At 46.6% G+C, this 1,153,433-nt stretch overlaps 2 protein-coding genes across 4 annotated transcripts; one reads left to right on the forward strand and one right to left on the reverse strand.

Annotated features, from left to right (window-relative positions):
- Window positions 1-289: 289 nt before the first annotated feature.
- LOC138472085 (tyrosine-protein phosphatase non-receptor type 11-like) lies at window positions 290-532,779 on the forward strand. 3 transcript variants are annotated; one of them, XM_069610075.1, is made up of 16 exons: window positions 290-423; window positions 134,715-134,837; window positions 211,306-211,500; window positions 262,939-263,131; window positions 304,934-305,053; window positions 342,265-342,378; window positions 409,904-410,000; window positions 413,366-413,445; window positions 418,344-418,499; window positions 420,355-420,486; window positions 433,820-433,974; window positions 434,359-434,426; window positions 439,748-439,899; window positions 445,040-445,140; window positions 473,038-473,157; window positions 532,434-532,779. In XM_069610075.1, the coding sequence occupies exons 1-15, from the start codon at window positions 380-382 to the stop codon at window positions 473,120-473,122; spliced, it is 1,815 nt and encodes a 604-aa protein (XP_069466176.1). In that variant the 5' UTR covers window positions 290-379; the 3' UTR covers window positions 473,123-473,157; window positions 532,434-532,779. The 3 variants fall into 3 exon arrangements, with proteins under 3 accessions (XP_069466176.1, XP_069466177.1, XP_069466178.1); XM_069610076.1 differs by lacking the exon at window positions 290-423 and adding an exon at window positions 483-637; XM_069610077.1 differs by lacking the exon at window positions 290-423 and adding an exon at window positions 108,310-108,585.
- Window positions 532,780-1,107,449: 574,670 nt separating this feature from the next.
- RNF223 (ring finger protein 223) lies at window positions 1,107,450-1,116,402 on the reverse strand. Its single transcript, XM_069610078.1, has 2 exons — window positions 1,116,211-1,116,402; window positions 1,107,450-1,109,876 (listed from the first exon to the last, which is right to left on the reverse strand). The coding sequence occupies exon 2, from the start codon at window positions 1,109,865-1,109,867 to the stop codon at window positions 1,109,187-1,109,189; it is 681 nt and encodes a 226-aa protein (XP_069466179.1). The 5' UTR covers window positions 1,109,868-1,109,876; window positions 1,116,211-1,116,402; the 3' UTR covers window positions 1,107,450-1,109,186.
- Window positions 1,116,403-1,153,433: the final 37,031 nt, after the last annotated feature.

The raw sequence follows: 1,153,433 nt of genomic DNA on the forward strand, positions 1-1,153,433 counted from the left end.
GGGCGGGCCTCAGCGAGCTGAGGGCGGGGCCACGAAACAATCCCAGGAAGCCAGAATGGGGAAGCGCCCATTCCAATGAGCCACTGGGAGCAGCGGAAACAAAACAGGACGGGGAAACACCAAAGGCACTTAGTAGCTTTGGAGTTTACCAGCTTCCGTAGCGGCAACGTTACGAAAGACCGTTAGTTGCGTCAACGAGGCGGCCATCTTGAAATGAATAAACTGACATCCATACCAAAAAAAGAGTATCAAATGAACGAGATTAATTGTAGAAATCCGTTCAGTTTTGAAATGTTTTCATTGATCGTATTACGTACGCATACGGTCCGGATTTGTATTTTTGGGTGTGTAAAAATGAGCTTCTGCAGAGTTCAATCACATGCGTGCATGCTTCTTGCGGGATCAACCGAAGACCCGGAGTTGGTACGTGTTTGAATCCTTTGGTTTGCAACTAAAGCATCGCCTTTGATTAGAAAGGCAGTGCTCAGAAGATTTAACGTATCCTTGGTGGGCCGGGCTTGAACACTGTGGGCGGGGTCTGTTTATGGTGGGCGTTGCCTGATCTGTCCTACTCTCGTGCCCGGTAGGGCTACTGCTGATTCCTCTGTTGCGAAGAAGCTGCCATGGGGTCCCGAAGGTGAGATGGGGTACTGTAGGAAAACTCCTAGGGTGGGTAAGAACTAGCGAGGGGATAGGTTGGTGGTGAGAGTAAAACATGGAGCACGTGAATATCAGCTCCAAATTACCTCTACCCTAGTTATTGTTTCCACGTTAATTCATCTCCAGTTTCTTCATGCACTTAACCTGCATTGCCTCTACCCTGCCCACCTAGTGCCCTTCGCCTCCCAAGTCACTATCTCCTTAGCGTGATGATCCTCTTTCCGCTTTAACCTCTCCCCTCGTATACCACTGTCGACCTCTCCAGTGCCCTTTCTGTCTATTCCGTACTCTGCCCTCATTGGTAATGCTCCTTCGTGGCACACTCTTGCACCCATCCCTCTGCCTCGTTTACCCCACTGCCCCCCCACGCCTCCCCCAGGCACCCCGGGTTATCCCATTGCTGCTGCCTTATCTTTCCTCCACATCCCTATCCTCTTGAACTTCCTATCTGCATCCTCCAGTTCCCTTCCCTCATTGCCCTCTTTATCTCGCTCTACTTGTTTCCGGGTGACTCCTCGTTCCTGACACAGTCCTTTCCTCAACCCACCACGCCCCTCCCCCTTGCAATTCTCCAGGTGTTAATCTTGCCTTTTTCAGGTGCGTGTTTATGGTACGATATGGCATTTATAACGCGCCTGTACACAAGTGTGCGCGTGCCCTTTTTCTTGCTCCCATCTCTCTCGTATGTATCGCCAGAGAAATTACAAATCTGTCGTGAACCCAAACTAAATATTAGGGGGTGGTATGGTCTGCATTAACTTCTTACAAATTAGCTATAAAGACATGCTTGCAGAAAATCCCACGTTGTATTTATTGTGGTTTTATACGAGCGTCGTGTAAAATGACACGCTTATGTAGAGAACATACACAAAATAAGTAGGTGATGCAATTATGGCAAAAAACAAGTAACATTTATCTTTATACAGTGGGGGGGGAATTAAGTACAAGTGGTTGCTCCCATTGGTACCCTTTGACGTGCTAGCAGTGAAAAGATAACGTGAGAACAAAGTGGTTGGATCAGACCCCCATTGACAAAGACAGTCATTTTAAAAACAAAACGTTTGTCCTCATAATATTCTGAAAGAGATGTAAACTATACATCTATAGTTTCTACTATACATTCGTGCCTTGAAACACTTGTGTATAGGTGCGTTATAAATGCCATATCATACACCTCTGAGGCGGTTTAAAATCTTGTGCAAGTCTGACAAACCTACTCCTGTAAATTGTGACTTTTCCAGGCGCATGGTTGTATGGGCTCATAGTTGCCAACATGTTTAATCTGTAGGTGCTCATCGAGTCCTGTTATTTTTCATTGCATTATGGGGCTTGTACATTTTCCCCCTTTATAAACTTCCGACTACAAGTCCTAGAATGCAAAGAAAACAATAGGATTGCATTACACGTAGAGATGGGCATGGATCATATTGGAAACTATGCTAATCACCCTAATGCATACATCTGGGGAACGGCTTAGTGGTTTTAAATGGTGATAAGGGCGTCTGATTTAATAGTGGCTATAACGCTTTTTATGCAGTCTTATAAACCAGAGAACTTGATTTCTTTTTATGCTATTAATGATCATTTTAATATCGCAAACCTAACCTCGAGGAGTAACATGGTACTTTGTTCATCCAGTAACAAAGATGCATAATGGGTGAATACACGGGTATTCATGTCCATCGGGAAGAGTGTGAGGGAGATCAGTGCATGGCCGGATCTTTGTCCTAGTCGCTTTCTCGTTGTGCTCCTTTAAGTTTTAACTCCCGGTTCAGATCTGCTTCACTTTCACCCAGTGGCGGAATCAAATTTAGGAGGGGCACAGAGGGGGTCAAAGACAAAAGTAGGGGGGGCACAGACAAATGTAGGGGGAGAACATGGTCACTGCTCGTCTTAGGTGGGGGGGGCACATGGTTTCACAGGGGGGGCCGTGGCCCCCCAGGGCCCCTGCTAACGACGCCACTGCTTTCACTGTCATCCTGTGATGTGTCTTACAACCTCTGCGCTTCCTTAGCCCCCTTCTCCCTGAAAGTGCTGAATAGCCCCGTGTTGAGCGGCTTACAAGAAATATACATTTGTACAAATGATGTATGCGGTTCAGGAGAGGGCGTGGGGATAGGCTAGAACAAAGGAGGTGAAGGGTGAGAAGGGGACGACACTGAAGAAAGGAGGTTGGGGGCCTGGGATCAAGGGTAGGTGGTGCAAAACATTTTGGAAAGTTGTCACTTCTTTTCTGAAAGTAAGGCTGGAAGAGGAAGAAAAACTTGAAAAACTTGTTCCCTCCCTATCCTGCTTGCATAAATGGAGAAAGTTTGCTTCCGGTCTTTCCTTGGTCTACTTATAGCTCAAGACGCTAGGCAGTGGGGCTTCAAGTTGTCCAAACAGTCTTCTTACAGGTTCATGGCTTCACTATAATGCAAAGGATTTAAAATGTGTACGAGAATGAAATTCATTTGAGAGTTGGGGTAATGTGGTTCAGTTTATTGTTGCCCTTGATCAGACCAGTGGCAGCATGGGGAGGCAGTGGGGCTGTTCTTCCAAACCGAGCAAGTATCGTATTGACGTTTGGTAAATCAGTAAGGTGAGCATTGAACGGTTTCCGCATGGACAAGTGAAAGTATGAGTGTGGCAGCTATTGTTTAGATCTCTTAGCTTCTGGAACAGAGTGGTGTTTGTGTAGAAGTGTGAAGATTGTGTTGTATGGGAAAGAATTGGGAGTGGTGCCCCTCCAAGGTCATGTGTTGAATTAAGATGGGATCTTCTTCTTGTGGTGAGCTGCCTTTTGTAGAGATGAATTCCCTTGGTCTTAGATTAAGCTTTAGATGGATGGATGGTGTACTTGGGTGCACATTGTCACCATTAGATGGCATTATGATATCATTTAGTTGTATTGACATATTGGTAAACAATAATAGGAATTTTTTTTATGGGGGGGGGTCCTACGTTTCTTTGTTTCTACAAGTATGCTGGAAACAACATAATTCGAGGATTACTATTTGTAAGGGTCCAAGACATCAGAAAAACCTTTTACTGTGCCTGGAATCAAGATGTGAACATTAAATGTAACGTGGGGCATACAATGCAATTAAATCGTATACTTCAAACCGTTAGAGGTGAAGGTTATCTTTTTGAAGACTGGAGCCTTGAAAAAGGAACACTGAGTTCAAAAAGCTGACGATATCCGTGCAAACTGAGGATCTGGTCATACTGCCGTGAATAGTTCTGTGACCCCACTTCCAATGTGAATGCTCTAGAACTCACTCTGAAGGTATCTAGGCACCAGTGCGCAAGTCCCACAGGCGTTCCTTTTAACGCGGGAGGGAGCACTTTACTGAATTTGACCTATGCAAGCTGGTTCTCTTGAGCTCTGTATTTGGCAGGCCTCGAGTTCCTGAGCTTTTGGCTTGGGGCACTGTATTTAAGAAGCTTTCGCTTCTGGGAACATGGATGAAGAGCCTCAAGGCTCGTTGTGAGTGCACTTTATGATGAGAGTCTGAGTCTGTAAGAGGCATGCGAGTTGCATTAATAGCGACGCGTTTTCAGCAGCGAGCAAGGAGTTTCACCCTTTGATCTTAGTAGGGTCCATTTAGACACAACAAGTTACAACGGTATTTTAATACTGGCGCTGTGAAGGGATAAAATCCTTTTGACTATTGTTACCTTGTAAGTGAATAACAGAAGACTTGAGATTGTTACTTGATATAGCACGTTTTGACTGCTGTATTAACCAGAGATACAAAGGCCTGATGAGTGCATAGGAGAACTCCTGGGTTGCACACTGGGGTAACTCGCTTGGCTCTTTACTTCCAGGCAAAAGGGCAGATCACCTTTGGGATGTACGTTTTTGAACCTTTTGACTTACCATTTGGATCAACAATTTAAAATAAATGCTTGATATTTACAGATGAACTTGTCATCCTATCAAACTTAAACAAAGATTGCCTTAATGCTTGAAAAAGAATTCATAGTCGCGCAATAAAGGACAACACTCTGCTTAGCTCAAGCCACACGTAAACGCTCACAAATAGTTTCCAAGTGACCACATGCTAGACATTCAGACTGACTGGTCAGTGCTCTGCAGATCAAACCAAAAACCCAGAGAGGACCTAATTTGCCAGCATTATTTGGTCATGGGGCGTAGAGGTGGGGAGAACCTCTCTCCCACTTGCACAGATATAAGGGGCACCTCTCTTCCCATACACTCCAGAGCAAAGTAGAAAACTTAGAGCTGTGCCTCACACTGTGCCCTTGTGTTTCTCAAGAATTAATGAAAGATTTTGAAGAATGCAGCGTCCCCCCGGAAACGTCCTGGAAGGCAGTGTATCGTGCCCCCCCCCCCCCTCTTGGTGGTTAAGTGGACTGACGGGCAAGGTTCTGTCCTCCCTTTTGAGTTTCCTTAATGCGCCTGCCGTCCTTGTGGGAGGGAAAGTTATGGTGTGGCCTGCATCTTTCTCGGGGGGGGGGGGGGGTATCTATGTTTTGACCTACTTTTTTATGGTGGCCCGCTTGTGTTCCTTTCTTTCCGTATTTCGGCTCCTTCATGTCCCTTCCTCTGCACCTGCCCTTGTTGGGTCCCAGTGCCAGCAGTGAACTTCCTCGCCCTAACCCCTCTTTGGTTCTCGTCACCCCCTCTTGCACCTTCCAGTCTCATCACTCTCCTCCCACTTTCTTTTGGGGCATTCCCTCCTCGATGGGGGTGGTTTAGGAGAGAAAAGGTCCACACTTTCCACAGTGGCCAATTTTGCTTTAGCTTCATCTGATACACAAATCCCATAGACAGGAAATATACATGTATGTAGACTGTAACATAACTGATCCAATCATAGACGGGCAATCATAGAGACAGGAAATATACATGTATGTAGACTGTAACATAACTGATCCAATCATAGAGACAGGAAATATACATGTCTGTAGACTGTAACATAACTGATCCAATCATAGACGGGCAATCATAGAGACAGGAAATATACATGCATGTAGACTGTAACATAACTGATCCAATCATAGACGGGCAATCATAGAGACAGGAAATATACATGTATGTAGACTGTAACATAACTGATCCAATCATAGACGGGCAATCATAGAGACAGGAAATATACATGTCTGCAAGTAACAACACATGCATTGAATGATTGCAATTGAATTTAGACCTCAATAACAGCAGCTGTAATTGAACACTAGCGCATAATCTCACACACGTACCGCTCAGCTAAAAACAAGCGTTGCAGCTCTTCTGGTACATCCAGCGTCCGCACTTTATTGGGTCTTGTGGGTGAGGCTCTGTTTGGAAAAATTAATTCATTAAAGCCTACAATGTTGCATCCAGGACGTGGTGATTACAGTAGCTGCAGCAGCCTGATGATAAAGCCCAGACATAGACCGTACTCAGTAGCTTCCCCCATGACTCGAAGCCTGTGCTGTATGCCGTAGAAACAACCCCAGCAGCTCCAGATACCTATATATGTATCTTTTAGTTGGATAAGTCACTTTTTTGTATTCACAAATCTGCAGCAGCAAGTTAATTACGCGTAATAGCACATGCTACCTATAGTCACCTTTGCAATATGTCAGAAGACCATAGATCGGTGTATTTCTGTGTCGAATGTGCATTCCTGCACTTCTCCCAGGAGCAGGGCGCTCAGGTAACCAGCTCTCCAAAGTGCTGCACTTGTTCTGCTCTGGCTTCTTGCCGAAATTGGCTTTTCGTGGTGGTTCCACGGGTTCCCCGGTGTTCAACGTTTACGGCTCAAAGCCTTCTTTGCGAATCCAGCTGGGGTAGCACTCGTATGCATTTACGTTTCCTTTATAGCGCGTAACGCTTCTCGCTATTCAGCACACTCCAAAGCGCTGAACGGGAGGAAGAAAAACGAAGATGGGAGGTTAGGGGATGGCGAGGTGAAAAGAAACCTCCGTCTCGCAGTGAGTTAGAGAGCACAGTGAGAAGGGCAGAGAGGTCGTGTACACGGTACACGCTCCATCAATTCCCCACGAAACACCAACGTTCGAGTTATTGTGGTCGGCATCTGTAACTAAATGGCGCAGAATGTAGTAGGAGGTGCCTGGTGTCCAGCTATTCTACATGGACTACGGTGATCAGATTTAAAAAGTGAAAAACCAGGACAGAACAACTAACAAGTAGGACTAACTCTTGAAAGTGACTGTCAAGGCACTACACTTCAGTAGCGGTTGGAGGAGAAGGGGGTTTAAGTGTTACTGATCAAATAAACATATAATTAATGTGTCACTAAATTATCAAAAACGAACACTATCTTAAGTTGTAAAATGCAGCATTTCTTCTGTGCGAGATTGTGCATTCCTGGCTGCCAGCTATGAAGACCTACTACAAAAACCGGGACCACTGCAGTTTCCAATGGAAACAATCTTGACAAAGGGGGACAGAGCGTGCAAAACCGGCATGTCTGGTCACCCTAACATGGACAAACTCTACATACATGTGTATGTATGTCGAGGACTCTAATTTGCAGGGTATGTAATGTAATTGTCATTTGTATAGCGCCTTTCACCATTGCTGTGGTCCCAACATTCGGTAGGTTGAACTCCATTGGGGGACAGAAGTCCAGGGATGGGAGATTTATTAGAGAATTATAGAATGCGTGTGTGCATTTCAACCAATACAAAGGTAGGTAGGGGTGGCCAAGTCCCTGCTAGTCACCCATGTCGAGCATGCATGTGGATGGTGCAGAGAGGTAGTATGGACAGCAGGAGAATAATTATGTGTGCGGGTAGACCTCATTTTTATCATGCAGAATAGCTTCATTCTAATGGCAAATGTGTTTTGCAATGTGCCTTAGTGTAGTGGATGGGTAATGAGAGGTAGTCTGGAGAGTATACCAGAGCAGGAGAATAATTATGTGTGCACTATTTTCCATTTAAAAGGCAATCGAAATTGCTGGGAGCATTTAGTGACTCCTTGTAGTTTGGTTAGTCTAACGCCAACATCTTCCAGAAAATATATTTGCCTTGCTCCTCCGTCCCCTCTTTCCTCAGACCAGTTAGTCTTACGAATAGTCCCATGCGACGTTAACTCTGAGCAGGGGCGCAACAAAACCTACATTTCGGTGGGCAGGGGGGACTAATTGGTGATTGGAGGGGCCACTTCAGAAACTGGGTGGTGCAAACTTGGAGGCTCTGCCCACTCTGTTCGACCTCCATGGATTGTTCGACCTCCATGGATTGTCTGGCAGGGTGCCACAAGTATCACGTTTTAAAGCGCAATATGCCAGTGAGAATGACTGATTGGATTTAAAGATAACCTACACATTTAGTTCCTTTGATATAAGCAAAAGCGACCACCAGGGGACCAGGCAGTAGTACAGTGTTCTGCAAATCCAACTTACACGCAAAATACAAACCTTAACTTTCTGTGCATTCCAGTATAAAAAACATTTTCACGCTGGCTGTGCCCATACATTTCCATTCTGGATGCACCAAAATATGTCAATATTCCCATATATTAAAATACTCCGGTTTGCTTTGCACGTACTGCTAGCAATGATACATTAAGAACACATGTCCACGCAGATACTATAACAAAACATGTCCATGCAGGCTCTACCAATATATGGCAGTATTCCTACGTCTGCTGGCTCTGCCATTAAAAATGCCATATCACAATAAGAAAACACGTCCATGTCCAAAGTGGCTGCACAATGTGTGCCAATCTATACACTTAATATTTACCATGCTTCCTTTACACGATATGCCCAGTAAAAATGGTCGAACCACAGAAAGAAATGGCTAGACTGGCTACACCAAAATATCAGTCTAGCCACGTAATGACGCATGCCATACCTACTTTTATATAGATGCCCAGTAAAGAAAAGTCAAGCAACAGTAATGAAGGACTAAACTGGCTGCACCAAAATGCCATTCTAGCCACAACACATATCGTGCTTACTTTATCACAGATGCCCACTAAAATGGTATGTTTAGCAAAATCCGATGCCACCCTCCCTCACCCTATATGCCAAAATCAGCTCCTAGACTCAGCATTACACACACACACACACACACACACACACACACCCACCACTTGCTTCCCTGTTCACCGTACACTCGCTCAGTCACGTTCACACCCACCCATCATACACTCATTCACACACACAATTACATAATACACATACACACCGCTTGCACACATGCATACATAGATAATGAGCTAACGTACAACACCCTTTTAGCACTGCCAGTTTCAGGAAAGGCTTCTCTCCCCTCTCCACCCAACAAAAAGCAAGTGCAGAAGCCATGCCCCTCAACTTGCATTTGGTGGGGGGGTGTTTGAAGCCGGTTAGCCCGATAGTGTTGCACGCCTGACTCTGTGTTTGGGGAGTATGTATAAAGGAGCATTGTGACAAAATGTAGTGAATGAAAATCCTATACACCCCCACGCTACTACTAAGCCATGCTTTACAAAGGGTACAGGTTGAGGTGGCATCTTAAATTTCGCTAGGGCTCCTTAAGGCAGACGAGGGAGGCAGAACCACTGCAGGTAACTTTTTGTAGGCTTGTTCTTGAGGCTTGACAGCAAGGCAAGCTTCTACATGCTTTTCCACAGTTCGAGAAATCATCGGGAGGGGTCGAGATGGCTTCCCAGTGTGTTGAGTGGCCAGGCGAGTTGATGAGTTTGGGGTCGAGCCAACGTCGATCCAATTGCTTCTAATGGGTTGGGTTGTCGTCGAGATGGATAGAATGGTGTACAGTGCCTCAAAGTACATAGAGTGACAAAGGCAGCTCTGGGAGTCACATGGTAGCTCGCAATGATTAGAACATGGTGGAGTCGGCTCGAAGAGCAGATTGAGGAGGGAGACAGAGCCCGAGACTGTTCCTTGGGAGATCCAGTCGTGGATCTCCAGGATTAAGGCAAGTCCTTGATCTGCCTTTCCCAGACAGGAAATTGCCAAAGAGTATCTGCAGGAGCTTTCACCTCAAGGGAGCAGGATCCTGGGATCGGTGTCCACACAGCCATTTACTTCAAATGTTCCAAGGCTTCTTGGAGACCTTCATCTTCACCTTTATGACAGAGAACTTTGGAAGACTGTTTTCTGATAAAGCTCCAGCAAAATCCTCCAAAGATGCATCCGTTATGTTAGGGTGTGAGATCACCCCATTATCTGTCACAGCAGATTGGTCTATTTATAGCCTCCTGTAAGGACCCAATCCTGGCTGCTATGATCAGTGTCTTTTCCTTGTGGTGCCAGTCCCATATCACTTTTCACATTTTGGGAAGGTTCACAGTGAGTGTTGTCCTCTGGCAGACTCCAAGATGGTTGGACCCTTCTCCAGACCCCAACTATTCTGGGATAACTCTAGGCTTTAGTAATTAGCGCCCTGGTGTGACTTCCCTCTTGCTGGAAGAGCCTGTCGCACGGTTCACTCCCTAACCCCAGAGTCATACCTCTTCACTTGGAAGGTGAAATGTCATCCTAGACAGAACAAAGGCTTGCTGGGGTTGAAATAAAAGGGTCTGTTTTGGATGAAACTCCATCCCAGACAAACAAGCTCTCGACCGAATGAGTAAACAGAAACCAAGCTGACAGTAAAATGTCACCAAGGGTTTTAGGTCAGTATATTTGGAGATCACCATGGACACCATGTCCAGACTAGACATGGGTAATCTGCCACCAGGGCCTGGGAACAAACAATTGTCGCACAGTGCCTGGCTGGTGGAACTTTAGTTCCATCAAAAGGTTTGCAAGAATGCACATTTTGCTCTTACACAAGCATTTCACTATTTAACATATATACAACTACTGTAGCCTAATGCGATAAAGGGAGCAAAACATCCACAACCTGTAACATAAGGGGGTTAAGACGAATTATGCATTAGGCAGACTTCAAGATGGAATCCCTAACTTATTCAGTCCAGCCCTACGTATTGGGGAGGCTTGTGTTCAATGTACAGCAATGCGTAAAAAACGTGCAAGCGTGGTTAAAGCGAAGACCGTACCTTTTCAAGATGCTGGGACAGTTAGGGTAAGGGTCCTGTAGTGGGTAGAAGTTTCAATCACCAGGAAAGAGTCTGCCTTCGCAGACAGAGCAGTTTTCGACATTCAAAACAGTATGGGGAGCACGGCTATTACAGCCAAAGAGAGGTTCCCAAAGAATCCTTGTGCGTAAAGGCAAATAGATGAGCCAGGGGCCACCAATAAGTTAAACAAGTACTCGCTGTTCCTCGCATCAATACAGACCAAACTATGCCAGTTTTGTCAAGGTCATCTGGGGTTGTGAATTCCATCTTTTCTCGTGGATCCGGCTCTCCGGTGCTGCGGGACAGGTCAGTAGTCTGTGACGGGACAGTAGCCACAACTCTGCCCACGAAGGGAGAAGGAAGAACCTTCTGGTGCAGCAGGATTCTGGGCACAGCAGAGAAGGTGGGAAAGTCATCCACAATGACTGTGACCACAACGCAGTGATGCACTCTCCTGTTTCGTGACCCAGAGGAGCTAGGCCCAATGAAATGTGGCGGGAGAGTGTCGAGAACCACAAGTTTCAAGCCCCAAATCGAAACAGCAGCGCTCCTATGCAATGTCCCGGGACAGAGCTGGCCAGTTCACTGGACGGCCCAGGAACACTTCAGAGAAAACTCTTTTGCCGGGAAATCGGGAGACACCAAGAGTAATTTTTCTGACTACCCAAATGGGCAAGGTCGAGAGCAAGGCTGGGGTCCGACGGGACAGCAGCAGGCTCATGCTGCCAAACCTTCCAGCTCATCTCTGGCGGGTCCATGGGTCTGCTTCAGCTCACGGGATACTTGGCTCCTTCGGTAGTTCGGTATGAACCACTATAGATTGACTTGGAATGGATGCAGGGCCCCTTCTCCTATCCAAAGTTCAATGCATGATCGAATCTGAACATTCAATGGATGATCTGCTTCCTTGCATGCACACCCGCCGTGGCCCAATCATGGTCCACGGTGGTCCTCATGTATTCACCAGTAGTGTGGATTGGGACCCGACAGTCCCAACCCTCTTCCCGGGCACTAGCACACGTGACCTGCAGGGGCCTGAGAAAGATGCGGTTTTCGCAGGAGGCTGAGTGCCCAAATAAGGAAGTCCCGGGTCAGCTCGACCTGGGGGAAGGCAAAGGGACAAGATGGCCAAAGGACAGAACAAAAGACTTTGTGGCACTGGCCACAGTCATGAGCCATCTGCGGTAAACGTGGTATGGTTCGCTAATAGTTAAAACACCAGAAAAGTAAACTGCTGCTACCAGTTTGTCCCAGGCACACTTGTACATTCACCAAAAATTCCTTAGAGGGTGTCCAGGGCCATAAAACAAAAGGACCCCAGTGCATGGTACAGTAATCAGTGTGCAAAGTAAAAGACTAAGGGAAACATAGTTTCCCAGTACTGCCAGCTTGAAGGATGTGTCAGTTTCCCCATAACACATTAACAAAATCCCAGAGGAGCGCAGCTGAAGGCAGTGCTCCACTGGAAAAAGTCAGGTTAGGATAGCCAAACAAAAGAAAACGTTTGGGGTGGGGGGTCCATAATATGGAGGGGAAAATTGCATTCAGAGAATCTTTCCTAACAGTAGATCAACCTCCGGAAAATGTGTGGGGCTGATCTGCACACATTTTCCTATGCTCACCGCACGACATGCACACGGATCTGTGTACTGTGGGTGGACCCAGCCTACAGGCGCCACCCCCACCCTGTCATATTTAGTTGGAATATGATGAATAAACAAACAAACAGCCAAGAGTACATCAAGGCATCTCAGAAGAGGGAGGGCAAAACTTTCCTCCTGCCATGGCCAGCCTAATTAACTAACAAAGGCTCCGTGGAACCGCCCTTTCCTTTGTTAGCTGCTGGTGGCAGCCTCACGTACTATATCAGAGTTCATTCAAGCAGGCCCACGGGAGGCCTGGTCGCAGGTCTAACAAGGACAGGAAAATGCCAACAACCTTTGATATGCACTGTCAACCTAGCGACCTGTCATGTCTGGAACTATGTATTTACAGTAGTCCCTGCACTGAGACCCCATTCAGAAGGTACAAGTATGTGGTTTGACGGAGAGCAAAAGTCTAGTTCTGCCGCAGCTTCAAGGGAGACCTGCTGCTTTAATCGGGACCACAGAGAGCTCAATTAACCAGAGAGAGCCTTTAATCCACAACAGACAAGAAGATGGGTGGGACTTAGTATTACTTGTTTTCGGCCCTTTACCTTTTCTGTTGCAAAGCACTCTGGTTATGACCTCATGCATACAGGACGACTGATTGGTTCATTAAGGTAGACCTGGCCTACACCAAGCACTGTGGCCCATCTGGCTTTAAGAGAGGGCTGAGACCCTCTTTTGGGCAGATCCTCTGAAGACTTTGTAAGGAGTAACAAGAAGAACTCATTTTGACCTTGGCTGAAGGTACAGTCTGTCTTACAGCTTCCACCAGTGAAGAAAGGCCAGGATTTCCAAAGAGGGAAGCAATATCCCTCCCCTAAACATCTCCCAGGGAACAGAGGGAGATGCCGACCTCAGAGGACCCATCCAGCAGCTCCAGAACCGGTACCTAGCCAGCACACAGTGTCCTTGCTAGGCTCTGCAAGCAAGCTTCCTAGGTGGGAAGTGTCGGAGAGCCTCTGAACAAATGACAAGGCCGTTGCCTGCAAACACTCTCCTCCGCTTTTGGCCGTCCGGCTTAAAGGATTACACGAGCCCAGTGAAGAAGCTAGGAGGAGTGCATTGACGAGCATCAACCGCCGTCTGCCTTAAAGGACATTTTCGAGCCTGTCGAGCTGCAACCAACTGCACTGCTCACTGTTGTCAAGTCACAGTCGCTAAGGTCGTACGAGTTCGTTGGCCAATGCTTCAGACCCGCTAACCAGAACTCGGACAACGATTCCTGACCCCGAGCCGCCGTGTCGGCCAGCCTGCAGCCGTCCGTCCAGCCTCGCTCGCCGAAATGCCTACTTGCAGCTGTCTCCTGTCTTGAACTCTGTCGCAGGTGCTGCAAAGCAGCCTGAAACCGACTTGACTCTGTCGAGCACCAAGAACAAGGTACATTGTGGTCTGTCCCCCTGGTCCTTCTCCAAAGGCCCCTACTGACATTTTATGACCCATTGATCACCTTGTGCTGAATCCAACTATCCTTGAACTATTATGATTAATTACTTTACCGACTACCCTCCTATCAGTATCCAGAGTGCCACCCTTTTCCTTCTTGAAACTGTCCTCTGCATTCCTTTACATGGTAGGTTGTATTTTGTAGTGTGCTAGAACTGTCTGTTATGATAATAAAGTAGATATTGGTATACAAACTTGACTGGACAGTCCCTTTATCATTGGGCAATAATTGTATTTTCTCTGTGTTGCAAGTAACCAACGATCCACAATATTGCAGAGATAAGCCTGATGTTCCGTGCATGTTACAAAAATTGGACTAGGAGGTTTATAATTTGCTTTTGTTTCCAATCTGTTCGGATCCCTTCTGCTGTACTAGAGGTGTGGGGCTGATTGATGGTTTAGAAACTGATATTCATCCCTGGACCACTGGTGCCCCGAAGTTGATTCATTGCACCTACTGACGACTGACCCAACCCTTCCTCCACCTTAATAGTTTGTTGTAAGTCGGCTCCCTTTGTTTCCCCACATGTAAACCATGACCGTTCTGAGACGAAGAAGAGGCAACAGAGAATAAGGAAGACTGCACTCTTTTACTACTCTGTTATGGGACGAGAAAGATGCCCGTTAAGAGCAGTGAATACCAGGCATGTCCCTTAATTGTGGTCAGGCTGGGCTGGTGGGACATCCACACCTGCAGCCTGTCAGAGGGGCTGCAGGTGTATTAAAGGAGACCAGCCCACCAGCAAAGGGAGTGGCATGATAAGCAGCAGAGAGGCCAGTGTAAGCAGCAAGTAACTTTATTTGAAAACCATGCTGAGGTCTGCAGAGAGAGAGGCGCTCTATGAAAGTGTGGCGTAGGAGGTGGGGCCCCGTGGAACAGACCGAACATTGTGAAGAGAGCTTTGTGGAGAGGCAGTCCCTTTTCCTTAAGGTCAAGATGCTTGTTCCCCTGTGTTAGGTCTCCAAAGGAGTGCCTAAGGGGCAGAAGTTGGACCCAGACGTGAAGAGCAGAAGGTCGTATAATCCATGTTACCGTGTGAATGCGACTGACAATTTACTAGCAATTGAGAAACCTGATGCGCGAGCGTTTTAACTTTTCTGTTAGAGGAGTATTTTGTATCGGACTGGTCCAGTGTTAGACGAAATGCATTCTCGAAAGTCTCAGAATTCTGGGCATTTCGTTTTAATTGTATTAAAGAAATATTACACAGCAGGTTGAATGAAAGTGTTCTAAGCACAACCCGTGCCTATTGAAAACCGAACTGAATGAAAACCTTAACAAATACAACAAATGTCTATTGAATGCTGAACTGAGTGAAAACTTTACAAAAGGGCAGAACTATTACATATTAAGTTCAGAAGTAAAACAGAACTTTAAATTTGAGTAAAAACATTAGATGCTGAATTCTAAATGAAAATCCAAGTCAAACCAGTGTATGCTCTATGAAACTTTAATCTCACGAAAACCCCTTGTATGCTAAATTCCAAAGTGAATGGAACTTTAACATTGAAACAAAGAAAGGCATATTGGATACCAAATTACGTGAAAACTCTATATAACAGGAAATTACATTGAAAGTGGAAATAATTAAAACTTTGATGTTTTATTTCAACATGGTTACAATTTGTACATGAAAAACCAACCATAAAAAGAAGGCACAAGAGTGACGGAGCTTTCAAAATTAAGTCTAGGGTAAGGGAAGCCTGAAACTTGATACATTGACTTGAGTCTAAGATTCCTTTGTGCTTGGAACTCTGTTACTTCAAACTTGGGCAAGGGAACCCTGAGCATTGGTTAAAACGGTATCATCCTGAACTCGAGAGGTAATTTTGAGAGTTTTTGCTGGAATTGGTTTATACTTGGGGGAAGGGAGCTGAAAGGAAGCTGCAAGCTGGAAGATGCTCAGAACTTTATGTTGGACACTGTTTCTTTGGGTTGCTAACATCCCTATACATTGTATGGATTAGTCGTGAGGGCAAGCAGAGGTTTTGGACCCAAACAGATTCTTTAGTTGAACTATTTGACTCAGACTTTCCTTAGTTTTATTTAGGTAGGGACATCCCACCTTTAGCATAGAATAAATTAGGCCTTTTTCCAATCCTGACATTTAATAAAAGTGATTCATTTTGAACCTGTTCTCTGTGTCTTACTTCATGATGACTTCACATTGGGTTGGGAAAGGTTGCAGTCACAGGCATAAAGGGCCCAGCCAGTCCTTTTCCACTCTTTCACCACATAGCTGCTGGTAATGCAGCCTGTGGATAGTGTCTGGTCCACTTCTTTCAGGTCCAGGGTTATAGTGCTATAGTTCATTTTAAACAATATGGTTGCCTTCTCATAATCATTAATTGATATGGGGCCTCTTCTCCTTATTCGTTGCCAAAGTCGTTGGGTTTGCCTCCAGGTGATTCATCGACTTTAAAGACCATTCTCCCAACATGTCTAATGCCCGCTCTCAGGCTCTGGCATCTACTCTCTTGCTGCTTGTTAGCACCTTTGGGACTACTTTACTTCCTGCTTTACTTTGTTCTGCTCCTGGCTCTCCATAGCCCACAATGCCTTGTTGTGGCTCTCACCAGCCTGCCTTTCTCCAGTGTCTTCTCAGGACTATCTTTATATGGGAAGTATCCCCACTCTCCGTTTGTTTTGTCTTCCTTAGATTGGCCTGCTTATTGTCTGTATCCTTTCTGTTTAACTCTTGGATTAGTTAATCACTTCCATTCAATGTTTGCTGTTCAGCAGTGCTTCAACTTTACAGTGGTCCTGCTGTGGTGCTGGCTTCATGCTACTCTTTCCTTTTTTTTTTGAGTTTCCGTTCACCTGTTACTCTTGACCAATTCTGCTGCGCTTCTGCTCTTCAGTGCTCCATCTCTGTGGTCATTTCTGTTGCTAGGTTCTTGGGAGTGTCTCATTGGATCTTCAGTCGCCTATGCAGAACTCTGACCTCTGATAACCACACAGTATTCTTTATTCTTTTCTCTATGGTTTTTAGGTTTTCGTGACTGTCTGCCACTGGGACCCTTTTCTGGCATATGCTGTCCCACTGCTTGCATTTGTCTTTGGAATATGCAGAGCAAGCTTGGTTAGGCGCATCTGCTATCTCTGGGGTTCCTTTTGTGTGGTGAAAATACAGCCCCAGAGTGACAGAGATGGAGAGGCCATAATAGGCCCCTATTGTGAGAGTGAAGCTGGCTAATGTGGAGTTCCATTGAAATATAGAAGGCAGGACAAAACAGTGATTTTTTACATAGGCCCAGAGGCCTATTTCAACTTTAGTAAATTACAAAGACACTGAGTGGAAGGTGAGTCTGCCTTAGAACTGTATTATTGTAACTGTGTCCAATGGAGGCAAACAAAAAGAAATCTCTGGGTGAGGTAGATGTTGACTTTGTGTAAATTGGGAAAATGCACATTTAATAGAACTGCAGCAGTGCATGTGGAAAGTAAAGATACATTTGAAATGTGGCGCATGTGGAAGATAAAAAAGGAGGAATGATGCCTGACATTTAAGCAATAGTCAAGTGACACATTGCGTTTATCAGGAATAAAGAGACTTAATTTTCATCTTCTAAAATGACAGCCTGTAAAGAGAAAGGCCTGTTTTGTTTTTGTAGAAGTGAACACTGGTTTCCTATGTTAACTGTGGCCTATCTGTGCGCATAAGATTAATAATGAATCTACTTCTGTTCTAATATAGTAGAAAAGAAAGAGTGTATTTATGAACAGCAGGCCTAGGTGTAATAATACATGTTAAACACATTATGTCCATGTAAAATGCCATTCTTTTAGATTTATCTAGATTGTTTTTCCCCATTGCAAATGGATGTTCTGTGCCTTTGAAACTTTGGCCTCTAAACCTTTAGCTGAGGACCTCTAGGAGAAGGTCTGGTTTTCAATTTAAATGCTAAGATATCAGAATTGTGGAATTTGCACATAACATCCAGCATAAATGACCTTTAAGGTCGGGTCTCCCCATTAACTGTGCATTAGCTTTGAACAAAAACCTTTGAAGCCCAGAAGGGGAGGGCACAATCACATGGGGCCAGCTAGATGTCCTGATCAGGTCATAGAAGAGAAATGAAACCTAAGAATTGGTGTGGGCGGGTGTGAAATTCAGGGACACTTGCGTTGCCTTGCCATTAGCTAACACTGAATACATTTTCTTGAATAAAAAGCACATTGTGTGTTCTACTGAGCTCATCCCAGGTTCATATTAAAGGGGATCAGAAGCAACTGAAAGTCCTTTAAACCCATGTTTGTGAATTGTTGCAAGAAATTTGAATTGGTGATATTGTGTAGTGCCACAGCGTTTGTGGTTGATGTTTTTATGATTGCCTATAGTTCTTTGCAAAAACCTAAACATATATTCTTACCATACACCGGCCTGGGTCCTAGCTGATTGGTAAAGAGGGTATTTTGACGTAGAGGCCTTACTAAAGTTGAATCTGTAAAGCGTTTTGTTGTGCGCCACCTTGCTTTGAGGGGTGGGGGAGAGAGGAACTCCCTGAGTTGAGTGACTGCCTAATAAACTGTAATACTGATGTATTGTCATACAAGCATTACATGCCTGGTATTTCCCATAATGTATAGACTCAGTTCTGAACTCCAGGTCCAGGCAAATAGCTATAGCGAAGGCTTTGCAGCTTCCACCATGTACTACTTGAGGAAGGTCGCAGCGCTTGTAATACTCTGCTAGGTATCTGACTCCATCCAAATACCCAGGAGCTGTTTTCATAGCCACCTCCTCCAATGTTTATTATTGTGATTCTTGCATTGAGTCTGGTCATAATCTCTCCCATTTTGCCTTGGATGGAACATGCTTCCAACCTTCTTGCCACTTAATTACCATTAAACTCTGATGGGTCCCAAACTCTCTCCTTCCAGGAGACACTCATAAAGGGGACAGAAGTATGGACCGGTGGATGCTACTAGCTAGAGAGACGTGTGGAGTACATTACTTTGTATGTGATATCGTCAGAGCGGCAGAAGACTTTTACCATGATCAGGGAAGGGTCGTTTTCAAACTGAAATCTAATGAATCTCCACTTAAAGCTTTGTATGTGGGCAGTAGTGACTTATTTTCATGTGAAGTAGATAATACCCAATCCCCTCAATGTAAGTACATTCCCTGTACTCTGCCCTTTTCCTATGGCACCCAAAGGCTTCATTTTTCAGAAATGGCTTTCTTTGGTTCTATATTTTCAGTAATGCAGTGGTTTGCAGTCTTTCTCTTTGGTGGGTGGGTGTAGGTCTGAGTAGAGGAAGACATTCAGAAGTAATATTTGCTTCGACTTTGTTTCACAATGTTTCTGATCCTCCTTTGGCAACCCTTTAGTCTGCCAGCCCCGACATCAGAAAGTATGGCCAGCAACGGTTTCTCCCTGTGAATGATGATTTTGGATAGCTTTTCTCCTCCAGAGATGGGCCTTCCTGTCCTATGACTTTGTTCGGTCTCTCATCCCCTTTCTTGCTCTGTCACCAACTCCAATAAGTGTTAGCCATAGATCAAAAAATTGAGAACAAAAAACTCTGATCGGGTAGGTCAGGATGGTCCATATCCCTCTATTGCCATTGCTGCCATGATGATATAATGGACCGGTGCACAGGAAGGACTAGAGAATGGCAAGTGCTTATCATACTGCCGCTCAAATTCCCCAGCATGGCAAAGCAGCAGTAATTACCCCTGTTCAGCAAGGTGAGCGGAGAGCACCATGCTGGGATGCTGGAAGGGTTGGGATTGTCTGCATGTAGAGCACAGAATCTCTGGAGTCTTACCACCCACTCACATATCCTCCCCCTTCAGCTTTACCACGTGAGCAAAAGGCAGAATGTAATCGATGTGGCGGACAAACTCCATATGCACTGTGCTTCTTCCCCTTTTTGTAAGGATGCCATAAAGTGAAAAAGGTGAAGAACTGTAAAAGAAAGAAGATCTTTAGGTTTAGCAATTTTCTTTTTTCACATGGCACCACTGTTCAACAGTCCATCACCAGTTCACGCAGGCTCGAAGCTTAGGCTCGAAGCAAATAATAAATGATGTACTGACAGGGGTGGACTGGGAACCAAAATAGGCACTGGAAATAAATGTTCAAAGTGGCCCCAAATTACACATTTTCAGCAAGCCCAACCCTTTTCCTATGACAAAAATGTGGAAATAACAGAGGTTACCACACAAAAGAGGTGCAGAGACCTACCAGGAAATGTCAAGCGTTCCTTAAAGGCCAGTCGACCCCTGTTTACTGACCCACTTGCAGGCTAAACATTAATTGTCTACCAGTATCTTTTTTTTATGTGGTGATTGCTTTTGACTGAGGCAAAGTCCTGCTCTTTCTTCCGCTTGGTAAATTTGAGGTAATTCCAATCGGAGGCCACTTAGTTATGTCTTCGTTTGTAGCATAGAAGGGTGATGTAGGTTGGGAGCCTGTGGAATAGATTTTTGACTGAGATGGTTGTAACCCATCAAGCAAGTAATCTTTCCTCAGTGCACTGATTCTGGCACTTTCCTGTGTGAAATTACTGTAATGGTTACTGCCCGCAAGCACCAGTTGGGAACCAATCGTTTGACCACTCCTCAATATTTGCACTTGCTAGGAGCCATTGGTGATTGGAAAAGGACTCTTTGTAAGTTATGTGGCGGGTCAGAAGGAGGACAGACACGTCGAGGACACTTTGACCATATGTTTATTGAATAATAAAAATAAGGCCTATCTTTAGCTGTCGTTATTGGCTGTTCCCTACCTACATTACTAACTAAGGTGCTCGTCAGCCGTGGATACATGTCCACTTCTCGGCATGGGGTAATTTTCAAATTCGAGATTGAATTTAGCTTTCTGAAGTCTATGCTGACCCACCATGATTGGTTTTGAGACCAAGAGGATGGGGGGGAGGTGACCAGGGAGATTCAGAGGGCTCCATTTACCATTTACATCTTGAGCATCTCCTCTACCTCTTGTTTCATTTACTTTCTTTTGGGCTTCAGGGATTCAATACGTTTTTTAATTAATGGTCTTCCCTGCGGGAGTTCTAATAAAATGGAAGAAATTAACCACCCTGCCTGGTTGATCTGAGAATACTTCAGGAAACTGGTCCAGTAGATCCCGAATGTCGGTTTTCTGAGAAGGGGATAGGTCAGAAGAAACTAATGTGTGTTCTCTATTAGAGTCAGTGAGGAGAGTGGCCATAGTAACTATGGTATTTTGGCTAGGATCTACTCTCCACCCTTTGAGCACGTTTATATGATAGACTTGGGTTTTCTGTTGTCTATCTGGTTGGGGGATAAGATGATTCAAGGTGCCTTTTCTTTCCAAGATTTTATATAGACCATGCCATTCAGAAATCATCTTGTTTTCTGAAGTAGGCAGAAGACCCAAGACTGAATGTCCAATTGACAAGGTTTGTGCTTTGGTATGCTAATTACATGTAGCCTGCTGTTGTTCTTGTGCTTGTCCCACATGTGTTTAACAATTTCTCGTATTGCTGCCAAATGAGCTTTTAATGTTTGCGCAGTCTGAGAAATGGATAAAATAGCTTCCTCTCTTTCCTCACAGGTTTCTTTTAGACTGTCAAACACATCTTGGTGTTCCCTCCCAAAGAGTAGTTCAAACAGGGAATATCCCAGGTAAGCTTGGGGGGAGGGAGGAGGTAGAGGGGTTCCTGACTGCGAACAAAACCAGGGTATCACATCAGTTCTTCCAGTCTGTTTCGACCAACTTGCACAGTATTCTTATTAAGGTTTGATTGAAACGCTCTACCAAACCGTCAGTTTGTGTATTGTATACCAACGTTTTTAATGTTTTAATACTGAGTATTTTTTACTTCCTGCATCTAGCGAGACATTAAGATGGTGCCCTGGTCTGTAAGTTTTATTTTTGGAAATCCTACTCTTGAGAAGAATGGTAATAAATGTTCCAAGATCTGTTGTGTGGTGTTATTACTCAGGGGAAAGGTCACCGGATAGCGGGTGGCATAGTCCATAATTCCCAGGATGTAGCGATAGTTTAGAGGTTTCTAATGGGCCTACTATGTCCATTGCTATCCTGGAAAACTGCACTTCAATAATGGGTAAAGGTTGTAATCTGGCATGTGGAATCGGAGTGGTTGCTGTTTTTTGACAGATCTCACAAGACGGTACACAATTCTTGATATCACCAAAGACTCCTGACCAATAAAACCTGGGTGTTATCTGGCTTTGAGTCTTTCCTACACCCTGGTGGCCGGCTGTCAAATGGGAGTGTGCTAATTCTAGAACAATTATATGATGACTTCTAGGGACAGTGAGTTGTTTCTGCCAAACTCCCTCAGTGGTTATTTCACCCCGATAAAATAACCCCAACCCCTTTTTTAGAAAAAAGAAGCGACTGGTCTGACTTTGTCCCTTTTCTTTGGTGGTGACCTTACTAAAGGCCTCCGAGGATGGGGTCATTCCTTTGGCCGAAGGCGAGGCCAGTTAAGGGGGCAACCTCTAATAATTCTTCAGGAATTTTCTCTACTCTGGGAAGGTCTTCTTCTCTGAAACCTTTGGTACCTCGTTCGTTATCGCTGTGGAAGTCTGGATCAATGACTCCAGTGTAACCTCTAACCCATATCTCCAGGATAAACCAGTTTTGGATGCTAAGTCTATTTATGGTTCCTTGCGGAGGTACTAGGATCAGTCCAGTGGGGATCAGACTTCTTTCCCTTGATGGTATTATATTCTCCTCAGGACTGTAAGTTAAATCCTATGGGCTCGGCTGTGGCCACTCATAGGGGTTTTTGCCTTGGGACTCAATTTAGTGAATAGTACGGGTACCTTGCTTTTATCAGTTGGAATACATCCCATTTCTGACACCCTATGTGGCGGGTCAGAAGATGGACACGGACACTCCAAGGGCATTTTGACCATACGTTTATTAAATAATAAAAAGAAGGCTGCTGTTTGCCTATCGCTATGGGGTGTTCCCTACCTACTTTACAAACTAAGGTGCTCGTTGGTCATGAATAAATGTCCCAACGGAATTTGTCCGCTGTCCAAAACTAACCTAACTGACCCTACCACTATTAAAATCCGCTACAGCCAGGAGAATGATCCTTCTTTGGGTGCCTGTGCTGTTGCACTGGTGTTCTTCTATTTTAGGGTTCTGCTCAATATCCGATTCGTAAATAGTCTCCTGCTATCCTTTGTATTAACCTCCCGTAGTTCCCTAAGGGGATTGATTGTCTTTCTCTCCTCTTTTGTCTCTGGGTGCCTTTCTTGCTGTTGTGAGACTCCTCCTCTCTTTCTTAGAGAACTCTGTTTTTATATCGTGCCTCTTTCTCTGAACCTTTTGTTGGCCTAATCGCTATAGTGCACCTTTTCCTGTGGTACTCTTTCTTGTATAAAGTGTATCCTTGGGACCAGTGATTAATTAATTTGTTTTTAAAAAAAAAAGTGCTAGGGCTCACCATTTCTCTTAGGTGGCTGGCTCATCTGCACCATGTACTTAGATATGATTGAGACTTGGAAGGGATCGGGACATTTTGGCTTCGCATCTTGTAGATAATTCACAACACAATACACATGTTTATCTTGTTAGACACAAAGGTGACTTGTGATCTTTTAAAAATGAAGGAAGGGAACTGCCTACCGTGAATTGCTTTGAGTTGTGGATAGATTCACTGCAAGGAAACGTATGAAAATGTGGGCCACAAATTGCATTTTGCAGCACAATTTTCGAAACAAATAGCTATCGATTTGTAGGCTTTTGATGAATTTCTAATGCCAATGTAGGAAAAGATATAGGAGTACTAAAAGGCACAGCATTGTCAGCAGCAGAGCTAGCTTTCTTTGCAAATAGAACAGGGGCAGCATGGTCAGCAAATCAGGCTTTCCTCACGAGGAACATGTAAAGTGCTTGTTGTGGCAATACAGCCTTAACCTGACACGTGCAACATGTATAGCATTGATTGCAGCACTGCAGGCTGCTTCCTCCATACCTAAGAGGCTTCTCACCACTGCAAGATTAATACCCCACTCTCCTATAAAATATAAACGTTCTTCCTCGCACTTCAGGCTTCCATTTCACAAAGAAGGGGCACAGGATGAACCAATGTCCACACATAAAGCATCTCTCATACTGGACCGGAATAGATTATAGGACATATGAGCCGCAGCAGATACGTCACACAGAACAAGTCACCATGGCCTTCAGTAGTGAACGTTATCCTCACATAGTACACATATGGGCCAACGTTTCCTCGCCTAGAACAGATAATACTGTAACAAAGCACTACAACAAGGGTGTCAATGTCCGATTATCACTACAGGGGCTGTCCAATATCCCCGCTCAAATACACGCAAGCAATTTGAAAGAAATGCTGGCCTCACGCCAGAGGTGGTGAACCTATTTCACCTCAGTCGCTAATATGTTTAAAAGGTGCCACATTTCTTTACAAGAAATTAGATAAAAACAGGATTTACATGCAATTCTGAACGAATGCAATTTCATTACCTCAGACTTCAAGTTAGACAATGAAGTTGTGAGTAGAGTACATAAAACAAAACAATCTTTTTATGTAGCCCTCCATCAAGATGTCTCTAGATAACACTTTTGGAGGGGACCAAAATAAAGTTTAAAATACGTGTCCGTTTGCTATTATAAAGTAAATAAAAGGATGCATTACGACGGTTAACAGCACACGTGTGCTAAATGTATGTTCAGTTACAAATGGACACATTTTACTATTTATTTTTGCTCTTTAAGACTGGCTGAGAACATCAACTTGACATGACGCACTTTCTCTCTCTCTCAGGGAATACAGTACATGCCTGATCTAGTTACGTCTCGGGACTGACTTGCTCTCTCTTACTCGTTGTATTCTACAGTACTTCATCTTGCTCTGCAAACGCTTGTAGTCATTGAATTTACACACAAAATAAAACGCGTGCTATTGTTTTACACGCTGAGGTTTTTTCTCACTTTACAGTGAGATATCTTGTAATTCTGCGTGTGATCGTTCTGATTGTTCCGTGTGCGATTACCTTTAGTGGGGACCCTGACTGTACCTGCTACGTGTGCGATTACCTTTAGTGGGGACCCTGAATGTACATGCTATAATCTGATATATATTCTATCCAGGAGTTGCACTTTTGTATTGTTTCTAGCAGTGGATGGTGTTACGTTTTTCAAAGGGGAACCTGATCTGTGTTTTTTTCCCACTTTGAGAGTTCACAGCCTTCACTTTTTGCTCACTGTACCTTTCACAGGTGGGAAATACCCATTTGCATATCAGTCTTTGTCTCGCCCACATGGGCAGTCCAGCACCGAAATGTTATGGCAATTCCCTTCTGAACAAGAGTACCAACAGCAACCCCATACACGTGTTTCAGCCTTGTTGGGCCTCATCAGTGAGGTGGAGCTGTGCTGAAACTGGAATTATTTTACTACACTTCCTGGAAGTACTAGAAACTGCCATCGTGGGTTATAAGCCTGCTCTTAGGAGCTTTAAGTGAGCCGTTGTCCTGATCATCTGCATTGATGACATACGCATTGCAACTATCTAAAATTCCATTCCTCCCTTTCATCCCCCTCAGGATGTGGCCGATCTCTCACGCTGGCCTAAAATCTGCTTCACCCCACCTCTCTGCCACAGACTAATGTGAGTAGCTAATAAGGCACAATTCGGAAAATGTTTGGTGCTGCAATGCCACGAGAGTGGCCGGGGGGGCCGGGGGGGGGGGGGCTGGTGCAGTATAAAAGCAGAGAAACATTACAATAGATGAGTAAAAACATATTGCAGCACCAACTTAAATTTGCTAGGCCGCAACAGGATGTGATAATTCACTCTTGGCCCTATTTGTAATTGTACTTGGTTATTTATAATGCACTTAATACCCGTTTCCTAAAGGTATGCACTGTTCACGTGCAGAACTAATACTCCTGCCCGCCTATAGGAGGAGGGGTGACTGGTCTGTCTGGATTCACACCACTTGAAATTTTAAATAAAGATGTGCAGGCAGTTTTCGTGTCCTTTGGATCAGTGCCTGCAATGCATGCGATAGCCGTATGGACAATAAATATGTACATGAGCCAAACAGTTCATTTGTTTGTTTATTTATTTGTAGAGCGCACTGGGCCCTGAGGCAACTGGGCGCTATATAGGTTACTGGGTTACAGGTTACAGATAATAATCATACTTAGATACATACATGAAGGTTTGTAGTCGCAGTAGATAATATATACATATATACAAAACTATACAATAATATACAGTAAGATACAGGCATGCCATATGTTATGCAGTCATACGTGTAGGAAAAAGGGCATCGGTAGTGCTAATGGAGGTAATCAGTTGTCCGCAGAGTGTAGCCATCTTTTGACGTTGGTTTTGAATAGATGGAAGGAAGGTAAAGCTCTTAATGAATGTATCGGTGATGGAATTCCACAGTTGGGCTGCCCTAACTGGGAAGCTGGTGCCTCCTGTTTTGGTGAGTTTGATATTGGGAATTCTGATACTGTTAGATTGGGCATATCTGATCGGGTGTTCGGATGTATGTTTGATGAATCTGTTGGTTAGGTATGCGGGGGCCTTGTTGGTAAGGCATTTATGTGTGATGTTTAGTGATTTAAGCTTAATTCCGTCGTTGATGGCACGTCTCCCATGCGAGATATGTTGTGATTTGGGAATGCCTAGTGCCGATCTTAAAGCATTTTTTTGAAGTGTCTGGAGTTTTAACGTTGTGTTTACTGGTGCCCAAATAAAGTGCGTTAACAGTAATCCAGCTTGGATAATATTAGTACACTTGCGATCGTGGTGCAGCTTTCATTAGTCAGGAAGCGTTTGCATGCATGGATCAATTTGCATGTGTAACTAGTGGCAGGCGCTGTGGCGTTTACTTGCCTATTAAGGTTAAGATCCGAATACAGGTAAAAACCTAGGGTTTTTACTTCGTTGGCTACCTTAATCTTGATTCCGTCGATGGTAATGGATTTGTATCGAGGGGTGAGTTTATTCAGTTTGTTGGTGCAGCCTACGATTAAGAGCTCTGTTTTTTCGTCATTAAGACATAATCCATGGGTGACCATCCAGGACTGTATGATTAGGTAGATTTTGTTGATCAGCCCTACATCTTTGTCATAGTCTCCTTGGATAGGTATGAGAATCTGAGTGTCATCAGCATAATTTGTGTATGAGACACCCAGATTGTCAAGTATGTCGAATAAAGGCTTTGTAAATATATTGTACAAAGTGGGGGAGATACAGGATCCTTGTGGAACTCCACAGGTGATCGGTACTGGGTCTGCTGCGGATGAGGGTGAAAATACTCTGATCTGTTGTCTAAAAAGGATGTTATCCAGGTGGTAGCATCCTTAGAGAACTGGGTGGCTGATTTCAGGTGGTTGCAAAGGACTTTGTGGTCAACCAAGTCGAATGCAGCGGATAAGTCCAAGAGGAGGAGAATGGATGCTTCTCCTTTGTCTTTGCGGTCATCCAGTTGGTTCTTAAGATCAAGCGTACAAACATAATAAACTAGCTGGGGTACCTGGCGTTGCCCGCGTCCTGATCGAGTGGCGTCTCATGTGCCCTGGAGTATTTGAAACACGCGTAGAAGTGATCTTGAAGATACACCCACAGGAAGAAGCCCTTCGTCCTACAAACATAATAAACTAGCTGGGGTATCTGGTGTTGCCCGTGTCCTGATCGAGTGGTGTCTCATGTGCCTTGGAGGATGTTGCTCTTGTCCCCTTGTTGGCAAGTCTTGCTTCAGTTTGCTCTGGCATCTCATTTGCCCTGGAGAAAGTTGCTCTTGTCCTCTGGTTGGCAAGTCGTACTGTTTGTTGTTGTGTTTCAGAAGCTCTTGATATTGATTCTCGCTTTGAATCGGATGGAGCTTTTTCAAGTGATGTCCGTTTTTTGTGCGGCATGTTTCAGTCTCTCAATGGCTTCAGCACATTTGAGAAAGTGCCGAAGAAAGATCTCTTCTTGTGAATGAACTTAAGTGAACTATAACCTTGCCATTTCCCATATTTGGAGTGGCTTGATTAAAAGAAATAATAATAATAATAAATTGAGTTGCTTTAATAAACACTTTCAAACTGTATACAGTAGTAATTTTCAAAGGAATAACAAACACATCGAACATTTTGCCTCACTTTTCCAAATGTTGCCTTCTTCTGGTACCTACAGTAGTGAATCGCAGTGAGCATCAGTAAATGAGGGTGTCTACGGAGTGAATTTTTTGCATCCAAACATAGACTACAATCTTGCCTCAGACAAATGAAGAATCCATGCAAAATTTGGTCGCGGTGGGTTCATCGTTGTGGATTTGTATAGCCGGACAAACATACACACATAGATACATTCCACTTGATGTATACATTCTAAAGCTAGGCTGATGAGTGGAGTCCCACATAGTGGCAGCTTTCTAATATTTTAGTTATGACCACTACAAACTTAAAATGGCATTAGCATATATTCAATCTTTATTAAAGGGTAATATCCGGAAGGGTAGAACGGAAAATTAAGGTGCCCAGCGCAGGGAATGGGCCGGAACAAGGCGGAATGGCACAATATGTGTTGCCGCTTTTTGATGCACCTTCCAATTGTTCCACCTCTCCCTCAACATAAGGAACCCTCTTTTTAGCCCCTTTTCCTAGAGGATTTCCACGCCCTAGTGTCATGAAGTGCCACAATTGGCTCACCAGCTAATCCCTACCGTCCGGCTGGAGCTCCCGCTAGTAGTAGAAGCGGCTGGATCGCTTATCAAGGCCTCACTCCTCTAAAGGATTCTATCACAAGAGTTTAAAGGAGGCTTTCTGTAAACCATTGCTAAACAAAAAGCGGATTTGGTCGGGCAAATCAGAAAAACTCGAGCCAGAACTGTGGATTCCTGGGCAAACTGATAGACACTGTAGCTGATTCTCATCTAATGAGGCTCGCGAAGGACAACTGATGCTAGACCAAGCGCAAGCGGGCTTCAAACCCTGTCGTAACATTGAATCTGTGTTACTGTCGCTCTGGAATACAATGAAACACATTGGGTGGGGAGAGGGCAGCTGTTCGCCCTGGAAAATCCTTGATCTTTCAGTGTTCAAACTAGTCGACGACCTCACCATGAAATACCCCATATTTCACCCATGCATTAGTAATTAGTGTTAGATTATAGCTTTTCAAAAAGACAGAGCTCAGTGCGTAACAATGGAAACCTCCACCAAGACTTGAAGCCCTCCAACAAAACGTTACCCGTGGGCAACACAAAATACATTCAGACTGGGGCCCTTAACCTTCTCTGACAAGACAGAAACCTTCCCCTCAAGAAACCAGCCTTAATGCTCTGCCCGTTAGCCGATATCCATAATTCCACTCACACTAACTTCTCAAGTAAAACAATTCTTCGTATTATAATGGATGCAGGCCTTTCCATTGCTCCATAGATTACTGCCGTTGAAAAAGAAGCATAGAGAAACTTCAAAGCCCTCCTAAGAATTGCCCCATTCCTAGCCTTACTGCAGAAATGCACTGATAATCGCCATTGCACGCCCTTGACTAGACTATGCCAACAGATCATACCTAGGTGCCACTAATGAATTAATTGCGAGATTTGAGAAAGCTCAAATGAGGCATCCTGAACTCTCTGGGAAAAGGTTTCATCTCCCTCTGGGTCAGAGAATTGCCTTCACATCATAAAGCATCCCCTCTAAAGCGACAAGGGGCAGTCCCTAAATTCCTGCTAAATTGAATTGTAAAAGTCCATCCTGAGACTCTTTGATCATCCTCCCTGATTACACTAGTGCTCCCTAACCCAACCCCAAAAAGGAACTTGGAGGATCTTCCTTTCATTCTTAATCCAACTCGAGAACACTCTCCTGAATGACAAATAGCCAGTTTCATGCAGTCTTCACAAAATGGAATCAATATTTGTCTCTTCTGCCGATCAGGTCGCTCATGCATCAACTTCACTTAGAACGGAATTAGCTATTTTCTTGCCCTTGTGTTCGCTCTACACTAGGTCTATGCATTGAACTGTTGTGGGGACCCTGCGTTTAGATGCTCATGTCACTTAGCACTGGACAGTATACTCTCTCTAGACTCCCCCTTTTCCCAAACTTTCCATGTTATCTCTTAGATATATTGCACTCGACGTCTTATTTCAGCTGCCCATTATTTACTCCTACGTTCTGTCCCCTTTCCTCCATACTTATGGGACATCTCTCCGTCCTGTGGGACGGGACCGGAGCACTTTGTAAAAAGCATCCACATTTCTTTTAAAAAATGTGTCCCTCCTCTTTCCTGCGTGGGGCCCGGCACGCGGCCGTAACCCCGCCCACCTTGGCTCCGCCCCGCGCATCGCCCATCAGTCCTTTTCTCCGCACGATCGGGGCCGGATGCACTTGCATCCTCGGAACACTGTCTTCCCTTTTTCCCTCTCTGACTCTCGCTAGCGTTCGTTTACTAGTCTGTCTATGTCTTTTAAACTAGATTTTCCAGACTGTTCATCGTGTCACCGTCGCTTCGCGAGGGCGGATCCCCATCCTCTTTGCTTAGAGTGTTTGGGTCCGGAACACCGTTGGGATTCCTGTTTTTACTGTGACTCCCTCTCGGTCTGGACACTTCAATTTCGGTTGGAGCGGTGGGAGGAGGTGTTGGGACGGACTCCTCCTTCGCATTATCAGGCGTTCATCGACGAAAAGAAAAAACTCCCGGTAAGTTCTTTACTTTTCAAAGCACCCCGGCCGGGGGATACCTTTCCGGGTTCCTCTCGAGCTGGGAGGGGCGTTGATCGCTCTGTTATCGGGGTTCGCCCTGAGGTGCCTGTTGGGCCTAATAATTCTACCAGAGTTTTCTCCGAGGGTCTCTGTAAGGGGCCTTTGTCCACTGGAGTACGCTCCGAGGCCCCTCCTGTGGGGGCTGTCTGTAGACCCATTTCTACTGAGTCGTGCGGTACCGGAGCTTGCTCTGAGGCCGCTCTTTCGGCTTCCCTCAAAGACAAAACCGGGGTGTGCCCAGAGGTCTTGGCTGGGCTTGAGGTTACCGAACGGATGTTCGAGGCCCGTGCCGATAAGGCTTCTAACGGGCCTAGGTCCGAGGTCCCTCGTATAGAGGCTAAGGATACCAACAGTTCTGAGGGGCCGGGCAAGGCCCTGTCGGTGAAAGCGCACCGTTCCCGCCCTTGTGGTGACACCAGATCTGTTGAGGGGGCAAAGAAGAAAGTTTCTTCTTTTACCGGCAGTGCCGAGGCCCTTCCTTCGAAGGCTCAGTTGGCGGTTGGTATGTCGCAGAAACATTTCAGGCCTCATAGTACCGGCTCTGCCGAGGTTCCTTACGTTAAGGCTAAAATTAAGACCCCTGACCCATCGACGGGGACCCCTGCCTCACTTCCTCACGTGCCGCAGTTCCCCTCAGATGAGGACAAAATGGTGGCCGTTCCAGGCATTCTTCGGAAGATGTGGCCTTGTCGTCTTGTCTGCCTCCCTCCTCCACAGTGGTGGCTGCGGCTACGTTGCAATCCAGGCCTGCAGCATCCTCCTCCGCGACGGCTACTCAGGTCTTGGGAAAGGAGGACAAGCTCATGGACTCCCTAGGGAGGAAAACCTTTGCCAATTCGGCCTTGCAGCTCAGGCAGGCCAATGCAGAATTGATTTTGGCGGGAGCTAACATGCAGATGTGGAGAGGTCTGTCGGAGTTTGAGGAGCACATTCCGGTCGAGAAGTTGGAGGATTTCAGAGGAGGCGTTTCCGATGCCAGGGTCTTGGCCCTGGATCTCCTGGAGGCTGCGGCTCATCACGTAGACAGCTCGGCTTGGGGTCTGATGCTTGGGGTTGATACCTCATGGCAAGCGTGGCTGCATGCCACTAAGTTCTCGAAGGAGGTGCAAGACAAGGTTCTGGACCTTCCATTTGATGGTAAGGAGCTTTTTCACTCTTCTACTGATGCAGAGCTCACCAAAACCAAAGGTAGCACTCAGATGGCTAAGTCATTGTCTGTTCTGGTTAAAGCTCCCTTCAAGTCTCAAAGGCCGTTGTCACAAGGTCGACCTTCCTCTGGTTTTAGGGGCTTCCTCGACCGCAAATCTCGTAGAGTGGATACTCCTGCGTGGAATAACCGCCGTAGACCACAGCGTACGTGGTTTTTCTCCCGCTCCTCAGCCTCCTCATCAGGTTCAGGTGGCACCGCCACCGATAAGCCTGCCAAATGAGGGTTTTCCGCGCTCGGGACGATACCCCGGTGGGAAGACACATTGCGTCTCATTGGCCCTACCCCACCCCTCAACCCTCCTTTTCAGCTGTCGGGCTCACCGTCCCTCAAAGCCGAGGTTCAGAAACTTCTGCACCTCAGAGCTGTGGAACCGGTTCCCCTTGGGGAGCGAGGGGAGGGCTTCTACTCCCGGCTGTTTACGGTGCCCAAACCCAACCAGGCTGGCCTGCGCACCATCCTAGACCTTTCCCAGTTCAATCTTTTCCTACCCCAAGAGAAATTCAAGATGATCACGCCCGGCCAGATTCGCTCCTCTTTGCAGATGGGCGATTGGCTCAGCGTGGTGGATCTTCAGGATGCGTACATGCATATCTTGATTTGGAATCCACACAGGAGATACCTCCGCTTCTCTTTGGGAGAGGAGCACTTCCAGTTTCGGGTGCTTCCTTTTGGCCTCAGTTTGGCGCCGTGTGTCTTCACGAAGATGATGTCGGTGATTGCGGCCTATCTTCGTCTCCAGGGTATCCATGTGTATCCCTATTTGGACGACTGGCTCCTACGCAGCCCTTGTCCGTTGGCAGCAGCGGAAAACCTCCAGTCTCTCCTTCAGCTCCTGTTCCATCTTGGGCTGTCGGTGAACTGGCGGAAATCCTCCATGACGGTCTCACAGGACCTGACTTTCCTGGGTTTTCGTTGGAGCACGATCGACTGCCGAGTGTATTTGACCGGGGACAGAATGGCGGATCTGTTGGCCACGTGTTAGATGTTTGCGCAGTCGGAGAGCATGTCGGCCTGGTGCTTCCAGAGGCTTCTGGGCCACATGGCCTCGTGTGTACTGGCTCTTCCTCTTGCTCGTCTCAAAATGAGACGGACCCAGATGGCTCTTCAGAGTTCCTGGCGTCAGGCTGTGGACCCGGATTCCAAGCGAATGATGATTCTGGATTCCATGAGAGTGGACCTGGACTGGTGGTCATCTCTCAGCAACCTGTCAGTGGGCGGGGGTTCCAGGACCCAGCCCCCACGGTGACGATCGCGACAGACTCCTCCCTTTTGGGGTGGGGTGTGACGTTAGATCTTCATCAGGTTTCGGACCTCTGGTCACCTCAGGACAAGCTCCTGCACATAAATCATTTGGAGCTTCTGGCGATTTTTCTGGCGCTCAAGGCGTTCAGACCTCTCATTGTCAACAAGGTGGTCCGCATAAGAACAGACAATGTGGTATCAATGTATTACATAAACAAGCAAGGGGGAACGAAGTCTCCCCCTCTTGTGGACCTGTCATCCAGATTTGGGAGTGGGCCGTGCTTCATGGTGTCTGGCTGCTTGCAGTGCACATTCCGGGCCAGCTGAATGTCACTGCGGATGCCCTCAGCCGGCGGACAGTGGTCCGCTACGAGTGGGAGTTGAAGGCGGAGACCCTCTCATTGATTTTCTCGTGTTGGGGCACACCGGAGGTGGACCTCTTCACCACGGCGGTAAACAAGAAGCTTCCTCGGTACGCCTCCAGCAGTGGTCTGGGGGCCTCCTCTCTGGGGGACGCGCTCGAGATTCCATGGCACAACATGAGAACTTACGCCTTCCCGCCTCTTCCCCTGGTTCATCGAGCAATTTGGAAGTTGAAGAGCTCTGTCGACTGTTCTTTTCTACTGATAGCTCCGAGGTGGCCTGCCAGGTTTTGGTTCTCAGAACTTCAACACCTGTCGGTGTGTCCGCCGATCAGGTTACCAGTAACTCCCGATCTTCTTCACCAAGGGGAACAGCAGATGTGGCACCCCTCCTGTTAGGCATAAACCTGTGCAGTTCCCTTAGAGACCACTGCAAAAGATTTAGGACTACAGGTGGTTGGCAGTAAACCCAATTGGTAGCAGTCTGTACCACCCAGATTTACCTCGTAGCTGTGGCTGAGCAGTCAGACTTCTCTCAAGATGAGTTAGGCAGTATGCAGAGTAAACACAATAGGTATAGCGACACAATAGTACAAGCAAACACTGACCAGAGCTTTGGTGTAAAAGTATATAATTATTTATTGAAAGACACACTTGTAAATTACACTAGCACAAAAAGAGGTAAGTAAATTCAACACACAGTCACTATTACTAGATGTACATCCCTTATTCGTTATTAGACAAGTCTTAGTTAACACCACTTATTTCCAGACAGAGGTGGGTGCTTAACTAAAGATGGCACTCCAATAAGTTAAGAAAAAGGGAGGGAAAAGGCAGGAGTTAGGAAAAGCACACAACACAATACTTTAGAAGCACCCAGCAAGGCAGGAAAGTCAAGTCTACTTATGAGCAAAAAGTTCAGAGGCCAGGCTCCCTCTTGGAGAGAACAGAGCACCAATGTGCCCAAGATCACACAGCTAAAAAGTATTGAAAAGTCTTGCAGGGAGTTCAGAAAAGAATTGTCAGCTCAGATAAGTTCAGTTAGCCGGCCTAGGGCTAGTGAGGCTTTAAGAGTCACCCCGCACAGACCGTTGCGAGGGAGGCCAGGCGGACACAGTACCTTCAAAGTGGACAGGATCCTCCAGCGGGGGCAGTTGTTCCTGGCAGCAGGTGCAAGTCACGGCGTCATCCAGAGGAAGAGATGGTCTCGACGTGGAGGAAAGCTGAAGGTCGTTGCACTGCCAAGGAAGAGACCAGCCGCGGAGTTCTCCGGTTAAAAGGTAAGACCCTTTTTATTTGCGGTAGTGGAAAAACCGTGGTATCCCGGTTGCCGGGGTGCTTGACACAGACAAGGGGGCCACGAGACGATCCCGGAAGGCGAAAAGACGGGCAAACTGGTTATCCCCACCAGTCAAAGGAAGAAGACTCTCCGGGCTGGAGATCTCCTCTGTCGTCGGGAAACGTGGTGAGACGGTTCAGCAGGACTCCACCGGTAGTGTCGTCGTTGCAGGTCGGCTCAGCTTCTCCCTCTTCGGATTCTTTAGGTCCTGTGGCGACTTCTGAAGTTCCAGTCCCCAAAGCCCTGCTTTTATGCAGCAAACCCCCATTCATTCAGCCTAGCTGTCAATCAAACATGCTAAGTGGTGAGCCGGGCGGCTCACCACTTTGGCCAATCACACGAGTGCGACTTGAGTTGCCACGGCAACTCGGTCCAGGGTGACTAAACCCCCTGTGGTACCCAGACAGAGTGGCACCACTTTTGGAGGCTTCTGTGGAGAAGCCCTCCAAAAAGTGGAACAAAGGGCTCGACTTGGGTTGGAGTCACAGAAGCGAACACAAACGCCATTTTGGAACTGAGTTTCGGCAAAAATTACCAACCAGTGATTTTATATTAATTTAATAAAGCGGCGCTATGCTCGAGGCTATATTAAAAAGTGGTAGCCTCGAACAATGGGGAAATCCCATAGGAAAATATGCGCGGTCGAATATAAAAAGTAGTATCCACTGCCTCCAGCCAAAACTCGATCAGGGGGGACGGAGACGTGCCCCCTCGAACAACAGACCCCGGGGCAATCAAATTGCCCCGACCAGTATGTCCACAATATGATGGTTTGTACTGGTTTCTGTTCATAATTTGGGACTAGTAAAGCCAATGGTGGCTTTACATGCCCTGGGAGACAGTAGTCAGTCCCAGGGTATGGAGTCTATGTTTGGGGGTCACTATGACACCCCTCGGTTACGGCACGGAGGGTGCTGTGTAAACCCACATACCAAAAACACATGAAGCCCTATGGGGTAAAGGATCCCATAGCCCATAAAACACATTCAAAGTCAAAGGAACCCCTCAAATCATGTGTAAGAGTGGGAGGAAAGGAGTCTCACTCTTAGCAGGAGAAAAAAATAAACCCCAAAAATCCAGCAAAGCTGCTGGGGGACTCACTAGGTTTGGGAAATTAGACTTTACAGAGAATTCTCCCTAACACTGGCCCCTCCTCCCCCAGAGTAAGGGACAGGAGGATTTAATCCACTCCTGGATGAATCTCATACCTCTAGTCGGTTACAAACACCCTCGAGAGACCATCAGCATTTTGGTGGAGACACCCTAACTTATGTTCAGTGGTAGAGTCAAAGGTTTTCCTTTTGTAAGCTATATGACCTACATACCCTTTGAGGAACATTAGTCTTTTTAAAGTTATAGGGGATCTGGTTGACCAGTCCCTCAGAAGTTGGTACAACTTCTGAACTTGTGATAGGCTTTTTCAAGGGGTCCTTATAAAGGTAGATCTAGAGGGGCCTCCAGAGGTCCTCACCACCTCTCTGTTGGGAGAAGGTTGGGTTTTAGGCCTCTTGGTTGTCGGGGATGGAGATAAGCAAGGTACATGCTTCTCCTTCCTCTTAGATCTACCTTTACCTACTTTAGGAGTTTCCCCCTTAAGACTAGGAATTGGGTTGGAGTCTTCTGTGGAAGGTCCAACAGTCTGAAGGTTTTTGGCCTTAGACTTTTCTTTTCTGGTTTTCCACCAGCACTGAGAATTACCAGTTCTCTTAGGCCTAGTTAGGGTTCCAGTAGGTCTATCCACCTCTTCCTCAGAAGCAGGGGGAGTCACAGACTCTACAACTGGGGGAACAATGATGGAGCTTGGTTGGGGCTCGTGGCCGGCCAGGTTTTGGTTCTCAGAACTTCAACACCTGTCGGTGTGTCCGCCGATCAGATTACCAGTAACTCCCGATCTTCTTCACCAAGGGGAACAGCAGATGTGTCACCCCCCCCACAATCACTCAACTTGGCAGCATGGTGTCTGAGTTCACGTCTCTAGAGCATTTGGGTTTGTCTGCGGATAACATGCGCATTATCCAGGCAGCCAGGAAACCCTCTACCAGATCCCAATACAAGAGTAAATGGCTCATGTTCTGTCATTGGTGTTTGGAGAAAGAATTGGACCCGAGGATGGCAACGATTGACACTGTGCTGTCCTTCATATCCTCCCTAGCAGAGTCAGGGGTTCATGTTCTGTCTTGCAGGACTTATCTCTCAGCGATTTCTGCTAATCTCTCTACAGACCGGTGTTCTTATTCTTTAACTAACCCGGTGGTGAAGAGACCTTTTGCTGGCTTGACACGCATCTACCCTCCGGTTCGTAGTCCGTACCTGCCTTGGGACCTAAATGTAGTCCTGACGGTGCTGTGTCATAAACCCTTTGAGCCAATGGCTACGGTTGACCTCAAGTACGTGTCCTGGAAAGTGTCATTTCTGGTAGCCGTTACGTCAGCGAGGAGAGTGAGTGAGCTCCAGGCATTGTCGGTGGAGCATCCTTTCTTGGTCTTTCACAAGGGCAAGGTAGTCCTTCGGACGAACCCAGCTTTCCTACCAAAGGTAGTGACCGAATTCCATCTGAATCAGTCGATTTCCCTTCCGGTCTTTTTTTTCTAACCCTGCCTCGGAGGCGGAAAGGGTTCTACATTGCCTGGATGTCCGAAGAGCTCTTAAATTCTACCTGGACAGGACTTCTGAGCTTCGGAGCTCTTCCCAACTGTTTGTGACCTTCGGTAAGCCTCAGGGCAGGGCGGCGTCTAAGGCATCCATTTCCAGATGGATTACCACCTGTATCACGGAATCTTTCACCGTCCAAAAGCTGAAACCTCCTAAAGGTATCCATGCACACTAGGTGCGAGGCAAGGCAGCCGCGGTTGCTTTTCAGAAGTATGTTCCCTGGGAGTCCATCGCTAAAGTGGCTACTTGGGCCTCCCCATCTGCTTTCTGTAAACATTACTGCCTTGATATGAGCTCTAGAGCTGACGTTCAGTTCGGCCAGGCTGTGCTGAAGAACCTGTTTCAGTAAGGGGTATTTCCATCCACCCATAGTTCCTGTAAGGATTGCTTGGGAATCTCCCATAAGTATGGAGGACACGTGATGGGACGTAGGAGTATTACCAGGTTACTCACCATACTGACCACCTTACTCCTAGTCCATAGTCCCCTTTCCTCCATACGCCCGCCCGCTGTCCCCTCTAATAAGGTTCCTCTGTTATTGCTGCTGGGTCTTTGACCCTGTGATAGAAAAGGACTGATGGGCGATACGCGGGGCGGAGCCAAGGTGGGCGGGGTTACGTCCATGTGCCGGGCCCCATGCAGGAAAGAGAGGAGGGACACATTTTTGAAAAAAATGTGGATGCTTTTTACAAAGTGCTCCGGTCCTGTCCCACAGGACGGAGAGATGTCCCATAAGTATGGAGGAAAGGGGACTATGGACTAGGAGTAAGGTGGTCACTACGGTGAGTAACCTGGTAAATCTGTAACTTCTTCCCATTATTCCCCCCCCCAGTCACATGTGCTACATATTTCTGTACATTTGCAAGGTTGGCAATTCCTTACTTCTGCATCAGATACCATGCAGTTGAGCTTTTTTTGTTGTTGGCCTCAACATACATTTTCTTTGAATCTCATATCTATTTAATCAGGTTTTTACACTTCATGGCACCTTATATGCACTTAATTGGCTGTTGCATGCAGAACTCTACATTATCATTACTGGATACTTGTGTTTTGAGATCCTGTCAAAGAGGCAGCCCCGTTTCTTGGGCGGGGCGTACCGCCCGGGGGGCAGATCTAAATAGCGCAGGAGGTGGGCGCAGTAAGGGGCCCACCGAGAAAGCTGACGTACAACAGACGAAGCAGCCTGCTTTGCTGGTGAGCACTGTTGTGCAAGTATGGCTGGCTGCTCTCTGCTGACTTTTGGATGACACGCCATGCGTTAGGAATGCAAACAAAGGAATGAATATTCCAAACGCAGCGTGTGGATGCTCCGGACTGGAGTCACACACCCTGTGCCCCTTGTTTTTTGTGCTGATTAGCCTTTCAAGTGGGGCAATTTACAAGTGATGGCTCACTTAACAAGTCATTGTTTTCACATGGTATTTGCTTAGCATTGAATGTTAATAACTAAACATGGGGCATTTGTATTCACCAGGCCAGACAAGTATCAATTAGCTGACCAAACACATGCATTCTTCCAAGAGAATTAACGAGCCACACAAACGTTTTAAACTATTGTCTTTATTGTTATGTCTCTTTATTTGACACACCAAAACTTTATTTTTATATATATATATATTGCTTTTTAGTTACATTTGGCGCATCCCTGGGAAGGTTAATTCTAATGTTCTTGCTTAAGTATTCTAGTGACTCCATACTGTGCCCACACTTAACACATAAAGCAATCAAAGAAGTTGCCTCAAATTGTAAATCCACTAGGCCAAACGCCCTTTTTACACTGCCACACCATGATTTTCACTAGCTGCAGGGTAGCACCAATAAGAGATGCTAATGCCAGCTCTGTTAGATAAAGCACTGGCCTGCTCCTTTTTTGCCGAAATAACCCCTGAGACCTGCGTAATAGTGAGGCGGTAGTGGCTGAGGAACTGTGTACCCTTTACTGGGCATTGGAAGCCGGTCTTGTTTAAAACGCTTCATCAACTTATTACTGGTTGGGCTAAAGTTTGAAAGAGGTACAAACCTTTCTGTGTAGCCTTTCTGGGCATTGTTTTTTGGGTCTCTCTTGTGCGGTATCCTGCCCTATCTGTAGATATAATTCCCTAAGATGTTTCTGTGTTAGGGTTGGGCATGCCCACACCAAGACCCAGCTCTAAAATTCTTTAGAAACAAAAGAGCCCTTGTACCCCATTTGAGTGGCTGATGTTGCAGCCATTTTTATACACGCACCCAAAAACATAAGCTGTCCAAATGAGCATGTATGGTTCATGGTTACAAACATTTTAATGTTAGGGTGAGTATTGTGAACCATGATGTGAGCACCAAGCCATGCATCAGTTATGCATTTAGAGATTCACACATACAGTCCTTTTATCACAGACTTGTTTATCAAATGTAGAGATCTCTGATCACTGTTATAGTCCTGAAAGGCTCTGTGATTTAATGAAAATCATACATGAATCCTCGTTGGTGCTATCTGTCCCCTTTCCCACTCTGAGAGGTATTTTGAAAGAGTACAGTAAGAGTGTACCAGACTGTCCATCTTCGGATGATCACCTTCTACCAGAAAATAATTCATATGTTTAGTCTAGTCTCGCCCCTTGTGAAATACAAGTGAGGCGGTACGAACAGAACACCTGTAACACAGGGCAAGGTCAGGGAGCCCTCAGACCCCGGTAGGCTTTTCAACCACGGTGTGCCAGTACAAACAGTTTGAAACTGCATTTAGGCAAGGCTTTCCCTAGAGCAGGTGACAGAAAAAACATTTACTTGGGCAGCAACAGCTGTGTTTCCACATTAGAATTCTTCTGTAAAGTACTTGAATTACAATGTAATGAACCCAGTTTCATTTATATAGCAATTATTTATTCATATTGAGGAGACACATGATGGAGGTGTCGTTTGGGAGTGACGTGGTAGTCGGGGGGGGGGGGGGTGCATTCTGATTCGCCCTGGCAGCAAGTTGGCTAGAAACTGCCCTGCAAAGGGGTCATGATCCCCACTGCTCAATCCATTAGCGGGATTGCTAGGCCTCTTTCTGTGTATTACACACTTGCATTCTGCTACTGCCGAAGCACACCCTTGGTCTTTTGAACACCTCTTGTTTGTACTGATCAAGCTTTGTAAACCTGGGCAGCCGTGTTGTACACATTTGCTCTGGATGTCCCATTTACACACTGATACTTCACGACTGACTCTTTATGCACTGTACTCATTGCTTTATGTCGAATGCTAAATTATAATTATTTCACGCTAGTCTGCCTGGTTTTCCTTTTCCACCCAGGGTAACTTATGTACTGGATTGGTACACATGGTATTACTCTTTTCAACTGGTGCTGAATGTCCCAGCCAGGTCTCTAAATTGTACACTTCGAGCACTATTCTCACGTTTCTCCCTAGGGAGCAGGCATATGGCATCATTTTACACCCGTTGCAGTATGCTATACTCCGGTTCCCGTCCAGAGGAAATGCATACTCCCCCATAGTATGGAGGTCTATGCATTTTCATCCGCACCTCTTGTGGTGAAGTGCCCTGCCTGACCTTGGGGGACCAACAGTGGGGTGGTCAATGAGAGCGGGGGCTTCCCCGAACAGCCGGAGATGCTGGTTCGGAGGAGTTATTTGGGAGGGTCCAGAACACTCTATGATTGCCTGTAAGTTAAGAAACCCCCACAGGACTGCTCAAACCCAGACACCTCTGGGCATCAAGGAGGGAAATGCCCTAGGGGCCCAAAAGATACCCCTTGGAAAGCCATTCCAGCTCCCCAGGCATCCCAGACATACAAAAATGCTCAGCGTAAGGATCTGAGCTTTGCTCTTTACATCAACTTTTCAAAGCAACCTGCAATCTGTACATTTTGTCCTCTTTGGCACCAATGACGAGGGAACCCCTGCCCGATTTACGAGTCTTCTCAGAGCAGGGATGCCACACAGAGTTACAACTCCCCTGCGACAAAGCGTTTTATAAATGGATCAAACACATTCACAGGCTTAGCAGAGGGTTTGCTGACTTGCAATTCACATACTAGGCAAGAAGGGCCCAGAGTATGGAAGACACTGGAAACCAAGCTTCTCTGACAATTGTAGGATTCCTCTTACATACCCATGCCAATTCTACAACCCAAAATATGACCACTTTAAATGAGCTTGGGCCAACCCCATCCAGCACCCATGAGTTCAAGCATATTGCCCAGTCAGAAAATAATCCACTCCACAAAGCCTATGCAACAAATACTGCTAAACCGACACAATCCAAATATGCCAGTTCAGGCTGGCAGTGTGGGGAATTTGGGAAGTAGCGGTCTGCAGGTGTTGGGAAGACATTTACTATCTCAACATGCATTAGGAGGAGTAACTTGGGAGTTTGGAGCGTGACTGACTGGGTACCACCTCGAGAAGAGAATAGTATGTTGTCGGGAGAACCAAGAGGATGTTGGAGGAGGTATTGTTATCATCTGAAGTGAGAGAAATTGTGGTAGTCATAGAAGAATCATGTAAAGTAAAGGAGGGTGAAGTAAAAATATACCAAACCCATCCGGGATGGAGGAGAGCTAGGGGATAAAGTGGAAACACATGGGCAGGTGGTAGGAGAACATACACACCTACTAGTAAAAGAAAGCTGGGTGGTTCTGGTGACCAGATTAGTCCAGGGCAGACTTCAGAGGCGGTACGGGATGTACATCCTTGACCAGGGGCAGTTGGGGAGCTTACTGTAGGAACAGTCAGGGTGACTATGTCCCCCAGACTAGGACCCCAGAACAGAGAGGTCACCCAAACACGGTGGCAACCCTGAGCCCAACCCACCAAACCAGTGCAGACCTGTGAGGGAGAAGCTACACCAACTCCTCAGTTTCTTGTAGGAGTCCATTGGACTGCTGCCGGCCCAAGTGCTGTGGGCACAGATGATTATGCGCCCAGCTACCTGAGGGTTCGGAAGCGCTTTATAAATAAACAAACTAAATAGACGGCCTCTATCCACAGGGTCATTAGGAGAGAGTTGGGAACTTCGAAAGCCTGCAACCCAAAGACAGTCCAGAGTAATTTTGCTGACTTTGGAACTGGGGCGAGGACCAGAGGCGTAGACGGAGTAGGGCCTGAGCGGGCAAGGCCCACCCAAAAAAATGTAGATTCCCACTCGGCAGCGCTGTGCGGGCATTTACAGAAGTTAATGTCGCCGCAGTGGTCCAAACTACATTAGCTTCAGGCCCCACATGTGAGACGATCCTGGCTACGCTCCTGGCGAGGGCCAGGCCAACTCTGAACTGTGGAAGAGACTTCATTTTGACCCTGATGTTTGCTATGATGGGAGTTCGCTGGATGTTCTTTAGTGTAATTAAACTCTTTAAGAATTCTATCCTTGCATCCTGTTCACATACTCAAGCGGTCTGATAGATTCTATAAACACACCTTCAGCGTGATAATGGACTGTAAAAGCCTTCCTATCCCCCTTTGTGGGTTCTGGTGCTTAAACTGCCCGCCCCCTACCTACCCAAATAGAATTGAAAAATGGGCGCCTCCGCTGCAAGCATAACAAAATCGAATGTAATCTAATTCAAGGGACCACAGTTCTGCAAACTACGAGGCATATGAGACTGGCAACAGAGATTGGAACCAAGGAACATGTTTGTATTCTAGTGAAAAGCACTTGTCCAATTGCACTGTCACTAGAGTTTTGAGCTGCTACTTGGGAAGAAGAGCACCTACCCCGCACTGGCCCTGTAGAGATTTACACTTTTCTCTTGCTGACTGTACTTTGCAAGTGATCTTTGTAAAAACCTCTGTCGCAGGATTTTTGACTGGATTGCACTTGCAACAGAGATCCAGAAGTGTATCCTTCTCTTGGTAGTCCGAAGATGAATCCAAGAAGGAGCTGGAGATTCCTTTCTTACAAAGGCAAATTATCACTAGGGTTTGGACAAAAGCCAGCCTGCTGTAAGGGGTCCGTCCAATCCCTGTTGCTGTAATAAGTGAGCCCCGCCTGATCACATCATACCCAGGGTGCCTTGTCCTGCATGGAATGGAGGGGAGAGAAAGTGGGAGGGTATCCGTAGAAATGACAGAATGCAAAAAAAACGAGGTAGAAATAACCGCGTTTTTTTTCTTTTAGCGAATTTGGTAGGGATGTTTGTATATTTTACCTCAATTATAGGTGGGTGGGGTAAGGGGGCACAGGGGTTCGTCACTCCCCCCACCCCCACATTATCAAAAGAGAAAGTGCAAAAAAGTAATTTTTGTTTTCAACCAACACAAATTCGGGCCTTTCTCCTTTTCGTTTTTTTTTTTTATTTTTGGTTATTTTATAGACAACCAAGTGGGAGAGCCCCAGCAGCAAAACAAGATTGTGTAACTCCTCACCTTTACCCACTTTGGCTACTCTGAACCCTGCCCCTTTCCCATGCCTACTTACTTCAAAGGCCCTCTGCAGTGCAGCACCCTGGTGTGAGACGATTTCCACTTTTGAAGCAAGTTTCACGGCAAATGTCCTGGTGAGAGCTCGTAGCCTAATGGGGGCGTTTCCCTTCTCCTGTGAAACAACACAGGAAAATAGCAACCTGGCTATTGTCTCACTTGGAACAGGCTGGTCATGCATAAACATCACCTTGACATCACTAACCTGGCTCACAGGGTTGACATTTGTATGATATCAAATTGGTGTGCCTTTTAATATTTGTGTGCTATTTATTATCACTCCACATACCATAACTAGATATGGTGCATTCTTAAGAGATTACCCTCACCACCAGACTTATCAGGCAACAATTATTGCATTTTAGATCAGAGGTTAAACTCGCCACCACCGGCGCAGTGATTTTGGGTCATAGCACCTGTTGGGAATTTGCATCTGACTTTTGAACCTGCCATGTTCCACTTGAGAGCAGGAGCTGCAGATGTTGGGGGGGAAACGGGTGCAGGAAAGGGTACATGGATGCACTGTGCTTTGGCATGCAGCCTTATGAAAGGGGTGTCCGATTAGCAGTCCCCTTTCAGAAACACCTGCTTCATTTCATATCAATACAAATGTCAAAATCCGGCTATCACCCTTGCACCCTGGCAGATGCCTATCAGTAGGTGTGCCTTCAGTTGGTCACCGAAGGTGATTCCACCCAAAGCTAGTCCACAACACCCACTTGGGACCTTTGACTCAGGGTTCACTTCCCTCTGTCCTGTAGGTGCTCTGGCCAGGCATCTTGCCTTTAAATTGTGAAGAGTATGAGGAAACTGGTGTGTCCTCAAGTTACATTAAGGGATTATTTTGTAGTCTCCCTTTGTTGCCTCAGCCACGCTTGATTGCAGCAGGTTTTGAGAGCAGGAATGTTCACAACTTGAAGGGCAGGTGCGTCACCTGCCTCTGTGAGGATAAACCAAACTGAGTCACTCTGCCAGCTTCCTGCGGTCCGGTTTGGTTTATACCGGTGACTTTCCAGGTGGTACTTGCTATTTCGGTGAGAAGTGAACGGGCCAGCGTTGACTAGCGAGGAGGCGAGGCCAAGAAACTTGAAATCCGGTGGCAGCCTTGACCGGGAGAGAACTGCCTCACTGGGATGGAGCAAACTTCTTGTTTTCAAAGCATCTTTTAAGTTTAGTAAAATTTGGCACAAACCGAAGTGTCTCCTGGCATGCGTTATAGTCTAATTGTGTCTTCAATGTCTCTAGACCAAGGGTGCATAACTGGTTTCTCTGGATGGCCGAATTCGCCACACAAGTCTCAGACACTGGGCCAAACTGTTCGTTGGGATAAAACGGCGGTAGGGGCGTTGGGCGCTAATTCGATATATATATATATGTATATATATATATATATATATTTTTTTTTTTTTTTTTTACTGTAACCTTTCTGATACAGTGCCCTGTAAAGGTATTAACACTTTGACTTATTTGTATTGTATTATGGGATAGAAATCGTGCTTCTAAATGTAAGTAAAACTGCAGGTATTAGGAAGCAAAGACAAAAAATTGACCACAGAGGCTTCACAATTCTGACATGAGAAACGGGCAGACTTGTTTTAGGCCAGGCAACACTTCGACCTGGAGGGCCATAACTCTCTTCACGGGCAGTTGTTGTGCACCACAGTCTAGACTAAGATATTGGGGATGGATGGGGGGAGTCTTGGTTTGCAAGCACGGCCAGTGTGTGTGCGACGTGCCAGGTGGTCTTTGCCTATCTGGTTTTTAGGTATGAGCTGAAACGAATGCATTGGAGTACAGCTAGAGAGAGAGAGAGATGGCATATGAGGAAGGACATAAACCTTGTAAGTGTTTGATGATTTACTTGCCTATGGCCATGCCCACTCCCTTCCTGTCCAAAACGCACCCTCCTGGAATCTCTTTGAGATAACTTTGTCAAGCCTTAAAATAGCACTTTGCACTCAGTGCCTGACAGAATTTTTTCAAAGCAGTCTTCTGAGAGCTGATTGTTTCATGGGTGCTGTAAACGTGCTACTGGTGGGATAGAAATATCTTAACCAGGTCTGCCTTTAGCCACTTGATTTATAAGCTGTATGTATATATAAAGCCACAGAAATTGCCAGAGGATTGCTAGCGTATTCTGGAGTTGCAGCACCCTGTGCCCACCTAGAGCTAATCATTAGCAGTGTCTCAAGATGGACAGGCCTACCCTTGAGACCACTCGGAAGCTGTATCATATACGCTCAGGAGGATCTACGACTGAGCTATGTGCAGGAGTCTAGGACTGTCTGCTTCATAGACTTGAATGTTGAAACGCAGCATCTACTACTATACACCGGAATGATAGCTCAGTGTTTTAAGCACTCACTGCTGTGATCTGTATACGATCTGCAGGCCTCTAATAGAAAAATAAATTCAGCCTGTTGACGGCAATGGCGCCCACCTTGGTTTCAAAAGGTGAAAAAAGGTTGGATTTAGCAGAAAGTGCTGCAGCTTGGGATTGCCTCAGAGGCTGACCTGGGCTATGCAAATATGGAATCAAATTAAAGTACTCCCAAAGTCGGGCTCTTTCTCAATAATCCAGTCGAAGTTTTTGTGGTCTTGAAACAGTGTAAGTTTTAATATTGAAAAAAGCATGTAAAGGTTGTTACAAGATAAACAAGAAAACAATGTCTGACAGTATAGTTCAGATTCACTATCTGCCTATTGTTTGTTCAACTTCACAAATATCAATTTAGTCCATATGATTTAGAAAGATTTAATTGGATTCCAAGTTTCATAATGGATTAGAGGTCTTTATTGCCAAGCCCATATTTGTTTTAAATGTTCACTTTTAGTCCTTACTGGTTAACTCAATTCGAGATAATTTCTCCTTGCAGATTTGTAATCTTAGTGCCAATCTTTTTGTTAAGATTCTCCATATATAGTCACTTGAGGTCCTTATGATTAACTTAATTTGGATCAATTCTCCTTATGGCTGTATAATCTTAATGCCGAACCCCTTATCAGGGTCTTATGATGTTGTCACTTGAAGTTCTCACAATAAAGTAAATATGTGTTGATTGCAAATCTTTTAGATTTTGAAATCTAAGCACCAAACCTCAACACGTGTTTCCCCACTCAGGTTATGAGTGGTTCTTTAGGAGGTTGATTAATGATTTTTTAACAGAACAGGATTTAGTTGGTTGCATTTCCAATTTAGATTCTATTGTAGAAGGTAAAGAGTAACCTGAAAAGAAAAGTATGTGTCAAAGGTATGCTTTGTGTGCTGATAAAATATGGGGTAGATACAATGTTGTACTCACATCAGTTTAGATTCTTCATATCTTCAAACATAGCACTTAATAATGCTAGGACTAAATTGTCTTTTATTATGCCATTGCCAGATAATGTTGTGTTCCTGTAATAGAAAAGGCCAGTCTTAGTCTCTCATTTGCATTGCATGTATTTCTTAGATAAAAACATATTGCACAAAGAATTTGTGGAATTAAGGATTATTTGTGCAGTTGAATATGCTAAAGCTGGTTCAGCTATGATACATGCTGGTGGATTCCTGGTTGGAAAGTTGTTGGAATAGCCAACATGCTAATGAGTTCAGATTAAATTGTAGTGAGTTTCTAGGTAAAAATATACATAGATCTGCAGGCCACATGTTCGAATCCTGGCAAATCCAATTCTGCCTTAAATTCTTCTGAGGTCGATAAATGAGTGCCAACTGGTTGAATGATAATCATAACCGTGATGATAACTGTGTGTAAATGTCCTCTGCACAGCACTTCGGCGAAATCGCCATATACATAACAGATAATTATTATCGCAGTTTGTGATTTGGGAATGCACTGGGTTTCTGTGAACTGAAAGTGTACCGCAGGGATCGAAAATGACGATTGGATGAGCAGGAACTAAAAGCGGCTCTCTGTATATTTTATTACTGCACTGCGATGGTTTAAGTGCAGTTGACAGCCAGACGTCTCCCAGTGGTTCTCCTGTGTTGCCTCTGACATTGGGCACATGCTGGGAGCGGAGCTGGGGATTTTGGTGCGCTGTGGAAGAGAATTCCTCTGAAGGTGAGCTTCTTCGACCAGTGAGCATATGGGCAAATAAAGTAATCCGATGCAAGCAGTAACCCCATTAACGTACGTTTGTGAAATTGCTTATTGTGCCCCGGCTTCTGTTGCCCAGATCCCATCTATCTGCCGGCTTCTGCCAAGGGCCCCACATGTAGAACTTGGCCAGGTGCTAGATTCACTGCGTTTAAGGGGGTGTGCACTACCAAAGCCGACAAGTCCACAGATCGCGCAGGCTTGAGACAGGCATGGCAGGACTCGGGTGAGGCAAGTTCTATTCAATTAGGGTGTTTGCCAAGACGGTCAGTGCAAGGAGGCTCCCTGTGTCCTGAGTAGACTGGGCCTTCTACAGGGCAGTGGAGATGGAATCCTGTGTGCTCCAATCCGGGATTAGGAAACACACCAGCTGCTGCAGTTAACCCCCCCCCCTTCACACCTAGCCCCCTCCCCCCCCCCAGCCAGCACAGTATCTGGGCTTTCAAACCTTCTGACCGGAAACGAGCCTCTTGGTGCTATTGCTGGTGGGTTTCATGGTTATGCGAAGAACATCCAACCACAGCTAGGTATTTTTGGAAGGTTTTTTTTCCTATTAACAATGTGCAAGCTGGAGGGGCTCTTCCAATCCATCTGCTCAAAATCATTGTCCTTACTTCTCACATCAACTCGATTGGTTTCCTGTCTCGCACGCGCTGTCCTGAGATTGTTTCCATGTGTTCTCCCCTTCCCCCCTGCCCCCACATCTCCCGTGATTCATCCTTTTCCATAAGATTGGACCCTATCCTCACAGAGGACCCATCGTGGGGATAGGGTCCTCTGAGACGCTGGATCATATTAATGGCCTTCACCCACCTACTGGGGCTGTCGCCCTGAGATGTTCGCCCAGTGATGCCCCTTGCTCGGCTCTGACCCTGGTGCTGTGTGAGTTAGTCTGAGAATTCAACGGCAAGAATCAATGTTTTTCGGGGTTACTCCATCTCTGGTCCAGGCAGAGCATGCCAGTCATGGGCACTTCACTCTGCCAGTAGGGAAGGCGGTGTTCTCACTGCATGCCGGCAATCCCCCCGCACGCCCGCACTGTCCGTCTGAAGATGCGGGTGGGAGACGGCGACATTCCTTGGACAAGTACAGGCAGCACTTCGCCTGCTGCCGGTGTTCCGGCCTCGGTGGGGCCTTTCTCTCCCCCCTCCCAATCGACCCATCCATCCATGTCGCGCCTTCTTGTTCATTTGTGGAGGGTGACTGTTGGGAGGGCGCGCAAACCTATGCACCCCACCCCCCTGTCTGCTTAAGGGGTGGAAAGTATCTGTTCAGTAAAGGAACCCTGTTTCCCTTGGAAAGGAATGGAATGTATTGACCGTGTGCTGTTGGAACAAGTCAACGCGCAGCATTATACACCCACTGCACCGCTATTCTCGCGAGAGGTGCAGTTTCGACGTGGACTCCCTATTGCTCCCTTCAGTAGTCGCAGGCTATTGTGGTTTAGTGTGGGGGTAACGACGGGGGCGGCATTGGGGTTTAATGAAACGTTGTAATCTTCAGAGCCATTTGAGTTTGAGCTGTTTTTGGTTGCGTGTCAGTAGGGGTTGAGCTGCAAGGCTCTAGTCTAGTCTGGGATGATGCAATTCCGGCGCCACGCATGGCATTGGTAGTCCCGTCGGACACCACCGGGAGGAGAAGCAGCTATCGGATTAGTGCACTGTGTACAGAAAGTGTGTTAGGAATAGTCACTTGACTACAGCTGAGGAGCTATGGTACATGGATTGCCAAAACATGGTTTGGAAAAGTCACTGTACGAGAATGCAAGTTTAACGAAATACTGGTACCAGAGTTGCAGAAAGTATTTCTGCCTTACTGGCAGTTTGAAATAAAATAGGTTGCTGCTCATACTTGTTTGGAAAGCTGATGATTACCCTATAGCGTTATGCCCAGAGTGCATGCATGTGACTGTGACATCTACCCAGGTTAGCCGTACGCATTTATTGGAGGTATGGAATGAATGCACTTGTATGTTGTGGAAGCACGGACGATTAGATTTAGGACTGTGATCTGGGCTGCAGCTGCATGCGCCCCAGTCTCCTCTGCATGCTAACGGGAGGATACTATAGGTTTGTGTCCAACTAGTGCTGGCCTTCAACCGTGGGCGCCTTTGTGCTGCTACCGTTCTCTTTAAAACAATCTCAGCCGCTACACCGAAGGTACACTAGCCATCGAGTTGGCCGTTGGTGTTTGATCTGCCACTGCCTCCCTCCCTGTGTGATGGAGCTCTGGACTTTTGGGGTGACGGTGGTGAAGACTTTTACTAACCGTGTGTGTGTGTGTGTGTGTGTGTGTGTAGAGTTGATTGGGGAGGAGCCTAGGCCTTCAGGTATGCTTGTGTTAACATGCTGCCTCACTCTTAACTTGAAGCGCCCGATTCTATTTTCAGCAAACCCCCACACTGCAAACATCCTACCTCTTCTTTCTGAGGTAGATCTTCTTGGTTGGTGCAGTTCTGGAACCCACATACTGGTCTGTTCGTTGAGCACACCCTACAGTCCTCAGCCACTGTTCAGTCCTGTTGGTTCACTTCCGCCCTGCCTTCTGTGAGCCCTGCCTTTCCACGGCATAGATGCCTTTACCTTCCTGGCTCTGCATCTCTTGATGGGGAGAATCGACACTTGCAGCAAAAATCCTGCTGTTGGTTCTTGTCACCCAGAATGTCAATGTCATCCAGAAGAATTGTCAATGGGATTGAAGCATTATCTCAAACGCTTCCGCACATCAATTTTTGTTTTTCCTTTTTATTTATTTTGTTCTCTCCCATAAGCTGCCTTCTGCGGAATGTGTGGTCCGTGTATATGTTCCTTAAGCTATTGCCCACTTTTCCAGGGCTCGTGCTTGCTCTGGCAATTAATTGGTGGAGCATGGTGTTTCAAGTTTTGCCAGTCTCGTAGACCATATGGGCTCCAGACTAGGGCCTCGGGCAGCTCCATGCACCAAGTTTCTTAGTGCTCATTATTCATTATGTTAAGCTGGGGTTCTGACCTATTGAGATGATGGGAAGAGATTTGCAAATGATGATCTTCCCTCCCTCTAAATCCCAATAGTAATGTGGGCCCCAGTCAGATTGGTTCTCCCAGCTACCACCCCCTCTGCCCACCCTCTTTGAGGAACACCGGGCCCTGACTTGATCCCAATATGTATGTGGGATTATACATAATGTTATGGTAGAAGACTCACCAGGCCTAGTAGCCAAGAGGTGGGTTACATACCCAGAGCCGGGTCTGATTGCAGGTATGTAGATACCCGAGGAGTCGTGTGGACCCATGTTGGACTCACAGGACCGAAGCAGAGTCTGTGTGGGGACCAAGGTGTGGTGAAAGGCCATGCGTCAGGCACAATGTGGCCAAGCTTAGTGTGTGCACCATGTGTAGCTGGGAGGTGCAAGGTGCACTCCATAGGCCATTTCCAGGTACAGTGTGTCCACAAATGTGCTTACTTGTGTTATATGTACACACATGGTCTAACGATCTTGTTCGTAGTCTACCTGTGTTTGAATGTGTATAAAAAAATAAAAGCGACCCAAAAACCGCCTGTAAAATTGATCCAAGAAGGCCAAATAATTGCAGCAAAACAAGGCTTTATTACATGCAAACACGACTCCTGTAGAACAGAACAGACACCGAGCTCGTCTTATCTCAAGCCGTTACATGTTTTGTGGTGGAGAAACCGCAAATTTAACAATACTATGCATAATGAGTACAACATGATTTCCCCACCCTCATTGGCTACCGCCTACAGAACATGCTAATCCCCCCTATAGTCTTTTGGCCGATTGGCCACTTCCCCCAAGTACGTGGTGCCCTAAATCACCACAATCAAATCCAGGTACCTGGTTGATGGTTTCCCATTGTTGATATATTCATAAGTTGAAACCTTCACATGATGTGCACTCCCCAGTTCCAGATGTGATCAAAGTAACTTGGCGAGGCCCACTCTGCACTAATCGACAATAGGCCGCCTCATCAGCCCAGATGCCATGGCACACACAAGCGGCCTCCCTGACCTTGTACTTAATTTATTGCATCACCTCTTATCCCAAATCACATAACATTACAGCTCCCCCCTTATCTCCTTCGAACACCAGGTGCCTAGTAATGACGTGACCGGGGCACCGCTCTTGAATCTGAATTTCAAGGGTTTGCTTTTGGTTGTGTCTACTTGCAATTCATATGGTATGACTGCTCCTTGGGGAGGACAGCAGTGCTCTAAATCTTAATCTTGCCTATTGGCATCACAAAACCTTATGCCCTGTTCTCATGAATTTGTCCTTCAAAGGGCGCATCCCTACCAGCTCACTTTCCGTTCCCACTCTATTCAAGCGCTGCAGCTTGATACAATTGGCACTTATCTATGTAGCATGGGTGCCTCTAACCTTGGCTTCTCTCCTGAGGAACGGGAAAGGGGCTTTGCATTTGGAGCTGAGCTAACAGACCCGCAGCTCCACATCACAGCCCGTGTTCTATTTTATTCATCGTATGCTAGACCTTAGCATCCAAAATGGCGACACTCCTGGCATGTTAACACACCAACCTCGCTTCTACCACAATACCTTGCTGACTCCATTTTCCATCCAATTTGGCCTTTCCTGCACTATACTACGTTAGTACAAATACAGAACCTAAAACACCACGCCTATGTGCTGCCCTATCTATGACCTCTACAACCACAACAATGGTACATTTTGTTTCTCTTTCAGTGTTGCTATATGTGAGTTTCTAATATGTGTCAAACCTTACTAAAACAATGTGTGCTTCTGCCGTGCTGTCTTCAATCTGCTCCCCCGTCCCAATCTAATAGATCTTTCTCAGCCGGAATCGTTTGCCCTTGCTGGGACACTGTACGTGCATCCCAACAATAGTCTGCCAATGTGTGTTTCTTTCCCCCATGGGATTGTAAAAAGCGAATGTCTCGATTTTGGGTGCTATTTGTCCATTTCTTTTGTAGCATGCACCCTTTCTAGGTAAGGGGTAAGTTGAAAATATTTCATCTAAGTTGACAATTTTGTGATGCATTTCAGAAGCATATTTCTCAAGCGCCTGTGGAAATAAACTGCTAAATACCTTTGAGATGAATGACAAGCTCCTTGTAAATGCTTATCAATGTGATGTGTGTGCATTTTATATGTCCCTTGAACACATGAATGTTACATGCATACTAACTGTGCATGTCGATATGTGTGTCCTCACCTTACTGTATGTTTCCTCATAGAGTCGCTTGTGTGGGGTTTTCATTTTTGTCTGTGTGAATAGTCCACCCGCAATTATTTTCGTGCTTCTTGTGTGTGCATATGTTATCACTTCTATTCTGTGCGGATAGTAGCTGCGTATGTTTCTGCACAACTTGTTTGTGCCTTTTGTGTGTTCTTTCCGCCTATTCATGATATCAGTTTACTGACACTGCAGAATGAGTTAATGTGTGTGTCCCTCTAAATGGTTTGGATTGTTTGTGCTGTATGTGGCTACTGTGACACCTGATATATTATGTGGGGGTGCCCATGTTTGTCTGCGTCACATATACATTCAATCCAGGCCTCTTCTTTTGCCCATTTGGTTCAATGATAATACGCATTGAGAAGCTGTTGCTTACATTTATTTTGCTGGTAATTGGTGTCGCTCCCCACCCACTGCTCATGTACGAATATCAAGATGATAAATAAAATAATATATATTTTTTCAGAAGTTAATTTTACGACGAATCTTGAATTGGGTATCCACCCCCTTTGAGGGTAGGGAGGTGAGCTCACTAAGCAAGACTCTGCCTAGTGGTGTGGGGAAGTGGGACCTCACTGGGAGTGACTTCCCTCGCTGGCACAAGGACTCCCATTCTGATAAACTCCCGGTCCAGAGTATGTTGTCTGTGTACATGGGAATTGGAAAGACTGTTTTCTGTTTTGAATCCACCAACCAGTAACATTGCTTCAATTTCTGTGGCTTCAGGTTCTGCTGGGTCTCGCCTGAACTCCACAGTCAAAGATGAAAGACAGGCACCTTTTTGTTTCAGGTGACGTACATAAAACCAAGAGTAACTTTGAATTTGATAGGAGGATGAATCCTGTACAGATGCAAGCCTCTGATGGAGAGACGTCCTGGATGGGCGGAGCCACGCTAGACAGCGGAGCCAGTGGTACCATGGAGACTGATCAAGACACCAGAAGGCTAGTGTCCTGACTGACAAAGAGGCCTGGTCCGAAAGGAGACGAGACGATAAAGCAACAGTCTCACCTGGTGGCGTGACCACACAGAAGCCGTGGTGGGCCTGGGTCCCGTTAACTGATGCCGAGACCAGACTGCAGTGGAGAGCCCAGAAGCCCGAGCTGCACACAAGTGTAGTAGCTACAGAGCCGAGCAGCAGAAGGGAAGCAAATGCTCCCAAAGAGGTAACGCCGTTGGGAGGGGCGGACAGACATTCGAGGCTGGCAAAGCCACAAAGGTTAAGGGATCCTGATAAACCAGGCAGACACCGTACTTGGGTCAAGTTGAAGTAAGCTAATTAGAGCATAGGAGGGCTTCAGAGAACCCTGAGAGACCTTTAACATTCAAGGCTGGGAAAGCCAGAAGGGTTACAGGGACAGAGAAAACCCGAATGGGGCGACACCCCTCCAAGAACCAGATAAAGTAAGCATATAAGGGGGCCAAAGGACTTTGGGGAGCCCATTTGAAGCTGGAAAAGTCACAAGCGTTGGGAGCTTAGAAAACCTGAATGGGCAGACCTCCCTATCAAGGCCATGCTACCGCAAGCCTAGCAGAGGGCCATAAGACTTTGGAGAGAACAGAGAAAGTGAGAGTTAATAATCTTTGAGGCTGGGAAAGCCAACTGAGTTACAGGAGCTAAGAAAACCCGAATGGGCAGATGCCCCACTGAGACAATTTAAGCCTGTCAAAAGTCCAAAGGACTTTGGGAAGTCCAAGAGCCACGAAGTATAACAAACCTAACTGGAGAGAGAAAGAACATGGAGGGTTCCAGGTTGGAAGTATAACGCATGAGCAGTGTACAGAACCAAGTCTAAATTGGTGGAAGTGTACAAGGAAACCTCTTTCTTCCTGGAGAGAGAGAGAGAATTGTAAAGTACTGAGATTTGACTCGCAGAAGCCGTAGAGAGGTTGTGAACTGTTTTTTGTGACGTTGATGAACTTGTGAATCCTATGGACAAGATCGTAGTGGCAGAAGCCACAGACGGAGGCTAGTGCTCAGGCCTCCTTTTTTGTTGTTAGTTTTCCTAAATGGTGGAGCCAGTTAGCGGAATAGGATTTGGACTCGGCACTATTTATTTTTAGACTTTGACGAGCACTCTTATTTTTAGTTGTTTAGGCAGGGAACTTCCCTCGTAGCGGTAGGGCAAGATAGTCGTTTTTGTTTTCATTTGAATATAAACCCTTAAGATGGCACCTAATAGCCTGAGTCCTTCTGTTTCGCCAAAATATCTTTGGTTTGGCTTGTCCCATTTTCAAAATGTTGCGACATGTATGGATCTACGGGAAAGCGAACGTAAAAACCATTTCAACTTCGTCTGTGTGAAAGCGTCCATGAAACATCACCACACTTGCCATAATTGCTTGGGATGTGGCCAAATCAGTTGCTTACCAAGTGTGCCGACCTCTCACTGAGTAGGTAAAAAGAGAGAGGAAAACTCGTTCATGGTTTCATGTAACCTGGCAATATATTTGGTGGTAAGGTCTTCTGCATTAGCAAAAAGTATTTTATGGAGGGATTGTAGATTTCTTTGAGTCGCTCGTCGCACGCTCCGTATATAGTACAACGCCCAGTGGTATTCTTGCTTAAAAAAAAATATTTGATGTTTGGCTAAATCAGTGCCAGGCTGGGGGACGAGGGTTCAATAAACACCAGACTTGCCAGCTAACGATAGGAAAGTAACAAAGCCAGCTGTTGGACATTTCTAAACAATCTTCACTGTTGTTGCTATAACATTGTGCAAGGAGAGAGCAACTATTATTGCTTTTGTCAGAGGCACATTTAAAATGGGATGACCTTTTGCCATCTTTTTTAAAATACATTTCTATATAAAGATGGAACTGGGCTACTGTTACTAAGCCTTTTATTTCAATTTCCTTTTTTACCACAATGTGATGTTTACAATCGTGTATTCTAATAACAAAATGGTTAAATGCAAACATGTTATGCTGATTGGGCTGGGTTTTTGCACTACACAAGATTAGAACTACTACAGGTGAGAGCAGTAAATCCCCTTTTGGTATCAGTCTGTACCACAAAGATTTAGTTGGTAGCTGTGGCTGAGCAGTCAGACCTATCTCAAAAGGGAGATAAGCAGTATTCAGGGTTTACACAATAGGCCCACTAGACTATGGAACAAGGAAACACTGACCAAAGCTTTGTATCTAAAAAGTAGATAGATTTTTTATTTTATACACTTCTAATAAACCACATGTATCACAGTCATCAAGCAAGTTAAATTAAGTTAGAGGAAAAATATACACACCCCCGGGAGATTCGACCAAGGCAGGTCCGGGAAGGCGATTGGCAAACTGGTTGCCCCACCAGTCCAAGGGAAGAAGGCTCTTGCAGGTGAAGATCTTTTCTGGTCGTGTGGAGAAAAGTGGTGAGACGCTGCAGAAGGGCTTCACCAGTGGTTCAGTCGTTGCAGATGTCTTTGGCTTCTCTCCTCTTCGGCTTCTTAGTTCCAGTGGTGACGTCTTGCTTTTCCAGTCCTCAGGACCCTGCTTTTATGCAAACAGATCCCCATTCATACAGCCTAGCTGTCACTCACACAGTGGAGTGGTAATTTTGGTGGGAGACCCTCCAGCCTATCAGGGTAGAGTGCGACATGGGTTGCTGAGGCAATCCTTTCCAGGGGTCCTACTCCCCCTCCCACACAATGGACCCACCCCAGACTCAGTGGTGCCGAAAGGAGGGCTTCTCGGCAGAAGACCGCCAAAAGGACGAACAAAGGATCCCCGACCTGGGTTAGGAGTTTAGAGAAAGACACGAGAAAGAAGTTATATTAAAGTTCTGGCAATAAAAACCTATCGGAGTAAAGTTAATATTAAAATACACCGGCGGTATGTTAGAGGCTGTCAGAAAAAGTGGTAGCCTCGAACAATGGGAAAATCCCATAGGGAAATATTCGCGGTCGAATATTTATGGTAGTAACCACTGCCACCAGCCAGAAACCTTTGAGGGAGGACTGTACGGTACCCTCTCGAAAATGAACATAGGGGAACAACTATTAACCCCTTCCAGTATCTCCATAGTAAGATGGGTTGTACTGGTTTAGTTCATGGGATTCGACTAGTAAAGTCAATGGGGACTTTACATGCCCTGGGAGACCGTAGTCAGTCCCAGGGTATGGAGTCTTTTCGGGGGTCGCTACGACACCCCTGTGTCAATGCACTGAGGGTGCTGTGTAACACATGTGAATAAAGATGGTTCCTATGGGGTTGAGAAAGATCCCATAGTCATTAATCACAAAAATAGCCTAGAACACACACAGCACAAATGCCTAAGAGTGGGAAGAAAGAGTCTCACTCTTAGCAGGAAAAAAAGAAACAAACCCTTCAAATCCAGCAAAGCTGCTGGGGGACTCTATAGGTAAGGGAAATTAGCCATAGCATGAGAAATCTCCCTAACACTTTTGTGCCTGAACCCGGTGTAGCAATGAGACTGTTAGAGCTGTCAAAACTCCTGTTCGAATGCATGTTTATCTGAGTTGAGAATTTTCTCCTAGTACTCCTCCCGCCCTTCCCTTCCACCCCGATGATTGCATACGTTTCACTATTCCATCGTTTTCTGAATTCCACGCCACATTTTAATAGCAGACAAAATGACCTTGATTGAGCAGATCATGGCATATTCTACTGAAGGGAGACAATCTATCGTAAATCGCCAAATCCTAATTTCCTATATTCTGACATCTCAGGCCTGCCGTTCCCGTACAGTGTAATACAAGATGTTTCATAGTTTCCAGAGCACCTACACGCCTTATAGATGCAACAGATCCGGTCAGGCCACCAGATGTTTGACCATGCCCCCACACCTTCAAAGTAGGCCGCAAATTAAATATCAATAGCAAGTAAGTGTCTTACAATAGGACTGGGAAATTCCTGTACATATTTCGGAATACTCCAAAGTTGGGGCACAAATGGTATGTATTCCCAAGTGTGAAGCTTAGTACTTACGTCAAACAGATTTTGTTCATGATAGTTTGCCAGTAGTCTTCTATCCAGTAAACCTTTTGAAGCACTTGAGTGAGTAATTGGATATGTTAACTACAACAAAATAAAATTCTCCCCATTGGGTCCCCTGTATCCTACTTCTTCCCTTCACTATGGCCTTCAACCATGCCCCCCCGCCCTCTCCTCTAAAGCCAGGAACCCTGGCGTCATCTTTGATTTCCCCCCTTTCCTTCATCCCTCATATTCTGGAGATGGTCAAGAGTTCCCACTTTCAGCTCTTGCTTCTCAAAGGAACTCTGCCCTTCCTCACCTTACCCCAGAGACTCAATGTTACCTGTGCTCTGGTTCTCTCCAGGCTAGACTATTGCAATAGCCTCCTCCTTAATCTTCCACTCCGTGACCCCTCCAGCTAAACCAGAATAGGGCAGCAAGACTTTTCCTTGGCATTAAGCCCATGGACTGCATTTCTCCTGCCCTACAAAGCCTTCGCTGGCTCCCAGTATCAGCACAGATTAAATTCAAATCTCTCTGTATCATCCACAAGGCTATCTGGGGCCAGGGACCACTCTATCTACAACGCTTCCTGACTAAATACTCCACTTCTAGACTCCTGCATTCCTCTGGCACCACCTCCCTACATGTGAGGCGGTTTGCTAAACAGAGCTGGTGGTCGATCACTTTCCTCGGTGGGCTCCCTTCTGTGGAATAGCCTCCCTCTCCCTGTGCATCTTGAGCAGGACCTCCTGAAGTACCGGAAATGCCTCCAGACCTTTCTCTTTACCTCTTCCTTCTGCTCCTCTCTTCCCTGCTAATCATACAGTAGCCTGTCTGATGTGCAGGGTCCTTGTGTATCCCCAGGACTCTGACCCTCCACATCTCTCATCCCAGCCGCTGTCTATTTACTGTACTTACTTAGGCTCACCCTCCCCTTGGGAGGTTGCACTTACATTCTTCTCTTATTAGCACTTCACCCTGAGCACTTCTCCATGAGTGCCACAGCACCTTTCCCTTACCCCCCCTGCCCTCGGCATTTGTACGTTCTGAACACTCACAAGGGGGATAGTAGGTTTGTCTCCCCTCAGTTATTTTAATTATTTGTTTGTACTATTAATTCAATTATTTATTTTGTTATTCATTGTCTGCCCTCCCCTTTCCCCACCCTGTTGCCCTGTGGGCACTTTGAAACAGTTGTTGCTAATTATATAAGCGCCTAACAAAGGACCAATAAATAAACTGATGCAAAATCATGAGTTTAGTGCCTATGGTACAACTAGCAAAAGTACCCGTTCTCCGAACGGGTTCTGTAGACAGACATGATAACACTCCCATTAATTGTTGAAAATGAATGATCATGTAGGTCGCTCGTCCGCCTTAGCCTGGCGTGGTGCAGTTTGTTGCGGTGCATTGCGTTACAAATATCTTGGAAATCGTTCATCATAGGCCCTTGAAACGTGTTTTGTTCCTCGTGTCGGGACCGGTTGAGGAACAACATTTTTTCTTTCCTGTCCCGGTTAACATGGTTAACGGCATTGTAAAGCTTTTTTAGAAACAAAAATATTTATTTCCCTTTGCGGTGAACATGCTTTACGGCTTTTTCGATAGGCGCATCTCAAAATACTAAAAATAATTTCACCTGATACAGTAAAAATTTGGAAACTTGTGCAATGTTACCTGCCTTCACCTCTCGGGTCGGTTCGCCACTCATAAATGTAGTCCGTAATGTCCGGAGCGTCATAACTGGTAACTATGCAACATTTGGTGCAGATTGGTGAAATAGTGTGGAATTTTATAGGGAACAACGCTTCGCGCCACAAACCTGCACACCACTTTTGATATGTATTATATTTTTAGCCGGGAAAAGTGAAACATGTTTATAAAGTGAAGATATTAATACTTCATTAATGCAGTATCTTAAAGAATTGATGGGACCCTGATTATATTTGATGTAGGATATATTTATTTGCTGCAGTGCTGGGGATCTTGGTGTTCAGCTCTTATGTAGTCTGCTGTAGACTTGAGGACAAATCGCAAAGCTTTTTGAAATATTTCCACTCCACTCCAGTCTATTGAGGAGCGTCCTATGTTTAATAGACCAGATCTCAGAACTATACAGGATTATAGTGCCATTTTTCATTTATTATTTTCAATAAGCGGATGCAAATTGTATTCACTGAATACCTGTCCATGTATTTTGGTTGCAGGAATCTTGCCTACAGAGCAAGTGGTTTTTCTCTTGGCAGTTAAGCTTGTACTATGTATTCTTGTTCGTTGACCTCCCCTTCTGTCTCGCCACACCTCCATCCTCTGTGTAGAGTTGGAGGAGGTGTAGAGTTGGAGGAGATCTCTAGCAAGATGCTGGGTGGAGGCACAAAGCCCTCCACCCAGCATCTTCTCCTACATGTATTCCATCTACCCTGAATAATTGCTACTTGATTTTCCCACTCTAATATGTTGTATGTGTCATTTCATGGGTGGGTGGGTGATGCTTGTAAGCCCTTCTAGGAGCGGTAGTTTCGTCAAACATAAAAGGGGGACCAGCCAGAGTCTTTCGAGTGAGCACCCACATGGTGCCGGACCACTCTGCACCTGGTCTTTCCCTTGCGCTTTCAACAGTTCTTTGATTCACCTTATGTTGCCATTTTCACCTTTTGAGCAACACAATTCGGTTTCTTTATCGGGTTTACCTCCAACTCACCTGCTGTGATGAACTGCTTGGCTTTTCTTGTCTCTGGAGTCAAGGACGGTACCACTGTAGCAGGCGTCTCCCTGCCACGATTATCAGCGTAGGGAGTTGGGATGGTTCCTTCTTCCGCCCATTGTCACTCTCACTTCTCTTGCACCCGTTTGTACCTGACCCTTCACTATGCTGGTCTTAAGATACTCTCCTACCAAACGACTATCCCTCTGATCTCTCACTCCGCCTTCCCACCTCCAACCTTTGATCTGACTAATCCTCTTACTTCTGCTTCCTCCTGCTACTTCCTTTGTTCTCTTCTTCCCACCTTACATCCTTGCCACTTGCTATTCTTATTGTCTCTGGCTCTACTCTTACTACTAGCTACTCCTATTCTCCCACTGTCACTGCTACTACTCTTCTCCCTCCATTACTAACACAGTCCCTTTCTTCCTTTATGTTCTTCTACTACCACTGTCAATCTATTTATCTTTCTACTCACTAGTGTGCACTGTCACACTCTTATACCAACTGCCCATCTACTGCTTATTCCACTTACTCACTACTCCACTACATGCTGTCTCTACTTTCAACTCTTACTACCAGTCTGCTACTCCTACTCTACCCCTACTCCTCGTACACAAACACTACACAGATCCCCCTCCGTACTATAGCCTCTGCACTCTGTTCGCTCTCACCTCTTTGAGTCTTTTTGTCGCCCTCTGCCTCCTGTTTTCACCCAACACAATCGTTCACATGCACCTACTTAAATACCCCACCACCTCGCACGATTGGCCACTTAGCTTAACCAATAGCTTACCTGCCTACAGAGGGCGTGTCGTGGGCAGTGCTTGGGAGGCTTCAAAAGGGTTTGTAAGCTCTTCCCCTTTTCCAACTTGAACCCCAATGGGGTCCAAGTATGTTGGATGTTAAAGGCCTCCATGGGGCATTTCAATATAATACAATGGGGTAAAGGCCTTTATTTACTAATTAAAAATTCCCTGGTGACATAGTGGTTCTTATGGCCTTCATGGAGGCCTTTAATATTTCCCTGGTGTTTTAGTCAAGGCTTGTCCCAGCACGGGCTCCAACTGAAACAGTCAGCTGGAGCCATGCTCCTTTGATTGCCTGGTGTTGTGGGTTTTGAGGCATTACATGGTGGCACGCATCCCATTGCAGCGTCCTCTGGCCTTGGGGCGTACAGTGTTGTGCTGCTCCCTGCAGCAGGATGCACTCAGATTATCCTGGCTTCCTGTGGCTCTGGCGCTGTGCGGCAGGGCTGCCAGTCTCCCTAGGTCCTACTGCCATCTGTGCAGATAAGATGCGGTAGGGAGGGGGCCTGCCTGCACACAGGGGCCATGGTTGGGTTGGAGTGGGCTCCCTCTCTGACGGGGCCACTATGCTGGCCCTGTCACAGTAGTCACTTATTTGTATTACCACAGGGCACGGGCACTTGATACCCCTTCCGTACACCTTCTATTCAACCAGACTTTGAATAATGTGCCAGCCATATACTTTACGCTTGCAAATTGTTCTTACTTTGCACCGGTCAATTTGAACTTGCAGCAGTTATTTTTAGTCTCTTGGTTTTTGGTGCATATTACCTCTTCTCCCTAATGTATTCCGTGCTTCTGTTGCTTACCACCATTTTCTCTGGTCTGAGGTAGCTCTTGAATAGTTAGTCCCTTGTTCATTTTACTATGGCGGCATCTCGCCACCTCACCCTGTTTTTCTCTTGGACTTCAACGGCCACTCCCGCTCCCTCCTGAGGGGCATGCATGCTTCTGTGGCTCACAACCATGGCTTCTACTGTGACTCCCTCTCTTTCCGGGCACTCCAGGGCCGGCTTGTCGGGTGGGAGGGGGTGTTTCAATGCTTTCCTCCACCACATTTACAGCAGTTCATTGAAGTAAAAAGGAAACAACCAGTAAGTTTGTTCCTTTTAATGGCACCCCGCCCAGGGGCCTCCTTCCGGGGGGTGTTCTGGGTCAGGGAGGGGCTCAAGTGGCACTATTACCAGGGATCTCTGAGGTGTCCTGAAAGGGATCTAACCAGTGCTCCAGAGTTCCTCCGAGGACCCCTGCAAAGGGGCTGCCAAAACCGGATCTTCTTCTGAGGTTCCCTTTTTCGGGGCTAAAGTTAGGCCCAGTACTTCAGGGGCTGTTGTCACTGGGGTCAGCCCTGAGGTTTCCACATCTGGAACCAAGTGTACCGAATCTTGGCTCGAGGTGCCTCTCAAGATGACTAAACGTTCTTGGGTTATCCCAGAGATTCCCCTTTTTGGGGGCTATATCTAAGACCTGCAAGATTGAGGTGTCCCCTTTGAGGGTTCAGGTTTCAGGGGGTGACTCTAAGCCTTCCCACACTCAGGCCTGTGGTTGAACCGATCCTGCTGAGAAGGCAGAGAAGCCGGTTAAGCACCTTACGTCTTAGAGTACCGGCTCCGCTGAGGTTCCCACACTTGGGGCTAATTCATCAGCAGTTTCTAAGGTGTCTCAGAAACACTCTAGATCTGCTAGCACCGGCTCTGCCGAGGTTCCTTGTCACAAGACTACAATGGAACATAAGATCCCTGACTCACCTGTGGTGAACACGGCCTCACACCTGTGACGCAGTTGGCCTCAAGCGTTAACAAAATGGCAGTCCAACCCCTGCTGTACACTGTGGCCGTTTTGACTACCTCTCTTACACCAACCTCTTACACCAACCACTGTTTTTGGGGCAGAGCAGCCTTTTCCACATTTTGTGGATAGTAAGAATCCGTTCCGCCCTCCAATGGACTCTGCTGCCACATACAGTCTCGCTCCCTCCTACGTATGCGCCTTTGATTTACGTGGATCCAGTTGGCAGGGGACCATCCTGGCAACCATCCTCTGTGCGATCCTGGTGGTATGCCTCTTCCGAGCGGCCTCTACCCACTCCAGCGGCTAGACCTTCGTCTGAGGATGCGTTTTTGTCCAGTTTCAGATGCTTATACATTCTGATCTCATGAAGGCGTACTTTAAGGATTTATTTAAGGAAATGTATCCTAAGCCGCCTGAACTGGCCCCTGCTCTGGCAATCCCTATGTAGGTCCCGGTAGTGTCACCTCACCCCACTTCCTGTTGGGCCTCCTCCAATGCCTCCTGCCTCCACTTTTCCCTGTGGAAAAGACTCTGGTTGCTCAGTCCACTGTACCTTCGGGCCCTGAGGCGCCACGTGCAGTGGATCAGACTTCTGCTCCCACCTCATTGGATGAGGACCAGGCAGACCAGGACAGTGATGACCCGCCCGCTCTATTAGAGCCTTTCACGACCGGGTTCTGGCTAGGATGGCATTGCTATACATCCCAATACCTGAGCCCCCAGCTCGACAAGAGGGGGTACTTTCTGGAGCCTTCATTCTGTCGACACAGGAGCGCACCGGCCTGTTCTTCAGAAGGACGTCCTGGCCGAGGCCCGTAAGGTCTGTGAAAAACCTAATTCTGGCAACACCTAAACAAGAAAATTGATGCTTGCTACAAGCTACATGCGTCGGAAGATGTCCACTCCCCTCATCGATGGTGGTGGCAGCAGCTACGCTCCAGTCGAAGCCGGCCACCACCCTTAACTGCAGCGTCTCGGATCCTTTCCAAAGAGTACAAGCTTCCTGACTCCATTGGGGGAAAAAGGGTTTTTCCAATTCGGCTCTTCAGCTGCGTCCAGCTTATCCTGGCGGCTGCTAATGTCAAACTGTTGGAGCTCACCGAGTTTCAGGAATGTATTCCTCTTGATAGGCTCAAAGACTTTAAAGGCGGCTTATCCGATGCTAGGGTTCTGTTGCAGAATCTACTTGAGGCTGCGGCCCATCATGTAGATACCTTATGGTAGGAGAAGACCTCTTCCGCCAAGCGTGGCTGCATGCTACAAAGCTTTCGAAAGGAACTTCAGGACAATGCTTGATCTCCCCTTCGAGGGTAAAAAACGGGTCCACTCCTCCACGGATGAACTCACAATGACCAAGGCAAGCACCCAAACTGCCAAGTCATTGTTGGTCCTTGCGAAAACCCCAGCAAAGGCACCTTATACTCAGAGGTCGGGGCCGCAGACAAGGTCCTTCTCAGGTTTCAGAGGCTTTAAGGACTGCTGTGCGCACTGCGCAGAGGCTCCACCGTGTGGCCCTCGCCGCAAATGGCAACGGAAAGGTGGCCGTTTTCCTCTCGCCCAACAGCCTCCTCTTCAGCTACGGGTGGTTTCTCCGTCGATAAAACATTGAAATTATGTTTTCCATCTGTTGCATTAGACTCCGGTGGGAGGACGAATTTCGTCTCATCTGGAGGTGTGGCAGACCATCACAGAAGACCGATGGGTTTTGTCTGATGCCCGGGCGGCCTTCCGCTTGCCCCTCCACCCTACCTGATCCAGCAGACTGGGTCACCTTCTCCCAGAGCCGAGGTACAGAAACTTCTAGTCCAGAACAGTGGAACCTGTTCCCTTGCGGGAGCAAGTGGAGGGCTATTACTCCCGCCTGTTTACAGTGTACAAACCCAACCTGCCTGGCCTGCGCACCATCCTCGACCTCTCCAAGTTCAATCTTTCTACCCCAAGAGAAATTCAAGATGATTACGCCCTGCAAGATAAAGTCCTCTCTCCGGAAGAGCGATTGGCTCAGCGTGGTAGACCTTCAGGATGCATGCATGCATACATTCAGATTCTGATCCGGAGCCCACACTGAAAATATCTGCCGGTCTCTATGGGAACGGAACACTTCCAGTATCGTGTGCTTCCGTTTGGTCTCAGCTTGGCACTGCGTGTCTTTACAAAGATTGTCAGTCATTGCAGCATTCCTCAGATTGCAGGGGGCCCATGTATATCCATACTTGACGATTGGCTCCTGTGCAGTCGTTTCCCACAGGCTGCTACGGCCAATCTTCAGTCACTCCTTCAGCTCCTGTTCCATTTTGGGCTGTCAGAGAACTGGCAGAAATCATTGATGATGGTCTCTCGACCTGAACTTTCTGGGTTTCCGTTGGGTGTTCCTGACGGAGGACAGGATTGCAGACCTTTCGACCACGTGCCAGCTCTTCCTGCAGTCCTCCCCCATGTCGGCCTGGCGGTTCCAGAGACGCCTGGGCCTCATGACTTCTTGCGTGTTAGCTCTACCTCTTGCATACCTAAAAACGAGACACACTCGGCTTGCTCTTCGGAGCTGCTGGTCCCAGGCTACACAACCGGATTCCAATGCCATCCTGCATGACGGCGGATCTTCAGTGGTGGTCATCCGCCAGCAACCTTTCAGTGGGGACCTCCTTCCAGGAGCCCTGCCCACAAGCAACTGTTACTACAGACTCCTCCCTTCTGGGGTGGGGAGCGACGCTGGGTCACATCGAGGTGTACGATTTGTGGACGCCTCAGGACAGGCGGTTCCATGTCAATTTGCTGGAGCTCCTGGCAGTTTTTCTGGCATTAAAGGCTTTTCAACCCTCAGTCACCAACAGTGTGGTTCGAATTCGCACAGACAATTCCGTAGCGATGTTCTACATTAACAAACAGGGGGGCACCAAGTCTCCCCTCCTGGTGAGCCTTGCTATCCAAATTTGGAATGTCTGGCTTCAAGCTGTGCACATTCCGGGCCATGTCAATGTGGCTGCAGACTCCCTCAGCCGCCAATCTGTGGCGAGTTACAAGTGGGAGATGACCATTGATTTTTCTCACCAAGATCTTCAACCAATGGGCTACTCCAGCAGTGGTCCTCTTTGTGACATCATCGAACAGCCAACTTCCTCTTTATGCTTCCAGGGACAGGCTCGGAGTGTCTTCCTTGGGGGACGCTCTCTAGTCCCGTGAGACAACATGAAAGCTTATGCTTTCCCTCCTTTGCCACTGATTCATCAGTCACTCTGGAAACTCGGGAGTGCATTGAACTGCACTCTCCTCTTCCTAGCTCCTTCGTGGCCAGCCAGGTTCTGGTTTTCGGAACTGCAGCACCTGTCGGTGTCCTCTCTGATCAGGTTGCTGCAGATTCCTGACCACCTTCACCAGAGCAATCCCCAGTTGTGGCACCTCTCCATACAATTGTTCAGCTTGGCGGCCGGGTGCATGAGTTCCAATTATTAGCGCAGTTCAACCTCTCCGAGGACAACATGCGTATAATTCAAGCGGCATGAAAGCCCTCTACGAGAGCTCAATACAGGAACAAGTGGCTCCGTTTTTGCCATTTGTGTCTAGCCAAAGAGCTTGATCCAAAGCATGCTTCTATTGACACAGTCCTGTCTTTTGGTTCTGACCTTACGGCCGCTGGCATCCATTTCTTATCATGCAGGACATATTTGTCAGCCATTGCGGCTTACCTCTCTACAGACAGTTGCTCTTTTTCACTGTTTAATCCAGTCATCAAAAGACACTTTGCAGCTCTTGTCCATCTTTTTCCGCCGGTTTGGGCCCCTCCTCCCAAATGGGATCTGAATGTGGTCCTCACCGCTTTGCCATAAGCCTTTTGAACCTATGGCCACTACCGAACATGAGTACCTTTCTTGGAAGGTGGCCTTTTTGATTGTGGTGACATCTGCAAGACGAATAAGTGAGCTTCAAGCTCTTTCTGTGGAACATCCGTTACTAATTTTCCACAAGGATAACTCTTTGTTACGTTTGGTGACCCAAAAGGGAAACCAGCCTAAGTGTCCATCTCCTGTTGGATAGCTTCATGTATTTCCGAGACCTACAAGATTCAAGGCCTTCAGCCACCAAAGGGCATTCACACCCATCTGGTCTGTGACGAAGCGGCTGCTGTTGCCTTCCAAATGTACGTCCTTTGGGAGCCCATTGCCAAGGCGGCTACGTGGGCCTCCCCATCGGCTTTTTGCAGACATTACTGTCTTGACCTGATGCACAATTTTGCCAGGCAGTTCTTAAGAATTTGTTCCAATAAGGGAAATTTCCATCCACCCATAATACCTGTGGTCAGTGCTTTGGAATCTTCCACAAGTATAGAGGGAAGGGGACGGGATGTAGGAGTATGACAAAGTTACTCACCGTAGTGACTACCTTCGTCCTAGTCCATAGTCCCTTTCCTCCATACGCCTGCCCGCTGTCCCCTCCAATCAGTGTCCTCTATTGTTGCTAAATGGTCCTGGACCTGGCTGACTTAAGGGCGATGCGTGGGGTGGAGGCCAGGAAGGTGGGGCTACGGTCACATGCGGTGATCCCGCATAAAAAGTATTGATGTTTTAAAGTACTCTGGTCCCGTCCCGCAGGACAGACTGTCCCACAAGTATGGAGGAAAGGGGACTATGGACTAGGAGTAAGGTAGTCACTATGGTGAGTAACTTTGTCTTTCGATTTAATATGAAATCTTTAAGTAATCTCTTACCACCTTCTGGATTAGTTCTTGTAAATCCTTCACTAGGTTCTTGTGTTTTATTTCCACTTTTGTGGTAGCTTTTCAGCTCTCCTTCATATCACTCTTTCCTATACTTTGACCCAGGCTTGTATGTCTTCCTGTTTCTTGTAACCCCAGCTTCCTCAGATGGAATATACTTTCTTGTGGCTCGAGTCTCTCCCTCTGCTGGGGTTGTTCTACTTTATTAACTTTTTCCTTATCTGGCTCACTTGAATTCAGTTCACATTCAGATTCATGAAATACTTTCTCTACTTTTTCACTCTGTATTTCTCAGTCTCTGGAGTCCTTGCCCCTCTTCCCAGGGTAATTATGCCCAAATCGTCGTCTTGAGTCTCACCCTCTCATGGAGTTGTTCTACTTGAGTAAATGTTTCCTTATCTGCATGGAATCCTCTCTGGTTTGTTCCACTCTTTATCTCTTAATCGCTGGGGTCCTTTCCCCTCTTCCCAGGGTAATTGGGCCCAAATCTTAATGCCTTATCCTTCAGGCTTAGTCGTTACCCACTTTATTGCCGTAGCACAGTTCCATTTAAATGAATTTCTTTAGTAACTCGTCAATTCCACTGGGATGAGTTTCGCCCACTTTAACTATGTCCCGGTGCCTTCTGGTGCTCGCATTCTCCTTGTTACCTCTGGGTCTGCAGGGGAACGCACTCTGGCTTGGCACTCGCTCGGTTGGCTTTCTCTGTTCATTTTCTAATGCATTTTGACACTATTGGTGGGCCGTCCTCTGTCTTCACCCTTGTTGTGACCGGCTTTGGCTATGGTTAGCAGGGCGTCTCGTTGAATCCCCAGCTAGGTGGTTTCAGCGTTGTTCAGTGGCCGCACGGCCTACCACTGGGATTAGCATTCCCCTTTCCTCTGCTTCTCGCAGCCAGTAAACGTCCAGTCCTCCAGCGTTTCCCTCTGGCATTCAGGAGCGTTCTAGTTGCAGGCTCATCTACCCTGCCAGTCGTCACATTGTCAGGGGGCTCCCCTGCTTACGCTCTCTCTCTCTCCCTCTGTGCTTTGCCTTTCCTCAGCGTGCTCTCTTGTTTCCTAGTCAGTTATTTGTACGTCTTTTCTTAAAGAGACCGATCCTTTTTTCTTATCCTAGATGCATTTTAGTTTTGCATTCAGCCAAGTCTTTGGGTGCTTATAATGTTCTTTAGATCTGATCGTCCCATGTATTCCGCTAGGTAGGATGGTCTAGGGAGTCCCTCACACGAACGGGAGTCCTTGTCCCCAAAGGGGTAGCCTTTCTCTGGGTATTGAGTGGGCTCCCCTCCATAGCCTCAAAAGGACAAATACCCTCTGTTTGTGACAGGAATAAAACAAGTAATCTTCATTCCCTATGCAGATTTGTTTGTAATGGCAAAATATATCTTTTTGTAATTCATACTACTTTGCACCTTTTTGTTAATTCTTCAAAGATCCAGAAATGTTAACATTAACACAGTAATGTTAAAGCTCTTCCTTTGACAATTCTCTGCTAGTACCACTGCTCTGAATAGATCTGTGTGGATGGTGGTAGAGAGCAAGAGTTGCCCATTTCTTTGCTGCGAGTATTTTTAAAATTTTTTTTAGTTTTTTATATATTTTGTGAGGAACTCCTAATCTCCTTGGATACTCTGCGCAGGTAGCCAGGAAAATGCCATCGCTTTTTTTTTATCCTGACCCTTGGGGTGGAGACGCAAGGGAGGATCACCTTGGTGGAGGGTCCTTGAGGATTGGGAGCGGGGTGCCCTATAGCGAGGCATGGTATCTCCCTTTCCCTATTGACAAACAACCTCACTCTCCCCCAACCTTTATAGGCTGCTATAAGCCAGTTCCTCTTTTTTTCCCCCCACATATGCCACTTGACGACACGTTGAAGACGAGACTGCGACTAATGAACACCATACACTGTCACCACTTCAGTACTGGGACGAGGAAGATGCTTATAGAGAGGTACACGAGTCAGGCATGTCCCTTTTTAATTGTGGTCAGGCAAGTCTCCTTGGATACCCACCCACACTGCAGCCTGCCGGGAGTGTGGGGGGGGGGGGTGCATGTGTACAAAAAGAGACCAGTGACACAGAGGAGAGCAGCTGGGAGACCTGTGTGGGAGAAATCAGCAGGGGACCCTATTTCAGAGGAGGCAGCCGTGGTGGGACCATATGAGGAGCCAGTACTCTGGCAAACTTCCCAGGAGGCTTACACAGCCCGTAGCCAGGGGGCCGTGTAAGTGTGTGCAGCGTGGAGGCCTCTGTGATCTGTGCTCGGCAGCAGGATCTGCGGGCGAGCACCAAGAAGGAGGGACGCTGTCCGCGTCCAGAAAGCGCTACTGCGGGAGCCGGTGTGCAGAGGAAGACACGCGTCTGGCAAGCAGTGCATGATAGACTCCACAAGCCGTTGAGTGTTGGAGGAAGACGCATGAATATGGGGCGCTCCTACAATGTTATCGAATGCCGAACTAAACGGAAATTTAAAAGTTACTCAAAATCCTGTTTATTGAATACTAACCTAAATTAAACTTTCAGAATTGCATGAAACAAGGCTCCTTGAAGGCTGACTAAATGGAACTTTGAAAATGAAGCAAAGCACAACTTATTGAATACCGAATCAAGTGAACTTAAATACCAAAACTAAACTAAAGAATATGGAATACTGAAAACAAATGGAACTTTAAAATACAGTGAAACCAATGCTATTACGAACTGCACCGAAGAGAACTTTATAATTAAGTGCCATATATGCTTATTGAACACTAAATGGAATGGAATATTGCAATTAAGCATTCTAAGGTTGGAATGGAATAAACCCAAGCAATTAAAATGAAAAACCCGTATGCCCAAGGGAAAAGCAGTTTCAGCAGAGGACCCAAGGGTGACAAAGAGACCTAAGAAGGTGGGTGTGAGTAAAACACCCTCAACTGAACTTTTATGAATTCATGCAGAGCGGCAAAGGCCTTAAAGTTTAAAAGGATGTGTAACAAGTGATGGCAGAGCAGAGACATATTCTAACACGGCAGAAGATTGAAAGTCATCACATCAAAGAAAAAAGGCCAAGAGGTGGGGATCCTGGTTGTGTGACCTGTGATGGATGGACCGTTTGGTCTGACCACTGCCCCTAGATCAGTGAGCCCTACACATTGAAAACTCGGAGGCATTGTAATAACGGAGATAGTCTTGGGGAAGGCAAGCTACATACCGTGGTGTTGGGAACAAAGACTTACACTCTTTTGTTTTCTGTGAACAGTGGTGATTGAAACTTGGGGAATGGAACCCAGAGGATTGGTTTTGAACTATATTACTGTGAACTGGGGAAACATAATCTTGAGACTTTTCCATAGAACTTTGTTGTATTTGGGAAGGGGAGCTGAGAGAAAGAGAAAGCTGTGAGCTGGAAGAGGCTCCGAACGAGTTGAACACTATTGTTGTTGGTTTTGACATCCCTACAGACTGGTTAGCTTTAGTTGTGAGGGCGAGCATAGGTTTTGGATACAGACTGACTTTTAAGTTGAACTCAACTTTCCTTAGTTTCGTTCAGCTAGGGAAATACATAGGGTAAGTTAGGCTTGAACCATCCTGTCATTTGTTTTAATAAAGTTTAACTTTAAGTCTGTTGTCTGTGTCTTGCTTCGTGATGCCTTCACAGTATATTTGTATTTGCCCATTTCCTTTTTTTTCGTATAGAGAAACTAGCTCGTTCCCTGTTCATCTGTTGGGAGGGTTGGAGGTAAGATTTAGAATTTGGAATACTGCACTCCTTTTTAAATTGGAGTAAAATAATCTTTTAAGGAGTGAAAAAAGGTAAGTCAATTCTATAATTTAACTATAAAAAGTAACCCGTTATAATCCATACGTTGCAGCTAGTAATTCATGCACTTTCAAAATACATTTTTTTTGCCTGAATGTTTCTCTTTCAGAGAAAATATCAAAATCATTACTGACTTCCTCTCTGCCAATCAGAAAGGAGTCCATTTTGTGATACAGACTGCATTCCCAACATTCAAACTATAAAATCGGGTATAGAAACTGAACACATTTCTCTGCATTCAAGATACAAAATGCAATTTCTCAGCTAGATGCATTTTGATAAGCCACTCCACCTCTGTATTATTTTTGTCATTGTCTTTTCATTGTTACAGCTCCAAATTACTCACTTATCGAAATTGAGGGGAGCTGGGAGCTCTATAGCTCCTACTGATAGCCTAGCAGAAGAGCCTGGTTGGCATAAAACCAACGGTTATCAGGAGCTACTTTTGGTTCCCCAGACCAACTGATGCTAAACAAACACCACTATGTGAATTTAAGTCTCTGCATTTGGGATAACCTATAAGTAAATGTCAGGATACATTTATATGGCATTTAAAGCATAAGGGGTCATAAATAATGGATACAATAATATGTTTGCATTTTATGTGCAAGTTAGATTTGTGTAACGCAATATACTAGCTCCTCATTCCCCAGTGGGAGCTCCTGGTGACTGATTGCTGCTGGATACCCCAGAGCTGCTTTATACCTCCCGCTTATTGAATCTTAATTTGGAGCCCTGTTGGTGAAAGTGGAAACATGGACAAATGGTCTCTCTTTAAAGAAATGGTTTACCTTTACATGAACCCTAACGCGTGCTCATGATAAAACTTTTCCGGTTCAACCACGTTTACAATAAAACGCACTGCTGGCTGTGCATCGATAGGCTGGTTGGCTATGCTTCGCTACTCAAGCTTTGCCATGGTTCCCGCTAGCAGCCAACCTCCTCTGAGGGTTGCATCAGGCTTTCTGCTTCTTCTCACTGCTCCGTCGAGGGGACATATCCGATCTAGCCTGCGGGTTCTTCCCTTGAGTCTCAAGCCCTGACTACTGCGAGGTTGTTCTCCTCTCATTTTGGCAGTGTTGTTCATACTCTTGCCTCCAGCTTGACCGCCCATGATTCATAAGCTGTTGCCCCATGGTATCACTGAAAAGGGAAGGCATGCTGACTTGGTGGCAGTTTCCTCCTCTTGGCCACACCTCTTTGCATTCTGGACCCCTCTATTGTAAGTGCATGTTGATGCAAACAAAAGCTTTTGACCAAATATTAGCCAAACCTTAGTGTTGTCCTTTTTTTTTTTTTCATTTTATTATTTTTTTATTTTTTTTATTGTTTGTGCTATATTCCGGGAACTGAAAAAGCTTCTGAATTCATGCATCAAATCCATTTTGCAGACAATTTGGAATTGTAGCTCTGACTGTGATTAGTGGGACGAGGAGTTTTGGGGGGCGTAAAGATTCATTTCCAGACTAACCACTTGGATTTTAGGTTTAATAAAACCAAGATTGTAATCGGAGGGTCTGCAAGGAGAAACTGGTCATGGTTTGTGGACTGTGATGCAAGTAATCTGGAGCCAGGTTATAAATACCCAGGCATCACCTTTTCAGAGAGGAATGGTCCTGGGAGTCCCAGGTAAAATCATGCAGATAAAATGAGTCGGTGGCAAGCATGCTAGATGTATGGAGGAAAGTCTCCAAGTACAATGCAGGTGTATTGGCTGAACCATCGAAGTATTCAAAATGTCTGCTTCCTTGATGCCATCCAAGTAGGTCTGTTGCAATAACTTTCAAACCCATCATCCTCTTGGGCTAGGGTGGCTGTTTATTCGGAATTATCTTTGTCTCGGGTATCTTGAAAAGTAGTTCTGGCCCCATTCCCTTATCATGTGAAGGGAGTAGTCCGGCCACAAGACTCTCTTCTCATGCGATTGATAAGGGAAATGTTAATGGCACAATCCAAAAAGAGAAAGCCATGGGTAAAGCATGTTACACGATGTTTGTCAAGCTTGGTCTGGCCAATCACCTCCTCTGCACTGAGGACTTGCAGCTAATTACGAAGGAAGTTAAGACTCGCCTCTAGAAAAGGCAAACACCTGAAATAGGAGGAACCTGTAGCTCACTAGCTAGAAGGATCTCGGACTCTGAAATCGGTCTGGAGCAATGAAGTATATATGTAATTTATTGTAAAGTGATCTTATATAGTGCCTTTCTGCCAATAATGTTGGCATCGCTGTGCACGGCTATGTAAGAAAGGGTGGGCAGGGTTAGTTAGTCGGCTAGGAGGAAGGCAGATGCAGAAACCTTTGGAGACTGGAAGTACCTCATGGCTGTGTGTCGAGGGAAGCCGAAAATGGAAATTGCTCAAATTGCTATTTGGAATGGGCAAAGAGGACATGTGAAGTGGGGCAGTTGGAGCTGGGCTTGGAAGCTCATTTTGGGGAAGTACATTTTTGCCTTAGCAGGGGATTTCCTTAGGAATCTGGTGAGATGATTGTGGTAACGTGGCAAGATGCGCTCAGAAAAGAGAATGCATCACATGTACCAAATAGTGAAAGGGGGGAAATGGGAGAATGTGAAAATGCACTAGAGGAGAGGGTGGGCAAGAAACAAGGGGCAACACTTGACGAATGCCAGTGAGGAAGGGGAAGAATTTTTTCTGGTTTTTTGCATTTTTCCTTTCCTGCGGGATCGGTAAACATTATGGTTCTTAAGGAATCTACATACTCTGGAATGCTTACCAGGATATAACTGCGGGAATAGAAAGACGGCTGGGGAAAAAGTCGTCTTTTAAACCTGTGCAAATCAGATTTACCAGCCAGGGGACAATGGGTCTTTGGGAATAATTGGTGGAACATGTACAAAGGACAAAGCCATGGGCAGTTTAATACAATGGAAACAGTCGTGACCGATGGATCTTGAGAAGCACCAGAATTGGCTAGTGAGCCACTGGAAATGGCCAAAGGGCATTGGATCCTGGGAGTCATGGGCCCCGGCTGAAAGCCATAGCCAGTGGCCTTCCCTCTATTAAAAACATTGATGCAACATGTACAGTGGCCAGGGCCAAACGCCCTGTCTAGTGGGCCCTTGAAGTTACTATAGTCTAAAAAAAGCCTTGAACTTCAATGTAAACTTTAGTTAAGAGAGATTAACCTTTTAACTGCCATGGGTTTTCTCCCCAGTGCCAAGGCCTTTTTTTGGTGATTTTGGTATTTCACCATTCAATGCCTTCTAACATTTTCTCCTTCATTAACGCCTTAAGTGCCAAGGACGAGCTATCTCGTCCTTTGCAACAGGGAGGTAATCCCAAGGACGAGATACCTTGATGGGCCCAGGCCTTACGTTTGTTAAAGACAAGGTTACAACATGGACAGTGACCAAGGCCAGGGCTAGGGCTAGGGGGCTTGAAAATAAATTCACCTTGGAATTCAACTTTAAGTGAACTGATTTTTCAAAATGCCTTTGAAATTCAGCAGGTGTGGACCTATTGGGGGTGGGGGAGACGCAGAGTTACAATGGTAATCGGTTTCCCACACCCCCTGAATTACAAGTCTTCTGTTGCTAGAATGTCTAAATTTTTCTTACTGCACCATTGGTGGCACACTACATACAGGCATGCCATAATGTGGCTTTAGCAACCCGTTCCACAGGCTACAGCGGGGTGACTGGGGAGCATCCCGGGTTAACGGGCTGAGCAAAGCCGAGCATGACGTTACCCCTGGTGTAGCTCGTGGAACTGGTTACTAATGTGATTAGTACCCCGATTACCAAAGCGATAATCCGGGTGCTAAAGAAAATTAATATATTTTTCATTCATTGAACGGGGCACGAAAATACTTTGGCAAGATAGCTGCCATTGTTGTAGAAGGCAGGGCTCCGCATTGAGCCCCTCTTCCATTACCATGGTGGCCGGACAAACGAGAGAAGTCAAGCTGAGGCAGCAGCAATCGGAGAAGGGGGGTTGTGAGTAGTGTAAAAATATCGAAACTGGAGGGTAGGAGAAGATGGTAGAGTGGGGTAGAGGAGGCAGCCTGCGAGTTCCGGGGAACGCGGGTTGAGATCAGGTTTCATGTAGATGTGGTCTACACCAACAAGGTTACGGAAAACACAGATGAACTATTGTCCAAAAGAGAAATCTTTTGGATGTTGCATTTAGGTTCACATGTGAACGGTCTAAATGCAGATTTAATAAATCTGCTATGCTGTGTTGGTATATATGTTCTATGCCTTGGACAAGTAAATGTTACATAATAGGCTGTCCCTAATGACCAGGGAAGTGTTGGTACTTGTTAATGTATTTGCACCATTTTTAACATGTGTATTAGTTATTATTTATAAGTAAGAGGACTCTGTAATTTTTGTAAAGAAATATAGGAATGCATTTATTATAATTGGGGGTTTCAAAGGATTGATTTGTAGTAGGTAATAGACCTAAAATGGCGGCACATTTAAAATGCTTGCCACCTTTTTTTTATTTTGATTACAATAGAATTGCCGCCATACATGGAAGCCCCTTCCAATATGGCCCCCTGTTTTATATGGTCTAGTCTTCAAGACCAAATAAACCTATAAATACTGAATACAAGATTGCTGCTGCACGTGTACCATGCGGCCGGAAGCTCTATTTGTTAGAAAAGAACAAAACTTGTTGGTAAGAGCCTCAACAATTCGTGGTTTTAATTAGTGCTTCAACAAATCTCCATGTACGAGAAATATACCTTAATAACCACATTTTGCTTTTAGATGTAAGCAAATCACTGCTGGACATTTACTTGACCAGCTTCCCATTATGAAATGAGGCAAGGCATCCATACAGTACATGCAAGCGAATCCGGTATGCCTCTTGCTTAGCTACATCTGCCTAATTATATCATTTACATGCCATTTACTCATTGGTATGTTTTGTTGATTTCAAGTCTATAGATTCCCAGCTGTCATATTGCTTTATGGAGTCTTGGTCAGGTGGAAACATAGGGCCCAAAATAGATGAGAGGGAGTCAACACAAGCGTGTAGCAGGACTGGCATAACTATAATATTTGGAATTGTATATTGCATGCCTATGGTACCTTTTTATAGATCCGAACCTTGTGAAATTATCAAATAATGTGTTGGGGACGGATGTCCCAATTCATCACTATAAAAATGTTCTGTTAAACCAATTCATTTCTAGCTCATTGTGTTATCATTTGGAGGACCTACCACACATTGTTTCGTATCTTTGAACGTTTTATGTTCTGTACTGCGTTCCCTTTTATGCAATGATGCATTGTTATTTCAACATAGTTAGTTGGGTAGGAAGGGTGTTCAGCATATATAATTTTTTTATTAGTTATATGAATTTGTGTATATTCTGGAATAAAGCTCATGCTTTGTTAATTAGGTTCTAAATGTTTTTTTTTCCCTTCAAGATGTACATCCTTGGCAATACCACCATTTTGTTTTGGGTGAAACTCCCAGTCCAGGCGCAATATACACATGGCTCCTCAGCTGCAAGTCACAGCGGAAACCAAGTAGATATATTTAAATGACATCTGACAGATATAGCTTGTATTTATTTTTAACAGAAGAACTGCCACAAGGCAACGAGGTGATGCAATTAAAGGTATTTGGGAACATGAGTGCCAGTACTTTTAAAAGCATCCCATGGCTGTTGAAATTACATGTATTCAGCAGGTTGTTTCCGGAAGGTGCATGTTGGTGTGTAGCTGCTATGTTGCCAAGTCACATTACAATATCTGGTGTGTAGGTGGACGGGGCCCTGCCAAGCATGCATGCATGCGTGCACTATACTTTTAGCATGAAGCATTTTTGAATTGGAGCCTGTTTAGCAGAGCCTACTTCCTGAGAGAGAATCACCATAATTGTGCGTAGCAAAATCAAAGTTTAGGATTACACACCCTCGCAGATGGTATTCGGTCATGGAAATGTATATTGCTTACTGCTATTTCTGCTTCTTTTCGATTTTTGTTTTATTTCATCAGAACCCTGAACTGCATTACTTGAATTTGATGGGACTATTTTGCCCGCATAGGGTAGTGTGACAAATTCAGGGTTTCTTCCCCTTGCCACACAGTAGAGCCACCCCATTTGGGACTAGGGAGGTGAGCCAGCTAATCAAACACCCCCTACGGGACCGGGCATGCTGGATCCCACTGGGGATACCCCCTGCCCCTTACAGAACAGGCAATCGCTGAACAGGGATATGTGGTACCTTCCCTTATCTAATTAAGCTAATCTATATGTTGGCTATAACGGTCTAAATATTCCTAGAGAACTGGCTGGTGTGGCTTCTGACCATCTACTCTTGAAGCGCAGGACAAATGGATTGCCCCATCTTGTTGCAGGGAGGAACTTAAAGGGCCTGGAGGGAAGGGGTGGGGGGAGAGACGGGCCTGCAGAGTAACGCAGAGGGAACATCCCCCTTCGAGGCGAACGCAGATGGCATGGAGAGCAGAGGAGTGAAAAGCCTGCAGAGCGCTGCTGCCTTCTACAAGACCGGGAGCCAGAGAACTTGGGCCTGCCGAACGAAGAAGAGACGTGACCAGACATGAAGTGGTTGACCGGCACCTGTTGGAACAGCCTCCAAAGTCTCGTTGAAGCCCCGGCGGGAAGAACCGACACAAGTGCACTGAGTACTGATGAAGACTGTGGGGAAACCAGAGTCGCGGTTCCGCACTGGCTGAGGAGACTGCCTTAACTGAGAACAAGGTATGTGGTGTGGCCAGGGAACCTAGAGCAGGGCACAGAGGCTCGGCTATAGCCCAAGATGGGGCAAGAAACCAGCTACCCCAAGACGGGGCAAGAAACCAGCTACCCCAAGACGGGGCAAAAAACAAGACCCGCCCAGAGGTGGTGAGAGACAAGCTACCCCAAGGTGGGGTGAGAGACAGTAGACCCTTGGGCAGACTGAGGGACGGGACATCCCAAGAGTGAGTTTGAGAAGCCAAACCTCAAAGCAGGATGCAAGAAGCAGGACCCCAAGACCAGGTGTGAGCAACGACCCTCCCAGTCTGGGGAAGGAATGAATACCCCAAAGCTGTGTGAGCCACTATATTTAAGGACAGTCTCTTTACGAGCCGTCCCGCAAAGACTGTTCTCCTAAGAGGAGACGAAGAACAAAGAGATATTGGGCAAACCTGAACTTTGAACCATCTCACTGGGCTAGTGGCACGTGAGAAACTACAGAGACGTTTGGATGGGAGTCAGAAGCTAGCCACCACTTCCTGTATTCAGTAGAATGGCCCGAGCAGACCAGGTTTGTTTGAGTTTTTGTTCTTTTTTTTAATTATGTTTTGGGCATAAAGTGGTGCTTTAGTGGCACCTCTAAGCTGAAACTATTGCATTGGCACACAACAGCTATGAGGACATCGCATATGAGGAGGGACACACTGCTTGTAGGTGGTTGGTCATTTATCCACCCATTGACTGTCCCAGGGCAGGCTAATCTCTTTGGCCATTCCCACCCACGTCCTGCTTCCCCAGCTCAAAATGCCCCGGCCTCGCTTTGAGCTCGCTTTATTAATTCTTAACATCAATACTTGTGCTGGAAGTGGCTGGCAGTGTTTCTTTAAAGCATTCTTTTGAGAGTTAATGGGTTTTAATTGGAGCTGTAAACGCGTTACTGCAGTAATAAGTGTCTTAACTATTTATAAGCAGTATGCGTAGCCTTCACTGAAGTCCTGGTAAAATCAAGCATTGGCAAAGTCGTCAGTTTTGGCTTGTGTGTTAGATAGGCATTTGCCTGGCACTGCTACTATATGTCCAAGGACTTGCAACATTTTGCATCTGCTACCATTAATGGCCAGTTAGTACCATTACAGCAGTGCATGTACATAGAGATAAATTCTTGCCTGGTGTAGACCACTTGAGGTAACACTTCATCAAACAATCCCAATGGCATACAGGTCCCCAATCCTAGTATCGGTCTGTACTACTCATGGAACCTTAGTAGAGTGGCAGAGCAGTCGGGCTTATCATAAGAGGAAAATGTGAGCTGTAGGTAAGTACACTGAGCCCAGTTAGTAAAGCAGATCAAAGAAACACTTACACATTTATACATAATATAGATGTATTATATTTACACAAGAAATCTCTTTAAATACTTTTTTCATTAAACCAATATGAATAGGTTTACTTTGAGATACTTTTCAAAGGCCACGGCTTAGTTTGTAGTGCTTGTGGTTACAATTGTTAGTTTGTCACTAATGACAGTTCTACAGTTTTATTGTTAATACTGTGCACAAAGATATACAGTAATTGTGTTTAGTTAGCAAAACCACATAAGATCATGTATTGTTGGAAGGGAAACCATTGGTTAGTCAAACCGTACCTAATCTTACATTTCTAGAGGCAGTTTTAGCGTAAGTTAACATTTTTAAAGTCTGATCCCCAAAGTATATGGAAAAGTCAGTTTGGAGAGGGTTCAAAGTCTCGTGAAGCAGCAGGACAGCAAAGGTTCCTGTGGATACTTTCAGTTTCTATTTCACGATGCTAGAAGAATTGACAAAACGTTGGAGACCCGGTTACAGGACTCGCTAACGGGCATGGGTCAAGTCCTAAAAAAATAAGTGGGAGGACTCATTAACATACCAATTGAATGTGGCATCACCAGAAATTAGCATATCAAGGTGCCCTCTAAAAGAAAGAAAGTGGGGGCACTCCATCAACCCGCATGTACCTTCGACTTGGGCCCTGTGCACAAGCCGACAGCTTGGGTCAGATGTAAGAGTGAACACCCGACAACTATGTGCACTCCAACTCTCTGGAGTGACTTCTCGGTTTAAGGTTTAATATCTTTTCATCCCACAGTACTTTAGTTTAGAAGAAATATTTGTGGCTGGATTCTCCTCAGTCTAGCTGCGCTAGACCCGACCTCCGGATTGCTTGTCTGGTGACGAAAGCCAGGACAATGGAAGGGATCTCTCAGCAGCAGTCTTGAGGAAGGACCTCTGGCACGGATTTCTTCAGCTTCTTTGGTCAGTCTGTGGTTTGGGCCCCTTTCTGTAGCGCCAACAAAGGACACGATTCGCCCAATCAATCTTCTTCGATTCCTGAAGTCCTGCAGTCTGGTGAGGGGGCTTGGATGAGTCGGAACGTGTCTCTGGAGGTTCACCTGTAGCACAGCAAAGACTTGACGGGTTCGCCTTTCAAAGATGATGCACTGCAATTGGGTCTGAGGACTCCTGGTGTTGTGGTCTGAAGCTCTGGAATGCCACAGCAGCTCGGGAGATGGCTCAGATTGTAGTTTCTCGGGACTGGTTGGTCCCACCAGTCAAAGGGAAGGAGCCGTCCTCTTCAGAGGTCCTCTGTCGCATAGAAAACAGGGTCAGGACAGCAGTGGTCACTTCAGTGTTGCAAAGGGTCTGCAGGCATCTCTGGTCAACTTCGGTTACTTCAGTTTGCAGTGGTCGACTTGTCGGCAGCTTCCAGGTTACGAGCATTTATCAGAAACTACAGCACAACTTCTGCAATCTCTCTCTGCAGTTTACATGAAGTGGCGGTCTGGCTGTCCAATCAGGCCGGATCTGCGTGATTTTTCCATCGCGGAAAAGTCTGCGATGGAAAAGTTTACATGAGAAATGTGCGAACCACAAAAGGTTGCACATTTCCCAATGCGAACATGCATTCAAAACCGCTACATATCCACTCTCACAACATACCCACAACACTCCCCCACCCTCAACACACCCCCACCCTCAACATAAACAAACTCTACTTACCTTTTTTAAATGCTGAGTCCCTGCGGCGCCAGTTCCCTTTCACTTCCGTGATCGGGAACTGGCGCCGCAGGATCCTTTTTTCATATATTTTTTTTTTCGGGTGTGCTGCAGGGGTGTCCCCCTTTAACACCCCGTTCACTATACCACACAGTATAGTGAGCAGGGTTAATGTTAAAGGACATTTGTACCATGCACTATCACCACCGGAGTGGTCCCCTAGTGCACTGGCGGCTCTGGAAAAGGAAGGGAGGGTGAGTTAGTGGGAGGAAGCAGGAAAAGAGCAAGAAAGTAGTGATGTGCTGTTGATGGCCACAGCCCGGTGGGTCTGTTGGCTGGGCCTGGGGTGTTTGGAGCGGGTAGTCGTTGTGTACTGTTGTGGAGGTCTATGTGTGTTTTTGTTATGTTGTTGCAGTGTAGTGAAGTTTGTGTGGTTTGTTGTGCTGTAGGTTTGTGGTTGTGTTTGGTTAGGAGTTTGAGAGGTGTGTGCAGAGGTGGAAATTGTTAGTAAAATTTGTTAGTTGGCATCTTTAGAAGTCTCTCCTGATGCTCTTCTGTCCTTATCTGGGCCCATCTTGCACTAAGCTCCCTTTCACATCTGGCCCCTACCTCAACCAGCCTCCATCATAATCCCTCCTGTCCTCCTTACCTGCACTAGTGGCCAGTGCAGGTAAGCCTGCATCATAACCTGCATCTTAACTGCATCAGCCTCCTTCATAACCCCTCCTGTCCTCCTTACCTGCCAATGTCAAACTATCAGCTAGTGTGGCCAATGCCAGTGCCTTTGCAATCCAATTGATATTTTGGTACATGGTAGCAACTGAGGTGGAGTGAAGGGATTGGCTGGGGTAGTTGACTGTTTCAATGGCTGTCACCTGTGTTTCTGTGTTACCTGTCCGGCATTGCGGGAGCTTCCCCGTCATTTCTAGGGATTTAAGTGTCCTTTCCAGTTCCGTCATTCTCCCCCCCCCCCCCCCTTTTTCAATTTTCAGGTTGAGTCTGTGGTCTTGGAAGATCCAGGTTTTTAGTAATTTCCTGAATTAATGGTAATCCTCAGTGTTTCTGATCTCTTTTGGGACGTTGTTCCAAGTTTTTGCGGCTAAGTGGTAGAAGGAGGTGCCTCCAAGTTTTTTCTTAAGGTATGGTTTTAGTACCAGGTGGATTTCGTTGCTGGATCGGAGGGGCCTCTTTGGTTTGTAGATGATTTTCTTTTGTAGGAATTCTGCTCCTTGTCCACTGATTGCCCTGTGCGTTATACACATGGTTTTGAAGGTGATGCAATGTTTTACTGGAGCCAGTGTAGTGTTTTTAGGGCAGGAGTGATGTGGTCTCTTCTGGATAGCTTGAGGAGTAGCCTGGCTGCAGCATTTTGGATCCGTTGTAGTTTCTTCAGGAGGTATTCTGGTATTCCGAGGTAGAGGCTGTTTGCATTATCGATTCTTGACAGAAGGGCGACGAAAGTGAGTGTTTTGTGCGTGAAGGAGAGGAAAGATAGGATTCTTCTTGCCGTGTGGAGGAGGAAAAAGCATTTCTTCACTGTTGCATTTATTTGTGGTTCTAAGGTTGGGGTATTGTCCATCAGGACTCCCAGATTTTTTACTACCTTAGATGGTGTTGGTCCGGTTCCTAATTCCGTTGGCCACGGGATGGCGGTTTTGTTTTCTTGGTCTTTGGATAGGATCATGATTTCTGTCTTTCCTGGGTTGATTTTCAGGTTGTTGGTATTCATCCAGTTGAAGATTTCTTTCAGACAGTCGATTAGAGATTAGTGATCCGCTTCGGAATCTTTGATTTGGTAGATGATTTGAATGTCATCTGCGTAGTTGTAGCAAGTAATGTTGTATTTTTTGAAGATTTTGATGACCGGAGTCTGGTAGATGTTGAAATATAGTGGTGACATTGAAGATCATTGTGGCACTCCACAGTCGTTAACTTGTGGAGTGGATCTGAAGGGTTTAATCCATACGGTTTCTGTTCTGTCTGCTAGGAATTATTTAGTCCAGAGTAGTGCCGTGTCTGTTATGCCTATGTCTTCTAGTCTTTTGGTCAGGGTGTCGTGGCTAACTGTGTCAAAGGCTGAAGAGAGGTCGAGCAGGATAAGGGCTGATGTTGTGTTTGAGTCTGCGTTGGTTTTTAGGTTGTCTCAGATGGATAGTAGTGCAGTTTCCGTTCCTCTTGCTGGTCTGAAACCGACTTGAGCTTGGTCCAGCAGGTGGTGTTTTTCTACGTATTCTTGGGTACGTTTATATATGTAGGTTTCCAGGAGTTTTGCCGGGTAGGGTATGTTTGAGATCGGCCTGTAGTTGGAGATGTCTTCTACATCGCCACTTGTGTTTTTTAGAAGTGGCTTGATATATGCTGATTTGAAGATCCTCAGTACAGACACTGTTGCTAGTGATAAATTTAGAAGGTTTCTGTAGTATTCTGCTGGCGTCCCTTATGCGAGGATTGATTTGTAGATGTCCGGGGGACAGGGATCCATGGGTGATCCAGTTTTCTTGCTGAGTTTTACCAGTATTGCGAACGCCTCTGCTGAAATTTCTGGAAAGTTTTGAGTTTGTGCTGTGGTTTTGTGTTGGGTTCTTTTGTTTGTATCTCGTAGTTGGTTGATTGTTCTTGTATGGTTTGTCTGTCATTTTTTTTTTTTTAAGTGGTCTGCCAGGTTGTTGCAAAGTTTCTCTGAGTGGGTTGGGGTATTATCGCATCCTGGTGGGTTTCTCATCCCTATTATGATGTTAAACATTTCTTTTGTGTTGGTGGCATTGGTGAATCTGTCATCATAATGCCTTCTCTTTCCCTTTTGAATTTCCTTCTTGAATGCGCTGATTTGTTTTTAGAACAGTGTTTTTTTTTTTTTTTTGACTGGGTTGTATTCTTTCCTCCATTCCAGTTCCATCTTTTTTTTCCTTTTTCATAGTGCTCAATAGTGGGGTGAACCATTTTGCCGTTTTTTTTTTTTGGTGGGGTGAATGGTTTTTCAGGGGCGATGTTGCGGGGGTCACTCCTGCAGCCCCCGCATAAAAAAAAAAAAATGTTTTATACTTACCTACAATGCTACCACCAAAGGTTCGAACTTTTGGTGTTCGAACCTTTGGTGGTAGCATTTTTCAGACTTTTTGGATGGTCAGACCTTTTTCACTGGGAGTTGGTTACTTTCAGGCAAGGTGAAAGACAAAGGGCTGCAGAGTTTCGGACTCCTCCCTCGCTTTCTGCCTTCTTAGACACTCTGGGGCCTGGGCCTGGGCGTGGACTACAAAAGATTCCCACCGAAGATAAAACTTCCACCGAGGTCATTCCCACCTAGAATGGCAGGGGAAGACCTCAGAAACAACAAGCAAAACGGGAAATGGAAAAAAGGAGCCCACCATTCTAACAGAATGGCAGCCCTTCTGTGCATTACTGAGGCTGATTTAACAGCCTGCGTGTAATGAGAATAGAAAGTCACCAAGGTAAAACCACTGCCAGGAGCCATTCAAGTAAACTTGCAATTGTAATAAAAATAGTTAGTAGGTAAGTAAGAAAGAGGATACATTGTATCCCCCCAGCACTCCACATAAGGTGGTGTGTGCTGACTCACTACCTAAAAATCCCTCTTTACACCTTGGGAACAGTAGTTAATTAAAGAGAAATTAACAGGGAAGCCCAAAGGGGCAACCCAGCCTAAACCCAAAAGTCATAGAAAACTATAACTCCAACCATACACTATGAAGAGACATATAAAAAGTTCACCCATAAAAAGAGTGAAAGACTAGGTGAGGGGTGACAAGAGGGAGATTCCCCTTCGCCTAGGGACAAGAAGAAATCATCACCAAATCCAAACAAAAGGTTCTGGGGTTGATGCAGGTCAGGAAGATTTATCACAAATATGAAAACCTTACCCGACACCTGGCAAATGCCTTTCCCATCTCTACACAAAAGCCCAAACTGTTGGCATTGCCAATGCTTGTTGGTGGTAGGGACAGGATTCAGCTTAGATAAGGCTTTGGACAGAGGACCTTTTTGTGTTAATCAGACCTCCTTATGGGTACCCTTAATTATTTTCTTTATAGCGTAGGGTAAAATCCTCCTTCAGAGATGGGGCTAGAATAGGCCTTACTTTATTGACGTGTGAAACAAGTTTATCTTCTGCTTCCTGGGTCTGATTTCCCCCGTGTCAGGCCTCGGGCTGATGAATTCTCCAGAGTTATGGGTAAGTCACTTGTGTATAAATTGAAGAGGATAGCACTTGCACAGCATCCCTGTTTCACGTTTTTCTCTTGTGTGAATGCTTTTGTGCTCATCTCATTTCCTTTCATGCTGCATTTTGTCTGCTAATATATTTCCTTGATATGCCATTTTTGAGGAGTTTTAGCAGGAGAGCTGGGTGCCAAACACAGTTGAAGGCTTCCACAGAACATTGAAATATGTTTTTTTTCTTTTATTGTCTTGTGTACATATTGATCCACTAGTGTGAAAGCGTGCGCATGTAGTCGGTTGGGATGTGTGTGATTTCTTTGCAAATATTGTACCTAATGGAGATTTCACCAAATCCATTACACCGAAAAACTAAATGAACTTTTTACTTGTTCTACTCTGCCCCCCCCTGTGCCCTCCCTACCTTAACTTATACCTCTACCCCGCACCCCACCTATTATGCATTACACATACCACTTCACCTACCATTTTCGGTGAAATAAATTTGGTGAAATCTCATTAGGTAAAATGGTATTTGGTGACATCTACGGTAACGGGTCGGTTGTGCTGTGTTTGGGAAGGAAAGCTATTTGACTCCAGTGTGTTTTTTTTCTTTAGTAGAAAAGTCTGCATCCTTTCATTTAGGATACTGCAAATGTTTCCCCATTGTGCTCCTTACACTTATACCTCGGTAATTGTTTGTATGAAATAGTTCACTGCTTTTGTATATTGGAGTGATGAGGCCTTCGGCCCATGCTTTTTGGAAGTTTTCTTATGTAGTATGTTGTTGAATAATTTTGAGGCATTTTAGCATTTTAGTTGCTGGCTTTTAGCATTTCCCCTGACACGGTCTGCACCACTGGCACATCTAGCTTTTAGTTTCTGGAAGTGGTTTATTGTTTCTCTCTTAGTGATATTTCTTGGTCTAGTGCAGGAGTCTGCAACTTTTGGCTCTCCATCAGTGCTACCCAGCGTAGTCGATGGTGATGAATTATGTGAGTCGTAGTCCAAAACATCTGAAGAGCCACAAGTTTCAGACCCCAGGTCAAGTGAGTATTGTGCTTGTTTTGTGTGTTTGCCACTGGAACATCTAGCTTTTGGTTTCTGGCGGTACCTTATTGTTTCTCTTTGTGATATTTCTTGATCTGGTGGTAGGGGTTGTTGGGTTTTTTGAGACTTTTTAGGATCAGGAGTTTTTCTGTGTTGAGTACAGATCTTCTATCACTAAAGAGGTGCTGGAAAGGCTTTCTCCAGGTTTTGCCATTTGTGTTGTGTTTTAATTTGTTCCTTTGTGCTTTGCCATTTAAGATTATTCTTTCGATCCCAAAATACTTAGTGATTCTTCTATTTGGACTAAGTGAACATGTGAAGAAGGAACAATGCATTAGCTTTCAAAGTACATATACTTCTTCAGATGATGCAGAGTGGCCTTTCAGATGTACATTGTACTATCATTTATAAGTAAGCCCAATATTGTTCACATATTTGAGATTTTTTTCTGTGGGACACTGCTGGGGTGTTTCTCTTATATTTTTTGCCCCCCCAACCTCAATTATGTGAATTAAGTTGGATAGTGTGTGAACAACTGTTTGTGTGATTTTGTGTGCATGAGTGATTTTTATGGGTTCCACAATCTACAAACATACTCTGCTCTGGTTGAAGTTTCCCATGATCTGGCTCTCTGACGGGTCTTCATGGCACTTGAACTTCCAATGCGAAAGTATTGTCCGACCAACCTGTGAGCAATTCGACCATCTGCATGGTAGGTGTGCACTCGCCTGGGCTTTTTTGAAATTTTAAATGAAATGGAATGATGGTAGAGTAACTTATGGAAAATGTGTGGCGCTAATCCAAACACATTTTCCTATGCTCACCGCATGACCTACTCAGACCTGTGAAATCTGGGTGGACACAGCCTAGAGGCACCGTCCCCCTGTCCTATTTAGTCGGAATATGACATCCAAGAGTACATCAAGGCATCTCATAAGGGTGAGTGAAAAACCTTCCTCCTGCCATGGCCAGCCTAACTAACTAACAAAGGCTCTATGGATCTGCCTTTTACTTTGTTAGCTGCTGGTGGTAGCCTTGCATACTTAATTCAAACAGGCCCACGGGAGGCCTGGTCGCAGGACCAACAGAGGACCGTAAAACCCCAACAACCTCTGATATACACTGTCAACCTGAAGCCAGCTCCCGCCTCTCAGTATCAAGAGCAGTGCCCTGTCATGCCTGGGACTATGTATGTACAGTAGTCATACCCTCAAGGGCACCCCATTCAGAAGGTACGAGTATGTGGTTTGGCAGAGGCCAAAAGTCAGATCCCGTCGCAGCTTCAAGGGAGACCTGCCGCTTTAATCGGGAACCACTGAGAGCTCAATTAACTGGAGACACCCTTGATCCACAACAGACATGAACATGGGTGGGACTTAGTATTACATGTTCTCACCACTTTAAGGTTTCTGTTGCAAAGCACTCTGGTTATGATCTCACACATACAGGAGATTGTGGGTGGGAACCCAGGATTGGTTAATTAAGGTAGGCTGGGCCTACACCAATCACTGGGGCTCATTTGGCTCTTTTGGGCAAATGTGAAGACTTTGCAAGGAGAACAAGAACTCATTTGGATCCTGGCTGAAGATACAGTCTGCCTTACAGCTTCCACCAGTGAAGGATTGCCAGGATTTCCAAAGAGGGAAGCAAGATCCCTCTCCTAAACATCTTCCATGGAACAGAGGGAGATACTGAATCCAGAGGATCCTCCAGCAGCTCCAGAACCGGTACCCAGCCAGCACACCGCATGTCGTGCTAGGCTGTGCAAGCAAGCTTCTTAGGTGGGAAGTGCCAGAGAGTCTCTGAACCAAACCAAGGACAAGTCCGTTGTCTGCAATACTCTCCTCGGCATTGGGCCGTCTGCTTTTAAGGAGGACGCAAGCCCATTGAAGAAGCTAGGAGCGCATCAACCAGTATCTGCCTTAAAGGACATTGAGTGCCTCGAGCTGCAACCGATTGCACCGCTGTTGTCATGCCGCAGTTGCTAATGTCGTCCGCAATGCCTCAACCAGTGCTTCAGACCCACCAACCAGCACTGCAACAACGATTCTGGACCCCGAGCTGGTGTATAGGCCATCCTGCAGCCGTCCATCCAGCCTTGCTCACCAAACTGCCTGCTGCCTGATACCCGCAGCGGTCTCCCATCTTGAACCATGTCACAGAAGCGGCAAAGCGCCCTAAAACCGACTCGACCCTGTCGAGCACCAAGAGCTTCTACAAGTACCAGGTACATTGTGGTTCTGTCCCCCTGGTCCTTCTTCTCTGAAGGCCCCTAGTGACATTTTATGACCCATTGCTCCCTTTATGCTGGAACCAAGTATTCTTCAACTATTGCAATTAATTACTTTACCAACTACCCTCCTGTCAGTATCCAGAGTGCATCCCTTTTCCTTCTTTGAAACAGTCTGTCCTCTGCATTCCTTTACAGGGTGGGTTGTATTTTGTAGTGTTCTAGAACTGTCTTTTGAATAATAAGTAGATTTTTGTTATACAACCTTGACTAGACCGTCCTTTTTTATTATTGGGTAATAATTGTATTTTCGCTGTATTGCAACTACCCAATGATCCACAGAGATGAGCCTGCCGTTTCATCCAAGTTACCGAAATTGGATAAGGAGGTTTATAATTTGCTTGTGTTTCCAATCTGTTTGGATCCCGTCTGGTGTAGTAGAGGTGTGGGGCTGATTGATTCTTTAGAAACTGATATTCATCCCTGGTCCACTGGTACCCCGGAAGTTGATTCTTCACACAACCCACTGCCACACAGTCGGTTGGCATGACGGTGCTCTTATTGGAAGTTAGTCCCTTCCAAGCTTAGAATGGTGTATTTACCCAAGATGGACTTTTGAGTTGGGCACACTAGCATTCGGGATACGTTCGAGCTGTGTGATTCGTGTAAACTAAACCCTCTTTTGCTTGCCGAACTACCTTTTCTCAAACCTAGTATTTCCTTTTTTTTTTTTTTTACAACAGAATGGCAGCCTTCCAACTTCACCTGTTGTTTGCTTCTGGACTCTTTCTACGTGCCACTGTGCAATGTATCTTTGATAGAATGCCATCTGTGAGCGCTAAATAGCCCCATCTTATTTATGATATTTAATACTACAATGATGCAGGTAATTCTGTCTCTGAAAGGGAGACCTACTAATCGGCCTTTGTTTTCCAGTGCTACATGTCAAAACCATAGTTCATCTATGCGCGTTTGCTGCGAGAGGCTCTCCACATCTCCAAGCGAATGTCCTGCAGTGGTAACACTACATGATCAAAGGCCATATGTACATTCCTGGACAGATCCTCTGGAACGCAGTTTCATATTCTTAGAACCGTGTTCCCCAGCATCCTCAATGCATTTTATTTTCTAAGTATAGAAAGTATTTTCTAAGCCATGTTTCTATGCGCGGACGCGGGGATCGACCCTCTGTTTCTTCGTGTCATCTTGTTTCCAAGGCGAGCACAATATCTGGATACATTCCCTACCATTGTTGAATTCGTGAAAACCCACACCCAGCGACAAGACCTACTGCTTCAGTGCTGCGGCAAACCGTGCTGGACAGGTTCGATCATGAACTATAAATGCCAATGCAGTCGCCTTGTGCCTGTGGTGTAGCACACAGTACAGGGGACAGACTGGTGCAGCTTCTGCACTTGTACTTGGCTTGCTTGCCAACCCCCGGACAAGCAATTAAGAGCTCGTAGACACGTGGACGTAGTAGGTCCTGTGGTTCAAGCTTGATCTCTATAGTTATGTAAACCGCTGGCTACTGGCTGGCATAGCGACGGCACACGCGTGCCCCTTTGCCAACAACACGGTACCTACTAAGTTTAGCTGTCACTTCAACACACCATCTTACAATGCTAGCTTGGATGACTTGCCGATTTTCCACCCCTCGCCAGCAAAATAAATATGCACACAACTTATTTCACTGGATAAAACATGGGCTGGGGCTGCTTCATAGTGCAGGAGTTGTCTTGCGTGTGACCCATTGCTTTAAAGTCAGTTTTAGGATTCAATGCCGAGCTGCACCCCAGTGAGGAATACACTGTGAGGGCTGCCCCCGTTCTAAAGCTCCCTAACAATCCCTCCGTATATGTCACTTTACTTGGATCCCTTAACGTAACCCTTTCAACCTTGGACTGTCACTTTACTTCTGCTTATCTTCCCTTCCAGATGTCGGGTATGGAATGAGTTCCAGCCCCCTCGCCCAACATTCGGTGACATCACTGAGGTCTTGTATCCTGAGCTCCATTGTGTAAGCTGGTGGCTGTGCAGCACCCATGTGGCTCTTGACCACACTTTCGTATTCGATGCGCCTCATAACTGCACTCCGGTTACCCTAACATTCAAGAACAAAGTGGCAAACATTATTGCAAGCAATAACCAAGATACCACATTGCCCCTTAGCTCACTGGCTTTAGGGTAGCAACAGAAATGCCACAGCACCCGAAAGTGACGTCTGGCTGGGTCCACTTGCCACACGTGGTCCTCCCTTTAAAGTCACTGGCCAGTTTCACCGTTTCCGGCCCCCCACACCCCATTGATTTCTTACCGAATTACCCCCACCTTCTCGCCACTGGAGGACTGTAGATCGCAAAGCCCCCGGTTGCGTTGCGGTGGCCACCAACCAAGGACGCAAAAGAGCGGCGCGCAGGTCTGCGGCCATGTTGCCCGAGCCACTGCTACGCCCCAGCCCAAGCGACGGTACATACATTGCGGCGCTAGTTGGCGGGGGGAGAGGGGGGTTGGCAAACTTGACTACCCACGGTCAGACAGGCACACAGTGCTTGCGCCACCTATCAATGTGGTGTATTCCCACTGGGTAGCACACGGTTCTTCTATTTATGTAACGCCCGACAAGTCTCACTAGACGCAGCGCACCATGCAGGTGGACTACGGGCGTCGCGTGCCTGCAGACCGCAGGGGAGGAGAGTTGGCACAATGTTTGTTTTGTTTATCGGTATGTCTGTATCTAGTCATGGCAAGTAGCTATTTATTCCCTCTCCTCTACCGCCCTTACCCCGCCCCCTCCGTCTCCCCACACACACACACGCACACTGGGGCTAACCTTCCTCTGCGCATTTCTTATGCGTTGCTTGGTCAGGGCTGTGCAGGGACCTGCCAGCCTCCCATCTGATTACTTTCTAAATATAGCTTCACTATTTGTTTTCTGTCCAAGTTTTGGCGATGTATCCAAGCGACTGCCTTCCTGGAAGAGGTCACGGCCCTTCCACGAGCTATATTCCTCTCCCGTCAGGGTGCCGCCTCCCAAAATAAACTGATATTGGGAGATGGGGGGGGGGGGCGCTAGGGAACGGGAGGTGGGGGGGGGGGGATCTGTAGCGTAGCGTCTCGCGGATAAGCACTGCTTGTCGCGATGGAAGAGTGGCATTTAGTGCGGTAGGGACGGGATTACGGAGCCCTTCCTGGAGTGCCTGGCTCTCTGGTCGGTTATTTCCCGCCAAACCCATGTGCATATATGTGAATCTTGAGAGCCGTGCTGATGCACATTACGGTTTTTAGAGCCCCTGGTGTTTTCGTTGTAACGAACTGTGCAAAATAAGATTAGTTGGTCTAATGGAGAAATTGTGCTGGCAGGTTCAGCGCACATCTTCGCAGCATGTGCACAAACCCACTGCTCTTAAAAGCCAATTTACAAGTGCTGTACATTAAAATTGTATGTGCGACATTTTGGGGGAGGTTTAATGCTCTGTAAGCAGTGTCGGACTGGGACAAGAAATAGGCCGGTCACCCAGAAAAAAAGGCCCACCCCTCGCCTCACGACCCTTGACCTCTGATGACATTACCAGAATTATGTTTTTTGCCCCATGCCAGTGACATCCCAGGAAGCGATGAAACACGACCTTTCACCCCTTGACAAAACGGGAAGTGGCATCAAATAACATTGTTTCTAAGTAAACTACACTACGAAAAATATGGTTATGATTTCATTAAGGTGATATACATTTCATGCAAGAATGGATCACCATATGTATCGTGTGTATAGATCCATAATGTCAAATTACTGTGAATCCAAGCAGACGTCCAAGGCTACATGATAATGTTATCATATAACACGTTTAAACTCTTTTTTTATAGAACAAATATGCATACAATATCACCCAACCTGTGTTGGTACTCCTTTATCGACCTAAGAAGGATGAAAGGTTTTTTCAAAAAAAAAAATGTGGGGAAAAAATTCAAAAACTTTTTTTTCCCTTTTTTTTCTCCAAACCGGCCCAGGCATGGCCAGAAACCGGCCATTACTCCCCAGGGCCGGTTTCGCCTGGCCACGGGCCGAAAGGTCGAGGGATCAATCCAACCCTGGCTGTAAGTAGCACAGCTACCCACAGGTCTTGTCCCAGCAGAAGCATGTGTGCGGTAGGAGGTGTGATGTTTTGGGGGAATTGTGAGGGTTCTGAAACCGTTAATCCCTCTGCCCTCCTCCCAAATTACATTGCTCTTCCTTCCTAGAAGAACTCGAAGTACTATAGGCAATGATTGTTTCAGCTGCGGGGTACTGGGGCATGACGTACACCAGAACTTTTAGTCCCGTCCCTTGTAGGTTATGAGGTATGCATTGAGGTTTATATTGTGCAAATGTAAATGGAAAGCTATGAGGCGCTGTACAACGAGGTGTTAGTGAGTATCAGGCACCACAGGAAGGGTATGGAGCGAGGGGGTACGGCGTTATGTATTTTTTTTATACTGTGCAAAATCACTACTGTAATGGTCTGTGTGCATAGGCTTGTTTGAGAGTTGGTGCACTGTAACCACGCCTGGAGTGTTTCAGGCATTAAAGAAAATGAGTGAGGGCAAGGGAAGAGGATGGGGAAAAGGGGATACATACTGCATGTAAAAGGGGGAATGATTTCTGATAACATGGGTGCATGTCCGTCCTGTCAAGTTTACCAAAGAATGTGACGTACAAGAGATGGGTGTGTTGCACTGTGTTGGAGACTAATTGGACTGTTACAGGGTATATTTGGAGAACAGCAAAGTTAATAGGCTATGTAAGGCTTGGATGCAGAAGGGTCTCAAGGTGCTTGGGCAATCCTAGAAGACTTGGTGGCTTATTTGCCCAGGCGTACCTTTAACTTATACCGCGGGTCTGGTCCACCGAAGGGTTGAATGACCTATTGAAGAGTAACGTGCCCAATGCCAACTATACTCTTGCAACATGCATTGTGTAACTTAACTGTACTGCTGCACCTGTGGATAGAATGATGTGTCCATGGACAAGGCAGGACAATCTATAGCCACCTTCACCAAGGACACTCGAGGTGGCCTTCATAGTTTTCAAGGTATTCCTTGGGAAACTGGTTCCCTCCAAGCCCCCTTAGATGATTCGATATGTTTGATTTTTCATTGAACAATACATTTTCATACATGGGGGACAATTTCTTCCATCAAATAGGTAGGATGGACATACGCAGGACCTTTGCCAATCTAATGATGGACCCCTGAGAACATGCAACACTGGGAAGAAAAGGTTGAGCTATGGCTCAGGAATAGTGATTATCCTTTTTATCATTTGGAAAGGGAGTGTTGGAGAACTGTTAGATTTTGTCATTTCTATATTCTAGTAAGAATTTACATCGACTCTCTGGGTGTTAGAATAATGGTGATTGATTGGAAACCAGGATGTTTATGAATGGGACAAGAGTCCACTCCAGTCTTCACTGTGCTGGCACACCTCCGGAACAAAATCAAAAAGGGTCCGGTAATTCATTTTTAATAGTGACACTGACTTGTTCACTTGCCCTAAAATACACTGTATTGATATGATTGGAAGGGTTCATAATAATTACAAGAGATTGTTTGAATGCATATTCTAGAGTAGACCCACTACGGCAAGGTACTTTGTCAGTAATGAGAGGACATTTGTAACGAAATATGGCAGGCAAAACAAAAAGTTGGCAAACATCATGAACCACCATTGGCATTATGATTAACGTGTGTTCCTATTAGATCATCAGCCAAGTATTTGCCCTAGCAAAGAGCCAATTTAAAGCTGAACTATTAGTTTCCCTGCAAATGCCAAGATTGGCGATACATGGCTATGCAGACCAGTGTGTTTTTCAAGTGCAGTGAAGTTCCACATGTGTGTATTGGATGACTGGCACCGTTAAAACAGGATTTTCTTAATTGCAGTACGGATTATGTTGTATATGGCATAAGATCTGTATAGGGAGTGCTATATGGAAATTATTTTCATGAAATGTTCAACAGTGGGCCCAATCCAACATCAAAAGAGTAACAGGAGAGAAGACACTTAGCCAGCTTGAATCTAGACTTCCAAAGTTTAAATCAAGTGCTGCATGAATTATGTATTAGTCAGTGGTAACCTTTTTGGTTTTATGATCAATTCTTAGTAAAAACGATCTTTGAGTAATAAAGGGTGATCTTACTACATGTGACAGTCAACTGTGCATCCTGTGCCCCGTCCGCTTGAGAGTAGGGCTGAAAGGACCTTGATGCACATCCCAGCACGACCAGCTAAGCATTCTGAAGATCACCAGGCGCTAGGTGAAAAATTACTGCTCAAGAAGAGGGCGGCCCCTGCAGAATAACCCCACTGTGTTCTTTCCAAAGATACTACCTGAGAGGGCCTCTAAATCGCACCCAAGATGTTCAGTGGACCAGCCCTGAATTATTCCGAACCCCCCGAGTGGGCCACTAGGTTCCAAAGAAACTGGGTATTTGGCACTGCATCTCCTAGGATGCATCGTGCTTGGAGCTCCAAAACCCAGAGTGGATTCTGGAATGTCTGTCGGGGATTCAGAGAGAGATATGCTGTGGAGAAACGATAGCACATTCAGAGAGACCCCATAGATAACGGAAGCGAATTGAAGGTGACAACCTGACTGATTCCAAACCACCTCACTCCCCCAGCAAAAATGCCTGTAAAGGAGACTGCCTTTCACTCCCCTCTGCAGCACTTAAGGATAGAAATGCTTCCTTCCCACTTTCCAAAGGAAAAAACTATTTTTCCCAGGTGGGGGACTTTAGTTTTAGTGCACCGTCAAATGGCTTTTCGAACCATGACTCCCCAAAACTAAGGGGACAGCCAGGACGCAAGGCAGGAGCGGAGCACCAATCAAACATCAACTCCTGCAATTGAAACCAACTGAAAGAAAGCCAAAATCGCTTTAGTCCTTTTAAATAATTCCTTCCCCTGGCCTGGAATAGGAAGCCTCTTAACCAATCCATTCTAAAATTTGCCTCTGCCAATGGGAGGATGTTGAGGGTTTTAAATTTGAGACAAAGGAACACTGTCTTTTTTTGGGCAGGGAGCAGAGAAGAGGAGTTTGCTGTGGAAGCAGGAAAGCACCAGAGGTGGGGATACCCTGTATCCTGTAAGAGGGGTTTTGTTCGAGCAGGGGGGAGGGGCCTTGAACTGCAGTGGATAGGTGTGCACCAGTGGGGGGGGGGGGCGCTCCTTGAACCACACGAGGGGTATTCCAGTGAGGAATAGGTAAACCCATGAATCCTGAAGAGGGGTGGGCTGCAGTGAGAAAGAGTGGGTCCATGAGCCCGTAAAAGGAGTAAGAGGACATCCTGATGCCCCAGTGAGAGGAAGTAGACCCCCCATAAGAGGGGTATGCTACAATGAAGAGTGATTTTGATCCCCAGGAGAGGCGATGTCCAACTGAGCTGGGGGAGCCCCTTTTCCCTGCAAGAGGAAATTAAATAATGGAGAGGAGCGCCCCAAAAAGGTAAGGACTTTTGGGACACTTACAAATGGAAGAAGACTGAGCTGTAGGAGACCTTCCAGTGTGGAACTTTCTGAATGCCTTTATTTTGCTGTATTTTGTTTATCTTTCCGGAATTCAAGGATGGTTTCCCTGGAATCTTTGTTATATTCACCCCGAACCAATGTCAATGCAATAGTCTTCGGTTTTACTCTTGTTTAATAAAACCCTGAAAGCGTATTCTGCTGTCGGTACTTGTGGTTCCCTCGGTCATGTGACCCATATCGGAAGAAGTGTATAGCGTGGTCTATTAAAGACAGATTGTTTATCTCCTTCCTTTTGATTGCTTATTTAAATGCAATATGCAAAGATGATAGAAGGACGGTATATTAGTGTTGAGGGCCACGCCTTCATTTTATGGTATGACCTCATTTGTTGCGTTCAAACTGATGTGTTGCATATAAATAATCCGGGCATCACTGACACAGGAGTCTTTTAGATCCATATATGTATATCCTTAACAAGTGGGGACTAACAATATTTGAAGTTGAAAATTGAAAATGTTTTTAGCGGAAATCATGAATTGAGCCAGTAAGAATTGCATCCAGAAATCCTATACGCATCATTTGTTTTAACTGCAAACTAGTATATCTAATAGTATGGCTAACGACCAGATATCTAATATGAAAAGACCCTTGAAATTTGTAATTTCTCCCGCCCAGAAGTACTGGACTTGAAATATTCTATACCTACCGAATGTATATATTTCAATTGTTTCAATGTTTTGTACATAGGTATTGTTCTAAAAACTGTACTCACAAACCTGTCTATTGTCTTTGGATAACTACAAAATAACTATCCAGAAAAGTTACATGTTACTGTGTTTTCTCTGCATTCACTTTCTTTTGATATTTACTTTACAAAACAGTAAAACACTTTTTATGTATCGTCTGTATCTTCAACTTTGTGTTTTTGAGATTGTAATAGTCTATACCCACATGCAAATTTACTCTGTGATTGCCAAAGATTAGGCAACACATCCTCTGCCTTCACAAAATAAATCAAGAAGACAGGCCCAACCTTTGGCCCGGCCTGTTCTTTCTAAATATCTAGTGGTTACTAGAACATAGTAAAGGTACACATCTTGTTTCATAATTTTGTTATCATTGGTACAGACACCAAGGGTTTTATTTTCTAATGGGGTTTTTAGACAACTCCGGTTGTCCTAACAACACTATAAGTTATTTTAGGAGAGCTCTTGAAAGTAGTTTGATTATAAATTAGTGTAAGGATTCCCCGTGTTTTGCCAGCTCTGAACTACAAGTTCATATTAAATCATGACTGATGGTGAAACAATGAGCGGGAGCATATGTTTTAAACTTTATACAATGATTAAAGATGTTTTTAATTGACTGGCCACATTTTTCAAAAGCTTCGTCCTAATGAATTCTGGGGTCTGGGTGCAGGGCCGGCCTTAGGGGCAGCAGCGTCATGGGCGAATTGGCGCCGTCCCTCGTGCGGCCCTGGTGAATAGGACTGGGGCCAGGATGTGCCTTTTTTTAAAAATTATTATTTTTTTTATAACCTCCTCGCTCCGGCGAGGAGGTAATGATATTAATAGGGTGCTCTGCTGCCTCTATGCCAGATCGGAGGAGCCCTTGAAAGACTACTCCGGGCTGGCATGGTGGGTGGCTAATGGCGCCTTTTGTTATTAAAAGCGCCCGTGCCGGAGGGGTACATTTAATGACAATAGAGTGCTGACAACAGCACCCTATTGTCATTAAATGCGCATGCTGCCGCGGGTGCATTTAATGGCAAAAGTCCGGCTGCCGTGCCTTTTCCCACTACGCCAGCTCGGGGGAGCCCTTAAAAGACTCCCCCGAGCGGGCGTGGCAGGGGCTAATGGCGCCCTGGGGGGGTGTGGCCCGGCAAAACCACCCCCCCCCCCCCAAGGCTGGTTCTGTCTGAGTGCACTGAAGAGAAACCTGATTTGGGATTGCCACCCCACAAACAAAGGAGATACGCCTGATTCCTGTAGTTTTTCTAATTGTTCTCTTTTCTGCTATGTGTATCCCGTTGCTGCGGGAAATATCTAGCAGCTTGGAGACCACCTTGGTGCTTGACAGAAGTATGGAGCCGGGTCACCACCAACATGGCTAAAAATTACTCCAAGGACTATCTTGCAACCCAATGAGGGTATCTGGTGTCTTTGAAGGATGGTAACTGGAAGACATATGGTGCGAAGAAATAACCCAAACCCATAAATGTAATACTAATGCAGACATGGTGGTATAGTTAAGGTTACGTTGCATTTTACATTTATGGTAGCATTTATATTTTATTTTTTTAACTTTTCTTCTTATCCTTAAAATTATAGGTCATTTTGGCATACAATTGATCTGGCTAAATATGAACCCTCATGCCACATTTGAGTTTCAGAATTCTTTTCCTTCCCAAAATGTGGCTTGATGCTTAACAGCCCTCCATATCTCTAAATTACCTTATTCATGTTTTGAGATTTAAAAAAAAAATCATGTACCCTATCCCTGAAGTTGTGCATGCACATATATTTCGTAAATGCTTTCTTCTCAAACTCTAGATGCAATTTTTAAGCCAAAGTGGCTATTTACTAACTGCACTGCAAGCGCTGAGGAACAAAACAGAATAGAAAATATATCTCAAACTGCATCATAAACCATCCAAAGCGCCCAATACATATCCACACTCCTATTCAGTCAATTGCAGCGTGGTCGAAGGGGCAAAACAAAGTGAAAATTATATGTGAAGCGCACATGATGATTGGTCAAACCGTGCTTTAATCTGTCAACATAGCTTTCATGCAAATCATAAAATGGCCTCCAATCCATGGCAAAGGTTTTTTTTAAAGTGAAGGTTACTACCTGAAAAGTATTACAGAGGTCTACAAACGTTAGGAATGCCAATGTTGAGGTTTAACCTTGTTAAGGTATGACACAGAGGACCCAGGTTCACACTAAGAATTCACTGTTCAGAGCACCCAGAGCCCAAGAACCATCCCCGGGCATACAAACTAAGGATTCGGCAAAGGGCAAGTTAGAACTGTCCTTTATTTTCCATTACAAACAGGGATCATACAGACCGAACAGAATTCTCCAGCAATCACAGGTCCTGAGCCCGTGTCAGGGGCTTTTGTGGTGGTCTGACATCACCAAACGGGGCTCTATTCCAAAAACATAAGAGCCCACCTGATTGGGTGATTGGGATGGTATCCCCTATAGCTGGTTATTTTACTGGCCCTTGCATGTCAGGGGGTTTTGCCTGAACCTTCCCCAGAAACTATCTGTTACATTGTTGCAGGATTACCATTGGCCCTTGCCCTCTGCCATCCACCCCTGGATTTGAGTTCCCTGATTGGCTGGAGCTGATCTCCCCAGGCCTGGGACCCAGCTCTGTTCTCTGTGCACCTTCTCAAGGTGATGAGAAAGACTGTGTCCCCAATGTTGCCATCAGAATGACCACTTTTGCTTTAGAGAGGGCCTGCATGGCTGCAACGTTGTAGAATAAAATATGTATCACATTGTGTCTGTTTCACTGGGAGCTGTTTCTCTTCCCATCACAAGTAAATGGCCATTATTCAGCTCAGTTGCACCACGTGGGTGAAGACCGCAACATTGAGCTTTGTGCCCTGCAATTAGTGAGGATTTATTCTGTTATTTTGCAGGTGGCTCCCTGTCTCTGCAGCTTAGGAATGTTATGCTAGTCTCTGACCTTGGCTGCGAGCACTGGCCTGGTGCTTTGTGCAGTTTCAACCTAATTCTGCTTTGTTTCGTCTTTTGTTCTGAGGCCTGTGGCTTCATACAACTCTGCTATAGTTTATACTATGATTTCTCTGTCTATATTATGCTATTCTTCTTATAGCTTAGTAGTGTATTGGCTCTTCCAGGTCCCTTACACAATCCTGTAGTTCCATATGGTTAGATGCAATAAGGGTCTGCAAGCTTGCGCTGCATCTCTTGTTGCCTTGCGTTACTGCGTTTGGCTAATGAGAACAAATAATAATTGCTTTTGACATTATGTATATGTATCTGTCCTCTATCAACAGAACTGTGTAAGCATGTGCTTCATGTGTGTCTGTGTAACTTCGTGCATGGATGTGAGTGTGCTTCATGGCTAATGTTGCTATGATGTGGTGTCTCTAATGACGTCGGCACCGCATAATATTTGTCATTAGTCGATCATGTCCATTGGGGCATCTGGATCCATGATCATTGTTGGGGCACCTGTATCAATGATGACTTTAACAGGAAAGGGTTTGAATGGTTGTCTGAGAGAATATCTATTTGCATATGTCGTTGTCCCTGGCCCTGCTGGGGACTGTCCAAACAGTGACTGACATCGAGGGGGGCATTCCAGGAACAGGGAGTCTCTCTTCAACCTTATTAAACACAGAACTAGAAAAAAACATTGTTGGAAGCTCAACTTTTTGAAGTTTTATATGAGGGTAAGATCAGCATGTATGTCTGCCTTTGCTACATACTAAATGGCATACTGAAATACATAAAAACGTATGATAGAATTCACACCCGATCTGGCAGGCCCAGAGAGGGTGTTAAATGCCATCAGCACCCCAGGTTGCCAATCCAGTAACCTGGGGTGCTGAGAGCAGTGTATTTTCTTTCAATGAATGGGACGCCTTGCGACATCCCTTTAATTGAAAGAAAATACTTACATAAGATGACCACCACAGAGCTGGAAGGCAGGACTCCATACAGAACCCCTCTTCCATTTCCATGGTGGCTGGTTTAGGGAGACGGAGTGAAGCTGCGGCGAGCGTTGCCGCCACAATTGGGTAAGTGGGGTTGGGGAGGGGGTTTGAGGTTACTTAAAAAATGACAGGAAGGGAGGGTGGGGAGAAAATGGCGGTGTGGGCGGGGAAGCAGCCATTGGCTTCCATGGAAGGAACACAAGCTGAGATGAGCAGTTTCAGTCCAGATCCAAGGAACCTGATTGGCTGCTCCCATACCCGGGTTTAATATGTTCTAGAACCACATAATACATTGAAGTCCAGTTCTAAAATACATTAAATAACATAAAAACATACACACTCACTTACAAAGAACTTTAAAAAAACGTACTACCCTCTTCATGCAATCTTTCACACGCACCAATAACTAATGTTCACATGCTAAGCACAAACCAGCCCACATACAACACCAATATAAGAATGAAACCCAGACTATTCACATAATTATCATTTAATCAATTGACAACAATCCAAAACCAATCATTTGCTAAAAATGTTGGTGTCATTTAATATTTTGATTAATGGCTTAAACCTTAAGGTTGGCCATGTCTGTGGACTTCATCGTGGGGAGGGTGCGGATGGGAGGTCAAAAGAATTCACAAAGAGTGCTAATGAAGTTAAGCGTGCATTCTGGGTGCTTGTTCAGTTTTTGCCCTTAATCTTGGTAATAAGAGAACTGCACATTGGCTAAACGGTCTCTTTGGTATATCTCAAAAGTAGTAATGTAGGAGTGGCAATGAGGCCATTTTTGGTCTATGTTCACAGAATGGAGCAACAGTGGTAATGAGCTTCAGAAGATGGGATTGATAGAGGTGGGTGACTGTGTAGATAAAGCAGGCACCATGATGGAGGATGAAAGGCTGGATTGCCCAGATAGAATGCCCACTCAGGTGCTAATTGCTCTTCGAGACATGGAAACTGCGTTGATGAAGGCTACCTGGGATGGCAGAAAGGCTGATGTTGTAGTTCCAAGAGTCTAGCTTGTAGGCCAGTCAGTTCGAGATTCGTGGTGCAGACTTCGACTGAGGAAGATTGGTGGACCAAGCACTGCCTTTTGAAGGGTCTCTGCATTATCCCCCCCCCTTGCCGCTGTCCCCCACATGTCTACCTCCCACAAATCGTTTGTCTCTATTATGGCACAAGGAATTCAACCCAAGAATGCCATTGTTGATACTATGTCAAATGAGCACAAACTTTGCTCACTCTTGGAACACTGAGCTAGACGATTTGTAGGAAAATTAAAGGCAACCACTCTGACAATGTTTCAACCACTCAAAGCACAAACTGGCCAAGCCCACCATCATGAAAGTTGATGCAAGTACATTGTGTCTAGGCGCTACGATGTTGCAGTGGTGCAGAGACTCTGAATCCGTGGTAGCTTTTGCATCCAGGGCACTTTCTGACTCTGAACAGAACTACTGTTATGGAATGGGAACACTAGCTTGCTTCTAGGTCACAGAATACTTCAGGTCATTATCTGGGGCACGACATTTCACCTGTGTGCCCACCACAACTCCTACATCTGCATACGTGGCAAGTGGGCGAGGAGGGACGAGGAAGGTCACTTCACGGCTTGTCAGTCTAACTGCCAAACTTCAGGAATTCCTGTTTGAGGTAAAGTATGTTCCAGGTTCTAACAACAAGCAAAGAGATGGTTTCTGCGTATTTCTTATACCTCGGATGTTCAACGTGGATTGGAACAAGCTTAACTGTGCCGTGGCCAAGCTACCAACACATCGTCGTACATACCCACACCCATATGGATTGAAGCCATGAATGACGGCTACACACTTTGGCTACTCCAGTGTTAACACTATAAAAGGATGGTACACCGAAAAAAATCTCAGCCTTGCAGCAAGGTAGGGTCTGAATTTAGAGGGTGGTTTGATACTCGGGAGCGATGCACGAATTCCCATAATCTCGTTAAGCACATCCCTGCTGCACCTGGACCACAAAGACCACCCAAGCATTGCGTTGTTCAAACGCAGCATCTAAGGGAAGTTTACTAGTGGCAAGGCATGCATGGAGAGGTTGGATGCAAGATCACTGCAAGCCATGTCTATTCAAAGGTGACCAATGCCCCATCAGAAGCACCCTATCCCTGCCGTTGGTGGAATGGATCAGGACCACATAGGAAAAATGCTATGACTTACTTGCCTGACGACCAGTGGATATACCTGTTATTTTGGGTTAGTCATACTGAGGCCCACTTCCTTCATACCATCATCACAGTAGCCACGCTAGTGGTGCTTGCGGATGTATTGCAAAGTGAAGGCTGCCCACATGCCAGTGTGTTGCATAAGGGTATCCAAATTCACTTCCGAAGACTTGATCGCCTTCTTTCAAAGTAAATGGATTCCCCACCAATCCTGCATTGTGCCGTCCACATGGACATGGCCTTGTGCAAGGGGCGAACAGGCTCCTGTAGGAAATGCTGCAAATAAAAATAAACTGCCAACACACAGACAGCGATCAGGTTGTCCAGCAAGTCATAGCTGCCCATCGATTTACAGTAAAATCCACAAGTTGCTGAACTTTTAAATTGATGCAGACCAAAGCAAACACCAGGCTCAAAACATCATGGACTCAAGACAGCCCAGACTCCCTGTATAGTATTTACATCCAAAGCAGAATTATCCATATTCAGTTCAAGCAGGTGGCTTTGTTCCATGCAGAAATACGGTCACAATGGGGCCCATTGCTGCAGGCGACTGAGTCAAAGTGTAACTGACTTCAGAAGAAAAATTAGCATCATCCAGTTGAAGCGCACGAGTGCAGATGATCAAAACTATTCACTTGTACCTGAAGGGGGTGGAGTTCTGGAATATTTGCATAGCGGCTTCCTAAAAACCTCGTCCTCCAGACAAAAGTGACCACACCACACTGGCAAAGGTCAAGTATACTAGCGCTTCAGGAAATACCGAAACACCACAGCCCAACAGATAGCCCTAACCCCTTATCCTCCATCAGTCCAAGTGCAACTACTCAGCAAGATCTTCAGTCGAATAAACCAGGAGTGCCCTTCCCCACAATGCCCGTGCACAGCACATACTCTATACAGAAGCATTACCCGGAAGCAATGCCATTCAAACGGAAGAGGTGGAACAGTTTCCAATGTCAACCAACGAGAAGCAACTTCCCACCACGAAGAGGACCACACCTGGCAAATTCAGATCCTCTGAACTGTCATTTCTATCACACAAGGAACGGTTATGATGCATCATTGTCCCTCCGCATGCAGCATTCTTCCTTCTATGGTGCCTCGCCCTCTGACCTCACCAGTGTCAGCAAGCCCGAATGAAAGTAAGAGGCGCAGACCTAGAGATGAGCATTGGTACACTTGCAGTTACCAGTAATGAGCCTAAACTCCAGGCTTCTCTTGGCTTCTGTGCTGCTTGCAGGTAACCAAGCCCAAACCTACATTGCCACCTTCTGTGGGTGCTTGGACTTGATGGATGGCGCTACTGTTTAGCATGGCTGAGCAATAATGCACACGAAATGCGAATTCTGGTTTAACGAGATTAGTTTTTTTACCCGTGCAAACTGTGCATATAGGTACTAAGAGTTAAGCTACAACTAACAGGGGTTCTTCTAAACCAAACCCGCACTGCAGTGGAAATCGGTCTTCATGTTAAACTATGCCATGCACAAAGACCTTAAGTTGCTTGGCGTCCAAAATCCGATTCTTAACCTAGACTAGAAAGTCCTCCAGTCCTCCTGGAGACATCCTGTTCTGTAAAGCAAAGTCTCAAAAGGATGGCCAAAAGCTACGACACCTATTTTGAGTGAATCATTCGCCTCTGGGCTATTCTAAGCTGCTATTGTGGCCCAAAAGCCTACTCGTCCAAAAGTGCACCCCTAATATAACAAACCATAAGAATTCTTCTGGGAAGACTCTTAGCAGTTTTTAGTCTCCTCCTCGGTCTCCGCTTTCACCTTTTTATTGCATGTCCTCACCCAGGTCCGACTCTTAGCAGCTTTGGGTATTCATAACCGGTCTTCAGAACGCAGCTGGCCTTCTCAGGATTCACAACCAGTCCCTCCTGGACCTTGGCTTTCACAGGATTCACAACAGTTTCCCTGTGGACCTTTGCTTTCTCAGGATTCACAACCACTCCCTCCTGGACCTTGGCTTTCTCAGGATTCACAACCACTCCCTCCTGGACCTTGGCTTTCTCAGGATTCACAACCAGTCCCTCCTGGACCTTGGCTTTCACAGGATTCACAACAGTTTCCCTGTGGACCTTTGCTTTCTCAGGATTCACAACCACTCCCTCCTGGACCTTGGCTTTCTCAGGATTCACAACCACTCCCTCCTGGACCTTGGCTTTCTCAGGATTCACAACCACTCCCTCCTGGACCTTGGCTTTCTCAGGATTCACAACCAGTCCCTCTTGGACCTTGGCTTTCACAGGATTCACAACAGTTTCCCTCATGGACCTTTGCTTTCTCAAGATACACAACAGACCCCTTCCCCCGCTCCTAAGTGGGGGACTTATAGCAAGGACGTCTAACCGCTGTGGTGTTCTAAGCCACAATGCCCCAGGGAACTTTCTTGAGTGCATGCTTGTGGCGTTGGGGTCTAGTGTCCTGGTGGGATCCCTCCTCAACCCCTGTCCGGGATGCACATCAGGCAGTGGCTGGACCAACCCACTATCTGGTGGCGTACTTCTTCCACATCTGACAACTCGCCCCAGATATCGATGGCTCTGCTTGTGCTAGAACTGTGGGGCACTTTGCTCAAATGGCGGGGTAGAGTGGTGTTAGGAAAGATTTCATGATTGCAGGTAATTTTCCTTCCATGTGGCAACCCCTAAACTTTTTGCTGTTGTTTTTCACCTTGTTCTTGACTTTGCCAGAGAAGTGCAGCCTTCTGCCGCACTCCTCTGGGCTTTCGCTCCTTTTCTTACGGGGAAACTGACATGCCCTTAAGACAGTCAGTACCGGGGAACGCTGTTTCCCGTAGTTTCTTTTATCATGTTGCGGCTTTAGTGCAACATGACACAAGAGGGCACTGTAAGCTAAGTTACAGCTCTCTTGGGCCTCTAGCCTTCTACAGGCCCTAGATACTCTTTTAGGATGGTATTTTGATCGGTGCAAGTCATTCAGGGACTGGAATGGTGGCAGCGATCGTTTTGTTTATTTTGAGCTCCTTTTGGCGTTCTGAGCACGTTTTTCGCACTGAACCCAAAATGGTGGCCTGGCTCCCAAAATGGCCAGACCACGAGGCTCCTTTGTCTTGTCCACTGACCGTCTTGCTCCCTTCACCTTCCCCAGGTCGAGCAACCCGGGGCCTTCCTTATTTGGGCATGTACTTTCCCGCGAAACGTGGTTGCTTTCGCGGGCTTCTACATGTCTTTTGTGTGCCTCCAGGGTGTGGGCTGGGATGTCTGGTCCCAATACACATCCTGGGTGCCAGAGAGTCTAGGGTGGTGTGAATGCCTGGGACCACCGTGGTCCTTGATTGGTCCACGTATGGTATGTGTGTTGATGAGCGGATCTCCCATTGGCTCCCCTCCGTTTTGGCGCGAAGGGAACCGTGGATAAGAGGGAGCTGGAAACACCACTACCATGTCGATCTCCTGAGTTCTCACGAACGAAGGAATACAGGAGCCAAGTATCCTGCAACCAAGAGGCTGGACCGAGGAATCGCTGGTGACCCGCTGAAGGAATCCTCCTTTGCACTGCTGTCGTCCTGTGAAACCCTTTCCTCCTTGGATCGAACCAGAAGGCCTGTACTGGTGCTTCGACCTTTGGAATAGCAGGAACAGCTATTCCCGGCGACTTCATCATCTCCTGCCAAGTAAGCCTTCGGAAGTGTCTCTGGGCCATCCAGTTGACTGACCAGCTTACAAGGGAGTCCTGCTCTGTAACTGCCGCCAGGTTGTGTTGTATTTCGAGTCCTTGTCACTCTCCCACGCTTCGTACACTTGGCGTTCCCAAGTCTGAAGGGAGGAGTGTACATTTGGCTTGAATACACACGGCCGCTCCGTTGTCCTGCTGCGGCAACAAACTGTGCTGGTTTCGTCAATTGGGACGTCTTTTTGCTCTACACGACTACGAGGCGTTCCCTGCTCTTCTGAACCTGCCAGCTGCTGAAACTAACGTGGAGAAGCCTGGGTCTGCTTGCTTCGGGGACCGGTGAGTAGTTTAGCTAGGATCTGGTCGCCCTCCTGCAGTATCCCATTGCTTTCCCTGCTGTGTAAAAACAGCACCCTTTTGGCCGTACTCGCGCTCTGCTTCTGCCCGCTGTGGAGGCTGCGCTTGAGTTGCGGAACCTGTTCTCCTTCTGCTGTGCACTAACCCGAACTGCCTGACTTCCTCCGAAGAGCTTCCCCTTTTGCCCGTTGGCACCGGCGTGGCAGGTACTTTGAGCACAAGGCTCCACTCTTCGCAGGGCTCGGACTTCCATCTAGTTAGGTGCCTCTGAAGGCGAACTGAGTCTAAAGCGTTATCGCACTGCCTGTTTTCCTTTCCTTTCAGGTGGACTACATATTTCGTGCTTTAAACGCTTGCGACTGTGTATTTGTATATATATTGTGTTGATATGGTATGTGTTGGTTTAATATTGTGATATTGTGATTTTCTCGCTACGGTCATTATTTTAAAGGCCTTAAAATAAATGTGTATCTATTTTTGATATAACAACTGTTTGGAGTAGTTTGTAAGCGCTCTTGCTTGGTGTGCTCATTGCGGGCTTTCAGTCACCCTCACCCCTCTTGAGACCTAGTCTTGACCGCCGCGATCTGGTCTGGCTTGTCCAGAGGTTACCCTGTTCCAAGTAATTAGGTTGGCCTTCTGAACTTCTGCGCCACCAGGACAGAGTTCAGAAATCCGTCTTAACAAGTGGCATGAAAGCGCCAGGACTTAAAGGCTAATTTACCAACTCCCAACCTCCCCGAGCGCTTCTGCCATTGTGTGAATGTATCTGGTGCTGCAGGGGACGTGCAGAGGTGGTGATTGACCTTCTAACACTTATCTGTTCCACGCACACTCCTTTGACCCTCCCCCTCTGCAGACCTGTGTGCTGCCCAGTGTCCCCGACTTGACGGACACTATTTTTTCCATCTTTCCACTGTTTTTTTTTTGTTTTTTTTGCCTCATATCTGTCCGCTGCTCCAGTGCCAACCTTACCCTTAATGTTTCCTTTGCAGCCCGCATGTAGAAAGCTGCGGTATTTGCTCCCGGGCGGTTGCATCTCACGAACAGGATATGTGCACATGACCGGCCAGGAAGGCAGTGCCACCCAGTCCTAGTCCTATCGAGAGGCCACAGAGACCCGACGGCAGTGCAGATACGTGGAGTCCTCTCAGCTGGCCCTGCTCCGGACTCGGTCCTCTTCCAGACGTCCGCCCCTCCGTTGCTCCCGTCTCCTGAGTGTGCCTGAAGTAACCCGCTTTTGCGATTTGCCGCAAACGGTCGAAATTATGACGAGGTAAGGCCCTCCCTCTGTGCGTGCCCAGACTAACGGGGTGCCCGCGTGGTGACGTGAGCAGCAGACTGCCCTGCCTTGAAGTGACTGTGAGGGCGAGGGGATGGTGGATGGCAGGGGTTGGGGTGGTGGCAGATAGCGGAGGGAAACTGGGTCCCATTTACCGTAACGATGACTGGAAAAGCCCTGTAAGCTTAAAAGGCTACTGCATTCAAACGGGTACCTTACAAATACACACGCATGGGCCTTTACACCTGTGTTGCCACTTGGGATCCGTACATATGTATAGTCGCTCCAAATCTGCTGGATTGGGAAATGCCCCCTTTTGCTTCCAGACTATTTGGACTCCTGGAATGTGCTGAAAGGCGTAGCGTGGTGGGGTAGCGATGGGGAGGAGTGCGAGGGCGGGAGACATACGGGATGTCGTCGCTGCTCGGATATATTGTAGTTAAACACTTTTTTTGCAGTGTGATGTCGTGTATCCGGGCGCTACTTTTAGCTCCTTTATCAGTTGGTAATATAATATTTACGACCCCTTCTGTGTCTGAGGGTACCCCTCAACCCTCCTCCAAGTGGCATGTGGGCAATTTCAGTTCCTAGTGTTGTAGGATGAGCGATTTCTTTGCATGGCCTTGACTTTATGGACATTATTTAGCTAGTTCGTTATGTAGCCGAGTCCTCGTCTGATGCCGCAACTGTAAGCTACTTTTTTCCCACGCCGCCTGTTGCGAAAATACGACGTCGCCAAAAATAGTTTGCAATGGTACGTCCTAACGATGTGCTCTCCAGCTAACTGCAATATACTGCCAGTAAAGTAATAGAAATGTGGCTGACCTAGTGCCCATCGTGTAAAAGGTGTTGCCAGTGGATTTAACTTTGAGCGGAATCGTGTCCTTGTTTTCTAGTGAACCATTGAACTCCATGAGTGTGTACCTGGTGGTGGCACTTAGTTTAAGGTTGTACCCATGCGTGTCTCCAATTTTTAAACCCCCCACCTTCCTGGTTTTCGACATTCATTTTAACCCCCCTTATTCTTGAAATCAAGGAGTCCGCAAACATTTACAACACCTGATGCTTTGGAAGGGTCTTGCCTGCACAAGACAACCAGACATCTCTGTGTATTGCCCTACTTGGCTTCACATCTGTTTTACACAACCACCTTCTGAATAAAATGTGCAAGTGTGCATGCATTACACTGTTTCAGGCTTATGTGGCACAGTCATTTACTGTGGTGTGTAGGCAGAATGATGGGCTTTGGGAATGCTTATGGCCCCTTCCCATTGAGCTGTGACTCTTCAGGGAAAGGGGCCATTAGCACTCTCCAATTCACACGTGTCTGCCTCAACCCAATAATAAAAGGCATCAAAGAAACCGAGTTTGGATTGACCTGGGAGCCTGTGAAGCCCAGCTATGGCTTTTACAATAGCTTGTTATAGGTATTTTAAAGCTCACTAGTGCCACCCACGTTATGTAAAAACAACCCTTTCGTTAAGATTTCAAGGAGGCAGACCTCCGTTTTTTACTCATTAAAAAAATCACCCCTTTCCTAATTTTTGGGGACGAGGATGTGCACCACATAGCAGTTAGGTCCCATCGCTGGGAGTGTATCATAAGTGTCTTTGCAGGGGCGCTTTAAACAAGGTGGGTGTTGCTTCTTTACTCGGTAGTGCACGTTTCAGTAGCTTCAGAGGGATAGAAGTGCGAGTCCTGCCCTTATTCAACCATTTCGCCAGTTTCCAAATGGACAATTTAAGCACGTGCATTAAGCCAAGGAGCTACCTTCGTTTCTGCTTTCAGCTTGTATGGTAACGTGCAGCAACAAACGAACTGCCTTCTTAAATACATTTTGCGTTGCTACTAAGAATATGGCATTCGTTAAAGGATAAAAGAAAAATACTTTGCTATAACCGGTAGAGAATCTGGACCTGTTGCCAGGGCTTTAAGTGGGTCGTGGCTGCCAAGCCCCGTCAGTCTTCATAAACTTGGATTGAGCTCGGGCTCCCTTGCTTCCCACCATGAAGGAAAGGCACTTTAACATTTTTTTTGACCATGGTCGGTATTGGGCTCTCGGTGATAAGCCAGTGTCACGTAGCACGGCGCTGTGTCAGAGATGCTGGATCTCCTTTGTTTCATTCAATATACAGTTTGACACACACATCCCGCTTCATGCTGTATGTGTCAAGCAGTCTGCTGAAAGAATAAAGGAAATTGAGCATCTGTGAAATAGCACAGTGCATGACACTGGCTAGTGAGTGGAGGACTTGGATTTCAATTCCTAAGATGAGAAAACAAAACATTTTTATTGTCCCGTAATGGGGATTCGAACCCAAGGCCTGCAAGCCTCACACTGTTATTTCAGCGCTCAATTTCTCTTGTTTCCTTCAATAAACTGATTGACACATAAAGGCCTTAACAAGCTTTAAGTGTCAAATAGTCTATTGAATGAAACAAAGGAAACGGAGTACTGATGTAATGGGACAGGGCAAGGCGACACTGGCTGGTTAGCGGCAACATCTCCAGCACGGGACAATAAAAATAAAAGCAACGCAACAGCAAAAAACGTCACTTTGTTTTATTTTCCTGTGCTGCGGACACTTAAGGCCACACCCATCATTTAGGCATTTAGACTAGCGCTGATGGCCTTCTGGTCCTCGATATGTGACAAGTGTCCTGATGATGACGGACAACATAGTGGTCATGCATTACCTCAACAAGAGACTTGGTGTAGGGTCACTACTCCTGTGCAGAGAGGCAATGCAGCTCTGGTTCTGGGCACTAAGAGAAGGAAGAACTCTTCTGGCAGTTCATCTACCTGGAGAAAAGAACACAGCGGCGGACACTGAGCAGGCAGAGCATGATCTCCCACGAGTGGGAACTAGCTCAGGAAGTCCTTCAAGAGATCTTCACCCTTCGGGGAATCCCTCAAGTAGATCTGTTTGCGACCAGTGTCAACTGGAAATGCAAGCTGTTCTGCTCCAGGGAATTTCCCCAAAGAGGAGCTTTAGGAGACTTGTATGTAGAGGACTGGGAATTTCCACTTCTGTATGCTTTTCCACCAGTCCCTGTCATTCCTCACATAATATGGAGTTTAACAATGATCTTCACTGGCCCGATTGGGCCAGGAGTACATGCTACCCGCACCTTCTGGAAATGGCCATCTGCCCTCCAATTCGTCCTCCCCAAAGAGAGGACCCTACTCTCGCAAGAGGGAGGTCACATTCTTCACGCCTGTTATCTGAAAGGGTGCTTTGTAAGGATTGGGACCTTCCGGAAGACGTAATGGAAGTGTTGCTTTTGGCGAGAAGACCAGCATCTAAATCTCTGTACCTCTGTCGTTGGAATAGATTTCGCAGCTGGTGCAGCGAAAAGAAAATAAACCCTTTCTTATGTAAACTTCCCCAGGGTTTAGCTTTCCTACTTCACTTGACCCATTCTGAGTTGCAAGTAGCCACGGTGAAGGGCTAATTAGCGGCCCTTTCAATTTTCAAAAGATCTCCGGATGAGGGATCATATTTCAAAGTACCGATTTGTGACACAATTTTTTGAAAGGCTTAAAAAATGTGTTTCCGCCTACTCCCTTCATCGTGCCATCATGGGATCTAAACCTTGTGCTAAGAGGTCTTATGGGAGAGCTCCCTTTGAGTCCTTACATTCGTGCCCTATAAGGATGCTCACCCTAAAAGCTGCCTTTTAGTGGCTATCACATCTGCCCGTAGGGTAAGTGAGCTACAGGCTCTATCTTCCAAATAACCTTTCATGACCTTCTCCAAGGATAAGGTAGTTTTAACGGTTAAGTCATCTTTCTTGCCTAAGGTTGTGGCAGAATTTAATTTGGCACAACATATTGCACTACCATTTTATTATCCTCCTCATCCATCGAAGGAGGAAGAGAGACCTCATCGTTTAGACCCAAAGAGGGTTCTAAGTTTCTATATCACAAGGAATGCAAATATTTGCCTAGGTGATCGGCTTTTTATTAGGTATGCTGGTCATGGATTAGGATTGGCTGTCACAAAACAAATCATCTCTAGATGGATTATGTGCATAACTGAGTGTTAATCATTGGCTGGCAATGATTCCCCGGAAGGTCTAAGAGCGCATTCTAAAGGAGGAGTGGCTTCTTCGAGGGTTCTGTGTGGGAAGGTAAGCATCCCTCAAATTAGTCACAGGAGGTAGAAGCATTTATTTGCTCATGCGTTGAGTTGTGGTTGTATTATTCCCAGGTTTTTTTTTTATCACAGAAGATCTCTCTGGTTAGGTTCCCATGCATGGTGGCCAGTTTAGGTGTGTGTGTATTGCGTTGTCTTCTGGGGGACATCATTATTTATTTTTTGGTTTGGTTTAGTTTGAGATTGTCATCCAGGTGTATATGTCTGCGACACATTGTTGAGGATGTCGTTTGGGTCATGGGTTGAGGTTATCTTGAAGATAAGTTCGGTATTGTCTATGTAGTTGTAGTTGGTCAGTCCATGGGCTTGAATGAGTTTCATTAGGGGGTCACGTAGATGTTGGAGGAGTGGGGAGAAGCTAGATCGTTGTGGTACGCCGCAGGTGATGGTTTTGGTGTTGGATGTAAATGGTGGTAACTGTTATTTCAGTACAATAGCTCTCCAGTCAAGTAACTAATTTGGACTGGAGGGTCCCAGTTACTGCACAATCCTCCTTGTCCTAGTGAAAAGGGAAACCTTTCCTAGATGTACTCTAAAAATGACTATGCAGGTCAATGCGAGCAACAGACCACTCATTAAACAAGAGTTCACACGCAATGGCAGTTAGTGCCTGTGCAAAATGCATCTTGGTGGTACACTATTTTTTTATTTTATTTATTTATTGCATTTGTTACTCGCCCAGACCCTGAGGTATCACGGCGAGAGATACACAAAGTAGTCAATTATTACAATGTTGCAGTTACACAAACAATATTACATTTTTTAAGCTTTACAAAAGAATATGTGGTCATATGTTAGATTCCAGTTGGTGAGATAGTCCATAACCTTAAGTTCCGGACCTGTTGGCAGCCCTTAGGTTGCCCTAAGCAGTGTAGTTGGTCATGGGAGGGTAAGATTTGGGCGGTTAATATTTGTTAAACGACCAGGTTTTCAGAGCTTTTTTGAATTTTTGTAAGGATTCCTCATTTTTGATGCTTAGAGGTAGGGCATTCCAATGCGATGGGGCTAGAACTTTGAAGCCACTTCCGCCTGCTCTGCTATATTTGTATGGGGGCACTTCTAAAAGCGCCAAATTATTAGATCTCAGCGATCTACATGCCATTTTCTTTTTGATGGAGTTGTTGAGGTAGCTGGGCGCTTTGTTGGTGGTACATTTGTAGACGATACTAAGGGTTTTGAATATGATCCTTGCTTCAATAGGCAGCCAGTGATTTTCTCTTCTGGTATTGGATATATGTTCTGATTTCTTTAGCCCTAAAGCTGCTCTAAGGGCTTTGTTCTGCAGTAGTTGGATTTTGTTTATGTTGGTTTTGGACGTTCCTAGGAAGAGGATATTGCAGTAATCTAGTTTTGTTAGGATCAGGGCTCTAGCCAGGGTGATGCAATTTACAGGGGTGAGAAATTGGCGACTGAGAGCAATAAGCTTTGCTGTGTAAGCTGTGGAAAGGGCTGCTATTTGTTTATGCATGGAGAGGTTGGCATCGATGTAAACACCTAACGTTTTGACTTGTTTAAGTACTGGGATCAGGGTACCCTCGATGTTAATGTGAGAGTAGTCCGCATGGAGGGTGCTTATTCTTTTTTGGGAGCCCACAATGAGGACCTCCGTTTTCTCATCATTTAAGCAAAGACTGTTCAGGGCCATCCAGTTTTGGATTATGGAGTAAACTTTATTGATGGTGAGAGTGTCATGGATGTAGTCGCCTGAGATAGGGATGAGGATCTGTGTGTCATCTGAAAAGTTGGTGTAGATGACACCCATATCGTCTAGGGCTGAGAATAAGAGTTTTGTGTATGCATTATAGAGGGTGAGGGATAGGCAAGATCCCTGGGGGACACCTATGGGCACTTATATGGGGTCCGCTGCAAAATTCCCCATGGCAACTCTGGATGTACGGTCGGTGAGAAAGGATTTGATCCAGTGAGTGGCGTTACTGGAAAAATTAAAATCTTTTTTTAGAGTGTTGCATAGTTTGTTATAATCTACCAGGTCGAATGCTGCTGATAGGTCCAGTAGCAGTAGCGACACTAGTTTGCCTGAATCTCTGATAGAGTCTAATTAGATTTTAAGATCCAAGAGTGCTGTCTCAGTGCTATGATTGGGCCTAAAGCCTGATTGTCTGGCTCCTAACAGGTTATTTTGTTCTAGGTGAGTTTGTAGTTGGTTATAAGATATTTTATCAATGATTTTAAGTAGAAATGGGACAGTTGTTATGGGCCGGTAGTTGGTGGGGACTAGTGGGTCTAGCGTGGGCTTTTTTAGTAGGGGCGTGACCCAGGCCGCTTTAATGCTGACTGGGACCTGGTTGGTGGAGAAGGAAGTATTTACAAAGTTGGTGATTATGGGCGTGAGAGTGGGGGCGAAGAGTTTAATTAAGTGTGCTGGGAAGTTATCTCCTTTGCAGTTGGGCACTTTAAGTTTGGCTATAGTCTTGAGTACTGTATCATGAGAGACTGGTGTGAAGTTGAAGAGAGGGGCTGTGTTTTCTACGGTAGTGGAAATCTGGTTGGCTGTGGAGTGTTTGTCGGACAAGAGGTTTCTTTTAGAGATGATTTTGTTTTGTAATAGTTTAATCTTAGTGTCCAGGGCATCTTGGATGGTGGAGCACCATTCTTTGATTGGTTTGACTGGGTTAATTATGGGGATCGGGTTCTCCAACTCCTTGAGTATGGTGAATAACTCTTTGCTATCGGAGGACGCATTACTAATTCTTGTGTTGAAGGCATCTGCTTTATGGGCGATGATGGCTGATTTATAGGTTTTGTTTGCAGAGTTGTTCCAGCGCTTCTGTGGTCTGGTTTTTCTTTAGGCGGTGCTCAAACGATCTTTTGATTCATCTAAGAGAGAATAGTTCCTCATTGAACCAGAAGGAGGACTTTTTGACTTTACGTTTAGATTTGTTCACGCAGGGTGCTAGGGTGTCAATTGTACTAGTAAGAGAGCTGTGGTAAAGGTCTGCCAGGACACACGGATTGTTGGCGTTAATGGTTTTGTTATTTAGGACTTTGGCTAATAGTGGGTTGATGTTTTCAGCTGTGAGTTTACGGATGTTTCTTGTAACATATGATTCTTTGACAACTGTTTTGGGTAAGTCTGGATTTTTGCACAGGATAGTGAAGTTTATGCAGTGATGGTCTGACCATGGTACCGGGGAGTTGGAGTCTATGGATACTATAGTGTTAAGATATAGTATCCAATCTAGAGACCTCCCTTTTATATGGGTAGGGGTGTTCACGAGTTGCATGAAAGCCATGTCTTTAAGTGCACTGTGTAGTGCATCTGCTTTGTGGTCTTGGGGGTCATTGAATCCTAGATTCAGGTCCCCTAGGACTAGGGATTTTGTGTTAGGTTTTATAAGTGGCGTTAACAATAGTGGTATGTCTAGTTCTGGTTGAGATAAGGAGTTGGGTGCTCTATAGATGGTAATTAAGTGTATAGTGGTTTTGTGGTCCGTAGCTAGTTTGGCTAGCAGGACTTCATAGCCAACTGGGCTCTCGATAGGGCTGGTTCTTAATTTGAGGTGGGCTTTAGAAATAATGGCTACTCCTCCACCTACTGAATTTGTTCTGTCTGTTCTGAGAATAGTATAGTCTGGGGGAATGGCAATGGAGAGCGAGGGGCCGGACGCTTGGTGGAGCCAGGTTTCTGACACTATGAGTAGGTCAAGTACTTGCTCAATAATGAGGTCATGAATTTCAGTGGCATGAGCAGGTATGGAACGCGCGTTAATGAGGGCTGCTTTGAGGTGTGTGGCCGGGGGTGGCTCTTGGATTGGAGTGGGTGAGTGAATGTTGGTAGTCTCAATAGCGTTAGATTGTTTTTTGATTGTGATGGGACTTTTGGATTGTTTGTCTTGGGTTCTCAAAAGGGGTATGCCTTCTGTGTTAGCATGATTGGTGAGAGTGATAGTTCGAAGAGGGTTAGAGATTCTAGATCTGAGTCTTAGGGTTCTTAATGTGCCTAGAATAGGGATATGATTGGGTTGATTAACTTTGAGTGGTCCTCTGGTTGTGATGTAGGAGGTTGTGAGGGTCCGTGATCTGAGTCTAGTGCGTCTAAGTGCACTGAGAACTGGGGTGGTTGTTATCGGTATTAAGTGGGGTGTGTTATCACTTTGTGGCTTTCGGATGATTTTGTGAACTATTAGACTATTGATCGAGGGGTGCAGATTATGGAATGAAATAGTGCGGGGCAGGAAGGGTGTAGGGCATGGGATAGGATGATGACGGGGGCAGGCTACTCTGGATAGGCCATTGTCGTGGAAGAGGAAATGGGCACCTGTGCAAGGTGTGTCAAACGGGATGACACAGAAGGGAAACATCATGAATAGTAAGCAGCCTTGCATGGTTAACTTGGTTTGGATAGGAGAGTGGACAGGTGTTAGCTATCTATTGTGTACCTAGGGGTCTCTTTTGTGAAATGTCTACCTCACAAAGGGCAGGATGAGACTGTGTACCTGAGTGCAGAAGGCAGCAGTGGCGAGGGCTCACAGCATCACAATAGGCAAACGTGACTGTGCACCTGTGTGCAAAATGCAGCAGTGACTAGGGCTCACAGCATCACAATAGGCAAACGTGACTGTGCACCTGTGTGCAAAATGCAGCAGTGACTAGGGCTCACAACATCACCATCAATAATAGAGAAAATTAGTATATGCAACTGCGTGCCAAGAGAGCTGTAAATGGCAATTTTACAAGACAAATATATCACTCGAGATTGGAGTTGTTTCAGGTAGAGGTGACAGTATAGCAGTAATATGAGGCTGACCCATCAGAACGATATTTAGGGTGCCAGTAAACCGGTTCAAAGATCTCAATGAAGATCGGGGTTAGTTGGGAGGCTCACCGAGTTTTACATAGTCCTGGGAGAGGAGATCCAGCAGGGGCACGACCAGAAAGCAAAGACCTAGGGCAGCCCGCAGCACGGCACGCTCGGTCAGCTCAGTCCGCAGCCTTCTTCGGGTGCCTTACTCGGCATGTCGGCTCGCGCCTATTGGTGGCGCGTGATTGGTTGTATTGACTGCTGGACCAATCAGGATAAAGGAGGAATTCTCTGGCATGGATGCGTCTCAGTTGGCGGCCATCTTTAAGGCAGTCAAGCCTCGTGGAATCCAATGGCTGCAACAGTATCAGACAAAGTGATATTGACAAGCAGAGCGGGTGAAGTAGCCCATGAAAGCCACACTATTAGATGGGGCTCCTCTGTGGAAATAGCACAACGATCAGGAAAACGAGTGATCAGGGCCGTGAAGCAGCAGATGCTTACCGCAATAGGCCGCACCGTGGTTAGTGCAGATGAGCTGCTCCAGCAGCTCCCAGACGAACGTGGAGCTCCTGCTCCCTGGCTGCAGGGATGTTTGTGTGATGCATTTTGTAGTAGCGAGCAGCCTTACTAAAAACGTAACTCGAAATTACACTCTTATTCTCGAATTGTCTTTTGGGGGACACCCCTCTGTCTTCCCCTCACATCATCACGCTTATGTAGGCTTGCCATGACAACCAACTGCCCCTAACCTTTCAGACAAACATCTGCCTGTCCATACCATTACTTTTTGCTCTAGACTTCAATAAAGGATAAAGTAAAGAACACTGCAGGAAATAGACAGTTGGCTGTGTTCATGTTGTGGTCCAAGACCTAGTTTGCTTAGAAGGTTGGCTCTGATCGATCAGGATAGATTTGAGACATGCACAGGGGATCCGCATGGGCTGCAGGGAAGCTGGGTCCAGGTTTTGTGGTGTGTGGGTTGATTGGAGTTGTTACTTGAACTAGGGGTACTCGGTCACCCTGCTCTTGTGCGCGCTGACAGATATATATTTATTTTTAAATATTGTATTTGTCCACCAGAGCCATCAAACATTGTGGAGAGAGCAGCATTAACAATTAACAAATTCTGCCTGTGCTTGCATTGCGACCTCATACACATTACTGACGATATAACTTCCCCTTTCAAAATTGGCCATTGGGAAAAATATCTGTTAATCGCATGTCCGTTGACGTAACCACTCTGCTACCCACCTCGTTACAATGATGTACTGCAGAAGAGACCTTTATTAGGTTAAGTCAAGGAGGGAAGGGATGGGAGGGGAGGGATGGAGATTGGAGTCTTAACTAATCTGCAGTGCTACAGAATACAGATGATGTGTGGAGAGACGAGGTTGGGAAAAGTGCCTCATGTCAGACACAAGAGTGAGGACACCAGAATGTAGCTGAGCGAGGCATTGTTAAGATGGTACTACACGTGCGAGGTGGAGAAACATCAAACACTGGAAAGACATGGAGACAGAGGAGCGCTCTCTGAAAGTGTGCTTGAGGATGCCAGCTGATGTACATGAAGGGTAACCAAGAAGAATTGCAAGTGATTAAAGGAGACATCCGAGAGTTAACACCTGGAATCAAACTCCCAGTTGACAAGAAAGGTGGAAGCCTGGTGAGCCGCCTGGAAGCGAAAGGGAACGCTACCTCTGTATGCTGAAAGTAGGAAGCCATGTTCAAAGTCTCTTTCTGAAAAGAGATTAGGTCAGAGGCATTGAAACCTGGAGACAAATTACCTTGGGCTCTCTGACTGACCCTGAAAGACAAAGCACTCAATCTTGCAACTTAGTCTCTTGTGACACTGAACTGGGAACTTGACTGGCAATAAGAAAACCGTTGGGGCTTTTTTTAAATACTTCCTTCTGTCAAAAATGCAAAATGTAAAGCAGATGAACTTTATTAACTATCTGACGGTCTAATTTTTTGCTTCATGTGGTGTTTGTTGTCGCCTCTGGGAGTAAATTGACCGGCAAAGAAAAGCACTCGCTCTATAATTGGCTCAGGAAGGATTCAAGAAGAAGCCCCCCCCTCTTACCTCCTGGATTTGTACATCAACGCCTAGTAATCGAAATGGGAGTGAGGCGTCAGTGTGTGGAAATGAGGAATCAGGCACTCATTGTACTTCAAGAAATCATCCACTTTGCCACACTTAGAAATCATCCACTTTGCCACACTTGCCTGCCCCAGCCAGCATGACTGCACCCCCAAACTGGAACTAGAGCAAAGACCAAGTCTTTTATTAGTCCAAGGTGGAACCTACTCTCAAGAAAACATCTAAACATCTACTCCATATACCATGAAGGTGCTTGCATAAACCGTGGGTGGAGGACGGAAAGCGTTGGGAGGTGGGAGGAAGTGGGGTTGAAGCCCCAAAGGGAATGATATCCGGCTACACTTCAGAATCATCAGTTAGCCATCACTTAATCCAGGAAGCTCATCTGTTACCTCCTCTCCTAATCTAGGAATGCAACTCCAAAGTGCAATGTGAAAAAAACGACTCGAACGGACAATAAATGCACTTTGTCAGAAAAGCACTATTATTGCATGGTGACGGCGGGAAGGATTTAGTCGACCTCTTGGAGCTGAAAACAAACAGTTCCTTTAGTGCTCAATAAAGTTGCAGCTTTTATACCCATTTAAATAATTTACATAATCACCCATTTTGTTACAAAGTCATCCCTCAAAATGCCATTGGCTAGCACTGTACAAGGAAATCTAATGCCCATACATTCACAAACCCCATTGGACACACTGACCAAACCCAATCCCCTTCCCCATGTGATTTCTTTCCATAATCCGTCATGACATGCTGAACCTAATCTCTTTATTATCTAAAAACAATTCAATTCCGACTTGTCCCATTTGGTAGGAAACCTTTAACCCACTACATAATGGGCAAAGCTTTTACAAGAAGAGGTCAAATAAGAGGAGGGAGAGTAACTAATAACCATATTTTTAATCGAGCAATAAACGTCTTATTGTCCCAGACGTGCTGGCGTCCCATGTTATTCCTCAAGCATTCCTTCACGTCGCCTTATTTGTGACTAGCAGGATGTGTGCTGGAGGCTATATGATCCGAGGATGGTAGTCTTCCTACAAGCCCAAACTAAACCTAAAAAACAACAGTAAACTGTGCCCTCCAGCACCCCTTCCTTGTGTTTTATTAATTAACCCCAGCTCGACCCACCATTTGGCTGGATTTAACAAGACTTTTTCCTCCTAGGAAGATTTGTTCCCTATATCAACAAACACATCTAGTTGTGAACCCACGACTCAACGGCACTTCATTAATTCTTCACTTCAAGTAACCATTTGATGCTATTGCCAGTTTCCCAAATGTGGCTTGCTTTATTCCTCCTTCCTTGACCTGGTCATTCAACCCTTGAGGCCATGCAAAGTTCACCTTGGCAAACCAAACTCTCTGCGGCCTACATGAAACCCAGCTTTGGAGGTCGGTGGGAGGGGGGAGCGGGCACAGTGATCTGTGATATTTCTATGCACTCGCAATGAACCACATATTTCCCTAATATCCCAGGCCTTGTCTCCCATCTAAACCATTATCAATCCCACTACCGCACCCCTCATAGTGGCTTTCCCCTCAAATTTATTTCTCGCATGGATAAATATCCTTGCTTCCCACTCCAAACACAACACGTTGTACATTGTGTCCCCACAACTTCTATTATGTTACTAGTGATGCAAATCTAAAATGTATTCAAACTAAACACAAAGTAACACTTAGTAACATTTATCCCAATCCATTTATCTACACTGAACGCATGTTAAATTGCATCATTGCGTCAACGTCTCGTCTAACCTAGCCGCACCATTGTTCTAAAATGACGTGCGCAGCGTGAACCTCTTCCCTACGTTGAAACATGAAAAGTGCATCCCAAAAATATCCATGCTTCGCACTTGGGTCTGTATTTCAATGTTTAACCAAATGATAGATGGTAAAACGCATTGCTCCTCTTCTTTCTGGGGATTATAACTGGTTAAACAAGTAATGATCCAAATTGGGTTACTGTTTTTACAAAAATGTAGAAAGCTATATTGGAGAGTATGGAACCATATGAAGAAGCCATTTCACAATGATATCGGAGCAAGAAAAAATATAGCCTCTTGTAACGGAAACAGCAGCTTACATAGAATGGATGTCGCCGTACAGCACATTTCTGCAAAAATCAACATGGAGAAATCTTTGAATCTCAATATGATCGGGTAACATATGGTTTAGGGTGATCCCGCATACCTTGAAAACAAACCCATACGCAATGTAATTGCAATGCTCGACCTAGAACTGAAAGTAATTGTCGTGCAACAAATATTTTCGGTTTAAATTTCGGGCACCATGATTTTGGGATTTCAGGGGTGTCCCCAGCTTAATTTACACAGCTCCAAACTAGTCGCCAGGTGATTGTGTCAATATAGTTGTAAAAATAAAAGAAACACAAAAGACGCTCAGACTGCAGCGGTTCGTACGCATTTTTCGACAGAAGGAAATTGCATCCAATTCAGACAGAACCGTTGAGGCAACCTGTACAAGGTAGCTGGTCCACAAAAAGGGATTTTAAATGAACCATTTGGTCCGCTTTAACATGTTCTATATTAAGGCAAACGTGTACGAGCAACGCTTTACAAGCGTTTTGTTTGCACAGGTTTGTCATGCGATCGAATCTGTCACTTTGTACTCGCCTTAAACCCTTGCAACTGTGGGGTGCATTTAAGGCCTCAAAGAGAAGTCCCTTTCACATGAATGGCAGGAATTTAAACACTGCAACAAAAAAAAAACGGCTTGGCTTTTTCTTTTGTTGTTCATGTAAAATTAAAGAACCATTGGAAAAGGGGCCTACCTATCATTGTTAATGGACAAGCAGCACTTTAATTTACAAAAGGAGGAATCAAAGAATCCTTTGCCATGGAAAACAGGATTTTTAAACATTGAAGCAAAAAACGGCCTGCACATGTGTTTGCAAATAAAAAGGTCTTTAAAAAGTCACAATGGAAAAAGATCTCACTGCTCACATCAGGAATGCAGAACCGGATGTGTGGGTTGACCAAAGCAATATATATTATGGATCCCCCACAAAACTCCAGTGACAGTTGAAGAGACACTTACTTCAGGAAAAACCTTTTCTGGCTGGGTGCAAAAACCTCACAATGAAAAGCCCTGCTCCAACTGGATGTCACAGCTCCCATCTAATAACACCGCAATAAAATGTGATGCTGCTGAAGGCATCAAAATTCCCTATTCTACGGACTTGCTGGCAGGAAAGCAGGGACTTCAAGAGAAGGCCATCCTTGGCTGAAGCATGACCAAAAGGTGTGAATCCTTGTTGCACCCAGTTCAAAGAGCACATACTAACTTCAAAGAGACTCGTACAAATCTCTGGTCGCAGGCTGACCCAGGAGAACAGATGGTTGCGTAGGATGAAGCAACCATCCCATTTGCTGATGGAAACACATCATTTAATTTAAAAGACTATTTCATTTTTGGTATTTCGCGCAGCAATCGGACTGAGGATAGATTTCATTTTTATGCAATTTTTTTCATGTAATTTCCAGGCGGTTTCGGGGGTATAAAATGCATATACCTGTGACTCTGGGAACTGTAATGACCAGTTAGACTAGGTATCTGAACATGTTACTGTGAGAGTGGATGATGAGGTGGAAAATGAAATTAGGAATATGCTTGATAATTTACATATGCATAACTGTTGTACATTTTATGAAAATGACAAATGTGACATATGGCCATGCTACATCGTATGGATTTGGCGGTTGGCTTATCTATTTCTCCATGATCAGCTAAAACAGAATACATGTTTTGTATGGCAGTTGCTAGTACAATTCTGAAGCTGTGATACATAACTAGTTTTTGCCAAAAAGTTGAAAAGAGAACGAAGAGTGACAAATGGAAAAAGACAGATGTGCTCCCAACCCCTAAACCAATCCTGATTGGGGACAGAGAGGGGTAACTGTTCAATCCTAGCAGCATGGATTATTGCAGGGTACTCCTTGGATTGTAAAATTAGTGATGTCATTTCTGCTATCTAAAGGGGACTGTACTAGGACAGACGCACACAAACTGGGGATAAAGAAAAAGGAGGACGGAGAGAAGGCTGCTGACATTTACCATCTTTGAGAGTGGAGTGACCAGACCCTGTGCCTTATCTTTCCTGGGTGTCGTGAGATGCAACTGGCTTTCCTGAAACTTAAACAAAGGCTTGCCATGCATAAGCTCTTCATTTTTGTAGCAGTGCATCCAAGAGTTCCCCCTTGAAAGCCCCAATTGCCAGTGTAGATAAGTCATCTCCCCCTAGAAGAATCTCTTGTTTGCCTGTGTATCTTAGCATATCCCCATTGAAAACCCCTCATATGTCTGTGTAAATCCTTAGTATTTTTGTAAGTAAATCAATTAATTCCCACATTGAATTTCACAGGATCGGGATTGGTGGAGTTCGAAACCAACCATCCTTTCCCCCGTGTTTTTGTTCATTGTTATAGTAATTCAAGTGTTGCCCAAAAGAATATATCCCTTGTGAACTGAAAAACAAATTTGTCCCTGTTTAAATTATGCCCTGCTAAGCGAATTTTCATTTGCCAGTGTCATTCCACTTGCGTCTGTCAGCCTGAACCAACACCAATTTTATTTTATTTTTGTGAGCTAAACCCCCTTTCCCAGAGCCTACCTGTAATTGTAGCCTCAGTGTAAACAAATTTCCATTTGCCACTGTATTTTCCCTTTGCATTTGCCTGTCCCAAAAACCGATTTTCCTACTTCATTTCTATTTTTCCTGGTGTGCTGATTAGTATCCTCTAAAACTTTGCCTGCCTCCTAGTGTAAGCAGACTGACCACAAAAGTGATGGGTGGAAGGTTTCGAATGAATCTAAACCACTGGCAATTGCTCTGGGCCAACCTTCCACACCACCGTTTTTTAGCCCGTCTGCGCCATTGCAAAAGGGGACCAGCCATGTGCAAATCAGTCAGCAGCTGCCGCCACCGAAGTGTAAGCAGTACAGATGTTCTTCTATTCTGTCCCCTAGCAGTTGTGAACATCCAAACCCTATTTTTTGATTTTGCTCCAAAAATGTATTTTTCCTTTCTTTGCTGGCTTCCCATAATGTGGTGGTGGGCTGCACCCCAAAACCGATTTTTTTTTTCCCGCTATATTCCTACTCCTACACCTATAATATACAAATTTATCTGCAACAAAACTTGAAACTCCTCACAGTAAATGCTTCAAATGAAGTTTCAGGCTTGGTCCAATAAGTGTCCGGTTCCTTAATACTTTAGATTTGCACTTAGATTGTGATTCCTCTCACTGGAGATGGGCTCTCCCCAATACTTCGTTATCTGCTCTCCTAGATAAAAGGGGACAGCATTGTGGGGAAACCTCTAAGGGGCCTACATGTTACTCTCCAACTTAACAAGGCTATTGTACTTACAAAATGGATTTGAAGTTGTACTCCATAGCTCTCACCATATACCACCCCCAAGAAGCTTACCGCTTTGGAAACAGTGTCCTAGTGGGTCCACCTTCCTGGTCTGCAGAGTTCCCTCAAGGCCTCTGTACGGAATCGGGGATCCGACTTCATCAGAATATCCAACAATGGGCCAGCAATCCCATTATCTGACTGTGGGAGATGCCATACATGTTGCAGCTCTATAGCAGCAGCCACAGGCTGCACTTCCAAGAGATCTTTAAAAGCAAACCCCATTGGTCTCCTTGGACGTAAAATATGACAAGAGAGCCTGCCAAAAACCCTGGAGAAAACGGTCAGATCTATCATTGGGTTGCCTTGCAAGGCAACTTGCTGACTGGTGTGAATACCTGGGCCATCTCTCCTATCGCTGTCCTCAAAACCAAACAGAGGAGTGGACAGTGTTCGAAGTGAGCGGGAGCGGTGCTCCTATACTTTTTAAAGTTGCCTTGTACAGCTCCTATACTTTTATTTTAAAAAGAAACTGCTCCGGAATGGTTTTGTTTTAAAATAAGTGTAGGAAGAAGTTGAAACCTTCACTTTCAGTGCACTGCACTGAACGTTCCCTTAAAAAGCAGGTGCTAGTGTTTGGGGGTGCGGGGGTGTATTGTGTGTGGGAGGGGTTGTGGCATTGGGGTTTGAAGAGAGCAGTGGCAGGCCAGCAGGGAACATAGTTCCACTAATTCTTTCTGTACACTTCGACCACTGGGAGCGGTGAGCGGATTGAAAAAGGGTTACCAATACACCTCAGAAAACACGAGGATCACCTAACATTGGCACGTCCGCTTTGTGACCATACGCAATGTGTTGGGGAAGTCAGTCTGTCTGCTGGTGACAACACTGGATAACAGGTTGTCCTTACAGTATGAACTCGGATATATTACTAATTAAGCGGGACGACCAGTATATTCAGAAACATGGTTTCGAACATGTGTACAAGTACACTTTACTGGATGAGCAAAAGAATACATCCGTGATCAATTTAAGGAGCAAGCTAACTGTAATTATCCAGGAATGAGTGAAATTACACAAAAATGACTACTGTGTCTGCCTGGGGATACAAAAATCCACTCCTGATATCGTATCCTCTTTGACATAGAGGGCACTGAAATTCTCTGCAAAACCAGCCCTGTCCCAAGATAATTGGTACCAACCTTTCTTCAGTTTGCAGAATTGTTCTGGAAAAGCCAGTACGCGAGGAGGAAGGGCTTGTTAATGAGCCCCAGTAAAGATCTAGGAAGTTACCCAGAGTGGCACGAAGAATGGTGGTGGTGGGGGGAAACCACATTGGGCCACTGGGATGAAAGCAAAGTCTAACCTGGAGAACCCTCAGCGTTTAGTTTCCCTATTATTTCCATGCTCAAAAGGAGATCTGGAAGTTAATGGAGGTGAGATATCTAGTGAAGTGCAGTGGATCTTCTCTCCCTTTCCGTGGACCACTGATTGCACCTGCGGCATTGCTGGACAGAAGAGGGGTTGGAATCTTGACTGAGGTGCAGTGCTGGTGAAAGATGGGAAGCCGCGGTGAGACAGAGTGGGAGAAGCATCTGATGTCCATGAAACTGTTGGGCACCTGCAAGGACGAGCGGAGTGTGGAAACCAGAAGACAGCCGAACAAGGAACCATCAAGGGGGTATTGTGAGTGAGCGGTGGAGCTAAAATGCCAGATCCCAAGTAGATGCATAACTGAGGCTGTCGTAAATGAAATAGTGCTGGGCAGAAGGCGAAAGAAAGAGCAGCTAGCACGGGCTATACAGCAGGAACATAGGGGAATTACAGTGGGCCAAGATGTCCGAGGCATCACCTGGGAGTAGAAACTGCCCAGCACCTGGGAAGCCACCTTATAAGGAAAGCGAATGGAGAAACAATGCATGATCCAACTCTGGTTTTGGATCATGTGACAACCACTGGAAAAATAAACAGGTTGAACTTCACTATCTCGTTTCTCAAAGTTCGACCATCAAATCCAAAACAAAACGCAATTTAAAAGGCTTTTCAAACACAAGCTCCAAGTCATCGCACCCCATACAGTTTGTGAAACATGGCTCATTAACTGCAGGCCTATTGTATCCTGGTTCACTCGGTGCTGTCTCTCCAGCCCTACTTTCGGATGTAGGAGCAAGCCAATGGGAAACGTTTCAACAATCCACCAGAAAACATGACACTGCTGCACAGGGAGGTCCACGCCTGTAGTATTCAGTGCTCTCGCTGGGATCCACACCGTTGAAGACCACACATGCACATTGCATCAGTATGACCACTCCACAAAACGTGCAGTAGAATTTCACGCACCATCACCAGATTGCCACCTCGCCTCCTCTGCCAATTGCCAGATCCTGTTGCATGTCGGACAAGGTATTCGAGTTCAAAAAAAGAAGGGAAAGAAATGCGGTCTGCAGAGGCCCCTGGTGGGAGTGCAGGGAACAGGCTAGATTGTTTTGCCTTGTTAGTCCTTTTTCCATGCTTGCTGTGCCATGTTTTGATTTGCTGTATGACTACAAGATTGTCTATACTGGTCACCAACCTGCTCGTCGATGTCGCCACTGACTGCTTCCTGCACCAACATGTTCAAAGTCTGTGAAAACGCAGAGAACGCACACCAACTAAGCCACCCAAACATGGCAATTGAACACTTCTCACAGCAATCTTCAAAAACCAGAACACTACGCCTCTAGAACCAACTTCGATTCCACGCCACCAGCCAATGCATTCTAGTTCCAGGGGCGCATCAGGCTCCCCTCTGGACACACATTCCTCTATGCTTTCCACACAGAACACCTAGCAATGGGCCCGCGGGCTGCAAGCATCAACATAACAGGGAAGCTAGCTTGCGTTTCCCCTCTTCCCACTAATCCAACCTACACCCTTCTCGCTCCGGTCCACCAGAGCACCTGACAACTATGCAAATGTGAGGCCAGCACTATATGCATTCCCAGTAACATAACCTGATGGCTGTGGCTGGAAAGCATTAGATTGTGGTATATGGGTAGTTCTTGGAGTTCCTGCTTCCCATCCAGGTACCCAGTAGAGAATCATTGTTTTAAAAAGCAGTCTTTCCTATTAGCATGTTGTCAACGAACGCCGAGGGACCCTGTGTCCTGGTTCTCGGGTGGGCGGATGGTGCATTATTTTGGCACTGGCGGGTTCCTTCCCTTCCCTTGCCCTGAGATCGCAGACCATTTTGTAAGCACCCGTATGAAAAGGTCAGTTTTCAGCGCTGTCTTTCCTAAAGCTTTCACATGGGGTCGAAATGAAATTGGAGAAGAACGCTCTGCTCTTGTTTATATTTAGTGTTTGTGCTGTCTGTGTGTGTGTGTTTTGTTTCTCTTTCTTTTAGGCCTTCACACCTAGTTTAACATGGTTCATTGGAAGGTTGCTAGGACGTGCCATTTTGGGACCTATCCCTCCTCATGCTGCCCAAAGGGCAGGGCTTGTACAGTGAAGCCGTGCTTTGCCTGCTCTTCCCGCTCTTGAGTCTGTGTGAGGCTTTCCTCTGCTCCACTTTAAGTGGCACCTGTCATTCTATGTTCCCAATTCAGGCCACCTTGTTCTCCTGCACGGAAGTTTGGTGCCTACGGAGCCACTGCAGCTCTGGCCTTGTCAGCGGCCATGCCAGAAACACCACCCCCTTTCACACCCCTTGCACACGTCGAGCTGGCCTGCAGACAATGCAAGGTTCTTTTGGCAGTCTGGAGCTTCCGTAGTGTGGGTCAAGGAGGGCCAGCGTCCTTTGAATGTTCGGCTCTCCTGACAAGGAACGAACTGCCCAAGTCCACCAGCATGTTGAAGGAAGCAACCTCTGCACTGCGTAAAGTTGGGTACTTGTATAATGCTTACACCATGTCACCATTGAGCAGCTTCGAGCGCTTTGGGTGGGAAGGGTGGGATGACCTATATAAAAGAGGGGGGCGGATATCTTCGTGGCTTCTAGGTCTTTGTGATGTTTGGGTGGAAGCCAACCGAGCCCCCCACCCCCCGCGCGCTACGCTTTTTGCCCTGTCTGCCTCCCAGGACACGCACCTATTCTTCAGACACTGATTGCGTTGTTCCCAAGTATCTAAGATCTCTTTATTTCCAAACCAAGTTGCTTGGTGGGGTAGTGGTGGGGGCAGGGGCAAACGCACCATAAAGGAAATCGCTGTTTGGCCCCTCTTCTTCATCGGTGCAATGCTTCTGCTCTTTCTGACATCCATGGCTGCCAGTGTTGTAGCACCATGCCTGCAAATGCTCTTAGTAGAATGCATTGCCTATTGCAGCCACCTGGGTCTGGGAGCCAGTCCTCGTTGACCTTTCAGGTGGATGAGCTTTTCTCTGTTCTCCATGGTATGAAGGCACGACCCAGCCTAAAGGATAAGACCGTGGTCTGTGCGCGCAACAGTGCCTGCTTTCTTGTATCGGTATGACTGCATATGTTTCAGATCGGTTTTATTTCAGAATTAAATGCAGCTCTTTGAAAGAAGCTGAAATATATTCAAAGAGAAAGGGGCTGGGGGATCCTTAAATCAAACTGTTGTCAAAAGTAGGTGTTGGGATCCGTGTCATGTCGGTGTAAGGGCTGCCTCTGGCTGTCTAAAGAAATTAAAGAAGCAAGGCTGGGCCATGTCTCCTCCGATAGAGGTCTGTGAGTTGCAATTCTCTTTGCATTATATTGATAGTTTTAATCCACTTTGGCCAGAATTATCGTAGATCAAGCAGGTTTGAATTTTGATTTGGATTCTGCGTCCAGGTGTTACTCCACAGCAGTATTGACAAATCCACTTGGGAAGTGATACACTAGGCCACCGTTCCCCAAAGTCGGAAACCCTTAAATTGTCCCCCCAGGTTCTGAATCTGGGGAATCCTGAAGCCCATCCCTGAGCAACCACATAGCACTACCATCTTTAGTTATATGCTATTATTCGATGTTGACTTCACTCTGCTTCAGTTTGTCTTTGTTCTGCTTTTAGTACATTTCAAGTGAGATTAATGTGAGGCGACTTTAGACACATCAACGAGTGCATGATTGGGAGCTATTTTCTCTTAAGAGGTGCAGATGGTTCGAGATTGGAAATGGGGAGGGAGGGGTTGCATAAAGGTGGATGCTGAGTGAAATCATGACTGCAAACAGGTGAATGCATAGCCTATTTTCTCTGTATTTTGATATTACAGTGATAGGACAGGTGGGTCTTGTCACTCGCTCGGGCAGACCTCTGCCTAGCCTTACCCCACCCTACAACCCTCCTTTCCAGCAGTCGGGATCGTCCTCCCTAAAAGCCGAGGTTCAGAAACTGCTGCACCTCGGAGCTGTGGAACCCGTTCCCCTTGGGGAGCGAGGGGAGGGCTTCTACTCCCGGCTGTTTACGGTGCCCAAACCCAACCAGGCTGGCCTGCGCACCATCCTAGACCTTTCCCAGTTCAATCTTTTCCTACCCCAAGAGAAATTCAAGATGATCGCGCTCGGCCATATACGGTCCTCCTTGCAGATGGGCGATTGGCTCAGGGTGGTGGACCTTCAGGGTGCGTACATGCCTATTCTGATCTGGAATCCACACAGGAGATAGCTCTGTTTCTCTGTGGGAGAGGAGCACTTCCAGTTTCGAGTGCTTCCTTTTGGCCTCAGCTCGGCACCGCGTGTCTTCAGGAAAATGTCGGTGATCGCGGCCTATCTTCGTCTGCAGGGTATCCATGTGTATCCATATTTGGACGACTGGCTCTTACGCAGCCCTTGCCTGTTGAAAGCCGCGTGCAATCTTCAGTCTCTCCTCCAGCTCCTGTTCAACCTCGGCTGGCGGGAACTGGCGGAAATCTTCCATGACGGTCTCTCAGGACTTGATTTTCCTGGGTTTTCGCTGGAGCACGATCGACTGCAGAGTCTACCTGACCGGGGACAGAATGGCGGATCTGTTGGCCACGTGTCAGATGTTTGCGCAGTCGGAGAGCATGTCGGCCTGGTGGTTCCAGAGGCTTCTGGGCCTCATGGCCTCATGCGTATTGGCTCTTCCTCTTGCTCGTTTCAAGATGAGGTGGACTAAGATGGCTCTTCGGAGTTCTTGACGTCAGGCTGTGGATCCGGACTCCAAGTTGATAATGATTCCGGCCTCCATGAGAGCGGACCGGAGTGGTGGTCGTCTCTCAGCAACCTGTCAGTGGGGGTGGGTTTTCAGGTCCCACACCCTATAACGGTCACGACGGACTCCTCCCTTCTAGGGTGGGTGCGACCTTGGATCCTCTTCAGGTCTTGGATCTTTGGTCGCCTCAGGACAAGCTCCTCCACATAAATCATCTGGAGCTTCTGGCGATCTTCCTAGCGCTCAAGGCGTTCAGACCTATCATTGCCAACAAAGTGGTCCGTATCCGCACGGACAATGTGGTGTCAATGTATTACATCAACAAGCAGGGGGGCACCAAGTCTCCCCCTCTTGTGGACCTGTCCATCCAGATTTGGGAGTGGGCGGTTCGTCATGGTGTCTAGCTAGTTGCAGTCCACGTTCCGGGCCAGCTGAATGTCACGGCAGATGCCCTCAGTCGGCAGACGATGGTCCGCTACGAGTGGGAATTGAAGGCGGAGATCCTCTTATGGATTTTCCAGCGTTGGGGCACTCCGGAAGTGGACCTCTTCGCGACAGCGGCAAACGGGAAGCTTCCTCTGTATGCTTCCAGAAACAGGCTGGGAGCCTCCTCTCCGGGGGATGCTCTCGAGATTCCATGGCACATGAGGGCTTAGGCTTTCCCGCCTCTGCCTCCGAGTCATCGGACGATTTGCAAGCTGAAGAACACAGTGAACCAATCTCTTCTACTCATAGCTCCGTGGTGGCCGGCCAGGTTTTGGTTCTCAGAACTTCAACACCTGTAGGTGTATCCACCGATCAGGTTACTTGTGAGTCCCGATCTTCTTCACCAGGGGGATAAACCGCTGTGGCACCCCTCACCACAATCGTTCAGCTTGGCGGCATGGTGCCCGAGTTCAGGTCTATAGAGCATCTCAACCTGTCTGCAGACAACATGCGCATTATTCAGGCAGCCAGGAATCCCTCAACTAGGTCTCAGTACAGAAGCAAATGGCTCAGGTTCTGTCATTGGTGTTTACCCAAACAACTGGACCCAAGGGCGGCTATGATTGACACTGTGCTGTCCTTTGTATCCCACCTGGGAGAGTTGGGAATTCACGTTCTGTCATGCAGAACTTATCTTTCGGAGGTATCCGCCTACCCGTCTATGGAATCTCCCCTAAGTATGGAGGAAACGGGACGGGACGTAGGAGTATAACCAGGTTACTCACCGTAGTGACCACCTTACTCCTAGTGCATTGTCCCCTTTCCTCCATATGCCCGCCCGCCGTCCCCTCTAATAAGGTTCCTCTGTTATTGCTTAAAGTTCTCTGACCTGGCGATAGAAAAGGACTGATGGGCGATGCGCGGGGCGGAGCCGAGATGGGCGGGGTTACGGCCGCATGCTGTGCCCCGCGCAGAAAGAGAGGAAGGACTAAAAATTTTACAAAATTTTGATGCTTTTTCACAGTGCTCTGGTCCCGTCCCACAGGACGGAGGAATGTCCTAGAAGTATGGAGGAAAGGGGACTATGAGCTAGGAGTAAGGTGGTCACTACGGTGAGTAACCTGGTTAAACTGCAGCTGAAACCAATCATAAATATTAGTGTAGTTTGCTAGTCATCAGCTCACCTGACCTAAGAGGCTCACTATTTATAACCCCTCTGCAGGTCACCATGTTGATTTAAAAGGAGCCCACATCTCCGATTTACCAGGACACAAGGTGTGGTGGTAGTGGTACGGAGGGGGAATGCAGTGGAATCTGACGCGGAGATGCACAGGGTGACACTGTTGTACTCAACCGTGTGGGTTCTCCACCGATCGGTACGGATACACCGGTTCAGCAGAACCGTTTAGTGGGCAAATGTTGAGGTCCAGTGTTTCAAGTCATCTAAGGAGCAGATGGCTGCGTCCAAGTCCATCCAGCACCAAGGTCCATTCCGGAGTGAAACGGTCAGACTCCACAGTCTAGAGCAACGACTGAGATCCTGTGAAAACCAGACAAGGGCACTCCCAATATTGCATTAGATTTGAGCCTTAAGGTGTCGTCAATCTATCACGTCCTTGTCCCTGGCTGTGGGAGTGTCAGCAGAGGGTGGTGACGGGTGGATAGAGGAGGGTTATTGGATTTCCCTGTAACCTCCCCTGGTCTGTGAACCTAAGCATGCATGCATGTATGTAGATCACACAAGTCCTTAGTGAAAAAGGGATGAAAGACCTTGGATCGCATTTCAGTTAGAGGCGTAGCCCAGATTGTCTAGCAGGTGGGACCTGAAGATAATGTAGTTGGACCCACTGCAGTGACATTGACATATGTAAATGCCCACACAGCGTTGCCGAGTAGGCATTTACAGATTTCGGGTGGGCCTTTCCCGCTCCAGTCTTATCCTGTCTACGCCTTTGATTTGAGTGCCCATGCCTCAGAAGCAGTGAACTCTACATTATTTAGGCAACCGAAAACGAACGCATCAGAAATCAAAACATTGTGGAAATCCAGCAGTGCCAACGTTTCGATGTTGTTCCTTACAAACTAGGTCTACGGGATGCAAATTTGAGAAGGAAATGGATTTGATATATTTTGCATTGGCAGCAAGCTCGTATTTCATGCTGCACCCGACAAAAGTGACCCTAATAGTGCAGTGTTCATGATTATTTGAATTTCCGGTCCTCAGTTTTTTGTTTTTGTTTTTTCATCTGACTTTCGTTATGCGAGTCATGCTGGAACATATTGTATGTGTATCCATGTATATGGTGGTTTTATAAAGCGCACGTATTAGATGGCATCGCAGCGCTAAATCGGGGCTGCTGCAAAAGAGCTACTGATGCCACTTGCTCCTTACCTGCAAAAGTCTCCAGTTGTTTCTACCGTTGATCGCAAGTGCTGTGATGCCTCCAGTGGGACCAGTGTCTATGCTTTTCCTGAAATGTAAAAGCTTTTGCTCTTATGGAGCCAGTTCCATTGAAGAGTTGCTTGATCTTCTAAAGATCTTCCGCCTGTTACAGAAATCATTTTGGAAATGATCTACAATGTTCCTTCTTGTGGCCATAAGGTGCGAGTCGTTTGGTAGATATTAAGTCTCGTCGTCAGGATGTTGGTCTGTTGTCCATGAAGAGTTGTATGTCTAAGGCACATGGATTTAACCAAGATCCTTTTTGAACAGCAGCCAATGTAAGGATCGCAACTTGGGGATACGTGTTCATATTATTTGATCTTCAGTAAGATTCTAGCGGCTCTGGCTTGTCACTTTGCAGTCTTTGTATTCAATTGTTTGAATTGAAGTCTAATCTAGATGATTCTGTAGCCTACAGATTCTCATTGCAACTCTAGCACTGGTCCAGGGTCTGGCCTTCCAGGGGCTGCAGAGCTTTGAGGGAGTGCTTTTCATGTCACTTTGTTGCCTTTTTGATTAATAGATTTTCCAGACAAGCCAGTGCCACTCGAAGTCCAGCAGTGCTGGGAGTAATGTATTGCTTGTCATGTGATCGACCATGAAACAGTTCTAGGGGCTTTCCAATGGGACTGGCCTGTAAAAGGCTCTTCAGATGTCCTGATAGCCACTCCACGCCTGTTTGGGATTCGCTTTCTCTATGTGCCACTTCTGTTCTCCCGTTTTAATCATTTAATTGTTTGTTTTCCAGGTGGTTTCACCCCAATATCAGCGGCATCGATGCTGAGAAACTGCTCATGACAAGAGGAATCCATGGGAGCTTCCTGGCCCGACCCAGTAAGAGCAACCCTGGAGATTTCACCTTGTCCATCAGGTATGGAAATAATTCAAATGCACTCTGTGCAGAAGGTTATGATGGCCTGGTAATGCCAGACTCTGATTTATGCATGCAACAAGTGAGCAAGCCTATAGATTTTGGACTCTGAAATAGGAATTTTGGAAGTGACTCTTTTTAGTCAGGTCACACTATGTTAGAAAATTAGTTTGGGCTATTAGGCGGCACATACGCTGAAACTATGGAATTAGAGTACACATGGGGAGAAATGGCATATGAGGAGGTGGATACATAGCTTGTTGGGGTTTGGTTTTTTGCCCATGGCCATTCCCACCCAGTTCTTACCCCTCCTCGCCCAAAAGAAATCATGGCAACTCTTTGCGCTCTCTATAATCAAGCCTTACCTTCAAACTTTGCACTCTAAGTGCTTGCAAGTGTTTTTTTTTAAAGCAGTCTTGTGAGAGTATTTGACTTAATTGGAGCTGTAAACCTGCTTCTGGTGTAATAAAAATGTCTTTACCAGGTCTACCGTCAGCCACTCTATAACCACGATGCACCATGCTGCAGCCTGCCACATTACAGGTGCCCACAAATTCGACTGTATCTCTCCAACACTGGCTCCCTCCTCCCCGCCAGGATCATATTCAAAACTGCATGTATCGCCTAAAGACATCTCAAACCGAACACCAACATACTTGGGGGCTAAATTCCACACCTCTGGAGGTTCTGGCATCTCGGGTAGCAAAACCCAAAAGCAGTCCTTCTGCCACGCCGTGATCATCTGGAACTCAATCCTGGTAGAGGCTCGAAATTCTGCAAAACACTAAAAAGGTGCTCTTTCAATAATACCTGGTGGAGAAATACAAATCCCCTCTCCCTCCACCAACAGTGCTGCATTACTGTATAAAATGCCACACCAAATTATGGCACAATCCTGTCGTAAAGCGCTCCGCTGCTCTGGACCTAGGTTCGCGCTATAAGCAATACAATAAATGCGCCTTGGCAAAGCCAACAGTTTTGGATTGTGTAAAAGTATTAGGCGTTTGCCAGCCACCGCTATTGGATCCCCAGCTACTTGGACCAATGTTCACCTGTTATCACCAATGGCCTGTTAATACCACTACAGCAGTGCTTGCCAAGTGCCTTTCCCATGCCTACACAAAAGCCCAAATTGTTGGCATTGCCAATGCTTGTTTTTCATTTGGGATAGGAATGTAGCTAACAGTTTTTTTACACGTCCATGTGCCAATGCAGGAAGCTTACTGCCCTCATGTTTTTACGCTCCAGTGTGGTCATCCATAACATTTGCAGTCCTTGTCGAATCCCACTCCTGCGTCGGAACGCAAGCTATATTCCTAATGGGTTCCCACCCTGCCTTTAAAATGCCTCGTGCTTTCGTACTCGCTGGTAATGCAGGAAGTTAACAATGTTCCTGCTTTAACACCCTGGGGTGATAACTGATGATCTGGTGTCTGCATGTACAATGGGCACGTCTTGTCATTTTGCCCTCAAGATATGGGAGCCATTCCAGCTATTTTGCATTGTGATATGAGAATGCAGGGAGATAACTGGCCTAGTTATCTCACACTCTTATAGGCATAAAACCTCCAACCGGAGACATTTTACTTTTCGCTGTTTGATTGCAAGAAGGTAACGCCCCCTCGTAACTGCCTCGGTTGGAGCGGAAGGATGGTCAGGGCACAGGGACCTCTAGTAAAGTGTGCACATGGTGAAGGTACTGGGGTGCTGCCAACTAGGAGCAGAGCGAGAGTAAGCGAATATGGCTTGCAAGAAAGGCACAGGCATGCTTGGAGAGCCGAGGGCGGAAACTGGGTAAGACTGGGAACTTGACGGACCGTGTGTATCTGTCAAGTCCACAAAGACCCAGGGCAGATTGAATGCACAGGGACGTAGTTTTGGTTATCCAACTCTCTACCCCCTCCGTTTTCCTTTCTCTAAATCTCGCATGACCCCTCCTCCAGTTTTCTCTCATCCCTTTCTTCCACCTTTCTTTACTCGATAGTGGACAAGGGGTGGGTCAGATGGGGTTACTATTCATCCATGCTCTGATTGCAGTGCGCTCTGAGCAGTGCAGGGGTACACAGTGGGGTTGTACTAGAAATGTTGCATTGTGAGTAAACCTTCAGGTCAAGGCCCTGCTTGTTCTTAGTCCCCTGATTCTTCCCTCTCGTCAGCTGCGAGAGCTCCCTGGCATCAGATATCCGTAAACTCCAGAGGACCTCCTGGCGACAGAGCGCATATAAAAGTGGTGGCAGTACCCATGGCAGAATTATCCATGGCTGGGCTGGCTGAAAAATTCAATTGGTTTCCTGCACTACATGCATGCTTGTCTGGAGCTGACCTGGACCCTGACAAGAGACACTTTGAGACTCTGGGACCCAAGCATGGACCCATCCCTCGAAAAGACCAGGGACGTCATTTAGGGGTCGGCAGGGGTCGCATTTGTGACCCCTGAGGTCTCCCTTGCTACCCATGTGGTCTCCCTTGCTATCCCTAAAAAATTAAAATAAAAAAAACAACAAAAAAACATTTTTTTTTTGTTTTTAATAAATTGAAGCTCCTGTGCTGTGGCCAATATCATGTGACTCTTTGTTTCTAGAGTGGCTGACATTCTTGTTCAGGATTCTTTTAAAACAAATAGCGGGTTCCACAAGTGTAACACTTTAAGCAGTGACCCTAAATAAGAAACAATAGGAATAACAAATTATTTGTCTTAAATAAGAAAGAATAGGAATATCAAATAATTTGTCTTTCTGGAAGTTCTGGAATGCTAGACTCATTAAAGGTTTATTTCAGGCACACTTCAGGGGATGAGTCACTGATTAGTCTGTTCTTAAACATCTCAAATTCACAAAGCAGACAAAATCCTCCAAAAAGCGTTTAGAGTAGAATAAGCATCCATTTCGGACTATTTATGTGGTTTTCGCAAGTTGTAGTTATAGCATGTTCTATTCTGCTGATACATATGGTGATCCATTCCTGTATGAAATGTATATCATCTTACAGTGATATTGTAATCATATTTTTCAGAGTACTTAGAAACAATGCTATGTGATGCCACTTTCTGTTTTGTCAAGGGGCAAACGGTCGTGTTCCATTGCTTTCCGTGATGTCACTTTGGTGTGGGGTCATCGGGGGGGGCAAGGGTCATGTGACGTCACTTCCGCTACCCCTAGCATTTTGGTGAAATGACGTCCCTGGGCAAGACTTTCCTACAACGTCCCTGTTACCATCTCATGGTGTCAATGGGGCGACTGGTCCTGCTGGCCATGGTCTACGTCTTCCCCAGCATGTTTTGTTCAGCATCCAGGATCATCTCTAAGTTTCTCGTTCTCTTATTGAATGATACTCCATTGGCTTGGGTCTTTGCCTATTCTAGAGCATGGGCTCTGTTGTAAACGAAAGCCTAATTTCTTCATTAGTGTTGCAGACTGTTGTGTTTCTGCAAGCTTTGTTACTTTTTCCAGCAGAATTCGGATCTTGTGTATTTTTCAACTCTGTGGACGCAGTGGTCCTATGCACTTCCTCATGTTTAGGGCACTGAGAAAGTGGATCTCCCGCAAGGCCCAGGTCACATTGCTTATAGTTTATTTCACACAGTTGATGTTGCTTTGCTTCTTTGTTTCATAGCTTTGATTGCACCTGTTTGTTTCCAGCCAGTGCTCATTAATCCTGCATTTGCACATGATCTGCCTATTTTTGATACCTTCGCTCTGTCCCCCAATCGCCATGGTCTGGTCACAATCCTCTACTTTGTCATTGGTTTTCTGCAATCTGGCATCCGGTGTTGTAGCACTGCATTGATTGTGAATACATTACTACTTCACTGCAGGAGTGCAGACCCGAGTAATGGCTAAAATGCCTACTCAGTCCTGCACTACTACTAAACAACAATCATAAAGGTAAAACGGACACAGCCCAACAGGTATACCCCCTTTGTCTTTTATGGTAACATGGGCAAGCTATGATCTCAGGAAGGGTGTGAAACAATGGTAGCAACCCATATCGCATCAGTACAGACTCCAAATTGAAAGAATGCCCAATCAGAGTTCCATAAACATATATATATATTTTAATCAGGGGGATACATTTCCTGTTGCACGCTACTAGCCAGCCATGAAAAGTCACGCGCCACCTCAATAATGCATAAACCCAAAGCACACAACATCTTACTCACCAAGAGTAAATTGTCACTAGTCAGTAGCTAGTGTTGAGTGCAACGTTTGCACCCTGCTTTAATTTAATCAAGAATGCAAATAACGTACTATAAAAACACCAACAAAAACCCACTCCAGTGGAAACACAAAGTGCAGAACTTGTAGAGAATAGCACTCTGGGTACTTGAGCGGGGTGGGGGGCAGGGCTAGATCAGGCAAGCAGTTGCAGCAGTGCCTCTGCTCAAGGATGTCTTATTCACAACAAAAATGTCAAAGGGGGTGGGGAGGTGTTATGATATATGATATGGTATTTCTAACGTGTCTATAGACCAGTGTTTCAAGGCGCCAGGTATTAAGTCACTATGTCTCAGAGTGGACCAGAAGAGAGAATGGCCTCTTTACAGTATCTTGTCCTTGAACTTGGGTGTCTTGACAGCATCGAACCGGGCTATGCTTCTCTGAGCTGTCCTTGCAGTGCACTGGGTTCAAGATGCGTTGAGTTATGTTGATCTAGGTGGCAAATTGGTTCTTGTTCACTTGAGACGGGGCTCCATGCTGTTTGATGCAACGTCTGTGATGCTAAGAAGCAGCAAGTCAAATGCTTCAGCAGCGATGTGGCGGTGTTGAAAAGAGTTCTGGTGCAAAGCGGCGTCAACCCAGATCGGTGCAGACAAGCAATTTGACGTTGTGAAGTGCTAAAAGCAGCATTGCCGGTCCTGTATCAAATCAAAGGGCGCTGAACGCAGTTTGAAGCTGTGCAAACATGCCTCCAGTTGCACTTGGGCTATCCAGTTGCTGGGAGTACCATTCCAGGGACTGCAGGACAAGGTGCCCGTTTGCTCTGCACTCCCACTCTGGGGAGCTTGGCTGGCTACCTACAGGGAATTTTTCACCTCCATTGATAAGGAGCTTGGTTCCACTGCAGTCAGCAGAGCTGCCGAGATCCAAACAACAGTCACCCCACTGTTCCTTGGGGATGGTTTGGGGACAGAGCTCTCATTTGCCTTGGATGCCTTCTATCTTCACCTCACTGTTGGAATGGAATGCACCCACAATAGAGGTTCTGCGAATTCTTTGTGTCTGCCTGAAAGTTAATAGATGGATCAAAAAGAGTGGGAGACCTGTTTCTTATAAAAGCAAATTGCTGCTGGAGGTTGGACAAAAGCAAGCCTTCTGTAAGGGGTTCCATAGAACAAGGAAAGGTACAGGAAGGAAAGGTAGACCACCAGAAAAGCAAGGTGGTGGAACTCTTTGTCATGTCCGCTTCTCTCTCTGGCTACTCAACTTCACCCCCCTCACAAGCATGCAGAATTTAAAAGGCTCTTTGGTATGTTCTGGTCTTTATGCAAGTGCCCCCTAGAATCAGTCTTCAGTGTGGCCTGAGGGGGAGGCGTTACCCTTCCTGTGAGGCAACCAAAGGGAGGCAACTTTCTGGCTATTGTCTCACTGGGATCAGTGGAGACTGCCAGGACAGCCATAAATATATCACCTTGACATCACTGACCCAAACTCACATGGTTAACACTTTCATGATATCAAATTGGTTTGGCCTTAATGAATGTGCTCTTATCAGTGACCGTACCATAACCAGATATAGCTTATTCTACTGCCACCAGATGGATAAAGCAACAATCATTACATTTTTGATCGGAGGTATAGAAGTTAAGCTGCTGCCCCTGTCTGCAGTTACTTGGGTGACTGCAGCTGTCTGGAATGCACATGCAGCCTATATACCTGCCCTGTGCCACTGAATAGCAGACTGATGCATCAAGAGCACACGTATGCCCTATGCTTTTGGCATGCAGCTTTATCAAAGGGTGGTCTGATGAGCATGCTCCCCTTTCAGAAACCATATTACCTACAGCATTTTTTTTATTATAAAAATCCAAAAAGCCAGGGCTTTCACACACTCACCAGATGGCATCTCCTTGCATCTACACTGACATTTGCTTCCCATCAACGTTCACTTTAACAAAATATCCAAACTTTATTTTTGTGGAAAGGATGGTCCCCAGCCTCTACAGTGTGGAGTTCTTTAGTGACACAGGTGTTTTTGTTGCTTCACTTGTGCAGTGCTTTGAACTGGAAAGGCTTGTTTGTTTTCCTGAGATGTCGAAAGTTTGAGGCTTTATTGATCATATCTGCACTGGTGGGTGTTGCACTAACCCTGCCTGCCAGACAAGGATCGGGTATTTCTGGGATCTTCAATGCTTGATTTCAGAACATCATGTGAATGCTTTGTTTGGATTAAATGTGAGAACCCTTCTACTGAGAACACACTGCCAGGTTTAGTGGTTATGGAATGGTTCTGACTCAGAAGGGTCTGCAACTGAGCACTGTAAAGGAGGACACGGACATAAAAGGTACAATTTGTAAAAACCTTTATTAAAGTTTCTGGGGTTGGAAAAGCTCCTACTTTGCCCTGTAGCTAGGATGGGAGTAGTCTCTACCATCAGATGATAAATTAAAAGGTCCTAGTGGCATTCGTCAAATCCAAATGGCCTATATTAACAAGACCTAATGCCTGCCCTATCCCTTGTGCAAAAAATGTGTAAAGGAGAATATGTATGCAATGGAAAATCAGTGTCAGAATATAAAGAATAAGTGTGGTTGAGTGAGCTCTCCTCCCCATGTTAGACAGCACGGAGTAAGGCAGTCCCCGTAGACAGGATGACACATCTGGCTCAGATTCTCAAAATAAAGGCAGTTCAGAACGTGAATCGAGGCCCACCTGGCCTTCCACGTTAAGGTCGCTCATTCCAGCTTTCAAAACACAGTTCAAAAAGATGTTCACGCCGGCCTCCCTCAGTCGGGCTCGGACCTTTCAAATGAAAAAAAACACTTGCAGGGGTTCCCTTTCCCACTCTTATTGCACATCCTTTAGGGGTTCACTTTCCCTAACTTATTACACTTCTGGTCTCTCTCAGTCGGGCTCGGATTGTTTCCTGATGTCAAAGACCTTCGACTGTGCGTGAACTCCGAAGGACCACTTCGGCCTTCCCTCCACACTCTTGTGTTATCTGTCCCATTGTCTCCTGATCTGGGTAGTTCGATGTCATAAACACATAAACACAAAGGTTCAACGTCCACCTTTTTACCCCGCCCCTCCTTTTCTCTGGGTAACTTTTGATCACTTTGCTTTTTTATAGTTCATTCACTTTATCAAACAAAAACCTTTTGCCTTTCACAGAGACCTTTGAGTGGCCTACTTCCTTTCACCGGACCACACTGCTATTCAGTATCGCTGCTTTTTACAGCTATCAAGAATTCATCAAGATCACAGGTCTGCCTTTCTTCGCGTCTGATCCCTACGCATGCAGCCTTCAATTGTGCGATATACTTTTGCCACTTCTTAACACACACCAGTCTTTAATGCCATTTGCCAACTCACCGGCTGTGTGCGTTTCTTTCTTGTCTTTTGCAGTTCTTAATTTACGAGTCAAGGCTAATACCACAGGCTTGGTCTCGCCTACCCAACTCTGCCGTTCACCTTGGAAGGTTGCTGGCCTCCTTGAAACACAATGCAGTCTTTGCGTGTGGGACTTGGCCTTCTCCCCGAGTCTTTCGCTGCCTTTTGGAGGCAACAACCTCCTGCAGGGAACTCCTGGGTTTCTATACCCTTTTTTTTTGTTGTCCCTCAGTCTGTTGCTCTGCTCCAGTAGGTTTGCCTTTGTCCCGGAAATTCTGGTCCCGCTCGTGTTCCACTTTGCCCAGAGTGAGTTTCTATGCTCCACCTTTTATCCGTGTGAGGAGAGCGAATTGGTATCCGATGTAGATGTATATCATATATACTTGAAGTTAAGTGCTTGACTTTGCCTGACCCGATTGCTGGGACATCTCCAATGAGATATGTAAAGGTTAGCTTCTTTATTCTCAGTAGCCCTCTTCCTCAGCCCAGTGTTTGTGTAGAAAGGGTGGGTGGGGGGTTGGCACATCGGAGAACCCTATAAAATAGGATGGGTCAGGCATATGTGAAAGGGGGGAATGCCGCAGCTCACCATCAGTCGCCTCACCCCCACTCCCCTCACCCAGGTGATCCTCCCGCACTGGTCCACCCCACGGTCTGGATCCAAAGGCGATGGCTGTGCCCTGGGCACCTGAGAGAGAAATACCCAGGGACAAGCAGGTGAGACTCACTTTGGTTTCTCTCAGTAATTCTAAATGGAAAGGGCTCTATGGACAAGGAGTTTGGTAGTCCATACGGTGTGCAACCTTTACATTGTAGCTTGCTGTAACTTTCACAGAGGGGAAATATCAATTTGCTTATCAATCTGACCCAACTTTCAAGGGCTGTCCAGCACCAAAATGCTTGGCAATTCTTCCCTGGACCAAAACATGGCTGTTGTTTTGTAATGTGTTGTAACCTTTTTATTTTATTCATTTTCATTTGAGGTATATATAACTTTAACTAGGCCTAGCAGACATCTGTGCACTATACATAATGTATATTCAGATAGTGATGTATCTGGACTCGTGTGAAATTCCCAAATTTCCAACGTGCAAAATACAGATGTGAGGAATTCGACCATCCACATGGTGAGCGTAGGCTCGCCTGGGCTTTTTTTACATGAAGTAAATGAATGATGGTAGACCACCCAGGGAGAACCATTAACCAGAGAGACGCTTTGAACACAGCAGACACGAAGGTAAGCGGGACCTAGTATCCCAGGGGAGTGAGCAGCTCGTTCTGTTGAGAGAAGGGTTCCACCATATTGGCTCTGGGCTGGCCTCTTGTTCCTGTAGGACCCCCTTACCCTTTCCTGTCGCAAAGCACTCTGGTTATGACCTCACACATACAGAAAAGTGTTGGTAGGGACCCCAGGATTGGTACACTAAGGTAGGCTCAGCCTACACCAATCACTGTGGCTCAGCCGTAGTCCTAAAAAAAGAATTCAATAAAGAATTTACTTTTTGATCATCAATATTTTTTGATTGATGTATGGTTTAAATATAAGTCATAAATCCATACCATATCAGATTTCCATACAAAATATCCATCACGATCCAAAAAGAAACATTAGAAAACGGTCCAAGATACCAATTAATCAAATCAAAGAGAAAACACATCTTGCAGAAATGCAACGGAGAACTATTGACTGAAAGACTTTCTCCACTCAGTAACAGTGACCAGAGCTCTTTCTCGTTCAGGGATCCATATGTCTTGATCATATGACTGGTCCTTAAATCTGTCAGGCCCTGACAGAATAGCGTCACATGTTTTAATGATTCCTTGATTTCACTGTTACGACAGAATCTAGAAGCCTTTTCAGTAGTCTTTCCATAGATCGTTAGCACCTTGTTAGTGGGGTACAAGTCAAATCTAAATTTAAAAAAAATCTCTGTACCAAGTGTTTGGGGCGACAGAAAGATACTTCTGGAGGTGCCCATATGGTTTCACTTCCTCAGCTAAAGAAGCCCCAAGTCGATGTACATCTCTCCTCGATCGTACAAATCCAATCATTATGCCATCATTTCTTCTTGACTTTGTCAGGGAAATTGCACAGTTCGTCCCCATCGGACTGGAATCACTCTAATGACAACCGTCACATCACTGTCTCATAAGTACTTCATCAGTTCGTTCTTGCTTGCCCTTTAGTATTTTCATATGGAACTGCTGGCAAATAAATTAGGGTTTTCCGAAATGGGGACAGAGATTTCCATGTCACTCTTCCCTTAATTGAGATAAGCCCCCCCTTAATTGAGATAAGCCCCAATTCATATCTTATCAGAGCAGTAGAGATGATTTGTGGTATATTCAAAATTTTCCTCCAGAAGGAGCCCTCTAACGAAGCCCAGAGTTTCCATGGGGTCAGTAAGAATGCTTCTGCTCCAAGGATCAAAGATGGAACAACCTTCATACTATAGAAGGCAAGAATTGGCTTGATTGAAAATGTTCCATACTTTCCCTGGATCCTTTTCCCCTGAGCAATCGGGCTCTTCAGTGTAGCTTTTAGCTGGATTTGTCTAGGCTGATCACAGATGATGTTATTAATCCGTGTACCCAGGTAAGGGATCTCTGATGTGATCCCCAGTCTTTGGCCATCAACAAACCATTTGCTAACTGGTCTCCCAGTTGGTTTTTGGTATCGAAACGACATGCTTGTCTTTGAGTGGTTCATTTCAAGGCCATTTTGATGTAGAAAATTGTTCAGAGCTACCAGCAATCTCTGAAGGCCAGTTGGTGTTTCGTCCATCAGCATAATGTTGTCTGCATACAGGAGCCGGGAAAGCTCCAAACCCCCAATCGATGGGGCTGAGGGACTGGGGGGACAAGGCGTGAAGTTTTCAAGTGATCACCCATGTCCGACAGAAAAAGGCTAAATAAAGTTGGCGCTAGCGGACATCCTTGCTGTAAGCCCCTAATCGTTGGAATAGTTTTAAAGAAGGCGCCCTCAGCATTTAGCCGAACTTGGATGCTTGTAGCATCATAGAGAGACTTATACTGGCACTATTTACAAGGAGAACTTTTAGAAATAATTGAGAAAATCTCTGATCTTTTAGAGCATGGGTGCACAACATACGGCCCGCGGGCCAGTTGCGGCCCGCCATGCCCTTTTGACCGGCCTGCGAGGCACAAAGACTTTCCTAATGGAGGGCGGCCCGCGGCCACCCTCCATTAGGAAAGTCTTTGTTGTCTTCCGGGCCGGTGAAAACACTGGCCCTCATTGGCTCAGCACACCCACACGCATCACGTCGCTCCTACGAGCCACGTAATGTGTGTGTGCTGCACCAATGGAGGGCCAGCACTACGGCTGGCGTGGTCCATAAGGCTTGATGCCAGAAGGCATTTCAGCCTTGGACCACGCCAGCCGTAGTACGAATCCAGCATTCCAGCTTACCTGCCGCTTACCTGCCTTCCAGCACGTCTCCGGTAAGTGCTCTGTTTGTGTTTGTGTGTCGGGTTTGTTTTGCTTTGTTTGTGTGTGTGTATGTTGCGGGGGGGGTGTGTGTCGGATGTGTATGAATGTTTGTATTTGAATGTATTTTGTGTGTATGTTGAGATGCGGGGGTGGGGGGGGTGTGTCAGATGTGTATGAATGTTTGTATTTGAATGTATTTTGTGTGTATGTTGAGATGCGGGGGAGGAGGGGTGTGTCAGATGTGTATGAATGTTTGTATTTCAATGTATTTTGTGTGTATGTTGAGATGCGGGGGTGGGGGGGTGTGTCGGATGTGTATGAATGTTTGTATTTTGTGTGTATGTTGAGATGTGGGGGGTGTGTGAATGTTTGTATTTGAATGTATTTTGTGTGTATGTTGAGATGTGGGGGGGTGTGTGAATGTTTGTATTTGAATGTATTTTGTGTGTATGTTGAGATGTGGGGGTGTGTGTGAATGTTTGTATTTGAATGTATTTTGTGTGTATGTTGAGATGCGGGGGTGGAGGGGTGTCGGATGTGTATGAATGTTTTGATTTGAATGTTTTTTGTGTGCTGAGTTGGGGGGGTGGGGGTTCGGGTCTGTATGGGTGCATGTTTGTGTGTGCTGAGTTGGGGGGGTGGGGGTTCGGGTCTGTATGGGTGCATGTTTGTGTGCTGGGGTGGGGGGTTCGGGTCTGTATGGGTGCATGTTTGTGTGTGTGCTGAGTTGGGGGGTGGGGGTTGGGGGTCTGTATTGGTGCATGTTTGTGTGTGTGCGCTGAGTTGGGGGGTTTGGTTGGGGGTGAGGGGGCCATGGGGTGGGGGGTTTGGTTGGGGGTGAGGAGGCCATGGGGCATAGTGTTTGGTTGGGGGTGAGGGACATATGGGGCATAGTGTTTGGTTGGGGGTGAGGGGGCCATGGGGCATAGTGTTTGGTTGGGGGTGAGGGGGCCATGGGGCATAGTGTTTGGTTGGGGTTGAGGGGGACATGGGGCATAGTGTTTGGTTGGGGGTGAGCGTGCCATGGGGCATAGTGTTTGGTTGGGGGTGAGCGGGCCATGGGGCATAGTGTTTGATTGGGGGTGAGTGGGCCATGGGGCACAGTGTTTGGCTGGGGGTGAGGGGGCCATGGGGCATAGTGTTTGGGGGTGAGGGACATGGGGCATAGTGTTTGGTTGGGGGTGAGGTGGCCATGGGGTGGGGGGGTTTGGTTGGGTGTGAGGGGGGCACGGGGCATAGTGTTTGGATGGGGGTAAAGGGGCCCTGGGGCATAGTGTTTGGTTGGGGGTGAGGGGGCCATGGGGCATAGTGTTTGGTTGGGGGTGAGGGACATGGGGCATAGTGTTTGGTTGGGGGTGAGGGGGCCATGGGGCATAGTGTTTGGTTGGGGGTGAGGGGGCCATGGGGCATAGTGTTTGGTTGGGGGTGAGGGGGACATGGGGCATAGTGTTTGGTTGGGGGTGAGCGGGCCAGGGGGCATAGTGTTTGGTTGGGGGTGAGGGGGCCATGGGGCATTGTGTTTGGTTGGGGGTGAGGGGACCATGGGGCATAGTGTTTGGTTGGGGGTGAGGGACATGGGGCATAGTGTTTGGTTGGGGGTGAGGGGGCCATGGGGTGGGGGGTTTGGTTGGGGGTGAGGGGGGCCATGGGGCATAGTGTTTGGTTGGGGGTAATTGGACCCTGGGGCATAGTGTTTGGGTGGGGGTGAGGGGGCCATGGGGCATAGTGTTTGGTTGGGGGTGAGGGGGCCATGGGGCATAGTGTTTGGTTGGGGGTGAGGGGGCCATGGGGCATAGTGTTTGGTTGGGGGTGAGGGGGCCATGGGGCATAGTGTTTGGTTGGGAGTGAGGGGGCCATGGGGGCATAGTGTTTGGTTGGGAGTGAGGGGGCCATGGGGGCATAGTGTTTGGTTGGGGGTGAGGGGGCCATGGGGCATAGGGTTTGGTTGGGGGTGAGGGGGCCATGGGGCATAATGTTTGGTTGGGGGTAAGGGGCAATGGGGCATAGTGTTTGTTGGGGGTAAGGGGTCCATGGGGCATAGTGTTTGGTTGGGGGTAAGGGGGCCCTGGGGCATAGTGTTTGGTTGGGGGTGAGGGGGCCATGGGGCATAGTGTTTGGTTGGGGGTGAGGGGGCCATGGGGCATAATGTTTGGTTGGGGTGAGGGGGCCATGGGGCATAGTGTTTGGTGGGGGTAAAGGGGCCCTGGGGCATAGTGTATCTAGGGCAATAAAATATATATATAAGTTAATTAAACAGGCGAGATACAATAACTAAATAGAAATAAATTATAACAATGGAAAATGTGTAGTGCAAAATGTAAGTTTGAAATGCAAATAAAAATCGTTACCCCTCAAAAACATTCTTTTTCCATGTGTTTAGTACAAATTGGGGGTTTAAAAAGCCTCCTGCCATGCTCCGCCTACCGCCCCGCCCACATTTACTTTTCGGCCCACTATAGCCCTCATGTAAGGTACTTTCGGCCCTCTGTCAAAATCAGTTGTGCACCCCTGTTTTAGAGGATTGGTATAAAAGCCACCTGAGTGCCTTTGTGATGGTAGCAGGAGATTTAAACTCTGTCTGTGGGACTGATAATAGTGACTAACAGGCTCCCAATACTGGCTTGCATAAAAAATGAATACAAGGAAAAATCTGGATGCAAACACTTGAGTAGTGGGGTTTGTTTACATTGAATGACCAAATAAGGGGTGAAGTAAATGAGCATGCACCGTGGCATAGATGACATTCCTACTCAGTTCTCGATTATATGTTTGTTAATGAGAAATGTTTAGATATTTGTGTAGACTTTTATATTGGTAATAGTGAGCTGCGTGATCATAATATGTTGATTGCTTCTTTTGCAATGGAAATGAGAAACCGAAAACAAATGGTGCCTGGAAATGTAGTAGTAAATACTGGACGAAGTCGCTTGAGATGGGCAGATGATGAAAAATATGTATAATAATATAGAAACCTGTTTTAAAAAATCAAATTTTGCACAAGTGGGGTTTTATTCAGTTGAAGCTATACAGTTGCAAATCGTTCAAGTGGTCCAGTCTTTATTTCTTTGGGCTATGGGTAATATTGTAGGTATGCAGCATCAGCACTGTTTTGATATTGTTGTGAAGAGGCAAAAACAGATTAGTAATAAAACTATTCGCACTATTAAAAAAAAAAGTAAGAATACTACGGACGAGAAGGGTGCTCTTATTAGAAAGGAAAAACAAAGAATGACAAATTGGGGGAAAGAGGATCACTATAAATTATATCAAAAATGTAGTGAAGCCATGCTGCGAATAGTTGCTGAAAATCAAGCTGTACATTTTGGGGCATTTATAAATGCAATGGAAACCAAACGGAGTGAAATTCAGGTAAATCCCATACAAGAAGTAGTACGTCTTCGGTACTTTTTTCATTTAATATAAAAGAAAGGGGGGAATAAAAACCTGCATTAATAGGGAGTGGGGGCAGGTATCTGGTGAATGAAGTTTGGAATGGGAAGATGTGGAAAAACTGATTATGCATGCTGGTAGTTTGCATGCAGGGGGTCCAAATCTTCTGTCTGATATTGTTTAAAAAGTCACCTGCACTTTGTTCAGGAATATTGTTTATCCTGTTCAGGCATATAATGATGATACAGAAGAACCCACGTTTGTGGGGAAATGCTTGTTATCCCTGTGATTAAAAAAGGAAACCGAATGTCCCCTGAAAATGATTGACCTATAACTTTAATAGATGCCTACTTCAAGATATTTGCTGCTCTACTCCTGGAAAAAATAAAAGGATGGGTAGCGAAAAACCAAGTACTGAGTAAGTGTTAAACGGGTTTTCAGATAAATATAGTTACCGACTGCAATGGGTTTCTTTTGAGCTGCATCCAAAAGTATAATTTGACCAAACTATGGCATTTTGATCTAGTATATTGGCATATTCCATTAAATCAATTAAGTAAATGGGGTCTGCCAACTTGCTTATTATCTATACTAATGAATCTACATGAGAATATGACTGTGTAGGTTAGGCTTAGTAGTGACAGAGTGTTGACTAGGAGGGTTGAAACTCCAAATGGTTTGCGTCAAGGATTATTTTGGCCCCTTGCCTCTTCGAACTATATGTTGGCATAGGTGAAGTGTTGGGAGGGGGGGCTTCATTCATAACACCAAAGATTGGAAAAACCTGACTAAAATGGATGGTTTATGCAAACGTTTTTATCCTTGTGGCTAAGACGCCAGTTGGTTTGCAGCGCCTTATCAATGCCTTTGCAAAGTTTATGGAGGAAAATAGGCTAAACATGAGTGCAGCAAAGACACATGTTATGAAGATTTGCAGAGTAGAGAAGAGGTGTAACTTTGCCTGGTTTGTTGAAGATACTAGGCTGACCTTGCCGTACGATATGAAATATTTGGGTTTTGATGCAACAGCTAACCCAAAGAAGGCGTATCGTACAGATCTATTACTGAAGAGAGCTTCAATGTTGGCTGCCCAAATGGCCAAGGTAAATGCCAAATATGGCAGATTTTCATTGCTTCCGGAGATTAAATAATATGCAAGTAAAGTGATACCAAAATTACTTTATGGGTTTCAGATACTACCTATCTGGATGATTGAAGAAATGGATGACTATGAAGCGATTTCATTTGTATTGTTTGCTTAAGTGTCCCGATTGTGGCAATATGACATGAGTTAGGTTTATAATCTTTACAAAGTCGTTTTAAGTGGAAACCAGCATTGATTCGTACATTTTGTACCTCTCCTATGGATACACTTTATGCTGAGATGGGTGAAGTCGGATTGAATGGTATGAAAACACCATTGGATGATTTTAGAGAACATTTTTTGGGGATAATGACTGAGATGGACATTACTCTTGAAATTATTGAAAATTCAGGTAAAGTGAAGCGTGTTGTTCAATTGTTTGGATAGATACCCGAGAATCTCTCATGAAGCTATCTCTATATGGCCATTTGGGGCTGTGCCACGAAAGGTTAGGTGTCTTGGAAACTTATTTGAAAACCTTTCCGGGTCAGTGATGGAGGGACTGCTCCATGAAGTGAGATAATATGCATCAGAAGGGGTATCCCCCTGGAATTTGCACATTGTAGGTATTCTTATGATCTGTATACCAGGGAGATTTTATACCATGTGTTATTGGTGTGCCCTGCCCTTTTTAAGTTTACAGATTTTATATTTTGGGAAATTTGTTAGAGATCGGTCTTTATTTTTTTTACCCTTAGTGAATTTTTAATCTGTTTTAGAGAAACTGCAATTTTTAAAGATGTTTTATGGATTGTGATGAAATGTATTCTTTTCTTGTTCTTCCTTTACTGTTGTTAAATTTTGTAATTGTTTTTGATTGTAACGGTTTGAGTGCAATTAAATTAAATAAACAAATTCAAAAAATCACTGTGGCCCTCTTTGCTTTAAAAGAGGGCTGCAGACCCTCTTTAAGCAGATCAGCTGAAGACTTCACTTGAAGCATGAAGAAGAACTCAAACTTGCACCATGGCTGAAGGTACAGTCTGCCTTACAGATTCTACCAGTAAAGGAAGGCCAGGAGCATCCAAAGAGGGAAGCAAGATCCCTCCCTTCTCCCAGGGAAGATAGGGAGACCCTGCAGCCCCTTCAGAACCGGTACCCAGCTAGCACACAGCGTGCCCTGCTAGGCTCTCCAGCAAGCTCCCTGGACAGGGCGTGCCAGAAGGTCTCTGAACCCGAAACCAAGGACAAGGCAGCTGCCTGCAACACCCTTCCTAGCTCTGGGATGTCTGTCTTAAAGGACAATGCATGCCCATTGAAGAGGTGGGGGCGGGGGGAGTGCAACGACAAGCACCTGCCACCGTCTGCCTAAAGGAAATTATCGAGCAAGTACAATTCCTAGTTCAGCAGCCACCTGCAATGCTGACAGCCGTCAAGCCTCGAGCTACTGCCATCAGGCTGCAGTCGCTGAATGAACCTGCAACGTCTTGACCTGCGCTTCAGATCTGCCGATCAGCACTGAGACCACAATTCCTGACCCTGACTCGCCATGAGGCCGGCCTGCAGCCGTTTGACGAGCTTTGCTTACTGAATCGTCTTGCTGCCTGATACCCACTGCAGGCTCCGGTCTTGAACTCTGTCGCAGAAGCCTGAAAGGCACCCTGAAGCCGACTCGAAGTTGACGAGCACCAAGAACAACTACAGCAAGAGGTACAATGTGATTCTGTCCACCTGGTCCTTCCCGAATGCCCCTAGAGACGTTTTAAGACTGTTTCTCCCTTTCTGGTGAAGCCAAGAAGCCTCTAAGAAACGAGTGTGGTTATTAGCCATACCAACTATCCTCCTGTCAGTATCCAGAGTGCATCCCCTTTCCTTCTTAGAAACTGTCTGTTCTTGGCCTTACCTAACGCGGTTGGTTCTATTTGGTAGTGTTATTATTGTCTGTTGTGATAATAATGAAGTAGATATTTTCATACAACCTTGACTGGGCCCTCCTTTTATCATTGGGTAATAATTGTATTTTCGCTTTGTTGCAAATTACCAACGATCCTTTGGAGGCGATAAGCCTGCATGACGTATTATGGGGCCGGACCCCGTAGGAGGACTAGCTGGTGGGTTTTCAGTTTGGTGTAATGGCACAGAGTGGTGTATGGTGGGCAGAAGGCAATCTGCTACTTGTAGGCAGCTGTAGAGATTATTGGTTTGGCACTTGTTGGTAAGAATTTTCCAATAAAGGAGGCTTCTCCTAGGGGGGGGCCAAAGGATGTCCTGGAGTGCCCCCTGGCTCTTTAAAATACAAGCAAATTGTCTACTGCTTATATTTTCTATTACAAAGTTCTCTTAATAATTTTTGTATATTTAAAACCGTCATCTTAAACCCTTTTTTAAAGAGTCTTGAGCCCCCACTAGACATCCTTCTGGCCCCACGTGGGGGGACAGCCCCCAGTTTGAGGACCACTGGTGTGGACAAAGACCGAGGCGTAGGTGTTTACATCAGCTCGAATTGTACCTTGTGCCTTAAACCCTGGTCGATCCAGCCCAGCTTCTTCATTGAAGCGTTGATGGTTTGTGTACATTTCATTTCTCACGGAATGTTATTCCCAAATTGTTCCCTTGGGGTTCACATACAGATTTCCCTCACCCACCTGCTGGAGCGTGGTCTTCTCTGCGTTCAGTTCATCTTAAGCTGCAATTGGTGGTGTCCATGCTTCAAGCCATAACTTTGGTCCCTTGGTTTTAGGCACTAGTTTAATTAGTTATACTTGATGCCTTAAGTGGCATGGGAAAATGAGCTGGGGGGAGGGGGGTCGCCTGGTGCCTTGTTCGGCCACACCCCCTTAAAAAAAATCCTGCTTAACGGGCTACAGGCACCCCCACCAGGCAGCCCTTTGTAGAGATCAGCATCCTCTCCCCTATAGAGGAGAGGGTGCTGCTCTGTGCTTTTATCACTTATAGATGACTGGGGGGGGCGGCAGTGCCACGTGTTTTCAGCCTTAATGGTGGTGCTGCCCCATGCCATGCATTTTACGAGAGGCAGCAGCACCATTAAGGCGGTAAAGGTGATGCTCCAGGAAGCCGAGGCCGTTTTTCCTAAAGCCTGAAGCTCTCGCGATGAGCTGGAGCTTCAGGCTTTAGAAAAAAAGGCCTCCACCTCCAGCAGCCTCACCTTTTCTTCTAGAATGGTGCCACCGCCTTACAATTTCGAGGCATGGCTATGGGTTTTGATTTGGACTGGTGCAGTGCTGTGACTGTCTACTTGCTCCTTTTGGAACCCTCCCAATCCCCCACCCCAGTCACTACCAGGTCATTATTTTCAAGTCGCATTGCGCCTGGGATTACCTGCCTTTCATTTTCTGAATGTACCATTTATGGGGATTTCTGTGCACTAGAAAGTTTAACTTCCTATTCTCTCCATTGCACCCCACCATATTGATGTGTACAATTGTGTTCCCCTTTAGGCAGAGTCCCCCGCTCACTGCCCCACATCCTTGTCTCCTAGTGTTTTCCCTCTTCTGGCAAGCCGCCCTGGGGTTGCCACCCTGGAGAGATGCCCACAGAGTGCCCTTTATTTCCCGTTTCCTGCCTCTGCCCTCCACACAGTGCCCATTCATTGCCTGCTCTTGTGACAGAGTGGCTCAGGAATCTGGACCAGTCTTTTAGGATGGCCCTAGCCTTCTGCTACTGGAAAGGTCACAGTGTATATTCCAACGGGTGGGGCAGGCCCAAGGGGGTTCTGTGTAGAAGTCCCTGCCCATACCGAAGAGACCACTGCTTCGATTTGGAATATTTGGTTTCTTACATTTGTTGGCATTCTGGTAGCAGTGGATATGCAGTTTCTCGTGGATTGTGGTCTGGTGGGTTATATGGGTGGCGTGGTCCAGTGGTTCCACTGTCAAATTAGGAAACCTGACACGTAATGTTAGGATTTGTACTGCACACTGCTGCCAATTGCATGTTCTCCAGTCACTCTGGCACATCTGAAAGAGAAATGGTGTCTTTGGTAAATGGGGGTAGCGTGACATGGCAATGGGGCAATTAGGCATGTGTGTCCAGAAAGGAGACCCTGTGTACACAAGGTGCTAGGATGCATTTCCAGGGTGTGGTACGTAAATTGGTTCTAGAGACATTGGGCCTCATTCCGAGTTCGGAGGTAACCACGCCGCTATTTGCGGCTTGGCTGCCTCCAAACTCGTCCAAACTCCGGCCTGGTGAATGGAGTAATTACCGGTCCATTCCGAGGTCGGAGGGACCGGTAATTCCCCGTTCACCAGGGCCATTCCCCATTCCCATTTGGGGGAAGGCGGCAATAACGGTACCGTAAATTACGGTACCGTTATTGACCCCGGAGTCCCTTTGCGGGTCCCGTCCTTAACACCTGCTAAAAGCAGGCGTTAAGGAAGGACCCGCAAAGGGAACTCGTAGTAGGGCGGTAAGGGTTTAACGGCACCGGTCTCGTTACCGATGACCGTTCACCCTTACCACCCTACTCGGAATGAGGCCCATTGTTCTATTGTTTGCTGTCTGGCGGATGTGGGTAGGGTGGGCGTAGGCTGCAGCGAAATGAGGTAATCTAGCAGCAAGGAGGAGTGCCCTTGCAGCAAAATTAAATAGCCCAACTGCAAAATGAATGCAAAATCACTGGTTGCCTGGTTTCTAAACGTACCTACCCTATGGTAGTGTTAATAAATGTTTCCCGTATTCTTTATTTGGATGCTCCATTCCTATTGTCAGCAACTCTTAAGTCCATTATGTTCAATTGTTTACTATGCCTCCAATATAGTTGGATCCAAATACCAATTGACCCAAACCAATCGATCCTACCCGTGTTTCGAGCTATGCTCTTCTTTGGGGCTCTGACCCATTTTATACTTCTATTCTGACATTCAACTTTAAGATGAATGTTAAAACCTTTCCTGTGTCCTATGCATGTTAGTTGGGACAGTTAGGCAAAAGAAAACCATAGAGAAAGTCAAACAAAAGAAAGTAGCATTACAATTAGTTCAGCATTAAAAACAAGAAATCCAAAATCACCATATAAAAACCATAAACGGATTGCAGCAAGTGATGACGAGTATGGTAAACCGCAAATCATGCAAAAGGAATGCATCTAGCAGTCTATTGCATAAATACAGCTTCAACGCATGAGGTAATCTAGCTACACAAAGAATGTATGCATAATTCACCCAGTTTCAAGTCGCCAAATGTTTGAATCTAGCATCTCCAATTATAATCTAGCAGCAGGATGAATTTAATCTGGCAGCAAAATGGAAGAATCTAGCTACATAATGAGTGTATCTTTCAGAAAATTAATGAATGAATCTAGCATCAAAAATTGATCTGGTTGAAAAATTAAGTAATCTGACAGAATTCATTCATGAAACTTAAAAAATCTTGTAATCCAGATTTATCTAGCATCGAAAATGAATCGGTCTCCTAGCAAATATAATTGTTTGTGTTTACAACCTGGGTTATTATCTGGTGGTCAAGGGGAGCAGAGAAAATGAGTAGAGATGTGGGACACACATTGAAAATAAAGGAATGAAATGCTATGGCAATTTCGCAGACCACTTCTGAAATGCAGGGACCATTGAGCGGGTGGAAGGATGAAGTTGGGACAGCTTCGAGTACAAATACTTGCCATCACTCTGGGGGCTTCATCAAATCCAACCTTGAAAACCGAATACTAAACCAGCCCATACATGGAGAAAAGATGACAAGCCCTATGGCAAATCCTGGCCTACTTAGATCAGACTTTTTATTTTTGGGTGTTCATTGAGCGCAAACTTAGTTAGCTTCGGGAAGCTAAATTATACAAAGAGTGGCCTTACGGATCCACTTGTTACATTGGTTAATAAATACTCACTGTATTAAGTATATAGATAACTTAATACCGAGTCTTCTATTAGAAAAAGGATAATGACTCTCGACTTTTAAGGACATCTGTGCGTATTCTACACGGGTACTCCTCACTCAGACCTAGCTTCAGGAAGCAACGCGTTGTGCTGTAGAAGGGGTCGTCGGGAGGGATCCTGGGCTGGGTGCATGGTTTCAGGGTGTGTAGAGGCGAGCGTTGACTTATTTGCTCCATTCTGCAGATGGGAGTGAATCTGACGTTGTTGGGCAGGCGTTTCTCCGGTTTCTAGGCGTTTACGGAGGATGTATGCATTTATTGCTCGCTTGTTAGGTGCTTATACCGCAAGTAGATTCTGTTAAAAAACGCCCAAATGGCAACGAGGAGGGGACATGGGAATTACACATTAAAATACACTAAAACAAATATTAAATGCAGCCATGATTTTTCTCTGGTTCTTTCTTTTGGTGTGCATTTATGCAGCTCTTGGCGCAGATCCGGACATCTGGGGATTTACAAAACACCAGGGGGTGACTTTGTTTGTCTGCCAGGTAGGAGGGAAATGGTAGGGTCCCTTATTCCCGGTGTGGCCAAATCGTGTGATCCTGGGCGACTTGAAAAATTGACCAGTACCTCCATCCGTTTCCTCTTCTGCCAGAATTAACAGCTGTTGCAAAAACGCGAACCGCCAGCATTGTGTTGAGGAAATGACCACTGCTATAAACTAGGAGAGAGAGACGCGGTCACGTTCTGGAATTACAAAGGGCTCTGTCTTTGAGATCAGTGATTCCAGACACACTTGGATGCTACTTTTTGTGTCGGTTCCCTTGTTTCAAAGGTCTGTCCCGCGTCCTGCCATTACTTGTCACCCAATATCCTGTTTCAGGGCAAGCACTTTATATTGTGCTTATCTCCTTCAGCCAGTCCTTGGGCTCCAGGGACACTGGCCAAGTCGCTGTCATCAATTCCTTCTCCTCTTCCCGACTTACTTTTTGTGCTCTGTTTATGACTTGACCGCTGCCCTTCTGTTGGGAGGGGCCGGGGGTGTTGAGGAGCTTGAGAATGCTGTATGTTCGCATACTTGGCAACATTCTAAAAAAGATGTAGGATTTTTCAGGTTTCATAAACAATACTTCGCATAACAATTGCATCACAGACAAATACAAAACCTACATTGTTGGCCCTCTAAAATACATAACCCATCAAACAGCACAACATGGAAAGATGTTTAAAATGTATAATTCTGAATGGTAAGTTAACACCGAATTCAATTAACTAACTTCACAGAAGGTAATCACACACAGCTGGTAGCTCTGTAGCAGCATCATGGGCAATACATATGTATTCCTGCAGTGCAAGATGAATAACTGAACAACATGGTCACTGATACCCTCCTCAGTCTGATGTCCAGATGCTGTGTGATGGTGGTATGCGCTGCCACTTGCCTTCACTGGTGGTTCACCTAAGGCCTGTCCCAACCAGAGAGCAGGGCAGGTCACTGGATTGGTCTGAGCCCATCACTCAAAGTAATCACTTACCCACCAACCCACACAAAGACAGACTAATGTGGTGCATGCTTTATCCCAGGCCGGGCTCAAGCAGCCTGCCTTGGAGTCACATAAATTACCTGCCCCTGTAAAAAGCAGTAGGATCTGTCACCCAAATCTGTAGGCGGTAGGACTGCTTAAAAAGCAGCAGCCTAGTGCCTAAATCAATAGGGTTGGCAAGTTTGTGTTCGAGAACATTCTGTGACTCATGTAGCAACCCTGGGTGCAATAGGCCCCTTGCTTCTGTGCGAAAGTGCAGAAGAAGACACTTGAGATGCAGTTTTTATAATAGTCCCTGGCATGGCTGGAAATTGACATTTACTGGGGGAATTCCCCCATACATCCTCCTCCTCTTTGTACACGGGGGGAGCCTGATTGGGGGGGGGGGGCAGATTATCGGGGAGGAGGCCGGGACTGGGGGCGATTGTCAGTGGTATGGGTGGGATTTAGGGGCGGAGTGAAGCTTCGAATGTTCGGCCTAGTGGCTAGAGGGAACGGTGCTCCGCAAGTCCGTATTTTTTAAAAAATATTTTTAAGGGAGCGGCGCTCCATCTTGTTACGGCCTAATTCCTTCCCTGGGTCTGCTACGTGAGATAAGCTGAAACATGCAGCACCCTTTATTTTTATGGTGCCCTTTGCTCCTTTTTCCATTTCCAACACTTCATAGGGTTAAACTTGGTGTAGCATTATATGGTAGTGTGTGCTGTGAGAAACCTGAAGGTGTCTCCCTGACTAGTCCCCGGGGTCTGTCACCAAGGTGGCCAGGACACAGGTATCGCTATTGGATCCAGTTCCTGGGGGAGGACCAGTGAGGGAGTATCACCTGGATGGGGGGGTACTGTGGGAATGGGACACTGATGGGTGAGACGCGGTATTCCCCTTCTTTCAACACCTTTTCCACTTCCTAATAGGTAGGACGTTCAAAAACTCTTCCCCCACACCCTCTTTTTGATACACTTTTGCACGACACACCAGAGAGCGGACTAACGCCAGAGCCATTTACTGGACATGTCCCCAATACAAGGGTCAGGCAATTTATCAGAATCAGCCACACCTGACGGCCCTTCCCCACGGGATAAAAGGTGGAGCAAGAGAGCACAGTACCAGCAAGGCTGACCGCACGATGAGACAACTATCCACGCCCGGCAGTTCAAGAGGAGGAGGAAGGTGTCAAATATCGAGAGACACAACCTTGCCCCTTTTTCTACGTGGACCCACGAACTCTCTGCAGAGGAAATCGTAAGACCGAGGTCAATAGTCCAAGTGTGCTGCAGCAGATGTCAACGGTACACGGAGCCTGTCAACGCAGATAGGCGGGAGCGAGGGAAACGCGCGGTACCGTCCTTGACTCAATTTACGAGGAAATCCAAGCCGTTCATCACAGCCAGTGAGTCGAGGGGAGAGCCGATAAGAGCCAGGCTGTGGTGAATGAAAGTCTCAAAAGTGGCAAGTTGAACCAAGTTCGGAGAACTCTAAAAGTGCTAAGGAGAGACCAGTTGCAGAGGGAATCAGCACCACATGGGCTTTGCTCCCAGAAACTCTGGTCAAGCTCTATCTGAGTGAAACTTCAGATACCAGAAGGCCGTAGGAGAGCCGCCAAGTTAGGTCAAAGTAGTCATATAGCAAAATCCCAGTACAGTCGAAAGCCTTTGACCCAAGAACTATAAAGAATGCACAGGATGTGAATCCCGCCACTGGAGATTGAAAAGGGGTCTGCACCCGGAAGAGGGGCGCCCAGGGCTAAGTGTGTTGACAAAGTTTAGCCCAGCCGAGGGAGGTCCACTGGAACTGTTTAAAAGGACATTAAGAGAAGTGAGAGGAAAAGCCATAGTGAACCCCGTGGCGGGAGGTTGTAAGGAAAGAGGGGGACGCAGTGGTGAAGCGACCACCACACGTGAACTGTGGAAATTTAGTTAAAGGAAATTTGTTATTAAATACGTCAGGCCCAGAAAGGCAAGATACTTTCACGGGAAACCAGACTTCACCATCGCTGGTCATGACAGCTGCAAGTGGAACTGTCGACTCGTGCTTGGAAAGCTTTAGTGTGTGCTGTGCTCTAAGCTCCCATCTTGCCCCAATGCTCAAAACGTGGGGACGGGAGTCCCAGGCTACCGCATCGTGACATATTCACAAACACTTTTTATTTTCTTGAAAATCATCCCACACCCTTTTTTCATTAGTTGTACGATTTGGCAATAGGTTTCGTAGTATAGTCCCTTTTTTATTTTGACACACTGCCACTAGAACTGCCTTATTTTCATTTGATGGTTGACGCTTGCTCGCATCTTAGATTTAGGTTTAGATTTGGCCTTTTTACAACCTGCATACAGTTTAATAAACACCCTTGAACTGTGATCACTTGTGTCTGTCTTTAGTGTTGCGATCATGCGTTCCTCACAGTGCCAAACTATCTGCAATACTTTCACCTGTCGCTAGAATGTCAAGCACATAGAACCACAGCATACATATGGGACATTGTCCTTGCGTACCAGAGGGGCTGAGCCTCTTAAGCCCAGTTGAGTGTCATAAACAGATTTTTGTAGCGCAATTTGTTTTGCGATGACGTGATTCTATGACCACAACCTATAGGTGCCCATTTTATGAGATTTAAATGTTTCCTGTTGGGCAAGATTGTGTGCAGTATCCTTTGGAAGACTACAGCAACCTTGGCCTCCTGGGAATAGGAACCCAACCTTTGGTATAAGTCTCTTCTACATAGGTTGGTAGTGTGGCTGAGCAGCCAGGCATATCTCAAGACGGGTCAATGTGAACAGTAGGGTTGTAACACAGAGTTTCACAGTGACAGTTATTCAAATAAACACACTCCAGGTTTCTTGATTAAACAATTATTTTATTTAACAGTCATTTAAGCCTTCTTCAGAAGGGAGCAAAACATGTAACGATGATAAAATACTTCAAAACACATTTAGTTTATCTAAATCAGATCATGCCCATTGGGGATGGCACACACTTGCTACACCCACAGGTGACTTAAATAACTAGGACACTGTGGACATTGATTTATCACTGGTACGTTTAGAGCAATACTGAGTTTGGTGCAAAGGTTAGATTGGGGAATAAAACAAAGGTTAACAATTCATAAACGGGTAAGTACTTTTGAAACCTTCCAATGTCAAGTAAATGTAACCCTTTCCTGGGGGAAAGGTAAAGGCACAGAGTCCAAGGTTAGAAGAGTCTCTCAGGGAGCCAGGACAGCCAACGTTAGTTGCACAAACTCTAGGGGAGCTGAAAATCTTCTTTACAGATAAGTAAAAGTCTTGCACAATGTTTTTAGAAAGGTTTGTAGAAATAAGGTTTGCTTGAAGGGTCACACGCTGGGAGGCTTGTGAGGGGCAAAGCATTAAGCAACTTTGCAAGGGCAACCAAGACAAGTCTCAACTGAGAGCAAGTAAGGTTACACAACAAGAGGTAAGTCCTCTTAGGTTCACAATACATTCGGTTAGAAGTAATGGTTGCAGCTGGTTTCTGTTCCTGTACAGCTCTGCAGATCTTGGTGTTCCTGGGCCTTATTCGTGGGGACAAGAGGGTGGACATCTGCGGTCAACGGCAGAAATGGGCAAACTTCAATTCAGTGGCACTTCGTGGTTTCAGCTCCTCGCATCTTAAATAGCAACACAGCGGTTCTTGGACACCACTTCAGACTTTCCTTGCATCTGGTGTCCAGCACTCTGTTGTGGCTCATGCTTGGTCAGTCCTGCTTCAGGGAAGCCCGGAGGATCTTCTTGGTGTTCGGGTCCGATTTAAGAGCGATCTACTCGATTTAGTGTTCCTCTCCCTGGCACTTCGGTTCCAGCAGCAGTGGAAGTACAGCCAGCTTTCAGAGGATGTCCAAAAGAGTTCACTTTAGAGTTGATTGGTCCCACCAACTCAAGGGGAGAAGTCGTCTTTGCAGGGCTTCTCTAGTCGAAACGAATTCGGAGCTTCAGCACAGCAACAGGGCTAAACCGGACAAACCAACGGTCCAGGAGTTGCAGCAGGCGTCTCTTCCAAGTTCTTCTTCGGGTTCCTTCATCCAGTGGTTGACTCTGCTTTCCAAGCCAAAAGCCTCGCCGTTTATGCAGGTTTCTCCCATTCATTCCAGCCTAGCTGTCAATCACACAGCAGGGTGGCTCTTTTCCAGACAACCAGCTGGCCAATCACCTTTGCGTGCATTCCTGTAACCAAGGGGATTAAGCACAGGGATTTCCGGGCACCTCGCTCGCTTCCTGCCCCTCCCAGACATACTGGAGCCAGAGGCGGGCTTCACTCGTGAATCCCGCCAAAGGCAAAACGAACAAAGGGACCAAACCTGGTTTGGCGCGCAGAGTAAATCTCAAAAAGGACCTTTCCGACAAATGGTGAAAAAAGAACACTGGGGCCATTTTGACAAATGGGCACCCATGGGTGCCTTACTGCAGCTGCGAATGCAGCCCGCGATAAAAACACACGATGGTAGTAAAAGTAAACCACTGCCCCCAGCCATTAATTGTAGAAAGGGTGACATAAAAATGTTACATGAGAAACTAGACAAAGGGGATACTAAGTAACCCCTCCAGCACCCTATGCTATAATAGTGTGTGCTCGGTCTAGAAAGTTTAAAAATGTAAGTAAAGTCAATTTCACTTCACTGCTCTTGAAAACAGTAGTTTCGCTAAGAGAAGGTTTTTCAACCTTTGGGAAATCTAAGACTTCCCTGTGCCACTGCACTGAAGTGCGGAGTGTCACAATGTTAAGATGATGCCTACGGAGTTTGTCAGACTCCAAAGTAAAAAATAAAAACAGAGCATAAATCACAGAAAAAATACATGAGAGAGCGGGCAAAAAGGTCTTGCTCTATCCAGGTTAGAAATCAAAAGTCCTAAAGTCCAGCAAGAAGAGCTGGGGGTCTCTAAAGTAGAGAGGAATTGGCACATTTCAGAAAATTCTCCGTAAAATTTCACATCATTGGAGGAGTTTGCACCAAGCCCATTCTACGGGTGAACAATGAATTAGTAAAAACACAAATTTAGCACTACTGTGATTAATTTGAGCGTAAGGAGGGTAGTTGGCACTAGGCATAGTCTCAGGAGGTGATTGTTAAGGAAGCTGATAGACTGGCGAGATGACACTGGGTGCTCACAAACATATTTCATTTATTCTTCATAATACCACATTCATTAGTGTTGTCACACAGGGGTTGAAATAATGATTTGATGAGCAGGTGCTGTTCTCGAGGAGGAGCGATCACCCCTTTACTGCCTAATCTAACTACTACACAAACCTCACCTTGGCGCTACGCCTCCCACCCTCAACAAAACATATATCCGTTTTCAAAAACTGATGATCAGAGTTTGCTAATTATAATGTTCTCTATTAGCAAACCAGCGAAGGTGCAGTAGCTTCAGGCTTTAGAGAAAAAAAAGGCCACGGCTTCCAGCGGCCACACCTTTACTTCCATAATGGTTACAACGGCCGACAGGTATCTTTTGATTGAAGGGATGCCTCGTAGGTGCCGGCGCCACCATTATGGGTTAAGGGAATTTTTTTTCTGAAGCCTGAAGCTCTCGTACATGAGAGAGAGCTTCAGGCTTTAGAACAAAAGCATTGTCCTTTAGCAGCCCGGCTGCTAGAGGACATTAGTGATCCCTGGCAGGGCTAGGTCTCAGAATTATGTTTCTGAGCTTGTAGGGGCTTGTCCCTGACTAGCCCTGGAAATTCGCCGGAAAAAAAAGTGCAGCTTGGGTGTCTGCCTTGCCGTTTTCCTCAACACACTACTGCACTTTGGGCATCCATATCTTTATTGGTGCCCCACAGCCATGCGTCACCTCGAGTGGGCAAAGAAAATACATTGCTCACCTTGCACCCGCAGCCAAATAGACCTAGGCGCTCTGCTGTGCTGAGTACAGGACCGGGAGGACTCGTGCCTCCCACTCCTAGATCCTGGGAGGACACCCTAGTGCTTGTCGATGTAGTGTCTAAGCGCCTCCCCACCGCCCCTTCCCCAGCATAGAGGAGGCCTGCGCCCGGAGAGCACGGGTGCATTCCCTGTGTTTGCATCCTGATCTCCGATTAATGGGGCGAGAGTACAGAAGGTCCTTGATGATGCATAATGTGTTATAGCTTATATAATACATGCAGCTTGCAATAGCTGCGTTAAAGGAAGTGATGCTCTTATTACAGGCTAGTTGTGACAAGTTGTAATAAGAAAATAACCGCAACTGCTTTGTAATTGTAATCAGTTATTACACTAATTGTGACATCACAATGCCTCCTGCTTGAGCCAGTAGAGAGAATGCTTGTTTTCACTGCAGCACCTAATTAAATCTGTGAAAAGCTTTTCAAATTCATTGCTTGCAGAGTAGTTTTCTGTGACACTTTGCAGCCGGTTATTGATAAAGAACTGATTATGATCAATTTTATTTGTGCACTGCTGGAGTTTCTCATGTGAGCAAGAATCTGCATGTTGAGTACTTATTTTAAAGCACAAAATGAAAGTTGTTTTCGATAGATTTTGATTAAACTGCTTGAGCTATTTTTCTCAGCCCATTAGGAGCTGCATTTTTGCTTTTTTTTAAAACACAGATTCTGTCTTGATTATATGGATCAGCAAATTCAACGATCTCTTACATTATACTATACAGGAGACGAGGTATTAAAGTTAAGGACCGTGTGTGACCATTTATTAAAAGAAATAGAATTCTGTGACCTTATAAAGCAACTGTGCATTGGGCGTTGTTTCTCTTTTTGGTCCCGAAACTCCTCGGTGACTTGCAATATCTTTATAATGTACGATAGGGAGGACATTATCCCATATATAATGCTCTTGCTTCAAATTATTTTCTTAAGACTGAGACATTTGGCTGTTTTGCAGAAGCTGGTCTGGACACTGGTAATTTAAAATCTGGACTGCCTGCCCTTTTTTACCCAATTCCTCAAAACTGTCTGGTGACACTAGACGGCTGCCTTTGCCTAACTTGCCAGGTGGCCAATGTTATGTTAAGTTGATTTATACCATGGATAGGGAGCAAGAGAGGGATAAGACCGGCGCTAGCCTGTGCTCGGCTGCTGATGTCTGTAGAGCCAGGAGTAAATGGCGTCTGTGCTTTCTGGGTGAGCTTTGGGTTGAAATGCTTGAAGCTCACTGATGAGCGGCATCCAGCGTTTCCATTGTTGGGTGTTGGAAAGTATTGGGGTTTGTGGACTTGGTTTGAGAGTGATCTATTGTGTGGGTGCTTTAGCAGGGGTTCACTAGCTCTCTGAGCATGCGTGGTGTTTGGTGAGGGAGGGCGTTTGAGAAAAGGATACGCTTAGTATGGTTTTGGGTAGTCTCTGGATATTGTGCAGCAATACTATTGCTGTCACATGTGGATAATCCCGGTCACTTTCAGTTAGTCCCAAGTCTCTCGTTACTCCGTTTGATCTCCTCTTTACTCAGTGCGATCGTTTTCTCCCCCAAACTGTTGCTCGTCTGTAATATTAGAATGACTTCAGTGTACCATTCTACAGAGGCCTTTGGTGCTATATAGCCTGTGCTTTCCTTTGCCTCCTTGCCTTTACCTATCCGCTCGGCTGATTTCTGGCAACTTCCTGATATCTTGTGTCATAAAAAGTACACACGAGAGGCATACATGTAAATAAAATAAGACATTAGCGTTTTCCTCCCAACACCATTGGAAGCCTGTAGCAGCCTGGGCTGGCCCATGTTCTTCTGTGGGAATGTAAAGAGGCTGCAGAGTGGCGGAGGCGCTCTGTGCAAGACCATCTAACTGCAGGAGCAGCCGGGGCGCCTGTAATGTAGACTGCAGGCAGGTGGCAGGGCTGCCTGTGCTTTTTGTGTAAGGGAAGCTTGCACTACATGGGTGTGAAGCTTGCTGCGCTGAGATGTGTCATCTGTCCTTTGGAGAGCTTGCTCTCGCCACTGTCTGTGCCTTAGGGAATGAAGCTTGCTCTGCTGAGATTTTTCATCTGTCCTTTGGGAAGCTTGCTCTCGCTGCTGTCTGTGCTGGAGGCCTGGAGCAGGTGCTGTTCCCTGTATTGCGTCTATGCTGCGGGAGTGTGAGGGAAGCTTGCACTATATGGGTGTGACGCTTGCTCTGCTGAGATTTGTCATCTGTCCTTTGGGAAGCTTGCTCTCGCTGCTGTCTGTGCTGGAGGCCTGGAGCAGGTGCTGTTCCCTGTATTGTGTCTATGCTGTGGGAAGCTTGCACTATATGAGTGTGAAGCTTGCTCTGCTGAGATTTTTCATCTGTCCTTTGGAGAGCTTGCTCTCGCCACTGTCTGTGCCTTAGGGAATGAAGCTTGCTCTGCTGAGATTTTTCATCTGTCCTTTGGGAAGCTTGCTCTCGCTGCTGTCTGTGCTGGAGGCCTGGAGCAGGTGCTGTTCCCTGTATTGCGTCTATGCTGCGGGAGTGTGAGGGAAGCTTGCACTATATGGGTGTGACGCTTGCTCTGCTGAGATTTGTCATCTGTCCTTTGGGAAGCTTGCTCTCGCTGCTGTCTGTGCTGGAGGCCTGGAGCAGGTGCTGTTCCCTGTATTGTGTCTATGCTGTGGGAAGCTTGCACTATATGAGTGTGAAGCTTGCTCTGCTGAGATTTTTCATCTGTCCTTTGGAAAGCTTGCTCTCGCTGCTGTCTGTGCTGGAGGCCTGGAGCAGGTGCTGTTCCCTGTATTGTCTCTGTTCTGCGGGAGCGTGAGGGACGCTTGCGCTACTGCTGCCTGGGCTGTTGACATCCATTGCGTGGGGAGGAACACTGGTGGGGTGCATGGATGGGTGTGGCGAGTGAATGCTGGGGTGCTCCGGTAAGCGCGTCCCTGGAAGCTGCGGTAATTGCAGTCGACCACTCTCAGCACATTTTTCATGTGCTATTAATGTAAGCTTCCTGACATCCCGCTTATTATTTCCGTTTATGCTGCTTACCAGGCATGTTGCGAGGTAGTCCTTTCCCGCCACCCATCCTTTCTATTAATTGGATCCTTCTGCTTTGTTAAAGCATGTGGAGTGGTGATAGTTCAGGGAAGTCTCATTTACTGAGTCTCTAACATGTATCCCTAACCTTTCCCCGTGCAATCATTCTTCGTCACGGTTCTACTTAAAAAAATAAATAATATATATATTTTTGAAGTAACATAGCAATATAACTCGATAAACAGGAACAAACCACAAACAAAATCCATAACATACATTTCAAGAAAATGAAGACAAAGAACAAATGTAAACGTAATGAGTCAAACAAACACTACAGTAAAATAACGTGACCTATTGTAAATCTAGCAACGAATCCCTAATATACACACACCATTCTCTGTGCTTCATCGCACAAATCACAATCTGTGTTGGCGAAAGTGGATCGTGAAGGGGGTGTTGAGGATCGGTGGTGTTTTGCGACATAAGCATAGCTCTCAACCATTTGTGTTGCAAAGGCGGGTGAAATCACCCGATTTTGTTTTTGGCGGGTGAGACGCCCATTGGAATGAATGGGCGTGCAGGATGCTTGGCGGGTGAGTCAGCCTTTTACAAGGCGGGTGACACCCCCCAAAAGCGTGTGAGTTGAGAGCTATGCATAAGCAGGTGCATTGCGTCATGCGTTTCGTCTGCCGAGACGTGACCTAGAAAGGTCTAGAACGCTCTAGTCAATGCTCTTTTGCATACACTGGAATTGTTGAACGCTCCACTTGCGGGCAAGACAGACATTTGTAAGATATTTGATTTGCCCCCGAATGGTCCCCCCATTTCCTAGCATGATGCCTGTGAAGCCTGCATATGTTGAATATTGGGACCGGTTTGGGCAGTGGAGTAGAATTGCAATATTCCAATGGAGCATTGGGATTGGTTGATGAAGTCGGGATTAAAGGCAAAGTTGGAGCTCAGTTTGTGGCTAGGTCCACAGCAGATACTTGGACGCCTGTGTATATGCACAAACTTGGACTATTGGACCATGATCTGTGCTGGTGTGGGACAGTACCAGAGTTCAGAATTTCTGGACAGGCTGGATATGATAATGAACCTAACCTTTTCTAGATCTCCTATACAGGCTATTCTATTATCTAATGTGTGTAGATGTGTGATGGCTCCAAGAGCATTACTGGTGGCGGGAAAGCAGATATTGAAAGTCTGGAAGACTAGGTAAAAGCCACAGGTGGAAGACTGGATAGCTGCATTGCAGATTGTCTAGTTTTAATAAGGTTGCGTTGTCCAGGCAAGACGGAGAGGATGCATGTTTGGAATTATGGGCATCTTTTAATGACTTGTATGGTTCTACTTTTCTGTATGCGCTTTCTTGTATTGGACTGTGGTCCCCCAGCTAATTGCTTTTAACCGTGATCACGGGTGAAGGGCCCAGAGTGTTTAAAAATGCTGGCAAAGCAGCTGCCAATATCATCGCAGGAGTTTGCCGAGATAAAAAGTAACCGTGGTGCAGCATTAGTTCCAAAAAGGCACTGAAAATGCTTACAAGAGCTACACCTATCTGGGGATTTGAAATAGGGTGGGGGGACAATTCAAGATCATCCTGGAAGCAATCAGTCCGGCCTTGATTTTGATGGAGTACTTGGTGTTGGACATGACCACTTTTCCCCTCCAGATTGCAAAATTTGGGAATGGCAGATTTTGATTGAGTTATTAACGTTTTTGTTTAAAATGTCTGACACTCTGGACCTGGTCACAGCAACGTTTTATTTACAGGAACTGCTCCAGCGCTCCATATTCTGGAAATAAAACATTTACCCAAAATGCACACCGCTTTGTGTACATGACGGAACGTTATTGCACATGGAGGGTGCCTACTTTTTAGGAGCTGTGCTGGCTGCTCCCTTGTTCCCAGGGAAGGAATTGGGCCAGACCAAGGCTGAGCCCGAGGCCCAGACCCCCCCAGGTTGAGGAAGCTCTTTGCCCCGGACTGGCACGAGTCTCCGGAGTACTGTGCGTTCTGAGTCTCTGCGTGCAACGAGCGCAATATGCAGCGACTTTTCAAACTGCATTTGAAAGACGTCCTTTATAGTCCAATGCAGGTAGCCAGGAACCAACTCTTCCCCCCCACCCCCCAATAACAGGGTAAATCCCATAGTGGGGGTATGGGGGAAAACCAGCAGTGTGGCTTTCCAGAGTGGGGCATGTCACCCTGGTGCTGGCCCCTGGAGTCTGGAACACCCAAACATTTTTTCAAACTACTGGGGGAGGGAGCGAGTGGCACACTCTGATTCCCAACTTAGTGTACCTTCCACAGTCCCGTTGATCTTCTCCTCCAAGCACTTTCATGCCTCTTGCACTCATCAGGGAGGCAGTCAGTTCAGGTGTTGCTAAGAGAGTTGGTTCCTGGCTACCTACATTGACTACAGCAACCAGAATCCCCTGAGGCCATATTTGGCACTAACAAGTAACACCCGAAAAGACTGCCTCCCTTATGAGTGCAAGAGGCATGAAAGCGCTTGTAGGAGAAGATCACCTGGACTGTGGAAGGTTACTGAGCTTGGGAACCAGAGTGTGCCCCCCCTCGGTACCCCCAGTTTGAAAAATGTTTTGGGAGTTCCAGACTCCAGAGGGGCAGCACCGGGGTGACATATGACCCACTCTGGAAAACCACACTGCTGGTTTTCCCCCATTCCCCCACTGTGGCATTTACACAGTGTAATTGGAGGGAGAGTTGGTTCCTGGCTACCTGCATTGACTACAGCAACCAGAATTCCTGAGGCCATATTTGGTACAAACGGTAACACACATGAACAGACTGCCTCCCTGATGAGTGCAAGAGGCATGAAAGAGCACCTGGACTGTGGAAGGTTATTGAGCTGGGAACCAGAGTGCGCCCCTCGATTCCCCTAGTTCGAAACCATAAATAAAAATATATAGCTTGTAATGCACTCGGCAAAAACGACTACTTTAGCAAGCCATTTCTCCATAGCTCTAACCACTGCCATAGTTGCTGCCATCAATTCTGTCGTGCATATGGAGACATTATCTGATTGCCTCGCCACCTTAAACAACTCTTAAACAACTCTTTCTCCTTAAAATAGTAGGCCATACCTACATTGTGCCTGTCTGGGTCCCTGGATCCACCTGTATACACTTGTGCACCCACTTTACCCCCCAAATATCCAAGCACCAATTTTCTATCTGCCCTGTCACCCTTCTTTTTCACCACTACCTTCACCAATTGCATACAGATCTTCGGTTCATGCAACATCCATATGGGAAACGGCACTCTGTCAACATTCTCTACTATGCGTCGTGCCTCTATCCCCAGATGCTTCACTAACACATAACATAACAGGCCTATTTGTACCATTGCTGATGATAATGTATGTATATATGCTAACCCCATAACTAGTTCCGCACCTGTACCTAGTCCATCTGTATGCAGCGCAGCGCCACCTACTGCCATTGCTGATAATATATGTATATATGCTGACCCCATGATCAGTGCTGCACCTATACCTGGTCCATCTGAATGCAGCGTAATGCTGCCTACTGCCATTGCTGATGATAATGTATGCATGTATGCTGTTTCTGCGATTAATGCCACCCCTATCACCACTGCCCAACTAGACTACCATCTGCCCACTGCTAACCACATCCCAGGAGCCTTAATCAATGCTAGGTCCCTCCCAGCCCATGCCCTCGATACTTCTGACCTCATTACCTCCAATAAACTAGACCTACTCTTCATCGCTGAAACCTGGCCCCATGCAGCCGCTGGCCAATCACTCTCCCTAGCCATCCCAGAGGGCTATACCATCTACAGGAAAGACCGTCAGCACTCCAAAGGAGGTGGCGTCGCACTCCTATCCAGTGATCTCCTCACCCTCAAAGAACTATCCAACCAAACCTTCCCATCAGGGGAAACAACTCACTCAAACTATTCCTCCCAAACACAGCGGCTATACTTTTCCTTATCTACAGACCCCCTGGCCCACTCCTTTCATTCGACGAAGACATAGCCACCATCCTAGCAAATGACACCAAACCTTAATCCAGAATAATCATTTCAGGAGAATTTAACCTCTGCCTTCATGACCAGACGGATCACAACGCCAAAGCCATCAACAATACAATCACAGCCCTCGGCTTCACCCAACGCATCTGCCTCCCAACACATTTGAAATGCTGGACTCTCGACTGGCTCGCAGACCTGAACGGCAACACGCATATCACATCCAACAACCCTTACCCATGGTCCGACCACAACGTCCTCACCTTTACCCTACACAAACTCCCCAACCCCAACATTACCACACCGCTAGCCCAGCGACACACTCTAGAAATACATGATTCCACTCCTAGGCCCAATCACCAACTACTCCCACACCACTTGTGACCCGGGTACCCTAGTAGAACTTTATAACAACCCCCTTCTACTCGCCATGGACAAAACTGCACCACTAAGCCTACGTAAAGCCAAAACTGTAGCCCACCTCAATGCCTAGTACACCTCCAATCTCAAAATCCTGCGGCTAGCCAAGCGAACTGCGGAAGCATCTTGGAAATTCACACCCACAATAGAACACAAAGAATAGAATGGAATAGGTCTGCCTTCTCCGCCCTGCACCAAACGCAATTGGGTTGTATTTGTTTGTTGAATTTCGCCATTTTGCATGGGGTTATATATGTGTGGTGTAGTACGTTCAGCTGTATCAGTCGGAATCTATGATTTCTAGACACTTCTTTAGGAAACGTTAGCGCTCTGCTCCATTCCCCATCTTTCATCTCTCATCTTATATCTGCCTCCCACTTGTCTTTCATTTCCGCACTTCGGGTGTTGGCAATGTCGCTTAAGTGGCTGTATGTTTGGGACACCGGTTTCCATCCCTCTCCTAAATTGTATAACAGTGTCGTGAAGGGGTCTGTGTCGGGTTCCTCAAGCCAAGCTTCCCATTTGTTTTGTGATGTTTTGCGGATCCTTTGGTACCATAGGAGTTGCCCAGTGTGGATATCGTCCTTTTCCCGTAGTGATGTGAACTCCCCGAGTTCCCCCATCGTATAGGTCTCCCCAGGTGTAGACCCCTTTCTTTTCCCAAAGTCTGATGTGCTTCAGGTCAGTGTCAGTTGCACATAAATCTGAGATCATTGGTACTTCTGGTGAGTATGGATGCTTTAAATGGATAAGCGTCTTCGCTCTGTGCCATATTTTCCTTCCCAGAGAAGCTAGTAAGGGTACATTTGTCATCAGGTATTGGGGCGCCCAAATAAGCTCCTTTAGTTGTATCGGGGAGATCATGGTTTTCAGTAGGGGCGTCTCAGATGTGGTTTCGTCCATTAGCCACTTGGTCACAAAGCTAAGTTGGGCTGCCAAGCAATATTTTTCTAGGTTTGGGAGTTGGATTTCGCCCTGTTTGTATGGTAGGACTAGTGTGGAAAGTGCTACCTTATGTCTGCCCTTCCCCCATAGGAATTCTCGAGTTATTGTCTCAAGTAGGCGAAAGAAGGGACTGTTAATGTAGTAGTGTACATTTTGGAACCCATATAGAAATCTGGGGAGGACAATCATTTTGATTATTGAGGCTCTGCCCATCATTGATAGGGGGAGTTTCGCCCAGAAGCCCATTGACTTGCGCAGTGCAGGGAGTGCTGCCTTTGTGGTGTTCTCGTGCATTAATTCAGGGGTATGCATTATTTGGACCCCGAGGTATCGGAATGAGGTGGTCTGCCATTGTATCCCTACTGAAGGAAGTTCCTCTATGCTCTTTTCTTTCAGACCTGCCGGGGGAATAAAAAGGATTTTGCCTTGCTAAATTGTATGTCCGAAACCCTGGAGTAGTTGCAGAGAACTTCTAGCATGGTTGGTAAATTGAGGTGTGGGTCTCTGACATACAAGAGAACATCATGTGCATAGAGTGAGATGATGTGGTTTACCCCTCCCAGCCGTATTCCTGCATCAAAGAAGTGTTTCCTAAAATAAATGGCGATGGGTTCTAGTCCCAGTATGTAAAGCATGGGGGATAGCGGGCAGCCTTGCCTGGTGCCCCTGAATGTCCTATGCTTCTGACACACATTTCCCAGATTTCACCCGTGCCCTTCGTTTGGTGTAGAATATGTTGATCCATCTGATGAACCCTGGGCCAAAGGCAAATCCTTCAAGGACAGCCACCAGCTATTCCCAATATATGGAATCAAATGCCTTAATGGCATCTAGAGATAGTGCGTACGATTAACTATTTGTGTCAGTTTGTGCTATAATGTGTTGTAGCCTGCGTAAGTTCATAGTGGTGTTGCGGCCTGGCACAAATCCACTCTGATCTGTGTGCACAATGTCTCCTATTGGTCTGGATAGCCGCTTTGCTAGGATTGTGGTTAATATTTTCACGTCATAGTTGAGCATAGCAAGTGGGCGGTAAGAGTCGCACTTGTCTGCAGGTTTATTTGGCTTGCGGTCCGGGATCATGAGGGTCTCTCCTATTTTCGCGTAAGACTCCCCGTTCATATGCCTCCTGTAAGACCTCATGTAGCAGGGGTGTCGGGGAGGACTCGTATGTTTTGTAAAACTCAGAGGGTAGTCCATTGCTGCCGGGAGCCTTGCATGTGGCCAGGGATTTAATTGCTTCGGCTATGTCTTTGGGTGTGATATCTGCGTCTAGGGTTTCGGCTTGTGTGGGGGACAGTCTGGGCAGTCCTATCTCTTCTAATGTGTCAGCTATCTGATCTAGGGGGAACTGGTCTTTGTGAGAATATAGGTGTGCGTAGAAGTGTTTGAAGGTGTCGTTTATTCTCTGCTGGGCTTGGTGCATGTTTCCGTCCTCGTCTTGTAGTGTAGTGCTTGTGTGCCTGAGGTGTTGCTTTTTGCAGAGCCAGGCCAATAGTCGGCTCAGCCTGTCTGCTTCCGTGTGTGCTCTTATTTGTTGTAGTGGCATAATCAAATTTGTTCAGCCTATTCCACGCTTTTGTGTATTTGTCTCTGAGCGTTCTAAGTTTATCTTCCCTCTGTTGGGTGCCTGTGGGAGTGGCTTCCAGTCTCTCAATTTCTTGTTCCCATTGGTCCAGTTCTCCTCTGAGTAGTTTCCTAATGCCTCCCGCTTTTGCTATGATTTCTCCCTGTGTTACTACATTGTGCTCATGTATTCCACACTTCCCGTGTTTACTTCTATGAAGTTATCAATGGAGTCCTGCAGTTCGTCTCTGAACGCTTGGTCCTTCAGGGCCTCCACAGGAATTCTCCACATGGGGATAGGAGGTATGGGAGCGGTGTGGTTCCATTCCACCAGGAGTGGGGAGTGGTCCGAGATGGTTCTACCCAAGTACTGTGCTCCTTCTATTTGGGGTAGGTGTTCCTTGCTTATGAAGATATAATCTAGCCTCGTATATAGGCCATGTGGGGACGAGAAGAATGAATAGCCTCGTGTTTCTGGGTGTAATTCCTGCCATGTGCTGCTAGGTCTAGCCTGTTCGTCATGGTGGCTAGGGCAGTTGTGGCTGCCGATTTTTTTTGTTTTCGTTGGGGTGAGGGCCTATCGAGTTCTGGGTCATGCACACAATTAAAATCTCCCCCCCCAGATGAAAAGGACGTTCCTGTATTGCATAATTTTGGTGTACATTGAGTTCAAGTGGGCCGGGATATTATTGTTGGGGAGATAAGAGTTCACTATGCATAACTCTGTTTGTTCAATGTGCCCCCATAATATCACAAACCTGACTTCAGGGTCTTTCTCGATCTTGGTTAGATGGAATGGGAGTTGGGGGTGAATCCAGGTGTATACGCCTCTTGCATATCTAGACTAAGTAGTTCCAAATCGCTGTCCCCCGCAGTGTTCCCAGAGTTTAGCCATGGACTCTTCTGTGGAGTGGGTCTCTTGTAGCAATGCTATCTCCACACTTTTACTATGTAAGTAGGAATTAATTCTGTTCCTCTCATGTTCCATGTCATTATCTTTATTCTTGCTGTCATGGTGTTTCAGGGGGGCTTTTCGGGTACCCTAGTTCCTCAGTGGGGTTGCCTGCAGTTGCAGTCAGGCCACTGAAGTTTCCTCTTGCCGGTAGGCTCAGTCCCAGCAGTTCCGCCCCTCCCGCCAGCTCCCTCTCCCCCGCTGTGATGCTACTTGGAGACTTACCAACTTTTCTAACCTTCATTCTGGTGAATGAGAAAACCACACAGAACAACTGTGAACTGCCCCTAGCAGTTGCTTCCAACTTGCAGCGCTCAGGGGCTCCCGAGCCTTCTAGGCCGTTCCAGGCCTTTCGGTGCGGGCGGTGTGTAGGCGTTCGGCCTGCACATTTTCTGGAGGGGTGGGTTGCTGTCATTCGCGTATGTGGTTCTTTGCGCTCCTTCCCGATGTTGCTATCTTTGTGCTGTAGCTCCAAATATGATCCAATAGTCCATTACTTGTTTCAATTTGCTGTTTCTTTCCTGTCATCTGCAAGATTATGTTCGAGCCACATGTTTGCTGCAGCTGGAGTCTCTAAAAAGATTGCTTTTCCCTTGTAAAGTACTTTGAGGTGTGATGGGTAAAGTAGCATGTACTTAAGATTGAGTTTCCGTAATCTTGCTTTCACTGGTATGAAAGAGTTCCTTGCACGTTGCACTGTGGGAGTGTAGTCGGGGTACATGACTATTGTAGAGTCCTTTCTCCTGATTTCCCCGCCTTCTCTCGAGGATCGCAGTATTGTTTCTCTGTCGCGAAAGTTTAGAATTTTTGCTATTATTGGGCCTGGGTATGGACATGTTGGGGATCGTTTTTGTAGGGATCTGGGGGCCAGTTCTACAGAGGATCCCCGGGAGAGTTTTCCTGCTCCTATTTCTTGCTGGAGCATTGTTTCTATGAATTCTGTTGGGTCCGGGCCCTCCATATCTTCTGAGACTCCTAGGATTCTAATATTGTTACGACGGGCACGTCCTTCCGCATCTTCAGAGCGTGCCTCTAGCCTTGCCACTTTAAGTTCCAGGACCTGGACTCTTGTTTTCAAGTCCAGGGTGTTCTCGACATTGTCTTGCAATGTAGCCTCCGCGGTGGTCACTCTTTCTGCCAAGTTGCGGGCGTCTTGGCGCATAAGCTGCATGTCCAACTTTACCTCTTCTATTTTATTATCGATGAACGTGCGGAGCGCCGCTATGACCTTCAGAACTTGCATACCCTTAGGGTCTGCTTCCGGGATTGGTGGTTCTTCAGTGGCCGTGGCGTCTTGGTGTGATTGCTGTTTGGGTTTGACCGTCGTGAAGGAGTCCATTGTTGCCAATTTCAATTTGTTTTTAGGAGGAGACATCCCTTATCCCAGGACTCTCGGTCTGCTGCGGTGGGTCAGGCGTAGTTGCACTATTGCCCGGTTGGTGGTTTTCGTGCCCCATGGCGGGTGATCTTTTCTTGAGCAGAAAACCATGATTGGGCCACCCGACTATTGGGTGTTTGGTTGTGCAGGTTTGGGTTGGTGCTTCTCGGGTTCACCTGCTTGTGTCGCTTTTTAGGTTGGCGTGAGTGTGGCCCTGCTTGTTGTATTCACTGCTCTTGATTGCACTCTACCGCAATTGCGTCAGCCACCTGGTAGTGTCCGCTCTGTTGTGCAAGGTCAGTAGGTTTCCGGGTTTGGGATGCATGAACTGGTGGTTTGCTCGCAAAGGCGGGAGTCTAGTAGGCCGTATGTATATCAAGTGGTTGCCTCGTAGTTTGTCCCAGGTCTCACTCACATCTGTCCTGCTGTTTCTTTGCAGAGTCACTATGCCCTCATTCAATCTCGTGGTTTGTCCTCAGGGTGAGGCGCAGTTTAACTAGTTGGTGGTGGTTGAGCTTCTATCTAGGTTTGTTACTCATTGGCATGAGTTTGACTCTGTTCACTGCAGGGCCCAGTGATGCGTGCAGCTTCTGAGTGTTGGTTGGCGTGTTGTGGGTGTCCTCAGCAGTTGGGTGGAGTTGTTTTTAGTGCTTCTGTTCGTGTGGATTGCAGGGTAGGTTGCAGCGGTGGCCTCACTTGGCCGTTTAGTTTCAGACTCTTCCTGCTTTACCTTTTTTGGGGGCTATTTATTGGGCACTGGCTCTGTGTGATACAGCGTCGTGCTCAGCACAGTTTTAGAGTGACCAGGCTGTGGCTATGCTTCAGGTGAGGCTCTGCGCCGAATGTCTGCCCACCACTGTGTGGGCACAGTGCGCGTCTGTCTCTCGCGCTTGATCTGCGGTATCTCCCTGGAGTCCCTGCTGGTTATCTCAGGCCTCGTCGCCATCTTGGGAGCTGCAGGGCGCTCCGTCTTCAGCTTCGTTTTCCTGGTTGGCATGTCTGATTTCTTCCAGGAATAGTACCAGGAGTAGGTAAAGGGTTCCTCTGCTTGTGGGTGTAGGTTTTGTTTCGATATTTATTATTTTAGTGGAGCAATTCGATCCGTTGTAGGATCGCGGGCAGGAGCGCTTCAAGTTTCCGTCCTCACACCATGCCCGCTGGCCACGCCCCCGCCATCCTACTGTTGTCAACCTCTCTGCGCCTTTTGATCTGGTAAACCACAGAATTTTCTGTCAACACTTGTAAACCGCTGCCCAATTTCCCTCGAAAGCCATCGCCTGGATTAAATCATTCCTTTCCAACCTATGAGAGTCTTGCCTAACATAGCTGCCGCCACACCTGCACCAGTCCTTTGTGGAGTGCCCCAAGGCTTGTGTGTATCACCAACACTTTACAATATATTCACAAAGCTCTGTTTGACTACCTGGACGAATTAAGCATCCTTTACACCAACTATGCGGATGATGTGCAGATCCTTCTGCCTATCTCTGGCAACTACAACACTGACTCTGCAACTCTCAATAACATCTACCAATTCACCCAGAACTGGATGGCACAACATGAACTCTGTCTTAATTATAAAAACAGAGCTCCTGCTGGTAGGCAGCCAACCACAACTTAACAATCTAGACTCTAAATACCAATCCTTCTCAATTGATGGAAACACTATCACCGTCCTAAAATAAGTTAAAACCTTGGGAGTCTATTTTGACTCATCTCTCACCCTAACTAGGCAAGTCAGCGCTATAGCCTCTGCGGCAGCCTATACAGCCAAACATATCACTGCCAGCAGACCCTTTCTCTCCACAGACAACTGCACCACATTGGCGGAGCCCTCATACTCTCAGGCCTCGACTACTGTAAAACCCTATCGATAGGCTCTTCCGCTAGTAACATAAAAAAACTACAAGTCATTCAGAACAACGCACTCTGCGCAGCTGTGAACATCCCCAACGATGAACATATCTCGCCAGCCATACGTATCGCCCACTGGCTCCCAGTCCAAGACCATATCAGATTTAAAATCCTCTCCATCACGCACAAATGTTTCCACAACAATGCTCCAAAATACCTTGTCACCAAAATCTCCACCTCTCATTATGACAGACCTACCAGAGCATCTACTTCACACCTCGTCACCACACCTAAATTCAAAAGTGCCAAAGCAGGGGGGCGAAGCTTCCCGGTCATGGTGACACAACTATGAAATACCTTACCACTTGACATCAGGTCAGAGGTTTTTCACACAGCCTTCTGGAAAAAAATCGAAAAGGTGGCTTTTCAAACAACGCCTCTGAAACACCTTCCAACTAACCATACTTATATCTGCAAACCCACTGTTATATAATGTATGCTACATCGTATGTCTACCTGTAACCACTAAGTAACCAGTAATCGGCGCCCACATAGCCCCGGGTTCGGTGCGCTTTACAAATGAAAAATAACAAAAAAAAATATGTAATGCTTTGCATACATTTTACTGTCATGGTGACTATTTGCACAGATTAAATGAGCACCATAACCAGTGTGCGTTGCTTGCTCAGAAGGAATGCACACAGCCCTATATATACGGTGTGTATCAACCACTTTTACACCCTAAAAATAGGCAAAAACTCCCAAAAAATAAAAGAAGGGAGTAAAAAAAACTAAAAATAGGAAACTGGCACGTGTGACCTTTTTGCTCCTGCTTTCACCCGCACAGCTGCATGGATATGGTTGGGCCAGTAGTGCACATAGTACCACACAAAGAAACTACTATTATTTCTGCCCGATTCAAAGAAGTAAACCTGTATCTTATAATATGTATGAATAACGAGGTGCCAAGTAATAATTATTACAAAAACATACCTGTTTTCCAGTTCAAATGTTTTTACTCGCTTATAAAATGCTCCCATTGGAAACTGAACTTGCATTTATGCTCCCTAAAAATCATTTTACTCCCAACTTAAAAAAATAGGGAGTAAAATACTCCCACTTCAAAATCGTACCTGGAGCTCTGAATGTACATTTGAATTGCTTTCACAGACCTGTTTGATAAATTGGTCATTCTTAAATTCCCAAAATGCACTTTGTTTTTATGCAATGTAGCCAACATCCTTTGTTCAGGGCTCCCATATTATTCGACACCTATCTCCACCCCTTCGTACCCCCCACACCACTGACAATCCACCACACTGCGACTCCATTGCCCTATCCCACCCCCGTGCATGAGGTGGGCCTCCCCAGTAAATTGTTCATTCCCAGCCCTGCTTGTTCTCCGAAATATAGGCTTGTTAGCATGTGTTGTTCCCATATCACTGCCACAAAGACTGGGCTTCTACAGTTGGAAATGTGTTTATTTCCAAAAACCTTTTTTTAAAGAATAAAGCTCCACCTTAATCCTAGCACCACCACTGTTTGACTGGAGTTGAATTCCTCCAAAAAGAGAAAATGTTGACAGTAAATATGATCAAAATCGATACATTAAAAGTTCACATACTTTTCCACTGTGCTAAATGTCTGTTTTAGTAGCCTCCAAGATCCTACAAGGTTATCCAAACTGTAGTCTGCAGGAAGAAAATGAGCAAAGGGTAGATAAGAGGATTGAAAGCCGAAAATGGATGCTATGAACATGGGAGGGAGGGATGCAGCGGTGGAAGAATGCTTTGTGATGGCATGGGTGTACGTGCGAGTCCTGTTAGTGGACCATGGTTGTGTAAAAGGGAGGCAGCAGATCTGTCCTAAAGTGTTGTGATAATTGGGTTGCAAAGCATAAAATAAGCAGTGTCGCATAGCAATTTGCTATGCAATTCTGTAGGGTTGCTAATCAAATGGACACTTGTGTAGCAAAGTTAGCTATTTAAGTTGCCCTCTTCAATGAAAGCACAGCTCACCCTGCATTCCTCTTACCCTCGTTGCTCTCTTCACCCTCTTTTCTCTGTTCACTTGAAGTGCTAATGGAGAGAAAGTGCAGCAGTAATCATCTCCTCCACTCTTAAGTGCCAAAGGCATGTGTGGGAGTGCTAGGCAGGAATTACCTTTTCTTTTTCAAAGAATTGCAGTCCAGAAGTATTCAAGATCATACTTTTATTAAGCTTTCTATATCCTGTCTGGAAAAAAGATGTATCTGCAACTTTATATTTTATTAAAGATAATGATGCAATTCCATTCATAAAATGTAAGTTGTTACATAATGCACATCTGAGTATTAATACTGTAAAACACTGCATCATCTTCATGCTTTACAGTAATGTTTAGGTTAGTGTATCTAAATGTCAGTGTCAACTAGATTTCATTTTCCTGGCGAAGATGCATCATATTGACGAGTGACCACTTGAAAGTGTACATGATCACATGATGAAATGACAAACCTTGTTCTGTAACCTCCAGGTTGCATACATTTTGCAACTGGTGCTCAACCCATGAGCAAACCCATATACCTTGACATTCTCTAAATCACCCTGTTGCTTTATACCAGGTACCCTACATGTGAAATGACCACAAACTACAACATTCCACCTATTTTGCCCAGTCCTCTGCCTGCTACACAATCCACTCTGCTTAGGCTCTTTCTTGCCTCTTACATAATGAATACAAAAAGCCAACTTTCTCCTGCATGGGGTCTGGCATGGATTCACATGCTCATGAATATTCCCCGTCGTCAGGCCGGGAATCCTCGGTATAGAAAAAAATCAGTATCAGTTTTGTTTCTGATCTGTCTTTCTTAGTAGTAAACAATCACTGGTCTCTGGGTCAGACTGCCCCCAGCCAAATACTGCCCTCTCCCTAAGCCCCGCCTCTGACAGCCATCCTCAGATTTTTACCACACGTTCAAGTGTTGGGAGTCCTCGTGCTGCAGCTCTCGAGCTTTTGCTGCGTTTTCGCGCTTTTCAGGAGATTTTTCTCATTTTTCGGTTAAATAGAGCCTCAAGCTCCACCGTTTCTACATCCGATCAACGGGGATCCGTTTTGGAGTTTTCTATGCCCTTCAAGGGTGAAGATTTCGTCGAGTTACACTTTTGGAGGATTCCAGAAGTTCCGAGGCCTACCCCGGACATGGCCCAGGAGAAGGGAAGCTCGACGCCCGGGAAGCTGTTCAGGACCTGCCCTGGATGCCAGCTTCATAATGTTTTCAAGGAGGACGAGCATTCGTTATGCCTCTACTGTCTCCATGAGGACAAGACGCACACGGAGAAGGGCTGTGCGTTTTGTGGGAACATGTCGGAGCGGACCATGAAGGATCGCCACCTCCGTCTCGCCAACTGGCTAGAATGGAAGAGCCTGTCAGGCGAGAAGAAGAAAAAGAAGTCTGAGCGGTCTTCTAAGTCCTGTGAGGGCGCCCCGGCGACAGGGGCCCAACAAAAGGCCAAGCACCGCGAGTCCGCGGGCACCAGGAGCGGCGAATGGTCGGGCTCCTTGGCTGCCAGGCAGGGCGCAACCTCCTCGGCGCCATCAACCACGAGCCAACAATCTGGCTTGGGTAAGAGGAAGTCCAAGAACCTGGCGAAGCTTCTGGAGAGGTCCCCGGTCGATCTCGAAGATTCCGGCAGAGGGGGAGCGAGGCTCGGACCCTCCCCCCAAGGTGAAGGCCCCAGGCGTACAGAAGATGACGATGGCTTTAATTCACCCTGCTAAGACCTCGATTGAGGATGTCGCAGCGGCCCTGGCTCAGCCTGTGGAGTCTACGCGACCTCAGGACCCAGAGTCTCCCTGCCACCGCGCAGGGAGTCATCTTTCAGGCCCATTGAGAAGACCGCCACGAAGTCCTCGTTGGAAACGGTGGGGGAGGGGCAGGTGGCCATCATGGATACGGACACGACCTCTGAAGAAGAGCTCATCGAAGTCGTGGAAGAGGCCCAGCCCATCGGGAGGGATCCCGACGAGGGCGACGACGAGAGCGACGGTGTCGCCGACGAGGTTCCTCAAGAGCCCTTAGGCCTGTCGTTTCTGGCGCCGCAGGACACTTCGGCGGCCATTTTGTCAGCGATTCAGTCCTTATGCTTGGAGATAAGGACAAGGTTGCCCCTCCCCCCGACGGAGGTACCTGAGCCAGACCCGACGGGGGAACCGGAGCCAGGACCTTCGGAAAGTCCACCGCATAAGAGGACGACGACGCATCCTACGCCACCTCTCCCACCTCTGCGGCCTGCTCTGCCTTCCCGCCGGTCTACTGCCCACAGGGATGATACAGGCACGGACACGGCTACGACAGGTACAGATGACGACGGAGGCGACGACGGGACGTGTCCCCCGTCGCCCCCTGCCCGGGTGTCCCCGCCCGACGAGATTGGATCCTTTCATGCCATGATTTCCAGGGCATCCAAGCTCTTCCAGCTCTCCCCAGAAGAGAAGAAGGAAGGGTTCCTTTACCAACGGCGCAAGGCTAAAAGGAAGACGGTCCTCGCCGTACCACTTCTTGATGACATCTGGGATGAAGGGCTCGTCCTCCTCAAGAACCCTGCCACGGCGCCGGCAAAGAGGGACCGGTACGAGAAGTAGTACCAGGTCCCCGACGCTGCCCCCTTCTGCCTTCGGGCACAACCTACCCCGGATTTGGTCGTTTCAGCGGCAAAGAAGAAAGCTGGGGGGGCATCGGCCTCGACATCAACTTCCCCGCCAGACGGCGAGGGCAGGAAGCTGGACACGATGGGACGACGGGTCATCTCATCTGCAGCGACGACTATCAAGGCGGCCAAACCACTGGCTATCGTAGCCCGCTACGACAGGGAGTTGTGGTTCAAAATCGCTCCGCTGTTGGACTTCCTTCCGGACGCCAAAAGGGCAGAGGCCCTTGAAATCCTACAGGAAGGTGAGATTGCTTTGGACCACGCCATCACGGTGGCAACGGACATCGCCGACACCGGTTTCCGTCAGTTGGGCAACAGCGTTTGCCTGAGACGATGAGGATGGCTCAAGGCGACGGATTTCTGTCAGGACGTACAAACCAAGGTTTTGGACATGCCCTTCGACGGGAACAACCTGTTTGGGAAGGCAGTAGATGAGTCCCTTCAGGCCATCAAGACAGACACAGAGACTGCTCGGGCCCTGGGAGTGCTCCAACAATGACGTCCATCCTTTCGGAGCTCCGGAGGCAGACAGAGAGGTCAAAGAGGCAAGGCGGCCTCCAAACAAGATTGAACTGACCGTGGGGTCGGGCCCCCGCCGAAGCACCCCGGTGGGAGGCCGGCTGGCGGGGTTCGTCAGCGTGTGGGAGTCCATCTCCACCGACTATTGGGTGCTGGACGCCCTGGCCCAAGGGCACGCCCTCGAGTTTCAGAAGAAGTGCCCTTGTGTTCCACCCGTGGCCAGGAAGGAAAATCGCGTCCCTCAACTACTGTTGGAAGTAAGGGCGATGCTCAAGAAGGGTGCCATTGAGCTCGGGGCTCCGGAGTTTACTCAAGGTACTTCCTCGTAAAAAAGAAGACAGGAGGATGGCGCCCCATCCTGGACCTGCGACGACTGAACAAGTACATCAAGGCACAGAAGTTCCGGATGGTCACCCTCCAGCACGTGCTGGGACAGCTGGAGGAGGGCGATTTCCTGTCGTCGTTGGACTTGGAGGATGCGTACTTCCACATCCCCATTCTAAAAAGACACCGAAAGTTCCTCAGGTTCGTGGTCCAAGGTCGGCACTACCAGTTCAAGGCCCTCCCGTTCGGATTGAAGTCGGCACCCAGGGTGTTCACCAAGTGCCTCGCACCGGTGGCGGCGCGGCTGCGCCTACAGGGGATCCACGTCTACCCCTACCTGGACGACTGGCTCATCCGGGCAAGGACAAGGGAGCTCGCCGTGAAGCACACTGCGAAGACTGTCCAGCTGCTCACGGACCTGGGATTCTCCATCAACTTTCCAAAATCCCACCTGGATCCGTCGCAAGTCGCCCTGTTTCTGGGAGCCAAGCTCGACACAGTGGCGCAGCTGGCCTCGCCGTCGGAGGAAAGGATCAGGACCATTCTGGGCAAGGTGCAGCGTCTGCTGGCCACGGACATGAACAGGGTAAGATCTATCAAGTCCCTCCTCGGGATATGTCCTCCTGCATTTATCTGGTGCGCCTTTGCAGGCTTCGGATGCGCCCCTTACAAGAGTTCCTCGACGCCTGCTGGGTCCAGTCGAGGGGCAGCTTCGAGGACAGGATCTCTCTCAACGATCCGTCAGGCGATCCGGTGGTGGGGTACCCGCTCTCATCTGTTGGCGGGCACGGACTTTCAGACCCCAGCTCACCAGGTGACGGTGACGACGGACGCCTCCCTGGAAGGTTGGGGAGCGCACTCGGTGATCTTCACGCGAGAGGCCTTTAGCTCCCGGAGGAGAAGTCACTCCACATCAACATCTTGGAGCTCTGCGCAGTGTTCTGGGCCCTCCGGTCTTTTCTTCCGTCTCTCAAGGGCAAGGTGGTGAGGATCTTCACCGACAACACCACCACAATGTTCTACATCCGGAAGCAGGGTGGAACCAGATCCCCTGCCCTACCCAAGGAAGCCCAGGATCTGTGGCATTAGGCCGTCGCCTAAGTGATGTTTCTGGTGCCTCTTCATCTGGCAGGAATAAAAACACGATTGCCGACTCACTCAGCAGAGAGCTGCGCTCGTGCCACGAATGGGAACTACGCCAGGATCAAGTGGATTGACTCTTCCGACGATGGGGCAAACCGCAAATCGATCTCTTCGCGACGGCGACGAATTCCAAGTGCCAGAGGTTCGCCAGCAGGTTCCCCCAGCCGAGGAGCATGGGCGATGCTTTCTCGTTCCCCTGGGACGGTCTATTTCTTTATGTGTTCCCTCCGCTGCCCTTGCTGCTCCGGCTCATCAACCAGCTCAAGAGGTCCCGGTGCAGGATGATCCTCGTCGCACCGGCGTGGCCGAGACAGATCTGGTTCCCGGACCTTCTGCACTTGTCAACGTCCACACCAGTCAAGCTGCCGACCGACGCAGATCTTCTCTCCAGAGAAGGAGGCGCCATTCTTCACCACAACCCGGAGTCGCTGAACTTGCAGGCCTGGCTCTTGCAGCACTAGAGTTTGGAGGGTACGACATCCCTGCCGACTGCAGAGAGGTTCTTGCAAAGGCCATGGCGTCCTCAACTCTCAAGTGCTTTGGACATAAATGGAAGAGGTTCTCTGTCTGGTGCCGTGCACAGAAGATTAACCCTCGGCGGATTACGGCCCTTCAAGTATTGCCGTCCCTACAGTCATTGGCCAAGGCTGGACTAGCTCATGCTTCCATCAAGTTACATCTGGCGGCCATCTCACGATACACCAGAACTACGGGACGGGCGTCCTTGTGGTCTCATCGACTGGTAAAGGAATTTATGAAAGGATTGTTCCGATCATTCCTGCCGGTGAAGGCCCCTGCCCCGGCGTGGGAGCTCAACGTGGTGCTGACCAGGCTCATGGGACCCCCATTTGAGCTTATGCATTCGGCACCGTTGAAGTTTCTGTCGTGGAAGACAGCGTTCGTCGTGGCCATCACCTCCGCACGACGAGTGGGAGAGATCCAGGCCCTATCTTGCAAGCCGCCATACTTGACGTGAGGACGCACCCCTCCTTCATGCCCAAGGTGCCGTAGGACTTCCACCTCAACGAACCCTTGGTGTTGCCAGTTTTCTTCCCGTCTCCTTCGTAGCCGGCTGAAAGGACTCTGCACTCGCTGGACGTAGCTAGAGCGCTGAAGTTCTACGTGGACCGCACGAAGAGTTTTCAGAAGACATCACAGCTGTTTGTGAACTTTGGGACTGTGAATCAAGGGAAGGCTCTCTCGAAGACTTCCATTTCCAGATGGCTCTCCGGCTGCATCATGCACTGTCACCGGTTGGCAAACCGACCGCTGCCCGGCCGTCCGAGAGCCCATTCGACCGATTGCTGCTACCACAGCGTTCCTGTCTGGTGTGCCCCTGCTGGATATCTGCGGGGCTGCGACGTGGAGGTTGACTCACATCTTCACAAGATTCTACTGCGTCGATCGGGACTCCAGGGAGGAGTCCAGGGTCGGCCAAGCAGTGCTGCGCAACCTGTTCGCTTAAGGTGAGCCTGGTGAGAAGGTAAAAGATGCTTAATGTTGAGTTGTTGTATTGCTTAATATTTAGCCTGTTGCCACCTCCCGTGGTTGTGCATGTGTGTACTGCTATGTATTCTCTTATTTATGAGCATGCAAATCCATGCCAGACCCCATGCTGGAGAAGGAACAAGTTACTTACCTGTAACTGTTGTTCTCCAGCATGGGTCTGGCATGGATTCACATGCAAACCCTCCCGCCTACCCCTCTGCGGCTCTTCACTTGGTCATACTGCCACTTTACGTGCTACCAAATCTGAGGATGGCTGCCAGAGGCGGGGCTTAGGGAGAGAGCAGTCATTGCCTGGGGGCAGTATGACCCAGAGACCAGTGATTGTTTACTACTAAGAAAGACAGATCAGAAACGAAACTGATACTGATTTTTTTCTATACCGAGGATTCCCGGCCTGACGACGGGGAATATTCATGAGCATGTGAATCCATGCCAGACCCATGCTGGAGAACAACAGTTACAGGTAAGTAACTTGTTCCATATGCTTATGCAAAGTAGTGATCAGTAGTTCCACCCAGTCTGTACATATACTGCAATACCAAACACTGAAGTTAGCTTCCAGATTTCACTTTGCTTTATGCTTATGTTTGTATTATATATTACCACCTGTGGGAGACAACTGGCCAAACTGTTTTCAGAGCCTTTTTTATCATATCTCTTCATTTGTGTCCATTCATGCAGCTAACCTTTCACATTTTACAGACCCGTCTATGGCTCGCAAAGTCTTTTCGCCCCCTCGAATAGTCGAGTAGATTTTATGAAGGGCGAGTATCATTTACAAGAGAAGTTTGAAACTTTTATTTAACATTTACTTTGTTGCAGTAAATATCAAATAAAAGTTTCACTTAGCATGACTGGCCTCTGGGGGACAGCAGGGCGCCTAACATAAAGTGGGTTTGTAGTAACATTTACCATTTTACAGAAATCGCATTTTAAATTTGTTGTCCTCCGTTCCTATGGGTCGAGTGCATTTCTGCTAGTTTGAATAGGTAAACTAAGTTACCCAGCCTGCAGGCCTAGCTGAAATTTAAAGGATTGGCAAGGCCTAACTCCTCTCAATAATATCTATTTCAACTGTACGCATAACAGCTGTATTGTTGCTAATTTCATGTCTTGGGTACAAATAACGTCTGGTGACATTAACAATAATAGTACAACATTGCTAATCAAATGGGTCTGTTTGCTAATCGAAAAAACATTTAATTAGCAAACTCTGCTAATCAATTTTTGAAAACTAATTTATGCCTCGGGTTGTGTTTCCAGGACCGATTTGGTAAATTATGTGTTGTTACAATGCAATTCTGGATGCATATGGGGCACACAATGTAATGTTAGCTGTATGAGAGACTTGAGTGCGTTTGGACAATCCTGTAAGCTTGGTGGCTTATTTGCCTGGGTGTCTTAATACCCCTTACCCCAGGTCAAACTCCAGATATGTTAATTCTGGAACTGCCAAATCTGAGCCAAGAGTGGCATTTATTTTAAAATGTTTTTATTGGCATTTATAATGTACAATAACAACCAAAACATTGTAACAACAACAAGTGGTCTTCAATTTTCAAACATATCTGTCAGGTTAACCTTTCCGTGTTTCTGAGGGACCCGGTGTGCAGGATGTATTGGGGGCAAGAGGGGGCCAGAGGGCCTCAGTTAAGTGTTCCTCATTGCAGCAGACCGAGTCCTCTTTATATTGGCCATGCCTTGCTCGGGCCCATCTCCCTCATGGGGGTTTATCATCAGACGGGTGGAACATGTCCAAAACCAGTGCCCTACAGGCCTCGTATGCAGGGCTCGCACCCCGCACCCTTTGCCTTAGCCACACCTTCACCCCACACTCTGGTTTCAGCCCCCGTCCAGTGCTCTAGCTCACCATGCCACCTGGCGTATTGCGGGCCCCCAGGTTTTTTCCACGCCATTGCAATGGCCCTATTGGCCAGCACACATACCATGTCCATGAATTTGATGAGGTGCCTAAATTTGCTAATTCTCTGATAAGCACCCAGAAAACATTCCTTCGGTCTCCACTCATATCTTGTCATCCCAGCCCTTCCACACGCTTGTTCTATCTTGTGCCAGAAGCCTTGTGCCCTGAAACATCGCTTCTAGGATTTGGTCTATCTATTACTCCTACGTCCCGTCCCCTTTCCTCCATACTTATGGGACATTCCTCCATCCTGTGGGACGGGACCGGAGCACTTTGTAAAAAGCATCACATTATTCAAAAATGTGTCCTTCCTCTCTTTTTACGTGGGGTACCGCACGCGGCCGTAACCCTGCCCTTCTTAGCTCCGCCCAGCGCATCGCCCATCAGTCCTTTTCTCCGCTCGCTCGGGACTGGACGCACTTGCATCTTCCTTCCAGTTCTTCCTCTCTTGCTCTGGCTTAGCGGTCGCGTGGTAGTCCGTCTATGCCGTTTCAGCTAGACTTTCCTAATTGTTCTTCTTGTCGGCAACAATTCGCTAGGGCGGATCCCCATCCTCTGTGCTTAGAGTGTTTGGGTCCGGACCACCGGTGGGACTCTGCTTTTATTGCGACTCCCTTTCGGTCGGTGGGAGGAGGTGTTTGAACGTACTCCCCCGGCGCACTTTCAAACTTTCATCGACAAAAAAAAGAAACGCCCGGTGAGTTCTTTACTTTTTAGGGCACCCCGGCCAGGGGACTCCTTCCTGGGGTCTTCCCGGTCCGGGAGGAGCATCAAAAGCTCAATTACCGGGGCTAGCCCTGAGGTGCCTTCCAGGCCTAAAAATTCTACCAGAGTTTTCTCCGAGGGCAAACCCGTAAGGGGCTTATTGATACCGGATTACATTCCAAGGCCCCTCCTGTGGCAGCTGTTTGTGGGCCCAGTTCAATTGAGGCATCGGGTACCTGAGCTTGCTTCGAGGTCTGCTTACTTGGAGCTTCCTGTAAAATCACTGAGGTACGCCCTGAGACCTCAGTTGAGGTTGTTGACACCGAACGAAAGTTCGAGGCCCCTCGTGTGGGGGTTTTCACCGAACTCGGTCTGAGGCCCGTCATTTAGAGGCTAAGGTGACCAACAGTTCTGAGAGACCGGTTAAGGTCTTGCAGGTGAGGTGTGTTCCTCATCGTTCCCGCTCTTGCGGAGACCCCAGTTCTGTTGAGGGGGCACACAGTGAGATTTTAGACCGTAATCCCTCCATTACCGGCAGTGCTGAAGTCCTTCCTTTGAAGGCTAGTTTGGCTGTTACGATGTCACAGAAACATTCTAGGCCACACAGTTCCGGCTGGGTCGAAGTTCCTTGTGTTAAGGCTAAAATGAAGACCCCTGAGCCACCTGTGGGGACCCCTGCTTCACTTCCACACGTGTCGCAGTTCTCCTCAGGTGCCGACAAAATGGCGACCATTCCCGCCAAGACCATGGTGGCCATTTTGGATACAACCCTTACAACTATGCCATCGGCCCTGTGTGTATTTGGTACTTTTTCAGGTGAACATCGATTTCCTTGTGCACATCGGTTTCGTCCAGTTTATGACTGGAACGCTCGGATGCCACTACCGCACAATGTCTCGCTGCCGGCGGCATCGGCACCCTTGATTTAAGTAGACTACAGTGGGGAAGGGCCCTCTTGGCAACCCTCTCCCTTATGCCCCTGGAATTACTCCCCTCATGAGAGGCCTCCTGTCACGCCTAAGTCATCGGCGGAGGACGCCTTTTTCGTCAAATTTCAAAAACTGATGCGTTCCGACCCCATGAAGGAGTACTTTCGAGGCTTGTTCAGGGAGATCTGCCCGCCTGCGCCGACGGTCCCGGCTGCGGTTCCTGTGCCTCCGCCGCCTTTACCGGCTGGGCCTCCCCCCTACTCTTCCACCCCGCCTCCGTTTTCCCCAGTGGACAAGGATGTTGTGGTGCCTGATGTGACTCAACCTGATCCGGACCTGTCGGACGATCTACAGGGAGATCAGGACAGCGAAGACCAGCCCCGCTCTGTTAGAGCTTTTCATGACCGGGTGCTGGACATGATGTGTCTTAGATGTTCCAGTACCTGAGGCACCCGCTCCGCAGGAGGGCGTGCTTTCAGGGGTGTTCACCTTATCTCCTTCGGAGCGTACCGGCTTGTTCTTGCAGAAGGACGTTTTGGCCGAGGTCCGTAAAGTTTAGGAGAAGCCACACTCTGGACTGTTTGTCAACAAGAAGGTTGATGCGCTCCAGGCTCCATTCTTCAGAAGAAGTGGCCTTGGAGTCATGTCGGCCCCCCCCTCCTCCACAGTAGTGGCGGCAGCCACTTTGCAATCCAGACCTGCGTCATCCTCCTCTTTGACGGCTACACAGGTTCTGGCCAAGGAAGATAAGCTTCTTGATTGCGTTGGGAGGAAGATTTTCACTAACTCGGCTCTGCAGCTGCGTCAAGCCAATGCAGAACTGGTTTTAGCGGGGCGAACATGAAAATGTGGAAAGGTCTGTCGGAGTTTATTCCCGCTGAAAAGTTGGAAGATTTCAAAGCGTGGTTGTCAGATGCCAGAGTCTTGGCGCAGGATCTCCTGGAGGCTGCGGCGCACCATGTCAAGACCTCGGCCCGAGGCCTTATGCTTGGTGTGGATACCTCTTGTTAAGCTTGGTTGCATGCCACCAAGTTCTCGAAGGAGTTGCAGGATAAGGTTTTGGACCTGCCTTGCGATGGCAAGAAGCTCTTTCACTCTTCAACAGACGTGGAGCTGACCAAAACTAAGGACAGCACTCAGACCGCCAAGTCCTTGTCTGTCCTTTCAGGACACAGATGTCATTGTCAAACCCTTGGCCTTCCTCTGGTTTAAGTTTTTTTTTAGATTAGAAATTCCGCAGGGATGACACTCCTTGGGAAATTCCTCCCGAAGGCAACAGCGGAGTCGGTTTTTCTCCTGCTCCTCAGGTTCAGATGGTGCTGCCACAGACAAACCAGCAAAATGAGGGATTTCTGCGCTCGCACGAGACCCCGGTGGGAGGACGCATTGCGTCTCTTTGGGAAGCATGGCAGACCATCACTGAGGACCGGTCGGTCTTGTCAGTCGCTCGGGTGGGCTTCCGCCTACCCCTTCCCCCTACCCCATCCTTCAATCCTCCCTTCCAGCAGTCGGGATGGCCCTCCCTCAGAGCCGAGATTCAGAAGTTGCTGGATCTCAGGGCGGTGTAACCTGTTCCTCTAGGGGAGCGAGGGGAGGGCTTCTATTCCCGACTGTTTACGGTGCCCAAACCAAACAAGGCTGGCCTGCGCACCATCCTAGACCTTTCCCAGTTCAATCTCTCTCTACCCCAAGAGGAATTCAAGATGATCATGCCTGCTCAGATAAAGTCCTCTTTACAGACGGGCGATTGGCTCAGCGTGGTGGACCTCCAGGATGCGTATATGCATATCCTGATCTGGAATCCGTATCAGAGATACCAAAGGTGTTCTGTGGGGGAGGAGCACTTTCAGTTCCGAGTGCTCCCTTTTGGCCTCAGCTCGGCACCTCGTGTCTTTACGAAGATGATGTTGGTTATCGCAGCTTATCTTCGGCTACAGGGTATACATGTGTATCCGTATTTGGACAATTGGCTGCTGCACAGTCCTTGTCCGCTGAAAGCCTCAAGCAATCTTCAGTCTCTCCTCCAGCTCCTGTTTTGCCTTGGGCTGTCGGTGAACTGGTGGAAATCTTCCATGATGGTCTCTCAGGACCGGACTTTCCTGGGTTTTCCTTGGATCACGATCGACTGCAGAGTTTACCTGACCGGGGACAGAATGGCGGATCTGTTGCCCACGTGTCAGATGTTTGCGCAGTCGGAGAGCATGTCGGCCTGGGGGTTCCAGAGGCTTCTGGGCCTCATGGCCTCGTGTGTATTGGCTCTTCCCCTTGCTCGACTCAAGATGAGGCGGATGCAGATGGCTCTTTGGAATTCTTGGCGTCAGGCTGTGGATCCGGACTCCAAGATAATATCATTTCGGCTTTCATGAGAGCGGACCTGGTGTGGTGGTAGTCTCTTAGCAACCTATCGGTGGGGGCGGGTTTCCAGGACCCCGTTCCGATGGTGACTATCACTACAGACTCCTCCATTTTGGGGTGGGGTGCGACGTTGGATCTTCTTCAGGTCTCCGACCTCTGGTCACCACAAGACAAGTTCCTTCATATAAATCATCTGGAGCGTCTGGCGATTTTTCTGGCACTCAAGGCCTTCAGGCCAGTCATTGCCAACAAAGTGGTTCATGTCTGCACGAACAATGTGGTGTCCATGTTTTACATCAACAAGCAGGAGGGCACCAAGTCTCCTCCTCATGTTGGTCTGCCCTGGTTTGGGAATGGGTGGTTCAGCATGGTGTCTGGCTGGTGGCGGTGCACATCCCGGGCCAGCTGAACGTCACGGCAGATGCCCTCAGCTGTCAAACAATGGTTCACTATGAGTGGGAGTTGAAAGCAGAGGTCCTCTTGCAGTTTTTTCTGTGTTGGGGCACTCCGCAAGTGGACCTCTTTGCGACATTGGCAAACAAGACACTTCGCCTGTATGCCTGCAGAAACGGGCTGGGAGCTTCCTCTCTGGGAGATGCTCTCGAGATTCCATGGCACTACATGAGGGCCTATGCTTTCCCGTCTCTGCCTCTGATTCATCGGACGATTTGCAAGCTAAAGAACACAGTGAATTGTTCTCTTCTCCTCATAGCTCCGTGGTGGCCGGCCAGGTTCTGGTTTTCAGAGCGTCATCATCTGTCGGTGTGTGCACCAATCAGCCTTCCGCTAGTTCCCGGTCTTCTTCACTGGAGAGATCAACAGCTGTGGCACCCCTCCCCACAATCGTTCAGCTTGGCGGCATGGTGCCCGAGTTCAGATCTCTAAAACATCTCAACCTGTCTGCTGACAACATGCGCATAATCCAGGCAGCCAGGAAGCCTTCGACGAGATCACAGTATAAGAGCAAGTGGCTTTGGTTCTATCATTGGTGCTTAGCCAAACAGTTGGACCCCAGGGTGGCTACGATTGACACGGTGTTGTCCTTCATCTCTCATCTTGCAGATTCTGGCATTCATGTTCTGTCATGCAGGACTTATCTTTCGGCTGTGGCTGCCTACCTATCCACGGACCAGTGCTCTTTCTCACTGTCAAACCCAGTGATTAAAGGGCACTTTGCGGGTCTTGTGTGTCTTTTTCCTCCTGTTCTCAAACCGCATCCGATGTGGGATCTGAACGTGGTTCTTACGGCCTTGTGCCATAAGCCTTTTGAACCAATGGCTACGATAGATCTTAAGTACCTTTCATGGAAGGTGGCTTTCTTGGTCATCGTGAGCTCCAAGCTTTGTCGGTGGAGCATCCCTTCTTGCTTTCCACAAGGATAACAAATCCTTCTTTCTTACCAAAGGTGGTTTCTGATTTCCATCTAAATCAGTCAATCTCGCTGCCTGTCTTCTTTCCAAACCCGACTTCGGAAGCTGAGAGGTTTTTGCATTGCCTGGATGTTAGAAGAGCTCTTAAATTCTATCTAGACAGAACCTCTGAATTTGGAGTTCCTCTCAACCTCTGGTAACCTGCAGGGCAAGCAGGCCTCCAAAGCTACTATCTTCAGATGGATTGCTGCCTGTATTACGGAGTCTTACACTGTCCAAGGTCTACAGCCTCCTAAAGGGATTCATGCTCATCTGGTAAGGGGCAAGGCAGCTGCTGTTGCCTTTCAAAGGTATGTCTCCTAGGAGACCATTGCGAATACGGGGTACTTGGGCCTCCCCATTGGCTTTTTGTAAACATTACTGGTTGGACTTGAACTCCAGATCTGATGCTCAGTTTGGGCAGGCTGTGCTGAAAAACCTTTTTCAGTAAGGGAGTTTCCATCCACCCGTAGTTCCTGTGAGGAGTGCTTGGAAATCTCCCATAAGTATGGAGGAAAGGGGACGGGACGTTGGGAGTATTACCCGGTTACTCACCGTAGTTACCACCTTACTCCTAGTCCAAGGTTCCTCTATTATTGCTTAAAGGTCTCTGACCTGGCGATAGAAAAGGACTGATAGGCGATGCGCTGGGTGGAGCTAAGAAGGGCGGGGTTACAGCCGCGTGCGGTACCCCGCGTAAAAAGAGAGGAAGGACACATTTTTGAAAAACGTGATGCTTTTTACAAAGTGCTCTTGTCCCGTCCCACAGGACGGAGGAATGTCCCATAAGTATGGAGGGAAGGGGACTATGGACTAGGAGTAAGGTGGTCACTACGGTGAGTAGCCTGGTAAAAGTTGACCATAAATTCTAGACACCGGTTTCCACCTGTCCCTTCTGGCCAACTCTTCCAGGTGTTCCTTGCTACTCTCCTGATCCTTTGATACCAAAGAAACTGACCACTGGGCAGTCCGTCCTTTTTCACCATGGAGTCGAATTCCATGAAGGAACCCTCCTCATATATATATCTCCCCAGGTGTAGATGCTATGTCTTTCCCATTGCCTGGTTCTTACCAGGTCTGCTCTAGTTGCACATACATCAGCCACTATTGGGGTGTCGGTTGAGTAAGGGTGGTCTTGCCCCATCAATTTCAAGGCTCTGCCCCAGAACTTCCTGCCTAGCTGCACAATCCTCGGTATTGCCCCAAGACACTTTAGTGGGACCCATAGCACCTCCTGTAGGCGCACTGGTGCAATTAGCTGTTTAAGAATTCTTGTTTCTGAGGTAGCCTCATCCACCAACCACTTGCCCACAAAATTGAGTTGCGCAGCCAGGAAGTATCTCTCAAAGTCTGGCAATTAGTTTAGTTTATTTGATAATGCGCTCAAAACCCTGGGGTAGCCGGGCGCAGCGGTAACAAGAATACGTAAGCTTGGTTACATACAGTGAATGCATTACATGTTATTACAGTATTTACAGTACAAATATACGAGCTGTCAGTACATCACATCACACTAGTCTATAGTACAGGTTTCAAGGTAGTACAGGTTTCAAGGTATTTACATGCAGAAATCCAGTGTCTAGTGCCGGGGAACAGTTTGGTAGGTGTCGTTAGTTCAAAGCTAACTTTTCACTTTACATCCGAATCTAGAGTAGGACTGATCATCTCTTAGTGCAGAAGGGAGGGCGTTCCAGGCACGGGCAGCTCTCTAACAGGGAAGCTCGCACCACCCGATTTTGTGAGTTTGACTCTGGGGGTTTCTAGCAGAAGATGGTTGGAGGCTCTGGTGTGGTGACTGGAAGATTTTCTAGTCAGTCTAGCCGAGATATATGGTGGCGCGGTATTGTTCAGTCCTTTGTAGGTGATAGAAAGCGTCTTGAGGAGAATTCTGTCACAAACTTTTAGCCAGTGGTGGTCTTTCCTGATGTTAGGTATGTGATCTCTTCGGGGTATGTCCAAGGCTGCTCTAAGAGCATTGTTCTGTAGTATTTGCATTTTGTTTGATAGTTTTATTGGCACCTGCATATAGGGCGTTGCAATAATCTAATTTAGACATTATTAAGGCTTTGGCTAGAGTGATGCAGTTAGTTTTGGAAAGGTAGGGTCTACAGGCCCTGATTAATTTGCAGGTGTAGGCTGTAGATGAGGCCAAAGAGTTGACTTGTTTTTTGAGGGATAATGTGGAATCAAGGTAGAAACCTAGGGTTTTTACCTTGGTTACCACCTTGATTACATTACCATCTATATTAAAGGCCATGTAGCTAGGGCTGAGTTTTTTGAGGTTAGAGTCAGAGCCCAGGATCAGTATCTCTATTTTGTCGTCATTCAGGCAGAGGCCGTGGGAGGCCATCCACCCCACCTGCTCTCTATGGTAGCGTAAGTGTTCTCAGTGACAATCTCTGGCTGGCAGGGCCCCACAGTAGTTCCCTCAATAGTTTATCCAGCAGGCAAAAGAAAGAGGCCGGAATGTAATAATGGACATTATGGAAAGAATACAGGAACCTTGGGAGAACTATCATTTTAATCACGGCCCCCCTGGCCAGGACCGACAGTGGCAGCCTAGCCCAAAACTTCATAGAGTTCCTAAGTCCCTGTATCGCTAGCATTGTGTTGCCCCCATGCATCTGTTCAGGTGTGTGCCATATATTCACTCCTAAGTATCTAAACATATGTCGTTGCCATCGGAGCCCAACCTCTGGGAGGTTCTCCTCTTTCTCCCTTGCCAGCCCCACCAGCAGGAATATGCATGATTTTTCGGTGCTGAAGTGGATCCCAGATACTTGTGCGAAGTTCCGCAGTACCTCCAAGATCAATGGTACATTGAAGTGCGGGTCTTTTAGGTAGAGCAGTACATCATCCGCTTATAAAGACACAACATGGTCCTCTCCTCCTGCTCTTATGCCCACATCAAAAAATTGCTTCCTAATATATATGGCCATTGGCTCCAAGCCCACGATGTAGAGCATTAGTGACAGCGGGCAACCCTGTCTGGTGCCCCTTTGAATATCCCATAGCGCCGACACCACCCTCCCTGTTTTTACTCTTGCTACCGGTGCCATGTAGAGCAGCCTAATCCATCTTATAAAATTCTCTCCCAGCCCGAATTGTCTCGGGGTTGCAATTAGCCATTCCCAATATATGGAGTCCAGCGCTTTTATAGCATCGAAGGGGATAACCGCGTATTGTTCTTGCACATCTGTTGACTGCGCAATAATGTGTTGCAGCCTTGTAAATTCCCTGCTGTACTCCTGCCTGGCACAAACTTGTTCTGGTCCCCATGCACTACGGCCCCTATGACCTTCGACAGCCGTTTGGCCAATATGGTTGTGAGTATTTTGATGTCATATTTTAACATGGCCAGCGGCCTGTACGAGCCACACTCTTCCACAGGCTTCCCTGGTTTTAGGATTGGAACAACCAGCGTCTCCCTCATACTTCTCGGTAGTATCCCTTGATCATATGCTTCCCTAAACACTTCGAACAGAACCGGAGCTAGTTCTGGGCTGTAAGCTTTGTATAACTCGGGGTTGGGGGGAGAAAGTTTGGGGATAACCCATCGCTCCCTGGGGTTTTGCAAGTGGCTGGCGACTCGATCGTCTCACTCGCATCTTCAACCGTTAGTTCTGCACCCAGCATTTCTCGTTGGGTAGCATCCAATGAAGGCAATCCTATCTCTTCCAATGTATCTTGTATAGTTCCCTGAGGAACCTGCTCTTCATGGCAGTACAGTTGGGAATAAAATATTTAAATACATCGTTTATTGCCGACTGAGTGTTGTCACACCTGTGTCGTCTCTAATTACTGTGATCAGGTGCTTTGGTTTTTCCTTCCTGCACAGCCATGAAAGCAGCCTACCTGGCTAGTCGCCCTCAGCATGGGCCCTGGTGGTCCTGGCTATGTAGTCAAACTTTGATTATCTGGCCCAGGCACTTTGGCATTCTTCTCTGACCATCGCTAATTCCAATTCAGTCTCTCTGGTCTTTTGGGTGTAAGCCTCCAGTTCTTGAATCCTCCCCTCTCCCTTTTCCAGTTCACCCCTGAGCAGCTTCTTTATACCACCTGCACTAGCAATGACTTCTCCTCTAACCACCACCTTCATAGCCTCCCATACCGTGTCCCAGCCCTTTACGCTCCCCACATTTGTGTTCTTGTATTCCTCTATCTTGCATTTAAGTTCCTCTCTGAAAGCGCTATCTGTCGGCACGCGCCACAGCGGTGTGGGTGGTCTGGGTCCCTTCATCTTCCACTCCATGAGTATTGGTGAGTGGTCTGAGATGGATCTGCCTAGGTAAGATGCCAACACTATTTGGGGTAGGTGCGTTCTGTTAATAGGTAATCGATTCTGGTGTATAGCCCATGGGGTGACAAGTAGTAAGAAAATTCCCTGTCGTCAGGGTGCATTTCTCTCCATACCTCTGCCAAGTCTAGGTTCTTTATTACTTCATTTAGCATTGACTAGGTCAGTTTGGTCTTTTGCGGTGGCAGGCTAGATCCGTCTAGTGTGGGATCACGGACACAATTAACCCTCCCACCCCCATATGAAAAAACATCCCCGATATGGGGCCAGCTTTGCGCCCAGCATGGTCAGGTACGCAGCGGTTCCACAGTTAGGGAGGTAAGAGTTAACTATACAGATTTCCTGTTGTTCTAGGCTCCCCCTGAGTATCAGATATCTCCCCTCCGGATCCACCTCTTTAGTCAGAAGCCTGAAGGGCACTGCATCATTTATCCATGTGTATACCCCATGAGCATATTTAGAGTAAGTACCCCGAACCCTTGCCCTCCCCAATGGACCAGCACTTTACTGTTGCCTTCAGCAGTGAGGTGGGCTTCTTGCAACATTGCTATAGAGACTTTCTTCCTCCTCAGGTAGGACTTTATTCTATTTCTGCGCATAAAGTGCCCATCCCTCTGACATTCCATGTCATTACTCTTATGTCAGCCTCCATCTCCATCTAGCACAGTTCTCTTGCCTTGCGCCCCTTTTCCCAGCCCCAGCTGCTCCCCGCCACATCCTTTCGCAGCTCTTTCATTCTGCCAATTCCCTGGTCAGGCGCCCCCAAGCACAGTACCAAACGTTCTGTGAAGACCATATAACATTTCAAGAAACAGTTCAAGCTCAAGAGATTGCACCTAACATCTGCAGTTAACTGGTAACACTTCACCAAAAACAGGTAACTGTGCTCAGAAGCCGCTTTCCAGTTGCGGCGCTTGAGTGCCCTCGCACCGTCTTGGCACATCCGGGTCGTCATGTGCAAGTTGTGTGGTGTCAGCAACGGGCTGGCACCTAACAGTTCGCGGGGTGGGTCTTTGCCCTGGCCAAGTGTCCCGGATCTCCTCTCGCCACCCTTCCTACTACACTCCTACTCCTTTCACCGCCTAATGCTCCTTTCCATCTTATTTCTCCTAACTGTCCTCTCTAACTCTTCGGCCCATGCCTACACCATTCCACCTCCCCTATATTGCACGTGCAGGCTCTAGCTCTGTTCCCTCCGTTCTCCACTCCTCTATCTTTGCCCCCATCCCCTCTGTGATCCTCTCCTTGGGACTCTTGAATTCCTAATCCCTCTGCAACAAAACATTTCTTCACTGACTACCTTGACTACCATAACCCCAAACTCTATGTAACGGCTGTCGCCAAAAGCTGTATGTCCCCCACAACATTGTCCCTTTGGCAGCCCTCCATCCCGACTTTGCCTCCTTTTCTCACTTCTATCGACTCACATTAAAAAGGTGTTGGCCTAATGATCACCGTGAACACACCATCAGCCCCTTGGACTTTACTACCTGTTTTTTTGAACATATGTGGTGTTCTTCTCACCCACCCCTCGCTCCACCTTATCATTCTCCTCCACTATTGCCCACCTGACGCCCTTAATCTCATCTTGGAAGTAAACCTAGTGCTTGAATCAATCCCGGTTGATGTCCCTATGGTCTTGTTGGGCAACCTCAAACCGTCCAACATTAGAAAGGCCCTTCAGTTACATCTGGATTCCAGTCTCTATAACCACTCTCATGTCAACTACCTAACCTTCTGACCCTCACCCATGGGAACTCTTTCGCGCTAGTCTTCCTATCCTCTACCTCTGCTTTTTATCATTCACTTATTCACTTCACCGTCTTTGTTCCCCCTCCACTCTCTCCCTTTCCTTCATCTATCAGAAGGAGGTTCAAACCCTAACTCCATGGCCTGATATATGGAATGAGTCAAGTCCTCCTTTCAAGCCCTCTCTCCTCTGCTTGCCCGCCACGTCAAACTCAATGTTCCTAGTTCTGCAACGTGCTTCTTAGTTACCTCCAACTATCATTTATCCTACTTGCTTTGTTTTCCTTTCTCTCTCCAACAACATACGTTTCCACAGTCCTCCATCCGCTGAAGATGACCATGGATCTCCACCTATGCCGCTGGCACCAGGATCGCACTCTGCTGTTATCACTACCTACAAAGCCCCTTTCCTTGCTGTCACATTTGCTCTTGACTTTGCCAATTTCTTCTATTACCTTGACCGTATACCCTCACTGCACTCACAGTCCCTCAAATTGTCTAACACCCTCTGGAGTCTAGGCTATGCTTTCCTCACAACCCCTTCCAAAAAAACAGAACTCTTCCACTGATCTCTTACCCATCCACCGATCAGCTAAGCAATCCTATGCTCCCATTGGGCCCCCTTAGCATCACAAACCGTTAAAAAGCTTGCACCAGCCACCACCTCCACCTTTCCTCCCTCTTCAAATACATCTTCTTTGCCTGCTACAAAATAGCTGTACTCCTCACAATTAATAAACCCACTGCTGACGTAACAATTAGTCTTTCTGCAGACCTGTGTATTTCCTGCCGTGTCATTCCAGAATCCAAGAGAGTTGTACTAAACTGCATTAGCACCCATTGCAGGTTATTTTGAAGGAAACGAACGCACCGATTGGTGCATTTGCGAGCCTTACCTCATGGTAAACCCACTCACATCTGTCCATGCGTGCCCCCCGCTGCGGTCCTCATTATTAATTTTGTTTTTCTTTCAGACCAGCATGGAAAGGCAGAAGGGACTATGTTTAGTCCCTTCTGCCTTTCCATGGTGGACATTTTTTCTGTTTACTATGGCCACCACAGAAAGTGAAAACTGACTGTTTTTCTGTCCGCTGCGTCAATATTTTATACTTTTTTTTTTTTTTTTGCTGCGAAACGTTACCCGCCTCGCAGCCGGGAAAAAAACCCATTAGTACCCTGGTCTTACAGGCCGGGGTACTAATGGCAATATGCCCCGAGACTGCGGGCCATTACTGCTATGTAGCTATGGGCCCAGGGGGCATTACCTTATGTGGTAATGGCCCGCAATCTCGGGGCATATGGCCTAATTAAGTGCCTTGAGGATTACTTACTCTGTGATCCCCACCAATCAGTTTTCCAGAGCAAACTCTCCATTGAAACTACTCTCACCCATGTTTCCAGCGTTCCAACCTCAGGGGTCAGAAATGAAAGTCTGACACAAAGTTGTCATGTTCTTGCTTAAATACCTCTCTTCAAATGTAAAAGGGTTGGAATAATGCCGTTCTGACCCTATGCTAAAGAGGAGGTTCCCTACCTATAAACAAAAACCAAGGATCTGTCTGTGTCAGGATGTCAATAACTGAAAAGCCGTCTGTTAGGTATGTTTAGGTTTTGCATTTATCTATACTATACTATATGATGTGATCTAAGAGTGGCGTTCTGGCGGGCATGGTTCTGGTTCCAGAACTCATGTCGGTCAGAGAGCCATTTCGACGAATTGTGCCACCGCCTGGGGGCTCTAAGAAATAAACGTATAGTTAAACCATTACTATCGTGATCGCATGAATACTTTATAACAATTGCCGACGAGGATGGGATGTGATGAATGACATCCTGCAGTAACATTCTTCCTTGCTTGAATCGGACATGGAAGACATGTCTTTTGTCACACACATGGGGGCATTCAGGCAGGTATAAGAGGATGCCTTTTTGGATTAGCCTCAGCAGCTACAGTATTTCAAAGACTCATGAACCATTTATTTGGGGGGGGGGTCTCAAAGGTGTTTACTGTTTCCAGGACGATATACTTATCTCAGCAATGACGGTATACTAAAGGGAGCAGAGATGAACTACGCCACAATTGAAAGGGAGGCTTTAGGTGTGAAATGGATCTTGGAGCACTTCAGAAGTCTGATATGGGGTTTACCAATTGTGCAAAAAACAGCAGGTCATACGCCTTTGATCCATGTGCTAAATTCCAAGAGCCCACATCTAGTATCTCCTAGGATAAGAAGGTGGATACTTGATATCGTGCAGTAAAATGTTTGTGTGAGATACATTTCTGGAAAGTCCAATGCAGTGGCAGATTGTTTCTCAAGATTTTCTTGGAACTGTGGTGAATATTCTGAAGAATCCTGTAATGACCAGAGTGTAGAAAACATCATTGCATATGCAAAGCCAAGTATATCAAAGGATGAATGGGCAAAGTCTATGTCTGAAGATCAAGAGCACCTAAGACGAGCTGTTCAAAATGAGTGGAATGAAACTGATCAGAGACTCAGAACATACCTTCCGATAAAAGATGAATTATCAACTGATTCTATGTGTGTTTATAGAGGGGCTCGGATCATAACACCTGTGGATTTGAGACGTAGAATAGTAGATCTGGCTCATGAAGGAAATGTAGGAAGGAATCTCGCCAAGAGGAGGGTGAGAGAGAACTATTGGTGGCCAGGTATGTGGAAGGAAATGCAAGAGGTAGTCAAAAAATGTTCAGCATACGCTGTTAAAAAGGTAAAAATGTGAGAGCTACACCACTACAGCCAGTTGTGGTTCCTGAAAGAGTCTGGACTAAATTAGCGATTGACATTACTGGACCGTACGAAAATTTGGATACACAAAATATTCACATCATTGCTCTGGTGGATTATACATCCAAATGGGTTGAGTAGGGCATTGTTGAAGGATCAGTCACTGCAAGGAAAATAGTAAGGATTATAGAATAAGTGGTTAATTGGGAAGGAGACCCTTTGGAAATGGTGTCCGACAACAGAGTGCAATTTATGTCAACGGAAGTGCAGTCATTCATGAAAGAGAGAGCCATTGAGCATAGAACCACCTCTTAATACCATCCCATGGGCAATGGCCTTGTTGAGAGGATGAATGGATTTGTTAAAAGCATAATTCAGCTGGCCATTGCTAATGTTTTACTGTGGAAAGACACCTTAAGGGAATCTCTCAACACATATAGGATGACCCCACACTCAGTAACTGAAGAGGAGCCGTTCACAATGATGAGGGGAAGGCCGGCGTCAAATAGACTGAGACATGCTTGGTTGATTACGAACTCCCATAAGCAAATTGATATTGGTGACATATTAAGAAGAGCAAAGGAAAGACAAGCAAAGTAAAAAAGTATTATGATACCAATAAAAAAAGTATATCTGAGCAAGATTAAAGATGGCGACTGGGTTTGTGTAAAGGAGCATAGGTGGGTGTTAAAAGGAGAATGAAAATGTAGGTCTCCTCAGAGAGTCATAACCTCTTCTGGGAAGTCTGTGTTACGTGAAGATGGCAAAAGATGGTTGTGTGGTGATGTGATATTGGCAGAGCGGCACAATCGATTGGAGGAAGATGGCAGTCAGAAGATGTCACAAGATTCAAGCATTAGACCCAAAGACTGTTTAGAGGGAGATAGCATGTCAAGGAAAACAGAAGAATAATTCAGAATTTCGAAAAATGTTTTATTTATTATTAGCCAGTGCACTCCGGATTGTACACCTTGTTAAATTCTGCAATGATGGTGTTTCAAATCTTTCACCTGTTTCACCATTGTGAGATGTCCTGTGGTGGATCTTTATCCTTTTTAAGAAATTCTATTATAATTGTTATTGTGGTTGTTTTCTCATTCCTTCTCTCCAGTTTTATTTTCCTTTTCTTATTTAGCTCGTTTTTGCTTTTCTCTTATTATGTTCCTCAAATCTTATTGTAATTAGAAGGGGATATGTTATGTATGTTTAGGTTTTGTATTCATCTATGCTATATGATGTGATGTAAGAGCAGCGCTCTGGCTAGCATGGTTCTGGAACCAAACCCTGGTTCCAGAACTCATGTCGGTCAGAGAGCCAATTTCGACGGGTTTTGCCACCGCCTGGGGGCTCTAAGAAATAAACTTATAGTTAAACCATAACTATCGTCATCGCATGAATACTTTATAACACTGTCCTTGTGTCCAAAACGTCATATCCTGACCCTCGCACTATAAACAAAAGAATAATAAAGTGTGCAAGGAAATGTCTTCAACCTGGTATTGGCAAAACGGTGTTCACACTGAAAGATTAGAATCACTAACAAAAATGTTCTCCAAAGGTGAAAAGGCTTTGGACCGATAGGGTGGCTCCCTTCCCCTGGATTCGAAATGGATGGCAATGTCTCTTTTGCTAACCGTTCCCTTTTGTGGTTTTCCTTGATTAACAATGTTCCTTTTAGGCAACAATCTTTCTTCAACACAAGTATATCCTTTTATTTAACGAACACTGTTCTTCTGTAGTTTTCCTTGTAGCTTTGCAACTCGCCTGGTATACTCCCCTGCCAGGACATCTCTTGTAGTTTCACTTTCCTCGTATAATCCTCTGCCAGGACTTCTCTTGTGATTTCCTTTGTCTGGTATACTCCCCTGCCAGGATTTCATATGCAGTTCATAGTTCCTCTATCACCAAAACTGTATATACCGTGGTGTGTTCGGTATATTTGTATGCCGTAATTTGTTCAAACTTTGCCCCACACTTGGATCTTATGCACTTGTATCTCTTTGGAGCTTGACTCTGTAATTTGCCCTTTCTGCATTCAAACAAACTTCTTCGATTCTCGCTATCCATAAGTTAAAAATGTCGTTGGTGCAGTTGCCAGAATGCCCGGGGTCCCCACTTGCTTTGGGTGGACTCATCGGTTCTGTCCAGCATCTCTTGTCCTGCTTGTGCTTCTACAGTGGGGCTCTGCGGCTTGCTTCCCATTCTGGATGCTGCAGGCGTCCTTTCGGCTTTCCTTGCAGATCTGCAGTCACTCGCCTGCTTCCGTGCAGGTCCCAGTCTGGAGAACAGTGCTTTGTCGAGCTGCCGAGTGCCCAGGAACTCTTTTGTGGTTCCCTGCATCTCCACAGTACTTCCTGATCTTGCTCTGCTTTCCTCCAACTGCTTCTGCAGACTCCTTTGCTACGCCACACCCGTACATGTCTCCCACACTTGAAAGCCTTCTCTCTAGAGCCGATGTCTTCTCTTGAGCTGCCTCTGCCTGTACTGCGGTTGCCCAAATATGAGGTCAGACAACAGCCGGGCATAGGAGACTGATTCCCAACGTCTCCTCCTCCTTTTTGCATTTTCATTCTGTGTTTTCTATATCCATTGGCATTGAACAGCTTTTCTTACAAATTGCCAGTTCAAAATGTATGCATGAATACTTGTCTTACCATGCGATGCACTTTTATATCGATGTCACAGTGATTGTTTAATTATGTTTTTGTATTTCACAATGGACATTACAGACTGCCATATATATATATAAAAAAGTCTCCTAAAGTGCTGCGTACAAAGAAAATAAGCATCAGCTAATTAATAAAAAGCTGCAACTTTGTGTATAAAAGAATTGGAATTTTGTACATAAACAGTGTATCGGAGACATCGGTTTGACAGCAGCAAGAATGCTGGTTCTCTCTACGGTTGCCCAAATTACCAGGTTACCCGTAAGGGTCTAAAACCAGTGTGCACTGAACTTACCCTGCGCACCCCCGTGATCGATAGAGGGCAGGACAACCCCCCTTGTTATAGCTGTACTGCGGTTCCCAGCTTTAAATATTCCTTGCATACTATTTCTGTAGAACCAGTCTGCGCATTGAGCGTCAAGCTTCCATTACCTTGTATATACTCCTTCATCCTCCTCGTATCAGTACTTTAGGGATTATGGGAGTTTGGAGTCCATAGATGTCATTGGAAATATAGCATTTAAGTTATTCTCTTCAGTAGGTTTACATGAGCAGACCTCTTCATACAAAAGTGTATTAGAAGCAGGTAAAGCTCTGTTGGAGCTGTGTGTTTTTTAGGTCAATGATGAAATTTTTACCTAAGGAAAAATTAGAAGCGGTTTCATCACTGCCTCTACAAGGGGAACCAAAATGCCATTAAGGTGTTGGGCATCAGATGGTCTTCCTCAGGAGAAAGGGAGGAATACTGCATCTCGTCCAGTGAAGTCACAAGATCTCCTCGGTAGTTGTCTCTCTCCTCCCATGTGATCCTCCCTCATAAAGCCGAACCCAGGGTCAGGATCAGGTAGCGGCTGCTGTCCCCAGGCACAATTGGAGGAGGTCACCGCCGGGGGAATTCGTGATGACTCCACTGGATTCATCACACCTCTCCTACATCCTCATCCTACTTCACCTTTCAGCAACCTTTGACAATGTGGACCATATCTCCCTCAGATACTCTCCTCACCTGGCTTCACAGACACTGCACTTGATTGAAAGGCCTCTTATCTCCCTGCTCCTCCCTCTTGGATCTCTTACACCTCCTCCTTCACGCCCCTTCCCATGGGAGTCTCTCAAGGATCAGTCCTTAGTCCACTCTTGTTTATCTCTACATTTTTTCCTGGGGCAAAATCAATACATACTTTGACTTTCACTACCACTTCTTTGCTGGTGACATACAGATTAATTTCCCCTTCTCGCCTGCTATCGCTGAACATATCTCTAATTGTCTCATAACCATCCACCAATGGATGGCTGTTCGTCACCTGATGCTATACTCCTCAAGACTGAAGTCCTGTTTCTTCTTCCAATGCCAGCCCTACTCTCATCTTCCATCTTCTTCCCTCCTGACTTCACTCAACACTCTCCTTGGAGTCCTCTTCGTCAGCAACAAAGGACTCCAGCATTTCATCAGAGAAAGTGTCAATTCTGCCAGCATTAACCTTCTCCATAGTCAGGCTGATGGACTGTCAAGGTTTCCTTATGAGTTTCGGAGTAACGTCAACTAGTGCAGTGTAACAAGTTACCTACTGTTGAACCACACTGGCAAATGCGAGTTATAACAGGGCAAGGGCAACTTAATGGCAGTTCCCCCTTCTAGTTATATTCCAGATTACCGGCTCAGGAGTTGCATTAGGTGAGAGAAGAAGATATTTATTAAATGACCTAAAATAATCCAACCTACATAGATAGTTAGAAAGAAAGAATCGATAAGGTATGCACCTTACCTACAATCCGGCTTATTCCTGCTCAAAATATCTGGAAGGACTCTTCCTGTTGCTTCACAGTAAAGAGTGTCCCAAGCTTTGGGCACACATTCCTGTTGTGGGGGAGATGGAAATTTGATAGTTATCCAAGTCCATCATGATCCTGTCTCACTGCAGTGCCAGAACAGATCATAGTTTTGCTCTCAAACATAAGAGAACCAAACAAGGGGTCTTCTCTTGACTCTTCTAGCATGGACCCTCTAGAGAAAATGGAATGATATAAATTAAAGGGAGGATGATGCACCAGGACGAACAATATACTATTATTTCAAGCTTACCTGACTAATGATTATTAACTCATGACTAAGATTTCACTGAGTTGTTCGGATACTGGAGTAGTTGCAAGACACTGAGGTCTTATTCACCTTATGTCTTTATGTGCATACACGCAGAACAGGTACGATCGTGTACGTCTACTCCTGGTGGGCATCTTGCTATGGCATTCCTGTCATTGTTTGAATCTGGGCACAGAGCGGAGTGACCGACCCAGCTATATAGCGGTTTTGAATATGTGCCATGGACCAGGTATGATCAATGTAGTGATATGGGGTGAGTGTGTGTAATATGTATTAGCGTTCTGACGTAGGTTGCCAGTCTACCTGGCAGTAAAGGAGCTGTTCTGTTACGAACCCGAACATCCCAGTAAGGAAAATCTGCCCCCACTTCATACACCACTCGACAAACACGAACATCTACCCTCGGCAGGTGTGATTGTCTGAGCTTTTTCCTTGGTATTACCCTCTACTCCTTCTGTCCCTTAAACACATTTTTCAACTAAACTACACACATCCTCTCTGGCCTACCAAGTACTCCCACCTCTGCAAACTAATACCATGCTGGAAGCCTCTCCATGCAAAATCGCTCTTTAAATGTCCTACTCCTTGTCTACAAATGTATCCAGGGCCTTGCCCTGCTTTACCTTGGGTACAAATCCCTCTTCTTTCCCTCTTAAACTCTGCAATCCTCCTGCCCTTAACCTTTCCATCCCCCACCCCCTTGTGCCTCCTCCCACACCATCATCAATTTGCCACTCTCCAATGCAGTGCACCCCCCTATCAATAAAGTACAACCAGCCCATCAGTAAAACAGTTTAAAGTCAGACTTGAGCTCTACTTATTTTTGCAAAGGAGAGTCTGACCCTCACTGCCTCTCACCAACTAAACCTATCCTATCCCTCCCGACAAAGTTGCACACATGTCATTAATGTAAATATGTAGGTCCATTCTGTTTTGGCATTACGCTAGGCCCTTGATGTATATCTTCTTTATCTGTGCTTCATCTCTGTCCACATTCAATGTCTCGTTCTATCCCCCTACATCAACTGGTTCACTCTTACTCAGACCCGGCTTCATTACAAGTGTGGCGGTCTGGAAATAAGGGTGCCGGTGGCACTGTACCAGCACCCTTTCCGGACCGCTACACTACAACTCTGCATTCCTGGGTGGTTGTGCCTGGCAGGTCTGACTTGCCGGGTGCAACGACCCCGGTAGGCAGAGTTGTCACTGAAGCACCATTAGCAACGTTGCCGGTGCTTCTGTGTCTCCATTCCCATGCGAATGGGGACCTACACTTTGCGCCACCAATATCCCGGGCTGCCGGGACTTGTAATGTTCTGGTGGCACCGGGATCTCAGGCGGTGGAAACAGTGTTATGAGCCGAGGCAGGAATCCCACCGATAGCACCAGCGTGGTGCCACCAGACTCGTAATGAGGCCCAAAATTCACTCTCTATTTTTAAAGCGCTCTGTGTAGGGACTGCCTCTGTCATCTCTTGCTTCTGTGGTGCCTTTTCTGTTTGAAATGACATCGCTAATGTAAAAAAAAAATACAGGGTATGAGATGCATGGTGGCATGGGGAACAATGCACCAAAAAGAGGTAACAATGCAGAGTCTGGCCAAATTCATGCAAAAACTGCATGATTCATTATATTATTGGAGTATACGTTTTTAAAATTCACAAGAACAATGAGTACATCTCAATTCGGCTCAGTGGGTGGGAGAAACTTTAAAAAAAACTGGCATAGAGAATGAATATGTGCAAGAGAAAAAAGTGCACAATGGGGAAACTAAACGTCAATATTCCTGACTCCAAGCCACCCCCCAAAACTCATTGCACAGCAGGGATATTTATCTTCCCAGCACTTATGTGTAGTACTGTGGGACATATAAGGGCTCTCAGTTTGGGCTTACCCAGAGCAGTTCCTTGTGGAGGGTGTTGTGGTGCTTGTTCAACAGCTGCTTATGGGCCAGTCCTTGCTTTCAGGCCACAACCACAACTTGGAATAAGATTAATTGCAGGCATTTCTGACTGGGTGCACCTAGGTGAGTGAATGGGCAGAGGGAGGAGGTTGATAGAGGGTGCTTGTGAAGGAACATTATGAGCAGATCAGCCTGTGGTCAGAACCCACAAAGCAGTTTTCTATGGGCTCGATCAAACTACACTGTTGTGGAGCTACCAGCTTCCAAGAGCTAAACTTTTCACCCCACAAGCCCTCTAGGTGGGCACATGGCCACCAATCTTCAGAATGCCCAAACAAGGACATATTTTAAATGCCACAAGTAGGATAGCAATTTAGTCATCCAAGACCTGGAAGATTTTGAAAATGGGTAGTTCCATTTGTTAATGCAAGTCATATGTGCCATATCAAATGGGCACGGTGGAAAAGGAACACCTGGACAGGGTTCTCATCCTCCCGAATTCTGTTGTCATCTTTGGCTTGAAGCTGGAAATGGAAATGGGGCAGAGGGGGACTGGCAAGCTCTGCAAGATGGGTTGGCAGTGTGTACAAGTTGGTCTATCAGGTTGGTTCTGTGCAAGGCTGTTTAGCTGCCTGGTTTCTCCAGGCAGGGATGGCTTTAGAGGAGTAATATTCCTGGATTGTTTGAACTGGTAGATTTCAGTGTTTGGCACCAATGAAGGGCTTCGCATCTCAGCAGACCTCGAAGCACCACAGCGTAGGGCTTTGCTGACTCTGAAGTCCAGCTGTACTATCAGGGTCTAGGCTCCAACTGTCCGGACATTAGTGTGGAGTTCTTGTGGGTCAAGGCTGGTTGAGGAGGCTTCAAAGCTGGGTTTCCACGACCCCTCTAGAAACATGCAACATACACTGGAATACCCTGTTCTCCAGTCTTCCAAAGCGTGCAGGGGCCGGGGCAACGTTCTTTTTTCTTTGTTGCAATCATGCACCCAATCCAGAAGCTCAACCTTTTAAGACCTAGGTGGGAGGTGGCTACGTTGCGCTGGTGCTCTTTTGAGGGTCTTTCCTGTAATGACCTGCAACTGGCCTTTAAGGGCACTTGAGTGTCTCATGGCCAAGCTATAGGATGTTTACATCAAAAGGATTCTTCTATCCTTTCCTAATGCCCTCCTGTACTAAAGTGGTACGAGGGTCGCTGGTCATCTAGCTTCTCATCTCTAGGTGGAATGGGGGCGCTTATTATGTACATGATATTCAAGTGACCGGGATTGGAGAGGCTGTCTTTCATGTCAGAAAATATGTCCTCTGGGTAGTTCCTCCCCTTGAAAGAGGCAAGCTGAGTTATTGTCTTGCTAGAGGAAGTGCAGATTTCCAAGGAATTCTGCTCTGCTGTCGCTTCGGACCCGAGTTAGTTTCAACCCACAAGCAAGAGAGCTGAATTGCACAGTCACTTGTAAAAAGGGCCTGATTAAACTATTCATCTTCACGCCTTCATGTCTAGGTCTGTCTTGATACTTTCTAGCCTATCATCTTTTGATCAGCTGGCCGATGCCTCCGCAATACCATGCATAGACTAATAGTTGTTGGATCACTCGCACTGTAACCTAATTTCAGTCTGTCAAAAAAGGAAGTCTGCATTTACCCTTTACCATCATGCAGGACAATTACTGCTGGGTCAAGGAAAAGATAGATACCAGGAGCCTGTAGTCTCTTGTATGACGCATGCTCTAAACGGTGTGCTGCACTGCCAATCCGAGTTTGCTCTGCTCCTTTTTTTGTTCTATTTAAAGATCCTAGCGCAACACTTTAAAACGTTGCCTCCTAAAGGAGGTCTCAGTAGGTTCATAATCCTTGTGCAGTCTCTAAATGTCCCATCCTTTGTTTTGGAGCACTTTTGTGAATGGGAGGATAGCTCAGGGGCAACATGCTCACCTTGGAAGCAAGACGACATGGAGCACCACAGAATCGATCCCCGGGTCTGTGCTTAGAAACCTCTGGGTATTAAGCGCGTTATAAATAACCTATCATATGTCATATCATATATCAATGCCAGCCTCCGGGTGCGCAATAAGGTTCAGAGAAGATGTGGCTCATCTCCTGGACATAATCTCTAAACCAGTTATGGGGCCTGCTACATCTTGAAAATGGCTGTTGACTACGACAGTGTTTTGGTGCCAACATGGGTATGTTTTGTGGTAAAACCCTAAAGGTGACGACAACCTCTCCTGATTGGACATGAATGCATTCCTAAAAATGCCAGACTCTTACTATAGCATTGTTTTTCATCCCTTCCAGCAGTTAAGACCTACACATGGATGAACTCCATCATTGACTTTGATTTTTCAAGTGCTCTCTATTTGCATTTCCCCAGTGCATGTTACATTTTTTACTACTTATAAGATTTGAGTAACTGCTTTAACTGCCTATTATTGATAGATTGACATGGTATTCAGTGTGCTTGGAGGCTCTGGGAAAACATAGCTTGATGTCTTGGTTGAATGCTAGGGGATGTGGTGAGTGAGTGCCAAGGTGGAGGAATTTTTTAAATTCGAACAGGATCCTGTCATATCCATTAGCTAATAAACGTCTGATCTTGCCCTGCAGGAGGAACGAGGAGGTGACGCACATTAAGATCCAGAATACGGGTGATTACTATGACCTATATGGAGGTGAAAAGTTTGCCACTCTGGCGGAGCTTGTGCAGTATTACACAGAGCAGCAAGGCCTTCTACGTGAGAAGAACGGAGATGTCATTGAACTCAAGTACCCTTTGAACTGCCAAGATCCCACCTCTGAGAGGTAACGCCAGCCTGGCTATTGACACCACACCCTGTATGTTTTTCTCTTCTCGTTTCTCTTCTCTCTCTTCTCTTCCTGTCTATTCTCTTCCTCCTCTTTTCCTCTTCTCCTTTCTCCTCTCTTCCTTCTCTCTCCTCTTCTGTCTTCTCTTAGTCTCCCTCTTCTCATTCTTGGCTCTGTCTCCTCTCTTCTTCTCCTCTTCACTTTTCCTTTTTGTGCAATTCATCATCATCCACTGTTTCCAGTATTTGAACACAGTGCCTGTTACATGCCCCCTGAACTGATTCATGCTTCTGGTGATCAGTGATTCCTCTCCATCAGCGGGTTCCCACAAATGTGTGGTGTGTCCAGTATTTAAATGTCCTTTTATTTATAGATTACTTCAAACTGGATTTAACCATGTGACCCTACACAGAACAGTCTGCACATCAACAGTCGACCTTGTTAAAAATCATTTTCGGTGCCTGTCAATATGCTGTCCAAAGTTAATATACACATAAAGGACATGTTCAGGACAGGTGACAGTGCATCTACTTTGCAATTTGAGATCATTTACTTTAAGTGTGTATCCTATGGAAATCTGTCTTGTGGCAATATCCTTTGTGGCCCAAATGCTACTGTTTTATTTCAAATTGGTTGTGTCCTCCCACGTATTACTCATCTTTGATATTCGATCTTTGATATTTGATATCCAGCTTCAGCTGCTTCTGCAATTTATTTTCAGCACAGGGTGGTGCTTACACTTCGAGAAACTATGGTGCGCTTCTATTGTTGATTCGTGAAAATGTATTCATCCTCGACACCTACTACCCCAAAACCGGGTTCAACAAGTGTCACGACTGCTGCTCAAAGATGTCGATAACTGACCCACATCGGGTATGCTTGTGGTGTCTCGGCGTGGAGCGTAAGACCTCGGTCTGCTCGAAATGCCACCCGATGACCGGAAAAGATCTGAAGGAGCAAAAGGGGAAATTGGCAGTAGGTAGAAACCCCCAAAAATCCCCATCGACTATCCCGTCGAAGAAACTCTCCTCGAAGGAAGGTGAAAAGGTCCAGGTTGAGGAGTGGCTCTCACCACCCTGCGTCGTCATTGAGGTTGAAAAGAGGCACCACAGATCGCCTTCTTTCGACTTCGTCGTCATATTCCTCTCCTGACAGAACTTTAGCATGTCTCACAAATCTCTCCACTCCTGCCGAATGGGAAGCATTTAGGTAAGAAATTCTAAAAATATTTGAGAAATAAAAACTGTCGACAAGCCATGCTCCTACCGCTCTTTCTAAAGCCGGTAAGGAAAGGGCTCGAGCCAAATCCCACTTGCCCATGAGCCCGGGACGAAGGCCAGATTCTCATCGAGAGCTGCTGAGGCCTAAACGCGATGAGAAATCATCGAAGGATCCTTAGAGCCGTAAGTCGAGATTGAGGGCATTGATGCCAGCTGCGCCTTTGACGCCAGCTGCGCCATCGATGCCAGCCGTGCCATCGACACCAATGGCATCTTCGACACCATCAAAGCTGAAATCGACTTCGGTAAAAATATCGACGACTTCTCGAGGATTGAGTTTGAAATTTCTGAAACCATCAATGCCCATTACAGATAAGACTTATACTCCTTTCCCAAGAAAGGATTACTTCAAATCACTAACCTCAATTTGAGGCAAATCAACCATCGGATAACGATGCGCCATTTGGGCTACTGTATGGTACACCAAATGTGCCTGAGAGTTTTAAATCTGAGGAGTCCAGGCTAAAAGATTTTTATGATCACTTACAAACAGCCAGTGGAGTGGACACTTCAACAGAGCTAGAATTTGGTAAATCTGAAGCTGGTGAGCATGCAGATGCATCACATAGGCAGTTCATGTGTAAGGTTGTAGATTACTTGGGATGGAGTAGACCTACCTTCCCCTTTGAGCAGGATGATCTAACCGACATCCTTGATGAGGGTCCGCAAATGGATCCCCTTTTTCCATTCTACATTGCTTGTCAAAAAAGGGTGACAGCCAATTGAGAAATAACAGAATCCAGTCCGGCAGTAAACAAAAACCTAACTAGAAATTACCACCCATCTATTAGTGACCCCAACTACTTATCAAAACACCCCACCCCAGAAAGTCTGGTGGTGCAGGCAGCTACGGTAACTTCAAAACCAGCAGCTTACCCAACCATCCCTCCATATAGGGATGACCAGAGTAGATGAACGGGCAAGGAAAATATTTTCTGCGGGGAGCATGGATCTTAAATCGGCCAAGCAAAGTTCTCATTCGCTGTATGGGACTGTATTTCCATAGTGGCTGAGCACATTCCCGAGGGGGAGGAAAGAGACGGATTCTTGACTATTGTTGCAGACGGCAAAGAAGCCATGTGCAAGTCTCTTCAGTCGGGTCTGGATCAGCAGAGCTACGGCAACAAGCACCGTAATACACAGATTTGTGTGGTTGAGGAAGGCTGAATTTGCACCGGATGTGCAATCCAGACTCCTTTAACATGTCTTTTGACTGGGTCTCACCTTTTTGGCAGCAAGGCTGACGAGAGCCTTGAGAAGTTGCAGACCTCGAAGACGGCAGCCTCATCTTTAGGTGCCTCTATTAGGCAGCCTCTATCCTTTCCCCTCAGTGGACAGCCTTGGAGGGATAGATCTTTTCGCTATTACTCCTCTGTTGGAAGAGCTAGAGGAATGGCTGGTCAAAGAGGCCAAGATTCCCTTGTGGTAGGAGAGGTGCAATGCCCACTCAAGCATGGGCATCCTTACTAACAGCCACTGCTTCAGCCGCCTCAAAACCTCTCATGAAACATCAGTGGGAGGCAGGCTGTCTCAGCATCTGGAAGAATGGAGAGTCATTACTTAGGATGCGTGGCCATTGGAAACCATAGCCCAAGGTGACTGCCCCCCCTTCATTCAGAGACCTCAGAACCATCCACCAGGGAGCCATTCTTTGAGGGTTTCAGATCCGCTCGTGGTGCAGGAAATGTTGAACCTGCTAGAGAAAGGCACTGTAGAACCAGTGCCTGCAGCAGAGAGTAACAAAGTATGGTAATCTCCATGTTTTCTAATTCCCAAGATGGACTGAGGACTGAAACTCATCTTGGACTTGAGATACTAGAACAAGTTCCTCAGGAAGGACAAGTTCAAAATGTTCACGCTTTCTCAGATCCTTCAGGAACTCCAGGATTGAATGGTGTCATTGGACCTTCATTATCAGTTTCGAGTGCTGCCTTTTGGGCTGACATCTTCCCCAATGGTTTTCACCAAGCTGATGACAGTGGTGGCAGCGAGTGTCGGGAGAGGGGGGATTCACGTCTACCCCTACCTGGACGATTGGCTGATCAGGGCCTGTTCTCCCGAACAAGCACTGAATCATCTCAACGTCACCTGCTACTATCTTCAGAGTTTGGGCTTCTCCCTCAATTACAAGAAGTCCCATATGACACCATTTTAGAAGCTCCAGTTCAGGGTGGTGTTGGATACCTCCTTGGAAAAGAGCTCATCACCCGAGGTGAGGGCTAAAGACATTCTGCAGTTGGTCTCCAAATTTCAGAGTGCCAAGCGTCTCCCGGCCTTCCCATATATATATATATATATATATTTTTAATTTTTAGGTGGCTCGGCCTCCTGGCATCCTACATTTTTCTGGTGCCAGAGGCTCACCTGAGAATGTGATCCCTTCAATTGGCTCTCAGGACTCAATGGTTTCAGTTCTCAGGCAACATGTCAGACCTACTTCAGGTTCCAAGCATGGTCGCACTGGATCTTCTGTGGTGGGCCTGCAAGGACAATATGCTGAAGGGAGAACCTTATTGGAGATGACAATGGTGACGGATGCCTCACTCATGGAGTGGGGAGCCCACGCCAACGATCTGACTATCAGCAGTCCTTGGTCTCCATTGGAGTCCAAACTAAACATCAATCTTTTGGAACTCAGAACAATCGGACTTGCGTTGAAGGCTTCTCTGCCCTCTGTACGGGGAAAGAATGTCCTGATAATGACAGACAACACAGTGGACAGCTACTACTTCAAGAGGGGTGGTGTAGGGTTACTACAACTGTGCAGCGTGGCAATGCAGCTCTGCCACTTGGCAGTTCAAGAAGGAATCTTCCTATCAGCAGTTCACCTAGCCGGAGAGGTGACCACAGCAGCGGATGCTCTGAGCAGACAGAGCAGTCTCCCACAAGTGGGAACTAGATCAGGAAATCCTTCGAGATCTTCACCCTTTGAGGAACCGCTCAAGTGGATCTGTTCGCGACCAGGGTTAACTGGAAGTGCGAACTGCACTGCTCCAGGGAATTTCCCCCAAGAGGCGCTCTAGGAGACATGTTTGTAGTGGACTGGCAGTTTCCACTCCCGTATGGGTTTCCTCCAGTCCACTTTCATTCCTCATGTGATCATGAGGTTGAGAAAGTTTGGGAAATCCATGATCCTAATTGCCCCAGATTGGGCCATGAGGACATGGTACCCGGACCTTCTGCACATGGAGAACACGACCTTCCTCTTGCGAGAGAAGATCCCCATGAGGACGACGTGATTCACCAAGTCGCTCTGCCGGGCGACTGGAAAGGAAGTGTGTTCACCATGAATGCCACCCCCATAGGGGTCAACCTCATCACGAAGGAGACAATCTTAAATAATTTACCACAGCTATGCAGGGGACTAGGGAGACTCAGAGGAGCTCCCACTAAACTACACATTGACAGTACCATCAGGCCCATTCCTCAACATCCCCTTCCACCTGCAAGAGGCGGTGTCAAAAGAACTCAACCAGCTACTCAGTGACGGCATCATCGAGCCGGCGACAGGCCCGACCCCTGGGGTGTCGTCTCTAGTCATTGTGCCCAAGGAAGGTGGATGGTTGCGGCTGTGTGTAGATATGAGAATGGCAAACACTGCCATACAAAGAGAAAGACACACTGGCCCGCGTATTGAAGATCTGATTTTCCAACTCGACAAATCCGTGATGTTCTCCAAACTGGACCAGAATCAAGGGTGTCACCAGTTGGAACTCCACCCTGATTCGAGGTGCATCACCAGCTTTGCCACTCATGAGGGCCTTTCTCATTACCGACGCCTCAACTTTGGCATCTTGTTGGCAGCTGAAATCTTTCAGGAAGCCATTGGCCATGTAATTAGGCCAATTAAGGGAGCGTTGTACTATAGCGACGATATACTTGTTTTCGGCAAGTCTCGGGGGGGACCATGACGGTACCCTGCTGGTGACATGCACAGCAATCCAGGAGGCGGGATTAACATTCAACATCGAGAAGTGTCATTTCAGCAAAACAAAATTGAAATCCTTCGGACACATTTTCTCTGCAGATGTAATGACACCTGCCCCCGACAAGGTCAGCACCATCTCGAACCTGCAGCAGCCTACCCAGGCGGCGGACATCCGATCTTTCCTAGGGATGGCCGGATACTGTGCATGCTATATCACCCACTATGCATCCCTCATCAAACCATTACGATCCCTGCTGCAGAAAGATAGTGTTCGCCTGGTCAGCGGAATGCCAAGAAGCATTTGTTTCCTTAAAAACTTCTCTTGCTGAAGCCAGACGCCAGACGCTTGGCGTACTTCGATCCCAACTGGCACACTTTGGCGACGCGAGCCCTGTAGGGCTAGGGGCCATCCTGGCGCAGACCAGTGGGCTGGACACACACCGGAGACACATTGTTGCATATGCAAGCAGAGCTCTGGCAGCCCCTGAATCCATGTACTGGCAGGCTGAAAAAGAGAGCCTAGCGGCGGTTTTGGGCCTGTGAACACCCCCATAATTTCATAATCGGAAAGAGGTTCACACTCATCACGGACCACAAGGCTCTGTTGTCCCTATTCGGGAACCCACGCACCAAGATAATGATAATCATGTGTTATTTATATAGCACTTTAATCCAAAGCGCTTTACAGAGCACATATTTGCATACAATATCACCCAACTGAAAGTGGTACTCATTTATCGACCTCGAAAGGATGAAAGGCTGAGTTGGCCTTGCCGGGATTCAAACCTGCAACCTGCAGATCACGCTCACATCGCAGCAGCGAGCGATGAACCCGCTGAGCTATCTTACCATCATTAAGATGCCACCCAGGATAGAGCGCTGGGGCATCAGATTGCAGGAGTATGACTATGACATCATTCACAGGCCTGGAGGTGACCACAATCCAGAGGATTACCTGTCTCGCCACCCAGCAGGCATGCCAGTCACCAGAGAGGGTGACGCAGAATGTTTCTATTACGTGGCCTCCAATGCTCTCCCACCAGTGATCTCACTCGAGACGGTTGCGTGTGCATCCGCCGCTGACCCATCCATGGCGCTAGCCATCAGCTTGACGAACAACAAGTGGAAGGACTACCGACACGCCGTCCTAAACCACCCGGGGCTGTGCAGAGAAGAGTTGGACAGGCTGGCAAGGATACACACTGAAATTGCTGTCATCCTGCTGAGATGGTGTCGGCTAGTCATTCCTGTGACACTCAGAGCTGAAATGATCAAGACGGCGCATGAAGGGCCCTGGGGTGCTGACAACACGAAAAGACAGCTGCAACGCCATCCAGAGGTCAAGACACTTCATGCATGGTTTCTGAGAGGCTGAGATATAAGGATTGGGATCTCCCGGTCGACGTAATGGAGATTTTGCTTTCGGCCAGAAGGCCAGCAACCAAATCCTTGTACCGATGTCGTTGGAAGAAGTTCAGTAATTGGTGCTAGAATAAGAATGTGGATCCTTTTGTGTCACACCTATGGTGCTTTCTTTCCTGCTGCACTTAGTCAATCTGGGCCTCCAGATTGGAACGATAAAGGGATATTTGGCTGCGCGTTTCGATTTTTTTAAGCCCTCCTCTGAAGAGAAGAGGTCTCTTATTGCAAGATGCCATTGATTGTGCAATTTGTAATGGGTTTCACTAACGTATACCCTCAAGTCCCATTTCATGTGCCTGTTCAGGATTTAAATTTAGTATTAACATTTCTCACATGCATTCCATTCGAGCCTCTATATTCATGTCCTCTAAGGCTCCTAACATTAAAAACAATCCTACTAGTGTTTTTAACATCAGCCCGCAGGGTGAGTGAGTTACAGGCTCTCTCTTGTAAGCTCCTTAACTGTTTTCCATAAGGATAAAGAGTCAAACCATCATTCCTGCCTAAGGTAGTCTCTGACTTCCATTTGTCGCAGAAGATCACTTTATTGACCTTTTTAATCCTCCCCCCTCATGCAGGTAAGGAGGAAGAAAGACTGCACAGGCTAGACCCAAAAAGGGCTCTGAGCTTTTATATTTCAAGAGGATCAACTCTTCATTGGGTATACAGGCCATAAATTGGGCCTGGCAGTAACCAAACAGACTATATCGAGATGGATAGTTTTAGCAATTGCAGAATGTTACAGACTGGCTGATAAAGAACCGTCGGTTGGGCTAAGATCTCATTCCGCTAGGGGCTTAACTTCTGCAGCTTTGCAAAGGGGTGTCCCGACAAAAGATATCTGTGCAGCGGCCATCTGGTAGTCTATGCATACATTCGTAAAGCATTACTGTTTAGACTCGACCTTGTCTCAAGGAGATCTTTTTGCAAAGGCCGTTCTTCATACGGTCCATGACTAGATTAATTGGTACTCCCTGCTACAAATGGTCACTGCTTTGGGAGTCATCAAAGATGAGGAATACGTGGGAGGAATATCCAGTCAAAATAACATTACCAGGGGTAAGTAACTTGTTCTTCGAAGGGATTGTGTCCTCCGACGTATTCCTTATCTTAGATATCTCCTTCCAGCTCTGCTGGCCTCGGCAAATATTTCTCTAGAGGGCGCTGCGCGTCGACGTCTGCCGAGTCGATGTCCCTCGACAGCCGCCGTATCGACGTCATCCTGCCTATAAAGGCCGCACGCAGCGTCCGTTGCTCAGTTCCGTTTTTCCGCGCTTACTCAGTGCCTCGGAATACCGTTGCTCAGTTTTGTACACAATTTATCCTATTTACCTCGAGATATTCGATCCGTACTCGATGGCTTCCTCGTCGGAACCGACGACCCCTCGGTCCGGATTCAAAAAATGCCGAGATTGTGGGAAAAAGATGTCGCTGACTGACCCTCACAGAGTTTGTCTGTGGTGTTTGGGAGCTGAACACCATTGTTCGGAGTGCGAGGACTGTATGTCCATGACAGCCAAGGCCCTGAAGGAGCGTAGGGGGAAGCTGGAGAAAGGTAAGACTTTAAAAGCTTCTTCTTCCTCGACGAAGTCGAGACATTCGTCTCCTCGTCACCATTCGCGCTCCAGGTCTCGGAGTGGGTCCCATCACTCCTCGAGATCGAAGCACTCGAAGAGGAGACGTCAAAGATCCCCTTCTCCGTCCTCCTCTTCCTCTGTTTCTCCAAAGAGAATCCCTTGCCCCACGAAACATAGTTCCCGGGCTGAATGGGAGGAATTCCGCAAAAATATGATGAGCGTCTTCGAGAAAGCGGCTTCGACCCCCTCGAAGACTGCCGAGAGCGATGCTCTGGTCGAAAGACCCGAAGGTCAAAAACGCCGCGAGTCGCAGTACCCGGCGAAGGAAGCTTCTTGAGCGCGTCACGAACCCTCGAGTAAAGCTATGACCTCGAAACCTTCTTCGAAGGTTCCGTCGACGCCATCGACAAAGGTTCCGTCGACGCCGAAGTCGGTGTCTTCGACGCCGTTGTCGAAGGGACCTTCGACACACGGGTCTGTCGACTCGACGGCATCTTCGACACCGGCGTCGACGCCAAGGAAAGTCACGGTTACGACGCACCCAGTGGCATCGATGACGATGGCGTCGAGATTGTCGACTTCCTCGAGCAGAATCCCAATTCTATCGAGGTCCTCGAGGCCTCAGCCTTTGTTTTCGACACCACGCCCGAAGCCTTCGGCATCGACGTTTTCGAGGCCGATTATGACAAGTTTGGCACCCTCTGCCTTGGAGATGGGTTTTACACCCTTTGTGAGTTCAGAACAATTGAGAACTATGTCCTCAATTATGGAAGAGGGTGAGCTATCTGAACAGGAAGACACATTTGAGTTGCAGGGACCTGCAACCCCAGTTAGAGAGGAGTTATCCTCAGAAGAACGCATGTTAAAGGATCTTCATGATTCCTTACATGAGGCAAGTGGGTTAGACACTTCCCCTGAGGTGGAGTTTGCTAGGCCAGACCCGGGGGAGCATGCTGAAACCCCCTATAGAGCCTTAGTGGCCAGGATCACAAAATGTATGGGGTGGTCAACACCTTCACAGGCTTTCCAACAAGATGACCTCACGGATATTCTTGACAAAGGTCCACAGGAGGATCCTGTAGTGCCCTTTCATAAAGCTCTTCAGAGGAAGATTATGACGAACTGGGAGACCCCAGATGTCGTCCCGGCAATAAATAAAAAACTGTCTACAAAATACAGGGTATCTTCTGCAGACCCGGAGTTTTTGTCAAAACACCCATCCCCAGAAAGTCTGGTGGTACAGGCAGCATCTTCTACTGATGTCAAGACTGCTTACCCTACCCTCCCACAGGACAGGGAAGTAATATGATGCTATGGCAAAGAAAGTTTTTTCGGCATGTAGCATGGCGTTAAAATCTGTTAATGCTACTTGCACCCTTGCTAGATTCAGCCATACACTTTGGGAGTGCGCTTCTACAGCGGCTGACTGCATCCCGGAGGGAGAAGGAAAGGAGGCGTTCCTAAATATCATACAGGACGGTAAAGACGCTATGTGCGAATCCCTTCAGACGGGCATTGATTCGGCTGACAGTATCAGCAGAGCAATGGCGGCAAGTACAACAACCGGGAGATTCGCTTGGTTGAGAAAGTCTGGTTTTGCCCCAGATGTGCAAGCCAGGCTCTTGAACATGCCATTCGATGGCTCTTCTTTGTTTGGGAAAAAGGCGGATGACAGTTTGGAAAAACTGCAAAAATCAAAAGCAGCAGCAAAATCCCTAGGCGCTGCAATCTGTCAGACACCTTTTCGTCCCACAGGAACCTCTGCGAGGGGCAAGTCCTTTCGCTTCTACTCTGCATTCGGAAGAGGTAGAGGACGACCGGCTCAAAGGGGACAAAGAAGAACTACCCGAGGTGGACGGGGTAGATATTCAAAAGCCGCAGCAACAGCAGGTGCCTCTTTACCATCGGCATCTGCATCAGCCGCCCCAAAACCACTCTGAGGACTTCCCTCAAAGGACACCTGTAGGAGGCAGGTTAACTCAACATCTGGCGGAATGGCAGGCTATCACGTCAGATGCTTGGGCATTGGAAACAGTTGCCCAAGGTTACAGATGCTTGGGCATTGGAAACAGTTGCCCAAGGTTACTGCCTGCCTCTCCTACGCATACCTCAGAGTCATCCACCGGGGATCAGCTCTCAGAAAGCTCCAGATCCGCTCCTCTTGCAGCAAATTTTGGACCTGCTAGAGAAAGGTGCCATAAAACCGGTACCTGTAGCGGAGAGGAACAAGGGCTGGTACTCCCCTTACTTTCTCATTCCAAAGAAAGACGGAAGACTGAGACCCATCTTGGACTTGCGAGAATTGAACAAATTCCTCAGGAAAGACAAATTCAAGATGGTAACTCTTTCTCAGATCCTTCAGGCCCTTCAGTTCCAGGACTGGTTGGTATCTCTGGACCTTCAGGACGCTTATTTCCATGTGCCTATCCATCTCAAACACAGGAAATACCTGAGGTTCGCAATTGGCAACTCTCATTATCAATTTCGAGTGCTGCCATTTGGGCTGACCTCCGCCCCGAGGGTCTTCACCAAGTTAATGTCGGTAGTGGCGGCAAGTCTAAGGAGGGAAAGGATTCACGTCTACCCCTACCTGGACGATTGGTTGATCAGGGCTGTATCTTCGGAACAAGCTCAGATCCAGCTAAATCACGTTTGCCACTCCCTTCAGACTGGGCTTCTCCCTCAATTTAAAGAAGTCACAAATGATACCATCGCAGAGACTCCAGTTCATAGGAGCGATCCTGGACACTTCCCTGGGAAAATCCTCACCACCAGAGGTGAGGGCTCAAGATATTCTACAGATGGTTGCCAAGTTCCAAAATGGCCAACGTCTCCCAGCCTTCGACTTTTTGAGGTTGCTAGGCCTCATGGCATCCTGCATTTTCCTAGTGCCAGAGGCTTGCCCGAGAATGAGATCCCTCCAGTGGGCACTGAGGACTCGGTGATCACAATTCTCAGGAAGAATGACAGATCTTCTTCAGGTTCCCGACAGGATGGCTCGAGACCTTCAGTGGTGGGCCTGTCAGGAGAACATTCTGAAAGGAGAACAGTTTTGGCAACCCTGGCCGGAGATAACAGTAGTCACGGATGCCTCACTCACGGGGTGGGGAGCCCACGCCAACGACTTGACCATCAGCGGTCGTTGGTCTCCATCGGAGTCCAGACTACATATCAACCTGTTAGAGCTGAGGGCCATCAGACTTGCGCTGAAGGCGTTCCTGCCAGCTGTACAAGGGAAGAATGTCCTGATAATGACGGACAACACAGTGGCCATGCATTACCTCAACAAAAGAGGAGGCGTAGGATCACTACCCCTGTGCAGAGAGGCGATGCAGCTCTGGTTTTGGACAATCCAAGAAGGAATCTCTCTATTGGCAGTTCACCTAGCCGGAGAGAAGAACTTGACAGCGGACGCTCCGAGCAGGCAGAGCACAGTCTCCCACGAGTGGGAAGTAGCTCAGGAAGTCCTTCAAGAGATCTTCGCCCTTTGGGGAACCCCTCAGGTGGATCTGTTCGCCACCAGTGTCAACAGGAAGTGCGATCTGTTCTGTTCAAGGGAATTTCCCCCTAGAGGAGCTCTGGGAGACGCGTTCATAGTGGACTGGGAGTTTCCGCTTCTGTACGCGTTCCCACCAGTCCCTGTCATTCCTCAAATGATCAGGAGGTTGAGAAGATTCCGGAAGACCATGATCCTAATTGCCCCGGATTGGGCCAGGAGAACGTGGTACCCGGACCTTCTAGACTTGTCCATCTGCCCTCCAATTCGACTTCCATTCAGAGAGAACCTACTCTCACAGAAGGGAGGTCAGGTTCTCCATCCAGACATCAAAACCCTCAACCTTCACGCTTGGCTTCTGAAAGGCTGAGGTAAAAGGATTGGGACCTCCCTAATGATGTTATGGAGGTGTTGCTTTCAGCAAGGAGGCCAGCAACAAAGTCTTTATACTGCTGCCGTTGGAACAGATTTTGCAGCTGGTGTAGAGAAAAGGATATCGACCCCTTTTCATGCGGTACACCAATGATTTTGTCCTTCCTACTCCTTTTGGCGAATTCAGGCCTTCAAGTTGGCACCATCAAGGGCTATCTTGCAGCGCTATCCATCTTTAAGCGCACTGCGGAAGAACCATCCTATTTCAAGTTACCCTTGGTTATACAGTTTCTAAAGGGGTTAACCAATGTTTATCCCCCAAGACCATTCCAGGTTCCCCTATGGGATTTAAACTTAGTCCTAACTTTCCTGATGGGCACACCTTTCGAACCACTCCATTCTTGTTCGTTAAGATTTCTTACCCTTAAAACTGTTTTATTAATAGCACTTACATCTGCTAGAAGGGGGAGCGAGTTACAAGCTCTTTCTTGTAAACCCCCTCATACAATCTTTCACAAAGACAAAGTTGTCCTGCAAGTGAAGTCTAATTTCCTCCCAAAGGTGGTTTCTGAATTCCATATCACTCAGAAGATTACCCTGCCATCTTTCTATCCTCCTCCTCATCCGGGGAAAGAGGAAGAGAGGTTACACAGGCTGGACCCTAGAAGGGCTTTAAGTTTTTACATCAGTAGACTGGCCAGGATAAAACAAACAGACCAGCTGTTTGTAGGCTACACAGGTTACAAGCTAGGGTTACCAATAACTAAGCAGACCATTTCCAGATGGATCATTCTAGCCATTTTGGAATGTTATAAACTGGCAGGAAAATAGCCCCCTCAAAACCTTAGGGCTCATTCGACCAGAGGTATTGCAGCTTCATCGGCCCTCAAAAGAGGAGTGCCAGTTAAAGACATTTGTGCGGCCGCCACATGGTCGTCCGTCCATACCTTTGCACGATTTTACAACTTGGATTCCTCCTCCAGTCAAGAGACTAGGTTTGGAAGGGCTGTATTGCACTCTATTCATCAATAGAAGGCAGCATGAAGCCAGTACTCCCACCTCCAATAATAGAATACTGTTATGGGAGCCTATCTAAGATAAGGAATACGTCGGAGGACACAATCCCTTCGAAGAACAAGTTACTTCTTACCTTGTAACGTTCTTTCGATGGGATGTTCCTCCGACGTATTGCTTATCGACCCTCCCATCCATCCCCGCAGTTCTACTTCCCTTGTTGTTGCAGCTTACGCTCCTTCAGGGTGATTAGTCTAGTCCAGACAGAAATACTGTGGGCTACAAAACGGAACTGAGCAACGGACGCTGCGCGCGGCCTTTATAGGCAGGATGACGTCGACGTCGACGTCGATACGGCGGCTGTCGAGGGACATCGACTCGGCGGACGTCGACGCGCAGCGCCCTCTAGAGAAAGATTTTCCGAGGCCAGCAGAGCTGGAAGGAGATATCTAAGATAAGGAATACGTCGGAAGAACATCCCATCGAAAGAACGTTACAAGGTAAGAAGTAACTTGTTCTTCTCACTTCCCCCAGAAGGTCACCTTCTCCAGAGCCCTGGTTCTCTCTATGTAGGACTACTGCGACAGCCTTTTTCTCAATCAGCCTGCCTATATTCTCCGACCTCTGCAACTAATCCAGAACACAACTGCAAGACTTATCCTTGGCCTCAAGCACAGGGACTGAATATCTCCAGCCGTGAAATCTCTCCACTGGCTCCTGGTGGCTGCAAGGATCAAGTTCAAGGCCCTTTGCATTGTCCACAAGGCTTTCTGGGGTTGGGGCCTACACTACATCCCACGCTCTCTTCCAAAATACCTTCCTTCTCAAACCGTTAGCTCAGCTACTTCCAACTCTCTAAGGGTTAGATGCTTCTCCAGCCAGAGTGGGGGTAGATCCCTCTCCTCTGCAGGTGCCTACCTCTGGAATGGCCTCCCTGCCCCTCTCAAACCAGAGCCGGACCACCTGAAGTTCCACAAGCAGCTCAAAACTTTACTCTTCTCCTCTACTTTCTCCCTCCCCATCTGACCTACCTCTCTGCTGTACCGACTTGTTGCTTGGCTACCCTCTCTTTCTTGATCAGTCACCCTTGCACTTCCTCCTGGCCTACCACGTACTTGGGGGCTCTAACTGTAACTCTACAGTCTCTTGGTCTCCTTCCACTACCCAGAGCCGCGCTGCCCTGGCTGCACTTACTCAGAGCATTGCTGCCCTGTTTTCCCCTCCCCACTTCTCCCCACCTCCTTTCCCCTTGTCTTTCTTGTTTACTCACCTGTACAATCTGAATGACGCAAGTACGAGTAAGATCGTTTGTCTTGTCCTCCCTCAGTCTTCCCTTGCTTGTCTTGTCACGCCTAGTAACACTTGTCTACAAGCGCATTATAAATGACTTAGCATATAATATCATATCTTTTTATCACAGATGCCCAGAAAAATATGTAATGCCGCAGTAAGAAACTGCTAGGCTAGCAGCACCCAAATGCCAGTCTAGCCAGGTAATTATTAAAAATAGTCCATCAGCGCCCCTCTGCGAGAACGAACATATCTATATGAGCTGTCCATTGGGTGGGCGGGACAAAGACTGATATGCAAATGGAAATTTTCCATCTGTGAAAGGTACAGTGAGCTAAAGTGTGGCTGCGGACTTTCGAGTGGGTACCTTCCCAAGGAACAGGTCAATGGGCCGTGTTTGTTCTCGTAGAGGGGCGCCTACAGACTATTTTTTGATTAGCCATGTAATTACACTTTGCAGGACTGCTTTATCAGAAATGGCCAGTTAAAAAGTCATACCAAACTGATGAATGACTAGACTGGTTGCGCCAAAATGCCTCTCTTGCCACTAATACCACATATAATGCCTGCTTAGCCTGGACATGGACGACCATTATGATTTATCGCATAATCCCGCCCACCACACATCCCCTCTCCCTCCCACCCCCTACCCCAACCTCCAAAAACAGCTCCTTGGCCCAGAATTACCTTCATGTCCCAATCTGTTGTCCCAGTGCTTATGTATGAGGCTCCTTGCCTCATGGACAAGTACTGGGATGAGGAAGAGTGGGACTAGGAGTAATGAGGAGTGCATGTAGCTAAAACAGGCATTTCCTCCATGTACCTCTACCTCCTCCCAGTTCTTGTGTATGAGGCAGACTGCCTCATAGGCAAGTACTGCCTCATACACAAGTACTGGGACGAGGAAGAATTTGGCAAGGAGTAATGAAGATTACCAATAAGTATTCAAGGCATTAAACACAAGTAGTGCCACAACACAATTGAGCTGACTGGGCTTCAGTATCCCCCACCCCCTGCATTCCGTCCCAAAGCCCTGACATTTTGGGCTATGTTGACTCGACCTGGCTGACCTACAGAGCAGTTGCCGGACAGAACAGGACAGGTATTAAACGGTACCTGGGTTTCGCTGTTAACAAGGGCACAGCAATTACTAACGTAAAGCATTTCACCGTTAGTACCTGTATTCAAAAGACAAATGTTTTAGACATTTGAAATCGGGATGTAGATTTCTCCAGCATTGGATCTTTCATGGATTCACATGCTTAGAATATTCCCCGTCGACAGACTGGGAACCCTCGGTAAGCTTATAAAGTTGTTTCCCATAGGAAAACGTTTCGACACTTTTGTGTCCTATCTACATCATTTTGGGCCGCGCACGCACGCCCCACTAGGACGTAGTGGTATAAATGCCCTGCCCCCGCGGCTCCCTTCAGATTTCAACCGTCTCCAAAGTGGGAACACCTTGTGTATTTTCTACTTGGTTAGGTTGTGCTGTTGCGGTTTTTCTCCTAATGTCAGGAAACGCACTGTTCTGCCCATGCGCTACGTGCGGACTAAAGAAGGTGTACGTGGGGGACTGACATATGGACTGCATTTACTGTCTGCGCCCTCATCACTCGGCTGACAAGTGCGACATATGTAAGGGCTTCTCCCAGAAGACTCTTAAGGATCGGAGTCGCAGACTTGACACATGGTTGAACGACGGAGCGGGGGCATACCCGCCTTCGGAAGTGGGCTCCACACGCAGCGCAGCATCGTGTCAAAATCTTCAGGGGCCACGCGCCGCTCATCGTCATCGGAACCCCCGGTAAAGAAATCGCGACCGGTGGACAAGGAATCGTCGGTAGGCCATTCCAGGGACTCTTCTTCGAAGAAGGCCTCTTCGTCCTCATCTTCAGCGAGGAAAGACAAAGAAAAATCTAAATCCTCCTCGGGCGATCGTCAAAGATCGACCTTGAGTCGAGAGACAGAAAAACGCAGGTCGAGTTCAGAAAAGGCGGGAGCAACGCATAAGCCTGTGTGACCACCACCTCGTCGACGATTGGGCAGTCATCAACTACTTCTCTGACACAGTTGACATCAACCGTTCCCGGATTGCAGGCAACGACGACGACGACGGGGCCGACTATTGCTTCGTCGACAGATATCCCGCAAGAGGCCTGGCGTCCAGAGGTCTACGACCCAATTTTGCCGGACACACTTCTACAGCAAGAGGCCTTGTTGGTGTCCTCGGGAGACAAGGGTGAAAGGATAGATGCCCCTGCAGACCTGGGGTTGCAAGTTACCACACCTTTTTCAGGGAACATTCCAGGTTCTGCCCCCCTGCTCAATCCGCAATCAATTTTGTCATTGGAGGTCTTGTCCATGCTGCAAACGCTGCTGAGGACACTGGATGACAGACTGCCTCGAACTACTCCGGCCAGGTCGGTCGTCGACGACCCAGGCCCGTCTCGCTGCCCACCACCTTCAACCCCCGCAGCAGGGCCTCCGGAAGCAAATCTCTCAGCCCCACGCCACAAGGAAGGGGAACTGTTGTATTCGGAATCAGGCAGCAGAGCGTTGTCGGTGGTCTCCCTTTCCCCCTCCAGGGATCTGACCTGGGAGTCCGATGCAGAATTGGAAACCCGAGGAGCCCGGCTCAGCCGTCTCCCCCAGACGATATCGGGTCATTTCACAACATGATGGCCAGGGCTTGCACGGAATTCGGGCTGGCCCAAGAAGAAGAAAAGGACTGTTTTCTTTTAGTACTTGCATGCCAGAGGAGTGATTGGAAAGGTAGAGAGGGAACATGAGTCCGCTCATTCTCACAGCAGTCCATAAGTGGGTGCTTTCAGACTTGGAGAGAGTTAACTGCTTGTAACATTGAAACTGCACTAAAATAGTCTCATTAAAATGTGTAAAGAAGTTAGATTCCCCCACACATAAGTGTGCCCCTCCCCCACCGCCTGTGAAGTTAGACCCTCTCCCAACATTTGAAGGGTTAGCCCCCAAAATGTAGGTTTTGTTGCACCCCTGAACACAAGCACACACACTATTCACCATACAAACACATGCACACCCAACCATCAATGCATTTAAGCGTGCATCATTTCACCATACAGGCACACATACCCAGGCACCCACCCATACATTTAAATGTGCATTATTTGACCATACAGGCACACACACCCAGACACTGACCCATACATTTAAGTGTGCACCCTTTCACCGTACATGCACACCCAGCCACCCATACGTTTTTGTGCACCCCTTCACCATACACTCACATGTCATAGGGTTGAGGGGAGCCCTATGACTTCAAAAATAACATTTCTTTTTGAAGTCACTCTGATTTCATAAGGAAATTATTTCCGTTAAGGACAGAAGCATAACGGAAATAATTCCTTTATGAAGGCAGAGTGACTTCAAAAATAAACTATAACTATTTCTTTTTGAAGTCATAGGGCTCCCACCACCCCATCACATGGACGCCTCCAGCGTAGGGTCTTCCATGTCATGGGTTGGGTGGAGCCCTCCGACTTCAAAAAGAAAGTTTCTTTTTGTAGTCACTCTGCCTTCATTAAGACATTATTTAAATAATGTCTTATGAATGCAGAGTGAATAAAAAAACGCAACATTTGTTATTTAAAATTACATTTTTTGAAGTGTTAGCGTTTGTTTGTTAATTTTTTATTTTTTAAAACAATTTTTTACTCCTATTGGCCACCCCCCCCTCCCAGGATATGTGGTGGTGGGGGATCCTACCCCGCTGGGGTTCCTGTTAAGACAGTGAAGCAACAGTACAACTTGTTGGTCTTAGAGTTCATGAAAACAGTTGGTGTCATCAAGTTCTTAAAATCTTGCTGTTCTACAGCATGCGGTCTGGCATGGATTCACATGCTCATGAATATTCCCCAGTCGTCAGGCACAGGAATCCTCGGTTAAAGAAAAAACAGTTTCACTTTCGTTTACAAATTGTCTTTCTCCTATAAACCAATCACTGAGCCCTGGGTCTTACTGCCCCCAGCCGTTGACTGCCCTCTCCCTAAGCCCCTTCTCGGGCAGCCATCAGATTTTTACTGCACTTCCAAGTGTTGTTAGTCCTCGTGTTTCGCTCTCAGAACTTTCTGCTTTTTTCGTGCTTTTTTCTAGGAAATTCCTATTTTTGTTAGATTGGACCCATGTGCTCGATCATTTCTTCATCCGAATAACAGGGATCCATTTTTCGGCATCTTTCATCACCCCTCAAAGGCGGAATCGTCGAGTGTCTCTTCTTCGAATGTTTCCATAAGGCCATCGGGCCTACACCGCACCCCGGGCCATGTCGGAGGAGGAGGATGGAGCCTCCCTCTTCAACCTCTGCACCAGCTGCGGTTTGCAGAATGTTTTCATGGAGGACAAGCATTCCCAGTGCCTTCATTGTCTTGCGAGATCTGTTGTGGCTTTACCAGGCGCACTATGAAGGATTGGCACATCAGATTGGTGGCGTGGCTCAAATCCAAGGCCCCTGCCCCTTGTGGTTCACAGAGGCATGCCTCCTTTGGATCCAGCCAGTCAGAGCGGGCTTCTAAGTCCTTTGAGGGGGCTCCATCCGTGGGGGCCCAAGACATGGCCAAGCACAGTGAGTCCGGTTCCTTCAGGGTGCGCTAATCATCCCCATCGGCCTCAATCTCCAGCCATTGCTCCAGTTCTTCTTCGAAGAGAGTCAGCTACCCCGGGGAAGCTGTGGGAGAACCCGGAGAAGGCAAAACAGGACAAGGTGTCCGACCTGCCTGTGAAGGCCCAAGTGATAAAGGCTAAATCATCCTTATCTATTGAGCTGGTGGCGGCTGCCCTTTCAAAGGTGAAAGGGGCTGACCCGATCCACGGTACCTGTGTGGCAGCCAAGCTGTCTCTTCCTCCCAGGCGGGAAACTTCGGCCAAACCAGCGGAAAGGACCCCAGAAAAGAGGATGCCGTCCTTAGCCCGAGAATGGCCCCTCAGGACCCAACAAAAGGGGGGGGGGTGGAAGAACTCCAAGGCATGGATATTTGTTCTTCTGACGCGGAGGACGAGGGTTCTGTCCACATCATCCCGGAAGACGTTTGGGACGACGGGAACATCGAGGAGGTAGCCGCCGGAGGCGTTGCAGATGTCGGCGGGGACGACGACATAGGCACTGGGCTCAGCGACCCTACTCCCCAGTCACCTCCCACAGATCTGTCGCATGACAGTCTCTTGACCCTCCACATGCTGGTGTCGGAGATACAGAAGAGGATGCCGATGGCACCACCACAGACCCCTCCGGCAATGACCCCGTTGATACAGGGGCCACCACTGCCGAAGAAAAGGAAGAGTCACCCTACGCCTCTGCTCCAGCCAACAGTCGTCTCCCTCTAGGGATGCGGGGATGGACATGACGATGACGGACACTGACAGCGGCATCCCTCTGCCTCCAAGGGCTTCTCCCCCAGGCGAAGTGGGTTCCTTCCACTCCATGATCGCCTGCGCATCAGAACTCTTCCAACTCACGCCGGAGGAGACTGAGAAGGAAGGTTTCCTTTATCAATGCCGGGAGGGGAAAAGGAAGACCATTCTGGCAGTGCCCCTCCTGGACGACGTCTGGGATGAGGGTCTGGCGCTGCTGAAAAACACGCCTCAGGCCCGACGAAAAGAGACTGGCTTGAGAAGAAATACCAGGCTCTGGAGTCTGCACCAAGAAGTTGGACGCCGTGGGTAGAAAGGTCATCTACTCTTTAGGCAGAAGTTTCAGGGACAGGTCCTGGACATGCCGTTCGACTGAGACAATCTCTTCGGAAAGGCCTTCAATTTAATTCCGGCCTTCAAGACCGACACAGACGGCCGGTACCCTAGGCACGCTGCAACAGCACCGTCCGTCCTTTGGTTCCTCAGGAGAGAAGTCAGGCTGATGTACGCAGGGTTTTGGTAGAGGATCGTCCTCTTACCGCCAGCCCTCTCGTTCCACGACCCAGGAAGCCTACAGGGGGTCGCTCCAAGGCCTTTGGAGGTGGCCGTCATTGTCGTCAAGGCTCCTAAGGCGGCGCACCGGCCTTCAAGCAGAACTGAACCGGCCAAGACGTCGGGCCTCCACCCCTGAACCCCGGTGGGAGGCCGCCTGGCTAACTTCATCAGCGTGTGGAAAAACATCTCCACCAATCGATGGGTGCTGGACGCTCTTGCCCACAGACACACTTTGGAGTTTCAGCAAAAGTGTCAGCGGATTCCATTCGTGGCCCGGCAGGAGCAACATATCCCCCAGCTGCTGCTGGAGGTTCGGCCTTGTTAAAAAAAAAAAAAAAAAAAAAAAAAAAAAGGGCCGATGGCGCTGGCTCAGAAGCGATTCCGGGGCTCTGGAGTTTACTCCAGATACTTCTTATTAAGAAAGAAGACCTGGGGCTGGAGGCCCATTCTCGATCTAAGACGACTCAACCTAAAAGTTCAGTATGGTCACTTTGCAGCACATGCTCAGCCAACTGCAGCAGGGCGACTTCCTGTCGTTGGATCTAGAGGCCGCTTACTTCCACGTCCCCATTCACGAACAACATCGCAACTTTCTGCGCTTCGTCGTACAGGGGAAACACTACCAGTTCAAAGCTCTCCCCTTCGGACTGAAGTCGGCGCCCAGAGTCTTTGCTAAGTGCCTGACTCCGGTGGCGGCCTTTCTGCACCTACAGGGAATTCATGTGTACCCATACTTCGATGATTGGCTCATCTGGGCCAAGTCAAGGGACGTCGCCGTCGATCACACAGAGAGGACCATCCGGCTGCCCATGGATCTGGGGTTCTCGGTGAACTATGAAAAGTCCTGCTTGACTCCATCGCAGGACTCGGTATTCCTGGGGGGCAGGCTCAACACAGTGTCCTGCCTAGCGACCCCCTCTGAAGAGAGGATAGCAGCCATTTAGGGCAAGGGACAACAGCTGTTAGCACTGAAGATCGCCACAGTGAGGACCATCAAGTCGCTGCTTGGCATGATGTTGTCATGTATTTAACTGATCAGGCTCTGCAGGTTGCGGATACAACCACTCCAGGAATTCCTGGATGCCCGTTGGATCCAGGTGTCCGAATGTTTCAGACAGGATTGTTCTCGTCGTGGAGTTCCATCGAGCGATATGGTGGTGGTGTGTGCCTTCCAACATCGCTGGGGGCACAAACTCCAGAGCCCCCTGCACCAGGAGACTGTCACAATGGATGCTTCCCTGGAGGGATGCGGCGCCCACACCGGATGTCTCAACGCCAGAGGCCTGTGGCTGCCGGAGGAGGAGCTTCACATCAACGTCCTGGAGCTGCAGGCAGTGTTTTGGTCCCTCAAGTAGTTTTTTCCTTCTCTCAAGGGCAAAGTGGTGAGGGTCTACACGGACAATACCCCCACAATATTTTACTTCAGGAAGCAGGGGGGCAGTGCGTCCCCAGCACTCGCCATAGAGGTGCAGGAGCTGTGTCACTGGGCCGTTGCTCAGGGGATGTTTCTTGTTCCTTTTCACCTCACGGTAGTAAAAAACACTGTTGCCGACTCTCTCAGTAGGGAGCTGCGCTCTTGCCACGAGTGGCAGCTTCGGCGGAATCAAGTGGACAGCCTCTTCCTTAGGTGGGGCAGACCGCAGATCAGTCTATTTGCGACGTCAACGAACACTAAGGGCCAGAACCCTTGGTGTTGTCTGTGTTTTTTTCTGACGCCTTCATCGCCGGCTGAAAGGGCCTTGCACTCGCTGGATGTGGCTCAAGCGCTGATGTTTTATGTGGCCCCCACAAAGTGTTTCTGGAAGACTTCTCAGCTTTTTGTGAAGTTTGGTTCTGTGACCCATGCAAAGGCCTTGTCCAAGGCTTCCATCTCCAGGTGGCTCTCTGGCTGCACACTCATTGTCATTGGTTGGCAGCAAACCGACCGCTGCCCGGCCGTCCGAGAGCCCATTCTACAAGAGCGATTGCTGCTACAACTGTGTTCCTGTCTGGTGTGCCCCTGCTGGACATCTGCAGAGCTGCTACGTGGAGATCTACGGACACCTTCATGAAATTCTACTGCATCGACAGGGATTCCAGAGAGGGATTCCACTTGTTCAGCAGTGCTGTGCAACCTGTTCGCTTGAAGGTGAGCCAGAGTAATTGATTCTGTTGAGCCTTGCCACCTCCTGTGGTTGTGTATGTATATGCTGCTATGTATTCTTTATTCATGAGCATGTGAATCCATGCCAGATCCCATGCTGGAGATACTTGCCTGCCCCTCTGCGGCTCTTCTTGGTCATACTGCCACTTTACGTGCTACCAAATCTGAAGATGGCTGCCACAGCAGGGGTTTAGGTAAAGGGCAGTCATTTCCTGGGGGCAGTATGACCCAGAGCTCAGTGATTGGTTTATAGGAGAAAGCCAGTTTGTAAACGAAAGTGAAACTAATTTTTCTTTTACAGAGGATTCCCAGCCTGATGACTGGGAATATTCATGAGCCTGTGAATCCATGCCAGATCCATCCTGGAGAACAGTTACAGGTAAGTAACTTGTTTCTTTCTAATCAACTGAAATCTGCACTGGGAAACCTCTTTTGGCGTTATTTTGACCCCAACGGTGGCGTTGGCCATACACAACCTTTCATGATGCTGTTTCTTATTTCACCAGTGTGTAGCTCCATGTCATTGAATGGTGCCAGAGAGCCCATGTTTGTATGAATTGGCCATAGAGACTTTGAAAGTAGGAATATGGCGTAGTTGCCCATTCAAGCACATAGGCCCAGCACTGTGCCTGTTGGCAGTGGCTCTGAGCTGCGGCTGCCTTACTCCCTGCAGTAAATGTGGGCGCAAGGCATTGAGGCTTCTGCTTGCCAATCAATTGGTCGAGCACCTCATAAATTGGGGGACCCACAGCAGTTCATTGCAGTGCTCGATGCACCCATGATGGTCATTTTACGTTTGCCAAGGTGTCCCAAGCTAAACTTGGCAGGAAAGAGCATAAGCTGTGCTCGTCGTGGCAGTGATTTATTTATATTTGAAGCTTTATAAAGTGCAAGCCAGGCCTCATGGACAAGTGTTCACATTACAAATAGCAGAACATAAAAACGGACAGAATATCAATGAAACCTATAAATCGGGACAGCTATTGAATACAAGAGATTCTTCAGGAATTTCAGTATGCAGTGTCTGGCATTAGAGACCCCATACTGTAGGCCACAGAAGACCGCTGAGGCAGAGCCCTGCCTCACACCGCACATGAGTGTGCAGAGGGGCTAACTGGCCAGTCTTTATAGTGGCCCAGAAAAGGGAAGACACCGGCGTGGGGAGAAGATGGTGTGCGTTGATGTGTGCATGGTGGGGGCACTCAATATGTGGTGGGGAAGAACATTCTGCCAGCGCGGGAGAAGGTGGGGACAGGGAGCGGATAGTGGCAGGGGCTCATGGGCTAAGGGAGGGGTGAACTCCCTCCGCCGCCCCCAAAAATAGCCATTTCCCCACTTGAAGGCCTCCCAATATTGGCCTGAAAAAGTCTTTTGGTCATGTACCCTTTAACTGCCGTGTTTTGGACGTAGAGTCGTAATTTCATAATCCTTTTTATTACAGGCACCTTACAGAATGCAAGACAGTACTACAGTAGTCACTGGCCAATTAATGACTTCGGGAACTGCAACAGAGGCTATAGAGCAGGTGATCATGCTCAGTGGGCCTGTAGCATTATTGGTTACTATAGAGAAGAGCATCTGGATAGAGTGGGATTCCACCATCAGCTGAAAGAATTATTGCACAATCTGGGAAAAGGCGAATAATGCACAAAACCCAGTTTCTGTAGGACTGTGCCAACCCTTCTTTGCCTTTCATCCTTCTTAGTCCTTCATTTTATCTGCAGCAATGTGGATCTATTCCCCTGATCATTGAAAGGGAAGTGGTGCTTGAAAGTGGTTACTGCTTTCCTCTGTTAGCACTCCAGTTGGGATAGTATTTAGGCACTTGTCCAAACACTGTCTCCCCTAGCTTTCACATCTCATTTGGCCTCACAAAAGGAGGGCAAATGCGCAATAGAAAATCTACATTGGTTTGCTTTCATATACTAAGTCATGTCAACATGAAAGAGTTGTAATGCCAAACATGATGTTAATATCCTTGAATTTGTATCATCACTTCTAGCAAGCCAGACTAAGCGTTTAATAATACGTTCCGAGGCTGGTGGCCAACCACTCCTCTCCATTCCTAGAATATGTGGCCTTTTGAATGGTTTCTGGCTGCTATAAAGCATTGATTTCTCTTGTTTGTGTTTGATTTGCAACACCCAAACCCAAACCTGCTTCGAGAAGCAATGAAGTGCTTTACAGAAGTATACAACCATATAGGTGAATAACAGAGCGCTTTCCAGAGGTAACGGAACAGATATACAATGGCACAGAGGAGGATTACAGCTGTGGCGGGCAGCAGAGGGACAGATGGCATCTAGTGAGCTAGGTGGCACAGGAGGGGTGGCGTGATGGCCTAGGTGTTGAGGAGGAGAGACTCTTATCCTGCCTTCTGGTGGTGCACTTCTCACCAGAGAAGCAGAGTTTCTCTGCGAGGTAACTGGCTGACTTGAGGGTGACTGCCTTATAGATGATGTAGCAAGACTTGAAGATGATTTCTGTTTGCAGTGGGAGCCAGTGAAGGTTAATGAGGGCTGGGGTAATGTGGTTGTATGTGTGTAGACCCTTAATGAGGCATGCAGTCGCGTTTAAGACATGCCTCAAGGGCACAAGAGAGGACGACGGGTGGCCTTAGAGGAAGGCATTGCCCCCATCCAGTTTGGATAGCACCTGTGCTTGAACAGTGGATCTAAAGCTGTCTGGAGGGAGGAAGGGCCTGACTTTCTGCAGGAGGGAGAGCTGATGACACCAAGCTTTCTGAGTTTTCCTAGCTATATGTGTCTTCAAGGAGAGGTGTTTGGGGAACCTGAGGGACTTGATGCAGGAGGTTAGCTCGGAGGTAAAGCCCTCCGGGTTCCTGGTTGATAGCCAGGTCTGTATGTCTGGGTGCTCGGTGTTGGTGAGGAGTAGGAATTCTGTCTTGGAGGGATTGAGCTTAAAGTATGCACTGGACATCAAAGATTGGATCAGCGAGAGGCAGGTTTTCAACCAGTGGATGTCATTGATGGAGTAGACTTTAGGTATAGCTGTAGGTAGTCAGCGTATTGGTGGATGCAGATGTTGTGTGTGGCTAGGAGTACTCCCATTGGCTCCATGTATAGATTGAAGATCACTGGGGAGAGGATGAAACCCTGCGGGACTCCATAGGTGACGGGTAGCATTGGTGATCTAAAGGAGTCCATCTGAACAAATCGCTGGCATTTGGTGAGGTAGGACTTGAACCAGCTAGGACAAGGTTGCTGATCCCTATGCCGGGTGTCCGTGAGTGCCTGCTCTTTTGTGTTGAAATCGGCCGTGAGGTCGAGTAGAACCGGGAGGCCGGTGTGGCAGTTTTCAGGGATGTTGAGGGTGCTGTCGTACACCTGTATGGTTGCTGTGTCTGTGCTGCATCTGGGTCTGAACCCGGATTGATAGGTTTGGAGGAGATTGTTGGTGTTGATGTGTTGCTGCAGCTCTTACCTAGGAAGGGCAGATGGGCGATAGTTACCTAGTTCGTCGGGATCCAGAGTAGGTTTCTTTAGTAGAGGGAGGATTTGCCCTGTCTTTAGGGTTGATGGAAAGGTGCCTTGAGTTAGGGAGCTGTTGATCTTCAGGTAGGGAAGGAGAGCTTCTGCATGGATGTTCTCGAGGATGGATGCTGGGAGGATGTTTTATGTAGGATGTTTCTTTGAGGGCCAGGGTTTCTACCAAGTCCTGTGATGAATCCTGTGGACTTGCCACTGCTTCCCAGGGTTGACCTCCTCCGATGTGGCATGGGGACGGCAGCCGCTACCAGATCCTGACCCTGCGGTTGGCTGTATGAGGGAGGATCACATAGGGGGAGACAACCTACGGGGAGATATCCTGACTCCATTGGGTGAGACGCAGTATCCCCCTTTCAGGATGAATCCTCCATTTGCAACAAACGAATGGCCTATTTTGATATCTTCCTTCTTTCACCAATAGAGAATAGTGGAAAGCCTTGGTCTTTTCCCAAAAGCCTACTCACAACTAACTGTCCTTGTAAAATTATAAAAAGACGCTTTTCCCAGCTCCACATGCTCTTCTTTCAAACATAGTTGGCCTGTAAAACCTATTACAAACATTTACAAAGTATTCTCAAAAAGGCATTACTGTTCCCACAATCCCCACAACACTGGGACGATGACGAGGAAGAGGAGTAATGATGATCACTTCTTCAGGGGAGGCATGGCATCACAAGTATGACACTGACACAAAATAAAAAAATGTGTAAAACCTTTAACTTAGTGGGGTTTGGAAAAACTCCTACTTTGCCCTATAACTAGGATGGGAGTCGTCTCGGCCATCAAATAATAAAGAAAACAGTCTTAGTTGTCTGTCAAATCAAAATGGCCTATGCTAACAATCTAAGGCCTGACCCATATGAATACAAAAAAATGTGTAAAGGGGTATGTATATAAAAGGAACATTGGTGTTCAACAAAGAATAAGTCTGGCTGAATCAGCTCTTCTCCCCACGGTGAGACAGCACGAAATAGGGCAGTCTCTATAGGCAGGATAACACACTCTGGCTCGGGCTTGAACACTGAAACAGTTCGGAACGTGGATCGAGGTCCGCCTGGCCTTCCATGTTAAAGGTTCTTGCGCCAGTCTGCCTCAAATATTAAAACAATAAGTTCACACCTGTTCCCCTCTGTCTGGCTCAGACCCCTTCAACCAACCAAAATTTCAACGTTGGTCCCCCCTCTGCTGGGCTCGGACCTTTCACAGTTCAACGACATTTGCTGGGGCTCCCTTCCCCAAGCTTTTTATTCTTTAGGTCTCCCTCAGTCGGACTCAGACCGCATTTCGGATGTAGAGGACCTTTGATATTGGGGGCTTCTTTACAGACCACCGCAGGACCACTTTGACTCAGAATTCAATGTTCAGCTTTTCCTCTCCCCTTCTCTCTGGTTAACTTCATTCACTTTCGCGTTTATAATTCATTCATTCTTATCGCCTCAAACAATGCACCTTTCACAGAGACTTTCAAGTGGGCTACTCCTCTTCGCTGGACCACTCCATTACTCAGTATCGCTGGTTCCACAGCTGTTTCTATTTTAGAGGTCAGTCACATGTCTACCTTTCCTTGCATCTCATCCACATGCGTGCAGCCTTTCACTTGTGATATATTGTTGCAAACTTCATTCTTTCTTAGCATTCACCGGTCTCTCAGGTCGCTTGCCAACTCACAGGCTGTGTGCGGTTCTTTCTTGCTTTTTCGATTTCGAATTTACGAGTCAAGGTTAGTACCACAGACTCGGTCTTGCCTCCTCAACTCTGCTGTTCACTCGAGAGGGTTGGTGGCGTCCTTGGAACACAATGCAGTTTTCGATATTGGGATCTGGCCTTCTCCACATGTCTTTCGTGGCCTTGTGGAAGCAACATCCTCCTGTAGGGAACTCTTGGGGTTTTTACCTGCTGCTCTCATCCCTTGGTCCGTCGCTGTGCTCAAGTAGGTTGGACTTCGGCCCAGAAGTTCTGCTCGTACTCGTGTTCCACCTTGATCGGAGTGTCTTTAGGTTCTGCCTTTTTATCCATGTGAGGAGAGCTAATTGGAATCAGGTGTATGTACTTGAAGTAAAGTGCCTGACCCGATTAGCTGGACATGTCAGTATGATGTACAAGATTTAGTCTTGTTACTCTGTCACCCTTTGTAAAGAAAGGGGCTTGGCCGGTAGTTGGGACATTGGATCCTAAAAAATAGGAGGGGATTGAAAGTTCAAAAAATTGAGTAATCAGCTGTCTCACCACCACTTTCCGAAGACCCCTCACCCAGGTGATAATTTTGCACTTGTCCACCCCCAGGGTCTGGATCCAGAGGCAATGTTCATGCCCTGGCCACCTGAGTGACCCCTTGGGACTACTGGGTGAGACACCACCTGGTTTCTCACACTGCCCTCTGTCGGCAGTCTAGCCCTTCCCCAAATCTTATTGGCCAGAGCCCATATAGAAAGGTGGAAAGACTCGAGTAGTGTACGAGCAGTCCCTGGTGGACCTTGCTGCAGAAATCTTGTGCTGGAGAAGGAAGGGCTGCATACTCCAGTGCCAAGAGAGGGGAAGCCCTTGCCTCCCAACTGCCTGTGGGGAGCTGGAAAGTACTAGAGGTGTCAAGGGGAACAGTCTGCCTCCTCCAACAGGAAGGGTAACCTTCCCAGTGCCCCAGCCCAGAAGAGACTGCAGGATCCCTCACTGAAGGGGAGACCAAGGAAAGTTGGGTGTCTTACCCAGCCTGGGTGAGACCTGTTGACTTTGATGGTAACCAAACTTTGAGTGGGGGTGCAGGAGAAGACATTGGGCCTCATTACAAGTCACCCGGTATGGAAATAACAGTGGCGGTAAACCCGCCGCCACCGTGGTTTCCATACCGGGTGATCTCGAGTCCTGCAGGCGGAGGTGTCAATCCCGCCAGGTCTAACCTGGCGGGTTTAACACTGCCTGCCTGCAGGCGGACGTGGACACACCGGCACCATCACAAGATGGTGCCATTGCTTCCATGGTCCCCATTCCCATTGAGTTCTATTGGACACCGGGGTTGTAGTGCCCCGGTCACAGGGGTTGTAATGCCCCGGTAATTCCGGGAATCACAGAGGCGGAATGGTAATACGAGTTTGGCGGTAACCGAGCCGGAAAAACTGGCAGGTTACCGCCGGACTCGTAATGAGGCCCATTGGCTTGAATGCGAGGCTTTCTAGTGCGAGAAACATGTATCGGAGTGGTAAAGCGAAGGAGACCGCTGAGCTCGAAGGAAAAATGCAGTGCTTAAGCAGGAAGTGCTGTGGAGACGCTGGGAACCACAAGAGTTACTGGGCTCTCGGCAGTTTGAAGAGGCAGCGTTTACCATACCTGTACCTGAAGGGAAGCAGGCTTGTAACCGTGGAAGCCAGAAGGACGTCTGCACACTCCAGCGTAGGAATCGAGTGAAAGAGCCTCACTGCAGAAGCGTGAACCGGAGACACTGTAGAACTCGTGAGCTAACCCGAAGCCAGTGGGGACCCTGGGACATTCTGGCGACCGCACCAACAACAGTTTGCATGTGATATCATTGCTAAGACTAAGGAGATTGTTTGAATGCAGAAAATGCAAAGTACAGAAAACACCAGTGAGCTACAGATCTTTGCAATGCAAGTGTTGGGCAACGTTTGAGTGAACATTATCATGAACATTATCACAGGCGTATATACCAAACCAAGAACAACACATACAATTTTGGTGATACAGATGAACTTTGAAATACACAAGACCTGGCAAGGGAAGGATACTAGGTTTTTGAAACACATAAAAAGTCCTGGTAAGGGAGTATTCCAGGCAGTGAAGTCATAAGAGAAGTAATGGCGGGAGAGTACACCAGGCAGTTTGATTTGAAAGAGGAGTCCTGGCAGGGGAGTATACCAGGAAGTTTGAAATTGCATGGGAGTATCAGGCGATTTGCAAAGCTACCAGAAATAATAAAGGCGGACAGTCTTTTCTAAACAGGAGGTATTTGTGTTAAAAAAAGACTGTTACATAACTTGCTGCCTAAACAGGAACTTTATGAATCAAGGGGAGGCAAAAAGGAACTGTTAGTAAAAGATACAATTGCCATCCTACTTAAGAATCCAGGGGAAGGGGATCGCCCCCTGGATACAAGGTTTTTCACCTTGGTGAACATTTCTGTTCTAGCTATTCTGATTTTCAGCTGTGAACACTTTTTGTTGGGCCAATATCAGGTTAAAGACATTTCCTTTCACCCTTTGTTTTATTTATAGTGTGATGGTCAGGATAGGAAGTTTTGGACACAAGAAATTCTTTTCAGTTATTGGCAACCTGACAGACGGATCTTAGTTTTTGGTTGTTTTTTTATGTAGGTGAAATTCCTTTTTAGAATAAGGTCAGAGAGGTATTTTCCCAACCCATTTTCATTTCAAAAATGTCTGTTGCCACAACATGACAATCTTGTGTCCGGCTCTCATTGCTGACTCCTCACAGTGCTCTGTAGAGAGTGTCTTGAATGTTGTCCAGTGTGGGGGAATTTCGCAAAGAGGGATGTGAGGTGGATCTGTGGATGTAGAGCTGTTGTCTGTGCTGGCGAATCTTACTGATTTTGTCGATGAAGGTGCTAGTGTTTTTTCAGTGGAGTATGGTATGGCAGGGTTGGGTAGCGGGTTTGACGCAGTGCTTGACCCCTTTGAAGAGGGCTCTGCTTTTGTTGTCTGCTTCTGCTATGGTGGTCTGATAGTAGGAGGCCTTGGCTGTGTTGATTAGGGATGTACGTTAGAAGAACGTATCACAAAAGGTCGAATTACAAAATGACAGAGCCCACTTGCCTGCATTTTGTAATTGATCTTTTAGGATATTGCCTGTTTGTCCCCCGCACTGCCTTCGATGTATGCAGGGGACACCCCGGCAACTCCTGCAGCCCATAATACCGAACTGGTGGAGCGGGACATCCCTGCAGCCCCCGCTCCCCTGTTCGATATTATGGGCCTCGATCAAATCTACTATGCACACTAAACGTACATTCAGCATTTTACTCATTCCCGTTGAGTAATTGTCAGCGGGTTGCTCAGAGTTCCTTGAGGAGCGCCAGGTTGGATGCAGTCCTGGAGCAGCATCATGTTTTATCGTTTCCTAATTACTCTTTTGCTGAGGTTGAGTTCTTGCATTTAACAGGGTGCTGACAGTTTCAGTTTGCAGGTGGGTTGTTTCAAAGGCACGTGTCAGTCAATGGGAGGCTGAGAGGGTCCCGTTGAGTTCTTCCAGCAAAGAGTTGCAGTTCGGTTGGGGGTGTTCGGTCCATGTGAGTTTTGAGGTTGGCAAGATCTTCCATGAGGGAAGTTCTTGAACAACCTGAAGGTTTGTCTGATGGTTTTCTGTTGGAAATGCTTCACTGGGGTGGTGTGCAGGATGTTGAAAGGCACGGCCAGGAGGTCAGACCATCCAAGCGGGACAGGAGAGCTGTAGTGGAGGGAAGGCATTAGGTCGAGGATGTTACCTCTCTCCTGCGTTTGGTCTTTCTTGTGCTGTGTGAGGCTGTTGAAGGCTGAGGAGAGCTTGCTTCGTCAATTTGGTGGCCAGGAGATGTCTGTAGGAGAAAGGAATGATTGATGCTGGGCATACTTAAAAGTGGAGAATGACCAATTATGCTTCACATTTTGAAAAGCCAGGAGGGACAACTTGTTCTTCTTCAAGGGATTGTTTATTGGACAACATCGTCATGAGGATGCTTGTCCTGGTGGAAAACTAGGGACAGTTTATTTATATTATCCTGTTAATTTCAGGATGGCAACATTTTGCATGACATATTTTGTAATATTATGGCTTTTATCATGACCATTTCCTACATGACTGGCGTTGAGACCTGTTTTGCAAACCTTGTCACCAACCAGTCTGAAATGTTCCATGTGTTTTCTCAATTTTGACTGCTTAAGATGTCGTTCCTGCTTAGTCTTTGCTCTTATGAGAGATGGTCCATAATCACCAGAAATTTGGGGTGCACATTATAGGCCAAATAGTAACACTACAAAATGGATAAACCTGTGTTGAGTTTGCAGTGGCAGTCTTTCCTTATCCTTTGGATGGTGATGGCACCTGCCAGAGGCCTTTTGTTAGATCCAGGGTGGTGATAATCCTGCACTTCATGTGGCATGCATCCATTTCAGAGTGGCTAGCAATTTTCCAGAAATCATTGCAAAACCTCAATGTCCATTCAGGGTTATGTTCCAGAACAATTGTGAATATTTCTGAGAGGCACTTTTTTAGTATCTATTCCATTTCCTCTTGCATCAACTCTGGAAGTTGATGGGGTGTTTGCTGAATTGCCTTCCTTTTTGGGCAAGGCATTCCCATTGGCCCAGCTTTCTTAATAAAATACTACAGGGTTAGATAGATGGGTATATTTACTATCTCCCTGCGACTTGGGTGTCTCAGAATCCAAAGAAAGTGACAGTGAGCCAGTCGCACCTGTAGAACACTTAAGGTATAACCACACCTTATGTTTTAATCAATGAGTAAAGTGGTGCGCCCCTAGGTTACGCCAAGCCTGTCAGTATTTCCCACATTCAATTCTGAGTAAAAAGTACTTTGTTTTAGTTTTTAGTTATTTAATTTGCAATAATAGGGGTCTCGAAAGACCAAATTAGATTTCATATGTGTGCCTATGTTGACAAGTGTTTCCGCCATAGTCATTTACAAAACAATAAGTCTCCATCCAAGTACATTCTGTATTAAATGCATTAAACATACATATGTAACCCAATTTGCATAGACAGACAGAAAATGTGTGGTTGGTATCGGGTTGTATTGGTGAGAAAAGAAAATGGCGCCATACAGCATTTGTTGACCATTCTATTACAAAATCCTATCATACATCGTAATCCATTGTTGGGTACAGAACAGGCTCTGGGTTTTGTTTGAAGACTAGCTGTTAGTGAGGATGTGGTGATCTGCTAAGCTGCTATCCATTGGGGGGGGATGAATTAATACAGATGTGAGGATTGAATAATGTGTACATGCAAAGATGAGTAAATGATTGAGAATAGATGAATGAGTAAGGGTATGGTACTGGAGGTATGAATGCCAGATTATGAAGGTAAAGGGAGGAATACAAGTTTAAGGGCATATGATAGTGTGAGTATCTGAGTGAATAAGTGCATACATGTGGTCTGGATGAATGGATTTCTGAATTAGCATGTGCAGAGATGGATACACAAGTGTGAGCATGGGAAAGTTAATGAGACTCAGGGCTGGTGAATGCGTGAGTTTGAGGATAGCCGTGTGAAGCCTATTTCAAGGCTGTGCCACGAGATCTCATGATTTACAATTCAGTGGGCAGGAAATGTACGCTCATGCAACACATTGATAAAGGGTATGTGATGAATGGTGCATGTGCTAACTAAGCAAATTCTCAGATGCATTAAGGTCTTTCAGTAGCAGCCTCTGTACATGCTTCTACGGTTTGATTTGCGGGGTTAAAGGCAATCGGAAGCTCTGTCCCGGGATGTATGCAGTTGATACGGTTGTTCCGTTAACCACACAGTGGTAGGTGCAACTTTTGGTTCCTGGATGGAGAGGGGGCGCAGATGGCTTCTGAGAGGGGTGTAGCATTCTAAATGATTCAAGGACAGTGGTTGGCTGGTGAACATTTTCATTGGAGGTGCATTAAATAGTGCCAGTGACCAGGTGGAGTGAAGGACGCCCGAGTAATGTAGAAGGTGCAGGTTGGTTCCCTCTGAGAAAGTAATTGGTTGAAAAGTCACATTTTACTGTGCACACTATTTTTTGCAAACTTGGATATAAAGCCATAAACTTAAAACTGGTTCCCATGTTACCAACAATCCAATAAATGAAAGGTCATGAATCATACACAGGATTTTCCTTATGTCTGCGGTCAAAATATAGGCTTGCATTGTCCATGTAAATCATTTTGCGAATACTGTGCCCACAATAAATGCAGGCGTCGTCATTGGTAGCCACTTTCATAATCTTCCCGACACAATATATGGTAGCATTCCCACCGAGAAGCATGCTCATGATGCTGCTCACAAAAGTTATGCAGTCATTGTCATGATGCTGGTGCAGGCAACCCTGTCGCTTCCCGCCCAAACTCATCCAACCATCACACTTGCAAATGCGCACTTAGTCACACTTTCACACCTATTCCACACAGACCTCTAATAATACTTCTGATGCTTGTTAATCTGCTTAGAATCACATGCTGTGCATATAGTCCGACATCCAGTGGTAACCGCAGAGTATTGCATCTTGTCTTTCGGGGACAGAAAGGGGACGTCGGCATAGGCGTGTCTGTAACACTATCCCTAACGTGACGTGTAGTGTACCCAAAATCCCTCATGCGCCGAGGTCCCTCAGATTGTTTTTTTCCACCCAGATAACTGCTTGCCCTATAGCGGAGCTCTTATAAAAGAGACATTGTTTATCTTATACCGACTTGTCGGTTATTCCCCGTTAAGGCACGTCGGTCACAAGAACATCTTCGACGAAGACTGCAGGGAATTCGTCTACGGCTGTGGATTTCGGCACCTAAGATCCGGCGGCTGGATTTTCCACGTGGTCTGGCCCTCTGGCTGACCTGTACAGTAGGGAGAGTGGGGTCGGGGTGGCCATATTGTCGGTATGTCTTTCCTCCTTTCCCCTCTTTTCCCTTTCGGTCTGGTCATCTTTCCCTTTGGCTATGGAAAGGACTCCTTTTAGATTCTGCCCTAAGTGTAGGGTCAGATATCCTTGGAAGGACGAACACAGGACGTGCAACGCCTGTCTTCCCCTAAAGCACGTCAAAAAGTGGTGTACGGCCTGCAAACTCCTAAGGGCTAAGACCCTCAATGAGCGACGTGTAAAGCGGTGGGCCGCGTATGGTATGTCGCAGGTGGAACCCCCGTTCCCCCACCACCACACCCGCTGAGTGACGGGTGCACCTCGGATGACCAAACATCCGTTGCGGATGTTATAGACCTCGAGGCGGACACTTCTAGGTCCGCCACGCCCGTCCCCGACCCTTTAAGGCCTGACCTCGGGTCTCGCTTCAGGGATAACACCCGGCAACAGGGGCGTACAAACGCATCACACTAAGAAGACAACCCCTACACCATTTTCGACGTCTTCATCGAAAAAAGTGAAAGTGCCAACAGGGCAGCTAAAAATGTCTACGGTTTCCTCGGATCGCTCGGATCCAAAGCCTTCCCCACATCCACAGCAGCGTCTTGCGACTGGGCAACCAAAATTAAGTAACGGCGCTACTCCTAAAACTTCACACTTGGAAGCGCAGAAATCTGACGCTGCGACGGTCCCGAAAGGCCGCGGTAGGCCCAAAACCTACGACTAACCCTCTACCTGAGAAACCAACCGTAGACCCTATAGCGCCGCGGAAGGTAATACACCTACCGATAGACCATCGGAGCAACTATCTCACACCGATTCGGCGATTATCGAAGACCGTATCGAAAGAATTGCGGTGGGTCTTACTCCGGTTCCACCTAAAGTCATGGGACAAGCCGCGGAAAAATCTTCAGATGCGGTTTGGGATCCCGATTCTTAAAATACGTATGAAGATAGTCAGAAGCCTCTTTCCGACACCCTAAGAGACCCTTTTCAGTGCCTTAGGGCGGAAAACGTAGTTTTTCCACCCGTAGGTCTGCCTGGGTCCTCTAAATGGACTAGAGAGAAATTCAAAGGGGTTTATGGATCGGCTGGAGAACATATTCAGTTTTTCTGATCATCCATCCCCGCAAAGGTCTCTGGTAGAGCCTAGCCTCCATTTTTATTCTCATTTTCAAGAAGATCAGTCTTCTGTCCCCATCCAGCAGGAAGACATTGTCCACATGGACAAATATAGGGACGTTTATAATGAAGAGGAAGAAGCTTCATTTCTGCAGAATTATGAGGAGGAACAGCAGGGTGCCACAGACAACTGGGAAGAAACTCAACGGGAAGGAACAGACCCATGGACACATCAAGATCAGGACACTGATGTTTTGTGCCTAAATTCTCCTCCGTCCACTCCGGCTCGCCAGGCCTCACCTGTAGATGACCAAATGGCCTTCAACTCCATGTTGAAAAAAGCAGCTGAACACTTTCAAATCTCCACTGAAGAGGCTGTGCCTGAGCAGGATTTTGTAGCGGATATCCTTAAGGAGAAGCCTCCATCTAGCCAAGCCATCCCCTCCTTAATTCTGTCAAGAGAAGGTTGGCCCCCTCATTGGTATCACTAGCTCAAACTCGGGCAGTGAACCCAAGAGTGGGAAAACTAATTCACCCTTCCCCTTCCGACCCTCTATACATTAGAGGGCACGCCATCCCAGATTCGTTGGTATTGACTACCACCCGGAAAAGGGCAGGGGTACCCCTTGCCACGGGGGAAGCACCTTCAGACAAGGAATCCAAAAGACTGTATGCTCCAGGCAAACAAGTCACTTCGGCTGCTGCATACACTACGTGGATTGCTAATAATACCACACTATTGGCAAGCTATGCTGACGCTCAGTGGAACCTGCTCCAGGAAGGCCTCCAAGAGGGTCCTGAACCCGCCAAATCCAAGCTTCTCTCCATTGTAATCGAGGGAAGACAAGTTAACCAGAATGTGATGAAAAACACCCTGGACACGGCTGAAACAGCAGGCAGGTCTCTGGCCCAAGGGACCCTACTTAAAAGACACGGTTGGCTACGTACTTCAGGTTTTAAACCGGAAACACAACCCTCCCTCATCAATAAGCCCATGAGGAATCTAACCTCTTTGGGAAAGCGGTGGATGAGGCCTTGGAAACAGCTAAGAAAGTGCATGAGACTCTAAGTCTCTGCAACAGATCACACAGAAGCCTTTCCCCCAGAGAGGTATTAACTCTCGACGGTCCTTTCGAGGGCAAGCCCGTGCTGGTCAAAACTACTATGGCACAGGGAACTTCAACACAGCATACTACCAAGGGGTCAGAAATGCAGCAAAGTCGGAGGTAGAGGGCCCAATCCCAGAGGAGCCACAGCCTCTGGTCAGAAATGACCACAAGATCCAGGTCCCCTCCCATGTCACCCTGGTCTGGGGGGCGATTAACATCTTTCCTCATGGCATGGGAGGGGATAACTTTAGACCAGTGGGTCATAAAGACGATCGCCCACGGGTACTGCATGGAATTCACCCGACCTCCACAATTCAGAACGCCGCGCTCACGGCGCCTTTCACCGGACCATCTGGAGATCCTGAATCAAGAGGTGGAAGCACTGCTGGGAAAGGACGCCATAGAAGCCGTCCCTATTCTTCAGGTAAATGAGAGTATTTATTCAGTTTACTTCCTTGTACCCAAAAAGGACCTCACCATGCGCCCAGTTCTAGACCTGCGCCCAGCGAACAAGTTCATAAAACCCCACAGGTTTCGCATGGTAACACTACAGGAGGTGATCCCATTGCTGAAACAGGGGAATTATATGTCAACATTGGACATGAAAGATGCATACTTTCATATTTCAATGTTGCCAGCACACAGAAAATATCTAAGGTTCATGATAGAGGACAGGCATTACCAATTCAAGGTACTCCCATTCGGGATCGCCTCGGCACCAAGGGTGTTTACCAAAGTCCTGGTAGTGGCTGCAGCACACCTGCGCAGACTTACTGTCCCAGTTTACCCTTACCTCGATGACTGGCTCATCACGGGGCTCATTTGACACATGTTTTTCGAACACCCAGAAAACAGTAGATCTTCTCTTCAGTCTGGGTTTTTCAATCAACGAAAAGAAATCCAGTCTAGTCCCCAGTCAAAAAAAACTATTTCTGGGAGCTCTAATTCAGACAGAAGACGGTCTCGTCTTCCCCTCCAACGATAGGGTTCAGAACATGCTTTTTCAGATCCCTCAATATGTGGCCAGTCGGGAGGTGACGGTGCGCAAAGCCATGCGCTTGTTAGGTATGATGGCGTTGTGCATATACTTGGTATGGGAAATGTGTCTACGCTGCCCCCCCCCACCCCCACTGACTCCCCTGCTCAACAAAATAGTGCACAAGATGCACCAGGAACCAGTTACCATGATACTGGTGGCCCCCATGTGGGCCCGCCAAACTTGGTTCGCTCAACTGATGGAAATGTCCCTCTCCACACCAGTGAAACTACTGTGCGCATACAACATGTTGTCTCAGGACAGGGGGGGAGACCCTACACCCATGCCTACAAACTTTGAACTTAGCCGCTTGGCTCCTGAGGTCAAAGAGTTTGGACACCTACAGCTCCCTCAGAGGTGCATGGACATACTCGGGGAAGCTAGGAAACCGAACACACGTTATTGCTATGCCAGCAAACGGAAACATTTTGTCATCTGGTGCAATTCCAAGGGCGTCCATCCCATTGATTGCTCACCCACACACGTTGTGCTGTACCTAACCCATCTGTTGGACACTGGGTTAGTCTTCAATTCCCTAAAGGTTCATCTGGCTGCTCTGTCAGCCTACACCACATCACAACAAAAAGTGTTGTGGTGGAAGATACTGGTGATTAAAGCCTTTATGGAAGGAGTTAAGAGGATTTATCCTTCCGTTTCTCACCCAGCTCCTGCATGGGACCTAAATGTGGTTTGACCAGGCTCATGGGAGCTCCCTTTGAGCCTATGCATAAAGCAAGTCTGAAAGACTTGACTTCTAAAACGGCCTTCCTAGTAGCTATCACTTCTATCAGAAGAGTTGGCGAACTACAGTCACTTTCTGTTCTAGACCCCTTTGTTACAGTCCACAAAGATAAGGTAGTTCTGCGCACGCACCCCAGATTTGTGCCTAAATTCATATACAAGTTCCATGTGAACCAGTCCATTGAACTACCTAACTTTTTCCAGAATCCCACTAGCATGGCCAAAAGAACCCTACACACGCTGGATGTGTGCAGGGCAGTCATGTTCTACCTGGAAAAAACTAAACCACTGAGGAAAACAAACCAATTTTTCGTTTCAGTGGCAGCAGGTATAGAAGGTGATCCTGTCTCTAAATCAGCTATCTCAAGGTGGATTGTCAAATGCATCACACTATGTTACACTCTTGATAAAAGAGAACTGCCCTTCAAGCCTAGAGCACATTCTACTCGAGGCACTGGGGCATCCATAGCATTCATTGCAATTGTTCCCCTCAAATCCATTTGCAAAGCGGCAACCTGGAGTTCTGTACACACCTTTACAAAACACTATTGCCTAGATACTCATTCTAGGTCTGATTCTCAGGTGGGACTAGCAGTACTAAGACATCTTTTCTCTACTGTTCCTTCTCACAACCCACCTCCAACTCCGGGTACTGCTCGCTAGTCTATGCACAGCATGTGATTCTAAGCAGATTAACAAGCATCAGAAGACATGGATTACTTACCGTAATAGCATTTCTGATGATTGTATCTGCTTAGATGCACATGTGCCCTGCCTACCTCCCCGCTCGGGGTGGAAGGAACATAGACGTCTTACTACTTTCTCTCTTTATGTACTCACTCACTATAGCCTTGGGCTCCCTCATGGCAGAAAAAATACAATCTGAGGGACCACGGCGTGTGAGGGATTTTGGGTACACTACACGTCATGATAGGGATACTGTTACAGACACGCCTATGCCGGCGACCCCTTTAGGTCCCCGAAAGACAAGATGCAATACTCCGCGGTTACCAATGGATGTCGGATTATATGCAGAGCATGTGAATTTAAGCAGATACAATCATCAGAAATGCTATTACGGTAAGTAATGCATGTCATACAGGCACGCATACACCCACATTCAAACTCTTGCATGCTCACAAAGAGATGCAAACGTTTGTAAACTTGCCTTCTCTGATTCGCCAGACCATCAGGGTCTGGAAGAAGGAACATGCAGGCGGGCTGGAGGAAGGACTGGTGGAGCATGACCATGGGCAGGTGGCAGGAAGAGCGGAAGACATGAGGAGCACATGGGACAAGGTGCATGCAGACAGGGGCATGGACTCCACACCTGATTGCTTAACGCAAACTCACTGGCCGTTGAAAGCGGAACCGGGTATGTTGCAGCACCACTGAACAGCTTGTTCTAAACAAAATTTTTAAATTATTTATTTGACTAATGAAGCCAGCCCAGTGGAGGGCAAATAAGGAAAGATATGGGAGAGAGCTGCAACATAGAGGGGTGGAGGGGGGATTCCTTTTAGCTAGAGCTGTCTTTGAAATCACAGGAACATTAATCCAGTCATGATGTGCTGACATTGTCATGCAAGTGTCGGGCCCAAACCTAATTGGATGAATGCTCTACAGGAAAGAAACTGCAAGCCGATCATCCTTGTACCTTTTGTAAGATTGGCTATACACTTTTTATTCAAAGGTACAAAATGAAAAGGAAAACCCTAACTTGCCTTAACCGAAGAGGGTGTTCCTTGCCTCAACAGAAAGAACTAGTGCCTGAATGTCCAAAGTAGAGGTCCCAGTGTCAAAATCCTAACTCTGTCCCTTACACCCTACGCTAGCTAAACAAAAAGGAGGCATCTTCTTGATCCAGAGGGGGGTATCCCTGCCCCTGGCCAAAAGGCAGTTATTGTCAGATTCTCCATCTAACTCCAGCCATTCCTTGGCTGACCGAGAAATGTCTGTCTTTCCCCCAGTCTTACAAATCCTTTCTTTATGGTCTCAGTCCCTGGTTTATTTATAGTTTATTTATACAGTGCTTCTACACAGGTGAAGTGCTTCAAAGCACTTCAAGGCGGGAAGGGAACCAAGGAATCCAGTAATCATTCTTAGGCCATGAAGGTTCTGAGGTATCCCTACAAAATATCCCCACCAAAAATATTGCCGTACATATGGCTGTTTGTCTCGCCATAGGCAATATTTTTGGGGGGGGGATATTTTGTGGTTGCGGGGAGGTCCCCCGCACATTTTAAAATAATGCAGGGCTTGTGGGGGTGTCCATGTAGGGTCCATCGATCAATATCGCCGCAAAAATATGGCGATATTTTTGCATCGCGCTATTTTTGTGGGGATATTAACACATGGAACCGATTCTGAATGATCAAAACTGAGAAAGAAAACTAGAATACTAGGCATGACAACATTTCTCCTAGTGGAAGTGGATAAAGTGCATGAAGTGTTATAATTGTGACCAAGCTCGGGAGGGGGAGACGAGAAACAGTGGGCGGGGTTTTATCTTACTTCTGCTAATCACTGACCTTGCACCACTAGACTGCTGAAAGCGGTTCTAACGTGGACTCGGCATTGCTCCGCATTCTCTCCTTGTCTCGGTACCAGGCGAGTATTTGGATGATAACTCGCTAGTCCTCTTCCTTGTCTCAGTACTAAGTGAGTATTGCAATGGTAACTCACTAGTCCTCCTCATCTCAGTATTCCATATTGGAGTAGCCTTTAGCAAAGTAGATGGGATGTGACTGTAAATGTGAAAGGAATGAGGGTAGGAAGGAACTGTGGTGCAACTCTCAAAAAAAGCACCATGGTTGTGTTGGGTGTGACTACCGCGTTGGCCCGATGTGGTAGTCACTGGTCCCAAAGGGGGTCTCCCCTCCCATGAGATCCACCCGCTGAGTTCCTCTCCCATGGAAACTATCAGGTAGCGGCCTTAATACCCTGGCCTCATGGGAATGAGCACCACCTTCGGAAGCGGTGACAACACCATGGAATTTGTCATACTTTACATGAATAATAAAAGTCCATATACATAGTAATACTTGGCCTAGGTTTGCCAACTTCTTTTTCTACTTATTCTCTGGGTCCTCTGTATCTCACATTTTACTATGGCAATGTGTTGGTTCCTTTAGTGCACTGCCCAGTGCTGTGTGGGTAGACAACCTGAAGGCTATCCATACCCCCAAATGGGAAAACTATCTTCCTTTGCCACCTTGCCTACCTGCCTCCTCAATGTGCAGCATGCTCTCTATGCATGCTACCTGTACTGCAGTTTCCATCATGCTGCTCATACCTGATTTACAACTGCCTTCCTCATCTGGATGTACTCTGCGCCCTGACTGAACACCCTTTACTATGGAAACACCAAGACAGCATGAAATTTGTGTATGGTCATTGAAGAGTCAGGTGAGTGGCACTGCCTCACTGTAATTTGTCTTGTTCCTGACAGTGAGCCTCATCGTGTGACTGGAGTATGTAGGTGAACATAGACTGGAGCTGGGAGCACCGCTACTAAAGTTATGGGCCTGTGCTCAACATAACAAAGCAGAAGGACCAGGTTGGTGGTGAAATAGAATGTCAAGAGCAAAGTTGCTCACTGACTTTTGACTGTTGCTGGAATGATGTGGCCTGCAATACGGCCAGTGAACATCCCTACTGCGCACGACAGATCTGAACTAAGCTGTGCCGGTCCTTGTCCGTCTTTAGGGAAACTTCTTAGTGGAACTGCAGGTGAATGGAACCAATAAGGAGGGCCACTGTGCTACTTTGAAGAAGGTCCAGGTACCCCTGCTTGAGGTAACGGCTTCACTAGTTTTGTCTCACTAACCTGATGTACGCTTGTGGTGGCTCTCCTTCAACCGCTACTCCAGTTTACTCTGTTTTCTCCCAATCACGTAAAATTACTTTTCGCCTTGTGCTCCAAGCTCTGATTTTTAAGGATTATTTACATGAGCGAGTGCACACAAATTGGATCGTGTCTGTAGAAATATGAAAAGCAACACTTAAAATGTTCATGCACTATTGTTTTTGACCCTGCAAACATCTGCTACGGGTGTGTTTGAAACATATTCATTGTGTCGACTTGAGTATCTTTCTACTGAAATCAGGAATGTCTGCTTTATTATAGGTGATGCTCTGCCTCTGTGCTTGGGTGTATAGGGGAAATCTTGATGTGGATTGTGGCTTTCTATAGGTTAGGGTCTAGTTTTGTATTTGTGTTTTTGGTTCTGCCTTGGTTTCTCTGTAGGTATGGCTTCCTGGCAGACTTGGGGTTTGAGACACCAGGACACTTTGCAGACCTTTGTCTGCAGTTGCCTGGATTCTGTGTAATACTCAATTGCTGCCTTGAGGACCTAATGTGCTTCTTAATGTGTTGTGTAGCGATTGTTTTATGACTGTAGATATTCCTGGGTTCCACTTCCTAGCAAGCTGTGGTAGCCACGGTGTTGAGGGCACAGTGCTACTTTGTTTTGCTATCGGTGTTGGCTTGGGGGGGGGGGGGATGTGTGTGTGTGTGTGTGTGTGTGTGTGTATACGTACACCCTCTGGTGCTCTGTGTTTTTCAGTGGTGCCCGCTGTATTTCATGTACACTGATGCGGTGGAAGTTCTCACTTCTTTATAGCTGTGAGACCACACTGCCTGTTAGGTTGGGCCCTTGGCGGTCAGTGTAGTTTGTTTTGAGGTGTAGTTGCTCTTTTGGCTGGTCTGATTGTATGCCAATGGACTGGGTATCCTGTTGGCCTGTGCAGTCTTGTGATGTGTTGTTACTCCTAATTGCTTCTGATTTTGTGTTTTGGGGTGGCATGGGTTTGTTGTGGTACCAGAGTTTGATGGAGTGAGAGTAATGCCCTGTTTTTCATGGAAGGCTGATGTGTATAATCCTGGTTTGTATGGTGGTCTTTGAAATCATGCTTTGTGGGGATGGTGATTTTCCTCTACCTCCCCTCCTGTGAGAGGGGTGTGGGTGCACTGCACACTTGTGGGGGTTGATTGATCTCAAGGTTGTGGGAATGAGTGGTGAATCATTTGATAATGGTTGTGGTGCTGCATGGGGTTCCCTACATTCCCACACGTTCTCTCCCTTCCTTTGCAGCGTGGTTTCTGGTCTGCTTCCAACTGTATGTGGGTTGCATAAGTGTTCTGGGAGTGACCATTGGAGAGAGAATGACTTAGTACTGGTGTACTGGTGTGCTGTCTACATGCCAACAAAAAAATCAGGGTTGACCCCTTCTGTCAATGGCGGCTGGGGTAAACTTACTGTACAATAAAGAAAAGGTTCCACCATCGGTCATTATACATTTTCTTTTTCATACATTGATAACAATTATTCAGGTATCTCTAACCGATACCCCGCTGATCTTAACTGGTATAACACCCAAAACCCACAGAGTTCATTAAACAATCACTTGTGGATGAAAGTGATGTCTATTTACAAAATCAAAAAAATGTTATAAACAAATAAGACATCATATATACAGTAAGTGTAATTGATAGTTAAACAGCGGTTTATAGTGTAAAAGTCAAAAGCCCCAAAAGATGTGATTAGTACATCAAGAAAAATTAGTACATCAAGAAAAATTAGAAATTAAAGTATGGTAGAAAATAAATGATTCCACTCAGTACGTGGTAAGTAGTTGATTTCATCCAAACAATGAGTTCAAATAATTTGTTCATTGAATCAGTCAAAATATTTTCATCCCCAAAAATATTTTCTCCACATGATTACTAAGACAATCGAATACATGTAGCAAATGATTTAGAACCACAATAGTTGACTCAAACTTGTGAACAATCATGTGAGTCTTATATACGTTATTGTTTCTTTGCATCATAGTCTTGTTCTTCTTCAATTACAATTTGTGAGAGTCCATTTTGTGTGTTTGCGTCTCTTTGCCTGCGTGTGTGTAACATTAAGTTGGTCCCTGGATAATCCTAATAGGTTCACAGATACCCGTGCTTGGCACTTTTCGGAGGTCCTAAGTTCAGATCTGATCGCTTTCATCAGGGCATGTTCAAAGACCCTGTGAATGTATTATGTATAATTAAGTAGCATGTCAAAGACTAACCAGAAGTGTTTTCAGCAGCCAATTGAACACCCTGGGCAACTCACCCTAATCACAACAGGAGATAAGGTGCTCCAGACATCTATTCTTCTATCAGTTGGCCAGTGGTGGCAGGCGGACCATCACTGCGGGGGTGAATTGAGGCTGGAGTTGGTTCTGCTGGAGTAGTGGATCTACCAGGCCCCCTTAACAAGTCTGGAGAGGTAATCTAAATAATGGAAACTGGATCGGAGCAAGGGGCAATGCTGTAAAAGGGACTAGCAGAATCTCCGTTTACCTAGTCATGTTCTTTATTTAGGAATGCTGGACCTACTCTGCTATTGCCGGGGATAGAATTAGTCGATGACCAGCGCTAGAGATGCAGTGTATGTTATATTGGTCAATATAGTCTACAACGGGTCGTGGAGGGAGTGTAAATCGTGTATTCATATTGAACAGGGGCCCCTGATAAGTGTATTTGTGGAGTGCAGAATCGGTATAGAAACATTCCCATATCAGTACCTGAATAAGAACGTGTGTCCCATTTATGAAACCAGTTCGGTTCGTTAACCGCTTGTGGGTCCCTCACTATTGTTCGTACCAATATGTTCTGAGCGTGTAAACTACAAAAAACAATGTTTAACATTAAGGATGAGCCCTCCATCTGCGGTGCGAGCAAGGAAGCAGGGCAATGTGGAGTAACTGACCTTGCAGTAGAGGCCATTCGTCTCTAGCATTCTCTACCAACTGCAGCCAAGCTGAGAGTAATCATGAACACGTTGTTAGGGACGCTGTGGTGCTTGTGCCAAATGTTCGGGAAGCACATGCATGTGTGTGAAACCGAAAGAAACGCTGAACGCATTATGGACGTCTTGCTTGCCCCATTGTTTCGGGGAGCACGGGCGTGCGTTGTTTCCTGGACAACTAATTGTATTTACGGAAGACACGTAACAAGCGCACTAGTCTGTATTGTGTTATTATGCCGATTAGGCCCTCACTGATCATTCGTCACATTAGTTTGTAAATGTGAAGGTGTTGCCATCCTAAGTTGTAGGAAAGGTACAGGATGCTGGCTCGGAACAATGCATCCTCACCTACTGGGGCAGTGTATTTGTTGTAATTCAATAAGACAAAGAGCTGTCAAACCTGTCTAAAAGGGTCTAAGGTTGTGATGGTGGAAAATCCATGTACCTGCAAGTATATAGCTGTTAAGACCTATTCAATAACATTGAGAGTCCCACTGCAATAGTTTGTGGATGCTGAGAGTGGGGTCAACATGGAGTGGCATGTGTGAACTCGCTATGGACCGCCTGTTTGAGAACCCTCCTGTCAGATGGTCATATCCCCAATTTAAAGAAGCGGTAAACTATATTAAATGTTATCACAATCAATTACTAACTGTTTAATATCAGTTTGATCTAGATGTAATGACGATTGAGGCTGGGTATGACTGAATGGGGGCTGGGAGATAACCACCCGTCTGTAAGATAGTTAGGGCTGTGTCTAGATGATAAGGCAAACCAGAAAATATATAGATTGGACTGTATCTACATGGGTGGTGCAAATTCCTTATTCAGTCCATGATTATATGTAGCCAGTCTGTCAATCCATCTGGTTTCTTTCTCCAGTAGGTTTCTTTGGACATTTGGCAATCTTTTTCTCTACGTCCAAAACCCACCAAAGTAGATCATTAGGTGTGTGTTGGTGCTCAATATAGTGTTTCACCAAAGGTGCCATCTCATTCTTGCAGCAAATGTTTTGATAAGTGATCAGAAATCCTAATGTGGACTGCCCTTGTTGTTTGACCCACATAATGTAGGCCACATGGGCATTCAATATAATAGACCGCTTAGCTTGTTTTGCAGTTGGCCGTATTTCGTAGTGTCCATGTTCTTTGGCCTGTTGTAAAAGTGTGCTTCTTCAGGGTGCGAAAATGATATTTGCTGAGCAGGAGCTAAAACCAGTTGGTAGGTGTTGGGCATCACCCTGTAGGCAGGAGCTACCGCAGGAGCACCAGGAGCTACCAGAGATGCTCCTATTAACTTTTTGACCATTTTGTATGAACCATTGTGTTTAATCTATATTGGATGCATTCTGATTCTTCTTTATTAACATTCTCAAATACTCAATTATTGTCACATTTACAGGTTTGCCCCAGGAGTCAAAAGTAGCTCTTGGTAGCTGTCGGTTTTAAGCCAACCAGGCTCTACTATGCTAGAAGGAGGAGCTAAATAGCCCCCAGCTCCCCTCAATTTGAAACCCTGCTTCTTTCTAGTAAATTTACAGGTAACGCAGTTGCCACATGGAAAAAGCCCTGTAATAATTTGCAGGTTCCAAAACCCAGTGCGGGCACTTCTTTGATAAACTGGAAGTGCATCAGTTCTTCTCGTACATTTGTAGCTCTTTTTGAAGGCAAATCGTGGTCTGGGTTTGTCGGGGAGGTTGAGATGTACCAGTGCCAGTATTTATATATCAGTTTTTTAAATTTCAAAGTATGTGAGCCTTGCGTAGTGACACATGTCATTTGATTGTTAGTCTCTTGGTTCTGATCAGTGTTTGGGCGGGGGGGTCAGGAAGGCCCGTCTAGCTGTAAATCTTGCCAGTTTCCTAGACCTAGACAGTAATTTCCTGCTTTCAACCTTTCATCCAACATTTCGGCATGTTTGTTTAATTCATCTAGAGATGTATACTTTATCCTAATTCTCAAATATTGGCTATATGGAAGATTTTCATTGTTGCGGGTCGGGTGATTGCTGGTGAAATGAAGAAGAGTATTTCTATCGCTGGTCTTGCAGTACAAACTACATTCCAGCTTTCCATTATGATGATTGATCTTGAGATCCAGGAAATAAATTTCATTGACTGTATTCCATTGTGAATTAAATATTCTGGTTGTGGCCATTGTGCTAAGTGAAGAAGGTTTTTAGTATTTCCTCCGAGTCCTCCCAAATAAAGACCACATCATCTATATACCTTTTCAAGCATTATACTTGTTCTTTGAAGGGATTCTGATCAGATAGAACATGCTGAGATACATAACTGGCCATACATAAAAGGGCCAGGCTGAGAGCAAATGCAGCTCCCATTGCGGTACCTTTTGGTTTGTAAGTAAAACTGACAGTTGAACATAAAAATGTTTGTACATAATGCTAGTCATCAGCTCCACTATAAAGTTTAGAGGGATACCTGTTTGTATGTTGTATGTATTTATATGTTCTTGAAGGCATTCAATGGCTTATTCTTGTGGAATGCTTGCATATAATGTTTTTATATCCATCATAACTAAGATGATTATTATGGTCAAAATTATGTTGGTAGGAAATTTGGATAGTTTGCATTGTATCTCTTCGGTAGGTTTCAAGAGATTATCAACAAACTTACAGATGGGCTCCAGAATGAACCACACCCCGATACGATCAGTCTACTAGACGGCTTCACTGGGTCTTTGTGAATTTTAGGTAAAGCATAGAATGTTGCAATCCATCGTTGGTTGCTGTTAAGGAATTCTGCTTCCTTTCCTGATATCCACCTCCTGTGAAGACCATAAGTAAGCATCTCAGAGATGTGGAGACTAAGATCTTTGGTAGGATTCTTTCTGAGTGGTGTGTAACTGTCAGTATCATTCAGGAGCTCATGGACCATCTACATGCTACTATTATCCAGACCATCCTGAGTGGAAGAATTCCTTAGATCAGGGTATTTGACCCATGTTCGTTCACCGTAGAGGGTCTCCCAAACTCCTTTTGTAATATATGCTATCAACACATCTAAGACTTACCTGCTACCTTCTTAGCTGTAACTGCGCCAAGAAGAACAAAGTACACCTTCCTTTTCTATTTCATCTCTCTGTCCTCTGTATCATGCACTATAACAAAATAATGTTGTAGAAAAATCTAGAATGAGTACTTTTGGTATGTTTTGGATACTATTGGACCAAAGGGTGTGAGTGCTCATGTAGTCCAAAGTAATCTGGGTATATTGAAATCCAATTTTTGATAATTCTAGTTTGCTGGGATCTGCAACCTTAGGCTACATGTGTGTTTTGAACTACAACACCTACCTGGCCCATCCTGGTCAATGGTGAGGCATCATGGGAGTTATGGTTCAAAACATCTGGATAACCACATTTTTCACTCCCCTAAAACAAAAATCCATGGCTTTTCATTCAAAGATAATCTCTGTAATGGGCTTTGGTTGTAGAGGCGAATTTGGGATATCTCTGCCAATAGCCTTTTGGGAAGATTCACAGATTGACTTCGACTTGCATATGTATCCTGGGCCAGTACAATCTACCTGGGACATGGCTGGGACATGGTCTTGGGGCCTTTGTTGTTCCTTAATGGGCTGTGGTTAGATGAGCATGGGGTGAATGTACAAATGTTATTATGACTTGGCGGATGTTGCTGGTCCCTTTTTGGATCAGGTTTGACCCAATTAAGCAGTCTGCTTTATTCCATTAAAGCCACAGCCCTTCCTTGTAAACCTTCCTCATACGTGGTACTATGTTCACAAACATAAGCATGGCACTCTGATGTGAAATCAGGAGGAAAAAACGTCTGGATTGTCATGTGGAATTGTGGCATAACTGTATCCTTCTACACTCCCCAAGGTTTTAGCACACATTCCTGTAGTCCGCAGTGGTGGGGAATCTGTGGATCTGAAGTCTCCTGATCACCGTCATTGGTTTCCATTTTATTCTGGTCCTCCAAGTTTGAGTAGAACGTACGTGTAAATATCATTTGGGCGATTTGTCTCACTTCACTTTAAAAAGTTATTTTTCAAATTAAGAGGATCACAGCAACATCTCCCCTTATTGTCTTTTTACCAGTTAGCCAGCACTACCATTAATACAGTTCTTAAAGGCAAGACTGGATCTAGGTGCTATTCTTCCATAACATCCTTGTGGTACATCTATTTACATGTCTGTTTGGGCCAAGGCTCTTTCATTTTTGGGTATGCTTTACTCCTATGCACTGTACAAATTGAGGCCTTGACGGAAGGCCCTGTAACCTATTCTTTGAACTTTATCATTGTGGCAGAGAAGCCAGAGTGTGTGCGAAGCTCGAATGTATCCCTGCTGAAAACGTGAGGAAGGGAAGCCAACTGCTCAACTATCCTGACATATTATTTTGTGAACACTTTTCTTTTCGAATATACTATTGTCACACACCATTTTATTTCGAAGTAAGGATTGGCAATAGGTTTATTAGAATAGGCCCTTTTATTTTTGACAAAGACACGACTAGGACTGTGTTATTACTATTTGATGGTCGTAGCTTGCTCCCATCCTTAGATTTAGGCTTAGATAGGCGTTCAAGCTACCCATTGAAGTTCAATCAACACCCTTGAACTGTGATCACGTGCGTCTGTCTTCACTGTTTGACACCATGCCTTCCTTACAATGGGGACTAAAATGTGAATAGAAACCCAAGTGAACGGTCATTACATTTGTCCATTGCATTTTATATATCACACTGCTGCCATTTTAGTCGTCTGTGCTTTGGGACCTGAAGGAATATGGGTTCACTCCTTCTACCTACCACCAACACAAACATAGACTGTCCCAGTCTAATTTCAAAGTCTACTCTCCTGCAGGCGGATTGGCAAATTGAGTTGGGATTGTAGATGGGCTAATTGGCAGACATATAAAGGGGAAAATCACAACTTTAATTGTTCCCTGATTCAATTGCTCTTCCTTTTCACCTGGAGGTTCAGGATAAAGCATGGATCCCATGTTCAAGGGTAGGTGATGCATGCCTGCTCCTTTGAACACAGTCTTCTAGTGTATGGAACTTTGTATGTAGATGTTTTGTATAGTGCTAACATGCAACCCTCTTGCTAGTTCCTAGCGCTTTGAAAGACTGGAGCATGCTGCAATGCCGGAAAAGGGTACAGTTTAGACTGCTGTAGCAACTCAACCAGAATGGGAATGTCAATTTGCAGCCTGATGTCTATTCTAGAGTCAGACATGTGGCGCTCCCTGGGAGGTGTCGGAGGATGCGAATAACCAGCTGATCTCACGTGATGGCTCTACACAATAATTAGAGTGTGCAGAGCCGAGCAGATCTGTGACGTTACGGTCAGCATCCTAGAAAAGTATGATCAGACGTGCACTTGATGACGCCCTCTACAGCTATTTTTGTTTTTCTGCAAATGTTTTTGTAGTTTATCCTAAAAAAATGTGTCAGAAGTATACAAAGCATGTGAATATGTAACCAGACCTTAATATGCAAAACAAAAGTGGTTCATGTCCATGCATATTTCTTTTGACCTGTCTTACTGTAAGAGGATTAATCTGTCAGCTTTTGGTGGACAATGACTAATAACCAGGAAGTAGGTAGCCTGCAAGTTAAGTAACCTTGTTGACCTCCCCTTTTATGGACAACTGTCTTAATTGGGATGATGTAGGTTGGATGCAGTTCCTTGGCTCTTTGTGGCGTGCCAACAGTGGCCAGAAACAGTGTGCTGTTTACCTGCCAGCCTCTTGTCCTCTCGCGACCACCAAGGGCGGGGGGTGGGGCGGCGGTGTTCTCCTAGCCAGGGTGCAAGTAGTCTGTGAATAATGGTCAAGACACTGAGCAGCAGAATTAAGTCAGATGCTTGACCTCTGCAGTACATCACCAACCATGGTAAAGTAGGGCAGTTTCAAGTTTTGCAACATGTGGATTGTGATGGATAGCATTGTTTTGGACAATGTGCCAAAAAAGTTACTCCAAATCTGTAGTTAATTTAAAACTGTGATCTGCATTGCTTTGTTAAATGACTGTACTGCACTTCTGTGCCATTTGCCCCCTTCCCTTGTCAATATGTTCCCCAGGTGAGTAATTATCATCTCTGTTCCAGGTGGTATCATGGGCACCTCTCCGGAAAGGAAGCTGAAAAGCTGCTCACTGAGAAGGGGAAACCTGGAAGTTTTTTGGTCCGTGAGAGCCAAAGCAAGCCAGGAGACTTTGTGCTGTCTGTGCTGACCAACGAAGAGAAGATGGAGAATGGGGACCGCAAACCTCGTGTCACTCATGTGATGATTCGGTATCAGGTGTGTTGGTACAGAGCTTTGGTATTATAAACACTGAACCTGGTAGAGGTCAAATTATCACTGGAATGGGAGTTGGGGTGGGGCAGTGATGGAGAGCTCACTAAGCTGAGCATGTGACAGAGGTGGTAGGTTCTAGTATTCATTAAACTTGGCAGGATGGCATGACAGTTGCACTTGTCACCACAAGTAAGGGAGGGACTGGGTATTTTTGAGAGATGGTTCCCTCTTGCAAGAGTACCCTAACATGGTCTTTATTAAAGAGAATCTGTTTTGGATCTGCATGCTACAGATTTTCCTACCAGGTAGTGGTTGGTTTATTTATTTATTGAGCATTTTTTAGGTGCCTATACAACAGAATTGTATAGGCGCCTAAGTGGGGAGGGAACAGGGGAGTAAATAATAGTAAAAACAGTAAATATACAATCGTGGTCCTACTAGGCCTTGTGACATTCGGGCGTGCAAGTGTAGTGAAGAGAAACGTGGGGAATAGGGGATGAGGGGTGTAGAGGGGGGGGGGGCGGTAAAGGGAGCCAGGTAAGGATAAGTGCTGATTGGAGTCTGGCGGCGGGGCGGGGGCAGGGAGTGCCAAGGGGATCCGGGGAGGAGGCCACTGGCTAAGTGCTAGGGCTGAAGAATCCCATGGGTAGGATGTCCCGCCGCCAGGCATGGGGCATGTAAGGGCAGTGCTGATTGGGTGTTGCTCGTGTCGACTGGTTAGAGGGCCTGGCAACCTGTGAGATTCATGAAGGACCAGGCCGCCAGTGAGGTGATTAGCAGGGAAGGGGAAGCGGGAAAGAGGTAAAGGGAAGCAGAGTTTTGAGAAGTTTGCCAGAACTTAAGGATGTCCGGCTCAAGTGTGAGAGGGGCAGCTGTTCCAAAGAGAGGAACCACCCGAGGAGAGAGAACTGCCCCCCACACTCTGCATGGAGAAGCGTTTGACAAGCAGAGAGTTGGAGTTGGAGGGCCCTAGCAGGAAGGTATTTAGGGAGGGACAGTTGGAGACAGCATTGTCCCAGGCCCCAGAAAGCCTTGTGGATTGTGCAGTGGGTCTTGAATTTGATCATTGCTGCAACCTGGAGCAAGTGGAGAGATCTTGGGGTTGGAGAGACACCGTCCCTGGGCTTGATGCCAAGGATAAATCTTGAAGCCCTATTCTGGATTAGCTGAAGGGGGTGTAGGGGAGATTGAGGAAGAGGCAGTTGCAGCAGTCCGGCCCATAGAGGACCAGACCTGTGGAGAAATTGAGCTTCTAGGGAAAAGTGAGGAAAGTGAGAATGCCTCTAAGGAGATGAAGCTGGAAGTGGGCCTTCTTGGCAAGGTCCAATATGTGAGGGGTGAAAGAGAGAGCATAGTCAAAGATGACCCTGAGGTTTTGCCCTCACAGAATGTGGGGGGTAGAGGGCCCAAGGGGGAGGCGGCCACAGAGTAGAAGGGAAACTGGGCACAGGTGTCCCAATGAGAAGGATCTCTTTTGACTGGCATTAAGACAGAGATCATTAGCTGCCCACCATGCCTGGGTGGCGGTCAGACAATCTGAGGAAGAAGAGGAAGAGGTGGTGGGAAGTCTGAAGGAAACGTGTCTCATCAACATAACGCTGAAAATGTGGGGAGAAGGGCATCAGGTTAGCAAGAGGGGCGAGATAGATGTTATGTTTCTTTGCATTTATAAAGCGCCTTATGTACCATTGGTATGAACGCAAGGCGCTTAGGTTGAACGCTCTCGGGCACCGTAGTTAAAGTCAGTAGAGCGAGAGTCATAAGGTGCATGTGTACACCGGCTATGTGTGCAGCATGTGTGGCACTTGTATGATAGCTGCTTCTTAGCGGTAGGTGTGGTGTTTGGGAGATCATGAGTATGTGTTTGTTCTGGCTGGGTGCTACCAGACTGATTCTGGCTCCGGTAGGCCTGAGGAGAGCGCCTAGGCTGGCGGGTGTGCAATCAGCTGTGTTTAGTTAGGATGATGGGGAGTATGTGGCAGGTGTTGGTATGAGAACAGCTATACCGAATGTGTCATAGTATCGCTGTGTTCTAGTTGAGTGGTGGTGTATAGAAGAGAGTAAGTGTGGTGATGTGATACAGTGGTTTTCAGTAGGTGCTTGAGATCGAGCGCCTTCATGCTCCATGCATTCCATGCACTCCAACTGTTCCATGCGCTCCAACCGTTCCATGCGCTCCAACCATTCTTGCACAATGTCCGTTGCATGCCCTCTATCTGTTCCATGCATTCCATCCGTTGCATGTACTCCCTCAGTTCTGTGCACTGCATCTGTTCAATCAGTTCCATGCATTCCTTCTGATCCATGCACTTCGTCCGATCTATGCATTCCATCCATTCCAACTACTTCATCCGTTCCACCCACTTCACCTGTTCTATCGGCTTCATCCTTTCCGCACACTTCGTCCTTTCCGCACACTTCGTCCTTTCCGCACACTTCGTCCTTTCCGCACACTTCGTCCTTTCCGCACACGGCATCCTTTCCGCACACTGCATCCTTTCCGCACATGGCATCCGCTCCACACTCTTCATCCGTCGCACGCACTCCATCCGTTCTACCCACATCATCTGTTCTACCCACGTTATCTGTCGCACGCACTCCATCCGTTCTACCCACGTCATCCGTCCCATGCACTCCATCCGTCCCATGCACTCCATCCGTCCCATGCACTCCATCCGTCCCATGCACTTGATTCATCTATTCCATTCGTTCCTTTCATTCCATGCATTTCATGCCATCTATCTGTTCCATGCACTCTATTTCGTGCACTCCATCCGTATCATGTACTCCTCCTTTCCATCCTCTTGTCTACTTTATTCCACTCATCCACTTCATTCCTCTCATCCATTTAATTTATTTCATCCATTTCCTTAATTTCATCCACTTCACTGCTTTCATCCAGTTTATCCATTTTAATTTACATTAGCAGTTATTAGTTTTTGATTTCTCGCTTGGATCATGTTGCTGGATTGTTATTTATGATAAAGCAGCTTTGGGCTAAGGTCATTGATTGCTGATATCGAGTTTGAGTTAAGAGTCGATTTTAGGGTAAGAGCCATGTTTTCACTAATTTGCAGAAAGACATGAGGTCCTCGGTGAGTCGGATGTGGGGTGGAAGTGCGTTCCACAGAGTGGGGGCCAGGGCTGAGAATGATGATCCACCTAACCTGACTGAGTTGGTTTTTGGTATGACTAGGAGGCCGGCAGAGCTTGATCTTAGAGTGCGTGGAGGATAGTAGGGTTTTAGTTTGTCTTGAAGCTATTGAGGTCTGGTATTATGCATTGCTCAGTGACAGATGCATAAGGTTTTGAAGGTCACCCTTTTTTTTTTTAGGGCTGGGGAGATGTGATCTCTTGGGCCAAGTGCTAGTAGCAGTTTGGCAGCAGCGTTTTGTGCTCTTTGTTGTTTAGTCAGTTGGTACGCGTGGACTCTGATGTAGAGGGGGTTAGCATAGTCCAGTCTTGACATAACAATTGATTGGACCGCAGAGTATCCGTTGGGAAAGGAGAGATATGGAAAAATGCGCCTAAGAGTTTTAAGGTGGTAGTGGCAGGACTTGGAGATGCTGTTGACTTGGAGCGAGAGTGTTAGGTCCGAGTCTAGGGTGCATCCAAGGTTTCATCCTAAATTTGAGGCTGTCGGGGAATTGCCCATGGCAGATGGCCAGGGTAGCGGGTGCAGAACAAGTTCGGTGTTGCCATATACCATGATTTCAGTTTTGGAGGGGTTTAACAAGAGGTGGTTTGTGGTTATCCAGTGATCTATATCGAGGAGGCAGGAAGCAAGGTCGGGTTGGCAGTTGGGTTTTGAATTGAGGAGTTTTAGGATTAGTTGTTGTCATTGGCGTAGTTGTAGCACAGGATATTGTGCGAGTAGATTATTCGTGGAAGGGTGGACATATAGAGGTTAAACAGGAGGGCTGATAGGCATGCTCCTTGTGGAACTCCTGTGTTGACTGGTCGGGCGTGGGAAGGATGCTATCCATTTGAGAGCGTTTCCACGGATTCCCAGGGAGTGGAGGCGGTCAAGGAGGATTGAGTGGTTGATTGTGTAGAAGGAGGTGGATAGGTCAAAAAGGATTAGTGCGGCGCATCCCGCAGAATCAGCAGTGTTTTTAAGGTCATCCCAGATTGAGGTTAGGGTGTTTTTGGTTCTGTGTCTGGCTCTGAAACCTGATTGAGCGCGGTCTAGTAGGTTGTTGGCTTCGACAAAGGCATTTAGTTGGGAGTAGGCGGTTCAGTCAATGAGTTTGGCAAGGAACCTGGTGTTTGAGATGGGGCGGTAGATTTTGGGCTCGAGAGGGTCGAGGGAAGGTTTTTTTTTAGAAGAGGCTTGACATGAACCGTTTTGAACGCGTTGGGAAAAGTTTCAGAGGAGAGGGAGTTGTTTATGATGGTTCTTGCATGTTCTCCTGCGCAGGTAGATTTAAACATTTCTTTGAGGGTTGTGGCTGGGCAGGGGTCCAGCGGGGAGCCGGATGGTTTGTGGGCAGAGAGAAGTTTGAGAAATTGGTCAGTTGATATTGGAATGAAGGAGTCGAAAGTCGGTTGGGTAGCAGTCGCAGGCAGTGGGCTGGCAGGTAGGGTGGGTGGATTGCCTGGTGGGCGTAAGAGAGCTAGTTTGTTGGTTAGAGAGTTTGTTCTTTCGAGAGCTGTGGTGTAAAAGTGTAGAGAGAGTGAGTCGCACAGCACTTGTGAGGGGGTGGGAAGGGTGGTGGTACATGATGGTTTGGTGAATTTGGCGATTTTGTGAAGTTCTTTGCTGGGGTTTTTACAGTTTAGGATTCTGAAGTTGTAATGGGCTATTTTAGCTTTCCGGATTTTGGCCTTGTAGTGGCGATGGTGCCGGGCCAAGGTGGATCTGCTCAGGGTTGCTTTGTCTTTCCGCCATTTGCGTTCTAGGGATTTATATAGCTGTTTAGTGGTTTTCAGTTCTGGTGTGAACCGTCTAGGAAAAAGGCCATGGCGAGCTGATGGTTTGCAAGAAGGGGTGAGCAGGATTAGTGAGGTGTTGAGCCATGAGTCAAAGGCAGTATTGGAGGTTAGGAGTTCATTGGGTAGGCGGGTAGGGGCAGGAGCTTGAAGGAGTGCATCGGCTAGGTCGGGAAGAATTTTTAGTTTCTTCTAGCATTTGCGTAGATTCAGAGGTTCTGGTTCGGGTAAGGGGAGCGGGTTGGGTGAGCGAATGGCGAAAGAAACAATGAAGTGATCGGACCAGATGATAAGAGTGGAATGGTTTAGATGTATCAGATTGTGGGAGCTGAAGATGGCATCAAGTGTGTGTCCTTTATAGTGAGTCGGCCCGTTTATGTGGGTATGGAGGTTAATCGCATCTAGGCCGTCAACCAGAGAGTAGGTCATAGGGTTGGTGGGGATGTCAAGCCATATGTTGACGTCTCCTAGAAGGGTGAGGGTGGGATGATTTAGTTGGAGGGTGGCAATAGTGTCGCAGAGGTTGTTTGAGAATTGTCTATCGTAGCCAGGGGGTCTGTAGATGATTAGGAAGCTGTGGGAGAACGAAGGGGGGAGGGACAGTTTTACGAGGAGTGATTCGCAGGAAGGAATGGATGGCTGGTTTTCGATTGAGGCGTGGAAGTGTGACTTGAAGGCGATGGCTATTCCTCCTCTAGAGGGACGGTTCAGTGGGATGAGGGAGTAATCTGGGGGAAGGCTTCATTGGCGATAGGGCGAAGTCGTCAGAGAACCAGGTTTCCGTGATAAAGACCAGGTCTGGTTTGTCAGAGGTGAGGAGGTCAAAGATGCTGTCTGTCTGTTTTTTGCTACAGATCGGACATTAAAAAGGATGCAATTTACTTCGGAATAGTAGTTTGCAGAGGAAGGGGGTGGGAGGGGAGAGGGTGAAAAATGGGGAGCGATGGGGGGGTGGTTGGTGGATGATGGGAAGAGTATGTGGGCAGTTGAGTTGGTGGGTTTTGGGGAGAGAGGTTGGACTGGTGTGACGGGTTGATTGGATTTGGGTCAGAGGATTTGAAAGTGGGGCGTGGGGGGGTTAGGAGTTTCAGTTGTGGTCACTGAGAATTCGCGTGAGAGGGGTTTCAGGTAGGGTGAGGCAGGGGGAGGGTGGTGATGATCGAGATTGGGACGATAAGGAGGTGGGTTGAGACAGGTGTGGCGATGAGTACTGAGAGATTGCGGGGGCCCAAGTACATTTTCTCTTCAGTGTTTTTGTTGCGGTTGGTGTGTGAGAGAGGGTAGGGGGATCGGAGGGGGAAAGGGAGGCGGCCACTGTTCTTGCCAGGGCGAGGCGTGCAATTTTTACGGAGGGGAAGTAGTGGGGTTGGAGGGGGATGATGGTGGGAGTTGATGTGGGGGGTGGATGGTAGCGGGGCTGGGTGTGCTTGGGAGGCTAGGCGGGCAGTTAGTCGGGGGAGCGGGTATGATGATATTAGGCGGGTGGGAGGAGGGGGTGGGAGGAGCAGTGGTCTTAGTAGGATGGTTGGCTCACCATCGTGCCCCTCTGGCTTGGTGTTTGGATAGGGGATGGGTAGGGGATGTGGTGGAGGGCAGGATGGTTTGGGGAAGGGGAGATGGGAGGTAGGGTGGGTTGGAAGGGAGGCGGGCGCGAGGGGGTCATTTTCGGCGGACCTTGGTGGGTTGGGTGGACTCATGGTTTGAATTAGTTTGAACTGTTATAGTTGGAGTTGGATAATTTTGTGCACACCTTCCCACTTCAACTATACCACCGGATTTTAATTGTACACACTCTATGATTAACTGTACTATATTTACTGATAATTCGCACTTTCTAAATTCAACTATACCACCGGGTGAGATTATTCACAGTTTCTAAGTTTAACTAAACCACAGGGAGATATTATTCACACTTTCTAAGTTCGACTATACCATAGGGTGAGGTTAATCACAGTTTTAAAAATCAACTATACTATAGGGACAGATTATTCAGTTTCTGAATTCAACTATACCACAGGGTGAGATTATTCACAGTTTCTAAATTCAACTATATCGCAGTTTCTATTTAGACTTTCAGAATGCAACTAGACCACGGATATGCTATTAGGCATACTTTCTAAAAGCAACTAAACCACTGATAAGGTATTAGGCAGACATTCTAAATGCAACTAGACCACAGATATGCTATTAGGCAGACTTTCTAAAAGCAACTAAACCACTGATGAGGTATTAGGCAGACATTCTAAATGCAACTAGACCAAAGATATGCTATTAGGCAGACTTTCTAAAAGCAATTAAACCACTGATTAGGTATTAGGCAGACATTCTAAATGCAACTAGACCAAAGATATGCTATTAGGCAGACTTTCTAAAAGCAACTAAACTACTGATAAGGTATTAGGCAGACATTCTAAATGCAACTAGACCACAGATATGCTATTAGGCAGACTATCTGAATTCTACTAGGTGACAGTTATGTATTAGGCAGACTTTATGAATGCAATTAAAACACAGATGCTATTAGGTGGACTTTCTGAATGCAATTAAACCACAGATATGCTATTAGGCAGATTTTCTAAATGCACACTAGACCACAGATGCTGTTAGGCAGACTTTCTAAATGCAACTAAACCACAGATATGCTATTAGGCAGACTTTCGAAATGCAACTACACCACAGATATGCTATTCGGCAGACCTTCTAAATGCAGTTAAACCATAGATATGCTATTGGGAGGACTCTTTTAATTCTACTAGGCGAAACCTATGTATTAGGCAGATTTTCTAAATGCAAACTAGATCACAGATATGCGATTAGGCAGGTTTTCTAAATGCAACTACACAACAGATATGTTATTAGGCACTCTTTCCAAATGCAATTAAACCACAGATATGCTATTAGGCAGACTTTCTAAATGCAACTACACCACAGATATGCTATTAGGTGGACTTTCTAAAAGCAACTGCATCACAGATATGCTATTAGGCAGACTTTCTAAATGCAGTTAGACCACAGATATGCTATTAGGTGGACTTTCTAAAAGCAACTGCACCACAGATATGCCGTTAGGCAGACTTTCTAAATGCAGTTAAACCATAGATATGCTAATGGGATGACTTTTTTAATTCTACTAGGCGATAGTTATGAATTAGGCAGATTTTCTAAATGCAAACTACACCACAGATATGCTATTAGGCAGAGATTTGAAGAGCCGCAGTGAAAGGATATAACCCTGGGGGGGCTCCGTAGATGGAGAGTGAGGTGGCGGAGAAGAGGCCCAGTTGCAGCTGGGATGGGCTGTTTGTGAGGAAAGAGGTTGGCCAATCCAAGGGTGTTGTGCAGCCGTTTTATGAGGATGGAGTGGTTGACCGCGTCAAAGGCAGAGGGGAGATTGATGAGAACAGTGGGAGAGTTAGTCCAGATATGCGAGCATGTCTTCACGGGTGCTCAGGAGATCATTTTCTGTGCCTCTGGATGTTCGGACTCCAGATTGGTGGTCATGGAGGCAACCAACAAGTTCATTATGAAGGTTCAGTTGGGGGGAATTATAAATTGGGCCCCAAATCATGATATAATACTGAGCAAGTTTTATAGCAGATCTTTCAATGAAGCCGCCTGGAAACCTTTCTTTTTTGTATGTTTTTTAAATAGCTCTTGCAAATGTATTTTGTCCTCCCACGTATTCCTCATCTTATGATATCTCCATAACTGGCTTTAGCTGCTTCGGAATATTTTTCCAGCAGGGGGTGCTGCACGTTGATGCCTGTTGACGCAATGTCCCTCATGGGCCTCCTTCCACGTCCTCGCTGGTATATAGCACACGCAGCGACTGTTGGCTTCAGTTCCATTTTATTCTGTGAGAGCTATCACTTCGTAAGATTGGCACGCTTCGGTTCCTTGACAAGAAACCTTTTGTTAAGTGAAATGGCATTGTCGTCGGCATCATCAACTCTGAAATCAGTGTTCAAAAATTGTCACTACTGTGGGGCAATTATGTCCACTAGGGACCCCCATCGGGTAGTGTCTGTGGTGCCCAGGATCCACTCATTTAACATCAGGGTGTGGGTCCTGCCTATCGATGACAGTGAAAGCCCTGAAAGAGCATAGAGGCAAGTTAGCTGCAGGTATGTCTCATAAATCCCCTTCGACAACCCTGTCGAAAAAGCCATCCTCCGAGTCGAGAGGTGACTCTCCTTGTTAGAAGAAAGCTAAAAGGTCCCGATCATGCAGTGGCTCACACCACTGATCATCCTCCTCACAGTGGTCGAAGAAAAGGCGCCACAGATCACCGTCTTCGAGTTCCTCCCCGGAACGGGTCTCGTGCCCAACCAAATCAGCCTCACCAGCTGAGTAGTAGAAGTTCAGACTAAAAATGCTCAAAGTATTTGAGAATGCGGCTTCAACCCCCTCGAAGAAAGATAAAAGCCGTGCCCATGTCAACAAACACGACAAAAAGAAGGCAAGGGACAAAATCTGTGCGCCCTCGGGCCCGAGTGTCCAGGAAAGAATTCCTCACAAGCCCTCAGAGGTTCCCTCGTGTAGAGAAAAGACTTTGAAGACAAAATCGTCGACGCCGAAAGAATACAAGTCGATTCCTAAAAAAGCCTCGACGCTACAGCCGTCAAAACCCTTGAAGTTGATGGCATCGAAGACTTCGATGCCATTGTCGAAGCAAATGGCTAAACCCTCGAAGGATGTCGAGAACATTTTCACCCCACTTTCTAAGAAAGACTGTTTTAAGTCTCTTTCCTCAATTTATGAGGATAATGAGTCATCTTCAGATTAATCGCATCGCTTTGGGTTACAGTATGTGACACATAATGTTCCAGAGGCCTTAATTTCAGAAGACTGTAGAATGAAAGACCTAAATGAAAGCCTGCAATATGCAAGTGGGTTGGACACTTCCCCAGAAATAATTTGGCAGACCAGATCCCTCAGACCATGCTGATGGATCTTACAGACAACTAATGTTTAGGGTCATAGAATATCTGGGATGGAAAAGGCCTAGGAGCAGGTCTAGCTTTGGCTAGAAAGGTTTTCTCTGCTGGGAGTATGGCCCTTAAATCGGCAAATGACAGTGTGCACTGGCCAAGTTCACTTTCACCTTATGGGATTGCATAGTGATGGTGGCTGAACATATCCCCGAAGGGGAAGAACGGTACGGCTTCTTAAACATTGTCAAAGATTGGAAAGAGGCAATGTGCAAATCCCTCCAGACAGGTCTTGACTCTGCTGACAGTATCAGCAGGGCTATGGCGGCTAGCACTATACTACGTAGATTTGCTTGGTTGAGAAAGTCTGGTTTTGCGCCAGATGTGCAGTCTAGACTTCTTAACACGCCATTTGACGGCACACATTTATTTGGCAGCAACGCTGACGAGAGCCAAGCGAAGATGCAGACCTCCAAAGAAGCAGCCAAATTCTTTGGCGCTGCAATGAGACAGTGACAATCTCGCCCCACTAGTACAGTTTACAGGGGCAAGTCCTTTAGCTATTACTCCTCAGTTGAAAGAGAGAGAGGACTGTCAAATCAAAGAGGTCATAGAAGATTCCTCCGTGGTGGACGGGGAAGAGGTGCGAAGAGTGCCCATCCGTTCCAAAACCTTTGAGGCCTTACTCCACAAAACTCTGGTGGGAGGCAGAATCTCACAGCATCTGAAAGAATGGCGGGGTATTACTTCAGATGCATGGGCATTGGAAACAGTTGCCCAGGATTACTGCCTTCCCTTTCTAAAAAGGCCTCTGGATCATCCACCGGGGAACAGCTCTTTCAAAGTTCCAAATATGCTTCTTATGGGTGACGTTTTGACCCTGCTAGAGAAAGGTGCTATAGAACCGGTACCTTTAGCTGAGAGGAACAAGGGTTGGTACTCCCCTTACTTTCTAATCCCCAAGAAGGACAGAGGATTGAGACCCATCTTGCATACTTGAACAAGTTCCTCAGGAAGGACAAGTTCAAGATGGTTACCCTATCTCAGAACCTTCAGGCCCTACAGGTTCAGGACTGGATGGTATCATTGGACCTTCAGGATGCTTACTTTCATGTGTCAATACATCACAGGCACAGAAAGTACCTGAGGTTTGCGGTTGGCAGTTCTCATTATCCATTTCGAGTTCTGCCAGTTGGGCTGACCTCTGCTCCAAGGGTTTTCACCAAGTTGATGGCGGTGGTGGCAGCGAGTCTCTGGAGAGAGTGGGGATTCACGTCTACCCCTACTGGACGATTGGCTGATCAGGGCACGTTCTCCCGAACAGGCCCTGGAACATCTCAGCTCCACCTGTCACTCTCTTCACAAACTGGGCTTCTCCCTCAACTTCAAGTAGTCCCACATGATGCCATCTCAAAGGCTTCAATTCATCGGACCAGTCATAGATGCTTCCTTGGGAAAAGCCTTGCCACCCGAGGTGAGGGCTCAAGACATTCTACTGATGGTCACCAAATTCCAGAGTACCCAGTGTCTTCCGGCCTTTGGTTTTTTGGGGTTGCTCTGCCTCATGGCACCCTCCATTTTCCTGGTGCCAGAGGCTCGCCTGAGAATGTGATCTCTCCAATGGGCTCTGCGGACTCGGTGGTCCCAATTCTCAGGCAGGGTGTCAGACCTTCTTCAGGTTCCAAGCACAGTAGCACACGACCTTCTGTGGTGGAGAACCTTTTTGGCAACCATGGCCGGAGATGATTGTAGTAGACGGAGGTCTCACTCACTGGGTGGGGAGCCCACACCAATGCTCTGATAATCGGCGTTCTCGATTGGAGGCCAAAGTACACATCAATCTTCTGGAGCTGAGGGCGATCTGACTAGCGCCGAAGGCCTTCCTGCCCTCTGTACGGGGAAAGAACGTCCTGATAATGACAGCCAACACAGTGGCCATCTACTACCTCAGCAAGAGAGGAGGTGTAAGGTTACTACCACTGTGCAGAGAGCCAATGCATCTCTGGTTCTGGTCAATTCAAGAAAGAATCTCTATCAGCAGTTTACCTAGCCGGAGAGAACACGGCGGCGGACGCTCTGAGCAGGCAGAATAGTCTCCCACGAGTGGGAACTAGCTCAGGATGTCCGAGAGATATTCACCCTTTGGGGAACCCCTCAAATGGACCCGTTTGTGGTGGACTGGGAGTTTCCACTCCTGTACGCGTTTCCGCCAGTCCCTGTCATTCCTCACATCAGGCGGTTGAACAAGTTCGGGAAAGCCATGATCCTAATTGCACCGGATTGGGCCAGGAGGACGTGGTACCCGGACCTTCTAGACATGTCCATCTGCCCTCCAACATGTTTGCCACAAAGAGAGGAACTTCCCTCAAGAGAGGAGGTTCGGGTTCTCCATCCAGAGGTCAATACACTCAACCTTCAAGCATGGTTTCTGTGAGGTTGATATCGAAGGATTGGGATCTCCCGGACGACATAATGGAGATTTTGTTTTCAGCCCGAAGGCCAGCAACAAAATCCTTACACCACTGCCGTTGGAACACATTCTGCAGCTGGTGCAGAGATAAAAACGTGGACCCTTTTGCACCCACGGCCAATCTGGGTTGGTACAATTAAAGGGTATCTAGCAGCGCCATCTATTTTCAAGTGCTCTTTCTCCAAGATTCCACTGATTATACATTTCTTGAAAGGATTGACCAATGTTTTTCCTCCGGTCCCTTTTGAAGTCCCGGTTAGGGATCTCAACCTAGTTCTTAAATTCCTAATGTGTGCTCCATTCGCGCCGATCCAATCCTGTCCTTTAAGATTACTTCAGCCCGTAGGGTTAGTGACCTTCAAGCCTTGTTCTGCAAGCCTCCTCAAACCTACCTTTCTAACAAAAATTGTGTCCGAGTTTCATTTAACTCAAAAAATCATTCTACCTTCTTTCTATCCCCCACCTCATCCTGGATAGGAAGAGGAGAGGCTTAACAGGCTTGAACCAAAACGTGCACTTCACTTCTACATTTCCAGACTGTCTAAATTAAGACAAGACACTAACCTTTTTATTGGTTACACATGCCAGAAGTTGGGTATGGCGGTCTCAAAGCAAACTAATTCTAGGAATCTCTGAATACTACAGATTAGCTGGAAAAGATCCTCCCGAAGGTCTTGGAGCACATTTGACGAGGGGCATTGCTACTTCCTCTGCCTTACACTGGGGAGTACCAATTCAGGATACTAATGTGGCTGTAACATGGACCTCAGTCCACACTTTCATCAAGCATTATAGTCTGGACTTTTCCTCAGGCTGGGAAGGTGTTTTGGGGAAGGCAGTGTTGAATTCTGTACACACAGACCAATCAGGAACTCCTACATTCTAATTTGAAACGTTAGATTCTGACTTCTTCCTCCAAAGATGCAAATACTGCTTTGGGAGTCTATCATAAGATGAGGAATATGTGGGAGGTGCTAGGCAAAGTTTGTATGGAGTACCCTTTGGGTGCACTAAACACAATTCTGACCACAGGTATAGGAAACCCAACCTTTGGTATAAGCTTGTACTACACAGTTTTGGTAGCGTTTTGAGCAGCCAGGCTTATCTCAAGAGGGGTCAATGTGAGCTGTAGGGGAGTTACACAGAGATTCACAGTGACAAGTATTCAAATAAACTCTTACACACAAGGTTTCTTGAATAAACAATTATTAATTTATCACTCAGTTAGAATGCACCTTCTTCAGAAGGGAGCAGTATAATAGTAACTCACAAATACACTTCAATACTGTGCACTCTTAATATTCAAAAATCAGTGAAGACCCTTCAGGGATGGCCCACAGACACAACCTACACCCTCAGGTGACTTCAATATCTAGGGTGCTGGGGACATTAATATCTTACTGTTTGCATTTAGAATACTCTTAGAAGTTGGTAAAAGTAAAAGGGTTATTAGAACAAGAGACCACAAATATTCTTAAGCAGGCACATACATTTGGGTCCCCTAAGAAGAGTCATTCAGTACTGTAAGCGGATTCAATTCAACACTACAGCTAAGTCAATGCCTAGTCTGGGATGCTGATGGAAACCCTTATTGATATATTTTAATGTCCAGTTCACGTACTCTGGATGACAACCCTTATATCACACCCCTCTCTTAGAATCCCCCTGACCCCACTGAGCCAAGAAGTAGGTTTGTTTCGCAAATTAAAAGGTTTTATTTGAAAAATTAAACAGTATATATATATCACACTTTTATAATAAATTAATAATTGATATCACACTTATGAATATAATGTTGATCAACAATGGGTAATCTGACACTAGCACACTTCTTTACAATCAATGAGGAGTTGGTATAGGATGGATAAGGCAGCGAAAATGCTTTTATGGTTTCAAGGGAAAAGCAATGAGGAATGAAATGCAGTACAGAAATAACTTGATATGATTTTAGCAAAAGATAATATAATCACTTTTTCTCTGGCAATTCCCCCCCCCCCCCCCATGCAATGTAAGAAATGGAAGGAGAGCACACAGTCTTCAAGAATCCCAACAAAATGCAATACGAAATGCCCTGGTCAAAAAGGGGTGTGGCTTCCCACGTCACAGGGTGGAATAACTGGTTTATCCACTTCCCCCAAGCTCAGCTGCTAGCAGAGGCACTGCCCCTCCCAGTTTCCCCTAAGAGGAAGCCACTTTACGACGCCCCCAATATAACATTTGCCTGAGACAAGGGAGTTGCATTGTTCTGTTCCTTCCAGTTCCCAGGTGCTCCATCCCTAATCTAATCAGAGAGGTGACAACTCCTTTTGGCAAGGGGCAGCAGGATGCAGCTAGGCCTGGGAAGAGTGGCTGAACAGGTTTCTCCTGTCGGGGGTAGTTGTCAGGCAGAATCCAGTTTCACTAAGCCAGGTTTCAGCTAAAAGTCACTTTTTGTTCCCAGTTTTCTACATTCAAATCAAACTGACAATTTGTACCTATACATTAAATAATTACTTCCTTCAAGTCATTTCAGAATATGGTTTTACATTTTTCCACCTCTTAGCAAGTCTTTCCTTGGTCTGGTTTTGTTCCATTTGTGCAGTTTTACACAAAAGTCTGGTGGTTTTAAAACGCCGGCTTTCTGATAGTGGTGAGTACTGGTAATGCAACCATTTTTGCCACAGTTCCGAGTTGCTTTTTTTTTTGTTGCAATCAGCATTGCCATTCCCAATGGTTTCAGGCTACTGTGTGTGTAGCCCAATGGTGGTTTTAGGCAGTGCCCTCCTGTGCCCACAACATAAGCAAAAATGGGTGGCAGCCTATTCTTCATGCATTTCCCTGTGCATTTTCTGGGAAGTTCTGGCCATCATGATGTTTTCAATGCCAGTAAGGCACAGTTTTTGTGGTAGGGCTCGGATGCATGGGTAAAAATATCCCACACCGTCCTGCCATTGATATTGGGAACACGTTCCATCGCTTCATTTTTGCACATAGTGTTTCACCTAATGTCGTGTAGTTCAGTGCTCGGGATAGTTGGGCTGTTCTGGCTATGTGGGCCCCTAGATACACTATGTGTATCGGACTCCATATGAGTCCGTGAAGGCTCTGGGGCTGTGTTGTGGCGTCTGTGAGCGGAAATATTTCTGACTTGTGGGGGTTGAGGTGCAGTCCCGAGTATTCGCCGAACTTCCTGACCTCTGCTAGGATCTTGCCTAGCGTTCTGTCTGGGTTTTTTAAATATAAAAGTATGTCGTCTGCATATAGCGTTATGATTTGTTGTTTTCCTTCGAGGTATAACCCAAACGCGCTGTATCGAGATCTAAGGATGTCTGCTAGTGGTTCTATCAACAGGGCAAAAAGCAGAGGGGAGAGCGGGCAACCTTGTCTGGTACCTCCCAACAGTTCTAATAAGTCTGTGAGGGTTCCATTCACTCTGATCCTTGCATATGGTCGTGTGTATAGCACCTGAATCCACTTTATGAAGTTTGGGCCAAATCCGTAGTTGCGCAGCACTCCAAAAAGGAAGGGCCATGAGACTGTCGAATGCTTTCTTCATATCTAGGGATACCGCGACCCCCTGAGTGGTGGCAGGTATAGACGTCATGATCTGATGGCACCGTCTGATATTAGTGGCTGAAGATCTACCCGTAATAAAACCTGCCTGGTCTTCGTGTATCATATATGGCATGTATGGTGTAAGTCTTGCCGCTAGTACTTTGGCCAGGATCTTGGCATCGGTATTTATTAGTGATAATGGGCGATATGATCCACATTCTTCTGGGGGTTTGCCAGGTTTAAGTAAGAGTGTGATTATTGCTTCCCTGGTGGTTTCGGGGAGTTCTTCCATTTTCAGAGCTTCCTTCCAGACAGCATGTAATCTGGGAGTCAGGATTGGACTAAACTCTTTATAGAATTCAGCTCCCAGCCCATCTGCACCCGGTGCCTGTCCGTTGGGAAGAGCTTTTATTGCTATATTTATTTCAGTCTCAGTAATGGGTGCCTCTAGTAGTTCCCTCGTCGATTCTGCAATGATTGTTGTCGGTATTTTGGATAGGTATTCTATCTCGATGTTTGTGACTGTGCCCTGGGGGGAATATAGTTCTTTATAGAACTTGTAAAATGTCTTTTACCTCATTCTGGTCTGTTGATATTGTACCATCGTCTCTTTGTATACAGGGTATATTAGTGGGCCCCCTTTCTCCCCGCACCGCTCTGGCCAGTAGTCTCCCAGGGCACTCCCCTTCACCGTATCTATGTGCTGCTATGGGCCTGTCGAAATATCTTATCTCTTGGTCTGCTGTTTCTCGATACTCCTAGTTTGGTCTTAATTTCAGTGCCCAATTGTGGGGTCGGGTAATGGTATACTGGGTCTGTAGTGATGATAATTGCATCTCAAGTCTTTCCAGTCTAGCCCTAATATCTTTAAGGATTCCCCCTCCGATGGATATCGATTGGCCCCTTATGCAGACTTTGAATGCTTGCCAAAGTGTAGCCTGGGTCGAGACCGAATGTTCATTGATCTCAAAGTATTCTTGAACATATTGCGCCATTGAATTTTTACATACTATGTCACTTAGGGCTGCTGGATTAAATCTCCATGGCGGCCTTGGGCTGATTTTGTCTGGGATTTGCAGTGTTAGTTGTATTGGGGAATGGTCGGAGTAGGTTCTGGGATATATGTGGGATTTCGTTACCCCGGCCATGCTATCAGTGTCTATTAGCCATAAGTCGATTCTAGAGTGCATATCGTGGACTGTGGAGTAGTAAGTGTATTTTCTGCTACCCGGGTTCAATGTTCTCCAGACAACCTTTAATTGTAAATCTGTCATTTGTGTGAGTATTGTCTGTGCTGCTTTGGTTAATGTTCTGGCCTGCGTCGATGTACGATCTAGCTGTACATCCAGTATCGTGTTGAAATCTCCACCGTATAACACCCGGGCTGTAGGGTATCTCGCTAGTTTTTCAAACACTGTGGAGTAGAACCCTGTCTGGTCAGTATTCGGGCCATATATGTTTAAAAAAACTATTTCTCTATCATATAGCCTGCCATGTACAAGAACATATCTCCCTTCAGGGTCACATTCGGTCCCCTCACAGATGAACGGTAGTGTTTTATGTATTAATATCGCCGCCCCCTTGCCCTAGTGGAGTAAGTCGTGAAGTATTGATGAGTGCCCCAATTTGCTATCAATAGTTCCCCATGCCGAGGGCCTATGTGTGTCTCCTGTAAGAAAATTATCTTGGCTTTTTGTCTGTTGAGGTAGGCCATTATCTTCCTTGTCTTGATCTTGGAGCCCAAACCCCTAACATTCCAACTCAGTACATTAATGGTTTCAGCATTAGGCCTATCAATTATCTATGAGGTATATGCTATGTCGTGTGTCTCGATATGTCTGCGTTTTTTGCTCGATAGATTCAGTGCTTAGAACCTGTGTGCTTTTTTGCTTTGCAACCTTGTTTTTTAAACAAAACTTCTGAGAACAACTCCCCAACATTCCCAAGTTAGACCCTCCCCCCTCCCTCACAGTTTCCTTAACTCCAACTGTGTCATTCAATTTCCATCCCTTCCCTCCCCACAACATTTCGAACACCTGCTACAGGGGGGGCTGCGGCGTCTCCAGTGCCCGAGCCAACTTTTATGATAAGTATCCTGTCCGGTTCACTCCTGTTACTCTCACACATCTTAGATTTTTTGGGGATGATGTTTCCGTTGTAGTTTGAAACATGTATGTTTCTTTTCATTTCTAGCATCCCAGACATGAACTTCCCAGAGGGAAGCTTCTGACATTGTTGTTCCTTCGCGTTTCGAGATCATGGTAACTGTGTTTAGGTTTCAGAATTGATTAGATCGTCCACACTTTAGGTCTGTCCATTATTAGGGGGAATATGCGTTTCAATAAATTTCGCCGCTTCTTCGAGAAACGTGAAAAAATATGGCTTATTCTGATGTTGAATTTTGAGCCTGGCGGGGTAGAGCATTGCATATTGTACCTCGTTCACGCAGCATTTTTTTGACTCCTGTAAAGTGTTTCCTTTCCTGTTGGACCACCAGGGTGAAGTCTGGAAAGATGCGGATGACATTTGCCTCCCATTTTAGCTCCTGTTTCTCTCTAGAGGTTTTTAGAACCAGATCCCTGTCTCTGTAGTTCATCATGCGTGCTATAATGGGCCTGGGATATGCTCCGGGTTTTGGCTTCGGGGCTAATGATCTGTGCCCCCTTTCCACTATGAACGTCGGCGACCATCCTGGATCTCCCAATAGTGTACGTAAAAGGTCCTCCATCGCTTTCTCGATTGGTCCCTTTATTGCCCCTTCCGGAACACCAGTTATGCGGATATTGTTTCTCCGGGACCTCGCTTCCAAATCTTCACATTTGCTTTTCACTGTGCCTAGTTCGATGGCCATTGTGGATACCGTGTTCTTCAGGGCCTCCAGAGTGTCTTCAGTTCCAGATATCCTGGATTCCGCCTCGGTCATGCGAGTGGTTGTCTTGTCTAGTTGTGTTTTCATATTGGCGACTGTTGCCGTGATGCCATCTAGCTTGTCCGTGAGAGCCACAAATCCCTGCTGCATCGCCTGAAAAACTGCCTGTGGATCCATCATGGTGGCCGGGGGGTTCTGACTCTCATGTGCAGGCGTTACCTCGTCTCCGTCGGTTTCTGTTTCTCTCTGCATCGTGGTCGTGTATTTATCGATGGTCCCTCTGCTTTTCTTTGGGCCAAAGTTTTTGGGCATCGTCTCTGGTCTGGGGGTTCTCTCAGACGTGTGTGGTTTAGACCTCTTCCCCCCAGTTATATTGTGATTGTGGTTATATTTCCCCTTCCTGGTATGATCTTACGTGGTGCCTACACAGCGACAATGTTGGGAGCTGATCCGTCTTGCTGCCGGATTAATGACTTGCGCCTCCGAGCTCTTATCGTCAGTGGGCCTGATATGGGTATCTATCTCGATGCTCAGAGGGAGGTTTATTATACCTTTTCGCTGTAAGTTTTATTGCCTAACCTTCCCGGCACTTCGGACAGAGCGGCAGCGGAACCAGTACTCAGCCAATGCTGTAATGATAGTCACCGGTATTTCGTACAGGTCCGTCATTTATTGCGAGGATGCAAAAAATAGCTGTTGCCGCACTTGGGTGCCAAAAGGTTTTGTTGTAGCTGTGCGTTACTTGTGTGGCACTGAAGGGCCTTCCCGTGCCTTCATCGCGTGGCGGAGCCCGCCGTCCTAACTGAGGTGAGGATCCAGTGGCGCCGAAGGGGGTGGAAGGAAGGTGAGCCTCTAGGCCCCGGGTCCGCCTGCTCACGCGGCAGAGACTGTGCAGGAGCACTGAGTGTTTGGTCCGCGGCTTGTCTTTTAGCCCCCGTGTCCACTGGGGGGGCTCGCGGCGTCGTTCACAGGGTGCGCGACAGGCAATGATATGCAGAGGAAGTGGGGAAGGCTTACCTCTTCCGCCGCGGCCCGACCCAGGGGCGGACCGTCACTTGTTCAGGTCGCCGGCGCGATGAAGGCCGATGGGGTCAGCGGGCGCTCCACGATGGTCGGAGCGCCCGCAACTCTCCTCCGCCGGATAGCTGGTGAAGCGAGCAGTCTGCTGCCGCCGTGCCCGCCGCCCCGGGGTGGGTCTCCTCTCCTCTCTCGTCGGCCGCCAGGTCTCAGGCTGCTGCGTGGGATCTCTGGGCTCTTATCTCCGGAACCGCCGCATCGATCAATCCCAAATTTCGTGTGGGTGGTCGGGTGGTATTGTTATCCTCTCTTCTCCAAAATCGCGTGAAACCGGGTCGGGCAAGCTGTCTTTTTTTGGCTCGCGGCCCTGAGTTCCGCCGGAGCTCACACGAGAGCCACCATTTTCTCGCATGCGCAACAGCGCCCCCCAGCTAAGATTTTTAATTAACCAAGAGGCTTTGAAGTCCCAGTTAGGCTGGATCCTCTTGCACTCCTGAGATACAGTCCTACTGTCAGAGTTTAGACCGCTAGCGCCGGTTTGTGGACAAAGCTGGTACTGCACCCATTTTTGGGATCTGTCTTGAATTAATGCCTTTCAATAGAGTGGTCTTTTGCTTGATAGTATAGGACCCTTGCTTAACATTGTTTTGATGGCATCCTTGTATCTTAAGAGTGGTCTTGTGCCCATGATTTTAGCAACTTTTTGACATAAAAAAGAAACGGATTTTGAACAGAACCACCTTTCTTTGCACTGGTGGGTGGCAGATTAGGTGACCATTTTGGTGTGCGCAAACTGCGCAGTTCTCCTGGATTGTGGCGTGAATGTGGGCGGCGACAGCTCATCCCCACATCTACCCAGTCTATTGATTTAGTTTGTTCTGGGATAGAATAATGGGCGGCGACAGCTCATCCCCACATCTACCAACATGGGTCAAAACCCTCGACAGTCAACAGGCTAAGCCAAAGTCAATGGGCACAAGTCTTATATAGGATGAAGCACAGTAGAAAAGTCTTTGCACAATGTTTTAGAAGTCTTTGAAGAAAAGAAGAATCAAATGTAGGGCTACAAGCTAATTAGACTTGTGAGTAGTAGAAGATTCAAGCAACTCTACAGTAAGAGGTACGTTCTCTCAGACCTTTTACAGTACCATTTAATTGATGAAAAAGTGCAGCAGATGACTTCTGTTCCTGTGCAGCTCTGCAGATTTCACTGTTCCTGGGCCTCAGTCGTGGGGACAAGAGGGAGGACTCCCGGAGACTCCTGCACTGCAATGGGACGGTCACCGCTCGCAAACGGCAATCTTCAAATCAGTGGCTGTTAGTGTTTCAGCTCTGCATCTACCGCAAATGGCAACACTGCGGTTCCTGGCTGTCGAGATGGATTTTCCTTGCTTCTGGGGTCCTTCACTCTGTTGGGGCTCAGGCTCGGTCAGTCCTGCTTCCTCAGAGTCCGGAGGATCTTCCTGGAGCTCTAGGCCAGCTTAAAAGCAACACACACAATCGAGTGTTCCTCTCCCTGGCTATACGGTTTCCAGCAGCAACTCTGTAGAAATTCAACCAGCTCCGAGAAGGATGTCCAGGTGGCTTACTTTGGAGTTGATTGGTCCCACCAACTCAAGGGGAGAAGTTGTCCATGCAGGGGCTTCTCTGTCGATAAGAATTTGGAGTTTCAGCACAGCAGCAGGGCTTCACCGGGTAAACCAACTGTCAAGGAGTTGCAGCAGGCGTCCTCTTAAAGTTCTTCTTCGGTTCCTTTGCCCAGAGGTCTACTCTGCCTTCCAAGCCAAAAGCCTCGCCTTTTTTTCTGTTCTCTCGCATTAATTCCAGCCCAGCCGACCTGTCAGTCACCCAGCAGGTTGGCTTTCCTTGCTGGACAGTCAGCCGGCCAATCACCACAGAGTGAATTTGGGTCTCTTAGGAGACTAACCACAGGGAGCTTCGGGCACCTCCATCACTGCCTGCCTACCCCAAACACACTTGTGAATCCCGCTAAAGGCAAAGCGAACAATAGGACCAAACCTGGTTTGGTGTGCAGAGTAAATATCAAGAAGGACCTTTCCACAAAGAAATGGCAAAAAAAGACGACCGGGCCATTTTGACAAAAATGGCACCCTTGGGTGCTTTACTGCAGCTGCGAACGCAGCATGCGGTAAATGCACACACGGTAGTAAAATTTAAACCACTGCCCCCAGCCCTTTAGTGAGGAAAGGGTAACATAATTTGTTTTTACATAAGAAGCTAGACAAAGGGGATACTAGGTAACACCTCCAGCGCCCTATTGTAAGAGTGTGTGCTGGGTCTAGAAAGTTACAAATGTAAGTAAAGTCAATTTCACTTTACTGCTCTGGGAAACAGTAGTTTATCCCAGAGAAGGTATTTAAACCTTTGGGAAATCTGAAAGACTTCCCTGTGCCACTGCGCTGAACGTGCTGTGTGACACAATGTAAAGGATGCCGCCTATGGAGTTTATCAGACTCTACAACCAAAAGAAACACAGAGTTCAAAATCACATTAAAATACATGAGAGAGTGGGAAAAGGGTCTCACTCTCTCCAGGTAAAAAAAAAATTCTGAGAATTCTCCCTAACAGGAGGACACAATTAATTCGAAGAACATGTTATTTACCTGTGGTGACGTTCTTTCGACTGGATGTTCCTCCCACATATTCCTCATCATCCCTCCCAGCCCACCCCGTAGTATGATTTCCATATGATTGCAGTTTATGCTCTTTCAGGGTGAGTATCTGTCGGGCGTTGGATACACTAATACACGTAAAAACAGAACTGAAGCCAACGGTCGCTGAACACGTTATGTACCATCGATGATGTCGACACCGAGACGGAGGCCCTCGAGGGACATCGAGTCGAGGCATCGATGCACAGCGCCCCATGCTCAAATGTTTCCAAAGCAGCTAAAGCTAGATATGGAGATATCATGAGATGAGGAATACGTGGGCGGAACATCCAGCCAAAAGAACGTTACCACGGGTAAGTAACTTGTTCATTTATTGATTAATGCAATTCAGAAACCACAGAATAGACAATTAAAAACAGAAAAACAAAAGACCAAGCATACACTTACTTACTTCCATAACAAAACATGTCCCATTGGTTGCCACATTATCCAAAACACTCCCTCCCAATGTGGACCATCGTGAACTCCCCTACAACTGCATCCCGTTTGCCCCATATGGTCGGAAATTTCCTAACGCAGTCTCTGTGTTTGTAAAGAATTTCTTCCAGTGATCTGCTCCGATTGATGCACTCTTTCCATACTGCCAGTGTTGGTAGTTCACCCGTTCCCCAGTGAGTGGCTAGGTCCCTGCTCGCCAGGACAAACCATGTGCTAAGTGGCTTTACCTCACCAGAACTCGCTGCTTCCCCCAAATGTGCAGGATGGCGCCCTTAGGGCACCTTGGTATCTCACCCCCTTCCAGTTTAGACAGTATATGTAGGATATTTTTCCCAGTATGCCCTAAGCTTAGGGAAGGCCCACATCACGTGAAAGAAAGAACCTGCCCCACCTCTGCACTTCAAGCATGTGTCATCCTCCACCCTACCCATTTTAGACAAGTAATCTGTCGGGTACAAGATCTTCAGCAGAACAGGCAGCGTCTAACAGACATGTTGACAGGCTACAAAGTCCCCCACCTTCTTAACTCTCCTCTCCACCCACCGGATATGTTTACCCAGTTTGTGAACCTCCTGGATAGTCTGGTTTTCATACAGCGGTGACACCATGGTGTCCACCCCCCTTGTATCCCATGGCCCTTGTGACATCGGACCTTGCCCAGTAACTTGGTGGGCCGCTGGTGACAGTGTGTGCTCCTCCCAGCCCCCGTACGGCACCTGTAGCAGGGATTTCCCTCCCATAAAATCGGTCCAGAGCTTTGTATGTGCTATTTCTGGACCCCCCCAACACCCATTGACTAGCTGACTGGGCAGTAGTATTTATGAACGTCCGGGACCACCAGCTCTTCATCTCGCACTGAGTTAGTTAAAAATGTATGTGCAATATGTGGGGGGCCCCGTCCCCCTTTAATTCCCTGCACTATTGCGTTAATCCTGTCAAATGTAGCCTTAGGTATCTTAACCAGGGTATTCTGCAGGATGTAGAGAAGCCTAGGGAGTTTTATCATTTTGAAGATGTTTGCTCTTCCCTCCATGGTCAAGGGGAGAGTCGCTCAGTGTTTGGCGTCGTCCTGTAACTTGGTCATGACCAGGTCTAGGTTATTTCCCAGAAAAGAACTCTTGTTGTATGTAGCTTGACCCCCAAATAGTCTTACGGGCCCTCTGTGATTTGCAGTGGGCAGTCCACAGGAATCGCCTCTGCGCCCCTCGTAACTGGAGCAAACACAGACTTGCTCAAATTAATCTTAAATTTTCTGTCTTCCCAAAATTCCTGTATTATATTGATTGCTCTGGAACCTGACCTCCAGGGTTTCCTAGGAAGAATATGTAGTTTGCATATAAACAGATCTGATCTTCCCGTTTCCGTGCCACACAAATCCAGTCAAGAGCGGGTTAACCTCAACGGCTTCCACCAGTTGTTCGATGGCCAGCAGGAACAGCAGGCAACCCTGTCTTTTGCCCCTCTGAAGAGAAAAACTCTCCAGTAAGTGTACCCGTTGACTCTCATCTTAGCTTGGGGCTGCAAATACAGGAGTTTAACCCAGCTCATAAATCCGTTACCAAAACTGAATTTAGCCGTTATTGCCCACAAAACTCCCACCAGATTGAGTCCAAGGCCTTTTTGGAGTTCAAGGGCCATGTTGGCATAGGGACCCTCCAACACTCTCCCCTTGGCCATAGTGTTCTGTACCCTTCTAAAATTCATTTGTGTGGTCCTCTCTGGGACAAACCCACACTGATCCAATCTGATCACCCTGCCTATTACGCCTAGTAGCCTGTTTGCCAGTATTTTCACTAGAACTTTAGTTTCCCTATTCAAGAACAAGATCGGTTGGTATGAGCAGCATGACTCCCTCCGATTCCCTTTTTTATGGAGTACGAACATTCTGGCCAGTCGCAAGTCTTCAGGGTTTTCTCTAGATTCCGGAAACATTCCCAGCATAGGTTCTGCTACGTGCTCACTCAACCTCTTCCAACATTCAATTGGAAACCCGTTGGGCCGGTGGCTTCCCCTGGTTTCAGCTATCCAATGGCAGTTATGACCTCTTCGACCGAGATGTCTGCATATAATGTCTCTATCTCTGCCTCTGTGAGCTTGGGCAGGGATATCCGATCAAGGTTGATATCCGTTGCCTCTTCCCTCTTGCTACTGTACAAATCCCGATAGAATCTGACAAACTCTGTTACGATCTCGTGACCCTGCTTACATTCCCCCTCCCCCGACCGGCTCTATTTCTCGTATCCACATAAACCCTTCCTCTCTGCGCTCTAGCCATGGCAACAGTTTCCCGGTCTTATCCCCCATCTCGCATACTCTGGCTTGCTCGCCCAATGTGCCTGCTTGACTTCATCCATTGTCACCCCCTTGAAAATGCAGTGTTGCCTTTACTAGTTCCCTGTGAGATTGGGCCGTTCTCTCCCTCTCATGACGTTCCACCTTTGCCTTCATGTCATTTTCCAGTTCTACCAGAGAGGCTGCTCTAATTTTGAAATGTTTCTCTACCTCTAGCATAGCCCCTCCCATCAGAACTGTCTTGTAGGCCTCCCACATCGTGACTTTACTCTCCATGGACCGCACGTTGTGGCCAAAGAGCTCTTCAGTCCCCTCCGTTAACCCTTCTAATATCTGCTCATTGCCAAATAGTAAGCACTCAACCTCGGTTCCCCTTTAGCTCTAGTTCCCTGCTGGAAATGGGGATAGGGGGGCATGGTTGCAGATCCCACGCTGTAGATATTCAGCGTTCAGGGCCCTTCTTGTCCTGGTGCATGGGACAAATAAATAGTCAATGCGGGAGAATGCCGCGTGTGCCACATAGTAGAAAGAGAAACCCGTATCTGCCGGATGGATATCTCTCCAGACATCTACCAGACTGGTTGCTTCCGCTCGGAGGAGGGTAGGGGGAAGCGAGGGGTCGGTTGTGTACTACACACTAACAGTCAAATTGCCTCCCCATAATTTCCTGCTTAACAGAACAAATCGCCTCTGGATCTCTCTTGACCACCATAACGTCAAAGGGGATTGAGCGTTTCATCATGATGACTGCCCTTCTGGATTGCCTGTAATATCCTGCATGCTTGACTATGTTATACTGTCCCGCGTCCAAGGAGCTGCACGTTATACTGGCAGGTGTGGGTCTCTAGCAGCAGAGCATTATCTATTTTATCTCTACTCTGATATTTTAAAACCAGCCCTGTTTCATTTTGTCATTCCAGCTGTTAACGTTCCATGTGAGCAGCTTAAGCACCTTTCTTTGTTCACCCCCCATTGCCCATTAGAAGACCATTGTGTACTTCCCAAATGCTCTGCCAAATTAACCAACCTGTCAACAGCAACTTCCCCCTTTCCCGAACAGTTCTCCCCCTGCCCATAGTGTCTCGCACCCCCCAACTTGAAGCATCTATCTTCCCCTAATAACAAAGCCTGAGCTTTTGCACCCGAGAGGTGTGTGCCAGACTTAAAACAGGCGGTCCATCCCACGGTTGCCCCACACAGTTCTTCTCTTCACACCATTAGGTCACTGTAATTACATCCGTCCTACTGGATGTTATTGCCCAGTTGACCATGTATCTCACCCCCCCCCATAGTTCCAACGCTGTGGCAACTGGATTTCCAGTGGTCCTCAGGAAGAACCTGCATCACTTCTTGGGCTCGATCCCCTAGGGCTCCTCTTCAGTCATTCTGCTTCTTGCCATCTTTGTGGCATATAGTGTCTGCCCAGTCCCAGGCCTGTCTGTGGTTTGTAAAGAACCTGACTCCCTGCGGAACAATCACTGAGCGCTGCGGGCAAAATTGTAGCATACTTGATCTCCTTTGCCCTGAGCTGTTTTCTCATGGCATCGAAAGATTGCCTGGCCCTCTGGACTGCCTTTCTGTAATCTGGGAAGATGGCGACCCTAACTTCATTGTCCTCCAGCACTCCTGTCTTACGGGCCGCATGATGCATGTAGTCTCAGTCCCTATCATTTAGGAATTTGGCTCTCACTTGTCTGGGGAGCTCCTGGGTGGCAATGCCTTGCTCGGCACCCTATGCACCCTTTCCATGGAAAAGCAGTTAGAAAGCCCCATGTGTGCCAGTCCACCTCTAAATTCACACTTGTAGATGGAGCTCCATAGAGGGGGGTCTCAGTCTTTTCTGGAAGGCCATTGATGCAGATGTTACTCCTTCTCGCCCTTCCCTTCTGTATCGTCTAACCGGGCTTCTCGCGGCTTCGTCTTCTGGATCAGAGCTTGAACCTCTCTTTGCAGTGGAGTGTTGATGTCATCCAGGTCAGAGATTCTTTTCTCTGCCTCCCCTACTCTTAGATATTTTATGTAAATCTTGCTCCATTAATACCAGATCAGACCCTTTGAATGGATTGTGTCCTCCCACGTATTCCTCATTTTAGGTATATCCTTACCTTCAGCGTCGCTGCTTTGGAAAAAATGTTTCTCTCTTCACCAGAGAGCGCTCTGCTCGAGGCCGCGGTATCCATTGAGCGTCGATGTCATCCATCGTATAAACGGCTCGAGCCGCGCCCGTTGGCCTCAGTTCAGTTTTTCCGATAGCTTTCGCTTCGTTTCAAGGAAACAGCGTTTCGGTTCTCGTTAAAATATCTTCATCATCGAATCCTTCCACGCCTAAAACTGGCTTAAAAAAATTTCAGAAATGCGCGAAGATGATGTCAATAACTGATCCCCATCGCAAATTGCCTCTGGTGCTTGGGTCCCGACCATTGGATAGACGAGTGCGGTTCCTGTCAGGCGATGACCAACAAAGCTCTCAGGGAATGGAGAAGTAAACTGGCAGTGGGGGCGGAATCCTCAGTCTTTTTTCGAGAAGAAAGGAAGGTTCGGCTGAGTCTAGTAAAAGACGTCACAAATCGAAGAAATGAAGGTTGAGGAGTAGATCTAGGAAGTAGTCTTCCTCTTCTTCAAAAAAGTCAAAGAAAGGGCGACACCGTTCTCACTCTTCCTCTTCAACGTCTTCAGAAGAGGTAATCATTTGCCCTTTTAATTGTGATTCCCCGAAAAAGTGGAAGGCCTTCAGAGCCTCAATGTTAAAAATCTTTGAGAATGCGGCCCAGACCCCCTCAAAGATCTAGTGAAGGCCATGTCCCTGCTCCTACTAAAAGTGACGGGGGAAGATCTAAGACAAAAAGATATGACGAAAAATCATCGATGTGCCGTCGAGGGGATCCTCCCCGACGCCTACCAGTACAAGTCATCGAAGGCTTCCTCAAAGCCTCTGTCGAAGGCGACAGAGTCCAAGGCTTCGACAGGCCACTCGAAGGCTCTTAAGTCGAGTACTCCTTCGACAGTGCTGAGGGTTACTTCGGCGGTGTCGATAGCTCCTTCGATGTCGAAGGCTCCTTTGACTGTATCGAAGCGGGTACAGATAATGTCGAAAGTCTGTTAATTCCTATTCCTAAATCGACATCTGTGTCGAAGGCAAAGTCAATGCCACCGGAGAAGATTGTTCATCCTGAAAATAGACATGATTTTTTCAAATCCATGTCCTCCATTTATGAGAAAAGATCTTCAGAGGAGGAGGATGTTTCACTGGCTAATGTAAAGTTTGGAGCAAGGGAAGTTCCTGAGGAATTGATTGACCCTCAATCAAAAATGGCAGACCTATACGAGTGCTTACAGGGAGCAAGTGGTCTGGACACATCTCCAGAGTATGAATTTGAAAAACCTCACCCTGCTGATCATGCAGATGCATGGTACAGGAGATTAATGAGCAGGGTAACAGAATGTATGGGATGGAACAGAAATTCCCCTACTTACCAAGAGAATGACATGACAGACATCCTTTTGGGGGGAGCTCAACAGGACCCCATGCTTCCTTTTCACATAGCTTTGCAAAGGAAGGTAATGGCTGCATGGGAAAGGGAAAACCCTGAGTCAGCTCCTGCACTTAATAAGAAATTCACATCTAAATACAAGCCCTCTTCTTCTGACACTGAATATTTAAGGAAGCATTCATCACCTGAAAGTCTAGTGGTTCAGGCGGCCACATCTACTAGGATTGCAGCATACCCTACAATTCCCCCAGACAGTGATGATAAAAAAGTTGACACATGGTCCCTTAAGATTTATTTCTTCGGGGAGCATGACATTGAAATCTACAAATGTAGCTTGCACCCTTGCAAGATTTACATGCATCCATCAGGGGAAATGTCAGATCTTTTGCAATTTCCGGCCAGAGTGGCACAAGATCTTCGATGGTGGGCTTGCAACAAGCATATCCTCAAGGGAGAATCTTTTTGGCAACCATGGCCTGGGATATCGATGGTGACGGACGCCTCACTCACAGGGTGGGGAGCCCACACCAACGATCTGACAATCAGCGGTTGTTGGTCTCCATCGGAGTTCAAACTAAACATCAACATGTTGGAGCTGAGGGCAATCAGACTAGCGCTGAAAGCCTTTCTCCTCTCTGTACGGGGAAAGAATGTCCTGATAATGATGGACAACATGGTGGCCATGTACTACCTCAACAAGAGAGAAGGCGTATGATCACTACCACTGTGCAGAGACAATGCAGCTCTGGTTCTGGGCAATACAGGAAGGAATCTCTGTCGGCAATTCCCCTAGCCGGCGAGCCGAACACGGCGGCAGACGCTTGAGCAGGCAGAGCACAGTGTCTCACGAATGGGAAATAGCTCAGGAAGTCCTTCAAGATATCTTCAACCTTTGGGGAATCCCTCAAGTGGATCTGTTCGCGACCAGGGTCAACAGGAAGTGCGATCATTACTGCTCAAGTGAATTTCCCCCAAGAGGAGCTCTAGGAGATGTGTTCGTGGTGGACTGGGTTTTTGCACTTCTGGATCCGTTTCCTCCAGTCCCCGTGATTCCTCAGGAGTTTAAGAAAGTTCAGGAAAACCATGATCCGAATTGTTCCGGATTGGCCCAGGAGAACGTAGTACCCGGACTTTCTGCACATGTCCATCTGCCCTCCAATACGTCTTCCACAAAGAGAGGCTCTTCTTTCCCTAGAGGAAGGTCGGGTTCTCCATCCAGAGGTCAAGACACTCAGCCTTCATGCATGGTTTCTGAGAGGCTGAGATACAGGGATTGGGACCTTCCAGATGACATAATGGAGATTTTGCTTTCGGCCACAAGGCCAGCAACTACATCTCTGTACCAGTGTCATTGGAACATGTTCAGTAACTGGTGCAGAGATAAGAACGTGGACCCTTTTCAATGTAATATTCCTACAATATTGTCTTTTCTTTTACATTTCGCCAATTTGGGGCTCCAAGTTGGCACGATAAAAATGGATAGCGCAGCCAAATAATCTTCAAGAGCTCCTCAGAGGAGGAATCTTATTTCCGGATGCCTTTGATTGTACAGTTCTTAAAAGGGCCTACTAATGTGTTTCCTCTAATACCCTTTTAAGTACCTGTGTGGGATCTAAATTTAGTGTTGAAGTTGCTCACATGGATTCCATTTTAGCCCTTGCATTCTTCCCCGTTTAAGGCTCCTTACTCTAAAAACAATACTGCTAGTGGCAATTACTTCAGCCCGCAGGGTGAGTGAGTTGCAGGCGCTTTCTAGCAAGTCTCCTCACACCATCTTTCACAAAGATAAAGTTGCTCTTAAGGTCATACCCTCTTTTCTACCAAAAATTGTCTCAAATTTTCACTTGTCACAAAAGATAACACTGCCTGCCTTTTATCCTCCTTGCCACGCAAGTAAGGAGGAAGAAAGATTACACAGAGGGACCCAATGAAGGCTCTAATTTTTATATATCAAGATTGGCTAAATTCCGACAGTGTGACCAACTTTTTGTGGGCCATACTGGCCGCACATTAGGACTGGCAGTGACAAAACAGACATTGTCCAGATGGATAATTTTAGCTATAACTGAATGTTATAGATTGGCTGGGAAAGATCCTCGGGCTGAGAGCTCATTCAACCAGGGGCATGGTAACTTCAACAGCTCTTCAGAGAGGTATCTCTGTACAAGATATTTGCGCAGTAGCCACCTGGTCATCCATGCATACATTTGTAAAGCATTACTCCCTAGATTCGACTTCTTCACAGGGGGGTCTCTTTGCAAAATCAATACTTCATACTGTACATTAATTAATACTGCTTTGGGAGCCTATCTAAGATGAGGAATACGTGGGAGGACACAATCCATTCGAAGGACAAGTTACTTACCAACTGTAACGTTCTTTCGACTGGATATTCCTCCCGCGTATTCCTCATCGACACTCCCAGCCTACCCCACAGTACAGTTTATGTTCTTTACACTCAAGGTTCCTTGAGAGCTTTTGGTCAAAGGGACACGCCTTATCTACTAATAATTAACTACAATATACGATAAAGAACTGAGGCCAACGGGCGCGGCTCAAGCCATTTATACAATGGATACTGCTGAGGGACATCAATGCTGCGGCCAGCAGAGCACCCTCCGGTGGAGAGAGATTTTTTTTTCTGAAGCGGCAAAGCTGAAGGTAAGGCTATGTCTAAGATGAGGAATACGAGGGAAAAACATCCAGTCAAAAGAACGTTACAGTTGGTATGTAACTTGCTCAACTGCGCCAATTTACCACTCTAAAGTTTATGTTGCCTCCCTCATAGCCCTAAACCAAATGATGGTCTCAAAACACAATTAAAATATGTACCCTATCTAGTCCTCATGACGCTCTGACACTCAACTTTGAAACAAATATAGATTGATATCAAAGGATCAAACTGATGTTACATACAAGAGCATTTGTCCATTTTATTTAATATTTAATAATATATCAAATCACAGATGTAGTCACCTGCTATTTCACATAGACATTATTTGTGAAAAACATACATTCATAAGTATATAACATGTGATGGTGTGATAATTAATGCTCCACTTAGTACAGAAATGATACACTGTGTACGTGATTGGCACATAGAAAATCAAGTCCCAATAACCTGATTGTTCATATTGGAGAGAACAGTTGAATGTATCCCCTTCCACCCTTGAGATACACATTTTCTGCCCATGAGAAATGGCCGGCATGGCTTAGCCACGAAGGGCAGAAACTTGTATAACACTGGTTTTATTGATTTTAGTAGATTTTACATTTTTGCAAGTTCATGAATTAATACAAATCAATAAAGCTTCCCCAGATCCTTTCAAAAGCGGACAATGTGTTTTTCAAGTTGAAAATCATCCTTTCCATCTTACAAAGCTTATGCATTTCATCAATCCAATTGTCAAAAGAAGGAGCAATCCTGGTTTTCCATCCTCTTAGAATTAGGCGTTTGCTTACAATAGCTCCCCTGAAAAGCCATTTCTTCAGAGCAGAGTTCAGTTCATTTAATTCTGCATCATCCCCCAGTATCATTGTTTTGAAGTCCAAATGTAAATTCACACCCGTAACTCTTACACAAGCCACACACACCTCATCCCAAAAACCACTGACTCGTACACAGTTCCACAACATGTGCTCAAAGGATCCTACTTCTTGTACGCAACCCCAACGCTCATTACTATTTGATAGTCCTCTTTTTTTAAGCCTTTCAGGACACCAATAAACATGGTTCAATGTTTTAATTTGGTGAGATCTCTCCCCCAAATTTACCGAACACATAAGTACATTCCTGCAAATAATTTGCCAATTCTCAGGAGTAATAACAAAATCAATCCTCCTCCATTCTTCTCGTAATTTGTAATTTCCTTGAAAGTTTGCAACAATCAATCTATACATTCTGCTAGCCAGCCCAGCTTCGCCTTCTTTTGGTCTAGCCAGAAAAATATCCACATCCAAAGTAGTAGTCCAATCAACCGCCCCTACCAGCTTCCTTTTTTTTTCTCTTTAATCTGCATTTTTGTGATATATTTTTTTGTACAGATTGTATTCCTGTACATCTTGTTGATTTTGTTTGCATAATTGTAAATAAATTAATTTAAAAAAAAAGATTTTACGTTTTTGGGATTATGTAGTCTTTCTGATCTTTGCTATTTTTGTTCTGTGCCTGCTTTCCCTTGGGCCTAAGGTGTATTATAAATATACAAACATAAACATTTGAAGAATAACTGTAGATACATCTTTTGCTATGATGTTTTACATTTGGATTTTCCTTTTCAACATAAACAGGACCAATTTCTTGACAAAAGGTCCTCTCTTGGATCTGCACCCATGATCAGTCTGTTCTTGTATTCTTGTTTTCTTCACATACAAAGTATTGTGGGAGGCTTGTGGAAACTTGTGGGAAAACGACTCTCAGAACCAAAAATGGGCATTTGACTCGTGAAGCCAAAGTGCCAAGCCACGTCTAGGCATTTCAGGAAACTTCCAAGGCTGTTTTTAAATGGTGCTATGGCAGATTGACACAGAAAAGAACTTGAGCCACACAACAGACACTGAAATTTAGATTTTGCATAACACCATCCACTTACTGAAGTTGGCAGTCCACTACAAGCACCAGAGCCATTAATGGTTCCCACAACCTTTATGGCTAAACCAATATTACCTTCCTTTCACTTTTTGAATCAGAAAGGAATGAACCTCTATTGCCGTTTGTTCATTCATCGAGATTGTGGCCAAAAGGACCATTGCTCAAAAATTGATGTTCGATGTGGAGATGTTGCAATCTCTGCCTCGAGACCTGCTCACAGATGAAACTGATATTTCCCAAAAACCTCTTCATCTAGAATATAGTTTTCACCCTCGAATGTATATGGAAATGCTTAGTAATCACTCAGTAGGGCTCCTGTTATAGTAGTCTACTACATGTCTGCAGCAAACATCTTATACACGTGATGCGTTATAGCACAACCGGGCAGATTACAGCTATAATAAACTACCTAATGAAGAGGCGCCTTTCCAAGGCAATGCACCTACACCACATTAATTGTTATGAAACTAATCCCCAGAGAAACTTATGGTTTCAAAAAGGCAGCCAACATTCATAGTGTAAAACCAGAAAAATGTCTTTTGAATGGATTGTGTCCTCCACGTATTCCTCATCTTGTGATAATCGTTATCTCCAGCTTCGCTGCTTCGGAAAAAAAATTTATCGGCAGAGGGCGCTGTGCTCGAGGTCGTGGTGTCGATTGTCCCTCGATGTACTCCGTACTCTGTCGACGTCACCGATGGTATAAGTAGCTCGAGCCGCGCCCGTTGCTTCAGTTCCGTTTTTCCGATCGCTTTGCTATCGAGAACGGCGCGCTTCAATTTTCTGTGAAGAAAATGTCATCATCTTTGACACCTTCGACACCCAGGACTGGGTTCAAGAAGTGTGCAGATTGTGGATCTAAGATGTCGATTACCGATCCCCACCGGATTTGTCTCTGGTGTCTCGGTTCCAGTCACCAAACCGACGACTGCGGCTCCTGCCAATCGATGACCGAAAAACCTCTTCGTGAGAGGAGAGGTAAACTGTCGGTGGGGAGGGAGGCCTCAAAAAAGTTTTCGTCGAAAAAACATAAGAAAGCGACCGATTCTAAGGGATCAGATCGCCATAGACACTCGAAGAGATCTCGATCTAGAAGTAGATCGAGACATTCTTCGTCACCAAAAAAAATGAAGAGGAGACATAGATCTCCCTCATCTTCTTCATCAGAGTCGACCGAAGAAATTCGTTGTCCGACTAAATCGGATTCTCCCAGTAAGTGGGAAGAATTCCGCAAAAAGATGATGGAGGTTTTCGAGAATGCGGCCTCGACCCCCTCGAAAGAACCTCGAAAAAGCCAAACCCCTAAGGTTGCTCCGTTGGACGACAAAGGGAAGTCCAAGGCTACTATGGCTAAGACCAGTAGCGTCGAGGAATACAAAAAACCTCGAGTCGACGTAAAAACGTCGAAGAAACCTCGCGAGTCGAGCACCTCTCCAGTGCCGGCCAAGAAACACAAATCGTCAAAGACTTCGACGACTTCGTCGACGCCCTCGACGTCGATAATTTCGACACCAAAACCACATACGTCATCGACGCCATTATCAAAGTCATCTTCGAAAACTTCGAAGACACCCTCGAAAACTTCGAGGGATTTACCATTTCCTTCGAAGCAGATGGAAGAGGAAGAAAGGAGATTCACTCCTTTGCCCGGATCAGACTTTTTCAAGTCTATGTCTGCAATTTATGAAGAGTCTGCTTCAGAAGAAGAAGACTAAGTTACTCCTTTGGGGGTTGCTTATGGGACAAGACAAGTTCCTGAAGAACTTATTGACCAGGAATCCAGAATGAGAGACCTGAGTGATACTCTACATTCTGCCAGTGGAGTTGACACATCCCCAGAATTAGAGTTCGCCAAACCTGATCCTGCAGAGCATGCAGATGCTGGGTACAGGGGTCTTATGACCAGGGTAGTGGAATACATGGGTTGGGGTAATACTTCACCCATTTTTAACAAGATGACATGACGAATATTATCGTCAAGGGACCTCAGAAGGATCCTGTTCTCCCTTTTCACAGGGCCCTTCAAAGGACTGTGGAGAAAAACTGGGAGAAACCAGAAACCATTGCTGCTGCAGACAGCACTTTTCCAAGAAAATACAGACCAACTGGATCAGATCCAGAATATTTGAATAAACACCCTACTCCTGAGAGTTTAGTCATTCAAGCAGCATCCACTTCGAAACAAACTGCTTATCCTACTATCCCTCCTGATAGAGAGGATAAAAAAAATGATGCCTGGGCACGTAAAGTTTTCACGTCAGGCAGTATGGCACTTAAGTCGGCAAATGTCACCTGTACCCTAGCCAGGTTTACCCATACCCTGTGGGACTGTATTTCGGCGGCGGCTGATCATATTCCGGAAGGCGAGGAAAGGGAAGGCTTCCTGAATATAGTCAAAGACGGGAAGGAGGCAATAGGGGAATGCCTCCAGTCTGGACTGGATACTGCTGATAGTATCAGCAGATCCATGGCTGCAAGCGTTGTGCTACGCAGAAATGCGTGGTTGAGGAAGTCAGGGTTTGCAACGGATGTGCAAGCTAGACTCCTCAACATGCCCTTTGATGGCTCGAGGCTCTTTGGCAGAAAGGCTGATGAAAGCCTAGAAAAACTTCAGACCTCGAAAGCGGCAGCTAAATCACTTAGCGCCTTTTTGCGCCAGCCTCTAAAACCCTATTCCGGCTCATCTTCGTGGAGGGGTTGTTCTTTTCGATACTACTCCTCTTTTGGTAGAGGAAGAGGACAGGCCTCTCAAAGGGGCAAAAGGAACTTCCCTCGTGGAACACGGGGAAGAGGTGCAAAATCAGCCTCAGGAGCGGCATCTGTACCCTCAGCCACTCCTGCAGCCGCCTCCAAATCCCTCTGAGACCTTTTTACACAAAACACCAGTGGGAGGCAGGATCTCTCAACATCTGAAGGAATGGCGAGGCATTACCTCTGATGCTTGGGCACTAGAAACAGTAGCCCAAGGTTACTGTCTCCCCTTTCTAAAAAGGCCTCAGTATCATCCACCAGGAGCCAATTCCGTCAAAATTCCGGATCCGCTCCTGTTGCAGGAAATTTTAACCCTGCTAGAGAGAGGTGCCATAGAACTGGTACCTGTAGCGGAGAGGAACAGGGGTTGGTACTCCCCATATTTTCTCATCCCAAAAAAGGACAGAGGACTGAGACCCATTTTGGACTTGAGAAACTTGAACAAGTTCCTCAGGAAGGACAAGTTCAAGATGGTGACTCTTTCTCAGATCCTTCAGGCTCTCCAACTCCAAGATTGGTTGGTCTCATTGGACCTTCAGGATGCTTACTTTCATGTGCCACTCCATCCAAAGCACAAAGTACCTGAGGTTCGCGATTGGCAATTCTCATTATCAGTTTCGAGTTTTGCCATTCGGGTTGACCTCCGCCCCGAGGGTTTTCACCAAACTGTTGGCGGTTTTGGCAGCAAGTCTCAGGAAGGGGGGTATTCACATATATCCCTACCTGGACGACTGGTTGATCAGAGCAAGTTCTCCAGAACAAGCTCAGGAACATCTTTCAATCACCTGCCACTTCCTCCACAAACTGGGCTTCTCCCTCAATTTCAATAAGTCCCACATGATACCATCCTAGAAACTCCAGTTTATCGGAGCGGTCTTGGACACTTCATCGGGAAAAGCCTTGCCTCCTGAAGTGAGAGCTCTCCATATCCAGCAGATGGTAACAAAGTTTCAGAATGCCCAACGTCTACCGGCCTTAGATTTTCTCAGGTTGCTCGGCCTCATGGCATCCTGCATTTTTCTTGTACCAGAGGCCAGATTGAGAATGAGATCCCTTCAATGGGCACTCAGAACTCAGTGGTCCCAGTTCTCAGGGAATATGTCGGATCTTCTGCAAGTCCCGAGCGCATTTGCTCAGGATCTTCTATGGTGGGCTTGCAACGACAACATTCTCAAGGGAGAGTCTTTTTGGCAACCATGGCCGGAGATAACGGTAGTGACGGACGCCTCACTCACGGGGTGGGGAGCACACACCAACGATCTGACAATCAGCGGTCGTTGGTCTCCATCGGAGTCCAAACTACACATCGACCTATTAGAGCTGAGGGCAATCAGACTAGCTCTGAAGGCCTTTCTGCCCTCTGTACAGGGAAAGAATGTTCTGATAATGACGGACAACACAGTGGCCATGTACTATCTCAACAAGAGAGGAGGAGTAGGGTCACTGCCACTGTGCAGAGAGGCAATGCAGCTCTGGTTCTGGGCAATAAGAGAAGGAATCTCTCTCGGCAATTCACCTAGCCGGAGAGAAGAACACTCTGAGCAGGCAGAGCACGGTCTCTCACGAGTGGGAGCTGGCTCAGGAAGTCCTTCTGGAGATCTTCGCCCTTTGGGGAACCCCTCAAGTGAATCTGTTCGCCACCGCGATCAACCGCAAGTGCGATCAGTACTGCTCAAGGGAATTTCCTCAAAGAGGAGCTCTGGGAGACGCATTCGTAGTGGAGTGGAAGTTTCCACTGCTGTACACGTTTCCCCCAGTCCCTGTGATTCCTCAAGTAATCAGGAGGTTGAGAAAGTTCAGGAAAACCATGATCCTAATTGCCCCGGATTGGGCCAGGAGGACGTGGTACCCGGACCTTCTAGACATGTCCATCTGCCCTCCAATACGTCTTCCGCAAAGAGAGGATCTTCTCTCGCAAGAGGAAGGTCAGGTTCTCCATCCAGAGGTCAAAACACTCAACCTTCACGCATGGTTTCTGAGAGGTTGAGATACAAGGATTGGGATCTTCCGGATGACGTAATGGAAACCTTGCTTTCGGCCAGAAGACCAGCAACAAAATCTTTGTACCGATATCGCTGGAATAGGTTTAGTAACTGGTTCAAAGACAAGGATGTGGACCCTTTTCAGTGTGGCACCCCAATGGTGCTTTCTTTTCTGCTACGTCTAGCTAATCTGGGGCTCCAGATAGGAACAATAAAAGGATACCTTGCTGCGCTATCCATTTTTAAGCGCTCCTCGGAAGAGGTTTCATATTTCAAAATACCGTTAATAGTTCAATTCCTAAAGGGGCTCACTAATGTGTACCTTTCGATGTACCAGCCTGGGACTTAAATTTAGTGTTAAAATTCTTGACTTGCATACCTTTTGAGCCTCTGCACTCATGTCCATTGAGGCTTTTGACTCTAAAAACTGTCCTACTTGTGGCCCTATCATCAGCCCGCAGGGTTAGCAAACTTCAGGCTCTCTCATGCAAACCACCATATACTATTTTTTATAAAGATAAGGTAGTCCTTAAAGTTAAACCTTCATTTTTGCCAAAAGTAGTCTCGGAATTCCATTTGTCACAAAAAATAGTACTTCCTACGTTTTATCCTCCTCCTCATCTGGGCAAAGAAGAGGAGAGATTACACAGATTAGATCCCAAGAGGGCTCTTAGTTTTTACATATCTAGGATGGCTAAATTGAGACAAGATGACCAACTGTTTGTGGGTTACACTGGTCAAAAACTAGGCTTATCTGTAACGAAACAGACAATTTCCCGCTGGATCATATTAGATATAGTTGAATGCTACAGATTAGCGGGAAAAGAACCACCAGATGGGCTTTCTACAAGGGGAATGGCTACTTCTGCGGCTCTAAACAGGGGAGTTCCGGCAGCAGACATTTGCGCAGCTGCAACCTGGAAAACAATACATACATTTGTTAAACATTATTGTCTGGACACTGCCTCCTCTAACGAGGGTTTATTTGCAAGGGCAGTTCTGCATTCTGTCCACGAAAACTGAAATGGTACTCCCACCTCCAAAAATTGATACTGCTATGGGAGCCTATCACAAGATGAGGAATACGTGGGAGGACACAATCCATTCGAAGAACAAGTTACTTACCAGCTGTAACGTTCTTTCGACTGGATGTTCCTCCCACGTATTCCTCATCGACCCTCCCATCCAACCCCACAGTACAGTTTACGTGTTCTTACCCTTTCCTCTCACGAAGAATGTATCGGTCATGGGACACGCCTGGGTGTTCCTCCAATATATATTTCATCGAAAAAACAGAACTGAAGCAACGGGCGCGGCTCGAGCTACTTATACCATCGGTGACGTCGACAGAGTTCAGAGTTTGTCGAGGGACAATCGACGCACGACCTCGAGCACAGCGCCCTCTGCCGGGAAATTTTTTTTCCGAAGCAGCGAAGCTGGAGATAACGATTATCACAAGATGAGGAATACGTGGGAGGAACATCCAGTTGAAAGAACGTTACAGTTGGTAAGTAACTTGTTCTTCTTAATCGGTCATCTCGCTGCACAGTGTTCCAAGGATAACGAAAACCCAGAACCGCTTGACATTGGCCAGTATCAAGAGCCTAATTCCTTAATTGTCCCTATTACCAGCGACTGGTAGAATCTTTATCTTTTCCCTGACTATGGTGTTCTGATCTGCAGATGAGCAGAAGGGTCCATTTATGGTGGTGCTACTTTGTATCCAGTCTACATCGTATGCCTATCTCTGTAGGATACACATTAAAGCTGTAGTCTGTTGCAGCAATGAACCATAGATATTGAAGTAAGCTATTGCATGTATGTTCAAGCAATGTATTACTATATATTATCTGTTGGTTTGCCTCTCTTTGGTTGGTCTTTTAGTCTTTTCTTTATTCTTCATTGCAAGTTGAGTACAGATGTAGCGATTATATTCTTTTCTATTTGAGAGACTCCATCAAATGCATCAAATTCTGTATTGGTACTAAAAAGAATGGGCTAAATCTGGACATACTTTGCCATGAACACCGTTGACCACTTTTCCTGCATCGTAACATTTATCTATAATTTAGTTTGAAAATCTCTCTGGCGCACCCCAATGTGTTTTTTGTGTGTGTTTTTTTTTTTTACAACGTGTCAGTGGCGATTGTTGCCGTCATGGTCAACCTTGCTGTGATGCATGTCATTTTTAAAATAATGTGGTCATTAGTTGACATGTTTTTCGTAAATGCTCCCCTTGTGGCATTGTAGGTTGACTAACCTCTACGAGTGTACAAGAGCATGGCTGCGTGGACCCAGCCTTTCCCACAAATACTCCACTCTGACAATTTACAGGGGTGGTCCATGTTGTTAAATGTATCCACTTACATGACATCACTTCGTAGATTATTCAGATTCACAACCGGACCGGCAAGTGGTTCAGGTTGTTGTTAAAGTATTTAGGAATACATGGTGGATTCATGTTGCAAAATCAACTGCTTGATTACCTGCAAAAAATAGATTTGTTCTTTGGTATTTGGCTCGCATATGGCCTGTTGAGACTTGTTGAGAATTTCTTGGAGGGGGATTATGTTTGAGAAATCAAACTCAATATAAAAGGCTCTGCTTACACAATAGAAAGATGATGCCAAGGCTTGGGGCATAGGTTCCAATCAACATTCATAGAGGATCTGTTTATACTCTCTACATAAAGAGTTTTTATAAAAAATATACCCAACATGATTCTTGACCCATACTATTATTATAGTCTTATAGGCAGAGGGCGGGGTCATGATTGCAGGGTAATGGCCCGTCCTTTCGCTGAGGGCAATGAGTTGGGTAAGAGTGAGTATCTCAAGCGATAATGACCTTCCCTCTACCCCTGCTCAGAGGCGATAAGGCTATTAGCACATACTGATAATACAATATAGGTTTCTAAGCTGTGGTTGTAATCTAAAAATTGTTCAATAGTGAGTAAAGAAAAAAAACACTCAAACCTTGTTCGTAAATTAAATATGACTTTATTTTGTAATATTCCAAAAACAAAGGTGTCTTTTATAATAAGTATTTCAATTGCAAACTTGGTTGAACCTGAAAGGTATTAACATGAGCATGCATTCGGTGTAATTTAAAAAAAGGAAAAAAAAAGGTTTTTCTGTAGGAAAGTGAAAGCTATTTGTATATTTTAGCTTTCTCTTCAGTGTGGTAAATTGAGTGTTGTTGCTAGAAAAAATATCCTCTGAGATATCAAAACCAGATTTCCAAAATCCTACCCAGAAGTTGCATTGCCATTTCCCTGCCTGCTTTTGAAGTTGAAATATTCAGAATTCAGTCAATTCTAGTGGTTATTGACTGCATGCTTAACATTCTGATTGGCTGACAGGAGGTCAATGACGACTTTCATGTGGTAAGAGGTTAGTTACTTGTTTTTAGCTTCTACTCGTTTTCTGACTTAGTGAATACAAATTCTGAAGTTGAAGGTCTCAATTATCTACCACCCCTCGCACGCTTTCAGTGTCTTTGCCCAATAGCAGTCTATTTCAACCACAGAGTCCCAGTTTCCATTGTGATATCTTGGCCATATTGAAAATGGTGTAGGCAGGATGCAGTTTCCACAATTGCTATTTAAGATCCTAATGATTTTGTCTTGGTTAGTCTAGGGGGTTGCATCGTCAATTATACACAGCTAATTGCATGTTTGCCGAGGGCTTCTTGAGCTGCTTGCTGCTCTTTCCTTGTCTGAGTGACATGCTGATTGTGGGCTGAAAAACACCCCCAGTTCTTTCATGTTTTAAAGTGACTGCCTGCTCTGTCTTTTGTTCCTTTTTTACTGCAGCCCGACGGGAAGTATGATGTTGGTGGCGGGGAGCGCTTTGACACCCTCACAGACTTGGTGGATCATTACAAGAAGAATCCTATGGTTGAAAAGTCTGGAGCCGTCGTCCATCTGAAGCAGGTAGAAGGCATATCCGTCCCAAATGGCTTGAAGAGAGCACACTGTTTACATGGCTATACTAGTACGCATATTCAGAATGCTTCGAGATACACAGTATATAACGAGCATACTGCATGGATATCTTATAGGGCACATGGCAGCACTGCTGGATTAAACCCTGTGGAGGGCCATAGGCAGTCGAAATGTAAGGCTCCACCTCACAAATGAACCCCTAATGTTTTTAATTTTCTGCACCACTTTGGTACCTTTTCTTTTCGGGCGCCTACATTATGGGTCTACAAAAGACCGACAACAAACTATTTATGCTTTGTTCAACAGAATGAATTGTCAAATCTCAGCCAAAAATTAGTAAACGCGCCTGAACAAAATAGAATTTGTTCTGTTACGGTAGAAATTAGACGGTGAAGTTAATCAAACTTCATTACAACTCAGAAAAGCTAACTTAGTAAGGCAGACATATCGGGCAGGGCCGTAATTTCACCAACATGCCTGGGGTAGCGGAAGTGACATCACATGACCCTTGACCTATGATGACTTCACAGGAGGTGATGTCATTTGACCCCACCCCGAAGTCACATCACGGGATGCGAGGGAAAAGGACTGTTTACCCCTTGATAAAACAGGAAGTGGCACCACATAGTATTGTTTCTAAGTACACTATGAAAATTATGGTTACAATATTACTGCAACGTGATATACATTTCATACAGGATGGATCACCATATGTATCGGCAGAAAAAAACATGCTTTAACTGCAACTTGCGAAAAGCAAAATGCATAGTCCGAAATGGATGCTTATTCTACTCTAAATGCTTTTTGGAGGGTTTTGTCTGCATTTTGAATTTGAGGTGTTTAGGAACAGACCAAATCAGTGACTCATCCCCTGAAGTGTGCCTGAAATAAACATTTAATGAGTCTAGCAATTATTGTATGAAATTCCAGAAAGACAAATAGCCACATGGCATTGGACACAGCCCAGGAACCAGGAACTTCAATTAAAGGCTGTTTAAAAAAAAGAATGTTTAGGGGTAGCAAGGGAGATCTCAGGGGGTCGCATGTGTGACCCCCCTGAATGACGTCCCTGATATTGGGTACCTGCCGTATATACAGTCGTCAGTGTTCTCGAAGCTTCTACTTGCGAATATTCTACTAGGGTCTGGTGTTTGCGGGAACTCGCAACACACAACCTCACAGAAAGGTTCGTTTCTTGAGGACTTCTCGTGCGCGACTGCACCGCAGGCGTAGCCAGGATTGTATAACAAGTGGGGCCTGAAACTAATGTAAATTGGGCCCACCGCAGTGACATTAACATCTGTAAATGCCCACACAGCGCTGCTGAGTGGGCATTTATAGATTTTGGGTGGGCCTTGCCCGCTCGCTATGCACACTCTAGTGGAATAACATTGAACTAATTAGTGCGCACGTTGGCCCCTAGAGGGAGATGACCATCACTACTGTAAATTACACGTCATAGTTTGCACCAGATTTATTTACAAACTGACAGCTGCCAGAAGGTGCGCTTTTAAGGGTTTATGCACTTTGTTATTAATGGGTACATTACATTAGTACAGTATTTTCTGTATAGTGTAAAGAGTCTTTAATGCAAAGTTTTTGTTAATTTCTTTGAGTTCATTTTTTTTCTATCTTTTGAAAACAATTTAAGAAAGCTTGATTGTAATTTTCTTTCAAGATTTTATTGGATGCTCATTTATAAAGCGCAGCAAAGACCAGAATGCATCAAGGCGCTGAGGCAGTGAGCTACCAGAGAGAGAGGCATAGAGAACGAACTCAGAACAAACATGTTTTCAGTTGCCCACGAAAGGCGGATAGTGCCCGAGTACTCCTAACATGCAGCGGAAGCGCATTCCACAATGTCGGTGCCAAAACTGAAAAGGATCTGCCACCCATCCGGGTATGCCGAAAGCGTGTAACATTCAGCAGGAGCTGATCAGCCGAGCAAAGGTTTCTCTTAGGTTGATAGAGAGCCAACCATGACTGAAGGGATGAGGCCCCTGTGGCATGGATAGCCCGATGGACAATACATACAATTTTAAACTCTACCCGCTACTTAACCGGGAGCCAATGAAGGCGCAGCAGAAGGTCACGAGCGTGCGCAAATCTAGGTACACTCCAGGCCAACCTGGCTGCCGCATTTTGTAGAATTTTGAGTTGCTGCAGTAAAGCCGCCGGTTGACCCAAGTAGATGCCCTTGCAGTAGTCAATGGCACCCATAATAGCGGTGGTGACAATTTTACTCCTAGTATTACTAGGAAGGAATGGAAGCACCTTCTTCAGTACCCTGAATTTAGCAAACCCGCTGCAGCATACCGTGGAGATCTGTTCCTCTCTGGAGCCAGACGACATAATCTTAATGCCCAGGGTTTTCACTACGCTGGCAGGGTGTGGACAGAGCCCAGGGCAAATAGGCCAGTAATCAGAAGTCCAGCCAGTGGTTGACTTTCCGATAACCAGTATTTCTGACTTGTCGCCGTTTAGTTTTAATCAGTTGTCAGACATCCACTGGCAAACAGGAGAGAGACATAGGGTGACCAGATTTCCAAAATGGAAAACCGGGATGACCAACAACATAAGAGTGACTACCCCATCGCAGCCCACCAATTAGCACCCCTCCCCAACACGCCCCCACAACCACCACCCAATCATATTTCCAGCACTTCTCCTTTCTATAAACTGTATATGATCTTATTTATGCAGTTTTGTCTGTGAATCTTGGCATGTTACTTCAAAACAAGCATTTGCTCTCATTGATATTACATGGCTTGCTGTACAATCATTTCCCAGCCAATCTCTGTGGCACAGTCATTAAGTGTTGTGACTTGTACCTGAAAGATTGACGGTTCGAGCCAATCCCCCAACACAAGGCCAAGCACCGCGAGTCCGCTGGCACCGGGAGTGCCGAACGGTCGGGCTCTACGGGCGCCAGGCAGGGTGCACCCTCCCCGGCACCATCAACCACGAGCCAACGCTCTGGTTCGGGTAAGAGGAAGGCCGAGCACCCGGCGAAGCACCCGGCGAAGCTCCTGGAGAGGCCCCGGTCGAGCTCGAAGGCCCCATCGGAGGGAGAGCGAGGCAGTGACCCTCCCCCCAAGGAGAAGGCGGTGAGCGCACCTAAGGTGGTGAAAGCCTTAATCCATCCGGCCAAGGCCTCTATCGAGACAGTCGCGGCGGCCCTGGCTCAGCCTGTGGAGGCTACACCAGTGGTGGCGACCTCGGGGCTCAGAGTCTCCTTGCCACCGCGTAGGGAGTCCTCTTTTATGCCCATCGACAGGACCCCCGTGAAACCTCCGACGGAGAAGAAAAAGGGGGGGCTGGGGGTCGTCGTGGATTCGGCCTCAACCTCTGAGGAAGAGCTGATCGAAGTCTTAAGCCACGGCGTTGGCGTGGAAGAAGACCAGCCCGTCGGGAGGGACCCTGACGTGGGAGACGACGATAACGTCGAGGGTACCGACGGGGCCCCTGACCGCCCGTCGGAATCCCCTCAACCAGTGCCGCAAGACAACTCGGCGGCCATTTTGTTGGCTATACAGTCCTTATGCTCGGAGATAAGGACAAGACTGCCGTTGCCACCAGCGGAGGAACCGCTCCCGACAGGGGACCCAGAGCCAGGCCCTTCTGGGAGCCCTCCCCCTAAGAGAAGAAGGATTCATCCTCCACCTCCTTTTCAGCCATCGCGCCCTGTTCAGCCCTCCTCCCCGTCCACGACTCGTGGGGATGATACGGGGACTGACACGGCCGCGACTGGTACGGACGACGAGGTTTACGAGGAGGATCTGCCGTCGTCCCCTCCCACCCGGGCTTCCCCGCCCGACGAGATTGGATCGTTTCACTCCATGATCGCCAGGGCATCCGAGCTTTTCCAGCTCTGCCCGGAAGAGAAGAAGAAGGAAGGTTTCCTTTACCAACGGCGCAAGGCCAAGAGGAAGACGGTCCTCTCCGTACCCCTACTGGATGATATTTGGGATGAGGGCCTCGCCCTCCTCAAGAACCCATCCACGACGCCGGCTAGAAGGGATCGGTACGAGAAGAAGTACCGGGTCCCGGACGCGGCCCCCTTGTGCCTTCGGGCACAGCCGACCCCGGACTCGGTCGTCTCTGCGGCGGCCAGGAAGAAAGCGGGGGGGCGCGGCCTCTACGTCGACCTCCCCGCCGGACGGCGAGGGAAAGAAATTAGATACGATGGGACGCAGGGTCATCTCGTCTGCAGCGACGACGATTAAGGCGGCCAACGCCTTGGCTATCGTAGCCCGCTACGACAGGGAGTTGTGGTACAAACTGGCCCCCCTGCTGGACTTCCTACCAGACGACAAGAGGGCGGATGCCCCAGAGATCTTGCAGGAAGGAGAGGTGGCGTCGGACCACGCCATTACGATTGCGACGGACATCGCTGACACTGGATTTCGCCAGTTGGGCAACGGCGTGTGCCTTAGGCGGCGTGGATGGCTCAAGGCTACTGACTTCCGTCAGGACATACAGACCAGGGTCTTGGACATGCCGTTCGACGGAAACAACCTGTTTGGGAAAACAGTGGACGATTCCCTTCAAGCCATCAAGGCAGACACGGAGACGGCCCGGGCTCTTGGGGTTCTCCAGCAACGGCGGCTGCCCTTTCGGAGCGGCGGAGGCAAACGGGGTGCCTCCAAAGGTTCCGGCGGCGGATTTTCCACCTACCGTCAAGCGGCCCGTTCGTCGTCGCAGGAAGCTTACAGGGGACGAGGCAAGTCAGGCGGACCCCGCCGTCGTCGCCAAGGAGGTCAAGGCGGCAAAGCCTCGTCGAAGCAGGACTGAACCCGCCGTGGGGTCGGGCCCCTACCGAAGCACCCCGGTGGGAGGCCGGCTGGCGAACTTCATCAGCGTGTGGGAGTTCATCTCCACCGACCGTTGGGTGCTGGACGCCCTAGCCCAGGGTCACGCGCTCGAGTTTCTAAAGAGGTGCCCGCGCGTACCCCCTGTGGCCAGGAAAGAACATCACGTCCCTCAACTTCTCTTGGAGGTAAAGGCGATGCTCAGGAAGGGCGCCATCGAGTTCGTCCCAAAGAGGCTTTGGGGCTCCGGAGTTTACTCAAGATACTTCCTCGTGAAGAAGACGACGGAGGATGGCGTCCCATCCTGGACCTACGACGACTGAACAAATTCATCAAGGCACAGAAGTTCCGGATGGTCACCCTCCAACACGTCCTGGGTCAGCTGGAGGAGGGCGATTTCCTGTCGTCGTTGGATTTGGAGGATGCCTACTTCCATATTCCCATCCTAAAGGGACACCGAAAGTTTCTCAGGTTTGTGGTCCAAGGGCGTCACTATCAGTTCAGAGCCCTTCCCTTCGGACTGAGGTCGGCACCCAGGGTGTTCACCAAGTGCCTCGCACCGGTGGCGGCGCAGCTGCGCCGAGAGGGGATCCACGTCTACCCCTACCTGAACGACTGGCTCATCCAAGCGAAGATGAAGGAGCTCGCCGTGGAGCACATGGCAAGGACTGTCCAACTTCTCACAGACCTGGGATTCTCCATAAACTACGCCAAGTCCCACCTGGTGCCCGCGCAAGACGCACTGTTTCTGGGAGCGAAGCTCGACACAGTGTCGCTTCTGGCCTATCCGTCGGAGGAAAGGACGAGGGCCATTCTGGGCAAGGTTCAGCGGATGCTGGTTGCGGACGCGGCCAGAGTGAGGTCCATCAAGTCCCTCCTCAGAATGATGTCTTCTTGCATTTACCTCATCCCCCTGTGCAGGCTCCGGATGCGCCCGTTGCAGGAGTTCCTGGACGCGTGCTGGATCCAGACGACGGGCAGCTTCGAGGAGGGGATCACACTCGACGAGAGTTTCCGACGAGCGATCCGGTGGTGGGGCACCTGCGCGCATCTGACGGCGGGCATGGACTTCCAGACCCCCGGCCACCAGGAGACAGTGACCACGGATGCCTCCCTGGAAGGGTGGGGAGCGCACACCGAAAATCTGCACGCGAGAGGCCTTTGGCTCCCGACGGAGAAGTCCCTCCATATCAACGTCCTGGAGCCTCGTGCAGTGTTTTGGGCCCTCAGGTCCTTCCTTCCGTCCCTCAAGGGCAAGGTGGTGAGGATCTTCACCGACAACACCACCACCATTTTCTACATCAGGAAACAGGGCGGAACCAGGTCCCCAGCCCTGTCCAGGGAGGCGCAGTATCTGTGGCATTGGGCCGTCGCCCAAGGGATGTTTCTGGCGCCGTTTCATCTGGCAGGGATAAAAAACACCATCGCCGACTCACTCAGCAGGGAGCTGCGCTCGTGCCACGAGTGGGAACTATGACAGGATCTAGTGGACCGCCTCTTCCGACAGTGGGGCACACCCCAGATCGATCTGTTCGCGATGGCGACGAACTCCAAGTGCCGGAGGTTCGCCAGCAGGTTTCCCCAGCCGAGGAGCATGGGCGATGCTTTCTCGTTCCCCTGGGAGGGCCTGTTTCTATGCGCGTTCCCTCCATTGCCATTGCTGATCCGGCTCATCAACCAGCTCAAGAGGTCACGGTGCAGGATGATCCTCGTCGCACCTGCGTGGCCGAGGCAGATATGGTTCCCGGACCTTCTGGACTTGTCAGCGTCCCCGTCAATCAAGCTGCCAGTGGACGTGGATCTTCTCTCCAGGGAAGGAGGCGCCATCCTCCATCACGACCCGAAGTCGCTGAACTTGCAGGCCTGGCTCCTGCAGCGTTAGAGTTTGGAGGATACGACATACCGGCCGACTGCAGAGAGGTTCTTGCAAAGGCCAGGGCATCCTCAACTCTTAAATGCTACGGACACAAATGGAAGAGGATTACGGCTCCCCAAGTACTGCCATACCTACTGACGCTGGCCAAGGTTGGACTGGCGCACGCGTCCATCAAGATTCATCTTGCTGCGATCTCCCGATACACCAGAACCACGGGGCGGACGTCCTTGTGGTCTCATCGTCTGGTGAAAGAGTTCATGAAGGGACTGTTCAGATCGTTCCCGCCGGTGAAGGCTCCGGCCCCGGAGTGGGAGCTCAACCTGGTGCTGACCAAGCTCATGGGACCTCCGTTCGAGCCTCTGCACTCGGCTCCGTTGAAGTTCTTGTCGTGGAAAACAGCGTTTCTTGTGGCCATCACCTCCGCACGACGGTTGGGAGAGATCCAGGCCCTTTCCTGCAAGGCCCCGTACTTGACTTTTCACGACACGAGGGTAGTGCTCAGGACGCACCCCTCCTTCATGCCCAAGGTGCTGCCGGACTTCCACCTCAATGAACCCTTGATGTTGCCTGTTTTCTTCCCGTCACCTTTGTCGCTGGCTGAAAGGACTTTGCACTCGCTGGATGTGGCTAGAGTGCTGAAGTTCTACGTGGACCGCACGAAGTGTTTTCGGAAGACGTCACAACTCTTTGTGAACTTTGGACCTGTCAATCAGGGGAAGGCTCTCTCGAAGGCTTCCATTTCCAGATGGCTCTCCGGCTGTATCATGTACTGTCTTCTGTTGGCAAACCGACCGCTGCCTGGCCGTCCGAAAGCCCATTCCACCAGAGCGATCGCAGCTACCACGGCGTTCCTATCTGGTGTGCCCTTGCTGGACATCTGCAGGGCTGCTACGTGGAGGTCGACGCACACCTTCACGAAATTCTACTGCGTCGATCGGGATTCCAGGGAGGAGTCCAGGGTCGGCCAAGCAGTGCTGCGCAACCTGTTCGCCTAAGGTGAGCCTGGTGAGGAGGTAAGATTTGCTTAATGTTGAGTTTGATGTAATGCTTAATGTTGAGCCTTTGCCACCTCCCGTGGTTGTGCATGTGTGTACTGCTATGTATTCTTTATTCATGAGCATGTGAATCCATGCCAGACCCCATGCTGGAGAAGGAACAAGTTACTTACCTGTAACTGTTGTTCTCCAGCATGGGTCTGGCATGGATTCACATGCGAACCCTCCCGCCTACCCCTCTGCGGCTCTTCACTTGGTCATACTGCCACTTCACGTGCTACCAAATCTGAAGATGGCTGCCAGAGGCGGGGCTTAGGTAGAGGGCAGTCATTGGCTGTGGTCAGTATGACGCAGAGATCAGTGATTGGTTACTACTACGAAAGACAGATCAGAAACGAAACTGATACTGGTTTTTTCTTTACCGAGGATTCCCAGCCTGACGACGGGGAATATTCATGAGCATGTGAATCCATGCCAGACCCATGCTGGAGAACAACAGTTACAGGTAAGTAACTTGTTCCTTACTTCACATGTAAGGACCTAGATGACGCACAACCTACAAGTGATGCAAAAGTAGGCCCTTTCTAGAATAGGCAAAGGGTGTGTGTTTGTGTGTGCTCTGTTCAAATGTATTATTTTCTACCACATCACCTGGATTATACTTTCTCCTGTTTCTCTTATAAACATATACAAAATGACAACATTTTCACAAGTATGAAAGTGCCAGCACACTATCTCTTTCCTCTTTACCTTCTCTTTCTCTCTCTGCATCTCTTCACCTGCTAAATCTGCTTTGTCCCGTCTCGTCCCCGTCGGCGTTCTCGCCTCCCTCTTCTTGTCCCTTCTCCTTTTTCCTCCTCTGCCCCTTTCTTCCCACAAACATTTTCGATCATCTCCCATTAATTCTAAAGCCTCACTCTAAATTTTCCTTTGCTCTACTCCTTCGTATCTTTCTTTTCTCTCCCCCTCGATCCCCTTTTCCTCCTTCTCTCTCTCACGCTCTTCCCTTTGTAAAGTCGCTTTCTCTCCCCCAGCTGTCGCTGGCTCCCACACACCCACTTGTTTGCTTTCTCCCCAATTGTTTGCTTTCTCTCTCCCCACTTGTTGCTCGTTTTCTCTTGCTCTCCCCACTTGTTGCTTGCTTTCTCTCTCCCCTCTTTTTGCTCTCCTGTATTTTTATGAGGGGAATGTCAATTTGTGTATATCCAACCTCATGCTCAATAGTGGCACACTCACTTAAACCCACATTCAGTTTATACTTACCTGCCTCTGCAACAAACTGGCCCCTTTTCTCACCAGCACTGCTCATCTCAACTCCCTAGTTGTGGCACACGCAGGATAGAAAAAGTGGGGAAAGGAAGTGTCTTGTTCTCTCTACCAGACTTGTTTTCTGAGCATCACCAGAAAGACCTGATCCAACCATAGGTATTGTTCTGAACCAGCAGCAAAGTCATATCTTTATACGTGCTGTGATAAAATCCCCTTGCTTCTTCTTGGGACAAGGTGAGGACTCGGGAGGCGAGGTTGCTTCCCGAGCCAGTGGTGTTGGAACCAGGCCTTGTATGGGGAGGATCACGGAGTCCGCAACATGTCAGGGGATAAAAGCAGTGCCACCCATTAGAACAATCATAGGGAAAAAACATGCTAAGTCACCCCAATCCCAAAAACTCTACCCCTTCCAAACCTCTTGACAGACTCTGTTTGAGTAACCTTAGTGCACCTCCTCCCTAGCTGAAAGAACCTAAAGCCTTTCCTGAACAGACCCAAATTCATAACACTGAAAAAATAAGCTTTCCATGTAGTCGTCGAGATGAGCATGTGTTTAGATAGTGTTATAAACTTGACACATCAAATGACCAGAGAGGAGATAACAGAGGGCGATCGAGAAAAGGAAGAGGAAGCGAGATTTAAGTGAATAGAAGAAGGGGTTCGGGGGAGTAGAATCAACTGAAGGACGGTGTTAGGAGGAGAGTATATCAGCTTGGGTGTAGGAAGTGACATGAGCCAAAGAAAGTGCTGAGGTGGTGATAATAGGGAGTTGTGGCTACACAGAGGAAGTACAGTGAGGGGGGAAAACAATGAATAGGGAACATCACAAGTAGGTGGTAGTGGTAATAAAGGTGGGAAGAGTAATGTAAGAAAGGTGTGAAAATGTTGAGAGCGAAACATCAGGTAAGAAGCACAGGACCCAGAAGAACCAACAGCTAGCTAGGAAGAGCAGGCATGTTCGAGGGGGGGGGGCCCAGTTGGCTCTAGGCAGCTGAGAGAGGCGGGGAACAAAGACCAGCGAGAAGTCAAAGCAGACCACAAGGGATGCTCCTTCCTTTGCTCTCCGGCCTTGCTACGTCCACTAACTTGCCTGCTCCGAAGACTGTATAACAGATAGTCATGGGGTACAGGAGCCCTAAATTCCTGCATCCAAATCTTGACAGAAGAAAGGTTGGGCCTCCATGAAAAGCCGTTCTGCCAGGGAGGTGGGGAGGGAAATGATTCAACAGGGACGATTGTTTCTGAGGCTGGAATGGCCTGGAGCTCCTGAACACCGAAAAGACATTGGACCTAACCCATTTAAAGAGTGACATTATAACATTTGTTTGGTTTGGGAGAAAAGACGATGTGATGTGAGGTCTGTTTTCTATTCTGTGAGATTGGCATCATGGAACGAGACACAGACAGCAGATCCAATATGTAACAAAAGCTTTTATTAATGAAAATGTCAGAATGGAATAAGGCCTTACTTGCCCTATGCTAAGGTGGAATGTCCCTACCTCTAAAGAAAATAAGGAAAGTCTGTGTCAGTAAGTTCAATTGAAAAGTCTGTCTGTGTCCAAATCCTATGCTTGCCCTCACAACTAAGACAAAACAATGTGTAGGGATGTCAATCATAAACTAACAGTGTTCCAAATTGAAGTTCTGGGCTTTCTCCAGCTCGGCACTTCAGCCTCTTCGACCCAAATGTCAACCAGTTTATCACAAAGTTCAATTTTCCTTCTTTTAGACTGGAATTAACAAAGTTCCACACCTTTGTAAATGTCAGCATGCCCTTCCCCAAGTTTAACATAGTTCCAGGGCAGCACGTCTTGGGGGTTTCCTTCCCCAAGTTCAATGACAAAAGACGTCACAAAAAATAAATATCTTGATGTCTTGTTCTTTAGACTGAGTTACAACAGTTCTTCACAGCTACGGGTTCCCCTCCCCAAGTCTTGTGTACACCAGTGGTAGCTTTCCTTTTAGCACAAGGGTGAGTTTCCTTGTGAGCATATAGGGGTTCCCTGGTCTAGGCGCAGTTGTTGGATCGCACAATCCACCTATTAAGGGTCACGTAACCAGGAACTTCTGGGTCTCTCGGGTAGTTCAATATCCAATGGTCTCTTCAAGGTGGTAACGCCACAACTTCCTAAAGAAGTGGTTTCTCAGATACAGTTACGCAGTAAGTACTTGCTCAGCCTTCGTGTCATTTCTCCAATTAGAGACCTTTATCCAACTTAGTCTCCTATTTTTTTTCAGTTCATAGTTCAATCTTGCCAAGGTAGTTATTTGCATTTAACTTGATATTCAATGTTCACATTTGTGCTGTTGTTGGCAATTTAATATTCTTTATGTGATATTCTTGCCTTTCCTTCTACTTTGATATTCAATATGTGCAGCTTTGTTTCATTCAGTTTGTTATTCGCTAAATGAAGCTTAGCATATTTCATTCAATTCAGTGTTCAGTAAGTGCAGATTTACTTGTTTCATAAGATTCACACTTGCATTGCTCTTTCATACGTCTGATAAGTCTTTCTCTTTAATAACATTCATTTGTCACGTTCCCTTTTGCTTTATTCCATTTGCTTTCCACCATTACATTATGTGCTCCCACTTCGCTAGCACCCCTCGGCAGCTTTGTTCGCTTGTCACCAAGCGACGACGGGAGATTTATGTGGATTCATTGTTTTCTCAACGGTTTGACTTTGGTAAATGCTTTCATCTAGATTCATTCCTTTTCCTGACTCAAAGGCTTTTGGGAACGTGCCGATTGCATGCGCTTGCTCCAACAGTGTATCTCACAGTTCATATGCGCTCTAGGTTTCTCACTCTCAATGAAACTCACTGTTGAAGCGTTTTGATTCCTCGTTCTGCGATCCGGTCACAACTGAGGTCAGGGTATTATCCCCTGACCTTCCCCTCAGACAGCGCTGAACTGATGCTTCAGACCAGGGTACCGAGCAGTTCCGGGCCACCATAAAGGGACCACCACTTCACACGGCACCATTCAGCTCCTTTCACCGGCTCCTTGGGGACACTGCTCCGTTGCCATACGATTACAGCTTTTCTTCCTCTGTATATTCTCAGCATCTCAGCACTCTGTTCTCTCTGGTGCATTCATGGATTGAGCTGGCCTCCATGCTGATCTACTTTTGGTATACTGATGCTCCACCTTTTATACACCTGTACTCTGTAAAGGGGCCTCGGGTGTGTTTCCCTTGCCTGGCTCCAATCAAGCCAATCATTGGGACATGCCTGACCTTCAGCTCTGCAGGTTCTAGGTTCCCTCTTCTTGGTCACAGTACCACAGTGGTGTTTCCCATAAGCAACCTGTATTGCTCTTGTAGGCATCTTCTTCTTCCCAGTACTTTGTGTAATGTTAAAGGGGAAGCGAGGATCAGTGTCACAATAGCCTATTAAGGCAGTGGGAGGGTAGGATGGGTCATTATCAAGGAAGGGGGAATATCGTGTCTTGCCCTCTGGCACCCTTTCCCAGTCCCCAAGGACCCTCCACCCAGGTGATCCTCCCTCGCTTGTCCACCCCCAGGGTCGGGATCCAAACACAATGGCCCTTCCCTGGTGACCCGATCAGAAGATCCCCCGGGAGTAGTTGAGAGTGCCTTCAGGTTTCTCACAATGCCCTTTACCAGTGTTGCATATAACCATGCCCACGTGTAAATGATCCATAACTGTGCACTTCCTTCTACCAACATGTGCAGAATCTGCACATCTCCGTGCCCAAGCACCACAAAGCAAGCTGCATGGCTTCATTGCAAACCCTATTGCTGTAAAGAGTTGGCTTTGCTTTGGGCTGCCAGTGAGTGCAGTTCAACAATATGCATCTGAGCTGGCGCTTGTAGTTTGCTGCAAAAAGATGCCCAAAGGTGTCTTCTTTCTCCAGTAGATAAACTTAACAAAGTTGTTAAAATAACCTCATGCTTGGTGGCACATGTATGTGTGGGTGATATTTTTGATACAGATCTGTTTTGTAACTCTTGAACTCTGCATCGCTGCACAGCCCCACCTATATTTAAGCTTCTGCTTAATACAAAATTATCCAGACCTCTTCTGGTGGACAAATACCCAGCAAGCCTGCAGAATGGGAATATGTTAATGATGTTTGTATAGACTGACCAGGAATGGTGAAGATGCATTCTTGGAGATTGCTACATGTAGTGTAATATCACTACAATACAGCCACCATTGCCTTACTTTTGCTCGGCAGAATAACTGGTTTTAGCCCCACAGTTGGTTGTCCCACCCCACTCAAAATTTTAACGTGTGTGTGTGTGTGAGATAAGGGCCCAGTTCTTTCCACAAAAGTTATCCTGATGGGGGATTTGTGTGGTTATGTTGCATGTTAAAATGTTTTTGCATGATGGTGTGTTCAAATATATCTACACTTTTTATTTCCATCTATTTTGAGGTTGTTTTTGTCTCTTTTGGGGTCATTAGTTGTTTCTGCAGGGATCACTTCTCCTGCTTCTGTCTGCGCTTCCTGCCATGTTGTTAACCTAATCTAGCAGCAGCTTATTTTTGTCTGCTGCTCCTCACACTCGTAGCTGAGACCTTTTTGTTTCGTTGCCCTAAAGAAGAGACTGAGTTAATTCAGTCAACTTCACATTGTGTACGGTTGAATTCTCTCGGCCCTAAGCTCACGGGGCGAGTGCAGTGGACCCACAACTAGATAGGAGGGGGTTAAGGCAAGCTTTCTTTGGCTCAATAGTAGTAGCAGTAGCTAGGTTGTCAAAATCAACTCTGGGGAGGAGAGCAGGGGGTTTAGGATTCAGTAGAATACTATGATACAGTCCGCATAATGATGTTATTTATTGATATTGATATTTTATTTCTATCGCGCTTGTACACAAGTGTTTCAGAGCACGGCAAGGGAGGGGAACAGGGGAGAACAAAACCGCGATCTTACTAGGCCCAGTGACATTGAGAACGCGCAAGTGCTTGGGAGAGGAGGAGGGGAAAAGTGCATGGAAGAGGGGAGAAGTGGAAAGTGCAAAGCAGAGGAGAAACAGATAAATAATAATAAATAAATAATGGCAACAAACAGTGGTAGTGCAGCCAGCAATTCGCAAGTGCTAGGTTTAAGGCAGCAGACAGGGTAGGTCTGATAAGTGCAAGAAGAAAAAGGGGCTGGGGGGCTGTATGGGTACAGATACAGACCCCAGTGCAAGGGGTGGCCCGGAGGCAGTGCGGCAGGGTGGCAGGGTGAGCCGATACCTGGGCCCGGAGGACAGAGGACAGAGGGTGCTTCCGGAACCGGAGATGGTTCTCCTCAAGTTCATGGTACTTTATCTTCTGTGAAGGTATGCAGAAATGCTGTGTAGGTTACAGGTAAGTGAACTATTTGAGAGTGTTGTCAGTGTAAAAGGTTGACCCTACCAGTTAGGGTCAAGGGAAATGTCAAATAGATACTTGCTGTCGCAGGTTTGGCTATCGAGTACCCCAGTGGCACATCAGGATCTGTCTTCATTCAACAGAAATAAGTCTCTATTCTCCAGTAACTGATCTTTCATAGATTTACATCTCTCATAGATTTACATGCTGTGAATATTCCCTCTCGTCAGGCTGGGAATGCTCTGTAACACAGAGCAGTTTAAACTTAAATTTTCAGTCACGTTTGTGCTCCAGTATAGTCACTTTTGGCTCATACTGCCCACAGCCAATAGGAACATTTCCCTTCGCTCCTCCCCTGTCGCCATCTTCAGATTTTTTTACTGCACGTTCGTGTTGGGAGTCATAAATCTCTCTGCTTATATCTGTTAATAATTATTTGGAATGGATTGTGTCCTTCCACGTATTCCTCATCTTTGATCATTATCTTCAAGCTTTAGCTGCTTCGCAAAAATGTTTCCCGCGGTAGCGTCGATGACTCGATGTCCCTTGAAGGCCTCTGTTCGATGGTCAGTGTCATCCACAGTATATGTAGCACGCACAGCACCCGTTGGCTTCAGTTCCGTTTTTCCGAGAGAAATGACAGTGCACTTCGGTTCGTTAAATAAAATGTCATGTCTTCACCATCGACTCCATCGATGCCCAAGACAGGTTTTAAGAAATGTCAGGATTGAGGGTCGAAGATGTCCATCACCGGCCCGCACCCTCAACCCTCCCCCACTGCATTTGCCTGTGTTGCCTCAGCACAGAGCATTGCACGAAGGAGTGCAAATCCTGTCAAGCAATGACTGACAAGGCTCTGATGGAGTGTACATTTAAATTGCCAGTGAGTAGAATTTCTAAATCCCCTTCTGTTCCAAAAAAACATACTTCTGATGAGTCGAGAGATTCTCCTTGTTGAAAAAAATATTGAAGAAATCTCGATCGAGAAGTCGTTCGCGTCATTCTTCATCTTCTTCCCAGAAGTCGAAGAAAATACATCGTAGGTCTCCTTCTTCCTCGAGTGACTCCTCACCCAAGAGAATAACATGTCCAACTAAATCCGACTCCCCAGCTAAATGGGAAGAGTTTCGGAGGGAAATTATGAAAATCTTGGAGAGAAAAGCCCCCTACTCCCTCTAAAGAACGGAAGAAAGAGCATGTCCCGGTCGCTCTGCATAAAGAAGACAAGGGGAAGTCTAAAGCAAAACCCTGTGCACACTCGAGTCCGGGACGGAAGCCTGAAGAATATCGAGAGCCTTCGAAGCCTCGAAAGAGTGAAACGGTGTTGAGGACTTTGACAAGTCGAGAGTCCAATCCTTTGAGGGATTTGTCGAAGAGAACTTCAACGGAAACAAATCGGTTCCATTGATGCCCTCGACGTCGGAACTTTTGCAGCCATCAACGCCTAAGTCGAAGATTTTGACGCCATTGGCCTCGTCCTACTCTGAAGACTTTTTCAGAGCCATTGAAGGCAACGCAACAGAAATCATATAAGCCTCTACCACAGAAAGATTTCTTCAAATCTTTTTTCAATCTATGAAGAACTTGAACCATCTGATGATGATCAAACCCCTTTTGGTCTTCAATTTGGCATGCCAAATGTGCCAGATGAGTTTATTTCAGATGCATCTAGGCTTAAAGATCTGTATGAGAAACTACAATTAGCCAGCATGCTACATATACTGCGGATGACGTCGACCATCGGACGGAGACCTTCAAGGGATATTGAGTCATCGACGCTAATGCACAGCGCCCTCTGTCGAAAAAAAATTCTGAAGCTGGAAGATAATTATCAAAGATGAGGAATACGTGGGACGAACATCCAATTGAAAGAACGTTACCAGGAGTAAGTAACTTGTTCATCTATATCACAACTTAAAACCCATTTTCTGATGGCCCGTCAGCATTTGTCGCTAAAGGTGCAGAGCCTGACGACCGGATCCCAGTAACGAATACTGTAGGATTTCATTGTCTGCGACTTGGGCCTACCTAGTGGCTGAGACCAGAAGGAAGAACATTTTCAAGGCCTGTGCACACTGTGGCCTAAAAAATATGTACATCGAGGATCTAAACGAAGATTGTCTGCATCATGTTATACAAGAATGTGAGATTTTTCTGTTTTTTTTCGAATAAGACAATCCGTGATGGCAAGTAAACGCCATTGCCTCGTCAGCGGCCTACCACTCCAGCAGCTAGACCTTTCCTTACAAAGCAAAACTGCCTGACTGTAGCCAGAGGTATAATTGGGGACAGACTAGATTACTGCAACGCCCTCCTGGTCGGGACCTCCACAAAGAACATTGAAAAAGTACAAATTGTCCAAAATAATGCACTCCGGGATGCCATTGGTATCCCAAGAAGGGAACACATCTCAGCTGCCGGAAACCAGCCCATTGGCTACATGTCAAAGAACGCGTCATATTCAAAACACTGTCACTCACCTATAAATACATCCACCATGCAGCACCTCAATACCTGTCTCAGATTCACCAGACCACTCACAGAAAGATCAATTAGCACACCATACACCAACCTACTCTCAGTGCCTAAGGTCACAAAAGCACAGGCGGGAGGATCCAGCTTCCCCTTCATCGCCGCAACCCAGTGGAACTCGCTTCCACGCAACCTCAGAGGGATCTCATCCCACCTAGCCTTCCGTAAAGAAATCAAAACATGACTGTTAATCTGAAATCTCCTAGTATTTACCCATAGTGCTCTAAATGCATTGAATTGTCCTGCATGTAACACTGCTTCCTATCCAAGTAACTTTGTCATGTATATATACTATTCCACCCATGTAACTTGCACCAAACCGGCTACGCCTCATGTAACCAGTAGCAATGTTGTAACATGTGACCAGGTCACTCTCTTGTAACAGTGCCTTGATGCCCCTGGGCTGCCAGTGCGCTTTATAAATGCAAATAAATAAAAAAAATAAACATCTGGTTGCATGGCTCGACGCTGCCGCTGGGGCCTCTGCTCCGCTTGTGTAGGGAGCCATACCTCACTGAATCACCTCCAGTAAGAGGTCTTGGTCGCACGAAGAGCCCTCCAGCAGCAACAAGAAACAGGGAGACGTCCGGCGACAAGCAAAATCTTCTTACAGGTGAGAGTAGACAGATCCTTTCCGACAAAGGTCAGTGCCTCGGGTGTTTCTCAAGATCGGAGCATGCCAGTTCCTTTTTCCCTGATCAGTGGACCCAAAACCGTTCACATCTACCAAGACATATCGGCTATCAAAAGCTGTTACACAGTCCTTGCTGTGAACCATAAAACCGTTGTCGAAGACACCGTCTACAACCAAGTCTTCAACACTGTCAATGACCAAGTCTTCCTCAACTTTGTTGACACAAAGACCAACTACCCCATCAAAGACCACAACAAGCAGACCTGCTATGACCCTGTGTGTGACTGCATTAACAACAACACTGTCGGCACCGTCGAGGAAGTCATCCACGATCCTGTCTGACAGATCAGGCACCAAAGGTGGTCACAACAATCTGCTTCTGCTACCTAGTCATCGACCACTACCGATACTATGTCTGGGCTGGCAACGCTCCTATAACCCCTCCTATCCCATTCAAGGGTTTGGGGTGCTGACACAGCCAGCAATATTGGTGGAACCAAGCCTGTCATCCTCAAATGAAGGGAATGAGGAGGATGTCACACCCCTGATTCTTCAAAGGAACCTGCCGGACCACCATCGTGCCTTGCCTCTCCAGTCAAGGGGACAAGTCCGTCTAGAGCACCAGCATCACCATGTGGGAAGGCAAGCCTTATAAGGCTGCCAGTTTTGCCGCCATTGCTACCAACCCTATCAGGGGGCAATTTGCTGAAATTACAGGCGACCCCATCAAGAAACATCTCTCTGGACATCCTATCCACCCTCACTTTGCTGGTGTCCACATTGCAACAAAGGCTGCCGGACCCGTGACCGGCCCAAGAGCTGCGGCACTGGAGGCACCCCTGGCTCGCCACATCCCCTCCACCCACCTGGAAGGAGGACATTTCATAGCCCTCCAGGGAGGACAGATGCCTGATCAGGCCTCAACAGTTGTCCGACACGGACCCAGAACAGCATGACTATGCAGCTTCCATTCATACATCACTTACTTATGAATTTGATGATTTCGTTCCGGCCAATGGCGAGTCGATTTATGTTCCTGCTAGAGACTCTCTGCCAGACGAAGTGGGCTCATTCCATGTGCTCATAGGAAGGGCTTCAAATATGTTTGGCCTGGCCCAGGAGGAGCAACGCAAGGAAAGCCTTCCATACCAGCACAGAGAACATTGCCAGAAGTCCATAATGTCCATTCTGATTCTGGATGATATCTGGGGGACGGCCTCGTTACCATGGCACATTCCTCTACAGCTCCAGTGAAAAAGGATTGTGTTGACAAAAAAGGGCCCCTGAGACTGCTCCCTTCTGTCTCCTCACACCACCAATGCTGGACTCCGTAATCTCTGCCGCTGCCAGAAAGAGATCGGCGAAGTCTTCATCTTCCTGCTCAGTCCCTCCAGACAAAGAAGGCAAACGCCTGGATGCCTTTGGCAAGAAAGCCCTAACAATCGCACCCACTACCATCAAGGCTGTAAATGCAATGGCCATTCTTGTAAGGTACGATCACGAGCTATGGTACAAGCTGGGCCCGATCCTTGAATTTTTGCTGGACAACAAAAAACAGGAAGGAATGGACCGATTACTTGAGGGCGAGTTGGCGGCAGATCATGCCATGTCTGTGTCAGTGGACATCACCGACACATGATTCTGCCAACTGGGAATGGAGCAGTGCATCGAAAACAAGGTTGGCTCAAAGCAACAGATTTTAGACTGGAAGTGCAGGCTAAAGTCGTTGACATGCCATAGACTGCATTGATCTTTTCAGAAAAGGTCACCTACACCTTACTCTCAAAGATTGACAGTGAGATCGCCTGCTCCTTGGGCACGCAGCAGTAGAGGCATCTGTACTTTCGCTCAGAAACGGGACATTTTAGAAAGACATCACGGGACAACCGTCCTTATTACCAATCCTCTTTCTCTTACAAGACACGAGCACATTCATCAGGTGATCAATATAAAAGGAAGTCACAGTCCTATAGGCACACAGTGCTGCCGTTACTCCTCCCAGTCCAGGGGCTAGTCTGGCAAGCAACTAACCCGGCCATGGCCGAACCCTCCCACTTCAGCACCCCAGTGGGAGGAAGGCTATCACAATCCGTCAGGGAATGGAGGACATCACATCCGACAAATGGGTGATCTCCATTTTCCAGCAGGGTCACTCACTGGAGTTTGTGAGCATTCCACCAGTTATTTCACCTATAAGCAAACAGGAAAAGTTACACCATCTCCTTCTGCAAGAAGTGCAGGCATTGCTTGCCAAGGGGGCAGTGGAAAAGGTCCCGAAGAAGGAACTATTCTCAGGCATCGTCTCACGCTATTTCCTGGTAAGGGAAAAGGCATTACACAACAAATCGGGGTGTTGGTGGCCCGTATTCGATCTAAGGGTGCTCAGCAAATTCCTCGAATGGTGCTGTTACAGCAAGTCCTGTTTCAACTACAGCAGGGAGACTTCCTGGTGTCCCTCGACCTTGAGGGCACATAATTCTACATCCCTGTTCGCCGCTCACACTGCCGCTACCTGCGGTTTGTTGTGGCTGGGGTGCACTACCAATTCAATGCTCTACCTTCCCTTTTGAGCTTTGGTCGGTCCTGTGGGTCTTTACCAAATGCCTCACTCCAGTGGTGGGGCACGTGCGTCAGAGGGCCATCCACATCTACCCATATGTTGGTAAGGGCCCTGTCTCTCGCCTTGGAAGCAAACACAGCATCCACCATCCAATGTCTGAAACTACTCAGATTTTCGATACATTTCCCAAAGTCATGCTTGAGGCCAGCAAGACAGGCACTCTACCTGGCAGCGAACCGCCACAGTGTCCTGCACCACAAGACCATAAGATGAGCAGGTGTCCAATCTCCGCACCAAGTTGTATCAGCTCAGTGGGGCTCTGGGACACTTGCATCACTCTGACACAGGAGTTCAGACACAACCTTCGCTGGTGGTCAGTCAAAGCCCACCTGGTGAAGGGTGCTCCCTTCCAACTACCCGCCCACCAAGCCACCATCATGACTGAGGCTTCACTGGAAGGCTGGTGGGGAGCCCACTTTCAAGACCTACACTCAAGGGGTCTGTGGTCTCTGGGTTAGAGAAGCTGCTAGACATCAATCTACTGGAACTAAGGGCGATTTCTTTGGGCCCTCCAGTCTTTCCTCCCTTTGCTGTCCTGAAAGGTGGTATGGATCTTAACCCACAACACCACGTCAATGTTGTATGTCCGCAAGCATGGTGGGGATAAGGTTCCCACGACTGTCCAAAGATGCTCACACCCTCTGGTACTGGGATTTACAACACTGCATGTTATTGATTCCACTCAACCTGCTGGGTGCCCAACACCTTAGTGGACTCTCTCAGCAGGGAATTGTGCTCTTGCTTTGAGTGGGAGCTGCACAACTATCGACTTCCTGTTGGTCCAGACTTGGGCCACACAGGAGATGTACATTTTTGCAACCTACAAAAGCAAACTGTGCAAGCGCTTCACCATTAGGTTTCCCACTCGGCGAGTTTGGGGGACACCTTTTTGCGTTCCCATGGCAGGGGAAGTTCCTGTATGCTTTCCCACTCCAATCCTGTTGGTGGCCTGGGTCATCAACGCGTACAGACTATATTGGTGCAAACTGATATTGGTGGCCCCTGCGTGACTGAGGCAGTTCTGGTATTCTGACCTCCTCACCCCCTCATTGGCTGCTCCACTCAGGTTGAAATTGCACCAGGTTCTGCTGTCCAGGAACCAGGGTGCAGTGCTGCACCACGATCCAGCTTGCTCAATCTGACAACCTGGTTCCTGTTTGCTTAGAGTTCAGACCCTTGTCACTGCCACAAGATTGATATGCAGTTCTAGCACAAGCTCCAGAGCCATCCAATTTGGCGCGTTAGAAGAGTAAGCAGAAGTGATTTAAAGTGTGGTGTAGGAGTCTTCATTTGCGGCCTCACACCGTCCGGCCGCAAGACATTTTACCATATCGATGGATCTCTGGCTAAAGCAGACCTGCCACATTCTTCAATCAGAGTGCAGTTGGCTGAGATTTCCAGATGCAACCGGTCTCCAGGTGTCCCTTCCCTTTGGTCACACTGACTGGTGAATGAGTTTTGCGTGGGTTGTTCAGGTTTTACCCGCCTGTCAAACGCCCAGCCTCTGTGTGAGAATTGAATGTTCTCCTGTCACGGCTGATGAAGCCACCCTTTGAGCATCTGCACAAGGCGCCCATCTAAACAGGTTCACCCCTGTTCCTCCAAAACTATCAAGGACCACATCGACTCCCTGGCTCCTGCCCTGGCTGACTTTTGCAACCACTCCTTCGCCTCTGGAGTCTTCCCTTCCCCCCTCAAGCACTCCCTTGTGCACCCTCTTCTCAAGAAACCCTCTTCCGACCCCTCCTGCCCGGCTAACTATCGCCCTATCTCTATCACTCCCTTCCTGGGCAAGCTCCTGGAGAAACTGGCCATCTCCCAGCTTAACCTCCATGCTGAATCTGTTGGTAGTCTTCATGACCATCAATCTGGTTTCAGAGCTGCCAGAAGCACGGAAACTGCTCTCCTGAACATCCGTGAAGACCTGCTCTTGAACCTCGATTCCAACACTCCGTGTGTTCTCATTCTGCTCGATCTCTCCTCTGCCTTTGACACTGTCAACCATGCCATCCTGCTCAACCGTCTCCGTGAAAACCTGGGTATCACTGGTTAGGCTCTGGCATGGCTGACCTCTTTCCTTTCAAATCGACCCTCCCAGGTCCAACTGGGGTCCTTCCTCTCCGACATCTTTTTCTCCACCTGTGGTGTCCCCCAGGGATCTAATCTCTCTCCCTGGCTGTTCAACCAGTATCTGGCACTCCTTGCCCACCGCATCACCGCTCTCTGCCCTAATTTCCAGTGCTATGCGGACGATACCCAGCTCATTTTCAGGCTACCCTCAGCCTCCCCCTCTCCTTCCCTCATCTCTGACTGTCTGTCTGCTTTCCAGGAATGGTGTGCCGCCAATGACCTCTGCCTTAATGCCAGTAAGACTGAGATTCTACTCATCGGTACACCCACTCCCTCCGTCCCTGCAGCTCTCTGGCCTGCCTCCCTTGGCCCCCTCCCTGCTCCTACCTGCAATGCAAAAAACCTTGGGGTCATCTTCGACTCCGCACTCTCCTTCTCTCCTCATATTTCCGACGTCGCTAAGAAGTCACACTACCAGCTGCACCTCCTCAGAGGTATTCTTCCCTTCCTCTCCTTCCCCCAGAAGCTCACTGTCTCCCGAGCCCTGGTTCTCTCAAAGCTGGATTACTGTAACAGCCTCTTTCTTAATCTGCCTGCCTCCACTCTCCGCCCTCTGCAACTCATCCAGGACAGAACTGCGAGACTTGTCCTTGGCCTCAAGCCCAGGGACCGTATCTCTCCAGGACTGAAATCTCTACACTGGCTCCCAGTGGCTGTGAGGATAAAGTTCAAAACCCTCTGCATTGTCCACAAGGCCTTCTGGGGCCTTGGTCCTAAATACCTTCAACTCTCTCTTCCCAAATATCTTCCTTCCCGAGCCCTTCGCTCATCCGCCTCCAACTCCCTCAGGGTCAGCCGCTTCTCGAAGCAACGAGCTGGGGGTAGATCTCTCTCCGCGGCAGGGGCCTCCCTCTGGAACAGCCTTCCTGCCTCCCTGAAACTTGAGGAGAACCATCTCCGGTTCCGGAAGCACCTCAAAACCTTCCTCTTTGCTTCTGCTTTCTCTCTCCCTCTCCCCTGCTGAACAGCTAATATTCTTCACTGAAACGGCACTGATTCTGCAACTGGACCACTCTTAACGGCCTCGGTCCTGGGCCCAGCCACTCTCCACTTGCACTGATGCCCTGGATCCCCTCTGCACTGCGGGACTGTCTCTGTATCCCTACAGCCCCCCCCTTTTCCAGCACTTGTTCTGCACTTACCTTGCACTTGCCACCAACTGGCCCTATTTATTTATTACTTTACGCCACTTACCTTGTACTGCACTTCCCCCCCCTCCCCTTCCCCTTGCACTTTTCCCCCTGCCCCACCCCTGCACTTGCGCGATCTGAATGACACCTGGCCTAGTAGGATCGTTGTCTGTCTCCCCCTGTTCCTCCCCTCCCTGCCTCGTCGCGCCTTGAAACACCTGTGTATAGGCGCGTTACAAATGCCATATCATATCATATCATATCATAAACATCTTTCTTGGAAGACTTAATTTTTAATGGCCATAACATCTGCCAGAAGAGTGGGCGAAATACAGGCTTTTTTGTGTGCAAAGCTCTGTATTTGACATTCCACAAGGCGACAGTCACCGTACGCACTAACTCTACGTTTATGCCTAAGGTGCCTTTCACCTTAATGAGCCAGTGGTCTTTCCAGTTTTCGTTGGCATGCCTGCATCACCGGCCGAACAGTATTTACATTCTTTAGATGTAGTTCGTGCCTTGAAGAACTAGGTTGCGCATACTAAGTTATTCCGTCTCACAGACCAACTGTTTGTACCATTTGGGCTGTCCAGTCCAGGCAAGGCGTTCCGTGTGAAGGTGGATTGTGGCTTGCATTTCCTTCTGCAACTGACTGCTGCTTCCGGGCTGGTCCCGGGCTCACTCCACCATGGCAGTGGCGGCTACTATTGGTTTCCTCGCTGGGATTCCACTGCTCGGCATTTGCCGGGCAGCCAGCAGGAGGTCGGTGCACACATTCACCAAAGTCTACTGTTGACGGGTATTCGGCAGCAAAATCCAGTGTTGGCCAATCGGTTCTGCAGAACCTATTTGTTTGAGGTTAGCGAGTTTCCAGTGATGAGTGTATGCATGGAGCTTGCCTCCGCCCATAGGTATTGTTTTAATACTGCTTTATAATCTATTCAAAACATGTCAATCGATGAAAAATCCAATGCTGGAGAAGGAATGTTACTTACATGTAACTCCTGCTCTACGGCATTACTATCTTTCATAGATTAACATGTGACCCTTCCACCTACCCCTCTAACTCTTCTTTTGGCTCATGCTGCCCCTCGCATGTGCTTGCCAAAATCTAAAGATGGCCGACAGGGGGAGGAGCTAAGGGAGATGTTCCTATTGGCTGTGGGCAGTATGACCCAAACACGGCCATACTAGAGCACAACAGTGACTGAAAGTTTCAGTTTAAGTTTAAACTGCTCTTGTTACTCAGGGGTCTCAGCCTGACTGGAAATATTCACAGCATGTGAATCTATGAAAGATACCAATGCCGGAGAACAGGAGTTACAGGTAACTTATTCATATGAATTAATGGGAGGAATGTGCCAGCTTTTGTGAACAGCACAGCTTCTTTTAGCGTGCTTTGTTTTTTGTTTTGTTTTTTCTCCGTTCCAGGGCAATCCATGAGAGGATTAACAGTTGGAGAGGTTTGGCTTCAGCAAAGTACGTATGCATGTCCCCTGGTTGAATAGGAAAGTTCAGCGCTAAATCCATACTCCACTTCTACACAAAATTGTATCCATTCATTCTTTGGAAGGCCACCCAATCACTGGTTGCTACCACATGCAAGCTTTCTTGATCTGCCATTCAAGATGTTGATTCCTCACAGGAATCCAGGCACCATTCCGGTATCTGGCCAGATCTAGTCCTTACTCCTCCGCCCTTACCAGAAGAAGCCTTGAGCCTGTATTGCTACATCTGTGTCTCATTCTTTCACAGAAAACAAAACGTAGCCACGTGACTTGGCAATGAAATTTAACACAGGGTCCTTTTACAGCACACCTGTGGTATACAAGGCTGCTTCCCATTAGAATCTCAGTTCAGCGAAATCTACCACCAACCAGTGGAGCACTCGCAACTGACTGTACAAGGTTATTCATCACTTTGTGACAACTTACTTGGCATTGAGGGACTTTGGCTCTCTGAAAGGGACATCGGTCTCCTTTTGAATGAGGTCTTGGATTACAACTCCAACGGAAACAGTTAAGTGATAACAGTACCGATGCCGTCCTTCTCCTGCACTCTAATCGAGTGTTCCTCTCTTCCCTACGTTTTTACAGAATTGTACACTGAAAGGTGGCTTAGCTTTTAATCTTTCAGCAGGCTTTAACAAAATAATTCATCTGGTTTTTACATTTTGTATACATATGTCATGCAATATTAAATCAAAATCGAAACAAATTCATGAAAGAATGTACAACAGTGTTTGCATCACCGTTACTCAAGAAGTTTACAACATTTCTGCAGCTCTAACAATTCTTCTGTTCTTTTAATATTGGGACTTGTGAAGCTCTTCTTGTTCATCAGGGGATTAGTTCTGTATACTGTTTGTGGCGGATCAGAAGGACGACGCAGACTCTCGCAGGACATTTGCAAGGTGTATTCATCAAATAATATGAAAGCCTAACTATCGTTATGGGATATTAACTACTGTGAAGGGTCAGAAATGTGAGGAAGACAACTTTGTGAAGGTTTTTCAAAATGAGCCGTTTTATTAACTCAAAACGATGGATAAATGCCTCACTAACCATACCCTGACAAGGATTTCCCTGTCTAAAATAAACAAATGCAAACACTTGAACAAATGGTTTCCGTCCCTCACACATATAACAACCTTAACACGGCAACATATGGCAGTTAAATATAACAGAAATGACAGTTACGTTCACAACCTGGTAACTGTTGCTCCTTATAACCTAGGTGAGTTCCCCTTCCCCAGATTCAAGCATGATCCTTTTCTACAGTTCCAGAAATATAAGGAAATCCTGTCTTACAACAAAGTTTCAATAAAGTTCTTTCTTTTCCAACTTGAATTCCACCAACCGTTCACAATGTTCAACAAATGTGTCCTTGTTCCACTTGTGACAAGGAGTTCAATATCACGTCTCATGAAACAAGAATACTTCCATAGTTCATTAGAATTAATACCAATGTCTTTGTCAGGATGATTATGTAACAGTTCAGAAAAAAACACAGGATTGGTTCTGCCACTTCTTCCTCAACACTTTGCACAAAATACAATAGTGGTTCTACCACGTCTTTAATTTGACCCACACCACAGTACTTCAATGACTGCCACCTGGCCCACTCACCTGCCATGTCTTTTACTACAAGATCTGCCCTGGTGTATTCTCCTGCCAGGACAGATGAAAACTACAAACTACTCCAAGTACTTCTATGGTAAAGCGTTGTTTCCAACCACTTAGCAACATCTTTTGCTTTGCAGCTTCAGGTTTGACTACTTCTGGGAAGACAAACACATTGGTGCTGTTTGTTACACACTTGTGATTGACGCACACAATGCAGGTTATGCTCCACTCCTTCTGAATATCCTCAGTCAAAATGAGAGCCTGCCTGACACTCTTGTTTCCCTGACAATGGTTTTCTCTCACTCTTCTTTGGTTTTGGCAACGTGAGTTTAAGCCAGTTCCTCTTATAGCCGCTTTTACACACTGGCAATAAGATTAACAAACACTTGGTTTCTTAATTGCCTTCTTGGCTTTGGCAATGTTGGTTCTTTTTAATTTGCCTTGATATTTTCTCTTTTGGCCTTGGCAATAGTTGTTTGTCTTGGTTTCTCATATTGCCCTCTCTTGTTGCTGGCAATTATTCTGACCCACATAAACAGAATTACACCTTTGTCGTCTGCTTGTTAAATTCTTATTCTGTCACTTTCTCCTCTGTCGGGTTGGTTTTCAAAAGGATTATTGGTCTGCTTTACATTAGTTTGGTATTCAGAATAATATTTGTATTCGCCACTTCACTCTCTTTATATTAAGTCTGCACTTAATGTTTCCACACTTTGCCAGTGGGTGGTCATGGAATGCTACGAGGTTGTAATGCGCTAGGGAACTCACCGGATCTGACGTGCGTGTCTGCCACCCCATTGCCTCAAGGTCTTCTGCACGGCCTGGCAAACTGCCTCTCTTGGTTTTCCGGAGCCTGCACCAGTCAGTAAAGGAGCTCTCCTTGCTCCCAACGCTCTCTGATGCTCGCCTGCCGCGGGAACCCGACTTACTTTGGGGGATACTTTTAAACTTCACGCTTCCTGCCAAGCAACCTCTGCAGTTAGTCTTTCGGGGGAAAGCCACCAAACACAACGCTTCCTGCTGCGCAACCTCGCAATCAAGGTCTCGGTAAGAAGAGGCCCTCTTGGGACCAGCATCCGTTCAACAGATGTCAGTGGTCCCAGTGTCTCTGCTCGTCTGCTATTTCTGCTTCAACTGCAACGTGGAGGTACCATGACTACTCCATCGCCTACTACTGCACTCTATGGCCGACACCCGAGTGGGCCTTTTATGCCTCCAAGTCTCCCTCCGGTGTTAACACTATTAGGCTGCACTTTGCAGTCCTGTGCCTCTGCAGCCCCATTTTTCATCCCAGTACTTTGGGCATTGTGGGACTTGAAGTCCCCAGTATTCACATCTTTTCTGACAGCTTCAATTTTACAATAAGCCATTAGGATATTGGTGTCTCGGGGAAAGTTACAAAATGGGGTTTCCCATTCTTCCTGACATGCTCCTCGACCCCCTCATGTGATCCTCCCACAGTACACCACCCCAGGGTCAGTATCAGAAAGCATCTGCCTTTTCCTGTCCGCATAAGAAGGGTCGCAGGCCAGGTCTTCTGCTGGAATCCTCTGACTCCTCACACGGCCTATATGAGTAACTAAGGTGCTTGTCTGTGATTGCCCAATGCTATTAATCGCTTTCTCATGGACATCTATTATTCTTGCTTACATTAGGGCAGTTCATGTTTATCAACTTTGCTTCCAAACCTTTCTCACTTCTACTGAGACAGGTTTCTAGTGGTATTCCAATTGTATTGATCTCCCTCTCATGGACGTCTATTATTTTTTCTCACGTTAAGGCAGTTCAAGTTCATCAACTTTGATTCCAAGATTTTTTCACTTCTACTGGGATGAGTTCTTTGGAGAATGAGTCCCTTTTGCTCTCAATATTTCTCATGGTATCGACAGGGAGCTGTGCCATTTGCCATGGCTCCTTGCATGGGTAGCCTGTCTGCCATGACGATCTCGTGGTCGTGCCACCTCTGAATCTCGGACTAGAGTCATCTCTGCTTTCGATATCACATGCCGGGCTTCCAGCGTTTGCTTTTCTGCTTCTAGGCAACTCTGAATTTCGCATACTGCACATTCTCCTATGGCCCTGCCTCTTGCTAGTGTTAAGCTACTGGGCAACATCCTCTGCTTCAGGATGCATTCCTCTCTTGTTTGACCAGTACTCCTCCATGTTCCTACTTGTTGCAGTGGATTGGTGACTTCCATTTAAAGAGACCACTTCTCTTTCTTCCTGATGATGGCACATTATAACTTTCTCTTTAGTCAAATCTCGATACTTGGAAGTATCTGATATGTTAGTTCCAAATATGTCATTAAGTGAATTGGCTTTGGGAGTTCCTCACAGGAACATGAGTCCTTGTCCTCTAAGGGATGGTCTCTCTCAGTGGGGTCCCACTTGCCTCGACCGCTAGGGAGGGTGTTGTGGAGCGGTCTCACGTCCCTAGCCTAGGGCGGCTCCCTCTTGGGGAGAAGTGACAATTTCACTCAATTTGTTACATGTTCCTATAATTACTAATGCCACATTTTAATAACTAAAACCTAAATATGGAGGAAAAATGTAGTCATCCTAATAATTGTCTACTGACCTGGAGCCATGTGTGTTTAGCTCTCAAAATGATAGGTTACATTACATATGATTATTTGTCACTGCTAATACATTTCTATAATATATAATTCAACCTAGTATCCCCATTTATCGGTACAGTTCTCAAATAGTAGTAGTGGTGCGTCCTTTGTATGGCGCCTTTCACCAATAGTATGGTCACAACGCACTGTTAATTGAACGCCCTCTGGGACCGGAGTCCAAGTATGGGAAATTCGAGGGGGTGCTAGTATGCGTGTGCGTATTGGTCAATGAAGGGGTTGCCAAGTCCCTGCTAGCCACCCATGTAGAGCTGGCATGTGGGTGGGTGGTGATGAGTAATCTAGAGTGGGAATGCGAGAGCAGGATAGTCATTATATGTGCAGCTACCTATTCATTTTTGTCATGAATAGAAGCTGCATGCTTATGGCGGAGGTGTTTTGCGAAAAGTCTTTGAGTGGTGTATGATGGCAGATGCATGTGTCGATGGCCTTGCCTTCAGCTAGAATTCCATATGCATGAAGTGTGACAAGGTTAACTAGACACCTGGCTACACTCTAAATCGCCAAGGTTGAGTCAGATGCTAGGTGCTACAGATGCCAAGTGCAGTACATTGGCCATCTACACAATTCTTGTACATGCAGTACATATTGGCTAACCTACAAGTTCTAAGTGTGATACATTGCCTAACCGTCGCAATTCTTTTAAGTGCAGCATATTGGCTAACCTTCACAATTCTATTAAGTGCAATACATTTAACTAGAGGGCATATGGTAATAATGTAGGAGTGCCAGGGTTTTAACAGAGCACAGTATTGGCTGTGCTCCCCGCCCATACCACTGTACCGGATTGTAGCTGTGGAATATCCCGTCAGGTGCCCATGGGCAAACGGGATGGGAGCAGCCTTGGGGAGCTGCCCTTCGCCTTGTGACCTTTGGCCGGCTGCCCGGGCAAGGCTGCCCTGGGCAGGAGTCTAAAGTAGGGTGTTCCTGCCACGTGGGTATATGCGGGCCTATCTGCACAGGTCTGGGAGGGTGGAGGAATGGGAGGGAGGCGGGACAGGGGAGGCAAGGGCATATGCAAAGGAAATATATAAATGAGGCTGGAAGGGGGCGTGAGGCTAATAAATACATTGGACAGAGTTTGGAAGGGAGCAGGCGATAAAATAAATATAAATTGGGTGGGCTTGGAAGGGAGTGGGTGGGGAAAATAAATAAATCACAGAGCTTGAAGAAACTAGCACGGGGAGAAAAGATAAAAGTATGAGGAGAGGGGCAGGGAGAGGTACTCACCGGCAGGTGTTTCCACGTACTATTGGTGCTGGAAAAAAACATTCAAAGTAAGTATACTCCCATATGTTCACTATTGGTCAGATATGTTGTCCACCTGCTCACTTCAGAAAGATCTGGCTTTGTTATATGGAATAAAATGGGTGTATTTATGCAAAATATATTGTGAAAAGTATACCTTAAAATCCTAGTGTGTGATTATAACTCCTCATGGTCTTAGCGTGTTCACCGATCCGAAACGGATGTTAAAATACACATCCTTTTTAAACCGGTGAGAAAGAAAGCAGACAAATTCCTGGTGTGTGGATGTGATGTTCTCAAAATACAAACTGCAACTAGTGCCTTCTCGTAAAACGTTGGCACCATGTTTGAGAGGTGTAAGTAATAATGATACAACTTTATCTTCTTTCAAAATATGGCCTTGTAGCTCACCCCAGTGTCTATAATTCATGTCTCTGATAAACATATTTCTCTTATTTCATATATCAGTGCCTCTTCCCAAGTAAATATCTTCGTTTTTGTAAATATAAACAATCAAAATCCTTCCATTTCAACTCCACGCCATATTGAATCCGTTTCCAATTCAACTTTATTGAATTAAATTGAAGAGGCCGTGGCATACGAAAAAAGATGATGCAGGTTAAAGTTGCACTGTAGGGCCCAAGACACATTGGAGACTTAAATAGGCTGGTGGTGACCAAAACGGATGCAGGGTGGAACCATCCAAGTGAGATAATTCAGATTTTCTTCATTAAGTACAATAGTAAGCAGGCATCAGATTTGTTTGAAAAACACACAAGAAAATAAATAGAATTGAATCTCTGAGCATATAGGCTGAATAGGCCAAGGTTTTAGCAGTGAACTGAGATGGAGGAACTAAAGAGGGTACTGTGAAGCGGAATACATTTTGTGTGGTAGACCTAGCATAGGAGGCAAGATGTAAAGCTAGAATAGGGGAAGAATCGAGCCACAAAAATGAGACCATGAAGGGCTGGAGGAAGAAAAGATTTGGAAACTTATTAGTCAAGCAGAGAGTAGTCCCATAGCTAGAATGTGAGCAGGAGGTAATGGGGTGACAAGAGTATGTGCACACGTTCTAGAAGGACAGGGTACAAGCATACACTAAAAGTAAAGGGTCTGGGGAAGTGTGGACACATGGAAGACGACCCACAGTGGGGAAAAATGCAGACTGGAGACCTAGAACTCGATGTAGCATGGAGGGATACAGATCTCTTGTCCTTCTTTATTGCCCCGTATGAATGTTATCTTGCCTGAAAGGGGATTAATTTGGTTCTCGATTTTGTTGGATAAATCCTGCAAAAGGTATTCATTCTGAACACAGTTTGGGCTGGAAGGATTCCATTAGGTCAAGAGTGATTTGATTTAGTTGGTCTATTCTGTGGTGGCAGATGCACACCAAAACAATGAAATGGACAGCTGCCCAGAGGAATTCCTTTTGGTGGTCAGGGGGCTCAGCAGGGGAGGACTGACAAGGATTGAAAACTTTTCAGTACTGATCTAAAGGGGCAGGTATGCACATAGAGCAGGAGAGGACAGGAAGGAAGAACAGGCAAGGCTCCCAGGACCAAGAAAACCACAAAAGGCGATCAAGATGGTGAACAAGAAGGGATCCAAACCATTCACTAGCCTATGTGCAATCCCACTAGGGACCCAGTGAAACGAAGGGGGCTCTTTTCTATTTATGCTTCCAGATACTCAAGCCCAGGAAAGATGAGCAGCAAGAGTGGCGTCTGTCTGGACCCCAAGGCACAAAAAAGGAGTATACTTGCACAATATATGGGTTCAGCTGAAACATAAAGTGGATGTGTTTTGTGAAACAGAAAATGGCACACTGTTAAATGATACACTATGGACTACAAGTAGGTCCAGAGACCCCCCCCCTACCGCCACCGTGTAAAGGAACCAATCTCTGTATATGATATATGATAGGTTATTTATAATGCACTTAATACCCAGAGGTTTCTAAACGCGCACCCGGGGATCAAACCTATGTTGCTCCGTGTCGTCTTGCTTCCAAGGCGAGCATGTTGCCCTTGAGCTATCCTCCCGAGACGAGGAATACACTGAGGCACAGGTGAGGACACTATAGAACACTTACCAGGCACTAAGAGCCCTAACCAGTGACTGAGAAGTAAGGTTCATGAATTCAAGAATTCTGGACAGGAATGCACGAGCTAGGAGCAAGGAAACCTGCACCAAGGGACTAGAATTATTTAACTGAATCAGGATACTGAATCAAGGGAGTAGAATGAGGTAACTGACAATCTGTAGCAAGGGACTGAATTGAAGTAATTAAAGCAAGCCTGTAGACTGGGCTGGAAACACATGAGCTTTATGATGCGGGGGCATAGGATTTAGGACCAGCACTAAGGTGGAATTGAACAAACCGAAGCAGTCTCACTGTATAGGTTAGAGCTTGACTGTATAGACCTGGGGGAGCGTGGAAGGAGACGGCATGAACTCAGCACAAGGGCAGGGGTAGGAGACTGGATACTGCAGCGAAACACAGAGGAAAGGAGAAATTAGACTGGCTGTATGCAGAGGACGGAAGGCAGTGCCTCCAAAACAGGATTGCAGAAAATGGAGCAAGCAGCAGGGATCAGTGACTGGCAAGTAACAGGCTAGAATGATCAGCAATGCAGAGAGCGATTCAAAATGGATTTAGAACTCTGCTTGAAAAGGGAGATTCAGTGTGCGGGAGCTTTCAAGCATACTAGCACCCACGAAATCTAGGATGGAGTCTTGTGATTGGGCTGCAAACAGCCAGTCACAAGTGGGGTTTGTTCAAATGTCTTGCATGGATTTTGGGAGAGGGGCCAGCATAGACCAACTCCAGGAGTTTCTGTACAGAAATGAAAGCGCACAGTAACTGCCAAATATTTCAGAGCATCACATTCGTTTGAACTTATTTCTCCTTTTGGAAACCTGCGGGCACACACATCTATGATGGACTGTTTCTGGATTAGGCAGCCACGTTTTCCTGAGATCATGCAGAATATTAATCCATCTTTCTGGAAACACAGGTTTCAACAAGGAGAGGGTGATTTGTGATGGAGTGCTTTCAGCTGAATGGTTGCACCACCCAGTTGGTCTGCAGACAGTGCCACCCAGAGGCATAGATGCAGAGCCATGGTTATCAGGAATGATTCAAACCTTTAAATCAACACTTTTGGGTGTTTATATTGAGTCTCCCTTGGGATGGTAAATCCTCATGCCCTATTCGGCAGTGTTTGCATTGGAACTGCTCCTCCCCTAACCCTGATGTGTCTTTAGTAGGGCAGAACTGACCCTCTGTCCAGTCCTTTCTTGCAGTGTCCGTATTAGCACAGTACCTTCCCTATTGGTACAATGAAGTGAAGACATTGAAAAAGAACTACAATGGTCGAAACACGTGTCTGCAACACCTGAAGATTGAATCATTTTGCAATCATCAATGATTTATAATTGCCACTAATTAAGCATATATATGAATAAGGCTTTATGTATACATAGGGAGTTTGTGCAAGCCTCATACCGCTGTTCATTTCTATACTAACCCAACTAACTATACATCGGGTCAGTGGCAAGGGCCGCATGCAGAGGAATGGAGACTCTGGGTGAAAGCCCACTGGGCATTTGTGACCTAGGAAGCCAGACCTGCTAGAATTACATGGCGATCAATTACACTTGCATTACCCTTCACCATAGGGTCACACGTACCTGCAGGAATCCTTGCAGATATATGACCCTTAGAGCCAAGATCTAGGATTACACCAGCGAGAAAATTGATTTCCTAACAACCCTCACTGTTGACTGAATGGGGCCTGCGCAGATACTTGCCCAGGATATCTGAGAGTACAGAGTGCTGCTATGTTATGTTACTGGGCATTTGTATAGCGCCTTTCACCATTGGTATGATCTCAATGTGCTGTGGGTTGAATGCCCTTGTGGACCATATTCCAGGTCAGTGGAAAAAGTAGGGTGGTAAGAAGTGTGTGCAGCTAGACCGAAATGTGTTGTGGATAGCTGCATCCTAATGCTAGGAGTAGTGGGAAGGTTGTGTGAGACCAGTAGTATGTGTGCAGCTAGGACAAATTGTCTTGGGGTAGCTGCATTCTAGTGGAGGTGGTGCTGGTATATGAGATTGTGTGCAGCAAGGTCGATTTTTATTGTGGGGGATAGCTGTGTTCTAAAGATCGTTGAGGTGTGAATGGTGGTGTATAATTATGGGTACAGGAAGGCCGAAATAAATAATGGGATTGGCTGCATTTGATTGTTTTATGGTGCAGAGGAGAGAGTGTACATATTGGTGGGTATGTGTGAGCATCCATGCAGTTGGAAGAGGTCCCCTGTTCCTGATTACCTTCCGGTTCCTGCCAAATTAACTTTTGCACCCTTTTATAGAGGTTTGGTGCTTTAGTTCATCAAGAGCATCTTGGTCTGGTGTGGACTCAATTCTATTTCGTGAAGCATGGCCGTACTACTCTCTGGCTTAACAACATAATCAATGTTGAGTTTGGCCGTTTCCTAAACCTGCTGTACCAGGCTATTGGCTTCCCTATGCTTTGAAGTTTTGAGGGCTGCAGATAAGATTTGGAAGTGGGAGTATTTTACAACCTATTTTTTTTAAAGTTGGGAGTAAAATTATTTTTTAGTGAGTAAACATGTTCAGTCCAGTTCCCAATGAAAGTATTCTAAAAGCGAGTAAAAATGTTTTAACTGAAACGTTTTTGTAATATTTATTTTCTTGCACTTAGTTATTCATGCACATTAAAAGATACAGGCTTACTTCTTCAATCAGGCAGGTAAAATAGCAGTTTCTTTCTGTGGTACTACATGCACTACTGGTCCAAACATATCCATGGAGGTTTGAGGGTGAAAGCAGTGGCGCAATATTCTACATGTGTTTTCCCTATTTTTAGTTGGAAGTATTTTTACTCCCTATTTTTATTTTTGGGGAATATTTGCCAATTTGTAGGGTTTAAGTGGCTTACACACCCTTTATCTGAAGGCTTGGGTAAGATCCTTGGAAGGCAGATGAATGTTCTCTTTTTCAAAATCCTGAAAACATAAACTAATCACATAATCAAATAATAAATCAGTGGCCATATGTAATCAATGTGACCATGTTGATAGCACATAGCCACTGCTTTATTATTTGACTACGAACACACTTGCTCTCCAGGGTGTTGCGCTCATCTTAATTTACAGTATTGGTAAAAATTCAAATGCACATTCCCTGATTACACTAAGTCAATACTTATTGATTGCGCCCAGCCGACACGTGTTTCAACCGCTGGTCGTCTTCAAGGCTATTTGATGTGCTTGCGATATGTATTCAAAATTTCTAATACATAAATGCCTGCTCCTTCTCAGATCTCAAATGATTTAGTATAGCAAAATGATATCCCCTTTGTTTCCCTGGCGAATTCCAATCTATGCATATGTTCTGATATTAGCATTTAAATAAATAGTTAATGGTTCCTCAAATGGTCAGCATCTATAGTAGGTTGTAATCCTTTCTCCACCTTAAATGTGACCATTTCTATGTCCGGTCAGGAATCCTCCTACTGTCTCGCTTACCTCAGAAAGCTGATGATCTTGAGAACGAGATCAAGACATCATAGAGGTAAGATGCCAGGAAACCCCACACTGCTACCAAGTGATCTTGTATACCTGAAAGAAGTGAGCTGGACACTATGTGCCTAATGAGCAGGCTGGGTGCTATATCTTGAGAGACTGCGGTGGAGTATCCAAGACGTGAAATGGACACTATACCCCTGGCAGGAGTGCAAATGGTTATCTGGGAGCAATATCCCTGAAGCAGTTTTGGAGTCAAGGAGTTTACCAGGTGCTATATCCCCGAGATATTAGGTCTTTGGCAAAAGATCAGAGGGAGAGAAATATCCCTATTGGATGGGATAGCTGAATATATTTTAGTTTGTCCCTTCCTGCATCGGTAACTTTCTTTTCATTTCTTGGTTAACGCCTAGCACCTATAGGCATTTGTATCTGCGCGGCCCCCACCCCACTTCCTGACAATCACAATTCAATTTTATTATGAGACACACATTCAGACCCAAAGAAAGGAAATGCTGAATTCCAAGTTGTCAGGATCCCGCTATGCTACCAGCCAGACCCAGTGTTACTTTCCCTGCATTTTGTTATATGGACCAGAACATCTTTGCACTTTGAGATAAAACCCCAGTATCTATGGGAGTTTTATCTTTTTCCACATCCTGCCCACCATTTACATCTTAGAATATGCACATACCACAGTCAAGGAAAGGGAAGGCAAGACAACAAGAGTTCCCAGCAGCTCGAATTCCAGATAAGTGAGCAAACCCTAACTCACTATGATTTTTCACCCTGTTATGACGTTTGCACCTTTAGGCATTTATCCGTGTCTGTCCTGAAAACCACAACTAATCTCCTTGAAACCTTAATTCTGTTTTATCGTTCTATTGATCAACTAAAGGGCACACCTCACCTAGACATGTGTTCTAATGCCAGTATTGGGACACTACATGCCCTGCCTCGTTATTTGTAGGAAAGCACTTCTCCCATTTCTGCACTCGCCATTTCAGGATTAGGATTTTCCATCCCCGTACACCTACCATGCACTAGTGGTATTCAGAGATCACATGTCGTCTAGCGCCACTAGAAGGACCCAACCTGCTCTAGTCCTGCGGTTCACTGTTGGATTTAGACCAAGATCAATCCTTTTTCCTGACCCAAATGTTTATACCTGTGGTACCAGCTAGTGCTTTCCTAGAACTGTAGATCGCTTTTAAATGTGTGTTCATCTGCTCCATAACAAGACCTACATCCCTGCATGATCTTTGCATAAATATTTATTTGTATTTTTCTCTAACGTTGTTTCTAGCCGTTCAATACCACAAGGATCAATGCAGCAAACATTGAAAACCGAGTCAAAGAGTTGAACAAGATGGCGGACAATACAGAAAAGGCCAAGCAGGGATTCTGGGAAGAATTTGAGGTAAATGAAGCCTATAGGCACCGCTTCTATACATGGTATATACCTGACATGAGTCTTTACTGCTGCCTTTGGGAATATGAACCAATAATGTGTCCATGTTCTATGAATCTTGTAGGATTAGACCGTAGCAGTGCGTGTGGAGCCTTTTTTGGCTTCTCTGTCGGTAGTGTGAACAATTGCTCAGTGAATCTACACAAAGTAAAGTAATCAATTTACCTCTTTATTAAACAGTGTAAAAGGTTTTCTGAGTCCATAGTGAGACTCTACAGTCTTAAGGCTCTTGTTGGTCTCTAAATATTGAGGGTTCGCAATTGAACTCTGGAGTCTCATTGCTGTCTAACCTCTTCCCAGGTTCTGTATTGTTAGGAAGACTGCAGTCTGCAGCTCTCATTAGTCTGTGTACAACTTCAGTATAGATTTGAATCCAGGCTATCATCAGGCTTGTCAAAGGGTCCAGCGCAAAGGTGTGAGACTCGGCAATCTCAAGGCTTCCACCAGGCCTGGTCAGGATCTGAATCCTAGGCATCTTAAGGAATCTCAGCGCCCTCTCCATTCAGCTCCCAAATTCATATTGTCTTAAAATTCCTTAGCGTGTCTTGAGTTGGTTTCCCTTTCTTCCACTATGATCCTGATTGAGACTTTGTGTTCTTACTGGTTTCCTTGCCTTGGGATTGGATCTTCTAACACATGGGTATGATGGCATACATGGAGTCAGAAAGTGTGAGGATAAATAATTACCCGAAAAATATTTGTATTTAATTTCCTCTTTTAAAAGTTCCAGGCTGTCTCTGGCATGCAGCATGATCTGGCAGCATCTGAGATTTTCTCTCAGTAAGGTCTGGTGGTTCTCTTCAATATGGTTGACATATGGCAGTGTGGAATGCACAGACGAACTGAACTTGAGGAATATCCAGCAAACAGGATATTTATTTATAATCGGGACATGCAATGTAGGAACAAAAGCAGAGACACACTCCTCGCTGCAGGTTTTCCAGGGTTTTTACAAGCCATGTATCTTATCAGTCCGAGGTGCATGGGTTGGCCCCACCCATCTCCAACATTCATTAAGGGTTTTGCGGGTTCCTGAACGCTGGTCTACCTCTGCCTTGGTGTATGCCCCAGCTGGCAATTCAACAGCAGCTTATTGCTGTGGGAAAGTAGCCACCAGGCTCCTCGTCCTTCTCTCCACTGGTTTTTTATATGCAGCATTGTCTCTCTTCCTTCTCTCTACTTCGCTGTACCTCCTCTGACCTTCCTATCGTCAATTGGCACCTCGGCTCACAGTGAAGGATGCCTGATCTGCCGTCTCCTCCTACTAACTCTTGTTACCTCTTCCTGATGTCCCTCTTCACGAACCCCCTCTTTCCTTCTAACCTCCTCCTCCTAATTTTCTCTTCTGCCAACCTCAATCTGTTCGACCACCTCCTCTCAGCTGAGCACAGTGAGCAAGGGGTCCACGTCTGGATGACCCAAGGAAACTTAGGGTGACTTAACCTAAGACTGAACCTAAGACTATTTTTTGATTGTTTAAGGGACTTGGGTTTAGTCACCCTGACGTGGACCCCTTGCTCACTGCACAACTCCACCTCACTGAGGCCCAACAAGGCTGAAACACGTGTCTGGGGTTGCTGTTGGTACTATTGTTCGGAAGAGAATTGCCATAACATTTCGGTGCTGGACTGCACATGTGGGTGGGAAAAAGACTGATGTGCAAATGGATATTTCCCTTCTGTGAAAGGTACAGTGAGCTAAAGTGGGGATCCGGACTCTCGAGTGGGTACCTTCCCAAAGAACATGTCATTTAGCCATGTTTGTTCTCGTATAGGGGCGCAAATGTCTATTTCTTTATTACTTCTAGTACTAGTCGATAGGATTCTTCCTTAATACCTAATCTTCAAATAGTCTCTTGTTGTTTCTTGAATCAGTCTCTGTGACTCTTGACTATTCTTTCCTCCTTAGGAATCACTTTCAGAGACCTTTTATAAGATCTATATTCTTAGTTGCTGGTTTTAACGTGCCCCTGGAAATATTTTCCTGATGGGCTTTCCCTCTTGGGCAATTATAGTCCAGCTTGTTCTGCTCTACTTGACTTTGCATATACTTGCCTAGTTCCTCTGAACTCTGGCTCATACTCCTTCTCTTTTATATAATATTCTTCTTGTGTAGAATATTCCCCCCCCCCCCCTTTCCCAGGGTATTGTAATTCATTGCTCTTTTCCCTCTTTATTTAGATTTTTAGCAATCGTTCTTCTGTGACATAATGCTATAAGTTTAGACATTTCAGGTTTAACGTCACCTCTTGAAATCTACTGAGACAAGGTTTTGTTAAGTGATGAGGATTCCCTCTGGGCCTTCTGTTATTCCTGTTCTCCCCGTTACCTTCATCTGAGGAGAACCTCACCAGGAGCCCTGTTTGTTTTTATACCACACAGTCATCTGCTTCTTTACATCAGTATGTTCTCTCGCTCTCTCGCTCGCTCTTTCTTTCTTTCGCTCTCTTTCTCCCTCTTTCTTTCTTTCGCTCTCTTTCTCCCTCTTTCGCTCTCTTTCTCCCTCCAGGAGAGCGGGTACAGACTGTGATACCTGCCTAGTACCATAGCTGCTGGAAGTCAACCACATGGTAGACAAAGTATTTTCACTAAAAAGCTGGATGCTTTCCATTCAGATTTGCGAGCCTTCACAATATCTTGGCTTGGTGGTTCCAAAGTGGTCTCATGGCTTCATGAATCCATGTGGTCCCCCTTCAAAAGATTGAAGATGTCGCCACTCATGTGCCACCTGGCCTCAAACTGTAATCAAATATCAGAGTCTCAGTTCAAAAATGATCCAGATAATTTTGAATTACAGATATCAATTTGCGTGGATTCTTTAAACCAATCTTTTTAAAGGAGCCCCTGTCATCCTTTTATTCTCCAAATCAGTGACTACAACTTTTCAGACTATGGCTAGATAGGTGATTGTCTACACCTCTAGACAATTTTTTTTGCTTTCCTTTGTTATGCAAGCCTTTATCTGATTATGCGGTTTGATTTATATATCATTTTGCCAGACATCAAGGGTTAGATGAGGGCTTCAGAGATTTCTGTACAGAGGCATGTTTTGGGGATGCAGATGTTCATCACTGCTGGGAAGAGGACCATGGCAAGGGATAGCACAGCTTTCATCTTTGTGGCAGGGGGTGCATTGGAAACCAAGTGAATTTGGTTCTCAAAGCTCAGAGAAAATAAACATCTGCGTGTTTGAGGCACCCCTCCTATGTGGGGTTGGGTGGATTCCGTTTGGGAAAATCCATTGCAAAGAAAATAAGGTTACAGAGATGTGGATGTTTCCTCTTGCTCACCAAAACTTTTCTTCCAGGGCTTTAGAGCCATATATTAAATTCTACGATGGACCGTGCAGGGCTTCAGGCCTTAGTGAGCAGCCCCCCCTTAGTCTTTACACACCATGTGATTCGACCTGGCGAAATCTACTCCCCTTTACTGGCATCCAAAGAGGCACTATAACTTCAATCACACACAATACTTGACATCACACTCGGAGTACGGGGCAGGTCGCCAGGCACTTGCCCCAGGGAGATGAAGCTTTGGTGTGGAACCGAAGGTTGCAAAATCCTGTTAGACCAACTGTGAGGTGATATTGTCTGGGGCACAGGCAAGGGATCGGCATTAGAATGATTGCTGGTCCTTTCAGTAGATGCTGCAACATTACAAGCTCTGAAGCAGCAGCATTATGCATTATGGACATGGCGCGAAAGGGTCAATGCTGGAGTATTCAGAAGGAGAAAAGCCTGCCCAGCTCTGGCAACCATTAGCAATGCAAACGCTATTACAAGGGACAATAATGAATCCAGCACAAGGCAAGCAAATGTGCAGCAAAAGCGGCCCACTTCCCTTTTGAGTGTGTTGGTATGAAGAGAATTGTGTATGACGTTGATGGATTTGTTGAATTATTCTCAACATTCCACATTCAGCAACAACTAAAGATTGTTGGGGTGAATTGCGTTAGAGAGTGCATAATTAAGGCTTTGGTTTTACTGTCGGGACCACTACCCGGAGATCAGTTTACATTGAGTTTATGGAAATTCACAGGCTCTGTGGCTGAACTGAGACCTGGGGTGTTGGAATGGGGTCTTTGTCACCTGTAACCTTCTTGTAAAGGTTCTCATGGGAGACCTTTGGAGTGATCTTGTGTTCATCGGCGACTTGGGCTCGTAGTGTGTTTCGGAGTGGAGTCTACCTTTTACTTTTGCTTGGGCTGTACTGGGAGTGGGGGGCCAGATTTTCTGGCAGAGGGCCTAGTGCCACTTTGGTTTTGTTCAGGGCCACCACTTTTTCGGCTAATATTTCTGTTAACCAGAAAATTTGACCTGTCACGCCACCAACAACTTTTTGCTTTCATGTTTGACGAGTCCCACTCATTTTGGGGTCAGGCGTGCAGCATCTCCTAGATGTTCAATGGACCCAACACACCCTGATCCTCCCGTATGTTCTCTGTTAGGGAGATTTATCAATTTTATGATTCATCCCCTCTTAGTGAGACCCCCAGCACTTTTTGCTGGACTTTTCTACCTTTTTCTTTAATCCTGAATGAGTGGAGCCTTTTTCCACTCATTCATTCTTATGGGCTCTGTCTTTTGGAACTCTGTTCCTTGTGATTTAATGTCCAATGGCGTCTACTTTCCTCCATATCTCTTTTAAGGCATATGTATTTTACTATTGCAGTGCACAGCTCCTTATGGGCAGTGTTGCTGGGGACCCTGTGGGTCCCCCTTTGAGATTTTTTCCATATCCTAGAGTAACTACAGTTCTTAAGATAGACACTTAGTGTCTCTCCCAAAACTTCATAATCTGAGAGATTGACACACACCACCTCATGTAGAGTGACAAGGGGATACTTAGTATCCCCCTTCTCTCTTCTCCTGTGACTTTTGTCGCACAGAAAATCTCCTAGTTCTGGCTGGTGGCAGTGGACGTGTTCTAACAACTATTGTGTGAATTTAATTTTCTACCACAGGCTATGTCCATAGCCCCGGTTATGCACAATAGGGTCACCCAAGTACTAACTTGGTGGCTCCTTTCTTTTTACACCATTACTAACGTGGTTGTTCTTTGTCAGCCCTTCTTCTACCGACCCGGGAGGGGGAGGTATGTGTGTTATGTGTGTTATGGCTGTGACAGGGACCCTTGGGTGTCCCTGCCTCAGCGCCAGTGTGTCTGGGCAGGCAGGAAGTGCGGGAAGTTTTTCACTCCCCTACCCTTTGTCTACCTGAACCAGCTCCTACTGGAGGTCTGTCTGTCCTGATTGGAAAGCCACCTGCCCCTTTCTGTACATTTCTGAGAGATTGCAGAGGAGTGTGCTGGAACTGTATAAAAGGTGAGGCTCCAAAGGTGAAAGGCAAGTCGACCACTGGACACTGAAGTAACTGAAGAAGAGGACGACCAGGGACGCCTGCAGACCCTTTGCAACATCACGAAGCAACCACTGCTGTCCTGACAGTGTTTCCTGTGTGACAGAACAACTCCGAAGAGGGTGACTCCTTCCCTTTGATTGGTGGGAACAACCAGTCCCAAGACAAACTTTAGTCAGAGCAATCTCCCGAGGTACTGCGCCTCTCCAGAGCTGCAGAACCCCAATACCAGGAGACCTCTGACCCAAATTAAGTGCATCGTTGTGGAAAGGCTGAATACATCCAAGTCATTGCTGAGCTCCAGGTGAACCTCCAGGAACACAATCCGACCTGTCCAAGTCGCCCTCAGAGTGCAGGACTTCAGGACCCACTAAAGATTGTTGGGGTGAATTGCGTTCTTTGTTGGTGCTGCAGAAAAGGTGCCAAAACTGCAAAGTGACCAGAGAAGTTGCTGAAAGCCGTGCCAGAGGTCCTCCCTCAAGACTGCTGCGGAGAGATCCCGTTCATTGTCCTGCCTTTCGTCAGACCAAGGAATCCAGAGGTCAGGTTCAGCGCTGCCACATAGAGGAGAATCCAGCCGCAAACTTTTCTTCTAACCTAAGGTACTGTGGGCAAAAGGTATTGCTTACGTTGATCTGTAAATTCGCTCCAGAGCGTTGAGTGCACATAGAGGTGACCAGGATACCCCCCCCCTCCCTCCGACTCAAGCTGCTGCTTGTGTCCAATTAGCAAGTCCTAAACAGGGTCTCCAACATTAGTTTAATCTTACTACATCTTAAAGACTAGAGACTCTAAAGTATCACCAGGAACGTTTCGTATTCTGCAGCTTGTCAAGACTTTAAGCCCTCTCCCAACGTGGCTTTCTAAGAGAAGGAGGGGTGGCTGTTATTCAGATAGTGGGATGGGCACATATGAAAAGCTTGTGATGTTGAATAGTTAATGTCGGAAGTACCTTATGGGTTTGGCATAGGCACTTGGAAATACGCTATGCATAATAAGAGAGCCCAGGTTCTGAAAGGCTCAAATGTTTGGATAAGGTTACCTGCAGAAAGGGGAGAAGTGTAAAGGGGCTACAGAGGAGAACTTGGTCATAGTTTAATTAATGCTTATGTGGTAAAGGCTAGTCCTGTGTTCAGCCATCTGTTGGGGATGTGTGTTGTGTAAGGTGGTAGAATATTTTAGAGGGGAGTCTGTTGAGAATAGTAAGTGAGTAGACAAAAGCTTTGAATAGTGAGAGAGAGATGTTGAGCACACTCCGGGAGTATGGTAGTATGCACAACCAAAGAAGTGATTAGGATGGTTTGTTAAATGTTTGCAGATGTATTATTTCAAATACTTCTGTGGTGTGGCATCATTCAAAGCAATTGAGTTTGCTGTATGATGGTCTTTATCGACTGGTTGTATGTGGGTTCCCGGTAGTTTCCATACTTTAGTGGCACATTTCATTGTATCAAGGTTGAGGTCCGTAGTTGGATATGGTTATGGTCTCCTGTTTTAGAAAATCATATAGCCAGGTCTTTAGATATTCTCCGTAGGCTAGGTGGTCTACTTCTGAATGTAGGTCTGTGGGGATTACATTCCAGATTTCGGTAAGTAGGAGGGAGAAGGACTCTCAATACGGTTTCTGAGTGAACGTTGGTAAAGTTACTTGTGCATCGTTGGTGGATCGGGTGTTCCCAGTAGTATGTAGTGTTAGTTTCCTTCTGATGGAGTCCAGGATTCTTCATAGTTGGATGCAGTCAGTAAAGCATAGAGTTTTGAAGTGGATCCTCTTTTTGATTGGGTGCCAATGAGTTGTGTGGTTTGCCAGCATGCAGTGTTCGAATTTTCTCACACTTGCTACCAATCTAGCTGTCATGTAGTCTGAGTAGTTATTCTGGCCATCCAAGGAAAAGATTTTTGGCATAGTCCAGTCTTGATTACCAGTGAAGTAACTGCCTTGGTCCTCTGCTTTAAGGTCAGGAAGGACATGAACACCTTATAATGGCCACAATGTCTGGTTCCTGCGCAAGGTGGAACTAAATATTTTCTGCGCAGGAGTTATTTTCTTCCTCTTCTCCAAGATAAGGTGATGCAAGTGCATCCAGACAACAGCACTGCAATGTTTGAATTGAAAAGGCAGGGAGCCACTCAAACGTATTCGTAATGTCTCATGGCAATTCAAGATAGTTCGTCTTGGCTGTTCATGTACGTGGTGTGGCAAGCACAGATGCAGACGGAGTGATCTTCTTTATTTTTCTCAGGATTGGCAACTGAATCATAAGTTGTCTCAGGAAATGGTTTCTGCGGTGTGCGTTTTATACATCCTGGGTGGAAAAAGTTCAGGATTTGATGGGTGATGTTTTCTTTTGAGATGGTTAGGTAAGTTCTCATACAGCCCAAAAAAATATTGAATAAAGGCATCCCCTTTGAACGATCGGGCCTCCACCTAAAAAACAAAGACCCACCAGAATGAATGTTGGGAATAAACACTCAAGGAAAAATTGTACAAAATCCCAAACCACCTGAATTGATTTGGGTTAGCAATCTATACATGCGCAGCACATCAAACATCACCGCCGGTTGACCTAACACACTCGCAAAATGAAGAAAATCCCACAAGGACCAAACGGACAGCAAGAAAACTCAAAAGGTTCTTACTGCAAAAGGCTGTTTGATTGGCATGGTACACAGCCACTAGGGATAAGGACAAGTGGCAGCCGGGCAAGGAGACAAAAATGACCACGCAGCAAGCAGGCACCATCATCGGATGATCTGACTCCCACCACCACTGGTTCCCAATCAGAGGCAAGAATTTGCTCAGGTGCAAAAATCAGAAGGGTACTATTGAATCTGCAAAGCTGCAATATCCGCCTGAAAGAAGTGCATCTTGAATGAAAAAGCATCTCAGAGGGGAGAAAGCGTAGCTTGTAGCGGAGTAAGAACTTTCTGTGACCGCCCTGAAGAGCGCTTTCTGGTTAGTGACAACTGATCTTTAATGCTCATGAAATATTTTCTTCTCCGTCCTTCAGTCGGGCATGAATGTATGCGGTAGGTTTCATATAGCGTGAACCTAGCTTGGAAGCAGCAGAGCGGTGTGCAACGGGGTGGGACATGCAGAGTCTCGGGGTCTGGCTCTCTTTGCCTTGCCTCCTGGGGTGGGCTGATCTACAGGGAACTCTGGAGAGTTCCTGGTAGGCCTCTGCACCCTGGGCCTATTTTTGTGTGGTATTTCCAAATGTTACCATAGGAAAAGGGTTGGGCTTGCTGAAAATGTGTAGCATGGGTCCACTTAATTCCAGGGCGTCTTTTGGTTTCCATTTCATCCCTGCTTGCCCCCCACTGCTATGGGTGCGGGAAAAAAGGCGTTCCCTTTCAATTCTCCAGAAGACTCCAAATCATTCAGCATCTTGTCCCACGATTTCCCTCTTTCTAGGCCAGTGTTTACCAGCCTTTTTTGAGCGGGGTCTTCTCTCCAGGATTCCACACAATATAGTCACTTACTTTGAACTTTAATACATTTTTTTTAATGGTGGTACTTCTATATATTTGTGAGTTTAGGGGACCTTAAAGAGACTGAGGGCATGCATAAGCGGAAGAGAAATTCAATGTCTGGGTGCTTTAACCGTAGCATTAGCGCAAACTGCCACTACTGCGGTTGGAATGTATAATTTGGTGCTGTGGAAGAACAGCAACTTCGGACCGAAGTCCACTTGTGAAATTGGAGGCAAAGTGAAAGAGCATAGGGCGCCCAGTGCACAAGCGAAGGGAACATGCGCGTGGACGCTCACGGCGTCCGCCATGTGTGTTTAAGGACTGCAGTGCGGCGAGGCCGGGATTCGAACCCACGCCCAATGCTGTTATACAGGGCAGGCGTTACAGATTCTCCCACGTAAAAGGGGAGTATGTTGTACTTAGCCAGCAGCAATGTCATGAGAAAACATGTTCTCTTAGTAAATGTTCATTTGTCCTGTACGCACTCTAGAATTGGGAAAGACCGGTAGAATGCAATTTGCAAATTGCTCTTTAGGGTATGTTCACTTCATGTGACGTTACTTTCTATTACGTACGTCAGTGTCCACCACCCACTTTTTTTGTTTTCTTTTTCTTTCGGAGTCGTGCCCACTCATCCCCCAAACAATGCAGCAACGCATCAATTTTTCCCACCATCTTAGTATATCTATGTCTGCTATTAACAAATAACCTTTCAAACTCTTTCCACTCTTCACAGGGAATTGCACCAGCAGATGTCATGCCGCTAACCTTAGTGGCAGTATCAAATCAGGCATGCAGCATGCTAACCACATTCTATGGACACAAACGCCACCGCGACCCCCCACATAAACAGCTGCCCCTTATTTCAATACCAAGGTAAACATACGCCGAAGGAAACTGATCAAACGATACTGGCCTCTGTCCATTCCTAATAGTGTCTTTTGCTTTCAAATTACACCCCACATTCGTCAGACGCCGGCTTAAAAAGTAGTCAAAAGGATCACTTTGTGTGCATTTTAATAGCATGTCAAGGCCCTTCTTATCCTCGGAGGAAGATGGGGAAAATAGCGTGCTGTATATGCTGCATCTTTCAAAGAGAAACCCAGCAGAGCGGCGCGCGGAATCGGGAGAGCAGGGTTGCCAGGTCTCTGTTCATGCCCCACTCCACCCCTTCTCTTTTGACAGCGCTGCAGGAAGAAGGCTCAGCAGCCACAAGGCACGTCGCGGAAATCAAAGAATGGGCAGGTGTTTCCTTTTCGCCCTTACAATTTTGGCCTCAATGTCTGGTGAGCAGGCAGTTTGCTAGGCAAGTGGTTGCCGCTTACGACCAGCAGGTGGCAGGGCTCTGCCGTTTTCTTCTGCAGGAACAGCCGCACTTATGCAACACGGGTGCAGTCGGCTGGTGATTTTTTTTTTTTTTGTAGTATTTTTTTTTTAATGTATTTCTTTATATTTGGAGGGGCATACGCATCACATATACCATGAATGTGCGTGAGCGACAGGTATGCTGCTTAAACGCATAACATTATTTCGAAGTAATTTACTTAGAAGGCATTAATTACTTCGCATTACTTTGAAATATGTATATTTAGGTTAGGTTAAGGGCTAATAAGGGGCTCGGTAGGGGTTTTGGATAGGTGTGGTAGTGAAGAGGAAATGGGGGTAGGGGAGTGGGACACCCTGATGAAAAAGAAATGGTAGTAACATCTCTAAGTAAATTACCTCAAAGTAATTTTTTTCGGCGAATTAACAGGGAACAGAGCGACAAAGCATAGCTGGGGAGCCCAACCAAACAGAGGTGAGTGGGTGGAATTCTCCCTAATAAATCTTTTTAAATAATTGGCTAACATGGTGCATTTTACAGCACTTTCTGTGAACATATTGGGTAAAAAGTCCAGTTTTGTTGGGTAACAAATGAAAATATCAATAGTTGCCAGGTCAACAGCGCGCTGGAGCATTTTCCGGATGCCTTTGCTCACAATATATGCTTCGATTCTGATATCAGAAAATAAAAGCCTGTCCTTGCTGGCTGCAGGAATTCATGGCATTATTGCACCACAAGTGCATACCTCTATGCTTTGCTTGTAATGCCAGTAATTATACAATAAGAACATGCACATGCTGAGTGCACCAGTGTAGGCCGGTAGCCCAAGTAAGACTGCATGTTGGTTTTACCCATAATGGCAGTAAAAAATATTAAGCTTTCAGTTAGGTGAACTACATACTAGGGCTGGGCGATATGGACCGTCGTATCTCGATATTTGTGGGCTGAATGGCGATAAACAATATATATATCTCGATATTGTTTGTGTGTTAAATGCTCAGTTGTAAGCCGCGAACTACATGCAAGATGTCACAAACACCTTTACTTACAAGACATTGATCAAAATAAAGTGCAAATACCAGGTTCCTCTTCCTGTTTGAGAATACACACGGCTCACTATCAAAATGTAAATAACATATTGTAGTATATTTAATAGTGTGTGTATACATGTATAGATCTCAAGGTTAACAATAGTCTCATCCTGTATCGATTTAGAAAATATATCGATCTATCTCTAAAACTTGATATATTGCCCAGCCGTAGGCTCCAGACTTCCCTCTCCAAGCACCTCCTGCCATTCTCCAGCCCTAGCCCACACATGCGCATCCACACGCTAGAGCATGCACACTGCACTTTCTTTCACTCTCCCACATTCAAAAATGCATTGACATCGACACAACCCCACGCATGTGTGCATACATATACAAAGCATTTTTATCTCCTTGCCTGTAGGAATCCTCTGCTCCAGCTTAAGACTTCCCCACTGCCCCCCACTATGCTTTGATGGCCCTCTGGCCCCTGTGCACCCCGCAAACGAGAACCAGGATGAAGGGAGAGTTTGTCAGTCAATCATCACCACCTTCCTGATTTCTGACATGCACAGTGGAGCCAAGAAGACACCATCTTCCCACCCCAGGCCTGCTTACTTTGCAGGGATGCTCATAAGTGGGCCCCCTCAAACCTTTGGGACTGCAGGACCCCAGCCTAAATATCCAATTGGCCATGCAAAGCTGGGGAAGCAAAACGCCCTGGCATTATGTACTTTTGGTTGGTGTTGAGATGGATTACTAGAATCTGACCTGGTGGACCGATTTTCGGAGGCCTAAAAGGCATCGTTAAGATGAACGGGGAGCTCTTAAACGTTAACCAAAACCCAATCAAGCTAGGTGGATGAGCAGTCGAGGCTTAGTTTCAGGAGAGTGTGAGTGGGGTTGAGAGACCTCAACGAGTCCACGCAATATTTAAATCTAGACAGTTGGTTATAAAAATAGTTATTTAAGGCTTTAGAACGCACTGAAAAATGAAGCTAGTAGCTAGTACCATCACGTAATACTCTCTATTACAAATATACATAATCACCTTCAGGTTAACGTAATGATTTGTTATTAATATATAACGCTTACGCCCAAGCACTGTACATGGAATATATTTACATACATTAGTCATCCCAACCGAAGTTGGTACTCCTTTATCGACCTCGGAAGGATGAAAGGCTGAGTTGGCCTTGCCAGGATTCGACATTGCGACCTGCAGGTACAACCAATCACAGCAGCGAGCCCTCGACCCGCTGAGCTATCTGATCTGCATTCATAATAGACATCAGATAACTTAAGCAATGTAGGTAAGCAGGCTAGATGCAGTAAAGGATGGGAACCAATCACAAGAACAATATCTTAACTTGGGAAGTCCAAACCCTAAGATGAATGTGGCCTTGTGCCCAAAAGTCACAGGGTCCAACACAATGTTTCGCACTAGTATACTCTTTAAGAAGGATGCAAACCTATGATTCCGATTTTCCCAAATGTCTTTGGGAATTGGATGAGGGTCGCTGAGAGCTCAGTCTTCCGCCATTTGTTCTGGTGAGAGCTGCCCAGGAGTTGCATGTTAGAGGATTTTTCCAGTCATATAAAAATGAAAGATGCAACCCCTATAGGAGTAGAAATACAGAATGCACAAATTAAGACTCCCTAGGATTCTTCACGGAATGAATGAAGGAAGGTGAGGTCTAGCAACAATCACTGTTTGCAGGCGACAACAGGCGTCCTTCCAGTCGCGATCACAGCAGCTGCTCAAGGAGAGGTTCCCTTGAAGGTGGGAAGCTGAAATTCGAGAAGAAAGTGACTTTTTGTACAAGCTGGTGACCACCAAAGTACTGGACTTGAATGCAGAATGATGATGCTTTTGGCGAGGTAGCCTACGAGTGAGCTGGTTTTGTCCACTGCGCAGTCCAGGGATGCTGCCGAAAGCCTTGATCCTCGAAGGCGTTGCGACTAGTTGGTCCCAATTGTCCAAGTGCTGATGCACCATTCAGGGTTTTCAAGGATCAAGCAAGAGAAGGGCTTCTCTGGGAGGGAACCTGGAAGGGATGCTGGGCCACTTCAGAAGTTGCTTTCAGATCTTCAGCGGTCTGCTCTTCTTCTATGGATACCTGGCTCGAACATAGATCTGAAGAATAGCTGCAAGTGTCTTCCTTTTATCCAAGACACACTCACCCACTCGCTCACTAGCCCAAGAAAGCCACAGCTTCCCTGGCAAGTACATGACCTTATAAGGATTTTCCTGACCTGAGCAGGCAGGAAGAAGGCCAACCTACAATATGGCCCAAAAAAAAGCAAGAATCTTAGGGCACGACCATTTTAGGGTACCAGCCACGTTTAGTAGCCTTACACTGTAACCATGAGTGTGCACACCAAAAATAATGCAAAAATTGTAGAAATGTGACTGCTGCCTCCAGCTTATATAAAGTAACCATAAATCCTTTGTGTAAAAGGCTAGGGTGATACAAACGTATCCCTATTGCACTGCACTGTATAAGGTGCTGTGTACAATGTAAAAAATACAAGAATGCAAAAGGGAAATATAGTTTCCCAGTACTGATAGTCTGAAGGTGCGAAAAAGTCAAGAGAAGGGATGCTGAAGGCATTCCTTCCCTTCAAAAAGTCTGGACAGGATAAAAAACAGCAAAACGAATGGGGTCCCTTAGGAAACTATGGAGGAAAAGTTACAAAAGGAACATCTTTCCTAACAATTGGTATGCATGGCTATGGCACTGCAGGCCAAGGGAAACTATGCTCCCCTTACAAAGCCAGCCCGTAGCACATCCCCAGTGGCTTCATGTATCTAAGGTATCGCTCTGTGTTTTTCGCTACAGGTTTTGCACCTCTGTAGTGGATGACCGGCCAGTTCCCCATTGTGTATGAGTGGCCCGTGTTTGCTCCTCAGTGGGTTGCCACACTGCCGCCCATTATTGACGAGCCACCACTGTGCATCCACAGATGTTGTAAACCTCGTAACATCAATGGGAGGCTTCCAAAGAAGACCACGTTTGAAATTCACATTTTTACATGTCCTGTTGTCAGACTAGGCCATTTCTTCCGCTCAGATCAGAATACTTATCTGCTGTACTATAGACACTCCCAGATAATTGTCTTCATATTTTCCAGGATAGCGCGAGCACGTCGAGAGCCTCTCACACATCCAACACTACACCATTTTATCTTCATCTCCAAAGCTGCCTTGGAAACACAATCTGTCAGGGTGAGCAAAAATGTCTGCCCGCACGGGAATCTGCTTTCGCCCATTGCACGAAATCAACATTACAGTTCTGCCGCCACTAAAATATTGCCCGTGTTTGTGTGCTTTTTCGCAGAGCGTGGTGTTTCATTCCCATTTTGGTTTCGTTTAGTGTTACAAGACACTTTGTGCAGGTTTTCCCACTCTGTGCTAGTTTCACGACACGAGAATCTTCGTGCAGTTCGTGTTTTATTGAAGATGATGAACACAAGGATCATCATTACAATAATAGTGATCAATACCATCAACTAAGCATCTCCTGTACATTCAATCTTCATAGAATGACTACATATTGCTAACCACGCGCAAATGGGAGTCAACAGCAAAGAGATGTTGTAAGTTCATAACTGAACAAGCTTGTGTACATATGCCAAACAGTAAACCATAATCGCGTTCTGATTGCTATATCAATGTGAAAAACATCAAATACTGAGGTTTATGGTGCACTCCTGTATAATTATTGTGGCTTACAAAATTGATGAATGGACCACATTCTTCAAGGTATTTTGGCATTCCCCGTTTCAAGCTGCTTCAGTTTTACACATTGCAACTACCACTCGAGCAGCCACCAGAAGAGGATGTTGCCCCCAGTTTGCATGGTCTGTCCTGATCTCCATCTCCCAGCAGTACCACCAACAAAAGGGTCAATCGGTAAGTCTACTGCACTGATTATTTTAATTTGTGCAAGCACTTCCTTCCAATATGACAGAATAAGGGTGCATGACCACCAGATATGAAATAGTGTGCTTAGAGTGTGCCCACCTCCAGCATCCGGGGGCATGGGGGGGTCGTCGTGTTCATCCTATGAAGTAGCTCTGTGGTGTGATACCATTTATACATTAGTTTGAAACTATTTTCTTTTAGTTATATGCATCTGGAGGACTTCCCCGCTCTTGTCAATATATTATACCATGCCAGTTCATCTATCTGGGAACCCACATCATCCTCCCACTTTATCTTGTAAGAGTGCAGAGGTTTAAATCGGCTTGCATTAAGTGAGGAAACTTTAACTACAGGAGGGTGGGGGGCTAAAAATATGTCTTATAGCTGTGTAGTTTCTTTCTTGGCTTGTCGCACGACCTTAGTCATAGCTACCCAATGCTTGAGCTGAATGTAGCCATACATGTCTGCATCCCCACCATGAACATCTGTTTGCAATTTTCAAACGTGGTCCCTCCTCAAATAGTTGCCATAACCTCTCTAGTTCTCCTTCTGGCCACCGGCTAAAGGTCCATGTCTGTCTCCCTGGGAGGAATTCCCATGAATTCCATATCGGTGTGAGAGGGGATTGGAAATGTGTCCCTGAATACCTTTTATGCTGCCCTTTCCCCTGTAATCCAATGTCACCCTCATAGTTGGAAGAACGAACCCCCTTGCTTCTTGTCCTGGGCGAACCCCTGCACCAGTCATCTAAGGGGATTCCCACAGTGTTCTATTTCGATCCAGTGCTTCGGCGTATGATCCATCCTTTTGCTATCCAAGAGAAAAGCCAATTGCGCTGCATATAAATAGCTTTAAATATCTGGCTGCCCCCAGACCTCCCCTCTCTCATGCTGCCATCGCCATGTGCCTGGAAACCCTGGAAAGTGTTCCTACCCAAATGAACTTGAAGATTTGGGCCTGGAATCCCGTATTAGCTTTTTTGGAATCAAAATAAGGAGTCCTTGAAAGATGTATAATCGCTTTGGTACTAGGGCCATTTTAACCGCTGCTATTCTGCTAAACCATGAAATATCTGTTTTTACCCCATCGTATGAAGTCTGATTTAACATGGAAATGTGACCCGGAATATTGATATAGTACAGCTGGCCATACTCTGATGTAAGGTGGACCGCCAGGTAGTTCAGCTTTTCCGAGGTCCACGTAAATGTGAATGCTTCTTTCAGGCCACGTTCTGTGCAAGGCCCCTCTGAAACATTAAGTATAGTCGATTTTGTGAAATCAGTCTTAAACCCAGAGGCCTGGTGAAATGACTCTAACAAGGAAACTATGTGAAGTAAGGTGGTCTGTGAATCGTGCATGGAAAAAAAGATAGTCGTCGGCATACAGTGCAGCCAGCAATTTCAATTCCCTGAATATCCCCAGTTGATCACACTTTGCATGCCAGTGGCTCCATAGATAGAGCAAATAAGAGGGGGGAGAGTGGGCAACCTTGTCGAGTCCCACGTGTAGTGGGCCGGAAATGTCACCATTGAATTTGATCTTTATGGTTGCCCAAAATTAGTCTGCACTCTTTTAATGAATCTAGGTCTAAATCCAAACCCTTTCAACACCTCAGATAGATAGGACCAGTCTTTTCTGTCAAACGCTTTCTCTGTTTCAATCAACAACACAGCTAATTCCCTATTACTTTGCCTTACTCATTAAATTACGTCTATTGCCCTCCGGACATTATCTTGTGATTGTCACCCAGGAATAAATCCTGTTAGATCTTTTAGAATCATTCTTGGTAGAATAGCTGCTAACCTGATAGCCAAAATGTTAGAAAAAATGTGGGCATCTTAGTTGAGGTCCGGTATGGGTCAATATGAAGAACTATTGGTCAAATCTTGCCTGGTTTGCTTAGCAGAGTTGATAGATATTCCCTCATCGTAGGTATAATCACCGTGTCTGCAAAGCTGTTGAAAAGAGTGAGCTGCTGGGGCGGTAAGTACCTCTGAGGTCTTATAAAATAGGGCTTAGAAACCATCAGGCCCGGAGCCTGCCTGTCCACCTCTGAGATCTTAGGGAGGTGAGCCTCCTGGACTCATTCCCTTGAGTAGAACCATTTAAATCGTCTACCCTAAATGCATCTGTGTAGTATTTAGTTACGATGTTCATTTTGGTATGTTAGTCATCATGAAGTCAGCACCCATCATCTCAAAGCCTTTTTATAGTATTACTAGCATGTTGGGCTTTCAATTTGTATTCCAGAAAATGTGACGCTTTGTTGGAGGCACTAAAGTAAAACTGTTTGGTCTGAAGCATTTTATGAGAGATGTCTTGGCCACAATGCTTTTAATTCAGCTCTTGCCACCTGTCGTCGCCTGTAGCTTCTACATGACCCATCCCTCTTGTGCTGCATGTCCAACTCTTGTACCATACCTTTTACTTCTGTCCGTCTAGCCATCAGTATAAGTTTCTTTGCAGAGGCTAAACCTATGAATTTACCTCTCCATGGGCGTAACGGCATCCCAAAAAAGGTTTCTGGGATGTCGTCCGTTGTATTTTCTTGAAAATATAAGATCTTTTCTGAAGTTGAGGCGCGATACGCTACATCTGCCAAGAGTGAGTAATTCACTTTCCATATGGTAGCTCTTTGTTTGTGGAGCATATGTATCGAACTGAATCGTAATCTAGGCATGATCAGAGACAACTACTAGTTCTATGGCAGATGCAGTAATTGCAAGAACGAGCGATTGGGAAACCAGGAAATAGTCCAGTCTATAAAAGCTATGGTGGATGTGAGAAAAATGTGTGTAATTTCGGTCTTGGGGATGTTGAGGCCTCCTTATGTCTAGGGGCTGTAGATTATCCATCGCCTGCCTAACAGCACTGTCGCAGTCAACACTGGCTCCCCAGTTGTACCTGATCTATCCAGCCCCCATGAAGTACGACGTTAAAATCCCCGCCCACATTCAGGCCTCCTTTTTGGAATTGGGCAATGCAAGGAAACACAATTCAAATCTTCTTGACCCTGATTTGGGCCATATATGGAAAGGACGGTCTGCTCTTTCTCTCCCAGACAAACAGTAAAGACCAAGAAACCTATTTTGGGTATCCCAAATCTCCCCCAACTTCTTATAAATGAAGGACTGATTAAACAGTATTGTAACTCCCGCCCTCATGGTGGACATGGAGGCATAGTATTGATGTGGAAACATTTGGAGCACCGTTGTGGCCAATACTCCTGCAGGAGGTGAGTTTCTTGGAGCAATGCTATATCCGCTTTCATCTGCCAGCTTAGCCAATACACTCTTCCGTTTCCTTTGGTAGTTAAAGCCCTGCACGTTCAACAAAACAATTTTGCGGTCCCCATTCCCATTCTGTTGTTTGCTGTTTCCTCTAATTGCCCACCACTTTGCCAAACAGTGCAATAGACTTATTGGGACCATCCTCCTCTCTTCGTGATACCATAGTCAACCTTTCCTCGATTGACAACACACCCACATAGTTGGAAACCAAGGACAGCACTGGATATCTATAGAACATATTGCTGTAAATCCTCAACAAACAGATACAAGTATTGTGAAAAAACAGTGGAAATAAAACTTAAAACATCCCCATTTTGGGGATGCATTAGGTGAAAGACGACCCAAGTAAGGGCGGGTACTCCTGTTGCCCTACCTATATTATAAAGTATAAAGTAATTCAACTTCACTGAATTTCACTGAACTCTATTGAAAAACATAACCAGCTCCCACAACCTCTGCGAGTAGCTTACATCAGCCCTTGCATACGCCTACTAGACCTTTCATGTGGTAACCGTGCACATAGCAAACCAGCCCTTCAGTAGGGTCCCTCAGAGTCTCCACTTCTCTCGCGTTTACCCACGATTAACCTCATGTGGTCTACAGATCACCTAACTCCAACAGCCATCCTTAAGTAGACATTCGTTTGTTATTAGCTCCACTAATCAAACCCAAAACCAAATGCATTATCCTTGAAAACATGAATCTAGGATTTAATGACATCCAAGACCCCAAAGCAGAAGCCCTACACTGTTCACTTAAGGAAATGAACTTCACACAACTGGTGAATGCTCCCACCCACATTAACGGGAGAACAAACACTAGATTGGATCCTCTCCCTCAACACTGCCATAACCATTGATTTGATCTCACCCCTAGACTGGACTGACCACCACAGCAGGAAGTTCACTCTCTTCTCTGAAGAACCATGCCCCCTCAAAACTAATGTAACAAACACTTAAGAAACTAGAAACATGCATAGGTTCACACCTGATAATTTTGCCCCCATACTTACTAAATTGCTAGACACTATCAATTTCTAGTGACAACCCCTGTACTCTTGCAGACTCCTACCATAAATGTCTCACCTCCACCATCAATGTGGTAGCGCCACTAACCACTAAAATGTGACGCGCCAATAAACAAACCTGTTTCTGGTTCAACAGAGACCTAGTATTACTAAAGAGAACTAAACGTGCTCTTGAACATACCCATAGAAGACATCTCACCACCGAGTCTGAGACTGCCTTCCAGGCAGCAAACAAAATCTACAAAACTGCCATCATCACCCTTAAAGCCAATGCATAGAATACTCGAATCAGTAACGCTGCGTCAGACTCCAAAGAACTTTTCTCGATCCTGAGAGAACTGGAAAACCCCACCCCAGCCTCAGCCCCTGCCAACTCCAGTAAAGAATGGTGTACCACCATTCAAGATGCCCCAGCTGCTAAGATTGTTTTATTTCTGCAATATAAAATATCAAAAAGGCAACTATTTGCTGATAAACCAGCTACCAGCAACCCTATCACGAAATCCAACGAAAATACCAACCCACTATTTTACTTCACCCCAGTTACCCAAGAACTAGTGCTTGACACTATTACTAAACTCAAAGCCTCAAATTTTAAAGGAGACACCATCCCAGCACAAGTAGTCAAATCATGCGCCCATACCCTCACACCTATTATAACCAATTTTGTTAATGCATCCTTCAACTTTAATTTGGTGCCAGCCAGCATTAAAGAAGCCTGGGTCACCCCACTCCAAAAGAAATAAAAAAATATGCTAGACCCCACTGTGCCCACTAACTACCGGCAAATAACGACAGTACAGTTTTTGCTCAAACTCTTAGACAAAATACTCTATACTGAAGTCCAAGCGCACTTGGAAAATAACCAGCTCCTTGGAACCAGACAATCTGGTTTTAGGCCTAATCGCAGCATGGAAATGGCCCTCCTTCACTTGAAAATCCAGATGGATACCATCAGGGACACAGGTAAACTCTGCATTCTCCTTCTGTTGGACCTATCCGCAGTGTTCGTCCTTGTGGATCACAACAAACTGTGCTTCACCTTAGCTAATGATTTCAACTTCTCCAATGGTGCCACCATGTGGGTGAAATCCTTTCTAGCCGAACGAACATCCAGAGTCTCTATAGGTAAAGAAGCTGCAGACCCCATCCCAGTCTCCATTGGAGTACCCCAAGGATCATGCCTTTCACCTACCCTTTATAATGCATACACAAAGCTTCTCTTCTCGGCTTTAGACAATTTGGTGTCACCAACTTTGCAGATGACATCCAAATCCTTATACCTCTCTCAGGTAATTACGCTCAAGATACACTGACCATCAACAAAATGTATGCCATAATACAAAATTGGATGGCCCTGAATAGCCTCTGCCTCAACAATGAGAAGACAGAGATTCTCATTGTGGGCTCCCAAGCCAAAATAAGTGCTCTCCAACCAGTTTACTCAGTCATTAGCATTGACGGCACAACGATACCCGTACTTGAGCAAGTAAAAACCTTAGGAGTTTACCTTGATGCTAACCTCACAATGTCCAAACACATTAGCACACTTTCATCATCCACCTCCTACACCGCCAAATTAATTGCCCTAAGCCACCAATTCCTGACACCAACTAACTGCATCACCCTAGCCAGAGCCTTGATCTTAGCAAAGCTAGACTATTGCAACGTGCTGCTACTCGGAACCTCCAACACCAACCTCAACAAATTACAACTAATACAAATAAAAGCATTACGGCTGCATTAGGAATAAACAAATTCGATCAGATCTCCAAGACAAGGAGAGATTCCCACTGGCTGCCTATCAAAGTCAGAATTATCTTTAAAACACTATGCATCGCTTTCAAATGCCACCACAAAAAAGCACCCACTTACCTGAACAATGTCTTAATTGAAAACTAATCCACTAGATCCTTAAGATCCAAAAACCACCTACTTATGACAATTCCCTGCTACATAAATATCAGAGCTGGGGGGAAGTAGCTTCCAATATCTATCCCCTAAACATTGGAACTCCCTCCCGCTTAACATCAAAAAAGAGGAATCCTTCCTTGGTTTTCAAAAACGGCTAAAACTTGGCTATTCAACCAATACCAATGAAGTCGCATTACCAGAATTAGTAAATAAATGCTGTACACTTGTTGTATAAGTGATCATTGTAATCCTTCTTGATCAATGCTTACATGGTGTATATATTTGTATATGTTTATATGCTGAAATGTTTTCCTCCTGGCCAATTATTACCAAGTTGTCTGTAACCTCGCTGTGATACCCCAGGGTCTGGGCGTGTAATAAATGCAATAAATAAATAAATAAATAGAGGGCCTTCTGCGGTGTCTGTGCCTGCTTTTCCTGGACCCTGCACAAGACTAGTCCAATCGGGTGTTACCAAGGTCAATGCCCTCTGAATGCTGTAACTCTTCGTTTGGGATTTTAAGAACCTCAGTCGCTGAATGAAGAGAAGTAAACTGGTGCTGCACTCATCGAATTTAAAAATGATTCGGAATGGGTAGCCCCAACGATATTGGACTCTCTTCTTCACCAACCAAAGTGCGAGTGGCTTCATCTGGCGACTATTTTGAATTGTTCCTTGAGACAAATTCTGAAACAGCATTGGCGTGCCTCCTCGAAATAAGATTCTCTGTTGTGATCTTGTCTTTTGAAATATCGGGTCTTTAGTTTTTTAAAAATGCACCCTTGTGAGGACGTCTGAAAGGATATTTTGGCACTGTTAGAAATTGGAGAAGACCCTACGAGTGCGATCCAATAGTAAATCTGAGTCAATAGCTTCACCTACTATTTCCTTAACATCTCAGAGAGATGCCTTTAATTCTTGACCAGCGACTTTAGAGGGAATTTCCTGTATTCTAACGTTATTCCTTCATCAACGATTTTCGCTATCTTTTCACTTCTCATCTATAGAGGTTCTATGCATCTCCAATGCTGCTACCCTTTGTTCCAGCTGATTATAGTTTGCCTGATCACAGGGTGCGCTTTCCAGTTGTGGGCCAGTTCTTTGGAGTCATTGAGCTCTTGGAGGGTGGATGTCATTTCCTTCTGAATGGATTGAAATAACTTCTGTCCGGTTGTGAGTCCAGTTCAGACTGACGCCTGATCTGGGGGTGACCAACCCTAATGGGGCTGACTTAGCAGTCTGGAGCAGGTCCTTGATAGATGTCGCGGATTTCGCCTTATGTTTGATATGGCATTTATAACGCGCCTCTACAAGAGTGTTTCAAAGCACGACAAGGCAAGGGAGGGGGAACAGAGGGAAGACCGAGACAATGATCTTTCTAGGCCAGGTGAAATTGAGATCACGCAAGTGCAGGGCAGGGGAGGAGGGGAGTGCAGGTAGGGGGAGGGGGCAGTGCAATGCATAGAATCAATAGTAAAAAATAAATAGAAAAAATAAAAAACAGTAGATAAGTGTGGCCAGCTAGTGGCAAGGGCAGAGCTATGTCCTTGCTACTTGTAGTGCACCAGACTGCTGGGGATCACTGGATTTTCTTGCGACACACTAGTGGTGGAAGGCGCTGGTTTGTTCTTGTCCTGGGGTGGTGACACGTATCGGACGTATAGCCCCACCCCACCCCACGGGGCAAATTGTTGTGGGCCCCAGTGTAGCTTATGACTCTTGTGGGATGGGGAGCGGGGGTTGAAGGGCGAACCAGCTCCCCACCATTTCCATGTGCACTGTCTTGGTAGCGAATTAAAGGGGGAATTGTCTTGAGCTCTTCTTAATTATCAGGGTGAGCCTACACTTGCTGTTTCTGCTCTCCCTCAGTAGAATCTGCTTGAAACAAAGGTCTCTGAGTGGGGATCTCAGGGTGTAATGTTCCCCCCAGGCCTGCAGTGGTCTGTAGGTTTATGTTATTCACTTCCCCCTGATCTGGGGTTATGTGTCCCCAGGGCTTCCCACTACTCCCTTGGGACTGGGGAGGGACTGACCCACCTGGTTAGGCCACGCCTAAGTGGGCATCAGTCCTGGCACTCACTTTTTTTTTTGGAAACTTTATTTACACAACATCCATAACAAATCCCAATACAATCAGTGTATATCAAATAACACATGAAAAAAAAAACACAAGAAAAGCACAGCATTTTACACAGTACTATGTACACAGCGAGATATACAATACCTTAAATCCCCAACATCTCAAATACATCTCTCAATTACCCCCTCCCAACAACTATGTCAATTTAAAACAACTGCAAAAATCTACCCCATATTTTCTCAAACAAAGCCAATTTACCAAGTCTCCTATACATCACTCTCTCCATATTTGCCAATTCATGCATTTCAGACAACCACGTCTCCACATTCAATGTCAAAGCATTCTTCCAGTTCCTCAATATAATTCTTTTACCAGTCATCGGCCCTCTGAACAACCACTTCTTCTCACTTTGAGCGAGATCATCCAAAGACTCATCACTCCCCAATATGATCACACTAAAATCCAAGACCGGGAGACCAACAATCACTTCATCACACACACGTCCAATCTCACCCCAAAACAGTCTCACCAGCCTACAATGCCATAGCAGATGTTCCAACAATCTGCACTCTCCAACAACCCTCTGTTACACATTCTCTCAGGCGTCCAATAAATTTGATTAAGAATTTTAATCTGTCTCTATCTTTCCGTGAGTCCCAGTGAGCACAACTTCACATTCATACACATGTTTTGCCATAAGCCCTCTGTGATATCCAATCCGATTCTCCTGCCCCATTCCTCTCTTAAAGAATCATTCCCCTGATAACACGACACAAATGCTTTATACAGGCGACTGGCCAGTCCCCCACCCGAACCCACCAAATTCCTTGCAAACAGATCCAATGCAATTTTCCTCTCCAAATCCACAACTCCAATCGCACGTTTAAGCTTCACAAAATCAGAGGGTCTAAAGTTTTCAATATCATATTGTTGCTGCAATTCCCTTGCATTCATCCAATGACCATTTGTAAACAGATCAGCAACCCACCTCACCCCACCCAGAAACCAATCTGCCCAAAAGACCACCTTGCCATCTATTTTGATAGCACTCACTTGGTTTTCCTGCTAGGCGATGTCACCAACCGCTCCCTATCAGGCCTCACCAGCTGTGAAGTGCTGATCGCAGCGATTTAGATCTGGTTCACTGAAGTATTCTATAACATGTGACCTCCCCAATTCGTCGTATTACTGGCGTCCCGCCGGTATCTCTGATCGACCTCCACACTCTGAGAGTGGCGATCCGCCAAGCACGCTCACCCCCACTCCAGGTCAACGGGTGCGGATTTACTCTGCGCCCAGGCGTATAGGTCTCCATGAACTCACTCTGAAATTCTTTCTCCGTTACAGGCTGCTTTCCTTTTCCACAAGGGAGCAATGCACCCTGGGCTGCATTGCAAATGGAGAGTGGAAGGGAGCTGGATCCTTGTGGAGGACCCGCGCCCACCCGCATCCAGCACGCACTGACTGTCTCCTTCTCATTGTAAGAGGTCTCATTCTTCAGTTTGAATACATCGCTGTGGGCACCAAACACTGTCGAACCGGGTGCTGGGGCCGAGGGCAGCAGTCCTGCTCTCAGTGAACAGCCATCTTGCCTCTCCCCCTCAAACACCTCCAGGGAATTTTCAGGCTGCGCTCAGACACCAGCAGCGGATGGCCTCGTAATTACTTGCACCAGGTGCCTCCCGAAGTCTTCTGACGTAGGAGGTTGCTGTTTTGAAACTGTATTTCTCAGTAGGATCCCATGGAAATCCCGTGCCAACTGGCAGGGCTGCCGATCACTTGGGTCTAACAACTCCATCAGCCTCCTGCCAGGCCACACATCGTGCAGGTCTTTTTTTAAAAATACATTTTAGTTCTGCGCAGCAACACAAACTTCTTCTTGAAGGCTTATTTTTGATCCATACTAGTTTTGCATCATGACATGTGAAACCTTGCACTACTCTTTTAGATACGCGTTAGTGCCGGAACACTGGATTTGGGTGAACCGGATCAAAATCGTACACATTTTGCTTCAGCGGCTGGTGAAACTGAATTTAACAATTTCGCCCAGCCCTGTAGAATGACTAAGGCTGGGCGAAATTGCATCATTGCGTCTCCTCTCTAATTGAGTCTACATATTTTTGGACTAACCCACATCAATACTAGCAATTAACAATCTCACCACAGCTGCACCTTCTCCGTCCCTCCAATCCTTAATTTACAATTTTTCGTGCTCATTACAGCAGATGAAGGTCAGCTCTCCTTGGGCGGGGCCACAATATGCCATTTACGGAGAAAGAGGCACTCTCCTAAAACTACTTTATATCGCTGAATAACCAACATAGAAGCACAGTAACATAACATATTATCTAGCAGGGGTAGAAAAAAAGAGGCCAGAACGATTTACCGTATTTTGAACAAGCTAATTGTTCGGTATTAGACACCTGATGCAGTTTGGTGGGCGTGTATGGTGAGATCATAGTCAAATTTGGGCTGTAGCATCACTGCTATGGCCAGCTAATGGTACTCTCATGAATACCACAGGCCAACACAAAGGAAATGGAGCCCTTGAGACATAAGATCTTGCGCTGAAGGCTTAATGAATGAGCCAGCCTGTCTCAAGAGTGTGGATGAAAGATCTGGAACGAATAAAACCTTCTCTGTATGGCTGACATGGATATTCCCTCCAGTGGCTGCACAAACTGGGCCTTTAGGACGACTTGGCCAGAGAAACTGCATTTATGTTTGTATGTATGATCACCAGTTACTTGAGGCTCTGCTTGCATTTAACTGCACCGCTGGAGCACACCTTTGGTCCGTCATGCAGTCAATGGGCAAGTGTTATTAGGTGACTATTGCTTCTCTAAGCTGGTTAACATTGACAATCTGTTTGAAGCCAAATACACTTGGAACATGCTAGCCTTTTTACAATGCCCATCTGCGGTCCACCCTAATCAATCCACATGTACCCAAGGTATCACAAAATATTCGTTTTCTTCATTACCCCACCCCTAAGTCATTTCACACCCTTTCCCATCGTCCTGTCTTCTTTCTACTCCTTTTAGACTGCAAAATAATGTTTGGGTGATGATTTGGTGCAGTATAAAAGCCTTGTAAAAGTTACATGTGGAAAGTTGTATAGATCCTAGCTTCTGCTATGACTGTGTTCCTAAAATATAGGACATTTACTGCATGTAGAGGAGCACACATGTTGCAGTTATATCCTGGGTTACCACTGGAGAAAGAGAGTGCTGATCTGGTAGTGCAAAAAGGATAAGATGAATATCACGGCTAAAGCAGCCGACTAGCAACCAGACCAGGCTATCTGAGCGAACGATCAGTAAATACTGACCGGAATAGCGTTCTTGTGCCGGATAAGGTCAAAGTAATGCAGAGCATGCATATCACACACACACAAATACCAGTCAGCAATCCTGTAAGACTTAAGCAAAATTGCAAAAGGTCTAATTACCCAGGAAACCTCTCTCGGATAATTCCCCTCTCCTGAAAAATAAAGGGCTGATTATAATGGGCAGAGCAAATGCTACAATTGCTAGGATTCAAGGTTAAATCTGCGAATGGAACAAAATGACACCCAAAATGTAAAACCCGAGAGCCGCGTAGTAAGAAGGGCAAACGAATTTGGTAGAAATATCAGTTGAAAAAGGTGAAAGTGAAACTGAAAGCAATTTATTATACATTTTGTAACGCGGGCAATCCTGGTGCATTTACAGAATCGTTTTGAGGACATCCACATTTCCCCTCCTTGCTTTCATCTCATTTGTCCTCTTCACTCCCCAGTCTTCAGCCTCACTCTTCACTCCTTCTCACACCTCATTCATCACTCGCTGTACATTTAAGATCATTCTAGGTCATCCTCTTCACATTTCATCCTTTGTTCCTCAGTCATCAGTTTTCATCCTTCTACCTTAATTCCCATCTTCAAAACTCATTCATCAGCCATCACTACTCCTCTTTAGTTCCTCCTGTCTGTCCTATCGTTCCTTCTCTGTCCCGTCGTCCCTCCTGATCAGTCCTCATTTCTGCTCTCCAGTCCTCATGTTGGCTGCTCTATCATGATTCCTGAGAATGATGAGGGAGGCAGCGGACTGATGTCTGAAGAGGAGATGGGACGACTCCTGTATCAGTTGTGAAGAGGAGTATTAAGGCATGAAGTGCGGGGACAAATGATGACCGAAGAGGAGGAATGAGAAGTCAAAAATGACTTGTCAAGAAGATGAATGAAGTAGTTTTCATGACCTGCCTGGAGGGCGGTCACAGCCTTTAACGGCCTGCCAGCCCGAGGTAAGGCAGGCCTTATCGAAGCAAGGGTCTTGGCTCAGACTGTGGGCCGTTAAACGCGGTGTCTGCCCGGCAGGCAGGGTATGAAAGCCATTTGTACCCCGGGGCTCGTCCAGGGTGCGAATGGTTCACAATTTTGCATCGGGAGATCCATGCTGTATGCGCAGCCGATCTCCCGATATAAAAAGATGTTATGCTCACGACACACAGCTTTCCTTGAAACTTACCTCGTCTCTCATTCCTGACTGCCTGACTGCTATTCAGGCATGGTGTGCTGCTAATGATCTCTTCCTTTACGCCAGTAAGACTGAGATCCTTCTCATTGGGACCCCTCCCTTCACCCTCGTGTGAGGCTAAAAATGTGGGTGTCAACTTTCTCATCTTTCTCACCTCATATCCCTGACCTTGCCAAGAAGGCCCACTATCAGCTTCACCTCTTCAGAGGCATTCTCCATTTCCTCACCTTCCCCCAGAAACTCAATGTCTCCAGAGCTGTGGTTCTCTCAAGGCTTCATTATTGCAATATTCCTTAATCTGCCTCTCTCCTCACTCCGCCCTCACCAGCTAATTCCAGAATAAGACTGCAAGACCTATCCTTGGCCTCAAGCCCATGGACCACATCTCTCCAGCCCTAACATCTCCCCACTGGCTCCGGGTGGGTTCAAGAATCAAATCCATGACCCTCTGCATCATCCACAAGGCTTTCTGGGACCTGGGACTTTGCTACATTCAACACTCTCTCCCTACATACCTCCCTGCTAGAGTCCTTTGGTTCTCTAACTTCAACTCTCTGCAGATCAGACGTTTCTCTAAGAAGAGAGTGGAGGCTAGATATCTCTCTTCGGCAGGAACCTCCCTTTGGAACAGCCTCCCTGTCGGATCTCGTCAAGTTCCAAAAGCTGTTCAAGACCTTCCTTTTGTCCTCCCCTGCTAATCTCCTCCTGCCACGTCGACATAAGGGGCACAGGCTTTCAGAGTCCCTGGGGTCAGGCCACCCTTCTTCCAGTCTCCTCTTCTCACCGCTTCCTACCAGCACTTGCCTCCGGGCTCCCTTACCTGAATAGCCTTCCGAGTCTGCTCCTCCCCCTTTCATCCCCCCACACGCACTATTACCCTACCCCTGGCTTGCCCTGGCACTAACCCACCTGGGCACCCCTTGGCACATGTCCACTTCTTTGGACCCCCTCTCTCCAGTACATCTCCATTTCTCCCTCACTCTATCCCATCTCTTTCCCTGACCTGTCCCCTCCCCCTGCACTTCCTGATACTGCACTTGTACGATCCGAATGGCACAAGGCCTAGCAGGACCGTTATTGTTTTCTCCTATGCCTACCCTCCTCCCCTTTTGTGTCTTGTGGCACTTGAAAACACGTGTTGCTGTATAGGCGCCATACAAATGATCAATAAATACAAATAAATAAATAAAATGGAGAAAAAGACACCCCCCCGCCATATGGACAAGGGACAAAGTCCCTTTTCCTTGTCTATGAAGGAGGCCAGACTGGAGGAGCTCCGGGAAAGGAGCGCAATGCTCCGATCCCACAGGTAAGTGGAGGGGGTGTGGAAGGGAAGCAGGACATTTTGGAGCTGGTGGTCAGGGGGCAGGGAGAGGCTTTTTTTGTTTCCATTGCGGGGAGGCAACAGGGAGTGGTGGGACGTATCCTGAACAATGCCTCGGTACAAACTGAGTCGTATAATAATAATGATGTGCCGGTGGCTCCGACACAATTTGTTAAATCCAAGGTGTTACAAATTCAATGCTAATAGCGCTTATATTAATCGATCCATAGCTAGTTCACTCTGTTTTTCCACTTCACTTCATTAATAGTGACATCTGCGAGAATGTTAATAATGCCACATCAATTGTTTTTTTTCTTCCATGCTGAAGCCACTATTGCATATGTTATGGGCCATCGTACTGCCTTACGTAGATTGGGCTATGAGTGCACAGTTGTTGCATTAGATGCAATCCTTGGGGCATAAACATATTGGCATCAAGGGTGGGTTAAATGGGACCAGCAGATGCTGCTCATCATTACTCGACCCGCCACGAGGCTCTGTATCGCTAAATCACTCCGAACTCCCCAAGATAAGTAATCCAATGCACTCGGGTGATCGACTGGGTCGATTGGTGTGTTTTGGGGAGGATGGGGGAAGAGCTCCATTGGGCATGGCTGGCCAATATGGTAGACCAGCGTGGCTTGTCATGTACCTAGCTATGACTCCAACTGCCATTTGCTATTTTTAAAGTGCAATACTCGTGGCCACTCCCATCTATTTGAACAGGATGGTCTGTTGGACCACATTGATATATTTAACATCATTTCACTCCAGGAAACTTGGTTTACGAACCCCCTTGGGACTGACGGCTGGAATATTCCTTCTTGTCCAGCCATAGAAGGACGTAGAGGCTGCGCTGATGGGGGATTAGCACTGGGTGTGAAGAAACCACTAGGCCTGAAGGCAGTTTTGCTGGAATCCAAGGATGTCCTTGTTGGTAGAATTTCCTTCCCACAAGCTACTGTACCACTGCATAAAAAAAGACCTTATTAATATATAGGATTCCCACCTACAAAAGGTGCCATGCTTTAGTTATCAAAGCAGTTTAGGCAATAATTAATAAACTGGCAGACAACTTTACTGTTATTATTTGTGGGGATTTTAATGCGAGAATCCAAAAAATAGAATCTCCTGAGACGTGTGAACTGATCTGCACCTCTTTGTCTGTGAAGCTTGGTGAATTAGACACGTCCTGTAAACGTGGCTCTAGTTGGGCTAGTTTGCTATATTTAAGTAATTTTACTATGGTTAATGGCTCTTATCCTTCTGACACTCCTGCAGAATACACCCGCATTGGGAAAAAATCCAGTAGCATAATCAATGACCTCTCTGTAACCAATTTTTCATCCATGATTACTGACTTGTGTATGTCAAAGGCATGAAAGTGATCACAATCCATTAGTCACCAGTTTAAACTTCCACACTGAGTCTTCAGGCCCTATATTAAGCTGGATTTCCTGGAATGATGTGAATTTAAAGAAGGCCCTGGCAACACTCAACATATATTGAAGGGCTAGTTGTTCTCTTGTAATTAACTCCGCTGATGAAGCCGCTACTTTGAACTGTGTATGGAGAGAATCAAGGGCTGCTCTGTAGTTGTCTAAAACATGTAACGGGGTCGGCATCGGTTCACATAAGACACAACGCCATAGGTTCGATAAGGAAATTAAGGATAAAAAAGTGCTTTATGCCATGACTTCTGAGCCTTTTCACACAGTCAGCTCGATCCAACTCAATATTCCACTGAGGCAAAAGTTACCAAAAAAGTTTATGCCAACTGGCTAAAAAGACCTAAACGTCTTAAGGAATGGTCCAGCTGGCACCTTCTGGTTCACTCGTCGCAAATCAATCCTATCTTGTTTTGGTAGATAGTTGGCGACAACACAACAAAGACCAGAGCTATGAATGGCGTCTCAGAAAAGGTCTGGGAAATGTATGTGGCACAGCACTTTGGAGGGGGAGAGCTGAGCAGTGCCACAGATTATGTAATCAATTCTACCTGGACATACTTGAAAGGTATTTCCGATGTACTTAGCATTATAATGGCTAGTAAGTCTTCTAGGGCTCCAGGCCCGGATGTGATCTGCAGCTCATTAATCAAGACTGAGTCAGTAGCCTGGGCCAACACCCTAATTTGGCTATCGTTGGATTAGTGCAACACAAACCAGACCCTCAACTTGGCGGGATGGTATAAATGTCCCCGTTTTAAAGAGAGGTAGTCAAAATGACCCGCAAAATTACCTCCCCCTAGCAATGCTAGACACCCGAGCAAAGATTTTTGCTAGAGTCCTATTGACAGAGCTTAATGACTGGGCGGAGGCTCAAAATATTCCACTAAATCAAACTCGGTTTCGCAAGGGTTCTAACACCACCATTAATATCCTTACCCTGATTACCATCATCCAGCAGGCATGGACGATACTCATAATAGTATATGCAGCTTTCATTGATTTTTTTTATCGCTGCGTGCAATACTGTTGATGGATCCATGCTCTGACGCAGACTGGAGTCCAACTGTGCGACTTTCAGGAAAACTCTGAAACCCTTTCTCTAAGTAAACATTGACCCGGTCTGTTTAGCTAGGGAAACTTAGGTAGGGCCTCTCCTGTCCCATGGTTTTACGCCATATTTCTTTGTTCAAGTCTGCACATCGATGCCCGCGGGTTTTCGGTGCAATATAAATCAATAAATTTAAAAAAAATGGAGCAAGCTGCAAGCAGGGGGGCATACCTCTCGGCTTATTGAAGTTTTCTATTTATTTGCATGATTCCACCACGGTGAAGATTTGAATGGATCAGTTTGGTAGGACTACTGATTGGATAACGACCTCAAAAGGGCTCAAACAAGGTTGCATATTAGCGCCTATGTTGTTCAATTTATATTTGTGACCTGGGAGAGGTAATTGCTGACCGACTCTAGATTCCACTGAAATTGGGCGATGGAGCATGGCAATGGCAGGGTTATGTGGACAACCTTGTCCTCCTGGATTCTACTACACAGGGGCTGCAGGGGTCCCTGAATAAACTAGTAACCTATGCCAAATGCAATTCACTAGTTGTGAACACTGACAAAACGAAATGTATGGTCTTTAGCCCAACACTAAGGGTTAGCAGGCTGATGGAGGGGGTTTCAGTTGAAGTAATCTTGGATTTTAAATATCTTGGCATTCATTTGGACATGAAATCACAAGGAACTCGGCACCTGGAAAATGTAAAGTCTGCCATAATAGCCAGATCCATTGGCTCCTTCGCACATAAGGGTGAGTTTTCTTGATGCCTTTTTACAGTTGTGTGGGGCAAGGATCTTATCCGTCACCTTATTCGGGGCAGAGATTTGGGCTATTGTCAATACAAAGGAAATTATTAAATTAGAGTCGATTATTTTAAAGAGACTACTAAGGATGCCCTCTCGAACGACCACTGAAATGCTCTACCTGAAATGTAATGTGACACCCATCCACGTTAAATTACATCTTCAATGCTTAATTTGGTATTTGTGTAAATGATCGAATACAAAAAAAAGAGGAAGAAATGACTGCGTTTTTTAACCTTTTTTTGTTGTTGAAATTTTGGGTATGTTTTTATTAAAATATAGGTGTGGGGTGCGGAAAGGGTATTATTTAAGAAAGGGTGCGGGGGTGCTCCCCCTGCATCATTATTCTAAATAAATAATTTGATCATATTTACTTTCGATTTTTTTTTTTTTTTTTTTTTAGTTGGGTAATTTCATGCTAAACTACTCTCGAAAGTATCTAATGCCCCAGTCACCCGGGGTACGGCCTCAGGTGGCGGACACAGCAGGGGGTGATTGTGTAATCTCGCCTGCTGTTCCAGCCACCTGATTTGGCTCAGTGCGCTTACTCTGTGCAAATGTCCTAAAATGTAATGTGTGATGAGGGAGGCGGAAGAGGCAAGGAGATTGGAGACGGGTGTGTGGGGATTGGAGATGGAGGCATGAGAAGGACAAAGAAGGATTGAAGGATTGGAGATGGAGGCATGTGAAGGACAAAGAAGGATTGAAGCAAGGACGTACAAAAATGGATGCTGTATTGGTGTCCCATGTTGTTGCAAAACTCCTGGAAACCCATTGGCTTGAGGGGAAAAATACACCAACAATGTTTTGATACAGACATTTCATTTGTGAGCAAAACGGGGATCTGGGAACTTTAATTGGCCAGTTTTAGGTAATTGGTGCTTCGACTGCGGACATTATTTTAAGGATGAATGCCCATGCTTCATCTCTATAAAACAATAACTTAATCACCAATGTTACAACAGAGAACAGCAATACATGTAAAAGTAATGTCTTGATCCTGGAAAAAGCTTTGTATGTGTGGGATTTCTAAAGCGCAAACTTAGCTGGGAAGCTATGGAGTGTTGTCCATAGAGGACACACCCAAAGGGCTACAAATACATGTACAGCGGGTAGCAGAGGATCAGGGATGGATAGGGTGAGCTGGAGCTCCAGCGAGAGGGACTGTTGGTGAAGTGGAGCAATTGGAACAGTATTGTTGGAAGAGTAGCGTCTTCAGGTCCTTCAGAAGAGTGGGTTAGAGGGGCTTGTCTTATCTGCATTGGTAACTTGCTCCAGAGGGAGGTTGCATAGCTGGAAAAGGCTGTTTTCCCCCCTCCTAGTAGTTCTTTGTTTCAAGCCTGGCAATGTTGTGGCTTCCAGTGGCATGCTACCTTCAGAGATGGGGAGTTTCTCAGACAAGTAAAGGGATATTTTAATAGTGACTGCTCCGTGGGTGATGCAGGCATTATTGAACATGATGCTTGAAGGTATAGTCAGTGCAGCTCCTTGAGGGTGGGGGTTGATATGTTCTTAATTCTGTGGTGAGGCATGCTGTATGACTTTCAAAGGGGACTATGTAGCATCTGGAACTACTCTGAGTAGGGTGTTGCCACTGTCCAGGTGGTAGATGACATGGGCTTTGTCAACTGTTCTGAAACTCTGGGGAAGGATGAAAGGCTTAACTTTGCAGAGAAGTGCTAACTGGTAATATTGTGATATTGTGATTGTCTCTTCTTGTCAGGTTGTTTTGAATGACTGGTCACAGCCAATGATAAAGCCAAGAGATGTTGCACTGGGTGCAAGCTCAGGCATGAATCAGTGAAGTGGCCTATCTTTCAGCTATTTCTGGACGCTGGCGTGGTTGGTGGTGTGTAAAAATAGGCTAAAGTAGAAACCTGTTGCTCACTACAATTGGTATGGTTTACAGCAAGCTGAAACTTGCCAGAAGGTGAATAATGCATTCAATGGCCTCAATTGAATCCTTGTTGCTAAGTAACATTTCTGAGACACATGGATCTGTCTCCAATCTGCACAACATAACTAAAAAATGCTCAGATATGCAGTGTTATTTGCACTAACTTTTCTCACTCTTTCATTGTTTACTTTTTTTCTTGGGGAGAGAGGATGGTGTAACAGGCAGGTATACAGGTGAGGCAGGTAAAGACTGACCCTGTCTTGGTTAATTTGTTGGTGTGTCCACGGCTGTGCTATTGTTATGCGAGTTTCATGCAATCTAGGCTTCCTAACTGAATCATTGGGTTTGCGCCCTTGTTTACTTACCTTGCCACCGCCTGCTCTGAGAGAAGTGTATAAATGCCCAATCCTGAACTAAAATGGTAAATGGAGTGAGAGGCATACATGGGTGGCCATTAAGCCAAATAAAAAGGCCGTTAGTGTGGGAAAGAGGAAGGACATGGGTGTAATTATTTGCCACAGACCGATCTTTCAACTTAAGGACATTTGCAGCAAATACAGCCGAACGCAATTGGAAATGCAGACGAAATTTCTCACACGAGGCCAGTCTCACAACAGGCCTCTAAGATCCAAATTAACTCCAACATTTACAGAACCTGTCTCCGGTATTTGCCACCGGGATTGACTTGCAGATGAAGCTGCAGCACATAACTCGCCTGCAGCCAGCTCGGCTCGTCGGCACAGCCACCCACCAAAGGGAGTGCCCTTCTTAACAGCTGCCTCACCCTCTCAGGCCTATCCCTTCCTGCCCTGTAAGGGAACGTGCGCTTCACTACACACAGAACAGTTCAGCTATTTCCCTTGTTTTCTTTGTGCAATCGACTTGAAAATGTTTGTATAGGCGTACTTGAGCTTGCAACAAAACTGCTACCCAAATATTCTAAAGGTACGTGGTTGTCAGTTAGGGTATGAGGATGAGCTATCTGTTGGTCAGAGAAACATTTGCAAACATCAAATTAGGCTAATTGGATGCAACAATCGGCATAAAGCGTTGCAAACATTGGATGATCTAAAACACTGGATGAGCTAATAACGCGCCCTAGTGAAGCAAAACATTGCATATCGAATGAAGGAGGGTAGGAGTGAGGCTCTGAATGTATGCGTTCTCACTTTTCTTCCCCCCCCCTCCCTCCGTAGTTACATGGTCACATTGTGCAACAAGCATCCGGGGAGGGCGGCTGCTTAGGACATCCCCTCACTAAGTGACCCTTTAGAAGTTATGGGAGGGATGGATTTAAAAGGGCTCCTAGGAATTTGGACAATCGAAGCCCCCATTTCTCCTTTCACATCATGTAAGGCACAGCAGAGAGCAGTCTGGTACCTTGCTGTGCCAACTGGTCATTGTCCATTCATGTAAAGAACTGCGTTTGTTAGGTGATTGGGGTGGGGGTCCGGGTCCTTGAATTTGCCCCTCGAGGCTGCCCCATTGGTTCTACAACCTGCGATAATATTTTGGTCTGAGCCAATCGCCCTTAGTGTATGAATGGATTGCTGTCATAGGTAGAGAGTTTACAGGATTTGCAGTGACAGTAAGTGTGAGAGTTTAGCTTACTCCACTTCTCCAGCATGGGGTCCTGCATGGATTCACATGCTTATGAATAGTCCCCGTCATCAGGCTGGGAATCCTCAATAAAATGAAAGCAGTTTAGCTTCATGCTAAAAACTGCTAGTCTCCTGTATATCTTATCAGTGTCACTTTGGGTCATACTGACCTAGCCAGCGACACACGTCCCCTTAAGCTCCACTGCTGGTGGCCATCATTTTACAGCACAGTTCTTGTGTTGGGAGTCCTAGTGTTTCGCTCCTCCAAAATCGGATAGCGTTTAGCTCTTTTTTTTTGTGCCCATTTTTGTGAAAATTATTAATCTCTTCACAGTTTACCTTCACTTTGGGACTACCGGCGGCAGGGACACGTTGCCGAGGAGATCCTCAGTCGTCTGATCACCAGCTTGTGGTGCAACAGGCTGGATGCCACAAAGAAAAGTCTCTTCAGGTCCTGTGAAAACTGCGGCCTGAAGAATATCTTCATTGAAGATGGCACCTCTGGTGCATTTACTGTCTACATCCTGACCATGATGCGGACGGATGTACCGATTTGCCAGTCCTTTTCCTCGAAGATGCAAAAGGACCGGCATCAGAGTTTGGTGGTGGGGATCAAAGAAGGGAAGGCCTCTGGTGAGATCTCCGAGCATAGTCATGCCTCTTCCAGGGCCAGCATGTCCAAAGAGCTGATAAAAAGGGCTGAGGTCCTTTTGGGGATGCTTCCTTGGCAAAGATCCAAAAGAAGGTGAAGTTGCATGCTCCAATGCTCTCCTTGTCAGCGGGTGCTGCGGCTGCGAAACCCAGTTCGGAGAGAGGCCGGTCACCATCACCAGATCCATCGACGTTTAGCCTACCGGCAGGCGGGCTTCCCCAAGCTGCAAGGAAATTGCTGGTGTCCGCAACCAAACACAGGTCTTCGTAGTAGAGGAAGTCGTCCAAGGACCTGTCACCGGGTCCAGTGTCATTGACCTAGTTATTGAAACTAGCCTCGTTGACTGCTTCATCCACCAGGACCACTCTCTACTTTAGCACCTGTGGGATCCCCCAGCAGGTAGCCAGCAATCTACACCAGTTCGGAAGAAACGAGTGGGGCTAAGGGGAACCTGGCTCCATTTTGCCAATGCCTCATCGAGGATCACGGACTGCCGGCCTTCACAGCTTTTCAGCCCTCTGCGGGGCTCGGGTCTGGACCCTGAACCCGCTGCACCTGCTTCTGCATCAAGGGACATGTCCTGTGACATCCTGACCACCTTGCACACACTGGTGGCAGAAATCCAGCAGTGACTGCCCACTGTTCCTGTCAATGTTCTGGCAAGGAGCCCTCAGACCTGCCAACTCCGCCTCATAAGGCCATGATTCCCCTCGGCCATTGCCAGTGGCGCTGCCCCCAGTGGTGGAGGAAACCGCTCAGACGGACACTGAAACGGACACCATCATAACCGGCACACACACAGATGAGTTTGATTACGTTTCCGTGCATGGTGAACGCCCTGAAGTAGATACACCCTCCAGGTCCTCTCCACCAGATGATATTGGTTAATTCCACTCTAGAATATCTAAAGCTGCCAGGCTGCTCAGCCTAGAACCGGAGGAAAATTAAAAGGACGTTTTTCTTTTCGAACGATGGAGTCCTCCAAGAAGACAATTGTCTCAGTTCCCCTGTTGGATGACATATGGGAGGATGCCCTGGCTGTCATGAAGGCCTCTAATACCACTGGAGCAGTAGTACTGGGTTCCAGACTCTGCCCCTAGGGCCTCACGTGCCAGCCCTTGCCAGACTCTGTGGTCTCAGCTGTTGCTAAGAAGTCGTCGTCCAATCACTCGTCTTAGTCTATGGTTCCTCTAGACCAGGAGGGGAAAAAGGTAGATGCATCAGCAAAGCGTGTGATCACTATGGCAGCATCAACAATCGAGGCCACCAACGCCCTCGCTATCCTGTCAAGGTACGACTGGGAGTTATGGTATAAGTTGGGGCCCATCCTCGACTTAGTCCGTGATAGGAAGGCTGAAGCTTTAGCCCTGTTCCAGGAAGGGGAGGTGGCTTCCGACCACATGATCACTGTTGCCCTCGACATCACAGATTCTGGCTTTTGCCAGATGGGCAATGGTGTGGCCCTCCACAGCCAAGGTTGGCACAAGGCTACCATCTTCTGCCCAGATGGGCAGACCAAGATAATCGACATGCCGGTCAATGGCGACAACCTATTTGGGAAAGCCTTCAACGAAACTCTATAGACTATTAAGATGGAGAGGGCGCGCTGTCTGGGCACCCTTCAGCAGAGGAGGATGTCCTTTTGCTCATTTAAAGGGAGAGTCTCCAGGTCTTCCAAAGGCTACACCCCAACCCACCCTTATTGTCCACCATCCCGCTCCACCACCCAGGAGGCTTATAGGGAGGCTTGCAGCCTGCAGCAGTGGCACCCAATGTAGTTGTCGCCCCCATCCACGATCTTAAGCAGGCCTAAACCAGCCCAGGACCTGCAACCCCACTTCTGCACCCCAGTGGGAGACCGGTTATTGCAATTTGTCATTCAGTGACACATGATCTCCATAGCCAAATGGGTGCTCTATGTCCTTCAACATGGGATCACACTCATTTCTTAAGTTCCACTACAAGAATAACACATGGCACAGCTGCTAAAGGAGGTCAAGACATGCCAAGCAAAGGGGTGATAGAACCAGTCCCTCAGCGCCTCTGGGGCTCTGGAGTGTACTCCAGATACTTTTTGGTCAGGAAGAAGTCAGGAGGGTGGAGACCCATTCTAGACTTGCAACACCTTAACAAGTTCCTCAAATCCCAAAGGTTCAGGATGGTTACGTTGCAACACATGCTCAGCCAGCTGGAAGGAGATTTCCTGGCAACCCTCGACTTGGAGGATGCGCACTTCCGCATCCCCATTCATCGAATGCACTGGAGGTTCCTGCGTGTTGTCATTCAAGGGTGCCGTTACCAGTTCAAGGCCCTGCCCTTCGTCCTCAAATCAAGGATTGTGAGAAACCTGAAGTTGTCTCACCAGCTAGTACCCAGGGATCTATCATCCACGTGGCCAGGACATGGCCATCTCTTTTGGATCCAGGGGAGTGAGAGTGTGACACCGGATGGTGAGACGCGATATCCCTTTCCCTGTAACGCCCTTTCCTCATCCTACCAAGTAGAATACTTAGGAACTGAACCACTCCCCTACCCCTTTCCCGATACAAACACCTTCTCACAGACCGCTCACCACCGTGAGCGAAAATGGACTAACACCAAAGGCATATACTGACGTGTCCCAATACAATGGTCAGGCAATTACTGATATATATATATATATATATATATTATATATATATACACACACACACAGCTCTCCCATGTCGATAATCAAGGCAGGGAGGAGTGGTTGCCGTGGTGGTACAGTCCTTGGCTCCTACAAGCGGCAACGATGTATGAAGAAATCTAAAGAAACAAGCAACACGAATATAATTGAAAACCTGAGGAGTGACTGAACTTTGGAGGCCAAGAAAGAGACCATAGACGGAGTGGTTCAGCGGCACATGGGTGCTCATTCAAAGGTCTCTGTTAGGTATCCAACTGGTTGACAGCTGTGAAGAGGGAAGTTTTGAGATCGAAGTGGTCCTGCAACAGGTCAAGCTAAACTCTGTGCACATTCGAAAGTCTTCGATAGTTTAATTGCAAACTGAAATTGGTCTGAGCCCAGCTGAGGGAGACTCATTGTGTAAGAGGAAGGATCTGAGCCCGGCTGAGGGGTATCCAGGGTGAACCGTGAGTCACACGAGAAAGAATATTCTCTGAACATTGTAAAAAGAGGATCTGACCCGGGGTCGACAGTAACGATTGTGATAAAAAAGGGATCTGAGCCCGGCTATGGGCGATCCAGGTTGAGTCACCTTTTATTCAGTGCTTATAAGGGGAAAGGAACTTTGTGTTTTTGTTTTGGTACATCAGGTTCTCTGCATCAAGGGATTTTAGTAAATAGAGAGACTTGTGCACAGAAGGCTCTGATGCTGGTAATGGAACTGTATACTCGTACCGAAGAAGCCAGAGTGGGTGTTTTGCTCGAGTGAACCGCCTTGTCACATGCTGAAAACATGGGGAAGGGAAGCCAACGGCCTGAACATCCTGACCTATCGTTTTGTGAGTACTTCTTTCTTTTTCATGAACACTACCCCACACTATTTTGTATTTAGCAATAAGGATTGGCAATATTTTTTTAGTATAGGCCCTTTTATTTTGACGAGACTCCACTAGGACTGCATTATTATTTTTTGATGGTCATAGCTTGCTCCCATCTGTCGATTTAGGATTAGATAGGTGTTTATCACACCCTTGTTGAAGTTCAATAAACACCCTTGAACCCTCATGGTCCTTTTAATTAAGGTAACACATTGTACGATGGATGGGATGGAGAATAACTCTCACACCAAATAAGAAGACGGACTCAGGAAGTTGGCAAAATGTCGGTTTTATTCTCAATTATCTAAAACGGGGAGTACAACTGACAACAGACGTCGCACGGCATGGTCTCAAAGCATTTAATAAAAAACATTACTTTTATAGAAAAAACTCATCATGCGTGACGTTGTACTATGTGGCAAACTACGAAAACCTACGCAGGATTGTGATAGGACTTAGGGGAGTATCTAAGTACTAGTTCTATAAGGGATTGGATTGTGATTGGGTCTCTATAGTTAGGGGGCAACTCATGCCCTCCCTTAGTGCAAATCATCTTCAACAGCGATTAGAAACACTTTACCTCATTGGCTCTCGAACTAGATGGCCCTTAATTATATGTCTCTCTACAATTGGTTGGCACGCTTGTACCCTTCTGGAACATTTGATTCTCTAGCAGCATGTAAGCTGGTACCCGAGGTGCAGGTGGGTGGACTTGACCATACCTCCCCACCCAATTAGCCCAACATCTCATCGCTCATGCCTTCTGCCATTCAGCTTGTCTTTGAACTTGGCCTTGTAGTTGCTTCTCTTCTCTGGGAATATAAGGGAGTGTGAGCATGTTCTTATTAAGGCCAAGGTCTGCATGCCCACTTCTATTTCCACCCTGGTCTCACGTGACAGGAGACTGTGAATGGGCCCATTTTAGAGCATTTAATTGTCTTGAATAAAGAAACTTGCCACTGGTGTTCTCTCTTTGCAACTTAACAAGGGATGCCTCCGCGTCTCACATTCACTGTTCTTAAAGGACCGATGGCCAGTTTTGGCTGCCTTAGCCTTTGACACCAGGCCAAGCTGTCTTCCTTTGGTCCATCTTCGAGCCTCGGCTTATTTCTTTGCTGTGAGACACGCACAGCTATCAATCCTTCTTTCTCCACGGTTTGAGTTTACTAAAATTGTGATATCAAATGTCCAGAATATATATATATATATATATATGGCACCGCCTGCAGTCTATTCACTACGTACAGTCAGCCTTTACAATTTCTTAGTCTACTTGCGTTACTGCGTCTATACAGTTATAAAATGGCTTGCATTTTCTGCAGTGCTTTTTCACATGTGCAATCTTCATTCCGCACATGAAAGTCTTCTTGATTCTTTACTTTGCCATCAGATTCTATGAGGTCTATGCATTCTCTTCTTTGTCCATCCTTCTCAGTGCGTCACGCTCTTTTCTTGTGACGTCACCAGCCTCTCCTTTTCTCATGTTCACGCTCTTCTGGGATCTCCCTCAGGAGACGTCCTCTCTTGGGGGATACATCACATAGGGTTTTCTCTGTGTATACCTTGTCTCAAAGGCTTTTTGTGGTATAGGTACCTTTACTGTCGTTGCACATGTTGCAATTTCCGGTTTTCAACATAAACGCAGAATAGGGGCGGGCTGCTTGCAGAGGCATTCTGCTGCTCCTCTACACCATTTAACTGCGGTCACTTGTGTCTGTCTTATTGTTGATACCATGCCTTCCTTACAGGATGCTCACCAAACGATTGGCCCCGGTGGCAGCGCACGTGTGCCACAAAGGAATCCATGTCTACTCTTACCTGGACAATTGGCTCATATGATTCCGCTCTCAGACGCTGGCAATCCAGCACACTGCTGACACCATACAAACCCTGACTTCTCTAGGGTTCTCGATCAACTAAGCCCTGCATAGTGCCATCTCAGAACGCACTTTTCCTGGGTGCACGCCTAAACATTCTCTTGTGTCTAGAGACACCCTGTGAGGAGAGGGTGAATGCCATCCTGGGGAAGTTGCGACCATCAGCAACGTCAGTTGCAACAGTCCCTGCTGGGCATGATGTCTTCCTGCATCCATCTACTTCCCTTTTGCAGACTGCAGATGGGACCCTTTCAGGAGTTTCTGGATGCCAGATTGCTGCTAGTCACCAGTACATGGACCGACAAGATCACCCTCAATTAGGCATTCTGCCAGGCCCTGCAATGGTGGTCAGTGCACCTGCATCTCACAGGACGCTCCCTTTCAGATCCTAGTGTATCAGGCTACGGTCACCACCACCTCCCTTTGGGGGCCCCACACAGGACATTCTCACTCCAGGGGACACAGGCTCCCGGAGGAGGAGTTGCACATCAACGTCCTGGAACCACGGGCAGTCTTTTGGGCCCTCAAGACTTTTCAACATCAGCTCCAGAGGAAGGTGGTGCAAGTCTTCACGGACAACACCACCATGTTTTACATCAGGAAACCTGGTGGGGCTCGCTCCAGCATGCTCTCCCGGGAAGCACAGAATCGGTGGTGCTGGGGAATGGCTCAACGCATGTTCCTTGTCCCAGTTTACCTGACGGAGGTCAAAAACACTATCGCGGACTCTCGGCAGGGAGCTGCATTCTTGCCACAAATGGGATCTTCAGCAGGAGCAAGTGTCTCATCTCTTCGACAAGTGAGGTCGCCCTCAAATTGACCTTTTTGCAACAGCTACCAATGCTAAGTGTCAAGTGTCCTCAGCCAAGGAGTCTGGGGGACACCTTCTCATTCCCCTGGGCGGGCCTCTTCCTGTATGCTTTCCCACTGATTCCGCTGTTGCTACGTGTGATCAACACACACATGTTGCCACTGCAAGATGATCCTCATTGCACCAGCGTGGCCTAGGCAGATCTGGTACTCGGACCTTGCTCATCTGTCGGTTGCTCGGCCATCAAACTGCCTCCACTTCCAGAGAAGGAGGGTCAATCCTGCAGCACGACCCAGCGTCTGAGCCTCATGGCCTGTCTCCTGTAGCTCTAGAATTTTTGATACTACTCGCTGCCTTTGAAATGCAAGAAGATTTTAGCAAACACTGGGGGCCCCTCTATGCTTGCTTGCTTGCTACAAACCAGTAGAATCGCTTTACAGTCTGGTACCGACCACAGAAGATTTCTCAATTATGCATGACAGCGCTGCAGCTTCTTCCGTTCCTGCTGAAGAGCCCACGCCACCAGAGCCATTGGAGAGCGGACAGTGTTCATCTCTGGTGTTCCCCTGCTTGACGTCTTCAGGGCTGCTATGTGGAGGTCTACACACACATTCTCAAGATTCTACTGTGTCGACAGGGATTCCATAGAGGAGTCCCAGGTCGTCCAAGCAGTGCTGCGCAACCTGCTTGTTGAAGGTGAGTCTGTTTCAGGGGCAAGCCTTCCCGTGCTTGTGTATATTTACTGCTGTGTAATCGTGTTCATGAGCATGTGAATCCATGCAAGATCCTATGCTGGAGAAGGAACAAGTTACTTACTTGTAACTGTTTTTCTCCAACATGGGTCTTGCATGGATTCACATGAAAACCCTCCCTCCATCTGCTCTCTGGCTCTTCTTGGTTCATACTGCCACTTTACATGCACAACCAAATCTGAAGATGGCCACCAGGGGTGCAAGACCCACGCTAGAGAACAAGAGTTACAGGTAAGTAACTTGTCCATTTAGCTGTTCTGAAACTATTCTCGTGGCAATGAGGCACAGTATAAAATGTATTAACATATAACAGTGTCCTCCTTTCCCAAAATAAGTTGCCCTCTGGCAAAAACATTAGTCCAAGCCAACAGAAGTGCAGGCAGGCACAGTCCTCTTCCCTGTCCATAGAACCCAAGAGCGAATGTGCAAACGCACAAAAAGGGAAAAGACCAGGAAAAACAAACTGGAAAAGAGTAAATGTGCAAAGGAGCTAAAAGTGTAAATGGGTAAAAGATCAAAGTGTAAGGATGAGGGAGCAAATGGAAACTAAAGTGGGAGAATAGTTGAATGACAGAAAGAGCAAGTGAAAGACATAGACAAGGCATCAAAAATTGATTGAACGAGTTAGTGAAAGCATAAGAATTTGCAAGATTGGTGCAATGTACTGCATGTTGTGTAGATGGGATTTCAGGAAATATTTTGAAATTGGATAAAGGTGGGGAGCCTTAAACAGCACTTAAACACTGTGAAAACATATTTTAAGTGCTGTTGGAGGTCTGGCCCTGCACTGGTAATAAACTAAACTCCTTGTGTCGAGGGATCTGCAGCTGGTGGGCTGTCCAAAGTCAACAGAATAAAAAGACTGAATCCAAATCTAGCTCAAAAGGCATTGAACACATTTTTGTGGTCTCCACTATGTTGCTACAGTTGAGAAATCCAGTATGTTGGAACTCTTGATCCATGCAACATTTAACTGACAGCCTGACCAAGTACAAACTCTTGAAATCTGTGGTACTTGGGCACATAAAAGAACCAGAGTACAGGAGAATCAAACCACTCTAAAAGGTATACCCACAACAACGTTAACATGTACTCCAGGGAGATCGCTAGGGATGCGAGCCAAGGTGGCCGTGTAATTCATAGCTTCTTCTCCACCGCCGAAGAGGCTTTTTCAGAAGTCTTCCCCCAGCAGAGACGAGAGGTCGATGGTAATATATTTTTTAAAATTTTATTTGTATAGCGCACATAAGCCTGTAGGCATCGCAGCGCTTTTACAAATGCAAGTAAGTTTGCTTAGTTACAAGGGTATATGCATACAGCATGAGCAATGACAGTAATGCAAGAACAACGTGTGCACAAGTTAGTCAAACATCCAGGTTTTGAGAGCTTTACGGATGGGGAACCACCGCAGCACACTGAGGCAGCAATTCTGGGCCCCCGGAGCCTGGTCAAAGCGTGGATTGGAATAGATTAACCTCTGGTGTGGGCCGGGATCAGGGGACACGTCCGGATAGAAAGAGAGGCTGAAATGTATCATAGTCTCCTGTGGTTTGATGAAAGTGCAGAGATGTATGCACCCCTAGCAAGCGAGGCCCCACATAATACGTTTGCTCTGATAGATTATTTTCGAGGCGATTGGGTCCTCCGACGTATTCCATATCTGACAGGTAATGTCCACAGCTGTGCTGCTTCGGAAAATCTTTGGCGTCTGCGTCTATGACGTTGATGCGCCGTCCCCGAGGACCTCCTCCGACGGCCGACGTCACCCGATGTGATAAGTAGGACGCACGACGCCCATAGCCTCAGTGCCGTTATTTCCGCGAACGTGTTCGCTTCGTGAATCTCGGTACGCCTCGACTTGTTGGAGTTTGCTGTTTTCAATTCTCGGTTGGTTGAACCTGTTCGGTTTGTTGTGAAGACCTGTTCGTGGCGATGTCTACTTCATCTTCAACCCCGTGTCCGGGCTTCAAGAAATGCGGGGACTGTGGGTCCAAGATGTCGGTCACGGACTCGCACGACGCCTGCCTCTGGTGCCTCGGGGAACCCCACGATACGGATGACTGTGTCGACTGCCAGTCGCTCACGGCAAAGGCCTTGAGGGAACGCAAGAAGAAGCTGTCGGTAGGCCGGGTGTTTAAGCCCCGGAAGTCGAGGTCTGCAGGGATGTTGACGGATGACTCGAGGGGCGACTCTCCGCGTCATCGTCGGAGGTCCAGTGAGTCTCCTTCCAGGAGTCAGTCTCGCCGCTGCTCCGCCTCTTCGAGGCATTCCCGGAAGCGCCGGCATCGGTCGCCTTCCCCGTCCTCTTACGAGGACTCTGCCCGTCGGCGTGTCGCTTATCCCTCCATGCAAGCGACACTGGAGGAATGGGCTTCCTTCGGGAAGCAGATGCTAGCGATTCTTGAATCGCAGGGCACCGGTCCGTCCGCGCCTCTGAGTGGGGTTGGTCGGCAGCGGTCGATAGACACTGCTCGTACGCCTTTGGGCTCGGGTGGTCGGCATGGCCCCCCGGAGAGGTCCCGCTCGGACAAGGGTAGCCGTTCTGGCCATGCCCGTTCCAGGTCCCGGTCCTCGACGCGCTCGAGACCGCGTGATCCTGTGCCGTCTTCGAAGAAGACGTCGACGCCTGTGGCGCTGAGGTCATCCACGATTTCTCTCGAGGCTCCGCCTCCGAGAGGGTCGTCGACACAGTCGGTGCCTAGGTCATCGAGAGACACGCTCGGAGCTCCGGCTTCGAGGCCTGTGTCGACGCCGCTGATGCTGGCGGCGCTGCAGCTGACGTCGACACCGATTCGCTCGACGTCGGCGCCTTTTCTGTCAACGCCGGTGCCCACTCGTTCGGCGCCCTCGACGCCTTTCGAGGCGGTGGTGTCGGAGGGGCTCCGTGGCACAGGGTTTGCCCCTAGAAAGGCTCTGGCTAAGGTCAGGCACTGCTTTGGACCCCAGAGGTCTTCCTCTCCCCGCCTGGAGTACATTTCAGAGGGTGATGAAGGCTCTGATGACGGCTTGGTTCCGGTTTCGGTTCCAGAAGAGTTTATCTCGGGCCATAGCCAGTTTGATGACCTGAGGCAGTCACTGCATGATGCCAGTGGACTGGACACCTCTCCGGAGGTGGAGTTTTGTAGGCCGTAGCCTGGCACTCATGCCGATTTTTCATATCGGCGGCTTATGTCTCGGGTCACCGAGTACTTGGGTTGGTCAGCTCCCCCAGGGGAGTTCGTTCAGGATGATCTCACGGACATCCTTGATCTCGGTCCCCCCACTGACCCGGTTTTGCCGTTTCATATGGCTCTGCAGAGAAGGGTGGCGGCGGCTTGGACTGCTCCGGAGAGTCTCCCGGCAGTGGGCAAGTCTTTGTCGCGAAAATACCGTCCAGCCAGTAGCGACCCCTGCTACTTGTCCAGGCACCCCACTCCAGAGAGTTTGGTGGTGCAGGCGGCTACGGCCCCGGCAAAGCAGGCGTCGTATCCTACCATCCCTCCGGATCGGGACAACAAACGTTTTGACGGCTGGGCGAAGAAAGTGTTTTATTAAGGGGGAATGGCGCTTCAGGCAGCCAACTCCATATGTGCCTTGTCTCGTTTCACACACACTCTGTGGAACTGTGTTGCATTAGCAGTTGAACATGTTCCCGGAGAGGACGAACGGGATGGTTTCCTTGCTATGGTTCAGGATGACATGGATGCCATGTGTGAGGCCGTTAAGTCGGGTTTGGATTTGGCAGATTGTGTCAGCCGGTCCATGGTGGCGAGCACTGTAATGCGTAGGTTTGCGTGGTTGCGGAAGTCTGGGTTCGCTCCTGATGTGCAGTCCCGGCTCCTCAACATGCCCTTTGACGGTGAACATCTTTTTGGCAGCAAGGCTGACGAGAGCCTTGAGAGGTTGCAGACCTCCAAAGCTGCGGCGAAGTCGTTGGGCGCTGCAGTTCGCCAACCTCTGCCTTTTCGTCCTAGGGGACAGCAATGGAGTGGAGGTTCCTTTCGCTATTACTCGTCCTTCAGTAAAGCGAGGGGAGCTGGCAGTCAAAGAGGCCATCGTAAGAGTGCCAGAGGTGGAAACAAAGGTACTCGAGGTGCCAAGGCCCCTCGGGCAGTTGCCTCTTTGCCCTCAGGCAACGCCGCAGCCGCTACCACTCAGTCATGAGGCCAGGTCCCATGGTTCGCAGGTTGGAGGAAGGCTGGCGCAGCATCTTGTAGAGTGGCACGCCATTACTTCGGATGTGTGGGTTCTGGAGATCATAACCCCGGCTACTGTCTTCCTTTTCGGCAGAGGCCTCATGACAATCACACCAGGGAGCCTCTCTTTGAAGAGTCCGGATCCGCTCCTTGCGCAGGAAATTCAAGCCCTGCTGGAGAAAGACGCCATAGAACTGGTGCCTGTAGCGGAGAGGAACAAGGGATGGTATTCCCTTATTTTTTTATTTCAAAGAAAGACGGGGGATTGAGACCCATCATGGACTTGCGCGGTTTGAACAAACTCCTCAGGAAGGTCAAGTTCAAGGTGGTGACTCTTTCTCAGGTCCTCCAGGCCCTTCATCTTCAGGACTGGTTGGTGTCTCTCGACCTCAAGGATGCTTACTTCCATGTGCCGATCCATCCCAAGCACAAGAAGTACCTGAGGTTCGCGGTTGGCGACTCGCACTTTCAGTTTCGGGTCCTGCCGTTCGGATTGACCTCCGCCCCGAGGGTTTTCACCAAGCTCATGGTGGTGGTGGCAGCGCATCTCAGGAAAGGGGCGATTCACGTGTACCCCTACCTGGACGATTGGTTGATCAGGGGGAGCTCTCCCGAGCAAGTACTGGATCCTCAGTCCGTCACCTGCAACTCCCTTCACAGGCTGGGCTTCTCCCTCAATTTAAAGAAGTCCCATTTGACACCAACGCAGCGGCTCCAGTACATCGGAGCAGTGCTCGACACGTCCCTGGGGCAGTGTTTTCCTCCTCAGGTGAGGGCTCTTCACATTCAGCAGATGGTGAACAAGTTTCAATTTGCCCAGGATCTCCCAGCGTCCGAGTTCTTGAGACTGCTCGGCCTCATGGCATTCTGCATTCTTCTGGTGCCAGAGGCTCGTCTATGGATGAGTTCTTTGCAGTGGGCACTCAAGCTCCAGTGGTCTCAGTCCTCCGGCAGGCTGTCGGACCCTGTTCAGGTGCTGCCCTCGGTAGCCCGGGACCTTCTGTGGTGGGCCGTCGAAGGCAATCTCATGAAGGGGGCCCCATTTTGGCTGCCCTGGCCGGAGGTGACGATCGTGACGGACGCATCCCTCATGGGATGGGGAGCTCATGCCAACGGGTTGACAGTCAGCGGTCGTTGGTCTCCGTCGGAGTCCAGACTCCATATCAATCTGTTGGAGCTGAGGGCCGTCAGGCTAGCCCTGAAGGCTTTTCTGCCGACTGTGCGTGGAAAGAGTGTCCTGATTCTAACGGACAACACGGTGGCCATGCACTACCTCAACAAAAAGGGGGGGGGAGGTCACTTCCGCTGTGCAGGGAGGCGATGCAGCTCGAGTTCTGGGCCATCCAGCAGGAAGTTTCGATCTCGGCTGTTCATCTGGCTGGAGACGACAACGAGACGGCGGACGAGCAGGCAGAGCACAATCTCTCACGAGTGGGAGCTGGCTCAGGAGATTCTCCTGGAGATCTTCGCCCTTTGGGGGACCCCTCAAGTGGATCTCTTCGCCTCCAGTGTCAACCGGAAGTGCGAAAGGTTTTGCTTGCGGGAATTTCCTCCAAAAGGAGCCTTAGGAGACGCGTTTGTGGTGGAGTGGTCAATCCTACTGCTGTACGCGTTTCCTCCAGTCCCCGTCATCCCGCAAGTACTGCAGAGGTTACGGAGGTTCGGTTCCCGGATGATCTTCATTGCTCTGGCGTGGGCCCGGAGGACGTGGTACCCGGACCTTCTAGACTTGTCCATCTGCCCTCCACGTCGTCTTCCCTACCGAGACGATCTGCTCTCACGGGAGGGGGGGGTCAGGTTCTCCATCTAGAGGTTGGATCCCTCAATCTTCATGCCTGGCTTCTGAAAGGATGAGGTATAAGGATTGGGACCTCCCTGAAGACATGATGGAGGTGTTGCTCTCGGCCAGGTGGCCGGCAACAAAGTGTCTGTACCGTTGTCGTTGGAGAAAGTTCTGCGACTGGTGCAGAGTTCAGAATGTGGATCCTTTTGAATGTGACATTACCATGGTTCTGTCTTTTTTGCTTTCTTTGGCCCACAGGGGCTTGCAAGTGGGGAACATTAAAGGTTACCTGGCGGCGCTGTCCATATTTAAGCGCTCGTCTGAAGAGTGTTCCTATTTTAAGATTCCTTTAATTTCGCAGTTTTTGAAAGGGCTCACTAATGTGTTCCCTCCGTCACCTTTTTTGGTGCCAGGTTGGGATTTGAGCCTTGTTCTTAAGTTTCTTATGGGTGCTCCGTTGGAGCCTTTACATTCTTGCCCTTTGAGGCTGTACTCTGAAAACTGTGTTTTTGGTTGCAGTTACTTCCGCTCGCAGAGTGAGTGAGTTACAGGCACGTTCAGTTAAGCCACCCTTCACTGTGTTTCATAAGGACAGGGTTGTCCTTAGAGTTCGTCCTTCTCTTCTTCCGAAGGTGGTTTCGGAATTTCATTTGAGCCAGAGGGTTGTTCTTCCGGCGTTCTATTCTCCTCCACATCCTGGTAAGGAAGAGGAGAGGCTCCATAGGCTTGATCCTAGGAGAGCGTTGAGCTTTTATATTTCGCGCATGTTCGGGTCAGAGTGGACGATCAACTTTTCATTGGTTACGCTGGAAAGTGTTTGGGACAAGCTGTGACGAAACAGACTTTGTCTCGTTGGATTATTTTAGCTATCTCCGAGTGTTACCGCTTGGCGGGTAAGGATCCTCCGGCTGGCTTGCGGGCCCATTCTACCAGGGGAGTGGCTGCGTCTACTGCCCTGCAGAGGGGAGTTCCTATTCGTCACATCTGTGATGCAGCCACCTGGGCTTCAGTACATACTTTTGTACGTCACTACTCCCTCGATTCCATCAGAGGGCAAGATCTGGCCTTTGGCAAGGCAGTTCTCTATTCCGCAATTTGATTGGGCATGCTAAATTTGTATTCTAAATTCTTTCCCACCTCCTTGCTTGGTACTGCTTTGGGAGTCTGTCATAGATATGGAATACGTCGGAGGACTCAATCCCCTCGAAGAACAAGTTACTTTCTTACCTGGTAACGTTCTTTCGATGGGATGGTCCGACGACGTATTCCATATCGCTCCCTCCCTGCCTTCCCCGCTGCAGAATTTCTTTTGCGATTGCAGCTTGCGTTCCGCAAGGCCTTGTATGTCTGACTGGCAGAAAACTGGTGGCACACGTTCTGGGAAAAAACTATAACTGAGGCTATGGGCGTCGTGCGTCCCACTTATCACATCGGGTGACGTTGGCCGTCGGAGGAGGTCCTTGGGGACGGCGCATCGACGTCATGGATGCAGACGCCAAAGATTTTCCGAAGCAGCACAGCTGTGGACATTACCTGTCATAGATATGGAATACCTCGTCGGACCATCCCATCGAAAGAACGTCACCCGGTAAGAAAGTAACTTGTTGTTCTGTTGGATAGGTGAGTGGTGGAAAGGGTTAATAGGTATGATATACAACCCGTTGATCGGTCAGACGATGATATGGTGGTCATGGATATGGCGACGTCAGGGATACAAATCCTGGTATCGAGATGTAATGACTCTGGAAGGAAAGGGTCTTTGCGGAAGAGTTTGATAAGGAAATAGGAGAATACTTAAAGATTTATATTATTCGCACAGTTCCTATGGCACTCTGGTGCGGTACGCAAGAAGTGGACTGAGATGGCGCTTCCATACAAACAGGGGGGAATCACTGCTCCAGATCTGACACTGTATTGGACTTCGGCCCAGGCCCAACACGCCACTCATTGGTAACCTGGTTCTCCGGTGCGTCCACACGTAAAATCGGAGCGACTGGCAGCTGCCAATACCAACATAATGTCCCTCATACTGCATCAGCATTATACACCCGACAATCCTATCGATCCAATCAACGCGACCCTGCATGCCTGGACACGCTTGCTATACCCGACAACCGGGTCCTTCCCTTACAATAAGTGGCTCCCTGTGTGGGTCTTCCCATGCCTGGAACCCACATTTGACACTGCTCTAGCCCGACACTGGGGTGCATTGGGATACCAGGCACTATCTGACTTCTATCCGGAAGGCAGGTTTATAGACCCTCAAACATGGAAACAAGGGCATACCAGATCCGCTCTAGAGACCCTCCAATATTACAGGCTCCAGGCCGTGTTTCGCACTAAATGGCCCTCCTCTCCAGATGACCCCCCAGAAAATCCGGCTATCACATATATTGCTAACTCTGGTGGCGCCCGTGGCGTCCTCTCCTCATTATACAAGATTCTACAGGACACCACCCCAGCGCTCGGGGCACGCAACGGCTGGGCAGCTGAATTGGGCCTAGAAATATCCAAAAGGGTATGGGAGGAAATGTGCCTACAGACCCAAAAGGTCTCCCTCAATTTCCGCCACCGTGCCATACAATACAAACTTCTAAACAGGCTTTACTACACCCCACATAGGACCTTGAGGTTCACCCGCAACACGGTACACCCCTGCCCTCCCTGCGGAGCGGAAGAAGCTGATCACTTACATATGTTTTGGTCCTGCAACAGACTGTCTGGATTCTGGGAAAGCATCTTAAACACACTCAATGCGATTACTGAAACTGCGGTTGACCCTGATCCTTTAGCAGTTCTCTTCGGGGCCTGGAGAACGGAGGATACTAGACGCCTAGCTAAATTTTTAAACATAAGCTGTATGATAGCCAAAAAATGTATACTCCAGGGCTGGAAAAGCTCCTCCCCTCCGGTCCTTCAGAAATGGCTGCGTCTGCTCACTTGGTCACGAAACTGCGAGGAAGAATACCTGGCCATGCTCCCCGCCCACTCTCCCCACCCACTCTCACCCCAAGAACATCTGGGTTGAGTTTAACACTTATCTTAACAATCAAAGTGAAGGTACACCCACATTTGACCTATCCCCTGCCCCATCGGAGACATCCCCCACATAATGAAGCCTTATATCCTCTCCTCTCAAGGGTCGGCCTGATGCTATTGTTATGATTGATGTACTGTGATTGTTGTGTTGCTCCACAATATACCTGTTATACACATTTGTTGCCTTGATGTATGTGCCTTGTGAACCTCTGCCGTCAAAAATAAAAGTTACAAAAATAAAAATAAAAAAAAAGATTAGTATTGCTGGGCAGGTGAGGCCTGGCATGGTGTGGGAACCGGGGGAGCCCACTTAGGTTTTCTAATGAGGGAGGGAGTGCGCAGGAAGAGGGAGACATTGGGGAAAAAGCTGCAAGGGGAGATTCGGGCATCAGCAGAAAATGTTTGAGAGTTCACAGCAAATAACAGACTTCCTAGAAGTTTTGAAAAGAAAGATGGATATGGATCTGAAAGCTGTTGGAGTGGGATAACTGTCAGGACATTGAGGTTCCTCAAACAGAAATTTTATGAGAAGGGGACAAGGCAGACAACCCTTTGGCTGACAGGCTTCTGGCACAGAAAGGTGGGTTGAATATAGAAGGGACGCTGATGAGGTTTGGTTCTGTGTACTTTGCCGTTGGATATAGTGGGTTACTTTGCAGCATTATATGAGGGGCTTTGTACTAGTGAAACAGGACCGGCAACAGGAGGGGTGGAGAGGTACTTGGATAGGGTTCACTTACCTGCGTTAATGGTGACAGAGGCGTTGGATTCCCCTCTAAAGACAGAAGAGGTGGTGGGATATTTATGCAGGATGCCGATAGGAAAATCTCCAGGGGATGATGGTTTCACAGTAAGGTTTTACAAACAGTATGAACAGGTGTTGGTGCCACATTTGACAACATTGTTTAATCACATACTCTATACTGGACAACTTCCCTGCTCGTTCCAGGATGCATTGATTTTGGTTATACACAAGGAAGGCAGAGACCCTCTGAGATGTGGATCGTATAGCCCGATTTCGTTGTTAAATGGCGGGAGAAAAATGGCACAAGGACACTACCGATGAGGGTTGAGGGTTTTGATACCTAGGTTGGTGCACTCGGACCCGGTGGGTTTATCCGAAGCCTGCAGGAAGCAGATGCATTGAGGAAGACTTTGAATTTTATCACATTAGCCAGAGGGGAGGTGGGTGATCTGTTCCTTCTCGCACTTGAAGAGAAAGCCTTTGATCAGAGGGAATGGGGCTTTCTGCATCGTGTTTTGAGAAAGTTCGGCTTTTGAGATAGATTCCATAGAGGGATAGCACTTTTGTGGTGGTCAATGGGGGGTGACTTCAACTTTGTTTTAATTACAGAGAGAGACTAGGCAGGGATGCCCGCTCCCGTTTGCCCTGACCCTGGAGCCATTGGCTGAGCGTATACATGAGTCGGTGCAGATTTAGCTTTGTATTATGCAGATGATATCTTGTTGCATCTCTGTGACCCTCGAGAGTCAATACCGACGGCAGTGCTGGTGATTGAGGAGTATGGTGAGTTGGCTTGATTCATGGTCAGTTTTGAGAATTGGAATCGTACCGAAATGTCACCATCATTTGTGCTCCCCTGCAGTCACTGCGACTTTGGGGGCGCACAAAAATAAGGGTGACATTTACTTTGCCCAAGCAGAGCGGGGGTTGCAGGGGTGTCCTCCACTCTACTTGGGCACCTTAACGGGAGTCAAGGATTGCTGGGGTGTCCTCGATTACCATTTTGGTAAGCGGGGGACAAAAGTTCTGAGGTTTTGGAAGGAAGTTCTGGGATGGATCAGAGACCTGGATAAGAATCGGAGGTACTTAGTCTCGATGTTACTTCTGTTTGGTTTGGAAGGGGGTATAGGAGGAATGGAGGGTGCTTCCACATATGGTGCACTTCGTCCTGCTGGCTGCGAGTTTGCTTCTCACAATTTACTGGAAAAGTGAAACTTTAAAGAACGAAAGAGTGGTCGATTAAAGTGAGAGAGCTATTTCGTATGGAAAAAAATCACTTGCATGTTGCACAATGTCATTCCCTTCATGGAGATGTAACGGGTCCCTTTCCTCCAGAAATAAGGCCCCAAGGGATAGTCAACAGGAAGATAGTGGGAACACCTTAGTGTGGTTTGGCAAGGATCTGACCCAATGGGGTGGCTCCCACGGTTCACAAATCAACCGATGGGTTGTCCGAGACTCGGATGGAAGGGAGACTGGTCCATTTTGATCGTTCATAAGATGGATTTTGGTGCTGACTCTGCATGGGGTGGGTCTGCATATTGGGAGTGAAGTGGGGGGTGAAACCATTTTTCGTTTGAGGTTGTAGGCGGTATTCACGACATGAAAAGCTTAAAGTGAAATTAAAAAAACATGCAGTCCGTAATACCTCCAATAATGGAGCTAGATAAAACACCAAATTCCAACATTAGTTTAAAAGCAACCTACTTGAATTTGAATTGGGCTTCATAAAGCTCCAAGTGCAGATTTAACTGTGTCAAGGCACTAAAGAAGAGAGCCATTCATGGAGCCAAATTAGCAGATGAACAGAAACAGACTAATTGAATGTACTGCCTGTACCTGCCACCTCCGTGGACCTACTCAAACTTGCTGTGGGCATCAATTACTAAAGAAATTAATCTGAATCTGGAAAAAGAAGTCTCCTCTTCAAAAGGGTTACATGTGTAGCAACAAAACTGAATAAACAGCAGAGTTGGGCATGATCTGTGAACAGATGAAATTGCACCCGTGTGAAGAGCGAACATGCCTGAAACGTAAAACACCCCTTTTGTAGGACTGCATGCACCAATCTAATCTAAAATTCTTCGGCATCAAGGCGAACACGTGCAGATTCATTGCATCTTTCCTGAATGAACTACTCCTTCGTTTACTAATATGGGACATTGGTTAAGACGTCCAAAAGGCACAGACGCGCCCTTTCAAAAGCAACTTCCGCATTATCTGCATTTTTCTACATTTACTACTACTCGGATGTGTGTAATGGGACGACCATAGAGCTGGGTTCTTACACATGTCAAGGCCTGCATCTCGGCAGTCTTTTAAATAACTTAAAAAGGAAAATACACATTTTCCAACTTCCGTTATGTGACTTTAGACCGCCATGAGCATGCAGTGAATGAATGACCTCTTAAAGACCCACCCAGGAGACATGAATTTCTGCTTTTCCATGTTTTCTTAACCAAATAAATACGGAATGGAAGCAAAGTAATTTCCGTATGCATACATGTTAAAATCAGTAAAAATGGAAAACACTGAGCCTTAAATACAATGTATTGTCTGTCCTCCACAAGAGGTCTGTCAACTACTCGCAAAACATAGAAGGCTAAGGAGGATATGGAACTTGAATACAAGTTTGCCTTTAAAGGCACAGCAAATGATGCTGTGGTTTGCTGGCCCAACTGGTTTTGTACTTCAGATTCTCAAAAGATTATAGCCACTGCTTTGACTTCCCACCAATGCGATTAGTCATGGAAGAAAATTCTTCGGAAAAAAACTGCTCTGAGTTTCTGTTCCAAGCAGAACAAACACCAGAGGATTCTAAGAAATTTACTGAAGATTTTTTCATTTATAGCAATCGGCAACTGGGACATGAGAGAATAACTCCACATTTGTGCTAATTTTGAGGTTCTGAATTATTTAATATATTTGGATAATGGTGAGGTTTTTCTGCAGTGTAATCATATGTTCCCTGCAATTTAGTCAGCTAGCAGTGAAGGGACCAATGACATGTGTTCACTTCTTTTAGGGGATTTAAGGCGAGCACTATGGACACAGACAAACAAACTGCTTTTGGGTTAGGCTGCCCGTCATTCAGTCAGGAAAGAGGGATGTGCTTGGCTTGCTAACTCTGCACAGCCCAGTTACCTAAAATTTGAGATGGAACAGTCTAATGAAAGTCCCATGAAGAACCAGTCTCCTAAGAAGGCCACAGTAAGTAAGATTGTTGATCTTACCACAACAAAAACAGTGGGAATTTTCAGAAGACCAAGATCAGATTCGACTTTACCATGTCCCGCTGAGCGCTCCTCTCCTCAGACATGTTCTCCGCGGCCATCTGACACGCGCCTACAGCCAACTGACAAAACCGCAGCCAGATCTCCAGCAGGCACTGAGAGCCTCTCCCTGGGACACACCCTCCGCCATGCTGCCTGTCACCCGCACCATTGGGTTCATGAGGAGTGCTGCCCGCCAGCAGCTAGTGCATAGAGCCCACGTCTCGGCCAAGCCCCCCAAGGAGATTGTGACCTTGGCGCATCAAGCTGTGGCCCTCAGTGCCATGTTTCTCACTTTCCTGATTCCCTCTAGCTGGATCTTGGCCCACTTGGAGGACTACAAACAAAAACCGGAGCAATAAACCATGATTCCAAAGCAAGCGTGTCTGTAAGGAGCACTGGAAAAGGACTTCACTTTGTGACCACTTATGCATATTTATAATTAAAATCTTAAACATCATTAAAAAAAAAATACCAAGATCACCATCCCCAAGCACGGATCACACGCAAGACTATTGCACCATCAAGCAAAAGTAAGACACCATAAACCTTCAAATAAACTTCATCTAAAGAAATTCCTGTAACTAAATGAGAGCCACAAATGAGGCCTAAAATGATAGTGCCGCCAGCTCTGAAGGAAGAAACTACAATGTTGGTGCCAGTGTCACAAAACCCAATCATTGACCACCTAACTATAGACTCATTGAGTGTCTAGAGGTTCCTGCACATCTAACCCCACCTCCATATCTGTTAAAAGTGGCTCAGACAGAGGTCCCACTCCAACAATGCTCTCATTGTCAATCACTCTTCTGGACCAAAATACCATTGATGGGCGACAATTAATGTGCTGGCCTACGCATAAAGATATAACCAAGGAGTGGTAGTACATATAATGTCACAAGGTTATCGCATTCAAATAGAACAAAAACCAAGAGTAATACCGTCATCACAATAACATCAAGAAAAGACATTTACTTCTCTTGGTAGAGGTGATGAAGACATTGCAAAAAGAGAGCAATACAAAAAGTACTAGGACAGGAGAGATGCAGTTTTTTGTATTCAACATCTTTCCTTATTCTTAGGAAAGCAACTGAGCGCTTGCTAGTACTATGACCACTGAACAGAAAGGTCAGAAAATAATTCAAAATGACAACTCTAAAAGAATGTATATTGCTCTTTAATGAAGGGAACACCATGACAACCTTCAACCTTAAAAGATGCCTGCTTTCATGTTTCATTGCACCAAAACCACAATAAATATCTACACTTTTAGATGGGTGAAATTCTAGCAACTCAAGTTCAAACTTTATTATAAAAGTTTCACCCAAAGTATTTGAAAAAGGTTTACCTGTTATATCAACACATCTCCGATAGAATGCAATACAGGTTGGATGCCACTCAGGAGACAGACCACCGTATACTTCACTGTTTGGAATTTGCAGTCAACCTAAAGGAGTCCCAATTAGTTGCAAGTCCTCAGTAGAGGTTCTTGTGTGTGCCAAGTGCATTGCCTACCCCTCTCAGGATGACAATCAAGATTTTAAAAATAATCACCCTTTATTAGAACTCCAAATAAAACTGAGCCAGATATGAACACTGGCAAAGACTGTTTTGTGTATCCAGCACAGCAATACAAACGTCCTCAATGCGAGAATGGCTCAACTCCCAATTGTCAAAAGCACATGAACTGGTTATAATGTACTGGTGTTTAGCAAGTGAGTGGTAGGATTCATGGAATGATGGACAAATATAGTTTGTTACAAGGACACGTCTGAAAACTCGGTTGTGGCTCGCATTGAAATAATTTTAAATGGTCATAAAGATCAAACTGGTGTTCTAAACAGACCACTGTCACAAACGCACCACCAACACACCATCTCCCAAAGACTGTGCAAGGGTTTTTATTGATTTAAAGAAACTAGCTCCAAGGACAATCTCTCTCTCTCTCTCTCATGAAAAGTTAACCAGATACTATTTTGGAACGTATTATTTGAACGAGAGTTTCTGAATCAGAGTAAATGCCTCAAATAATTATTGTTTGAAAGAGACACTTTGCAATCCTACATAACACTCCAGGGGAAGGGAATCGCCCTCAGGATGCAAGGGTTTATCCTTGGAAAACCACTGTTTGGATTTCACCTTATGTTTTGATTATGAACACTATATACTGAACATAAGTCAGATATATTTCCTTGCACCCTTAATTGTTTCTAGTGTGTGGGTCAGTTTAGAATATTTTGGACACGAGAACTGTTTTTAAGTTACTAACTTCACACAAACTGATTCTTAGGTTGTTTCCTAGGCAGGGAACCTATTTCTTTAGGATAGGGCTATAAAGGCGTTATCCCAACACATTTTCTGTTGAATAAAAATGTCTGACTATGAGAATATTACAACCTTGTGTCCGCCTCTCATTTATAACCTCTCACATAACTGATTCATAACCCCAACTGACTAGATTCTGACTGGTTGGTTGTGAAGGCTTCAAGGCAACTCCCCTATCCATTTAACGTCCTCTTGGACTTCTTAGGTGTGACCTACTCTTCTCCAGGGTGAGTTCCAGGGATTGTGGCGATGTCTTCCTGACACTCAATACTCACTCCATCTTTCTTTCATGCCCTGATTTTGCTCTCCCTGTATCTTTTTTTAACTCTTCCCCCCTTCACCTACTCTCCCCTCACTCTGTCTTCTTCCTCTCTATCCAGTCTCACTCTATCTACCTCTACCCTCCGATCTTTCTCCTTCCTACTGTCTCCTGCTACTCTTTCCTCTCCACACTACTACTACTACTACTCTACCCTCTCCACACTACTACTGCTAATCCACCTTCTACTCGCTCTCCTTTCTCTCCTTCAGTCACCTTCTACTCACTCCCTATTCTTTCACGACTACTCTCACTCGAACAGCTTACATGCGCACTCACAACACAAATCACTTTCTTTCACCAAATACTTCTCCTTTTCTGAAACTTGCTCCCACACTCCTGTCCACCATCCTTCCTTCTGGCCTCTCTGCCCCATGCTCCGCCTCTGACCTCACCCAAACAACCCACACCTTCCCGTTTCCTGTCCCCATCTCTATCCTCCCTGGAACAAACTTGCCTGCTTTTCCACACACTGGAGTTGTTTACAGATAGAACGCATAAAAAGGGGACTAGGCTGTGCCCCTTTCTGCCACACGGGTCTGTGGAGCCTGGCAAACGGTGATCTGCTCTGAAACATTTTCCAGTTCATTAGAGAACTTTACCATGGTTAGATTATAGGCAAGTGGCTGAGTCCTGCTCGCGTTTAAGTCTGAGAGCCGCTCTGTGGCTGTATTCCATGTAAGCAGTTTGGGCCCGGGAACAATGCAACGGCCACTGTATCATTGTGTGCATTGGTATCAGGTGGAAGTATCTAGTGTTTTTTTTTGCTGCTGCATATAGTGGCCACCATATTCCATAGCGGTTTCCTCTCCCGAGAGCCGGTGGGGGATCTCTTGGCAAGAGATGTCTTGCTGGAGTCTCTAATGGGCGATCTGCCGAGAATGCGGTTAGCTATAATTGCCTTAAATGAGAACAGGGCAGTATCTTCATACAGAGGTATGGGGTCATTAAACGTTCTACTGCCGAAGGACATATAGGCGCATAGGGAGGGGACAGGAACTGGGGACCTCCCAACTGCCTCCTTACCCCTCTTGGGTAGGAATGGCTCTGAATTTAACCGATGGGCCTCCCACCTCAGGCTGAGACTGGTCCCTATGCCCTCTTCACAAGGTCAGACTACTGACCTTGCCACACATCCTAAATGAAATGTTCTGCATAACAAAAAAGATGTGGGTAGGTAGGTATACTCCTAATAGTTAGTTATTTTATTGTTTGAAATGAAGAAAAAAAAAACACAAACTCAATATGGCACTTGTGTATACAAATAGCTGGGACTTTAATAGTAGAACTCCATTCCTGGAATGTTATTTTAATGGCGGACCCTCCCCTCCCACCACACCAACTTCATCACATCTCAGCCAGCATTTCCAACTCCACTAGCAAGTCCCACCCTACATCACTCTCTCCCACTCCACATCGCCACCACATGCATTCAATTCTCTGTCATATACCATGCTTTCATCTTTTTGACCCACACACAGACATCCTTATTCACCACTGCACGGTACCCCACGACCCCCACACTCAACCATCATAAAATCCTCTGTCAAATCACCTCAGTGCCCTACCTATCCTCTTCCCCGCTCGTGCACATCACGACACACCTCCCCACCTCTACACTATACCTGATGATACAGGAGAACTTGCAAACCATGAACTAAAGCGACACAAGCTCACAACCAAACTCATGAATGCTACAAACCAGAACGTCTCAGACTGACATTAAAGAGCTGCACAAGGAACGATCTGTTGATCAGTATTACTCATCAATGTCCCCAACGGTAGCTATCAGGATGAACGACCTGTTGATCAGTATTACTCATCAATGTCCCCAACGGTAGCTACCGGGAGGAACAACCTGTTGATCAGTATTACTCATTGATGTACCCACAGGTAGCAATCAGGAGGAATGACCTGTTGATCAGTATTACTAGTCTATGTACTCACAGCTAGCTATTGGACAAATTACCTGTTGATCAGTGTTACTCGTCTATGTACCCAGAAGTAGCTATCGGGAGGAATGACCTGTTAATCAGTTGGCACAAGACAATTGCTTATGTTTTCCCTTCGACACCACCATAATACTCCTCGCTCCAGTATGGGCCACTACAGATTTGCTAGTCTCAGCCGATAGAAATGTGCAGAAGACGTTGCAGCCACATTGATCCATCTTGACATGAAATAAGTGATACTAAACTCCATAACTGCTCTTGCACGAACTTGGCAGCGTCTTCGAATTTACACACTTAAACCTTGTGCCAAGATGTTTGGAGGTCCTTCAAGAAGCCCAACAACCTAGTACAAGAATGTTACTCTAACAAATGAAAAACTAATGGTCGAAATACTTCCCCAGTAGGTTAAGGGAAGGACATTTCAGCTTTGACATCCCATCTTCTACATGAGGCATTGTATTTATTACCTTTACACAAGACCACAACATTACCCTTCCTGGTTGAAGATACCTGCGTTAAATGCCTTATTGTAGAGTTTAAAAAGAGCTTTGCTCTCAGGCACAAGACCAGCTCCACGTTGGATCTCCCGAGGCGCAGACTTCTTGGTTTGGGCCAGTGCACAAGAAGGCCACCCGAAATCCAACACGTTGCTTTACAAGTCGCTATTACCTTTATTGACCTACACACATCGCCTGAACACGAAACCCTCCCATTAATACACAAGAACAGCTCGATTTTAAAGCAAGAATCGGAGCCTGCAATTATGCATGTTCGGTCTCTTCTTTATTCTCACAGCAGCAGAGTTCAGGAAAGAGCTTAGAACTGTCAGTACGGAACCACACTCCAGTGCAAAAAGGTTCATACACATATTGCATGCGCACAGGGCAGTCACAGCTTACTTCAATTAAACCAAAGATTTCAGGAAATCTTGTCCATTTTTGTTGTAACCTTAGAAAATGCGACCAGTGATTCAGTGGAGTCCATGAATCTGTACTAGCAACATAAATTGAGCCCTACAACCTAGAAGCCAAGTTGCTTTTTCCTGGATTTCGGGCACATTCCATGCAAGGTAAGGGCTTGAATCGCGCATACCACCAGTCTAACATGCCATTGTGGGACATAGCAGAAACCAGGAGTTCTCTGCACCCACTTCCAAGGTATTGCACTCATTCTTCACCATAAGCAGTACCACAAGCAGGTCCACATGCAGTTCTAAGACGTATATGTCATGCTGTTGCATGCTTTCATCCTCCTAAATAACGGTTTAGTCATCCACACAAAGCATTTTAATCTGGTACAGCATTTATGCTGCAACAAAATCTTTTTTTCTCTTTTTTTTCTGCACTGGAGCCAAGCATCTCCAGAGCTTCAACATGTAAAAAGAAAGGAATCCAATCACACACGAGTGTAATAAATACAGTCTAAAAATGATATCTACCCAATATGATTTTATGGAAGGCCGGTTGCTGGCATGCAGGGCTTTCATCACTCACGAGCTCAAGTTTACGGCTTTTAAAAAAATAGTTTTGATCGAAAGCATGTTCCCAATTGTAACCAACTCCTAAATGGCAGCATACATAAAGCAAGTGCATTTAAAAACATTTTTTTTAAAGAATATATTTTTATTCGGTGTTTTCAGGAAGGTATACAACAAGTACATAATGACGAGTAAAAAAGTTATTACGAGGGTTTAACCATCACATAAGGGTATATTGGATTGACATCACAGGGTGTCAGTTGTAGTCTTTCTGGGGGGCTTTCGCCTCCCCGATGACCTCCCTTGCTGCTAATGCGAGGAGTGTCGAGAGGAACATTTGCTCTTTACAGTTGGAGGGACTATGTGAGCCATCGGGTCATGGGAGGGTGGCGGGTCAGTCCTGGATACTCCTCCGCGTATTCCATGAAGGGCGCCCCAGTGTTCTGAAAGCTTGTGATATTTTAACAACTAGAAGCTGCAAACCCTACTGCTTCTGTTGAGTAATGTATCCCTGATAGCTATACACGGGGTGCTAAATCCAGAAACCATGTGATGGGGGAGAGCAAGTAACCCACAGCTGGAACTACCCGCACCAAGCACACCTCGCAAAGGAGGAGAGGCAAGGAGGGAATGAAGGGGACGAGCACCAGTAAGTATCACCATATTCCCAGGCACCTCAGCCTATGTATGCTACGATAGACGTCCAACAGGCCGTTGTGAGAATGTTAGGGTCGCGACTGTGTCCCAGGGCGTGGCAGGGGGCACTGACCTAAGGAACCCTACCCAGTTGCATTGCCTCTTCTCGGGTGACTGGCCAGTACCACCTGCTTGGGAGGGGCGACGATAAAGATCACTCCCTCCCAGACAAGCTCTGAAGGAATCCAGCTAGAGAATATGGCCACGAGTCCTTAGAGAGGGCGGACAATGATGGGTCTGGGTGCCGTTGGATTCCACTTGCATTAGTAGAGGATGTCGTGATAAAACGTTCCCCATCAGATTGTCAATACCTGTGGATTGAAGTGAGTGCTGTCCCTCAACACCTCCTCTGAAACAAATCCATTGTTGTGGCATACTGGAATAAGGTTCTTACCCAGACACCCAGAAGATTTTTAAACCCCCAAGGGAAATTAATATTTCACCTTAAACCAAACCTAGTCCAGCATTCCCAACTCTCATGGCTGCTGGGTTCATGTTCCACCAATCAGGTGGGCAACAGGTGGAACATAGTAATGTGCCCCCTCTCTCAGCAGGTATCGTCACTCAGACCCTTAAGAAATTGTGGTGACATACTTATCAAAGTACCAACTCTGTTCTAACGCCTTACCTGGCTGCCCTGCTGCTTACAAACTCTCTTCAATTTCCATAAACTCGGTGGTCGAAGTGGACAGGAGCGGCGCTCCTCTGCTTTTAAAAAAAAAAATTAAGTTGGACTATTTCTATACTTCTATTTTAAAAAGAAACCGTTCGGAATGGTTTTGTTTTAAAATAAGTGTATGAAGCAGTTCAAACTTGCACTTCACTGTACGTTGTATGGGGGCTTGTATTGTGCCTGGGAGGGGCTGTGACAATGGAGTTTGTGGGGAGAGGGACAGGCCAGCAGGAAACATAGTTCCACTACTACTTTTCATAAACTTTGACCACTGCATACACTGGCCTCTGAGAGCACCAGAGTCTGGCTGATTGGGGAATCCACTCCCCCAACCCCCGGAACCTCCTTTTGAGTAAGTGCTATATTGATGACCCAAACATCAGAGCTTAGGTGTAGACCATCTTCAGACACTCACCATAAACAAAGCCTACTCGTCTGTCCTGCACCTGGGGTGCCCTTGTGATAAATTCTAGAATGTTAGACCTCTGGTGTACTACATAAAAAGCCGACCCTGGCTGTAGCATCCTTTGTCTTTGTACCGCGTTGCGTCGAGGGTTGTGTGTGAGCCCTTGAAATGGGACAGAGGGGGAAGCACATCTACTCCCTCACCTTTTTTCTTTTTTTCCCCTTTTCTTTTCGGCAAAGCACCAACTCTAACAGTGGCCAGCTATGTTCTGCCATATTTTCTGTCCCTCATTACCTTAGTTAAACGCATGTTAAGTTGCTCTCTGCCAGCTTTGTTACCTATAGACGTCCCATCGTCCCTCTGATCCATGGAATGTGGTGGAGCGGCTGCTGCAGTTCCTTACCTGTCGCTTGACCATGCAGGTTAGCGCATCCATTCAGCGACCCTCCACGACTCTTCCTCATTATACTCGGCAGGAAGGAATGATGACGGGAGCTGCGCAATGGGAGCTATTGCAATGCATTCCAGGGTGCCTCCAAGGTGAATGGTAGTTTCGCTCCTCTCCCTTTATGGAGCCGACATAGCGTGAACACTACTGAACCCCCAGCATCACTCTCTCCCCAGATGGGCTCCAAAGGCATAGACCTGTAAGTTTGCATCCCTCAGCTCCTCAGCACTTCTTCTGGGTCCCTCCAGGGAGCAGACTGCTGCTTTCAATCGCTTCCTCAACAGTGAGAGCGGCAATCCCCTTCGTTGTTTGGGCGGATCCTGCTCATTTGCTGACCCAGTCTAGTTCCTGAGTAAAGCCCTACCCATTTCCCACCCCTCCCAGCTTCAGGGTGGAGGCGTCTCCTGGTCGCAATTCTCGCACAGGGGCAATAGCCCAAGAGGAGCACAAATCCTCTCTGGGCCCTCTCTAACAGTCTTTCTTCTCTTTTTTCCACACTGAATCCAAAAGTTTCTTTAGATTTGTCAATTTCCCATGGGTTAGCCAGTCTGTAGAATAACCATCATAACGTTCCAACTTTCCCCCCGGCTTTGGATCGAACCAAGTCCTGCCATCTCGTGAGCATTTTATCTAAACCTCTGCCAAGGGGTACCAGTAACTTTTCTTTGTAAACTTACCACTAACACTAGAATTGGGCAGCAAAGTAAAATATACTTAAATGGCATGAATGGTGCATGTAACATATATTCTCTGTGCGTATGATGTTTGGTACACCCCAGGAACGTAGGATTCGATTGAGCCAGAGTTTACAGTTGCTTCTCTGTGCTTTAGGACTGATTGATGTAGGTGCAGATTCCCTTCTCATGTAGGAGCATTGGAACCTGAATTTCTACCCTATCTTAAATCACAGTCTTGCATCCTGCCGATAACCCAATCTTTCAGCAAAATTCAAACTTTCCCGAGCAGGTACACAGGGCGTGGATTAAGCCTTGAATCTAAACTGCCTATTCAGATGCTTGCTACATCAAGAATGTGCTTCTGCCAGAAGGCCTGCGCTCAGTTTGGTGGTTGAGCTCCTTCAGAGTCTCTAGTATCAGAGCACCACCAAGAGCTCTCTGCCGATGACACGTAACTGATCCCTCAAGTTGGCCTCACACAGGTAACTGGGCAAGGTTGTGTCCCCCTGAAAATACGCAACACATTTTGGGCACCCCACCATCACAAGCTTGTGGTCTTCCAGGGGGCATACTACTCCATTACATCCATAATGAGGGCTGGAATTGGGACTAATTAAGGGAGTGTGGGTGGACCAGTAAAGGACAAGCAGAGAAGGGGGCTTGCCTCCAGGACACAGCAACATGCTGGCAACAGCCATATGTTGCCCGCCCCCTCCCCCCCCGGCCTCCTGTCATCCTACCGAGCTAGCCGCCTCTCTTAGCACTGTACAGAAAATGTCTTTTAATGTGCTTGGGCATACCCCTGAAGTGTTCATTGATCTGTCCTAATGCATTGCTCCTTTCACAACTGCTTTAACAAATAGTATTGGATTCCTGCTACAAAGATCCCCTTGGGACCTGTAGCTGCTGGCCGAGTCTTGGGTCTGTGACCCCTAAAATTTCTGTTGGAGGAGTCACTGCCACAGTAGGGACCAGGCCGAGTTAAGAGACTTCTTCTAATGGAACTGGTATCCAGCCCTTCCTGACCGTGTACTGGGAGTCTGCCCTAACCTTTAGCCTGTGTCTGCAGCTTCCCTCTGGCCCACTGGTCCTTCCCAAAAGAAAGGCTGAGCACCAGCAAGTAAATGTCACTTCACCTGACATGGGGCATTCTTTGCACTGTCAAGCCTGTCCTGGAACCTCCTGGTTCATGGCGATCACACCCCACAGTAGCTGGTTAAGTAGTGGCACTGATTGCTTCTCTAACGCCTCTGCGGTTTCATCTAAGCCACTGCACTATCAAAGATAAGGTTCCCAGGTTAAGGGACCTAAACGATGTCAGGAAGTCATTCAAGAATGATTTTCGTATGCTGGATAAGTGTTGAGTAATGCAGACCCTGGCACAATGTATACATGCACTCGTCAGTGGAGTGTCAAACAGGGGTTATTCTCCACTGTAGACATCCTGCACTTTCCAGAGCCCTTTAATACATGGGGTCAGGAGGGTTCAGAATGGGATCCACGAGTTACGATTTAGTAGCTCTAAAGATGTCTCGGCAGCGATGATTCTGGTGTTCCCACCCATATCTCCCAGAAGTTAAACACTTCCACTTGTGTTGCCAACGTCCAACAACTATAGTGAGCTGCAAATCCAGCGCTGCTGGTAGGTAACTTGTAACTTTTTTTCTGGTGAGGAGAAGTGAAATCTATGTCGGAACCTTTTCTGGGAGAACGTTTTGGATGTGTTTGAAATTGGTATTTTAACTAAGGAATGCACTGGCATGCACTGCTTCTTGACGCCTGCTCCTGTATTTGCAGATGTTGCAGCAGCAGGAATGTAAGCTCCTGTACCCTCGAAAAGACGGCCAGAGAACCGAGAACAAAGCCAAAAACAGATATAAGAACATCCTTCCCTGTGAGTATGAGCCCTTCACATACCTTCCCAAGAAAGACCTGTACATGTAGAAGTGTTTTATAGCTCTCGAATGCTGCCCTCGTGCTGCTTCGTTGTCCCCCAAGTTCACAAATGAAACAAAAAGGGAATTCATGAAATGCAGTCCCTTCCTGCGAGCACTGTGCCCTGTGTGAATCACAGGAGATGGGCCCCGTCTCTCTGATGCCCATCACTATTGCATCGTTTGTTTATAAGAGTTATTTATTCACCTCTCCCTGAGCTACAAGGTACACGCAGCTCTGCATGTTTACAGCGCAAAAAATGGAGACGAACTGGTCCTGTAACACAGATGCCAAAGCGCAGAATCCATGCAACCATTCAAAGGAAACCTTTCAGATGTCAGACCTTGGTGGGGACAGTCCAATTTCAAGAAAATCGTGGTGGTGCATTCTCCCAAAAGTGGACACCCTCCAACAGAGGAGGTCTGAGCTGGTTAATGTCCCATGCACTGGCTACGATGCTGCCTTACCTACATTGATTGGGCCAATACTCCTCAAAGAGAATTAAGGACAGTTTGACCCCTGCCCCATCCTACACCCTCACCCTTGCTATTTCTTCAAGTCTAAAACAACTTTTGCTCGTGGATCACTCGATGCTATTAGGAAATATTCCTCTTTTCTGCACCTTTCTTTACATTTCTATGGCACCCCCCAAACCTTTTGCGTTTATTATTGCATTTTACCCGTTCTTTTTACAGCACAATGAAGCCTTAAGCTTCACTACACTGGCATTTGCTCATCTGTTACGGGTAAACTGACAAGTCCTTCAGGGTGTCGGTACTGCGAAACATTGTTTCCCTTAGTCTTGTTATTTTATTACTACTTTTAGTAACTTGTTATCACTTGTGATAACTTTTTATCATTGTACAATGCATCTTAAAGTGCAGTACAATGGGGTACACTTTTCGTTTTTCCCTAGACTAACACTCAGAGGATTTTTTGGTTACTCCAAGTATGCTAAATGGACAAGCTAGTGGCGGCCGTGACTTTTTACAAACATTTTTCTGGTGCATTTCATTTTAGCCTTACCGTGTTTGGCTACTAATTGTGGCTAGTGGTCAAACATGGCCATGCCACAATATGTTTTGCTTGTCCTTTGACCATCTTGTCTTTTAGCCTTCTTCCTGGCCCTTTGACGCCAGGAAAACTCTTAAATGGACTTCCAGTGCCTGGGAAAGCAGGGCTACTGGAGGGCTATGTGTGTTTGCAGTGGGCTGGGACTGTCCGGTCTCAATCAGAAAACTGTGCCAGTGTGTCTGAGTGGTATGCATGAGTTTTGCCACCAGTGGTTCTGATTGGACCACTGCTGGGGTGTGTGTCTGGGACACATCTGTAATTGGCTAGTGAGTGCTGCTGCTCTTACCTGGCTTTTAGAATGAGAGGACCCCTGCACCCACTCTAGAAAGATCCTGGGAGAAACTGAAGGAGGCTAGACTCATGTCCAACTACAAGACTTGCGAGGAGAACGTGGACCCGTCGGAAGGCTTGGCGACCAACTTCTGCTGCTGCTCTGGTAGAGCCCTGTCCTGTGGAAGATCTTCAGCAGTCCTGCGAAGCAGTGGCAACCCTTGGAGTGACGGAAACATCCAATTTCGACTTCACTTCAGAGTCCTACGAAGAAGGCCTTTCGGAAGTGCCCCAGGACCGCCCTGTGGCTGATCAGCTCTGAGTTTGGGCTACTGTGCTGCAGACGTCACTGTTCCGAACTGAGGCCAGGAACTTGGGGAATCTTCAGCTTGTGCAACAAGACTTAACTCTGAGAAATGTCATGGTCTTAGCATCAAGGGGACCCAAGATGGGAGGGGAAAGTCTCACCGTGACAGGTGAATCCCTTTGCGTCGCCGTCCGTAACTGCTTTCCTGTGTCCATTCCTGAGGGGCCCTGCATAGAGTTCGGGTGCATTCTTCAACTGGGAGACCTTGCACCAGCATTAGACACCGACCAGAGTGCTGCTCGAACCTGCAACCCCTTGGAATCAGGGGCTGAGAGTGACAGCATGAGAAGCAACCTTGGACCTTCTTCAATCGGCCGGCCAAGTCCTGTGAAGAATCAGACTACAGGGGTGAGTTGTAGCAATTCTTGCCTCACCCCTAAACTGCCTTTTACAAGTTTGGATAACTTTTAGAAACGTTTATCTTACTTTGGCTTTGCCATTGCTTCTTCACACAAGCACTCTGACAGTTGGGAACACGTTTGTTAGCTCGATTAACTCGTCCCCTGACATTTAGAACTGGTCAATGGACCCCAGAGACCCTACCCTTCACAAAACTGTATGGAACTTTGCTGAACTTTTGGGCACAAGGCCCCATATGTCTGTACCTTCCTTTTCAGCGGTTTGATATGTATTTTGCCCTACTGTAGTAATTGAATTTATGTATCGAATTTGTATTATTGAGTGATTGTATTACCTGTTAGTAGTCATTTTCACTGAGTGTTTTGGCCATAAGTAAAGAAGTATTTTTATAACCATTTGTCCAAGTGTGTTCCCGGACTTCACTGTGTGTGCTCATTGTGGATCCCTTACAAGCTCACCACCTCTTGAGACTTAGCCTAGACCACTCACCTTGCTACTTTGAACCGGTTTGGCTACAGCACCCAGAGATGTCCCTTTCACAATATAGTGTGGCCTTCTAAACATCTGTCCACCATGCCAGAGTATAGAAAATAGTCCTAACACCTGCTTTTCAAATAATGTGGCTTTTGCTGATGAGTCTGTATGTTCGTTGAAGCTGTGACCTCGGTTATTGACTGTCGAGTAGAGCATGACATTTCCTCTGCACTTTGTACTTCCTTTGTGCCCTGAGCCTCTACTAACTCCTAATGAGGTTGGAATTAAGAGAGGCAGAAGTGCTAATGGGGTGTAGGAGAGAACCTTATTCATACTGGGATTCTCTACTTCATATTGTGGGAGAAATTGCCCCAAAACGCCAGATCCCCTCACTTGTAACATCATCCTGGCATCTGGTGTCCCACACCACTCACCTACATTTGCCTTGAGAACGGACTGTTGCACTGAAGTGTGGTGTGTAAGCTAATTTGAGAAGGTTTTTCTCTGGCAAAGAATGGCCAAGGCACATTTACTGCCTCCTTTCCATTTAAAATGTGTTTGGGAAAGCAGTAAGTAACCGAAGGCTGTTTTTAACCTTGTTAATGCCTACTCCTTCTAGGTGTCTTCATACGTCAGCTTTCATGTACTCCTGAATACTCATAACCTTGTTCGAACCTTCAGCCTACACATGGCCTTGTAGCCTAATGGAGCATGATATCAGATAATCTTATCAGAAGTCTTAATATCTAGTTCACTTTACGCTGCCTCTTTGTTTGTAGTTGACACAACACGGGTGGCGCTTCAAGATGCCGATGAGAGTGTGCCGGGCTCTGACTACATCAACGCAAACTACATCCGGGTACGTGGGGTAATGGGTTTGGGAGTATGTTCCATGTCCCCCCATACCTGCCTCGAAATGTTGCTCTACTAGTTTAACGTGAAATGTACTGGCAGGATTACATTGAATCTGATTGGTGAGGCCCTCACATGTCTGCCAATGCATCTCACCCTAGGCCTCTGCAGAACGCCCTGCAGAGATCTGCACACTGCTCTGTTGTATGTGTGAGACATGCATGGTATCAAGAGAGACACAGACTCAAGTGTTCTAAAAACATGTATTTACTACAATGCTGATGTTGGTGTAATACCCAACTGACCCTAACTCTAAAGGGACGGTTCCCTCAACTAAGGGCCGTCAATGTCTGAAAGTCCAAAACAATAATCTGCCTGTGTCTAAACCTATGCTTGCACCCACTCTTTTCATAAATGTGTTACAAAGTCTTTAAAAATGAATAAATAGTGGTTCAACAGAAAAAAGGAAACCAATGTTGGTTTCAGGTGGTCTTCTCAGTAGGTGTAGTTTGGTCAATGTCACAAAATGTAGTGCAATCAAAAAGGGCTGTTCGTAAGACCTTCTCCACAGGGCCCTTGCAGTATTCTCAAATACGGTGTGTCTTTAGTTCCTTGGGATTCCCTTGCCCAAGCTTCAGCTGGTCCAAGTTCAACAGAACAAAAGAAAAATTACACAGTTCCTCTTTCAACTTCTCGGGGTTCCCTTCCCCAAGCTTCAACTCCTTCAATATCAAAATTATTAGTCCTCTCAGGGTTCCCTTCCCCAAGCTCGGGCCCCTTCAGTTTCAGTATCAACACCGTTTCTCTTAGACCTCTCAGGGTTCCCTTCCCCAAGCTCAGGCCCCTTCAGTTTCAGTATCAACACCATTTCTCTTAGGGCTCTCAGGGTTCCGTTCCCCAAACTCTGGTCTCTTCAGTTTTAAACAAAAAGAAGTTCAACCTGTCAAGATGTGCCTTTCTCTTGTTTACAGTTCTTTTCACATACAACCTTCTCATGGGGTAATATCAGCGACTTACGAAAACTCTAGCTTCTTGGCTCATCCTAAGCGCGACCACTCTGATCTTCGGCCCCTCTCTGCATTTCCTGTACTTCCTTCTCTTCTATCCTATCCTCTTCCTGGTGCTTCCTTCACCCCTTGGTTATCGTTCACTTGGTTGTGCTCACTTGCACCTTCTTTGTCTTGCTTTCTCCCAGCTTGCCTTGCCCCTGGCACCTTCACTGTGGGTTCAATTTCTCTTCACTGTGCCTCTTGCACATTCATTGCTTTGCTTTTGTGCACCTTTGCACCTGTCCTTTCCTTCCGGTTCCTCTTGCACACTTGTTTCATTCACCAGTGCTCATTTGCCTCTCACCTTCACTTGCGGATCACTCACACCCTCTTATTTCTGTCGTTTCGTGAAACACTACTGGCTTCCTTTTGGCTGAGGCAATGCTGGTGTTTCAAGTATTTCAGCTTCTTTATTACATGGGTCCCAGGCCCCTTTAACTTTCTCATATATGCGGTTCCCAGACCACTACAAGTCCCACAATGCCCCTCTTCCTGTGGACAATAGTGGACTTTAAGTTCACAAAAAGATTATTTTCTCTTGATTTCCTGCTTTGTGTCACTTTACACTCTTTTCACTTGCTTTCTGTTACATGGCTCTTTGGAATATGTCACTTGCTTTTTGTTCCGTGCCACTTTACAGTTTGTACCTTTTTCCCGCTCCGCTGCAGTCACATCCTGAAGTGTCTGAGGGGCTGGTAGTGAGACCCCGACCTCAACCCTCTGTATCCTGAAGGGACCGCTTGTCAAGGCGACGCTCCCGAGTTTTTCTCATTGACTTTCATGAAACTGACCATGCAGCGTCGCCTTGACCCAGAATCAGACATTTTAATAGCAAAATGTGCTATTTGCTAGACATTTTGGTTATTGTACTTTAGTGACAAACAAGACCCTGGTTTGGAAGGTGATGACTCCTTTTCTGGCCTCATTGCCTAGGTTTCCTTAAATGTTAGTGCAATTATTGCAGTGGGAGACTTCATCTTTTGACTTTGTATGCCATAATCTGTGTACAGTCCATCTTGTTACAAATATGGAAAATGTGGACCTCATTACATATTTTACTTTTTCTGGCTCTATGCCCCATGATTGCCACCACCCACTCAGTCCAGTTGTTTTGTTTTAGCCATCCAACAGTTTCTTTTTCAATTTCGTGTGAAAAAGTCCACTAACTCACTCTGGGGACCACTAGTTTGATGACCAAGGGGGCTTGTTGCCTCCCCAAGCTATAGATTGATGGGCATGGTGCCGTATGTGGAGAACCCTTTGGTCAATGTGGTAGGTCAGAAGGAGACAAAGGGGTGGAATTTTTAACCAAGACTTTATTAAACTAATAGAAAAAAGGCCCATCTGTCCTTATAACAAAGGGGAGTCCCTTCCTAACAGAAATCGAACTATGGTGCTAGTCGTCAGAGATTTTGTCCAAATCAAAGTCGTGCGTCCTCTGTCCAAAAACAAGCCTATGCTAACCCTATCACTAAAGAAAAAAGGTTAAATAAAAAAAGGGGGTCCAGGAGAATGACTCCCTTCTCCTGGACAGGCTTACTCGGTGCTAGTAACTAATCTTCATATAGTTTCTTGTTATATTCTTAACCCCTGTAATTCCTTAAGGTTTTTTTTCTGGTCTCTCTTCAATGTCTAATGGTTCTTCTGTCTTAATGTACTGTGTTTCGCTGTCGGTATCGTGCTCTTTTCCCCATAGGTTTCTGTTAGTGTCTCTTTCCTGTTACTGGAACATGTACCACAAGTCCCATAGCTCTCTTGATTGACTTTAGTTACTTCACTACTACTGGGACTTGGGAGATGTCTCTCGTAGTCTTGGTTTACTTTACCGCTATTCCATTTACTGATACAAGGGAGATGACTCCCAGAGTATTCTTGACTTGCTTCAGCATTTTCCCACTTGCTAAGTCGAGGGAGGTGACTCCCGGAGTCTTTTTAAACTTCACCATTGTCTTCTCTATGCCCCTGCCCCCTACCGGGTCTCCGCCACTCCCATTACTTTTATTGTAAATCCACCGGTTCTTCTTGGGGTCGCAGATTCCCCCTGTGCTAGTAAACGCTCCAAGTGTTTATCTCTTTGGCTTTTTGGTGCTGCTCGGTAGCTCCATGGAGCCCTCTGTTTGCCGATCTCGGGGTCGTTTCCGGACCGCACGGTCCCCCTCTTCGAGGTCACTCCACCACCTGGATCTTCCAGACCTGACGGCTCCTGGACTGCTTTTTCTTCTGCTTCGCCACGTCTTCTCAACCAAGGATTAGCCTGCTTCCACAGGTTTCTTCGTCCTGGGTTCCCGGGCTACACCTGCTCGGCATCTGCTGCACCTTTCTGCAAATCCTTCTTTAATTCTTACACTGTCTGGCTGGGTCCTCGCTAGCGGAGGATCATTGTCCTTCCTCACTTTTCATGAAGTAGTCTTCATGACTCCATAGTTCCAATTCTTCCCAGTTATGTATGTTTCCAGTGGAGGAGTGATTTGTTATTACTCCTTCATTCTTCTTGCCAGTATGAGTGGATTTCAACCTGTTGGCACTCTGTTTCCTTCACGCTTCCTCTTCTCAGTGGTTATGGTTTTTAGGGAAGAGGTGTTAAAATGGCAAACAGTGGTCTGTTCAGGTTGGAGTTATTGAGGTAGTGATGACCTAAGGGTCTCATAGGAGGATTAAGGAGCTCATTCACAGAACAGGAGTCCCTATCCCCAAGAGGGGAGTCTCTTCCTGTTTGGTCCCACTTACTGCCGACCATAGGGTAAAATATGCATAGCAGACTCGCCTCCCTATCCACACAGGGAAGGGCTCCCCTCTGGGGAGAAGTGGCAAGATTCTGTGATTTGTCACATCACCCTACCTTAGTCCCTGTTTTATGGCAGAGACGGTCACAGAAGGAATCCGTACAGACCCGCTTCCATTGTTAAAGAACCTCTAAATCCCACTCGCCAGACCCAAAGTCCCCAAGGGGAGAAAACACACAGGCTTTTCAACATTCGACTCTGTAAACAAGGTGCTTTTCAAATCCACACTGTTACTGTTGCCAAATATTCCATGGTAAATAATAGCTCACTTCAGTGGCCCAGAGAAATTATGTCCGAACCTCCCCCAAACCATAAAATGTTGCTGGTTCACTGTTTACTTGCAGACTTTCCACACATGAATGATGCAATCGCACCAATCCAGCAGAGTTTTCTCTCGCCAGTGATTCAAAGTGGCAATTTTAATGAAGACAAGTATTTCCATACTCTGAAGTAATGTCACAAAAGAATCAATCGCCTCCTTTATTTCGGAATTTTGAAGAGGAACCACCAGATTCAGTTCAAAGCACATTGCAATTATCAAACCTTTTTCCTAGGAGGACCATCGCTCCTTTTTGAAAATATGATTTAGTATTTTCCTGTTTGATCACTGATGGCAAAAAACAGTTGCTTTTGGGAGGTAAGAAATGTGGTGGGAGCACCTTTCTGGTTCGTGTGCTTACCCTGCGGCATTTCATACTTTTTCCTTTTGGACTTTGCATCATAGCACGGCCTTTTGGAAAAGATTGCTAGCTGTGTTTCAATCAGTAGACTACTAAGATGTCTTCTTCCACGGCTTATTTCATACCCAGTATTAATGATAAGTGCTAATAAGCCTTTCTGTCAACAGTGTGATTTGCATGGTGTGACCTAACCTGCACTCTTTATCCTCTGCCCATCAACCACCTTCTTCTCTATTGGCCCCTGGGCTCCTTCTGCCGCCTGCCCCACCATGCATCACCACCTGCAATATCCTCCCTTCCTGGCCTACCCGTCTCCTCTTTGCACACCTGCTCCCTGACTCTCCATCCCCTCTCCTTCCAGAATACCCACTGGGCTCTGCTTGCTCTCCGCAGGGCACCCCAGAAGATGACAAGAGTTTGGACCAGGGCAAGGTGTACATCGCCACACAGGGCTGTCTACAGAACACTGTGCGTGACTTCTGGGCAATGGTCTACCAGGAGGGTACGCACGTTATTGTCATGACGACCAAAGAAGTGGAACGTGGACGGGTGAGTTATATCTGTGGGTATAAGGAAGATTCTTACATTGGTGGAGTCGAGGCACTGGTAGATGAACATTGCAAGAGATGAAGTAGGGATGTGCATTCCAAGAAGATTAGCATAGGTGCCACAATATTTCCAGAGGTGGAGCTCTTGCAGGGGAGAGTTTGGAGTGGCAGTAATTTTGTGTTACTAGAGGTGGAACATGGATGGTGAGAGGTACTGGAGGTGGTGGGGAGATGGATGACTGTTGTCATAACAGCATGTACCACCCATAACCTTTGGGTGAAACAAATTAAACTTCGTAAGTATTATCCATGAGCATCTCAAAGTATTGTCTGCTGCTCTTGTGTAGAATGTGGTGTAAGTATGTTTCTTTCGGCTTCCTATTGCCCAGAGTGCTTTGGTAGGATCACAATGCATTATGTAATTGCAAAGACAAGAGTAGGCTCCCTGAGTCTGTGCTTGTGTTGGTTACTTCCCCACGTCTGTTCTGGTGTCAATTGCTCCCTGGGTGTGTGTGGGCATCTAGCACTCCCTCTGTCTGTTCTGGAGGTTGTTTGTCCACCCCACTTCCCCTTCCCCTTGTGTTGCAATTGATATAATCCCTGCAATCTCTACTGCAGTAGGATATGATCGCTAAGCTATTCTGGAGGGTATCCAGTGATATTACCGAATAGGTTTTACCGAACACTGTAATACTGAATGGTTATTACCAATTTTTTGTTTAAATAGATGGGGGGATTTGGGGTAAAGGGGTAAAACGGGTAGAGAGGTGGTTGCGATTGGGATACAACCAGGAGAAAACGGGGTTTGAGGGACCCCTCACCCCCAAAAAACTAAATTAAAAAAATACCCAATTGTTTTTTCCGGTAATATCTATTCGGCATTAGTGTTCGGTATAACAGTGTTCGGTAACATCACATGGAACCATTCTGGAGTTGGGTGACCTCCCTCTGCCTGTGTTAGTGTTCAATGTGTTCCTCCCCGAATATGTAATGCCATTGGGTGCGCTCCCTTGGTTTGTACTGAATGTGTATGGGCTCCCCCATTCTGTTCTGGAGCAGATGTCTTTTGACAAATACCTCTGCCCCTGTGTTATTAGTACCTGGCGAGAGGAGGGTGGCGGCCTCCCAGACAGTGAGGAGGCTTGGAACGGGGTCCTTACCACACAGGGTAAGACCCCACTCCAAGTCGGCTCAGAGCGAGGGGCCGCCATCTTCACTCGCTGGAAATGGAGTAAGTGCACTTCCTGCACCCCACCACACTTTTCCACATATTTAGGGCCCTCCTCCCCCTCCCCACTTACCTTCTGCAGCATTGTCCCTCGCTGGCACCGGGAACAGTATTGTTCCCGGTGCATCTCCAGCATACTATTAGCCGCCATGGAAAGGGGAGAAGGGACTAAATGGAGTCCCTTCTCCCCTTTCTATGGTGGCCATTTTGTTTGTTTACATTTTTACATTGGCCTCCATTCCCTTCAGCCTGATCCCTAGCGGCTATTTTTTTTTGCACATTGTTTTTCTTGAGTCGAGAAACGGTTTCAATGCCATTTCTCCGCTCGAGAAGAAAATGCTATTAGTACCCAGGTACGACGTGCCAGAGTACTAATAGCAATAGAACCCTAGGAGGGGGCATTACTGATCTGGTAATGCCCCAGGGCTTGAGCTAAAGCCCTTACTTCACTCGGGCTTGTAAGTGATGCCTCAGGGCATTACCAGACCAGTAATGCCCCACTTTTCGGGTTCTATTGCTTAATAAAAACCTGTGTTTCTACCAGTTTAGATTTCAGTGACTTGTCTCCTCACTTCCATTAACAATTCCATTCTCTGTAACCCTACTGACAGTCATTTTCTGTTACCAGAACAAGTGTGTTCGGTACTGGCCAGACGAGAACTGTACCAAGGAGTATGGCTGTATATGTGTACGAAGTGTGGGGGAACAGCCAGCTCAAGACTACATCCTGCGGGAGCTGAAAATCTCTAGGACCGACCGGGTAAGCTCCCTGAACTCTGCATTCAACCATGTGAACCTATTTCTTTTCCTTCTATATAATCCTGTCTCACTAGATTTGACCACAGCAGTGCAAATGTCACAACTCATTTCTAGGCTTTCTTTGCAGCTAGATAGCTATGACTATACAGATATAAGATTATACTAGTGAGTTGCGCTTGCCAAAAAAGATCAAATTCTAGTACATTTAACAAGTCTGTACACGTGGAACATGTACATAAATTACATTTCTTTTCTTTTCCAATCATAGCCGACAAGTGTTTCGACCTAAATTCTTTCTCAAGGCTGATTATTGAACTGAAGTTATTAAACAGTGTCAATTTCACCAATATATGTTCACAAAAATTATTGCCAAACTTGAGAAATATAAATACATACAAGGCTCAAGGTTGGGCGACAGGCAAAACATCAAACAAAACCATAGGAAAAATGAAAATAAAACTGAATATAATTCTTCCATAATTGAGACAGATGCTTCCTTTCATGACCTTGTCTGTTAGCAACAGCACTAATTATCAGTTCTTTAGTAACAGTAATGTGGATTAGGTCAAGCACCCAAAATCCCTGTATGCTTGTTTTCCAGAATTTTTGACTAATCAAATACTATACTCTTGATGCACCCTAGCATTGTGCAAAGTTAACACTTGTGATCAGTTTTGTTTTGAAAAGAATAAATGTCTTTCAGTGTCTCTGCTCCTCACTGGTGGAGATGAGTTAATCTAATGGTGGTGTCCCATTAAAATGCCCGCCATACTTTATCAGGTGAGATAGAAATTGTGTAAACTCACCATCTTTATTAATTTATAATATTCTGTAAATCCAAATAAACAAATTGGTATTAGTCCTCTATATTTCTCTAAACTATGTAAATCATGGAATTAGTAAAGTGTGTCTTCGTACACTTACTCAATGATGGTTAGGTTACCCTTAACTGTTGCTGGATGTTTAAATGGACTAGTTTCCTAGAATCATCTTTATAAGCTGTGAAAATTGTGAATATATTAAGAGAGTTCTGTTTTATTTCCCATTGTGCGTATTAATTATATCGTAATATGATTCTTCTGTATCATTTAATGACTTGTTGCATTAAACGCCTCCATAGTTCTGTTTGTTGAATCTAAGCATGTCCTATTATCAGGATAATGTTTTACAGGTCATACCATGTTCAATGTTTTATAATAGTTTAAACTTAGTATGTGCCTACTTACCGTTATTCTGTCCCTAATGTTAATCTTACCTCAGATGGAAGGGGTGTCCTGTATCGAATCTTCCCATTAGCAACCAGCGTGTTGGGCTCAATGGGGAAATTTTGCGCTCATACCGCCGGCGGATTTCCCGCCGCCGGTATGAGCGCGAATTTTCAGCGGATTTCCCCCCAGCTCAGAGCTGGGGAGAAATCCGCCGAAGCCCTGATTTGGCGGGCCCTTAAATCCGGCGGTAACAGTGCTACCACCGGATTTAAGGGTTACAGCCAAACTCGTGATGAGGCCCTATATGTCATCTTGCCACATGCTGACTGCCCCTTAAATAATATAAAGTCACAACCATCTCTCCTGCCAGTAAGCAAACTATTTTAAATAGTTGTTTGTCAATTTATCTTGCTCATCAATGTAAAGTCACAACTGTCTCTCCTGCCAGTAAACACACTACTACAAGTATACAAACTATTTTAAGTATAGTTACTTGTCAAGTTGTCTTCTAGTATAAACAAATTGACCATTGATTAGATTGTACAGCATTTCGGGTGCTTCATCTCTCCACAGTTGTCATAATACATTCCAAGTACTTAACAGTAGTACAAAACTTGTAGATCCTCGCAAAATAGTTATAATATTGAATAGCACCAGTGCGTACATAATATGGGCAGAACCGTTGATCCCTCCTTTGGTACAAATATTTAAATGTACATGAGAGTAATCTTAGTCAGTGACCTTTCATATACTCCAAGTAGTTAGCCTGTATAAAAGAATAGATTTCATGGGCATATTAAAATATCCACCGTAATGCATCTTACGCATTTATGCCCCAGAATTCAACAGCTTTTACAAGAAAACATACATTTTGTGTTCTGAATTGTGGCCTTCTGTTGTGCCCCGTAATCTACATATGCATCTTGATTCCAAAAGTCTCAAAATGAGTTTTAAATCTGCCCCACATTTGCCAAATTACGCTTTCATTAGCCCAATGAATTTCAGGTCACTTTTGTTTTGCATCTAGTGGCATTCCTGCCAGTGATGAGCCTGTGGTAACCTGTGATCTTGGTTATTAAGACTTGCTAAGTGCTCCCTGATAAGGATTCCTAGCTGTCTATCAGTACTGCCAATATGTATTTTTTACACACACATATCTTGGCATATACTACAAGTGTAGTTTTACAGTTAATGAAATCCTTCATTGTAATTTCCGTACCTTCCTTAGAAATAAATGCATCGCAATCCCTTTGTGCATACTTGCACATACTGCATGTACCACATTTGTGGAAGCCTGTTCTCAACCAGTCACTACCACTGGTTGTTGGTATGCAGCTGGTGTCAAGAAATGAGGAGCATAGTTTGCAGACTAGAGGAGTTGCAATGGGGGCTAAATGTGCACAGTAATTGGCAAACCTCTTTATTGCACACTTCGATACAACACATGCTCTCAAGAACAGTGACTTTGATAAACATAGTTGGAGAATACATATCAATGATATCATAGTATGGAATGGTTAGGAACATTTGTTTGCAGAATGTACACAATACTTGAAAAGTAATGATTTTGGTATTGCTTTCACAGGGCACTGGGATAAGGGCATAGATTTTCTTGTTTTACATGTTTACATTGCTAATGGTAAAATAGAAACAACATTTTGTAAGGCCACTGTGGTTAATGCTGTACTTCATGCAAGCAGTTGCCACAGGAGAGCCACTGTAAATAATCTACCCGCAGGTGAATTTCATCGAGCACTCGAACTGTAGTGAAGATGTGTACTTTGAGAAGGAGTGTGAACTACTGAGAGATTTCAGGCAAGGGGACATTCACCTACTAATGTTCGAAAGTCTCGTGATAAGATCAGAAGTTTGGATAGAACTGGAATGACAACGTCTCTAAGGGAGGTTCAGAAAAGAGAAGCTATATTGACATCATCACACAATATTCCAAGGATGCACACATTCTATATAGAATAGTGCAGAAACATTGGTACCTCTTATGCATGGACACTGACTTAATGCAATTCATAGAAAGAAAGACCAAGTTTGTATTCACTAGAGCACCGACAACTACGAACAAACTGTGCCCCTCATTTCAACAGTCAGTGGTAGTGACTGATTGAGAACCATTACAGGTTTCCACAAATGTGGGACATGCAGTATGTGCAAGAATGCACACCGGGATTATGATTTATTTATAAGGCAGGTACGTGCATTTCAATCAAGGGTTTCCTTAACTGTAAAACTACACATGTAGTATGTGCCATAATATGTGTGGGTAGAACATTAGATATTGGCAGTACTATAAGACCGCTAAGAATCCGTATCAGGGAGCAATTAGCAAGTCTTAATCAACAAGATCCCAGGTTACCATTGGCAGGAATGCCACCAGATGCAAATCAAAAGTAATCTGTAATTCATTGGGCAAATGAAAGAGAAATGTGGCAAATGTAGGGAGATTTAAAACTCATTTTGAGACTTATAGAATCAAGATGCATATGTATCCTATTGGGCACAACGGAAGGCCTCAATTCAGAACACAAAATTAATGTTTCCTCGCAAAAGCTGTTGAATTCTGGGACATCAATGAATGAAACATGCATTATGATTGGTATTTTATATGCCTATGAAATCTATTCTTTTATACAAGCTAACTGCCTGGAGTATATGTAAGGTTACCGACTAAGAGATGACTAATTGTACCAAAGGAGGGAACAATGTTGCTTCCCATACCATGTACAACACTCTGGTGCAATTCAATATTAGAACTATTTTGCGAGGCTCTACAAGTTGTGTACTATTAAGTACTTGAAATGCATTATAACTGTGGAGAGATGAAGCACCCAAAATGCCGTACAATCTAATCGATGTTCAATTTACATTAGAAGACAAAATGACAAGTAACTATATTTATAATAGTTTGTTTACTGACGGGAGAGAAAATGTGTGACTTTACATTGATGAGAAACATAAATTGACAAGCAACTATATTTAAAATAGTTCCCTTACTGGCAGGAGAGATGGTTATGACTTTATATTGATTAATTATTTTTAAGGGGCAGTCAGATTGTGGCAAGTTGATATGTTAAAAACAGGACACATTGTTACCCCATTGGTCACCTACTAAGGTTCACCAACATATGGCTAGGGCCCGCATTTGAATAAGACTTGCTATTCATTATTACTTATAGAATGTGAAGGATCTAATTCTGCATCCTAATAGACCCACATTGGGCATTCAGACTGATAATGGTTGACTAGATCATCCTAATCATGTTGTATTCGAGTCATCAATGGTGGTTGACATCATTCTTTAGAAACGCGGGTGTTAATTGGATGATTGAATACAGGACACCCCTTCCATTTGAGGTAAGATTAATTAACGTTGGGGACAGAATAAATCTAAGTAGCCATATATTCATTTTGAACTATTCTAAACCATTGAACATGGTATGACCTGTAAAACATTTTCCTGATAATAGGTTATCCTTGGATTCGACAAACAGAGCTATGGAGGCTTTTACTGCAACAAGTCATTAAAAGATACAGAAGAATCATGTTACAATAGAATTAATGGCACAATGGGAAATCAAGTGAAGGACTGTCACAACGGTACATATTTATTTAATGTTCCTGCCTTTTGCAGGAAAATATATCAGGTCTGAAGGAGAGAACTTTCATGCCAAATTAGCAATATTTAATGCACACTGAAGCATTTAGAGGTAAGTCCATGAATGTATATCCCTAATAGGGATCTCTTATGTAAAACTTAAGTCTCCAATGAATATATTCAGCAATGTGCACAGCTAATAAAGAAGATTCTAGGAAAACTAGTCCATTGAAATATCCAGCAGCAGTTGAGGGTAACCTAACCATCATTGTGCGACTACACAAAGACCCGCTTTGGTGCCATGATTGACATAGTTTAGAGAATTATAGAAGACTAATACCAAATTGTTTGTTTATTTATTTTGATTACAGAATATTACAAATTACTAAAGATGTTGAGTTTACACAATTTGTATCTCACGTGATGCAGTATGGAGGGCATTTTAATGGGACACCATCATTATATTAACTCATGTCCATCAGTGAGGAGCAGAGACACTGCAAGATAAGTATTGATTACTAACAAAATTGATCACAGTTAACATTGCACAATGCAAGTGTGCATCAAGAGTATAGTATTCAATTAGTCCAGCATTTTTCCGGAAAACCCTCATACAGGGATTTTGGGTGCTTGACCAAATCCATATTACTGTTATTATAGAACTAATCATTAGTGCTGGTGCTAACAGATAAGGCAATGAAAGAAAGCATCTGTCTCAATTATGAAATCCAGTTATATTCTGTTGTATTTCAATTTGAGTTTTCGCTTTTCCTTTGTTTTTGTTTGCTTTTTTGTCTGTCTCCCAACCTTGACCCTGGTATGGATTTTTATTTCTTGTGTTTGGTAATTGTTTCTGTGTACAGATGTTGGTGAAATTGACATTGTAACATAACACCAGTTCAATAATCAGGCTTGAGAAGGACTGTAGGTCGAAACATGCGTCGGCTGTGATTGGAAAGAAAATAACAATAAACTTAATTATTTGTACATGTACCATGTGTACAGACTTACTTGTTAAATGTAATAGAATTTGATGATCATTTTTTTGAGGAGCGCAACTCACTAGTATTTTATATCTGTGTATATTATTTGAGGTCAATGGTAGAACATCAATACACGAGTTCTGTAGTACGCCATTATAGATACATTGCAGTCCCAGCGCACTGTTAAGAGGTCTTACCCTGATTGTATTACCTAGCAATGACTATACACTCAGTAATGTGCTTGAAAGCTAGATTTTAATGCAGAATGTAATGTGCACGTTTGCTTACAGCAAAAAATGTAACAAACGAGGACCATCTATTGACCTGTGCGAAGAAGGCAAAGAGGAGAGTGATGTGTGACAGTTCCTCTTTTTACTGCAAGCTTGCTAGTGGTATGTGCTTGCAATCAGGGCTTAATATAGCTCACAGGAGATTCAGGGTAAAACGTCGAACCTATCTCACTTCGAGCACCAACAAAGTCCATTAATACTTTCAAGTGGGGCCCGACTTAACCTCAGCCAAATGGGGGGTTTCCATCCCCCTGCATTACAAATAGCAGTCTGTCAAATAGGATTAAACCAAACGTTTTTTCATTGTTCCCCTTGACCTCCTTCCTACGTCCCCCTCAGGTGTATTACCAAGATGATGTTTTGGTTTTGGCTTCCAGTGATGCCTTCATACCTTAATTACTGCTTCATCAAAACCAATATTCAAGAGTCGTTAATGGAGGCAGAGCCTTGCTGTTTTGGCCTCTGCAACACTTTTGAGTATCGGTATAATATACTTGGGATTTAGTGGGAGCATAAGGCACCAGGCTGTTTGAGATTAATGTACCATCTACATTCATACATCCATCACAAGTAATGCATGTGGCAGCCCAAATTCTAACATGATGCAGCTCTAGTTCCATAAGTGTTCTTCGGTTTGGCAAGGAGAGGATTTGGGGCGCAGGGGATAAAAGGGCTTGTCCAGCTTTGCGGAATTGTGCTCAAACAGGAATTCAGGAATTGAACCAAGGACACAAACCTCTTTCCCTAGCAGATGGTTTGCTAGGGAAAACGAGCAATTTCCTTACTGCATTGGTGGAAAAGAGCAGGAGAGAAGCATAGTGCCCCCGATATTGTGCCAACCTGGCTCGGATCCCACGCAAGACAAAGGGTGTAAATACTTTGCAAGGCCCACCAGATTATGATCACCAGGCCAAATAATGGCCATACCCGACACACAGTGGGAGTTTCCCGGGCATGTAATGGCAATAGTTACAAATGCTGCAAGTACCTGGACATTTAAGTGCAATATCTTTCAAATGGTTAGAAATTGGTGACAAGGCAGGCGCTCTGTTGCCAGTTAGGTTTTCCTGCATTAGTTTCTCCTCCAAACGCACGTTTTCATGACGCCATCAATCTTCAGTGAGGCTGTGTTTCTTTGCTTTTTCAGGCGTATCTTCATTTCCTTTTCAGGTGTGGCAAGTTAATTGACTCTAAGGATTCTGTTACTTGTATTTTTCGCACTTAATGGCTTTCCCCCTCCAAGCATCAAGGGGAAGATGTGTGCTATGGAGGGAGTTGTTTCTAGCCACCTGCAAGAAAAATTAAGTGTGAAAAATACAAGTACCAGAATCCTTAGTCAATTAACTTGCCACACCTGAAAAGGAAATGAAGACACGCCTGAAAAAGCAAAGAAACACAGCCTCCCTGAAGATTGATGGAGTCATGAAAACGTGTCTTTGGAGGAGAAGCTAATGCAGGAAAACATGACTGGCAACAGAGTGCCTGCCTTGTCACCAATTTTTAAACCTCTTTCAAATGGTGACATCCTTTGGTATGTGTTTTAAATACCAGGGCAAACTATAGTAAATAAGTAGTGTGAGAACCTGAGCAGAGGCTAAAAAGTCCTGCAAATAGTTTGGCGGGTATTGGTCAAACTATTTGGCTATAATGCCACCTATTGCATTCTATGCCCAAGTCTGTCTGCCATATGCCCAGGTAGTCACACTGTTTGTATCAGTCCCGAGAATTTCAGAAATCTAAGTACCTGGGCATATGGTGGTGATGTCTGGTAATTGATCTGTATGGCTGGCTTAACAATGGCAATAACTGGGGAAATGTAAATACCTTGGCATATGATTGCAATGCCTGGTGAATAACGTGTCTGGGATATGTGACTAGCTGCTAACACAATACAAATGTTCACTATGCAAGGGTCAAAGCTATTGGCTATTGCTACTGTTCGTGAGCTTTTGGCAAGAAGGGATAGTGATTGTCCGGTTTCTTGCCTAAACTGGGAGTTTGTGCTTTCCTCTACAGCAGAATCTGCAACCTGCGCCTCTGCAGATGGACTACAACTCCCATTATCCCTTACCATTGGCTGTCATGGCTAGGGCTAATGTGAGTTGTGGTTCAAAACCTCTGGAGAGCCAAAGGTTTCAGAGCCCTGCTCTACAGTGTACTTCCGAAGCCCTTTGAGAACTCTCCAAATACTGGCACAGAAGTCACAAGTGTCATCATCAGCGCTGCTTTTAGACCTTCTGTTTAAGTGCAAGGAGCTTTACAAGCCCCCATATAAACGAAACGCAATGTGCAATGCAAACCTAATGGAATAAGGACAGTAAATGATTCCAGGGAGCAAAATTGTGAGACGGTTATGTATCCCTTGCCATACAACACAGCTCATCAAAAAATCATATACTTGAAGGCACCATGTTTCAAGTGGCTTTTCACTGTAGCTCCCAGTAAAGCACAATCCCACACTTCTACCATACGCTTCCCTAGGTGTACATATCCCTGCACTGTGTTGTCTGCCTGGCACTTTAAGATGAGGATCCTTGTAGAATCTTGGTTAGCAGCTCTGCATTCAAGGTTCTTCCTAGATGGGTATAGGGGAGTGAAAACTGGTGTAATGTGTACAGTGTCTTGCAGATCCCTTGCAGCCCCCTGTCTATTTTTGCTATCACAATGTCTGGGTGTGCTGAGGAGGCTCTTGATAGCAAGTTTCCCCTGCCACACAACAGGTGCAGCACAGGTAGTCGCAGTGTAATCCTTGCTCACAAACCAGATACAGTGCCATCAGCAGCAGAGAAAGCTTCCTTCATGCAGACAGAGCATGGGCAGCAGCAGTGCAATCTTCCATGTGCAGGTTTCTCCTCCAACAGGTTCCTACAGATTGGGATGCAATAATGCAAGCTTCCTTTGTAAACCTAGCAGCTTTCTTTGTTAACCTAGCAGGCAAAGCAGTCGTAGATGTTCAGGGCTGGTCTCGCCTTCTCACACATCCTTTAAAACACCACCTTTCTCCCCACTCTTGCCTCCCATTATCTGGTATTCAAGGAGCAGGCACTGGTTGATTCAAATAGATCAGCCAGCTCAGTGGCCTTCTCACCTTGTAATGTCTGCAAAGGGAATGGATCCTGCAATGGAACCAAGACCTAGACTAGGGCCCAACAATATTTGCGCATGAAGACAGCACAAGGTTTGCAAGAAAAGGAGATTAGCGCATCCACAACTGTGGAGCCCAGTCCTAGGTCAGCTAAGCACATGAAACACTTGCATAACAGACATTTGTTTGAATCCTCACTCAGATCGAATAGTCAGTCTGGCATGGGACCTGTAAAGAAGGCATAGAATCAAACAGTGAAGACAGACACAAGTTCTTGCTTTCAATGTTCAACATGGGTCTCCTGCTTCCGGCTGAGACCCCCTTTTATCACTATATTCACACTTGGTCTCCCTCAGACCATGAATCTCTCTCAGATCCCCTTGTTATGGATCTCCCTCGTTCAAGCTCTGATCCTTTTTATATCAAAATCGAAGCCATTCGAATGTGCGATGGGTTTTGCTTGAACTGTTGCAGGACCACGTCGATTAACTTCACACAATTATTCCCATCAGTCTTCTACTTTCATTTCTCTTGGTGGGATACCGTACAGAGACTTTCGAATGAGCACATCGAAGATGCCGGGCCACTCTGTCAACAGTATTGTATCGTTCCTTCTCAAGTTCAAACATTCATAAGTAGTTTTGCTTGACTTGCGTCTTTCATCACACACGTTTAACATTGTTTGTTCCAGCTCTGTGTTGAACTTGAGGTTGCAAGGGGCAACATTGTATAACGAGATTGATCTTGCATAGGTCTCCCCAACTCACTGGCTGTGTTGCTGTTAAGATGGATTTCTGAACTCTGACCTGGTGGGCAGAGGTTCAGAAGGCCAGCGTAGTTTCTTGGCACAGGGTAACCTTCTGGACAAGCCAGACCAATCAAGGTAGCTATGGTGGCAGTCAAGACTAGGTGTCAGGAGGGGTGAGGGTGACTGAAAGACCTCAATGAGCATACAGAGTAAAGGACACTTACAAATCACTCCAAGGCCTTTGCAATTCAACACACAGTAAGAAAATCACATCAATACTATTAAACCAGCACAATCCTATCTTTACACATATAAACAAGGCCAATCGGGTCCAAAGGATGAATGCACCAAATGGGTCCACAACCTAAACCGGGAAGGAAGCAGGCAGTGCAAATAGTCTTTAGGCCCTTCTGCATCAAACACAATCCTAACTAAATGGCAGTCCAATCCCTAAAATGAGGGGAGCCTAATGCTCAAATGTACTTGCGAAGCTGGCGCACGCGTTAATTCAAATGGGCAAAGCAGGGTCTCTTGTAGGGGCTGTAGCAGCTCAGGAAGGTAGGTGAGGTGATGCAGAATAGGTTCCCACTATTCAAGGAGGGCCTCCACTTGAGTGCAGTGTGGATTCCAAGAGTTGGGAATAGTTTGCTAGTTTGCACTAGCAGTGGAAAGGAGAGGGGCTCTCGGGGGCAACTTGTGCATAAAAATTGATGGATGCGCTAGGGGCCACCGGTTAAGGTTGCAATTACTTGGCGACCCCCGGCGCACTCTGCACCAAACTTCGGCAGTCGAGTCCACTTCGGTTGCAGGTTCAAATGCAGCACTCTCGTGGCTCTGCGGCTTTCAGCGATAAAGATATAGCATTGATTCCCCTAAGGGACAGACATGATTTCTCCGTTCCTGCTGGATGGATCAGGCCAGTTCCACTGCAGCAGGCGTCCGGGCACAGAGGACCACAGCTGCAATGAACTTGCAAAGCGCGTCACCATGGTTGGGTGGCACGGCAACCGCATAAACTCTGGTTCGGGCGCACTCACTTTACTCCAGACCTGGGAAAGCCAAATGTACGAAATTCAGTGTGAAAGTGCCGTGAACACAGAGCTTGAGATGTGCCAAGTATCAAGGGCCTCCTTGAAACGGCAGTGGTATCAGGGCAAAACGTCTGCGCAAGCTGGTCATCCACTGGTTGGTCCAAGGACACTTCCGAAAAGGCTTACTTGCAGGTTAAGAGAAGGTACCGAGAATAGTTGGTCCCACTATTCTAACGGGTCGAAGCGTCTCTGCAGACCTTCTAGGATGACCAGATGCAGAGGGGTCCAGCAGGACAACGGGTTCAGGGTGCCAAACCTTCCAGCGGGTCAGCCGCAGTTCCCCCACTCGACTTCTTAGTCTCAGGATACTTAGACCCTATCCTTCGTTCAGTGAGAACTCCAGAGATCGACATGGTATGGGTGTTTGGGGCCTTCTCTTATCTAGAATCTCCTTTTGCGCCAAAACGAAGAGGACGCAATGGGAGGTCTGCTCACATACAGGCATACCATACGTGGACCAATCATGGATCACAGTGGTTCCAGGTATTCACAGCACTCCGGACTCTCTGGCACCCAGGATGTGTATTGGAACCAGATGTTCCAGCCTACATCCTGGGGGCGCGCACACAAGGAATGCAGAAGCCCGCGAAAGCTTGGTGCTTTGCAGGAAAATGCATGCCCAAATAAGGACTGACCCGGGTCAGCTCGACCTGTGGAAGGTGAATGGGCAAGATGGCCAAAGGACCGGACAAGAACCTTGTGGCATGGCCATTTTGGAGCCAGGCCACCTAACAACGCCAAACTCTGTAATCGCGGTTTACCTGGCAAGAAAGAGTTACAAATATGCGAAATAAGCTGCCACCAGCCCTGTCCAAGGCACATCTGCACTTCTCCTAAAAAAATCCTTTGAGAGTTACTAGGGCCTTTAGAAATGACAGGAAGACCCAAGTTCACTATACTGGAAGGTGCACATGAAACAGGTTGCAGAAGAGTTGCAACATTTTACAAGGACTAAGGGAAACAGTCTCCCAGTACTGACTGTCTTAAGGGATGTCAGTTTCCCCATAAAAAGTGTGCGAAAAGCCCATAGAAGTGCAGCAGAAGGCTGGGCTCCTCTGGTAAAGTCAGACTGTGGTGTTAAAAACAAAGCAAAAAGTTGGGGGGGGGTACACAACTGGAGGGAAAATTACACATGGAATGGAAATCTTTCCTAACAGTTGCTCTTTCTGGCACTTCTTTGTTCTTGGTGCCAAGGGCGATACCACAGTGACTGCTGCTGCTGCTGCTCCCTGCCTTTGGTCAGATACACGGGATGGCCTTCGGTATCACCGACGCACAATGGAGGATTCTTTAGTCTGGTTTCTTGGCCTTACGCTTTCTGCCTCAAAGCTTTCTTGAAAGTAACGGTGCTTGGCCGGAAAGGTCAACGGTAATTCCCGTTTTACGAATGCTTCTCAGTTTGCCGTCACCCTAAACTAAAGGAATGGCTTCTACTTCCTCCCATATGTTGCCCAAGCCTCACGAGGCTCAGATCTCTTCCATTAAACCGTTTTCAATCCGACACACATGCCTCACCAAAACAAAATCAGACATATGCAACTAAAGCCAAGCGTCCGGTCCATTAGTTGAGATCATTTCAAAACTTGAATAATGAAGCCAGTCTCCATCTGCACACAAAGCCCAAACTGAGCTATCCACCGCCCAGCTAACTAGTCCTGTCCAATATAGTCGGACCCCTATCCTTGCAGTCTTGTCACATCAGTGCCTGTCTAGCTAACACTTAGTTATGTCCTATAGCCTAAGACTTTTAATGGTAACCATATGAGTCTTTTGCCTCATTCTTCCTTCCTGTATTGATCATGAAGAAAAATGGCATAACCGAGGTATGATTTCTGCATTTTAACACATACCACTCCTTTCCAACAGAGCACTGCTAGGCAAAATTCAACAGATCAGTTTCAACTGCTTGGACACTCAGGGAGGGGGTGTACTTTGCACAAACATCCCTCACAAAGGACAGGTAGAGCATAGTGACAATTGTAGACACTTTATTCAAACACAGTGGACACATCTACCTGCAGCTTTCAGAACGGCGCTCCGTAACTTCCCAGCTAGGTTTGCGCTTTATAAATCCCATACATGCATGGGCAGCCACAAAGGCAGCTTGCCACGGCTAGCCTGCCACATATGCAAGCAGTTTAGCACAGATCGTACCAATTGTAGCTCCCCTAGTACACTTACAGCCGGTACAGTACAGGCTTGCATCAGAGCCATTTAGTCAATTAGTGCCTTCCACGGCTGTCCTCTTTCTTAACTTTGGGGTTGCCTGATACATTGGCTTGAATGTCTTCCTTTCAATTGTCTACCTGCATTCTTCAGGAGGAGCCGAGCAGAAAAATTTGGCACTACCAGTACCTAAGCTGGCCAGACCACGGGGTACCGAACAAGCCCGGAGGGGTCCTCAGCTTCCTGGACCAAATCAACCGCACACAAAGGAGCATTCCAGGTCCTAGGCCCATCATTGTGCATTGCAGGTACATTCTGGGGATCCCTGAGAGTGGGGTGTGAAGTTACTGGTCCAACTGCAAGATCTGAGGACTCTAAGCTCCCAGTCTGGCTGGAGATGCAGTCTATTTTGGCCCACCTTTTTTTTAGGGGGGGGGCGGGGGCAGGGGAGGGGTGGGGAGATTGGGGGGGGTGGGGGGGTTTGTGTGTGTGTGTGTGTGTGTGTGTGTGTGTGTGTGTGTGTGTGTTTTATCTGCATGGAGACACTGCAATGTAACTTTATGATCACTTGCCTTGTTTCTAGTTTCAGAACTGTTTTCCTTGACTTGCCTATGTTCTTTATGCAGTTCTGACATGTTCCCTTTTTCTTTCTACTTGAACCCTGGGTTATCTCCCTCATCGGTCTCTTCCAGTGCTGGAATCGGACGTACAGGCACCATCATTGTGGTCGATCTCTTGGTGGACATCATCGCTCATAAAGGTGTGTTCAGCTGTGTATCGCTCAATTCAGTTGAGGACATGGGTGTGATTGGAAGCTGGGATGTTTGTACAGCAAGACATTTGTGGGCAGCCAATAATTTTACCAGCAGCTTGGAGTCACAGTGCTTGCACTGGATTATCCCTCTATACAACCAGTTCCCTCCCCTTCAAGGAATGGCGCTTCTCTAACACCTAGGTCCACATCCCCAACACTTCCCACCTTATCTGAGACTGGGTGATATGCCCCCCTTTTTCCTCCCCTGGTTGCTTGTAGATCCCTTGCTGCTAAATTACCCCCAACCCATCCCAATTGTTAGCTACCCACTCCCTGGTATCTCTGCGTTATGACTTGTAAAGCGCTTTGTTGACAAGAGAGATTGGGTCTAAAGCTGAATATGAGCACTGGGACTGAATCACTAGTGTTTGGGGGTGGGCACCAAGGGCAGGGGCATGCACATGGTGTTGAGATATTTTCCTTCAGAGGAAAGTGAGTTTGTGGGTGGTGACTTGTAGTGTAGATATAAAGAGAATGTGGGTGTGTTGGGCACAACTATTAAATCCTGGCTTCGCTACATGGAGGAGAAGGCGTATTTGGTGGGGAGTTTTATAGAGCACAGCATTTGCCCGCAGGCAGAGGAGAAAGTGGTAGCAGGCCATGCTTTTAGAGGCCTTTAGCCTCTGTCTTCAGGTGCTTCCTAAAAGCAAGGTGACTGGACTCCTTTTGTAGAGGAGTTTGGGGTAGCTGTGATAAATGCTGAGAGATGTTAAGGTGGGATTGTAAAGAATTCCAAGTGAGATCGGTTTTATCTCAAAGAATCCCGACTTGGTGCTGGGAGGGATTGTATGGTGTAAAGGTGAGATTGCAGTGTAGTCTCCTTAAAGAATTCATTTCTTGCCAATGGTGTCGGATTCTTGGCATGAATATGGTTATCCCAGATACAGTTGACCAGAATAGGAGCACAGGGTCTGGCATGCAACTGACTCTTCCCAGCCACACCCGCCTTTCGCTTTCAAGACCCACAGCACACTGAAAAAAGGTTTTGGGAGCATGATTTGGGGGATATTAACGAGGGATAGAGATTTGAAGCAATTTCTACTAATCTTTTTGGTTCCGTAGTATGCTGCCCTGCCTCTCACATAATACTATTCTGGGGCATTCCAGTAAAATGTCGGTTAACAAATACTCGTAGTAAACACTGGACATGACATGTTTATGCGGGCACGTGGCTGAAAAGGTTAAAATCCTTTTCGTAGACTTAGGCAAGAGTTCCAATTTATGTTGCTATGTGTTGCAGGACCTGATCCAAAAGAGAATAGTAGTGTGTGTATTTGTGTTTTATTTATTTACATAGCACACCTGGCCAAAGGGCATCCGGGCGCATCACTTAGGATACAAACGTAGTACAGATTTACAGATAATATACAGAAGTGGGAGTCATTTACAAGTAAGATACAATTTCACATTATATGGACATCAAAATTACATATGTACAACAGAAAGTAATCAATAGGCCTGGACATAGGGGTGGTTAGCGTGCAGTCTGACTCAGGGGTGGTCTTGGGCAGACAGCCAGGCCTTGGCCTGCCTTTTGAACGCTACGAAGGAGGCTTCTGCTCTGAGAGGGTTAGGTAGTGAGTTCCAAAGTTTTGCCGCCAGGACTGGGAAACTGCCCCGCCCCCCCCCCTCTCCCCTGATCTCTGAAGGTTGAAGTGGGGTATAGAGAGGCAGTTAGACTGGGCGCTTCTGAGGGGTCTGTTAGAGGTGTATATGGTAAATCTATTGGCCAGGTAGCTAGGTGCTTGGTTCGCAAGACATTTATGAGTTGGTGCCAAAGTTTGTAGAGATACTGTTTGTGTAACTGATAGCCAGCGGAAACTCTGTCTGGTGTCAGAGATGTGTTGATTCCTAGGGATGTTTAAAGCAGCTCTAATAGCATTGTTTTGAATAATCTAACTTCTTGAGTTTGCATTGGTTAGTACCAAGATAGAGGGTGTTGCAATAGTCAATTTTAGACATTACCAGAGTCTTCGCTAATGTGGTACAGTTGGCTGGTGATAAAAAAGGACGGCAGGCTGTAATAAGCTTGCAAGTATACGCTGTGGCGGAGGATACTGCGTTGGTTTTCCTAGAGAGGGAGAGGGTGGAATCGATATAAATGCCTAGGGTTTTAGTGTCCTTTGTAACATTGATGATGTTGCCATCAATGACGAAGGATTTAAACGCGGGGGCAAGTTTGTGAGTCTTTGATGGGTGCCTAAAATGAGAAGCTCTGTCTTTTCATCATTCAGACAGAGTTCATGTTGCGCCATCCATGCTTGGATGACTTGGTAGATAGAGTTAACTGCAAGTGTGTCACCTATATGATCACCAGTAATGGGTATGAGTATCTGGGTGTCATCCGCATAGTTGGTTTAGGTGACACCCAGATAATCCAGGATATCGGAAAGTGGCTTTGTAAACACATTACAGACTGTGGGGGAGACGCATGATCCTTGTGTTACCCCACATGTGACAGGTGAGGGTTCAGCTGCTGCTGATGGGGAGAAGACCCTCATAGACCTGTTGTCCAGGAATGAGCTGATCCAAGCTGTAGCTTTGTCAGAGAAGTGGGCCTTTGGTTTGAGGTGTCGACAAAGGATTTGATGATTTACTAGGTCGAACGCCGCAGATAAATCAAGTAGGAGTAAGAGGGCAAGTTTAGCCTTATCTTTAATGTCCTCGATCTGTGTTTTGAGAGCAATCAAGGCAGTTTCCGTTCCATGACAAGGACAGAACCCTGATTGTCTAAGTACCAGGAGTTTGTTGGTTTCCAAATAATCTTGGATCTGCAGAAAGGCAGCTCGATCAAGACTTTTTAGCAAGAATGGCACTGTAGTGATGGGCCTATAATTAGTTGGTATGTTTGCATCCAATGAAGGTTTTTTAAGAAGCGGGATGTCCCAAGCGTCCTTAAGGTTGTCGGGGACAATCCCAAAGCTGAATGAAGAGTTTATGAATGCGGTAATGAAGGGCGCTAGATTATGGGAAGCCTCATTGATAATAGGGGCAGAACATAAGTCACCTTGGCAGTTAGAAGGTTTAAGATTGTTGATAATATTTTCTACTTAAGTGATAGTGAGGGGCGAGAAGCTAAATGGTTGCTGGGGATAGAGGTTGGTAATAGTCTGATCTGATGAGATTTGTCTTGTGGGTCGATCTGCAAGCTAGTTTTTTTGTTAATTTTGGTTTGGAGAGTACCTATTTTACCAAGGCGCGCCTTTTGGCACACCAGATGCTATCTTTAGAGCAAGTGTCGGGGAGTGTCGAAGGAGTGAAAGCAGAAATGTGGTGATGCTGCATGTTGTTGTGCAGAGTGCTCCTAGAGCTTTGCCCAAATGTGGTGGGCTGAGCCTTAGTTGGGGGGCGCAGGGGAGCAAAGATTGTGAGAGACCTGGTATGTGGTGAATCTGCTAGTGTTGGCGTTACTGTGGGATGAGAATGCCACAATCAATGCAGATCATTCGAGGAGAAGGTGCCGTGCAAGGTGAATGGCCGCATAGGGTGTGTGTAGACAATGCGTTATGGCTGTGCCAGCAGAGTATGAACAATGTTGAGGTAAGTCAGAGGAGCAGTGTGCAGGTTACTAATGTTAGTAGTTAAACAGGGCACAAAGAATGACCAGGGAGTACAGCATGTCAGACAAAGTGCAAGAGTACAAGATACAAGAGGGAGATAAGCGAGACCACAACTTTGTCAGTAGGCGAGGAGCATCAGGAAATATGGGGCATTTTAAATGAACAGTGGGCAGTGTGGGCAAGGTAGGAGCAGAATAAAAAGTCTCCGGGCAACTGAAGCAAAATAATATAAATATGGCCGAATTAAAGTGAGGTTGTACACACTGATTTGACCACGAAAAGTAGGTTATTTGGGCCAAATAAATGGCTTTGAACACTGCATCTGGTAATTACCCAATGTTGATCAACAATGATGCTGATGTAAAATGTTCCATTTCCCTCGCATTCCCTCCCTCGCCCCTTCCCAAAAAAAGTCCTTCCAGGTCTACACAAATCTTTTGTTGTGAAATGTTACAAATGGATGTATGTGAAAGTGGGCCACAGTTTAGTTGGTGCATGAGACCGTCTGTTACAATCCGACCATGTCTAGGCTGTTTGTTGGCAAGCAGGGTATATATTCTCACGACACAACCCAGCGCTTTCTCACAAACCGAACTAAGATGCATGGGCCACAGGATCAATATCTGGCATCTCATTGGCTTTGCCCCAGTTGAGAACATCGGGCATCAGTCCACCACCAAAAATAGTACAGATTTTAAATGTGTATGATACTTATAGAAATGCTGCCAACAAATGTAATGCCTTAGAAACGTGGATGTGATGAACAATAAGTGATGTATGGAAATGCCTTGGTCAGAGCTGCTTAACCCCTACCCACTGTGAAGCATTCCACTCCATCAATTTTCACCTCTACATAAACTAGATCTATGCAACCAATATGATCAGTCCAGCATAAGCTACATGGACACATAGTCCTCCATGAATGAATGAAGACCATCGGTTGTAGACATGTTTTGTCCTTCATTTTGGGGAGTTGGGGCTTTATTATCTAGGCACTGCTGGCTCGTGACTCACATTTCAGTATACCTTCCTACCTACGCTGGATGCAATTACATTTTTAGGAAGTCTAAATACCATCATGCTTAAATTTATATGACTTTCTTGGAATTTAATGCTAGGCGATATGCCTGGTAATATATATCCTTGGGTTCCATTCCAAGTCAAAGGGCAAGATGATGATGGCCATTTCTGTAACTCTCCACAAATTGATACAACGGAAATAGCCACTGGGTTGTTGTATGCTAGTGCATATTTCGTTTTCAAGCATATTCACTTAGTCCTTTGTCACTCTTTAATAATTTGAACTCCAGATCTTGCTCTTTCTTCAATTTCAAGATACATTTTATTTGCTATTACATTGTACTGCAACATACTGTACAGGACATTGGAGCTTGACTGATTGAAAACTAAGGTGGATGATGTAAGGGAATGTGTTTAGAATCGATGAGCAGCTTGTGCTGCCGGAACAGCTTCTATTGTTGCTCCCAGCTATACGCCTTATTTAAATAAAAAATGTAATATAATCTCATCTTAAATTGGAGTTAGTGAAGGCAGCCAACAAAGTCTTTACCAGTGCCCCCGGATGCATGGTTGGGGTTATTCCAGTTTGGCTCTCCCTGGGACCCCTCTCACAGGGAACTGGTCCTCCACCGCTCAGTGTGCGCAGACTCTCCTCCCTCACCAAGTTATTTCTCACCTTTCCACCAGGTTTGGGCTGTGACATTGATATTCCAAAAACCATACAGATGGTGCGGCGACAGCGATCGGGGATGGTACAGACAGAGGCACAATACAAATTCATTTACATGGCGGTGAAGCAGTATATTGAGACCATGCAGCGACGGCTGGAGCAGGAGCAGGTGGGTCGCATGCCCAGTTACCATTCCTCCCTCTCATCAGGCTGCCCAGAAAGAAATCTGGGCAACACAGAGCCTGTCTAAATCCAAGTTGGATGGCTTCGAACCCCTGCTATTGATAAATCACAAGCCATTGTTCCCATGATTTGGGGAAGGTGATCATTTTCAGTGCTTTATGTGGGATGAAAAATCAAAGGGGCACTATGGGGGCGGCCTTGGAAGTGCTAGATGTGGCCTAAACGGTGGCAGCAGAGGGCCCCCTACTCCAATCGTGAGACCCTGCACACATATATTGACACTCATACTGCTAACATTCTATCCCATAGAAACCACACACCACTTCTACCTGGAACCATGTGGCTTAAGGTCTAGTTAAGGCCATCATGTAAAAGCTTTGCTTCCTATAAGCTATGCTTCACATATCTACAATTCTCTATCATGTCGATCAAGAATCAAGCAGATCATAAAATACAGGCACTCCACTAATACAAACACTCCCCTACCATTACCCCAACTCCACAGGTCTCATCTATTAACTCATTTTTTTTCCCACTTTTTTCTGCTTCCCCCCTGCTTACCAATAGACTGTCTGGAGCCACCTTGGCAGGGGCACAATACATCCTCTTTGACAAGGATAGGTGCTGTTGGACCACTACAGTGGTAATGGGTGCAGTATAAATATCACATGTGTCACCCTTTCTTAGCATCTTATACCTTTTTCCCTTAGCCTTCAACATCTTCATGTCCCTCTGCCCTCTGATCCTTCTTGTTTTCTCTTTCTGTCCTTTTCTGCATTACTTCTCTCTGAACTGGCCAAATGGTGGCGCTCCTTGTCTTGGGGGAGGGGCCGCCACAGAGATGGTGAATTCCTCAGTGTAAAAGTGACACAGAATGTGGAGAACTGCGGCCGCTCACACCACAAGTCTCCTGCAGCGTGTGCTCCTGATGCATTGCTTGGGCATGCACGTGAAATGTGGACAATGGCTGTTTCTGGGGAGCCAGGGAACTGAAGGGCGTCCCAGCAGTGCCCTGACTTGAGAAGTTTTTTAAGGGTTTCACCCAGCCTAGCCTGGTACACTTACAGCTTTGATCATTTAACAGTTTAATATGGTATTCTGTTATACCCTCGTTAGAAATATGTGCTTTTAGTGACCTCATTCCAATGTTGAACTTACGTCTGAAGGCCATATAAGAGGGCCTAGGCTGACTCCACACCTATGGTCATGAGGACTCTGGCTGGCACACTGTGTCTTCGGGCTGTGAGGCACCAGGCTGGCCTTTTTCCAACTATCAGCACCATTCTTGGATCTACCCCATCTCCAGCTGAAGGCCACAAGAGGCTCCTCTGGAAACACCAACTAGGAATAAATTGCCTCATCCCAGCAACACCAGGCCAATATCACAGAGACCAACCACTGATGGACTAGGCGATCATTTGACAAGATCGCGCATCATTACTTCTAAACTTCCTAAGGGCATCCAGCCAGGGGGCCCCAGTTAAGAGCGGACAGTGAAGGTTGAAGACGCGCTTGTTGACCAACCTCTTTGCCTAGGAGCCTTTTCCTTTCTCCCTGTTGCATCTGTGCTTACCCCAAGCTTCCCAATTACTGTTCTGTCTCTGCACACTTTGCTTCTCACCTATAATGCATTCAATCCCGCTCCTCCTCATACTCTCATCTCCCTACGCTTTGTCCAATCATGCTACAACTTCCTCCTTTCCTATACCTATTATAAAACTTGCAACTCCCACTACTCCATCTCATTTCTACCTTCTTCCAACAAACAAAGCCGACGAGCTAAGCATACCTCCACTAACGCCTATACACCTTGCCTGTCTTCCTCTGAGGCTCAACTTCTCTACTCTTCCTTACCTCACCAACTCAACATTGCACTCTGGAATGCTCAGTATAAATGCAACAAAACGTCCTTAATCATGGACTACTTTCACTCCGCTCTCCTCCCCTAGACCTTCTTGCTATCACTGAAACCTGGATTTCTCCATCTGACACTGACTCTCTGGTGTTCCTAGATGACTCCAAACTATCCTTCATTCTCTCTCCTCAAATGACTGGCAGAGGTGAAGGCATCAGATACCTACTCGCTTCCTGCCTCAATGCCTCACAAATCTAATGCCACATCCTCTCTACCTCTTTTGAATTCACAATCTCTACTATTCCTCTTCCCCACTCGGTTCACATCATCTCCCTCTATCGCCCTCCTAGTCCCACTGGACTATTCTTTGATGATCTTGGGCCACTCCTTGATTCTCTTTCCACTACACATCACCTCATTCTATTAGGTGACTTTAACTTTCCCTCTCCAACCACTTCTTAGAAATCTGAACTTCAGTCTTTTCTTAGTGACCATGCTCACCACTCTAGCCATAACCTACCTACCCACACAGGGGGTAACTATTTGGTTCTCTTAATAATCTCCACCTCTCTCTCTCAGCCACTAGTACTATGATCACAACATCCATATCTAATAACTCATTTGTTTCCACCACATCTCTTTTCCACCCTCTGACCTTTTGTCACCACTTGATTCACCTATTACTAAAGGAAATGTAAACCTTCTGCCATTCCCCCTTTCTCTCCGACCTACAGTTCTCACTCTCCTCCTTCACATCTGATGCCTCTTACAACAACAATGCCTTCTCCAGCTTCCAAACCCTACCAAGACTCGTTCTCCTCGCACTTGGGCCAGGAGGATAGCTCGTGGGCAGCACATTTTTCTTGGAAGCAAGAACATGCATAGCAACACAGGTTCGAATCCTGAGCTCGCGCTTAGAAACCTGCCCGGTATTAAGCGTGTTATAAAAGAATAATTATAATTACTTCCCACTGCTTGGTTTCTCCCTTAAGTCCCAGAATCCTCAACAATGGGTGACCCCGTTCATAGGCGCTCTCTACACAGACATTCATCATCTGCTGCACAAATGGAATTGTACCCACTTGCATGAAGACCTGCAACTCTACCTCTCTGCCCTTAACTCTCTAGTCCACTCTTTATACAGCAAAAAGGGAATTCTACCTAACCCTCATTGACTCTCACTCCACCCATCCCCGCCGGCTACAGGGCACCCTAAACTCGCTCCTCACTCCTCCCAAGTCTATGGCTAGCACACTAATACTGATGAAGTGCTATCACTACTGATGAAGGCTAACCCCTCATGTGCCACATCAGACCCTCTTGCTCCTCAGCTAGTCAAGCCTATTGCCCCTTTAGTGGACTTTCACCTTGCAGAACTCTTCAACATGTCCTTTGACTCTGCTTGCTTTCCCTCTGTTTTCAAAACGGCCACACTCATCCCCCTTCTAACCTACCAGCTAACTTTCACTCTGTCTCTACTTCCGCATAACTCTCTAAAGTGCTCGAAAGGGTTGTGTTCAACCGTGTTACCAATTCCCTTGACATGCACAACCTGCAAGACGCCCTACAAGCAGGTTTCGGCTCCTGTCACTCCATGAAACCTACTCTGATGAATGTGTCCAACTTCATCGCCTTTGCTAAGCACTCCAACTTATCCTCTATCCCAATTCTCCTTTGCCCGTGTGTTGCCTTAGACACTGTTGATCACTGATCTCCTTAATATTCTTTATTCTTGGGATTCAAGATCTAGCCCTTGCCTGGATTGAATGTTACCTTGCACCTCGCCAATTCTGTCTCCTGGTTTAACAACACAGCTCAACTCACTATTCTAACTGTTTGTGTTCCACAAGACTCTGTCTTGGGTCCACTCCTCTTTGAACTCTACACCTCTGCTCTTGGGGCACTGATCGCCTCCTTTGCGTTCTCATACCAACTCTTCACAGATGCTACCCAAATCATCTTTTTGTGAGTTCTCCTCTGATCTCTGTCAAAATGTCCAACTGTCTCTCTGCCATTAAATATTGGATGGCTTTGTACTCTCTGATGTTAAACTCTACCCAAACTGAGGTGCTCTTCTTCCCGGCCAAAAGCTCTCTTCTCTTCCTTTACCTGTCCAATTCCACCTGACACTCTCCTCTACCCTTCGTTAGCTAGATGACCCTTCTCACACCTTCTCTACTTTCGTCTCTTTCATCTCCAAAACTGGAACAGCAGCTCACCTCCTAAATATTAGGACAATCGGGCACCTCCTTCCTTTCAACACTGCCAAGCATCTCTTAACCCCTCTTGACTTATTTAAACTGGACTACTGTGCCAGCATCCTCTTTGGGCTCCCCAGCTATGCTTTCTGTCCTCTCGACAAGATCATTAACTTCGCAACCAGGACTCTCTTTTGAACTCCCTCGCTTCACACCTAATTCCTCGTACCGTTACCAGGCTGGATGGCTGACTATGCAAAATGGGGGCAGATTTAAATGTCTTCTCCTGGTTCACAGATCTATCCACATAAGGCACCACGTATATTTCCTCCTTTATCCAACTGCACAAGCCTTCTCGTGAACTCTGCTCTGTCTCCTTGACTACCCTTATGGCTCCTCGCCCCTCCCTGTGCTTCCTCTTGCTTCTGCTCTTTTTAACCTTCTTGCTCCACTTGCATGGATATCCGAGAACCGGTCCACATGGATTTGTTCAAAAACAAACTGAAAGGCTACCTCTTTGCCTCCGAGTTGCACTCTTAACGTTCACTCATCTGCCTGCTAACTAACATGTTTCCCTCGACTCTAACCTGCCTCTGTCCCTCACTTTCTCTGCCTCCATTCTAGCACTTCACCCATCATGGTCATATCCCGAGCACAGTTGGCCGTACCGCCTACCTGCACTTAAAAATATCCAATGTTGGTTGTCTTTAATCTATGTATGTCTGCTTATGTCTTGTCCCTGGTGACTGTTCCATTTACTCCACTCCACAACATGGTGAGATCGTCCCTCAAACTCACCCCATTGTAAGAAGCTCACTGTTTCCCATCAAATCATATTTCGTATCCATTGTACGTTCTTTTGTGATCATAAGATCATTGGTCCTCCTGTATATAAATAAATGGTCCCTATGTTGACTCAGAATGTCTTTCTAGGAACCCATGTTGGAACAGGTTGGGTGTCCCCGCCTTGCTTTAATATGTGTCCTGGTGGAAAAGCACTCTGGGCAGCACCCTGTTTTTTCCTTCCTGCTTTATTTGTCACATAATTAAACTAATCCTCTCTTTGCTTGCAGATGAATACTAGGAAAGAACGAGAATACACAAATATCCAGTACACACCAGCAGAGAAAGCAAAGTCGAAACCACTGCCACCCGCAGCCTGGACACAGCCCACGTAAGCACTTTTGTACTAGTCCCAGGCCTTGAACCAGAGGGTGGTGAGGCAGGACATGATGGTGCAGAATGAGCAGATCAGCGTTGGAGGTTTCTATACTGAAGTGTTTGTGCTGGGGTGCATAGGAGAGTGTCTGCTGGTCGTTTGTTGAGGTGCACTGCTGGAGAGAGGTTTTCATGAGGGCCAGAAGCGGATCCAGCCAGAGATAATTTGTATTGGCTGAGTTATGTGTGGTGCCAGTGCTGGGATTGCAGGGGGGGGTGCAGTTCAGGAGAGAGGCGCATTAGTGAACAGTGGCACCAAGGTCAATATTGTAAATGTTTCAAGGTTGGTGACGGCTATTGAATATGTTCAGTGCAGGAGCGGAGAACATTTTTCGAGTAATTGGTTCAAACAGTGCACAATTTTGGAGAAACCTTAGGGTCTAAAAGCCATACAATTTACAATTGGTTCTCTGGGGGTTACACATGAAAAGATCCAATAGATGCCAGGTCACCAGCAGTATAAAAATGTTCACAACATTTTCACAATGCTTGTGTCCATAGTATGTTTCCAGTGTCACTGTACATCTTTGTTATGATGTTGTGCCCACAACATATGCCAGCATTCCCCCTGTAAATCCCTTTCGCAATTCACTCCAGTCGATTCCACTATTGTAATCTGAGGGCTTGCTGTGAAATAGGGCGGTGGTGGTGCACTAACAGCTATTTATAGTTCAATATAAACTGCATACACCCAAAGTGCCCAGCATTCTGCCAGACGTTTTACCGATTTCTGGATCATATGCACAATGCCATCCATCATTCGATATCAAGGAAGAGGCAGGCTTAGGGCGGAGTAGTCGAGCACATGTTTTAAACGCCAGGATGGGGGGGAACTGGTCCTCTTAGTGTGGGGGAAGGGGATGCACCCAGTAAGTTCAAAACGTGGTCTGAATAACTAGATGGGTGGATTAATCCAGAACCAGCAGTGGGTCCGCAATGTCTAAGTCTTCCAAAGGCTGAAAGCTAGGCATATCAAGATCTTCAAGCTACAGGACCGGGCACAGTGCTAAATCCTTGTTACGGCACCGTCACTAACTCGCTTGGTAGCCTTTTACAGGTGACTGGACTTCTTTGGAAGAGCTTGCCAGTGGAGAGTGGATAAGTGGTCCACCTGCACTAGGGCTCCACAAAACCTTTCACACCTCTTGCATACCTTTTAGGTAAATCCCCTATTTGTATACCTCAGTTGCTGCTGCATCTGCAATCCCCCCCCCATACCAATGCGCTATATTCCTAAATCACTGCTGCTAGGGTCCCCTGTCTGCCTACCTCTTTGGCTACTGCTTCAGGTAAGCCTGGGGGACCTATCTGCGCGTTTGGTCCTGCAGCTAGCGCTCCCTTTAGCCATACCCCTTGTGACACAGAAGTGAACGCCATCTGTATGTCGCATCTGAACTCCCTGAAGGCAAGTCTCTGTGCAACCAGACCATCGTCACCTCACAGATTGGCCTGGAGTCCCTAGGTTTTCATGCTTTTCGGGGCTCGGCGGGGGGCGGTAGGGGATGAGTTAGAAACCTTCTGGGATTGTCGAGGCCTGCAGTGAATTACATTGCACTGGACTGCGGTGGCTGTCGTCCCTCAGCAGTGATCAGAGAATGCCTGTGGCGGACAGGGTACACAACACCACTGTGCAGCAAAGTGGGCAGGGCCCCAACTCGGGCGTTTAAACATTTAACACCTCTTTGTGGTGATGAGAACTGAAGGGGGCATTTGCAAATGAAGCTCCAGTTAAATATCCAATGATGTGCCTTGTTTCAAGACAAAAAACATGTAATGGGCCTCTCATTTTCTTTGTGTTCTCATTCGACACACATAAAGAAGGGTTTGCATTTATGCAGAATTTAACATTTTGTTCACAATATAAATAAATAAGCGGGAAGTCTTATCACAGTATCTTTTGCATGTTGGTTTAAGTCTTGAAAGTATTCATTTTTTAGTCTTGCATTCTGGAACTTTGATTCCTCCACAAGAGGTGTGGACTGGGGATGGAGCTAAAAGTATACTACATTTGCTTAGTCAATTTATATAAGGATGTCTGAATTTGCTAAGCTTTTTGTCTTCTGTACTGTTCGTCATCTTTATCAAAAAGTATTTCTATGGGATCTATATAAACTCTTTTTGAGACTGGGGGCACACCATTCTACGATTTCCTTTTTTTTAAAAAGACTGGAAGGTTTTATACCAAAGCAACAAAAGGCACATCTTTGACGCTTTGTGCCCAAGTAGTTTCTTATTTGGTGGCAATCCATCCAGCGGTTTTCGTGTTTTCAATGGAAACACTTTTTTCTTTACAGGAAAATTAATTGCAAAGGGCTAAAAATAGCTTTTTTTCGTTTTCTTAATAACTTTTGAACAAATAAAAGAATATTCCCCAAAAATTCCAGTTTGGAGGGCCCAAGCCACTAATTTATTTGGGAAACGTTAATGCAAACAGGTTTTAACTTGGGGTGGCTATGTCTCAATATAATATACTTTCACATGTATACCCCCATGTTAAACCTCTTGCGGGCAAAGTGCTGAGTTCATAGTTGTAGGGGCTGTGAGGTGTACCGTACGCATACCATGGACTGCAGAAATCTCAGGGATTTTTATTTTCAAATGTAGGGAGATCTGCTGATCAGTCTCCTCTATAGCCGCAAAGTCTAGGGTCTCCCTACAAAGATGAGCACCATAGTATGCCTACCTTTGTTCCCCTTACCCCTAGGGGCCCTGGGTCCTTGTGGCTACCCCTGCCACCCACGTCGGCTCGGATATCTTAAATATACATTGGCTTGGCAGCATCGCAGTTGGACCATGCTCCACTAGGGGGCGGCGGTGTGTTCACAGGAGGCTCTGTAGAGATGCCTGTGGCCCGCCATCCGCGTCGGCATTCCACATCGTTTACCAACCAGTCAACTCGTACTACAAATGCACCCATAAATCTGTAGGAATCTTAGTTTCAAAAATAGTCTGGCGAGGAGGTAATGATAGGAATACGGCGCGTCAGCAGTCCTTTGTCTTTGAATGAGCCCGCCACTGCGGGTGCAATCAATGACAATGAGGTGCCTGCCATACCTTCTGCCACCATGTGAGCTCGGGGAGCCCTTGAAAGACTCCCCCGAGCTGGCGTGGCAGGAGCTAATGGCGCCATGGCGGGCGTGGTGCCCCGGGTGGTGGCCCGGCTGCCCCCCCCCCCCCCCAAGGCCGGCTCTGCACCAGAGGATGCTGATCATGCTGCGCCGGGCCTCAGGCAGCCAGGCCAAAAAAAAAAAAAACAACCATTTAAAAATAAAACAAATCGGTATTTGTTGCCACTAAATCGATAGGCAGTAGGACTGCTTAAAAAGTGGTATCCTACCGCCTAATTCGGTAGGGTTGGCAAGTATTCATTGTGTATTATTACAATCGAGGCCTTGGCTCTGCCTAGCTCAGTTCGTTTTTTTTGCTGGTGTTCCCTTTGTGAATGTGATACAATAAGAGCTGAATTAATAATACACTGTTCTTTTTCTCATTATTGATGTACTTGCAGAGTCATATCTATAACTATTTAGACCGTGTACACGCGGGGCCGGCAGGTAGGGAGGGTGTGCGGCTGTTAACCATGGTCTTGCAGTGTGGCGGCAGCATTACCTTTTCCGTTTTTGTTGGCCGGACCACATGAACCACCGCTCTGGTTCCTGTTAGTTTGTTGATTTCTTGGGTGAACAGCGACGTCTTGGGCGTACAACTGGCTCATGCCGTGTTCTACAGCCGTAAATGGCTCTCGCCCACTTTCATTCCTTTTGCGACAGACTCGTTGAACAATACCCAAAGGGGAGTTTTTTTGGTAAAATGTGTTGCAAATAGTGCAGCATTTTAAGGAATATTTGTTAAGCATCACAGTCCAAAATTGCTCGCTGCATAGTGAAATAACCCATCGAACGGACCCACTTTTGGCACTAAAAATGGGCCACTTTGATGAAACAAACGGGCTTCACTTTGGGCATTGCCCTGTAGGCTAGCCCGGACCCAGGGCCGGCCTTTGGGCAGGTCGGGCCGGGCGACCTCCCTGGCCGCCATACCCCCCCAGGGCGTCATTATCTCCCACCACGCCAGCTTGGGGGAGTCTTTAAAGGGCTCCTCCGAGCTGGCGTAGTGGGAAAAGGCGTGGCAGGCGCCCTTTTGATATTAAATGTGCCCGCGGCGGCGGGGTGCTTTTAATAACATAGGGTGCTGATGCTTGCATCAGCACCCTATTTAGATGAATGCCGCCCCACTCCGACGCAGGAGCAAGGCCGTTTTCATTGGAATAGGGCACATGAGAGCCCCATTCCGGTGATTAACTGGCAGGCGCCGGAGTGGTGAGAGATAGAACAAAAAAAAAAGTGCTGCGCCTGCCCCTGCAACCTCCCCCACCCACCCGCTCATCCCCCTGTTCACCAGGTGCACGCGGCGAGGGTGCGTGCCAATTCACCCAGGGCGCTGCGGCCACCAAGGCCGGCCCTGCCCGTGAAGCTTAGCCCAGTGACCGTTCAGTGAAGCTGCACATCTCAATATCAGTCTTCTGCCACCCAACCTTTAACAGGAGAGGACCCTCTGCTTTTCAAACCTCTTTTTATGCACAGATCTGTTTTGTTTGATGGTTGTTATCATCTAAAACCTTACTTGACCCACAGCGTTTTTCCAGCCTGCCATGGACAATATCCCAGATGCATTTCCAATGTTTACATCCACCTATTTTACAGCACTACTTTTGGATGCTCTGTATTCTCTGTTGTGCCAATGTCTCCTCTGAAAGTTAACAATTCTTGTTTCGCTTAATCTCTTTCTATAACCTCTTATATTGGTTCATTTATGAGCTCCGTTTGCTTCACAGAAAAGTCAAATAAATGTTCAGCTGCAACTGGGTATATGGGGGAATCCCCTGGGGATGGGTCGCCGACAGATAACTTGCATGCTGTCCCCAGGTTAAACTGGCAAAGTTATGCCATTCATTTTTAACTTATGGATAATAAATATTTGTGGGGAGGCTGTTGGCACTGGTGTATAATTTGGAGACGAGAGCTGGAATCACTGCATTATCAATACCATCTGATCCTGGTAAAATCCCCTTTTTAGTTTGGGTTTTTAGGCGACACTTGAGCATCACCTGTAAGCGAAAACCATCTGTGGCAGCAGAGGCTCTGTATGGCGGGTTTCATATTGCAGGTGGTTTCGTGTCCACTGTGAATAGCTCATCCTGGTTACGTTCCAGTCGATATTTAAAAAATAGCTTCTATTGGACCCAGCTGAAGCCTAAGGGTTTTAATAATGCTATTCACCTGATAAAATTAAAATCATCCTTGGACCTTTCTTCTCGACAGCAATTCAGGAAATGTACAGGCACCCATCTATGAGCAACGGGATTAATCATCTGTACAAAAACAATTTCCTGGTAAGACTCAACCCGCTCCTATACTAAAATGTAAGCCCACTATCTGGTGATAAGCAAAGTACATGTAGTGAAAAGTTGATAGAGGTAAAGGAGAACATGGAGAATAAAACACACAGTAATACAATTTTATAAGCAGGACCTCCGAGGCCAACACTGAAAGAAGTCTCAATATTCCTAGTTCTCTAACACATAGCATCGTATCTACTACATACACACACACCTAAGAAGTAAATGTGGGACTTGGTGGGAGGAACAAAAGGACACTACTAAGGCAAACCCTGTCAGAGGTCACCAAAAGTTGGAATCAGTGGCGTAGCACAATGTGGGGCCCCCTCTGCAAGCCCTGCTGAGGCCCCACCGCCACTAGCCCCCCTGGTCCCCCCTGGGCACGGCAGCATGGGGCCCCCAGCACTGCAGAGACTACAGGGGGCCCGGTATGTCAGTGGTTGGACTATGATCATATTGTTAAGGTTGAATAACTTTTTTTTTTTTAACCACTAAGCAATAACAAAAAACAAATGTTCAGACTGATAGTACCAATGCATTACACACATAGGAAAAAAAGCTCCAGTAACACTTTGCGGCTATACGTTCGAACCAAGCATTTCTCATTGATAGGAATGCAACGGAAGTCTTTAAAAATGTATATAAAATCACTGGTACAGTCTTAAATTCCAGTCCTTGACTTAAAACTCACTGGGCCCTAATGGGGTATTGAAAAAAGGTCCTGAGGCAGATAAGTACCCCCAAAGGCACTTTAGGAGGCTTCCAGGCAAGTTCCTAAATTCTCTGTAGAAATAAATGAGACAAATCCAGTAAGCAGAGTTTGTTGGGAAAAGTAAGGTAAAAACCAGTTCTACCCTAGAGGTCCAGAGGAGACTGCAACTGGCCCCAGGGGACAACAGCGGGTACACTCTTAAAGATCCCCAGTGCCCAGTTTAAGACACAGCAGCCCCAGTAAGAGATTCAGTCAATCAGGATTTGGCCAATCGACGTCTTTGGCAAAGCTTGGTTGACCTGCAGAAGCAGTTCACCCCAGAACACGACAACTCCTAGGAGTAAGTATCTCGAAAAACGCTTCCCCCATGCACCCAGTGCCCACAGGAAAGTACTCGGTCGTTTCCAAAACGTCAGCTCCAGAAGGCACAAACAACCTGATGAGTACAGCTCCTCTTTTCTAGATGCAGTTTACAGGATCCAGTCACCCAAATTGAACCCCTGACCAGCGATGACCCAGACAGACTAAAAGAATAATCGATCTTCTCAGGATTGGCACCCACCAGCCAGAAGTGGAAGCAACTTGAACTCGAATGCCTCCTGAAGACTAAGGAAACTGGCAAAGCAGATTCTGACAGTTCAGAGGATGGAGGAGGGCAGCCAGCCAACAGAGCATAGTCCCATGATAGACTATAGCGTAGGTCATCAAGGAGCGAGCAAGAGAGGCAGGGTATTGGAGTGCCACTACCCTTTTGAGCGAGAGAAGCTTTTTACTGTGAAGGAAATACTGTGGCAGGAATAAGGATGCCACTAGCATGCGAGTAATGCAGCGTGACAAGTCCTCCACTATGCTGAAGAAAGTTAATGTCCATGGTCTGTCGTTTAATAATATTAGTGTGGCTTTGTAGCACAGAAACACTGCTTTCTGGTGTTTAGCAACCTCCCGTGGGAATTTTTTGAGTTTGCAATGGAGATATTTGGTCCAGATGAAATGACCCCCCCCCCCCTTAGGCAAGCATTCGGAAGTGCGCACGATAATTAGAATGCACAAAGTGAAGGGGGATGTCTCAGAACTTGCCACTTATGTTTCAAAGACTAAGCCATCATCTCTAAAGAAGGGTGCGCTGTAGGCTTGGTCAGGGTGTATGACACTGCTCACAGACAGTGGGGGTTCTGGTGGTGTACCTGGCATCTGATGGTGACATGTACTCATGCCATTTGGTGACGTGTTTTTTTTTTTTTAAGTCCTCTGTTTTAATATGGAAACAGAGTGGAATCCTGTTATTGGTGTTTAATTGTGTCTGATGGTGTTACTCAACATTTTAACGCAACTAGTAGCCTATCCCTTGATTCTTGGCTTGAACATGGCTTTTTCTTCATAAAATAAACAAAATCCGGGTTCTTCCATACATAATCCCAAAGGAAAGTTATCATTTCTGCTGGTGTGGCACTGCTGGGCCAGTGCAAAAACTGGTACGGGCCTCACTAAATGCTTCCGCCCTGTTTCCAGCCTCCTGGCTCTTGCAGCAGTGGATATCCCTTTTAGCAACTCTCCGCGCACTGAAGATCTAAAAACACCCCGCGGCACAAAGCACCAGAGCGAAAGTTGCGCAGATATAACTGGAGTTCATTCAGAGGGAACCAGTGGTGGCCCCATAACTCTTAGAAATGCCACCTAACGGCCCGATAACCCGCAACAAAGTAAAAAAGAATGGAGCCCCTACAGTGAATCACCCGCCCCCTCCAGATCAAAACTCACCAGATGAAGCAACGCCCCAGCCACCGAATGAAATGCATCAAAGCGGCATCACTTGCGACGGAGAGGCGAGTCTAATTAAAGACACTACCACACATGTCCGCGCTCAGCGAATTGCAGCAAATAAATCGGAGCCGAACAAGAGAACGGTTTTGTTCTCTCACCTCAGCAACTGCCCAACAAGTGAGTACAAGCTATGCTTGGTGGCTTAGTTTAAATATATCCCAGGTAGAGATGCCAACAACAGACTTTCAGCCGTGCACAATGATCGAAGCACCGCGGCTCCCTGCTCCCGAAACGCAAGCTGATTGCGAGCCCTCTGACATTGAATAGGGAACGGTGACTGAAATTTGATCAGCAAACAATGCAGCTGATACAACTGCTACACTCGTCAGTGGCTATAACAAAGGGAAAGAGAATTCAATGACAAATATCGCATTTGAAGATAATCAGAAAAGGGAAACCCACTTTATGAAAGTCACCCCTCCACTGCCCCCCTCCCCCCTGGTATGAGCGCTCTTATTTATTTATTTACATTTGTAGAGCGCACAGCAGCCCTTGGGCATTGTGGCGCTTGTTACATAAGATTTGTGCTTAGTTACATGGTACAAGAACATAATGAAATGCATATAGTACAAACGTAGTTGCAGAGAGATAGGGTGGAAGACAATCTATGCGGAGGCATGGAGAGCAGGCGGCTAGCTGAAAAGGGTAGTTTTTAACGCTTTCCTGAATGCTAGGAGGGATAGTTCTGCTCTGAGAGTTTGGGAGAGCACTCTAGAGTTTGGGTGCAATATGGGGGAAACCAATGCCTCCTGCTTTCGTCCTTTTTATAGTCGGGATGCAGAGTTTTAGTTTGACATGTTCTTTGTGGGCGAGAGGACACATCTCGTGAAATGTCAGAGAGGTAGGATGGAGCATTGAGTTAATGAAGCTCCAATAGAGAAGACAAAACATCCGAACATACGGAACAATCAGGAGCTCACATCGAATATTCTAAATAGACCTATTCATGATGCCCTACCTAGCAACTTGACTCCTCCTGCCATAGTCCACATTCTGGTGACTGAACGCTGCTCGACACCATTCCGCCAAAGGAAGTCCTGGGAAACTCGGTGGCAGACCGAAGTAAGAACACCACAGAAGAAACTAAGCAGCAAAGCAGCCAAATTATCCCTCGACATTGAAGACATAGAGCTCCTAATGCAGGACCAAGGGAAAAGATGTGATGTATTTGGAGTCAGCTACAGGGAAAAAGCACAAGAGCCCAACCTACAAATGAAAAGGACCACAAACACTAACCACAACGACAATAGAACTCAAATACCATCGCCAATGGTAGGTAATGAAAATGAGCAACAACAACAAATGTAATGACACAAAACCCTATTTCATCAATGGCCCACCAACGAAAAAAATGAAATGATGGATAGGAGAGCATATTTAAATCAGTCAGGACTCCAACATGGCTTCTATCATGACTCCTACGCATGAGACGCATTGTCTCCCAAGGCCATACTAGGAGGCAATATCTAGCACCAGATACCCACCGATCCAATGGACGCCCTATTAGAAAAACAAACTGCGGAAGAATCATGCAAAAATGTCCCTCATTCTATCGAAAGGTCAGAAAGAATTTGAGACAGCGCAACCACCCACATCGGATGACACAATCTTTTCACCAGTGGGAATGATGCGTTTACAGACAATGATGATGAGTGCACTAACGATTTAAATAGCACCATTCCTCAAACTGAGACGATCAGCGATGCCTCAAAGGACCTAGCAATCCTCGTTGCAATGGTCCACTCAAAGCAGATCTATCTAGGCAAACAAAATTGAAACTCGTCTAGACAAGGAGGCGGAACTTACCGCCCAATGGCAAAGCAGACTCTTTGACATGGCGAGAGGCGAACACATTGAAAAAGCAACTCTGATGAATGATATGCTCGACATGATGAACGCTGTACAGCAAGAAAAGCGCATGAACACAACCACAGAGCAAATAGCAAAGCATACAGAAACACACACTTGGAATTCCAGTAGACACTGCTACAACATCTGCACAGGAAAAAAGCACAGGTATCGACAAGTTACGAACAGATCAAATGATGGAAAGCCAAGCTGATAACAATGACCCAGTCAGACAAACTCTAAAAGATGCTCAAAACGAACCAACCATCACAGCAAGCATCATGGTAAATGAACCAGAAGTGCCGCAAACATCACTTCAGGAAACAAATCCATCAGTGGAAGGTATGAATCAAATATATACCATCTTTGAACAGAATGCTAAGAAAATGCAAACTAGCAAAGCAACTACAAAAAAGACGAAAAACCAATTGGCCTCCACAAAACCATACTCCAACGGATCCAGAGCTTTTCTACAAAATCTAAAGTTACTTTGTGCCAAAGCCCTGCCTCCTGTTCAAACTACGATCTATAACAAAACAAGCCTATTACTCAGCAAGAACAAAACACTGAAGAATTTGTGGAAAATATGGAGGAGCAAGATCAAATAGATACCCTCCTAAATCTGTCAACATACTCCATGGAACAAGATCGAGAAAACGAAGAAATAGAAGTGACAAACCCGTTGGCTCTCTTGGAAGAAATTTCAATTGATGATCTAGAAACCACAACTTCATCCACTCCTCAACCAGTAGAATCCTCTTATATGAACATACTAGCAGCTTCTAGAGAAAAAATATTTAAAACTCTTGAACAGAAACGCTCAATAACTTTGAACAAATCAAAGCAGTCTAAACAGAGAACCCTAGAGGCTGCAAACCTACATGAAGCACTGATATGTCCAAACTTTGACATGCAAAAACCTGCAAGTCAGACCAACACCATAGTTCTAGAGAGAATATTGACAGTTCCAGATGGGCTCATTTTTAACCACACCAATGTAGTAAAACTACTACAGGCCATCCCTTGCCTGAAGCACCTAAATTCAAATGATATTAAAGTTGTTCAATTTATAGACGAAGGAATCCATGACCGAGTAATTGTGCATCTCTTTTCCACTATAATACATGGAGCGATACTCGATGAACGAGAATCATTTCTACCACTGGGATTTGAGATAACTGACAACTTCGACTATACCAACAAACCGAATCATCCGAACAACAAAAGAGATTCAAATGAAAGCACCTCAAGAGCCACACGAGGATTTGATAATGACTACCACCCTAAAGAAAACCCCGGAAGCGACGACACAGAACAGAAACAGGACTATAACTTAGTCATTACATTACAGGGACAAGATACAAAGATCGAGAGAGCAGTACGATTTATGGAAAAGACAAATTCATCAATTAGACTTCAAAATGAATTCCTGACAAATGGAAAAAGAAGCCAGAGAATTTAAGGAAATTAACAAATGGACAAAAGAGGAACCACCGTTAAAGCTATGCAGCTGGAACACTTGTGGATTTTCCCACAATTTCAGAGAAGATAACAGCTTGCTGCATACCTTTTTGATATCCTTGCTCTCTAGGAAACCTGGATACAATCGTTGCCGGTCTGCGATGGATTCACCTCCCACCTGAACCCATCAATCAAAGGAAAAGCGGGACGTCCATCAGCAGTACTACTCACCCTAGTTAAACTAGGAAGGAATTTGAGAGTATTAGAAGATGCAGACTCACTATATCCAACGATTGGTAATCCAGAACCTACAACCCAAGACCAATGACAAAAAGCTGTTTGCACTGTCTAACCTATACTGGAATCCTGCAGGAATAAATTATGCAACATTCATCGACGCTACTCTAGCGGCTGTCGATGACCTGCAAGCACATTATGATCAGATATCCTTTATTATGCAGAGATTTGAACATCCATCTTTTTGACAAAACGGGAGCTCTCACAAAACAGCATAAATTAGCCAACAAAGCCAAAGTATGGGTAAATGAGCTGTACCTGTGATCAATCTTTACACTAAATGGCCAACTGCCTGGAGACATCCCGCCAAAGCCAATGTGGCAGATGGGAACCACTCAGTCATATCTCGATTAAATCTTTGCTTCACTAGAGATCCTCTCTGACCTCCAATCCTTGAAGATGGTAAACACTCTAAGAAGCGATCATCGCTTAATCATCTTAGAATGGAAGCAGAAGCAAGCCATTCTAACTGCTAAATATCCAGCAAAAATGCAACTACACACCGGACTCAATAGGCTGCGATTGACCCTGAGGAGATTCCAAATTTGATGAACTACTACCTTAAATGCCGTCAAACCGACCTAGAACGCATTGATTATGGAGGGATACCAACACCTTACCAGAACAAAGAAAAGATAAATTCATCAAAAATAAAGGCAACCAGGCACCCATATTAGACAGAATTGGTCGAACAAAGGAAATAATATCAGAGACATCACACAGCTATGATGACTTACCTCATTTCATCGAACCACCTTGATCAAGAGGCGAAAACAGAAATCTAAGAACTGGACAATATCTTTCAAACTAAAACGCTTGCAAACCGATGCCGAGACGATCTTAAAAGCCCTGAATAATCAAAACACATGAAACCTCTGTGCACTGCTAAACGGGAACACAAAAACATCAACGGCACTAATGGCCGTCATACCTGAAACAGAATGGGAGAGCCATTTTTCAGCACTGAATGCAAAGACCTCCAAAGAATCGGGACCCCAACCAACTAATGATTCCAGCACGTGGGAATTAACATGGGACAGACACATCTTAATGAAAATAAAGAACTTGAATTCATCCAGAGAGCCCAGACCTGATAGTCTGTCTAATTGTATCTTAAAATCACACCCAGATGCATGGGCAGATCTTTGTATGATGCTTTTGAAGGCAATAATGAAAACCAAACTCATCCCAACAACTTGGAAAAACACTATTATAATACCGATCTACAAGCATGGATATAGAGCCCTACCAATCAACTACTGTCTAATAGCTCTGCTAGATCCTTTGGGTAAGATCTTCGCTGCGATACTATTGCGACAGTTACAGCAATGGGCTGATTCTAATGGGCTTTGTTAAAGGACTAGGGACTAACATCAACCTGTTCCTCCTTGCCATAGTAAAATTGGAAGCCATTAAAGCCAAAACGCAGATAGACTCTGCTTTCATAGACCTCAAACAGGCTTTTGACCGCGTCAATCGCTAAAGCCTGTGGTCAAAACTCTGAGCTTGTAATTGCCCCGCAGATCAGCTCGCTGCCATCCTTGCCCTATATACAGACACATCTATTCAAGTGTGGATATCCAAACACAGAGCCCCATCTAACAAAATAACAACCTTGAATGGCATCAAACAGGGCTGTCCTTTGGCGGCACTACTGTTTAACCTATATATCTCGGACATCTACATTTCCCAAACAGACATGAGAACAAATCCTCCAAGAATGAATGGTAAGCCAATCTCATGTATGGTCTATGCCGACGATCACGTCCTCTTGGACAAAACCCACATTGGACTACAACGGAGTCTAAATGCCCTCTCACTTTACTTTAAAAACAACAAACTCTCCATAAATTCGTCCAAAACGCAAACCTTAACCTTTCAAGATCGAAGATCACAAAAGAAAACCCCTGGCCTTTTTCTAGATGATGCCAAGCTACTACAGGTAGAATCCTTTAAATATCTAGGGACATGGATTGATTAATTGATGGACGAACGCCAATGGAGAGATGCAGTGTGTACAAAGTCTTAATCGCTTGCTTGCCAACTGTTGATATTATACAAAAAGTTTGGAAAATCTCAATAAAACCAGTACTTCACTTCTACCGATTGTCATCTGGATCCCCACCTATGGAGCACAAACCGCACTAAATCTCTCATGGAAAGTCTGGGAATACTGCGAAGCAATCTTCTGGAGGAAAGTTCTCTCGCTACCCAAAGCCTTCCCAGTTGCAAGAATACTTTTTGAATTAGCACTCCAATCTATTTATTCCATTATACTCTGGAAAACACTAGATTTATATAGAAAAATACGGTCTACCAACGCCTTGAGACCATTGGAAGTGCTACGTGGAAAATCCAAAATGCTCCAGATGGGTATCCTCGACCTCTGGAAGTGCCAATGTGAAGATTGTCTAACCGTACTAGATGCTACAGAAGAAACCTTAATAACAACGCCACTGACTATCAAAAAAAAGAATAGGCTTGAATAATTGAATACAAACTCAACAGGAAAAACGCAAAATACAAATTATCAATAAATTGCAAAGTGGACGCATGTTTTCTAAATCAAATTTTGGCATATTTAGACAAATTTCCATGTCCGAACGTGAGAGACTTTTTCTTACGACTCAGACTGAACCTCTTGCCAACAACCGAAAGCAATAGGAAACTCCCTACCATATATTGATGGAATGTGAAGATCTATCAAATATAGGAAGCAAATATCGAGAGAATAACCAGCCACACACAAGGTAAATATTAAACCGGAATATCGATGGATCTGCTTGCTTATAGAGGAACCGAAAACCTTTATTTTAAAAATCTTTTAATTCTGGACTGAAATAACTGCTGTAAACGACCTTGAGATCGGACTAGTGAAGATATGAAACACCCTTGCACAGTTTTTTTCTCTTCCCTACCCCCTTTCCTATTTTTTTCTTTTCTCTCCTCTTTTTCTCTTCCTGTGAATGAAGTTGGATAAATGTGAATGGATAACTGAGTTAATAGTAAAAGGTTTGAAATAAACCAAATTACAACCTTTTGCTTCAGCAAGGCGAGATGGTTCTGCACTCCTGCCCATAATCACTCTCCTTAGCATCTTGGTCCTTAACCTTCTTCAGACGCTCTTGGCAAGTAACATGGAGACCATTATTGCATTGAGAAAGTTGTCATCCATGTCACCTTCTTCCAGTAAATGGATTAGTTTCTCCTACTCTGGCCTTAGAAATGACACAAACCCCAGAAGTGAGCTTAGATGTCATACTCTTTCTTTCCATTATCTTATTGCCTCATAGTTTAAGCATGGAAGCTCTTCTGGTGCGTTTTAAAATCTCTGCTTCATACATTTTCTGATATATCGCCCTTCTGGATCTCATTCCGATTTTCTTAATTCGTTTCTGGATCTGGTTGCTTCTCTTCAAGTTAGGTTTTCAAATCTTTTGGTGCTAGGCAACCTTAATATTAGGTACAACCTTCCCCAGGCACTGGTGTTGGCCCTGTGTTTTGATTGTCTTACCAACCTTGGGATGAATCAGCTTGTACATGAATCCACCCAACAGGTGGTATCCTGGACCTTGTTCTCTCAGCAGATCCCAGTCTTCGGTTACCGGCAGGCCAGTGCTCTGGCTGGATCACTTTTTTTTTAACTTTATTTATTTAAGCTTCACAGTACAACAGAGAGACACGAGCAGTATACAATCAGTTGGTAAGAATACATGACGTGTTTACAGTCTGGAAAAATTGTAGAAAACAGGGAAGGTACATATTGCAGCACAGTAACCAAAGGGTCAGGTAATAAGTTAATAGTCAAAACCTAAAGGTTTAAGCGGAGTTGGGACCCAGGAAAATCTGTTCGCTGGCATCATCATCACTGTCATTGGATAAAGAAAAAATATAGGAATAAAATGGAATCCATATGTTTCTGTGTCTGGACTCCGCAGGCTGTAGGCTGACCCTGCATTACTCGGTGTCTGAGGCCCAGGTAACGGCTCGGAGCTACTGGGCGTGTGTAGGGGCCTCAGGGCGAAGCCAGAGCAGCAGAATACAGTGGGTTGCTAGGAGCATATATTGCCTTGCCAATTTTCTGGAGTCACGCCCGAGTTGGGGAAGCTCATGAAAAAGGCAGGTCATTGGAGATGGGGTAATTGTGCAGTCCAACATTTCCAATACGGTATTCCATACCTCCTCCGAGAATAGGAAGAGGCGCGGGCAGGACCACATCATGTACATATAGTCCGCGCTATCTGATCCACACCTTGGCCACATGGGGGGGGGGGTGGTCTTTCGACATGTGGTGTAGTTATCTCGATTCCCCAAGTCGAGGTTGATGAAGGAGGGGGAACCCCACTCTGGAGGAGAGCATCCAATCTAGAAACCTTCCCCTTGGAAGTCGAGGTATCTAGGATTTCAGAGATTATTGGGTTATCTGGAGGAATTGAGGGGAAGTCCGGATATCTTTTCTTAAGTGACCAGCGCAAGCCAGCATATTGGAGCCAGCAAGAGGGTCTACCTCGCAGGGGATCAGGTAGGTCAAGGCCACTCGAGGAAGCCACCCTGGGTGAAGACATCTCAGATAGTGCCCAGACCCATGTTAGATCACATACTTTTTGTTGTGGCTTCTACTCGAGGGGATTCAGGAAAGAAGTTCCAAAGCGGAAGGCCACTGTGGAACGAATGTGGGGTGCCGGTTTGTTTCCACATTTTTCTCAGAGCTAACACTGTGGTTCCAGTGGGATCGAGGGGATCAAACTTGACACCATGGGAGGGGGTGGACCAGAGAGCGAATATCACGATCGTCAGTTGGCAATCTTTCAAGTTTAACATGAAGGGGGGGATTGGTGGTCTCGAACCACTGTGATGCAAAGTGGGCTTGGGCAGCTATCCACATCTAGTCAGGGGTGCCAAATCCGCCCTTCGACATTGGGGTAGATGGTGTTTCCAGTTTCAAATGGACAGTGCCGGAGTGCCATAAGATGATGGTGGTGGTGCGGGTCAGTGTTCTAAAAAATTTGCGGCCTTACCATATGGGGACATTCAGAAATGTATAGAGTTGGGGCAACACTATCATTTGTAGGGTGGCGATCTTACCAGCCAGCGAAATCGGGAGTTTAGCCCAGCCAGTGCATTTACGAGTAAGGGTAGACAAGTATTTTGCAAAGTTAGCTTCGTATGAGGAGACCGTGTGACGTGTAATCACTACACCGAGGTAGGTAATGTCTGCCTGTGACCATGTGAATCCTCGGAGGTCTGGAGGGGGGGGTGGTAGCTTTGGTCAATGGGGAATTATACGGATTTGGAGCAGTTTACTTTGAGACCAGAAAGTTCACTGAAGAGTATGACGTTGTCCAGGACTGGGGCTAGGTTGTGCTCAGGAGAGCGAATGAAAAGGACAGTGTCATCTGCGTACAGGAATATGATCTCGGGGGAGGGAGGGGGCCCAGCGGGGAAGGCGACAATCTAATGCCCCTGTGTGCATGTCGTTGGCGAATCCTGTCTGCCAAGGGTTCAATAGCCAAGGCAAAAACCAGCAGTGAAAAAGGGCACCCCTGTCTTGTACCCCAAGCTACTTGGAATAGGGCAGAGCACCGATCTCCAGTACGGACCCTGGCGACGGGGGGAGGAGTAAAGAAGTTTCACCCTGGACGAAAGCGTGGACCTAAGTTACTTTTTTCTAGAGCCAACCATAGATAGCGCCAGGAACCAGAGTCAAATGCCTTCTACATATCTAGTGTGGCTGCGACTGCCTGTATGTCTGGGTTGATTCGAGCAAGTATGTTGGCTAGGCGGCGCAGATTAAAAGTGGAGTGCCCCGGGATGAAGCCCGATTGGTCTGGATGAATAATGAAGGGCATAAATGGTGCCAGCCGCATGGCCAGTACCTTGGGAAAGATTTTGACGTTGCAATTGATGAGGGATAGGGGACGGTATGAGCCACGTTGTGTGGGGGATTTGCTGGCTTTGAGTAATACCGAAATCACAGCCTCTTGAAGGGAGGGAGTACACCCATCTCACAGGACTCGTCCCATTGGGCTGTTAAGTGGGGGACCAGGCGGGTTTTATAGCGCTTATAAAATTAAACGGGGAGTCCGTCGACTCCAGGGGCCTTTCCGGATGATAATGCATCTACAGCCCTAGAGATCTCTTCAGGAGTGATCGATGTGTCTAGGGCATCCCTGGTCTCTGGTGAGATGATGGAGAGTGGGAGGCTATCCAAGAATGAAGCTGTCAGCTGTGGGACCAAGTCTGTGTTGGAGTAGAGGATTTCATAAATAGAGCGGAATTCGTCATTAATATCATGTGATGAAAGGGCCAAGGTCTGCTCTCTCAATTTCCGGAATATATATGGGGTGCTCTGTTTTCAGGACGGATCAATCTGGTTAAAATGCGGCTAGGTCGCTCCACCCTCACAGTATCTACGGGCAGACTGGAGGGTTGTCAAGAAATTTCCGCTCCCGTTCAGCATGGGTGCGGAACGTGTCTAATGCCGTGCCTATTTCAGCCAACATGGTGGACGATTGGGAGGAGGCGTATTGGGTTTCAAGTAGGGAGAGTCGTGATTCACTCTCTGTAATGGTTCTCCGGATTGCCTTGATAATCCCTGCCTCCTTGGAGATTGCCATGGACTGGATATAGACCTTGAATGCCTCCCAGAGGGTGGCTTGTGATTGTGCAGACCCAATGTTCAGTGAAAACAAATCATCAATGCTGGACCCCTGTTCAGATTCAAAAACAGTATCTAGGAGAGAATGTGGTTCTAGTCTCCATGAACTTATCCCCGGTTCGTCGGTGCTCCACCTGAGGGAAACCGTCACTGGGGAGTGGTCCGAGAATGTTCCGAGGAGAATAGACATTTGGGTAATGGTTCTGATGAGCATATCTGAGATGAGCCATATGGCAATACGCGAGTGCGAGTCGTGCACGGAGTAGAACGAGAATGCTTGGAAACAGGGTTGATTAGTCTCCATGCATCCCTCAGCTGGGACTGTACTTCAATGACGATTCTGGCAGCCTTGGAGAGTTGACAGGGTTTGGAGCCTGATCTATTGAGGTTAGTGTCCAAGATGGTGTTGAAGTCCCCACCCCCAAAGTATAGGGACGAGGGGGAACTCGGGCAGAAGGGAGGAGAGGTGTGCGTAAAATTCAGGATCATCGGTATCGGGGCCATATAAATTAAGTAGCACGACCTCCCTGCCTAATTGGGTCCTAAAAACGAATACATGGCATCCCAAGGGGTCTGCGTGAGTTGCTTTATGAAGAAATGTAAGGATTTTAAGAATCAGAATCATGACTCCACAATTCTGTGTAGAATAATTAGTGTAGTAGCGCTGGGGACCCCATGATTTTGCAAACTTTTCGCATCCGCTGGAGAGAGCGTGTTTTTCTTGTAGGAAATGTAACCTAACTTTATGGCGTTCAATATATAGCTGCATTTTGCACATTTTAATGTGGTTACCCAGCCCTCTAATATTCCATCTCATAGATGTGGTATCATCATTCGCCATTGAGACGATACCAAAGCAGCAATAAACAGATGTCCACAAGGGAAGGCGTAATGCAAAATTCGGGCCAGACATATAGGAGTCTCGACAGTGTAGAGTCAATTTGGATACATTCGGGCACTCGGATTCTCAGTTGTGTGTGAAGGTTTTTTTTTTTTTTTTTTTTTAACTAAACCCCATTCCCAGCCCACCCCCTCCCACTCCCTTCCCTCAGAGAGGTGAAAACCCAGTAAACCAACAAGAACAAGCGGCGGCATCATCGCCTGGGGGGCCGTGCGTCTGGCCAGGAACGGCTGGCGATCCGAAGTGGGATATTGACTAGGCATTATGTAGTGCACAATATAACACAGTAGGTAAAAGGCGAGGGAATGTTACTCATGAAGCAGAGCTGGATGATTGCTAATCCAATAGGAGAATTGTTTTGCAGAGGTATCGCCGATCCACATCCCGTTTCATATTTAGTATTAAGGAACAAACTTCAAGGTGAAAACGGAGGAGTCTACAGTCCACCACCGGCTATCCCAGCAAGTGTTTATCGATGAATTTGGAGGCCTCCTCAGGGATGGTGAAAAAGAAGATTTGATATGAGTGTTCAATTCTGAGCTTAGCGGGCTATAGCATAGAGTATTTCACTCCCAGGTCCTGTAAGCATTTCTTGGTAGCAAAGAAGGTTTTCTGTTCCTGGTGGACAGCAACAGAGAAGTCCGGATAAAGGTGGATTCTGGAGGAGCCAAGGAAAAGATCGCCCTTGGCTCTTGCTGCCCGAAGTAGGGCATCTATGTTTCGGTAGTTTAATACCCGTGCTATGATGGTACGGGACAGAGCACCAGGTTTGGGCTTCGCTGATAGGGAACGGTGGGTCCTTCCTATTGTGGGGATAATTTCGGGGAGTCCATCAATTCTATCCTCTGGAACGCCAATGATGCGCAGGTTATTGCACCTGGAGTGCAACTCCAGGTCCTCGTTCTTCTTGCTTACATCTTGGACCCGAGTAGCCAGAGCGGACATCTCAGTCCGTAGGGCGATTGTCATCTTCTGCCACCCCGACCCTCGTCTCCACTTCGTCACTCGAGTGTCAGTTTTCTCCATGTGGGCTTTGATAGAGCATATAGAGCAGGGAATCCGTCTCGCATGTAGTCCATCATTTTCTGTGATTCAGTAAGTTCGAGGAAGGTCGGCAGACAAGGGCACCTCAATCTCAGGCAGAGGTTCACTCGGTTTTGGTGTAGCTTTTGCATACATACTGATCGAGCTTTGCTTTTTGTTAGCTCCTTCGGTCATATTCACATCAAATCGCGTAGGCAGCAGAGTTACACAGCGCACAGAGACTTAGTAAGAAATAGCTATGAGGAAGGGGGTTTAGCCCAGTGCTGTGTGTCTGGCTGCAAAGGGTGCTCGCCAAGTTTCGGAGGCGTATGGTGGGGTAAAAGGACCCGCTAGCCAATCAAGTTCAAGGCCAGGTAGACCGAATGCGGAGGTGCGACCACAGTGGTTCTGTGTGGTCGTAAATCGATTAGGCAGGCAGCCAATTGGTCAAGGAGAGAGAGCCCACTAACATACGTTACATCGCAGAGGATAGCCTCAGAGAGGACAGCACCAGTTATCCATTGCAGAGCAGGATCATCAGGACTGACCTCTGTCTGTGACATGTCCAGTAAGTCCGGCCTAGTCTGCAGTCTGGTGAATTGTGGGCTCCCTCGTATTGTGGGGCGAAGTGTAGTGGCGTGGATATGCCAGGTATCCAAGGGGTAGTTGGACGTGGGTTCCAACCCACAACTACCTAAGGAAAAGCAGCCTCAATTCAGAAGGTAAAGTATCACAGGTTAATGTAAAGGCTGTTATTGTGGAGTTAATGAGGTGAATCCACCACGTGTCAAGATGCAAGTCAGAAGCTCCCCATTGCCAGCAAGCCAAGTAGCTCTGCGCCACTCACGTAGAGTTCTGGGCTGAGCTGATGTAATCTGTTAGTTGGCGTATCATGCAGGGATGACGCTGTGGGTAGCTGGTGTGCACAGGGTGCACTGGCAGGAGGGGTGCAGCTGGGAGGCCTTGGAAGGTGATGTCTTGATGGCCTGGTCGCCGGGGAAATGCTAGTTGCAGTGGGGAACAACTCAAAGATGTCAGCCCGTAGAATGAACTTCAGTCTCTCCCTCGGCACCGGGTGGGCAGCGCTGCAGTGGGGCCAATAAATGTCTATGCAAGTATATATCGCTTGGCCATATGCTTAGGGAGGCTCTGTACCTTGGATTCCTATGAGGAGTTGATGCTGTGTAATCCGGGTCCAGCCAGTCGGAGCCCCCTAGCCTGATTACAAAATCTGCAGGTCGAGGCAGAGGCGATGCAGCGGGTCCTGGTCTGCGTTGCAAAGTGCTTCGTATCTTTAACTGGAGGCCGTTTGGGCCGGGAAAGCGACCCCTTGCCCCCCCCCCTACCCAGGGCTCCAGCCCGGGATTGGCGGGTTGTGGGCAGGAGCTTCGGTGGGAGCTGGTCGTGAGTAGGGTCGCCGCAGGGGCCACAAGTGACATCGTTGTGGGGATGAAGAGGTCCGTGAACCAGCCCAGTAGTCCAGGGGGCCGCATTCCAGGGCACGATGTTGCGAGCGGTGGGTGCCCCTCCCCCAATCGGACCCAACGCCACGCAGCTTGAGTCGGCAAAGGTCTGCACTCAATGGAAGCCTGGCCCGGGGTGTTTCAGAGTGTTTGCCCGGCCTCCCTACAGAGGTATTTGCTTAGGAACGGCTTACCTCTGAGCCACTGGAGTCAGGCAGGATATGCCGCAGATCAGCAGGCACCCGTCCGTGGTTTTTCAGGAAGGAACGCTGCACCTGTAGGGAGAGATTAGCAATACAGATCTTCCCCGTCACGGAGCAGCTCGTTCGGGCGGCTATAGTATGTAAGCGGAACCGCTCCCCTGTCGGATCACTATTTAATTCCCTTCTCGGTTCAGGGCATTACATCCCCACCTCGCCCAGCTGCTATTCTTAAAGGTGCGGTGGACCACAACCAGGTGCTAGCTGTTACAACTGACAAATGCAAGAAAGCCCCAACAGTTGAATTGCCCTTTCTAGCTAAGACAATACGTGATGTAGCTGACCTAGTTGCTCCACTTAAGCTCATCCGGCACCGGAAACGTCCTTCAGAGTCTTAGTTTTCGGCAGAGCTAAAAGAGACTCATCTGCAATTGAGGCAGGCTGAGCGTAAGTGACGCCTTTCCTATGGCATGGTAGAGAAAATGGTCTTTCGTAGCCTTACCAGTGACTATCGTGCTGCCATTAGGCTTGTTAAGCAGGATTTTCTTTTTACTGGTAAGGTAGAGACGGCAATGAACCAGTATAAAGAGCTGTTGCAGTGGTAAAGTCCTTCTCTTTACACCTAGCGTCGTTCCTACCCAAACTCTGTCACTCTATCAGAATTTTTCATCACTAAGATTGTAGACCTACGCAAGCACATATATTTGATTGCTCAGAATGGCATGAACACCTGCCCAGTCGAGGCTATGACTGTGGCTTCTCACTCATGGTCTCACTCCCCTGAGTTTTCCATGGAGGCGGTGGCCAGGGTTGTGGGCTGGAGCTGTCTAGTTCCAATACACATCCTGGGTTCCAGGATGTCTGGTGTGCGGAATGACTGGGACCACTGTTGTCCATAATTGGTCCATGTCTGGGATGTTTGAATGTGTGCAGATCTCCCATTGATTGCCCTTCGTTTTGGCTCAAAGCAAACTTGGGATAAGAGAAGGCACTCGGGACCCATTCCAGGTCGATCTTGCGAGTTCTCACTGAACTTAGTAAAGGAGCCAAGTATCCCGAGCTGAAGAAACAGATCTGTGTAACTGCTGGAGACCCGCTGGAAGGTTTGGCACCCTTACCCCACTGTTGTCCCGTTGGAGCCCCTGTTTCTCATCGATCATAGAAGGCCTGCAAGGGCGCTTCACCCTTTGGAGTAGTGGGACGAACTACTCTCGGCACATCCTGATTAACCTGCAAACAAGCCCCTTTGGAAGTGTTTCTGGATCTCCCAGTGAACTGACAGCTCATACAGGACCTTTGCTTTGGAATCGCTGCCCTCTCGAGTTTTGACATGAGACTTTGGGAACCGTAAGCTCTTGGTAGAAGGCACTCTCCCACTGACTTTTGTACACCTAGCATTCGTAGGTCTGGAATTAGGCGAGTATGCCGAACCTGAGCATACGCGGGCCCCGTGTTGCCCCGCTGTGGTGACTAGCTTTGTGGGTGCCTTGCTGCTGTGCCCTAAGACAAGCTGTAGTGGAACTGACCCAATCCCTTCCCCAGAAGCAGAGAAATGGCCACTGTCATGGAACGCAGCCCCTGAAAGCCAGAGAGACGTGCAACTGCAGCACTGGACCCTACGAGCGAGCTGCACTTGACTGGCAAAGTTTGGTCCGGACTGCGTTGAGGGTCGGTGAGTATTTGCAACACTTACCAGTGGCCCCTGGCACCTCCATAGACTTTAACGCACAAGTGTCCCCCCAAAGGCCAGTCACCTTTGTTAGGGTAGCCTGCGCTACCATCCTATTCCTGATTCCTGGAAATCGCTCTGCCCTCTTGTGGAGACCCTCCTTGAATAGTGGTACTTTATTCTTCATCGCCTCACCACCCCCCCTTCATGCAACACTACAGCCCATTGAAGAGACCCGTTTTGTACTTAAACGCACAATCGAGCGTTGCCGTGCTAATCGTACTTTTGAGCACACTTTGTAGGGATTGGACTGCCTGTTAGTCAGGGTTGTGATTCTTGAACTGCCTACAGTATATATGACCCTCTTCTGTTACAGGTTGCGGATCCATATTTGCTTAATATTGCTTTAGGATAATAGTTAATGTATATATGTTCACTAGTATATGGTTGTGTTGGAATTGTTAATTTTACTGAAGTTTCATCTTGTGTTTGACTTAAAAGGCCTTTAATAAATGTATATGTATTTAGGATATATACACCGGACTGAGATTGATTTGTAGCTTTGTTTACTGTGTGTGTCCATTGTGGACCTTCGATGACCTTCACCCCTCCTGAGACCTAGTCTTGACCGCTGCCAATGCTACCTTGATTGGTCTGCTTGTCCTGAAGGTTACCCTGTTCCAAGAAACTAGACTGGCCTTCTGAACCTCTGCCCACCAGGTCAGAGTTCAGAAATCCATCTTAAACACTGCCTTGGCCTAGTTTATCTTTCCTGATTTATGAGGGCCAGTGGCTTTCTCTGTCTCCTTTTCTCTCCTCACCTTCTCTCTTGTGGTGTCTCCCAAGGCTCGGCCCTGTCCCTGATGCTCTTTAACATCGATGTGCAGCTGTTGGTTTGTCTCTGCTGCTCTCATGGCTTCCGGTGCTATTCCTATGCTGACGACACCCAGATCCTGGTCCGCCTCGATCTTGAACAGGCAGAGGTGTTGTTGCATCTGTGCGAGTCCCTGGTGGCCTTGAAGGGCTGGATGAACAACTGGCTTAAGCTTAACTGGGACAAGATGGAGGTTCTAGTGGTTAGTACTCCCCCGGGTCTGCTCTCTGGGTCTCTTCCTTGTCTGCTCTGTGTGATTCTCAAATTCCAGTGACAGTGGTTAAGAATCTGGGTGTCTTTCTTTTTCACTGTCGATGGCTCCCCAGGATAGCACAGTGTGCAAGATGGTCATTATCCTTTAAAGGTGCTTTGTAAGATCGTACTATTCTTACCTGCCCCTTTGCGACCCTTGGTGGTTGCCTTGCTAGTCATTAGTCTATATTCCTGGCTCAGCCTCTGGGTCTTATAGATTGGCTGCAGCGTTTGCAGAACCTTGCTTCCCGGGTTGCCACTTCCACTCTGTACCGTGCCCTTATTCGCCCTGTTCTCTGCTCTCTTCACTGTCTGTCGGTGACCAATAGGATTACATTCAAATCACTTTGTTTAGTCCACAGGGTGTACTATCCCCAGGGGGGAGATTATCTGCGAGGCAACTTCCAGCCTTATATTCCTGGTTGGACCCTTCGTTCCGGTCAGGCCGGCCTAGTGGTCATTCCTAAATTTCATGTGACCCGGGTCACAGGCCGCACATTTTCAGTTGCAGCCGGGAAACTTTGGGATGACCTGCCTGCTGCCCTTAGGGGCATTGAGAACCATCTGCAATTCCGACAGTTCTCTAAAACCTCTGTTATTCTAGCCTCGAGTGTGTTCAGCTACTGTCTGAGTCCTAATGCCAAGATGGCCTTAGGGTGAATGTGCGCTGTAGAAATTCTGCTAACATAACATGACTTCCCTGGTGGAAACTAGTATGTCTGTCGACTCATGCAGAACGTACCTGCTGGAAATGTGAGGTTAGCTGACTGAGGAGGAGACCCTACACACCTTGGGACCGGATTGTAGTGATTTCCACGCTCAGGCATAAAACCTTTTAACCTTTTTCCATAACAGATCTGCGAGGGGTAACTCTAAAGACTGCCTTCCTAGTTGTCTTTCCTTTTGCCAATAGGATTTGTGACTCCAGACCTTATGTAAAAGGTGCCTTACATTACCTTTCACAGGGATGAGATGTTCTCGAGACCCACCCAAAGTTCCTACCAGAAATCTGTCTGGCTTTCATCTTAATCAGGAAATGTCACTCCTGTATTCTTCCCAAACCTAGGTTTTGAGGCGGAAATGGCCCTCCACAGTTCTATCTTGAAAGGACCAGAGTCCGTAGTAAAATGGTTGTTTGTGACCCATAGTGGGGAAACACCAGATTGAGTGTCTTTCGAAGGCCATGCTGGCTCATTGGTTTGACTACACACTTCTTGAGGCCTATAGGTTGAAAGGCAAGACTGCCTCACAAGGACGTCATGTCCATTTTTTCAGAGAGAAGCCAGCCTTGGTTGCCTTCCAGAGACATGTCCCCTTATTAGACACATGCAAGGTGGCTACCTGGGGAACCTTTTCTTTTTTGTAATTACTACTCTCTCAATTTCAGTTTGCAAAATGGATTGTTTGGCTGGGGCCATTTTGAAGAATCTCACAAATCTTCCAGCTGACTCCTTCTTTCAGGATTGTCCGTTTCGGTGCTAGAATCACAGACCACACAAGATACCCAATTCCACCCCAGGGAACTGAATGTAAATAGCTCCAAGTCAACAGAAGATTGCTGGCATCTGAACCCTACTGGGCGGGCCAGGGTCCAGGAGAGGAAGTCGCTGTAGGACACCACCCAAGGACATGTGCCCCGGCTACCGCAGCTGGATAGCGTTGGAGACGGTTGTTGTCTACCAAGACTTTTCCCGACAACGAATGGGCCCAGCAGGTCCGATACAGATCCAAGACTGTATACCATCCAGATGTCTGGGTGTATGGCTATCCTCCCCACCAAAGTGGGGATGAAGTACAACACTTACAACAAAACTTTGCAATCATCCCGGCTGATACCAAAGGACGGCAGGGAAGTAATCAATGATCAATGCAGCCATAGGCAGGCACCTTAGGATACCATCCAACCGCATGCCAGGGGTGGGACATGGCCCCTAGAGGGACCAAACCGAGCAAGGAGAGGGCCAATGGGATAATATTGAGAGGCAAGCAGTCTTTGCAGGCTTTTTTGTGCATCATCTCTCTGCAGCAGCAGCCGTGTGCAACCGAACCAGACTGACAACCTTGGACTGTGACCCTAGCAGTACAAAAGCAGGATAAACCATCCTTGCCTCAGCTGGGAGTAGCAAAAAATGAAACCCCTCCCTGGAGCAAAGACTGTGTGTGCAAAATAAAGAGCCTTTGACCAGCATCCATCAGCCTTGTCTTAAACCCCACAGGGATGCTTTAGAATTACCCAAAGATATGGAGGAAAGGGCATGGGCCCTAAGGTATGAAAAGGTTTCTAACTAGAGTGGCGGCTGTACTTGGTCCTTAGTCCCTTTCCTCTATACACCTTCCCTGCTAAAAAAGAAGCAGAGTCCGACGTGTGTTGGTGGACGTGCCGTGTGGGGCCTGGATAGAGCGTGCCCACGCAATGCATGCTGGAACGGTCTATCACAGTGCAGCTTTGCAGGATCCTCCGACCAGTCGCTGTTCCGTAGGACGTCCCAAGAATATGGAGAAAAGCAGACTTTGGACTAAGAATACCATTGTCACTATGGTAAGTACCTTACTTGACCTAACCTGGCACTATAAATCATTATAGATTAGAGTTGTGAGGCATGGGTTTTAAACACAGCATGCAGCATTAGGCACCCATCTCATTTCTGATCACTCAGTTCACGCCTCTTAAGGGACTGCAGTCGCCATCTGTAGCTCTCGCACTGCTGTCTGCTGCCATCAGCCTACTATTGCTTCCACTATAATGCTCTTGTGACAGAGCGATGTGTTGAGATGTTTCATAGATCCCAGAGGGAGCAGCTATGCTTGTCTGCTCTGCAAATATCGCACAAGTTTGAGTGTGAGCTAGGAAGGCTTTTAACCTGCAGAATCAAGTATGGACGCCTCACTTCCCCTCACTTTCCCCTTCAGACTATCTGCGAGATCCTGGCCACATCCTACAAAATAGTGACAGACCTACCAAATACGAAATTATTGCCCCTCCCCCCAAGCCCCTAACCTCTAGTTTCTTGTGGTGCAAAGCCCCCATAAGTACCCCAGTGCAAGATTGAAAAGAAATCATGCCAGGCCGGCCATCACCCTAAGCACCCATGTCTTGGAGGTTTGGAATTTTTGGCACACGCAAGGATATCTGGGACCAATGTGCTAGTGTGGAAAGTGCATGGTCACCATGTAGATGTTAGCATGTGGGCCAGTGTGTAATGACCGCTTTACGGCGGGTTGCTAATTGATGTGTAAGGTAAGGATTACACATATGTTTTTGTTGTCTCTTTGAAGGGTTAATGAAGAGACTGCTGGGGTGTACGAGAATCTGAACATACAAAGCACCAAAGATTCGGGCGTTAGCAGTGCTGGCCGATAGCAGTTCACCCCTCGGGAGAGGCATCGAGTGTACAGGTGAGCGTTAGAGAAGCAAGGACATTACTGGTTGTGTGATATTGTGCAGGGTGGTGGGGTCTGTGGTGTTTTTTGTTTGAGGTGGGTGTTTGGTGTCGGTTGACGTGAGCTTGCAACATGTTATGTCTGACAGGAAAGATCCTCAGGGCAACCAGAAGTGAGATCCGTGTTACACGAGTGAAATGAGGAAGTACACAAAAGGTTTCTCCTTTCTTATTCTTTCCCCCCTCTCTGTTCCCACCAGCCCTTTGAAGCAGGCGTCGCTTGACATGAACTCTATACGAGAAGCCAACATGATACCTTTGTATTTTGGTGTTATTTTTCAGTGTGGTTTTGGTTTTTTGTTTAGTAGAGATTCACCTGCTTTGCAAAATCGAGACCTATATTTATGGAATTAAAATTGGAATCTTATCCAGCATTTCTTGTGGATTCAAGCATGGGCATGGCGAATCATCATGACCACAGTGCCCTGCCAATTTGACACAGTTTTAGATGGCTGCCGAGGCCAGGGGCAGAAAACAAATGACCCATGCGTAGAAAGAATATCAAAGAAAAGAGCACTCCTCGCTCAGCAATCCAAAACATTCAACAAAGAATTCCAGATGGAATTAAGCTGTAGGGTTTGGGAAACACAATGTTGAAAGTGTTCCCAAATCAAAGATGCTTCAAACCCATGGATAGGACAAATACGAGTGAATCAGGTCTCCAGCAGTTTTCACTTTTAAATGTGACCCTGAGTGCAACAAAAGGATCCTGGTGTGTAAACAAAGTTTATGTGAAATCCTAGTCAAAAAGTGTTATTGATGCACAGAGAGTGAGGTCACATATTAATGCAGAGGAACATTTACTGTTGGTGAGAATTGTTCTGGTCTTTTTTGTGGGAAACATCAAAGCATGTGTGTCCCACTCCTTCCAGTCGCACTCTACAAATGGACTGAGGGATGAACAAAATATTATCCCCAAGCATAAAGACAAATCACCTAGTCTTTCCTTTCAAGTTCACATGTCTGATTTCCGCCCCGAAAAAATTCATACATTCTCCAAGGAGACAAAATAACCTTGGACAAAGCTCTTAAAATAACATCTGTTAGAGATTAACAGGCACTTTAAAACATTAAACAAATGTAATTTCTCATTATTGCTACCTGTAACATGACAGCCAAATTTGCAACAAAAAGGTGAAACACTTGTGTATGGGTGCGTTATAAATGCCATATCATATATCAATTATAGGTAGGCTAATGCGCCTCATACTAACACAAACGGTTCCACCTGTGCTATAAACCCACATTTGCTTCAAGAGTTAGAAAAAATATGGAAAGTTTGGAGAGCTGAATCCCATTTTTGGAACCCTTGATTAAGCATTTCTAATTGTATATGTACTCTGGCATGATCTAATTACTAATACTTTGCAAGCTTCCACCGTGCCGAACTCGGTAGTTGAACCAAATCCCTTATTCGGAGGACTCTTAAGATTCGCCTGCAAACAGTGTCGGTGCGCATGAGTTCAGCAGAAAAGTCTGAGCCATTGAATCTCGAAGGAGGTACATTGGCCTAATCTTCGAGATGTACCTCCAATGTATCAAGTACAACCCATATCCTGTTTCTCTGTGGGTTGTACTTGGATGCTGGAGGCATGACCACGGTTGATCCACACTACGAGAAAGCTTTTACTTTAGCAATTTCAGGCTGTTGCGTTTGTATCCTTTGCACATTTGTTTCCTTCTCTGGTTCATTATTTCCAGAGCATCTTTTGTGAAGTCCCTTAGAATGTTGCTATAATTTGAGGAATCCTTTGTTAAACCCCTTCTGGCGTTTTTATTTTTGTTTTTGTTCTTTTCCTCTTTCCGCTTAAAAGAGAAAAAAAAGAAAAAACCTTTGAACATCTTTGGGATTTTTACCACTCACCAAAAAAAAATCTTTGAGTAATAATGTAACACCTTTGTGACCTGCTCCCTTTCCACATTTATTTTGAAATGCTTTTATGGCCCCCTTTGCCTAAAATAAACAAAAAGAAAAACATTGGCATCCCTTTCTACCCCCCAACCCCAACAAATTGCATTTGCTGTTCAATTTTCTCTGCTTTGTTTTGTTTCTACCCATCACCAAAGAAAATCCTACAATGTCAAACTGGATATCTTTGGTGGATTTTGGGACGGGCGTGGTTGCAGAGTATCCATATTCCCTTTGAGGATGTATAATTGTTCTTTTATAATGCGCTTAATACCGGAAACCAATTTCTAAGTGCGAGCCCGGGATTCGAACCTGTGTTGCTATGTGTTGTCTTGTTTCCAAGACAAACGCGTTGCCCATGAGCTATCCTCTCGGGTTAGGTGGGATAGTTTTGGTGGATGATGACATTGTCAAGTAATAGACACCCACAGGACTAGAGAATGTGGAAAGGGTACAGGCACACACCATGGATTAATTGTGCATGGGAACAGCAGCTGGATGTCTTCTGGAGTAGATGGTGGTGAGGGGCAGAGGTCATGGCAACAGCAATTCGGAAGCTGTTGTGGCACGTTGATCATTCCGCACCTTGAAATTGAGTATGGCAGTGTGCGAAGTATTTGCAACCACAGCAAGTGGCACCAGCTGCAGTTATCAGTCCTGTGGCGGGCCATTAGCTACCCCCCACACCCACCCTCCGGGATGAAAAAGTGGCTGTGCCTCCATACAGGATCATCTTGCTTGATCAACTGCAAAACAGGCTGGCTGACAACTGCAGAGCCAGAGGGCAGATCAGTCCAACATGCTGTGGAGGCTCACCTGTATTCCTAACACTATAGTATCCCCTATTCAATTTGCCAAAAGGAAGGGATGGGAGTGAGGTCCAGTAACATACCTGAGAAAATAAGGAATCTGTTGCAGCAATCTGTGGTAAATATGTGTGGTAGACGCACATAAATATTTGTGGATGTATTTGTTGCATCGCGAGGAAACCCAAAGATATAGATGCAGTTATTACATAGCAGTGAGACTGGGCGCAGAGTGCCAAGTCCTTATTACATTGTCTTTTTCATGATTATCTTAACACAGGATTACAAAAAAGGGGCGGTCATTGGTGCTAAGCGGAGCCAGAGCAGCAAGCGCGAAGGAAGGTATGGGTCAGAGGTGACCTAAACTGCTAGAAGAATTAATTAAAATGAGCCCAAACGGGGGTAGACCAAGAAATAGTCTCAGGCAGCAGCGAGAGGCTGAAAAATGCTCAAGGGGCTTGGAAGGTGGCTCTCTGGATCATTGGAGATGTTTTGGGATGGTTTGCGGTTTGGCCAGAGTCTTCCACAATCTAGTGTTCTCTCATCCAATCAATGGACAATGTTCAATATAAGGCACTCTGAAGCTTCTCCTGTGGTCACACATGATATAGCACTATAGATTTGTTCAGATTTTACACTGGGCAGGAACCAGTTTAGGGAATCTAAGGCTACTCTTGCATATGTTGCTGGCCAGACGGACTACTTACTGAACAAGTGTACTGGAAAGGATCACCCACCCAGTAGATAAGCATCCACCATCTGAGCTGCTAAACGTCTGCAGATTGTTCTTGTAGACCTCTGGGCATTGAGTAGTCTCGCTCGGTGAATGGTTCCAGCCTCTCCAGCCTATCACTTGTTTTTTTGCACAAGATGGCCGATTTGGTGCATTAAACACAGGGATTTTCTTTCTGCCGTTGTTCTTCATGCAATTAGTTTACAGCTGCTGCATCAGTGCACATTTAAACTTTCTTGTTCGGCTTAGTTCTCAGAGTTCTCCTCTGTCACATTTGGCTGAAAAGTGTACACTTAAAACCTTTGTCAAGAAATGACACACGTAGCTATTAAATGTTCTTTCGTTGAAGCTATTCATGGGTCCCCTCATAGGTCTGAGAGCGTATCCCTCAACAGCCATGATTAATCCACCTTGCTAGATAAATCCTGGGCCCCTGTGTTGTGTGACCGGTTGAGTTCCAGAATGTGCACAGTTGGCAGTACCACACTGATGTTTGCAGTGCAGCGGCCAACATGCTTGATGGCCTACTGAAAATGCTGCAGAAAATGCGACATATAGGCAGCAGCAGCCAATGTTTTTGAGTATACAATTCTGTCTTTTGGTGTGACTGTTGCAGCAATCTGTGGTAGTGTTTCGTTGTTCACTTAGCCAGTCCAGCATGTGCAAAGTGGAATTCCAGCAACTGGCAAGTGGGGTCTTAGAGTTGTGCTGGAGCAACTTGTAATGCACCTGCAATTGGTGCAGTGCATTTCTCTTAATGTAGGCCCTGCTCAAGAGTGAGGTCATCTTCCGGGACTTCATTATAATTATAATTGGTTAATTATATCGTGCTTAATACCCAGGGGTTTCAAAGCGCAGACCCGGGGATCGAACCTGTGTTGCTCTCTTCGTCTTGCTTCAAGGCAAGTGCATTGCCCCTGAGCTATCCGACCGAGGTACCTAAAATCCTTTCCTTCACAGGCTGGCAATTGCTTATCGAGGACATGCTCAAACCACAGGACTTGCATGGTGTTGCCAATTCGTATTGGAGCAAGGATATTGGATCCATTGTCCCCAGCAAGAAAGCCCAGTTACAGTTTTCGAGGGCTCTGCCCCTGTCCATCTCCTTTTCCGAGATGTCATCTTCTCTGTGGCCTCTACCATCAAATCCTGGCATCGACATAGTGGCCTGGTGCTGAACTGCAGGCACCTGCTGCCCTTGTTTATTACGTCAGGATTGCGAACCCTCTTTGTTGGAGGAGACTGGATGGTCACCCAGTGTGTAAGGATAGACATGTAGTCCACGCTCTATCTATCGCTCTACATGTTCATGTTGAAGTGGTTGTCATGGCTTGCATACTGATCCAGTGCCTGCACCACTGCAAACTCTGTCACAGCTTTGCATGAACCATACATTATGGGGTTTTCACATAAACCAACAGAAAGCAGATTTTACTACTGAAATATGTAGCAAGAGGACCGAAGGTTGGATAGTGTTGAGAAAGCCCCCCTCTCTCATGTGACCTCTGATATTTGTGTCCACTCTCAAAAGCCTTCATCGCACTGACCTGGTGCAGGCGGGAATCTGTACAATTTTCACTAGTAGGAAAAGTAGTGCTTAGTCTTGTGCAAAGGCAGCAACATTTTATGAGCTGATGCCATGGTCTGGGGTGGTACTGTTGTTGGCTGCTAGTGGGGAGGGGGGGTTTGCTGCAGTGGATGTCTTGAGATGACCCTAGACTTTTGCATGGTAAAGCCATCATAAAGGACCACAACAATGTGGTATCAATGTTGGTCCAAGTTTTCTGTGGCAAATAGTTTTCCTGCACAGAGTGCAAGATGATGATGATGATGATATTCTTTGTCCTGAATGGAATTAATTTGATTCTTGTGGTGGGCCAAGAGGTGACCTTCTATGCTCATCTTGGCAGCAAGGGTGGCAGCATTAGTCATGTAGCATCCATATGATGCTAGTTTACATTTTCAGAGCTTGTCGGGCTTTGTTTAAAAGACGCTGTATGCAGATGGAGGGCTGGGATTCTTTCCCTCCCATCTCTGGAATTGTAGTGTTGCCCTCCTCTGAACTAGTCGTTTTGAAAAGCCAGTTAGAGCCTGGATTCAGATGGGCTAGAACGTTTATCTCGCTCCTCATCGAGCTCATTATTGTCACTCGGGAGCTATGGGTGGTGGTAGAGACCAAGAACTTGCCAGCTTCTCTTTCTGCCCCAGAGACAATGGACTTGAACCCGAGCAGGTAGTACTTTCTCTTGCACGCGACAGTGCTGCGTGGCTAGAAAGGGCTGCTGAATGCGAGATGGGTTCCTTCCGTTTACCACAGACCATTCTGGCATCCCAGACGCGCAGGGCAGCTGCAGTGGCTGATGTTAAGCACCCTGTAGCTGCATGCTACCCTCCACTTCCATCCCACCCACTTGTCTTGCCACGTTTTGGTGCTCGACACATTGGTCACTTCTTGTAGCGCCTGTTCAGATATTGATTTACAGCTACATAATGTAATCTCTTGCCTCTGCTCAGCTCTGGGGTTTGCTTATTCCTAGCATTCTTCCTTGGGTGGGAACACAAATATGGCTCTCACTTTAGTCACTGAGTGGTAATCTCTGTAATGCCCCCCCCCCTTGTTACTGGCAAGCAGTGTAATAGTAACAGGTGTGTGTGTGTGTCATGTAATGTGGTCACTGTGATTGGCTGCTCCCTTCCAGTGGCCCGGAACCTATGGCTCACTGTTGCAGTTACTGAATGGTAATATTCTGCATGCCTCCAACCAGCTAAAGAATTTACAAAACCATAATTAACCTATCCCAATTGGATGTTCTGGCACTTCCTCACTCAACTAAATACTACTCCAATATTCTCCCCCAATATCACTAGCAATCGCCTGCCTCTACCTGTAGGACGGATCATGAACTCCAACTGGTCATGTCTTATGTAACCTGCAAGACTGAACTCTCCTGATCCTTGGAACTTGAGACAGGGGGGACATTTGAGAAGGTTCAGTCTGACCAAATCGTGGGAAAAGTAGGGTAATTGAGTGTTAGCCAAATAATTTCTCCCCGCTATAAATATGTTTAATATCATTGTAGAAAGAGTTACTTTTGGAATCCACGAGGCAGCAGAATAAAGAAAGGCTTCAGCTGAGACGCTTTGCTCTACACAAGCGGACATGTTTTTTCACATTGCTTAATGAGTTGAATCTGCCAAAGAACCTTTCAACAACCAGCTACTGCTAGATCAAGAAACCTTCAAATCCAAGTACAAGCAGAGCCCAGTGGCTCTATATAGACGCCCTGAACAAGACCTTTTTGTGGTGGCTACAAGGGGTACGAATTCTACTTCCACCAGAAGTTCATTTCCTGAAAAGGAGAACAAACGATTATAGTGTCTTGGGCACAAGCTTTCTGCTTCCACAACCAATGTCCTGTGAGAACCTAATTCAGCTGCACTCTTGTCACGCTATGACAGAGCACAGTTGGAGGCAATGTAGGATATCATTAAACACCTTCCAGATGAGCACAGAAAAAAGGCACAAGCTGTGCTACAAGAGGAAAAGTTATATATAATGCTGACATTACAATTGCAGTCGTCGTAGCTGACACTTGGCAGGGGGGTGAGGGGGCAAGCAATTACGAGATCATCATTTCTGGATTCAGTCTAGACGTGCAAAACCTGATGGTGCGTATGCTTGCCAGAGGCAGCGTGTCAAAGTCTGGTGACACTATGGAAGATTGGAAAAGAGGCAAATACATCTTTACCTAACGCTACAAGCAAAGAGACCTAATCAATCTCCCTTTTAAACCTCGCCACCTCATTGCATTTGTCGCTCGAGGGCTACAGAGGCAATAGCGACTCCCGGGTAAGAGCCAGGTCCAGTCTAGGGTAAGCGGCCCCACAAGAGCAGTGGATACACTTTCATTCCCTTCTGCCCCTTCTTATTTGTGTACTCCAGTTGCTAGAACACGGTTATCCCCCTGCCAACATACAGACGTGTATTCCAGACTGTAGGATAGAACTGCTGTGTTGAATTTCAAACCAATGAACTACTGTTCCAAAATAAGCTCAATATTTATTTTGATTCTTGAATGCATGACTACTGAAGGGTGCAGTAGATGACGTCACCACAAGCAAGAAAAAAGGGTTTCCCAGACCTAGCGTTTAATACCCAAAACGGATCGCTAGGGTCAGATCAAGACCCTCACATTTCAAATGGCTACTGCGAGATGGCTACTTACTTCCACGAGGAGCTGCAAAGCAACGATGGGTCTGAAAGCTGTGTGCTTCCCTGTGCCAATGCTGCACCTGGAGCACATCTGCACATTATATGGAAGGCCCCCTGTCTTCCACAAAGCTGATTTTTACACATAAATTGCACATCAATGGAGTCTGCAATCGCTGTTTCCTTTCAGTATTTATTTGCCAAAAACGCAGTAAACCAAATGTCATAAAAAACGGAATTTGCTTGAATGTGTTAAAACGGATGAAGAGATCATGGCCAGGTTAGCAGCCGGAGCTGCTCAGTGAACACCTCTACAAACTACATTGCCACGGGGACTCAAAGCCGCAGCCTGAGCGGCCCATCTCCACATTGAATGCGGAACGTTAATGACTGTAAAAGTAGCAAACGCATTTTTAAGAAGACTTCGTTTTCGGGCAATTCGGGACTTGAATGCAGTGCTCGCAAGGCTGGACTGTATTCCCCCATCCCCCAGCCTGTGCACAGATGGGGTGGAGAAGGCGCATGCTATGTGGCTTTTCTTAATCGCAATCTCCACTGGAAGGAGAGCACATGAATTCCACGCGATGGACTGAAGAGCGCCGTATTCTCGGCCACAAAGACACGCTGGTCTTTAAAACACGTCCCATGTGGCCATTGAACAGTACTCGAACTATGAACACCCCCGTTCTGCCCTCAAACAAAATCCGCTGTAATAGTCTTTCTCTTTTCTTTGAAAAACAGGAGGGTTGTATCTTTGCACTGCTCAGATAGAACGAAACATTCTAAGACACTAGTTCCGTACAGTCTCGGCTACCACGTGAAAGGGGAGCCGCTGCAAATGGCAGGGCGTGTGCATGGATTAGTGCAGTGCACACAAGGCAATGCACGGATTAGTGCAGTGCACACAAGGCAATGCACAGCTACCGTCTCCGCTCCTTTCTCTGACACACGCCTGCCAGGCATTTGTGTAGCTGCTAGGTGGTATTTGCGCACATCGGGAAGACCGTAGTGTCTGGATATAGGCTCCAGGCGAGAGGTAGTTGGATAGTTCTGCCAGCACGCCCCAGTGAACCCAGAACTCATTCAGCTGCAAAAGCTCTCTTTAGTGGATCGATAATCCCTGTTCTAGATTACCATGCCACCCACCCTACATTACCAAGCAGTTTAAAGATGTACAACAGTCTCGAGCAGCCTATAAAACAAAGTATGTTTAAAACGGGGTCTGGTTGGAGGACATTATGGGCATAGTAGACGCCCACAGGGAAAACCTAAACACCAACAACGTGTCTGCCTGTAGAAGGCAGTGTTAGGCAAAATCAACTTTATGGTGGATGTCAAGTTGCAAACTGTTGTTGCTGGCAAGTAACATTTCTCCTGTTTCCTTTGGAATTTGTCAGCTTTGTGTTGTAGGTTCCCTAGGACCGGGCCAAGTAAGGCGCCCTTTAATTGGCATACCTGCTGACTTTACACATGTGCAATGAACAGTGTTTATTAAATTGGTTCACATGCAGGGGAAATGAGAATGTTTAAAACGCACCTTTTTTCTGGTCAGTTGTATGGGAACTGTGAAATGAAAACGCTGGGTGCGAAGCCATTCGTCCATGCACTTCAGTGTGGGGCCTCTTGCTGCTGAATCTTCTCTGGATTCTTCGCAGACGATGATGCATGCAGTTTGGCAGCACACTTCTGCTCAGATTGGAGTCTGTTCCTTTCCCTGTGCAGGCCTCTGGTTCGGGGTGCCACTGTGCCCTGGGCTGACGTCTTGGTGTCTTTACCTCTGCTCTCTAACTTGGCAGCGAAGCCAACGAGAGCACTGAACAAAGGCCAAGCAAAGGCAGTGCACATTGTCACCTCTCCTTGCAGCCCCCAAGACCAGCGGCTTTGATGCTGGATCCATGAGTAATGGCTGCTCTCCCTTGAGTTGCCCAGACTGCCGCAAAGCTGGTGGCAGGGCACGTTCAGCTGGCCACAGCTCTCCAGTACAGGAGAGCTCAACCTGGACCCAAGAGTGCTCACGAAACAGTTAACGGATCTCTGGATTTGTAGCTAATCTCTTGCCCCTCGATGCAAGTCGGCTATTCAATGGAACAAGCAGTTCCTGGGACCATGGTCTAGGGCAGAGGCAGAGGCTCAGAGCAACTTCCTGCTCCTTGCCAACAGGTTTACTCCCGGGCAGAGAGGCAGATTGCCCGTTTTTGTTCTTGGTAATGATCAATGCCCCCAGCGTCCAACTGTATTAATGTATTGTTGTGAGAGAATCCCGCACGTACTAATGAGATGGAGGAGTGCTAGGAGTGTTCCCGGACACTCCGAAAGGGCAGTGGAAAGCCCATAGACATATTTCCACCCCTAGTCCCTTCCCTCATCCACTGCCTTCTGGGATGCTAAGGTCCGCCAGGAGCGAAGAAATGTAGAGGCAAATAAAGTAACCATGTTATTGCCTTATCCATTCAAATGCTACACTCAGGGCTAGCCTTAGCGACGGCAGCACACTGGGCATGGAAACAAACATGTGGCACCCCCCTCAACCGCCCCCGTGCGCACCTGGTCAATGCCGGAAGGGCATTTTTTAAAACTCCCTATTGTGAAATGCGCCCCTATCCCACGCTGGAAAGCCTGGCTCCAGCACAAGAGCGGCGTATTGAATTTCAATAGTGCGCCTGCTGCGCCTTCTCCCACCACGCCAGCTCGGAGGAGCCCTTAAAAGACTCTGGTGTAAAGCACTATATAAACCAAATAAATACAAATACAATACAAATACTCTGGGTCGCCATTAGCGTGGCTGGGGGCTAATGATGACCCGGACGGTCGCCCGGGTGGCCTTGGCTACACTAGTTAAGTTTATGGGAGGAACAGAATGGATCCTCTACACATAAGGATCACATGCTTGGCTGCACTATGAGTAGGTTTAAAAGACTGCAATTCATCAGCAAGTTTAAAATGAAAACTGCCAGACTAATATCCAAGTCTAACCAAAACACACAAAATCCTGTTGTTGCGCAGGTCACCCCAGTGCACTCTTGGGGTGAGAAAAGGAACCCTTTACTATGTATCTTTTAAATGATTATAGACAATCTGATTAATACATTCACACAGACGAGTTTTTAAATAAGATGTTTTTTTTTACTGCACATCAATCAATAGTAACATACAAGAATTCATTAAATCAGTTGAAGCAAAAACTCCAAATGTATAACCTTCTTCATACATCAGTTTCTATTACACAAAAACATCAAAAATGTCACAACAGTTTTTGCAAAATCATACACAAGTTGGAATGTCCCTACAGTTCTGGACAATGTTTTTCTTTATACGTGCTATGGAACACATTAGATTACTGTGACTTGTGTATATATATGTCCACCTCTCATCGACTGGACAATGTAGTTTGTCATTTAACACGACTTTCAGTGCCTGACGCGTTTCGGATATCGATGTATCCTTGAGAGGCTAATTCATTATGTGCATCAATGCTGTTTTGCTAGACTACAGAATCACACTGTCCTATAAGACAACATAATAAGACTTTCAATTCACTGTTCTTTCTTAAAATTCGTTTACAGTAAATTACTAAGGTCCCAGTACTGTACTGCTCACTAACCTCTCTAATCCTTATTCACTTCACTCTTTTGCCTCTGCACCTAAAAACAAATAAATAATTAAATCATTCAGTGCCATATCCTAATAGATGCACCAGAGTGCAATTATATGGCCCGACACCCCTCTTTACCCGACAGTGGCGTCATTCAGGAAACTTCCTTATGTCCTTGTGTCTACACGATTGGGCTTCTGAAAGACCGGAAACCTGTATAAACAAGGAACGCTGTCAGTGCCGTTCCCAACTGGCGTGGACTTCTGGATAATAGGGTAGCCTACAACAGCTCAAATCCTAACTATACTCGCTTATGGATGGCATTTGTTGTGTGCACATGGACAACGGGGCATTAAACTGGAGAACCGGTGGGGTGCCCCGCGTCCACATATAAGAAGCCAGAGTTGCTATGTCAACACCCCGGGAGAACAGGGCTGTGGTACAACCCACACGGCAGCAATCTTAGACTAGTATTTTCCATTGCTATGGACAGTACTGGATCACAAACAAATGCACGTCATGCTTCATACTCAATGCTGTACCCCATCATATACTCTTAAACCAGGTATATACAGTAACTCCTAATTCTTACATAAACGCCATTAAGTATCTGCAGCTGTCTTTAAACATTTGCAGAGGTGGTATCCAGCTATATTACTTAGCGGTGTCAGCCCCCATTCGCGCCCCCCCCCCCGTCGTGTGAGGATGACATACCTTGGTAACCAAATCCTGAGCAGTCAGTGAATAATAGTCGGACAACGGTTTACATTTTTGGAAACACAGATCACAGTTTATTGGAGCATACAATACAAAGGGGGCAGTGCCAGCCCTAAAGCACTATGGTTCAGAACCATCTATACCACAAAACGCCTAGCCCCCCAAAAAATGGGGCAAAACCTGTGACTGTTCCGGTGTCCCCTTGCCGCCTCCATGCATGTCGCAAGGCACCGGACATCCGCGCCAGATTGCACAAAGTGCTTCTCCCTCGGGCCACTGCACATGAATGTGAGGAGTCCCCAGTGTCCATAGGGATCCAATGCCCGTCTTTCTGACTTTGGCTCGGGTACGGCCATCGGCAAACCGCCCACGGTTCAAGCCGCGGCATAATCCTCACCGGCTAGGACTGCCCCTAACTCCGCCACGCTTTAGAGGTGCCCCCCTGCTACCCCCAATGCCCCCATGCTCCAAGAACTTACCATCACATTTATTTGGTGTTGTAGTTCCAACGGGCGATTTCTCGCCATCCCTCCAGTCAAGGGACCTTCACAAGTAATCCTGAATCCCTGAGAGAGCCCTCCCCACAGTAATTGCCTATCCCCAGCACTCGGGCCTTCCCGCAGAAATTCAAGGGGCACCCCTCTGTCCACCAGGTGTGGCCCCAAAAATGAAGCCCCCTCATTGCCCCCCTTTTTGTCCTCCTTCAGCCCTGAGTCTCCCCTCCCCCCCCCAGTTTTGGAGCAGGAAATGACTGGGTGGCTGCCTCTACATGTAAATCATTGATGAGGGAAACGTCACTTGCTTCCCCAGGTGCAGGACCCTTTATTGAAAAACCCACATTGTTCACCTCCCTCAATTCCCTGTTTGCTTAGTCCCTCCTGTCTGGTCTCCAATTTCCTTGCATGGATACCCTGTTGGCCTGGCCCTCCCCTCCCTGTCTTGGAGGGGGTGGCTGAAATGGCTGCCACTCCTTCTTTTGGTCCTCCTTATTGACCCATTGCCACCTTGCTCCCTACATCATTAGGCAGGCTGGTCCTATCCTTACCTCCTATAAACTTAGTCCATGCATCCTCATCCTTGTCATCCCACCCCATGTCCGGTTTCCGGGCCATCCTCCTTCTAAAGGATCTATCATAGTCTATCCAACCCGTAGTCCCATATTTTTCGTACTGTCGTGATTCCCTTCTTATATGTCATTAAAGCCTGACCATCTTTTGGGAATTTCTCCAACCAGACCACTGCCAAAAGATCAAACGCCAATTCCCAATTCGGTATGTTCTCCTCTGGTATTACCCTCTCACCCCTCTTTCTGTCCTCGCCCCCGCTAATGTTAAGATCTGGTCCTGCGTTTTTGGTCTCAAGACTGCACCTTGTGTGACCTTGCTCCATTTCCCAGATTCTTCCTTCAAAATCCTTCTACATGTGCCAAGCCATCCCACACGTGGAAGTTAATAAGGGTGCGTTTACAATCCGCCAGACTGTGGACACCCCTTCCCTAATGGCCGAAGTGACAATTTTGGGCACACTTGCTGTCCCAACTGGTTGCTGGGCGGCCACCGGTGTGGGTGTGGTCGTTGAGGGCGCTGGGACGACTGCACCTACCGTTAGTGTCGGGCTACTCGCCGTGCTATCTCCCATAATCCCCCCACCTGGCAGAAAACAGCAGACCCAGAGGCAACATTACCCTTTGCCCTTACATTACCCGTCGTGGGAGGTAAGGCACCCGTTGGTGTAAGTCCTCCATTGCAGGACACTGGTCCTGATGTTGGTTGTAAAGGGGTGACAACAGGCTGTGCCGCCCTGGACTCCCAACCGCCCATTTCTTTTGGGTTGGTGTACTTTGGCCCCCCAACCCTGATCCCACCAGCGCACTTACCAGCGCCAAAACCGCCACCTCACCCGGGTTGGTCCTGTAAACCCTCTTAGGAGTTGGGTCATTGACTACAGTTACATCACCCAGTAGGGGGATGTCTTGAACTGCACGCACTTGTGCTCCACGGTCTGCTGAATGGGTAGCAGCCCTTGTCCTTCACTCAGTATTTCCTCTCCCCAGTCCTTTTTTCTGGTCCGCATTCGTTCCTGGAATAGTGCAAACAACCTGGCTTCCTCATCAAATTCATCGGCTGATGTGTCCAAAACTATCTCCAACCCTGAGAACATGTCCGGTGACCCTATCGGAGATTTCTACGCAAACCTGGAGCTGGATGAAAAAGAACAAATTAATTACCATATATTTTCGTCCTCAATTCAAGCCTCCTAACCTGATTGTTTCCTGCTCCTTACTGCTTTAATACTAACCAACCGGGGATCAAGATATTATCCGCACTTAAACCTCCCATCCTCTTGGTTCTGCCCCCCCACTCCCTCTTTCGAAAACCCCTGCACCTGATCGTTTGCGCAAACCTTATGTGCTGCCGTTATTCCCATATGCTGCAGAAACACTTTATCTAGGTATGGACCCCGGTGACGGCCCGTGGTTAAAAAACGTTAAATTGCATTGTTCTGCACTCGCTTGCTTGTTTCTTGCTAGGCCACTGAAACACTTGTGCATAGGCGTGTTATAAATCCTGCCAGCTTGTTTCTTGCTAGGCCACTGAAACACTTGGCAATGGCGTGTTATAAATGCCCCATCCTTCCATACATATCACCTTACATATCTTTCCAGCTTCTCCCTGGACCAATGCAACACTTGTGCGTGTGCCACATGCCATGTCTCCTCGAACGCACCCTAACCAATGGAGCCTAGGACTGGGCTAAGCAAGCCCCCTTGCTGCACAAAAAATGCCCCCTATTGCCACCTTGCCCCTCTCCCATACCGTGTTTGCAACCCTTCCAAAGCCAAAACACGATGCTTACCCCTTCCCTAAAGCACAACATGCAGCATTTAAACTACGAAATTGCAAGCCCCTGCACCGCCCTGTGATCCCCAGAATGAAAAGCTTAATACTTGATCCTACCTTGATAACCAATGGAAACGAGTAGAAAAACACATTCGCCGCATCCCCCTGTTTGCCCCTCCACCCCAAAAGCACACCTGGTGCATTGAAGTGTTGACTTGAAACGCTTACCCCGCATTGCAGTTTCCAACTATTTGAAAGCACCCACACGCTGCAAAACGACCCCTGCAATCCAGTAACGAAAACACAAAAACGCACTTCGCACCGAAGCATGGTGCCTTTCGTTCTGCCACAACCAAAATCCCCCACACCTCACCCCCTTCCCGATCATGCCGTGCATTCGCTTGCTGTAACCCGTTGCCCTGAACCACGCACCTTGGCTGTAACTGCATGGAAATGGTAATGCGGCTGGTTCAACTTTTTAAATCGTCGTCAAAAAGATGCATAATGGAGGCACCGTAATAAAGAAAGTTACACCTTAATTGAAATACGCGTGGTATTCCACGGATATGCTGGAAAAGAAAGCGAGGCCAATCATTCCATTCAAAATTTGCCTTAAAACTTGTGTAAAGGCGCATTATAAGTCCCTCATATCCTAACGTGCAGCGCGAACAATAAACCGGCTGCTCCTTTTTATTGCGTGTCATTCTAAATATATCTAAAGGGCCGGTGATGCACTGAAATTCCCTCCCAAACTTGTGGAGGTAGTGCGACTTTGCCTTGCGTGGGACACCTGAACATGATTCCGTTATAAAAGACACTGGTGATCTCCAAAACGCCCATGCGGCATGGCGGCCCTGTGAAAGTGGTACATTGGAATGTTACCGTGCGCGGTGCGTTGCCATTCCCAACCCTTTTCCTTACTAAATTTTATCCCAAACAAAACGAAACGTTTTACAGTGTGCCCAAGTCACCCAATGTCCATCCATGGGTGCACACGAAGAATAACTGCAACGCAATAGACTCCACACGTGGCGCGGCAGCCAACCATGCAAAGCCATATGGATAAGCGAATAGTATATTACGACACCTCACAAATGAACCGCAATATCCTGCACAGCAATGTACCCAAGCTTGGAACGCAACCCCGTGGACATATGAGAGAATGCGCGGGCGACGCCATGGATAAACCTACTCCCCCTCAGCCTGCACATGTGTTTTGAACTTGCTTCAAACATTCCAGTAAATGTCCACACTTAAGAAAACATGCTGCCCATACTTTAACATTTCTCACTGTCTCAGACTACCTGCCATAAACGTCCAATGTAAAAGCAATGGCGCTGCAGCTGGTCCTCCACAAACACAAACACGAGGCCCCCAAACCGTACTCTTTGTTCCAGATAACCCACGACACAGTAATGCCCCCAAAATGCTTGGGAGGTCATTAACTCCACAGACAGGGACATTAATCGCAAAACACAAGGCGCAATATGAAACACAAGAGGCACCCAAGTCGGCAATCCGACAAATTCAACCCTGCAATTATGAACTTGTGCACACGTTCCATAACCCAGCCTAATCCTAGGAATGTTAATTATATACACCCCTGTGTATCATTCCAAGTGAGTATCCACAAATAACTGCAGCCCTAGAACCTGTATGGAAGGCCATGTGATCCATCCGGGAAGCAGGCCCCTCCAAAACAAATGCATCTGTTTGTTTCCATTGCACTCAAGGCTCGGAGGGGCTACACAATGATTTTAGTGCATACGTCGTTAAACACCTTGAGAAATTCCATCTGTGCCTCCGGCCCCTCTTTGCTCCATTGCACACGAGGCTCGGCACGATCGATAATAGTGCATACATTGTTAAACGCCTTGAAAAATGCACACACGGCAACCGTTACAACTTAAACACTGATGCATTTTACACCATTTTACCCGATGCTCCGAGGCCTGACCCGCCCGCCCCCTCCTTGTCACTTAAAAAGGTATCCTTATGACTAGCGACGCAATTTGCAACAGTCCTGGCACACACTATACTTGCCCCATCCATATCCTATTATAGTTGCACACAATGCGAGGCCCAAAGCCAGTGATTGCCCCCAAATGCAGAATTCGTGTTACCCCATTGGCACACCTAAAGCACGCTGCATCCGTGCTGCAAAGGCACACGCATGACCACAACAGCCGGCCTCTTAATAACTACAATCCATTCATGTAAATCGAGATTAACTCTCAAGATATGACAAACTGCGCTTTAAACAAGTGCAGCAAAATAGTAAATACCGGCACTGCTCTGTGTCGTGCTGGTTCAAACTTGGCACCCCTTTGGTGTAACCCTTCAAATCATTATGGCATGCACATGCTGTAAACGTGGTAACCCCATCTCTCGCTGCTTCTGGTGAAAAGGCTAACTTGAAGTGCAACTTGCAGAGCCCCCTTCATATAGTAACATGCGTTTGCCTGGGCACTGTATAGCCAAACCGCAACGGTGACAACCAGGTAGCTCGGCCACATAAAATTGTTGGCACACAAGCTATGCTCTAGCCATCCAATCAAATTTCATCGGAGATAAACGTAAAAACAGCCGTACAGCGACCAACACTGAGCATATAGCAAAAATGGTGGCCTCAAATTGCGTAGTTAGCCTTCCCATGGGCCTGTGCAGCGCGGGGGCCACAGCAGGATGGACCAAACCAGCTCAATACTAGTGCAGTACCGGGGTGGCGGCAACCAATCGGCACCCTCCATTAAACATGTCATCAACAAACCTTTGTCTCACCATAGCAATGTCGCACAGAGCACCCCTCGGCCGACCATGCAAACTCGACACAACAGGACCGCGGTTGCCCGAGGCACGCACTCAAACCATCCCTCTCAAATCAAAAACGGCGTGACGACAAAACGTGTAGTGTCCAAAAACTGCAAGTCAGTTGCGCGCGGCAACCGTTCCGCACAACCTCATACGCAACGGTCCAAAACAACCAAACACCTCCCCTCAAACATCACACATAAAGCGCAACAAAAGAATGGCAAATCTGAGCCACATTCGAGGCCACCCTGCCATGCGGCCTCCAATCCAGGAGACAAACACCCCTTCCACCGTTCAGGAGCCCCAGCCCATCGCTACTGCCTGCATTCCAACAGCTCCTGCATCCCGCGGCCAACAATGGGCAGACACCCAACAACCCACTACAAAAACAGCCCATGCAGGCTGTGACAGACCCTGGGCCAGTATCCCCACCACGCAGTATGCAAGTGCAGTCCCGCGGCCGCCAACCTGTACTCAAGAAAGCAGGGGCAGGCAACCTACAGACAATGCAGCCCTCCCACCAAACCCCTGCCTCAGCCCTAGCCCCCACTCCCACGCGCCCACTCCGCACCGGGAAGTGTGCCACAGACAACATGCGGCACAAAGGTCGACCACGAGCCGTTCAGCAACCGTTGAAACCCCATCAGGTGCGCCGAGCAAAGCAAGAGGAATGGCGAGCCCCAATGCCCAGTGCCACAACCCTCGCCACTCTCAACTCACAGGGCAAGCTTCTTCCAAATTCCCCCTGCACTCCAAGGCGCACCCCCAGACTTACCCCCTGCAAATGATGCACTCAAACTACAGAGAAACCCACTCCTCTCCTAATGATCTGTGCGCCAAAAATCCAACAAAGCCTACCTCTCTCCCCGTTTCGTACATAGGCTTAGGCCACTAGAACCACGTGCAACTGCCATAACAAGCCACACCGCCACCCCTGCCAATTGGTCCGTGCCGCGTGCTGGCGACAAACAAAGGGATGCTGGGTCTCCCACACCCGACCCCAACTCCAGCACCTTTCACGACCACTGGCCCCGGGGAGCGCGCACACGGCTTCCGCATGGTGCAACATTCGAAATTGAAACGCAATCCAGACACGGGGCTCGGAGGCCCCGAAAAAGATACACGTGCATAAAACAAAACCCCTCCATGACCAAAACAAAAGCACGGCTTTCCCTGCACCAAAGCAGTCGCAACATGGCCCGGCTCTGCAACACACCCCACACCAAGAAGAACTACCATCCCGGCCCCCACCGTGGCCAAACAAGCATACAAGCCCCTGCAGGCCCCGGCAACACGGGCCCTCCCATACTCACCAAAAACCTATGAAAACCCGGCTGGGTTTGTCGCTACACCAAACGAACCGGTGAGGCTGGCACCCTAATTTGACGGAGGAGGACTGAAAGAGGCCGTGCTTCAGTCCTCCTCCATATTTTAGTTTAGTTTATTATTTATATGGTGCGCCATACCCTGGGGCATCAGGGCGCAAGCAGACAAGGATATGCTCAACTTGGTTACAAATACATGAAGGTAAAAAAAAATACAGAGATATGCTGAGCTTGGTTACAGATATGCTCAACTAGTTGCAAGTACATGAAGGTAGGAAAAAAAATACAGACATCAACAATGTTACAGTAGGCAGGTATGTACAAGGAAAAGGAAAGGTCAAGGAACAAGGGGGACAAGGTGCATGTTCATGCATAGTCAGAGGCTAGTAATATACAGTGTGACATATCAGGTCAAAGCAGGTTTGAGTAGTTTAGCTGTCATTGGCTCTCAGCCACCTAGTTAGGTTCTGTCTAAAATTGGCGAAAGGCTGAGGTTCTCTGATGTCATGGGGGAGGGAGTTCCATAACTGCGCAGCCTTGACAGGGAAGCTATTTCCTCCTATAGTGGACAGTTTGAAGCGCGGAACTTGGAGGCAGTTGGCGTTAGCTGTTCTTGTTGGTCTGGAAGAGGTTCTTTTACATAACCTGTCCATGAAGTAGGGGGGAGCTTTATTATTGAGGCATTTGTGGGTGAGGGAGGCGATCTTGAGTTGAACTTTATCAACGGTGGAGAGCCATTTATATTCTCTTCTTATAGAGGATATATGCTCATTTCTGTTAATCTTGAGTGCTGCTGTCAAGGCATTGTTCTGGAGTACTTGAATTTTGTGGATGGTCTGTTTATTTGCCCCAATGTAGAGTCCATTACAATAATCCAGTTTGGATAGTATCAGAGCTCTGGCAAGTGTAATGCAGCTGTCTGTAGAGAGGAATTGTTTACTCGCTCTGATAAATTTGCATGTGTATGCTGTGGCAGAGGCTAGAGAGTTAACTTGTTTGGTAAAGTTCATGGTGGAGTCGAGGTAGAATCCTAGGGTTTTCACTTCGTTAGCTACTTTTATGTTGTTCCCATCAATAATGAAGTTGGCATAATCGGGGCTGAGTTTGGATATATAGGTAGGGGTGCCTAGGATGATGAGCTCGGTTTTATCATCGTTCAGGCATAGGCCGTGTGTGGCCATCCATGCCTGAACGATGCTATAGATTCTGTTCACTAGGGCCAGGTCCCTGGCGTAAACTCCTGAGAGCGGGAGGAGGATCTGGGTATTGTCTGTGTAGTTGGTGTAGGCGATACCCAGATGATCCATTTCATCAAAGAGGGGCTTCGTGAAAATATTGTAGTTGGTGGGTGACGCACAAGATCCTTGTGGTACACCGCATGTTATGGGGATTGGATCTGCTGAGGCTGATGGAGCGAAGACTTTCATAGTCCGGTTGCTCAGAAATGACTTGATCAATGTTATAGCCTCTTTTGAGAAGTGAGCTGCAGAGCCGAGGTGACTTCATAGGACTGTGTGGTCAACTAAGTCGAATGCCGCTGATAGGTCCAGAAGGAGCAGCACGGCTGCTTGGCCATTATCTCTGCATTCATCTATTTGGGCCTTAAGATCTATTAGAGCCGTCTCAGTCCCATGTTGCGGGCGGAATCCTGATTGACGGGTTCCAAGTAGGTGGTTGGACTCTAGGAAGTTTTGTATTTGCATGTAAGCCACTTTATCTAGGATTTTTAGAAGAAAGGGCACAGTCGTGATGGGCCTGAAGTTAGTGGGAATGGCAGGGTCGAGGGTTTGTTTCTTTAACAGTGGCAGTACCCAAGACTCTTTTAGGTTGTTCGGTACTGAGACTGTGGTAAAGGAGGAGTTGATAAGTTTGGTTATAAATGGCGATAGTTCTCTCGCAGCATCCTTGATAAGTTGTGCTGGGCATTGGTCGCCTTTGCAGTTGGACGGTTTAAGTCCCAGGATGACCTTTTCTACCTCTATGGTCGATACCTTAAAAAAGCAGAATCGGGCTTCTTGATTAGACTGTGGTGGTGGCGCTAAGCTTTGAGGGATGTGAGGTTGTTAGGGATGCCTTCTTGAGAGCAATTTTAGTTTGTAAATTAGCTACATTATTTGTTAAGGCAAGTTGTATACTGGAGCACCATTTTTTGTCCTTGGTGCAGTTTTCTTGAGGTACAACGGGAGTTTCCAATTCTTTCAGAATGCTGAACAGGTCTTTGACACTAGATTTTGAATTAGATATTCTAGGTTTCCTGTTTGGCTAATAGTATTTCTTTCTTGTATTGGGAGGAGGCTTTGCAAAGGTTGAGTTTATTTTCGACTGATGGGGGAGAGTCTCCAAATGGTTTCAAGTTTTCTTTCGGTCAGCCTGAGATTTTTTAGATGAGGTGTGAACCATGAGTTGAGGTGTTTTTTCAGTTTGCTATTTCTTAGTTTGAGCGGAGCTACGTGGTCAAGGGCTGAATTCATAGCTTCATTATATTGTTCAACTAACAGATTGGGGTCCATAATGTCTGGTAGTGAGTTCAATTTAGGTATTATGACGGGCATCAGATTTTCCGCTGTCATGAGTTTTTTGTTCCTCGTGGGCAATGGTGGGGCAAGTGAGGACAGGGCAGTAGCAGGGTTGGTCGTCACTGTGAATAATAGCAGGTGGTGGTCAGTCCAGATCTGAGATACGGAATCCGTAATATTTACTTCACAATTATGTTCTGCTATCCAATCAAGGATACAACCTTTATTGTGGGTGGGTAATTCAACTTTCTGGGAGAATCCTAGCTCTTTCAGGGTCAGGGCAATCGCTGTAGATTGGATATCCTTATTGTCATTGTAGCCTAGATTAAAGTCTCCTAGCACTATTGTTTGGGATGTATTTTTTAGGTTATTGGACAGGGATGTTGAGATGTCCTCAGCGAAGGTTCCGATAGGACCTGGTGGTCTGTAGATGGATGATGTTTAGGGTTTGAGAGTTAGCGATGGCTATTTTGACCGTGAGGCATTCACAGGATTTCATAGTGGTGGTTGTGATAATTCTCATGTCTAGGCTGATTTTAGCTATGATTGCTATGCCTCCACCTCGGGAGGTGTCTTTCCGCTCGTAGAATTGTATAGTTGTCCGGGACTGCTAATAAGGCAAGGCCTGCCGCATCATGTAGCCAGGATTCTGAGATGGCCAGGAAGTCTAGGTTGTCTGTAAGAATGTCTGATATCTCTGTAGCGTGTGCGACTGGAGACCTGGCGTTTATAAGCGCTCCTTTGAGATAAGGTTTGTGGCTTTCTGAGTTAAGGCAGGTAGTGTTATGACTAACTTTGGCTGTCTGTTTGGTGCCGTTTAGTATAGGTCTAATAGGCTTGGACTGTTTCCTGGTGGGTTCTGCAGTAACCTTCAAGGGTAACTGTATTTTATTTTGGAGATTTAGTCGTTCAACTTTCTTGGCTGGTGGCTCATGCAATTTGGACAGGCGAGCGCGTAGTCTTTAGTTTCTGTCTACAGTACTACATGGCCTTTGTAGAGTGGTACTGTCTGGAATTTGGGTCATTTTAAGTCATGTATTGGGTTGTTGTGTGTCGAGCATGGTAGGGTAGGTAAGATGGGTGTGATGGGACGTGGCGCAGAGACTCAAAGTGTTAGCTTTGGTGGTCAAGTTAAGTGATTGTACTCCTAGTATGATGGAGAAGGTAATATACAGTGGTAGCCAGGGTGACCTGTAGGCGAGACCCAAGGTGTACATGCTAAGTGGCTGAGTAGAGGCAAGCTAGGTGCAATTTCAGTTGGCAGAATACAATTTGAAATGGCTAAGTACAGGCAGGCTAGATGCGACTATCAGGCTGGTCGCAATGTCAGATAGCAAGACATAGATAGGTTGGGTCCAGTTAATGGGCTAGGTGCAATTCGTAAATCAGGGTGCAGATAGGCTAAAATGGTGCTATTAGCGGGCTAAATACAGTAATATCTGACAGAATGTAACAAAACTCGGTGCTATTTGGCTATAAGTAATTTCAGATGTCACAGTATGGGCAGCAATTTCAATTAGCAGGCTCACATAAGCAGACATTGCGTAAATAATCAGCAGTATACAATCTAGTAGTCAGAGGCATAGTGACATGTGGCGGTATATATTATTGATAGTCCATATGCTTGAATGGCAGCCGGGAAATATGGCCACTAAGAGTGGCTGTATTATGAGGTGGTAATATGGCATGTAGTCAGACAGTACCTTAGGTTTCTAACTTGAGTTCAAGTCCGGCGATGCAGGGGTTCTGGCAAGAGGCAAGATCAGGCAAGGACAGGCTAACACAGGAAGTAGCCTTTGTTCCTACTGCCTTCGTTCTGGATGCCGACTCACGCCTCCCTGCTCTGGATTGGATATTTGAATTCCGTAAGGGCCAATCGGAGGGGTTCATGGCCAGGCAAGCTGGAAGTGGAAATCAGGAAGTGAGGAGCAGGGGGCTAGGTGGCCATCTTGGAGTGGTCGACCGCGTGTGCATTGGTCTGGGTGCACGAGAAAGAATTAGCTAGATTGCCAATTTCAGCTGCTTTAAACAGCTGGATGAGGGTAAGCACGGCGTCGGTGCGCTTAGCCACACTTGTGTTGAATAATAGCGTAGCTGAAGATGTGGTCGGCGGCCTCGGGCGGAAATAAGCTCGGGGCTTACCTTGCTGAAGGGAAGCTCCTGCTTCACCTTCACAAGGCGGCGCACTGCTCCAGCAGTGGCGAAGGGAGCTCCTGCTCCGTGCGAGGGTCAATGTATTTGTAGGCTGTCTACAGGGCTGGCTGTAAATGCCCGCCCTGGGGACGCCGCCCCCCTTGTAACGTAGCTGAAGGGGAAGTGACCTGCCTGGCCACGAGGGGAAGCGCCCCCTGCGGGGGCTGGAACATTCCCTTTTCATGTGTTACTCAGACTAAAATGTAGAGTCTTGACTACATACATCCTGCATTATAGTATGCTTTGTAGCTTCAGCCCCAAATCAACGATACCGCTATCACCCCGGCTGCGGTATATTGTCAGTGAAGCTACTGTTCCTCGCAGTTAGCAGTCTGACTGACCGCGCTGCTAATATTCTCCTCAGGAGCGATGTTGTGTCAACGTCTCCAATACTATTGTACCGCTCTAATGCGCGGGACACAGAGGTGCCAATAGCCCTCACATCCTGCCTATTGTGCCGCTAATGGATTTTGTGTAAACCTGAAAGTCTAAAGCCTCACGTATTAAGGCTACAACTCGGGTCTGTGAGTTCCCAACTTAATCAAAACGCCCAGCATCCAGCGCTGTTCACATTCTTAACCAAATAATGCCCCTCTTCTCTATGCTCACAGCATCTCGCACTGTTCACAATCACAATCCGATTCTATAGCTGGAAATGTCTTTTACAAGAATAATCATTACATATAGACAATCTTTACATCCTCATGCCTCTAATATCACGTTCCTGCCAGAGTACAAGTCTGTTCACAATCTAACCTTAGTAGTATGTCTATAATTAACATCAGGTTTGCACAGGTATTCTGTTTGTGGCTAATCATCTCAAAGTAAAGCCAATCATCATCCAGCTCCAATAAAATATCCCTGAGTCCTAGATGTCTTAAGTGTATTGAAGTCTGAATTACAAAAAGCATGAAAGGTCCCATTCACAGTTCATCCCCTTAGGAACTAAAGACTCCAATTTTTCAATCCGTGTTATTTATCTTTGCAGAAGCAGACTCTGCATGTCTCCTCTCCTGGGGACAATCAGCTTTTCCAAAATCACACATTTTAGTTGTGCAATATTATGTTTAGCATCTAAGAAGTGAATAGCCACAGGTGACGTCTGACTCTGTAATCTGATATTAGACTTGTGCTCAGTCCAACGGGTCTTGGCTTTACATATTATCCCAACCTAATAAAAGCGAAGGGGCATTTTAAGCAATAGACCACGTATATCCAGTTTAGTAATACATTGTATTCTTTTTGCAATCAAAAGATTAACAATACAAAGGCTTCCACAACTGTCAGTATTTTAAACATGCTTATATGTAAGTGGTATTTGGTCCCTGGCAATGGCACTCTGGCAGGGAGCCCTGTGCTACAAACTACCACAGCAAAATGGTGATGGCATCCTGCTTTAGGCATATTACCAGTCCGGGTTCAGGAAATTGGAAAGTGCTGGTGTGCGCCAAAAAGGCACTAAATTACTACATGGTAAGGGTGTGGCTTAGTGTATAATGCTGGGTTCAGTGTGATGGTGGTTGTGTTTTTTTTTCAAAGCACAATAGGGGGTGAAACTGGAATCTGCTTTATAGTAAGATGCCATAGTAGAGAGGGCGAGAGAATGACCCTCTCCCCAGTTTCCCTCCTCACATGGCCCAGAAAACATACCACTACTGCGAACACTCCTTCGAGCCTCTCCCGCTATTCAAGGGTTGGGTGGCCCACAGAGAAACCTGGGGATTTCCTGGATGGCCTCTGCACCATGAGCCAATGTGTGAGGGCTGCACTCCAAGCCTCTCCCTCTATGCAGTGGTGGAGTGGCTCTCGGAGAAACCCAGGGATTTCCTCGATGGCCTCTGCACCATGGGCCTCTTGTGTGAGTGCTGCACTCCTTTGAGCCTCTCCTTCTATGCAGGGTGGAGTGCCTCACAGAGAAACCTGGGGATTTGCAGGGGTGGAGTGGCCCACAGAGAAACCTGGGGATTTCCTCGATTGCCTCTGCACCATGTGCCGCTTGTGTGAGTGCCCTAGTTTTCTGCTCCTCTTTCCCTCTCCCATGCTCCTGGCCCACTCCCTTTCATCTCCTCTCATCGCTTTCGTACCTTTTGAAATTATTTGTTCTAAAGCTTCCAGTTTGCTACTCTTAATAAATGTCATATGGCAGCTTTTGTTACGTTTAGCTTCTTTTTAATCCCTATATAGGGGGCACATCTGCTTGACAGTTCACAATGTGAGCTTATGGCCCTTAGAACGTGCATCTGTTACTGGATGGGATTACACCAGAATTTTTCTGAGTCCAAATAACTGGACAAACTCAAGAAGATGGCAAGTTGCTGTTTTATTAGCAATGATCTATAACGGAGTTTACAACGAACATCAACAGACGTACGCTCGTTCTCTCAGCCATTTCCATATGATAAACAATTATATACTCCCTTTGTGCATCAGAATCACAGCATGCTACGTGGCAATAGTGAAAAACCCATCAAGGGTTGGGATTGGTTAAGGCACACAGCTAAATATACAATCATATGGGAGCTAGGTTTGTTATTGGCCGTCAGATGGACAATTTATGCCTACCTCTTCATATGTGTCACTTAAGAAAAATCAGTTACACAGTGTTTCATTGGTTTCTCAAGCTATAAGGTCCTTCGTTTATATGGACTAATACAATTGTTTTGGCACGCTTGTGCCATGTCGGGAACATTCAGTTCAATAAGCAGCACACAAGCCAAGACCCAGGTGCAAGTAGATGGGACATGAGGCTGCCTTACCACCCAATTAGCCCAATATCTCTCATAACCCATGCCTTCTGCCATGAAATTCTCTTTGTACTTGGCCTTGCAGAGTATATTTGTCCTAGGAATGCAACAGGAGTGCGGAAACTCGCTATCGTGTCTGGAACTCCAAGTTCAAGCCCTATTTTCATCCTCGACTCACGTGACAAGAGACCACGATTCTGTTCGTTCTGCAGCTTTTAAATGTTTTAATGAATGAAGACTTGGCAACTTCTATGTTCTTTCTTATACCTTAACGTGAGAGGATTCATCCTCCGCACACATGTTCCTCTTCAGTGTAGATAGCTGACCTTGATTTCTCAGTTCATGACTTCAGGCCAGACAGCCTCCCAACGCAGCTTCAACCACTTGCTATTCTACTGCGACAGTCTTTCATTCCCTCTTCATGATTCTTTGGCTTAAGTATTTCATGATACCAATGTATGATACCAATGTACAGTTTCTGTACAATGGCGGCTTCGCCTGCATTTTATTCACTACTTGTAGCAAGCCTATACAGTGACTTAATTTATCTTGCGTTTCAGCGTATCTACATCTATTATACTTCAGATTTCTGCAGCACTTTTTACTGTGTAATCTTCTTCTTTTGCACTTTTAAGGTTCACTTGATTCTTTATTTCGTCATTTCTCCTCTAGGATTCATATATTGTGCCTCATTCCGACTTGTGCGGTAAGGGTTAACGGTCACCGTAATGATGCCTGCGCCGGAAAACCCTTACCGCCCAATTCCGAGGTCCCTTAGCGGGAACCGCAAAGGACGTGTGGAATGACCACACGTTCTCTGCGGTTCCCGTTAAGGGACCTTGGAGCTAATAACGCTACCGCAATTTGCTGTACCGTTATTAGCGCCTTCCCCATTCCCATTGAGCCCTATGGGGGCTCAAATAGGAATGGGGAATGGTCTACAGAATGGGGACTTACCGGGTCCTCCAGGGTCGGAATGACCCGGTAAATCCCCATTCTGCCAGACCGGACCCGGTTTGGGAGGCAGCCATGGCGCTAATAGCACCATGGCTGCCTCCAAACTCGTAATGACCCCCATTGTCTTTATTCAGTATTTCAGGACTGTGTTCACACTTTATGATGTCAACAGTCCATTTTCTTAGCGCTTACTCATATTCCTTCAGCAATCTCGTCCTGCAGGCTGTCATCAACTCGAGGGTACATTCAATATGGTTGTCTTAATGGGTACCGTCTTCCGAATACTCGCTGCGGTATGGGTACAATAGCGTGTGTTAGACAGGGCACAGTCTCATTTCTCCAATACAGGGGACATGGGGGGCAGGATCTCCTGCGTATGTGTACGTGGCACCATGTACGTGGGGTAGGCACCACGTATTTGCCTTTGATTGACTCTCGAATCTGTGTGTTGCTGCCGCCCTTGCACCCTGGGGCAGGCACCATGTATTTGCCCTGTTTGAATTTTGCATTTGTGTGCTGCTGCCGCCCTGCGACGGGGGGCAGGCACCATGTACTTGCCCACTGATTTGACTGTGCATCTGCCCCTGCAACATGGGGTTAAGCCCAATGGATGTGATCACCTTGTACTTCGCCTATGTACGTGGCATATGTTGTATTACCTTTTGCACGTTCTAGGATGTAATTCCCCTCTTACGCTTCCTTTTCGAATGGATTGTGTCTTCCACGTATTCCTCATCTATGATATTCGTATTTCGCCAGCTTCGCTGCTTCGGAAAAAAAATGGATCGGCAGATGGCACTGTGCACGAGGTTGTGGCGTCTATGTCCCTCGACAGTCTCCGTAGCGTGTTGACATCACCAGCAGTATAAGTAGCTCATGCCGTGCCCATTGGCTTCATTTCCGTTTTTCCAATAGCTTTGCAATCCAGTTAACGGCACGCTTCGTATTTTCCTTAGGAAAATGTCATCTTCTTTGCCGTTTCCACTCCTAAGACGCGGTTTAAAAAGTGTATCGACTGCAGTACTAAAATGTCAATCACAGACCCTCACCGTGTCTGCCTTTTGGTGTTCAGGTTCGGAACCATCGAACCGGCGACTGTGGCTCTTGCCAGTCGATGACAGAGAAAGCTCTTGGTGAACGAAAAGGTAAATTGGCAGTGGGGCGGGAAGGTTTGAAGGCCTCTTCGAAGGCCGCCTCTAAGAAGAATAGAACCATCCACCGGGAACCAAATCAAAATTCCAGATACGCTCCTGTTGCAGGAAATCTTAACCCTGCTAGAGAAAGGTGCAATAGAACATGTACCTGTAGCAGAGAGGAGCAAGGGTTGGTAATCCCCTTACTTTCTCATCCCAAAGGAGGACGGAAGATTGAGACCCATTTTGGACTTCAGAAACTTGAACAAGTTTCGCAGGAAGGATATGTTCAAGATGGTAACCCTTTCTCAGATGCTTCAGGCTCTCCAGCCCCAAGACTGGTTGGCATCATTGGACCGCTATCTGTTTCGAGTACTGCCATTCGGGTTGACCTCCGCCCGAGGGTTTTCACCAAGCTGATGGCGGTTGTGGCAGCGAGTCTCAGGAGAGGGGGGGATTCACGTCTACCCCTGCCTGGATGATTGGTTGACCGGGCGCGTTCCCCCGAACAGGCCCAGGAACATCTCTCAATCAACTGCCACTCCCTACACAGACTGTGCTTCTCCCTCGATTACAAGAAGTCACATATGGTACCATTCCAAAGACTCCAGTTTATCAGAGCAGTCCTGGATGCTTCCTCAGGCAAAGCCTCGCCTCCCGAGGTGAGAGCTAATCACATTCTGCAGATGGTAACAAAGTTCCAGAATGCCCAGCATATGCCGGCCATCGATTTTCTGAGGTTGCTCGGTCTCATGGCATCCTGCAATGTTCTGGTGCCAGAGGCCCGACTGACGGTGAGATCCCTTCAGTGGGCCCTCAGAACTCAGTGGACCCAACTCTCAGGGAACATGTCGGATCTTCGGCAATTTCCGAACACAGTTGCTCAAGACCTTCTAGGGTGGGCTTGCAACGACAATATCCTCAAAGGGGAATCATTTTGGCAGCCATTGCCAGAGATAACGATAGTGACGGATGCCTCACTCATGGGTGGGGAGCCCACACCAACGATCTGACAATCGGAGGTAGTTGGTCGCCATCGGAGTCCAAAGTACACATCAACCTTTTGGAGCTGGGTGCAATCAGACTAGCGCTGAAGGCCTTCCTGCCCTCTGTACGGGGAAAGAATGTCCTGATAACGACGGACAACACAGTGGCCATGTACTACCTCAACAAGAGAGGAGGAGTAGGGTCACTACCACTGTGCAGAGAGGCAATGCAGCTCTGGTTCTGGTTAATACAAAAAGGAATCTCTGTCGGCGGTTCACGTAGCCGGAGAGCAGAACACAGTGGTGGAGGCTCTGAGCAGGCAGAGCACAGTCTCCCACGAGTGGGAACTAGCTCAGGAAGTCCTTCAAGAGATGTTCACCCTTTGGGGAAGCCCTCGGGTGGATCTGTTCACGACCGGTGCCAACCAGAAGTGCAAACTGCACTGCTCAATGGAATTTCCTCAGAGAGGAGCTCTAGAAGACATGTTCGTGGTAGATTGGGAGTTTCCACTTCTGTACATGTTTCCTCCAGTCCCCGTGATTCCTCACGTAATCAGGAGGTTGAAAAAGTTCAGGAAACACATGATCCTAATTGCTCGGGATTGGGCCAGGATGACATGGTACCCGGACCTTCTGGACATGTCCATCTACCCTCCAATACATCTTCCACCAAGCGGGGATCTTCTCTTGCACGAGGAAAGTCGGGTTCTCCATCCAGAGGTCAAGACACTCAACCTTCATACATGGTTTCTGAGAGGTTGAGATATAAGGATTGGGACCTCCCGGACAACGTAATGGAGATTTTGCTTTCGGCCAGAAGGACAGCAACTAAATCCCTGTACCGGTGTTCTTGGAATAAATTCAGTAACTAGTGCAAGGATAAGAATGTGGACCCTTTTCAATGTGGCACTTCTATGGTGCTTTCTTTTCTGCTGCATTTGGCCAATCTGGGGCTCCAGGTTGGGACAATAAAGGGATACCTAGCAGCGCTTTCCATTTTTAAGTGCTCCTCTGAAGAGGTTTCCTATTTCAAAATTCCATTGATTATCCAATTTTCGAAGGGGCTCACCAACGTGTCCCCTCCATTACCATTTCATGTCCCTGATTGGGATTTAAATCTTGTGTTGACATTTCTGACTTGTATACCTTTTGAGCCTCTACATTCCTGTCCTTTAAGGCTCTCTTGTGGCTTTAACATCAGCCAGGAGGATTAGTGAGTTACAAGCTCTCTCATGTAAACCTCAGTTTACTACCTTTCAAAAGGACGAGGTGGTACTTAGAGTTAAACCTTCTTTCTTGCCGAAAGTAGTTTCTGACTTTCACTTTTCACAAAAAATAACACTTCCAACATTCTACCCTCCTCCTCATTTGGGCAAATAAGAGGAGAGATTACACAGACTAGACCCAAAAATGGCTCTGAGTTTGTATATCTCAAGAATGTCAAGATTGCGTCAGGATGACCAACTTTTCGTGGGTTATACTAGTCATAAATTGGGATTAGCGGTGACAAAACGGGATTACGTCGGCTATTGTGGAGTGTTACAGGTTAGCCAGGAAAGACCCACCGGAAGGGCTTCGTGCCCATTCCACGAGGGGTATGGCAACTTCCGCGGCTCTTCAGAGGTGAGTCCCTGTAGTTGATATCTGTTCAGCATACTTTTGTTAAGCATTACTGCTTAGATGCCTCTTCGTCCCATGAGGGATTGTTTGCAAAAGCTGTACTTCAGTCTATCCATGATAAAAAAATAAATAGTACTCCCATCTCCTAAATAACCACTGCTATGGGAGTCTGTCATAGATGAGGAATGCGTGGGAGGACACAATCCATTCGAAGAACAAGTTACTTACCAACTGTAACGTTCTTTCGACTGGATGTTCCTCCCACGTATTCCTCATCGCCCCTACCATCCTTCATCGCTGTACAGTTTACGTGGTTTACATTTTGTATTCACGAAGAGCTTACAGTCTACAAAAAAACAGAGCTGAAGCCATCGGGTGCGGCACGAGCTACTTATACTGCTGGTGACGTCGACGTGCTACAGAGACCAGCAGGGACATCGACGCCATGACCTCGTGCACAGCGCCCTCTTCCGAGAATATTTTTTCCCGAAACTGGCGAGATACGAATATCATAGATGAGGAATACTTGGGAGGAACATCCAGTCAAAAGAACGTTACAGTTGGTAAGTAACTTGTTCTTCTGTCTGTAACCTGAAGCACTTGCTGCAGCCGCAAAAGCGCCTAGATACCTACGGGTTTTGTGTGGTGTATAAGGGTCAAAAATAAATAATTTACGTCTCTTCCTCTACAAATGTGTACCTCATTTTACCAAATGTTATTCCGATGGAGCCTCCACATTCCGGAACCCTTCTTGGAGGGGTTATGCTTGCTCGCATGATGTAATAAGAGGCCACTAGGAAACCCTTTCCCAGGGCCACTTAGTATTGCCAGTCCACCCCTGCCTTTAAGGTACAAAGAGGTGCAGCAAATGAAACCAAAAATGGCACTTCCAGCATATCGTTGTGAAACTCATTCTCTCCTTTGTAGAAGGGCTATAATTCTCGGTGCCCACAGAAACTGGGACTGTAGATTGGGCATCCACTGGGATGGCTGGATGGCCACGTGGCCAGGGCTGCTAGGGTAGGATGCCAGCAAATGATGGGCTCGTGCTGACTAGGTCTCTGCAAGGACCTTTTTTATATGAAGCTTCTGGGGTTTAGTGGGCTCTAGCCCCACCTGTAGGACAGATTGTATCTTACAGGCACAGTAGCCCCAGGTCTTTTCACTAAGAGGCCAAAACACCTCCTCCTGGGATCTCATTGAGCTCTCTTTAAATCAAGCCTTGCACTCGAAGTGCCTGCCAGTGTTTTTTCAAAGCAGTCTTCTGTGAGTTCATCACTTAATTGGGGCTGTAAACGCACAACTGCTGTAATAGAAATGTCAACCAGATGTGCCTTCAGCCACTCGATTTATAAGCTGTATGGGTGTCCTTCACTGAAGTCCTGTTAAAAACAAGTATTGGCAAAGCCAACAGTTTTGGCTTGTGTAGCAGTAGTAGGCATGTGTATAAGTATTAGGGAAGTGTCTTTCCCATGCCTCCACAAAAGCCCAAACTGTTGGCATTGCCAATGCTTGTTTCACCTGCCTTGCCAACTTAAAAGGTTGACCGATAGGGGCCGGGTTTGTGTGACTAACAGGTGCTGCCTCTAGTGTGTTATTGTAAGCAAGGTACACTTTGATAATAACAATCTTGGCAGTAAGTTCATGGCTGTGGATAGTGAGGGATGTACCCTCTGTTATTGGGCCCCAGCCTCTGGAAATGCGAATAGTACACTATACAATAATTTCAGCAACACAAGCTCTCACAATTGGGAAGGGTATAGAATGTTGGTCTTTGCAAAACCATGACGCTCTCCAGCTTTGCATCCTAAAGGTATAGGGGGTGCAGGGTTTTCTTGTGTGGGTTCGGGCGCCACTCTGAGGAGCTGCACAGCTCGAGGTGAACTGGGTACTGCAGGCATGGCGAGAGAATGTTTTCCTATAGTGGTATATGGACACCATTCACTGAGGCAGTCGTCCTCACAAAACTTGGCAGTTGTCAAATCCTGCTTGGTATAAAATAAGAGGTTCCAAGTACTAGTCGTAGCACGCAACCTTGAAAACCACTGGCTCTTCGGGGGACAATATTCCTGACTGGGACCCAGACTCGGGTCAGTTCTTGAAGGGCACACAGGTAGGTACTCCATTTTAGACTTTTGCTCAAGTCCTGTACAAAATTATAAAAAATGGTACATAAGAATTTGGAGAGAAAACGTCTTCATGCAAGTGTTACAAGGCATTCCGTTTACCTCTCGGCTCCTCCATACAGGGGAGGAAAGGGCAGTTATAGGATTGTGGGGGTAGGAGCATCATCGGGGTGCAAGTGGGTATCCACCTGCTTGGAAAACGGAGAAGTCCGCAGCTTGTGGTATTAGCACCAGCAAGTGGTGGAATATCCTCATGTATGCAAAATATTATGGCTGCAACAGCAGTAGCATCCACAGATAATGGGAGACGAGTAAGGATGTAAGCAGAGGGCGAACGTGGCCATTATAGGGTCAGAAAAGATCAAACCGGGAGAAATTGGGTAGAAGGACGGGAAAAAAAACGAGCAGAAATTGAAACGAAGCAAACGTGGATGAGAAGAGAGTAAAGAGTAACAAAGGGAGAGAAGCCGGGCCAGCAACACATTTATGAACCAGAAATTGGAGTCCGGTAAGAAAACAACCCAGATAAGGTTTGGGAGATTGGGGGTGCTGATTTGAACGTTGGGACAATAGATTCAAGTGATGGAGCAGAGGGATGGAGACGGTGGACAAACCATAGACTGGATGAGAGAAAATTAGGAGGGGGAGAGGGGAGTGTTAGTGGCTTGGGCCGTTGATATTGATATTTTATTTCTATTGCGCTCGTACACAAGTGTTTCAGAGCGCGACAAGGCAAGGGAGGGGAACAGGAGAGAACAAAACAGCAATCTTACTAGGCCCAGTGACATTTAGAACGTGCAAGTGCAAGGGAGAGGGGGAGGGAAAAAGTGCATGGAAGGGGGGAGAAGTGGAAAGTGCGAAGCAGAGGAGAAACATATAAATAAAAAAAATAATAAAGGCAACAAACAGTGGTAGTGCAGCCGGCAATTTGCAAGTGCTAGGTTTAAGGCAGCAGACAGGGTAGGTCTGATAAGTGCAGGAAGAAAAAGGGGGGGCTGTATGGGTACAGAGACAGACCCCAGTGCAAAGGGTGGCACGGAGGCAGTGCAGGAGGGTGGCAGGGTGAGCAGGTACCTGGGCCCGGAGGACACAGGGTGGCCAGGTGCACAGTGCCAAGAGAGAACCGATCAGCAGGGGAGAGGGTGAGCGAAGGCAGATGAAAAGTTAGCACCAGGAACATTTTTGGGCTATTGTAAAGTTGAAAGCGACATGAGCAGAAATGTGAGAAAGATGTGAACGAGGTGTCAAACATCACACCAAGGCTGTAAACCGAGGGAGCGAAGAGCACAGGTAATTTGGCCGAGAGTCGGCGGAGGACTGTTACATGGGAAAGAGGAGGATTTCGGTTTTGGATGAGTTGAAGTGAAGGGAGTGCCAGAGCATCCATACTGTGGTGGTGGAAAGCAAGTTGGTGTGAGAAACTGGAGGCATTTCTCCCAGGTTATTCCCAGGGATCCTTTGTTCAGGTGGCCTGGAGAGGGCCATCGCTCTTGGATCCCAACCCTGGGGACGGACAAGCGAGGATCACCTGGGCAGGGGGTCCTTGGGGACTACGGGAGACACGCCCTCGGGCGAGACATGGTATTCCTTCCATTCCAACATCCCCCCAGTTGTCATGGGATATTGTAAACCGAGTCCCATCATACCCCAGTACCATTCTGTAAGGAAAAGGCAAAACCATCAGGGAAAACAAAGACCATCCCTAAATTCGAACATGAGTTTTACCCCTCTTTCCTCGAAACCCACTTTTCAACAACCCTACATTCAATCCCCTTTTCCTGACAAACATCTACAACATTTTTATCCCTTTTTTGTAGAACACCACAATTCCCATAATCCCATTCCCCTATTGAAATACCCAATGACTGGGACAAAGAAGAGGCAGATGGGAGTCATGAGGATTACCCATAGGAATCCTCATGACTCCCGAGCTCGGGAATCCTCATGAATCCCGAGCTCGGGATGCTGAAGGGTGCCAAGACGCCAGTGGGCGACCATTGTTGCCACAGAAAATCTGCAAGGCCTGGAGGAGGAGAAACTGCTTAGACACTGGACTGCTGAGCACAGGGGAGGCTGCAGTGTGGAGTAGCTGTTCCTCCAGGAGGCCAAACCAGGGGCAGCTGGGGTCACCTGGTGGCACCCACATCAAAGCTCCTCCCCTGGGCCAAACCAGAGAACCCAGGCCTTTGAGCGGCAGGTGGTAGGACCCCGACCTCAAGCAGAAGATCCCCTTTTTGCTCTAATGCTCCTAATCTATGAGCGTGCAGTTTTGGGGAGCTCAGGAAGTGTGAGCAAAATATGCATAAGTGGAACTTGAAGTCCAAAAAACATTTATTTTGAAAACCTGCAAAGAGGAGTCTGAGCCTGACTGAGGGAGGCTCCTGAGGAGTCTGAGCCTGACTGAGGGAGATCCTGAGGAGTCAAGAGCGAGGCAGAGCACGATAGAAGGCTGTACTTCCAGGGCAAAGGCTAAGTTGAGCGAGAGACCAGGGGGCTGAATCCAGGAGGCTGCAGAGTGAAAGCCCTTTGTTGAGAGACCGCTACCACCTAGAAGCCAAGGGGCTATGCAAGACAGGCCAGCAGAGAAGGATAAAGACGGCATACCAGGCTACAAGGTTACCTGCAGGCCCTCAGGGTCAACGGGTTGGGGAGGCGCTGATGCGATAAATGTTAACAGCCTTTGAATCCAACATCAAATATATGCGAAAAAGAGAGACTCCTAAGCCCAACTGGTGAGTTAATTGAAGGGGCTAAAGTCCGGTCAGTGGTTTGGAGTGCTTGCAACACTGAATGTGAACTTCGCTTTATGAAAACCTCAAGTACCAAAAGGCCTTGCATTTTATGAATTGTTCATCAAAATGGTCCTGCAACGGGTCAAGCCAAACCCTGTGCGCATTTGAAATTCTTTGATACTTGATTGAAATTGGTCCCAGCCTGGATTAAGGAGACTAATTGTGTGGCGTGTGCATAGTGTGTGCTCTGCAGTGGTGGAGGAAGCTGTGCTGTGCTGCCCTGCTGGATCGAGCTGCAGGGAGCCTTTCTTCACCCTCTATTGAACTTTCAGAGAACCACCTCTTCAAAACCTTCATTCCCACACAGGGCGCGTGGGGAGCGCATGCAGGGTGTGTGGTCTGCAGTGGTCCGCGGGAGGACTGGGTGTCCACAGACCTTTTGTGTGCTGACTTGTATTCGATCTGCAATCCCAGACCGCGGTTCATGGAGTCGGAGGTCCCCCTGCGCATGATAGGCGAATCGGCGCTCCCCAAGAAATCGGGAAGGAGAGCGGACAAAAAACACAGTTATGGGACGCAGAGCCTAGTAAAGCGTCAACTATGCCCCTATTACTGGTCCCCTTTTCCTCATCGGTGGAAGGGAAAAGCCAGGGGGGGGCCTACTGAGGTATTACAGTACTCTGAATTACCCCATGAGGGATTGGTGGCGGTGCAGGAGCCGAGGACAAGAGAAGAAAGCGAGGTAGTGCCTGAAACAATAACCTGAGATCCCGCCTCAAGCTGTTTTTTTATTTTTTTTATTTGTAAAGCGCGCAACAGCCGTGGGCATCATCGTGCTGTTACAGATGTAGGTAAGCTCCTTAGTTACAGTGGTACATACATTGAATATGATGGCTATTACAGCAGCAGGTTTCTTAGTTACAGTGGAAAAGGACATAACAAATCAAGTGTACGCAGTTTGTTTGGTTACAGGGAACCTGAGTACGAAAGAGTAGGCCAAAAAAACGGGGGCGCAGAGGTTAGTGGAACAGCCAGGTTTTGAGGGCTTTGCAGAATGCAATGTGGGAGGGTTCATATCTGAGGGTAAGTGGCAGGACATTCCATTGTCTGGCCGAAATGAAAGGGAAGCTAGCACCACCTGCTTTGGCACGTTTGCCTCGGAGGATAATGAGTCTGTGGGAATATGGTGTTCTAGTGGGTATGGAAGAGCCTGTTCTAACAACTTTCGAGGAAAGGTAGGGGGGCTGTGTAAGTGATAAACCTGTGCGTGATGGCAAGAGTTTTAAATAAAATGTGTTTTTTGAAGGAGAGCCAGTGGGCTTCGCGTCTGGCTGCAGAGATGTTCTCTTTTGGGAATGTTGAGGTGCGTTGTTTAGGAATATTTTGACATGTATTTTTTTTAGGAGGTGCCAGCAAAGAGGACTTTGCAGTAGTCCAATCTTGAGCCTATTATTGCTCTAGCAATTGAGAGGCAGTTTTCAGTGGATAAGAATGGTTTGGCTGTGTTAATCAGCTTTGTGTAGTAGGCCGCTGAGGAAGTGATGGCGCTGACTTGGCGTGACATGGAGAGGGTGGCATCAAGGTAGACCTCTAAAGTCTTGACCGAGGAGTAGACTGGGATCTAAATTTTGTCAATTGTGAAAGTGGTGTATTGGCTGGTAAGTTTTTATTTTATTTAATTTAATTTTGTTGGGTTTCTTGCGGACTTACTAGGAGGATTTTTGTCTTTTTGCCATTGATGCAGAGACTGTTGGCTGCCATCCAGGCCTGAATCGAGAAGTAGGCTTTGTTGAGGCTTTGGCATCAGTTTCGTAGTTACAGGAGAGTGGGAGGAGGACTTCAGTGTAATCGGCATAGTTGGTGTATGCCAAGCCAATGGAGTCTAAGATGTCATTTCGAGGCTTAGTTAAAATGTTGTAGAGTGGGAGAGATGCATGATCCCTGCGGGACTCCGCAGTGGATTGTGGCGGGGGGCTGCACAGGCCTAATCTGAGAACTCTCATGGCTCTTCCTTCCAGGAATGAGGTGATTCAAGCTGTGGCTTTGGGTGAGAAGTGGGCTACGCTGGTGATGTCATGACACAGATTGTTGTTGTCCACTAGGTCAAATGCAGCCGATAAGTCCAGGAGGAGTAAAGCAGGCTTGCCTGCATCCTTGATCTCATCTAGTTGTTTTTTTAGGTCAAGAAGAGCAGATTCTGTGCAATGACCGGGCGAAAGTCGGATTGACGTAGGCCCAGAATGTGGTTGGTTTCGAGCAAGTGTTGGACTTGAGTGAAGGCTGCTTTGTCGAGGATTTTTAGAAGGATGTGGGCTGTAGTTATGGGACTGTAGTTGTTGAGAGAAGCCGGGTCAAGTGAGTTTTCTTTTTCTTTTGATTTTTATTTTTTAGAAGTGGTTGTACCCAGGCTTCCTTGAGGCTAAGGGGAACCAGTCCTGAGGCAAAGGAGGCATTTATGAATGCAGTGAGAACCTGGGCCAATGTGACAGCACAGTCTTTGATGCTCATGGCTGGGCAGTCATCTTCTTTGCAATTACATGGTTTGAGGTGATTCAGGAGGGTGAGGACTTTGGGGTCAGTGGCGTCCTTGAAAGAGAAAAGGAGGAAGTCCTGGGCAGAGTGGTTGGTGGTGAGTGTAGCTGTGGGGGTGTGATCAGCGCGTTCTTATTGGTTAGGATTCTGCTATGCAGTAGGTCAAGTTTATTGAGCATGGCTGTTTGGATATTAGAGCACCATGATTAGTCTATGGAGATTATCTGCGTGGTAGGAACAGTGATTCTAGTTGCCTGAAAATGGCGAACAGCTCTTTAGATTCAGATTTTGCATTGGCAGTCCTAGTGTTAAAGGGAGCGGTTTTGGCTAGGATGATTGCCTTTTTGTATTGCACAGCTATCTTGTTGAATTCCAGTTTTGTGGATTTAATTTGGTTGGTTTGCCATCTGTTGAGGGCAGAACATTTCATGGAACAAAGTTCCAGTAGCTCAGGGGTGAACCAGGAGTTTGCATGCTTAACTGTTTTTGCTTTCCTGGCTGACAGTGGGGCTATGGCATCGACTCCATTCTTTAGTGCAGAATTGTATAGTTCAGCTAGAGCTGTAGAGTCATTGGAGAAGGGAGGTCTGAAGGCAGGAGTTTCTAGATAAGGCAGTAGCCTCTCTTTGGTTAGTTTACGTGAGCTCCAAGTTATAGCGTGTGATAAGGGAGTGGTGAGGGGTTTTTGTTTCGATGGCATGGGAATGGAGAAGCGGATGATGTGATGGTCAGTCCAGGGGCAAGGGTGTTGGAGCTGATGGATGGAGAGCAGTTGTGGTAGTCTATCCAATCCAGGATGCAGCCTTTAGAGTCAGTGGGGTTTGCGATTGTCTTAACCCCAGAGTGTCCAGGGCTTTGGCAAGAGATTTGGCCTGAGAATCATCTGGATTGTTGAACCCAAGGTTCAGGTCTCCTAGTAGGATGGATTTAGATGAGATTTTTAGATTGTCGGATAGGAGGTGGAGGAGGTTCTCGTGGAACTCGGCCTTGGGGTAAACAATGTGTATAGTGATGGTGCACTTGGGGGAAGTGGTAAGCTTGAGGGACAAGACATCACTGTTACCTTCGAAACAGTTGGAGACCTTTCTTAGTGGAAAGGATTCCCTGGCTATGAGGGCAACTTCACCTCCTTTAGCGCGTGGGCGGTCCTGACTGTAGATGTTGTAGCCTTGTGGTAGGGCTAAGGAGATGGCGGGGCCAGAAGCTTCGTGTAGCCAAGTTTCTGAGATGGTTAATAGGTCCAGATTGTTAGCAGTGAGCAGGTCACAGATTACCAGGGTGTGTGCTGGGAGGGAGCAGGCATTAATGAGGGCACATTGAAATGAGGCCAGAGGTTTTAGGGAGTTCTTAGGGAGGTGGCTGCTAGTAGTATCAAGAGTGATAGTGGCCGGGAGGTTGGATGTGCAAGCTATACTTGGCTTGGATTCAGAGTGGGTGGATCTAGTGGTGCATGGGTATAGCCTAGTAGGTGTTGGGTTAGTAACAGCATTTGAATGCAGAGGATTTACAAGCGTGACCTTCCTGAGAGTTTGGGCAGCATATGGATTTGTCAGGTGGGGGGGTCAGGTCATAGGCAGCGAGATTGTGATCAGCGGAATCCTGAGTATGTATATCAGGATTGGCGTGTACAGTTACATTAGTTCATGGATGGCAAGCGAGAGAGGCAATCGGATACAATAGTGCTACATCCTGCATTGGTGCTCCAGTGACGTGGTAGTTTGATGGATGGATTTGATCAGGCTCAGGACTTTTTTAGGTGGTCTGGGGGAGGTAGCCTTAGTGGGCGCAACGCAAGGTAATTGGCTTGAGTGGCCATTGAATGAGAATATGCGGGTACATGGGTTCATATGTGTGGTGAGCCTGTTCTCTTGCCTTAGTTTAGGCATGGAGACAATTCTTCCTAGGTGAGTGAGGGCGGGGGTGGTAGGGGCGGGGCAGCAACTAGGGTCAGAGGGGGTGGGTTCTCTGTGTACCGATGCCGTCATAGGAGGTAGAGGCACAGTGCGTAGTTGGTGTGCAGTATGAAGTGTTTCATGTTTAATGCCAGGTGCGTGGCGATCCCAAGAGATGTGCCCTAGGGCTTGGCAGTCAAGAGGGTGAATGATGCGTGGAGCTGTGGTGGGTTTAGGTGATAAAAGGAGTGAAAGAACTGATTTCTGTGAGGTGGCATCTGTGTGTGGTCGGCAATGACCTTGGGGTACTTTTCGACTCCACGCTTTCCTTTGCTCCACACATCTCCCACGTCTCTAAGAAGTCAAACTATCAACTGCACATTCTCTGAGGTATTTTTCCTTTCCTCTCCTTCCCCCAGAAACTCATGGTCTCTAGAGCTCTAGTTCTTTCCAGGCTGGACTACTGCAACAGCCTCTTTCTAAATCTTCCTGCCTCTACTTTCCGCCCTTTGCAACTCATCCAGAACAGTACTGTGAGACTTGTCCTTGGCCTCAAGCCCAGGGATTGTATCTCTCCAGCCCTGAAATCTCTTCATTGGCTCAGAGTGGCTGCCAGGATTAATTTCAAGTCCCTTTACAGTGTCCACACAGCCTTCTGGGGCTTGGGTCCGCAGTACCTTCAACTCTCCCTTCTGAAATAACTTCCTACTCAAGCTTTTCGCTCCTCCAACCGTAAGCACTTGAAGACCCCCCTCTTTGCCTCTGCATTCGCTCTTCTTCTCCCCTGTTGATCTCGCTCAGCTTCGGCACTTGGCACCTGGCTACCCTCTGATTTCGGTCCCAGATCCCTGCCGCACACTTGCACTGCCTCCTGGCAACCCCTGCACTTTGGTCTGTATCTGCGACCCTACAGTCCCCTGATTGCACTTATTCTGACACCCATTTTCTGCACCTTATTCTCACACTTAATGTTCGGGGATTGGGAATGTTCTCTGGGCTAGACCGCAAGGGACGCACAAACGCATGCCCACACCTGCATACAAACAGGGGCTTCCTAGGCAGCTGGTACGCAACCTGGGCAAGGTTATGCATTTGAATGGATGCAATATGGGAAAGGGACCATGAGTGCCGTACAGCCACTGACCTGGACGTAGACACGGAAACGCCCGCACACCCCACTTAAATAGAAATACGGAAATTTAGCACCTCACTTAGCAATGCCAATTAACCAACCCACTAACAATTTCACCCTCTGCATACACCTCTCAAACTCTAAACCAACACAACCACAAACCTACAACACAACAATCTGCACAAACTTCACTACACTGCAACAACAAAACAAAGCTCACATAGACCTGCACAACAGCACACGGCATCTTCCGACAGTATAACACCCCAAGCCCAGCCAACGGAATTCCGGGCTGAGGCCACCAACAGCACATCACTGCTCTCTTGCTCTTCTCCGGCTCATCCCACTAACTGCCCCATCCTCTCCCTTTTTTTTCAGAGCTGCCAGGGGACCATTCCGGTGATGATAGTGCGCTGTACAAATATCCTTTAACGTTAACATTAACACTTACCACCTGCTGGCAGCAGTATTTGTTGTTATTTTGATCACATGTTCAGCACTTTCCACTCCTCCCCTCCCCTTTGCAATTTCCCCCCTCCCTACTCCCCTGCGGTTGCACGTCCTCAATGTCACTGGGCCTAGTAAGATCGTTGTTTTGTCCTCCCTTTTTCCCCCTCCCCTGCCTCGTCGCGCTCTGAAACACTTGTGTATGGGCGCGATATAAATAAAATATATCATGTCTTATCGTATAGTGAAGCTGGCCTGGTTGTGTTTGGTCGTTGGGACTTGGGTGCACAAGCCAAGTAGGCAATTTCTAGAGGACGTGACTCTTGAGTGAGAAGGGCAGTGAATAGGCAAGGTAAGGGCACGCAGCATTGTTAGTCTGCAGTTGTGCGGGCTAAACACATGTAGCACGTTACATTTCACAAGTGCGGAAGATATGTAAAGTCAATGTGAAAGCACCTCTAATGTCAGAAATGCAAGACGCATGTAAAATCAATTTAAAGCACATCTAATGTTGCTTTGAGGGCAGGGAAATTGCTAGTTGCAAAGCATATTTAAAGGCACATGAAAGGCGCATTGGCAATCAGTTTGCATTGCAGGGTGCATCAAGCTTAAATTGTAAACATAGATGATAGCATTTGTGGAATGCAGCAGCAGTAACTCATGAGGGCACATGGGGGTCGAGATTGTGTGCGTTACACGCAGCATAAGTCACCAGGAACTTTAGGCAGTCTGAGGACGTGGGTCGAGATCGTCTAGTTGTGGTGGGATTTAAGACAAAGGCTTATCATTGTAGGAGGAAACGGCCTTTACGAACGCTACACGTTAGAAGTGGTCTGCTAGCAACGCTGCTCAGTGCTCATCCATGCTCGGTCCGGCTAAAACAGGAGCCTTAGGAATGGGGCCTTTGGGAGTGGGCCGGCTTTGCCTGCTGGCTATGCTATTGGCCAAATTAAATGGGGTTAGGCCAATCGGATGCCTTTTTCATTCGGAGCACAAAGCAATCCAGTGCTTGTGTTGCAGCCGGCCATCTTGGAATGGCTTGTATGGCGGCCATCAGTAGATGAGGCAGGGATGCCTCACAAAGGGAAAGGCACTCGGTGCATGGATGTCCCAAAGGTTTCCCCAGCAAATGTGGAGCTTTGCTGTGAGGCGGCAGACGATTTTGTAAGCCCCAGGGGAGGCCTACCCACCCCTTCTTTGGATAAGCCATGTGAACGGCTCCCTTCATCGAAAGGCTGTACTGAGGCTTTGAAGTCGCAGTACACGCGGTGGATTCCCGTGTTACAAGGGGTAGCCTCTTGAAAGGTAGTCTGCAGTAGGATAAAAAGGAGGACCATTTACAACCACAGCAAACCAAAGAGAAGAAATGGGGGAGGGGGTGTCTGTTTAGACACGGTTATGATTTCAACACTGAATAGCTCGCTGGCCCAGTTTCTAACACAATATGGGAATCTTAATGACAACTTAAAAGACCACTCAATGTTAGCCATCATGCATTCCAAACTTATCTTCTTGAAAGGTTTTGTGACCTCGCCCAAGGTGCATATGAGAAAAGCCTGGAGGCGAATGCCAGCTCCCTAAAATCGACCTTGGAATCTCTGATTGGGGAACGCCGTAGGAGTAAACCACCAAGGCATGAGTAAGAGGAAATTAGTACCCTCCCTCAAGCCTAGGTGGCAAGGGAGGAGGAACCGGACCCTGGATGTTCTGAAATGCCAACCAGGGTTATCACGAGCCCTGTCGAGGGCCTTGGTGGGGAGGTGTCATCTCTGGTAATTCAGAGTCTGGCTTTGGCACCACCAACAGAGGCTCAAAGGCCCGGGGACCAGACAAAAGGACGTTGTGTCAATCTAGGTTGCCCCGCCTTGAACACAGCCGATGGGTTAGCTCAATGCAACGCTACTGAAGATGTGGTGGTTTTAAACTAACTTGGGGTGGAAGTAGTTGACTCTTCCCACAGAGAATATCCTATTTTTGGAAGGAAAAAGCCCAAAAAGCAGACGGCGAGACTCACTCAATCCCACATATCAAATAAGTAAAAGAATGAGCCCCCAGGCAAAAGAGAGAGATCGAATGGAGCTAGAAAATTTCAGAGGAATTGATCTCTTCCAAGCTCCCCTAAGCAAAATCAGAGGGGTCTACTGCCGATGAGGGGTGTCGGTACCAATGAAGGCTTGCAAGGAAGCATCTTGGTTGCTCTGGAACAGGGGGTGGAAATCTCGGAGGGAGAAACCTTGCTGTCGGCTTCAGTCAAACTTCAGTCTATCACATACCTCCTTGGAAGGGCCAAGCTCAAGAGGGTGAAATGACCGAGCCTGCCTTCTCAGCCTGAGCAGAGGGATCGGCCCCTATGAACCATTAAGTCTAGAACTGCGGTGGGGTTGGATGTGGGCCCCATGGCCACCGCTACAAAACAGGACGTGTTGAGCCGAATCTCTCCACAAACTGAAGCAGCAAGTGAGAGTGAAACAACCGGGCAATTCACCACAGCGGTGGTCGGTCTATCCAACACACCGCCGAGTACCATGGAGCCCATCATGACAATGGAGCAAAAGCGCAATGCTTTATTGGAAAAAAGGGTTGGACTGACAGAACAGTCTTACAAAGAAACCAGATATGATGCCCAAATTGTATGTTCAAATCCAACCAGTACCAAGGGGACAGGGGCTGTAGGCATTTCAATGGGGATTTCGTGCAATGCTCCTGAGACTAAGGCGACACCAATCCAAAGAACCAATCAAGAGCTCAAAACCCCGTCAGGACAGGATGGGTGTCCACTCATTGGCAGTGAGAAAGACCTGCATCCATCTGATGGAAAAGGAGTGGGTAATATGGAAGGTTGATCAAAAACAGTGTCCGCCTGGAACGTTTGTTCAGTTTGTCAGATGGCCTCATCCTGAATAGGCACAACACACTAAGACATTTTCTTTGTATCCCGAAACTGAGGCCTATTGAAACATGGGAAATCTATCTGATAGCTTTTCCGTTTGACAACTGTGTAGACAAAGTGCACATATATTTGGCATCTAACCGTGTCAAAGGTTTGCTATTAGATGAGGCGGCAGGGCTGCTCTCACTGGGATTCGACCTTACAAACCTGGCCACCTGGTAGAGTGAGGCTGTAACATTGGGGGTAAGGGAAAGGGGGGGGGGTCATGGAATGGTGGGGGGATGGGTCCCTGCATAGCCTAGATCAACCAGCTCCTGGCCTGAGGGAGTAGGCCCGGGTGGATGGTTCAAATGAGCCCAATCTGGTCAAGATTTTGACGGAGAGCAACCAGCCTACGTCCCAAACGGGAAGAGAGACCCAGCCCAGGGATTTTATTAAAACTGTTGGTGGCCCTCAGAAGCAGCAGAGGAAAGTTACCTCCAGAGACATGTCAAACAGGGGCTTTGATAAGATCTCGTGGGCATGGCTCTGAGACCTTGGTCAAAAAAACAAAGAATTAGCATGAAATAACACCTACGGAGGGGGAAATTAACCTGATTTCATGGAACACCCTGGCTTTAAGCATCTTTTTGGTTTAGGAATCCCCCATGCAAGCAAAGCTTCGGTTATATGTTTACAGGAAACTTGTTTATTTTATATAGCGCTTTAAGCCAAAGCGCTTTACAATATAACAAGATACAATAATGGTAGAAGCAAGTTAACAATCATGATACAAACAACGATTTAATATGTAGAACGGTTTCCTTGGAAGTGGAGATGATGGAATGGAAAGAAGGAAGGGAGAGGAGGTAGAAAGTAAGAGGAGCATTAAAGTCAGATATGAGATATAAGGTCAGGTGGATTTGAGAAGGGAGGAGAAGGGAAGGTATGAGGGACAGGGAGATGGAGAGGGGAGATGGTAGAAGGTCAAGGGGGGAGTGAAGAAGGGCTTTCAAGGAGGTGCGAAAGGGGTTGTAGGGGGGATAGAGCAGATAGAGAGAGTAAGGAGTTCCAAAGTAGGGGGGCCAAGAGCTGAAAGGAACGGAAGCGAGAGGCTGCACATGGTGACGGGGGTACAGTGAGCAAGAAGAGGTCAGCAGAGCGGAGAGGATGAGAGGGAGTGTAAAAGCAGTGAAAAGAAGAGAGATAGTGGGGAGCAAGGTCATCGAGTGATTTGAAGACCAGAGGAATTGGAATTTAAATTGGGAGGGGAAGGGAAGCCCGCCAAGTTGAGAGAGCAAGGAGGAAATAGTTGCGAGGGCCGAGTAGACAGAGAGTACAGATAGAGGAGTGGTAGATGGATTTGAGGGGGGTCAGATGAGAAGCAGGGAGTCCAAAGAGGAGAGAAGAGCAGTAGAAGAGACGGGAGAAGATGTGGGAGGAGATAGTTTAGAAGCGTGGAAGGTGAGGGAGGATCGGATATTGCGAATGTTGTAGAGATGGTGCCGGCAGGAGCGTGAGGTGAGAGAAATGTGGTGGGAGAAGGAGAGGGAGGAGTCGAAGTGGAGACCAAGATTAAGGGCAGGGGTAGAGATGGGGAGATTGGCATGGGAAAAGAGGATGGATGGAGGAGGGGAAGGGGAGAGTGTATTAGAAGGAAAGAAAAGGCCTTCCGTCTTGTCAGTGTTGAGGGAGAGAAAATGGGATGACATCCAGTTTTTAATAGCACTAAGGCAGGAAGATAAGGAGTGATGAAGATCAGGAGTGAAGGAGGAGAAGGAGAGAAAGAGTTGGATGTCATCAGCATAGAAGTGGTGGGAAATGCCGAAGGAGGAGATGACGGGAGCGAGGAGGGAGGTGTAAAGAGAGAAAAGAAAAGGTCAGAGTACAGAGCCTTGAGGGACACCATGGTCCAAGGGGATGTTGGAAGAGGTGTGGCCGCCACAAGAGACTGCATAGGAACGATTTGAGAGGTAAGAGGAGAGCCAGGTGAGGACAGAGCCTTTGAAGCCAAAGGAGGACAGAGTACTCAGAAGTAAAGGGCGATCGGCGGTTATGCGATCCTCCTGTAATGGAAGGCTACTCCATTACATTGAACCCCGCCATAAAGGTGCCAAAAGGGAGACCATCGTCGGGCATATCGATGGCCGTAGAGTTGGGGGACAACTTATCATACAGATGGTGTCCATTGAAGTTGCACACAACCAGGGAAGCGACTCCTACATATTATCTGTATTGGAAACCAGGCAAGACGGTGTCAAGCTTTTTATGGGCACCTTTGCTGACACCCTAAATAAATGCTTGGAAGTACAGCCTGGCTCTGAGATTATAGTTTGTGGGGACTTCAATCTCTCAGACTTCGAGGGAGGGTGTGGTAAACGGGTGGCTGTGGGATCTAATAGGGGGTTGTGGGTCCAAGAAGTCAAAGAGAGGTTTACACAAACTGAACGGTCAGGTGAAGGGTGACATCTCGGGTGGGCGGGGGGGACCACATGGAAAGTTGAGGGGATGTCTAGCACAATTGACTACGTGTTTGTAACCGAGAAGCTACTGAATTTAGAGACACTGTAAGAAGTGACCACAGCGTTTTATACATATCTTGATCTACCAGCATAGCTCCTCCTAAGGAACATTTCACCCACGATTTGAAGATTACTCAAGGCTGTAATAGATTACGAATGATATCTAGGGAAATCTAGTCCTTGCAAACAAGATTATGGGGGAACGAGAGGGGTAATTCAAGTCTGCCCTCTGAGGAGGACATTAACCATCTTAGACTCCTGATAAGACTTTTTTTCTGTGGTAGGCAGAGCGAACCAAAACTGAATGTGTTCCAAAACGCACGTACATTGGGGACAACTCGAAAGAAAAGAGGATCTTTAGAGCACATTTGGCTAGTCAAAGGCTACTCAATGGGAGAGAAGCTGAGGAAACTCCATCAGCAATATCGGCTGAGGTCATATAAATGGAAGTTGGACCAAGCCGATTCTGAATCAGTGTTACACCAGATGAAAAACAAAAACGTAGCTGAGATGTGGAAGCTGATAAATTCAATGGGTTCGGATCCTAGAGCAATCCAAGTAAACTCAGTAGCCGACAAAAGATGGGTGGAACACTACACTGACCTCTTTTTGGGCCCCAGCGGGAAGTGGGTGGGACGTCACCAACGCCCGAAGTTAAACCATGGACCTTGGGATTTGACAAAGATGACATCCTTGATCTAATATCTAAGGCAAGCAACTCCAGAGGTCTGGGGCCAAATGGCCTGACTAAGGTGATGCTTAAAGCGGAGCCTGGGCAGACTTTCTTGAGGTCCTATTTTGAAAGATTGGTAAACTGGGGTGGGTCCTGGACTCTTGGAAAACATCTATAATAGTTCTGATTTTCAAAAAGGGCACCCGTATTAATCTTCCAACTATTGGCCCATTGCCCTGCTGGATGTCATCGGTAAAATGTGACGTTCCATTATCCTTGCAGGCGGAAGCTCTGTTCGCTGAGATTTGAATCTATATTCAGCACACTCAGTGCGGCTGGCCGTATCCTAGCCTTGGCACAGCTGTTACTAGACATATGGACTGTCTGTACGCCTTGATTTAAACGAGACGTTCCTGAGGAGCTGCAGGCTAATATCACACTCACCGACGGTGAAGGGATCTTTGCTTGCCTCTGTTCGTACATACAGAGAGGAAAATATCTAGCAAGATCTACCCTAATTATTTGAGGTTTGAATGAGATACTCAACTAGGACACCAGTCCCGCCCGTGAAACATTTTGTGGTCATTAATTGCCCAATTTCACTTTAGCTAAGCTTTCAAATAATACATGTACCAGCTCCAACTTCCCTTAGGGTCCTGAAGAAGACAGTCAACTTCATCCTCTGCCGAAACGTTCTGTCTTGACAACCCTGTCATCATATAGCTCTCCGGGATCAGTTCACGTATATCGAACGTAGACCTGGGAGTATATCTAGATCTGATCATTTATTTGTTTACTTACTATTCATGCAACATTGGCATTTATGTACTCTTCTAAATTTAGTCAGACAGGGTCAGCAGTATAGGATTCAGTCCTTTGGTCTGTTAACAAGATTGACTTGTAAGTGCAGCTATTCCTTTGTTGCGATATTATGTCTCTGACTTGGGATTAATAAAATTTGTTTTCGCTACAAAAAAAAATCAAATTGCATACTGGTGTTCTAGCCTGTACAATAGCCCAGCCAATATGCATTATTTGTTCTGATTCACCGGTCTGAGATGTGGTTTTATTAACATGTTTCTACCTATTCATTGCATCTGTATAATTTGAAGCAGATTGTATTACTTTGTTGATATGTATTGTTGTTGGACCCATGGGCCTACTGAATAAATAATTTATTTTATATTCAATTGTGTGTCCCACTGCAGATTTATTCAAATTTAGTTGATGATAGCCACATGTTCTAGCAGGAATGTGGCTCCATAGAATCAAATTTTTAATTTGTTCATTGAGGGGACCCCCCTTTTTGTTTGACAGTTCTGCAACTCATTTGTCCCCTCTGTGCTCTTGAGTTTTTCCCTTTCACTTAGTATCAGTAAAATCTATGCAGAATTACTGCTGAGGATTTCAGATTCAGCAAGCTTTGACCTCCATCAATCAGGCTTTGTTAAGCAGGCTGGGACATCATTAAATGTATTTTTGCTGAATATTATGAAGATGAGGGATCCGGCAAACAAAAAACATATATACCTGGTGTTCTTAGACCTCGAACAGGCTTTTTTGTCAGCTGCTGTGGGACAAGTTAAGGAAGGGTGGCTGCCCGGGCGAACTGTTTCAAGCAATACAGTCTCTACTCTGGAACAAGTTTTAGAGTATGACTAGAGGCTAGGGGACGCCTCTCAAAATCAATAGTCACAAGCTGCGGTCTTAAACAGGGATGCCCCTTGGCTCCGGAACTGTTTACTGTTTAACTTCTTCATATCTTATTTGGGTCAATCACTGGATAAGGCAAGAGCGTTCCCTCCTATGCTAAATGGTGGTGCATGGGACATTTGCTCCACGCGGATGACGTTTTCTTAATTGCCTAAACACCCATTAGTTTCCAATGTCAGCTGAATGAGTTGCAGAAGTACGTCAAACTCAACAAACTCAGGATCAACGTCCCTAAAGCAGAAATTCTAATCTTGGAGCCTGCTGTAGGAAGGAACAAATCTAGACCACTATGGCATATAAATGGGGAACCATTAACGGTGACTGCCTCCTTTGTGTACCTGGGTATGTTGGTTAACACTAGCCTAGGATCGCCCAACATAAATTGAAGGTTACACACCTGACATCACAAGCGCAGATCCTATTAAAAGGATTTGGGTGTTTTTCCTTAATCCCGGTGGTTAAATTTAACAAAGCCAAGATGATGTCCATCGCTACCTATGGCTCAGAGGCATTCCTCGCAACGGATCGTGCTTGGTGGATGACCTTAAAGGGTAGGTTCTGGCGGAGAGTGTTAGCTTCAGAAAGCAGGTGGGTCCAGCTTCCCAGTACTGGCAGCCAAGACCTGGAACTCTCTACCCCCTGCTCTCAGAGCAGAACCATCCTTTCTGTCCTTCAGAAGTAAGGTAAAATCCTGGCTCTTCTCCCTGCTAATTTAATTAATAATCTAGCCCTTGTGCACCTCATAGAACTCATGCTTAGATTTGTAACACTAAGCGTTCGCCTTTACCAGGATTTTCTTTCTTTCTATACCCTCATCTGCATATCTCTCTGCTTCGGTCAAGTCGTACAACTCTGACTTGGAACATACGGCCAAGGCCCATATTTGTACATTTGTATATTTATCGTATCTTGTTCTTAATGCATGAACACACTGTGCTCCTGTAATACTTTTTGCCATTTGTAACAAAGGTGTACATTCGAGGAAAAGTGCCTAGATACCTCTGGGTTAAGTGCGCTATATAAGAAAAGAAAATAAACTAAACTTAGACCTGTATAGGTGTACGCCAATGCCCGCAGTAAGATACGAGTTGGGTCTTGCATCTCTGTGTGCAGTGATGGAGTGGAAAACTGTCTCTGTATAGGAAGTGTAGAATAGAACCCTCAGTAAGAGGGTGTAAGATCTTGAAAGAGGCCCTACGGGCCAAAAGTGTACCTATCTTGAACATCTGGAACTCGCCGTGTGCCAAAATCCTGAAGGATTTAAGGTTATCTGAATTGTTGAACAACCCAGATGCTGTCAAAATCAAGCTATGGAGAAGGGACTGGGTTGACACGAAAATAGTAAGGGAGTAATACAAGACCTACTGTAATTTCAAAGTGGAATGCAAACACTGGAATACCATCCCAAGATATCTTACTGTTCCCTTGTAGTTCAACTCGGTCTAAATTATTGAAGTTCAGATTAAACCTACTGCCTACAAAGGAAATTCTGACGAACAGGACGATATGTCAGGATCCGGATGTAAACTGTAGGTTCTGTAACAGACCAGGCACTGAAGAGTCGTCGTACCATCTGATTCTGGGTTGTCAGGGGCTGACTGAGAAGAAAATGTATCTTGGTAACATTTTGAACAGCACGACTACGCTAACCCCTGATAATTGGTGGAGTAAGATCATGGGTGGTGAAAGTGTGTCCCTGATTATTTCACTGACTAAATAACTGTATGATATTTTTTGAGGACTGTCCAGTGAGACCATATGAATTTCTGATTTGGTGCTTAAATTGGGGAGTCATGGGGGCCTCCAACCCAGCTACCCTGATTTTACCTAAGGGGTGGGCTCTCAACTCAACTGATTTGGGTTGGCGTATACCATGTATTATAAACTATGAAGTTTCAGGTTTTCGTTCTGATGAAGATGGGGAGTGTAAATCCCCTTGTTCTGTACTCGCACAAATGTATTTTTCTTTTGATGTTTATTTTCGTGTCCGGATGTTTTTAAACAAGTGAAAGCTTTTATGTAAGCCAAACACTATAATAAAAAATAGAAAAGGCAGCTGAGCCCGACTGAGGGGGGGGGGGCGGATCCGGGTAAATAGTGAATCACCGATAGTGAATACTTGTGAAAATCCAAAGAGGAAAAGAATTTGCCCTTTTTTTTGGTTGCATCAGGCCCTCTGAATGAAGAGACTTTGAGACGCAGCGAAACTTGCGTACAGGAGGTCCTGATGCTAATGATCGAACTGTATCTTTGTGCTAAAGAAGGCAGAGACAGTACTATGCTCAAGTGAACTGCCTTGCCCCGTGCTGAAAACGTGGGTAAGGGAGGCCAACCGGCTGAACATCCTGACATATCATTTTTGAACACTTCTTTCTTTTGTCATAAACACTATCCCCCACACTATTCGTATTTAGAAGTAAGGATTGGCAATAGGTTTATTAGTATAGGCCCTTTTGTTTTGGCAAGACACCACTAGGACTGTTATTATTATTTGATGGTCGTAGCTTGCTCCCATTTGTAGATTTACGATTAGATAGGCATTTTTCAAAGCCTTTTTAAGTCAATAAACAATGTTGAACTGTGATCACTTGTGTGTGTTGTCTTACTGTTGATACCATGGTTTCCTTACATTGGAGACTGAAGAGTGCAGTTGGTCATTGATGGAATTAAAATGAAGGATGTGAGCCGTCCGCATAGAATTGGCAACTTGAACCAAATTATGAAGCGATGGAGGAGGGGGGAGTGGTATAAACGGAGAATAGTAGGGGGCCAAGTGCTGATGCTTGAGCAGCACCGAATCAGAAGAAGAGGGAGAAGGTTTTACCAGCCCATGGGAGAGAATCGGAGCAGTTAAAAAGCAGGAGAGCCAAGAAAGGGAAGGGTGCGTACCCGCAGAGGCACAGGCAGCTGAATGACCTTCCGGGACATTACAACTTGGTGAACAAAGGCAGAGTTGGGCAGCAGACCTGGTGCAACAGAATCTTGCCGCTGCCAGGTTTGAGAAGCTGGCAGTATGCTGCCCTGGCGGCTCTTCTTGCATCCAGCAGTGATCAGGGATGTTCAAAGATCTCCCCTCAATCTGCATAATTTATGATAAAGAAAGCTAGTTAAAGTTCAGAAGAACCAATCAAAATGGGCCCCTCCTTTCGAAACCTCACCAGGCTGGTCCAGACATTGACACAAGGACAAATATTCTGGATGATGGAGGGGCGGGATGGTTAGTTGACCTGTGCGCCCATTATGATATTTGTCTATCGGAAAAGTTCTACTCCTGGCCAGGTCAGTGCTGCGGGCTCCCCACTACAGATATACGGTACCCTGGTGTCCAACTGGGACAAAGGGCATATGCTTCGGTTAAAGAGTTGCCTCCTCCCCGTATTTCGTCCGGGCTGACAGTATTTATGGAACTGCGGTTCTCAGGTTGACGGGTAATAGAGTTAGTTTCATGACTCTGGAGTCCCCAGGAAAAAAATGTTGTTCATGTTTCCTGAGATGTGAAGTCTTAAGACTCTGGAGCCTGATGGTGTGTTCAGAGCAGAGTTGTCTTGACTGTGCCTCCTGCCAGGCTTTCAATTCTATTTTAATGCTGTGTCTTTTCCTTGGGCCTGTGATTTCCAGCTCTATTGGCAGATAAAGGCTGCCTAACAGGCACCAAGGTATGGCAATCGGGCTCTGCGAACAGCTTCATCTCCCAAGTGATGCTTTCATGCGCAGAATTCCCACTCTTCATGGAAAGTGCTAATATTGGTGCTGGTCATTCTGATGGGGGTTATGCATTTTACAATATGGTAGTTTCAAATAATGGCAAAAGCAATCCGCCTTCATTAATATTAAAGCCAGCTCATAGCAGATTATACAGACCTCTCAAGGTGCCCCAGTGTCGCAAGTGACGAAGGCATACAGCCCTGTATCCTCTGTTTCCGTGTGATAATGTCGCCTGCAAAACATCACCAGAAAGCAGACTTTCTTTTCATCTACCCCTTAAATACTTTTCCAAAATATTCTAGGAGGGTTATAGTTTCATATTATAAACTCCCATCATAGAATATTTGGGAAAGTGTTTGATTTTATTGAGTGCATTTTCTGGGCAATGTCGCCGCCTACGGGCCATTTCCTAGACGATCACTTGACACCTCCTTTTTGTATTTGGTCTCTTCTTACAAGTCCAGATTATGAATGAAAAGCAAAGATATGAGTGCAGAAAGTGCACCACTCACACCTGACCTGTGGCATGGTTGTATTTCTGGTTTAGATCTCAAGGCGCTGCGGAAAGATTGACGCAGGTAACACCTCGCAAAGAAAATCCAACAAATAAAGCAACCTGCTGCACACAATATATATTTATTAATGTTATGTTTTATTAGGTGCTACATGTATACAAGATAATTCAGAAGGCTCAAATATAATTTTAATTGTGTTCTGCACCTTGACATGCAAATAGTCCAGACCGCTGAGATTGTCCAATGTCTCATGTGTGAGCAGTCCATCTAATCACGATTTTCTTTTTTCCTTGTATTCTGCGGTTACTTATAGTGGAAAACGCATACAGTATGAATGCAGAGACACACAGCATAGGGGAATCGACATCTCTGCTTCACAGCCACCGGTTAGAGTAGGGTAATCGTGGTGAGAATGCGGATCACTGGTCAGCGTTTGTTTTTTGGATGGTGACACTTTGCATTTGATTTGGAGCGCAGACCTATGGAATAAGCTGAACTACAAGTCCCAAGAAGCAAACTGTTGACTGATCGGTCAGGGCTGGTAGGCAACTGCCAGACAGGCGATGGATCTACTTCTACAGAGAGGGGGGCACATTCCGAAAAACAATCGGGCTGCCAAATGTCAAGTGCAAGTTAATCCACTATTCGTGGCTCTCAAGCCCACATCAACCAGCAAGTCTAATTGGGAAAATGTAACTGCTCTATTGTGTGAGGGAGCAAGATGGCTGTAACATGACTGTGTGGGATGCTTAACAAGCAGGGCCGGACTGGCCTTTAGGGAACTCTGGAGATTTCTTGGTAGGCCTCTGCACCCTGGGCCTCTTGAGTGGTAATTCCACATTTTCCCATAGGAAAAGGGTTGGGCTTGCTGAAAATATGGGGCCACTTTGAACATTATTTCCAGGGCCTCTTTAGGTTTCCAGTCCACCCCTGTTAACAAGTGCAAATACAAATATGCAATGGGCACACTTCATAATAGTGCTAAAGAATGCTGTCTGGGTTGGAATTACCCGACGTCTGGAAGGACAAAGGGTGGAAGTGCCACATATGATTTCTCTCAATTACGTGATTTTTCAACATTTGCCAGTAATCTGTGACATAAATTAACATTCAACAATGACTTTTGTAGTCTTTGATTTGTTTTTCATAAAAGATTAAGATTTCATTATTTTGCAGACATAGGCAGTTTTATGATATCCAATGCATTTCGGTCGCCTAGACCATCTTCAGGGACCATTTTTTTTTTTTGGGGGGAGATAACCGAATGTATTCTGTCAGTGGTTGGGGGTATTGTACCCCTCATTTGGTTCTCTATGTAGGTAAGAGATTTACCCGCCTTGGCTTCTGTCTCTTCTTTATCGGCTTCATCTGCTTTGTCTGGCGCTGTCAACCTATGGGTTGGTCTATGTTGTAGACCAGTGTGGGTCTTTGGTGACCTATAGAACAAGATAAACGTTTTGCTACCATTTTTCTTGTGTGCTGTTTCTGGCTTCCAATGTTAGTTATAGGGACACATGACATACCTTGTTTTTTCTAGGTCTTCTGGGGGTCTCATTTCTATTGCAGCAGCCTTATCCTGTTCTCCTGTAGGGAAGCACTTCTACAAAGGAACTTATCAGTTTCAAAGCTTAGTTTATTGCTCTGTTAACTAATTCTGGTGGGATTAGGGTTAAAAGGTAGTGGAGGTTCTCCATGCTAGACTCTGGGTGACCCTTACCTTATTTTTCTCGATGCCCGTCTCCGGACAACAGGATCCATCGGGTGTGGGTGACTGTGTCCAAGGAACCTCCTTAAATACGAAAAATGACACTGGTACTGGCGTGCGTAATGATGTCACTGCGTTGGTGATGTCAATGCACGCCGTCCGACATTTTGTTTGTTATTTCAGTGCGTGCGTGTGGTTTAGGGGTGTTTGATCATATGAAATTGATCACAGCAAACTGTTCAGAAAAAAAAAATAGCCCGCATGTGATCAATTCTCAAATGATCAAACACCACTACCCAGCCCCCTTCCCCGGATCCCCTGTTCCCTCCTTACCTACTCGCTCGCCGCCTAATCGGCTTCAACCCCGCGGCATCAGATCCGACGCTGCAGGGTCCCTCTTTTCTTTTTTTTTTCCCCGCCGCCAATATCCATGGGGAACAGGGGACACCCCCGCTCTACATGTTCGGTGTGTATGAGCCAATTTGCTCAAATATATCCGGTCGAATGGTACAGGCCAAATTCAGTCAAATGTACCATTCGGCCAAATATATATTCAAACACATATACTAATACCGTCCGTGTGCATCTATTGTCTCCAATTTCAATGCGAAAATGAAATATGTCATGATGACATCCTAATGGTAAGGTGGGAATGTGACAATAATAATGTAAGAAATGTGGGTTGTACTCGGAGGCATATTAAAATGTGACGGATGCTGTAATGCAGATTTTTACTAAAATTGGTTGGCATTATAATTAAAAATGTAGGTGCACTTCCCAGCATGTCTTACAATGTGTAATTTGGGGGGTTCTTTTTCAGGGGGTTGCAACTTCTTCGGCCTTGCGACCTGTTTAATTATTAGTATATAAGTGTTGCGCGAGTGTGAAAGGGTTCGGAGGAGCCACCACCCCACCTCATAGATTATGTATATAATCATTGTTTTCACACAAATCAACTGCGCCACACATTATTTGATTTCAAAGTCCTTGATTTATACTTCAAACGGTTGAATCCAATCTCCCAAAGGAGTGCCCTTTTACATGACATGTGTTTCGGCTTCACAAGATACTTTTTCAAATCGGGGCATGTATTCCTTTTTCTTCATATAAACACAAAACACATATGCACATATATTTCATGTTGTGTACAGACAAGAGAGTAGGGCGGGGTATTTGGTTGGATAGATAACGTTCATACACAGAAAAGAAAATGAGAAACAAAACCTAAAATAAAAAAAATAAGTAATCGCAAATGTCGATCTTCAATTAAACTTAGTTAGTTATTCATAGGTTTGTCTCTATTTATAAATTCAAGCTAAATTAGTAGGCATTCGTACAACGACTGATTCATAGCACCCGAAAATGCCGTAACATTTGAAAAATCACATCTGTTTAAGTGAAAATATTTGGTTTGGTTCTTGCCCCATGGTATTGGATGGAATGTTGCTTATATTTCTTAATATACATATATTCCCATTGCATGCCCAGGTGATGCAATGTGCTTGCTAGAAGACGTATTGTCCCACTCCATCAGTAGACAAAAGTAAGGTGGTGATCAATGTCATTTTGATATATCTTACCATATGTCCAATTAGAGTTCATTCATTGTTGAGTAAAGTCTTGGTTCCTTAAAGGTCCCAGGTTAGAATCCCGTCTGTAATACATTTTTCATTGTCATGCATACTGATCTCACACTCACTCACTCTTAATCAGTCCACACTTTTATATGCTAATGGAGCTCCTGATTCCTGGTTTGTTAAAGATATGTGGCACCTATTTTACAGGGACACTTATGTTCCTATGTTTCATTTCAAAGCGGTCATGGCATGTTCCCATTTGCCTTATTACTTATAAACTCCTCAGTCCCAACCCTAATATGGGTCATGGTTCGTTTAAAAATACATTATTAACTGTGTTTAGTATTCTTACACTGGTAGGCTACCTCATGAATTGACATATCACATTCTTAAACTTCGACCCATGTCAGACGGCGGTCCATCAAATCCCATAAACGTGAGCGTTATCATTTATATTTGAATATAAGTGTTCGTTAAAAAAAATGCTAAGATAAAACGATTGCGATCCTTAGAGTCCCTTGACCTGACGCTAACTCGGCGATCATCGTTTTAATTGGTGTCCTTCGAACTATCTACCATAATGAATGAGTTGGGCTGAAGTAAGGGCTTACCTCAAAAGTCCCTGCATGTGCCTTACAAAGTGGTCGCAAACATTGATACCATGTGGATTAAATGTGATCTAAGGCCTCTAGGTTGTATTGTTTGTTTTCCGGCTGTGGGGTTTAGATGTGATGTGATGTGAGCATCCAAGGCGCCTAGGTGGTGCATATGTGTTGAGGAAAGAATGGGGTGTTGTGGCTCTTCCTAAACCGCTAGATCATTGGTGAGGTCTCGGTTATCACAGAGATGTTATGATATGGCATTTGGCATTTGTAATCAGAGATGGTGTTTTAGTAGACTGTGCATAGCAACAGAAGGCTTGTTTCCTGGTTTTTATTTTTTTTATTTTGCATTTCCTTGCGTACCAGTTTAATTAACCCTTTCAGTTGGGCGATAGTGGACACTTTTCCTAAGTTGCAACAGACCAGCCCGTTATTGGTGTGCACTATATAACATGGTTAAAGAATCACGATCACCTTTTGTCCCTTGCTACTTTCTTATAGTATGTTGGCTTGGTGGGTTAATGTGCCGGCTGCGTTGATGAAACATGCAACTAGATGTCTGCTCTTGACACACAGAACTAGTCCATGGATTCATTGGCATTCCCAGCTTAAAATGAAACGTCGAGGAATGATTTTACACTTGCTTTTAACTTGAATCGGGCAAGATAGGAAAGTGGGTTAATGCACATCCTGTTGCAATCTGCACCGCCTGAGTCACACGGTCCATTTCTTTCTCAGCCAGATTAGCATTTTGTCATTCCGAGTTCAAACATTTGTGATATATAATTTAGTGAAATGTAATTGTCAGCCTTGTATCATGTTCATTTTAAGTGCAAGCATGATTATTTTTTTCTCTTCCATTTCTATTATCCTACTACACTGTTCATGTCTGTTTGGGTAACGAGTTCTGGAAATTCACTTTTCCCTTGAGGCAGGCAGACATCTTAAGCTTTGCCAACAGGCAGCAGCACACTAAGACCTGGACCTGAAAATCTCTGGGTTTTCAGGTGGTGGGCGACAAAGACCCCGAGTATTTCCACAATGGGGGGCTTCTGACTGGAGCGCTGGTGGGACAGGTTTGGAAGAACAATGCATACACATAAACCACTTTGCAAAAATCCTACCCGCCTCCCACCACAGTAGTATATGTCTGGGGTATTTGTAGAGTGTGAACTAAGGCCCAAAGGCATCAAGGTGCTAGAGGCCTGGAGATGTGCATGTTGCTCAAGTGATGTCCTGGTCGACTGTGGCGCCATGGCCCCAGTGTGGCTGGCCTCCTAACCCACCCACCAGGCAGGTTACCACACCTCTGTTTCCCACAGAGTGTATCTCTAGTGCTGTGCTGACACCGTTTGACACCTTCCCACGTTTACTACCCTCTCCTTCTTTGCATTTCAGAACTTGTGATGTTGGCAGCCACTTCCTGTAACTGGATTTGCGAAGGTGGCACATGTCCGTCTGCCACGTGACTTGGGACAGCAGGTTCAGCAAGGAAGCTACCCCCGTAACCTTCAGCGGGCAGAGGAACTGCCCTCGAGACTGCACTGGAAACTTAATTTATTACACATAGGAGGAAACCTGTTACTGGTGGGCACTGAGACCAGAGCTGGTGTTAAAGTGCCTGCAAGGCGGAGGCTGGGTGTTATCGCTCCCACAGTGTTGCCTTTGTTTTAAAACCTATTTTTTAAATGCTCTTTGTTTTGTAAAAATATATAAATAAAAATGGAACCGCGTTTGGAAATAATGATGTTGGCGTGTTGATGTTGCACCGTGGCGCATGGGGTGGTCAATGTGGGGACAGCAACAATCTGAAGTTTGAACTGCTCAGATTTCAGGGGCTTGAGATTCCCATTGTCCTCATCAACTAGAAATGGTAACTGTTATGCTGTGCCCAGTCAGGCAACATTAAGCTCTGCCTCAGGAACAGCAGGGCAGTCTGAACTTGGCCGTAAACCATACTCTTAACAACACAAATATTATCTTACTCTTTATTTATTAAAGCATTTATTTACAGTGCACATAACCCATAGGTATCTAGGCGCTAGTTTCATTGCAGGTTATTTATAACACGCTCTTTTTTTTTTCCCTTCAAGTGCAGGTCCGGGATTCGAACCTGCGTTTGCTCAGTGTGGTCTTGCTTCCAAGAACCGCACATTGCCACAGAGCTATCCTCCCTTCCCTCTGTGTCTGTACTGTGCTGAATCACCGCCATAGTAGTTTCAAAGCGCCAAATCCTTGTCCGATGCACATTGGCCCCTACCCGGGGTCGCCAGAGTGTTGGAAGGAATAGCATGAGCAACGGTGAAGTGAGAAGTAGAGAAAGTGGGAAATGGAGTTTGCGGACACAGTAAGTTAGGCTGGGCTAATTGGACATATTTGTATGAATGCGTGTTTGCCCATCATATATGGATTATCTTCTAGGGAGAGGCGACACAGACTGTCTGTTGAGCTGATCTATGCCCTTGGATTCCAAAGTAGTTTTGAGTATCATACAGTAGGGATCGAGTAGTGTGTGAGGGGCTTGAGCGCATGCTAGGGCAATCCTGATAGATAGGTTTGGGGGTGTTTGATCGTGAGAGAATTGATCGCAGCAAACTGTTTGGGAAAAAAAAACAGCCCGCATGCAATCAATTCTCAAATGCTCAAACACCTCCCCCACCCCTTCCCTACTTACCTGTTCACTAGCCGCCTGGTCCACTTCAGCCCTGCGGTGTCAGACCCGTTGCTCTAATGCGGGACGGATCAGACGCCGCAGGGTCCCTTTTTTTTTTCACCAGTCCCCCGCCTCCAATATTGACGAAGCGGGGGACACCCCTGCAACCCCCAAAGGCTCATACATACTGATCATAGGTAGCGGGGGACACCCCACGAAAACCCCCGCGCCACATGTTCGGTATGTATTAGCCAAATTGTTCATTTTTATTCAGTCGAATGGTACAGGCCATATTCGGTCAACTGTGACATTCGGCCAAATAAAATTTGTATTTGGTTTCAGAAAACCTTTACAAAATGTTACAAGAATATACATACACAGATTAAAGAAAAAGGAAATGCATGCATCCGTCTTAATATTCAATAAAATGGGAGATTCAAACAAAGAGCAGAATCCAAACAAAAAAAAACATATATCTAGCAAATTCCTAAAACACCCATGAGATCAGAAATTAAAAGAAGAAACCAGAAATATTGAATTAATTAAAATGAAACCTACATGTCTATGTAACCTACCCCCTAATAATAATAAACAAAGATAATATAGAACCAATTTTTTAAAAAAATCCAAGCGGAGATTGCGAACAGTCAAAACATTTACATTGCAAATTCAAAGCGGCCAGAGAAGAGATTTACAGTACAAATGCAAAGCAGACCGAGGAAAGGATGAAATACACAAATACAGAGTGTTCCTTTTCTTAAGGGAGGTTGATCATTTAGCCCACGACTACTGTTCACTCTACAGATTTAGACTTTTAATAAAGCCTGATAGGGTCAGCCCCTCATTTACGGTCTGAGTACAGAGGCAGCGTTTCCATGCCAAATCCACATCAAAAGGAATTCAGTTCAACCCTAAAGATGGTAAATATCTGGCCCTTGGAGACTTTAGCGAGAGACACTCCAGGACCAAATGTCGTAGCTCCTCGGCGTTAGACAGGCAGAACCTACATCCAATGTCCTCCTTCTTTATACAGTTCTTCCTTAACAGAATTTCCTTGCTCAAATGAAGATTCCCCCGCACCCTAAGTGGGATCCCACGATAGTACTTATTCGGAAATTGAAGCAGAATATTAGGTGGGGATCCTCTGCGTTTATGCTCATGCGCCAGATGACTTATGGATATATAGGAGTGATAATAATCTGTTGTATGGACCCAATCAAGGTCAAGTAATGCCCTTTTTACCATAAGAGGGTTAGAGACCATAGTCTCCAGATTCAGACCAATTTTACGCTGGATATGATCACATGTTTCCCTCAGAGCACAAGGTTTATGTTATCACCCAATAGATGGTACAAGGAGCTGGGTATTGGGGCGAAAGTTTTCGCAAAGAGGGCCAGACCGTGCCATTGTACCCTTGCCCAGAGTGAGGAAAAACCTAGTTCAATTCTTAGTGCCGATAAGGGCACTACATTGGGCATGCGGAGTACGTGTCTCCATATTCTGCCTTCAATTTTATCCAAGGTCTTCTCCACATTATCCGGCAATAGCTTGAGGCCATATGTTAACTTTGGTACAATCTTGACTTCTCAAAACATTATTGCTGGTTTAATCGTAAACTGACAGAATTTCTGATCGATTTAATCTGGGACTCCAAATACTTGGCCTTGCAAAGTAGCGCATCAAGGCCGATTTTATAACTCCTATGGGCTCGAAAGTTAAAACCTAGATACCTGATACCTTCACAGAATTTCAGGGCCATCCCCTCAACATACCCCGCAGGCTGTTTACTCTTGGCCCTTGTTTTTTTAAAGGCCAATATTTTAGTTTTATTGGGGTTGATAGTAAGACCGTTCTCTAGCGGATTCCGCAAATCTTTTAAGCCTTTGCAGACCAACCCTGGTAAGGTCGAAGATTAAAAAATCGTCTGCATACGCTAGCCATGTAAATTTCGCTTTTGCGATTTTAGGTGCAATCAATCCTTCATTTGCCACGGCATACGTAACATCCGACATATATTGATTAAATAACCACGGTGCCAGGACACACGCCTGCCTGACCCCCTGATAAGATAGAATTCTCTGAGATAGATCCCCCTTTTGGCTGCGCTGGACTTCAATCCCACAGTTATAATAGACACCCTTGATAAGCCTGAACAGTCCCTCTGGTAGCCCCCATTTATCCAATTTTGCCCACAGTTTGCCACGATCTACACAGTCGAATGCAGCAGAAAGATCGATGGATGCCATGTATGTGCAGCCGTTCGGCCTCCTCCTAGCATCCTCCTGGAGACTTTTAAGTACCAACTCATTGATGTTAGTTGAGTGGACCTTCCTGAAACGGGTCTGGAACCGATCCAGGGGTTGGGACATTTTAGCCCCATCTTCAAGATGGAGAAGAACGAAAGCTGAGAAGATTTTACAATTGGCATCTATAAGGTAGATTGGGTGGTAGTTTATGGGTTCAGCTCTACTGCCACACTTCAATATTGGTATCACTTGGCCTGTGCTCCAAGAGGGTGGGGTTACCCCTGTTCGGATGATATCCTTATATTCCAGGAGTTGTAGATTCCCCCACATATTGCTATCAGCCTTGTGAGGCCAGTAGGGCCTGATGCTCGAGATTTTTTACATTTGGCTATCTGGGAGTTAATGTCACTTATATCCAGGGTAGGGTGCCAGATGTTATTATCCATAGGGCCGGCTGGCTCAGATGTATAGGTCATAGGGGTGCCAAATCTTTTCTCAAAAAACTCAACCCACTGAGGCTCAGAGATGGTGTTTAATTGTGAGATCACAAAGTTTGGATTCTGGCCATTAATACGGTGCCAGAATGCGCTGACATCAGCCCTCATCAAGACACCCAGCATGGTCTCAGCATCCTGTTGCAGTAAAATAATTTTTATTGCTTTACAATACTTTTTATAGGACTGCTTAATTTTCCTGATATTTTCGTGTCTAGATCCCTCATCCACACTTAACCAATTGCAGAGGTCAGATCCCCATTATAACAATGTGTATGTATATCATGGCCATTCTTTTTATTATTGATCCTAGGAAGAATGCTGAGATTGCGTACCGGATAAGGTTCTGGAACATATTCACATTAAAGTTATTTAATTTCCAATCTAAAGTAGATGCATTGAGGAAACCCCTCAAATTACAATTCAGGGTACAGATATTCATCTCTGTCCATCGTACTGCATTTCCTGCCACTGTCGTTGCAACATGTGGTTGCAGTCTAAATTCTCTGGTATTGACCGTCCGATCAAAGTAAGCCGTTAAAATAGAATGTTCACTCCAGTAATTCCTCAACATCTTACATGACCCACATCTGTTAAATAGGAAATAATTCAGATAGATATAATCCAATATGGAAGAACTATTACCCCTATGCCAGGTGTGCCAGTCAGACTCCTTATGCTTACGACCCTTATTCCCCACCAGTGGTTGTAATCCTATACTGCCCAATCCAACATGCCAGGTTCTCCCCAGTTGTTGCTTCTCAGGCTGTCCAATGGTATCCAGATCTAATTCCCATGAATATCTCTGTGTCCCACAATCGGCATTTAAGTCCCCTACCACTGAGACTCTGCCATTTGTAAACCTCCCCGACCATTCATGAATAACTTGGCACACTGTCAACGATGAGTACACTAATGAGTTTGTGCCAATATATATTAATGATCAGGAGCTTCCAGCCCCCATTCCCAGAAGTGAGATCCACCCCCAGTAGACCAAAAGGCAGATTCTCAATCATCGTCCCAGTTAAACCTAGAATATTTTCTATAGCAATCAGCAATCCTCCCGAGGGCCTCCCCCTGAACTTGCTTTAGCTGATTGGCGGAATATCTTATAGCCATCCAAGGTAGGAGTAGACGTCAGCCAGATCTTTTGTAAGCAGGCACAATTTGTCTCTTGTAGATTGGCCAAACAAGAAGGATTTGTAAAAGGTGTACATTACCATGTGTGTTCCAAGATTTTATACTTAACGAAACATTTTTCAACTCCGTGCCCCCGACATTTGTGTTCATGACGGGACCTGTTTCTGCCACAAGGAGGAGATGATTGTTGCCCAATCTATTTCTTTGCATTAGGTTTCCCATTCACACTGCCCAGACCCACATTCTCATTACCCCAGTGGGGTAGCACACTTCGCTGTGTATCATTTATATAAACGGGGCCCCCCTTCCCCACTTCCTCCTGCTTAACATCAAATCCTAGGTTTAATAGCCTCTCACTTTGTGTAAAAATCTATTCCCTTACTAGTGAGGAGTTCAAATACAGGGTGCAGGAGTCCAGCTGGTCTTTGATGGGGAAAGCAACTCGTTTAATATCAGATGAGCTAATCAGAGCCAATGATAGTATTCCTGCAAATAATAAGATGTTAGACCTATTCAGGCATACCGGATAATCCGGGCCCAATACACTGCTCATTCTGATAATGATATCTTGAGACCCCCCGATTTACTCCATGATTTCTCAACCGAGTCCCAGGTGTATCCCTCATTTTACATTCCAGGTATCTCCCATGAGTAAATTCAGTGGCATCTTTGCTCATTCATGCTAGCCCTCGACACATATCTGGAGGGCATATGTAAACGTTGAAGCAGATCCTTTACTCCCAAAGCTAGTCTAGGGTAGTTAGATGCTGCTGGCACTTCAACAGGTTCTGGCAGAAGCCAGGATTTGCCTTTGCCACTGCCCACCCCAAGAGAGAGAGGTCTAACACCAGTCACAGCATGAGTTATATCAACTAGTCTCCTCTCCCACCATTTGACAAAGTGACTCAGCTACTCTGTTTCCGTTTCCACCAGCCACAGGGGGTCTTCCATCCCCTGGGCTATCCTTTTTTTAGCCCCATTTGCCATTCTAGAACCCAGCAGAGTTTTGCCCTCCCCATTGCATTTGTTCACAGTGGGTTCAGCTGGTAGAGTAGAGTCAACCTGCCCCGAACTTTGCTTTTGAGAAGGCAGAGAAATAATTTCAGTTTGTACTTCAGAGTCAATAGACATAGCTTTAGTTAACCCCTCCATTTTAGAGCTACCATGCTCGCCGAGAGGAGATAGCCTTGAGCAGAATAGGGATTTATGTGCTGCTCTAATGCTAAGGATACGGTTTCTATGTGGAAGTAGTTTCCGTTTTACCAGTTTCAATTTCTTAGCATTATTATTTCTTTTAGGTACAGGAGAATCATCTCGTACCACCTCCACCAACACCTCACCTTCCGGATTAGGTGAACCCCTTTCATCTGGATCGGGCTTATCCATGTGATCAATGTTGGGGCAATGCTCATTTGAGCCCTTCCCTGGGTAGCAGGTTGGGTATCTACTCCCCCTGGGCCCTGTTGACCTATTAGAGCCACCGCCAGGTTCTCATCGAGGTTTCAATAATGTCTACAGAACCTCCAGTATCAATGGGATTTCGTGGTTGCCCTCCACTTCCCCCCCACCCCCGTAATCCTGCACCAACTGGCCTACATCGCACTTCAAGCCCCAGATTTTCCAATTTACTAGTCCCATCCGTCAACATGAGGTTGGTGGTTTTGAGCACAGCCCAAATATTGCCGTATAGCGAGACTAAGGAACTCAAGACCATGTTCAGTGCGGAGACCGTCTGGTGGGTCAGGCGTATCCGCTTGTCTGCTTCCCTCAAAGTATGGTGTAGTGTTGGAGAATCACTCTGAGCGCCAAATGCCCCATATCCATCGAGTTGGGATTGAACATGGTGTTCCTGATCATGTCCAGAGGTACATCTGTCTATTAAGTACGTAAGTGGCATGGGTGAGTCCTGAAGCAATGCATCGCAAGTTTGTTGCTCCACACTCACCACGTGATTACCTTCCATTAACTCATTAATCGCCTCTAATTCCACTGCCTGGTCAGCGAGCACTATAATACTAAGGTCAGTCAAATGATTCATTCCGCCAAAGTGGTCATGTAGATTCCTAACGGAATGATCGATCATCGCTGTTCCTTTCATTGATGGGCAAGATTTCAATTCTCTGCTAGCAGTCTTGGTGACATAATGATCCATCACCCGCTGTCCTAGGATTGGTTTGGATCACAAAATGGATAGAGGTGTCTTATAATGAGCCCCAGGCGTTTTAGCAGAGGCACTTGCTTTGAAAGGCCTAGTAGAGAGATGGGTATCAAGTTGGTCCAATAAGGTTAAGGGTAGTGTTGGGTTTGTGTACTTACTATTAGATATTATTTACATTAGTATAAACTTAAGATAGAATGTTACCCATGTTCTGAACTATAGTGTTTCATTTATCTGTTTATATGTGCTAGATGCATTATGACACTACATGGTTCTACAGTGGAGTGTTTTGCTTTATGATTGATTCTAACTGAGTCAGTTGGTGTTTTGCCTTGGAGGGCAGCGCCTGCTGTCACGGTCTCTTTACTTAATAAATACTCAAACTTGCTTGGTGTTTGAGTCTCTACACTTCAACAGGTAGTAGTCCTGAGTTAGACTGATCGACCAAATTTAATGCCACTTGAGGTATTGAACGTACAATGTCTTGGCCGTGCCCACCATCTGGCCTTGCTTCTCCCCATCACAACGAGCAGGCGAAAGGGTACATAAGGAAGTGCACGCCCAGGGAGCCAGACCACCAGGCAAATTCTATGTTGCTATATCATTACATGTCCCCTCCAATGGATCTTGCCCCATTTGGATTCTTGGTCCAGACCTCATAGATAGTGTTTGCTTAGAGAGGGAGACCACGTGGATGCAGCCGAGTGAGCAGAGAGAGAGACAGGCTTAAGATAAGAACCAGATCAAAGGACGCCCAAAAAGGGAGCCCTGCAGTGTCTGGAATTTGCCTTTTCCAATTTAATTTTAACAAAAAAAGACCCAGGTCAAAGAGGGAAGCCAAAAAGGCTGCCCCCCACAGTCCCCAAGGTCGTAGACAACCAATCAGATAGTAGCAATTCAGACTTTGGTGTCCTTACGTCCTTATACACCCAGTGCTTTACACAAGGACTATCAAGTACTCCAATGATCCTCAGTGGGAAGGTGGCCATTCAGTTCATATCTTTTCTGATTAAGAAGGGAAGGAGGAATGGAGACCCAGCGTAATCACACAGACGTACGCGGTTTCCCAGGCTGGGCTGTGCTGAAGAAGTGAAGAGGGTCTCCGGCCAATGCCGGCTACTGCCGCTAAGTGCAAGTAACTGCGAACTCTGCGACGAACTCCGCTTTGCTCCGCAAGTTTAAGAATGCTCCTGCTCCTCCTCCTTCCAAGCACGTAACAATGTACAATATACTAATACAATAGTAGATATGGTGGCTTAAAATACCTGTCTTGTCTGTTTATGGAACAGCAGATATAATAATCCCTGTGGCAGCCAAGCCAACTCTGAAGGTGGCCTAGTGCAAGAGTAGGACGTGTGAAAGGTGAATGTTGTTGATAACAAAAGGCAATGGAGAGTGATGGACGTAGTCACTAAAGTAAATGTTAGGTCTGAGCCTAGATGCAAAGTAGACTGACTTAGTCTTGTCTTCTGTGTAGCGCTTAAAAGTACCAAAAGGCCACATTCCAGCAGGGAGCTAATATTTCTGGCTACAAGCCAGAAGTGTCGGCCCCAGTGAAGGGCCCCAGTGCGAGGATAGGTCAGTTCTATATTGGGGATAAGAGGTTGACCCTGAAGGGCACTTCCGGGTTAGTTTGGCTATATAATATTCCTATGCAGTTCTCCCAGAGCCATGTTTCTACAGCCCATCTGATAGCTGGCCTTTCTTCTATGCAGTCCAATACTGCTGCTTGGTTCATTTAAAACCATATAGTGAACTTGTTACACTGCCCCCAACAGGCCACTCCGTGTGAAATGCCACCAGGGCTCGGCTACCATTGACGGACCTTGCCTGGCATGTGGTTGACACTTCCCCAGCTGCGCTGGCCTTTAGAAGCACCTACCAGTTAGGCTAAGACTCACGGTTTCCCACACGTCATTTCACTTAAGGGGAATATCAGTTTCACAAGTTACTGTATATATTTAGAGCTATTACAAACTACCGTGTGCAGACCAGAGTGCTGACTCACATTAATTACACCTACCTACACAAAACCGCACACTCGTATGGCATGTTAAGTGTGTGTGCTGTGCCAGTCATGCTCTGAAAGCGCCCTGGCTCGTCGGGAAAGTGGCGTATTGTGCCCCGCCAGGCGTATCCAGAGTTTGGTCTGCGCATAAATTGGAAAGGGCAGTAGAGGGGAACGAGCAAAAGCAGGAGAGGTTAAACGCACATGAAATATTTGTACATCAAAGGCAATGGGGGGTAGGGTTGGTGTTTTGTGATAGTTTAAATACCTGTGGAGTCGGGTACAGAACGAACAAAGCCTGGAGCGGAATGGGGGAGGTTTTGCTGCAGCACACGTCGAGTTGTTTAAACACATGTTGCCCGCAAATATATGTGGGAGGTGGGTTTTGGTTAATAATGTAGGGTCAGTAAGGAAGGAGGGCTGCAGGGGGACTCCCCTCCCCCGCATTTATTTGCAGCAAAATCAACCGTTAACAAAAAGAGGATCTAAGACGATGAAATAAAGCAAGCAAAATCACATAGAACCGCCAGAAGCCGACCTAGCAAAATCACATAGAACCGCCAGAAGCCGACCTAGCAAAATCACATAGAACCGCCAAAAGCGGATCAGAAAAGGACAAACATAGCAACATCACATAGAACCACCAGAAGCGGATCACAAAAGACCAAGCATAGCAACATCACATAGAACCACCAGAAGCGGATCAGAAAAGGCCAAACATAGCAACATCACATAGAACCACCAGACGCGGATCACAAAAGACCAAGCATAGCAACATCACATAGAACCGCCAGAAGTCGATCATAAAAGACCAAGTACAGCAACATCACACAGAACCACCAGAAGCGGATCACAAAAGACCAAGCATAGCAACATCACATAGAACCGCCTGAAGCGGATCAGAAAAGGCCAAACATAGCAACATTACATAGAACCGCCTGAAGCGGATCAGAAAAGGCCAAACATAGCAACATCACATAGAACCGCCTGAAGCGGATCAGAAAAGGCCAAACATAGCAACATTACATAGAACCGCCTGAAGCGGATCAGAAAAGGCCAAACATAGCAACATCACATAGAACCGCCTGAAGCGGATCAGAAAAGGCCAAATGCTTCCTGCCAACCACCCATGTGGGCACTTTCTAGACCTTATAGGAACTAATGCAATGGATGATTAGGTACACGCTCGAGATGTACTCCAGTAACCCTCGAGTGGGTACACCGAAAACCATGTTCAAAGACCTTGGCTGTGAAGCCAGCGGTGCGGGCTGCTCTCCTATGTCCACTGTTTAGTGGTTTCTTGAAACTTGGGATGGGTTGTTATCCGAACTCATAAAAAATCAATCAAATGTGCTTTAATTCTTATTTAATTCAAAAACTGGTAAAGGTAGGTAAATTAAATTAATGCAGGTGCCTTTAGGAATGGCCAATGCATTTCGGAAGTCTAACTTCCTTCATCAGGGCCTGGTAAGGGTTATCATTACAAAAATATAGCAAAACAACATCAACAATCCGACCCGGTATTACCAAAGTACCGTATTCAACCATGTTGTATTAAATCATTTGATGCATGATCATATTAAATCACAGTTATTATGCAGTTCGTTCCAACAGTATTTATCCGTTAAATGTCCCAAAAAGACAACCCAAAGTAATATACATTCATACCATTAGAAATCAAAACAAAGAAAGTATACATACGGGTTGCATGAAAAAATGCAGCATGTGTATGTCATCACCACGTATATGTAGATGTTGTCAGAAGAAAAGAAACGAAAAAAAGAAACAGTATGAGCGATGGTAGGCGATCGTTCTATAGGGAAAAATTCACTTAGTACATGAAAACTCTGCGAGGAAACTGACCTTGTTTCCCTTCGGTGTAGGGGTGCGTATAGAGTAAAAGTCACCCTGCTTGTTATCTAGGCAACGCACATTCATACGTAGCGTTTTCACTGGCGTTCTGTAATAACAAATGAATGGTAAATGTTAGCTTCACCAATGTGTCTGGTAAACTAAATAATTTGGCACACGGATGCTTAAGCTTACCTTTACTCTTCAAAAACGATCGTGAAACTGAATAAGAAGACGCGAGGACGTGTGTAACTCAGCGAATGGCTTAGTTGTTGTGCGTTGTTATAGTTACCAATATAGGCTAAACAGGGGAGTGAGGTTGGGTCGTTCTGGCGGCCATGTTGTAATTAACGGCCTCTCTATAAAGGAAGGTAAAGCATGTCGTGTATGGTGCAAGCTAAGAAAAGGAACGTTAAGAGAGTGAAATAATCATCAGACTATGAAACTGAGTAAAAAGCCGCGAGAACACGTATAACTCAGCAAGTGGCTTAGTTGTTGTGCATTGTTATGGTTACCAATATAGGCTAAACAGGGGAGTGAAGTTGGGTCGTTATGGCGGCCATGTTGTAATGTAACGGCCATGTTGTAATGTAACAGATTTAGATAAAGCGAGAAAATGAAAAGTTAAATGAACTATTTCACAATTACATACATCAAAGTAAACTTTAAGTCCTATATTAAAATAACTATTTCAAAGTGGACATATATACGATCATCTTTAAACTCCTTCTTCTACTTCCCAGCTATTGATACTAATAGCCCTAACCACGTAATTACAAAATTCGGATCTATATTTAGAATACTGTGGTTTAACATCAGTCTGTTCCATAAACGTCATAAAAACAAATGAAAATTAATTTCAGTCATGAAAATTCTTACACATAGTTAACAAATCATTCAAGTCATAAAAAACAACTCAAATCGAGTTCTTCGTTGATTCCATCAGGTGACAATGCATCAAGTTTATCAATCCAGAACGCTTCCTGTTGTGCCCTCCATTTTTTCATGTCCTTATTAGCGTTTCTTGTGGGTTGTACTTCCAGCACTGTAAATCTTAATTGTGTTACTGAATGTCCGTTCATCATAAAATGTCTTGCTACTGCTGAAGTAGTGTTTTGATTTCGAATACATGACTTATGTTTGTTTATTCTGACTCGTATCTTACGAGCTGTTTCTCCCACATAATATATGCCACATGGGCACCTTATGGCATAAATCACATTTTCTGACAAACATGTAGCATGATATCTCAATTTAATTTTCACACCAGTTTTGGGATGCATTATAGTATTGCCCTTCATCACATTATTACAGTTGTTACAACTCATGCACGGGTATGTTCCAGGATGTTTATCTGGTTTCCTACTTGTATCTCTACTTCTCGTATTCACCAGCATGTTGCGTAAGTTATTACTTCTTTTATGCGCGAAGACCGGTGGTTGTGGAAACAAATCCTTGGTTTGTGAATCACTCGTAAGGATACTCCATCTGTCTTGAATTATGTCTTTAATTTTTCTGCTTTGTATGGCATAAGTGGTAATAAAAACCAATTTGGGGTTCTCTCGTTCCTTCCTTTTAGTCAGAAGTTGGTCTCTTGTCTGTATTCCTGTCTTTTGATGTGCCGTTTGCAAATCTGTCTCAGGATAACCTCTTTCTTTCAATCGTTCCTGCAGCAGTTCGAGTTGTCTCTCACAGTCTTCCGGATCACTAACAATCCGCTTAATCCTCAGCATCTGTCCCAAAGGTAGATTACGTAGTAAGTTTGGTGGATGAAAACTCATCCGATGCAACAGGTTGTTCCGATCTGTTTGTTTAGTATACAGTGTGGTGTTGATCCTGTTCCCACATATCACTGTTTGTACATCTAGGTAATGTACATTGGGGTTACCAACCTCTAGGGTAAATTGAAGGTGTGTGTCTATCCCATTTAGGTATCTTAGAAACGTGTCCAGGTCTTCCCTTCTTCCTGACCATATACCAAAAATATCGTCGATATACCTCACCCAAGTTTTCAAGTGAGGCTTCCATCTAGTGTTTCCTAAGATATTCTTGCTTTCAAATATATACATGAAGGAATTCGCGTAAGCTGGTGCCATGGTTGCCCCCATAGCTGTCCCGGATATCTGCTTATAATGTTTATGGTTATATTCGAAACAAGAGTGAGTAGCTATAAACTCAAGTAACATCATCAGGAATTCTTTGTTTGCTCCAATCTGTTCTTTTTGAAGCAGGAGAGTCTGAACTGCCTCTTGGCCCAGATCGTGAGGTATGCTTGTATACAGGCTAACGACATCTATAGTAAACAGTATGTCTTCTTCTTCCAATTGTATCTGGTTAAGAATTTGCAAAAAATGAGTAGTGTCCTTAACAAAAGTAGAAGTTTCCTGTACTATTGGTTGCAAAAAATAATCAATATACGTGCCAAGGGGTTGTAAAATACTCCCTGTCGCTGCCACTATCGGTCTTCTTGGTGGTTGGTCAATCCTTTTGTGTATTTTTGGAAGGATATATAGATGAGGTATCTTAGGATATGCAGTAAAGAGGTATGATTTAGTTTTTTCTGTAATCAAATGATTCTCCACTGCTTCATCTAATAGTACTGCTAGCTCCTTCTTTATTTCCATAATCGGGTTATGTGGTAATTCCTTATATGTATTAGCATCCGCTAATTGTCTTAGGCATTCATTATGATAATCTTCAGTGTCTTGTATTACAATTGCACCACCTTTATCAGCTGGTCTTATTGTGATAGAGTCATCCGCGAACAAACTTTTGATCTGTGACAGTTCACCTCTGTTTAAGTTGTATCTATTGGGATGTTTGAACTGCACCTGTGATAAATCTTTCATCACCATTTTTTCGAAGATATCTATAGCTGGTACGTGTACTGGAGGACAAAAAGTGCTCTTTGGTTTAAATTCTAAGTATTCACCTGCAGTTACACCGAAAACCATTACACTTAGAATTGAAAGTGTACAGGCACATAAATATAGCGCTGCATTTTAAGCACCGGTCAGCCACAAGCATTTTAATACAAAAAAGCCACCCTTGAACTATTTTTCCAGATTCACTCACAAATGGTGACAGATTATAAAGCGTAGTACTGCAGGCTTTTGCATTCTTTGCTCCTAGACGAGCCTCGGCCGGCAACGTTTTACCAGTCGCAGCTCTGTATCAGCCGCCAAGCTCGCGGTGCGATGCACAAAGTGCAGTCCTGGCCCCTTCCGCATTGACAGGGCTAGTTGTTGGTCGCCCAGGTCTGAGCTTTAAACCAGCCTTTCTGCGCGTGGATGGGCATTCCTCCTGTCTGGCCAGAGGTCCAGCTGCTGCAAGCACCCACTCTTCCTGTGGACGCTGCCTGTTTACTTTCAATCGCCTTTGTGTTGCCATCCCTTTCATAACACGAAGGGGTTTCCCAACAAGCTGCCTGTTTGTAATGCCATTGTGCATGCAATTTGTAACATTAATTGAAACCACGTGCACTCAAATTTAACTCGGTGTCTGGGTAGGTCTCAGACTGTTTGTCCCGGTCGGGGATATAATCAAGTCAGAAGTTGAACAGCTGGAGACCTGCAGTACCGCGAGACCCTTCGAATGTTCCCTCTTAACCTGTTCAGTTATATAAAAACATTGACATTTATTTATTCAAATTACTTCATTTGAGGCAGTGTTTTTATAATGTCTGCGTACATATTTCAATCCTATTGGGTCGTCCTCAGGTGGTTGTTTATTGACCCAGGAGTGACTGCTATAAACTTCTCACCTTTGCAATGTAAATAATCCTGGTGCCGGAACAGGATGGCTTAAAAACATTTTTTATGAAATCTTTTTAAAAATAATTTCATAGTCTCTTTTGTGCCTTTTAGTGGCTGTGGTGGAACTCCACGTAAAATGTGCCCATTTGGAGCCATTGATGGCAGATGTTTTGGGCCCACCAAATCCTTGCGTTGAGGGACACTAAATGGGCTTGATGTGGTGGAGAATGATCCCGGACTGGCCCCAGCAATAGCCGGGTCACGCCCATATAGGCTTCCTTCTGTTCCTGAGATGCTTTGTGTTCTGGGACTTAAAGATAGGTTTTTCCATTCCAAATCAAGGACTACCTGCCCCAGAATTCAAAGAAGACCACGCAATGGACCAGCAGCTCCCCGTTGGACGGGGGCGGTGGACTAACTGCTGAAAATGTTGGGGGGGACATAACATCTAAAGGAAAGGGGCCCCTGCCACATGAGGGGGACAAAATGGTGTGCCACGAAAGTTAGGGGGAGGCAAACATCCTTATCCCCCCTCCCCCTCTGAAAAGGTTCTTTGGTTTCCTGCAGCCGGTAGCTCTGCAGGAAACTAAGAGCTAAAATAAAAAAACAGGATCCTCGGTAAGTCCCAAGAAGGTCCAGCTTCCGGCCCATCTGCACCCCAATCCCCCCCCCCTGCCTGCTCCTAATGCTGTATCTGTTTGCTGCATTGGTTTTCCGTATATGACCACTTGTAACCTGGTCCACCTGCACTTACGTTTGTTGTTGTACTCTTTTCTTGAATGTCTATTCTGTAACTACTGTATAAGCTTTAGTGACCAGTTACCCTAGGGTTCGGTGTGCGGAACTAAACTAATCTGCTGTAGTGTGAGAAAACCAGTCCTCTAAATGAATTGCGTAGATAAGCATTGCCGAGCCCCAAAGTAATCTCAGAGATACAGTGTGGGATTCTGAAATAACGGTAATACTTGATCACCAAATTCGAGTGCTCCAAGTTAGAGCTGATACCAGATACGGCATTTGGTTAACGGGCCCTAGGATATGAAAGAAATGGAGGGCCTCTGTGGTATAGGTCTGTCGAGGAGGGTACCTATTGACGTAAAACAGTGGAGTAGAAACCTCCAATTCTTCTACCTGTATCGCAAGAAGCAGGTTGTGGTTCTCAAGTAAGCGTGCCTTCATCACCGCTTGGATGGGGGATGTTCGTCAAAAATTCCGAAAAATAAATTCGAGGTGGAAAAGAATGTTTTCTGGGTCTAATTACCATAATTATTTTTGGCTGTTTGGACCTTTATTTTTTTTAAACATAATGCGAGGGGAGACCCCCGCACCCTTCTACTTCCCTTATCTTGGGTTATACCCTTACCCCACCCCCATCAATGTTTTAATAAAAATGTGCTAAGATTTTGCAAAAAATGTTGCCAAGAAAACGGGTCTTTTCCACCATGAAATGTTTGCATTCGTTTTTTTGGGCGGGGCGATACCGATTGGATGTGTGAGCAGTGTAGACAGTTGCCCAATGTGTTAAAGGATCGTACATCACATGCCTCGGATGCAGCTAGTGCAGTGCGGACGGTGACCGGCAGGGACTGCTAGATGATACTCTAGCTCCCCAACAACCAGTGCCTGGTTACCGACCCCCCTTCCCCACTCCCGCCACCACTGACTCTGGGGTGACCCAAGTATCTCATTGAACCCTTGTCTAGTCCGGCACAGCCTGACTCAGTGGCGCCGTCGAATATCGGCCACAGCGAGCAACTCACTCCTGTTTGTGGTCGCAGTATGCAGGGTGTGGTGCCATTTGGGCAGAACAACCGAGACAGAGCCATGAGGAATGCAGCCACGTATTGTGTGCATTGGGGGGACCACTGGCAGCCGGTGTGAGCTGGATGACGAGGTAGTAGTGGATGCCATGGAAACCTACATGCTCCAGCATCAACTTACCCTCTTCTAGATGACTTTGGTGTGGGGGTGAGGGGTTGGTAATGTGTTAATTGTTCACATGGTGCACTAGAAGAGGGCTGCAAAAAGGCATTGGTTCCTCTGATAAATTCAGATAAAACCTCCAGTTTGTGAGAGTAGTACTAGGACTCAGAACCGATCTGGAGCCAAATGAGTTTAGGATCTTGGAAAAAGTAACTATTTACATTTGCAATGAATTCAACCATAAATGTCTGAGTTTAAGTCTTTACAAACTAAGGGCCACATTACAAGTACGGTGGTGCAGCGCAAGAAGACCACTGCATTACCGCCGCATTATCGCACCGCCATACTGTGACTTTGTTGATAAGGTGGAGGATTTTCTTCCAGCAAAATGCCGGAAGTGAATCCTCCGCCTTACTGCAAAAAATCGGTGGAATTATTGCCAGCGGAATTGCCGCCAGCAGTAATTCTGCCGAAATCCCCATGGGGTCCAGTGGATGCCAAAAAAAGGGAGTTACTGTCTACCACCACTTGTTTTCCCGTGGTAAATCCCGCATATTTGTGATATGATATGATAGGTTATTTATAACGGGATCTAACCTGTGTTGCTCCGTGTCGTCTTGTTTCCAAGGCGAGCATGTTTCTCCTGAGCTATCTTCCCGGGACAATGGGATATGAGTTTTAATGGCAGTAGTTTGGCAACATTAGTAGTTCTATTGACCATCAACAATTTTCTTACTGAGCAGTTACTGCTCATGCATTATGGCAAACAATCCAAGGTATACACATTACTAGTTGGAAATCTGTTTACACCCCTGGGTAAGATATGTGCCTGACAGTAGTTCATTATGCAGGACACCAGAATCTACCTTTTAATTGTCCCATATGCATGAGGGTTTAGACCTAGTAGACTGCAGTTCCAGGTACAGTCCCAGAATGTTTTCTACTTCTGAACAGGCCCAAAGTCTTTGCTGCCACATGACGTTAGGGGGCACTGTTCTTGCCAGACATACAGGTGGCCATTGTATTGACTTCAGAATTGAAGCACCATGTCGGCCATACCAAGATTCAAACTTGCAACAGAGATCACACAAATCTATGCCATGGGAATTCGACCCACTGAGCTATGCTATAATTGTCCTGCATGTTTGGATACATCCATACATGCACATGCATGTGAACACTTCACACTAATCAATCACAAAGTCCTGTTTAGATATCTATTTTTTGTCAAGTTTTGCAACTTCTCAAACAGTTATTCATGGTAAATTAGTCAAACTCGCCGATTTCAACATACGCACAGAGTTGTTAACCTTTCTTGTATTTGAAATTGTATTGTGGAGGATGACACTTTTTTTAAATCACTCACTTTGCTGGATTGCGCTGTAATCATTTTGCAAAAATACTGTGTTCTTTTGCCATTTCAGACAGAATGACGTTAGCTTTGCCTGACTCGATTCTCAAAATGTTAGGTTGATTTACCTTGTGGTTTAATGCTTTTAGTGCAACTTTGTTGAACACTTGATAGCTTTTAAAAGACAGCTATGCAGCATTGTACATTTGTGCACAAGATGGATGACATATAGATTAAGTTGCAAATTGTTGAACACATTTACCGGGATTTAAGCCCAAATTACCCACTTTAGCAAAGTAAACGATCTTGGGCAAATCACTTTACATCACTCTTGTTTTTTTCCCTTAGCTGGCAAACTTGGTCACCTACGTGATTTTTGTAAATGTGCTTCATAGAAACATACTCAATCATGCAGGGCTGCTCAATATATATTACTGACCCTTATGTAGTGCATGCAACAGGCTGAATTGTCTATTGTCTCACACATGGAACATCACTAGCCACGACTCTCCCTCAAAATAGATAAGTGAATTAAATGATGCTACAATGTTTTGTGGGTGCAAGGGGATGGAGTGTCCCATTCCAAATTCTGTGTTGGAACCTAAATGGATGAGATTATACCTAGGGGTGTTAGAACTGCATCACAAATGACCTGTGAATATTTAATACACGCCTTTAAAATCTGGTAGCCCACAAATATCTGTGGGTCACTCGTAGAGGGAGCAAATCATCCCAAACTTCCCTTCTATCCACCCTTGCTTTCTCTGTTCAAACTATACCTAGATAGTCATTTTCTATTTCTAGCCTGCGCGGGTGCTAGAAATGGGAACAAATATGTATTCTATTTATAGCGCCAGCAATCTGCTCAGGTTAGAAATTCTAGAATGTAATCATGCTTGTGCTGGCAATAGAAAAACGTGTGTTCTTCCGAAGTGAGAGGGCATGCTCTTGATGTAGCTAGAAAATGTATTTTTTCTTTTTCTTTTGTGAGGTGAGGCTGATCTGTTAGATCGGATGGGGTGTGCTGGAGAGGAGCGAGGAGCAGGGTAGGTTAGTGGTTGGTAAGTGTTTGTTTTATAGTTGGTTCCACAATCGGTACTGTCATTGGATTATCTCGGTTCCCTGGTGATACTGCTAGCAGCTGCCATTTTAGGCTAGTCGCTGTGTTGAATAGCCAGGTTTTTGGTCATTTTCCAAAGATGTGGTGTTCTTCTGTCGTTCTTATCTCCTCCGGGATTGAGTTCAATAGATTGGCAATTAAACGTGAGAATGTGGTTCCTCTGAATTTCCTTTTTTCATTTTGTTTCAAATTGGAGGTTGTTGCTTGATCTTTGGTTTCCTCCTGGTTGGTAGCGTTTGATCTTGGCTTGGAGGAATTAGTCTCCTTGTCCGTGTAGTGATTTGTGGGCAATGCAGAGGGCTTTGAGGTAATGCGCTTTTGTACTGGCAGCCACTGTAGGCTTCTCCGGGCTGGTGGAATGTCGTCTCTTCTGTTTAGTCTCAGGAGTATCCTTGCGGCAGTGTTTTGGATATGTGGAGTTTTTTAGTGAGATGTTCTGGCATTGCAAGGTGGAGGCTGTTCACTTAGTCGATTCTTGCTAATACTAGTTAGATGATTGCAAGGGTCGTGTGTGACTGAGATGCATCCTGTAAATTTAATGCAATGTAATGGAAGATATGAAGGCACAGCAATGAAGGTAGGATCTAGTGGAAGATATGAAGGCACAGCAATGAAGGTAGGATCTAGTGGAAGATATGAAGGCACAGCAATGAAGGTAGGATCTAGTGGAAGATATGAAGGCACAGCAATGAAGGTAGGATCTAGTGGAAGATATGAAGGCACAGCAATGAAGGTAGGATCTAGTGGAAGATATGAAGGCACAGCAATGAAGGTAGGATCTAGTGGAAGATATGAAGGCACAGCAATGAAGGTAGGATCTAGTGGAAGATATGAAGGCACAGCAATGAAGGTAGGATCTAGTGGAATATATGAAGGCACAGCAATGAAGGTAGGATCTAGTGGAAGATATGAAGGCACAGCAATGAAGGTAGGATCTAGTGGAAGATATGAAGGCACAGCAATGAATGTAGGATCTAGTGTTTGCATAGTTCTTATACAAGTATATGAAAAGTGCTGGTTCCCAACTCGTTGAACTACCCCTTTTAGTTGTGTACAACCGATTGCTTGTTGGGAAGTCTCACAATCACACCCCACCATTATTACAGAGTGAGCTACAAACATGCTCAGAACCCAAGGAGAGGGCTGTCCCTGAGAGAGAATGAGTTCAGGCGTCTTTGCCCTTCTGCCACGCTTGCGCTCTATGCACTGCACTGATATATCTGGCTGTGACATCTCGCCCATTCTCTCCCCCAGCTGCCATCTGCCTTGTGGGCAGCTGTAATTGGCAGTGCTGGAGAGCGTCTGTGGCCTAGGGGAATCCCTGATTAAGGCTGAACCCTGAAACCTCTCTGGATCACTTCTTCAGGTCAAGTGAAAAGCAGCAAGTGTGGTTGCAAACATTTTGGAGACCCTATTCGGTGGGTTGGCCCAAGTCAAGGGGGAAAGCGGGAGTCTGCAACCACGTTTTATCTCGTACCTTTCACAGAGGAGAAATGCCCACATGCATACGAGGCTGGTCTCGCCCACAAGGTATTTCAGAGCTGGACTTCCCTTCTTGGGTGACACTAGACTGATATGCAAATGTATATTTCTCCTATGTTAAGGCACTCTGTGCTCTAACCTGCCCGTAGACCCTCCTGAGTGGGAACCTCCCCACATAACAGGTTATTTGTCCATGTTAGTTAGAAGTCGAGGGGCGCCCACATTTTTGCAAATTTTGAAAAGCAAGTGTTTGTTACACATTCTGGGCTGGGCTCGTTGCCCCCTTCAATCGGTCGGTCCCCCTAATGGTCAGACCCAGTCATTGCAGCTTAACATGTGCCGCTTCATGCACTTTGACAAAATAACCCAGGGGGGGTGGTGACTGGGCGGGAAAGACCGAAAATCAGCACATAGAGCTCGGATCCTTAGCAAGTCGCTGCTAAACTACCAATCTCCTTTTAAGCCCTGCAGTCTGGTGGCACAAAGACCTCTGCGTTCATATCCAAGCACGGGTCCCCAAGCGATTAATTTCACCGTGGCCTGGCACAGACTGTTCTTGGAACACTCCACCATGCTTCCTGGATAACATCCAGAGGTTTCGGATTGGTTTGTATTTTTTTACCCTATTTTCAACCCTTAATAGTCGAGCCAACGTGCCATTCCCTCTCTCTCCCGCGTGCCATGCCCACCACCATCAGTTCTTAGTAGGTGGATTATGCTACTTTACTTTTTAGTGAAATACTTCTGAGTATATCTCACCCAAATTGGGCTACATTTAATGTCTGTTGCTATGTACGGTTTTCTATCAAAAACATTCTGAAGTCTGTTATTTCCATTCCTGACTTTTAAATAGATTCTAAATATTCAGTATTTTAGTTCTTTGTTTGTCCCCTAGCTGCTTTAAGTGTTTACTGCATTGCCATGCGACTGTTGGTGCCTGTGTTCCCTAAAACTTCTGGGAGGGGGGAGTTCAGCCTTGGTCCCTGCCTGTGCTACCTACAGGTTAGGCAATGGTATGTCAACGAGGCTGGTGGTCTTCCTTAGTTTGTGCACAGCTGGTTAAGGTATTGTAGTACCATAGATAGAGCGTGTGGCCCTTCTGGCCACAAACTCATTTTATTTTCTTTGGTCTGGCACAAGACTGGTGTGCGAGAGACAAAGTGCTGCATTTGCAATGACTGCAGACCTTCGTGTGGTACCAGAGGGAACCGGGAGACCTGACCCTGTACCTCAGGGACTACATTTGGTCGCAATTCTGAACCTCAAACATCCCAGCGCTGGCAATCTGCCCCCGGCAACATGCGAGACATGCGGGCACCTTTCCCTTGACCCTAAAGCGCCACGCTTATCTACTTTTGGAAATAGTATTCAGTCCTCCCGACGCGTATCGGAGAACTGTGCCGCTGGAGCCCTTGTATTAATTGGGGGAGAAAAGGCAAATGTGCTCACTTCCTTTGTGCTGTGTCTGCACTCTGCGCTGTTAATTATTACTGCAGACGGTCTCGGCCCGGGCGTCTGCACACCAGCTCTATGGGCAGAGCTGAGCAGTGGGAGGGGGGCGCGGAGGCGGAAATCTCCTGAAGGGGCACCACGATTCTAAGCAACTCATGGGTGAACCTCACCCCAATGTTTTCATTGGAGGGTCATAAAGTTACCTAGCATAGCGAGGGAGCCCAAAATAATTAAGGGAGGTTATTTGTTTGTAAGGTACGGTGCTGAAATGAGGCATTCTGCAGCACGATTTTGGACTAAGATGAGGTCAAAAGCCATAAAAGTGAGTTTGTTCTTTAGGGTGACGTTACAAAAATCAGTAAATTCCATGCCACCAACACGGCTGCAGCCTGTCTATGCCAGTAATGGTCAGTGTAAAGTGCGTGCATGAAGCGCGTCAGCCTTCGTGCGTCTGATTTAAAGGGACCCTTGGCGGCATGGGTTGGTTGTGGCAGCAGCTTTGTGCATGTGTTTTAAAGTGACATTACTGAGTTACACAAAGTGCTCCTACCTATGCCAGTAATAGTCACTTTAAATCTCATGCGTGAAGGTTCAAACGCTTTCAGCATATGATTTAAAGGGGCCATTACTGGCATAGCTAGGTCAAACTATCTATGCCAGAAATGGTCACCTTAAGAAAACATCCATGTAGCTGTTGCCACAACCTATATATGCAAGCAGTCTCTGCATGTCATTTACAGTGACCACAGGATGTATTGTTGGTCACTGAAGATCACTTGGTACATACATACACACACACAATATATATCCACAAGTACCATACATGCATAATAACACAAAACACGCACACTTACCTTGGGTCTTCTGGGCTGGGGTAGGCAGTAGCCCACTGGATAAATGCAGGCCGCCAGCTCTGGCGTGCCCTCCCCCCTGCCCCTCCTCCCCAAGGACTTCAATCCCTGAGGCACCCCCCCCGTGCGACGTGCAGCAACGCTAACCTTGTTGTCATGGCAACCCTACGGGAGGGGTGTTGCGCCGCCCATGTCGGCACGCAATACTATAGCTGTGAGTGGCGCGCTGCGCTGCACGCCATTCTATTTTTTTTTTTTGCCATCCCTCCTGGGGCCTAAGGACTCGCCATGCACCACAGAAGAAGTGGGTGGGCGGCCACCCCCTCCCCCCATCCCCCACCCCTCCTCCCTTGCATGTCACTGTTGTGGATGGGATGTTCCACCAGGCTAGTGATGCTCTAGTGAAGTGTGGACGCGTGATGTGGAGAAATGGTTACTACTATGCTGCGTGAGAAACCAAGAATGCGACATTCCATCGAAATGTGTGAGGACAGTTCTGGGGGAAGGAGGAATGAGTGAGACTCCTTTGAAGTACACGAGGGTGTTGATGTTCTCGGTCTCCATTTCAGTCAGCGAGGTGTCGATGTGGGAGTGGGGGCAGTGGTGGATATTGAGAGAGACTGTTGGGATGTCAAGGCCGCTGATGGCAAAGGATTGATACCCCAGGTCAGTTGGGGTCCGCATGTACCCTGTTTCTCTTTGACAGTAACGTTGATGAGCAGCTGGCTGGGAGGAGAGCAGAGGTGGCTGCCTGGGCAGTGCAGTGTGCACTGCTCTCCTCCTCCTGCTTCTTGTTCCAGCCGGAAATACACCAAAATGTTGCCCTCAGAATTCCGACTCCCGAAATTCGGACTTTTAAAATATATATATATATATATATGGGGTGGGGGGAATATGGGATATAATAGTATCGGGGCAGTTAGGGGGTTAAAGAGGGGTTGAAATAAAAAGTCTGCATTTTCGACCGTCGGAATTCTGGGGGTCGTAGTAATCACATAGCTCCTTCCAGCTTGCGTGGAGGGCTGTATCCATCGAGTCACACTGCGCTGCCTGCCCCCCATATCTTCCAGCCCTTCCCCTCTGGTGTCGGGAAGCCACACACAAGATCTGAGTGCCAGTTTACCCCTCCTTGATTTTTCCATCAGGAGGGCCAAATTTGATTCTAGATCCAGCTGCATCAGAAGACAGATGGATGGGGGTGAAAGTGTTATCCTTTTGGGGACAGAGGGCAGGGTATGGTGAACAAACTACAACCCCCACTTCCGGAACCCCCTAGAATCCAGTGGAATTCCCAATCTCAAATGCACACACGCAACCTAATTTTACTCTATGACCTCCAACACTCTGGACTCCGGTCTTCCGAGGGCGTTCCCACTAACAGCGCATTGAGGCTATCATTATGGTAAAAGGTGCTATATAAATGACAAGTATAATACAATCGCTCAAGCTAGTGGGGAAGAGGCTGGAGAGAAAGTGCAATTTTGGGCTACACACGCCTCTGGTATTTCTGTTAACTGGGTGTCCTTTTCCAGCTTATTTTATTTGTTTTTGGGGGATTCAGCAGGTTGAAAAGGAAATTCACTCTTTCCCACTCTCACCTACAAGCCAATGGCTGCTTCCCTTTTCACACGTGACTTGCCGGTCATGCCCTCTTTTGAGCCACCTTGTTTTCTTTTTCAGTTGTTCAGCAGAGGCAAGTGGAGCAGGTCTTGTGACCTATGCCCCGCAGCCAGCCAATCGCTGCTTGCACGTTCCTGCTATTTTCGACTGTCCCTGTGAACCGTAGCACCCAGGGTTTCTCTCCCAGGACAGGGGCAATTCTTGTTTGGTTTTGGAAAGGGACAGCACCCATGCAACACACATCTCGGGCAATCTGTATACCTCCCATTAGTGCCAGCCGACTCGCCCCATAGCCGATGACCTCCAATACGAGATAACGCACACACTGCACGCCACTGATGGTAAAATGGACACGACACCAAAACAACATATGCACACCCCCCTCAAACAACCTACACTGCATCACCTATAAAAAAAACCGGAGCTGATGCTCTGTGCTAGCTATTGAATCTCCCAATCGGCCAACATCACCACCTCCCTTGACTTTAATGCACGACATTGAACCCTGGCTGTTTCTCAATTCTATCGAACTGGGAAAGGTGGGCACCACTAAAATGAAGAATAATAGTCATCAAAATGAACTGTTTTGATAATTCAAATTTCAAGGAGCTGTCTGTTGAAAGTCCAGAGACAACTGGACTCAAATAACTGCCACTCAAAGAAAACTGAATGAAACACAGTCAGTCGCTCCCAGATGGTACCGCAGACAGGGTTACCAAGTCTTGCAAAAAGTACAGAGAACTTTTAGAAAAGTTCCAATATTTTCGAGCTGAGTGATTGATCAAAGTAGAGTCAAATTCTCAATTGTGCTTAATCAAACAAGTGATCGAATTTTTCAATTGGAAGAGGAGGCCAGCTGTAGCCTAAAAGTTTCCAGGGCTCCTGTGCCAATGCATTTCGGAGTAATATACTCCTTCGTCAGGGCTGAGCCCTCTGTATAACAGTAAATCATAACACTAATCAAACAATGGTAAATCACAATCAACAACCATTGATGTAAATCCAATAATGACGTATGCATACCACAATGCATGGCCGGATGTAAGCGATAGCAGAGTGTGGGAAAAAGAAAAGAGAAAAACATGATCATGTAGCAATGTACCACATGTCTCTCATATATAACCAATGGCTAATCAATTAATACCAAAAAAGTACCTTAGTCTTCTGACCAGCCAGTCAGTGGTAACAAAAAAAAATATGTTCTTTCTAAGAAATGTTGTAAACTCCCATCTGTATGGGTGCATGCTTGAGTGTTTGTGTGCTGAGTTGGGGGGTGGCGGGTTTGGGTCTGTATGGGTGCATGCTTGAGTGTTTGTGTGCTGAGTTGGGGGCTGGGGGTTTGCGTCTGCATGGGTGCATGTTTGAGAGTTTGTGTGCTGAGTTGGGGGCTGGGGGTTTGCGTCTGCATGGGTGCATGTTTGAGAGTTTGTGTGCTGAGTTGGGGGGTGGGAGGTTCGGGTCTTTATGGGTGTATGCTTGAGTGTGTGTGCTGAGTTGGGGGATAGGGGGTTCGGGTCTTTATGGGTGCATGCTTGAGTGTGTGCTGAGTTGGGGGGTGGGGAGTTCAGGGGTTCCATTTAATAATGTCGCCACAAAAATCTCGCCATGCAAAAATATTGCCAAAAAATGGCCGTTTTTTGTGGCGACATTATTGCATGGAACATGCGGGGGACACCCCTGCAACCCTATTTTTTTTACTTTTTATTTTTTTTGCCCCTGTCCCTATATATGGTCACCCATATAATATCGCCGCAACCTTTTCCCGGCAATATTATTTACGGAGACCATATATATGGGGATAATATTACCTGATACCAGTTCAGGTCTGTATGGGTGCATGCTTGAGTGTTTGTGCTGGGGTGGGGGGTTTGAGTCTGTATGGGTGTATGGGGCATAATGTTTGGTTGGGGAGTTACCTTGGCTCTAAACCAGCTCATTACGGATGAACCGGAGAATTTGCAAAATGTATTCATTCTTTTCATTTTGGATAAATACATATCACATGTCCTTTTCATACAATCGACAATCGAAATGCTCCTTTTTGTTCAAATGATTGTAAAGGCCACATATTGACCAATTCCACAGCCTTCTCCTTGATTTTCCATATAACATTGCATTTCTTCTTCAGATTCCCACAATAATTGATCTTAGTTTTTTTTTTAACATTCATTGCAGCCAATCATTCAGATCAGAGAGGTAGAGATTAAAAAGTGCAGGAGCCAACACCCAGCCTTGCCGAACCCCTCTGCTTGTTGATATTGACTTAGACAAAGAGCCCTGACCATCCAGCCTAACTTACACTGTAGTAATGGTATGAATGGCTACCAGGAGCTGCAGTAGGCTTTCAGGGAACTTCCATTCTCTGAGTTTTTCCTGAGGGTAACCCTATTTACCATGTAGAAGGCTGAGAGATCAACAAACTATATATATATATATATATATATATATATATATATATATATATATATATCTGCTCTCATATTTATTTATTAGGGAAAGTAAACATCCATTTAACTGCATCACCAGCCCCCGCCTAATCCCAGCTTGATTTTCATCATCTCTGCCAGTGGATTTTGTCCAATCATTTGAGGCTGGTAAAACAATTGAGGAGAACATTTTACTAAAAGGATTGAGTAGAGCAATGGGTTGATAGTTATTGAGAACCACCCATCTCCTTTTTTAAAGATGGAACTAGTATAGCGGTTTTCGATGAATCCGGAATAAACCTGAGTTCCAAAGCATTCCTAAAGAGGGTTTCTGGGATTTCAGCCCAGAGAATTGTGCTGGCCTTCAATACACAATTGGGCAGGCCATCGGGCCCCAGTGCCCTCAATGGCTTCTCTGCCCTCGTGAGCAATTCCAAGTCATCTCTTTCAAATTTCAAAGTCGAGGGATGAGCCTCTTGCACCACTGATTTCCTCCCCTCTGCCGGTTAATTACCAAAGCATACATGGCTTGCAGGTGTTCTACCCACACTGACTCCGGTATATGATTTATCTGCCTATAAGGGTCCTCATTCATCATTTTCCAAACGTTACTTGAATCTCGACCACATAGTGTTCTTAGCATCTTTTCTTTATCTAAATGTAATAGTCTCTGTGTCCCTTTTACCAATTTGTAAACCCTTACTTCAGTATTTAAACTCTTTTCCCATTTCCCAGACTGCTACTATTTCATTTAAGGGCTCGCAATTGTTTTCTCAGATTGGTTTTTCTCCCCTGGATAACTTGATCAAATACTAATTTCCTCCCATCCTATCCCATGAAGCCAAAAGTTGTCATCCCCCTTTCTAGCTCCTCAATTTTGAAGTTTTGTAAAATTATAAACATTTTGGAGCTGAAGCAAGCACCCTAATGCCACACTGTTTTAGAGAATCAAAGCTGTCTTTCAGTTCCCTACTGAATTCATTAATAAACCCAGACCTCCAGATTAGATGATTACCCGAGTTGTTAAAACACACATTAATTGCAGGCGTAATGTCTCTAACTGGAAGATTCAAGAGAGGCACTACCTAAACGAGCGTGATCACTCTTTCTAGTTTCGAAAATATGAGAACCTTTACACACATCTAGCATATCTTGGGAAATAAAAACCTAGTCCATAGTGGACAAAGCATTGGAGGAATTCCAGGTTTTCCCCAAACGCCTTCCCCAGAGCATAGTAATCATTTAGTCAGTGCAATTCCTTTTCATCGAATTCCTCCATCTAGTGGCATTCAGTTTAGCCTGTCTATTGCTGGAATCACTTTTTGAATACACCCCCTTAAATTTCCACCACAATAGCAATTAAGGTCCCCCACAATGACCACGAAGTCACCCCAGTCTGCACTAAACCAATCTTGTAAAAGGTCAGCCGCACATTCTATTAAATCCTGGTTATACAGTACAAGATGATTCCAATACATGCTCATTAATGAGAGGACTTCATTATTGCATCAGCCAAGATCCCAGGGTGAGTTAAGAGCCACTGCCTGCTTGACCAGCCTAGGTTGTTCTTAATGGCAGTTACTGAATCTCCAGAGGGTCACCCTCTAGCCCCCTGAAGACCTGATTGAAGATGAGTTCTATAGCCATCTAGCAGTGGGCTTCTTTGAGCCACACCTCCTGAAGTTATATTATGTGAAACGTCCTTAATAGATCCACATCTTGCCCTGCCCATAGGAGGTGGTTAAAACCTCTGGTGCTCCAGGACACAAAATACACAATAGGGTCCTATGCATGACACTATATGCCTTCTTTTGTGCGTTCTTTCTCAAGACAAGTGCACAGCCACAACCAATCCCACACCCGATTCACTTTTTTAATCTCTTCTTCCTCCCAGTAAACTGTTCTAGAGGCCATTGGTTCTGTAGACGGACTGCATCCGGCTTTTCTCTCTGAAGCCCCTTTGTCAATTGTCAGACCTGCTAGGCCAGGACTACGGAAACATGTCATAGCCCATTGTCAAAAGGCTTCGACCTCCGACAACAGTAGATTATAAATAGATTTTGACTTTATATGAAGGAAGACTCTTTCTGTCCTCTGGTGATCAAAATAATCCACCAGCACGAGGTCACTAGAGTATGTACTTCTTAGGGATGGAATGTTATCAAAAAGATCCCACGCTTTAGCTCTGTTGAGAAGAATATTTTGCTTATATCTTAACATGAATTCCAACCCCAAGATGCCATACACTCCCACTTGGCCAATAGAAGGATCAGATGTACACTGTTATGGGTGGCTACCGCAGCCTTCCCAGCAGCGTACCATTGCGCGTATCACTTGAAACCTTGGCTGGAGCTGGGGAAAACACCCTGTAGGTCATCAGCGGCTTAGATAATAATGCTGCCACATTCACCCCTCTGACAGGAGCAGGTATCTGCCTTTTCAGTAGCTGGGGTCTCCCTAACTTGAGACATCGTTCCCACCTCATAGGTAGAGAGTTTCATATTAACCTTCTCCTCCGATTGCAGGCTGGGTGGGTGCAGAAATGGAATAATAGTACTCCGACCAGAGTTTAGGGCCTCATTTGTGGAGTTTTCTTTAGAGAGTTTGTCTTTCTTTTTGTTTTCCTTAAGCACAGTACGCGAGCCCCCTGACCCTGGGATGTCTGCCTAGGCCGGAGTCTTCACTTCCTCAGCAACTTCTTTGAGCCTTTATTCCCCTTAGATTTGGGTTTATTAGGTTGTTAGACTTCTTCACCAGCTGTTTCACACCCCGTGAGGGGGCGGCAGAAGGCCCCTCTACCCTAACCATTCCTGGCACACTCATTCGATGTCCCATCTGAATTTACAGAGGTTATCATGCCCACTGTTTCCTCCGCAGGACTACCCTGCTGAGGAATGGTGGCTGACCCGCTGGGTATGAAAGTACCACCACCACACTTTCATTATCCCACTATATGTGGTGATACAGTGGGAAAAACCTCTGGATTTACGATAACTGAAGGCAACTTGACCACATTTTCCTTTCTTAATTTAAGTTCATAGCCCTGGGAGCCCGATTGAGCACTACTTTTTGCAGTTATAAATCATTCTATGAAGTTCATTTCAGAACTCACAGTACCCAACATGGATTTTAATTGCCCTACGTCCAGATTAATATGTTCATAGACTTTAAGAAGTGAGTTCACAACAAAATTGGTACAAACCCTCATCAGTGCACGCTGGCATGTATTGGATGCAGAATTGTGGGAAGCCCCTGTGTGAACATGCAGAGAACCAAGACTCTGCTCCCTGACCTGAATTTAGCACTCCCCTACACCAGAGGAAGGCGTGATGCGCCCTCAAAATCGGACTGCAGTGGGCAACTGGACGATTCTTGAAAAGAAGAGTTGAGACCAAACGGTTCCGGAGATTTCTCTGAGGAAGTCCACCTCCTCTGTGTAGAATATAACAGTCCCCCCCCCACCCCTCCCCTGCTGTCACCATTGAAGTTATGTTGTGGCTCCAGAGATAAACTGACTTGTTTCACCAGTTCTTGGGAGACAACTGGGACTAAAACTGAAACATCAGAAATGATATCCGTTCCTGGAAATGTCCCTGTACCTTTTGGAAGAGACATTATCCTGCAATGCAAGCCCATCCGATGCCTCCACCATGACCTACTGCGGCCCGAGGGCTTCCTCCAAGGATTTATGAAAATAGCGTGTCATTTTGTTGGAAGCTGCTCTTTCTGAAAGAACAGCGAGCGACTTACTGCAGCTTGAGCATGAGAGGTTTACAGCTTGTGCACCACGCTCCAACACAGACACAGCTCCCATCTCACTCCGTTCAGTTTATTTATTTTTACATTTATAAAGCACGCAAAAACCCTTAGGCACCGTGGTGCTGTTATAATCCAGTTACATAAACATAAAGGTCAGGATGTACAGATGGTAGGTTTAGTTGAACAGCCACGTTTTTTTTTTCTAAAGGCCCAGTCTGATTGTTCAGCTCTTAAGTCTGGTGGTAAAGTGTTCCATTGTCTGGTTGTCACGGCTGGGAAACCAGAGCCGCCCCCATGCACTCAGTGGAACCTTGGTAGGGTGAGCCGGCGGGTGTACGCCCATTTTACAGGCCTGTATGATTGTGCTTTTGTAAATTTCTGCGACCAGTAAGGCGGCGCAGAGTTGGAGAGGCATCTATGAGTAATGGATAATATTTTGAACATGATTATTTCACGCACTGGCAACCAGTGGGCATCTCGTCTTACTCTTTATGTGATCCTGTCTCGGAATGTTGAGTGCAGCACCGATGGCATTGTTTTGGATCACCTGCAGCTTCCAGAGGTTGTGTGCTGAGGTTCCTGCAAATAATGCATTGCAATAATTGAGTTTTGACCCAATGAGAGCTCTGGCAATGGTGAGGGAGTTTTTTGGGGATGGGAAAGGACTGGAGGCGTTGATGAGCTTAGTGGTGTACGCTGTGGAGGAGGCGATAGTGTTCACCTGGCTAGTCATGGACAGTGATGCATCAAGGTAGACACCCAGGATCTTTACTGCGGCCGACACTGGGATCTGGAGACCGTCAATTTTGAAGGTGGAGCATGAGCAGTTAAAGCTTCTGATTAATGCTCTGTCTTGTCCTTTAGACGAAGTCTGTTGGTAGCCACCCAAGCTTGGATGGCAGAGTAGATGGGATTTAGTGCAATTGAGTCTTCAGAGTGATTACTGGCGAGGGGTAGGAGGATCTGGATGTCATCTGCATAATTGGTGTATGAGATACCGATGGAGTCCAGGAGGTCGAAGAGGGGTTTCGTGAATATATTGGGTAGTGGAGACACAGGAGCCTTGGGACACGCCACATAGGTTGGGGTGGATGGGGGCACAGAGTGTTTCGGAGAACACTCTGCATGTTTATTTTATTTATTTTTATTTGTAATGTGCATGGACATGCCCTATAGGCTTAAGAGAGCAGGGACACACAAATAGGACACGCAATTTTGAATGGAGAGCAGAGCAAGGATGGGCAGAGATCTGACTAGCAGAAGAGGACTGTCTTGAGTACATGTTTAAATTTCATAAAGCTGCTACAGGCTCTCGGGTCTGGTGGGAGGTTATTCCATAGCCTTGGAGCTGTGTGGGCAAAAGAGTTCAGTGCAGCCATGGCCAGTCTTGCCTTCGGAATAAGATTTTAGTTGTTAGATCGCAGGACCCTTCTTTCTGGCAGCCGGACCAGTTTCTGTGCAAGATATCTGGGGACATCTCTGTGGAGGCATTGATGTGCAATGCAGAGTGTCTGGAAGACCACACTCTTTTCCACTGGGAGCCAATGGAGATTTTGTCTGATGACAGAGACGTGGTTCTGTCTGTGAGGAAGCATGCTACCCACATAGTGGCCTCGTGTGAAAAGTGGGTGGCAGATACTAAGTGATGGCATAGTATTTGATGGTCAACCAGATCAAAAGTGGCCGAGAGATCCAGGAGCAACAGGAGGGCTACCTTTCCCTCATCTCTGCTTTATCCATTTGATTTTTTTAGGTCTAGATGGGCGGTGGCCTGGTCGGAATGCTGATTGGCACATACCTAAGATGTGGTTGTCCTCAAGGAAATGCTGAATTTGGATGTAGGATGCCCTGTTGAGGATTTTTAGGAGGAAGGGGACTGTTGTGATGGAGTGGTGGTTGTTGGATGCTGAAGGGTCCAGCGTGGGTTTTTTAATGAGGGTGGACCCAAGTTTCCTTCAAGCTGGAAGGGACTGCACTGGAGGAGAAGGAGGCATTGATAAAGCAAGTGAGGAATGGGATGAGGGGTTCAGTGCAATACTTGATAATGTCGGCTGGGCAGAAAGCCCCTTTGCACCTGGATGTTTTAAGCTCTTAAGGCTGTAGCCAACCTCCGTTTCAGAAACGTTCTGGAAGCGAACATCTGGCAGGGATGGGGAAGTGGGAAGGAAGGAGGGTGGTTGGGGGTGAGATTTTGAGTAGAGCTTGTTTTTCAGAGATTTTCTAATGTAAAGAAGAGAGAATTCTGTTCTGCATGGTTTTTGGGATATTTCCACACCATTATTCATATTTGGTGAGAGTCGCTGGAGGGACGGCTGATGCTTCAAGCTCCCTGAGTATGTTGAAGAGCTCTTTTGTGTTTGATTTAGCGTTAGTGATTCTAAGGTTTTAAGAGGGGAAATTTAGCAAGGATGATGGCTTGATTTATATTGGTGGGAGATGGTTTTAAAATTTTGTTTATTGAGGTCCGTGGGGGATTTTTTCCAGTTTGCTTCGGCTAGGCATTTTTTAGTTCTAAGTTCTTGCAGCTCATTTGTGTACCAGGAGTTAATGTGGCTGGATGGTTTTGTCTTACGCAGTAAAGGAGGGTCCACCGTGTCAATTGCAGGTATCGGGGTCTCTAGCTGTAGGTCGGCCAGTGCACAGGGAACACTGGATAGGTGGAGGCGGTGTTCCGTCAGTGGGGCAGTTAGCTGTGTGAGCGGAGGGGGCAATGTTCTCTTTTGTCTGTTTGCAGGAACTGTGCTCAACTAGCTGGTAGGGGTGTGTTGGAATATGTAGCAGTGGCAGGTAGTGGAGGTATGGTAAAGGTCACTGTGTGGTGGTCAGACCTTGGCCAAGGGGAGATGCCGCTGATGTCAACTTGGCAATTAAGGTCGGCTATCCAGTCCAGCGTAAAACCTTTTATATGGGTGGGGCACTGACGTAGTGGGTGAAGCCTAATGCCGAAAGTGAATTGGCCATGGAGGCTGCATTCTGGTCGTTTAGGCCCAAGTTGATGTGCCCTAGGAAAATGGGTTTTGAGATGTGTTTAATGTTGTGCCCTAGGGAGTGTGCAAGGTCCTCTTTGAAAGTACCCAAGGGGCTGGTGGGCGATATACAATGTGGAGGGACAGAGATTCAGTCGGTGAGTAGGGCAGTTTGACAGAGAGTAGGTTGCAGTTATCCATTATGGCAGTGCCAAGATGCCTAATTGCTAGGGACTTTTGTGAATGAGTGCTACTTCTTCTCCTCTAGTCTGTTGTTCCAGTATATGCAGGTGGCATGGCTAAGGTAAGGGCTGGGCCAGAGGCAGCATGTAGCTGAGTTTCGGTGCTAACCAGGAAGTCAAGATTGAGATTAGTGATGAGATTGCATATATCCAGGGCATGTGCAGGGATTGATCTAGCATTAATTAGGGCTGCGCGTAACGGAGGAATGATGAATCGTTGGCTACTCTGGATGGCATCAGTAACTATGAGGGAGGGAGAGAGTGGGCAGGGTGTGCGTGGGTGTTGTAGCAGTGTTGCAGAGAGAGTGTTGCTGGTCATCTTGATGTGCAGGAGGTGTAAGGGAGGCATGGTATCACAAGTATGACACGGACACGAGAGGTATATGTTTCAAAATCTTTATTCAATTTTAGGGGTTTGGAAAAACTCCTACTTTGCCCTATAGCTGTGATGGGAGTAGTCTCTACCATTAAATAATGAAGAAAACACAGTCCTTCTCAGTCTCTGTCAAATCAAAATGGCCTATACTAACAAAACCTAATGCCTGCCCTATCTGTTTTACAAAGTGTGTGTAAAGGGAAATATGTATGCAAAGGAAAATCAGTGTTCTAACATAAAGGATCAAAGTGACAGCTCTCCTCCCCACGTTGGACAGTACAGAGTAAGGCGGCCCCCGTAGACAGGATGACACACTCTGGCTCAGGTCTCAAAACAAAAGGCAGTTTAAAATGTGGATGGAGGCCTGCCTGGCCTTCTGCATTAGTCACGCTTTCCAGCATTCCAAAAGTTCTTTCACAGTTCAACAAAAAGTTCATGGACCTCTCAAAGCTTTAACAGTTCACATCGGTCTCCCTCAGTCGGGCTTGGACCTCTCAATCACTTGCAGGGGTTCCCTTCCCCTAATTTATCACCCTTCTGGTCTCCCTCAATCAGGCTCTGACCGTTCACGGATGTTGAAGATTTTCGAATGTGCCAAGCTTTTACTATAGACCTCCCCATGACCACTTTGACTTTCTCTTCAGCTCACACACTCATGTTATTTGCTCCAGTGTCTCTTGGTCTTGGTAGTTCAGTACCGTAAGCACAAAAGGTTCAAAGAAATCTTTCACTTAAGCATTCACCTTTCACTTCCCCTTTTGCCGGGGTTAATTTCGACCATTACGCATTTCAGAGTACGTTCACTTTGCCGCTTTATAACAAAAATATTTCACATTTCGCAGAGACTTTAGAGTGGGCTTCTTCCTTTCACTGGACCACTATGTTACTCTGTATCACTGGCTTCACAGTTATCGTTCATCACTGGTTAGCTTTCTTTTGCGTCTCATCAGCATGTGCACAAACTTCACTTGTGAGATACTGTTGCGGCTTCAATCTTTCCTTGATACAACCTGGCCTTTCATGTCTTTCACCAACTCACTGGTTGTGCGCATTCCTTTCTTGTCTCTGCAGCTTTGATTCACAAGACAAGGTTAATACCACAGGCTTGGCCTCGCCTCCCCAACTCTGTCGGTCACCCGAGATGGTTGCTGGCATCCTTGAAACACAATGCAGGTTTCTTCTTGTTTGCGATTTGGATTCCTCCAGGTCTCCTTCACGGCTTTCCATAGGCAACGGCCTCCTGCGTGGAACTTCAGGTTTATTCTACCCTTGGTCTTGTCCCTCGATCAGTCGTCCTGTTCCAGTAGGTTTGCCTTCGCCCCGGAAGATCTGCTCCTTCTTGTGTTCCACCTTGCTTCGAGTGTGTCTCTAGGTTCTGCCTTTTATCCGTGTGTGGAGAGCTAATGGGTATCAGATGTAAAGGGAGAGACTGGCGGCACAGAGATGCCAAAACGTTTCCCAGCGCTTGCACAATTATAAATAAATGAAGACTATAGGCTGCATGTTACTGGAGAGGGTGGGTATATTAGCTATATACACACCACATTAAAGAAGCAACATGAAAGAGAATTGCAGAGACACTGTGCCACAAAGTCCAAGTTAAAATTGCAATTTTGCATTTAATTGTGCAGAGGAAGTCCGCCTTCTCTTGATACCATTCTCTTTCATGGGTATCAGATGTATGTGATTCAAGTCAAGTGTCTGACTTTGCCTGACCCGATTAGCGGGACCTATCCAATGAGATACGTAAGGGTTAGCCTCTTTATTCTGTCGCCCTCTTCCTCGGCCCAGTGTTTGTGCAGAAAAGGGGGGAGTTGGGACATTGGACAATCCGATCAAATAGGATTGGGTATGGGAAAGGGGTGAATACCACGTCTCACCATCTGTTGTCTCAGCCACACTCCCTGAAGACCCCTCACTCAGGTGATCCTCCTGCACTGGGTTTGGATCCAAGGGAGGGGGGAGGAGGAGGGAGAGAGAGAGAGAGAGAGAGGGAGGCAGGGAGGGAGGAAGGGAGGGAAGGGGGGGGAGAGAGAGAGAGAGAGAGAGAGAGGAGAGAGAGATCATTCCCCTAATTTTGAGTTTCTCAGCTCTAAGGTAGGTATAGTGGTGGTATAGGTGGGTTGGCAACTTAATGTTCTGTTTCTCCTGATGATGGATGGTGGGCGTGTGCAGGTGATGTCTGAGCCTGCATTCATCATACTGGTTTATTGTGTGGGTTGAATGGCTGGGTTGAGTATCTTGTGCTGGGTGTGTTGAATCTGTGGGGGAGCCTTGGGGGCAGAGTGGTGAGGCTGTGCTCTGTTCACACACAGGGGGGTGGTTTGGCTGTGGTTGCAGAGGGGGAGGGCTGTGTGCAGAGTGTGCCATAAGAGGATGGGCTGGCATCGTGTGTGAGTGAGGCAGAGGTTTAATCATCAAGGTGAGTAGATGCTGATGCGTGTTGAGATGAGGAGGAGCCGGCTGACACAAGGAATGAAGGCGAAGGAGCATAGAGCTCCTATCACGAACGGTAGTGTGCTGGGTTTAGCGGGCCCCATTAGAAGGGAGACAACCCTCGTGTCTGAGTGGCGGTGGTCTGATGTAGGCGCCTGGTGCTCTTTTTATCCAAGGGGTCCCTGGCGCTCATGCAGAGGGGCGGGGGGCCGGCAACCATGTGAGGCAGCACCGCTGGTATGGATGGTGACATAGAGGAGGTTGCGGGCATTGGACCTGGCATGAAGGGGAAACGCAGTACACACAGTTGCGGAAGCGCCAGTTTGGTAGGAGCTTGCAGTGTGGCAGAATGTGGTCTGCGCGAACATGAAACGAGCCTGTGACTCTGGGGAGGCGGGTGCTACAGCAGGGGCAGTTGTTTGCAAGGTAGCTTTGCTCCCTAATTGGTAAGAGGCCATAGGAGGCGAGTGACAGGAGCAATTCTAAAGGACTCACCCTAATTCCTAGAGCAACTAGAATAAGTGCACTTCGGTGAATCGTGTTATTGCCGGGGCTGGACACGGAAAAAATGTATTGGAGGGGCAGGGCTGTGGGAATGAGAGGTTGGGCCAAGTGGTGTAGCCCCAGGCTAAGTTGTGCAACACAGTATCTCTTAATGGAATCCAATCCTAGCAATTTGCATTAAAGCAAAGAGCATTATGGGAGCATCATGATGTCCAATTTTTTTTTATATTAAACGTGTCTTATAGTGATTCAGTAAGAAGCCCTTTTAAGTAAATAATGGACTGTTGGTCACAATATTCACCCTAATAAAGAGATGTCTGTAAATTGCAGGACATATATGCAAGTGTGGACAGCTGCAGCACTGTATGTGAGGATCTGGCAGTGTCTGCCTGCAGGGCAGATTCTTCTGAAAGCGTTGCAATGCAGGGCTCCCGCGCCATTTGCAAAATGGTCTGCGGCGGGGGCCACCCTTAGTGCAGACGCCCCCATTTTGCACAGCCCAGGGAATGACAGGTGTTTGGGGGGGCGTGGCCCCACAAGTCACTGCCCGAGGGAGGGGGGGGTGAGTGGGGGCGTCATCTTGGGGTGATGGCAGCAAGCCGCAGCCTGGGAGCGCTCCTGTATAAAGAGCGTCGGCAAGTAGGGGCGGCGTCATTGTTTCCTGATCCTGGTTCGTGTTGCCCTCCTACCCGCCCCATCATTACTGTTTTATCTATGCTTATGTTTTTCTCTTACAGACACGCCCAGCGGATGTTACAGGGTGTTCCCTGCAGAAAGTACTGGCACATACCACAAGGGGACTGCACAGCCATGAGCTCAGAATGAACGGCACCCAGGAGAATTAGACTCAGGGGAGGCCCATGCAAAAGGGGAGGGCTAGGGGGCTTGGAAGACCTTCCAACTCCAAAAGTGGGTGGGGGAAATTGGGGAGTTTATCGAAGGAGGAGAGTAACAACGAATCCTAACAAGGGGAGGGGAAGGAAAAGAATGGAGTTAGTGGGAAAACAGGGCTCTGGGAATTAATGATGAAACAAAGATCGGGGGTAGGAAGAGAATGGGGAAGTGCACCTGGCAAGAGGGACGGTTAGGGCAGGGATAGGAAGAAAATTGGGGAATACGAAGGGTCAGCTTAGGGAGCTAACCTGTGAAATGCCTAGGATGGTGTCCTTGGAATTCTGGGGTAAGTGGGCGAAGTGAAGCAAGGTCGGGTAGATTATGGGATGACCTGTAGGAGCTGGGTAAGGAGAGGGAGATGGGGAAGGAATGGCTAATGGGATCCTTGGGGAAGGCCGCTAACGGGGAAAGGCAGAGCGGTAGAGAACAGGATGGCGAAAAGGGAAGGAGCTGGGCAATGCGAGGCCTGGGGGGCTTGGGGGGACAGCAAAGGCAGATGAAGTTTGGACAGCACTGGGTTTGATGAAGTAGGGGGGAGTCACGTTAGGTTAAGGGCAGGACGTTGTGGGGGATCAGGAAATTGTAAGGAAAATATAGACTACCAAGGGGAAAGGATAAGTGGGTAAAGAAGAAGGTAATGTAGGGGAAAGCTAGGAATAAAGAATGTGGGGAAAAGTGATAAGTTGTATGAATTAATTAAAGGAAAATGAAGCGGAAATGTCAAGTGAAAAAAAGAAATGGGAATGAAAAAATGAAGGATAAAAATGAAAAGAAGAAACTGAAAAAGAAAAAGTTGGGCTAGCAGGACAAATAGGGACGGACGGGGCCATCAACGGGTCCGCAAGAACCTTTAGGGGGAGGGTTTAGGATGCTACTCTCAGCGCAGAATCCTGAGGGTAGCGGTGAAACAGAACACCTGTAAGATAACTCCTGACTTTATGTATGTTAATAAAGTTTGCTGTGGCAATTTCACTTCCACTCAGCCAACTGGTCCTGCCTTTGATTTGGGTACCTGGGGGGGGCTCTAAGGGAGGAAGGGAGTGTGAATAGAATGTGGACACAAGAGGGTTAAGAGTGGGCCGTATCTCGGGACGTGCCCCCTGTGGGTTGTCGCCGCTAAACGTGTTATTCGTGCGTGCAATGTAACGAGCAGACGGCGTTCAGAAGACTAGGCAGCACTCCGTGCTGAGTCTTCTGAAAGCTTTCTGTTCGTTGAAGCAGAAGGATCTCTGACAGTCAAGTGCTAGCCCCTGGATCCAGGGGACGGAGCGGCACTCCGGCAAGACATTTTGTGCCAGTGCGCCACTCCGTCTTGTTCTGGCCCATTCTCTGCACTGGATATTACCGCGCACACAGCTCAAAGGGGAACCAAAAAGAGGACCCCGCTGTCACTGAGTATGGTCTCCTTAATGGATGAGGGACACATATCGTTCAATATGGGCATGCAGCAATGTGCAGCACGCTGTTCTATAAGCCCAATCAGAGCCCCCACCTTACCCTTTATCCATACTCTGCACTTAATTGAGACCCCTTCATCCACTGGGGCGCGCAGGGAAAGGCTGGACGACCACCAGAAGCAGTTTCACCTAAGGAGTGTACCACAGTCTATCCCGAAATGTCTGCTCCACACTCAATCACGTGCATAGCGTTGCCCTTCTACCACATGTCCTGGGAGGGGGGCCCCTTGGACTTAAAAATAAAAAAGAAATCTACATTTTCTTTTCTTTTTGTAGTCACTCCGACTTCATAAAGAAATGATTTCCGTTAAGGACTGAACCATAATGGAAATAATTTCTTTATGAAGGCAGAGTGACTTCAAAAATAAATAGTTTCTTTTTGAAGTCTGAGGGCCCCCCACCCCATGACATGAAAGCCTCTAGGCTGGAGGCCTCCATGTCGTGGGGTGCAGGGCGCTCTATGACTTAAAAAAGAAATTGTTTCTATTTGAAGTCACTCTGCCTTGGTCCTTAACGGAAATAATTTCTTTATCAAGTTGGAGTGATTGACTTCAAAAAGAAACCATTTCTTTTGTACCATTTCTGTATAATGCATTAAAACACATATTTATTAATTTTTCCTAGTGCAGTGTGTGGCGTACCCCTGCAGCAGCACGTTTGTGCGTATTGTGCAAGCGTGGTAATCTAGGCCGGCCCAGAGTGTGGTGCGACCCATGATTTGTTGCTGAGTTGGGTCGGGGCCCTCCGCATGGAATGCAGGGGGTCCCCCAAATGTTATGCTATGCCACTGCTCTCAATTGAGGTGCTTGATGCTGTCTGTGGTGTCCGCTGTGCTCCAGCCTGCAATGTTCGTACTGCCAGTCCAAAAACCACGAGGAATGAACCTCGCAACGTCCTAGCTATGTCGCTACTCACAGTCAAGCCGCACAAACTGGTTGACCGCTTCCGACAGAAGAAAGTCTAGTTCCGATTTAAATATGTATTTGTAATTGGGCTTGTATGATATGATATGGCATTTATAACGTGCCTATACACAAGTGTTTCAAGGCGCGACGAGGCAAGGGAGGGGGAACAGAGGAAAGAGAGACAACGATCCTACTAGGCCAATGTCATTCAGATCCCTCAAGTGCATGGGGAAGGGGGGAGGGGACAGTGCAATACATGGGATAATAGAATAAATAACAAAGTAAAGTAAGGCCAGCAGGTGGCAAGTGCAAGGGAGAAGGGTAAGTGCCGGCATCAGGTGTCAAGTGCTAGTGGTAGGACTGTAGGGATACAGTTTAGTTTACTGAGGTTCTAGTTCAGCAGGGCGCTGAGGGGGTGACAAGGTGTCATTAGGGGCCTGTGCCTATCTCGGAGAGTTTGCTATGGGATAGGGACTTTTCCCAGAGAGCACAAACCTAGAAAAGGACGGCTGTATGATGGTACTATGGTAACTTTGCATGCGAGTGTCGCAGATTACAAGCTACGCCATCTCTAGTACATTCACAATGTTGCTGCACATCTAGTATTTGGGTTACCGTGCTCTTCCTATACCCTTCCACTTCTGGAGAAGTGTAGTGGTTACGCAACAAGTGCAGACAGAAGTTTAAAGTACCTTCTATTGTCCACAGACATTCTCTGGTGCCGGAGCCGGGGTTTCTTGCTGAAGAGTGCATCGCTATACTCCTTGTCATCTGCCCCATTATTCTAACCAGCTTCTCCTTGGCATGCTTCGGCTACACTACACCTACAGTAGAGAAGGCAGCGTCCCTCCTACTGAACCACCTCCTTTTTGGTAGTCGTCCTCTGTCCAATCTGACCTTTTAAACCAGTCCTAAATACCCTCCAGCTGTTGTGTGTTTGAGCGCTCTATAAAACACTATACCCACTATCAACCACATTGCACACGTTTTCTAGGACTGTGCAGTAGGAATAGGACATTATCCCTCCCTACAATATGTAGAATGGAGCGACAACCACCATCAATGTTCTTCTTTTAGTTCACTTTTTAAAATGCTTCTACAACTGTTCTCAATATGCTCCGGGTGTTTTGGTAATTCTAGTGATAACATCATAGAGCCACGGACACACCTAAGTGGAGTCCTTACTCATTCTGGTCAGGTCAATGCCCACTCTCATTGGTTGCATCCATCACGCCTCTTAGTAGTTACTTTGTGGAGCTCCTCGCCTCTGAAACTGCTGATCAACCCCCTCCTTTAGTTTTAATGGTTGTTTTCTCGTCTTTTGGCACAACTTTCAAGTTTCTCAGGCAATACCCTTGGTCTTTTTGTTGTCCCCTTTACTGGACATTTGTTTACCCTTTATTTGTCGATATTCGCACCTTGTATATTTACTGCCTCTCCCTAGACCTTGCTGTTGCCTTGGAATCTGGCCACTCCTGGACTTCGTTGTCTCATCGGGATGCAGTAATCTGCTGCTGCTCCTGGATTTCTTTGCTCCCTCTTTGTTATGATTGCTTTGTTTTTTACACATGCTAGCAGGTGCACTAATGTCCTCCCCTTCAAACCACCGCACCCCATTAGACTTTCTTCTTGCCCTCCTTCCTACAACTTCATTGTTTTCCCACTACCTTGAGTTCCTGATTCTTGCCACCTTGACCTTCCTGGAAACGGCTTTCAACCTCTCCACATCCAACTTTCCCTCCCTAAATACTTTCCGATCAGAGTCCTTTGTCCCTCTGGCTCCAACTCTCGGCCGGTCAAAGATTTCTCCAAGCAGAGAGTGGAAGGTAGATCCCTTTACACGGCGGGTTCCTCCCTCTGGAATGGCCTCCCTGCCCCCATTAGGGTCTTAAGTTCCGGAAACTTCTCAAGACTTTACCTTTCTCCTCTTCCTTCTCTCTCTCCTCCTCCCTTGCTAACTCTCCCTCTCCCTCTGCCGCTGCGACTGGGGCCTGGTCCCTTCAGAGTCATACAGGGGCCAGACCAACCCCCACCAGTCCGCCCAGCCACCCTTACCAGCACTTGGCCTCGGGCTTTCTTTCCCGGATTAGCCCAACCTGGTCCCCCCTGTCCGCCGCACTCATCCTCCCTTCCCCCTGGTACTTGACAACTTGGCCCCCCTCAGCACTTGCCCGCCCCCACCCTTGGGGGAACCCCACTCCTGCACTTCTCCCTCTACCCCCTGACCCATGCACTTACCACCTTGTTCATGTTCTTGCGCGGTAGGATAGTCACAAGTCCAATATAACCTTTTTTGTTGTTCCACTTCTGTTAGTCCCATGTCCCCCACCTCCCATCTTGTCTTGTGGCACCTTGAAACACTTGGTGCATAGGTGCCATACAAATGCCAAATAAAATAAAAATAAAATAAACCCGTTCAAATCCTTTCTGTCCCACCACGTATTTGTCTTTTGCTCCGTTGTTGCTCAACTTTCGCCAATCGCAAGCTTTTTAGTTACATTTGACGTGCATGATCCAAAAACCCCACTCAATTTGAATTCCATTTGATGTGCCTGATTGTAGCCCCTTCCCATTTTTCACTACAGTGACTGTACACGCCCCTGATGCTTTTCTTGATAATTCTACCTTTGCTTGCTGTGTTCTTTCTGTTCACAAAACGCTCAGTAAATTGAGCTGCTTGCTAGAGGAACCGCACTGATTGGCAGGGGTTTTCATCAATTTCAGGGCATAAACCCTCCATGTGTAGAATCCACTACAGTCTCCTGCAGCCAACATTATTTGCATGCGCGCGTGCATGTGTTATGGATGTGAACCTGTCTCATAAAGAATCTGGCAGCCGGGCAAATTCCAAGACTGCAGAGATGAGCTCCGTTCTCAATGGGTGTCTGGGTTCAATCCTTAGTCTAGATCTGGAGAGTTTACCTGGGATGAACCCACCGAGTGTGTAATCCCCAGAAATTGGGCACCCAGAATGGCTGCAATCCTGTGATTGGGTGTTTGGGCCTTCACTGTAGCCTCAATTTCACATACGTGTGCAGAGTCTGCTCTCATTACTTGTAGAAGTCTTGAACTGAGATACCACAACCTCCATCGACTGGACTTGAGGAAGGCCTGGAAGAACATGACATTTTTCGAGAGCCAAGGCACAGCTCTGTCTATGAAATGTGTGGACCTGACACTAAGAAACCCGGGTGAGACCACGATGCTCAACTCCTGTGCCCCATCGAAGCCTTGTGCTTGAATGCTTTGCATTACATACTTAGAATAGTTGCATGCTTAAATCGCTATCATTGGTGTAATTGTCATATACAAACATCTTGCATAATTTTTGTTCTCAAAATGCTCTCATTGTTTTGCAAAGTGGCCAGAAACCCATATTGGTGCTATTTGTTCCCTTCCACTTTTTCATAAGTAATTTATTTACAAACTGGGGGTGATTAAATTACTTGCATACTGAGTGAGAAGGTGTTTTATTAACAAGCAGTAATTTATTTACAAACCCAGACAGAAAGACGTCATTACAATATGCAGACTGGATGAATACAAGACCACTTGAGACCATGCTAAGTGAAACAAAATACATGTACGTTGGATCTCATGATTTTATTGTTTGGGCCATGCATCCCCTGTCAAGGCAACGTCCATCACTCTTTAGGCCATGCCCCCCTTGTTACAGCCCCATCTCCCCCCGATTTTGTATCTCACTTAAAGCACTAAATGTAATGAAGCGCACCTATGGCTGATTCAGGGCTGCGGTGATGGTCTGCCTGTCTTGGCAGCAGTGTACTGCCTTAAAAGGTGCACACCCATGAGCTGTGAACCACTCCAGCCCTATGGCATTCAGGCACCACATTCTGCTTGCTGCCCAAGGGTTGCTAGGTACCCAATATGGATCGTGGCTTGTTTCAGAGCACTGTCATTGCCCTGCCAGAGAGGACTGCTGAAGCAACAGTATGTGAACTTGATGGTAAGTTTGTGTATGTTTCAATGTATTCTAATGTGTGTATAAAACGCACTTGCAAACGTGTCTGTAAGAGAATAACTGTGTAGGTAGTTGTACAGATATGTCTGTGCAACAGATGAGTGCAAGTGTTTGGTGGCTGCATAATGAGTCATTTCTGATAACAATGCCGGCCTATTTTATTTGTATAACGTCATCCAAAGTTACTGTATTGGTAATTCTGCCTGTAGCTTCATGGAAGTGATTTACAGTGACTGCATCATGGAATTTATTTACAGTGACTGCACTGGCATATACTAAGCTATTTACACTGGGAATGCTGACATATATAATGTAATTGTAATTTGCATAGCCCCTTTCACCATTGGTATGGTCCCAACGCACTGTAGGTCGAAATCCAGGTATGGGGAATCCAGCAAACAGTTACATAATGCGTGTGTGTATTTTAGCCAAAAGGACGGTAGGTAGGGGTTGCCAACTCCCTGCTAGCCACCCATGTCGCGCATGCAAGTGGACGTGTGCAGAGAGACATTGTGTGAAGCCAGACCGAATGCTTATCGTGGAGGATAGCTGCATTCTAATGGCAGAGGTGTTGTGTGCAAAGTGCCTTAGAGTAGTGCATGAGCACCGATAGGTGGTCTGGAGAGTATGCAGGAGCATGAGACACATAATGTGTGCAGCTAGACCACATTTTATCATGGGGGATCGCTGCATTCTAATGATAGAGGGTGTTGTGGAACTTGTCTTAGAATAGTGCATGTAGCGGAAGGGTGTTTAGAGGTAGTTTGGAAAGTATGGAAGAGATGTGTACAGCTAGAGCACATTTTTATCATGGGGATAGATGCATTCTAATGAGAGGTGTTGTGCAAAGGGCCTTAGAATAGTGCATGGGTGCTGAGAGGTAGTCTGAAGTGTATGCGAGAGCAGGAGACACGTGTGGAGCTAGACGACATTTATTGTCGGAGATAGCTGCATTAAAATGGCAGAGGTGTTGTGCAAAAGTGGCTTTGGGTAGTGAAAGGGTGCAGAGAGGTAGTCTGGCGAGTACGTGGGATCAGGAGAGACATTGGGCCTCATCACGAGTCTAGCAGTATTCCTGCGCAATTACCTCCGAGTGGAAATGGCGTTTGCGCTGGGTCATGCAGCAGAATTAGCGTCGCGTCACAACCTGCCGTGATGTGCACCCCACTCCGGCGGTAACTCTATTACCGTCCGGTGGAAATGGTGAGAAACCTGAAGGTGTCTCCCTGACTAGTCCTACGGGGGTCTGTCATGCAGGTGGCCAGGACACAGCTATCGCTATTGGATCCAGTTCCTGGGGTGGACCAGTGAGGGAGGATCACCTTGATGGGGGAGTCCTCGGGGAGTGGAAGTGGGAATCTTGTAACACCTTTTTCCCAACCTACCATGTAGGATACTCAAACACACAACCCCCCCCTTTTCAAACGTGAACTCTTTCGTAGGTGGACGGACTAACAGCCTAGCCATTTACCTGTCCTGTTCCAACACAAAGGTCAGGCAATTGACCAGAACCACACACAACTGACTGCCCTTTCCCTTCTCCGCAGGGATAAAAGGTGGAGCACAAGAACACAATATGTGCAAGGCAGACCGCACGACGAGAGAGTTAATTCAGCACGGCAGTTAGTTCAAGAGGAGGAGAAAGATGGCGCAAACCGAGAGGGCGACAAGTGGAGAAGCAACCTTGCCCTTTCTGACCAAGGCCTGTGAAACCTCTGCAGAAGGAATCGTAAGAACGCAAACAATAGCCAGCGCATGTTGGAGCAGATGTCAACGGTACACAGGGCCCTCCTCCGCTGATAACCAAGCCAGGGAGAGACTATTGTCTCTGTGGTACTAACCTTGACACCAGAGAGAAGAAAAGCCAAGCGGTTCATCACAGTCGGGGAGTCGAGGGGAGAGCCGATAAGAAACCGAACTGTGTTGAACAAAAGTAGCAAACGGCTAATTGCACTGTGAAAGAGTACAAAAAACTGTTGATACCAGAAGGGGGGAAAATAAGCAACAGAGGAGCCAGGCACCACGTGGTTGCTCACTCAGGAAACTCTGGCCAATTACCCGATTGTTGAAACTACCATAACCAGAAGGCCTTGGGAAGGGTGAGAAGGGGGTCTAAGTGGTCATAAAGGGGTCCAGTAAAATCCTCTGTACAATCGAATATTTTTGACCAACAGAAGATTGTGAAGCTAAGGGAAGTGAACCCTGCATCATAAGAACTGGTTGAGGAAGTGTACAATTGACAAAGTTGGCAAGAGTGAACCCAAAGGAGGGATGCCGATAAACATGGGGCGAAGTCTAAAGTCCCGATATACAGTGTGTTGACAAGAGTGAACCCGGCAGAGGGATGGCCACAGTGAACTGTTTAAAAAGACATTAAGATTCATGACTGTCACACATGAAACTGTGTTGAAAGCAGTAGTGAACCCGACAGAGGGAAGCTAATATTCGAGAAGGGTCTGAGCCGTGTATACGGAAAGGAACCTTTGTTTATTATTTTGAAACGCATCAGGTCCAGGCAAGACACTTTTTGTATAAAAAGACTTAACCACTGAAGGCCTTGATTTCTGAGAGCAGAACTGTTGGCTCGTGCTGGGAAAGCTTGAGTGTGTGCTGTGCTCCAGAATCTTACATTGCCCCATGCTGAAAACATGGGAAAGGGAGATCCTGACTACTGCATCCTGACTTATTATTTGTGAAAACTTCCTTCTTCCTTATGAACATTAGCCCACACTTCTTTTTGTATTTAGCGTAAGGATTGGCAATAGGTTTTTTAGTATAGGCCCTTTTATTTGACAAGAAGCCACTGGGACTGCCTTATTATTTTTTGATGGTCAAAGCTTGTTCCCATCTTAGATTTAGGTTTAGATTAGGCGTTTTTCTAACCACTTGTGTCTGTCTTTACTGTTGCCACCAACAGGTATTTACAAAACAATGCTGAAAAATCAGCACTATTAGTGCTACCACAGCTATCCCCGTCATCGCCGGAACGGGAAGCATGGTGGCTGCCATCTCGAAAAACTCAATCCAACCAGAATCTCCCACTTCCTGCAGCCTTCCAGACCTGGAAGACAGCCAAAATGTCTCAGGAGGGGACCAGAGGCAGGGTGCCAGAAAATTACCTACACAAACTAAAGTTTAGTGAGGAAGAACTGGTGGTCCTCACTGATGAAGTTGTGGCCTACTACAAGGCGATGTATGGCAGTAGGCAGCGTAAAACATCAGGCCAACGCAGGACAGCCATCTGGCATGCCATTAGCCAGGCTGTGACTGCCATGTCCAGCATACCCCATGATGGGCAGGACTGTAGGAAGCGCTAGAATGACCTCCCGGTCTGGGTGTATGGACTTCTGTTCCAACACCTCTAGGAGTCCCTTGCGACTGGAGGTGGCACTGTGGAACCACTGGTCCTGACTGCCTGGGAGGGGAAGTGCAGCATGGGCCTGGACATGGAGTGCATAGCGGGAGTCGGAGGTGCGGAGGCGGGTGCCAGCAGGCAGGAGGTGGGTCAACCCACAAAGTCCATGCACAAATGTCAGCCTAGCACAAGATGCCCCAGTGGACAGAGACACATGTCAACAGACTCAGGAGCTAGGCAGGCCAATCAGGTGAGGTGATGGGGTGCCACATCAGCCACCCTCCACAGTAGCCACAGGGTGGGGCACCTACGGCACCCTTGAGTGTTACAGCAGCGGGAAAGGGTGGCAAGTGACCTATCCAAGTGCCATGCATACCACACCGTTGCTGGTGCAAAGTACGCCTGCAGGAATGTTGTGCCTGAGCAACCAGGACACCGTGTAGCAGTCACACCAACATGTTGTGGGCCCAGTTGGCCTGCCTCATGTTGGCATGGCAGATGGGCCACATAGAAGTACATGTCCCCCCTACACCAACATGGCCGCAGCTAGCCAATAACTGTACACCACAGCGCAGCACTGCTGGCTGAACATCAGAGGCCCATCGAGCCATACCATTGCCATAGAGGAAGCCACCACACCCACTACAACATAGTGTGTGCCACCCAGGGAGGGGATGTGGTGGCATGAAGGACCACAATCATGCAAGCTATACATCAGCTGTTCCAGAATGGACACCCTGCCCTCTCCACGCACAGGCCAAAGGCCAACTGGCCGTGTGTCACACACAAATTGCTGCAACTATCCCCACAATGCTGTGCCCACATGCAATGTTCCCAGATGAACCATGTCCATCAGCCCAACTGTGTGGGGGTCCCACCCTGTACCATAGCAAATGTGTCTTGCATGCCAACACATTTGGAAGAACCATACCTTAGAAATATTCCTATGTCCCCTACAGGCACTTGCGCATCACCAAAGGCATCGGAGAAGGACGAGGGATGAGGCCCATCTGGAAGTGACACCTCCAGACCCTCAAGGTCAGTCACCACCACCACCCCACAAAGACGCACACAGGCTATGCCTCGGCAGATGGACTGCCATGAGACACCATGGCCCAGCAGGCCAAGCCTGCAGGTGGCACCGCAGGCCCTACGGCAACACCACAGGCCACCAGGAACACCCCCAAGCCCACTGCACATACTCTCGCAGCTGCAGTGTCGGAGACAGAGACCACACCTCCTGGCAGGGCGACTGTAGAGTCACAGGTAGTCATCAACCAAGTGCCACTGCATGCAGAATGGCCACAAACTCCTGAGAGCCCTCACTGCCTCCAGCCACCTAAGCAGGCCATGGACACAGTATTGTATGGCTCCCCTGTCCACAGCACAAACAAGGGAGGGGGGGGGGGGTTCTGAGAGTTTCTCTACTACCAGCCTATATCCCAGGTTAGAGTGTCTCAACTAGAGTCTTTAGCTCACCATCCTTTCACAGAAGAGAAACTTCCACTACATATCAGTCTTTGTCCTGCCCAAGGGCAGTCCAACACCGAGTTACTAGGGTAATCCAGACGTGGAACCCCTGCTCACTGGGGTTCTGTTTGTGATCTTGTTCAGAAGAGAATTGCCAGGCATTTCGGTGCTGGACTGCCCTTGGGCAGCACCTTGGACTGAGGCAGCTGCCAGTAATGCCGCCCTGACTGTCTATGTGCAGATGGTCAGGAAGATGATGGTAGGCGTCTCTTGGCCCTTGCAGAGGCCATAAGTCAGAGCACGGAGGTCGCACTCCAGCACATCCGGGGCGTGTGCTGAGGAAAAACCATTGAATGCATTTTTTTAAATGGTAAAGGGTTTAGTAAAAATGGGTTTTTAAGGTTAAAAAACATTTAAAACATGCATTTGATGTTTTTTTTTAATGCTTTTGGTGTCACTGGTATGGTTGTCAATGGTTTGGCTGTCGATGGAATCACTAGGAACCACTGCCAACACAATCTTGAATCGGAAGAGTAGCCTGAGATGGCCATGAACCCAATTAGAAACCTATTTAATTACCAAATGAGAATAACTGTCAACACTATTACAACCCCAAGACAATAAGGAGAACCACCAAAAAAACCACCCAAAGATGCAAACCAGAACAAATATATTCACTACAAAGAGAAAACTACACTAAAACCTAATTGATGCCATATCTACACTTAAACACGCAATCAAGATCTACGACCTACTTTGTGACCGGGAATTGACATCCTTTTCATCACAGAAACCTGGATAGCTGAAAACTACAAAGTCCTACTACACAGCTGCCTACCTGACAACTTTTGATGCAAACAGGCGAACAGAAAGGGAAAAAGAGGGGGGGACTCGCAGTAGCCTACAAAGAACACTTCAAAATTAAAACAGTGGAGGCTTTAAACACCCAGAATGCGAATCCTTCATCCTCCACCTTACCACGGGCCCATAATCAAACTTTGCATTCATGCTCGTCTACAGGCCTCCAACCTGCGACGCCGCCTCCACAGACACCTTCATAGAAGCAATCACTAATCTAGCGATCAAACATGATCATATGATCATTCTTGGGGTTTCAACATGTGCTTCAAAGAAGAGAACCCCAACACGCTGAAAACCTTAACCAAACCACTTGAGACCATGAATCTTTCAACAGATGGTGAAAGGATCGACACACACAGCAGGACACACCCTGGACGCAATCTTCACAAAAATAAACCTGATCATAAGAGAACTGCCGATCCAAATACTATGGAGTGACCACCTCATCATCCCTTTTGTGATCCAAATGCCATAAAACCCATCCAAATATCTGCTGAAATACCAACCAATTTGGAAATGAAACTGGAAAACAATCAAGAAGAGTAACATAGAATAACTACTGGAAACCGCCACGCCAACGACCATATTATTGGATGGGACAGACATAGACTGAAAAGCGGACCTGATCCAGAAATGGATTGCAGAAACAATTGATGCCATCTGCCCTGAAAAGCGCCTCATCCCCTCAAGAAAGAAAGCAGTGGCTAGATGGTTCACCCCCACCTAAAAGCGATGAAAACAACTAACTGTAAACTATAACATGATTGGAGGAAAGATTGCGACCAAGACAAAAGAGTAATATATCGACGACAAATTAGATCATACAAAGTGGAAATGCTCAAAGCAGAAAAGCACTACGACGACTGGATCAGAAAAGCCACCAACACCCAACGAGAGTTATTCAACATATACTGAGTCATACATAGCAGACCAATAGACCAACCAACGTACCAGCTACCACCAGCCCATGGACCACAAAACAAAATAAGCTACGTCCAACAGATCTCCAGACAAAAACTACTAAGCCTGCTTAAAAAGAGTAATAAGGCAGGTTCCCCAATGGACCACTGCCCTCCACACATCTATAAATCTATCCACGCACAGGACTCACCATCTGATTATTATCTAAACCTCTTGAATGACTCATAACAGGGAGAGTACCTAGAGCATTCAAAATGGCCTACATTAAACATATGCTCAAGGACACAACGGGCAATGTGGAAGACATTGTAAATTATAGACCAATTTCAAACATCCTATATCCATCAAAGCTATTAGAAACCTATGTCTATGAACAACTACTGAAGCACGTTGATAACATCCATCTACTGGACCAGGCACAAGTAGGCTTCAGACCCTTAAGAGGAACGGAGACGGCACTAGTATCAATATGGGACAATCTAAAGATGAATGCAGACTCCAACACCAAATCAGCACTGATAATACTTGATCTCTCGGCTGTCTGTGACACAGTCAATAGGGCTCACTGACACAGCGCTACCCTGGATCAAATCTTTCCTCTCAGGAAGAACAGAAACAGTTTTGTTAAAACCTTTCAAATCAGCACCACCAGCGGAGTACCCCAAGGCTCATCGCCATCACCACTGCTCTTCAACATCCACAGGACACCGCTAATCAAACTCATCAAAAAACACGTACTAACGTGCTACAACTTCACAGCTGATACACAAATCATCTTCAAATACAGTGACGTACAAGAAGAGAACACACCTCTAATAGTGTCTCAAGGAGATCTACCAATAGATGAACATCAACAAACTCAAAACTAACAGACAAAACTGAAATCATGATTACACCTGAAGGCAGAGGAAACATCAGCTGATCCCAGGGCCCATAGAACTGGGAAACCCACTGACACCATCTGCAGCTGTAAAAAACCTGGGAAGAATCATTCAAAAGAGTTAACACTGGAACCCCAAGTTAATACAATTATACAGAAGTGCTTCCTCCACCTACAAATTATTAAATCAAATTCTACCATTCCTCTCATTCACCCACAAATCACTGGCCATCATATCCCTGATGTCCAGGATAGATTATGCTAACAGCCTATACCCTGGAATGCCAGACTACCTACTAAGGAAACTGCAACAAATACAAAACGCAGCAGCCAGACTTCTCCTTAAATTCTCGAGACAAGATCCCATCAAAACAGCTATTAGGATGCTACATTGGCTCCCATTCAAGAAAAGAATCACTTTCAAAACTGTGCAAAACACACAGAGCAATACACAGAAAGGTAGCGGAATGTATTCAAAAGAAAATGTCCATCTACAAACCACCCAGAACCCTCAGATCCTGCAACGACACCTGACTAGAACCCAAACAATACTCAAAGAAAAAACTGGGTGGATCAGCTTTCTCCTGCTTAGCCACAAAACTATCGAACTCCCTTCCCAGGGAAATGAGAACTATATAGGACCCTACAAAATTCAGAAAACGTCATGAAAACCTGGCTCTTCACCTCCAAACACAATAAAATCGACTGAATGGCACCTGCACACCTCGTAACCAGCCACGTACAGAAAAAGGAAAAGTAGCCAACAAAGAATAGAGGAATGAAGGACCAGAATGGGCAGAGCGAACTTAAACGGAGACACCCTCCTCCCTACCCACCGTCTTGTACCAACAAAAAGGAACTACTAAGAAACAGGAGAAGCTGGTAAGCCTGATACTATTAGCCCAGGGAAAGAGGCTCAAGAGAAACCGGGGGAGGGAATATCTGGGAAGGGAAATCCTCTGCCTAGGTGTACCCCCACTGAGGACCAACTAGTGAACACGAGTAATGCACCATACCCTCCCAATAGATAATACTCAATGCCCATAGAGTATCGAGGCAGATGACTAACTAGTCCCAGAGGGTCCCCCTTAGACCATTGAACACCTCACCTAGCTAGAAATAGGGCTTGTACCGAGGAATCAGACCACCTAACGAATTCCGGAGAAGCCTACGAATCATGAACGGTGAGGTGACCAGTCAGGTAAAACACAGAAAGGTCAACCAGGGGGGAAGACAAAGATCACGACTGCCACTGATGACACAGTTAGATGAATTTCAGGGATAGAAAATGTGACATACCTAGACAGTCATCAGGGTAGGGAATTGTGATGCACCTGGATCTATGTTGGGGTTAGGGAATTTGACGCACTAGGGTGGTTTTCAGTGGTAGGAAATGTGAGGGATTAGATGGATTTTCGGGGGTGTGTGACACACCCAGATTGATTCCTGGGGTGGGAGGTGTGACGCATTTGGATGGAGGTCAGTGGTGAGAGTTGTGGCACAGTAGGGTGAACGTAGGGGCTGGGGGATGTGATGCACTTGGATGGATTCTCAGGGGTGGGTGCCGGGGTGTTAGTACTTGGACTGATTCCTGGGCTGGACGTTCCAGGACTCGCACCAATAGTGCACTGAGGTGGCACGAGTTATGGCTGCTTAGCTTACGATAACTGGCGAATTTGAAGGGTTTTCCGGTTTTACCTGTAACCATAATGTCCATTTAACAAGGTATTTTCAGTGAATTTCATAGGTTTTTACTAGTGCACCCTTAATCTGCTACAAGTTCTTTATATTATACTCACCCCCAATGTGGCAGATATGGAGTCCGCAGACAGTGCGGTCATCTGTGGACATCATTCACAAAGCCAGAATCATAAGGGAGACCCAAAAATGTTGTACCCATCAACCAACAAACACATGTACATTAAAAACATTACTAATGTTTACGACACGCAAATATACATTTTTGTACAAACACTTAATTTAAAAAATACAAACTATTTTAGATTTAGCACACATTACAATGGAATGCACCAATCAGAAACCATAACTGTACACTTCATATAATCTCCTCAATAGAACTTGCATACAGATTAAACACCAGGTGCTTATTGGAGAACACATTCTCACTAAATAGAAAGTGCATTGTATTTATTTCTCCCTTATTCACTTTCATTATATAAACGAGTTATAAGACCGAAGTACTTTTCTTTTCTCACAGAAATGGCAAACACATTTGAGTGGTTAGAGAACTTCCCAAAAGGACAACTGAGTAATGATAACATCTCTAATGGTACACACTACAAAGGTTAATGTAAACAAATAATGTGATGTGGACACACCTTACTGAAAATAATTTGCTTTTTATTACAGTGCATGGTTTTCATGAAGAAACCACACCCCTGTTTAATTATACACCATCCCAAGAATCTGAGGAGCCCTATCCCCAACTGTAAATAATCAAATCATGAACTAGTATAAAAAATTGGATGACCTAAGTAATGATTTTAAAGAACTTTTACAATATGTGAAAAATCATGTCATTAAATATGTTCCCTATCACTGGCTTCCTTGCACCTGTCCCACTTGTCCCCAGCAATCGTCCCCATCAAATTCTGAAAATTGTAATCGGACGCTTTGATGAAACCTCACTCCAGGTTATCAAGAAGTTGTTCAAAAACGTGGGTTGAGGCCAGCTTGGCCTTCCACGTTTGTCACTGGCTTTCAAGTTCACCAAAGTTCTTTCACAGTTCAATAAAAAGTTCACATAGGTCTCCCTCTGTCAGGCTCAAACATCTCAATAAACCATAGCTGAACAAAACGTTCACATAGGTCTCCCTCTGTCAGGCTCGGACCTCTCAAAGCAAAAAGTACCTGATTCAACGTAGATCTCCCTCAGCCAGACTCAGACCTCGCAATCACAGCACTTGCGGGGGTTCCTTTCCCCAAGCTTTATTAACATTCGTTAGGGGTTCCCTTCCCCTAACTTATTTCAGATTCCAGGTCTCCCTTAGTCAGGCTCGGACCTTTCACCGATGTTGAAGACTTTCAAATGTGCGAGGCTTTTACTATGGACCTCTGCAGGACCACTTTGACTTTCACTTCCACTCTCCTTTTGTGTTATTTGCCCCAATGTCTCTTGGTCTTGGTAGTTCTGTACCACAAGCAAAAAGTTCAAAGAAATATTTCTCTTCAAGCATTCACCTTTTCACTTCCCCTTTTGCTGTGATTAATCTTGACCATTTCGCATTTCATTTCAGAGTTCATTCGCTTTGCGGCTTCAATTCAGGAGTTAAAGTTAATACCACATGCTTGGCCTTGCCTCCCCAACTGTCGTTCACCCGGGAGGGTCGCTGGTGTCCTTGAAACACAATGCTGTCTTCTTTTCTGGGATTTGGCTCTCTCCCGGTTTTCCGGAGGCAACAATGTTCTGCAGGGAACTTCAGGGTTTCCCAGCCTTTCACTCTGGTCCCTCGATTGGTCGTTCTGCTCCAGTGGGTTTGCCTTTGCCCCAGAATTTCTGCTCCTTCTCGTTTTACAACCTGCTATTCCAATTCTCAAGGGTCTTCCCACAGTTGGGCTCTGACTCTTCCTTTAGCTTCTCACACGGGTCTCCCTCAGTCATGCTCAGACCCCTCCTTTAGCTTTGGAAACAGGTTTCCCTCAGTTGGGCTCAGACCCTCTAGCTTTGTACAAAGGTTTAATAATGAAAGCATGTCTCTATATACTTCAAGGTCCATAATGCATCAGTCTCTATTTCGCTCTCCCACTTCGCCAGCTCCCAAATATGGTATTCTGTAGGTTCTGGGAGTTGTGGGGTTTCAAATGGGGCTTTTCTGTGTTCTGCCCTTCAGAGGCATGGGTTTCAATGTTACACTCAGAGGATGATCCTTGGCTTGGGTCCTGCTAGATAGCTACAGCTATCCCTGATCTTGCTTTCTGGAAGCACAGCTCTCTTGCCACACTACAGCCTCTCCTGCACTCACAGGCCCAGTGACTTGGCAGCCTGTCCTCTTTCTTAAGGTTCTTTCCCAGGGTTCTTTCAGCTTCTCCTTGGCTCCTCTGAACAGTACAATCCTCTGTCTCCCCAGCTCGCTCAGTGTGCCCGTGTGCTCTGCCTTTCAAACTGACTGGGAAGTTTAACAGATTTCATGTGGGCATGATTGTAAAGGTAGGCCTGACCTTGTTATGCTCACCTGGTATCCACGGGGACGCCACCCAGCCCTGGTTGGATGATTTGCACTCTCGAACCCTCTCCCGGTCCCTTGGTAAGGCCTCTGGTTAAAGATGGGTCTGCAATATAGGAGAGCTGGATTCAATACCGGATTGTCTTTGTTTTCCCACCTCCCTTGGCCTCAACTCCTTCCTCTCCCTTGGGCCCTCTCCTCACCTTAATATTGTAAAAGGTGTATTCTCTGTCCTGCTCCTCGTGGCAGGGGCGCGTAGATGTGGGGGGCGAGCAGCGACCAAGTTACTTCACTGGTGCAAGCCCCCCTCTGTGGGAATCCAGGCCTGCTGCGACTCCGTATGTTTGCTGCTTTACAGTCTTTATATGCAGTTCTTATGTTCCTCTTAGTTCAAATAGCAATGTCTTGCTTCTTTCCTTTTAGGTATGGAAAGGTATTTTGGTGTTGTCATGCAGTTTGAAGATGAGCATGGGCCAGTAGGCGAAAGCGCGGTGTGCGCGATGCTGTCCGGTGAGTAATGCACGATGCGCTGTGCTGTTTCGCCTTTTATATTGCTAACCTGTGTCTTTTCTCTCCTTGCAGGTTGCGATTTTCCTCGCCGAGCGCTGTAATCTTCCAGCAATGATACTGACCAGGAGATGACTACCCAGGTAAGAATTGTGTGGCTTTCTTCATTCATGAGTAAACGCTTACTAATGCTGTCTTTCTTTCTCCCCTTTTCAGCTTATGGTATTCCAGGTGAGTGGAACTGAAGTCAGCGATGGATTAAAGACAGGATACTGTTCCAGGTAAGTTTCGTAGTGTTCTTTCTCTCTCTGCAGGTCCTTGGTTTCAGGTAAACTGGCATCAAAAAACTGGACATGGTGAGCGTTACGCTGCCCACAGCAGAATAACGCAAAGCATGTTCTGCTGTTTGGGTGTGGTTTAAATAGTCTCAGGTAAAGTAGTCCAGGTAAACTAGTCCCAGGCCTGCCACACCCAAAGTAGTCCAAGTAAACTAGTCCCAGGCCTGCCACACCGAAAAGACTAGGCCGCATAGCTCAGTTCCTTGTAACTGAGCTATGTGTGTGCGTCAATGTTGGCTGAACCCCCCCAAGTTAAATAGTCCCAAGTAAATAGTCACATTCTAATGTTGGTCTTCATGATGGTTATGAGCCTGGTGCCAAAGGCGCCAGGACTGACTCCAAGAGAGTCCTGGATGAGGTTTTAAGGCCTTTGACCTGGCACTAACTGGAAGGCTGACTTGCCAGTGAGGGCCAGGGGCAAGGGTCAGGACAGACCTTGCCTGGCCTCATTAACTGGACAAAATGGAGACTTCCCATAAGAACTCATGGTACATTGGTTTGTATGGGTAATCTTCATGGCTCTGGTTTGCCTCTTCCTCATCCCAGTGGTTTTACGGAAAAGCAGTGTGGAGGGATTATGGGAGTTGGTTTTCTGAGTGATCATGGAAAAACCATGTGGGTTTTAGTCAGGGTGACGGAGGTAAGTATATGATGGTGGGTAAATGTAGTGTTGTGGACAAATGGGTTGTTGGCAATAATATCCCATAATGACAGAGGGGATGTCGGGTAAGGATGTACTGGAACAGGGGGAATACTGTGTCTCACCCAACGGCATTCCTCCCACAGTCTCCAAGAGTCACCTTCCCAGGAGATCCTCCCTCACTTGTCCACCCCCAGGTTTGGCAGCTAACACCGATGGCCCTCCCCATGCCACATGAGTCAGAAATCCCTGGGAATAGCATGGGAGAAACGCCTAGGATTTCTCACACAGCTAAAGGATGAACAACTCATCATTTATCTACAAGCCACTCAAGAAATTCAACATGGTTTTAAACATGAAACTAAAACCTGCAGCTGTAAAAATTATAAACCTCTTCTCCTATATGTAAGTGGTAAAGGTTGTTCTGGTAAAACATTCTCAATTAAAATAATCAGCAAATTTCTACAAAACCTAACAAACAACCTTTCAACTGTAGTAACAGGACCCACAGGTTTGGCTGCCTACAACAATAACTTTACACGGACTACTGCTCCCCCCTGTAGAACACCAAAACCAATTAGAATACTACAAATTATCGGCAGAAGCTGCTACGGAAGTACGCAGAATTCTTAAACAAATGAAAGTGCTCTTGATAGATGAAGTAAGCATGGTTTCCAACCTCATGTTGGCTTTAATTCATCTCAGAATGCAAGAAGTCTTAAAAACCAACTGCGAAGAACTGTTTGGAGGAACACGTTATTTTTTCGGAGACCTCTTACACTTAACACCAGTAAAAGAACAACCTATTTTCAAAGCGTTAGGACACGAGCAATGCCGCAATACGCTTGGGAGCATTGGAAATGTAAATCTCTGGAAACATTTTCATGACAAAACTAACTCAAAACATGAGAAGATTTTGCTCGAACTATTGTCGATCTCGCCATGACCTATTCCAATCTAGTGTTAGTAGGCAAATTTAACCCGCATCTTCAGTTGCCCTTTAACCCCCATTCACAAGGCCTTGTGACCTCCTTGACTGACTCTGGTTTTACCCTTCACAATCACGGACCCACTCATACTGGGTGTAATCAACTGGATCTAATTTAAAACATCTCTGGTCTGCAGGTCTTTGAGCCTTTGCCTATGCTATGGACTGACCACTTTCTTATTCTGTTTTCCATGCCCCTCTCCTACCCCAAAACTAACTCCATGCCCCTCTTAAAATTACAATGACACTGGTCTCAGGTCTCTATTGACAAGCTCTCTCATGCTGTCTCGGAATCTATTTTACATCATAGAACTAATGGCGTGAATGCCTTTAATGGTCTGTGTGCAGCCTTCACAGATTCTGGAGAGGCCTTCTGCCCGCTGGTACTCTTCAGCTCTGCAGCTCCTGAAACAAGAATGCTGCCGCTCTGAGTGGAAATGGCAGTCAGTACCTAACCCTGCAAGCAAATCGGCATATGTATATGCTAGAAACCACTATTAGAAGGCAGTTAAATCTGCAAAATCTCAGCACTATGCTGATCAAATTCTCAACGCTTCATGCTCCTCTAAGGAGCTTTTTCTAGTGGCGAAGGAGCTCACCACCCCTGTCCAACCCCATGCCATGGCCTCTCGCTCTCAATCTAAAAGCGATCTCATAGCGTCTTTTTTTTCCAAAATAAAATTTGCACGATCAGAGATAATATTCGTGCTGAGATACGCATCACGCTCAAGACCACTGAATCTTTTAATTGCCCGACTCCTAAATGCTCCAACATGTTTCAGTTAGCTTCCATCTCAGATAATGTGGTTGTAGAGGTGCTCCTTAAACTTAAATTGGCTTCTCCTATGTATCCGATTCCTCTGCATATCTTAAAGGACCCAGCGCTGAACATGATCCCTTCTATTACTGAGGCGCTTCAATTCTCTTGCAGTACCGGTTTCATCGCTCCCTCTTTGAAGCATGCAGTGGTTTCCCCGCTGCTCAAGAAGCCTCATTTGGATCCTGAGATGCCAGAAAACTATCGCCCTCTATCACTCCTGCCCGCGCTGTCCAAATTGCTGGAAACCATTGTCACCCCTCAGCTCTCCACTCAACTTGAGGTTAATGACATCCTCCATCCCTTCCAGGTGGGTTTCCATCCTGGGATGGGCCCTGAGTCAGTGATGGTGGCCCTCCATGATGACATTGCACTAGCAGCAGACTGCAGAGAGACGAGTGCCCTCATTTTACTCGATCTCTCTGCGGCCTTCGACATGGTCACCCACTCGAGACTGCTGCTGTGTCTCATGGATGCTGGTGTCTCGGGAATGCCGCTCAAGTGGTTCTCCTCTTTTTTACTAGGGCGCACTCGGGTGGTGTCTCTTCCCCCTTCTACATCTTCTTGCACGGTGGTAGACTGCGGAATCCCTCAGGGTTTGGCACTTCCCACTTGCTTTTTAATTTATACATGGCCGCCCTGGCTGGACTTAATGCCAGCTTTGGTGCTCTTTTTTTACATGTACGCGGATGACACACAAATCTTCTTTCGTCTAAATGCACTGGCCGACAGTCCCCCAGCGTTTTGAAAGACTGTCTTTCTGCTGTATGCCAATGGATGTCCAACAAATTGGTTAAAGCTGAACGGTGACAGATCAGAAATTCTTGTTATTGCAAAAACAACAGCAAAACTTAAGATATTGAGGAAGGTGCTTCCATTTCTTCCTAGTAATGCTAGGCGTAAAATCGTTACTGCTGCCATCATGGGTGCCATTGATTACTGCAATGGCATCTACCTGGGTCAACCGGTGGCATTATTGAAGCGTCTTCAAATTCTACGGAATGCAGCAGCTAGGTTGGCCTTGGGTGCCTCCAGATATGCTCACTCTCGAGACCTTCTGCAGCACCTTGATTGGCTCCCGGTTAGGTTTTGGGTTGAGTTCAAAATGTTATGTACTACTCATTGGGCCATCCACACTACAGGGGCCTAGTTTCTTCAGTCAAGGTTCACTCCTTATCGACCTAAGAGAAACCTTCACTCTGCTGATCAGTTCCTGATGACTGTTCCCCGTTTTCGGCATACCCGGATGGGTGGCAGATCCTTTTCAGTTCTGGCACCCACGCTGTGGAATGCACTTTTGTTGCATATTAGGAGTACTCTGGCATTAACTGCCTTTCGCAGGCAACTGAAAACATGTTTGTTCGGAGTCTGCCTATTTGTCTCCCACTCCAGCAGTTTACTGCTTCGGCGCCTTGATGCCTTCGGGTCTTTGCCGTGCTTCATAAGTCAGCATCCAATACAATACAATGAGTCAGTCTGCAGACCTCACCTAAGCGAACTTTTAAAAAATCTTTAGAACTGGTCTGCTTACTAAAGATGCAAAATCCATATTAAATAGTAGACTAATCCATGAGCTATATGGACGAAACACTTTTGCTGTTGATGTCATGGAACAATTAACTCAACAAAATCTAAAATGCATGTCCTTAATACCAACCCTTGCAAGCTGTAGTCAATTCAATGAGACAATGTTGAAAAAAGTAATGCAACCCATGCTGCACATCCGCTCCACAGAAAAACTAAAAGTGCATGGCATGACACTTCATATGTGTTAGCAAGCAATCGCACGGCTACATAGCTTATAAAAGTGTCTCCAACACAGCTGGATTGGAGAAAATATTGACATTGTGTCTAAACTGCAGAGTAATTTTAAAACGTAACCTTGACGCAAAACATGGTTTAGTCAATGGAGCAATTGGTAAAGTTGTTGGCTTCCAGACATATCCACATGACAACATTCAGCTGGTCAACATCCACTTTGACAAACTTGTAGAGGTTAAAGGAATTGGCAGCATAATAGCATGTTTCCTTCTTTTCAAAGACTTGTATGTATGCAGAGAACAATTTTCTCTCTATCTCTTGCATATGCTGTCACTATTCAACAATCACAAGGTCTAACCCTAGATCAAGCATTGATTGACATTGGCTGCATAGTCTTTAACCAAGGTATGAATTACGTAGACGTCTGCGCACACTTGATGGTCTCTTCCTAGTCAACGCTGACCATCTTTGCATCCTGGAATACATCAGGTTACGTGCACTATACACCCCCATCTAGATATCTACCATGTACCTCAAAAAAGCAAACCTTTAAAAGGCCAACTAATACAAACAGAATTTATAACAGATCTTCCAACAATACTGCTAAAGAAACAATGACCAACTCCTTCTGCATCAAAGAATACAACCACAAAACTGTCTAGTACAAAGTGAACTGCACGTCCATCAGACAAAAAAAGTCGCAAATGTCTCTTCTCCAAAGAAATCTGCAGACCGATCAAACGACCCACAAACAAAACTCTCTGGTCCATTTAAATTCAGCAACACAACTGGAGTAAATTGTTATGCTAATTTAACAGTCTTCTTTTTCAATTGCCACCAATTGTTCACAACATTTACTAATGGCTGAGACCAGTTGTGGTTTCAAATGACCGTCCTTCATAGAAATGCCACAAATAATCCTGACAACACTTAGTGTCTCAGGTATAAAACAAAAATTAGACTACTCTACAGGAATGGTACATGTTATCATAAACACATCATCTGCATTGTACCTTTTTGCAATTCAGACCATCGTTCCACCATACAAATGAAATCGCATAGCCTATATGTCCTACTAAGGCTTCTAAGGTACAATGCAGATGGTACCAAAAATAATTGTAAACTTGCAGGTTTCACACACATCCAAGTATCTCTTGGAAAGAAAACCTTCACAACAGTAGGTATAATATACCACACTGGTGCCACAACCACATCAGGACACTATACTGCATATGTTAAAGAAAAGTGGTTGGTTTGAATGTAGCAACACCTCTGTTAATCCAAAACATAGGTTACCAGCAAATATAACAAATGCCTACTTAATATTCCTTCAACCCAAATTTTGTCACTAAACTGTACCACAATTAACAGTTGGAATACACCAACAGGTATCTAACTACATCCATAATACTACGTAGCACTTTTAAAAGGCAATATAGTTAAAATATTTCAACAGGTATCAAACTACTTAAAAAATAACCTCCATTGCAAAACACTTCATATACGCCATCACAAGTATTATACGACAAAACATCTTTTAAACTCTAATGTAGTTTCAATAGGCCAACAGGTATATAACTATTTTAAGCATTCCCTTAATCACAACATATTTCAAACAAACATACTATCACACTTACCCTCACATAATTGTAATCAGGTTTTTTTAACCCAGTATGGATTTTTTTCCCCAATGATTATTTAATGTCAAAGCAACAGCAGTGTCACACACAAATGTTTTACCACTCATAGTACTTAGAATGTACTGTTTATGAGGGTCTAATAAAGAAAATGAATATGTAAAATTGTATACAATTAAAGCTTTTAAACTATCCTGCTTAACAAATGATACTGTTTCTTTTCCACAGAAAATTAACCAGAGATTCCAGCTTCATAACGCTATGGAAATAAGTAACCATACCAAGTATAATCAAATACATATTCTATAAGCACTATCCTCAATTTTACAACAATCATAAGTACCATATACAGTTCACATTTCGAACATCTCTAAAAAAAAAAAGTCTATCACCTATATCTCCTCAGAGGTAATCTACATTTTCTCACTTTCCCCCAGCAGCTCACTGTCTCCAGAGCCCTTGTTCTCTCTAGGCTGGACTACTGCAACAGCCCCTTTCTTCCTCAACCTCCCTGCTTCTGCTTTGCGCCCTCTGCAACCCATCCAGAACAGAACCGCAAGATTTATCCTTGGCCCCAAGCCCAGGGACCGCATCTCTCTGGCGCTGAAATCTCTTCACTGGCTCCCCGTGGCTGCAAGGATCAAGTTCAAGACCCTCTGCATTGTCCACAGGGCTTTCTGGATCCTGGGACCTACCGATCTGCAACGTTCCCTACCTAAATACTGTCCCTCCCGAGCACTCCGCTCATCTACCTCCAACCTTCTGCGAGTTAGTTGGTTCTCCAAGCAGAGATTTGGAGGGAGATCCTTAGCCTGAGCAGGGGCTTCCCTCTGTCTTGAGCCTGATCTCCTAAAGTTCCGGAAACTCCTCAAGACCTTCCTCCTCTCCTCTTCCTTCTCTCTCCCTCTAGCCTGCTAACCTAGCTCTCTGCTCTCCCCATCCCTTCCTCCTTTTTCTTACAGCTTGCTAACTGGCCCCCTGGTGTAACTCAGAGTCACACAAGTCCCTCACACCCCCACCAGTCCTCTCTTGCACTTGCCTCTGGGCCCTGCACTCGTCCACCCTCACTGCACTTGAGAAAGGACCCAAGACAGTGGCTCTCTCTGCACTTAACCCAGTCTCCACCGACTTGATGCACTTGGACCTCCCCCTCCCTTTAACCGTCTGTGCACTTGCACCATCCTAATGCACTGTGCCTGAAGATAGTCTGTCTGTTCTCCCCTTAATTGCACTTGGCAAAACTGCAGAATCATCGTCGGGCCTATGTACTATATGCACTTACTCTGCCTGTGCAGGCTATTATCATCTCAGAATTTCAAGGGCTCTGAACGACTGTTGTTTTTCCCCCATGTTCCCACCCTCCTTGAGCACTTTGAAACACTTGTCTTGTGTATAGGCACTTTATAAATAAACATGACCAATTATATAATTCCACGATATTACAAACACTTTATACTCCCACATTACATATAATTACTATACACATTACTACTGTGGTGATTCTGCCCATACTCCTACTACATTATCAACAATTACTATGCACATATTACTTCTATAGTGGCAGTGGCCAGATTCTTGGGGGCATGGCCGGCACAATACAATTAGCCATATAACAAGTATGTACCATACAGCGTCAACTAATAAAACTCACCCTGAATCCCCTGCAATCGAAATGATGTCTGTGGACACCGAAATTGACTGCGGACTGGGCGGCATCAGCAAACCCTTTTTGTTCCACCTATAGAAACAGCTCCATATCTTTATTCCACTCCCCTCCCCTTTCCAAACCCTCTTTCACCCACAAAAATAACTCTAAATGTGTTTCCCAAGCCACCCGTTTGCGGTGCTGTCTGCAAACTACTGCAGTGTCAGCGGACCGCTATGACAACTGACCAAACTTTTTCCGCCTACTAAAATAGCCACATGTCATCTTTTTTCCCCCACTCACCACGCTCTTCCCAGCCATTCTTTCCACCACCAAATAACATAAAATGCGTTTTCCAGCATTTTCCCCCACTGTGATGTCCGCGGTCACCTGCGACTGTCCACAGATACAACATGGCGGGTGTTTCAGAAAATATGATGCACCTTGTGCTTTTCACCATTCAATCAGCAGGCACGTCCGATGTCCACGGAAATCATGCCGTCTTCTGGGCCAATCGGGGGCCCGTCAGGGGAGCGAACAGGAAAGTGAGTCCGCGTACCGAATCCAGATATCATTATTTTTTTGTGCCTCATTTTTGCCAGTTTAAAAAAAACGACTGGGTGGATTTACATGAAATTCACAAAAACACTTTTTCGGGACCAAGCTACCGCTCCTGGCAGAAATTTGGTGAAAATCCATCCAGCGGTTTTGGCTGTAGGCATGAGCAAAACATTTTTTCCATTACATCTACAGGAAAAACCATACATTTTGGGCGCCCCTATACATTTTCCCTCCTTGCATGAAACCTCCCCAAACTTCGCAAAATCAGTCTGATTGTGCCATATACCTTTGGAAGGTTTTGTGAGGATTTGTCCAGTCGTCCAGGGGGTGCGCAGTTAGAAGCCACCCAAACGGTGCTCTGCCTATGGGTTGAGCAACTTAACCATAACTACAGGGCCGCTACCGCAGACCCGTTACAGGGATATATATATATATATATATATATATATATCACTCGCAGCAGGGCACTCAGGAGGTACCCTTATATTGTGTTACGCCTTGGAGATCAGTACTGTGAATGTGCGAAGGCTCCACTGAAGTGTATGAGGCTGTGATTGGGACTGAGGAGCGCTGGTGATTGGGCTGGCTGTCGCCGGATCCGGCCAGAGTCAACGCTGGGGGGAAAAAAAGAAAGCCCCCGCGAGCAAACTGTAACTTCCTCTGGTGACCCTGTGCAAGGTGTCACCAGAGGAAGTTACAGTTCTCAGCCACGACCCGTTCCTCTGCCACGACCCGGTTTATTTATTTATGCAATGTTTGTCGGATACCTGTATCCAAATTAACAAGGGGGGGGTCCTGGGAGTCTCTCTGCCAGACATCAGTCCTGGTTACGAGAGCCTTACCCAGATTCTTTAGCTCACTATCTTTCACGGAGGAGAAATATCCAAAACATATCAGTCTTTGTCCTGCCCTGGGGCAGTCCAGCACTGAAATCCTCTGAACAAGAGTACCAACAGCAACCCCAGACATGTGTTTCGGTCTGGTTGGACCTCATCAGTAGGGTGGAGCTGTGCGTCTGTAAGAATAGCGAGCAAGGGGTCCACGCTAACTTATGGTGAGACCCAAAGCTACTTAAATTATGAAACTTAACAAGGGGGGTCCTGGGAGTCCCTCTGGCAGACATCAGTCCTGGTTATGAGAGCCTTACCCAGATTCTTTAGCTCACTATCTTTAACAGAGGAGAAATATCCAAAACATATCAGTCTTATAGTACCTATTCTCACTATTCTTAGAGAGGCACAGCACCACCTTACTGATGAGTTCCAACCAGACCAAATCACGTGTCTGTCATTGCTCTTGGTACTCTTGTTCAGAGGAGAATGGCCTAGCATATCGGAGCTGGACTGCCCCAGTGCAGGACAAAGACAGATATTTCTCCTCTGTGAAAGTTAGTGAGCTAAAGACTCTGGGTAAGGCTCTTGTAACCAGGACTACTGTCTGGCAGATGGCCTCCCAGGACCCCCCCCCCTTGTTATTTGGATACCTGTATCCGACAATCATTGCATAAATACATATACAGGTATCTGACACAAACATTGCATGAATAAATAAATACCCCTATTAGCATTGAAAATAATACACACGATGCAGCCACCCAACTGCTTTCAGAGGGGAGCTGCAGGAGCTGTGCTGGTGTGGTTCAAGTAAAAGAAAACGTTGCTTATGGTGAACAGAAATCTCCCTGTTTGAATAGTACCCAAGGGGGAGTTTTAAAAAAAAAAAAAATGGAATGCAAATAGTGCATTTTAAAGAATATTTAGTCAGCGACACGGTCAAAGCTATTATCTGCATAGTGAAGTAACTCATCATCAGGACCATGGAAGTGGTTTAAAGTGGAATTGATGTATAGTTTGGAAAAGTAGCAGCATGAAAGAAAAGGCGCTGCTTCAAACTATTATTTTTGACTTTTCCTTTGATCAGAGGTCAACTACCAGCCCTGCCCCACTAATCCCTGGCTCCTCAGGCACCGCCCCGCCAAACTCCGCCCTGTCCCCTGTAGAATCTCCCACCAATCTTTTTCCAATTCCACCACTGGGACCGACATAAGACTTTATTGCTTCACGTAAGTGCAGAGGTCGGGATGGACTATGCGGAAGACCACGTGGCACTGTAAGATGAGCAGCGTGGTGGAATGAGAGATGCTTCGTGGAGTGCACACGACCATGGATGCGACCGAGGTATGGAAGTCCCGCGCGTGGGGTGCGTGAGATCACAGAGAATGTTTTTCCTTCCGAGGTCAGTACTCTTCTAATTGTGTGTTGAGAGCACGTGCCATCTGCTTTTAAGCACACCCGCCCCAACGTGAAGGAAATGAGGCACCGTGTTAGTACTACTGTAGTCCAATTGGAGCATGTGTTGGCAATGAGCTGCGATCTCACGCCCACTCCTGCAGGTAATGTATTCAAGTCACACAGGCAACGGAAATATGAATGGTTGGTGATGTCATCCACTCTGAGATTTGGGGGATGAGAGTAGGATGCGCGGGCTTGGGGGCGGGGCGCTGGAACTCTGGCACTGAAACCGCAAGTAGCGGTCCACAAGTAGTCATTTAGAGTTTCAGCTCCCCGCTGGCCACCTTTCTTTGTTCTGCGGTGCAGAGGACAACACACAGATCCCTTGCTAATCTACCCACCCAAAGCCCACTGAATTGCTTTAGCTAAGATTTCCCCCACATATTCCAGGCACACACTGGGTCTGATGATGGGATGCACATACTCCCTAAGGAAGCACTCGCAAGCTTATGCTGCTTTAAATGTGTATGTGCCGGCCAAGGCAGACCTCTCCAAAAGATGCGAACTTATCGCAGGGCTGTTTTATCCTCCTTACAGCTGTTTGGTGTGGGCAGTGAATGTGCGTGCCTATTAATAACGTTCAGGTGGCGGCTTGTGTTATGCATCCTCAATGACGCAGCAATTTGCATTAGGTAACATGTTCTATGGTGATCTATGCACCACACAGCTGCCTCTCCCAACTTTACCCATTTACGATAAAGCTATTCTTTCCATCCCTTAAAATATATTGATTTTGGGATCATGTTTGCTAGGGTGCTAGGGGAATACACAACATCATCATCTGGAAACGTGCGTGCCCTAAGAAACACACTTAAACTACTGATCTTTTGCATTTCTACACCTCAAACGGCGCCACATCACTGCATGTGCATTGATTGCATATGCCGGTAGGGTTTCCGAGCTGTTGGCAAGCCCCCCCTCCCCCCCCAACAATCATTTTGAAATGGGCTCCTGTGGATCTTCAGCCGGACAGCTGGTTACATTGACACTCTTGAGAAAGGAGGTGCTTCATGTAGAATTATTCATGAAGGGGACGGGCGTTGCAGGCTAATTGGACATCTTACTTTGTTGAGTTCAACCTTCGTGTTGCACTTGCCCAGTGATTAGGTGGGATGGTGGGTGGCAATCGAATGTTGGATGGCCCAGCCCTGTCGTCTTGTCAGCCATGCAGCTTTGCCCTAAACACAAATAAGGGAAGTTCATTGGGGGAGGGGTGGTTGGGTGGGAAGGATGGGCGCAGTCGGATTTACAAGCAGGCGCATTATAGCATTACAGACGGAGGGAGCGCTCATTAATAATAATAATAAAAATAATTATTATTACTGCGGAATAATGACTCGCCACCAGTGGTCGAAGTGTACGAAAAGAAGTAGTGGTACTATGTTCCCTGCTGATCTGCCTCGCTCCCCACAAACCCCATCCCTGCGCCCTCTTCCACACTCTTCCACACACAACCCAAACCCCCAAATCAACACACCTGCTATTTATCGGAATGTGCTGTGCAGTGCATTGAAATGCAAGCTTCAACTTCTTCCTACACTTTTATTTTAAAACAAAACCATTACAGAACGGTATAGGAGCAGTGAAACTTAAAAATAAAAAGTATGGGAGCGCCGCTCCCGACCGCTCCAGCCCACTTCGACCTCTGCCCGCCACCAAGTTAGTGCCCAAGTGATTTTCCCAAGTGATAATCTACCAGGCTATTATCCAGTGGTCGAAGTGTACGAAAAGAAGTAGTGGAACTATGTTCCCTGCTGGCCTGCCCCTGCTCCCCACAAACCCCATTGCCACAACCCCTCCCACACACAATAGACCTCCCAAACACTTGCACCTGCTGTTTAAGGGAACGTTCAGTGCAGGGCACTGAAAGGGAAGGTTTCAACTTCTTCCTACACTTTTATTTTAAAACAAAACCATTCCGGAACGGTTTCTTTTTAAAAAAAAAAGTATAGGAGCTGTACAAGGTAATTTAAAAAAGTATAGGAGCACCGCTCCCGCTCACTTCAACCACTGCTATTAGCACATAGTCGTGATAGCAGTAGACGTTTTGGTGGTGAAGTGTAAAATGTTAAAACAGGGACGTAGGTGAAAGGCAAACCGTGTAAGTACGTTAAATCTGGCTTATGATTTGTGGTATTTAAATTACAAGGTTCCCTCCTAAAGAAAGCATTTTAAATGCTAACTTGGTTAAACCAGAACAGGTTTAACACGATCATGCTTTAGAAGTAACATAATAGTAAACCCTTTAAAAGAAAGTGAAAGGATTTTCTATTGTGGAAGGAGTGTCTTGTTGAAACATGTGAAATGACATTCAAAACGCGCCTATACACTTAAGTGTTTCAAGGCGTGACAAGGCAAGGGAGGGGGAACAGAGGGAAGACAAAGACAACGACCCTACTAGGCCAGGTGACATTGAGACCGCGCAAGGAGAGGGGAGAGGGTAAGTGCAGGGGGAAGGGGGGGGCAGTGCAATACATAGGATCAACAGTAAAGAATAAATAAAATAAATAAAACAATAGGCATAGGTGCGGCTAGCGAGTGGCAAGTGCAAGGGTAAGTGCAGACAACAAGCGTCAAGAGCTGGTGGGGGCTGTAGGGATACAGAACAAGCCCCTCGAGTGCAGGGGTTGCCTGGGAGGCAGTGCAGGTGTACAGCTGGTCGGGGAGGGGACCTGGGCCCAAGATCAGACGGTAGCCAGGTGACCAGTGCAGTTTCAATCAGGAGTTCAGCAGGGGAGAGGAGGAGAGAAAGCAGAAGCGAAGAGGGAGGTCCTGAGGTGCTTCCGGAACTGGAGATGGTTCTCCTCAAGTTTCAGGGAGGCAGGGAGGCTGCTTCAGAGAGAGGCCCCAGCCAAAGAGAGAGATCTACCACCAACTCGTTGCTTGGAGAAGCGACTGACCCTGAGGGAGTTGGAGGTGGATGAGCGGAGAGCTCGAGAAGGAAGATATTTTGGAAGAGAGAGTTGGAGGTATTGAGGCCCTATGTCCCAGAGGCCTTGTGGACAATGCAGAGGGTTTTGAACTTAATCCTCACAGCTATTGGGAGCCAGTGCAGAGTCTGGCGGTCTGGATGAGTTGCAGAGGGCGGAGAGTAGGAGCAGACAGATTTAGAAAGAGGCTGTTACAGTAGTTCATTCTAGAGATAGCCAGAGCTCTGGAGACAGCTTCTGGGGGAAGGAGAGAAAAGGAAGAATACCTCTGAGGAGTTGCAGCTGGTAGCGTGACTTCTTAGAGACGTCAGAGATGTGAGGAGAGAAGGAGAGATTGGAGTCGAAGATGACCCCAAGGTTTTAGTCTCAGATGGGAGAAGGAAGCGGGCCAAGAGAGGCCGGCCAGAGAGCGGCAGGAAAGGAGGGCACAGGTGTGCCGATGAGGAGAATCTCAGTCTTACTGGCATTAAGGCAGAGATCGTTGGCGGCACACCATTCCTGGATAGCGGAAAAAGACAGAAGGAGAAGAGGTGGCGGAAGGGAGCCTGAAAATTTGCCGAGTGTCGTCTGCATAGCACTGAAAGTTGGGGCAGAGAGCGGCAATGTGGTGGGCAAGAAGTGCCAGGTATTGGTTGAACAGCCAGGGACAGAGGTTAGATCCATGGGGAACACCACAGGTAGAGATAGAGGAGAGGAAGGACCCAAGTTGGACCTAGGAGGGTCGATCAGAGAGAAACAAGGTCAGCCAAGCCATGGCCTGATGGGTGATACCCAGGTTATCACGGAGACGGTTGAGCAGGGGTTGCATGGTTGACCATGTCAAAGGCAGAAGAGAGATCAAGTAAGATGAGGAGACGGGGTATTGGAGTCAAAGTTGGAGAGCAGGTCTTTACAGATGTTCAGGAGAGCAGTTTCTGTGCTTCTGGCAGCTCTGAAGCCAGACTGATGGGCATGGAGGCAACCAACCAATTCAGTGTGAAGATTAAGCTGGGAGATGGGCAGCTTTTCCAGGAGTTTGCCCAGGAAAGTAGTGATGGAGATTTGGCTGTAGTTAGCAGGACAGGAAGGGTCGGCAGAGGGTTTTTTAAGAAGAGGGTGCAAAAGGGAGTGCTTCAGAGGGGAAGGGTAGACTCCAGTGGCGAAGGAGTAGTTGCAGAAGTCAGCCAAAGCAGGATCCAGGGTGTCAATGTGGTCCTTGATCGTTTTAGAGGAACAGGGGAGAACCTGTTTTGACAAGACTTTCATAGATCGGAGGAGAGGTGGCCGAAGAAGGGTTTTAAAGATTAACCTTGCACTGATGATCCAGTCTTGGGTAGGGTGGGTAGTGCATGGTGTGTGAACCTTGCACTGAGGTACACACACACCATGCACTCCCCACCCTACCTGAGACTGGATGATCTGCTCCTCACTGTTGCTTTCCCTTGTTGCTTGTAGATCCCTTACTGCCAAATTGCCAGCTTCCACCACCTCTGTTGCTAACTACCCGCTCCCTTGTTTCTCCGATTCCATCCCTGTGCTCTTCCCCCTATGATTGTAAAGCGCTCTGTGTCTTCCCGAACCTAGGTCTGCTCTCAATAAATACCCTAATAGTAATCATCATCAAGCCCAACATGCAGACTTCATAAAAACACTAACCCAAACTGGGGGTGCTGGTCTGTTTGTTAAATGTAAAGATCCAATTATTAAAATTAAGCTCAATTCCTGTGGTGGGATCGTTTTTAAGAACTGCATGTTTTGACAGATACGGAAAGACACGCACAGGGCACATATTGGTTTGCCCATGATTAAACATCATGGTCGATTGGAAAAACAGGGACTAGATTTCATTTATCTTGGATCCACAGTTGGTAATTTCAGCTTCTCTGAAACAAGGATATGTTTATGGACCCCTTGGGCATGCAACACACTGCTCTACAGTGGAGGTGCTTCTCTGAACAATTCAGAAGTCTTACACCGAAGGCCGCCTTAAAACTCTGTAAGAATGTAAAATCAGCGACATAATCCGAGATCAAGCCGTGCTCCCGCATAATCGGAGCCCTGCTGCAATAAAAACCTGGTACAATCAGAACTCTGGCATGAACACCCCACCCCTACCAACAGATGCTCTGCACGAGCAGCCTATGCATAATCTGAAGCATGGCATGAGCCTTATGTTAGCAGAGCTTTGGCATTTACCGAACACCTATAAACAGAAGCCTGGTATTCTCAGATTCCTAGTATAGTACGATTTCCGCCATAATCAAAATGCTGACACAAATCTCAATTCTGGAGTAATGGGAGCCCTGTCAGATTTCATAATCTCTGAATAAAAACACAGATTTGATCAAATCCTTGATTTAATCTGCAGTATACAAAGCAGTGGTCCAATCCGAGGCACTCTATAAACTGTGCCCCATTCTATCAGGACAGTGGCATAATCGCAGCGACTGTATTCTTTGTTCGGAAGCTATCCATATTGTAAACCCTTGTAAAATCCAATCTAGACCATATATAGAGCATTTATACGCGAAGAGGCCTGCCAGTGCCCTGGCATACTCAGTTCCAGGAAATAAAAGATCACCACTCATGAATTCTATGAAAAGACCGCCCTCGTATAATGGAAAACCCGCTCTTGTTGTTTGTGTACCAGTGATGCCAACACTGAGAACATTCTTATATCATTTTGATTGGGTAAGAGAATCCAGCAGAAAGACGCAGACTGCATTGGCTGTCTGCTTCAAGGATCCACTCCCCCAGATTCCTGTTTTCTGCATGGAGCGATTATCGGCAGAGACCCCGGGAGACTGTGCAGAAATCTGCTCCACGTGGATACTCTGAATTGATCTCCACCATCCATGCATAGAGCCTGGAGGAGATCAGTTATGGTAGCTGCCATGGAAAAAAATGGCAGCCACCAGTACAAAGGTTCCCCACAGATTACACCTGTTTTTAACACATGCAAAATGTGTGAGGATCCTTGCCTCTCAGCCGGCATCAAAATATTTTGTTGTTGGAGATGCATGCAAATTTCCTGCGTATAGTGATGACACACTTGGAGAGGGTCTTCTGCCATGTTTCCAGCTCAGTGCAGAGAATGACTTGCATTCATACAAATTGTAGCTGATGTACAAACGCTGCCAAAACCTTGTTTCTGCAGGTTTTTCTCCATCTGCACCATTTTACACATTAAACAAAATGTGGGATAAAAGCATTGTAATGGAGGCATGGTATCAAAAGTATGACACTGACACAAAATTTACAAGTTTCTAAACCATTATTCAATTCTCGAGGTTTGGAAAACTCATACTTTGCTCTATAGTCTCGATCATCAAATAATAAAGAAAACACAGTCCTAGTCAGTCTGTCAAATCAAAATGGCATATGCTAACAAAACCTAATGCCTGCCCTATCTCCTATACAAAATGTGTATGAAGGGGAATGTGCATGCAAAGGAAAGTCAGTGTTATAACATAAAAGATCAAGATGGCTGAATTAGCTCTCCTCCCCACATTGGACAGCATGGAGTAAGGCGGCCCGTAGTCAGGATGACATACTTTGGCTCAGCTTATTAAAATAAAAAGGCAATTCAAAACTTGGGTCGAGGCCTGCATAGCCGTCCACGTTAAAGTAACTTATTCCAGTTTTCCAAAATGCCTTTCATAATTCAGCAAACTTTCACGTAGGTCTCCCTCGGTCGGGCTCGGACCTCGCAATCACAGCATTTGCATTTCCTCAAGTTTCAGAGAGGCAGGGAGGCTGTTCCAGAGGGAGGCCCCAGCCTAAGAAAGAGATCTACCACCAACTTGTTGCTTGGAGAAGCGACTGACACTAAGGGAGTTGGAAGTAGTAGAGGAGCAAAGAGCTCGAGTAGGAAGGTATTTACGAAGAGGCAGTTGGAGGTATTGAGGCCCCATGCCCCAGAAGGCCATGTGGACAATGCAGAGGGTCTTGAACTTAATCCTTGCAGCCACTGTGAGCCAATGCAGAGATTTCAGTGCTGGAGAGATACAATCTCTGGGCTTGAGTCCAAGGACAAGTCTTGCAGTCCTGTTCTGGATGAGTTGCAGAGGGCGGAGAGTAGAAGTGGGCAGATTTAGAAAGAGGCTGTTGGAGTAGTCCAACCTAGAGAGAACCAGAGCTCTAGAGAAAGTGAGCTTCTGGGGGAAGGAGAGGAAAGGAAGGATACCTCTTGAGGAGGTGCAGTTGGTAGTTTGACTTCTAAGAGATGTCTGAGATGTGAGGAGAAAAGTAGAGTGTGGAGTCGAAGATGACCCTGATGTAGGGTTGACAAGAATGTGGCATTCCCCAGTTTATCGATCAAATTGATACATGGCATAGGATAGGCATCGAAGGTGGAGATGGTGTTGACCTGTCTAAAGTCTATGCAAAACCTCCAAGAGTGATTGGGTTTAGTCACCAACACAATAGGGGAGGACCATGGGCTTAAGGAGGGCTCAATGATATTTGCCTTTAACATTTATTTAACCTCGTCAATCACTACTTGCTTTTGTGCTTCTGGGAGTCTGTATGGCCTTAGATGGAGCACTTTCCCCTTTGGAGTTCTGATATAGTTGTACGTACCATGTATTCTCCCTGGTGTCTCACAAAATACATTGGGGTATGCAGTAATAAGATCGTTCAAATCCCTTTGCTTATCGTTAGGTAGTTCTTGGGTAATACGTTCTAAGTTGTCAATCTCCTTGGATACCGAACAAGATAGTACAGAGGAGGTAGTCGCGGAAGGATTTTCTTTCCACTCTTTCAGGAGATTTACATGCTATAGGTGGGTCTTTTGCCTTCTATCGGGTTGGGTTATTTTATAGGTGCAGGTTTCTGTTTGCTCTATTACCTCATAGGGCCTATGCTACTTTGAAACAAGTTTATTTTCAGAGGTTGGTAAGAGGAATAACACTTCCTGACCTACCGAAAATGACCTTAGATTTACCTTATTGGCATAGGTAAGTTTCAGTTGGGCATGAGTTTTCTCCATCTGAGTGTTGATTAGACTTTGGACGAGTTTCATGTGCCCTCGCAATCGGGGTAGTTTTCTGAGAGGGGTATTGGTGCCTCTTCTCTTTCATCCCAGGTCTCCCTGAGTGTGTCTAAGACATCGCTTGGTTTTCTACCATAGAGTAATTTGAAAGGGGAGAAACCGGTGGACGCCTGCAAGGTCTTTTCTCACTGTAAACAGGGTACACGGGACCATATGATCCCAGTTTTTCCCATCCTCGTCTACTAATTTTCTCAGGATCATTTTGAGGGTTTTGTTAAATCTCTCTACCAATCTGTCCATTTGGGGATGGTAATTTGAGGTTCTTAAGGTGGTAATGTCAGAAATCCACGACAAGTTGACCACGTAGTGTAGCCGGAGATTTCTTCCCAACAATGCTACTGACTGGCTGCCTAATAACAGACAGTCTGTGGCATTCTTTGAAAGATGGAAATCCACGAACCGCCAGGAGGATCCCAGAAGACACCCAGAGGATCAATCACAAGGTGATGCCAGCAACTCCAGGACCCTTTGAAAAACACCCTGATTAAGTAACAGCACAATGCAATATATTCGTAGAGTACTATAAGTAGCAGAACCAACCTCTAATGGTAGGAAGACAGGAGCCGGTAAGAAGTGCAGGGAAAACTATCCTCCTTAATTTTGTGACAGAGCAAATAAAAGACAATAGAATAAGTGGTGGAAGTTCTAAACTTTTGAGAAATATGTGCAATGTGAATTATGTACCTTACCGTGGACCCAAGGAATGTCAGCATGGAAGAACAAGGAGTAAATGCCGTATCCAGGTAGCAACAGCCCAACTGTGCCCGATGACACGAGGAGGCCTTCGTAGAGTCTCTAGTTCCAAATGGGAGGACCCGACGAAACGAGGACGAACAGAAGCACACCAAGCAGGCAATCACTAGTCCAAGGTGTACGACTGGAGGGAAACGGAATAAGGGCTGATGTTACACTGGGATACAATCACTTAAATCGGAAGGTCGTAGTGAAGGTTAAGTCAAACAGGTCCGGTACACCGTGGTTCGTGGGAAGCACAAGAGACGCTGCATAGAAACGAACAGCACACGAAGCAGACAGGGAGCAGCAAGACAATCCAAAGGAAACGCTCCAGGGTCGAAATACCAAAGTTCCAATAATATCCAGGCAAACAAAGCAGACAAGGAGTGGGCAGGAGACCGATCCAAAAACGAAGTCCGAGGTTGAGGCAGCAGATATCCAGAAAGTTCAAAAAACAGGAAACAAAGCACACTTCCGCATAATCAGAAGCGCGGAACCCATGGCAATCGAGCACTAACTAATGCAAAGTCACATGACATGGATGCAAACGTGATGACGAAAACAATCACGGGCGCCATAGTTTCCATGCCAACCACCAGGAACGACCGTAACGTCCCGTAGGCTGAGCCCTCTGGGAAATGTAGTGCAAATCATGACTTGGTGTAAAACGGCGAAAGTTCTTATGCAGAACGAGTCGCTTAGCCGTCAACTGAGGTCTGGGTGAGATGAGTGTGTGTTTACTCATAGTTTAGGAAGTATCATGTAAACAAGCAGAGACCGTGAGACCTTGTGTGCGTGACTGGAGTCTAGTGGTAGGTGGATACCTAATAGTACCTTCTCCCAAAGAGCGCCTCACTCTGCGGTTAGACCAGAAATCAGAAAGAAGAACAGGTGCATGAATATTTCCGGCTGGTTCCCTAGTACGATCTTCCGGCCCATAACTCTTCCAATCCACCAAATACATTCTCACACCCCTCTTGACCTTAGTATCTAACATACCACTAACCTCATACTCATCAGAACCCCCAGCTGCAATAGGTCTAGAACGAGGAAGTAGCCGAAGGTCTGCATGCACTTGTTTGAGCAAGGACACATGAAAAACGGGATGGATTTTCCAAGAACTAGGCAAAGCAAGTCTAACGACCACTGGATTGATGATGGCGGTGATCTCATAAGGACCAATGTAGCGTGGTTGTAGAGACCTTTGTCCATGTAAGTGGAGATGTTTAGTTGCCAACCAGACCTTCATCCCGATGGAATAAGAGCGAGAAGCAGAACAATGAGCATCGGCGTGAAATTTGGAACGAGCCTGGGCTTCCACAAGATGCTGCTTGATAAGCTCATGTGTTTTTTTCAATCCGTTGGCACAGGTAATAGCGGCAGGGTTGCAAGGTATTATCGTCAAAGGACTTGGAAAAGCCAGAGGATGACGGCCATAGGTAGCGAAGAAAGGAGAGGTACCCGTGTCCGTATGTACTGTGTTATTATAGGCAAACTCAGCCAATGGTAGGGCTGGCAACCAGGAATCCTGATAATGTATCATCAAACAACGGAGATACTGTTCCAGAGTAGCGTTCAATCTCTCTGTTTGCCCATCAGTTTGAGGGTGATAGGCGCTTAAATAACGGTCATCAGTACCAAAACAACCTGTCAAGGCTCGCCAAAATCGAGAAGTGAACTGCGATCCACGATCCGTCACTATGATGGACGGTAATTCAAAAGGACGGAATGCGTGCTTTAAAAACAGATCTGCCAAAACAGGAGCTGTTGGAAGACCACGACATGAAAAAAACAAGGCGTATTTTGTGAAATAGTCAATGACCACCCATATAGTATCATGACCTTGTATGGATGGAAGTTCGACTATGAAGTCCATAGAAATCATAGACCAGGGATGTTCAGGGATCGGTAATGGGTGTAACAGACCTACCGGTTTACCGCATAAACATTTGGCTTGGGCACAAACGGCACAGGAGGAAACATGAAGTTGAACATCTTTCAGCATACCCGGCCACCAACACCAACGATGGAGTAGCTCAAAGGTTTTCTTTATACCCAGGTGTGCTGCCAACTTAGAATCGTGACACCATGCCAGGGCTTTTTGCCTTGTAGAGGTATCTGGGAGATAAAGTCTCCCCTGAACATAAGGAAGGGAGTTAACGACTTGAATTTCATAGTTCGTTAGCAACTGCAGATTCTTCTTAACCCAATCTTGAATGGCGACCTTCATGGAATCCTGAAGAGTACAAGCACAAACGACTTGATTGGGCAGTAGCAAAGACCCCGTAGATCTGTGTCTTGTAAGATCACCATCCAGACGCGACAAAGCGTCTGCCTTAGTATGTAATGAACCAGGTCGATACGTGATAACAAAATAAAATTGGGAAAAGAATTCATGCCAACGGGCATCGCGGGCCGTAGAGCATTTGACTGATTGAAGAGCAAGAAGGTTTCTGTGATCTGAATACACAGTGATGGGTGTGCTGGTGCCTAACAGATGATGTCTCCAAGTCAAAAAGGCATCACGTACTGCCAAAAGCTCTTTCTCTGTGACAGTATAATTACATTCATAAGGAGACAGTTTTCGTGAATGGTAAGCAACCGGATGCAACAAACCCGTATCAGGACATACTTGAGATAACACAGCTCCTAAAGCAGAATCGGAAATGTCAGCCTCTACCACAAAGGGTTTCTTTAAATCAGGGTGTTGCAAAACAGTTGCCGTAGTAAAAGCCTCTTTCAGCATCTCAAAAGCCTTATCAGCTTCGGAATTCGACTCGAACCTATTCTTACAGCTGGTAAGACGACTGAGCAGAGCTGCTATTTGGGAAAACGACTTGATGAAACGTCGATAAAAATTTGCAAAACCAAGGAATGATTGCAAAGTTTTCAGGGTTTTAGGTGCTGGCCAGTCTAATACCGCCTTGACTTTGGTCTGGCACATTTGAATGCCTTTGTCCGAGATCTCATATCCAAGGAATTCAACTCTGGCAACATGGAAAATACACTTTTCCAATTTGGCGTATAATTCTCGCGCAGGCGCTTTAATACTTGTGTGACATGCTGGACATGGACCTCCATTGAAGCTGAGTGTATCAAAATGTCATCAAGATATACGACAACGAAACGATCCATCATATCACTGAAAATGTCATTAATGAAATGTTGAAACCTAGCAGGGGCGTTACACAACCCAAATGGCATTATACAATGCTCAAATAATCCATATTTGGTCTTAAATGCCGTCTTCCATTCGTCCCCTTGCCGGATCCTAACCAAATTGTAAGCCCCTCTCGGGTCTAATTTGGAGAATATCACTGAGGATCCTAACTGATCCAGGAGGACAGAGATTAGTGGAATTGGGTATTGATTTCTTATAGTAACCGAATTTAACACCCGGTAGTCAATGCATGGGCGAAGTTCCCCCTCTTTTTTGGGAACAAAGAATAATGGAGCTGATGCCGGTGAACATGAAGGTCGTATGAAACCAGTCTTAAAGGATTTGTCAATATATTCCTTAAGGATCAGATCCTCCTTCTGGGGCAAGGAATACATTCTACCTGTGGGAATGTTGGCTCCTGGAATTAGATCGATAGGGCAATCATAGGGCCTGTGAGGGGGCAGCATCTCCGCACCCTTCACATCAAAGACGTCCCTGTAGGATTTATATTCTGGGGGTAAAAGAGAAGGCATGACTGCTCCAATTGCCGATGTATTAAGCAACAAGGGTCGGCAAGGACTGTTCTCTGTACTAGAGAATCCCAAACATGTTTTTTCACAATGATCCAAGACAAATTCAATGGTGCCCAACCTCCAGTCCAAAATAGGATTATGTTGCACCAGCCAAGGTAGACCTAAGATCATTAAATAAAATGGGGCGCGGCTATCAAATCAAAATGAATGGTCTCGGAATGTTCGTTATTAGTGATCATACACAAGTCCACCGTCCGTTCGGTCACTAGTCCGGAGGTTAGTGTGGAACCATCAACAGTATTAACCGTTTCAGGATGGGACTTGGGAACAACAGGGATACCCAAGGCCTTGGCATATTCAGCATCAATATAATTGCCAGTGGCACCTGAATCAAGAACAGCCGTAATATCCCATTCCAAACCGGAAGATATGGAGCATTTTGTGGATACCAAAAAAAGGAGCTGTGATACTTGGGCCCAAAAAAACATTGCTCGGGAGTCGGACCCCTTCTACTGCCGAGCTTTGGCATTTCCCAATTTCTTCGGTTTCTTAGTACAGGATTTCAGAATGTGATTAGGAGAGCCACAATAAAAACAGAGGTTATTTTTTCTTCTGTTTTCCCTTTCTTCTTGTGATAATGGGCCCCTGACAGCCTCGATTTGCATAGGCTCACTGTCAGTGACAGAGGAAGCAGAAGTGGACATAGAAGGGGGTAACAGAGTTCTGCGTTCCCCCTTACGTTCCGCTCTTCTGGCATCGATCTGAAGGACTAAATCTAAAAGTTCTGGAGAGGCAACCGCCACAACCGGCACAGTGGCAAGAACATCATTAAGCGAATCAGATAGACCCTTATAAAAAAGAGCCCCCTTCTTTTCCTCTGGCCAGCCTGTCTCAGCCACTAACTGATTGAATTTAGCTAGGTAAGACAAGAGAGGTAAGGAACCCTGTTGCAACCCCAACAATTCTAGATCCGTGGCCTGGGTCGTGTACCTCGTGTCAAATACCCTGCTCATAGCTTGGATAAGGGCGTCATAATCAAACAAGAGTGGGCTTCCTGACTCTAATAACGGATTGGCCCAAGATGCTGCCGTTCCACCAAGATGAGAGAGGAGGAACGCAGCTTTAGTTGTAGAATCTGGAAAGGACGTGGGTCGGCACAAAAAGTGCAATCAACATTGATTTAGGAAAGACCTGAATGACTTCGAATCTCCTGTAAACCTTTCCGGAGGAGCTAGCGGGAATTGCGTGTTCATGATAACGGGGCCTGAGCTTTGTGGCTGCAACCCAGAAGCAGAGGCTTGGTCAGACCCTGAAGGCATAGCGGCAGGAGGTTGCAACCCTGCTGGCAAGGCGTTAATACGATGTTCCATATTAGCTTGAGCCGTAGCCATATCATTGCGTAAATCCGCAACCAGCTGCATGATTTGTGCTATGGTGTCCTGGATTTCCATTAGGGCTTCTGATTATGTCAGAAATCCACGGCAAATACTTGACCACGTAGTATAGCCGGAGATTTCTTCCCAACAATGCTACTGACTGGCCGCCTAATATCAGACAGTCTGTGGCATTCTTTGAAAGATGGAAATCCACGAACCGCCAGGAGGATCCCAGAAGACACCCAGAGGATCGATCACAAGGTGATGCCAGCAACTCCAGGACCCTATGAAAAACACCCTGATTAAGTAACTGCACAATGCAATATATTCGTAGAGCACTATAAGTAGCAGAACCAACCTCTAATGGTAGGAAGACAGGAGCCGGTAAGAAGTGCAGGGAAAACTATCCTCCTTAATTCTGTGACAGAGCAAACAAAAGACAATAGAATAAGTGGTGGAAGTTCTAAACTTTCGAGAAATATGTGCAATGTGAATTATGTACCTTACCGTGGACCCAAGGAATGTCAGCATGGAAGAAAAAGGAGTAAATGCCATATCCAGGTAGCAACAGCCCAACTTTGCCCGACGACACAAGGTCACCTTCGTAGAGTCTCTAGTTTCTAATGGGAGGATCCGACGAAACGAGGACGAACAGAAGCACACCAAGCAGGCAGTCACTAGTCCAAGGTGTACAACTGGAGGGAAACGGAATAAGGGCTGATGTTACACTGGGGTACAAGCACTTAAATTGGAAGGTCGTAGTGAAGGTTAAGTCAAACAGGTCCGGTACACCGTGGTTCGTGGGAAGCACAAGAGACGCTGCATAGAAACTAACAGCACACGAAGCAGACAAGGGAGCAGCAAGACAATCCAAAGGAAGCGTTCCAGGGTCAAAATACCAAAGTTCCAATAATATCCAGGCAAACAAAGCAGACAAGGAGTGGGCAGGAGACCGATCCAAAAACGAAGTCTGAGGTCGAGGCAGCAGGAATCCAGAAAGTTAAAAAAAACAGGAAACAAAGCACACTTCCGCGTAATCAGAAGCGCGGAACCCATGGCAATCGAGCACTAAGTGATGCAAAGACACATGACATGGATGTGAACGTGATGACGAAAACAATCACGGGTGCCATAGTTTCCATGCCAACCGCCAGGAACGACCGTAACGTCCCGTAGGCTGAGCCCTCTGGGAAATGTAGTGCAAATCATGACTTGGTGTAAAACGGCGGAGGTTCTTATGCAGAACAAGTCACTTAGCTGTCAACTGAGGTCTGGGTGAGATGAGTGTGTGTTTACTCATAGTTTGTGAAGTATCATGTAAACTAGCAGAGACCGTGAGACCTTGTGTGCATGACTGGAGGCTAGTGGTAGGTGGATACCTAACAGGTAATGTGTAGTGATTCTTTAACTTCACCCATGATCTTACTCATGAAATTGGATCCCAGATCCGTTAGAATTTCCTTGGGGAAACCAACCCTAGAAAGGAATGATAGCAGTGTTTTGCTCACCTGGTATCCACGGGGACGCCGCTCAGCCCTGGTTGGATGATATGCACCTCGAACCCTCTTCCCGATCCCTGGGTAGTGCCTGCGATGGAAGTTGAGCCTGAAATACAGGAGGGCTGGATTCAAGACTTAACTGTCTCTGGTATGGTGTCTTCCCACCTCCCTTGGATTCAAAACCTTCCCTTGGCTCTCTCCTCACCTTAATTCTTTAGAAGGCGTGCTCTCCATTCTGCTCATCATGGCAGGGGTGTGTAGTCTCGTGTGGGTGTGAGCGACCAAGTTACTTCACTGGTGCAAGCCCTTTTGAGTGTCTTTAAGGTAGGTCTTGCTGCTTTACAGTCTTTGTACTCTTTTCTGTTCTTTCCTTACTTCCTCTTATTGTTATTAATGTCTTATTTCTTCTCTTTAGGTATGCAAAGAGATTTTGGCGTTTTCGTGCGGGTTGCAGGTGAGCACGAGCCGGTAAATGAAGGCGCGGTGTGCGCGATGCTGTCTGGTAAGTAATGCGCGCTGCGCGGCGCCGTTTTGCCTTGTATATGCTAACCTGTGTCTTTCCCCTTCTTTCGTAGGTGGCAGTGCTCTTTGCCGGTTGGAGTGATGTTCCGGAATGATGCTGAGCAAGAGGTGACTAACAACGTAAGAATCTTGTGATTTTCGTTGTTCGTGTTGAACCGTGTGTATGCGCTCACTAATGCTGTCCTTCTCTCTCTCCTATTCAGGTTGCTGCATTCCGGGCAGCTTGCGGTGCCCAGATGATGGAGTTTGCTGGAACAAATGTCTCCAGGTAAGCAGAATCAGGAGCTGACGATGGGCGAAGACAGGATGTTACTCACAGGTAAGATTCCAATAACGATGTTCTTTTTCTCTCTGCAGGCACACGGTTCCAAGAATAGCTGGCATCAAAGAGCACTGGACATGGTGAGCGTTACGCTGCAAAGAGCAGAATAACGCAAAGCGTGTTCTGCTGTTTGGGTGCGGTTTAAATAGTCTTCAAGTAAAGTAGTCCAGGTAAAGTAGTCCCAGGCCAGCCACACCCTAAACACTATACCGCATAGCTCTGTTTTTGGTAATTGAGCTATGTGAGTGCCTCCATGTTGACTGAAGCCCCCAAGAAGTAGTTCCAAGTAAAATAGTCCCAACCTAAAGGTGTTCGCCATAGTGATTATGAGCCTGGTGACAAAGGCGCCAGGACTGACTCCAAGAGAGTCTCGGGTGAGATTTTAAGGCCATAATGGAACCCCAAAACCTGGCCCTACCTGGCAGGGTGACTTGCCAGTGGGCGTCAGGGGTAGGGATCATGATAAGCAGGTGTTTTAAAATGTGTTGTTCCGCATGGTGAAGGCTTCTGGGTACCGGGTAGCGTAATCAACGATTAGGAGAACTTATTTATTGCCCAGTTTAGAAGTGTCCAATGGTACAATAATATCATCCTGATTCTAGAGAAAGGAACATCTATTATCAGTACTGGATTTAGAGGGGCAGGTATGGGAATATTTGAGCTGTTTTTTTGGCATATCTCACAGGTTTGAATAAAATTCTTTGTCAGCATGGATACCCGGCCAATAGAATTTCCCACCGATGTGAGCTTGGGTTTTAGATTGCTCCAAGTGTCCCCCTGTCAAGGGAGAGTGTGCAATCTCTAGCACAATCTTATGATGGGTTTTGGGTATTACTAATTGAGTCTTACCTAGGCCTTTCCTGGAGTTTTCCCTTCTATATACTAATCCCGATTTCATGATGAAAAAGGGACTTCCCTTTTCTTGTCATTCTCCCTCAGGAATCACTTGCAAGAAAGCATCTTCAAGTACTGGATCATTTTGCTGGGCAAAGGCTATGTCGGGAAGGATGGTAGGTGGTTCTTCCCCTTTTTCTCCAGTGGTATGTGTCTCATCGGCCTCTCCCAAGCTTAAGTTACCTCTGTTTCCTCGGGTTCAGTTTCTTCCTCAAAACGGGGAAATAGAGCTTTCTCAAGAATTCCCTATGCGATTTTGTCCCCAGGACTTATTTCAAACGTGCTCTCGCCATCGTCCTGTAAAATGACTTTTATATCTCCCTGAAAGACTGGATCTATAACACCTGCTAGGACATCCAGACCACATTTCCAGGATAGGCCAGTATTAAAGTTCTAATACCCCCTGCAGGTTGTTATGTCAGTGGAAATCATCACCCTTTTCCCGGGAGGGATAGTGGCCTCTTGACTGCTACATATATCAAAGCCTATGGATTCATTCAGGGCGGAAGAGGGGTCTGAGGCTCTGTATCTAAGTTTTGGGAATTTTAGGGTCCCCTAATTTGTCTCAATTGACTCTTATCCCACTCCTGACAGCATATGTAAGGGAGGCATGGTATCACAAGTATGACACTGACACAAGAGTTCCAAGTTCCAAAATCTTTATTCAATTTTCTGGGTTTTGAAAACCCCCCTACTTTTCCCTATAGCTATGATGGGAGTAGTCTCTAGCATCAAATAATAAAGAAAACACTGTCCTAGTCAGTCTATGTCAAATCGGAATGGCCTACACAAACAAAACCTCGTGCCTGCCCTATCTCTTATACAAGAAATGTTTAAAGGGAAATGTGTATACAAAGGAAAGTCAGTGTTATAACATAAAATATCAAGGTGGCTGAGTCAGCTCTCTTCTCCACATTGGACAGCACGAGTAAGGCGACCCCGTAGACAGGATGACACACTCTGGCTCAGCTTATTAAAAAAAAAAGGCAGTTCAGAATGTGGTTCGAGGCCCGCTTGGCCTTACACGTTAAAATCACTTATTCCACTTTTCCAAAAGTTCTTTCACAATTCAACAAAATTTCACGTGGGTCTCCCTCGGTCAGGCTCAGACCTCTTAACATAAAAAGTACCTGATTCACCATGACATAGGTCTCCCTTAGTCGAACGTGGACCTCAAAATCACAGCACTTGAAGGGGTTCCCTTCCCCAAGCTTTATTGACATTCATGAGGGGTTCCCTTCTCCCCAACTTATTTCATAATCCAGGTATCCCTCGTTCAGGCTCGAACCTTTCACCGATGTCGAAGACTTTCAAATGTTCAAGGCTTTTTCCATAGACCTCTGCAGGACCACTTCGACTTTCATTTTATCTCTTCCCTATGGTATTTGCCCTAGTGTTTCCTGGTCTCTGTAGTTCAATAACACAGACAATTTCAAAGAAATCTTTCTCTGAAAGTATTCACCTCTTAACTTTCCCTCTGAACAGGGTTAATCTTGACCGTTAAGCATTTCAGAGTTTGTTCACTTTGTCGCTTTTTAACAAGACATCAAAACATTTTGTGGAGGTTTAAGAGTGGACTACTTCCTTTCGCCAGACCACTCCGCTACTCTGTATCACTGGCTTCATAGTTATTGGAGTCTTTGAAGTTCATTACTGATTTGCTTTCTTTCGCATCTCATCCGTATGCATGCAACCTTCAATTGTGAGATACACTGTTGCAGCTTCAATCTTTCCTCGACACAAACTGGCCTTTCAAGTCTTTCACTAACTCAGGGGTTGTGTGCATTCCTTTCTTTTCCCTGCTGCTTTGATTCATGAGTCAAGGTTGATACCACAGGCTTGGCCTCGCCTCCCCATCCTTGCCGTTCACCCTGGTAGGCCACTGGCGTCCTTGAAACACAACGCATGCTTCTTCTTTTCTGGGATTTGGCTTTCTCTTTGTGTCCTTCACAGTTTCCTGGACACAATGACCTCCTGAAGCGATCTTCTGGCTCTCTATCCCTTGCTCTAGTCCCTTGATCAGTCGTCCTGCTCCAGTGGGTCCCGCCTGCCCCAGAAGATCTGCTCCTTCTCGTGTCTCTCCTTGCTCCGAGTCTGTCTCTATGTTCTGCCTTTTATCCGTGTGGGGGGAGCTAATGGGTATCAGAGGTATGTGATTAAGGTTAAGTACCTAACTTTGCCTGACCGGATTAACGTGAAGGGTTAGCTTCTTTACTCTGTCATCCTCTTCCTCAGCCCAGTGTTTGTGTAGAAATGGGGGAGTTGGGATGTTGGAGAATGCTAAAAAAATAGGATGGGGTTTGGGCACAGGAAAGGGGGGAATACAGCATCTCACCATCGGTTGTCTCATCCCCAAGCCCCGAAGATCCCTCACCCAAGTGATCAAGTGGCACTGTCCACCCCCAGGGTCTGGATGCAAAGGCGATGTCTGTGCCCTGGCCACCTGAGAGAGAGAGATGCCCGGGGACCAGCAATTGAGACACCCTTTGGTTTCTCACAGTTTGGATCAATGTTTTAAACACTACCTCTATCAGGAACTCCTGCACCTTTTGCTTGTCTAGTTTATAAAACATTTCCCTGGATAAGTCCACATATATTGATGTATCCAGGATGCTACCCACTGCTCTGTCAGTCTGAATTAGGGTGTTCCAAGTCTGAATTAGGGTGTCCCATGGAAACCCTGTTCCTTTTCGTGCAACATTCACCCGCACTTCAGTGATTGGTGAGAGACATTGACCTATTCAGAATACCAGTGGGACTCTGCTTGCTGCTAATGAATGTACACAGTCTTAAAATGTAATACCAATTTGCTTCCCTAAACTGGATGTTGCCACACAAGGTTACAGCTCCTTCCTGCCTCGGAAGAGGGAGGGCAGCCAACTCAAGAGCAGGCCTGGCTGGACATGGCCCCTAAACGGTGTCTGGATTTCTGAGAGCAATCCACATCCTCAGTTAAAACCTGGAAAAGTTTGGAAAAGGGAGACACACATTGATTGGGTGGTCGCCAAGAGTGTGACCAGATACAGCCTCGTGATTGGAAGGAGTGTGCCCCTTTTTAAATGTAACCTTGAAATCTGCATCTTCAGTCTGCCGAAGTCGCCAACCTGGAAGTTGGAGAGTGCACCCTGCTCCAGACAGATTTATCCAGGACCAAAGAAGGATCTGAACCAAATAATACATTGTGAAAGCTCTGCTTGAAATGAAAGACATTTTTTATTTTTAGAGACCTAGTTGTGAAATAGATTTTAAAGTGGTGATTATTAGTTGATTTTCCCATTTCATTTTTATATTTTATCCTTTTATTTCCCCTACATTTTTCTTTTTTTTTCTCTTTTTAACTGAATTGTAATCTTTGCATTGCTTATTTAATGATCCCTAGTGAGGCATGTAAGAATGTTAAAGGTTACATTTACGTTGTGTTTTTTTTATCATATAGCAAGAATGCTGCACCTTGCCAAGATCTGTCTGACAGTGAGGCTCTGCATGTCTGTGGATTCTCAGCACTGGGAGGAAATCGTTAAATTAGTGCTCCCGTCCCCTAACCAGCTGGGCACCATCAGCGTGGAAGGATCCCTTGTCCCCATAGAATGCCTTGCTGCTCATCCCGCTGCAGACCCGATACAAAAAGGTAGGGACGCCGGATCACCAATAATGGACAGCGCTTCAAGCCTTTTGCAACCAAAGCCAAACAAGCGACAAGAACTCTAAAGGTGTTGGTGGGACTCTAAGGAGTCCAATTGATATCTGAACTGCAGCTGATGGACATGCACCACACCTCCACAGTACCTGAGCCATTTTGGTGGCAAACAGCACAGCTGCACCATACCGCAGCTGCAGCACTTCATCTCCTCAGGAGCAGTACCTTTTACAGTGGACCTTAAGTCGTTCAGCTTGCCTGTAGAATTTTGCCATTGCCAACAAAAGAATAGGATTGTCACTGTTGAGCTTTTGTGATGTTATGTTAAAGAGTCTTATAAAGCACACAGGAACCACAATGGTGGCCTGTCTACGTTGAGAAAAATTCTGGAACACTGCAATGGTTCAGACAGGAAATAGAATCATTCAAGGTTAAAAAGGTAAGTCTTTAGAGCTTTTCTTGATCTTGGGTAGTTGTCCATGTTTCTTATGGAAGATGATAATGGGTTCTAGAGTTTGGTAGCTTTGAAGGAAAAAGCCGTATCACCTGACCGCAGCAATCCAACCTCCGTATCCTGGAAGTCGTCAGATTAGACTCAGATCTCAGCGTGCAAGATGGAATATGTATATTGACTTACCAACATTTTCAGGGCCAGCAATCTGGTTCCGCCGTACTTCACTAACCATAGCTACAGATCTATAGGATTAGGCCATACCTTTATCTTTGTGTGGGTACCACACCACCCAATTGATATCCGCCTATGCCAATCGGAAGCCAGTCCGTCTCGCCCATTCCTGCCTGTGAAAGGCCATTCCCCAGTTGAGTTTATAGTGATCAGAATGCTCCCCTAGGGTACTAAAACCAAATGTTGCACCCCAACTATAGACCTGATATTGGCCTATACAGCGTTGACGATGCATTAGTACCTAGCAGTTAATCTGTTATTGGTACTTGCCAACTAAATTTCGATGTGGAGGACAGAAGTAACTCTTCCAGGGCCCCTGGCCCCGATGGGCTTTCAAATTGAACATTTAACTCAGACCCAACGTTATGGGCATACATGCTGTACAGATGATTTCATAATATTTTGAGTACACGCTGCATACCTCCATCATGGCGGTGTGCTCATATTGTAGTTATTTTTTTAAAAAAAGGAGATTGTGCTAAACCAAACAATTAGTGACCAATTTCATTATTAGATGCTGGGAGGATTTTTTTTTTAAGGGAGTTGGATCGTTCGGCTGGTTGGGAAGGGGTATTTGATAGATTTCAAGGCTGTTTTGAAAAAGGGGTTGGCACCTCTCAACTTAGTTTTATCTTGGAGCTTTTAATTTGATGACGCTAGAGTCGAAAGCAAACCGTTATTTGTAGCTTTTTTGGACCTTAACCAGGCCTTCGACTGTGTGGATAGAAACAAACTCTGGGACAAAATGCAAGGTAGAAATTGCCCTGTCCATTTGCCAGACATTTTACAGGACTTCATAAAGATCTGCAAATTCGCATTAGGATTGATAATAAGGGTTCTTTTAGCAAATAGATCAACGCTGGTGGTGGTTTGAGGCCAAGGTGTGTTCTTGTGCCATTTCTTTTTAACTTTTATATTTGTACTTGCAGCCCCTGAATGTCTGTGTGTTCTATGAAATACACTCTGAGGTCGAGACGAGTAAGTGTACAGGGCTGCTGAAATGGGTTGCGGAATGCAATGACTTGTTTAACTAGCCTGGGGGTATTGAACAAGGATTTAAGCCTCACAAACAGTAAGGTCAAACGGAAATTGTTGGAACTTGCAGGAAAATCATTCAAAATGACTGGGCTATCGGATCATTTGATTTTTGATATTAGAGGTTTTAATATGTTACCTGCGTATCTTTTAAACATCTTTCTTGTTTTTTTAGTGCTGACTTCTTTAGAGTATGATTTAACCTTGTCTTAATCTAAAGAAGTTGTTGCGGCAAGGTCTGCGATGCCCAGGTCTCAGAGACTTCGTAGACACTGTAAACTATGTATTGAAACTCTAAAACATTTAATGATTGAGTGTGTTCCTCTCGCATCGTTAAGACCTGAGCTTTTTTCTAAACATATTAATTATGAATTGATTGTCGATATGGATTATTTTTGGCCTCACACAAATTGTCATTATGTATTGCTGCTCTCAATTTTTTTAAACGCTGTACTTAAATTGTTTAATGAATTGGTGATTATGGACTGATGTGTATGTATCATGTATTGTTCTGTACAAAAGGCTTATTTTTCCAACCATAGTGCACTAAATAAAAATAAATAATAACATTATAGATATTGAGCAATGGCAGGGACTCTGTAAGGGTCACGTTTGAACGATTATTCTCTGTAAAGTTTACTAACCTCTGAAACATTTTACTTTTGTTTGCCACCCCCTGAACATAGTGTGTGGGGGAAGTGGGTGGGGGCAACATCTTTTCATCCGGCATAAGTCAGTGAATTCAGAATCGTTCAGTGGATTACACTTTTTTTTTGCAGAGATGCGTTTGTGTGTGTAATTTGCGTGCCCCAGATTAAAATGATGGCTGCCCGACTTGAGGTCCTTTCATTAATTGGTGCTAATATTGCTCATCTCAAAAGAACACACCTACACCATGAGAAGGATGTAAAGCTGCCCTTCCTTCCCAGGTTCTAACATATAACCTGCATATTACAAATCTGTCTCTGCAACATGCACACGCATGCATTAGATGGGAATGTGTAATGTCAGAGAAAAGTCACAGGTAGCAGTGGTGGGCATGGTGCATTCACCATGTATATGGTGCACACAGATTTGACTTGGGTCAAATAAAATCAGAGTGTTGATGCCTTTTGTTGGATTAACTGGAAATGTTCTGATGAGATGGTCATAAGCTTTTGAAGTCTCAGAGGCTCCAAAAGTTCTCAACTCCAGCGCTGGGACATTTACCTTTTAAGTAGGGCCATGTTATTTACTCAGTTTTGTGCATTTAATGTGTCCAAAGACTTTACGTACAACGCATCTAATAAGCGGAGCTCCATATGAGCATAACATTGATGAATTTTTTGGAATATTCCAAAATGAAACATTAAAAGACATGCTGTTTAAAAAAACAGTTTCACACCTTCCCCATGCAGTCTCAAGTTGTTCACATGGCATCAACCAGCTACAGTTTTCCCAAATAATATTTATTTGCATACAGGGCAGCTAGCTCTTGGTCACAAAGGAGTGTACAAAAGGTATTATAGCAGATAGACGGGGGGCAGCAAGCTTCTTATAATGGGGAAAGTTTGGCATGATGACCGAGTCTGAGAAGGAGTATATTGGACAAACACCGGGAACAATACGTCAGACAAAATTTGGACAAGTAAGTGTCAGTGGGTAGGCAGTCTAGCCAGCTAAACATGAGCTGTGACCTCAAAGTATTAAGTTTAGTGTGGTGGGAAAAGAAAGGGAAGAGTATGGTTAGCAGTGAGGGAAGGTGAAGGCATTAAGCCTGAAGAGGTGAGTCAAGAGGACAGCTCAGAAGCGAGGAGGTGGGCTTTCAATTTGCTTTTGAATACCTCAATGTTGACTGTGTTTTGAATTGCAGAGGGGAGGGAGTTCCAAGTGAGAGGAGCAAGAAGAGTGAGAGGGAGCGGGGAGGACAGGATGGGCAAGATGGTGGAGGAGGAAGAGCGAAGGCTGCAAGATGGTTAGTGGGGCTTGATGGAAGAGTGCCTTACTATGGATGGATTTATGCATTAGTAGGAGAAATTGGAATTTGGCCCTGTTTTGCGTAGTTAGCGAGGCAGGCTGTGGACTCGGGAGGCAGGCCAAAGTGGGGAAGACTGTGTGGGACACCCCAGGCAGAGCTACAGTTTTGGGCCAGGGATTAAAAGGCCTGCTGAAGGTGCATTGTGGGCATGTGGACTGGGTACCCCTTCTGGCAATAACAGGCAGGCTATATACCAAAGAGTGCGAACACCGAATGACTGCACCAAAGTCTTTATTCAAGTAACAGATCGATTTCTGGCAGAGAAGCAAGCCTATTGCCTTTGTGGCAGAGTTAGGCACCCTGCTGTGGGTATGAAGCGGAGCATTAACAGCAAGCATACAGGCTAGGCATACCCACTTCCCTGGGTCCCGGGGACTGGCAGAGTACTCTTCGATGCAAAAGAGGGGAGATGTCTATGGGGAGGCTACTGGGAAGGTGAAGACCGGGTGAGAGATAGGGAGAGGAGAGAGAAAGAATGGGCAGCTGGGGAGCAAGAGAGAGAGCATGGGCTGCGAGAAAATAGCCGGTGGGAGAGGGGAGAGAGGGTGAGGGCTGAGAGAATGGGAAGAGGTTTGCACCCTGGGTGGCCGAAAGACCAGCAACAGGCGAGAAAAAGAGAGCGAGAAGAAGGAAATGAGGAAGAGGGAGGATCAAAGAGAGAGAGGAGAAGGGGAGAAGGAGGAAAATATAGAAGACAAAAGGGAGAAGGAGATGAGAAAGAGAAGGAGAGAAGGAGGAAAAGGAAGAAAAAGAAAGAGGAAGAGAGGGGGGCAGTGGCAGCCAGGCAGTTCTGGTGGCAACATAGACCAGGTTGGGGAGGAAGGGGAACCAGTGGAGAAGGATAAGCCCGGGCCGGCTCCTCACTCCACACACATATAAGACTGTCTCTCCCCCTCCTCCAGTGCCCTCCCAAACCCACCCCCACGATGAACAGAGCTGGTCCAAGGAGGCTTTGTGACAAGAAGTGGGCAAACACATGCATGGACAGGTGCTCCCTCAACAGCTGTTGCTTCCCTCTCCAGAGCTCACCCACCCCCATGAGGAACACAGCTGTTTCCATATTCCACAGAGGCCTGGTGACAGGAAGGGGGCGGGAATCACAGTGTGTCTGCAAACGCATGCAGGGACAACAGAGGGGAGTGGATTCTCAGGAAGAGCTGATTAAACTGGCCATAAAACTGGCAGCTTTTGCCTGAGCTGGGAACAGGTCTTAGTTCTCAGGGGGTGGAGGTGACTGGGCCATGGAGGGATAGGAGTCCTTTTGTATGGGCAGGAGCAGGGCTGGAGTTCCACAAACCCCACAACATACAGTCCCATATACTGCAGCCACATACAGTGCAAGATGAAAATTACATTTGGAAAAATGAAAAGTCACGCAATACATTGGTAAAAGGAAAGATGCAGAAATCCCACAGTAAATAACAAGTGGCATGTATGTGAAACACAAGTGAAAGGCTAGCAGGGGTCCACACATGCAGACTGCCATTTCCATAAGTCTGCTGTTTATTGGAGGAAGTAGGGGTGAATTCTGGGAGTTCAAAGAGAGTGCTGGTAGCAAAGTAAACATTCTTGTCAATGGGACTGAATGCATAGTTTGGAAGTCCAAAGAGGATACTGGCACAGTAGTCCAGTTTAGCGAAGACAAGAGTGGTTACGAGATGTGTGATGGTTTTGAAGGGAAGGAGGTGCCTGATTTTCCTGATATTTACAAGGTTGAAATGAGCCGCAGTTTCAGAGATTAAGATGGAGAATGTATGTGAAGGGTCGGAGATGACAACAAGTTATCTAGCGGAAGAGGAGTAGGGAAGATTATCATGTGGGGACTGGATATGAAGGGGAGGAGAAGCGAGAGAAGATGTTGCAGGAAAGAATAGCACCTCCATCAGAGACTGTGAGGCCATCCAGTATTTAACAGAAGAGAGACATGGTAAATAGGTCAGTGGAGAGTTCAGGAAAGGAGAACACGATTTGGGTGCAGTCTATGAAGGAGGATATAGGCGCCCCAAGAGCAGAAGTGTACAGTGTGACCAGGAGGGCACATGAGACTGAGCCTTGCCAAACATCAACAGGAAGAGGAGTGTGTTTAGATGATGTGGTGTTCTAAGAAACAGAGAATTGATGAGGTGTTGGGTAGGAGTTCATCCAGGCGGTTGTTCATGAATCCCAAGCAGAGCAAGTGTATTGAGGAGATCGGAGTGATCAACTGTATCAAAGGCAGCAGATACGTCATACAGGATTAGGATAGAGCAATAGTTGGAATGTTGAGCAGAGGCAATACAGTTGGAGACATTCACAAGAGCAGTTCCAGTGGAGTGGCAGGAACAGAAAACAGCTTGGAGGGAGTCACGTAGGTTGTGTGTGTGTGAAGAAAAACAGTACGTTGGTTAAATACAACTCTTTCCAACAGCTTAGAGTAGTGAGGCAGAAATGACAGGTCGAAAGTTGTTTTGGCAGGTTTGGCTCATCACCTTGTTTTTTCAGGAGTGGGATAATCGTGGCAGTTCTGAAAGTACAAGGAAAGAAGGCAAAGTCGAAGGATAGGTTGAAGAGATTAGTGAGGTGGGAGGACACTAGAGGCCATATATGTTTCACAAGCTGAGGCGCACAGGGATCTGGTGGGGGCACAGGAGGGTTAAGCCTTCATCAGTAGTGCAAGGGCTTCCTCAGTGCTGGTATGATTGATGTGTCAGATAGAGGCATTGAAAGATGGTAGAGTAGGTGGAGTGAAGAAAGTGGGAGCAGGGAGTAAGAGGAGGGAGAGGAGAGATTCCCTGATTTTGAAAGCAAAGTATTCAGCAAGATCACTAGTTGAAAGAGCAAAGTTAATAGTTGTGGGTTTAGGAGGATTAAGGAGTGAGTTTAGGGTGGCTTGGACGCGGCAATGGTAGTTCGAGTGTATGTCCATGAGAGAAATGTAGAAATCCCTTTAAGCACTATTAAGAGAAGACTTGAGCTAGTTATAGGCAGAGAGGTATAGTTGTAGGTGCTCATGAGAGTGGAAGTGCCTCCATTTGCACAGGCGTTGTCACATGTCAGTGTGGAGACCATGTATGAATGGGGGCCCAAGTTTGAGATGCTGGGATTTAGGGGTAGAAGTTAGCAGTGGGAAGTGAGAAGAGAAGGAGTCGTGTAGTAGGGACTGGAAGTTGGAGAAAGGATAGTCAGCGGAGGAAGGATCTGGGGAGAACGAGGAGAGTGAGAAGTGAAGGTCAGAGTGGAAGGGAGGAATAGCAGAGGTTTCCAATGTTCTCTTGGGAATAGGAGTGGTAGGTGGGGAGTGAAGGGTAGAGGCATGAAATATAATGGCGGTGGATACAATGAAGTTGTCAGAAAGAGATGGCGTGAATGTAGTGTTAATTGCTGAGAGAGAGAGAGAGAGAGAGAGAGAAAGAGAGAGACAGAGAGAGAGGGAGAGAGAGGGTTGGTGATGAACAGGAGGTCAAGAGAGTTGCCCGGAGACTGAGTAGGTAGGTTATGAATGGAGTGAATAGTATTTTGAGAAAAGATTGAAGGTCAGATGTTTGCAGAGTGTTAAGAGAAGTAAGGTAAAGTTACCTAAGGGGATGAGGTGATGTAACGGGGAGAGAGAATCAAGGAGTTGCCCGAGTTCATTGAAGCATGGTGCAGTGGGCCAAGAGGGTGATAGATAGAAATGAAGTGAGTAGAGTGAGTAAGAGCAATAGTTGGGAGTGTAAATTCAAAGGTGACAGGGGGATGTGGCATTGGGGTGCATGAGATATTAAGGCAGGAAGAAAATAGGTGCCCAATACCACTGTCTCTGCTTGTCAGACGAGGAGCGTTCTGTTGCTTCTCGGAGCTGGGTCAGCGCTCAATAAATACCATACTAATAAAAAGAGTGAGAAAAGGAAAGTATGGAGTCATAAAGCACTGCGAGAGTAGCAGTGTCCGAGGGAGAGGTCCAGGTTTCAGTGATAGCAAGAAAATCAATGGGAGGAGACCTAGAGTGAAAGTAGTCTGGGATGGAGGAAGTATTTGTGCAAACAAACTGGCCATTGCAGAGTGCAATGTTCAGTTGATGTGGCAGGGAGGAGAAGAGGAGTTTTGGTTAGTAGAGTAGCAGAGGTGGGGTGGGTAGGTGATAGGAGCAGAGCAGTCTGTTGGCTGGTAATGTTTGTTAGAAGGGGAGGTATGATGTAGTTAGAGTGGCGAGTTGTGAGTTTTATGATAGGGATAGGAACAGTGGGGGATGTAGCGTGATTGGAGAGAGCATAAGGAGAGAACAGCAGGATGAGTAGGATGAAAAGAGAATACATTTTAGTTCAGAATTAGTCGGCGGTAGCTGGCAATGTACTAGGTGAATTGTAGGAATTATACAGTGGTGCAGGAAAGGAGCTGGCATAATGGCTCACAGGCGAAGCCATGAAGAAGCTGGGAGTGAAGGCTGTGAGATTGCCGTTAGCTGTTCACCCCTTGCTTGGGACACCTGCGTCTAAGTTGCCCCAGTAAAAAGGAGTAAAACGAGAGGGGTAACAAGGAGTATGCAATGGTGGCTCAATGTTGCTCTCAGACCAGTTGAAGCCCTGTCTGAGGATGGAAAGACCATTCATAAATGGCCATTTTGGGGTCAGAGGTCACCTGATCAGACCATAGATCGACAAAGGATGCTTCTGTAGGTCCCCTGACCTATGCAGTCAGCTGAAAGGGGAGAGCCTCTCGTGGTGTTGGACTGAGCTTAATTTTGCTCTGAGCCCAGTTAAGGCCCCAGTGTTTGTCTGCATCTTCCTGGCATCCACACACAAACAATGTCCTGTGGTAATTGCATGGGTGTAATGTCATACGAATGGCACACGTGTTGAAACAGCAAGTATGTGTTTCTGTAGCCTCCATACTGTGCGAGGTGCTTACAGTAGGTCATACAGCGTGACAGCCGCCTAAAGCCAGCGTATGATAGAAGCAATATATACATGTTCTCAAGGCGTATGTGGTCAATGTCCAAGTTTATCCTAGTGTGTCTCATGCTCCATACCTTAATGGCTTGCACACAAAGCGGCAAATACAAAGATCCGTTACCACGGTTAGGGTGGTGTCATGTTAGCTGAATGAGCCTCTTGCCCGATAATGGGTACCAACTATTTGAGTTAAGGCACCCACTGATCCAGGGTTATTACACATTGTGATACAACAGCTACGTGAGAGGGGTGGTGATGTCAGGGTAGGCGATGCTATTGTCTTGAGAGCCCCTGGATCAAAGTTGACAATGGCAGTGTAAAGGCTGCAGGGTAAAACACCATCCTAGTCAGTGTCAAAAGCTACAATGGCAACTAGCATAGACCCAGCAGTCAAAGCTTCCAAATAAACCACACATGCTAAACAACATAGGAAAGTGGATGCAACTGCATCAAAGCAAGTCCACAAAATGGCATACGCAAACATGGTGTTCATTAGGGCGGTGTTTCACCAAAACATGGCGCCATCAAGTCAAGCTGAACCGGTTGTTGTCAAGACCCACTGCACCGACAAGGTTGCTGCTGAGAGAATACAGAGCAGTGGAGTAAGACTAACAACAAAGATCAAGAAACCCCAGTGGCCAAGGCCGAGACCAAAGTTGCCAAACAAACTGCAATAGAAAAGATTCCAGAAGAGAATTTGGCAACCAACAGACAGTCACACAGTTGAGGTTCACGAACCACTAGGCACATGTACAGTTACCTGGGGATACATCACTCATCTCCATGTTTTAAATCCATGTTAAAACATACAACAGAGTCCATGGTGTATGTACCGTCCCAATGGACACTTCAAGCTCCTTGAGAAGCAGTGGGATAGAGGGAATAGATTTCCCTGAGGAAGAAGAGGAGTTTGAGCAAGAGGGGCTTCAGGAAAGCATTTACCACTCTACAGAGAGAGAGTTCCCTTCATGGCAACAGTCCTTTGCAGAAGCTGTTGCCAGCATCAAAATTCTGAGGTGAGAAAAGGATGACCGGGAGAAGAGGAGGCAGGATAAATCTCATGAAGGTGTAGTTAAGCCCCCTCTAAGATGTCACGGTAGTTATTTCCACCCAGACATTATTCAAGAAGATATAGACACAGAAGGTAAGGGTATACAAGATGTCCTAGGGCAAGGCAAGCCTTGGGATTGCCCAATAATGTCCCCATTGCATATTAAGATGTCCTCATCTAACTCTCCCACAGAGGACCGATGTTAATACGCACCACACCTCAAAGGTTGTGTGACACAGATTAGCATAAAGATTGAAGAACATGAAGACCGGAATTTCCTTGAGGAGGCATGTGAGGAAATATTAGGCTCCATGTTTGTAATCAGTAAAAAGACAGAAGCGGCAGATTATGGAGAACACATGCAAGAATCGGGTCTGTGAAGGCGAGGATTGAGAAAAATCTAGATCCTCACCATCAGATCGATTCATTATTCACAGCCAACTACAGCCTGATTCCCTTATGAAGACTGACTCATGCAAATGCTGCAGGATACCTGCATCCACAGCGGATGCACCATACGATAGAGAGTAAAATGCTTTATTCTCTGTGAAGGAAGGTGGCCACAACAGCAGCCTGCAGAACCCTCATTGCCAACTCCACTGCGTTGGTAATGCAGGCATTGATCAATTGCCTGGATGGCTTAGGGCCGAAGCTGTCCATCATTAAGGAAGGTCCTCTTGCATTTTATGTAGTAATCAAGAGCTGCTTGTTGCCGTCGAAACAACTGGACGCCAGGTAGCTAATTTAGCCCTTGCTTTTCCAGCCCAAACCTGGGCACTGCAGTGTGCCTTCCCTTTTATCAGACCAGGGTGGGAATCCACAGGACTATGTCACGTCTGCCCGCCGGACTAGCTGGATAGGTAGGGGCACTGCAACACCTGCAAGTAAACTGTATGTTACAAAAGGAGATTGGCTGTGCCCTGAGTCCTTACCTTCTACCTGTGAAGGTGACACCGACACCAAGGTGGATATTTTAGGGATCCCAACAGGGACCCCTTTTTATTTATAAAAACCCAACAGATAATGTCACCCTAATGCCTAAAACCCTTCTTAACCGTTGCCCCGGTGGGAGTTCTCTCTGGGGAATCTGCCCAGTCAGACCACCCTCCCTTTGAGGGGTCAAAGGTAGACCCATAGGGTGGAACTGACAGAACAGACATGTGTTTCATACCTGACGCCACCCACTCTGAGAGCTGTACCCAGTGGGTGGTTCTGTCGCGTAGATGCCCTTTGGAGGGCCACCACTTCTTCCTTCTCGCGCTGGCTAGGGTACACCACAACACATCCATATGCCTGCCCAAGCCTTATCTTAATTTGTAACCAACTCAAATTAAATACATGCACTATAAGATTAACTATAAATAAATATAACTATAAACCTACACACACACAAATATACATTTAAATACATTATAAATGCGCATTTACATACACTAATAAAACTATAACATATAAATATTGCTTATCATGCATAGGGGTGGCTGCTGCAGTCAGTCACTCGATTTCAGGACCCGTGGTGGTGCTGCTGTCTCTGTTGGATGGGGAGTCTGCCCTAAAATGGACTATGGGCCGGACCTGCCCCATTCAGGTTCCGTTGTTCGTGGTGCCCTTCCATGACTGGGCGCACCACATCATGCAGAACCTGCACCTTTTATATCTTTTTATACCACCTATTTATGCCACTTTTATTGATTTCTCTGTGGCATTTGTTTCTGTGTTATGCAATAGACTGTGGAAGAAATTGTCTCAATGGAACATACCAGCTGGATTACTTAAAATGCTAATGCTGTTATATTCCAACACATCAGTAGAGATCAGACTGGAAGCGGGAGGTAAGCTCTCTAATGCAATGCCCACTCATTGCGGCATGAAACAAGGATGCATAGTAGCCGCTACTTCATTCAACCTGTATTTCGCTGATCTTAGCCCAGCACTGATGAATCTGTATTTGTGCCCCCTTAAAATCGGTCGCCAATTCATCAGTTGGTTAGCCTATGCGGATGACTTGATCCTGGTCGATCCTTCCCCCAAAGGCTTGCAAAATCTACTTTCAGCCTTGGAAGCATACGCAAAAATGAACGCTCTATCGATTAACATCGATAAAAGCAAGATCATGAAATTCTCTTCAACAGCAATCGTACTGTTGGGTGCGCATTGAATGGGCAACGCCTGGATGATGCTACCATATTTAAATATCTAGGTATTCATATTAAGAGCATCCTGCAAGGGGAGACACACTGGCAATTAACTAAGGTTAAATGTAATAGAGCAGTCAATTCATTGGCCAAAAATGCAGGATTTCCATTGACACAATTTTACTACTACCAAACTAAAATTTGCTCTATTCTCTTTTATGGCCCCGGGATCTGGGGACACAAATATGGTGCATATATGAAACAGTATGAAACATTAATATTGCATAAATGTTTTTTTTCTGCCACAGATTCTCCCAATCAGTGCAGCACAACAAGGACAGCCAATGAAAAACAACATTCTGTTGTTACTATGCAGTGTTTGATACATTCTGTATGGTAACACAGAATGTATAGGTTTCATTGGCTGTTCTTGTGAGCCCGTGAAATGACATAGTGACGTGGGGTGGGGTTGGGGGCAGATGGTCACGTGGGTCTGGGTTGCAGAGGCAGTAGCGCCACCATTTGTTAAGGCGTGGCACTAGTCTGCAGTCGACTCTGAGAGCCTCCCCTGCATGTGTGCCACCTAGTAGCTGTAGCGCTTAACTTCCTCAGGGGCAGGCAGGCAGGGCTGGCAGGCCCATGCTCTGCTTGCTCAGTGCGGCACCACACCGGCCGGGTACCCGACAGGAGGACTCAACAAAACGCGGTAAGTAGTAAGTTGAAAGTTCTCATGTCGCATGTTCGCTTAACTTACATTATTATTGCGGCGGGCTGCTGCCGCCGCCGTTGCAATATGCATTTCCACGGCAGCGGCCCGCCGCAATAACAATGTAAGGTAAGTGCCAGCCAGGCCACGCTTACCTAACATTATTATTGTGGCCGCCGCCGTGGAAACATGCATTTCCACGGCGGCGGCCCACCGCAATAATAATGTAAGGTTAAGTGCCAGCCAGGCCGCCGCTTACTTAACATTATTATTGTGGCAGATCGCCGCAATGATAATGTACGGTAAGTGCCAGCCAGGCCGCCGCTTACTGAACATTATTATTGCTGCGTGCTGCTGCCGTGGAAATATGCATTTCCACGGTGGCGGCTCACCGCAATAATAATGTACAATAAGTGCCAGCCAGGCCACTGCTTACTTAACATTATTATTGCGGTAGACCGCCGCAATGATAATGTACGGTAAGTGCCAGCCAGGCCGCCGCTTACTGAACATTATTATTGCTGCGTGCTGCTGCCGTGGAAACATGCATTTCCACGGCGGCGGCCCACCGCAATAATAATGTAAGGTTAAGTGCCAGCCAGGCCGCCGCTTACTTAACATTATTATTGTGGCAGATCGCCGCAATGATAATGTACGGTAAGTGCCAGCCAGGCCGCCGCTTACTGAACATTATTATTGCTGCGTGCTGCTGCCGTGGAAATATGCATTTCCACGGTGGCGGCTCACCGCAATAATAATGTACAGTAAGTGCCAGCCAGGCCACCGCTTACTTAACATTATTATTGCGGTAGACTGCCGCAATGATAATGTACGGTAAGTGCCAGCCAGGCCGCCGCTTACTGAACATTATTATTGCTGCGTGCTGCTGCCGTGGAAATATGCATTTCCACGGTGGCGGCCCGCCGCAATAATAATGTACAGTAAGTGCCAGCCAGGCCACCGCTTACTTAACATTATTATTGCGGTAGACTGCCGCAATGATAATGTACGGTAAGTGCCAGCCAGGCCGCCGCTTACTGAACATTATTATTGCTGCGTGCTGCTGCCGTGGAAATATGCATTTCCACGGTGGCGGCCCGCCGCAATAATAATGTACAGTAAGTGCCAGCCAGGCCACCGCTTACTTAACATTATTATTGCGGCAGGCCGAAACAATAACAATGTAAGGTAAGTGCCAGCCAGGCCGCTTACTTAACATTATTATTGTGGCGGGCTGCCGCCGGGGTAATGCATTGTTAGGTAAGTGCCAGCCAGCCAGGCCGCTTACCTAACATTATTATTGCGGCGGGCCGCCCCCATGGAAATATGTATTTCCACGGCGGCAGCTCGCCGCAATAATTATCTAAGGTAAGGCTGGCACATAGGCAACCAGGCCACATTGCAGAAAAGCTGCAAGACTTTATGGGCAGATATTTGTATTAAAGCTAGAGGTCCGTATGTTGACTCCGAGCTGCAGCATCATGCCACAAACATCTGCAAGCAATAGTGGGTTGCATGTCCCACAGACCAAAAAGATGACAAGTGGTTGTTCCAAATTTTGACTGGACTCAGACCAAAAATACCAACTATAAGACTAACGAGCATTGGCAAAGCCCACAGTTTGGACTTTTTGTAGGTATGGAATAGGAATTTGCCAGGCATGGATATAAAAGTACTACCTGGCCATAAAATCATAAAAGCTAGAAAAAAGAGTGATTACCTAGGCCTATGATGCCATTAACTGGGAAATTCCTAACACCTCAAGCCAGTGTTGTCATTTGTTTCTAACAGGGCTTGAATGCATGGAAGAGATATTAATCAAGTGGCAGGAAGGCACACTTGGTTAAGACATTTTTATTACGCCAGTAGTCATTAACACTCAGCAGACTGGGCAGTATACTGCGGAATGAAACCATTTTTTTTTCTTCGGCAGGGGGTGAGGGGTTACTCCAACTCAACTTGCCAGTTATACTGCTTTTGTGCCATTTATTGTACACATAAAAGTGCCGCTATGCAAATTAAAGTCTACAAAATAAGAACTGAATTAGAATGATAGGGAAACTTTCTAGAAATGCAGACATCGTCCCATTCAGAAAATCCACCATCTCTGAGGGAAATCCCAGTTGAACGGTAACCAACGGTTTCTGCTGCATTCATTTGAAGCATTATGGATTCATGCGGGCATACACAGATATCAGCACAATCATTACTTTGGTCTCTGTGACACCAAAGAAAGGACAAGGTTTTCACAGTCTACCAGGTCCACTCTCTCTTTCCACAACTGATACTGGGGAATCAATGAGCCCTCTCTGGACAGAGAGCATGGAAGTTAAATTGCAGTCTTTGCAACAGGTAGAAGGTGTTGTGAGCTATTTGCTGCTTTTGGGAAGGAAAGCTGAGGGAAACTGGGAGGAGGAATTGATGTGGGTGTTGTGCATAGAACAGAGGGTGTTCTTTGTTATTAGGGATGGGACACAGAGAGCAGAATCTCTTCCCTGTAGAGGCCAACCAAAGCCACAGAACCTTTCATTGTCATGTTACTACTTTTTTGGTCCCTACACATGCTGGACAAAAGTATCCAATGAGTAGGCTCAAGACCTGTTTGCTGGAAATCCCTACCATAACAAGTGTTTTCCAACTTTAAAGCATTATACTTCCTCAATCCATGTGTGCCCTTCCCCATCCATCCCACTACTAGCCTGTGCCACTAGTTGCTGCAGCGCCAAACATGTGACAGGGAGCAGCAGCAGTGTGTTGGGCTGGTGGTGGGCCGATCTAGGTCTAGCACTGAAATGGCCCGGGCCGCGCACCCGCATTGCGGGGGTGCCGCGCCCACACTGAGGGCGGCGCGGCGCCTGGGATTATGGGGCCCAATATTTTTTGGGCCCTGGCACTTTTTTTTTACAAATTAAGCACTGCTCCCAGTCGGATATCTGTACCTAGAATTTGATATTACTTGCATAATAGCTGATTTTACTGTGAAGGCAGTGATGTTCTGTGACAATCTTTTCAAACTGGCGAATGACACCATGATGGCGACCTTCCTTGAAGCGTGTTGTGAAATTGATAACTTTATGTGAATGGGATTGCTGCTCTCAATGTACTCAAAATGGCAAGTGTGAGTGTGTGAATGGGATTGCTGCTCTCAATGTACTCAAAATGGCAAGTGTGAGTGTGTGAATGGGATTGCTGCTCTCAATGTACTCAAAATGGCAAGTGTGAGTGTGTGAATGGGATTGCTGCTCTCAATGTACTCAAAATGGCAAGTGGGAGTGTGTGAATGGGATTGCTGCTCTCAATGTACTCAAAATGGCAAGTGGGAGTGTGTGAATGGGATTGCTGCTCTCAATGTACTCAAAATGGCAAGTGGGAGTGTGTGAATGGGATTGCTGCTCTCAATGTACTCAAAATGGCAAGTGGGAGTGTGTGAATGGGATTGCTGCTCTCAATGTACTCAAAATGGCAAGTGGGAGTGTGTGAATGGGATTGCTGCTCTCAATGTACTCAAAATGGCAAGTGGGATGTAGTGGCAGAACTACAAATGGAGCTGTGTATACGATAAAGTCTTGTTTAAAATCCAAACTCCAAGAACAGACTAAAGAACAGAATTTGGTCAATTTATACTCTCGGAGTAATGCCACAGCATTTTGTGATTACATTACGGATCGATTATCTAAGCCAACGTACCTAACTTCATACCCAAATACTGCTGTCGCGAGGCAATATATGAGATTAAAATATAAGTGATGCCCTGATCACCCAAGGGGCGAGAAATGGCATTCCTCATAATCTCAGACTGTGTCGTTATGTGGTACTGACGCCATAGAAACCATTGAACACACTTGTGAGTCTTCATTTGCTACGATATAGTTACTTAAATTCTTATCACAGAGGTTTTAATAGTGATGACAGCCTTTTCATATGGTCTGCTTTCATAGATGGTTGTGATCATAATCTGATCTTTTATCTGGTCAAATTTTACTGGATGTGGGCAGAGATGTGTTTATGTTTATATGCTTGTAACACGCTGAAAGCCGGCAGGCATCAGGGCGCGGGAACACAAATCAACCAACAGAAGACAGCACATAATTACTGCTGGTGCCTAGAGGAAAACCACACGGCTGAGGATAACTCATTTAAACAGGTGTGTTTTCAGGAGTTTCCTAAAAGTCAGGTAATTTTCTTACAGCCGGAGGGAGATGGGCAGCTTATTCCAATGTTGCGCTGCCTGCACTGGAAAGGATTTGCCCATACCAGATGCTCGACTGAATCGTAGCACACTAAGCCAGCCCTGCTCTTCTGATCTTAATGACCGCAATGGAATGTATCTGGAAAATTGTTTCCTGAAATACATGGGGGCCACTCCATGTAAGCATCTATGGTTTATAGTCATGGATTTAAATTTGATTCTGTCCTCTACTCTCAACCAATGCAAAGATTTCCTTCCTTCCATTATGTGCTCTCTATTCTTGATCCCCTTAACAATGCGAACAGCGTTATTCTCCATAACTTGTCATCTCTCCATTTCTTTCTTTGAAGCTCCGAGCAGCAGGGCATTGCCATAATCCAATCGCGAGAGGTTAATGGCCCTAGCGAGGGTAGCTGTATTTTCCTCGTTTAAGGCGGATGGCTCTCAGTAGGTGCAGATAATAGGCATTGTTCTTGTGAAGGTATTTAACCTGTGCCTCAGACTCCACTGATGCTACCACCATCATCCCAAGTGTTTTGACCTGGTTCATTACTGGGATATTGGCATCCTTAATGTCGAACACTTTATATTCTGCGCCTAACTTTCCTCTATTCTGCCATGTACCAAAGATCATCAGCTCTGTCTTGGTGTTGTTCAGACACATCCAGTTATCTATGATAATGTAAACTTCTGTTATCTATGAGATGATCACCCACTAATTCAAAGACTAGCTGGGTGTTGGCGTAGTTCATAAAGAACATGCAGATGCTTTCCAATAGGTCACAAAGACATCTCATATGTAGGTTAAATAGCAATGGTGATAGACTCACTGCCTGTGGAACTCCAAAATGTATATGAGCGGCCTCTGAGAATGTACCCCCCCTGTGCACTCTTGCTCTGCGATCCGCTAGAAAGGATGACAACCATGCCAGAGCGACCGGAGAACATCACACTATTTTATTCAATGCCTTTTGCAGTAATTGGTGATCCACCAAATCAAACGCTGCGCTGAGATCTAGTAACATCAGAATCCCAGCCTTACCCTTATCCAAGATTTCAAGTATATGCGTTTGTAGATCTAACATAGCGGTTTTGGTGCTATGAGCCGCCTGGAAGCCTGATTGTTGCTCATGAAGAGTTCCCTGGGCTTCAAAGTGTTTTTGGAACTGATTAGTTGCTATCTTGTCCAGAATTTTGAAGATGAAATTGGAGTTGGTAATGGGGCATAGGTTCCCTTGGTCTTTGGGATCTAGGCCGGCCTTTTTGACCAGCGGCCTAATGGTCACTTCTTTAATATCCCTAGGTACTATGCACTCATGGAATGACCATTTACTATCTTTGTAAGTACTGGGGAGAACAGTTCCTTATTATCTAAGATGATTTTTGTTGGCAAGATATTTTCTACACATGACGTAGGTTTCATCTTTGCCAGTACTGAAGACATCTCTTCCTCTGATAATTAAGATAATTAACTTATTGTTGTCATAAAGTAATCTTACCGTCCTCATCATGAATTAGTGAATGACTTGATGAATTCTGTCAAATTGTTAACATTGTGCTGTAACATAAGGTTTTTTAAATATGTCTTGTTTTTATCCTGTTTGTAATGTGATTTTACCACGAGGAACCTAGCTATGTCATGGACGAAAATCTTCACCAAATGTTTTTACTTCCTATGATGATCTTTTACACTAGACCAAAACAATGACTTATAGTATTTGCTGTCATTGCTATTGTCATTTTAATGTTGTATATGTAAAGTCACGTGGCTGAATGTATATTGATAAATTAATATCTTCTTTGTGGCCTTGTTCACCATGTGTGGCCACCTGATCACCAATATGTGGCCTGTACAATATAATTGTTCTTGGGAGGCGCCCCTCTACCGGACTGCTTGCCACTATTGCCGCCTGCCGGCGGCAGAATATTCTGGGCGCCTGCCACAATCACTGCCATGCCCTAAGCACCATGTATATTCTTCGGCAGGCTCCAGGCCTCGGGGGGCCACGCACATCACCCCTGTGGCCCACACTGCCTTGTCTCTTTAAGTGGCATCCCTGTTGTCACGGGGACAGTGCTTTCATCCACCTCTGTGCCCAAAGAGCATTCTGTTGCTCGCAAGCTTCATCCCCTTTGTGAAATGCCGGTGCAGGGAATCCAGGGGGGACTGCACTCTTTGGAGTTCTGTTCTTCAGCCGGGCAACAAGGACTGAGCGGCCTTGGACTTCTTTTCACCCGGGTTGCAATGGCAGCCAGGACTTTCATTCATCACCCCACCCAACGTGGCAGGGTGGACTTCCGCATACTCCCTCTCTTAATATCCCAGACTGCACCTGGAATATGTGGCTTGGGGGGACTTACCTTTGGGGTCTGCCCTATCTGGGCTTGGGGCGGGCCGGCAGGGGGCATGGCCTGTTGCGTGCTTTGGACCACCCTGCACATGTGGCCTGGGCTGGGCGGCTCTTCTTCTCCCTGTGGGTGCCCAGACTCCTTTTAGCATGCGTCCTGGGTCCATGGAAGAGGCTGGGCCACCCCTGGCATACGCAGCTTGGTCCAATTAAGTCCTTAGGCCCTGAGGAGCGCTCAATGCCAGGGCCCCGCTCAGAGGTGGGTTACTGTGCCTCCTTTCCCCTGTCTCTCCCTCCTTCTATGTTTTTTTCCCTTCTCTAATGGTCTTTCTTAAGAATGTTTTCTCTGCTGCCCACCCCACTCCTGTGCAGGGGAGGTTAAGGTCAATGTTATTTTGATTGTTCTTTCTTCTCACATACCATGCATCCCCATGGTGGGCCGGATGGTACAATCCAGGTAAGTGCACAAAACACTCCTACACATTAAATATCTTTCCCTATACCCTGGTGTCTGTGTCGTAAGTTCTATATTTCCCCTCAAGTGACTAGTATGTAGCCCTGCCTAGCTGGGGCCACATAATGCAGATCTCCTAAAGAGCTATTTGTGGCTGAACATTCCTGGCGTTTACCCTGAAACCCAAGCTACACTTATCAACAAACCATTGATGGAGAACTTCTCTTCAGAATACAAGCAGACGAGGCCTTAGAAACAGAGTAGAAGCAACAGTCGACACTGAGGTCTCTAGGTTCGCTTTGTGATCAGACTCTCCAGCATCAGGATTCTGCCACCAATAGAAAAGGCTATTGTGCCCAGCATTCCCAGTCATACCATCAGCCTTGCCAAGGCATTCAATCCACCCAAGGTGGATGGGGACAAGCGTAGCAGAATTTCAGCCAGTTCAAATTTCAGCAGAGTGATTAGTGTTTATGATGAGAAGGAAGAGCCTGTATGTGAGGATTTCAGACGTCAAATATGGCACTGCCCCAAAATAATGACCACAATGTCCCCTCTCGTGCCACTGCTGCAAGGGAAAGAACCCAGTACTTTGTCCATGTGTGGGAGGCAATTACAATGGACAAGTCTGATACAGATGCAGTGTCCCACGGATACTACATGGAGTTTCTCAAGCCAAGTTACAACATCCTGCCAAGAAAGATGAATACAAAACCAGATCCTCTCTAGCTATGCAGGCAGAGGTGAAATCTCTCCAAGAAACCAGGGCTATTGAGGCTGTTACGTGCCACAATAGAAACCAGCTTCCTCGTGCCCAAGAAGGACAAGACAAAGAGACCAGAACTAGACCTGGAGTCAACAAGCAGATGTGTCAAGGTTCAAAGGTTCCGAGTTAAGACCCTACAAAGAATAATGCATAGTGGTGTCAGCCCCCATTGGCTCCCCCCCCCTTGTCGTGTGAGATGACATCCCTTGAAACCAACCTGATCACCCCGTGAATAATAGTCCAACAACCTTTTACATTTTGGAAACACAGATCACAGTTTATTGGAGCATACAACATCATTGGGGGGCAGTCCCAGTCCTAAAGCACCATGGTTCATGACCATCTATACCACAAAAAGTCCTAGCCCCCAAAAAGTGTGGGGCATCCTCTGACTGTTCCGGTGTCCCCTTGCCACCTCCCGGCATGTCGCAAGGCACCAGACATCCGCGCCAGATTGCACAAAGTGCTTCTCCCTCGGGCCACTGCACATGAAGGTGAGGAGTCTCCAGTGTCCATAGGGATCCAATGCCTGTCATCCGACTTTGGCTCGGGTATGGCCATCAAGAAACCACCGACGGTTCAAGCCGTGGCGAACTCCTCCCCGGCTAGGACTGCCCCTAACTCCGCCTGTGACAAGAAGGAACAATTAGTAAAAGATAAAGCCAACAAATTCCCCCAGATCCATTCACCCACTTACACCTCGAAATCCGCTGAAAATGAAAAGAAATTAATACAAATTGAAGCATGTTACACATTTAAAAACCTTTTTTCTGACACACCCCTAGTCAATGCACAAAATTCAATAAAAACTTGGACCCAATGTCCCTCTTGCCACCCGCACCATAAAACCTGTCCTTTGCACCACTTACACCTCGATGTCCGCTGAAAATGAAACGCAAATACCACTCGAAGCCTGCAGGTCTTCCTTAACCCCTGTCGCTACTCCCACGCTACAGTCCTTTGAAATCTTCTGCTTTGTCCCGTGCACAGGAGCAAATTATACTACCTCCGTTTGAATTTACACCCTGCTGTAATCTGAACCTGTAATATTAGAAACCCACTGCCGCTCCCCAAACCGCTTCTTACCTACCGGTCCTTTGACCCCCCCTGCCCCACTTCCTACCTCCCTGCCCCTAGCCTCCCTAGATCTTCTTACCCCAGTTCCATCCCCTTGTGCTGTATAACCTATCATTGGGTGAGGGTGGGTGGGTAATTCGATGGATGAGGACTGCAACAGAGGCCGCCTGTGCAGTCCTCATCCCTATTTGTAGGCCGTCCACGGGCCCCGCTGGAAATGCCCGCCCCTGGGGACGCCCTCCCCCACCATGACAAAGCGGAAGGGGTGGGAACCTCCCTGCGGGTGGGGGGGGCTGCCAGAGGGGCGCCCCGCTATGTGGGACATCCCTCGAGCGCCCCCTGCAGGGGCTAGTACGTCCCCTTAGCGGTGTCAGCCCCCATTGCCCCCCCCTTGTCGTGTGAGATGACATCCCTTGAAACCAACCTGATCACACCGTGAATAATAGTCCAACAACCTTTTACATTTTGAAAACACAGATCACAGTTTATTGGAGCATACAACAACATTGGGGGGCAGTCCCAGCCCTAAAGCACCATGGTTCATGACCATCTATACCACAAAAAGTCCTAGCCCCCAAAAAGTGTGGTGCATCCTCTAACTGTTCCGGTGTCCCCTTGCCGCTTCCATGCATGTCGCAAGGCACCGGACTTCCACGCCAGATTGCACAAAGTGCTTCTCCCTCGTGCCACTGCACATGAAGGTGAGGAGTCTCCAGTGTCCATAGGGATCCAATGCCCGTCATCCGACTTTGGCTCGGGTACGGCCATCGGGAAACCGCCCACAGTTCAAGCCGTGGCGAACTCCTCCCCGGCTAGGATTGCCCCTAACTCCGCCACGCTTTAGGGGTGGCACCCCGCTACTCCCAATGCCCCCATGCTCCAAAAACGTACCAACTTACCATCACTTATTTACATCCGACCTTCAAGAGGCTCCCCTCCCGAAAAACCCGCCCTGATCCTTCCAGCAATGCTTTTGTGCTGCTGTTTATTTCTTCCTGTATTTCAATCACCCAAAGAAGACCTTACCAATGCGTGAGCGCTGTCCACTGTACCTCCTGTACTTTTAGCAATTGGTCCTTTGCCGCTAGCCTATCAACCTAGTGACAGTTCTTATTAGATATGATGCAAACCCCTTCGTCCATTCCAGAACACCTTGCCTCCGGCCTATACAACTTCTGTCCACAGCGGTGCATCACACCCAGACCCCGAGCCAGTTGCCCCCCCTGAAAAAGTACAGATCCATCAAATCCCTTGTTTAGACACGGTGGCAGCCCACCATGTTAACTGCGGCTCACGTCCCTGTTAAGAATTGTATTTATTTTATTTTTTCATACCCCCCAACACCCTTCCTACAGACCCAAACGCGTGTGGCTAGGCGTGTTTTAAATATTGCTTCCACACTGGTGATCTGCAAAGCCCATGCGGCATGGCGGCCATGTAAAATTGGTACTTTGGAATGCTACCGCACGTGGTACATTGCTATTCCCAACCCCTTTTCCTTACTCAGGTTTGTCCCAAACAAACGAACAGCTTTAAACAGCAGTCTTCAAACCCCTTTTCCTTACTCAAGTTTATCCCAAACCAACGGACAGTTTTAAACAGCAGTCTTCGCTAGACACACAACTAGTACCGTGTCGCCAAGACACCCAACCCTTCGCAAAGCCGGAACATAATGCAAAATTACATTCCCCAAACACGAACAGTGTACCGATGCTTAATCAATAAAAGATCCCAAACCTGGCACCCCGCAATGCCCTGTATGTTGAATTGGCACTGTAATACATTTAAAGGCACGCCCCATTGTAGTATTAATGCGAGACTGCTTCTGTCCCCCGTGTACAACATAAAACACGCCACCCCACCACGTAAACATTCTAAATTAACCACCCCCCACGGGTTCCGGTTTGAAAGTAAACCTTGCTTGCCCCCCGTTTAACACTACCGTGCACTGGAGTTTGCTCAGAAAAAGTACTTCCCTTTAAACCACTGCGTTTAGGCGCGTTACAAATGCCACATCATATGCTGCGCTAAGGAACGTGTGCCGAAAGCATTTCCCCCTTCTCTACTGTATGTCCGTTCCAGAGTGTGCTCCTTCACCGTAACATCTTTGTGTCGTAGCGCGTTATAAATGCCCCCTACATCTGCCATCCTTGTTGCAAGCCAGTGATTGCCCCACAAGCCGAACGCGTGCTAATGAATTGCCACCTAAAGGCACGCTGCCACCGTGCTGCAAAGGCAAAAAACATTATCCCAATAGCCGGCACTGTACCCCAATTGTACACAAGCGGGGCAATTGTTTAACTGACAAAAGCAAGTTCTGTTGGAGCCGCCGAAACCCTAGCCCCATTATCTCACCCTCAGCCTGCACACGTGTTTTGAACTTGCTTCCAACGTTTCAAGTAAACCACCACATTAAAGAAACATGCGGGACCATACTTTAACATGTGAGAGTGACTGTATGAAACTACCTGCCTCTGGACGCCAAAAGGGGCTCCACATAGTGCGGTGCACGGCAGTGCCCGCTTTTAAAGGACGTATCTTTAACCACCTGAGACATTAATGCCCCAAACCTACGCGCGGAGGCCATTGACTCCCCCGACAGGGAAAATAATCGCAAAACACATGGCGCAATATGTAACACCAGGGCCGCCCGCGTCGGCCATCCGACACATTCAACCCCGCAATTCCGAACTTGTGCACGCGTTCCATAACCAACCCTTATCCTAGGAATCTTAATAAGGTACATCCCTGTGTATTATTCACATTGAGTACACATTACTGCAGCCCTAGAACCCGTATGGAAGGCCTTGTGGCCTGAAGGCCGTCGCTGAGGATGGACAACGCAGTGCGCGTTTTCGACGCTGTACAATGACATTAACCTCCTCATGCAGCCGCCTATGGAAATGCCCGAATGCCACACGGAATTCAAAGCAGCAGAAGGCCTTTCAGCGAGAATCCAGTGCCACACGTAGGTCGCATTAACCACATGATCGTAAAAGGCACAAAGGCGGATTGAAGGGTCAAACCAGTAGAATCTACATTGCTTCAGAATTGCTTATTCCCAATCCCAACAATAAATTGGGAGCAAACACACCCCAAACAGAATAGAAAACTACAGATACATACACAGGGGCATTCTCGGCTGCTCTAGAACGCCCACAGTTCTGTCAACATGTTCGGATCCCTGGTACCCGCAAAGTGATGTCTATTATTATTACCAGTGCAATCTATGCCCATAACTTCTTATTCTCGCATGACAAGATGCCCTAGGCTGCCATTACCCATGTCTCTACCCATATCCGCGGCCTTTAGCCTTGCATAAGACAACATGTTGATCACCCTCCGTTGCACGGCGGTCGCTCGCCGATTGCACAAAGCGAAGACGCTTTATACAAAATATGTAGCACATATACAGCCCAAGAGCGACCTCCCGCAAAATCACACCCTTGCAAGCACTATATTTCCCCTGCAGTATGCTGAACTGTACCCCGTTGACCGTGGTGCATACCTGCGCCTGTGGCTCGGGGACCCGCCACACCCCTATCGGCCTAAAGGAGCCCCATGGAGGCACAGCAATACAACCAGTAAGTAATATCATGACTGATCTACGTGTGCTAAACACATCCTTCGTTAAACATAGCACCTTGAAACGCTTGTGTATAGGCGCATTATAAATTCCCTAAAACGTGCGGGTGAAATAACCAGCATTGCCCAATTATACAGCCACTTGGCAGCTGCAGCCGTCCTGCTGCCTCTTCTGCCGCGTGACCTATGCTCAACCCCGGCCTACTCCAATCCGACCCATCGGCCAGCAATAAACGCACTCCGAAGCGTGCAATTCCCGGTATATTGCTCAGTGCAATACCGAAAACCCATGCGGCACCGTTCCCAGCGATGACGAACCATCTAACATTAACCCCTTTTTGCGACCAATGATCCATAATAATACACTATTAATAGTAAATAACACTGCTGTCCACAAATTCAGTGCTCTGCCACTGTCAAAATGTTGCCGTATTTGTCCAGGCGACAACCACAATTCGGAACCCACCCTTCGGTGAATGACCCAGCAACTTCACACGTGGCGCGGCAGTCGATGTGTAAAACCTATTGATTAGAAAGACCCTAACTGCCTTCTGGGCTTGTAGTCTCCGCCGGTATCATAGCAATACGTTGGAGCTCATGGCAGTCTGTCCAGCACAATGCAGCTTGCAAACCCGGATTGGAGAACAGAGTGTTCTCATAAAGATGAACGGCACCAGATCAATGTTTTATTTAAGCAAATAGGCGGGCACTCACTCCCAGACACTGTGCCTGGTGGTTGAACACATTTGACACTGGTGCAGAAACAAGGCGCCGCATTTCCATCTAGCATACAATTGTCTAGTGAACAGCGCTCATACACAAGTGTTTCAGAGCGTGACCAGGCAAAAAGGGAGGGGAACAGGGGAGAAACAAAAACAACGATCTTAGTAGGCCCAGTGACATTAAAAGCGCGACAAGTGCATGCAAGAGGGAAAAAGGGGGAAAGTGCATGGAGGGGGAAGAAATGGAAAGTGCGTAACAAAGGAGAGAACAAGAATAAATATTAACAAATAAAGGCGATGAACAGTGGTAGTGCAGCCAGCAAGTGGCAAGTGCTAGGACAGTCAGATACGGTAAATCTGGTAAGTGCAGATGAAAAGTGAGTGGGGGACTGTATGGGTACAGATACAGACCCCAGTGCAAGTGGTGGCCCTAAGGCAGTGCTGGTCGGTGGCAGGGTGAGCAGGTAACTGGGCCCGGTGGTCAGAGGGTGGCCAGGTGCACGGTGCCGAGAGAGAAAACAGATCAGCAGGGGAGAAAAGGGCAAAAGAAAGAGCCGAAGAGGAAGGTCTTGAGGTGCTTCCTGAATCAGAGATGGTTCTCCTCAAGTTTCATGGTGGCAAGGAGGCTGTTCCAAAGGGAGGCCTCACCCGAAGACAGAGATCTACCCCCTGCACATTTCTTTGAAAAACGACTGACCCTGAGGGAGTTAGAAGTAGAGAAGCAAAGGGCTCGAGAGGGGAGGTATTTACGGAGGGATAGCTGAAGGTATTGTGGACCCAGGCCCAAGAAAGCAATGTGGACAATGCAGAGGGTTTTAAATTTAATCCTTGCATCCACTGGGAGCCAATGGAGGGATTTCAGAGCTGGAGAGATACGATCACAGGGCTTGAGGCCAAGGACAAGTCTTGCAGTCCTGTTCTGGATTAGTTGTAAGGGGCGGAGGGTGGAGGCTAGTAGATTTAGAAAGAGGCTGTTACAGTAGTACAATCTGGAGAGAACCAGAGATTGGGAGACAGTGAGCTTTTGAGGGAAGGAGAGGAAAGGCAGAGTACCTCTGAGGAGGTACAGTAGGAAGTTTGATTTTATTAGAGACATCAGAGATGTGGGAGGAGAAGGAAAGTGAAGAGTCAAAGATGACCCAGAGGTTCTTAGCCGTGCAGGTGGGGGTAGGGGCAAGGCCAAGGGAGGCGGCCAGAGAGTGAAGAGAAAGGATGGTGGAGGTGTACCAATGAGGAGGATCTCAGTCTTGTTGGCATTTAGACAAAGATCATTGGAAGTGCACCAATTTTGAATGGCGATTAGGCAATCAGAGATGAGGGAAGGAGAGGAGGTGGCTGAAGGAAGCCTGAAGATGAGTTGGGTGTCATCAGCATAGCACTGGAAGTTTGAGCAGAAAATGGAGATGCTGTAGGCAAGAGTTTCCAGGTATTGGTTGAAAAGCCAGGGTGAGAGGTTAGACCCCTGCGGAACACCACAGGTAGAGAGGGAGATGGAAGATAGGAAGGACCCAAGTTGTACCTGGGAGGGTCGATCAGAAAGGAAAGACATGTGGGCTACATGGTCAGGGATGTTTGCTTACACTTTACCACTGACACCCCACTACTGCACAGGGTAGTTTCAAAAGCTGCTTCAGGAGAGTGTAATTTGAATACCGATATCCCCACCATGGGAACGACAAATATGATACACCCAGCAACCTACACATGGCGGTAGAATCACCTGCACTCGCAAAATTAGAGCTAGTTCACAATCTGATAACACAGCAGCAACAGGAAGTAACACACCCAAATCCTCAACCCATGAATTTGGCAGCCTGGATCCTGAAGTCACGGAAGTTTACATTTACAGCTTCCATCCAGATGCACGGACGTTCTCAGGGAAGTGTTATTTTGATTTGGTTTTTATTTTGAGCATTTATAGCGCGCACCTGACGAATTTAATCGTATATGGGCGCAGATGTAAACTTTGTAGTTGGCAAAGAGTTCAGATCGAGTTCATTTCTAGGCTTTAGCAAAACAAATAGGTCTTTACCGCCCTGCGGAATGCTGCAAGATTTGTGATCTCGCGGATTTCTCTGAGTAATTCATTCCATGCTCTTGGACCGTAGACTCCAAATCTACGGTCCCCTTTACTCAAATACCTAGTATGTGGAATCTGAAGCAGATTATTATCTTCTGAGCGCAATTGTCGGGTAGGGACATACTTCCTAATTTTGTCCGATAGGTATCCTGGGCCAATGCCGTTAACACATTTAAAAATCAGGCAAAGATCGGCAGCCAGTGTAGGGCTCTCCTTAAATCAGAAATTGGAGCAGATTTTTTTACCCTATATACTAACCTTACTGCTGCATTCTGAGCCACCTGTAGTCTGCGTAGCTGGTAAACTGGTAAACCTGATAATAATGCATTTCCTTTATCCAATGTAGAATTGACCAAAGTAACAATGACAACTGCTCTGTCATCTGTCGCGATGAAAGGTAGAATATGTTTCAGCAGTCGAAGTGAATAGAAAGCTGCCTGTACCTTCGCGCTAACCTGAGCTCCACTTTCCATGTTATCCTCCCAGACACATCCTAAATTCTTGATTTTCTTAGAGAACTTGAGCTGTGTCCCCAGAAAGCCTGGGGGGTATAGTTGCTCTCTATGTAGTCGATGTTTTGATGCAAATAGGACTACTTCAGTTTTACTGGCATTCAGCAGTAGCTGATTGGCACACATCCAGGTCTGAATTTCCTGCAGGCACTGTTCCACTTTTTCATACGTCTCCTTTAGGTTATGTATCCTCATGAATACCTGGGTGTCATCTGCATACGAGTGGAAGAGTATGCATGCTTCCTGAGGATATCCATAAGTAATTTGACATATAGATTAAAAAGCAGAGGGGAGAGGGAGGATCCCTGCGGAACGCCACAATTTAGTAATGCTGAGTCCGACAGGAGATCTCCAAGGCGGACTCTTTGTTCTCTTTTAAAGAGAAACAATTCTAACCATCGAAGGGCTATCTCCCCCACCCCACCTACTTCTCTCAGCCGTTTAAGTAAAATCCCATGGTTCACCGTATCAAATGCTGTGGATAGATCCAACATGACCAGCAGGGACATGCCCCCCTGGTCCGCCGTCTCCAATAGATCGTCCCAGACTGTTAACAATGCTGTCTCCGTCCCAACACCTGGTCGGAAACCAGATTGCAGTGAATCCAACAGATTCTCTTGATCCACATGCTCTTGTAGCTGGGCTGTCACAATCTTCTCCAACATTTTGGCTGGCCATGACAGTCCTACTACTGGTCTGTAATTCAGAACATTTTTGGGATCTAAATTATTCTTTTTTAGCAGCAGCGTAACCACAGATTTCTTCAGAATCATTGGTACCACCCCTGAAGTGAGAGATTTATTAACACATTTAGTATTAAACGGGGCAATATCTGGGGCTATTCGTTTAGTTACTGAGGATGGAATGACAAAGAGTGCATCATTAGTTGCCTCCAGTGCAGAAAGCAGGGAGCAAACCCTTTCTTCTGAAACTTCAGTAAACATAAATGATTTATGGTTCGCCTCGGTCATCACATCCTGGGTTGAAGTTTCTAAGGTAACTTCCACCATTGCTTCTAAGGCCACATATGGGTCTGATGGTTTAATTTCCCCAATCTTACCCTGTATTAATTCTATTTTGTTAATGAAAAAGTTATTGAAGGCGTCCGCCTGCGCTTGTGATGATTCTGGTGCTGCCGACGCACACCCTGGATTGACCAATTGGGAAATTGTTGCATACAGTTCCCGTGGTCTATTCATAAAGCAAAAACACATACCTGCTACTTCAACAAGGGGAAGCGGTTTGTTATCTGGATTAACAAAAACAAAGTTAACCCCATTTAGTGTTCAGCAGCAGCAGCAATAGTCACCTACCTGCTTTATTGTATTCTGGGCTAGTGAATAATTCCCTAACAATGCATCTAGAAGCATTGGCTGTGTACACTACCTCACTATATAAAGTGTCATAATGGAAGGGGCTTGTAATCAAAGACTTTATGGAGGTGTGAAGAGCATGTAGAGAGGCAGATGTACACGTCATTTATAGAGCCCACCCCCTCACCTCCATCACACTGGACGAACAGCACGAGAACACTGTGTATGACACCTGTTATCATCCCAATACCACATTGAATGTATGAGAGGCGTGACAACCGTACCGAATGCACCCTCGAACGGATGAGGTAGATATAAGCCTGCAGTCACCACTGGATATAGAAGAACTAGAAATAAAGTCTGCCTGATGTAAAGTGACACCACTAAAGAGAGAAGATATGTGGATACTAAGCCTGATATTTGGATATCTAAAGAATGAAGATGTTATTGAAGCAACAAAGTAAACATATATGCAAATGAAAAGGAAAACCATATACAGTGATGAGAGATGTCATAGATGCGTATGTGCAGAAATGCAAGGTAGATAAGATGACGTAGAAGCTTGCTAAAGTAGAAAATAGAACATGAGTAAAGGAGCCATGTTTAGAAAATGGATGTCGGCATTGTATAATAGTAAGCGAGAAGCTACAAGAAGGGAAACCAACGCTGCAGTGATGACAGTCACTGGAATACAAATTTGTGCAAGAACAAAGAATATTTGATTGGCTCAGAATCAAGGATGCAGCAATAAGAGCATCTACATGGCATGAAAGGAGTTGAAGAGGATAAGCCATGTACGTAGGACATATTTCTCTAAGATTAAGTAAAGGAGTGAATAATTGTGAGTGGCAAGTATTGTACAATTAAAGATGCAGAAAGTACATGCAGGATGGAGAGACCAAAGTCTCCAGAGGTCAAAGAGAGTAATAGCACCCAATATATTTCAATCAAATAGCACTAAATAGAAAGAATGAATGGACAAACTCATGGTCTCCTCACACGTGGTATGAGACCAGAGACAAGGCCTATTCATAAAGCTCCAGACGAAGATAGCAATGTACCTTCAATCCCTTTAAAGTTCAGAGGAAGAGAACATGCAGCAAGGTCAACTACAAAGAAGAAACCTTGGCTTAGGGCCTAAATTATGAGAGATGGTAGCTAATTAGTTAAGGAAGGCAGTTGTCTGATGTTTTTCCCTTGCACCTGCTTTCGTTGTTTATGTGCTGCTAACGTTCTGAATGCCCAAGGTTGGTAAGAGAGTGCCAACCAATCATGAGGGTCTATGTAATGGTGTACCATAAATTGTTGCACAGGCTTATTCGCGGCTGTTATTACGTTATTATCAATATTTTACACAGTTAAAGGTAGTTCAAGATGTGCCTACCAGATAAGGGGCATCCAATGATGGTACGAATATATAAACTACTAGCTGGGGTACTACTAGCTGGGGTACCCGGCGTTGCCTGTGTCCTGATCGAGTGGTGTCTCATGTGCCCTGGAGGATGTTGCTCTTGTCCTCAGGTCAGCAAGACTTGCTTCAGTTTGCGCTGGTGTCTCATGTGCCCTGGAGAAAGTTGCTATTGTCCTCTGGTCGGAAAGTCGTGCTGCTGCTTGTTGTTGTGTTTCAGAAGCTCTTGATATTCATTTTCACTTTGCATCAGATGGAGCATTTCCAAGTGATGTTCCTTTTTTGTGCGGCATGTTTCAGTCACTTAATGGCTTCAGCACATCTGAGAAAATGTCCAAGAAAGATTGATTGTGCTCCCTTCTCGTGAATGAACTTAAGTAAACTGTAAAAATGCCATTTCACATATTTGGAGTGGCATGATAAAAAATCATTTAAATTTAAATGTAATTCCCTTTAAAACTGATTTATTTAAAGAGTTTGGAACTGTATACAGTAGTAATACATTTTAAAGGAATAACCAACATATTGGACATTTTGCTTCAGGCACTTTTCCAAATTTTGCCTCCTAGTACAGACTGTAGTGAATCGGGGTGAGCATAAGTAAATGAGTGTGTCTATGGAGTACATTTTTTGCATCCAAACATAGACTACAGTCCTGTCCCAGACAAATGAGGAATCCATGCAAAACCTGGTAGCAGTGGCTTCAACGATGTGGATTTGTATAGCTGGACAAACATACATACATTCAGCTTTATATATAAAGATATGTATACGTTTCCCTTAACCAATCCCTCCACCCAGTAGGTTTTTACTGTTAGCCACATAGGATGACAACATAGCTGACGTATGTCGAGGTATCAATGCTTTTGTGAAACTGAAATGCATTGAGAGTGTGTGAGCTACAATCTGTTTGTACGCCAGGTTTCCCTACATTATTGAACTGATAGCAAAGTAGTATTTTGCCATATTTCTTGAATCTGCCTTGTTATTTCGGCCTGTGGTCCTTTATTGTGGTAATCCTATTTAGCACTTGGAATACTCCAGGTGCTAATGCACACGCATATACCCACCAGTGGCAATCAAACTGTGATGTAAACACTGTGTAACACAGATGAATGCAGGGGTCTGTAACCTGCGTCTCTCTGGATCTTTTGGGGCATGACACCCATGATCCCTCACCATTGACTACGGTGACTAGGACTGAAGGTAGTTGTAGTCCAAAGCATCTGGAGAACCAAAGATTGCAGACCCCTGGACTCATGGGACCACCATTCCAATGTATCCACAAATGCCCTCTCAAACATTTCAGATACAAAGTTGCCTTTTTAATATCTATCACTTGAAGAAGGCACGTCAGCGAACCCCAGATTCTACGAGTAGATGAGCCATTAGAAGTAGTGCACAAGGACAGGGCAGTGTTCCAAATGCACCAGCGATTTAGTCTACCTACATGTAGACATCCTGAAGGAAGTTGAACCCCTGTTTTGGGCTAGGTCACCATCCTAGTGCCAACAGCCCCCTCCCCCACCATTATTCCCCACTCCTGCTTTGACAACCCCTGCTGCCGTGCACTCTGAAGTGGTCGGAATGGAGCATGAGCACTGTACATAAGAAAGCATACAACTTGGCCCTTGCATTGCCCTTGTTGGATAAATTGTTGCTAGTACTCCAGCCAACAGCACTTATTTATAACATCCAAATGCTCCTAACAACACCAAAGGCAGAGCTGACGTGCTATATATACTCCATCCTCCTCTTGATGCTAAGCGTCCGGTGACACTAAGGGTTTCATTTATTAGGTCACCAGAGGGCTAAGTCCTGTGGAAATACCAAGCACAAGCTGGCAGCTTCCATAGGAATCCATGTTAAATGCCTTTCACCATTCACCTGCATAGTGGGGGAATCTACTAATCATTTCAGTGCAGAGTGTAAGGCAGCATAGAACCCCGGGCCACCTGGATTTAGGTGCTACTTGTGTACCCCACTCCGAAATTATTAAAAACTGCACGGAATGGAGTGGATGTAATTGCACGTTGTTGTAGTTCCCTTCTGCTGTTTTGGCAAATGAGGGCTGAAGTCATACCTGCCTAGACTCTGGGTTTATCCAGGAGACTCTGGGTTTTTACGCTCTTCTCTGGGTCTCCGGGATTGCCAGCCTTTCCAATAACTCTACCCACACCTCAGTGTGATTAGCTACTATCGGTCTGTTTGTAGCCAATCACATGGAGGTATTGGCAGAAGAGCGCAAATCTCAGTCAGATTGCCGTCATATGCTGATTTTTGTTTTTAAAAAATGTGGGTGGCATAGGTGGGCGTGGTCTCAGGGGAAAGGGGGTGGGGCTTCCGATGACATCATCCTCTGGGTTTTTCTTTGGCACATGTAGGTAGGTATGGTCGAAGCGTAGGCCTTCAGTACTTCCTGTTTTGAGTTATTTTATGGTAGCCAATAAATCTAATCTTCTGCTGTTAAGAGCAGAATTGTTTTATGATCTTTCCTAAGCTAAGGCTATCAGAAAGGGGCATCCGCTCAACCATCTTCCAGCACCAGCGGGCTTTCCAGTAACACTACAGCAAAGCTAGCCAGCTTCGAGGGGTTAATTAAAGCTGCTCCACCCTCCACTGCTCCCCATAATCGCCAGCCACTCATCAGCTTAATAAGTGCCTCTCTGGAAGGGGCACACAGGGAAGAGGGTCTAATGCAGACAGTGGTGGAAATGGAAAATCATTGAAGGGGAATCCCACAAGGGCCGGAGGTGGAGTGTGGAGGAGGGGGCAGAGTCTCAGGAGACGGGGTTTAGAGGAGGCAGAGCTGGCAGTTGACCACCGATCAAAGGAAATGTTAAATGTTAAATGTTACATGTTAAAGGTATTTGTACCGCGCACCGTCACCAACAGAGTTGGTCCCCAGGCGCTCTGGCGGATCTGCAAATGAGAAGGTGGGATGGGTTAGTAGGTGAAGCGGGAGTAGGATAGTGAGAAGAGGTGTTTTCTGTTGGCAGCTTCAACTCGGTATACACCGAGTGCTGAGATTTGGTGTGAGTATCGGATCGATGTCAGTCCTCGTGTGCTGTTGGTGTTGCTTATGTGTTGTTGCAGTGTTGTGAAGTGCGTGCGGGTTGTTGTGCAAGAGATGGTTGTGTGAGATTTTTGAGTGAGATAAGTCTGCAGAAATGCTGAGTTCTTGTTAGTGGGTTGTATGAAGTTTAACATGCTAGCATTCAGAAATCTGTCCGAGTGTGGCGCTTGCCAATCTTCCCAATCTCAACACGGTGGGCAAAACGGTTACGCCTGGCAGGGTTTTGGTTTTTGTGATGCGCTCCCTGTGCTGTTCTAATGCACTCTGTAAGTGTTCTAATTGCTCCTCGACATTCTATTCTAGCGAGCTCTGTAGGTGTTCTAATGCTGATGGATTGATTAATGTGGGTTGGGTGTCTAGTCTCCTCCTTGGTGCTGGAGCTAGTGTAGTGGAGTCCTCTCACAAACTTTCTATCTAAATGCGTCTGCTGGGGTTTGGATATGGTAAGTCCAGGAGGGAGTAGACGAGTCATTTAAGGGCTTTCGTCTCGATCTGAGTATTTGATCAGACAATGGTGACCTCCTTTTTTGGCTATTTCCCATGATTTCTGATGGTCTGTCGTGTGGTCCGTTCTTTGGGTTCAGTGTTTGTTCATTTTGGGAGTGACCGAGGTTGGTGTTATTTTCATCATTGTTGTTTAATGGGGTGGGCATTCTAGTGCGTCGCTGTTGTGGTTACGCTGTGAAGAGCCATGATTTGAGGAGTTTCCTGAATGCTAGGTGGTTTGTTGTGTTCCGTATATTCTTTGGTAGGTAATTCCAGGTTTTCGGTGCCTGGCGAGAGAAAGAGGATCCTCCGAGTTTTCTTCTGTTATAGGGTTTTGGTTCCTGGCGGATGTCGGTGCTTGATCTCAGTGTTCTTGTCGGTTGATGTAGGCTTAGTTCATTGCTTAGGAATTCTGCGCCTTGTTTGTGTATTGCTCTGTGCGCGATGCACATGGACTTGAACTTTATCCGCTCTTTTAATGGTAGCCAGTGTAGTATTTGTTCAAATGTTCAAAGTAGTTTAAAATTTGCACCATTTCTTTCAAGCTACTTCTTTTCCAAACTCCACGCTATGTATCAATTCCACTTCCATTGCAAAACGAGGTCTATAAAGGGAATTTAAAAAAGTGTGAGCATGCAAAGGATCTAATATGACCCACTGTGCGAGCGCACTGTGCACGCAGTCATCTGCTCAGTGCACAATGCAAATTACACTGTGTGCACAGTGCACTCGCACAGTGGGACATATTCGATCCTTCGCGGGCACGCACTTTTTCAATGTTGATGGTGTTGGCGGCTCCTCAAGATGGCGTGGGCTGGGACTGAGTGCAGTCCCAGCCATCCTTACGGCTTTTGCCTGTTGCCCTGCTGTGTGCCGCTCTTGGTGCCAATTTGCTGCTCTGCCCCCTACTCCATACCGTAGCGGGCGAGCGCTTTCTTTTTTTTATTTTAACAATACAGCGCAGAGCGCTCATGGCATGGGTTGTTTGGAGCTGACTCTGCCCGGATCCCGAGATCCGGCTACACATCTGGTGCTGTATCCGGCGAGAGCCGGCCCATTGGCCAGCAAAGAATGCAGACTGAGTGTAGCTACTTCTATCCAGATTCCAAGGATAAACATAAGAAATAAGATGCTCCCTCTACTGGCACCCCCAAATTGCAACCAGTAAAATCATTCTGTATTGTATTTAATGACAGCTGTAAAAACGCCTGCTGCGGCAGCCCCCCTTTGACCGCCATTGAGTGGATAATCGTAGTCCTCACTTGAAAATCTGCACCCAACGTTTTAGCAGCTGGCATTAAAGAAGACATTCTCATATAAACCAGTATAAATATGCCCTAGGACTGTGTGAAGAAAAGGAGGCAGGGTCTTGGTGGCAAACTAGCAGGGTGAAGGGGGCTTTTAAAGAATTCCATGAAAGGAGGAGTATTTTATGTAGCCCAGGGGTCTGTAACCTTTGGCTTTCCAGATATTTTGGACTGCATCTCCCATCAACCCTTGCCAGCATAGTCAATCATGAAGGGTAATGTAGTAATTTGAAATCCTCAAGGAGTTCTTTGGAAGTCCAAAAGCAGGCCCTTCAATTTACTGCATGCTTACCGCGTGGGCTAATAATCTTACTGTTTGGCGGTATTTCCTGAGGAAATACCCCCGAACTTGAAATTAGTCTTTCACAAATAAACCAGACATAGAATGCATGTTCCTGTTGGCAGCCCATCATTTCTCACCATTGCTTTGTGCTCAGTCCTCTCAGGCTTCAGTGTTCAGCCACACCTTTCACCTTAAATACTCAAACTTTGTTGCGTTGTAGCCGGTGATAGCAGAGCAAGGCAATTGCTCTTGAAATGCAGTGCGGGAATGAGTCTTCCCTGCTGGCTGGGTGTAGGCCTAAAGCCTCATGGCTAGCAATGTCATGATCATCCTACCCCTCTTCATGGCTAGCTCTGGCATGATCTCACCCTTCTTCATGCCAACTCTGACATGATCTTCCTTCCCCTATTCATAGCTAGCAGTGGCATGAACACCCCCCTTTCATGGCTAGCTCTGGCATGTTCTTCCTCCCCCCTCTTCATCATTAGCTCTGGCAGGATCTTCCACCACCCTCCTCATGGCTAGCTCTGGGATGACACGCCCCACACTTTATGACTAGCTTTGGGATAATCATCCCCCTCCTCTTCATGGATAGTTCGGGCATGATCTTCCTACCTCCGTCCCTTTCATGGCTAGCTCTGTTAAGATCACCCTTCTTTTCATCGTGGCTAGCTCTGGCATGATCTCCCTCCTTCATGGCTAGCTCTGTTAAGATCACCTTTCTTTTTGTCGTGGCTAGCTCTGGCATGATCTCCCTCCTTCAAGGCTAGCTATGTTAAGATCACCCTTCTCTTCGCCATGGCTAGCTCTGGCATGATCTCCCTCCTTCATGGCTAGCTCTGTTAAGATCACCCTTCTTTTCATCATGGCTAGCTTTGGCATGATCTTCCTCCACCCTCTTCATGGCTAGCTCTGGCAAGATCATCTCCCCTCTTCATGGCTAGCCTAGCTTTGGCATTATTTCCCCCCCTCTTCGTGGCTAGATATGGCATGCTCGCTCCTCTCCCCCTCTTTATAGTTAGCTCTAGCATGACCAACCCCCTCTTCATGACTAGCTATGGCATGACCGTTCAACCTCTCTTTATTGGTAGCTTTGGCATGATCGTCTTCCCCCCACTTCGTGGCTATCTCTGGCATGATCTCCCCCGTGTTCATGACCTGTTCTGGCAGGATCTTCCTCGCCCTATTTATACCTAGCGCTGGCATGATCCCCCCTCTTCATGGCTAGCTCTGGCTTGATGTTCCCTCTCTTCATGGTTAGCCCTGGTATGATCTTCCTCCAATATATTCATGACTAGCTCTGGTATGATCTTGCTCCCCCTCCTAATGATAGCTCTGGTATGATCACCCCGACGCCTCTTCATGTCTAACTCTTGTATGATCTCCCCCCTCTTCATGGCCAGCGCTGACATGATCTCCCCCTCTTCATGGTTAGCTCTGGCATGTTATTCCTTCCCCTCTTCATGGCTAGCTCTGGCGTGACATTCCTCCTCTCTCTTCATGGCTAGTTCTGGTATGATCACCCACCACCCCTCTTTGTGGCTAGATCTGGCATAATTGCCCCCTCCTCTTCATGGATAGCGCTTGCCTGATCGTTCCATGTCTTTTCATGGCAAGCTCGGGCATGCTCTTCCTACCCCTGCGCCTTTTCATGATCACTCCTCTTTTCTTCATGGTTAGCCCTAGTATGATCTTCCACCCTCTTCTTCTGGCATGATTTGCCTCCCCTCTCCATGGCTAGCCCTGCAGTGATCAACCCTTCCTCTTTATGGTTTGTTCTGGCATGATCACCACCCTCTTCCCGGCTCGCTCTGACATGATTATCCTTCCCTCTTCATGGCTATTTCTGTTATGATCTCCCTCCTTCTTCATGGCCAGCTCTGGCATGCTCTCACCAACTTCATGGCCAGCTCCGGCAAGATCATCCCCCCCTCTTCATGACTAGCTCTGGCATGCTCTCCTACTCTTCATGGCTACCTCTGGCATGTTCCTCCTCCCCCTCATCATGCCTAGCTATTTCATGGTCTTCCTCCCCCTCTTCTTTGCTATCTCTGCCATGATCTATCCCCTCCTCATGGCTAGCTCTGGCATGTTCTTCCTCGTCCTCTTAATGGCTAGCTCTGGCATGTTCTTCCTCGCCCTCTTAATGGCTAGCTCTGGTATGTTCTTCCTCGCCCTCTTCATGGCTAGCTCTGGTATGTTCTTCCTCACCCTCTTCATGGCTAGCTCTGGCATGTCCTTCCTCGCCCTCTTAATGGCTAGCTCTCGTATGTTCTTCCTCGCCCTCTTCATGGCTACCTCTGGCATGTTCTTCCTCGCCCTCTTAATGGCTAGCTCTGGCATGTTCTTCCTCGCCCTCTTAATGGCTAGCTCTGGTATGTTCTTCCTCGCCCTCTTCATGGCTAGCTCTGGCATGTTCTTCCTTCCCCTCTTCATGGCTAGTTCTGGCATGATCACTTCCCCCACACCCACTTTCGTGGCTCCAAGGCCAGATAGCCCTCTTCCCAGAAGTAAACGTCCATCACACCCTTTTTGAGGGACTTTTTCTACTCATTCTTCCCTAATGTGAACTTTGGCTCGTGGGAAGGGGTGTGTCTGTCTATGTACACAGCGCGTTTAATGCTCTTTTGGAGGTTTAGATCCTGGAGGCAATTATGTGCATTATGGAGCCTTTGTCCACAGCTGTCCAATCAGGATGGAGTTTATTTAGAATCAGGGTAAAAGGTTTCGGGGTCACAATCTTGCTTTTCAACTCTAAATAAAGCTTGCTTCTGTTAACACGATAGTTATTGTAGGATTTCTTTTTTATAGTTTTGGGAGAAACAGGTGGGCGACAGAGGAATCCCTGGGGTCTTAGCGTTCTGTAGAATTTACTAACCATCTTGTTTTGAGGACCTTGGCATTGCCCACACTCAAGGCCCTGAAGATTCCTTACGAGATTGGGCAATGAGGGTGCTGATAGGATGTGTTTTCTGATGTGCTGCTGGATCATGTTACAATTGAGGGATAGACAAACTAATCAGCAGATGAGTCCACATGTCATCGATAATGGGGAGCACTCATGCCAACAGGTTTTTGAACTAGGTCCAATGGGGTGGGTGATGGGACTTCCGTGGTGGAAAACAGCGCCTTACGGCCTTGGGATTTCTAGGGTACCGGAGTTGTTTCTTTTAAAATGTCATCATGATCTGCCATTGGGCTGCCCGGACTATACTACCAGGCCACCTCACCTGGCACCCTAGGTCTTCCAAAAGGGTTCAACTGCACAGATGGTAGGACCCCAGTGTGACCCATTCCTGAATGCAGGGTACCATTGGTGTGGGAGAATGGCAGCTTGCGTAGCGGCCTCTGAAGATGCGGAGGTCTAAATGTGGGTGATCAGTGGGTGCCCATTTGAACACTGACCTCAATGCAATAAAGGATGACACTGAGAAAAGTTGACCAGATGAGCAGAACCATCCAGCCTGCCATCGGCTGTTTTGAGATGTAGCAGGTGAACTGCACACCAGTGAGGCCTCCTCATGCACGCCAGCACAATAGTTTCACTCAAGTTAGGCTTATCTGTTTAGCATTCGAAGGACATCTTGCAAAAAAGTATAAGATTGTTAAAATTCTATTGGTGTTCCTGGAATGTCCATCATATCTATTTCTCTTCACTTTTAAGTGCCATTATTCACATACTAGTGGAAAAGCCTGTGTACATGGGCTAATGTTATGTTATGTTATGTTACTTGGTATTTATATAGCGCCTTATGTATCATTAGTATGATCTCAAAGCGCTGGTAGGTTGAACGCCCTCGGGAACCGTAGTTCAAGTCAGTAGAGAGAAAGATTGTGGTATGGTGCGTGGATGCACCGGATATGTGTGCAGCTGGTGTAGTTGTTGGATGATGGCTGCTTTCTAGCGATAGGTGTGGTGCTGAGGAAATCAGTTGGATGTGTTCAGTCTGGTGGGTGGACACCTAGACTGGGTTCTAGCTGCATTAGGCCTGAGGAACATCTATGTTCGTAAAGGAAGACATTTTCAGAGTGTAAATACATATTAAGTTAAATAAAGGTTAAACATACATTAAGAATATTATTGATATAATACATACCAAGAAATATTACAATTAATTATTACATAATACGTAAGTACATTGAAAAAAGAAGTAATTTATTTTGTTAGAGAAATAGTGCTTAATCAAATTAATTTATGTTTATATATTTTTTTATGTATATATTTTCTTAGTGTATGCAACTTGAAGTCTGCTGTTAAAGTGGTATCACTGTCTTTGGCCTTTTCTGCAGCTCATTGTATTTTATCATTTTTTAAATACACGTTTTGTTTGCCTGGAATATGAACTTGAAGTCTAATTGTTATATGCATAAGGCAACAGCTCTCTCTAGCGGTAACAGGCGAAAGCGGGCAGGATGGTTTTGAACAACCATACATCTGGCCTTTTATTATATAGTATGATAACAATTTGCAGTTAAACAGGCAACAGACAAGATGGCAAGTTTATTAATAATTTCTACTTAATACAAAATGAAACAGATCAACAATAAATCACAACCATTCATATAAAGACCCAGTCTATATCCAATCTAAGCCTTAACAGATAGGATTTATTAATGTTATGAATTGTTCATCCTATTTCAATTTGACTTCTAGATTACACTAATCAAGATGTCACAAAGAAGTCTGACATGTTTATCCACACTCAGGCACTAGCGGAGATTCTTCATGAGACTATAGACCAGAGTAGTTCTGCTCAATTTAAATAGTTTTCCCGGTAAACCTTTTTTTGAAAGAGGCCTGGAATGTCCAACACAGTGACAATCCACATAAATTGGTAGTGTCTTAACAGAGACTAACAAGAAACTCACCACAGTGCCCCTGGCCCTCATAAAGGTGTGAGAAGGGACAAAGTCTGAAAGTAAGTTTGGGGGCACAGACTTAATTGACCTCTGCTTGCAACAAATACAAAGATATGCAATGATGTTGGTTAAATATATTTCCAAGTGTACAGAAGTAAAGGTTTTTAGAAGCCCTCACTAATTCTTCTCAAATAGTGACAAACAATGGTGTGCAGTCGTCAGCAGAAAAGCAGAGATTCCTAGTGACTCATCGATCTTGAAGTACAACACATACAGGTGGCCTTGTACCATTCCCAAGGAAATGGAGAGGAAGAAAAAATGTACAGTTTCATAAAAGGGACAATACAGGCAAAAATGACAGGGCTTTAAGTGTGCCAGGGCTAGACAGAGCGAGACAGTATCTGAAAACTGCTTCTGAGACAGGGAGCCATATCGCCCATTGTTAGGGAGAATTCTCAAAATGTGCTAATTCCTCTCTACCTTGGAGACCCCCAGCCCTTTTGATGAACATTGGGACTCTGTACTTTTTAATTCTGTTTGTTTTTTGTGTTTATTTCCTTTGATTGTGGAGTTTTAAACAACTACATAGGCATCATCATTTTATTATTTGTCTCACACAGCACCCTCAGTGCAGTGGTACAGGGAAGCCTTTCAGGCTGTCCCAGAGTTTAAATACCTTCTCTGGGATAAACTACTATTTCCCAGAGAATGTAAGGTTAAATTGACTTTACTAGTCTTTTTAAATTCCTAGACCCAGCACACACTATCTTCCTATAGAGTGCTGGAGGGGTTACGTAGTATCCCCTGTGTCTAGAAACTCATGTAGCAGTCAAATGCCACCCTTTCCTATCGAAATGGCTGGTGGCAGTGGTTTTACAACGAACTACAATGATTTTTCACAACCGTGAACACCGGTAGCTAAAAATTCATGGGAGCCATGTTTTTCAAGATGGCGCCTTAAGCCCATTTGTTTAAACAGGTCCCTGTCTTCTTTTTTCACCGTTTCTTTTTGGAAAGGTCATTCTAGAGTGGGTCTCTGCGTGCCAAACTAGGTTTGGTTCCTTTGTTTCTACCCCTGTGGCGGGCTTCAGGACTGAGGAACGCCCTGGCGCCCGAGTGTCTGGGGTGGCCAGGAAGTGAGGGAGGTGCCCGAAACTTCCTGTGCTTAGTCTCCTAGGAGTCCCAAATGCACTCTAGCGTGTTTGGCTGGCTAACTGTCCGGCAAGAACAGCTACCTTGCTGGGTGAGTGGCAGCTAGGCCTGAATGAATGGGAGAAAACTGTTTAAAAGGCGGGTCTCTTGGACTGGAAAGCAGAGTCGACCACTGAAACAAAAGAACCGTAGACGAGCTGGAAGAGGATGGCTGCTGCAATTACTGGACCGTTGGTTTGCCCGGTGAAGCCCTGCTGCAGGTCCGAATCGCCAAGTTAATCTCGAGAGAGAAGCCCTTCAAGGACAACTTCTTCCTTTGAGTTGGTAGGACCAATCAACTCGTAAGCCACCTGGATACCATTCTCAGAGCTGGTTAGGATTAACCAGGGGGAAGGACACCAGCTTGTGTGCTTGACGACAGCTACTCGTACCGAAGATCTTCCATTTTGCCAAATTGTTTGACCCGTCCCCGTGCAGTGCAGGAAACCCCCGACATCCTCCGTCTTGTCCCCATGACTGAGGCTCAGTAACAGTGAGATCTGCAGGAACTGCCAGGAACCAACATCTTCAGCTGCATCTTTTCTTCATATTAAGGTACTGTGCCAACCCGATTGAGAGAACTTACCTCTCGCTGTGAAAGTTTGTGAAACGTTCCCAACTTGCAGGCCTAATCAGCTTGTGACCCAACATATGATTCTTTTTCGTACAAACAACTTCTGAGAACTTTGGCAAAGACTTTACCGTTGGAACTGCTCTTTCCTATCCAAGACACTAGTCCATTGACTTTGGTCCAGGCCTATTGAACTGAATCGAGTTCTCTAGTGAACTAAAATTATTTGCACTGCCTAAGAAAGTATTTGTGATCTATTTTATTAACTTGTGCCTTTGTACGCCTATTTAAAGTGACTGAAATGCCATTTTGCTCCTATTTCAGGGGAGCCTGCTTTACTCAGAAACGTATTGGTTTGGTACTGAAGTATATGTGTGTATAATATTAAGTTGCCTCCTTCTAGTGAATGTTTCCTAAATGAATGTGTAATAAATTAATGTGTTTTACCAAGAAACCTTGGTTGTAAGTGTCTACTTGAACCACTGTGATTGTAAGACCTCTGTGTAACATCTTTGTACTGCTGGCATTCCCTCTTGAGATAAGCCTTGCTGCTCAGCTCGCTACCAAGAACTGTGTAGTACACACTTATAACAAAGGTTGGTTTTGCGTACACCTGTATTCCAAATTGTATGTGGTGGTCCCAGAGGGTACTGCATGCAATTCTGCCGAACACCCATAAGCAGCCCGTGCAATTTCTCCTGTACCCTGCAGGTCCTTAGTCTGAAACACTGCTTTGGGGTAGGCATGAGAGGGACTGAAGCATTGATTTACAAGCTCCCGTTCAAGCAGAATATTTGAACCCTCACAAGCTAATCTATAAACTGAAGCTGTTGGCTTGAGTATACATGACTTGAGGTTTGCAGACATTTTGCGCTTTTTGTTGAGTGTTTTGACAAGTGAAATGAGGAGGGAGTCTGGTTACATTACATGCTCAGAGGGATTCATGCTTGAAAAACGGTCACAGACATATTTCAAATAGAAAATGCTGTGGTCATTCTTATGTTCTTTGATTTTCTGTAAAGTTCCAGGAAACCACATTGGTGTTATTTTATGTTCAATTTATTTATACAGCGCACGATCGCCCAAGGGTATCTAGGCGCTAAGGACAGAAGAGGATCCATTTGGCCCCTTTCCCATGGGTGATTTCTTTACAGAATGAGGGTGATTTACTCACTGCAGAAATGATTTATGTACTGAATGATCAGAGAGTGATTCTTTTACAAACCCCAGAGAAATGAATTTACAACATGCAATCTGGATGCAAACAATACCAGTTGAGACCATGCTGAGTGACCCAAAGCAGATGCATGCAGAATCTCATGGTGTGCTGTTTTGGTAAGGTGGCGCCAACCATTATTTTGGCCACGGCCAACGTTCAGGCCATTTCCTCTTCTTGGAGCCCCCTCAAATTCACCCCACCCCATAAAGCCATTCTCCATGTCTTCTTTTTTTACCAAACAGGCAAGCACACACAAACCCCTGACACTGTCCTGGTTCTTGAAGTACATGAGATGAGATCACAGCATTCACTATTGTTAAAATAAGTGGCTATGCTCCCAAGAAATAAAAAGGAAAGCACCTTCAAAATCAGAAAGTGAACACGTTCACTCTCCATGAAAGGAGATTGGGCAGAAATTAGACTTGTGTACAGAGACTGGTATATCAGACCGAAATGCAGCCACACGTCAGAAATGTGGACAAACATACAGTGCGAAACACGCACAGTGAAATTCATGGAACATACATGTGCTATTTTTGTTTGCTACTGAATAGTATTGGCACACAACTTATAAAGTGCTTTTTCACAGTGTGATGGACATGACAGCGGGCACGTCCATTTTTAGTGAAGGCGTCCATTTTCAGTGAAGGAATTAATGGCCAATGGGCGCTCATATCAGAACTGTTCAGCCCATGCCTGTGGACAACAGACACATGAAGTGTTTGCCACTGCTTAACGTTTGACAACAGTAACGCAGTTTTGGTGATGGTTGATGATCCGACAGAACTCCGGCCTATCAAATTTTGGCAGTATTCTGTACGCTTGAACCATTCCAGGTTCATTAGTGAGTGTGGGGGTCGTGGGGGCTGGTGGGTCTTCTGATTACTGAATCATCGTGATATTTATTTCCACTTTGGGGCTTTGAAAAGAGTCGTGTATTCCGTTCCCTGATTTCTCTGGTAAACCTGGGTCTCTTCTGAGTTGGATCACCGCGAATGGCCTTTCTGGAGGCCTGCCGGCTGTGTCGCTCCAAGGACACCAAAGAGTGCAGCACACAGGAGCCTGACATTCGTTGAGGATTAAGAGACTCGAAAATATCTTCCCCACTCTGATTGAACCCCAGGCATTTCTGCACATTCGCACCCGGGGAAGGGCGCTCAGCTCATCAGGTGGCGGGAACAGCGGCCGAGAATACACGATCTGTGCCCGCTGCTCCAGCCATCTGAGGCCCTTCCCTGGGTGGCAGTTATTTTTTTCTTTAAAAAAAAATGTTTTTCTATCGTGGAGAGGACACAGGGAGGCTCTCCCTGTTCCCTCCCCACATTAGAAAACCCGAATTCCCCTTCCCACCACCCGCCCCCCACTTACCTTCGGGATCTCCTCTCATCTGGGCTCCAACAGCGAAATAGAAAAGGGACTCGGTCCCTCTTCAGATGATGGTGGCCATTTTTTAACATGTTTACAATGGCCGCAGTCACCCAAAAAGGGACCTAGTCCCTTTACCATTTCATTGGCAGTAGTCATTAAAAAAAGATAGCTGTCTGGACCCAGCTGGGGGCATACATGGGCTTTAACGGCCCACACCAGAGCTGAAGCTCGGGCCTACCAAAACTCGGGCTGGCGGGCCGTTAAAGCCCATGTACGGCCCCAGCCGGGCGTGAAAGCTATATTGTTTCAGAACGCTGGCAATATTAAAGAAGTGGGTGGTCCACAATGGCCAGCCGTGGGTGGATCTACCGGCAAGCAGCACATACTGCCTTTTACACAAAGCCCATCAGGAAAGAACAGACAGAAGTTTTCATCATAGGTGGAAGGTGGGATAGATTTGCATATCCAAAAAGGGAATACGGAACAGTCTCAGATTCCTGGGAAATAGCCCAGGATAAGTCCAGCCTTCTTCAGGTATTGATCTGGGTACGAGAGGCCTTTTTTTGGAGTGGTGGTGAGGTGAGGACACATAGCAAGTCCCTGCAATGCCCTGTTTGTAGATAGATCTAAATAGCCCCGTGCTAGCCTGGTGTGCCAGTCACAGATGCGCATTGCATGGGAATTGGAGTTAGGGGACCCCACATGCCCCCTGCTTCAAGCTGATCAATTTCCGCCAAGAAATCCTGTTGAATAACGTGTCTCACTGCCTTTTGGGCTTACTGCACAGAAATTCCCAGACTCACTTTAAAGTGGAAAAGGTTGCTTTAATGTGACAGGCCAAAGCTCACAAAGAAACATTAACCTGGCCCTTGGCCTTACAGACTAACGTAACCGTGTTTTAACAAATCTCCAAAATAATTAAATAAACAAACAATTTAATTCCCCCACAATTAAGTAATTAAATCAATTCAACTTCCTCCCTTCCTATCCCTTGCTCCCTTCCATCTCCTTAAAATCCTCTCAACCTTCATTCCCGCTTTCTCCCATCGTCTCCACGAGGCCACGCCCCTCCTTCTTCAATACCTGTTCCCCCTCTTTGTACCCCCGGGGCAGCCCGTTCGTGCAAACAACACCACCCCCTTCCTTTACCGCGCTAGTAGCCCATTGTGCTTCCCCAACCCCTCCTCCAAAGGACCATGTCCCCGGCACCCACCACTTCTTACCCCCTTACGCTCCCCTCTACACCAATCTCCTCCTTCCTATGACCTCAGCCAGGCTGACCTGCCACATCAGCAACAATGACCCTTACCTCACATCACCCTGTCTAATGCCCCAGCCTGTTACACAAAACTACCAACCCCTCTGTTCCTTTCTAACCCTACACAAAAAACCCTGTCCTAAAAATGGGCGGGAAACAATGTTGCCCAGAAACATGGGGAGGGAGGGTGGGGACAAATTCTCATCCCAACTGTCGCTTGCTCCCGAACCTTCCCTGCCCCTATTTATCCTATCCTGCGGCACTGGGTTGGGCAGGCAACGCCGTGACCGTAAAGACGCTTTATATGTTTCTCTTTAAAGTATTCAGAACTTCGAGGAGCACTGCAGAAAAATGCCCAAGGCACTCCGGCGACCCTCTCAGACTGGGTGCTCAATTTTAAGACACTCCCTTTTTAGGTGACAGAATGTGTGCACCTTACAAGAGATCGAGTGAGAACCATATGCATACAGACTTTTGTCCGAAATGCATTGGCAGGCAATGACACACTGCTAATCACTAATGTCTGTTTTCTCTGGAATGATAATGATGGATTAAAAGGAAATCTGAAGAGCAAGATGTGCTCAGTGAAACTCTCACCGAGCCTTGGAGACGCCTGGTTTGTAGTTAATACTACTGCAAAATTAGAACTTGCATTGTAAATCTTGCAATACTTTCTCTGTTCAACCTATTGAGGTTGTAACAAATAATGACCGTCACGTGCTTTCAAAGTTTTTCAACAATGTTTTCATTTTCATCCTTTAGTTTTGCAGAGGCCCAAGCCGATGCATTTCTGACATTCAGTCCATCTTCAGGGCGGGCTCTAAAATATATTAACAGACATGGGGTTATTGTGAGCCCTGATACATGTTGAGTACATACAAACATTCAACAATTTAATTTATCATCATTTCCTTAACGAGGCACATACCTGCATCAACAATGTCTGTATTCAAATAACTCCTTCTGCCCTCAGAGCATATCTTTCAGTCATCAGCTTGTTCATACACTGCTTCACTAGCAACTCCAACATTCAAATTCCCAATGTGAGTTCTTGGCTTGTCACTTCGTGTACCTTAGTATTTTTGCAATTCCCTTCAGGTAGACATTGGGCCTGCCGGTAATTTACCGGTACCGCCTTGGAGGAAAGGGGAATTACCACCCTATTCCAAGGTTGGGAAGGCGGTAATTCCTCCTTCCTCCATTGCCCTTCACCATTCCCATTTTTGCCCCATAGGGCATAATGGGAATGGGGAAGGCGCTAATTACGGTACTGCAAATTGCGGTACCGTAATTAGCTCCCTGGTCCCTTTGCGGGTTGGATTTTTAACGCCTGCAAAAAGCAGGCGTTAAATTCCCCAACCCGCAAAGGGACCTCGTAGTAAGGCGGTAAAGATTTACCGGTACCGGTAAAATACCGGTACCGGTAAACCCTTACCGCCTACCGTGTAATGAGGCCCATTGTGTTCAACTGAATGTATTTCAGTAGCCCTTTATCGATCTCGGGTATTATTTAGAAGTGTTGCCAAAGCTCTGCAGATAATTTACCAGTTCAATGCATGAGTCTTTGGCGTAGCATTTATTTTGCTTCTTTCCTTCCGTATCTTTTGTTCATCTTCAAGCTATGTCAGATCATTGATCTCGCGTGAGTGTGAAAGTTTCATACTTCCTCATATTCGAGGCCACGCATAAGGAAGTGGCTTTTGTTTTCCATGAGTGTCAAGTCACCTTATTTACATACGTGGTCGTGCTCTGTTTCCAGATCTGACTGTTCTGGCCAAAATGAACGAGGCGTGCAGTCAATGCAAATGAAACATATGCATACCAGAAAACACACAATCACATACAATTTGGAAAAGCATTACGAATTTTGATTCATTTTGCTCCTCCAAAAATATATAACATTGACACGATCAGATACACAAACAAGATTAATTCTGGATTTTTACTCTATACACAACACACAAGGGCCTAAAGGAGCTGGTGGAATGTAAACAGCTGGCAGTGAATAGCGGCATTCAATGAAGTGAACTGTTTAGTTGGTTTTGCTTCAGGAAACGTTCTCTCCTTGGCTGACACATGCGCAATGCCTGATGTAGGGCCTGCTTCTTCACCAGACAAAGCAGGTGTTCCATGCTGCCTGATCACCCCCGCCTGCTCGCTGCCTTTTCTCCACAACACTCTACATCACATGCTCATTTGCTCCCGGTGCCAAACATCTACCGTCATCTCCTCTCTCCTGGGCCTCGTTATTCCCCTGTACCTCCGTTTTCTTCCTGTTGCCTCATTTCCCTGAACTCCGCCTTCTTCCATACTCTGTATCTTGCCAGTCCATTGATGTCACTGGCCGCATCTTTTGAACGCTTGCCTGCTCTCCAACCCACCGTGATACTGTTCACTTAGTAACCCAGAACTACACCACTCCACAGTGTTCATCCCGAGGTATTAATAGCTGTAAACCCCTCGGTGGGCGGCATTGCAGCCTGGTTTTAGCATTTGGGCCCTCGTTATTTGGGCTCTGGGCCATTACCAGCAAGTATGGCCCCAGCCACATTAATACAGTGCAAGATCATATGATTATACTGTGTGTAGCTGTGGTGCTTTATCCCTGACCTGGCAGCTACCCCAGAGGGACCCCCCCCACACACAGTCCAGCTGCTAGAGAAGGAGCATATCAGACAGCCTACCTTCATAGATGAGATTTATTACCACAGAAGATGGGCTCCCATCTGAGTCCTTATCTTTTAATAATGCATGCCACACAATGGGGAGTTTTAAGCCCTATTGGCCAATTATATAAAATAAAAATAAAAATAATATTAATATTAAATGAATATATAGTGCAAGTTACAATAACACACACTATCCCACTCTCTTCCCCAACCATCTGTGTACCCCCTGCCGTGGCTGCTCCTTGATAATGGAGTTACGGGAGAACCCCTTGGGCAACTCAATCCAACGTAACGTGTGGGCCTAAGGCAGCCCCACCTGCTCACTCCCCCAGGTTTTACAGCTTTCAAGCATTTATCGCCTTCATACTTATAATAGAAGCACATTTCCTCCAAAATTGTTACTGGCAGCTTCAGTCTGCCCTAAACGTTAACACTTCCCATGTCCTGAAGGGTCCCCATATTGTCAGTATAAATAGGTACTTCCCCCCTCTTTTGTGTCCAATATTTTATGTCCATCTGGTCACCCGATCATGGCATCAGGCCACATGTGGGCATAACCCGACCTCTGCTGTGGATTGCTGCCCGAGGCTCCTCTTTCTCCCCTCCCTTATGAGTAGGGGGGATACTTTCATATTTGGTAGTCAGAGTTGCCTTTCCTCCGTGGCAGTGTATTATCCACACGTATCTCCGTGGCCGTGGGATACTATTATGTTTCTCCAAGGCGGTCCTCTGCAGCAGTGTGGGAAGGGTAGAGGCCACCCAGACCATCGCGTGGGTGCAGGTTGCCCTGCACACGCAGCCTGGGCTGGCAGGCTTTTTGAATATTCACAGCCTGCCCTATCCAAACCCGAGGCAGGCTGACTACCCAGCAGGCTGGCTGCCACCATCTTCTGCTCTGGGTCACCCTAAGCACGCAGCCTAGGGGGGGTGGGCGTATCTTTTGGGCCCTTTCTAGTCTGGCCCCGGCCGAGGCGGGCCATACGCCACCATGCCACCTCTTTCTCCCTGGGGTGCATCGCTCATGTAGTCCAGGGCCCTGCCTTTTCCCCGTGCTTCAGTGCACCTTTCGCCATGGGCCGCACCGCTCACACGTCGATGGGTGATCTTTTAGGCCTGCCCTGACTGGCTCCGATTCCGGCAGTCATGCCTCTCAGGCCATTCAGCACCGGACCCTCCCTGACACGTGGGCCGATGCCTCATATTGACCGGCTGCACTAGGCATGCAGCATGGGCTCCAGTTCACGCTGGACCACCCTGCACGAGAGGGCTGACGTGGGCAGACTCTGGGGGACTGCTCAAGGCCGCTCTGTGAACCTCTCTTCAGTCCTCCTCTTTCCTCGCCTCCTTTAGCCATTCTCTCCAATCGTTTTAACGGTTGTTTTTCTCTAGTGCCTCCTGTCCCTCAGGCCAGCCCACTGTCCCAGGCCAGGGGGTGGCCTGTTCATTGTCCAACTTACTGAACCTTCTGAAGAATTCTCTGTGAGGTGTCGCTTTGTATAACTAGTTGAGTTGCAGTAACACAGGAAACACTAACACATTTCAAATAAACATTGTTTCAAAACCCTTTTATGTGTTTTATTTTCCCTATTATTATTGTTACTGGGGCACGTGACTCCCATTTAGGCTGACTCATCAGACCGGGGTTTACATGTGGAATACTGCTGAGGAAGCAAGTGCGCCTGCTGTGTGTAGGGCAAGGTGAGGATCCAACTGTGATCTAATAGTGCAGTGTGTAGTAAAGAAGACACAAGGTAAGTAAAAGAGCTTCTTTATTGGCAACCAGCCTCAGCCCAGCAGTGCTGAGCCTACAGTCAGCTCTTCAGATAACTCCAACTGTATATCTTCGAATGTAGAACATTAACCATCAGTAAACACAGCTCAACATGACATCATAGCACCCAAGAACCATTATAACACATCTCCCCCCTTTATTCCCAAAACAACCACCCCCCAGGTTGTTTACTCACACACACACCTCACACACACATCATACACACTAAGGAAAGAACCACCTGCAACTCAGGTATGGAATTCTAAGAAAGGAAGGAAAGAAAAAGAAACAAAAAAACAGTGGGTGCTACTAAATTACAGCACCCAACACAAACTCTTTAAACTTGGAAGGAATCTTCCTCTCCCTGCCAGACCGAGTATGAGTAGGAATAGAGTCATCCGCCCCAGAAGCGGAGACCTCACTCTCATCCACCGGAAGACTCCTGACACCGGAATCAGACACAGAGACGGAAGGGGAATGTTCTCCTGCTCCCGGGAAACCAAGAACCACATCAGGGACCACAGGCTGCAAATTGACTGGTAACTCCCGAACTGCTACTAAGGGGCCCTCACCAATCACCCCATCATCTCTTGAACTGTCGCCAGGCACGCTGGTCTCACACCCTGCTGAGACTACTCTCTCTTTATTTACCACCACTACTCGCCTAAGGCTCCACGTGGAACCGTCATCAAGTTTTACATATCCACGGCCTCGCTTAACCACCTTACGTGGATTTAAGTATCTACTGAGAACCTTGGCCATAAACCTAGGATTCTTGACCTGAACCCAATCCCCAACCTTCACGGCAAGGGGCTTCCTATGGGCCAGTTGTTCATCCAAGAAACGTTCTTGCTTTCTGCAAACTGTTGGGTGTCCTGACCCACGTTTGAGCTATCATGCTGCAACATTTGGTGCTGTGGGCTTAGAAAATCCAAGATGGCCAAAAAGCCCACATGTGCGCCAGAATCCAGGAGAACCACGCAGTTTGTGCGCACACCAAAATGGTTGCCTAACTTGCCACCCACCAGTGCGAGCAGGATGGGCCGGGGTGCCATGAGTGAAATGTGTGTCAAAGGAAAAACCACACTTTAAAATCACCTTTTGTTTCTCTGAATGCCAGCCCAAAAAGCCTATTTTCAAACATTGCAACACATCCAAAAATCTCATTGAACACCAGCGGACATCTGGCAGAATGAAGTATGTGTGCATACTAAATCTGGGAAGATGAAGAGCCCAAAACAATGTTCATAACAAAACTGGCTGAGCTCTGCAGGTCTGCAGCAGCATAACTGAAACTGGATTTAAAACTACCAAAAATCGAAAATGTTTAAATTAACTGAGTGACCTACTTTTGAGTGTCACATAGTTTGTAACTGTTAAAATGTCATAGTTTTGAACTTAGAATCAGCATTCTAGCTGCATATGTAAACATTGTCTTGACTTAAACTGGGGAACAAAAAGTGACATTTTACCTGAAACCTGGCTTAAGGAAACTGGAATTCTGCCAGACAGCTACCCCCGACAGGGGTGGGGGCTTGCCCAACAAATGCATTCCCAGGCCTGGCTGCATTCTGTTGCTCCTGCCAAAAAGAGGTCACACACTCTCTGATTGAATTACCAGGGGATTGCAAGAAACTAAAGAAAGGGCCCAGGCAGATGGTTTATTAGGGTGGTCGTAAATGGCTTCCTTTTGAACAAAGCCCTGCCTTGACTCAGGAAGATGGTTTATTGGGGGGACCGTAAAACAGCTTCCTCTTGGCAAGAGCTGGGAGGGGCAGGGTCTCTGAGCTTGGCAGAAACTGGATAAACTGGTTTCTATACCATGTGACCTGAAAAGACACACCCCTGTCGGCCAGAATATGATTCTAAGAAAGATGTATAACTCACAGTGCGGACTTGTCAAAATTATTTAAATGATACCATAATTCTTGTGATTTTTCGGTGCACGTTTTAAGACGCGTTGAGAATTTGTGTGATGTTCTGGGGCAAAACCCCGCTATTTATTGACACCACAGACTCTGTGTTTAAGCTAGAGACATGGGAATTTACTGGAGTATGTATGGACCGGCCGTGTATATGTGTATAATTTTTAATGAAAAACCAATGTTGCAAAACCAGTTAAAAAACGCAAAATGTTGCCAGTTCTGAATGCGAGCTCTTAAAACATCAGAGTTTGAGCAGAGTATACCTCATGTGATCCGTGATGGGTGCATGTAATTTCAAACCACTGTGTATCTATGAAATATGTCTTTAGGTCAAATATAGATTTGTGTGTAATTTGACAGGGAAGTATCCTTTCTGCAAGCCATTAAATGACATCATTCTGACACACAATCCTGTTCTCCAGTGAGAAGAATTGTGAGAAGAATTCTCCAACCTATCAGAACTCTGAAGGGGTTGGGCCTAGAAAGCTAGCCTCTCCACCCACTTTCAAAACACATAAAAAGAGACTGCTTTGACAGGTAGAGACATTCAATTCCATTTGCTGCGGAGCATGCTGACCGACGACTTCACATCCAGAGATCCTACACTTAGACTTCCAAGCTAAACAGAGACTACAGAACTTTGATCCAAGAAGGCCCACTGCAAGCAAAAGTATTTGTCAGCAGGCCCAAAAATCATTTGCAGACTATCAACAGCCGGGCGAGCTGTTTGAATTCCCTGCCTAGAACATTGCTGTATCCGGAGAAAGCGGGACTAGGAGCCGTGCAGACCGGTGCTAGACCAGACCAGCAGAACCCAAGATCCAGGAGCAGTGCCGGTGACCCAGAAAGCAGAGCTGTACTCGGAACCGGAGACCAGATCGCTGTGAAGTGCTGTGCGCAGTGACCGGATCCGTGACAAAGTCGCCTTCCTGTCCAAAATCTCTTGTATTGTATTGTATTGTTTATTTGATAATGCGCACAAAACCCAGGGGTAGCCGGGCGCAGCAGGTACAAGGTTACTTAAGCTTGGGTTACATACAGAGTATAGGCGAGAAACAACATAACAGTACAGTAAGACATATCAATACTTGCCGTGTGGCAGAAGAAAAAGAAAAATTAGCATATTGTAGTTTTGAAAGAGTGTGCAGGTCTGAGAACAGACGTCATTTTGGACAACGGTGTTATGGACATTGGGTGTCTCAGGAGTTAGTTGTCGTTTGTCTAGAGCCAATTTTTTACCTTGCGTCTAAAATTGGAGTAGGGTAAGTTGGCTCTTAGTGCAGTGGGTAATGCGTTCCAGGCCTGGGCAGCTTTGACAGGGAAGCTTACTCTGCCTGCTTTGGAGCGTCTGAATCTAGGGGTTTCGAGTAGGTAGTGGTTAGTAGCCCTGGTATGGTGCCTAGATGATTTTCTCGTTAGTCTGGCTGAGATGTAGGGGGGAGCAGTGTTGTTGAGCCCTTTATGGGTAAGTGATAGTGTCTTGAGCAGGACTCTGTCGCTGATTTTGAGCCAGTGGTGGTCTTTCCTAACGTTTGAGATATGTGCTTTGCGGGGTATGTCAAGGGCAGCTCTAAGAGCATTGTTTTGAAGGATTTGCATTTTATTTATGATGGACTTGTTGGCCCCTGCATAGAGGGCATTGCAGTAGTCTAGTTTGGACATGACTAACGCATTGGCAAGCATGATGCAGTTAGTTTTAGAGAGGTAAGGTCTGCAGGTCCTGATTAGTTTGCAGGTGTACGCTGTAGAGGATGCCAGGGAGTTGACTTGTTTTTTGAGGGATAGAGTGGAGTCGAGGTAGAAGCCCAAGGTTTTTACCTCGGTAGCCACCTTAATTGTATTGCCATCTATGTTAAAGTTACGATAGTTGGGGCTCAGTTTTTTTAGGTTGGAGTCGGAACCCAGTATTAGTATCTCAGTTTTGTCGTCATTTAGGCAGAGGCCGTGGGAGGCCATCCATGCCTGAATGAGGAGGTAGATTTTGTTTACTAGAGCTGTATCTTCGACAAAGTTGCCTGATAGAGGTATGAGAATCTGCGTATCGTCTGCATAATTCGTGTAGGTTACCCCTAGTTTGTCAAGTTTGTCGAAGAGAGGCTTAGTAAAGATATTATACATAGTCGGGGAGACACAGGAGCCTTGTGGGACACCACAAGTGATCTGGATTGGGTCCGCTGCTGCTACAAGGGAGAACACTCTCATTGAACGGTTAGCTAGGAAGGATTGTACCCATGCTATAGCTTCACTTGAGAAGTGAGCGGCAGACGCTAGATGGTTGCATAATACTGCGTGATCCACCAGGTCGAAGGCCGCTGACAGGTCAAGGAGGAGGAGCATAGCTATGTTACCTTTGTCCTTCAACTCGTCAATTTGTGTCTTAAGGTCAATGAGGGCTGTTTCAGTACCGTGCAGTGGTCTGAAGCCGGATTGCTGTGTACCTAACAGTTGGTGCGTCTCCAAGTGGTTTTGGATTTGGAGGTAGGCTACTCTATCAATAATTTTAAGGAGGAATGGGACCGTAGTAATAGGCCTATAGTTAGTGGGGATAGCTGGGTCAAGTGTCTGTTTTTTGAGGAGGGGGAGAACCCAGGATCCTTTAAGGTTGGTAGGTACAGTGCTCGTGTTAAAGGAGGCATTGATAAGTTTCGAGATGAAGGGTGCTAGATCTCTGGCTGCATCCTTAATGATTTGCGCAGGGCAATTGTCACCTTGGCAATTTGACGGTTTAAGGGACAGAATGACCTTTTCCGTTTCCAGTATAGAGATGTTGGTGAACCTGAAGGGTTTAACATTGTTTTGGGGGGGTGTGCTAGGTAACTCCTTCAATGGGGTAGTGTGGGTACCGTGCGGGTGCAAGGAGGCTTTTTTCTCAGCAATTTTAGATTGAAGGGTTATGATTTTATTTGCAAGGGCATTTTGGATGCTGGTGCACCAGGATTTGTCCTTGGGGATATTGTCTATGGGGGCAATAGGGTTTTCTAATTCACGAAGAATAGTGAAGAGTTCTTTGGAGTTAGAGTTGGCTTTACTGATTCTATGATTGAATGAGTCTTTTTTCGTTTGAATGATTTCCTTTTTGTATTTTTTGGCAAAGTTAGCAAGTGTGGTTCTATTGTCGGCAGAGGGGGTATGCCTCCAGATAGCTTGGAGTTTGCGTTTTTGGATACGCATTTCTTTGAGATGGGGGGTAAACCAAGAGTTGAGGTGAGATTGCCGTTTACTTTTGTGGAGTTTGGTGGGGGCAATCAAGTCTAGCGCTTTGGTCATGGCGTTGTTAAATGATTCGACTAATTCACTGGGAGTTGTACTTGTGAGTACTCAGCAAAACTCAGAACCTATCCCTTAGTTTAATATAATATAATTCAATCTATTTAACCTAAGTAGAACTGTCACCTGTCATTTTCTAGCTGCAAGCTGTAACCTGTCGCTTTGAACTTTTAAAATTTCAAATCCGAAAAACTACCTTTATTTAATCGTCCGTATCTCTGGAACCGTTTGGGCTATGAACTTGGTTTAACTTTCCTCTGAAAGCTTAGAATCTTAGCTTTTCTACTCCTTATACGTTTGCCGTAATCGTGATTCACGGATTCGCGAATTTTGCCGCGATTCGCGATTTGGTTAAAAATCCAGCCACGTGTGAAAACAGCAGCTTCCTTGCTTTCATTTGCCAAAAATTCGTTTAACCTGCTAGTTACTCCTAGATCCTTGCTAAAGTGAGCCTGAACTCATCCCAAGTATATTTCACTCACCCTGAACCTCCTAAAGGGAATTAAAACCATTTTCAGCATATTCCTCACTTCATTGCCAGCACATATAAAAGCATTTTGGGCCTGTGTTTCAAACTTCTGTCTGTAGTCTAAGCTTGCTGGGGTGAACTGAATTACATTTGATTGCATTTCTAAGAACTGTGTGCTCTCCTCTTCATTTCCTTACATTGCATAAGGGGGGGGGGGTGGATTGCCAGAGAAAAGTGATTACATTGTTTTGTTGAAATCATATTGAGTATTCTCTGTATTGCATTTTCATTCAACATTGCATCCATCTGAAACTAGATAAAGCATTCTCTACCACCTTATTCTTCTGTTCCTATTCCCAAGCGTTCTACCTCATCCTTTATACTACTCCTGGGTAATCAAATCAGTTTATTAGTAGAACATTACCCATTGTTGTTAACTGCTCATGTTCTGAAGTGTGATATTAATTATTAATTTATTATAAGGTGTGATATATATATATTGTTTACATTCTCAAATAAACCGTTTAAACTTGCAAAACAGAACTACCTCTTGGCTCAGTGGGGGCAGGGGGGTTCCAAGAGAGGGGTGTTATATAGGGGTAGTCATCCAGAACTCATGAACTGGACATAAAGATATATCAATAAGGGTTTCCATTCAGTATCCCAGACTAGGCATTGACTTAGCTGTAGTGCTGGATTGAATCCTCTTACAAAGTGGGGGCTCGAGCTGGACGTTTGGGTTAGATCTATCACTTGTGCAGATTAATACAGTGTGCCAGCTGACCAGATACACATATCCGGTCGGATCACCACGCTGTGTTACGCTGTAAAGCACTCCTCAAAGGGACGCTCTAAGGAAAAGGTCTGTTTTGCAAAAATAAAATACAAACTTCTGTAAGTCAGGAAGGAACTCAAATTCCAGAATGATGACCTTGGTAGATATGAAAATAGCCAGAGAGCACTTCTTACATAAGCTATTTGTGAGAGGTGAGTGGGCTCATCAGGACCAGACGGTCTGGTTGCAGGCAATCGCACCCCAGATCACTGAAACAGGGTCAGATATATGGAGAGACCAGGGTCCCTTACATGTGGCCCTGAGTGAACTATATATGTCCCCTAAGGCCAAGGATGAACACAACAAGATTGCCAGGGTAGCGGCATATTTATATTTACATATGGGAGCCATGCAGGACAAATGTGCTGAAGGCCAAGATCTGTCGAGTAGGCAACTGCTGGCATTACAGAAGGCCCAATCTGATCTGGACTCTTCTGAGCAGAGGCTTCAGAGGAGCCAGGAGTCAGAAAATGATAGTAGGCAGTATATCATTAAAATAAAAGAGGACATGGATATACTGCAACAGGAAAAGGCTGACCAGGATACCAGAATTCTGGCCTTGCAGAAGAAACGCCAAGACAGTTTGGACTCCCTACTGCAGAGCCAGAAAAAGCTGGAGCAACAGATCAATTTCAACAGGGCATGCACAGAGCAGGTAGCACCCTGCAAATCCAACTAGACAGAGAGAAAGAGGAGAGCAATAAACTGATCCTGAAAGACCTGGATACCCAGGCAGAGTTTGATCAGGAGCGCCAGAAAGCTGGTGCCTTCCAAACGCAAAGGGACGACCTGACGGTACAGATGCAGACTCTTAGTCAGGAAAGGGACACCTTAGGCCAGGAAGTCTGCCACTTAAAAAGAAAAATGGAAGAAAATCACCTGGCCCACCAGGAACTGGGTGACCTCCAAAAAGAACACCAGGACTTGCTCGAGCACACCAGGAGGGTGGAGGAGGCTCTGGCAAGACAGGAGCAGGCCAGTAGGGATGGGACTCAGGAGGTAACTCTCCTGCAGCAAAGACTGGCCCAGTGCTCCAGGACCAATCAGGAAACGCAGAGAGAGAATAAGGCTCTCTGCCAGCACAATGATAGGCTCCAACAACAGGTAGCAATGCAGGAGAGACTGATAGAGTCTAGTAAGGCCTTAACTGAGTAACTGAAGGTGCAGGCTCTTGCATTGCAACAGGGAGCAGGGGCGGATAGAGACCAGGTTCGCTGGGAAAGGGAAACTCCTGAGCATAACCTCAGAAGCCCTAGTACCAGAGGCCTTTATCTCTCTCAGTCCCTGGACTCTGCCACCCCCATGTCCCCTGGCGCACATGAGCACCGGGCCACAGGGATGGCAGATTACTATCCAGCCAGAAGCATGGGGCTCATAGGCCAGTACCTCCCAGGAATGGATGGGCGGGCATCCGGGTATGGGCACCTAAGCACAGTGCAATTTAGTGGGGAACCCCAGGAGAATAGGCCCATTAAGGGCATCCTGAAAACTTCTGCCCAGTTAGGTCAGTGGGGGAGGGTACCCATCAAATCCTGGCAGCAAGGAGGAATCTGAAGACTCCTCTGAACGGCGCAAGACACAGGAGACCAGGTCCCCACATTCTGCCAGCCAATCCCAGGCTCGCAGAATCCAGGAAAACCTGGAAGATCAGACAGGAACCTCTGGGAGCAGTGCCTCTGAGTCAGAGGATGAATTGACCAGGGTTACCCGGACCAAAAAGGCCAATAAGGCAAAAAGGGCCTTGCTTAAGGACCCATTGAAGCAAATAAAGGCAATAAGGAGTGTCATCACGCCTTATCACAAGAACGCCAAGTATTCTGTTTGGGAACACCTGGAGCTTTACGAGCAAATGATGGAGACTTTCCATTTGAAGGACAGCCAAAGCTGTATTCAATATGTAAAGTGGACCTTCTCACCAGAATACTCCAGTTTCTTTGCGGGGCTGGAGGACCAAAATCATTTAAGATGGTCCACCTATAAGGCGGCCATCTTGAAACATTTTTCTGTTCACAGAAATCCTCAAGAGGCTCGCAAGGCAGCCTACAATTTGCAATGTGGGGAGGATCAGGCCCCACAAGAATTCGTGCAAGAACTGAAACGTGCCTTTGCGCAGACCACCAGAAGGGTGCGCACAGACAGCAGAGAATTTGTCAATACATTTTTCCATGCCTTGCCCAAATATATAATGACCCAGCTCGTGAGAGATTTTCATGAGAAAAGATCTTTAGACTGGGTCATTGAACAGGCTACCCGGATCTATGAGGTGCAGAAGCCCATAGAAAATAAAAGCAATACCCAGAAAAATGCCAAAACCAACAGCACCCCTGCTGCTGCCAAGGTGGCAGAGGTAAAGGTCACCCCCGTTTTTTTGGATTTGGAGATGGGGGGGGCCTAAAAACCTACCTGCACCTAATAATTCACAGCCCAGAACGCCCTCGGGCCAGTCACAGACAGGGAGTCGAGGAGGTAGTTTCACAAATGGAGTCCCCCGCTCCCCTGACTATGTAAGTCCCCGCTATAAGGGACACCGACCAATCCTGGGTTATGTGTGGACTCCTCCAGCCCAAGGGGGGGATCCGGCCAAGCACCTAACCCAGGGAACTTACCTCCCAACTTCCCACAGGAGGGCAGCAATTCTCCAAATCCTGGGCAGAACTTTTTCCCCAGGTATCCGCCCAATTTCCAGCCCCAAAATCATCCATCCTTCTTTCCCCAATTCCCTGAGCCCAGACAACCTAATCCGTATCAGCCTGAGCGGGTTTCCCAATTAGAGCGCCAGGTCCAAAATATGGCACGGGATCTGGGTCACATACTGAGGGCTCAACAGAACCCTCAGATGAGCATGCCACCGCAGAATGCCCCAAACTCTGGACCTGGTGCTCCAGAACAATGACGGGGGCAGCACCCCGATAACACACCGGTTCCCAGGGAGGAGGCACAAGGGGAAGGGGGGTGTAAAACCTTGGAGGAAGCTTCTTTCCCAACTTGTAAACAGCTCCTAGAAAACCAGGAACCGGAAACAAAATCTCCTACCCCTGAACGCCTGCCTCCCAAGGAGCAGAGGGGGGGTAGGAGAAACAAAGGACCCAAACAGACCCACTTTGTGGAGGAGGTACAGGTCTTCCAATTTGAGGGAGAGGGATCCTCAGAGGATCCTGGGAAAAGGACCTTCTCCTTCAGAGATGGGGGAACTTCTCCCAAGGAAAAATGGGTCGCAAGGGATTCCAATCCAGACTGGGGAGATATGGAGACTGAGCTACCGCCGCCCATCATCTCATCCCAGAACCCACAATACCGAAATCCCCTGGTTCAAACCCATCCTGGTGACTGCCTCCAAGAAGGGGGGGGCAGCCCAGAACCGGAACCAGGGGAACCCACAATGGCTCTGATCTCCAGTTGCCAACTTTTTCTTTCAGATTCCCAAGGCTCTCCACAGAATTCTGCCCAAATCTCTTCTCTAGCAATGTCCAAAACCAGAAAGTTAGCCCACCAGTTGTCCAAAAATGTGCATTATCTGTGCCCCCTTGAGGAGAAGGAGGGAAGATACTATGGCCCGGTACAAGTACAGGGGCAGGGTACAATTTTGGCACTGGTGGACACTGGATCTCAAGCTACCCTTCTGTCCAAAAGGGCCTTTGATGAACTAAATGCAGGAAGGGGGGAGAATTACCTATTCCTCTCACCTCTCTTCCTGGACAACTGCAGAACTTTGACGGGAAGGAAATTCCCGTTGAGGGGACTGCAGACTTGGATATTAAAATTGGGCGACACAAGGTGAAACACCCGGTCATAGTAGTGACTCCAGAGGACACCCCTTGTTTACTAGGGAATGACCTCCTGAGAAGGTTGTCACCCCTAATAGATTGTGTAAACAAGGTCCTCTGGACCCAGACGAGCCGACCAATAAAATTAAAACAGAGTGTCAACCATGTTAGTTTAAACGGCACCTGCCACATGGTTGAACAAAAATCTGACCAAGTAGAATTTCACTTCCAGAACAACCAAACTCCAGACGTGACAGTAATAGCAGTAGGACAACAGACTGGTGATGGGGGGTCCTCTCTATTTCTGAAAATCAACCTTCCTTCCAGTTTAAAGTGGTACTCCACGCTGGAAGGAAACACTTTGAAATTCTTTACTAATCCACAATCAGAAACTCCCACTCCTATAGTCCAGAAAGATGTGAAATCAGCTCAGAGCCTGGCTGATATTCAGCAAATTGGAGAGCAGTTGTTCATCCCTGTTCAGTTAAATGATGGGAAGGACTCTGTTCTCGCTCGAGTGTGTGTGAACAACGGTAAGAGCTTCATCAGCGAAGCCATGTTCCGCCAACTCCCAAAAGATCCAGCCATTCTCACATTCAAACTGATAGACAAATGGGAAATGGACCTGGAAGCACCCAATTCCAAACATCTCCTGCCAAGCAGGTGTATGCTCAAAATCTCCATTGGCAACAAGAGCATAGTCCACAATTGTTGGGTCGTGCGAGACGTCACTGCCGCTTTTTACTTAGGCAGTGACATTCTCAATCGCTTTGCCATTAGTTTGGACCTAATAAACTTCAAAGCTTGGTCCCGATTAGCGGATAATCCCATGGGCTTTGATGATCTAGAAAAAGCATTTAGGTCAGCTCAATTGCTACCTTATGCAGTTGGAATTCAGATCAAAGAGGAAGTCACCATCTCAGAAAGAACCCGACAATTCTCCCTGGAAGTGAAAGTTAAAAGAGGACAATATTTGCAAAACCCTGATGCTTATATACATCTAAATGCTTCTCTCCAACAGCAAGGGTTGGGGGTAAACCCAACTCCATTAGTCAACCTAGAACATGACACCATTCCAATAGAGGTGGGTAACAGCGACTTAGAGTATTACTCTAGCCGCATACACCATTATTGGAATGGCGGTTGATGACCGACATTTTTCCATTGATTTAGGAAATGAACTGTTAGGACCAATCCCCAAGGACTGCTTTGACAGTGACAGTGATGACAATACAACACCAGACAGGATTTTTACCCCACATGGGGGGAACTTCCTGGTGTACACTTCTTGCCCTTATGGTAAGGAAGATGTGACTTGTGACTTCAGGAGGGATGAGGTGATTTTCCAGGTCCATGAGGGCTGCCTTTCCCACCTGAAGCCTCCAGTCCAAATCAGCACTCTGACCAGGGACTTCTCCACCCAGCTGGAGGAAGCCGCTGAAATAGCCAAACCAGAAGTCTTTCCAGGCTTCAGGCAGATGGTAGAAGAGAGAGTCAACCTAGCTGATGCCTGTGTGACTCTGAAACAAAAGCAAAAGTTGAAACAAGTTTTCTTGGATTTCCAAGATCTCTTTGCGGTAGACTCATATGACTGTGGTCGCACCGACATCCACACAACAACAATCCCCACGGACCCTGGCATGACTCCAGTGTTTGTGAAGCAATATCGTTTGCCTCTCGCATCCATGGAGTCCCTTACTGAAATAATTAAGAACCTTGAGTCCCGGGGAATAATTCGTCCAATACACAGCACCTCCAATAATCCGGTGCTGGGAATACTGAAGCCAAACGGCCAGTGGAGACTCTGCGCCGACCTCAGGGAGCTCAACAAACGGGTCCATACTTCCCGATGGCCTCTGCCCTACATTGACCAAGGGCTGGCCCAGATCCAGGGGTCACAGGTATTCACTGCAATAGACCTGACCAATGGATACTGGACTGTGCCTGTCAGTAGGGAGGACCAATACAAGCTGGCTTTTACCTTTGGGGGCCAGCAGTACACCTGGACCCGCACTCCCTTCGGATACCTCAACTCCGGCAATGAATTCAACATTTTCCTACACAAGGCCATGCCCGACCTGGGTGCAAGGGGTAACCTGGCTTATGTAGATGATGTCCTCATCAAAAGTTCATCTGTGGAGGAACACATAGCAGAGATCCGTTATGTTCTGACCCAGTTGAGGGCCGCCGGAGCAAAACTTTCCTTTCAGAAAGCACAGTGGTGTAGAACCCGTGTTAATTTCTTGGGGCATGAGACTACTCCTCACGGTCTCTGTCCCCAGGAAAAGAAAGTGGAAGCACTTCAGAAACTGAAAGACCCCACAACTCTGTGGGAACTAAGGAGCCTCCTTGGACTGACTAATTACAGCAGGAAGTTCATTGAGGGCTACGCAGAGATCACCAGACCCCTGATTCATCTCCTGAAGGGGGGGGTCAAGTGGGAATGGGGTCCAGAACAGGCTGAGGCAGTAAGACAACTCAAAAGAAGCCTCTCACAAGTGCCCTGCCTAGCTTACCCTGTCAGAAACAAGGAGTTCTTCCTGGAGACAGGGTTCTCTAATACATGCTTGACGGCAGTATTATACCAAAAGCATGACAAGGTCAATAAAGTAATCTCCTATGCGATCAAAACTTTATCCTCTGTGGAGGAAAAATTCAACGATTGTGAGAAGGCACTACTGGCAACGGTGTGGGCATTGAAGAATTACCGCCCGTTTATCCAGGGGGAACACATCATCGTGGAGACTCCACACCAGCCTCTTCAATATCTCCAAAGTGACAGAATCCGGGCCGGAAATGTAAGTAATTCCCGAATTACTTTCTGGATTCTGTCAATGCAAGGCTTTCCTGTGGAGGTCAGATATGGCCAAAACAAGAAGAGTCCGCTCGCACAAGGTCTGGCTGACTTGCATGATTGTGCCAGAGAAAACTGTCCCGAGGACGAAAGTCTAAAAATCAAGGACAACATGGAGGCATATCTTAATTCCCCACACAAAGTCTTTGAAGAGGACAAGTGTGAGGGAATGCCCACTGTCTATGTGGATGGATGCTCTTACCATGTTGACAACAATGGGGAGAAAGAACTGGTGGCTGGCGTAGGGAATGCATGGGTGAAGGAGTTCCCAGAACCCTCCGCCGGATACAAAATTGGTCCCCGAAGTAGTCAGGTGGCAGAATTGATGGCTGTGCATCAGGCCATCCTCACTGCTGTCCAACATCAACTCCACGAACTGGTCATAATCACCGATTCGGATTATGTACGGAACGGGTTCGTGGAGCACCTGGTTAATTGGAAAACCAGAGGCATGTTATGTGCTAATAACAAACCCCTGAAACATGGGAAGTTAATCCAAAATATTGATGATCTGGTCACCTCGAAGGGGATGACCATCTACTGGAAAAAGATCAAGGGTCATTCCAAAGTAGAGGGACCAGACAAAACTGGAAATGACTTAGCTGATCAGCTGGCCAAAACCGGGGCCATCCAAGGGGATCTAATCGAAATAGAGTCCCTGTTGGGGGAAATCCAGGTCACTGCTATCACTAGGTCCCAGACAAATGCTCACAATGATCTTTCAACTGCCCAATGGAGCAAGGAGACCCCTGATGCTGATTTGATTACAGCTCAGAAGGGGGATCCAATTATTGGTAAGTTTTACCAACACCTTGAGGACCCTGAGAACTTTCCCCTGACGGATACCGATTACATTGGGAAAGAGGACCTAAGAGTGTTGATGAAATGTCCAAAAATGTTCTGAATCCAAGACGGTTTGCTGGTAAGGAAATCCAAAGCTGGCCACGATCAGTGGGTGGTTCTTACCTCATTCCGAAGCCTGATGTTAAGTCACGCCCATGATGCGGCCACCGCCGGTCATAGGGGGTTTCACACAACACTGGAAATCTTAAGAGAGGTTGCATACTGGCCCCACATGGGGCAGGACCTCGACCAATACTTGAAGGGGTGTCTTGTGTGTGCACAATTTCAGCCATCATCTCCCACACACCGGGCACCTCTACAAAAGAGGGGAATGACACTGCCATGGTCAGATTTGCAAATCGACTTTGTAGGCCCCGTGATTCACTCTGCTAGGGGGAAAAAGTACATGTTGACTGTGACATGCTTGTTTACCAAGTGGGTGGAATGTCTCCCAGCCTCAAACTGCAAGGCAGAAACGGCAGCTACCTTGATGATTAACCACATCTTTTCCCGTTTTGGTCTACCTCAAAGGATTGAGTCAGACAGAGGTAGCCACTTCACCAGTGAAGTGATGACAAAGATGTGGGAGATACTGGGGGTCAAGAGAAAGTTACATATTGCTTACCGGCCAGCTTCTTCTGGAGCAGTAGAGAGATACAACCGAACCATTGTGCGCATATTAATGAAGTTTGTGGCAGATTCTGGGCCAAGTTGGGATATCCGATTACCTCTGGTCCTAGTGGCCATCAGATCTACCCCTTCATCTGCAACCAAAATGTCACCATTCGAGTTGATGACTGGGCGCAAGATGGTGCTTCCTCAGCATTTGCTCTACAGGACCCAAGAGAAGACACTGATAAATGCCTCCACAACTCATGAGTATGTGGAGAATTTAAGGAAACACCTCCAACATGCGTTTGCTTATGCTCAGCGGAATCTAGAAAGATCAGCTGATTGCATGAAAACCCACTATGACCTGAAAACTTCCCGGAAGGAATATAAGGTGGGTGATCGGGCCTATCTATACAATTTCCAAAGAAACCAGGCCAAACAGCGAAAATGTTTGCCTACATGGAAGGGACCCTTTGAGATTATAGACAAGATCTCCCCTGTGGCCTACAAGATCCGCATCCCCAAAGGCGGTTTGGCAGAGGGGGAAGACAAGTGAGTCCACATAAATCAGTTGAAGTGTTGCCATCCCAGGCACACTTTGCAGCAACTGGAGGAGTCCTCTGCAATCCCAGAGGGTACCGCTCCAGAGTAATTCAATTCCAACCCTAAAAGATCCTACATATAGCCTATCAAATTCTGTGTTTCTCAAATTTATGTGTTCCTGTCTCTTCATTTAAAAAAATGTGCATGTTCATATCTGTTGAGTTCTAAGATATATATGCCACCCCACTATATCAATGGTGGGGGAGAAATGTCCATGAATAGGTATTGCCGCTTTTCCTTTGTCGTCCTAGGAGAAAGAAAACCTGGAGACTGGCCAAGGAGGACGATCCGGGGACCGGGAGCCGAGACCCAAGGGGCCCGGGGTACCGCCCAATATTCCCATCAGGACCTGCAAGGAGAACCGATCGATCAGTACCGGATGGAGGAAAAGATGCTGAACTGTGCCATTTGCAGAATTGGAAGAAGATTATGCAGACATACCAGTGTGTGGGTCATCACCTTCTGTGCACCCGACTCCCCATCGACTCAGATTTAAAGTGCAGTCGGGTGGGGGGGGCTTTGTTGGGTGTCCTGACCCACGTTTGAGCTATCATGCTGCAACATTTGGTGCTGTGGGCTTAGAAAATCCAAGATGGCCAAAAAGCCCACATGTGCGCCAGAATCCAGGAGAACCACGCAGTTTGTGCGCACACCAAAATGGTTGCCTAACTTGCCACCCACCAGTGCGAGCAGGATGGGCCGGGGTGCCATGAGTGAAATGTGTGCCAAAGGAAAAACCGCACTTTAAAATCACCTTTTGTTTCTCTGAATGCCAGCTCAAAAAGCCTATTTTCAAACATTGCAACACATCCAAAAATCTCACTGAACACCAGCGGACATCTGGCAGAATGAAGTATGTGTGCATACTACATCTGGGAAGATGAAGAGCCCAAAACAATGTTCATAACAAAACTGGCTGAGCTCTGCAGGTCTGCAGCAGCCTAACTGAAACTGGATTTAAAACTACCAAAAATCGAAAATGTTTAAATTAACTGAGTGACCTACTTTTGAGTGTCACATAGTTTGTAACTGTTAAAATGTCATAGTTTTGAACTTAGAATCAGCATTCTAGCTGCATATGTAAAAATTGTCTTGACTTAAACTGGGGAACAAAAAGTGACATTTTACCTGAAACCTGGGTTAAGGAAACTGGAATTCTGCCAGACAGCTACCCCCGACAGGAGTGGGGGCTTGCCCAACAAATGCATTCCCAGGCCTGGCTGCATTCTGTTGCTCCTGCCAAAAGGAGGTCACACACTCTCTGATTGAATTACCAGGGGATTGCAAGAAACTAAAGAAAGGGCCCAGGCAGATGGTTTATTAGGGTGGTCGTAAATGGCTTCCTTTTGAACAAAGCCGTGCCTTGACTCAGGCAGATGGTTTATTGGGGGGACCGTAAAACAGCTTCCTCTTGGCAGAAGCTGGGAGGGGCAGGGTCTCTGAGCTTGGCAGAAACTGGATAAATTGGTTTCTATACTATGTGACCTGAAAAGACACACCGCTGTCGGCCAGAATATGATTCTAAGAAAGATGTATAACTCACAGTGCGGACTTGTCAAAATTATTTAAATGATACCATAATTCCTGTGATTTTTCGGTGCATGTTTTAAGACGCGTTGGGAATTTGTGTGATGTTCTGGGGCAAAACCCCACTATTTATTGACACCACAGACTCTGTGTTTAAGCTAGAGACATGGGAATTTACTGGAGTATGTATGGACCGGCCGTGTATATGTGTATAATTTTTAATGAAAAACCAATGTTGCAAAACCAGTTAAAAAACGCAAAATGTTGCCAGTTCTGAATGCGAGCTCTTAGAAACATCAGAGTTTGAACAGAGTATACCTCATGTGATCCGTGATGGGTGCATGTAATTTCAAACCACTGTGTATCTATGAAATATGTCTTTAGGTCAAATATAGATTTGTGTGTAATTTGACAGGGGAGTATCCTTTCTGCAAGCCATTAAATGACATCATTCTGACAGACAATCTTGTTCTCCAGTGAGAACGCAAAGAATTCTCCAACCTATCAGAACTCTGAAGGGGTTGGGCCTAGAAAGCTAGCCTCTCCACCCACTTTCAAAACACATAAAAAGAGACTGCTGGGACAGGTAGAGACATTCAATTCCATTTGCTGCGGAGCATGCTGACCGACGACTTCACATCCAGAGATCCTACACTTAGACTTCCAAGCTAAACAGAGACTACAGAACTTTGAACCAAGAAGGTCCACTGCAAGTAAAAGTATTTGTCAGCAGGCCCAAAAATCATTTGCAGACTATCAACAGCCGGGCGAGCTGTTTGAATTCCCTGCCTAGAACATTGCTGTGTCCGGAGAAAGCGGGACTAGGAGCCGTGCAGACCGGTGCTAGACCAGACCAGCAGAACCCAAGATCCAGGAGCAGTGACGGTGACCCAGAAAGCAGAGCTGTACTCGGAACCGGAGACCAGATCGCTGTGAAGTGCTGTGCGCAGTGACCGGATCCGTGACAAAGTCGCCTTCCTGTCCAAAATCTCTTGTGAGTACTCAGCAAAACTCAGAACCTATCCCTTAGTTTAATATAATATAATTCAATCTATTTAACCTAAGTAGAACTGTCACCTGTCATTTTCTAGCTGCAAGCTGTAACCTGTCGCTTTGAACTTTTAAAATTTCAAATCCGAAAAACTACCTTTATTTAATCGTCCGTATCTCTGGAACCGTTTGGGCTAGGAACTTGGTTTAACTTTCCTCCGAAAGCTTAGAATCTCAGCTTTTCAACAAGCTTAGAACCAACTTGCTTATCCTTATACTTTTGCTGTAATCGTGATTCACGCATTCGTGAATTTTGCAGCGATTCGCGATTTGGTTAAAAATCCAGCCACGTGTGAAAACAGCAGCTTCCTTGCTTTCCTTTGCCAAAAATTCGTTTAACCTGCTAGTTACTCCTAGATCCTTGCTAAAGTGAGCCTGAACTCATCCCAAGTATATTTCACTCACCCTGAACCTCCTAAAGGGAATTAAAACCATTTTCAGCATATTCCTCACTTCATTGCCAGCACATATAAAAGCATTTTGGGCCTGTGTTTCAAACTTCTGTAGTCTAAGCTTGCTGGGGTGAACTGAATTACATTTGATTGCATTTCTAAGAACTGTGTGCTCTCCTCTTCATTTCCTTACATTGCATAAGGGGGGGGAGTGGATTGCCAGAGAAAAGTGATTACATGGTTTTGTTGAAATCATATTGAGTATTCTCTGTATTGCATTTTCAGTCAACATTGCATCCATCTGAAACTAGATAAAGCATTCTCTACCACCTTATTCTTCTGTTCCTATTCCCAAGCGTGCTACCTCATCCTTTATACTACTCCTGGGTAATCAAATCAGTTTATTAGTAGAACATTACCCATTGTTGTTAACTGCTCATGTTCTGAAGTGTGATATTAATTATTAATTTATTATAAGGTGTGATATATATATTGTTTACATTCTCAAATAAACCGTTTAAACTTGCAAAACAGAACTACTTCTTGGCTCAGTGGGGTCAGGGGGGTTCCAAGAGAGGGGTGTTATATAGGGGTAGTCATCCAGAACTCATGAACTGGACATAAAGATATATCAATAAGGGTTTCCATTCAGTATCCCAGGCTAGGCATTGACTTAGCTGTAGTGCTGGATTGAATCCTCTCACAGAACACGATCCACAACTCCCTGCATGTCCACCTGAGTCTGAACACCGCCACCCAGGGCTGGCACTCTCAACTTGGAGCCAGGTTTCCTCCCCCGCATCAGCTCAAAGGGAGAATGACCCGTGAGTAGGCTGTGAGTCTGGAGTGTGAGATTAGAATGTTTGAAGTTGAATGGGTTCTAACCCAAGCAGTTAGATTAAGTGAGCCTGGGTGGTGGGAGCCAGTGGGCTCCTGTCCCTTTCCTCTTTATTTCCTAATAACTATGATGACATCTGATCCTTGTAACAGAAGAACCCTAATAAAGTAACCACTATGCGTACCTGGCCTGTGTATCCTGAGTGTCCCTTGGAGTGAACCCTATGGCCAAGAGCCGGTCATAACAATTGACGACGAGGATGGGATGGTCCAAGGTATGGTGAAGGAGGACCTTGGAGTGGACACCAAGTGAAGCAAAAGGAGATACAGGTACCTGTGTGATGTCATGTTAGAGAGGAGAAGAGACTCTGCTGCGGAGGGTGCAGGCAAGAGGACAAGTGAATGAAACGAGAGGGGGAGAGCCCACTGCCCCCCATAGACTGTTTGCGCCCACCACCCAGGGCTGTTTGAGCCAGTCCACCAGGGCTGGAAGGGATAGCCTGTCAGTGGAGACCCCTGGGAAGAAGGTAGAGTGCCCTCTTTGAGGCCAAGAGTCATTAGAGGCTGTCCAAGAGTCTGGAGAAATGGAAAGCACCCAGGGCTGGAAGGGACAGCCTGTCAGAGGAGACCCCTGGGAAGAAGGGAGAGTGCCCTGTTTGTAGCCAAGAGTCATTAGAGGCTGTCCAAGAGTCTGGAGAAATGGAAAGCACCCAGGGCTGTTTGAGCCAGTCCACCAGGGCTGGAAGGGATAGCCTGTCAGAGGAGACCCCTGGGAAGAAGGTAGAGTGCCCTCTTTGAGGCCAGGAGTCATTAGAGGCTGTCCAAGAGTCTGGAGAAATAGAAAGCGCCCAGGGCTGGAAGGGACAGCCTGTCAGAGGAGACCCCTAGGAAGAAGGGAGAGTGCCCTGTTTGAGGCCAGGAGTCATTAGAGGCTGTGCAAGAGTCTGGAGAAATGGAAAGCACCCAGGACTGTTTGATTCAGCCACCAAGTACTGCTTTCAATGGGACACCATTGACCATAAGGGTCGCCCACCCTCTCTTCTTACAACTTCCCACACTCAGCATCGAACCTTCCAGTACGCTTCTTTCGCTCCCATCAGAACAACCCATGTAACCTACTATGGTCACATCATCATCTTCCTCCTGGGTGTCCAACATGTTCACTGAGTCCTTAGTGGAGACAACACTCCTACACATACGGGCAAAATGTCCCTTAGATTGAGGCCAGGAGTCATTAGAGGCTGTCCAAGAGTCTGGAGAAATGGAAAGCACCCAGGGCTGGAAGGGACATCCTGTCAGAGGAGACCCCTGGGAAGAAGGGAGAGTGCCCTGTTTGCGGCCAGGAGTCATTAGAGGCTGTCCAAGAGTCTGGAGAAAAGGAAAGCACTCAGGGCTGTTTGAGTCAGCCACCCAGTACTGCTTTAGTCAGCCCCCAGGGCTGTTGGAGGCGGCCACCCAGCGGTATCAGAAGCATCCTGCCCCATTGAGCCTGGGGCAAGGATGGCCTGTTGGAGTCTGCCAGGAGCAGGCCCCCTGGTACATGAGGAGACATTGGCAGGCTTGCATGAGGCTGCCCAAGTGTGCCACCATTTCCTGAGTGACTAAATCAACCACTTTCTCGGAAGTAACCGTAGACAAGGCCGTGGCCTCCACCCATCTCGAAGTATAATCCACCATAACAACAATAAACCTTAGGCTTCCTCACAACGAATCAATAGGGCCCATTATATCAAGCGCCACTTTGGACCACACTTCACCGGGTGGTTCCACCGGATAAATGGGTTGAGCAGCAGGAGCTTTGCTCTTGTCACTGGTGGAACAAGCTGCACAATCTTTCACTACGTCCTCCACACAATCCGCCACTGCTTTTGTAGTTCCCGGAACATATTCAACTCTGAAATTATACTCAGCCATATCCGCCATCCACCTCATGATGCGCATAGACGTGTGAGACAAACCCCTAGTCGTCAACACATGCACCAAGGGCTTGTGGTCCGTACGTAGGGTGTATTCAATTCCCCACAGAAAGGTTCTGAAATACTTGAATGCCCACACAGCAGCAAGAGCCTCCCTCTCAATGACGGCATACCTTGATGTCATGTTGAGCTGTGTTTACTGATGGTTAATGTTCTACATTCCAAGATATACAGTTGGAGTTATCTGAAGAGCTGACTGCAGCCTCAGCCCAGCAGTGCTGAGCCTAGAGTCAGCTCTTCAGATAACTCCAACTGTATATCTTGGAATGTAGAACATTAACCATCAGTAAACACAGCTCAACATGACATCATAGCATGGGTGGAATTCTACAGAGTAGAATTCCACCCAAGAACCATTATAACACATCTAGCAGTGGGAGTGTTGGATCTGAGTTGCCAAAATCCTATGGGCATGTGTGGGAGGAGTTGTCTGTGGGTCCATGGGGCGTGGCTAGAGGCCCTAGGTTGGTCCCTCCTCGTTCCCTTAGAGGGAAGCTTGTTGATTTGGCACATGAAGGGCACATAGGGAGGTCCATGACCAAAAGAATGTTTAGGGAAGATTATTGGTGGCCGGGAATGGATGCGGATGTGGAGGACGTAGTGAAAGATTTAAGTATCTACTGAGACCCTTGGCCACAAACCTAGGATTCTTGACCTGAACCCAATCCCCAACCTTCACGGCAAGGGGCTTCCTATGGGCCAGTTGTTCATCCAAGAAACGTTCTTGCTTTCTGCGAACACGATCCACAACTCCCTACATGTCCACCTGAGTCTGAACACCGCCACCCAGGGCTGGCACACTCAACTTGGAGCCAGGTTTCCTCCCCCGCATCAGCTCAAAAGGAGAATGACCCGTGACAACAGAAGGGGTAAGTCTTTAGGCTTTAAGAGACTCTGACACCACCTTTCCCCACGGAAGGCCATTGGCAAGAGCCAATTGGATGTCCCCCTTGATAAAACGGTTCATACGTTCCACTAGACCGTTGGCATGTGGATTGTATAGCGCGACTCTATGATGACGAATCCCCAAGTGATTCAAAAATTTCTGCATGTACTCCGACACAAACTCAGAGCCATTGTCAGTCACCAGACCTGCAGGAACACCCTCCCTGTCAAACACTGCAGAGAGAAAATCAACCACTTTCTCGGAAGTAACCGTAGACAAGGCCGTGGCCTCCACCCATCTTGAAGTATAATCCACCGTACTCCACTCCAACTCTGACACTGCGGGCACTACACTGGCCACCAAGGTACAATCGTCCTCCTCTGCCACTTGCAGCTCAACCTCATCAAGAGATCTCGGAAAGCGAGACAGACAATCCGCCACCGTATTTCTAGTTCCCGGAACATATTCAACTCTGAAATTATACTCAGCCATATCCGCCATCCAGCTCATGATGCGCGTAGACGCGTGAGACAAACCCCTAGTCGTCAACACATGCACCAAGGGCTTGTGGTCCGTACGTAGGGTGTATTCAATTCCCCACAGAAAGGTTCTGAAATACCTGGATGCTCACACAGCAGCAAGAGCCTCCCTCTCAATGACGGCATACCTACCCTCAGCCTCTCTGAGCACTCTGGATGCAAAGGCAATGGGTCGTAGTTCGCCTTCCACTCTTTGCTCCAGAACAGCTCCTATACCATACTCACTGCATCTACCGTGAGGATCGTTTTCCTAGCCGGGGAGAAGGACCCTAAAGACGGGGCTTGTTCAATTTCCTCCTTCAATTTGATAAACTCTGCCTGACACTGATCCGACCATGTAAAATGCACACCCTTTTTAAGCAAGGATCTCATACTGACAGTCTTGTCAGCATATGATGGTACGAACCTGCTGTAATACTCAGCTAGACCCACAAAGGATCTCAATTGGTCCTTGTTTACAGGAGCTGCTGCTTCACTCAATGTCTGCACCAATTCTGCCTTGGGATGAATGCCCTCCGCATCTAATGAATGTCCCAGATAAGCACGCAGGGGACGCCTACCTTGCATTTACTGAGCTTTACAGTGAGACCACTATCCTGCAAAACGCTCATCACCTCCAGAACCCTGCAATCGTGCTCTGCCTGCGATCTCCCCCACACAAGGATGTCGTCCTGAAAACACTCAACACCCTTAATGGCACCGAAGAGTTTCTGCATAATCCTCTGAAAAACCGCTGCCGCGGAAGCCAATCCGAACGGCATCCTACGAAAGCGGAATGCGCCAAAAGGGGTTACAAACGAAGTAAGTGGGCGAGAATCTCTGTGTAGGTCAATCTGATGATATGCAGATGAGAGGTCAAAAGTAGAAAAACATGAACGCCCAGACACCAACGATAGCATCTCATTGATATTGGGTAGAGGGTGTCTGTCAACCCAAATGCATGAATTGAGATCTCTGAGATCTACACACATTCTCAATCCTCCATCACCCTTCCGTGCTAACACCACCGGGGCCAGCCATTCTGAAGACTCTACTTCTTCTATGACCCCTGATTCCTTGAGTTTGCACAGTTCTTCTTTCAAAGCATCCCGAGCCATGATAGGGACCCTTCTGACTTTGTGAACAACGGGTATTGAACCTCTCTTAAGCACTATTCTGTGTGCAAAACCCTTCAATTTGCCCAAATCGGAAGTGAAAATAGACGGGAATCTACTCTCAAGGATTTCTGCCGTTATCCCTCCAGACCGCACATTGCAATTGTTCCCTTCAGTTACACTCATTACCGGAACTGGTTTTCCCGGCCTAATGAGTAGCTCCAGGGCAGGTTGTTCCTCCCACCCCACAACAGGGTCACCCTTGTGGGCTACATACAACTTACCCCTAGCCGTCCTACCTTGAAACTTTATGTCAACCCATTCAAATCCTATAACTTTAATTGGTAGATGTCCATAGGCGTATGGGTTTATGTCTGGAGAAGACAAATCAGAAACCCTTTTGTGGAATTTGCACTCATACAGCTCAGGGGATATCATGGTATATGGAGACCCTGTGTCCACCATCATCTCCAACGGGACACCATTGACCATAAGGGTCGCCCACGCTCTCTTCTTACAACTTCCCACACTCCGCATCAAACCTTCCAGTACGCTTCTTTCACTCCCATCAGAACAACCCATGTAACCAACTATGGTCACATCATCATCTTCCTCCTGGGTGTCCACCATGTTCACTGAGTCCTTAGTGGAGACAACACTCCTACACATACGGGCAAAATGTCCCTTAGATTTGCACTTTCTACAAGCCACATTGGCAGCAGGACATCCCTTTACTCCTGTCACATGGCCACGCCACCCACAATTCTTGCACAGATCCTTCGAGGAAGACCCTGCTCTGGTGTCTTTGTTCCTCCCCCTGGTTTCCGTGGACTTGCGGGGAATGATGGCATGCACAGATTCTCCCTTGTCTGTCATGACCCTTACACTCCTCCTGGATTCTTCAATGGCGTGGGCTATCTCAATGACTTTATCTAGAGGTGGATCTTTCTCTATCCACAGTCTCTCTCTGACACGTACATCACTCGTCCGCATCATCACCTGATCACGAATGTATTCGTCAATGGTCCCTGTGAATTTGAGGGTTGCAATCAAAGTACGTAGAGCAGTCACAAAGGCATCAATGCCCTCACCGGAACTTTGAGCCCTCCAGAAAAAATGATACCTCTCAAGTACCACATTGGCTTTCTTGCCAAACCTGGCTTCCAACTTGCCTAAGGCGGTTTCATAGGCCAGTACTACCCCTGGTAGGGCATCACCCCCTTCAGCTCCTTCCGCGGAGGCAGCGGGGGCAGCATGCACGTTGGGACCTGGAAGGTGCCTGAACAATCTGAGTCCTTCGGTCCCCAAACAGTTAAGTAACGCTGCTTCTTTCTCATCATCAGTGAATTTTGCGCCACCTGCTGCCCTCAAGTAGACCTTGAACGTGTCAACCCATAAGTCCCATATGATTGCAGGCTCACCAGGGCTGGCTAGAAAGGCTGGGGGTGGACGGGCATTGTTGTGCTGCATTTTAGGGCTGATGCAAACCAGCTGGCAGATCCAGTGAACAAGGGCAGTGTTCAACTTTATATATGACTCTCACAGTCCTCTACACTTGTGGACGGCAAGCAATAAGAACAGTGTCTGATGGATGGACACAGTATGCACAGTGTTAATATTGCGTTCCAGCGATGAAGAAACATCCACTGAGCACGGGCACAGTTCAACCTTTGCTATAGCTGTCACACCCTTCCGAGCTCGTGGAAGACAAGCAATGAGAACAGTGTCATATGGAAGACACGGTATGCACAGGGTTAACTTCCCCTCCAAGTGATGAAGAAACGCCCTCCTTCGGACACGCCTCACTCCTCTGTGTGTTTGTGTGGGCGGAGACCCTGCTCGGGAAGAAAGCCTCCTCCGCTCCCTTCCTGGTGCTAGATTCCTCCCCGAGTGTTGTACGGGGTTAATTTTCTCTTGCTTGATGAGAAAACAAGGCTCCAGCACACCCCTTTCTTCCGTGTGCGGTGGGAGGGGCTTCTTTAATCTGATGGCCCTCGCCGCACTCCTCCTGGTTGTGAGGTTGCAGCTCCCTTGGCTGGCTCCTCGAACGTTGCACTCAACAACAGCCGGGTGATCCCTCCCTCTCCCCTGCGCTCTGGATACGCGGCGCTGCAAGCAGGGGAAACGTGGAGGGGGGGACGCTGACTGTACTGCCTCTCCTTCCACGTCCAGGCTGTTTCGCGCTGCCCCTCCGGCATGCGGCCCTCCTTCTCCGCACGAACAAACCGCGCTGAGCTACAGCAGGGAGACGTGGTGCAGGGGATGGACGCGGCTGTGGTGTCCGCGGCGCAGGGAAGTGTCGCTCAGCCTGCTCACCTGTTCATTCCTGTTTCCGCTGGAAAAGGCAGGGCTCTGCACTCGACTCGGGATGGGGAGCGCAGCTCCCTTGGCTGGCTCCTCGAACGTTGCGCTCAACAACAGCCGGGTGATCCCTCCCTTTCCCCTGCGCTCTGGATACGCGGCGCTGCAAGCAGGGGGACGTGGAGGGGGGGGACGCTGACTGTACTGCCTCTCCTTCCGCATCCAGGCTGTTTCGCGCTGCCCCTCCGGCTTGCGGCCCTCCTTCTCCCCATGAACGAACCGCGCTGAGCTACAGCAGGGAGACGTGGTGCAGGGGATGGACGCGGCTGTGGTGTCCGCGGCGCAGGGAAGTGTCACTCAGCCTGCTCACCTGTTCATTCCTGTTTCCGCTGGAAAAGGCAGGGCTCTGCACTCGACCCGGGATGGGGAGCGCAGCTGGGGCCTACCGTCTCTTCTGCTAGTGTCTGTTGGCCGTGTGCTGGCAGCGTGCCGGCTGTAATGCCCAGTACAGCAGGGCAATGCGCTCTACCCCGGATGGGGAGCGGAAGCCAGAGACGCCAGCCTGTGTAGTAGAAGCGGCGCAGGGAGGGTCACTCCCCCTTCCTCAGCAGATCCTCCGACGTGGACGGCGTCGTGGTATCTCCTCCCTTGAAGAGCCGGAGGGGGCCTCCAGATCAGGAACTCTTCAGGGGGAACGTGGGCTACTGCTGGGCCAGAAACAGCTGCGTGGGTTTGGAGGCTGGTTGCCCTCGTCGCCAGTGTAGTAAAGAAGACACAAGGTAAGTAAAAGAGCTTCTTTATTGGCAACCAGCCTCAGCCCAGCAGTGCTGAGCCTACAGTCAGCTCTTCAGATAACTCCAACTGTATATCTTCGAATGTAGAACATTAACCATCAGTAAACACAGCTCAACATGACATCATAGCATGGGTGGAATTCTACAGAGTAGAATTCCACCCAAGAACCATTATAACACAGTGGTCTTCAAACTGTGGGGCTGGCCCTCTTAGTGGGCCCGAAGGATTCCCAGAGGGGCGTGAGGCTCTTCACAAAGGGATAACAGGGACTCTGTAGAGTAGAACATTTATCAGATATTGCATCTGGGAGGGAGCAGAAACAATATTTTTACTCAAGGGGGGCTCTGCAGCAATATTTTTATTGAAGGGGGCTCGGCATAAAAAAGTTTGACTACCACTGTCATAGTGTGTCAATATAGCTGTTCATAGGAGAACACAACGTGGATTATGACCAACACCATACAGTGGCCATTACATTACATTACAGAGAACATTGAGCTGGGTTCCTACATGATGATGGAATATAATAGCAGAGAAGCAATATATCTTTTAGATATAATAATAATAATTTTGCATTTATATAGTGCTACGAACCCTCAGGTATCTGAGCGCTGCTTATTATTACCCACGGTGCGTGGTGCTCATTTATCGACCTCGGAAGGATGAAAGGCTGAGTTTGGCCCTGCCGGGATGTCAAAGCGAGCGCTCTACTCGCTGTGCCACTTGACCGGCTATGAGAGTCTCCTTTAATTAAGTCTATTGACAAAACAGTAAAACTCTACTCCAATACCTTTTGAGTTTGACTCTGCTTTCCTAAAACTAACTACTGCAAAGTTTTCCCACCAAACCAATAGATTACATTTTAGATTCACTAAGCGGCAGACCTGCCTAGTCTGGTCTCCAGGGAAGAGCGTGGAGTCTTCGGGATTTCCGGTTGTCTGAGCAACTTCGCCCACACCTCGATGTGATTGGGCTACAAACAGAGAGCTAGTGGCCAATCACATGTGTAATGTCCTGGCCTGCGGACCAAGGCTGGGGGCCCCCAGCAGGTACAAAGACTGCGGTCACGCAACCAGATTCGACGCAGGGGTCACCTGCCTATGACGGGATCACCCGACTTCACACCAATGGTGGGGGGACCCAGCTGACATCTCTGGACCGGGGGCACCTGGTCAGCCCATGAGCACACAGGCTCCTCCGTGGCCTGGGGGCACCTAGGCCAGCAGCAAGGATGGCGCTGGTGTTGCCCAGCAGGGGCACCGGCATCTGCATGCACAGTTGCCCAGCAGGGGCTATGCATGCCCATGCCAATAGGGTTGCCAGGCAGGGGCTCTACTGGTGTGGGGTGGGGAGACCATCGTGGACAGCCAGGGCTATAAGTGGGGTAAGAAATCGAGGGGGGACCCTCATTTGGGGGTGTGGTTTATGGGATAGGTGTGGCCTAAAAAAGTACACAAGCTGTAGTAAGGAATGCAAACAAATTTATAAATGCATCTAAGCATTTAAATATTTGTATGTGTACCTTACTGTGGTTTGTGTAGTATGCAAGACATATTTTATAAACATAGAACTATGTAACATATTTCTATGTTTATAAAAGATGGCTTGGAAACCATAGTAAGGTGTGCACACAAATATATAACAGTTATATATTTGTATGCATACCTTATGGTTTGCATACTTTTCAAGTCATCTTTTTAAAACTTTTCTATGTTTATAAAAGATGGCTTGAAAAGTATACAATTCAATCTCTTTTATGAAGCTTTGCCGGCGGACAAAGCCTGAGGTGTCTTTGTCCGTTGGCAAAGCTTTATAAAAGATGCCTTGAATTGTGTACTTTTCAAGCCATCTTTTATAAACCTCGAACTATTTCAAGGAACCCCCAGGTTGGCCGAGCGTTAAAGACGCCTCAGCGACCTGGGGAAACAAAGGCACAGTAACTTCCTCTGTGAGCCCTTGTGTGAGGGGTCACCAGAGGAATTTACAGTGACTGACAGAAGTGCCAGCCAGTCACTTTAGTCAGCTTGCCTGATTTAATGCGGGCGTACCTCCCGTCGCGGCTGCGGAGGGATAATGTATCCTGCCAATGTTATGGTAGGACTGAGGGACACAGCACGGCCCCGGCTCAGCCCCACTTTTTGGAGACTGGCCCACTTAAAGCACTGTGGACAGCATTTCCCGGCATTTGTCGTCCAGCTACACAGCACATGCACATATCCATCAGGGACATGAATTTTCTAGAGAAATTCACATGTGGAAACGCTACATAGATGATGTGCTGCTAATATGGGAAGGACCACTAGAGAGGTTCAATTGATTCCTTCAATACCTCAACCAGAATGATTTTGGCATCGAATTTACTGTCCAGATACATGCTTTACACATAGTTTTCTTAGATCCTAATATAACAATAGAAAATAATTTACTCCAAACCAGCATACACAGAAAACATACAGCGGTTAATGCTATCTTACATGCAGCGAGTTGTCATAAAAAAAGTGTTATCATGAATATAAACAAAGGAGAATTTTATCGAACGCGACTCGACGAAATTGCAGTACTAAAAAGTCTCTACATTTAGAATGTGAACAAATTGGTGACAGATTCAAGGAAAGAGTGCACCACGCTAAAATCAATTACCAAGCAAAACGCACCATGAATAATTTAGACCGCGTTCAATTATTAAGCAAGGAGACTGTCATCAAAGATACATTTTCTGATTCAGTGAACTTTATCACAAAATATTCAAGTACCAGTAGTCTTATTTATAATCTGCTCAAGAAACATTGGCACATACTGAAATTAGATCGCGATCTTTCCAAATATATTTCAGAAAAACATAATGTTATATACACTAAACTACCAACCTTAAGATATGATATGATATGACATGGCATTTGTAACGCGCCTATACACAAGTGTTTCAAGGAGCGACGAGGCGGAGGGGGAAACAAGGGGAGACAGACAACGATCCTACTAGGCCAGGTGTCATTCAGATCGCGCAAGTGCAAGGGTAGAGGGGAAGGGAAAAGTGCATGGGGGAAAGGGAGAGGGGAAAGTGCAGTACAGGGTTATTAGCATACAGCACACAGGATAAATAACAAGGGCCAGCTGGTGGCAAGTGCGAGGTAAGTGCAGACAAGTGCTGGGAAGGGGGGCTGTAGGGATACAGACACAGTCCCGCAGTGCAGGGGTTGCCGGGGAGGCAGTGCAGGGGAGAGTGGCTGGGCCAAGGACCAAGAACGGTGAGTGGCCCAGTTGCAGATTCAGTGCAGTTTCAGTAGTATTAGCAGGGGAGAGGGGGAGAGAAAGCGGAGGCAAAGAGGAAGGTTTTGAGGTGCTTCTGTCACCGGAGATGGCTCTCCTCAAGTTTCAGGGAGGCAGGAAGTCTGTTCCAGAGGGAGGCCCCTGCAGCGGAGAGAGATCTGCCCCCAACTTGTTATTTGGAGAAGCGGCTGACACTGAGGGAGTTGGAGGCGGATGAGCGAAGAGCTTGAGAAGGAAGATATTTAGGAAGAGAGAGTTGAAGGTATTTTGGCCCAAGGCCCCAGACGGCCTTGTGGACAATGCAGAGGGTTTTGAACTTGATCCTCGCAGTCACTGGGAGCCAGTGTAGTGGTTTCAGTCCTGGAGAGATACGGTCCCTGGGCTTGAGGCCAACGACAAGTCTCGCAGTCCTGTTCTGGATGAGTTGCAAAGGGCGGAGAGTAGAGGCGGGCAGATTTAGATAGAGGCTGTTACAGTAGTCAAGCTTCGAGAGAACCAGGGCTCTAGAGACAGTGAGCTTCTGGGGGAAGGAGAGGAAAGGAAGGATACCTCTGAGGAGGTGTAGCTGGTAGTGTGACTTCTTAGAGACGTCGGATATGTGAGGAGAGAAGGAGAGTGTGGAGTCGAAGATGACCCCGAGGTTTTTCGCCTTGCAGGTAGGAGCAGGAAGAGGGCCCAGAGAGGCCGGCCAGAGAGCAGCAGGGAAGGAGGGAGTGGGAGTGCCGATGAGTAGAATCTTAGTCTTACTGGCATTAAGGCAAAGTCGTTGGCAGCACACCATTCCTGGATAGCAGAAAGACAGTCAGAGATGAGGGAAGGAGAAGAGGAGGCCGTGGGTAGCCTGAAAATGAGCTGGGTATCATCCGCATAGCACTGAAAATAGGGGCAGAGAGCGGCGATGCAGTGGGTGAGAAGTGCCAGATACTGGTTGAACAGCCAGGGAGAGAGGTTAGATCCCTGGGGGACACTAAAGGTAGGGAAAAAGATGTCAGAGAGGAAAGACCCCAGTTGGACCTGAGAGGGTCGATTTGAGAGGAAAGAGGAAAGAACCAAACTCAATCCCTATCTCCTGCCAACTGAACCCAAAAATCAGGCAACCTGGCTTGGTAGCAAAGGGAAAGGTTTCTATGAATGTGGCACATGTAATTTTTGTATGTCTGCCCTATCACCCACCAAAAACTTCACATGTCATATGTCATGGAGGCCTGCAGGTGGAAATAAGAGATTTCATAAATTGCAAAACTAAATTTGTGGTCTATGGTACCTTGTGCGTGTGTAATAAAGTGTACATAGGAAGCACCATCAGAGAGCTCAGAGTAATAATACGCGAGCACTTATCAAATCTGAACAATCAGGATCCAAAACTACCCTTGGCTCTACACTGGCAAACCGAACATCAAAAGGGCAACAGTAAAAATAGTCGCTTTGTGGGCCTACAACACACTAAACCACATGCCAGAGGAGGAGACAGCCAACTATACCTACGGCAACTAGAGGAACACACCGTTTGCAAACTCAGGTGTACTAAACATGGACTCAACAAGGAGCATGAGCTAAATGGCCTCCTGTAATTAACATCTAACATATGGTTGCAACGTACGCACACCCTATTTCCAGTGTTTTGAACATCCAAGGTCAACAATATGGTAAATAATTATCCCTTTAATATTCTGTCAAACAATGGCAGTAAATGGCTATCAACAATGTTAGCAATATGGTAATTAAAATAATTGCGGTGGAGGAGGCACCAAGGAGCCCGTTATTACTAAGGAATGACCTCATTTCATAGCATTCAACGCAATGACACAGAACGTGATCAAGTCAGCATCCAAAATATATTAAATGATAAAACTCAGTGGCCCTCATTACGACCCTGGCGGAAAGGGTTTTACGCCAGCGTAATGCATGGCGTACCTTTCCGCCTTACTACGAGTTCCCGTAGCGCCATGGTGGTTTTTTCGCCTGGTTTTTCCGGGCGGAAAAATCCATGGCGCTACGGGACCTGTTGTTAATTACGCCACCGTAATTTACGGTGGCGTAATTAACGCCTTCCCCACTCCCATTATACCCTATGGGGCAAAAATGGGAATGGGGAAGGGTAAATGGGGATTGGGGACTTACCGCCCCGCCAAGGTCGGAATGGGGCGGTAAGTCCGCCAACCCCCATGGCGGAGTTGGCAGCTCTGCGCCATGGACCATGGTGCAAATTGCACCATGGTCCTCCGCCAGGGTCGTAATGAGGGCCAGTATAAAATACTGGCCGAAATCAGTAGGGCTGGCAAGCATTACCCTTTATTTAGCATACAACAAAAAAACAGCGCACGTTAGCGGGAAAGCAGAAATTGTCACGCTCTTTTTGTTTTGTGAGAAAGATGCTTTTAATAATTAACTGATACTATTAGTTTAATGTCAAAAATAACGGGTTTAATTCCCATGGCCACACAAGCAACGTTAACTTAATTCACTTGCACACAACACAGCATTACTTTAAGAGAAATCCGTCACTATGTCAGGTGATAGGTCACGTGAGATGTTGCCGTAATATATAAATAGAGCAGTTCTACAGCAGTCCTGCTTTTAGCCTTTGATCGAGTATGGCACAAAGGTCTTCTATACAAGATGATTTCCCTCGGACTCCCAAGCTATTTGGTGAACATTATTGAAAGCTACTTGGACAATAGATCCTTCCACGTGTCCATGCGGGAAGAGCTTTCAACAACACGCCCTATCCGAGCTGGCGTGCCACAGGGATCAATCCTTGGACCATTCCTGTTTAACACCTTTACCAATGACATCCCTCCGGACCTTCACAAAACAGACCTGGCATTATATGCAGATGACGTGGCAGTCATCTTGCAATCTTTCAAGGAAAAGGAAGTGGCAAAAAACCCTACAAAACTTCTTGGACAAGATGTCTACATGGTACAGCAACTGGCAGATTGCACTGAACACCAGCAAAACAACTGCTACGATGTTCACAAAAAAGAACATCAGGGAGCACCCATGTATTAGCCCCAATGGAGAGAACATCAAGTGGGAGAGCAGCAGCCGTTACCTGGGAGTGACATTGGACAGCAAGCTCACCTGGAGGAACCACATTGAAAACACCCAACAGAAAGCCTCCAGCAAGCTGGCAGCACTGTACCCACTCCTGAAGTTAAGATCCATGCCTATCCGGAGCAAAATCAACATCTACAAGATGATTATTAGACCCACCCTGACTTATGCCTCTCAAAAACCCACCAGAGGACTCTTCAAAAGGTGCAGAACAAAGCCCTGAGTATAGCGACTGGACCCCCACTGTTTGCAAGAACAGCCGACCTGCTGTCAGATGTCGAGATGTCAGATGAACATCTAGCAAAGCTGAACAGGAATTTCTGCAAAGGACTAGAACAAAACGCAAACCCTCTGATCAACAAACTTGTTACAATCAGCACAAATCCTTTTGACTGCTATCCGCGGCCCGTCACAGCGCTGACCCAGTGAAACCATCTCCACTGTGCCAAGAACACAGCTCAAGAAGCATATCAAACCGCGACTACGCACTCAAACAGTGAAACTGGAGTAATGAGGCACAGCCTCGGTATCCAACAACCCACACTCACAGATCAAAACTGTCAGCAATACAAAGTTCCCTGCAGTCCTGCTTTTGCTGGAGCAGGGACAGAAACACGCGCATTTACGCGTCTGAAGTTATGGACCCACGAATCAGGCAAGTGCTTTTAGAGATAACCTCCTGATCTCTAATAATTGCAGTTGAAGTTACTCTTATCCCGAACACCATGGTGACAAGTTCTATTTTTAAACTTGTTGCAGATGTAAACGAGCAGTCCTACTTGTGACCCATTTATAAACAGACCTTGTGTTGGACGGTAACGCCGCTAATGGAGCAGGCGAACTGCATAATTTTGAGTGAAAGCATTCACGTTCCTTATGGCAACTAGGGGCCAACCCCCATAAAAGGTAAGATGTTTACCAGCCCAGACCATGAATGGAGCTGCTACCAACACTTTGTTTTTCGCTAACAAAAGTATTCACTTAATCCCACAAGGCATGGTTAAGACCCGATATTTAAAACATTAACAAGCAGAAATTACGTGCTTTGAAAAGGCCAGACACATGTAAACAGAATGTGCACACGAGTTGTGTTCTCCTTGTGAACTAACTCATGTAGTCCCAGTAAATTGAGTCCCACATCATGAATTTTAGCCCCTTAAGAGATAGCAGGGCACTATCATAACCGCTGGCAATTAGATCATGTATAGATGTTTACAGACTGTAGACAATGGGCCTCATTACGACCCATGCGCCTCTGTCCGCCATGGCGGAATGGGGAATTACCACCCCATTCCAAGGTTGGCGGGGCGGTAATTCCCCATGCCGCCATGGCCCTTCCCCATTCCCATTTTTGCCCCATTGGGCTCAATGGGAATGGGGAAGGCGCTAAGTACGGTGCCGCAAATTGCTGCACCATACTTAGCACCAAGGTCCCTTTGCAAGTCCCTACTTTAACGGCTGGTAGAACCAGCCGTTAAGGTCGGGTCCTGCAAAGGGACCTCGTAATTAGGTGCTAATAGGTTAACGGCGCCACAGCCTTTCACGGCGCCGTTAACCCATTAGCGCCTGGGTCGTAATGAGGCCCAATGTATGGGTTTTACCAAGAACCATCACCAAGAACTACTATTTGTATGCAGGCTCCTTGGCACTTCCACCAGTGTAGATGACCAAGGCAAATAATACTTATTTGTGAATGCATTTTAATTAACCATGGGATTTCTGAATCCAAATTGCAAGAAGATGAAGTGCTTATATTTTGTACAATATTAGGTTCAACAGTGATGAATAACATTGGAGATCTTAACGGATTCTAACTATATATATTTCTTTGCCTCTGTCTTTTTACCTCTTCCCCCCTCCCTTCTCTACCGGTGATACTGTATGTGGACAGACAACCAACTCTGATTGTGAAATTTTGACTTGGGGAGCTCTTGGGCAGAGTATTATCTTAATCTTGTGAGATCCTTTGTTATAATAACGCCCGGACGAAGACCCAAAGGGGTCGAAACACATTTTGGCTAATTTCTGCATGGAATGGCAAGATCTGATTATGTTATTTATCAGCTAGCCATGCTGTCTTAAAACCCATTCCCAGCTAACTATCATATTGGCATCATATGTTGACTTTGAATGGATTGTTTGTCAAGTTGGCATCAATGCCAATAAAACCTTCATTGCTTCAGGCAACCACTGTGTCAGTATCATACAGTCTACTGTTTCTTATTCTAACTAGGATTCTAGGGTGCGGAGGAGAACACTTTGATTCCTATTGCATTTTTGAGGTGGTATATTGGGATGACCCACTGATTCTATCTGGACCGCAGCGCTACTCCCTCTCTACTTTGTAACTCAATATTTCACCAAAATCAACTGATTGAAGCTGTTATTAGTGAAGGTCTACAGCGCACTCCATGCTAGGTACCCCATTGACATATTCACGTTATCACTATTAGCACCTCATGGATTTAGTCTGGAGTGGTAGTAGTTTTGGGGGTCGTTTTTTTCTTTCGGTGGGAAAACAGATTTGTGTGTTCTTACGTTACGCATGCCAATTTGCCATGGTAAGCAACAATGAGGAGAGAACATCTGGGAAATGGCAAAGGTACATTGTCCCTCTTCTATTTGCATGAACAGGAAACAGGCCGGACAGATGCCCCACACAGGGGAGAAGGTAAGTTGGTAGTGGAAGGTGACGAGTTCTGCAGTGAGGGTCAGGAGAAGGGAAAGGATCTGGCCGTGGCCCCGACGCAGGCTGCAGACAATGATGGACCCGGTGTAGGGGAAAGACGCAGGTGGCCATGACAACGAAGTTGGTTACTGGTGGATTAAGTCCGAAATCCCGGGCCCCCATGCTGCCAACACCTTCTCCTGCGGGTGATAATTATACATCTATAAAGTTATATACAATTATAATTCGAGGGTACCTGGTGGAATAATGCTGCACATTATTTTTCTGTGGGATTTTGGAATAAGAAAGTTAGGTCACACTACTGATTTTACTCTGCAGATCCCAAATAAAGTCTCCGTTGCTCAAGGCCTTCCTCGGGATTGTGCTGCTGACAATAATAGTTCAAGGAAGATTTTTCTTACATCCCCATCAGGACATCATTTGTGGTTCCATTCTTCAGTGGCACGCAAAAATCCGAACCCCGGTGAGAAATATAAGTGCTCAAATCTACCAGTCATTCTAATAAGCACAATGCATTAAATCATAAACATATATAGTATACAAGGAAAATAGGCCTAGGTATTATGTAAATATATATATATATATATATATGATATAACACTATAGCTAATTCATAGAAAAATACATTTTTTATTTAGAAAAAACACATAATGTCATAAAAAAACGACTGTGTTATGAATACACAGAGAATTCACAACCCAAAAACCAGATTTTTACAGATGATTACCCAAAGCACATAAATGCAAAGTAAGAAACAAACATTACACATTTAAGATTGAAAAAGACAACAACATCTAACATACAAAAATCATAAAAAAATTAATTTGTTGCCTTCTATATATGACCCAACATGTTTCTGTCCAGTGACTCATTGATGTCTGACATTCATCAGGGGTAGCTCTTCTCAGAAATGTAGGCAACCGTCCCCAATAGTAAGAGTGGATTTTAAATAGATCTTGATGGAAATCTATAAAAAAAATGTAGCCATAGTAAAAACATGCGTATTGTCAACATTCATTCTGCTATTAATGCAATACGTCAATACGTAAATATTTCACAAAAGGCTTCTCTAATTAATAAAGCACCTTAATTTCACAACCATACAGACACAAGAGAAGCCCTACCACACATTTCTGCTATTGCTCAGAGGGATAACGCAAGTGTGGCTATTGCCTCAATCATTCTGTCCACTAGAGGTCAATTTGGAGTCCTCTCACCAAAATAAAGAAATATGCGGTGGCCTCTGTGAGTTAGGTTGTTAGAAATCTAACTGTATCATTGCAATATATTCAGGGATATAGTATTCAAGCCCCTATTTTGCTTCCTGAAAATACGGATGCAGGGAGGTGGTTAAGGGAAGGGGAGATGGTCATATTGTCTATCTCCTTGTGAATTCTCTTACACCTCTTTATTTAGAAAAGTGGGTGTGTGACGAATCAACTTCCGGGGCACCAGTGGTCCAGGGATGAATATCAGTTTCTAAACCATCAATCAGCCCCACACTTTGAGTACACCAGAAGGGATCCAAACAGATTGGCAACACAAGCAAATTATTATAATTGTAATTGGTTATTTATAACCGTGTAAACCCGGGATTCAAACCTGTGTTGCTCTGCTTCCAAGACGAGTGCGTTGCCACTGAGCTATACTACCCACACCAACTGAGCCATACTACCTGTACCAAGTATTTTAAACCTCCTTGTCCAATTTTGGTAACATGGACGGAACAGCAGGCTTATATCCGCAAGGTCGTGTATCATTGGTTAGTTGCAACACAGCAAAAATATAATTATTACCCAATGATAAAAAGGGACTGACCAGTCAAAATTATATACAAATATCTTCTCCATTAGTCTCACACCAGACAGTTCTGGCACACTACAAAATACCACCGACTCTGTAAAGGAATGTAGAGGACAGACAGTTTCAAAGAAGGAAAAGGATGCACTCTGGATACAAACAGGAGGGTAGTCGGTAAAGCAATTAATCGCAATAGTTCAAGGATACTTGGTTTCAACACAAAGGGAGCAATGGGTCGTAAAATGTTACTATTGGTCATCAGAGAAAGACTAGGGGGACAGAACCACAACATACTTTGAGCTGTAGATGTTGTTGGTGCTAGTCAGGATCGAGTCAGTTTCAGGGAGCCTTGCAGCTCCCACCCATTAGTCACCTGGGTGCCCTGTGGAGCTGCCTCTGACGGTGCGGCCAGGCTGGTGGAGGAGGCATCCCTGCCACAGTCGGGAGTCGGACGTCCAGCAGGGGTGGCCACATCAACAACTGCATCCCAGCTGGTGGAGGATGTGCAGGCAGCAGGAGCCAGGGCATGGGCAGAGGCACAGCAGCAGCAGCAACGAGGTGGGAGCCATGCTGGCTCTGGGCCTTCGACATCGGAGGGGCAGGCATCGGCCGGAGGGCAGGAGGACCCAGGACGGGAAGTGTCTTCCGTGTGGCAGCGGTTGGGCCACGCCATAGATGCGGAGCAGCAGCGGGCGGAAGAGGCACTGCTCACGATGGTCAGGGCGGAGAACTCCATGCGGAGGGCCCTGAGGCGGGCCGAGTGCCTTGAGGCAATCCGCAGGGAGTTGGAGGTGAACATGTCAACGGCCCTGCGGACCCTCGGGGCCGTGGAGGAGGACTGCCTCCAGGACATTGAGCAGGAGTTCGATGATGCCCTGGCCCAGAACATCCCGAAGTGAGCCGTCGGACTGGCCCGCTGCCCTTGTAAATAGTTCTGTAGTTAGTGTTAGGTTTCCTTTGGTTTTGCATTTTTTTTGGACCTTTTGGACAATGGGCCACATTTTTGTATATAGTCTTTGTTATTAGGTAGTGTTATTAAATAGGTTTCATTTCTTCTGTTGGGATCATGGACCCTGGATTGTTTATCTGTATATAGTTGACTGTTGGATTTTCTATTTTATTTAATGATTTACCCATGGAGCAATGGTTTTCGATTTTAATTTTCCATTGGATTTACTTTTGTGAACTGTGACTTTGGACACCTTTCCTTTGGATTATGATTTGTGGTTTTACATTATTTTATGGACATGCTGTTTTTCGTTTTTAATTCCCATTTTCGTTTGTTTATTTTTGATTCAATTTATGTTGCTTTTAATACATATTTTTTCTTCAAACTTCAATGTGTAGTATCATCTCATTGGTTTCCTGCATATCATGATATGGGTTTTGACATTCACTGGCACCCATTGTGTGTATGTGAGGGACATGTGTTCATTTACAAACTTGCCATTGGGGTTGTATCATGTAATTGCCATTTCTAAGTGGGTGGATGCAATACTCGGGTGGGTGTTTGGCATTTGGAGGCTGCCCATAAGGCCCAGGGATCTAGATTGTGATGACATGTTGGCTGGGGGACATGTGTGGGGGCCTGCTGGCAGGTGGCCCTGACTGGTGGGTTTGGGGATGCTGGGATACATGAGTGTGGGCCTGGTGGAGGGTGCTCCTGGATGCTGGGGCATGGGGGTGCTGGGAGACATGTGTGGGGGCCTGGTGGAGGGTGCCCATGACTGCTGGGGGGTGGAGGTGCAGGGGGACACGAGTGGGACATGAGTGGGGGCCTGCTGGCAGGTGCCCCACAGTGCTGGGGGGTGGGGGTGTAGGGGGACATGAGTTGGATATGAGTGGGGGCCTGCTGGCAGGTGCCCCTGATTGCTGGGGGGTGGGGGTGCAGGGAGTCAGGAGTGGGGGCCTGCTGGCAGGTGCCCCTGACTGGTGGGGGGTGGGGGTGCTGGGAGACATGTGTGGGGACCTGGTGGAGGGTGCCCCTGGATGCTGGGGGGTGGGGGTGCTGGGAGACATGTGTGGGGGCATGGTGGAGGGCGCCCTGCACTGCTGGGGGGTGGGGGTGCTGGGAGACATGTGTGGGGGCCTGGTGGAGGGTGCCCCTGACTGGTGGGGGGTGGGGGTGCAGGGAGACAGGAGTAGGGGCCTGGTGGAGGGTGCCCTGCACTGCTGGGGGGTGGGGGTGCTGAGAGACATGTGTGGGGGCCTGGTGGAGGGTGCCCCTGGATGCTGGGGGATGGGGGTGCTGGGAGACATGTGTGGGGGCATGGTGGAGGGTGCCCTGCACTGCTGGGGGGTGGGGGTGCAGGGGGACATGAGTGGGACATGAGTGGGGGCTTCCTGGCAGGTGCCCCACAGTGCTGGGGGTGGGGGTGCAGGCGGACATGAGTTGGACATGAGTGGGGGCCTGGTGGAGGGTGCTCTGCACTGCTGGGGGGTGGGGGTGCTGGGAGACATGTGTGGGGGTGCTGTCACGATCTCTCCTTACAAAAAATTCAGGAATTGCCCGACTCCCTTGGAAGCAGACCCATAACCCCGGTTCCGAGTGCCAGCCAGTCCCAATTGGGACCTTTTGGACCCTGTTCTGGCGCCAGTGGCACCAGGCTCATAAAGATGCTCAGTCCCAGCGCTGGAAGCGCCGGGCTCATAATGCTTGGGTGGACTTACCTGCAGCAGACCATGCTGCTTACTTACCTGCCAGTTGCACCCCTGATCCTCTTCTGTTTGGGACTACTTTTCCTGTTGGGTGGGGCAGGAGCCACTCCCTAGGTTCAGAATACTGGAACTCTTCTGGAAAGCAGGAACTCTTTTCTTACCTAGGCGTGGCTGTGGAAGGAGACACCTAAGCACTACAGGAGGCTATTTAAACCACACCTGATGGATGAATCTTGCTTTGTGTTATTCTGCATTCTCTGCAGCAGAACGCTCATCGTGTCTTCTGCTTCTGATCCTGGGCCTAAGGGAACAAAGGCTTACCATCCTGGAATCCAGTCTTCAGCAGCACCTGTAAAGACAAAGAAAGAACAGGTTAGCACTACAGTCTTCAGTGGCAGCGCATCTCTTACCTGGTCCATCGGCTGTCACCAACGCCTCGCGCTGCATTCCGGCATCTGAAAGACAAAGGCTTACCTACTCTTCGCATGCTCCGGAGGTCTTCGCACTGCATTCCGGCATCTGAAAGACAAAAGCTTACCAGCTCTTCGCACGCTCCGGAGGCCTTCGGCGCTGCATCCCGCATCTGAAAGACAAAAGAAGGTGCGTTTAAAGACATTGGGCAACTTTATTACTCACGTGCCATACTCCTTCCCACGCCGAATCCAGTGGGTATTCCAGCACCCTTCAGCTTCTCTAAAGCTCCGAACTTGTACCTGCAAGATAAAAGGGACAGTTAGTGCGCATCGTGAAGCAGGCTACAAGCGCTTACTTACGTGCTTCCAGGCGCTTCTATTCCTCACGCGGGTTCGATCCTCAACTCTCATCAGCCCGCCATCCGCCATCGCCGGAACCCTGCAAAACAAGAGATATCATTACAAAAGACTTTTAAGACATTTGAAGTGCCCAGAACTTACCGTTCGTGCAGTTAACGACGGACAGCAGTCCTCTGAGGTCAAGAGGCCTGCACCCTTATCCAGTGAAGAAACTGGTTACGGCACCCTGCCCCGAGGCAGATGGAGAGCTCGGCGTTCACTTACCTAAGGTGAGGGCGGTAACCTTTGGGGTTCTACAGGAGAAGAGAAAGGGAAGAGGAGAGAGGCACCCAATAACCCCAGTTCATTAATCCCATATTTTCTATCTGCAGACATCTTACTCTTCGAGTCAGACATACAGTGCACAGAGGTCCAGCCCAAAGAGCCAACCGTGTGTTACACATCACCTTTGAAGATACGGCATTCACCCAGTCAAGACCGGCGCCTCTGCGGGAATCAGGTGAGCGTTACAGAACACAAAGCCTACCGCAAAACTCCCACCCAGGCGCTATGGAAACCTTGGATACCGACCATCTAGCCCAGTTACTTGGGGAACTAAGAGCAGAAGTGCATGCAGCCCGTCAGGAGACGAATGCTCTAAGAAGGGAACTGATTATTTCCAAGGAGCGAACAGACGATCTCGCTAGACAATTGCTACAGTCACAAGCCGGACAAACTCCGTTACCCGCATCAGGGGCAAATCTTCCTTCAACATCCTCTACGAACCCAGTGCAGATCAACCTACCTGGGAATGTACCTCTGGCTCCGCCCGAACGATTTTCTGGTGACCCAAAGAGGTTTGCAGTATTTATTAATCAGTGCCGGTTGCACTTCTTATGCCGGCCAGCAGCCTTTCCAACTGATCAAGCTAAGGTAGCTTTCGTGCTTTCGTACCTTAGTGGCAATGCGGCAGAATGGTTGATCCCTCTAGTTAATCAAGATGATCCAGTTCTCCATGATTTTCAAGCTCTTCAGCTCAGTATGGAAAAACTGTATGCAAGACATTCACAGGGGCAGGCCTTGGAAAATGAGCTCCTTTCATTGCGACAGGGTAATCAAGATCTTTTGGCTTATATTGCGTCTTTCAACAGACTGATAGTGGAAACTCGATGGCCTGAGGACAAAAGGATTACGCTGTTTTATAGAGGTCTGCGTGGAGAGCTCAAAGATGTGTTAGCCCAAGTAGTGAATCCCCCGCAAGACTGTTCGGACTATATTGACTTAGTCGTTCAAATTGACCACAGATTGCAGAACAAGAAGGCCGATCGTTCCAAGTTTGATGCTCGAGTATTTTCCAAACCACCAACTCCTACCAAAGGAGTAGACTCCGGGGAACCCATGCAAATAGGGGGCCTGAAAGGACCACTAATAAAAAAGGAGCGGGAAAGGAGAAAACAGCTGCAATTATGCCTCTATTGCGGAAACTCGGGGCACTTCCTTCGAGACTGTCCGGTGAAACCAGCCAAGAAGGCAGTAGGAGCTGCAGTTACCAGGGTCACAAACTCTGAGCAGGGAAACGACCTTGCCCGACAAGAATAGAGGTCCTCTTGCCGAGCGTTAAAACCAGTTCAGTGACCTCGCATTTCGTGACACCTATGGTCCTCATTAGCCCTGAACATCCGGATCGATTACATGCGATTGAAGCTTACGTCGACAGCGGTGCCATCGGCAATTATGTGGATCATGAAATGGTTTTGAGGATGAATCTGACTCTTTGTCCAAAGGCTGTAAAGGACGTCATTACTACGGTGGATGGTACGGAGATAGCCTCCGGACCAGTAACGCATACCACCCAAGAAGTGACGCTAGTAAGTCAAGATGGACACCATGAGAAGATCGTGTTCGATGTGATCAAGGCCCCTCAGTTCCAGATTATTCTAGGAATTCCTTGGTTAGAGAAGCACAATCCTCAGATCGATTGGCGAGCAAGAACGGGTTAGTTTCCAGAATGTGTCTCTACTTGTCACCCTCGACCTGGTGTTGCACTGGCAGCAATTTATTCGGAGGCTCACCAGTTACCTCCTGAATACCTAGAATTCCAAGATGTTTTCCGGAAGGATCAGGCTAACTCTCTACCTCCTCATAGGTCTTATGACTGCCAGATAGACCTGATACCTGGATCTACTCCTCCTTGTAGTAGAATTTATGCCCTCACCGAGCCTGAGAATCTTCACCTCCGACAATACCTGGATCAATACCTAGCAAATGGGTTTATTCGTCCTTCCAAGTCCCCTGCTTCCTCAGCTTTGTTCTTCGTTCCAAAAAAAGAAGGGGACCTTAGAACTTGTATAGATTATCGCGCCCTGAACCAGATCACCGTTAAGAATAGATATCCGTTACCTTTGATCCCTGAACTCCTGGACCAAGTCAGAAAAGCATGCATATATACAAAGCTGGATCTTAGAGGAGCCTACCACTTGGTATGAGTAAAAGAGGGCGATGAATGGAAGACGGCCTTCCGCACCAAGTATGGGCTATTTGAATATCAGGTCATGCCCTTCGGACTTTGCAATGCCCCGGCCGCCTTTCAATATTTTATTAACGATGCCTCAGAGAGCTCATAGATGTGTTTGTTGTTGTTTACATTGACGACATCCTCGTTTATTCTTCATCGGAAACTGAACATCGGAAACACGTGAAAATGGTCCTCGAGAGATTTGCGTCAACACAAACTTTTCGCTAAGTTGGAAAAATGTGTTTTCAACGTGACTGAAGTTGAATTCTTGGGATTCATATTATCACCTAACGGAGTGCGTATGGATTCAAAGAAGGTCGATGCAATTCTCAAATGGCCATCGCCATCCTCCGTAAAAGGTGTTCAAAGCATGTTAGGCTTCCCTAACTTTTACCGCAGGTTTATCCCCGAATTCTCTCAAATAGTCCAGCCCATCACCGCCTTGTTAAAGAAAAACAAACGTTTTGAATGGTCTACCGAGGCGGAACAAGCTTTCCAGAATTTGAAGACTAGATTTATCTCTGCACCGATCTTAAAACATCCTCGCCCAGAACTCCCCTACATCGTTGAAACTGATGCTTCGAGCCTTGCCATAGGGGCAGTTCTATCACAAAAGGACCCAGTAACCAATCAGTTGCATCCCGTGGCATTTTGATCCCGCAAAATTCTCGCCTCCTGAAATCAATGACACTATTACTGATAAGGAACTTCTAGCTATCAAGTCCGCCTTTAAGGCTTGGCGGCATTATCTACTGGGGGCCCGACACACCGTTACTGTGATTACAGATCACCGAAACCTGCAATATTTGAAAACCGCAAAAGCTCAATCCTCTAGGCAACTCCGTTGGGCACTATTCTTTGCCGAGTTTGACTTCATAATTACCTATCGACCTGGTACAAAAAACGGTAAAGCTGATGCCCTTTCTCGGATGGGAGTGGAAGAACATTTGATCAATCCTAAACCTGTACCTATCATTCCCGAACAAAGAATTCTAGGTGTAATCGCCACACAATCCATAGAGGAAGTTAAGGCTAAAACCAGGCTACTGGTAACTCCAGCAGACATACAGAATTGGCATCTGCAGGGAAAGGACTTTACGGTGAAGGACAACCTATTATATTTCCAAGAACGGTTATACCTGCCCAGCACAGATTTACAGAAAAAGGTAATCTCTTGTTATCACGATTCTTTAATGGAAGGACATCCTGGTATGACCAAGACCTCGGAAAAGATCAAGCGCTACTTCTGGTGGCCGTCTTGGAAAAAAGATATCAGAGACTTTATAATGTCCTGTGGAGTATGCGCCCAAAACAAGAGTCAAAAGGAAAAACCAGCCGGCCTCTTACGCCCTATTGACATCCCGCCTCGCCCTTGGCATACGCTTTCTATGGACTTCATCACCGATCTACCTCCATGCTCCGGATACAATACGATCCTAGTAATCGTGGACCTATTCTCTAAGATGGCGCATTTCATTCCACTCAAAGGCTTACCAACAGCAGCAACACATCGTCCGACTGCACGGTTTTCCTTCAGTTCTAATTTCGGATCGAGGTAGTCAATTTATTTCTCATTTTTGGCGAAGTTGCTGACGGTCGGCTCAAATTGATGTGAGACCTTCGACCAGCCACCACCCTCAAACCGACGGACAAACCGAGAGGACCAATCAAACTCTGGAACAGTATTTGCGCTGTATGCTACAACAAACTGAAAAAACTTGGAAAGATATCCTTTGGATAGCCGAATATGCCTACAATAACTCTGTCCACTCGGGAACTGGGAAGACCCCGTTTTTTCTTTTATACGGTAGTCACCCTCGAACCTCGGAGTTGGATCCACTCCAAGATCTTGGAACACCAGCAGTAGACCACCTTCATTCTACAATCACCCAAGCCTTTAAGGAAGCCGTTTCTCACCTTCAAAGGGCTAAAGAACAATACAAGAAAGGAGCAGACCAACATCGGAAGGAAGCCCCCCAATATCAAGTAGGAGATCAAGTCTGGTTATCCACCAAATATCTACCTCTAAAAGGACCTTGCACATTCAACCCAAGATACCTTGGTCCCTATTCCATCACTACCATAGTAAATCCAGTAGCGGTCAAGTTGGACTTGCCCCCTCACATGAAGATACATCCGGTCTTCCACGTCTCTCTATTAAAACCCGTGCAACCTCAAACCCGACTAACTACATCTCCAAAACCTATTCTAGTTGGTGGAGAACTCGAGTTTGAAGTCAAAAGCATCCTGGATTCCAAGATCTCCAAATCTAAACTATTTTACCTGATTGACTGGAAAGGCTACGGTCCCCAAGAAAGATCCTGGGAACCTGCAGAATATGTCCACGCGCCTCGTCTAATCAAAAGATTTCATCGAACATTTCCTAACAAGCCCAAACCCCCGGAGAAGCCCGGTTTGGGAGGGGCCTTGAGGGGGGGTGCTGTCATGATCTCTGCTTCCAAAAGATCAGGACTTGCCCGACTCCCTTGGAAGCAGACCCATAACCCCGGTTCCGAGTGCCAGCCAGTCCCAATTGGGACCTTTTGGACCCTGTCCTGGTGCCAGTGGCACCAGGCTCATAAAGATGCCCAGTCCCAGCGCTGGAAGCGCCGGGCTCATAATGCTTGGGTGGACTTACCTGCAGCAGACCATGCTGCTTACTTACCTGCCAGTTGAACCCCTGATCCTCTTCTGTTTGGGACTACTTTTCCTGTTGGGTGGGGCAGGAGCCATTCCCTAGGTTCAGAATACTGGAACTCTTCTGGAAAGCAGGAACTCTTTTCTTACCTAGGCGTGGCTGTGGAAGGAGACACCTAAGCCCTACAGGAGGCTATTTAAACCACACCGATGGATGAATCTTGCTTTGTGTTATTCTGCATTCTCTGCAGCAGAACGCTCATCGTGTCTTCTGCTTCTGATCCTGGGCCTAAGGGAACAAAGGCTTACCATCCTGGAATCCAGTCTTCAGCAGCACCTGTAAAGACAAAGAAAGAACAGGTTAGCACTAGGGTCTCCAGTGGCAGCGCATCTCTTACCTGGTCCATCGGCTGTCACCAACGCCTCGCGCTGCATTCCGGCATCTGAAAGACAAAGGCTTACCTACTCTTCGCATGCTCCGGAGGTCTTCGCACTGCATTCCGGCATCTGAAAGACAAAAGCTTACCAGCTCTTCGCACGCTCCGGAGGCCTTCGGCGCTGCATCCCGCATCTGAAAGACAAAAGAAGGTGCGTTTAAAGACATTGGGCAACTTTATTACTCACGTGCCATACTCCTTCCCACGCCGAATCCAGTGGGTATTCCAGCACCCTTCAACTTCTCTAAAGCTCCGAACTTGTACCTGCAAGATAAAAGGGACAGTTAGTGCGCATCGTGAAGCAGGCTACAAGCGCTTACTTACGTGCTTCCAGGCGCTTCTATTCCTCACGCGGGTTCGATCCTCAACTCTCATCAGCCCGCCATCCGCCATCGCCGGAACCCTGCAAAACAAGAGATATCATTACAAAAGACTTTTAAGACATTTGAAGTGCCCAGAACTTACCGTTCGTGCAGTTAACGACGGACAGCAGTCCTCTGAGGTCAAGAGGCCTGCACCCTTATCCAGTGAAGAAACTGGTTACGGCACCCTGCCCCGAGGCAGATGAAGAGCTCGGCGTTCACTTACCTAAGGTGAGGGCGTTAACCTTTGGGGTTCTACAGGAGAAGAGAAAGGGAAGAGGAGAGAGGCACCCAATAACCCCAGTTCATTAATCCCATATTTTCTATCTGCAGACATCTTACTCTTCGAGTCAGACATACAGTGCACAGAGGTCCAGCCCAAAGAACCAACCGTGTGTTACACATCACCTTTGAAGATACGGCATTCACCCAGTCAAGACCGGCGCCTCTGCGGGAATCAGGTGAGCGTTACAGCCTGGTGGAGGGTGCCCTGCACTGCTGGGGGGTGGGGGTGCAGGGGGACATGAGTTGGACATGAGTGGGGGCCTTGTGGAGGGTGCCCTGCACTGCTGGGGGATGGAGGTGCTGGGAGACATGAGTGGGGGCATGGTGGAGGGTGCCCCTGGATGCTGGGGGGTGGGGGTGCTGGGAGACATGTGTGGGGGGCTGGTGGAGGGTGCCCATGACTGCTGGGGGGTGGGGGTGCAGGGGGACATGAGTGGGACATGAGTGGGGACCTGCTGGCAGGTGCCCCACAGTGCTGGGGGGTGGAGGTGCAGGGGGACATGAGTTGGACATATGTGGGGGCCTGGTGGAGGGTGCCCTGCACTGCTGGGGGGTGGGGGTGCTGGGAGACGTGTGGGGGTCTGGTGGAGGGTGCCCTGGGAGCTGGGGGTTGGGGGTGCTGGGAGACATGTGTGGGGGCCTGGTGGAGGGTGCCCTGCACTGCTGGGGGGTGGGGGTGCTGAGAGACATGTGTGGGGGCTTGGTGGAGGGTGCCCCTGACTGGTGGGGGGTGGGGGTGCAGGGAGACAGGAGTGAGGGCCTGGTGGAGGGTGCACTGCGCTGCTGGGGGGGGGTGCTGGGAGACATGTGTGGGTTCCAGGTGGAGGGTGCCCCTGGATGCTGGGGGGTGGGGGTGCTGGGAGACATGTGTGGGAGCATGGTGGAGGGTGCCCTGCACTGCTGGGGGATGGGGGTGCTGGGAGACATGTGTGGGGGCCTGGTGGAGGGTGCCCCTGGATGCTGGGGGGTGGGGGTGCTGGGAGACATGTGTGGGGGCCTGGTGGAGGGTGCCCTGCACTGCTGGGGGGGGTGCTGGAAAACACGTGTGGGGGCCTGGTGGAGGGTGCCCCTGACTGCTGGGGGGTGGGGGTGCAGGGGGACATGAGTTGGACATGAGTGGGGGCCTGGTGGAGGGTGCCCCTGGATGCTGGGGGGTGGGGGTGCTGGGAGACATGTGTGGGGGCATGGTGGAGGGTGCCCTGCACTGCTGGGGGGTGGGGGTGCTGGGAGACATGCGTTGTTGATCAGTAGTGCAAGGTGACATGTGGCTTGGCTGGGGGGCATGCCGATGGTGGATGGGCTGCCTGCGGGATATGAGCAGGGGTGCAGGGTAGTCCCCTGTGGTGTGGGCTGCCTGCAGGGGTCGTGGAGGTTGTAGAGCGAACACCTGGGAGGACCCACACAGCCAATTCACGTGTAGTACCCCCCGGAACTGCTGCAATACACGTACCCTGCTGAAATCGCGTGTGAGACTTCCCGCGCACCCCGAAATACACATACCCAAGACATTCGCGTGTGGAACTTCCCGTGCACCCCTGAAATACATGTACCCTGCTGAATTCGCCTGTGAAACTTCCCGCACACCCCAGGAATACACGTACCCAGGACATTCGCGTGTGGAACTTCCGGTGCACCCCTGAAATACACATACCCTGCTGAATTTGCGTTTGAAACTTCCCGCGCACCCTGAAATACACATACACAGGAATTCGCGTGTGGAATTTCCCACGCACCCCTGAAATACACGTACCCTGATGGAATCGCATGTGGAACTTCCCGCGCACCCCTGAAATACACGTACCCTCCTGAATTTGCATGTGAAACTTCCCACGCACCCCGAAATACACGTACACACGACATTCGTGTGTGGAACTTCCCGCGCACCCCTGAAATACACGTACCCTGATGGAATTGCGTGTGAAACTTCCCGCGCACCCCTGAAATACACCTACCCTGCTGAATTCACGTGTGAAACTTCCCGCACACCCCAGAAATACACGTACCCAGGACAATCGCGTGTGGAACTTCCCGCGCACCCCTGAAATACACATACCCTGATGGAATTGCGTGTGAAACTTCCCGCGCACCCCTGAAATACACGTACCCTGATGGAATTGCGTGTGAAACTTCCTGCGCACCCCTGAAATACACGTACCCTGCTGAATTCACGTGTGAAACTTCCCGCACACCCCAGGAATAAATGTACCCAGGACAATCGCGTGTGGAACTTCTCGCGCACCCCTGAAATACACATACCCTGCTGAATTCACGTGTGAAACTTCCCGCACACCCCAGAAATACACATACCCAGGACAATCGCGTGTGGAACTTCCCACGCACCCCTGAAATACAAGTACCCTGATGGAATTGCGTGTGAAACTTCCCGCGCACCCCTGAAATACACGTACCCTGATGGAATTGCGTGTGAAACTTCCTGCGCACCCCTGAAATACACGTACGTTGCTGAATTCACGTGTGAAACTTCACGCACACCTCAGGAATACACGTACCCAGGACAATCGCGTGTGGAACTTCCCACGCACCCCTGAAATACACGTACCCTGCTGAATTTGCGTGTGAAACTTCCCGCGCACCCCTGAAATACACGTACCCTGCTGAATTCGCATGTGAAACTTCCCGCACACCCCAGGAATACACGTACGCAGGACAATCGCGTGTGGAACCTCCCACGCCCCCCTGAAATACACGTACCCTGCTGAATTTGCGTGTGAAACTTCCCGCACACCTCAGGAATACACGTACCCAGGACAATCGCATGTGGAACTTCCCATGCACCCCTGAAATACACATACCCTGATGGAATTGCGTGTGAAACTTCCCGCGCACCCCTGAAATACACGTACCCTGATGGAATTGCGTGTGAAACTTCCTGCGCACCCCTGAAATACACGTACCCTGCTGAATTCACGTGTGAAACTTCCCGCACACCCCAGGAATAAATGTACCCAGGACAATCGCGTGTGGAACTTCTCGCACACCCCTGAAATACACGTACCCTGCTGAATTCACGTGTGAAACTTCCCGCACACCCCAGAAATACACATACCCAGGACAATCGCGTGTGGAACTTCCCACGCACCCCTGAAATACAAGTACCCTGATGGAATTGCGTGTGAAACTTCCCGCGCACCCCTGAAATACACGTACCCTGATGGAATTGCGTGTGAAACTTCCTGCGCACCCCTGAAATACACGTACCCTGCTGAATTCACGTGTGAAACTTCCCGCACACCTCAGGAATACACGTACCCAGGACAATCGCGTGTGGAACTTCCCACGCACCCCTGAAATACACGTACCCTGCTGAATTTGCGTGTGAAACTTCCCGCGCACCCCTGAAATACACGTACCCTGCTGAATTCGCGTGTGAAACTTCCCGCACACCCCAGGAATACACGTACGCAGGCAATCGCCTGTGGAACCTCCCACGCCCCCCTGAAATACACGTACCCTGCTGAATTTGCGTGTGAAACTTCCCACGCACCCCGAAATACACGTACACAGGACATTCGCGTGTGGAACTTCCCGCGCACCCCTGAAATACATGTACCCTGCTGAATTGGCACGTGAAACTTCCCGCGCACCGCTGAAATACACGTTCCCCGCTTGGCGTTTGCTGTTTGGCAGCCCTGTGAACTGGTCCAGGGTTAGCGCAGACATTTGCGATGAATTGGGGATTTTGATGGCTTTTCCTTGCGCAGGGGCGTTCTTGGGGGCGTAACTGGCGCTGCTGCAGGGTGCCCCTAGCCCCCCATGGTGACCAGTCAGGGACACCCATGCCCCCCCCCTGGTTGAGGGTAACGTGGCTGACACCATCCCTGCTCAGCCCTTGTTGGACCAGCCCATTGTGGCACCAGACCTGGCACTGGGTGACTCCATGGCTGACTTCCAGGGCAGCAGGTCTAGGCCAAGTGTGGCGGTGCACGTTGGTGTCACCAGCCCACGTGGATCAGGGGCAGCTATGTCATCTGCTGCCCCGAGTAGGCAGGGTGGGGAAGCTGCAGGGGCAGCTGCGGCTCCATCCACCCCAGCTCTGAGTGTCCCAGCCAGGACAGTGTCGGTCCTAGTCCATCCTGCTGACGTTCCCCCTGACTACATCACACTTCAGCTAACGCCTGCACCAAGTCCCATGGTGAGTGTTCATTCCCACACTCCTAGTCCACAGTCCACCGGGGCTCCTGCCCCTAGTGTCCAGAGCGGCGTAGGACACTCAGTATCACCACCACCTTCCAAGCGGAAGAGGAAGAGTGCTCGTCCAGTACAGGCTGATGCCCCAGACACGGCTACACAGTCCGGCCCACCAAGGAAGCCCAGCTTCAATCAGGTCAAACTTGATGCACTTGTGGAGTATGTGTCCGCACATGACAGCAAAATGGTGATTACTGCAGGATGCAAGACCACACCTGCACAACGTCAGGCACACTGGCAGACCATTGTGGAACTCATAAGTGCCCTTGGATTCGTGAGGCGCACAGCTAATGATTGCTACAAGCGCTGGAATGACCTTAAGCGCAGGGCAAAGAAAAAGCTGGCCTCAAGTCATGCCGCAACTCTAGTGACTGGAGGTGGGTCTCCGGCAGAGGACATAGAACTCACTCCACATGAGTATGTTGCTGGGACCTACGTCACGGAGGAACAGATCCAAGGCGTGGGAGACCTGCCAGATTACGAGGCATTGTCCGGTGAGTGCACATGCATGTGTGTGTCATCCATCTGCATGGTGTGTGTGTGAGTGCTTCTGATTGAGTGCCAGGTGAGGGGGTGTGTGCCTGAGTGGTTTGGGTCAGCCATGTGCTTCATCCAATACATTCTTCGCACCATGATTTCGGTGTTGCAGTATCCCTTCTGGCAACAGTAGACATTCAGCCCAACCTCACGCCAGTTGCCCTTGAATTGTCATCTTGCAACAACATAGTTGCATGTTATTCTGTGTTCATTCAGGCTGATTGTCTGCATTCCACCACTTTCACTAGGCATTTCTCAGTCCTATTGTCACATGTGTGACATGGCTAGGGTACATGCCATCTGTGTGATGGCATGTGTCATTTATGTGTATTGGACATGCCAATCACAGGCCAATGTGTGATGGCACTGCTAGGCAGCATGCAGCAAATTTGTTGGTCTTCCATCTTGGTGTCATCAATGTGTGCCATTTGCCTCCCCTTCATACGCAGTGGCAGTGCATGCATGGGAGGGTTGTAGTCATGTGGTACATGTGTCAATGAAGTACTGTTTCTGTTGCTTCTCAGCCCGAATTGTGTTCCATGGTGCTAATGCCTGTTCCCATTTCTTTTCTTTCATGTGTTTGCAGGGGATGATGCACTTGATACTGCTGGGGTTGTGGAGATGGTGCAGACCCAGGAGGGGTCTCAGGCCTGACCGGGCACCAGTGAGGGACGTGGTGTGGTGGTGGGTGAGAACCCACACTTGCTGCAGTCCGTCATCTCAAGGGGTGTCTCTGGGTGCACCTCCCCCGAGCTCTATTCAGGTGTCGATTCGGATGATGAGACCTATGTGCCATCCCAGGTAAGTGTTTCTGGGAGGGATTCTGTACTGTCCAACCCACCTGCACCAGGGGTAGAACCCTCAATGTGGATGTCAGTGTTGGTAGGTCTGCCTTTGGTGGTTACGGATGCAGGGTCACACTCCGCTACATCTGATCCTGTTCCTGGGCCAGCAGATCAGAGGGGGAATGCAGTCCTGCAGCCTCAGGCAGTGCCGGCACAGCAAGGCGCAGTTCGTCTTGCCCCAGACAGGTGTGGTGCCCACCAATGCGGTGGCCGTACGCCACCTGGCAATACCGCATGGGAACAATCCATATACGGTATGGCAAACCAACAGGCAGCATCAACTGAGATGATGGCTCAGGCAATGGATAGGGTAGCCACTTCCATTGTCCCCCAAGAAAGGCTAATTGAACAACTACAGCAGGCAACAGACTCCATTAGCCAGTCACACAGGGAGGACATGTTGGCGTCCAACAGGGACAGGCGGGCGGCACTGGAGACTCTGCGGGAATCCATTTCTATTGAGTCCCAAGGCCACAGGGAAGCCCTGAGGGTGGAACTCCGTCAGCTCAGGGCAACTCTGGTTGAGCTTGAGGCTTCAGCTAACACGAGGACAGAACAGCAGCTGGAGCGGCTCACACGTACGCTCTCAGCTGAGATGCAGGCAACTAGGGCGGAGGTCCGGGCATCCCGTGAGTTGTTGCATGGGGACCTACGCACAATTATCCTCCAGAACCAGACGTTCCACACCCGCATGCTTGCTGCCATGGAGGACCAGACTAGGGCTTTGCGTGGGCTGCCTCCCATAGTGCGTGCCACCACCTCCTGATGCAGCTGCAGAGGGTGCGGAGATCGACAGCAGCGATTCTCCCACAATAGGGTAGCCGTGCAGGCCATGAACCCATGGAGGTGTTTTTTTTCGCAAGATCCACACAGGTGGGTTTTGGTGTGCACCCTGTCCTGGGACCTCCTGGGTGGCCTCCCCCACCCCCCGGGGCCATTCATGGCCATTTTTGATTTTTTTTTTTTTTTTTGATTTTTGAATCTTGATTTTTTTGACAGTGTGTTGCCTTGTGTGGCTCCCGTGGGCATACGCTGTATTGTGGCTGGGCACATGCAGGCTTGTCCTGAATTTGGGTCAGATGTTTGGGTTTGTGTGACACAAACCCCTCCTGCTTCCCGTTTCCATGGGCTTGCAAAGGGTGTGCCCAAGTGACATTGACTTACACGGTGACGTTGGACTCCCATATGATGTGGGGGCAGTCTGTAGTCAATACTGTGTATACATTCCTAGTGCATATTGTGGTTGTATTGTACACTGCATGGTGTATTGATATGTGCCTCTGCATCCATCTCATCCTCCTAATTTGCAGGTCCATTTCTCATGTCTTCACAAGGCGTTTTACTTTGGAACTGGAGTCCATGTTGTAAGCAGTGCACCTACACTCTTGCGTGGCGCTAACACTGTATAGTTGGAAGTGTTCGAAGTGCTGGCATTATCAGGTAGTGAGGCTACCAATTTTTTAAGTCCGTACTGTCATGTTTATGGTAGGTTGGAGGTTGTGTAGGTGATTGGTATTATTAGTAAGTATTTGGTAATGTGTGTTGTTGGTCCTGCATTACTGTGAGCATTTCATGTGTGGCCAGTTTCCATTAGGGACACTGTAGTTGGTGACACTTGGGGCATGTTGTGGGGATTAATTTGTTAGCTCTCACATTGCATGACATGCCATGGTGTGTTGTGTGGCCGTGCCGGGGAGGGGTTGGGTGACATGGCACTGTTCTCATGTTGTATTTTGCAAGTGGGTATTCATTTTTGCTGCATGGAAGTGTGACTTTTGATGACACTGCATTGGTGGTGTTTGTGTAGGTAGGGATGCACACATTGTGACACTTCCAGGTGAACAATCTCAGGCTGCTATGGTTCTGACAGTTGACTGTCCTTTGATTCATCAGAATTGTCAGATTGAGTCATCATTGATTGTCAGATGGTATGTGCCAGGGCTGTGTGCACTCCACAGGGGTGTGCTTTCTATGTGAAGTAATTAGCCACCAGCTACGTACGGGCTGCCTCACCCCGTGCCCTTTCCCCTCCCATGCGCAGCGGGCGTGCACGTGGTTGGGGATGTGGGGCACCACCATGTCCACAGCCAGGCCCCGGCGTGTTGCAACATTGTGCAGGACACATGCTGCCACTCTGATCCTGCACACTACTGGGGGAGCGTATAACAGCTGCCCACCAGAACGGTCAAGGGAGCGAAAGCGTAACTTGAGCACTCCGAATGTGCGCTTCACTATGCCCCGTGTTGCAATATGGGCTGTGTTGTATCTTACCTCGGGAGGCGTGATGGGGTTCCGAATTGGCATCATCATGTGTGTGCTCAGAGGGTAGGCACTGTCCCCTGGGGAGGTGGTGATGGGGATCATTAGTGGGGTATTGGCATTACTCTGTATCTGTCATGCATGCGTGTGCTGTGGCATTTCTACTCACCAAGCAGCCATGCATCGCCATGCCGCCCAGCTTCCATGTCCCAGTTTAGGGTTGACATCCTGTAAATGAAGCTGTCGTGGGTGGACCCTGGATAGTTGGCATATACTGAGGTGCTGATTCCCTTGGCATCACATACTACCTGGACGTTGATGGAATGCCAGTGCTTGCGGTTTCTATGGATGTTCTCAGATGCCCTGGGGGGACGTAGAGCCACATGGGTGCAATCAATGGCACCTAGCACTTTGGGGAATTGTCCCACCCTGTAGAAATCCTGGCTGACAGCCTGCCTTTCTGCAGGTGTTCTGGGCAGGTATATGTGCCTGCGGACTGATGGGCGTGCAGTGATGATGGCCAACACCTGGTGTAGGCACCGTGACTGCGTGGCCTGTGACACCCTCCCACTATGGCACTTGTCCGCTGAAATGATCCGGTAGCCAAGAAGTGCAGTACATTGAGGACCTTCTCCAGGGGGCTGAGTGCTTGGGAGCACAGGGTGGGTGATGTGAGGTCGAGTATTATGTGTGGTGGAAACCTGTACCTACCATACACCTGGTCATCAGGCATACCAAATAGGCTGGTTCTGGGTGTGAAGATTCTGGCCCTGACTATCCTTCTCCTCCTCCTGCGGTATCCCACAGCCACTGCTGCTAGGAACAGTATGTTCATCCTGGCGTCTGAGCTTGTTTGTTGTTTGCGCACTCTTTAATGCTGCGCGGGACGTGCGCCTGCTTCATGCTGGCGTACGTGTTTCAGGATTGGACCATTTATTTTTTGGCGCGTTGTAGGCGACCGTGTAAATCTTCCCGCCCACCCCAGGAATACACGTATCACGCTCTCTCAGGCCCAGTCGCGAGTAAATATTCCCGCCCACCCCTGGAATACACGTACCCCACTCTCACAGGCCCAGTCGCGTGTGGAACTTCACGCGCACACCGAAATACATGTACCCTGCAAATTCGCGTGTGAAACTTCATGCGCACCCCGAAATACACCTACCCAGGGCAATCGCGTGTGGAACTTCCCGCGAACCCCGTAATATACGTAGCCTGCTGGTATCGCATGTGGAACTTTATGTGGACCCATAATACACGTACCCTGATGGTATGGCGTGTGAGACTACCCGCGCACCCGTGGAATACACGTACCCAGGCAAATCGCGCAGCTGGGGGGTGGGGGTGCTGGGAGACAGGAGTGGGGGCCTAATGGCAGGTGCCCCTGACTGGTGGGGATTGGGGTTGCAGGGAGACAGGAGTGGGGGCCTGCTGGCAGGTGCCCCTGACTGGTGGGGCGTGGGGGTGCAGGGAGACAGGAGTGGGGGCCTGCTGGCAGGTGCCCCTGACTGGGGGGGATGGGGATACAGGGAGACAGGAGTGGGGGCCTGCTGGCAGGTGCCCCTGACTGGGGGGGTGGGGGTGCAGGGAGACAGGAGTGGGGGCCTGGTGGAGGGTGCCCTGCACTGCTGGGGGTGGGGGTGCAGGGAGAGAGGAGTGGGGGCCTGCTGGCAGGTGCCCCTGACTGGTGGGGGGTGGGGGTGCAGGGAGACAGGAGTGGGGGCCTGCTGGCAGGTGCCCCTGACTGGGCGGGTGGGGGTGCAGGGAGACAGGAGTGGGGGCCTGGTGGAGGGTGCCTTGCACTGCTGGGGGGTGGAGGTGCAGGGAGACAGGAGTGGGGGCCTGCTGGCAGGTGCCCCTGACTGGTGGGGGGAGGGGTGCAGGGAGACAGGAGTGGGGGCCTGCTGGCAGGTGCCCCTGACTGTTGGGGGGTGGGGGTGCAGGGAGACAGGCGTGGGGGCCTGCTGGCAAGTGCCCCTGACTGGTGGGGGGTGGGGGTGCAAGGAGACAGGAGTGGGGGCCTGCTGGCAGGTGCCCCTGACTGGTGGGGGTGGGGTGCAGGGAGACAGGAGTGGGGGCCTGGTGGAGGGTGTCCTGCACTGCTGGGGGTGGGGGTGCAGGGAGACAGGAGTGGGGGCCTGCTGGCAGGTGCCCCTGACTGGTGGGGGGTGGGGTGCAGGGAGACAGGAGTGGGGGCCTGCTGGCAGGTGCCCCTGACTGTTGGGGGTGGGGTGCAGGGAGACAGGAGTGGGGGCCTGCTGGCAGGTGCCCCTGACTGGTGCGGGGTGGGGGTGCAGGGAGACAGGAGTGGGGGCCTACTGGCAGGTGCCCCTGACTGGTGGGGGTGGGGGTGCAGGGAGACAGGAGTGGGGGCTTGGTGGAGGGTGCCCCTGGATGCAGGGGGGTGCGGGTGCAGGGGGACATGAGTGGGGGCCTGGTGGAGGGTGCCCCTGGATGCAGGGGGGTGGGAGTGCAGGGGGACAAGAGTGGGGGCCTGGTGGAGGGTGCCCCTGGATGCTGGGGGGTGGGGTGCTGGGAGACATGCGTTGGTGGGCAGTAGTGCAAGGTGACATGTGGGTTGGATGCGGGGCTGCCTGCGGGACATGTGCAGGGGTGCAGAGTAGTCCCCTGTGGTGTGGGCCGCCTGCAGGGGCCGTAGAGGGTGTAGAGGGAACAGCTGGGAGGACCCACATGGCCAATTCACGTGTGGGACTCCCTGGCACCCCTGAAATACACGTAGGCTGCTGGATTCACGTGTGGGATTTGCCGCGCACCCAGAGTACACGTACTCTGCTGAAATTGCGTGTGTAACTTCACGCGCACACCGAAATACATGTACCCTGCTAATTCGCGTGGGAAACTTCACGCGCACCCCGGAATACACGAGCCCAGGCCAATCGCGTGTGGAACTTCCCCTGAACCCCGTAATACACGCACACGCTATTTTTCACACAGCGGGTGTCCGTGTTTGCCGGTACCCCTTTGCACCTCATTTGTCCTAGAGGGCCACTGTATGGACCATTCATCATAGCTGTATATGGGTGCTTTTTGTTAGCGCACATTTATTTCAGGCGCACATTTATTTCAGGAGCAGGGATGCTACCGCCTGCTTTCTTGTGGCGTACTTGTTTGGCCCTGTGCGCGTCTTTCACCGTGCGCTGGTTTGCCCTATTCGATTCCATGAATACGAGTTGTAGGCGAGCGTGTGGCCGTTCCGCGCACTTGCCTCCTGTACTTCCCCCGTGACGCCCATATTTTCATGCGTTGTTCCCCATTCCGAGTGTTACGCCCCGTGTTTCGCCTACTTTTGTGATGTGCGCCGCGCTATGTGCGATTTCGCAGCGGCCGTGGCGCACGCCGTTGGATGACCTGTGCGCCGGCGTGCGCTGTGCACTTTTTCAGCGCACATCCAACATTTTTGTCGCGCACGGACTTCCATGAATCGATGTGCGCTGGTTTCCCTGCGATGTTCGCAGCTGCACTGCGAATTTCGCACTTTTACTGCGAATCGCACGTTTTGGCACCTCTGCGCCACATTAATTCCATGAATTGGCCTGTAAGTTGTGCAGAATACGCATGGGAAGATTTACATGATTTCCTACGCATATCAAACAAAAACAAAACAAACATAGATATACTAACACCTGGAGAACTTTGTTCTCTAGATCCTGTTAATGTTTCAATGTATTTTCACTATCGCTTCATTGCTATGCTACACTTTATTTGTAATAAAACTGCTCCTCCCCTTGGAGAAGTGCAACACTTCTTTTGGAGAAAAGAATACCAAGCCAGAGGAGCACCACATATCCACATGCTTTTATGGATTAAAGATGCTCCTAACTTTGGTCAAGACAGTGACGCCACTGTTTTACAGTTTATTGAAAAATATGTCACTTGTCAAATTCCATCAGAAGCAACAAATAGTGATCTCCAAGCACACATTTTACAATTTCAAAGACACAAATGTGGCAAATATTGTCGTCGCAAATTCAAAAACAAAGGGAAATAGTTGGTTGGTTTACCTAGACCAGTTACAAAAACAGGTCAAGTGAACAGCTTCATGTCTTCAGTTAGACATAGTGTTAAAGGCAAATCACCTAAAAATACATATTACATAAAAAGAACAGAAGAAGAAAAATATATCAATGATTACAATGCAATCATTGCCCACTTAAGGAATGCAAACATAGATGTGCAGTACATTGCAGACAATTCCACTGCAGTTGCACGATATGTTACAGCATACTTAACCAAAGCAGAAAAAACAGAGCTACAAGACCTCTGGACTGACCGGTCATCAGACAAAACACTGTCTGAAAAATGATACAGCTTGGGCATAAAAATGCTCTCCCATAGAGAATGTGGCTCCTATGTAGCAGCAGATTGTTTAACTGGTACTGCTTTGTATGGAAAATCTGAAAATATAGTATGGCTAAGTCTTGGTCCTGCTAAATCTAGTAAAAGAGTTCTAAAAACATATGAAGATATAGAAACAATAGCCAAACATGATCTCAACAGCCAAGACATTTTAAAAAACAATTTTCTGGACACATACTACCCAAACAGAAGTACCACTTTGGAAACCATGTGTCTATACCACATAGCCCAAAACTTCACATACAAAAATAATATAAAACCCGATGAAAAGAAAGGTAAATGCAGAGTGTCAAATTGTGAAGGCAGCTTAGTAAAACTCACCAAACCAAATTTAATTAATCATATCAAATGGTCATTAAAGACTCCTCAACATAAAAAACTATATTACATGTCCCTGCTACAACTCTATAAACCATGGAGAAAAGAAGAAGAAATACTAGATAACTATGACTCCTATGAAGACGCTTTGAAAGCAAATGAAAGCACTATAACTGATGTAAACTTTACACAGTACAAAACAATGTTGCACAATGAACAGCAACACGAAGAAGAACTGCAGGCCCCACTAGATAAGGACACTCCTGACAGTAGTCAACCTTCTGTAACAGGAAGCCAAGAACCACTGGGAGAGCCACTAATAACAAATGAGGCAGAATTAGCTATGACAGAAGCAGAAAACACCATGTGTCAGTATGAAGATAAAGAAGACTTAACTATACTACAATCAAAACTAAACAATGAACAACGTAGCATTTTTGAAGAAGTAACAAAAGAAATTGCACATGGTGTACAACATGAAAACAAAGAATGCACCTGCCAAAATTACAAACCTATACTACTATACGTCAGTGGTGAAGCTGGTTCGGGCAAAACATTCTTAATCAAAATCATCAGTAAATTCCTTCAACAATTGACAAACAACAAACTGTCAGCTGTTGTCACTGCCCCCACAGGTTTAGCTGCGTACAACATAGGCGGTGTCATTTACACCGATTACTACTCCTGTCAGTAGAACACCAAAACAAATTAGACTATTACAAACTTTCTACAGAAGCTGCAATGGAACTACGCAGAGTATTAAAACAAATGAAAATGCTACTAATAGATGAAGTGAGCATGGTCTCCAACCTATTGTTGGCCTTGATTCACCTCACATTACAAGAAGTACTCAAAACAAACTACGAAGAGCTCTTTGGAGGGAAACACATTATTGTTTTCGGAGATCTTCTTCAATTAACACCAGTGAAAGGTGAGCCTATTTTTAAAACCTTAGGACACAAACTCTGCCGTAAAACTGTTGGCAGCATTGGAAATGTCAACCTTTGGCAACATTTACAATACAGAGAATTAACACAAAATATGCGGCAATCTGCAGATCTCCCTTGTAGCATGTGCAGCGGATGTTATGGAACAATTATCCCACAAAAATGTAAATTGTATGGCCTTAATGCCAACTCTTGCAAGCTGTTTCAAATTCAATGAAACAATGTTAAAAAAAGAAATGCAACCAATAATTGAAATTAGCGCCACAGACAAACTAGACATACACTGTATGACACTACCCATCTGTGAACAAGCCACAACGAGACTAAATAGTTTCGAAAATTCAATCTCCAACACAGCTGGATTGGAAAAAATATTAAAAGTATCCTTAAATTGCAGAGTAATGCTTAAACGTAACCTTGACATGGATCAAGGACTAGTTAATGGAGCATTGGGTACAGTTGTTGGCTTTCAAACATACCCACGTGACAACAACATTCAGTTTGTCAATATTCTCTTTGACAAACTTTCAGAAGTGAAAAGGATAGGACGCTTAACAGCTCGATTCCTTCTCTTCAAAGACATGTATGTATGAAGAGAACAATTTTCTCTAACTCTTGCATACGCAGTCACCATTCATAAATCACAAGGTCTTACCCTAGACAAAACATTGATAGACATTGGTAACACAGTGGGCCTCATTACGAGATTGGAGGTAACCACGGTGCTATTAGCACCATAGCTGCCTCCAAATCCTTACCAACTCCGCCCTGGTGAATGGAGCTATTACTGCCCCATTCCAAGGTTGGCGGGAGCGGTAATTCCCCATTCACCAGGGCCCTTCCCCATTCCCATTTGAGCCCTCATAGGGGGCTCAAATAGAACCACCACAGCATATCACACCCATAGTGGCTTATAACTTAGTTGCTTATAAATTTGTTCTTCGATCCCAAAGTTATAAACCATTATGGGTGTGATATGCTGCAGTAGTTGTGGCCAGGGCATAGAGTCTTGGGTGCATGACCATATGGCTATGCACCATCGCAGCATATCGCACCCATAGAATCAAACATTTCAACTATGCCATATGGACACTTTTAATGTCCGCGGACATCATGAGTGTCCTTAGAACAGTTTCAACTTGCCTACGAACGGTATGGACAGACATAGCGTCCTCAGGACACCCTAATTTAGTTTATTTACGAACATCCCAGGACACATAATGTGTTCTAAGAACACTTTGAACATGCTTGCGAACATGTGTACTTAGAACAATTTGAAATTGCTTGCGAACAGAACAGACAGGCATACCATCCTCAGGACACCCCCATTTTATTTATTGACGAACATCCCAGGACACATGATTTCTTAGAACACTTTCAGCTTGCTTGAGAACAATACGGACAGGAGTAGTGTCCTCAGAACACCCCCATTTCGTTTATTTAGAAAAGTTTAGAACATCTGCGTTGTCTGCGGACAAAGCAAACACAACAGGGGGTCTACCACCTAAATAAATAAAACATTTAACCCATTTCTTACTCCCCCACCGTCCCCAAACACTTTCACACAACAACACACTGTACTAATAGTATTTTTCAACAAAGTTTCACCGCGCTGTCCGCGGACATCCGCGAATCCAAGATGGTGGGCGTTCCCGAAAATCTGACGCATTTCACGCTCTTCACCGTCCAATCAACGAACACGTTGCATGTCCGCAGACAGGACGCAAGCCGATTGGCCAATCAGGACACCGTCCGCGGACCGAACAGGGAAGTGTGTCCGCAGACCGAACATAGATGTCACTAATTTTTTGTGACCTACTTTTTGGTCATTTAAAAAAAACTACTGGACGGATTTTTCGGGACCAAACCACTGCTCCTGGTCCAAATTTGGTGACGATCCGTCCTGCGGTTTGGGCTGTAGGCATGAGCAAAGTTTTTTCTCCATTCAGTCTATGGGAAAAAAATAAGTTTTGGGACACCCCCTATAACTTTGCCCCCCTGGACCAAACCTCACCGAACTTTGCAAAAAAATTCAGAGTGACCCATATACTTTTTTTGCAAAAGTTTGGTGAGGAATAGTCCAGGGGGAGCGAAGTTATAAACCACCCAAAAAGGGCTCTTCCTATGGAAACAGCAACTTAACCATAACTACACAGCCACTACCGTGGCTGTGTAATATAATATATATATATATATATATGGTAGACACTATTGATGTTAATTTCCTTTTATGCAACACATCTTTCAGTTACGTTAGCGATTTTTGACCCCAGACCCCCCGGGAACACCCGCCCCCCCTTAAAAAACATAGTAACATGATTTGGCAATGACAATATAATTTGGTTTAATGGGAAGCTAGGATTTGAGCTCAGGCTTACTTGTGTCAAGGTTTGCAATTTCACAGCAGGCTAGAGCCCCTCCTCATAACCCATCCCATCTTTAGTTTTAGAGCAATTTAAAGAGGCGGGGGATATAGAGAATTCATTGGTTGAGCTGAGCCTCATCTGGACCAGGGGTTTTGGCTTTGTGCTTGTTTTTTCAGCTGGGCAGCTGCCTGATACAAACCTCTCTGTTTGATGTACTTCCCCAATGCCCTCTATCCTGTGATACAGCAAGTAAGGAAATAGCGACCATTAGTACACTCTTTCCAGGACCTTGGTAAATCTCTTCATTTGCCCCTGGGACCACAGGGCACCGGCCTGAGCAAATTCACTAGGGGATCCTGCTGCCCCACCCAGCCCTTGGGGTACCATATACTCTGAACACCCAGCAGCCCTCCTCTGCCCCCGTGGGACCCACTCAAGCTATGTTGATGCTCACGAAGCTGACCAAGCCCGTCCACCTGGTGCTCATGTTGGCCCACCTACCCTTTGTGGAAGGTTCCCAAAACCTCACTAAATTTCAAACTATCCAATGCAAAACACTCTGTTATCATAGAAATCAAATTCCCTTGCTGCCGCACTGTGCGCCTGCAATGCGCCATGCTAACATGTGCCCTGGCATACAATGTAAATAGCATGCTTGTTTGCCTAGAACATCCCGAACCTTTGCTGCTGCACCGTGAAAGCACCCTCCTGCATAATAAATTAGCATCCTTATTTAATATCTGCACAATTCCTGTTCCCATACACGTAACAACTACATATCTTGGTTTATGCCCGAAGTAACAAGCGCTTTTGCCGTAACTCACAAAACGTTACCTTTTCCATAATAATGTACAGTGCATTGTACCCATTTTAGTGTCCCTTCCTTACATCAAGCACATGTTTACCTTTTTCTTCCCAATGTACAGTCCTCTGTAGCCATTTCAGTATTATCCGGCCAAGGTGTGGACTTGAACCCTCATCAGGTAAGGATTGAACTGTACTGGGTCACACTCAGACAGAGCTAGGGGTATGGGCATAGGTCACAACTAGATAGAGCCGCAGGACCAGCTTGCGTCAGGCGCAGACTGGGATGTAGGTTCTGGTCTGAGTAAGAACAAAGATAGAATTGTAGAGATTAACTAACGCAACATATGGACAAGGAGATGAGAGACAGCCTTGTCATGGTGAAACTAGATCACTGTAAGGAAGAAATCTTGTTTAACTCTCGAAAGAGACACAATAGGAGTGCACGTTTCTCCAGACAACAATGGTAATAACCAACCCTACTAAAACCTCACCCTCCTCACACACCTCTCAAACCCTAACTAAACACAACAATACATCTTAAACCACAGCAACCCGCATACACTTCACCACACCGAAACAACAACCACACCACACAGAGCCTTACACAACAGCACACGACCGACTGCAACCAGATACCACACCAAAAAACTCTGCGAATGGTGTTACCTAAACTGAAGCTGCCAACAGCACACCACAGCCCCTTTGCTCTTTCTCCAAACTTTGTCCTAATAACATGCCTGAACCTACCTACCTTTCTTTCAGATCTGCCAGAGCGCCAGGGGACCACTACGGTGGTGATAGTGTGCGGTATAAATATCCTTTAACATTAACGTTAACATCAGTGCCTCATCCTCACGATTCCCATACCTTGAGTGGGATGTGATCTCCAAGATCCCTGGCCCTTAATGATGGTGCCACTCTTTCTTGCCGTCTAAGGCTCGCACACAGATCCCAACCCGCTGATCTATCTCAATGAAAGTACCAGCTCCATGGCAGTTGAACTTTAAAACATGTGGTAACTTTGAAACACTGCCTATGACTCCTCTTAGTTTGGGGCAGTTTAAACACAGCGGTATTCCCAGTGCATTAGCCGTACAGTGTGATTGATAAAAGAAGCAAGGGCGTCTCCCATTTAATTTCCCTACATCGCACCGCACTGGCTATCTAGAAAAACGCATGAAAATGGGCGCTAACGAAATAGATGTTTTTCTTTTCCTCAGGAGGAGTCCCTCATATCACAACCACCTAATATCAACTCGAAGAAGAAAGCAATAAAGGGATGCTTAACCATGCTCCACCAGTTGGACTATTGGGATCCCAAACTCTTGTACTTGAACATGCGACCCTGATATTTCTAACCCGTCCTAGCACCATCGGGTTTGAAAGTACTTAATCTTTTATATCCATGCACGCACCAACCATGAGTGAGGTTAAAGCACTCTTCCAGGTTTAACCTATGAAGAGCTACTGAGAGCAGTGGGCATGTGACACATTGACGGTGCAGCCCGTTCGTGACCGGATGCACACAGATGTGAGCCAGAGGGTGGCTAGCTACTGCATTTGCAGCATTGTTTCACATCCCAAAACCAAACATGCCCTTTAGATATTTGGCATGGGGAATAATTCCCCTTACTGCTACACAAAAGTCTCCTTGCATCCAGTGTTCCCAGATGACATCCCATACAATTACTGACCAGAGCGGCCTACATTTGCAAACGCGAAACCCGGAGAATGATGTAATCAGATGCCCCACCTCTTTCCTCTAAGGCCCGCCCGCCTACATTCTTTAAAACAAAAAAGAAAACTATCATCAAATGACGTAAATCTGAACAGGATTTTTGCTCAATACTATGTCTCTGTCCACAGCTCCATATGATTGGCCACTAGCGGTCTGTTTGTAGCCAATCACATTGAGGCGTGGGCTGAAATACTAAGAGGGTCAAAAATCTCAGAGACTCTGATACTGACCCGTCCAGACCCTAACTAGGCTGGCGAGATCTTGCCCTGCCGGGCGATCTGCCTTTAAAGGAGTAGTTTGGTCAGAAATGTTATTGTCCTAATTGATCGGGCATGCATGTCTGAACATGCAGCCATCATTCTTAAAAAAAAATCCAATGCACCTTACCTGAGTTTTTTGCACTTAACAAATGTGAAAACGATGGGTCGGGCTCCACTATCTTGTGCTAATCTTATCCGTTGATCCTTCGCCCTAAGTTAAAGTGCCCTTGCCTCACTAATTCAGATCACCCGCTGACATTACTGGACGCTCACGCCCCATTTCACAATGCCAATGCACGTCTCATGTCAACGTCCTCTGTGCGCAGTCTATTCACATGTTTCCATGGAAATGCCAAGACCCCTCTTTGCTCTCTGTGGACAATATATTGACGTCTCTCCATGGAAATGCCAAGACACCTCGTTCCTTGACAAGTGTAAACAAACCCTTTCTGATCACACAACGTTGGATTTTCTTTTTCCTTCGTGTCAGTGTATTTCATTTCGAACTTCCTTGACTTGTTTCTGCTCAGTTCAGCTATCTGCCAAGTACGGCACACTGAGAAACATTACTTATACTGCCTAAAATCCATTAACTCAGTAGCCGCTTTTCCTTTTTTTATATTATGTACAAATGTCTTTACCAAACCATATTTAAACATGTGTCCTTGCAAACTTTAAAAGTCTGAGCCTATTAATCTTGTCTTTTCACGATGTGTTTTGTAACATGGCGGTTTCTTCACTTCTCTTTCTTTAACATTCAATGTTAATGGGAAGCTCTTTACTGTATACAAACACAAACGTTTTTATTTACCTCACTGTTGCATCTATGCTCCTTTGCTATTCAGGAACTATGGCAACAATTCGGCCCTACCTGTATGAGCCCGAATATTCAGAAGAGGAAATCCTTGAAAGAGAAAAAAGTTGACACGAAGTGGATTCAAATGAAAGTCATGAGGATCAATAGACGGAGCCTAAATCCAGTTGCATGGAAGAAATTTCCACCTGGTGTACCTGCCATTGTTCTGAGCTTGTGCCTGCTCTGGTGGAGAACTGCTTTTGCAGAGAAAACCCTGGCTGCGTGGCCTACATTGCCGAAGAAGACACACCACCGCTATGTGTTACCGAGCTGCATGACTTCAAGGCTGCCTGCCTTACAAGATCCATGTTTGCAAATGATGATGGTCCTTATGCACGAACTTCGAGCTACAGTTTGCGTATCCATTTGTGTGTGGTGATAGTGCCTTGTTTCCACGTCCGAGGGTCCCTCAGGGGCCCCTTTAAGATGGCGCCCGAATAGGGACCCTCCACCACTTGTTCCATCGTGTACGTTGCAAACTCATGAAGGCGACAAGAACGGCGAGGACGGGAGCGATCGAGCCGGGATCAAGAGGTGTCCGGGGCCCCCTGCGAAAGTGATGAGACTCCTTTGCAGATCTGCACACAGCTGATCCCTGATCGAGGTTCCTGGCCAGTGAACAAGGAGGCGAGGGTCCCGAAACGAGGCAGTGCCGAGATTCGCAGACACAACGTCATTGGTTGCGTCAGTATACAGACACATTTTTTCTTGAAAAGACAAATTGACTAATCAGGTGAGTCGTGCCCCAATTCGTAAGTGATCCTGATATTGGTTGAGAGTTGATTTTGCAAAATCTAACACCCAGAGTACGTTTGATTAGCCAAGGTTAAGATTAAAACATGCCTGGGGTATTGTCCACCTTAGTGGGATTTTTCCACTGCGGCGAACAATCTTTGGAAACTGGCCAGGTAGCGCCTTCGGGGGGAACGCCGGCTTATGATATGTATGTAAAGTATGGTATGGGAGTGATAATGTTTTGTGAAACTTGGCATAAGTAAACCAGAAAGCAGGAAGACCTTCAGTGGCCGGAGAATGGGAGTTTTGAGATGGACTGGATAGATCACCTGGAAAAGGTTTTGATAAGTAAGAGAGCACGCCCTGGGGCACTTGATGATCTCAGAGACTGGATGCTCCGATTTAGAAGTAGAGAGAAGTAGAGAGAAACATGCGCGCAGGCATAAGTCAAAAGCAGAGAAAGCTGAGGAGAAGGAGGAGGAGGAGTGGAGTAATAGTTTGAGAAAGGCCAGGCGGCGCGATGAATTAAACATAGAAAAAATATATCCGCAAAGGGTGCTACATTCATCAGATGAATTAAAGAACAAGATATTAACTGAAACAAATCAAGGCCCGAGGAGTGGGACTAAGAAGATTACGTCAGTAGCCGTCATCCAGCCCCCTCCTATTGCTCAAACTGTCCCAACACCAATGCAGACACAGGCAGCGTTAGTAATGGTACCGCCCTCTAGTCAGTCAGCCCCGAGTGTTTCACAACCATCACAGCCCCAGCAGATTTCTCCCATGCCCACTGCCCCTTCCACACCTCCCGGTCAAGAGGGTGCCTCTGTCCCGACTGCCCCTCCCATAAGCGAATTAGAACAAAGCGAGTGTGTGAGAGTGACCCGCAGCACGATCTGCAAGGAGAGAAAGCGTGAACTGCAAGAACAGGTGGAAATGTATATAGACGAGAATGATGGGGCGGCCACGTTAGCGTCAATACATGACTTCAGCAGGAGCAATGAAAAACAGGTATTGTTGGAATGCATGGGGGAATATTTGTCGGCACAATGGAAAAAGTTAATTGGGAAGTTACCACCGCAACGATTGTTGGATTTGAATGCATTAGCCCATTGTAGAGGGAGAGATGAGGAAATAGAAGAGCATGTGAAGCGACTGTTTGAAATAAAGAATGAACTTGATGAAGAATATTCTGAAGTACTTGCTACACCGGGGAATAGGAGAAAAGATATTGAGAGAAGTAGGAAGAAAGCGACGGGGTTTTATATGCAGAAATCCTTGCCACCTCCGGAACAGACAGGTGATAGGCAAAGATTGCGAGTGTGTGTACGGGAAACAATGAGATGGATGTCAAGCCCTAGGACTTCGATAGGGGAAATAAATAAGATATGTAATGAGTACCCTTTGCAAATAAGAATAGAAGCCCTGCGGACGATAGTAGGGGTGTTACTCCCGCAAGTAGCGGGACATAACAGGGGAAGGGGAAATGCACAGGGCAGGAATAATTCGAACATGCATGGAGCGCCTTTGGGATTAAACCAATGTGCATATTGTAGAGAGAAAGGGCACTGGAGGGCACAATGCCCACATTTGCAAAATAGAGGCAGATATGGTCACAGAAGACAGCACAGAGGGCACCCGGGAACAAATGGTCACAACAGAAATCAGATGCCACAACACCAAAGTAATCAAGGGAATGGTGCACAAAATCAAGGTCAGGCTCCGAATCTGATTACTTCTGCTCAGAGTCAAAATCAGCAGGGTGCGCAAACTGGAAATAGAGGAAGAGGTGGGAACATTTTTGATATTCAGACAGGTGCGTACTGTAATAACAGTGGTGACTACACATCGGATGATGTGTTGTTACCCCAATAAGACAGCCCAGGACAGGGGTCGGAACCAGTATCCATTCCCGTGAATCAGAAAGGACCCTATGTAGAAATGAAAGTTGGGAATGAAGAGCATAGATTCCTCGTAGACACGGGGGCACAGAAGTGCTCGATAGATCATCACTTGGTTCCAGATATACCTCTGTCAGGGTGACAAAATATCTCAGTAGGGTTCGCAGGCACCCCAGTAATAAATCCCGAGTCCAAATCAGTAGCAGTGACAATAGGGCCCTTTACTGAACATTGTCCATTTCTTATAACAGAGCATTGTGGGGAAAATCTTTTAGGATTGAATTTATTGAAAAAGCAAAGTGCGGTTATCCACTGTACACCAGATGGGGTATTTTTGACTATTTCTCCCCAGAGTATGCCGACTTCTGAATTTGTGATGAAGCCTTTAACAGGAGAATTGAGTGAGGTGCCAACTTGTATTTGGGCCGTGAATGACAATGATGTGGGATGCTTGAAAATAGAGCCAGTAAAAATTGCTTTAAGAGAGGGAGTAACGTTACCGCGTATTCCACAGTATAAAATTCCAGCAGAAGGGGAAAGAGGATTGAAAAGTATTGTTTATGATTTGGTGAAATTGGGAGTGATTGAAGAGATTACAGGTAGTGTATGTAACAGCCCCATTCTTCCAGTGTACAAGAAACGGGGCAATGAGGTACCGTACCGTTTCATAATTGATCTCCGTGCACTAAATAAAGTAGTAGAGCTCCAATTTCCATTAGTGCCAGATGTCACTACAATGTTGACAATGATCCCTGCATCGGCAGAACATTTTAGTGTTATCGATTTGAAGAACGCTTTCTTTAGCATTCCAGTACACAGAGAAAGCAGGTATTTATTTGCTTTCACTTTACAAGGACGATCATTCACATTCACACGCATTCCACAAGGTTATACTGAAAGTCCGAGCATATACAGTAGGGCATTGAAAGAACAGCTAGGCATGTTAAAATTACCGGGAGACTGTGTGTTGCTACAATACATTGACGATTTACTAATCGCTGCTGACACGGAAGAGATATGTAAAAAAGGTACTGTTTTGTTATTGACTCATCTAGCTGCGCATGGCCATAAAGCAAGCCTAAAGAAATTCCAGTACTGTCAAAAGGAATGTTGCTTATTTGTGTTACCTACTTTCAAAAAGAGGGAGAAGATTAACGTCAGAGAGGATAATGAGCATTTCTGGTATGCCTATTCCAAAGACACAGAAAGGAGTGAGAGCTATAATAGGCATGGCTTCATATTGCCAACAATGGATTGTGAACTTTGCTTTGATTGTGAAACCAATGGTGGAATTGACAAAAAAGGATGCTGTGATGCCTTTGCAGTGGAATTAAGAATGTCAGAAAGCATTTGATTCGCTAAAAATCATTTTGAGTTCTGCTCCAGTTTTGGGCACGCCAAATTATGAAAAAGGTTTTTAGACTGTTTGTGCATGAGAACGAAGAATGCGCGTTGTCTGTTCTAACCCAGGAACAAGGTGGAAGAAATAGGCCGTGCAGTTATTTTCCTTCCATGCTGGACCCTGTAGCGCGCGCCCTACCCCGATGTTTGCGAGCTGTTGCAGCGGCTGCTCCGTCAGTGAAACAAAGAGAAGGGATGGTATTGGGGCACACTTTAATTTTAATGGTGCCACATGCCGTAGATGTTCTACTCAATAGAACGCAGACGCAACACCTCACCTTTGCTAGATTGACTAGATATGAAATTGTATTGTTCGCGCCCCACATCCAAATTATGAGGTGTAGCGCTTTGAATCCAGCAGAACTAATGCCAATGCCCGGGGAAAATATTGGTGGTACTGAATTACCTCCCCATGATTGTTTAATGGTTACTGAGGAAGAAACAAAAGGGAGAATTGATCTGAGTGACACACCACTGAAAGAACCAGAAGGGGAACTGTTTTGTGGCGGCTCCTGTTTTAAACTACCAGACGGCACATCAACCACCGCATACGCTATCACTACATTAAAAAGTGTTTTGGAGAGTAAAAGAATCCCATACAACTCTGCCCAAGCAGCAGAGATAATTGCCTTAACAAGGGCTTGTGAAATTTCAGAGAACTTGAGCGTAAATATTTACACTGATAGCCAGTATGCCTTTGGCGTGGTTCATAACTTCGGCCGATTATGGGCCGAGAGAGGTTTCCTAACATCACATGGGGTTAGAATTCAACATGGCCCTTTGATTGTACGATTACTGTCTGCACTTACGTGCCCAAAGCACCTGGCGATAGTGAAATGCGAGGCGCATAAAAAAGTGACATGCAAAGTGGGAGAAGGAAACGCATTTGCAGACAGAATTGCGAAACAAACTGCCACTGATTTAAATACAACAATGTTAACAGTACAATCGGAGGAAGTGCCCTGCATGATAGAAAATGGAATTGTAACTGTTAGAGAGATGCAGGCGGAAGCTACCGCTGACGAAATACAGGAATGGGCCAAGGGCTCTGCAGAACTGGACTTGGAGGGTTGTTGGGTGGACAAGAGGAGCGGGAATTGGATGTTGCCAAATGCTTATGTAAATGCAATGGTTACAATGGCTCACAGTCCCACACATATCTGTGCGAAGAAAATAATCCAACATTTGGCCACTGTCTGGGAAAATCCTCTTATAAAAAAGAATGCCAAAAGGCTAGTACAGAACTGCATAACGTGCCTACAGCACAATATGGGGAAAGGAACGGTGACTCCAACAGGAAGTTTCGGACCTCCCTCTATGCCATTCGAAGTGATTCACTTTGACTTCATAGAAATGGAGAGATGCCAAAACGTGAAGTATGTTCTGGTTATCATATGTGCATTCAGCAAATGGGTGCAAGCATATCCGTTGAAAGACTGCATAGCCATGAGCACGGCGAAAGTCATGCTAAAAGAGTATTTCTCTCGCTTCGGTCTGCCCCGTGTCATATGGTCGGACAATGGTCCGCATTTTGTAGGTGCAGTAATATTACAGATTTGTGCAGGTCTCCAGATCGATAAGCGATTCCATTGCTGCAGGCATCCCATAAGTGCCGGACTTATTGAACGTCATAACGACATCCTGAAATCCAAAATAAGTAAGATTTGTGCAGGCAACAAGCTAAATTGGGTAGATGCATTGCTAATAGCGTTACTGTGTATGCGAACATCAGTGCAAGCCAGAACTGGTCTCTCCCCATACAAAATCATAATGGGAAGACCGGCAAATGTGTGGAGTGCACCCCAGCAGAAAAGAATGAGAGAGGTAGAATACCCTGTACTCAGCTTTTATTGAAATTTGTTAGTAAAAAAACTGTGTTTGATTCATCAGCAGGTGCAGGAGGCATTACCGGTGAGGTACACTGGCCCAGGACATCCATTGGAGCCAGGAACCTGGGTGCTGATTATAAATTATGAGCGGAAAACATCGCTGGCAGCCAGGTGGCGTGGGCCCTACCAAATACTTTTGACCACGCAGACAGCTTTACGTGTGAATACACGGAAGGCGTGGATCCATGCCACGCATGCCAAGAAAGTCCCACCACCATTTGACACGTCGACTGATTGGGACAAAGACCAGAAAGAGACAGCAGTGGTTCCAGACATGAAAAATGCCATTGCCAGTCCCTTGCCACAGAAACTGCCTGATCCTGAAACAAAGCCTGATGAGATTGCCATAAAAGAGGAAGGGCAAAGAGTGCCCCACCGTTGTCCAGCAGAATCTGCATCACTGCTGGCCGATATCAAGCGCATACCTCTGTGGCGCCCACCATCTTTTGTTGCGCCGCAGCCTGCATGGTCGCCTGGGCACTCATCATCATCTGCCATTGTGCCCCAGGCTGACTCCAAGCTTGAGACCGGAAGTGCACCTGCACTATTTGTCGACCACACAATACAAGGAGCAAATCGGTATAACCTGCGAAGCAGAAAAAAGGAGTGATCGCATCTTCAACTTTTTGTGATTTCATTGCCTATGTTTCCTATTCTCGGATGAAGTAGGAACCGGAGGCCTAGAGGAGAGTGGCGTGAGAGTTGTGCAAGCCAGACAGCTCAACAAACGCAACTCCTCTGTGCTAACTCCATGTGTCCGGAACCCGAGGGGACAAGTGGGGCGCACATGGTACAAAGGCAGCTGCTCTGAACTCTAGAGCAATGTGCAGATGCACAGGAATCTTACCAAACAGATAAGCAATCCAGGCTGAACAAGAACTGGAATGGAAGGACTGTAGACATTTATCAAACTCTCTGACATCCCAACAAGCGCATCGGCAGGAGATATTCACGACGAACACGGTGAGAGCAGAACAACGAGGGAAGATGCCGGAGCCAGCCAACGTCTCCTTCTGCACCAATGCTGATAGCGAGTTAAACGCAGCACATAGAAAAGTGAAAAAGGGACATGGTCGAAAGAATTGTATGTTGGGTTTAACGATAATAATGTGTATAATGAGTATATTAGCCCCAATATTGACCATATCAGTATTATGGTACCTAGAAGAAATGCACCCCCTTGAAGTACTGTTGCCTACTGTGAACATTTCCACGACGGAAAGTCCAATCCATGTGATTTCCTATACCTTGTCCTCAATGGAAGAGAGGGAAGGATATGGGAACAACACAATACTATTGACAATGAATATGGCACACTCAATACTAAGAAAGAACAACTGTTGGGTCTATGCCCACCTGCCGCAGCATGGTGGTCAGGGAATAGGATGGTATGTACAGCCCCTGCCCTTAACTTCTGCATGTTATGCTTCTCTAAGTGCCTTATACTATGGTAAATGGAACGAAAGTGAAGCTGGTAATTTAGACAAAACAAACATGAATGAATTCGAGGAAGTGATTATGAAACCGGTGGGTTGCTCCATATTCCATGTAAGACGGTTAATTACACCAGCAATAATGCCACAGGATAGATTGTCTGTACCTTATAAATCTTCTGTGATCACGTTCCACATGAACCCACAGGGGAGTAAGGATGCGGAACCCCCTTCATATACAGTGAATTATAACCCTCAGTCTGTCCCATTCTGTTTAAAGAAAAAGGGTTCTTTCCAGGTAGGAACATTTACCAGATGCAGGAACATAGCATTCCTTGATAAAGAAGTGGAACCAATATATGTGGGAGATCCTGTGTATTTCATATGTGGAGAAAAGGCATATCCTTGGTTACCTAGGAAATGGGGAGTCACGTGTTATTTGGGATTTCTGTTTCCTGGGCTGTTTCTTTTAAAAACAGCAGATATAACCAGATTGACCGGGTCACGACCTCGCCGGAAAATTGAAGACAGGTTGATTGTAGGGGACATAGCAAAATCATTCATACCATTTTGGGGCCAGGCGATAACTCTTATAACATAAGACGACTGTCTAGAATATTGGAAGAACCAATAAAGGGAGCCACCGACATATTATATAATATGACTATTGAGGAAAAAGGAATTAGATTGATGTCACTGCAAAACAGAATGGCCCTTGATATAATCTTAGTTGATCGCGGCAGTGTTTGCAAAATCGTGGGATCAGCGTGTTGCGTATTTGTAAGTGACTCCTCCACCACGATTTTCGAAGCGATAAGAAAATTGCATGTATTAAGCTCTGACCTTTGCCCTCCTGAGAGTGGTTGGGAGTTAAATATAAGCTCCTGGTTCCGGGAAGTGTTACGGTCCTGGGGATGGAAGCTATTTGCAATCTTAGTAGCAATCCTAGTAATATTCTTGAAATGTTGTTGTTGCATACACTGTCTTCCCATAGTATGCACAGAAATTAGTGAGGAATGTGTTCAGACGGTAGAACGAAAACACATTAGTAGACCAAATACCCACAATGATAGTGAATCGAAAACAATTAAAGAATTCATGGCAATTAATATCGATGATGAAAAGGAGGAATCTGAGAGCGTATATGAGTCAGAGTGCGGATCAGATTCCGAGCCTGATCTAAGCACTTAGTCGGAGGAAGATGCAATGTATGGATGAGGCGTTTGGCACATGGCCAAGAGGAGGGTTTGTCAGTCTAGAAAAGTAGACACCCCTCGAACGGAAGGCAATGCAGGATAATTGATTGGCCGAAGACCAACCGCCTCATTTAAAGTGTTAAGAACTCATTAGTTATTACGTAGCTATTAGCTCATCTAGAGTGCGGCCATGTTAAGATGACCAGAATCGCCATTTTGTTTTCTCTCTGCTCTCTCTAACGTTGCCACTTTTCCTCATGTAAAACTGCTTTGCTGTAGATTTTATTTCGCTTCAATGGTCCAAGGCTAAGAAACATGTTGAAACATTACACTGGAAAGCCAGACAGAAATGCCCGATTCCCTCCCTCACATATCCTTAAAGGCATGGTCTAGTAAATTTTTTTATTGTCCCTACGGGTCGGCCATGTTTTTTTTAAGCCTAAGTGGCTCGATTTTAGAAAACTTTCATATGGACCTTACCCGAGTTTTCGTCCATTAAACGCTCGCGAAAACAGGCACCAGGGAGCTGCCATTTTGTGATAATCCTATCATTTCCCCCATCGCCCTGGCTGACCTGCTTTTGCGGCACTAAATCATATCCCCCGCCCCTGAGCCTGTCATCAGCAGACTCGTACCGCCCATTTCCCAACGCCAAAGCACGTCTTGTGTCAACATTCGCTGCGCTTCAGATAATGACGTGTCGCCATGGAAATGGCAGGACGCCTCTTTCCTCAATAAGTATAAACACACCGTTTCACAACACACAGCAGCAGATTTTCGATTCCATTACTCTCTCTGTGTTACTTAGAGTATTTTGTGACTCGTTTCTGTGCTCTGGTCAGCTACCTTCGCCGCTTTTAGCCCTTGTGAACACCTGTACCATCTCGGTAAATTATTTTACTTTCTTTACCACACAATGGCTATAATAATGCCCTACATGTACGAGCCTGAGTATACCGAGGACGAACTACTGGAAAGGGAAGCACGCGAAAAGGATGGGGATTCGGACAGCAGTTGGTAGGACGAATCAACAGATGAAGAGCCTGGGCCTAGTCGCATGGACGGCGTCTCCACCTGGTGCACATGCAATCGGTGCAAGCTAATGCCAACCGAGGAGGAGAGCTGCTGCTGCCGAGAAAACTCAGGATGCCTTGCCTATATTTTGGAAGGCGAACCACGACCGCAATGCATCACTGAGCTGCCAGACTTCAGGGCAGCCTGCCTCACACGGGCCGTGTTGAGAATAATGATAGTGCTTATGCACGAACTTCGCGCAACTGTTCGTCCTCGTAATCCGAGTAACGAGTAAGTATACTCTGCTTGTCATGCCACTCCTATTTCATGTTCTTCTACTATATCCAAAATTACATCTACATATCATTGTAACGCATGTAAGTCGTTCAATAGTGTGCATTGTCTAGATAGCATTTGTCCGTGCAGAATGCCATTAGTTACAAGAATTGTCATTGACAACAAACGTTTATTAAACTTATCTTGGTCATTTAAAAACAGTTTGTTTCATTCCTTTTCACAGGTGGTACAGGCTGGTGGCCTATCGTTCCTTTACATGGTGGCTCCACGGGAGGCTTGGACACCGCGTTCGAAGAGTGATACCCGCCTGTGCCGTTCGTGCCATTAGAGAAACGTTCCTGAGTGACAGCGGTGTACAGGGGATTTTCTATCGCTGTGCTGCAACCTGACCTGTATAATCTTTAAAGTCTTGTATTTTTGTGTCATGAAAATAAGATACAATATAAAACACCACATATATTTTAACAACGGTTGTTTCGATTTTTTAAATGAATCAAGTGTGTCTCCATTCAAGGATGGACGTCAGACATCTGTGCTCCGAATGGGTGAAGGTCTGGTCGCTGTGAAGCAGGGTGGTCACTATCTATCTAAGCTAACATAACATATTCCCGATAATGCATGCACTAAATAACACTTGTTCAAAGTCTTTCAGTAGGTTATGTCTCTATAAAAGTCACACATATCTATACTAACAATTACCATTGGATTATACAGGCCTTAGGGTCTTGACCACTATAATACACCGGTTGAAGTGTGGGTCTGTGCTCACAAGAATCTCCGGTATGTGGCATTTGTTATTGATAAGCAACGATATACTATCAAAGGCGGTTCGCGCCAGTGGATGAGCGCTGGCATGGGGGGCTGTCAGGGGTGCGAAAGGCCAAGGTGCCAAACTGCACGTACACTTAAAAGGTATCCCACGCCAAGGGGCCACTGCTCACATGGCCTCCTCAGACCCCGTGTCTCCAGCCAGGCCTCCCCTTGAAGCAGGCCGCCCCCCTGCAATCCACATAAGTGTGTCTCCATTCAGCAGTCTTCATGTGCCTTATCTGCACGCCCCAGGCCCATCCATCCCACGCCCTCTATCAAAGGCGGTTCGCACCCGGGGATGCGCGCTGTCAGGGGCGCGAAAGGCCAAGGTGCCAAACTGCATGTACACTTCAAAAGGTATCCCATGCCAAGGGGCCATTGCTCACATGGCCTCCTCAGACCCCGTGTCTCCAGCAGGGCCTCCCCTTGAAGCAGGCCGCCCCCCTGCAATCCACATAAGTGTGTCTCAATTCAGTAGTCTTCCTGTGCCTTATTTGCACACCCCAGGCCCATCCATCCCACCCACCCTCTATCAAAGGCGGTTTGCGCCAGTGGATGCGCGCTGTCAGGGGCGCGAAAGGCCAAGGTGCCAAACTACATGTACACTTCAAAAGGTATCCCACGCCAAGGGGCCATCGGTCACATGACCTCCTCAGACCCCGTGTCTCCAGCCAGGCCTCCCCTTCAAGCAGGCCGCCCCCCTAAAACCACGACATACATACGCCATTCATTCACAAACACACCCCTGTTTCTAATACTTTATAAACCACTTGATATGTCTCATGAGAACATCTTTGTGCTTTGCAAGTCAACTCCTGAACGTGCTACCTGGCAACCACTGAGATCTACGCTAATCTGCTCGTCGTCGTGCTATCCGTGAACTTCTGTGACCACTTAGAGCAAACCCATCAGTGTGCTACCTGTGGCCACCCACCTATTCTCCTGCAACATACTGCTCTGCTTGCTGAATCCAACTGTTTGTTGGTCAAGGTAAGGCCATGTATCCTAGTCATATTTCGCAGATTTTTAAATTTCTATCTATTTGCGAGTAGAGTACACAATAGTGCTATGTTCATTGGTCTCATTGCTATTGACTTGAGTTTCCATTGCTATGCTATCAATAGATCTATTTATTTTCATCTGTGTCTATTGTCATCGAATTGCATCCTTCGGGGGTCCAGTCTATAATGTAAGCATGTTTCCTTCTCGTGCAAGACAGAACATCCAAGGGACGAGTCACATGTTCAGATTTTAGTCACATCATTTATACATTTCTGCAACTTATGCAAATACTAAGCCGCACATAATGAACTGGTATAGTTCCTGCGCCCAAAACAAACCTTGCATTGATCATTTTATGATTCATTTACTTTTGTATCAAATCTTTATTCTTGAAGATTGTATAATAATGTTGATATTTACTTTTCAGATTTATCAACAATGCCTGCCTGTTCGATTAGCGGTTGCCCTTCGAAGACCCATGCGAAATCTGAAGGCACTACAATGCATGTATTCCCGAAAACTGTTGATCGAATAAGAGAATGGGTCAGACATTGCAGATATCCACTGGATGAGCTGGAAAGTAGAGTCCAACAAGTCTTACAGGACAAGAGGGGTGATCGATACTGCATCTGCAGTCGGCACTTTTCCTTAGACATGTGCACAACATCTTGGGTAACAAAGAAGAATAAACGGCGAACGACACGGAAATTGCTCAAAAACGCTATCCCCACTCTATTCGTCCACATTCCGCCACCGGTGAGTCAAGTGTCCGGATTTAGCTTTAGACCTTGCGGTAGTGTGTAGGTAGCCGAACGGATTAATTGATATTGTAGGTGTTCTATCCCTTGTAATAATTTCTATATTGATATGAGTGTATAGTTTTTTGAATAATGACATTTATCAATATATTTTTTTTCGATTTCATAACCCACAAATGCAATGTATATATATGGGAACAGGGAACTGTGCTGTATTGAGCATTTTTCAAGTATTCTGTCGCCTTACATGGCTATTTTTAATATTGGCATTTCATTATCAATCATTAATTTACCTTTACAACTTCTTGACTATCCCTTGAATCTGAAGCAAGAACATTCTACATACTTGACGCGGTCGCAGTTATCAACCACTTCTAACGTGTATCAGGTAATCTTACTAGGCTAATCCGCTACAGACTTGTTTTATGCATGTCAAATAATAGTTTTATTTTATCGTGTCATTATTTTACCGAATGTTTGGTTAGTGCTTTCCAATTGATATACACCTTAGTTATCGTCCACTGGTGTTTGTTTTCAGTTATAATTAGTGTTATCCATACTAATGCAAGTACTGTCTTTCAGGGAGATGCTGAAGCGTCCGCCACATCTACAACATTTCTAGATGTTCTTCACCAGCAGGAGGTATGGATACTGACAGCTCCATCGAGCGTCATCATCAGAGCTGGAATTCTTGTCGTTTGATTGTTCTACACAATGTTTCATTCGTGGTTAGCCATTGATATGTACCTGTGCTGTCGACCCCAGGTGCTTGTTATGTTTTCACTATTGTAATCCTCACTAATGCAAGTACTATGTTTCAGGCAGTTGATGGAGCGTCAACCCCTGCACTTGATGCAGAGCCTGACATTCAAGTAATTCCAGGGGAAGTGGAAGCAGGACCATGCGTATACGAATCGGCGCAACAGCTTTCGGAAGTGCACACTACATTTGCAACATCCATAGATATTCTTCAGTAGCACGAGGTATGGATACTGACAGCTCCATCATGCGTGATCATATAACGTGATTCCATTTGCTATACTTTCTTCCCTATTAACGCAAGTGCTGTGTTTCAGGGAGACGACGAAGCTTCCACTACAATCACAACATCCAATTTAGATGATGTAGATGTAAATAAATCGGAGAAATAAGTCGATGAAATGTGATCATATTTAGATTTTCCTTGATTCTTTTGGACAATGCATCATTTGTGGTTATCTCTTTATATTTACCTGTGCGTTCGACCTCAAGTGTGTGTTATGTTTCCAATATTGAAAACCATACTAATCCAAGTACTGTGTTTCAGGGAGACGACGGAGCTTCCACTACAATCACAACATCTCATTTAGATGATGCAGATGTAAAGGAATCAGAGAAATAAGTCGATGAAATCTGCATACTTAAATTTTCCTTGATTGTTTTAGACAATGCATCATTTGTGGTTATCTCTTTATATGTACCTGTGCCGTCGACCCCAAGTGTGTGTTATGTTTCCAATATTGAAAAGCATACTAATGCAAGTACTGTGTTTCAGGGAGATGCGGATGCCTCCTCTCCAATACAACCATTCATGGCAGTCCATGCAGAGCCAGAGGTATGGATACTGACAGCTCCATCGAAATAGATCATCACTGGTCGAATACTTGTCGTTTGATTGTTGCACACAATGTTTAAATCGTGTTTGGCTATTGAGATGTACCCGTGTGTTCGTCCTCACGTGTGTTTTATGCTAACAATATTTTGATACATAGTAATGAAAGTACTATGTTTCAGGGAGACGATGGAGCCTCATTCCGTGCTGTCTATGCGGATACAGAAAATATAGTCGTTGCAGCGCAAGAGGAAGGGAGGACATGCGGAAACGAATCGGAGCTACAGCGTGCAGATGTTGAAGGTCGAGTCAAAAAAGTTGCAAAGAAAAAAAACAAAAAAAGGTTAGTTACAAACAGTTCATAACTTTAGAATTTTTTTTGTGCTGGGGACTATTTTATGGTTTTTTCCAGTCAATTGTACTATACTTTATCTTGTGTTTAAACTGAACATCCCTTTTCCGATCTGTCCTCTAATTACCCGTGGGTCTACGAACTATACATACACAGACAGTGAAGCGAATGAGAAATGTTGCTTGCCAGACCATGTACACTATGGAGGAACTATTAATTGAGGCGAGGCGTGTTCAGGCTCGAGATGCTCATGTCCAATGGCCAGAACATGAATTAACTGTGTTTGGAGACTACAGCAAAGTTGCATTGGACCATAGCTACAGTGCGACCGCACCACCACAAGAATATGTTATTGAATGTATTGAAGATAGCTCTGAAGTAGTTGCAGATCAATTCACACAATCTACACCCGCCAAAAATTTGCCACCAAAAAACCTGTCGACATTGTTGTGTTCTCCCATCAATGTTGAAGTAATAGATGTCGAAATGACAGAGAATGAACCAGCCGCAGCATCCATAGACGCATCAGAACTTGATATCAGCGATATTACTTTCCAATGTGTTGAAATCTCCACAACGTCACAGGCCGAAACAACGTTGACGCAGGATGACAGTCTAATGAAAGAGAGCAAATACATTGTATTCCACAGTTGTTTGATGGAAATTATAAGTATGCTGAAATGTGTGCATTCCATTAGAGGGAAAGTATGTGGGAAGCCATTGATTAATGTGACTCGTCAAATACAAGGCAGTAACGTCAAAATAAATGCCGCCTGTAGATTAAATCATAGGTTCTCATGGTCTGCACAACCGATGCTGGGGAAACTGCCATCAGGCAATCTACTGTGTGCAGCTGCATCACTTTTTAGTGGCTCCAGTTTTAGAAAGAGGCTTTCTTTCAGTTTGTGGGACTCCATTTCATTTCTAAAGCGCTGTACTACATATACCAACGTGACTATCTGTTTCCGGCCATTAGTGATACTTGGAAAATTGAACAATTGTCTCTAGCAAGTACATTCGAAGGCAAACGATTCAGGCTAGCCGGCGATGGACAGTGCGACAGCCCTGGATTTTCTGCCAAGTACTGCACCTACCACTTTCAGGATATGGATAGTAAGAAAATTGTGAGTTCGGTGGTTGTGCAGGTAACACAATGTACATCGTCAGTGGCCATGGAGAAACTAGGATTTATAAAATCAGTGGAATATCTACAATCAAGGGGAATGCACATCGACCTCATAGCCACGGACAGACACGTTTCAATTGCCAAGACAATGAGATAGCAGTTCCCACATATTAAACATCAATTTGACGTATGGCATCTTGCTAAATCAATCAATAAGAAAATCTTGGCTGCAGGGAAAAAAAAAGGTTTTGAAAGTATTTTGCAGTGGTCCCATTCTATCACCAACCATCTTTGGTGGAGCTCAAAAACTTGTGAAGGGTCAGTGGAAATACTACTTGAAAAATGCCGGTCACCGATGCACCACTGTACCAACGTTCACCGCTGGACAGCAAATCAACATTTCCACCAATGTGAACATGGCCCTTTGTCCCCAGAGGAGGCACGGAAGAAGAAGTGGTTGATTCCATCTTCACCCACACACAAAGCCATTGAGAAGATTGTTTTCGACAAAACTCTATCAAGAGATTTGAGAGGACTGACAGAATTCTGTCACACAGGAGATTTGGAGGTGTTCCACAATATGTGCCTAAAGTACAGGCCAAAGCGCTTGCATTTTAGCTTTCGGGGCATGAAACATCGCACTCTACTAGCGGTCTTGGCCCATAACAGCAATGTCGGACGTGAACAATCTAGGACTAGGGGTAAAGTAAGGATGCCTCGCTACACTAAGGTGTTTTCAAAACGAAGTAAGCAATGGGTGATCAAACCAGTCTATGATGAAATGCAGTTCGACTTTGTGAAAGGCCTTATTGTTGCTGTGTTAGAGAAGCACAGATATGGAATTTTGGACGTTTCTGTGCAGAGCAGTGATCCATTGCCACCGAACATTGCGACTGTGCCATGCCCACCCGAAGCACAGCTGGTTGTGAAGTACAAATCCTGGTTTAAATAATTGCAATACAATTGTCTTTTTGTAAATAAATGTTATTATACAGTGTACCTGTAACCCTAACCCCTACCTTCACCATCATGGGTGGCGAACAAGCTGGGTGTCATCTTTGAATTCTCTATATTCATCTCATATACGTGTATGTATATATTTTTCTCATGTCTCATCTCATGTAAATGTAAATGCTGCGCACTGTTGCGCACTGTTAACGGAGGGGAGGCTTGCGTATTGCAAATAATAAAACAAACAAACAAACAATAAATCTCACTTTTAACTCAACTCCTGTGGTACTTTATACTTTCCCTGACCTTCCGTCAAAAATTAAATGTCTCAATTTGGGCTGCAAAGCTCGCAGACAACGGGGACAAAATTGTGGCACTAAGAACGCGCCAAGCGGGCCGTGGCATTTGGGAGAGAAGCCAGTTCGCATTTGCACATTGAGGCGCACTACATAGAGGGATTCTAAACTTCAAGTTCTCACAGATGCCTATACTACGTGATGTTGCAAATAAAGAATGCGAAGGACAGCAGCTTTGATTTTCAGCTCGCGCCCAGATGAGGCCCACAAGTCGCACTGGAAGTATAAGGGTCTATTGTTTTTTGACCTTGAGACAGGGACCATGCCGAAAGAACTACATTTGAAGGGGGTGCGCAATAACGTAAGAGACGATAAGGCAGAAAATTCAGAAACTAGACCGAGTTTCATTTTAGTTCAGTATACGAAAAATCGTTGTCAAGAGCACGGTCCGTTTTACAGACTGCATTGGAAATTTCAAATATAATGTAAGTAAATCTTTACACATTTTTATACCAGAATGAAGATTTAATGAATGGATGCATGAATAAATGAATGAATGAAGAGCTAGGAAAAGCAAGGAAAACGTGTTCGTAGTGGGCACATGGGCATGCAGGTCCACTGGTCTCACCGATCTCGGTCCTTGGCCCAGTCACTTTTCCCTGCACTGCCTACCTGCACTACGGGACTGTCTCTGTATCCTTCAGCCCCTTCTCCCGGCATTTACCTTGCACTTGCCACCAGCTGGCCCTATTATTTAATTTGTATTCAACTAACCATGTACAGCACTTTTACCCCCCTTCCCCCTTCCCCATGCGCAATCAGAAAGACACCTGGCCTAGTAGGATTGTTGTCTTTCTGCTCTTGTTCCCCACCTGCCTCGTCGCGCCTTGAAACACTTGAGTATAGGCGCGTTACAAATGCCATATCATATATCATATCATTCCTCAAGCATGTAGACTAACTGTCGTTTATCATTGTGTGTTGGCCTCAATTTATTTCGTTACTTTTCGCATTGATTTTAGAGCCGAACATACTCCATTGAACTATCCTTGCAAGCAAATAGTTTCTGATCGGCTGTAATAAATAAAATGAGTAATATTAATGAAGATCGGCTGGCGAGACTAATTATAATTTTTTTGTTTTCATAACAGGTATTTGCTCCCCTTCTGCTACTGCCATCGGTTTGAGACACCAGCAGATGGCTTTTACAGTAGACACCTGCAGCTTCGTTTGAACAACTGGAGCACACTGACAATTTTATGGGACGATCGCCAAGGGCCCACATGCCCTTACGCTGTACTAGTGGCTAGAAGCAACATATCAACCTTTACGATGGACTAGTGCCTAGTTGATGGAACAGCCTTGCGGTTCACCGTGCTTCCAAAGTGCTTCTTTAACGAAAAGCAACACCCTGTGTACCATGGCGGATACAGATAAAAGAAAATAAATGGCTTTCGGAGTTCATATGGCAACTGCTGAATATTCACTAAACATTGACAGGGTAATTCATAGAATTTGGCAGAAAAGTGTCGCAAGCGGCTGGCGCAGAGTGTCCGCGTGCGATTGACTGCGCCAGGCACGTGCGCTAAAACCGATTTCCGCGCACAGCGTATTCATGGATTTTAGGCTCCCAAACCAGCCGTGGCGCAGAGTATCGCAGCGACCCTGCAGCAGCGCCAGTAACGCCCCCAAGAACGCCCTCGCGCAAGGAAAAGCCATCAAAATCGCTAAATCATCGCAAAGGGCTGCGCTAACCCTGGACCAGTTTACAGGGCTGGCAAACAAGGAACACAAAGCGGGTAACGTGCATATCAGGGGTACGCGTGAAGTTATACACGCGATTAGCCAGGGTACGTGTATTACAGGGGTACGCGGGAAATTTAACACGCGATTGGCCAGGGTACGTTTATTACAGGGGTATGCGGGAAGTTTAACATGCGATTAGCCAGGGTACGTGTATTACAGGGGTACGCGGGAAGTTTAACACGCGATTAGCCAGGGTACGTGTATTACAGGGGTACGCGGGAAGTTTAACACGCGATTGGCCAGGGTACGTGTATTACAGGGGTATGCGGGAAGTTTTACATGCGATTAGCCAGGGTACGTGTATTACAGGGGTACGCGGGAAGTTGAACACGAGATTGCCCAGGGTACGTGTATTACAGGGGTAGGCGGGAAGTTTCACACGCGATTAGCCAGGGCACGTGTATCACAGGGGTACGCGGGAATTATCACATGCGATTTGGCTGTGTACGTGTATTACAGGGGTACACGGGAAGTTTTACACGCGATTCGGCTGGGTACGTGTATTACAGGGATGCGATTTGGCCAGGTACGTGTATTACAGGGGTGCGCAGGAATTATCACACGCGATTTGGCTGGGTACGTGTATTACAGGGGTGCGTGGGAATCATCACACGCGATTTGGCTGGGTACGTGTATTACAGGGGTGCGTGGGAAGTCACACGCGATTAGGCTGGGTGGGTCCTCACAGGTGTTCCCTGTACACCCTCCACGGCCCCTGCAGGCAGCCTACAAAACAGGGGACTACCCTGCACACCTGCTCATGTCCCCCTGCACCCCCACCCCCCAGCAGTGCAGGGGCAGCCTCCACCAGGCCCCCACCCATGCCTCCCACCACCCCCAACCCCCAGCAGTGCAGGGGCAGCCTCCACCAGGCCCCCACCCATGTCTCCCACCACCCCCACCCCCCTGCCACCAGGGGCACCCTCCACCAGGCCCCCACCCATGTCTCGCACCACCCCCACCCCCCCCGCCACCAGGGGCAGCCTCCACCAGGCCCCCACTCATGTCTCCCACCACCCCCAGCCCCCACCATCCAGGGGCACCCTCCACCAGGCCCCCACTCATGTCTCCCACCACCCCCACCCTCCCGCCACCAGGGGCAGCCTCCACCAGGCCCCCACCCATGCCTCCCACCACCCCCACACCCCCGCCACCAGGGGCAGCCTCCACCAGGCCCCCACTCATGTCTCCCACCACCCCCACCCTCCCGCCACCAGGGGCAGCCTCCACCAGGCCCCCACCCATGTCTCCCACCACCCCCACCCCCCCGCCACCAGGGGCAGCCTCCACCAGGCCCCCACCCATGCCTCCCACCACCCCCAACCCCCAGCAGTGCAGGGGCAGCCTCCACCAGGCCCCCACCCATGCCTCCCACCACCCCCACCCCCCAGCAGTGCAGGGGCAGCCTCCACCAGGCCCCCACCCATGTCTCCCACCACCCCCACCCTCCCGCCACCAGAGGCAGCCTCCACCAGGCCCCCACCCATGTCTCCCACCACCCCCACCCCCCCCGCCACCAGGGGCAGCCTCCACCAGGCCCCCACCCATGCCTCCCACCACCCCCAACCCCCAGCAGTGCAGGGGCAGCCTCCACCAGGCCCCCACCCATGCCTCCCACCACCCCCACCCCCCAGCAGTGCAGGGGCAGCCTCCACCAGGCCCCCACCCATGTCTCCCACCACCCCCACCCTCCCGCCACCAGGGGCAGCCTCCACCAGGCCCCCACCCATGTCTCCCACCACCCCCACCCCCCCGCCACCAGGGGCAGCCTCCACCAGGCCCCCACCCATGCCTCCCACCACCCCCAACCCCCAGCAGTGCAGGGGCAGCCTCCACCAGGCCCCCACCCATGTCTCCCACCACCCCCACCCTCCCGCCACCAGGGGCAGCCTCCACCAGGCCCCCACCCATGCCTCCCACCACCCCCAACCCCCAGCAGTGCAGGGGCAGCCTCCACCAGGCCCCCACCCATGTCTCCCACCACCCCCAACCCCCAGCAGTGCAGGGGCAGCCTCCACCAGGCCCCCACCCATGTCAAACAACCCCCCACACCCCCCCGCCACCAGGGGCAGCGTTCACCAGGCCCCCACCCATGCCTCCCACCACCCCCAACCCCCAGCAGTGCAGGGGCAGCCTCCACCAGGCCCCCACCCATGCCTCCCACCACCCCCACCCCCCAGCAGTGCAGGGGCAGCCTCCACCAGGCCCCCACCCATGTCTCCCACCACCCCCACCCTCCCGCCACCAGGGGCAGCCTCCACCAGGCCCCCACCCATGTCTCCCACCACCCCCACCCCCCCGCCACCAGGGGCAGCCTCCACCAGGCCCCCACCCATGCCCCCCACCACCCCCAACCCCCAGCAGTGCAGGGGCAGCCTCCACCAGGCCCCCACCCATGTCTCCCACCACCCCCACCCTCCCGCCACCAGGGGCAGCCTCCACCAGGCCCCCACCCATGCCTCCCACCACCCCCAACCCCCAGCAGTGCAGGGGCAGCCTCCACCAGGCCCCCACCCATGTCTCCCACCACCCCCACCCCCCCGCCACCAGGGGCACCCTCCACCAGGCCCCCACCCATGTCTCCCACCACCCCCACCCCCCCCGCCACCAGGGGCAGCCTCCACCAGGCCCCCACCCATGTCTCCCACCACCCCCACCAGTGCAGGGGCACCCTCCACCAGGCCCCCACCCATGTCTCCCAACACCCCCACCCACCAGCACTGTGGGGCACGTGGCCAGCAGGCAGTCAGGCAGCAGCAGGTGGGAGCGTGCTCAGGGCTCTGGGGGGCAGTAATTTGGCCTCCTGGCCAGGAGCGTGGTCTCTCGTGTGTGAACGCGTGGACAGCCTGATAGGGAGTGAAATCCCACACGTCAGCAAAGGCCCTTAGCGCGTAAACCCGTCAACAGCATATGCGCGCCTATAGTCACCTGCACGTGCAGGAAATTGTTGCGTGACACGTCCCAGTGTCAAAGCGTGTGATTGGTGAAAATGGATCTACACGCAGAAGTGACAAAGCGTGTGATTGGTGAAAATGGATCTACACGCAGAAGTGACAAAGCGTGTGATTGGTGAAAATGGATCTACACGCAGAAGTGACAAAGCATGTGATTGGTGAAAATGGATCTACACGCAGGAGTGACAAAGCGTGTGATTGGTGAACGTACACGCCGCGTAAGTGACGCTGTACGTGTGGGCCAGTATATAAGGTACATGTAGAACACCATTTCCTTGTACGTGCTTTTCGTGGAGAGCGAGTGGGTGAATTCTGTACTTCTTGTCGTTTCACACGCGATTTACTTCACGGCGTTTCCAGTTCGTATTCCCTGTTACCTCTGACAGCTTTTTCTCTTTTTTTCTCTTTTACTGGTTTACCTGGGCCTGTTCCCTCAAACAGTGTCCCCTTCTACTGTTGTCCTGTCTTCTCAGACAGCGTACACATCTTCTTTTGGCGGGGTTTAGCCAGCCAAACGCGCTCATTTTTCACGCTCTTTTACCTGGCAGACGGTGAGTCACGCACATATCCAACTTCTGTGCTTGCCCCGTGTGTAGCCTACCCCTTCAGAGGTCATTCTAGGCTGCGTGTGACACGCATACGTTCATTCTTGTGTTACTGGGTGCCACAGCGTAGTGCAGGTTTTTCTTTCTGCACACGTGGTCTAGGAGGGGTTGCGTGCACGTCATCTCCCTTTTTTGGGCCTCCTGTGCGTTGCGTGACCCGTCATCTTTCCCCAGGGGTTACAATCAGCCGTGCTAGAGCACTAGGGTACAATTACCATCTGGTACCCAACCCCTTTGACCCCCAATTGCCCAGGACAATTGTCTACAGCCACTCCCATACGCACATTAATATCAGTGCCATGGCTGGGAGGCGAGGATTCCGTAAGGGTGGCAAAGGTGGAAGAGCCACAAGTGGTGGCCGTGGTGGATCCGGTAGGGGACGTGGTCGTAACTTGCAGGGTGAGCCTGTCCCCCCATGTGTGGAGGACCAATCAAGGGCACCCATCATCCCCCCCTCCCCCCCCTCCCCCCTCCCGTTGAGGCTGAAGTGGCTGACACCATCCATGCTCAGCCCTTGTTGGACCAGCCCATTGTGGCACCAGACCTGGCTGACTCCATGGCTGACTTCCAGGTCAGCAGGGCTACGACACGTGCGCTGGTGCACGTTGATGCCATCATGCCACGTGGATCTGGGGCAGCAAGGTCATCTGCTGCACCAAGGAGGCAGGGCGGAGAGGCTGCAGGGGCAGCTGCGGCTCCATCCACCCCAGCCCTCACACACCCAGCCAGGACAGTGTCGGTCCTAGTCCATGCTGCTGACATTCCCCCTGACACCATCACACTAGAGCCAATGCCTGCACCAACTCCCATGCTGAGTGTGCAATCCCACACTCCTGATACAGAGTCCACCAGGGCTCCTGCCCCTAGTGTCCAGAGTGGCGCAGGACACTCAGGATCACCACCACCTTCCAAGCGGAAGAGGAAGAGTGCTCGTCCGGCACAGGCTGATGCCCCAGACACGGCTACACAGTCCGGCCCGTCCAGGAAGCCCAGCTTCACGGATGACGAACTGAATGCACTTGTCGAGTATGTGTCCGGACATGACAACGAGATGGTCATTGTTGCAGGATCCAAGACCACACCTGCACAACGCCAGGCACACTGGCAGACCGTTGCGGACATCGTAAGTGCCCTTGGAATCGTGAGGCGCACAGCCAATGATTGCTATAAGCGCTGGAATGACCTAAAGCGCAGGGCAAAGAGTAAGCTGGCCTCAAGTCATGCCGCAACTCTAGTGACTGGAGGTGGGTCTCCAGTAGTAGACATGGAACTCACTCCACATGAGTCAGTCGCTGGGACCTACGTCACGGAGGAACAGATCCAAGGCGTGGGAGATCTGGCTGATTACGAGGCATTGTCCGGTGAGTGCACATGCATGTGTGTGTCATCCATGTGCATGGTGTGTGTGTGAGGGCTTCTGTTCGGGTGCCAGGTGAGAGTGTGTGCGCCTGAGTCGTATGGGTCAGCCATGTGCTTCATGCAATCCTTCCTGCGCAGCTGCATTTGGCCATAGCAGTATCCCTTCTGCCAACAGTAGACATCTAGCACAACTGCACGCCAGTTGCCCTTGAAGTGTCACCTTGACACAACATATTTGCTTCTTTTTCACTGTTCATTCAGTCAGTTTGTTTGCATTCCACCACTTTCACTAGGCATGTCGCTGTCCACTAGTCACATGTCTGACATGGCTATGGTAAAGTGGAGTGACTTTGTTACCTGGATATCATTTGTACACACATGTCCCTGTGCAATTTGACCATTTCAGACTGGCAGCTCCAGGTGAAAAATCTGACCTGTTAGAATTAGAAAAGCTATTACATGCGGGAACTGGACTGAATGAATAGGTGCTGCCCTCCTCTCCATCTTCACTCAATAGCAATGGTACATGCCATCTGTGTGATGGCATGTGTGTTTCACCTGCCAATCACAGGCCAATGTGTGATGCCACTGCCAGGCAGCATGCAGAAAATGTGTTCATCTTCCATCTTGGTGTCATCAGTGTGTGCCATTTGCCTGCACTTCATACGCAGTGAGGGTGCATGCATGGGAGGGTTTTAGTCATGTGGGACATGTGTCAATCAAGTACTGGTTCTCTTGCTTCTCAGCCCTCAATGTGTGCCATGGTGCTAATGCCTGTTTCCATTTCTTTGTTTACATGTCTTTGCAAGGGAAGACGCACCTGATACTGCTGGGGTTGTGGAGATGGCGCAGACCCAGGAGGTGTCCCAGGGCCGACCAACCACCAGTGAGGGACGTGGTGTGGTGGTGGGGGAGAACCCACAAGTGCTGCAGGTCGTGCTCTCAAGGGGTGTCTCTGGCTGCACCTCCCCCGAGCTGTACTCAGGTGTTGATTCGGATGAGACCTACGTGCCGTCGCAGGTGAGTGTTCCAGGGAGGGATTCTGTTCTGTCTCACCCACCTGCACCAGGGTCAGTACCCTCCATGGGGATGTCAGTGTTGGCAGCTACGCCTTCGGTGGTTACGGATGCAGGGTCACACTCCGCGACATCTGATCCTGTTCCTGGGCCAGCAGATCAGAGGGGGAATGCAGTCCTGCAGCCTCAGGCAGTGCCGGCACAGCAAGGCGCAGTTCGCCTTGCCCCAGACAGGTGTGGTGCCCGCCGACGTGGTGGCCGTACGCCACCCGGCAATACCGCATGGGAGCAATCCATTTACGGTATGGCTACCCAACAGGCTGCATCATCCGAGATGATGGCTCAGGCCATGGATAGGGTGGCCACTTCCATTGTCCCCCCAGAAAGGCTGATGGAGCGACTAGAGCAGGCAACCGACTCCATCTGCCAGTCACACAGGGAGGACATGTTGGGGTCCAACAGGGACAGGCGGGCGGCACTGGCGACTCTGCAGGAGGCCATCTCCATTGAGTCCCAGGGCCACAGGGAAGCCCTGAGGCAGGAGCTCCTACACCTCAGGACGACTCTTGTTGAGCTTGAGGCTTCAACACACCAAAGGACAGAACAGCAGCTGGAGCGTCTCACCCGTACGCTCTCAGCTGAGATGCAGGCAACGAGGGCGGAGGTCCGGGCATCCCGTGAGTTGTTGCATGGGGACCTCCGCACACTCATCCTCCAGAACCAGACCTACCACACCCGCATGCTTGCAGCCATGGAGGAGCAGACTAGGGCCTTGCGTGGGCTGCCTCCCATAGTGCAACCACCTCCGGATGCAGCTGCACAGGGTGATAATAGCGACAGCAGTGATACTCCCACAATAGGGTAGCCGTGTGGGCCATGAGCCCATGGAGGTGTTTTATCTTCCCAGGATCCACGCAGGTGAGTTCTGGTGTGCATCCTGTCCTCGGACCTCCTGGGTGGCCTCCCCAACCCCCCCGGGCCCATCAATGGCCATTTTTGATTGTTTCTTATTTTTATTTTTATTTTGATTTCTTTTATTCCCAATTTTTTTGGGACGATCTGTTGGCTTCGATCTGTTGGCTTCGATCTGTTGGCTTCGATCTGTTGGCTTCCGTGGTTCCTGTGGGCATACGCTGCATTGTGGCTGGACACATGCAGGCTTGTAATGTATTTGGTTCAGATGCTTGGGTTTGAGTCACACACACCCCTCCTGCTTCCCGTTTCCATGGGCTTGCAAAGGGTGTGCCCAAGTGACAGTGAATTACACAGTGACGTTGGACTCCCATGAGCTGTGTGGCCAGTCTGTAGTCAATACTGTGTATACATTCATAGTGCATATTGCTGTTGTGTTGTACACTGCATGTTGCATTGATGTGTAACTCTTCTTCTGTGTCTACCTCCCAATTTGCAGGTCCCTTCCTCAAGTCCACACAAGGACCTCTAGTCTGGAGATGGGGACCATGTTGGCAGCAGTGCACCTACAACTCTACATGGCGCCAACACTGCACAGTTGGTAGTGGTGGGAGTGCAGGCATTTCCAGGTGGTGAGACTACTAATATGTAACATTTGTGATGTCATGTTAATGGTACTACGTGCTCAAGTATGTTGTTGGTCCGGCATTGCTGTGAGCATTTCAGGTGTTGCAGGTTTCTAATAGTGCCACTGTACATAGTGAGAGTGATGTCATGTTGTGGGGATTACTTTGTTTACCTGCAATTAGCATGACATGGCACGGTGTGTCGTGTGGCAGTGCTGGGGTTGGGTTGGCTGACATGGCACTGTCCTCTTGTTGCATTTTGCAAGTGGGTATTCATTTTAGCTGCTTCAATGTGTAATTTCACAAAACTGCATTGGTGGTGTCTGTGTGGGTAGGGATGCACACATTGTGACACTTCCAGGTGAACAATCTCAGGCTGACATGGTATTCCCGGTTCATTCTCCAGACATTCAGGATCAGTGTCAGGTTGAGTCATCATTGATTGTCAGATGGAATGTGCCAGGGCAGTGTGCACTCCACAGGGGTGTGATTTCTATGTGAAGTAATTAGCCACTAGCTGTGTACGGGCTGCCTCCCCCCGTGCCCTTTCCCCTCCCATGCGCAGCGGCTGTGCATGTGGTTGGGGATGTGGGGCCACCACCATGTCCACGGCCAGGCCCCGGCGTGTTGCAACGTTGTGCAGGACACATGCTGCCACTATGATCCTGCACACTACTGGGGGAGCGTATAACAGCTGCCCGCCAGAACGGTCAAGGGAGCGAAAGCGTGACTTTAGCACTCCGAATGTGCGCTCCACTATGCCCCTGGTTGTAATGTGGGCTGTGTTATATCTTACCTGGGGTGGCGTGGTGGGGTTCCGAATTGGCGTCATCATGTGGGGGCTGAGAGGGTAGGCACTGTCCCCTGTGGAGGTGGGGATTGGTATCATTGGTGAGGTTGTGACCTTGCTCAGTATCCAACATGCATGCATGTGCAGTGGCATACATACTCACCAAGCAGCCATGTATCGCCATGCCGCCCAGCTTCTAGGTCCCGGCTTAGGGTGGACATTCGGTAAATGAAGCTGTCGTGGGTGGAGCCGGGATAGTTGGCATATACTGAGGTGATGATTCCCTTGGCATTACATGCTACCTGCACGTTGATGGAATGCCAGTGCTTGCGGTTCCTATAGATGTGCTCAGATGCCCTGGGGGGACGTAGAGCCACATGGGTGCAGTCGATGGCACCTAGCACTTTGGGGAATCGTGCCACTGCGTAAAAATCCAGGGCGGCAGCATGCCTTTCTGCAGGTGTTCTGGGCAGGTATATGTGCCTGCGGACTGATGGGCGTGCAGTCATGATGTTCAAGACCTGGTGTAGGCAGCGTGACTGGGTGGCCTGTGACACCCCACCCACTATGGCACTTGTCCGCTGAAATGATCCAGTGGCTAAGAAGTGCAGTACATTGAGGACCTTCTCCAGGGGGCTGAGTGCTTGGGAGCACAGGGTGGGTGATGTGAGGTCATCCTCCCACTCACTCACCAGGTCCAGTATGATGTGTGGTGGAAACCTGTACCTCCCATACACCTGGTCATCAGGCATCCCGAAAAGGCTGGTTCTGGGTGTGAATATTCTGGCCCTGACTATCCTCCTCCTCCTCCTTTGGTAGCCCACTGCCACTGCTGCTAGGAACGGTATGTTCATCCTGGCGTCTGAGCTTGTTATTGTTAAAGTCCGCAATTTTATGCTTTGCGCGTGTTCTAGGCGAGCGTGTGACCCGCGCACCCCTGGAATCCAGTTCCTAGTCCAATAGCGTGTGGAAATTCACACGCACCACGGGATACAGCGTGTGACCCGCGCACCCCTGGAATCCAGTTCACAGTCCAATAGCGTGTGGAAATTCACACGCACCACGGGATACAGCGTGTGACCCGCGCACCCCTGGAATCCAGTTCCCAGTCCAATAGCGTGTGGAAATTCACACGCACCACGGGATACAGCGTGTGACCCGCGCACCCCTGGAATCCAGTTCCCAGTCCAATAGCGTGTGGTAATTCACACGCACCACGGGATACAGCGTGTGACCCGCGCACCCCTGGAATCCAGTTCCCAGTCCAATAGCGTGTGGAAATTCACACGCACCACGGGATACAGGTTCGCTGACGTACTTGCGTGTGTAAGTGGCCGCGCACCCATTAAATACACGTACATAGGCCAATCGCGTGTACGCGCACTTTTGTCCAATTACACGCGATGACACTCTGACGTGCAGTATCTCCACGTGTGCCCCGTCATCACGTGCTGAGTGGGGAACACCCGTGTGGGTCACGTCACAGACGCGCTTACGCGCTGAGGGACTCTGGTCCAATAGAATCACGTATGCGTGCTGACGCGCTTACGCGCTAAGGGCCTTTCCTCGGATTTCACGCTGACGTGCAGGATATTCACGTGCCAAATCACTCCGTATCAAGCTGGCCACGCGAAAACACACGGAAGCCCACGCTCCTGCCCAGAAGGCCGAGTTACTGCCCCCCAGTGCCCCGAGCAGCCTCCCACGTGCCATCTGCTGCTGCCTGCCTGCCTGCCTGCTGCCACCGTGCCCTGCCATTTGATGCCTGCACATCAGCCATCTGCAGGGGTCCAGTTGCTGTGTCCACCCCTGCTGGAACTGAAGACTCCCGACTGGGATTACATCGCTCCACAGCCCAGCCCCAGGACCCAGTTGCCCACCCACACCTGCCTCTGGGGTTGCCATGTCGGGCACTTCCACATCTGGCACCAGTGGCAACCCCAGGCCAGAGGGGCAGAGGGGCACCAGCTTCACTGTCACCGAAGTTGGTGTCCTGGTGGAGCATGTCCTGGGGCAGTATGATGCCCTCTTTGGATCGTCCCGCGCCAGCAAGGAAGGACGGCAGAGGATCTGGGCCGACTGTGTGGTTGCCATCAACGCGGAGGGGGTGGCAACCCGCGACGTCCTGAAGATCAAGAAGCGCTGGGAGGACTTGAGGTCCAGGACCCTTGTGAAGGCCCGGCGCCTCGTGGAGGGGGGCCGGGGCCGCATGAGTTCCATCCAGATGAGGGTCCTGGAACGCATACGCCCAGCGCTCCACGCCCAGATCCTTGAGAGGGAGGCCCGTCTGGAGTTGAGCGGTAAGTGTCCATGCATTACTGTGTGAGACAGGGCATGTTGCGGTGTGCTGGTTCTATGATACTTGCCTGTATGTGTGCCATAGGCCATGTATGCATGTATGTGTGCAGGGACATCATGGTAATGCATGTGCGACCAGTGATGTGTGATGCACATGGTTGTTGCATGTGTTGAAATGCCGCATGGGGAGCCCTATTCAGATTTTGAACATGAGAGCATGCCAGTCTCTGTACCTGGACATGGGTGGGGGTGAGGGATGGGTGCTGATGCCAGGTACATATATGGTAGCCATGTCTGTGTGCCTAACCTGCGTGTCTGTGACTTGTGCATGCCATGGATGCATGACACATGTGTGTGACAATGCAGAGATTCAGTAAAGCAGCCAAATTACCCTTGTATCCGCTGTGTTTGGTGTGTTTGGGGCCAGATGGATGTGACTGAGGTGAAGTGTGTGCATGTGATGGGCATGAGCCATGATGCATGTGAGTTACATATCATTGAATGTTTCAAGAGTCCATTGGACATGCATGGAAATGTCCATGGCATGCACCATGCCTGTTACTGTGTGTGTTTTGCCTGGACTGACCCATGTGTTGTGGAGGGACATGATGGAAGTGTACTTTGACAGTGGTGCTCATCTGCTATTGCTTCCTGTCTAGGGGACCATTGTACAGTGCCCTGATGCTTGTGTTCTTTGTCTCCCTCTACGCAGCGGCTAGTGAAGAAGAGGGCGGAGACGGTGCTGTGGAGCAAGGCGGCGGGGATGCCCCCACGGCTGCAGCGGAAGGGGTGGGTGAGCCCCCACAGGGGCCTGCTACGGTGGGAGACGGTGAGGAGCCATCCAGGTTGGTGGTTTGCACAGAGGAGGAGGAGGCCGCCACTGGGGCACACATGGGGCCTGGTGGGGGCATCCCTGCTGGTGCAAGTGGTGCAGTCCAGGGCCAGGGGCAGGAGGCAGCACAGGTCACCGTGGAGGGGCCTGTGCATGTCGCTGTCCCTGACCCTGTGAGTGCACCACCATGCACCAGCAGGGATGCCCCGTCCCAGGCCTGTCCGCAGGTAGAGGGGATGTCCATGTCACCTGACTCCCCTCCACCTGCGGACGTGGGAACCCCTGGCCGTGCGGAGAAGGTCCTGATTGGGGTCGCGATGCGCACGGCTGTGATTCGTGATGCCGTGCGTGCTTCCCGGGAGGAGCACGCACGTCATCACGAAGTACACCGTGCCGACGTGGCCCAATTGGGATCGGCCATGTTCGGGGGTTTCCTGCATGTGTTGGCCAATGTGGCGGCCCTCTCCTCCTCTGTGCAGGCTATCCACCAGTCGTTCTCCTTGCCGTCTTCCAGCCCAGATGCCACCAGGGCCCCCTGTGGACCTGCCCCGACCAATGCAGCCAGCTCGGTGGGGATCCCATCCCTGCCACAGTCGGGAGTCAGAGATCCAGCAGGGGTGGACACCAGAGCAACTGGACCCCAGCAGATGGAGGATGTGACGGCATCATCGGGCAGGGCATGTGCACGACGGCGTCGGTGGTTTCCATCAGCCTGGATGCCGTCGTGCTGGCACAGGCAGTTGCGTCGGAGGCAGCAGCAGGCTCAACGTGGGAGGCATCATGGCTCGGGGCCATCAACATCAGGGGTGCAGGCATCGGCCGGAGGGCAGGAGAACCCTGGAATGGGAGTGGCTTCCGTGTGGGAGAGGTTGTGCCAGCGGATAGGTGCGGAGCGGCAGCGGGCAGAGGAGGAACGGCTCACGATGGTCAGGGCGGAGGACTCCATGCGGAGGGCGCTGAGGCGGGCTGAGTGCCTCGAGGGTCTTCGCAGGGAGTTTGAGCTTGACACTGCGTTATCCCTGCGGGACCTCGGGGCCAGGGAACATGCCCGCCTCCAAGCCATTGACCAGGAGTTCGATGATGCCCTGGCCCATGACAACAACCAGTGAGCCGTCCGAATAGCCCGCTGCCTTTGTATATAGTTGTATAGTTAGGGTTAGGTTTCCTTTGTTTTTTTGATTTTTTTTTTGGTTGCGATTGGACAATGCACCACTTTTTTGTATATAGTTCACTTTTTAGTTAGTAGTCAGTTAGGTTTAATTTGGTAGGGCTCATGGACCCAGGATGATCTTCTTCATTGGCTTATTTTAATTTTTCAGATTATTTTCTTGGACATTCATCTTGTTTTGTTTGATTTGCTTTGTGTTTTTTCTTATTTCATTTCCATTCTACTTGCTGTTAAATACATATTATTTTTTTAATCTTCAATGTGTCGTATCATCTCATTGCTTTCAGGCATGTCATGTTGGGTGTTTTGTCATTCACTTGCAGCCATTGTGTGTGACAGACATGTGTTAAATTGCATTATTTAAATTGGGGGTGTAACATGTAATTGCCTTTGATATGTGGGTGGGTGTGATAGTTGGTTGGGCCTTTTGGCAGGGGAGGATGGGCATTACGGACATGATTGGGGAATGTTGGGACCCAGGTGCAGGGGGGCATGGATTGGACATGGGTGGGGGCCTGCTGGCAGGTGCCCCACAGTGCTGGGGGGGTGGGGGTTGTGGTAGACATGAGTGGGTGCCTGGTGGAGGATGACCCTGCACTGCTGGGGTGTGGGGGTGGTGGGTGACATGAGTGGGGGCCTGGTGGAGGGTGACCCTGCACTGCTGGGGTGTGGGGGTGGTGGGTGACATGAGTGGGGGCCTGGTGGAGGGTGACCCTGCACTGCTGGGGTGTGGGGGTGGTGGGTGACATGAGTGGGGGCCTGGTGGAGGGTGACCCTGCACTGCTGGGGTGTGGGGGTGGTGGGTGACATGAGTGGGGGCCTGGTGGAGGGTGCCCCTGGTGGCTGGGGGGTGGGGGTGGTGGGAGACATGAGTGGGGGCCTGGTGGAGGCTGACCCTGGTGGCTGGGGGGTGGGGGTGGTGGTAGACATGAGTGGGGGCCTGGTGGAGGATGACCCTGCACTGCTGGGGTGTGGGGGTGGTGGGTGACATGAGTGGGGGCCTGGTGGAGGGTGACCCTGCACTGCTGGGGTGTGGGGGTGGTGGGTGACATGAGTGGGGGCCTGGTGGAGGGTGACCCTGCACTGCTGGGGTGTGGGGGTGGTGGGTGACATGAGTGGGGGCCTGGTGGAGGCTGACCCTGGTGGCTGGGGGGTGGGGGTGGTGGTAGACATGAGTGGGGGCCTGGTGGAGGGTGACCCTGCACTGCTGGGGTGTGGGGGTGGTGGGTGACATGAGTGGGGGCCTGGTGGAGGGTGACCCTGCACTGCTGGGGTGTGGGGGTGGTGGGTGACATGAGTGGGGGCCTGGTGGAGGGTGACCCTGCACTGCTGGGGTGTGGGGGTGGTGGGTGACATGAGTGGGGGCCTGGTGGAGGGTGCCCCTGGTGGCTGGGGGGTGGGGGTGGTGGGAGACATGAGTGGGGGCCTGGTGGAGGCTGACCCTGGTGGCTGGGGGGTGGGGGTGGTGGTAGACATGAGTGGGGGCCTGGTGGAGGATGACCCTGCACTGCTGGGGTGTGGGGGTGGTGGGTGACATGAGTGGGGGCCTGGTGGAGGGTGACCCTGCACTGCTGGGGTATGGGGGTGGTGGGTGACATGAGTGGGGGCCTGGTGGAGGCTGACCCTGGTGGCTGGGGGGTGGGGGTGGTGGTAGACATGAGTGGGGGCCTGGTGGAGGGTGACCCTGCACTGCTGGGGTGTGGGGGTGGTGGGTGACATGAGTGGGGGCCTGGTGGAGGGTGACCCTGCACTGCTGCGGTGTGGGGGTGGTGGGTGACATGAGTGGGGGCCTGGTGGAGGGTGCCCCTGGTGGCTGGGGGGTGGGGGTGGTGGTAGACATGAGTGGGGGCCTGGTGGAGGGTGACCCTGCACTGCTGGTGTGTGGGGGTGGTGGGTGACATGAGTGGGGGCCTGGTGGAGGGTGACCCTGCACTGCTGGGGTGTGGGGGTGGTGGGTGACATGAGTGGGGGCCTGGTGGAGGGTGCCCCTGGTGGCTGGGGTTTGGGGGTGGTGGTAGACATGAGTGGGGGCCTGGTGGAGGGTGACCCTGCACTGCTGGGGTGTGGGGGTGGTGGGTGACATGAGTGGGGGCCTGGTGGAGGGTGCCCCTGGTGGCTGGGGGGTGGGGGTGGTGGGAGACATGAGTGGGGGCCTGGTGGAGGGTGACCCTGCACTGCTGGGGTGTGGGGGTGGTGGGTGACATGAGTGGGGGCCTGGTGGAGGGTGACCCTGCACTGCTGGGGGGTGGGGGTGGTGGGGGACATGAGTTGGACATGGGTGGGGGCCTGCTGGCAGGTGCCCCACAGTGCTGGGGGGTGGGGGTGCAAGGGGACATGAGTTGGTGTTCATTAGTTCAAGGAGACATGTGCCTTTGCTGGGGGGCATGCCCATGGTGGGTGGGCTGCCTGCGGGACATGACCAGGGATGCAGGGTAGTCCCCTGTGGTGTGGGCTGCCTGCAGGGGCCGTGGAGGGTGTACAGGGTACACCTGGGAGGACCCACACTGTCAAATCACATGTGGAACTTCCCGCGCACCCCTGATATACACGCGCCCAGGCTATTCGCGTGTGGAACTTCCCGCGCACCCCTGGAATACACGCGCCCAGGCTATTCGCGTGTGGAACTTCCCGCGCACCCCTGAAATACACGCGCCCAGGCTATTCGCGTGTGGAACTTCCCGCGCACCCCTGAAATACACGCGCCCAGGCTATTCGCGTGTGGAACTTCCCGCGCATCCCTGAAATACACGCGCCCCCAGCCTATTCGCGTGTGGAACTTCCCCCGCACCCCTGAAATACACGCGCCTAGGCTATTCGCGTGTGGAACTTCCCGCGCACCCCTGAAATACACGCGCCCAGGCTATTCGCGTGTGGAACTTCCCGCGCACCCCTGAAATACACACGCTCAGGCTATTCGCGTGTGGAACTTCCCGCGCACCCCTGAAATACACGCGCCCAGGCTATTCGCATGTGGAACTTCCCGCGCACCCCTGAAATACACGCGCCCCCAGGCTATTCGCGTGTGGAACTTCCCCCGCACCCCTGAAATACACGCGCCTAGGCTATTCGCGTGTGGAACTTCCCGCGCACCCCTGAAATACACGCGCCCAGGCTGTTCGCGTGTGGAACTTCCCGCGCACCCCTGAAATACACGCGCCCAGGCTGTTCGCGTGTGGAACTTCCCGCGCACCCCTGAAATACACGCGTCCAGGCTGTTCGCGTGTGGAACTTCCCGCGCACCCCTGAAATACACGCGCCCAGGCTATTCGCGTGTGGAACTTCCCGCGCACCCCTGAAATACACGCGCCCAGGCTATTCGCGTGTGCAACTTCATACACGCGCCCCCAGGCTATTCGCGTGTGGAACTTCCCGCGCACCCCTGGATCTTCCCGCGCACCCCTGTAATACACATAGCCCGCTCCCCCAGGCCCGATCGCGTGAGGAACTTCACGTGAACCCTTGTAATACACGTAGCCCGCTCCCCCAGGCCCGATCGCGTGAGGAACTTCACGCGAACCCCTGTAATACACGTAGCCCGCTCCCCCATCACGCGAACCCCTGTAATACACGTAGCCCGCTCCCCCAGGCCCGATCGCGTGAGGAACTTCACGCGAACCCCTGATATACACGTAGCCCGCTCCCCCAGGCCCGATCGCGTGTGAAACTTCACGCGAACCCCTGTGATGCACGTACCCTGCTGAAATCGCGTGTTAGACTTCCCGCGCACCCCGGTATACACGCACACGTATTTTTTGTCAGCGGGTGTCCGTGTTTGTGGGTACCCCTTTGCACGTCATTTTTCCTGGAGGGCCACAGTATGGGACATTCATCATGGCAGTATATAGGTGCGATTTGTTGGCGCACCTTTTGGCGCACATTTCTTACAGCCGCAGAGACGCTACCGCCTGCTTTCTTGTGGCGGTCGTGTTTGTGCCTGTGTGCTGGTTTGAGCGTGCGCTTTTTTCCCCTATTCTATTCCATGAATACGTGTTGTAGGCGAGCGTGTGGGCGTTCCGCGCACTTGTGCCCTGTACTTCCCCCGTGACGCCCACGTTTTGGCAAGTTGTTCCCCATTCCGAGTGTTACGCCCGTGTTCCGCCTACTTTTGTTGCGTGCGCCGCGCTATGTGCGAATTTCGCTGTGGCCTGTGCGATTTTCGCTGTGACCTGGCGCACGCTGTTAGATGGCCTGTGCGCCAACGTGCGCCGCGCACTTTTTTATCGCACATCCGCTGGTTTTCTCGCGCACGGCCTTCCATGAATCGACGTGCGCTGCTTTTCGTGCGATTTTCGCAATTGCACTGCGATTTTCGCTATTCCACTGCGAATCGCACGTTTTTGCCCACTTGCGCCGCGCTAATTATTCCATGAATCGGCCTCTTAATGTCAAATAAATGTACTTTACCAAATGTACCGTGTTGCTGTTTGATTTTAAAGTACAGTTTCATATTCCGAATTGTGGCGCGCTGTGTGTGAGATGGTCTGTGTTGGTTTCCAGGTTCTGTGTGAAGTCGCGTAGAAGAGGACTGGGTGCGTTTGCCTACGCAGCACAGTAACGTCACGGAGAGAGGCGGGGAATATGAATGTTTGGATAATGTCAGGCTCAGGGGCGGGGGAATTGATTTAGTGCCGCAGAAGCAGATCAGCCAGGGCGATGCGGCAAGTGATAGGATTATCACAAAATGGCGGCTCCCTGGTGCCTGTTTTCGCGTGCGTTTAATGGACGAAAACTCGGGTAAGGTCCATAGGAAAGTTTTCTAAAATCGAGCCACTTAGGCTTAAAAAAACATGGCCGACCCGTAGGGACAATAAACATTTTTACTAGACCATGCCTTTAAAGGCAGGGAGCAAGGCATTTTAATCAGTACACGAATGCCAGCGAGTCTCCTGAAAGAATAGCAATGTACGAAACTAACATTTAAAGAGTTGAATTATGTTCTTCTTTACCGCCCCCTTTTCTGAGCACAGTAAGGCCCCAGAGAGCAAGCTGACCTATAGAGCGAGAATCAAAACTAAGAGGTAGTGAGGCCTGGTATGTGCCAGTCTCCTACGCGCAGCTTGCCCATGAAAACAGAAGCACTGTGTTCTCGCAAATAAAGAATGGTGTCTGTAAATTTGAGATTGCAACCTGTTACTAACTATGGTGGTCTAAAGTATCATAATCTTCACCATGGTCAATCATCGCATCCAATTCAAAGGGGATGAATTAGGGGCGGCACCACTTGGCCAACTGGGACTATTTGTTTTGCAATAAACCCTAGATTTTGGGAATACAACCTCGTGTCTGGCGTATCCATTTGTGTGTGGTGAGAGTGCCTTGTTTCCACATCCGAGGGTCCCTCAGGGGCCCCTTCACGCTCGCAAGGGGGCTGGGAGGATGGGAACACTCAAGGTGCTGAATACCATGTACACCTCAAATGGGTCTTTCGCATAGAGACCCTTATCCACATCGCCACCCCAGACTGGGTGTCTCCAGTCTTCCCTTTGAAGACCCCATCCCTGCAATCAACATATGTCTGTGTCCTTTGACTGTGCACTGGGCCTATTGTGCATGCCTCATCCACATCCATCCCCCTCTGCTATCAATGACAGTTCGCACCTGTGGACGTGCGCTCACAAGGGCGTTGGGAGGATGAGAGCACTCAAGTTGCTGAATACCATGTACACCTCAAAGAGTTATTTTGCCTGGGGACCCTTATCCACATGGCCATCCCAGACCCAGTGTCTCCAGTCTGCCCTTTGGCAACCCTGTCCCTGCAATCAACCTATGTCTGTGTCCTTTGACTGTGTTCCAGGCCTATTGCACTCTCCTCATCCACATCCATCCCCCTCTGCTATTAATGACAGTTCGCACCTGTGGTGTGCGCTTGCAAGTGGGCTGCACTGGTGGGATTGAGGAGGTAAAACACTATAATAGAGGCCTGGTGGGTGTAAAGGAACCCATCACACATTCACATACACACCCACTTCTGTAAGCCTTTATAAACACTTTAGAAGTTATCAAGAAAACATCTGTGAAATCGACAATGGATATCGCCATCTCTCACTAAATTGGCTCATATGTTCTAAGTAATGGTTAGTCAACTTTTACTATTGTTTTCTGTAGTGTCAATGTTCTCTTCTAGGCCACTTTATATTGCTTTAAACTCAATGTACACCCTATTTTCATTTTATTTTATTCAACGAGTCTACACCATTATCAATTGTCCTATGCATTTTTATCTCTTTAATTAGCACATAATATTACAGAGTATTGTTTCCAAATGTAACCTTTTGTAGTGCATGTTTTCAATGCATGTTTGCTTTAGCTGTCATTTTTTATAAAGTAAATTTTCGGTTTTATCAAAGGAATGCGATGTTTGGTTTACTCACTGTAATACTTTTTTTATAGTAATATATTTATATTTATTTAACAGATCATATGGACAATCCAACAATGCCTTCTTGTAGTTAGGTTGCATTAATAATATCCACACTAAAGGTACAGTCCTGTATGTTTTTCCAAAGGATTTAAATTTAGTAAGAAAATGGCTCTTGAGCTGCATATTTGCAGTGTCTGAAATTGAAAGCAGAGCTAAGGATGTCTTGGATGACGTGAGGGGCAATCGATTCCGCGTCTGCAGCATGCACTTCTCAGAAGATATGTACAAACAATCATAGTACACTAAAAAGCATCGACCCAGACTCCTTTGCAAAATTACTTCCCAATGTAATTGCAACTGAATTTCAGCACACGCTGATCCAGGTGAGTAGTGGACGCTGAATTTCCTAAATGTATTTTACCATTTTCTAAATTTGCCTGTATGTGTCTTATAAATGACCACTCAATATATTGAAACAGACTGTTAACAGGGAACAAAATGAACAGTTTTCAGGGAATATTTCCATTGATATTTTATTACACAAGTTTCCTTTGTTACATGATGTACTGTGGTTTACACATTTTTAACTGTAGATTACTTTGTGTATCCCTACGTTAGGGATACTCTAATAGTTTGGTTCCATGTGTTAATTCCGCTGCGAAAATATGGTCTGACCAGGAGTACAGAGCGGGACCCACTGCAGAACTTGTAATGTGGCGGCCCGGTATGAAAGGTGCTGGTTCCTTACCGGCACCATTCATACCGTGGCAGCCACAGTTGTAATCAGGCCCACTGCACTTGGCCTTCTGGGCCCCTTTCCATGACAAGCCTGATGGGGTGTGCATCCCTACTGAGCCTGGTCCACCCCATCCTCACACTTAGCATCTGGTCCTCACTCCCTGTTTCCCCTGGCACTTGCCCACCTGGCCTCCCCTTTGCACTTGCCTAGCCCCATTGACCCTCTTCATCCCCTCCTCCCTCCCTGCACTTGTATACCTCCTCTTTCCCTGCACCACCCTCCAACCCTGGCATTTTCCATTCCACCCTGACTTACACCTCCCCCTCCCTCTGCCATGCACTTCTTGTTACTGTGATTGCACAATCCAAATGAAACAATGCCTAGTAGGAGTGTTATTGTTGTTTTCTTCCATGCACCCCCTATTTTGTCTTGTGGCACCTTGAAACACCATTTGATGTATATCTGCTTTACAAATAACCAATAAATAAAATAAGTGAAGTCTAAACTCGCTGGAAAGTAGGAATCATGATAAGTGGCTGCAGATTGCAATTGACCAAAAGGCTTATGAGCCGCAGTGTTAGCCAACGTTGAAATAACTGACGAAGGAATATGTCTTGCCAATGTGCACTATGAACATGCGCCTGCAGCCTTTGCACATTTACATCTTACTGTGGAGGACAACCCGGTGTGCCTGCACCAATGCAGAAATCAATATGATGGCTGGAATAGATCTACACAGAAGCTAGTACGTCTTTCAAAACTGCACTCTTTAGAGGCGTGCTGGAATTTTAGTGGTGTTATTTTATATGTGTTATTGCTCATTGCACGTGTTGCCCTGGGTGCAACAGTCCACAAAGCCTGGCACAAAATCACACCTTTCTCCCACCCCTCCCCGATCCAGCCGTGCCATCTCTATATATTAAGCCCCCGCTTTTCATTCATATATCTTTTCATTCATATATATCAATGAATCTGTATTTTATGCTGAAACCATCTCTATATGTGAAGTATGATTAATGAAAATAGTTTGCGCATTTTTAATCTGCACTGATGGTAGGTAGCGTGTAGCTAGTTGGCTAATAGCAATACATACTTATCAAGTGTTGGGTACTAGGTGCATAGAGTACTAATGAAATAGGTTGCATAGTCCCAACTGTGCAAATTAACAAGGAGGGACCTGGGAGTCCCTCTGCCAGACATTAGTACTGGTTACGAGAGACTTATCCAGAGTCTTTAGCTCACTATCTTTCACAGAGGAGAAATATCCAAAGCCTATCCCTACTGATGAGGTCCAACCAGACTGAAACACGTGTCTGGGGTTGCTGCTCGTACTCTTGTTCAGAGGAGAATTGCCTAGCATTTCGGTGCTGGACTGCCCTAAGGCAGGACAAAGACTGATTTGTTTTGGATATTTCTGCTCTGCGAAAGATAGTGAGCTAAAGACTCTGGGTAAGGTTCTCGTAACCAGGACTAATGTCTGGCAGAGGGACTCCCAGGACCCCCCTTGTTAATTTGCATAGTCCCAAATGTGACATTATTTAACCAATTGACAGAATTGCCGAAGTCGTATTGGCTTCATGATGCAAAGGCCTGTTTTTCTCATGTATATAATCGAATTCTGGTTATTTCATAAAGGAAGTGGCCCACTTTGGCCCAAAAAACTGCCCCAGTCTATTAATTTGGCTTTTTTCGGGCATTTCCCTATTGACGTATAGGGAAATGCAAGCCTGTCTGCACCTCGCATACTGTCACCTTTGAAAGAATATTTACATGTTTTGTGACCAGGCGCGTTGATACCGTTTAAAATGGAAGTAAATATTTTCATATGTGGGATACTTGAAATATTTCATTGTTTTGCACTGCACAGCTTGCCCTTAATGTTGTTCATTTTTGTGGCATGTCTTCCCAAAAATGAAACTCACTCTGGCATGCTGTGAATGCTGGATGAAGGGTCTCATTGTAATTTGTCCTTGAATCCATCACGCTAACAATTTGAAAGACAAAATGTGTTGAATATCCACAAAGAATTGATAAAATTCACTATATTGGAAGCGTACTTTGGAAAGTTAAGTTTCTATTACTGAGATCTGTCTTTCGAAGATGTTGGCCATCCAAATAGGGAGAATGGACAACCAAGATACAATGTAAGCAAAGTTTTGGATAATATTTATGCAAGTGAGGATGAAAGTATACTATATGACTAAAGCTGTGAGGATGATTGTCCAATTTGACGCAAAGAATAGACATTGTACGTGTTAATAGTAATTTATACTCGTCCTTTTTACATAGACTTCAATAATAGCCTGGGACTTAAGAGGTTAACATAAATATGTGTTGTGTATATTCAATTGTAAAGTGAGTACTGAAATATATTTTTGCATTCTCGATTTTACGTAGTTATATTATATCGATGTGCACCTGTCATGGTTACAGTCTACCTGGTCGACGGCTTCAACCTAAATTGGACAACAATCATCAACAACGCATCTGTGATAACCATTATCTGCGACGGTCGGCAGATACCAATCTGTCTTTTCACGGTTGCAGCAATAAGGAGCAACATGGCAGCCGACAGGTTCTGAAAACATGCAGATGTGAAAGTGTTGCAACACCATGTGCGTCGATCAAAAATCGGCAATGGAAGATAACTTTCTGTGAAGAATGCAAAGGCTGGGATTAATCGATCGATGAACGGAATCGGCATTACAAGATCACCGTTCACAGTTAAACAAATAATGCAAACCATGCAATGTTCGCTAGCTATAACCTCTACTGTAAAAGTTACCCATGTTTTTGTGGACTTAAATACCTCTTTTCAGCTCTCTGTCAAAATGAAAAGTACTTGCTACGATCCCAACTATTGTTGTTTTCTTCAAAATAAACTTTGATCATTTTTGTAAAAAGAAGCACATGTGTGTTTGTTGTGAATGTGTATTTTTATGTTCCTGGTTTTTGTGTTCGATAACGTCATGACGTTGGTGATGACAGGGTATGTTTGGCTATGCTGCCCACTAGCGTCATTACAATAGGTGGAGCTCATTGTGAGTGCCTACTGATGTCAGCGCTAGGGGCGTGTCATCTGAATTAGTGCTGCAAGGGCACTTGAACTTGGGGCAACGGATTAACTGATAAAATCAGCACAAGATTGCGCTACCTAACCTGTCGTTTTCGCATGTGTTAAAGTGCAAAAAACCTGGGTGTGTTGCATTGGAATTATTTTTTTAAGAACGATAATGTATGCTCGGAAATACATGCCCGATCAATTGGGACAGAAAAATTTCTAACCAAACTACCCCTTTAATATAAACCTTCATGAATGCGCCCTGCCTAGTCTCACTTTCATTACACACCAGCGAGGGGAGCCTGAAAAGTCTTCATGTCACTGCAAAATCCGTTTCGAGTTTGTGTAATATTTGTTTTCTAACAAAATCAATTTCTTGTCTGCAATTCCAGTAATTGCTTCCTGTTTTTTAAACCATGTGTTGAGAATCGCAGGCTTTACAGAGCTGCCTTAATTACGGAGTATTTCACATGATTAGCAGTTTCTAAGGCACTGGACGATCCAAAAAATATTTATATTAAAAATACAGAAGGCAAAATCAGTTCTACACGGGACAGGAGCTCCGATGCCCCCTTCCTATCTTGACTGCATTGTTTAATCTTGGGCAAATAGCCATGCCTATTGTGGGCATATTGGAACAGTGGCTTTCCCTTTCCTAAAACAATGCACTCTTATTCTTTAACACAATTAGGCCCTTATTCACAGAGCGTTTTCCAATGGGGTTTTGCCATTATAAAATACTTCTGTAAATAAGGCCCTTTGTTCGCAACAATGTGTGTGCTCACAGAGTTATTAAGCCCAGTGCTTTCCCAGGTTTCTAGCTACATGGCATGTGCCGCTGTACACGGTGCACATTTTGTGCATGTACATACGAAATGCTCACAATTCACCGTGGCGCTTGCCTGCATTTGCACTCGCCAGTATCGCAAAAGGGACGAAAATCTTTTTGCGCACAATTACAGTGACGCCGCAGCAGCCTCCTTCCTGATGACAATGTGCGCGCCTGTGTCCATCACTCAAGCAAGCCTCGTCACATCTTCCTGGCCCCAAACTGGTGGTTCAGGAAGAGATGGAAGTGTTATATAAATCATTGGTATGCCGTAACACTACTTCTTTTAATTTTTATAGCGTTTACCTTTAGTTCAAAGGCTCATGAAACGCATCCTTGACACTGTCTTTCTCCAGAGCCAAATATGGAATCAGCTCAGGCCGGACATTCAAGCACTGCCAGTTTCCCAAGTCACAGCTAGCCAGACATGCACACCGCATCCTTGGCTCTGCAGGTAGTTAAGGTGCTCAGGTTGCAAACACATTTCTTTTATCATTGGCAGACCTGTTCATAGGTGTCATGTTGCTAGAAGGCCTGTTAGCCTGTTTATGTTGGAGGGGCCTTTTGGGGTGCGGGTGGGAAGAAGGGAAGTGACAGGGGAGAAAGGGAAGTGAGGCAGTATGTAGAAATAAAGAGACTTGAACAGACGTGCTGTCTCAGTCACGTTTGTCTTGGGCCTGACACAGTGTACGGTGGCGGGCATAGCAAGGTTGACAGTGCAGGGCAGCGGCATACCGTTGGCCCTGACATTGGTGAGGAGGAGGTTCCCGTTCCCACGGGTGATCAGGCGTGGCGCGCCTATTTCAGAAGCTGCATCACGCCCTCCCTTGATCCTTCCGGGTGGTGCTCTGGGGCACAAAGCGGCAGACCGAGGCTGCGTCTATCCCAGTGACACGCCCGGCAGCGGCGGTGATTGCTGCACACTGAGCGGGCCACCCAAGGGAATTCCAGGCGCCGGCAATGCCCTTCACTCTCTGCGCTTGCAGGGAAGCAAAGCACAGGTGGACTCGGGTATCCCCACTTCACCACGATCTCCTTGCCGCGAGAAAGAAAGAACCCAAGCCTGCAGCAGGGGTGAGTGCAGTCTCTATTCACTGCACGCCCGCCCTGGGTTTAAACAGTGTGAGGGCAGGTCCAAACGGCGCTCCATGACAGAGGAAATCTGGGCCCAATATGGCTGTTCCAACACCAGTCCACAAGCACAGCATCTGAGCCCCAGGTCCCCTAGCCAAGCACACATATAAACACTGCATACCTCGAGTGGGACACACCTGGTACTTGTAAGCCCACTGAGGAGGGCGTCTGCGCAGCCATGTCATCGGATGACATCTCAGCAACTGTATCTGCATGCCCCTCAGAGACTTTTCGCATAGCCCAGAGTGACAACATCCCGTGGCAGGTCCCGGTGGCCTTTGCTTTGACCGACACAAGTGACCTGGGCCTAAGGTGGGCCCGATGGGCAAAGGACTTCAAGGTCTACATAGGGGCAATCGGGTACATGGCTGATGAGAGGAAAAAATGATCTGTTGACCCTGGCTGTAGGTGCGGAGGTCCGGGACATCCTACATGAACTGGTAGACGAAGAGAAGGTGACATTACTAGAAATCTAGGAGGCCCTGTGTTGTGGCCTAAATGGATGACAGGACGCTGTAGGGTTTCTAACAGTCTTTATTGACTGGCAAAAAGTGGAGAGGTTCTAAAGCGGCCTGGTGGCGCGGGGCGCTTACTCACTGTTCAATGCGACCAAGTCCTGTGCTTCCCCAGTTGCTTCACTGTGGACGGGTTGTGCTCACCGGTGGCACGCTGTAGACTCCTAGGGCCCCCATGAAGCCTCCAGTGGCTGTGGTGTTATGCCCTAGGAGCTGTGGTGAGAGTTCTGTAACTCACTCTCCTTCTCATGTGGTCAGGAGCAGCGCTCCTGCACGACCGCTTCGGCTGGCAGGGCGCCAACTGTGAAGCGGGAACGTTTTCCCGCGGAGCTTGGGCTCGCGAGATCCCGTCTCGCGAGATCTCGCGAGAACACGCTCCCGCGATCACGTGATGTCCCCACACACCTCCTCTGCTGGAAAAAAGAATGGGAGGTCACTCCATGATGAAGTCCGCATATTTCCTGGGTTTCCTTCTCTCTCTCTGGGGCCTGCCAGGATCCGGGTATGGAGCGGGATCGATGAAGTGTCCTTGGGAGGGTGCTGGTGATTCGGGTTCTCTTTGTCCAGCTCTTTGCTGTGATCCCCTGGGTGTAGTTGGGGGAAGGGAGCTTGCGAAGTCGTTGTGATGGTGCGGCTCTACGATGTCTCCACTTGGGAGGTGATCGTTCTCATATGGCTCTTGGCAGACTTGATCTCCTCCAGTGTCTCCTGGCGAGTGTACAGTGTCTTCTTTCCTGCGGTACATGGCTACCCTCTCTAGATTCCATCTCCTGCCATCGCTGGTGCAGATGTGGTTTGTCCCTCTCTCCATGACTTCTATGGGACTGCTGTATCTGGAACCTGTGGAGGTGTCCTTGTGGGGAAGTCGTATCTTCACCAGATCCCCTTTGTTGACTTGTGTGTGTCGAGTGGCTCGGCGCAAATCCCCCTGTGCTTTCATTGCTTCTTTGTTACGCTGCATGCGGCACGTTACGTCAACCATGTCAACGTCTTCGTCGGCCCTCACTTGCTGAAGCCATGGTGGTACCAGTGAGGATGCCGCCCTTCTCCCCCTCAGCAGATGGAACAGTGAAACACCTGTGACGGCATTGGGGGTGAGGCGGTGGGCTGCTATGGCTTCTTTGACAGTCTTGTATGGGTCTAGGCCCGAGGCGTGAGCCAGTTGCAGCGCCCCTTTGATGAAGCGGTTGGCCCGCTTGACTAGGCCATTTGCCTGTGGGTGATATAGGCTTGCTTTTCGCTGTTTGATGTTGTTGAGCTTGAGAAATTTTTCCATTTCTCTGGAGACTAGTTGGACTCCGTTGTCCGTGACGTGTTCTTCGGGCAGGCCCTCCCGCTGGAATATGGCGGTGAGTGTTTCAATGACTGTTCCCGTGGTGATGTCCGGGGTGAAGTCAGCTTCCACCCATTTGGAAAAATAGTCGACCAAGAGTATCCCGTATCTGTGCTCTGGGGGCATGTTGTCCAGCGGCCCTATGAAATCCAGCCCCAGTTTTCGCCACACCCCTTTGGGGACTTCGGTGGGCAGCATGGGGGGTTGCCTCATGGCTAGGCGCTTGTCGCTGTTGGAGCATTCGTGGCACCTATCGACCATCTGCCGAACGTCCTGGTCCATACCTGGCCACCAGTGTGCGTCGCGTATCCTTCTTCTGGTCATGTTGCACCCTAAATGGCCCAAGTGTGCTCTGCACAGTATGACTTTGCGGATTCCGCTGGGTGGGATGATTTGATCACCTCTGAGAATGAGACCGTTCATGGCGGTGATTTCCTCGTTCACCTTCCAGTAGGGACGAAGGCCTTCGGGGATCGCTCTCTCGTTGGGCCATCCATTTCTAACCCTGGTGCTTACGTGCCTTAGAGCATAGTCCTGCTCGAACTCTTCCTGCCAGTGGCGCTCGCCCATTTCCATGTACTCGACGTTCCTCAGGTCGCCGATGGACGCAACGACACATTCGTCTTCCAGGAATGTGGTGCCGGGGGCGCTTTGGTTGAGGAGCCTGGACATGCAGTCCGCTTGTGCGTTTTTCCAGCCCGCAATGTGTTGTATCTCATAGGTATATTCTTGGAGCTTCGCGGCGATCCTGGTCAGTCTGGGGGTGGCCGTCTTGGTGCCGCCCGGGCTCAGCATGTGAATTAGGGGCTTGTGATCGGTGATCAGCTTGAATCTTGTCCCCCATACGTATGATCTGAAGTAGTCGACGGCCCAAGCGCATGCCAACATCTCTTTCTCTACCGTAGAGTAATTCTTCTCGGATGAGGATAATGCCTTGGATGCAAACGCCACAATGTTCTCCGTGTCGCCCTTTTTCTGGGTCAAGGTGGCCCCTAGGCCGTATGCGCTGGCGTCAGTGGTGATGTATGTGTCCCATTCAGGGTTGTATGGTTTAAGGCACGGCGCGTGCAGAATCCTATTCTTGATTTCGCCGAAAGCCTCATCTTGTTCTGGGCCCCAAGAGTACGCTGCTCCCTTCTTCAGAAGCTCCCTCATGGGAGACGTGGTCTCAGAGAACCTGGGGACGAATTTGGCATAGTACTCAGCTAGGCCTAAGAATGAGCATAGTTCCTCTTTGGACATCGGCGCCGGTGCCTCAGTAATGGCCTCCATGAGGTTCCTCTTGGGGCTTACCCCATCACTCGAGATGCAGTACCCAAGATACTCTACTTTGTTCACCCCGAAGACACACTTTTCATGGCGTAGGTGAATGCCTTCCTCCTGAAGTCTGCTTAGGACTGACTTGAGTGCCTTGTCGTGGGTCTCGTTGTCCTTGGCGTATACCAGAATGTCGTCTTGGAAGAATGAGACGTTGGTGAGGCCTTTCAGTAGGGAGTTCATCATCCTCTGGAATGCGGATGCTGCGGATGATAACCCGAAAGGCATGCGGGTGTATTGGAAGGTGCCAAAAGGAGTGATGAACGCCGTCAGGGGGCGGGAGGACTTGTGTAGGGGAATCTGGTGATAGGCATCACGCATGTCCAGCTTCGAGAAAATGGCCGCCTCTTTCATCATGAGGACGATCTCATTGATGCTGGGGAGTGGGAAGCTATCCGTGATCACCTCCAAGTTCAGGCTTCTCAGGTCGATACAGATCCTGAGGTCGTTGCTGGACTTTTTCTTTACTAGTACTACCGGACTCAGCCACTCCGAGGATTCCACGGTTTCAATGGTTCCTTCTTCGACCATCTTCCTCAGGTGGGCGTCCAAAGCTGGTCTTGCGGTGGCAGGTACTGCCCTTACTTTGTGCTTGACTGGAGTGGCGTTGGGTTTCAGCCGAATTTTGTGGACGAAGTTTTTCACTTTTCCCAGTTTCTCAGAAAACAGGCTTGGAAAGATCTCCTTGTAGTTTTGCGCTGTTCCTGACGAGATCATGAGCACCTGTTCCGGAGTGCTGGGATCTAGTTTCATGCTGAGTTTGTGTTGGTCATCCCACCCCAGCACGGCTGGACCTTTGGGAGAAAAATACACTTTGGTGGTGGTAGACCTCCCCTTGAAATCGATGCGGGCCTTGATGTAGCCCAACAGTTCGACCGTTGCCCCTCCAAACACGGTGGGTTTTTGCCTGGTTGATCTAATCTCCACTTTTTCTCGTCCCATCATCTCCTTGTACGTGTTGATGGGCAGAATGGTGAGGTCGGATCCCGAATCAGCCATGACACGCGTTTCCATGCCGTCCACTTTAATGGTGCAGTGGGGCTTTTCTCTTCTGGCATGAGGGTCATTGACCATGACAACCATGGGCCTGTCCTGCAGTTCATCCTCATCGGTTGAGGTGTAGTCACCGTCGACACGGGACACAGTTTTCTCCCGCCACATGCATGCTGGAGCCACGTGGCCAATGCGTCCGCACTTGGAGCACTCCTTATTCCTGGCGGGACAGTCGCGGTCGTTCGCCATGTGCTTGAGGCTGGCGCATCTGTAGCATTTCGGTGCCTCCTTTTTCCTGGGACTTTTGTCTTTGGGGCCGTCGCGGGATTGCTTGTCTCTGCGACCTCTCCATTGTAGCGCCGCCATTTCGGGCACGGGCAGGTGACTTCCCGCCTCCTTGCGTCTGCTGGAGGTTTCTTCCTCCGCCCTGGCAATCTGGATGGCTTTATCGAGGGTGACCTCCTTTTCTTGGATGAGCTTGTCCTGTACTTTCCTAGAGTTGGTGTGGACAACGAGCATGTCGCAGATGACCTGTTCTGCATTTTCTCCGAAGGCGCAAAGAGAAGCGAGTTCCCTCATCCTGGTGATGTAGTCATCCACGGGTTCGCTCCCTTCCTGTTTGCGAGTGTAGAATCTCAACCTGTGCAGTACAATGTTCTCCTTGTTGGTGAACCTCTTCATGATACGACAAGTGGCTTCTTTGTAAACGTCGTCGTCTTCGGCGTCATCGTCGGCCGCCGGTATTTCTTTAAGGCCGGCAAAGATACGCTAGCGCATTCAACATTCAACCGCTAGCGCATTCAACAGCATCGCCCTCTTCCTGATGGGGGCATATCGCGTGCCGCCCACCGCTTCCAAGTAGGTGGAAAAAAGGGGTTCCCATTGCATCCACGGAATCGCCGGTGTCCCTGGCAAGGGGAGAAACGCAGGGGGTGGTGTGGCGCCTTGCATGGTGGGTCCGTGGGACTTCAGGTATCCTCGTCGCCAGTTATGTTGTGGCCTAAATGGATGACAGGACGCTGTAGGGTTTCTAACAGTCTTTATTGACTGGCAACAAGTGGAGAGGTTCTAAAGCGGCCTGGTGGCGCGGGGCGCTTACTCACTGTTCAATGCGACCAAGTCCTGTGCTTCCCCAGTTGCTTCACTGTGGACGGGTTGTGCTCACCGGTGGCATGCTGTAGACTCCTAGGGCCCCCATGAAGCCTCCAGTGGCTGTAGTGTTATGCCCTAGGAGCTGTGGTGAGAGTTCTGTAACTCACTCTCCTTCTCATGTGGTCAGGAGCAGCGCTCCTGCACGACCGCTTCGGCTGGCAGGGCGCCAACTGTGAAGCGGGAACGTTTTCCCGCGGAGCGTGGGCTCGCGAGATCCCGTCTCGCGAGATCTCATGAGAACACGCTCCCGCGATCACGTGATGTCCCCACACCATGGCTACATACTTTGCCCTGCACACTAATGCCGACTACGAATGGCATGTATTTCACACAACAACCCAGGAATCGGGGAAACCCTTGATAACTTTGTCATGAGGCGTACGCTTCCGCATGAAACACTATGCCTTTCACCGATACTCCAATGATGAGGTGCTCAGGTCCCGAGTTTGGCAAAATACTGCTACAGAAGCAAAGATCACCAGATCAAATCCTAGCCATGGCCAGATCAGACTCAACCATCTCCTGACAAGTCAAAAACACAGGAAAATTAAAATTGTGGGCCCAACCAAAGAGCACAAGTCGGTCCATAAAATGTCACCAATGCAAGCGTAACACGCCAGGAAACCCAACATGACCTGCTATTGGTGTGGCTATGAATACCCACATGAATGTACGTGCCCCGCTCTGGGGCAGAAGTGCGCAGCTTGTGGGGGAGAGAACCATTACCGAGAAATATGCAAAAACGCTACCAAAACCGTGCCACGTAATTCCTCACCGTGAGGGAGCAGGCGGCACACTAAGTAACCCACGGAGGAATGCAGAAGCACTCAGGACCCCAGAAGACATGAACCCAACAGAAGGGGATCATGACAAATACCACGAAAAGAAACCACACCAGTCTCCTGAAAGAAGGACATCTCGCGACCCAAGAAGGAACCTCTGATATATGGCGACAGGCTCACAATCTGAGAGCGAATCATCAGGCTGAGAGGCTACATGTGGGCTCTACACAATGCCACGGCCAAAGAACACAGTCCCATGTTCACTTTACAAGTCGTCAGTACACCTACAGAATTTCTCATCGACACAGGGGCAACTGTAAATGTCATGAGCGAAGAGACTAAAAACAAGCTCCCGTGACCCTGAAACCATCCATGGTAGAAATCTACCCCTATGGATCTGACACCCCACTACCATGCAAACGGGTATTCACCACTGTGTGCGAAATCACACATGACCCGGATACAACTGCATGTCTTATCCATGGCAGCGAACAGTGGGTGTATATTGAGTTTTAAGACCGCACTGGGCATGGGCCGGGTCCACATCCTCTATCGCATCATGGCGCATAAGTACCTGGCACTGGACGGCGACATGGTCAAAATATTCCCAAACCTATTCAAGGGCCTGGGTAAACTAAGAAATTGTAAAGTCCGACTGCACATTGACCCTGCCATTAAACCAGTCGCCCAACACTACAGGGGAATCTCTAATAATATCCAAAATTAAGTCAAAGAACAACTCTGTCGCCTACTGGCTCTCAACATTATTGAAAGGGCGAGTGGCCCTACACTGTGGGTATCCCCCAATAGTCCCTGTGACAAAGAAGTTAGCGAAGGGATCCATTCGTCTGTGTGTCGACATGCGCCGGCCGAACAAAGCCATCCAGAGGGAGAGGAATCAGGCACCCCGTATCACTGACATGATCCACCTTCTGAACGGTGCCAGTTTCCTCTCCAAGCTCGACCTCAACAAGGGCTACCACCAACTGGAACTGGCGCCCGAATCTCGCTACATCACAACCTTCGTAACACATATGGGCTTATTCCGCTACAAGAGACTTAATTTGGGTATTTCGGCAGTGGCAAAAATTTTCCAAGATAAAATACACCAGATCATAAAGCATATACCAAATTGTCTGAACTACAGCAACGACACATCCTTACCTTTGGTAAATCCCTGAGTAAACATGACAACATCCTACACCATGTATGGTGCTGGAAGCCGCAAGAGTTACATTGAATAAGGACAAATGAGAGTTACGGAAACACACATTACAATTCTTTGGACACATCTTTTCGGAACAGGGGATGAGACCGGACCCAGAAAAGGTTGCAGCCCTGATTGAGACATCCAGGTCAACATCTGTCTCAGATCGCCGATCCTTTCTCTGACTGGCAAGCTCTGTGCTCGATACTGAGAAAATTACACCACCAACAGTGCAGCCCTCAGAGAGCTCACCAGAGAAGGTCAGGAATTCATCTGGTCACCTGAGTGCAAAGCACGTTTTGAGGAGATCCACTCGAAAATCGCATCTGCTGCATACATGGTCCACTTCTTCTCAGCGAAAGACACAGAAGTGACCGTAGATGCTAGTGCTGTGGGACTTGAAGCTATAATGTCACAATTTTGCCCCCAAGAAACCTCAAGTCAAACATATGGTCACATACGCAAGCTGCAGCCTCACCGATACGGAACAAAGATACTCCCAAGCCGAGAAAGAGAGCCTGGCGGTAGTCTGGGCATGTACTTCCAGTTCTTCTTGTATGGCAAGGCTTGTACCATCATCACAGACCACCACGCCCTCCTCATCATTTATGGCAGTCCAAAGGCACGTATGCCACCATGTATCGCCCGGTGGGGCCTCTGACTGCAGGAGTATACATTTACAATTAAATACAGGCCTGGAAAGGACAAAAACCCGGCAGACTACCTGTCGCGCCCTGCGCGGGGGGCGCACAACAAGTAAATGTCATAGTGGAAGAATACCTGAGCTACATCATCCACCAAATGAAACCATTCCCGATCACCTGGACGACGCTGCAGCAAGAATCAGAGGCTGACCAGGCCCTTAATATTGTGGCCAAATGCCTCCGAGCAGGAGGGATGAGACACGACAAAGACATGGTCAAACATATGAAGCAATTCATCTAAGATGATGTACAAAGCCTGTGCCTGGTTCAAGAAGAACTCACGGTCCCGGACAACATTATCCTCAAGGGCTGCAAGATTGTGCTGACCCAGATCCCCCTGTCAAAGGGTCATTTACCTCGCTCATGAGGGCCATCAGGGTACAGCCTCGACAAAAGAACTGCTGCGCCAGAAAGTATGGTTTTCTCAACTCGACAGCAGGGTAGAAAACACGCTGCAGAACTATGCCCTGCCTCCAAAGCCTCACCCACTACAGATGTCCTGCCTGCCAGATGGTGTCTGGGAGAAATTGGCAATCGATTTCTTTGCACCATTGAGAGATGGCTCCCATATGCTTGTATTAATTTACAAATACTTGCGGTTCCCAGAGGTCCAGATCATACCTTCCACCGCAGCTACAGTGATCATCCCTGCATTGGACCGGATCCTCAGCGCCTATGGCATCCCAAAGGTCATTAGGTCAGACAACGGAGGGCCATTCATGCGTCATGATTTTACAATCCTTGCAAACTACATGGGTTCAAACATTGCAAAATAACACCACTCTGGCCAGGGGTCAATGGCATGGCGGAACGGTTCATTTCCAGCATCAAGAGAACACTGCAGATCGTGCATGCCATGGACAAGTTGTTCGAACACGCCCTATATCAATTCTGGAGAGATTACGGGCACACCCCACAATGTTCCAAGTGTGAGTGTCCGGCCGACGTCACGTTTCGCCAACGGATCAGGACCCGGCTCCCGCAGAATCCCAATGAGGAAATGGACAATCCTGAGGATCGCGAGATGAGGTCACGAGATGCAGCTGCCAAGCAAGTAATGAAAGAGGCAGCTGATGCCCAGAGATGCGCCAAAAGCTCTGTGTTGGATATTGGTGATTGTGTCTTAGTTAAGCAGGTGAAGCAAAGGAAGGAAGACTCCACGTTCGCGCCCAGTGCCCTCACCTTGTCACACCGAAATGGAACCAGGATCACAGCGGGTGATGGTGAGGGGTGACCCATCATGCGCAATGTGTCACACTTCAAGAAAGTGAGGGACGAAATGTTCAGAGATAGTCACACAGAAGTGGAGATATGGGGAGAATCTGATGAGTCATATCTGGGGGACAGTAAGGTGATGGAGGAGGAGCGGGGCACGAGAGAAGACCCTCAACAGCCCTCACCCAAAGGAAGTCCAGTAGGCCAGAGTTCAAGAAGGGGGAGGTGTCATGTTGCTAGGAGGCCTGCTAGCCTCATTATGTGGGAGGGGCCTTTTAGGTTGTGGGGTGGGAAGAAGAGAAGTGACGGGGAAAGGGAAGTGAGGCAGTATGTAGAAATAAAGAGACTTGAACAGACATTGTTGTCTCTGTCTCGTTTGTCTTGGGCCCGATCCGGTGTACGGGTGGTGGATATACCAAGGTTTACAAAGCAGGGCAGCGGCGTACCGTTGGCCCCGACAATATGCATGATGGAGCTTTGGCTCTTGTGTAAGAAGTTAGCTAGACATTTGCCAGCACTACCATTATATGCCCAGGTACTGGCACAATTTGCCTGCTGTTGCCATGCTATACTACAGCCGTTATATCTCAATTGTGGCTTCTATTATTAAAATGGGTCCAGTACGCATGCTAGAACACCACTACCCCCAACATGGACAGCTAATGTTGCCCTTGAACTGCCACTAGTTTATTATTCTTATTCCAGCACAGATTAAGGAGTGAAGGGAACTCCGTTGTCCAGGTGGTTCCATTATGGAAGTGCCTGAAAATGTATGTGGATTCCCATGCACATTAAAAAGTGAAAACTGTTGGCTTTGCCACTGCTTGCTGTAGGCGTGCCTGCTCGCTTGTAACCTCTGATGGCTGTGATGGGTCACTGGGGTGAAAAACAGGTTCTCCTCTTTTATCTTGGTGGCAGTGACACTGTGGGGGGAGGGGTTGTCCTGAAGCAGATGAGCAGGGCTCAAGTTGAGGGTACAGGCGGGGACGGGGCGGAGTCCACCCACTTTATTCAGAGGGTGGACTCAGTCCTCCCCCCCAGCTAAAATGAGAAACAATGAATGTCCTCTTTGAATTTATGAATTAAAGCAGACCTCAGGGATCAAACCGCAGTTGGCAGATTTGTAGGCCGGCATATTTCACCCTGATATGCTAATCTCTGGCCACGTCGCATCCCATTGTGTTTCTTGGTGAGTCCTCCCACTTTCATTTTTAGGACTTGACCCTGCAGATGCGGTCTCTGTTATTTTGACAGCTGTGCCAAATGTCACACTCCAGGTGGACTTTCCATTTCTGCAGGAGGTCCTAAGATCCGGGTCACACAGTGGAAACTGCGCTCCCTCAGTTGAGCACTGATTGGGAAGCAGCCTGGTTTTCCTTTCTCCTATTCCCTACTCAAGGAGTTCTGTGAACATCGGGGACACTCACTTGAGGAGCAGAACGGGGCGCAGTGGTAGCAAACTAGGGTCCACGAAAAAACGTGACCTCTTACTTCTCTTCTGCATAAGCAGCCTCATGCTTCCTGTCTTCTTCCTTTGTACCCGCTGGGGACAGGGGCACCAGTCAGGCTGTGTTTTACCAGGATGTATTGCCAGGCTGTGCCTGCATATTATGCATTCAGAGCCAGAGCAGGGGCCCCGGCCACCATAAGAGATACATTTATTTTTGTTCTTTGGGATTCTCCCCTGGACCAGGCCAAAGTTTGAACTATTCTAGGCCATTGAATACTTATAACTATCTTGTATTTGTGTTTATTGTTTTATATAGCGCCTTAATCCATTAATTAAAAGACAAAATTCAATCAAATGCCCACTGCCTTTGCCATAGACCATGAAGAAATGTGAACAAAAAATGATCTCCTCTTTGTTTTATGACTGTGCTTTCAAGACACAGAGCAAAAGGAAATGTGGGATATGAGTACCTGCTTAAAATCATTATTTGTGTATGCGATGTAATGAAAAATGTTAAATGCTACAATCACTTTGTCATTGAATTTGATTAGATTGGTAAATGGGGACGTGAGAGGCTTTTCGACAAGATGTCAAATTCACAGCATCATTGTGAGTACCAGTAGCTTCATAACATTTTAAACAATGCATGCTAATATTACCCAACTGAACAGTAGCCATTTTAACAGCAGCATAAAGAAAAAAGAAAGTTGGTCCTGCAGAATTTTGAGCATGCCATCAATTTTGGCACTCCACAATCCAGGGGATGCCCATGTGATTAACCTACCCAGTCGGTACCCATGACAAACGACTTAGAAATGTTCATATCGACACACAAGTAACGGCACTCCCAACCTGCATCCATCAACACCAAAGGATTCTGCATCTGCCTTCCAGCTATCCGACTAACACACCCTGCCCTCCTTTCTTACAGAGGCATGTGCAGCGAGGCCAACATTATTGGCAGAAGAGCGCTATATAAGACCATTTTACATTACATTGCATATTGTCTTCCAGTGCAGAACAGCAAAGTGCATGCAGAGTAACTGCTGAAAGTAGAACAATTCGATCCACTGTTCTCACGAGACACCAGTGCTTCAAGCATATTCCTGTTTCTTTAAAATATGCTGAAACCAAGCTCTTAAATAATGTTCTAGGTATCCCAGTGTTTTTATTACATGCAAATGTGCATACCTGTATATATTTTAAAGGCAGATGTACATGTACCAGCATGCATTTGAAGTGAACCTAAAAGCCAGAGCTACTTTCTAATTTTACACCTGCCGTAGCACAACTTGAGATCGCTGAATGAACCCTACTCACGTATGTCCTTCTATCAGACTTGAACACAACCCAGAAGAGTCTGAGTGATGATCATCTGCTTGCATTCATTTTTTGACATACGCAAGTATCTTGGTAATATGCTTAACATGGATAACATTTGTAAATCTGCAATTGAAGGTGTTAAATCCTTTTGAGGAGAAGGCCAGACAAAGCCAGTCTCCTGATTGTGTCAGGGATAGAATATGTACCTGCTCTCAATGTACTTCACTGCAATTTGTAACGGACTACATGCCTATTCTGAACACGTGTAACTTGTAACTGACTATATGCCTATTTCTGTAACAAGTGTAATTTGCTCTAATGCACCCACCCAGATGCTCCTGGGTTCGGCGCGCTATAGAAATAAATAAAACAGAGATTTTTGACCTTGAATTGTGTTTACTTTAGCAATGGCGTTTTTTTTTTCTCCAGAGGCTCCCTCTTACTTTTCTAAATGGCAGAGGACTCCATATGAGAAAGAGTTTTTAATATGAATGGGCAACTCCTGTGCACACCTGTACATTGCAGCATGAACGCCTAACATCCTACAGTCAGAGAAGGGAAATGCTTGCCAACAAGAAGTGCGTTTACTCCTGTGCCCAGGCTTCATCTGCACACATTCAAGGCGGAGAAATTGGTGACATGATTTTATTTCAACCAATGGAGTAAACTGAACCGCAGAGGGAGTCCAGATTCTGATGGGGGGCTCCTGTGTTCATTTCTCTCCTGCGCTGCATACTGTTCCCTGTTCACACACTTTTGGTCAGAATGCAAACTTGGCACTTGGCCATATTATTCCCTAATTGTACTCCTACAACAAGGTGGATTTGATTTTTTTGTGAATGTTTGACTTTCCTGAACTAAAAGCAATACTCTGTTTTGTGAACATTACCTGGACATGACATACATGAATCACATGATAAACAAACTAGACAATATTTTTTCAATGGATCTGTATAGAAACATGCAATTCAAAACGAAAATGGTGCAGCTTTATTTTTCCCATTATGCATGGAAGTATTACAAATACTATTTGATGTAAACCTAAAAGATTTAATCTGGGTTGTCTCAGTATTTTAACAATTTCAATATACTGTGGCAAAGCCTCCCCCTTTGAGGCAAGGGAGGTGAGCCCACTCCGCAAGACCCTGCCTAGGGGTCTGGGCAAGTGGGACCTCACTAGAAGAGACTCCGCCTTATGAGGAACTCCCTAAGCCACACAGCATAGTAGCATACATGGGACTATCTTCTACAAAGACTATTGTAACATCTACACATTTGGCTGAAGGTAATGCTGGAACCAACCAGTGCGGAGAAGGAAAGGAGACTGTCTCTTTTTTTTAATATGATTTAATGGTACATTTTACAAAACAGCAAGGAACAGTCAATAGTAAAAAGTAAAAACAATATAGTTACATGCAGATAAGAGAATACATATTTACAAACAGAACTAGTACATTTTTAGAAATTCATCCCCAATTTTAGTACGCAAGTTAAGCTTCCCTTGTTTCCTATAAATTACTCTCTGCATATTGGCAAGACAGGTCATCTCCTCAATCCAATCCACCACCGTTGGAGCAATCTGAGATTTACAGCTCCTTAATATCATCTTTTGCATATACTAGCCCCCCTGAATAGAATTTTTTTCTGAGAGACTGAAAGATCTTCAAGCAACTCATCACAACCTAATTGTAACGCTCACCTGACTCCCACGGAGGCGCTGGTCTAGTCTGGGTTGCTGTGGCCTCTTCGAGCGTGATGCGCAGAACTCGGAACACCGACTGAACAGGACCCTCAAATCTTGCTTGTCTGGCCAGTAGGGATATCCTTCTGCAGATGAGAAAGGGGATTAACAGTCTGCAGAATAGTGTGCTTGCTCCCCCCGTCCCCCCTTCGTTCTTCTCTAACTTCCTCCGAAATCCCCGGTTGAAGCTCACCTTATGGTTTGAAAGGATGAACTCTCCATCCTGCTTCTGGTGCAGGGGCGCGTGTTTGTCCAGTTACTTCAATGGTTTTCAGAATGGCGCTGGCAAAATCCACTTGACCTTTCCGAGCGGAACGCCGTAAGTATGAAGATTACAAAAGTTCAAGTGTTGAGCCTCCTTTTCTGTTGCCTTCCTAACCTGTGATCTGTCCTTTATTTCAGGTGCAGAATGAAGGCGATGCGTTGAGGGATTGAATTGCCGATGGTAAACTCAGGTGAGTTAGCGATGGGGGTGATCCCTCTTAATGTCTTTATATTCCTCCAGTAATGTCTTTTGTCCTTTCCCCATAGGGGCCGGGGTGCGGTACCTGCCAACGAAGCAGCGCCGACCCGAAATGAGGAATGGTCCACCAACAGAAGACCGGTAAGTGTTATGGCGGAAAAGTAGGCTTTCCTCATATGTTCCTTCTGCTCACCTTTTGTCTCTTCTTCTCTCCCCTAGGCGCAGAGATGTGGCGACCGGTGCAGACAGTCGCGGTGGAGCCAGAAGAACTCCCGAGGACAGGTGAGTGAAGCGCGGCGCTGCAGCGAGCAACGCGGTGCTTTTAAATGAAAGTCTTTTCTCAGGAACGCTGGCGTGAAGGTTCCGGATGCAGGTAAGAAGTTTAATAAAATTCTTGGTTTTCACCTTTCTCTTCTCTTCTTTCCTTACAGGTGTTCCAGGATCGAGGCGGGCGTGGCTGGAGACCAGATGCAGGAGCAGACACGGTGAGCGTTCAGCTGCTTGGATGCAGAACAACGCGAAGCGTGAGCTACTGTCTGGGCGTGGCTTAAATAGCCCCCCAAAGTAGTTCCAGGTAAGTATCCTTCCCTGGCCACGCCCGAGTGGCAAAATAGTCCCAATGAAAAAATAGTCCCTTTCAGGTCTCAGGGAGGCCTGAATCTTGCAGCATGGTCTGCATCAGGTAAGTGCACAAAACACCACCTTTATGAGCCTGGCGCCTATGGCGCCAGGACAGAGTCCAAAGAGCCCCTATAAGGGGCCGCTGGGCTTTTACCCGGGGGCATGATGCCTGCTCCCGGGGGTGCTGGGCCTGGCCTGGTGCTCCGGGGGTAGGCATCATGACAGCACTCCCCCCCAAAGCCCCTACCAAGGTCGTTCCCTCTGGAGGTTTCGGTTTGTTTGGAAAATTCCGATGGAACCTTTTTACCAGCCGAGGTGCATGTACGTGGTCGCTGGGTTCCCAAGACCTTTCCTGAGGCCCGTACCCTTTCCAATCAATTAGATAGAAAAGTTTTGATTTTGAGATCTTAGAATCCAAAATGTTCTTCACCTCGAATTCAGGCTCCCCATCTATCTGGATTGGTTCTGATGGCTTTATTAATATGGTTCCTGGTTGCACTGGTTTCAAAAGTGACACATGAAAGACGGGGTGAATCCGCATGTTAGCTGGTAGATCGAGCTTGACTGCCACTGGGTTAATTATAGCTTTGATCGAGTAAGGGCCCAAATACCTTGGATTAAAAGTTCGAGGTCCCTTGAGCAATAAGTGTTTGGTAGCCAACCATACTTGATCCCCTATTTGGTATGGAGGCGCCTCACTCCGATGCAGATCCGCATTCTTTTTGTATTTCCCTTTCGCTTGTTGCAAATGTGCAGTTGCATCCTTGAAGACTTGAGTTATCGTGGAATGCAAATGGTCCACTGCGGGCATTTCAAGGCTCAGAGGTGAGTCCAAGTCTGAAGTACGAGGGTGATGTCCATATAGGGTATAAAGGGGCTTTGTCCAGTTCCAGAGTGTACCAAGTTATTGTATGCATATTCGGCCACCCATAAAATATCCTTCCAATTACCTTCCGATTGGTGCAACATACATCGTAGGTATTGATCAAGGGTCTGGTTCGTTCTCTCCGTCTGACCATCGGTCTGTGGGTGGTGGCTGGTTGAGAGTCTTACGTCGATTTGTGCCAGTTGACAACACTTTCTCCAAAAATGAGAAATAAACTGGCTTCCCCGGTCGGAGACTAGTATGGACGGAAATCCATGCAAATGGATGATATTTTTGAGGAATTCCTTGGCCTGGACAGAAGCTGAAGGTAATCCTTTCAACGGAATAAAATGGGCCATCTTGGAAAATAAATCCACCACAACCAGAATAGTATTGTATCCATTACAAGGGGGCAGGTCCGTGATAAAATCTAGTGACAAGGTGTGCCAAGGTGCTGGTGGAATGTCTAAAGGCTGAAGAAGACCGGCGGGTTTTGTCTTTTGGCCTTTGTTTTGGGCGCAAACTCCACAGGACATCACGAAAGATTTAATATCCTTTCGCCAGGAAGGCCACCAGAATTGTCGTTTAATTTTTTCCTCAGTTTTGGCAATGCCAGGATGTCCTTCCATCAGGGTATCATGATGACGGGAAATAACCAGTTCTTGCAATTCCATTTCTGGCAGAAATAAGCGTCCTTGGAAATAAGGTAGGCCATCGTTGACCGAAAAGTAAGACCCCCTTTGGATCCAATCCTGCAAGGCTGTAGAGTCCAGGAGTTGTTTTACTCGTGCTTGAATGTCTTCAAGGGTTTGTAAAGAGGTTATCCCCAAAATTCTTTGTTCGGGAATTATCGGCACAGGTTCTGAGTTTGTGTCTATTTCTCCCATTCCTATTCGAGATAGCGCGTCCACTTTGCCATTCTTACAGCCGGGGCGGTAAGTGATTACAAAATCGAACTCAGCAAAGAACAAAGCCCATCGGAGCTGACATGACGATTGAGCCTTGGCAGCTTTTAAATATTGTAAGTTTCGGTGATCAGTGATCACGGTGATGGTATGCCTGGCGCCAAGAAGATAATGCCGCCAAGCCTTAAAGGCGGACTTAATGGCTAATAATTCCTTGTCGGTGATTGCATAATTTACCTCAGGTGGCGAGAACTTTCTGGACCAAAATGCTACGGGGTGCAGTTGGTTGGTTTCAGGGTCTCTCTGAGACAGGACAGCTCCCATGGCTAAGCTGGAAGCGTCGGTTTCATCTATATAAGGGAGATCGGGACGCGGGTGCTTCAAAATAGGTGCGGACGTGAATTTAGCTTCAATTCCTGAAAGGCCTGTTCGGCTTCCTCGGTCCATTCGAAGCGTTTATTTTTTCGCAAGAGTGCAGTGATGGGTTGTACCACACGTGAAAATTCCGGGATAAATCTGCGATAAAAATTAGCAAAACCAAGCATGCTTTGGACAACTTTCACCGAACTAGGTGATGGCCATTTGAGGATGGCATCCACTTTTCGTGAGTCCATTCGGACCCCTTTAGGTGTCAGGATGAATCCAAGAAACTCAACCTCGGTGGTATGAAAAACTCACTTTTCCAGCTTTGCAAACAGTTTGTGCTGGCGTAATTTCTCAAGGATGGCCCTGACATGCTTTCTGTGATCAGATTCCGAAGAGGAGTACACAAGAATGTCATCGATATATACGACAACACAAACATCGATGAGTTCCCGAAGGACATCGTTCATGAAGAATTGGAAGGCAGCAGGCGCGTTGCACAACCCGAAAGGCATCACCTGGTATTCGAATAATCCATATTTTGTACGGAAGGCCGTTTTCCATTCGTCGCCTTCTTTTACTCGCACCAGATGATAAGCCCCCCAGAGATCTAACTTGGTGTATACGCAAGCATCCTTCACCTGGTCAAGGAGTTCAGGGATCAGAGGCAGAGGGTAACGGTTTTTAACAGTTATCTGGTTCAATGCGCGGTAGTCGATACAAGTTCTAAGGTCGCCTTCTTTTTTGGGCACGAAGAACAAAGCCGAGGATGCCGGAGACTTTGACGGGCGAATGAAACCATTGGCTAGGTATTGATCTAAATATTGTCTCAAATGCAGATTCTCAGGTTCAGTAAGGGCATAAATCCTGCTACAAGGGGGTTGTGCACCGGGCACCAGATCGATTTGGCAATCGTACGATCTGTGGGGAGGTAACGTGTTGGCCTGTTCCTTTTGGAAGACGTCCTGAAAGTCTTGGTATTCCGGAGGTAGTTGCATGGAGACAGAGGTTACAGACGCTAGACTAATCTTCAGATTTTCTGGGTAGCAGGTTTGTGCACAATCCGGGAAGGTTATTCTCTTCGCTCGCCAATAAATTCGAGGATTATGTGTCTCTAACCAAGGGATTCCGAGAATAACCTGAAACTGTGGAGCCTTGATTACATCAAACACAACTGCCTCCCGATGGCCGTCCGGACCTATAAGTGTCACCTCAGCAGTGGAATGTGTTACCGGTCCAGAGGCAATTTCGGTTCCATCGACTGTGGTGATGACATCTTTTCTGGTTTTAGGACGCAGAGGGAGGTTAATCCTAGAGACCAATTCACGATCCACATAATTTCCTATAGCCCCACTATCGATGTATGCCTTTATTGCATGCAACCGCTTAGGCTGTTCCGGATCTACGAGGACCATTGGCACAATGAAATTCGAGGTCTGAGAGTTAGTTTTCAAGCTCGGCAAGCGGACCCCTATGCTTGTCGGGCGTGGTCGTTTCCCGAAACAGAGTCTTCATGGTTTTTATCAGCGGCTCCTACCACCTTCTTGGGCGGTTTTGCCGGGCAATCTCGTAGAAAGTGTCCAGAGGACCCACAATAAAGACATAATTGCATCTGCCGTCTTCTTTCACGTTCTTTTTGAGTTGAAGGTCCTTTAACCCCTCCGATTTGCATAGGCTCAGAGACATCAGCACCCTTGGGGTTAGCGTGTGTCTTGACCAACACCCGGGTCTCAAACTTGGACAGATCTGCTTTTCTGTTTTGAAGTCTGTGATCCAATTGGACCACTAAGTCTATATATTCTGTGCATTCTTGGGGCGGATTTACAACTTGGGCCAGGACATCTTTAAGTTCTCCACGTAGACCTCGATAAAATAACGTGATTCTTTTATCCTCTGGCCACCCAGTTTCCACAATTAGTCTATTAAAGGTTGCAATGTAGGATAGGAGGTCCTGATTGCCCTGTCGCAGGGATAGGAGTTCGTCATCCAGAGCCTGCCCCTGAGAGTGTCGAGCAAATAACCTTTCCATGCTTGCTTGAAATCCTTGAAAATCACGGCGAATCGGGTCATCTTGAGTAACCAGTGGAACTGACCAATCGGCAGCACAGCCGCTGAGATATGACAATACAAAGGCTACCTTGGTCTGGTCATTAGGGAAGGCCCCAGGTCTGCATAGGAAGTGCAAACGACACTGATTCATGAATACGGCGAATCGTTTGGGGTCCCCAGCAAAGCATTTGGGTGGGGCCAGCGGCATGTTTCCAGGTAGATTAATCTGCACAGGGTTACTGGGAACCACAGGAGCGGGGTTCCCCCCAGAACCGGGTAGAGGAGTGTGTCCAGCTTGACCTTGCAAAAACTGTCTAGCCAGGTCATCAGTTCTTTCCTTTGATACAATCACTTCCCTCCTGAGAGCATTAGTCTCTTGACGAGCGGCGTGTACTTCGGGCCGTAATTCCCCCAGTAGTTGGGCCAACTGATCAGTCTCAGAAGTTTCCATAGCGCCTGGGTGGGAATTTGTAGGAAGGCTTCGCGTTCTGTAACGCTCACCTGACTCCCACGGAGGCGCTGGTCTAGTCTGGGTTGCTGTTGCCTCTTCGAGCGTGATGCGCAGAACTCGGAACACCGACTGAACAGGACCCTCAAATCTTGCTTGTCTGGCCCATAGGGATATCCTTCTGCAGATGAGAAAGGGGATTAACAGTCTGCAGAATAGTGTGCTTGCTCCCCCCTTGCCCCCTTCGTTCTTCTCTAACTTCCTCCGAAATCCCCGGTTGAAGCTCACCTTATGGTTTGGAAGGATGAACTCTCCATCCTGCTTCTGGTGCAGGGGCGCGTGTTTGTCCAGTTACTTCACTGGTTTTCAGAATGGCGCTGGCAAAATCCACTTGACTTTTCCGAGCGGAACGCCGTAAGTATGAAGATTACAAAAGTTCAAGTGTTGAGCCTCCTTTTCTGTTGCCTTCCTAACCTGTGATCTGTCCTTTATTTCAGGTGAAGAATGAAAGCGATGCGTTGAGGGATTGAATTGCCGATGGTAAACTCAGGTGAGTTAGCGATGGGGGCGATTCCCTTTAATGTCTTTATATTCCTCCAGTAATGTCTTTTGTCCTTTCCCCATAGGGGCCGGGGTGCGGTACCTGCCAACGAAGCGGCGCCGACCCGAAATGAGGAATGGTCCACCAACAGAAGACCGGTAAGTGTTATGGCGGAAAATTAGGCTTTCCTCATATGTTCCTTCTGCTCACCTTTTGTCTCTTCTTCTCTCCCCTAGGCGCAAAGATGTGACGACCGGTGCAGACAGTCGCGGTGGAGCCAGAAGAACTCCCGAGGACAGGTGCTTTTAAATGAAAGTCTTTTCTCAGGAACGCTGGCGTGAAGGTTCCGGATGCAGGTAAGAAGTTTGATAAAATTCTTGGTTTTCACCTTTCTCTTCTCTTCTTTCCTTACAGGTGTTCCAGGATCGAGGCGGGCGTGGCTGGAGACCAGATGCAGGAGCAGACACGGTGAGCGTTCAGCTGCTTGGATGCAGAACAACGCGAAGCGTGAGCTACTGTCTGGGCGTGGCTTAAATAGCCCCCCAAAGTAGTTCCAGGTAAGTATCCTTCCCTGGCCACGCCCGAGTGGCAAAATAGTCCCAATGAAAAAATAGTCCCTTTCAGGTCTCAGGGAGGCCTGAATCTTGCAGCATGGTCTGCATCAGGTAAGTGCACAAAACACCACCTTTATGAGCCTGGCTCCTATGGCGCCAGGACAGAGTCCAAAGAGCCCCTATAAGGGGCCGCTGGGCTTTTACCCGGGGGCATGATGCCTGCTCCCGGGGGTGCTGGGCCTGGCCTGGTGCTCCGGGGGTAGGCATCATGACAGCACTCCCCCCCAAAGCCCCTACCAAGGTCGTTCCCTCTGGAGGTTTCGGTTTGTTTGGAAAATTCCGATGGAACCTTTTTACCAGCCGAGGTGCATGTACGTGGTCGCTGGGTTCCCAAGACCTTTCCTGAGGCCCGTACCCTTTCCAATCAATTAGATAGAAAAGTTTTGATTTTGAGATCTTAGAATCCAAAATGTTCTTCACCTCGAATTCAGGCTCCCCATCTATCTGGATTGGTTCTGATGGCTTTATTAATATGGTTCCTGGTTGCACTGGTTTCAAAAGTGACACATGAAAGACGGGGTGAATCCGCATGTTAGCTGGTAGATCGAGCTTGACTGCCACTAGGTTAATTATAGCTTTGATCGAGTAAGGGCCCAAATACCTTGGATTAAAAGTTCGAGGTCCCTTGAGCAATAAGTGTTTGGTAGCCAACCATACTTGATCCCCTATTTGGTATGGAGGCGCCTCACTCCGATGCAGATCCGCATTCTTTTTGTATTTCCCTTTCGCTTGTTGCAAATGTGCAGTTGCATCCTTGAAGACTTGAGTTATCGTGGAATGCAAATGGTCCACTGCGGGCATTTCAAGGCTCAGAGGTGAGTCCAAGTCTGAAGTACGAGGGTGATGTCCATATAGGGTATAAAGGGGCTTTGTCCAGTTCCAGAGTGTACCAAGTTATTGTATGCATATTCGGCCACCCATAAAATATCCTTCCAATTACCCTCCGATTGGTGCAACATACATCGTAGGTATTGATCAAGGGTCTGGTTCGTTCTCTCCGTCTGACCATCGGTCTGTGGGTGGTGGCTGGTTGAGAGTCTTACGTCGATTTGTGCCAGTTGACAACACTTTCTCCAAAAATGAGAAATAAACTGGCTTCCCCGGTCGGAGACTAGTATGGACGGAAATCCATGCAAATGGATGATATTTTCGAGGAATTCCTTTGCCTGGACAGAAGCTGAAGGTAATCCTTTCAACGGAATAAAATGGGCCATCTTGGAAAATAAATCCACCACAACCAGAATAGTATTGTATCCATTACAAGGAGGCAGGTCCGTGATAAAATCTAGTGACAAGGTGTGCCAAGGTGCTGGTGGAATGTCTAAAGGCTGAAGAAGACCGGCGGGTTTTGTCTTTTGGCCTTTGTTTTGGGCGCAAACTCCACAGGACATCACGAAAGATTTAATATCCTTTCGCCAGGAAGGCCACCAGAATTGTCGTTTAATTTTTTCCTCAGTTTTGGCAATGCCAGGATGTCCTTCCATCAGGGTATCATGATGACGGGAAATAACCAGTTCTTGCAATTCCATTTCTGGCAGAAATAAGCGTCCTTGGAAATAAGGTAGGCCATCGTTGACCGAAAAGTAAGACCCCCTTTGGATCCAATCCTGCAAGGCTGTAGAGTCCAGGAGTTGTTTTACTCGTGCTTGAATGTCTTCAAGGGTTTGTAAAGAGGTTATCCCCAAAATTCTTTGTTCGGGAATTATCGGCACAGGTTCTGAGTTTGTGTCTATTTCTCCCATTCCTATTCGAGATAGCGCGTCCACTTTGCCATTCTTACAGCCGGGGCGGTAAGTGATTACAAAATCGAACTCAGCAAAGAACAAAGCCCATCGGAGCTGACATGACGATTGAGCCTTGGCAGCTTTTAAATATTGTAAGTTTCGGTGATCAGTGATCACGGTGATGGTATGCCTGGCGCCAAGAAGATAATGCCGCCAAGCCTTAAAGGCGGACTTAATGGCTAATAATTCCTTGTCGGTGATTGCATAATTTACCTCAGGTGGCGAGAACTTTCTGGACCAAAATGCTACGGGGTGCAGTTGGTTGGTTTCAGGGTCTCTCTGAGACAGGACAGCTCCCATGGCTAAGCTGGAAGCGTCGGTTTCATCTATATAAGGGAGATCGGGACGCGGGTGCTTCAAAATAGGTGCGGACGTGAATTTAGCTTCAATTCCTGAAAGGCCTGTTCGGCTTCCTCGGTCCATTCGAAGCGTTTATTTTTTCGCAAGAGTGCAGTGATGGGTTGTACCACACGTGAAAATTCCGGGATAAATCTGCGATAAAAATTAGCAAAACCAAGCATGCTTTGGACAACTTTCACCGAACTAGGTGATGGCCATTTGAGGATGGCATCCACTTTTCGTGAGTCCATTCGGACCCCTTTAGGTGTCAGGATGAATCCAAGAAACTCAACCTCGGTGGTATGAAAAACTCACTTTTCCAGCTTTGCAAACAGTTTGTGCTGGCGTAATTTCTCAAGGATGGCCCTGACATGCTTTCTGTGATCAGATTCCGAAGAGGAGTACACAAGAATGTCATCGATATATACGACAACACAAACATCGATGAGTTCCCGAAGGACATCGTTCATGAAGAATTGGAAGGCAGCAGGCGCGTTGCACAACCCGAAAGGCATCACCTGGTATTCCAATAATCCATATTTTGTACGGAAGGCCGTTTTCCATTCGTCGCCTTCTTTTACTCGCACCAGATGATAAGCCCCCCAGAGATCTAACTTGGTGTATACGCAAGCATCCTTCACCTGGTCAAGGAGTTCAGGGATCAGAGGCAGAGGGTAACGGTTTTTAACAGTTATCTGGTTCAATGCGCGGTAGTCGATACAAGTTCTAAGGTCGCCTTCTTTTTTGGGCACGAAGAACAAAGCCGAGGATGCCGGAGACTTTGACGGGCGAATGAAACCATTGGCTAGGTATTGATCTAAATATTGTCTCAAATGCAGATTCTCAGGTTCAGTAAGGGCATAAATCCTGCTACAAGGGGGTTGTGCACCGGGCACCAGATCGATTTGGCAATCGTACGATCTGTGGGGAGGTAACGTGTTGGCCTGTTCCTTTTGGAAGACGTCCTGAAAGTCTTGGTATTCCGGAGGTAGTTGCATGGAGACAGAGGTTACAGACGCTAGACTAATCTTCAGATTTTCTGGGTAGCAGGTTTGTGCACAATCCGGGAAGGTTATTCTCTTCGCTCGCCAATAAATTCGAGGATTATGTGTCTCTAACCAAGGGATTCCGAGAATAACCTGAAACTGTGGAGCCTTGATTACATCAAACACAACTGCCTCCCGATGGCCGTCCGGACCTATAAGTGTCACCTCAGCAGTGGAATGTGTTACCGGTCCAGAGGCAATTTCGGTTCCATCGACTGTGGTGATGACATCTTTTCTGGTTTTAGGACGCAGAGGGAGGTTAATCCTAGAGACCAATTCACGATCCACATAATTTCCTATAGCCCCACTATCGATGTATGCCTTTATTGCATGCAACCGCTTAGGCTGTTCCGGATCTACGAGGACCATTGGCACAATGAAATGCGAGGTCTGAGAGTTAGTTTTCAAGCTCGGCAAGCGGACCCCTATGCTTGTCGGGCGTGGTCGTTTCCCGAAACAGAGTCTTCATGGTATTTATCAGCGGCTCCTACCACCTTCTTGGGCGGTTTTGCCGGGCAATCTCGTAGAAAGTGTCCAGAGGACCCACAATAAAGACATAATTGCATCTGCCATCTTCTTTCACGTTCTTTTTGAGTTGAAGGTCCTTTAACCCCTCCGATTTGCATAGGCTCAGAGACATCAGCACCCTTGGGGTTAGCGTGTGTCTTGACCAACACCCGGGTCTCAAACTTGGACAGATCTGCTTTTCTGTTTTGAAGTCTGTGATCCAATTGGACCACTAAGTCTATATATTCTGTGCATTCTTGGGGCGGATTTACAACTTGGGCCAGGACATCTTTAAGTTCTCCACGTAGACCTCGATAAAATAACGTGATTCTTTTATCCTCTGGCCACCCAGTTTCCACAATTAGTCTATTAAAGGTTGCAATGTAGGATAGGAGGTCCTGATTGCCCTGTCGCAGGGATAGGAGTTCGTCATCCAGAGCCTGCCCCTGAGAGTGTCGAGCAAATAACCTTTCCATGCTTGCTTGAAATCCTTGAAAATCACGGCGAATCGGGTCATCTTGAGTAACCAGTGGAACTGACCAATCGGCAGCACAGCCGCTGAGATATGACAATACAAAGGCTACCTTGGTCTGGTCATTAGGGAAGGCCCCAGGTCTGCATAGGAAGTGCAAACGACACTGATTCATGAATACGGCGAATCGTTTGGGGTCCCCAGCAAAGCATTTGGGTGGGGCCAGCGGCATGTTTCCAGGTAGATTAATCTGCACAGGGTTACTGGGAACCACAGGAGCGGGGTTCCCCCCGGAACCGGGTAGAGGAGTGTGTCCAGCTTGACCTTGCAAAAACTGTTTAGCCAGGTCATCAGTTCTTTCCTTTGATACAATCACTTCCCTCCTGAGAGCATTAGTCTCTTGACGAGCGGCGTGTACTTCGGGCCGTAATTCCCCCAGTAGTTGGGCCAACTGATCAGTCTCAGAAGTTTCCATAGCGCCTGGGTGGGAATTTGTAGGAAGGCTTCGCGTTCTGTAACGCTCACCTGACTCCCACGGAGGCGCTGGTCTAGTCTGGGTTGCTGTTGCCTCTTCGAGCGTGATGCGCAGAACTCGGAACACCGACTGAACAGGACCCTCAAATCTTGCTTGTCTGGCCCATAGGGATATCCTTCTGCAGATGAGAAAGGGGATTAACAGTCTGCAGAATAGTGTGCTTGCTCCCCCCTTGCCCCCTTCGTTCTTCTCTAACTTCCTCCGAAATCCCCGGTTGAAGCTCACCTTATGGTTTGGAAGGATGAACTCTCCATCCTGCTTCTGGTGCAGGGGCGCGTGTTTGTCCAGTTACTTCACTGGTTTTCAGAATGGCGCTGGCAAAATCCACTTGACTTTTCCGAGCGGAACGCCGTAAGTATGAAGATTACAAAAGTTCAAGTGTTGAGCCTCCTTTTCTGTTGCCTTCCTAACCTGTGATCTGTCCTTTATTTCAGGTGAAGAATGAAAGCGATGCGTTGAGGGATTGAATTGCCGATGGTAAACTCAGGTGAGTTAGCGATGGGGGCGATTCCCTTTAATGTCTTTATATTCCTCCAGTAATGTCTTTTGTCCTTTCCCCATAGGGGCCGGGGTGCGGTACCTGCCAACGAAGCGGCGCCGACCCGAAATGAGGAATGGTCCACCAACAGAAGACCGGTAAGTGTTATGGCGGAAAATTAGGCTTTCCTCATATGTTCCTTCTGCTCACCTTTTGTCTCTTCTTCTCTCCCCTAGGCGCAAAGATGTGACGACCGGTGCAGACAGTCACGGTGGAGCCAGAAGAACTCCCGAGGACAGGTGCTTTTAAATGAAAGTCTTTTCTCAGGAACGCTGGCGTGAAGGTTCCGGATGCAGGTAAGAAGTTTGATAAAATTCTTGGTTTTCACCTTTCTCTTCTCTTCTTTCCTTACAGGTGTTCCAGGATCGAGGCGGGCGTGGCTGGAGACCAGATGCAGGAGCAGACACGGTGAGCGTTCAGCTGCTTGGATGCAGAACAACGCGAAGCGTGAGCTACTGTCTGGGCGTGGCTTAAATAGCCCCCCAAAGTAGTTCCAGGTAAGTATCCTGGTGGCAAAATAGTCCCAATGAAAAGATAGTCCCTTTCAGGTCTCAGGGAGGCCTGAATCTTGCAGCATGGTCTGCATCAGGTAAGTGCACAAAACACCTTCCTTTATGAGCCTGGCGCCTATGGCGCAGGACTGATATCCAACATGAGCCTGGCGCCAACGGCGCCAGAACAGAGTCCAAAGAGCCCCTATAAGGGGCCGCTGGGCTTTTACCCGGGGGCATGATGCCTGCTCCCGGGGGTGCTGGGCCTGGCCTGGTGCTCCGGGGATAGGCATCATGACACTAATACCATTGTTTTGAAAACCAGAGCAATATCCTGATTCACAATCCGTAGGCAAATGCTACATACATCTTGCCAAAATCCGCGGACACGTGTACAGTCCCAGATCATATGCTCCATACTACCCACTCCATTCTCACAGTTCCAGCAGTAATCAGAATCCATCAGACCTCTCTTCATCAATCTTTCCGGACTCCAGTATACTCTGTTGAGGATTTTAATTTGTCTTGAGCGTTCTTCCAAGTTTATTGAGCAAAGTTTAACAATAGCACATATCCATATCCACATCTCAGAAGAAATCACACAGTCCAATCTCCTGCCCCAATCTGCTCTCACTTCTGTATTCTCTCTATAATTGGACACAATTCGATTGTATATCCTGCTCGCTATGGATCCACAACCTGGTTTATTCTCCTTTAGAAAGAGGTCCACAATAGTATCACCCTGCTTATCCACCTCCCTTATACATCTCTTCAATTTTCTGAAGTCACCATTGGAATAACCGTCAATGTTATATTTAGGACATAACTCTTCTTCATCAATCCATTTACCATCCTTATGAACATCACTAATACAATGTATACCACTGAGAGACCACTGCGGCCAAAATAAAGGTTTACCCATCCAGCTATTCCCGGGTTCAACCAAATTGAAGCATGGGAAGTCCTCAAATCCTTCGAGCCCAACATTTCATGTATACTCTTTGAAGGAGACTCTTTAAGAGGAGACACATACTTAACTGGGACAAGCGGAGGAACATGGAGAACATGAGATTATCCTATGCCGGGGAAGCCCCCTGACATGAGCACACCTTGGACAGTCAGATCGGAGACGAGCCACGCATCTCACGACTTTCGAGGAGCTGCAGAATGCCAAAGTAAGATGCTGAGGCCTAGCATACTCAACAATGGAGGAGCTGTTGTGAAACAGGAAAGTAGAGTCCTGTGTCAGGTGGTGGTGAGACCACATCCATATCGTGGTGGATTGGGCACCCGATGAAACATGCCAAGACCACCAGAGAAGGCAACTGCAAGCGTGAACAGCTTCCCAACCTCAATCACTGTATACGGCAAATGGGAAGCCGAGAACAGGAATGCAACGATGAAACCAAGGAACGCGAAAGGCAGTATCGACAAGGATCACCCGAGAAAGTGCCATGGTCCGCAATGTTCTTTGTTATACAGCGATTTAACGGAGAGATCGGGAGAAGAGGAAGGCCACCGTAGCAGCTGGGTACAAGAAGAGAAACTTGTCCCACTGCTCCTGGCGTGTTACTTACTATAGACCTGTTTAATTGGAACTGTGTAAAGCTGATAAAAAGAATATTGAATAACCCTGTGTGTGAAGTCTATGAAGACTCCAAACAAATACCTGATAAAGGAGGAAACTTATTATATGAACACCAAGATGAAAAGGGGAGAAACTGTAGCATACAATCTTGTAATAAAGAAAGACAGGGGAAATACCAAGTGGGAAGAAACCGAAGCCAAGCTGAGAAAGCCTGGAGCCACAGACTATGAGAGGTCTAAATGCTTCAGCAAGAAGGTGTGAAAGTATCACTAGGAAAGTTGTCACAGATATATCACTAAAGAGAGTACAAAACCAGACATTATTGTAGAAGAGCTACAAGAGTTAATCCAAAATATAAGGAAAGTCGATTACAGGAGATTGTGCTAGAGAAACAGCACAAGGAATAGAGACATTGATACAAAGAGACTGTCAGAAGATATTGGCACGCCAAGAGAATCACCAAATCTCCTGTAACTTGTTTACGTTAGTTATTTTAGTGATAGGATCAGGTAGAATTAGATTCAGACTGAGGACTTGTCTTTCTTTGGGACTTCTTGACATGACAACAGACAAGCACCTCTAGTTCCTTTAGATAGTAAGGGAACTTCCTCTAGAACTAGGGCAAGATTGGCCTTTTTCTTATAATTTGAATATAAGTGAAATTGAATGTCCTTAAAGTATCCGACTTCTTCTTCCAGCCTACCACAATAACCAGCAAAGGACGTTATTGATAAGGGCACCTGCATATAGTTATTGTTTAAAAAAGACTTCAGGGTTGATGTTCATGATGTTAAAAAGAACATTTGAAATTGTAGGAAAAAATGTAAGCCTTCTTTGTGTCAAATAAGCAGGCTTTAAAAAGAACTTGCTTGAGGCCTGTTTCAAATGGTTGGCTGTTAGGGAGAATTCTCATTTCTGTGCTAATTCCCTTCAACCTTGGAGACCCCCTGCTCTTTTGCTGGACTTAGGACTTTTTAATTTGAACTCTGGAGCGAGTGAGACCTTTTTCTCTCTCATGTGTTTTTACATGATGTTGATTTTGTGTTTTCACTGTTTTTGGAGTCTGACAAACTCCATAGGTGTCTACTTTGTGTTTGGTGACACACAGCACCTTCAGTGCAGTGTCCCAGAGAAATCCTTCTAGATTCCTCACAAGGTTTAAATACCTTTTCGTGGGTGAACTACCGTTCCCAAGATTAGTAAAGTGAAATTAGCTTTACTTAACTTTTCTCTTTGTAGGTCCAGCACATCCCATTTTATGTGGAGTGCTGGGGGTTACCTATTAGCCCCTTATCTTACATTCTCATGTAACATTTTTATTTTACCCTCACTACGTTAAATGGCTGGTGGCAGTAGTTTAATTCTCCCTAACATTGTGCTTTTCTATGGCAGGCTGAACCCTCAGTTGCTGTACATTTAGTCAAAATGGCTCAGACTTCTTTTTCCGTGATTTTCTGTTTGTGAGGTCTTTCTTGGGTTTTACTTTGTGCATTGAGCTATGTTTGAGCCCTTTGTTGTCTTGCCTTTGGCAGGCTTCAGCCCGGAAGCCCGCCTCTGGCTCCAGTGTATCTGGAAGGACAGGATGCGAGGGAGAGTCTAGGCACTCCCCTGTCCGTTGTCTCTGGGAATGTCTGAATGCAACTAGTCTTGATTGGCTGGTTGCATGAAAGGGAGAAACCTGCTTAAAAGGTGAGGGTTTTGGCACTACAGGCAGAGTCGACTACTGTGTGAAACACCTGAAGAAACCGTGAATAAAGCTTGCTGCATCCTCCTGGACCTTTGAATTGCCCAGTGAAGCCCTGCTGCTGTGCTGAAACTCCTTTTTCATTTCGACAGAGAAGCTCCGGAAGGGACGACTTCTCCCCTTGGGTTAGTGGGACCAACTAACCCTGAGACGAAGTCCACTGGACCATCATCGCGAATGGCTGTACTTCTTCATTGCTGCAAGAACTGAATGCCAGGGGGCGAGTAATCTGTAGTCCAGTGAAACGTCTGATGCAGTAATGATTCCAACTAGAAGCTCCAGGAGTGGCCTAAGGACCCTCCAGAAGCAGGATGACCAGATCCTGAGTCCCCTCACCAGAGTGCAGGACCCAAGGAGTGACGAAAGCCCAACCGGTATCCGAGATCTGCAACGGTACTGTTTGCTAAGCGCTGAAACCACAAGCTATCGCTGAACCGAAAGGAGCCCGAAGCTGTCGACAACCTCCAAGGTGCCGCCACAGGAGCCCTCCAGATGTTCTCCCTCTTGTCTCAACGACTGAGGCTCAGGAACCCAGGTTCTACATTGCTGTAGCAGGACAGAATCCAGCTGGACCACTCTTCTTCAAACCAGAGGTACTGGTTAGACTTGGGGTACTTACCTCACTATCTTTTAGCTGTGCTCTTCTCAATTAGGAATTGCATTGGCTTACCTTGTAGAGTTCATTCCAACTCTCCTTCCACAGGCTTAATAGCTTGTGACCCTACGAGTGATTTTTCCTACAAACTCGAACTTTGTGCAAGACTTTTAATCTAAGAAGTGCAACAGATCCATAGACTGTGTTCCAATTGACTTCAGATGTCCTGGTTCCCAGAAGACTCTACTAGTCCATTGACTTTGATATTGTTTGTGCCTCGTAGGTGCTAACTTGTGTTAGACTGTTACGGCTGGAAAAGGATTGTCTAGATTTCATTGGAAGATTTAGTTGTCCTCACATTTACTGAGACTCTGTTTAACCTTTTCCTTCCCTAAACCTCTCCTTTCTGCAACGTCAGAATCCGCAAAGTATAACTAGTGTGATATATACATTCCATTACTGTCCTTGTGATTGAAGTCACCTCAGGGTGTAGGAATTGTGTAAGAAGCACATCCAAAGATTATGCACCAACTTCCTCTGATTCTGAAAAGTCCTTTTAAAGTACATTTACATTGTTACGCAAATTGCCTTTTTAAAGAACACTTATTTAAAAATGGATGTTAATTAAATAAATAATTATTTATAACAGAAACTTTGAGTGTAAGTGTTACTTGGCTACTTGTAGTTAAGGATTTCATTTGTGCAGCTCAAAAGCTCACATTTACCCCTGGCTGCTCAGTCATACTACCAACTTGTGTAGTGCAGAACTACAAAGTGTGGGTTACCTAATACCAAGCAGATAAGTGTTGTGTAGTCTCACACAGTGTGGCTACATCAATTCTTACCTAACATTGGTGCTCTCCTGTCTTTCAACTCAAATGGAAAAGAAATAGCAGCAATGGGTTAAACAATGCAATCAGAATGTGAGATGGCAAACCCTTCCCTGAAGACAACACAGGAGCATACACTGAAATAAGATGCCATGTCCAGCATCGCAGTATGGTCCGGTGGAAAAGCCAGGATATGTGCCTTGACACCTATTCACCTCTCCCATAGTATGCTCTTCTTTGATGTGGCTACACAGTTATTATAACCTTGTTTGGATCACCAAGCTCTAGACCTCCACCATACTGATGCTATGTTAGCTTTTATAGCTAGCACTTTCCGATGCAGGTACGATATTTTGTAGCATAGTCATACATGTTAAGTCTGGCTTGCCGGATTTCTTCTGGCATATCAACATATATCTTTGTAACAAGTGCTTGACAAACTGAGCTACCTTCTGTACCATTTGGCATATCAACATATATCTCTGTAAAAAGTGCTTGACACACTGAGCTAGCTTCTACCTTCTGAACCATTCTGGCACTCAACTCATCAACATGCATTTCAAATTTGGTTATTGCACAGGATCAACATATTCCCCTAAGAAATTCAGTAGGGAAAAACATGTGCGCCGTCATAAAACAAATGCTGAAAAGGCGTTGTTATATGATCAGGACAAACAGTCTGAGTCGGTTAGGAATATGGAGAGGGCTTTCTCACTCTGTATTCAGAAAATCTATCCTTCTAAAGATCTTCATGTTTCTGATGAGTTTATCAACAAATTGTTAAATGAACGAAGGCCTGGTGCCTCTGCACCACCTCCGTATGTTCCTCTTCCTCCTGCTGTACCTCTTCCTGCTGTTATTCCTGCTCTTCCTGCTCAACCTGTTGTTCCTATTCCTCCGGTTGTTGTTCCTCCACCTGCTCCTCTGACTCTTCCCATTGCGCCAGTAATAGTACCTCCATTGAATTTGCCTGCACCCTCACTCCCAAGTAGTTCTGTACTGCTTGTAGTTGATCAGGGTGCGGGTCGAGGATTGTTACTCGTAATACTGTTCCTACAGAAAAGAAACAGGATTTGTTTGCATGGGCTAAGCATTATATGGAGGGAGATGATTGAGCTAATGTTCTTGCCACACTTTCTAATATGGGTAATTTTCCTGAGAAAAATGTTTTCATTGAAGGTTTAGGGATTCATTTATGTGTAATGTGGGGTAAATTAAATAATGCAGACCTCCCACAAGGGTTGAGGGACCTGAATACTTTAGCGTTTTCAAGAGACACTGTGGAGAAAGTACATGAGCATGTTGAGAGGATAATTGAGTATAGAAAGGAGTTGGAAAGGTTACGGAATGAGGATGACGAAGAAGAAAGTATGTATGTACAGAAACGATTTCTTCCGTGTCGTAAATCGGCATCTGAGGAGGCGCGAATTTGTACAAAAGATGCGATTAGATGGATTTCAGACATATCGATAACTCCAGTTGAGGTATATGACACATACAGTCAATATACGCTAGAAATGCAGAGGAAAGTGATACAGGTAATGATAGAGTACCTGCAGGATGAATGTTTAAAGAGAAAGGTTAGTTGTCCCACAGAGTTATTGAGCATTTATAAGAGAGCTTTTTCACTTGACACTTCTTAAACTGCTTTAGCGCTCGACTTAGCTCTGTTGCTTAGTAAGCGTTCGGAGTTGCCTACATCTCAGTTGCCTATGAGAGAGGTTCCTCCGACATTTGTCCCAAAGGTTGAGATTCCTGCTAATGCTGCAGCAGGTACACCTGCTGTGGACATTCCTGCACATTATGTATCGCAGTTTGTTCACGTCCCGTTTTCACGACAGGAAGTGAATACTATTAGACAAACTATTCCTGACATTAGGAAAAATCCGACAGGGTTCTATAAAGAGATAGAGTCAGTTTTGCAGTCCTCAGTGTTTACCCTAGGCGACATTGATTTGTTATTCCCTGTACTCCTGCCTGTAGATTTGTGGAAACAAGTTAGAACTATAGACGATGTACCAGGGTTGGGAGATACATGGGCTAACATAGTTAGGCTTAATGGGGAAAGGCCAGCTGGTGAGAGACCACCTCAGGTGATACTAACTTTGCCTGACAGAATCATTGCAAAACTGAAAACTATAATCCCCGAAAAGAGAATTATTTGGGACAAGCTTACGTCCTCTGTCCAAGGAAAATCTGAGGGTGCTACCAAGTTCTTTAATCGGTTTGAACAGGTATTCTCGGATTTCAGTGGACAAGACTTAGGCACAGAGTCTGGGAAAAGATTATTTGTGGACAAATTTGTACGTGGATTGCTGCCTGACATCCAGTCACAAATTATGTCTTTTGAGAGCGCTTGGCAGGCGAAATCCCAATCAGAAGTACTGCACATGGCTCAGTACTACGAGAACCGTGTCAATAATGAAAAAGATAGAGTTGAGAAGAGAAAAGGTGATTTGAAGACTAAAGTATTGTTACAGAAAATTGTTAGAGGCCCCAGAGGGGGTAGTTCGCAGATTAGAGGTCAGTATGTTCCACAAGGGAATGTGCCCTTGGGTCCTGTGAATATTAACCAGTGTGCCTATTGTCACCAGGAGGGTCATTGGCGTGCACAATGCCCCGTCCTTCGACAGAGGTCGAATAACACATTTGGAAATGTGGGTAGACGATCCAGAGGTCGCCCGGGTGTAGGGGGCCCTGGTAGAGGCCAGTTTTCGCAGGATCCCCAACAACCTTTTTCACAGGATAATCAGACTTCGAGTGTGGATACTAGAAACATATTTGATAATCCTTCTGCTGCATATCTATCTGAAGAGCTTCCTTTTGATGATATTTTGTTTAGTTAGGATTGCCCAAAGCAGGGTTTGGAACCTACACCTATTCCCGTTAATCAGAAAGGTCCCTACGTTGAAATGGTAGTGGGAAATAGGAAACATCAATTTTTGATAGACACTCATTCTCGGGTTCCAAACATTCCACTGTCAGGGCAAACCAATGTTTCTGTAGGGTTTTCTGGCACACCAGTTGTTTGTCCGGTTTCTTCACCGGTACCTATTTCTTTGGGTCCCTTTACGGACCACTGTCAATTTCTCTTGACTTCGAATTGTGGAGAGAATTTGCAGGGGTTGAATCTGTTGAAGGAATTAAATGCGGTAATTTATTGTTCTTCTGATGGAGTGCGTTTGACGATTTCACCACAGAAATGTTCTGTTTCGCAATTCTTGACTAGACCTTTGCCGCCAGAATTCAGTAATGTACCAGAGTGTTTGTGGGCAGTTGATGACAATGATGTCGGTGTTTTGCAGATTGAGCCTGTTAAAATAGTTTTGAAACATGGAATTAAGCTGCCCCGTATTCCACAGTATAAGATCTCAGTTGAAGGCGAGCGAGCTTTGAAGAGCATTGTTTCCGATTTTGTGCATCGTGGGGTGATTGAGGAGATTGCAGGAAGTTTGTGCAATAGTCCGATTTTACCCATGTACAAAAAAGGTGATAATGCAATTCCATTTCATTTTATAATTGATTTACGTGCCATTAATAAAGTCGTCGCTCCGCAATTTCCAATTGTGCCTGATGTGACGACAATATTAACCATGATTCCAGCTACGGCTACTCACTTCAATGTTGTGGACCTAAAGAATGCTTTCTTCAGTATTCCTATAAATGAGGATAGTAGATACTTGTTCGCGTTCACCTTAGGGGGACGCTCATTCACATTTACTCGTGCACCTCAAGGGTATACTGAGAGTCCTAGTATTTATAGTAGGGCTTTGAAAGAGCAGCTTGATACCCTTAGATTGCCCCCTACTTGTACATTGCTTCAATATGTTGATGATTTGCTTTTAGCCGCTGACTCTGAGAGCTCTTGTAAAGAGGGCACTGTGTTGTTGCTCATCCATCTAGCTAAGCATGGTCACAAAGCTTTGCTCAAAAAGTTTCAATATTGTTGCCAGGAGGTCGCCTATTTAGGCTATCTCCTGTCAAAGGAGGGAAGAAGATTGACACCTGAAAGAATAAAACACATTTCTGGCATGTCTGTCCCAAATACACAAAAGGAAGTTAGAGCCTTGATAGGTATGGCTTCTTACTGTAGGTTATGGAACCCAAACTTCTCACTAGTGATAAAACCGATGTTGGCCTTGACGAAGAAGGGTATTTCTTCGCCATTGCCATGGAATACGGAGCATCAACATTCATTCGAGTTGCTCAAGACTGCATTATGTTCGGCGCCAGTTTTGGGCACACCGAACTATGAGAAGGCCTTTGTGTTGTTTGTGCATGAATGTGATGGATGTGCTTTGGCTGTATTAACGCAGGAACATGGAGGGAAGAATAGGCCATGCGGTTACTACTCTTCCGCCCTTGATCCTGTTGCATGCGCTTTGCCAAGATGTTTGCGCGCTGTCGATGCTGCTGCTGCGTCTGTAAAACAGAGTGAGGGAATGGTCCTAGGCCATGATTTAACCCTGATGGTGCCTCACTCTGTAGATATTCTATTGAACAAAACCCAAACGCAACACCTCACTTCCGCACGACTGACAAGATATGAATTAATCTTGTTTGCTCCCCACATTCAAATTAGGAGGTGCTGCGTTCTTAATCCGGCTGAACTCCTACCTTTCCCGCAAAATACTGTTTGCGGTGACGAAGAGTCACATGACTGCCTGTATACTACTGAACAAGATACAAAAGGCAGAGTTGATTTGAGGGACACTCCTTTGGATAACCCACAAGGGGAGCTGTTTTGTGGTGGCTCCTGCTTCAAACTACTTGATGGTACATCCATAACTGCTTATGCAGTCACTACATTGAGTACGGTTGTGGAGATCAAGAGAATTACGCATAACTCTGCGCAGGCCGCAGAGATTATAGCATTGACTCGAGCTTGTGAGCTTTCCGAAGGGCTAACAGTAAACATATATACTGATAGCCAGTATGCCTTTGGGGTGGCTCACAACTTTGGGACACTTTGGTCAGAGAGAGGGTTTTTAACTTCGCATGGCACCAAGATCCAACATGGCTCCCTGATAGTACAATTGCTTTCAGCGCTTGCACTCCCTAGTCAGTTAGCAATCATTAAGTGCGCAGCACATCGCAAGATTATAGATGATGTAGGGAAAGGGAATGCTTTCGCTGATCAAACAGCTAGAAAACTGCCGCTGATCTCTACACGGAGATATATGTTTCAAGGAAGACTGTAGATGCCTATGCAATGGATGAGGGTGTTTGGTCTGTACGGGATATCCAAGCCGATGCCACATTAGAAGAATCCAAGAGGTGGGCTGAGGGCTTGGGGAAACTCGATGATGATGGGTGTTGGGTGGACATGGTTGAAGGGAAATGGTTGCTTCCTAATGCCTATATATTAATGATGGTTACCATGGTACATAGTCCCACACATGTGTGCGCTCAACAGATCACGAGAATGTTAGAGAAAGTCTGGGTAAATGATAAGATTTCAAAAATTGCCCAGCATTATGTCCAAAATTGCATGATTTGCCTACAACACAATGTGGGAAAGGGGAAAGCAACTCCAAGACGTAGCTTTGGGCCTCCTTCTGTCTTATTTGAAGTGATCCACTTTGACTTTATTGAAATGGAGCGATGTAACAATCTAAAATATGTCCTTGTGGTCATTTGCGCCTTTAGTAAGTGGGTCGAGGCTTTCCCTGTTAAAGACGCTACAGCCACGACCACTGCAAAGACCATGTTAGAGGAATTCTTCCCACGGTTCGGTTTGCCGAGAGTTATCTGGTCGGATAATGGTCCGCATTTTATCGCTGCTGTAATTCTACAGATATGTACGGCATTGCAAATTGACAAACAATTCCATTCGGCCAGACATGCTCAGAGCGCCGGATTAGTGGAAAGACACAATGGTATCATAAAAAACAAGCTCGCTAAGACGTGTGCTGGCACCAAACTAAAATGGCCGGACGCCTTACCGATCGTGTTACTTTCAATGCGGACAACCCCTCAAACTAAGACTGGGCTCTCTCCCTTTGATGTGGTAATGGGGAGACCTGCTAATATTTGGGGTTTGCCTAAAAGCTGCGCATTGCGCGATGTAGAAAATGTATTTCTCTCCGACTACTGTAACCAGTTAACTAAAAACCTGTATTTCATTTATCACCAGGTGTTTTCAGCTTTACCTGTACGGTTCACGGGCCCAGGACACGATATACAGCCTGGAAGTTGGGTCCTAATGAAGGCCTACGAAAGGTCTTCCTGTCTCGCTCCTCGTTGGAAGGGACCCTACCAGGTGCTGTTGGTCACTCGGACAGCAGTGCGGGTGGCTGGAAAGAAACACTGGATCCACGCGACGCATGTCAAGAAACTTCCTCACCCGACGCCACACGTTACAGAAGAAGCAGAACCCCTCGCTGATGCTACAGTCCCTGATCTTGGAGTAGCAAACAGCGCTGTGAGTGCGTCGGAGAATTTCTCTGAGCCCGTAGAGCTTGGGGAACAGTCCATTTCATCTCCGCACTCTTTTGAAAAATCACTTCCGGAAAATACTGTTTCAAGCTCTGCGACTTCCGTCGCCTCCGATACGTCGCTTCCCTCAGGAAGTGACGACACCTTATTTTCGGACCAAACAATCTTGGGTACTACCAGGTACAACCTTCGACTAAGAAAATAGAACTACGGCACAGGTTTTTCCGTGCATTTGAGAAAGAGAAGTGATCGAAAGTTTTCCTTTGTATAAGAAAGTTTCTGTTGAACAAAAGGAAAAAAAAGGGATTCTGCTGGCTAGGGTTGGGAAGGACTAAGAAATCGCGCGACCGTAGCGTCGCCAGCAACGAACATTGGGGTCGTCGATTGAGGAACTACAATGCCTGCCACCTCCACTGCTGCTCCACATGAACAATGTGCCTGGGCCCCGAAAACGTACTGCTGTGTTTTGATAACGATAATTGTTATTTTTGCAATTACTGCTGTAGGACTTTGGTACTTTGAAGAAATCTATCCTCTAAAACCTTTACTACCGGCCGAGATTCTACCGACTGCTTTGACTCCCTGTGTACACCTTCACACTCTGTCCCCTAGGGACTCCCAACATAGACAAAAGTATCATAATAACACTCTAATGATAGTAATGAATGCAACGCATGCCATTTTTAATAAGAGTAATTGTTGGATTTGCACTCATTTACTGCAACATGGGAACAAGGGACAGGGATGGTATATTCACCCTTTACCTTTAACGACTGCTTGCTATGCCTCTCTTAGAGCACTATTCTTTGGCCGTTGGAATGATAGCATCTCAGGGAACTTTGATAGAACTAATTTGAATGATTTCGAGAAACGTGAATTAACTCCCCTGGGATGCTCGCTTTTTGCAAATAGAAGTAAACCTAATGTTGCTTCTATTAGGCCATCTGATAAACTGTCTCTTCCTTTTCAAACTTTAATTTCCTTTAAAATGGCTCCGATAGGCAATAAGGACGCCGTGCCTCCTTCTTACTCTATAAATCATAGCCCTGACTCGGTCCCTTTTTGTGTACAAAGAAATGGCACTCGGCCAATGGGAGATTTTGAAGGTTGTATGAACATTGTAAATTTGACTGGAGAAAACAGGCCTCTGTATGTATGGGGGCCTGTTTATTTTGTTTGTGGTAGTTTAGCATTTCCCTGGTTGCCCAAGGATTGGCAGGGAACCTGTTATTTAGGAATCCTGTTACCCGGGGTATTTGTAACTAGTACATAGGAGGTTTCTAAGGCTCGCCCACGGCGGGACAAGAATGGAGATACCCCTGGGCAAGTATTGGGAGATATAGCAAAATCAGTTGTGCCCTTTTGGGGACAAATAACAAACTCTGAGAACATTAGGGGATTAGCAAGGGTACTGGAGAGAACGATCAACCGGACCACGGACATACTCTACAATATGACACTAGAACAAAAAGCAATAAGATTGGTAGCACTCCAAAATCGGATGGCATTAGATGTCATTCTGGCAGAACGAGGTGGAGTATGCAAATTAGTGGGGTCCGCTTGCTGTGTTTTTGTGCCAGATTCCTCGCTGACAATTTTTAAGGCAATACAGAATCTGCACATTCTTAGTTCAGAAGTGCATGTTCCTGAGGGAAATTGGGATCTTAGCGCTTGGTTCTGGGACTTCTTGCGGTCTTGGGGTTGGAAAGTGCTTTCAGTCTTGCTGATTATTTTGGGAATTCTGCTATTTCTTTGTTGTTGTATCCAATGTCTACCAAGTATATGTTCAATGCTAGGGGGATGTTGCGCCCAGGCGATAGGTACAATAGGACATAAAGTGTATGCCCCGGATAAAACCTCTAAGGAGTATGTACTGAAAGAGATCTTAGTAAAAGATCTAATGGCGATAGATATTTCTGACAGCTATTCAGGGTGTATGGACGATGACACATGGAGTTATTTGCAGGGAGATCAGAAGTAGTTTATCACTTGGCATAGGCCAAAAGGAGGGTTTGTCAAACTAGAAATTATATCGTGCCTACTATTGCTATGAATATATGTATATTGGCCTACGCCAAAGCTGCTAACAAGTTGCTTATAAACTACATGTGAATAAACTCGCATTGCAAGGTCCTGACCTTAGAAACCATGTAAACTGTAATTTTGGGTCAAGCCGCCATTTTAGGTTTTCTTGCTCTATAAAGTCACCATGTGAGCTAAAATGGTAGCCTATGTTATTCAGAACAGAACTCGATTGTCATGACCTCTGTACAGCTAATGTATAACTTGCCTACAGGCCACTTGTTAGGGTCATGAGCTGAGACCTTGTCCTTCTGCTGACCTGTGTGCAATGGATTACCTGTATCACCGAAACTGATCTATAATTGAATGAGAACACCTGCTTAACTACATTGTATAAACTAAGTCCCACATTGTAATGTTAGGCCTAGAGCATACATTATTACCATTTCTTCTTGTTAATGTATAAACCTAAGATTAACTAGATTTGACCTGGCAAGGGACCCTAGAGCAGTAACTTATTTATGGAATGGTTAACCTGCAGAAAGGCTGGACAACAGGCTGGAGAAATGTATAAAAGCCTGACTGTTTCAATGAATATTTGCACTCTCTGAGCACACCGAACCACGCCGGAGTTCGCTGTGTTGTACTGAGGGTCGATAGCTATCTGAATTTTGTTCTGTTCTTTTGTAACTGGATTCAGTATAAAATAAAGTACTTTGTATGTTCCTTTGTAACCTGTGTTTGGTGTGTTTCCTTTTTGGTTACCCTGCCTCAAATTATTTCCTTGTTTTCACAATCCAAAACTTCTATGCCCGCGAGACTCAATACCACTTGTATGCCGCATGTCCTAGCGCTCCCTATCCCATCCGGAACACCTGTCTCCTGTCTCACAATGGGGCTGAGGTCCGTTAATGCTGCTGTTAGTATCCCGCAAGCAATCTCTGCCCGACACTCTCACCCAACCGCAAAGTATGCCCGCAGTTATAGCTCCAACGGTAGCCTCACCGCTCAGCATGCTGTCTACATGGCTTATCTGAACGTTGCGGCGAAGCGCCCCATACTCAATGTCTGCATGAAAGCCAACAGCTCACTAGTGCTTACCTGCGTGCCCAAAGGGGGATCACCCGCCATGCACATGACAAACCCATCCCACAGGCACTAGGCACACATGCCCCCTCCTCTACTTTGATGAGAAATTACCAGCTTTGCATGAGAACAGCTCACCTGCACCAGCATATGCCACTGCATAATGTACCTATCTCAACTACTGTCCACCCCTTACCATATGCGCCCAGATGCCCTTGGGCCAGGCGCGCAATACAAATAAAATAAATACAAATACCCAGGGCTCCAATACAACCCGAGGCAACTGCCAAGGTTCCTTGTGATATCCAACCCACCTTACTCGGAAATTAAGGGCTACCTGATTAATGCTACATCCGTCTTTGCCCACGCTCTGGACATCAATGACCTCATTACCACTCTGACTTAGATAGACCTCCTAGCCATCACTGAATCATGCCCTGCCTTGTACCTAGCTATTCCACCTGCGTTCACCATTCTGAGATCAGACAGACAGGACTCCAGAGGAGGCGGAGTAGCATTGATCTACAAAGACTCCCTCAAAATCAGACAATGCTCCTCTAAAATGGAAGGGAGCTGTGATTTCCTATCTGAAAGACTCACCACCTCCCCTACCAGGTCAGTAATACTCATTGTACTCTATAGGCCACCTGGACCATCTGCTACATTTGAGGAAGACATCCTGCATACACTCATCTCCAACCTTAAGCCCATGTCCATAATCATCCTCCTGGGGGCCCAGAATATGGGCGTCAATGAACCCACTGATCACAATGCCACCTCCCTGGCCAATTCGCTCTGTGCCTTAGGCTTTGCTCACCATGCATGTTAATGCCACCACCCATGTAAAAGGCTGCACCCTGGACTGACTAGTGGACATGAACTGCAATGTAGATATTAACGCTGTCTCCCCTTGCCGATGGTCTGACCACTATGTTGTGATATTTGCCATTCCACAGCCCCTCGACACCTCACATGCTGACACCTCACATGCCAACACCCCCATGCCACCCACTTAGGCTGGCAGCTCTTGCAAAATCACCAAAGACAAAATCACACCATTGCTGACAGATCTCCAACCCAATCATTTCCTCCACCTGTCCAATAAACCAGTTGCTCTTGCAGACATTTATCTAAACTTTCTGTCAACAGCGGTGGACACTGCCGCCCCCTGTTAGCTCTTTGTAAGGCCAAAGCACTGACCCACACCAACACATGGTTCGCTAGTGACCTGCAAGAGCTGAGAAACGCCAGGTAGAAGAATCCTGGAAAAAATCTCAATCAGATGGCCACAAGGCACTGTTTAAGTCTACTGCTAGGACTCAAAAACAATCCATCACTCAAGCCAAAGCCACATCCTACAATAATAGAATTGCCAATGCCAATTCTAAAACTAAAGAGTTATTCACCATCCTCGGGGAACTGGAGGTTCCAGTCCCTCTACCCTCGGATATCACCAAAGATGAAACCTGGTGTGTGAACACCCAAATGTATCTGCTCGACAAAGTCGCCACCTTACAGGAGAACATTCTCAGCAAACAATCCTTCATTTAAACCCCCTGATCCCTTCCACTCCCTCCTATCCCTCTCCCCACAGACCAGCCTTATTCCACTTTCACAAAGTCTCAGAAACTGAAGTGGCTGCGATACTCAAAAGCCTAAAGCCATCCAAATGTAAAGGTGACACCATCCTGGCACCTGTCAACAAGGACTGCGCTGAAGCTCTTATCCCTTTTTATCACCTGTTTTATCAATGCCTCCTTCTCATCTGGTATAGTTCCTGCTTCCCGAAAAGAAGCCTGGGTTCTCCCATTGATAAAAGAAAATGAACACTAGACCAGGCAATTCCCAGAAACGACTGCCCCATTACAACTGTCCTATTCCAGCTGTAAATCCTAGATAGGGCTGCCTATACCCAGAACCAGCATTACCTAGAAATTAACCAGATTCTAGGACTGCGCCAGTCAGGCTTCTGACCAGGCCATGGAACTGAATCAGCCCTGTTGGACCTTACAAACCAACTTGACATGACCCTCTTGGAACTCTCAACTGCCTTTGATTTGGTTGACCACAGAATTCCTTCCCACCACCTTACCCCGGCTACCAACTTCTCGCTGGAAGCCATCTCCTGGGTAGCAATCTTCCTGGCTGGCAGATCAATCAGAGGTTTCTCCAAAGTTGTCTGTGCCCATCCATCCCCCATCTGTTGTGGAGTTCCCCAAGGGTCCTGTGTATCCCCCACCTTACACAACATATTCACCAAACCCCTCTTTGATCTTCTGGACTCCATCTGTATTTCTTACACAAACTATGCCAATGATACACAAATTCTTCTACCACTCACAAGAAACTACCTTGAACACGCTCATGCCCTGAACACAATCTACCTGTCTAACTAAGCATGGATGGCAGCAAATGGCCTCTGTCTAAATGACGAAAAACAGAGATCCTGATGGTAGGGCCTCCATCTGTTATCAAGAATATCAGCCCCCATTATGGAAACCTCAGTATTGACAGGCTTCGAATACCTGTCTATGCATCTGTGAAGACCCTAGGTGTTTACCTCAATACAACCCCCTCCTTGACATGCCAGGTGAACACCATTGCAACTTCAGCCACTTACACTAATAAGTTAATTAATGCCACTAGACCATTCCTAGCTCCAAACTGTTGTCTGACCATTGCATGAGCCATAATTGGAGCTAGGTTAGACTACATCTCTCTAGTCGCCGGTACATTGGCACACAACATTCGCAAGCTCAAAGTGATCCAGAACAATGCTATCTGAGCAGCACTCAGCATTCCTAAAAGAGAGCACATATCAGAGGCAAGAAGAAATGCCCAATGACTGCAGGTCAAGGAAAGGATTATCTTTAAAACCTTATCTATCACACACAGATGCCTGTCCAAATCCACTCCGCTCTACCTATCGCAAAGATTCTCAAAGGCCCTGACCACCAGACCTTTAAGACTGGCTTACAACCCAAATCCAAACAGGCAAAAATTGCAGGTGCAAATTTCCCTTCTGTGGCAGCCAACCAATGGTACTCTCTTCCACCACACCTGACAGCGGAACAATCCTACTGGGTCTTCATAAAGGCACCGAAAACCTGGTTGTTCACCTGAGCCACCATTTATTTTTATATTTATGCTCTTTCTATAACATAACTTGAGTGAAACTGGTTGTAACAGCGCCTTGATGCCCCAAGGGTGTTGTGCGTTTAATAAATGTAAAAATAAATAAAATAGGGGGCGTGGCCCACTGAGGATGCCGACGGATGCTTTCTCAGTGAGCTCTGTGATCCCCTCTGGCCCCGGGCCCCAACACACCCTTCTAATGTAAACATTTACCCCAGCGGCGGACTTCAGGGGCGCAGGAACATCTGGGGCATCAGCTCTGGGAGTTCTTAACCGTTGGAGGCAATAGGCAAGCTTGCCAACACTGGAAGACCCCAACAGCCGCCTGACACGGACCACGGGGGGTACTGCAGGAGGAGAGCAGAATCAGGAGCCCCCCCAGAATCAGCCGGAACTCATATGTGTTTGGGTGCCCCTCCCTCCTCTGACACGGCCGGGGGAAGGAGCGATGGCGGGAAGAAGGAGGTCGCAGCAACGGCAGTGGAAGGGCCAGGCAGTGCGATGCCCACACAAGTAAGGAGAAGCAGGGGGGCGCTGAGCCGGTGAGAGTTTGAGAGACGGCGGGCACGGGTGAAGGGCCTGCTCACTCCTGAGTATGGAGCCGGCCCAGATCGTTACCCATACGGTGCAGCGGCCCTCACCTGAGAGTGGATACACTCGTGGCCCCGCAATGAGCAGGATTAGTAAGGAGCGGGAATGCAGGCTAATTAAGCAATAAAGGCTGCGCGCCAATGCCCCAAAGCGGCAGCACTATCCATGATTGGCAAAGGAGGGCTGCCTTCAAAGAGCTGAGCCCACAACATATGCCTAGGCACAGAGGCAGGCTCCAGATGTATGGCCCAACACATCAGAACCCTCAAAGAAGCAGAATAATGGAGGCTTCAAGTTCCTGGTAAGATCATAGGGACAGCCCTCTTCATCAGTAGAGCAGGAGCTCTGACGATTGCAAAGTGGGTGAGGAATGGATGCAAGCAGCATGTATGAGCAGGATGTGGTATCCCCCGCAAACTGTGGCCCATAGACTTTGCCACCCGATAGCCGTAAGCCCCTACAGCTGCAGATAATGGGTGGCGCATGGCACGTTTTGTAAGAATTTAAGGAACGCACCTGCAGGGCAGCAAGTGGCGATCCCCGGTGAAAATGAGAAGGGGCGCTCCTGCACCCCTGCAAAGCTGAGAATAGCGAAAGACAAATCAAAGGAGACAAGGCTAGGCAGACCCTATAGAGCGGGGACCGGAATTAAAGCAAAGACATTGCCACCCGGTATACAAACTATCGTTTCCAAGCAAGCAACGAAAACGAAAGGAGCTGGGTCTGGCGACATCAAAGCCCAAATGCAGACTGCAGAGGCACAGAAGCGTAGCCAGCAGCAGGCAACGCCGCAGATACACTCCCCACCACCAGAGAGCTCTATTGAACCGGAAGACCCTCCGATAAGGAAATTTGACTTGCTTGCAATGCTTGCAATGCTGCAAGAGCTTAAAAAAGATATTAAAGACAGTGCCTCAGACCTAGCCAAATCCTTCGCAGAGCTTAACATTTCCCGGGGGTACACAGAAAAATCATGGTGGAAGTTAATGTTGATGTTTGGGGGGGTTGTTACAAGTTTGGGGGTTAGGGGCGAGATAAAAGAAGGTAACACATTGATTAAAGGCATGCATGACTCTGGCGATACTTACAGGGGGCGGAAAGGCTCTATGGCGGGATGAAAGTCACCCATCTATCTCTTAATTATGGCTGAGTTAAAGTTTGTGACACTAAACGTCCCGGGCCTGAATTCCCCAATTAAAAGGAAATCTATTGTGAGGAGACTTATAGACCTCTGAGCATCAGTTGTATGGTTACAGGAAACGCACTTGCTCCCAGAAGACGAGCACAGGCTAAGACACAGAGCCTTCCCTATGCAATACCTGGCCTCGAGCGGGTCTAAAAAGAGCGGGGTGGGTATACAGTTGGCTAAAGGAATCAGGTTTGAGAAACAATTTATAAACAGAGATCCATAGGGCCGATACCTGGTACTGGGAGGGACTTTGATGGACCAACAAGTCACCTTAGTGGCACTTTACGCCCCCAATGATAAACAGGACCAATTCATGTTAAAGCTGCTGCCCAAGATTGCTGAATGGGGGGACAGGGCGGCAGATCCTTATAGGGGGTGATTTCAACTCTGTGATGGATGCCTCAATGGACAAGACTCCCCCAGCCACTCCTACTGATGGCAAGCACAGATTAGCCCTAGCCCGATTCCTCAGGGAGCTTCACTTGATTGAAACATGGCGGTTTTTTCACCCACAGGCGAAAGCTTACACTCGCTACTCTGCCGCACATAGAGGTTTCTCGTGGATCGACATAGTGCTAATCTCAGACACCATGGTCCTGCAAGTCACATGGGTAGACATAGGGGTGCGATGCTTGACTAATCACGCGCCAGTCACCTTGACAGTGGAGCCGATCATCCCAATACCGCAAACCCGGAAACCATGGCGACTGAATGGAATAATATTAAAAGACTGGTGCCGAGGACGGACATAGAACAGGCTCTTAAAAATTACTTTAAAGAAAACATCACACAGGGGGTAGACTGGGGAACCATCTGGGATGCTAGTAAAGCAGTGGTAAGAAGAGAGTTCATTGCACATACAGCACACTTTGTTCAAAGGAAGGAGAGGGTGAGGCGGGAACTCGAGGACGAAATAAGGGTCGCAGAAACACAGTATGAGAACAAAGAGTCCCAAAGGACATGGCGGGAAATTAAAAAAGCCAGGGCAGCCCTGGAAGCGCACTTGGCAGATGAATCTGCACAGCTCCTCCTACGAACCAAACAATCATATTATATAAACGGGGATAAAGCCAACCGATTCCTTGTGGCTAAATTAAGGAAACAGAAAACCAGGAATCGCATCACCCAACTTAGACATCACGGAGGCAATGTAATGAGGGGGGAAAAGAAATAAGGGATAATATGAACTCATACTATGTACGAAGCCTGAAGGGGGACGGACTAGATATGGAGGCGCAAGAAACACTCCTGAGTCAGATGGTGCTGCCACAGATCACAGATTTGGACATGCAAATGCTAGAAGCACCTATAACCGAGGAAGAGGTGGGAAAGGTAATAAGTGCTCTGAAAGGACATAAATCCCCCGGCCCGGATGGGTTATGTAACGCATACTATAAAACTTTCAAATACACACTGGTCCCCTCAAAAAATTGTTTAATTATATAAGAGACACGGGGCGAATATACCGGGATATGGGGCGAGCCACCACGGTACTTCTATTGAAACCGGATAGGGATCAATTGGACTGTGCGAGCTATCGTCCCATTTCACTATTGAACGAGGACACAAAAATCTACTCCACAATTTTAGCCCAGAGGCTGGCAAGTTTTCTCTCGGAGATAATCCACCCAGATCAGGCGGGCTTTGTGAAAGGGCGCCACACATGCAATAACATCCGTAGAGCTATAAACACCGTCGAATGGGGGTGAAAGACAAGGCAGCGGTTCTCGGTGCTGGCCCTGGACGCATCTAGAGCTTTCAATTGTCTAAACTGGGAATTCTTATGACTAACCCTAGAGAAATTTGGGTGTGGGCCAACTTTTACCCGTATGATTCTAACGAACTACCAAAATCCCACCACACGATTAATGGCTAATGACCAACTCACAGATTGTATCCCGATATGTAAAGGGACTAGGCAGGGGTGCCCACTCTCCCCATTGATGTTTGCAATGGCTATGGAGCCACTAGCGCAGAAAGCCCATGAAGATCAGGAAATCCAAGGGGTGGAGGCGGGAACGAGCGAGCCCCAGAAAATCGCACTGTACGCGGATGATATCCTAATGCTCCTGAAAGATACAGCACACTCACTCCCAGCAACCATAAAACTACTGGACAGCTTTGCTAAAGTCTCCGGGTTCCATATTAACTATCCCAAATCTAAGGCTCTCAACATTTCCGAAGACCCAGATCAAGCGCTAGAATGGGAAAACCGTTATGCATTGAAATGGGAACGGAGATCCATGAAATATCTAGGGATACACTTAGGACCCGAATATGGGAGGCTTTATTGAGCAAATGTTCCAGGGTTACTGAAAAAGCTAATAGTGGACCTTAAGCACTGGGACATGCAGGAGTTATCCTGGCTCGTTCGTATAAATGCAGTCAAGATGTCTATCCTCCCCAGGTTCTTATATGTCATGGGGGCACTCCCTATATGTATCCCAAACCCAGCGATCAAAAATTTGCAAAAGGAAGTGATGTCCTTCATTTGGAATAAGAAAAACTCTGGTCCCCAGAAAAGTCTTGCACAGGCCACAGGCATTAGGGGGTTTGGAGGTACCAGAGTTCCGAAGGTATCTATGGGCCACTCAAGTGGCACAGATGCTGCAATGGGCACCTAGAGAACAGGGTCGGACTGGGACAAGAAATAGGCCCGGACAACCAAATAAAAGTGGCCCACCCCTCTCCTCAAAAAAGTGGCCACCCTGCGCCTCAAAAAAGTTTCCCTCAAAGCATCATCCATGAATCACGTCAATTCATGACTTTACAGAAAATGCTACTTATGGAGGGTTCATGTGTCTCTTACATTACAACACAACTCATAAAATAACATAACTTTGCATACAGTTCTGTGACAGGGTCCACAGCTCCGAGGTGCAGGAGTGGCATGAACACGACCTTTCACCCCTTGACAAAACAGGAAGAGGCATCAAATTACATTGTTCCCAAGTACACTACGAAAAATATGGTTATGATTTCACTAATGTGATATTCATTTCATACAAGAATGGATCACCATATGTACCATTAATATCTGTGTGTAAAGATCCATATTGTAAAATTACTGTGAATGCAAACATACGTCCAAGGCCAAATGATAATATGTTATTGTATAGCACTTACGCTTAAGCCCTTTTTTATAGAACAAATATGCATACAATATCACCCAACCTGTGTTGGTACTCATTTATCGACCTCAGAAGGATGAAAGGCTGAGATGGTTCAAACTTGCAACCTGCAGATCACACACACATTGCAGCAGCCAGCACTCAACCCAGTGAGCTATCATATTGGCTATAATAAAATGAGCAATTATTCTGTAGTGTGGATTCCATTAAACTGGTAACTGAGATTTAACTGCAGACCAGTTAAGTTCATCTGCACGTCTGGTGCAAATTTAGCCTTCTGTAAATGTAATAGAAGATGTTCCTTTCAGTTACTGCTCCCTGCGGTCATCTACTTTTCAGGCTTCAGAGGTTGGCAAAAATAGGGAAAGAGAGCGCACTCATAGGACATTATTTACTCTGAGCAACATAATAGGTTGCTAAAAAATGGGTGGCAAAACATATTTTTTCTTTCCTGAGAACATGCTGTAACAAGAAATCAAGCCATAGCGGATAATGCTCCGCTGTCAGATGGCGTGCAGGAACGAGGTACATCGCATTACTGCCGCTGCTGAATCATTCCCCTACTTTGCCAATGCCATGACTATACCCGATATATGCCTGTGCACGCGACCAGGGGTGTTGCTTGGTCTGGAAAAGATCAGGGGCTAAGCTAATGTCGGGACTGGTGGGACTCGGGGCTAGCTAGCATTTTGGTTGTAGCACCTGAGCTTCTATCCGGGGCTACAACCAAAAGACCCGGGACTATAGCCCCTTTAGCCTCCCTCTAGCAACGCCTCTGCACGCGACTAATGAAATGCATGGGGTAACAGGGAACGAGTGCACAAGGGGAGACATCGTGTATTTGAAGCATACCAAGCTCCATGCAAAACTATGAACTAAAACCAACGAGATTTGCAAGCAGGCCACAGAGGCAGTGCAACTTGGAAAAAGGCCTCATAGTACTTCCGACTTCTTGAGTAATGTTGACCTTTGACTCCGCAACACTGCCTTCCAAGCTTTCCACCACCAGGATGACTGAATAGGGACTAATAGGGCAGACGTTTCACCTTGAGAACCACCAAAACATCTTTCAACCCTGTGCTTCTTACACTTCCTTGTCAAAGTGCATCGAAGGAGAGTTAACTGAAGAGAAGCGCTTTGCAAGACCCTAAAATAACATCAAGCGGGGAAAGTCCTTTTTCTCTTTGTGCCAAACCAGATGAAACTTGCTCAAATAATATATTTTTTATCAATAGAATATATGCAAGGTTAATTCCTCTGCATTGCACGCTTTGTAGCATGAAATCATCAGCAACAATATCGCTTTCCTCGGCCATCTCGCTTGCACACTTACATCAGGCTAAGGGGTTGCCAACTACCACAGGGTGTTGCCAGAAAGTTGAGAGGATCTATGCAACAGAGTGCCTAGGTCATGGGTCTGCAACACACGCGGCTCTCCAGATATGTTGGACTACATGATCTCCCATGATCCTTCACCATTAACAAATGCAAATGGGAGCTGTATGTCAAAACATCTGGCATGGCAAACAAAGGTTGCAGAGCCTTGGCTCGACATATAGCTATCATAATAATTTCCTCTCCTCGGACCCTTACCTAAGCCGGCAGGCTTTGCACAATCTATAATAGGCATTTTTTTAAAATGTATATTTAATATTTCATTGACCCAGCATGAAGGGCAGTGGGTGCTTCACAGGAATCATTTATTAAAAGGAGCAATTTGTTCATGAGTTGCCTGCCTGCCTATCACAGAAACCAGGATGTGAGAGGGATATGTAATTTAGACAATACATTGTACTGCTGTCTGTTCTTATACATATTTACATTAAACATATTCACAATTAAAGACACAAGGAGGTTACATGATCCCGCCTACCTGCCGTTGGGGTTCCAGGTAGACGGCAGTCACTCTATGCCTCCGTCCTGAGTCACAGTGGAAAAAAGCGGACACAGAAATCATTCAGAGGAAAGCGGCTCACTGCTGCAACTTGTGTGCGACGGCGGACTCTCCTCGTACTCTGCCTGCTGCTGTGGGGGCTCAGGGCTCAGGCTGGTGGGTCAGGCAGGGTGCACTGCGGTGGCCGGCGCGGTGGTGGTCGACGGTCGTGGGTGGGTGTAATGCCCAACAGAGTGGGGGAGTGGTCCTATATTCTCTTTCAGAGAGACTCAGAGAGAAGAGAGAGTTACGTCACGTGTCCAATGGCACGGAGTGTCGGCCCCAGGCAGCCAGCGCCCACCCCCCAGGCCAGGCGCACAACACAAGTTCTTTCAACTTTGCAGGGCATTGAGGGCAACAACAATTTAGTTGTTGTTAGTTCCTGCAAAGTTGAAAGGAACTTGTCTGTGAACTTCCCCACATCAAAGGAGCACGGGGAGGCCCGCGGGCCACACGACATGGGCACAGGGGTGGCCTGCTGCGCCGCCGCCGGCCTGGCTGGCGCTGGCGGTGGCCGGCCCTTGATGCATTCATGCATGCTGCTGCTCATCTCATGCATATGATATGCATCTTCTCACCTGCACTGCAAATGCAATTTGCAATTTCCGAGTCCCGCTCTCTCTCCAGGTCAGTCAGGTCACCGTCGTCGTCAGCAGTACCGCCTCCAGGCTCCCCATGGGCTAAGCCAGGGCTGGCCTGGCACTGGCGGCATCTGGAAGTGGAACTTGGATGAAATTAAACAAAGTAACCCGGCCGCCCCCGCATCCCCTCAGAGAGAGAGTGTGTGTCAGTTTCCTTCTCCAGCGCCCGGCCGGCGCCAGCGCACAGCCCCTAACCTCTTAGGCGAGCTGCGCGCCTTCGGCCCCGGCCCGCGCCAGGCCGCCACGGTGAGTGGTGACGGCACTGTCACATCAGGGAGGCTCGATTGATATAGCAATCAACACAATGTAATTAATAGAGGAAAAAAAAATGGTCCAGCTTGGGCCCGACTCGGCCACATCACATGAGTCACTACTGCCTGCCTGCCTGGCAGCCTGCTGCAGAATGTAAACATTTTTTTACGGGAAAAAAAAACGGCCCTGGGGTGGCCTCATGAAAACCGGCCCCCCAGGTCCTCAAAGGTTATCGGCCAGTGGCCGATGGCCGATGCCGCCAGTCCGAGCCTGCTAGAGAAAGCCAAAATAGATGGACTGCTCTAGAAAGGGAGGCAACTAAGACCCCTCTGGAAAATCTGGGGTTCCTACCAGCAAGACATTGGGGCAATGGGGGAATACTCTTTGAAACAACTAAGGCCATACTATGGTATTGGGATAAGGCATTGCGAGGAAAAGGAGTAAAGATACAAGGAGGCCACCTTACGCCAATGGCAAACAACCCTGATTTCACGCCGGAACTGCAGCCTGGTTTCTGGACACACTGGGGAGGGGGTAACCCTTGGCATTGAGGGACCTATACATGGAGGGGACACCCTTGACATTTGCAAAATGCAGGGACAAATTTCAAATCCCAGAAAGGGAACAATTCCATTATAGCCAAGTCAGATATTGGATCACAAACACTAAAACACGGGAAGGGGCAACCTGGGACCCAATAGGCCTATAACTCATGGTGAAAGAGAGGACTCCAGAAAAGGGGGTGTCGAGACTCTATAGACTGATGAGTGGAGCGGACCCTGAAGAGAACTTACCACACATGCAGAAACGGGAGCAAGATATAGGGGAACCAGTGCCTGGAGAGGTATGGAGCCAAATATGGCGAAGAGCCATGAAAGGCTCCAAATGTACCTCCATCAAAGAAGCAGCATACAAAATGCATCTGAGGTGGTACATGTCGCCACAGCGGATGCATGCCATCAATCCAGAATACCCCCAAACCTGTTGGAGAGGATGCAGGCAAATCGGGGACTTAGTCCACATGTGGTGGGCTTGCCCTACAGCAGAGACATATTGGAAAGAGATTCTAAGCCATATTAAGGAAGTGGTGGGGGTACAACTGCCCCATGACCCCATGGTAATCCTGCTGGGAAAGGCGGTAGACGGGAGCTACGCAAATACTGGGGACAGAGCAGCCCTCATCACACTTATACTGAGCTTGGCCAGAATCAACTTAGCACAAACATGGAAAAATGAACAGGGGCCTGTGGTGGCCAGATGGTGGGTGAGACTGTGGGGAGTGATGGCCATGGAAAAGGTAATGGCATTGGCATATGGATCGCTTTCGAAATATCAGAACACATGGCTGTCATTCCACGAGTTTATGGACGATAGGGAACAAATGTACTATAAACCTAACTCCATCCGCAAGATTTCCGTCCTTTGAACACTGTGCCTTAAAGAAATGAAACAATGTACACGGAACATCGCCGTGTTTCCTTAATCAAATGCCGGACATTACATTGCAAATGGAGGGGAAGGGTGTTATAACAGTTAAATTTGGGCGTGCTTATGTAACAGATATAAAGGTGGCATAATGTATTTTATAAGTGTACTCTTGAGAAATAAATAAAGTTTGTAAAAACAAAAAAACAAAAACAAAATTAAATAAGGGTGACATGCCATCATGGGAGACACTCCCCTAATGCATATGTTCAAGTCCCTCCTGCAGTAAAAAAGGTCCAGAATTTGAAAGTATAGTGTGGACTTGCTAGACGGTGGGCAAGATGATAAAACCTTTTCCCCAGAAGGGCAGTTCTCCAAAACCTGTGCTGCAACACATGACCACATATTTATGAGCCGCATATAAGGGCAAAAGTTTACGAAGTAGGATAGCGGTTCCACAACTATAGAAGATGTTCTGTGTCAAGGTGAAGGACCCATCCAGGAGAGAGTGGATACTTAATCAGCATGATGTGGGGGGTGAAGCGCCCACGGCTCCTCCTCCTCCTCTCCAGAGCACCGACCCGCCAAGCGAAGGACAGGGATTTTACCCATTGAAAGAATTAAAGGCAGTGGCAGGCTACATTAACCCTGTGTATGCACTCCTGCATATAGCAGCAAAGACACAATAAATGGAGACAAGTTAAATAATTAAAAGTCGCAACTATGCGCAATGAGTATTAGGAGCGCTGGAAATTACAGGTGAAGCTAGCAGAGTGTGACACGGAAGGGCGACCATGGACAAGAGCGAATGGGTGGGAGGACAGATATTGCTTAAACTAGATGGCCAGCATAAGACCGACCCTAAAGACAAGTAAAGGAAAGCTAAAGATAAACAGAATAGAGAGGAAGAAGAAGCACAACAGATAAGGAAGTTAGAGGAGGAGGAAAGAACATGGGAAAATGTAATCGAAGTGGAGGAGATAAAAGAAGGCAGCAGGAGAGAAGAAGGAGGGAATTAGAAGAAGCAGAGGTAGAAGGAAAGGGAAGCAATGAGAAAAAAAGAAGAAAGCGAAAAGCAAAAGGAGGAAGCAGAGAAGTCAGCAAAAAAGCAGAGGAGGAAAGAGAAAGACAAGTGCAACTGAATGAAGAAAGGAAGAGATTGGAGGTTGAAAGGCTAGTTCAAGAGCATCTGCACAGGAGCGATGAAGAACATAAACAGCAGGAGCGGGAAAGGGAGAGGAACCGGGAAAGATGAGTTAAGGAGATGGAGGAAATATTGAGGAATAATACGCTTCCCAATGAGGATGAGGGAGAAGGGATACAAAGGAGGATTGGGACATTATATTGAAGCAGAAGGGATGGTGGAGTTACCTTTAAGGTAGTGAGGAGTACAGCAGGGTCTCCGCAAAGAGAGGAGCCAGGATCGTTAGACAGGACTATGACTGGACGAAGGGGGAGAAGTATGTTTAAACGACTGAATTTTGAAAGTGACGAGGGGAGTGATGACAGCTGTGGGACCATAGGGTCAGATGAGGAAAGGGAGGTAAGTGAAGAGGAGGAAGAGGGAAGAAACATACTGGGCTCCTCAAAGGGGGCAGCCTTAGAACGGGAGGCAGAATAGTTTGAGGGGGAAGAGGCAGAAGGAGAAGGGTCAGTGCCTAAGAAACACACTAAGTGCCCAGGGGCTGCTCGTGTAGCCTAGACGAAGTTACTGTCATGATGCCTACCCCCGGGCATCCGGATCAAGCCCATCAGCCCCGGGAGCAGGCATCCAGATATTTAATAAAACCCCAGCAGCCCCGGCTGGGGGCTGTCTGGGTTCAGTCATGGCGCCTTAGGCGCCAGGCTCATAAAAGAAATCAGTCCTGGCGCCATGTGCGCCAGGCTCATAGACTTTACTTACCTCATGCAGACCATACTGAAAATGAATCCAAGCCAACGTGAGGCCTGGATGGGACTATTTTACTACATGGACTATTTTTTTACTTCGGTGTGGTTCTAGGGACTTCTTACCTGGATCTACTTTGGAGGCTATTTAAACCACGCCCGAACAGCAGCACATGCTTCGCGTTATTCTGCATCCAGCAGCGTAACACTCACCATGCCTGCAGTCAGCATCCAGTCTTCAGCCACGCCCGTCTCGAATCCAGAGCTCCTAGCAATAGAAGAAAGAAGAAGGAAAGGTTAGAATACAGATATTATTTCAATCCTTACCTGAATTCCGGATCCATCACGTCTTCGAACTTGAAAAGGACATTATTCTACACGCGTCGCATCGCCAGCTGCAGCGCCGCGCCATACTCACCAGTCCTCACAGCATTTTTTGATCCGGCGCAGCCTCCATCATTTTCTTCGCCGAATTCCACCATCTAGGGAACAAAAGAAACATAAGGTGAGCCGAGAGAGCCAACAAATACAACCTCTCCACCATAGACTTACCTGATTAACAACCGGAGGCATTATTCTGTAACAAACCGCAACTTCTTACGCCGCACCTGTAAGGAGAGAGAAACCAGCAATTTAAATACACGCATCTTTTACCGGACAGTGTTGGGTGATACAGACTCTTACCTGAACACCGTCAGCTGCCACAAGACAATCTTCCCTTGGATCCAGCTGCAACACAACAATGGAATGTACAAGAGGGAACATCGGACATATTGAACTCTTTGAACTTTATACTTACGGGTTCTCGCCTGGAACCTCAGAGTCAATATTCATCCGGAACTCTTCCAACGCCTTCAAACCAGTGAAGTAACTGGTATCTACGCGCCACTGCATTCCACGCAGGATGGAGAGCTCATCATTTAAAAACATAAGGTGAGCTTACTGAAAGTGAATATCGGTGGTGATTAGTGGGGAGAACAGTGGGGTTCCATTACTAGAATCCACGGGTGGCCAAATCCCTTTCTCCACTTGCAGGAGAATACTTCTACGGGTCAAGCAGATGAGATTAGGCGGTCCAGTCCAGTCTGTCATCTCTGCACTACGCTTCACGTTGGAGGAGGTCGCAGCTGTCTGGGTCCGATCGACACCCATGTGGGAGCAAGGTGAGCGTAACAGTTACCCCTTATGCCCAGAGGTTGAGGGCATTACCAGGGCGGAAAAAGGCGAGCATGACTGGAGCATTTACAGTGAAAAATGTTCAGATGCACCTAAGGGTTATGAATAAATAACCCAGTACCCACTGTTAGAGAAAGGGGAGGATGACCACAATATATACAATGGCCCCAAATGGACAAAAACAACTTGGAAGTTGCCATTTTTAACTGCAGGGGTGGAGAAATGGATTTATGAGATAGGGAAACTGACAGCATGGATAACTCTTGCAGTGGGCAACATTAAAATCTTGCTCTCAGCCGTTTTTGAGGAGAGAGCGGATGACTTTTGGAAATGAGCAAGATATTCTGTGGTGACTGCAGAGAACACTTCACATAATGGAGCACCATTTAATAGCTGCAGGGCAGCCATATGGAAAGCAATCAGAGTATGGTATATCGACATGTCAGACATAAGCACGATTAAGGCACACAAAATGAGTGATGACGAAGACCCCATTGCATATATTCAAGAGATCCAAGATCGTTGACGTCTCGATGGGACAAGACAGTGGGCTTATTTTATCACATATTATGTCAGGGACTGTACGAGGATGTACAAAAACAATTGAAGAAATTAATGAGGATGGAGGCTGGACCATGGGCAGAGATTCAGTTGACCACGGTACACTATTGTTGGTTAATGCAAGAGAATGCTAGAAAGAAAAGTGAGGAAAGAAAGCAGGATCAAGCAAAATTAGTTCAGAAAAAGTTGTTGAAAATATTAGAAAGAAGGGGCGGCGAGGGAGTGGTTCTGCAGAATCCACCACATAGGCAGCAAAAGGCAGGAGGGAATTTGGCAGGAATGGGAGAGTTCAATCCTTGGCCCTGGGGAAGACGGGATGTAGCCAGAGGAAGATGGGGTGAATTTCAAGCGCTCCACAGAAAAGGAGGATTTAACAGGGACAGCCCTGACCCATGAGAGCCCTAAAATATAGGATATGCGGGAAGATTGGTCATATATCCCGATTATGTAGAAGCATGGAAGGGATGCAACAGAATTAGCATGACCCATGAGGGAGGAACGACATATTCACCAGCGTACGCTACAGAGCAGCCTGACTATTAGGACCAAGATCGCATGCAGTATCAGTCACATGTGCCGCAAATGCAACAAGCGCCTCAGCTACTAGCACAACCACAGCAGGCACACATGCAGACAGAACCACAGCAGGCCCACAAGCAGACACAATCACAGCAAACCTACATGCAGATGCACCAATTGCAAGCACCATCACAAGCACTGACACAGTAGAATACCATTGCTACATGGAATCCAAACACTACAGTACAGACTCCCTCATCCAGAATAGGGCACGTGACAGTAGTGGGAGGGAATCCTTTTACTAGGACAGGGATGAATTTAGACCCACAATATGGCAGCCCACAGACTGACTTGATGTGTTCCATCCTATGTGTTACACCTGACCGGCAAGAAGAGCCACGAGTGGGGGTGACCATAGGTGACAAGACGTCTCTTTCCTTGTAGATACAGGGGCCACTAGAGCCTGTGTTAGGGTAGGGAGATACCCAATCTCAGGCACTGCCATGAATACACAAGGCTTTTCTGGGGCTACACATTTGGTTCCATTCACTGACAAATTGCCCCTCATAGTTGTGGAACATGACCTTATCATGCCAATATTATATTCCCATCAGACTCCAGTGAACATAATGGAAAGGGATATGATGAGCAAGCTCAACAATACCATCTCATTTACTGAACAGGGGATAGTGTGTTCTACTCCAGGGATCCACTACATGAATGCACGAGAATGTATTCTAGCAATCTGTGGGAAGATGGTGTAGAGGGGGTGCCCCTAGATCCTGAGGTGTTTCAGTATGAAGTGAGCCTTATACTAGCATGGCTTCCTTGGACAGAAGACAAAACATTGAGGTTACCCGCAGATATTTTATTCAGACCACAAATCCCCATGGATGAGGAAAAGGGACACATGTTTGCATTAGAACTAGAAGCTGTCATAATAAGGGACAAGAGAGTAGTTCTTCATGGGACAGATGATGTGGGGAAAAGCATGGTGGGCAGTAATCGCCCTGGATGAAGGACACAGACTGACTGACTTGACATTAGAGATGACTATACAGACAGAGAAGTGGTGTTCTCTATAAGCATTACCTATTGAATGAGAATAGAGCACAAGGAAGTGCCACAGAGGATGGCCCTTGTGAAAAAGACACCAGCATTTCCTGAAGCCCACCTGGCACAAGTGCCAACTGTCTTGTGGACCAACAGTGCTTATGACGTTGGCCTACTAAAGGGAGTAGGGGCAGTCAAAATCAAACTTAAACCAGGAGCAATTGTATGCAGAGTGAACAATATCCCATGTCCAGAGAAGCAAACAAAGGAATTTTTGAAACTATTTCAGTGCTAGTACAACAGGGAATTCTAGTGCCATCAGAGTCCCCATTTAACACATCTGTGTACCCAGTGAAGAAGGCAATGGGATGGTTTTGGAGATTTATTCCGGATTTGCGCCCCCTAAACAACATTGTTAGGCAGAATTTCAATTAGTTCCCAACTTAGCAATCATTTTATGCAACATCCCAACGAAAACCATACATTTCACATTAATTGACTTAAAAACACATTTTTCACAATACCCCTTCATGAAGAATCACAAGATTTGACCTTGTTTTCACATAGGAACCAGACGTGGGAGCATACAAGATAACCACAGGGGTACTGTGACTCCCCTTCTATATTTAACAGAGTACTTCAGATGGATTTGGGGACCGTACACATGCACACATTAATTCAGTATGTGGTTGAGATTTTGGTGTGCAGTGAGATGGGAACAATTGGAGATGAGACTCAGTACAACTGATGACAGTCTTGGCAGACAAGGGATACAAGTTGGACAAAGTAAAATTACAGTACTGTCAGAAAAAGGTTCTATACATTAGGCAATTGATTTCTTAGGAGGGCAGGAAGGTAACCCCAGAAAGAGCAGAAGCGAGCACCAAAACACCACAGCCAAGGATAGGAGATGCAGCAGTTTATGGGCTTGTGCAATTATTGCAGGGCATTGGTATTTGATTACAGCACATACTTTAGGCCCCTCCTAGCAGGACCTAAAGAAGCTCGTAGAGACAACAGCAAGATAGCCTGGACAAGTGAGAGTACAGAAGCTTTTGACGTACTGAAAAGAACAATTTGCACAGCACCAGTCTTAGGGATCCCTGAGTATAATGAAGAACTTTACTCATTCTCGCATTCCAATGGGGTGGTGATGGCAGCAGTACTCACACAAAAGACTACCCTGGAGCACAAACCATTAGCCTACTACAGTGGGTTACTAGATCCAGTAATAATTGGTCATTACCCTTGTGAGCAAGCATTGGCTGCAGCTACCTTTGCACTGAGAAGTCAGCAAATATCGCCATGGGTTGTGGAACAACACTGTATTTGGAGCATGCCCTTTTTGCCATTCTTGAGAAACCAAAGAGCAGAAGAAAAGAGCGCCGGGTATGAAGTAATTATTTCAAACCTGGCAGTTAAGTGCAGAGTAGTGAATTCAGCAACATTCATAGCAGAAAAAGTTGAGGAAGGAGACTGTGTACACGACTGCGCCAAATACACGGAATACTATGACGACATAACCCACATGAGAGAAAATGCCCCCAGAGGGGGAATTACTCTTCATTGACTGGTCTTCAACAATTGACCAGACTTTGGGGGAAAGGCACACTGGGTTGGCAGTAGTGAAGGTGAAACGGAGGGGGATTTTTGAGGTAGTGGCAAGCACAAGACTTGTGAGAAAATAGAAGGTGTCTCACCCTCAAGTCCCCATGGGTCTCTCTCTTAGGTGGTCAGGGCACGGCCATCACCTTAGGATCCAGACCCTGGGGGTGGACAAGTGCGGGAGGATCACCTGGGTGAGAGGTCTTCGGGGAGTGGGACACTGGATGGTGAGACACGGTATTCCCCTCCCTGTGACACCTTTACCCCATCTTAACCGATAGGATATTTAGAAACTCTACCCTCCCCCCTTTCCCATCACAAACACTTTCACATGGACAGCCCACTGTGGGAGAAAACAGACTCACACCCGAGCATTGTACCTGACTTGTCCCACTACTATGGTCAAGCAATTACTGGTAATCACTCACACCTGACTTCCATTAAACTTCCCCACACAGATAAAATGCAGAGCACAAGAGCACACTCTGAGTGAGGCAAAGCACACGAACGAACAGTACTTTTCCAAAAGCAGCTGAACGAACGAAGGAAGGAAGACTGCAAACCAAGAAGGGTATGCAAGGCTTTTCGAAGAGAAACCATTACTTTCCAGAACCCTTCAGATTACAAAGAGTAAGGGCAGGAAACCAGACTGAAGAATCCTGTATTGTGTGTCGGAGATACCTGGGGCCCTTCTGCACGGTGACCGAGTTGGGAGGAACAGCAGCTGCCATTGTACCATCTTTGGCTCCAAGATTAAAGCAACACCAGAGAGATCAACACAGCCAGTGAGTTGGGGAGACTGATGCAAGATCGGTCTGTGTTGAAGTCAAGGTTGCAAGCGGCAACATTGTATAAAGAGTGCAAGAAAGTAGATTGAAACACGTGTGATGAAAGACGTGAGGAAAGCTTAATTGCTGATGAATGTTTGAACATTAAAGGAAAAGATACAATTAGTGACAGAGTGGTCCGGCACCACCAGGGTGCTCAATCAAAGGTCTCTGTAAGGTATTCAGCCAAGAAGTGTCAGAAACGAAAGTAGAAGATTGGCAAGAACATTGTGTGAAGTGAATCGAAGTGGTCCTGCGCAGGTTAAAGCAAAACCCATTGCACATTCGTAAGTCTTCAATTTTTGATATCAAGAGGAAAACATGGAAAGTGAGATTACATGGTCCGAGCCAGAATGAGGGAGACCAATTGAGAACATTCTGATTAAAAGGGGACCAAGCCCCAACGAGGGAGATCCATGGTCCAATCCCAAATGAGGGAGACCAAATGTGAATGTTGTGCAAAAGGGCTCTGAGCCCAAATAAGGGAGATCCATGGTCCGAACTTGATCGAGGGAGACCAAATGTGAACATTGTGATAAAAAGGGGTCCTAGCCGGAAGAATGGAGACCCATGATGAACAATGGAAGTGAGAACTTGTGAATGTGAAAAGCCTGATAAGAAAGGAACTTTTGTGCTTGTTTGTTACGACAGACCCTCTGCAGTGAGAGACTGTATTTGGGAAAGAGGCTTTGGCAGAAGGCCACAATACTTATGCTTTGAACTGTATCCCCGTGGCAGAGAAACCAGAGTGTGTGCGAAGCTCGAATGTGCAGCCTTGGCCCGTGCTGAAAACGTGGGGAAAGGAAGCCAAATGCTCAACTATCCTGACATATTATTTCTTGAACACTTTTCTTTTACATTTATTATTGTCCCACACCATTTTGTATTTAGAAGTAAGGATTGGCAAAAGGTTTTTAGTGTAGGCCCTTTTATTTTGACCGAGACTCGACTAGGACTGTGTTATTATTATTTGATGGTCGTAGCTTGCTCCCATCCTTAGATTTAAGTTTAGATATGCATTCAACCAACCCATTGAAGTTCAATAAACACCCTTGAACTGTGATCACTTGTGTCTGTCGTCACTGTTTGATACCATGCCTTCCTTACAGATTGCACTCACATTTTTCAGCGCAAGCAGCAGAATTAATAGCGTTTATTGTAGCCCTTGAATCACATGAGGATGAGGAAATCACAGAATATTCTGACTCCGCCTATGTGACGTCAGTAGTACATGCAGGACTGTCACGGTTGAAAAGGTGGGGCTTCCTATGTGCTGACGGCACACCAGTGCAGCATGCACCCCTATTGGACAGGCTCATAAATGCACTACTGTTCCCAGCGTCCATTGCTGTTGGAAAGTGCACAGCCCATACAACAGGGGATGACCCAATCTCCCACAGCAACGAAGCTGCAGACATGGAGGTCCAAAAAAGCTGCATATTTTCCTGAAATCACTGAGTTTGACACGCCACCTAATTAACACATGCATGCTTGCACCATGATACTGAAGGAAGGTTTCAATTCACTGCTCCTCACCCAGATAGCAAAATTACAGGGAAGAGCTCCACCAGAAGAGCAGGAGCTGTGGAGAAGAAAGGGGATGTTCCGTATCCCCCACAAACGCCTTATTGGAGGACATTCATAGCCACTGAAATCCCAGCAGCTAGAGCACAGTGCCTAATGCATCTGGCGATTTGCACCACTAGGGGCCAATTCCAGGGGAAGTGGGCTACACTAAGATGGATGTCACAGAAGGCATTTCCATATCAGGATAGCTACATATAGACACAGACAAATGATGGAAGACTACTGGAGCACAGAAAAAATGCTACAATACATACGGGATGGTCCCCACAGAGGGGAAGCTAGAATAGTGGCACCAAAGGAGAGGCAATGTCCTAAAACTGGAAGACGAGAGATAGGGGGAATGCTGGGATAGACCCCAACTGTTGGTATATGGACATGTCTTCACAGGAGAAGAATGGGTCAAAAGGCTGATGGGAGGCAAAGCACATGCGCTCCTGAGAGTTTCAGTGAATGTGGTGCTGAAAGAAAATGATGAATGCCTCAAGGACTGGGGCAGAGTATTAGAACTTGCTTAGCTGGGTAGAAACCAAAGCAGGCCCCCTACCCATAATACCCCTCAAGTATGCATCCTTATATTACCAGAATGACGGTCCAGTGAAGGTTGGAGAAAACAGAGGCTGCAAACACATTTCAAAGATACCTGGCATGGAAGTAGGAACAGCAGTACTCATGGACCACTACTGGGCCTCTGGTTCCAAAGCCTACATGCAGCTGCCCACAAACTGGGGATGGATATATTCCGTGGTACTAATGAACACACCAGGCCTGGTAGTACCTCAGAAAGACATCAAGATAGAAGGGTTCCTGAAAATGAACGCACACCTGAGGAAGAAAGGGTCCTTGGAGCCGAACAGAGTAAATAGAGGTCATCACGTGTCCAAGAAGATGGAACGAGCACTTGACACAATACCAGAGGTCCACAGGCTGTTCTTCAGGACAGAGATGTTCTTCGCCTCTGTCTTTCCTGGAATACAAACGAAAAACGTCAATGCAAAGTGGTTGCAGATTACACACTGCAAGCTGTTTCAGATGATCAACTCAACAGTGAAAGAGTTCAATGCCAAGGAGTAGCTCAGAGCGGTGAGGGTTATAACCCTTCAAAATTGGCATGTCCTCTGCCTCATCAAAGCAATGGATGGCGGCATCTGCGCAAAAATGGGGCCACCCTTCTGTACATACAGACCTGTCCACGATGAGCAAAATGGCACTCTCACAGAAGCAATAATGTTGCTGTCAGGCTTGCCTGCTAAAATGGAAGAAGAAACAAACTCAAAAGGCGCAAATGGGGCGTGGCTAGCAGCCATGCTGTAAGGGCACGTTTTACATCAGCTCCTGGAGATCCAAAATGATCTTGCCTGAAACTCTGACAACTGCGGGCTAAATCCCCTGCAAACAAAACAACAGACGCAAGTAGCGAGCTGGCATACTGAGGAACAAGCGGAGAAGCGATGATGAGCGGATTGCTAAGCACAGCCTTGCGAAGATTTGGTCCCGGCCAGTGGTGGTGAAACAAAATGGAGGACGTAAGAAGAGAATCGGGGCGCACTTGAGGACAAAGTCACACGGAGCACGGTTCGGTTTGCAAGCGGGGCACCCGGCAGCCCTGCTGGTCCCCGGTCTAACTGGGCTCCGCAGAAGACGAGCTGGCGGAAATACAATAGAATCGGCCTTGGTTGTTTGGTTTCATCTTGTTATTCCACCTCACTTTACTTTTTCTGATTTTTTTTTTATTGCTGTAATGAAGTCTTGGATTGCGTTCTATTTTCTCTTTTTTTCTCCTCTTCTCTCATTGTTTGTTCAATGCTCCAGGGTCTATTTTCTTTTCTATTCTTTTTCCTTTCTTGTTCCTCTGGGCTGCTGTTTTTCCTTTTTTCACCTTATATTCTTCTCTTATGAGGAGTTCTCTGCTTTGGTATGTGGCTGTTTGTGGTTTTTTATTCTGACTTAAGCAAAAAGGTTTGTTTTTTAAACCAAATGCTAATTAAAAAATAAAAAAATAGAAATGGCCCACATGGAGCAATTCTGCATACCATGCAGAAGTGAAACGAGGTGCCAGTAATCTGAAGAGAAACTTGCAAGGGTGTTGGTGACCACAAAGGGACTGCAGAAGGAGCTGTGGACAAAAGCGGGCAGGTGTGCGCAGGCGGCGATGTCCAGAGATACAAGGCGCAGATGTAGAGCAACAAGGAAGCGTGCATAGCCCAGTAACAGGGCGAGAATCCTATGCACACTGAGGCACAGGGTGATTGGTGCCTGCAGCGCCTCTCGACCCCCCCGGCCGCGGGTCTCGCTGCGCCGTGAATAGATGCCAGAGCCAGGAACTGACTACAGCTGGCAGATACTGTGGTCTCGCAGTGTAGCAGCAAAGGAACAAAAGATTTTGGCACCACATAAAGGTCAGAGTGTGCACAGGGCGGAAGGCGTCCGGTGCCCGGAGAGGCTCCTGGTCCCCTATAATCAGACTTTGTGCGCAGCCGTGAGCGAAGTGACAGTAAACGGAGCCAGTCGGGTGAAAGACAATACATGAAGGGAGCAACATATCCATGTCAGCACCAACAATAGCGGAGCCAGGAGAGAGGAAACGCTGCCGGGCGCACTGCATCTCGGTGCAATCCACATCCCTACAGGTACGGAGCAGTTGTGGGGACCAGAATAATTGCATGTCGGAAGGTGAAGCACTGTCCACTAGTGTACAGGCGTAAGTGGAGATGGGCTGGTCAAGTAAAGGGGACACAGGAGACAACAAGCCTGCATAGTGAGAAGACGCTGCATTGGCCAACGAAACCCTGGGCACACAACAGCTAGTGGGCGATCAATACCCTGAGCGGTACCCAGCACCCCACACACAGACTATGTGCACATGATACGAGCGCTGGCACAGGCATGGACCACGGCTGGTGGAAGCTGGTAAATGGGGGCAGTAACACAACCCTGTCCACACTGGACAATACTGGAGTAAGAAAGGAGGTACATGCCAACGGTGCATTCCGCCCTCTAGCACTGTCCAATTCCAGCAGGCACAAGGCAGTAGTGGGATCCAGGATAAACCCTTGACGGAAGGCTGACTTTGTTTTGCAAACAATTGGTGCAGGGAGGGGGATACTGGCCACGGGCTAGGGGCATAAGAGAAAGTGCACTTGAATAGTTGGAAGACGCTGCAAACAACAACCAGAGTGACCAGGAAGGTGAAGTTGAGGCTTGACTAAACATAACTGGCAGCGGGTCTAAGGCGCAAGTAACTGCACAAGATAATGTCACAGTACAGGACGACCCTACTAGCAGGGACAACATAAGCTGTAACACCATCAACAGTGTAGGAGCCTGAAGTTGTCTCCCAGCAGACATTTACGGAACCATGAGGATGGCCAAGGATGTAAAAACGCTTCAACAGATATAAGTATGCAGAGGTTATGCTGACAGTGGTTCACTTTCTGAGGCCGGGCTACAGCTGATATTTTTTGTTCAGTCTGCGACAAATAGAGGAGTAACAACCCACCTCCCAAACTGACACACCAAGCAGGCCCGCAAATACCTGACAGAGAATCGTCCACTGGCAGAACATAGGGTGAGCAAAGTAGAGCCAATATTGCTGTGCCGGAAAACACAAACAACCCAAGGCCAATAATAGTGGACAAGCCAATGTCCAGATAACAGCGAATGCAGAACTAATTGATAGCGGAAGAGCCAGCACTGGGGTAATTAATCATGGTGTTGAAACTGCAGAAAAGCAAATCCAAGCAACCCACACTGGACAGTTTTACTAAAACCATGACCACAGCGGATATCGCCACAACAGTGATCGCTTCCCCACAAGGAGAGCAGATCCAAGCGAAAGGATATTAGCAAGTACTGGATGCTATTGCAACCTTGAATATAGCGCTAGAATCCAAAATGGATGCAATCAGCACAGATGTGAACCTTCTGAGACAAGAAGTTTGGGCACTCGCGGAGTGCACTGGGATGCTAGAAAAGGAAGTCGCAGTCAACACTGCTAGCCTTAAAGACACCTCAAGAGATGTACCGGTATTGCAGCAACAGTAAAGAACCTGGAGGGCAGAGTGAAAGTTGCAAAGAGAAGGGCCAGATGCAATAATGTCAGAATCATTGGACTCCCGGAAGGAGGGGAGGGAGCAAACCCCACCAACTTCATAGAGACCATGCTATTACAGGAAATCGTCCCAGGAAACCTCACCCACTCAAATTACAAAGACAGGGAAAAGATTTTAGAACATTTCCGTAAAGGTGGCTCGATGCATCGAGCATCAGCCAATATTTCTGCATACCCGGACTAAACCATGCAGGTGCAGAAACAGAGCATGAACTTTACATTGGTGAAAAGAAGGCTGCGAACGTCAAACCTCAAATATGTGCTGCTGTACCCAGCACAGCTAAAAATAATAAGTAAAGGAAGGGCCAATTTCTTTGATACCCCTGAGGAAGCCCAAAATGGATGGACACAGAGAATATGCCGACTGAAGAGGGCTACTGGACGACGAGGGAAGGAGATGCATGCTAACAAACTACGGATGCAAAGCAAGAACATTGCCGGACACAGCGGATTGTTTTCAGTGAGAAAAGACTTTATTTGTGAAATTTAGGCATCAAATTTGGCAGTCTGCAGGACCCAGTGGAGGAGATCCCATCCAGGAGCACCCTGTGGGGAAGTGTTCTTCACCTAAGAGTGGAATTGTTCCAGGATTCTAGCGTTTACTTATCCGCCTGGTGCACCCCAGACACCATGACAAGCAACTGGGGTAGGGGTGAGAAGCAGGAATGCCTGAGCACAAGGTATTGAGCTGGGCAATTGTTGAGGGGGGAGGGTAGGGGACTTGGGGTAGTTAGTTGGGAGTTAGCCTATGGAAGCACACAAGAAATGTTGGATAAGCACATTGAATTGTTGAGACAAGCGTGGAAGCCAAGTTATGATGGGGGAACTTAGAATAGCCTTGTGGAATGTCAGGGGACTAAACAGTTATATTAAACGACATAGGATAATGACTTATCTACGACGCCAGAAAATTGATATGGCGCTTTTGCAGGAAACGCATCTCACAGTGGAGAAATAACTGTCCTAGCTTGAAAATGGAGGGGGACCACTCTGGGTTCATCATATTCTGCATATGCAAAGGGGGTTCTAATATGGATTGCGCCAACGGTGCCGTTTAAAGTCCTTAAGACCTTTGCAGACGAGGGAGGGAGGATGATTATAGTGCAGGAACTTATGGAACAAAGAAGTATGAGCATTGTTAGCACTATTTCTGTTTGTTATACCCCCGTATTGGCACATATAGAGATGATACTTTAGTATGGGGGGAGACTTTAACTCTATGCTACACCCGGAACTTGATAGATCGGCTGATAAATTGATGCACCCAAGAACTGCAGCTAAAGCCTTAAATACACTGCCACGAGCATTCAAATTGGCTGACATATAAAGGACCATACACCCGCAGTCACATGGTTATTCCCATTACACGGGCCCCAAGGATTTATACACCAGACTAGACTATGGGCCTCATTCTGAGATAGGAGGTAGCCATGGCGCTATTTGCGCCATGGCTGCCTCCAATACCGAGTCCGGCACCGGTCTGGTTCAATGGGGACTTACCGGTGCATTCCGACCCTGGAGGGACCGGTAAGTCCCCATTGAACCAACCATTCCCCATTCCCATTTGGGAATGAGGAGGGCGCATATAACGGGCTCGTGAATAGCAGGCCCGTTATTAGCGCCCTGGTCCCTTAGCGCGACCCGTAAAGGATGTGTGGTCAGACCACACATCCTTTACGGCTCCCGCTAAGGGACCTCGGAATTGGGTGGTAAGGGATTACCGGTACCTGTCTCCATACCAGTACCATTACCACCCAACTTGTAATGACCCCCTACGTCTTCACGGGTGAGGAGACTCTGGGCGAATTTAAGACAGCTGAATACAAAGCACGGGTATTATCAGACCATGCCCCCCTAGTGGTCACATTGCAGAGCTCCCCCCCCCTAGGGCATGCATCCTGACCTGGAGGCTTAGAAGCAAATCCCTAATGGACCCGATGTTCCGGGAGCACCTAAGAGAGGGGGTGAAAGACTATTTAAAAAACAATACAGGCAGTGTTAAATCGGCAGGCACGCTATGGGAAGCCTTTAAAGTAGTGATCAGGGGGCGGCGATAGCTTGAGCAAATGGAATGCAGGCTGAAATTGAAAGGGATCTGCAGAAAGCTGAAACTAAATTAGAAGTCTTAGAGAATGCAGGAGACACGACTAGGGACCAAGCCTGTGAGGTCACCCGACAGAAGCAGGAATGTTTAGAGCATTGGGAAAGACTAGGCATGCTGAACTACAGGAAATATGTAGAAAGGCAGCACGCTGAGGGGGATAAAACGGCACGTCTGTTGGCCTCGCTATGCAAAAGTGAACTTAAGTGGGAAATGATAAGCAAGGTCACTGAGGATAATAGGGAGGTCAATGGAATGCAGGAAAGTATAAATAAGCACGTTCAGGAGTACTACCAGGAATTATACACAGATTATACACAGAGGCATCAGCAACACAAGCCTCTGACATAGACAAAGCCCTTACACAGATAGATCTCCCACAACTATATGCAGAGGCATTAGGCCACCTGGAATCCCCCATAACTAAGAAAGAGCTAGAATCTACTATCAGAGGGTTGTTGACAGGTAAGGCCCGGGGACGGGTGGATTACCCAGCAAATTTTATAAATAATTCATAGCGGACGTTGGGCCTCCGCTGCTAGCGATGCCGAACGAGGCACTAGAAAAACGCACGCTACCAAAGTCTTTCCAAGAGTCAGTTATTGTTCCATTATTGAAGCCCAACAAGTCAGCCGCAGACTGCGGATCATATAGACCCCTGTCACTGCTCAACCAGGATGGGAAAATACTCACAGCCTTAATGGCCAACATGCTTAAGCCAGCGATAGCTAAGCTAATACATCAAGAGCAGTCGGGATATGTCCCAGACAGGAATATCACATGCAACTTGAGGAGGTTGCACCACATTATTGATCATACCCAAAATAGTTCAGATCTGTATGCTGTGGCCTCAATGGATACGTTCAAAGCATTTGACTCGTCAGATGGCCATGGCTGCTGGCAGTCCTGCAGAAGTTCAGCATGGTGCCCACGTACAAAAGCTGGGTGCAGCTGCTGTACAGCAGCCTAATAGTGAGGGTTAGGATGGGAGCCCACATTTCGGATCAATGGCTGTTGGAGAAAGGCACGAGGCAGGGTTGCCCATGGTCACCTATGTTATTTATTCTGGCCCTGGAACCATTAGCGGCATACCTCAGAAAATAATACTGAGAGGCAGGTATATTAGTAAGGGGCAATGATAACCTGATTTATGTATATGCTGACGATATGTAGCTTTACTTACAGCACCCTGAAACCAACCTGCAGTATATTTTAGATGTACTTGAGAGATGCACATAATTATCCGGTATCACGATTAACACACATAAATCATGCTTGTTCCCTTAGCTGGATATAAAGGGAAATCCCTGAACACGTTGCCAGTGTTACCGATTGAGTGGGAAGTGAATTCATTCAGTTACCTGGGAGTGGACATCTTTCATGACCCCAAGAAGGAATACTCACAGAACACAATGAGGGTGGTAGACAATATTGAGACATCTATGGCTTTCTGGGCCAGGTTACCGCTCTCAGTGATGAGTAGGGCAGCACTGTTAAAGATGGTTGTACTCCTGAGGCTTTTACATTTCTTTACTAATATCGCGTACAATATGCCCAAAGGTTTATTCAAGATACTCGACTCAATATGCCGTAGCTTTCTATGGCACAACACAAGATGCTGGATGGCACTGACAAAACTACAGAGGCCATATGAGCTTGGAGGTATTAAGGTACCTAACTTTGAGGCAAAATTTCTGGCATGCCAGTTGCAGTTTACCACAAGCTGGCTGTCGGACGAGCAGATCCAGGAAATGCGGTTGCTGCAGACAGCATGCACCCCATGTTTCTTAAAGAAGGTAATATGGATGGTGGTGCAGCGGGTCCCAAAACCTCCACTGTTGTTGAGGATAGGGAAGTCGATATGGCATAGGGCTGTATGCGCTCTTGGGGAAATCCCATCCTACTCCCCCCGATCCCACTAGTGACACTAAAAGAGGAAGAATCACAACTCTGATTAAATGTGAGGAAGTATAGGGAACCCATGGGAGTAGTCACAGTGGGTGATTTGCTACGAGAGGGTAGGCTGATGGACTTTGGGGCACTGGCTTCAGAGACAGGCATACATGAAGGGCAACATATAATATAGGCCTCGCTCATCACTATACTAAAGCAAAAATGGCCAGGAACAGATGGCTACTACAGGAAGATGACAAGACAGAAACATTTTATGATATTTCAGAAGGTGGGCACGCAGTGTCGAGAATATATGAGCTATTATGTCCTAGCGAGGGGATATGCTGGAACACACTAGGCTTAGTTGGGAAGCGGACTTGCAGGAGAAATTGACAGACGCAGCATGGGGTAGAACATTGGCTTACCATAAGAAAGTGTCCAGGAATGCAAAGCTCCAGATAATTCAACTGTACATAATGCACAGGGCGTGCCTAACCCCAGGGAAAATAGCCAAATTTAACAATGTCGCTGAACAGACTTGTCCAAAATGTGGATTGATTAATGCCAACTTGGTACATATGTTGTGGGCTCGCAGTAAGATCCGGCCATATTGGGAGGACATAGCCCCATGGCCTGTATGCTCGCCATTTGTGCGCGCTCCAAGCGGCCGAGACATTTGAACAAGCTGAAAGACCTGGTCAACATCCTAGCGAAGCGCTGGAAAATGCATAAAGGTCCGGATATAAACCAGTGGTGGAGCGACCTCCAGAAATGGACACTGGCGGAAACCGCAGCGTGGCAAGAGGCAGCCAGTAGAGGTCAGGGTGAACAAAATGTGGACTTAGATTTGTGGAAGCAGCTGGTGCAGGAACTGATGGCCTCAAGGCATACCGAAACACAACAGGCAACAGTAACCCTGCCACAATAGGTGGATTATAGACAATGTATACATAAAACAGTCGATATAGCACGAGGGAGCAAGTAGGTGGAATAGGCTGGGGGTAGGGTGGGAGGATTGGAGGGGGAACACACAGACACAATTTGGCAGTATATTGTTACGTAAATGTATATGGAAGTCTGTAAGTTACATTGTGGTTAAGAAAAATAATTTAAAAAATGTTTTAAAAACTCAAAAGCGCAAAGGACGACTGGTTGGTGTATATCTTTTCTGGGATCCCATCCTGGATGGCAAACAGTCTGAAGCGCCTCATAGCTGCACTAGTGTTAGTATTATTTGGATTCTTTGCCATCAGAGTAGCAATAGCACATTGTAAGAAGACAACCAAGAAAACAGTAGGAATTAAAATATTAGCAGACGTGGATACTAAGAGAGACGGGAACACACAAACATTTGAAGTGCTGCAGTCACATCTAAAACAGATTCCCCTCTTCCCTCCAGGTACAAAATTGTTGCATCCCCGGGATGCCAGCACTTATGTGGGACGTTGGGTTAGTGCAAGCCAGACAGGGAGTAAGGCTGTATGACCTGTAGTGTGGTATAAGCATGTAAAGTATCATGATAACCTGAGTGGGGCTGCAAAGGTGTGGACCCCCAAGGCACCCGTTAGTGGGGATGGGTCTCCAGTTGGTGTGATCAATGACTCGACCAGAGGAGGGAATGAAGAGAGGCAAATTAACGTGTCCACCATTGCTTCGACCCACCTCCTCGTTTTGACGGTATATACATGAACTGCGTACCTCGCTGAGAGCATCTACCCCCTCACCATTTTTGTATCGCAGATGCAAGAGATGTTACTCCCTGAGACAACCTTCCAGACACTACCGGATAACGTCACTGAAGCAATACATCTGTATGCAATGGAACCCCTGGATGAGCTGTAATCATGAAAGAGACAAATGATGTCACAGCTGAGGCCAACACACATAGGTGCATTAAACACAAATCATATAGTCATCCAAGCATGAAGATACACAAACACTAGGTCAAATTGTACTTAGACATGAAGAACACGCTTACATCCACTAGGGTAGAAAACATATACTCTCTTTTCTATGCTAAAACGCAAATCACATTAGAATACTGTGACAAACATGGGGGTATTCTCCCATGTAGACCCTGAGAATCCTTTATTGAGGTAGCCACGAGAGGGTCCTCACTTTTGGATCCCAACCCTGGGGGTGGACGAGCGAGGGAGGATCACCCAGGTAGGAGTGTCTGGGGTCGCACTCATGGGAATACCCCATTTGAGACACAGTATTCTAACAGAACAGAAGGTAAGGAGGAAGACGTCCCAGGAAGGCTTCATAGGATATGCAGGTCCCATTTTCCCTAATACAAGAAGGAGGTGGAAATATCATGCCAAAACAAAGCCAGGCAAGACGAGGGCCAGATGAGACAAGAACCTGGCTCTAACCTCCACATATTTGTGTCTTCCCATGGTTCAGACCATAGGGAGTATTATCAAGACCAGTACTTTCATTGGTAGGATGTCAGGGGTAGGGAGTAACCTAACAAAAGGGGAATCAACCCTGTTGTATAATGGCCAGGGGATTCCTCTCTCCCCTGCAAATCAACTTATAATTCCACATATAAATGTGCATTCCGTCTTATCCTGTCTCCCCCTACCCATTTCCAACATGCACTGAAACGACGGAGAGGCAACTGGGAGCAGTGAAGATTATCCATAGAGATAACAATGAGAAGCAGAGAGAGGCCTACCACATTACACCACTAGGCTGTCCCACTAATAGAGTCAGACATGGCCAGGGCGTTTACCTTAACCATTCACACCTAACCCTACTTGGCCCTCAGTTAGGGTATAAAAGGTGTGGTTCTGCCAGAGAGGTTGAGCAAACTGGGGTTTCTGAATGGAACATGGATCCTGCAGCACGAGAAGCCTGGAAAGTCTGAGGAGAGCAGGAAGCTGAGACGCTGACACTGTGACTGGAGGGTTGCAGCGTGGCGAGGGAGCTGCGGCTCCATGGAGCCGATTGAGGCGTGTTTCTAATTATTGGCTGTGTAGAGGCCAGTGCTCGTTCCCCTGGGATGCGTGCTGGTCCCAGGGATGTCTGAGGGACAGGTGGTGGGACACCGCTATCTAGGTGTGTTTCGTAGCAGGAGAGAGAAGAAACCCAACAGCGTGTGTGTGGCTGGAGCGGTGGCAGAGATTTAAAAGTGGAAAGCGTCACAGGAAAAGGAAAGAAAGGAAAACAAGGTGCGCAAGTGGAACAAAGACAGCAAAAGACAGAAGAGAGGGTGTGAGTGACCCAAAAGCAGAAGAGAGGGTGTGAGCGACCCGAAAGACAGTGCATTTAAAAGCTGAAGGAAAGCAAAGAGAGGGCGCGAGTAAAGGGATGACGTGCCATGTGTGTCTTATAGCGACCAAGCTATCCCACCCCCTGCAGCCTACCTGAAGAGGACTGTACTACAATTAAGCAATATGACCCGAGCGGCAGGGGCATTACCTGAGTTGGTAATGCCCCCGCAGCGAGGGTCATATTGCTATTAGTACCCCGGCCTGCATTATGTGTGTGACCGGGGCACTAAAAGCATTTTTTCAGAAAAAATAAATTAAGAAACAACCAAGAAAATGGCCGCCATGTTCCCTTTCCATGGCGGCCATGGGGAGCGGACGCACTGGGAACACAAGTGTTCCCAGTGCGTCCGCTCCCGAAAAAGGATAAAAAAGAAGGTAAGTGAGGTTGGGAGAGTGGGAGTGGGGAGGGGATTTTAAAAAAAAAGTACAAAAAAAAAAGCGTACCTACGTCCCCGGCGAGGGACGAGGGAAGCCTCCACACGGCTGGAGGCTTCCCTCTTCCCTCGCCGGGGACGCAGGAACAAGAAGGTAAGTGGGGGGGGGGGTTGAGGGAGGAAAGGGAATTAAAAAAAAAGCCTTACCCGAGTCCCCGGCGTGGGACGAAGGCAGCCTCTCAGCCGCGGGGAGGCTCGGAGCGGGGATGGCCCCGCTTCCAACCTCCTCATTGGCTGAGGGGCTGCCACGCCCCCCGCCGAGGACAAGGCAGCTGGAATCCTGGCCGAGAATCGAAGGATTCTCGGCCGTGTAAGGACCCGACGAGAGCCAATCAAAATGCGTGTTGCATTCTGCTTGACTCTCGCCGGGTACTAATATAGGGTAACCATTTAGAGGCGACATTCAGTGCAGCTCCCTATTGCCTTCGAGCAAGTACCAGCAACCGGATGGCTTCCTACAGGTTGTTTAGGATTAAATCTGCAGCATGATTGTGACGCTTCACACAAGAACGTTTTCCAAGTATTTGGGTCCTGAGGAAAGTGGGACAGAAGGAATTGAGACTCCACTGAAACCAGTCGACCATTTAAGTTTTGGAATATCTGACCAGTAACCAGGTATCCATCAAGATATTATTGTGTTTTTAATGGTGTTAATGGTGAACAGATGAGTATGGGATATTAAAGTAGCCTATACCTCCCTCCAACCCCACCTATACTCCTTGTTCCAGCATGTCCGGATTTTATACACTTATGGGACTAGTTGAATACTCCTATTGTTTGTGTTGTTGCACTGTTATGAAAACTGTGGTCCAGAATAGTTGAAGGCTAGTTCTCTCCGTCTATCCCGAACCCTAGATTGGCAGCACGCCAGCTCACACTAGGGCTAGTCCCTCCATGAGGGACAGTTAGTTCTGTTGGAAGCAAAGTGTGCATTCTTATCAGAAGGCTCATAAAATGAATCTTTAGTAAAACATTGTTATATGGAATTTTGTGTGTATTCAGCCTAGGGTCTTTGGTCCAGAAAGAGTGGCCCATTTGGTGCTATTTTGGATTTTGTGTCGAGGCCTAGGGAATAAGGGAATGGTAACTTTAGTGGGAGACGCAGCAATTTAGGGCCGTTCTCACCACCTTCAATGTATGCTCATGTGCTGGTAACAGTCCAAACTGCCAAGGCTCAGAAAGCCATCACTGACCAATCACTATCCATCATTCAAGCTCACCTCAACAGTGTTGCAGTGAGCACTCATAAAGCACCCTGATGACATGTCTCCCATGTATCTTTTTGTAGGTGGTGTCAGGTGGAGCTACCTAATATCACTGCACCAATTAGATGACTAACCCCATATACAATACATACTCTACCATACTACTCACCCAATCACATCCCACCTAGGTTTGCGATATGTATCATTTGTTTGTGACATCATAACAAAGAAAAACTCTGTGGCAAGCCTGTTCCAAGGCGAGAGGGAACTGGAGATCACCTGATGTCGATTGCTATCCCTGTTTTATTTGGATATTGTTAATAAAAAAGTACTTTTGCCACATTACTGGACTCTTCTGTTTTTTTGGGGCATGGGAAGCTCCCTGCCTGTCCGTTGCATACCCGAGAGGGGTGTCTTCCCCAATCTAGACAGAGGGCCATGAGATTCATAAGCGTCCACCTCCTTGCTAATGGGCCAATCATTGACACTATAAATTGGCTGTGACTACTCAGAGGAAAGTGTCTCTCTTGCCTTCTGTTCTACAGCTGTTTTGTTGCCTGATGAATAGCAAAACGATATATATCTATTGTAACTTATAAAATAACTTCCTATTACAAATGCAATGCTTAAAACAGAGTGTTAAAAAAACAGCAATTGCAACCCATCTTCCTGGGAGAGCTGGCCAGGCACCATGCCACCTTCACTGCCTGATGATAGCCCTGTCTAGAGGGCAGCAGGAAATAATGTCATTAGAGTGCAAGCCAGCAGAGTTGCCAGTGCACATCTGGCTTCATCTGGTCCCTGCGCGCCTGCACATGGCACACCTGCTATTACCCAAAAGTGCATCCAAGCAGGCGTGGGAAAAACACGACACGGCTCGCTGGGTTCCGGCCACACCTGGATTATCGTGGAGCTGCAGAAAGAGAACAGAAGACTTTTCAGAGCGTCACATGCTCGTGCTATTGAAGAATGTCCAAAAATAGCCCAAATTAGCAGAGGAGCATTCCTGGGTGTAACTGGATAGAGAAGGCGAGTAGGAGGCGTGCTGCGGTGGCAGTGCTCCTTTCCTCCACTCTGAACCTTTTGAGCTGTTCTTCGGGGAGCTCTGGTGTCATGTTTTCTCTTTCCATAATTTATGGGTTATTGATTTCGATCAATTATGGAGAGATTAGTGTTCAATTTAGTGGTCAAGTCAACTATACACCACCCAGGAAGGTTATCTGAAAGGCATAGAGAATGGTCCAGCTTGTAATGTAGGTTCTGATGCTTGTTTGCGACTGGCATTCAGATTATTCATTGTATGGCACGGAAGTATTTGCTATTCCAGTCTGTTTCGAGGCCTCTGGAGGAAAACAGCCATCCCAGTGTGCCTATCTGTAAGCTCATTAAATCTACTGTACACCTACCTGCCTGTGTGATGACAACTCATTGAATTTAGTGGAAAACCTGTAATTGCAATTGGTTATTTAGAATGCGCTTAATACCCAGAGGTTTCTAAGCCCAGACTCGGGGATTGAACCTGTGTTGCTTCGCATCAAGTCTTGCTTCCACACGCATTGCCCCTGAGCTATCCTCCCGAGGTTGGCCATGTCTCTGAGATAGAGGTAGTGGGAAGTGAAGCTGGAGCTCTGGGTACCCTCAGTGCCAACCTAGAACCTGTCACTCCTTGATGCCCAGTTTTTAGGGGTGCTGGCTAACGTGTGGGGGCCTTCAATGTATAAAAACGGTGAGACTGCGATTTAGGAAATTGGCTGTACACAACGATTTAGACGCAATCTTTTGAAGAACTGCCTCCGTGTAGAACTGGCCCCATCGTCTACTGTCGTTTGCAGTGTTTTGATCAGCAGTTGGGACAGGCTGATGCGATGATGGCTAAAATAGCCTTTACGGACAGAATCGGGCTTGGGCGGTCAGTGGGAAAGCCTTGATCTGGCGCATCGTTGGGAGTCATTGGGAAATTGCCGATCTCAGGCACCCCTGGCACGTGTCTGGTGAAACCTGCACATTGCTGCTCCATTGTTTTGTCTGTTGGATTAGGTATGCAGGGCAGAGAAAGTGTCTAGATGAATCAGCTGGAATGCAGGATTGTGACATGTAGGCCGGCCAAACGAATTGTCAACGTCGTGGCAATTTGACAAGTTTGGTGGCTCCTCTCTGTGGAACTGTTCCAATCCTGCTATGTTGTCACAGTCTGGCCACACTTGCCTCTCATTTGGTGGACCCCAACATCTTGGATCATGACTGATGTGGTCAGAGAGAACACCTGCTTGGGTCAGGAGGATAGCTCAGGGGCAATGTGTTTGTCTTGGAACCAAGATACAAAGCAACACAGGTTTGAATCCCGGTCCTTCGCTTAGATACTGGTCTACGGCATTAAGCGCGCTATGAAAGATTAATTAATTAAGAACATCGCATCAGCTTGTCCCGGGAGGATAGCTCAGCGGCAACATGCTCACCTTGGAAGCAAGACCACACAAAGCAAGGCAGGTTCGATCCCTGGTCGCACTTAGAAACCTCTGGGTATTTAAGCGCGTTATAAATACGCAACTAAGACAAAAAACAAGTACGCAACTAAAAAAAACAAACGATTCCTGTAACAGCGCCTCGATGCCGCGGGCTGTGTGAGCGCTTTAAAAATGCAAAAAAAAATAAATATACTAACTGCGCCTTGGTCTGGCTGGAAAGCTTTTCTGACGTCAGAGGGGAAACCTGCTGTGTTGGGGTCGCGCAAGCCGTTTGCGTCTGGAGAAGTCTTAATATAGCCTTGTTCAGGTCTGACTTGAACAAAAGCAGTCCACCCTGTGCTCCTTATCGTGCTGAGCTTTGTTCCGGGAACTGGTCGGTCCTTTCAGGCGTGCCCCGTTATCTGGCTCAGATAGCATTTGGAGAGCAGGGCTCGTTCACATGGCCGCCACCTGTCAATAGGGAGGCGGCTCTGCGTGCCCTGGTCTTCTTACAGCACGGGGACATTGTTTGAGGTGGCACAGAGCTCATGGCTGCAGCTCGCCAACCTTCAGCCCCCTGCGGAAGGCAAATATTGACTATTTCCATGCCTTTTACGTGCACTGGATCAGCGTGCGGCCATTTTCAGTGGCAATGTTCTTTGGACAAGGCCCGAATAGGAGTTCTCGTACCTTCTGCATTGTGAGGTAGCAAGGAGCTAATTCTGCGCATGTGGTTTTGGGGAAAATTTCTACCTCATGAGCTCACATTGTCCTCAAACACGTGTGCAATAGTTCTGAAGGGGCTTTCGTTTTGACAGACGGTACACGGCAGATGGCTGAGGAGATCAGCGGCACACCAAACATTGAACGCTGTGTGTATCCTTCCATATGCAAAATATTATGTTGCAAAATGATACACACAAGGCTAAATGCTGTGAGGGGCGTGCTCTTCAAGGCAGGGGCGTCTGGCTGTACTCTTGCAGCATTTGTGTTTTCGGACTGCCATCCCAGCTTCGATATACTTAGCCAACTGAGTGAGTGTCTGGGCGTTATGTATTTACTGAGGGAACAAGGAGTTTCGCCCATAAACACAATACTGTAGAACAACCGTAAATGTGGCAATGTTGTAAAGATAATAATCAATTGATCAACTGATGTAAAGGAATAACATCCCTTCCCCCATCTCACTACCCATTCTCCCCTGAACTCCTTACCCTTTCACCCATGACTTGCAACCTTGGGGCTCTCTTTGATAGTGCCCTGAAACTATTTCAGTTCATCATGTAGACTACCACCGCAGTCAGACTCAACCTCCAAAACATTCTGCAAATCCACCCTCGCTGCCAGCACCTCTCAACCGAAGCCTTCCTTTCGACACTCGAGCGCCCATCAGGGTAGGCTGCTGCAGAAACCCACCTCCAGGGCTTTGCTTCTACACCTTTGCACCCCTTAACAAGAGGCTCAACTTTGCAACATGCACCCTCTTTAACCTACCCATATCCACATGCACACCCTCCTCCTCCTCACACCATCACCAAGCTGGAGGTCTCTCCAAGCAAAACCTCTCTCGCGTCAAGTTCCTGCTACTCGTCTAAGTCCACCGAGGTCCGGCCCGATGTACCTTACTGACTGCATCTCACTGTACTCTCACTCCCTCTTTATCTTACCCATATCCACATGCACACCCTCTTCCTCTTCACACCATCACCAAGCTGGAGTTCTCTCCAAGCAAAACCTCTCTCGCGTCAAGTTCCTGCTACTCGTCTAAGTCCACCAAGGTCTGGCCCGCTGTACCTTACTGACTGCATCTCACTGTACTCTCACTCCCTCTTTATCTTACCCATATCCACATGCACACCCTCCTCCTCTTCACACCATCACCAAGCTGGAGGTCTCTCCAAGCAAAACCTCTCTCGCGTCAAGTTCCTGCTACTCGTCTAAGTCCACCGAGGTCTGGCCCGCTGTACCTTGCTGACTGCATCTCACTGTACTCTCACTCCCTCTTTAACTTACCCATATCCACATGCACACCCTCCTCCTCACACTATCACCAAGCTGGAGGTCTCCCCAAGCAAAACCTCTCTCACGTCAAGTTCCTGCTACTCGCCTAAGTCCACCGTGGTCTGGCCCTCTGTACCTTACTGACTGCATCTCACTGTACTCTCACTCCCTAACCACCCACCTTCTTATCCTAACTGACTGCCCATTCCCCCGATGGCACAGAGCAACAACGCTTCTCTGTGTATATTGTTAGTATGTAAATACTGGCCTTATGCACTGTCCCTAACACGGTGCTATTTTACCTCTGTCACCCCTTCTTAAAATGGGCCCTCTCGTTTCATACTATATTTGTACTGTAAACGTTGCTTACAAAAGGGCTACCTCTGCTCTACTTGGTTTTGCTGACTTTGTAACTCATTTCGGTTAAAAATGACTTCTTCAATACATAGAAATACACTTACATAAATAAATAAATAAATAAATAATACGAATAGACCAGTACAAACACACACAACAGGTAGAGGGAACCATTTGATAGGAATCCCTGGCCACTAGGTGTATACATTTTGCTGGTAATCACTGGCACTGATGTACCTGGGCATTCTTTAGCAAAACATGATAATTGTACAAGGGCTCAGGCTTTTGATGTCAGTAACTGGTATGTCATAGTAATGCTAGTCTTATGACATGGTCACCAGTATTCACGATGGTGGTTCCTGGGCATAGGATGGCAATAACTGATAAATGGTGTGGGTAGTGTCTCGAAAATGCCAGTGCACAAGCTGAACATGTTTTGTTTGTAAAGGCTAGTTTAGCAAGAGTCCAGAGGTGTTATATTGGAAGGTTTTCCCAGGAGTAAGGAAAAATAAGCAGCTCATTAATTAGTTATACACAGTTACGTAACTTACTCCAAGACTGGAAACGCTAGGCTTCCCCAGGGGCATATTCAGAGGTTGTGGGTCTGTGAAAGGGTTCTGCAGCTTTGTTTGTATGCCCACATTTTCAAGTTGTTTTAGAAACCTTTCTAAACATATCTAAGCTGCACGAGTGTAGGCTGTGTGTGAGGTATGAAAATGAATGAAACGGTGTGTAAAGGTGTGAGATGTGCGGAGTAAGATGGGACATGTGATGGAAATATGTTTTGGCGAGAGAGAGAAAAAAATACCTTTTTGCAAAACGTATAATCTTTTCCTGTATGCCATTGTTGGGTGTCCTGACCCACGTTTGGACTATTATGCTGCAACATTTGGTGATGTGGGCTTAGGAAATCAAAGATGGCGCAAAAGCCCACGTTGCGCCAGAATCCAGGAGAACCGCACAGTTTTGCGCACACCAAAATGGTCGCCTAACGTGCCACCCACCAGTGCGAGCATGATGGACCAGAAGCGCCATGGTTAAAAGGTGGTGCCCAAGGAAAAACAGCAGGGCCTGTTAGCTAAAAAGCGCTTTTAAACCACCTCTGTTTCTCTGAATGCAAGCTTAAAATGTCCATTTTAAACTGTGCAAGATATTTAAAAATCTCAATGAACACCAGCAGACATTTGGCAGAAGGTAGACTTGTGTGCATACAAAATCTGGAAAGAGAAAGAGCCCAAAATAATGTTCATAATGAAACTGGCTGAGCTGTGGATGTCAGCAGCTGAAGTGAAATTGGACTTAAAGCCACTAAAATTGAAATGTTTCAAATAAATGAGTGACTTACTGTTGAGTGTCACATAGTTTGCAACTGTTAAATGTCATAGTCTTGAACTTAGAATCAGCATTCTAGCTGCATGTGTAAAAATTGTAAGTTTGATTTGGATGAAGAAAAACTGGGAACAAAAGTGACATTTAGCTGAAGCCTGGCTTAAAGAGATTGAATTCTGCCTGGACAGGAATTGAAACTTGCTCAGCCACTCTTCCCAGGCCTGGCCTGCATTCTCCTGCCCTCACCAAAGGGAGATGACACCTCTCTGATTGGATTAGGGGAGGAGCAGCTGGGAACTGCAGGAAACTGAACAATGAGCCTTCCTTGGCTCAGGTAAATGTTAAATTAGGGGGGGGTCGTAAATGGCTTCCTCTTGAGAGAAACTGTGAGGAGCAGTGCCTTTGTGAGCAACGTGAGCTGGAGGAAGTGGACAAACCAGAAATTCCACCATGTGCTTTGGGAAACCACACCCCTCTGGGCCAGAGCATAATTTTAAAAAGATGGCTAATTCATAGTACGGACTTGTCAAAATTATATAATTAATATCATTATTCTTGTGATTTTTCTGTGCACATTTTAAGAGGTGTTATAACTCTGTACCATGTTCTGAGGCAAAACCCCATGAATTATGGAGATTGCAGACACAGGGTTCACTCTAGAAAAATGAAAATTTACTGGAATATGTGTAGAAAGGCAGTGTGCATCTGTGTCATTTTTGGTAAAAATCCAATATTGGTAAACCAACCAAAAAGCGCAAAATGTTGTCATTTCTTAATCCAAGCTCTTAGAAACATCCGAGTTGGAACAGAAACTACCTTATGTGATATATGATGTGTATATGTAATGTCAACCACTTGTGTATCTGGGAAATGTGTTTAGTTATGAAAATGATTTTCTAAGGTAAAAGCAAAGGGGAGTGTTCTTTCTGTATGCCATAAAGATGACACCTGATGACTCACTGCTCCCTTCTCAAATCAGGTCAAAGAGAAATCCTTGACCTATCAAAACGTGAGTGGGTTGGGCATAGAAAGATAGCCTTCACACCCACTTCCCAAAATACATCAAAGAGTCACTGGAAGCCAGACAGGGACATTCATTTTCCAACCTTCAACTGATTTCCTGCGCAGCACTTTGATGGAGATCTCCAGGCCCCAGAACTCCAAAGATCCAGAACTTCACTCCAGAACTTAAAGCAGAGAGGCCTGGACCACCAGCTAAATCCTTTTTCAGCAGGCCTTCAGAATCCAGCAATCCAACCAAACTATTCTACAGCCAGGCAAGCTGTTGGATTCTTGCCAAGACCTTTTGCCAGAACCGGTAGCAGACCCAGAAAGCAGTGCTGTATCCAGAGAGACCAGACCAGATCGCTGTGAGCAGACCCAGAGATCCAGACCAGACCAGCAGAGCAGAGCTGACCCAGATAGCTGTGACTTCAGAACCAACCGCCTGGAGTCCAGTCCAACCTGACCAGACCCTGACGGCCTATTTCAAATTCATAGTGTGAGTACTCAGCCAGAACTGCGCAAAACCAATCTCTTAGCTTAAAATAATCTGATTCAAAACATTTGAACCAGTCCAGAACTGCATAATAGGAATCGTGTGTCCCTTCTCCGATTTTAAACCTGTAAAAGTGTAATTTGCCATTTTGAATCATTATTTCATTTCTGAAAAACTACCTTCATAAAATCATCCGTATCTCTTGAACCTTCTTTGCATACCACCTTTAAAGTGCTTTGCCTGTGTTTAAAATCATCCCTGTTTCTCTAAGCTTGCTAGGGGGGAACTGAATTTGTATTGTACTGTGATTGTATTCCTGAAGACTGTGTGTGTTACTTCCATCTCCTTACATTGCATAGGGGGGGAGTGAACTGTCAGAGAAAAAGTGATCATATTATCTTTTGCTGAAATCATATCAAGTTTGTTTCTGTACTGCCTTTTATTCATCTTTGCATCTCCTTAAAACCATAAAGCATTCCCAGCTATCTTGTTCTTTCCATACCAACTCCTAAGTAATAAAATAAGGATGCTAGTGTAAGATTATCCATTGCTGATCAATATCATATTCTTAAGTGTGATATCAAATATTATTTTATTATAAAAGTGTGATATATATCTATTGTTTAATTTTTCAATAAATCTTTCAAATTGCAAAACAAACCTACTTCTTGGCTCAGTGAGGTCAGGGGGATTCTAAGAGAGGGGCGTTATACAAGGGTTCATCATCCAGATTATGACTTGTCATAAAAATATATAAATAAGGGCTTCCTTTGGGCATCCCAGACAAAGGCATTGACTTAGTGGGATTGCTGACTTGAAGTCACTTAACAGAGTGGGGGCTCGTAGCCGGGGATTCTGGATTAGATCTATCACTTGTGCAGATTAATACAGTGTGCTAACTGACAGGATATATAAATTCTGTTGGATCACCACGCCGTGTTACACTGTAAAAACACCCCTCAAAGGAACGCTCTAAGGAAACGGTCTGTTTTGCACATAAAATACAAACTTCTGTAAGTCAGGAAGGAAATCAAGTTCCAGAATGACGACCTTGGTAGATATCAAAATAGCCAGAGAACACCTCTTACATAAGCTATTTGTGAGAGGTGAGTGGGCTCATCAGGACCAGGCGGTCTGGTTGCAGGCAATCGCACCCCAGATCACTGAAACAGGGTCATATATATGGATAGATCAGGGTCCCTTACATGTGGCCCTGAGTGAACTATATATGGCCCCTAAGGCCAAGGATGAGCACAACAAGATTGCCAGGGTAGCTGCATATTTATATTTACATATGGGAGCCATACAGGACAAATGTGCTGAAGGCCAAGATCTGGCAAATAGGCAACTGATGGCATTAGAGAAGGCCCAATCTGACCTGGTCTCTTCTGAGCAGAGGCTGCAGAGGAGCCAGGAGTCAGAGAATGATAGTAGGCAGTATATTATTAAAATAAAGGAGGATATGGATATCCTGCAACAGGAAAAGTCTGACCAGGATAACAGATTTCTGGCCTTGCAGAAGGAGTACCAAGAAGGTTTGGACGCCCTACTGCAGAGCCAGAAAAAGCTGGAGCAACAACTGGACTTCAATAGGGCATGCACAGAGCAGGTAGTCACCCTGCAAAGCCACCTAGATAGGGAGAAGACAGAGAGCAATAAACTGATTTTGAAAGACCTGGATACCCAGGCAGAGTTTGAACAAGAACGCCAGAAAGCTGGTGCCTTTCAAAGGCAGAGGGACGACCTGGCGGCACAGATGCAGACTCTTAGTCAGGAAAGGGACACCTTAGGCCAGGAAGTCTGCCAATTAAAAGAAAAAATTGAAGAAAATCACTTGGCCCTCCAGGGATTGGGTGACCTCCAAAAAGAGCATCAGAACTAGTTAAAGCACACCAGGAGGGTGGAAGATGCTCTGGCAAGAAAAGAACAGGCCAGTAGGGATGGGACTCAGGAGGTAACCCTCCTGCAGCAAAGACTGGCCCAGTATTCCAGGACCAATCAGGAGGCACACAGAGAGAATGAGGCTCTCTGTCAGCACAATGATAGGCTCCAGCAACAGATAGCCATGCAGGAATGCAGGAGAGACTGATAGTTTCTAGTAAGGCCTTAACTGAGGAACTGAAAGCGCAGGCTCTTGCATTGCAACAGGGAGTAGGGGCTGATAGAGATGAGGTTCGCTGGGAAAGGGAAACACCTGAGCATAACCTAAGGAGCCCTAGTACCAGAGGCCTTCATCTCTCCCAGACCCTAGACTCTGCCACCCCCATGTCCCCTGGCACACATGAGCACAGGGCCACAGGGATGGCAGATTACTATCCAGCCAAAAGTATGGGGCTCATAGTTGAGTACCACCCAGGAATGGATGGGCGGGCATCCGGGTATGGGCACCCAAGTACAGTGCAGTTTAGTGGGGAGGAGAGTAGGCCCACTAAGGGCATCCTAACAACCTCTGTCCAGTTAGGTCAGTGGGGGGGTACCCATCAAATACGGTCAGCAAGGAGGGAGCTGAAGAATCCTCTGAGCGTCACAGGACACAGGAGACCAGGTCCCCACATTCTGCCAGCCATTCCCAGGCTCGCAGAATCCGGGAAAACCTGGAAGATCAGCCGGGCACCTCTGGGAGCAGTGCTTCTGAGCCAGAGGATGAATGGACCAGGGTTACCCGAACCAAAAAGGCCAATAAGGCAAAAAGGGCCTTGCTTAAGGACCCCTTAAAACAGATTAAGGCAATCAGGAGTGTCATCACGCCTTATCACAAGAACGGCCATGTATTCTGTTTGGGAACACTTGGAGCTCTATGAGCAAATGATGGAGACTTTCCATTTGAAGGACAGCAGTAGCTGCATCCAGTAAGTCAAATGGACATTCTCCCCAGAATACTCCAGTTTCTTTGCGGGGCTGGAGGACAAAAATCATTGAAGATGGTCCACCTATAGGGCGGCCATCTTGAAACATTTTTCTGTTCATAGAAATCCTCAAGAGGCTCGCAAGGCAGCCTACAATTTGCAATTTGGGGAGGATCAGGCCCCACAAGAATTTGTGCAGGAGTTAAAACGTGCTTTTGCGTAGACTACCAAAAGGGTGCGCACCGACAGTAAGGAATTTGTTAATACGTTTTTCCATGCCTTACCAAAATATATAATTACCCAGCTCGTGAGAGCTTTTCACGAGAAAAGATCTTTAGATTGGGTCATTGAGCAACCCACCCGCATCTATGAGGTGCAGAAACCAGTGGAAAATAAGAATCAGCCTAAAAACCCCAAAACCAACAGCACCCCTGCTGCTGCTAAGGTGGCAGAGGTAAAGGTTGCCCCCATTTTAGATTTGGAGATGGGGGGGCCTAAAAACCTGCCTGCACCGAATAATTTTAAGACCAGAAGGCCCTCGGGCCAGTCACAAACAGGGAGTCAAGGAGGTAGTCCCACAAATGGGGTCCCTCGCTCCCCTGACTATGTAAGTCCCCGCTATTGTTATTGTTATTGTTATTTTGCATTTGTATAGCGCCTTATATACCATTGGTATGGTCTGAAGGCGCTGGTAGGTTGAACGCCCTTGGGAACCGAGGTTCGAGTCAGTAGAGAGGGTGAGGAGAGTCAAAAGGTGCGTGTGCGCACAGGTATGTGTGCAGCTGGTGCGGGTTGATGTAGTAGCTGCTTCTTAGCGGTAGGTGTGGTGGTTGAGAGTCAGGAGAATGTGTACGCTCTGGCAGAATTTATCCCGCTCCAGAGTGGCTGCGTTAGGCCTGAGGAGAAACGCCAGGCTGGGGGTGTTAAACCAGCGGTGGTTAGTTAGAGTGCTGGGGAGTGAGCGGTGGATGTTGATATGAGAACAGTTATACCGAATGGTGTCATAGTATCCCTGTGTTCTATTTGAGTGGTGGTGTAAAGAGGAGAGTAGGTGTGGGGTGGGTATGATATATGTTCATTCAAATTTACGCATATCAATGCATATTATGTACGTCATGCAGTTGAAGCAGTCATGAACACATTCGCGCGTGCATAGTTCGTCTTGCGTGCTCTAGTCAATCCCTCATTTTCAGTGTGCTTCGTGCATGCTCTCATGTAATCCAAATGCATGCACACCCGTCGTCCCCGCGAATGCACTCCAGTCTGTCTATGCGTTCATCAGGTCTGCACGCTCGTCCGGTCTGCTCTACACAGGCGTCGGCTTCATGCAGGCATCTGTTCTACACAGGCATCCGCTCTACACAGGCATCTGCACCACACAGGCATCCGCATCACACTGCTATCTGCTCCATACCGGCATCCGCATCAGATGGTTGGGTTTTAGGGAAAGAGCCAGGTTTTCAGTAGTTTGCGGAAGGCCGTTAAGTCCTGAGTTAGGCGGATGTGGGGTGGGAGTGAGTTCCACAGGGTTGGGGCTAGGGCTGAGAAAGATGCTCCGCCTAACCTGACTGAGTTTGTTTTAGGAATTACTAGGAGGCCGGCTGAGCTTGATCTGAGGGTGCGGGTAGGGTGATAGGGTATTAGCTTTTTTTGAAGATAATGGGGTCCAGTTTTGTGTAGAGCTCGATGGGTGAGGCATAGGGTTTTGAAAGCCACCGTGCGGGCTACCGGAAGCCAGTGTAGTGTCTTAAGGGCTGGGGATACGTGGTCCTTTGGACCGAGCGCAAGAAGCACTTTGGCTGCTGCGTTTTGTGCTCTTTGTAGTTTATTCAGTTGGTAGGCATGAATTCCGAGGTACAGGGGGTTACCATAGTCTAGTCGTGATATGACGATTGATTGGACCGCGGAGACTCTGTTAGGGAATGAGAGATATGGAAAGATGCGCCTAAGGTTTTTGAGGTGGTAGTGGCAGGACTTTGAGACATTGTTGACTTGGCGCGAGAGTGTTAGGTCGGAGTCCAGGGTGCACCCAAGATTTTTTACTGTGTTAGAGGGGGTCGGTGAGTTGCCCATGGTGGGTGGCCAGGGTAGTGGGTGTGGAAGAAAATCTGAGTTGCCGCAGACCATGATTTCTGTTTTGGAGGGGTTTAACAGGAGGTGGCTTTGGGTCATCCAGCGTTCGATGTTAAGGAGGCAAGAGGTCAGGTCGGGTTGGGAGTTGGGTTTCGCGTTCAGGAACTTTAGAATTAGTTGAGTGTCATCTGCGTAATTGTAACACAGGATGTTGTGAGCACGAATTATTGGTGGGAGGGTGATCAGGTAGAGATTGAAGAGGAGGGCGGATAGACATGCTCCTTGTGGGACTCCTGTGTCAACTGGTCGGGCTTGTGATGTAAAGTTGGAGAGTGTCGTTATTTGGTGCCTGTCTTTGAGGAATGAGGCTATCCATTTATGGGCGGTTCCACGGATTCCTAGGGAGTGGAGGCGGTCAAGGAGTATTGAGTGATTGATCGTGTCAAAGGCGGCTGATAGATCGAGAAGGATTAGTGCGGCGCATCCTGCAGAGTCGGCAGTCATTTTTAGGTCATCCCAGATCGAGGTTAGGGTGGTTTCAGTTCCGTGGCAAGACCTGAATCCTGATTGGGCGGGGTCTAGGAGGTTGTTGGCTTCTACAAAGGCATTTAGTTGGGAGTAGGCTGTTCGGTCAATGAGTTTGGCGAGGAGCCTGGTGTTAGAGATGGGGCGGTAGTTTTTTGGCTCGAGAGGGTCGAGTGAGGGTTTTTTAATCAGAGGTTTGACGTGCACCAGTTTGAATGCATCTGGAAAGATACCGGAGGAAAGGGAGGTGTTTATGATAGATCTTGCGTGTTCTCCTGCGCAGGTGGAGGCAAAGATTTCTTTAAGGATTGTGGCTGGGCAAAGGTCCAGTGGTGATCCAGATGGTTTGCGGTCGGATAGGAGTTTGAGAAATTGTTCTGGTGATATTGGACTGAAGGACTTGAAAATTGGTTGTGTAGTGGTTGCAGTTGGTGGGCTGGCTGGTACTGGCTGAGGTTTGTCTGGTGGTTGTAAGAGAGCCTGTTTGGTGGTCAGACTTTTTGTCCTTTCAATGGCCGTGGCGTAGAAGTGGAGGGAGAGCGAGTCACATAGTGATTGTGACGCGGTCGGGATGGTTGTGTTACATGCCGGTTTGGTGAATTCGGAGATAATTTTGTGAAGTTCTTTGCATGGGTTTTTGCAGTTTAGGATTCGTGAGTTGTAATGGGCTTTTTTCGCTTTCCGGATTTCGGCTTTGTACCGGTACAGGTGTCGTGCTAAGGTGGTCCTGCTGTCGTGGGTTTTCTCTTTTTGCCATTTGCGTTCTAGGTATTTGTAATGTCGTTTAGTGTTCTTTAACTCAGGAGTGAACCATCTGGGGAAGGGGCCAAGTCGGGTTGCTGGTTTGCACGTGGGGGTCAGGCGCATAAGGGATGGGTTGAGCCATGAGTCAAAGGCCTCGGGGGTTAGTTGATTGTTGTGATGGCAGGTAGGTTGTGGAGACTGGAGGAGTGCTTCGGCTAGGTCCGGGGTGATTATTAGTTTCTTCCAGCTTTTGCGAATGTTCGGAGGTTCAGAGAGGAGTAGGGGAAGGGGTTCAGGTGAGTGGATGGTGAACGAGAGAATGAAGTGGTCGGACCAGATGATAGGTGTGGGCTGCATTAAATGGATCATGGTGTTGGAGCTGAAGATGGCATCAAGAGTGTGTCCTTTATGATGGGTCGGGCCGTTTATGTGGGGTTGGAGATTAATTGCATCTAAACCGTCGATCAGGGAGTATGTCATGGGGTTGGTGGGGATGTCAAGCCATATGTTGAAGTCTCCAAGAAGGGTGAGGTTAGGATGGTTTAGTTGGAGGGTGGAGATGGAGTCGCAAAGGTTGTTTGCGAAGTGTCTATCATAGCCAGGGGGTCTGTATATTATTAGGAAGCTGTACGAGAGTGAAGGGGAGAGGGATAGTTTAACAAGGAGCGATTCGCAGGATGGAATGGAGGGTTGGTTGCCGATGATTGAGGCGCGGAAGATGGATTTGAAGACGAATGCTACCCCTCCCCCTCTGGATGTGCGGTTCAGTGGGATGAGGGAGTAGTCCGGAGGAAAAGCTTCATTAGCGATTGGGCCGAAGTCTTCAGAGAACCAGGTTTCAGTGATGAAAACTAGGTCTGGTGTGGTAGAGGTGAGGAGGTCAAAGATGGAATGTCTGTTTTTTGCTACTGACTGGGCGTTAAATAGGATGCAGTTCACATCGGCAGCTAAGGATAGTCTCGGTGCTGGTGCGGGACGGGGCGGTGGTGGGGGGTGTGGACGGATAGGGGTAGGGAGGGTGATGGTAGATGGGAACAGTGGGCGAGCGGTGAGATTGGCAGGGTTCTGGTGGGGTTGGGAGGCTGTGTGTGATAGGATGGACGGGTTTTGGTTAGGGGGTTTGAAGGAGGGATGTTGGCGGTTAGGAGTTTCAGTAGGAGTTGATGAGAAATCGAGGGAGAGGGGTTTCAGGCAGGGAGAAGCGACGGGGGAAGGAGGGGATTGCGGGATAGAGGAGATGGGTCGAGACAGGGGAGGCGAGGAGTGCTGGGAGATTGAGGGGGACCAGGAACGTTTCCTCTTTAGTTTCTTTGCTGCGACTGGTGTGTGGGAGAGAGTAGGAGGGTCAGAGGGTGAGCAGGAGGCAGCTTCGGTTCTTGCTAGGGCTAGGCGTGCAGTTTTTAGGGAGGGGAAAGGGTGTGGTCGGGGGGGGGAGGGTGGCAGGGGTATGAGGGGAGGGCGGGAGGTGGGTGGTTGCAGGGTGGGGTGTGCTAGGTATGATAGTGAGGGGAGCGGGTATGGGAAATGCTGGAGGGTCGGGGGTGGGGTTCAGGGGAAGAGTGGTTTTAGGGTTGGTGGTTGGAGGGTGGGGTGTGCTAGGTATGATAGTGAGGGGAGCGGGTATGGGAAGTGGTGGAGGGTCGGGGGTGGGGTTCAAGGGAAGAGCGGTTTTGGGGTGGGTGGTTCGCCATCGTGCTCCCCTGGCTTGGTGTTTGGAGAGGGGAAAGGCAGGGACTGAGGGAGAGGGTGTGTGGGTTTGGGGGGGGCGGGATCGGAAGGAAGGCTGACCGGAGGAAGGGGCTGGTTCGTGGGAGATGTTTCTGACTGATTCTGGTGGAGTGGGTGCGCTCATGATTGGTGTAAGCTTAAAGGATGGTTTAGGGGGGTTTTCTGATTGTAGTTCTGTGATCGGTGATGACACGCTGTTAGGTACACTTTAAGGTTCAACTGCTCAAAGATGGTAATTAGGTTTGATTGGTGCTTTTCTAGTTACAGTTGTAGATAGATAGTAGGTCGGCCTCTAGATTCTTGCTTAGAGGGGTGTTAGATTATTTGTCATGGTTTTAGCTTCTATAATATACAGTGGTACTGTTGGTTATACTTATAGGATTGAGTAGGTCCAATTCGCCTTTATACAGGGACGGTGTTTTGCGTGGATCTAAATCAACTTTGTGGTCACCATTTAGATTCTACATTGTGCAGTTATACTGTTAGTTATTTCTAGGTTAGATTTGCGTAGAAGGTTGTTTGGCGCACTACTAGATTCACAGTTTAGCCTGTTGTTAGTGATTCACAATTTTAGGCTGTTGGGTACACTTCTAGATGCAGCTTTTAAATGCGTTTCTAGATTCAACTTTACTGAGGGGCTTTTGGGCACGCTTCTAAATGCTTTACTCAGAGAGGCGATTCTGGATTCGACTTTACTGAGGGGCTATTGGGCACACTTCTAAGTGCTTTCCTCAGAGGGGCTATTGGGACACTACTTATGTAATTGGGGACATTTATAGATGTAACTTTCCTCAGAGAGGCTGTAGGACGCGGCACCTAAATGCAATTGGGAACACTACTAAGTACAATTGGGAACACTTCAAATGCAGTTGTGAACACTTCTAAATGCAGTTGAGGATACTTCTAGATGTATCTTTCCTCAGAGAGGCTATTGGGCGCAACACCGAGCTGCAATTGGGAACACTTCAAAATGCAATTGGGAACACTTCAGAATGCAATTGGGAACACTTCAAAATGCAATTGGGAACACTTCAAAATGCAATTGGGAGCACTTCAAAATGCAATTGGGAACACTTCTAGAATGCAGTTGGGAACACTTCTAGAATGCAGTTGGGAACACTTCTAGAATGCAGTTGGGGACACTTCTAGGATTCAGTTGGGGACACTTTTAAATGAAGTTGGGGACACTTCTAAGTGTAACTTTCCTCAGAGAGACTATTGGGCGCAACACATAAATCCAATTAGGAACATTGCAAATGCAATTGGGAACACTTCTAAAAGGAACTTTCCTCAGAGGCTATTGGGCGCAACACTTAAATCCAATTAGGAACACTGCAAATGCGATTGGGGACACTTCTAAAAGGAACTTTCTTCAGAGGGGCTATAGGGCACAACTTCAGGGTGCGATTGGTTTGTCTGCTATCAGCAGTTGGGAACACTGCAAAATGTAATTGGGATACTTCTATATGTAACTTTCCTCAGAGAGGCAATTGGGTGCAACACCTAAATGCAGTTGGGAACACTGCTAAAAGTAATTGGGAACACTTCTAGATGCAGTTGGGAACACTTCTAAATGCAGATTGAGAACACTTCTAAATGCAGTTGGGAACACTGCTAGAAGCAATTGGGAACATTTCTAAATGCAGTTGGGAACACTTCTAAATGTAGCTGGGAACACTACTAAAAGCAATTGAGAGCACTACTAAAAGCAATTGAGAACACTTCTAAATGCAGTTGGGAACACTTCTAAAAGTAGATGGGAACACTACTAAAAGCAATAAGCTATAAGGGAAACAGTCCAATCCTGGGTTATGTGTGGACTCCTCCGGCCCAAGGGGGGGATCCAACCAAGCGCCCAACCCAGGGAACTTCCTTCCACACTTCCCCCAGGAGGGCAGAAATTCACCAAATCCTGGGCAGAACTTGTTCCCCAGGTATCCACCCAACTTCGAGCCCCAACATCATCCATCCTTCTTTCCCCAATTCCCTGAGCCCAGACAACCTAATCCAGGAGAGGGGAGGCCAAGGGTGGAGGGGTACCCAAATCTTCCCAATCCGGGGGTATTACCAGAGAAGGTATAGCTACCCTTCCCGGGATCAGCCCAGGGGAGAAAACAGAAGCCCGTATCAGCCTGAGCGGGTTTCACAGTTAGAGCGCCAGGTCCAAAATATGGCACGGGATCTAGGTCACATACTGAGGGCTCAACAGAACCCTCAGATGAGCATGCCACCGCAGAATGCCCCAGACTCTGGGCCTGGTGCCCCAGAACAATGACGGGGCAGCACCCCGATTACCCACCAGTTCCCAGGGAGGAGGCACAAGGGGAAGTTTCCTTCCCAACTTGTAAACAGCCCCTGGAAAACCAGGAACCGGAAACAAAATCTCCTACCCCTGAAAGTCTGCCACCCAAGGAGCAAAGAGGAGGTAGGAGAAACAAAGGACCCAAACAGACCCATTTTGCGGAGGAGGTACAGGTCTTCCAATTTGAGGGAGAGGGATCCTCGGAGGATCCTGGGAAGAGGATCTTCTCCTTCAGAGATGGGGGAACTCCCCCAAAGGAAAATTGGGTCCCAAGGGATTCCAACCTAGACTGGGTAGATGTGGGGATTGAGCTGTCGCCGCCCTTCATTCTATCCCAGAACCAACAAGACGAAAACCCCTGGTTCAAACCCATCCTGGTGACTGCCTCCAAAAAGGGGGGGGCGGCGCAGAACCAGAACCAGGGTAACCTAAACCGAATCAATAGACTGGGTAGATGTGGGGATTGAGCTGTTGCCGCCCATCATCCTATCCCAGAACCAACAGCATCTAAATCCCCGGGTTCAAACCCATTCTGGTGACTGCCTCCAAAAAGGGGGGGGCGGCCCAGGACCGGAACCAGGGGAACTCGAATATCCTCTTTCAAGTTGCCAACTTTTTCTTGCAGATTCCCATGACTCTCCACAGATTTCTGCCCAGATTTCTTCTCTCGCAATGTCCAAAACCAGAATATTAGCCCACCAGTTGTCCAAAAATGTGCATTATCTGTGCCCCCTTGAGGAGAAGGAGGGAAGATACTATGCCCCGGTACAAGTACAGGGGCAGGGTACAATTTTGGCACTGGTGGACACTGGATCCCAAGCTACTCTTCTGTCCAAAAGGGCCTTTGATGAACTAAATGCAGGAAGGGGGGAGAATTACTGTATTCCTCTCACCTCTCTTCCTGGACAACTCCAGAACTTTGACAGGAAGGAAATTCCCGTTGAGGGGACTGCAGATTTGGACATTAAAATTGGGCGACACAAGGTGAAACACCCGGCCATAGTAGTGACTCCAGAGAGCACCCCTTGTTTACTAGGGAATGACCTCCTGAGAAGGTTGTCACCCCTAATAGATTGCGTAAACAAGGTCCTCTGGACCCAGAGTAGACGACCAATAAAATTAAAGCAGAATGTCAACCATGTTAGTTTAAACGGCACCTGCCACATGGTTGAACAAAAATCTGACCAGGTAGAATTTCACTTCCAGAACAACCAAATTCCAGACGTGACAGTAATAGCAGTAGGACAACAGACTGGTGATGGGGGGGTCCTCTCTATTTCTGAAAATCAACCTTCCTTCCAGTTTAAGGTGGTATTCCACACTGGAAGGAAAGACTCTGAAATTCTTTACCAATCCACAATCAGAAACTCCCACTCCAATAGTTCAGGAAGATGTGAAATCAGCTCAGAGCCTGGCTGATATTCAGCAAATTGAAGAGCAGTTGGTCATCCCTGTTCAGTTAAATGATGGGAAGGACTCTGTTCTCGGCCGAGTGTGTGTGAACAACGTTAAGAGCTTCATCAGCGAAGCCATGTTCCGCCAACTCCCAAAAGATCCAGCCATTCCCACATTCAAACTGATAGACAAATGGGAAATGGATATGGAAACACCCAATTTCAAACATCTCCTGCCAAGCAGGTGTATGCTCAAAATCTCCATTGGCAACAAGAGCATAGTCCATAATTGTTGGGTCGTGCGAGACGTCACTGCCGCCTTTTACTTAGGCAGTGATATTCTCAATCGCTTTGCCATTAGTTTGGACCTAATAAACATCAAAGCTTGGTCCCGATTAGCGGATAATTCTGTGGGCTTTGATGATCCAGAAAAAGCATTAAGGTCAGCTCAATTGCTACCTTATGCAGTTGAAATTCAGGTTAAAGAGGAAGTCACCATCCCAGAAAGGACCCGACAATTCTCCCTGGAAGTGAAAGTTAAAAGCGGACAAAAATTGAAAAGCCCTGATGCTTATATTCATCTAAATGCTTTTCTCCAACAGCAAGGGTTATGGGTAAACCCAACACCATTATACAACATAGAACATGACACCATTCCAATAGAGGTGGATAACAGCGACTTAAAGAGTATTAGTCTAGCCGCGGGCACCATTATTGGAATGGCGGTTGATGACCGACATTTCTCCATTGCTTTAGGAAATGAACTGTTAGGACCAATCCCCAAGGACTGTTTTGACAGTGACACTGACGACAATAAAACACCAGACATGATCTTTACCTGGAATGGGGGGAACTTCCTGGTGTACACTTCCTGCCCTTATGGCAAGGAAGACGTGACTTGTGACTTCAGAAGGGTTGAGGTGATTTTCCAGGTCCATGAGGGCTGCCTTTCCCACCTGAAGCCTCCAGTCCAAATCAGCACTCTGACCAGGGACTTCTCCACCCAGCTGGTGGAGGCCACTTAGATAGCAAAACCAGAAGTCTTTCCAGTCTTCAGGCAGATGGTGGAAGAGAGAGTCAACCTAGCTGATGCCTGCGTGACTCTGGAACAGAAGCAAAAGTTGAAACAAGTTTTCTTGGATTTCCAAGATCTCTTTGCGGTAGACTCATATGACTGTGGTCGCACCGACATCCACACAACAACAATTCCCACGGACCCTGGCATGACTCCAGTATTTGTGAAGAAATATTGTTTGCCTCTCGCATCCATGGAGTCCCTTACTGAAATAATTAAGAACCTTGAGTCACGGGGAATAATCCGTCCAGTACATAGCACCTTCAATAATCCGGTGCTGGGAATATTGAAGCCAAACGGCCAGTGGAGACTCTGCGCGGACCTTAGGGAGCTCATCAAATGGGTCCATACTTCCTGATGGCCTCTGCCCTACATTGACCAAGGGCTGGCCCAGATTCAGGGGTCAGAGGTATTCACTGCAATAGACCTGACCAATGGGTACTGGACCGTGCCTGTCAGTAGGGAGGACCAATACAAACTGGCTTTTACCTTTGGGGGCCAGCAGTACACATGGATCCGGACTCCCTTCAGATACCTCAACTCCGGCAATGAGTTCAACATTTTCCTACACAAGGCCATGCCCGACCTGGGTGCAAGGGGTAACTTGGCTTATGTAGATGATGTCCTCATCAAAAGTTCATCTGTGGAGGAACATATAGCGGAGATCTGTTATGTTCTGACACAGTTGAGGGCCGCCGGAGCCAAACTTTCCTTTCAGAAAGCACAGTGGTGTAGAACCCGTGTTAATTTCTTGGGGCATGAGATTACTCCTTAGGGTCTCTGTCCCCAAGAAAAGAAAGTGGAAGCACTTCAGAAACTGAAAGACCCCACAACTCTGCGGGAACTAAGGAGCCTCCTTGGACTGACTAATTACAGCAGAAAGTTCATTGAGGGCTGCGCAGAGATCACCAGACCCCTGATTCATCTCTTGAAGGGGGGGGTCAAGCGGGAATGGGGTCCAGAACAATCCGAGGCAGTAAGACAGCTCAAAAGAAGCCTCTCACAAGCGCCCTGCCTAGCTTACCCTGCCAGAAACAAGGAGTACTTCCTGGAGACAGGGTTCTCTAATAGTGCTTGGCGGCAGTATTATACCAAAAGCATGACAAGGTCAATAAAGTAATCTCCTATGCAAGCAAATCTTTATCCTCTGTGGAGGAAAAATTCAACAATTGTGATAAGGCACTCCTGGCAACGGTGTGGGCATTGAAGAATTACCGCCCGTTCATCCAGGGTTAACACATCATAGTGGAGACTCCACACCAGCCTCTGCAATACCTCCAAAGTGACAGAATCCGGGCCAGAAATGCGAGTAATTCCCGAATTTCTTCCTGGATTCTGTCAATGCAAGGCTTTCCTGTGGAGGTCAGATATGGCCAAAACAAGAAGAGTCCCCTCGCGCAAGGTCTGGCTGACTTGCATGATTGTGCCAGAGAAAACTGTCTCGAGTCTAAAAATCAAGGACAACATGGAGGCATACCTTAATTCCCCACACAATGTCTTTGAAGATGACAAGTGTGAGGGAATGCCCACTGTCTATGTGGGTGGATGCTCTTACCATGTTGGCAACAACGGGGAAAAAGAACTGGTGGCCGGCGTAGGGAATGCATGGGTGAAGGAGTCCCCAGAACCCTCCGCTGGGTACAAAATTGTCCCCGAAGTAGTCAGGTGGCAGAATTGATGGCTGTGTATCAAGCCATCCTCACTGCTGTCCAACATCAACTCCACAAACTGGTCATAATCACAGATTCAGATTATGTACGGAACAGGTTCGTGGAGCACCTGGTTAATTGGAAAACCAGAGGCATGTTATGTGCTAATAACAAACCCCTGAAACATGGGAAGCTAATCCAAAATATTGATGATCTGGTCACATCGAATGGGATAACCATCTACTGGAAAAAGATCAAGGGTCATTCCAAAGTAGAGGGACCAGACACAACTGGAAATGACTTAGCTGATCAGCTGGCCTAAACCGGGGCAATCCAAAGGGATCTAATAGAAATAGAGTCCCTGTTGGGGGAAATCCAGGTCACTGCTATCACTAGGTCCCAGACAAATTCTCACAATGATCCTTCAACTGCACAATGGAGTAAGGAGACCCCAAATGCTGATTTGATTACGGCTCAAAAGGGGGATCCAATAATTGATAAGTTTTACCAACACATTGAGGACCCTGAGAACTTTCCCCTGACGGATACCAATTACATTGGGAAGGAGGACCTTAGAGTGTTGATGAAATGTCCAAAAATGTTCCGAATCCAAGACGGTTTGTTGGTAAGGAAATCCCAAGCTGGCCATGATCAGTGGGTAGTTCCTACCTCATTCCGAAGCCTGATGTTAAGTCACGCCCATGATGCGGCCACAGCCGGTCATAGGGGGTTTCATACAACACTTGAGATCTTAAGAGAGGTTGCTTACTGGCCACACATGGGGCAGGACCTCGACCAATACTTGAAGGGGTGTCTGGTGTGTGCACAATTTCAGCCATCATCCCTCACACACCGTGCGCCTCTCCAAAAGAGGGGGATGACACTGCCATGGTCAGATTTGCAAATCGACTTCGTAGGCCCTCTGATTCGCTCGTCTAGGGGAAACAAGTACATGTTGACGGGCACATGCTTGATAACCAAGTGGGTGGAATGTCTCCCAGCCCCAAACTGCAAGGCAGAAACAGCAGCTGCCCTGATGATTAACCACATCTTTTCCCGTTTTGGTCTACCTCAAAGGATTGAGTCAGACCAAGGTAGCCATTTCACCAGCGAGGTAATGACAAAGATGTGGGAGATACTGGGGGTCAAAAGGAAGCTACATATTGCTTACCGGCCAGCCTCTTCTGGTGCAGTGGAGAGATACAACAGAACCATTGTGAGCATATTAAAAAAGTTTGTGGCAGATTCTTGGCCAAGTTGAGATATCCGATTACCTCTGGTCCTAATGGCCATCAGATCTACCCCTTAATCTGCAACCAAAATGTCAAAATTTGAGTTGATGACTGGACGCAAGATGGTGCTTCCCCAGCATTTGCTTTACAGGACCCAAGAGCAGACGTTGATTAATGCCTCCACAACTCATGAGTATGTCTAGAATTTGAGGAAACACCTCCAACATGCTTTTGCCTATGCTCAGCGGAATCTAGAAAGACCAGCCGAGAGTATGAAAACGCACTATGATTTGAAAACCACCAGGAAGGAATATAATGTGGGAGACCGGGTCTATCTATACAATTTCCAATGGAACCAGGCCAAACAGCGAAAATGTTTGCCTACATGGAAGGGACCCTTTGAAATTATAGACAAGATCTCCTCAGTTGCATACAAGATCTGCATCCCCAAAGGTAGTTTGGCGGAAGGGGAAGACAAGTGGGTCCATATAAATCAGCTAAAGTGATGCCATCCCAAGCACACTCTGCAACAACTGGAGGAGTCCTCTGCAATACCAGAGGGGGCCGACCCAGAGTAATTCCGTTCCAACCCTAAAATATTCCACATATAGCCTATAAAATTGTATGATTCTTGAAAGCAAATTGTCTCCTGATTAAAAAAAAAATGTATATGTTCTTGTCTACTTATTTAAAAAAAAATGTAGATGTTCATGTCTTTTGATTTATAAAATGTATATACCGCCCCACTATAGCAATAGTGGGGAGAAATGTCTACGAATAGGTATTGCCGCTTTGCTTTGTCATCCTAGGAGAAGGAAAACCTGGATACTGACCACAGAAGACGACCTGGGGATGGGAGCAAAGATCAGAGGGGCCCGTGGTACCGCCCAATACTCCCATCAGGACCGGCAAGGAGAACTGATCGATCGACCCTGATGGAGGAAAAATGCTGAACTGTGCCATCTGCGGAATTGGAAGAAGATGATGCGGACATACCAGCGCGTGGATCAAAATATCCTTTGCACCCGACTCCACGTCGACTCAAAATCAAAGTGCAGGCGGGTGGGGGGGCTTGTTGGGTGTCCTGACCCACGTTTGGACTATTATGCTGCAACATTTGGTGCTGTGGGCTTAGGAAATCCAAGATGGCGGAAAAGCCCACATTGTACCAGAATCCAGGAGAACCGCACAGTTTTGCGCACACCAAAATGGTCGCCTAACCTGCCACCCACCAGTGCGAGCGTGATGGAGCGGAAGCGCCATGGGTAAAAGGTCGTGCCCAAGGAAAAACAGCAGGGCCTGCTAGCTCAAAAGCGCTTTTAAACCACATCTGTTTCTCTCAATGCAAGCTTAAAATGTCCATTTTAAACATTGCAAGATATTCAAAAATCTCAATGAACACCAGCAGACATTTGGCAGAAGGTAGACTTGTGTGCATACAAAATCTGGAAAGAGAAAGAGCCCAAAATAATGTTCATAATGAAACTGTGGATGTCAGCAGCTGAAGTGAAATTGGACTTAAAGCCATTAAAATCAAAATGTTTAAAATAAATGAGTGACCTACTGCTGAGTGTCACATAGTTTGCAACTGTTAAATGTCATAGTCTTGAACTTAGAATCCGCATTCTAGCTGCATGTGTAAAAATTGTAAGTTTGATTTGGATGAAGAAAAACTGGGAACAAAAGTGACATTTAGCTGAAGCCTGGCTTAAAGAGATTGAATTCTGCCTGGCAACTACCCCCGACAGGAGTTGAAACTTGCTCAGCCACTCTTCCCAGGCCTGGCCTGCATTCTTCTGCCCTCACCAAAGGGAGATGACACCTCTCTGATTGGATTAGGGGAGGAGCAGCTGGGGACTGCAGGAAACTGAACAATGAGCCTTCCTTGGCTCAGGCAAATGTTAAATTAGGGGGGGGTCGTAAATGGCTTCCTCTTGAGAGAAACTGGGAGGAGCAGTGCCTTTGTGAGCAACCTGAGCTGGAGGAAGTGGACAAACCAGAAATTCCACCATGTGCTTTGGGAAACCACACCCCTCTGGGCCAGAGCATAATTTTAAAAAGATGGATAATTCATAGTACGGACTTGTCAAAATTATATAATTAATATCATTATTCTTGTGATTTTTCGGTGCACATTTTAAGAGGTGTTAGAACTCTGTACCATGTTCTAGGCAAAACCCCATGAATTATGGAGATTGCAGATACGGGTACACGCTAGAAAAATGAAAAGTTACTGGAATATGTGTAGAAAGGCGGTGTACATCTGTGTCATTTCTGGTAAAAATCCAATATTCGTAAACCAACCAAAAAGCGCAAAATGTTTTCATTTCTTAATCCAAGCTCTTAGAAACATCAGAGTTGGAACATAAACTACCTTATGTGATATATGATGTGTATATGTAATGTCAACTACTTGTGTATCTGGGAAATGTGTTTTGTTATGAAAATGATTTTCTAAGGTAAAAGCAAAGGGGAGTGTTCTTTCTGTATGCCATAAAGATGACACCTGATGGCTCACTGCTCCCTTCTCAAATCAGGTCAAAGAGAAATCCTTGACCTATCAAATCGTGAGTGGGTTGGGCATATAAAGATCGCCTTCACACCCACTTCCCAAAAGACATAAAAAGAGCCACTGGAAGCCAGACAGGGACATTCATTTTCCAAACTTCAACTGAATTTCTGCGCAGCACTCTGACAGAGAACTCCAGAATCCAAAACTCCAGAGATACAGAACTTCACTCCAGAACTTAAAGCAGAGAGGCCTGGACCACCAGCTCAATCCTTTTTCAGCAGGCCTTCAGAATCCAGCAATCCAACCAAACTATTCTACAGCCGGGCGAGCTGTTGGATTCTTGCCAAGAACTTTTGCCAGAACCGGTAGCAGACCCAGAAAGCATTGCTGTATCCAGAGAGACCAGACCAGATCGCTGTCAGCAGAACCAGAGATCCAGACCAGACCAGCATAGCAGAGCTGACCCAGATAGCTGTGACTTCAGAACCAACCGTCTGGAGTCCAGTCCCAACCTGACCAGACCCTGACGGCCTATTTCAAATTCATAGTGTGAGTACTCAGCCAGAACTGTGCAAAACCAATCTCTTAGCTTAAAATAATCTGATTCAAAACATTTGAACCTGTCCAGAACTGCATCATAGGAATCATGTGTCCCTTCTCCGATTTTAAACCTGTAAAAGTGTCATTTGCCATTTTGAATCATTATTTAATTTCTGAAAAACTACCTTCATAAAATCGTCCGTATCTCTTGAACCCTTTGTTGGAAGCTAAGATTCCCAGCTTTCCAACAAGCTCTAAACCGACCTTCTATTCATTATACTTTTTCCGTAATCGCGCTCGACGGACTCGGAAAAAGTGCCGTGATTTGCGATTTGGCTCAAATTTCTTCACTTGTCAAAATAGCAGCTTCTTGCTTTCCTTTGCTGAAATTCGTTTGCAACCTGACAATCATTCATAGAGTATTGCTAAAGTGATCCTCAACTAATTTAAAGTAGCTATCACCCACCCTGAATCTCTTATAGGGAATTAAAATCATTTTTAGCATATTTTTCCCTTCTTTGCATACCACCTTTAAAGCACTTTGCATGTGTTTAAAATCATCCCTGTTTCTTTAAGCTTGCTAGGGGGGAACTGAATTTGTATTGTACTGTGATTGTATTCCTGAAGACTGTGTGTGTTACTTCCATCTCCTTACATTGCATAGGGGGGGAGTGAACTGTCAGAGAAAAAGTGATCATATTATCTTTTGCTGAAATCATATCAAGTTTGTTTCTGTACTGCCTTTTATTCGTCTTTGCATCTCCTTGAAACCAGAAAGCATTCCCAGCTAACTTGTTCTTTCAATACCAACTCCTAAGTAATAAAATAAGGGTGCTAGTGTAAGATTATCCATTGTTGATCAATATCATATTCTTAAGTGTGATATCAAATATTAATTTATTATAAAAGTGTGATGTATATCTATTGTTTAATTTTTCAATAAATCTTTTAAATTGCAAAACAAACCTACTTCTTGGTTCAGTGAGGTCAGGGGGATTCTAAGAGAGGGGCGTTATACAAGGGTTCATCATCCAGATTATGACTTGTCATAAAAATATATAAATAAGGGCTTCCTTTGGGCATCCCAGACAAAGGCATTGACTTAGTGGGATTGCTGACTTGAAGCCACTTAACACCATGGAATAAATTACTGCAGCCCAAGGTATTGCATGTCAGAATATCAATTTTGGGTGCAAGTGGGACGCTTTGGGAATCAGGTTTAACTTACCCAAACTTGCTGACAGTGGTAACTTGCACCTGTTTTGTCCCTGAGCTCTGTATTCAAGTGTTAGTTATGCCTGGTGTAGCTTGTACCTGGCGTCACTTGTGCCAAAATAAGGATGAATATTTTAACCGGACCAGTGTTTAAAAGAAGGTAGCACAGGCTTAATAGAACAAAGCAGAGGCATTTCTGGGGGTGGGGGCAGGCGGGTTAGGGGACTATAGCACCAGGTCTTTTGGTTGTAGCCCGGATAGAATCTCAGGGGCTACAAACAAAAGGCTAGCTAGCCCCGAGTCCCGGCAGTCCCGACATTAGCCTAGCCCCGGATCTTTTCCTGACCTAGCAACAACCCTGGAACAAAGGCAGATTGCTCTGCGAGGAAAACAGCAGATTTCCTTAAAGGCTGCTGCTTCAGAAAGGCAATACAAGTTATCCATTTATTTTATTAAAAAGTACTTAGTATAGCACAGCTAATACATAACAAATACTGCAAGGATTACATCAAATAAAATACTAACCATACAATGTTTATTACTGGTTGATGCAGAGTAGACTGTAAGTGAAGAGTGGTACAGAACGTATCAGGTAATATGCCAACGGGAGATAGAAAAAATGTTGACTCAGCTTGAAAAAATACTAATTTTCCAGATGAGCAGCCACATATATGGTCTAAACGAAAATATTGAATGGCACCAGTTATGTGGATTTGATATTTAGCCATTTCGAAGTTTACATAGTGTTCACCTGTGATTGTGATTTCATATACAAAGAAAATATATGCCGATGTCACTTTCTCACGATTGTCACTTTGGATCGCCCTGTAAAATGGGGAAACATGGTATTATTGCCTTTTATAAATATACATAACAAGATCGCCCCTGTGCTAGACATATGATTATGGAGTCACGTTGGTGAGCAACGTTAATCCTGTCATCTGACAATTACATGACCCATAAACAGAGGAACTGGCGTTGGTTTGAATATCCAAGCCACCGCTCATGTAGAAACAGTTGCCCTAGCCGTTCACGTAGAATATGTCCGGATTTTCACCAGAGTGACTCCCCGCGAATGGAGACAGGTCCTTTTACTATAGAGTACCATAGAGCAGGGGTCTCCAACCTTAACATTGGCAAGAGCTACTTGAAATTAATGGCCAATAGACAGGAGCTACTGGCAAGAGCTACTGGAGTGGTGATGTCCATGGAGTATGAGAATGTGTACCAAGATTGTATATAAAAAAGAATAACATATGCTTTTAAGATATTAATAACTTTAAAAACATCTTTATTTCATTATTTTGTATTAGTAGCTGTCTCCTAAACATTATCAAGCATATCAGAATGTAGAACACTAATTGGGAAATTCACTGTGAAGCAGCCACTGCAGGCTATCCACTGTGCTCAGCAATCTGGTGGGTAGTTTGAAACATCAACAACACTCAAATGCCTTCAGATGGGATCAACGTTTTGATTTCAGGTAGTTCATCTGAAAAGGGCAGATTCACAGAGCTAGGCAATCACACTGGCTGATAGTGCAGATACCTCTTCGCCATAGTGCTTATACCTAACTGCACACCTGACACGCCAGACATCATTTCAGGACAGTTTTTAAAATCTCTTACAACAGACCCAGCGTCATTGTGCCCTTCACAATTGCACCATCTGTAAAAGTACATTTGTTTTTCATCAAATAATTAGATACTTTGAAGGATGCCTTTGGAACAGCATTTTCATTGCAGTGTAAAGTTTATCTACCTTTTAGGATCGTATTTTCATAATTTATGTGTATCACTGCAAAATGCCTGTCAACATTACTCTTTTTCCCCACTGTAACTTTGGCTCCGCAGATTAAAGATGCACATTTTCTTTTTTTGACGGTGGAAGAAAAAATGAAAAACGTGGGTCCCCTCTCTGGATGGAAATGGTACATCACTTGACTTTTGTTGGTTGGTGTGCCTGCATCAAGGATAGCAAAGAGCTACTGGGAAGCCTCAGACGAGCTACCAGTAGCTCACAATCTACTGGTTGGAGACCCTGGCCATAGAGACTAGTTAGTTACACTTTAGTCTCTCTGTTAATGTACTAAGTAAGATCTAGACAACATTAAAAAGTTAGTTTGACTAGTAAACTGTATGAGTATAGCCCAGCGGTCTTCAAACTGCCGGCCCAGCAGCACTCCCTCAGCTGTAAAAAGCAGCTGAGGGAGTGCTCAGTGTTTCACTGGGCTGGCTCCTCGGCTCCTCCATAATGGGTAAGGGGGCCACTATGTGGACGCCCCCTCACACATTATGGATGGGCCGCCAGGCTCAGACTGGCCTATAGGGCAATAGGGCAATGTCCGTACCAAAAATGCAAAATGCTATTGTGGGCCAGTCAAAATGGGACACTTTTTTGGCCAATGTGGGGCAGTTTGATGAGTTACTTCACTATGCAGCTAATAATTTTGACCATTGTTGCTGAATAAAATATTCTTTAAATACTACAATGTGCTTACATTTTAACAGAAAACACCCCCTTGGGTACTATTCAAACAGTTTGCGACTAAAGAAATGAATATCAATTAGCAACGGCGGGCCACTTTTTCATTGGTGACTGAGACAGTTGTATGCTCCAGTCCTTTTTTTTTTACATTTCATGCTGGGCTCTCGCACCCCCCTGGGGATGCAGCCCTGCCCCCCTACAGGGCAGCTCCCCACAGTTTGAAGACCCCTGTTATAGGCTGACCCTTAAAAGTATATGTACACCCCACTATACAGCCTGTTCCAATTTATGCTGATGGAGCCACCAGGATAGGGGTGTGCTTTAATCACTGTAACAAATCAACTTCTGGGGCGCCAGTGGTCCACGGATGAATATCGATTTCTAAACCATAAATCAGACCCAAACCTCTAGTACACCAGAAGGGAGCCAAACAAATTGGAAACACAAGCAAATTATAATCCTCCTTGTTCAATTTTGGTAATGTGGATGGAACGGCAGGCTTATCTCCGAAAGGTTGTGGATCGTTGGTTAGTTGCAACATTGCAAAAATACAATTATTACCCAAAGATAAAAGGGACTGTCCAGACAACGTTGTACACAAATATTTACTTTATTATTATCACAACGGACAGATCTAGCACACTACGAAATACAACCCACCCTTTGAAGGAATGCAGAGAACAGACCATTTCAAAGAAAGAATAGGGACACACTCTGGATACTGACAGGAGGGTAGTCGGTATAGTACTTAATCGCAATATTTCAAAGATACTTGGTTTCAACACAAAGGGAGCAATGGGTCGTAAAATGTCATTAGGGGCCTTCAGAAAAGGACCAGGCGGACAGAACCACAATGTACCTTGTGCTGTAGATGTTCTTGGTGCTCGACAGGGTCGAGTCGGTTTCAGGGATCTTTGCAGGTTCTGCAGCAGAGATCAAAATGGGAGACAGCTGCGGGTATCAGGTGGCAGGCAGCTTGGTGCGCGAGGCTGGATTGACGGCTGCAGGCTGGCCTACATGGCGGCTCGGGTCAGGAATCATCTCAGTGCTGGTCAGTAGTGCTGAAGCACTGGTCGAGGTGTCTCGGATGGCTTTAGTAACTGCGGCGTAACAACGGTCAGCGGTGCAGTCAGTTGCAGCTCGAGGAACCCGACTGGCTAGAAAATTAACTTTAAGGGGGATGCTTATAGATGTTTGTCGATACACTCCTTCTAGCTTCTTCGCTGGGCTCGTCTCGTCCTATAAGGTGGATGGCCCAAAGCTAAGGAGAGTGTTGCAGGCAGCTGCCTTGTCCTTGGTTTGGTTCAGAGTCTCTCTGGCGCTTCCCATCTAGGAAGCTTGCTGCATAGCCTAGAAGGGCACGCTGTGTGCTGGCTAGGTACCGGTTCTGGAGCTGCTGTGGGTTCCTCTGAATTCAGTGTGTTCCTCTGAATTCAGTGTCTTCCTCTCCCTGGGAGATATTTAGGGGAGGGATCTTGCTTACCTCTTGGAAACCCTGGCCTTCCTTCACTGGCACAGATATAAGGCAGACTGTACCTTCAGCCATGGTCCAATGTTGAGTTCTTCCTTCTGCTTCTGGTGAAGCCTTCAGATGATCTCCCCAAAAGAGTGACTTAGCCCTCTTTTAAATCCAAATGGGCACAGTGATTGGTGTAGGCTAAGCCTACCTTAATGAACCAATCCTGGGTCCCCACCAACAATCTCCTGTATGCATTAGGTCATAACCAGAGTGCTTTGCAACAGAAAAGGTAAAGGGGTGAAAACATGTAATACTAAGTCCCACCCTCCTTCCTGTCTGTTGTGGATCAAAGGGTCTGTCTGGTCAATGGAGCTCTCTGTGGTTTCTGATTAAAGCGGCAGGTCTCCCTTGAAGCTGCAGCGGGACCAGACTTTCTGCGCCGTCAATCACATACTCGTACCTTCTGAATGGGATCCCTCTGGAGTGATGACTACTGTAATACACTAAGTCCCAGACATGACATTTCACTGTCCATTGATACTAAGGGTGAAAGCTGGTTTCAGGTTGACACAGTGCATATTAAAGGTTGTTGGGGTTTCCTGTCTCCTTTGTTAACCTCTGCAGCCAGTCCTCCTTGTGGACCTATTTGAAGTATGCTCTATGTGTATGTTATTTGTTGCCACCATCTGCAGGGATAAACAAAAGGACAGGGTGGATCCATGGAGCCTTTGTTAGTTAATTAGACTGGCCATGGCATGGGAAGATTTGGCGCTCCCCCTTCTGAGATGCATCAAGTACTCCAACTGTCAGATCCCAACTAAATATGACAGGGGGGGTGCTGCGCCTGTGTCCACTCAGAGTACATGGTTCTGTGTGCATGCCGTGTAGTGAGCATAGGAAAATGTGTGCAGATTAGCCCCACAAATTTCTGGAGGTTGATCTACCATCATGCAATTTCATGTAAAAAATGTAAAAAGTCCAGTTAAACACACACCCACTGTGTGGTCGAATTCCTCACAACCCCCCCCCCTCCCCCCACCTTCTGAAGTGCAATCAAGTTAGTCCTTAACTAGTTTAGGTCTTAAATCAAAGTTTCTTGTTGAAAATATGTTATAAATGGTTTCTGAGGTAGAATGGTGATAGTTCACCTTAAGTCTTGGCAGGTTGACGCGAGGAATGGAAAATTGACTTTTATGGATCAAGTTTACATCTGAAGGTAGTCCACTGATGCAATCATTGGAGGTACTTATTTTCTTCAAAGCTTTCCTTTATTAAACACAGCATTAGCAATTTTGAAATGGGATTAATTAGCACTATTGCTAGTTTATTATAGATTCTCCTACACCTGTTTTATGATCTGGTCACATCTTCAGGTTGATTGGGAAATGGAAGACATTGTTTGATATACCTCTGTTTGAATGACACTCGGACTGTAAGTTATAGTTTCATTTTAGAGGCCACATATTCCAGATAATAAAGTGGTGTTCCCTGAAGAATGTCAATATTTTGTTTGTAGAGACAGAAACATGTTGGGCACATTGGAAGATATGTGAACAGAGACACACGTGTTTTGATTTTATAAAGTCGATGCTTTTTTAATGTTTAGTACTTGTACAGTGGTTTATTTCTATAACCTACTCTAATAACTGCACATTGCAGACAGGGATGGTGCTACTTGGTTTTTTCACCATGGTGATAGTGAGGAAATATGGCATGTATGAATTGATATTTATGTAACAGATAAATATAATGTTTGTTTACAAATGTATGCATTCAGAAGTGTGTATATTTATATATATATATATATATATTCCTTTTTTTCAAGGAAAAAACTTTATTTGTAGGGGCATGAATGTGAGAATTTAATGCAACAAGACACCTGGAATTCAGCTAAACCCACCTTAACTTCATACTCCTTGTTGCACAGCCTATGGCCACAAAGACAACATCACATATCACATCTATCTTTCAAACTTTGCAACCAATCGCTCAAAGACATTCATCAATCACAAACTGATTTTGTCCTGTTTTGACAGTGGTATGATTATGTATAAAAGATTGCAGGCTTTGAGAACTCACAATGTTTTTAGGCAACGCGCAGTGAGATTAAATTATTTGCCATGCACCACACACCTTGGTTATGCAGCGTGCTCTAAGCCCCTTGTTTTATGAACGGTCTCTTGGTGACTGTTGTGATACATCGCACAACCCTATATAACCACATTTAAGCAACACGGAAACAGAAAAAAGGACTGGCTGCTAGAATAACATATGCCAAGGTACATTCTGCACCCATAGAGAAAATCAATAGCTGGCACCAATGAATATACACACAGTAAGTGAACATATATCTTAAAGAAAGAGAAATATACAAATGTTGTTCAATTGAAATTCCCCTTAGGAGAAAGTGCGCACGACAAAATAGCATTGGACTTTAAAAAAAAGTAATGAACACTAGAGAAATTACCCGAGAGAGGAAATGTTCCAATAAATATGCTGGCAAAGTATAAAACATGCTCACCTTTTAAACCCAGCAATCTGCAGTGAAATATTCCATGGAAAACAAAATCCCAATACAAAACAATTGCTTGTGGTCTTTTGGGTGAACCTCTGCACTGCGAACATGGGGTTGCGTCCCAGCTCTCCCCACTCTCCAGATGGCCTCCTCACCTCCCCTGCCCTCTCCTTTTCCCCCCACAACACACGCTGTTTCTGTGACACAATTTACTTTGAGATGTCGGCTATTTACGACTATACCTGAGGCTACGGAAAACTCTGTGTTGCAAGCTCAGTCCTTAGACCCCCTCCAACTACCAAATTTCACTTTGTGTCCTCTAGCCACCCCCCACCTCTAGCCTGGTGGCATTTGCAGGTTTTTCGACCTGCAAATGGCTTTTTTCCTGAGTTTCATTTACCCCTATCCTCGGCTATAACCTCCAATAACTCTCACAACTAGAGAAAAACAAGATAATGACTGTTTCATTTCTAAAAACACCCAGTTTTGGGTAAATCCCAGAGATATAACCATCTATTTTGGAGACAGGGCACCCACTTCTCCATCAAATGTTTAATTAAGTACTGCACGGAATAACCCCAAACCAAGCATGGATTGCGAGTCACTGCTTTGTGCCCAGGTTATTTTGGACCTGATCCAAATCCATCCAGCGGTTTGGGCTGTGCGCTTTGGCAAAAATTGACCTTCTTTGTTTATGGGAAAATGAATGGGAAGTAGGCCGCTACTTTGGAAAACATGTTTCTGTTGTCTTCCTAATAACGTTTTCCTCCTAGTGCTTGATTTTAAAGGGGTTTAAACATTATTTTTGTAACATTTTACACAGGAAATTTCATTAAAAAAAATGTTTATTTTATATTTTGCAATATTGCCCATCTTTTAAGCCCATAACATTTTTGAGGGCACTATTCCTTTAAATCTAGGGCGGCGATATATAAAACGTATAGGGGTATGCAACAGATACAAACATGTTCAAAACATTAAATGAATTGATGTTTAATAAACTGAATTGTGACCAAAAAATGAGTGCTGGTTCAGGGTTCCTACTCATGTAAGAACTTATTTATAAATTCGAGGATAGGTAGAGGGCTCATTTTCCTGGCGTCTTGCTTTGGCATTTGGTGAAGAGAAGATGCCAGATCACACAATGCTTCATATGGGACAGACTGCTCACCAGTATTACAATCTTCTAGGAACTTTGCCCACATTGGACAGCTTGTGTCTGCCAGCAAAAAACACTGTGCAGGTCAATGAGGGAACCCTGGTTTTCTTCTGAGTAGACCAACTGTCCAGTGTGGCATAGCACACCAACCACTTTGTGAGTTATTTGCACCCATAAGTTCTGCCCAGACAGGCTTGTAGACACAAACGCTTCATGGAAGGGTAAAACCTTCCAGAGACATTCCACGTTGTCTTGTGTGATGAGGGTTCAGTGGAAGGCTTGGTTGTCGGTGGGTTTTACCCATGCAACCTCGTAGTCTTTTGGTTTCAGGCAATGGCTTAATGTGTTGAAGGGAGACTGCATGGTGCTGTGTGGCGAGGCAACCATGAAAGGCCTGGGCGTTTTTGGATCCCACCGAAATCATTGTGCAGACAAAGAGCTTTCTGAAAGGGGTAGATGTTCCAAAGAAAGGCAAAGGCTTGGTTGTCATTGGGTTCTCTCCATGTGACCTCAGAAACTTTTAATCTACAAGAACAGCGGGGCTTCTGAAAAGAGCCCGTGTGGTGGTGTTTGTTGAGTTGTCCGTAATAGGTATTGGTGTAATTGGATCATACCTAGAAGGCCTTCGGCCTTGTAGATATGCATCTTCCGAGAAATGTTAAACGTTCCATGGAGTGACAACGTGGCATTGTATGTTAAGGATTTCATACACCGTGCCCCTCTGTGCATATAAACTGGGAGCTTCCTAGAAAGGTTGAATGTTCTTAAGTGATCCGGTGTAGCATTGTGTGGCCACGGTTCCTGGGAAGGGTTGGGTGTTCCCAGAACAGGGCTTGCCCAGGAGACTGCGTTGGGTGTGGATTTGATCCTTCTGGCGCATACGGTCAGTACTATTGTTGGCTTTTTTGGCAGTAATGCAGATGGGCTTATCCTATGCTATAATTAGATTGCGTGGTTGCAAGTGTGCTTCGTTACTTCATTTCCTTGGCACTACGTCCCAAGGAGAGTTATTGGAGCATGTAATGCAGATATTTTCTTTGTCAAGTAGACCCGTTGGGGCCTGTATGGTGCTCGTGGCCGAGCTCCCCGGCCCAGGGCATAGCCTTCCTCTGTGGAAAGATGACTTAAGCCACCCCAGAAAGGTGCATTTCATTCCCATCCCAATGTGGATATGAGATGGAGCGCATGTCAAAAGCAGACAGCTTCGAGCCACTGTCCCGTGTCACACCCCGAAGGATGAGGGTTCATCTTTGGACTTTCTCTGACTTGCCCTTTCAAAATGGACAGTCATGGGGGCACAATGAGAGCACCGAGTGTTCTGGGACACTGAAGACCACCATGGCAGCATTCCTGCTGCACTACCTAATTGTTATGTTTGTGTTTCTGGAAGTTTACCTATTTGATGGTGCGTTAAGCCTGCTGGGTGCAGTCGGGTAGGAGGGCATGTTTACAAGCTGGCTCCTATAAACTGGCATTGACAAAGGAGCTAGTTATGTCTTTTGCATAGTAAACATGGTTTATGTGTTGCCAGGTATTGCCAACGTATGCCTGTACCGTTTCAGGCATAATTTGCAAAGTGCAACATTTCCTATTTTAATGTTTTAATGGCCTCTTGGCACCGACGGATGTCTGTGTGGGAAGGAAAAAAGTTTCTTGAAGTCTGTAAAAACAGTCAGTTATACAATTATAAGTAAACAAAGCCACAAGTCAATTGTTTAAGGAAACATTACTAATTCAAGAATAGTTGGTTCACAATCAAAATGTATATTCAAAGCAACAAACCACACAACAATGCTTTCAGATGCAGCCGCGGAGTGTCAATTTGTGTATTGTTCGACGCGTTTCGGGCCGCCGCCCTTCTTCAGGAGCAAAGACGGATGTTATGTGTAAATGTATTAAGTAACAACGTCAGTTTTGAAGTCGATGGTATTAGTTACACAGAACTTCCAGCGAGATATATTATAAAATTGATTCACTTGTCCAGTTACTAGATAAATCATAGTGTTCTACCAATGTGTCTGCCGTGAGATACAGATAGGTAAACAAGCACGGGACAAGTCGAGTCATATTAGTAGAGGTGTGTTATGCAGATAGCTCTTGGGAGAGGCACACGTGTCACAGCTTCCACAGCACCGTAAAGTGGTTGGCGAGTGTGTCTGTCTGCAGGCTTTTTAAAAGCGGCCACAATGCTGGGGTGTAGGTGTTTGGTCTGATCTTATTTTTCCGGGGGGTTTCTTTTTGTAACCATCCTTGGATCTTTGGGTTCGTATTATGTGCCAAATCGTATAGTTGTGTGTTTTCCACGTGTGCTGGTTCCCCTGCATTCTAATGTGGCAGGCGGGTGTGGGTTTCTTGCTCATTGTGGTCAAGCTTGGAACGGTGTCTGCAATGCCTGGGTGTTAGTGTGAGTTTGCTCGTCAGGAGGCCCAGCTTCACAATGTCCATGACCTTGAATGTGACGTTCTGTGGAAAGACTAATAGTTATGCCTGTTTTTTCGGTGAGTGCCGGGTCTCTTCAGTCATCTAATTCTGCATGGAGATGAGCTGGGAAGGTTCATTGGGGGTAGGTTTGAGTTCTGAGATGAAGCAGAATGGAGAGTCTGGGTGTGGAGGTAGGGTGGGAGATGCATATTGCTGTTGAGTGTGGATGAGCATGCGTGGTGGCAGCGAGCAGGATGAGGGGTGGGTTGGTGACGCATGCGGCTAAAGGTGTGGGTGGTGGGACAGGGTAGAATGAAAGGTGTCCTAGGTCTGCAAAATAGTTGTCTTGGGTTTGATAGTGTATGTTTTGACCTGTGAAATACTGTAAGAGGTCAAGGTGAAATGGTACGCATGAGTGCTAGAAGCAAGAGAAATGGTTGTGGGATGGTGGAGTTTGGTGGTGGTGAGTGCTTGTGATGGAGTTGAAATGATATGGGGAAGGGCGAAAGTGCTTGTCGTTGATGGCAGAATGGGTGTAATCGGTTTGGTTGTGAGAGGAGAGACAATTATGTGTGTGTTGGGTGAAGAGCGAATGGGGTCTGGATATGAAAAGAGATTGAGACTCAATGGTTGTTTTTAGGGGGAACGAAAGGTATTGGTGGGTGGCGGAAGGAGGAACAAATATCTTCTGGAAATAAGGTGAATTGTGGGTTGAGTGAATGTACTTAAGTGGGCGGGAGTGCTACAAGTTGGGGAGAGTGGTTAAGGAGTGCATGGTGGTAGTATATGAAGTTGCGGTGGGTGGTGTTAAGTGATGTTGCAGTAGGCACAGGGGACATAATGCAGCTGGATGTGGAAGTGAAGTGTGAAGGTGATCTTGGTGATGCAACGCGGGCGGGAAGAAAGAGTGTGTGATGTTGGGAGGTAGAGGTGGCAATGATAGTATTTCAAATCCCTCTCCATAATCCATAAGGCTGCCTGGGACCGGGGACCACACTATCTACAACTTGCTCTTACCAAATACTCCCCCTCCAGATCTCTTCGATCTTCTGACTCCAATTCTCTACATGTCAGGCGGTTCTCTAAGCAGCAAGCGGACGGACGGACAGACAATCTTTTTCCTAGGCTGGCTCCCTCCTCTGGAACAGCCTCCCCTTCCTCTCCGTCTTGAGCCAGACCTCCTCAAATTCGCCAAGCTCCTCAAGACCTTCCTCTTCCCCTCCTCCGTCCCTCACTCCCTCCCATGCGAAATCCCACTGTCGCCTGCACTTATTGTATTGGCATGTGACCACTCTTTACCAAGTGGTCTCTGCTAGGCACTTACCCGTTGCCTTTCAACGGTCTATCTGGCACTTCCCCTCTGAAGAACCTTTAGCACTTACCCTCCAATCCCTTGTCCCGTCTCTCTCTCTCTGTCTCTCTGCACTTGCACATTCTAAATGCTCACAAGGCCTAGTAGGACCACCTGTGTCTTTTTTCATGATTGTTATTTTATTTTTTGTTCCCTTGATCCTGCCCCTTTGCCATGTGGGTGCTTTGAAACACAATTTCTTGATGTATAAGCCCCTTACAAATGAACAATAAAATAAATAAATACAATTTTGTGTGGGTAAGAAGGTGTATTGGGGCATGGTGGGAAGGTTCCACTGGAGTATGCAATTTTTGATGGTGGGTTGGTGGTAGGGAATGGTGGTCCGGTGAAGCTGGGTGAGGCTGTAAAGTGGTACCTTGTTATAGGGGTGAATGTGAATGAGGGTGAAGCATAGAAGTGTGGCAGTCTTAATATGTGGATGTTGGGAGTATTAGTAAGGCAATTGGTTAATGGGTATTGGTGGGTGAAGTAGCTAAGGCATAGGTCTGCATCCTTTGACTCTCCAGATGTTTTAAAATATAACTTCCATCAGCCCTAACCAGTAGAGTCAGTGGGTCAGCTTCCTGCACAGCTCTTCCTTGTGTCATATTGCCACCAGTGTACCATTGTCCTGCCACTTAGCGCCACTTTGCGCGTCCCTCTCCTGTAGGCCGAGCCCGATACCACAGCTCTTCTACCCCTTGTTGGCCTCCTGATCCTCTAAGACCTGTGCTAGATGGTTCTCCCCAACAGTGCTGCAGCCACAACATGGTGGCTCACTCATGTTGAAGACGTTCAGGTGAGGATTGTGCTACATGGTGAGATCAGATAAAATTGTGCCAGTGGTAAAGAAGGGAGGGGGTAGATGGGATGAATTTAGGAAGAGGAGAAAAGGATGGGATGTGACATGGTGTGGTGTCTGATGACATCAGTGCTGTGAGGAGTGTTGCCCATCTCCAGGGAATCAAGGGGGCAAGGAGGCAAATGGTTGATGTCCCACTGGTTGTGGTGATGTCTGGGTGAGATGTGACCAGCAGGTTGGTTGCATAGGTGGGGGGGAGGATTTTAAGGAGCAGCGGAAGGATCGTGGTGTAGTGTGTGGGTGGTGATACATGACATTAAGTTGTTAGGGTCACTGGGTATTTTTTCTTTTACACTTTCTTTATTGGCACTCTTAGATAAAACATGGCACAATAACAGAGAAATAATATTGTTGACAGGAAGGTTGGAACAGGTGGCATATACATTCAGGCAGTATCAGTTTCAATGTGGTACTACTAAATAACATCATTGGGTGCAATGAATCTGTCTGTGTCGTGGACTGGGCCACTCAGGACTATGGACTCTGTGGGTTATGTAACAGCAGTTGCGATCAGTATTGGTTTTGAGCGCAGGAGATATGACATGAGTGGAGTCCATATGTCAGTGGGGCGGGACTGGGATGCTTGCATATGCGACCATTGGTCTTCCACGTCACTCGCCCACACCACGTCCTTTAGCCAGTGGTCCTTGTAGGGAGAATGTGGACTAGTCTAACGCAGTAGGACACAGTGTTTGGTCAAGAGGAGACATATTGATACAAATGTACACACATTAGTCAACGAGGGATAGGTGATGTGGAACAGGCACAGTAGAGGCACAGGGTTAACAATTGTACAGACCATTTCAGACAGTATTGCACATACATCATTCCAGAAAGATTTAAGTCAGGGGCAATCCCATATGATGTGGAAGTACCTGGCGTTGGGAAACACACAGCGTGCGCATGCTCCGGTACCTTCCTTGGAGAACAAATAGAGTCGACCTAGGGTATAGTGGTACTGGCGCAACACTTTCAGCTGTATCAGTTTGAATCGGGAATTATAAAATACCTTGTTCATTTGTGCACACATGTCAGACTAGTGGTCATCACTCAGTTCTAATTGTAGGTCGGCCGACCATTTGGCTTGTGTGTTATAATGCAGTGCGACCGAGTGAGCCTGGATCTGGCGATATAACGATGGCACATGTCTACAGTTGTCTCGTGGAGTTACCACATATCCCTGTAAAGAGTTATTTTTGGGTATGACTGGGAAGGAGTCCCAGTTTCTTGCATGCCTTACGCAAACCCGAATATTGTAGCTACTGCGAGAACATGCCACGATCCAGTCCAGGAACATCAGAGGCCTGGATGAAGTTACCCCCAAGAACAGTGACCCCAATTTGTCGAATCCCTGTTTACAAACTCTACAGGAGCCGGGGTCCACCTGTGGCAAGGAGGGAATGTAGTTCCAAAGGGGGAAGCTCTCATGAAATGGAGACGTAACACCTATCTCTTTCCAAATTTTACACCAGGCATGTTCCGTGACACTAGCCAGATCGATGCTGCAGTCGTACATGCCCCTTGTTGGGAGTATCCGTGACAGGAGATAACTGTCCGCGGCCAAGAGTGTGAATAGGTATTTGACAGGAGAGTGCCAAAGTGAAAGTGATAGATGGAGTGTGATCTTTCTGGTCTTGGAGGGGATATTGGATTGGGGAGGTCAGCTTGGTGAAGGATATGGGGCAAAATTACAGGGGGTTGGCATGTGGGGAGAAGTAGTGTGACCACGGGACAGTGGCATGGGTAAGGTAAAGATATTTTTTAAACAAGCCATAGGTGGGTTCCTGGGGCTTTATGGGGTTTTGCTTGGTTCTTGGTATGGGACCAACAGAGTGCGATCCTAATTGGGGTGTAATGTTTCCTCAGGGTTTGTTGTTGAGATAATGTAGCAGTGTTGGGGGCTAGCTGGTTGGTCGGGTGAGGTGTGGGGATTTGTGGTTTGATGGGGTTGAATCATGGTGGCACCGACCTGCAGGCTGTTAGTAGGTGATGTATGTTGTGTGTGGGATGGGAGAATGGCATGGGTTGGCCGGGTGGAGTGTGATCTCTTGGACCTTGAAAAGGAAGAGGGATTAGTAGTGAACTGGGTGGAAGATGTTGATCTCTGGTAGGTAAGCAGTTCCTGGCCTGAGCCGTTGTTTAGTTTTGTAGTGTGTCATTTTCTCTTGTAGGGCTACTTGACCCATCCTCTAATATGCTCTATGTTTCATGCAAAAAGCTGTGGATGCATCCCTTTGCCCAACTGGAAGAACATATACGGTCTTTCAGGCAGGTGAGATGTAACCTCTTGGACCTAGGTGCAGCAGTCCTTTGTTGGCAGAATTGTGAACTATCTGAAGCCTTCTTGTTAGGAAGGCAGGAGTGACTATATGTAGGCCATTGGTGAAATCCCAGCGCTGGAGGGCTACTGAGATAACAGCCACTACATTTTGGAGAAAGGAGCCGTGGGGCATGATGTATCACACACTTTGTCCATGTGTGGCTGCTGTGGGGGGTGCTTGGTTGTGATTATGCACAGGTTTCCCACCGTTTCAGCTGAGGTTGGGTACAGGCCTCCGTAGTTAGACCAGGGCTGGAAGCGTTATCACCTATGCCAGATTCCTGTGTGCTATTGTTTCATTTTTGTGGGTTAACTTTGGGGTGGTTCCATGGGTCAAGTTGTTCATCTCTTGCAAGCAGCCACTTGACTCGGGAGGTTAGCTCAGGTGTAACATGCTCGCCTTGGAACCAGACGAAACGGAGCACCACAGGTTCGATCCCCAGATCCGCGCTTAGAAACCTCTGATAAATAACCTATCATTTCATAATATGTCACTGAGATTCAGCGTATTTGAGGCAGGGTGTGGTTTAGTTTGAGGGTGACCTGGTTGCTAGCAGCATAGTTAGTGTAGATGAAGGCTCATGAATGCATTCAGTATTAAAGGGGGGAGGGTTTAGCCCTCTTGTACCTCACGTTTGATCGAGGATAAAGGGAGAATGTGCTTTGGTTGGATTTGGTTGGTAAGAAGGGAAGAAACACTTGTGTATAGGCGCGTTATAAATGCCATATCATATCAAGAGCGCTAGGCTGGGGATAATTTTTGTATGAAGAGATCGAGTAGTCTGGTAACTAGCTTTGGTGGTTCACGGTCAAAGGCGGCGAACAGGTTAAGGGGGATGAGTAGCCCCTGCGTTGTCAGTCTCCTGTTTGAGTTTGTCCCACACCAAGACCAGCACGTCTTTGTGCCATGTCCTGTTCAGAACTCTACTTCCAACATATAGTGCGTGTCTTGAGGTAACAGAAGAGTTGCTGTTGTACAAATCAGTTTAGGATGTTTGTGGAGAAAGGTATGTTGGAGAGGGTTTGTACTTTTCCGATGGGCGTCACCAGCCCTTGGCTAGGAAGGGCTGAAGCCCTTCCCCCTTTGAGGCAGAAGTCATCCCTCTGTTGTGATGCCCAGCCCCCTGCTCTGATAGCAAAGGGGGCAAAAGCAAGAGCCTGCCAAATTTCTCTCCTCCGAGAGCAGTGTGTTTTCTAAAAGCTTTAACAATCGACATGCGGCCAGCAATGTACAGAGGCAGAGAACAGAAGCCTGCCCAGGCAACATCAATCAGCCCCCTATGATGAGCCAAAGGCTTACCACTGCGATGGGCAGCTTTTAGAAGGCCCGTGCGTCCAATGACTAGCATCTTAGTGACACCAAATAGCCCAAGAATTGGGATGAAGGGTGCACCTCATGTGCCAAAGGAAGGCATAATAGCTATTTAGCCTACTGGGCTCGGAGGGGATTAGGGGGAGCAGTTGACAGCGCAGTGGGGTGATCGCCGCACTCAGTACCAGCTTTGAAAACTGCCATCCAGCCCCCCCACAATTTTGAGGCTGGCTACTTGGGCTCGAGCGAGGGAACGTTTTGGAAAAGCAGCTTGATCTGCGCTATTTGGAATTGCGTGGAACTTCCGGGGCAGAATAATACAGGCTTGGAAAACGTGAGTCAGTGGTCAGCAGCAGAGCCAGGATGTGTCTGAAGATACCTGCTGCCCGCAGGCCCGAGGGGTGCAGCTGAAATAAATACTGAGGCGGAGGTAAGAGATGATGAGCCTTTATTTACGGCCCCTGGAGGCGAGAGCTGTCAGATAGGGAATGGGTGTTCTGGGTTCCGGGGTGGAACGGGGAAGGGGAAACGTTCTCCATTCTGAATGGAGTGGAGTGGATAACAACATTATAACATCTCCTTATCTAAGGGAAAGCAAGGGGCGGAAGGGGGGGGAAGAACAAGGAGAGATGGGGTGGGAAAGTTGGCTAAAGGTATGTGATATGGGTTTGGCAGCTGCTGGTCAATGGTACACGTGGTCGCTGTTGAATTTTCAGATGATCCTGCGATTTCTTCTCGACAGTCTCCTGGTGGATGTTTCCTTGTCGTCGGCACGGAGTTCACTGTATCTTATGAGTTTGTGGTGAAGTGTCTCCTCAGGATACTGTTCATCTCTTGACCATGTGTTGGGTCTGTATGTGTCGTTGGTTGTTCTTACTAGATCATCATGGGACCACCTCTTTCCATCGTCCAATGTGACAGATTTTCCATGGCGATGTGCCACTATTTGCGGAGACCTAAATTCGGATTCGCTCTTGAGTGTTTTCTTCTGTTCTCTGACGCAGACCCAGTCTCCTTCCTGAAGGAGCGTCTCTTTTGCTCCATTCCTCGAATTGTGATATGTTTTGTATTTCTTTTGCTTCTCCTTTATGGTTTCTTGGATTTGTTCTATGTCCCTTTTCGGTTCGATGTTCATTCTTGCCTCACCAGTGTCCATGAATGTCCAACCTGGTCTCAGTTGGTTGATTGTGGTTCTGCCCAGCATCAAGGTGAAAGGCTCTGAGTTGGTGGTGGAGTGTGGCGTTGTTCTGTATGCATGCAAAGTCTCCTTGAGGGTTTCCTTCCATGGCAGAGCATTGGCTGTGGCTGATTGGATCACACTTTTTACCAGTCTATTGATTCTTTCCACTAGCCCGTTGGACATAGGATGGTAAAGTGACGTGGTGATGTGGTTGATGGATCTGCTTCTAAGAAATTCTTGGAATCTCAATGATGTGAACTGGGATCTGTTGTCAGAGACTATGTCCTTGGGGTCCCCTTCCCTGTTGAATATTTCGGTTAAGAAGTCTGTGACCTTCTTTGTGGTTGCGCTGGTTTCTGTCACCCCCCCATTTGGTCCACTTGGAGGTATAGTCTACGATTACAATGATGAATATTTTCACTGCCTCTAGATTTTCAAAGGGGCCCATGATGTTTATCGCCAGTTTCGACCATACATGTTTGGGAGATTCCATAGGCTGGAGTGGGGTCTTACTTGAGGTTTTTTCGATTTGGGGAATTGCTCAGCCAAGTTGGACTTGATGTCGGTACCACTTTTAAGCACACTCAGCACCGGGATGTCCTCCCCGGGGTGAATCTTCACTTGCAGGGCTGCTTGTTCCTCCCAACCCAATACCGAGGATCCATTCCTGGCCACAAACAATTTACAGTATGTCTGTCTGTCGTCAAATCTGAGCTTAATCCAAGTGTACCCTATAATATCAATAGGAGTCTTTCCATATCCTGTGGCTTTCACAAAGCACTTCCTTAGATTGTGTACTTTGCCATGAAGCACTTTTAAAAATGTTTCGAGATCTACCATGGTGTAAGGGGACCCTGTGTCCACCATCACCTTCAGTGGTATGTCGTTGACATACATGTTGACCCAGGGACCGCTGGATTCTTGTAGATAGGTGACAGTGAGGATTTGCACTTATGGGCATGTCTGATTGATGGACAACATGCTGTCTGACATTTGGTCGTAGTCAACTGTCTTCACTGACCCATATTTGTTAAAGGGTCATCTGTTGGTGTAGCCAGATCTTCCTGGTCCCCCTCGGGTGTTTTGACAGACTTTGGCGAAATGACCCAACAGGCCACATTTGTAGCACTCGACATTATTGGCAGGGCACATCTTCCCAGCGTCATGGCGTTTATACCACCCGCACTTTTGAGAGAGTGTGGGGTTTTGCTTGTCATACACTGAGACTCTCCCTCTTCTGGAGTTTCCTCTTGTGTTTTGAGGTGCACTCCTCACAGCTGCCACCAAAGCTCCATCATGGTCAGAATCAGAACTGCCTTCTATGGACTTCACCTCAACGCCCTCTTTTAGGACCAGTCTCTCCTTCATGCATCGGTCCCTGAATTCCATGCCCCTCACTATTTCGGTAGCCTGATCTAGCGAGGGATTCTTTGTCTGCCACAGCTTTTGTTGTATGCGGGGATCAGCCACATTGAGCATAAGCTGGTCTCTCAAATATTTGTCTCCAACACCAGTAAAATCACACATGGACATGAGCACCCTGAGGGAGGCTAGGTACGCATCGACTGATTCGCCCTTGGTTTGCTTCCGGGAAAAGAACTTGTATCTTTCCAACACCACGTTTGTCTTACTGCCGAAATGTTTGGTGAGTTTGGCCAAGGCAGTGTCAAACTTCCGGTTGCCGTCACCCCCCGCATCATCTGGCTCTGGCAGCGCCCTGAATAACCTTAGACCCTCGGTTCCTATGCAGTTCAGGAGGGTTGCTTCCTTGAGATCATCATTGAATTTACTCCCGCCAATGGCCCTGAGATATATCTGGAAGCCGTCCAGCCATTGGTCCCAGGGGCACGTTGGGGTTCTGGGGCAAGGAAGAAACTTAGTGGGGTGTGGCACGTTCTGCATGGTTAGTGGGTATGCGTGAGCAGGTTGGCGTGTGTGTGTCACCGTGGGTAGGTCCCCCCTGCCGATAGGGAGTGAGTTGCTGGGGTGACGGTATACTCGTGTTGCTGTACCACTAAGGACTGGTTGCTCCACTCCCAGTCAGCATTCACAGTCACAGCGTGCCCTGGCACTGTGGACGGCTTGGCAGTCTATTTGTATTATGTGCAGTGTGCCTTCAGCGCAATTGTCTATGCACCCTCCAGTTTATGCACTTTCATGCGTGGATCCCGGTGCTGTGATGTTGAGGATGATTTTTTTTTTTTTTTTTTTTACTGTTCTAGGCCTCTAAATTTATGACAACCAAAATTCAGCGCTGCTTCACTGTGTACCGTTTGTGGGGGCGCTGTGGTGCGCGGCCTTATTGTAACGCCGCCGAGGACAGCTGAAATGTTTGTCAGGCTCCACTGCCCCCTGCAGCCTGTGGGGGCACTGTGGTGCGCGCCCTTATAGTAACACCGCCGAGGACAGCTGAAAGAGATCTGCGGTGTCGTCACCGTGGAAACAGGGGCCGGGAAGGGCTGCACATGGGGCACGTAGCGAGGTCCCTACTCGCACGGCCGATGGCTGAAGATTCATATGATGCAGCGCGCGCCCATCTGGCCTCAAGCAATTTATGGCCCAAATAGAAGAAAAAAAAGGGATCGGTACCTTATGTATCGTCGCCGTTCCCTGTTCTCTATGGCAGCCGGGCGGCTCCTTCTCCCTTAGGGCAGCGGAGCCGGGGAGGCAGGCGGGAGCGGCAGTGGGGAGGAGCTGCCGGGGGCCGCCAGGGCCGCTGCTGCTGCTGGATGACGGCAGGGATGTGGGCAGGGGAGCTCCGGGGGCCGGGCAGCGTTCACCGTGGGTTCGCCTCGTCGCCGAATGAAATAAATACTGAGGCGGAGGTAAGAGATGATGAGCCTTTATTTACGGCCCCCGGAGGCGAGAGCTGTCAGATAGGGAATGGGTGTTCTGGGTTCCAGGGTGGAACGGGGAAGGGGAAACGTTCTCCATTCTGAATGGAGTGGAGTGGATAACAACATTATAACAGCCGCCTCCCTGTTGTAGATGTGCGAGTGGTTTGGGTGCCAGAGACACTGTTTGGACAGTGGGAGTTTTATCCTCTGGTGTTTTATTTATTCGTTGGAAGGATGGGTGTCAGTTGTTCATGGATGTTGTCGGGTTTTTGAGATGACGTGCGTTAGCAATTTTACCTTAGAGATTTTGGAATTTCTTCTAAAACTGATGAGTGCTTTAGTGTTGCAAAACCCATCTTTCTTTTTGAAATGCTCGTGTGGATGGCCTGGGGTGAGGGGATAAAGCTGAGAGGCAACTCTGCTGGGTTAGACAGCATTCTTGGCATTGGTGATTGCTTTTCTGTGGAATTTCAGTTGACGTTGGTAGGCAGACTCGTCTTTGGCCAGGCAGGTGGTTTTCCATGTTCGCTCTTCTGGGAGATGTGTTCTCATCAAGGCAGCCCAGACCAGACTGGCCTATAGGGCAATCAGGCAATGCCCAAACCAAAAAAACGCAAAATGCTGGTGGGCTAGTTTTTTGGGTCAAAGTGGGTCATGTTTTTGGCCAACGTGGGCTAGTTTGATGAGTTACTTCACTCTGTGGCTAGTAATTTTGAGCAGTGTTGGTGGATAAATATTCTTTAAAATGCACAATTTGCATCACATTTTATCAAAAACCTCCCCCTTGGGTACTAATCAATCAGTCTGTCACAAAAGTAATGAATTGCCGTTTGCAACTGTGGGACGCTTTTTCATTGGTGCCCGAGACAATTGCATGCCCCAGTCGGACCCTGGCCCAGGCTGGTGGAGTCCCTGCTTCTGTAGCAGCATACATGCTTTAATGTTGTTGGTAATCCAGTTGTAGATGGCCCAGATGCTTCTGAACAGGGTCAGAGTTGAAGTCCAGTTGTGTCTCGAGATTCTTCAAGGGGGTGTCTTTACAGTTGCATCCGAGGGTGGTACCCTTTGTGTGACATGCCCTGGCCAGGGGTCCTTCATCATATGCTGCTACTGTGAATTGGATGGCTAGATGTCTTCCCAAGAGAGTGGCAATAGGGGACAAAGAAAGGAGTTCTTCTAGATTGAAAACTGCTTCCAGGGTGGATCGGCATACGTGTCTAGTGTCCGTCTAGGTGTGCATGCTCGTGTGTTTGCCGCTTGACTACTTTGAGTGGGGAGTTGCAAAGTTTGCTCTTGGGCGTTTAGTTGTGGATTTGTTGGATTAAGTGTGTGTGGTGGACATGAAATGTGTTGGTGGTGGCTCTATGGTTCTAGGGTGAGTTGCATATGAGAAAGGTAGTTTACATCTGGTCCAGTACTACTGGCCCCACACATTGAGATGCTGGGTGAAGTGGGCAAGGATTAGAACTTAAGTTGAAGTTGTCTGGTAGTGATAACATATGTGATAGTCTGTTTTGGATGCCGGCAGAGTGGGTTGTGGTGTGTGACCAATGGCCAACTGTCTAGGGTGTGCAGTGATAAAGTTGCCTGGCAAATGGCCGCCAGGCGACGATATTTTCCCCAAAAATTGCCTTGGAGACTGTGCCTTCGTTGGCCAGTAGATTTTTCCTGGCATTGGGAGTCCGTTGAAATGTCAAGTGTAGGATGTGTGTAGGACTGGTGATCGGTTGTTGACTGAATCGTACTGCTGCTGTTAGGAAGTTGGTGCTACAGAAAAGGGGAAGTAGGCTGTGAATGGGGCAGGTGGGTGGTGGGTTGTGATCAGCGCACAGTCATTTTTGCAGTAGAAAATGACTTTGCACCGCAAAAATACACTTTGCGCAGTTCCATGATTCAAGGTTTGTGCCGGCAGTGCAAAGTCACTGAACCGTGCAAAGAATTCCATGAATGGGGCCCAACGTGTTTTCAATGGAGCTCATTTTGCTCTAGTCTTTGGTGTAATTTGGTGGCGGGGAATATTTACGTGTTAACATACACTTAGGTGCTCCTCACCTCAAATGTTTACTCATTTGCACTGCGGACTGGTTCATGTGTTCTGCCCTAACACGTGGGGCAGCACCATTGATTTGGGGATGTGTTTTTGGAAGGGATGTGAATGGAAAAAAAAGTGTTGCTGCATCGGGTGACAGAGGTCCCAAATGAGTCAGGATTTTAGAAGAGGCACGGTTGGCAGGGGAACCTGTGCTGCGCACATCCCCAATCCCAAATGCACAGACATCCTTAGCAAATGATATACACAGGATTATTTTTGCTTCGAAAACATTATTTAAAGGACCATAAAAATGTATGCTCTAGTTTTTGGTAGATGGTGACAACATGTAACACATAGATACTGCAAGAGTTCCATCGTTTATTTAGGGGTCTGCAACTGTTTGTTCGTCAGATTTGTGTACTATAATTCCCATCAGCTTTAGCCAGCATAGTCAATGGTGAAGGATCATGGGAGCCATAGCCCAAAGCACCTGGAGAGTAATCACAGGTTGCAGACCAGTCGTGCACCGCCATTGAGCTGCCCGGACTTCAGCCCCCAACCCCCTGAAAATTGAGCTAAGGGCAGGGCTTCTGCACTTAGCTTTTTGTTAGTCAGAGAGAAGAGAAATCTGTCCTGAAATTCGTGGCGTTAAAGTGTAACTGTGCTCGTGCAGAATAGTGTATTTACACACGCGCAGCATAACTTTAAAGCTGCTAGTTTCAGGAAAGGCTTCCATCACCCCACTGCCTTACAAAAATCAAATGCAGCCATCCGCCCCCTCCCCACGGATGCCAGCGAGCATCTAACAACGTTATGTGTTCTCTTGCATCCGAGGTGAGGGGCTGATGTGTGCACTGTTTTTTGTTAGGCGGAGAAACGAGGGAAGCCTTTCCCTGAAAGTGGTAGCGTTAAAGTTTTACTGTGTCTGTGCAGAAAAATGTATTTGCACACTCGCAGAAAAGCTGTAAAGCTGCTAGCCTCTCTGCCTCAGAAAAATCAAATGTGCACACCAGCCCATTCCCCAGGGATGCCAGCCAACATAGAACAATGTTCAGTGTCCTTTCACATCCGAGGGGAGGCGGCGGATGGGCGCATTGATTTTTCTGAGGCAAAGAGGGGAGGAAAGCCCTTTCTGGACTAGCAGTGTTAAAGGGTGTTGCATGTTAGCCCATTATGTACGTATGCATGTGTGCCAGGAGCAGGGGCGTTGCTAGGGGTGGGCTAAGGGGGCTATAGCCCCTGATCTTTTGGTTGTAGCCCCGGATAGAATCTCAGGAGCTACAGCCAAAAGACTAGCTAGCCCCCAGTCCTGACAGTTCCAACATCAGCTTAGCCCCGGGTCTTTTCCAGACCTAGCAACTCCCCTGGCCAGGAGTGTGTATGTAATGTGTGAGTGAGTGTGCATGAGCAAGTGTATGATGTATGGTGTGCATTTAAATGAGCGAGCGTATGGTCAATGGGATGCTCAAATGAGTGCGTGAATGTGTGTGTGTGCGCTTATGTGTAGAGGGTGGGTGGGGGGAGGGGTTGTTATGGTTGCTGGGAGAGGAACGGATGGGGTAAGGAGGATACTGGGCTTCTCGCCAGACAATTCTTGGGGTACAGCGGAGGGGAGCCTCTAATTTTGCCACAACCTGTTTCTGAAGTGGCCCCTCCCATCAGCAGTTCCACTCCCCACCCCCTTGAAATGTAGGTTTCGTTGCGCCCCTGTTGCAGACCCATGGTTTAGCAGTTCCAAACACAGAGCCGAAGGGATATGACCGCGGTTACTGTGCACGCCAGGACAAATCGTGAAAAATGCTCTGAATTATCTGAATAATCTTTGATGCTCTACTCATCAGAGTAACACCGCAGAGATGTAATTCGTTATAACAACAGATTTGGACGCTGATCAGTTTTCTAATCAGAAGAAACTCCTACCTGCTGCTTACATGAAATGCTTGTTAAGTCGAGTGCACATAAAACCCTTAGGCATCTAGGCGCTAAGTGCTTGATGGCAGAGAGATATTTTGTAGTTTCCACAACAGCACATCAGAAAAGAAGGGAAAGGAGAAAACAATATGAGTGCCATCAGCAAAGAATTAATAGAAGACTTAAGAGGAGAACAGGGCCAAGTGATGAAGTATATAGAGTGAAGAGAAGTGGACCAAGGACAAATATGGTCAAACTGAATGTATATTTCTTAAAAAGGGGTCATTTACCTCGCCCTGAAGAAGGCGGCCATTACAAATATCCACAAACTGCATTTATTTGCCCTGGAGTGTTGAATATTTGCCGCCGAAACGCTAATTAAACAAGGAGGAATTTATGAAATAGTTTTTAGGCTGGCAACTTTTGGACTCACAGGAGACACTGTCAGCACTTACCTACTGGATCTACCCAGCTTTACCCCCTGCCGCGTCGGCAAAGTGTGTCTTTGTGTGAAAACTGTCAACAGAGACCACTGAATGTTTATGTGATCCTTTCGGTAGAATCGCTATCAGTGGGATTACCTGGTGGCATAACACTTGCAGAACTTTCATTCAGTTGGTACATGTGAATATTGTCTGCACTCTATATCCCATGTGTGTTCTATGTGATTCTTGCAACAGCGAACCTCTCTCTAGTTAATACCTAAGGGCCGAAATGTATGTGCTTTGTGAATTATTGCTTGTGAATTTTAACTGTCATATTTTGGTAACCATGTCCAATTAGACATAGGTTCTCTTGTTTATGTTTAATATGTGTACTTTTCACAATAGTTCTTTTCATTGTGACCTCTCTGGTACACTTTATTTGCTTTAGAAGCAATTTCACCTTTAGGGGTGTCATTATACTTTCTTAATCCTGTATTGCCAATTGGGAAAATCAACTCTACTTTTAAAATATAAATAATTGAACTTAATCCTCAGCTTGTCTTTGTGTTTCCTTTCAGACAACTTTTGGATTTTATGATTTATTCGATAAGTAATATTGGGGATCTCCCATTAGGTCTTCATTAATGTGACCAATATGGGTGGCACCCCCAGGTAGCAGTACTCTCCTTTGTTTGATTGTCTTTATGATTGCCCCAGTCTGCTACCTGTCACTCTGGGCAAACCAAATCTTTTTTGTATGGTTTACATGCCTCATCCAGGTATTACCGCCAAACCCCCTTTTCTATCAATAAATGCATAATGTCATTTTTTTTAAAGTAGCAATATAGCTTGCCATACAATGTCAACGAAAGTCCCCACTGTAAGCAGGCACTAAATATACGGTGTGCACCACCTCTTTTGTTGACTGAAAAATGTACAAGTTAATTGGAAGGTGACCTGAATCTGGAAAAACTAGTAGAAGGGTCAAATGCTGCCCGCTTGAGCGCTCCAGAGAATGCTCCATTACTGTAGACAGGTTATTTTCCTGACAATTTATTTCTTTTCCAGTTCGTCCATTTACCAGAGGGAGGGGGTCATGCATCTGCTGGGGGCAATGAGGTGGGACATTCCAAATTGTTCCCTACCAGATATGACAATCTCTTCCAGTCTTCTGTTTTCTGTGTGCTCTCTCGGGATGTTCAATTTGGCTTTTCCCATTGCACATATAGAACATCAAGGACCAGAATGCACTATTATAAGAAACAGGACTAGATGACACTCTGTGAGGGACATAATTTGATTGATAGGAATCCAAGCCAGGTTTAGCAATATTATGCATCTGAATGTATATCTTATTAATAGTTGACTATAATGCTTGAGGTCAGATTCCTCCCGCTTCTAAGACTTGTAATATTGTTGTTATGACCCAATTTAATGGTCTTCATGTCTTCAGCTAGGATTCAACCCTATGCTATCAAGCTGAATGCAGATGTCTGGGACGGACGCCACACTCAGTGAGCTAGATTGCTGACTTCATGTCTAGGAGAAGTCAATGGTAATTTTGGGTTATTTCTATCATTTGTTTGCATGGAAGATCGGACTGTCTAGAACAGTGGTGAGCAACCTTCGGCTCAGCCCCATCCAGCATAGTCAATTGTGAGAGATCATGGGAGTCATATTGTAAAACATCAAGATAGCTGCAGGTTGCAAGCCCCTGCTCTCGAAAATACGGAAACGTCCAAAATGGCAGAGAACAAAAGCCCGAATGCATGATTTTGGCGAATTTCGGCTGTTCGAAAATTCCGAACGGCCAAAAAGTTTGACCAAATCACGCATTCGGTGCTGAGGGTTGCGGGGGTGTCCACGGCACCATTGCTCGCTATATTGTGAGCGGGAGTTGCAGGGGTGTTCCCCGCAGGCGATCCCAAAAAAACACAAAAAAGGAAAGGACCCTGCTGCGCCTGTTCCCGATCACGGAAGTGAAAGGGAACAGTTTCATAGGGACACAGCGAGTAAGCGGCTAAGTGGGGCCGTGGGGCCAAGTCATAAATGTTCATCGGAGAAAAGAGGGTATTTTCTCTCTCGAACATTTCCGTCAGTCTTTCAACCCTGATGCGAAAATACGCATATGCCAACCCTTCTTTTTTAATGATCATTGTCAAATCATAGCTCTTCATGCTTGGCAATCGTATGACCATGGTCTAAGACGGGTTGAAATGTCAGACATGCAAATGATTCTGCCCCAGCCCTACCAGCCTTTCAGAGAATAGGTTCGACTAGAAGCCGTCCAATATCTCTAAAGGCCTTCCTCTGGGAGGCGGTGCATGTGAGTGAGTCAGTAGAGTGAAACCGGTTGTAATTTTTTTCTTCCTCTCCCCCAGGCCACCGGTTAAAAATAATAATTTAAAAACAAAGATTTGCGCAGGGTGCACACCCATTCCTTCTTGACAAGGAGCCGATGGAATGCTGACAGCCTGCCTTATACCTGGTTCCGGGTCCTCGAATTGGTCTGTCAAAAACCCGGATGCTGCTAGCTTCTTCATTTTGTACCCAAGTCCTAGGCCGTTTGCACAGGTAAACAAATGCTGCCTTGCTCTCTGTGTGGAGGCAGTGACAGGTGCCAGAGCACTCGTTTGCTAAAATTGCTTGCAAAATTCACAGCACACGCCATCTTTGGATACATTTGGACTGGACTGGATTTTTAGAGTTTGCTAATGAGATGGTGTTAAGTTCTATTACAAGACTTTACCCTATGCGGTATATCCCAATCACCATTGCAGTGGTTTCAGACCTTATTCTGTGGAGGAAAAGGAGTGGGGAGGATGTAAGAGGATGGGAAAGTGCATGAAATGCAACAGAGCTTGGGGATGGAGGGGAGAGGGTGAAGGGGAAAGGGACGGTTTTGTGATAGCTTGGATCTGTGAGGAACTAGTAAGGTAGACCATAGATTGGCTTGCAGAAGGAAAGGTATGCTCTCAACTTGTTTGGCATCAAGAAGATTGTCTTTTTAAAGCAGTTTAGAAGGGCAAAAGGTAGTTGTTATTTAAGCAATATGCTCGGCAGAGACATTACCGAGTCAAAGACAATTGAGCAGCAGAGACATTACCGAGTCAGTTAATGCCCCAGGGCCCACAGTTATAGGCCCGAGTGAACTGAGGGCCTTAACGAAGGCCCCGGGTATTACCTGACTCGTTAATGCCCCCGCCGCAAGTGGCATATTTCTATTAGTAGCCCGGCCCACAAGATCTGAGTGACTGGGGCATTAAAAGCTGTTTTTTCTGTCCCCGAAACGCTGCAGAATTCCCGGCAGGGACGATGGTAGCCTCCAGCCGTGTGGAGGCACGGAGCAGGGATGGCCCCGCTTAGAGCCTCCTCATTGGCCGATGGGCTGTCACGCCCCCCGCCATGGACAAGGCGGCTGGAATCCCGGCCGAGAATCGAGGGTTTCTCAGCCGGGTAATGACCCGGCGAAAGCCAATCAGAATGCGTGTTGCATTCTGCTTGACTCTCGCCGGGTACTCATTTTATTTAAGCACTCGGCACACTGCATTCAATAATCATATCAAATCTGATATCAAAATCAGTATCATTGACTTGGTACATACGCATAAGAAAGTTAAAAGTCACACTTTTCATACATTACACATTTCGTTTGTGATCCAATGCAGAAGTCTCTGCCTCACGCAGGTATTCACAGACATCTGACCAAATGTCTTTAGGGCGGCACTTGGTGGGCAGCAGTGTCATATATACACCTCTTCCATATCCTTCGCCCAAGTAACATCTGACTACCACATTCCCACCGTTGGGGTAACCCTCTGTGTCCATCTCATCAATATACAATGCTTGGCTAACAACAGTCCCCCGCCCCCTCAAGTTTAAGAATCTGCACTTGGTAATCTACATTTTACCTGTTTACCACAATTTAGAGTCTCGGGGGTACAGTGTGACCTGTTGTTTCACCACATCAAACAGCACCTGGCAAACATGTACCCAAAAGGATGAAAGCTTGCCACGTGACCATTACATGTGTGACAGGTTAGCGTTCTCCGATTCACACTTGGGACATATGCCCTCATGATCTGCATTACATAGTTTAATCTGGGATGAGGTAAAGTGTAGCCTATTTAGAATTGTAAAGTGTATGTGGCGGTACTAGAGTTGATCAAAATCTCTTTAGTCAGTCCACAATTTGCCCCCGATTGTGCATCCATGAAAATCCCCTGTAAATCCTGACTCCATTTAGCCCTGTTAACCGATATGGTTGCCATCCCACATTTTGTATGTGGACATGCTTCTCCCGCAACCCATACTGTTCACTATAGATGACGTGCATGTGTGTGGGGAAGGTTCTTCAGGAAAGTATGGCCAGTGGGATTTGAATGCCGCCTACATGCAATGATAGTATAATAGCTGCAATGGTGTATCACCACCAGCTTCTTTGATATCTTCCCACTCAATAAAGTGGTCAGCAGGGAACATGTCTCCTAGCACAGTTATCTGAGTAGCTCTCCATGCCTTCTTGATTGCACCATCCACGGTTGGGGAAATGACAGGCATACTCCACGCGGGTGCATTTTTGTCATACAGGGTGACGACCCCTGAAGTCAGAGAAGTATTTTCCATGCAAACAATCGTGGCGTCTACCAGGTCTAACAGGCTATCTGTGGGGTAAACACCCCACAGTAGTAGTGATTTCAGGGAATCTACCCACACTGCCAAGTGTTCCAACTTGACATGGGGTGGTCAGGCCATAGTCCAATACCAGTATATCACACAGTGAACCTGCACCACCAAGTAGTATAATTAGAAGTTCAGAGCAGCACTGGGAAAAGTTAGAGTAAGGGAGGCTGATAGGAAGGAGGAGAGAGAGAGACTGGGGAGAGGGTAGAGAGAAGAATGAGGAGCAGTGAGAGAGAGCGAGAGAGACAGAGAGAGAGAAAATGGGGAATGAGGAGGCACATAGCCAGTGGGGAGATAGTGGGAGAGGGGGAGAAGGGGGCTGGTAGAGAGGGTGAGGCCTGGGAGAGAGGGAGAGACTTGGGCCCAGGCTGGCAGACAGACGGATAACAGGCCCACAGTGGTGAAGAGAGAGCGAAATAGAGCGAATGAGAGAGGAAGAGAACAAGAAAGAGTAAGACGGAGCGAAAGGGAGAAAGAGGAAGAGAGAGAGAGAGAAAGAAGGTGAGAGAGAAAAAGAGAAAGGAGACAGAAAAGGAGGAAGAGAGCGACAGACAGAGAAAGTGCAAGAGAAAGAAAGGGACGGTGGAGAGACAGGGATAAAGAGAGAGAAAGAGCTAGAGAGGGGGAAAGAGAGACGGAGAGAGGGAAAGAGAGAGAGAAGAGCAGAGGCAGAGGTGAGCAGGTTGGGGAGAAAATGGTACAAGGGAGGGAAAGGGGAGAAGAAGGCCAGATTGGCAGAAGAGTACCTGCTAAGGGCCTCTACAGCTTCTCTCCCCACACCCACGTGTCCAGCACACCACTGCAACCAACAAAAGAGACTCCAGGGCCTCTCTCAACACACTTAAAGGGCTGTTGCTCCCACCCTCCTCCAGAGCCCGCTCACAGGTTCCAAGGAGGAAGGGGGCAGAAATGACAGGGTGTAGGGCAGACACATGCAGAAACTTGTGCTCTCTCCACAGCTGTCACTTCTCTCTCTCCAGAGCCCGCCCACATACACTTCCATGATAAATATAGCTGTTCCAAAGGTCCAAGTGACAGGAACAGAAAAAGGAATTCACAGGGTGTACGGGGACATGAGCAGGGATAGTTGCCCCTCAATATCTGTTGCTTCTCCCCTCCAGAGCCTTCTGGGCTGTTCCCCAGGGCTCTAGGAAGCTTGGTACAGGAAGGGGGCAGGAATATTACAGGGTGTATGGCAAGTGGGCAAACACAGGACTGGGGAGGGGAGGAAATTGTTCCCAGGAAGGAGATGGAAGGGCCACCCCCCCCAGGCTCCAAGTTACATTGGCTGTAAAAGTTTGCAGCCGTCACTTTGGCTGGGAACACGTTTAGTTCTCAGGGGCGTTGGCCAGGCAAAAACATTTGGGAAAATGAAAAGTACATTGAAATTGAAAAAAATAGAGAAAACCCACAGTAAACAACAAGTGACATACATGTGAAACACAGGTAATGGCTGTCAGGGGTCCACACATGGAGACTGTCATTTCCACCAACGGGTCCCGTACATACAGCATGAAATCAGTTCTGGGGCTCCCCCCGCAGCCTAACTCCTAAATCCTTATATTTGCTCCAAACCAGATCCACCGGCGGTTCTATTACAATGGAAAAGAGCAGCAGAGATAGTGCACACCCGTGCTGCAATCCACCTGCCAGATGGACCACTGGGGATAGTAAACCATTTGTACGTATTCTCACATTTGGCTTTGCATAGAGAAGTGTAATCCAAGATATGAAAGTCGTCCCAAAGCCATAATTACCCAGTACTTGGAAAAACAAAAAGGCCATGACACTGTATCAAATGCTTTCTCCATATCTAATGTTATTGCTACAGCTCAAACCTCTGGTTCTACATTGGACATGACATTATAAAATCTAGGCAAATTCAAAGCCATAGACCACCCACGGATAAATCCCGACTGATCTGGGTGTATCACATGGCATCAACGGTAGTGGTTGGGTCACTAAGGCCCTGGCAATGATTTTGCCATCTACATTTGTAAGTGAGATTGGTCAATAGGAGCCACATTTCTCCACAGCTTTGTCAGGTTTTAACAACAAGGTAATAGCTTCTCGCATCGTATCAGGCAGGACACCCCCTATGCTGCGTCTCCTCCCAAAGCTGGAGCAAACATGGAGAAACAACCTCTAGGTACTCACTGTAAAAATCGGCCACCTGGCCATCCGAGCGAGGTGCTTTGACCCTCAGGCACGTTGACCCTCAGCAGATTACTAATAGCCGCCTTAATCTCCTCAAAAGTAATTGGCGTTTCCAGTTCTTCACAAGCTTCTCTGGACATTAAGGAAGTCGAAATCACCTGCAAGTACTGCACAATCTCTGCCTGAGTTGCACAACCCTTCAGAAAATATAAATCAGAATAAAACAAATGAAAAGCTGCGTTAATACATAGGGTATGTTCTCACTAAACATTTCCGTTTTAACCAAACGAGCCAGTAGACACCACAGCCTGTCCACCTCCACATATTTCCTAGCCATCATTGATTACGCAAATAGTTGCTCTCCCTCTGTGCAGTCTTATGAAAGCAATCCAGCTCAGTTTTAATATCTGCTTGTAACTTGGGAGACTGACTTTGTGCATGTGCAATTTGGAAAGTTTGTAATCGGCCATACATATTAATTAGTAGCACTTCCCTCCTTTTCAGCAACCCATGTACACACAGAAATGGAACATTCTCCTTTATTTCTGTGCCTATAGGCACCTCAATTATGCCAATATCACTCCCAAGTATTTTTTAAAACTCCAAATTCCGTAGCCATGACTATCCCCCTTGGTATCCAGTTAATATGTCAAACATTTTTTTTAGAATGACAAAAATGTTGAAAACATTTTACCGAAATTAATTTTTTCGAATGTATCATTTTTTAATTTACATGTTTTTTTGTTTCGTGAGTAAAAAAAAGGGGTTTATAAAAAAGGGGGAGTTAAGGGGGGGGTTAAGGGAGGGACCCTCATAACTAAAAAAAGAGATTCAAATATTTTTTTTCGGTAACATTTTTTCGACATTTTGGCATTCGAAATTTTGTAATTCGAAATACTATAAACCATCCCCTTATGTATTCTTTAAATGCCTGCGAGAGTGTCAATATAGAGGAGACCAATCCCACGTTGTTTTCAGAATACAAGGTCACATGTTCATGCAAATTACCACAGTGGTTTCTGGGTACCCTCATCTGCCAGATATAACACCAGTGTCACTGGGGAATGGTCAGACAATGTTCTGGGCAACATAACGCAGTTAGAGATTGTATGAAGCAGCCCGGCTGATATCAGCCACCCATCTATCAGGGAGTGCATATCGTGACCTGAGGAATAGTGAGTAGACTCCCTCCCATTGTCATGAAGCACCCGCCAAATGTCAAGTAGCCCCTGTGCGGCCATGTTGCTGACTATCGTGTGTGCTGATCTAGTCAGTGTGCTATGGGTTGTCCCCATTTGGTGCCTTGTTGTATCTAAAATGGTGTTTAGGTCCCCCACCCAAACCACTTTGGCTATCGGATATGAGGCACAGACAAGGAAGACAATATCATAATATTCAAAATCATCAATATTTGGGCCGTACACATGAACTAGTAGCACCTCCCTTCTGTTCAGCAGCCCATGTACTAACACAAAGCGACCGCTCGCATCTATTTTTGTACCTATAGGCACACACTGTAGAGAGCGGTGTATCAGAGTCATCACTTCTTTAGCCAGAGTGGAGAAGGATGTATAATAGCAATGTCCTGCCCAGCTGTGTGCAATTCTCTTAGCTTGTTGTTCTTGTATATGAGTCACCTGTAAAAACAATTTCTTACCTATCTGCCTATTGGCATAGGCAACAATCTTACAGACCTTTTTGGGATTGCACAACCCCTGAACATGTCAGCTTAATAACATGACCCCCCACTCCCGTTCACGTGATTGCATCGTGGAACCAAAGTATAAACATCAGATGTAACAGAGCGTGCAACTTCCAAGTCGTAACCATTACCCGCAACCATCAAGTGCAACCATCAAGTGCATTTTCTAATTTTCACAACAATATTACCAACATTCCCCACCCACACCCTCATTGCCCTCCCAATTACAGCACTGTATTTTAACGGACCCTAAAAATGAACCTACAAACTAAACGCATGCAATTGCATAGGGGCTAACTGCTACCGAGCTTGGCATTACTGAAGACGGGTAGGATCAAAAAGATCTATTGTCCGAGCCCCACATCTCAACATACACTGCGCAGACATACAAATACAAACACCCATACAGACCTGACACACCCCCCACCCCATCTCAACAAACACTGCGCAGACATACAAATACAAACACCCATACAGACCCGACACACCCCCCAGCCCTGCATCTCAACATACACTGCGCAGACATACAAATACAAACCTCCATACAGACCTGACACACCCCCAACCCCCATCTCTACACTGCGCAGACATACAAATACAAACACCTATACAGACCTGACACACCCCAGCACTGCATCTCAACATACACTGCGCAGACATACAAATACAAACACAAACACCCATACAGACCCGATACACCCCCACCCCATCTCAACACGCACTGCACAGACATACAAATACAAACACCCATACAGACCCGACACACCCCCCAGCCCCGCATCTCAACATACACTGCCCAGACATACAAATACAAACACCCATACAGACCGGAAACACCCCCCAGCCCCGCATCTCAACATACACTGCGCAGACATACAAAAACAAACACCCATACAGACGTGACACACCCCCCACCCCATCTCAACATACACTACGCAGACATACAAATACAAACACCCATACAGACCCGACACCCCCCCACACCTGCATCGCAACAAACACAACACAAACATACAAAAACAAACATTCATGCACACCCGACACCCCCCCACACCCGCATCGCAACAAACAAAACACCAACATACAAAAAGAAACATTCATGCACACCCGACAACCCCCACCCCCGCATCTCAACATACACAACACAAACATACAAAAACAAACATTCATGCACACCCGATGCCCCCGCACCCCCGCATCGCAACAAACACAACACAAACATACAAAAACAAACATTCATGAACACCTGACACCCCCCCCAAATACAGCACAAACATACAGCATAACAGACCTGACACACAAAAACAAACAAACAGACCACTTACCAGACGTGCTGGAAGGCAGGCTAGCTGGAACGCTGGCGAGGTAAGTGGAGCGGTACTACGGCTGGCGTGGCAAGCAAGGCTGAAATGCCTTCCGACAATAAGCCTTACTGGCCACGCCAGCCGTAGTGCTGGCCCTCCATTGATGCAGCACACACGCACTACGTGGATCGTAGGAGCTGCGTGGTGCGTGTGTGCTGAGCCAATGAGGGCCAGTGTTTTGTTCGGCCCAGAAGACAACAAAGACTTTCCTACTGGAGGGCGGCCGATGCTGCTTGCGGGCCGCACTCCATTAGGACAGTCTTTGTGCCTCGCGGGCCGGACAAAATGGCATGGCGGGCCGCAACTGGCCCGCGGGCCGTATGTTGCGCACCCATGCAGTAGAGTAAGCCTAGTTTCCTGCATTTTAAAGAATGGTCAGAAGGAATCTCACCTAGAGCCCTATGTACGGGTGACGTAGGCGACAAACTCTGTTTAAAGACAGGTTTAAAGAGGTCGATTCACATTCCAATCGGGATATTTATTAGGGGCAGAAGAGAGCCTCGATGAGCATAGGTGATGGATGACGTATGTGCTCTGTACATTTGTTTATGATTTAGGATTCAGAAAAATGCATTTTCATTTAATTTGAAAAATTGGCATCAAAGCCAGAAATTAAAGTAATCAATAATGGAGAAAAAAAAGGTATAAATATGTGCTCTGGATAAAAGTGCACAGGAGTGCATTGTTTATAAATATGGCAAATGCAATGTTTATTGAGAGAATGTAGAGAAGATTTGAAACTTTGAACTTGTGTAAAAACTAAAATCCAGTAAATATGGGGTTAATTCTTGTATTTGCTAAAAGTAGACCAGCGGAGCTGCTTAATTAACCCCATACGACAGAAAACCGCACTGATTTTATTGCAAACAAAGTAAAGATAAAAACGGAAAAAATTTGAGAAATGCTCCTTTAATTTAGGCTGTTTAACTCACAGAAGAGAGAGCTGTAATTGTACCAGTGCATTTCTTTCTTGCTTAAAGATTAGGAGTTGAGATACGCACAGGGTTTAAGAAGTAGCTCTTGTGCAGAAAAGGAGATTTATCTTTGGAAGTACGTAGCTTGACAGTTTGCCAAGATAAGACCACGCGCACTGCTAAAGGGCAGTGTTGGTTACAACTGACGCAGATAATTTATCTTCGCATTAGCAGTCTTTTTGAGTAAAATGCATTTTCAGGCAGTATGCGCGGAAAACCTGGCAATGAGTAAATGATGAAAAACAGATGCAAGGGAAGCTCGTGTTTGTGAACGGAGCAAGTTAACTCTTTATATGATTAATAAGTTGAAAGAATTGATGTTTTTAAACTGAGGAGAAGTGAATAGGTGAAGTTAAAAGCCATGTGTGGAGCAGGGGAACACCACGCTGACTGTGTTTAAGAATTACAGAAGCTGTTTTGAATTATAAGAGGTTGACTGATTAGGTGGTGAAATCATGATCATGGTTATTTGAATATTTTTGGCATAAATTGTGTTTCATTGTGAGGGCAATGCTGTTGGTCATATTAAACTAGCTGGCAATTAATGTTTTTGATAGGTGCATGTTTGAGAAATGCCCATGAATTATTTGGTTTTGTGTGTGACCACTGGAAGTATAAATAAGAAGAGAAGGAGGCATGTTATTCCTTTTAATAAAATGGGTTTTTATGTGCGCTGTGACAGGGATTTGAGAATGAGAGACATATTAATGATAGCATGAAGTGCAAAAAATGTCAATCTATAAAGTTGCACAAAATTAATGTGCGCAGTAGACAGGTGTCAAGCAAGGAAAAGATGTTCCCAGTGCTTTATACTATGTCTGAGGATTTTGAAGATATTTGGAGATAAAAGTGGGGAAAAGTTGTATAAAATTACACAAGTTGAGAGGAATGTAGTTGAGATTCAAAATGTGTTTTTGTGTGTGAAATTCTGCAAAAAGCAGACCAATGTGCTAATGGAAAGTGGTTGGACCAGGCACAGTAAATAAGTTATGGGAAATGGTAGATATAAATGGGAGAAAACATTATTTGACAGACATTGTTGAGCTATGCAGTTTAAAAGAAGCAGTAAAGCATTGAAGGAAATGCTAGCAAGCTGTGCCTGCATATGCAGGCATCCATGTAGATGCACTGACAAGAGAAAGAAGACACACAAACACACACCCATGCACCCATGCATACATGCAGACCCATTTACAAAGGTGCACATGATTTTATGGAAGTGTAAGTAATCTGTGCACCATGGACAATGCATTTAAGAATGCACATGCACAAATGCAAGCACACACCTATGAATGAACAGAATGTTTTTTTGTTTTACAGTTAAAATGATAGCTGACATAGAACAGCTGGTCCTTTTTTGGAAAACTAGGAATGGCAGAGATTTGAGTATTTATATAAAAAAATACTGAGATTCTTGCAGTACGCAAGCAAAAATGAAGAAAAGCAATTATATTTTACTGTGTTCGTAAGCAAAGACTGTTTGAAGTAGAGATGAAAGCATTTTTGGAACACGAAGGAGTGCTGGTGAAATCGCAGAACAGGAATGTAGCAGTTTTGATCATTCTGAATATGGCAAAGAGAGAAAAGTGTTTGTTCTAGTGGTAGACATTGGGACTGTATGTCCATACAGCAAAGACAGAAAAGTGCTGAATGAATATTAGAAGATTGAGGATGTTTATTGAAGACTATAAATGAAGGTTTTGCCTAGTAAGGAATTAGTAGTCTCTAGAGGAGAGTATGTTGTGACACATTTTTGTTATATTTGTAACAGGCACTTGCCAACGTTTTGAGGAAAGGAGTGGATAACGCAAGCCAGAGCATGATGGTGTTGTTTAGGTCATTAAGGAAAAGCGTGTTTTGTTTTGGGAATGCACCATTTGAATATGGGTGCGTCCATAGGGGCATATACAGGGAAAAAGGCCAGAGAAGATGTTTCTGATATAAAACAGAGGTTTTTATGGTTGTAGCAAGAGCGCGGTATTATAGATAACTGTGTAACATAGTGGAAAAGTGGTGAGAGTATTTGATGAATTAGTCTCAGACCACAGATATTTATGAACAAAGAGGGGGGAACAGATGACCTCCAAGAAATTGGAAGCAGCCATAGAGTAAGGAAACATGGCGAATGATCAAGGAGTGAATAATAAAAATGGTTCATGGAGTATTGTAATGAATCTCATAAAAATGTTTAGGTTAAGTGACGTCACGGGTGACGATATATCTAGATAGGGCTTAATGGAGTATGAAGTGGTGCTTTCTTTAGGAACATCACACATTAAAAAGAAAGGAAAGGAAACATTTTAATATATATGGCAATAATGTAGTAGCATCCAATATAAATTAAAAAAGATTGGAGAGAGTGTCAAAAATGGTAGGTGGACTTTGGGCCTTTTGGCATTGGTCTAGAAAAATGAATTACGAGAAGATGAAAATAAATAATTTACCTTAAACAGTATAAGAAGGAGGATTGCGAACTAGTGCAAAGTGCTTTCACTGATAAAATTCAGAAAACCAGAGATGTTATCATCAAGGCCAGAGAAGCATCTAATAAGGTTACACCCCCTATAGTTGCACAACCGAGACAGAGCGAACTGGCCAGTTTTAACTTTCATTCGATCTCAGATGATGAGATGGTTAAAATACTGGCAAATATGAAACCCTCTTCATGCTCTGAAAATATCATTCCACCCAAAGTAATTTTAGATAACAAGGAACAGTTTGCCCCAGTCCTGACTAAAATAGTCAATGCCTCATTTCAAGATGTTAACATACCTCAATGCATCAAGGAAGTTACCATCACGCCCTTGGTTAAGAAGCCTTGCTTAGATCCTAAGGACTCGGGTAACTTGCGACCAATAACTAACTCAAATTTTATCCTTAAAGTTATGGACAAAATAGCAACTAACCAACTTCAAGCACATGTTGAAGCCAATGATATTCTCCATGAGCAACAGTCAGGCTTCCGTGCCATATACAACACGGAGACGGCCATGTTAGCCATTCTTGACCAGGGCAAGACGGGCCTCTTAATGCTTTTAGATCTAAGTGCAGCCTTTGATCTGGTTGACCACCAATTACTACAGCGGGTCTTGGACAACAGAGCAGGGTGTACCTTGGCTGCACTGGCCTGGCTGACATTATTACTGGGAGACCACAAAGCAAAAGTCCACTGGGGGGATAAATTCCCCAAGGCTTCCCATATAAGTTTCAGGGTTTCGCAGGGTGCCAGTTTCTCCCCTCTACTTTTTAATCTTTACATGAAATGTCTGTGCGAGTTACTAGGAATAGTCAGTCTATTTTTAGGATTAGGATTCAGGTGCCCATGTTTATTCGAGCACAGGGCGCTGGCAGAGCCTTCCCGGTTAGGGCGGCTCAGCATTGGAATAGGTTGCCGAACTCTCTGCGTTCAGAATCAAATTACAGAACCTTTAGGAAGCACCTCAAAACTCACTTGTTCAAATAAAACCTCCTAGAACGTTTTGAGCCTGACTACTCAGCTGTCTATGTCACATCCCAGTTGCGTGTTTCATGTTTAAGCGCCCTGGTGCCTACGGGCTGTCTGCGCTCTATAAGCGTACAAAATAAATAAAATAAGTAAATAAAGAATAAAGAGCTCAGTTTAAAAATGTGGCATCATTTGAATGAAATAAATAAATAAATGAATGGAAAAATTAATGAAGAAACGAGAAGCAAAAATATGAATTTGAAAAAAATTAAACAGCATCAATGAAGGTTAAAGGCCAACATTGAAAGAATTGCGCAGTGCAATAAAAAAGCATTATGAAATTAATGAAGAACCAAAAAAGGGGTATGGGTGACCAAAATTAGGTTAATCGTACAAAAAGGCTGTGTATAGGGACAATTCAAAAGAATTTACGAGGGTAAGTAAAATACAATTATTTTAAGTGTATGTAATGATATTGGTTTATGTTACAGATACAAATCATGGACCTTGCGTGAACATAGGAGGAATGTCTGCATGGCCTTAATAGGGGAAGAGACCGTATATTATGACACAGGTAAGTGTTAGTGAAGAGGGAGAAGAGAAAAGAAAAAATAGTTAGGTACTGGTTCACACCACAGGGTGTGGACACACTGTTGATCATTATTAGAAATAAGAGGACACAGGTGAGTAACAGAAAAAGAGGCAGATAGAGACACAGTGGGCCTCATCACGACTTTGGCGGTAACCCTTAAATCCGGCGGTCGCGCTATTACCGCCGGATTTAAGGGTCTGCCAAATCAGGACTTCGGCAGATTTCGCCCCAGCTCTTGGGAAATCCGCCGGCGGTAGGAGCGCAAATTTTTCCCATTGAGCCCAATGGGGAATGGGACATTCCTGAATGGGCTCAATGGGGAATGGGGGATTACATTACCGCCGGACTCGTGATCCGGTGCTATTAGCACCGGGGAGTTCGGCGGTAGGGCTAATACCACCGGCGGTAATACCGCCGGCGTTACCGCCAAAGTCTTGATCAGGCCCAGTGTCTTCAATTATGTCGCAATTTCTTCTCAAGATAGGTGCAATCAAGGGTAAATAAGAGTAGCATATAGATGAAAGCATGGCCACTTCAGACAGCGCAGGACATAGGAGACGTCAAATGAAAGGTGGGTAACCTTTTATACATTTTAATAGTTGGCAAGATGCCAACAAGGGTAGAGTTTAAACACATATAGAAACATGTTTAAGAAAGGCAAACAATTAGTGTTTTATGTTACAATATGAAGGCACGTAGGAAAAATTGGTGCCATAGTCTAGAAAAACAGGGGTAGACTAGATTAGTGTAGTGGGGTAAGGAGGAGATAATGTGCAGCAAAATATTTTATTTTGTCTCAACAGGATGAAAACAAAGCACAGAAGAAAATGACCATGATCCAACGGGATCGAATGGAAAATGGCGAAGGAAAGGTGAAGCATTCCCAGCAGAGCAGGAAGCATTTACAGCAGAGCAGGAAGCGGATGCAGCAAGGCAGAAGAAAAGGACTAAGTATTAGCCCGAGCCTTATAAAGAGTTAATGAGAAGTATAACCATACGTGCACCAATGAGTTAGGAAAAGCCTATGAGTTAAAAGGCTTGAAAAATGTTAGAAACAAATCTAGAAAACATTTTTTTGTTTGCAGAAATAAGAAAGAAAGAAGTTTAGGTCAGGACGAAACTTGACCCACTTGCCAGTATCCGAATGACTTTTGTCTCTATTTCGATTCTCAACAGAGAACAGGGATCACTGTGAAATGATGTCCTCTTTGCTACGGATGCGCCTAGGAGATGGAGAAGACGACATGCCTTTTTTTAAAATTGTTTAAATGTTTTGAGCACCTCTACATCTGAGAATGTAGATCTAGAGGAAAAAATGAAAAAGTCCCCTGAAGGGGCACATATAATGTGTATAAAAAGAAAGCCCAGATGACATAAGGACAGAAAATTAGATGGGCAAATGTATTTATTACCTAAATATATAGGACACACCTGAATATGTTTATTGTAAAGAAATCAGGTTCCAGCAGGCTGACCACGTACAGTAAAGTATATGTGAAGAAGTACAAAAAAGGGAGCGAACTAGTAGCTTTGGTATACAAAGAACCAAAATATTTTAATTTAGTTTTGTCTAGGAGTCAGGGGTGTTCAAAAAGTATTGTCTAAATGAATTATGTTTAGAAGGCAGGAGAATTTTGACAGGACAATTAAAAAGGATTTTAAGGGGTTGGGAAGAAATGTATTGATAATAAAGACATACGTATTTTTCAAAGGAAACTCATTCAGTTTTATATTACTGGTGGACAATGAGGGATGACCTATGTGACTCAGGGAATGGGCCTTTTCTAACCATGAGCAGAGAGAAGTCACTGAGGAACCCAACCACATGCCCAATTGTAAATCACATTTGTTCAAAAATGTTCTGCAAAAGACTGGCCCAACCTTATGTTCCCTAGCTAAATGCCCCTCTTGTGACTTTTAAATGGAATTATGAACTATAAATACAAGTTGTCTGTGAAAAGGAGAGACACTAGAATACCACAGGATTGGCCTTTGAATTAAAGGGCCAAAGGACATGTTGCAAGGCGACCCAAAAAAGGACAAATTCAACAGGACACAGACAGTCCGTGGATGCCAAACTGAGATGAGTCGGGTAGAAGATGTACCAGTGAAAAGAAAAAAAAAACAGAACTTTGAGAAAATTGAAAAAACGGCATGGGGAATAGAATGGAAGCAAGGAATAATGTCTTGGGGTGGGAGTGACGGAAAAAATGAGTATATATCACATGTGAACACTGTATGATAAACGGGCTGATGGGTTACCTCAAGGAGTGACTGGGCCTCATTACGAGGTTGGAGGTAGCCATGGCGCTATGAGCACCATGGCTGCCTCCAAACTCGATCCGACTCCGCCATGGTGAATGGAGCAATTACCGGTCCATTCCAAGGTTGGCGGGACCGGTAATTCCCCATTCACCAGGGCCCTTCCCCATTCCCATTTGAGCCCCCATAGGGCTCAATGGGAATGGGGAAGGCGCTAATAACGGTACCGCAAATTTTGAAGTCACTCTGCCTTCACAAAGAAATTATTGAAATAATTTCTTTGTGAAGGCAGAGTGACTTCAAAAATAAACTATTTCTTTTTTAAGTCATAGGGCTCCCCCACCCCATGACATGGAGGCCTCCAGCCTAGGGTCTTCCATGCCATGGTGAGGGCACAGCTCTCGGACTTCAAAAAGAAAGTTTTGTTTTGCAGTCACTCTGCCTTCATAAAGAAATTATTTTTGTTATAGAAATAATTTGTTTATAAATGCAGAGTGAATTCAAAAAGAAAGAAAATGTTTTTTTTGTGGAAAAACCGGTGCTACCAGCAGGTTGCCGCCGGACCCGTAATGATTTACCGGCGCCCAACTTCCCAGTAACACCGGGGGATTACAACCCTAGCGGTCTGGGAAGTCAGGCGCCGGCAAATGCTAAGTCCCCATTTCCGTGAAACAGTGCTTCCATGAAAACTATGCGGGTGGGTGCCGTTCTGCCTGACCTGCCGGACAGGACGGCAACCGCCCGCAGAGCTGTAATATGCAGGGCCCAGAAACAATGGTGCTGCTAAGCTTACCGGCACCGTTGTTTCCAGTCCGGCAGAGTTGTAATGATGCCCAATTTCTTTTTGAAGTGTTAGGGCTCCACTCAACCCCATAACGTGTACGTGTGCGAGTGTATGTTGAAAGGGTGCACACTTAAATGTATAGGTGGCTGCCTGTGTGAGTGTATGGTGAAAGCGTGCACACTTAAATGTATGGGTGGGTGCCTGGCTGTGTGTGCCTGCATGGTGAAAGGATGCACACGTAAATGTACGGGTGGCTGCCTGGGTGTGCCTGTATGGTGAAAGGGTGCACACTTAAATGTATGGATGGCTGCCTGGGTATGCCAGTATGGTGAAAGAATGCACACTTAAGTGTATGGATGGCTGTGTGTGCGTGTGTGCATATGGTGAATGGTGTGTGTGCTTGCATTAGTGGTGCAACAAAGCGTACATATGAGGGGCTAACCCTTCAAATGTTGGGAGAGGCGCTAACTTCATCGGTGGTGGGGGAGGGGCAAACTTATTAGTTTGGGGCATCTAATTTCTTTATGCATTTTAATGAGACTATTCTAGTGCAGCTTCAATGTTACAAGCAGTTAACTCTCTCCTTTAAGGTTGAAAGCACCCACTTATGGACTGCTGTGAGAATGAGTGGTGTTCTGTTCCCTCTCTACCCTTCCAATCTCTACCCTGGCATGCAAATATTAAACCCACATCAGGATTTCAATTGCCTAAAAAATTAGTAATTGCTGGGTTCTTGTTAAGTCTGAGACCCAGGTGCCGTTTAACATCTGTGTCCTGTTCTGTCTGGCAACTACTCTGAAGGTCAGCCAGGTCAAATCAACATAGCCCAACATTTCAGGGTGGGGGTGGGGTGCTGAATCCCAGTCAACTCAATGGTGTTGCACCAATACTTGTGTTTAATGCCTGGATTACTTACTGGTAATCTTCATTACTCCTAGCCCTATTTTTCCTCGTCCCAGTGTGTATGAGACAGTACTTGTGTAAAAGGCACTCCACCTCATACACAAGTACTGGAATGAGGGAGAGGTACATGGAGGTAATGCCTGACCTAGCTACCTGTAATCTTCATTATTCATAGTCCCACTCTTCCTCATCCCACTACTTACCTATGAGGCAAGGAGCCTCATCTGCAAGCTCTGGGGCAAGGAAGAGGGACATGGAGGTAATTCTGGGCAAGGAGCTGATTTTGGAGGTTGGGGTGGGAGGGAGAAGGGGTTTGTGGGGAGGCAGGATTGTACGACAAATCATAATGGCTGTCCATGTCCAGGCTAAGCAGGAATGATATGCGGTATTAGTGGCTAGAGAGGCATTTTGGTGCAGCCAGTCTAGTCATTCCTCAGTTTGGTATGACTTTTCTTTAACTGTGCATTTCTGATAAAGCAGTCCTGCTAAGTGAATTGTCTGGCTAGACTGGCATTTGGGTGGTGCCAGTCTAGCAGTTTCTTACTGCGGCATTGTATATTATTCTGGGCATCTGTGATCAAATGATATGATACAAGTCATTTATAATGCGCCTGCACACAAGTGTTTCTAGGCGCGACAAGACAAGGGAGGGAAGATAGAGGGAGGACAAGACAAACGATCTTACTAGGCCTTGTGTCATTCAGATCGTGCAAGTGCGAGAAGTGCAAGGGGAAAGGGAGGGGGAAGTGCAAGGGAGAGGGTAAGGAAAAACAGGGCAGCAATGCTCTGAGTAAGGGCAGCCAGGGCAGCGCGGCTCTGGGTAGTGCAAGGAGAACAAGAGACTGTAAGGTTACAGTTACAGCCCCTAAGTGCATGGTAGGCCCAGAAGCAGTGCAAGGTTGACTGATCAAGAAAGAGTCCGGACTCAGTGATACTCTGAGGGTAGCCAAGCAGCCAGTCGGTACAGCAGACAGGTAGGTCAGGTAGGCCAGAAGGGGAGGGAGAGAGAGAAAAAACAGGAGAAGAGGAACGTTTTGAGCTGCTTCCGGAACTTCAGGTGGTCTGGCTCAAGTTTCAGAGGGGCAGAGAGGCTATTCCAGAGGGAGGCACCTGCAGAGGAGAGAGATCTACCCCCCACTCTCTGCCTGGAGAAGCGTCTAACCCTTAGAGAGTTGTAGGTAGCTGAGCGAAGGGCTCGAGAAGGAAGATATTTTGGAAGAGAGCGTTGGATGTAGTGCAGGCCCCGAAACAGAAAGCCTTGTGGACAATGCAAAGGGTCTTGAACTTGATAGTTGCAGCAACAGGGAGCCAGTGGAGAGATTTCAGGGCTGGAGAGATAGGATCCCTGGGCTTGAGGCCAAGGATAAGTCTCGCAGTCCCGTTCTGGATTTGTTGCAGAGGCTGGAGAGTAGAGGAAGGCAGATTGAGAAAGAGGTCTTTGTAGTAGTCCAGCCTAGAGAGAACCAGGTCTCTGTAGACAGTGAGCTTCTGGGAGAAAAAGAGAAAGGGAAGAGTCCTTTTGCGGAGGAGCAGCTGGTACTGGGACGTCTTGGCGACGTCCGAGATGTGAGGAGAGAAAGAGAGTGGAGTCAAAGATGACACCGGGGTTGTTTGCATCACTGGAAGGCAAAGGAAAAGGGCCCAATGACGGGCGGCCAGAGTGAGAGGGAAAGCAGGGGCAGGAGTTCAAATGAGAAGGATCTCCATCTTACTGACATTAAGGCAGAGATCGTTGGAGGCACACCAATCCTGAATCGCGGATAGACAGTCGGGAATGAGCGAGAGAGGAGAGGAGCCTGAGGGGAGCCTCAAGGAAAGCAGAGTGTCATCCGCATAACACTGAAAGTTAGAGGAGACTGTACAGATCAGATGGGCCAAAGGGGCCACGTAGAGGTTGAAAAACCAGAGTAAGAGGATGGAGCGGAGAGAAAGGGACCACGTTGGACCTGGGAGGGGCAGTCCAAGAGGAAGGAGGTCAGCCACTCAAGGGCCTGATCCATGATGCCCAGGTTCTCATGGAGTCGATTGATCAGGATTGATCAGGATGGCATGGTTGACCGTGTCGAAAGCAGAGGAAAGATCAAGGAGGATGAGGACAGAAGGAATGCTGGAATCAAGGTTAGAGAGCAGATCTTCACAGGTGTTCAGGAAAGCATTTTCCGTTTCTCTGGCAGCTCTGAAGTCAGACTGATGGCCATGGAGACAACCAACAGATTCCGTGTGGAGAGTAAGCTGGGAGATGGCCAGCTTTTCCAAGAGTTTGCCCAGGAAAGGGGTATTGGAGATTGGGCAATAGTTTGCCGGGCAGGCAGGATCGGCAGACGGCTTCTTGAGGAGTGGGTGCATAAGGGAGTGCTTAACAGGAGAGGGGAACGTTCCAGTGGCGAAAGAGTGATTACAGCAATTGGTCAAGGCTTTAAGCGAGGGTGTCAATATGGTTCTTGATGGTTCTGGTGGAGCAGGAGAGCACCTGTTTAGATGACACTTTCATAGATCAGACTGGTCTAGAAACCTTGTCAGGTGTTGCCAGAGAGAAAGAGGAGAAAGGAGGAAGAGAGGTAGAGATGGCCAAAGGGGGGCAGAGAGAGGAAGAGGGGGAGGAAGAGGAGATGAAGGACAGGTTGTCCTGAGTTTTAGCGGAGAAGTGAAATGACAGAGCCATACAGAGGGCTTGGGAGGGAACGGGAGAGGTAAAGACTGCAACAGGATTGACCAGTTCTTTTCAGATTTTAAAGAGTTTGGCCGTGTTTGTTTGTTTGTTTGTTTTATCTACTTTTTATGCACGCCAGACCCTGGGGTAGCAGGGCGCAGCGATAAGAAAATGTGAAGCTTACATGGTTACAATAATGGCCTGAAATCACAAATAATTGCATAATATACAATGTACAAGGAATGGTCAAATTGGAATTGCATAAAATATACAGTGGAGATAGATGCAAATGATTACAGTGGGATGTAGATGACAGTTCAGCTGAGGTCAGTAGAGGTTAGGAGCTGAATAACATTTTTTCTGAAACAGAGGTAGGGCAAATCCACTCTTAAGTCTTGTGGCAGTGAATTCCAGGTTTTTGCAGCCTTTACAGGGAAGCTATTTCCTCCGATCGTGGTGAGTCTGAAGTTAGGAATTGTCAAGCAGTTGGCGTTGACAGCTCTGGTCAGTCTGATAGATGTTTGCCTATGGAATTTGTCAATGAAGTATCTAGGGGTGGAGTTGTTAAGGGCTTTGTGGGTCAGAGATAGCATCTTGAGTTGTATTTTATTGTCAGTGGTCAGCCATTTGTGATGGCGTCTAGCGGAGGAGATATGGGTTCTTTTATTTATACCTAGTGCTGCTCTCAGGGCATTATTTTGTAATATTTGTAATCTTTGAATTATTGTTTTATTATCTCCTGAATATAGTGCATTGCAGTAATCAATTCTGGAGAGTATTAAGGCTCTGGCCAAAATTAAGCCGCTATTATTGGAAAGGAATGGTTTACCAGCTCTTATCAATTTGCAGGTGTAAGCCGTGGAGGAGGCCAAGGATTTTACCTGTTTATCAAGTGATAAGGTGGAATCAAAATAGAGTCCAAGGGTTTTTACATCCTTGGACACTTGGATGATATTCCCGTCTATATTGAAGGAGGAGAATTCCTGGCCTAGTTTTTTTGATATTGGCTTGGGAGCCCAGGATTATCAACTCAGTCTTATCATCGTTCAGACAGAGGCCATGAGTAGCCATCCATGCCTGGATGATAAGATATACTTTGTTCACCAATTCCGTGTCCTTTTCATGATCCCCAGAAAGCGGGAGGAAGATCTGTGTATCATCTGCATAGTTAGTGTAGGTGATACCGAGATGGTCCAGATCATCAAACAGGGGCTTGGTGAAGATGTTGTATGGAGTTGGGGAGACACAAGAGCCCTGGGGGACACCACATGAGATGGGGGTGGGATCTGCCGCTGCTGAGGGAGAGAAGACTCTCATTGTTCTTTCACTCAAGAATGACTCAATCCATTTAATGGCTTCCGGGGAAAAGTGGGCGGCAGAATCCAGATGACTACAAAGGACTTTATGATCCACGTGTTGTTAGAGGCCACACAGACACGGGCTTGAATGTGTGTTCTCTTCTTGATGAGTGTTATTGCTTCGACTGGCATTTTGGTGCAACCAGTCTAAATATGTCTAAATGTGGCATGGCAAGCTTTACTATATTGTTATTACATGTCTATACATTGTGCAGCCAGTTCGACATGTTTTCATTGTGGCATTGCATTTTTAATAGCAAAGCATTAATGTTCCTGTGCACTGTTGGTGACTTGCATCTATTGGATTGGTGTTACCTTACAAAACAATTGCAAACACTCTGGCTTTTTAGCCAATTTTTCTCAGAAAGTGTGCTGTATATTATATTGAAACGCATATGTATATCTTTCTCCTAGTGCCGTGTGTGATACATATCCCTTAAGCAGCCCGTTCGTGCGTATTGCGTAAATGTGATAATCTAGGCCATCCCAGAGTGTGGCGTGACCCTTGATTTGTTGATTAGTTGGGGGGGCCTTCAGCATGGCTCACAGGGGGGCCCTCACATTTTGTGTTATGCCACTTGTCGGGTTGATCAATGACTTTAAATGTTTCAGAAATTAGAAATAGTAGTGCTGTTTAGAAATGCACTTTGAAGGGTGATCTATTTTATGAGGTCAGAATGCCTTGCAAAGTGGAGAATATATAAGGTAGTACATGTATATGATAAATTATCAAACAATCTAGATTCAAAATTGAGTAGGGACTAAGCTATGGGCAAAAATAAGTTGGTCAGGCACTTCATAAGTGAACAGCCATTTTGGGGATGGGACAAAGTCAGGCAAATGCTAAGATAATGCTGGGCATACAAATAGTGGATTTCTATAAAACCATGCTGAAATGAAGAAAGAATTACCTCATGGTAGTTCAGTGAGAGTTCAGTAGTCAAGGACATGGTGTCTGGGCTTCTTATCTCTAATCTTGACAGTGATGAGCCGTGGGAGCGAGGTATCAATCAAGGGAAGATAGTGAGTGTTGCATGCAGCTGTTTCAATGAGCAGAGAGGGCACAGTGGATGCCCATATTGCGGCTTCTGGGTCAGGAAACCATGATGCTGTGCTAAGATTATCTCAGGATTGACGTCACTAATGTTCCCATTTTAAAGGCCAGATACATTTCACAGAATCTTAATCAGTTGCATGCATAAATGTGACATGCAAGCTTTTGTGCAGCTCAGTCAGCCAACCCTAGAGGAGGAAGGGGCTTGTCTTTGAGTGTGTGCACCTATGAGAGTGTTCTGCATCATATATAGGGAGCTTAGTTCACCAAGAAGGGCATATAAGGAGGCACATTTTATAACTTTGAGAGGAGTTCTAGAGATGTCCTTGCTGTATGATGTGTCCTGCCTGCTGTAAGAAAATAAAAACTTGATGTCTTTGAAAATCCTGCTTCATTTTCCTGATGTGCTTCAGTGTCCCTTTCCTCATCCAGGAGTGCCAGGGCCCAGAGAGATGGTGTTGAGACAATATTTACATATTTAACAGTAATGCTTGGCAACTTTATTGGTGCTTCACAACATATAGGCGTGTCCTTTCTCCATGACCTGCAGTCAATATAGCAGCTCCTTTTTTGTAATGTATAACATACCTGCAGGCTCCCACTCATTTTATCTACCCTTGTTCCTTCACTTGACATGGGCGGACTTATGAGGTGGGCCTTCGGGATGAATTTGCTTCCTCTTGTCTCTGTCTCTGCTTTCTCACATCCAGCGCAGAGTCGCTCTTGACGTCTCATACTGTTTGATGCTCAGCGTCGTTCTGCTGAGGGCAGGTTTTGTTCCTCCCACTCCTTCTGGTTTCAGTGTTATTGATCATCAGACTCTGAGCCTACCAGAGCTTTCCTGTGGTCATGCCACCACTTCGGACAGTCTCCAGGACTCTGTCCTTGCAATGGTTTCCCCACTGTTCTGTTATGCCAGACCTTCAGCGTCCTTCTCTGACATGCTCTCCCTCACGGGATGCCATGACTCTGCTACTCCTCACTGCTCTGCCCCTCCATGACCTGACTATATCATAGGGCTCCCCCTTTGTGGTTCTCTCGCTCTTCTCGATCTGTTCATCACTATTACATAAAAGACCCCGTTCAATGGGGCTTTCTGTTTTCTTTCAGGTGTCGTATTTGAACCAACATTACTGAAGCCAAAGGCGAGGAAGGCATATTACTTGTTATGACAGGCAATCCCATATATGGAGATAGTGTTGCTTGCATAGGGAGTTCAACGTGGGAATGAGAGTCCTTTTCCCCTAGAGGGGAGTCACTACCAGTGAGGTCCCACTTGCCTAGATGCCTCAGGAGGGTCTTGCTAAGCGGGCCCTCCTCCTTAGCCTCACGGGGGGTGGCTCCCCCCTGGGGAGAAGGGACGAATACTCTCGATTCGTCACAGTAGTTCATCTCACATAGCATATGGCTGCGTGATGGGCTTCAAATGTGCAGCAGCAGCCCACTTAAATCGTGGTGACATTTTGACCTAGGATTACATTTTAAATTCTTACACAAGACACACTCCTGCATAGTAATTCAGCATTGCAAAGCTGGGAGGCCAGATGCAGCTTAGTCTACAATAGATTGTGTGCAGGGTAAATGTGAATGGAGAACAAACAGTGTGTCTCCTATGGAACTGTGGGCACATTCTAGGATATTTTGCAAGCCTGGCACCCAGAAAGAGGTGGGAATAGTGTGATATTCTGATAAAATATTGCCTGAGGCTATAGTCTCTGCCCAAGACAGGTTCCTGTACAAGGGGCTGCCTGTGTTGAATGACTTATCATAATGCAATGGCATGCCTGTTCGTTTAATAACGCTTTATTGGGCAATACGTCCACCTCACAGCACTGAGGAGTCCAGATGGACTCTTTAAGACAGCAAGCAAACCATTTAATAACCAGTGTGCCCACGCATCAGTGCTGAAGAGCCCATGAGCCCCAAATGGACACTTCTCTGCTAGGGATAAGTGGCTGACCTTTCTGTCAATTAAAGGTCAGGGTGGCTTTCAGTAAGCAGGTCATGGGGTGGCTGCTCCAGCCACCACTGGGCGCTGCCAGCAAAGCATTGCGAATTCCTGGGGTGGTATGGAAACTGGACACCACTTAAGCGATTTCTGAGCTCCTCTGGGATTAATCTGCATATAAACCACCCCTTTCCAACCACTTCCTTGAGCTGCAGTTGCCTGGATAGGTGAGGAGATGGCAGTAGGGGGAACACAGACAGCTTTAGGAAAACAGCTCATTTTACTGGACAACTGCTCTTTATACAGCAGTGAGCATTCTCCAGGCCCAAAGTCCAAACACAGTCTGCAGGCTCAAAGTAGAGAGAATGTAATAGAAATAGAAATTCATTTTTTTCAAAATGAACTCATAGGCAAAAGGAATGGTGACAGGGGTAGCTTATACATTTGGAAACCCTTATAACAACAACAATTAGGATTGGTTGTATGTCAGAAATACGAATCGCTATTGATTTGCGAATGTGGAACATTGTCACTTTTCTGAGTTTGGCAAAATGTTACATTTTTCATTTGTTATGTCACAAAGTTTTGTTTCATTGCCAAATCACCATTGTAGAAGTCTCAGAGCACCTGGGCTATTGGTTTCCAGTTCAAAGTTCACAAGGAAAGGGAAATGAGCAGGCAGAGGAGGAAGAGACAAACCGGTAGCAAATAAAGGAAGAACCGGGAAAGACATAAACTAGTAGCTGAAATGGAGAGGGGTAATGTTTATGAAAGTTCAGCCTCATGATGCTCAGATAAGCCTGGAAGATGTAAGGATTGTGCCGAAATGTATGAATAAATTCAAAGGTGTCTGTAGGTTAAGGCCTAATTTAATTGAGAACAGGTTTAAAATAGAATAATCCAAATTATAGTGTATAGCTGCATGGTGGAATAGAGATGTGCTTAAATAGCCCATCAAAGCGTTTTGTTGTTCATTGCCCTGGAGTGTGTTTAATTTCACCCATCAAATAAACCTAATAACAATAATTCTGGGACTGCCCAGACCATTGGTCAAGAGTAGCCAAATAAAGGATAGAGTGTCTGAAAGGTGAATGTGAATGGTGACAAACAAGATAGGTAGAAAGAGACGCATCAGATGTCTGTCCTTTTGAATGCAGTAACACTCTGGTGGCCCTTTATGAAATAATATAAGAATGCGAACGTTAGCACAGCTTTGTGAGGGTCTGGGTTTTATACCTTAAAAAGCGCTTGGGTGTCATTGTGAGCCTGGGCATGAAGAAACCATGCACAAGGTTACATGTTTGCAAAGTCATTCAACTTTGAAGAATTGGGTGAGGGGGTGTAGGAAAGAAAAAGAGCGAGAGAGAGAGAGACTTTGCTTTATTTTCCAACTACATATATTTTGACGATTCTAAAGCCCTCGCAGGACAAGTCTGCGTTGTTGAGCGACAGAGGTGCGCATGAGACGCTGCCCGACGAAATGTAGCACGTTTGCTACATCCTTGCTTCCGAGCCTATATAATATGAGGTTCGGACCCTCTGTGGCAAAGCCCTCAGAGGACAAGTCTGGGGTGTTGAGCGGTGCAGGCGTTTGGCGGCGATGGGGTCTGCGGCATAGACAGTGATCGTGGACGACTCACCCTCCTGTCTGTGGCCGCCAAGTAAGAAGTTGTGGGGAGTTAGCTTGCTCTGCACTTCTTAGCCCTGCTGACTACGTCATTCCCCCCCGACCTGTGTCCCCCCTCCCCGGAGACTTTCCCCTCTGCCTGTGCCCCTCCTTCCCGTGTGGTTCCATCGCACTCTTCCTGCGTAGCACTCCCTTACCCCTTCCTTCCTTTCTTCCCACCTCTGCGTCCTCTGCCCGTGTGGTTCCCTCGCAATCTTTGATCGCGTGTGCTCTGCATCCCATCCATTCTTGGCTACGCTCCCGCCTGCACAGCCTCTGCCTATGTGGTTCCCTAGCAATCTTTGATTGCGTGTGCTCAGTGCCCCATCCATTCCAGGATACGCTAACACCTGGGCATCCTCTGCCCACGTGGTTCCCTCGCAATCCTCGATCACATGTGCTCTGCACCCCTTCCATCCTTGGCTATGCTCGCGCCGCATGTCCTCTGCCTATGTTATTCCCTCCCAACCATTGATCGCGTGTGCCCTGTACCCCTTCCATCCTTGGCTATGCTCAGGGCTGTCACAAGGTGTGGTGAGGCCCAGGGCAAAATATTTGGTGAGGCCCCATTACGATTTTTTGCACTGGGTCAGCAGTGGCACCCCCGCAAACAGGAGACGCAAGAAATCTCCCCTTGAGTTTACGTGTGGAGGAACCCAAATTTGGTTGGTTACTACAACTGCAAATCAACTACAGCAAAGTTAGATTTCTCTACTGAAGAAAGGTTTATGCCAGACCAGCTTTTGTATAATATGCATGAATATATATATATAGGATGGCATGACGGCATGTGGTTTGTGACGCCAGCATTACAGAGCAACCCTGCCCCTCTGAGCACATTAAAACACACATCATACACAGTGACAGAGAGATGATGATGTACAGTGGAGGCTGGTGAATTTTTTAACAGAAGAGGCTTAAATGTTTGCGCCAATTATGCAGGATCGCAGAGCAGAGTTGGGGAGCCCAAACCAAACAAGTGGTGGTTGAGAGGGTTTCTCACTCCCAAGAAAATGTTTGAAACATTGGGTTCAAATGGTGCATTTTACAGCACTTTCTTTGAAAAATTGGGTAGAAAGCCATGCAGTTTGCAATTGGTATTGTACGGTAGCACATGGAAATACCCAGTAGTTGAAAGTCACCAACCATGCACAAGAACATTTTCCAATGAATGTCATGCTGCCTTTTCCCACAACATATGTCAGTATAAATATATATTCATGCTGGCTGTTCCCATGTATATCCATGCAGGCTGCACGAATATATGCAAATATTACTGTAGAAGGACTCCCAGCCAGTAAAAGTGCCATGCCACTGAACGTATACCCAGGCTGGCTGTGCACCATAAGTGGTATTACTGGCTAGACCGGCCTACATTCAATGTGGTCCAGATAAGCCATGTAGTAACACTTTTGTTTGCTTTACACTTGATGCATTGTCGAATACATCATGGGTAAAGCAAAACAATGGTTTGCAATGCCAACGGTTTGGGCTTTCTTGTAGGCATGGGAAAGGCACTGCTGTATTGGTATTAATTGGCCTTAATGGTTGCAGGTGCAAAATGGTGTGAGTACCCGAGCATCTAATAGCAGTGGTTGGCAAATGCCTAATACTTGTGGACAAGCCAAAACTGTTGGCTTTGCCAATGCTTGTTATCAACAGGACTTCAGTGAAGGATATGCATAGTACTTTTTAATCGAGTGGCTGAGCGCAAACCAGGTGAAGACATTTTTATTACACCAGTGGCATGTTTACAACTCCATTTAAGTCATTACCTCTCAGACGACTCCTTAGGGAAAATACTGGCAGACACTTGGAGTGCAACATTTGATGGTAAGGATTGATTAAAGTTAGCTCAAAGAGTTCCCATTGGGAGGTATTTTGGGCGTTGGGAGTCAGGAACTGGGTGGGAATTGCCATAGGTATTAGCATGGCCATGGGCAGTCCTTCGGTGGACAAACAACCAAACAACACCTGCAAGCAATGTGTCCTGCTTCATATGCCATTTCTCCCTATCTGTTTTCAGGATTGATTTTCCTGTATCCCAGATTCAGCAAAACATGTCTCCCCAGATTTCAGATCAGGCTCCACAATCCTGGGAAATCTATGTGCACTATACTTTTTGTTTAGAATACTGTGGTGCATTTGTGTTTTAAACTATGTCGGGCAGGTATTTGAATTGTGAACGCTAGGTTCAGAAGTGAGATACTTCGTCACAAGACCACTTGAGGGTTTGAGTAGAAACCCAGTGAAATACCTTGTCAATGTTGCACTGTACTGGAAATATTAATGTGCATTTTAAGGGGTGCAGATTTTGTACTTTGCTGACATTATAAGAAATTGCTTTATTTTCCAGGTGTTCATGATAAATCTTCTGAGGGGCTAAGAGGAAAATGTTTATGGTGGTGACTAAAATACCCGTCTTACGCTTTCCCAATCAGGGCCTTTCAACCTTTTCAAATGAAAGGATCTCAGGGTGTCCCCTAGCAACTGCCACCATATTGCCAGTCAGCAGTCTTGTAACACGGCAATATATTCCTTATTATATCTTTGTTCTGGGGCTTACAATGTGCTGTGTTTCCTGGAGCCTTTCTGGCCGTCACTTCCCACGCGATTTACAGAAGTGTTATCACCTCATTGCCTCCTAACACTGGTTCCTCCACATCAGCAACTTGCTGAGAAAGAAGAGTTTACAGTTCTTCAGTGGACATTTAGTGTTTAAGATCCCTGCTGGCTGGTCATCTCATGATAATAGACAGCTATTAACCTAATCTTTGCCGCCATGGTAATGTATGCACCCCAGGGGTGCTGCAGGCTGTTTTCACTCTAAGCAGGGGGCACTGACCCATCATTTTGAACTGGGCCCCCACACATCTTCTGCCGGACCTGCTCCCAATCCTCCGATCCCTGGAACTGCCCCCATCCCCTGTGCTGCACCAGCAAAAAAAAGTCCATTTCCACCACTGTCTGTACTCCAATGCAATCGTTTTGGCTTATTGGTGGCACTTTCCACCTAATAGCCCAAACAAAAAAGAATTTCTATGCCCCCACCCCTACACTTAGAGGGCAGCAGTGCCGCAAAATTTAAGGGTGGGTCCGCCACACATACTTACAACAGACTCACCCAGCCTCCATCAGTAACACAACTCCTTGCATGCACACATATGAAAAAACAAAAACAGCATTGACACACACACAAACTCCATCATACATGTGCACAATCATACACATACACATTTAATGTAAATACACATATATACATATTTAATTTAATCTTACCTCCATGCACCTTTCAAAAGCGTCTGAGCAGCCACGGGAGGACCAGATGGCCCTCACTTCACTCTGACACGTAGAAACACTGCCTGACAGGCGAGGAGTCATCTCTTGTCATTCAGCGTGTAAACGCTGTCAGCTGAATAACTGGAGGCAGCAGAGCTCACTTCTGAGCCCTGCTGTCTCCCATTATTTTGCTGTTTACTGCAGACCCAAAAGGCTCCTCAACAAACGGCAAAATCATTGCCAGGGCCGAGAGTCGGCAGCACACTCCCCTGTGTGAATAAAGAACATGGTTGGACTGTGCTTCCTTCTACCCAACGGAGGGTGCCGCGAGGCCCGGGCACTCCTGCAGCACCCCCAAACGCTGTGATCGCCATGCTCCCCCCCGTGTCGGCCCTGCCCACAGAACAACTTTCCATTGTCTGTCGAAGTTCATCCATTCCAACGCACTATGCATAATGTAAAGCACTTTAAATGTAAGCGCTGCATGAAAAACAAATTATTGTTATTAGTCTATCCACCCCCCAGTCCATAAACATTTAACGCATGCACAAACTAACTATCCCGTCCAGCATCCGTCCACAAACGATCCCTGTGTATATTCACCCATCAATCCCATCTGCCATCCACAGTCAAATTGTCGCTGCAGTGTTTCTCAAACACGCCCCAAAATAAAATAGATTATTACAATATTTGCCAAGTTTGCACACATAATAGGAGACATCCATTGGTAAAATGATACTGTGAGGAAACATATTTAATGAGTACTTTCCCTAAGTACTTTGAAAATCGCCACCTCATTTTGTAGGATGCCACATAAGGCATTGCACAGCAGTTTAAAAAATAAAAACTGGTACAGCAGGTCGGGCTGGTGAAGAGTAGGGATGAGACCTAGCATCCAGCATCGGCTGCAATAAAGTGAGAAGGTCGCACGCACCTGGCCAGGGTCGGACTGGGGCACACAATTGTCTCGGGCACCAATGAAAAAGTGTCCCACAATTGCAAATGGCAATTCATTCCTTTTGTGACAGACTGTTTGAATAGTACCCAGGGGGGAGGTTTTTGATAAAATGTGTTGCAAATTGTGCAATTTAAAGAATTTGTATTCAGCAACAATGGTCAAAATGACTAGCCGCATAGTGAAGTAACTCATCAAACTGGCCCACATAAGACCAAAGAAGTGCCCCACTTTGACCCAAAAAATTGGCACACACTAGCATTTTGTGTTTTTGGTTCGGGTATTGCCCTACAGGCCAGTCCAAGCCGGACCACAGGTATCAGACTGCAGAACATTTTGATTGTGTAATATTCAATGTTTCCAGTTGGAGTTTTGTGCGAGCCTGTCTTTCCACGCATAGATGTTCATAGATTGCATATACAAATATTTTCTGTGGGCGTTTTGTACTAGAACTCCCATGAGACGTGGCTAGCATACCCAACGGTGATGTATCATGGGAATTGTTGTCAAAAACGGAGGGAATCTGATACTGACTGGAATACCACAACTAGCATTGCCTGTACTCCAAATGATTACAATTGAGCTCGCATCCACCAAGGCTGTGTTCCATGTTCTTCCAAAAACCTGTTCTAAGCAGGGGTATCCTAGTCTGCTCATTAATGACCGGGAGTGCCTAGTCCAGATTATGTTTTCAATGTATTTCATATGTTCTTTCTGCTGCTCAACGACTCTCCCAGCTCAAAGCCACACCTGGAATACCTTGAAAAAGTGTGGTGCGGTACTAGGGTCAGGGTGCTAATGGAGTGGGGGAAATTAAGCAATCATTTGCAAAAGCTAGAATAAAGGTCTAGCAAGCCGACTGTTAAGCCGTCCATGACGGAATGGGAGGTTCAGGCTATACTATTGGAAAGCTTAAAGTAATAGTAAATGAGAAAGAGACTTATTGCACCGAATGATATCTGCTTGTAAACAGTTTGCCAAGGCCCTGGGGAGAGCAGAAGAGTGTTTTGCGCATAGAGAGAAGCACAACCAGCAGGCATTACTGGCATTACAGGCCTGTATAAGGAAGCAAGTATTACACGCATTGTACATTGATTGGTTTAACAAGGCAGCGGTCAGAATCCATTCATCTCAGAAATCCGGATTGATAACTGCAAAGCTGATAGACCACTGGCCACCAAAAGAAAAAGTACATATAATTAACCAAGGTGTTCACGGCACTCAGGGGAGGGTTCCCTGAGGCCGCTCACAAGCGCAAGGCCCAGGGCAGTTTTCCCCTCCTGCACCCCCTTGTGATTGCCCTCAACTACGCTTGCATGTGCGCGTCCTCTGCCCGCGTGATTCCCTCACAATCATTGATTGCATGTGCTCTGCGCCCCTTCCATCCCTGGCTACGCTCGCGCCTGCGCATCCTCTGCCCACGTGATTCCGTCACAATCCTCGATCGCCTGTGCTCCGCATCCCTTCCAAATTTGGCGCACTCGCTCCTATGTGTCCCTGGGCATCCCCTGCTCCCCCTGCATGGCACTTCCCCCTGCCCTTTATTCCCCAGACCAGCCCCTGTTGCTACTTTTTGCTCTGCTGGTTTTCTTTATTCTTGGCCACTTTTTGCTTGCCTGCACCGTTTTTTGGGTCTGCTATCCTAGACTGCTGTATACTTGTTCTGCCTACTCCTGTATGTTTTTGACTGTTCTCCTTAGGTTCCCTTGATCATTGATCAGTTACTTAGCCCTCGCGCTGCCTGGTTGTTCCCGGTTGTGTTCTTTCTTATGTTTCTCACTCTCCTCCTTAGGTTCCCTTGATCATTGTTCTGTTACTTAGCCCTCAGTGTGCCTGGTTGCTCCCTATTGTGTTCCTTTTTCTTTCAGGTTCCCTCATTCTTACTCTGTTAACTGGTTTGTTTTCACATCTATTTGACTGCTCTTATTTGTCTCATCAAGTCAATTGTGTATTTTATTCATTTGTTCTTGTCTCTTGCCCCCCTCCTCTTGTGCCTGCCCTAGTGCCTCCTCCCCCTTACTTTTTCCCCCTCCTTTCTCCCCTATCCCCGCCCTCTGAATCCTCTATGGTGCTCTCTGTCTCTCCTATCTTCTCTAACTGCTTCTCTATTTACTATCATGTCCTTCTTACGAAGTCTGGTAGAAAATGTTCAAAAGGAATATCCTGGTCTCCAACCCTGGCCTCCCCATTGCTGATACCTACTCCTCCAGACAGACCCTCACCAACATCCTCTTTGTCGTTCCTTCGCCAGACCTCTGGACTCCACATAAGGTCTCTGTGCTCTCTCCATTTTCCTGCTCTCCCATTAATGGTGGAATCCGATGGGAGGGCCTCCTGTCCCCCTTCCACTCCTCTAAGACCATCATTAATGCTTACCTTAATGGCACCATCTTGGTCCAAGGCCCTCAGGCCAACGTCCTCCTCCTCTTAGATAGATGCGTCTTGCGCCTCATGAATTTCCTTTCTTCTCCTGCTGTCCCTTATTTTCCTTCTCCAGCTCCCTTGACCCCTCCTCTGCCACCTCTCTGGCGCCTTCATCCTCCTCCCTCCTTGGCTACCTTGCCCTCTCCTCCTTCCTCTTCTACCCACCCTTGGGCTCCTTCTGCACTTCCGTAGGGCATACCTCTGACCTGTACCCCTCCACAGAAGTTTTTCAAGGGCGGAAATCTTCTCCACATTGCAACTCTCGCTCAGCTGTCAAACACTTCTCCGACATCTGCCATCTCCTGGAAGTACTCGACCTTGATATTCTCGGTCTTACTGAGACATGGTTCATGGCCAGATCTGTCACAAGTTTTGACACTCTCCTTCCTGGTGGCTACAAGATCCTCTCTGTGCCCAGATCCAGCCATACCAGCGGAGGTGTAGCCTTGATCATCCCAGAGTGGATCCTTGCCTCTATCATTCCTATGCAGGCCTACTCTTCCTTTGAATGACTGGTCTCCAGGCTCTCTCTCTCTCTCCTGGCTGCTCTCTGACTGTGGCTATCTATCTACCGGCCACCTGGTCAGGTAACCTCCTTCCTCTCCGAGTGGGCAGACCTCGCTTCCTCCCTCCTGGACTCGACCACTTAACTCATCCTCCTCCTCCTCCGAGACCTCAACATCCTGCTGGATGCTTCCTGTCCCTCTTCTGGACTCTTTTGCAACCTCCGACATTCTCTTTCTCTCTCTATTCTTTCCTCTGGCCCGACTCACTCTGCAAAGCACACACTGGATGTTCTGATCTCCTCAGACTGCCCCCTCTCTAACCCTCTCACCACTCCTCTCTCCTGGAGTGACCACTTTCTCCTCTTCTCTCACTCTACTACTCAGGCGGAGCAAACCCCTGCACTGCCACCCACTTTCTCAGCCATCTCGATCCATGAAGCGTGTTTCAGCTGAGGCTTTTGCTGGCACTTTCTCTCCCCCTCCTACACATCTGACTGACTCATATCCTGACAGAGCCTTTCCAACCTCCATTCTTCTATCTCTGACACTCTTGATGTACTTACCCCTGTCATGAGGATCCGCTTGAAACCCAAAGCCAAGTGCAGCAAGACTCAGACCTTGTCACCCTTAACGCAAGTGTAGGGGGGCTGAGATGAAGCGGCGGGCAACTTGTGAACCCTCTAACCAACTGCCCTGCCGCCTGCTCCAAAGGCAGTACAGACTCTCTGTCCACACTAAGAAGAGAGCTCACATTCAAGCCTGACCCTCCCAGGTCCAACTCGGGTCCTTCCTCTCCACCATCTCTCTCTCTCTACCTGTGGTGTTCCCCAGGGGTCTAACCTCTCTCCCTGGCTGTTCAACCAATACCTGGCACTTATTGCCCACCACATTGCCGCTCTCTGCCCTAACTTCCAGTGCTATGCGGATGACACGCAGCTCCTTTTCAGGCTCCCTTCTGCCACCTCTTCTCCTTCTCTTATTTCTGACTGTCTGTCTGCTATTCAGGAGTGGTGTGCCGCCAATGATCTCTGCCTGAATGCCAGTAAGACTGAGGTTCTCATCATTGGCACACCTGCTCCCTCCTTTCTTGTCACTCTCTTTCCGGCCTCTCTTGGCCCTATTCCTGCTCCCACCCTTGAGGCTAAGAACCTCTGGGTCATCTTTGACTCTGCACTCTCCTTCTCTCCTCACATCACTGACGTCTCTAAGAAATCAAACTACCAGCTGCACCTCCTCAGAGGTATTCTTCCTTTCCTCACTTCCCCCAGAAGCTCATTGTCTCTAGAGCTCTGGTTCTCTCTAGGCAGGACTACTACTACAGCCTCTTTCTAAATCTACCTGCCTCTACTCTCCGTCCTCTACAACACATCCGGAACAGGACTGCGTGACTTGTTCTTGCCCTCAAGCCCAGGGAGTGTATCTCTCCAGCTCTTAAATCTCTCCATTGGCTCCCAATGGCAGAAAGGATCAAGTTTAAGACCCGCTGCATTGTCCACAAGGCTTTCTGGGGCCTGGGACCGCAATACCTCCAACTCTCTCTACAGAAATACCTTCCTACTTGAGCCCTTCGCTCCTCCAACTCCAACTCATTGAGGGTCAGTCGCTTCTCCAAGCAACGAGTTGGGGGCAGATCTCTTTCTTCGGCTGGTGCCTCCCTCTGGAGTAGCCTCCCTGCCTCCCTGCCTCTTTGAAACTTGAGCAGAACCATCTCCGGTTCCGGAAGCACCTCAAGACCTTCCTCTTTGCTTCTGCCTTCTCTCTTCCTCTCCCCTGCTGATCTCCTGTCTAACACTTGCACTGGTCACCTGGCTACCCTCTGAATTCAGGCCCAGGTCCCTGCCCATCCAACTGCATACCCGCACTGCCTCTTGGCACCCCCTGCACTTGTGGTCTGTATCTATAACCCTACAGTCCACTTTCCTGCACTTATTAGACAACTGTTGTCTGCTCTTCTAACACTCGCAATTGCCACCTGTTGGCTGCACTACTTGTTATGTTAATTCCTTGTCCTGCACTTGTCCATCCCTCCAATGGCACTCTCCTCTCCCCTACATTTGTGCAATCTCAATTTCACTATGCCTAGTAAGATTGTTGTTTTTTTGTTCACCCTCTGTTCCCATCCCTTGCCTTGTTGTGCCTCGAAACAATTGTGTATATGCGCGTTATAAATGCCATATCATATCATAAGGGGATGTCACTTCGCCCCAGGCTGGAGCCCTTTTCCATGAGGCTAGGGAGGTACGGCCACTACCCAATAGGCCCCCTAGTGGTGGTTTAATGCAGGAGGACCTCATGGGGAGGGACTCCCTCTCTCGGGATAAGGACGATCATCTGGGGTTCAGCCCAATGAATGCTGCGGCTCTCCGACATACCTTAGCCCTCCCTAATGTCCAGAGCCGCTATACTGAAAGCGAGCCTATTTATTATTTTAACATAGGGCCTAAGACCAAAAGTGCTAGGACGAGGAAGAACACAAGGAACATACAGATCATTGACTCTGATAGCACTGGTATGAGGTGGCCCCAAGGAGGCATGAGGATTAAGTCAACAACCAAGAAGGACTTGTGTAGTTCGCATGGGTGGAACTGGATACGAACAAAGGACTGTTGATCTCTCCTCCGCCTTTGATACCATCAATCACTCGGTCCTGCTGGAGCGCCTTGCTTGGGCAGGCCTCTCTGGTCCCATTTTAGCCTGGTTTGGTTCTTTTCTGTCCGGCCAGTCTCAGTCACTCTCACTTCCTCCTTTCCGCTCTGCCCCTTAACTTCTTAGTTATGGTATCCCTCAAGGGTCTGCCAACTTGTCCCTTTTGTTTAACATCTACGTTCAGACCCTGGCCTGACTCGTATCCTTTCATGGCTCCCTGTGCAATTCCTGTGCCGATGAAACCCAAATCATCATGCATTTGGACCTCTCCTTGTTGGAGACTGCATCCAGATTTAGGGCATGCCTGTCAGCCGTGGGAGAATGAATGAGTAGAAACTGACTCATGCTGAATGGTGACAAAACCAAGATGTTGGTGGTTGCCCTCCATCTGCTGCTGCCATGTGGACACCTTTGTTCTGGCCTCCTCTTGGACCTTTCCCTATCCTGGTTTTCGGTTGTAAAGGACCTCTGAGTAAAAATATCTGCCAGCTCATCTACGAAAAATCAGGTCAGCGCAGTGTGCCAGCTAGGTGACTTTCAGTTAAAAATTCTCAGGAAGGTCCTCCCTTTTTATCTACGCAACTCAGGGCCCCTGTGGTGGCCTCTTTGGTTTTATCTGCTTTGGATTGCTGCAACGCGCTGTACCTAGAGCAGCCTGCCTATCTTAGGTTCTTCAGAACTCTGCAGCCATGGCGGTCACTCTGGCTCCCCGCTATTCTCATGTTACCCCAACCCTTCGCTGTTTGCATTGCTCCCGGTGGCCAAGCAGATTTCCTTTAAATCACTCTGCTGGGTCATTGTGCCTATGATGGTAGGTATGCGGAATATCTACATCAAATATTCTGTCATTATGTCCCTACCGGTGCCCTGCGCTTGGCCATTCTTGTTTGGTTGTGATCCGCCCCGCTAATCTTGCGCGCATTGGCGGTCGAGCCTTTTGTATCGTGGCTCCTAAAATGTGTCATTCTCTTCCTTTGTCACGCTGCGTAACTGAGGATCCCTCTAGGCGTGCGTAGAAAACCTACCTTTTTTGACCTCTCGTGATTTCCCCATAGTCGTGGTCAACGCCAAGATGCCCTTGTGCGAATGTTGCGCTTTATAAGTACAATTATCATACCAGATGAGAGAAGCCCAGCAGCTGATCTCAAAGCAGCCAACATCCAAAGTCTCCAGAGCGGGAGATTCAAACACTGACCTACAGTTGTGGAAAAGTGGAAATTGGCAAGAGGATGGCAAGGAAACTCTCCAACCGCCAAGTGTAGGCGGACCAAATACAGGAAGATGCTGCGAAGAAGTGCTCCCTGATCCCAGGATGTCCCGGCAATGTACCAAAGCCCCGTAATAGGTAAGCGGAAGTACATTAGAGCAGGAGGGGACCTAGTGATTGACACAGAGGCTAAGGCAGCTTTTTCCCTGCCCAGTAGTAGCAAGGACGTTAATGGGCATGACAAGGAAGGGTCTGGGACCCCAGCAGTGAGAGGGCTAGCATCAGAGGAAATCTTCCTCGGCACAGTGGTAATAAGGAAACCACTAGCCACCGGAGAGGCTCTTGAACCCCAACAGTGGGAAAGACCCATATCAAACAATACCAGGAGAACAGAGTCATTCCCCTGGTATCCGACAAAGAACTGCCGTAAAGATGCCAGGGTAAAGGAGTCATTCTCCCTGGCCATGTTGTGAACTTAAACAAATAACACTGGGAAAAGGAAGTCATTCTCACGATGCAGGCCCAGAACTTGCATTCAAGACGCCAGGGGAAGGGAGTCATACCCCCTGGCCTTCTAGTGAACTGTACAAAGTAACACCAGGAGAAAAGAGATATTCTCTTGGCAATGGTCTGAGAGTTGTACTGGTAAGCACGAGGCGACAGGAGTCATTCCACCTGGTTCTTTTGTGAACTTCATAAATTTATACCAGAAGAAGGGAGTAATTCTCCTGGAAATTGCATAAAGACTGGGTGAAGCCCGTAAACCAGTGGAAGGGAGTCATTCACACTGGTATTTTCTGTTGATAGAACATTTGTTAGACATTGTTCAAGGAGCAAACGGAAGGGGGGCATTCTCTTGAAGAAGAAACTCTTTTTGTTTATTTTTTAGTTATAGTGTCAGGGCTAGAGTAGGATTTGACATAGTACGTGGAACTTTGATTTGACAGAAAACCTGACAATCCCTTTAGTCTTAGTTCACGGCAGGGAACCCCCTCTTAGAAATAGGGGACATTGAGTTTTTCTATTTGAGAAATAAATGTTTATAACCAAAACTATGCCACCTTTGCGTCAGCTTCCTTCTTTTACACCCTTGCAATATATGATTGGCATGGAAATCCATTAGAATGGGGTCGGGAAATCTTTTCGAAAGTGAGTGGGATTACATTAAAACCAGCCAAAAGGCAAATTCGTTTGCTACAAAGCTAACTCACAGACTTAGGTACATTGCCAGCAGCAGAATACAGAGGGATATGGGCAGCAAAACAGGCGTAATTACATCAAAACCTGTAGCAACAAGTGTTAATTTGCTCCAACGCTGACACCCTCTCTTGAACCGTTCCCAACAGCAAGGAGTAGCAAATCTTAGTCCATTCGGTAGAAAAATGTCCAAATACCATTATGATATGATATGGCATTCATAACGCGCCTATACACAAGTGTTTCAAGGCCTGACGAGGCAAGGGAGGGGGAGCAGGGGGAAGACAGACAATGATCCTACTAGGCCAGGTATCATTCAGATCGCACAAGTGCATCGGAAGGGGGACAGTGCAGGGGTGAAAGGGGGAGTGGACAGTGCAGTACATGGGATAATAGAATAAATAACAATAAGTATAGTAAGGCCAGCAGGTGGCATGTGCAAGGGTAAGTGCAGGCATCAGGTGTGATGTGCTTGTAGTGGGACTGTAGGGATACAGAAAACAATCCCCAAGTGCAGGGTTGCCAGGAATGCAGCGGTGTGCAACTGGCCGGGGAGGGAACCTCAGCAGAAGATCAGATGGTGGCCAGGTAACCAGTGCAGTTTCAGTTTCAGCCAGGAAGCCAGCAGGGGATAGGAGTAGAAAAAGCAGAAGCATAGAGAAAGGTTTTGAGGTGCTTTAGGAACCAGAGATGATTTGCCTCAAGTTCCAGGGAGTCAGGGAAGCTGTTCCAGAGGGAGACCCCAGCTAAAGAAAGAAATCTACCACCAACTTGTTGCTTGGAGAAGCGACTGACCCTGAGGGAGTTGGAGGCGGATGAGCGAAGAGATCGAGAAGGAAGATATTTAGGAAGAGAGAGTTGCAGGTATTGAGGTCCCAATCCCCAGAAGGCCTTGTGGACAATGCAGAGGGTTTTGAACTTAATCCTCCCAGCCACTGGGAGCCAGTGTAGAGATTTCAGTCCTGGAGAGATACGATCCCTAGGCTTGAGGCCAAGGACAAGTCTCGCAGTCCTGTTCTGGATGAGTTGCAGAGGGCAGAGAGTAGAAGCAGGCAGATTTAGAAAGAGGCTGTTGCAATAGTCGAGCCTAGAGAGAACCAGAGCTCTGGAGACAGTGAGCCTCTGGGGGAAGGAGAGGAAAGGAGGAATACCTCTGAGGAGGTGCAGCTGGTAGTGTGACTTCTTAGAGATGCCAGAGATGTGAGGAGAGAAGGAGAGTGTGGAGTCGAAGATGACCCTGTGGTTTTTAGCCTCACAGGTGGGAGCAGGAAGAGGGCCAAGAGAGGCCGGCCAGCAGAGTGACAGGAAAGGAGGGTGTAGGTTTGCCGATGAGGAGAATCTCAGTCTTACTGGCATTAAGGCAGAGATCATTGGCAGCACACCACTCCTGGATGGTGGACAGTCAGAGAGAGGGCGAAGAGGTGGCTGAGGGTAGCCTGAAAATGGGCTTAGTGTCATCCGCATAGCACTGGAAGTTAGGGCAGAGCGTGGCAATGCGGTGGGCAAGAAGTGCCAGTTATTGATTGAACAGCCAGGGGGAGAGGTTAGACCCCTGGGGAACACCACAGGTAGAGATAGAGGAGAGGAAGGACCCACGTTGAACCTGGGAGGGTCGATCAGAGAGGAAAGAAGTCAGCTACGCTAGGGCCTGACCAGTGATCCCCAGGTTATCATGGAGAGGATTGAGCAGGATGGCATGGTTGACCGTGTCAAAGGCAGAAGAGGGGAGAATATAGAGTGAGAGAGAGTTGCAAAGGTCACGAAAGAGTCCAGAGGAAGGACAGGAAGCATCCAGGTGGATGTTGAAGACTCCAAGAAGGAGGAGTTGAGTGGTCGAGACCAAGAGGGAAGAGGAGAGGTCCGCCCACTCAGAGAGGAAGGAGGAGATCTGACCAGGTGGCCGGTAGATAGTAGCCACAGCAAGGGAATGGCTAGGAGAGGGAGAGAGCCTGCAGACGAGGCATTCGAAAGAGGAGTAGGCCTGAGTAGGAATGACAGAGGCAGGAATCCACTCGGGGAAGATCAGGGCTACACCCCCTCCGGATCGGTTCGACCTGGGCACAGAGAGGATCTTGTAGCCATCAGGGAGGAGAGTGTCAAAGCTTGTGACAGAGCTGGCCATTATCCATGAAGGGGTTTCACAAGAGTGATGGAGGGGTGCAGGGGCATGTCGTTTTCTTAGTATGTGGTAGAGGGAGAAAGCACACAGGAATTTCAAACCCCTCCCTCTATCTTTCCCGCACCCTCACACATTTATCTACATCCCAGATGCAGCTTTTGCCTCCAACTCAGCAGCAGAGGCTTCAGTTTTAACTTCAATTTGCTATGTCCGGTCTTTATGGAGAACAATTGGAAATCCAATTTGCACTTCTGAGATGATGTCCATGTCAAAGGTTTTTTGTTTGTTGCTATATTAAGAGTTGCCTCTATTTTATACTGTGCCAGTCACCATCATAGTCGTGTATCAGCACCAAGGCTTGCCTGGAGAGTGGCATACTGTGAAGCCCCCAAGGTTTATCCAGACCTGGGTCTGTGGGAGAATAGCAAAGGCAACAGAGGAGGGGGAGGGCAAAGGGGAAGAAAGGCAAAACACGTATGTTATGTTAAAAGGCTTTTATACTGCACCAAAGCACCATTCATTAATCTCAGAGCTCCTGGAGTTTGGCAAATAGTGTGCCCGACCCAGGGATCAAGACTTTGGTATGCAAAGGAAAAGGTGTAGGGAGAAAATAAAGTTCGGGAAAGCGGGTGAAATGCCACAGACTTAACTTGGGGACGGGGTGATGTAAAAGGGGAAAAAGGAATGGTTTGCGATTGTATGGGTGCACGTGAATCCATTAAGGTGGACCTGATATTGTGAATAGAAGAAGGAAGGTATCCTCTAAACGTGTGCAGCTTCAGTAGCATTGTCCATGTGAAGCCTTTTTAGAGAAGCAATAGGCAGTTAATGTCAAGTAGTGTTTAGCTGCATGATGGGCTTGACATGTGCTCAAGCTGCCCAGTTAAATCCTGGTGGCTTTTTGACCTGGGATTACTTTTGACCTTTTTCAGAGGGCAAACTCCAGGAATAGTCATTTGGGACAGCCAAGCCGTAGGGTAGATATGGCCTGGTCTAGAATAGACTGTGTTGGTGAATGTATTTGGAGAACAAAACGGTAGGAAGGGCTGCTACTGAACTGTGGACACTTTCTAAGATGTGTTGTCTCGGGAGGATAACCCAAGGGCAACGTGCTCGCCTTGGAAGCAAGACCACACGGAGCAACACAGGTTCGATCCCGGGTCCGCGCGTAGAAACCTCTGGGTATTAAGCGTGTTACAAATAACATATTATGTGTTGAAAGCCTGGAACGCAGAAAAAGAGGGTAAGGGGGTAGTTTGCTATTCTGATAATACATTGTCTGAGATTACAATTGCAGCATCGCTTAGGGTTCTTGCGCAGCGGGCTGCATGTGTAATATGACTGTTACTGTGGGGCTATGTCACGTGTTTTGGTTGTGTAGAATATGCTCAGTAAGGCCACATCACAGCTCTGAGGAGCGGGGAGGGAATCTTTCAGAATGAAGCCTACAATGTAAGTAAAGCACACCCAAAGATCAGCACTGCTCCTTTTTTTAAAATCCCTGACAAATTAGCAAAATGTTGTATTTTTATTTTGCCAAAATGTTGTTTTTTCCTATATGTTATGAAGTTTTAGGTTTTAAACTGTGCCAAATCACCACCATGGGTAATCCCAAAGCACCTAGGGGTTTTCTGATGAAAAAAAGGTAGTCACTCTGTTTATTTCATTTCCACAGCACCTCTATTAAGAGGAGAAGGGGTGGGTGGAGAAAATGGAAGTAGATAGCTGCTTACATGTCACCTAATCATTTTTTAAGCGAATTCACATCACTCTAGGGAAAGTTGACGAAAGGTTGGTAGTTTGGTGCGGGAGTGGAGAGAGCAGTAAGTAGCAGAGAATGAGGTTGGATGAGAAGTTAGGAGAAAATTACGGCATATGTTGAATCACACTTTAAAATGCACCATATCCCGCAATTGCTCCCAACATATGTGCCGGGTCCCCATATACTATGGCAGTAAATTCTGTAATAGTTACGATTCGTGAATGAGGCCCGTTTCTTGAGTCCGTGGCTATTTTTTGTCCCACTCCAATGGGCCTGCTTTTCTGCCCGACACCCATTAGATGGAGTGTTGCTTCATTGCTGGCTTAATACTAATGGTGCATACAGCTTAGTACTGAAGGGACTCACAGCGACATAGATTAAAGATGTGCCCATGGGCAATATTGTGGGCCAACGCCTAGCTAAAATGTATGTGTGCAGGTTTAGCATCCATGTGATACAGGTGATAATGGAGCCACACTTCTCCTTTACTGCCAGATCCCATCGTTTTAAAAAAATAATTAGTTAAGAGAGTGAACTAGGTTGTTAGGATTGGGCACAGATTGCAAACATTCACGAATGCATAGATCCATATTTTAGCAACCAAAGGAATAAACAATCACCCCAACATTCGTCACAGCAGCGGGGGACGGTAAGACTACGGTGTATCCATGCAGAAGTGCAGGATGGGCACGTGATACAGCAGAAACTGATTAAGAACATATTTGACTTTGAGTTCTACTCCCATGTCAATTACAAGAGCTAAAGAGTTCTATATGCAACAAATGTGCTCAGTAATTCTTCTTTTAACAAAGCTAGTCTTGATAAACAATATTTTAATATGAATTAATGTCAATAAAGTACAGTCAATCATGAACCACTACCTTCCCTAGGAACGAGATTTTTTTTCAGAGGGTACCACTTCTAAGTAGCATCATCAATTAATGTCATCAAATACTCTGTAATAGGAAAACAAAATCTGAATTGAAGAATATCTCAATACAAAGGAAAATACCAGACTCATGGAAACTAGCCACAATAGTTCCCATCTATCAAAAAGGGGATAAGACCAACCCAAAAATTATAGAGCTATCGCGCTGCTTGACGTGATAGGAAAAATGTGGGGTCCCGTTTACTGGCAAAATTCGGGGACTGGACAAATGCAGTAGATGCAATGGATCCTTTCCAAATTGGATTTTTTAAATCAGTTGGAACATCGGTAAACCTTATGCTACTTAGCATACTCAAAAGCAAATCACACCAAGGAAAGGGGAAGATCTTCATTGCGTTTGTGGACTTTGTCCAGGCATTCGATCGAGTGGATCGCAAATTGTTATGGGCCAAGTTGGAGGAACGGCAATGCCCGAGCGAGGTAATGGAGCCTTTAATTGCACTTAACACAGATAAACAGATCAGAGTTCGTTTAAATCGTGCAGGCCTTCTTTCTCCTGCTATTCCAACAGCTCAAGGGGTAAAGCGCGGTGCCCCCTAGCCCCGGCCATCTATAACATTTATATATCAGATATTCAGCAATTTGAGCCCCGGCTTAGAACCTTTCCACCAACTATCGGGGAGGACAAGATCACATGATGGCTATACGCAGATGACCTCATTTTGATGGATCAAACCAAAATAGGTCTACAAAGGCAGTTGGATAGTTTACAGAGATATGTAACTCCAACTCACTCAAGATTAATCAATCCAACACGAAAATAATGTGCTTTCAGCAAGGAACCTCGAAAAAAGAACCTTTCACATGGATGTTGGAGATAAACACAATAAAAATTGTCAAGACATTCAAGTACCTGGGAATCACGTGAATAACTGTTTCGCTGAGTCTCCGCTGCAAGAAAACTTATTGGAGAAAGCAAAGATCTTGGCGACCAAAGCAAAACTCATGGATATCAAATTTGGTCCTTTTTTCCTTGATCGCGGCCTTAAAATTCTATAAGGGAAAGGTGGTGACCTCACTCACTTATGGTATGGAGACAACCCTGGCCATCCCAGAGAGGATATGGCCATGTCTGGAGGCCATTATTTGGAAAAAGATTCTCAATCTGTCGAAGTCATCTCCCAATTGCAATAATACGCAGAGAACTGGGTATAACATCTCTCTATGCATTTGTCGAATGGACAAGGTTGGCCCTCTTAAGAAAAATAACCCTCCCGACAAGTCAGTTGGTTTTGAAGATCATAAATCGAGAGATAATGAAGGGGTCCTCTCCACAGCTGACACAGTGGGCCAACAATAATAGGAAGAGATTGGATGACCTAGGCTGTACAGAAGAGGACCTAAGAACGAATCCCCTGAGAGTGAAAAGAAAACTCCTTGGACTGGATTGGATAAATACCCTGGATAAAGCAGGAGCCTGTAAACTCATTGGAGATATACCATCCATACATATGAAGCGGAATCGGGTATGTCCATACCTCTTAAAGTTTCCAAATAGATTATATAGAGAAACCTTTATGAGAATGCACTTCAATATGATTGAAACAAACGAGAATAAGGCAACCCGAGGCACCAGCCAATCCAAGGTTTGTAGGTTTCGTTTTGAACCAGCAAAAGTGGAAACAATCCGACATGTGATGATGAATTGTCCAGGACTGACCAACCAGCGTGAACTTCTTCTCAACCCGCTCTTTCAAAACTTCCCAACAATGGACGATGACTGCAGTTGGACGGCGCTGAGGAGTGGTCTCAAAACATCCTGAGTCATCGCTGTGGTTTTATTCGTCGAGATGGTTTTTCCATTAGTGACTGCGAATAAAGCATCCAAGAAACATTGATGTGCAGTGCAAGATGGAGATAGAGGCTGAGGAGGAGAATGTTACTGATTTTACAATTCTGAATATAGGAGGACAAAAAATGTTGATATGAAACATGGAGGAGAAATTTGTATTTTTGTAAAAATTGCGATGCCATTGAATCAAATAAATAAAAAATAATAATAATGAAAATAAACTATAGTGTGGCCTACACATGTTTTGTTCCTATTGTGGTAATTCTTTACAACCACAAAACCAAGCTTCTTCAGGGACACCGTATTCCAATCATAACAATTAACCTCAATTTAGTTATTCCAACTGAAACGGTTTATCCGGATCTTGATATAACAGTAACATTGTGAAAGGAGAGACAAAGACAAATATAAGGGAAAACGGAAACAGAAAAAAGAAAATGAACTAATTAATCCCCTTATGAATCAATTATTGTACTACTAATAAATACTCTTTTCAGACACCAAAACAATACTTCACCTCAACCTACTTACTTTGGTTTCTGTGCAACAACAAATCTCATAATTGTTGGGATGCGCATTGCTGTACTGATCGATGCATGCTAGTCTGGAATGTATGAGGTTAGAGTGAATGGTGGAATGTTGGTATGTGGATGCATGTGTAGAGAGGCAGATATGCACATCATCTTTAGAGCCTACTCCCTCACCTCTATCATATTGGAAGAACAGCAAGAGAACACTAAGCATAACACCTGGTATCATCCCAATACCACATCGAAGGTATGAGAGACATTATGCACCGAGACAACCTTATCGAATGTACCCTCAAACTGATGCAGTAGACATGAACCTGCAGACGCCACTGGACATAGAAGAACTATAAGTAATGTCTGACAGGTGTGAAGTGATGTCATGAAGAAGAGAAGATACGTAGATGCACTAAACCTGATTTATGTATATCTAGAAAATGAAGATGAGACGGAGAATGAAGATGAGACTAAGGTGGCGAAGTAAACATGTATGCGAATATGAAGAAAACTATAATGAGAAGATAAGTAACAAGAGATGCAGCAGATTTATATACGCAGAAACGCAAGGTAGATAAGACAATGTAGAAGCTTGCTAAAGTAGAAAATATAACACGAGTAAAGCAGCCATGTTGAGAAAATAGACATCGGCATCGTATAATAGTAATTGAGAAGGCCCGCGGACAAAGACCAAGGCTGCATAGCTGACAGGTGCTGGAATATAGATTTGTGCAAGAACAGCAGATATTTGTTTGGCTCAGAATCAAGGATGCTGCAGTCAAAGAGGATAAGCTACATACACAGGACATATTTCTCTTAGATTAAGTAAAAGAGTGAATAATTGTGAGTGCCAAGCATTGAACAATCAAAGATCCAGAAAGCACATGCAAGACGGAGCAATCAAGTCTCCAGAGGCCGAGGAGAGTAATAGCACCCAATCCCAATATAATTGAACAAAATAGCACAAAATAAAAGGACAGAATGGACAAAATCATGGTCTCCTCACACGTGGTACAAGACCAGAAGACAAGGCCTATTCACGAGGAGAAAGATGAAGATAGCAATGTACCTTCACTCCCTTTAAAGTTCAGAGAAAGAGAATAGTCAGCAAAGTCAACTATAGAGACGAAGCGTTGGCTTAGAGCCTAACTGATGATAGATGGTAGGCAGTTGTCTGACGTTGTTCCCTTGCAACTGGGTTCAACTGGGTTTTGTAACTTACGTGCTGCTAACAAGCCGAATGTCCAAGGTTGGAAGAGAGTGCCAATTAATCATGAGGGCCTATGTAATGGTGGACCATACATTAATGGAGAAACCTATCCACTGCTCGTATTATGCTATTATCAGTATGTTATGTAGTTAGAGGTTGGTCAAGGCATGTCTAACAAATGAGGGGCAGCCAATGATGATTCTAACACTTATATGAACTATAGACATATATGCTCCCTTAACCAATCCCTCCGCCAGATAGGTTTTATTGTTTGCCACGTAGAATGACATCATAACTGACGTACATCAAGGTATAAAAGCTTTCGCGAAATGCGTTGAGAGTATGTAAGCTACAATCTGTTTGTTCGCCAGGTTTCCCTACTTTATTGAACTGATAGCAAAGTTGTATTTTGCCATATTCTTTGAGTCTGTCTGGTTATTTGGGCCTGAGATCATTTACTTGGTAATCCCATTGGGCACTTGGGACACTCCAGGTGTTACTGCACATTTGAGTGAGAGAATGTTGTGTCGCTGGCGTTCCACTAGAGGCAGTTATAAGATGTAGCCTGGGTGGTGGGAGCCAGTGGGTTCTTGCCTTCCATTTTATGGACTTTACTATAGCTGAAAAAAGGCCAGAACTTTATGGCAACATACCTTGACGTGTCCAGGAGCTTTCTTCATAACAATATTCGTCTATATTTTTTAATGAATGTCTCTATGTAAACTGTGTTATACATTAAAAATACATTTTTTTGCAGTTCTTGAATAATAACCATTCTTTATATCAACATCACTTCTCTATATATCTTAACCCGTATTACCACCTAACTCAAGTGTATTAACTTCTTATTTTCTATGATGTAGTAGCTCTTCCAGAGAGCCCACCCAGGAGAGTGGACAATACCCTATGAAAAGCCAGATCACACAGCCCAGTTTGATGGCTGATGGAGAAGAAAAGGTACATAATTTGGGAGGGGGGAGGGGTGACCAGCAAAAGAAGGAAGAGGAAACTAAACTGGAGGAGGAGAACGAGAAGTAAAGATTGGTGGAGGAGGAAGGGTGCAGCACTAGAGGTGGGAAGAGACAGGAGGAGGATAGGAAACATCAGAAGGAGGAGGGTAGGGAGCTGTTGGAGGAGAGCGGAGGATAGATAGTTGGAGGAGGTTGTGAGACATAAGAAAAAGGAGGGTGGAAAGCTTCTGATGGAGATGGCAGGACATGTAGGGTGGGAAACATCAGGAGGAGGGTGGGGGGTTGTGGGAAGAGAGGGGAGGATTGTTAGATGAGGTTGGGAGACATCATAAAGAGAAGACTGGATACAGAGGGAGTGGAAACCGGGAAGGATGCTGCTCGGTCAAGGATGAGACCCCAATCAGAAGGAGTGGATCCCAACGTGGGTGCAGGAACGAGCATGCGTCATGGCAGCGAGTGTTATAGGCAAGGATCGTGCAAAAGAACTATACAGCGCAAAGTCATATCCGGTTGAGCGACTCCAAACCTGAGCTCCCCAACTGAAGGGCTCAGAGGTTTCCACTCACAGTCAGACGGTCTCTTGGGCGCGTTGTTGGAGAGTGCTGATGAATAAGCTGTCTTGAAAGAGGGCAATGACAGCTTGCGGGAACGGAGGGTCTGAGAGGACTAGCGCATACACCCTGTTTTATTGGGGAACTGAAACTTTCGTGTATTTTGAATAAACCCCCGTAAAACACATCCGTTGGCGTCTGTGCGAGTCCCATTTTATGAATAGGGACAATGCAATGGCACCTCACAAGCACTCAGCTGCGCAGAATGCTTCCATCAAGTGCTGAAAGTATTTTGTTCTAAACTTGAAAACTTAAAATAAGTTAAGATCCGTTCTGTTTATTTTAATATATATGATAGCAGCATGAAAGTGATTTTTGCTGTGCAGATTTAGGCTATGCGAGCGCCCAATTACAACGTTTTGAGAACAATCCCTTCCTCAAGTAGGACTAGAAGAAAAATAAAACACAAAAAAAGAGCTTTGCAAATGCAAACTACACCTCTTAGTTGCATTAGAATTTTTTTTTTTAAATCACCAATGGCAAATGTTGTTACCGATTAAGGACAAGTGAACAGCTCTGTGACTCTTAAACTAACTGCTCCTACTCAAAATGCAGAAGAATGGGATGTCGTGTGATGGTATCAAGTGGTTTCCAATATCAAAGCAATGGAAAGGGAAAAAATACTTTGCAACAAAAAACAAATCTAGTACCATCTATGAAATGCATTTAAAAAATAATTAAATAGCATTAACCTATTCGGTTTAAGCGAGACATATGTCCTTTACATGTAATGTCCCCTGATAATATCAGAGGTTGAGAAATAACAATATCAAAACGAACATTGGAAAAAAAATATTGGTCAAAGCTAGTAGGCTCTTACATGTAAACATGCAACCTTCACCTGACACCTTCCACCTCCACAACACACATGAACTCCCACCTCCATTGCACCTGCAATGTCCCATCTCCCATCTCCCAAAACTCACGACCTTAAACCACCCTCCATCCCCATCCCAAAGCATCAACAAATTATCCAGTTTCTTCTCCTGAGTGCACGTTCTACATCCCGAAGACATTGATGGAGTGGATACCCCAAGGCTCTGAAAGGGCCTTCGGTAGCCCCCTGCAACAGACCCCCTCCATTGGGGTGGCCGAGGTGAAACTACTTGAGTCCCGTCCAGGGAGGTGTGGCAAGGTCAGGGCCATGACCCGCTGCATGGTCTCCATCGCTTCTGAAATCGCCTAAGCCAATTTCCTCACCCTTTGCCCCAACACAGTGATTGCTACTGCGGCCTCCAACATGTGCATGCACCTGTTACGTTCTGGCCCGGTGCTGCAGCAGCCGGGTGACAGAACATTGGAGGCCTCGGGAGTAGGCCACAGTGGCGCAGCTCCAGCAGGAGCTAAATAACACACACCCACACGTTGCTGGTTTCACTGCCCTGGAACTGCGGGGGCGGGGCTTTTATTATACGCCCTGCGTCACCGCGTAGCGGGACGCAGGGCGGATACAACATTCCTCCTTTATTTTAACTTAACTCGAAATCAGACAAAACATGTCATACATATCTGTAAATACTTCAACTACAAAACAGGGTGCCTCCCCTTCTTATAGTCCTCGTGGGGCTAATTACGAGACATAGTCTTTGAGCCGAGCTGGCGGCTTGGTGGCGCTTCTCAAACCATATCCCCCACCCCTGGAACTGGGCCCCACTGTCTCATTGGGTGTCTCACCTTCCATGTCCGGCTCACCCATTTCAGATTCATTCCACATCTCCCACATTCTGTCATCCACTTCTTCTTCTCCATACGGGTGCTCGGGTTCTCCCTCGTCCGGCAGGTGGTCGTCATCTTCTCGAGGACATTCCCCGTCAGTCCATAGGTTTCTTGGCACAGCCTTGAACCACGACACATTTCGTGTCACCTGTCGGTGTCCTCTTTGCGCAGTTATCATGGTTCCTTGTCTCTCACTGACAGTCCATGGGACAGACTCATAGCGAAAGTCCAATTTGGATTTCATCGGGTTCTGCAGCATGACTACCTGGTTGCCCACCTGGTGGTTGGATGGTTTCGACCTCCTCTTTGCACTCATGTGGACATTGGCTCCCGTTCTCCTTCTTTCTGTTCACTCATTGTCAATCCTGTCCAGGCTTCTGCTGGGATGGTGCGGTATGGAGGACTTTATGACTGTACCAAACATCAGGTCTGCTGACGGGAGGCCAGTCGTGCTGTGAGGTGTGACCATATAGTTTAGCAGAAATAGATATAGGTCAACTTTCCAAGGACTCGCATTTGCTCTTGATAACTTCAGGACTTTGTTGAGTGTCCTCATGAAACGTTCCACATCCCCATTCGCCTGTGGCCACCTTGGCATAATGTGGTGGTAACATATGTTCAGTTCTTGCAGGTATTGTTTGAACTCCTCCCCTTGGAATGGGGGGCCATTGTCACTCTTGATTCTTGTGGGCAGTCCATGCGCCGCAAACATTTTCTCAATCGCAGGGATGACCACTTCCGCTGCCGTGGAGTCTACAATCTCGACTTCGAGATATCGGAGTGGTCATCAATGGCCACTAGGAGGTACAGGCCTTCTCGTAGTTTGCAGAAATCTACGCTTATTGCGTCCCATCTGCCAAGTCCTCGCGCTGCAGAGCGATTCGGTTCTGGGTCAGGTGGAACTTCGGTTATCTGGCATGGTAGACAGGTGTTAATTACCTGCTACCTTTTGTGAAATATTTGTACGGAACTTGGGGTTGGTCACCCTAAGTTCCCTGGGGGCAACCAGACGTGGTCTCCCTGCTCACTGTGCTCAGAGAGGCACAGCTTCACCTCACTGTTGAGGCCCAACAAGGATGAAACACGTGTATGGGGTTGCTGTCGGTACTCTCGTTCAGAGAGGAATTGCCATAGCATTTCGGTGCTGGACTGCCCATGTGGGCGGGACAAAGACTGATATGCAAATGGATATTTCCCATCTGTGAAAGGTACAGTGAGCAAAAAGTGTGTGCTGCAAACTCTCACCACAGAACAGGTTATCATGCCATGTTCTCTCTGGAGAGGAGCGCCTGCTACTTTTTGTGAAATATTTGTATGGAACTTGGGGTTGGTCACCCTAAATTACCTGGGGGCAACCAGACGTGGTCTCCCTGCTCACTGTGCTCAGAGAGGCACATCTTCACCTCACTGATGAGGCCCAACAAGTCTGAAACACGTGTATGGGGTTGTTGTTGGTACTCTTTTTCAGAAAGGAATTGCCATAGCATTTCGGTGCTGGACTGCCCATGTGGGCGGGACAAAGACTGATATGCAAATGGATATTTCCCATCTGTGAAAGGTACAGTGAGTAAAAAGCGTGTGCTGCAAACTCTCATCTCAGAACAGGATATCATGCCATGTTCTTCCTGGAGAGGAGCACCCGCTACCTTTTTTGAAATATGTGCCAATGTATGTGTATTTGGCACCGTGTCTGAATATGTGAGCACCTCTTGCAGTGTGCCTCTCACACTTGTGCATGCCCGTCGCTGTGTGCCTGCCCCCTTTGGTGGGGATCCATCCTGTTACTGTGTGTGCCCACCACTCACTGAATATCATAGTGACAGCATTATTAGGCTCAACCCCATGGAAATAACTTCCTAAATGTGCCCGTCACTTTGTGTTTTCATGCCTCACATGTCGTGTGTGCTTGCATATCACAGAGTGTGCGCCCCTGTGTGTTTGTGTCCTTGTCATGATATGAGAGCCCCTCCCGAGAGCAAGCCAGGCCCAAAAGCCACTTATATGGGTGTGTGCCCACTCAGGAGGGCCTCAAAAGAAATACACTGTTTGGATTGTTTTTGGATTACTTCTATCTTGTTTTCAAGTTTCGTATATTCTTGGCTTTATTTAGGACTTTTTCAAGCAGCCATTGTTTTAACTTAAATTGGAAGATTTATTGTGGAATGGTAAGGACGTGGTTCGCTGGTAAAAAACAATCCAGTGACACCAATTTACCAGCCAATGCATTTTTACTGGATTTATTTTACAAGCAAGGATTGTTTTATCTTACATTGGAAGATTTATTGTGGATTTTTAACAACTTGTTTCTCAGTAAAAAAAACAATCCAGTAACACTAATTATCAGCCACACATTTTTTACAGGATTTAGTAGTTGGGGAAACAATGTCAACCTACAGTTTCAACATTCTTGTTGGAGTTATCTAGGGTTTTAATAGTTGGGGGGGAAAAAGTTGCTGAGTTTTGGTCTGAATTATTTTAGATTTTCTTGGTTTATTAAAGGTTCAACTGCACTTATCCATCTCTTGAGCAAATAATGGTTGTATACTACATAACACCATCCTGTTTTGCCATCCCGTTTACTAATTTACATATGTAGCCAGTGTGCTGAACAAAAAAGCAACCTCAAAAATTCAGTTATTGTACACTAGCATTTCGCTAAACGCCTATTATGCTTGCATCACTGAAGGCTGATTTTGATGACACTACTTTGAACATAACAGCAGGAACTACTTCTCCACATCTCTGCAGTGTTCTGCAAGCCAATTTGACAAGGACAATCCCTCCTCGCATAGGGTACAGAGATGTAATTCTGGGAAATGCTGGCCACTTTTATGGGCTACTGGGGTATTCTCCTGCATTTGTGGTACACATTTTCCCTTCCACAAATTGTATGGTACTAAAATGCCCCTGTAGGAACAAGAAACCAAGTGTAGTCCTGTTTCAGTTATAAAATATGTTTTCAGCTACCTCAATTGAAACAGAGACTACATTATATATAATATGATTATTTTTCTTTTTGGGTTATGTCCACTTTTGTGTGATTATAAAAAATATTCACACATGCAATTTTAATTAATGAATAACTTTCACTTAGACAGCAATCCTTGTGCTAGGTGAAAGCCACGCCGTTCCTAGGTCTCAACTAGAGATGCCCAGCACAACCCTCCCTGTGGACAAATCTGTACATACACATGAATTACTCCACAACAATAACAATCCTATTGCGTTTGCTCTGTTAAGAATGGAGTAGAACATTGAGAAATAAGATCTTCGAGGTAATACATTTATCATTTTGAACAAGCTGGAGCCCAGTTAGTGAAACAAGTCGGCTAACCATTTCACATCGCACAAATCAATAAACCGCTTTACACCACCAAACGATCTTCGAAGCTATCTGTTCATGATTTTGAATCTGCTGCTGTCATTTTGGTTTTTAGATTGGTAAGGAGTTGATAGCCCTAAAAGAGTACCCAGTTAGTGAAACAAGTCGCTTTACACCAACAAATGAGAATTCTCTACTTGTTTTACATATGGACTGTGTAGGTTCAAACTGCATAGAATTTTATAGACTAAAGTTCAACTTATTCGGGACAGAGCCTGTGTTCCATATATTGAGCTGCAGCAAAGTCTAAGCTTTATCTTCAGGGTATTCTCAAACGAACCAATTTGCAGCAGTAGGAATACCACTCCATCCATTGTTTTGCAGGACATTGCATTTTTAACATGTGTGAATTTGCTTCTCTGAAAACTAAAGCTAATTTGTTTTTACGTATGGGTGTAGTCAGCCTGCAATATTTTCCAACACAATTTGTATGACTAAAAAATGAAATGCTTAAATATTATTTTAATGAAAAATTCAGACTGAATTCAAATCTTCATTTAAAACAGTTTCAGTAAATTTTTTGAATATTTGTCATTTTCCAATCGTACAACATTATGTTTGGTAGAAGTGAAAAATGTTTTACTTAACAATCTGGGTACTTGAATACATTTTAACAATGTGTTTTTTGAAGCAGTTTTTGTGAACCCCCACTGTCATTTGAAAATCTGTCAGTAGTACAATGTAGAATGGAAAATTGGTGCGACAAAACTTTGTGAATGCAGTGTGGGTTTCATCATCCAATTAAAACAATACACTGCTTTATTAATCTAAGGTATATCGATTTGGAGGTGTGATTATATGTTTCACTCTCTACTTGCACCAGGTTGCAGGCATTCATTATGGCACTTACTGGCACAGTATCAACTAAGTGAACCTTGTCTACATTCCACAACTGCCCAGTGCTTCCAATCGTTTTGGAATCATTGATCAAAGCAATTTATATATTGCTGAATACACTTGAAACTGTAAAAAGGAAATTTTCAATTCCAAACTCAAGCTGGTTTCCCTTTATATAGGATACAGCACTCTGCGATCTCTTCTTTAATCTGCAACACTCTGATCCGTAAACATAAAAACACCTTCTGTGCATGTTTACTCTTAGGAAGTGTTTTGCAGTAGCTTAAAGTGATCGTCATTTTAATTCTTTCCAAAAAACTTTCCCCAGTGTACATATGCAGAAATCGATTTCTTTACATTTGTCTGGTAATCTTGTAGAAATGATTGCACTATGATATAGGTCTATTATTTCTTCTGATAGCTTTGTATGGTGTTCTTCAAAAAGCAAGGTTGCCACCTTCCAAAGCCCAATTACTGCATGTCAACACCTTGTTTACCATGAATATTTTTATAACAAAAAGCCATTAAAATCTTCAAAAATAAAACAACTATTGATATAAAACGTGCCTGTAAAACAGAATCTGTCAGATGGATCAGATTGTGAGGGTTAGGAGTCATTCCTCTTTCGCATACAACTGTTTGTATAGTTGTACAAACTTGATCAAACACGTTTCAGCATCAGATAACTCCTGATCGCTAATATCCTCTTTTGACAGCACATAAATAACTTGTAAAAGTAAACAAATGTTTACAAAATTGGAACATGTAAGTACATTTTTTTAATATTGGTACATCCCAGTACAAAATAAAGTTTAAAAACTCTGATGCTTTCCAATGTACTAGGTCCTCTATTCTACGTGGTACCCTTGTCACAAATAGTGTTGGCTTACTTTTTTTTTTAAAGCATTTCCGACATATTCTTTTTTATCAAAAAGGGAAATACTTCATCCTTGTTCTCTTTTGAGCACCGATTTTATAATAAAAAGGTTCCTGACCCCCAATCACACTCCATGCATATAATCGATGACACAGCTGTTTCTTGCATCTGTATATTTTAAGTCCAAAAAACAAAATGGAACCTTGTTGCCCCGTATTACATAGTCTGCATCATCGGTTTGTTTTTTACCAATAGCTGCTCCAGAACACTATTGCTGAGGAGCTGCTGCTACGTTCCGCATTCTTGTGACTGATAACTCACGGAAAAACGATTACATCATTGCTTACACTGACTTGCTGAGTCTTTCCTTTTCTTGCATCACGGACCTTCGCAGACTGCTGAGTCTGCCCTTGCTGTTTTCTACCTGGACACTCCCCCTCCAGTTGCGCCCGCACTGAAAGCCACCCCGAGTAGCGCAGCGGAGTGTGGTTGAGTGTCAGGTGTCCGATGGAAGAGGCCATGCTCCAGAGGAGCTGTAAGCAGCTGACAACGGTTGGCCCTCGGATGCCTTCCTTCACCTGAAACCCTTCTTCACTTCTACTTTCCATCGACGCGGACCCTCTTACTAAAGAACAGTCGGTGAGTAACCTAAACCCCACAAACTCAAAAGTAACTATGCAGCCTTCACGGCCTTTTGTTTCTCTTATCAAAACACATTTGGTTGAACCATTATTTACCACTGAGATAAGCGACGGCCTAGAATCTGAGGAACCTCTTTCGCCGCCTATCGCTTTGTCTCCTTTAAAACCAGCTGGTAGGTTCCTGACAGGTGGCCCAATCGGATCTCCAGAGGAAGTACACGCCAGGCAGTCTGTGAAGGGGGGCTATCTACAACTTACTGCGACGACCCTCCTGTCCAACGCCTTGGAGAAGCCAGTGCAAGGGTTCACGCCCGTGGTTATCGAGCCTGCCAATATTTTGGACTCAACCGAGCAGGCGAACCAGGCTAGTGCTCCCCCACCCTCTTTTATTGTCATTGAGGCCCTAGTACATACCAACCATCCACCTACCTGTGATCCTCGGCAGGCTGGTTCACCTCTGCGATCAGGTACGGCACCAAAGGACTGTGAACATGACGTTTCGCCTGCTCCACTACTGTCCACCTCACCCTGTCTTGAGGACAGGCTGGCTGAGCCAGCCCGGGCTACAGCCCTGGCCTGGGGTTGGATGTTTCAGAACCCACGACCAGAGTGATTAACGCTGGGAGTACCCCAGTGGGGACAAACCAAGGGTTAAATCAAACCAAGAGGACATCAGGACGTGCTCTAAAGGGGCTGCTTCACATACAAGGGTTCTTTTGCCCAAACGCTCCCAGGCTTCTAAAACAAAACCTAAACCCATATCAAAACCACCTACGAACCTGGCACACCCCGTTCAAACTTTTCACAAATTAATAAAACGAGGTGTGTCCCCGGGCGTCTCCGTGCCCTCTATGTTTACAAAAAAAAGACAATTTTCTCCCCTCTCCCTCTAATCTGGGCAACCTATCAGACGCTGATATTCTGGAGGGAGTGGAATCCTGGATTTGGCCCTCCAGAGACGTAGAGGACCCAACAGTGGAAAACGGGGTGGCCTCAACGCTGATAATCCCTTTCAACTTCACTGCATCCGCTACCATACTTGAATTTCCGCTGTTGTTACCATCTTTGCCAAAGCCAAATGGGCGGAGCAATGCCTCACCGCCAAGTTCCACCAAGCCTTGCTCCCCGATCCGGAACCAGTCTTCAGATCCAGCTTCGGAACTCATGAGTCTGCCTAGGCTCTGCTCGTCCCCCCTTAGTGGTGCCAGCGAGGAGGGTTTAAACGAGGCAGAGCCCCGGAAGCTCCTGACATGCAGCCCTGAGGCTCAGGACATCAAAAGCCTCGACAAGTTCCAGATGAGTCAGGGCCTACCCCAGTCTCATTGTTGCAACTAGAAGGGGAAGCAGCACCATTGCATCACCAAGCCGAGTTCGACTGTAGACCCCATGTACGAAGGTGCACCCGTCCTGTGGACTCACCTAACGACTCCCTTGGTACTCCCCCTTGCCCTGACTTCAATCAACACACGGCTCCCAGGAACGGGGCTGATCCGGAACTCGCTCTCAAAAAACTCCTAGGGGGAACAAGAAAGAGAAACTGGACCTGTTCTCTATCATGTCCACAATCACTATCGCCCTCATGCCCTTCACCAAGTTGTACGAATAATTGAATGACACAGGAAAGGATCACAACACTGTACTGGTCAAGATCATTCCAAACTCATCTACTTGGAGGGATTAATCACTGCTATGGCTAAAATGTCTCCAGGGTTGACTCCCCAATGCAGGCCACCGAACTTGCCCCAAAATACAGAGCGGACCACCAGCTCAAAGTCTCTCCAAACAATTCCCGTCTCTCTTCCGGTGGACATGACTGGTGATTGTCCAGATAAACACGCCCTTCCAAAAGCTCCAACAGCAGAGGCCGGGAGAAGCGGCCTGTGTGTCTCCAACGACGAGAACCTTCAAACTATCATAGCAGCAGGAGAGCCGGCGGGGGCCTTACGAGAAGAGGCCTTCACGATTTTCACTCAACCAAGACAGCCTGCAGCTAGCAAAAGGTGTAAAATCTTCAGCAAATCATGCCCAGCAGTCCAAACCCTGGCTCAAAAGTCGAGCGTAACTAGCCGGATTGGTGCTCCTCACCTGGCACCTCGAAAATTGCCCTTAGGGCAGGGGCCACTAGCGTAGCCTGGAGCAAACTCCTTGCCCAAAGAAGCCGTGGACTCTCTTTCCTCGACTTCTCCTCTGCCCAAGCCCTTGAGCCCAACCTCAATGGCCTTGTTGGACGTATCCACTTACTCACTGGACCTCTCTATGAACAGCCAGACACTGTAGGAGGAGGAGAAGTCGGCAGGACCTCAAGGAGAACCAAGTGTTAACAAGGAAGGGACATTGGAGTTAGGCCAGCATTCACCTGTATTTTTGACAATGGATGAGAAGCGACATCGAACAAACTTGAACGTTCAGTCTAACATCCCAAGGGACCAGCAGCTCGGATCTGCCCCTTCCCTGAAGAACAAAACCCATCAATCTGTAAAGGAAGACCAGAGAAGGTGGGCGACACCTGGGCCTTACGTGCCAAATAGGAAAACTAATGGCCACCATCTCAAATTACCCCTCCAACCCTAAGAGGAAATGGAGGGGAAAGGTTGGACAACGGGAATCCCCCGGTCCAAGGCCACTCCAGAAAGATCAACCTCTGTTATGGGCAACAAAGAGAACATCGTCGCTCCAATCCCGTTAAACGTAAAAGGGGCCACCCCAGTTTACCCGCCAACCGCAGCAAATTACAAGGATCTGTTGGGTGTGGGCAGAGTCCTATCCGGTCCGGCGGTAAAAATAAGTGTCTCCTTCAAAACACAATCTTCAACTCGTCTAGTGGAGTGTGTCGATCTGGAACCCAACTCCAAAAAATCCAGTCTGGCTGGCGCCGATTGGTCGTGGCTTTCTAGCGCTCTTTCTGCCCAAAAATCTCTGTAGCAACCCAAGAGTAACATCAAGGGTCAATTGAGGGGCTTACTGACCACTTTCGCCTCCCTGCTAAATCCATCCAACATAAACTTGTGAGACTACGACCTGATCTGCTTGCAGGAGTCCCGGCTGCGGGAGACCCCAGGTGTGGACGGGTACAAAATCACCATAAACCCAGCAAAGAAAGAGAACATGCATCATCCCTCTGCGGGTCTTTTGACTGCAGACATGTCAGGTAGTCCCTTTAATCTTCAAATCTCCACAAACAAGAATTTGCTAATCCAAGCATCGACGATCGGCTGGGATACAAAGGGTGACACAGATTGGCGTAAAGACCTCGGTGCACTTAAGACTAATCAACGCGTACTGGAACCCTGCACTGATCGGAAACGAGGGTTCATAGAACAGATTGCTGAGCTTTTGGATGACTATTCTATCCACCCAGAGCCATGCGGGGACCTTAACATCTCGGACCTAGCTAAAACCTTGCAAGATAAGCACAGGAACCTTGAAGATCCTTGTCACGCCAGATAAAACAGATGGAACCATTTTATGGATGCTCGAGGCATGCACTTGTTGAATGGTAATTGCACAGGCGACATTCCGTCTCAACTGATGTGGGAAAACTGGGGCTGCGTATCAACCATAGACTATATCTACGTATCAAAAAGTTTCCTACCTTTGGTTGAGAAATTTCAAATTATTACAACTATGCATAGCGACCATAATCTTCTTCTGCTGGAATGGTCGCCAATGGGTTTTCAACCCCAAGTTCAATTTCCAACAGCCCTTGATACATGCAATGGGGGACTGCGCCTGAAACTGTCATCAACAAAGATCCTAGTCCTGTGAGCTGAACAGGGATGAGATCGAGCAACGGTCAACTACCCTCCCTTGCTAGAGAAATTCCATCTTCGCCCACAAAAGGGTAAACGGCCTCGTAATCACAAGCACGTTTTTGATCTCTAACTGGTGGTTCGAAGAAAACCAGCACGGAAACTGGCTTGCAAAGCAAGGAGGTCTGACCTACTAGAAGACCATTCGGCAGCTAAATTAGCCAAGTTTAGATACAGTTACTGGCTCCGTGAATATAAACATCTACGATACTAGCGGGATGCAGAGGCCATGCTCTCAGCCCTAGGGGGGGTAAAGACCCGTACAGATTCTGGCCATTAATCAAGGCGGACGAACCGGCATTAAAGGCAGACCAAATAAACCCCATCGGCGAAGACTCCTGGATCGCCCACTTCCAAAAACTGTATGCGTCCGCTGGTGGAAATAAAGACACCTTTGAGTTCAGTGAATGTCTTGATCCTTGGGCCTCTTGCACCAGCCCTAATGACATCTCAAAACTAATTATGACTCTGAAAGGCTCAAGAGCACAGGGGCCTGACGGCCTGTCGAATTGCATGCTTAAAAGGTTTCCTGATGATTGGGCTACGTTCATAGCGATCTTGTTTTCTTGACAAATTCCAAACTGGCTTCGTCAGAGGTCTGGGGACATCAACAAACATTCTTCTTCTCCAATTGTTGAAGGGGAACCTATGCCCTTCTGAACCAAAGATCTATATGGTGTTTGTTGATTTAGTACAAGCTTTCAACCAGATCAACCGATACAAGTTATGGTCAAAATTGGAAAAGAAAAACTGTCCGACTCCAATTCTGGCAATGCACTCTGGCACCATGTTACGAGCAAGGATGAAGAAAGCTGGCATGCTTTCGAACGAAATAAAAACTTTCAGAGGAGTCAAGCAGGGATGCCCCTTGGCCCCGGCGCTCTTTAACTTCTTTTTGGAGGACCTTCCAGAAGCCTTTGTGTCTACTAGGTCATTCCCCCCTAAGGTTGGTGGAGCTCAGTTGCCTCGTCTCCTTTATGCAGACGACATCATGTTAATCGATCAAACACCAGTCGGCCTGCAAAGGCAACTTGACAATTTACACTGTTACATCGGAAAAAACGACCCCCAGATCAACAAGGGGAAAACCAAACGTTTGACCTTTTGCTCTGGTAAGAGAGGCCTGAACCGACATTCATGGCACATTGACGGAGAAGAAAATCGACCAGGTGCTATCCTTCAAAAATCTAGGGGTAGGGCTGAGAAATTCATTTATAGAGGCACCAATGTCATCCTATATTCTAATTAAGATAAAAACACTCTCCAGTCAAGCATCTGCACTTAATAGGAAGTTTGGATGCTTCTCAATTGTACCAACACTGAAGCCACCATGGTACCAGTTCTAAGCTATGGGGCAGAAGCATTGTTTAATCTCCCAGACTCCCTCTGGAACCGCCTCGAGGGGGGATTTTAGAAAAAGGTTTTAGGCGTGCCCCTGTCTACTCCGATTGCGATCATCTGGAGTGAGCTGGGCCTGAACTCCATGAAACTAACAGTCACCTGGAACAGGCTAGCACTGTTTAGGAAGTGTTTTGAACCCGCCCCCGGCGATTCTGGGCATGGTGCACAAAGAAATGCTCACTGACTCAAACCCGACGCTGATGCAGTGGCGAGCCTCTACACTTTCTCTCCTAGAAGAAACTGGTTGTTCTCTAGACCAACTTTTGTCTGACCCTGAATGGGCCAAAAGAAAAATCAAAGAATATGACAGGATCCAAACTCAAGAGCAAGCAGGGAGCTATCAATTAGTTGCAGAATTGCCTTGAAGAGCTTGTACCCTCAATACCCCATGTGAGTAGTTGAAACAGTTCACTGACAAGCGGGCGAGGGACCACTTTCTAAGGACACATTTGAACTTTCACCCCACCAACGACATCCGAGCTATCCCGGGCTTGTCCGCGGATATCTCGTGTCAGCACTGTCACGACGTGGAGAAAGTAGAGTCACTGTTTCACCTGATAGCTCTTTGTCCAGCCTTGAAAGAGCAGAATTCCAAACACTTCTGTTCTTTATTCTCCGACTTTGCACTTGCAGAATTAGGAAATTGGTGGCCACCCTTGATGTCCGGTCAAAAAACCAGTTACGTAATCGCAGGAGTGAAGTTCCTGGCCAAGGTTCTTCCGGAAAGCAGAACTTTTAAAATGTCTTAAATTTCTCAGCTTCACGTCGAAAACTGTATAGTTTGTCATTAATGCTGTGAAAAATTGAATTCTGTTTTGCTAAAAAGAATTGTTGACTCAATTTTAATGCAAATACATTTTTTTTAAATAGCTGCTTCAGCATCTGTACTAATTTTCCTCGGTTCTCATTACTTGATTCCCTTAAGGATCTTTTTCATCATAAGGAAATATGTGGCATGAGCCTCCATTTTGAAACTTATAACGCTTTCCTTTTTGTACGCAATGGCAACAGTTGTAGTACCCCATTACATTATACACGGTTATAAACTAGAGCCCTTGCTGGCAAGTCACATGTGAATGTTAACAGAACACACCTTGAAATGAAAGGTCCATTGACATCATTAAATTTATAACCTTTTACAAGCAACGCATGTTCCCCATTAAAAGGTTTCAGAAATGACTACATTGGAGGTATGTGAATAGATATGGATATCACATAGAGCAAAACACTGGCCCTCATTCCAAGTTTGCCGGTCCGGAATCTGGTGTTACCGTGATAGCGGTGACACCAGTTCCGTGACCGCATGGATGCAGAAACAAGGAAGAATTACAGTTTGGCGGCCGCGCGCCTCAGCGCAGTGTGAAACTGGTGACACTGCCATCACGGTAACACCCACAGAGACGAATGCACCGGGAGAAATGCCAGCGGTTCATCCGTATCCGCCATGGCCATGCCGGTATCAGCAGAGATGGAAACACTGGTGCCGGAAATGCTGGCATCATGAAAACTGGAAAGAGTGCGGTGGCCATTACATAAATCACAATCCACTGCAATCCTCTGGAAACACAAGGCCCACACCTCCTGTGACTGCCTAAAATACTTCAGGAACATGACATCAAGGATCCCAGCCAGCCGACAGCGAAAGCCCGGGTTCAGTGAGCCTGAACTCACCGTGCTCGTTGAGCACATTGTGCAGAATGCTGCAGAACTATTCAGCGCAGACCAGAGGCGCTCCACGCAGCAGAGAAGGAAGGCTATATGGGCAGAGGCTGACCAGAAGGTCTCAGCTTTAGCGGTGACTATGCAGACAGTAAAGGACTGCCATAAGAGGTGGGACGACCTGCGGCTGCGGGTCAGGAACCTGCTGTCAGCCCACAGACAGCAAAGTTGTGCCATAGGAGGGGGACCACATTCCCCACTGAAGCTGCAACCGTGGACAGGGCTGTCAGAAGATGTGGTGAGGCCCGGGGCAAAACATTTGGTGAGGCCCCCTTACAATTCTTTGCACTCACCCATCGGTGGCACATCCGCAAACAAGAGACTCGAGAAATCTACCCTTGAGTTTGTGCGCAGGATCCCAAATATGGTTTATTACTACAACTCCAAATCAACTACAGCAAAGTTAGATTTCTCTACTGAAGAAAGGTTCATGCCAGACTAACTTTTTTATCATATGAATAAATATATATAAGATGGCATGAGCTCTCCACTGCGCCACCTCCAATTCTCTGAGGGTCAGTCACTTTTCGCAAAGAGTTAAGGGCAGATCTCTTTCTTCGGCTGGGGCCTCCCTCTGGAAACAGCCTCCCTGCCTCTCTGAAACTTGAGCAGAACCGTCTCCGGTTCCGGAAGCACCTCAAGACCTGTCTTTTTGCTTCTGGCTTCTCTCTTCCTCTCCCTTGCTGATCACCTGCCTGATCCATGCACTGGTCACCTGGTCAAGCTCTGAATTCGGGCCCAGGTCCCTGCCTGTCCTCTTGCAATCCCGCACTGCCTCTTGGCTCCCCTGCACTTGTGGTCTGTATCTGTAACCCTACAGTCCCCGCTCTTGCTCTTATCCTCCACCCGTGGGCTGCACTTATGAGTACCCACACTTGCCACCCGTTGGCTGCACTCTTGTTTCTCCTTTGTTACTGCACTTCTGCATCCTACCCCACCCTCGGCACTTCTCCCCTCCCCGCTTCCCTGCTCTTGCGCGATCTGAATGACACAAGGCCTAGTAAGATCTGTGAGTGTCCTACTCTTTTGTTTCTCCCTCCTTGCCTTGTCGCGCCTAGAAACACTTGTGTACAGGCACGTTATAAATGCCATATCATATCATTAAGGAGCACCTTGCCCCTGTGTGCGCAATAAAACACACATCATACACAGTGACACATGATTACAGTGGAGGCTGGTACATTTCTGAACTTAAGAGGCTTAAATGTTTGTGCCAATTAGGCAGGATCAACAGAGCACAGTGAGGGAGCCCAAACCAAACAAGGGTTGCTTGAGGGGGGTTCTCACTCCCAAGAAAATGTTTGAAACATTGGGTTAAAAGTATGCATTTTACAGCACTTTCTTTGCAAAATTGGGTAGAAATCCATACAGTTTGCAATTGGTTTTGTATGGAAGCACATGGAAATTCCCAATAGTTGCAAATCACAAATTGTGCATAGGAACAATTTCCAATACATTTCATGCCGCCTTTCCACGCGAGATATGCTATTATAAAAATATATTCATGCTGGTTGTTCTAATTATGTCAATGCAGGCTGCATCAATATATCCCATTATTACCATGTACGGACTCCCAGCCAGTAAAAATGCCATGCCACAGAAAGTATATCCAGGCTGCCTGTGTACCATAAGTGTTATTACTGGCTAGATTGGCCTACATTCAATGTGGGCCAATTTAGCCAAGTAGTATGTTTGCTTTAACCTTGATGCATAGTCCTGTGCATCAAGGGTAAAGCAAAAAGAGCACTGGCAATGCTAACAGTTTGGGCATTTGTGTACGCATGGGAAAGGCTCTTCTGTATTGGTATTAGCTGGCCAGTGCAAAATGGTTTGAGTACCTGAGCAGCTACTAGTAGTGCCTGGAAAATGCCTAATACTTATACACAAGCCAAAACTGTTGGCTTTGCCAACGCTTATTTTTGAAAGAACTTCAGTGAAAGACATGCAGGGTGTTTTTAAATTGAGTGGCTAAAGGCAGACCTGATTAAGACATTTTTATTCATCCAGTTACGTGTTTACAACTCCAATGAAGTCGTGAATTCTCAGAAGACTCCTTTGAGGAAACACTTGCAGGCACATTGAGGGCAACTTTTGATGGCAAGGCATGTTTAAAGCTAGCTCAAAGAGTTCCAGTGAGGAGGTGTTTTGGGTGGGGAGGGCAGGAACTGGGTGAGAATTTCCATAGGGATTAGCATGGCCATGAGAAGTCATTTCACTGTTAGCACCTGCATTCATATCCATACATCTTTAAGTAATTGAAATCGTGATGTGGGGTTAGCACTTGCTACTAGGGGAGTGATTAGAAGGGAAGTGGTGACATGAGATATCTCATTCTCACAACAGTCCTTAAGTGTGAAGTTTCAGAAATGAAGGCAAGAGGTAGCTGTTTGTAACATTGAAGCTTCACCAAAATAGTCTCATTCGAAATGTGGAAAGATGTTAGGTGCCCCCACACCAGGAAGTTTTCCCCTTCCTCACAGCCTCAGACGTTAGCGCCTCTCCCAACATTTGAAGTGTTAGTCCCCTTTCCCCCTGACATTTTAGCCTAGGTGCACCTCTGATGCCATGAACCCACCCCTTAATGAAGTGGCTACATTTAGGGGTCGTGCTGAACACACACTCACAAAAAACACTTTCACCCATGCATTCATCCACCAGTTACACAACTCCATACATGCATGTATACATAAAACCAAACACAGCATTGACACAAACACCAACATGCACGCATGAATTCATACACACACATATACATACTAATTTAATTTAAATATACATATACACTTTTAATTTAAAATAGAAAACACTTACCTTACCTCCATGCACCCTTAAAAAGCATCCCTGCAGCCGACACATAGACATGCTGCCTGACAAGAGAGAACTTCTCTCCCATCAGTCAGCATGATCACGCTGACAACATGAACACACTGGCTGACAGGAGAGGAGTCCTCTCCCATCAGTCAGCGTTGTCACGCTGAGCAACGTGAACACACTGACTGACAAGAGAGAACTCCTCTCCAATCAGTCAGCGTGATCACGCTGACAACATGAACACACTGACTGACAGGAGAGGAGTCCTCTCCTGTCAGTCAGCGTGGTCATGCTGAGCAACGTGAACACACTGATTGACAAGAGAGAACTCCTGTCCCATCAGTAACTGACTGACAAGAGAGAACTCCTCTCCCATCAGTCAGTGTGGTCACGCTGAGCAACTTGAACACACTGACTGACAAGAGAGAACTCCTCTCCCATCAGTCAGGGTGATCACGCTGACAACGTGATCACACTGACTGACAAGAGAGAACTCCTCTCCTGTCAGTCAGTGTGGTCATGCTGAGCAACGTGAACACACTGACTGACAAGAGAGAACTCCTCTCCCATCAGTCAGCGTGGTCAGGCTGAGCAACGTGAACACACAGACAAGAGAGAACTCTCCCATCAGTTAGCGTGATCATACTGACAACATGAAAACACTGATTGACAAGAGAGAACTCCTCTCCTGTCAGTCAGGGTGGTCATGGTGAGCAATGTGAACACACTGACTGACAAGAGAGAACTCCTCTCCCATCAGTCAGCGTGGTCACGCTGAGCAACGTGAACTCACTGACTGACAAGAGAGAACTCCTCTCCCATCAGTCAGCGTGATCACGCTGACAACATGAACACACATACTGACAAGAGCGAACTCCTCTCCCATCAGTCAGCGTGGTCATGCTGAGCAACGTGAACACATGACTGACAAGAGAGAACTCCTCTACTATCAGTCAGCGTGATCACACTGACAACATGAACACACTGACAGGAGAGGAACCTCTCCTGTCAGTCAGCATGGTCATGCTGAGCAACGTGAACACACTGACTGACAAGAGAGAACTCCTCTATCAGTCAGCGTGATCACACTGACAACATGAACACACTGACAGGAGAGGAACCTCTCCTGTCAGTCAGCGTGGTCATGCTGAGCAACGTGAACACACTGACTGACAAGAGAGAACTCCTCTCCCATCAGTCAGTGTGGTCACTGTGAGCACACTGACTGACAAGAGAGAACTCCTCTCCTGTCAGTCAGTATGGTCACGCTGAGCAACGTGAACACATTGGCCCTCATTACGACCCAGGCGGTAAGTTACCGCCTGGGTCGTACCCTTACCACCATGGCGTAAACTATGTTTACGCCATGGTGGTTGGCGGATTTACCGCCCATTCCAAGGTGAGTGGGGCGGTAAATCCCCATTTCCCATTTTACCCTTCCCCATTCCCATTTTCGCCTCATAGGGCATAATGGGAATGGGGAAAGGCGATAATTAAGGCACCGTAAATTACGGCGCCGTAATTATCGCCAAGGTCCCTTTGCGGCATGGATTTTAACGGCTGTAAAAAAGCAGCCGTTAAAAGCCATCCCGCAAAGGGAACCTTGTAATCAGGCGTTAAGGGTCGGCGCCGTTCACGGCGCCGTAAAACCCTTAACGCCTGAGTCAGAATGAGGGCCATTGACTGACAGGAGAAGAGACCTCTCTTGTCATTCAGCATGGCCACGTTTTCAGCTGAATGACGGGAGGCAGCAGAGCCCACTTCTGAGCCCTTGCTGTCTCCCATTATTTTGCTGTTTGTTGCAAAGCCAAACGACTTCACAAGAAACAGCAAAATCATTGCAGGGGCAGCACAGTCCCCCGTGTGAATAAAGGACACGGGATACTGTGCTGCCATCCACTTAGGAGAGGGGGCCGCGAGGCCCCCAGCAAGTGCGAGGCCTGGGGCAGTTTGCCCCCCCTGTGCCCACCTCGTGACGGCCCTGACCGTGGGAGGAGAGGTGAAGCAGCGTGCTGTGCAAAGACATGAACGCGAATGAAGATATACCCCCCAGCAAGTACACAGAGCCACATAGCAGGGTCCCCATCAACCCTACCACACCCAGCACCCCCATTACCCCCCTCCCCCAGCAAGGCACACAGAGCCACATAGCAGAGTCCCCATCAACCCTACCACGCCCAGCACCCCCATGAACCCCCCAGCAGGGCACACAGAGCCACATAGCAGAGTCCCCATCAACCCTACCACACCCAGCACCCCCATGACCCCTCCCAGCTGGGCACACAGAGCCACATAGCAGAGTCCCCATCAACCCTACCACACCCAGCACCCCCTTGGGACACCACCACCAGGACAGCCAGATGGCAGGCAACCGACTGCCACCCCTGAATCACACACCTGAGCGCAGCAACCACCAATGCATGTACCTGCAACTAGATGAAGCACAAGGAGTGTGTTGCACACACACCCTGTGACACCACTAACGGCATGCCTTACAATCCCCCACAGGATCATCATCCGACAGTGACAGGGGTCAACAGTCGACGCCAAGGGGGACTGCACGTGGCTGTTGTCAGAGACCACAACAGCAAGCCACTGCTACCACCTCCGACACCCGTGCTGTGACTATGGTGCCGGTACACCACTTTCTGGAGACCCACATCTCGGCAACGCCCGTAGACCAGCATGCACCGCCAGCAAATCCCCCTGCTGCCACTCCAACTGCACCTGCAAGTGCTGCAGCACCACCAAGCTAAGAAGTCTGATGATGTAGAAAGCGCCCATGACCAACAGGCCGCTGAGGTACCAGGGTCAGGGAATGAGGGGTGCACCTCCACACCTGAGCTGCTGGGCACATTCAACACGACCGGACTGCACAGTCCAATGCGCTCACCCACACCATCCCTTCAGGAACTTACCATCCGACTGCAGCGCATTGAAGAGCGTCAGGACACGCTGATGGGACTCGTGGACCAACAGCTTCAGGAGTCAAGGCTCCAACGTGAGGAGGCCAGTTTTCAGCAGGAGAGCAACGCGGCCTCCGTGGCCTCCGTGCAGCACCAATCACGCGCAATAGGGCGTTTTGCCACTAGCAACATGGTGTTGTCGAGAAGGGTCAGAGAGGGCAACAACATCCAATCCAACATTGCAGAGTCAATGTCGCTGGCCCTGCAGGCCATCATTCACCAGCAGCACTCCTACAAGCTCTGTGACCAGCAGCCCCAGGATGAGGTCATTGCGGCTGGCTGGAGCAACTGTAAAGGACAATCATGGGCCCAAGCGTGGGAAAAAATACGGTGTAACACGGAAGTCACACATGTCGTGATGTCCTGGTTGGGGGGTGGCCTGGTGTACGTTGGGGAGGTAGGAGTCGTCCATAGTGGGGTTTTTAGTAGGGGCCTGGAGGGGGGGTTTACGTTGAGGAGGTGGGTGTGGTCCACAGTGGTGTTTGTTAGTTGGGGCCTGGTGGGTGGGTTGGTACGTTGAGGAGGTGGGGGTGGCCCATAGTGGGATTTGTTAGTTGGGGCCATTACGTTGGGGAGTTGGGGGGGTCACGTGTGGACATTATACCTAATTACACCTGTTCCATATGTTAATTACCTAATACACTGGTGTGCAAATGCAAATTACGAGTGGACAATCTTCTTTCTTGTGTGTAGTAATCATTTAATGTAAGTGTCACAAATTGAAGTGCACTGTGTGCATGTGAAGTAGATCAGAACAAATTGTCTACGAGTGCTCCCCGTGCATGTAGGCCATCAATGGCACCCCGGCTTGGTTGTACACCCATCCCATCATCATCGTCATCATCATCATCTCCATCCTCATCTGCTAGCTCAATGTCCGGGGACAGTGCAATGTTCCTGCGTATGCACATATAGTGCAGCATGGCACATGCCAGCACAATTTTTCGGACCTTCACCGGGCTGTACTGCAATGCCCTGCCTGATCGGCTGAGGCAGTGTAACCTGGCCTTCAGCAGTCCAAAAGTCTGCTCTATCACATCACGTGTCCGAATGTGTGCCCGGTTGTAGGCCTCCTCATGCCTGTTCCGTGGCCGTCGGATTGGCGTCATGAGCCATGGCGTGAATGCATATCCAGCATCACCTGCATGGGAGTGACAGTAAGGAGACAAGTTAGTGTTTGTGGTATTACCGCTTGTATAAGATTGCATGTGTAGACTCTCTGTATGAGATCAGCACAGTGATCACTACAGCCCACAGGTCTCCTATCTGGTATTCCTGTGTTGGACATTTCTATTCTGCACACTTGGGTCACACATTCCTACAGAGACAGTTTTGTCTGATGGTTCCATTCATGAAGTGATGGTAGGCAACTACATGTGCACATGGGTGTAGCTACTATTTATTCATTGGGGGAGATACTCACAACCACATGTTGGCATTGCATGTTGTGCCACTTCATTGGTATGGTATTCTTAATGATCGCCAGGGAATGTGTTACCGTTACATGGCATACTGCCATTTGCCAGTTGCAGCAGTAAGCCTGGGTCACTGTGGTGCTGGTCTACCCTCCCCCCCCCCAACTACACAGGGGCCATGCATTGGCAGTTGTACTCACCCAACAGCCAGGTCCTTTGTCCTGCATAACGTGCCATGTACCGTGGCAACATGCAGTTCCGCAATACCACCGAGTCATGTGTGGACCCCGGGAAATGTGCACAGCAATGCGTGGTGATCTGTTGGGCATCACAGACCATCTGCACATTGAGTGTGAAATTGCTTCTGATTGCGGTACACCGCTTCATTTGCATGTCTGACAGTCAACTCCACATGCATTCACTCTTATGAGCCTATGCAATTGGGCATGCTGGAAAAGTGCATGGAAGGTCACTTTGGTAGCATAGACCTGGGCAGGGGTACGGGGTAGGGCAATGTGGTCGGACACATGGTGCAGCAGCGCATCCAGTACCTGGAACAGTATCCGGGAAAAACAGGGTTGTGACAGCCCGTGCAGCCCCCCAACAGTGTGCTGATAGGTTCCAGTGCCAAGAAAGTGCAGTACTGAGACTACCTTCAGCAGGGGTGGGATTGCAGTCCGGATGTTGATGAGGCTGCTGATGTCTTCTTCAATGAGGGTGACAATTGATAATATTGTGGCCCTGTCAAGCCTGTATAATGTATGTATTTGACTTGGGGTCAGGATCCAGGATGAGGCCCTGATGCAGGGTATTGCTGGCTGCCTGCGGGGTGGTACCTGCTGTACATTGATGTTTGGGATGGCCACTGGGTTGATCATTTGTCTCCTACGCCGCCTCCTCCTCTGCCTTAGTGCTGCTTCTATCTCCACTGCTGCTTGCAGGTTCCCTATCCCAATTGCTGGTAGGGCGACTGACAGCATGTGTGTGTTAGAAGCTGGCTTGGGTGTGACCCTTTTGTAGCCTCCCAGTGGCCTATCATGTGCAGCTGGCCTAATTGTGCACACATGTGGCTTGTTGCAGCTCACCTATTACTGTTTAACGCCTAGTCCGTGGTGCCAGTGTTACAGGCACAGTGTTTTTGATAACACATTGTATTGATTTTTAAGACAAATAAACAAGTACAAGCACACTACTAATGAAAAGGTCATCATCTGTTTACCCCCAGTACATGCAAATAGTTGAGAATGAGTCTACATATTACAAAAAATCATACCCCATTCCTCTGTTATGAGCACACAAGAAACACCAAGATGTGCCCCAACATGTCCCTTCAATCAATTATTCCGAGTTGTATTTCAGTGGACGTCTTCCCATCTTTGCCATACTTTTTGCTGGGCATCCTCTGGCCGTATACACCCTGCGCTCCATTGCAACACAAATGTCCACATCTGTCACCCATTGATCATAACTCGGTGTCACTTCCGACCCCCATTTTTGTGCAATGTGCCTTTTAATTAGTGCGGTGGTGTTGAACAGAAACAGCTTTTCATATCTTGACAGCTCAATTTCATCCTCCATTCCCAGCAGTAGTAGTTTTGGGTCTCTAGGAATAGATTTGCCCAGGACTGTTGATAATTCATTGCAACATGCCTCCCAGAATTGTTGAATGTGGGCGCAATCCCACAGGATATGGAAGAAGGTACCCTCTTCAGTTCTGCACCGCAGGTAGGCTGGATCATTTATCCTTCCCCACTTATAGAGGGCTACTCTAGGGTAATATACCCTATGCAGTATCTTTAGTTGAATCAGCCTAAGTCTTGACGATATAGCCACTTCCCTGGGAAACATCAGTGCAGAGACCCATTCCTCTGGTAGTATAGTACCCACATCAGTTTCCCATTTAGCTTGTAGCCCTGACAGTTCTGTTGTGCCGAAGGAGGTTATGGCACTGTACAAAACCGATGTTACTTAGTGGGTGATTCGTTCTGGGAATAGGTTTCGTTCTATTGGGGTGTATTCCGGCAGGGAGTTCATATCGGGGAGGTTGACCTGTAGCGCGTGATGCAGCTGGGTGTAGTGGTATTGTTCGGTTTGTAGGAGGTTGAAGCGGATTGCCAGTTCCGTAAATGGAATTATGTTGCCTTCTTTCACGACATCGCCCAACGTCAGCGTCCCATGCCGTGCCCATTTCGGTCATTTGGGAAGCGTGTACACTTCCGGGAGGTTCTTGTTGTTCCATAATGGCTGTGCTTGGGATCGCTTATTTTCCCATCCCACGAATTTATGTACGTCTGCCCAGATCTGGGTTGTGTGTAATTGCATGGTGGGAATGGTTGTTCGGGTTTTTCTCTTATTGAGGTATTTCATGATGGGTTTTTCGGGAGTGTCCGTCTCTGGTGGTCTGTTATGTGGCGCAGAGGTATCTGCATGCAGTTTATCATTCACGACTGCCATTTGGCTGGCCCAGTAGTACGTCTGCAGTCGGGGGAGCCCAATTCTACCCTCCCATATGGACCTCTGGAGAGTAGCGAGAGCCATGCGTGGGTGGCCGTCATTCCATAGCAGTTTCCGGAGTGTTTGATCTATTTTCTAAACTCGTTTGGAGGGACATGTAACAGGGCATTTTGTAATATTTATTTATTTATTTATTCAGATTTATAGAGCGCACGTCAGCCCGGGAGCATCATGGCGCTTGTTACAGACATATCTTCGTTGCATATACATGAGTGATACATAATTTACAGGAGCAAGTATGACATTTGTACATACTTACAGTGCAGTGTATTTACAAAGTTAGCGAGTGTCACATGTTATTGTGCAAGGAAAGAGGTCTTCAGTTTTCTATGAAAAATCGGGAGTGAGTTCTCCGCTCGAATGTCAGCAGGTAGAGCGCTCCAGGACTTGGCAGCAATATAGGGGAAGCTTAGGCCACCGGCTTTGGCTTTCTTGATGCGTGGGATATGTAGTAGGTTGGTGTATTGCGTCCTGGTGGGACGTCAAGGAGGAGGGTTTGGAGATGGTCTCTGAGAGGTAGGACGGGGCGGAAAGAGAGAGGCATTTGCGCTGACTTGTCTGGTCATTGATAGTGAGGAGTCTAGGTATGCCCCCAGTGTCTTGACAGCTGTGGATACGGGGAAAATGGAGTTGTCAATGGAGAAGTTGGCGTACAGTTTGTCCAGTTTGTCTAGGGTGCTCTGTTGTCCTAGTATCATGATTTCAGGCTTGTCTCCATTAAGGCAGAGGCCATTGACTGCCATCCAAGCCTGAATGATGGAGTAGATTGTGTGAAGTGCTTTGGCGTTTTCGTGGTATGAGCCTGAGAGAGGTAAAAGTACTTGTGTGTCGTCCGCGTAGTTCGTGTATGTGATGCCATGTGAGTCAAGCTTGTCAAAGAGAGGCTTAGTGAAGAGGTTGTAAAGTGTGGGTGCAGTGCAGGACCCTTGAGGGACCCCGCAATGGATTGTCGTGGGTTTGGCGTTAGCAGTGTCCGAGAAGACTTTCATGGCTCTTCCCTCGAGGAACGAGGTGATCCAGCGAGCTGATTCTTTAGAGAAATTGGCTGAGTGCGTGAGGTGAGGGTTTTGTGATCAACCAGATCGAATGCGGCTGAAAGATCTAGGAGGAGCAGTAGGGCTGGCTTTCCTTTATCCATGATTTGGTGATCTGATTCTTCAGATTCACCAGGGCTGTTTCGGTGCCGTGTCCTTTCCGGAAGCCTGATTGCCTGGTCCCAAGGATGGAATGGGTTTCTAGAAAGTGTTGGATTTGGCAATGTGCAGCTTTGTCCAATAATTTCAAGAGGAATGGCACCGTGGTTATCAGTCTGTAGTTGTTAGGTTGTAGGGGGTCCAGGGTGTTTTTTTATAGGATGGGGCGAACCCAGGCCTCTTTGAGGCTGGCTGGGATAATGCCTGATCTAAAGGACGCATTGATGAAGGCTGTGAAAAGCGGCGCAAAACGATCTGCACAGTCTTTGCTGAGCTTTGCCGGGCATATATCGCCTTTACAAGGGGAGGGTTTGAGATTTTTTAGTAAGTTGATAACTTCTGGTTCAGTGACGTCTCTGAAGGAGAAGTCAGGTATGGCGGGCTTAGACGAGGCGGTTGTGGAGTTGGTAGGCTTGGTTCCTGTATTTTGAGGTAATGCTTTGCAATGGTCTTTGATTTTCTTTTGGAGAAGGTCAATTTTGTGTAGCATGGCAGCTTGGATACTAGCACACCAGGCTTCATCTTTGATTATTTAATCAGGTGTATTGGGGGGGAGATGAGCTCATTAAAGATGGCAAAGATTTCTTTGGAGTAGATTTGGCATTGGAGATTCGTGTGTTGAAGGCGTTGGCTTTGGCAGCGGTGATGGCTGTTTTGTATTGGTGGGAGGTGAATTCGTTTTTGACACTGCTGCAGGGGTTAGTTTGCCAGATTTTTAGTGCTGCTCTTTTGCGGGAGCGTATTGAGTGCAGTTCTTCAGTGAACCAGGAGTTGGTGTGTAGTGATTTTTTGTCTTTTTTCCATTGGAGTGGTGCTTTTTCATTAATAGCTTTAGCGATGACATCTTTGTAGATGTCTGCTAGAGTATTGGGGTCGTTAGCAAATGGGGGTGCTAATTCGGGGGTGTTGAGGTAAGGGCGCAGGTGGTCCTCTTTGAGCTTTTTAGAGCTTCTGACTTGTGCAGCGACTGCAGGGGTCAGAGTTTTGTGGTTTTTGGTGACAGGTACCGAGAATTCGATTCAGTTGTGGTCTGTCCAGGGCAGTGAGGTGTTAGAGATGATAGTAGAGAGGCAATTATGGTCCGTGATCCAGTCTAGAATGCGGCCTTTAGAGTGAGTTGGGTTTACTAATTTCTGGGTGAAACCTAAGGCACTAGGTTCCTTGGTGAGGGTGACCGCAGGTTTATCTTTAGCATTGTTGAATCCCAGATTGAGGTCTCCTAGTAGAAGGGTTTTCGTGGAGCTTTTGATATTATTACTGAGAATGTGGATGATGTTTTCCTGAGAGTCTAGGGTGAGGCCTGGGGGACGGTATAGTAAGTGAATATTTATGGTGCTGTTGGGTGACAGTGTGTGGGTGCGATTTCTCGCCGTCACCAAAACCAGTACAAAAGGGACCCTATAAAAACTCAAACAGAAAAGAGTTGAGTAAACATTGCTTTATTAACACACAAGCATTCGCGAATGGGCCACAAGTTCAACCGTCTCGCAAAGCAAGTCGTCAAAGTGCCGCCCTTTGCCCTGCACATCGTGGTCCTTTTATACCCATCTGTTTTACATTGTCATACATTGCTGCACATAGATTATGTCCACCACAAGGCGGTTCCTCCCAGTCATGACTTTGCATCAACGGTCAACAGTTCAACATCTGCTATTGTGGTTTCCTGTTATCTGTTATTCGCTCTCTTTCGTGCCCCTCTGTGTCCTTATCTCTGTACACGAGGCTGTGCTTACTCATTCCTTCCCCACCCGTAATCTGCAGATAGTTTTAGCAGGCTCAGCATGCTTCGACATACAGTGACCAAACACAATTCTTCTGTTAAAAACAAGTTCTTGCCAGGTCAGCAGGTCTTAAATGCCGCTGTATAAAGAGAAGGCCTCTTCTTTTAACAAAGGGTACATTCTTTTAACACATATGGTGATTAGTACAAACTCCAAGTGTGAGCACAACATTACATATGTATGCGTACCTTCAATCCACCCTTTGCTCACACTTGAGCATCAATCTAAACAGTCCTAGCATAAGCAGATGGCAGGAAAGCAACATCATCACATACTGTATGTACCATAATCTTCTCCAGGCCTCCCATGTCAAAAAATTCCTGTTGTACATGGCTTTTATCCATAGGATTTAGGCGCGTTATGCTGGAAGAACACATGGAAACACAGCACGACACACATACCGGGAAACATTGGATGCAGAGACAAATTCCTACAACTATTGCCGCTAGAACCAGTATAGGCGTAAGAAGTTGCCATCCAATTTCTTTCAGGAGCTTCATCCACCAGCTATCTCCTGACCCTTCCTCCTGGTGGATGCTATCCGCCACTTTATGCAGTTTGTTTACTCCATCCAGGATTCCTGTACTCCCTTCTGGTATGTAAACACAGCATTGGGATCCCACCAAAAAAATAGACTCCGCCCCTTTCTGCAGTGAGTATGTCTAAGACATACCTATTTTGGAGAGCCACTAGCCGAATTGCTTTCATTTCATAAGTGATGTTTTCCATTAGGTCTGCAGATTCTTCGATTACGAACTCAAGGGCCCTGTTTAGCTTTTGGATTTCTTGACTGTTCATAAAGATGCCCGCTGGAGGAACCAGGACCCCCATCAGATCTATAAACGTTTCCCATCCTGTAGGTTGATACGTAGGAATTTTTGGGTTTACTGCTCGTTTATTTCTGCTGTGTATTTCTTTATGCAGAGTAGACGGGGCATATACCATCACAGCCGGCATTATTCTGGCTATGTAACATACCCCAACAAAATCTTTGGCTAACCACAAATAAGCCCTCTTGTTACAGACGTAGGCATGTCCTTCAATCTGTAACAATCCCTTCGTGTAGTTATTTAGATTCACCATTTGACTGCACCCCGAGATCATTCTTTGATTACCTCTTGCGCTCCTCTTAAAACATATATTCTTTGGCCTAAACTCTTGTGTGATGGTGATAGGGGGAGGAGGTTCTCTTACTATCTGTACCATAGCAGGTGCAAGCCCGATTCCCTCAGTTTTGATTTTATAGCATATCTTTTCCTTTAGAAGGGTTTTGTTCTCTCCTCTAACATAACAAGCGGTATTCGGTATCATGTATTGCTGTGCTGACACTATTCTCATGTAAATTAATGTACACCCGGCATCCTCAGTAACTGGCGATGCGTACACTGGGATGCCTTCACTGCTATGTCGGGGCATGTGGGTGCAGATCCAGCAATCAGTTTTATTCACTACCCCATATGTTGTGTTTATTATCTTCACGTATTCATTTTTAGCATAGTCTTCCGGGTCGTGTTGGTCATAGGCATCTCGATTCCTGCTCTTGACCCAATCTGTTCTCCCTGTTTCATTTGACTCGGGCAACAGGTTCTTTAATTCATATCTAGATGGATGTTCCAGATACCAGAATATTATGGCAAATGCTATTAGTACTACTATCGTGCATACAGAAAACAAAATTTTGCCTCTTGTGGTACAAACTGGTATTTTCCTCTTACCTTCTGTGTTTGAGGAGCATACACTTATCCGTTCAGGGACTAAACCAGCATACACGGGTGTAGACATAGTTCAGTATATGGCTCAGTATACAGCGTATATCAGTTGCAACCTAGCGATATAGCAATATCCCCTATTTAAAGCACCAGTGTCCTTATTACTCTAATAGTGGTAGGTCTCACTGAAAACCTTCATCCGATCTGTCCCACGTCTCGTAGTGCCTGTCCCAGGAGGGGAACGCCGAAGGCCCTTCAGGCTACAAGCCCGTCGTCTTCAGTAAGGCACAATTCTGCTAAAACCAACAAGAGAGTCCAAATGTTCATCTCCCTAATGATCAAAGTTCAAAACAGTGTCCTTACACGTTGCTTGGCACATACACGTCACGGGATCGGAGACGATGGGCACACCTACTAATGGCGTCTGGCAGTACTGTTGCAACCTGGGGTTGGTTGGTTCCCTTTTCTGGATTCACGTGGTACCAGTGCGATTTGCCATCAACTTTTACCGCAGTTTGTGTTGCGAGGAGCACCTGAAACGGGCCCCTCCATCTGGGTTGCAGTCCGCTGGTGCGATCGAAGGCTTTTATAACAACCCAGTCACCAGGCTGCACGTCGTGACCTTCTCCTATCAGAGGAGATGGAGCTACTGCGTTCACCTGTGCATTAATAGAAATCAGTCTATTAGTTAACCCAATACAGTACTGTTGTAATGCAGGCCATGCTTGCTCAGACAATCTCTTAGGTGATATGGGGGTCCCAATACTTGTTGGGCGCCCCATAACAATTTCGAAAGGAGATAAACCATGTGTACGCTTAGGCATAGTACGCATACTCAATAATGCAATAGGCAATGCATCCGGCCATTTCAGTCCCGTTTCAGCACAAGCCTTTGCCAGTTTGTTCTTCAGTACACCACCTCAAAAGGGCAGGTGGGTAACTTACTGTGGCCCGCCGGGGCCGGTACACCTTTCCCCACATTATATAAAACACATATTTCACATTGTTTTGCCCATTGGCGACAATACATTCCCATTCTTTTGTTGTACCACACAGTACTTAAAACTTCTTCCATAGTTCTTGCGTTAACGTGGGTTGGACCATGAGCCACGCTCACTATCACAGGTAAGTATGCGTCAGGTAGTACCCAGGTGTTCGTTTTGGTATGTGCCCATAGCCCATCTACCGTCTCCTCATATTGATCATCCTTGTGCCAAGATAGTCTTTCTTCAATGGTTGCATCTGCTTGGATTTCCTTTACGCGCTCCTTCGTCCCTTCCATAGTCACATCCCTCCCCACTATGAGCTGTCGGGCTTCCCACCGAGTGTCCCTTGTGGCAGCTAGTTTAGCCATCTGGTCAGCCAAAGAATTTCCCTGCGTGACATAATCCAGTGTTTTTTTATGCGCTGAGCACTTCACTACGGCCACCATTTTGGGCAGCGTAAGGGCTTGCAATAATTCAGCAATCAATCGGGCATGTTTAATAGTATCACCTTGGGAGGTTAAAAACCCACGCTCTCCCCAGAGTTTACCAAAACTGGAAACCACCCCATGAGCGTAGGCTGAATCAGTATAAATTGTCACTTTCATACCGCTGCTTAACACTAATGCTCTCGTTAGCGCAATTAATTCTGCTGCCTGGGCCGATTTTTCACACACTTTCCCACTCTCAATCAACCGTTCCCCTGTAGTTACTGCATACCCTGCTGTTGTCTCCCCATTTGGCAGTTTGAAACAGGAACCATCACAGAATAATATACCCTCATTATCAACCAGCGGGGTGTCTTGCAGGTCTGCTCTACCCTTAGTGTGTTCTTCCATTTGGATCACACAATCATGCCTAATGTCATCAGGTGAGGTGGGCAAAGGAAGCAGTGTCGCTGGATTCAAAGTGTTACACCGTTCAATTTTTACATTACTGGCAAACAGGATCATCTCATACTGTGTGAGTCTAGCTGTAGTCAAATGCTGTGTATGCACTCTATTCAGAAGAACATCTACCGTATGTGGAACCTTTACTGTTACTTCACTCCCTAGGATGATACCTGCACTTTGTTTTAGGGCTGTCGCTGCTGCAGCTACTGCTCTCATGCATGGGGGTAGGCCTCGAGCTACTGAGTCCAGAGTGCTAGAAAAATATGCACATGGTCTCTGTTTACCCCCTTGTTCCTGTGTCAAGACTGACACAGCGCAACCTTCCTGTTCATCAACAAAAAGGCAAAATCTCTTAGTATAATCAGGTGTGCCTGTTTCCAGCTCCCGTGTCTACCAGACATCTCAAGTTTCGGTGGGGGCCGATCCTAATAGAGGCATAAGGCCCCCTTTGGTCTATAGGAACCTGCACCACTCCCGCTATCTCATTCCGGCATCCTCAGGACATATCGCTTGTGTTATCCTGAAAATCATTGTTATAGTATACCCCTTCTCCACATTCTTCACCCTGGCATACACCTTGTACTTGTGTCGTTTGTTGTGGCTGATACAGTAGATTGGGGGGAGGCGGGGCCGGCCAGGGAACATCCCCTCTTGCTTGTCCGTCAAAGGCATTGGGTTGAGGGGGTTTAAACATTCTATTGTCTTGGTTGCCGTACCCACCAGTCCTATTTCCTGGGGCAAATGTTGTCTGTGAAGGGGGCCGTACGCCCCTTCCTCTCCCACCACTCTGGGGACACTGGGATTTCCAGTGTCCGGGTCTCTTGCAGAAGGCACATACATCTTGGGGTAGCCCATCCCTCCTCCCATATAGCGCACCTTCTTGCACTGTACCTCTTCCTGTCCCTTGGCCCCCTATCATGTTGCTACTATAGCCCTGTGACGGGCCGTTATAATTGTAGTTATACCTGCCTTGGGGCCCTTGATGCAACTGTTGCATCAACACTTTGGTTTTTAAATCCTTCTCTTGTCGTGCCTTTTGTTGTCCCTTCACTCTTTCCCCTCTTTCGTAATACCTAGCCATTTCGAGGAGATCCCGGGGGTTCCTAGTCATCCATGTACTTTCTGCCCTCCTAATGTTCTCCTGAATTGGCCCGTGGAGCCCCTCTACAAAGTTTGTGGCAAAGTACCGTTGGCCCGTTTCAGACCCTATCTCTAGCCCACTGTGCGCTTTGAATGCTGCTTCATAACGCAGAAAGTACTGTGCTACTTCCTCACTTGCACCCTGTATCACAGCGGACAGTTTCTCCACATTCACATCAAATGGGGGTAACACCTTTTCTAGAGCCCTCAGGACTGCCATGCCATGCCCCCTTAGGGGTTCAGGATATTCCTCATGCAGTTTTCTATTTTTGCTCGCATCCATTACATCTTTCCATTTTATTGTTTCATTGTCTTTGGCACGAAAGGGGGTCCATATTTCTTCTGGGACAATGGCTAACAATACGTTATCTACATCCTCTACGGTAAATAACCCTGGTCTGAATAACTTTCCTACTTCTTTGTAGAATCCTGCCGGGTCTATACGGGGGTCGGGGATGGACTTGGTGATATGCATTAATTCAATTCGGGATAAAGGGACATACACATAGGTGCGCATCATGTTACCAGTGGCTGCCTCTATGGTGGGTTGGCACTCTCTCATTGGCATTAATAGTAACTTTTCCGTATTTGTTTGTTCACTCACAGGGGCCTGCGCTGGTGGCGAAACAGAGGATTGATGACTAAGAGCTTTCTCTTTTATTTTTCTATAATCTTTTAATAGTTTCTCCACCTTAGCCATCCTCCATTCTTCCGCCCCTGAATCATCCACTCTTATATTAGATAGCAGTTTCTTATCCAATTCCGTCCTAATCCTATTCCACTGGGACACATATCTAGGCTCCTTTTCCTCTTCTATATCATCCATCCTAATAAGAAGATATTTAATTACGTTTACTTGTATAGGCCAGCCAAGGCCCTCCATCAGACTCACCAGGGTGGACATGGACTGCGAGTGTATGGATGCTATCATACGATTAGCTACGTTTTGGCCCGCCTGGTCTGCATCTTTGAGTTTAGCCTCTCTTTCCCTCACCTCTCTTTCCCATGCCCTCTTTTCCTTCTCCCATTCAACACCGCCCCTTATGACTTCTGCTATTATGTCGGACATACATCCCCATAACTGAACACTTGACGCAGTCACTGGTAGTAACACGACAGCGTCCTGATATGCTGAGGGCAGATCCGCAGTACTCTGTCCTCTCAATTTACAGTTACCCTCATGAAAGGTATATAGTTTAGTGGCCACTGTCCTAAATTCCAAAGGTGTCAAACGCCCCAATTGGTCCCGTAGGCTGTCATTGAGGGGTGTGCCATACAGCCCGGTCATAAGGATTTGCAAGTCTCCATCTCTATCCTTTTCTACAGTAGTCGTTCTCCTATGGTCTATCAACCTATCTGGGTCTCCATACTTCATTGGGAATTCCACCCTTTCACCCTCACTGTCTGCCAGTGGAGCTGTAGCTCCTGGAAACAATAATTCAGTCGTTGTTTGTTCTGCTTCTAGCCCTATCACATCTTCATATCGAGGCACCGGCACGGCAGGATACATACCCCCACTGTTCTTAATCATCATATGTCTATCCAACTGATCTAGCCTCTCACCCTTCTCTTTTATCTCTAGATCATGTAATTTTTGATTTACCGTTCTCTTCTGCTCCCTTGCTTTTTGTTTATTCTGAGCATTGCGCCTGCGCATTGCTTCTACCCTCCATAGTCGTATAGCCTCAAACTGTGCGGGTCTAACCCGTCTTTTTACTAATTCTATTTCTACTTTGGATATGCGGTCCACATCAAAGGACCCGGTGTCTGGCCATTTATGCTCAATCAAATCTTTTGTGTATTCGGACCATTCTTTTAAGAACAATGTTGAATTCAATCCATGTTTAATCAACATATCAAATGCAGGGGTTCCTTCAAGGGGGGCATAGTGTCTCTTGCCTATACCTCCCTTGTGGGAAGCCGTTTGACCCATCTTGGCGGTATACCGCAATTGCCTAAAACACTCACCTTTCCCAAATATGCACCTATTGGCTAACAATAATAATACATCCTCCTGGCGTATCTAACATATCATATCATCATTTCAACATTACTTCTTCATAGACGGACTTACCACCGTCCTCTTCACAAACCCTGAATCATTATTTCCTTATTCCATCATGCATTCGTCCATACCACTTATCTTAAGGGTCCCGCCAGAGTGTTCCGGACCCGAAGGGCGACAGCCTGCTGTTCCACCGCCAACGGAGCCGGAAAAACAAGGATGACGCGTTGGTTGCAATCAAAGGTGCGGATTCAGTTGTTGGGGCCCCGTGATCAATTCCTTCTCCGGTTCCGCCGCGGTGTTCCTCACCCAGTGACGGACTGTCGCTCCTTCGCGTCCCACTTCTGACACCAAAATTGTGGGTGCGATTTCTCGCCGTCACCAAAACCAGTACAAAAGGGACCCTATAAAAACTCAAACAGAAAAGAGTTGAGTAAACATTGCTTTATTAACACACAAGCATTCGCGAATGGGCCACAAGTTCAACCGTCTCGCAAAGCAAGTCGTCAAAGTGCCGCCCTTTGCCCTGCACATCGTGGTCCTTTTATACCCATCTGTTTTACATTGTCATACATTGCTGCACATAGATTATGTCCACCACAAGGCGGTTCCTCCCAGTCATGACTTTGCATCAACGGTCAACAGTTCAACATCTGCTATTGTGGTTTCCTGTTATCTGTTATTCGCTCTCTTTCGTGCCCCTCTGTGTCCTTATCTCTGTACACGAGGCTGTGCTTACTCATTCCTTCCCCACCCGTAATCTGCAGATAGTTTTAGCAGGCTCAGCATGCTTCGACATACAGTGACCAAACACAATTCTTCTGTTAAAAACAAGTTCTTGCCAGGTCAGCAGGTCTTAAATGCCGCTGTATAAAGAGAAGGCCTCTTCTTTTTACAAAGGGTACATTCTTTTAACACATATGGTGATTAGTACAAACTCCAAGTGTGAGCACAACATTACATATGTATGCGTACCTTCAAGTGTGAGTTTAGCCGATAAGAGGTCAGAGTTGCTGGTCGAGGAGTGACTGACGAGTTGGAGCTGGAAGTTTTCCCTGTAGATGAGGGCTACTCCGCCTCCTAATCGTTCAGGTCTGTCTTGCCTGAGTATTGTGAAGCCTGGTGGTAGTGCAAGTGCAACGGCGGGGCTTGATGCTTCATGTAGCCATGTTTCAGTGATGGCTAGTAGGTCAATGTTATTGTTGGTTATGAGGTCATGAATATCTGATGCATGAGCTGGGAGGGAGCGGACATTGAGGAGGGCACATTTGATGTGAGGTGTGTGTAGTTTGTTAGTGGAGGCGTGAGTGGTGGATGTGTCTGATAAGTTATGTGTGGTGACGTTGTGGGGTATGGTTTGGTTAGTGGGTGGTTGTTTGTAGGTTTGAGGATGTTTAGTGCGAGGGATGTGTTTGGAAGTGGTGCGTGAGCTCAGTCTATAGTTTCTGTGTTCTATGGGAGGGGGTTGTGTGCTGAGTTCTGCAGTCAGTGTGCGAGCTCTGAGTCTTTTTAGTCTATACATTATTGTGATGCAGGGTGCACCTGTAAAAGGTGAGTGTGTTTGTGAGGTGTCCGGGGCAGTGTGTAGATTGGGGAAGGGGCTTTGTAGAGTGGGTGTGAGGGGGCGGAGTGTGGTGTAAAGGTGGAGAGTAGCGAGTGTTGCAAGGAGAGTGAGCAGCATGGTGGTGGCAGCAGTGAGCTTGCAGGAAGCTATGGGCATGATTGTATGCTGGGAGGGCCAGGTGTAGTGGTGGGCACAGACAAATTGGGTTGGGTGGGCCTGGCCAGTAGTAGGCAGGAGCAGATAGGTTCAGAGTGAGCTAAAAAGCATCCTGTGTACAAAGGAAAGGGGCAGGGCCATCATTTTGAAGAGGGCCGTTCTGCCTAATGGTGTTAATGGAAAGGTTGACCAGTGTCGGACATCTTCCTCAAATTTTGCCATTTTGCCGGGTTTAAGTTCTTAGGAATGCAGTCGTTCAAGTTGTTCGTGATTTGTATACCCAGGTATTTGAATTGTTCCATCTCTACTTGGTAGGGGCAGTTGGATGGTATTGTTTCTTCTTCCTGTCCTAATGGGAACAGTATGGATTTGGCCCAGTTAACGCGTAGGCCGCTAAACGAGCTGTATCTCTCCAGCACAGTAGTTACTATGGGGCAGGATGTTACTGGGTCTTTTAAGTATATAAGCAGGTCGTCTGCGTATAGGGACACTTTGTCTTCCTAGTTTTCCGACCAGTGGAAGCCATTCCATGTCCCTGTGTCTCTTAACACTATTGCAAGGGGTTCTATTGCTATCGCGAAGATCATAGCTGATAGAGGGCATCCCTATCTTGTCCCTTTTCCTAATTCAAAGGGGTTAGATACATAACCGTTCACTTTTGTTACTGCTGCTGGTGATGTATATAGTAGTTTGACCGAGCTTATGAATTGCGGCCCGAATCCCATCCTCTGCATTATTTCCCAGATTGCTTCTCAGTTGACTGAATCAAACGCTTTTTCAAAATCCACCGCCAGTAAAGCTAATGGGCCCTGAATAGTGGTCGCTTTCTCAAATGCTGTGTGTAACGTGTGTATATTCATACGCGTGGATCTTTGCGGCATGAATCCACATTGATCCGGGTGGATCAAGTAGGGTATGATCTGCTGTAGTCGGTTAGCTAGTGTTTTTGCTAGGATTTTGGTTTCGGTATTAATGAGAAAGATAGGTCTGTAAGAACTACATCTGTCTGGAGGTTGGTTTGCTTTGGGCAATACTACTATAGTGGCTTTCCTAAGATCCTGCGGGAGACATCCCTCTCTGCGTGAGGCTTCGTACATCCTCAAAAGGTGGGGCGTTATCGCATTTGGGCCTATTTTGTTCCACACTTCTACTGGGAGGCCATTGGGTCCCGGGGTTTTCCCAGATTGGAGGTGCGTTATGGCTGTGGTTAGTTCATCTTCTGTGATATCTTTTTCTAACAGAGATATCTGGTCAGGTTTAAGGGTGGGGGGAGATTCCAGTTAGGATTGACGTGTCAATGGGGGAGGTTGGTGTTTTATAGAGTGCCGCATAATAGGTTTGCGAATCCTTCCGCTATGTCCCGATCTGCTGTTATTGGTGCGTCGTCTTGTATTCTGATTGCCCTTACATGTCTGAGACCCTCATCCCTCCTCTCCAACCATGCTAGCATTTTGCCCGCTTTGTCTCTGGTTTCATACACTCTGGCTCGCATTGCTGTGTGTGCCTGTTTGGCGCAACCTAGGGCAATATTCTGTAGCTGTTTTTGTGCCAGCTGTAATGCGCGGTGTGACTCTGGTTGGTTTAGGATAAGTGGGTTGCCTACGCTCTTTGTACTTGCGTTTCAGCTTCCCTGAGAGATTTTAACTGTTTTCTCCTGTGGGCTGTGATCCAGGAGATGAGTTCCCCTCTTAGTACCAGTTTATATGCCTCCGACAGCACTGTCAGGTTTTCCACTGAGGCTGTATTTAGTTCAAAATACGATTCCGTAGCTTTCTGGACATGCTCCACTAATTCAGGGAAACCCAAGTAATAATTGTTTAGCCGCCAAGTGGGTGGGGGGGCAGCCTATTGGTGGTAAATTCTAGCATGAGCGGGGAATGGTCTGAAATGCCTATGGGTAGTAGCTGTGCCTTGCTTGCTAGGTGTAATTCGATTGCTGGTAGAAAATAGTAGTCAAGCCTCGATAGGGAGGCATGCGCTCCAGAGTGGAACGAGTATTCCCTTGCATCAGGGTGTACCTGTCTCCACACATCTTTCAATCCCAGAGCATCGGTAAACGTAGCTAGTTTGGTACATGTGGAGGGGCTCCTTGTGCGTATATGTGTGCAATCGAGTTCCAGATTCATGACCTCATTGAAATCTCCCTCTATTATCATCAGGTTCGAGGGGTGTTATGTCATTAATTAAGGAGGTAAGCAGGGTTGGCGGAGCGTAGATAGCTAACAAGGATGTAGCGCGTTCCCAGAGAGTTCCGGTTATATATACGAATCTACCCCCTGTGTCTTGTGTGACGGATATCAGGTTAAATGGTATCCGTTCGTGTATTAGGATGAGTACTCCGCGGGACCCCATGGAGAAACCAGAATGTAATGCTATGCGGTAGTTGGTTCGTTTAAATAAGTTGCAGTGCCTGCTAAATGCGTTTCAGTCATGAACGCTGCATCTGGTGCGTGCCGATTTAGTTGTTGTAAAACTAGGCGCCTCTTAATGCTACTGCCTAGCCCATACACATTCCATGTCATAATCCTAATGGATTTGGTATTGGTTCTATTGGCGAATCCTGTCATTCCAGCTGGGGGATGGGTGTATCAGAGTGTGTGGTGTGTATCTTGCTATGGTGCATTGCATCCCTACAGTGGGAACCAGACCACGACCCAAAGTGTGCGTTAACTTCCAGGCCCAAGTATGAACAAGAGCCTTCTTAGAACAATGAACTAGACAAACAATTGCAAATTCCCCTACCACTTCCCCCCCAACTTGAAGTACCTGTCGCCCGAACATCAGTCGGAGCTTAACTAAAAACTACTCCAGACTGCAATTAACAACACTTACAACGTCCACAGCTGTTCCCAAGGAGCTGGGGGCCTGCGTTTGTTCAAGGCGGCCGCTTATGTATTTTCATCCATATCGCGTGTCTTACTGTGTTACTTTCGTGTGTCGGGAATCCCCTGCTGCTTTGGTGCCGGTTTTCAAGTGTGCGATGCAGCGCTGGTTCTTGTATCAACCCTCCCCCTCGTGCGGAGGTAAGATTTTGTCTTGGTCCGGTGGTTGTTCAGGGAGGGGCTCTCTGACTGGTAGGATTCCAAGGTGCCCATTTCTGTTTCTCCTAGTCGATCTCCAGTCGCCATCTATGTGCAGTTCCGCCCATCTCCAGGCTTCCTTCAGGTCGGTAAAATGGACTGACGTCCCTTTATGGAAGATTTTCAGTTGAGCTGGAAAGATAAGGCCGTATTTAACGTTCAAGGAGCGCAGTTGTTTCTTAAATTGGTCAAATGACTGCCTTGCCTTTTGCACTTCTCTTGTGTAATCTGGGAAAAAGGCATCCTTGAGCCATTGTAGGTTATTGTACCTTTTGTGCGTGCCATTTGCAGCAGTGCGTCCCGGTCTCTGTAGTTTAGAAATTTTGCCACCACTGTGCGTGGCGGGGCATCGGGCATTGGGCGTCCAGTGGGTACTCGGTGAGCCCTTTCTATCGAGAAGAATTTTGAGAAACCTTTTTGGTCGAACAAGTCCGTGAGCCATTGCTCCAGAAACAAATCCATGCTGGAGCCTTTGGCTTTCTCCGGCAATCCTAGGATCCTTACATTGTTCCGTCCGTCTTGATCTGCCCTCTCCTTTGTCCACCCTCCCCTACAGTACTTTTAGGGGGGTTGTAGCCCTATTCAGCTGCTGTTCTAGATTCCTCAGTCCATTCTCCGCCCGAGATATGCGCTGCTCTGCTTCCCCAGTGCGGGAGGTTCGTTTTTGGAGATCGTTGCGTAGTAGTGAGACATCCACGCTAATTCCATCTATTTTCTGCTCCATGGTGGCACGTGAGTCGGCGATTGCCGCCATGATGTCCATCAAGGATATTGCGTCCCCTTCATCCTCCATTGTTTCTAGGTGGGTCTGTTCTGCCAACGTGTTTGTCGTGGATGTGGTGAATTGATCAATCCTGCTTTGCATTCCCGGCTTTTTGTTTTTTTCTTTGCCCATATTGGAGGCTTGTGATTGTGCTCAGCGAGTTGTGCGTTACTCGTGTCTGGGCATGTTGGGGAATGCTTATTTGGTTGTCGTCTATCGCTGATGATTGGCAGTTTGTTGCAGCTTGTACGGGCGCCCTTCGGATGTTGCACACGGCTGCTGCTCCTGAATTGGCCCAGTTGTTCCCACTGGAGCAGTGGGGTCTTTACTATAACGTTTGCAGGGCGTTCGTTGCCTTTGGTTTGGTGCGCAAGCTCACTCCTATGGGGGAGTTTGTTACTCTGGTCTCCTGCTGTTGGGCATTGTCCGGGCACGCACCGGTCCGATGTGTCCTTGGGAGTGCACCCACTATGATGGCGTATATATTGTTGACTTTCAGGTGCGGAGTGTGTTTGCCGTCCCTTGTGTGGCTTTCCACTTTCTGGCTTTTGGGGTTATTAGAGTTTTATGGATTAGCTGCTTGTTTTGCTCAGGGTGGAGGCCCCGTTTTCTGTTTCCGGGTTCGGATGTTCCTGCTGGCCCCGGCCACACCCTGCTGCTCCCCAGTGTCAGCTCTCAATCCTCCTCCAGTGCAGCAATGGCTTGCGTATTGGGTGTCAAGGTGCCCTGAACCGGTCAACACTTCTTGCCAGTAGATACACCTTTAGTCCCCGTTTGTTTCGAGTATGCTCACCACGGGGTTTGGGTGGGGGGCACCCCCACTCCCCCACTGTAGTGTTATCACCGGCCTTGAGTTTTGTTTGGGAGGGTTTGGGGGGTTCCAGCAGAGCCCGGCTCTTTTGGCCACGTACCCCTTTCTACCGGGGTATTCCTCTTGGTACCCGCTTCAGGCGTGGTGGGCCCGCCCGCTCTCGATTGTTTTGCAGCGGGGGGGAGAAGGGCGCTCACCGCCGCGGCGGAGGGAGCCGTGCTGGTGCGCAGATGTTACGGTCTGCCTCTCCCTCACCCGCCGCCTATGTAGTACCGGCGAGCCCCAGGACGGCCCTGCCTCTCGTGGCGGCTCGCTCGCACCCTCCTCCTGCAGGGAGTCGCCGTGCACTGTCTCTTCTCGCTTCTCTCGTCCTGGCCGCCTCCCGATCAGGTACTTTTTTTGCACTGGCGGACTCACGTCTGGCCCGCGTAGTACGGCGCCATCTTGGAATCATTTCTCCGACTCGCCTCTGAAACTTTCTTGCTCGCCTGCCGCCTCAATCCTTCACCATCCACAGCGATTTCCTACTATTATCTGTAGCAGCAGTTCTTCTCCCGCTAGGTATATTTTTATATCGATCCGACACGGATGACAGGCTATTTTATCCAGGATATGTGCGGCGGTCACGCAAGCTCGGAGGCTCACGTCCGCATCGCTCTGTTGCTGGCCATGCCCCCGTTACAGGCACAGTGTTGACAGTATTACCGCCATATTTGTGGCGGTGTTTTCGTGTATGTGGTACTCGTAATGTACCCGGTATTGCACCTTGCCGGTAATTGGCGGAGCTCGGCCGAGTCGACCAACTATTTCTGGTCACAGTGCTACCGGGTGCGGGAGCACCGTGGGGGTCGCTTTGCGGAGATGATGTTTCCGCCATCGTGGGTCAGAATGTCCCTGTCTGGAAAATGGTGCCGGTACGGTTTTACTGTCACAGTTGATTCCGTACCGACAAACTTGTAATGAGGGCCATTATTTTTTTTTCCTGGCGGCTATTGGCAACTCATTTATTAACATATAAACATGCCGTGTGCTCACATTTGAAGATTGAAAATTGGTACCCAACAAGTATTTATTGAGAATGACAAATTATTTCTGTCACTTAGAATGCCTTTTTTTATAAATATCTTTGTAAAGCAGCATATCATAAATATTTCCTGAGTTTTCAGAGTAATGTTTAAATCGATGTGTACGGACATGTTCGGAAAAATCATTTCTTTTCCACAGACTTTGCAACTGATCAATAATTGGTAGCTGAAGAAAAAAGGACACAGCGCCAGATTCTGCCAGGTTTTTCCTGCAAATGTGACAAGGACACTGTTGAATACTCTTTAACTGTGGTATGACATGAAGAACAATAATAGTGAACCTTTGGTATCAAATTGTTAGCTAAATTTATGAAACATTTTCTTAGGTGGTACAAAGATTTTATCATGCAGTGACTCTGAGACAAAAGCATACTGATTACTGTAATAAGATATGAAATTGCCTCATCTGGCAATTGAAACTTAATCAGTCGACAACAATCATCAAAACAGCAGCTCCGGCTGATGCGGTTGAACCAGAGTGAATAGTTTCAGTTCCTAGATTAATTTCCTGAGGAACGCAGTCAATTTCAGTCGTTTCCCCTTCTTAGGATAGGCTATAATCTGAAATCTCCCCGTACTCACTTAACAAGTTATCATCTTCACAATCATCTACTTACTTAATTTGGATTCCCATCTGGACTTTTTCAAAGATTTAATCGTCAACATCAATGCCTGTACCGGGAATATCAACAAACTCCTCTGGCTCCCATATTTGGATGATATGCCACCAGCACCACTATTTCATTGTAAACTAACATATTCAGAAACAGAACAGGAACTAAAAGTCTTCATTGCCTCCTCACAACATTCACACAAGATGTGGTTTGTTTGAAATCTCTGAATGTTGTTCTTTGTATTTGAAAAACAATGCAACTGAATTTTAATGTTCTGAACGATGCATGCAGTAAGAAAAAGGAGTGTGTGACTATTCAAAACCGAAAGAAGCACCTCTCAATATTAATAAAATCTACAAAATATGGACATTTTGCCTTTATGGTGATTCATGTTCTTAGTCCTTGCTTTCCCTTCTTCCCAACTGGTTGGGTACGCATGCATCCGCAGGTGGGCCGGAAAAAGCGGACTCCAAAAGATAGCTGCCTCTTTAAGCATTTTGTGTGATGGGACTACATTGCATGCGTCTGCCCCTGCAAGCAGTCCCCACCCTTCATTCCTATGTCACCAACTGCACAGGTGGGGACTGGCATGCAAAAGGACGCATGTGCACAAGGCAGTCCACCACCGTTCCAGTGAGTGCTGCAGTGCCAAAAGAAATCGGTTATGCTTTATTTGGCTGGTCCCGCCGCACACAATATTTTTGAGACTCTACAGCCACAGACAACACCTTTGATGCCGTCAAGGCAGCACTGCAGGAATACTTTGCGCCAATGGCGAATCTGGACTATGCGTCAAATGTCAGTGGTGTGTGCCTGGACAGATGTGGAACATGAGATGCGACTACAACTCATACAGGGCTGTTCATCTGTCAAGATGAGGCATCAGATATTACGCGTACCGGGTAATACCCTGGCACACATTCTGGAGCTTGGTGGCTCTCACGAACTGGCGGATGTCAAAGCAAACAAAATGTCTGCTATACTGAAAATCAGTCAAACTAGAAGATGCGTGTGCTGTGGGAAGACAACAGTTTTGCAAAGCTGAGAAGCCACTGCCATGGAACAAGAAGGATGGGCGGGGATTCAATCCAACCCTGTGCTCTAAGTGTGGCTATGACCTTCCTCACAACAAAGACTGCCCGGCAAAAGGCCACGTGTGCGGCAGGTGCAGCGTGTCGAATCACTTTGCTTGTTTTTGCCGTGCGCCTTCACCATCCACGCACTCAAGAGGGCAGGCCTCTCCAAGTCAATCATTTCAAAGATCATCACGGAAAGTGGCGCAAGTGGAGCAGCCTTTATTGGAGATGGATAATCCAGAGAAGCAAGAGGAAGGTGAAGAAGGTGTATTCTTCATATCAAGCATGTCGGAACTGCAAATATCCAAGAGGCATCAGCCAAAGTGCATAGTCTGCTTCTGTGATTCCCAAATTTCAGTGCTGATTGACACCGGATAATCAGTGAGCGTTATGGCGGAAGAACATTACCGACAGCTGACAAATGCCCCACCCCTGAAAGACATGCAAGTGCGCATATTCATGTTTGGAGAAACATTCACTACCCCTGGAAGGCATGTTCGTAGCCCCTGTTCATCATGAGGACATGTCTATCAGAGCTAGGTTTTTTGTCACTAAAGTGAGCAGCATGGTGCTGTTAGGATGTGCCGCTGCCAATGTACTTGGGTGTATTCACAGGAATAGGGAAACTCACAGTTGGCCCAATACACCTTCATATTGACTCCACCATACAGGTCATCGCACTGAAAACTGACAGGTGCCATTCCACTTGAGGGAGAAAGAACTGATCAATCTAGTGAAGATCAATATTGAGGAAGTGGAAGGGCCGATCCCATGGGTTTCTCACATTGTCATCGCAAAGAAGCCCAAGCATCCAGATTCCATATGCATTTGCGTAGATATGCGTCTCCCAAACAGAGCCATACCACGAGAAAGGAACATCAACCCAAAGCAGATTTACAAGGCTTGCGATACTTCTCAAAGATGGATCTCAGGTCCGGCTACCACCAGCTGGTACTGGATCCGGAGTCCCGTTACATCATCACATTACGACACACAGGGGGCTGTATAGGTATAAACGCCTGAAATTAGGAATCTCGTCAGCCGCAGAGGTCTTTCAAAATACCATCCGAGGGGCCTCAGCCGGTTTGAAAGGTGCCATCAACATAAGTGACAAAATAATGGTGTATGCTGGGTCATAACAAGAACACTCAGAGAGGTTAGGGAATGTCCTAAAGCACACCCAACAGCTGGGACTCGCCCTGCACAAAGATAAATGTGCCTTCTTGCAAAAGAAGATTGATTTCTTATGGATTGTGTTTCAAGAAGGGGGGATCTCACCCAATCTGGCAAAAGTGAACGATATTCGAGAGGCGGATGCCCCCATGAATGTGTGCGAGGTGCAGAGCTGTCTTGGAATGGTAACGCACTGCAGCAGGTTCATACGGAATTTAGCCGCCCTGTCCGAGCACGTCCGAAACCTCACCAAAAAAAAGAATTTGCATGGAGATGGACCGCGCTGGAGCAAAGCGCTTTCGAAGAAATCAAGAGTGCCCTTACCGCGAATGACACGATGGCTTTCTTCGATTGCCGGGCGGTGTTGATGCAACCAGACGATGGTGGGTCCAATCGCCCCATAGCGTTGGCAAGTAGATTCCTGTCGGCGACTGAGCAACAATATTTGCAAATTGAACACAAGCCACTGGCGGTGCTCTGGGGCTGTAAACATTTGCACCTATATGTTTACAGGAAGTCTGTGATGATTGTGACTGATCATAAGTCCCTGGTCCCAATAATGGCAGTTTCTTCCTTCAAACCCCCGGCTCAGATAAGGAAGTGGATGCTCGTCCTGCAAGAGTATGACATACAGGTTATATTCCAATCAGGAAACACCAACGCGGCAGACCATCTGTCTCGACACCCTGTCGAGGGAGGGCAAGAAGGAGAGTGCCAGGAGGAAGGTTCTGGTAGCGGTTGCGACCACCAACTCCATGTGCATCGATGACATCAGGAATGCATTGGCCAATAATGAATGTTTCCGAATACTCCACTCAGCAGATGCCCGCTGAGAATTACAGAGAGTCCTGGAAAAACTAGACAAGCGCATACAAGAGGCAACAAAGGCCCAGGAACAGATGTGGTGAATAAGGACGGAACTCACATTCATGGAGGATGGCCTCATTCTCAGAGGGTCAAGAATGGTGATCGCAGCCAGTTTGGTGCCAAGGGTATTAAAGCTGGCTCATAATGGTCATCAAGGGGTCGCGAAGACCAAAGCGCAGCTCCAACTAAAAGTATGGTTTCCGGGCCTCAAAGAAAGCGTGGAGAGCTTTGTCCACATCTGTGTGTGGTGCCAAGCAGCTTTACGGCACCATAGAGAATCCTGCATCGAGTCAATGGACAGGAGTAGTGTGCCTTGGGAGGTTGCAGGGGTGGACTGGAAACCAAAAGAGGCCCTGGAAATAATTTTCAAAGTGACCCTTTATTACACATTTTCGGCAAGCCCAACCCTTTTCCTATAAGAACATTTTGAAATAAAATAGGTTTACCAAACAAAAGAGGCCAAGGATGCAGAGGCCTACCAGGAAATCTCCAGAGTTCCCTATAGGCCAGTTCACCCCTGGGAGGTTGTACACATGGACTTCATGGACCTCGCTGGAGAATGTTGTGCCCGCACTGGAGAAAATGTGTGCTCCTCATGGCCTCCCTGTAGAACTGTGTACAGACAATGGTCCGCCCTTCCAAAGCAGGGGCTTCTCAGAATACCTGCATACCCATGGAATAGTACATCGGAAGGTAACACCCTTAAGGGTCAGGGAAAATGGGGCGGCAGAAAGACTGACGTACACGCTGAATAAAGTGTTTTGAATCGCACATGGACAAGGAGAAGGCGAGCAACGTTTCTGTCTGAATACTGCACAAAACCCTACTGCTCAACTGGGGTGCCTCCAGCAGAAGCACTCTTCCAGCGTTGCCCGAGGGGGTTACTGCCAGACCCCTCACCTCGCAACCCCAGAGTCATCCATGATGAGGCAGTGTTTGAAGAAAGGAGGAGGGTGAATGAGAGAGAGAATAACAGGAGGAGGTTGCGTGACCAACATCTAGAAATAGGAGACAAAGTACTAGTGCAGGTCAGGCACCCGAAAGGGAAGTTATCTCTTCCCCACAAGCCCACTCCATTCAGAGTCATGGATACGAAAGGATCAATGGTCACAGTTTCTGATGGCCAAGTGACAGTGACCAGGAACTTCAGTTTCTTCAAGAAATTAACACAGTCACCAGAGTCCAGCTCTGAGAGAAGGAGGCAACCGGAATCTCCACCAGGCACGCAACGCCATTGAGCTAATCAGGCTTCAGCCCACCCCCGAAATGTGAGCTGAGGGGCAGAGCTGAAGCAGATTAGCTCAATGGCGTTGCACTCCATACTTTTCTGTTAGTCAGAGAGGGTAAATAAGCCTTTCCTGAAACAGGCGACTTTAAGGTTATACTGTGTTTGTGCAGAAAAATGGATTTGCATAAACGCAGCAAAACTTTCAAGCTGCTAGTTTTAAGAAAGGCTTCCCTCACCTCTCTGCCTATCAAAAATCAATGGACACATCAGCCCCCTCACCACAGATATGTGCGAACATTATATGTTCTTTCACATCTGAGGGGAAGAGGCTGATGGACGTCCTTGCTTCTTGTTAGGCAGAGTCGTGAGGAAAGCCTATTCTGAAACTATCAGTGCATATTAGCTCATTGTGTTTGTATATATGCATGTGTGCAAGGAGTGTGTATGTAATGTATGTGTGAATGAGAGTGTGTGAATGAGTGCATGACGTAAGAGGGACTGGGCGTGCATGCAAATGAGCAAGTGTATGGTAAATGGGGTGTTTAAATGAGTGAGTGAATGTGTAATTTTGTCTGCGCCTATGTGTGATGTTGGGCTGCTACCATTTGATATTTGGGCCCCATACCAGACAACCCTTGGGGTAGAACAGAGTGGGCGGAGCCTCCAAGTTTGCCACATCCATTTTCTAAAGTGGCCCCTTCCATCACCAGTTAGCACCCCCTGAAACGGAGGTTTTGTTGCACCCCTGGTCTACACCACGATGGCCCGGCCCAGATAGAGTTGGGTCCAGCCAAGAGGGACCGTTGTCCAGTAGTGATGGAGATGGCCCGACGGATCAAGGGGAAGGCATGGACCCAGGGGGTGAAGGTCCTAGGAGGAAGAGGCGCTATCGCATGCAAGAGCGCTGCAGGCAGCAAAGCTACTTGCAGGACTTTGAAGTAAGTCTCCCTTGAGAGCAATGACATGCCAGCTATAGAATATGTTGTTGCAAAGCCGCTGTTAAATTGTTGTGTTACCACCGATTGTGGCCTGATGACAGTAACTTTTTTGTTTGTTTCAAATATAAAAAAGGAGGAGTGTGGTGTGGGCCCCTTTAAGATGTTTGTGACGTGGGGAGTCACGAGGTAAAGTTAATAAATATGGGCTGTCCTGTGCTCACGTGAGGAATTGCAGTACTAGGATGGAAAACTGTCCCGGATTTTGCGGGATTGTCCCGCAATTAGGGACTCTGTCCCGCAGTTTGCCGAATGGCTGTGCGGGACGAAGGTTGTCCTGACTTGTGTCGGGACAACCTGCCTCCAGCACTGCCACTCTGCAAACTGAAGTGGCCATTTACACAGCACGGCGCTGCCGCCTGCTGCTTTCTTTCTCGGCGGCTCTGCAGCCCTGGCTCCTTTTGAGCCTACAGGTCGAGCTGTAACGCTCTGACACCTGGCTTAATTTTCTGAAAATGCTTTGTTCCTGGGGTCGTGATGGTCATGTTTGCAGTTAAAAAACGTGACCATCACCTCCCAAGGATAAACCATTTGCATTTCAATTAAGCCAGGAATTAAGAGCCATTAAAAAAAAATTCAACTTAAAAAGGGGCGCCAAACGTGAATGACGTGACGTCATCACTGCCTTGTGGGCAAGTGTCCCGCGACAGACACTCTCCAAATGGCTGGACAGAGTCCCCAATTGCGGGACAATCCCGCGACATCCGGGACAGTTGACCACCCTAGACGCAAGAGGCTGCACAAAACCGACCTTACTCAAACGTCAAAGATGCCTTTCCAAAGGGTTGTGTCACAGTAACAGACACTGTCCATGCAGCTTCACAGATCAGTGCGGCCGTGCGTGCACTCAGCGTTAGCAAAATGCATCAGGGAGATCTCACCTGTTTCCCACCACAGGCGGATATCAGATTAGCTGCAGGGTTGACGTGGCCGCGAGTTTGTTAGCTGGGTGCCTAGTAAACTCCACAATGGTGCCTGAGCGATCTGGCTAAAGATACGACAGCGAAAATGTGTGTTGAAGGAGTCCTGCTGAGTTAAAGAGCGCTCTGAAACGGCCATGCGTGAGAGGGCTAACGAGTTCTGGTTTTGCTTTGAATTATGGGTATTGCTGTTTTTTATTTCCCATTTGAGTTAGGAAAGCTACAAGTCCCAGAATCCAAAAAGGAAACCCAGGACTGGCCAGCCATTCTCAGGCGTGGCTAGAGGAGGTTTGACAGCGCCGAATTAAATGCAAAACCATGTAAACCTGGCCCCGCACCAAGTACCAGCTGTTTAACAAAGGACATAAGCTATAGCACCAAAACAACAGAAAATGGCTGTTCAAACACCGAATGTTTAGAGGCTGTTAAAGGTGTTCGCCTGGGACCAAGTAGGCCACGCTGAGAGTGTACTTTTCTTTTTGTTTTCTCAATTAAATCTTTAATACGTGTTTGCTGATATCCACCTGGAATACCAGGGAGTGAGGGGCATGTAAGTGGGAGCAACCCAAGTTGCTACGTTCTTACAATATACTGGAATGTGTACAATGCCACTGTTGCGTATACACGAAGGAGGCTCGAAGGAAGGTGACCCGAAGCACACGTGCACCCGAGCCTTACAATGCCAAAGAAGGAGGCGAGGGTAGTTGAAAATCTAATTTTCTGAACAGGGTCTCCCTCCTATTTCCTAAGGGGTCATCAGCGGTTTGACACTGACCAGAGGTTGGCACAGAACATCTCGGTTCACATGCAAACATGAAATTGGGAACTCCAGAAATTAATTTATTTAATGTGGCATAGTTTTAGTATAAAACTTTACACATATACAATAAATACATAGAAAACAAAGGAATTCATTTTCCTTTCAGATTACGCTCATAAATTTCTCTGTCCGAACAGTCAGCAATTGATCATTGTCCAGTTCACAATTAAAATCAAAAATCACAATCAAACTCAATATAATTACGGTGAGTAGAATACATACTACAGTACATTTCATGATTTCATTTTGAATATTGAATATAGTAAGACAGGAAAAGGAAAAGGAGAAAGAAAGAAAGGAAAAGAAAAAGACAAAAAAATGCAAACAAATGTCCATAAATGTATCACAATGATAAAACTGCAAAAACAGAATGACAAAGTGTGTCACATAGGTTATCAGATCCAATTAGATTCTCCCCCTAGTTTTGAGCAGAGGCACCAGTATGTACACGTGCCTTTTTCTCTTGTGCCAAGATTAAGAGCTTGTCCGGCACATTCCAGATTCTAAACAAGGCCATATGTAATCCCCTATTCAAGGTGTTGAGAGATTTCTTCCAGAATAGGTGGTCCTTTATGGTGTCAAGATGATGTAAAAATGTACCCAAGTGGGCCATGTGGACCGCACCCGGACTAGCGCATTCTGTCAGGACATGCTTAGCTGTCTCGGTATGTGCTTTATTTAAGCAAATACGGCAAGAGCGTTCCTGTTCCGGGAGGGAGAGTGACATACTCAAAACACTCAGAACAGGAAGGCGGTTGATCCGTAAAAGGAGGACAAATCTCAGCTGTATTGAATGGCATAGATCTAAATATGGCTGTGCCTTCTTAAAAGTGTATAGCATGTTGGGGACAAAAGCATATTTCAGTGAATTTAAGTGTGCAACATTTTCATTCCAATCCCACATTTCTAGACATTTTTCAAATCGAGGCCAGAGATTAGAGAAGTAATCCCCCCAGTTGGGCGGTCCATCCTATATTTTTAAATAACGTGCTCATGTTCTTACCAAGACTAGACTTCTTTACTAATCTTTGCTTGAGATTTCCAAGGCTTTCTAGGGGAGGACTGGATGGCCCATGCAGCATTTTGATGTACATAAAGGCTCTTTTGTTTAGGACCAGGGATTTCAGAGATTCAATACCCAGCTCGAGTCTTAATATAGGTATACAATCTGGCAATCCCAAAGTTTCCTCCAGAATCGGCCTTCTACGAGCTGAGCCATTTTAAATGCAGGTCAACAAGACTCTCTAAACCGCAAATGACAGCCGGGACCAGGCACTGTAGGTATAGTCAGGGGAGTTGCTAGGTCTGGAAAAGACCCGGGGCTACGCTGATGTTGGAACTGTTGGGACTGGGGGCTAGCTAGTCTTTTGGCTGTAGCTCCTGAGATTCTATCCGGGGCTACAACCAAAAGATCAGGGGCTATAGCCCCCTTAGCCCCCCCTAACAACGCCCCTGGGTATAGTTGTCTCATACCCGAAATTGAGTATCCACACCTTCTTTTGTCAAATTGTGATATTAATGATATCAGCTGTGTTGCCTTCCTAATATGTACTTCAATACCGGTTTTAAAAACCAGTCCAGCATCAAATTCAACCCCCAGATATTTGTACAAGAAAGTATATGCGATTTCAACATTCTGACCAAATAGCCTAGGTCTAGCTATATGTTTAGAAGAAAACAACATGGTCAGAGTCTTTTCCCTATTAATTGTAAGACCATTTTTGTCCGCTTATACCCAAAGAGCATTGGCTATACGTTGTATGCCACTGAAAGTGTGGTCATGTAGCACCAGGCCATCTGCATAAGCCAAGACTGTAAAATGGTTATTGTCGATTTTGGGGGGACAGCCTGTGGTCCGAGTCAAAACCCGGGGGAAGTCTGAGACATAGAGATTATATAAGAGGGGGGCTGTGACACATCCCTGTTTAACCTCACAACTTTGAGGAACTGGTGAAGTCATGGAACCCTATTATCAAGTCTCAAACAGACTGTGTTATTCCTGTGAAGAAGCTTTAAATAGTAAAGTAAACCTGGTGGACAGTCGTAAAAGATCTAATTTATGCCAAAGCAGATCCCTCCTAACTGTGTCAAAGGCAGCTTTGAAATCAATAAATACGGCATATAAGGGAGGATTAAGGCCTTGTGCTTGTTTAACCAGAGAGTCCATAAGGCGCAAATTATGAGCCGTGGAATAATCAGGGCGAAATCTGCACTGGTATCTATCCAAGATGCCTTTGTGTTCTGCCCACTTTCGCAATTCCTTTAAGAGGAATGAAGCAAAAAGTTTCTTGATGAAGTCTCTAACATTGATAGTAAACAGTAGTTACCAGGATCCCTGGAGTTCCCTTTTTTCAGTATAGGGACAAGAATTGATGTTTGCCATGTGGCCGGGATGGTACCCTCTGCAAGTATCTTGTCAAATAGGTTTTTGATTAAGGAAGACCAACATTGTGGGTTATGTCTCAAAGCCACATTGGCCAAGCCATCTGGTCCCGGGGCCCAGGAAGATTTTAAACTCTTGATTTTAATATAGATATCCTCCACTGTTACCTTAAATGGGGGGGTTGAAGGGGTTTGATGTCTATATAAGAAGGCTGAGATACCAAGGAGGGGGAGTTACGCTGCGTTAGGAAGGCCACCCACTCATGCTTATTTATAGGGTTGATCATCATCCGTTTCTTACACCCCTAGCTTCGCCCAAGATGGACCAAATACTGCGAGAGTTTCCGCTACAAAGGGGAACCACCATGTGTTGCCATAGCACATCTCTTTTAGTTCTACGCCACCCTTTGAGCCAGTTTCGATCAGAGTTTTTTAAATTGCTGTCTCCTGTACATAGGTCCTCTGAGAAGAGGCGGCTGACCTTGTTTGTTTGTCTTATTTGTATAGAGCTCCTCACCCAAGGCTATCTGGGCGCAAATGTACATGTTACAAGAATAAAGCGCAGGTAGTTTTCATTACAGTAAAACAGGTACATGCAGAGTATAGAGCAATATAGTACATTATAGGTCGAACGTAACGCTGAGCAGTTTACATTGACAGATGAAATACATTAGTACACTTACATTGATAGTTGGTAGAGTGAATGGTCCAGAAGATGGAGTAATTACAGTGCAGAGGTGAGAGGGATTCCCTCCAAATGTTAAGAGCCTTGTACTTCAGTTATTATAGTTCTTGAGAGACAAGCCATGTTTTTCGTTTTTTTACGGAAGTCCCAATAAGCTGGCTCAGTTCTGATGTCTGAAGGCAGGGCATTCCAGAGTTTAGAAGCCAAGACAGGAAAACTCTTAAACCCAGTTTTTTCAAGTTTATATCTGGGTATTGTGAGTTGGTTGACCTGTGCGATTCTGGTGGCTCTGAATGATTGGTTCATGGTGAATCTGCAGTTTCGATATTTAGGGGCTTCATTCACTATGCACTTATGGGTAAGTGATAGCGTTTTGTAGGCGATTCTATTCTTGACTGTGAGCCAATGCACCTTTTGTCAGGTAGCAGTGATGTGATTGGATTTCGGGATGTTAAGCGACGTTCTTAAGACATTATTCTGCAACACTTGTAATTTGTAATGGTTTTGGAGACTAGTACCGATGTATAAGGCATTACAGTAGTCCCATTTTGGTAGTATAAGTGCTCTGGCCAAGGTAATACAATTGTCGGAGGACAGGAAAGGCCTGCAAGTGGTTATGAGTTTAGCTGTATATGCCACCGAAGAGGCTGCGGCATTGACTTGTTTGGTTAGGGAGAGTATCGAGTCAAGGTAGATCCCTAGTGTTTTGACCTCGTTAGACACTTTAATGGTATTATTGTCGATGTCGAAGGATTTGAATTGTTCCAAGAGTTTGTTTAAACGATTATGTGAGCCAATTAATAGCAGTGCAGTTTTGTCGTCATTCAGGCAGAGGCCATGAATGGCCATCCATGCCTGAATGACTTGATAGATTTGATGCAAACGTTTGGAATCTGCATGGTAGGAGCCTGAGAGGGGGATGGGTAGTTGCGTGTCATCTGCATAATTAGTGTAGGTGACACCCAAACTGTTGAGATAGTCGAAAAGAGGCTTTGTAAAAACATTATACAAAGTGAGCGAGACCCTTAATCTGCGTAATTCCCCCCGGAGCTTACGTTTGGTGTCTCCGGTTGTTTTATCATAGATCAAGGGGGGATTATGCTCTCTGATAATAAGAGGCAGTTGCGTTGAGGCATGTTACCCCGAAAAAGCCAGGATCCATATCTCGATGTCTTCCATGTCCATATATTGGAACACCTGGAGGTCTTCCATGTCCATATCTTGGAACGCCTGCAGGTCTCAGTGATTCATGGAGAAAGTGGCCAGCTTAGCTCTATTGATGTTATTCTCTGACCATTTAATCTGGTTGGCTGAATGATAATTCAACAAATCCCCAGGAGGCTTTACTATGGCCAGTGAAAAGGGCGCCCCAAGTGTAAGAATGAGGACCTCATGCTCACTCCACGAGTTGACACTAACGCAGAGATCCAGCACCCTCCCAACCAATTCACAGTTCACAAAAACATGATCAAGGGTAGCGCTAGCATTACCTTTCCTCCAAGTGAACCCCCCAGGAGTATCACTTTTGGTACGATCATTGAGCATTTTAAGTTCCCAGCTGTGAAAAAACCTCAGCGAGCATGACCCCTCATTGTCAGTGCAGCTTTGCTTCAATATGCTTTTGGGAAGTAGTTTATCCTTTACTGGCATACCTGTTGCCTCGGCACAGTGGCAATTAAAATCATCTCCTATAATGACGCATTCCTCGCCCAGTCCACCTCCCAATTTACAAAATGTTCATGCAGATCGTCTTGCAGCTGCTCTCTATGTGCAGGCCCAGGTGGGTTATACACGTTAATCATCAGCAACTTATTATGCTTATCATCAGAGGGCAAGGTCACCTCTACTGCTAGTAGATGGTCGTGTTGTGTGGTAGAAATTTTACAGGAATTCAGGTTATGCATCACACCCGTGACGAGGCCCCCAAAAGCTCTACCCTTCGTACCATTCTTGGCAAATGATTGATGGATGGTATACCCATCCAACCATAATAGCTATGGTTAACCAGGTTTCCTGTAATAGAAAAAAAGTATGCTGCGTGGTATAGGAAAGTGACCCAGAAGATGAGAGCAAATGGGCAAAGCCACGGGTATTCCAGGACATAAGTGTCCAGACTCATTGTTTGTTCATGGCCAGCGGTAAGGAATCTGCCAGCCATTTCAGCATTGTTTGAATATCTGAGAGTTGAACCTTGTCCTTGTCTGGGAGATGAGCCACTGTGGCTGACACACTCTTATTTGTTCTGATATTAGTAGGTAGAGTTGGATCTATCCATCTGCATCAACGTCCAGCTCAACCACACCACCCCTGCCTCCAGCCAGACGTTGTGCATGAAAGTTACGGAGATGTTGCACCGTAGTCTTGTGCCTGCATTGAACTGCAGTAACATTGGGATTGTTTCCCTTTAGTGGTTGAAAAAAAATTCAAAATCGTCTCTTAGTAACACACAAAGCTGTGGAATTAAGTGCAAACGTGCTAGAAAGGCAGTCCTAGATAACCACTTGTCACAGGTTTTCTAGTTAATGTTCCTAATAATGCATATCCTGTTTTCAGGATTAGTATCAGTACAAACAACCTCCTTAGATTGCGCTTCATTTGTTGTGTTAACACTCGGATGAGGTCTCTTTTGTTGACACATTGGGAGTACAGTAGTTGTCTGGGGCCTTGGAGGAAGGCTGTGCAGCCATAGTGGCTACACTGATGTCATGAGCTTCCATAGTAGCATTGATCATATCCCCTGTCTTGTCAGCTAGGACGCAGCTAGTTAGGTTCCCAATGCCTTTTCTACTACGCGCCACCTTCTTGCAAGCTTTTTTAGATTTTTTGCTGGAATATTGGTGGCAGACAGAGAGGCAGTCACTTCACACGGAATATTGCGAACCACCGGTCTCCTTGCTAAGTGGCATTGCTTCCGCAAAATAAATATATCTGAGGTGTCCGCAATATCATCGTTAGCAGTAGTAGGCAGAGATAGAACGTCATGCTTCTGCACTGCGGCGATAGAAGCAGTTGCTGGCAATGCTGTTGTGGGAAGCTGATTGGCTGGATTAGATGGCTGCTGAAGATTTTCATGTATGCGGACACATAGCTTCAGAAGGAATTTCATTGCAAATTGAATGGAGGTCATGAATGACTGCAATTCTGCAAAAACAGCCTCGTTGTTAGAGTAGGTTTCCTGCAAGAGTGAGTTTTCGACTTGTACAGCCCCATCAGAGTCCATGACCAGGTTCGGAGAAGCCGAAAGACGGGCAGAGGTCATGTTGAGCTCAGGGCTGCCCGCCGTTCTAATGACCTGGACACTTACAACCAAGGGGTCCACCCTTGGTTGTGGTAAATTCTCTGTTACAGCAACCATATTTTGCTGAACAGACAGGCATAGATCCAATAATGAGTTATTGTCAATGTCTTCAAAGTTAAGCAAATCTTGAGGAACATGTGTGGAACATGCCATTATTTCCGGAACTACCAGGTAGCAGATTGCTCACTTTGTAAGAATGCAGGTATAGCACCTCTCTGTCGTATTCTTGCCGCGTTGCTGCCTTTCTTCCCCTTATCAGGCTTGTTGTTTGACTGCTGTGTAGGGACCTTATGCCTACCGCCCCGCCCCCTTTCTTAGATTGTAGCAGGGGTTTTGCGGTTTAATTTGATATGGCATGTTAAATCAGAATCGAATGGTGTCTCACTCGTGGGAAACTGCACGGGCCCTGTATGCAGAAGTACAGTCGCATTAAGGCGTACAGGCTATGGTGTAGAAGCAAAGTCAACCACCACACTCCCGAAGCACCAATAAAGCTGCAAACATAAGGACGGGCTATGGCAAAAACCAACCACACTCCTGTTACTGCCCATGGGTACTTTTTAGTAGCTAGGTCACGAGTGATAATTAGCCATCAGATGAAGACAAAATTAAAAATCACAGAGGGCAATTATTTCTGGTTATACAATAGTCTGTAGTTAAAGCAGCTCATGATCGCTGTACCTGCAAAACTGGATAGTACACTAGACGATATCAGGTAATAATATCCCTATATATATGGTCGCTGTATATAATGTCGCCGGGAAAAGGTTTTGGCGACATTATATAGGTGACCATATATATAGGGACACGGGCAGGCAGGGGTTGAGGGGGTGTCCCCCGCTCCACATGAAAAATAGAAAAGGGTTTGAGGGTTACAGGGGTGTCCCCCGCATGTTCCATGTAATAATATCCCCACAAAAAATTGCCATTTTTCCGCAATTTCTTTGCATGCCGATATTTTTGAGGGGACAATAGTACATGGAACCCACTGGACAGGGTAACGTTGAAGAGAGGAACCAAAGGCGAGCCGGCCAAGATTCGTGGTTCCTGTCTTGAAGTCCTCACCCGACACCGCGGGAACAGCGAGAACACAAACAAAACGCGCGCTCTGAATGTAAATGTCCTTTTATGCACAGCCTCCAGCAAGCAATTGAAACTGTAGACAGACTTCCACAGAGCTTCAATGAAAGTAAGATCCTCTCAGTAACAGTAATTCCAAGAAAACACACAGCACACACTGCACGCTCCGCATGTAAATGTCCTTTTATGCCCAGCCTCCAGCAAGCAATTGAAACTGTAGACAGACTTCCACAGTGCTTCAATCTAGAAATAAATCCCCACCCCCTGTAACTATAGCAGCAACTTAATCATAACTACATGGCCGCTACCGCAGTACTGCGGTAGCGGCCATGTAGTTATGGTTAAATTGCTCATCTCATAGGAAGATCCCTTTTTGGGCAGCTTATAACTTTGCTCCCCCTGTACGAATCCTCACCAAACTTTGCAAAAAGGTATATGGCCCACTCTGCAAAGTTTGGTGAGGTTTGCTCCAGGGAGGGCAAAGTTATAGGGGGGGGGTCCCTACAGCTCAAACTGCTGGACGGATTTTCACCAAATTTGTGGAAGGACCCGAAAGCGTGCTTTTGTAAATTTGGTGGAAATCCATCCAGTAGTTTTTTTTAAACAACCAAAAAGTAGGTCTCAAAAAATGTGTGATATCTATGTTCGCTCCGCAGACAGGACACTGATTGGTTAATCGGTTTGCGTCATGTCCGCGGACAAGCAACGTGTTCGCTGATTGGCTGGGGTGAGGCGTGAGGTGCATCACATTGTTTCGATGCATCCGCCATCGCGGACAGTGCGGCAGCGAACAGAGAAAAAATGCAATTTCAGGGACTGTGTTGGTGTGTAGGAGTGCTTGGGGAGAGTGGGGAGTAAGAAATGGGTCAAATGCTGTATTTGTTTAGGTGACAGGAGCCCCTGATGTGTTCGCGATGTCCGCGGTCACCGCGGTTGTCCACGGACATACTAAATGCTGAGCGCACTATTAGCTATTTTACTTTAGTATGATGTTGGTTTTGGGTTGTTAGTAGAGCATTGATTGTAATTAATATCCCCTATAAGCAGCCCACATACCACAGTCAAAATGTTTGTTTAGCATGGGGGTGTTATGCTGTGGTGGTTGTGGCCAGGGCCTAGAGTCTTGGCCCTGGCCACAACCACCACACCATAACACACCCATAGACTCAAGCAGCCATCAAATATCCACAACCCAAAAGTTTGTGTACTGTTTGATTTGTAGAGTTTGTATGTGAAGTTTTGGCTAGGCTATGCAGTTAAGATTGTAGAGTTTGTAACAAGAACTGCGGCATAAGATACCCATGAAAGTAAACATTTTGGATTGTGGTGTATGGTTAGATGTTTGCTTGAATGGGTGTGTTATGCAGCAGTGTTTTTGAGTCAATTTATTATATACTTACTGATTGACTTTTTTTTGGTTGTATGCAGTTTTTTCATGACATGGCTAATTGGACCAGACATTTTTCGATCTCTGGGATAAAAGAAAAGATCATATGTTAGTGTAGGTAGTTCATAATGAGTTATTGCACTGCAGAATAGACATTTCTGTATTTTTTTGACCTTCATATTTAGTACTTTAGAAGTACTATAGTTCAAACCAGTGTACTGTGCAATTTGCCCAGTTTCTGTGTTTGTTTTCTAAATCATTGGGTCTGTGGGGGAAAAAAATCCATGCTGGATTATAAAAAAAAAAACTTCTATGTTGTGGTACAATATATTTCTTTCATTGTTTAAGTGTTTATTTCTTGTTTCTTGCTAATCTATCTGTTGGCTTGTTGCAGATTTTTGGGGCAGTTAGATACCCGTTGGCGTATTCTAATTGTTTATTTCTACTTTTATGCTAGTCATCTATCTGTTGGGTTGTTGCAGATTTTTTGGGGCAGTTAGATACTTGTTGGCATATTCTAACTGTATATTTCTTGTTTGATTTTAGTTGTATTTATTTATCTGTTTGCTTGTTGCAGAATCTTTGGGCAGTTAAATACCTGTTGGTATATTCTAACTGTATATTTCTTGTTACATTTTAGCATTATTTATTTTAGTTGTATTTATTTATCTGTTTGCTTGTTGCAGAATCCTGGGACAGTTAGATACATGTTGGCATATTCTAACTGTGCATAGTTTTGAAGTTAAGTTTTGCTTATGTTCATACACAGATTATGTATTAAATTTTGTTTTTAAGAATATTAAGTAAGCGTTTACAAGATTTGCTGGTAATCTCTGCTTTAGAGTAATGATACTATCATTACATTCAAACCATCGACACTTTTTTTATATATGCAGTATAGTGGCCTGCATTGGTTGTGGCTCCTGCGTGGTAGATGATACCTATTGTTGTAAAGGTTTTCTTACCAAGTGATACTTGACCATGTGTGGATCAAGTCAGCTTACAGTTGTTTTTGGTGCCATCTGCATTGTAACGTAAAAGAATTACTATTACGTATTTACTATGTATCTGTATTTGTAAGGTTGAGCGATTATCTGAATTGCAGGTAGTACATAATCTTCCATGGTGAGCATTTTGTAGAAGTTGCTGACATGGAATGGATTCACAGTTAGGCATGGATACATACAGAAAGCGTTCATTAGGGACTTGTTCCTGTGCTACATGGCTGCAGAGAGTGCATGTATGTTTCCACATGTATGAAATCTGGAAGATTTAATTTATAGGTATGTTTCTGTTTTCCAGTACTTGTAGTAAGTACATTATACATTCTTGTGGATCTTCTTGTGAGTTTATAGTGAATTTGACCATTCCAGCACAGTAGTCCAAATCTTGTCTTATTCCATGAACACTGTAAGCGTTGTCAGGATTGTTGGTTGCATTTCTATGAAGGACTAACATTTGCAAACACAATAGTTTAAGTAAATGTCAATAATTGGTGAAAATTGGAATGGAATATGTATTGCTACATTTGCGTAGCAATTTACACCAGTTGTATTGGAAAATTTGAATGGACCTGAAAGTTCTGTGTTGAAGTCATTTGTTCAGAGTGTGTGTTGCTTCTTTGAAGAAGTAGTTGAGCTACTTTGAGCAGTAGATTCTTCTTTGGTTGTGGTACTTGATGAAGTATTAGCATCTTTTACTTTCTTTGGAGGAATTGCAGTGAGATGCTGTATCGTTTCAGTTTGAAGTAGTTTTCTTTTACAACGTTTTGCTTTTTGTGGAACAGTATAGGTTTTTAGATGGGGTGTAGAGTGAATGCAGTCTATTGTATTCTAGAATGCAAGGAATGTCAGCATTTACTTTACTTGCATCAAAGTTGTTGTGGCTTGTTGTCACATGGGTAGTGTCATGCCATGTACGTTATCTGTGGAGCAAATTTCAATTATTGGTTGCATTTCTTTTTTCAACATTGTTTCATTGAATTTTGAACAGCTTGCAAGAATTGGCATCATGGACATACAATTGACTTTTTTGTGTGCTAATAGTTCCATGACATCAGTAGCACATGAGTTATGGCCATATAGTGCATGGATGTGCCTGGTTTTTAATATTGATTGTGCTTCTTGAGATAGTATACCAACTCTAATACTTTTTAAAATGTTGGCGTGTGTGAGGTCTGCAGACTGGCTCTTGTTTTCTGTTTATTCTCTGTATTGGAAATGTTGCCAAAAGTTGAAATTTCCTATGCTGCCAAGAGCGTTACGGCTCAGTGTGTGCCCTAAGGTTTTAAAAATAGGTTCACCTTTCACTGGTGTCAATTGAAGAAGATCTCCGAAAACAATAATAATGTGTTTTCCTTCAAAGAGCTCTTCGTAGTCTGTTTTGAGGCCCTCTTGTAATCTGAGGTGAATCAAAGCCAAAATTAGTTTGGAGACCATGCTCACCTCATCTATTAGTAGCATTTTCATTTGTTTCAAAACTCTGCATAGTTCCATTGCAGCTTCTGTAGAAAGTTTGTAATAGTCTAATTTGTTTTGGTGTTCTACTATAATCGGTGTAAAGTGACACCACCTATGTTGTGGGCAGGTAAACCTGTGGGGGCAGTTGCAACAGCTGACAGTTTGTTGTTTGTCAATTGTTGGAGGAACTTGCTGATGATTTTGATTAAGAATGTTTTGCCTGAACCAGCTTCCACATCTTGGATTCCCTCATGTGGAAGTGCACTGGCATGGAGTGTGTGTAATGAAGTGGCTGGATTTGGTACCTCTTTGTGCTGCTTTGGTGACACAGCGTCATCCAGACATTATTATTCATTGTGGAGGGAACAGTTTAGGACATGTGTCTGGAATCATTTTGCAATTTGCAATGAAAGAAGGACTTGGGAAAGTCATGGACATGTATCCAAACTCCAGAGTAATTCTTTCCCTTATTGCGCAGAGACAAATCTGGCTGTGTTCTTTTTCATTTGGTCCACAAATGGAGAAAGCAAGGCACAATGTTAACAAGGCTGTCTGTGCCTTTTTGAGAGATGGTGGTATGTCCTCTTTTCAGAATGAAAACATTATGTTTCATAGTACACACCTTTTTCGTAGAGATGGAGTACATCTTACTTATCCTGGCAATCAGATTTTTCAGCGAAATATGAATAATGCATTGCAACCTTTTTTGGAATTACAGCAATCCATTTTGCAGTAGGTGTTGACCATTTGAAGTTTTTGAAACACAAAAAAAACAGCACAAAAAGGCTCTTTTCAGAGACACCACTTCCTCCCACAGAAAAGTGCAATGTTTCTGATAGGGTAGCACCCCAAATTTTGTTTAAAAAAAGTCAGCGGACTGTCCGCGGACTTCTAGAAAAATGCACACGGCCCTGCAATATTTATTTGTTACTTCTATTTTTTGAACTGTTGTTTTATATATTTCTTTGTTTTTTAAACACGACACACAAGGAAAGGAGGAGAAAGGAGGGTAAGAAAGGGACACCAACCACGGGCGATAAGAAAGGGCAGGTGGAGAGAGGAAGATGTAGGGTGGGCCTTATTGAGGTAGGTAGCAGTTCTCCCCCCTGCAGAGTACTGCTTTACAGTACATGCACAATATTGTGACCCTCAAAAGGTAAGTGTCAACAGCGTCATGAATGGCCTGCGAGGCAGTTGGAGGGATGCGCAGTCCCACAGGAGTGTCTCTTCTGGTGGCAGGAGAGGAAACTGAGGATGCTGTAGAGGAACTCAACCTACTACCTTTATCGCAAGGTACAACCTTATGAATAGCCCCACCGTGGAAGGACCTTATGTGTCGCTTCATTGATTTCGTACGATAGCTATACGAACCAGGCTTGCCACGACTCAGCACCATGCGGCACTGAGTGCAGATCACCTTCTTTGCACAAGCTTTTGGCAGTCCATCAAGAGTGGTAAATAACTGCCACACCCAGGACTCACGATGAGTGCTAGTAGTAGGGACTTCCGCTACCTCATCCTCTTCATCCTCCTCTGCATCCTCACGCCTGTTCCCCTCTGCAGGCCCTTGGGGAGGTGGTGAAGGGGGTGGGGGTTGGTACTGAGACAGCAGTAGCAGCAGCCATGAATGCCATCAGGTTAGCTGAAGCAAAAGCAGCAACAGCAGCAACAGCAGCAAAAACAGGTCAATCTGCAATAGTAGAAAGACAGAATGAGGATGGGCTGTGGGGTGTGGCCTTTTATCGGGGTGCAGGTGCACGCTCCATGAACACCCGCGCTGTCCGCGGACACATCGAACAACAAGAAAGGGCTCAAAAAGTTCCCAAAAGTATGTAGATCGCCAGGGACATTGTCTGGGACATGTGTAATGGTGAACTCTTACTGGAAAATTCCTTGGATTGCTCAAAAAAACACTTTTTAAATGATATGGGGCCCGGACAGTGTCCGCAAATAAGGACACATGCTCAGCGTGGGTGCAGTCACATGATGACATCGCAGACACCTTCGCGAATGGGACGGCTGTCCGTAGGACACCAAATGCGTGGGGTCGGTTGTGCGCATGTGTGCGGGTGTTCTACGGACAGCATTTGGGTCCCCGAACTAATTAAAAGTGCGACACATGTGCGTCGGACAATTACGGACAGGCACGATGTTCAAGGGTGTGGTGCACATGTGCGTGGTGTTCTACAAACAGTGTTGAAGTCCCCGAATTAAATAAATGTGTGTCAAAACTTTACGGACAGGCGGACGGTATATGTCTTCTACAGACATATTAATTCTGGTTGCAGACATTGCGAACAGGAGGGGTGTTCTTAGGACACTTTAATTTCAATAGTTGCAGACATGCGGACAGATCTAGTGTCCTGCGAACATCTTCATTTTAACTACGAACAGGTCGAACATGTATAGTGTTCTTAGGACACCCCCATTTTGGTTAGTTACGGACATGCGGACCTCATGTGTGTTCTAAGGACACCTCCATTTTGATTGCGGATAGTACGAACAAATAAGACGTATATACTTAGGCATATACTAAAAACACACTTAAAATGTTATTATTGTATAACAGTATAAAAATTATGAAAGAGAGGGGGAAGCAGAAACTGAAACAAATACAGGGGAATTAGGGGTTTGGACATGATGTATGGGAGGGGAGGAAGGGATGGAAGTCTCATCATAACGATTTTCTTGCTGGGGAGGGTTTGGGTATAGTTGGCTGGGACATGGAGAGGGGGCATATCATCTTTGATGTCCTGGGTGTTAGTCTTAGCAGTGCACAGTGGTGGCGTGAGTTATGGTTGCTTAGCTTACCTTAACTGGCAAATTTCTAGGGTTTTCGGTTTTACTTGGAACCATAACGTCCCTTTAACAACGTTTTTTTCACTGAATATATATATATATATATATCGTTTTTCTGTTTATATTTGTAATACTGTTCCCGAACATTAACATTTGCTGCATGGGCAAAAGGATTTACTTACCAGCCAAATGCAGATTGCAGATGACGTTCCTGCATTTTAACCAATAGCCCACTTCCTTAGTCTTCTGTACTCTTTTCTTTTTGCTTTCCTGCATGTGTAATCTTGTCTTGTAATTAAAGCCAAGCATGTGCAGTGAGTTTTAAAATGCGTCATAGGAAAAAAAAACGCTAATAGAAATTTTAATTGTATGGTGCTTGACATTGTTTTTGAGCTTACTTTTCTCTCTTTAATGCCCCCCCTCCTCGGGTTATATTGCCTAAATGAAACTAAAGCTATACCAGAATTGAAAATATAATCATGAAATATTGCAAAGCAATTAGTTGACTAAATAGATCTGAGGTCCAAAAAGCATGCAAGGGGAATACTAAAAAACAGTAGTGCAAATCAAGCATTGTAAAATAAACTGTCTTCGGTACTTGTGTCAAAGTGGAGGCATATGATGTTAAAAACTCATAACAGCATTTCGGCAAAAAAAAACACATCACTTTTAGAAAAACTGAACATTAAGATATTGGCCTGGAAGAGCAGAGGCGATAGCAACGGGGCCAGCGCTAGGTGTGTGCAGCATGTGCGGGTGAGGTTGGCCCTGCGCCTGCTAGTGCCCCATGCCGAGGGAGCCTTTCTTGCAGGTTGCAGCATGGGCCGTGTGCTCTGAGTACCTACACTTGCTGCAGTCCACTCTGGGCAGACATGCAACACACGCTGCAGCCTGCATGATGATGATGGAGAAGCTTACCGGCAAATCTTTTACAAAAGCAGCTGTCCCTCGACGTTTCTTTTGTCTCTTCTGGTGAGGTAACCTGTCACCAGTAATCCGTCAACCTCTTGTGGCGACTCTGGAAAGACAAACGCCACCCCCCTCCCAGCGGTCCAATTGGTGCTGGGGGCCTCATAAACATGGGCGTAATTATAGGGGGGAACAGGGGGTTTTGTCCCCCCCAACTTTTGTGACATGCCTTTTTGTCCCCCCATCTTTTGGCAGGAGGGCCGGTGGGGCACACTGTGACCGCTGACCGTGGGCTGAGCAGAGTTTTATTTTCTGCTTGTTGTGGGAGTGTGCAGCGCCGTAGCGGGCCGGGCCGGTTTCTGCAGTAGAGGCTTTTTTTTCCAGGATAGTAACACTATACGATATTTCATTGGCTGTTAGTCAGCCAATGAAATTCGTTATATTGTGTGTGGAGGTGATGAAGGGCACGCTGCTGCGCGCATGCATGCACGGAGGTGGCAACCTTCTGGAGTGTTCTTGTGGAGGCGAGCGCTGAAGCACCCTGGTCCCTGAGGCACGTGCGAAGCAGTGTTTCCCCCACAGTGACGGTTGGTGTGTGCCTTCTGCCTTGCGAGCACCTAAACGAACAAAGATTCAATCAATCACACAGCAGGTAAGTTTCTCACCCTGTTTTATTGCAGCATGTTTTTCTCTATGTGCCCCTATCCAAGGCATACATTAGTCTTCAAAAACTGATTAGCAGAGTTTGCTAATTAAAATGTTTTTGATTAGCAAATAAACCCATTTGATTAGCAATGGGATACTAACATTGTTAATGTCACCAGAAGTTCTTTATACTCAAGATATAAAACAAGCAACAATACAGTATTTCTGTGTATTGCTCAAGTAAGACATTAGTGAAAAAGAGTAAGGCCTTGCAAATTCTTTACAATTCCTCTAGACCTACAGGTCTAGTAACTTAGTTTACGTACTCAGCCTAAGGGAAGTGAACTCGACACTTGGCAACAGATGACAAAAAATGTAAATGCACTTTCTGCAAAATGGTCACCAAAAACCAACTTTGTTTGGCACCCTGCGGCCACCCAGAGGCCAGCCATGTACAGTGAAACTTATTTGACATTTACTGCCAAGAAAGTAAATATTACCTAACGGTTTCAAACGTCCCCTGCAAATGGTACTCGCCCTTCATAAAATCTACTCGACTATGTGAGGGGGTTAGTAGACTCTGCATGCCCTGGCTGAGTGTTTTTAAAGGTTAGCTCCATTAATGGACACATAGATAAAAAAGGCTCTGAAAAGAGTTTGGCCACCGCTCATGTTTGTGCTGTTTTACAGGAGACTCATAATCATAGGGCAAAGTGAGCTCCGGAGGCTAAATACAGTGAATGGTATTGCAGCAGATCTGTAGATGCTCAGACTGAATTGAACTATTGATCACTACTTTGCATACATATCTAGTTAGCTTTGTCTATTCATTACGTAAGAGAAAGGAAAGTGAGAGACTAAGCAGAGTGGATGGCGTAGCATGCAGAGAACTGAACAAACTAGGAGGAATGTTGCCGTTTGTGGCCATCTCACTTTCTCAGGGTAGCTGGTATAAAGCAACAGGGTGATAAGATGGAATGTGCAGGAGTATGGGTTCGGCTCATGGGTTGAGCACTAGTTGCAGATGTATGCAGCCAGTAGGTCACAGAAATAGGTTTTCCATCAAAGGTATTCAGCTGTGTAATCATGTACATTTTCAAAGGTCTTCACTCGTCTATTTGATGCATCTTCCCCCAATAACATGAAATCTAGTTGACACTGAGATTTAGATATAATAACCTAAACATTACTGTAAAGCATGGAGACATTACAGTGTTTTACAGTAGCAATACTGCAATTATGCATTATGTAAGCAAGGAATTGCATGGCTGTCTTTTAAAAAAATATATAAAGTTAACACATACTGGTCTTTGCCAGACAGGATATAGTTGTCTCAATAAAAAGTGTCATCCTGATTACTTCTGACTTGCAATTATTTGAAGAAAAGTAATTATAGACTAGCACTCCCACACAGCCCTTTAGCACTTAAGTGGAGGAGATGATTACTGCAGTGAACAGAGGATAAAAGGATGGAGAGAGGCCTGAGGGCAAGAGAGACATGCAGGGTGATCCATTGAACAGGGTAACTTAAATAGCTATTTTTGCTACACAAGTGTCAATTTAATTAGCAAACCTGGAGGATTGCATAGCAAATTGCTATACGACACTGCTTATTTTATGCCTTTCTGTCCCATATATTTTTAAAAAATATATTTTACTTTTGTTGGCAGAGGCATACAAAAAACACACACATCAGGGTGATCTTTTACATTCGATAAGCACATACAATGACACAGTAACCTCAAAGTGGTCATTCTACCGGGCGCAAAGCCAGCGAGAGAAACAGGAAAAATCATAATGCACTGCTACACAGGAATACCATCCTATAGCCCCACAGATGAGCCACTCTCAGATGCGCTTGCTTCCTGGATCTTAAGGTAACTGTTGAATGCAGTCCAAATGTTCTTGGGACGTGAGCGAGTGGGAAGCATATCGAGGTATTCCTCCTCGCAGTTCCGGGACCAGGTAAGCAAGTTCAAACATTTCTGGAATGTGGGGGGGGGGGGATTTTTCCAGTTTTGAAGTATGCATTTCTTGGCCACCATACAACTTATATTTAGAAATTTAGCCATGCCCTTAACATTCTTGCCTTTCCACACCCCAAAAAGCACCCCCAAAGGGTCTGGGTCAATAACACTTTCACTGATCTCCGACAATGTCGTTAGTATTCTTTCCCGAAATTCTCCCAGTTTATGGCATGTCCAAAACATATGTAAATGGCCTACATTCTCCACCTTGCATCAGGGGCAGGCGTGTAAGCCAGTATGTGCAAATTTGGAGATCCTGAGAGGAGTGTAATACAGCCTATTTAGCAGCTTAAATTGCATGGCACGGTAATGAAAATTGAGGGAGATTCTGTTGGTGTGCGAGCACCTTTCCCCCATAGATGATCAGAGACTTCAAGACCCAGCTCTTCTGCCCATTCCTCCCGCGCCCTGGAGGGTTGGGATGGGACGTTTGTCAGTAGTAACTTATACAGTGCAGAGACAACGCCGCGGGCACCTCCCAAATTAGCGATGTAAGCAATCCCTGGGGAGTCGGGGGTTCATCGGGGAAGTCGAGCCATGCGGTGCGGAAGGCAGCACAAAGTCTGTAGTATTGCAGGAGTTCCAGGGCCGACCCAGAGTGGCCCGGCTTCCATATATGTGGGTTTATAAACTGCCCTTCAGGGTAGAAATCTGTCAGAGCCTGATAGCCCAGACTACTCCAGTGTTGTGAGAGGGCTACGTCATGCATGGGCTCTAACCCGGGGAACCCCCACACGGGGAGCCACTTGTAATAAGGGTGCTGATCTGCTGTCAACCCAAAGAAACGGCCCCATGCATGTACGGTGGTGCCGACTGGGTCTATGGGGGGAGTCTGGTATGTATTGTCGGCGCAAAATGAGTGTCATTACATTAACATTGTCTGCCGCAAGTGTTTCCAGCTTGACATGCGGGCAGGGGGGTACCAGCATACCAGTGGGAGGCGTATTCGGTCTGTGCCGTCAACCAATATAGTGTTAGATCAGGGGCGGTGAATCCCCCTCTCTCATACGGAAGGTTCATGGCTGACCATTTCTTGCGTACTGCACCGGAATGCCACAAAAACTGCGTGCACATTTTATGAAGTTTTGCAAAGTATGTTCCCCTGGCCAAATGGGTATGTTGGAGAAAGTGTATAAGAACTTAGGTAGCAACACCATCTTGATAAGCGAAAGCTTCCCGGCAAGTGACAGCGGGAGAGAGCGCCAGCGAGCCATTTTGGTTTCAGCAAGCTGTGCCACTGCCATGTAGTTGTCGGTGAGCAGAGTGTCTTTGGTGAGGGATACATTAACCCCCAGGTATTTGATCCTATTGGGAGACCAGCAAAGTGGATATTCAGTGGCCGGTTGTTAGGTGGAACTAGTGAATGGGAAGATCTCAGATTTGGTATAATTAATTGTGAATCCTGAGTGGGTGCCAATGCGTGTGATATCCCGTAATATTGGATGTAGGTGGACGGATGGATCCATTACGTACAATAACACATCGTCCACATAGAGGGATATGATCTCAGGAGTGTCTTTTAAACGAATCCCCCGGTGGGAGTGACGTGTTCTAATGTGGTCTGCCATGGGTTCTATTGCTAGGGTGAAGAGGATAGGGGAGAATGGGCAGCCCTAACGGGTACCTCTGGAGAGCAGGATCAGAGGCGATGTTAGGGAGTTGACCCGTACCCTGGCCACTGGGGAGGTGTATAGTAATTTGATATATAAGATCATGTTAGGGCCTATGCCCATCGTTTCCAGCACCACCCACATGTATTTCCAGGATACCATGTCAAACGTCTTTTGAGCGTCCGATGTGACCGCAGCCGCATTTGAGCGCTGGTCTATCCGTGATATAACATTAAGTAGCCGCCTGATGTTGCACATTATAACTAAGTACATTATACATTCTTGTGGATCTTCGTGTGAGTTTATAGTGAATTTGACCATTCCAGCACAGTAGTCCAAATCTTGTCTTATTCCATGAACACTGTAAGCGTTGTCAGGATTGTTGGTTGCATTTTTATGAAGGACTAACATTTGCAAACACAATAGTTTAAGTAAATGTCAATAATTGGTGAAAATTGGAATGGAATATGTATTGCTACATTTGCGTAGCAATTTACACCAGTTGTATTGGAAAATTTGAATGGACCTGAAAGTTCTGTGTTGAAGTCATTTGTTCAGAGTGTGTGTTGCTTCTTTGAAGAAGTAGTTGAGCTACTTTGAGCAGTAGATTCTTCTTTGGTTGTGGTACTTGATGAAGTATTAGCATCTTTTACTTTCTTTGGAGGAATTGCAGTGAGATGCTGTATCGTTTCAGTTTGAAGTAGTTTTCTTTTACAACGTTTTGCTTTTTGTGGAACAGTATAGGTTTTTAGATGGGGTGTAGAGTGAATGCAGTCTATTGTATTCTAGAATGCAAGGAATGTCAGCATTTACTTTACTTGCATCAAAGTTGTTGTGGCTTGTTGACACATGGGTAGTGTCATGCCATGTACGTTATCTGTGGAGCAAATTTCAATTATTGGTTGCATTTCTTTTTTCAACATTGTTTCATTGAATTTTGAACAGCTTGCAAGAGTTGGCATCATGGACATACAATTGACTTTTTTGTGTGCTAATTGTTCCATGACATCAGTAGCACATGAGTTATGGCCATATAGTGCATGGATGTGCCTGGTTTTTAATATTGATTGTGCTTCTTGAGATAGTATACCAACTCTAATACTTTTTAAAATGTTGGCGTGTGTGAAGTCTGCAGACTGGCTCTTGTTTTCTGTTTATTCTCTGTATTGGAAATGTTGCCAAAAGTTGACATTTCCTATGCTGCCAAGAGCTTTACGGCTCAGTGTGTGCCCTAAGGTTTTAAAAATAGGTTCACCTTTCACAGGTGTCAATTGAAGAAGATCTCCGAAAACAATAATAATGTGTTTTCCTTCAAAGAGCTCTTCGTAGTCTGTTTTGAGGCTCTCTTGTAATCTGAGGTAAATCAAAGCCAAAATTAGTTTGGAGACCATGCTCACCTCATCTATTAGTAGCATTTTCATTTGTTTCAAAACTCTGCATAGTTCCATTGCAGCTTCTGTGGAAAGTTTGTAATAGTCTAATTTGTTTTGGTGTTCTACTATAATCGGTGTAAAGTGACACCACCTATGTTGTGGGCAGGTAAACCTGTGGGGGCAGTTGCAACAGCTGAGTTTGTTGTTTGTCAATTGTTGGAGGAACTTGCTGATGATTTTGATTAAGAATGTTTTGCCTGAACCAGCTTGCACATCTTGGATTCCCTCATGTGGAAGTGCACTGGCATGGAGTGTGTGTAATGAAGTGGCTGGATTTGGTACCTCTTTGTGCTGCTTTGGTGACACAGCGTCATCCAGACATTATTATTCATTGTGGAGGGAACAGTTTAGGACATGTGTCTGGAATCATTTTGCAATTTGCAATGAAAGAAGGACTTGGGAAAGTCATGGACATGTATCCAAACTCCAGAGTAATTTTTTCCCTTATTGCGCAGAGACAAATGTGGCTGTGTTCTTTTTCATTTGGTCCACAAATGGAGAAAGCAAGGCACAATGTTAACAAGGCTGTCTGTGCCTTTTTGAGAGATGGTGGTATGTCCTCTTTTCAGAATGAAAACATTATGTTTCGTAATACACACATTTTTCGTAGAGATGGAGTACATCTTACTTATGCCGGCAATCAGATTTTTCAGCGAAATATGAACAATGCATTGCAACCTTTTTTGGAATTACAGCAATCCATTTTGCAGTAGGTGTTGACCATTTGAAGTTTTTGAAACACAAAAAAACAGCACAAAAAGGCTCTTTTCAGAGACACCACTTCCTCCCACAGAAAAGTGCAATGTTTCTGATAGGGTAGCACCCCAAATTTTGTTTAAAAAAAGTCAGCGGACTGTCCGCGGACTTCTAGAAAAATGCACACGGCCCTGCAATATTTATTTGTTACTTCTATTTTTTGAACTGTTGTTTTATATATTTCTTTGTTTTTTAAACACGACACACAAGGAAAGGAGGAGAAAGGAGGGTAAGGAAGGGACACCAACCACGGGCGATAAGAAAGGGCAGGTGGAGAGAGGAAGATGTAGGGTGGGCCTTATTGAGATAGGTAGCAGTTCTTCCCCCTGCAGAGTACTGCTTTACAGTACATGCACAATATTGTGACCCTCAAAAGGTAAGTGTCAACAGCGTCATGAATGGCCTGCGAGGCAGTTGGAGGGATGCGCAGTCCCACAGGAGTGTCTCTTCTGGTGGCAGGAGAGGAAACTGAGGATGCTGTAGAGGAACTCAACCTACTACCTTTATCGCAAGGTACAACCTTACGAATAGCCCCACCGTGGAAGGACCTTATGTGTCGCTTCATTGATTTCGTACGATAGCTATACGAACCAGGATTGCCGCGACTCAGCACCATGCGGCACTGAGTGCAGATCACCTTCTTTGCACAAGCCTTTGGCAGTCCATCAAGAGTGGTAAATAACTGCCACACCCAGGACTCACGATGAGTGCTAGTAGTAGGGACTTCCGCTACCTCATCCTCTTCATCCTCTTCATCCTCCTCTGCATCCTCACACCTGTTCCCCTCTGCAGGCCCTTGGGGGAGGTGGTGAAGGGGGTGGGGGTTTGTACTGAGACAGCAGTAGCAGCACCATGAATGCCATCAGGTTAGCTGAAGCAAAAGCAGCAACAGCAGCAACAGCAGGTCAATCTGCAGTAGTAGAAAGACAGAATGAGGATGGGATGTGCGGTGTGGCCTTTTATCGGGGTGCAGGTGCACGCTCCATGAACACCCGCGCTGTCCGCGGACACATCGAACACAAGAAAGGGCTCAAAAAGTTCCCAAAAGTATGTAGATCGCCAGGGACATTGTCTGGGACATGTTCAATGGTGAACTCTTACTGGAAAATTCCTTGGATTGCTCAAAAAAACACTTTTTAAATGATATGGGGCCCGGACAGTGGCCGCAAATAAGGACACATGCTCAGCGTGGGTGCAGTCACATGATGACATCGCAGACACCTTCGCGAATGGGACGGCTGTCCGTAGGACACCAAATGCGTGGGGTCGGTTGGCCGCATGCGTGCGGGTGTTCTACGGACAGCATTTGGATCCCCGAACTAATTAAAAGTGCGACACATGTGCGTCGGACAATTACGGACAGGCGCGATGTTCAAGGGTGTGGTGCACATGTGCGTGGTGTTCTACAAACAGTGTTGAAGTCCCCGAATTAAATAAATGTGCGTCAAAACTTTACGGACAGGCGGACGGGATATGTCTTCTACAGACATATTAATTCTGGTTGCAGACATTGCGAACAGGGGGGGTGTTCTTAGGACACTTTAATTTCAATAGTTGCAGACATGCGGATAGATCTAGTGTCCTGCGAACATCTTCATTTTAACTACGAACAGGTCGAACAGGTATAGTGTTCTTAGGACACCCCCATTTTGGTTAGTTACGGACATGCGGACCTCATGTGTGTTCTAAGGACACCTCCATTTTGATTGCGGATAGTACGAACAAATAAGACGTATATACTTAGGCATATACTAAGAACACACTTAAAATGTTATTATTGTATAACAGTATAAAAATTATGAAAGAGAGGGGGAAGCAGAAACTGAAACAAATACAGGGGAATTAGGGGTTTGGACATGATGTATGGGAGGGGAGGAAGGGATGGAAGTCTCATCATAACGATTTTCTTGCTGGGGAGGGTTTGGGGATAGTTGGCTGGGACATGGAGAGGGGGCATATCATCTTTGATGTCCTGGGTGTTAGTCTTAGCAGTGCACAGTGGTGGCGTGAGTTATGGTTGCTTAGCTTACCATAACTGGCAAATTTCTAGGGTTTTCGGTTTTACTTGGAACCATAACGTCCCTTTAACAACGTTTTTTTCACTGAATATATATATATATATTGTTTTTCTGTTTATATTTGTAATACTGTTCCCGAACATTAACATTTGCTGCATGGGCAAAAGGATTTACTTACCAGCCAAATGCAGATTGCAGATGACGTTCCTGCATTTTAACCAAGAGCCCACTTCCTTAGTCTTCTGTACTCTTTTCTTTTTGCTTTCCTGCATGTGTGATCTTGTCTTGTAATTAAAGCCAAGCATGTGCAGTGAGTTTTAAAATGCGTCATAGGAAAAAAAAAACGCTAATAGAAATTTTAATTGTATGGGGCGTGACATTGTTTTTGAGCTTACTTTTCTCTCTTTAATGCCCCCCCTCCTCGGGTTATATTGCCTAAATGAAACTAAAGCTATACCAGAATTGAAAATATAATCATGAAATATTGCAAAGCAATTAGTTGACTAAATAGATCTGAGGTCCAAAAAGCATGCAAGGGGAATACTAAAAAACAGTAGTGCAAATCAAGCATTGTAAAATAAACTGTCTTCGGTACTTGTGTCAAAGTGGAGGCATATGATGTTAAAACCTCATAACAGCATTTCGGCAAAAAAAAACACATCACTTTTAGAAAAACTGAACATTAAGATATTGGCCTGGAAGAGCAGAGGCGATAGCAACGGGGCCAGCGCTAGGTGTGTGCAGCATGTGCGGCTGTACTTGGCCCTGCGCCTGCTAGGGCCCCATGCCGAGGGAGCCGTCCTTGCAGGTTGCAGCATGGGCCGTGTGCTCTGAGTACCTACACTTGCTGCAGTCCACTCTGGGCAGACATGCAACACACGCTGCAGCCTGCCTGATGATGATGGAGAAGCTTGCCGGCAAATCGTTTACAAAAGCAGCTGTCCCTCGACGTTTCTTTTGTCTCTTCTGGTGAGGTAACTTGTCACCAGTAACCCGTCAACCTCCTGTGGCGACTCTGGAAAGACAAACGCCACCCCCCTCCCAGCGGTCCAATTGGTGCTGGGGGCCTCATAAACATGGGCGTAATTATAGGGGTGAACAGGGGGTTTTGTCCCCCCCAACTTTTGTGACATGTCTTTTTGTCCCCCCATCTTTTGGCAGGAGGGCCGGTGGGGCACACTGTGACCGCTGACCGTGGGCTGAGCAGAGTTTTATTTTCTGCTTGTTGTGTGAGTGTGCAGTGCCGTAGCGGGCCGGGCCGGTTTCTGCAGTAGAGGCTTTTTTTTCCAGGATAGTAACACTATACGATATTTCATTGGCTGTTAGTCAGCCAATGAAATTCGTTATATTGTGTGTGGAGGTGATGAAGGGCACGCTGCTGCGCATGCATGCACGGAGGTGGCAACCTTCTGGAGTGTTCTTGTGGAGGTGAGCGCTGAAGCACCCTGGTCCCTGAGGCACGTGCGAAGCAGTGTTTCCCCCACAGTGACGGTTGGTGTGTGCCTTCTGCCTTGCGAGCACCTAAACGAACAAAGATTCAATCAATCACACAGCAGGTAGGTTTCTCACCCTGTTTTATTGCAGCATGTTTTTCTCTATGTGCCCCTATCCAAGGCATACATTAGTCTTCAAAAACTGATTAGCAGAGTTTGCTAATTAAAATGTTTTTGATTAGCAAATAAACCCATTTGATTAGCAATGGGATACTAACATTGTTAATGTCACCAGAAGTTCTTTATACTCAAGATATAAAACAAGCAACAATACAGTATTTCTGTGTATTGCTCAAGTAAGACATTAACCTAAACATTACTGTAAAGCATGGAGACATTACAGTGTTTTACAGTAGCAATACTGCAATTATGCATTATGTAAGCAAGGAATTGCATGGCTGTCTTTTAAAAAATATATAAAGTTAACACATACTGGTCTTTGCCAGACAGGATATAGTTGTCTCAATAAAAAGTGTCATCCTGATTACTTCTGACTTGCAATTATTTGAAGAAAAGTAATTATAGACTAGCACTCCCACACAGCCCTTTAGCACTTAAGTGGAGGAGATGATTACTGCAGTGAACAGAGGATAAAAGGATGGAGAGAGGCCTGAGGGCAAGAGAGACATGCAGGGTGATCCATTGAACAGGGTAACTTAAATAGCTATTTTTGCTACACAAGTGTCAATTTAATTAGCAAACCTGGAGGATTGCATAGCAAATTGCTATACAACACTGCTTATTTTATGCCTTTCTGTCCCATATATTTTTTAAAAATATATTTTACTTTTGTTGGCAGAGGCATACAAAAAACACACACATCAGGGGGATCTTTTACATTCGATAAGCACATACAATGACACAGTAACCTCAAAGTGGTCATTCTACCGGGCGCAAAGCCAGCGAGAGAAACAGGAAAAATCATAATGCACTGCTACACAGGAATACCATCCTATAGCCCCACAGATGAGCCACTCTCAGATGCGCTTGCTTCCTGGATCTTAAGGTAACTGTTGAATGCAGTCCAAATGTTCTTGGGACGTGAGCGAGTGGGAAGCATATCGAGGTATTCCTCCTCGCAGTTCCGGGACCAGGTAAGCAAGTTCAAACATTTCTGGAATGTGGGGGGGGGATTTTTCCAGTTTTGAAGTATGCATTTCTTGGCCACCATACAACTTATATTTAGAAATTTAGCCATGCCCTTAACATTCTTGCCTTTCCACACCCCAAAAAGCACCCCCAAAGGGTCTGGGTCAATAACACTTTCACTGATCTCTGACAATGTCGTTAGTATTCTTTCCCGAAATTCTCCCAGTTTATGGCATGTCCAAAACATATGTAAATGGCCTACATTCTCCACCTTGCATCAGGGGCAGGCGTGTAAGCCAGTATGTGCAAATTTGGAGATCCTGAGAGGAGTGTAATACAGCCTATTTAGCAGCTTAAATTGCATGGCACGGTAATGAAAATTGAGGGAGATTCTGTTGGTGTGCGAGCACCTTTCCCCCATAGATGATCAGAGACTTCAAGACCCAGCTCTTCTGCCCATTCCTCCCGCACCCTGGAGGGTTGGGATGGGGCGTTTGTCAGTAGTAACTTATACAGTGCAGAGACAACGCCGCGGGCACCTCCCAAATTAGCGATGTAAGTAATCCCTGGGGAGTTGGGGGTTCATCGGGGAAGTCGAGCCATGCGGTGCGGAAGGCAGCACAAAGTCTGTAGTATTGCAGGAGTTCTAGGGCCGACCCAGAGTGGCCCGGCTTCCATATATGTGGGTTTATAAACTGCCCTTTAGGGTAAAAATCTGTCAGAGCCTGATAGCCCAGACTACTCCAGTGTTGTGAGAGGGCTACGTCATGCATGGGCTCTAACCCGGGGAACCCCCACACGGGGAGCCACTTGTAATAAGGGTGCTGATCTGCTGTCAACCCAAAGAAACGGCCCCATGCATGTACGGTGGTGCCGACTGGGTCTATGGGGGGAGTCTGGTATGTATTGTCGGCGCAAAATGAGTGTCATTACATTAACATTGTCTGCCGCAAGTGTTTCCAGCTTGACATGCGGGCAAGGGGGTACCAGCATACCAGTGGGAGGCGTATTCGGTCTGTGCCGTCAACCAATATAGTGTTAGATCAGGGGCGGTGAATCCCCCTCTCTCATATGGAAGGTTCATGGCTGACCATTTCTTGCGTACTGCACCGGAATGCCACAAAAACTGCATGCACATTTTATGTAGTTTTGCAAAGTATGTTCCCCTGGCCAAATGGGTATGTTGGAGAAAGTGTATAAGAACTTAGGTAGCAACACCATCTTGATAAGCGAAAGCTTCCCAGCAAATGACAGCGGGAGAGAGCGCCAGCGAGCCATTTTGGTTTCAGCAAGCTGTGCCACTGCCATGTAGTTGTCGGTGAGCAGAGTGTCTTTGGTGAGGGATACATTAACCCCCAGGTATTTGATCCTATTGGGAGACCAGCAAAGTGGATATTCAGTGGCCGGGTGTTAGGTGGAACTAGTGAATGGGAAGATCTCAGATTTGGTATAGTTAATTGTGAATCCTGAGTGGGTGCCAATGCGTGTGATATCCCGTAATATTGGATGTAGGTGGACGGATGGATCCCTTACGTACAATAACACATCGTCCACATAGAGGGATATGATCTCAGGAGTGTCTTTTAAATGAATCCCCCGGTGGGAGTGACGTGTTCTAATGTGGTCTGCCATGGATTCTATTGCTAGGGTGAAGAGGATAGGGGAGAATGGGCAGCCCTAACGGGTACCTCTGGAGAGCGGGATTAGAGGCGATGTTAGGGAGTTGACCCGTACCCTGGCCACTGGGGAGGTGTATAGTAATTTGATATATAAGATCATGTTAGGGCCTATGCCCATCGTTTCCAGCACCACCCACATGTATTTCCAGGATACCATGTCAAACGCCTTTTGAGCGTCCAATGTGACCGCAGCCGCATTTTAGCTCTGGTCTATCCGTGATATAACATTAAGTAGCCGCCTGATGTTGTGGGAGGTGGATCTCCCAGGTACAAAGCCTGCTTGATCCTCGTGGACCATGTACGTCATCACTGGAAGGAAGCGGTTCGCTATTACTTTAGCAAAGATCTTTGTGTCTAGATTCATCAATGAGAGGGGTCTATAGGATCTGCATTCCTCACTGGGCTTGCCGGGTTTAAGTAGCACCATTATTATGGCTTTGCGCAAGTTCGGGGGGAGGGCAGACACGTGAAGGGATTCTTCCCACACCTCCAACAGCTTGGGGGCCAGTATGGCTATGTGTTCCTGATAGAATTCAGCCGTGAGTTCATCAGGACCAGGAGCCTTGCCCTTGGGGAGATCTGAGATGGTAGTAACTATCTCATCGAGTCGGAGTGGGGCGTCTAGTTGGTCCCTAGTTGCCAGGGAGATACTAGTCATGGGTATAAGAACAAGGAGATCCCTCATATGCTGTTCGCTGTGGTCCGGGGGCTTGGAGTAGAGGTTTGTGTAGAACTTGGTGAAAATGTCAAGTATCTGCTGGTCCGACCATTGTGTGGTGCCCTGTTCATCTTTGATGCAGGAGATCTGGGCCTGTCCCCATTCCCCCCCTTGTCAGGGTAGCTAGTGTTCTGCCGGGTCTCTCGCCCTCCCCATATTTCCACGCAGCTAGTGGGCGGCTGAAGTATTGAACTTCCCTGGTAGCGTGCATATTAAAGAACTGGAGTTCCTCGCTAATGAGAGCGAGGGTAGCAGGGTCAGCCGATGTTGTACATTTCTGCTCTAGATCACGTAATCTGGACTCAGAGCGGCTAAGGTCAGCCCTAATAGTCTTCAGTACCCCGGCTTCCTTGGATATGGACATTCCTCTAATATAGGCCTTGAAGGCATCCCATCAGACCCTGATGGCGGTGGCCTATGGGACGCTATGCTCGAAGAAGGACTCGATGTCCGCAAGGATATCAGCCTTAAACACAATATCACGAAGTGCGGCAGATTTAAATCGCCAAGTGTTGAATGTTGGAGCGGGCATTCTTAATTCCACCGCCAGGGTGATCGGGGCATGATCCGAAAAGGGTACGGGTCGGTATTTGCCCTCCCTCAATCCTCCCCATTATTTCACTTGACACCAGGAATAAGTCTATTCCAGAGGAACTATCATGTACAGAGGAATAGTGGGTATATTCGCGTGACTGTGGATGCAAAAGTCTCCAGGTGTCGTGAATGTCATGAGTTGGGCAGTGTGTCTGTAGCCTGCGTGCCGCGCCAGACAGGGACCTGGGTGCCATCCCTGTTCTGTGCAGGTTTGTATCTAGTATAAAGTTCATATCACACCCCTAGATAATTTGGATTCCCACGAATCCCAGGAGTATGGAGACCAGACTATCCACGTCAGGGGTATCCACGTTTGGACCATATGTGTTTACCAGGAGATATTCTCTGTTAATAATTGTGCAGTGCAATCAATACAACGTATCGGCCATCAGGGTTAATATAAATCTTTTGCATTATGAATTTGATGGATTTATGAATCATTGTTAGAACACCTCTGGCCCGGGTGGAATAGGAGGTGTAATACCTGTTTGGTCCCCAGGATTTCCTGTAGGAGTAATATCTTGCAACTGTGTCTTTGGGCATAGGCCATAATCTTGCGGGCTTTGGTGTGATTTCTGAGGCCCCGGACATTCCAGGACATTATGGTAGTGGGCATTTTAGAAGTCTAAGGCACGTCCCAACTTTGGCGATGTTGTCCATGACTGCCATCAGAGTTATCAATCCGGAGATACCCCGGTGTAATGTGGTGTGGTGGTCTGCCTCTGCCATTTTTAACATAATCCCCCAACCCAAGTCCACCCCCCTCCCTCCCCACCTTCCCCAACCGGGTAGTGTTCCCGTCCACCCCTCACCCCCATAAACCGACACTCCCTTTGAAACAGAGGTCAGTGGGCAGGACCCAACATGGGTTCACCCTATTACCGGCCCAACGGGGGCCAACAATCATCAACAACCAAATGGAAATAAACATTGCAACTGCAGTGGGCCGCGCTGTTGCCGTGTGTTTGACATTTTAGACGGAGGAAGAGACAACATGTGCTATGTTCAGCACAGGCATCTATGGCACATATATTACTTGCATGGCACCTGCAACCAGTAAGCATAACAAAGCAGGGTAAGACCGGAGAATTGGGTGGCCCATGTGGTCGGCCTCGGGCACTAGGAGAGAGGGTAGTTAGTGACTATAGGCTAAAGGGCGACCAATGGCCCGAACGCTTGTAATAGGGAGCCATATTTGTTGAGTTGACGAAACATCATTACCATCATCACATTGTGAGTCAAGAATTATCAGACAGGATGGGCATCAAGAAGTGAAGCCGGTTTATGGTTAGTCATTATCAGCGTGGCCCCCTCCTGGATTATGGAGAGGTATTTGCGACTCAATAAACTTCACTGCTTCGTCCGGGACGGTAAAGAAGTACAGTTTTTCTTTATAGGTGATTTTGAGTCGTGCCGGGAACAATATTTCATAAGGGACATTGCGTTCTCTGAGCAGTTTTCCTGATGCCGAGGAACTGACGCCTCTCCTGTTGCACCCCCACTGAGAAGTCAGGGAAGATCCTGATGGTGTGGGCTTCCAGGCGCAAGTCTCCATTCTCACGTGATAGGCGAAGAATGAGGTCCCTGTCCCGGTAATTGAGAATTCTGGCAATAATGGGCCTGGGAAAGTCGCCCGGTTTAGGGCGTGGTGATAAGTCCCGGTGGGCTCATTCAACCGTGAAGTATGGTGACAAGGCAGGATTACCCAACAGATCTTGGAGTAGGCTCTCAACAGTGTCCTCCATACGCCCTTTGAAGGGCGTTCTCTGGAACCCCAACAATGCGCAGGTTATTCCTGCGCGAGCGAGACTCCAAGTCGTTGCACTTCGCCCTTACGCTCTTCATATCTCGAGTCAAGGAGGCAACCGTGTCCTGAAGTGTATGTATTTCATCTTCATTCGCAGCAATCCGGTTTTCAGCGTCAGTGATCCTAGTCCTCGCTTGGTCAACTCGGGTTTTGAGTGAGGTGACGTAGGCATTGTCGTCAAGTTTCTCATAGAAGCCGGCGAAGTTCTTTGCCGTTGATTCCATCATTGTGGCGAGATCTGGTACCAGTGAACCGGGATGGGGATCGGCCTCGGGTTCTTCCTGGGCAGATGACATGTGACCTGCCTCAGCCCTTGGGACAGTCTTAGTAAACTTATCCATAGCTCCCCCCTTGCCGGTTCCTCTGGATCGATTATACATTGCAGGTGTAGGTCCGAATGCAGCAATGGCCCACAGGTGGACCTGGAGGCAGAATAAATAGTAGAAGTGCCGATCAGATTGGTGGTCTCCAGACAATACACCCAGTGATAGTGGGGGGGCTGAGCGAGGGCAGCGGTAGATAGAAGTGGCAAGGCTTCAGTGAGAGGCGGGCAAGGGGCTGCCCAGTGCCAGGAGGGGGCAAGCGGCAGCTATCAAGAGATAGTATTGATTTGGCAGAGCTGTGGTGTGATGCCTCACTCCTATGCAGAGGTAGTAAATGCTGCGCTCATTGAGCCGGGGTAGATACGTGGTCTGCCGCTCTCAGCGGTCGCAGGAGGAGGTTAGGCGCACCCCGCCCAGTAAATACAGGGACCAAGGGGCCCCCGGGCTGTGCCGAAGAGGAAGTGCTGCAGTCTTTGTGAGGATTTGGTAGCGCCAGGTGGTAGAATGTCATTTGCAGCCAGCATGGGCAGATGTGGGCAAGTGTCACCAATTGGGCAGGTGGGGGCTTATATGGCCCAATCCTAGTCTGATGCTGTGCTGAGGCGCAGAGACATCAGGCAAATATCTGTATGGCATTGTATGTGCGCTGAGCAAGTCCTATGAGGGCTGAGGATGCGGACAACAATAGCGCACAATCATGAGCCTCCCCCGCTCCTCACCTGTCCTGCGGGTGCATCGGCGCAGGCCCGTAATGTGTGGCACCAGGGGAGCAACTGGGCTCCAGCCCAGCAACTCCGCGCCGCCTCCCAGCAGCAGACGAACCCAGCCCGGGGAGCGGAGGGGTTGGAGCGCACCTCAATGTGGGCATCCGTCGCAGCCCCGTCTCTTGCATCGGCACGCCACATGCGGGACAGTCGTAGCGAGCAGGGCCGTAGCCACCACAGTCACATTGGGCTCTTGCCGAGAGACCCGGAAGGCAGAGATCCTGGGTGCCCCGTCCGCGGCTGCAGTGCCCTCCACGGCTGCGGGGAACCAGGCGCAGTAAACTGGGCGCGTGCAGGGTCCGAAGTATACGCACGGCCGGTCCGCCGTTACAGGCGATGCAGGTCAGTCTCTGGGGTCTGATTTCAATCGGAACTTACAGTATGCAGGCAGTGAGACATAGGCTGCAGATCCTTAGTGTATTGGCTGATGGCGACGTGGCAAACTGCAGATGTAGGCGGATTTCTGTCAGGCCCACACGGAGCTCGGGAGCTAGGCAGCCATCTTGGGCTGCTCAACAGCGCCCCCTCTGTCCCATATTTCTAAGGTGCCTTCTGTACATGTCTCCCCTCTCTCTCGTGTGAGGCTTGCTTTCTTTCTGTCTCTCTCTCATCCTTGTCAGCGTGTTTTTGTTGCACAACGTTGATGGATTGGACATCAGAGGGCCTTGTGTGTATATTACAAACATTTACAATGTTCTGGCTCACACGTACACCAATTTGGCATGCTTGCTGTTACAGAGGGATAGACGGAACTACCCTTTGCTTAGTGATACGGTGTGAAAGGAAATATGCCTTTATCTCGGCTGCATACTTTATTCCATGTGATGCCACTGATTGTAGGATATAATTATCTGGGGATGATCTTGATTCTTTCTGTGCCATGCGCGAAAGAAGGATAACAGAGTATGGAGCGGTTCCTTATTCTCTGTTGTAATAATACATTCCGATGTGAGAGAAATGCTTCCTTTCCAAAAATTGAGAAAACAACCACTCCATATTTTCTGTCTCTTCTTCTTCCCCTCCGAGCATGACTTCATCATCACACAATAACTGTATGCCTCCAGCTTCTGCAAATCCGCGTGAGCCAAAATACTGCATTGTTCTACCTCTTCGTGAAGAACCACAACTGAGAGGCACCTTGAATATTTCTCCTTGAAAATTTAACAGCCACAATAGTGTACCCAGGTAAGGAATAATTGTATACATTTGGTTAGCATAAGCATCAATGACATCAGAATTAGTTATTTTCCACTCGTGACATTTTTCAAGTAATACAATAGTGTGTCGAACTTAATGTGTGGGGGTTACACAACCAGCAACAAAAGAAACATGATAAGGCCAATTCATAAGAATGTGTGAGAACAAGATGCAAGTGGTAAAATGTCCCACCCATATTCTGCTCTCTAATATCCCTGCACGTAAACCAGCGGATCACAACAGGGCTTTGTGTGCTATGGCCTTAACACACTGCAGGCAGAAGAAGCGCACAACCAGCACGTCCGATGCATTCCAAAGTGACAGACACATTCCTGACCTGAGCTAGCTAAGTACTATGCAATTAAACTCACAAGGGCTCAGGGAGCATGTTTCTGCAGACCAGCCTTGACAAATCCATCACTACGAACACAGTTGTTACATTTGTATCCTAATGTAGTGGTGACATTTAAAAGCTTAATGTTGAAAACACGTATTCAGAGCATGAGTGTTTCTATCTAAAGCTTTGCACTGATGACAAGGTCCTGTGCACACGGCACACCACTGGCAGGATTGCTCTTTCCCCAAGCCTGCCATGTAATGGGGGCAGTTCAGAGCACGGCCACTGCTACAGCATGCCCCTTCCCACAGATTCTGCAGGTGGGGATGAATCTGTCCACACAGATCCAACTGTGCAGGCAGATTCCCTTCAGTGGATCGCCCCACTTTCAGAAGGCAGGGATTGTGTCACTTGTGTGGGCAAATAGCACTCGTACGTACCCAAAATACTCTGTGATGTAAACCCTTAAATGCCCCTGTGGCCTTATTTATGTTGGCAAGACTATGCAAAAGGCCCATATCAGGCTCAAAAACATACATACTATTGCTGTATTTTTTAGGCAAAGCTGATTTCACTAAGAAGAAAAGTCATCAACACCTAAGACGTTTGCCTGAGGTGCCAAAGTTATAATAACAGACAGGGGTGGTTACAGCCGCGATCCCTTGTGGCAGCCCCTTTTATGCTTAGGCCTGCCAATGTCTTGGCTACAGCCTGTTCCTTCCCCTATCAGAGCCGTTTCCCAAAGATTGCATCATCACCTCGGATGCTGCTGGGGCCTCCCTCCTGTGCCAGAGATAGCTGCTCAGCAGTGGTTAGGGGGGGGGGGTAGTGGTCTGTCGCTAAAGAACAATCAATGTCATGTTGGGACACAGTATTGGTCAAAAAAGGTCCGGAAGCAAATAAGGTCCACCTTTAGGCAAGAATACAAGCTATTCGTATTTAGTAAGAATAGTATGCAAGTTCAGAATAGGCAAATAAGAAAAGTTTTAAATTAAGTTAGTGAGTGCCCCTTACCATTGAGCGGTGGGTGCCATGTGACTTTTGCCCAAATTAGAGGACCTTGCCTTTGCCTTGGGACTATTTACTTGCCCAGCAGTCACCTACCCCACTATAGTGCCCTCTGGGGTGGGCGCCAACACGTCATTGAAGAATTGCGATAGGCCATTTGTTTATGAACTTGGCTTCATGAAGGAAAGCTGGCCTCGCAATCAATGGTCATAGAAACTGGAAAGCCATCTGCTCTAGTTGGACGTGGCAACCTACCCATATGCTGTGGTAAGTGATACTGAGGCCATGCTTCTTTGCGCTAGATTCCTCCCACTTTCAAGCACTGCAAAATGAATAGCTGTAATTGTGAACAGTTTTAATTTGACTCCATTCATTGACCTCGGAAGGATGAAGGACCGAGGCGGTTCTGCTGGTGTTCAAGCTTGTCTGCGGCATTCTGGTTGCTGGTTTGAGTGCTTCGGCTGCTGGGCTTTCTGCCAGCTATTGTGTCCCCAAAGCAACCTCCAGGTCCTTTATAAGACCATAGTGCACGTGTATCCATGCTATACAGTAGCTGCACAACTTGGGAGTGATTGTATATTCATTGCCTCTTATTCCCAGCAGAGTAAGTTCTGGTTACTCCTGGGGTGGAGACGCAATATGGCCCGGGGAAGCAATGATTGAAACTTATTGTTTTGTAAAAGTCTACAGCATTAACCAGTTGGGTTAACTGCCTCCTCTGAGGAGGTTGTGAATCCTAACTGGTTGGAAATAAATTATTTTTGGGATTGCATCCCCTTTCGGAGTGCAGTACAGGGTTACAGGCTGGCAACGTCCAGTGTTTGTCTTGTGTTCTATAATTCTGTATCTAGAATAGCCTCGAGATTTTCCCAGCTGCACCTGAAGTGTAACTTACTAATGTATATACATAGAAAACATTTTTGGTTTTGCTTGCACCTTTCTTTGCGCCAGTATTCCCTGTCTTCACATATATGACTTATGCTATTCCCAACGAATAAATGAAAGCATTGAAGTCCGTCTGCGTGTAGATTATTTTATTTTTGTGATAATTCTAGGCCCTTTTGGATGACACATGTTTCGGCATTACACTTTGCTTTGCTCAAATCCAGGCATTTCTGTGACAAAAAATATTGAAATAATAGAAATAAATAAAAAATGTGAAATCATGTCATAGAACTATTTGCATATTCATTTCCCTGTTCAAAAACGTGTGAGAGGGTGAATACATGAAGTAAAAAACACAACATATTTAACCTTATACCAATTTGTGCAGCATAAACCTACAGAGAAAGCTTGCGTTAAAATGGGGTCTAAAATGCCCCTTCATTCTGTTAAAGTAACCCGTGGGATTACTTGGATTTAGGAAATGTGGTTTCTGTTCAATGTGTGAACATGCAATACCAAACACAAACCTTTTCAAGGACAAAAACGGAACACAAACATTTATCATTGAACAAATAAATTGTCGCTCTAAATTCATCATTTATGCCTTCATATGTGTTTGCAAACTGATATACATTGGCAGCACGAACTAGGAACATGAATCAGAGAACACATATCAGCAATCAGAAGTCAAGACAAGAACTTGCCACTATCAGAACATTGGCAACCCCACCATCAACTACAGGACAAAAGAGAAATCAAATTTGTTGGACTTAAAAAGATTCAGCTGGGTAGACGAGGAGGAAACCAGGAACTACGACTTCGCCAGGAAGAAGCAAGACTTATCTGTCACTTCAAAGCTGCCTAAGTCCGACAATGAAATTGTGTCGTTGTTATAATACAGGGTATGGATATGTACAGGTAGACCATTTGTTGTAAGGTACACCAACACAGATCAAAATATGAAAAGTAGGACGAGAACTACAACCACCAAAATCACTTAGTGGAAATGTTTTGCACCATATTTTCTTATAATCTGACTACCAGAAGGCCTACTGGTAAAAACATTTTTTTTTGCAATTTGAAAATACTTTCAAACAATTTGAAAATACTTTCAATCAAGCATTCCACCCATGTTAGTTTGGAGAATGCCAATCTAGGTTATATTCTATCAACACATGAATATTTAAAGGCAGGGAAGAACTACCACTACTAGAATGCTTAGTGGTAGTAATTGCGAAACCCAAAACCAATTAGAATTAAGATATTCACAGACAGATTCCTATTTACAGTAACAACAAAAAATGTCATATGAAAAACGTTCTCTATGCTTTAACTTAAAGTTTAAGTAGAGTGCAAACCCAGAATTTAGAATTTGGACTCTATAGGACCAGAAAAGTTTTGCAACCTATATTTTCTTATAAATCAAAATAACATACATTTTCAGCATTGAAATGACTAACCTAGCCTCTCATGTATCTAAATAGAAAATGGAAAGGTTAGATATAAACCACAACTACCAGAATGCCTAGCGGTTGAAATTCGGCAATTTGAAACCACCTCTAATCAAGAATTCCACCTATGTTAGTATTGAGCTTGTCAATCTAGGTTTTTAATCTATCAATACATGAATATTTAAAGGCAGAAAAGAACTAACACTTCCAGAATGCTTAACGGTAGAAATGGTGGAAATGAAAACCATTTAGAATCAAGATATTCACGTGTTTTATTAGACAGATTACTATTCCAGTAACAAAAAATGCTGTTTGAAAAACATTCTTTACGCTTTAAATTATAAGTCAAAATAGAGTGCAAACCAAGATTTTAGAATTTGGACTCAAATGACCAGAATGCCCGATGTACCGCACATTGGAAATGCGAGCAGAATATGCAGTAGCGCATTGACAAACGTGGCCAACAACAAGGTAAAAGAATACTAAAGCATCTAATTACATCAGGCATCTGAAAAAACAAAAAACATTAGATATCTATTACCAAATTAACACTCACAACATACTTGGATTTAAAACAAATTTGGGTTCAAACACCCAAAAGCAATATGCACATGATTAACTTAGCCCAAAACATGGCCGCCATCAGAAATCCGATGGAAATGAAGGTAGGACTACTCCACCTGACATGCAGTGTCATATGTAGTCCTTCTTCTATCATCCAAGAGGCAGTCTAACTGACTCGACACTTGGAGCACAAATTAGACTTTTTTCAGGTAAGCCCTAGGGTCCTCTCACAAGCCCACCCTAAACTGGGACCAATCAATGCAAGTGCCGCTCATTTGGGAAAATGCTGTTTTTGAATGAGCTTGGTCGACATGTTTTTTAGAACCTTAAAACGACGCAACAAAGCTAAAAGTTATCAAAGTGTAATGAACACTACCATGAGGATGCCTCATAGTCAAACCGTCTTTTTAGAGAGACTGAAATTATATTATTTTATTTTTCTCTACTCTGCAATTCGTAACATACTATAAGAAGGAAATTGCAAATTAACAAACTCGCACTGCACTGCATGAAACTAGGATTTAAGCCTTAAACCAGGGTCATCCTAAATTTGTTTACTTTTTCTAGCAGATGTGATTTGACCCCAATTACTAACTGGACTGCAATAAAGCAGACTATCGGAACCGCAATACTTTAGGGTAAGAAAGCCCATTAATTGCAACCAAATGTTTCACACATATGCAGTTCTTATACAAAACAACAAACAATGACAACAGTTAGGTTTTCTTTTCCTTGAAAGGGAATGAGTGGCAGGAAACGTTAGGAAAATACTTACCAGGACGAAGTAGGGGACAAGATGAATCAGAAATTAGAATGATAAATGGGCCTGAAATTGCTAAAAAAGTAATTGTATGTATATGTCAATTTTCTTTTCACTTTCTCATTACCAAGTAATCCCACGGGTTACTATAACAGTATGAAGGGGCATTTTAGACCCCATTTTAATGCAAGCTTTCTCTGTAGGTTTATGTTGCACAAATTGGCATAAGGTTAAATTTGTTGTGTTTTTTACTTCATGTATTCACTCTCTCACATGTTTTTGAACAGTGAAATGAATATGCAAATATCTTTAAGTTCTATGACATGATTTCATATTTTTTATTTATTTCTATTATTTCAATATATTTTGTCACTGAAATGCCCTGATTTGAGAAAGGCAAAGTGTAATGCCGAAACACGTGTCATCCAAAAGGGCTAGAATTATCACAAAAATAAAAAAAATCTACACACAGACGGACTTGAATACTTTCGTTTATTCATTGGGAATAGCATAAGTCATATATGTGAAGACAGGAAATACTGGCGCAAAGAAAGGTGCAAGCAGAACCAAAAAGGTTTTCTATTTTTACTAACGGAGTTGAGGCGCTCATGGCCTCGGTCTTTGCATAAACTTGTGCGACAAACTGAAGGTTAACAAAACAGAATCTCCAATTCAAAAATTCCAATTTCCAAATAGATTTGGAGCAAAAGTATCGGTTGCGAGAGTACAAATCTAAGGGTATCACCAAAAAGCACCTCGAATTGAACCACTAATCTGTATACATTACTAAGGACTTCCCCACATTACATTTGTCTACAAGAATCTGACTTTTATGTTGTGCCTCCCACCTCACAATTTGTCTATTTATCTCTACGGTGGCCACAACCAGGGAGTGGACACACACCATTTAATATTAACGTACCCTTTATCAAATTGACCAATTATACACTGGATGATGTCCTTTGCAAAAATTGATGCAACCACTAACAACAGAGCTCAATCCCTTGGTTTCAGCGAAGAAGAAGCAAAGAGGATCTTAGGCCTTATCAAAACAACAGGAGATGAGCTGATTTCCTCAGATAAACCGGAAGCACTAATCAAGCAATTGGAGTGGAAGGTACGCAGAGAAATCAATCTAAAACTACATGCGACTACACTAGCACACTATTATAAGGCACAAAGGATTCCATGAGGACTAAGAGTGAATTTAGAACCTACCCTCTGTAAAGAGAATCTAAACTTTATGAAGAAATGGAGACAGATCCTAAATAAGTGTTCCCTTGACCTCATCCTTCTGACAATTGAAGAACTGTCACACAACCTAACAGCACTCGATGAGGAAATTGACGCCATCAAAGGAACCCTGAGTAAGTGCTTCACTGCGGATCAGTTGAAACAAGTTTTGGATGAAACAAATGAGAAACTAGCCACGTACAAACAGGAGTTGGAAACTAAGAAGGAAAGAAAATTTAGACGGGACACCCAGGATTACAAACTCAATATTGTATATCGTTGGCAAGAATATTACGGCCAACGAACAGCTAGACCATTTCAGCCACGCACTCCAAGAACCGGACCTCTGAATACAGACACTGCCGCCTCAGAAGCATCCAGTACGGAACTTGAAGTAGCCGTAGATGCAGTGACGGCAACACCTCCACCTCTAGGGTGGATGAGACCAGACCAGGTACAGTTCCTTTTTTAGAAAAAGACCTACCAGACAGGGACAAGGGAAGAAAAAAATCAGAGAGGAAGAAACAAATGGGGAGAAAGACATAGTTGTAAATATCTCTTCGTACCAATGTCTCAAATGGAATTACAAGTATATGCAAGGGCCTTTCATTTGTGCCCCAGTACAATACCAGCTTATTGAGGGAAAAAATAGTTTTTTTCAAATTGATGAGGAAACTCAAACTCAAAGTTTTTTTCAACACCCTTGATGAGGAGGAATACATAAAGGACCCTATGGAATTCCTAGAGCTAGCACCTAAGAGTGTATTCAATTCCCCAATTAATAACCACGTTCTGGCAGTCTTTCAGAAAACAGTCTTGGATCAATTTAAGAAAATTCCCTTTAAGTCCAAGGGAAAAGGGAACTTTACAATGAGTGAATGACAAATCCTTAAAAGATTGCTAGACAACAGCAAGATTATCTTTAAACCAGCAGACAAGGGTGGTGCCCTTGTCTTTATGGACAAGAGCAAATACATTGCGGAAGTTCAACATCAACTAGCTGACGAGAAACATACCAGGAAATTGATTATAATCCGACAGAACAGGTGAGGACCCTGATTGAGGAAGTACTGGATGAGGCGGAAAACAGAGAGGTGATCTCAGAAAAGACACGTAGATTCTTGGAGAAGATACACCCGATCACTCCTGTGATCTATATTCTCCCGAAGATCCACAAGAGACTAGTGGACCTACCTGGGCGACCCATTTTAGAACCCCTTGCTAGATACCTGGACAAAATCCTACAACCTCTCATAGAGGAAACCCCCACGTATATCAACGATACTACTAATTTCTTGAAAAAACTGAAGGAGATTGAGTTTGTTAACGAAAGGGATACCTTATTTACAATGGATATAACATCCCTGTACACCAATATTGCACACGAAGCAGGCCTAGAGGCTGTCGAATGGCTACTACTGAAGTCTGACAACTGCCAGGGTGACAAAATATTTGTGCTGACACTGCTCAAATTAGTATTGATGAACAACTTCTTCAGATTCCAAGATAAATACTATCTACAACTCTCAGGAACCAGTATGGGGGAATGTATGGCCCCAGCCTACAAGAACACTTCGTGGGGTCCACTTTTTAGCGTGGGAACTAGTGACTATTCATGTACCATTTAATGGGTGGCCTCAGATTATCTTTTCTTCTGGAGTAGCCCTCATAACATTTGTGGGCTGCTATCCTTAGGAGTGGGGTGCACGGATCTTCTGCCCATATAGGAGTGGGGGCGGAGATTAGTGTCTTGGTAGGGCTTGGGGCCACATTTCAGAGAGGAACTGTTTCGTAGGTCATGAGAACTTTTATCTTTTATTGACCTTCGTACGAAGTATGTGGACCCAGAGTGATGGATCACTCTTGTGATTGCTAAATAAAATAATACTAAAAATGGGATTATTTAGGCCCATCCGTTGTCACCTTCTCCTTTCGGGTGGTTTTGTTTTGTTTTGTTTTTATCTGGCTTCTTTTAGAGTTGTTGTCCAGAGTTGTCTTTGTGATATATTTCACTAAGTGCTTTGCCACTTGGATCGGTTTGTTAATACAGGAGTCCGTGATACAACGGTTTTTCTTAGGGAGAAACTTCTTCCATAACACAATATGTTTTTTGATCTTTTCTTCAGAGGGGTATCCGATTGATTTCCTGGGATATCTTTGGTTTTAAAAAGAGGTCGACCGGTTTCGATGATTATTATTTCTCATCTTCTTCAGGACCTTGGTTTTTGGCCTGTCTTGATAAGATCAGGAACGGGATGGGATCAGAAAAACCGTCATCCCAACTACCTGAGGAAAGAAAAGAAAAACACAGTAGTTTTTCATTTCTTGAGGTCATGCTGTTTTTTTGTTTATTTTTTTAAAAAACATTCCATGGTTAAATTATTGTTGAGTTACTTGTAAAAAACTTAATTATTTTCAGATTTTTTAGACAGTCTATTCTGTTGGCGGAAGGGGACATCAATCTGTTTAGACTAAAAACAGGTGTTGGTCACAAAAAAGATGGTTACCTTCCATGTAGCTCTGCTGGTCAGATGCTGTGAGCCGTGTTGTTATTGTGGACGGCTGGAAGGTTGCATCGTTTTCATCCTGTAAAACACAATATGGTGATGTGTCATTGTGTGTACTTCACTACTGCTGGGTACATCAAACTGCTGTTCATTAAGTATAGTGCCTCTTTAAATATGCGTGGCTGTGGCCATAAGATGGATGGCCAGTAGTCTGCATACACGTGTATTTTAGTCAGGGCCTGGCGCCATATGGGCCATGCAGCGTGGAACCTGTGCCAATACAATTGACACACTACATGTCTCTGGGAGCTTGCTGTGGGCAGAACTGCCCATGTCACCCTAGGGAGGTGCCAGGCGAGGTCACTTAATGATCACGGTCACAAGCGCGGCAGTCTTCTGGGTTCGCCTCGGCTTGCGATCGTGAGCATTTTCATATTCACACAGTGCGTCCGCATGGGGCGCCGGTAGGTGCTGGAAGCGAGCAGCGCTGCCCGTGTCATAACCGGTAGTTGCAAGGTTCTCGATCGCGAGAGCGGCAGCCCGCTATGCTTGCCGCGACTCGCGATCGAAAAGGGGTGTCTTCTAGATAAATCACAGTTTGTTTTGCATGCCGCAGGGGTGAATCGCTTACCGGATTGTTCGGATGGCCTCCGCTTCTCGTCAGGCCGTGGGACGCTGGGGCTCTCGCTCTGAGTGTAAACCAACGGTTGCCCGGCAACGAAGACGGCTTTTTATAGTCCGTCTTCACTGCCGGTTTTCCTGGTCGCGTAGGGCGGCCATATTGGAGAGTATTTGCTCCTCTAAGTTACTCTATGTTTCTGGTAGTGTATATAGTGGTGGCAGGCCCCCTGGGGCTGATGCTTTGTGTGTTTTTGTACATAATCCTGATATTTGGCAACAATATTTGGCAACAATATTTGACATCTTATTCAGTTTGTGCTGGGAGGTCGTAACGGAACATATATATTCATTCATTGCATCATTATAGCATTGTAAAGTGGCCATTCCCACTAGGGATAGCACTTCCACTTGTGCAGAATGTCTTTTTTCATAGAGATTCATGATATTTGGCAGCAATATTTTTGCACCTTTTTTCCTGCATCCTATGGGACGATGACAGAACATATGTTCATTCATTGTAACATTATGACATTATCACAATCGGTATTAGAGTGTGGCCCTTCTCCCCTCGTCATTAGTGCTGGTCTAGAATTGGTAGGGGGAGTGTTTTTGGTGTAAATTTAGAGGGAGCACCGAAATTGTTCTTGTTAACCCATATTATATAAACACTTATTCAGCGGGGGGAGAAAGGTGTACTCATAACATTGACCAAACCCATTGTTCATATTCATGTTTGTTGTTATAGAGTATTTGTTATTCTCTGTACTGTGTTATAGTCCTCATCTCACTCCTTATCTTCCTTCTTCATTCATCTGTTGGGGATGTTCATTTCATTAGGGCGAGGTTGTTCCACTGTATTTCCTCGTTCAGCCCATTTTTTACTGTGTCTAATCTGAAAATCCAGAGTTGTTCTCGTTTCAGAAGCATTTGTCCAAAGTCCACACCCCTTCTTGGGGGAGTTAGTTTTTCAAGGATAGTCCATGAAATGACTCACCAGGGGGGCCGTTAGTTTTTTGGTGCGGATACATGATTTATGTTCAATGAGTCTCTTTTTTATCTCCCTCGTTGTCATGCCCACATATCGAAGAGTGCAGGGGCATGTGATCAGATAAACCACCCCTTTTGATTTGCAATTGGTTAGATTTCTTTGTTGCCAGGGTGTGTTCCATCCTATCTCGATGGTCTTGCTCCTTGAGGTTTGTACACACACGCAGCAGCCCCCATAGGGTGTATGTCCATAGGTTTTTCTGCTCCCCAGATTGTGTTTTCAATGTCGTCTTGTTCCTTTATTGTATGTACAAGACTATCTCTTAAGTTTTTTCGTCTTTTGATAGCAAATGACGGTTGGGCCAGGGTACTTGAGCCTGTGTTCAGAATGGGCCACAATTTTTTTATTTCTTTTTTGATGGTATTGAACATCGGGGAATAGCTCATTATCTCTTCTCTTTTTGGATCTTTTTTATATTGCTGCAGCGTGATCTCCCTTGGTATGTTTCTAGCCCGTCTGCATGTATCATTGACAATTTTCTTCAGATATCCTCTTTCTCTCAGCTGTTTTTTTAGTGCTCCGGATTGCTCTTTGAAGTCTTCTAGTCTTGTACATGTTCTGCAGTACCGAAGAAATTGGCCAAAAGAGAGATTATCCTTCAGGGCTTTTGGGTGGTAACTGTTGTACCGCAGATGTGAGTTTCTGTCAGTGTCTTTTTTATAGACCCTAGCCCTCAAGCCGTCTTCTTGGGTGGTGATATGGAGATCCAGAAAATGTGTCTCTGTCCTATTCGCATCAATGGTGAATTTTAGATGAATATTACAGCTGTTCAACCACTGATGGAAGGCTGTGAGCTCTTCTTTTGTCCCTTGGAAGAGCATAAGGACGTCGTCGATATACCTTTTCCATATCTTTATCTTATCCAAAAAGGTATTAGTGTTGGCATAGATTAATTCATTTTCAAAATGTTCAACATAAAGATTTGCTAGGCTAGGCACAAAAGTAGCACCCATTGTTGTTCCGGATATCTGCTGGAAGAATGTTTCCTCGAGGATGAAGAAATTCCTGGTAAGGGCTATTTCTGTAATTTCGGTAATGAAGCCTGCATGTCCACTGTCTATTTTTGGGTCGTTGATCAGGATTCTTCTCACCATTTGCACTGTTTTGGCTTGGGGGATATTGGTGTAAAGGGCCTCAATGTCCATCGTGACCAGCCATTGGGTGGTTTGGTCAAAGGTTAGAGTCGTGAGTATGTTCAATATTGCTGTAGAATCCTTAACATATGATGTCATCTTTGGAATCCTATCACGTAGAAATCTATCCACATATTGCGACAGGGGTTCCAGGATTGAGTTTATGCCCGACACTATGGGCCTGCCTGGTATCGGTGTTACCCCCTTATGCACTTTTGGTAATGCATAAAAAGCTGGCAGCCTCGGGTGTGTTGGTGTGAGGAAGGAAGCTTCTTTTTCGTTGATATACTCCTCATTTAGTGCTTCTTCCATCATCGGTGCAATAAGTCTTCTCACAGAGGGGGTAGGACCACAGGGTAGGGTTCTATAGCTGTTCTGATCTTGGACCAAGGTGTTAACCATCTGCTGGTAATCGTGGGTGTCCATAAGGACCGTGGCTCCTCGCTTGTCCGCTGGTTTAATTGTTATTTTGTCATTATTAGCCAGTGTTTTTAGGGCTTCTGCTTCAGTCTTGCTGTAGTTGTTATGTACAAATTTGTGTTCTTTTTCCATTATCTCCAACGTCTTTAGTAATTCTTGTCGAAAATATTACACTCGGGAGTGTTGCTTTCAGTTGGTGGGTAGAATTGTGAGGATGGACGTAGGTCCGTGAACTTCCCCATATCTTTTTCCGTGGTGTCCTGAAAGAATTGTTTGAGTTTTATTTGTCTGATCAATTGAGTTATCTCGATTCTTGTTTGGAATGGGTCATATCGAGCAGTAGGTACGAAGGAGAGTCCCTTCCCCAAAACAGTTCTTTCTGCTTCTGTAAGTACGTGTGAGGACAGATTCATAATTAGTGAAAGTTGGGTTGCTGGAATCCTCTTCCCCGACTGCGGGACGTCATTGGGGAGAAAGGTTGCCAGCATGGTCTCCCTCGTTGGTTCCCTTGCTGTCCTAAAAAACGTACGTTGTTGCTTCCTCGCCCTTGTCCTTGAGTATTCCGGAATTGGCCTGCTGTGGCTATTTGAGCTGTCTGTTGTTGCTGTTGTTGTTGTTGTGCCCTTAGGTCATCATCTGAGCTCATACTGGAATTGTTAGAGGAGCCCAGACCTATTGCCTTTAAACTGTCTTCCACCCATTTGTTGGCTTTGTAGATATGCATTTCTTCTGGCTAGTTTCGCTTCCTCAGAGAAGTAGTTTTCCGTAGTATATGGGTAAATTTTCTCGTGTGAAAGGCCTGCTAGATCTTTCTTTAGTTTGCTAATCTTTTTTGTAAGGTTTAACTCGTAGAATTCCTTCAGTGATGTCTCTAGTGCTGCTAGTTTCGTGTTGTAGATCTCTAGTGCAATATTGGCTTTGCTAGTATACAGTTTGGTTTGTATATCCTTCATGAGCTTCTCTGAGACCGTCTTTGCTGTGTTGATGATAAGGATCAACCAGTCTCTTGTGCACTTATTAGCTATGAAGGACCAGTCCTTCCTGAATTAACGTCCGTAATGAGCTATTCCCCGATGTTCAATACCATCAAAAAAGAAATCAAAAAATTGTGGCCCATTCTGAACACAGGCTCAAGTACCCTGGCCCAACTGTCATTTGCGATCAAAAGACGAAAAACCTTAAGAGATAGTCTTGTACATACATTAAAGGAACAAGACAACATTGAAAACACAATCTGGGGAGCAGAAAAACCTATGGGACATACACCCTGTGGGGGCTGCTCCATGTGTGTACAAACCTCAAGGAGCAAGACCATCGAGATGGAACACACCCTGGCAACAAAGAAATCTAACCAATTGCAAATCAAAAGGGGTGGTTTATCTGATCACATGCCCCTGCACTCTTCGATATGTGGGCATGACAACGAGGGAGATAAAAAAGAGACTCATTGAACATACATCATGTATCCGCACCAAAAAACTAACAGCCCCCCTGGTGAGTCATTTCGTTCAAGAAAAGCATAGTCAGGATGACTTTACATGGACGATCCTTGAAAAACTAACTCCCCCAAGAAGGGGTGGGGACTTTGGACAAATGCTTCTGAAACGAGAACAACTCTGGATTTTCAGATTAGACACAGTAAAAAATGGGCTGAACGAGGAAATACATTGGAACAACCTTGCCCCAATGAAATGAACATCTCCAACAGATGAATGAAGAAGGAAGATAAGGAGTGAGATGAGGACTATCACACAGTACAGAGAATAACAAATACTCTATAACAACAAACATGAATATGAAAAATGGTTTTGGTCAATGTTATGAGTACACCTTTCTCCCCCGCTGAATAAGTGTTTATATAATATGGGTTAACAAGAACAATTTCAGTGCTCCCCCTAAATTTACACCAAAAACACTCCCCCTACTAATTCTAGACCAGCACTAATGATGAGGGGAGAAGGGCCACACTCTAATAACGATTGTGATAATGTCATAATGTTACAATGAATGAACATATGTTCTGTCACGGTCCCATAGCATGCAGGAAAAAGGTGCAAAAATATTGCTGCCAAATTTCATGAATCTCTATGAAAAGACATTCTGCACAAGTGGAAGTGCTATCCCTAGTGGGAATGGCCACTTTACAATGCTATAATGATGCAATGAATGAATATATATGTTCCGTTACGACCTCCCAGCACAAACTGAATAAGATGCCAAATATTGTTACCAAATATTGTTGCCAAATATCAGGATTATGCACAAAAAACACACCAAGCATCAGCCCCAGGGGACCTGCCACCACTATATACGGTACCAGAAACATAGAGTAACCTAGAGGAGCAAATACTCTCCAATATGGCCGCCCTACGCAACCAGGAAAACCGGCAGCGAAGACGGACTATAAAAAGCCGTCTTCGTTGCTGGGTAACCGTTGGTTTACACTCAGAGCGAGAGCCCCGGCGTCCCGCGGCCTGACGAGAAGCGGAGGCCATCCGAACAATCCGGTAAGCGATTCACCCCTGCGGCATGCAAATCAAACTGTGATTTATCTAGAAGACACCCCTTTTCGATCGCGAGTCGCGGCAAGCATAGCGGGGTGCCGCGCTCGCGATCGAGAACCTTGCAACTACCGGGAATGACACGGGCAGCACTGCTCGCTTCCAGCACCTACCGGCGCCCCATGCGGACGCACTGTGTGAATATGAAAATGCTCACAATCGCGAGCCGAGGCGAACCCAGAAGACTGCCGCGCTTGTGACCGTGATCATTAAGTGACCTCGCCCGGCACCTCCCTAGGGTGACATGGGCAGTTCTGCCCACAGCAGGCTCCCAGAGACATCTAGTGTGTCCATTGTATTGGCACAGGTTCCACGCTGCGTGGTCCATGTGGCGCCAGGCCCTGACCAAAATGCACATATATGCGGACTACTGGCCATCCATCTTGTGGCCACAGCCACGCATATTTAAAGAGGCACTATACTTAATGAACAGCAGTTTGATGTACCCAGCAGTAGTGAAGTACACACAATGACACATCACCATATTGTGTCTTACAGGATAAAAACGATGCAACCTTCCAGCCCTCCACAATAAAAACACTGCTCACAGTATCTGACCAGCAGAGCTACACGGAAGGTTACCATCTTTTTTGTGAACAACACCTGTTTTTAGTCTAAACAGATTGATGTCCCCTTCCGCCAACAGAATAGACTGTCTAAAAAATCTGAAAATAATTAAATTAATTACAAGTAACTCAACAATAATTTAACCATGGAATGTATTTTTTTTTTTTTTTAAAACAGCATGACCTCAAGAAATGAAAAACTACTCTGTTTTTCTTTTCTTTCATCCGGTAGTTGGGATGACGGTTTCTCTGATCCCATCCCGTTCCTGATCTTATCAAAACAGGCCAAAAACCACGGTCCTGAAGAAGATGAGAAATAATCATCGAAACCGGTCGACCTCTTTTTAAAACCAAGGATATCCCAGGAAATCAATCGGGATACCCCTCTGAAGAAAAGATCAAAAAACATATTGTGTTATGGAGGAAGTTTCTACCTAAGAAAAACCGTTGTATCACAGACTCCTGTATTAACAAACCGATCCAAGTGGCAAAGCACTAAGTGAAATATATCACAAAGACAACTCTGGACAACAACCCTAAAAGAAGCCAGATAAAAACAAAACAAAACAAAACCACCCGAAAGGAGAAGGTGACACCGGATGGGTCTAAATAATCCCATTTTTAGTATTATTTTATTTAGCAATCACAAGAGTGATCCATCACTTGGGGTCCACACACTTCGTACGAAGGTCAATAAAAGATAAAAGGTCTCATGACCTACGAAACAGTTCCTCTCTGAAATGTGGCCCCAAGCCCTACCAAGACACTAATCTCCGCCCCCACTCCTATATGGGCAGAAGATCCGTGCAACCAGCTCCTAAGGATAGCAGCCCACAAATGTTATGAGGGCTACTACAGAAGAAAAGATAATCTGAGGCCACCCATTAAATGGTACATGAATAATCACTAGTTCCCATGCTAAAAAGTGGACCCCACAAAGTGTTCTTGTGTGTTAAAAACATACCAAAATAACACTTCAAGACAAACTAGAAAGTAAAACTAAACTGTTTCCCTGAGTGTGTTTTGGCCCCAGCCTACGCAAATACTTATATGTACCACCTAGAATCAGAGCATGTATTGACGTCTGCGAGATGGTTACACCATCTGACCATCTTTGTGAGGTACATAGATGATGTTTCTGGTATTTGGTCTGGCCTGGACGATGAACGGGCAAATTTCTTCTCTATGATGAATGAAATGCATTTGCGGATTAAATTCACCACACAGACAAGTAAATTGAAGATTATTTTGACATTTAATTTCTTGGATGTCGAAGTCTATATCAAAGGAGATAATCTGGAGACAAGGATCTTTACAAAAGTTACAGACAGAAATAGCCTCCTGCTGGCAACAAGTTTTCATCCTCTTAGGACGACAGTGTCCGATTGAGCCAATTCTTATGCTACCGGAGGAACATCTCAGAGGACACGGAATATGTGAGACAATCAGCTTCTCTATGCCAAAGGTTTAAGGAAAGAGGGGAGAATCCGACCACTATTGCCCAAATTGAGGAGAAGGTGGCCACCATTGAGAGAGACACCCTACTTACATCCAAAAATCGTAATAAAGATGACTGTATGGTGTATGTGACAACACATTCCGCTCAGAGCAAAAAAATCAGGAGTATCATCCAAAGAAACGGGCCAATGTTACAAATGGACCCCCAGACGCAGCCACTTTTCCAACAGCTTCCCATATTCGCTTACAGGAATAGTAGTGCTCTAAGAAACAGCCTGATTAGAGCAGAAACTTCCATTGACCAGGTGGCATCCACAAGGTACAAAGGGACACAACCCTTTTTTAATTGCCAGCACTGCAGCAACATTCTGCCAGGCAATACGATCTCGCATCCACATACGGGCAAACCCATTGCACTTAAACACTCATGTACCTGTGACTCTACAAATGTTGTATATGCACTAAAATGTCCCTGTGGATTCTACTATTTAGGGATTACTATGAGGAAGGCGAAACTGAGATGGACTGAACATAAGTCAAATATTCGGACAAAAAATCTCAGATCACCAGTGTCAATGCATTTGATGGAATCAAGGAATTCTATTGCTCAATTGAAATGCATGATTTTGGAACAAGTGAAGGTGGGTTCAAGGGGGGGGGGTGTCCATAAGAAACTGTTACAGAGGGAGATTGTCTGGATTGATCTGTTGGATTGTCTCAGCCCAAGGGGCATGAATTGCGAGTTTGAACTTATGTGCTTTGTGTAATGTGCTTTGTAATTTAATAGGCGTCTCCGTTGAACTTGAGATGTATATGCATAAGCCACATCCGGAATCGAATGTTTTGTGCTGTAATGAAAACTGTATTGGACATGAGCTAGTCATTTGTATCTGTTTTGATGCCTTAGAATGTGAACGGTCCAGGCATTGAGAGATTGGTATACACCTAATGATCATGCTTTCAGTGTATGCTTCTGCCTAATATACGGACTGGAAGTAATGAGATCTATCAATGAGCATGCTAGCTGAAACATAGGAGCAAGGACATAACTGTATCAGAACATAACTAACATAGTTACCCTCTGGTAGGTGAGGATGAGGGAATATTGCCAAATGGTGTCCCTCGTCCGGCCTCGGTGGGTCCCTAAATGTGTGCAGGAGGTGGGGCACCACGCAGTTCATTACTGCCGTGGTGCCCCTCCTTCTGTATTGAAATTCAGCTTATGTTTTCTACCTCTTAGGGCCTTGGATGATATTCATATTCCTGGTAAGTGTAGAGTTTCATCTGTTCCCTAGAGGGCCCCCCATGTACATTGAGTAATCTGGACACAATTTTATTGTGTATACTGCACACAAATTCCTCCACACACAATGTGGATGTTGTGGCTGCGATGGTCGGGTTTGCCGCACCAATGACAGCCTTAGACACTACCTAACACATACCGGACAGGTAAGGAGATTATAGCCTACCGACGTCTCGATGCGGATGCCGTGGTTGCGACGCGCATGCGCGCCACACCCATGGCAACCAGATACACAACAACAATGAAGCATTACTTTCGAGTCAGGCAATGATTACACGTCATGCCTGAGCCGTGAGAGAAACATAACATACAGGGGTATACGGCTAGATGCAGTACACATGCATTATTAATTAAGCCACAGATAGAATCGTAATAGACTGTCCAGTCCCACACAAATATGGCGACCGGAGTCGGGACTCGCGTGCGCACCACTCCCATGGAGACCATTTACACCTGGCTGAGACGAGCAGCACGTCTAGGTGACGGGCTGCTCGACTCCTGTGCCCAGTGTGAACTAGAAGGTGGGTGATATTGAGGGGACGCACGGGGTGCCCTTGCCCCTCCACATATCCTAAATGTACCGCATGAGTGGGATTTGTCATCTTTTGAATTAAGGCCAGTGATTACTTTGAACGCATGCAACCTGCACGCGTTTGTTACCCCATCTTAGCCACATGCTTGAATGGTCCATGTATGGGGAGTCTTGATTACACATCTGTTATTTACAGAAATGGTGCATGATCCCAAGGGTTGACTCATGTTCCCTTAACTTTTTATTTAATCCCAGCCGCTTACTTTGGGAGTCACTGCCCTACACCAAATCACTACCCGGGGACAGGAGTTTGTCTTCTGACCGGGTGAGTTGTGAAGCTAGCTTATGCATTATTTGAGTGTGAGGCTCTACTATAAGTCCTTTTTATGATGATTGATCCTTACTCAATGTTTAACTTTGTATCTACTATGCAGGTAGAAGCCAGTGTCTTCTATTGCCCTGAAGTTAAGGTTAATGTATTTCCACTGAAACCACAGTATTTACCTTTTTTTTAGTATACCACATAGATCTAATTAGTGTACTCTCATCTTTTTAGGAGATATCTTGAGGAACTATTTTGAACACATTATGAAATCTAAACACGTCCTGCCCTGAAGATGGATTCAGTATAATCCGAAACACGTTGGCACCCATGACCTTATAGGAGTGTTTTTAGAATGATTATTTGAGCAGAACAAATTGTATTGCTCATAAGTGTAAATTACACATGTACAAAATACACATGTTTTCACTTTGCCACATACTAGCGTGTGGTTGACACCTTGCATGAAGCAATTTAATTTTTTTGTATATTTTGTGGTTAATTTGAGCACATTATCAGCTCAGTTGTGATATTGTTTTCCAAATGCACCAATGTATGTTTTCTTTGAATTTCTACTTGTATTTAACACTGTGCCTCAACAGTGAGTTGTAAACTGATCCTGTTATATAAAAATACCTTTTTCACCTGTTCAAACTTGCCTTTTTCAGTCTGGTGGTTCTTGACTGTGTGCAGGCAGGCAGACAGGATTATGTAAGCATGGATATGCTTTATTAACTGAATATTGGTGAAGCAATGATTGAAACTTATTGTTTTATAAAAGTCTACAGCATTAACCAGTTGGGTTAACTGCCTCCTCTTATGAGGTTGTGAATCCCACCTGGTTGGAAATTATTTTTGGGATTGCATCCCTTTTGGAGTGCAGTACAGGGTTACCGGCTGGCAACGTCCGGTACTTGTCTTGTATTCCGGTCAAGGAACCTGCTGCTTGCACCTACGGTGTTGGTTATTTGCTACCTATACAAAGGTGGCGCGACCAAAACTGACGCCCAAGTAAAATGTACCTCAACTCACACTACAACACTACTTCATGAGGCTCACATATCTGTAGCCTGGGTTTCGGGGCCCTAAAATCGAGCATTAGTGTAATTATAGGGGGCACAGAGGGTTTTGTTACACTCACATGGCACCCAAGGTTAGGCTATTTTACAGCCTCCCGACGCACCGCCCCCCATTGGGAAATGTACACACCCAACTACAAATAGAGCTGGTCAATTAAGTCGGGATGTATTTTAATGGGTCTTTGAATGTCTGAGGTTGTTGTGCACATTTGTAAGTGCTGAGTGCTAACTAAACTATGCAGAACAGCAATGGGAAGGGTGTGACCTTTAGAATGCCGATTTGCATTCTAAAACTGATTTGGGAATGCCTACAGAAAACAGGTACTCAGGGAGCCAATGGGGCATTGCTTGTATTTGTTTTTCGCTACATGTGGGATATAAAGATTTGTCCATAATTTACTTTTGTTGGAAACCAAATTGGTCTCAAGTGCTAATTGTGTGGTCACATTGACTGTCACACACTCTTTAGCACCGAATTGTTCCATTTTTAATTGAATGCTTTAAAGTTTGCCCACGCAGGATCTTGTTGGAACCTGTTCCACAAATATGGTTTCAATTCATACAGACATACACAACCAATCCTGGTTCACGTGAATTCTAGAACCTCTGGGCGTTACCAATATTGCGCTATTTGCACACCGCAATTGCTCCACATATATGCCACGTTTTGTGTCTGTACCCAAATATTTTAAGTAGGAAGCCTGGTTCTAAATATATGAATGTCAGAAGGTAACAAAATGCAGTACCTGTATATGTACATATATTGTAAATAGCTTTTGTAGATATATATATGTATTTATGTTTTTGCCTGTATTCTGCCTTGAGATGTACAACTGTTGTTTTAGCACATGATAAACCAGGTCTGCCTTCAGCCACTTCATTGATGAGCACTATGCGTCCATTGAAGTTAAAGTCCTGTAAAAAGCATACATTGCCCTATAGGTCAGACCGAGCCCACTTGATTGCACACAGCCCAGGTCCCTGCAGCATAGTGAGATCAGGGGATCAGCCAACACAGGTAAAAGAGTGGGTTTAGACGTGTATCCCTTGCTGCTGGCATGCAAAGAGGTAAGGTTTGTAAATAGCCTGCTGCATCCCATAAAGGCTGTATCAATTGCACTAGGACTGCTTAAAGAAGGACTTAAAACCAGCAAATTGACTTGGCACATGCATGAAGTGTATACTCTGCAAGATTGCATGTTGTCTGTTTTTTGCTTTTTTGAACAGAAAAAGTAACAAAAACAAGGGCAGGCTGAGCTATTAAAGCCTGACACCGGCCCCTTTCTTTCACAAATGTCCCCTTTCACAATGCTCACCCTACTCAGTCTCTATTTTTGTCACAATGTCTTATGTACTCACACAATACTTCATTCTCTCACCCTCGCAGAGTCGCCACCTTGTTTCAGTGGGCCCCTTCTCTCACACAGTAACGTGCTGTGTTTTCTCACATAACGTCCAATTAACTCACACTGCATGGTTCTATGTCAGTTTCTTCTTTGTAAGTAGGAGTTTAAAAGTGCAGCTATTTTATGTTTCTTATACTGCACTGTTGCCATTCTTACATAACCTATGCTTGGATCCTGCGCTTTGAATCAAAAGCAGAGTCTAAGCAACTGAGCACAACTCCCACCCCCTGCCCTCTGCAACTCCAGAATGAAGATTTGTATTGAACTACATTTGGATCACTTGCACTAAGGTAGCTCATACTTCTATTGTTTTAATAATCTTTAGGTGAGAAGGACAGAACGAGTGCTTGCAGCAGTCTTTCCGGCACCACTTTGTACACATTCAAGGACATCCTCATTGAACAAGACAGAGATCAGAGCAGAGAGGGGTGACACAGGTAAGGCAGAAGCTGAGCTAAGTGAGATTAGAACAGCCCTGAGCCATAACCCGCTCTGTGTATCCTTTAGTGTATTCTTGGCTTGCGGATGCCCAGACCTCTACTGACATTGTACTGATTTATAATCCTAAAATGTACTTGCTGAGTGAGTCTGTTTTTGATACAACAGTGTATTTGACTAGTCAGCGATACAAATTATGTTACATATCTACATTTCAGAACAATTCACTACATCCATCCAAACCAGAAAGAGTGCAGATGAAGCGCCAAAGGGAAGGCAAGGTTACCATTGAAGCCTTTTTCAAAAGACCGGGCGTTAACCCTGCAGATCGTACTAAAACCTCATCAATTAGTGCTCCTCATGAAGAAGAAATGCACACTGAGTGTAACGATGAACATGAATCAGAAGCCCAAGTTGAATCACAGTCACAACCAACAAACTGTGCTGGTGATGACATCGCTATACGTTCTCACACCAAATAGCACACCGTGTCAGTCTGCAGGTGACCATGTAACGCAGATGTCAATCCTTACTTTGCAAGAGCCCTTTCAACCACCTACTGAGGAGATACCTTCACAAATCTGTGGTCAAAGATGCCTGTGATTTCTAAGTGCCTGGTACAAAGAATTTGAGTGGCTGCATTTCAACCCTGATTTGAAGGCAGTGCTGTGTTTCACATGTGCAAAAAGTGAAAACATGGTTTTGCTTGCCTTGTCAAAGAGACGCGAGTCAACATTTTCTTCAGTTGGATTTTCCAACTGGAAGAAGCCACGTGAAATGTTTGCAGCTCACCAGTCATCTGAAACTCACCAGCATACATCTTGAAAAATGGCACATGCCCTACATGGACAAAACATTGATGCTACTCTGCAAGATCGGTCAAGGAAGTCACAAGAACGTTCAAGGAAGTGCTTATATAAGCTTGTCATCGCTTTGCACTTTCTGGTCAGACAAGGACTGCCACTGCAGGGTCATCAACTTTATGAGGGAAATTACAATGAGTTACTAAAACTTTTCAGCAGCTGTGAAGGGAATGAAACTTTCAAAAAGTGGCTACAGCGAAAGCAAGACTACACCAGTCCAGCAATACAGAATGAAATCATCTGTTCAATGAGTCATGAAATAATCCGGTCCATTATAGCCGACATTAACTGCAGCTCAATGTATTATTCCATTATTGTTGGTGGAACTCAGGACTGCTCAGGAATGGAACAAGAAAGCATCTGTCTTCGTTATGTGGACTCCGACATGAATCCTCATGAAGAGTTTATTGTCTTGATGTGCTTGTTCGTCTTCCTCTTCCTCTCCTCCGAGGTATGGCATTTGATGGTGCTACTAACATGTCTGGGGCATATCGCAGAGCCCAGGCTTTCATTAAAAAGAAATAGCCATTAGCCTTATTCGTACGCTGTGGTGCACATTGTGTGAACTTAGTAGTAAAAGGAAACTGTGACGTGTGCCCCTTGCTACGAAACACCCTAAATTAGGTAAATGAGCTAGGTAAGTTATTTGGTGAATCCCTGAAGTTCAGAACAATGTTTTCAGCTGTTGCGCACACGGAAAATGTATCAGTCAACAACGTAAAAAAACTGCAACCCCTTTTCCCTACCGGGTGGACAGTCCGACAATCTGCAATTGAAACTGTCCTAAAACAGTATGAACTTGTCATACAAATCCTTCAAGGAATGGAGGAAAGTACCGGAGAAGTAGCTGCAAGGGCAAGTGGTCTCCTAGAGCACTTTCTGCAAGGAAATACTATTCTTAGTTTAACATTAATACAATCATTAATTCAACCATTCACAATACTAAAAAGCTTACAGGAGCGGAATTGCACTGTATCAGGCATGCTGAAAAAAGTTAATCTCATACAAGAAAACCTAACGAGTCTCAGGGATGAGTCATGTCTTCTCTTGTTTTTTCAGCAAGCAGAGGCAATAGTTCAGAAGCTGGAGTTAGAACCAATCGCCCCTCCGCGAACTAGATGATTGGCAGTACGTTTATCTGGTAATGGAGAACAATGCACTGCCAAGACAGCTGAACAGTTCTTCAAAATCGAGTATTTCAAAATCATCAATATGGCCCTTTCTCAGCTACAAAACCGGATTAGTCAACCAGGATTGCAAGAATTTTCCCGACTGGAAGAAATAGTTCTCAATGCAGCGAAGTGCAGTGCTGGCCTCACTTATGAAAGCATTAAACATTTAAAGTCATATCCAGACATCAATGTTAGATTGCTGCAAGTGTAACTGTAAATGTTCTCACACCATTACACATACACTCCCTTAAAGGAGGCTGTGTGCCAGTTCCAACAACTCAGGAGTGATGTTAGGAGACTTTCTGGTGAGCTGGAAAGATTCTTTCTCTTTAGACAAGGTTATCCAGCATTTCATTCAAGGAAACGAACGCCGTCAAGCTACATTTGGACACTGACTTTTTCAGAAAATGGCATCTTCAACCAGGGTTCAGTCTTGGGTAAGCTTCTGTTTTCTCTCTTTATGATTCCTCCATGTCTTGTTTTTGCTCCTTTTCCTTACTGGACCTTAAACTTTGGAATGCACTCCTCTCCTTCACTCTCGCTCCTCTTTTGCACACTTCCCTTCTCAAAACATATTTGCAAGCTTGCTGATTTGGTCGTTTCATTTATTTCCAATTGAATTGTACAGATTCTTTTACTTGTTAAACACTTTGGCATTTACTGCTCTATACATGAAATAAAATGCAAATAATCAGGGATGCACTCTATTTGTGTAAACTGTCGCTACATCTAAAAGAAGAAAAAAAAAAGATGTTGCAAGTAATTAATGAAATCAGAATAAACAACCTAATGCCCTGGTTTAAAATCTTGCCGGCATCCATTTTATATTATACATATATGCTTGATTGAGTCATTCCCCGGTGGCAATACTCGAACACCATCTCTCTTCAGTCTGCTTGCAGGCCCTCTTTAGGTAGAGGGGGAGCAGGCTTTTTTTACTGTTGTCAATGCAGTGAATTCTAAAGACCAACTGTGGTGTTATAGGTTTCAGAAGACTGGCGTGTCTTCAGAATTGAATTTTAAAGATACCCATCTCTCTTATGAAAGTTATAACTGAGCGTGTCGGAAATGGACTCTTGTTGTGTAGTAGTTTAGTCTTATGCCTCAGTGCCAACGTCCGCCCACTCCACCCCGCCCCTTTCTTTCAGTCATCATAATGTCCCCCCAGCATTTTTAGCAAAGTTACTCCACTGCTCATAAGCACTGCTGATCACTTTCTTTCTTAAAGCAGAGCATTCAGATTTGGTCCAATTTACTATTGATGGCCTATTTAAGAGACCATTGTTGTGTTAAGAACTGCAAAGGGGCATTTTTATTTTGAAAACACATGCACGGCAGCAGTTAGCTGCCTACAATCTGTGCCATCCTCCAGCACAATTAAACATATTGCACAAAACCGTTTTAGCTTTTTGTCTTATTTCCATATATTTATATTTACCAAGCCAAAAAGCGTTTAAGTAGAATTTAATATTTTCCTCACATGACTGGACACAATCTTTTCTCTTGTTCCGGACCTGTACTGATTTTCAGGGTACAATCCGTCCACTTTTTTCAATGGGTAGACTCAACCCTGGTTCTGTGTTTTAGAGTCCAGTATTTTTTTAAAAAGTTTGCTTGCTCAAGTGTTCCGCTACTCGGATTTCACACCAGGTTGTCATGTTTCCAATGCAGACGCTTGCCCCCAGGAACACATAAAAGTGCCATTAAATCGCACGTCTCATGTCTGGATTTTGTTTTCTTTGGAATGTTTCATTATAAATTGTTGGGCTTAAAAGGTGGGCACCTAGTGTAGTTATTGGAAATTCTCCTCTCGGATTACCATGTTTTCGCTGCTGCCTACATACATAGTTATTATCTAGTGATGTCACATCCTGAAATGCCACTTCCTGTGATATTATCAAATGCAAATTAAGGGGCCCGCACTTATTTTGCTGCACTTGGCCCCGCAGATCCTAGGGCCGGCCGTGAATAGAAACATGGTCAAATATTTAGGTGTTTAATACAGAACATTTTAAATTATTTGGCCAGTTGCAACAAGACATACCGAAATAACAGATAGAACACGTATGTATTTACTTATTTGAATTAAAATTGTAACTGCTGGCATGGAGAGTGTGCCATTACCTAGTATTACAAGACCGAAGATGGAGTTCAAATGAGAGAGGAAACAAATCCTAATCTTTTTATCATCTTCCTTCTTCAAAAGGTCTTTTGGATATTGGCAAACAGAACATGGGAAATCCTGACACTCGAGGGTGGAAGTATCCCCCTATTGGGAAAAAGGAAAAACCCAGTTGGCCATTTGATTTCATTGTAGAAAAATGGCTGCCTGTTCTGTTGGCCTCTCCTTAGCTGTCTGATGAAGGATGTTTTTCAGACAGCTTCTATGATGATAATAGTAATTTCTCACCTGAGTTTTAGCTTTTGTTACTCCCTTTCTGAAGTCCCGCGTGAATTCATTGGGAGTGGCAGTAATACAGCATGAAAGAATTTGCATACCCACAATGCTTTGCTGTTGTGGATCACAAATGGAGGTGAACGTCTAGCGATGGCTACTAGGGGCGCTTTGGAGTGTGTGACTTGGCTCCAATGGATTTTCCTATTTTCACATTTCAGGTGAAAGCATTTTTTCCAAACCATTTTAAACCCACCATAACTTTCTTGGTGTTGAAATATATATGTGCCTATATTTGATTTGAGGGTGTACGGTGCAAAGTGTATCTTCTGTAAATAGTTCATAATGCCTGTTATTTCGATGCATTGTGCTTTCTCTTTTCAAACTAGTTGCAAACTGTTTTTTCTTCTTACATTTCAGAATTCATCCATGTTGTTGAATCAAAGCAAATGGGTTTTCCAAAACTCTCTGCCTCTGATTACAGAGAAACCCTACAAAACAAAATTTGGAACTACCGAATGCAGAAGGCGGCACCAGACTTGGTTTTTATCAACATAAATGTATTTGTCTAGGTCTCTACCTGACACCCTTGCTCCATGGGCTTGGGTACACATATGACTCCCTGGATAGTAAAGGGTCCCCACCAAACTCCCTTGCTCCCTGGGCTGGGCCCTGACCCGACCGCCTAAATGTCTTTGCTAGGTGCCCACCCGACTTCCTGTCTCCCTGTGCTTGGGTCCCCATTTGATTCCCTGACTGGTACTGGTTCCCCGCCAGACTCACTTGCTCCCTGAACTGGGTCCCCATCTGATTCCCTGGCTGGTACTAGGTTCTCACCCGACTCCCTTACTCCCTGGGTGTGGGTCCCCATTTGACTCCCTGGCTGGTACTGGGTCCCCACCTGACTCCCTTGCCCCCTGGGCAGGGTCCCCACCAACTTCCTTGCTCCCTGGGCAGAGTCCCCGCCCGACTCCCTTGCTCCCTGGGCTGGGTCCCCACCTGACTCCCTTGCTCCCTGGGATGGGTCCCCACCTGACTCCCTTGCTCCATGGGCATGGCATGGGTCCTCATTTGACTACATGGCTGGATTTTTTTTTTTTGTTACTGCATGCATGTGCACAAATTGTAAAGCACCCAGTTCTGGGACTGTACAGTAATGCTTGTGTGCTATGTACAATTGAAAAAAAACAGGTGTCCATTCTTTTAATATAAATAATATCCCATTAACCTTGTTTGACTTTCATGTCATTTTACCCAATGAGTCTAATCGCTCTTGGAGAGTTTATTTTTAGGGGTTATAGGTAACATTGTTTTTGGTTGAAACTCCTACATGTTTTATTTTTCGGTGCATAAACCAAAACAATTCATATATTCATAAAGGATTATTTGGGGATTGCATTGCTTATGGATTTTTAACGGTTTACTTAATTGAACTGCCTCTCGATTTTTTATAGGATTGTTTGGAGATTGGATTGATTATTGTATTTGTACAGGATTGGATTGCTTTTGGATTTTTACTGGATTGTTTGGGGGATTGGATTGCTTTTGGATTTTTACTGGATTGTTTGGGGGATTGGATTGCCTTTGGATTTTTACTGGATTGTTTGGGGGATTGGATTGCCTTTGGATTTTTACTGGATTGTTTGGGGGATTGGATTGCTTTTGGATTTTTAGGGGATTGGATTACCTTTGGAATTTTATTATTGGATTGTTTTGGGATTGGATTACTTTTAGATTTTTACTAGAATGTTTGTAAATTGCATTGCTTGGATTGTTTAGGGATTGCATTCCACTGAGGCTTGCAAATTAACATATTTCGGGTGCTTAAAGCCAAAAGTAAATCAAATGCAATCCATTGAGTACAATTGGATTATCTGGATTTAAAGACCATTTATATCAACCCCTGCAGCCGGAAACAAGAAGACCTCCCCACCCGAGAATTCCATAGCTCTCAACTCTCATGCTTTTGGTGGGTGTCACCCACCTTGCAATCAGCGGACTCACGCCAAGCCCCCTGCATGCCAATACACTTCAGTGGGCCCTCACCCACGAAAAACTAAATCTGGTGTTTTCCCGCCTTGGCAACAATAAAGGCAGAGAGCTATGGAATTCCCTAATCCCTTCCTTAAAGAGACATGGGGTACATGTAGTGCCTTCAGCAGCCACTGAAAACCCATGCAGTGTATGCTCTCGCTGCAGGCAGTGCTGCCAACAAGTAACTAAGTAACTCACAGGGAGGCAGGCACTTCCAGTCCACGAGCCGCCATGATTATTACGCCGGATTGCAACATGCCATATATAGCTTTTATAACTTTGGGTGTGGTGATAGGACACGGTCCAACCCTCAGCATGCCATGCAGAATACTTGCCGGAAATCACTATCAACGGTCATAGTAATGGGGAGGCAGTGGATCTGTTGCACTTAAGACAACCACAAGACTAGAAGCCTTTAGGGAAACAAACCCACAAATCAAAGCCCTCGCTTGTCATTCACTCTATCAACAAGAACAAAAAATAAGGCAAATCCCGGCTCATGGTTTGGGTAGATGATCTGAGCTGAGACTGGTAGGACAGAATATCCCAAAATTCCTTTAGTATTGAGAGTAAACACTAGCTTGGTGGACCAATAGTTCATCTAAAGAAACCTTGCTGAAAGACTACATGCCTGGTGGGAGAAGCAAAGACACCAGATAAAATCAAAAAGTCTTGTTATTTTATGAGTGCTTGGTAGGGGCCGTACATCCTACCCATATGTGCTCAGTTGGCGGGAGAATATCTACCACTGTTGGTTATTGGGACCTCAAGAGGGATATCGTAGAAGTCTTTCAAAGTAGCTGCTCTGAGGCCATCGCCCTATCTTTCCAGTGCCAAGACATCACCCCGGACTATGCCAAACATCAAGACAAAGACCACAGCCAGGACAAAGATCCAGCCACAACAACATAATGGGCGACTGGTCCCAGACTCACCACTTGTTATGGATGAGTCAAGTCAGTCCAATGAAAATGCTAAGCGCTCCCTCAGCTACAGCAAACAGCTGTTGGTGCACACCTGGGATAGCTTTAATGGTTCAGGGAAACATTGTTTCCCTCTGATAGTTTCCAGTACCCCAGCATGTATTCCCAGTGGGCAATGCAAGGGTCATCTTGTGTCTTCTGCCCTGCATGACTCATTGATGCTGCAGGCTGGCGTACTGCAGGGCTGAATGTGAAAAGGAGGTGCTCTTGTACCTTCCATCAAATTCACAGGCCCTTTGGCAACGTGTTGGATGCTCTCTGGCTGCACCACTCATGTGTAGAACCAGCACGCTCTCACTGCTCTGTAGTTCCCGTTGCATGCTGCGTGGGAGCCAGAGGACTATGGCTGGAGATTGAGGAAGCATAAGGCCAAGCAGAATCCAGACCAAGGCTGCAGGTAAGAAAAACAAAATGATATGTGCATGTGCGGGTTTGTGTCTCTAAGAGTGCATGTGAATGATAGAGTGTATGACTGGTGTTGGGAATGCTTGCCTACATAATCATCTTTTACTGGCCATCAATGATAAAGCCAACGTGAGGCGTGTTCTTACATGGCATTACCCGCCTACATTGGTGCAGCCAGTCTGGGCATATTTAATTCCTGCAGCATGGTGAGTTTTACTGGCAAAGGCAATAGGAGTCTGTTCTTACATGGGGATACCACTGGCATATATTTGCAGAGCCAGCGTGACCTGTTTTCTTATAGTATCATTACTGGCGTTAAATGCAAAGCAAACAGGAATATGTTCTTATATGTGGATACTGGCATATATTGGTATTACAACATGAGCATGCTTTTTTGCTGGTATGTATTGTGGGCAAAGGCATTATGAAAATGTACTAGGAAATGTTCCTCTGCACTGTTGGTGACTTGAGTATATTGGATTTTTGTGCGAGTTACCCTGAACAAATCTGATTGGAAACCGTCTTTTTATAATTTCTTTTCCCAAAAATGTTTTTGCAAAGTGCAACATTTCAACCGATTTTATTTCAAAATGTCTTGGAGTTGAGGCGGGACCCACACCCTCTCAGTCTTACCTTAGTTGGTTTGCACTCTCAGACTGCCCTCAATCAATCGCTTCCACATATTAATGGAAACATTTACACCTGTTCAATTTAAAAATAAATAAATCAAACCACCAGTCACAAATGGTCTGAGCCTCTTGAAAGTTTGCAGGACACTCTAAAGCCTCGGTCTTGTGTGAATAACTGGAGTTTTATTTGAAATTAGACTAGGGATGGACTTGGGACTGTCAGTCCTTTAGAATAGGCACCATTCACAGACTGTGTTGAACTTTGTTCCTTGCTCTGTCCTGTATAGATTGATCTGAGCTTGTCTTTCATTCCGCCATGTAGGCCACCCTCACCTAAACCTAATAGAATCTGTCCAAATGTGCATGGACCTTGGCCAAACAACCATCCAATTCAGGAGGGGCTTTAGGCTATTCCTTTAAAGACTGGGAAATGCCAACATCCATGACACTGTAGGGCCTCATATGTTATGATGACCATTGTGATGAATCTAACGGCTTCATCACTTCTTCCATGGGGGACCTCTATTGCCATATGGCAAGGAAAGGGCAGCCGCTACCTGATCCAAACCTTGGTGTTGGCTGCCTGAGGGAGGATCATATGGGTGGGTGGGGGGCTTCATGAGAGGGAGAGTGATTGGTCTCAAGAAACACTGCACCCACGTTTCCGTTCTGGATATTAACCCCACCACCACCCTAGGTTCACAGACTGTTATAGCTTATTGTGGTATGTAACCCATCCAGCCGTCTTATACTAACATCAGGGTTCCTTCTGACAAATTATACCAAAGTACTGAGATGAGAAAGAAGACAGGAGTGATGGCGATTACTAGAAACAGGAAGCCTACACTGTGTTCTAGTCATTGGCGGGAGCTACATAGTAGCGAGACATTTAAATACCAGTCAGCTATGCGAATGGAGAGACACGCAGGAAAAATCACAGGGAGAGAGACACTGCAGAGAGACTCTCACTGCATACAAAGCCAGTTGAAAGCTGGAAAGCAAGTAGAGTGCTGGGCAATGCTGGAAGGCTACTGGAAATGCTGTCCGGACAAGGCCGGGAAGCCAGAGGTCTGCTGCAGTGAGACCGAGGGCAATACAAGACCATCAGGAGACCGCTCAAGAAATGGACACAGGGTGGAACGCTGAACCGAGCCAACAGAAAGCCACAGCAACCATGGAACGACACAAAGAACACTGTAGCAGCCAAAACGAACCAGTAAACCCAAAGGGGAAGAGCAGGACACCAGGGCACCTCAAAGCGAATGCTGCACACTGTGGGGAAGGTTAAAGACTGTTAAAGCTAGCGGAATGTTCTGTGACAAGTAATGAACATAGCAAATGAGTAGGTTGAGGCTCATTAATCAAATAGATGACAATAGCATGGGCAAGGCTATTGCCTAGTGAAGTGTACACATTTGAAACCTACCTGCATTGCAAAGAATGATTTGAAAAGTCCTGGCAGGAGAGTAAACCAGGCACTTTGCGAATTGGGAACCCACACCCATATAGAAGTGTTGAACGTTGTGAAGGCAAGTCTGGAGACCTGCACCTGAACTTGTAAAGTCCTGTCAGGAGACTAAACCAGGCAAGTCTGAATGTGAAGTGAATATTGGAAAGTCCTGACAGGAGAGTAATCCAGGCCAACATGAATACGAGTCTGGGGACCTGCATTTTAAGAGTGTGAAATCTAGTGGAAGGGAACTACCCCCGCGGAGTGGAAAAGTTGTAAAAGAACTGTGCATAATTGTGAATTATAAAAGAACTGCAAACTGTGGAGTAAGTCAAGGGGAGAGGGAGAACCATTGAGTGTGTGATGCTAGAGGAAGGGGAGGATACCCCCTTCATTGGAAAGTTGAATTTTACCAAGGCAATGAACTGTGGCAGAGAGCTGAAAGAACTTCTCCCACTGTCTTGGGAAATATTGGGGAGCCTTATTGTAAAAGGAGAGGAGCCCTTGTGTATATGAGATACATGTGAAGGGAAATAAACCGCCTACTTTGAATAAGTATATTTTGCTGAGGAACAGAGTTGAGGATAAATACGTGTGTTGAACAGCGCAAGGGAATAAGGAACAACCATAAAAGGACTAGGGGAAGGAAGTCCCTATGAAAGATTTAACAAAGAGACAGCACGTGAAGTGGAGACTGGTGATCAAACAAAAACTGGGGGAAACCACGTTTTGGTACATGAACAACCTAAGGGGGAAGGAATGCATAAGTGTTGAAGTAAAATGAAAGAGCAAGAATTCACTAGCTATTTTGTTTGCAACCAAGGAACTGGCTGAAGACCTCTGTAGGAGAAATAAAAGCCCTCCCTTGGAAAACTGTGGGAATTTGTGTAACTTTATTTGTTCATGTGTGCACCTTTTTGGAACTTTATGTTGGAGCATTAACAAAGTCTACAGGTGGCCAGTTGAAATAGTTTTTCCCTTTGTACTTTTTCTTAGGTTTAGCTTGTAAGGGTAAGGATAGGATTTTATATTTTTGGACATTCTGACACCGACATCCTTTAATTTAGTTGAGGCAGGGAAACCCCTCGTAGTGTTAGGGTGAGATATGTCTTTACCAGCCCTTCTTTTGCTTTAATAAAAGTTTACAACCACCACTACAGTGTCTATATTCGTACCTTACTCCTGAGTCATTACACCATCCATGATTCTCGTTCTCTTCCATCACAGATCAGGATGTCAGGAAACGTTTAATCTGACTGCTCATGTTGGATTCTGTGCCTCAACCCTTTTTAATCTCTTAAGTGCCAAGGACGAGCTATCTCGTCCTTGACATTACCTCTGTGTTGCCAAGGACGAGACAGCTTATCCTTTTAGGCACTTTGTTATGTGCGATCCCAGCAAAGCTGCCCCCCAGGGAAGGGCCCAAACCCCCTAAAAAAAAGAAAACTATGATGCAATGAGGGTGGGGGTGGAGGGACCACTGGACCACCATGCAATTTTGTGAAAAGAAAGGGGGTGGCCCTCTCCCCCCCACCCTAAGTGGATGGGTGGCACATAATCTAGCCCTCCCTGGGGCCGATTTCTGCCCCTGGGAAGGGGCATCTGCCACCAGGGAGTAATACACAAGATCCCCCTATCCATTTGGGGTAGGGGGAGGGCCACCAGACACGTGTGGGCAGGTTCCCCCCCAAGGGTGGGGCTGCAGGTTTGGGCCCCCCCTGGGGCAGATGGATCCCTATCTGCCCCTAGGGAAGGGCCCACACATTAAAAAAAGTAAACAACAAACAATGGGTGGTTTTCGGGGGGTCGGGGGCCACTAGACCACCAGGGAATGTTGTAATGGAAAGGGGGTTGCCCCCCCCTCCCAAAATGGAGTGGGGGTCATCTCATGCAGCCCTCCCTGGGGGCAGATATCTGCTCCTAGGAAGGGGCGTCTGACCCCAGGGAGGGCTGCATGAGATGCCCCTCTTTATCTGCCCCCATGGAGGGCTGCATGAGATGGGCCCCCCTCGATTTGGGGCAGGAAGGGGAGAGGGCCAGCCCCTTTCCATTATGTAATTCCCTGGTGGTTTAGGGTGCCCCTCAGGCCCCCCTAAATGCATCCTACCATTTTCAAATGTTCTTTTTGTTTACCCAACTTCCCTGGGGCAGATATGATATGATATGATTGTTTATTTATATAGCGCCTATACACAATGGGCCTCATTACGAGTCGGCTGTGCCAGAATCCGGTGATTCCGTGACGATGGTTACTCCACTTCCGCGACCGCAAGGTTGCGGAAATAAGGGTCGATTACGGAACTTGGGTCGCGCGCAACACACCGAGGCGGAAACGGAGTCACCGCCGTCATGTAAACACCCACGCACATGAACTTTACGCCACAGAAAACAGTGCTAAACCCGTGTCCACCCCCGCTGACACGGAAACACCGGAAGTCGAAACACCAACACCGGAAGCGGAAACAGCATGACCGCGGTAAAAAGACGGAAACAGAGAGACGGCCGTTATACAAAGCACAATCCACTGCCATCCTCAGACACCACAGGTCAGATTACCTCCCTGAGACTGACAACTCATCGAATGGCATCCAGGATACCAGCACGCACACAGCGAAAGCCGCGCTTTAGTGAGGCTGAGCTCACAGTTCTGGTGGACCACATTGTTGAGCATGCGTAAATACTCTTTAGTGCAGACCAGCGGCGCGCTACTCAGCAACGGCGCAAAGAGGTGTGGGTGGAGGCAGCACACAAGCACACACTCTGTGAAGGACTGCCATAAGAGGTGGAATGACCTCAGACTCCGGGTGCGCAACCTCATGACTGCACACGGCCAACACAGCACTGGCACTGGTGGAGGCCCTGCATCCCCTCTCAAGTTGCAACCGTGGGAGGAGCGCTGCAGCAGTGTCATGCACCTCGAAGGCATCCACTGCATAGGAGAGGCAGAGGCAGGAGTGAGCCCACCTGCACATGCTGGTAAGTGCACATAGTACAAAGCCATAAGTGTGAATGGGAGTGACCCAATGGACCCACTCACAATGCCCCCCCCCAACAGGGCAGGAGTGACCCAATGGACCCACTCACAATGTCCCCCCCCCAACAGGGCAGGAGTGACCCAATGGACCCACTCACAATGCCCCCCCCAACAGGGCAGGAGTGACCCAATATACCCACTCACAATGCCCCCCCCAATAGGACAGGAGTGACCCAATGGACCCACTCACAATGCCCCCCCCCAACAGGGCAGGAGTGACCCAATGGACCCACTCACAATGCCCCCCCCCAACAGGGCAGGAGTGACCCAATGGACCCACTCACAATGCCCCCCCCAACAGGGCAGGCATGACCCAATGGACCCACTCACAATGCCCCCCCATCCCCGAACAGGGCAGGAGTGACCCAATGGACCCACTCACAATGCCCCCCCAACAGGGCAGGAGTGACTCAATGGACCCACTGACTGGCCAGATGACAAGTAACACATCCCCAAAGCATGAACCCTGGAAATGCACAAAGTGCGTGCCTGACTGAAAGCAGACACACACACACACCTGAGTGCATCAATAGTCACAAGTGTGTACATGCAAGTGGTCATGGATTATCATGTCGGATGTATGTGATGGACATATCTAGTAACATCACACAACTAACAGCATGCCCTCTGTATCCCCTCCGTCGAGACAAGTGCACGCGCCGAACTCAGCACTTCTGCACAGGAGGATGATGCTAGCTGCTCCAGCACACAAGGACCGGCTGCATCAGGCACACCGGCTACATCAGGCACACCGGCTACATCAGGCACACCAGCATACGCCACCATCCCCATGCAGGCACCCACCCTAGCCCCGGATGATGATTCGCAGCCCATCTGCACAGCGGTTCTGAGGTTTGAGGGTTGAGCTTCCAGGTGGAATGGGCTGGTCCTCCCAAGTGTGGGTGCCAGAGGGCTGGTTAGCCGTGCTTGGCCGAGTTCGGCAGTGCTGGTGTGTGGAGTCCACCTGGCCCATTCCACCTGGAAGCTCAACCCTCAAACCCAATTGGCCTTGAAAAAGACTTAGGTTGAAACGCGCGTCGGCTGTGTAACATATCATCATGTTATGAATATTACCTTTACATCCAATGATGTCTTTCATTGGTGCTGATTACAACAAGAAATAAACCTAAAAACCTCATGTTTGACACACCAACAACCTGAATCATCTATTTTTTGGGCAAACTGCCTACGAACAAGTACTGGATTATCAAATCCAACCAGCGCCTTTCCAGTCCAAGAGTTTGTCAATCCCCACAAATCTTCTAGACAGTAGGAACCTCGGAGTTGGTTTCTTGACAAACTATGACTCTGGCTGCAGGTCTAACGCAGTTAACAACCGAATAAAGGGTGCGCAGGAGAGAGGGAGTCCCGCCAATAAACTCCACTCATGCCAAAAATAATGTAAGTAACCCTTTAGATGATTTTATCCCGGAATATATTAACAATAGCGTAGCGTTAAAGGCCGGTTAAGTTGGACTTGTTCGTTCAATGTGGCATTTTGTGCTACGCACTATCAATGCCGAAGTGCTCCCCTGGCGCTCAGGCGGCTCTGAAAAAGGTGGAGGAGAGGGGGTGGGTTAGTGGGAATAACGTAACATACTCCGTTGCACTATCCTCGCTAGCAAATAGTTTCAGGCCCAATAAATGAAATGAATAATTTCAATGAAGATCGGCTGGAGAGACTAATTCATGTTTTTAATACAGGTATATCCTTCCCTACTGCCAATGCCATCATTTCCAGACCCCGGCCGACGGGTTCTTCAGCTGCCAGGTGCAGCTCCATGTCACCAACTTCACCACTCTGACCATTTTATGGGACGATCGACAAGGACCAATATGCCCTTACGCGGTACTAGCGGCTAGAAGCAACATACCAACCGTTACGGCGGGATAGTGCCTCGTTGTTGGAACAGCCTTGCGATTATCAGTGCGACCATAGTGCTTCTTTTATCGTAAACCAACACCCTATGTACCGCAAAGGTACAGCGCGTGACTCAAGATGAACTTTTGCGGATCCACAGCAAAGACAAATGCGAATCGCTGAATATTCTCTAAACATTTGACGTCAAATAAATGTACTTTACCAATTGTACAATCTTGCGGTTTGCTTTTAAACCACAGTTTCATATTCCGAATTGTTGCACGCTGTGTTGTGAGATGATCTGTGTTGTTTTACAGGTTCTGTGTGAAGTCACGTAGAAGTCGACTGGGCGCGTTTGGCCACGTAGCCCAGTTATGTCACGGAGGGAGGCGGTGAATATGAATGCTTTGTTGATGTCAAGCTCAGGGGAGGGGGATATGATTTAGTACCGCAAAAGCAGGTCAGCCAGGGCGATGGGGCAAGTGATAGGATTATCACATAATGTCGGCGCACAGCAGCCTGATTTATCGTTTGTTTAGTGGATGAAAAGTCGGGCAAGGTCCACAGGAAATTTCTCCACGATCGACAGATCCATGCCCGAAAACACATGGCCGACCCATAGGGACAATTACAATCTGGTCACGGAAATACCCTTTATTCATTTAGTGGCATCACCATATCTGTCTCTCAAAAGTAAATGCGAATCAGTGCATCCCGTGCTCGTTGTCCATCTAGTGGACCCCCAGGAGGTGGTTGTGCCATCCCATCCCCATCCCCATTCCCGTCCCCATCTCCGTCTCCGTCACCATCCCCATCTTCATCATCTCCGTCTGGGGGAATTGGAATGTTCCTGCGCTGGCTCAGATTGTGCAGCATGGCACAAACAAGCTTAATTTTACCCGTCTTCACTGGGCTGCACAGCAGTGATCCGCCAGATCTGCTTAAACAGCGGAACCGGGCCTTCAGTAGTCCAATGTCCTCTCAATCATGCCACGTGTGCGGACATGTGCCCTGTTGTACGCATCCTCATGCCTGTTCCTTGGCCTCCGTATAGGTGTCATCAGCCATGGCGTGAGTGCATATCCAGAATCTCCTACATGGGATGTAGATCATGTGGGAGACATGTCAGTGTTGGTAGTATCATGTCTTCATCAGATGCCGTGCAATCTTGTGTCATTGTTCATTCATGCATATGTGTCATGCAGTGTTTTCACTGATGGGTATTAATCTTCTATGGCCATCATAGTGGGGGTTGGCAGCTGGACATTGACCGATGCATTGGTGTGCATGTGGCTTGTGAGTATGGCATTGTGTAGTGATGTGCACACATGGCAGGGTCACTCCACAGTGATGATATAGTAGATGCAGGACGTGTCATGTACAGCCATCATGTGCATTGTGAGTGCTGTGTTGCATATTATGGGGGGGGTTTGCTGTGGCTCCAGGTGTGTGTGCCAGCGGGAGTTCAGGCTGTGTGTGTCAGGTGGCAGGGTGTGTACGGCCACACTGTGGCTACCTGTCATGTGTTGTTTTGTGAAGTTTGGGTTCTGCTGTCTATTCAGTGGATGGGAGGGGGGTGATGCATGTGCAGTCACAGCAGCCCACTCACGTAGCTCATTGCCCTGGTCACACACACACACCCCACTTACACAGGTCCGGAGCATTGGCAGCTGTACTCACCCAATAGCCATGTGCTTTGTCCAGCATAGCGTTCCATATACCAAGGCAATGTTGAATTCCGCAGTACCATTGAGTCATGGGTTGAGCCCGGGAAACGTGCGCAGCAATGCGTAATCACTGGCGTCGCATCACATACCATCTGTACATTCAGTGAGTGATACTGTTTCCTATTGCGGAACACCATTTCAATTGCACGTGGTACTGTCAGCTCAATGTGGGTGCAGTCGAGTGCACCTATGCAATTTGGCATGCCTGCTATGGCATGGAAGGCCAACTTGGTGGCAATCACCTGGGGGAGGGTACGGGGTAGGGCAATCTGTTCAGACACATGGCGCAACATGGCATCCAATACCTGAACCAGGTTTATTGAGAAACAGGGTTGTGATAGGCCATGCAGCTCACCGACTGTGTGTTGATAGGTACCGGTGCCAAGAAAGTGCAGTACAGACACGACCTTCAGGACGGGGGGGGTGGCGGTGGGGGTGTCTATGTGGCTGCTGATGTCGTCCTCTATCAGGCCAGTGATGTACAGGATTGTTGGACGGTCCAGCCGGTATAATGTGTGGATCTGTCCTGGGGTGAGGTTCCAGGGTGAGGCCCTGATGCATGGTATTGCAGGCTTCCTGCGGGGTGCTGCCGGCTGGACAATGGGGTTTGCCATGGGTACAGGGTTAGCTGGTTGCCGCCTGCGCCTCCTACGCCTCCGCCTCCTCCTCCTCCTCCTCCTCCTCTGCAAAATTACTGCCATCATGTGCAGTGCTGCCTGTTGGTTGAGTAGGCCCAGCCCCAATGCTACTAGAGCTGCTGCCTGCATGGTTCTGTTTTGAGTTGGGCTGGGTGTGGCCCTTTTGTACGCACCCAGTGGCCTGCTGGGTCCAGCTGGGCTGATTTGGTGCACCTGTGGCCTGATTCAGGACACCAGGCACAGTTTAACGTCATGTTCGCTGTGGCGGTGGTACCGCCACCGTGATCACGGTTTTACCGCCATTTTGTTGTCGGTGTTTCCATGTCTGCGCTAGTTGTGATGCTCGCGGTGTTTCGTATTGCCGGCAACGGAGGAGTTTCCGTGCAGGCAGAGTTTACGGGAGCTTTAACGCCGCGGTGGCGGTTGGAGGTGGTGCTGTTTCCGAGTTCGCAGGTCATGATTAGGCAGATGCGGAAACGTTGCCGATATAGTTATACCGGCTGCGTTAATTCCAGACCGGAGCACTTGTAATGAGGCCCAATGTGTTTTAAAGCGCTTTGGTGTGCCAATCTGCCCCCAGGGTGCCCAAACCCCACCACCCCATCCATTGGGGGGCCTGTCCCACATTTCATGGTGGCCCTCTCCCCCCACCCCAAATGGATGGGGGGGAATCTCATGCCTGTCCCACAAAATGTTTACATTACCTGGTGACTTTGATTCTCTTCTTGCTGGAGCATTTTCCCAACGACCCATTTATCTTGTGCCATAGATGTCCAAACTATTATAGAGAATTCTCCACCTGCAAGTTTCGTTCTATCTTAACATTTTGAAAGTATTATCCATCTTGCAATCTAGCTTTCATCCGGGTCATTCAAGTGAAGCCATGCTCCTCATCAACTCAGATTTTATTTTACAAGTGAATCACCATAAACTTTCGTCTGTCTTGGTTTTGTGCCTCCCTGTGAGTTTTATACGTATCCCATTGACAGTAATTACTTGGCGGTAATTTACTACAAACAAATTATTTCTAAATTACTTTGACAAACATGTGTATTTAAGGAGTGAAAAGGGGGGGTTGAGGAGCGGTAGTAATAAAGGGGATGATGGGACCCCAAAAATAAAAAATAAAATAACGTGAACAAAACTTTCAAAGTAATTACTTCATAGTAAATTACCACAAAGTAATTACTGTTGATGAAATGACATGGAATCGTTTTATACCGTCAACCATATCACTATTGACGTCACTCTTTCCTTGATCTTTCGAAGTTTGGTTGTGACCTGGTTGGATTCCTACCTTCCCAATTATTTATTTTCGGTTTCCCGGAAGGGTTCATTCTTTTGCTTCTGGTTCCTTATCTTTTGGTGTCCAGAAAGACTACGTTCTTGATCTTCTATTTTCACTGCATACAATTCCTTTGCTTTGTTCGTTCTGTCATTTAGGTTTCAACCATTTTTATGCAAATGACACCCAGATATTATTATCTTCTCCAACACAGTTTATCAATGTCTCTCTCAGTGTTTAACTATTGAATCGTGTCCACCAATAAAGTTCCATAGATGCATTGTTTTTCCCAGCTTTTTTGCATCCTTTGTTTCCTTGTCTTGTTACCCCTATCCATCAGATGGTAATGTTATGTTATGTATTTTGCATTGATATAGCACCTTATGTACCATTGGTATGATCTCAAGGCGCTGGTAGGTTGAACGCCCTTGGGAACCGTAGTTCAAGTCAGTAGAGAGAGAGAGAGAGTCATAAGGTGCGTGTGTACACCGGATATGTGTGCAGCAGGTGTGCCATTCGTATGATAGCTGCTTCTTAGCGGTAGGTGTGGTGGTTGGGAGATCGGGAGTATGCGTTTGTTCTGGCAGGGTGATACCACACTGATTCTGGTTGCGTTAGGCCTGAGGGGAACGCCTAGGCTGGCGGGTGTGCAACCAGCTGTGTTTAGTTAGGATGATGGAGAGTATGTGGCAGGTGTTGGTATGAGAACAGCTATACCGAATGTGTCATAGTATCGCTGTATTCTAGTTGAGTGGTGGTGTATAGAAGAGAGTAAGCGTGGTGATGTGATGTGGTGGCTTTCAGTAGGTGCTTGAGATCGAGCGCCTTCATGCTCCATGCATTCCATGCACTCTAACCCTTCCATGCACTTCAACCGATCCATGCGCTCCAACCGTTCCATGCACTATAACCGTTCCATGCACTCCAACCATTCTTGCACAATGTCCATTCCATGCCCTCTATCTGTTCCATTCCATCTGTCACATTTACTCCCTTAGTTCTATGCACCCCATCTGATTCCATCCGTTCCACCTACTTCAACTGTTCCACCCACTTCATCCGTTCTATCGGCTTCATCCGTTTACATACTTCATCTTTTCCGCACACTTCGTCCTTTCCGCACACTTCGTCCTTTCCGCGCACTTCTTCCTTTCCGCGCACTTCATCCTTTCCACTCACTTCATCCTTTTCACACACGGCATCCGCTCCACACACGGCATCCGCTCCACACACGGCATCCGCTCCACACTCTTCATCCGCTCCACACTCTTCATCCGTTCCACACTCTTCATCCGCTCTACACTCTTCATCCGTTCTACTCACTTCATCCGTTCCACCCTCTTCCGTTCCACCGACTTCATCTGTTCTACCCACGTCATCCATCCACGCACTCCATCCATTCCATGAACTCCATCCGTCCCATGCACCCCATCCATCCCAGGCACCCCATCCGTCCCATGCACCCAATCCATGTCATGCACTCCATCCATGCCATGCACTTGATTCATCTGTTCCATTTGTTCCTTTCATTCCATGCACTTTGTCATTTCATGCCATCTATCCGTTCCATGCACCCCGTCCGTCCCATGCACCCCATCCGGCCCATGCACCCCATCCGGCCCATGCACACCATCCGGCCCATGCACCTCATCCATGTCATGCACTTGATTCATCTATTCCATTTGTTCCTTTCATTCCATGCACTTTGTCATTTCATGCTATCTATCCGTTCCATGCACTCTATCTATTCCGTGCACTCCATCCGTATCATGTACTCCTCCTTTCCATCCTCTCGTCCACTTTATTCCACTCGTCTACTTCATTCCACTCAACCATTTCATTTATTTCATCCATTTCCTTAATTTCATCCACTTCACTGCTTTCATCCAGTTTATTCCTTTCACCCATTTCACTACTTTCATCCACTTCACTCGTTCTATTCAGTTCATCCGTTTTAATTTACACTAGCGGTTATTAGTTTTAGATTTCTCGCTCGGATCATGCTGCTGGTGTGTTATTTATGATAAAGCAGCTTTGGGCTAAGGTCATTGATTGCTGATATCGAGTTTGAGTTAAGAGTCGATTTTAGGGTAAGAGCCATGTTTTCAGTAATTTGCGGAAAGACATGAGGTCCTCGGTGAGTCGGATGTGGGGTGGAAGTGCGTTCCACAGAGTGGGGTCCAGGGCTGAGAATGATGATCCACCTAACCTGACTGAGTTGGTTTTTGGTATGACCAGTAGGCCGGCAGAGCTTGATCTTAGAGTGCGTGGAGGATGGTAGGGTTTTAGTTTGTCTTGAAGATATTGAGGTCTGGTTTTATGCATTGCTCGGTGAGAGATGCATAAGGTTTTGAAGGTCACCCTTCGGGCAACCGGAAGCCAGTGCAGAGTTTTGAGGGCTGGGGAGATGTGATCTCTTGGGCCAAGAGCTAGTAGCAGTTTGGCAGCGGCATTTTGTGCTCTTTGTAGTTAAATCAGTTGGTACGCGTGGACTCAGAGGTAGAGGGGGTTAGCATAGTCCAGTCTTGACATAACAATTGATTGGATCGCGGAGAGTCTGTTGGGAAAGGAGAGGTATGGAAAAATGCACCTAAGGGTTTTAAGGAGGTAGTGGCAGGATTTGGAGACGTTGACTTGGAGCGAGAGTGTTAGGTCTGAGTCTAGGTTGCATCCAAGGTTTTTTACTGAATTTGAGGGTGTCAGGGAATTGCCCATGGCAGATGGCCAGGGTAGCGGGTGCAGAAGAAGTTCGGTGTTGCCACATACCATGATTTTGGTTTTGGAGGGGGTTAGTGGTCATCCAGTGATCTATGTCGAGGAGGAAGGAAGCGAGGTCGGGTTGGCAGTTGGGTTTTAAGTTCAGGAGTTTTAGGATTAGTTGTGTGTCATCAGCATAGTTGTAGCACAGGATATTGTGCGGGCGGATTATTCGTGGGAGGGTGGACATATAGAGGTTAAACAGGAGAGCTGATAGGAGTGGGAAGTATAGGTTGCGAGTAGGGTTATTTGGTTCCTATTGTTGAGGAAGGATGCTATCCACTTGAGAGCGTTTCCACGGATTCCCAGGGAGTGGAGGCGGTCAAGGAGGATTGAGTGGTTGATTGTGTCGAAGGCGGCGGATAGGTCAAGAAGGATTAGTGCGGCGCATCCCATAGAATAGGCAGTGTTTTTAAGGTCATCCCAGATTGAGGTTAGGGTGGTTTTGGTTCTGTGTCAGGCTCTGAAACCTCATTGAGCGGGGTCTAAGAGATTGTTAGCTTCAACAAAGGCATTTAGTTGGGAGTAGGCGGTTTGGTCAATGAGTTTGGCAAGGAACCTGGTGTTTGAGATGGGGTGGTAGTTTTTGGGCTCGAGAGGGTCGAGGGAAGGTTTTCTTAGAAGAGGCTTGATTGACATAAACCGTTTTGAATGCGTCGGGAAAAATTCCAGAGAAGAGGGAGACGTTTATGATGGTTCTTACGTGTTCTCCTGCGCAGGTAGATGCAAACATTTTCTTTGAGGGTTGTGGCTGAGCAGGGGTCCAGCAGGGAGCAGGATGGTTTGCGGGCAGAGAGAAGTTTGGGAAATTGGTCGGTTGATATTGGAAAGAAGACGTCAAAGGTCTGTTTGGTAGCGATCGCAGGCGGTGGAATGGCAGGTAGGGTGGGTCGATTGCCTGGTGGGTGTAAGAGAGCTAGTTTGTTGGTTAGAGAGTTTGTTCTTTCGAGAGCTGTGGTGTAAAAGTGTAGAGAGAGGGGGTGGGAAGGGTGGTGGTACATGATGGTTTGGTGAATTCGGCGATGATTTTGTGAAGTTCTTTGCTGGGGTTTTTACAGATTAGGATTCGGGAGTTGTAATGGGCTTTTTTAGCTTTCCGGATTTCGGCCTTGTAGTGGCGATGGTGCCGGGCCAAGGTGGATCTGCTCAGGGCTGTTTTGTCTTTCCGCCATTTGCGTTCTAGGGATTTATATAGCTGTTTAGTGGTCTTCAGTTCTGGTGTGAACCATATAGGAAAAAGGCCATGGCGAGCCAATGGTTTGCAAGAGGGGCTGAGCGGGATTAGAGAGGAGTTGAGCCATGAGTCAACGGCTTCGGAGGTTAGGAGTTCATTGGGTAGGCGGGTAGGGGAAGAAGCTTGAAGGAGTGCATCGGCTAAGTCGAGAAGAATTTTTAGTTTCTTCCAGCATTTGCGTAGATTCAGAGGTTCTGGTAATGGAAGCAGGTTGGGTGAGCGAATGGCGAAGGAAACAAGGAAGTGATCTGACCAGATGATTGGGGTGGAAGGGTTTAGATATATCGGGTTGTGGGAGCTGAAGATGGCATCGAGTGTATGTCCTTTATAGTGAGTCGGCCCGTTTATGTGGGTATGGAGGTTAATCGCGTCTAGGCCGTCAACCAGAGAGTGGGTCATAGGGTTGGTGGGGATGCCAAGCCACATGTTGAAGTCTCCTAGAAGGGTGAGGGTGGGATGGTTTAGTTGGAGGGTGGCAATAGACCATTCTCAAACAACCTCTGCGACTCTATCGTAGTCAGGGGGTCTGTAGATGATGAGGACGCTGTGGGAGAACGAAGAGGGGAGGGATAGTTTTACGAGGAGTGATTTGCAGGAAGGAATGGATGGCTGGTTGTCGACGATTGAGGCATGGAAGTGAGACTTGAAGGCCGATTGCTATTCCTCCTCTTCTAGAGGGACGGTTCAGTGGGATGAGGGAGTAGTCTGGGGGGAAGGCTTCATTGGCAATAGGGGCAAAGTCGTCAGAGAACCAGGTTTCTGTGATAAAGACCAGGTCCGGTTTGTCAGAGGTGAGGCGCTCAAAGATGCTGTGTCTGTTTTTTGCTACAGATCAGGCATTAAAAAGGAATGCATTTACTCGGAACAGGAGGATGATGAGGGAGTTGCAGAGGTGGGGGGTTGGAGGGGAGAGGGTGAGAGATGGGGAGCAAGAGAGGGGGGTGGTTGGAGGTCGATGGGAAGAGTAGGCGGGCAGTTGGGTTGGTGGGTTTGGGGGGGAGGGGTTGGACTGGTGTGACGGGTTGATTGGATTTGGGTCAGAGGATTTGAAAGTGGGGCGTGGGGGGTTAGGAGTCTCAATAGTGGTCAGTGAGAATTCGAGGGAGAAGGGTTTCAGGTAGGGTGAGGCAGCGGGGGAGGGTGGTGATCGAGATTTGGAGGATGAGGCGGTGGGTCGAGACAGGAGTGGCGATGAGTACTGAGAGATTGAGGGAGACCAAGTACGTTTTATCTTCAGCGTTTTTTGTGCGGTTGGTGTGTGAGAGAGGGTGGGGGGTGTCAGAGGGGGAAAGGGAGGCGGCTACTGTTCTTGCCAGGGAGAAGCGTGCAATTTTTAGGGAGGGGAAGGAGTGGGGTCGGAGGGGGATGATGGTGGGAGTTGAAGTTTTATTTTTGATTCTACCTTCTCATGCCCATCGCTTTTATACCATCAAGAGCATTGGTCATTTAATCACATTTCCTTTGACTAAAATATTACAACAGTTAATTCTTTCTCAGTTGAATTATTCCTGTTCTTTATATGTCGATTTACCAAAATAAGTGTTGGTCCCTTTCCAATCTTTTCATTCTTCATTTAGGATTCTCCTTCCTTCAGGTTTGTCCTCCCCATATCGCACCGTATTCAGCTCGTCTCAATTGGCTTCCAATTGTACCTCACACGAGTTCCATTTCCAATGGAACTACACATCTCTAAACTCATTTCTGTTTCTTACCCCACTAGACATTCATTCCTTCCCTCAATTCCCACTCTGTTCATGGTCCACCTGATGCTTCCGCTCGCTTTCAATAAATTGCGCCATAACTATGGAATGCCTTGCTTCTGGATCCAAGTGTGTCCCTCACTGGCACAGTTTAAGAAATGCTTGAATATGGTTGATAGGAACCTATTATGGGGAAAACTGGATGCCTGGGGAATTCCTCCTGGCCTACTTCTATTCTAACAAGAGCTGCACTCTAACAACTTTATGCGGGTCAGACTTGGCAGGTCCGGTTTCCTTTCTGATCCAATGAGGATAACTAGAGGGGTACATCAAGGATGCTTACTAGCTCCCTTGCTTTTCATCCTCTTTATGGCGGATCTAGCTGATTGGTTGCAGGATATTGGGTTAATATCTCCTTCCATTGGTAACGCAAAAATTAATTGGCTAGCGTACACAGATGACGTAGTAGTCTGGATTATTCACAAGTGGGGCTGCAGCGTCTGTTATCCGCCTTAGAATCTTATGCCAGGATCAATAAATTAAGAATAACCCTTTAAAATCCAAGATTCTTCTATTCAAGAGGCCAAATAAAATAGTGAAGAATTTTGTTTGGAAGTTAGATCAATCTCAGGTAGAGGTTGTCTCAGAATTACCTTATCTGGGAGCCGAATTGAGATCTTTTCCATCTAAGAATAGTCTGTTGTCTTCTATTGAACTAAAATTGGTCAAATTGGGTGCTCAGATGAAAAAAATTAATTCCAAGTTTGGCAGATTCACTATCCTTCCCCTTATAAGATTTTATATCGGGAAGGTAGTTCCAATAATTCTATATGGCTTGGATTACAACTCTGTAGTTTTGGAGTTAGAATGGGATGCAATCGAATCCAGGATTTGGAAACGTACGTTGGATCTGCCAGATTGTGTTCCCATTGTTTGTTTGCGCTACGAGCTTGGTCTCTCGTCACTTAGATCGTGGCTAGTATGGAAGTGGTTAACTTTTTATCAGTCAATTTTAGATCCTCCCAAGAACTCCCTCTTTGAGGAAGCTGCTGTAGAGCTTGAGCAAGGAAAAAACGATTTTCTGCACAGGTTAGAACTAAAATGTTTGGAATTATTGTCCGGCTGTGACTGCGATGTTGAGTTGCTTTTACAGAACCGTTTAAAAGTGAAAGAAAAAATGAAATTGGCTGACTGGATTCACACGATTGACGATATGCGAAGAACCAAAAGATCAGCCTCTCTGACATTGCTAGATAAACGTTTATCGTTTATACCGGCTTATTTAAAGAAGTCCCCTAGTCCTTGGTTTAGATCTGCTTTTTTGAGATTTCGTTTAAATTTACTCCCTACCCTGGAATTATTAGCTATCAGAGATAAAGAAGGGGGAACTGTTTCAATATGTGACAGGTGTTCAAGTACTGAAGTCCAGACTACTAAGCATTTACTTTCTAATTGTCCTGGGACCTGGAGCATCAGGGCCAGGCTTTTTGGTAGATTTGTCCATGATGAGTCTTATTTGAATACCGATGATTTTTGGACAAGATTATCATCTGGTAATGAGATGGTTTTATCAATTGAGGTGGGAAGCGTTTTAAAGGAACTGAAGCTTGTAAAAATTTGAATTTGTGTCAATTTGTGTTGATTAGAATTTCTTTTTTATTTCTCTCCCCTTTTTTTTCCCTATGATGTATGTTTTTATTCAAATTTTGTAAACCACTGGTTAATAATATTTTTTTTGTTTTAATTGTTTCACTTTAATATATTGTATGTTGAAATGTGTTAAAAGTCAAATTTTGCCTATTGCACTATAAATACATTTTTAAAAAAAGAAATGCTTGAAATACCGATTTCTGAACATAATCTTTAATGTTCTGTTAACAATGGGTGCATTGTTATTGAGTAACATGTGCATCTTTCTCATTACATTGCTGTACCAATAAGATAAAAGCACCATATCAAATTAAATAATTATAATTGACTTTCTTTATTATCCATGAACTACAAAACAAACTTTCAAGGTCCCTTCCTCTTAATGTTGGAATGTTATGTTCCTCTCTTCTCATGACACATGGTGAAAGAAGTGAGATGGAGCAGGACCTTTAGAATAAGGCCCTGCCCACACTCCTATACCACCCACAGATAGGGGAAGTGGGGGGGCAGGGGATGGATGAGCACAGTATCTCGAGTGTTTGGACTAGAAACCAGATTGCATGGGTCTGCAGCAAGTACGTGTATTTCAGGATAGTTGAGTATGAAGTTGAAGTCAACCCTCAAGGATTTTAGAGTGCTAGGGAAGGAGACAGGCAGGTCCTTCGAATAGAGATGTTTGGGGTGAGCCGTTTTTAAGGAGTGGTATGACTGGCAGTTTTCTAACAGGCTGCAAAGATGCCAGTTGTGAGAGAAAGCTTGAATAAGGTGGAGAGGGGAGTGGAGGCGACAGGTGCAAGTCCGGTAATTTTTGGTGTACAAAGGTAAAGGTTGGCAGAGTGAAGGATGGGTAAAAGTTCAGTGGGGGATGTTGGGGCAAAGTGAGAGGAGAAGCAGCATTGGAAAAAGGTGTACAACATTTGGGTGATTCTAGTGACGTGGGAAGGATATTGAGACGTTCTTGGGAGGAAAGGGGCGAAACCATGGCCAGGAGAGTCCTTGCAAGGCGTGTTCAGAGTGAGTAACAAGATTAATGTTATGGGAGGATTTGGTTCTGTACAGAGCTGTGGACTTGGTCAGTAGAGAATCCTTCTAGGCATTGAGAAGTGGAGCAAAAGGGGTCGGGGGAGAAGAACAGCACTGTGTAAGCAGAGACATGTTGTCCTCAGCAGCTTTATGACTGGTGAAGATCCATATCGGAGGACACAGAACGGGGTAAATGTACAGGCAGCTTAGTGATCATTTAAAGGGTGTACACAGTTTAATTCAGTAATGGAGTCAGCAAATTTAGGCAAGAGATTGGAGCAAGAAGTCTACATTGTTGAAGTAGGGGGACCATAGAATCTGGCTTAGAATTTAGGTTTGAAGATCAATGAGGGAGGGAATATGAGAGGGGTGGAAGAATAGAGAAAGAGAAGGGAATGGTCAGAGGGAGAGGGGTCAGGAGCGGGAGACCATGGTAGACAATAGGAAGTCGAGAGAGTTCCTTTCATTGTTTGTTAGAAGGTTAATGTAAGCTGCCTAGTGAGTTGCCAGAGTAACCAAGCTGGGGATTTTGGGGCTTGATCATATCAGAGATAAAGGTCTTTAATTATGATGGTGGGGACATCGGTTCAGAATAAAAAGTCAAGATCAGGGAAGTGGTTGAGGATGCCTTTTAAATGGAGAATAAGAGGTGGGAGCAATGGCTGAGTTTGAGATGCTCAGAAGGAGGAGGGGGGAAAACTATGAGAAGGTGAGCCAATAGCGTGCCTTTGCTGATCAGAAAGACAACACGGCTATTTCTTTTTTTTTTTGAAGCTGATGGAAGTGAGAGAAAGAGGAAATGTTTGTGTGAAGGGATGCAAGAGGGGTGTAATGGATCTAGGTTTTGGCTAGAAGCATCACCAAGAGATTTTGGGGTAATGTAAATCGAAATTATTTGTATGAAAGGTGTTATACAGAGGGACTGGGCATTCCAAAACGTGTCAGGGGGAAGACGGGTCAGAGGATGTACTTGCTGGAGTAAGAGAGGAGGATGGGGCAGATGAGGTTGCAATGAGTGACAGAGTGGAGCAGCCTCTATGGCGCTTGGTAAGGGATTGAGGAATGGGGATAGGCAGACTGCGGAACAGGAGCAGTGGCAAAGCACAGCAAGGAAGATGAGCAGGAGCATTGTAGCGAAGGTGTGTGGTGGGTCCACAAGGTCATAGGCAACCAAAACATGCAATTATCAAGGTGCAGGTGGTTACACAGATTTCTGAAATTAAACTCATAGTAGTTCCACATTGATGGAGAAATTGGTGGTGGGGTCAAAGGGTAGAATGGGTGGCCCCATGACCTAACAGGCCCAAAAAGAACCAGCTTTGGTTTGTGCAGCCATTTCTAATGGTCACCAGGCAATGAGATTCCTCTGGGCATGGATTTAATGGATGACGGATTCCAATGTGGCCACTCAGTGAGACAAAGGGCAGGCAAAATAGTGATCCATATGCAGGGACCTTTCCTCAGCAGGGCTCCAAATCCACCAGTCAGTGTGCAGGAGATACTGGTGCTGACTGCAGGCTTCGATGAGGCTGCACAAGGCACATGATTAGGATGTTCTTTGGAAAGCAAGCTGAATGTAAACAGATTTGATGTGGTTACATGCGGGGGGTCGCTCCCCACCTCCTACTCCATTTTTCCACCACTCCATATGCTCTACCCCTCAATGTATAGCCGTTTACCCACCCTTCCATACTTAACCCCTAAATACACATATCATACTCAAACCCTAAATACACAGACAGACACACACACACACACACACACACACACACACACACACACACACACGCGATTTGAGCCAAGTTTCACATGCCACAAGATCGCTGGAAGTTCACCTCCAGTTCTGAGCCACAACAGCAAGGCTTTCAAGAGAACTACATACCTGGTTTCACCAGCCTTGTGGTTGGAGCATTTGGGCATGTACACTGATGATTCCTAATAAGGGTGAAACCAGGTATGTAGTGTCCTGGCAGCCTTGCAAATGTCTGTCTTGGGTTGATTAAGCCATGTATAAAGTAGCACTGCCCTCTTAGATAAAGACAATTTCCTGGAGAAAAATGTTATGCATTTGAGCTAATTTGCATACTCACAATGCCTTGCTGTTGTGTTTCAGAACTGGAGATGAATTTACATCGATGGCTACTAGGTGGCGTTGTGGAATGTGTGACTTGGCTCAAAAAGACTTTCCTATTTTCACTTTTCAGTTGAAAGTATTTTTTTTTCAAATCCACCATAACTTTCTTGGTGTTATACATACACATTTACCATCCTTGAGGAAACGACAAAGTTACCACACAGTGATTTATTTTCGATGAAACAGGATGTTTGGAAAAGGATGACTACTTTGCATGTGCAGCAGCACTTATTTCTTGCACACATGAGAGGCGATATTTAGTATAGTAAAGCTTAACCAGCACGTGAGGCTGTAACAGGCAATGAGGAGCAACAAAGTGAAAATACAGCTCTACAAAATAGTTCTTTAGTCAGTGGATTTATAAATTCACAATTTCATACCGATGGGCATAATGACCAAATGGAATGGTCTGCACTACTCATGTACAATTTTCAGAATTAACACCTTTAAATTGTGTACTAAGCTGCTTTGATTTAATATTTTGTCTGTTTCAATACCCACCATACTCTGAAAAGGATTCCCAGACCAATTTGAAATCTGTTTTGCCGGTGGTCCTCCATTTTGTTTTTTTTTATTTATTTATAGTGTAACTGTTTTAGTTTACATTTAAACTTTTATCACACTTTCCATTTCATTTCATTTCATTTTTTTTCCTTTCATTTTACTTTTATATCATGACTATCTTGAAGTCCTTCACCTCCAGAGGTATATGTTTGTTTATTCACTTAATTTATCCAGTCTTTAGCATATTTTCCTCGACTAGTTCATCGTCTTTTTCTTTGAGGATTTTATCCAAAAAGTTTACACCCGCACATGAGAATCTCGGATTGTGTCCTTGAATAAAATAATCCCATCGTTCCTCGTCGTTGCATTGGGTAATTTTTGACAAATACCTTGATAGCATTTGCTTTCTTTCCTTTGAAACGGCAGTGCAGTTCGTCATGAGATGCATCGGTGTCTCTAGTTGCCACTTGTTTTGACAGAATCTGCAGCGCCCGTCATTTGTGCCTCTTCCTCCAGTTCTATTTTTATGGTCATTTGTTGGGTAAACTCCCAACCGGATTTTTAAAAGTGTTGCTCTGTGTGTGTAAAATGGAAATTTGGCTAGATACTCTGGAAGCACGTTTCTTTTTCTATGTTCGACTGCCATGTTTTTTATGTTCTTTAGCTTCATCTTGGCTTCTCTTGTTGCAATCCAGTCCTGTCTCATGAGCTTTTCTTTTACTTTATTGGGGTTTGTGACCAATTCTTCTTTAGATAAGTCCAATTTTGATAGAACCTGCAACCATTCTCTTTTCCAATGGTTGAGGTAAGTTGAACTTTTATCTAGTCCTTTGGTTGCCAGTAGTTTGTAGCTCTCGGCTGGACTGGCTTCACAGATTTTCCTCAGCATGCATAATGATTTCCATTTCATTATGGCTTCAAGTGACTCGAGCTCCAATTCCGCTCTTATTGCCACTATCGGAGTGCTCCTTGGAAGCTTCAACACTGGTTTCCAAAATCCACTTTCCAGTTTAGACCATATTTTATATGATAGATTCAATCCAGCTTCGCTCCCATATGTTAAGGAGGGCAGAACTTTTTTAACATAGAACATTCTTACCGGTGTTAGTGAAAATTTTCCATATTTACCATCTATGACCCTTCCTTGTGCGCTTAGATTTCTGACTTTTGCCAGCAGATTATCTTCCCAGCTCTTTTCCACTGTTGAGGCATTGAGTCCGACACCTAAGTATTTTATCATCTCTATTCGTTCAAGAGGTTCTCCTTCTATATGCCAGTTAAATTTTTTCATTATGGCGTTGTTCTTGCCATTTATCGTCAGAATCTTTGATTTTCCCACGTTGATCGTCAGGTCATTTTTTTGCATGTAAGTCTGTAGGTTATTTATGAGTCGTTGCAGCCCGATTCTGGTTTCGTCTAGAATTACTATGTCGTCTGCATAGCATATTATCGAGACTTCCTGGTTGTTTATTTTCGGGCTGAAGTGTCTTGTGCATGTTGTTATTTCTGGTATGTCCGCTAGAAACAGTTTGAATAATGTGGCTGGAAGCCGACAGCCTTGCTTCACACCCTTGTTGATTCTGATGTTGGCCGTCAGATCTCCTCGGTCGTTCACTCTGATTTGGGTGGTCGTATTTTGATGTAACGCCCTTATTGGGTTCAGTAGTTCTGGTGGACACGACCATGATTTTAACTTTTCCCATAACTTTCTTCTGTTTACAGTATTGAATGCTTGGCTTAGATCGATAAATGCCAAATGTAGTTCTTTTTTTAACTCTATAGCATTGGTTTTTAGCATTGATATGATATGATGAATAGGTTTAGATCAGTTCCTGTTCGCTTAGTGAACCCTGTTTGGCACGGATCGATGATGTTGTTCGTCTCTGCCCATTTTGTCAGGTTCTTCTGTAAATCTGCTGCAAAGAGCTTTCCTGTTGTTGCTAGTAACGAGATTGGTCGATAATTTGTTGGCAGATCTCGTTGACCCTTTTTATATATTGGCACTGTTATGCTTTTTGTCCATGTTTCTGGGATCTTTCTTTGCAACACAATTGTCGTGAATAAGATGTTTATTATCACTGCCCATGATTTTGGATCCTTCTTCAGGTGGATGTTCGTTAACCCGTCGGACCCAGCAGCGGAGGAGTCTTTTAATTTCCGAATTGCGGTTTCAATTTCCATCTCGTCCATCATTTTCATCCAAGCGTGTGTTGTAATCCCTTCAGGTAAGTCCACGTCGTCAGCTTTAGCAGAAAATACTTCTGTATAATGTTTTATCCAATCATACTCAGAGACTCCGCATGTTAATCTACTTTGCTGGTTCAGGGTACAGTTGTTTATTAAGTCCCATGTCTCTCTGGTATTGGACTTTTGTAGGGTCTTCAGCATAGATTGCCCTTGTTCTTGGAGTCGTCTGGTTTTGAAGTCTATAAGCCAGTTTTTATAATGCTTTCGGCATACCTTGATGCTCCTTTGTTTTTCTGTGTTTGAGTCATTTGTCCTTTTTTTACAAGCTCTTATTTCCTTTCTTAGTTGTTTCCTCCTTTCTACTAATTGTCTGCTGTATTTGTGCTTGTCTATTATTGCATCAGTTTTAAGTCCTGAACTCATTATTTTGTAGGCTTCTAGAGTGTTTCATAATTGAGGTGCCCCGTCAAGTTGTTTTCTGGTTCGACGAAGACCTCTTTCAACGATAGAATGTTTTTCTTTGTCAGCCTTATTTGATTTGCTGACAGGTTTAAGGCTAGGTTAGTGCTGTTCCCGTAAGATTTTGAATTTTTCTCTCTTCTCCATGATGTTTTAAGGATGTTATGATCACTGTCGTTTTGATGTAAGATTTCAAAGTTTTCTATTTCCAACATCAGTGGTAAAGAGACCCATATGTAGTCTATTGTTGTTGATGTTTGGCCATTCGACCACGTTTGTTTGCCTGGAATATCGCCACGTGTTTGACCATTTAACATATGCAGGTTAAAACCTTTTGCCATCTGTGCCCATCTGGCTGCGTTTGAGCTCCCCATCTGTAGTTCTTCCAGCCGCGGGAGCCCATTTGTTGTCAGGCATTTTATGTTTAAGTCACCACATAGAATTATTTGACAGTTTGAGTTCTTTTCCCTTCTTTTGACTATTATGTCTGTTATTGCTTGCAAGAACTGGGTGGTTGTTGTTCCAGCTGGGTTCCAGTAGACGTTTATCACCAAAAGGGAAGACATTTCCACATTTTTAGTTTCGCTATTGGTTTCTAACAGAGTCCATTGTATGAGGTGGGTTGCATTACCTTTCTCCATTATCCGCCAGCCACTTCCCTTTCTTATTAATATGATTAGGTTGGCATAAGGTCTCCCATCTCGTTCTTTTTTTGCGGGGTTCATGGCGATCTCGAAATTTCTGCACGCAGGCACGTCACGTATCCAGGTCTCCTGTAAACATATTATTGTAGCATTGTTTAATTGTGGGTTCTCCTTATTCATCAGGTGCTTAAAACCCCTCGTGTTCCAGGAGATCAGTGAATCCTCATTTCTTGCTTCCGACTTTTTTTGCTATCGGTCATTTCCATCTGAGGATAAGGAACTTGCTAACCATAGCCAATCTTCTTGTAGCTCTACATTTCTTTTCAGACAGTCTTTTCTCTCCTGGTTCAAATTTTCTGTTTTTCTTGAATCATCTTTCACCATTTCGTCAAATTCTCCATTTATATTTGGCACTGTTATTTTGAAGTTTTCTTTTTGCATTCTAACTGCTCCCTTTTGCGGTAAAGGAATTATTGCTGCCTTTCTCTGTTCTCGAAGTGTTCGCTCTTTTATCTTATTGTCGTCTATTTTTGAATTGTTAAAAACTTCTCGAATCTCGTAGCCTCGTTTCAACAACTCTATTCCATCTTTTAAGATTAATTCTTTGTGTGTTCTCGATTTCAGATGTAAAACCACTTCATCCACACGTTCTTCGTCAACATATTCAACCACCGCTATGTCTTCATTTCTTACCTTTCTCAATTTTTCCACACAATGCAACAGGGCTATCACGTTTTTACGGTTTAGGTTTTTCCCTTTGTTTTCTTCTAGCAAGTTTTCCACCAGCACCTTTTTTGGTGACAGGACTCTTTCATTTTGCTGTTTTTTCATGTAATTGCGGTTCTGATCATCGGACTGTTTCTTCCTCGGGTGCTTCGGGTTCCATGAGTTATGCGTTTCTCTTGGAAGGTCGCATTTAATCTTAGCTTTTTCAGTCGGAATCTTTTCGCTGATAGTTCTTTTTCTTTTTTCATCTAATGTTAAGAACCCTGGACGTTCATGGTTGTCGTCTTCATCCGAGTTCAAGTACGAGATCACATCATCCCTTTTTTTTTTTTCTTTTTCACTATGCAGCGGCCTTACTTCATTTTGCCCTTGACATAAAAACTCGGACACTTCCGTTGGATGTTGCATGTTATTGGCTGCCGCCTCTTCAATATAAAACGAGGCGTCCTCAATCAGATCTCTTGATTCGTCTTGCGACTCTAGGTCGCTTTCATCATCCTCGGAGATCAGCACTACCTGCCTTTCACTTTGTTTAGGAGGAGGTCGCGTTAGTCGTTCTTTTTCTTTACTTAAGGTCACTTCTTCGTTTTCTATTATTTGTTTAACGTTCCTAAATATCGATCGTATGCCTTTTCCTGATCCCTCCCCTTTTTTTGCGGTATTCGGATTTCTCTTTTCTTTAACCTCTACCGTTTTTGTTTTTTTTAATGTTTTTATAGCTTCGGTCGCATTTTTTTGGGTCTCCTGCCCTTGTTTAGGACCGAACAGGGGATAGTGCTCGTCTTTGTTCAAGTTTTTCTTTATGTACTCATTTTCTCTCGTTGCAACTAAGAGATCGTCGGCTTGCTTACTCTTATTAATCATCATCGGATCTTCAACCGGACCTTCATTGATTTTTTCCTTACAGGTCGTGTTTTCGCCAATACTACTTGCTCGTTTTGTAGAGTCGTCTGAGTCTTGGGCTCTAGTTTTATATGACACGCCTTTGTTCATTTTATCACTATGTATAGTTTCTGGGCAGTATTCTTGGTTTTCTTTATTATGTCCCTCGAAGCTGCACGTATCGGGTCTGATTTCCCTAATGACCGTTTGTTTTGTAGTTGATTCTGCGCTCTGGAGTTTTTGATTCCTCTCTGCCGATTCAGTGGTTTTCCGCATCCATTTTAATGAATCTAGCAATGCGTTAGTCAGGATATCTTTTTCTTGTCTATCTCCACTTGCAAGGTCAAATAGTCTCCTTTGCCATGCTGCTGAGGTTTCCGCTTCTTGATTTAACCTCGCTTCCAGATTTAAAACTGTTATTTCTTGAGCTGTTAGCTTAGTGAGCATCAGGGCTACAAGAGCGTTATTGTCCTTTACATTTTCACTGATGGATTCATACAGTTTCATGTATGGGGCCAACGAGATTGTTAAGGCGGCCATAACATTATTCTGCAATTGTATTCCCAATTCTGGGAATGAAGTTGGACCTACAACTACTTCTTCGTTGATGTTCGTGCTCTCTTTTATGTTTCCTGTTAGGTTTTTTTTAGTACTTTGAGAGATAATGGTGTGATGAGCCTTTCTTTGTGGTGAGCATTCATCCGTTTGTGTTGCGGAGGATGTCGTTGAGGCGATGTCGCATGACTTTTTCCCTTCTTGCATATGAACGTTAAGGAACCGGCGCCTCTTTTCAAATGTTGAGTGCAAGCATCTTTTGTCAGTTGGCGAGCATATCGATGTATCAGCATCTTCCAAATTGGGAAATTGCTGGGTTCTTAGTGCTCTACACGGGGTCTTCTCAGTTCGATGTCCATAAGTGCTGGTCGTTGTTTTTGTTCTTACTCCCAGGTCTTTTAGTTCCTCCCTCATTGGAGAGGGACTACTTTCCTGGCTATGTTTTAATCTGTTCCGTGTTGTTAGTCTCTTCATTGTGTTTCCTTCCATTGTTTTGATAAAATGTTCTCTCCATTCATGTTCACCGATTTCTTCGGCGATTGAGGTTTCTTGACCACTGTTTTTGGCAGCAGATCTTTTCCCGATTATGGGGGAATTCAGTTTGTTCTTTGCTAATTGGAGAAGCTGGTTGATCTGTCTGTGTGAGTCAGTCCCGTCTTTTTGACTGAGTCATCTTTTCTGTGATCTTTGCTTGAATAATGATTCCAATTTTTTGTAATTGTTCTCATTAGGTCCTGCATCCATTTGTGCCTTTTTGTTATTTATTTGTTCTCTGGAGACATTCAAGACATCGTGTGATGTTCTACTGTTGTCTGTCTTGTGGTTCTCTCCTTTTTGACTTATTGATAGTATTTCAGAAGCATCTGAGTAAACTGATTCATCAAGTCTTCGTCATTTAGTTGTATGATTTTTTCAGTATTGTTTACAGTGTTAATGTCTTCATCTTCAATTGTTGTTATTACTTTGTTTTTTTTATTTTGCTCTTCCGGAGTTTCTGATGGGTATTCTCCGTCGTGTTCTCTGTTTATCGTTGTGGGACTGCCCTTGTTCCTTTCTTCCACGGGAAAACGTTCTCTTATTTCGTCCCCTTCAGTCCTTATATCAGATCTATGCTGCTGAACTTCCATCAGCAGTCCGAGATCTGTTAGTTCGGCGTCTGTCACATTTAGGTGTTCAGCTAGCGATGGTGTTGCTAGATTTGTTTCTTTCCTTTTCACTTATGCACTGATATGTCATTACATTTTCTCCTGGGGGTAGGGACTGGACTTTATCTGCCCTCTCTGTTGACAGACTTTCCCTGGAGGCTTTCTCACTAAAAACATTTTTTTCATCATGTACTTGTATGATTGTGTTTATTTGTGCGGATACTGTTGTTGCAGGTGACTTCGCTCTTTCTATTGTCAGTTTGGATAGGTTGATATTTGTACCGCCTTTGATTGCTTCCCTACTCAATTCCCTCTCTCCAATCTCTGTATTTTCAGAATTTTCAATCAAGTCAGTGTTCGATAATCTGGGAAAGGTAGGGATCTTACCTCTTTCTTTGAGTGTGTCGTGGTTATTCCCCAGTCTCTCTCGTTGTTGCAGTGGGAGTCTTAAAGTTGCTCTTGTAAAGGGGCGGGCTGTTACTCCTCCTAGAGAGATGTTACTACTGTCTTCTGTTGCTATTATAGTGGAGGCCATCCTTCTTCGCCTCTCTTTGTGATTGTCTAGTTGATTTCGAGCGCGGTCCTTGTGCCGCAAGTCTTGCAGAGTATTGAAGTGCGAGAGGTAGATCAATACGGGATTCTGTAGATACGGTTCTTTTCCGGCTGGTTTTTAAAACTGGACTGACATTTTTGCGTTCAATAAGGGGATCAAAGAGATAATTTCTCCGCAGTCTCCCCAAGTTGAGGTGGTGCGCCCCAGCGCCAAACAGCCGCACAACAGCCGGTGTGCTTTACTCCCCCGGGCTTAACGCCGCGACGGTGAGTGTCTCCGAGTTTTGAGGCAGCTGGGGGTCACGTGATGCCTCACATGTGCCTGTCAAGCCACGCCTCCTCCAGGAAGCAGGCACGGGTCAGAGGACCAGAAAGAGCCCCTTCACGGCTCAGAAGCGTTCGTTTTCTGTAAAAAGAAAGATGCTGCTCAAGGTAGGTGCTGCAGCGTTCGCCCCTCGGGCGAGTGTCTCCGAGTTTTGAGGCAGCTGGGGGTCACGTGATGCCTCACGTGTGCCTGTCAAGCCACGCCTCCTCCAGGAAGCAAGCACGGGACGGAGGACCAGAAAGAGCCCCTTCACGGCTCAGAAGCGTTCGTTTTCTGTAAAAAGAAAGATGCTGCTCAAGGTAGGTGCTGCAGCGTTCGCCCCTCGGGCGAGTGTCTTCGAGTTTTGAGGCAGCTGGGGGTCACGTGATGCCTCACGTGTGCCTGTTAAGCCACGCATCCTCCAGGAAGCAGGCACGGGACAGAGGACCAGAAAGAGCCCCTTCACGGCTCAGAAGCGTTCGTTTTCCAGTCAGTGTCCCGTCTGCAGCATCACCTTCAAAGAAACGCAACAAAGTTTCTATCGTTGTGTAGTCCTTTTACAATAAAGCGACAATGGAACAACCTGCGTTGTTGTAAGGATGACAGTTCATCAGGCGAACGCTTTGCTGGTTAGTTTTAGAACCTCTCTTTCATTAACAGCTTTTTGAAGTTCAGCTTGCAAGACCACGTGTGTCATGGACCTTTCCCATTGCATACCAAGGGCTGGTGGTTGTCATGGATGCCGCTCAAGGTGGTTCGTGGATTGAAGGCTCAAGAATTGTTACGAGTGGGATCACTTTTGCCTGCAATTGCAGAGTCCCTCACGGTCTCAGGTGTGCAGGGACTCTCTTTCCTCGTTCTTCAGCGCAGTTGTGTGTTGCTAAAGCTTGCTTGTAGATCTGTATTTTTAATCATCAAGTTATGCATTATGCTAAATATGGATTAAAAGGAGGTCGAAAAATAAGAGTCCTACCTCTAGCATTTTTTGTACTACACATTGTTTCGATCCAATCTTGTATTAGCTAGGAGTTCCTCAGTACAACCAAGATGTTTTCTATACAAGATTTTCTTTTTTAAATTGATGTATATGTACTTGTACAGGAAAAAGATTGGGTGTTGATAGAATTCAGTAACCAGGGGATTTTGATGAATGGACATTACCCGATGAGCGGCATACCTTTTCCAGGCCGTCTATAAAGGAAAGGGGGTGTTTATTTTGGGCAGAACGCACATTCACCATCCCTCTGCCCCAGGCACCCCACACTGGCTGGACTGCACTTCATGCTGAAGCTGACAGAAGCGCCGCTTATACAGTGCCTGTAATTCTAAACAGCACAGGTCATCATTTTTAAATAAATGACCACCCTTCATAGACTTGGGAAGAGAGCCAATGTACCTTAAAATTACAAGTCTATGGCAACCACTGACATGCCTATTGGGTGCCATTTAGCTAGGATGACCAGACGTGCCGGATTTTGGTGCTCGGTCCCCCTTTTAAGATTATTTTTTTCATTGGAAAATGCAGAGGTCTCGGTTTTTAGAAGTAGGTCTTTGTAACTGGCAGGCAGGAATGCACATCTCAGACAGAAGAAATGCTGCATTATACGAATTAAGGAAGTGGTAGTTTGTGATAAATTGTAATATGCGTTTATTCCATCCTTCTCCTTTAACCGCTACTGCAGTGTAGTGCCTCGACAGCCACTTTGAAGGGTTAGTCTTACTTTCATTTTAGTTGTCCTGTGCCAGTTTCTACTTTTTCAATCTGGTCCCCCTACATTTAGCTCAGGCTGCCAAATTGGATTTCATTATCAGCATCCTAGCAGAGAAGGCATAATTCACCCTCCTAATTCCTGCAATCCTGGTCTATGATCTCCTTGGACTTGATTCTATTTCAAGGAAAGGGGGCTTCATATTATGCAAAACACTTTACTGCTAACACCAGCAGCAACGAAAAAAAAACATAAAACAGCTTTTTTATCTTTAAAACTAAAGGTTTGTGTTTTAACTAAACTGAAAAGGGCGTAATCCCAAACAAAGATGGAGGACAGGTCATGCCCTGCCAACAACCAATGGGCATGGATCATCCTCCATATAAAGTCCTTTCCTCTAAGACCACAACCTCTTTCTCTGCTGCTGCCACATACTAAATCACACCCTTCAGTTGTGTACATTGTTCCTAGTCAGCGGTAATGCTGCAGTTATTTTGTAACCTTTACTATATGCCATTGTTCTACGATTTTAAGAGTGAGGTTACCTTCCCCGGCAGTTAGTGCCAAGTTCCCTCAACAACGCACCTCGTTTTCTAACTTCAGAGAGGGTATCGTTTTACTTGGCCCAAGGAAGGCCTTTTCCCCCTTAGGCATTTCAGTTATTTATGGTTTTCTTTCAGGTGCGGCCACATAGCAAACCTGGCTGGGTTGTGGTGGTCACGTATTGACAAACTCGCTTAAGGTTCCCTTCCCGTCACTTGAGTCAGACTAGCATGGACCTCCGGAGCCTGCACGTGTCATGCTAGAGCCAGTTACCCTCTCCTTTCAGGAAGCTCACCAGAGCCGGGCTAACCCCACCCATGTGACACCTGCTAGGCCAGAAGGCCTTTTCGCCTGCACATATGATGGTTTGTTCCCTCGTTCGCTGCCAGTGTGGGCCATACTACAGCCCGCCCCCTGACAACAGGGGAAGCAGCTTTAGGCACATCGCTTGCTCAGCTACTGTATTAAACACCTTTACTGGCCCCTTTGACTCTGTGTTGACACTTTATTGTTCACTGCCTTTTGATCTGAAGTTGAATTTCACCCTATGTGCTGGGTTTAATATTTTAATGTGTCTGATTCCTCCCATGGTGCCTTCCCTGTCATTGTTAACATGGCAGCTAGTACGGGGGGGGGGGGGGTGAGGGTCGAAAGGCCTTCTTCAGCCAAAGTGAGTACCTAGGTTAGGCCTTCAAAAAAAAAAGTGCGAAGTTGGGGGTGGTCGCAGAGGATGTTACAGCCAGAGGGTCGGGGGAAGCCCCCCTTTCGGCCCCACCTACAGTAACACAGGTAATCCAGGTGACAATGGATTCTGCTCTTCATGAGCTAAATTCCACACTTGCTTTGGCCTTTGATGGGCTTATTAATAAAAATCTCTGATTTTCACCCTCATTCTGATACAGGGCCGTTGCTTTCTGCACAGGTGCCTCATAAGTGCTCTGCAAAGTCCAAACATTTGGAGGGACAACAGTCCAGTCTCTAGTTCCCCAAGTAATTAACTCTACCCCAAAAAGGGGGCATAAGGGTGTGCAGTAGGGCCCCTCTCATCCACATTCTTTCTCCCTGGGAAAATCAGTCAGGCGTAGGTCCAAATATTAAAATCCCTTCCCTACCCATATATTCTGGGGATAGTTCAGAGGATTCAGATTCCCCACCAAAGAGACAGAGGAAGAAAGGGACCTCTGTAGAGATCGCCCATGGGGTGAATGGTCCCTTTTTGGATAGTGGGGTGCCCTTCTTCCCTCATTCAGCATCCCAAGTCATCAGATTGGCACCCATCTAGGGCTGCCTCCACCTTCCGAAAACATTGGATTGGGAGATGCTTGCCTAAGGATAGAAATAATCTCAGCTCAGAGTGTGCCAGACCAATCATTCCAGATAAGGTGGCCCTTACTCCAGATATTGACCAGCCCATGGTTTCATTTCTATCACAGAAAGGGAAGGACTCCAAAAAAGAGGGGTAGATCAGGCCTTGAGGGGTGCCAAGATAAATTGTTGGATAGCCTGGGTCCCCTGACTTAGATTTTTGAAATGGCAGAGGATGCTGCACTCTAGCGAACCTTAGCCCCCCCCCCCCCCCGGGGTTGGGTACAGAGGGCCATTTGCCTGCTTGGCAATACCAAAGCTGTCATTTCCAGGGAACAGCGCAAGGCCCTCCCCATGATTATCGATTCCAAATGAACAGACATGGCGGAAGGGGAGGCAGGTCCCAAAGCCCAGGGCAACGTGTTTGGAGAAAGGATCCTGAAAGACCCGTCAGCTTATGTACATACCTTCACAGCTTTGGATAAAGACAAACTAATATCACAAGGTTTTCGCCCCTAAGATTTTTGACAGGACCAGAAGAGGTAGAACCGACTCCTCGGGCCATTCCTCCCAGTGATCTTCCAATCCCAGGCAATATGCATCCAGAGGGGCACAGAATTCCTTCTCTACACAAGGGCCACAAGCCGCCTTCTACCCTCAGAGGGGGTTCCAGTGGAGAGGATGTGCTGGCAGAGGTACTGGTAGAGCAAGCATAGCTCCAGGTAATGCCACATGCTTTAAATGCTTCTTCCCACGGAGGTTTAGGAGGCAGGTTGGTCAAGTTTATTACTCAGTGGGAGGTGCTCACTTCAGATCCCCTGGGTATTACAACTGTAAAAGGGTTTCAAATAGAGTTGTATTCCCCTCCATGCCAACTGGCATGCCCTATTCCCCTCTTGTTTGACAACGCCAAACAAACAGTCGATGTGGAGGTCCAGGACCTAATTTTCAAAGTAATGGTAGTCCTGGTCACCTAGAGGCCCCTCCCAGTTTCCGAACACCATCTTCTTGGTCCCAAAGCCAGGGGAGGGGTTTCGTCCTGTCAAATTTCAGGCCCTAACTCTTTTGTGGTTTATCAACATTTCAAAATGGAGGGAATTCACCTGCTCAGGGTCACTCCTCCGTGTGGATTGGATGTTCAAGATCAAACTCAAGGACACATACTTGGTGGTCCCAGTTTACCCTAACCACAAGGAGTTTCTCCAGTGGAGGACTCACATCTGGCAGTTTGCCTTGCTCCAGTTTGGCTTCTCCTCAGCCCCGTGGTGATTCACCAAATTAACGAAGCCTGTAGTGGTGGCTCATCTCAGATCGAAGGGGATCAGAATAATCATATCTTTATGACATGCTCCTTCTAGCGCAGAGGTTTCAGACTCTTCCTATTCATCTGGTGGTAACAGCCTCATTTACAAACTCTGGAATTTGTCCAGAAACAAAAATAAAATATTTTCCAGCTTGGGGCTTCAGGATAGTTCCAGGCAGTGCATTCTTCTGCTTTCACTCAGCAAGCTCTCCAAGATCCAGAAGGAGATTTGACGCCTCCTCAGGAAGGGGAATGGCCACCCTCAGGCACTTAGCCAGGGTAGTGGGGATGCAATCAGCCTCCATTCAGGCCATATTCCCAGCTCCCCTTCTCTACAGGGTTTTGCAATGCCTCAAGGGCAGGCATCTACGCAAGAACCTGTCTTGCTCACAACTAGTAGTCTTGTCTCCAGAAGCCAAGGTAGAACTCCTTTGGTGGCTCAAGCACATGGACCCCTGGAATGGCAAGGAGATATTTGGACCATCTCCAGATGTCATTCTGGAGTCGGATGCCAGCAGGGGAGACTGGTGTTCGAGGGTAGGGCAGGTGTCCACTGGAGGAAGAAAAATCTGTGCATATCAACTGTTGGCGGGCTCATTGGTGGTCAAGAGTCTTCTCAAAGATATGGGGAATTGCTGTGTCCTCCTTCTGATGACAATATCTCTACAGTTAATTACATAAACCATCTGGAGGGGAACCTGGTCCAAGGTTCCTAGCAGATCTGGTGAGGGATTCTGGACAGAAACATTCTATTGAAGACAGAATACCTTCTGGGGTCCCGCAATGTAGTGGCAGACTGGAACTCCGGACGCCTTCAGGACAGAGTGATTGGATGTTGAACAAAACCATTTTTTGCAAGAATCCTCTCTGTGGACCTTCACAGTACAAGTGTGCAGACAGGCTGCAACAATAGTAATTGTGACCCCTCTTGGCCCCTTTCAGGTGTCTTTTCTGGCCCTTCTGGAGTTGATGGTCGAGGTTCCTCGACTGCTTCCCCTTCACCCTCATTTCTTAATGGATCCTCACAATCTGGTCATTCAGGGGCATCTCTCCCTTATGGCCTGGAACATTTTGGCTCTCCCTGGTGCTTCAAAGAGTCACAACTCTCTGCGTCATCAAGGACTCCTGGGCAGCCTCCACCAAATTGGGTTACTCAGCATGGAATCACTGAGCAGGCTGGTGTGTGGCTTGACACCTCAATCCCATTTCTGCCCATCCGAAAGAAGTGGTTAATTTCTTGGTTGAAAGGGTAAAGCCTACTGAACTGTTAACAGGTTCAGGTCGCAAAAAGTAGCAACACTCCACACTCCTGGTGTGATTTAACCTTGTATTGATTTCTATGTTAGATAATATGAGGAATTATTTAGGTGCAGGCGAGATGAGAATCAAACATGGCATATGGGTTGTGAACTAAAAAAAGAACAAAGACTGGTTCCCAATTAGGGAACTCCCATCTTCTGCACATGTTCAACGGCCCAGTATTTAAGTCAAACAGTCTGGAATTCTTTAAAAGCATATTTCAAATTTAAACAATGTTTCTATACTATGATACATAAACCATCACATCTAAATGAGTTCACTTCACCATTATGTTGAGATTTTCATATAAAATGTATTAAAACAAGTACTGTGGCCCAACACGTTTCGAGATAAGTTCTCTTCAGGGGCGAGAAATCAATCTTTTCAAATTTCAATCTCCTGTACTTCTGCGGGCCGATTAATCCTGATGGGTGGTAGTTAATTTGTCTGGCAGATTTACAAATTGGAATGTATCCTTTAAAACACCTAAATAAAAAGGGGCATAAAAAAAAAAACTTAGTACCACCAAGCAATTCAATATAACAGTTGTTGGAAGTGCTATACAGATTAAGTAATTGGCTCTTTCCCGTTGGAATTCTGTACAGAGGATGCCCTCTGTAAATCCTGCACAGGCAAGCGATCTGGATACCTAAAAAGTCACAGGATAGGTGGATTACACTAAACACTGACATCTGTCTGCCATATCCGGTTTTGGCAGACAGACTCACTTTGTTCAAGAAAAAGCCCCGAATTGCTGTGTCTAGCCATTTGGCAACCTACTGCTGCTAACCTGTTCAAAATAAGAAATCGGACAGCTAAAAGGACAATTCATTAAACTCGATGTACCCTCATGGACTACCTATACAAATTGGGTTAGGTATGACGTAAACCCAACTGATAAGCCAAAATTGGCCGGGATAAAGACAAAACCTTACCCCTCATTGAGTAAGAATCTGCAATCCTAATTGTTTTTTAAGAAATACAAATACAGTCCCTCAAGGACTGACCAAGATGATCGGTCCGACAAATTAACTACCACCCATCAGGAGTCATCGGCCCGGATAAGTACAGGTCGGCCATTTAAGCTGGACATGTATTGGTGAAGGGAGAGCCAGTGGGAAAGCACTTCCTAGTGCCTAGAGCTCAAATCTATTTGCATCAAGATCCCACCTAAAGCTAGGTATTCCATTTTGTGGGATGTCAATTTAGTCTTGAATTTGTTTCAATCTTGGCCTAGTAGTAATGACAAGTTAACCTTGCAGAACACTTGTCCAAGCTAGCCATTTTAGTGTGCTGCCATCAAAAGGGTTTCAGACGTCAGAGCATTGGATGCTGATTATTAAGTGTTTCCTCCTCAAGGGGTGACCTTTATCTCTAAGAACAAAAGGCATGATGTCTTCAGTTTCATATTCTGCATTTCCAGAGGATCACAAACTAGGTGTGATGCATTCGTTTTGAACAGAAGACTGGGGCTTACTGCCCTGGGTACCGTTGAACCGCTCTTTTCTTACCGCAGGCCCCATAATCCTGTGTCCCTAGCCACTTTAGCCGGGTGGGTAAATTGGATCATGAAAGAAGCCGGTATGGACTTCTTTCAGGTGTCATTCAGTAAAGGGTGCCATGGCTCTGAAAGCCGCCTTCTTGGGTGGGAGTTTGGAACACATTTTAAAGGCATCCGATTGGTCCAAAGAGACCACGTTCAAGACTTTATCATATCATTAGTGTATGATGCAAGGGCTTTAAACTTGCATAATATGAAGCCTCCCACCTTAAAATAGAATGAATAACCCCCCCTCACTAACGGGAGAGTGGGTTTAGATTCTATTAAAAGACAAGGAAGTGAGTATTATCCCACCCACCCTTCTGTTTTTATTCTTCATACAGCTACTGGGTTACATGTCTTCGATCCAAGGAAATTCCAGGCATGTCAAAGAATGCAGTGGTGCAAGTAAAGGTTGAATCTGGTTCCCAATTCGGCTTTCCTGTTACAGGGTTTGGTTCTCTGGGATGGGTCTGTCATGGGGCAGCTTCCGATGAGGACGTGGTCTTTGGAGGAGGATCCCTGCCCATTGCTTGTTGGGGCATCACCTGTCCTCCGACTTTGTTTGGGATTATTCCCTTTGAAAACACGAACTTTGTTTAAAAAGATAAACGTGTTTTATATTAGCTTTGTTGCTCTGGTGTTAAAGATTGTTTTGCATAATACTCACCTCCTTGTCTTTAACAGAATCGATACCCCGCTCACGTTGGCGAGGGGGAATATTCATTGATCTGTGCAAAAGTTAAATCGCCCATCTTCCCTCTCCTTTAACTTGCCCCACCTCAATTTCAACTTCCGTTTTATATGTACTCAACTTCCTCCACCCCTTAAAACCCTCCTCCCCACTCCCTCCCATTCACACTTTCCCTTTGCAAACTATGGAGAAGTTTTCTGCACGCCCGTGATTTGGCGCGGCTTAAAGGATGTCTAACATTTCCCTGCCTTTTCATACCCTGCATGCAATAGCACCCTCTGCCCCCCCAGCCCACCAAAGGGGTGCCAGCACATTCAATCGCCCCAAAATAGCCCCCCTCAGAATAGCCCTCTGCAAATCAAGGGGACATAAGAAAATGTAAAACCAAGACACGGTGTTGATTAAAAGTATCAAAACCATATATTTAATACAATATATATACATAATACATTTAATAAAAGGCATTTAAAAAGGCATTTAATATGTCTGTCTTCTTTGTCCCTTGTGAATCCGTCTGGGGGGGGGGGGGGAAGAGGACAGGTTTTCCCCTCCCATGGCCCTGCTTCTGAGGCGGCATGTGTTGCACTACACTTGATATTCCTGCCCAGAAAACCAACCGTTCCAACAAGTTGGCCATAAATCAGCCAGGAAATGAATCTATTAGGCCAGAGTAAGTAAGGTAGGGGTGCAACAGGGAGGTTAACATTTGAAAAGCGCTCATCATTCAGAAGTTACAGTATAAATATTGAATCCTACAAAACACAGCTTGCCATATCAACCCGCTCTAAAGGGAAGTCTCTGCGCTTAAGTGCACTTGCTTTTCGGGCAACTGATTAGGGCGTGGCAACCAGACTCCCGAGTTTGGTATCAATGTTGCACCACCCAGAAACGAATCTCTTGACCAAATAAGCCAACATTTGAGTCAAATACGCCAGCATTTGAAAGTCTAATGTGTAAAGTCAGGACAATGCGTATTTGGTGGTATGTTTTGGGTTTTACCTCTCGGGTTATCCCCCTCGAATCTGAAGAACTTTAGGGGGCGGGGGTTCTTTTGTACATCAAGCATTGTAAATCACCTCTTGCTGCGGTCCCCACAAATAAGAGGCCAGGGTCCCGTGTTCTCATGCTCACCCCGAAAACTATGTAGTGGGCCTGCGACACATCTTGGAAGTCAGACAAGGCGTGTGCCCCATGCTCACATGGCAAATACTTCATGATAGAGTAAACAAAATGTACACATTGGAACGGAACGTATCCATTAAAACACTTAAATAAAAAGGGGCATAAAAAAAACTCTTGAGGTAGTAGCAAGCAATTCAATATAACAGTTGTTGGGAGTTACTCGGCTATACAGGTTAAGTCATTGTTGGCCCTTTCCCGTTAAATTCTGTACAGAGGAGGCCCTCTGCAAATCCTGCACAGGGAAGCGATCTTGATTCTAAAAGGTCATGGATCAAACACGGACATACACAATAAAAAAATTAAAAACACAAGTAAAATTGGGTCTAAAAGCCCCCGTTAAAAAGGGTCTCAAATCCCCTGTTAAAGTGCGTATGTGGTCCCTATGTGAATACAAGCATCAGCCTAGGTCGGGTGTCCCCGTGAAGGGATAAGCACGCCTCAATATTGGATGTTGCTGGCTGTTTCACGCCTTTGCGACTACAAAAGGCCAATAAGGACATCTTCCTTCCGGCCAAAGCTCAGAAGCAGCATTACTGCAACGTGATCCACTTAGAACCGGATTGGTCACTCCTCCGCCAATGAAAATGCTGACTTTACAAAGCCTGACCCCCCGACTCACAAAGGATTCATAGTTCAGCATGACGAAAGTTTCCCAAGAGCAAGCCTCCCCCGGAAGCACTATGGGTGGCCATGCCTCCTCGTGCAGGCACGGCAGTGACTCCATTGGCCTAGAGCCGGGCACAAAGTTCTCAGCAATCCAAAATGGCGCCCGCCGGTACCACGTGCCGCAGCTGCGGGTTACCCCGGCCCGTGGCGTCATCCAGGCGCAGCTAGCAGCCGGGCGGACAGGTCACGATGTGGAGGACTCCGCAGTGGCAGTGAGTAGCCGCCCTGTATCCTCCAACTGCCCAGGAGGCAGCCAGGTGCACTGGTAAAGGTGGTGGGGGCCCAGTTAGTGCCCAATGGAGTCAGATACTTGCATGGAGTGGGGCGGGTATGGGGTGGGCGATGCTGCCGAGCTGCAGCGCAGGTTCCCGGTCTTGAGCACGCACTGGACCGGCCACAGGAGGATGCAGAAGAGGACCAGCAGCATGAGCGTGATGAGCAGGATGCGTTTCCAGTCCGTGCAGCGGCAGCAGTAACCCCGCATCCCGCCGCGGCGCTCAGTAGAGGGCGCTGCCGCCGCCGCAGCCTTGGTTAGACCGATGTCCACGCAAATGCACGTGTCGGGGCTGCTGGAGTCCGACTCCGAGGGCTGCTTGTAGCAGAGCTTGGTGCCCTCGATCCAGACGGGCTCCTCGTGCTGTAGGTGGGCGGGCAAGATGGAAAGCGTCTCTTGGCTGGTCTGCAGGGCCGGGGCCCCTTGCTCCGGGATGGGGGTGGGCTGCCGGCAGAAGGGGCAGGGCACCTGGTTGCCAGATTTTTCCACGGGCAGGGAGGCCACGAGCCGCGCGACGCACTCTAGGCAGACTGTGTGCGAGCATTGCAGACTCTTGGGCGTCTTGAAGACGTTGTCGTAGGCGCTGAAGCAAATGGCGCACTCGACCAAGGATTCGGCCCTCTCCACGTCCTCGATCTGCAGCTCCGGCAGGTCCACGACCTGCGTGTGCCACACACTCCTGATGGAATCCATGGGTCGGTTCTGAAAAGGATAAAAGGCAGTATTAGAGGCGGGGAAGTCAACGCAAGTAACCATTCGAGCATCATCGCATTACAATGTAGACAACTCAACATGACAGCACCCGCGCAAGGACACCATGCCCACTCACCAGGCACGGTGCTTCCAGACCACTAGGGTGGGGACCACACAATGAGGGGGAAACAAGGAATCGTCTAATATTCCTCCACAGGCATAGTGATGGGTGTTGGCGAGAGAGAGGGGAGGGGTGTCCTAGATAGTGCAGATTCCAGGAAAGATTTACTTTAGGAACGATGTATTTTGAAAGTAAGTTGTTAACCAGAACAGGACTGGGTTTGGGCATTTCTCGGGAAGATCTCCATGCGGCTGGAGTATTTGCCTGGTTTCCGTTTTGGTCATTTTTGATCCCAACAGGTGGCTGGATAGTTTGCCAAAATCTGCTTTTTTGTCATTATTGGTGGCACCAATAAGTGGCCGATTGTCTAAGACAATTCTGTTTATGCATGTCTGGTCACACCAGGTGGCTGGACAGGATTTGCCTAGATTCTGCTTTAGACATGTCTTGTCACACCGTGGTTGCTTAGATTCTGTGGGACATGCCTGGTCACACCAGGTGGCTGGACAGCGTTTGCCTAGTTTCAGTTTTAGACATGTCTGGTCACACCGTGGTTACCTAGATTCTGTTTGACATGTCTGGTCACACCAGGTGGCTGGACAACGTTTGCCTAGTTTTACCCATGTCTGGTCACACCGTGGTTGCCTAGATTCTGTTTGACAGTTCTGGTCACACCTGGCGACTGCAGTGTGTTTTGTCCTAGATTCTGCTTCGAGTCCGTCTGGTCCTATCAGCAATAGCCAATCAAACGAAAACGCAAAGCACTCATCCATCCTCGCTCATCTCATCTGTGTGTGGAAAGGCGACTCCACAGCTGGCTTTGGGCCACTGCCAGCATAGGGTGACCAGATTTAAAAAGTAAAAAACCGGGACAGGGCAACTAACATAAAAGTAGGACTAACTCTTGAAACTGGCACTGTCAAGGCACTACACTTAAGTAGCGTTTGGAGGAGAGGCGGTTTCAGTGTTACTGTTAAAATAAACACATTTTATAATCAATTTCTAACAAACGAACACTATCTTAATTTGTAAAATGCAGCATTTCTTCTTTGCGAGCTATGCCTGCTAGCTATGAAGACACACTACCAAAAACCGGGACCACTGCAGTTTCCAATGGGAACATAATCTTGAGAAAGGGGGACAGAGCAGCAAAAACCGGGACAGTCCCGGAAAAACCGGGACGTCTGGTCACCCTATGCCAGCAGAATACAAATAAATCCCGGATGGGGGCACATGGCGACATCCTCCTGAAACAGGAGGCATCCTTGAAAACCAGGCCCGGCGCTGTCCACGCCCACCAGACAGCTTAACCGACTGCATCCGCGTGGGGCACCCGGTGGCTGCCACCGCAGTACACGGTGAGCCGAAGAACCGGTTTTGCGGCTGTTGCAGGGTTGTTTGAACAGGTGTTTTACTATTAATTACCCAAACCGACAAATAAAAACCAGGCATCCACGTCTAAAGCCGACTCGTGAAATCCCCATACCTGTGTATCCAGAATGCGAGACTGGCCTAGAGGGGAATCGGTAACATGCTTGCGGGTCATGCCTCATGAAGTGGCATGTGGCTGATGGCTCAACATGGCAACCTGACCAATCAGGCCTACCAAACATTTCCCCACGACTGATTAATGCTTCACAACGAACTGCCGTATCACGGAATCACTGCACCTACGAACATTACAAATGCGGCGAAAATGCGGATCCTTTCGCTCCGCATTTCATCCCAAGTACACGTGGGGGTGGGATAAAGCAATAAATAAGGCAAGGGATTATTCCAGGGGCTGTGGCGTCTCAAACTTGCAGTGAAAGGAAAAAACAAACACTTCTTATTTTCTTATTTTTTTCCGCATTGTCTGATAACTTTGCATACCCACAACACATGCACACACCCACCCTAGGAGGTTAGCATGTCTGTAGGCCACTCATTGCATAACTGCTTGTTGACCATTTGACAGATTGACAACCGAGTGCGCCAGCCCTGTCGGTTTCAGGGTCATTCGGAGAAGTCTCCTGCCTTCCTCTTGGACGGGGCCTTTTGCTGTGCATTTGGGCCGTACCCTCCCATGTTCATGGCGGCGGTTTAGAGGGTACGGCGGGGGTTCTCGTCCACGAGAGGGGGCTGGGGGGTATGTATTCTACCAACATTGCTGGCGAGCAGAGAGATGGCCCAGTCGCCTGCACTGATGGGATGCTCACTTGGCGGCCAGGCCCCGCGGGGTTTCGCCCTACGTATGCTGCCGGCCGCTGTGTCACGCTGACTATTAGAGCGCGAGGTTTATTTCTAGGGAAATGACGAGAGGGTAATTTCCCGTCAGTCATTTCCTGGTGGTTTGACACCAGAAACCGGAAAGGCGGGCGGCTCCCGGTCGGGTCTCTTAGGCCTGCACAGGTGAGAAGGAGAGGGAGAGGCGGCTGGGGCATTACTCGACACTAGTTGGGCTACCTGGCACCTAGCCAAGGGGCGGGTCGATTTCAAACCAACTCCCCGCTTCTTTCACAGAGCCAACCGTTTACAACAAGGAAGGGGGAATGGACAATGCTTCGCGCGTGTGTGTTTTTAGAAAGCAATTCCAGTAAAATCTGGCGGCTCCTGTGCGCTGAAAAGTGTGCGAGGTTTACCAACCCTCGCCATTGTATCAACCTCTGAAGGAAGACCTCCAGTGAAAAACAGCGCTTCTGAGAGCAGTACTAAATTAATGGCGTTCATTATCGCCCCAATTTAAATGCATTCCATTCTCTGGTCTCGGAAGGATGGAGTCTGGAACTGTTAAGCCCACAATAGCTTCCTCGCAAAAAACACAATGAACTTGGGTCATTCCTCTGAAAGGCACGTAGGACTAGACCAGTTCCAGCCAGATGCCAGGCGGCATCATCAAATCACCCCAGGGACTGCAGACACAACCTGCTCCGGTGAAGCCAACGAGCTGCCAACAACCTGCCTGCAAGCGGAGGAAACTGGAATCTGTTTCCAAAGCAGCGGGATGTGCCCCCACCTCCCCTCCCCTCTTTCCATTCGTTGGCACGTGGATGACAGCTGCCATCAGCCCATACATGGCCATTCACACCTTTGTGTGCATACCAAGCAAGCGCCCCATGCCAGGGTAGCAGGGGGACCACCCTGCCCCAGATCACATCCCCACAACTCCAACTCCCGTAGCACCTGCGCCTAGTCTCCAGATGTATACAAACACCTGTCATGCCTCGAGTGGATTCTCCGGGCCATCATGGCTGGCTGGCAGCCTGCAGGGGAACACGTCACTTGAGGTCAGATGGATTAAAAAGGCTCAACTAAACGCAGACCCCACGATCAACCCCTTTCCTATTGTGCATCAGCCACCCCTCCCCCGCCCCTTGTCAGTCTAATAAAATTACCAGGAAAGCAATGCATTTGTCATAACGACTTGGACGTCTTTTTAACATTGATTGACAGAGCGGAGGACCAGCGTCCTTAATGGGCGGGAGGATGTGGCTTGAAGACAGCTGATGCGGGGGTCGGTGGGAGAAAGATGAACCAGGCACGCGGACCGTAGAGCAGGGTACAGGAACCGGATAGTGGAGGAAGCGCAAACTTAAGCCAAGTTCACTTGGAAGTCGAGAGCTCTTTTCATTAAACCGGCTGCATTTATTTTTAAAAAGCGAGATTGCGTTATGTTTGATATTGAAAGTCAATGTTCTTGCTTCGAGTAAATAGTGCGTGAACCACTGCAAGCAGGCCCCAGCGAGAGACAGGCAACCTTGCCGTGGTACAATAGCCAACAGTGTGGCCAGCAATAAAACGAGCAAGGACTACTACTTGCAGACCATTGGCTCTCCAGATGTTTTGGACTACAGCTCCCATGAGCCCCATAGTAAATGGTTAAGGCTCCCCAAACCACATGGAGAGCCACTGGTTTCAACGTTCCACTACTACTCCAGAATCTTCAGCAAGCTGTTTCTGCCAATGTGGGCAATGACGTCGACCCAGTTGCCTAAAAACCAGTAAGCTGCGAGTTCTCACCTTTGCTAAAGGCCAGCGGCCCGATATACAAAAGCACCCTACAACGGCACAATCCTATTGGATAACACTTGGTGAATCAGGCCCCTTCCGTTGCGCCAGGAATCAAGGTGTCCAGACCTTCCTCAGGACCTTTCAGTCACGACAGGCATTAAAAGCAGATGGTTGACTGTCGCAATATCCATACGCTAATCTAGGTGCAGTTCACTTACTTGAATGTTATGTTGGTTAAAAATCAAATCAACGTTTTAGGTCTTTCCAAGAATGGGTGGGGGCGGGAGAGCAGGGAGGAATCGCCGCATTTGAAGATTGTTAAAGACCAAAGACCATCTTAAGAACTGTTTGAGGGGTAAAGTTCTCATTGTTCTAAGGTTTTGTCATGCATATTTTTAGAGCGCTCACAGCGAAGTACGTTGCTTCTTGGCACTATCAGCCCTTGCGTTATTTCCCAATGCACGCGTTATCCTGTAGGAGCTAGAAGACTATAGGCTTGGACTGAGAAACACTTCTATAGAAAGGTGGCGTCTTGCTCGGCTTGATCGATATTCAAGCTCTCCGACTAAAGGCATAGCGCCTCGAGCCTGTCACTGCAAGCGCCCCAAAAGCTTACATCATGGGGCCAGTCTCTGCATGGCCCTAGCACCAGGGCGGCTTACCCGGGCTACAATTTGGGGGGCGGGGGGGGGGGGGGAGAAAAAGCAAAACCTTCAAATGTTGGGAGAGGAGCCAACTTCAGAGCCTGGGGTGGAGGTAAACATACTTGTGTGGGGGTATTTACGCATTCTAATGAGCCTATTCTGGTGCAAGCAGTTAACTCCCCCGAGCACTTAAAGATTGCTGTGAGAATATCCCCCCCACCCCCCATCACTGATGTTATTCAAGTACTAAACCCCATCACGATCACAATTGGCTAAAAAAAAAATCATGCATACGAATGCAGGTGCTAACAATGAACTGCTGTATGTTAGCAACTGCAGGGCCTTGAAGAGCAAAGCCCAGGCGCCGTTTAACATCTGTCTCCTGTCCGGTCCTCAACATCACCCCAAACCATTTCGAGGGTGGGGTGAACAATGGCGTTGCCCCACTAAGCACCAGTACCCCTGCTCAGGGCTACTGCGCGGCCAGTGCATTGGAGCACGGCTGCTGGCGTTTTCATGGCACGGGAGTAGTGCGCCTCACAAACGCCGCTGTCCGTTTAACAGGACTTCTCCAGCCGCTCCCAGCAGGGCCGCTTTACCTTGAACATGAGAGAATGCGCCTTCCCAGAGGGGCTGCCTCGCTTCAGTAGTGCCCTCGTACGGCGACAACGTCGTTATACTGGCAGCGCCAGCGATTAGAAAACACAAACCTCGAAGGGTGAACGGCTTAGCTGGAAAGGAGGGCGGGGCGAGTGTGAACACTTCAAGTGTTACACAGATCTCCCTAGCAGGGGCATCAGCCCGCTTCAGAGGCCAGAAAGCGACGCACTTTACCTAATGTAGGACTAGGGGAGACGAGCCCAACCCGGAAACAACCTGCAGGCGCACAATAATCCGCGAGAGCAGAACCCACGTGCCAAGCACCTCGAAGCCTCCGGCCGGATTCATGTTGGCTCTGTTAGCGGTCATCCTGGGGGCTGGAGGTTTCACATTGCTCCCTATAAAGGCAGTCTTGCCCATTTATTTGCATTGTGGTAATTAACGTGGGCCTCTACCCACCCGCCCTCTCCCCTGACATATGTGCGTGTATTCCGACACGTAACAGAAGTCCAGGCTGTTACGATAGGCAAAGGCCTCGCACCAAATCTGTAAAGCCCGCCAGACCCGTGTTTAAGTGCCAGCCAGACTGCCTTAGAAGTTAATCCTTCCAAACTAGTGTACAAACACTGAACATGATAGCGCTTCAAAGCAGGATGAAACGCTATAAACTCGGGAACGCATAGCCCATGCACTCCACCTCAGTTGGCGTCACACGATGGCGTAACAAATAGACGGCAAAAACCAATACAGCGATGGGGTAGCCATTTGGACTGGACGTGAACCAAGGGCGGATCTCAGACTACGTGTCCCAGAAAGCATTTCACTCGGCACATATGCATGCAAACGCACTCTACGGGCATGGCGTGTACTGCGCTAGTCCGTGTGCATGCGTATGAGCGCTACAGTTTAGGAACACAGCCCTTCCTAGGCTTCTCACACAGCGGAAGCTTTGCAGGTAATTGGAGAATTGGAAGCCCTGCACGCTCACCTGTCCGCAGCGGCGGGTCCTTGGGCTATCACCTTCCGGCCTCGCAGAAAATGCTCATACCACGCCTGCGGGCCCCTGTCACGTTCTGCCGTGTGGCCCCTGCGTCGGTCCTTCAGATGAGCTGAAACTGCTTTTTCCCCCGTCGCCCTGCCGCGGGTGCTCTTATACCTTTCCAGGTGAGCCGGGAACCCGTCTCCTTTCAGTAGGGGCGGGGCCCTGCCGCAGGTGCTCCCGCCCCGAAGAAAGCAGCACGTGCTGCAGGGCGACTTCATTACCCGTGCACCTACACTTCAGGTGTACCGTCACCAGACCGGGAGACAGCTCAGTGGTCGATGCGCCTGCTGCAGGACACAGCCTCTGAGTCCAACAAAATAGCCCAGTGGGTTAGTGAGGTGTTTGCGGTGATCCTAACAGTCTGTCAGGACAGGTTCAACGCAGCAGACGGGCGATTCCTAATTGTAAGTGCTGTGCAGCCCCAACCTTCTTGGGGTGGACAAAGCAAGTGCGCTTGAGTAATAGTGACGACGAGAATTAATGTGTCAAAGAGATAATTCAATTTCTGAGCGCTCAGTTTATAATCATAATAGTTGTGGTGTTTTCTATAGTGCCACTATCACCAGCAATTTAGTTTCACGGCGCTTGAGTTGTCAGCATTCTTATATGAAAATGAAATCATAACCTCTCAATCTTTAATAAAGCTTGCCTTGTTAATGAATAAGTCCGCTTGCGTATACGCTTTCGCTTCTGGTGTTGAACACTATAGAGGGGCACTCGACAAAGACAGTTAATGTATGTATTTGTTGATTTATTTGTCTTTCTGTAACAATGTGTACGTCGTGTGGGTGATGCCACAGTGCTCCACAAAGTTCAAAACAAGTCGTTCATTTCCTTTCAAGGGATATCAATCAGCGTCCCACCTTTTGTGTAAAGTGATGACACCAATATAGCGCCCGGTTGGGGTTGGACTGCTTCTGGGTGCTTATCCACCTAGCCATTGCAAACGGTTTATTGACTATTCAGGCCAACAATGACAAACACCTTTGGGTTATGCGGTGCACCGTGAAAATAGTTTCTGTAGGATAGGGCCAGGCTAGGACTAGCCTACAATGCCCAAACCAAAAACACAAAATGCCAGTGTTGGCCAGATTTTTGGGGTCAAAGTGGGGCACTTCTTTGGTCTTATGTGGGCCAGTTTGATGAGTTACTTCACCATGCGGCTAGTAGTTTTGACCAGTGTTACTGAATAAATATTCTTTAAAATGCACAATCTGCATCACATTTTATCAAAAAACTCTCCCTTGGGTGCTATTCAAACAGTCTGTCACAAAAGGACTGAATTTCCATTTGCAACTGTGGGCCACGTTTTAATTGGCGCCCGAGACACCTATGTCCTAGCCTGACCGTGAATAGGGCTGTTTTCAGATCACTTTCAAAGTGCAAGGCAAGTTTACAGAAAGTCTTAGAGAATTGGGAGGCAGCCAGCACTCCATCCAACCCAGGGAACTCCCAACCTCCAAACCTGCGGCTACACCAGAGCGCTGCTCTTTAGCATTTTACGAAGGGGTTTTCCACTATAGCACGAGCAATCAAAGAGAATTACGGGTCAGTGTACATTCATAGCAACATAATGTGGGATGCGATTCATTTTCACAGTAGTAATGCGAAACATAGAGGCTGGGCACTGCGAGGGAGGCCACCGGACCAGGGCACCAGCAGACCTCCAGCGGCAGCGTTAGGACACACGGATACGCAGGGTGGCTTCACACATCTGTTGCCAGTGCGTAATGAGTGAAAAAGGACGCATCAGGGCCTACACATTTGGTAGCACGTTGGATCCGTCCATTGCCAGCCCTTCCACTGCCAGCTCAAAAGGCAAACACCCAACACTAGTGTACGTGCTTCTAAAGCAGGGTATTCAGGCATTGTTTCGAAAAAATAGTTTCGAATGCAAAAGTTTCGAAAAATAATGCATCGAAAAAATGCATTTTTTTAGCAGGTAAAGTTTTTTTTTTTACTAAAATGGGTGTTAATGGGTAAAAAAACGGGGGTTGAGGGGACTCACCCATTAAAAAAAAAATGCATTTTTTCGACGCATTACTTGTCGAAACTTTTGCATTCAAAACTTTTGTAGTCAAAACTATCACTATAAACCCCAAGGACAGAGTAGTGAGAAGCCAGCGTAAGCTTCCTAGCCCAGGAGGGAGTAGCGAGAAGTCACCCTAGTTTTGTAGCCGTAGCTTTCTAGCCCAGGAGAGAGTAGTGAGAAGCCACCCTCGCCTCCTAGCCTTAGCATCCTAGCCCATGAAACAAGAATGACAAGCCATCCTAGCTTCCCAGTGTAAGCTTCCTAGTCCAGGAGAGAGTAGTGAGAAGCCACCCTAGCTTCCCAGCCCAGGAGAGAGTAGTGAGAAGCCACCCTAGCTTCCCAGCCCAGGAGAGAGTAGTGAGAAGCCACCCTAGCTTCCCAGCCCAGGAGAGAGTAGTGAGAAGCCATCCTAGATTCCTAACCCTGGCTTCCCAGCCCAGAAAATAGTGAGAAGCCATGTTAGCCCCCTAGCCCAGGAGACAGAAGTGAGAAGCCATCCTAGCTTCCTAGCCCTAGCTTCGTAGCCCAGGAGAGAATAGTGAGAAGCCATCCTAGCTTCCTATCCCAGGAGAGAGTAGTGAGAAGCCTTCCTAGCCCTAGCTTCCTATCCCAGGAGAGAGTAGTGAGAAGCCATCCTAGCATCCTAGCCCTAGCTTCCGAGCCCAGAAGAGAGTAGTGAGAACCCACCCTAGCCCTAGCTTCCTAGCCCAGGAGAGAATAGAGAGAAGCCATCCTAGATTCCTAGCCCTAGCTTCCCAGCCCAGAAAAGAGAAGTGAGAAGCCATGTTAGCCCCCTAGCCCAGGAGACAGAAGTGAGAAGCCATCCTAGCTTCCTAGCCCTAGCTTCCTAGACAGAATGCAAAAGAAAATCAGAACTGGGTGAGCTTCTTACACCTCCCTTAGTACTCCTTCAAATCCCTACTAACCGCCTGTACACGAATGCAAAGGAAAATCAGGACTGGGTGAGATTCTTACACCTGACCAGTATTTTTTCAAACCCTTACTAAATCGCCTGTATCAGAATGCAAAGGGGAATCAGGACTGGGTGAGATTCTTACACCTGACTGGAACTTCTTCAAACCCCTACGAATGCTTGTACAAGAATGTAAAGGCAAAGTAGGACTGGGTGAGTGTCTTACACCTGACTCAGGACTCACTCAAACCTCTACAACATTTCTCATAACACAATGCAAAGCAACATTAGGACTGGGTGAGCTTCTTACTCCTGACACAGGACTCTTTCAAAACCCTACTAAACCATCTCTAAGAGAATGCAAAGGAAAATCAAGACTGGGTGAGATTCTTACACCTGACCAGGACTTCCGCAAACCCCTACAAATTGCCTGTACAAGAATGCAAAGGCAAATTAGGACTGGGTGAGTGTCTTACTTCTGGCACAGGACTCCCTCAAACCTCTACAAAATGTCCTATACCGCAATGCAAAGGAACATTAGGACTGGGTGAGTGTCTTACACCTGACTCAGGACTCACTCAAACCTCTACAGCTTTTACTATACCACAATGCAAAGGAACATTAGGACTGAGTGAGCTTCTTACTCCTGACACAGGGCTCTTTCAAACCCCTACTAAACCACCTGTAACAGAATGCAAAAGAAAATTAAGACTGGGCGAGATTCTTACACCTGGCCAGGACTTCCTCATACTCCAACTAACTGCGTGGATGAGAATGCAAAGGAAAATCAGGACTGAGTGAGCTTCTTACTCCTGACACAGGACTGCTTCAAACCCCTAGGACATGCCTGTACAGGAATGCAAAGGCAAAGTAGGACTGGGTGAATGTCTTACACCTGGCACAGGACTCCCTCAAACCTCTACAAAATGTCCTATACCACAATGCAAAGGAACATTAGGACTGGGTGAGTGTCTTACACCTGACTCAGGACTCACTCAAACCCCTACTAAACCACCTGTAAAAGAAAGCAAAGGAAAATCAGGACTGAGGGAGCTTCTTACTCCTGACACAGGACTCCCTCAAACCCCTACTAAACCACCTGTAACAGAAGGCAGAGGAAAATCAGAACTTGGTGCGCGTCTTACACCTGATGCAGGACTCTTTCAAACCCCTGCAAAATTGTGAGTCCAAGCAGGTAAATGAGGAGAAAAAAAGGTCAATGCTGATAGTGATCTTGTAGAGAAAGCATGTGTTCTGCATGCAGTCTTGGGCTGTATGTATTTGGGATTTCTATGTTATCTTGGTTGCTTGTGTAGCACCGTTTAGAGTTTATGGCCGAATTAAGCACTTAGAGTTAAGATGGGGAAGAGAGGAAAGTAGGTGAATGAGAGAAGAAACAAAAGGAAGGCATCAACATAAATGTATGTTACATTGACTGTTTGTTACGGGCATTTTAACACTTATGTTTGAGAAGAAGACCCTGCATATGTGGACTCTAGTAAAGCTTCACTTTCACCGTTTTTAAGTCATTTCATTCGGCACCAGACCCTTTAACCTCAAAATAATCTGTAATATACAATGTATGCTGCTCCTTATATATTTTCTATTTTCCACTCTAATCGTAATATTAGCAAATAGAATAACTCATTTAAATGTTTTACTATTTAGTGGCGCTAAAGAGCTACATATGAGCTAAAACTATTACATTAAAGGACAGCTAGGGAGGAATGGCATATGAGGAGGGACACAAAGCTTTTAGGTGTTGTTCTGGGTTATTTACCCACCCATTGACTGCCCCTGGCCACGTTACTCCCTGTGGCCATTCCCACTCACTTCCTGCTCCTACCTGCCCAAAACACATCCTCCTGGGAACACTTTGAGCTAGCTTTATCAAGCCTTACCATCACACTTTGCGCTCAAAGTGCCTGTCATTGTTTTTCAAAGCTGTCTTGTGAGAGGAAATGAATTAACAGGAGCTATCGCTCGGTACTGGTGTAATAAAAATGTATTACCCAGGTGTGCCCTGAGCCGCTCTATTTGTGGGGGCTATGGGTGTCTATCACTGATTCACAGAAGTCCTGTTAAAAGGAAGTATTCACAAAGGCAACAGTTGTGGCTTGTGTGTGAATATTAGATATTTGCCAGGCACTGCCATTATAGACCCAGGCACCTGCACTATTTTGTAGCTGCTATCTTTGATGGCCCATTAATACCACTACAGCAGTGCCTGGCAAATGTCTTTGCCATGCCTACACAAAAGCAAAAACTATTGGCAATGCTTGTTAGATAAGTGTATGGAATGGATAGTAAAGTGTAGGCCGGGCAGGTAAGGCAGGGGACTAGGTGGACCAACCGGAATAGCGTTTTAGGTCACTTAAGCAGGATACCGACCTTCTAATTCAACTACGTACCCCGTTGGGGTGTGCATGTGTTGTAGGGATGTGTGTGTAATTTGACGTTTCACTTTTTCCCGAAGCACACAAGTCCCATTAACTTGCGACTAGTAACATCCGTTATATAACCTGGAAGAGATGACACAGGGCATGGTGCGTGCTTTGTAAATGCACAAGATCACCGGTGCGACATACATCACGAGCCAATCGTGCATGCTCAGGGAGTGACGTCACGTCATTAATCTCCTGGTCGAGCTCCCGGTTGTGAGTCAATGACGCCTGACGATGCTTCAATGGGCAGGTGCGCAACGAGTCAGGTTGGCAGGTGGTTTGTTAGTCATTTTCCGATGTTGGCAGATGCCAAGATCACCAGGTGCCAAAATCCTTTATGCTGCAAAAACGGGTTTGCCACGTCTGAGCAGCACCCTAAACGCGCTGGTGCACAGCACGCCTGTCCTGAAGGCCCATCTGTTATTCCGCTGTCGAAGTTTCCACTGAACTCTGCCAATTGCACCCCAGTCCTAACATGTAGGCCATTACTCTTTCAGTCTTGAATGCCACATGGAACTCTGGCAATGTGTGATCATATCAAACGTCGGATGATGTGACTCCAGGTTGGTCTCCTCTCTGCAGCCATCCACATGCCTGACCGCACGGGTTGCTCTCTACCGGAGTCTGCCCAGTCCTGCTAAGCCCTATCTGGCCAAATGCACACACGCATTCTAATCTTACTCCATGACCTCCAACACTCTGGATTTTGGTCCAACAAGGGCGTTTCCACCGCCAGCGCATTGAGACGATAATAATGGTAAAAGGCGCTATATAAATGACAAGTGCAATACTGAAGAAGGGGACTGCATGCTTGAATTCTGTCTCAGGGAGAGTCCCTGAGAAGTCTGTGTACACAATTGATGCACGGCAAACATGAGAGACGAGCACTAGAAACTGAATCAACTTGCGCAGCAATTGAAAGTTAGTTGTATGCATGGACGTCATTTGGGGTCTCCAGGGGTCGCACTTGCGACCCCTGAGGTCTCCATTGCTACCCCAGTGGTCACCCTTGCTACCGCTAAAAAAAAAAAAAAATGTTAAGCTCCTGGGCTGTGGCCAGCGTCATGTGGCTCTTTGTTTCTGGAGTGGCTGGCTTTCTTGTTCAGGCCTCTTAAAAATATACAGGGTACCACAAGTGTAACACTGAGCAGTGACCATAAATAAGAAAGAATAGGAATAACACATCATTTGTCTTGCTGGAATTCTATACAATAATTGCTAGACTCATTAAAGGGTTATTTCAGGCACACATCAGGGGGAGTCACTGATTTAGTCTGTTCTTAAACACCCAAGATCAGCCTTTCATCCTTCTGAGGTCGATAAATGAGTACCCGCAGAGGTTGGTTGATATTGTATGTGCATTTGTTCTATATAAAGCGCTTAAGCGTAAGTGCTATTTACTAACACATCATTATCATTTGGCCTTGGACGTCTGCTTGCATTCACAGTAATTTGGTAATATAGGCCTATACAGACTGATATTAAGGATACATATGGTGATCCATTCTTGTATGAAAAGTATATCACATTATAGTGAATTCGTAACCATATTTTTCGTAGTGCATTGAGGAACAATTCTATGTGGTGCCACTTCCTGTTTTGTCAAGGGGTGAAATGTCATTTTCCATTGCTTCCCATGATGTCACTTCTGGGTGGGGTTAAATGGCATCACTTCCTGTGATGTCATCAGAGGGCAAGGGCCATTTGATCTCACTTTCGCTACCCCTGGCATTTTGGTGAAATGACGTCCCTGGTTGTATGATATATAAATGCAGCACTTCTAATTGGATAGGGTAAACAAGCAGCAAGAACATGGGAAGGGCAGGCGTAGCCCACACCTCGTATATTGACTAGTGAAGATTGTACCTGAATATCTTGCGCTCGTTCAAAATAATGGTAACAGTCTACACAGGATGCCTTGCAGAGCTGAAAGGCTGTCGCTATATATATTTGAGCCAAAAGGCCAATCTGTGATAACTGGTCACAAGCCCCTTTGGGCTCTTCTCATACACGCCTTGTCGGAACCTTGACTTGGTCAGCTACACCTTCAATGTGAAATACGCTGTGTGAACCCTGAACCTCCTCACATTGAGAGATAGACACAGATTGTACTGGGAACCTTGGAATCTTATTGCCTTGAGAAAGACCTGTGATGATTGAAACATGTGTCAGCAGATTCATATACATTTTCATTTAAATCTCCTTTGTTGCACTTACGGAAATGACCATTATTTTGAACAACCAGCGCGAGATATCTGGGTACACTCTACACTACACAATCAATGCACACAACCTTTAATTGATGTGATATTCGTATGTGTGCACAATGATTGAATTAAACATAAAGAGGGACAGAGAAAAGACTGTTAAGAGAAAGAGAGATAGAGACAAAGTTGAGCGAAAGGTTGAAGGAGTCTGAAAATAATTGGAGGCTGGGCCAGTGAGTTTTGTGTTAAGCTGGCTGACACTTTCTTGTTACAATAGTTTCTCCATCTTTGAATTGATTGAATTAGTCAAAGAGTAAAAATCTCCCGCTGCACAGCGATCCTCCTAGATCCTCAGGTTTTCCATAAAATACACATCTACTTGCATTCTTGTATAAATAACATTCTTTATCCTGATTTTGCTATCATAGTATTAATTGCCAGCCTATTTGCATACTTCTTACATAAGTGCCACAACCAGTAATGCTAAATATTATTTCTTATTTTTAGGTTTTACAAAATAATTTCTATAATGCTACAACAATTAAAATCAATCAAACTTTCTTGTCTCAAATGACTCATCCTGTTGTTCGGAACATGTATACTAGTAAAATATTTACAATATTTTATTTTATTTATTTATTTACTTTGACATTTGTAAAGCGCACCTAGCTCTGAGGCATCTGGACGCTGGTTTTGACAATACAGCTTAAAGTACATATAGTGCATACATGCATACTGTTGGGTGTCCTGACCCACGTTTAAGCTATCATGCTGCAACATTTGGTGCTGTGGGCTTAGAAAATTCAAGATGGCGGAAAACCCACATGTGCGCTGAAATCCAGGAAAGCTGCGCAGTTTGTGCGCACACTAAAATGGTTGCCTCACTTGCCACCCACCAGTGCGAGAATGAAAGGCTGGGTTGCCATGAGGGAAATGGGTTGCCAAAGGAAAAACAGTAGCGCCGGTTAGCTTCAAAGCGCTTTAAAACCACCATTGGACTACCCGCACAGTAGTCTGAAACCATTGGGAGTGGCAATGCTGATTGCCAAAAGCAAACCCATAACTGTTGGGAATTCATTTTCTTAAATCCCAAAAATGGGTGCAGTACCAGTACTCACCACTATCCAAAAGCCGGCAGTTTAAAACCACCCTGTGTTTCTCTGAAGGCAGGCTCAAACTGTCTATTTTAAACATTGCAACACATCTAAAAACTCACTGGACACCAGCAGACATTTGGTAGAATGGAGTGTTGTGTGCCTACAAAATCTGGGAAATGAAGAGCCCAAAACAATGCTTATAACAAAACTGCTATGGAGTCAGCAGTTTAAGTTGCACTGGATTTAAAGACACTAAAATCGAAAATGTTTAGATTAAATGAGTGAGCTATGTTTGGTGTCACATGCCTTTGTAACTGTTTAAATGTCATAGTTTTAAACTTAGAATCAGCCTTCTAGCTGTATATGTAAAAATGTTTAGTTTTATTTGAATGCAGAAACTGGGGAACAAAAAGTGACATTTTATCTGAAACCCGGCTTAAGGAACTGAATTCTGCCTGGCAACTACCCCCATCAGGAGGGAAATTTGAGTCACCACTGTGTTCCCAGGCCAACCTTCCTTTTGCTGCCCACACGAAGGATATGCCATCTATCTGATAATTGAATTATCTGTGCTCTGCAAGAGAGTGAACAAAGCCCTCTTCACTCAGGCAAAGGTTTTTATTGCCGCAGTCGTAAATTGTAGCTTCCTCTTGGCAGGAGCTGGGAGGAGCACTGCCTGTGAGAGCAAGCTGGCTTGGCAGAAACTGGAAAGACTGGTTTCTATACCATGTGACCTGGGAAACCACACCCCTTTGGAGCCAGAACATAACTTTAAAAAGATGAATAACTCATAGAGCGGACATGTGAAAATTTTATAAATGATACCATAATTCTTGTGATTTTTCTGCCCACATTTTAAGAGGTTTTTCGACCCGGTGGCATGTTCAGGGGGGTGTCAGCGGAAAAGTGGATATTACTCTAAATGTATGCATGTTAAAAATCTGAAACTTCATCAGTTAATGTCCCTACTCCCTGCACACATGTATGTAAAGTTGGGTCCATGTCAGAAATTGCAAAATCAGTTAAAAAGTGAAATATGTGCCAGTTCTGAATGCAAGCTCCCAGGAAGAGCAGAGTTTGAACAGGGGATACATCCTGTAATGCATGATGGGTGCATATGATTTTAAAACAATATGTACCTCTGCAAATATGTATTTGTTTCAAATCTAGATTTGTGTGTAAGTTGACAGGAGGAGTGGACTTTCTGCAGGCTGTAAAATGACATCACGCTGACTCACAGTTCATTCCCCAATCAAATGATAAATGGAAGTTTGACCAATTAGAAGCTGAGAGAGAGGTAGGGTCAGTGATGCTAGAACACACCCACATTCTAAACACATAAAAGCAGACAGACAGGACAGATAGGGACCTTCAATTCCATTTGCTGCAACGCACTCTGCCGGAAAGATCCAGACTTTACCTCCATCAAACCTCCACAGAGCCAAACTAGAGATTTCAATCTATCCAGAACTAGAGACCAGAGATCCAGAAAGAGAGAGACCCAGACCAGCAGAGAGAGCTGACCCAGATCACTGTGAAGTGCAGAGACCAGAGGCGAATTTAAAACCCTGACCAGATCCGTGGCGAGGCACATTTCACTCAAGAATATAGTGTGAGTACCCCGCAGAACTGTGTAGAACCAATCTCTTAGTTAAAATAATATAATTCAATCTATTTAACCTAAGTAGAACTGCCTCCTAGCTGTCACCTGTCATTTCTAGTTGCAAGCTGCACTTGTCATTTTGAGCTTTTGAAATTTGCAAACCCAAAAACGACCTTCATTAAATCGCTCATATCTCCGCGACCGTTTGGGCTAGAGACTTGCAGTAACTTTCCTCTGATAGCTTAGAATCGTAGCTTTGAATCGCACCAAGAACCGCATTCCTACCCCTTATAGTTTTACCGCAATCGCGGAACACGCATCCGCGAATTTTACCGCGATTTGCAAATTTCTTCACATGTAAAAACTGCTGCTGCTTGCCTTCCATTTGCCAGAAATTCGTTTAACCTGCTAACTATCCCTGCATCATTGCTAGTGTGAGCCTGGACTAATATTAACTAGATACCACTCACCCTGAACCTCTGAAAGGGAATTAAAAAGCATTTCCAGCATATTTCTCATCCATTGCTAGCACATATCAAAGCATTTGGGCCTGTGTTTTCAAAACTCCTATCTGTAGTCTAAGCTTGCTGGATTGAACTGATTACATTGATTGCATTTCGGAGAGCTGTGTGCTTTCCTCCCATTTCCTTGCATTGCATAAAGAGGGGGGGAGTGAATAGCCAGAGAAAAGTGATTACATTGTTTGGTTGAAATCATATTGAGTATTTTCTGTACTGCATTCATTGAATATTGCATCCACCTGAGCTTACATAAAGCATCCTCTACCACATTATACTTTTGTTCCTAATTACCAGTGTGCTACCTTATCCATTTCATCTCAACTCCTTAGTAATTATAAAGAAGTGTGCTAGCGCCAGATTCTCCGTTGTTGATCTTTATCATATCAGATTAAGTGTGCTATTCAATTATTAATTTATTATAAAGCGTGATAGATATATATCTATTTTAAATTATCAAATAAACCTTTTAAACTTGCAAAACAGAACTACTTCTTGGCTCAGTGGGGTCAGGGGGATTCCAAGAGAGGGGTGTTATACAGGGGTAGTCATCCAGAACGCATGAACTGGACCTAAAGATATATCAATAAGGGTTTTCATTCAGTATTCTAGACTAGGCGTTAACTTAGCTGTAGTGCTGAATTGAATCCTCTTACAAATTGGGGGCTCGAGCCGAGACGTTGGGTTAGATTTACCACTTGTGCAGCTTAATACAGTGTGCTAACTGACGGGATACATACATCCGGTCGGATCACCACGCTGCATTACGCTGTGAAGCATTCCTCAAAAGGGACACTCCAAGAAAAGTTCTGTTCTGCAAAAATAAAATACAAACTTCTGTAAGTCAGGACAGAGACCAATCTCTAGAATGACGACCTTAGTAGACATGAAAATAGCCAGAGAGCACCTCTTGCATAAGCTATTTGTGAGAGGTGAATGGACCGAACAGGGCCAGGATGCGTGGTTGCAGGCCATCACACAACAGGTCACTGAAACAGGGTCAGATATATATAGAGATCAGGGTCCCTTACATGTGGCCCTGAGTGAACTATATATGGCTCCTAAAGCCAAAGATGAACACAATAAGATTGCCAGGGTAGCGGCGTACTTATATATACATATGGGAGCCGTGCAGGACAAATGTGCTGAAGGCCAAGATCTGGCGAGTAGGCAACTGCTGGCATTACAGAAGGTCCAATCTGACCTGGTCTCTTCTGAGCAGAGGCTGCAGAGGAGCCAGGAGTCAGAAAATGACAGCAGACTGTACATCACTAAAATGAGGGAGGATATGGATGTGCTGCAAAAGGAAAAGTCAGAACAGGATACCAGATTTCTGGCCCTGCAGAAGGAGCACCAAGATAGTTTGGACTCCTTACTGCAGAGCCAGAAAAAGCTGGAGCAACAATTAGACTTTAACAGGGCATGCACGGAGCAGGTAGCCACCCTGCAAAGTCATCTAGATAGAGTGAAGGTAGAGAGCAACAAGCTGATCTTGAAAGACCTGGATACCCAGGCAGAGTTTGATGAGGAGCGTCAAAAAGCTGGTGCCCTTCAACGGCAAAGGGACGACCTGGCGGCACAAATGCAGGCTCTTAGTCAGGAAAGAGACGCCTTAGGCCAGGAAGTCTGCCATTTAAAAAGAAAAATGGAAGAAAATCACCTGGCCCACCAGGGACTGGGTGATCTCCAAAAAGAACACCAGAACTTGTTAGAGCACACCAGGAGGGTGGAGGATGCTCTAGCAAGAAAGGAGCAGGCCAATAGGGACACAGCTCAGGAGGTAACCCTCCTGCAGCAAAGACTGGCCCAGTTCTCCAGGACCAACCAGGAAGCACAGAGGGAAAACGAGGCCCTCTGTGAACACAATGATAGGCTCCAACAACAGGTAGCGATGCAGGAGAGACTGATAGAGTCCAGTAAGGCCTTAACTGAAGAACTGAAGGCACAAATGCAGGCTCTTGCATTGCAACAGGGAGCAGGGGCGGATAGAGATGAGGTTCGCTGGGAAAGGGAAACTCCGGAGCATAACCTCAGGAGCCCTAGTACCAGAGGCCCTCATACCTCTCAGTCCCTGGACTCTGCCACCCCCATGTTCCCTGGCGCACATGAGCACAGGGCCACAGGGATGGCAGATTACTATCCAGCTAAGAGTATGGGGCTCATAGGCCAGAACCACTCAGGAATGGAGGGGTGGGCATCCGGGTATGGGCACCCAAGTACAGTACAGTTCAATGGGGAACCCCAGGAGAGTAGGCCCATTAAGGGCATCCTGAAAACCTCTGCCCAGTTAGGTCAGTGGAGGGGGTACCCATCAAATCCTGGCAGCAAGGAGGAATCTGAAGACCCCTCTGAACTGCGCAGGACACAGGAGACCAGGTCCCCACATTCTGCCAGCCATTCCCAGGCTCGCAGAATCCGGGAAAACCTGGAAGAACAGACGGGAACCTCTGGGAGCAGTGCCTCTGAGTCCGAGGAAGAATGGACAAGGGTTACCCGAACCAAAAGGGCCAATAAGGCAAAAAGGGCCTTGCTTAAGGACCCCTTAAAGCAGATTAAGGCGATCAGGAGCGTCATCACGCCTTACCATAAGAACGCTAAGTATTCTGTTTGGGAGCACTTAGAGTTGTTTGAACAAATGATGGAGACTTTTCATTTGAAGGACAGCCAAAGCTGTATTCAATATGTAAAGTGGACCTTCTCCCCGGAATACTCCAGTTTCTTTGCGGGGCTGGAGGACCAAAATCATTTAAGATGGTCCACCTATAAGGCGGCCATCCTGAAACATTTTTCTGTTCACAGAAATCCTCAAGAGGCTCGCAAGGCAGCCTACAATTTGCAATGTGGGGAGGATCAGGCCCCACAAGAATTTGTGCAGGAGTTAAAGCGTGCTTTTGCACAGACCACAAGAAGGGTGCGCACAGACAGTCGAGAATTCGTTAATACATTTTTTCATGCCTTGCCCAAATATATCATGACCCAGCTCGTGAGGGATTTTCACGAGAAAAGATCTTTAGACTGGGTCATTGAACAGGCTACCCGGATCTATGAGGTGCAGAAACCGATAGATAGCAAAAGTAATGCCCAGAAAAACCCCAAAGCCAACACCACCCCTGCTGCTGCCAAGGTGGCAGAGGTAAAGGTCACCCCCGTTTTGGATTTGGAGATGGGGGGGCCTAAAAACCTACCTGCACCTAATAATGCTAGGCCCAGAAGGTCCTCGGGCCAGTCACAGACAGGGAGCCAGGGAGGCAGCCCCACAAATGGGGTCCCTCGCTCTCCTGATTATGTAAGTCCACGTTACAAGGGAAATCGACCCATCCTGGGTTATGTGTGGACTCCTCCAGCCCAAGGGGGGGGATCCAGACAAGCACCTAACCCAGGGAACTTCCCTCCAAACTTCCCACAGGAGGGCAGAAATTTACCAAACCCTGGGCAGAACTTTTTCCCCAGATATCCACCCGACTTTCAGCCCCAAAACCATCCATCCTTCTTTCCCCAACTCCCTGAGCCCAGACCACTGAATCCGGGAGAGGGGAGGCCAAGGGTGGAGGGGTACCCAAATCTTCCCAACCAGGGGTACTACCAAAGAAGGGACAGCTACCCTTCCCGGGATCAGCCCAGGGGAGAAAACAGGGCCCCGTATCAGCCTGAGCGGGTTTCCCAGTTAGAGCGCCAGGTTCAAAACATGGCGCGGGATCTGGGTCACATACTGAGGGCTCAGCAGAACCCTCAGATGGGCGTGCCGGCGCAGAACGCACCCAACTCTGGACCTGGTGCTCCAGAACAATGACGGGGGCAGCACCCCGATAACTCACCGGTTCCCAGGGAGGAGGCACAAAGGGAAGGGGGGTGTAAAGCCTTGGAGGAAGCTTCCTTCCTCACTTGTAAACAGCCCCTGGAAACCCAGGAACCGGAAACAAAATCTCTTGCCCCTGAAAGTCTGCCTCCTAAGGAGCAGAGGGGGGGTAGGAGAAACAAAAGACCCAAACAGACTCAGTTTGAGGAGGAGGTACAGATCTTCCAATTTGAGGGAGAGGGATCCTCAGAGGATCCTGGGAAAAGGATCTTCTCCTTCAGAGAGGGGGGAACTCCTCCCAAAGAAAAATGGGTCCCTAGGGATGCAAATCCAGACTGGGGAGATGTGGAGACTGAGCTACCGCCGCCCACCATCTCATCCCAGAACCAACAGCAAGAAAATCCCCTGGTTCAAACCCATCCTGGGGACTGCCTCCAAAAAGGGGGGGGCGGCCCAGAACCGGAACCAGGGGAACCCACAATGGCTCTGATCTCCAGTTGCCAACTTTTTCTTTCAGATTCCCAAGGCTCTCCACAGAATTCTGCCCAAAATTCTTTTCTCGCGATGTCCAAAACCAGAAAATTAGCCCACCAGTTGTCCAAAAATGTACACTATCTGTGCCCCCTTGAGGAGAAGGAGGGAAGATATTATGCCCCGGTACAAGTACAGGGGCAGGGTACAATCTCGGCAATGGTGGACACTGGATCTCAAGCTACCCTTCTGTCCAGAAGGGCCTTTGATGAACTGAATGCAGGAAGGGGAGAGAATTACCAAATTCCTCTCACCTCACTTCCTGGACAACTCCAGAACTTTGACGGGAAGGAAATTCCCGTCGAGGGGACGGCAGACTTGGACATTAAGATCGGGCGACACAAGTTGAAACACCCGGTCATAGTTGTGACCCCAGAGGGCACCCCTTGTTTACTAGGGAATGACCTCCTGAGAAGGTTGTCACCCCTAATAGATTGCGTAAACAAGGTCCTCTGGACCCAGACTAGCCGACCAATAAAATTAAAACAGAGTGTCAACCATGTTAGTTTAAACGGCACCTGCCACATGGTTGAACAAAAATCTGACCAAGTAGAATTTCACTTCCAGTATAGCCAAATTCCAGACGTGACAGTAATAGCAGTAGGACAACAGACTGGTGATGGGGGGTCCTCTCTATTTCTGAAAATCAACCTTCCTTCCAGTCTAAAGTGGTACTCCACGCTGGAAGGAACCACTCTGAGATTCTATACTAATCCACAATCAGAAACTCCCACTCCTATAGTCCAGAAAGATGTGAAATCAGCTCAGAGCCTGGCTGATATTCAGCAAATTGGAGAGCAGTTGTTCATCCCTGTTCAGTTAAATGATGGGAAGGACTCTGTTCTCGCTCGAGTGTGTGTGAACAACGGTAAGAGCTTCATCAGTGAAGCCATGTTTCGCCAACTCCCAAAAGATCCAGCCATTCCCACCTTCAAACTGATAGACAAGTGGGAAATGGACCTGGAAGCACCCAATTCAAAACATCTCCTGCCAAGCAGGTGTATGCTCAAAATCTCCATTGGCAACAAGAGCATAGTCCATAATTGTTGGGTCGTGCGAGACGTCACTGCCGCCTTTTACTTAGGCAGTGACATTCTCAATCGCTTTGCCATTAGTTTGGACCTAATAAACTTCAAAGCTTGGTCCCGATTAGCGGATAATCCCATGGGCTTTGATGATCCAGAAAAAGCATTTAGGTCAGCTCAATTGCTACCTTATGCAGTTGAAATTCAGGTAAAAGAGGAAGTCACCATCCCAGAAAGGACTCGACAATTCTCCCTGGAAGTGAAAGTTAAAAGGGGACAAGAGTTGAAAAACCCTGATGCTTACATACATCTAAATGCTTCTCTCCAACAGCAAGGGTTGGGGGTAAACCCAACTCCATTAGTCAACCTAGAACATGACACCATTCCAATAGAGGTGGATAACAGCGACTTAAAGAGTGTTACTCTAGCCGCAGGCACCATTATTGGAATGGCGGTTGATGACCGACATTTCTCCATTGATCTTGTAAATGAACTGTTAGGACCAATCCCCAAGGACTGTGTTGACAGTGAGGACAATACAACACCAGACAGGATTTTCACCCGGCATGGGGGGAACTTCCTGGTGGACACTTCCTGCCCCTATGGTAAGGAAGATGTGACTTGTGACTTCAGGAGGGATGAGGTGATTTTCCAGGTCCATGAGGGCTGCCTTTCCCACCTGAAGCCTCCGGTCCAAATCAGCACTCTGACCAGGGACTTCTCCACCCAGCTGGAGGAGGCCGCTGAAATAGCCAAACCAGAAGTCTTTCCAGGCTTCAGGCAGATGGTGGAAGAGAGAGTCAACCTAGCTGATGCCTGTGTGACTCTGGAACAAAAGCAAAAGTTGAAACAAGTTTTCTTGGATTTCCAAGATCTCTTTGCGGTAGACTCATATGACTGTGGTCGCACTGACATCCACACAACAACAATCCCCACGGACCCTGGCATGACTCCTGTGTTTGTGAAGCAATATCGCTTGCCTCTCGCATCAATGGAGTCCCTTACCGAAATAATTAAGAACCTTGAGTCCCGGGGAATAATCCGTCCCGTCCACAGCACCTTCAATAATCCGGTGCTGGGAATATTGAAGCCAAACGGCCAGTGGAGACTCTGCGCCGACCTCAGGGAGCTCAACAAACGGGTCCATACTTCCCGATGGCCACTGCCCTACATTGACCAAGGGCTGGCCCAGATCCAGGGGTCACAGGTATTCACTGCAATAGACCTGACCAATGGGTACTGGACCGTGCCTGTCAGTAGGGAGGACCAATACAAACTGGCTTTTACCTTTGGGGGCCAGCAGTACACATGGACCCGGACTCCCTTCGGATACCTTAACTCCGGTAATGAGTTCAATATTTTCCTACATAAGGCCATGCCCGACCTGGGTGCGAGGGGTAACCTGGCTTATGTAGATGATGTCCTCATTAAAAGTTCATCTGTGGGGGAACATATAGCGGAGATCCGTTATGTTCTGACACAGTTGAGGGCCGCCGGAGCAAAACTTTCCTTTCAGAAAGCACAGTGGTGTAGAACCCGTGTTAATTTCTTGGGCCATGAGATTACTCCTCAGGGTCTCTGTCCCCAGGAAAAGAAAGTGGAAGCACTTCAGAAACTGAAAGACCCCACAACTCTGCGGGAACTAAGGAGCCTCCTTGGACTGACTAATTACAGCAGAAAGTTCATTGAGGGCTACGCAGAGATCACCAGACCCCTGATTCATCTCCTGAAAGGGGGGGTCAAGTGGGAATGGGGTCCAGAACAAGCCGAGGCAGTAAGACAACTCAAAAGAAGCCTCTCACAAGCGCCCTGCCTAGCTTACCCTGTCAGAAACAAGGAGTTGGTCCTGGAGACAGGGTTCTCTAATACGTGCTTGACGGCAGTATTATATCAAAAGCATGACAAGGTCAATAAAGTAATCTCATATGCGAGCAAAACTTTATCCTCTGTGGAGGAGAAATTCAACGATTGTGAGAAGGCACTCCTGGCAACGGTGTGGGCATTGAAGAATTACCGCCCGTTTATCCAGGGGGAACACATCATAGTGGAGACTCCACACCAGCCTCTGCAATATCTCCAAAGTGACAGAATCCGGGCCGGAAATGTGAGTAATTCCCGAATTACTTCCTGGATTCTGTCAATGCAAGGCTTTCCTGTAGAGGTCAGATATGGCCAAAACAAGAAGAGTCCCCTCGCGCAAGGTCTGGCTGACTTGCATGATTGTGCCAGAGAAAACTGTCTCGAGGACGAAAGTCTAAAAATCAAGGACAACATGGAGGCATACCTTAATTCCCCCCACAAAGTCTTTGAAGAGGACAAGTGTGAGGGAATGCCCACTGTCTATGTGGATGGATGCTCTTACCATGTTGACAACGACGGGGAGAAAGAACTGGTGGCTGGCGTAGGGAATGCATGGGTGAATGAGTCCCCAGAACCCTCGGCTGGATACAAAATTGGTCCCCGAAGTAGTCAGGTGGCAGAATTGATGGCTGTGCATCATGCCATCCTCACTGCTGTCCAGCATCAACTCCACGAACTGGTCATAATCACAGATTCGGATTATGTACGGAACGGGTTCGTGGAGCACCTGGTTAATTGGAAAACCAGAGGCATGTTATGTGCTAACAACAAACCCTTGAAACATGGGAAGTTGATCCAAAACATTGATGATCTGGTCACATCGAATGGGATGACCATCTATTGGAAAAAGATCAAGGGTCATTCCAAAGTAGAGGGACCAGACAAAACTGGAAATGACTTAGCTGATCAGCTGGCCAAGACCGGGGCCATCCAAGGGGATCTAATTGAGATTGAGTCCCTGTTGGGGGAAATCCAGGTCACTGCTATCACTAGGTCCCAGACAAATGCTCACAACGACCTTTCAATTGCACAATGGAGTAAGGAGACCCCTGATGCTGATTTGATTACCGCTCAGAAGGGGGATCCAATAATTGGTAAATTTTACCAGCACCTTGAGGACCCTGAGAACTTTCCCCTGACGGATACCGATTACATTGGGAAAGAGGACCTAAGAGTGTTGATGAAATGTCCAAAAATGTTCCGAATCCAAGACGGTTTGCTGGTAAGGAAATCCAAAGCTGGCCACGATCAGTGGGTGGTTCCTACCTCATTCCGAAGCCTGATGTTAAGTCACGCCCATGATGCGGCCACCGCCGGTCATAGGGGGTTTCACACAACATTGGAAATCTTAAGAGAGGTTGCATACTGGCCACACATGGGCCAGGACCTCAACCAATATTTGAAGGGTTGTCTTGTGTGTGCACAATTTCAGCCGACATCCCTCACACACCGGGCGCCTTTACAAAAGAGGGGAATGACACTGCCATGGTCAGATTTACAAATCGACTTTGTAGGCCCTGTGATTCGCTCGGCTAGGGGGAATAAGTACATGTTGACTGTGACATGCTTGTTTACCAAGTGGGTGGAATGTCTCCCAGCCCCAAACTGCAAGGCAGAAACGGCAGCTGCCTTGATGATTAACCACATCTTTTCCCGTTTTGGTCTACCTCAAAGGATTGAGTCAGACAGAGGTAGCCACTTCACCAGTGAAGTAATGACAAAGATGTGGGAGATACTGGGGGTCAAGAGAAAGCTGCATATTGCTTATAGACCAGCTTCTTCTGGGGCAGTAGAGAGATATAACCGGACAATTGTGAGCATATTAAAGAAGTTTGTGGCAGATTCTGGGCCAAGTTGGGATATCCGATTACCTCTGGTCCTAATGGCTATCAGATCTACCCCTTCATCTGCAACCAAAATGTCACCATTTGAGTTGATGACTGGGCGCAAGATGGTGCTTCCTCAGCATTTGCTCTACAGGACCCAAGAGCAGACACTAATAAATGCCTCCACTACTCATGAGTATGTGGAGAATTTAAGGAAACACCTTCAACATGCTTTTGCTTATGCTCAGCGGAATCTAGAAAGATCAGCTGATAGCATGAAGACCCACTATGACCTGAAAACTTCCAGGAAGGAATATCAGGTGGGGGACCGGGTCTATCTATACAACTTCCAAAGGAACCAGGCCAAGCAGCGCAAATTTTTGCCTACATGGAAAGGACCCTTTGAGATCGTCGATAAGATCTCCCCTGTGGCCTACAAGATCCGCATCCCCAAAGGCGGTTCGGCAGAGGGGGAAGACAAGTGGGTCCACATAAACCAGTTGAAATGTTGCCATCCCAGGCACACTCTGCAACAACTGGAGGAATCCTCTGGAATCCTAGCGGGTACTGTCTCAGACTAATTCAGTTCCAATCATAAAACATACCACATCTAGTCTCTAAAATATTGTGATTTGCATGAAACTGTCTCTTAGTTATACTGTTTTTTATCAAAATAAGAATGTAATGTTTCGTTATGATGAAATGCATATGCCGCCCCACTATCTCAACAGTGGTGGAAAGACGTCTATGAGTAGGTATTGCCGCTCTTCCTTTGTCGTCCTAGGAGAAAGAAGACCTTGAGACTGGCCAAGGAGGATGATCCGGAGACCGGGAACGAAGATCCAATGGGCCCAGTGGACCGCCCAATACTCCCATCAGGACTGGCGAGGAAAACCGATCGATCAGTACCGGATGGAGAAGAAGATGCTGAACTGTGCCATCTACAGAAGAGGAAGAAGATTATGCGGACAGACCGGTGCGTGGGTCAAAACCCATGGGCACGCGACTCCCCATCGACTCAAATTCAAAGTGCAGTCGCGTGGGGGGGGCTTGTTGGGTGTCCTGACCCACGTTTAAGCTATCATGCTGCAACATTTGGTGCTGTGGGCTTAGAAAATTCAAGATGGCGGAAAACCCACATGTGCGCTGAAATCCAGGAAAGCTGCGCAGTTTGTGCGCACACTAAAATGGTTGCCTCACTTGCCACCCACCAGTGCGAGAATGAAAGGCTGGGTTGCCATGAGGGAAATGGGTTGCCAAAGGAAAAACAGTAGCGCCGGTTAGCTTCAAAGCGCTTTAAAACCACCATTGGACTACCCGCACAGTAGTCTGAAACCATTGGGAGTGGCAATGCTGATTGCCAAAAGCAAACCCATAACTGTTGGGAATTCATTTTCTTAAATCCCAAAAATGGGTGCAGTACCAGTACTCACCACTATCCAAAAGCCGGCAGTTTAAAACCACCCTGTGTTTCTCTGAAGGCAGGCTCAAGCTGTCTATTTTAAACATTGCAACACATCTAAAAACTCACTGGACACCAGCAGACATTTGGTAGAATGGAGTGTTGTGTGCCTACAAAATCTGGGAAATGAAGAGCCCAAAACAATGCTTATAACAAAACTGCTATGGAGTCAGCAGTTTAAGTTGCACTGGATTTAAAGACACTAAAATCGAAAATGTTTAGATTAAATGAGTGAGCTATGTTTGGTGTCACATGCCTTTGTAACTGTTTAAATGTCATAGTTTTAAACTTAGAATCAGCCTTCTAGCTGCATATGTAAAAATGTTTAGTTTTATTTGAATGCAGAAACTGGGGAACAAAAAGTGACATTTTATCTGAAACCCGGCTTAAGGAACTGAATTCTGCCTGGCAACTACCCCCATCAGGAGGGAAATTTGAGTCACCACTGTGTTCCCAGGCCAACCTTCCTTTTGCTGCCCACACGAAGGATATGCCATCTATCTGATAATTGAATTATCTGTGCTCTGCAAGAGAGTGAACAAAGCCCTCTTCACTCAGGCAAAGGTTTTTATTACCGCAGTCGTAAATTGTAGCTTCCTCTTGGCAGGAGCTGGGAGGAGCACTGCCTGTGAGAGCAAGCTGGCTTGGCAGAAACTGGAAAGACTGGTTTCTATACCATGTGACCTGGGAAACCACACCCCTTTGGAGCCAGAACATAACTTTAAAAAGATGAATAACTCATAGAGTGGACATGTGAAAATTTTATAAATGATACCATAATTCTTGTGATTTTTCTGCCCACATTTTAAGAGGTTTTTCGACCCGGTGGCATGTTCAGGGGGGTGTCAGCGGAAAAGTGGATATTACTCTAAATGTATGCATGTTAAAAATCTGAAACTTCATCAGTTAATGTCCCTACTCCCTGCACACATGTATGTAAAGTTGGGTCCATGTCAGAAATTGCAAAATCAGTTAAAAAGTGAAATATGTGCCAGTTCTGAATGCAAGCTCCCAGGAAGAGCAGAGTTTGAACAGGGGATACATCCTGTAATGCATGATGGGTGCATATGATTTTAAAACAATATGTACCTCTGCAAATATGTATTTGTTTCAAATCTAGATTTGTGTGTAAGTTGACAGGAGGAGTGGACTTTCTGCAGGCTGTAAAATGACATCACGCTGACTCACAGTTCATTCCCCAATCAAATGATAAATGGAAGTTTGACCAATTAGAAGCTGAGAGAGAGGTAGGGTCAGTGATGCTAGAACACACCCACATTCTAAACACATAAAAGCAGACAGACAGGACAGATAGGGACCTTCAATTCCATTTGCTGCAACGCACTCTGCCGGAAAGATCCAGACTTTACCTCCATCAAACCTCCACAGAGCCAAACTAGAGATTTCAATCTATCCAGAACTAGAGACCAGAGATCCAGAAAGAGAGAGACCCAGACCAGCAGAGAGAGCTGACCCAGATCACTGTGAAGTGCAGAGACCAGAGGCGAATTTAAAACCCTGACCAGATCCGTGGCGAGGCACATTTCACTCAAGAATATAGTGTGAGTACCCCGCAGAACTGTGTAGAACCAATCTCTTAGTTAAAATAATATAATTCAATCTATTTAACCTAAGTAGAACTGCCTCCTAGCTGTCACCTGTCATTTCTAGTTGCAAGCTGCACTTGTCATTTTGAGCTTTTGAAATTTGCAAACCCAAAAACGACCTTTATTAAATCGCTCATATCTCCGCGACCGTTTGGGCTAGAGACTTGCAGTAACTTTCCTCTGATAGCTTAGAATCGTAGCTTTGAATCGCACCAAGAACCGCATTCCTACCCCTTATAGTTTTACCGCAATCGCGGAACACGCATCCGCGAATTTTACCGCGATTTGCAAATTTCTTCACATGTAAAAACTGCTGCTGCTTGCCTTCCATTTGCCAGAAATTCGTTTAACCTGCTAACTATCCCTGCATCATTGCTAGTGTGAGCCTGGACTAATATTAACTAGATACCACTCACCCTGAACCTCTGAAAGGGAATTAAAAAGCATTTCCAGCATATTTCTCATCCATTGCTAGCACATATCAAAGCATTTGGGCCTGTGTTTTCAAAACTCCTATCTGTAGTCTAAGCTTGCTGGATTGAACTGATTACATTGATTGCATTTCGGAGAGCTGTGTGCTTTCCTCCCATTTCCTTGCATTGCATAAAGAGGGGGGGAGTGAATAGCCAGAGAAAAGTGATTACATTGTTTGGTTGAAATCATATTGAGTATTTTCTGTACTGCATTCATTGAATATTGCATCCACCTGAGCTTACATAAAGCATCCTCTACCACATTATACTTTTGTTCCTAATTACCAGTGTGCTACCTTATCCATTTCATCTCAACTCCTTAGTAATTATAAAGAAGTGTGCTAGCGCCAGATTCTCCGTTGTTGATCTTTATCATATCAGATTAAGTGTGCTATTCAATTATTAATTTATTATAAAGCGTGATATATATATATCTATTTTAAATTATAAAATAAACCTTTTAAACTTGCAAAACAGAACTACTTCTTGGCTCAGTGGGGTCAGGGGGATTCCAAGAGAGGGGTGTTATACAGGGGTAGTCATCCAGAACGCATGAACTGGACCTAAAGATATATCAATAAGGGTTTTCATTCAGTATTCTAGACTAGGCGTTAACTTAGCTGTAGTGCTGAATTGAATCCTCTTACAATACATAAAAGATCTCAGTGATGTATACATGCATAGACGTTTCTCAGTGATGGGTATTGTTAAAAATTCTGTAGAAGGTTCAGGTATTGCATATGGTTAACAGTCCTAGTTATAGAATACCTTACAGGAAGGTTATGGAAACTACTTTAGCAGCTCTTGAGTGAATAGCTAGGTTTTCAAGCTTATGCGGAAGGACCAATAGGAGGATTCAGGTTTTAGCGGTGCTGGAAGAGTGTTCCAGCGTTTGGCAGCTACCACTGGGAAGCTGCAACTGCCTGTTTTCTGTCATTTGAATCTGGGTATGGTGAGCAGGTGCGACTGGGCTGAGTGAGTGGGTCTGTTGGATTGGTCTTTGGTTAATTTGTCAGATAAGTACTTAGGGGTTGAGTTGGACAGACATTTGTGTGTCACGGCGTGGGTTTTGAATAAGATTTGTTTGTGGACCGGCAGCCAATGGGCATTCCGTCTCGCCATGGTGATGTGTTTGTTTTTAGAGATGTTGAGAACTGCTCTTGGGACATTGTTTTGGATCACCTGACATTTATTGATATTGCGGTTGTTAGTGCCTGCGTAGAGGGCGTGACAGTAGTCTATTCTGGATAAAATGAGAGCTCTAGCCAGCGTAATGCAGCTGTCAGATGATATGAAAGGTCTACAGGCATTGATGACTGTTGAAGTGTAAGCTGCCGCAGAGTCTGTCGCATTGACTTGTCTAGTTAAAGTGAGTGCTGAGCCAAGGTAGATGCCCAGGGATGTTACTTCCATGGAGACATTGGTCCTAATCCCATCCATAACGAAGGATTTGAAGGAGTCCGAGTTAGTTTAGTTGGTTGTGTGCCTATGAGGAGTAACTCTGTTTATTTCGTCATTCAAGCAGAGGCCATGGTGGCCCATCCAGGCCTGGATGATTTGGTAATTTTATTTAGTGACTTAGAGTCAGTGTCATCCGTGCCTGTAATAGGGATGAGTATTTGGGTATCATCTGAGTAGTTGGTGTAGATGACACACAAGTCATCGAGCAGGTCGAAAATGGGCTTGGTAAATATATTGTAGAGTGTAGGGGAGATGTAGAAGCCTTGAGGGACTCCACAGGTGACTGGGGCTGGCAGGGCTGCTGCACTAAGTGAGAAGACCCTTATGGTTCTGTTAGTTAGGAAAGACTGTGTCCAATTTATAGCTTTAGCTGAGAAGTGGGCCGTGGATAGGAGGTGCAGAGTATGTTGTGGTCGACTAAATCAAAAGCTGCGGAGAGTTCAAGCAGTAGGAGGAGTGCTAGGTTGCCGTTATCTTTGATTTTGTCCATTTGTATTTTTAGATCCAGAAGGGCTTATTGAGTGCCATGGCAAAGGCCCAGGAGGTTGTTGGATTCCAAATGGTTTTGAATTTGCAGATAAACTGCTCTGTCCAGTATTTTGAGCAGGAACGGTACTGCTGTGATAGGGTGGTAGTTTGTAGGAAGGTTAGGGTCTAGTGTGGGTTCCTACAATAAGGAACTCACATAAGGAATATGTCAAAATAGATGCAACACAAGCCCTGTTTCAAGATTATTACAATCCAGCATTGTTTGAACAGTGATGAGGAACTAAGTATCTGTTTGTGAATGAAACACATAATGCTAAGCTAATGCATCAAATGGTGTGTAGATGGTTCAGATATAATGTAACACGAGATATTACCACCAGTTTCTATATCTGTATTCGTCACTTGAATGGATAAGACAAATTGGAACATTTATTTGAGTACATATATGTTGGTTATGTCATGGGAAATTCTATCACCTTTTAAACAGTAAACCTCGTGCATTTATTAGACTAGTATCATTTTTGCAAGGGACATTACTTTAATATCCAATTAATTATTTTGGTAGGTAAACAATTTTCTTGAAAGAAACGAAGCAGAAAAGGACATTTAGTTTCATTTCTTGGGGTTTTACATTTCAGGTTAAAGCTCTTGCAAGCAAACACTAAAATAAAGTCATTTTTGGGCAAAAAATCTCACTATATATTAAACTCTAAGAATTTTAAATCAAGACACTTTACAAGTAAGAAGCTAATTTAAAAATCAGTTTATTTTTGAAATAATCCTCATATTCTCAAATCATTCGTCATATAAACTGAGAAATGTAAACTATTATTAAATAAGATATCCATCTTGTCTTCCACAAAATATACATGTGAAATGGTTGGATAAAGTAGAACTTATAAATTAATACGAGAAGTGTGTAATTATTATGATACAAAGGTATGTTCAATATGTCATATAAATATAGAATTGAATGGGTAGCATCCAGAAATAATGTTTTGATGGTATTTGTCTATTCGTCTAAGCCCTGAGGCAGCACGCCTAGTGGGAACATTGTTTCCAGTGAGTGTGAAACACCTGTTGGCCCAGGGTTCAGAAGCTCATTACTTCTGAATCCTGGGCAAAGTATACATCAAAACATTGGGGGCCTTATTTAAAAAAATGTTTTCAATGGAACGTTCTCATGTTAAAACATTTTTGTCAATCGGACCCTGTGGGTTTATGACTATTGATTAATCAAATTGTTCAGATTGATTGTAACTTTAGGGACTCAATGTTGACATTAAGGAGCAAACATATGCATATTTTCTATACTTGTATTTTTCCATTATTGATTTTTGTAATGAATTTTCAGTTTCTATTTTTTCTCAATAAATGAGCCAAAAGTAAATCTTATCTCAAAGCAGAGCAGGTTGGGTGGCAGCACACTGATGTCCAAATGTTAGAATTTCGCTCAATTTCTGAAGCATCATGATAGGTGTGGTGCATTTTGGACATTGGTAGCTGCGGTTCCATGTCTTTATAATGAACACATAAATAACGAAAACATTTTCAGTGAAAGAAAAATAACGAAAACATTTAGAATGATTTCTCTTTTTTAATTTGGGAGGTCCACCTCCTCAAGCCCCCCGTTAGCCCAGCTTTATTATCGCCCCAAAACCACCGCCCTTTTTAATCTCGTACCCCACCCCTCATATCTACTTTACCAAAATGTCGACATTTTTTTCATTATTTATGTTTCACTGAAAAGGCTATTCGTAAATTTGTTTTCGTTATAAACACTGTATACCATAGCTGCATAGCATAATATGAAATCATATTAAGAAGCGCAAGAAGACCTGTTATTTTGAAATAATAAGGGAATATTGGGGGGTCTCCCCATACAGCAGCACCATGTGACTGGAAGAGCAGGAAACTGATTGGCATAACCCCAAAATAAAGTTGTGATGTGAACTGGTTAGAACCAGGCCAAATGTTCTGGTACGGAACCTTTTAGAAATTAATAATCCATTGAGACTTTGCTTTGGAGATGTTATGAATGGCAGGATGAAATAACCTCTTTAAAAGTCAAAGGTGCATAAACAGAGGGATCTCCCCTCAGGAAGTAAAAGTGTTAGAATAGCAGGTGTTCTCATTCTACAGATCTAAATGGTGAGTTATTAAATTATTTGTTGGTGCAAGTTAGCTTTGAGATCAGACAGCCCACCTCCTCAAAATAAAGGGAAAGTTGTGACTCAAAATCTACCCACATGCCCATAAAACACACCATGGCTCTCATTCGCTTTGGCCCCTTGAATTGTGTTCCTGGCAGAGGAATTGACTGTCACTTTTACAATACAAAATGAAGAGTGTTGTGTTACTCTCTAGTAACTGGCCACTGCGTCGGTGCAGTTGCTCGCCAGGACATTTGCCCTACCAGCTGCAACACCAATGTCCTGCAAAAGCAGAGTCATTGAAAGTGGGTCATTTCAAGGGCTCACTCTCTCCAGCCCTCCAGGCCCCAATCCCCAGCTGCCAGTCATTTACACCGTGCCCACCCATGGCACGTGTGCTTTGTCTCCAACATGAGCGCGTGTTTGCAACATTTGAGAAAGCACATGTCACCATGTCCCTGCTTATCCACAGCCAAATGTTGGCGATCTTCTCCCCCACCCGCCTCCTGAGCCCACTCCCCCTTCCTGTACCCAAACTCCCCCTACATTGTCCAAACCTGGCAGCCCTACATAGTCTTGCCCTTCCCTACCATAGTCCTGACCATTCTAGCTGCCATCAGCTTAACTTGCCTAAATGCCTGAACTACCCACCCCCATTACACCTGCCCAAACCCCCATCATCAAACTGTCTCATCTGCTGCGCGTCTACCTTAGGGTGACCAGATTTAAAAAGTTAAAAACCGGGCCAGGACAATGGACATCAAAGTAGGACTAACACTTGAAAGTGGCTGTCAAGGCACTACACTTCAGTAGCGTTTGGAGGAGAAGGGGGTTAATGTGTTACTGTTCAAAGAAACCCATATTATAATTAATTCATCACAAACTAACACTATCTTAAGAGCTGCCTCCGCTCCACCCCCAAGTATCCCTTATGAAAGTGGTGAGGAGCACAGGCATTGTGGCAGTTTTTCAGGGAGTGTGGGGGCCGGGGGTGGTTCTGTGGCACATGTGCCAGGGCAGTAGCAACATTTAACTTGCCCAGCCCGGACACATGCTGCCCCAGAACTGGCGCGGCCCTGCAGTGCACAGTGCCGCAGTGCAGCTCAGTGCAAGAGCTGAGGAAATCTGGGCCTGAGTCGGCTTCTTGGCGCAGAAGCGGGGCAGGAAAAGATAATTTATCGAGACTCCTGGCAGTTTGATTCTAATAAGTCAAACATGTGCGTGCTGCTACAGCACCCATATGTATAATGTAGATGTTGCAGCTGTTAACAAATCATTCGCATACGTCATAATAATTCTAGTGTTTCATATAGCTAACCTGCCAGGGTATTTACAGGGCAGTTTCTAGCCAACTTGGTGCCCAAGGCGAAACATCAAAATGCAGCTCCCTCCCCCAGCCCCTCCCCCCGACTGGCACACGTCACTCCCAAACTACACCTCTGTCGTGCGACAAAACCCCATCTCAATATAAATAAATAATTGCTATATAAATGAAGCTGGTTTCATTACATTGTAATTCAAGTACTTAACAGAAGAATTCTAATGAGAAAAAACAGCTGTTGCTGCCCAAGTAAATGGCTTTTCTGTTACCTGCTCTTAGGGAAGGCCTTGCCTAAATGCAGTTTCAAACTGCCCGTACTGGCACACTGCGGTGTGACCAGCCTACCTGGGTCTGAGGGCACACTGACCACTGGCCCTGTGTTGCAAGTGTTCTGTTCGTACCACCTCACTTGTATTTCCCAAGGGGCGAGACTAGACTAACCATATGAATTATTTCCTGATAGAAGGTTATCATTCCAAGATGGACCGTCTGGTACACTCTTTTTGAACTCTTTCTTTCCAAATACCTCTCTGAGAGTGGGAAAGGGGACAAATAGCACCAATGAGGATTCCTGTATGTTTTTCATTAAATCACAGAGCATTTCAGCACTATAACAGTGATCAGAGATCTCTACATGATATGATGTGGCCTTTATAACGCACCTGTACACAAGTGTTTGATAAACAAGTTTGTGATAAAAGGATTTTATGTGTGAATCTCTAAATTATTAACCGATGCATGGCTTGGTGCTCACATTATGGTTCACAATACTCACCCTAACATTAAAATATTTGTAACCATGAACCATACATGCTCATTTGGACAGGGTACGTTTTTGGATGCGAGTATAAAATGGCTGTAGCATCAGCCACTCAAATAGGGGACAGGGACTCTTTTGCTTCTTGTTTCTGAAGAATTTTAGATGAGGAAGGGGTGGGTCTCAGTGTGACCATGCCCAACCCCAATACAGAAACATCTTTAGGGAATTATATCTACAGACAGGTCAGGATACCGCACAAGAGAGACCCAATAAACAATGCACAGAAAGGCTACACAGAAAGGATTGTACCTCTTACAAACTTTAGCCTGACCAGTAATAGGCTGATGCTGCGTTTTAAACAAAACCGGCTTCTAATGCATGGGAAAGGGTCTACAGTTCCTCAGCCACTACCTCCTCACTATTACGCAGGCCTCAGAGGTTATTTCTGCAAAAAGGAGCAGGCCCTTGCTCTAACAGAGCTGGCTTTAGCATCTATTATTTGTGCTGGCCTGCAGCTGTTGAAAATCATGGTGTGGCAGTGTAGAAAGGGTGTTTGGCTTAGTGGAAGTACAACTAGTGAGGCAACTTCTTTGATGGCTTTATGTGTTTAAAGGTGGGCACGGTATGGCATGCTCGTCAGAGCCACATACACAAAACATTCCCGCGTGCTATTGTATGGACATTGGACACATCAGACAAAAACAGGCATATGTGCTGTTACATACGGTAATGCCACGTAGATGCCATTAACCAAAAGGTTGGTGGCTTGTGCAGTGCAAAAAACATTGCTGCACACATCACTGCATTGATTTGCCATGGATTACTGTTTGCCTGGTGACACACAATGAACTCTACTTTCCTAATAAAGGTGCCATCTGGTGTGCGCACTAGGCAGTGGTTGGCTTATTTATAAAATTAAAAGATGCTGAGCGTATGCATTTAGACCATCTCCCAAAGCAGCCACTAGAATAAGCAAGTAAGAAAATGACAGTCAACCTTCCCAGGGATGCGCCATATGTAACTAAAAAGTAATATACAAAAAAGAAAGGTTTCGGTGTGTCAAATAAAGATATATGAAAATAAAGAAAATAGTTGAAAACGTTTCTGTGTGGCACCGTTAATTCTCTTTGAAGAATGCATAGGTTTGGTCAGCTAACTGCTACCTGTGCTGGCCTGGGGAATAAAATGCCCCATGTTGAGCACATACTGTGTAAAAACAATGGCTTGTTAAGTGGGCCATCACTTATAAAATGAATTGCCCCACTTGAAAGCTGTCAGCACAAAGAATGAGGGGCACTGGGTGTGTGGCTCGAGAGCATCTCACATGCTGTGTTTGAAATATGCATTCCTTTGTTTGCATATTCTGAACGCATTGCAGTCATCTATAAGTCTGCGGAGAGCAGCCAACCGCACATCACATAGGCACAGCAGGCTGCTTCATCTGTTGTCTGGCAAGCTCAGAAGCAGCTTTCTGGGTTGGCCCCTTACTGAGTCCTCCTCCTGAGCTATTTAGCTCTGCGCCCTAGGCGTCGCCCACTCTGCCCGGGCCAAAAAACGGGGCTGGGTATTGAACCCATGGGGGACTGTGTTGCACTTTGGCTATCATTCCAGCGACTATGCACTTCACAAACACTCACACATATGGAGCACCTATGGTGTTAAGTGAATTAAATTGCTTCTTCACTGGTTTCACAAAACACAACCATCCCGATTTTGCATAACAAACCGCACACACTTCACTACACGGCAACAACGAAACAAACCACACATAGCCTTGCACAACACCACATGACAACTACCGACCGGAAAATCACACCTACGCTCAGCGAACTGTATAAACCGAACTGAAGCTGCCAACAGCACATCATATCTCTCTTGTGCTTTTCCTGCTGAGTCCTACTTACCTACCTTACCCTCTTACTTTTCAGTTCCGCCAGCGCGCAAGGGGACCACTCCGGTGGTGATAGTGCACAGAATAAATATCCTTTAGCATAACCTAACATGAAAGAAGCCTTTGTGCAGGCACGGAACAGGGGGATATACCAAGAGAGGAAGACGGGGAGGACACTGCCTACTTACAGGGCTGCATTGCTACTGTGAGCCAAAGGTGGGTGATTGCTGATACTGAGAAATGCCCCTGTGCCGGAAGGCAAGTGCACACAGAACCTTCACACGGCTCTGTCATGGTATCTGAATGCTGCTGGCCTGCGAAATCACATCTTATTCTAGTCCTGAAATCGACCACATACCAGACAATGCACCACAATTCTCATCAGCAACACTCCCTACTATTCCAGCCCTGGGACTCACGCGGAGGTCTGTCCACGCAGCTCAGCCCTGACCTGATTAGTCCAGGTTACTCAAATACTTAGTGAAGACTTGCGACAGACTTTGCCCCAGCCCTATCAGGCCCAGGAATATCCACATTAGGACCTTCCCATCATATTCCCCATTTGAAATCGACCAAATAAAGTCAAAGCCCATGTCAACACTCCCTAGACCAATCCCAGCCAAAGTCCAGTAGGAGGGCGCGCGCACCACTGATTCACAACAGGATGACTCAGTCCACGTTTACAACCAGCAGGCGGACTTGAGAAATCCTTGAGACTCCCTCGTTTGTTGTGAAGCTGTCCCAAGTTAATGGTTATCGCCATTTCCTCCTCATTTGTATAATGAGTGCCAGTGACGTCAACACGAATCTGAATAGATCAGGCTGTTCTCCGCATACTGACGTCATGTTGTGGGCAGAATGGGTTCTGGTTTTCATGTACTAAAGCCCTGTGGCCAGCACCTTATTATATGCCTTTCCTGTGGTAACACAGCATGGTTCGCATATGTTGGTATGTTGTTCTTATTGCAGTTCGATGCAGTGGGCAGACTGTAGTAAAGTGCACATGTGCTAATGCCATAGATTTGCCTGCCTTTCATTTAGTTCTCTAGTATAATACCATGTGGTTTTTATAATACCTTGTGGTTGGTGAGGGGTAGCATGTCTTTTACTTGGTAAGTGGTATGTGATGACGTTCCCTACCTTTCTCTAAGGGTAAGGGCTGTGGCGACCATGGAGGCCAGGTACCACCACCTGCTAAATTAGACAGAACATGGGGGCAATGTGGGGGAGGAACTCCCTGGTCTACCCCTCCCTCCCTGGATGGCAGCCGGTATTCAGGAAGGCTTGCGTCGTAGATCTGGGACCAGTAGAGAGGCGGCACCTGAAGCAGCAAGGAAGCGGCGCACTCACACATTAATCCTCTGAAAGCTTCCAAAATCATGGCCATGTTATGCTATGTTATTGTGCATTTGTATAGCGCCTTATATACCATTGATATGATCTCAAAGTGCTGTGGGTTGAACGCCCTTGGGGAACGTAGTCCAGATAAGTGGAGAGAGTAGGGTAGCATTTAGTGCTTGGGTGTACTCGGTATGTGTGCAGCAAGTGCGGTTTGCGCAGAGGTTGCTGCATTCTAATGCTAGGTGTGGTGCAGTGGTTGTGAGATATCAGTGGAATGTGTGCAGCAAGGTAGCTGGCCTCTGAGTCTGCATTCTGGCTGACGTGGGGCCTGTGTAAGAGATTATGCGTGCAGCTATGCCGATTTGTTTCATGGGATATAACTGCGTTCTAACAGACTGTTGAGGTGTACAGGGAGGAGTGCAGATATGTGCGAAGCTAGTCTGACATTGATCGAGGGGCATTGCTGCGTTCTATATTTTGTTGGTGTAAAGTGGAGAATTAGCATATTGGTAGGAGTGAGTTTCTGTGCTTACTGGTAGGAGGCCCCTGTTTCTGGTTACTTTCCGGCACCCAATGAACTGGCTGTATCTGTCCTGGTGGTTCGCGTTAGTGGATCTCCAAGAGAGATTCTTTGGCTGGTGCAGAGTATGTTGTGTATGCCCGGTTGGACGGTCTTTTTTTTCCAGCTGCCCTGTTGTAGGTGTCAGTGGGCCCATTTGCCGGGGCCCTGGTCATAGTTTATTGGGGGTGGATGGTTAATTCCTGACACATTTGTGGTTACTGCACGATTCTCAGGAGAGTCCAACCAAGCATAGTTGCCATAGCGCCTCAGGTGTGGGAGCTCTTGGCCTTATTCCTAGGTAGTCCAGGATTGCCTGACTTGAGCATATACTGCCTTGTGTACCCGATTAGTGACATGATATGACTCAACCGTGATGTTAGGAACATAAGGGCTGTGAGGCTCTGCAGTAATGGCTATGTGTGTTGATTCCAAGATAGGTAGAGCTTGACACGGGGTTAACAGGAAACAGGGCCAAACGTAGTTGTCTGACATGGGGACCTATGAGGATGGCTTTGCGTGTTAATTCCCAAAAAGGTAAGGTTTAACAGGAGCATGTCCAGCCGCATTTAGCTGTCTGAGGAGCTATTATGGTCTTGGAATGTGGTGACGCACAGGTCTGCGGATAGGTTTGTATGACATCTCCTGGACTGATAATGCTGTGCATCCTTGTGGAAAGATAATGATTAAACTAAGTTATGGGTGCTGTTGAGCTCTAGTTTCCAGGTTGATATATATAGACAGACATCTCCTGGTCTTAGAATGTGGGGCATGTCTGGTGAGTTGGCCGAGGGCTTGACTGGCCACGGCATACGATTATAGTGAAGTCAAGTCTTAGGTTTGGAGTTCTGGGCAATGCGATTTTAGAGCACTGGGATGGCATGGCCAACTTGTTGGTACAAGGGGAGCTGCTAGGCCACTGTAGGCAAGCCAAGATGCGGAGAGCCTGCAGCTGCTTAGCCCAGAGCCTGATGGTCTCTTGAGTCAGCTTCCATGCCCTGACTGTTCCTACTTTTCCATAGTGATGCCTTATTGTGCGGCTTCCGTGGCCCGACTATTCCTACTTTTCAAGATAATGTGTTCTAGCCAATTCTAGCCGTAATCTGGCCATTGGTGGATGGTTTGGCAGCCCTAGGTGGATCTTTTCATGGAAAGGGGAAAAGCATGTTTTCAATACTTTATGGAGGCCATGTATTCCTGGTTGTGTCGTATGTGGGGAGGCAGTGAGTTCCACAGTGTTGGTTCCAAGGTAGAGGAGGCAGACCCTCCAAGCCTGGCTGAATTGGAGGCTGGAATCCCTAGCAGAAGGGCCGTGCTTGACCTTAGGGTACGTGTTGGGAGGTAGGGCATAATCTTCTCTTGAAGGTATGCAGGGCTTGCCTTGTGCACTGCTCGGTTGGTGATGCATAGGATTTTGAAAGTGGCCATTCGTCCAATATGGAGCCAGTGAAGGGAGCAGAGAGCAGGCGAGATGTGATCCCTTTGACCCAGTGCAAGAAGGAGTCAGGCGGACACGTTTTGGACTCTTTGGAGTTTGTTAAGTTTGTAGGCTGGTGCAGTGAAGTAGATGGAGTTTGCATAGTCCAGTCTGGACATGACAATGGACATGATAGCAGCCAGTCGTTTGGGGGAGGTGAGGTTAGAGAAGATGTATCTCAGAAGACTGAGGTGGTAGTGACAGGATTTGAATACATCATTGATCTGGAGGGACAGGGTTAGACCCGAGCCCATTGGGCAGCCAAGGTTTTTGACTGTGTTGCAGGTGGGGGGGTGTAGTGCCGAGGGAAGAGGGCCATGGGAGTGGGTGCAGCAGTAGAGCTGTGTTGCCGCACACCATGATCTCTGTTTTCCATGGATTAAGAAGGAGGTGATTTCTTGTCATCCATAAGTCTATATCTCTGAGGCAAGCTGCTAGGTCGGGTCATGGAAACGGAACTCGTTTGGGGATTCTGAGGATAATTCGGGTGTCATCAGCATAGTTATAGCAAGGGAGATTGTTCGGGCGGATGATCCCTGGCAGAGGGATCATGTAGAGGTTGAAAAGGAGAGGTGAGAGGCCAGCGTCTTGGGGTACTCTGGTGCTCAAAGGACGAGCGGTGGAGAGAAAAGGGGGGAGGAAAGTGATTTGTTTCCTGTTGTTGAGGAACAGGGCAATCCAGTTGAGTGTTGTGTCTCTGATTCCTAGGGAGTGAAGTTGGTCAAGGAGGATGGAGTGGTTATTGGTGTCAAAAGCTGCTGAGAGATCAAGGAGAACCAGCGCATCCTTCAGAGTCTGCAGAGAATTTGAGGTAATCTCAGATCTAGATCAATGTGGTTTCTGTTCCGTGGCGCAGCCGGAAGACTGATTGGGCAGGGCCTAGTAGGTTGTTGGATTCTGCGGAAAGGTTGAGCTGAGAGTAAGCAGAGCCGTCGATGAGGTTTGCCAAGAATCGGATTTTGGATATGGGCCTGTAATTGATTGACTGGAGAGGGTTGAGGCACACTTTTTTCAGAAGGGATTATGACATGCGCTACATTGAAGGGTTCTGGGAAGAAGCCAGCGGTGAGGGAGTCGTTGAGTATGGACCTCACCTGTTCTCCTGCATAGGTGGAGGTGAAGATTTATTTGAGGAGAGAGGTGGGACAGATGTCAAGGGGGGGACCCAGAAGGTCTGCTGCTGGATAGTAGTTTAAGGAACTCCTTCCTTGAGATGGGGTTGAATGAGTTGGAAGATGGCGCTACAGGGGCGCGGATGGTGGAATCTGGAGGAGCGGGTGTTGGGCAGGGTGTGATGCTGGAGAGTTGGGCATTAAGGGTGGCTGTCTGGTCCAGTGCTTTGTTGTGGAAGTGTTGGAAGAGGGAGTTGCAGAGCGTTTGCGAGGAGGTGGCCGAGGCAATGGTGCTGGAGGGCTTCATGAATTCCGAGATTATCCTGTCGAGCTCTTTGCTGCTGCTGTGGCAGTTCAGGATTCTTTTATTGTAGTAGGCTTTTTTGGCCTTTCAGATCTCATATTTGTAGTTACGGTGATGGTGGGTGAACACAGACTTGCTATGAGGGGTTTTGGATGCTCGTCATTTGCGCTTGAGGGAGCAAATTCGTGTTTTTAAAGTCTTCAGGTGGGGCATAAACCATTTGGGGATAGCAGCAGGGCCAGAGGGCTTGAGAGGGAGGAGTGAGTCGTTAAGCCAGGAGTCAAAGTATTTAATATGTAGGGGTCTATCTGAGATCGGGAGTGTGCATAGCAGGGCCTCAGCCAGGTCAGGAAGTACCTTGACCTTGTTCCAGCATTTGTGATCATGTGGGGGAACAGGGTGGGCCTTGGGTGGTGGGAGCGGTGTGCGGACTGAGAAAGGTATGGCTGAGTGGTCTGTACAGATGAGAGGTAGAGGGATGGAGACAGCGACGAGGTTGGAGGAGCTGAAGATTGCATCAAGGGTGTGGCCTCCAGTGTGGTGGGGCCTGTGGTATGCCGGGAAAGGTTGAGTGCCTCTAGAATGTCGACCAGGGGCGGGGTCATGGAGTTGTTGGGCACATCAAAGCAGATATTAAAGTCCCCCAGTAGTGTGAGTGCTGGGTGGATGACCAGAGTGGTAGATAGTGAGTCACGGAGACTGTTGGCAAAATGTCTGTCGTATCCTGTTGGCCTGTAGATGAGTAGGAAGCTGTGTGAGAGAGAGAGCACGACAGGGAGATTCTGACTAGGAGGGATTCGCAGTTAGCTGTGCATGGCTGGGTTTCGGTGAGTGAGATGGAGATGTGAGGTTTGTGGAGGATGGCTACTCCGCCACCTCTAGAAGGTCTATTGTGGAAGATGAGCGA

The sequence above is a fragment of the Ambystoma mexicanum genome, chromosome 8 (assembly GCF_040938575.1).
Source record: "Ambystoma mexicanum isolate Mex_15411 chromosome 8, UKY_AmexF1_1, whole genome shotgun sequence".
Lineage (NCBI taxonomy): Eukaryota > Metazoa > Chordata > Amphibia > Caudata > Ambystomatidae > Ambystoma > Ambystoma mexicanum.

Bases quoted from the DNA above. Each gene is read 5' to 3' on its own strand.
- LOC138472085 (XM_069610075.1), top strand. From the start codon at position 380: ATGCGTGCATGCTTCTTGCGGGATCAACCGAAGACCCGGAGTTG. The intron at 211,501-262,938 runs GTAACGCCAGCC...TCTCTGTTCCAG, and splicing joins CAAGATCCCACCTCTGAGAG to GTGGTATCATGGGCACCTCT. The intron at 342,379-409,903 runs GTAAATGAAGCC...CTGTATTTGCAG, and splicing joins GATTCTGGGAAGAATTTGAG to ATGTTGCAGCAGCAGGAATG.
- RNF223 (XM_069610078.1), bottom strand. From the start codon at position 1,109,867: ATGGATTCCATCAGGAGTGTGTGGCACACGCAGGTCGTGGACCTGCCG.